Genomic DNA, 1,153,433 nt, shown 5'->3' on the forward strand with positions numbered 1-1,153,433 from the left:
GGATCTGGGAGGAAGAACAAATGCCGGAGGATTGGTTGGATGACCTTATTTGCCCAATTTTTAAAAAGGGGCATCGATTCGAGTGTAAAAACTATCCAGCAATTACACTGTTCAATTCTGCCTATAAGGTGCTCTCCCGCATCCTGTGCAGACTGAGACCGTTAGCGGAGTCCTTTGTCGATGAGTACCATACTGGTTTTCGTGAGATTCGCTCCACGATGGATCAGATGTTTACCCTGCGTCAGTTACTAGACAAGTTCAGGGAGTACAACTTGCAGACACATCATCTGTTTGTAGACTTTAAGGAGGCGTACGATTCAGTCAAACGAAATGAGCTGGTTCATGCGATGCTAAATGGGTCCAAATCATGCGTTAGAACAGCGAGTGAGACCTTAGCTGCATTCATGACGTTGGTTGGACTGAAGCAACGGGATGCTCTCTAAACTGCTATTCAACATTGCCTTGGAAGGTGCAATACGAAGAACTTGACCCTTCCTTAAGTACACCATCCTACTTTACCGACAGACTTCGCAGCCGGTTATTAGAGTACAAGAAAATTACGGGGCTAATGTAAAGCCCCAGTCGAGATTCGAACATACGACGACTGGCTTGTTAGACCAGCATTGTATCCCGGAGCTTTCAAATTGTTATGTATAGAGTTAGTTATAATCTACATTATTGCCCTATCGTATTAACTATTGCTCTTTATAAGGCTGTTTACCCTTATTATAGCGATATTATAGCCTTATAGCACCACCACTATACGAGATAAACCAATGGGCAAAAACGAGCAAAAAAATGGACGGAATTAAAATACAGCCAGCCAGCCTAAAATAGGTTATCCTATGTAAAACTTTCCGGAGAACCGTGTGGTGCGAACCCCTTTCCTGTTTGTCATCGGGAAGTGTCCCATTTTGCTAATTCTCTCTTATTTTTAACAGTTTTTGCACTTATTGGACTATACTAAGCAAACATTTGAGATTTTTTCTCTTAAAACTCACTTAAAACCCTAATAATTTTGTATAAAGAAGTCTACAGAATCGAATTGGGTTCATCCCATTTAGAGCACATTAATTTTACTGGTTGACTTCCCGTTTGGTATCGTCGGTTTGGTAACGGAAAAATTTCCAAAATGCGTTAGTAAAACTTGTCCAAAATCTTTAATGAATTGGAAATTATTCAAAAAAATGCGTTCTTTTTTGTTTTGTTGTGAACAAATTCACAAATATCTGCAGTACTATTATTACTATTCTTACACTATTCTATTCTTAGAATAGTGTATCACTTTCTCACTTTCTATTCACTATTACTATTCTTAGAACTATTATTACAAAAAAGTGAAGTTTAGCTAATTGATGGCAAATTTTCTCCCCTTTAATGTGATAAAAAGAGATTTAAAATTGATGCAGCTGCCAATTTTATATGAAACATCACCTTCAGCTTACTGAGTTCACGCTTTTTGTTTTATTTTATTAACTTGTGTCATTAGATAATTATAATAAATTTATTTCTTTTGATGGCTTACTTTACGTTTGAAAAGGTTTCCCAATGCAATTTTTAAACTGTTTCAACACTTTTGGCAATTTTTCCTGAAAAGAATAATGGCGAAAAAAGCTAATCTTGCTTAAGATTACAGAATTACCGTTAAAACTCGGCTGGCAGTCGAATAATTACATAAATGTATCACGAAGTATTCTACTGAACGTTAAGTTATCTACAATTTTGTCAAAAACTCCGAGTCCAATGCAATTTAGAAAGTACACCGATTTTGTTCAAACATTGTGAACATATTCTGTTTAGAAAACTTAGACCCATTTTTTCAAATTTGGCATCTAGGGAACCTTCTTCTGAATTAGCGTAAGCCTTGAGAAGTAAATCAATTTTTGCTAAATAAATTTTGTGGTACAATGTTTTAAAGAAATTGATGATACAAGCTTCAATATAGAGAAAGCTTTGATAATGCAATGGAGAAGCATGGTGTACCATTTTTAACTGCAAGGAAGCGGATACTTCTGCTAAAAAATATCGTTTGACATGTCTTCTGTGCTTGCAAGAACCAATGTGCGAAAACGTTGATTAAAAGATGCGTACGTGAATTCAAGTCATCAATCAAGAATGGTTCGTTAAGGTCGATGACATAGCATGGCGATGCATGAAATACCTTTTTTTTTGTTTTCAAGATGCTCTTAAATTTTTTTTTTGAAAACTGGAAAAGGCAATTTAGTGTGAAAAAGTCAAATTAAATAAATAGATGTATTCAAACCACTATTCAACACGGACGCAGATATCCCAAGCAATAGTGAGTTTTATTGCACACTTATTGCGGTGTTTATGACCAATTCGAGTTACAAGTATATAATAAATCTCACAGTGCCATTTGGGATGAGCACGCTTCAATAATAATTGATCGACCTTAAACGATTTTCAGTTATTCGAAATATTGTTAACTATCGCAACTATTTCGATAGAGAGTGAAGGGAATTTCGTGCTGAGCTACTTTTAATGCCTACTGCTATTTCAGTACGACAAGCGACAGAAAAGCTAAAAACAAATTATTTTGAAAATTTACCGATCGCACCGGCTCTTACAGTCTCGCGCGCGCGGATTGGGCGAGATCTGGCAGTGTTTGCCACTGATAGCGTGTTCACCCCGGCAGCCAGTTAGTCGTCTGCTAACGGTCTTGCAAGTCAGATAATTTCTGCGGCACAAGAATAAAAATATACCTAGAACGCGTTGCTTTTCTGCCGCCCCGCAGTGCCGCAAGAAGCCCGCAAAAATAATAACACACGAGCTCGCATGCGGAAAAGTCTCTCAAGTCGAAAAACTGAACACGCGCGCGAAATTTCGTGTCCTTAGTGTACGCTGGATTCAACAATTGCATCGTTGTCATCATCAAAATCATCATCGTCATCACCATCAGTGGCATTGTCATTGGCTTCGTCACAATCATCATTAAACAGGATCCCCGTGAGAACGGTCGCCTAGCAAACAGGAGATAAGTGTTGACCGTGCTACTGTGAGGACACACTTTTCACGCTCTCTACTGCGGAAAAGCAGAAAACTTATTCAACTGAAAAAGTGCAATTTAAACAGTACAATCCATGTGATATGTTGTGTATTCCGTGAAGGAACAAGTGCTCTACAGGAGTTCGGTAAAATCAAACCGAAAGGATCACCGCAGCTGGTGAAAAAATGGTGTTGAAGAAAAATCTTCTCTGCTGGCTGCTGCTGTCAGCCATATTGGTTAAAACGGGTGAGCCTTTTTGCATCAATATCGGAAGTGGTGTGCGGGTGGCGGGAAGCAGAGACAGTGGGCGGTAAATCATCGCGGTGAGAAGTGGGTGCTTCCGTGTGATCATTTCGGTTGGTAGGATGGGATGTTTATGTTTTGCTCGTGCGAGCTTCGGCCTTCGGAACCATGTGATGCGCGGACATGCTAGACTCTCTGGCGTCTCCAGGTCGGTTCAGACAGCTGATTTTGAAATGTTTACCTTCGCTCGTCAGTCCCGGTCGGTGTGTGGTAGGGCCGCCCGTAAGGACGTGCCAAGTGTAGCCTTATACAGTCGACGGTCGATTTGTCAGGCTCTTGTCATCATATTTTTCACTGCCATCAGCAAGCCCTTTTTATGAATATGTGAAGCGAGAAGGGATGGCGAATGTTCAAACGAATGGGTAATGCGCTTGTGCATCTCGTCGGAAAAGTGAAACGTTGGGATCGGAAGCGACATGGGAAATGTGTCATCGGGGGTGTGTACTTCGTGAGGTGTTTGTGCCCTTGCACGTATTTCGAAAGTGGAACGAAGAAAGTGAAAATTTCCGCAAACTGTTTAGTAGGGATTCGTGCGGTACAGGTTCGAGACAAAAAAGGTACTGGTAGTTAAGTAATAATAAACGACGGAAAATGCTACATACAAGTCGAACGAATCAGTTAAATTAATCAGTTGTTGCATATGCTATCCAGTGTCATTGAATGGTGACATCAGTTCTTCCGAATCAAATTCAACTTCTGTAATTTTTGTCTCTTAAAAAAGCATTGATTTCTAATAGTCAGCATTGAACCTTACGTCATTTGGGCCTGATCAACTTCGTCTGGATTAATTCTTGTGGTAGGAATGTCGAGCTACTCCCAAATGTATTGAGAAATAAATGAATGGTCCAAGTTACCCCGTTCTCAATACTCAAAAAACTAAACCGTGTAAAAAAGTACTTGAGTGTATCAAACTTAGATACAAGAAGCTCAAGCATTTAGTATAGCAGGATTGAGTTGATATGCGATTTACTTTAGATTCTTTCATAATAAATTTTGAATATTGCCAAGAATAATAACGAAATTTAAAAATAAATTGAAATAAAATCAAAATTAGAGAACAGAGTTGTGTTCCAAACTTCACTCCAAACCAAACTGAGATACATAGGTAATAAATTGGAACACTGGTAAGCAGTAAACGCCGGAATGCGGATTTATCCGTAGTTCTACGTGTATACGAGTTTATCCGTAGTTCTACGGATCATGTTTCCTTTATTTCCTTTATTTCATTTTTGTTCTCTTATCTACGGATTTTCAGATACTTTACGGAAAAGGTTGAAAATTTTTTTTAGTTATAAAAATGCCGAGTGCACTACATGTAGTGAAGCATAACTTTTTTCTTTGAAATTCGTAACAAAACTTCCTAATAGTGTTCTTCTAAGAGAAAGAAACGAACAGAATAGTAAAGAGAGTTTACTCTAATAGTACCCGATTTAATCCACCTAGTGGTGAAAAAACCGCCCACTTAGCTTCGAGGTACGGTGCTGGTCTAACAAGCCAGTCGACGCATGTTCGAATCTCGGCTAGGCGGTGCTTGCTTGATAGAGTCAGTAGGATCGTTACACTGGTTCCTTAACCTGGCTGCGAAGTCTGTCGATAAAGAAGAGTAATGACTAATGACGGTTTAAGCCCACGACTTTGCTTTTAGTGGTGAAAGGAACCTTTGTTATACCATCTTATATGTCATTTGATATGGGCATTTCCAGCTCAAATATTATTTTTGATTTGTATTTGAATTTGTAATTTTTATATAACTGACAGAGTCAAATTCTATATGCTTCACTTTGAACTAAATTCTTATATAAACTGTTTCTTATGCCCAGCCGTTCTCAAGTTATTCAGAAGTGAAATCTAATTATCTATTAAAGTCAACTCATGTAAACTCTCCGATAACCGTGTGATCGACCTTCATGGATATGAACCAACTTTAGTCAGATTGTTCATTTTAGGTCAGAAAGCAAAAATTTTAAATTTGGTGCCAACGATTAGTGGTAGCAGCTCCTTTAAAAAAAACCCGTTTTGTCAAACCTTTTTATTTTCATTCACTTATCCCTTTAAGCACAGAGGGTTTTAGTTACAATATTTTTGGTTTTTGCATCAATACATTTTTTTTATCTCTCGAGATACCAAAACCAGTGTATTCTACACATTGCAATAAACGTTTGTTAAATTTAGCAACCTACACAATTGTGTAGGTTCGGCTTTATCTTATACCATTGCACTATGGGCAAAAACGAGCCGAAAAAACGGACGCAATTCAGATATGGCCTGCAGGCTGATAAAATGTAGGTGATCTTATCTAAAAATTTCCGAAGAATCGCATCTTGCCTACCGCTTTCGTGTTTGTCATCGGGAAGTGCTCCATTTTGCTCATTTTCCCCCATTTTTAACATTTTTTACCCTTTTTGGACTATACCAAGCCAGGCTTTGAAAAAACAAAACATAAAACCTTGATTACTTTGTGTAAAGAAGTCCACAGAATTGAATCGAGTTGACCCCGTTTAGTTTAGAGTGAGGCTCGAGGCTCGTAGACTTCAGCTTCTGAAGCAGCGGTCGTTACGTAGCTATGGAAATACAAGCAACTATTTGCAAGTTAAATTTTTACTAACCTTAATACAACAGATATACCGGAATGTCTAGATTGGCTTAAAAACATTCAAATGTTGATCCAAGAATTTGTCTTAGAAAATCCCGTAGTTGAATACTTCACTTGCCACACTTCTTTATTATTTTACAATTTATAAATGACCTGTTTTTGGTTCTGGTAGTACTCTAAACGGAAGTTCCGTAGTGTGGAGCAAGAACAAGTACTCTATGGTATAATGCATTCATTCTTACTGACCTAAAATGAGATGGCAGCAGCAGATTTCGTTTTATTTCATCTGTTACTTATGGCATGTAAAAATAATGCCACTGTGATCTGGAATATCTCCGGGAAAATGATTCCAAAATTTGCCAACATATTTTTTTATTGAAGGTCAATCTAAGGCGGTTCTTTGAAGACATGTTGTATAAAAATCGATCAAAAAAAATTTCCTTTAAATTTATAATTACATTAATTAGAAATACTTATTACCAATAATTTTTTATCTAAGCAATTTCGAAATACGGATCCAATAAGAAAATACGACAGATAAAACTTTTTGCTGTTTTCACAATATTTTGAAGACTAGACAATAATTAAAACAAGTACAAAAAAGACTTCTATTCAGCTGTTTTCTATTTTTTTACGTGTTACGAAGTTTACACAAGAGATTGGTGCCATATATGTAAAGGTACGACGTTTAGAAAAGAAAGGAAATATTTTTAAAAGTAGTCAGGTCTCACCTACACAATTGTGTGGGCTCGGACCAGACGGAAATATAGATTTAGAAATAAACTATTTTTACATTTCAATTCCAATCGAAAATAGTCGAGTAAAAGTTCTTTTTGAGCTTTTTGAGCGTTTTGAGCTGGAAATGATTATATCGACACGTCTTCGGAACTTAATTCAACTGGTTGTTAACGTGCTAGTTATCATCCACATGCATCCTAGCGATAAACAATCTTCAGAGTGTATTTTAACCTACTAAATAACTTTGTAGAACATTTGAAAGCAATGAAAACATCGTGTGCAAAATTTTTGAGCAGAATTGATTTTAGAGTGGTTTTTTTAAACAAATCATTAAATTTCGCAAGCAGTAGGAGATAGATAGTTACTATATGCAGCAAAGTTGCTTATTTTAATGTGTTCTACCATTTTTGTGAAGACGCTATTTTTTGGACGCGTATAAGAAACAGAAATTTGTATCACCCTATTAGGCGGATTCACGGTCACCCTAAAACTGTAAGAAAATGTGCTATATTCTATTAATTAACTGCTCCAAAGTAACACCCGTTGAACAGTTTTACACATTTTTACTATTATTCTGTTTTTGAGGTTTGGTCTCTTTGAAGGTTTGGCCATTAAAGTTTTCTTGAATAAATTTCATCAATCATTTTTAAATATCTTTTGATCAGTAGAACCAATCCTTATGAAATTTGACAGATACATTTGCAGTATTAAGACCTCTCATTCAATATTAAAATAATTGAAACAAGATAAATTATCTTGGTTAAAATCGCTATAAATTATTGTAAATTTTAACGTGTAACTTTAATTGCTCATAACTTTCAAACTAAAGGTCCAATCAAAAAACAATTCAATAATGATCTATCCGGTTATATTACCTTTCAAATGAGACTAATAGCGTATAAATCGGTCTGGCCATCTCTGAGAAACATGGCGTTTTGACCTTGTCAAAACACGCTTTTAAGAATAACTTTTAAACTACTTGTTTGTTTTCAATAAAGTTACCTGATAATTTTTATGATAACAAGAGCTTTCATTTGGTACTAAGATCATTGAAATCGGTTGTGCGGTTCCGGAGAAAATCGTGTCCGGTAGTTTTCACATTTTTGCTTATAACTCTTAAACGAAACATCGGACCACGAAACAATTCAATAGTGATATACTAGGCAATAATACCTTTCAAATGAGCCGCTTTCATGTGACAAAAGATAGGAGTCACAACGAGAACTTGTTAAGCGTAGCTACCTATTACCCCCCTTCTTTTCCACTCTTTCCCCTCCTTTCCCAAAAATTTTTCATTACTTTCCCCTACCGTTCCTCCATCAATTGTAAAACCATCGTTTAAAAAAATATTAATTTCAAATGAGACCAATAGCGCATAAATCGGTTCAGCCATATCCGATAAACAGGCGATAGAAACTGAGCTGCACACACACACACACACACACACACACACACACACACACACACACACACACACACACACACACACACACACACACACACACACACACACACACACACACACACACACAATGCTCAGTTCGTCGAGCTCTATCGATTGGTATATGTGACTCGGCCTTTATATACTATAACAAAAGTAAAAATGAATTAAAACGGTAACATGTTCGTCAATGCTGGCATGCTTTCAATACGTAGTTGAATTTTTTCCTTTCACGGCAAATAGAAATTTTCACTAGGCTTGGTTTTGCTCATCATAATCACAAGGAGACGGAGAAATCTGTTTCGCACAGCGACGAAGTGCTTTCGCCTTCTGTGTAATTGTTTGCTCTGCTTCCGAAGAATGCCAAATACTGTTTTCTCTAAACAATAGCACATCTTGCGCTGATCACAGCTAACATGATAGAGATTTTTCTTTCTTCACACACTAGAGACTAGAGACCATTTCCTCCGTTCCTCCGTTCGTTACAGAGAGAATATCAGACAGGCAACTATACGGTCTGAAACGATTTGTTCCATGACCTTGGGAGCGTGAATTTGTATGGAACAGAGAGAGAGAGAGAGAGGAGAGAGAGAGCAAATCAATTCCACTTCTACGCTTTACAGTAAAATTGTTAAGAATTGAGATTATTTTCAGAGCACGACATAAGCCTGCTCTTCACTATATAGTGAATATATATATGCGCTGATGGCATGATATTCTTCACTTTCAGGCTTTTGTTCTCTGATCGTAGTATAATCACATAAATACTGCCCATGGATTCATAGTTGACGTTAAAGCAAAATTGGCAAAAATGTACTTTTTCGGTACTACGCATTCTTAACTATGTAATATACATGTCCAATGCTCAAGCAACACTTGTTTGTTCGAAGATATTTGAAAATTTGGGAAAATAGAGCTACTCTGCATAGTTGACGTTACTCCCCGCATAATCATCTAGCATACACTCAAAATAATCTGCACATAACTAATGGTAAATTTCCATATAATAATCCATATGATTATCATGTGCCACATATAAATACTATCCACCCACATTAAAAACACATAAATGATAACTGTTTGGCACATAAAGTTTATTGCGATGTGAATGAATCTGAGTCTGATCGCTTCTATAATCTTGATCACTAGAAGCGGTTTTTTTCCATCCCTGATCAAAATTGATCTTATTAGGGTTGCTTGTCAAACCACAATAAATCTGTCAGTTTTATAGGGCACATAAAGTTCATTTATTGCGCACATTGCAGAAATCTATGTGTGAACATATAGAAACTATTCGCAATGTTTTGCTCGATGAGCAATCTACTTTTCACGGGCTTTACGCCAAGCTATGAGAATAAACAGTGTGTTTATTCGCATAAACTGGCGTATGCATTTTTTGAATACAATAAATGAGAAACGAATCACGAAATCCCATTGGCCCTCTTTCGACAATAATCTCTACTAAATTGACAGTTGCGAAATTCACTCCACTCAATAGACTAAGTGGAAATGCGTTTTCTCAACAATGATGGTGTTGGTCGTTACGTCAACTATGCATCCATGGGCAGAATAGTAATATGGACTTTTTTTATCTAGGGTCATGCACCCTCTTCGTTATACGTAAACACGATCCATATTTTATTGCGAGTTTTTATAAGAAATAATCCGCAATTATTCAAATTTTTTACACCAGATACAGTCATCCCAGTATTATGGGCCAGTTAAGCATGATGATGCTACAAAATTATTGGTAGAAACACAGATTTAAATAATTTACAGTTTATTTATAACTTAATTGGTTATAAATATATCATAATTTGATGTTCTGTAGGCAAACTTATTCCAAAATTACACACTTTTGTGCAGAACAACAAAATGTAAGCATGTTCCATTCCCAGTATTATGGGCCACCTGGTCAGAATTGTGGGTCAATGCTCCCAGTATTATGGGTCAGTAAAACAAAATTGGGTTTATTTAGAGAAAAGCGTGCGCGCGCGCCTGTGTGTGTGTGTGTGTGTGTAGTTCTCGCGATTGAGTGATCTTGTTGTATCTAATACTGTCTGAGTGAGTTGAGATTCGAATCAATTTTAGCTTCTTCTTCAGGAAGCTCATCAAACTGATTCAATCTATGATGGATGGTACTCAGTGCTGTGTTTGGATTTCGAGTAGATTGTCAAGTTCATTCGAATCACGCAGAGGGCTTCATCAAGGTGATGGTCTCCAGGATAGAACATGGCAAGTATACAAAAGGCGGCTAATGCTATCCGGACACGATAGGCAGGACAAGTTGCAAGAATGCCGAACAACTACCCTGCAAAGTATTTGCCTCACATCCGGTAGGAATAAGACTACCAGGGGTGCAGCGAGCAAGATGGTTAGACTAGGTGGAGCGAGTCTGAGAAATTGGAGAGCGTTGGCCCACAACCGAGTGCATTGGAGAAACTTTGTTCATCAGGCTTTGTCTTAGAACGGCAAGCCAACTAAGTAAAGTAAGTTCAAGAAGAAGAAAAGTATTTGGTCCTGGCTTATTAGTTTTGGGTGGTTTCCAAAAATAACGCGGAACTGTACTGTACGGTAGATTGTGATCCCTTGCAACTTCTCGATTTTTTTCGGAAAGTCTTGCTAGATCAAGAGCGTCATAGATCATAGAGCTTCGATTTCTGGATATTGATTTTCCTTGCTCGTTTTTTCGTTTTACTGAGAAAAAAATTACAATTATAGTCATATACAGCGAATACTGTTGATCTATATGCTTGACCCATAATACTGGGAAAAGTCAATGTTGCTCCCAGTATTATGGGCCATTGTTTAATTTCGTATATTAAAGCGGAAAATGCATTTTTCTAGGTGGTTTCACCGTAATTCTATGAATACATACCTATTCCCTCGATTTCCATCCATTTTATGATCAGACACACAAATTTACGCCGCTATTTAGCTTTTTATAACAACCGCAAAAATAACGACAAATCGAAAGTCAATTGGAGGAAGCTGACAATAATCGGAAAATTAAGAAAATTAACGCATTGGAACTGAGTGTATTGCTATCAACCATGCAGCAGAATGTTGCTGCTATTTATTGAACTCATATTCGATAGTTAAATATTAATTTGTTACGTATAAAACTAACGTAAAGTATAGACTGGCCCATAATACTGGGTGGACCATAATACTGGGGTGACTGTAAATCTGACAGATCTTGCCTGTACATGTATACCCAGTTAGTCCGAAAAAATATTTCGGAATCTCTCATTTGCAGTTATGACCTATTCAAAAATCAGGCGAGATTTTATCAAAATTTTTTCTGAGGTTGCTTCGGAGATCTCTTGATGGAAATTTGTTTTTTTTGTAGACCAAATATAATACTTTCCTTCGAAAGTCATTGATTCAATGTATTAAAGTAAAGTGGATACAAAATATTTTATCAATTTGATAAAATGTAACATGATGAACTACGCTAAACATTTGTAGTTGCCTGGCCGGCTGCTGATTTTTACCGAGAAAAAAATACTAGCGAGTGTCAGAAATAAAATTAAATATACTTGGTACCATTCTCTGAAATAAATCCGCAAATGATAATTAGGACTGCAACGAAGATGGTGCCAAACAAGTAGGCAGTAAAATGGAAAAATAAAAAATAAACAAGGTGATGCATCCCGTCTACCAAGTAGGTATGATTGAATCATTCGTAATCATGGTGTTTTGTGCCAAGCCAAGCTTCTTGCAGATATGGTTGAGGTTTGTTTAACTTTGTGGCAAAATGCTTTATTTTAAATTTGTGGTTGAAAAGTGATTGTTACTATATAAGCATTGCTGGTACGTGAATTTACACAGAATGATAGCATTCGAAATGTATCGAGATCAATACTGGGATTTACTGAGAACTCCAGACTTGCAAGTAATAGAACCCAATCAAAACCACCAAAAGAAGTGTCCAGTCTTAAACATTGTTAGTACTTAAAAGTGGATTTTTTTCTACTGATTTTGATACCTGCCGGAGATGCAACCTACAAGCTGGCTGCAAAACAAACATATGAGATATGACATATGCCAAGAAAAGATTGACATGCTATAATTAGGACTTTTGCAGCCTATGCTTGTTCGAGAAACTTGGCGACATATCCGTAAACATGTCATTATCTTTCCCAGACGTTCCGGCTGCATGGTAGGTGTTTCCGAAACGGTTCAACCAACCGCTAAAATTAGTATCGTGCACCATACTAAAACCGTCTAGCCGCAGTGTCTGGCTGTGCGATCTTGCTTCACGCTACGCTGCATCAGTTGTTGTTATCGATCGTACTGCCTGTCGGGCGGATTTGCAACTGACAGCTAGCGAGTCTGGCGACAGCTGTCCCGTGAGTTCGTCTAATGTCGAGCGGATGGTTTATTTTCGGGTGAAATGCTCGCGTACTTTGTCGCCGTCTAGTAGGTACGGTGCAGATGTCTATTGGCTATCATGCGAGGTGTGAATTCATCCTCGGAGACGTTGCGGTTGCGGTGCAATGCATTGGCTCCAACCAGTCTCGCCAAGATCAGACTAGCAGGCATCGTTGGTGGATGCGATGCGATGCGACCAAAAAGCGCAAAATTCGCGATCGCATGCACTCGCCGTGTAATGGCACGAAGTCAACACGGTAGAAAAATAATGTTCCCGCACTACTGGCTGTATCCGGTTCGTACACGTTAGAACCCCACTCGACGGAGCGGTAGACTCACTGTCGGCGCGCGAAATTTTGTCGATCTAATTTAGACGACAATATATTTGGCGAACAACGTGGGATTCAACTAATCAGATCGTAAAAAAAGTTCAATTAGGACATCAAAATTACGCATTTTCACACAGCAACAAAATAGTAGAGCTTCTGTACGTTAAGAGCACATGACCTGCAACGTGGTTGGGGAATTTTATTGCTAATAATCAGAGTAGTAAAAGTTTTAATCCATGCTACTGAGAGTGTACATTTCAACGAACCAACATAGACCGAATAATCTATGATTTGCTTTGACGAATAAATGAATGAATGAATGATGTCATTGCTTTTTGCTAATTTGAAAAAGAGAATTCTAAATACATAATAAATAATAGATAAAAATACATGGGAAGGAAAGACAGATACACACACAGAAGACAGATGACAGAAGTCAGAAGACAGAAGACAGAAGACAGAAGACAGAAGACAGAAGACAGAAGACAGAAGACAGAAGACAGAAGACAGAAGACAGAAGACAGAAGACAGAAGACAGAAGACAGAAGACAGAAGACAGAAGACAGAAGACAGAAGACAGAAGACAGAAGACAGAAGACAGAAGACAGAAGACAGAAGACAGAAGACAGAAGACAGAAGACAGAAGACAGAAGACAGAAGACAGAAGACAGAAGACAGAAGACAGAAGACAGAAGACAGAAGACAGAAGACAGAAGACAGAAGACAGGAGATAGAACACAAAAGTCAGAGGATATAACATATAGAACACAGACAACAGAAGAAAGAATCCTAATAGGTAGATAGAAACTTAATGAAAGAAGAAGATAGTATCAAAAATTCCAACATTAAAAAAGTTTCAGCAGTTTTATGCTCGTCATACCCAGCATGTTTCGACTGCCAGGCGTATTTATCCGAGACGGCAACATTCGTGGCAAAATTCTATCATTTGCATATAAATAAATCAAACGAAACTCTTTGGATGGCGGCCACAATAGATCATCTCTCCCGCTAAGCGACGGCACACACCCTGCTCAACGCTGATTGGTTGACACGGATCGCACTTTTCATGATTTGCTGTTTGTTTTTTTTCTTCTCTCGGCTTGCTTCTTCTTATTCCACCTACCGACACCTAGCCTATTGCATTCCGACTTCGGTGGCAACCGAAACGGAGGATGAAAACGATTCTGAATGGGACGAAGATGAGGAATCATCCGAAGCGGATGACGACGGGCGAGTCTACAAGAATCCGCGGAATTCGCCCTCGACCGAATGTCCCCGAGACGAGGAGCAGGCGACATTGTTGGTAAGTGCACGTTCTGCTGCATTTGCTGAATCATTGCGCGTAACGTACTCCAATTGAATTATTTTTACTCTAGGGACAAAAATGCTTACGAAAATGTTCGTCGGATGAAGACTGCAAGAGCAAGAAGAAAAAATGTCTGTGCGATGGTGCTTGTGGAATGTCATGTATCAAACCGGATCGGGAGTGTCCTCTGCTAGAACAGCCACCGACCGGTGCGGTCACGGTATCTGGCAATCATTTTGGATCGCGAGCCGTCTATACTTGCCCACACGGATATCACGTGGTTGGGTTGCAAAGTCGGCTATGCCAGGCGGATGGAACTTGGGCTGGAAGTGAACCGATTTGCAAACAGAATAGTATGTATTGATTCTACATAATTATGTAATTTTCATTTTACACTATATTTATTCGATCATTTCAGTCTACTGTCTACAGCCACCGGTAATCGAACATGCTCGACATTCGGCACTACCGGAACAAGCAACGTTTGACTTGGATTCAACCGTGCAGTACCACTGTCACAATGGTTACGCAACGGCCGGATTTCCGAGAGCTAAATGTCTTGCGGTCGACGGTCAAGCCAGCTGGTATGGGCCTGATATTTCCTGTGAACGTGAGTTGCGATTGTCGCATCATAATGAATTCTGATCGCACTGTGGTAAAATGCAAATATTAAAATTTTAGCTCGATCCTGTGGACAACCGACGGACCCGGCACACGGATGGCACTCTGGGGAGAGTTACACGTTCGGCGGAAAGGTCAACTACCACTGCGGCGAAGGGTACGAGCTGGTCGGTAAAGCTGAACGATACTGCCAGGCAGACGGTTCGTGGACACCGAAGGAACTTCCAACCTGTGTTTGTGAGTATTATTTTCGCAAAAAACCTTGATGGGCTAGACAAGTGGAGGTTGAATGATTGGATTTCATTGGTTGTAAAAGGGGATATGATTGAGCTGACAGAAAGAGTAGGGGAAAATATGATGAATCTAATATGTATTGTATGTAGCATAAACAAGAGCTGGTTTAGCATTGCAGAGATGTAATTTTAACGTTGTCTGATATTTACATAAATTGACAAACATTTTATACACAATATACGTAAGACGGACTGTTTAAAATCGATGGTTGTGTCTGCACACTACACGACATTTGAAGTCCTTAACTGAATCTGGTAAATTCAAATTGCGTATGTTATGAATTGCATGTTTTTACTTCTTTCGTGAAAATCTTTTTAAATTGTCACAAACAAATGAACAATTTTAGCAGTCATTGATTTTTTGCATCCTAAAAATTCTAACGTAGGACTATTTCGTATGGGAAAGTAGGATCATAAATTATAGTTTGTGGTTGTATGTCATTCCGAATCTATAATTGCGAACGAGTTGAGTTTTAAGCGCTAATCAACTCAGCAATTAAATTCCGGCATATTCCGGCCCCAATCGATCGGAAAATTTTCGTCTTTATTCTTTTTTAGTACATTTACTAAGAATACTTGATGTTTTAGTTGCACAAACATCAGTTTGATTATTGTTAATGCAAGCAAACATGCGCTTGATAAAGAGTAAATTGATTTTTCTCGTTTATGAAAATTTTGTTGAAATCTTCGATGCTATTTTCTCCACAATTTGTACACTTTCTAAGTACAGACGATGAAACTGTATACGATCTGCCTGTTTTAAGATTGCCAATGGAAGTAATGGAATGGAACGGAACAAATAGAGCGGGAGTGAGATTTCGAATTAAGCATAAGCAAAATGCAAAATGGGCCGAAGTGAGATTTCGAATTTGGCATTTACTGATTTTGACTCTAGTGAAATTATTTGTCTCGACTATTTTTGATTGGAATGCTGGATTGATTGTGGTTGCTAATATTACCACGATAAAACTAGTTGGCTGCGCCACATCTTTTATAAACTTACCATACGTGGAGCGTTGCAATATAATATGTCGCATCAATCACAATTGATCTTATTAGGGTCGCTTGTCAAACCGCAATAAATCTGTCAGTTTTGTAGAACTATTAAATCGGTAACACCCTGACCAAATAGATTTATTGCTGCTATTATGTAGAATAATAGACTTCAACTCCGTGATCTTTTTTTATGCGTGGCCATATTACCATATTCAAGTATCCTTTTTAAGGTCGCAAACAAAAATTAAGCAAAGCAACGTTTGTTGCAAAAAGAAACTTATTATCAGTCAGTTTTCATGTCACAGGAAGCAATTAAAACGATTTTGCTAGAAGTTTAGTTTGACTAACTAAATATGTTCATTTGTTAAAACAACTAGTTATCAAAAATTGGAAAATTTCGATGGTGCGCTGCTTTTATCCAACTATCATATTAATATCCACGATAAAATTTAATGCGCATATGACGCACAACAACGGAGACCGCTGAAAATTTACTAATTATTCTATGGGATATTTTATTATGGTCGCTATAAACCAAATCGATCAGGATGATCTGACAGTAAAACTTTAACTCACGGATGTATCTTCAAGTTATCAAAGTTGGCTAAATGATTTACCTTCTTAGCCAAAGCAAACTGTACGCTTTATAGCTGTGTAGCAAAAATCTTCATTAAATTATGGTGGTAGCTGTCAAGCAGCGAAAAGCATAACCGGTTTTATTGCTGGTTTCAGCAGAGCGTGATAAGACTACTTGAGCTTATAACATGATTTTTAAAGAGATTATAAAAACCTTCTGGGCCCTTTGGTCGGAAGGCAGTTTTGTAGCAGCCATTAGGAAGTTCTGGTGGAGCTCATAGTTTTGATGCGGGTTTTTATGAAATTGGTTATGAAAACCACTATAGAAACGTAATGAAACTTTGATTTTTTTTCCGGCGTCCCTACTTGACTTGCTTTCATTTTGGCCGAAACAATATGTACAACTGCAAAAACCGCAGAATGTAAAAATACACTTTAAAAATAAACTGTGCCAATTTTGTAAATTTTCTGTATAGTTGAAAAAAGTTATGACCAGTTGTGAGTGTTGCAATAATTTCGTGTTTGCCCTTTGGGCTTTGCTTTGCTAGTGCGGAGAGGACGCTTAATAAAAAGTTATCTCTATTTTTTGTAGATGTACTTGAAAATATCTAAGATATTACACTCAAATCTCGTTTTACGTCCACTATTAAGGGGACGTAAAAAAATCGGTCGTTAAAAAAGAGAACGTTACTTCAAATTTTGGACGTAAAACGAGAGGACGTTAATTGAAGTTTTGGACGTTAAAAAAGAGGACGGTAATTCAAATTTCGGACGTAAAAAAGAGGACGTAAAAGTTGATGATGTCCAAGTCGAGACATCACACGAAGGAAATTACGAACCTCATCCAATCCCTTGAACCACATTACGATAGCTGATGCACTGTAGCCACCTAATCATATTTCTTTTGTTCTACGAGGCCTATCAGCTGACGAGCGTCTTCTGACGGGAAATAAAATAATATTTAATATCTCCGATTGGTCCTTGTTAGCCAGCCAAGGAGTCAGCCTTTCCATTACCCGGAACGGAAGAATGGAGAGGGGTACCCATACTACGGAAAAGCACCCAGATTATTTCTAAATTATACCGGGACATATTGGATCTCAAATAAATAAGGGCAGACATTTAGCATTACAAATTTGCATTACAAATTTATTCAATAAAAGTGAGTTTAATAAAAAATTACTTGTTTTAACAATTCTTATTTTATCAAAATTCTTCTTGAAAAATTCTTCATAATTTCCATAAAAATTCTGTCTCCACTGAGTCTTGCTATGAGGAATAATTAATTGTATGGTTAAAAACTCATGCAATGCGGGCAAATTTCCGGGACACTCTGTCACCCGGGGAAAGTCATCTGAATCCGGAGCTGTCCCGCAAAATCCGGGATGTCTAATCAGTTTATCCAAGGAAATCTGGAAAGATTTTTCGGTTCCCATGGTTCTACCAAGAAATAGTCCAGAACTTTACATTCGTCATCGATTGAAGTGTCTATCGATTAAAGTGCCTCACTAACACTGAGGCTGTCCATAAAAATGATCTGATGTGAGAAAAATTATGCGATAATCTCTAGAGTGTGTTGGATAGCAGTTATTTCTGTGATATAAACGGAAGCAGGACTTTAAAGCTTACAGAAGGCGATTAAACTTTTATTAAACATACCGGAGCCAGTGTGATATGTAATTCATTACTATAGAACGTATTATTACAGTTGACGTTCTATATTTATTAAAAAATATTTTCGTACATGCTAATGATTCAAAATTCTACGAAATTTCAGTGCTCGAAAAAATTGACAGCCATCTACGAAGGCAAATATAAAACGCATTCAGAGCATTCAGTTTTACCCCTGGTAGTATTCTGTTTTCTATCAGTCCATGAACATGACTACTGAACTGCTGACAGTGTTTTTCTTTCTCAGTTTTCTACCCTACAAAATAATTCATTCATGAATTGTAGTGCTGAATGATTGCTCGACTAACTTGTCAGTCAATTTTCTTGCCCTTGACTGATATTTTAAATCTCAAAGTTTAGTTTTTTAAACTGTTTGCTTTTTAAAATCAACCAAAACCTGACTTTCAGGTTGGGAATACTGAGTTCATTTCATCTGTACAAGAAGTACTTCGAGTGTTGAGTGTTGAGCAAAACACTACAAATGTAAAACTCTTACTGTATAAAACCTTTCAAATATAAGTTGCTTCGCAACATGCATAACCCAAGCAACAATATGAGTTTTATTGCTCTCTTTTGTCGGTTTTCGTGACCAATTTTGGTCTTAAATGCCATCATAAGAGTGTAATAAAACTCAAATTGTTACTGGGGAACTGTGGGTATAGCAATATGTGTAGGACAATGTTTATAAACGATTTGCTTCTATGTGTCATATCAGTTCGTCAGTGATGGAAGTACCAGAAGTATCTTACAAGATGATACAAACTTACACGTTTTGTTAGAGCGATAGGCGAGATCACCAGAAAATTATGTTTTATAAATTTTTTATGTATTTTGTGGGCAAGTTTTATATCGACAAAATATATTAAGGTTCTGGAGAATGGTGAACGTTTGGTTCACTGTGATCTTCCCGGAAAATAGTCTTTACATGGTGAAAGACGCAGTTTCTAAAACATCTTGAGAGGGACTTGAGACTATATCTTTGCTAACACGGTTCACATCAACACTACAGAGAGTTTAATGCATAAGTTTTTCCCTGCGGGAATTCGCTACATTTCTAATCATTCAACCTCACTTGTTAATAAATCGATAAAGAATAAACAGATCCAATGGTATCTTTCCAACCCAAGCCGCACCAACTGCTGAGTAAAACCTGATTAGTGTTTTGGGATATAAACTTTTCAACGAAACGTGACCGAATTCGCACCTTGGGGCGAGAACCAATCCTTAATGTTAGGGGCTTCAAATGCATTGTTGTTGTGACGCTTGTGGATGAAACTGTTGTGTTTTTTTTCAAACTCTCATAAAAAAGGAAATGTGCGTAGATGTAGGGGTTCTCAGAGGAACCAAAAGTAGTATTTCTCTAGTTAAGTATGTTTCAAAGTCTATAGGAAAAAAATCGATAGTACTCAGAAGGTATTGACTGTAAGTATTTTAACGTATGTGGACCGTTGGATCCATTCAAAGCAGAAGACTTATTTTTTCCAGCATTATTGTTACGAAAGCTGAAAATTAATACTACTACTACTACTACTACTACTGAAATTAGTGAAGTTAGCTACTTAGCCTAGAATGTGCACGGAAGTTGTATGCAAATTGTGACATTTACCATACTTGTGGAATAAAGTCATTGCCGCAATCTCTAATACCTGTTTCATTTTCATTTTGTTTACCTTCGGCTCGTCTTTTATCGATTGGCTCATCATCTTTTGACAGCAAAGTTTCTTGAGAAACTGGAACAAAAAAAAAACGTGAAATAAAATGTAACACACCTAACCAAGTCGGTGCATAACTGAAGAGAAGAAGAATGCAAAATGAATAACGTCGGCGAGTATTAGCGATTAGCGGTGGTGGTTTTGTTTTGATCGAAATTGGGTGGTGCCTGAGGATTAATAGAGTAAATAGTAATTAGATGTAATGAGGGAATTTGGATTGAGACTGCACTGCCCTATCTGGCAGTGGAGCTTTCATGTTGTGCATTTTGCAATCTTCTTCTCGTTCTGTGTTTTGATTTATTGTTTTTTATCACAATCCAGCGTTGCCTCCATTTATTTCCACCATTCTGAAAATGTAGTTTGGTTGGGGGTGCCTCGGGGAAATAATAAGAGATGGGAGATATTTACCGATATTTGTTTCAGTGGTTACCTCAGTGCAATGTCCCTCGCCGGAGAATCCTCGCAATGGTAAGGCGATCTACACGAGTACTTCGTACAATTCGGTGGTCAGCTATGAGTGTCGCTATGGTTACACACTAGTAGGCGAGAGTTCACGTCGTTGCGGTGCTGACAAGCGATGGACAGGAGCCTTACCTGCCTGCAAAGGTTATGCGCTAGTGTAAACGTTAAGTTAATTTAAATTTATAAACGTTTTATATTGCAGAAATCAATTGCGGTCATCCGGGGACGCTGTACAACGGTTGGCTGGAGAACATTGAAAGTGGAACCGGATTGGGTGCCAGCATTATATTTCGATGTCACCCGGAGATGTTACTGGTTGGAAATACTTCATCCGTTTGTCAGATAGATGGACGGTGGCGATATCCCTTGCCGCAATGCCTAGCACCTTGTGTGGTTCCTTCGATTTCCCAGGGACAGGTGATACCGATCGAGTTCGATGTGGACGTAAATTCGACAACCATCGTTCCCACCAGCGGAAGCAGTTCGAAGGTGAAACACGGCACAGTTCTGGAAGTGATCTGTGATGAACACTACGAATTTCCATTCTCATCATTGTCACCTCCAACGTGCAACAATGGAACTTGGAGTGTGATTCCTCGATGTGCTCCGGCGAGATGCAAAACAATGCCGAAGCCCCCAAAATTCGGAATGGTTTTAGCCCCAAAGACAGAGCATGGAATGCGTGCAAGATTCAAGTGCAAAGATGGATACAACCTTACTGCACCGGGTGGAAAAGAGGTGACAAATCCTAATGATTATGTCTTAATTTGTTCTTTTGGAAACTGGACTGGAGAAACTCCACAATGTCAGGAAGTTTACTGTGCTTTTCCTGGTTACATTCCCAACGGCAAAGTGCTGCTTGTTGGCAATATGGGACTGTACGATTATAGACCATATGTTCGGAAGGTGATAAACAATAAGCAAATTATGTACGAGTGTGACAAGGGTTACGTGATTGATATTGGCCCTCCTGGAGCAACGTGTATTGGAGGCAAATGGAGTCCCCGCGAATTACCGACTTGTATTCCCGGTCAGCATCCCAGGCTCCGATGGAACAGGCGTCGCAGATCGATAGATTTGCGCTTACGTTTTAGTAGATCTAATCATCTCAAGCAGCACTATCGATACCTAAAACGTAAACTGGAAGAACATGAAAACTACAATAAAATGTATCCTGCCGCGGAGGGAACTGTGCATGACATTATCAAGAGAGATATCACATCGTACAGAGGACAGTTACCTCACAGGAGACACTATAATTTTGACGACTTTCAAAAGTTTAGAGCAAAACGTAGCATCGAAGCGAATCGTAACAGTTTCCTAAGAAACGCTTTTCATTCGGCGATGGTTCGTAAGCGCAGAGAGCTATCCGATGTCGAAAAGGCCTACAACAAATATTATGAACGGATCAAGGCCAAATATCGAAACTACGTACAGAATCTATTGGGCTACAATAAAATGCGACCCTTGCAGGAAAACCACAAAATCCACGTTCAGGATGGAAGATGGTATACAACGGATCCCGAATCTGTCTCCCGAAACAGAGTAATTCACAAAGCACGAATCGGAACCAACGACTTCGAGGATGAATCCACAACCAAAGAACCGAAGCCAGTTAAAGCGAAAATAAACATATCCCACCTTAAGATGAAACCACAGGCACCGATTGCAGTGCCGAATATAAACGAAAAGTCCACCTACAAGTACGATTTCTATGACCTTTCGGAAGGTAACAGTTCAGCTCACCTGACACAAAATGATATTTATTCCAACTACTTCCCCCCACCGTTAACCGGAAGATATCATACCAATTGGCAGTTTGCGTCCGAGGTTGTCCCCAAGGTACAGGGACGATCGGAAGACAACAATCGTATCTATTCAAGCTACTCGTTGTATCACAATCGAACGGAAACGAAGAAACCAATCTCGACGGCGGCATTGATGGAACAATTACACTCGCAAATTATTCGTAAAAAACGGGACACCAAAGAAGTTTCAGTTTTATCGACCGAAGATACCCGGCAACGGGGTCAGAAAGCCAACAGAAAGAACGCAGGTGGTGTTGTCAACCAGACGGAAGCTTCGGGGGTTGATGGCACGGATCCGGTAAAAAAAGTAAAGTTCAAAGGACCATGTGAACCATTGGCAACCGAAAGTTACGCACAGTTGGAGATTGTTCGACCGGGTAAGGATCCGATTGAAACTTTCGGGCCGGGAACGATTGTTAGGGTCATCTGCAGTAAAGGTTACATATCCAACATGGTCAGTCCGAATGCAACATCCAAGTGTGTCAGAGGCAGATGGAAACCAATAAAACCGACCTGCAGTATGAGTTAGTATTATTTTGAGGTTACTTATTATCGTTTCGGTTGGCAACTCTAGTGTAGAATCCATTTCAGAGCCTTGTTTCGTTCCTTCGACCGAACACGGGAAGTACTATGCCGCACCGGTCGATATGACTACGATGGATGCTGTGAAACCAACAACCGCGGCCCTCACGCCAATGGAAACGATCGATAATGGACAGATGATTTCCTTCCAGTGTGATCAGGGTTACAACACGCAGGGTCCGTCGAATTTGCGCTGCTGGAACGGCGAATGGGCAGCCAGTACTTTACCGGAATGCTTACCGGCACCATGCGTTCTGCCACAAATTATGCATACCATGTATCAAGGAGGTTACCGAGCAGGACTTACCATTGCACATGGCAGCTCGGTGATGATACAGTGCGAAAGCGGAATGGGAAATATTGCTCCAGTACAGATGGGTACGCTTCATGCTATAACTAGTAAAGAATGTTTATTTGAAAATTTTCCCAATTAGATTGCGCGCTCGGTTCGATTACCCCGGAAAGCGTGAACTGTGGCTATGTTGCTTCCCGTAAATCTAGAGACGATGACAGCAGTTCGGTCATTGTACTTGATGGCAGCAACGTAACTTCGGCGGAGGATGAAAACGACGGAAGAGACTGTGGACCACCGGGGAAGGTCCACGGATCCCTGGTCTATAAAAATGGCGAACAAATCGATGACAGTGAAGAAGGTTTCCCGTCAGGGACGGAGATCGCATTCGATTGCATAGCTAGTATTACTGGTGAACAGACTACATGGAAAATTATCTGCGAAGATGGGCAATGGATCGGACGTTCAATGAATTGCGGTAGGTTGAGAGAGTTTGAAGCAAGTCTGAGTTTATTATTAAATATTATTTTTACTTCACATCAGATGACGACGATCCGCTGTTTCATCGGATTCCTTCGGCAAACGGGTCCTGTGTGTTTCGAAACAACGAGCCGCATGTTGTAAGCTTTTACAATGATCTCGAGATAAGAGAAGATATTGTTGAGTTTCCACCTGCAACCACTATCATTTCCAGGTGAGTTGACAATTGCTTTCGAGAATCTAATCATACTCGGCACCAATTGTGATGCTTATTTCTCCGGAGAGTACGTTGGTTTTGTGGTACCACTTATTGGTGTCAAGAACAACTGGAATTAAGTGACAGGTGACTACAGTGGAGAAGGAAAATTGAGATTAAATGGTATATTCTTACTAGTATCTCCGGTTTGTACAACGACCGATATGAAATTACAGCTGTAATAGCACTCTGGAGGCGGTGCCAAAATCCACTCCTTAGCTCCTCTTAGTTGAGACTGCCAAGATGGCAGCCGAACATTGTCCACCTGCATTAGTATGATAAATAAATAAATATATTCGACATTTTGTGATGATATTTAAATGTTAAATAGTCGAGCGTTTCCATAAGATGCTTAATTATGGCAACGCGTGGTAGTTGGTGTTTGTTATACAATATAAAGTATGGAATGATAAAATTTTGTGAAGCTGGATCAAATCAAAAAGTTCTTGGATAATGCTTAGAATATAAGCTGGTTGTGCGAAAAATGTCAATAAGAATTTTGAGCAAAAATTAAAATATTGTTTGTAGTTTGAATGGTAGTAGTAATCAAAATTAATTGTTTGATCAGGTTCAACCAGCTTTGGTTCTCCATTCCAGTCTTACCAAGCGCTTAGCTTTATCTTCCTTGCCGCCAGTCCTAACTTTTCTACTGTTTGTGAAACTTGATTTTCTTTAGACCATGCAAGATTATCGTGAGTGGTCCATTGCCCGTCAAAAGGTGTTGCGAACAAAATTTGGTCGACCTCAACTTGACGTATTTCTGTTAAGGGGACATAAACGACCAAAAATTTTGAAAAAATCATTATTTTTTATTTCAGATTTTGATTCTGCAGTCCTTTTCGCTTATTTTGATACTAAATTTGTAATGATCCGACCATGAGAAGTGGCCGAAAAACGATCATACACATAAGCATTCCAGTGCGGCGTGGAACAACTTCAGCGCAATAAAACGCCGCTCCTGGAAAACCACGATTTTCAAACTTTATGTACCTTTTTCTCAGAAACTACACAACGTATTGGAACAAATTTTTTTTTTGTTTTGTTGGTCGTAGCTTGGCAAAGACTTTTATAACTATTGCGTTTCGTAAACAAAACAAAGCTTGAGAAAAACGAAAAAGAAGAAAAATAGATGCTAAAAAAATAAACTTGTTGTCTTCTTTTTCCGCATAAAAACCTGATTTGATTCAGCTACTCTAGCTGATTAAGTTACGCAAAGTGGACCGAGTTACCCAAGTAATAATTCTGAAACCACTTGGTTTTACTTGAATTTTATAAAGGTTTTATTGCGGTATTAATGATTACCTCTGGGTTTTATTGTGGTATTGCATAATACCAAAAGGATACGAGTCCAAACACACTTATAGCTAACTAGAAAATAATAATAAAACTGTTATTAAGCAAATTTACTGTGGTTGCTTATATTCCCAAGTAACAATTCCAAGTTTTATTACGTTCGTATAGCGGTTTTCATGACCAATTTCATAAAACCGCTAATAAAACTATGAGCTCCACCAGAACTTTCTGATGACCGCTATAAAATTGCTTTCTGACCAAGTGGCCCACGCCTCAGAATGTTTTCATAACCGCTATAAGAATCAGGCTATAAACTCAAGTAGTCGTATCACGCTATGCTAAAAGCAGCAATAAAACCGATTAAGCTTTCGCTACTTGACAGCCATCGCCATAATTTAAAAAAGCTTTTCGCTTTTTGCTTTTCGCTTTATGCTTTTCGCTTTTTGCTTTTCGCTTTACTTGCAAACGCCAGATAAGTTCGGTAGCTTTGTCAACTTGAAAATATATCCGTGAGCAGAAAAGTTTTAGTTTTACTGACAGATCATTCTGAACGATTTGGTTTATAGCTACCAGAATAAAATATCCCATAGAATATTTATTAATTTTAAGCAAGTTCGTTGGTTTGCACTATGTGCGCATTTAATTTCATCGTGCATTTTGATATGATAGGTCGATAAAATCAGCGCGCCACTGAAATTTTGCAATTTTCGAAAACTGGTTGTTTTAACAAATTGAAAATATTCAGTTAGTCAATCTCAATTTCTAGCAAAATCATTTTAGTTGCTTCCTCTGACAGGAAAACCGATTGATAATGACCTTCTTTCTGCAAAATACTTTGCTTTGATGAATTGTTGTTTGCGAGCTAAAACAAAATACTAGAATATGGCAATATGGCTTCGCATAAAAAAATGATTTTGGTGTTGAACTTTGGTATTCTTCATAATAGCAGCAAAAAAACTGTTTGGTAAGGGTGGTACCATTTTAATAGCTCTATAAAACTAACAGATTTATTGCGGTTTGACAAGTAACCGTGATAAGATCAATTTCGATTGGTGCGCCATTTTGTGTTGACGTGGTGCAGCCAACAAGTTTTAACGTGGTAATATAAGCAACCACAATAAATTCGCTTTATTAACAGTTTTATTATGGTTTTCTAGCTAGCTATAAGTGTGTTTGGACTCGTATCCTCTTGGTATTGCGCAATACAGGGATACCTCGATATAAGACAATTTATAATTTCTAAAAGTTGTCTTATATCGAAATTGTCTTATATCGAAACATGGTTTTTTCAAAAAAAAAATTGCATTAGCGGTTGCCAATTTTGCTCTGTGTTATGTGTTTACGGTTTTTAAATTATTTATTATTGTTTAAACTGTTAGTTTTTTACTATTTTTGGGGTTATTTTGAAATAATGAACATCTTCATGGCACCGATTTCAGAATGGAAAATCAGCTCTGGTATCGTTATCAGCTATGTCAAAGGGATTTGTTTCGATATAAGACAAAATTGTCTTATATCGAATTGTCTTATATCGAGGTTGTTTTATAACGAGGCTGTCTTATATCGAGGTATACCTGTACCACCATAAATCCAGTGGTAATGATTCATACCGCAATAAAACCTTTATAAAATTCAAGTAAAACCAAGTAGCTTTGAATTGTTACTTGGGTTATCACGTTAAAGCTTGTTGGCTGCACCACGTCTCTTATAAACTTATCATAAGTGTGGCGTAGCCATACAAAATGGCGTACCAATCAAAATTGATCTGATCGCGGTTGCTTGTCAAATCGCAAAAAATTCTGTTTGTTTTATAGAGCTATTAAAACGGTAACACCCTGACCAAACAGTTTTTTGCTGCTATTATGAAGAATACTAAAGTTCAACACCGAAATTATTATTTTATGCGAAGCCATATTGCCATATTCTAGTATTTTGTGTTGGCTCGCAAACAAAAATTCATCAAAGCAAAGTGTTTTGCAGAAAGTAAGTTATTATCAATTCGTTTTCCTGTCACAGGAAGCAACTAAAATGTTTTTGCTAGAAATTGAGAATGACTAACTGAATATATCTCTTTTGTTAAAACAACCAGTTTTCGAAAAATTTCAGTGGCGCGTTCATTTTATCCACTTATCACATCAATAAGCACGATAATATTATAAGCGCACATGCTGCAAACTAACGAAATTGCCTAGAATGTATTAAATATTCTTTGGGAAATTTTATTACGGTCGATATACCTAAACCAAATCGATCAGAATATTCTGACAGTCAAACTTTAATTTTGCTGCTCATCGATGTTTTTTCAAGTTGATAAAGCTGGCGAACTTATTTAGCTTTTATCAGAGCGAAAAGCTTAATTAAATTATGGCGATGGCTGTCAAACAGCGAAAGCTTAACCGGTTTTATTACTGCTCTCAGCAGAGCGTGATACGACTACTTGAGCTTATAACCTGCTTCTTATAGAGGTTATGAAGACATTCTGAGGAGTGGGCCACTTGGTCAGAAAGCAGTTTTATAGCAGTCATCAGAAAGTTCTGATGGAGCTCATAGTTTTATTAGCGGTTTTATGAAATTGGTCATGAAAACCACTATACGAACGTCTTATACGTTCCACTATACGTGTCTTATATCGAAACAAACTTGAAATTGTTACTTGGGTAGTCGTGACCTTAGTGTCACTAAACTGACGGTTAACCATGGATTTATCTCTAAGATAGGACGAAATTTTGAGGATCCCCACTGTCTAAAACCACTGTATTGCGCCCTAGCTACCTAGCACCCAGCTAACTTAAAACATACGGATTGAACGCGTGCAAAGGACCGACTTGCTTTGCGACATCTTCCATAAACTGGATGAACTAGAAAATTTCGATATTTAGGGCAATAAAATATTGGGTTAATCAATAGCAGGTGTGGCTCGCACCCGTGTTCTTTTGGTTGGTATCCGACTATTTTACTAACTAAACTACTGCCGCACCCTTGTATTAGGTAGTCTAATGTCGGATTTTGAGCGATTCTCCCAGTTTTACCGTGAACACAGGTAATTCCGATCAGTTCCTAATACCGATCACTCAACCACAGTAGCCGATTTTTAAATGAATGAAAATTCAAAGTTCAAGGGCATGATTTGAGTGATCGGTGAATTATAAGTGGATCGGAATTACCTGCGTGTACGGTACCACATACTCGCCGCACGGTGTTCAAAATACCGTTATTAAAAAATAAAATAGGCCATTTAAACGGAAAATGTCAGTTGGTTTGTATTGCCATCTTACACCTCTGAGCCAATTTAAAAAAAAATCAATCGACGAATTTTTGAGTTGCGCCCTTTGAAGTTTTAAAGGGCAGATTGCTCATCTAAAGTAAATAAAAATCTTTAATGACACTTCCAAAATGAACGTAAATCGCAGCCGGTATTTATTTTTTATGCAACATATGCCCATTGCCAACCATTTTAGGAGTGTTACGCTGTATTGGGACTAACCGGAAATGTTCCGGATTAAGTTAACATTGTTTTTTTTGGTAGATTATAGTCACTTTAACAGCTCATGTCATTCGTGACTTCTGCAGGGTTGGAATTTGAACCCGGGTCCTCGGCGTGAGAGGCGTGAATGCTAACCACTACGCCGGGACTGACCCCTGATGCACACATTTATCTATCTAAGAAAGAGAGAGATATAGATATGATGATTAAGAGGAATGAAAAAGAGGATTAATGAAGAAGAATGACGAAGAAAAGAAAGAAAGAAGAAAGAAAAAAGAAAGAAAGAAGAAAGAAAGAAGAAAGAAAGAAGTAAGAAAGAAAAAAAAGAAAGAAAGAAGAAAGAAAAAAGAAAAAAGAGAAGAAAACAAGAAAAAGAGAAGAAAAAACAAGAAAAAAAGAAGAAAAAGAAGAAAAAAGAAAGAAGGAATAAGAGAGAAGAGAGAAGAGAGAAGAGAGAACAGACTTAAGAGGAAAGAGAAGATACCCTAAACCCGTACATGCTATCTTCTTCAAGTACTTGCGAACCTGGCGTTAGTGATTTTTTTTTCACGTAACCCTCCGTTACTGGCGCTGTTGTATTTTGTACAACGCCTGTGAACCGTTAACTTTATCTCGATATATTTTGGGATTACAACAATAAAGAAAATTACTGTTTTCAGCAAAGTTGATCTGCAGACCAAGATCTTTCAAACATTGGAAAAAGTTTCATAAGTTTTTCACCAAGTTGCATTAGTATTCGGGTGAATTCGGTTAGGTTTTAGCATGCCTATAAATCGAAGTTGGTGCGAGTAACGAAAGGTTAAGCAGCATATAGGACTGAGCGTTTTACTCGTATTGCTGTTATTCTTTTCCTTGCGAAAACCTTCTCAAAAAATCTAAATCGAAATCGAAATAGACGCTGTTACCAGTTTGGGTTGTTCGACCTTTCACTTCTGTTCTGTGACTTTTGGATTAGCCGGCAATTCAAGAAACTCTTCATAGCATCAAAATATTACCGAGCGATAATATTAACGATAACTAAAAACGATAATTTACTATTAAGTTAGTTCTTATCCTGTTCTTCGTAAAGTCGATGGGGAAGCGTACGTATGCGTGTGTGGAATGGTTAAACTGGAGGAACAAAATTAGATATGAGACTATCTAATACAGTATGGTTCTGATTATATCAGCCCCCGATTATATCTACATCCGGTTATATTTACTCCCGATTATATCAGCTTTTTTTCGAATATATTAGCCCCAAAAATATTTTTTGTGTTTTAATACTTTTAAGTACGTTCATTACTAGCGACAACTTTTTTCGTCCATTAGGTTCTCTTAATTAAGAGTGTTAAAAAAGTTGGCAGTTTATTTCTTGGGTCTTCGCACCAAAAATTACAAAATACTTTGTTTTGGAAAAGTAAAGAATATTTTGGTAAAGCCCGTAAAAACGTGCGATCAAAAAATTACTGCAGGTTGAAAAATTCTTCTTTTCAAAAATTAAATCATAAATTATTTTCTTTCTGATATTCTGGTATTTACATCTGGTATTTTTCGACCATCAAAAACTGAATTGCCTTCAAAAATAATGAACAAAATGAGACAGGAGTAACTGGTGTCAATTTTCATTTTACTAGGTATTAATGCCGTATTTTGAATCATAAAACACACAATATATTGCAAAAACTCTAACTTACTTATATAGTAGTTGTTGTTTGTTTATTTTATTAAAGACTCTTTACACCATTTCGGTGCATTCGTGTCTGATTATATAGTAGTGCTTGCTGTCATAAATATGGATAAAATATTTATAAAAATCATTTTTAAAATTTCTCAGCTTACAAAAATTTGCATTTCTTTATCCGTAGAGAAGGAGAAGGTTGAATTTTTGATATCATCATAATACAGAATATATGGGAATAGTTGACCGTTTGTTGAAGAGAAACAAAAAAATTGTTTGCTCGAAAAGTTTTTCAATACTCAAATTTTTCTTATGATTTTTATGGCCCTCTCACAAACAAAATATGCAACTGTTCTCCACCTGCAGCTAGTGTCGACCTGCAGCAGTCTCTCCTAGTTATGTGTAATTGTAAAGGTTTCTAAATGTAATATTTAATGTAAAATACTGTATACAGATTTGCCATACGACTTACGTGCATATGTGCTCCCAAGCCAGTACCGCCCATAAACACCCAGTCCACAGCATTGTTTTCTGACGTCCTTGGTAAAAAGTAAGGTCGACCGTAGTGCTGTCGCAAGATCTTCAGTATGTGAGGGTCACAGTTACTCCATCCAAAATACCACGGCTTCTGACCCGGTGCATAATTGACCCGAGCTTCGCTCAGATTGAGAGCTTCAAAAATATTACGAAACTCGGTCTGGTACGGAAAAAACTGACATCTGGCAGCTCCCTTTCGTCTTCCATATGTTTGGTAAATCTCTTTGAAAAACCAATAATCAAATAACTCGGTCGCCGTCCAGTTAACCGTTGCATCCGTCACAATAACCGGTCCACCCAAGTAAGCGTACTTTTGCTCGAATTCGTCCGGATCTACATTTGCGATGCGGGGCACATTTCGTACGTCCTGGCAGAAGTTGCAGCTCTCCGGCGGGCGAAACGCCTTTTGCAACTGGTTGGGCATAGCCAAGATGCACTGCATTGCAATATAAAATTAAATTAATGTATAATTAAAAAGTACACGAGAAAATATTCACGGGCGACTCATTTACATCTTCATTTGCAAGCAGCTCGCTGAAATAGTGCCTTCCGAAGGCGCAAACAAGAACCACCAGAATGAGTTTACATTTTTGTGTTCCACTGGAGTGCAAATAGTCCCGCTGCAGTATCTCCCGATGTTTGGAAAACGATGGTAAACAATTTAACTGGATGCCAGTCGCGTTGGCGTTTATTAAAAAATTCTTCAACTTTTTGTCGACTTCGTCCATGTTGCGCGGGTTAAAATGCTGTGCCGAACTCGAACAGACTCGACAGCATAGCAACACAGCACGATGTGGGATGGACCTGTCCTGTTTTTTTTTACACACAAAGCGCAGTGCGTCTGCCGTGATGAAAGTTTTCACACGAACTGAAAGTTGAAGCTTGAATCTATCCTGAACGTTTGTTGTATATCGTTTATGCGAAAAGGAGCAGCTTTTTACGAGTAAAAATCCATCTCAATTCACCTACCAGTGTGATCCGGGTGTTTCTGCATTACTTTTAAACTTCATGGTCATCTCAGACAAAGTCGTAGCCCGTGTTCCATTGACACCGTTTCCAAACATTTCATCATTTAACCGATACTTTTACTTTGCTAGAAAAAGTTTTGAATGGTGAACCCCGCGCCCTAATTTGCCTCGTTATCAGTTCTACCACCCGCTCTCTTGCTTTCCATGGTTTCAGCTTTTCTTTCAAGCATCATCGTTATCAATCAGCTGCCAGATGGGGAAGTTTTTTTCAGTTTTTCATTTTCCATTGCTTGCTGGCTTATATTGGGAAGCAGGCGATAATAAAATGGTTTATTTCTCTCCTATATATAGTCCATTGATTGTCGAACAAAAGCAACACTGTTTCATATTTCCTTTGATGGCGCTGATCGTTCGGTGGAATTTTGGTTTCTGAAGACATGGCAGACATTGTATTGATACTGCCGGTAGCTGTTTGTGACGTGGTATTGTTTATCGAAGCTTTATTATTTTACATAGAAAGTGCTATAAAAACCAGATTATTTCATTGGATAAAAAAATCCGGTAATTAGATTATTGCTACTTGTTTCCCTCTTTGTAGATGCGTAGATATTGGAAAGTACGCCATGATTGGAACAAGTGTCCGAACCTGCGTTCACTCGGAGTGGACTGGACAAAAACCGTCTTGTTTCGGTTTGAACCAGGAGAATGATTATGCAAGTAAGGGCATAGTGAATGTAGTTGCAGTCTTTTATTTGCTTACAATGACATTTTTGATTTTTTATCTATGACAGTGGAAAAATCACCCACAATTCTGATTCGTCATCAAAATGGTCCAATTGCGCAGAGCAACGATGGAAAGCTAATCGTTTACCCGGGAACGACGGTGCACTTGGAGTGTCTATGGATGAGACGTTTTGGAAATCCCAAATGGAATGTGAGCCACGACTATAGAAAGTACCCGGAAGGTTGGAGCTCAGATGAAGGTCGAGATCCGCAGTTGGAGTACCGAATTAGCATTATGCACGCCGTTAAGGACGATTCCGGTATCTTCACCTGTGTTACTCCGGCAAGGCATACGCATTCAGTGGAGGTTATAGTAAAGGTACTTTCCAGGAAAGTTTTTATATAAATTTTTTAAAGATAAAATATTCTTTTTTCAACAGCCCGTTCATTGCAATGAAATCCAAGTCCGGCGAGGGTTATCGGCAAGTACCTCGGAAACCATGATGGGCACTAGAGTTCTATTCTCGTGCACAAATGGAAATGCATTGATCGGAACACCAGAAAGCACTTGTTTGCCTAGTGGAAATTGGAGTGCCCCACTACCGGTCTGTGAAAGTGTAGAGTGTGGAGAGGTACCGATTCAAGCTAGCAGTAACGGTTCCGCTCCGCGGGTGGCAATTCTTTCCCGTGAAGTCGGTGGACGGGCGGCATTTTCCTGTCCTCCCGGTTATGGACTAAGAGGACCTAGCGAGGCTATCTGTTTACCTTCCGGTGAATGGGGAGGGCCGTTTCCGACGTGTGTTGGTAGGTCATTGAAAACATTGTTTTTGATAAGAGATAAATGGTAATGTGATTACCTCTTGGGTTATTTTCAGAGGTTCAATGTTTCCATCCGGGTGCACCGCAGAATGGATATGCCCAGGGAACGCCACCTTACCGAGCTGGAGATGTAGTGCAGTTCAACTGTAACCCGGAATATATGATGCAAGGTCAACCGATAATTGCCTGCCAGGATAACGGGCGATGGTCGGGAGGCTTACCAAAATGTGAGTCCCAAACTATTAACTGTGGAATTTCTAAAAAATCTTTCAAAATATTCAGACGCAGTTTATCTATTATTTTGAGTTTGACCAAGTTCCTGGTATTTGAATATCGAATCAGTCGCAATCATGACCTTCTCACACAATTTTTTTTGGGAAAGGAGGGGAAAGAGTGGAAAGGAAGAGGGGGGGGGGGTGATAAGTAGCTACGCTTAACAAGTTGTCGTTGTGACTCCTATCTTTTGTTCAATGCTGGAAGGTGCCCCCTTCCTTTCCCCTCCATTCCTAAACAATCCTTCTTCATTACTTTCCCTTACCGTCCCTTCATCAATTGTAGAACCATCGTTTCAAAAAATATTAATATATGCCTGACGGCATTTCAAGGTCATGACTAAAATCACGAGGTTTGGTCGAACTAGTGAGTAGTTAACCTGTTACTTGGAATAAGATTATTTCACCCAAGTAGCACAGTTGTCGCCCTTTTAGTTGCAGCAACCTACTTATGACTAAAATTGGTCAATGGTCATATAGCGGTTGTCACTACATCTTTCCCACTTTTCCCTGTTAGCGCACTTATTTAGCAATAGATTATTCTGGATTTGGATTGATAATGTTTTTTCTGATAAGGTACACCGGAGCAAGTGGGACCTAAAAATGCATAGTTTGGGTTTATTCCACTGTGTTTTCTATACCTATGATTATTTCAAAATTCTTTCAGCACAGAAACTCTTCAGTGGTATCACTTTGAAGGATTAATTACGAAAAAGGCATATCAATTTACATAAAATGAATCTGGAGGAAAATTTTCAAAATTATGGCGATAGGTCCCACTTGCCCCATTTACCGGGGCAAGTGGGACCTATATTCAAATTTGATTTGAAAAAGCATAAAATAATAGTAAATTGTGTAAGTTAATATACAGCAATGTTAAAGCATTGCAAGAAGCAATCAAAAACAATATTTGTACGAAGGGTTCATTCAAAAATAGCGTAACAAAATCAGATCACAACGGGCGACTTTATAATTTATATAAAACACAGATTGTGAGCAATTACGCTGTAAAGCATTATTGTAATGAAATGTAGTTGAATATGTCGTTGTATCCAATTCTTGCGAGACGTAATTTAGGATTTATCATTGTTTAATAGCTCGAAAATACGATTATGATCTGTTTGTTCTACCATGCCCAATTCGGTAGAGCTACTCATAAGAGATAGTTACGCTATAATAACCACAACACTTTATTGTTTCAATTCCAGTTGCAGATTTGCTTAATTATATCAAATTTACCTTCACATATTCAATTAACATCGTTTAGGTGGAACCAAAATGTGACCTAACTGTTTATTCCCTCATAAGCTGTGCTAATGAACTTTTTTTTGGGTCCTGTTGGTTTAATCCTTTTCGCTTTTATTTTGAAGCTTTACTGGTATAAATATTGTGTAATTGAATTGAAAATGTTCGGTAGTTCATCTAAAAAATGTATTATGACAGGAAGTTTTGTGCTGAAAGTCTTTATTTTTAATAGGTCCCACTTGCCCAGGTGCTTTGAAGTGCCGACCTTATTTCGACCCATTTTTTTAATGCCGTTTGTTAAATTAAACAACTAGTTTACGGGTGTAATTTGTTAATACACTCATTATGTTTACCTACTGTCAGAAAAACATGTACTTTTACGTAAAGCCTGTGGCCAAAATATCATTTATAGAAAGGTGCGTCAAACTTACAACGCAAATTGAAAATAACGCTCAAATTTAAAGTCCAATTTTGATGTTTGGAATGCCTGTTATAAATAATCTATAATTTTAATACATGCGTTTGAGTTGTATCTTTCATTTCTAGAAAGGTTCGGTTGGAGAAAATGAAGCTGTAGAGAGTTATGAGCTCCGTTCCCACTTACTCCGTATTCCCACTTGCCCCGGGGTACCTTATGTGTAAGTTTTATCCAATGTAATTTTGCTCTTAATTTTACATGAGAAGTTGGAAGTCGTTTGCGTCAAAACGCTGTACCTAGGGTTTAGTGAAAAATTCTTCGTGGCGATAAATGTTTTTAATTGAAGAAGTCTGGGAAACACGATAGCGTTGGAGTTTTTCAGTTGAAATGTTACTTGAAAGCTAAATGTATTAAAAGCTATTAAAAATTTAAATTGAAACAAACAAATTACAGTATTGCCAGTTTAGTTAATTTTTTTTTTCAAATTGCTTGGATAATTTTTTTCAAAAATGTAAAAAGAGTTGCTTTTAAATATTAATTATTTTTGAAGGGGTTATTTGACAAATACGGGATGTATTTGAGTAATTCTCGCTGAAACGGGCCACTACCGACACGAGCTTTTTAAATATTGGAACTTTTTTACTTGATTGGTTGAAAATGGGTAAAAAATAGGAATTACATTTTTAATAACTTGAATCAGTGGACCCCCGTTCGCCGGGACTCCGGATAGTATAAAATCAAGTTGAATTTTTAGCAAACCTTGATATGTGATATCTATGTGATCATGTAATATTTCCTAAATTTGCAATGAAACAACTAACAAACAGCATGGTTCTGTAAATAAGAAGAACATGGCTTTCAAATGGAGTAAAAATTTTTATCTTGGTTTTTTTCGCCATATTGAATTTTATCAGAAAATCGCTGTTTTCGCCACGAGCCACCCGACCGATTTAAGGACCACCATTGGAAAGCTGAGAAAAGATGCTACAAGAAACATTCATAGAATTAGGCTGTAGATGGCGAAAGATGATTGTAAGAAGCATTTTATAGGCTACAATTTAGATTATTCTTGATTCGAATTGATAATTATTTTCAAACTTCGTACTACAAGGTTGGCGAATTCCTTGTGATGATAACAGATTTTTGATTAAAGTAGTCTGGGAACACAAGGGCGTCGGAATTTTTGAGATAAAATTATATTTCTTGAAATGAAATTTGTGTTTACCATTTTTACAGTGATAAGTAGCTGACTCTACGCAGTCAAATGTAAAACTCTGTTTTGGGAAGTGAAGAAGCGTCTGATGCAATGGCAGGAGGGATTTCTACCCACAATCTTTCGGTTGGTTCTCGAAGGCTTTTTGCGTTAAGCTACCGCCGTTTCCGCTTATATTAGATAGTCCAATAGTCTAGTGGCAGGGGACTCATTTCTAATTCCCGCCGTAGTAAGTAAAGCCACTCTAATTTTCATCATTTCTGGAACGGATTTCATGAGAAAGTTCTTTAGAAATCCAAATTCATTTCTAATTCCCGTCGTAGTAAGTAAAGCCACTCTAATTTTCATCATTTCTGGAACGGATTTCATGAGAAAGTTCTTTAGAAATCCAAAAGTTCTTGTGCTGATTTGACTCAAACACACTTATCTTCCGACCCGTGCACTTTGAAATCACTAAAAAGCGATTATAAAAGCATTTTAATGAAATTACGCAACTGAATTTATTTCTTAAATTCGTCATACCGTCATCCGGGGCGAGATTGTGCCAAAAAAGCATATGTTTTTGTTCTTTGGCTCAGTATACACACAATTTAGGAACTAAGTTGATTTCAAACCTGTCAATATATACTAAATTGTTCAATTAACAACTACCGTAGAGATGGTTTAGTTACAATGAAACCTAGTTTTACTAGAAGTGCATGAACTTTGGCACAATCTCACCCCTTCTAGGGGGTGACATTGTGCCAAAAACATAAAGTTAGGCAAAAAAACCTAAACAGTGAACATTAGTATGTTTATAAACAATACACATAAATATAAGTATAAAGTAGTTCATATGGGGCCGTCCATGAACTAAATTGACTATTAGGGGCAGGGGGTCGGAAAAAAACAACGCATCATACAAAAAGTATGAACGAAAATAACCCGGAGAGGTCGGAAATAACTAAAAATAAATTCATAGTCTATGAACAGCCTTTATATAGTCAGTAGCGTTTCTAGGGTTAACAAGGACGAGATATATGAAGGGGTGTATCCTAAGGGGGCATACCTATATCATTAGTTAACAAAAGTAACCATTACTTCGTTCGAGAACCCGCGGCCGCAGAACATGTGGCCTATCCCACCCCCTTCCGCCACCTTAAAACTGGCAGTTTATACACGGTATAATATATTCGTCTTATATTAGAGTGTTTAATCAAAGTATTTGAAATTTCTAGAGAAAAAGTAAAAATTAGTTTAAATTTTTTAGCAGACCTATGATGCTGTTTGCTCCAAAATGGATGATGCAATCTAATCTGTCAAAATATTGTGCTCAATAGTAAAGAATGTGAGTGTACTGGTGTATACTGGCGTATTTTTGTTGTGTATGTGAAATCCACAAAATGGATGGATCATTATGGCTTGGCACAATCTCACCCCCGTGAAGCTCGAAAAGTACCAAGTTTCGAAAAATATTATTTTCGTAATCAAAACTCATCCAACACATAATAACCTATCAATACATTGTAAATGATTAGTTCATATACCTTCTAAATAGCAAGTTGATGCGATTTCTTGTTTGGGTTGGTTTATGCGGGACATTTTTTACAAGCGTTATTTCCGAGTATTTTTGATCGCGAACTTTGAAACCCTGTTTAGGCTAAATAGTTTGCTAATATTATCTGTGTTCCATTCTAAGTTACGAATAAATATGTTATGTTCATCATCATTTTGAATTTGGGTCACAAGTTCCTATAGATATAATAAATTTTCACAAATAAACATTTTTGGTTTTTGGCACAATCTCACCCCCGTGGCACAATCTCACCCCGGATGGCGGTACCGTTTTAAAATCCATCCAACAAAATTTTTCATCGTCCGAACTAAAAATCACAACAATGTTTACGAAATCAGCGCGCATGTATTTGTGTAGCACGGCATGACAAATGTTCTTCTGCAAAAAATTCTGCTGGTCATGCAAGTTTTCCCGGCTGCAGAATAACGACAATGCCTTGCGTGAGTTAATTTCATGTATGAATGACGGAAATTGAAACGATTAGTCGACATTTTCTTTTTTGTCACACGAAAAAACGTAGGAAATTTGGCTGGTAGGAATTCTTCAATGAAAAAAAAAGCATTTAAATAGATCTCAGCTCACTTTGATTGATTGCGTATGATAGTCAACAAACTAAAATTTTAGCATTGTGTGTTATAACAAACGCTGATATTTTAATAATTTGTGTTGGATAGGACGGGAATAGGCAATTACGACGAAGCAGCAACATACCCTACCTATGTGGAATAATAGAGTTGGAAGAACAAAATTGGATGGTACAACCAAAATAGCTTACTGAAGGCGGTCGGCAGCGACTGGCCGTCCTGCCACACTCTAACCTGAGTACGATAACTGACGACGACACTTTAATGAAAAACTCGATCATCGTTCGATTCAATGACCTTTTCAACTTGAAAAACAAAATATCTTCTTTAAAATCTCTGAAAAGTTTGTCTATACAGTTTTCCACAAGCCATCCAGACGCTTAGTGGGTACAACTCGCTGGTGGGTACATTTTGCATTTGACATTAAATGCAGTGGTCGCAATGGAAGCCTCCATCATGGCAAATAAAAACCGGTGATATTTTTTTGGTAGTTTATAAAGTAGGAGAGGGCAGAAAGAATGGTTACTCGATTTTGTTTGTTCATATTCAACAGTTCACCGTTTTAAAATTTCCCGGTTGAAATCAATTTGCACCAATCCGAAGGTGTTTCAGAAAAGAATAGCTACAAAAGCACAAAGCTATGCTTCTGTTCAATTAAATTCCTCCTCAACCGGTCTGCGAAAACTAATTAAGGTTCAAATTTTTGCAGTCAGGCAGCAAACAATCGTAAAGGCTTCCATAGTAACCACACCTGTATTGAATGTCAAAACCAAAATGTACCCACTTACCGCCACGATCGCTCGTGAAAAACTGGATAGTACAAAATGCTTGAGAAAAATAGGGCAAATCAGACCCCTGGATGATATTGTATTGAAATAAAATCGATCATATTTCTTTTTCTAACATACTTCTACTTTCCTTACCATAGAATTTCAAATTAGAGAGAGTTCGTAAACGATTCTTCTTAAATTTCCTTAAGGAATAGGGGTTAATGGTGAAAAATAGGCTACTTCCAGTCATTTCTGCGCGTTAAGACCATCGTCAATCGATTTCTTGTGATTTTTACATAACATTTTACCCATTTAAAACAGCAGCAACAAAAAGTTCCACTTTTTTGGGTTGTTCAACATTGAAAGTGAATATTGACGGCAATGAACTTCAACTAATTGATGACCCAAGTAACAATTTGGGTTTTATTACACATTTATGATGGCATTTAAGACCAAAATTGGCCTTGAAAACCGTCATAAGAGTAGACTAAAACTCACATTGTTGCTTGGGGAGTTCATATACTTGGGATCGGCTGGGAACTGGCTGGATAACAAGTACCGTCAGTGCCCCGCGTGCCTGTCAGCATAAAATAGACCTCAAAGTTGTGCTCAGCCTCTTATCCAGCTACTCCTATATCCCTACCTCCTCGTGGTACCAGCCGAGATACGAGAAACCTTAGTGGAGATTGGGTAACCAACCTCGGTGGAGACTAGGGTCGTATCTTGTATGTCGACAGGGAAGCAGGCACTCATGGCTCAAAGCCTGACCAGCTGTGAGTATCAGTCTCCAGTTTAGGGGCGGCTAATGACGATAATCCCACCCACGGATTGTTCCTTGCCAAGCAAGCGACTATTGAGTCGGATTCGTATTATATGGTAAACAACTAAAACGTGTCATTAGGTAGAGGCCCATTAATGGTCGTCTATGTGTGTTTAGAATTAAGAGTAAATTCTTAAACTACAGCCTGATCAATGTGTACGCACCAACGAACGACAAACCTGATGACTTGAAGGAGGGCTTCTATGATTTTCTCGAAAAGACACATGGAGAGTGGCCAGGACATGCCATAAAGATAGCCATCGGGGATCCTTTTTGGGGACCTTGAACCACTGCGGCCAATTGCTAAAGGAGTTTTGGATACTACAGTTGCAGCCACTTCCAGTGGGTGGTTCGACACTGACGAGAAGAATCGAGCCAGGACTCACATGTTACCAGCAACTATGACACGCCAGAGCAGAGAGAGATGCTAGAGTTGCCGAAAAGAGACTTCACCGTCATAAAAAATGCCAGAAACGAGACGAGAAACTTCTTTAAAATGATCAATGGAATTAGGGACCGGACCGTGCCAACTCCTGTTATGTGCAGCGACAAGAAGAGGAACCTGATTACCGAAAGATCGGAACTGGCTAGGCGTTAGAAGCAACATTTCGTTGTACTTCGATGTACTTGAATGGTGTCCAAGATGGAGTTCTTAACAGGGTAACGATTGAGGATGATGGACAAGCTGTGTATCCACTGACAACATTTTCACCATTCGACAGATCTTGTAGAAATGTCGGGAGTACAACGTGCCCACCCATCACATTTTTGTTGATTTCAAAGTAGCATACGATATAGTTGATTGAGACCAGCTGTAGCAGAAAATATACGAACATTGTTTTCCGGATTAGCTGACGCGACTGACCAGAGCTCATTGGATCGAGTGATGTTTTCTTAGGCTTTGTAGACAGCCATGAACTTTGCGACGGCGGAGGTAATCTATGCCAGCTAACAATGGGCTGAAAATAAATGCGTCGAAGACCAAATAAATGAAAGAAAGAGGCTCAAAGGAAACCAATGAGTGCCTCCCACGTGTATTTGGGACCGCTGGTGACCGCGGACAACAAAACTAGTAAGGAGATCAAGTGGCCCATTTAAGCAGGAAATCGGGCTGTTCGTAAAACGCTGCGATCAAAAAGTATGCGCTGTCGTACGAAGCTGACAATGTACAAAACCCTTATCAGACCGGAAATACTATATGAACTTGAAGCTGTGAGGTTACTCACTGAGGATGAGGACACATGCGCCCTTGCCGTGTTTGAGCGGCATGTGTTGCGGATGATATTTGGCGGATAACAATCGGCAAGCGGGAAATGCCGGAGGCGTATAAATCACGAACTACATGCACTTAATGGAGAGATTTTCATCGTACATCTGGCGAAAGTCGGTAGGCTACGGTGGGCTGGACACGTCGTAAGGATGCCAGATGCAGTGCGAAGAAAACAGTTCTCTTCAACAACCCTACCGGCACCAGGAAAAAGGCTCGACCAGTTCGACAGTATTTTCCGACTTCTGAGACGACTAGAAAATTGGTGACGAGGGGCATAAAATCGATTTAATGTTACATGCTGCTGAAGACGACGTTTCACTAACTTTGGACGAGGTTAGAAAAGCAGCTAGAGAGCTGAAAAACAGCAAAGCAGTTGGAAAGGACAGCATGCCCGCAGAACTTTTGAAAGTCGGGAGTGAATGGCGGTTTTGTGTAATCCATCAGACTATACTAAAGGTTTGGACTGAAGAGAAACAACCTACAGACTCCAATCAGTCCGCTAGGGCTAGGGATCTCTTGTCACCGCCGTCAACAATACGAGTAAGGAAATTCAACGACGCATTCCAGCCAGAAATTCGGTTTCTTTTGTCCTCTGCAAAACGATTCGATGTCAAGGTGCATACGCCGTCGCACGATGCTGATGACGTACAAAACGTTAATCAGACTGATAGCCCTTGACGTTGACACACAAACTATGCTTACGGAAGACATACGTGGACTTGCCATATTAGAATGATAAGTGTGTCGGACTGTTTTTGCCGGAGTACAAATGGAAAGCTCCGGGTAACACAAGCGAGTCACGAGCTCTATGTATTACTCGGAGAAATTTCCCTCAGACACCTGGCGAAAGTTGAAAGGTTGCGATTGTCAAGCTGATTCATAAGAGTCTTGTAGCCATCCGTGATATTCAGTGATTCGTCCTTTACGCTCCGAAACGTAGTCAAACAAAATTCAGTTTCATTTAATCATATTCGCGTGTTTCTTATACAAATTTCGCAAAAAAAAAAAACGATTTGAATGTATTTTACAGATCGAGAAGCAAATCTATAATACATTATTTTTGGTCGATTAATACTTGAATGTTATCCGATTATTACCGTGTAATCCTATAAACAATTTTATGCTACTCCACTTCCACAGAAAACACATAAATAAACTGATTATTATTTGCTTTTCTAGGTGTACAAGCATGCTCGTACCCGGGTACAGCCATCAGCGGAAGGATGTCGTCGGTTAAGTTCTACTACTCGATCGGCGAGAGCATCACGTTCACCTGTGATGCAGGGCTGGAGCTGCGGGGAGCTAAAATGTTGAAATGTCTCAAAAACGGCAAATGGTCCAACGCTATCCCTACCTGTGTCAATCCGGATGCCGTGAACGTGCGAAGTGACGCCAAGGGAATCTTTAAGCGGGACAATTAGAACCTGGGCTGGCACGCGAAAACTGTGTAACTGTGAATAACTATTTCAAGTGGAGTGGTTTCTGGTCCTGATATGCTTCCCCTGGGAGAGAAGTATACATATATCAATTAAAACGACACCGTAGGTGATAGAGTTTTAGGCGTTCCACATAGCCTGGATAAATCTAGTGTTAATGAAGACATGATCTAAACATATTGACTGTTAAAAGTTAACTGCAACAAAAAGGCACATCAGAAATATCATAACATTAATTTGTGATGTAATAAAAATAGTAGAGATAGGAGAACGTATTCCACTTTCCTGAGACACAAACATCCACACATACACAATTGCACACCGCTGGATAAGTGGTGTGAAGTTTAATTTGCCCTCCGGCACGTTAGGTTTTATTTGCTTGTTGGCTTTAGGTGGAAAACTGTTATGAATGGGTGGAATAATCAATTACTGCGATGTTGAGTCTACGATAATGGCAATCATATTAATGTTGGCAAATGAAAACGGTACAGACAATGGTAGTAAATGTTGTGTATGTAAATTGCTTCTGTTTGAATGTACTGGATAATAGGATGCTTTAATGTTGAGCGCTTGCTCGTAACTGCTGATCCCCTGGGGTATCTCTTATCATTGAATGATGGCTCTGTTTGTCAAACAACGTTTGCTCGGCAAAACTGTGAATGATTTTAGCTCATTTTTGTGGCTATTGTGTAGTAATTTTAAATCCAATGTTTCAATGTTACGGAAGGCAAAAAATTACTTTGGTCCTAACCAGTTATAGTAGTAAAATAGCGAAGCGTGTTTGAAATTTTTGTGCAGTCCCACCCCAGTTGTGATGTTGAGCTGTGGGTTTCCACAGCAATTAATTTATTAATATTTATAGTTTCATTTTCATAAATTCTGGATGCATACGAATTGGATGGCTCTGCAAATTTGACATATACAATAATTGTAAGCTGAAACGAAAATCAAAATGGTTGATAAAGCTGTGTATTGCGAGATTGTGTTTATTTTTGTGCAACTTTTTTCGCGTAGCATCGTTACGAGGCCGCCATCTAGTAATGTAAATATAGAGAATCGAGTGTAATAAATTTATTTATCTTCCAATCTAATACTATCGCTGTCAGAACTGAAATGCATTAAAATAATAAATCTCTGATAATGTTGCTTCTGTGCTGCATGCAAAAAACAGCTCCTGTAGTCAGCATCAAATTGTAACTGTTGAATAAACAAAAACCCGCACGCTCACACATAATCACAGCGAATGCTCAAATAAATATGAATTGACTAGAATCGTACGTTGTTTCAATTTGGCCGACATAAATTGTGAACTGCCCACAATGCTAATTGATTAGCATTAATTAATTACACAACTCTCATTAGTTATTCATCCGACGAAAACTTACACTGGGGAAGGGGACGGTAGGGGAGGGAAGGGGAGAACACTCAGCCTCCGTGTTTACTGCAATGCACCATATCCGTTTAGACAACCAGCAGGATGGGAACATTTTTTCCACATGTAAAGACAAGCGAAGCGGATAATAGGGGATTCTTTTCTGCTTCCAAATCTAGGCCAAGCCGGAGTCGGTTATTGGAGTGTAAAAATAATTGCTCTCTCCGGAGGCCGTAGTTCCGCACTATTTTAAGTAGGGTTGCGTTTTGTCAACTCATTTGGAAAAAAATATGCAGTTGGAGATCAGATTTATATTGGAATTAAGGAAGTCTGGCCAAGTAATGATGATGGTGGAATTGAGAGTGCAATGCCGGTTTAGTGTGATTAAAGTATTTAAAGGAGGCTGAATAAATTAAACGTTAAGTTGATATTTAAAATAATGGTTGCCTGATTTACTCGCAACTTATTATAAAATTAACAAAAAATGTCCATCAGTATTAAAGTTCCACAATTCAGTTGTCAGCCATTCATTCATAATTATAAAATGTCGGGAATATTATAGGTACTAAACACAGCCGCTACTACAGACACTATATTTGAATTACATTGCAGTCCCTAACAATGTCATTTTACAAAAGGCATGCAACATAATGGCCTCTCACAGCACACGCAACATAACAGAATCCCCAAGTTAATTCTGTTTGAAGGCACTGCACTCCAAAAATTGTCCCACATCGATTTAGTCCAGATTAGCGCTTGCTAAAACTATGGTGACACCAGGCGGGATTTTCTCCCGGAAAGGATTTCCCAAATCTCTGCAGTGATTCCGTGTAACACTTTCAAAGGCCTTCCGTATCCAATCCACCCAGTAGGATATCAACAAAGGTTTATAATTTCCATGAGTAACTCGCTGTTTCTCTTTTGATGTTTCAATGGAGGTAAGCGCATATAGCGTGAAAACCCATTCAAATAGTGAATTTCAAATCAACAAAGACACACCGTTGTTGTTGGAGGCAGGCAAGCTGCTTACAGTAGCGGTTGGCTATGGATCGGAGAAATGTTTAATTTTCAACCGGGAATTATTTCTGTGGAAGTTGGAAAAGCGGCTGTAAATGCAAAGTTTGAATGAAAATCTACATTTGTAAGGTGAGAGAAGAAAGTGAACAAAATTGAAAATATCTCAAGTGCAAACTGTAAGTGAGAAATGAGCATTCGTAGTTACACAATCATAAAGCAATGGAATTTTTTAACTTGTCTTTCGAAGGGAAAATTCTACAAGGGAAGGGAACGAAGGGAAGGGAAAGTTCTACAACTTTTTATTTTTGTTTTCTTTGGAACAAAATCCATTTGCAGAAGGTTTGGAAGATCCCCTGACGAAAAGGCCCAGTTTTACCAGTGCAGTGGCATTATCAACGAGCTTAGAACGGGCTTTGTAGGATTGGGTAGAATGCAGGATCGTGTGATAGAATGGAAGGCGATCAATGCGAGGATGAGTCTATTGAGGATAAAGGATAAAGGTTTTTTAAATTGCAGCATCATCGACGTACACTGTCCGTACGAAAGTAGACCCGACGATGAGAAGGAAGCGTGATGGATAGCTGGAGGCAACATATGACAGCTGCTCGTTACGGGACATCAAGACAAGATAATTATCGGGGATTTGCACGCCCAAGTCGGCAAGGAAGATAGGACTCCATCCCTCCTCTGTAGGGTACTCTTACCACTGTGTCCAGTATTTTGAACTATTGTATTATGCCCCGTCTTATTATTTTATTATACGTTTCAAGCTTACCTATCACTTATTGATGAAGGCTGGCAGGTGGAGCGAGTCATGTGCCAATCAGGGATGACTAGGTTTATGAACCTAGTACCCTGATCGGCGATGCCAACCAGATCTCCCCTTTTTGAGATACTGCAGTCTGCGTACTATTTGTGCTCCACGATTGCAGAGCAAGTGTTCCGAGGTTAAATATCATCTTGTACGAAACCGAGATTCCGAAGATGATATTTACTCTGACAATGTCCTGTCGCTAGATCGGTAAGCTTGCTGAGATCTCAGCAACTTTTGAGTAACTCTCATACTCGACGTTACATATTTTTAGATTGTTTGAGCGAATGTACAGCCACTCTACTGGCCATAACTGTTCGGCTCTCCTTTTGTTTCAGTCCATGCTCCAGCACACAGTCAGAGATCAGGGAGAGTGAATCTCGACCCGTGAGTAGAGAGTTGGAGCCACATCTTCGTTTGTAGACTCACAACGAGTCGGCGTGTTGAGGATAGACGAGGGTCAGGACTAAACCTCTGCTAGCACATCGTTCAAGTCCTGCTCCTTCCCTATTCTCCTCTTCACCTCATTCATTTCTTTGTTTTTCGGCAGAGAGAGTATGCACGGTAAGAAATCGTCCACTGCATCAGTGATCGGTTTGATGCAGCAAGGGCGAATTACTGTGGAGGGCGCCCTGGTATCCCACAGGTTGCGTTGCGGCGAGAGAATTTATAGAACCCCGTCCATCATTCTTATCTGTCCGCATACGACCCTAGTTTCCACCGGTTGTCCGATTTCCACTAAGGAACGTATCCCGGATGGTACCACGAGGAGGTAGAGATAGGAGTTGCTGAATAAGAGGTTGGGGAACTTCGTGGTAGTTCTGGAGCGCATTATTCAACCATTTACCATCCATAGAACTCCATAGCCTGCACACCGACACGCACTATAACGGCCAAAGTATAAACTTCGCAGCTTCCCGAGCAGGAGCGAAGACCAAATAATATAAAAACAATATCAAACTGTGTTATAGTGGTATATTTTGTTATTGAATAGATATGGAGATACATTGATAACACATTTTGTTATTGAGTAGGTATTTGAAACAGTGGTTGTAAGATGAGTTTAATAACTGATTTTGTTATCATATCTTATTTTGGCCTTAAAATGACATTCGATATATTTTGTACAATTTTTTTATTGATTAAAGAGATTTTAGATTATAACTATTTTATCAAATGATTTTTAATATCTCATATACTACTGCATTTGTTATTCAATACCTTAATAATACTAAAACATGTTATTCTAAACTCTGAATACAGCCATGTTATTGCTTTGTTATTCAAATAACACAAGTTCTTTTGGCCTTAAAGGAGTAAAATTTTGATATTATTTTTTGTTATTTTACCAACTATATCAGCCAAAACAAGACCAAATTTTGATATGAGTTATTTGATTTCCAATAACACATTTTGATATTATTTTGCTCTTCGCTCCTGCTCGGGTTGCCATAGATCATAGATCAAAGATCACAGATGTCCCGTTCTTCTCTTACATCGGGAACATCCTGGTGCGAATATTGACTTCGACCGTCACCTAGTAGCAGTATATGTACGCTCAAAACTGTCAACCGTATACCAGCCACGTCAAAGCCATCCTTCTCGGCTGAATATTAAGCAGCTAGATAACCCGCAGGCTGCCCAGAACTATGCGTGAATACTTTATGAGTCAATGTCTTCTTCCGAGGAGTTAGGTGCTTCAAGATGCCTCGAAGTATACCAAATTTTGAGTTTGACAGGGACTGCTAAAAATCGGTGGAGATGATAACAATGGATTGGAAAAAATATCTGAATATTGCCATTAGGGAGAACTTGGCCTAATACCGAAGAGCAAGGAAACAGTTAACTACGATTCTGACGAGAAAAACGCGTCAGAAGGAGGACAAAGATTGGAAAGATTTAAAACAACGATTTCGAGTTAATGACATGCGCCAATTTGACGAGAATGTGAACTAAACTCGCAAGAGCTTTACCGAACCTAAACACACCTAAACCGAACCACCATGTGAAGGGACGAGGGTGAGAATCTGAGCACAAACGAGCGCGAGGTGATTGACATGGGGAAGCATTTCTTTGAATGGCGAAGTGCCTAAGAGTCCCCATGGAAGATACTAATGTCCCAGCATCCCATGTATCAATTTGGGTTTTATTACCCTCTTATGATGGCACTTAAGACCAGAATTTGTCTTGAAGGCCACCATAAGAGTACAATAAAACTGACATTGTTACTTGGGATCTGATCTCTAAGAAGTAAATGAAAAAATCAGGTTGCTGAAGACTAACGAAGCCGCCAGTAAGGACCGCATACCATAGCAGAGCTTTAAAACAAGGCCGAGAAACGCTGGAAACACTGGGGTTATTTCCACGATTTGGGAGCTACCGGAGGTACATAGATGGAAGGAGTGGTTTGTTCAAAAAGGGTGATCGGATCAACGGCTGCAACTATCGTGAAATAAGGTTTGTAAACGCCGCCTACTAGATACTCTCCCAGATACTATTTCACCGGTTGTCATCGATAGCACACAATTTCGTTGGAAATCATTAGGCGGGGCTTGTAGAAATGTTGGGAGTATCACATCTTTATTGATTTCAAAGTAGCATACGATACACCAAAGTAGCATAGGGTAACCAACTCCTAGGCTTCGCAGATGACGTTGAAATGATAGCCAGGAGCTTTGCGTTACTCTACGCTATACTGTAAGCAGAGTCTAAGAGGATTGGGTGAAAAATAAATGCGTTGAAAACCAAATATTTGAAAGAAAGAAGTTCATAGGAGTCAATCGCGTGGGCGTGCCTTGCACGGAAGGTAACCGTTGACAGTGATGAACTAGAAGTGGTTGGCGAGTTCGTATATTTGGGATTGATGGTGACGACGGACAATAACATTAGTAAGGAGATCCAGCGGCATTAAACTGCTACGTTCGTAAATAGCTACGATTAAGAAGCATACGCCGCCGTATGAAACTGACAATGTACAAACTCCTTATAAGATCGGTAGTTTTTCACGGACTTGACACCGTGACGCTGTTCACGGAGGACATACGAGTTTGAGGTGGTGGACGAATATATATACCTCGGGTCGTTGATGACGTCGGATGACAACTGTAGCAGAGAAATACGCAGACATATTCTTGCCGGTAGTCGTGCTTACTACTGACTCCACAAGACCATAAGGTCTGGTAAGCTTCACCCTCGCTCCAAATGTATCATAAACAAATAAGACCAGTAGTCCTCTACGGGCACGAAACGTGGACAATGCTCGACGGGGATTTGAAAGCACTGACCGTTTTTGAACGTCGCGTACTGAAGCTGGCGCAGCTCTTCGGCGATCCCAGTATCCAGAAAGTTGCTAAAGCTGGAAGGGTACAATGGGCTGGACATGTTGTGAGAATGCCGAACAACAATCCCGCAAAAATGGTTTTCACCTCGAATGCGGTTGGTACCAGACGCAGAGGTGCGCTGCATGCTCGATGGTTAGACCAAGTGGAGCATGACCTGATAAGTGTGGGACAGTCGAGAAATTGGAGAGCCAAGAACCGAGTGAGTTGGCGGAACATTATATTGCAATCCAGCAAACATTTTCGTACGTATATCAAAGTAACAAATATGATATATGTACCGATATATATCTAGAAAAATCGCATTAGGTGCACGAAATCAGCCTATGCGTACTGTTTTGGAGGCAGTATACGTACTGAAAATTATATGAAAACAATTCACATTCATAAGTATTTGTATACGATGAAATCCGACTCAACATGATTAGTTTCATAATGCTATACAATTCTGTGATGAAAATCGTATGTGAATCAGTTACTATCATTTTTTACGAATAAATGTAAACTAGGGTGCGCTTTATTAAGCTCTATGTGCGATTTCGAGTTTATTTAGCGATATTTAAGATGATTTTCACACATTATTTTACGATTTGTGGTTTGCTGGGAAGCCAAATCCTGATGAACAGCGAGCCAGGATAAGTAAGTAAGTAATGTTTTTGCTGCTTGACAGCATCCACCATTATTCTATATAGCTTTCCGCTTTGTTCTACAAAGCTATAAGTACAAAGCCTGCTGCGTAAAAAAGCTAAATTAGTTTGTCAGCTATTATTATTGTATTAGCTTCAAAATATATAACGATGGAAAGAAAAGCTAAGGATTTATTATCAAATCATCCTGATTATTTGGTTTATTGAGACCAAAATATAATATCCGAAAGAATTTTCAGCAGTTTCCGTAGTTGCGCAGCATATGCGTGTTGAATTTTATCGTGCATTTTGGAATGATCGGTTGCTAAAATCAAAGAATTTCTGTTTGTGAGCTAAAAAAATGCTAGAATATGACAGGATGGTCTGGTATACAAATGTTTTCGGTTTTTAACTCTGGTATTCTTCATAATATCAGCAATAATCCATTTGTTCAGGTCATTTTATTAAAAATATAAAACTAGCAGATTAATTGCGATTTGGCAAGCAACCACAATAAAATCAATATTGTATTGGTACACTATTGTATTGTTACGCCTTCTCCAAGAAACACTTAAAGTAAGTTTATGAGAGATATGGCGCAGCCAGCTAGTTGTATCGAGGTAATTTAAGCAATCACAATAAATTTGATTTATGAACAGTTTTGTTATGGCTTTATAGCTAGTATTGTGTGATTCGTATTAGTTTGATATTGCCTAATACCATAATAAAAACAGAGGTAAGGATTAATATCGTAATAAAACCTTTATAAAAACCTTTAAAATTGGTATGTATAGATATAATATTATGGGGCATCGCGCTGAGTACGGAAACTTGGTTCTCTTTGGAGAATTTGAAGGTGTCAACTCAAAAAATCCTTGAGGATAACCAACTCTTTCTGAACGCACATTACTTCACAGAGCAAATTTTAAATTTTGTAATGACCCCGGTAGCCGTTGTACTTCTAGAATCTTCGAGAATGTAACTGATTTTTGTCTCCGAGCAGCACTGTCACTCCGCCATCGGCTGATCAGATGCTAGGATGCAACGCTCCTGGTATCATGGAGGCGTCTATTGCCCCACCGAGGCGTCTATTACCGTGGGGGCTCTGTAGCCACAAGGTTACCGAATCTGCTTTGACAAGCGAATGGTCGTGGGTTCGAATCTTAGTAGAATCAGGCCATCGTCAAAGTGACTTTAGCATGGGTTTATTCTCAGGCCCCTCATCACCCTTCCTTCATGCTGAGTTCTACATTATCCCGAAGACGCTTCTCATGGTTAGTATACTGGACCTATTGAGGTAATAGTTTTGAACCTCATGAGGACTCACCAGTTCTAACTATAATGAGGCGAAACAGGTTTGGTATAGTAGGACATGCATCGAAGCAAGGGTAAAACCCTCATACACATAAGCACGCATAAAAAAATATCAGCTTATTGTTTACTCAATAATGATAAAGCACAGAAATGCAGTGCAGAATACAGCATACACCCGGGCAACATTCCAATAGATTAAAAATGTTGTGGTCAAAGTGATAAGCCCACACAAAAAAAAAATTGCGGAATATGGAACGGGGTTCCATATCTAGATAATTCCTACAACAATTTTCTCGATGACCCAGTTCCCGTTTCCAGTTTTGTGTCTGATGCGTAGTTGAACTCCTCCGGGTATGAAATGGGGAAGGCAACTAGGAAAAGCGCCTAACATAGCTTTAGCCATCCTAAGCCCCTACCTAGCGCCTCCACGTGGCCATACCTGGAAATACATCAATTTGTATAATTGAGTAGCCAAACTAGGAGCTGCGGGGTTGTCTGGTTTTCAGTTCCTAACCTTACAACTGTAGTTTTAGGCAACCATTGAACCACACGACTTCATGTTCAAGTGTTATATTATTTAAACCAGTGTTGGCATATGCTGAACCCAAGTTGAATCGAAGTCATTTTTCTTTGATTCATGTTCAACTCAAACTTGCCTCATCGCAGCGTTTAAAGTTTTTTGCGGACCGCATACTCTGATCAAATGGTTCACACTTTGGTACGAAACATTGGTAACATCATGCGATGTACTTCGACGATGCACGCGATGTACCTGCGATGAATTGAGGCGACGTGTTCAGCATGGATTGCTGATTTTGTGGGTGCGCACAGCACAGCAAAGGTGAAAGAAACTGTGTCGGTAATGTTCTTCTGACCGTTATGCTATTAGCAAATCTGATGTCAATGCGCTTTAATGAATATTTAAATTACGATTGGTGATTAAAATGTAATTTTAATTATTTAACACAATACGGCCATTAAATCATTCAAAAATATTTATTTTCGCGTTAAATTTTGTTTATTCATTTGTTTCTTTTTACTGCTTTGAAGCTTTTAAAAATTTTCCCGCTTGACTTTTGTTTAAAATTATGGTATTCGGTTTATTTAGCCAAAACTAAAACGTTTTTTATACATAATAAACAGAATTTAATGTTTAAATGCTCGTTGAACTTATATATGATTTAATATATCAGAATATATTCTATAATATATTCTGGACTTGGCATAACCTTGAGCAACGCTTAACTGCAGGGTTGATCTGTATCTTTAATTCTTTACACAAATGAAAGATGCATACTAGTGATGCCAAAAGTATGAAGTATTTTCAAATCAATTCAATGTAGCATAACTTTCAAAGATTTGACTTATGAATCATGATTTAAATTTTTCTATTGATTCAGGACTTTTGATTAGTGTTATTACAAAGATTTGGATTCCCCATCAAATGATTCTATTACAGAATTATAGCTCCAGTTGATATTTCTATCAAAGTTTGTTATAAATATGTTAGGAAAACTTGCGGTACATAAAATGTTTTACAAAGATTCTATCTCTTTCTGTTATTTATAACACGTTTTGTTACATTTTAGTTATAAAGCAGGGCAGAATGCTGGTGTTTGATCTTGACAACTTGATATAAACTAGATCAAATAAAACCATAATTTGATATATTTGTGATATGCCTAGAGCGGATTTTGTTACAATTTTTGTTATTTTAAACGAGCCTAAGTTTATAGCAAAATGCAAAGCAGATTTTGTTATAAAAAAAAATGTTATTTAGAACTCATCCTGTTATAAATTTTTTATTTTCATTTGATTGGGTTGGCGTGTCCGAGTTGCAAGTTTTAACCACTTAGGGCAGCTGCCCAAGGGGTTGGTGTTTTCTCCTCTTATTCTTTCTGCTAGTTTTATTTGCCGACGGTCTGATAGAGCAATTGTCGACAATCTGAGACAACCTAAACCAGAAAAGAATCTCAATTACAATAATAGGGTATTTTGCCTATCATTGAACGATTCCACCCGAGCAGGAGCGAAGAGCAAAATAATTGATATAGTTTGATATAGTTTTGATATTATTTTGGTCTTCGCTCCTGCTCGGGCAATGATTGAACAGCGTCCAATAAAACGCTAATTCTAGAATACATATACGCTCAAACCCTATCAAAGTGCACGAATTACAAAAATTACAAGGCTTGCATTTTAGATTGAAGACCCCTTTACGATAAGGATATACAAGGTCTAAAACTAATGTTTAATTCAAAAAGTAATCAAAAGTATTCAAAATGTGACAAAACAGCGAAACAAATCATGGATCTGTAATTATCGTTCGCTGTATGTTACATACATAATTTCATACTTTTCACCGGAAGAAACTAGAAGTCTAATATTGATTAATCAAGGGCATAGCCGCAAACAAAGCAATTACAAGAAAGTTTTTGTGGTTAATTTTTATTTGTTGTTTCATTAGTCAGACCGATACGTATTTCGCCTACGACTTGCTGGCTTCATCAGTGTCTGGTTTGAATTTGAACTTTATTTGAAAACCTATTTAATAATAAATAGCTTGTCTATAAAACCATTCGGGTGCAATTAGAATGCTGAATCAAATGTACTGAGAAAATCGAATGAGTCGCAGAAATGTGAAAACACCTTTCAATAAAAAAAGTACTTAAGCAATATTGGATAACAATCCAATAAAATGAAAATGTAATGTTATCCACCTTTCAGTGCCTTATAAGGCAACTGAGAGTTATCAAATCAACTCAACCATTACTGAAAAACTTAACCAATAATTAATATTACATTATGGTAATAACGTGTATTAAAAAGTAAACTTATAATTTAAGAGTTAAGCACTAGTTGAATGATATCACATAGAACTCCTGAGTATATCAACCAACTTCGCAGAAGTCACCTATCCTCTAGGAGATCGTTTTGACATTTCTGCCAGCTTTTTGGACTTTCGGACCACTGTGCGGTGGGAAAAAAGTATTCTAAAAAATTTTACTTGCGTTAAAATAAAGGTTTTCCGAGTTTTCTTTAGAATGTTCCGTTATCGTGCAAATTTGTGAAAAACGTTTCCAGGTTATACTTCAATCAATCGCTGAGAAAACTTTCGCACATCTAATTAACAAATACTATAACAAAGGTTTAAAAATTGGTCGAAAAACACGAAATTGATCCAAGTCACATATACCAATCGATAGGGTTCGACGATTTGAGCAATGTCTGTGTGTGCATGTGTGTGTGTATGTGTGTGTATGTGTGTGTATGTGTGTGTATGTGTGTGTGTATGTGTGTGTATGTGTGTGTGTATGTGTGTGTGTATGTGCGTGTGTATGTGTGTGTGTGTAATGATTTTTGCTATCGCCTGTTTCTCAGAGATGGCTGAACCAAATCGTTCGATATTACTTTTGTTTGAAAGGTATTATTGTCTAGTAGATCACTATTGAGTTGTTTCATGATACAATGTTTCGTTTAAAAGTTGTAAGCAATAGTGTGAAAACTACGTGACATGGGGTTTTCCAGAACTACATGAGCGATTTCAACGATCTTGGTATCAAATGAAAGCTCTTGTTAAAGCTAAATTGTTCAGGAATTTTTACTGAAAACAAACAAGTAGTTCAAAAGTAATGCTTAAAAAACCTGTTTTGACAAGGTAATAATTATCGCCTGTTTCTCACAGCTGGCCAAACCGATTTATGCGGTATTAGTCTCATTTGAAAGGTAATATATCCTAATAGATCACTATTGAATGAGTTTTTGATTGGACGTTTAATTTGAAAGTTATGAGCAACCGTATACACCACACCAAAACTAACAACAATTTATAATGGTTTTAACTAAGATAATTTATCTAATTTCAATTATTTTAATATCAAACGAGAGGTTTTGACTCTACGCGTGTAATGGTATGGTATACCTCTATGTTTGCTTGTTTTGGAACTATGGAATTTTGATTATAAAAAATACCTAAATTTTGACTTCTAAGTACTCGACTTCCAGCAGACATTTTACATTTGCTGATAGTTTTGCTGCATACAGACACCATTTTTCCGTATGAAGAAACAAGAGAAAATTCCAGTTTGGGCCAAATTCTGGTACACCTCACATGCTGATTGCTTCGTTTCTGTGATTTTTATTGTTGTTCACAGTTTTCAATTCTGTACAGACTAGTATTACTATGTACTATCAACTTAAATTAACAATTGCCTTTCTAAACCTACTTTTACTGATATTCAAGTCAAATACATGAGATACTTCGTTAAAAAGCCTACAACAAGCGTGCAGCGGGTTATTCTGACCATACAATGTTCGGTGCGTTGGAGTCCAAAGCAACGTATAATGGCGGTTTATGCTGATCTATTTTCCCAACAATTTAAATTATTAATGTATTGAAAAATTATGACATTTTGTCCATAATATGCTTATTGAAGAATATACGTTAGTTAAAAAACGATTTTTAACTTTATAACAATATGGCGTTGGAAAACCTACACGTGTTGTACAAAATACAACAGCGTGAGTAACCGAAGGTTAATAAAAATTGATGAAAATTATTCAAGAAAACTCTATTGATGCGAATCAAATACCATGCTGCATCAAAATCCGGACGGTACCAATATCCGGACACCTTCATTAATTTATCCTTATTAAGTAATAATATATGCAATTATGAAGTGTAGCTATGTAGATAATTTTGCAAATATATCTAAGATTGCTTAAACATAATCGGTGGCTAAGTAGGCTGCGCAGAATAACTCAAATAAATCCAAACGTAACTTTGGTGTCAAACAGCGTCTTTTTCCTGCGAATTTTCTTAGATTACTAATAAATAGTACATTCAAGTTTTAAGGTTTTGGGAACTTATTATAACAAGGAAATCAATTGTTTAAGCTAAGCATCAATAAAGAAGATAAGTTTTAATTATTTAAGGAAGTGTAATTCATTAAAGTGTTAAAATAAGGTGTATTTTACTAAATTATTATACTGTCCGGATTTAAAACCATGTTTTTAAATCCGGACATGCTTGACTGTTGATGGTAACTGCTTAATGTTTTTCTTGAAAAATGCGAATGGACACGCTGAACAATGCAGTAGCTATGATATAAGAAGGAGCCTCGATTCATGGAACCGTCAAAATATTTGGAATACTAAAAACTACACTTGAATGTGGATTGGAGATATGCTGGTGATCGCAGAGGCATTCAGACTGCGCTTTCAAGTGATGAGGAGAAAATCGTGTTGGATTTCGTTACTGTTAGTGCAGAGTCAGGATTAAAAGTGAAAAACTGTATAGAAAAATGAGTATTCAATGCTTGTTTGTACAATTGCTAAGTTGTTTGCCTATAGGCATGAGTTTTTTAGATAAAATATTGCCTGTCCGGAAAACGATCCAAAAGTGTCCGGATTTTGATTCATTAAGATGTGAAGTGTCCGGATTTATGAACAAGACAAGCCATTTTATTTCTCTTATTTTAAAGCTTTTATTAAGTTTCTATCATAAAATCGATATGCTACTGCACGTTTAACCTTTGAATTGTATAACAGAACAAAGCAATTATCGTTATGTTGCGAAATTATTTTTTACGGAGCGTATTAAAAATGTGATCTGCTTAAGTGTCCGGATATTGATGCAGCATGGTAGAATGGCATTACAGGAAATTATGCATAGTTCAAAAACCTATAAACTTGGCCTTTACTAGGCAATGTATGTGTTAAAGAATAAGATTTCCTCTTACAACTTACTTTTATTTGCACTTAATCAGATTAATAACAACTTACTTATTCTTATTCAGCAATTTCATGAAAAAAGGATCTAGCAAAATTCAAAAGTGTTCCTATTTTGTTCCAATTTTGTAAACTTATTCAATTTTCAAACATTTTATGTAAACCAACGCCCTGTGCAACGTTAACCAATAGATGAATTATGTTCCGAAAACGTGTCGATTTCTATCTCAAATAGCAAGACCGTATAACAAAGGTTCCTTTCACCACTAGGTGGATTAAATCGGGTTTTATAACAACTAATTGCGGTACAACGCATGGTTTATGTATGGCTTATTAATTAAGAAAAAATGGCATCTGCGAATATCCGAAACCCGAAGTAGCAAAACCCTTTAAGCCGGAGCCCACACAATTGTGTAGGTGAGACATGACTACTTTTAAAAGTTTTTCGTTTCCTCTCTAAACGTCTTACATTTACATATATGGCACCAATCGTTTGTGTAAACATCATAACTCGTAGAAAAAATAGAAAATAGCTGAAAATAAGTTTTATTTTGTACTTAGATTAATTATTGCCTAATCTTCTAAATCTTGTGAAAACAGCAAAAAGTTTTATCTGTCGTATTTTCTTATTGGATCCGTATTTTCTTATTGGGTCCGTATTTTCTTATTGGATCCGTATTTAGAAATTGCTTAGCTACAGTAGTCATACCTAATCTGTAGAAACAAATATTCCTAGTAAATCATTTCTCATGTGTACAGTAGGCAGGCAGGTTTTGCATTGCCTGCTATTTCGATTTTCTCAGTGCGCATACAATCCGACCGTCAAACATCGCCTAATTCATCGCAAACATATACTCAAGTACGAACCGAAGCACAGGATCCGCGCACAAAACTTACAAATGAGTTCGGGCACAGCCTGTTAGGTTTTGGCACAACCTCAGAATGATAGTTCAAGCAATGTTGTAAACTTGCTTGGATGCGTGTGCAGAGTCACACTTCCAACATTGATTTAAACTAATATTTTTTGTAGACTAATCTATTTTCAGAGACCGTAATAAGGCGCTATATCCTTGGTCAATTGTCGCTTGGCTTCTTGTGTCCAGTAGTTCATCCCCGAGGGTCCGGAGTATCACATAACCTTTATCAGCAAAGATACTCCCAACAACTGTAAATTAATCATTATCTTTATGAGAAGCGTTTGATACGGGAAGTCCACGCTTTCTTCCTTCCGCTTGATTTCAATGAGTTTAATGGAATAGGACATTATTTTTGGTTCCGCTGGATTCCTTGGAACAGGGAAGGGTGGAAGTGCAACGTTGAAAATTATCGAGGGATTACATCGCTATGCCCCTCGGTTTGATCACGGTTATCCCCTTACAGGACTTGAGAAACTACAAGTTTCCTTACCGTTCCGTAAGTGGCTCGTACCCAACACACCGTAGACTAGGTGGGAAATTCGAATCCAAGTTTTCGGACGCATTCAGCAACTTCGCTGGCATTGAACTGCAGCGTACATCCTTTGTAGTACAAACTAGAGTTTTGTCTCCAATATGGAAATTAGGAAACTGCTAAAAGCTAAACTAACGCCCAGCTGATGAACTAAAGGCTCAGCTGATAGAGTACATTATAATGGCAAAGTGTAATTAACCAAAAAGTTAAGTTGAGCCTGCCATCATTCAAGGGAGCAATTTGATTAAAAATTGATTCAAATACTTTACGACCTCATTTCGGAAACGCGTCCTCAGCGAGCGAAAATTGGAGATTGGCGCTTGAGCGCCATTAAAAGCTGATCCCTGCTTTTTGCTAATGCATGACATGAATAAAATGCGCCTGCATCAACATAATATACCCAGATGCATAGGGCAACCACACGACGAGGTGCCTGAAATAATTTCGGATGAAGTACTATTCAAAACTAGGACACATAAGTCAGTCATGCCACCATTTATTCTAAAAGCGTAAATTACGTTTAAAGAGTCTAAACATGAGGGCCCCTTTGTTAAGTTAATGTTAATGATTTCCCAATTCATTTGAACAAATTGTCACTACAAAACTTAGGGGCCCTTTTTTGCCACCCTACATCGATGCTTACAGCCAGCGGCAACGCTAGTGAGCAGTAAAATTGGCTCAATGATTTTGCCAGTTATCCTGAAAGCGCCATAACTCAAATGAATGCACTTGAGTTTTCCACACATTTGGCTAACATCGCTCGCCTCGAATCATACACGGCAGCTAGCGACTGCAGCAGCGGGACAGCGCGATTCAGCAGGACCCTGACGGCACACGTTTGTTACAAACTGCGGTAGTATCACACTTACAGCTCATCCCCTTCTGTGTGATAGCGGCGGCTATGCGATGGTGTATAATTTCGCGAAAGCTTAACATCTATCTGGCGCGGCGCTTGGTGTAGATGTCTGCTGAACAAACGGCCATAGAGGCCTCACTTGAGATGCACCATACTGGCGGGCACTGGGTGGGAATCGGGTGAAATTATACAAAAAACATTAATTGAATTTAGTTATCAACTGCATTTCAGTTCGGTTAAGCAGTTAATAAAAAGTGGCAATGAATGGAATTTCGCATTTTTTGTTAAAGTTTTATTGAGAAACCTAGTTTTTAGCAGACGGTGCGCATAAGAGCATTGTACAGCATCGTGAAAAGTGGTACGTTGCAGAATGAACGAGGATTGAGGCAAGAGTCTATAATTACTATAGTAACATATATATAGAGAGCGGGAATTCACGACGAACGCTCGCTTTTTATTACTCGTTCGCACTTACAGCGGGCGCGCGCTGGGGTCCTAGAGTCGTTATTGTAATGACTTTTTCCCACACTTGAAAGCTCAAGCTCAGCCCTATAGCAAGCAGCAGTCAAGCAGCTGCAATCGTCACCAGCAAGGAATGCAGTAGCAGCAGCTGCTGCTGCATCGGTACGTCGTTCTCGTGTCGGTGCAGGTTACTGCCACCGATGCTGAAGTCCTTGTGAAAACTGGGCTACACAACCGAAAGAGCAACAACAAAAACCATTCTTACACAAAAGCCGAACAAAATGAATGTGAAGAATATGAGTGACTGAGCAGCTTTATTTGAATTACGGGAAGTCGTTGTACGGTTTCCACTGTGCAAATCCAACGTGTTTCACATAAACTAAACAACGTAAGAAGAGACGACAACTATGTATATTAATTCTGTAGCAAACACATATAGGTATCAAACAACAGGTAGACATTAATCTGATTTCATGAACTGAAGCGTGCTTTGAATTGTTCTGATGCAGGCTATATGTGGTTTAGATCATTGACAATCAATCGAGAATATGCTGAATGCATTAGTAACAACAAACAAGCCTATTTCTTGTGGTAGAAACTGCTCCAATGCTACATTCCCCTCCATTTGCAAGTTATCCTCATACAATAAGTACTTAATTTTCATGTCCTATTTATGGACAAAACAAAAGGGATATGTTCTGGAGAAGTATGATGAGCATTGAAGTGCATTGTACTCGCAAGGCTACGGAACCCCCTTTCATAAACGCCCGAATAGTGTTTCGAGTTTTTTTCATATTCTGTACTCTATTGTTCAAACTGGTAAGATGTTGATGTTAGATAAAAATTTATTAAATACTATGTCAACTCTAGTTTAGATTTTGGAACTGATTTTCGTCATTCGTTTAAATCATGCTCTGTTGGTTTAAGTCATACCTCACTGAACGCTTCATGTCCGTCAAAGTAGGTAGCATTATCTCTTCGCCATTCCCCGTCACATCTGGTGTGCCCCAAGGCAGTCATCTCGGCCCGTGTATATTCCTCCTCTACTTGAACGATATCAATGAAATCATCGTATGCTGATGATGAAATCATGAAATCATCGTATGCTGATTATTTAAAACTCTTTGCCGTTATCAGAAATAACACAGATACTGATTTTCTGCAAGCACAGCTGGATAATTTCGCCGAGTGGTGCACAGCGAATAGAATGGTACTGAATATCTTCAAGTGCTCGTGCATTTCTTTTACACGCAAGAAATCAATTGTGTACTATGATTACAAAGTCTCTGGAACATTCTTGAAAAGGGAAACATATGTAAAAGAATTCTGCTCGTTTCAAAATTATCTTTTAAAGAACATGTGGCCTATGTTTCTGCCAAAGCTTCGAAAAATCTTGGCTTTTTATTTAGATTTCCTAAGAATTACAATATCCAATGTTTAAAAACACTATGTTGTTCTTTAGTGCGGCCAATAGTAGAATACGCTGCAGTTGTATGGGTACCGTACTACCATAACAGCATCCAACGGATTGAATCTATCCAACGAAAATTTGTTCGATACGCCTTACGCTTTCTCCCTTGGAATGGCCCTTCAAATCTTCCTAGTTATGAACACTGCGGTAACCTGATCGGGCTTGACGCTTTAGCTATACGACGACATATTGCTAGAGCATTGTTCATATCTGATATTTTAAATTCCCAAATTGACAGCCCAGATATACTCCAACAACTAAACATCAATATCTGGCGACGACCCCTCCGATCTCACCCCTTTCTCAATCTTCCTGCTTCACGCACTAATTAGGGCCAAAATGAGCCTCTCTCGAGCATGTCTCGCGTCTTCAACCGTTGTTTTAATGTGTTTGATTTCCATTTGTCCTGTTCTGTCCTTAAAAAAGTCTTTTTGCGTGCTTTGAAGTAAATTACGTGTAAATTAACTTATATATAATAAGGAACTTTGTGTAATAATTTTAAGTCCTCAACGTAATGTCCTTACTGTAATTACTCTATCATTTGGTGTAAACTGTTGGTTCCAAAATGAAGGTTTTGTGCCTACGGAAGAAGGAGCGTCGAACACTGCCCGAGCAGGAGCGAAGAGCAAAATAATATCAAAACTATAACAAACTAAAGTATAATATTATATTTTGTTATTGAATAGATATGGAAATACATTGATAAGACATTTTGTTATTGAGTAGATATTTAAAACATTGGAAGATGAGTTTGATAACTGATTTTGTTATCATATCTTATTGTGACCTTAAAATGACATTCGATATATTTCATAAAATATCTTTTTATTGATTAAAGTGATTTTAAATTATAAATATTTTATGAAATAATTTTTTAATATGTCATATGCTACTACATTTGTTTTTTGTTATTTTACCAACTATGTCAGCCAAGACAAGATCATATTTTGATATGACTTATTCGATTTTCATAACACATTTTGATATTAGGCCGTATTAGGGTTGGGAGTTCCGACAGCATTTTCTGAGAACCGGTATTTCGATACTGGAAGCATCAGTACTGGTACCCGAGTTTTTAACAAGAAAAATATTGTACTTAAAAAAATCTTAATACTTATATTGATTTGGGGCCCTGTTCAAAGCCACCTTACAGTACCTATTTCAATTGTACTGTCACTCAAGTAACCGGACCCAAATACAATTTGGGTTTTATTACGTGTCTATGATGGCTTTAATGACAAAAATTAGTCACGAAAACAGCAAAAAAGATTGAACAAAACACACATTGTTACTTGGAGAGTCACCCATGTCGCTTGTGTTCCTATCTAAAAAATTTAAGTAACGTGACTGTGAGAATAGGACCATTCTTAACATTCTTACTCTTAGCCTTAACAGAGTTGGCGGTTGCAAAAAATCGAGAGATTCTCATCGTGCACTTGATGAAAATCGGGAGGCTATGGTCACATCGCAAGGATGACGGACGACTATGCACTAAACTCTTCAAGAAACCCATCGGCGTCAGGAATAGAGTGGCCCAACGTCTTAGAGGGCTCAACCAGGTTGAAGCTGACAGGCGTGTGACGAGAAGCTCAACCGAGTACAGAAGAAACAAATCATTGATACAGTATGAACCACCTCGGCAATATGCTGCTAGAGGAGATTTCAATAATTCAACTTAAGAAGCACAGAATATTCAATGTACTAACCTCTTTGCGAAAACAAATCTTAGTTACAAAACTGACAGACTTTCTCAGTATTTTTCCCTGCAAGACAAATTGAACTCAAGGCACCGTAAGGCATAGCCCAATACTAGCTCATTAATTCTTGAGTTTCAAAGTAAGTGAATCCATTTTGTAGTGTTTTTGGAAAAAAGGCCTAATCGAACTCCTTGGAACTGGAACTGCTTTGTGTTTCTAAAGTCCGTTTAAATTTTTCTTCACGCTAAGCATGTTATAATCACTTCGACAACGCTCGGTGGTGCCTCATCCACGATTTCCTCAATTTTGTTGCTGTGTCAAACTACTGAAGTAACTCCTCCGCTTTTTTCATCAAAATATTCCGCACAGTTTTGGAAAATATTTTAAAATTGATACTCACCTTCGTTTTTGAGGATGATTGTTAGAAAAATTGAATAATTGATCAGTACCGAAAGTACCGGTTCTCTCTCGTGTCAGTACCGGTATTTCGGTACTGGAAAATCAGCCGGTAGTACCGGTATTCCCGGTTCCGGTACTCCCGGTATCCCAACCCTAGGCCGTATGAATAAAAGAGTTAGAGCAAATGCTCCCATACGAATTAAACGGGAATAGTAAACTGTTTTATTCATACGGCCTATTAATTTGGTCTCCGCTCCTGCTCGGGTGTTCCACTTCCGCGGGTTTTTCCCTTCTCGAAAATAAAGTAAAAAAAAATAAAATAAAATAATTATACAAGGCAAAGAATGGCCATTACATTTTTCTATCGGGTGGAAATTAGCCAAATTTAGCATAGTTTCCCTTTAAAGTGTTTCGTTTACATTCTGTGAATTTCGTAGTTGTGCATTTTGTTTCGGCCAAGATAGAACCCTACTGGCACGGTTGTTACAAAATTGTTGTTGTTGTTCAGTCGTAATTAGGGCTGTCTAACCGGTAGTACCGGTAGTACCGAAACCGGTAATACCGGCCAATTTTGGGATACCGAAATACCGGTTTTGGAAAGGCAAAAAACCGGTATTTCCGGTATTTTCTAATCTGCTTGTTTTTTCCAACTCCTTATTCGAATAAGAACTAAATTTGATAAAAGATTATAAAACTCTTAGAAAAACAACTTGGTGTTAATGCCGACGAGATTCTTCGACTACTAACAATGAAGAGAGTGAAATTGTGGGTTAAATAATTCGAATAGCTCTTGAACCCGTTTAAGGCACCGCAGAGTAACTTTGCTGTAAAAATGATTCATTGTATGAGCCAGAAGTCGCGTTTCAATTTATTTTTGAACAAGTTGATATTCAAAAGCCACCAAATTACTCGACGCTCTCAAATGACGAATTTAGGAAGCAAGATCAGGGCCCTGAAACGTCACTTAAAATAGCAAATTGTTATTTAACAATGAAGTAATGTAGCTTCAGTTTCAACAGAACCAGCGCCGCTTCGTTTCAAAACTGGCTTCAATCAGTGTCATTGGAACGATGACGACCGATTTCAAAGTTTCATTTGTATTTCTCTATCAAATATTTAGAAGAAGTGTTGCATATTATGATTAATCTACTCAACATCGACAAATCGTGTCTGACTGTCAATCGCCGTCATTTAACACAGTCAGTAGCTTCAGCTGAAGCTTGCTTGAAACGTTCTGTTCACCAAATGAAACAAGTCGCTTCATGTTTGAAGCTAAGGTAAGAGAAAGTTAGCTTCATTTATTTGTTTCGACGATGCCGGGTTCTGATCAGAATACGGGAATCTTTGCGCTTTTTGAGCATTCTTTCCATCAAAGGATCTGCCAGGAAAGAATTTTGAATATTTTTCAAGTCTTTCGAGTGATACATTGATTAAACAAGGAGATGAAATCTGCATCCCACTATCTGCGAATAGTGGGATTGATAACAGAGAAGAGAAAATATTTGTGAACGATGATGAAGAGGATGACGTTATGCAGGAGTTCAGGTTTGGGGATGGAGAAAAAATTGTTGAGAGGCTATACGAGACCGGGGTATTATTTATGCTGGAAGCTACAATACAAGATATTTTGTAAATAATTAAAGGTGGGTTTCCCTACTATAAATTTGAAGAAATGAAAGGAAAATACCTAATGCGCTTGGAGCCATTCCCCAGACATCGATGAAACCGGAAGTTTTTTCAATTGTTGGAAGTGTTGGCAATAAAATTCGTTCTAGTAAGGGAATTAAATCGCTAAGTAAGAGTATAATATCTGCTTAAATTCTACTTTGCTAAGCAACAATACTGAAGCTAAAGTTTCAAAATAAAAAGATTCACTGAAAAACATCGACATTTCTATTGATTTCGAATAATCTGCCAATACCGGTATTTTACCGGTTTTACCGGTATTTTCTACGCCAATACCGAAATACCGGTTTTCACCAAAAGCGCCCAATACCGACAGCCCTAGTCGTAATGCAGTTGCATCAATTAAATGGACTACTAAACCTCAAGTGTGCTACGCCAGAGTGTTGTACGATCCGGAGCTTTCCCACCGTGGTTTGGAAAAGGCTGAAGACCTGCACATTATCCATCTCTTTAATTTTTTTACCTTAGTTGGCTTGCTGTCCTACGACAAAGCCTGTTGAACAAAGTTTCTCTAATTTACGCGGTTGTAGGCTGCCGTTCTCCAAGTCCTTGGACATCGAGTACTCTCCGACAGATCTCACTCCACCCGGTCTAACCAGTTTGCTCGCTGCGCCTGGTCGTCTTGTTCCTACCGGGTTTGAAGCGAACATCATCTTTGCAGGATAGTTGTCCGGCATTCTTGCAACATGCCCTGCCCATCGTATCCATCCAGCTTTAGTCACTGAATACTGGGTTCGTTATAGAGCTGTGCGAGTTCATGGTTCATCCTCCGCCTCCATATCCCGTTCTCCTGTAAGCCGCCGAAGATCGTTCTTAGCATTCGTCTTTCGGAAACTTCGAGCACTCGTAGGTCCTCCTCGAGCATTGTCCACGTATCATCCCCTTAGAGAACAACCGGTCTAACAGCGTCTTGTACAGTGTGCATTTCGTATTGAGGCTCAGTCTGTTCGACCGCAATTGCTTGTGAAGCCCATAGTAAGCACGACTCCCGCTAATAATAGGCCTCCAAATCGCACGGCTGCACAGTGGTCCAAACAGCGAAATACGTGATCGTGTGATATTGCGCCAAAACGTGAAGTTTTTCGCATATAGTTTCTTTAGGAACATTTCTTGGTATAATAAGGCCCTTCTTGTGACAGAAATCTTTGGGTGATTAATTCCCTTAAAAGTGAGATACGAAATTTATTTTCTCGTACATTCGAGATACAGGTTTGGTACTTTCGGCAAAGTTGTAGTAAATATTAATGCAAACAACTTTGTCAAAGACACCATACTTGTATCTCTTCATGGAAATTATCTATGAAGCGTTATTCGTGGACAAACCCTTCAAAACAGTTTCTAAACCCTGACTTATTCTGGTCAAATTTTACGTGTTCATAGTGTTCTAGAAAGTTGTTTATCTTGCTAAAATCAATGTTTTTGTAGAATATTGTAATACGTGATTTTCTGAAGTTTCGGAGATTTTGAGCTTTTTTGATGAAAAATAGTACTTTTTTGAGCTTAAATATTTTCCAAGATGGCAAATGGTGGCAGATCAAACAACTCCTACTTAAAAGTACAACAAAAAGATGTGTTGCTTATTTTATTTTTGGTTTGAGTAAAGTTAATTGTTAACTGCTTGTTAATTGCTTGTGTTTTCTAATTAAATAGTTATTTAGTCATTCCGAGAAAATTCGGCCTTCTGTGACTGTTGTTGAAATTCGGCCATTTGGATTTCAGCCATTCGTGATTCGACCATTTGTGTTTCGGCCATTCGGTACCAGCCCATTATGAGTGTGATCTTTTGAAAAGACACCAATCGAAGGTATTGAACAAAATAGACTTAAGTTAGTTATTTGGAAGTCTTGCTCTTATTAATTGCGGCAAATAATTTTAAGTCTACATTCTTTTTCGACTCGAAAATAGGCGAAAAAATTGCTGGTAACTCAACTTGTTAGAAAGAGATTGTCAACGTAAACAAAATGGCGTTCATTGCATCCGAAGTACATTTTAATTGTTCTATAAACATGACTGAGATGGATTTTTAAAACAACTATAACTTTTGAGGATACAAACGGATACAGACAATTGACACTTGCTTTTAAAGGTTTTTTGTTGTACTTTTAAGTAGGAGTTGTTTGGTCTGCCACCATTTGCCACCTTGGGAAATATTGAGGCTCAAATTAGTACTATTTTTCATCAATAATGCTCAAAATCTCCGAAACTGCAGAAAATCGCGTATAATAATGTTCTACAAAAACGTTGATTTTAGCAAGATAAACAACTTTCTAGAACACTATGAACAAATAAAAGTTGACCAGAATAAGCCAGGATTTAAAAACTGTTTTGAAGGGTTTGTCCACGAATAACACTTCATAGACAATTTCCATGAAAAGATACAAGTATGGTGTCTTTGACAAAGTTGTTTGTATTGATATTTACTACAACTTTGCTGAAAGTACTAAACCTGTATCTCGAATGTACGAGAAAATAAATTTCGTATCTCACTTTTAAGGGAATTAATCACCCAAAGGTTTCTGTCACAAGAAGGGGCTTCTTATACCAAGAAATGTTCCTAAAGACATTATATGCGAAAAACTTCACGTTTCGGCGCTATATCAAACGATCACGTATTTCGCTGTTTGGACCACTGTGGGCTGGTGTCGTTTTGCGCCATTACCAGTGAGCTAAGGTATACAAATTCATAGCCGTCGATCGTTGTATTACTGTCCAAGCGGTGTCGGTCGGCCTCGGTTCCGCTGGCCGGCATGTACTTTGTTTTAGACGTATTTACCTTTAACCCAATCTTTTCTGCTTCGTGCTTTAGTCTGGTACTGATCAGCCAGCGCCACAGATATTCTGTCGATAATATCTATATCCAGGGATGGTTTGATCACTTTGACTCAATTTTGATTCATTTGACAGTACCGTCTCAGCGGATCCAAATACGACAATGTTATATATGGCACGTTTGTAGAGTAAGTTATTATCTATAGTTTTGCTGAATAAAGTTTTGCTGTATCTTTTGTAGTTACGATGCTACGATGCTGGTATCTTATTAGTGACTAAATGATTCAATCACTGATGAGTTCATATTATTCATATTAGCGGGGTTTCACGGTTTATGGTTTGGTACAACTACAGTTTATTCAAAAAGTTCGGTACGACCATAGATGAATTGAATATTTCGGTATGATCATTGATGAATGAAGTATATCGTTCGGTACGATCATAGTTAAATGAAAAGATATGGTTCGGTAAGACCATAGATAAATGAAACAGCTTGATTCGACCATTGACAAATAAAATGGTGATAAATAAACTGAACATATATTGTCGTAAAGATTGTTTTACTCAGTTTCGCCAGGAAGAGGATTTTAGGATTTTGTTCGCTTGAATGTATGCGTTGAATGTTTCACAAGGTCGGCTCTTATCCCCAAGTGTAAGTTACGTTGTGCTACTGTCGCGACAGTTCGGTGTGTCAACGAATCGACAATCATCGGTATCGGCTAGATTTCGACTGCGTTCAACGACCTCACTGCTTTGTGGCTGTGATTTGGGCTTTGCAAAATAGAAAATTTATTTTTTAGTAAAGTTGCTTGTTGTTACATTTTTTATAGCTTTGTCGGAGAAACCAAGCCCCCATCTCCTAACATATCCCATCATTCTCACTCCTAGTCGGATCATTTAATATTGAAATCAGCAGAAAAGTCTACAGAATGGAAATTTGATGGAAAAGATATTTTTTAATTTCTGGGGTCAATCAGGCATGGTCTGTTAGATTTATTATTGTCAGATCCATTAAAAGTGTTGATGTAACATCACAATTTTTCCCAATGAAACCTTTTCTGAAACAACATTTTTTCCAGTAGAGATTGTCAAGGGGAAAAAACAGCTGCATTAGCGTTTTTATCATATAAAAATAATTTCCAATCATGCTTTATTGTTTGCGCTACACTCGAATTGCTCTGATGGGAATTCAATCTATGTGTAGATACTGCCGCGAACGGTAGTAAATATTTACCGGCTCATTCATAAAATGATTGAGAAATTTGTTTATATTAGAAGTACTAAAGAAAAATTAAAATTATTTTATGTTTATATTCAGTGCTCAATTTATTATTTATTTTTGCTTTTTGCTTTAAACAAACAGAAAAGAATTCTGCGAACTGGTATTGCTTTCGTAAGTCATTACTCAATGATCCATCATTATTTGTCAATACCTTATAGGATATGGGAGATGATAAAGCGAATCAGCCGAAACCTATCGATTGTATTTTGTATAGTTGCACATAACATGATAGCAAAAGTCTCCTAAACAATGGTGCACTGCCAAACATGGAGCACAAAATCCCGTCTCGTTGCAAACGGATAGAACGCATCCATACAATGTTTTGTAGTCTTGTTCGACGCTTAGCACCGTTGAATGTCGAATGTCGCCTAACCGGGACAGACCACCATCTGGCTGAGAATAGCTAACGTCATGTTACAGTACAGGGACGTGTTACCAGTCGGAATAATTTAATGGGTGCTACAAAATTTAATGACACACCAGACGGGAATAAAACATCCCCTATCAAGGCGGCAATAATTGCAACCCACAAACGACCTGAACAAACAGTGACAGTGGCTGCGGTGCGGTGGGATTGGTTTAATATTAGACCAACATTAAGATTTCTATGACGATTGATTTTGATTCGAGTTTGCCGGTTCGCTTTACGTTCGACTATTTCAAGTAATTCACATACATAAACATAGTCGATTGAAAAGGATATGTTCAATTTGAGCAGAGACATTATTGAAAGGCTCAGGGTTTTTGTGACAATGTGCTTTCCGACCGCCTACACGCAATTTGGGACATTATTGCCAAAAATTACAACCCGCACTAAAATGGCACAGGCAGTAAGGCGAGCTAGACTGGGACATTCTCTGTCGTATCATCTGGTTGACTGAAAATTAAGTTTGTCTGCATGAATGCTCCTCACTACAGTATCCTCATTTTTTTTAATTCAACATTGAATTACTAGTGGTGAACACTTTCAATAACATAAATCTGGTTCTTTCTCTTTTAATATACGTACTAAGCGATTTTTTGGTACTTTTCATTAACAATATTATAACGTCAAGGTAGCTAATTTCATTGCTCTCCGATTTTGAACAAGATTATTTCACGACCGGCTGTCGGTTTTTTTCCTGCGCCACCGTTAATGATCCAGTTCCATCCAATCTGTGCGGTGCCACTATCTAATGAAACAATCTTCACTGTCACGGAAAATGGCTTCGGCGGTGGCTCCGGCCGTTCCGTAACCCTCGATGAACACGTTTCAAATTATTTTCATTTGCTCGTGCTAATTTCCAGTTTCTTCGTCCGCGCCACCATTATTTCTTGCTTTAGCACAGTGTTTCCCGAGAGAGACAGAGAGACAGACAATAAGCCCGGCGATATAACAATTCAAATTTTACATGCTGAAATGTGCACTGCGTTACGCTACGGTTTGTAACATATGAAAGTATGAAAAACCAACCCTCTGTCAAGCATATGGTAGAAAACAGGTAAACACACCCATCTGTGTCAAGCAACTCGCGTCTTACGTTTATGTTTTGGGTGGCGATGGTGGGAAGTTCTTTTCTTGGATGGTGGGTGCGAAAAACCCTTGCCAGCATACGATATTCATAATTTTACTGCTAGAAATGTAGGCTCCGAAGATACAAAATGATCCAGACGTGTTAAATGTGTTGAGCCGGATTCGTGTCGTTTACGCCAAGTGGAGCAGCGGAAACAGGACCCAGCAAAACGTTCGTTTCTTCTGGAATATTTATTTATTTTAAGAAAAAAAAAGTGTTTTTGCTTATGTAAATTTGAATTTTAAACAAATAGAGTTCAACACAAAATAGTAATGGTTATTGTACCTAAATTTTTGAAAGTCACTGTAACTTGCTCCAGTTTTCTTCAGTGCTTTGACAGTGTATACCCATTTTGCCACTAACAAAAACGCTAGAGAAAGCCTTCTGAGAAGACGTCTCGCCTGATATCTTGCAAAACTTATCCCTTTACCTCTGTTGTTCAAATATCACTTACAGAAATAGAACAATTCAGCTTCGGAAACAAACTAACACATCCGCACGTGGGCTGATTATAGAAACCACTCAACCGGTGACAATCCCAAGACAATTGAAATATATGCCTTATACGTTCAATTGTTCAGGGTTGGCTATTAAAGGGAATATACGGTTTTAGTTTTATACGTAATTTCAACGCGCAAGGCTAGCTAGCGCTCCTTCCATTATCATCGTAAGAAGCCTGCAAGCAGCAAAAAGCAAATATTATACAGTTTTGCGAAATATTCGCCTCAGTGGCAGTAAAAGTTTTGTGAATTTTCTGCTTCTTAATTTGTTCGACAGCTGGCATTGAGCAACGACTATATCCCATGTGTAAAGCCATATAGCTACTTACTCGCACGGTAAACGTTCTGGGCACAAAATGGCTATAGCAAGCTACATACACATATATGCATTGCCCGCCAAATATCGACCCATATCGAGCCTTTCGCTTAACTTTTTCATTAAGCACTATTCCCAACTGAATATGTATCATAAATGTCAAAGTTTGCTAACAGAATTTACCGATCCTGCTGAAGTTGTTTACTTTCACGTAAAAAGCAAAAATATTCACAATGTGAATCACTGCGTCAAACAAAGTTTGTGGTAGTTATATTTTTACAATTTAATACACCTAAGCGTTGATGTTTAGTGTGTGAGTAAAAATGACTAAAATTTTCACCTAATACGGTTCATAGTGTAATATTTTCATCGGTTACAGAGATGGCCATGTTGGACACTAATTTTAAATTGGTTCACTAGTTTACCAGAAAATATTCTTATAGTGGACCACGTGGGTAATGTTTGAATTTCTTTCATTTTAATCTTCAAAAACGCCACAGTTTATTTTCTAAGCCACATATTATTATACCGCCTGTCGGGAAAGTGCACTACCACCAAATAACTACAGGTACCGAGCAGCTTCACGTGCAATTGCCAGCCAGCAGCATCCTCCAGGCGTCACTTTCCGGTTGACAGCCGGTCTTCTTCAGAAAACTTGGCTCCATTATTAGCTGAGGCTGCATGTGGAGTGCCCCGAAAGCGATCGTTTATTATTGTCATTACAGAAATCTCTTCCGGTCCACAATCGTGAAGAAACTCAACCACAACCACCACGTGAAGAAAACGACCACCGCGGTCTATTTTCAGCTCAGTTCCGCTAAACTTATGGTGCACACCGTGTGGCTGGGACCATCGGCTCTCGAGGGGCGGGAGGGCAAAGTAGAAGTTTGGCAAGAGAATTGTGCTGCGTGGATTTTATATGGAATTAAATGCATTCCCTTTGTAATGCTGTGACGCCGACAGTGCGTAACGATTACTAAAATCGGTTGAAAGCTTTTTTTCGGTTAATGTTTCCAATTGTAAATTGTCCAACTGTGATTATGATATGAAATATTCTGTGACATTGCAACGAGCTAATTCTAAACTTATTTAAGCTGTGAGTCGAATTACTAACACAATTTTCTCAGTATACGCATCCTTCATACCGATTTAAGCTGGAATCGCACGGACCGTCAGCGAACATCATCGGTAACGTATCGTAATGGAACGTCAGTGATGGTCGCATGCATTTTAACTGTGCGCATTCACACGCGTCCGGAACGTCAAGGCACTCGTGTGAATGCGCTCATTGAAAATGCATGCGACCATCACTGACGTTCCGTTACGATACGTTGCCGTTAATGTTCGCTGACGGTCAGTGTGATTCCAGCTTTGACAGACTATACCAACCTTTCCCAAGCAACCCCTAGATGTGGAATCCCAGAGAATTGTCTATGTGTTACAAAATGCAACGAAAAAGTGTACATTTTTCCGCTTTTATAAAGTGTATTTAATGGCAGCGGTAAAAAATTCCTATAAAGCGAAATTGTACTATTATGTACAATAATATAAATGATTGCTTTGTTTGCGTTGTTCATATCGTTACATTCTTTGTATGTTGTTAACCGTAGATAAGGAAAGACTGCGTTCGAAGCAAACACCGCGCTAGAACTCCTACCAGAATGTTGTAAACAAGCATGTTGTTCACGTAACTGGGTAGCCAAAAGCAACAAAAACTTTATGATTTCTGTATAAATTCTTCCAATAATGTCAAAATCGACCCAGCAACCATGAAAGAGCATTTCAGTTTTAAGCAGCGCGGTAGATAACTTTGAATGAAACTCACAATAAGAGAAACTTACGTTTAGTGTCCCTTAAGTGTTTAGTTACGCAATCGGTGGCGTAATTTTGCATTGGATTTTAGCGGCAATCTCTTCTGGAAGTGTTACTAGTGCGTCGAATTGATGAAAATAACTCGCCTTAAACAGGCTTTATAGGCCGTTGTCTCTTCAACATCTGCCAATCACGGTGAGGCCATTAGTGATTTGAAGCCGGCCATCTCGGTTACGGTAAGCGGATGGTACACATTATTAAGAATGTTCAAGAGAATGTCTCTACACAACTAACCCCTAGAGGGCGTTTCAGGGGTGTCAAGCCGCGCCTTGGAGATACGAAGCCATCGACTTTTGAGTTTTTTTCCGAAGAACTTATTCTGGCTGTACCTGTCTAGAATTCACCTTAGCGAATTCACCTCAGGAAGCAGAGAAGCTATAATTGATCTGGTAAAGGGAAATTTGCAGTGCAATGGACCGTTCAATGTCATTCCCTTGACCAAAAAGGATGCAGACTTGTCTCCTACGAACTTCATCTCGTTTAAAATCTGGATAAATATAAAATTTCAGGACTTTGCATTGAATACGGGAACCTGGGACCACAAGATCTTCTCTTTAGAGAGTTTGAAGGTGTCGTCTCAAAGTACTATTGGGCACCTTCAAACGCTCTCTCATCACCAATCACTCCAAGGATAGCACAAATACCTGCGACGCCTTCGGATTCAATTGTAGTTTCAGGGAACGTAGTTGTTTCTCACTCTACGAGCACCACCATTTCTTCACTCTCTGTCGATCGGATGCTGGGACGGCACGTTTCATGGAGGCATTTGTTTCCACTGCCATAGTCGAGTAAGTTTCCTGCTAGCGAACACCAGTTGTCTTGGTCCTGTGTTCAGTTGTGCGGAACGGCGCCTCCAATACGGAAACCCTGGCAAGTATCAGTGTGATTATTTCTCACTACTACACACTCACTGATACACACTCTGTTTCCACGTCGATCTCTCCATCAATCATGACCCGTTTGGCATAGCAAACGACTCTAGGCAGCTCACCGTACCTCTACGACATCTGAGCCTATACCAGGATGCAATGATTTCGGTATTATGCTAGCCCCTGACAGTCGGTATACGGATCGTATACGGTATACGGAACGGGCCTCCCAGAATTCCAGGTCACGCAAGTATAACAGCTCCTATAACAATACCCAGTCCCCCTTTCCAGCTCTGTGCCTGCCCACAGCAGAATTCCAATCCGCTGTTGTTTTTGTACCAGAACGTGCGCGCACTTCGAACCAAAATGGATGATTAACTTCGATATAATCGTTTTAACGGAAATCTGGCTTACTCACTTACTTAGGTGGCTTGCCGTCCTAAGAGAAAGCCTGTTGAACAAAGTTTCTCCATGTAACTCGGTTGAGGGCTACCGCTCTCCAATTCCTCGGACACCGAGTACTCTTCGCCAGATCTCGTTCCACCTGGTCGTCTTGTTCCTACCGGATTTGTGGCGAACACCATCTTTGCAGGGTAGTTATCCGGCATTCTTGCAACATGCCCTGCCCATCGTATCCGTATAGCTTTAGCCACCTTCTGGATACTGGGTTCGCTATAGAGCTGTGCGAGTTCATGGTTCATCCTCCGCCTCCATACTCCGTTCTCCTGTACGCCGCCGAAGATCGTTCTTAGCACTCGTCGTTCGAAAACTCCGAGCAGTCGCAGTCTTTAGTCTGGTGTACTGTTCAGCCACCACCACAGATGTTCTGCCGATAATACCCAAGTAACACACAAAACAAGTTAGAAAATAATATTCGTGGAAAGTAGTCGCTTAAGAATACTATAAACGTACTGTGAAAACATATGTCGTTATTATTAAAGTTTTGAGATGTTTTGGGATAACATGAATTTATTTGACAGCTCATATCAGATATACAGTCGATATTTGTATAACGCGGGTAATTGGGACCGCGTTATAAGAAGCGCGTTATACAAGTACACGTAGCATATGGAAATTGAGTTAATTGGGGCTATACCTGAATTTTACAAAATTTCGAATCAACACGACCATGGTTCCTTTGGGAAAGATGTCAAGTATATATTTTTCCATCTTACAGATGCTTGGTGAGACAGAATAAATCGCCTCTTGGTCTTCCAGAGCTTCCGGAACATTCGGTAAATTTTCATTTCTGTGAAGTCTTCTCATAGCTTCAAAATTCTTTTTAAAGTTCCTATGGCTTATTATTTGGCGTAATATAAGTAAAGTAAACAATACGTGCTATTCCAAAGCCAACATGCGATTCTCCGACAAATACGGAACATCCGTAAAAGTGGTCAACGAGCGAAATTGTTCTTTGAGTTCGGAATTATGTTTATCCAACCTCGAATTGAACAATATGAAATGGGAATATAAATTCATCGCGTTGACGAAAGCAACAAAGTTTTCGTAGCCTGTTCGCTCTTACAAGAAGCCCCATTCTGAATTGTCCAGGAAAAGGTGAAAACAAAAGCAATAACACTTCTCTCTCACTTTTTCTCAGGCAAAATCCATAAAAATATTAGATACCGTCAACGCGGATTTCGGAATGGCCATGGCTAACTACGATGGTTAGATTTCCGTTAAAATTTTCCCAGAAATGCACAATACTTGGTGAAGAGTTTATACAAAAGTTGATATATTTGCTATTAGATTTGTAAGTATGGTAAATGTTACCGGAAGTTCAGTTTACTATACCACATCTATCAAATTACACTAGCAAAATTGAAAATTTCAACAAACTGGCGAAATAACCTCGTTTATTTGTCAGCGAACATTTTATAACAAACCTTTTTCAAATTGTAGCGCGGACTTCAACATGAATTTTCACTTATTGTTCACTTTGACGGCAAATCCTAATTTTCCAGTGAACGTTTTGGCGGCTATGTCGAGTCGTGTCGTGAGCGGCCTATTTAGTTCAGGATTGCTGATATTCCATTTCATTTTGATCTGTTACAAATTAAAAAAATTTGCATTTCCAGTGACCAATTTCAGGTAAGCTTTGAATTTTTTCCCGGTAAACCATCCAATGGCCAAATTGAGTCACAAATAGTCGAAATATACTTCTAGTGTAGTCAAATTACACTCGAAATATTCACGATATGTTCTGAATTTTTCGGAGGACCACCTTATGGCTTTCTAAGGTCGCTTATTTATTACTTTGTTTTTAATTCGTATCAATTACCCGACTTTAGTTACTTCAAAAATATTTTACCAATTTTAACCAACTTTACCAATAAGATAATTTCAACGGATATTCCGGAATCTCCAGCAGGCCAACCCGTAACTTTGTGGTTTCCGTATATCACTTAGAGAGTCAACTGTTATATGCCCTACAACTTCTTAAAAGACACCATGGTCATATCTGTTCAAAAACGCTCAAAATTCGAGTTTAGCCCCAATTAACTCAATATCCATATGCTACGTGTATTTGTTATACGCGGAAAACCGCGTTATAGAAATATCATGGTACCCGCGCTATAGAAATCCGCGTTCTACAAATCCGCATTATAGAAATCTCTACTGTATAATGTTTGTTTTGTCAACATGTCAACACGAAGTTTTTATTATGTCTCCATTACTAAATTTAAACTACTGGAAGAACAAGTTGTAGCTTATGCTATAATAACGTTTTAAATTGGTACGAAATAACCTGATACATACTTCTTTCAATACTTGTTTCATTAGACTTAATTTTTTTGCGCTTTTCAGGTAATAGATAAGTTCTGATATATGTAATATTATACTGTTCTATAACAAGCTGTGTTGCTTGGGTATCCATGCCATCGGCAAAGCGGACGAATTGACTAGATTTGTTGAATATCGTGCCCCGCGTGTTCATAATATCCGCTCGGTTCATAATACCTTGTAGCGCTATGTTGAACAGCAGGCATGAAAGACCATCACCTTGTCGAAGCCCTCTGTGTGATTCGAATGAACTTGACAATCCACCCGAAATCTGAACACAGCACTGTGTACCATCCATCGTAGATTTAATCAGTTTGATGAGCTACCTGGGGAAGCTGTTCTCGTCCATGATTTTCCATAGCTCTTTTCGGTCGATGGTATCATATGCGGCTTTGAAGCCAACGAACAGATGATGCGTGGGAACTCTGTATTCACGGCCCTTTTGGAGGATTTGCCGCAGTGTAAATATTTGATCCGTTGTAGATCGACCTTCGACGAAGCCGGCTTGATAAATTCCCACAAATCTATTCGCAATTGGTGATAGACGGCGGAAAATGATTCGGGACAGCATTTGGATTCACTTGGACGAGAAGATTCACTCGCAAGTTGCGAGTCGCAACAGCTTTTCAGGAGCGCATTTTCCGACTTCAGAAGTGATCGCAACCAGCAGAACAGTAGAAAATTTTGAGGCTGCGGTGTGTTGATCGCGATCTCGAATAAGCAGAGTTGCTCCATCGACTCATCCTTAATTTACAAAACACTTGAGCCACTATAGGTAGAAATCCTAGTGGTTGGTTATTTTCTGAGCATCGGTGTGACCTATTGATCTCCCAGCAGCCGTACGGACGACACCAGGAGTATCAACGAACATATCGAATCTGCTGGGAGCTGGGAGTGTGTAATCGCAAGGGTGGGAGCAAGCTGTCAACCATATTCTTCGAATCTCATTGCTTTCGTCTCGTTCTGCCTGCGCAAATTGACGCAGTGTACACGGACCTTAAAGCAGCGTTTGATCGGGTGGATCAAGATATCCTTCTTGCAAAGTTTGAGAAGCTAGGCGTTCTGCAGAACGTGGCTACAATCGTACCTACCACACCGCATGCTGAGTATGAAGATCGAATCCGAGTTTTCCGATTCGTTCTGCAACATCTCTGGCGTACCACAGGGGAGTAACCTTGGACCAATGGTCTTTTCTTTTTTTGTAAATGAACTATGAGCGATAACAAAAACTTCGTTCCGTTCTAAAAGAAGCTTTGACTCTAGAAATACTTGTTGTAATAATTTACTAAAATCGAACAAATAACAGTCTCAAAGCTAGCGATTCGGATTCGGAGACTTTTTTCTAGTCAAAACAAAGTAAAACCCACCGTTTTTCGGTTTTAATGTATTTTTTTGTCTAGTAAAATTATTTATTATTACTAACAATGTTTTTCACAAAATTAAAACCTAAAATGCATTTTTCACCATTTACCTGTCAATCATTTGCTCAATAAACAGGGGCTTATTATTCTAGATGGTTCTATCTCTTGGTAATCAGTAGCAATTGGTGTTGCCACCAATATTTAATAATTGTGTCAGTTTTAGATCCACACTACATGTTAATATAAATATTTCGCGTGATATTTTGAGCCATAGTTTCTAAAAGAGTCTGAAGAAACACGTGATACAAGATTGGCACTTCACTTTTAACGGTTAACTGGAACCGATAGTATCAAGTACATACATTGCGGTTATGTTGATACATAGGGTTCATATGCAGTTTTGAAACGATAAATGCATCTATCTTTAAAAAGTACAACACTGTATGATAAACTACGATTAATTATTTTCTGATTCGAAAAAATTAGTCGGAAATCCTAATCCAAATAGTCATATTGCGTCATCTAAAGCGTCTGACTGCATACAATCCCTTACTAGCGCTTCATCATCCGCGTTTGCGGGCTCAGCTCGAAATTGAAATTTCGATGACTGACTTGCAATGGAAGACTTCTTTTATGCTGTTGTTGAGACCGTGTCTGTTATGTGCGCGTCGAACGTTTAGAGGGGTTTATTGTTCCGGTTTCATTTATTTTCTATTTTCCATTGCGCTGTCACTTTCTTTTTTCAGCTTACCACAAAAGTGAGTTCGGTTTTTGAAACTCACTTTTTTGTTAGGAACAGTTTCGCAACGTGCAACGCTCTCTAGATAGGTTTGCAAGTGGAACGACCCATCTGCGGGTAAATATTGAAGCGTGATAAAAATTGGCGTTAATCGAATGTGTCAGTCAGTGGAAATTTTGAGCCACGATGGCTCAATTGCCGCTTATGTAGGGTAAACAAACTAACCGCTCGTGAGGAGAACAGTTTATCATGGCGAAGGGAAAATGACTTTCCTGCTCAACATATTGTCGTAACAGTTCTATTTATTCGTTTTCATTATAAATTAGTAAATAAGATATAAACGACATAAACAGTAAAATTTAATTTTCTTCTGACTCGAATGTCGTCTTTGATAGGTGATGCCAGGTGCTTCCGGTTTGCACCTCATATTCCCCCCTGCTCGTTCTCTATTTTTTCCCAAACTTTCCCTTCGTTGATAAATAATTCATTCTCAATCAACAATAAATTTTCATATTCATCGATTTAAGCTTCCTGCAGCAGCGGAAACCCTTCGAAATTGGTGGACCAAAAATGCAAAACAGACTCCTCAATACATGGTGGAAATTGAACGATTGTCCAGTAATCTAATAGCTATCGGACACCTTTTTTCTAGCCCAAACCGAAACTCCCGAAAGAACCATATATGAAAACAGACCGGGGGACTATTTTTGGTATGATAGTAAACACCTAAGCTACGGAATCATCGACAGTCTGTTGAACATATCGTCACGTGTGCTGGAAGCTAGACACATTTCAATTTCCGCTCGATGCTAACGACATTCAGTTGGCAAGCAATGGAGAGGCCGATCATTTGACAAAAACATCCTCGTATAGAGCTGTGGAGAGGCTGAGTTTCGAGTGCCGTTCAAAACTGGATTTGGCAAAAATTTTATAAGTAATCCAGATAGGATAATTCTTTTCGTCAAATTAAGTCAATAATTAAAATAACTGTGAAATCAATATCGTACTAAAAGAACCTCCCTAAGTCACAGAGCTTCCACAGGTGCGAAAGCATAAAAAAAACTTTGACAACCTTCAGTCTCTATATCGAAGTCAGCAGTAGACAGCCAGAACTGACAATATATAGGCACCGGATGAACATTGAGCATTTATGTTTCACATCTCTCAAAAAATCACTTTCCGTTAAATGTATTTATTTTGCCGGTATCGTACGCTTGTATGGAAAGGAAAACATCAGCGTTTGATCCAAACAAAGAAAACAGCATATTGAATGAACGACCCAGTTTTTCCAGTAGTAGTGGTTCGCTTCGGGTAAATCTTTTCTTCGATGGCCATGTATTTTTAAACCGGTAAATTATTAATACTGTTAGCCTTGACGATGGTTTCCGACGGTCGATTCTGCTCAACATCCATTGATCGACATGGTTTGTTTTTATAGCCTTCTATCCATAGCGAGTTTTCATCATTTGTACTGTCCCCTTTAGTCATTTCGATTGATCTGGAAGCTGTTAAAACAAAATAAAAAGGAAATGAATAAATTATACATTAGTGCTCAAAAATTAATTGTTATACTAGCTTAACACCCTTACATCAACTACACTACAGTTCTAACAAATGGTTTTTTCAAGAAATACACTATCACTCTTCAGTGAAAGTTATATGAAAGATTTAAATCCAATCTTATTTTACTTGTTTTAATGTTTTCTTCTTTGAAAATTAATGAACCAAAATTAAGTGTTCTCACGAACAAGGAGTAAACAGTCTTTAACTAGTAGAAACTTAACTTCTCGAATTCTAGGACCCTTCGGCCCAAGCCGGTACGATAATTAGTTGTAATAGATGTCCATAGATGTGTAATAGAATTACAAAAATGTTTTTGATCATTAGAAAGAATAAATAAAATTTAATCCATAAGTAACAAACGTAAAAAAGTCATCGCTCCTTTGCATGCTACCCGCAAAGCTCAAATGGCTCAGCACATAAGTTAAACAACCGTTCCATATAATTGATGGGCACATAATTCCATTTACATTTGTAACCATTTGTAACCATCAATAGTTACTAATGCACTTCGCCCATTTCGCAGACATGCATGTAACAGTAGTGGTATAAAATATAAATGATTGCTCCGGGATTGCTCGGTATCATTCGATGTAGACCTTCGTCCCTAGCAGGGCTGGGTTCTCGTGCGGCCTCAGTCAACCACATCCGTACCACTTAACTGTGGGGGTTTTGATCTGTCTCGAATGACCATAAATCTCTATTACAAGCATTTTTTCGTCATCGTTTCTCTTCTGTCTACTCTAATCAGCTTGTGAGCAGTGTAACCGTTCGTTGCGATAAAGATATCCACTTTGGGCAGCACACTGTGGTTGTTAGCATGTTTAATATTATCACATTTCTGTCCTTCTAACAGTTTTTCGTCTTCCTCGGTACGGTACGGTGGTTAGGGCCTCAGATACTGCTGAGTAGGGAAAAATGTTCCTATTTAATGGTAGCGGTCCTCGATCTTTTCATCACTCAAGGCAAAATAGTAGTACCTACTGCGGCCTACAGGGAAAACAATAATACATAATCCTTCCGTCGTCGGGTTAGAAAGGTGCATCATAAAATGGTGTATCATGATGTGCATGTTTTGGACCTTTGAGCAGTACTTTTTATCGTGACCCTTTTGATTTTCTTTTTTCTGCCGGTATAAAAAAGCAGTGATGAATGAACGAAGTGAAGATAAATTACGCAACGTCTATTATGTGGGATAGTCTTGAAAGGAACTCAATTAACTTGAAAGCTAACTAAGCATACACTTAAAAGTGTTTTTTAAACTCATCTAATTTTTTTTGTTGTTTTTCGAAAATAAAGGTATCAAAAGATCTGCTTTTTAATTTACTTACCCTATTTCGGGAAGTGCATGACATTTTATTTCTTCAACCCCAGGCAGTAAATTGCCATTCTAGGTTTAATTTACAGTTTCATACTATTTTGTTGCAGTTATATTTAGACGCATGCTTCGAATCCACAACGAAGCAAGCTTTCAATTCCGTTTGTGACGATCCTGATTCGGAAATGTCGTCAACGAATTAAAAGAAGACTTGTAGTGCAATTAAAATAACAGAGTGAGAGAATGAATTAAAAATAGGCACCATCGTTCCGGTAGCACGTTTACACTGGCGGGCATCAAATGCATGCTGCAAGCTGCAAGCTGCTGACCTCGATGCATCATTTTTTCAGAAACTGTGCATTACTTGCTGTACGGCTGTATACTGTAAGGTACAGCACGGACACGGAACATAACACTTTTCAAGCAGATTTATATCCCTGGGCTGGTGCTTGCTACTTGAATGCAACTCTACGTGTGCCCATGATTGTGTGGCATCAGAATTCATCATCCAGTCAGTAGTGCGACCGAGTGCAATATCGTCGGTAAGAATTGAATGGCATGCCGGCATTCGGCCGCCGGGTAGAAAATGCAATTCTTTTTCACTTTATAAGCTCAACCACAGACCGCATTACGATAGACAAGGGTAACACGCGCGGGGTGGCAGTTTTAATAAAAAATCACGTTCTATTCATAGTCCCATTTTAGCCCCTAACTTGCCAAGACATCTTCCGGTGTGTTTGCAAGTGAACCGCCATAAAAGTATTCGTTGTTGTTGTTGTTGTGTTTTTATTTTTTGAGCTGTCTAAGAAGAGTATGCTTGCTGTTACGTTGTTTGATTCGCCCGCAGCAATGACCCTCTTAAACTTTTATGCGGATCAGAAGATAGAAGTTTTCCCATCACAAAGAAAATTCCGTAATGAATAGTTTGAAGCGTCTTAGCCTTGTGCATGTGTACGTTGAGTTAGCCGAAATGACACGTTCTCGCGGCTTTTCAAGTTGTCTTGCGAAAATACTTCGTGTTCTCCATTTTTTGGAGCAGCAAGTGCAATTTTATGAAATGGATATTATTAAGCATTTTCTGGGCTAAACGTGAACGAAATCCTTTCAGCACGAAATCTATATATAATCATGGTCTGTACGGTGATGTTTCCATCATCCGTCCAAATAGATAATCTTGATGAACGTCGCTTGTTGAATAGTACAAAACATATGGTCTATACGAAAACTTCAATATGGTGGCTCTGCGTTTTGGTATAGCTTAAACAATTTACTGCTGATTTATAAGAATGAAAAAGGGGATTATGTTTCAGTTGCTGGATTGGCGGTGGTTGATGCTGAATATGGTTCACATTTAAAATTATTTAAAACTTATTAAACGTAAGTTCACCTGGTTAAGCCCAAATAAGAAACTGGCTAAGAATAAAATAAAATATATATCTGAAAACCACGAAGTAAAACACGAAAATAAAATTTTCATTTCAGTGTTCAAAAACGAATATGGAAATACTCGGATCAATCGGCATATAACACGGAAACCAGAAAAGTCGGTTCGTAGTGCTGGGAAAGCACTCATCGCCGTGGCTGACTATAGCACCTACTTTCCACGTTTGAATATTCAGAAACACACCTGAAGGCATCATAATGGGGATTAGGGGAATTGTGTATAACGTGCCCCCCCTGGCCAATGTGCCCCCCTTCGTTTTTCGCTAAACAAGCGTAATCAAAATGCAAAACCACCCAGAAACCATAGTATTTGATGGAACTAGCCTACTATGCAAGTATGACAGTCACATGCTGTAAAAACAAAACAAAAATAAATTTGTTTTTGAGCAGCTTCCGATGTAACTTTTGGTGTCATTTCCATAAGCTATTTTCCTGTCAAAATCTGTAAATAACCGGTTGTTGCGATTCGATTGCGTAAAGTGAACTCCAAAAAGGCATCCCTGCCAAAAATAACGGTATGAAACGCTTGATTTGCTTTAGCATTTAATATTTTTTCAAATAAGTAAAAGCAGGCCAAAATGCCCCACTTGCGGTGGTGCAATTTGCCCCCCTTGCAAATGTAGCTATAAACATAGGTAAACAGATCTAAGTTGAAGCCAATTGCCATTATTTAATTCAATTAGTATTGTAGAGTAACCGTGGTGGGAATAATTTATTACCAACGTCCAAATTCTAGGTAATTCAACTACCCGGTACAAAACGCCACAGCTGCAGTATAATGTGCCCCATGCAGAAAAGAAAAAGTGCACCAGAAGGCCGAAACTAGGTTTATTTTACATAAAATAACGATATTTTGCAAAACAAAGGAAATAGTTTTACTTTCTACAAAATAGAGTTGGTCTGTCACTGGTAGAAACACTCAAATTACCGCATTGGGCATATTATACCGCAAGAAGAGAAACACAACATTTAGGAGCTTTTATTAAATAATTCCTAGCATGTTTATTCCACAATACTAAATGAAATAAACAATTGCAATTGGTTGTCAGCTTAAATACCAACATATACACGTAGTTGTAACGTTAATTTGGGGAAGTATAACGGAGATATATCCATTTATTCTTAGGGGGGCACATTATACACATTTCCCCTATAGCTGCCAGATCGATCATGTCTTGATTGACGGTTAGCACTTTTCAGATGTCATCGATGTACGGTCTTTTCGGGGACTAAATATCAACTCTGACCACTATCTCGTCGTGTGTAAGATTCGTGCAAGGTTATCGAACGCAGTGAATGCCTGCACTGAACATCCAGCGGTTGACGACAGATGGCGTGGCAACAAAATACATCAGAAAGCAAAACAGCAAAGGGAAGATATAAGTGGGCTGCGAAGGAACCTCCATGATGCCATTGAAACAAAACTGCGAGAGAGGTGGTGGGCACGATGCGTGGAAAACATCGTAACAGCTGGTGACGAATGCTAGAGAGTCTCAAATGAGAATAATCAGGCCAGGAGTCACATTCTCACTGCGGCTACGCGTCAGAACAGAAAAAAGTATAGAGAGGCTTGAGCTGCGGAAAAAAGAAGTCTAAAAAATGCGAGTACGAGGAGTTCGTGTTCGCCGGCGCAGAAGAGCGATTCGCCAGCGATGACATACGGAGTTTCCAGGGTCGCTTCACGACGGATCAGATGTTTACCGTGCGTCAGTTACTAGAGAAGTTCTGGGACTACAGACTTGCAGACTCATCATCTGTTTGTGGACTTCAAGGCGGCGTACGATTCAGATAAACGAAATGACTTCTGGCAGATAATGCTAGAACATGGTTTTCCGATGAAACTAATTACGCTGTATCATGCAACGCTGGGTGGGTCAAAATTATGCGTCCGAATAACGAGGTTGGACCTCAGCCGCTTTCGTGACGTTGAATGGATTGAAGCAAGGGGATGCACTCTATAACCTGATATTTAACATTGCCTTGGAAGGTGTAATTTGCGAGCAAACGTCGATATCATCAGAATTAACCAAAGAGCAGTGAAAGTGGTCTTTTAAACGGAAATCAGTGAGATTGGGCGTATGCTGGAGTTATGTCGTCAACTTGCAAAATTGCTATAAAAAACCCTATAATAAACACAGCGTCATTTACCTGTACCATGCAATGAAAAGTGTTGTCATTTACCCCTTTCTTAAGGCTTTGTTTGCTTTCTGCAAAGGCGCCGACTTTGCTCTGACTTGCTGCGTGCTACTCTTTATTCCTTGCCTTGGAATGAGTTTTCCAGCTGCCGATTAGATTTAGGTTAAGTAGGGTAATGTCGTTAGCATCGGGCCACTGTGACGGTTGGGCCACCACGATTTTTTTAGTTTTAGTAACTCGTGGTATCTATTAACAAGCATTGTAAAACTTCTTACTGTGACAGCTAACTTTTCACAGTATTGTGAGTTTCAATCGTGTATTCAAAATACGCGTACCGAATTCAGTGATTGAATCTTACAAAAAAAGGTTTCCAGGCACTATGAACTTTTCTTCAAGAAATTTAATTTACAGTTTCCTTTGACGCCAATTTGATCAAATAAGTAGTTTTCAAGATATGATGTTTTGAAAAAAAGTAATTTCATTTCTAAATACGCCCTTTTGAAAAGTTACTCTTGACGAAAAAAATCAAGTTTAGTGGAAAATGAGTTCTTGAGTGGTATGCAACACGTTAGGAAAATTTCATTCCAATCAAAAATAGTCGAGTCAAATCGTTTCGCTAGTTGAGCTGGAATTGCTGGAACGCAAGTGATTCGCTCGAATCGTTGGCTTTAGATTGGCAATGCAGAGCTCATTTCATCTGTACTAGAAACAGCTAAAAATGAGCAATATATTGCATCAATTCAGGCGTATTGCATAAATTGAATATGAAATTTCTAAGCACTGATCATGATGATCAGACTTTGTAAAACGTCTGAGGTGTTGGAGAACAAGTTGATTTTGTAGAAACAGTGTGTAGAATATCAGAAGAAAGTCGTTCCCACCATTGCACTATGGGCAAAAGGAGCAAAATAACGGACGCAATTATGATACGGCCTGCAGGCTGATAAAATAAAGGTGATCTTATGTAAAATTTTCCGGAGAATCGCTTGGTGCCAACCTCTTTCCTGTGTGTCATCGGGAAGTGCCCCATTTTGCTCAATTTCCACTATTTTTAACATTTTTTGCCCTTCTTGGACTCTATCAAGCAAGGCAGTGAGAAAACAAAGCTTAAAAACCTAATAAATTTGTGTAAAGAAGTCCACAGAATCGAATTGGGTTTATCCCATTTAGTTTAGTCATGAAATCTTTACCACCTAGAACGATGCTTTCTTCTACAAAAATGTACGCGAACACGAGATCTTCAAAGTTACTTGTGGCATTTTACAGGATTTGCTCGTTAGGTGGCGTTTATCTAAAAAAATGATCTTTTTTGGTCGCAAATTTTTTAGGTTCTTCTAGTGTAAATCGTTCTTGTGCTCGTTAAAGTTGATTATATAGACAAGATATGAACTGAACATTGTCCCGTGGTAGATAAGACCTTGGTGATCGGTTCGGAATTCATCCACCAGGCGGTGTACGTGTACCATTTTATAAATATTGGTCGCGGTTAAACAAGTTGATGACATGTAAGATGCAAGTTTCTTGTCTTCGGCAAGATTGGTCAGGTCATTCTATGATAGACAGTTTAGCACACCAGGTGGCGCTAATGCACTTTTTGTTTTGATTTATTTGTTATTTCGACAAGAGGTCGTCGTCTTTGACATTAATTCGCAAAACAAAACTAGTAACAATTATTCGCAATCTATTTATATAAGAGGCTTATGTCTGTACCGAAAACCAAGACTCTGACAGGACGTTATAAGAGGTTTATCGGTAACTAAAACAGGCCCCTGACAGGACGTCATGCTTTCGTAGCAATGGGTTGTATTCTCAGTCACCTCAGTCACTGGTTGACTGCACTGCTCGATTCCTCAACTGGTGAACTAGACTGCTCGACTGGACTGGTCGGTTAGACTGTTCGATTTGATTGGTCGACTGGACTGCTCAACTGAACTGCTCGACTTAACTACTCGATTCGATTACTTGACACATTTGTTCGACTTACTACTCGACTCGACTGCTCGACTCAACTACTTGACGCAATTGCTCGAGTTAATTGCACGATTGAACTACTCGACAGGACTGCTTGACTGGACAGCTTGATTCAACTACTGGACTAAACTGCTCGACTCAACTACTTGACTTAAGTGTTCGATTCGACGCTCCACTCAACTGCTCGATTCAACTGCTTGATTCCACTGCTCGACTGGACTTCTCGACTTAACTGCTTAACTAAACTACTGGACTATACTGCTTGACTCAACTACTCGATTGGACTATTCGAATCGGCTGCTCAACTCAGCTGCTCAACCCGATTGCTCGATTCAACTGCTCGACTAGACTACTCGATTTAACTGCTCGACCTGACAGCTCGACTTAACAGCTCAACTAGACTGCTCGACTCAACTCTTCGACTTAACTGCTCGACTGAACCGCTTGACCCGAGTGCTCGACTAGACTGCTTGGCTTAACTGTTCGATTTGAGTGCTCGACTATACTATTTTTTATTGTACGGTATAAAAACTACCCCAACCGCTTCGAATAGTTTGAACATTCAATCAAACACTCCTGTATTTTTAAAACAACGCAAATTAAACAAATTGGTACTCTGCGAAGTTGCGCCGAACTGTACTAAGAATCGGCAACATAATAAGAATTTGGTGAACCGGTTTCTTAAACAGCCGTAAATTATAATTCGTCGTGCCATAAATGAAAACTGAAACGCAATTCGCCATCAAAATCATCCCGCCGCACCGTCCCGTCAACCATCGTCTGTTGTTCTCGTCGTTAGCCTGAGTAAACTGCCGCATTTATCGACATCAGCATACTTCTCAGATGACATTTTATTGCAGACTGTTTTTCTCATTAAATTCCGTCGAAAATTCTAAGAGCGATTCATGACTGATTCTACGAAAGAAAAATCAACATCAAGGTCAAACAAGTGGGCGTCGACAGGAATTTAATGTAACGAAAACAATGTAAAATCAATTATTGTTATTGTTTAGCCGGCATAAAATTTAATATTCAACTAAAAAATTCCTAAAATACCACAGAAACCATACGGCCTCAGCTGCAGTAAAAACGTTGCGTCCCGAAAGCTTTCCTTGCGGTTATCGGACCGAAGCGCTTAACTGTGTGATTAATGTTTATCCTACGAAATGACTACCACTCCGGGCGGGCATTGCCTTCCATCGTCCTTGGGTTAGACGAACCAGAAGCCGCTTCTGTTCGCCAACTCCGGCGGACACCACTACTGACTGCCACTGCACCACTGCTGCTCGTAGACTTTTTATTCGGACTAGGTCCGTGACCAAAAATGAATTGGCGAAATTAGAGGCGATTTTTCGCTCTGCTGAGCTGTTAAATATTCCACAATTAGATGAATGCTTGTTTGAGCGGCTCACAATGCTTCAATGCACAGTAATGGCACGAATGATTCCCACCTTGTCGAGTACGGCTGACTGCTTGCAAGCACATGCACATAGAACCGTGAAATTGATAACATAAACTATAACTTTTCCACGGCGTTCGTTTTTTGCTCGCACGCTCACTCGCTCGCAGCTAGCTGCCAATAAAGTGCACCCTGTGACACTCGGGCAAATAACGATGTTCACAGCACAGTGAAAGTATTAATTTTCATTATGATTTAAGCCGGCGGATGTCATCGAAATGCAATAATTTGTGGCAAGTTTTAGAGTGCTCTGAGAGTCCTTCACTGGCTGCTGTAGGTACACTTGTGCGACTCTACAGTGCGATCCGAACAGTCAGTGGTGGATGCAAATGTCAAACGACTCTAGTATAGTCCTTCTAGAATATAAAACGACGGAGAAATTCTAACCGTGCTTCGAAAGGTCCCGCGTAAGACAAAGTTTCCTCCGCGAGCGTAAGGCAAATATTCATTTTCAGTTCGTTTAACTTTCAGTACCGCCGAACTATGGCTACGGCTAGTTCTCGCAAGGAATCTCTACAACATTGCGCGTTGTTTCGAATATTCGAACTTAATTTTGTAAAGAGTGAAACCTGGAACACGTTGTGTATTTATAAACTAGTATGCTTATGTTATGGTTTTCCTGTAATAATGCATCTGAATTGTGAAAAACCTTTATTTTAAAGGTTTTTAGACGGGTTTTTGAAATAAAACCATAATTTTTTTTCTCAATATTTTTAACCCAATATAAACAACTTTTTTGATTTTTGAGATCTAACGGAGAAAAATTTGAAAACTCCTACCTTTAGTAGGAACTTGCATTTGCAATGTGTAAGTATCGCAACATTCCTTTTTACTATTCGGTGGATTAAATTGAGTTTTTTCTACTATTCATCCTTTAGCCAAATACGCTTAGCGTAAAAAAGTAATGCATCAATCCTTCATGCATCAACAATGTATGGCAACCATTATTCCGTATATTTGCGAGAGGAAGTCCCAACTAACCGTAACAAACGTGCGCGCTTTCACAACATCCAGGGCACACAACCAGACATTGCTTGAAACAAGTTTGAACCTTCGGTTGGTTGGGGTTCTACTACATATTAGACCTTGTGTTCGCTTAAAACGAAAGTGGAAAGTACTTTTTCCGATACCTACTACAACAAGTTCATCAAACAATTAATTGGATGCATTGTTTGCGAGGCGAAAGCTGATGGGATTGAATCTTCTCTGGCTAAGCGTAGTGTTGGGGCAAAAATACCTACATTGAATGCGGAAACTGTAGGTGAAAAACAGCGAGAAAACAGTAATCTCGCTATTTCTGAAGCGATTTCGGCAAAGCTTTTTGTTCGAAAATTAAGATTCCGATGTCGAAATGAAACCAATTTTAGAACCTAAGTTTTTAGTAGGGTTGAAATTCTTAAGCAGAACGAAATTGTTTCAAGCTGCAGCGTTGCGGTCAGCGATGATTACAAAATGACTTTTTGCTGTTTAATACTAAGCAATGAAGGAAATGGTGGAACTGCTCTGACGTTTACTTGCAAGTCTTATCGAATATAACGTTGAAAAAAAAGACTTTATAACGTATCTACAGAAAACACAATATTGTTACACTGGTATAATGGTACACAGTAACTTGAATCAAGTGTTTACTATCAAATTCGGTCGAGGGGAGCAAAATTAAACACGTTTGCAGCCGTATATCTACGAAAATCAATTATTTTAATTCGTTTGTTTTTCTCTCCGGGCTTCGTCGTTGATGGTACACAGGTCAAAAGAATTTTGTTGCATCTGGTTCCACTCTTTAAAAGTTTAGACTTTAAAATCTACATCAGTTTCACATAAATGAAATTTGAAAAATACAATGCCAATCGTTCAGAGTTCCAATAGATTCGAAACACAAAGCGTTTCCTTCACTTGACCAGCAAATGGAGGCGTATGGCTATCTGTGGATGAAATATTCATTTCGCTGGATAGAAACTCTCATACTCAAACAGCTGTTAGAATTCAGAATAGAAGCCTGGAAACGTTTTATGCCTGTCGTGATTTTGCATTATTTAACACTTTACTGGAATCAAATCTAACAATAACCTGAAGTTTAGTTTAGAATTTAATCATTTAGTATTTTGGCATATTTTCTGATCGCGAATTCCTTTACAGGCTAATGTCAACCGGTGTAATCAAATGTGTATGTAAATTCGCTTGCCAGCGGTATTGCTCTAACGCCCCTTTGCAAGCTGCAAACATAATTGATGTACGCTTGAACAAATTCGAATACATTGTATTGTAATTCCGGCTTTGTCAATTCAGTTTCGGTTTGTTTCTGGAAGGGACATTTCCAATAACATTATTTTTCTGTGCTGTTCCTAAAAAAAAATTATATGCACAGGCTCGATGACTAGAAGTAAAATTTATTTTAAATGTTTGTTTTGACTGTAAACCATTCATTCATGGTATTTCAATAAACTATTACCACTGTATCCATCACTTGATTAAAGTTTTGGTTAACCCATTGACATATTTTAGTGAAAAAATTGTTCCCTTTATGAGATGGATTGAATCATTCGCCAAATTTGGATTTTAAATTAATTCATTGTCACGTTCGTAATCAACTTTTCGTGTACAGTTAGGCTTGACTATGTAGGTATGAATAGAGCGGAAACATCTTCATTGGAGCACGTTTTGTATCGTGTTTATAAATGATGAGATAAATAGCTTCGATAATTGTTTCAAACAGCTTAAACATACACTCCCAGTTACAAGCAGGGGTGGGGCGCTTTCCAAAACAAAAAAAACGCAATTACCATATCGATTAAACAGGTTCCCTTCGTGGTGAGAGAATCGCTAACTGCTTATGACATAATAAAACCATACCATCGAACCGCATTTCGGTTTCGAACAGGTGTTGAAACAAGTGCTAATATGTTATGACAGGTATATTTTGCATATTAATTGGCAAAAAAGAACATAAAGCAGGAGTATAACGGGTATAGTTTATATACACAATCTGTTGTATGCCTAATGGATGACAGATATGATGTGAGTTTTGAGACACTGGGCAGTCGTTTTTCGTTCGGAGTAAAATTTTAAATTAAAAGTAATTAAGTACTAGAACTATTAAAATTAATAGCCATAATTAATTTTGAGATCCATTCCTGAAATTCTATTTCGCTCAGATCAAACGAGTGTTTGCTTTATATTTTTTTTGCCAGAGAACAAATATTTACGCTAGCAAACAGTAATTCATGGCGTGAGGTAAAAATAAGGGAAAACCATTAAATTGAATTTCCCTTGCATTAATTTATTTAAGGCTGAACAAAAAATTACGTGGGACGCAACAGGTAAACTCGAAAATGGTAATTGTATTGAAGCATCAAAGTTGGTGTTAAGCAAAGTGTGTATTCCAGATATGCAAAAATTTTAAAGTGCCCACTGAGAATGGGTTTCGGTTGTGTGCTCGGTTTTAAAGCAAATATCCGAGGAAGCACAATTACATAGTGGCGGTAGCAAATATTTAACCAGAATGTTAAATTTAAAATATTTGCATCGAATACGGTATCAAATTTTGCGAGCCGAAACAAACCTAGCAGTGACGGGGAAGAGCTCCAAAAACTGTCAATGAAAAAAGAAAGAGTTAAATGAAGTCAAAGTAAGGTTCACAGAGAGAGGCACAGATGAAGTGAGAGAAAGAGTCAAAGAAAAAGACAAAAAAAGAGTTACAGAAAGAGTCAAAGAAAAGTAAAAGGTTCACAGAGAGAGACACAGATGAAGTCAGAGAAAGAGTCAAAAAAAAAAAAGACAAAGAAAGAGTCACAGAAAGAGTCATAGAAAAGTCAAAGGAACAGTCAAAGTTATGTCAAAGAAAGGGTCAAGAAAAGAGCCATACAAAGAGTAAAAAAAAGAGTCAACGATGAGTCAAAGAAAGTGTTATAAAAAGAGTCAAAGAAAGTGTTATAAAAAGAGTCAAAGGAAGTGTTATAAAAAGAGTCAAAGAAAAAGTCAAAGAAAGAATCAAAGAAAGGTTTTATGAAAGAGTCAAAGAAAGAGCCGGAGAGAGAGTCAAAGAATTAACTCTTTCTTTGAACAAAAAAGTGGGGGAAAGAAAGAGCCAAAGAACGAATCAAAAAAGAGTCAAAGTCAAAGAGACAAACAAAAGGGTCAAAGTAGGTTTCAAAGGAAGATTCAAAGGAGTCAAAAAAGAGTCAATTAAAAAGTTAAGGAAAGAGTGAAAGAAAGAGCCAAAGAAAGAGTCAAAGAAAGAGTCGAATGGAGGGCCAAAGAAAGAATCCAAAAAGGAATCAAACGAGTCAATGTTGAGTCATAGAACGAGTCAACGTTGAGTCAAAGGAGTTAAAGGAATAGTCGGAGAGAGGGTTAAAGAAAGAGTTAAAGAAAAAATCGAAAAAGAGTCAAAGAAAGAGTAAAAGAAATAGTCAAAGAATGAATCAAAGAAAAAGTCAAGGAAAGAGTCAAAGAGAAGAAGGTAAAGACAAAGTCAAAGAATGAATTAAAGAAAGCGAAAAGAGAGAAACAAAACAAGAGTCAACAAAGGAATCAAAAAAAAAAGTCTAAGAAAGAGCCAAAGAAAGATTAAAAGCAAGAGTCGAAGAGAGGATTGTTGAAGAGTTGAGGAAATAAAAAAAGCGTGAAAGAACGTATCAAAGAAAGAGCCAAAGAAAGAATTAAAGGGTTCATGAAAGAATAAAAAAAAGTGTCAAAGAAATAGTCAAAGAAATAGTCAGAGAAATAGCCAAAGAAATAGTTAAAGAAACACTCAAAGAGCGAATCAAAGAATGAGTCCAAGAATGAGTTAAAGAATGAGTTAAAGAATGAGTCAAAGAAAGAGTCAAAGAAAAAGCCAAAGAAAGAGTCAAAAAGAGAATCAAAGAAAGAGTCAAATAGAGAGTCAAAGAACGAGACAACGATTAGTCAAAGAAAGAGTGAAAGAAAGACCTAAAGTAAGAGTCCAAGAAAGAGTCGGAGAAAGGGCCAAAGAAAGAGTCGAAGAAAGAGTTGAAGAGAGGGCCGAAGAAAGAGTTAGAGGGAAAATAAAAAAAGAGTCAAGGAAAAAGGTAAAGAAAGGGTCAAAGAAATAATCAAAGAACGAATCAAAGAAAGAGTCAAAGAACAACTCAAAGAAATAGTCAAAGGTAGTATCAAAAAAAGGGTTAAGGGTCAGATGAGTCAATGAAAGACTCAAGGAAAGATTCAAAGAAAATGTTAAGAAACGAATCAATGGAAGAGTCATAAACGAGTCAAGGAGTCAGAGAAAGAGATGAAGAAACAGTCCAAGAAAGAATTATAGAAAGCGTAATAGAAAGAGAGAAAAAAGAAATCAGAGAGGGAGATAAAAAAGTGTCCAAAAATGAGTCAAACAAAAAGTATCAAAGAGAAAGCTAAATAAGGAGTCAAAGAAAGAGTCATGGAAAGAACCTAAGATAGAGGCAAAGAAAGACTCAGCGAAACAATCTTTAAAAAATCCTAAGCAGTTTAAATGGAGTGTATAAGGATTGTAAAATGACATCAAAAAGAGTGTAAAAACGCATAAAAAGTGCGTCAAAACAAAAGCGTAAGTCAGAATATATTAGAAAATCTAAAGAACATTCTAAAAGGAATCTTAAAGTATTTAAAAAGAGCCTTAAAATACATAAAGATTTCCGAACAAGTGTGAAAAAATGTGATCATGCTTTGAAAAAGCTTAAAATTAGCCTAAATGTGCTGAAAAAGAGTCCAAAAAGAGTCTAAAGTGAGTGTTAAGAGATTCTAGAAACATCTTAATACATTCTACAGAAGATTGAAAAGAGTTAGAAAAGAATCTATAGGAGTTTATTCTGAAAGGAGTTCAATACCAATTTTACGAGTGGCTAGAAAAGTCCTAAAGGAGTTACAGCAATCCCTAATGAAGAATTTTTGAATGAAGGGGAAAGAGTGGAAAGGTGAGGGGCCCTCACTACTTTCTTCTACCGTCCTTTTATCAATTGTAGATCCACCGTTTCAAAAAAAATATTAATATATGCCTGACCGCATTTCAAGGTCAAGACTAAAAACACGAGGTTTGGTCTACTATATAGAAAGAGTTAAAAAAGTATTTTTTTGAAACGATGGTTCTACAATTGATGAAGGGACGGTAGGGGAAAGGAATGAAAATTTTTTTGGTGAAGGAGGGGAAGAGCGGAAAGGAAGGGAGGGGGGGGTATTGGTAGCTATGCTTGACAAGTAGTCATTTTGACTCCTACCTTTTGTCCAATGCTGGAAGGTGCATGAGTCGAACCAAGCTGTAATCTGAGATTATAACCGGATTCGAACCCACAACACCCGCCCCTTCATCAATTGTAGAACCATCGTTTCAAAAAAATATTAATATATATATATGACCTCATTCCAAGGTCAAGACTAAAAATTTGAGATTAGTCTAGTTAAAAAAGTGTTCAGAAAAGTTCAATAGTTAGTTTGATATAATGTGACAATTATACACCTAGAGATCACGTGCTTTCGAAGCGTAAGTCATATCCAGAAGTTTCTTTGAATAGATTCACACTTATTATTTAGTTAAATTCTATCAGTGCTGATAATGACATTATGTTTGAAAAATAAATTATCGTCATTTTATTACGTCAACTGAACTTAAACTCAAATTAACTTAAGTTCATGCATTTTTTACAACCTTCCCATTCGTCAGCAATTTGCTAGAAGGATTTAGGTAGGGTAAATTGCTAATTGTTGTACAGGTAAGCACTCGTCTACAGTAATTTGATGATTTTGAACAAAAGAAATCAAATTAGTTTTGGTAAAACCGCGTACTATGCCGATAAACTAATATAAAATAGGTTTCCATAGCCATCTGTGTGGAATTCCTTACAAAATTCGTGTAAAATGCGTTTTTGCATAGCAACTCTGCACCTAATTATTGCACACCAAAATAATATTCAAATTTTATTATTGCACACCTTACGCTCAATTGTTGCACAGCTTTTGTTTCAATTTTTCATTATTATATTGGAATTATTGCCAAGTTGTTTTATTTGTGAACAAAGCCACTTACATATACATACTTTAGGATTACCTTAGCATCCATTAAGACCTGGAAACCTCGCAATAAACGGTGAAAACAGGAAAAATCGTGATACAGAAAACTACGGCTCCCACCGCTTGCGTCGATAAACAAAAAGCAGCACCGCGGAGAAGTGAACTGTCAAAACGGCGTTGCAGAAAAACAGGAGTTAGAACAAGCACAACAGATGTGCAATAAAATTGGAAGAAGTGTCGTTAATTATTGAACTTACGAATTTATTGGCAGTTTGTTTTAGAAAGACCCAATTTTATTAATTTATTAGGCCCAATTTTATGAATAAAAAAGTTAGAGCAAACTCAGTAAGTAAGTTTTTTGCATCTAACGTTCGATGAAATCTTATTTTGTAAATCAACTTTCTCTGTAATTTTGACAAGAAAATCGTTTGGTGAACGCGAAATTGAAACACATGTAAGAAATTTTGTTATTACGCTTAAAAATCACTTTGATTTACTAAGAAAATAGTAACATTCGGATGGATGATAAAATAATCTAACCGATGTTGTTGTCAAAATACATTTATCATAATAAACCGTCGTGAAAAGTGCAAACACCACGAGGTGTGCAATAATTGGGTGATGTGCAATTATTGGCAAATTGCCCTACGCCGTTTGTACTTGATTGCCATCCGAAACGAAAATCCTTCATTCGGCAGTAAAATTTTGTCAGACTTACCTGATTTCAACAAGTCGACAACGACACGGCAATGTGAGGAAATCAACGGCACGGATTATGTGCGTTGCAGAAAACAATATCGTAAAACGCGCAAAGTGTTTACAAAACAATTTCGGTCGTCAATTTTCCCCATCGACCCAAGGTCGATGTGTGATTTTTGTTCGTCTTTGGAGTTTGCCTCTAAAGTCGTTTCGGTGCTTCGCTTTTTAGGAGCTGTTTGCTTTCCTTTACGTCAAAAACTTAGCTCTTTTACAAAAAGCAAACAACCGATCAGGTTTATTGTGTTTGCGTATATTTTTTGTGGTTTTGTAATCTAATAGGATAATTTGTTTGTGTGGTTTCTGATACCTAATTTGCATTCTAGACACAGCGCCACAATATCATTTTCGCGTTGAATTGATCTGATAGGAGCTCTAAACGAGTTTTATTTTTGTTTAATTTAGTAACTAGTTGTGTTTATTTACTGGAATCAATTTCATTATTTTGCTTTTACCTCCGTTGAATAACAAAGTATTTAGTACAGTTTATGATTCCTAAAATTTTATGATTTATTTTTAAATGCTTCTTAAAAAAATATAATTTAAATTTAATTCAATGAATCCAAAGCATTCATCTCACCATTGTTGTCATATTACATATTGTTCCTTCAAAGGATTACCTGCAAACTGTGTTCTGCTCCAATTTATGCAGAAAAAAATGTAATAATAAATTGTTTGCATTATCTACCGAAGAATGTAGGATTGTCCCCGAGTTCTGCAGTATATGAGAAGGCATTTATTTATAAAATGAAAAATTGCATTTACCGGTGCGCTTTCTCGGGAAGGCCAGACTTCTGGTGAATAGTTTTACCAGTTTTACGTGCTAGGAAATTACGAGTCCCGGGTACGTAAACCGAACTACCATCGTGCAAGGCGAGTTTTACTTCGTCGTTTAAATTGCTACACGCTATGTCAGCCGCCTAAAAGTGGCTGCTGGCAAAGAGAGAAAGAGCGAGATAAATGTTGTTGTGAAAGAATGAAAGAAATGTTCACGATAAAAGTGTGCTCGATAAAAGCTGAGGTATATTCAAAAGGTTTGATGTAGATTATCCAAATTAAAAAGTCTAAAAAAGCTCAAAAAGATTCTGAAAAGAGTCTAAGAGCAGCTTAAAAAAAAGACTAACAAAAATCCAAAAGGAGTCCAAAAATATTTTAAACTATTAGAGTCTTAAATATGTCTAAAATAAATTTAAAAAGTAACTAAGCGTTTCTAAAAAGGTCTGAATGCTGAATAGAAAATGTCTAAACTGAATTTAAGAAATGAGTCAAGAACGAGTCTAAAAGGAGTCTAAAAAATCTAAAGCGTATAGTAAGAGCCTAAAATGAGTATAAATAGTGTCTAAAAAGAATCGCAAAAGAGTCTGAGAAGAGTCTAAGAACTCATTCACATGTTGCGCGAGAAATAGGGTCTAAAAAGAGTCCAAAGTCGGAAAAGATTCCAGTAAGAAGTCATAAATAGTTTAAAAAGAATTACAAAAAGTTTACAAGGAATCTAAAAGAAGTCTAAGACCAGTCTTAAAAAAGCCTAAAAAACATAAAGGAGTTTAAAAAAGCCCGAAATAATATAAAAAGAATATAAGGTACCCCGGGACATGTGGGAATATGGGGTAAGTGGAGCAACTCTCTTCAATCTCATTTTCTCTAACCGAACATTTCTAGAAATGCAAGATACAACTCAACTAGAAATGAAAGATACAACAGGCATTAGAAACACCAAAATTGGACTTTAAATTTGAGCGTTATTTTCAAGTTTGACGCACCTTTCTATAAATAATATTTTGGCTACAGGCTTTACGTAAAAGTACATGATTCTCTGACAGTAGGTAAATGAGTGTATTAACAAATTAAACCCGAAAATTAGTTGTTTAATTTGACAAACGGCATCAAAAAATGGGTCAAAATAAGGTCGGAAATTCAAAGCACCCGGGGTAAGTGGGACATATTAAAAATAAAGTGTTTCAGCACAAAATTTCCTGCCTTAATACATTTTTTAGATGTACTACCGGACATTTTCAGTTCAATTACATAATATTTACATCAGTAAAGCTCTAAAATAAAACCGAAAAGAACTAAACCAAGGGGCCCCAAAAAAGAAGCCCATTAGCCCAGCTTATGAGGGAAATTAAAATAAATTAAATGGTCCCTAAGTTGCACCGTTGTTGAGCAATCGAAAAAAACAAACCGCGTAAAAAAAGATCTTAGTATAAAAGAATCAGAAAATAGTTTTTAGATTGCCTGTAGAAGGGAAAACCAGTCTTCACTGCTTGGTGGTCCAAATTGGAATGGAAATACTGTTTATATTCAGTATTAGTTACAGGGAATCGAGAATGCCTATTAGTATACAGTTTACTACGATCCTACACTGCTTAAAAAGAATTTAAAAAAAATCTGAAAACATTGAAAAAATCTAAAATAATCTAAAAAGAGTTTAAGTAGAGTCTAGAAAGCAGTTAAAAAAATTTTCAAAAGATTTTAATGAGCATCTTAAATTAAAATGTTAAAAACAGTCTTAAAAGAGTCTAAAATAAGTCTAACAAATCTAAAATGAGTCTAAATACAGTGTAAAAAGATCCTAAAGATTCTAAAAAGAGTCAAAAGTATTGAAAAGAACCTAAAATATTAAAAGCGCCCTAAAAGAGTCCCAAAATGTTTAGAAAGTAAGTGTCCAGAAATATCTCAAAAAACCCAGAAATAGTTTGAAATAAATTCAAAAAGCGTCTACAAGATTTAAAAAAAGTTTAAAAGCGGTATAAAAAGACCCCTTGAAGAGTCTAAAAAGACAAAAAAGAATCTGAAAGTAGTTTAAAAAGAATCTAAAAAAACTCTCTAAAAATCCAAGAATAATAACAGGAGTCTAAAAAGAGTGTTGTGATGTGTCTCGTTCACTAAATATCCAGCTTTTTACGAGCCATAATGGCGGACGGCGTTCGTAATATTTGAGTAGCATTTTTGACATTTCCCTAGTACATCGCACGTTTTCTTTCCGTACATTCCTTTAGTTTTACCGTGAACGCGCCTAAAGCAAACGTGCGATGTATTAGGGAAATGTCAAAAATGCTGTTCAAATATTACGAACACGTCCGCCATTATGGCTCGTAAAAAGCTGGATTGTGTCTAAAAAGAGTTGAAAAAATCTAAAGAGTCCAAAAAAAAGTCTCAAAGAATCAGATTAGAATTGTCTAAAAAGGGCCCAAAAATCTAAAAAGAATCTGAAAAGTGTCTGAAAAAATCTTTAAGCAGTTTAGAAAGATAAATTAAAATTAATATGAAAGGAGTCTAAGAAGAGTATTAAAAATCTGAAGAGTCTAGAGTAAGGTTGATACTTAGGAAGAGTCTAAATAAAGTCCCAAACAGTGTCTAAAAAAAATTAAAAAAGTCTCAGAGCACCGGAATAGAGTTTAAAATATTTAAAGAGAATCGGAATAGAATCCAAAATGTTTAGAGAGTTAAGGTTTACAAATATTTTTAAAAATCTTAAAAGAGTATAAAATGAGTAGGGGAGTGTCGTCGTGGTTGGGTGACGTTTTGGAATTCGCTCATAACTTTTGTTTCAAAAGGAATTTTGAAAATATAAATACATCGTTGCAAAGGTCTAAGAATAAGGCATATTTCCAGAAAGTTTTGAACTGATTGCTTGAAAAATAAAAAAGTTATAGGCATTAACATGAAGGCAAAAAATGTTGTCATAGTCGGGCCATGTTGTACAGGTTGGGCCACCGCAGAAAATCTAAGACATACGTATCAATATTGCTACAATCGCCTTTTCCGAAGTGTACAGCTACAATGAAAAAACAACAAAAATCTAAATTTTCATCGTATTAATTTTGCTTTATTTCATCACACTTTACGTGACTGATATTCTCTAGCGATTATTGCAAAAAATTATCTAAAATATGCGCAAAACTTCAACAGAATTTAAGAAAATTCAGGTGTAGTTTAAAAGTAGTCGAGAAATCTATAAAGAGTTTGGAAAAAGTTTAAAAAGAGGCTATAAATTATATTAAAAGCTCCATTTTTAAATCTAAATCATAGTAGCAAATAGTGAAAAGTACCCTAAAAAGTATACCAAAAATTTATAGAAGAATAAAAACATTAAAAGTTAATTTGAGATGATAGTGACATATTTAATTTAATTTACTGTATTGTTAAGAATCAAATTACTTTACTCAATTTTTCCATGCACACACAGCTATTCCTGAGTGCTCGTTTTTTTATCTCGAAGCAAAGACTTTATTGTGTATACATCACTGCATAAAATGTATTTAAATGGAAAGTTGCATCATGGGTGGGTTTCCAGCGTCAGGTCCAAGTTTTTTTTATTCCCGCCTGAAGCACGCGGACTGGTGGTCCTTACTACATTTACACCGAATCCATAAAGCTAGAATAAATTGCGGCGAGAATTCGGCGATATTTCGGGCCACTACTCGTATATCTGAAAGCATGGTGTCGTAAATGCTGGTTGTGTTGTGGTTGGTGTGACAGAATGTGTTTTTTAATGACACGGGTGTCACAGCTTCCGCGAGGCAAACGATGAGCCATATAGTGAAGTGAGTAACAGTAACAACAGGAAAACTGTGCCGTTGAATAGTGCTTGTTATTATGCTAATAGAGTTATGATCTTTGAAATATGAAAACCACTTTCTCTGCTGCTGGTCTGCTGCATACTGCCGCCTGAAACTGCGGTTGCTGCGAGATAGATTAAATTTATAGTTTTAAAACAAACTTCATTGCTTTCACACTGTTGTACCGTAAAATATTCTCCTCATAAATGATATAGTTTTGTACCAGGTAAAGTCATATAATGGTTGTTTAGCACATACTGTAGGGAAGTAAAACGTTAGTTTCTTTCTTTAAATATGGCAAACTTTCATAGCGTGTTGACGTAGTAAAATTCAGTTTACTACCATACTTTTTCCCTCCATTTTTCTTGAAATTTACCTTTAGAATATTTTAATATTCCCCGGTGGTAAAAAGTCTTATGCAGATTAGCATAATGAAGTGAAAATCGATATCATTCATTCACGCTTTCCCGATCAATATATATTGCTACTTACACTGTCACAAAAGCGAATTTAAAAACCTGATAATTAATCCACCTAGTGGTGAAAGGAACCTTTGTTATACGGTCTTACTTGCTATATGAGATAGAAATCGACATGTCTTCGGAACATAATTCATCTATTAGTTAACGTTGCATTGTGCGTTGGTTTACATAAAAATTTTGGAAATTGAAAAGCTTACAAAATTTGAACAAAATAGAACCACTTACAAATTTTGATAGTTCTTTTTCTCATGAAATTGCTGAGTAAGTTGTTACTAATGTGGGTAAGTGCAAGTAAAAGTAAGTTGTAAGTAGAAATGTTATTCTTTAACATATACATTGCGTAGTAAAGGTCTAGTTTATAGGTTTTTGAACTATGCATAATTTCCTGTAATGCCATACTATTCGATTCACATCAATAAAGTTGTCTTGAAAAAATTTCATCAATTTTTATTAACCTTCGGTTACTCACGCTGTTGTATTCTGAACAACATGTGTAGGTTTTTGAATGCCATATTTACCAATCGTTGTTTAACTAACGTATATTCTTCAATAAACTTGTTATGAGCAAAATGTCTGAATTATTCAAAGTAATAATACTTTAAATTTGTTAGGAAAATAGATCAGCATAAACCGACAGCACAGAAACGAAGTAAGCAGCATGTGAGGTGTATCGCTATTGGCCCCAACTGGAATTTTTTCACGTTACTTCATATGGCAAAATGCCGTCTGTATGTAGCAAAACTATCAGCAAATGTAAAATGTTTAAAATGTATCCGTCAGTTAATAGTCGAGTAATTCGGGGTTAAAATCAGGGTATTTTTATAATCAAAGTTCTACAGTTCCTAAACAAGCAAACATAGAGGTATACTATTTTCAGCAAAGTTGTGTATTTTTACTATTTGTATAACTTTGTAATACATGAAAAAGTCATACAACAATTACAAAAAGAGCTAAACTAGAAAAACTGATTTTACAAATTCAGAAACAATAAATAAGATTTCTCTGTCTTCGCTGAAGAGATAGAAGATTACAGTCTTCAGCAAAATTTCTTGTAATAATATGCTCTAAAACTTTGCAGAACACATCAATGTGTTATATTGAAGCTGAAGAAAAATAATTTATTTATTTCACTTTTAGGGGGATTAATCAAAATTTAAATTCTACCAAATGACAGAGCATTCAATTTCAAGAAACTCTTTCAAAGGTTTGATAAACTTAAAACCAAGTTTTCCTAGTCAAAACTCTAGTGCGCACGTTTTCTTTGGTTTTGGCTAATTGCGCGCGAGTAACTGTGTTGCAAAAGTTGGCGCAAGCGTTCGAGGATTAATATCTTTTTACCGGTAAAACCAATTATTATGAAATTTTGCATATATATTCGTAGTGTCAAAATCTCTCGTTTGATATTAAAATAATTGAAATCAGGTAAATTATCTTGGTTAAAATCATTATAAATTATTGTTAATTTTGGTGTGGTGTATACGATTGCTCATAACTTTCAAATTAAACGACCAATCAAAAAACCATTCAATAGTGATCTATCCGGCTATATTACCTGCCAAATAAAGCTAATAGCGCATTAATCGGTTTGGCCATCTCTGAGAAACAGGCGATCATTTGAACCTTATTAAAAGTGGTTTTTTAAGGCTAACTTTTAAACTGCTTGTCCGTTTCCAATAAAATTTGGTAAAAAATTTAGTAATAGCAAGAGCTTTCGTTTGGTAGTAAGATCGTTAAAATTGGTTGCGTAGTTCCGGAGAAACGCGTGTCACGTAGTTTTCACATTATTACTTATAACTTTTAAACGAAACGTTGGACCGCAAAGCAATTCAATAGTGATATACTAGGCAATAATACCTTTCAAACAAAAGTAACAGCTGTCAAATCGGTTCAGCCACCTTCGAGAAACAGGCGATAGAAAATGAGCTGCACACACACACATACACACATACATACATACACACATACACACACACAGACATTGCTCAGTTCGTCGAGCTCTATCGATTGGTATATGTGATTCGGCCCTCCGGGCCTCGGATCAATTTCGTGTTTTTCGACCAATTTCTAAACCTTTGTTATATAGTATAACAAAGGTAAAACGTATTCGGTATCACAACAGCGTTTTGTGCGTTCGGTCGAGATTTTGAGTTTCAACCATATTCTGCTTTCATCTGACAAGGGAATACGGTATAGTTTTTTGTTGTTGCGTATTTCGAGCGGAACCGCTACGCGGCAGGGAGGTATCGCTATTATTGCAGACACACATCGTACAGCACGAGCTTTTACATACCGTAAAGCTTTAAGCGCATACGTATGCTGCCGTAATCCCTGCCGTACGGGAACTTCCGATAGGAAAGATAGAGTTCATTTTTTTCCCGCGTAGGTATCATTCTACCTGTTGACGAAGCACCGTTTGGAATAGGAACAAACACATTGATAAGATCTTTATTGTCCTATTCAGGATCAAACCATTAGCAGGGCAGATTGTTTGGGAGGAGAGAAAAATTTAATGGGCTTTACCGCAGAGCATGAATATCATGAAAGATAGGCGTTTGTGTTTGATAAACCTACTACGGTGTATAAGAAGCGAGACGAGAAGGATTGAGGGACTTTCTGCCCGACAGATATTTTCGCGAAACGACGAACGAAAAGCACGCACAATGACTATACGCTGGGAATGAGCTGAATTGATTTATTGGAGGCGAACACTTTTGCGGGTGTTTTTCATTATGTGGTTTGTCGCGAACCAATAAATCACGGATTTTTGTTGGGCTCTCTTTCGTTCACGTTATTGGCACGAAATGAAATAGTTACTTTAGCTCAGTTCGATCGGGCTTATCCCGGGCAGAAAGTTTACCCGATTACCATCAAGCAGACTAAAGGGAAAATCGAAAATTTGCTGCCGAACCAAAGACTTCAATTTATTAACAAGTTTTCGACCGATTTGCACTTCTTCCAACAACGCAGGGTATCTGAAGCAGCTCGGAATATTGTGTCTTCCGGTATGGAAACAATTAGGGTGACCTGAAAGATGACGGGAAATACTTTTTGATCATTTTTATAATGGTCAGCGATGGATAAACTTTGCAACTTTGCGAACTGCAGCTGCAGCTATACGGGACTGACAGAATGGGTAGAATAAAAAAACTAAGTATTAAAGTACCTAATGTAATGTGCGGCAGTAGTTTAGTGAGTTAAACATTCGGGTACCAATCGAAAGAGAGTGGGTGCGAGCCCCACCTGTCACTGTACAACCCGATATATTTTTGGTCTATTTCGAAATTTTTCAGTTCATCCAATTAATCATTCTTCGCCTCAGATACTTCCTACCTTTCCCTAATTTGATCTTTTTTCCCGAGACCGCGACATATTCGAGCCTCGCGAAAACAAAATGAGTTACCCAGGGTTGATTTGCTCTTTTTACTTCTTTTTTGCTCTTTTGACTACAGCGCCTCAGCCAAACAGTATTCGAAAAAGTGATTTATAGGACAAGTATAGACCCAGCTAGCACCAACTCGTATATCAATGTACGAAAACTATCGTAAATATCTCCTAACAAACTCGAAATCGCAACTAAAGCTGGATAAATTGGGATCAAGTTGATTTTTTGTCGTATATAATGATAATAACTGACATACATACGATTTTCAGCACAAAATCGTAGAGTAGTACGGAGCGACTCGCGCTTAATCGGATATTATCATTTATAAATACTTATATGGTCGTAACGCTCAAAATTATTCGTAATCACGTATATCGCCTCCAAAATAGTACGGATATGCCAATTTTGCGCATGAAACACGATTTATTTAGCATGTATATCTGTACGTAATGCTGATTTTTACCTTTTTTATACGTATGAAAATGCTAGCTGGGGAGTTACTTATTATCTACAATATTATTGAAGAAAGTATAGTTTAATCGGATATTATCGTATATACATACATATATAGTCGAAACGCTTAAAATTATTCCTAATCACGTATATCACATCCAAAATAGTGCGGATACGCCAATTTTGCGCATCAAATACGATTTATTAACATGTATATCTGTACGTAATGCTGATTTTTATCTTTTATATGCATATGAAAATGCTAGCTGGGAGAATATAGAAAATTATTGCGTTTTTCAACAAGGCTGCTCTTAGTTTGAAGAGGAGCGTCAGTTCACTTTATTAGTACTACGGGTCATTAAATCTCCACCAATATATAGATTCGCTGACGATGAGAATTATACACCATGAAAAAATGCGTTTACTTCACTAAACCGATGAACTGGTAAGTAAATGTTATTGCTTTATAATAGAAATAAGAGCTCATAATTGTTGTGTCTGTGGTTTGGCATTAATTGATCCAGACCGCAACATGCCTCCGGCACAACGCTGTTGCTATAAGGTATTAATATTTAAACCACAACCCTCCTAGACAAATACTTAATTACTTTTGAAGATCTTTTACAGTTCTCGAACCATGAGTAAGCTCAAAGCATAGCCCCGTGGTCACCCTAAATATATTGCCCAAAATCTAAACACTGTAGAATCACAATCGAGCATTTTGAAGACGAACAGTTATGATTAATGTGTTTGCTCTCGCACATTCCCCGCCAGGACAATCCGGCTCATTTCTTCAACATCCTGCTTTCCACACCTTCCCGCTGCCGTCGTCTTCATCAGAAGCAATCTGGCCCACAACTTCGCCTGTAGTCATCAAAAACGGTCAAGATGCGCCTCATTCCGGGAACGATTTCCTTCAATTCAATAGCACGCCAAGAGCCTACCAATTCAGCCAGTCTGCCCGTCGCTCCGTTCCTGCGATCCTGGATGATTAATGAACTAATCTCGTTGTGTTTTGTGTTGTGCCATCACAGCGGCGCACAACATTGACGGGCGCGCTTCTGAGGGAGATGATTAGCTGTAATCGGATATGAAGTGCCACATTGTTAGGGTTTCAGTTTTGTGCTGCGAAAGTGAACACCACCTACTGGTTTTGATGATCTTTTTGTTTTCTTAGTTGAATAGAGATTTTGTAGTGAAAGTTTACGAAGTTTGATACAAAATTGATACAACACACAAAGGTCATTAGTAACAGAATAATTATTAAAGTTTCGAAATTCGTTTCATGGCTCAAACTTAATAAGTTCCTATTGGTGCTGTTTGTCAGATAATGACATTAAGGGACTGAACAATTATTGTACTAGTTAGTCGGGTCGGTTGTTAATCCGAATCGCAAAAGGGAGTAGAAATAGCTGAAAACCTTTCCGTTGACAGTCGTCAGATATCTGGGGATCATATGTGCAGGCAGGAATACCAATGTAATATGACACGTACGTGCTATGTTGAATAATAAATGCTGACAGTGACGAAGGTAAATATCCTAAAAATTAATTTGCCAACCAGCTTCGATGATTGATGTTCAAACAAAAGGATTCCAGTTATGATAGCAAGGCTACTGAATATATTTCTTTGTTTGAAAAATTGGTACGCTTGTCACAGGGTGACACAATTGTATGTATAGCTATTGTATGTGACAGAGCATTGCCGTTTGCTGCACACATGTTCATGCTAAATGATTCAGAATGTTGGTGATGTAACTGCTGAAAAATTTAAATTCAGTTTATAGTCGTTCGTAAAGTATATATCATGATATGATTATTGAATTGAATAACAATGAAAATGCCGCCTGTTTACATTGATGTGGGTGTTAGAATCAATACCGAAGTATCGGTATTTTGAAAGAGCAAGTGCTTCCCTCAGTTTCTCCGAGGATCAATATGTTGTCTTACAAAAAGATGGAGCGTCATGCCACTCGTCAAATCGGACCCAACCGAATCTTAACTCGTTGAATTATTTGACTTCGGCGTGTATTGAAGCTTGAAGTCATGAAGTATGTTACAACGCGATAGTCGAGGCCGGAGATGCAGAAAGAGAATGATATCCATGACTGAAAAAAAATTGATGAAAACACGGCAATTCCACTCGAAGTCGTCCTGCAAGAGCTTGTATTTAGAAAAAGTCTTTCTGATTTGAATTAAACTTTACCTACGTTTCAGGAGAAAACATGCACGTTCCACAGATATTGGCCCCACTTTGATTCCAGTTTCATCCAGTCCAGACTCATGTCCAGCTATGTCTAAGAATAAGTTATAGGAAATTGATTTTCATGTCCCGGGTCGATGAGAAGTCGGATTCTCAAATTTCGTTCCGATTGGACTTCGGACCGGGCACTGGACTGGACTTTCCGGACTTCACCCCATCCGATATCGATCATTACAAGAGAATATAAAAAATACACAATATTAGACAAAAACTAATGTTAGTCAAAGTAATTTAAGTCAATATTGGCAACACTTCCTTCGCTGTTAAAAGTGGTCAGCACGTCAGCGCGATTTCCAAACCCTTTTTCTCAATGAAAAATACTCGCGAAAATACGTGAGAAAGGAAAATGTATCTTTTACCATACACTATTAGGAAAAGTTTTGCGTTATAATGGAAAAACACTTCCCAGGATTATTTTCAACTGACACTGAAATGGATCAGGAACTAGCTGAAGCAACGTCTGCCGCGTCTAGGACGGAAGCTCAGTTACTAGCTAGTACCACATTGAGCAAATCGAAGGACGATTGGACGATTAGACGATTGGCTCCTTCCCGCCATTTGAATCCCCAGGGATGGATGAAATTGTGCCAATACTACTTCAAAAGAATAAACAGCTTGTTATTCTGCTCACCACTGAGGTTTATCGCACAACTTTAATACTAAACTATATTCTTAATAGTTGGAGGAAAACGCAAGTAATTTTCATACTAAAAAATGGAAGGCGCGACAAGACACTTCCAAAGTCATTCAGCCCAATTAGTTTAACGTCCATATTTTATTCCATACACATGTTAGTGGGCAAAATTGAAAGCTCTATTGCAACCGAAGATATCTCACTAGCAGCCTTTCTTGATATTGAAGGAGCGTTTGACAAGACTTTCCATTATTTAATTGAAAGGACAGTGATGAAGCACGGAGTTGATCACAAAATAGTCATGGATGGATTAAATCCATGCTTGGTACTTGAAAAATTACTGCCCAGCTTGGAGGTATATTCCAAACAAAGAAAACCACTAAAGCTTGTCCTCAAGGTGGGATACTTTGGCCCTTACTCTGGTGACTAGTCGTTGACGATCTGCTCAAAAGCCTGACTGACATAGGCTTTGAGGTGATTGGTTTCGCTGACGATGTAATTATTAGAGGAAAATTTGATAGTTGATAATATCCAATAGAATGCATTCTGCAGGGTCTTTCCCCGAAACCCCGCGCTGAGAACCGCGGCTAGCACGCTGGCAGTCGAACAGCGTTCACATGCCGTACCTTGTAAGTCGCAAGGGCCCGCATAGTATCGTTGTCCCGCCAGTAAACACAAAGTTAGATTAAACTTCTCGGTCGGTGGTCTCTACAGTAGGTGGAGGAAAAGGCACAATTTGTGTCTAAAAATAGCCCAACCCATGTCGCTACGTTACTACGGGGGGTTGTGCAGACTCCTTTTGTCCAGCGCCTCTGAGGTTCATAGGTACACGGGTACCAACGAGCCACATGCCCTGGCGGGTGTTGTGGGTACAAATCTAGTTATAATCTCAGATTATAGCTTGGTTCGACCCATGCACCCTCCAGCATTGGGCAAAAGGTAGGAGTCACTACGACAACTTGTTAAGCGTAGCTACCTATTACCTCTCCCCCTCTCTTTCCCCTCCATTCCCAAAAAATCCTTCTTTATTACTTTCCCTTACCTTCCCTTCAACAATTGTAGAACCGTTGTTTAAAAAAATATTAAGATTTATAGGGCCAGAACCATTTTGTGGAGACTCGTTAAGTGCTATAAAAACGAGTGGACGAGAATGACCATTAAAGTAAACTAAAATGGCATAACCCAGCTAGCATCAGCTCGTATATCAATGTACGAAAACTATCGTAAATATCTCTTAACAAATTCGAAATCGTATCTAAAGCTTGATAAAGTGAGCCCAATTTGATTTTCTATCGTATATAATGATAATAACTGACATACATACGATTTTCAGCACAAAATTGTATACCATTACGAAGCGAGTCGCGCCTAATCGGATATTATCGTATGTAAATACTTATATAGTCGTAACGCTTACAATTATTTCTAATCACGTATATCGACTCCAAAATAGTGCGGATATGACAATTTTCCGCTTCAAATACGATTTATTAGCATTTAAATCTGAACGTAATGCTGCTTTTTATTTTTTATTTACATACTAGCTGAGTGCCCGATCTTACTCGGGGAGCCTTTGTCTCACAGCCACTTGTAGATCGGTTATTGTAGCCGAAATGCTTATAATGTAAAATTACAACGCTTGTTTCTCTTTTGGACGTTCCTCCTCATTTGTCAGCCCCCCCTCTTTTGTCTACCCGGTCACCTGCACACTTGTTTTCTTTAAGGAAATCCCTATAAAACCCTATAAAGAAAGAAAAACAAAGCCATTTTAATATTTTTTTTTTAAACGATGATTCTACAATTGATGAAGGGACGGTAAGGCAAAATAATGAAGAAGGATGTTTTTTCTGGGAATGAAGGGGAAGGGTGGAAAGGAAGGGGGGGGGGGAGTAATAAGTAACTATGCTTAACAAGTTGTCTTTATGACTCCTATCTTTTGTCCAATGCTGGAAGGTGCATGGGTCGAACCAAGCTGTAATCAGAGATTATAACCGGATTTGAACCCACAACACCTGCCAGGGCGTGTCGCTCACTGGTACCCGTGTACCTTTGAACCACAGAGGCGCTGGACTACACGGGTACCAGTGAGCGACACGCCCTGGCAGGTGTTGTGGGTTCAAATCCGGTTATAATCTCTGATTACAGCTTGGTTCGACCCATGCACCTTCCAGCATTTGACAAAAGATAGGAGTCACAACGACAACTTGTTAAGCATAGTTACTTATTAGGGGGGGGGGGGGGGGGGGGGGGGGGCCCTTCCTTTCCACCCTTCCCCTTCATTCCCGGAAAAAAAAATCCTTCTTCATTACTTTCCCTTACCGTCCCTTCATCAATTGTAGAATCATCGTTTCAAAAAAAAAAAATATTAATATATGCCTGACCGCATTTCAAGGTCATGACTAAAGTCACGAGTTTGGTCAAAGCCATTTTTCCTATTTGCACCTTCCGCTTTTAACAATGGCCGCCCCACCCATAGAAAATGAATAGTTTTGTTATTGTACTTTTCTAAACACAGCTTTTTATTTATTTATTAGTTTAGTACCACATGCTATCTTAATAAAAAAAAAGTAGAAGGTGCAACAGTGTTTTTTCCATGGATACAACAAACCTGTTATTCCTTTCATCTAACTTCAAGACAAAACTTGTTTGTAAACAATGTTTTTAGTGTCACCACCAGGAGCAAGTATGCACAAATTATTGGCTAAGCCCACTCTGCAGCATGCCACATAAAGTTTACCAAGGGAAAAACATGGTGTTCTCAGATGAACTCCACGCTGTTTGAATGATTGCCCCTGGGACTTAACCAGAGTCGGCCAACAACAATTAGCACTAATGATCGAACACTTTTTATACAGGTCACTTTGATTCGGTGCATAATTACACTTGACAAATCTCCAGCTGCGAGCAGTGCAGTTTAGTGTTTCGTATTTTGATTTTTTCTGTTGTACTGATAAATTGTTACAGTCATGTGGGTGTTACTCCCCCCTTCTCGTCAGCAACCTTCGGTCATCAGCTCCTCCTTTTGTCCTGTCCTTATGGGATGATGAAAAACGGTCAAGGCGTTTCAGAGTTATGGCCTCTCCCTATTAGGGACCCTCCCCCACCTATTACGAAACATCCCCCCCCCTTTTTGTTGACCACCCAGTGCTGATTCTCTTATGTTAAGGAACAAGTATGCCAAGTTTGATGAAGAACGGTCAAGCCGTTTCAGAGTTACGGCCTCCCCCTATTAGGGACCCTCCCCCACCTATTAGGGAACATCCCCCCCTTTTTTGTTGACCCTCCAATGCTGATATTCTCTTATGTCAAGGAACATGTGTGCCAAGTTTGATGAAAAACGGTCAAAGCGTTTCAGAGTTGTAGCCTCCCCCTATTAGGGACCCTCTCCCACCTATTACGGAATCTCCCCCCCTTTTTGTTGACCACCCAGTGCTGATTCTCTTATGTCAAGGAACAAGTATGCCAAGTTTGATGAAGAACGGTCAAGCCGTTTTGGAATTATGGCCTCCCCCCTATTAGGGACCCTCCCCACCTATTAGGGAAACTCCCCCCCCCCTTTTGTTGACCCCCCAGGACTGATATTCTCTTATGTCAAGGAACATGTGTGCCAAGTTTGATGAAAAACGGTCAAGGTGTTTCGGAGTTGAGGGCTCCCCCCTGTTATGAACCCCTCCCTCTTTTGTCAACCCCCCAGTGATGATTCTCTTATATCACGGAATATGTGTGCCAAGTTTGGTGGTGATCGGTCAAGGCGCTCTGGAGTTATGGTGGAACATACAAATATACAAACAAACAAACATACTCACGCTCACTTTTATATATATAGATGAAAATGCTAGCGGAAAAAACGGATTATGATGATAGGACTAATCACCGGCCACTGCTCGAGCAAACATCTTCTCATGAAGATAGGCAAGCTCGATGAGCTGATTTGCCGCTTCTGTAATTTTGAGAGTGAGACACCGGAACACCTAATTTGTGAATGTTGAGTATTGATACAATGCAGACTTCGTATCCCCGGGAAGAGAATCCTAGAAGCTTCCGGCATCTGGAATTAAAATCTCACTAAAGTATGCACTGAACGAAGTGCAGTACCGAATTGGGATACACGTGCAAACTGACACAACTATCCACTCGCCAATAGGGATGAGCCACGAGTATGCACTTAGATTAAGGCGGAGTATATCACAATAGATCTCAATCAATGGTCGCAGAAGTTTAGTCTACCACAAGGAAAAAAAGTAACTTATTCTCGAAAATCATTTCTCCATTCTTTAAATTTGTTTCAATCAAATCGATTCCATTAACGAACATTATTGAATATTGGAAGAAACAACAGCGAATTTACTAACAATAAGCCTATGTTAGTCGTCAACCATCCGATAGAGGGAAAAAGCATTTTGTCACCAGCAGCTGTAAAAAAATTAGATTGAGAAACATGACGTTCGGCACAGAGTAAGAAGAAATTGATTGGTCCAATCCCTGATACCGATGCCTACTCTATCTGTCTGTCTAGTTTGATTGATGGCATTGCCATCGATATTTCAGACTTGTCCGTCATTGGCGGCGGCGTCATCGTCGTCGTCGACGTACGCTGGACACTGCGTTCGGATTGATGGAAACCAGAGAAAGCTATGAAAAAGCGAAAGAAGATTCACGGTGCACTTGTTCCTTAACAGCACGCACAACTCTGGCACATTGATTGGGAATTCATAAACCAAACCGAGCAAATTGAAAAAAATATTAGCATGAAGACGAATCAATTAGATACGATCAAATCTTAGTGGCAGAGAAAGGGAAAAAGCAATGATAGCAGAACTTCGCTGCCAATATTCCCTGAAAGAAAGCTCAACAGGCTTATTCGTTCCAATAACATTTTCTAGTGCAAAATATTTTCTTTAATTGACCCTCGAAATTAAAATATATTTCATTTCTTATAGCGAGTACCGTTTGCCAGTTCCTTATATCAAAGGTACAATCATAAATAACGTAGAAAATTTCTTTTGTATCGGTTTGGGTCCTTCCTGATCAATAGACTCTCCCAATTCAGCTACAGTCGAATTTCCACGTTTATCTCGCAAAAGAACATCATACCCAATACGGCATCGTACTGACCAATCCCCGAACCGTACAACGACTCTGAATTGTCTGCAATCGGTGGTCATACTTTGGGTTTGCCTCCACAATGCTGAACGAACAGCTGCCACAACATGTACCTATCAGCTATGCTTTCGATTCCACATCGAATGAGGCTAACCGACACTGTCGGGGCAAGGGGTTTTATTAAAAGCCGCACTCGTTCGCAAGCGGTAGTTGATGGTACCTGTGATGTAGGTCGGTCGGCACGCTTCGTTTCGGTATTAACCAAACGGTAAGCATCAATATATGTATACAGAGTGCGGTCCAACCACACATAGAGAGAGTGCACACCAGCATAGCACAGCGTGTCCGACCAGGAAGGAACAACAGCAGGCCGTTTCCGGTAGAGCCTGATATTTATAACGACAGCAATTGCCCATTCGGGAACCGCCCGGGGTGTGAGAAAGCTCGCCTTCCAACTTGGGTTCACGGCCCATTGGCAAAAGATGCTCCTGAATTGCAGGTGAATATGCTATAGCCACATATACTACCAGGTTATTGTTCTGGGTCTTTGACTACAATGTACAGCAACTGCCAGTTTGCAGATAATTGATTAAGAGTGGGTAACGCGCGGTTATTTCGCGGTCATGCAAACTAACCGAGAGATACAACAACAAAAAGATCACAAATCTGTCCAGCATCTGCCATTCGATGAGAATGATACATTGTCACGTTGATGGGAGGCACCTTTCAGGGTAGGCACCGAACGTATTTCACTTAACAGCCTCACCTAATCACTAGATCACAGCATGTCATCAGTTATCAGAGAGTAAACGACCCCGAAACGTGACTTTAGCCGATATTCGATTCGTGGACGAGTTCTGGAAAATAATTCACGTAATTTATGACCACATAAATTAAAACGGATGTCGTTTCACCAGCTAGGCTGTCTATGGAGACGTAAGGTTTGACAGTTGACAATCGATGGTACAACGCGGTTCACTGAGCGTGTCGAAGGAGACGTTCGCACGTTCACTGGCTATGATAATCAGCTTCATCGCAATAATGGTAGCTGGCAGCTAATAGCCTTCTACCGAACTCCATTAGTTGAATGAGGGATTTACTGTTACTGCATGATAGTATCTACACGGAAGATTGATCGTGAGAAGAAGATATCTACACGGGGCTTGTTATGTTATTGCTGTTTGAAGCCCCAAACAGATTGTCTTGCCCTATTCACTTTCCACATCGAGAACAAACAGGCGATTGATTGATGGAGTACACTTTTTCCCGCGGTACAGTATGGAAGCCAACGACGCCAACGACGACGCCTCCACCCTGCACAACTCGAGAACATCACACGTCTCAATAAAAGCTATAAATACACTTTCTGAATTAATTAGACTTTTACGAGCGTGGCCTCTCCGAAGCTGCAGGTATTAAGAGAGGATCAAAATCAAATTAACTTTTTCAACGTTAATTTTCCTGCTTTCCTCTGCCGGTTGTTTTGGGTTTAGTGTTTTTGCTTCAAGCAACAGGACAAAAAATCTGCAAAAAAAAAATTACCCCATGTTATCTGACTTGATTGCAATTTTCAATCTGCTATCTAATTCTTTCCGGATTAAGAGTGGAGTTGAACTGCGATAGGACACGGTGGGAGTTGCGGTGGCATCGTGGTGGAGGTACCCTCAATATTTTGGGAATTCGAATCGATTTCAATTTGCTTTTCCTTTTGTTGTATCGAACCGTAGTAAACAATATTCGGTTGTAGCGGTTAGAATTCAAGTATAATTACACTTTTCAAATGAAGATTCTTCTCTTCTAAATATTGAGGAAATATAAGATGTTGGAACTAGGTATTGAGCCTCGGAGTACACAAAATGATTGGTTTGATGGGGAGTGCCAACAAGCGGTGGAGGAGAAAAAAAGTGCTTGAAAAAATTATCTAAGTATTGCCACTAGAGAGAACCTAGCCAAGTACCGACGAGCTAGGAACAAGTTGACCACGATCCTGAGGAGAAAAACGCGCCAAAAGGAGGACAGGGATCGTGAAGAATTGGAGCAACTATTCCGAGCTAATGACACGCGCAAGTTTTATGAGAAGGTAAACCAAACTCGGAAGGGCTACACACCGAAACCTGACATGTGTAGGGACGAGGGAGGGAATCTAATTACAAACGAGCGCGAGGTGGTCGACAGGTGGAAGCAGTTCTTCGATGAACACCTCAATGGCGAAGTCGCAGAAGGAGGCGGAACGGAAATTAACCTAGGAGCGCCCATGGAAGATAGTGATGTCCTAGCACCTGATCTCCAAGAAGTGAAACGAGAAATCAGGTTGCTGAAGACCAATAAAGCCGCTGGGAAGGACCGCCTACCGGCAGAGCTTTATAAACATGGCGGAGAAACGCTAGCAAAGGCTCTACACTGGGTTATTTCGAGGATTTGGGAGGAGGAAAAGCTACCGGAGGAATGGATGGAAGGAGTGGTTTGTCCCATCTACAAAAAGGGTGATCGGCTAGACTGCTGCAACTATCGCGGTATTACGCTGATAAATGCCGCCTACAAGGTACTCTCCCAGATCCTGTTACGCCGGCTGTCACCGATAGCACAAGGTTTCGTAGGGAATTATCAGGCGGGTTTCATGGGGGCTCGCGCAACTACGGACCAAATTTTTACTATCCGACAGATCTTGCAGAAATGTCGGGAATACAACGTGCCCACGCATCACATCTTTATTGATTTCAAAGCAGCATACGATACAGTCGATCGAGACAAGCTATGGCAGATAATGCACGAATACGGTTTTCCGGACAAACTGACGCGACTGATCAGAGCTACACTGGATCGAGTGATGTGTTTTGTACGCATCTCTGGGACACTCTCGAGTCCCTTCGAGACGCGACGAGGGTTGAGACAAGGTGACGGTCTATCCTGCATGCTGGTCAAAATCGCTCTTGAGGGGGTGATCCGACGAGCGGGCATCGAAACGAGAGGCATGATTTTTACCAAGAGTAGCCAACTTCTAGGCTTTGCAGATGACTTCGATATCATTGCCAGGAACTTTGCGACGGCGGAGGCAATCTACGCCAGAGTGAAAGCGGAGTCTAGGAGAATTGGGCTAAAAATAAATGCGTCGAAGACCAAATACATGAAAGGAAGAGGCTTAAAGGAAACAAATGTGCGCCTTCCACGGACGGTAACCGTTGACGGCGACGAACTAGAAGTGGTAGAAGAGTTCGTGTATTTGGGATCGCTGGTGACCGCGGACAACAACACTAGTAAGGAGATCCAGCGGCGCATCCAAGCGGGAAATCGGGCCTACTTTGCCCTTCGTAAAACGCTACGATCAGGAAGCATACGCCGCCGCACGAAGCTAACAATGTACAAAACCATTATTAGACCGGTAGTTCTTTATGGAGTTGAAGCCGTGACGCTGCTTACGGAGGACATACACGCCCTTGCCGTGTTTGAGCGGAAAGTGCTGCGGACGATATTTGGCGGGGTACAAACTGAAAGCGGAGAGTGGCGGAGGCGTATGAATCACGAGCTACAGGCACTGCTTGGGGAGACTCCCATCGTACATCTAGCGAAAGTTAGCAGGCTACGGTGGGCCGGACACGTCGTAAGGATGCCGGACGACTGTGCGACGAAAATAGTCCTCTTCAACAACCCCACCGGCACCAGGAACAGGGGGGCCCAACGTGCACGATGGCTCGACCAGGTCGAGAGCGATTTGCGACTTCTGAGACGACTAGGAAATTGGCGACGAGTGGCCCAAGACCGAGTTTAATGGAGACGAGTGCTTGAAACAGCACGAGCCACCCCGGCTCTATGCTGCTGAAGAAGAAGTAGAAGATGTTGGAATGTTTTTTCCTTCTATCGATGTTCAACGAAGGTGTATTATCCATTAACAATTAACCGTATTGTAACTAAGTCCTTCCAGTCGGTTTCGAGGTATAACGCTAGTTTAACAAGCCGGGCGCCGTATGTTCGAGTCTCGGATGGGAGAAGTTGTTCGCTGCCTAAAACTTGATGGCAGGCTTCAACGAAATTTGAAAAAGTATATCGGCTAATTGTAGAGTTAATTATTATCTACAATACTAAAAAAGAATGTACTGCTTTACCTTTTGTAATTATGGTGCTGTAGGGCTACTACCCCGCTGATAGGAAAAAGTGCGGTTTTTCGGCTACCACCGACATCGCAGTTCTATAGCGCCATAAATAGAGTAAGGAGGGGTAAAAGTGCGATGAGGGTAAAAGTGCGATTCAATGATTTATCGGTGCAGATTCCGAATAAATTGACTGCATTGGCATGGATGGGTAACTACTTCGACAGCTTGAATCTAACGCAAACTTTGGTTGCTTACGGAGCATAGTTGCTGAGTTATCTGCAAATGTTATTTTAGGGCGGTTTGATGTAATTTTTTGTTATACGGCAAATACGATGTCAATAGGAGGATATGACTTGTTGAAAATTTGTAGCAGCGTTTTACACCACTCACATATCTGTTTTGAAAATACGGTGAAAAGAATTTACAAAATGTATTTCGCTTCCGTAATTTAATCAAACCCCGTCAAGCGCCTAGCGGGGTAAAAGTGCGATTTGCGGACGGGGTAAAAGTGCGATTCATGGATGAGACAAAAATGTATAGCTAGTTATACAGTTTTACGCATTATATTAAAGATACTAGAAATGGAAGATCTGCAAAAAACTGTGTGTTCTACAGATGTTGAACGAAGGAAAACAATGTCTTTCCGCTGATGAAACAAAAAACAAATGTTTGGAAAAGTTTCGATCTGACGGAGGCTGCAATACACCAGCGCAAAATAGGAAAGGTGCAAATTGAGAACATTCTTTACCGAGATATACCGCAGATTGAAGATAATGTGGTTCTGTTAGCTACTGCTGTGCTAATTTCATGGATTCGAGCTTCGCACTTTTTGCCCCGCGGTACTCGCACTTTTGCCCCGCTAGTGGGGTAAAAGGGCGATCAGAAAAATGAAGAATTTATTTTGCATAACACTATTATTCCAGATGATTTATAGTTGAATGTGAAGACATTGAGTTACTGCACCACTATAAAATATATTTTGTTGTCCTTCTTTATATCTCACGAAAATTGATGACAATTTTAAACATTGCACTTATGCCCCGCCCTACTCTATATAAAAATTATACTTTTTTCAACAATATTGTTGATAATAGTTGACTCTACATTTGCTCTATTCACCAGTTTTTCAAATTCTGTTTCGCTGAGACGTCGAAAGAGCAAAAATAGTAAACAAAACCTGCTTGCTTGCTTCATTTTGTATCATTTTTGTAACATTTTAATGTAATTTATATTTTTAGTCACCGTAGCGTTGTTAATAACACGTGTCGTTGATTCTTCTCGGTGAAAAAACCCGATTTAATCCACCTAGTGGTGAAAGGAAACTTTGTTATACGGTCTTACTTGCTATTTGAGATAGAAATCGACACGTCTTCGGAACATAATTCATCTATTGGTTATCGTTGCGTAGTGCGTTGGTTTACATAAAATTTTTGAAAATTGAATACGTTTACAAAATTTGAACAAAATAGGAACACTTTTAAATTTTGATAGATCCTTTTTTCATGAAATTGCTGAGTAAGGATAAGTAAGTTGTTATTAATCTGAGTAAGTGCAAATAAAAGTAAGTTGTAAGAGGAAATCTTATCCTTTAGCATATACATAGTCTAGTAAAGGTCTAGTTTATAGGTTTTTGAACTATGCATAGTTTCCTGTAATGCCATTCTATTTGAATCACATCAATAGAGTTTTCTTGAATAATCTTCATCAATTTTTATTAACTCACGCTGTTGTATTTTATACAACACGTGCAGGTTTTTTAACGCCATATTGTTATAAAGTTACAAATCGTTGTTTAACTAACGTATATTCTTCAACAAACTTATTGTGAGCAAAATATCATAATTATTCAATGCATTAATAATTTAAATTGTTGGGAAAATTTATGCAGAAAAACTATCAGCAAATGTAAAATGTTTAAAATGTATCCGTCTGCTGGTAGTCGAGTAATTAGAAGTCAAAATTAGGGTATTCTTTATAATCAAAGTTCTACAGTTCCTAAACAAGCAAACATACAGGTATACTATTTTCAGCAAAGTTGTGTGTTTTTACTATTTGTATAATTTTGTAGTACATGAAAAAGTCATACAACAATTACAAAAAGAGCAAAAATAGAAAAACTGATTTTACAAATTCATAAATAATAAATAAGATATTTCTATCTTCGCTAAAGAGATAGAAGGTTACTGTCTTTAGCAAAATTTCTTGTAATAATATGCTCTATAACTTTGCAGAACACATCAATGTGTTATATTGACACTGAAGAAAAATATTTTTTTTATTTTACTTTTAGGGGGATTAATAAAAATTTAAATTCCACCAGACGAAAGAGCTTTCAATTTCAAGAAACTCTTCCAAAGGTTCGATAAACCTAAAACCAAGTTTTCCCAGTCAAAACTCTAGTGCACACGTTTTCTTTGGTTTGGGGCTATTGTGCGCGCGAGTAACTGTGTTACAAAAGTTGGCGCGAGTGTTCGACGGTTAATATATTTTAACCGGTAAAACCAATTCTTATGAAATTTTGCATATATATTCGTAGTGTCAAAACCTCTCGTTTCATATTAAAATAATTGAAATTAGGTAAATTATCTTGGTTAAAATCATTATAAACTATTGTTAATTTTGGTGGGGTGTATACGGTTGCTCATAACTTTCAAATTAATCGTCCAATCAAAAAACCATTCAATAGTGATCTATTAGGATATATTATCTTTCGAATGAGACTAATAGCGCATAAATCGGTTTGGCCATCTCTAAGAAACAGGCGATAATTATTACCTTGTCAAAACAGGTTTTTTAAGGCTAACTTTTAAACTACTTGTTTGTTTTCAATTAAAAATTCCTGAACAATTTACGTTTAATAAGAGCTTTCATTTGATACTAAGATCGATGAAATCGGTCATGTAGTTTCGAAGAAACCCGTGTCACGTATTTTTCACATTTTTGCTTATAACTTTTAAACGAAACGTCGTATCACGAAGCAACTCAATAGTGATCTACTAGACAATAACACCTTTCAAACAAAAGTAATAGCGAACCATTCGGTTCAGCCATCTCTGAGAAACAGGCGATAGAAAAAATCATTACATACATACACACACACACACACACAGACATTGCTCAAATCGTCGAACCCTATCGATTGGTAGAGTAGGGCGGGGCATAAGTGCGATGTTTGAAGTTGTCATCAATTTTCGCGAGATATAAAGAAGAACAACAACAAAATATATTTTATAGTGATGCAGCTACTCAATGTCTTTACATTTAACTATAAATCATCTGGAATAATAGTGTTATTCAAAATAAATTCTTCATTCTTCTGAACAAGTGCCGATTCGCACTTTTACCCCACTAGCGGGGTAAAAGTTCGATTACCGCGGGGCAAAAGTGCGAAGCTCGAATCCATGAAATTAGCACAGCAGTAGCTAACAAAACCATATTATCTTCAATCTGCGGTATGTTTCGGTAAGGAATATTCTCAATTTACACCTTTCCTATTTTCCGCTGGTGTATTGCAGCCTCCGACAGATCGAAACTTTCCCAAACGTTTGTTTTATGTTTCATCCGCGGAAAAACATTGTTTTCCTTCGACCAACATCTGTAGAGCACAGTTTTCTGCAGATCTTCCATTTCTAGTATCTGTAATATAGTGCCAAAAGCTGTATATAATCTATACATTTTTGCCTCGTCCGTGAATCGCACCTTTACTCCGCTAGGCGCTTGACGGGGTTTGATTAAATTATGGAAAAGCGAAACTGTTATTTTCTTGATTCAAATAGAATTTCGTTTCGAAACAAAAATATTTTTAGGTTGTTATAAAAATTTCGTTTGAATCAAACGAATTTTTTCGCTCCGTGATAGAACTAGAACTCCTTTCCCCGAACAACCCCGTTGAGAATCGCGGCTATAACGCTGACGGACGAACAGCGTCGCCCGCAGTACCTTACAAGTCACAAGGACTTGCATAGTGTCGTCGTCCCGTCAGTAAAATGAGTTAAATTCTCGATCCATGAATCGAACTTTTACCCCATCAATAAATCGAACTTTTGCCCCGCTAGGCGCTTGACGGGGTTTGATTAAATTATGGAAAAGCAACATATATTTTGTAAATTCTTCTCACCGTAATTTCAAGAGAGATATCTGAGTGATGTAAAACGCTGCTACAATTTGTGAATAAGTAATATCCTCCTGTTGATATCGTATTTGCCGTACAACGAAATATTACATCAAAACCGTTCTAAAATAACTTTTACCCATAACTCAGCAACTATGATTCGTAAACAACAAATGTTTATGATGGATTTAAGCTGTCAAAGTACTCACCCATCCATGCCAATGTAGTCAATTTACTCGGAATCCGCACTGATAAATCATTGAATCGCACTTTTACCCGCATCGTACTTTTACCCCTCCTTACTCTATATGTGACTTGGCCCTCCGGGCCTCGGATCAATTTCGTGTTTTTCGACCAATTTTTAAACCTTTGTTATAGTATAACAAAGGTAAAAAGACTCTTTTCCTTTTCTGCGTAACGTTTCAGGCTAGTACGCTTCACCTATCGTCAGGCGCCTAAAATAATTTGTTTATTGGTCAACTTTACAATATTCAATTAAGGCCATTAGACATATTTTATAAAGTTTTTGTCCTTCCGGTGCACTATGGGCATAAACGAGAGAAAAAACGGACGCAATCAAGATACGGCCTGCAGGTTTATAAAATAAACGTGATCTTATGTAAAATTTTCCGAAGAATCGCGTGGTACCCACCCCTTTCCTGTTTGTCAACGGGAAGTGCCCCATTTTGCACATTTTCCCCTATTTTTAACATTTTTCACCCTCATTGGATTATTCCAAACAAGGTTTTGAGAAAACAAACCGGAAAAATCTACTAATTTTGTGTAAAAATGTCCGCAGAGCACATTAATTTGTTTGGTTGAATTCCCGTTTGGTATGGTGTCGGTTTGATAACGAGAGCTCAGCCAAAAAAAATAATGTGCTCTAAACTAAATGAGATAAGCCCTATTCGATTCTGCGGACTTTTTTATACAAAATTATTAGGTTTTTAACTTTTGTTATCTCAAAGCCTTGCTTGGAACAGTCCACTAAGGGTGAAAATATTAAAAATAGGGGAAAATGAGCAAAATGGGGCACTTTTCGATGATAAACAGGAAAGGGGTCGGCACCACGCGATTCTCCGGAAAATTTTACTTAGGTTTACGCATATTTTATCAGCCTGCAGGTCGTATCTTAATTGCATCCGTTTTTTTTTCGTTTTTGCCCATAGTGCGGTGTTGGGCGAAAAAGAGGAAGAAAAGATGGCTAGAAAAATAAAATTTTATTCTCTTTTTCTTTTTTCTCTGGCTGTGTTTCGTTTACAAACCTCAAAAGTTGTAAAAGTCTTTGCCAGTCTACTACTAACAAAACAAAAAAAGTTTGTTCCAATACGTTGTGTAGTTTTTGAGAAAAAGGTACATAAAGTTTCAAAATCGTGTGTATGATCGTTTTTCGGCCACTTCCCGTGATCGGATCATTACAAATTCAGTATCAAAATAAGCAGTAAAGACTGCAGAACCAAATCTGAAATAAAATATAATGATTTTTTGAAAATTTTTTGGTCGTTTATGTCCCCTTAAAACAAAATAGTTCACATAGATAGAACAAAATAGATCACATTTGTGTAATATTTTTAACATTTTGGGTCATTTCTTCATCATATTTTTGATTAAATATTTTGGAAATTTTTTTGATAAGTGAGCACTCTGTCTCGTTTGTTATTAGAATCGTCAAGTCGTCTTTTTCGCCAGAATCTGGTGTAATTTCTACAACGATGATTCTACAATTGGTGAAGGGACGGTAAGGGAAAGTAATGAAGAAGGATTTTTTCGGGAATGAAGGGGATGGGTGGAAAGGAAGGGGGGGGGGGGGGGGGGGGTAATAGGTAGCTGTGGTTAACAAGTTGTCGTTGTGACTCCTATCTTTTGTCCAATGCTGGAAGGTGCATGGGTCGAACCAAGCTGTAATCAGAGATTATAACCGGATTTGAACCCACAACACCTGCCAGGGCGTGTCGCTCACTGGTACCCGTGTACCTTTGAACCACAGAGGCGCTGGACAAAAGAAGTCTGCACAACCCCCCTTATTAACCATAGCGCGACATGGGTTGGTCTATTTTTAGACACACAAATTGTGCCTCTTCCTCCACCTATTGTAGAAACCACCGACCGAGAAGTTTTAATCTAACGTCTTTTTACTTTCAGGACGACGACACTATGCAGGCCCTTACGACTTGCAAGGTACTGCGTGTGACGCTTCGTCCGAAAGCGTGTTAGTCCGCGTTTCTCAGCGCGGTTATTCGGAGAAAGGCTCCGTTCCTATGAAAATTGACCAAACTCGTGACTTTAGTCATGACCTTGAAATGCGGTCAGGCATATATTAATATTTTTTTTTTGAAACGATGATTCTACAATTGGTGAAGGGACGGTAAGGGAAAGTAATGAAGAAGGATTTTTTCGGGAATGAAGGGGATGGGTGGAAAGGAAGGGGGGGGGGGGGGGTAATAGGTAGCTGTGGTTAACAAGTTGTCGTTGTGACTCCTATCTTTTATCCAATGCTGGAAGGTGCATGGGTCGAACCAAGCTGTAATCAGAGATTATAACCGGATTTGAACCCACCCCCCCCTTCCTTTCCACCCATCCCCTTCATTCCCGAAAAAATCCTTCTTCATTACTTTCCCTTACCGTCCCTTCACCAATTGTAGAATCATCGTTTCAAAAAAAAAAAAAAATATTAATATATGCCTGACCGCATTTCAAGGTCATGACTAAAGTCACGAGTTTGGTCAGTAATTTCTACAGCTATTTTGAAAAAGTGCTCCGATTACCGGGTATCTTTGTTTACCTGCATCTTTAATTTATCGCTGCAGCAGCAATACTTTCAGGCTTCTTGGAAAAAATCCTGCATTTTTCTATTCTATAAAACGGGAGACAAATGAAATCTCGTAAACTACCAACCAATATCTTGGATTTAGCAAACGGAGGACTTATTCCTCTCCGTTTGCTAAATCCAAGATATTGGATTTAGCACACGAAAGACACGTTATTTGCAGTCAGTCAGAGTCATATAAGCACGCTACAACATGGATTCTCTCCAGAGCGATCCGTAGAAACAATTTTTGGTGAGCTTTAGAGTTGATACAGTTTATACTGACTTGAATATCGCTTTTGATGCCGTTAATCATACTTTTCGTTTCAGCAAGCTGGAGAAACTTGGGTGTACCACAAGATTGTTTGTAGATTGTTTGGAAACTTATCTTACGGATAGGCAACTTCTCGTACGACTTGATAACTGCCGGTCTGCTGCGGTTACAAATAGTTCTGGTGTACCACAAGGTAGTAATTTGGAGCCACTGCTATTCTGTATGTACATAAAAGATGCAGCGTTACTACTCTATGATGCTGGAAGGTTTTTCTTCGCGGATGTCCTGAAAATCAGACGAATAGTGAACTGCAGAATGTTAGAGGAGTTCCTGGATTTGTTTAGTAACTGGTGCATAATGAATCAATTGTTTTTGCGTATGGAGAAATATTACGTCATATCCTTTTATCGCACTACAAGCGCAATAAAGTTTGATTACGAAATTTCTGGAGCCAACATTCATTCATTCGAAGAATCTTGGACGAGAACTGACGAGAATCTTTGACGAGAAACTCACTGTGTAGTCCCGCATTTGTAAACTGACAAGTCCAATCGTAGTCTTCGGTTTATATTTAAGATCACTGGTGAATTCAATTTTTTACTTCTTTGGAGGGATCAGTAATATTTAACGCCGTTCGAAGACCGCTGTTGTCTATCATTTTTGTTATTTGTACGTAATTTATGCGACTGACTAATTGCTGAAATCAATGAAGATAGCGCTAAACGTGTAATTTTAAGTATCCTAATTGTTTGTATCGGGGCGTAAAGGTTAATTGCGTCCAATTATAAGTCTCATCTCAAGTTTTAATTTTCGTTCTAGTTTTATCTCCAGGTTTGTGTTTAATTTCGTTTCCGGTTTCAAGCTTAATTTAATTTTAATTTTAAGCAAAAAACTCTAAATTCAACTTCGATTTCAAGTCCAATGTTATGTCCAATTTTAAATCTAATTTAATTTCAATTTCAAGTAAAACTAAAAGTCCTATTACAGCTCCGATTTCAATCATGTCCAATTCATGTCCAATTTCATATCTTGTTTTGATATATAAATCTAACATCCTAAAACAATTGTCATGATATTACAAAAAAAAACAAGAAAAGTCTATTGTAACATAAGTAGGTAAAAGATGCTATCCCAATTCATTTGAAGACACTTTCAAGAATTAATTATCAATTCCCATCTTCAACCTTAATTAACAACAATCACTGTGAAAAGCTTATTTAACACCTCCGTGAGAAAGCCATTTTCACAACGTCTAAAAACGTCCGGGTAGTGCAATCAACACCTCGATCATTATGCTAATAAAAAACATCACCATCATTTAGGTGTACGTAAATTCTACCTAAGCCATTACTTGCAAAAGTTTTCATAGAGCAGGAGGGAGGCGGCCACTAGATTGAAAAAATAATACCAAGCGAAGCATCTTCCCGGCTACCTTTCCAAACAATTTCTATCCTGCTTCGGTGTTCGGAGGGACAATATGCCAGTCCCGTTATTCTGCCTCCATCATACTTTCGAGTCAAGTGATCCGGCTTTCGAGCAGATCCCTTCTGCTGGGCAACATTAGACACCGCATTCTTAGAAAAATGCCAGAAAAAACTGTTTTAAAGTTCGAGAGCAAAAAAAATCCGCTGAGATCACCATCACTACATCCCATGGCATGGCAAATAACTCCTTTGGAAGCAGCAGCAGCAGCCAAGCTTTTTCATCATTTCCACCGTGGCCTAGGAAAAGCGCAAATCACAAGCACATTTAAAGCACGAGGTCCTCCTCCGCTCTCGAACCACTTTCTATAAATTGCCGACAGGCGCATAATTTCCCTAGCTCTGAATGGCCAAAGTTTAAGGGATCGTCTTCAAAATGAGCACCCATCAGTTTACGTTATGCTGCGGCACAGTGGAACGAAGTGGAGAAATGAACGGTCAACTTCAATCTACAACTGTAAAATGTGCTGTTATGTTCGTTGTGGCAATGGAATAATTGATTAATTATATCCGCAGCAAGGGCATAATAATAATAATGGTTTAATTAGAAGCTCTAAAACTAGAAAACAATTATCTCAATGCTGTATGTTTTGTTCGTTAATGCGCCTCTCTAAAAACGGGTAATTTCCCGCTTATTTTCGTGGTGCCTTTCATTTCTAATTTTATTATGCGACTAGGTAATTAAAGTAAATGCATTTTCAATGGTTCAATTGATCCAATAAAAAAGTTATTGAACCATAAAATGACATCAAACAAAACCGTAAATTGAAGTCAGATACGTCAAAACATCAGAATCAACAAAGTATACAAATATTTTATATTCACATTGATTAAAATGACTTTTGACCGCCCGCCGACCGGGTGGGTGCTATTGTGTACATTAGAACGGTTTTATCACGCAGTAGGTTTATAAACCAAGCGCTTTGGAGGCCATTTTTCCCGCTCAGAATATTTTGCGATAGAACGCCGCCACCCCACCGACCGTCGCATCCTGCTCACAATGCTCCGGGGTGATTCATCATAAATCATGGCCAAATTAACCGATTATCGTCAAATGAGTGGTTCGTCAAGTGGAGGAAATGTCCGAAACGAAATCAACCGAACGGAGCAGCGCAACGACCAACGACCAACGACTAACGACGGACGGTGCGAATTTCAAGGGCTGAATAAAATATGGTATAATGTGAAAAGCTCATAGAAAATGTACAGTAATCTTTCGCATCGATGGATAGAGGAAATTTTGCTCCATTTGAGCTTTATTATAAATGACCACAGCGGCGGCCGAACTAGGCTATTACAAGTTATTCCAGCAGTACAGTGAGCTAGGAAATTCCAAAATTTCCCACCACCCAATCAGTCATGGGTCAAGTCAAGAGCCAATGGATCCATCAAGCTTCTGCAGAATGTGTAGGTACATAAAAATCTCAAGAGAGTGATAAATCAATTAACCGATAACTTGCAATAGTTTGTTTCGATATTTTGTATTTTACAATCGCGTGGTGTCACTTGTTTAAATATTTATTGTAAAACAATTTACGAAAGGTTCTTAGGAATTTGCGATATTTTCAGACGAAGATTGACTAGGATTTCATTGATTCTTAATGAATATATATTATTTTATAAAGAGTTAATATTAAAAAATGTTTATATTCCATACGATGGAGTTAGAAATTAATTACACATACACTCATTAATTTTTGAAGTGTTATATTTTGATTAGATTTTTTTGGAAGAATATAAGAAAGAAAATGGAAATGTGCACATTTTGCAGAAAAATTTCTGTATAGATTATGCCTATAGAACTAAAAGAAGTGCTAAAAAGATAAGGTTCATGGCAATGCTTATGAAATGCTACATTATAAGGATTCTGAAATAGTCGTTTTCTAAACAGCAATCAAATAGCTAGATATAATATTGAACGTAAAATGCATTCTAAATTTTATCTATTCAATATTTTGTTTTATGATCGGGGGAAAAGCATATCATATTATGAAACAAAGCCATATAGCTATTAAAACTACTGAGTGATGGGTGTTTTATGCTATTTGTTTGAAAGCTTACCTATGGAAAACAAAAAAAAACTTTGATACCGGTTCGCATGTCAAGTTTTAATGGTGGCAGTAAAACGGTGCCAACAAGCTCAATACAATATTTCAATATGACATTTTATATGAGGCTGTCGAAACCGTAACGCCGGTTGGTATAGAATGTTTATATGTTAGTTATATAACCGCGCTATAATGCTTTATTGCGGCCGACGGCATTACTTAGTAAGTAATTGGTGAAAGGTTAAATACATATAAAATATTGAAATAAAATGCCCGCTTACCAACACTATACATTACCTGCATTCGGAATCGCTACAATAAATAGCCAGCGTGAAACAATTGGAATCTACTAACATCTTCTCAGCCCGGGCACTTGTGTAATTTTATTCTTTTTCTCGATATTTTACGTAGGTCTTATTGATAAACAACATCAATATGATCAAATTTTGTTGGAATATATGAAACAATTAGTCTTGTTAATTTAGTTATCTTCTTAAATTAATCGCAATATATTATTCATCAGCAAATCGGCATCGTAGCTCTGCAGGAAATCTGTCGCAAAGGAAAGAAGGTATGGAAGATCCGTGGCGGAAAGGCCCAGTTTTACCAGAGCGGTGGCGCTACCAACGAACTGGGAACGGGTTTTGTAGTGCTGGGCGGAATGCAGGATCGCGTGATAGATTGGAAGGCGGTCAACGAGAGAATGTGTGTATTGAGGATAAAGGGCCGTTTCTTCAATTATAGCATCATTAACGTGCACTGCCCGCACCACTATGGGGGATTTCCATACAAGCAGGCGGACAAAAATATTTTCGAATTTTTTCTAGGATTTTTGACGTTTTTCTAGTTGATATGATTAAAATATGTTGTTAGAGTACATTTGCAAACATTTCACGAACATATTTTGAAAAGGGTTTAACTGTTTACCTTTGTCATATGTGAAAAACTAATATGGGTCATTCCATCTCAAACGTTTGGATTCGACCATCAGCGATTTCAACCAAAGTTGGCATAATTGTTCATTCCGACCCCACAACCAATTTCCCGAAGTTTTACGCCGATTGATTAATTCCCCTAGCAGTGGCGCTGCTTACTTTTCTACAGATTTTCAAAAAAAGTCATTTTTCGGGTTTAAATATCTCTGCAACAGTTTGATGTGGAGACATGCCAATATACTTTTTCTATGGGGTTTTGACCGCGCAATCGAATGATGTTGTCAGTTTTTATCTAATTTGTCAAGATCATACATTTTTTTTGCAATTTAAAACCAAAAATGCGAATATCTCAAAACACCCCCAATTTTATTTTCAAATAAATATGCTCAAAATGTTCCCTAGACAAATTCTACATAAGAATCACTTAACTAGAAAAATAGAAAATATTGGTAGTTCAGGAGATATGGTGTTTTGAATATCCGGGGCATGCGTTATTCTAACTGAATTGTTAGTAAGAGTATGTTTAAATACGTTTACCTGAAGCTTCCAGACATTTTTATGACTAAATAATGTGTTTTAATGAAAAAGATACATTTTCAACATAGAATCAACATAATAAATTTTGATGTTCTGCATACTTTTGTATGTATTTAAATAAAAGTAATAATTTCGTACAAATTTTTATAGTTCTATTATTTAATTGTGCTATTTATTTCTGCAATATAATGCATTTCACTGGTAAAATTATTATGGTATTTCACGTCTGAAATTATTCGAAACTTCGAAGTATTTTTGAAAATGGCTTTATTAGCACTACGGGAAAACCTAGCCTAAAACGAACGACATTCAGAAACTGCCTGGCAATTGAAAAAATATAACTGACCTTATGTAAAATGTTCCGGCAAATCTCATGGTGCCCACCCCTTGCTTAATTGTTATCAGAAAGTATTAAGTTTTGCTGATTTTCTCCTATTCTTAACAATATTTTAACTTAATGGAGTTTATCAGGCCAGTTAAGTTATTCATTCGTCCCATATAAGCTTTGTAAGATTTACCGAAATTGGTCCATAAGTTCAGCAGACCTAGAACATATCTTGAAATAGGCCATAGGTCTAAAAATTCAGCCCACTCAATATGGATTGCAATTTAAAATTTTCGAAGACATTTCTTCGATGAACTTAACAGGAGGGGCGCATGTTTTCTTCATAGTTCCATTAACGTTGTATGGAGGAAATCTCGATAGTGATTCCCTATGAATTACTTCATATTGAAATCTGTTTAACCCAGTTTCTAAATATGATTATACTAAATGCTTCTTCTGTTGACATAATTTCACGTTGATCAGTTACCTGTGTGTGTGTGTGTGTGTGTGTGTGTGTGTGTGTGTGTGTGTGTGTGTGTGTGTGTGTGTGTGTGTGTGTGTGTGTGTGTGTGTGTGTGTGTGTGTGTGTGTGTGTGTGTGTGTGTGTGTGTGTGTGTGTGTGTGTGTGTGTGTGTGTGTGTGTGTGTGTGTGTGTGTGTGTGTGTGTGTGTGTGTGTGTGTGTGTGTGTGTGTGTGTGTGTGTGTGTGTGTGTGTGTGTGTGTGTGTGTGTGTGTGTGTGTGTGTGTGTGTGTGTGTGTGTGTGTGTGTGTGTGTGTGTGTGTGTGTGTGTGTGTGTGTGTGTGTGTGTGTGTGTGTGTGTGTGTGTGTGTGTGTGTGTGTGTGTGTGTGTGTGTGTGTGTGTGTGTGTGTGTGTGTGTGTGTGTGTGTGTGTGTGTGTGTGTGTGTGTGTGTGTGTGTGTGTGTGTGTGTGTGTGTGTGTGTGTGTGTGTGTGTGTGTGTGTGTGTGTGTGTGTGTGTGTGTGTGTGTGTGTGTGTGTGTGTGTGTGTGTGTGTGTGTGTGTGTGTGTGTGTGTGTGTGTGTGTGTGTGTGTGTGTGTGTGTGTGTGTGTGTGTGTGTGTGTGTGTGTGTGTGTGTGTGTGTGTGTGTGTGTGTGTGTGTGTGTGTGTGTGTGTGTGTGTGTGTGTGTGTGTGTGTGTGTGTGTGTGTGTGTGTGTGTGTGTGTGTGTGTGTGTGTGTGTGTGTGTGTGTGTGTGTGTGTGTGTGTGTTATTCGCTGAAAATATATTTAATCTTGAAATCTCCCGTGGTGACTAGAAATTTTCAAAACACTATATTTCCCAGAGTGGCGCATGGTGGCACGTAATTCTTTCATAAGTTGATAGTATATACCTGAGATTTAACCCAGAAGGCGGAATTAACCTGGAGATATCTGGAGAAAAAAAGTTCTCGACTAAGAAAGCAGAAAATTATCTTATTTTTCTATATTTTCCTTCTTCTCATGCTTTTTATTATTATAATTTTTCCTCTAGCCGTCTAAACCATTTATTTTTCGGAAAGCTCATTTCATTACCTTTCTAACGATATATAATACATAAGATTTAATTTTAGAAATAGTGTTCAAAAATTGATTTGAAAGTAAACGTGTTTGAATGGCAAAAAGCGTATAGGTCATATCGTTTTTCAACTTTGACAGCCTCTATCTCAGAAACAACATCGACTAGAGACTTGCTATTTTGGATTTTTCTTAATTGAAGTGTTTGCTATCAATAGAAAATTTCATTAAGCGGATTAGTGAAAGTCAGTTTTCTGATTTTTGTCCGCCTGATATCTCATAGTGCGCACGCAGGTAGACCCGACACCCGACGATGAGAAAGAAGCGTTCTACGCGAGGCTGGAGGCAACGTACGACAGCTGCTCGCCACGGTACATCAAGATCGTCATCGGGGATATGAACGCCCAGGTCGGTAGGGAAGAAATGTATACACCGGTGGTAGGACCCCATAGCATGCATACTGACACGAACGATGATGGCCAACGATGTATAAACTTCGCAGCTTCCCGAGCCTGGTGATCGGAAGCACCTTTTTCCCGCGCAAGGATATCCACAAAGCCACCTGGAGATCACCTGACCAACGTACAATGAATCAAATTGACCACGTTCTCATTGAGGGCCGGTTTTTCTCTAACATCACGAACGTACGCTCCCGTCGGGGTGCGGATATTGATTCTGACCATTACCTAGTAGCAGTACACGTGCGCTTAAAGTTGTCCACCGTCTACCGGACACGTCAAAGCCGCCCTCCTCGGCTGGACATCAGGCAGCTAGATAACCCACAAGCTGCCGAGAACTACGCGCGAGTACTGAATGAAGCACTGCCTTCTTCCGAGGAGTTAGGTGCTTCAAACCTCGAAGACGGGTGGGGCAGAATACGCTCGGCCGTCGGAGAGGCCGCTACCGCGGCACTAGGTATTGAGCCTCGGAGTACACAAAATGATTGATTTGATGGGGAATGCCAACAAGCGGTGGAGGGGAAAAACTGCTTGGATAGATTATCTTAGTATTGCCACTAGAGAGAACCTGGCCAAATACCGACGAGCTAGGAACCAGTTGACCACGATCCTGAGGAGAAAAAAGCGCCAAAAGGAGGATAGAGATTGTGAAGAATTAGAGCAACTATTCCGAGCTAATGACACGCGCAAGTTTTATGAGAAGGTGAACTAAACTCGGAAGTGCTACACACCGAAACCTGACATGTGTAGGGACGAGGGAGGGAATCTAATTACCAACGAGCGCGAGGTGGTCGACAGATGGAAGCAGCTCTTCGATGAACACGATGAACAGGAAAAGCTACCGGAGGAATGGATGGAAGGAGTGGTTTGTCCCATCTAAAAAAGGATGATCGGCTAGACTGCTGCAACTATCGTGGTATTACGCTGGTAAACGCCGCCTACAAGGTACTTTCCCAGATCCTGTTACGCCGGTTGTCACCGATAGCACAAGGTTTCGTAGGGAATTATCAGGCGGCTTTCATAGGGGCTCGCGCAACTACGAGCCAAATTTTTACTATCCGACAGATCTTGGAGAAATGTCGGGAGTACAACGTGCCTACGCATCATATCTTTATTGATTGAATTCAAAGCAGCATATGATACAGTCGATCGAGACAAGCTATGGCAGATAATGCACGAACACGGTTTTCCGGACAAACTGACGTGACTGATCAGAGCTACATTGGATCGAGTGATGTGTTTCGTACGCATCTCTGGGACGAGGGCCTCGAGGCCCTTCGAGACGCGGCGAGGGTTGAGACAATGTGACGGTTTATCCTGCATGCTGTTCAACATTGCTCTTGAAGGGGTGATCCGACGAGCGGGCATCGAAACGAGAGGCACGATTTTTACCAAGAGTAGCCAAGTTCTAGGTTTTGCAGATGACTTCGATATCATTGCCAGGAACTTTGCGACGGCGGAGGTAATCTATGCCATAGTGAAAGAGGAGTCTAGGAGAATTGGGCTAAAACTAAATGTGTTGGAGAACAAATACATGAAAGGAAGGCACTCAAAGGAAACAAACGCGCGCCTCCCGTTGACGGCGCCGAACTAGAAGTGGTAGAGGCGTTCGTGTATCTGGGATCGCTGGTAACCGCGGACAACAACACTAGTAAGGAGATCCAGCGGCGCATCCAAGCGGGAAAGCGGGATTGCCCTTCGTAAAACGCTACGATCAGGAAGCGTACGCCGCCGCACGAAACTAACAATGTACAAAACTCTTATTAGACCGGTAGCTCTTTATGGACTTGAAGCCGTGACGCTGCTCACGAAGCACATACGCGCCCTTGCCGTGTTCGAGCGGAAAGTGCTGCGGACGATATTTGGCGGAGTACAAACTGTGACGGAGGCGTATGAATCACGAGCTACGGGCACTGCTTGGGGAGACTCGCATCGTACATCTAGCAAAAGTAAGCAGGCTACGGTGGGCCGGACACGTCGTAAGGATGCCGGACGACAGTGCGATGAAAATAGTCCTCTTCAACAACCCCACCGGCACCAGGAACAGGAGGCCTAACGTGCACGATGACTCGACAAGGTCGAAAGTGATTTGCGACTTGCAAAAAAAAATCGAATTTCTCAACCTGCAGCGCAGCCAAGCCATTTAAAAAAACATTTTTTATATCATCACAACACATATATATGTAAATATTGTTTGATGTTGAAGAGCACTGCAAAACTTATTAAATATGGGTCATTCCACGCGAAGTGTCCGAGACCCGTGTAATCGACCTTCACGGATTTGAACCAAATTTTGCCAGATTGTTTGTTTTCGGTCAGAAAGTAAAAATCCAAAATTTGGTGCCGATCGGACATTCCCTCGATTGATGGGAGCACATTCATTTTGAAGGAAAGTGCTCGTTTTTGTCAAAACCTCTTATTTTCTTTTGCTTATATCTCCGGAAATGTTAGGTTTAAAAAGACACTATTTTCACATTTTCAAAGCAAATTACCCAAGGGATCCGGAAAAGATTTTAAACTCAATTTGAAACCTAATTTACATTTTTCTCTCATTGAAGACAATTTTATCTCAAAAATTTCAACTTCATCGTGTTCCGCAGATTTTTTTACATAAGAATCACTCATCACCCCGAGGTATTCTTTACCGATCCCGAGATACAGCGTTTTGAAGCAAGCAATCCCCCATTTTTAATGTAAAATTAGGAGCAAAATAACTTTTTCTTGAATCAGTGCTTCTCTACGCAATGTAAAAATACCTTGACATATCGGGAAAGCGTTTATACAGTATATAACAAAGTTTTTCTTATCTGTGTTGCCCACATTTCAGTTTTCCGCATGTTGTTGTTGTTGTTGTTATTGGTTTATTAGGATTTTTTAAACGCCAGGCGTTCAATCGAAAAAAGACTAAGACGCTCCAAAAACTTCAGTTCATTCGAATCCTGTTTTCCCCATGATTTGTTACATTAATTAAGGGAATATTAGTCTCCTAGCAACAATAAACAAGGAAGGTAATAACTCAGGTACGAACGAGCCAAACTGCAACAGATTTGTGTTAAGGGGTTATATACAGTTAGAATTTTCGAAAAATCGATTTTCTGTTTATATCATTTTCGTAGTGTACATATATTTAAGTATGCACACAGAAAATTTCATACCAATTGTAACGACGTGTCAGAGCAATTGCAGAAGGAGCGCGAAACTTTGAACGCGGGTTTCTCAGAACCGTGTTTTAATAGTCGGTGAGCAAGGTTTCTCGAAAACGGCTAAACCAAATCACTTCAAATTTCGACACAAGTGTTCTAAGGATATATTCTACAGATTAATCGAAGGTTTTTCTTCACCGATTAATATTTCTTATTTTATGGACAATTTAAGAGCAAAATTTACCCCAAAAATCGATTTTTTTGTTTAACAAGCTGCCATTTCGTCAAAAATGATTATATTGCTAAATCCTTCGATCAATCTATACACAGCATATTTTATCACCCTTTTGGTTTTTCGATTTTCGATGATTCAGTCCAAAGATATCGTGCTCGACGCAAGACGCCTTATTTTAGAAGAGTTTCAAGCGATTAACTATAGCAGCTATTCAAATAACTTTTTTCAAAAACAAAATATATTAAAATACAGCCAAAAGCTACTGTAAGATGTATATAAATTTTCACTTTAATCAGTAAAAGGGTTTTCTCTAGAAAAATTCTAGAAAATTCACTTTTTTAAGCCTCCTAACTGTATATAACCCCTTAATAGAGCGCTTTAGGAAAAAGCCATGTTGTTTTGTCGGAATATAGAGCAGTTCCACGCCAAATCATCCAAAAAAAGGTGAAATCTGTAATGAACCTCTTTGGAATTTGGATGAAACTTTACAAACGTACCGTCAAACGGGGTAACTTGCAACAGCGGGGTAACACGTAATAACGCTATATCGATCCAATTTACTGTACTTTTTGATCTGTTACTTCAATTTTTAATCTATATCAGTCACTGAATCTTGTTGTTAACACTTCAGAGAAGCCATAGACTCTGTTATGTTGGTTTTCAGCTGTTTTGGTAATTTTTAAAAAATCCCACAAGATGGTGTCAAATTCATCGTCAATTTTTCGTCAGTAAAATGTTTGTGTCGCCCACAGGCACTTCAAACAAAAGAAGCCTAACATACATGTTTTATAGTAAAATGAACAATAAGGAAAGAAAATAATTGATTTATGATGACTAGTTTTGTTTATCTTACTTGTTACCACGTTATTCGTAAAACAAGTACTTAAACGGGGTAACTTGCAACAGCTGGTAGATGTAAAAAGCAGTCTTCCGTTACCTTCAAAAGGCACGTTATCATATAATTTTGCAACAAACAATACTAAAGCACACCTGAAGGGTGTAAGATACTTTCGATAAATCGGAAATATGCCAGTTTTTCTCTAGATATACTGAAAATGGTCATAGAAGAGGCCAAAACGAAAATAACCTCACTGAGAAAATCGACCAGCAATATGATAGTGTTTAATTACGATCACTCGTAACGTAATGAACATTCATATATTACGTAACCGAGATATCGATGATTTTTAACTCTCCCGCTCCACTTCATGACGCGATTTTGCGTAATGGATATACGACGTGTAATACGTTGTTACACAACTCCCACTTCCCTAAGTGCGTTACGTAATATGTGAATGGTCCTTAAAAAGGCAGCTCTATCGGATCCAGACAAGGAATATCAACTGCATGAATAATATAAAAAGTTATTTCTGTAATTTCCCGTAACGGGCTCATAAATTTTTTTCACCCACGTGACATAGGACATTTATGCGTATATTCATAGCAAAAGCATTAAAAATCGCAAGTCAAATTATCATTTGCATATTCAAGTCAAAAGAAACTCATACAAATCTTTAAATTCGTTCAATTTCCGAAAAATATTGCTTGTTGCAAGTTACCCCGTTTAATGGGTTACTAGTAACAAATTAGTTAAAAAATTCTACAATATCCAATATTAATCGCATATTTTTCCTCAATATGTGAAATTGTGCTATGGTAACCTAATAACTTTGTATTAAAATGTCCTCAAATTTACTACAGAGAAGTTTTCAATTGCACTCATAGTTGAGAACTGTTGCAAGTTACCCCGTTTGACGGTATTTGTTAGCAGGAAATCTGTACCTTCCACAGGTTTTGGTGCCATTTTGATTCAAGACTCATTTTTAAAAAGGGCGTATTTATTTTCATGTGTGCTATGTTTGAAAGATTGTATCTCGAAAACTATCGATTTTACAAAAATTATGTCTAAGCAAAAGTTGTAGAAAATTGATTTCTGAACATGAAAAAAATATTTCACCAATTTTTCAAATATTTGAAAATAAAACTTAAAATCAAGATATCAAAAATATACCATTTTTGAAAATTTTTATTTTTTTTTGGAAAAAATAGAAGTAAATGGCAAGTTTTTAAAAGTTATCCTGAGATGGAGCAACTTTCATGGACGGACTAGGTAGAACAACGACTTTTATGATTTTTTTTCCAACTTGGGATTTTTCATGTAATATGAATTTGTAATACAAATAACAATTCTTTATGTCATTTACAACAAAATTGGTCATAATAATTATTTTTCTAAAAGCAGCCATTTTCGAGATATTCAGAGAAAAAGTTGGATTTATTTTAATTTTTTATGTTAAACACGTCTTTTTCATATGTTACTCCAGTAGCGCCACTGTTTCTTTAAACTTTCTACTAATTGCATTTAATATTCTACAATTTATCCGAATACACCTTATTGATTCAACCTTTCGCTTTTGAGTTGTGGGTATTTTGAAAACAGTATTCGAAAAAATGGACACACTGATTAGTTAGTAACTTTTTCCCGCTTGAGAATAACAGAACAGAACAGAAATTTTGACTAAAAATAGTTGAAAGTATGTTGTTTATATCGGTAGAGTTTTACCAAAATAGATTAAGAGATTACTGTGATATCTTTGGAACAAGAGAAAGCGCACAAAGAATTGGGTACTTTCTTCGAAAAGCCAAATCCTTCTCATCGATAGACCGGTAAACAACTCGAAATCAAACATTCGACCGTATCCCAAGTAATCAGATGCTCAAGAAGCATCAGACTACCAAGCAGAAGGATGGTTGCAGCAGGAAACACGGCACCACAGGCACAGATGATGCTAGGATACTTACCATAACTGTTCGCCCTAAAATCCTCGAAAATATGATGCGTTGGCACATGGAGTCTTAACATCAATCCTTGCCAATTAATAAAATTCAAGGTTATTAGCATTACCTGCAGAGTTCTAAAATACCGAAATTGATATTTTGTATCTCTCATATTTTTGTAAAAAATGGTTTTAATTCTATCGTTTTGCATCATTATATAACTTTATTGATTAAACTCAGCAGGCACCAATTGCGTTAACAGAAACAATTTTGCTGGCATAACATTGCACAGTATGCCTGGAATTGTATCTACCACCCACGGGTTGGAACTCTGTTTCATTTTTACCATCTTTTCGGATGAAGTTCGGTCATTTCGAAGCATGTATCGTACATATAAATGAGCGCAGTGTGTACATATGTGAGGCTTGCAGCAGGCATGCTTCTGTTTCTGTTTGCCTGCGAATAAGCATCGTCATGCCCCAGACAATTGAAAAGAGACGTTAACTGTTTATAATTCTATTACATACATTGCTCACACTCAAAGTTTGTATACGAGGAATGAGGCATTGCGCATTGGTTCTATGGCATACCCGTTTACTAGAAGCGAATAGAATATTTCAGTTAACATGTTTTATGACATACATCATGATTAGCATTTGTTATTGCTGTCTATGGGTTGTTCGATCGAAACCTATAATAAAATTCATTGAAAATAAACGCTGAATCAACAAATTTCAAATGCGCCACTAAATGGGATTTCGTTATAATGTACCTACTTGTTTATTCTATAAAAATATAGCACATTTTAAGCTAAAGGCTTGATGCAGAATGAAAATGTCTAGTCTGAAAAGATATTTCCCCGGGTCGGAAATTGAGTGCGATGATATTGATATGTCTATAATTAATAGCAAACTAAAAACTTACATTTCTTGATTTGCGGTATCATTACTATACCACTTTCAACACACTATAATTAAAATGACGTTGCTTAAAGTTTATTCCCAAACTCTATTTAAACAGTACGTTAGTATAACGTTCAATAAACTTTCCTACTTTACTTCTGTAATTAAAATGAGAGTTTATTGCTTTCACACGACCAACAAAAATATTTCCAATTCTGAATTAGAATGAAAAACTTTTTTTTTCTAAATCGATTTTGACATAGCATCGAGAAAAATGGCAAAATCATTTCTGCCACCATCGGCAAGCGAAAGGCGAAATATCGCTCTCGAGCGGGAAATCGATTCCCATCGCTCAAGACCTCTTTGAACGACCCGGCCATCGATTGTTCAACAATCGTTTATTTACAGTCAACTTAACCAAGCAAGGCTCGTCGGTTGGTTTTCGCTGACACTCTATGAACAGAACCTATATGTGCGAAAGTTTGCTACTTTCAACACAATAATGTTGCTTCGCAGTTTACCCCCGGCGGACATTCCAATAACTTTTAAAATAATTAAAATCGATATCCCTTTGCTGGTCTGCACAAACAAATGCCAGGCCCGACGTCGGCGACGACGACGACGTTCAAGAACTTCAAGACGGGATTGAGCATTTCGTGTGTTGGGCATGTTGGGAAGGAAGTTTCTTTTTCATGACACAAGCATTATGGCTAGGGTTGGCTTTTGCGATTCCGGAGCGTTGATCGGGTTTCCATTCAAGCTACGAGCAGCTGTTAAATAGCCAGTTTCACGAGAAAGGGTCCAATATTTTCTCGCTTTTCTCACATTTTCCAACATCTATCCTAATATTCAATATCGCTTGCCAGGCGTGCGAGAGGCAGTTTATGTTGGGTTTATGTGCCTATGCCTGCAATGGTACCATTCTGAATGAGGTTATTCGAACAGATCGTTCCGTACGTACACTTGTTGCGTGACTTGGCATCTATTACAAAGGTGTACGGAGCTTGACGCAATAAACGAGCATCATAACATCGTTTCGTAATAACCATGCAAACACAATCTGTTTGCAAATTTCCGATGTATTTTTGCCTGGGAATTTCTAATGAATTTTTGCCTTAGTAAGAAAAAAAAACAGAAAAATCCCAAAAATCGTTACAAAAAATTATTTATTTTATCCATTCAACTAACACTTGACCCATACATATGTACCATTCTTTTTCATCACGATAAACTCACTTGTATGATAATTCAGTGATAATGTACGATTGCACGATTAATCCTTGTCGTTGCGCTCGTGCAGGATATATGTTTTATTTTTGGACATTTTCACCGCAGCAGCGGCAGTGCCGGAAAACCCTGTGGACGCAAAGTCATTTCCTGTTGGTAACATAAAGTGCCAACTTTTCAACCCACATTTCGGGACTCAATTCGGTCGCTGTGTAGTGGCTATGTTGGCTAGCAAACTGGTTCGTCCCAGCAGCCCCCGAAAAAAAATAACGCAGCTTACAAGCGCACAAGCATAAAACAACCGAAACCGAGCACAAAACCTGTCAGGAATTTATTTCGCCAGCAAAGCCCAGTGCAGGTGCTGAAACCTAAGCGAGGAAATATATTTACTGCTGGGACCAGGGACGACTGCTTTATTATTTCGATTTGGAACGTTTGTGGAAAGGAGGCGATATCATTACTCTGATACAATATGACAATCAAAACAAACACTATTATAAATTAGTCATGCATCGAGTCGACCCAGTATGTTTCCAGTGCTGCTGGCAAACGGAATTTAATCTATTCTACTGAACATTCAATTAAGCTAAATTAAATGGTTTCAGCATTATAGAACTTTTACAATGTCACCGGAACAATTCAACTGCAATTGAACTTTGTCAAAAAATGCGGATCCCCGAGGTGGTTGCAAACTTTTAGCCAACCTTTCCGTTCCGACCGACGTGAAATCCGAAATAAACTTTTTCTATCATCCGCTCCCTATAGCAATTTAACACAACAGCTCTGTGGATTACGATTCGTCTCGTGGCTTGGTGAGATGACGCACTCCGGTACCTTTCCTGTCTTCCTTCCTACCTTCCTTCCGATTACGGTTTATTATTAAAATACGAAAATACTTGTAATTTAAAAGCTGCAGCGACTATTTGTTTGTGTATTTTTCGCAAACCTTGCCTTGAATCACGACTCAACTGTTTTGCTGCTGCCAAATCTCCCCGGGGTAATCCGCAAACAGTCAGTGTCATCCTGCAAACTAACACGGAAACTGCAATGTGAGGGGCTAAATAAAAAAACACACACACATATCTCACGTTCAACCAACAGAAATTTCAGTCAGCCAGAAAACCATTATCGTTATATTTTTGTTTTATCACCTTCCAGAGGATGCCCAGAGCGGGAAACCGCACTGTAGGTAAGTATTTTTAAGCTTGGATGAAGGCTTCATCTGCCACTAGTGCCTAGAAAGGAGAGCGAAAAAAGCTGTCTCAGTTGGAATGACCTATCAACACCGCGATCGTTCTGTTTGTTGAGGTTACCGACGAGCTTATTTCGATTAACTCCAGAGCAATAATAAAAATTTGACATACCTTTCGATTCTGTTGACCAGCTAAACATTGGCGACGGGAAAATATAAATATACCTATCCTTCGTTCAGAAAAGTCAATCACATTCTTCATGCGGAATTCATGATCTCATTTATGATGTCAAATTTTGAACAAAAGGTGGGACATATGCCCTAGGGGCACACCAATGGTATACAGGTGGTGGAACTTACGCTTTTGCCAGCCGATTTATGTCAAACATATTTGAATTTGTCTATCCTATTGATTTATTGCCACAAATTTTTAAGAGAATAATAATGCGCCTCCATCATTTTTAAATTGATGGAGTCACCCTCGACAATCGCGAGCAAAGTTAAAAAAATCAGAGGGGTTGTACACGACTGCATGGTTGACATAGGGCTACGTTGCGTTGGCCTGTTTGTGGCATGCTTTTTGCATATTACACGGTATGACAAAAAAAATTTTTTTTTAATATACTTTGCAAGTGACCTAGTGTACGTTAATATTTTTTTTTGAAACGATGATTCTACAATTGATGAAGGGACGGTAAGGGAAAGTAATGAAGAAGGATTTTTATTCCGGGAATGAAGGGGAAGGGTGGAAAGGAAGGGGGGGGGGGGGTAATAGGTAGCTATGCTTAACAAGTTGTCGTTGTGACTCTTATCTTTTGTCCAATGCTGGAAGGTGCATGGGTCGAACCAAGCTGTAATCAGAGATTATAACCGGATTTGAACCCACAACACCTGCCAGGGCGTGTCGCTCACTGGTACCCGCTCACTGGCAGGTGTTGTGGGTTCTAATCCGGTTATAATCTCTGATTACAGCTTGGTTCGACCCATGCACCTTCCAGCATTGGACAAAAGATAAGAGTCACAACAACAACTTGTTAAGCATAGCTACCTATTACCCCCACCTTCCTTTCCACCCTTCCCCTTCATTCCCGGAATAAAAATCCTTCTTCATTACTTTCCCTTACCGTCCCTTCATCAATTGTAGAATCATCGTTTCAAAAAAAAATTAATATTTGCCTGACCGCATTTCAAGGTCATGACTAAAGTCACGAGTTTGGTCAACTAGTGTACGTTGTTAGTCACACCTAGTACATCATAAAAAACCCGATTTAATCCACCTAGTGGTGAAAGGAACCTTTGTTATACGGTCTTACTTGCTCTTTGAGATCGAAATCGACAAGTCTTCGGTACATAATTCATCTATTGGTTAACGTTGCGTAGTGCGTTGGTTTTCATAAATTTTTTGGAAATTGAATAAGTTTACAAAATTTGAACAAAATAGCAGCACTTATAAATTTTGATAGATCCTTTTTTCATGAAATTACTGAGTAAGGATAAGTTGGTTGTTACTAATTTGAGTAAGTGCAAATAAAAGCAAGTTGTAAGAGGAAATATTATTCTTTAACATATACATTGCGTAGTAAAGGTCTAATTTATAGGTTTTTGAACTATGCATAAATTCCTGTAATGCCATTCTTTTTGATTGACATCAATAAATTTCATCAATTTTTATTAACCTTCAATTACTCACGCATTTTGTACAACACGTGTAGGTTTTTGAATGCCATATTGTTAAAAAGTTACAAATCGCTGTTTAACTAACGTATATTCTTCAATTACCTTGTTATGAGCAAAATGTCATAATTATTCAATGCATTAATATTTTAAATTGTTGGGAAAATAGATCAGCATAAACTGATATCACAGAAACGAAGCAGTCAGCATGTGAAGTGTACCGCAATTGACCCCAACTGGAATTTTCTCTCGTTTCTTCATATGGAAAAATGGTGTCTGTATGCAGCAAAACTATCAGCCAATGTAAAATGTTTAAAATGTATCCGTCTGCTGGTAGTCTAGTAATTCGGGGTCAAAATTTGGGTATTTTTTATAATCAAAGTTCTACAGTTCCTAAACAAGCAAACATAGAGGTATGCTATTTTCAGCAAAGTTGTGTATTTTTACTATTTGTACAATTTTGTAGTACATGAACAAGTCATACAATAATTACAAAAAGAGCTAAAATAGAAAAGCTGATTTTGCAAATTCATATACAATAAATAAGATTTTGCTATCTTCGCTGAATAGATAGAAGGTTACTGTATTTAACAAAATTTCTTGAAATTAGATGCTCTAAACCTTTGCAGAACATATCAATATGTTATAATGAAACTGAAGAAAAATAATTTTTATATTTCACTTTTAGGGGGATTAATCAAAATTTAAATTCTACCAGACGATAGAGCTTTCAATTTCAAGAAACACTTCCGAAGGTTCCATAAACCTAAAACCATGTTTTCCCAGTCAAAATTCTAGTGCGCATGTCTTTTTGGCTTTGGGTCATTGTGCGCGCGAGTAACCGTATTACAAAAGTTGGCGCGAGTGTTGGAGGATTTGATCTTTTGATCGGCAAAACCGATTTTTCTGAAATTTTGCAGATATATTTGCAGCATTAAAATCTCTAATTTGATGCCAAAATAATTCAAATTACATAAATCATCTTAGATGAAATCGTTATAAATTATTGTAAATTTTAATATGTTGTATTCAATTGCTCATAACTTTCAAATTAAACGTCCAATCAAAAAACAAATCAATAGTGATCTATTAAGTTATGTTACCTTTCAAATGAGACTAATAGCGCCTAAATCGGTTTAGTCATCTCTAAGAAACAGGCGATAATTATTACCTTGTCAAAACAGGTTTTTTAAGCATAACTTTTAAACTACTAGTTTGTTTTCAATAAAATTTACCAAAAAAATTTAGTGTTAACTAGAGCTTTCATTCGATACCAAAATCATTGAAATCGATCATTTGGTTCCGGAGAAAATCGTGTCACGTAATTTTCACTTTTTTACTTATAACTTTTAAACGAAATGTCGAACCTCTAAGCAATTCAATAGTGATATACTAGGCAATAATACCTTTCAAACAAAAGTAATAGCGAACAAATCGGTTCAGCCATCTCCGAGAAACAGGCGATAGGAAAGTTGCGCCCCGCACATACATACACACATACACACACACACACACAGACATTGCTCAGTTCGTCGAACCCTGTCGATTGGTATATGTGGCTCGGCCCTCCGGGCCTCGGATCAATTTCGTGTTTTTCGACCAATTCCTAAACCTTTGTTATAGTATAACAAAGGTAAAACATATGACATCATCCTAACACCCCCAAAATTTCAAGTTATTAATAATTTTCCAAGCAATTTTAAGTTTTTGCTACATTTTTGGAAAGCTTAGAGGATAAGCCTTCAGGATATATACACATTCACTATGGTTCTACAAAAGTTAGACGAGACTTTTTCAATTAAATATGAAATTTAACTAAAAAATTAAAATTTTTTCACTTTAGGGGTCTTTAAAGTGACCTTAAAAATGACCCACATTCCTAAGCTCAACATCATTTATTTCATATTCAATCCTAAGACTTTGGTCAAAATTCCAGCCGAATCGGTCAACATTTGCAAATTTGAGACCATTTTTAAGAGTTATAGAATATGCTTCCCGTATATCACCCGTCTAAACTTACAACTGAGCATCTTGTACACGATGTAAGATTAGGCGGGTGATATATGAGAAGCAACAAATTCTACAACTCTTAAAAATGGTCTCAAATTTGCAAATGTTGACCGATTTGGTTGAAATTTTGACCAAAGTCTTAGGATTGAATATAAAACAAGTGATGTTGAGCTTAGGAATGTGGGTAATTTTTAAGGTCACTTTAAGGACCCCTAAAGGGAGAAATTTTTTAATTTTTTACCTAAAAATAAAAAATAAGAAAACTTATCCAATCCAATGATGTACTAGGTATGACTAACAACGTACACTAGGTCATTTGAGAAGTATTTTTTCCGTGTAACACCGTGTTATGCATACTAGCTGACCCGACAAACTTCGTAATACCAAAAATGAAACTGTGCTATACATAAATCCTGGGGCTATCCTCGCAGTGGCCGACGCTTCCGACGGCAGGTCGCTGACAACACTCGCGGCCTGCGGCCGTCTCGCTCTGACTCCCTGAATAGTGTTACTATAGGTAGTTTCTGGTGGTCTTGTTATTGACTAATGTTTTATGAAAGAGTGTAAAATTTCTCGAATTTGATTAATTTTTAAGTTACGTAAAAATTTCTGTTTCCTTTGTATGAGAGTCCGCCCACTACCACAGGAATAAGAGTACTCAAACCATCATAAAATAAATTCATGCTTAATTTGGTTCCATTTGCATGATTAGTTTTCGAGTTATGTAGAAATTTGTGTTTCATTTGTATGAGAGCCCCCCTCGTAGAGGAGAGAGAGGTCTCAGTACACCATAGGAAAATTATTTGGTTCCAAAACCCCCACATGCCAAATTTGGTTCCATTTGCTTGATTAGTTCTCGAATTATGAGGTGATTTGTATTTCATTTGTATAAGAGCCCCCTCTTATAGGTGGGAGGGGTCATAATTCCTCTCCTAAAGACGGGACGGGTCTCAATTCACCATAGAAAAAAAAATGCCTCCATAAATAGCCACATGCCAAATTTGGCTCCATTTGCTTGATTAGTTCTGGAGTTGTGAGGAAATTTGTATTTCATTTGTATGGTACTCCCCCCTTCTAAAAAGGGGAAGGGTTTTAATTTATCATAGAAAAAATTCTTGCCTCCAAGAACCCCCACTTTGGTTCCATTTAATTTATTAGTTCTAGAGTTATGAAGAAATTCGTATTTCATTTGTATGCAAATCCAGCTCTTGAAACGGGGAGAGGTCATAATTTCCTTTCTAAAGAGGTTAAGGGTCTCAATTCATTATCGAAAATAATCCTGCCTCCAAAAACACTCACATGCCAAATTTGATTCTATAGTTTTCTAGTTATGCAGAAATTTGTGTTTGATTTGTATGGTAGCCCCCTCTCTTAGTGGGGGAGAGGTCTCTAACCATCGTAAGAACCTTCCCTGGTCCCAAAAACCCCTACATGTAAATTTTTACGCTGATCCGTTCAGTAGTTTTCGATTCTATAGGGAACATACGGACAGACAGACAGACGGAAATCCACTTTTGTAGGTATAGATTTTTGTAATGTATAAATCTTTGGTTCGAGCTGCAGTTGTTTCGAACGAAATGTAAATCCATTCGAAATACAGAATAGAGGTGTTTCGTTCACGAAATCGAAGTTAGTGGCCAATGTCATACTGACAGACGCTGTAGGTTAGTCCTCAGCTAGAAACTTATCGTATAAACTCCATAGCAACTGGTATGACCTGCTTGCAAACTAATGTTTAACCATAACATCACTACCTACTAGCATGCAGTCAGAATTTAATGATAGTATTTTTTTTATAGAGACTTTGCCTATTTTCGCCTCTGTAATGATAGTATTAACATTGGTTAAGTTGAGAAAATTTTAAATGCTTTATGAAATTTCGTGAAAGCACCAATCGCCGCGTATTGGGTGATGTTAGAGAGCCGATAAGCGTTCAAAAATATTTTTTTAAAACGCTAAATTTCAGAAAGTGATAACCTAGATGTGCGCCCAACTGCCCAACGGTGATGCCATTATGCCAGATATTTAGAATTCTGTCATTTTCTCCGAAGAATTTTATTTGGTCGCTGCCGCCCAGTCACCAGCAAAGCTTTTGGATAAATCAAAACGAAGGGCAGCGTAGTGTAGTGAATTAAAATCACCTTCCTCGCAACATTGAAAAACGCTTGTCGGAAAAGTCTACGATGAGGTTGAACGGTTAAGAAGAAGCCAAACGCGAGCATTAATAAGTTGGTCAATCGAAATCCGATAACAAATTAATTTAAACTGTCACATGCATTAATTGAAATTCACAGGCAATCAAAATTAAAGAATGAACGCGATCGTTTGGTATTCCGTTATACTTCTAATCTGATTTAATCTAATCTCACACTTACGCAGCCAATTCTTGAAAGCATCCTGGAAAATGACGATTACTTGAATCAATCATTTGTGTTGTCAACGGCCAGGCCAACTGCGCAGCATGTACCACAGAGAGAATTCCAAGGAAACAAGTGGAACCAGGAAAAATACCTAATTTCATCAAACTTTTCGAAATCAAGGAAAAGGAAGAAAGTGTGGACCTCCCGTACCGAACGCTTCCCATGTGGATAATGATTAGAGTGTTCCAAAATAACACTATGTTAGGAAACCCGGAGGATCACCCCTCAAATGATAGCGTTAACATTGGTTGACACGATTTAGGGGTCGCACATTTGAATGTTATGAAAAAATGACATTTTTCAGGAGTAAATTCAAAAAAATATTTTTGGAAAAAATATTTTTGGACAGATGAAACAAGGTACTTAACTATTTTTTTTACATTCATTGAGATCTGATACATTCATAAAAAAGTTATGCTGCCATGTCTCGAGTCATATTTGGTCACAAAAATTTACTAAAATTGGCAAAATTTTGAAATTTTTGAAATCTCATTTAAATAAACGTCAAAACAGGGCATCGAAGAGTGTTTCAAAGGAACGTAGCTAAACTGTATAGATGGAAAATTTTATGACGAACAACTTTGCCGAAGAAGATATGGGCGTATGTTGAAATCTCGCGGAGATATTTACGGTTTTATGAAGGCGGAACAAAACACATTTTCGTAGTTTTCAAATTTTGAAAGAGGTGAAAGAGGTAAATGACAAAACTTCAACTATTTATTCCAAACGTTGCCTACGTTTTTGATAAGAGGAAATATGCACCTTCCACAGAATTTGGCACCATTTAGGCTCAAGAATCGCTTTTTTAAAAGGGCGTATTCAATTTATTAGGTACTATGTTGGAAAAATCGTATCTTGGAAACTAGGTTTGCTCAAAACTGATTTCTAAGCGTAAGTTGTAGGAAATTGATTTTTAATCATGAAAAAATAATATCGTTGAAATCTATTTAGAATTGTCTGTATTATATGCTTGTAAAATAATATCACCTTGGTCACGTCTTTTCCAGCCAATCACGACTTGAGAATTCTAGTGAGACTATGCTTCATTATAATCAATTTTTCAATAGCGCAACCCCAAAAATCAACATTTTTATTCATTTGGGTCGACATGTAGAATATTTTCCGATCGATTGGGGCAAACATATTGAATATCGATCAGGAAACCGTTAAGTTATTAGCATTCAAGACCTGACCACTTTTCGAAATAGATTTTTTGGAATGACCCCCTATTTCAGTAAGACGTGGTCCTACGTCAAAAACTGAAATAGTTGTTAATGCAGCGCATCCATTAATTTTGAAGGAAAGGGGACGCACCGTAACTGCTCCTATATGGATACAACTTGCATCGCTGCGGTATTGGTTAATAAAGCGCTTCCATCAATTTTAATAATTTAATTTGTATCGTAATTCAGAGCATATTTCATCATTGTTGTTTTTACAGGTTTGTACCGAAGAATTCCATGAAGTTTTAAACACGGGCACGGTTTATGGTCACTTCCCCATCTTCAGTTGCCCAAATGACCCGAATAAAAATACACTCAAGTCGCGTAAAAAAACCGTACAAATTTCAAAATTCGCGTAAAAAAAATCAAAATTTCGCGTAAAATTTTTTTTGTGGATTTCATCACTACGCGTAAAAATAGACGTTTTGAGTACATCCGCGTAAATTCCGAAAACCGCGTAAATTCCGAAATTCGCGTAAAAAAACACGTAAATTCCGAAATTCGCGTAAAAAAACCGCGTAAATTCCGAAATTCTCGAAAAAACCGCGTAAATTCGAAAATTCGCGTAAAAAGCGACTTCAGTGTAGTCGATCGCATCAATTCGTAAATATGCGAGTAACGCTTCTGTTGTTTCTCTTTGAAAAATACTATCGAATTTATTTTTTCGTTGCAATCTCCAAACAGCTGCGTCGTTGAAATATTTTTTTCGTTCTGGGCTCTCTATGCCGGACATAAAAAAGCGTCCGATTATGCAAATGACCGGAGAGTGTAGATTTTCGGTAACATTTCCTGGAGAAATAGGTAAACTCTTCGTTTATGGAGGTTATCGACACCAACCGACCGATACTGGTGAACAATACGAACCTATGAATTAATTATGAGCTTGAATCCCCTAGGAGGCTTGCCTTCCAGGTTTCGATAGTCCAGCATAAGCTAACTTCCGGATACAATAGCACACACCTACCAGCACTGCCTACTACCTTCCGATCTGTTTTGACGTAGAACTACGTCTTACCACACAGTGTCAATCTAAAATTTGGATTCAAGGCTAATAGCTCTTCCAATTTAGAACGAATTTTAACGGTTCGCTTACCATTTGATCCATGAAACATGCAGCAATTATATTGTTTTCTAGAAAAGATTGTTTTCTAATCAGCGGAAACTTTCAAGTTAAAATTTTTCCTGATATTTTCCTTGTGATAGCTTTGCTTTTCAGGCACAGATGAAGATTACATTCACCAAGCTTGTGATTGTGGTTGTGGTTGCTGTTGCTACTTCAAGATAGAGAAGCAGAGTAAACTAGCGGCTGTTTCGTAGTCCTGCCTTCTTGACATGTAAAGACTATTGAAACGACATAAAAAGAAAAGCAGAGCCATTATCGTCATTCATTCGCTGCCCGACTTCCGAGCTGATAAATGCAACTTTATACTTCGATCTAAGCTTGGACCCCACCAGAGGTAATCCGACTTAGATATCGTCGTTTGAAAATTTATTGTAGAAGTTTCACTTTCGATCGTAAGCAAAACGAATCCTGAGTACCGTCAAACGGGGTGACTTGCAACAGCGGGGTAACATGCAACAACGCCATATCGATTCAATTTACTGTACTTTTTGATCTGTTACTTCAATTTTCAATCTATATCAGTCACTGAATCTTGTTGTTAGCAGTTCAAAGAAGCCTTAGATACTGTTATGTTGACTTTCTGCTGTTTTGGTGATTTTTAAAAAATCCCACAAGATGGTGTCAAATTCGTCATTAATTTTCGTCAGTAAAACGTTTGTGTCGCCCACAAGCACTTCAAATAAAAGAAGCCTAACATACATTTTGTATAGTAAAATGAACAATAAGGAAACAAAATAATTGATTTATGATGACTAGTTTTGTTTATCTTACTTGTTACCACGTTATTCGTAAAACAATTACTTAAAGGGGGTAACTTGCAACAGCTGGTAGATATAAAAAGCTGTGTTCCGTTACCTTCAAGAGGCACGTTATCATTTAATTTTGCATCAAACAATACTAAAGCACACCTGAAGAGTGTAAGATACTTACGATAAGTCGGAAATATGCCAGTTTTTGTCTGGATATACTAAAAATGGCCATAGAAGAGGCCAAAACGAAAATAACCTCACTGAGAGAATCGACCAGCAATATGAGAGTGTCTAATTACGATCACTCGTAACGTAATGAACATCCATATATTACATAATCGAGATATCGATGATTTTTAACTCTCCCGCTCCACTGCATGATGTGCTTTTGCATAGTGGATATACGACGTGTAATGCGCTGTTACACAACTCCCGCTTCCCTAAGTGCATTACGTAATATGTGAATGATCCTTAAAGAAGGCAGCTCTATCGGATCCAGACAAGGAATATCAATTGCATGAATAATATAAAAAGTTATTTCTGTGATTTCCGTTACGGGGCTCATAAAGTTTTTTCACCAACAGGACATACGACATTTATGCGTATATTCATAGCAAAAGCATTAAAAATCGCAAGTCGGATTATCATTTGCATATTCAAGTCAAAAGAAACTCAATCAAATCTTTAAATTCGTTCAATTTCCAAAAAATATTGCTTGTTGCAAGTTACCCCGTTTAAGGGGTTACTAGTAACAAATTAGTTGAAAAATTCTACAACAGCCAATATTGATCGCATATTTTTTCTCAATATGTGAAATTGTTCTATGGTAGACCTAATAACTTTGTATCAATTAAATGTCCTCAAATGTACTACAGATAAGTTTTCACTTGCACTCATAGTCGAGAACTGTTGCAAGTTACCCCGTTTGACGGTACTACATCTCGATTTGGCAACTTGGTCGAAAGAATAGAATTATATTAAATAGAATTAATGGCATTTGCACAACAAGCTTGCCTATTGATAATTGTTAGTTCGGATAAACGTACGCAAAATATAGTAATTTTGATGAAGCTGAAACAATGGCTCTAATGTAAATCACATATTTTGTAACCCTCCGTTACTCACGCTATTGTATTTTGTACAACGTCTGTGAACCGTTAACTTCATCTCGGTATATCTCGGGATTCTAACAACAAAGAAAATTACTGGTTTCAGTAAAGTTGATACGCAGACAAAGATCTTTCAAACGGCGGAAAAAGTTTCATAAGTTTTTCACCAAGTGGCATTAGTATTCGAGTGTATTCTGTTAGGTTCTAGTACGCCTGGAAATCCAAGTTGGCGCGAGTAACGAAAGGTTAAAGATTTAATTTTTTCCTAGAATTTTGTTATTAGCTGGGTGCGTGAGGGCGATTTCAATTTTAAAATATTCCAATTTTGGCACTGGTATAAACATTCGTTATTGGCATCACAAAATACACAAAATACAAAATATCTACCAAAAATACGAAACAATTGTTTTGGAAGATTCTATTATTTACTTAATGCCATTTTACGCCACACACCGGTCAATAACGTAGTTCTACGTCAACAACGTGGTTGTGTCTGGAACACAATCTTTCTGATTTTTTAGATTTGCTACTATTCAATCGAATATTTCTTCATTATCTTTCACCCATCGATAGTGATGCCTTAGATTGCAAGAGATATATAACATTTGTGAATGCTAAATTTATCCTATATGTGGAGTATTCTGGCAAGCATAGTAACAAGGACAAACCTCCTCTAACGATAAATGGATTTTAATGTCTGGAATAATTTAATTGTATAATGGATTAAGTACAATACCTTCTTTATTGCGATGTATATGATTAACTAAAAACCGGGCGCCCGATTATGGTGCTACAAGATTTAGATTTGGATTTAGATCAGATTCCTCATTCATACAGAAAATCGATTAGATTTAACTGCTTTTGGTTATCAATCACAACATTGTAAGACATGTCTTCTTTTAAACATGCGAGTCCCGCTTGACACCGAATTTTCAAAATTCAAGCTACACAACCAAGCTCAAAACACTGAAGCTTTAAAAATTACCGTGATTCTATCCTACAACTAGTGTCTTGCGGTTTGTGGAAATGTTATGATTAATCCCGGCACTAGTAAGTAGTTTAGGAACTATTCTCTTTGTATAACTATCGACAAATGCAACGCAAAATTATAGCACTTTTTCGACTCTTCTATCAACACTAGAGTGATTTTTTAGTTTCATTTATATTATAATGATTAAACTCATAATTTTTGTAAAATGTTTCAAAATTGGATTCCCAAATAATATCATTAATCCCTAAAAAATAAAAAAATATCCGTGAGCAGATACTCCAACCCACGAATCATTCTTCCCGACCCTACCTGTCTGCCACACACCTGCCAAACTAATTTGGGCTGCTTCCCGAATTTCGTTCCCATCGCCAACAATAAATCTAGGCATATCAGTTCGGCAGGAAGAATTGATACATTTTCTTATCGAACTAATCCAAACAAACGAAACAGCACAGCAAGTCAATTTCTCGAACGATCAACTTCGGCACTCGAATAAGATTAGGAAATCTGGATGGAACGGTTCACTTTCCAGCTACGTCCGGCCTCCTCCGGTTGGTTCGATTCTTGTGCCTGTCTGTCAGCAGCGCTGTGGCTGTCGTCATCGTCGTGGTGGCTGTGATCTCTTCCATCCGATTAGGACGAGTATTCTCGTAAACCTGTGCTAGACCCTGTGCTAGAGGAGTAGGGTTTTCATTTTCGTTTTCCTATCGTTGTCGGATTTGTGTCCGCTGCACGAGAGCCGACGTTGGTAGAAGTGAATGTGGGAGGCTTGTCCTGTGCAAATGCCCAGAAGCTAACGGGAATCTTCGATGGGATTGAACTATGATAAAAGGCCGGTATTTCATCGGTGTTTATTATTTTTAAGGTAAAGCTGCTCGGAGCTTTACTAACCAATTTCTAGCTGATAACGGTATTTAAAGGTGAACGTTACTGAATAAGTTAAGGTTGGAATAATAAAAATTCTTACTGTATTTAAGTAGTAAGCAAACAGTTAATTTTTTGAGCAATGCATTTAGCAAGAAAGCTTTATTCTTTAATTATTATTTTTAGTTGGAAAGCGGGTTTCTTTCTTATGGTCATCATAATAATGAATAATATTATGCATAACTATTTAGGCCATTACAAATATTTAAAAAAGTTTTTGTCCCTCCGGTGTTGGGCCACTGAAGGGGTGGAGGGGGGGGGGGGGCTGTAAAAAAACAACGAGAATTTTTTAATCGAGTAAAATCATATGCATTTTAGGCATTTTTACGCGATTAAAGTTATTTAAACGTCAAAACCAAATCTATTCTTGCTTTTGATAAATACGTTGTTATTTTTCATGCGAAAATCTACAAACAAAAAGACAAAAACGAAAAAAAAATTTTTGACCGAGTTTCGGAAATTCCACTGTTTGAACTTCTATTTCTATTTCGTGCTAGTCAACTCGTACACTCATTTTTCGAGTTTTTCAGGCTGTAGAGCCCACAGACAATTAATTTTATTAGAAAAATTTAACTCATATCCTACAAATTATTTCTTTTGCCCCCCGATTTTTCAAACCAATTTTGAAGGGCGGGGGGACAAAAACTTTGAAAATGATTTGCAATGGCCTTACGATATTAAATTAAAAAAACTAAATATTGTTCACGATTATCTAGTATCGAAAACTAGCTCAATTTGGTATTCAACAATCGGGCTCAATAGAAAAACCACTAGTTATTATTATTTGTACACAAAAGAGTAAATTTCAACCCGAACAAAACCAATAAAAACAAAACTTCGCTGTTATGGCGTAGCATCCGATAGTGCTTCAAACTGCTGTTAGTTTTACGATGTGTTTCTGAAACAACTTTGCACATTGGATAACTTTTGCCTTGAAGCTGACCGCTGAATTTTGTATCAGTACAGCCAGTGGTGGTTGAGCGTCATAAACGGAGAGCTACAGGTTGGCATTAAGTTATAGTATGTAGGTATTTTCGATTGCTGTCTGAGTCTAGCGATCAATTCGGTTGCACACGATTGTAATTGGGCGTCCATTATAATTCCCATTAACATATATTTTGTACAAGTTTCGTTAAAGCTCGAAGTTTGTTTTTATACTGTTCAGTTTTCTGGATGTCATAATCCATTTATTACGACTTTCTCATATCAGGTTAGGGAATATGTTTTTCTTACTAAAAGTTTGGAAGGTTGAAATGTGTTTCAACTTAATTTTTTATTACAGTAAGCATAACATTTATCATCCGGTACAACTGTAAACACTATTAAACCTCGCAGTGATTACGACCTGCTATGGAAAGACTTGAACGTGGTTTACTGTATTTTACATCAAAAATGATGATATATGATGGAAAGCGCGGAGATAAAAAAAATCTCCTATTTCTACAGTCCGATGTGTCTAAATTTGAGATAAAATCCGTTTGTTAGTATGTTTCTTTAGAGAAGTTTTGCAGTGGCTAAAAACTCAACTGTTGAATTTTGGTTAGTTCTTTGAAAGGATAGCGGAGACTATTCTTCCGTTTATCGCGGTGACAAAAAGGCATGTCAACGAAAGTTTTTTTTAGCGATAAGCTAGCTAGTGACGACAGCATCTTCATGCAAAGCTGCTGCATTAAAGTGTATTTGCATCGCCGTGATAAGCGAAAGAGAAGAGATACGAGGCATGTTTGGTCCGCAGGGCGTCTAGATTTTTTCTTGTCCTTAAAAGTATGATCATCAGCATACTTTCAAATTACGTTACACACTGCTCCGATAATGACATCTTCCGTTTTAACCAGCTGCCTCAGCTAAGCTTCGGGAATAATGCGGGAGTATTTTTGTACGAACTATTTGTACAATTCGGGGAAATGCTACATATTTTTACTAAAACATCATGAACCGGTACTCTACACGGTAAATCAGTATAGAAATACATTGGAATGTAAACAAAGATACACAGTGATGGTCAGCTATTTAAACGTCATGTACAAGCAGCAATAGCGTACTATTTCAGCTCGCGTGTGGTCATCAATCCTAGCCTGACCGTTAAGGGCCTGCTGGACTTTGGAATTGGCCAATTTAAGGATTCCAAAATCCAACTGGAATGAATATTGGCCGGCAAGCAATTGCATCAAGTATATGCCCCGCCTTCACTCTCATTGTTTTGCATTGAACAGATTTTTGCACAGATATTTTTCCTCGCCGTACAGATTGTCAGATTTTTCCAACAAAAAACACAGAATTATATGTGGCATCCCTGCTCACAGTTACGTATCACACGAGAGAGTGCCTATGTTGTTCAACAACGAACTTGTATGTATATATGTATAGCCCCGGGTAGCAGTTGAAGCAAAGCAGAATGTGATCAAGCGGGTAGAAATATGTGTGAGTTTTGTGCTTCTTGCTATGAAAACAGAAAAACTCACGCGTGAGTTTTTTCTGCATAGGATCAAGTTGACATAATTCACAGTTGATTTTGATTTTTGACGAGTTTTGAGATTTTGAATTTTTAACATCACTGATTATTAGGTTTTTTAGTTTTGTTTTCTCAAAGCCTTGCTTGTTATAGTCCAATAAGGGCAAAAAAATTGTAAAAATAGGGTAAAATGAGCAAAAGGGGCACTTCCCGATGACAGACAGAAAAGACGCCGGATGAGTACCACGCGATTTTCCGGAAAATTTTACATCAGATCATCTACACTCTATCAGCCTGCAGGCCGTATCTTAATTGCGTCAATTGCGTTGGCTTGTTTTTGCCCGTAGTGCATTGTTTGAACTTCTACTTTTGTTTCGTGCTAAAAGCGTTAACATTCATTTAGATTACAGACAACTAATTTATTTTTGTCCCCCATTTGAAATGCCAATTCCGAAAGGGGAAGCGACAAAAACATTAAAAATAATTCGCAATTCGCTGTGGCGAAGTGCAAATTACAAAAACTAATGATGATGATGATTTTTTTATCCCGTTTTTCCTGTCTTATTGTTCCATTTTTCTGTGTTCCTGTTCCAGTTTTTCGTTTTTTCAGTTTTGTTTTTCGCTTGGTTTTTGTCACTTTCCTTTCCAATTTCAGTTTTTTCTCTTCTCTATTTCCCTTGTAGTATTCATACTCTTTTTATTTTCTTTCCTTCTCGTTTTTCGTCTTCATGTTTGCCGTTTTTCCTTTTTTTTTTGCTGTATCATTTAACTGTTTTTTGTGTCACATTTATTCTGTTTTTGACTTCCTTTTCTCTCTGGTTTTCAATTTCCATCCGTTTGTCGTCTTGTTCTCTTCAGTTTCACTATTTTCTTTTTCCTTCTCTTTTGTTCCATTGTCCCATTTTTCTGGACCGATTTTTCCGTCTTTTAGTCCCATTTCTGCTTTTTATCCCGCATGACCTCATTTTCCTGGTTTTCTTGTTTTCTCTATAGGTTTTAATATTCTCTCTCGCTCTTCTGCTTTTATCTCATTTTTTCCGCTAACTGAAACGGTCTCTCTTTGTTACCTTTTTCTTTTTTTCCTGTCCCTTTTTACGCCCTCTTTTGACTTCTTGACTTTCTCTGTTGGGTTTTTCGTCATTTTTCATCCGTATATCTACCTTTTCCAGCTCGTTTTTTTGCTTTTACTGCCTCGTTTCCTGTCATTTTCTGTTTTGTTTCGTTTCTGTCGGTCCCGGCTTTCGTCGTTTTTCTGCTTTTCTACCTCGTATTCGTTTTCATCTATTTTGTACTTTAACGGCCTGCTATTCCTCTTTTTCGGTCACGTTTGGTTTTTTTTTCCGTTTTATACTTTTTGCCTTCCTTTTCTTCCTTTATTTATTTTTTCTTCTGGCTCATTTTTCCTCTTTTTCAATTCTCGTTTTTCCATTTCCGTGCTCGTGTATTTTCTAACTTTCTATTCCTCTCCCCCTTTAAGAGGGGGGGCTTCCATACAAATGAAATACAAATTTCCTCATAACTCGAGAACTAATCAAGCAAATGGAACCAAATTTGGCATGTGAGGCTTTTAGGGGGCTGAAATTTTTTCTATGATGAATTAAGACCCCTCCCCTGTTTAGGAGGGGTCTCCCGTACAAATGAAATTCAAATTTCCTTATAACTTGAGAACTAATCAAGCAAATGGAACCAATTTTGGCATGTGGGAGATTTTGGAGTCTTGAATTTATTTTATGATAGTTAGAGACCTCTCACCCCTGTGGCAGGGGGATATGGACTCTCATACAAAGAAAACAGAAATTTTTGCGAAACTCAAAAACTAATCGAACTCGAGAAATTCGAGGCTCTTCCATGAAAAATTAGTCAATAACAAGACCACAGAAACTATCTATAGTAACACTAGATCATTCCGGACGTGACGGCCGCGAGTGTTGCCGGTGACCCGCCGTCGGAAGCGCCGCCCACTGGGGGGAGGCAACTCCCCGCTGAAATAATTATTGTCTAGGTTTATTTGTTTTCCTAGGTCTACCTGGGTTTCCTGGAACGAGCGACAGCGAGTAAGGAGAGGATCGCGAAATGGTACTTTCCACAAAAAAATTTCTGTGAAATGGTACATTCCGCTTAAGGTTTTTCGCAAAATGATATTCGGCGAAATGTCGTACAATCATGGCGAATATTACTATCTGCTTTCTGGCTATGCAATGAGGGGACAGGGGAGTTATTTTCTACTTTACTGTGAGGAAAAATTGCAAATTTGTATATTAAACTACCCATTCCAGGTAACTAATAAGCATTAACATAAGCAGCAAATCAGCGTATCTGGCATTTTATACTGCACGTTGTTTTATATTAGCTTTTTGACTGCATAGGTGTTTTAAATTGGCATCCAAAATTGTATTCAAATTCTTCGTGTCAGTAATTAGCTGTAAATTAGCATTGTCAGCACTATAACAAGGTTATCAGTAAAGTAGCTGTATATTTTGCGAATATAGCATTTAAGTAGCATTTTAGGCGACTTAAATGCTTATTGGCCTACATTTGAATAGCATTGGTGATGCTTATTGGTTACCTGGGATGCTTTCATAGTTACGTAACTGCCCAAATGAATCATCCAAGGTTGAACTCTTCAGAAGCTTGCAAAACTCTAGATTGTGAAAAAGATCATCCGAGATTCATGATCTATGTACAACACAGGTTAATTTGTGGCAATACGAAGTTTGTCGGGTCAGCTAGTATTCAATAAATATTCAGTTAACCGAGTTTTTCAGCCATAGCTCAGCAACAACAAAAAATATTATCATTGAAAGATCAATTGACCTGTTAAATATTTCATAAAATTTCCATGTGATAGAACATAATTTTCTGTCTTCTTTTGGAGTTTTTCCCATTACTTAACTTAATATTGTCTATGGTCTATTTGAAATGGAATGAATTGGTTTTGAATTAGACTCGAATTTAGACTTAAAATTAGATTTGAAATCGGACCGGAAATTTACACTCGAAGATGGACTTAAAATCACAGTTGAAGTTAGGCTTGATAATGGACATGATATTAAACTTAAAGTAGGAGTTAAAATTGGATATAATTTACATTTAAATTGTACTTGAAATTGCAAGAAGAAATTGTTTTTCCAAAGTTGGCTAAAGTTGGTCTTTAAATCGGTATCAAAATTGGGCATGAAATTAGTATTGAAATTGAACTTGAAATCGACCTTTAATTAGACTTGAAACTACACTTGAAATTCAATTTACACTTAACTGGACTTGGTATTAGAATTGAAGCTGAAACTATTTTTACGGAAATAGTGGCCGATTAAATTAAAAACTGCGGACCTCTGGGTTACAGAGATTATTTTGTTTGACATTAAAATTTACAATAATTTTGAAAGATTTGAACCGTCGTTGGAAATTTTCATTCGATATACGGATTGAAAACTGAGAGCTGCCATCAGATAACGTTAACCGTGGCAAATGGGTCCGCCTAAAGACATATCTGACGCACCAGAGGAAGCCTGACGTGAAGTGCAAAACAAGTCGCATCTGCTAAACCAAGAGCTCGTAAGTTTTATGATCGACTGCTGTATGGAAAATCGCTGTACATAATCATGGCCGACGAAATGTAGATAAAATTTGATTACAAAACGCTTCCACGTAAGCGGTAGACTGTACACTGTCCGTGATGGCCAAAGTGTTGACGATGCTGAGAAGTCGATTTTTATCGGCAAAATACAATAACAACCGATGTTTATGTGCGAGACCGGCTGAAACGGTGCCTGTTGACATTGCTGGCGATTGGCGAGAAAATCTAAAAGAAGCATTTAACTGTCTTTTTCAGCGTTCCAAACGACTTGGGCTGTGAACCATTTTGCGTTATTTTTCAACTTTTGGTTAAAATCTGGCTGGTCTGAGGTCATTTTCCCTCAAATGTATAATATAGTTCAACTTGTCAAATTATTATTAAAATATCCTTACCATCTGCCTCCAACATTACCAAACTTACAGATAGGTTTACGTGATTTCAATACTAGAAAAAGCTTTAAATGTATATCTGTTAGAATAGAAGTTTGAATGTAATTGAAAGTGATTTATACTACGGCGGAGTTCTTATGTAATACTTTGTGAATCTTTTTGGTAATGAAAGACGATCGCTTGTTAGTTTCGAATTTAGAGTGGCAGCCACTCCATATTCATTTTGATTGCAATATTAATATGGTTGCATTTTAATTGTATCACATGTTGATAGTAACATGCTAACGAATTGAAAAAGCAACCTGTAAAATTACAAACAATGTTCCTACATCCTTATTTATATAAAAATATTGGCAGAGAACGATTGTTAAAAAAACGGCTCATTAAAATGAAAAATTTTCATTACAATCTCGTAACTGGGTAAAAATACCTGATAGCAAAGCTTAAACATTGGCCATAAAACGGTTTTCTGTTTCATCAGAGGGTTGAATTTCGCCAAGGAAAAAAAAAACAAGAGCATTCAGCATGCATTTTTCAGTGATATAATTAAGCCACACAATCAGCTTGGCAGGATAGCCTGGCCACCCAGCCCGGAGAGATGCGGAGCAATGCTTTTTCATGATCGAATCTCCATCGTAACGAAGCAACGGCAGTTGAAACGCCGGATGATATTACCTACGTTGTTAAACTTATGCTTACGTAGGAGGCGAAAACCAGATCAACGAGAGGTTCAGCGATAACAAACGAACGAACGTATTCATTATTATTTGTTATGCATTGGGAAATAAAATAAAAATTGCGAACTCGTTATGAATCATGTGGGATGCGAAGGCCAGTACACACTTTGGGCAATTTGTTGGGCTTAACTGTAAAACAAATTGCGTTATGATGTATTTGCAATTCATTGCATAATTTGCAGCTTCGTAATTTTTAAGCTCAAGGTTTGATAAGTGACAATTTTACACGTCACCAACAGTTCTTAATATTTAGGTATATGTATGCTAGGTAGCACTTTTTTACGTACATAGCAATTAAACTGTCAATTTGGAAACAACATTTGATAATAAGATTAAATTCATAGTAGTGTACAATTTGGCAGTTATTAATTTTATTCCGATAGATTGCAACTTATGGGACGCTGTGCACTGGTGCTCTGAAAGGCTATACCTACGTTGGATTATATCGTTTGACAGTGAAAAAAGTTCCATATATTTTTAATTCGGAAACAGAGGTGAAACGTGACATTGGTCGTCGTTCATTGGCAGGCCGGAACGCATGATTGATTGCATCATTTCAATTATCGGCATTGATAGATTAATTGAATAAGGCTTCAGATTGGACTCGTCAATCGAAATCAAATGTGTAGGGTCGTCTCGAACAAATAATTTGGAAGAATTTTGAAAGGAAGTAACTTCTTTTAATTTCTAAATGACTTAAAATGGATGTAATACATAAAACATATCTTTCATAGTGACAGAGCAAAGGAAGGTTTGCAATATATTAATTCAAATGAAAACTCTATATATTGCAATGTCGAAATTTACTAAATTTTGCAGTCACCCTAATTATGTTGCTATAGAAAATTGTATACATGCTCTGGTTTCTTAGTTTTCTCGGTTTACTCTATGTTATAGTTTTTTTTTGATTTCTCAATTTGCTGTTTCCTTCTCCCTGTTTTCTCTTTTAACACTGTTTTCTGGGATTTCTGTTTTCCCTGATTTTTTTTTCTCTATTGTCTGTGTTTTTTTGTTTTCTTTTTTCTCTATTCTCTATGTTTTTTGCGTTTTTGTCTGATTTTTCCATTTTTTGTTCATGTGTCCTTCTTGCTTTCGGTTTTTTTGTTTTCTCGGTTGTTGTGTCCGTAAATTCTCACTAAATTTTTTCTCTTCTTTTTTATTGTTCTCTATTCCATTTGTAAGGGTTTTATCTGATTTTCTTGTTCATCGGATTGCTCTGCTGTAGTTGTAATCTTTTGATTTATATTTTGTCTGTTTTTTGCCTTCATTTCTTTGTTACCTCCGAGAAACCAGTTTGTTCCTATAAAACAGAGAAGACAGAAAAAAAGACTAAGGGAAGTAATGAATTTTTTTTGGAATGGAAGGGAAAGAGCGCTTGGTTCGACCCATACATCTTCCAGCATTGGACAAAAGGTAGGAGTTACAACGACGCGTAACGTAGCTACTAATAACCCTCCCCCTCACCTTTCCGCTCTATCCCCTCCATTACAACATTTTTTTCATTACTTTCACCTACCTTCCCTTCGTCAATTGTAGAACCATCGTTCCAAAAAATATTAATAGACAGCAAGGAAAACGCAAAATATAGAATATTAAGCAACCCTAGAAACCAGAAAGCAAAAAATATAGTAAACAAACAATACAGAGTAAACAGAAAAACATGTAAAACAGAGAGAACCAAAAGTCACTGAGAAAATATACATAAAACATAAAACACAAAGCACCATAAAGGAACAAAACAACAGAAAACATAAAATAGAGAACGCAGTTTGAAAACATAGAAATCAGAGAACAGTAAAAACGGAAAAACTTTAGAAAAAAGAAAACACGGCAAACCACGAAAAAAGACGGAGAAGATATAAATTAAAGGAAGCAGAAAACACAGACAGAATAGTAGGAATAGAAAAAAAACATAAGAGAAACACATAAAACAGAAAAAACAAAAAATAAACAAAGGTAACAGAAAGCCAAAAGAACAGTGAAGAAGAAAGCGAGAAGGGTGAAGATAGATTATAGGTAATAGAATTCAGAGAAGAGAGAACAGGAAAAAAGAGGGAAGAGAAAACAGAAAAATCGACCGAACAGAGAACACTTAGGAGATATAGTGAACAGAATAGTGAACAGAAAAACCGGAGAAAACTAAGAAAACAGAGAGGGGTCAATTCCGGCGTAGTGGTTAGCATTCACGCCTCTCACGCCGAGGACTCGGACTCAAAGCCCAACCCCACAGAAGTCACGAATGACCTGAAAGTCTCAAAGTGACGGGCTATAATCTAACAAAAAAAAAAGAAAAACAGACAAAGACAGAAAACAGAAAACAGAAAACAGAAAACAGAAAACAGAAAACAGAAAACAGAAAACAGAAAACAGAAAACAGAAAACAGAAAACAGAAAACAGAAAACAGAAAACAGAAAACAGAAAACAGAAAACAGAAAACAGAAAACAGAAAACAGAAAACAGAAAACAGAAAACAGAAAACAGAAAACAGAAAACAGAAAACAGAAAACAGAAAACAGAAAACAGAAAACAGAAAACAGAAAACAGAAAACAGAAAACAGAAAACAGAAAACAGAAAACAGAAAACAGAAAACAGAAAACAGAAAACAGAAAACAGAAAACAGAAAAACATAAACTGAAAATTGTAAACTGAGAACTGAAGACAGATAACAGAGATAGAAGAGAAACCAATGAAGTTAGTAAACACAGAAAGTACCAGAGAGAACAGAAAGAAACAGAGGAAAAAGAAAATAGAGAGAACAGAAAACTGTGCAACCAGAGAAAGCAAAAAATCCAAGGCGGCAGAGAAGATACACAACGTAGAGAAACCAGAGAAAAGAGAGAAAACACAATGAGTAGAAGGGGGCAATTTTGAAAAATAAGAAATACAAAAATCACAGAGAAACCCAAAAATAAACTGTGAAAAGAATAAAATAGAGAGAATAGAAAAGACAGAAATAACAGAGAAGACAGAGAACAATGAAAAGAAAAAGGACGTATACAACAGTAGAAACAGAAAAAATAGAGAAAACCGAAAAAACGAGGAAAGTGGAGAAATAGGGAGAACAGAAAAAACAACGAAAACAGTTAGAGCAGAAAAGACATAATGAAACAGAAAAAAACAGAGAAAATAGCAAACGAAGCAGGCAAAAACTGAGATGACTGAGAAGACTGAAAAAAACTGAGATGACAATTAAAATAGAGAGAAAACAAAAAAAATAGACAAAATAAAAAATACAAAGACTACAACGAAAACACAAAACAAAGAAAATAGGGTAATAGCTGAAAGCAGGGAAAACAGAAAACAGTAAGGACAGGAAACAATGTAATCAGTGAGAATAGGAAATGAGAGAAAATAAAAAAATCGAGAAAACAGAAAGTTGAGGTGCCAGGAATCACAGGAAAAGGCGGGAAATTTATTTTCATCGGTTGAGGTTAGATAAATAGACGACTGTAGTTTTTGGAGCGTCTTAGTAGAATACGAAACCTGGAAATTAAATAAAAAGAAAACTTATCCAATTTAATTCTACTATGTATATTTATGTATAGACTATGTATAGGCTTCTGAAGCCTGCTAGTCGTAGGCGAAATACGTATCTGTCAAGAATTAAATTGGATAAGTTTTCTTTTTATTTAATGTCCAAATAGACGACTTTAGTTTAGATGCTTTTTTATTTGAAAAATTATATCGAGTTGCTTTAATTTTGGTTTAACGGTCTATTCTATGTAGTTATTTGATCTTCTAACAGGCTATATCGTACCAACGATTAGATCAAGCTAATGTTGTTATGAAAATACACTCAAAAGAAGCTTAAAGCTTTTATGCAAAAATAATTATGTGGACGAGCGACAACTAACAACAAGTCTAATTTTTTACGATTTTCAGAAGTAGAAGACAAACAATTACGAAGAAATATATTCCCTTCCCTTGGCAAATTTTCTTAAATTCATGGTTTTGACGGATCATAAGTCTTGAACGAATATTGTAATTTTGGTCCCAAACTGTCAAGAAATCAGTTCAGAATATATTTTTCATATTGAAAACAAATTTTACATGTGGTTCTGAGATTGTACAGGTCAATTCTCAGGAGATTATGAGGCCGACTACAAACGATCTTATCCGTTGGAGGGTTAAGCAAAATACAAAACTAAAAAAAATAAATCAACAAAGATGTGATATTTTAAGGGACAACTTTAATTACATTAGATTATATAATTTAACATTCAGCATATACTTGACTAAAACTGGAATCAATCAATTATTTCAAATTGAAATAAACATGGGACTCAAAACGTAGATTGAAATTGAAAACTTGAGATCAAATTGACCGTGATACACAATATAAAGCTGGTAGATGAGTGAACATGTGTAAATATTTCACCTCTGTCCTATAACTCCTATCGTGGAGCTGGCTGAAATTCGCACCTTAGTTTTTGCTAAATTTAGGTGCAAATTTCGAAAGTTTCCCACCAAAACTGGTATATTTACACCCATCTTACATCTTACAGTTCTCGTGTGCTCGTCCTCCATTTTCCAAATATGCAAATTAGGTACAAGTCTTCCAATCGGAGTCCTTATACAACCATTTTCGGCTCGAGGTACTACATTTTACACTGCAAAAAGCTCCAACCTTTACCCCATTACCCAGCGCGAAAGGTTTCGGTACCATCATCAAATTTCAAACCAGCCAGCATCAGGACCAACACGGGTAACACGGTTGCCGTGACATTGCCCTTTTGCTTCAGCTGATGACTGCGACGAGCAAGCGTCCAAGGCTTTACGACGATATGCTTTGGTTTATGTCGGTACGTTGTCCTTGTCAAACATCAAAATTTAATCAAAATTTTGCACTCTCTTCAGATTCGGAACCTCGGAAGAGAGGCTTCAGAACAGAAAGTTTGCGCCTTTCTCAGGTTGTAAAATGTGATCTTTCTTAAGTATGGCATTTCGTAGCACCGGTCCTCCGGTTGATACACATTTAGTGATGTGTTTGTTGAGCCTAATATCTCCCAAACGCGCCAAACGTCGAACGTCACCGGTCACGTACCTACATGTGAACGCGAATGACACTCGTACGCGTCACACCAGCAACTCGTAAATAACCGGGAGCAGTCTAGCTAACCGGAGGCCAACGAAACGATTGGCTCTAACTAAATGTTAGACCGCTAAATTTCGTGCGTTGATTTGACGACATCGGAAAAGTCGGTAGAATTGGTTTCATTTTGAAAAGAAAAACTGTCTCACCCCGAGCGAAACGCAAAGCATACTGAATTCGTTTATGAAGGAGCTTTCAGAACTCTTGTAGGGTCAACATCACATTCACTTCAGAGAAAGTTCTCACTTACACCGCGGTGAGTGAACAGCTCGGGTTCCAGAGAAGAGATATGTGTTTGGAATTGGAGCAAATGCTCTGAGTGCCTCCCTAGGAGTGCGTTCACACATTCGGTGCAGCATGTTGACACCGGTAAAATTACCGACAATAATGATTCAAGCTTTATTACAAAGCAGCTTTTTGAAAAGAAACTCCTTTTTTAATACCTACTTAAAACTAGTTATAGAGGTTTCCAGAAAAATTGTAAGTCCTGTAAAAATCAATGTTTTCCAGGGGTGCTGCTATTTTACAAAAAGTAAGTAAGCACATTATTTTGATTTTTGTTTGTTTACCGCAGAACAGATATTTGTTATTGCTGTATCAATCAACAACAACTGTTTTTACAGCTTGGTAAATAATCGAATTGTGAAATATATTTACAGGGTTACCTCGATATAAGACAACGTTATAGATGTTATAAAACAACTTCGACATAAAACAATTTTTACCTCGATATAAGACCAATTTATTTGACATAGGTGGTAACGACACCAGAGCTAATTTACCATTTCAAAAGCGGCGTTATAAAGATGTTCATTATTTCAAAATAATTTTAAAAATTGTAAAAGCTAATAGCTCAAACAATAAAAAATAGTTTAAAAAACGAAAATATACAAACAGAGTTAAATTGGCAACTGTTAGTGCAAAACTTTTTTCAACAAATTTCAATAAATCATGTTTCGATCATGGTGTATAGATATTCACCATGGTTTCGATGTCGATATAAGACAACTTTTTGAAATAATAAATTGTCTTATATCGAGGTATCCTTAAACATATCATTTAAAAAAATATGAAGAAAATATTTCGATTTTACCCACGTATTATTAATAAATGTATCCTAGTGAGTTTTTAATAGAAGTATGGTTTTTGCACGGCTTATTTTTTAAGATTACTCAAGAATGGTGCAACTTAGGGACCATTTAAAAACCACGTGACGAAGGTCGTGTCTCTCCCAAATGCATTGAATGGTCCCTAAGTAGTTCTTAATAATAGAAAAAACATACCGTGTAAAAACAGGACTGAGTGTATGCGGAAAATTCGATACATTATTTCGTGCAAAAATTAGAAATATTGAATATTGAAAATTTTAGCAGATCGATAGCTGCAGCACGGAAGGGGAAGCATTTCCGGTGGAGTTTGCAGCTGGAGGCAACGTGCGTAAACACGTGTGTCATGTTCACTGGAAGTAAAACGACCAACTCGTATTGGTTCCTGGAGGCTGACGACTCGTGTGCTCGTGTTATTTCTGTTTCGTTCATACCACCTAGATACCTAGTTTGCCACACGGTGCATTGTTGGTTTAGATTACACAAACATAGTGAGTAATGTTGTAAGCAAAGTTGTAACTTCAAAGAATAGATATTAGTTTTACCACGAATATCATACAGTTTTGAACATTAGTGTACAGAATCTGTGTATCATCAGTGATTGAGTTCTTTGACTATTGCCATATTACCAGTATGACAGAACAGATTGAAAATAATAATATTATCTGAAATTAAAACAATCAATTATTCAGCAATTTTGTGGAGGATCTGCGGTAGAAATGGCTGTGAAAAAATTTTCGTTAATTTCATCAGAAGCGTGTCACATTTTTATTGACCAGGATGAAAGCGCAGGAACCAGCAATCAACCTCCGCAATCAACGCTTTTTTCCCGTGTTTTTGAATTTTAAACCAGTTTTATCATTCCCGGGTGCCGATCCGTAAGTATCGGCTATCAATATTTTCTCGTGAATTTTTCATCTCTTGCCCATCTTGCTCGCTCAAGTTGATACCTTTTAGCTGCATGAGTAGGCCTTTTACTGATTGAAAAATCGATGACATAACAGAAAAGTAAAGTGCTTTTCAATAACATTAACAATCTTGCCGTTTCAGGTGGTTATTATTGCCAGTATATGCGGGTATGCTTTCGAATTATATGCTTTTATATGCTTTTAATTCCATCGTTTCAGCGAGGGAAATTCCTCCTAAAAAATGAAACAATTATACAAAATTACGCCTTCGGTGTTTTTTATGGGGGCAAGAGATTATTCTATTTATTGTGTTAATTATATGGGAAATGTAATTACGTGGAAACGCATTTCGTGTAAGGTCACGAGTCGATTCGCAAGCTCGTGGCTTCCACATTCGAAATCAATAAATTTCATCAATATTTGAGTGCTTGATAATTAGGAACTGACTACTAAATGGCTGATTGCGTTATTTATCATTATATCCGGTTTTATTCTGGTTTTGTTCTGGTATTACGTAATACTAAGAGGATACGAGTCAAAACACACTTATGGCTAGCTATAAAACCATAAGAAAACTGTTAATAAAGTAAATTTATTATGGTTGCTTATATTACCACGATAAAGGGTGTCCACATTAAAATTGCAACACACGTAATTAATTCGCAAAATTCGAGTTTTTATCCGATTGCCATTAAATTTTCGGGGTATCAAATCAAACAGTTAAACTTAGTTTTAGCGACTTTATTTTATTTATTTTTGCCTCACGTACTTTGGCCTTAACCGCACCAATGAAATTTTGCACAATCGCAAAATCGACATGTTTTTGCCTATTTACCCTTGCTTTCTTCATTTCTTCAACTGTTTTGGTTACGGGTGGGACGTTTTAGAAGATTCTGCTTCAAAATTGCCCGGTTTTTCTCGATTGGTTGCAGCTCCGGTGTATTAGGGGAATTAAGATCTTTCGGCATGAAATCGACTTTGTTTGCCTTATACCACTCCAGCACGTCCTTTACGTAATGGCATGAAGCCAAATCCGGTCAGAAGATCGTAGGACAGTTGTGAGACTTCAGAAGAGGAAAAAGTCGCTTTTGGAGACACTTTTTCTTACTTACTTACACCTGCCTATTCATGGTATCTGTGGTCACGAAAGGTGTACTTAGCTTTCCGCATGAACATTGCTTGTCAAATCAAGAATTTTTTTGGCAATCTTCGACATCTTCTGTTTTAGGAGGTTCTCTGGTACATCAAACTTATACTTAGCAGTGAAATACTGGTTCCCCGGAGTCGGGTTGAAGTCCGCTTTCACGTAGGCAGATCTTTGCGCACCTGATAAAAAGACTCACAGAGTGTAAACAATGCACTTTGAACTTTCTTCGTGCAAAATTTCAATCGATTTTATCCAACGGTTTAAAAGTTAAAGGAAAAAAGTGTTGAAATTTTATTTTGCCGTATCAGGCAAATGACGTTAATCAAGTGGGTAACAATTGGCTTTGTTTGCTTTTGGACAAAATCTCAAGTTGCATAGTAGATGCAATGTTTAAAGCTATGAAAACATTACAAATGTTTTACTGAAAGGTCATTTTGTTTACTTTCCTTTACTTTACTTGGACGACAACCCGTGTTAGCGGATCCTAGCCGAATGTATCAGTGATTTCCGGGATTCTCGGTTCTGGGCTGCCAGTCTCCAGTCACCCTGCACTCCTGCATCTTCCTCGATTGCACACACCCAACGAGTGCGTGGTCTACCTCGAAGCCGACGATCATGCCCAGGTTCTCTGTTGAACACTATTTTCACTGACCTTTCTTCTGACATTCGGGCTACATGTCCAACCCACTGTAACCGCCGGCACACAGTGGGACCATTCTGGAAAAACGCGGTCAAAAGTCTTTTCTCGCTTTTCCTGACGTTTTCGAGCTTAGGCGTCTTAGGAGAAGTTTCTTAGAAAATTATTCTACATCTAATGACATTTTCGTATAATTACCCTGCAAACCACAAATCGTATAATAATGTGTGAAAATCATCTTAAATGTCGCTAAACAAACTCGAAATCGTACATAAAGCTTAATAAAGCGCACCCTAGTTAAGATTTATTCGTACAAAATGATAGTAACTGATTCGCATACGATTTTCGTCACAGAATTGTATAGCATTATGGAACTAATCATGTCGAGTCGGATTTCATCGTATATAAATTCTAATGAATGTGAATTGGGTCCTAAAATTTGTGATAAAAAGATGATTTTTTTAGAAGGAACGATAAAGCTTCCCATTATGACTACCAGAGTATAGTTTTTTCTTTTTTAAAATGATGCAGAGCATTAAAAAATTAAAAAACAAAAATATTGTAATTTGTCCTCCCTTGACATTAGAGATCTTCCTTGACATAACGAAAATAACACGTTTCTGGCAACAATGATAACTTTTTGTCACTGGCAACTCTGGTTTGACATTAGAGCAGTTGATCGTTTTGACAGTTACAGCTTCGCAGTTGTCTCTTGTGCTTGTCTGCGTTTTGCTGGTCGTGAGGAAGTGGAACATCAAATTTGTACTAGTTATCGGATAAAAGTTTTGATTCGGGCAATGTATTCCAATCCATCGATTCACGGTGCTAGACTTTGTCCAAATCTAGTTTGCGCTAAGAACGACTAAACGATGTAAAACTGATGGCCAACAGTATAATCTCGGTACAATCGACCCCGCAGAACAGTATGAAAAACCGTAACCGTATAATCAATCAGATTGGTATGTTCTGCTACTCCGACGTGCATCAGCAGTAGGGCGAACGGCTGACCAAAAATTTCTGTGCGTTTCTAACTAAACACGGTCGCATCTCGATGGCGGGTGTTGCATCCGAAAACTGACTTTTTGCAACTTTTGACTTTTTGATACACTATCACATGAACGTGAAGGTAAACAAAAAGTTTTCCGTGACATTTCAAGACCTACTATGGTTTCTTTTTATAATTCGTGTTGTCTAGACATCGCTTGACACAACCATGCACAACTATAGTTTGTCTATATAAGGTTGCCCAAATGTTTATTTTTTGTTCAAAATTTTACAAAATTAAAAAAAAAGGTTTTTAACGGCAATAGCCTAAAAATATAAAATTGAATATCAAAATATGTGTTTCTAACCCTAACCTCATCGATTCAAGCTAAAAACGACATAGGGCTTTAGGACCCAATTGTATTCATATAATTTGCAGTACGTATATCGCCTCCAAAACAGTACGCATATGCTGATTTCGTGCATCGAATGCGATTTTTCTAGATATATATATCGGTACATATATCATATTTGTTACTTTGAAATACGTACGTATACGAAAATGTTTGCTGGGTATATATTAAGGGGATAACTAATTTGAAAAAAATATTTTTTTTATAGGAACTGGATAGCATGGTCATGTGTTCGGCAAAGTTGTAGAACTTTGAATTTTATTAAACTTTGTCGAAGATACTAAGTATCTGCATCATATGGTTTGCGAGATATAATTGACTCTCTGCCGTGGCCCCCTTAAAATCCGTTTTTTAACTTTTTGTACACAAAACCTCATCTAACAGGTTCGACATGTTCTACAAACTTTTGGATACTATCAAAATACGTAACTTTCTAGAAGGTAAATATCATATATTGCTTTATTTACTTTAAAAATTTATTTGAAGCATAAATTTTACCGTTTTTACAAGTAATTTTTTCCGTAAATAGGCACCTACTGGCAGCTAAAGTTAGCATCGCTTGAACCGCCATAGAATATAGTATAAGTGTGCCAAAAGTCTCGGTCGGGTCTGGTCGGGCATTTTGTTTATTTCAATTATGAATTACATACATATATGCTGGTTTTAGTAAGTTATCAGGGTTTTATTATTAGTATATGTTCATAATAATTTCACAGGACCTCGTCCACTATATAGTGAAAACTTTGGCCAATACGAGTTTTAATACCCAAGTAACATTGAAGGTTTTATAACAGCCTTTTGAAGGGTGTTCGTGACCAAAATTGGTCAAAAATGCCGTAATAAGAGTACAATAAAACCCGAATTGTATCTTGGGTACTGCATATGGATACCAGAAGAAAAAATAAATTAAATTATTGAAAGTACTTATGGAAACTCAAAGGACGCAACTCTATTCCATTCGAAGGACTGCTGGTGAGATTGTTCTATTTTAGCCCATATATACCATATTTCACAAATAAACTAGAATCGGGAAGACGGAGGGACCATCAGAGCACTTGTTTGAAGCGGTGGGCACAGGGAGAGTGAAACAGTCAACTTTCTAGTGTTAATCTTGGTCCGATTAACAACACATCGTGGATAATGAGCGGGCTCTTCTCCCCACCTGCTGGAGTCATTCTGCATTAAGACGGTTTATTCAACGATTGACTCAGGCGACTTAGCCCTTGGAAGGAGATTCTCTAAATACCTGATACGTGTAATCGATGTTGCTTATCGACCAATTCCGTTTTGGCCCTTCATACAATAGTTGGGAAGCATGACCAATCGTTGAATATGGTCAGCTCTTTTTGACATGATAGGCTCATTGCTTTGAACGGATGTTCTGCTAAGGCAGGTGGTAGTACCATATATTCATATTCATATTCATATTCATATTCATATTCATATTCATATTCATATTCATATTCATATTCATATTCATATTCATATTCATATTCATATTCATATTCATATTCATATTCATATTCATATTCATATTCATATTCATATTCATATTCATATTCATATTCATATTCATATTCATATTCATATTCATATTCATATTCATATTCATATTCATATTCATATTCATATTCATATTCATATTCATATTCATATTCATATTCATATTCATATTCATATTCATATTCATATTCATATTCATATTCATATTCATATTCATATTCATATTCATATTCATATTCATATTCATATTCATATTCATATTCATATTCATATTCATATTCATATTCATATTCATATTCATATTCATATTCATATTCATATTCATATTCATATTCATATTCATATTCATATTCATATTCATATTCATATTCATATTCATATTCATATTCATATTCATATTCATATTCATATTCATATTCATATTCATATTCATATTCATATTCATATTCATATTCATATTCATATTCATATTCATATTCATATTCATATTCATATTCATATTCATATTCATATTCATATTCATATTCATATTCATATTCATATTCATATTCATATTCATATTCATATTCATATTCATATTCATATTCATATTCATATTCATATTCATATTCATATTCATATTCATATTCATATTCATATTCATATTCATATTCATATTCATATTCATATTCATATTCATATTCATATTCATATTCATATTCATATTCATATTCATATTCATATTCATGTCCTACATTGACAGTGTATTACCAAAATGCCACCACATTCGAAAGTGGCTTAAATAATATTTTAAAGTTTCAAAGTATCTAAACTAGAATTTAAAAACCATATTTCATCAACGATGTGTGGTCAAAAAGTGACGCAGCGTAGATTCTATAGAAAATAGGTAAAAAAATAAATTGTACTGCAATTTTGATACAGTACAGTAATCAAATTAAAGGCTGCCCAGTTAGCTTCGAGGTACGATGCTGGTCTGACAAGCCAGTCGTCGTATGTTCGAATCTCGGCTAGCCGGTGTTGCTAGATAGAGTCACTAGAATTTCCGCACAAGCCTCGTAACTATCCTGTACTCTAATAGCCGGCCGCGAAGTCTGTCGATAAAGAAGGATCAAGTCTTAGAAATACGTTTAAGCCCACAGTTTTGCTTTTTTAATCAAATTAAAATTAAAAACAAATGCGTACGTATAAAAGTAATTGTTTCCTAGAAAAATTCTTGCAGTTCCACGATACTAGCACTAACTTCTACAGCAACATTGACAACGAATTCGGAACTCAAACTAAAAGATATTTTCTACGTTTTTTGAATCGAAATACTAGTTTCAATCATTTTCTATCGAAGGTTATTAAAATATAAATTGGAGTAAAACATTAAAAAGATCAAATATTAGTAATTTGGCAACAGTGATCCATAAAGTTTAAGTTAATACTAAGTGATCACAAATTTTGATGTCCTTTGGAACCAACGAGTATGTTAAAATAACAGTGCTGTACGGAGGCATAGAGAGTACCCCTTTAGCAGGGTCTGATCAATGTTACACTAAGGATGTAAAAACTTACGTAAACATTTCCCCTGACATGCTATATGCAGAGAATATCCAAACAATCAATATTGATTTTATCGCCGGACAGTAGTGCCGGGCTCTGCCGTATACATGCAAGCATCGGATTCGCATTAGGAACGGCAAGGGCAAAGAAAAGTAAAATCTCACCAGATTGTTCGTAGAGCTTTGCATTCGGTGCTTTTATACTAGCCCCCTTATGATGCTATAAAAAGTCGCTTTACTGGTTCACAGGCAAACGTGACGGGGTGGGGGCGGGACTTTTGCTGCCAATTCAATATCTTACTTTATGTCGTGCATATTCAAATTTCGGTTATAAATGGATTATGTATCAACTTTGCTTTGTGCAGGGCTTCGGACAGCGAGCGCCAGTCTACGGTTGCTTGCGGTTAGTCGATTACTATGTAAGGATGTAGGCAAAAATCATCGGTCTCGGACTATGAGACCCCAACTGGATTGAAAATAATAACAATAATTATAATAAACGCTTGGACACATTCAGAAGCGTCTGTTTTATGATAATTTTAGCACAATCACAATTGATTTATTGGTTGTTTACTTGATTTAAGAAATAATTCAACGTAAAAATCTTTCGTAGAACAGCATTTTACAGAAATGGGACCATTTCATGTTTTGAATATTTATACTACTACGATTTTTGATGATAATAAAAAATAATAAAATGATAATAATTTGAATAATAAGATTGTGGAATTATTACTAAAATAGCATGTTGCGTTTGAATATGGTGATTTCATTCCAGCAGCTATTTAAATGGTCTTATACTCTTGAAGACAATAAAGCCGAAAACGAGGGGTGCACAGTTATTGCAACAACAGCAAAATATTCTTTTATATTCATAAACTAAATTGTTTTATTTAATGTAACGTAAACCACAGAATACTAGCGATGTTAGAAGATACTTTATTATTTTGCAGCCGGGTGGATAACATATTTGTACAAGCTCAATGCGAGCAACTTATGTAAAAATATTAGCAAGGATCAAGACCTTCTGCATCATAAAACTAAAGTAAAAATTCCATACAGCTGACTGGTAAATATTTTGGGTGTGACCCTTTCTAACATAAATTTAAAAAAATGTAGGATAATATAAAAGTTTAGAAAACATATAGGATTATGAGAGTTCGAAATATGTTAGATACAGTGGAGCTGCTATATGATATTCCAACTGAAATATAAACAGAAGTTCATATTAAGACAAGAAATACGAACATTAATATCCTGGCATGCGGATTAACAATGTTGGTGATAAATTTATTTTGCTTACTATCTAAGGAACCGAATCGCATTGCTTTGTTAACGAATAAAAGATAACAGCCTCCATGGATAGTTCACATAAATCCGTATTTTCAATTATGTTAGCATCACATAACCTTACCACAGTTTGTTGCGAAATTCGTGGTTAGCAGTACGTAAAATAAATAAACAAACTACATGTTGGTTCATCATTCACTGATTCGTTCTGCTCTGTCTATTTCAATTAGTTTCATTTGTGCGGTATTGTTTCTGTTAGTAAAAGCACAAATAACAGACTAGAATAAATTAATTCTAATTAACCGAGTAAACCTAAACAAAAATCGGTACCACATACGGTACCACAAGCGCACCACGAATTACCGTAACTAGATGAAACGATTGATAATTTAAAAAAAAAAGTTGTAGAATTTCCCACAAATGCAGCATTTAAGTGTGCTCACTATTCCACATAAAATTTAACACATCAAACACGCATTTGAACCTAATTGGGATTCATGAAATATAACGACAGTAAAGCTCTTTCATGTTTATTGGAAAACACTAGTCTTTTTAACTTTACTATTTGTTAATTATTTTAAAAGTATTCTGATAGGCGCGCCTTAGACTTGTACACATCATGTAGGCACCTGTTTCGAAATTTACTTTGAAGAGACGCTAACGAGATCTCGTGATTGCTCCAAAGCATTAAAGGAGATGCAAATGACAATCAATCGAAATACGAGTATCTGCGCAAATCCTGTATTTTATTACGGCAGAGGAATAAAATATAAAAAATCTGCCAATTTCTTTTTTTATGTGGCATTTACGTATTCTATCAACAAACACTGTAATAATTATTCTGATTACATCTTCATTGCTTTATTGCCAATTCCAATATTTTGATGCTTGTCATTGATACTATAAATTTCGAAATCAGTTCTTGCAATTGGAATAAATATTCTGGTCATGACAATATATACACTGTGTTCAGATTGGCAAAAAGTTTGCAGTGAATACAGTTTTAAAAGTGCCAAGAAACTGCTTCTGATATTTGAAAAGTGAATAACGACTCATTTCTATTTAACATACACGAAAATTTATAACAAGATATACTATTTCATATTTGGTAGTAACTTTTACAAACAAACATAAGGAGCATCGATGGGAAAACTATTTTTGCCTTTCAATGTAAACTCACTATATGCGCACTATGTCCCTGACTGTAATATAATATCGATTAAATAGGAGAATTTGGTTAGTAGACCACTAGTGAAGGCATGTGTATGTTTTTTAAATTATTATTTTCAAACAGTAAACCGAATCATAGACATACTGTGGAAGAGTTTACAAATTTTAGAATTTCATTATTCAAATCGACAATGCAGAATACGGTAACAAATTAATTTATCTTCACGGAAAAATATAAATATCGTTTTGGTTTTATTTGTATTGTATTTTAAAATAATCTTTATCTCTAGTTGCAGTTTTTTAAATTATTAGCATGTGGTTAGAGCCAGTTGACAGTATTTTTTTTAATCAAACCCATGTTGTAATTAGCACCCAAAACCATACAGCGTGACATAACCTCGTTCATTTGTTTATCGTTGTTGTGTGTTGGTAGTTGGTTTGTCAGTATCAATAGAACGTACAGCACACAGTTTTGATCTCCGTTAATCTGTTGCTACAACAGAAAGACTATTTCATATTTTTTGTTACGAATTTCCATTTTATTATTTATTCATCACCACGGTGGGGTTCTATGACAACCAACGCAGCAATGTATACAAAACAAAATTTATTCAGCATCCGCAAGCTTTTTCAGGAAAATTGTACAACCATCACTATGGTTCCATTGCACAATTCAATTTTGATTTTTATACGCTAGAGGGTTTTGCGAATATTGGCTTCAAACAAAAGGCAGCGGTGAAAATATAAATTGTAAAAGTGTTTTTGGTACCAGTTCACATTGAAGTCAGAATGAGCAACCGTTATTTACAATCACCTGTAAAAAATACTCTGTCAGGATGATTGATTTTGGAACATTCTACTCCAGATGTAATCCAATAAGATTTTTTTCCACGACTAATCGACCCAGGTAACTAATTAGCATTAATGTTGTTGTATATTAGGTTTTTGACTTATAAGTAATCAGCTGCAAATAAGCACTGTCAGTACTATAGGAGGGTTGCCAAAGTAGCTTTACAATAGCTTTTAAGGTGACATCAATGGTTATTGGCTTACATTTGAATTGCATTGGTAATGCTTATTGGTTACCTCGGAATCGCTTTCAATGAAAATAATAAATGAAAAACGTCAAACAGAACATGGATTTGTTCTCTTTCTAACTCACCTATAAATTCTCATCCAATACAGATTTGTAATAACACCAAACAAAGCATGCCAACAGCACAATAAAATATAGTTGTTTGTGATATATTTCTTCCCATGCAGTTTGCTTTATGATTTTAGATGACATACAAACGTAAAAAAGAGGACACGCTCGCTCAAAGCAAACCTGTTTGTCGGTGAACCCCATTCAGGTGCATTCGTTATTTCTTTTGTTGAAGAAGCCCTTTCTTCCTGAACATGAATGAATCGAAAGAAGTAAGCAAACATATTGTGTAAACTGACACTGGGGTTGATTTCCGGAAACTGCTAAAAATACCATCTTGGAGGTAACAATTCAAATTTTTTCGGGTATCAAACTAGGAGTTTATTGCCAAGCTGGTGTGAATACCATTGTAGCCAGACTTTGTTGAATAAAAAATTGTAGTTTGTCTTTTTATCACCAAAGAAAGCATTGTAATTCTGTTTCAAAATTGAGAATTTTAATCAAATTTTAGTTTAAATGAAAGTTTAACCGCCAATTGTGTACCTATTAAGTGTTTGTTAATTTGGCTAAAAAGTTTAAATTGATTTCTAATAGTTAAGCTTCTTTTTACACCAGTGATGGCCAAGCTGCGGCCCATTTCCAAACACAATAGGAGTATCCCTCAAACTAGCAAGTATTTTTATGGGATATTCCCCTTCTTTCGTTAAAAAGCACCACTTTGACCAAAACGGAGACATTCCCAACCAACATTAAATTTGAAATGACTGTTACAGCATGCGAAGAATGTTCGTGCGGTCCGCTAACTGATTTGAGGGACTTATGAGTAAACTTTTTAATGACACAAGGGTCACTCAATTTAGTTGTAGTGCCTCATGCTTGTTGTGGATCTGAATGTTTTCCGGTTTAAATGTTGTGGTGATTGCTAGAAAATGGTTTTTGCTGCAGAAAAATATTTTACATTATGTTATGCGCTAGAATGGCCAGCGGTCTTTGTGGCCCGCGGCATTCAGGGGCTATTTGAATTGGCGCGCATCATACCTATGCCTGGGCACCACTGTTTTACACGGATGATCCCCTCTTCATTTCGGTCTATGATCATTCCTAATCATTCTTAAATCATTTGTGTTACAGATATTGTTCTTGAATAAATTTGATAGAAATTAGTAGGTATTTTTTTCGAATTAAACCGGTTCACGATACATTTGATTTTGACCTAAATTAATCAGAGACGCTTACTTCCGACTTTTGTTCATAATTTTTCATCATTTGCATTTCGTCTTTGTTTTTCCATCATTCGTATCTCATTTTTCATCATTGTATTTTCCGTTTTTGTCTTAAATTTTTCGTCTTTTTGCCATTATATAACCTTTTTGTCTCTTTTTAGCCATTTACTTCCATTGTTTATCATATTTTGTTCTTTTGTAGCGATTTTAGTTTGATAGTGCCCTTTTGGCGTCATTTGTAATCTTTTTTGAGTATTTCTTGGCGTCTTTTTGTCATCCTATGTAGTCAATTTTGGCATTTCTGGTCGCTATTTCACTGTCTTTTTAACGTCCCCGCATCATTTTTTCTGCATCTTTTGTAATCTTTTAGTCGTTTTCTGTCCTCTATTTTAAATAGTTTTCGCCGCATTTTTAATATTTTTTCATCGTCTTTTCGCTTACTTGTTATCGCATTTTTGTCCTCTTTTCGTCGTCTTTTTATTATTTTTGGCCGCCTCTTTGTCATCGTTTTATCGTTTGTTTACTATCGTATTTGGATTGATGGAGCCTTTTTGTCATAAAAAATATTGCAATTTGTTTTTATTTCTTTGCGTTTTTATGTCATTTGTATTTTTTTAGGAATTTACTGCTTTGTTTTGCCGTCTATGCACCGCCTTTTCTGCACCTGTTTATAGTCTTTTCCTTTTTATATTGTATTTTTTGTCACTTTGTTGACATTTTTTTCAGCGAATTTTTATTGTATATATGTCGTCTCTTTTTTTTCATTGTCTTTTCGCCTACTTATAACTTTTATGTCATTTTTTCTTCGTCTTTTTACTGTCATTTCGTCGTCTTTTTGCTCTCTATTTGCTATCGTTCAATTGTTCTTTCGTCTTCTTTTCGTCATCTGTTTGGTGTCTTTTCTTCCTGTTCGTTGTCTTTTTATCATTTCTCTACCACACTTTTGAAAACTTTTCATGGCATTTTTGCCATCTTTTAATTGTATTTTTCTCCTCTGTTCGTCGACGTTTTTTGACGTCTGTTTTTAGCATTTGTCATCAATGTTTTTATCATTTATTTTATAGCTGGTCTGAATCTTTCCGTCGTCATTTTGTCATCTATTCATAGTCTTTTTTTGTCTTTTCGTCACTTTTTCGCCAGTTTTTCATCGTCCTGCTTGTTGTCAAGACAAAAAAACGTTGTCTTTGTCGTTTTCATTGTTCATTCGTCATCTTGTCATCGTCTTTTTTTGTATGTTTTGTTTTTCTTTTAGATGTTGTCTTTTTGTGTCGTTTTTTTTGACGTCATTTCGTCGTAGTTTCAACTTTTTTTATTTTTATTTTATTTTATTCGTCAACTTTTCATCGTACTTTAGCCATCTTTTCATTGCTTTTTCGCCTTTTATATCACATTTTTGTCATCTTTATTTCATCTTTTCGCCGTCGCTTTGTTGTCTTTTCTTCGTCTGATTGTCATTTTATTTATCTTTTTGTTATGTTTTCGGTAGGCTCAAGTGTTCAACAGTTTTTGACTAACGCGTAAAATGCGTAAAGCTAATTAAGGTCATTGCCAATATTTTTTAAAGTTTTTGTCACCCCTCCCTTTGAAATTGGCATGAACAATCGGGGGGCAAAAAATAATTTTAGGATAAAAGTTAATTTTTTTTATTAAATCAATCGTCTGTGGACTCTACAACCTAAAGAACTCGAAAAACGAGTGAACAAACGGATTTAAGGCAACAATGGAATTTCCGAAAATCGGCAAAAAATTCCAGCATTCTACAAAAATGGTAGAAGTCACAATGACAACTTGTTAAGCGTAGCTACCAATATCCCCCCCCTCACCTTTCCACTCTTTCCACTCCATTCAGTTCTTTCATTACTTTCCCCTGCCGTCCCTTCATCAATTGTAGAACCTTCGCTTTAAAAAATATTAATATATATATGCTTGACCGCGTTTCAAGGTCAAGACTAAAAGCACGAGGTTTGGTCTAATTCTTGATTTGACAAGCAATTTGTTCATGTGGACAACGGAGTACACCTTTCGTTACAGCAGATACCATGAATGGACTGGTGTATTTGAAAGAGTGTCTCCAAAAGCGACTTCTTCCTCTCCGAAGTCTCACAACTGTCCTACGAACTTCTGGTAGGATTTGGCTTTATGCCATTACGCAAAGACCGTGCTAGAGTTGTCATCACGAAACGAATATGAGAGAATCGTAGTGTATATTGAGAAAGAAATAGGATAGCCAGCTCTTGGAGGCGCCAAAAAGGAAATTTATTGAATCACTAGTAACAAAAACACTCCATCTGGAAGATTGGCAACTCTGCCAAAAGTTGAGAAACTGTAACAGCAAAGCTATCTGCCGAGTTTAAGTTGAACTAACACATACTAGTGTGTGTATTTATATTAGAATAAGGTTGTAAACAAATACGTATGCAATGCAATGCCACGCTTACACTCATCTTTTCCCATCAATACATGCACACACAGCTTCAACTTTTCTCGGGAGGGGTGCGCTGTTATTTATGTACTGTTTTTGCTTTGTATGGGCGGAAGAAAGAGATGCCAGTCTTCTTGATAGAATGTTTCTGCTGCCAATAGGTATAGCGAAGTACTAGACAAGGGGAACTATTCAAATCATGCATGATTGCATAACTTGGAAAAATGATAAACTAGGACAGAACACATTTAGGAAACGAGGACTGCCAAATCGAGTCCTCGCCAAGGACGCCACGGCTTTGCTGGCATGCAATTTTGAGCTTAACGAATGTCTACCGTTTTTATTTGTGTATAATAGTAGATTTGGAGTTGGCGTGCAAAATTTTATGAAAGGATTCGTTACAATTTAATAAATTCAGCGTAATCTTGACCTTCAATAGTGAGATGGTGGAATTTCTAGTCAATTTCTATATAGTTTAACTATCATTGACAACTTCGATTTATTCTTCTTTCGTTCAATTGTAGCTTAGTTCAAATATATAGTTTCTTATCACTTTATCCGATCTACTGTGTCTACATCTGGTAAAACCGATTAGCCTTCCTTTTGTAGTTTTAAACATTTCCTTTTCTTTTTCACTCAATTTACTTCCTTTTGGCATTTTTGTCCTGCCTGGCCGAGTAAGTTTTCAACCGACGAAAAACGTGGAAAAATTCTCCGTATAGCTATAGACTTTATTTATGAAAAGCACTTGTTTTTGACAGATACAATCACACGAACACAGTATTGCAAGCGTATGCTGCACTTTTACCAACAGAAGCGCATTAGTTTTGGATATTGTTTTCAGCGTAAACATTATTGTTATGTGCCTGTAAATGAATAATGAATTTAAAATAATCATTTTTATAAATACCATAATTTCAAATGTACAATCGTAACAACCCGATTTGTTTACCGCACAGGTTTTCTGTTTATAACCTGACATACGAAAAACTCTTGAGTCTCATGTCCAAGAAAACGGTCGAGCTCGATACCGATGCATCGTCCGGTCAGCTGAATGCTGGTTTAATTTCTATTTTATCGATATGCTTCTTTTAACCTGATCTGCTCCTTACTTAACCTTTAACTTTAATTGCTCGATAACACATACCTACATCTGATAACCTGACTAAGATGTGGAGCGCAACTAAATTGCCGACAAAAGAGTGCTCAATTGCTATACGGTTATTTCTGAATCTGAACTGAAACTCAATCTAAGCCTAGCAGCACAGATTGAATCAATTCATTGAGGCTGCCACACCTATTTTAATGATAGCAAGAGCACTTTGATGTTCTTGTTGGCAACATTCCCTACATGGGTGCCATTGAAATTCGCAATTCTAGGCATGTACCTGCTTCCTATGTGTGTGTTTTTGTTTCTGCACAGAGGATTAATGCAAAATTCAATTACTTAATGGAGCGACTCGATTGCTGCATACTTTCGGTCGTACAGGAGAATGTTGTTTGTTAAGATTGAAACGGTGAGTTGAATCTTCAGTTCGGTCCTTAGCCGGTAGCAAATTGAAATTGTAGTAGGTAATCGTTACAAATTGAAGTAAAGCGGTTAAAATGGCGATTTTTTTTGATTACGAACTGAAACGAAAAATTTATTGTGAGCCTGCCGGAAATTGAGTGCCCTAGAGCTGAAGTATTAACTCAATTTATTGCTCGTATCGGTTAAAGTGGGTTCGCTGTTTCTAGAGCAAAAATCAAATTGACTTCAATTGTGAAACGTAATGAAATTAAGAGCCAGCCTCAATTTCATTTCCAAAATTGAATGTGCAATAAGAACGCGTAGGATTAATCGAAAACTCGACAAATAAGTTTATGATGGTCGAATGGTTCAGGTTTGGATTTTTGAAAACATTTTCCTATTTAGTTGGAGGATGCGACTTAATTCAACCAACCTAGACACTGTAAATAAAATGATGTAGATATATGACACACAACACTACAAAGAAAAAGCAAATTGAAATGGTATTGTTATTTTCAAATGAGGCGCAAAATTTAATTCCATTCAAATTATCCAATAACACCATCAATTGGTTGTCCAATAAAAAAGCACTATGAAAGGGAACATCGAATCCTACTTAATGAATTTACCGAACCAGTCGAAGAAAAACACCTATTATATATAGATCATCACGGTTCCCCGGTCCTCTAACCGAGCGGCGCTGTGCCCTCCAGCCTTCATCGCATTGCCGGTGTGGTAGGGCAACCAAATGACAAACACAAGTCACGAGTAATAACTGTACAAGGCAGCTGAAAAAGCCAATCGATCCTGCGGGAGGCGGGAGTGGAGCGTGCCGTGCGAACGGTAACATTCAAACGGCGAAAAAATACAAACGATTTTTCAGCATGAAAACATGTAAAACGCGCCCCAAAGAATGCGTTTCCCGGAGCGGAAAAAGGTATGCAAATTGAAATTCGAAGCACGTTTCAGTTAGGATTGCATCGAAGCTCCTACCATCGTCGTCTGCTACTAAGCATATTGGTTACCGAACGAAAACAGGGAATAAGGTGAAAGCGAGAGGACACGAAACGTTCATTTTCGTTCCGCGATTCGGTCGCAAAGTTATGACGCAATGTGCCGCCTCTCCTACGTTTTTCTCTGGAATGACCCATCGCCTCCGTAGAGCATCAATCTGCTGGAACAGTTCTTTTCAATTTTGCAACACCACTACTGCGCTCCCAGTTGCTATTGGTGCACAGGACGATGGTAATATACCGGCATCTTTTTATTTTAGTTCCTGTCTTCAATGGTTTCGCGCGGCAACGGAACCGGAGCGACGACAACGAGCACAGGCAGGCAGACAGCGCTTTGCGCGATTCAGCGCCATCGGGCTGTGACTGTCACAGATGAACTGTTCAACGGTACAGAGGATACAATCGCACTGTGGAAACCTGTGAAATCTCCGTCGGATTTAGTCGTTTCCGTTTTGCAATGCTATACAGTTTATCTGAAAGTACTTCTGAGCGGATAAAAACACATTATACTGTTCCTGCAGTTTCAAAGCTCCTTCGGTGACAGGATATTCAATGTCGCACTTCTTTTACCTGACAGTAGATAATGGTAAACCAGGGGACAATTGGTTTGGTGGTTTCTGAGATGCACATAGTGGACTTGTTGCAACGGCAGTAATGATTGTTTTCCCGCTGGGAGCCTGAAATACTTTTCAGGGTTAACCCTACACAGGCAGTAGAATATCTGGTAACCTCAATTGGATAAAATTAGCTGTACTGCTTGTGAACTTTTCACGCGAAAGTATACTGTATACAATTCAGTTCATGTATTTAAGATTTGAATTTTTGATTCTAGTCTGAGTGCTATGGACTTGTTGGACTTTGGAGTTGTAATTTACATGTTTGTAATAAGACCATTACAAATATTTTATACAGATTTTATCCTTCTAATGTTGGGTAACTGAAGAGGGAGAGGGTTGGACTTGGAGGACCTGCTTTTGTGATTTGTAATTTTGCATTTTGTAATTGACGTAATCTTCATTAATCTAAGGCATTTGATCGTACAGACCTGAAAATACAATTTCAAAAAATCACGAATCGGTGCAGAAATTTTCCGAATGACTCACCTCATACTTTTACAGCAGAGTTTTACGCGTGCAGCTAGACTCCGCTTACTTGTCTCAATTTATCAACCTCTTGGGGAGTTCCTCAAGGTAGCAAACTGGGACCCATACGGTTGACGTTGTTTTTTCAACGAAATTGCTTCGTTGTTTGGGTATAACTGCTAGTAGGTGTTTGCTGATGGTCTGAAGTTACATTCGGCAATTCGCTCTATTCTTCTTCTACGGGGACAGTAGAAATTAGCTTATAATTAACATCTCAAAGTGTCAAGTGATGAACTTCCACTGCCCCACCAATCTAATCGATGAATGAGGGTGGATCACATCAATGATCTTCGTTTATTACTTGATGCCATAACTCTCTTTTAATTACGGTAATTCCGAAAATCTCTCGGCAGCTTGGTTTTATCGTAGAAATGGTAGGTAATTTTAAAAATCCTCACTGTTTGAAGTGGGTGTATTTTGCTTTGATATGCCCATTATGTTTATTTAGTTAGGTTCCCTTATCAAATGACGAGACTCGTCTCAAGTAGCACATTTTACGCACTTATGGTCGCAGAAACTTAGTTACGACTAAAATTAGTCATAATCCGGTTGCCACAACTGGTTTGTAACGACTGTGCTGGTAGGGGTGATGCTTGCTTTGAGAGCCTTCCCGATCAGGAGGCCATAACAAGATTATATCGGTTTTATAACACATTTAGATACTTTTAACCCATTATGTTACAAATAAAAAAAAAACTAGTTAGGAAGCAAATTCAAGTTTGTAACAGATTCAGATACAAGTAGCACATTTAGTTATGAACGAGCTCTATAGATTCCATCACTAAGAATGACACATTTCGCTTTAATAACAAAATATGTTACTTGCAAATTACTTTTATTACTATTTTTTGGATTGTTGATGTAATTTGGGTTGTTGTTGTTAGACTAATCTCAAGTTTTTAGTCTTGACCTTGAAATGCGGTCATACATATATATTGTTGTTGTTGTAATTTGTTTTTGGACATGGATTTTTTGATTGTTTTTACCTTTGTTATACTATAACAAAGGTTTAAAAATTGGTCGAAAAATATGAAATTGATCCGAGGCCCGGAGGGCCAAGTCACATATACTAATCGATAGGGTTCGTCGATTTGAGCAATGTCTGTGTGTGTGTGTGTGTGTGTGTGTGTGTGTGTGTGTGTGTGTGTGTGTGTGTGTGTGTGTGTGTGTGTGTGTGTGTGTGTGTGTGTGTGTGTGTGTGTGTGTGTGTGTGTGTGTGTGTGTGTGTGTGTGTGTGTGTGTGTGTGTGTGTGTGTGTGTGTGTGTGTGTGTGTGTGTGTGTGTGTGTGTGTGTGTGTGTGTGTGTGTGTGTGTGTGTGTGTGTGTGTGTGTGTGTGTGTGTGTGTGTGTGTGTGTGTGTGTGTGTGTGTGTGTGTGTGTGTATGTATGTATGTATGTAATGATTTTTTCTATCGCCTGTTTCTCAGAGATGGCTGAACCGCATCGTTTGCTATTACTTTTGTTTGAAAGGTATTATTGTCTAGTAGATCACTATTGAGTTGCTTCGTGACACGACGTTTCGTTTAAAAGTTATAAGCAAAAATGTGAAAAATACGTGACACGGGTTTCTCTAGAACTACTTACTTACTTACTTACTTACTTAATTGGCCTAACGTCTTATGACAAGGCCTGCGCAGTATAATTTCTCCATCTGTTTCGGTCCATGGCAACTGATCTCCAGTTCCGCGGGCACCCAGTGCTCGCCAGATCTCGCTCCACCTGGTCTTGCCACCTCGCTCGCTGTGCCCCTCTTCGTCTTGTTCCTACCGGATTTGATGCGAAAACCATTTTTGCAGGATAGTTGTCCGGCATTCTAGCAACATGTCCTGCCCAACGTATCCGTCCAGCTTTAACCACTTTCTGAATACTTGGTTCGCCGTAGAGACGCGCGAGCTCGTGGTTCATTCTTCGCCTCCATACACCGTTCTCTTGCACTCCGCCAAAGATGGTTCTTAGCACCCGCCGTTCGAAAACTCCGAGTGCTCGTAGGTCCTCTTCTAGCAATGTCCACGTTTCGTGCCCGTAGAGGACAACCGGTCTAATTAGCGTTTTGTACAATGTGCACTTTGTACGGGGGCTCAGATTGTTCGACCGCAAGTGTTTGTGGAGTCCGTAGTAGGCCCGACTTCCGCTGATAATACGTCTTTTAATCTCACGGCTGGTATTGTTGTCCTCTGTTGCCAGCGAGCCAAGGTATACGAACTCGTCGACTACCTCGAACTCATCCCCGTCGATTACCACGGTGCTGCCCAAGCGAGCCCTGTCGCGCTCGGTCCCGCCCGCCAGCATATACTTCGTTTTAGACGTATTTATCTGCAATCCAATCTTCTCTGCTTCGCGTTTCAGTCTGGTGTACTGATCTTCCACCGCCTCAAATGTTCTGCCGACAGCATCCACGTCGTCAGCAAAGCAGATAAATTGACTGGATTTATTGAAAATCGTGCCCCGCATTTCGATCGCCGCTCGCCTTATAACACCTTCAAGCGCAATGTTGAATAGCAGGCAGGAAAGACCATCTCCTTGTCGAAGTCCCCTGCGAGATTCGAATGGGTCCGACAATCCACCCGAGATTCTCACACAGCACTGGATCCCATCCATCGTAGCCATGATAAGTCTAGTAAGCTTACCCGGAAAGCCGTTTTCGTCCAAAATTTTCCATAGCTCTTGTCGGTTTACGCTATCATATGCGGCTTTGAAATCGATGAACAGGTGGTGCGTGGGGACTCGGAATTCGCGGCACTTCTGGAGGATCTGCCGCAGGGTGAAGATTTGGTCTGTTGTAGACCGACCCTCCATGAAGCCGGCCTGGTAACTTCCCACAAATCTATTGGCTATTGGCGATAGTCGATGAAAGAGGACTTGGGACAGCACTTTGTAGGCGGCATTCAGGATAGTGATGGCTCGGTAGTTCTCACAATCCAGCTTATCACCTTTCTTGTAGATAGGGCAGATAACCCCGTCTTTCCACTCCTCCGGTAGTCGTTCCGTATCCCAAATCTTGACAATCAATTGATGCAGACAGCCGGCCAACTTGTCCGGGCCCATTTTAATAAGTTCCGCTCCAATGCCATCCTTTCCCGCTGCTTTGTTGTTCTTCAGCCGCTGGATGGCTTCTTTAACTTCCCTTATCGATGGGGGTGGCACATCTTCGTCGCTTGCTGCACCAATGTGGTCACTTCCTTCGTTATCATGGTCTTCCGCCTGCACGCCATTCAGGTGTTCATCGTAGTGCTGCTTCCACCTTTCGATCACCGCACGGTCATCAGTCAAGATACCTCCATCTTTATCTCTGCACATTTCGGCCCGCGGCACGAAGCCTTTGCGAGATCCGTTGAGTTTCTGATAGAACTTCCGTGTGTCGTGAAAGCGGTACAGCTGTTCGAGTTCTTCGCACTCCTTCTCCTCTTGGTGGCGCTTCTTTTCCTTGAAGAGTCGGGTTTGCTGCCTCCGCTTCTGTTTGTATCGCTCCACATTCTGACGGGTGGCTCTACGCAGCATTTGTACCCGTGCTGCGTTCTTCTCATCCAATATCTGCTGGCATTCCTCGTCAAACCATTCGTTACGTCGATTCGGTGCCACACTACCTAGGACGTTCTCCGCTACGCTGTTAATGGCTGTTTTCACGGCATTCCAACAGTCTTCAAGAGGGGCTTCATCCAGCTCTCCCTCTTCCGGCAGCGCGGTTTCGAGAGATAACGCGTAGTTTTCGGCGACCTCTGGTTGCTTCAGTCGCGCTAGATTATACCGTGGCGGGCGGCGGTATCGTATGTTGTTCACAACAGATAGTTTTTGACGTATCCTTACCATCACTAGGTAGTGATCCGAATCAATGTTAGCGCCCGGATAGGTTCTGACGTCGATAATGTCTGAAAAGTGCCGACCATCTATAAGAACGTGGTCGATTTGTGATTCTGTCTGGTTGGGTGATCTCCAGGTGTACCGATGGTAGAGGTTATGCTGGAAGAAGGTACTACGTATGGCCATGTTCTTGGAGGCGGCGAAGTCGACAAGTCTTAGGCCGTTTTCGTTCGTTTGCGGGTGAGCGCTGAACTACATCTCTAGAACTACATGACCGATTTCAGCAATCTTAGTATCAAATGAAAGCTCTCATTAAAGCTAAGTTATTCAGGAATTTTTAATTGAAAACAAACAAGTAGTTTAAAAGTTATGCTTAAAAAACCTGTTTTGACAAGGTAATAATTATCGCCTGTTTCTTAGAGATGGCCAAACCAATTTATGCGCTATTAGCCTCATTTGAAAGATAATATATCCTAATAGATCACTATTGAATGATTTTTTGATTGGACGTTTAATTTGAAAGTTATGAGCAACCGTATACACCACACCAAAATTAACAAAAATTTATAATGATTTTAACGAGAGAAAAAATGGTGAAAATTTTCACCGAAAATATCAAGAAACTCAGATTATATCTGTTTACTTCATTGTTGGATTTTTTAACATAACATTTTGTACACTTTGGGATTGTTTAGACGGACGGACGGTTATGAATATTATTTAAACTAATTTTTGTCGGTTATGTTAGACTTGTTTAGACTATTTTTGTACTTTTATTGAAATTTTTTTGGACTCTTGGAGTTTATTTGCACTATTATTGTTTTGTTGTGTATTTTTCTGTGCTATGTTTGGTTTCTTTTGACTTTTCTTGGGCCTTCTTTGGACTTATTTAAAAAGCTTCTTAAATTTCTACTTTTATCGAGAGGCTAACCAGCCGCAGGCTAAAAACCTCATAATACTAAATATAGAATAATAAGATAATAATAATACTTTTAGCATTTCTTCTTCACCTTTTTTCATTGTCCTTTGAATTTTTTTTCATTGTGAGGCTGATTGCTTCGATTGTTGGGTCTTTTGCTGATATTTGTTTACTTTTTCTGTACTTTAAGTGGACCTTCTCAAACTTATTTGAACTGTTTTAAACTTGTTTAACATCTTCTTCTTCTTCTTCAGCATAGAGCCGGGATGGCTCGTGCTGTTTCAAGCACTCGTCTCCATTCAACTCGGTCTTGGGCCACTCGTCGCCAATTTCCTAGTCGTCTCAGCAGTCGCAAATCGCTTTTGACTTGGTCGAGCCATCGTGCACTTTGGACCCCCCTGCTCCTGGTGCCGGTGGGGTTGTTGAAGAGGACTATTTTCGTCGCACTGTCGTCCGGCATCCTCACGACGTGTCCGGCCCACCGTTGCCACCGTAGCTCTCCCCAAGCAGTGCCTGTAGCTCGTTATTCATACGCCTCCGCCACTCTCCGCTTTCAGTTTGTACTCCGTCAAATATCGTCCGCAGCACTTTCCGCTCGAACACGGCAAGGGCGGTATGTCCTCCGCTTCAAGTCCATAAAGAACTACCGGTCTAATAAGGGTTTTGTACATTGTTAGCTTCGTGCAGCGGCGTACGCTTCCTGATCGTAGCGTTTTACGAAGGACAAAGTAGGCTCGATTTCCCGATTGGATGCGCCGCTGGATCTCCTTTTTAGTGTTGTTGTCCGCGGTCACCAGCGATCCCAAATACACGAACTCCTCTACCACTTCTAGTTCGTCGCCGTCAACGGGTAACGTCCGTGGGAGACGCGCGTTTGTTTCCTTAGAGCCTCTTCCTTTCATGTATTTGGTCTTCGACGCATTTATTTTTAGTCCAATTCTCCTGGACTCCGCTTTCAGTCTGGCGTAGATTGCCTCCGCCGTCGCAAAGTTCTTAGCTAAAAGCAAAGCCATGGGTTTATACCGTCTTTAGACATTACCCTTCTTTATCGACAGACTTCGCAGCCGGCTGTTAGAGTACAGGAAAATTACGGGGCCAGTGCAACAATCCTACTGACACTAACTAGCAGTTCTTAGCTATGATACCGAAGTCATCTGCAAAGCCTAGAAGTTGGCTACCCTTGGTAGAAATCGTGCCACTCGTTTCGATGCCTGCTCGTCGGATCATCTCTTCAAGAGCGATGTTGAACAGCATGCAGGATAAGCCGTTACCTTGTCTTAAGCCTTGCCGCCTCTCGAAGGGACCCGAGTGCGCACGCGTTCTAGTGTAGTTCTGATCAGTCGCGTCAGTTAATCTGGAAACTACGTTCGTGCATTATCTGTTATAACTGGTCTCGATCGACTGCTGCTTTGAAATCAATAAAGATGTGATGCTTGGGCACGTTGTAATTCCGACATTTTTGCAAGATCTGTCGGATGGCAAAAATATGCTCCGTAGTTGCACGAGTCCCCATGAAACTCAGTTGGTAGTTCTCTACGAAACCCTGTGCTATCGGGGGTAGCCCCCATAACAGGATCTGGGAGAGTACCTTATTGACATCCGTTTTCCCAGCGTTTTGCCCCGTTTTATTATTTTACTATCCGCTTCATGCTTACCTATAACTTATTGAGGAAGTGACAGCCTGACAGCTGGAGCGAGACATGTGCCAGTCAGGAATGACTAGGTTTATGAACCTAGTACCCTGATCGACGACGCCAACCAGATCTCCCCTTTTTGAGATACTGCAGTCTGTGTACTATTTGTGCTCCACGATTGCAGAGCAAGTGTTCCGAGGTTAAATAACATCTTGTACGAAACCGAGATTCAGAAGATGATATTTACTCGGACAATGTCCTGTTGCAAGACCGATAAGCTTGCTGAGATCTCTCTTATTGAGACTCAGCGACTTTTGAGTAACTTTCATCCTCGACGTTATATATTTTATATATTAAGCATGCCGGGATCTCTCTTATTGAGACTCAGCAACTTTTGAGTAACCCTCGTACTCGACGTTCTATATTTTTAGATTGTTTGAGCGATTGAACATCCATCCTACTGGTCATAACTGTTCGGCTCTCCTTTTGTTTCAGCCCACCCTTCAGCACACAGTCAGAGATCATACAGAGTGATTCTCAACCCGTGAGTAGAGAGTTGGAGCCACATCTTCGTTTGTCGACTCACAACGAGTCGGCGTGTTGAGGATAGACGAGGATCAGGACTGAACCTCTGTTAGCGCATCGTTCAAGTCCTGTTCCTGCCATATTCTTCTCTCCAACTCATTCGTTTCTTTGTTTTTCAGCAGAGAGAGCATGCACGGTAAAAAATAGTTCACTGCATCAGTGACCGGCTTGATGCAGCAAGAGCAAATTACTGTGGGGGCGCCCTGGTACTCCACAGGCTCCGTTGCGGCAAGAGAATCTATAGAACCCCCTTCACCATTCATCCCTTGGGGACGGGACGCGTTACACCTTGGATTAGGGGTTTATCCATTCAAGTTTTTACATAATGGCCATGGATACTATTTAAACTATTCAAGAAAGGTGATAAGCATAGTGTGGAGCACTACCGTGGAATCACTTCATTGTGTGCTTGCTCCAAGATATTTGAAGCCACAGTCTATGACCATCTATTGTTTCATGTGAAGTCCTACATCTCCACTTCACAACATGGATTTTATCCTGGCCGATCAGTCTCAACCAACTTACTGGAGTTTACCTCGCTTTGTCTGCGTACAATGGAATAGGGCAATCAGATCGACGCCATTTACACTGATTTGAAAGCGGCTTTCGATCGTGTCAATCATGATATTTTGCTTGCTAAACTCGACAAATTAGGAGTGTCAACTAGTTTGCTTTCATGGCTTAACTCATATCTATGCAATCGTAAAATCGCTATTAAATTGGGTCCCAGCCAATCGAGATGGTTCCAGAATGGCTCTGGAGTTCCACAAGGTAGCATTTTAGGACCTTTGCTATTCTCGCTGTTCGTGAACGACGTCACTCGACTGTTGCCTCCTGGAACAAGACTGTGCTACGCTGATGATCTAAAAATTTATCTGCCAATTGAAACCATCACAGATTGTTTGCAGCTTCAGAAATTGATCGATTTGTTTGTGGAATGGTGCAACTCCAATCGTATGCTGATCAGCACTCAGAAATGTACAGTTATTAGCTTCACTCGTAAAAAACAGCCTCTAGTGTTCGATTACTGCATGAGGGGAACGTCTCTACAGCGGAGTAACAACGTCACGGGTCTAGGCGTTGTGCTAGATAGCCAGATGTCGTTCAGACAACATTACACCTTTATTATTAACAAAGCGTATCGGCTGCTTGGCACTATTTTCCGAATCGGTAGAGATTTCTCTGATCCGGGTACACTACGTACTCTGTACTGCTCCTTAGTCCGTTCCGTTCTTGAGACTAGCTGTGCTGTTTGGGATCCTTATTATAATTATTGGATACTTCGCATTGAACGAATACAAAAACACTTCATACGTAAGATCTGCGGCAGGCTACCCTGGAGAAACCCTGATGCTCTTCCGCCATATGAGGATCTTTGTCTGCTAGTTGGGATTGCACCTCTTGAGCAGCGACGGAAGGATATCATAGCCAAGACTGCTCATAAGATCCTGTTGGGTGCTCTTGACTGCCCTGCTGTTCTGTCGCAGCTTCAGCTATACTGTCCCCTTCGGCCTCAAAGGAACCAATAGTTCCTACGCGTCGATTCACACCGTACTAACTATGGACTTCATGAACCAGTTCGTCGTATGGCTTTGGAGTACAATCGTCGCGGAAATAGCATGGACTTTTAGCTACTTTTTGGTGCAGTTTTTAAAATGTTGGTTTGTGTATTTAAGTTATTTTACTGATTTTGTACTATGTATGTTTATTGTATATCGATGTAAAAGACACTGGGTTTTTGTGCCACTTAGAGTAAGAGTATGTAACTTACTCAAGGTGGCTTTTCCCAGTCCAATCTAATTTCATTAAGACGTAAAGTCAGATGAATTGAATCAAATAAATAATAATAAATAATAAATAATAAACCATCTCCTTTAGGGGCTTTTGACCCTCTGATTTGGTTCCTAGTAGTTATACCTTCTACAAGAACCGTCCTGCAGGCGGAGAGTTTACACTCAGCCTTCGCATGAGTGCCCCCTTCTCTGTTCGCATACATCCCTAGTTTCCACCGGTTGTCCGATTTCCACTGAGGAACGTATCCCGGATGGTGCCACGAGTAGGTAGAGATAGGAGTTGCTGAATAAGAGGCTGTGGAACTTTGTGGTGGACTGTGGGACTGTGGGCTGTGGGACTTTCTGGAGTGCATTATTCAACCATTTACCATCCGGCTAGATATAGAGTGGCGACATGTAATCCTCAATGTATGCAATGCGGATTCTCTTTCTGTTTTCTGCATAATTGTTTGACAGATCCGCTGCTCGATTGAAATGACACTGACAAACATTTATCATTCTAATTTCGACAGTGTCGCCAAGTCATAATCGGAATCAACTTAACCTATCTTAACATTTTTAAAATACAGTATCCTCCCACTGATCCGATACCCAATAATCCTACGACTTGATAGTCCGGATCTCGCTAATCCGGAAAATTCCGAATAAAAAAGTATTGTACTTAACTTCTTTCAATCGAACACTACCTTCGTTTGGCGTCTCCATTAGAGTCAGAATGGTACTCTTTGAAAACTAAATAGAAATGGTAAATGGTGTTGCTTCTAACTATGTCCACTTTTGCCATGGTCATAATATTTTCATTGTTATTCTCGATAGACTGATGTGCTTGCGCTTATTTCGACACTAACTAAGAATTTCAAAGTATTTTGTTGACGAAATTCAGTATTACTGAGTATAAAACAAAGTTATTGCGTACCTACTTACGACAAATATTTCCAAAAACACTCACACTCAAACTCACACTGACATCAGTTTGACTGCCGGATTATCGAGTCAAAATTCGCTAATCCGGCTATAAATTTGTCATATTATTTGTTAGTAACTCAAATAATTAGGCAATAAAAGGTAAGTAACATTGGGCAAATGGTCATTGACATGCTTTTATTTCGTTCTATAGAAGCTGGAAAAATGTCGAAAAGGAAGAATGCATTTGCAATTTGAGTAGGAAACTCTCATAAACAACCATTGCGCAATAATATCTGTAACTGATTATGATTGACCTTTGCTTTTTGGGATTTATCCAAAAATAGTTCCAATACCGAAGCAGGGTTTTGTTCAAATATAGCCCACAGTGCTGAATAAATAATGCAGTGGTGAAAGAAAGAAATTCAATAGTATATTGTATCTGATGGAGATTGCACCTCAATATTAAGTGGAAACATTGATTAGGATCCTGATGTTTGGATAAAAATGTTTATTATGATAATGGTACTTGATTTACTATTTGCTTGAGATGTTTCAGAGTTATTGAAGAAATCTCAAAAGAATGCATTCGACTGGAATCCGCAAGGACAACGAAAAAGAGGCAGACTCAGAAACTGATGGCGACGTAGCCAACGATCCGGGCTGTTGACCATAACTTGTCCAGGCGATAGATGAAAATCATGGTGGCAGTGGACATCTCTGATTTCATCCCTTTGTTCGGCCAGGCCGGCGAACATGGACCAAATAATAACTAAGTAAGTAAATATGTCAATGAAAGCAAAATTTGCCACATTTACAAATTACAACAATTTAATTAAAACAGATCTAAGCAAAGATATGAAGGTTATATGACAAAAAAACAAACAACTCAGTTTCTATGCTTCAATAAGCTTCAATACAGTTTTACGGAAGCGGGAAAATTAGAGCCACGTCTCAAACCGATTCGCAAGCAGAAATCACGATTAATAGTCATAAATTGGTCCACGGATTTTTCTTTGTATGTGAGCTCAAAGTTTTACTGCTTCTTACTAGGAGCCATAAACATTCACTGGAAAAATAGTTTTTAATATAACAGAAGGCATGCCAAACTATTGGAAAAAGCATCACAAGCTTTGTCAACCGAAGTTTAGAAACAAAAACACTGCGACTAGGTCGGTCGTTGATTTTCTGATCTTTTCACCAGCAAACAATCATAATTTATGGCTACGATCTGTCCTCGGTGGGACAGTTTTGTTTCCCTTTTTATGTTCTTTGTCCTTTTTTTTGCAGTATTATTTGAGCTTGCTCTGACCGACCACTGAGCCAGAAAGACAAGCAGCCGACTGTATCCACTATTATAGTGGCCATAAACCATACCGGAAAGAGTATCTCCGTGCCTAGCCGACGAACGGTGCCTAAGACATGGCAAAGATGGCTCGGTGGCGGTCTCCTGCGATTTGGTTTCAGATTGCTTCCACTGCTTTCAAGCTTTAGAGCACCATCCGGAGTCCAACTGCCATGCATCTTCCAATTATTATTTCTGCTCGGTTGTCCTTCGTCTGGCATGCACGGTTTTGTCACGCTGCGCTGTGGTTTCCACATCCTGGCCGTAGCGCGGCGCTCGGGTGCAAGGAGGTGCAATAAAATATTATGGTGGCAATAAAAACTAATTTAGCCATTTTTCCTTTCTCCTGGTGTCGCTTAACATCATTGTAATAAATGCCATGTAGGAAATAGTGCCACGTGCTGCTATACTAACAGTGTAAAATTCATTGTACCTCAGCGGAACTAGCTGATTGTCTTGGAGGTTCACCCGAAGGGCTGGTTGTCAAAGGACATTGTCGAACAGAAGCGTGTCGAACGCGAAGCTCCAAGAACCGTCTTTCATTGTTATTTGTCAAAGAATCACTCTAAGGTAATTTCATAGGTAGTATTCAGAAAATTACAGCTTTGCAGAAAACATATGACTGTGGTTTTATAAATATAATATAAGCATAACTGTCTACATTAAATTAGAATACGAATATAGTCTATGATATGTTCATGCACGTGAATTTCTAAGGACGCCACCGTGGCGCGACAAACGGTTACACAGAATACGAAATGGACAGATTATGTCATACGAAAGAAAAATCGTTTGATCAATTCATATGGCTGAATGTGTGGTAATTACGTATTTATTCCAAGACCGCACTTGAGCTGTAGTTAATTCCAAGCAAAACGATATTAATCAAGGTTGATTGAAAGACGATGCGGGCAATGGATATGGGTCCTTAGAGGGCCATATCAAAGTGTTCCCATTGTGTTCGCTGTAAGTAAAGTGAAGCGGAAATCTGATCTTGATATGTAGGGGAATGAGGGAATGAATTCATCGTGATTGAGTGATTTTCTTCGGTATCCTAATCGCATTAGTGCCCAACCGATGAGCCGGACCGTTCACGGATCTCAATTCAGAATGAGAATAGATGGAATGTTTCTGCAATGAAGTTTAACCTTTATTGAGGTCCACATATGTGTTTATATAAGAGTGTATTCAGTTAGTTCAAATGTACTCAATTTTGTTTCCATAAATACACAAGCGCTTTCAGACGTAAACAAAACGTGGGGCCACGACCTTTCAGAACAATATTTAGACCTGGAAAAACGGAGTAATCGTAGGATGCTGAATCCATATCCATACTTATCACAAAAATACCGACCAATTAGATTTAAAACTCTGGACTATCGGGTGCAATTTGACTTAAAATCAAAGTTGAAATTGGACTAGCAATTAGACTTGGAGCTAGACTTGAAGTTAGAGTTGAAATTGGACTTGAAATCTAACTTGTCATATATTAAGACCAATCCTAACTTAGGATTTCTAAGAATTTTGGTTTTATCGCACTTTAATGATGTGCTTTATGATCGAAATCGCAATAAGAGTGCAATAAAACTCATAGTGCTTCTTGGGATATGAACTTAAATTTGGAATTGCAATTTAACTTGAAATTGATTATAAATTTCATTTAAATTTGAGACTTGAAATTGGAATTCAAATCATACTTGAAGTTGGACTTGAAATCAGAGTTAAAATTGGGCTTAAAATTAAACCTAAAATTGTAATTAAATTTGTTCTGAAATCGGGCTTTAAATTGTACACGCAGTTGAACTTGAAATAGAGTTCGACATTGTACATTAAATTAGACTTGAATTAGGACTAATTTGTGCTTGAAGCTTCACTTCATGGCGAATATGAACACTAAATTGAATATGAAGTTTTACTTGAAATTATGGTTAATGTTTTACGTCTTATTCTATTAAACGTTGTAACTCTTTGCTGTTCCTCTTTTCGCTTTTCCAGCCCCGTTTTTCCATTTTTTTGTTTTATTTTTTTTCTGTACCGTTTACCAACATTTCCCTTTTATTTTTCTTCTTTTTCCCTATCTCGTGTTTCGTATTTCATTGTTCTGTTTTTCTTTGATTCCTGTCTCATTTTTTCTCATTTTCAGTCATGGTTTTCATCATATTTTCACACGTTTTTGATATTTACTTTTCTGTTTTCCGTCTTTTTTCTTCATTTCTTCCATTTCCAGTTTTCGACTTTTTTATCTCCTTTGTTTTTCGTTTTTGCCTGTTTCGTTTTTTTATGTCCCGTGTCCGATAGCTATACTGGTAGCCGCCTAACCACCGATCGCAGTTTAATCCTTGGCCTGATTATGATGCCAACGGTTCTCGGGAATCCTTAAGTTCCTTGGATAAAATCCGTAACCAAAATGGCCAAGATGTTCGGCATAGTATATAATAAAACCCGCTTGATATCCAGCTTTCCACGAGCGATAATGGCGGATATTGAGCACAAGTGGGCACAATCTTTTGACATTCATTGGAGGAGCGTCGAGTTCGCCCTGACGGAGTTACTATGGATACATTCATGATTGTTTGTTGTTCGAATGTGAAAATGTAAACATTGTTCAATTTTGCAGATCAGCTAAAGAGGAACAAAATTGAACGGACAAGTTTTATGGATTGTGGCTTTGCAGTTTTCGCAAATTTCAGGGAGAATCTCCAAATACGCAACGGAGTTTCTTATCAAGTCGAGACGCAGTTCGAGAGCAAACTTGACAACGGCTCGACCAACATGAAGTTAATGTTTGCGTTAATGTGAAATGTTTCGAATGTTTAATTCGCACGATTGTGAAAAAGTATTCTGAGCCAGTGCCTTCAGCAAATTATGGCCACAAATCACTATAAAAGTTTGAATCCGTTTAGTTATGTTCCACTTCAGCTGATCTGCAAACTTCAACAATGTTTACAGTTTTACACTCGAACAACAAACAATCATGAATGTATCCACAGTAACTCCGTCAGGGCGAACTCGACGCTCCTCCAATGAATGTCAAAAGATTGTGCCCACTTGTGCTCAATATCCGTCATTATCGCTCGTGGAAAGCTGGATATTTAACTATACACTGTACTAAACTTATTTTGATTAAAATTTGCAAATCTATTTATATAAGAGGCTTGTCTGTACCCAAAACTAAGTCTGACGTCCTGCCACGTCATAAGAGGGTTATCGGTAATTAAAAACGCCCCTGACAGGACGTCATGTTTTCGTAGCAATGAGTGCTATTCTCAGACACCTCACTGGTCGACTGCTGGACTGCTCGATTGTTCGACTGGTTGACTAGACTGTTCGACTGGACTGGTCGATTAGACTGCTCGATTTGATTGCTCGACTGGACTGCTCAACTGAACTGTTCGACTAAACTGTTCGATTCGACTGCTCAACTCAACTGCTTTATTGGACAGATCGACTTGACTGCTGGACTGGACAGCTCGATTTAACTGCTCGAGTGGACTACTCGACTTAACTGCTCGATTCGACTGCTTGACACATTTGTTCGACTAACTGCTCGACACGTCTGCTCGAATTAAATGCACGATTGAACTGCTCGACTGGACTGTTCGATTTGACCACTCAACTGGACAGCTCGACTCAACTGGTCGACTGGACTGCTTGATTGGATAGCTTGATTTCAATGCTTGACTTAAATACTTGACATGACTGCTCGACTCAACTGGATGGTTTAACTGTTCGATTCGATTGCTCGACTCAACTGTCGAACTACTCGACTCAAATGCTCGATTCAACTGCTCGACTCGACTCAACCGCTTGATTCAACTATTCGATTGGACTATTCGAATCGGTTGTTCGACTCAATTGCTTAACTCGACTGCTCGATTCAACTGCTCGACTAGACTACTCGATTCAACTGCTAGACCTGACAGCTCGATTCAACTGACGACTGAACAGCTTGGTTCATCTCCTCGACTGGACTGCTCGAGTTAACTGTTCGACTCAACTGCTCGATTCTACTGCTCGACTCGATTTCACTGCGAAACTTAACTGCTTGACCGAACCACTGGACCCGACTGCTCGACTAGACTGGTTGACTGAACTATATGATTCGACTGCTCGATTCAATTGCTCGACTGGACTACTCGATTCAACTGCCCGACTGGGCTACTCGACCCAACTGCTCGATTAAATTGTTCAACTGGGCTGCTGTATTCAACTGCTCGACTTGACTGCTCGATTCAACTGCTCGACTCGACTGTTCGACTAAACACTCGACCTAACTGGTCGACTCAACTGCTTGCCTTAATTGTTCGATTCAACTGTTCGATTCAGCTGTCAAACAGACTGGACTACTCGACTCAACTGCTTGATTCAACTGCTCGACTCTACTCAACCGCTTGACTGAACTACTCGATTGCTCGATTCTACTGCTCGACTAGAACACTCGATTCGACTGTTCGGCTGGAGTACTCGATTGAATAGCTCGATTCTACTGCTCGACTAGACTACACGATTTAACTGCTTGACTGGACTACTCGACTAAACTGCTCGATTCTATTGTTTGACTCGACTGCTCAACTCAACTGCTCGATACAACTGCTCGACTAGACTACTCGATTCAACTGCACAGCCGAACTGTTCGACTCAACTGCTCGACTGGACTGCTTGACTGAACATCTTGATTCAACTGCTTGACTAGACTGCTCGACTCGCCTGCTTGACTCGCCTGCTCGACTCGCCTGCTCGACTCGCCTGCTCAACTCGATTGCTTGTCGCGATATCGTGGTCTCCACACTACTTTTTACTGTCCCATTTTCACGTTTTTTTGTAATAATACACCGTTTGATCTTTTTATTCGTCTTTCTCGTTTCCTCTATCGGGTTTCCTTTTTTTTATTCTTTTCCCTTTCGGATCGTTTTCAGGTACACATTTCTTTTTTTTCCTGTCTCGTTGTTGTTGTTATTGTTGCAATTTTCTGTCCTGTTTCTTCGTTTTTCGGTCCCGGTTTTCATAGGTTCTACGTTTTTTTCGAATTTCTTTTCCTTGTTTCGTTTTCACCTGATCTATTCTTCTTCTTATTATGTCCTGTCTTCCCTCTATTTCCTGTTGTTCTTTTTCATTTTATACCCCGTTTGGCCTTTTTCCGTTTTCCTCATTTCCTCTATCGGGTATCTTTTTTCTTTATTCTTCTTTTTCCTTTCGGTTTGTTTTCAGACCCATTTTTTCTTTCCTCCTCGCTCGTATTTTGTAATTTTTTGTCCTATTTCAACTTTTTTCGGTCCCGGTTTTCGTCTTTCTTACATTTTTTTTCATTTTCGTTCCCTCTTTTGGTTTTCCTTTGATCCATTCTACCTCTTATTATGTTATGATTTTTCACTTTTTTGTATTACTTTTTCTCCTTTTACTGTCCCATTATGCCATTTTTACAATCTTTCTCCTCTTCCTTTATTCTATCGTTTTTTTCTTTATTCTTCGTTTCTTTTTCGGATCGTATTAAGGTCCGTTTTTTCTCTTTGCCTGTTTCGTTTTTAGTAATTTTGTGCCCTGTTTTTACTTTTTTCGGTCCCGGTTTTCATCTTTGTTACATATTTTTCGGTTTTTGAATTTCTTTTCTTATTTTATTTTTAGCTGATCCATTTTTCCTCTTATAATGTGCTGATTTTCCTCTTTTTCTGTCTCGTTCAGTTTTTCTTTTTCTTTTTATCCCATTTGTATTTTGTTTTCTTTTTTTTTAGTTTCTGTTTCGCTCTTACTCTTTTTCTGTTCTCGTTTATTGATTTTATTGCTCACGTATTTTCTCCTTTTTGTTTTTTTCCCCTCATCTTTTCTTCGTTCTCTCGTTTCTACTCCTTTTTCTTCAGATTTTTCCTCTTTTCTGGCCAGTTTATTCTGTTTTTCTTCGTTCTCTTAATAGTTTTTCCTTCTTTTCTCCCATTTTTTCTTACGATTTTCACCTTTTTGTTTAGTCTCCTTCTATATTGCGTCATTTTCCCTCTACTTTCTTTCCGTTTTCTACTTTTTTTCTCTTTTATGTTCCGTTTTTACACCCATTCTGTCACGGGTTTTCCTTTTTTATGCCAATTTTTATACTCTTTTCTCTTGGGTTTTTTTATTCTATCCCATTTGTTCAGTTTTTGTCACATTTTCCTTCCTGCTCTCTTTCATTATTTCTCTGTCTGTTGCATTATTCTTTCTGTGCTTTTTTCAAGAGTATGCTAAGAATAAGAGACTGCTTGTTCTACGTTGCTTGGTTCATGAAATATAGATTTTTGAATTAGGTAGATATTAGTCATAACACAAGATCGAAGCAAACTGCGGCCGTGAATAGACGCGAAAATTGTCACGTCCGATTTTATTCTTAGAATTAGAGTTATTTTGTGAGAAAAAAAGAAAAATGGAACTAGAACTAAACATATAATATAAATTAAGTGTAAGTAGTGGCAGCTGATGTGAAAAAGTTTGAGTGAAGTGAATTTATGGGAAGGAAAAACGATTATACTGGACGGAGTTTAAGATGATGAAAATTGAAACGGGTTGCATCTCTTCTGCCGATGATTTGGATAAGGATTGGGTTGGAAGCATTACTGGTGTTTTGTAAGTGAGTGGGTAGTTTCTGGTATGTATAAAATTTGAGTAATTTGAGAAGTTTAGTACAATTAAGTAAAAGTGGAAACGAGTATCTAGATATAAGGGACGGTATCAGGGAAATGGAATATAGATATTTAATATATTACGTTACCAAGCGCGTAGCTTAGCAACATAATGTGAATGCGCTGTCTGTTATAATTACAAATATGAATGAATGACGTTGTGAATCATAGTGTTGTGCTGAAGTTATTTGTTGTTAATAAATTTTCGGTTATCTATTGGCGAGTTCCGGCGGCTTCAGAAACGAAAAATTTGTTAACTAAACACAGTTTTGCTGGAATAGTTTACATTTTTACTTATCTAATATTAGTAGTTGGCGTGTTTATTCTATTTTCAGTGAGCGAAATAAGGCGCTATAACCTTGGCCAATTGCAGCTTGGCTTATGGTTAATACCGTAAGTTCATCCCCGAGGGTCCACTGTATCAATTAAGAGCGACCAAAGGCGCTATAACCTAGGTTTTTACCAAGGGCAAGTAAGTAAATGTACTTGTCCCGTCCCCGAGGGTCCGGAGTATTATTTAACCTTTACTAGCAAAATACTCGCAACGAAAATCAAAACTTAATCAATTTAATTACTTATCAGAAGCGGTTGGTACGAGACGTCCCCGTTTCTTCTTCCCCTGTAGATTCCGAAATGCATCTATGTATGAATAACTTATTCATATAAGATTCATTTCACTGAATCGTCTCTGCGTCAATACTTCACAGTTGGCCTGGCCGATTTAACATTTGCGAAATATTTCGGATGTTTTGCAAATGTCAATACAGACAAGAAAATAATTTGAAATATTTCTATGATTAGAAATAATTAAAATTATTTCCAGGATTCCTTTATTGTGGCTGTGAATAAGAATAAGAATTAGGTAGATATTAGTCATAACCAGGGCTGCGAATTTTCAATTTCAATATCAAAATTCTGATGAAAATAATTGCAACTATTAGTTGAAATCGGCATCATAGTGTACTAATCGAAAAAGAAAACAACGTGCTGTACCCGAGTGAAGATTTCTTTCAGTTCAATCCGTCAAAATTATTTTGGTAGTGGCAGGTTCATTCACTAGGTTCTGTCATGTATTGAATGGTGCTTTCACTTTCAATATCACTAAGATGCTGATGATATTGAATGTCTGAAATTAAAAAGTGAAATATTATCATTTTGATTGATATTATCTAACTCAATTATATAATCATACAATAATTTTTCAGCATTTAATATTGGGCACTCATGATATTGACAGCATCTCAATTATATTGGTATTTCAATATCAACAGCATCTTATTGATATTGATATTGGGTGTCAATCACTGCTCAATATATAAGAATGACAGCTATGTTCATACGGCTTTGTGTGTAAGTGAAACAGATGCAAGCATTCGCGAGAGAACAAATATAAATGAGAGCGAAAAAACTTTCTGTCAAACGTGATCCTTTACACTGAGGTAAAAATTTTTTTCGGCGTTTGAATTTTCAGTTGAAAAATTGTAGCACTGGTCATAACTTTATTGAAATTGAATCCGAATTAGATTTAAATGGCACTTGAAATTGTTTTTGGAATAGGCTTTAAACTAGACTTAAAATTGGACCTGAAATCGGTGTTGAAATTGGGCATAAAATTACAATTAAATTTGATATTTAATTTATAACTGCATTTGGAAATGGTTTCAAGTCCCAGAACTATTTTTTCTTAATTATTTCACCTATCGCAAAAATAGTAACCGATTAAATCAAAACTGCCAACTTTTGTGTTACAGAAATTACTATTTTTTTTATTTATTTTATATACTCGTATATGACTCTATACGGTTATGACGTAAACTTTTCCGGAAAAGGAGGAAGTGTCTGATGCAAAAAAAAAATTAATTGGATGAACTGGAAAGTTTCGATACAGACCAAAAATATATCGGGTTGCGCAATGGCAGGTGTGGCTCGTACCCACGCTCTTTCGGTTGGTACTCGAATGTTTTACTCACTAAACTGGTGTGGTGCGTAAACGGGAATGATAAAATTGGGAAACTAAAATAAATAAAATCAAAACTAGGTATTAGACTAGCCATTATAATGGGCAGCAGCAGTTTAGTGAGAAAACCATTCGGGTGCCAATCTGCGAGCCCCACCTGTTATTGCACAACCGGTACATTTTTTATCTATATCGAAAGTTTCCAGTGCATTCAATAAATCATTTTTCGCATCAGACACTGCCTCCCTTTCCAAAATAGAAATTATTTTGTTTTACACTGAATTTTACTGAGAAGCAACATTTTGGGTTTTATTACACTCTTATGATGGAATTCAAGCCCATAATTAGTCATGAAGACCGCCATAAGAGTACAATAAAACTTACATTGCTGCTTAGGCAGTGTGCTCCAGGCAGGGCACGTCAGTCATGCATATTTAAAGGCTTTTCTTACATATTTATCCACACATAAACAAAGTCGATAAAATTTCATGAAAGTAGCAAAATGTATCTGGGAATAATCGTTTGTAGAATAATAGTTACAATAGTATTTCAGTAATTCTCTATTTTTACATCCACATTTCAAGTGATACCCGGAGAAAAACAACAGCATCTAAGCTTGGCTTGGCTGTATCATGGCTCACACGTAGCTCGATACCGATTTTGCGTGAAGAAAACAAATCCCAACCGCTAATCCAGTGATGAGATTATCGTTTTTCAAGAATTTATCGCACTTTTATGGGCCATGTCGGGCTGCAAATCCTAGCAGCAAGCATAAAGCAAACATGATCTCGCGCAACAGCAGAAAATTATGGTTGCCAGCGAACAAATCTCATCATCGCCGAGCCTGACAGTCTGCTCATTCGAGTGCAAAAAATGATATTAGCAGAGCTTTGCCAGCCATCACTTCCGCCGAACCCAACGAAGAGCAGCGACAATTGGAATTGGAATGACTGGAGCAATGTTTGCTTTATTTCCGCCGAGGGTTTTCTGCCATCCCAAGGCGACTGGGCCACTACACGATGGTCTGTTATACACGGGCTTTTTCGGTGTCCCTACATATACCGTACTGATTTGCATTCCGTCAGTCTTCGCTTGGTTTGTGCCTGGTGCCTGGGTGCCTGACTTTCAGGACAAACGCGGAACGAAGCAGCTTTTAGCCTGATAGGGATTTTCGCACTAGCGCGTAAGCAGTTTCTGTTTTTTTTCTCTCTCTGCGAATGACATGACTTTGGAACTACCACGATGGTGTCCTACGCAGGAAAAAAATAGACGACCGTACAGGGGTTAGGCGTTGTCTCTGATGTCACTTGTTTGTAGTTCTCGGCAGCAACGGTGGATAGTTCTGGCTGCACAAAGGAAGCGGATTTCAAACAGCAGAGCGCAATGATTCATTGTCAGAAGTCGTAGAGGCTGCGAGATGGAACAGCTCTCGACAGTGTCTTTAGCGACATTTTTACTTTTATCCAGTTAAGGCCGCTGCAAGGCAAGAAGTCGCAAGTGCATATTTCATCACCATACTTATACTCTGTCGCGTGAGCAATTTTATGTCAAGTTTTTACCTTTGTTTTACGGTGGAACTATTCTTTGTAGATTTGTTTTTGTGCAGTACCCGATTATGGTGTGTTTTCTAGTAATCTGGTTCTTTTCCTCTTTTATTGTAATTTGTAAAAAAGCAAAGCCTTGATACTACATTCTGCTTCAGGAGTTTGACCTTCTGTTTTCATTCGACAGACTTTCTAGCCAGCTGTTAGAGCACAATTTGAAGGCTAGTGCTATGTTCCTATTAACTCAAACAACTTGTTTCAGCTGATATTCGAACATGCGACGACTGGCCTGCCAGGACTAATGTCGTACCTAGAGGCCATCTGGGAGGATTCTAATGTGCAGAAGGATTTTAAAAGTTCAAAGTTAACGAGGAAGCTTTTCCAGCCATCACTATTTTTTTAATGAAAATTATCTTTCATTGCTTGAAGTTTAATGAAAATTTTATGTAGGTACTGTTTCACGCCAAGTATCTTGCAAATCTGCAGCACTCATGGCCTTTTTAATACTTGCGACTATATCAATCTTGCCGCCTCCATTATGATGCTATCTAGCCCTCAACAAAATGAAAACTTTCTGCCTGGAGGGGCTCGACTTTATAATCGACTTTGTCTCTAAAACATTACACAGTAAGAGACTTTTTACGTTGGAGTAAGATAATGTCGCCGGTCAAGCCAGGTCAAGGGCATTCGTAGGCTGTCGATAGTAAGCTCTAAACAGATTCTCGTTCAGAATTCTGCTAAAAGCAGCGGCAACAGATATGTTTATCTTTCATGATACACAATCCCTGAAGGCTAAGCAAAGCAAAGCTCTTCTTTGTTGACGTCGCAAATCATAGAAACACAACGACTGCATATTACGTAGGTCATAATTGAACAAGTATATTTTCTGTAACATACAATCTTCGCAGTCAGATCTCGTCGATAATGATGACAGGCAATAACTGTGCACCAAATACGTTCTGATGCAACATGTTTTCTCGTATACCAGATACGAATCATTGATAACAACAACTTTTGCGGTAGAAAATAAGCCAACGAATGTTTTTAAAAGGTAGGAATTTTTTGACATAGGAATACGTCTTACCACAGCGTGTCATTCCATAATTTAGATTCTAATTACCTCACAAAAATTATAAAATTATGAATGGATTTTGCTACTTTAAACATCGATCGTTTCATAATTATCATGTTGTTTTTATTATAATTTTATTTCTCAATCACTAAATAGTGAAAATCAGCGAAAAGTTTCAGGCTCAAGCTTCCTCATACATTTTCTTTTCATTGTTATCCTAGGGAAGGTTTGAAGAGATTAAGTATGCTTTGCTTAAATTATCAGTCGCAATCGTTGTTGAAAAGCGTTACAGCTGGCACGCACGATGTCCTGAGGCATTTCATTTCAATTCTTCTCCAAACGTTGCTTGAAAGTATCCACAGTCAATCCTTTAATGCCCCTTAGTTTGTCTATCATGTAACCTCATGCCTAGAAGCCGAGAGAATTCAAATCAGGCGAAGAGGCAAGCCACTCTTTCGAGGAAATAACATCCGGGAAATTGTCCTCACACCGAGCCTGTGTAGCTTTCGCCTGGTGAGACGATGCAGAATCTTGTCGGAAGCAGTATGGTGCATTTTTGTAGTGTTTTTGACGATGGGAATCATTCTTCAAAACATTATCGATGTAATATTTAGTGTTGATTATAACAGAACATCAATGAAACCTTCAAATTTTTAAAGAAACCATCACCCTGGAAACATTCTTTTTTTTTTATTTTTTTAATGAATAGGGAAATCTGCTCAGCACCTTAGAAGATACGGTACTATCAGACACATGACAACTCAGGGAGTGGGGTTTGGTATCCCGACCCCCCTACTGGGGCGTGAGGATCCAGACCCACTAAAACCCTACTCGAGTCTCCAGCCTCAATCCCCCCTGGCACCACCTTATCGGTATTACTTCAGGGAGAGGCTATTGTGCTTAACGCACCCTCTTAGACAACTACTGGACTATCGTAGTTAGGCTATGTACTCGCCGTTGATCGGCTCTCCAGCGGTTTTGTAGCTCAAGTACAATCTGGGTAGCAGCCGCATTGACCGCTCCCAGTCGTCCGAGCTAGAACATATCCTTTGGACTAAGTTGTCTGGCGTAGTGTCCTGTCCGCTCACTGCCTGCATGTTGCTTCTCGCGCCCACGAAACGAGGGCATATAAAGAAAACATGTTCTGCAGTTTCTTCAACATCCACGCATTCGGGATACGCGGGGCACTTCGCATGCCCGAACTTGTGCAGATACTGTCTAAAACAACCATGCCCTGACAGAATCTGTGTCAGGTGGAAGTTGACTTCGTCGTGGCGTCTGTCGACCCACCCGGATACTTCCGGAATAAGTCGGTGTGTCCACCGGCTCTTTGTGGAATCAGACCATGCCCGCTGCCATGTGGTTATCGAGGACGATCTTGTGGCAATGATAATAAAGCATTCATATTCCCTTTTCCTCCTAACCTGTCTAGCTATTATCGTTGATCTTGTGGTACTCCGTATGCCTCTAGTTCCACGTTGGTTAAAGCACTCAACATCCCCACTGATGATGATGCCAATAGGCATCATACTCGCTAAGACCCAGATTGCGTCATATGAAACTGTTCGATACGCACTCGTCACACTCAAGCACATGAGACGATAGGTACTTTTCAGCTTACCTAGGTAGTTTTTGATTCCTAACGTCGATGACCACACCGGTCCGCCATACTTAAGTATGGACTAGACCATGTTGGCTAAAAGCCTTCGCTTGCTGCCATATACCGCAGAGCTATTAGACATCATACGAGACAATGCCGAAATAGCTGTGGAAGCCTTCTTACTGGCATAGTCGACGTGGCTTCCGAACTTGAGCTTGTCGTCGACCATGACTCCCAGGAGTTTTAAGAACCACGTTGACGAAATAGTGCAGTCCCCAACGCTGATATTTGCTTGCTGCACTGACTTGCGGTTTGCTCACCACGATAACCTCCGTTTTATGATGCGCTAGCTCCAGTTTCCTGGATCACATCCAATCTTCAACAATGCTTATAGAGTGTGCAGCCATCAACTCAACCTCTCTGATAGATTCACCATAGACTTCCAAGCTGATGTCATCCGCAAAGCCGATAATCACCACCCCTACCGGGAACTTTAGCTTTAACACCTCGTCTTACATGACGTTCCACAACACCGGGCCCAGTATGGAACCTTGCGGAACCCCTGCGGTGATTGGAACGCACTTCTGACCCTCCTCCGTGTTGTAGCATAGCACACGATTCTGGAAATAATTTTCCAGGATCCTGTACAGCGACACCGGTACTTGGACGTTCCGAAGCGAGTTGGCTATGGAGTCCCAGCTAGCGCTATTAAACGCATTTCTGACGTCGAGCGTGACAACTGCGCAATAGCGGATACCCGTCCTCTTACGGTGGATTGCCACCTCGGCTGTCTTAGTGACAGACAAGATGGCATCCACTGTAGATTTGCCTTTACGGAAGCTGAATTGGTTCCTTGACAGACCGTTTGTACCCTCCGTGTACTGTACGAGTCTGTTAAGGATAACCCCCTCCAGCACCTTGCAGGCAGTATCGAGCAGACAGATCGGCCTATATGACGAGGGGACACCCGAGGTTTTCCCGGCTTCGGCAATAGGATCAGGTTCTGTTGCTTCCATCTGTCCGCGAGGTGGCCATCTTCCAGGCATCTACTCATTACTGCTCCGAATAATTCGGGAGTCTCCAAAATATCCGCTTTAATGGCCAAATTCGGGATTCCGTCTGGTTCCGGTGCTTTGCTCACTTTTAGGTATTTAGCGATCTCAATGAGTTCCTCATTCGTAGCCGTCGCTTCCTCCCCAACCTCTAAGCCGCAGTCCCCCACGTTACTTCGGATGTTCGGCATGGATGCCGACCATCCTACGCTATGGTCTGAGATACTGGAACGTCGGCCGTGGGACGACTCAGCGGCCTGAGGCCAGGGCCTTGGCTCGTGGCACGGAAAGAGTTCCTCGATGATTCGCTCCAGCATCTCTGGCGATCGCTCTGCGGGCGCTATCACGCCCTTGGTCTTTGCGATTACGACCCTGTTGGCATCACCCCACGTGTTTGCATTAACACTAACACATATGCGAAACATTCTGGAACCTTTGAACAGCCACCCAACACAGATAACTAATTGGCCCAGGGCTCAATGACGGGAAAAGAATCTTCGATCCGTTGGGATAAGAAGATTTTGTGACTTTTTCGGCGCACTTTCCTAACACAGACATGAAATAGATGAAGATTTAATCGTCATGCGTAAAAACTCTTCGACCTACTGTAACGAGGGGACTTCAATCAAAGTGGGCTAGGTTCAATCGTTATAGAGAATCTTTGACCTGTTAGTACGAAGTTTAAAGGAAAGTAATCGAAATCATAGTAAACAGATGATGTATGTAACTATCATCTTTGCCTGTGAGGCAAGGTTATCATGAAGAAAATGTATGGTGAAATTTCAACTTGAAACTTTTCGGTAATTTCCACTATTTAATGATTGAAAAAAAAAAAATTATAAAAACCGCACAATTGCTACATCTATTATAAGCCGATCGGTATCTAAACCACGAAAATTCATTTATAATTGCCAGAGCTATCAGCCTTTAAAATCTTTCATCTTTTCGTGACACTCGACTAAATCTAGAATTTGGAAGGACACTGCGGTAAGGCGTAATAAGACACCAGAAACTGGCACTGTTTCCGGGATTGCAATTAAAGGTTTTTGCTGCAATGGGATGTGACGAGAAATACACCGAAATATCACTGATACTTGAAAATGGTCCGGTGTTACAAGAGAGTACATCCGTGAACTATTAGTTCCTACTATAAACGAATGATACGCCCATCGGAGAAGTATAGTATTGGTTAGCAGTTTTGGTAACCAATAGTTCGATGGTACGAAACATTCGAGGCATTAATTGATAGTAAAGATAAAGACTTGGATAACGAGACGTCCATCAAAGTACGGTTTATTAGAAACAGTAAGAGACGTGATGGAACGAGACGTTTATTGAAGCATCTTAGTTGATCTTTGAAATCTTGAAATCTTTCTAAAAAAAGCACAATTAGAACTGGGAATTCGCTAACTGCTTTTTACAAATTTATCTTGCAGTTAAGTACTAACAGCGAGTAAATGGATTCACACACGCAACAGTCAGTGCCATCGGAATTGGGAGGACTTTCCGATTTGGAATTGGAAATCGTAGATGAAGAGGAGGCGGTTGATACCGAGTCTTGGTCATCGGGTGTTGCCTATTCCGAAATTGAATCTAAGGGGAGCGTCAGTCATTTTAGAGGAACCAGCCCAGCGAGTTCACGCAAGTCATACGCAAGCAGGAAGAGATCTAAATACTACCATTGAACAGGATCACTTGTTCTTCAACAAAAGCAAAGATTAGTTGGCACCAGATCAAGCCATTCCCTAACAGTCGTCTCTATTCTACATATTGATCGGAGCCGGATCCGATCAGAAATTGCGTTTCGATAGGAATACATAATGCTATAACACGCGTCGATCGGGACATTTCTGATCGAAAAGGGCCCGATCGGAGTGTAGAATCGAGGCGAGTAGTCCAGTGAATAGAGTGTGAGAAGAATGGTCGAAGTTCCGAAAAAACTATGAGAACACGGCGATAGTAGCAAATGTTAGGAATCCTGCACGGCGTTCTCAGCTTCTATACCTATTCATTGGAAAGAAAATGCAAGGCGTAATACTAGCGGCCAGACTCAGACCGGATTTGAACGACTTTAACCAACGACCCATTCTAAGCCCATTCTTTTCTTGATAGCTGGGCCTAACTACGAATTGAGTTTGTGTCAGGATTGGCTAAACTATTATCACTTCAATCTTTTAAATTGTCGAAACCTAGGGGATATGCAAAAGAAGATCAAATAAGAATTGAGGGTGTATTCATTGATGAAGTTGAAGTGGTTAATGTGATCGTTCTATTCCTAAAAACTGCAGGTGCTTTGGATTTGAAACATTTGCAGTGTTGCATTGAACTATTAAATTAATACGATAGTGCACTGCACAGGTGTTTTATTCTGTTGTCTGTTAAGTTTTCGCACGAGACTTCAATTTAGATTAGGTACTAATGGGATAGTGCCTCCCAGTTGGCCTCGAGGTATGATGCTGTCCTAATAAGCTAGTCGTCGTCTGTACGAATCTCGGTTGAGAGAGGCTGTTAGTGCCAATAGGATCGTAGCAACTGGCCCTGCAATTATCCTGTACTCTAACAGCTGCCGACGAAGTCTGCCGTATAAAAACCAGAAGGTCATGTTTCGATAATGGAATGTAGCACCTGGGCTTTGCTTTTCTAATGGGATACTGAAGCAAAATGTTGCACGTGAACGATGTTTGCAAAATTTGCGCAAAATTTTACGTTCGGGACATCAAATTCGTTTAAGTTGACCTAAGAGTAATAATTCGTGACCTGTTGGGACAGAAAGACCTTGTCACTGTTTTTTTTAGAAATGGAAACGAATGAAATCGTAAGTGTAGATGTCATCTCAGATCTGGGAAGAAAAACTGTGCTTTTCCGTGTTCACTTAATTTACCGATTATGATCATGATCAATTACCTTTATGCATTTATTAATAGGTAGTTAATTCACCAAAAATAAATTGTTTACGCTATGTTGCTTAATACGTCTAAAGATTTCTGACCTACTGATACATCTATCTTTCGAATTGGTTGAGACTCAGTTTAGTAGTCAAACCCTGACCACTTTTAGTTATGCTTTGCTTAAAAATTTTTTGATTTTGTTGTAGATGTAATCCTTCGTCAGTCCTTCGTCCTTCGCCAGTAAGATATAATCTTGTAATAAATTGCGCCCGCATCCGTTTCTTGCTCAATTCGTCATATACATGCTTTCAAATTATCCCACACGAACAATAAACTACCAGCTAGTTGAATGGTTAGATTATTCCGCCGATGAATAGCGCTACTAATTGCTTCATATTTAAGCATCGGAAGTACTTAGCTGACTTGCACTATCTCTATTGTTACTATTCTCTAAATGCTATCATCCAAATTTGCAATTCCGGTATTCATCATAGCACTCGACTGACTGTAGTTACTGCACAGAGTTAGCTCCATTGTTTTTCAGCCACAACGAGCACCGTATCAGTTTCAAGAGGTGATTTGCATACATTTTATTTCTTGAATCGCCCAACTTGAGAGCAGCTAGTCTTGCACTCGCTCTGTTGTGTATCTATTAACTAGCTTACCGGCATGGCAGCGTCCGGTCGGGCCACAACGGGAGCGCCCAATCCGAGCACTCAATCTGCTTATGCCAACAATGCTCTTCTCGCTAGACAGGCCCTTGTTAAGGCTTAGCCCAATCACTGGTATCAGCATTATTATGCTTTGCCACTACTGTCGCCATCGCATGCAACCGGAAACACGTCCTAGGGTCTGCCTAGAAAAACAACACATTCAGAGAGTATAGGTCCTATATACGTGCCTAATACAAAAACATATACGGAAGCCAGCTTGTAAGGGGACGAACGGACGGAACGCCATTCATTCCTGCTGGAATTCACTACTTTTTCGGATAGCTCGTCCGCACCGCACCCACCCACGACGATCACAAACATATATGGTAATCTTCTTCTACGTTACAGCATATGTTGTTCCACGAATAGTTTCTACGAAATAAGTACATCACAGGCCAGCATAGTTCCGTTGGCATGTTTCGCTACGCCAGCAGATTCATCCTGGCGAGCTGGGCTTTGCTCTATCGCACATGCAACGAATCGACTTGTGCTATCAACATAAATTTTTATTGTCTTTTTGCTCATCTGGAAGGGCAATCCAATCCCTTCAAAAAAGGAGAAAAAACTACAATTCTGCATGAATATTTTGGACATGTTCAAAATATTTTTTGTCAGCCGACAAATAATATGATTTGTAATTGTAATAAATTGATATTATCAGGAGCGATTACAACTAGTCTGTCTGAATCTGAATAATTTTGAACTTTAGTCGATTCTGATCATTCTGTTAGGTGAATCAATAGATTTTTTTTCGGCTCCAGCTCGGAAAAACATATACGATGCACGTTTTTTGAAAAAATAATAATACATCCCGGGTTGATTGCATTTGCATCGAATATCCAAAGTGATTATAATAATAATCAGATGGGCCGAAATATAGAAATCCGCCACAGCACGCTGGCTGCTATTTGCTATTCCTATATGAATAAATTATCTAGATTTCTTTGTATGTACATAGATTAAATAGATAAACTAATGCGACTGAGTGAGCAGACAAGCAGCCACGTAGCCAGGGGGGGTGCCCTGGGGGCCTTGGCCCCCCCCGAAATGTTTTGACTTACATTTTTCAAAAAAATTTCAATGCAGAATAACAATACACCAAGCTAAAACTGTAGCACATGTATATTTTTTATGAGTGCGCCTTTGAATAACAATATAACCGACATCGTTTTGTATCTCTCATAGTCTGTGAAAATTCTCAACTATGTAGCTCTCCGTTACTTGGAACATTCGGCATGGACAAAGGCGACGAAATATGAACATGGAATGGAGACTTGGTACCTGGAACTGCAGATCGTTAAATTTCGTTGGTGGCGATAGAGTGCTGCTCGATTAGTTAGGACTCCGAAAGTTTGGCATCTGGAACTGCAGCGGAGATATGTCGCAAAGGCGAGAAGGTGTGGAGGATCCGTGGCAGTAAAGCCCAAATTTTTCAGAGCGGTGGAGCGACCAACGAGCTGGGAACGGGCTTCGTAGTGTTGAGCAAAATGCAGAATCGCATAAAGGACTGGAAAACGATCAACGAGAGAATGTGCGTGTTGAGGATAAAACGCCGTTTCTTCAATTAAACTATCATTAACGTACACGAAGGTATACTCGACGACGAGAAGGAAGCGTTCTATGCGCAGCTGAAGGCAACGTACGACAGCTGCTCATGATAGGACATCAAGATCATCATCGGGGTTATGAACACCCAGGTCGGCAGGGAAGCAATGTATAGACCTGTGATCGGGCCCCATAGCCTGCACACCGACGCAAACGACAACAGCCAGCGATGCATCAACTTTGCAATTCCCGAGCATTTTCGTTTCCCACAAAGATATCCACAAAGCCACCTGGAGATCACCTGACCAACGAACTTCTAACCAAATCGACCATATTCTCATCGAGGGCCGGTTTTTCTCGAACATCACCAACGTATGCTCCCTATCGTCTCGGACCATTACCTAGTAGCAGTACATGTGCGTTTAAAATTCGGTTTATATCTCGCGACAAAACCGCTCTTCTCGGTTAAACATTCGGCAGTTAAACAACCCGCCAGTTGCCGAAAACTACGCGTGCGTACTGGATGAAGCTCTGCCTTCTTCTGTGGAGCTAGATGCTTCAACCCTCGAAAACGGATGGAGTATGATACGCTCGTGCATACATCGAGTGCACGAAATGATTGGTTTGACGTGGAATGCCAACAAGCGATAGAATTGAAGGAAAAAAGAGCTTGGGAATACTATCCAATCATATCCACGAGAGAGAATTTGGCCAAGAATCGACAAGCGCGGAATGAGTTGACCATGATCCTGAGGAAAAAGCGCCAGAAGGAGGACAGAGCTGGAACAACTATTCTGGGTTAATGACGCGCGCACGTTTTACGAAGAGATAAACCAAACTCGTAAGGGCTACACACCTAAACCTGACATGTGTAGGGACGAGGGAGGGGATCTAATCACAAACGAGCGCGAGGTGTTCGATAGGTGGAGCAGTATTTCGATGAGCATCTCAACGGCGATATAGCAATAGGAGACGCAACGGAAGTTAACCTCGGAGTGCCTACAAACGACAACAGCGTGCCGGCTCCCGATCTCGAAGAGATCCGGCGAGAAATCCGTGTGCTGAAGAATAGGATTATCGGTCTGATTAGCGCTTTGTACATCGTCTGCTTTGTGCGGTGTATGCTCCTTGATCGAAGCGTCTTGCGGAGGGAAAAGTAGGTTCGATGCGAGAGTGCCAGAAGCTATGAAGTTTTTAAAAATCCTGTAAAACATTTTTCTCACCAGCAAACTAATTAGCATAAATCATATTGTACGCAAACTTATGAAAACCATTAGAAAGTTACTTGTGTTACATGAATACTTAGTTAAACAAATTAATTAATTAATTCGAAAGAACATTCTGTAACATAAGCATTAAATATATTTCTTAAACAAAAGGTTTTCTGCATACTAACTTGGCCTTCCTCCAGAGGTGGGTGAACCTCTTAAGTTTAAAACTTCTCTAATAAAAAAATGACTTGGCCCCCCCCGAACGAAAATCCTGGCTACGTCACTGCAGACAAGCTACATTCCAATATGGTTTTATTGATTTCAATGCTCTGTTGCATGGGTAACAGTAATAAAAAAACTAAACTTTTCTAATCCAACAAAAGAAAAGAAATGTTATTCGAGAAAAAGCTGGAAGGAAACCTTGGTGTTCTATTGACTGTTATTGAAAAGTAAAATAAACCTTCAAAAACGGAAAATACCATTTGGTTCGCATTAACATCCTACACCTTTGAGATAAATAAAAAAAAAAATAGTTGGACATATTTTTAAGTTACGCCCTTTTAAAGTTTTAACGGGGAGATTGCTCATAGAAATTTCAAAAAAATCTTTAATAACACTTCCAAAATGAACATAAAGCGCAGCCTGGTATTGATTTCTTTTGCAACATGGCGACCATTTTGTGGGTTTTAGAGCTATATTGCGACTATGCGGAATTGTTCCGGATTAAGTTTCCGCTGGGGGAAATAGTCACTTTGCGACCTGCACCAAAACACATAGTGCGATACCTCAAGTCATACTAGAATTCAAAAACCAGATCAACAAAAGTATAATCAACTACGTTGGGTTACGTTGGTCGTATTCCGGCATATTCTGCACACTACAGGAAACGTCCAGACAAGTGGTCAGTTACGAACATGAACAAAACTCATCGTGCGACACTTTAAATCACACTAGAACACTAGACACTAGAAAAAAATTAGATCAATGGAGCCAAATCGGCTATCGAAGGTCACGTAGTCACGTTGGTCATATTTGGATATGTTCTGGAGACTTCGGGAATTCTAGAGAAGTACGACACAATATGGCATATTTTTTACAATTAAACCATATCCGGAATTCACCATTTTTGTTCCTGAGGACTTTTTTTTGGCTAACACGACACGGATTTATTTTCGGACTTTTAGTGTGATTTGAGATTTCGTATCATTACGTTTTGTTCATGTTATAAACCAATCACTTCCTTAGGTATTCCAGAAAATTGAACTATTACAGTGGCCGCACGCAGTCGGAATCTTAATTCATTGGAGAATATGTGGACAATCAGTGCGCGGTGAAGAGCTGAAAGTAAGTATTTCGGAAGCTTGGGAGGATTTCGAAATAAGTACATCAAAGGACTTGTTTGGAAGTAATTGAATTGGAAGAAATTGAAAAGAATGAGAGAGATGACAGAGAGGAGAGAGAGGGAGAAGAGGGAGAGAAGAGGGAGAGATGAGAGAAACAGTGAGGAGAGAGATGAGAGAAACAGTGAAGAGAGAGATGAGAGAAACAGTGAGGAGAGAGATGAGATAAAGAGGAGAGAGAGATTAAAGAGAGGAGAGAGAAAAGAGAGAGAGAGGAGAAAAAGAAAGGTGAGTGGAGAGGAAGGAGAGTGGAGAGAGAGGAGAGAGGACAGATGAGAGAGAGAGAGAGAGGAGAGAAGAGCGAGTGGAGGGAGAGGAAAGAGAGGAGAGAGCGGAGAGAGAAAAGAGAGAGGAGAGAGAGAAGAGAGCGGAGAAAGAGAAGAGAGAGGAAAGAGTAGAGTGGAGTGCGAGTAGAGAGAGGAGAGAGAGGAAAGAGGACAGGAGAGAGAGCTGAGAGAGGAAAGAGAGGAGAGAGAAATCTGAGAGAGGAGAAGGAGAGAAGAATGGATTTATTTATTTATTTGTTGGTAATTCATCTGACACATAAGGGATCAAAGAGTGAGATAATAGAGAGAGAAATAGTTAAAATTAACATGGAGAAGCTTTCATTTTTTATTTACAATTCACAATTCGAACTCAAATAGAGAAGATTCATATTTTACTAATACGTTCAATACAGGAACTTGTGTCAAGTGAGGAAGAAGCCCATTAAAAGTATATACGACGGTCATTTCTACTCAAGCAATCAAACAGTTAGAGTGCCTTTAAAACTACTTACTATCCGGTGTACTGATTAGGATTGTCGTGTTAGTGTACGTGCTTTTTGAGCCAAAGATGCTAATAGTGTATACCAACAAAATGTAAGAGGCCTGCGTACTAAAGTGTGGATGGGTTTTTCGTTTCAGTACGAGATACTCAGTAGTCAGCGTCATAGTACGCACTGAAACACGGCAAAGTATATAACGGGTGAAAACTAATATTTTGGAATTTTTTTCTCAAGCTGTCAAAAAAAGACAAAGATGTATGGAGAAGATCTGATTTACCGAAATTGAGGATACATTATCCATTGTTGAAAAAAAATTAGTGTACAGTTGAAAACGGTTCGTAACCGGTTCGGCGAAGCTTCTGTTTGTCCGAACAGGAGCGCTGTACGGTCGTCATGTCTACTTTGTGAATGCATCTCATGATTGTACCAATCAACTGTTTGCAATTCGTGGTTCTCCAGTTATTTTTGTACACCAAGAAACTGAAAATCCCGAAGAAATCTTCGATTGGGCGCACTGAGACAGATTTTCGAATGAGACAGGGATCGAATGGGTATTCAGGAACGATTGTGTTTTTTTGGCGTAATGTGGAGATGCTCTATCCGGCCAAAACACGTATTGTCCATCTGCATGATGTTTTTTGTAGAAACGGGATCAAAATTTTCTTCAAACATTCGTCTGCTGCATCTTAATTGATAGCCAAACCTTGTTTTTGAAGGCATGAAAATGAGAACGATGTCCTTCGGCGTCCATAATTTAGGCTGGTTTTCCACTACCTTGCTTGCGAATAGTTGTTGGGTATCTTAGGATATGGTAAACAGTCGAAGCCGCAACATATTCACTTTTTAAATGTTGTACCGTATACTTTTTGCCGAGATTTCTGTGGCAGTTCGTAGTAGTGTACAACGCACTCCCGAAATGCTTCTTTTTTCGACGTCATTTTAAGCAAAACAAGGCAAGCATAAACAAAACAAAAAATATACTGACAAAAAGAGGAGAGAGAGAGTGAGAGCTAACACATACATACTCTTATCCCAGCTAGCATTTTCATGTGTATAAAAAAGATAAAAATCAGCATTACGTACAGATATACATGGTAATAAATCGTATTTGATGCGCAAAATTGGCATATCCGTACTATTTTAGAGGCGATATACGTGACTACAAATAATTTTGAGCGTTACGACTATATAAGTACTTATATACGATACTATCCGATTAAGCATGTGTCGCTCCGTGCTACTATACGATTTTATGCTGAAAATCGTATGTATGCCAGTTATTATCATTATATACGATAGAAAATCAACTTGGTCCCACTTTATCCAGCTTTAGTTACGATTTCAGATTTCTTAGGAGATATTTACGATAATTTTCGTACATTGATATACGAGTTGGTGCTAGCTGGGATTTCTCTCTGAGCTCGTTTGTATAGGGGTTGTCGTTGAGTATAGGGGCCTCAAAAAATTTCCAAAATTTTAGTTGTCACCCATTAGAAATGGTTGCGATGCTCACGGGGAGGTAGTGTTTTGATTACGATGGCCAGCCGGCTGAATTCGTTGATCCTGCCAATCCAACCATTTGATGCGCGGCAACAGTTGTGAGTCAAAATTATCGGTTTTGAGGAAGAACCATTTGCTTTGGCGTTGAATACATTAGGCACAACTTTGAGAGAATCAGCACCGGGGGGCTGACAAAAGAGGGGTAGTCCTCATGAAGAGGAGGGGGGGGGGGGTCAAAATATATAAAATAGGTGGTGTTTCTCTTGCTTTTGGAACGATAGCAGTTGTACAAGTCGACAGTTCTGAATGGTGTAGGGTAGTCATTCACAAGGGAAAGGTTTAAAAGCGTAAAAAGGCGTTATATGGAGGAATTTACACAGAGCAAACAGATGCATAGTTGGCTATGGAACAGAAGGGAAGCTGACTGGAAAGAAGCCAACAGGGCAGAGGGGACGAGGAACGTGAGTATTAATGGATGTTCCGCCATAACTCCGATACAACTGGACGGTTCTTCATCCAACTTCGCACACATGTTTTTTGTCATAAAAGAATCAGCGAATCAGTGTGACAAAAGGAGGAGACGATCTCTTACAAGTTACAAGTGGGGAGGAAAGTTCAAATGGCTGGTGGCTGGTCGACACGAGGAAATTTCTGAAAGGGGGACCATCAGTGGTTGTAGAATTCGCGAACAAATGATTATATGAAATGATTAACGTCCCTCCTGAACATACACTATATTCACCTACCTTGCCGATAATGCATCCGTCGGCTTTGAATTTTATGACGAACATAACCTCATTGTGAACATCGGAATTCATTCAAAAATTGAATATTGGCGATGCCCGCGTTGCTGATATTGTTCAGGGTTTTGCGTGAGAAAAAAAGAGAAGGAAGTATTTTTGTTTTTGTCAACACTCACGCGTTGATACTTCGGCATGAGATTTTCTGTAAGTGTGAGTAGCCTACGAAATCTCTTTTACTGCTGGCAAGGCCAATTGAACATTGAGTGTGACTGATTTAGCGGCTATAGGACGCCCGAGGACGGCGGAAAGTATTCAATATCATATCACCATGAAAAGATAATAGTTTAAAGTAGTGTTAGTTGCTCTAGAAGCAGTAGAAGGTGCTATTTCGCACTTTTGCGCTACACACGATATTCGTATATTCAGCGATGCTTGAAGTGTGAATGTGTGTGGCTCATTAGTTATTGGCGAAATGAACCATTCGCTTCTCTGTTCCCACATGATAAAATGCGAAAACCATTTTTGGAGTATAGATGTCCGGCATTCTAGCAACATGTTCTCCTTAACGTATCCGTCCAGCTTTAGTCATTTTCTGAATACTGGGTTCGCCGTAGAAATGCGCGAGCTCGTGGTTCATTCTTTGCCTTCATACACCATTCTCTTCTACGCCAGATAGTTCTTAGCACACACCGTTCGTTGTCCTCTACAGGGCCCGGCATCGTCGAAACAAATAAATGAAACTGACTTTCTCTTACCTTCGCTTCACACATGAAGTGACTTGCTTCATTTGTTGAACAGAACGTTTCAGGCAAGCTTCAGTTGAAGTTGGTGGCTGTTTCAATTGACGACGACAGAAAGTCAAGCACGATTTGTCGACATTGACTAGGTTAACTTTACTAAGCGTTGCATTGTAGGAAATGTTACTCAAATTCAATTCTTTTGCATTCAAAGGCGCTGGCTTTCTTCTGAATATTTGATAGAAAAGTGCAAATGAAAAGCTGAAACCGATAGTCATGATGAAGTGAAACCCGTTTCGCTGACGCTATCTGAAGCCAGTTTATAACTGAAGCGGTGCTGATTCTGTTGAAACCGAGCTTCACTGCTTCATTGTTGAGCGATGCTATGCAATTGGAGATGACGTTGTCGGGCTCTGGTCCTCTATTGCCAGTGAGCCAAGGTATACGATCTCGTCGACTACCTCGAACTCATCCCCGTCGATTACGACGGTACTGCCGAAGCGGGCCCTGCCGCGCTAGGTCCGCCCGCCAGCATAGACTACATTTTAGACGCATTTATCTTCAACTCAATCTTCTCTGGTTCGCGTTTTAGCCTGGTGTACTTATCTTTCACCGCTTCAAATGATCTGCCGAAAGCCTTCACATTGTTGGCAAAGAAAATAAATTGATTGGATTTATTGAAAATTGGCAGGAAAGACCGCCTCCTTGTCGAAGTCGCCTGCAAGATTCGAATGGGTCCGACAATGCAACCGAGATTCTCGCAGGACTAAATCCCATCCATCGTAGCCATGACATGATAAGTCTAGTAAACATAGGGGCCATCCATATACCACGTGGACAGCTTAGAGGGGGGTGGGGGGGTGTAAAAATGTCCACGCTTGTCCACGGAATGGGGGGAGGGGGTATGGAAAATGTCCACGTGGACAAGTTTTTTTTCCTACAAAAAATAGAAATTAAAAACATTGACCATTGATCAGTGATTGTTTTTGAGCTTAACGGGAAATTAGCATTAGCTTAGCTTTTCGTCGGAAAGTCCAATTTCGGATGCAGTTTTTGGGCCCAAAAGCGGGATTCTGTTTATACTGCATTCTACTTGCGAATCTGAACACAGCGAATTAATTTTCATGAACAGAATTTTTGTTTCAAACAAAAAAACTTCTTTTGAAATTGGCAGAATCGACGAGGACTAATTATACCTTAAATAAAATTTTATCTTCTGAGGCATATGTTGACCTAAATACATGAACCGAGCATTACGAGAGCACATATCTGACATAAATCTTGTTGAAAAGATTAAGCCTGCGTTAGTACACTTAGATGTTGACTGCCTAGCCTGGATGAATTCACGAATATTGTATCGCTTGCACCAAATGTGGATGGCATTTTGCCTCAACATCAAATGCAGCTCACCACAAAAAAGGTATCCATGGGCAACGTATTTCCAAAAGGATTCGCCTTCAGAAAATTTAACGAATCATATCGTCTCGGAAAGATCTTGTGTTGTGTTGAAGTAGACGGTCAAGCTGAAGTGCTCTGGTTAGACAAAGACCCAGTAGCACACTTTAGGTCCATTTAGTTGAAGCAACCGAATTAAGACTGAAATTAGTCATATTTCGGCTACCACAACAACTTTGTAACAACCGTGCTAGTAGGGGATGCTCTGGACAAAGAAGAATCGTCAAGCGAAAGTTAAGCTGAAACGGACTTTCTTGTAGTCGATAATAATAATTTGCAGTAAAACATGAATTAAGATCCAAACACCTTACATACGGATTTTAAGACGTTGAGGAAAATTGACGGAAAAACCATGGAAAAACTCAAATTTCCGCAACGACTAAAAATTGGTATGCATTGTGTCGGTGACTTTAGACTGGAGCTTCCTTTCACGTAAGCTTTTTCAATAAATATTGCATAAATGAAGTTGAAAACCAAACTGTAAAAATGTCCACGTGGACAAACAGGGGAGGGGGGTGGGGGTTGAGCTAATGTCCACGCTTGTCCACGGAGGGGGACGGGGGGGTTGAAAATTGGTATTTTTCTGTCCACGTGGTATCTGGATGGCCCCATACGGAAAGGCGGAAAGTCGTTTTCGTCCATAGCTTCCATAGCTCTTGTCGGTTTACACTTTCACTTACACGGCTTTAAAATCTATGAACAAGTAATGCGTGGGGACTCGGAAGTTGCGGCACTTCTGGAGGTTGTGCCGCAGGGTGAAGATTTCGTCCGCTGTAGACCGGCCCTCCATGAAGCTGGCCTAATAACTTCCCACGAATCTGTTGACAATTGACGACAGGCGATGAAAGATGACTTGCGAGAGCACTTTGTATGCGGCATTCAGAATAGTGATCGCTCGATATTTCTCACAATCCAGCTTGTCGCGTTTCTTGTACATAGGGCTAATAGCCCCGTCGTTCTATTTATCCGTTAGTTGTTCTTCTTAACAAACTTAACTCTTAACAATCTTAACAACCTGTTGATGCAAACAGGTGGCCAACTTGTTCGGGCCGATTTTAATAAGTTCCGCTCCAATGCCATCCTTTCCTGCTGTTTTGTTGTTGTTCAGCCGGTGGGCGGCTTCTTTAACTTCGCTTATCAATGGGTGTGGCACATCTCCGTTGTTTGCTGGACCAATGAAGTCACTTCCTCTACAGTCACAGTGTTCTGCCTGCACCCCATTTAGCTGTTCATCGTAGTGAGACTTCCACCTTTGGATCACTGCATACCAGGGACCGAAACGGTTACACTTTTTCTATTACATTTACCAGCATGCAATGCCATGTCAGACTCTTAACCAATACCATCACTCTGTGCTGTTTCTGTACCGGCAGTGCCTATCTTATAAGTGTCGAGACTAGCCAGAATATGTACATGATAATAAGCAAACACTTTCATACGTTAGCCGACCATTCACACAAAATGTCGTGTAGAAATGATATGCATTCGCTGCTTTTTGCATACAGTTATAGTTGAAATAGTATGGTGAAGTGATAGAGAATAAGATGTATTGGGAACCTTCTTATTTAAAACCGCGTTGTTTGGGAGAAAGCTGTATGTTTGGCTTACGGGCGCAAAGCAGCAAAAGAGAATACAAAAAAAGTGTCGCTAAGACTGGTGACACTCTTTCCCCCATATCGAAGAGTGTCTGATATGTAGAACAAAGGATGTTTTCGTTATTCTTGCATTTCTTTCCGGTGCTTGTGTACTAGTAACATGTCGCAAGACTGGTAGCAAAATAAAATGGTACAAGTCTTTTGTCACCAACCAGTACATTTAACGTCCCTGCTGCATACCACTCCATGGTTTTTCTCTCATAATGGTAGGTTGCCCGATCCGGCCAATACAGCGCGGAACAAACGTATTCTTTTAGTAGAGGTAGTAGATGTTTTTTCATACACTTATTTCCGTAAATTTCCTGATTGACGGTCCCGATTGCAATGAAAGTATCACTTTTCAAGCCACAGCTACAGATACCCGACCAAACCAGACAGTTGCATATGCTTGAAAATGTCTGTCTTCTATTTCTTCTTTAGTTTGCCGTATAAAATTCCTGACCAGAAAGCTGTTTGTACAGCTTTCGGGATCGTATTTTTGCCGTCTTGTTTTACTTACCGTCGCGATTTAGAGTCCTGCTTATAGTCTTCTTATGAGTCGACAGTCCGGCTCGTTGATTAACTCGATTATAAATGGCTTTACTGCCAGCTTATTTGCATCATCTCGGACGAAATAGTTGAGTTCCGCTTGGAGGGTGACTTTTGGCTTTCGATTTCTTCGATTGGGCGATCCAGCCCAAGCCTAAGTCCAAGACCTTTGTCGACCTTTGTGTGTTTAAATCCATTAAATGGTTACCGACATACGCATTTTTTAGATTACGAGTTTCTTTAACGTAGCACTCCTTGGCGGTCTGAACTTTTAACCTGATGTTATCGAACTTCCGGTTCAAGAGTTTTGTGATAACGTATGGTGGATTGGCAGTTGCCTGCACAAAGTTTATTCTGTTATCATCTGTCACAATTCAATAGCTCGTAAAGCAACACTAACTTGTAGTTTGTTCCAAGCAAATCGACTTAATGTTCCACAATCTGAAGAACTGTCATTTTCTTCAGCTCTTGTATTAGGATTTTTCCGGTACATTTATCGGTAATCCCCCAAGCTATCCGTCCCATCAGTTTCGATAGCGATCAAAGTCGAAGTCAATCTGTGGAAAATACTTCCCGAGTGCCCTCTGTTCACGAACCGCACTCAATCAACATCATCGTTAACCATCAATCCGAATCATATGCTCGACAAAACTTGCAGTCATCAGCTATTAATTAATGACCCGAACTCCCGTTGACTGAGATGAATCGGTCTTGGGGATCGGGACGGGAAAATATTTTCCGGTAATGCAGCAGAAGGAAGCAGATTGCAGCAGCATGTGGGTGCTGCTGGCCGGCCGGCAGTCAGTAGTCGCTCATGGTAAGCCACCCACACGGGGGAAAAACACCGAAAGTCCAACTTGATCGCTCAGAAATACTTTCCGAAAGTGCAAAAAAGAAGTGGAAAATAAAAGTTGGCTCGTTTCTTTTGCCACTGTCGCGATAAGAACGCCGAGAAAGCAGTTAGATTGTATATTTCTCCATTAGAACTAGTGGTACTACCTACTGTTGGAGGTACTTGAGACCATGCGGGGTACCAGTCAGTAGTAGTGGCAGTGGTGAATGAAAATTGCTCCATCATGGCTTAACGCGGATTATAACTGCTGTTTCAACTTCGTCGGTGGAAATTAAAACCGTGGTGGTGGTGGAAAAAGTTTTCTTTGATAGTTGTTTCCTTCAGATTGCTATGGCACCGCACAGTTGGACGCATCGGAACTCGATACAGATTTTCTTACGGCATCATTGATTAGGCTGATTACAGATTGGACTATACTTTCACTATTTTATTTGTTAGTGAGCTCAGTGAGCTAACGAAAGGGAAAAGTTGAAAATCCTAACGCCGAATATCAAAGCAAGTAACGTTTGCCGGCAATCCTTGCCTTTTGGGCATGCAGCTATCAGTTTCTTTTTCCGCTAATGTGACTTTGATGTGCGGAGGTATGAATTTTACGGTAACCGTTTTCACTTCCTTTCTCTGTTGTTTCTTTCTTGAGCTGGTACTATTTTTACAAACCGACTTCAGGCGGCTTTTCCGTGAGGATTTCGTATTTTTATCGAATGACAGCATAAGTACTGTTTCGAAAGTAGGACAGTAAGAAGTTCTTTAACTTATTCTGTGGAAGTCGAAAACATCCTAAGGGTTAGTCATATTCCCGAAAAGTTTTTTAAAGTTGTTTTCTGAAATTAATGTTTTTTTTATTCAGCCCTAAGGTGTAAAAGTTTCCAGTAACCTACTTAGGTTAGACAATGCAGTTTGAAAATTTGACCGAAAAGTGGTTACGCCTGCACTAAACTGGAAAGTTCCAATTCCCAGAACATATGAAATAGCTCAAGATATTTGTTGACTAAATACAAACACTTCATTTTATAATGCATGATGATAGAAACGCTTGGCTTAGCGGGTTGTACTCAATCATAACTGCTGTAACAACGTCCCTGTGGAATATAAGCAAATTACAAATGCTTGCCTGCAGCGGCCTGACTCGTTTTCCGTCCCATTTCCGGTCCAGACAGTGTCGTCTTCATTTAGTTTTCATGTGCAAAAATTACGTCATGCATGCCGTTGCTGGATAGCACAAGCGGCTTCCGAGGGTTGTGTTCTGATTGTCGACTTTTGTCAGTAAGTCTACATTTACACTGTACTGTTTGCTGGTTTCTATATTTGTCCTAATAGACGAAGGAAAAAATGATTATACTTATTCGGAAATGGATATGACGCGTCGATATTTGATCCCGAACCATACATGTTCGGCGTTCTGCTCGAAAGAAGGTTAAGCCGACGAAATTAAATGTGGGTGATTTATTGGAGCTTGGTCCTTCCGCCGGACTAAGCATGTTGGCACAGTTGATGCTGACATACACCCTCCGGGTTTGCTTCGTAAATAACTGTGCCCCAGATGTATGCTTCGATGGTTTCGGATTTGTTGTTGACATGAATGTTACGTTCCTGTCGGAAAGTAGCACCAATAAGAGCAATGCGGGAAGATTTACGGCCTACAGAGCGACGGAACCAATGCCATGAAAGTACCGGCAAAAAATCTCTATAGCATTTTTGAACGACTCATTGCGCTGCTAAACGAGCCGGTGCCTTGTGTGGCAACGTAAATACTTGATAAATTGTTAGTGTACAGTTAGAATTACATCAAATAATTCATCTTTCATTTTTTGTATGTGGGTTTCATTCCGTTGCAGTCTTTTAGAGTTTCCACCTGGATTTGCATGTACAATTTAAAAACAATTTCATATAAAACGAACAATTTACATGAATATTAAGAATTTCACTAGAAATAAATTTTACTTATCTCCAAACATTCTAACGCTATTGAGTTTAGGATCGCTGTAATATAATGTCTAAGAATATGACATTCGAATTGTTTTGTTAGTTTTCATGAAATTGAATCTCTTTTTGACATTCCAATTGAGAAATGACATCTATAGAAAAGGATCAAATCCACATCAGGAAACTCACGCAAAGACTAGAAATATCAATGACCCAATAGAAGAGAACAGTATCTGCTAAATATGGAGGATATGAAAACACCCCCTAAGCTTTTGCTATTCCCTTTTTCTGGTTAAAGCAACATGCAACCATTCGTTCGTCCCTATGGAACAATACCCCTTCTACTGTTTCTGCTGCTTGTCTTGCCTTTCCCTTATTCAAAGCTTGTCAAGTTGACAGCATTTCACATTCGAATTTATCGTCTGGTTTCTGTGGAAAATGTTCTTAATAGATTTCAGACTTGTAATCTTCCTGCCGAACACATGGGCCGGGCTTGATTTTGGGCCTGTGGAAGGTTGAATGTCGCACAATAGAAGTCTTTTCACACTTTATTTTATGCCATTTACTTTTCAAGCAACTTTTATTCGGTATTATCATTATCATTTTCCATATTGGTTCTTTTTCTGTAAGTGTCGTACAAATGCGAGGACTCTGTTTACAATTAAAAATTGAAATTAATTTTCGAAGTCATTCTTTTTAGAAATGCTTTTGACAGTTTGTGGTTTTGAGCTAAACAATTTAAAAAGTAGGTAGATAGTTGTAACGTAAAGACGAACAGAAAATCTAATGTCGAAGAACAAAGCACAGGTTTGTATGTTATATCAGTTCTGTAAGTGTCTCAACAGGTCTTACTGTTAAAACTTTCTTTGAATGGACGATGTAATTGGTAATTGGATTTACAAGCAGCATTTGTTGAGACTAACTGTAGGTTGAGAAAATTCGATTATTTTTAAATGAATGTTAATAGCGTCTCAAACCTTACTTCAACATCAAACACTATTTACATATAGAGTAGGGCGGGGCATAAGTGTGATGTTTGAAATTGTCATCAATTTTCGTGAGATATAAAGAAGGACAACAACAAAATATATTTTATAGTGATGCAGTAATTCAATGTCTTCACATTCAACTATAATTCCTCTGGAATATTAGTGTTATGCGAAATGAATTCTTCATTCTTCTGATCAAGTGCCGATTCGCACTTTTACCCCACTAGCGGGGCAAAAGTTCGAATACCGCGGGACAAAAGTGCGAATCTCAAATCCATGAAATTAGCACAGCAGTATCTAACAAAACCATATTATTTTCAATCCGCGGTATGTTTCGGTACGGAATAATGTCAATTTGCACCTTTCCTATTTTGTGCTGGTGTATTGCAGCCTCCGTCAGATCGAAACTTTTCCAAACGTTTGTTTTTTGTTTCATCAGCGGAAAAACATTGTTTTCCTTCGGCCAACATCTGTAGAGCACACAGTTTTCTGTAGATCTTCCATTTCTAGTATCTGTAAAATAGTGCCTAAAGCTGTATATAATTAGCTATACATTTTGCCTCGTCCATGAATCCCACTTTGGCCCCGTTCGTGAACCGGACTTTTACCCCGCTAGGCTCTTGACGGGGTTTGATTAAATTATGGAATAGCGAAATTTATTTTGTAAATTCTTTTCACCGTATTTTCAAAACAGATATGTGAGTGATGTAAAACGCTGCCACAAATTTTCAACAAGTAATATCCTCCTGTTGATATCGTATATGCCGTTTAACGAAAAATTACGTCAAAACAGCCCCAAAATAACATTTTCACATAACTCAGCAACTTCATAAGGTTCGTAAGCAACCAAAGTTTACGTTAGATTGAAGCTGTCAAAGTAGTCACCCATCCATGCCAACGTAGTCAATTTACACGGAATCTGCACTAATAAATCATTGAATCGCACTTTTACCCCCCCTTACTCTATATGTATTTTTATGTCATCAAAAAATTGTTATGTTAAAATGGCTTGACTGTGCTGCAGGTTGAAAGATTTTGCAAGTCGATAATTTTTTCAGGGCGATAATTTTCTTACATGTTTTTACTCATTTTCATTATTGAAAGCTACTTTGGAAAATTTGTTGTACCTCACTACCTTATACTGAGTTGACGGTCAAATAAACATTGACATCATTACGGATATCTCCTGCCTTGTCTTGTCCATTATTTTTTAACTAAATTAACCTAAATGTAGTGCTTGACTATTGAAACTATGTAAAAAATTTCAGGCAACTAACTGACGCAAAGCAGCAAATGAAACGTTCAAAACTATTCTCGGATAATAGAGTCACTTCCTCGCTTTGAGAATTGCTGCGCCACGTAAAATGTACAAATCGGCACCAACATTTCAAAAGGGCCAAACTGCAAAATGTAAACAAACCGAATGAGGGTTTCTTTCCTTATGCTAGTGCAGCAAAAGACAACCCTCACTCAGTTTGTTTACATTTTGCAGATTGGCCCTTTTGAAAAGTTGGTACCGAAATATCCTTCAGCCCTGTTTCCGAGCAAGACAACGGTACCGAACAAACCCTTGCAGCATATGGATGCAATCTGGCAAAAGGAAAGGGTGACCGCTCCCTTTTCTATAAAGTTTCACTTTCAGGACATCAAATTGGACTAGATTTAATGTTTAAAGGTGATACCGGCTGAAGGAAAGGGGTGGTTTTACATTTCAACAAAATTGTTTACGTTCAGGACATCAGATTGGACAAGGTTTAATGTTTAAACGCTGACACAGGGTGGTTTCGCAGTACGGCGTACTTCCCAAGCACAGATTTCAAATTGGACTAGGTGTAATCGCGTTCGTAAGAAATTTTGTTGGGACGAGCGGGCTTTATCACTCTTTCTGGCGTACTTCCCAAGCACAGATATCAAATTGGTCTAGGTTCAATCGTCGCAATCGCAAATAGTGATGTCCGAAATTTTCAGTTATTCGATTACCGATTAATCGGTGAGCGTTGTCTGCACTAATCGATTAATTCAACTACTCGTGTCAGTGGTGTTCGATTAAAAATATTCGAATATTTCTTTGATTAATTCGGTTAATCGAACGATTATGAACGATTAACGAGCATTATTCGGGCATTATTCGTACTAATTGAACTATTCGATTAATTCAACTACTCGTGCTGGCAGTATTCGATTAAAAATTATTCGAATATTCCATGTATTATTCGATTAGTTGAATTAATCGAACGATTAACGGACATCACTAATCGCAAAGAATCTTCGACCTGTTGAGACGGGGAGATTTTGTCACTTTTATTTTTCTAAAAATACGTTAAAACTATGTGTCTTTTTTTGCAGCCAATCACGAAGCGAGGATTTACAGTTGGACAATGCTTCATTATTTTCAATTTTTCAATAGTTCAACATCAAGAATTCATACTTTTCTTCATTTGGGTCATTTCTTAGAAGATTTTCCGATCGATTGGTGTAAAAATATTATAGACTAATCTCAAGTTTTTTTTAGTCTTGACCTTGAAATGCGGTCATACATATATATTAATGATGACACCCCGTTAGGCATACGGACGTTAGGCATACAGACGCGAGGCATAGTACGCTAGGCATAATGGATATAAGGCATACGGATACAAGGCATATAGACGCGAGGTCGAATGGACACGAGGCCGCATAGACGCGAGGCCGAATAGACGCAAGGCCGAATAGACACGAGGCCGAATGGATGCGAGGCCGAATGGACACGAGGCCGAATTGACACGAGGCCGAATGGACGCGAGGCCGAATGGACACGAGGCAGAACAGATACGATGGCCTAAAGATGTGCAGATCAAGAGCAAAGCATATAGCACACGACGTGCCAGGCGGTTAATCCAAAATTGATCCAATTACCGATTGGTTCAATGTAATATGCTAACCGTTTGTTTACGAAAACAAAACACAGAATGACTTCTTTGATAAAACACAGTGTCACTTAAAACACTTAAAACAATCAGAGGTGCCATTTTCCATTTTCGATTTTTTGTGTTTAGCGATGTAGGGTGTTAATGTTCTAATATCCAAATTTTATAGAGTTAATATACGGGTAAGAGGAGCTATTGAGGACGCACCAACCAAGGATCATAACCTCATGCGGCCTCGCCAGAGTTATACAATTGCGCATTTAGATGTAATAATTTTATCGAATACCAATTCTAAACAGAAATGGTTCATTCCACGTCAAGTGACCGAGAAAAAGTACAAACTTGTAATCGACCTTCTCGGATTTGAACCAAATTTTGTCAGATTGTTTGTTTCAGGTCAGCAAGAAAAAATCCTAAGTTCGGTGCCGATTTTTTTTTTTTTTTTTTTTTTCCTGTATGGACTCATCACTGCGACCAGTAAGTTAGATCTATTGTGATATCGCCCGGGTGTTTGTTGTATAACCCGCACTGCATTTATTTTAGCTATAGTCGCTATTGAGTGAGCGATATGCTTATTGAATTTCTTTTTTTTTTTTTTTTTTTTTTTATGCGTGCTTGTGTGTAATTGGGTACCCTTCTTTCAATGCTTTACTCTACTTTATCCACCTCGTTCCACATGACAGCGCACAGTCCCCAATTATAGTCATCCCTGGCGTAGCAAACCAGTGCATTTTTACTACAAGGGTCTCATTTTTGCACTGTCAATAGGCCATATCGGGATAATATAGAACTCAGCATGAAGGAAGGGCGATGAGGGGCCTGAGAATAAACCCATGCTAAAGTCACTTTGACATCGAATGGCCTGATTCTACTAAGATTCGAACCCATGACCATTCGCTTGTCAAAGCAGACTCGGTAACCTTGCGGCTACAGAGCCCCCTTCGGTGCCGATTGGACGTTCCCTCGATTAATGGAAGACCTCCATGTTTAATGAAAAGACGCGTTTTTTGTCAAATCCTCTCATTTTTCAGCGCGCCGATAGCTTCCAGATTTTACCTCCTTTGTTTGTTGCTGCTATGATACTGATATTGATTTAATTAGTGTGGGGAATACTAAGAAAAACAAAAAATTAAGTCATTAAGTCAAAAATTTACTTTTTTTTATAAAAATATATCTGATTTCGTGAATGTTATTATTAGAAACGCCATTATTAACTTTTAGCTGATGGCTGTGAAGTCTGTTGTATAAAAACGGTTAAGGTTAAGTTTTGAAACGGAGTGTAGCACCCAGGCTTGCTTTCGGTTTTATTGAATCCCAAGAATACTCAAGAAAAAGACACACAACAATAGTGATTTAACTAATGTTATTAATTGTTATGTAAACTTTATTTGAAAACTAGACCCGCTTAACCTAATTTATAAATGCTCAATCAAAAGATCACCGCTTTTTCAGTGTGATAGTCGCCAAAAGCGGCTTCGCCGCTTTAAATTTCCCAAATGTTAAATCGATGCGACGACTAGGGAAAACTAACTAGAGGTCGGTAGACCTAGGAAAACGAATAGACCTAGACAGATGTGATTTCTGAGGGGGGGCTGCCCCCCCACAGTGGCCGGCGCTTCCGACGGCGGGTCACCGGCGAACACTCGCCGTTGCCTGCGGCCGGCTCGCCCTGAATCATCTAGGAAACGTGCGATACTAACATGGTAAAACAGTTTCATATCTTTTGACAAGTATAATTCATAACACGGTTAACCGAGCTTACTTTTGTCACTCCAATTAAATTGAATTAGCGAATACGCCTCAAATGTTTTTAGCGATCTATTGGAAAAATTGTCATACATTCGGATTAGTGTTACATTTGGGCTACTGTCACATTCAGGCAAGTGCCCTTCGGCCATATGGTATTCGGGCTAGTGTGATAAAACCCTCCGCAAACCCCCCGTTATCAAAAAATCACAGAAAATGCGTTAGGCCAAGATTTGAACTGGATCTATCACGCTGTATAAAACTTCGAAATGAAATGCAAAGCCAGGTGACGCACCTTGTGCCAGCAGAACACAACTGTGTCTTTAGCTTAAAAAAACAGAAATCGGCTTTGTCGTCGATGCGAGGACTAGGAAAAACTAGCTAAGGTCAGTAGTCCTAGGAAAGCGAACCGGTACGCCCTGCATCATCTTAAAAGCGTTTGCAGCATATGGCTAGTAAGCCTACTAGCCACTTCGGTTCTCATTGTTGTGTAGGTGGTCTAATGTCTATTCGGCCTCGCGTCCATTCGGCCTCACGTCTATTCGGCCTCACGTCTATTCGGCCTCACGTCTATTCGGCCTCACGTCTATTCGGCCTCTCATCCATTCGGCCTCTCATCCATTCGGCCTCTCGTCCATTCGGCCTCTCGTCCATTCGGCCTTGCGTCCATTAAGCCTTTTGGCAGTATGCCTTTCATCCAGTATGCCTCATATCCATTATGCCTGACGTCTGTATGCCTAGCGTACTATGCCTTGCGTCCGTATGCCTAACGTCTGTATGCCTCGTGTCCCGTCCCCTATATTAATATTTTTTGAATCGATGGTTCTACAATTGATGAAGGGACGGTAGGGGAAAGAAATGATTTTTTTTGGTGAAGGAGGAGAAGAGCGGAAAGGAAGGGGGGGTTTGGTAGCTATGCTTGACAAGTAGTCATTTTGACTCCTACCTTTTGTCCAATGCTGGAAGGTGCATGAGTCGAACCAAGCTGTAATCTGACATTATAACTGGATTCGAACCCACAACACCCGCCAGGGCATGTGGTTCGCTGGTACTTGTACCTTTGAACCATAGAGGCGCTGGACAAAAGGAGACCGCAAAATCCACTTCTCAAGAATAGCGACGCGTTTTGGTTGGGTTATCGACACATTGTGCCGCTTCCTACATCCTTGAGACTAATCCTTGAGATTGAGATCCTTGAGAGGTTCTTTCAAATATCTGTTAAACACAGAATAATCTGTGCATGTGGCAACCCTGGTCACGTGCAGTACCTTGCAAGTCGTAAGGGCCGGCATAGTGTCGTCGTCCTGAAAATAAACAGTAGTTAGATTAAAACTTCTCGCTCGGTGGTAATCTGCAATTGATGTAGGAAGCGGGTAAGCGGCACAATATGTGTCGATAACCCAACCAAAACGCGTCGCTATTCTTGAGAAGTGGATTTTGCGGTCTCCTTTTGTCCAAAGGTACAAGTACCAGCGAACCACATGCCCTGGCGGGTGTTGTGGGTTCGAATCCAGTTATAATCTCAGATTACAGCTTGGTTCGACTCATGCACCTTCCAGCATTGGACAAAAGGTAGGAGTCAAAATGACTACTTGTCAAGCATAGCTACCAAACCCCCCCTTCCTTTCCGCTCTTCTCCTCCTTCACCAAAAAAAAATTTTTTTCATTTCTTTCCCCTACCGTCCCTTCATCAATTGTAGAACCATCGTTTCAAAAAATATTAGTAAAAAAATATTGAAAACCGATCATGAAACCGCTTAGCTATTACGTATTTCTACGTCAAAAAAAATTGGGAATCAAACTGGCAAAATATAGAAGTTTCTTGACACATTTCCTCGAATTCAATAAGGTATAACGATAAACGGCGGTAGCCGTTAGTTGACTGGCACCGATAGCTAATCACGAAAGCACTGAACCGAAGTGAAGGTAGAAGATTCTACGTTTAAAGTTTGCTCACCTTGGTGGAAGGTGGCGGCAAAGTGGGTACTAACTGAACTTGGCTAATTATATAATTCTAAAGTCTACAGAAACACTGTAGGTCCTGTACCGCGCCAATTTACTACTAATTGGCTCCCATTCAAAAGGCATGATAAAGTTTGAATCACTTTATTAACTCTTTCCTTCGCGAAAAGTTTAATCAGAACATCTTCTTTTTAAATAGAGCCTTTAAGGATAGTAAATTCATTTTAAATTGAACGACTTTTGGTTTCGTATTTCATAATGGGTACATAAATATCAACTCCAATGTAAAGGCCACGAAAATCGGTTGCGATAAGGTTGTTTATAATCCACTCGATAGCGCCCACTTGCAAGGTATTTGTTTTATCACAACGCTTTCCGAAACAACATTTCTAAGAGGGTTTCTTTAGTCACATTTCATTGAAATCGTACAATAAATTATTATATTAACTTCTTGGAAATTATTGTGCAAGTCTGCTGCCTCTTCTTGCATCGGAAAAGGTGAAATGATTCAATCCAACGTGCAGCGTGATGAATGGCTACAATTATGAAGACAAGTTTAAAACAGATTGTTTGCTGCTTGTTACGCACGGAACTAATTACCAACTAGGTTCATGGTCATAATTACGTTGTTTATGTACCGTGAACCTATCGATCCATGTTACATACAACACGAGCAAACGATACACGGCTTCTGGCTTAGAAGGTACCTTACCTAGCGAAGGGTGGAAGCCACAATAAAGGCTAACTTGCTGGCGAAGAAAGTCGCACAGTATTGCAAGTTTGGTATATTCTGTCTTTATTTCTAAAATATAGTTGACAGCTAATTTGACTACCTCTAAAAGCTTGTAAAATGTAAAATATATAACAGAATATGGGTCATTTCACGTCAAGTGTCCGAGTCCCATTTAATCGATCTTCTCGGATTTGAACCAAATTTTCAGATCAGATTGTTTGTTTCAGTTTGGTGCCGATTGGACGTCCCCTCGATTAATGAAAGTACTTCCATTTTTTAGGAAAAGACATGTTTTTGTTAAATCGTTTTATTTTCGTTTGCCTATACAATCTCTGGAAATATTAGGTTTAGGAAGGCAATATTATCATGTTTCCAAAGGAAATTGCCCAGGAAATCCGAAAAAAATATTAGTTTTCAGCGGCAGTGCAGAAGTGTAATTTACTTGAAGTTTTTTTTTTTTTTGAAATTGGAGTTGATTTGTTTAAAATTGGAATTGAATTTGAAATTAGGATCTTGGCAAAATTGAGCTAAACTTGGAGCTACATTTCAAATTATAAGTGAAATTCAAATTCAAATTGTTCTAATCTTCTAATGTTCTAATTCAGTTTAAATTTGACTCACAATTGTATTTAAAATTGGCATTAAATTAGACTTCATAGTGGGTCTAAAATCGGACGTGACAGTTGGTTTTGTAATTTTACTTGATTTTGGACATTAAATTAGATTTGAATTTGGACATTGATACGAAATTAGATATCGTCTTGTTCTCTCAGACGTTTTATGTTTTTCTTCTTTTTTTCGTTTTCTTGGTTTCTGCTCTCATTTTTCTTCTTTTTATTCCCTTCTTCCTTTTTTTCATTCATTTTCTTTTTTTTGTCCCGTGTTCCTTAATTCATTGTTCCATTATTCTTCGTTTGTAGTCCCAGTTTTTCGTATTTCCTCTTGATGTTTACGCATGTTGGTAATTTTCCTGTGTGTGTGTGTGTGTGTGTGTGTGTGTGTGTGTGTGTGTGTGTGTGTGTGTGTGTGTGTGTGTGTGTGTGTGTGTGTGTGTGTGTGTGTGTGTGTGTGTGTGTGTGTGTGTGTGTGTGTGTGTGTGTGTGTGTGTGTGTGTGTGTGTGAGTGAGTGAGTGAGTGTGTGTAATGATTTTTTTGATCGCCTGTTTCTCGGAGACGGTTAAACCGATTTGTTCGGTATTACTTTTGTTTGAAAGGTATAATTTTCTAGTAGATCACTATTAAGTTGTTTCATGGTATAGCGTTTCGTATAAAAGTTATAAGCAAAAATGTGAAAACTACGTGACACGAATTTCTCTGGAACCGCTCAACCGATTCCAACGATCTTAGTATCAAATGAAAGCTTTTTCTATTGTAAACTTTCCCGAAAAGTTTTACTAAAAGTTTAAAAGTTATGCTTGAAACACCTGTTTTGACTAGGTACAAAGGATCGCCTGGTTTTCAGAGATGGCCAAACCGATTTATGCGCTATTAGTCTCATTTGGTAGATAATATAACTGGATAGATCACTATTGAATTGTTTTTTGATTGGATGTCTAATTTGAAAGTTATGAGCAATGGTGTACAACACATCAAAATCAATAATAATTTATGAGGAGTTTAACCAGGATAATTTATCTAATTTCAATTATTTTAGTATCAAATATAAGTTTTAAACACTGTGAATATATCAGCGAAATTTCGTAATAGTTGGTTTTACCGGTCAAAAGATATTTAAAAATATTTGATGAAATTTATTCAACAAAACTCTACTGATATGAATCAGTGGGACCAAACCACAAAAACGCGATAATTTACTATAGCGTAAAAATGCATAATTTTTTAACGGGTGTATCTTTAGAGCAGTTTATTAATAAAATATAGCGCAATTTCTTACACCATTAGGGTGACCGTAAATACACCTGGTAGGGCGATACAATTTTTTGTTTTTTTAATGCGCCCAAAAAATATAGCGTCTTCACAAAAATTGAGGAACACACTAAAATAAGCTACTTTACTGCATATAGTAACTATGTATCTCTTACAATTTGCGAAATATATTCTGTAAGTCACATCGAGCAACTCGGCTCGACTCAGTCACTGTCGAGTGTCGAGTGCAAGAAGAACGGGCAGCATAGCGGCTCAATGCACGACCAAAACGAAGCTAGCTCAGGCGTCACTAGCTTTTTGGCGGTGGACTCAGTCGAGTTACTCGACAAAATCGGGTCGCGTGTGACTTACATAATACCGTAAGTCGACTAGTCGAGCAAAGTGACACTTGACGTGACTTACAGAATAGGGCCCATAATGATTTGTTTAAGGAAAGCACTTTAAAATCAATTCTACTGAAAAACATTGTACTGTACACGATTATTTTTATAGCTTTCAAATGTTCTACAAGTATGAATCAATATTCAGTAGGAATTGAGTTGAATTAAGTTCCGAAGACGTGTCGATTTTTATATGAGCATTTCCAACGTAAAACGCTTCAAAGCTTTTTTTACTCGACTTTTATTGATTGGAATGATTGAAAATTTGAAAATAGTTTCTTTCAAACCCCAATGTTTCCAAATATATCTATAAGCAAATGAAAATAAAATGGTTTGGCAAAACGGGTCTTTCCTTTAATAAACAGTTTATATAAGAATTTAGTTCAAAATGATGCGTATAGAATATGATTTTATTAGTTGTATCAAAGATTTTTCATAAAATATCAGAAAGAGTGTCAATAACTAGCTCTTCGTCAGATTTTAGGGCATAAGTTAAGCTATCCCAAGTAACAATTTAGGTTTTATTACGCTCCTACGATGGCACTTAAGACCAAAATTAGTCTTCAAGACGACCATAAGAGTACAATAAAACTCACATTGTTGCTTGGGTATCTTTAGAAAAAAAATAAGGCCAACAGAAAAGGGATATTTTGAGAAAATCAACATTTTATGGTTTTTATCATGATTTTGCAAAGTTTTTTCTTTCAGTGTAATTTTTTCCACAACACATTAATTTCCCAGAACTTTTCCTTAGATGCCATTTCGATCAAATAATTAGTTTTAAGACATAATTTAAAAAAATCTCATTTATTAATACGTCCTTCAGAAAAGTAACTTTTGACGAAAATATTATGTTTAATGGAAAATGAATCCTTGTGTTGTATCCAATATATCGAGACAAGCCGATTTACTATTTGAGGCTGGAAATACCTATATTAAATGACAAATAAGCTGGTATAACAAAGGTTCCTTTCACCACTTAGTGGAATAAATTGGGTTTTCTTCTTTTCTTCGCTTTTCACCTTTGCTCTCTTTATGTACCCTATCTATCCTATCCTTATAATAGATAATAGTCTTTGGTCAGCTTGGGTCATTCGTGACTTCTGCGGGGTTGGGATTTGAACCGGGGGCGTGAATGCTAACCACTGTTCTTTTTTCTTTTAAATCCCAATTAACCTCTTTATCCTATATTCCTCATTTCCTCTATCGATTTTCTTTTTTCTCGTTAATCTTTTGTCTTTTCCTTTTCCGTTTTCCCACATTTTCTGTTACATATTTTTCTTTTTCTGTCCCGTGTTTCCTCTATTTATCTCTTTTCCATCCCTTTCTCTCTGGTTTTTTTTCTGCCCACTGTTTCGTTTCTTTTCCTGTTCCGTCTTGGACCCGATTTTCTTCTTGATTTTCACTTTCCTGCTCTTATTTTCTTTCCCGCTATTCCTCCATTTTGTTCCGTTTTTTCTCCTTTTCTGTTCAGAATTAACTACTTTTCTTTTTCGTTTTGTCCATTTTCTTTATCGTGTTTCCTTTTTTCTCTCATTTTTCTTGTTTTCTCCTCTGTTCTCCCTCTTTTTCTGTCCAGTCTCTCCTTTTTTGCCTCATCTTCCCTTTTTTCTAGATTTCCACTTTTTGCTTTCCATTTTTTTCTCAATTCTTTTATCAAATTTTCTTTAAAGCTTGCTTTTCCTCGTTTCATTTTTTTACATGCCTATTACTCTCTCTCTCTCACGCTCTCTCCCTTTCTCGTTTTTCTTCTTTTTTCATTCCGTTTGTCCAATTTTGTTACGTTTTCCCCCGTGCTCTTTTCACAAGATATCAATCAATTGAACTTGAAGGGTTTAAAATTGGATATGAAGTCGCACTTGAAATTATAGGGGGAAGTCGTCTATGCTCGGACACTTAGGTTTTTAAGATAAAACACAAAAAATACCGGCTTTATTACCTGTATTTACACTTTAATGTAGAGAGAAACAATATTATTAGCAAAAAAATACAAAGCAACAAAATTTGTGCTGCAAGGTTGATTTTGAAAGTAGAAAATATTTTGAGTACAAATTAGCTCAAATCGAAAGCTGTCTTCTATGCTCGGACATGATAAACTGATCTATTAAAACCAGCATCAATAGAAGAAAAAGATCCTAGAACAATTTAAAACAACAGCACAGACCTGGTGACTCCAGTTCTGGCAGGTTTGTTGTATAAAAGTTGAATAAAGTTCTATTTACATACTTTTTTTATGGTGAGAGTGCTGGTAATATGGAATGCATGCAAAAATATATGCGGCAACTCCATTTACAAAGCATATCGGTAGGTTGACATTTTTGCTGATATTTTACTGCAATTTTTTCTGATTTTTTCTACGTTTTGCATTGCTTAACTAGTTTTTTTTACATAGGAATCAAAGATATGGCAATTCTAGATGAAGTAAGTATATTTTGCTGATTACTTTACTGTCTGGTCATAGAGGACAGGTTGGTGTCCTGTCATAGAGGACACGACACAGTTTCAAAAAATTAAGTTTTTTCTTCAAAATCTTATATTTTCATATTAAATTTAAACTGTTTCGAACAAATAACTTTATCAAGCCAATGTTCAGAAGTATTGCATCTTTTATTCATTAAAAACATTTGCAACTGCACTTGTATGAAATTCACTCGATTCTCTTTGTTTTAATGGTTGAACCGTTTGACAGTTCTCATTTGTTTACCTTTTGAAACAAAGTCATAATTGGGATATCACGAAAACATGCAATTTTCTGTTGTTCCATGCTTTCCGAATATTTTTATCAATCTCTGTTTTTGAGAAATCTTAGTGTCCGGCTATAGAGGCTGTCCGGCCACAAGCGACTTCCCCCTACTTCAAGTTGGAATTAAAATAAATTGAAATTGGACTTGAAATTAGACTTGGCAATTCACATTCAATTGGAAAATGGACAACATGCGATGTGCGTATTGGGAAATAAAATTTCAAAATTATTGCCAAGAAGTAGTTTCTTGCTCGTTTCACAGACAAATATTTGCAACGTTACTCATGTAATATCTACCACTTGATAGCTCGTTCGCATCCTGGTAACGCTAACCCCTTCTCGGGGCGTGATTGGGTTGAAAAACAAAACCAAACAAATGCAAACATAGACATGCTGTCGAGACGCCAGGGTGAATGGAGGAAAGGTTAATTATTAAAAAGCTGGTTGTTTGAACTGCGCTACTGCTAGCTACTGCTGGTGTTGCCTGGTGATGATATCCTTCTGACTTCTCACAGTCTAAGCAGCAATAATCTGCTCTGTTTGGCTCTGCTTTCAATGTAACTACAACAGCTGTAGCAGCAGCGGTTGGAACGATTACAGTGTGACATAAAAGTGCAGCCGAGTTTATTGCACCCTGCTTCTGCACTGTGCATTCATCCTGCCATTATTTCGCCAAAGATGTGCGATGTGGAGTCGGTTTCCTGCGAATGAGATGTTGTCCCCGAAATGTAAACAACGCCACTGCATCACCTATGTTGTGCTCTCTCTCAGACGGTCTATCTACCTACTTGAGTCCAGACGACAACGCCTGGCGGAAAGATTCGCTTGTGGAAGCACACCGTGCCGGAAATAGAAAGAAGGTACCGAAACGTTGAAGTTATTTTGATCCTGCTTTCGGAGTTATCATCTCTAGCCTTTCTCGGCAACTCGTTACTCAAACCAACAACTAGTTTTTTTTCACCATAGTCAGGCTAAACTGTCATTAAGCTGCTAACAAGAAACTGTGAAATGTTCACTCGCCAACACGGTGTCTAGTGTTCCTGGCTTTATTACTTTCTGCTCGGTATGTACCGTCCTATTTACGGACTGGCTGGCTGGGAAAATGTAAAGTCCCATCCAAGCGGGTTGTCATTGATTTCTTTTTTAGCAAAACATTGCCCTTCGAGTTTTAATACGTGCGTTTGTCTCCATAATACGACATGTGTCAGCCGGTCTTTAGTTAGGATTGCTTACCCTTACGACACTAACCCGACATCATGAACAGCAACACTTTTCTCGAGGGTCGTTGAAAGTAAGTACCTTTGAGCAAACGAAGGGGATACAACGTAAGAGCTCTACCTATACGAAGTGACGAGTGAGCAAAGTGTGCACATCATTGCTGCATACACACATACATGCATACACACATACATACAAGCAAGTTGGGAAAATAGCTGATGGTAAAGATTTGCAGTTCCGTTTCGTTCGACAAACCGGAGGATATCGTTTGCAATACTTCAGCGGTCCCGAAGGTGCACCTGACGATGGTGCGTTTCGCATTAACCAGAGCGTAAGTGTCGGATAAAAATAGAATTGGTATCGAATGTAGACGTTTATTTGCAACATTGTTATGGCTATGGATTGACATCAACTATCATATGTTTTGTTTAATGTTTGCAATTAAAAAAATAAGCTCCAGTGGAGCTGCTCCACTGTAATAAACTTTTCTAGGAAGCTCATAAAATACCTTTCATTTGATGTCAAAAAATCGTTCTAATCGGTTTGGTCATTCAAAAGCTATAAATTGTTAAAAAAATAATCATGTCTTTCGCTGCTTGACAGCAACCACTGTAATTTAATGAACTTTTTCGCTTTGTTCTATAAAACTATAAAACATGCAGACCTGTGTGTTGAACCTTAGCATTACTCAGCATTAAAGTCATCCAAGATTTCTACTCCATAGAGATGAAAAACTCCACTCCAATCTAAGAGTCGGGCCAAATTCATCTTCTCATCTATCTGAAATCATTGTCAGTTTCTATCTCAATACTGTGAATCTAGATTGTCCAAACCACTCGAAGTTAAGATACATTAAAACCATAAGTTTAACAAAATATCCTTCGCAGTCTTCCGCAGTTATGCTTCTCAGTTCGAATCTTGATCCAAGGACAGTTTGCCTTTTATTCTCTGCACTCCCGGAATACTACATTAAGCTTTATTCCGCCAGGTAGTGCCAAAACTTGACTGTTTGCTTTCCATAGAGACCAAGATAAGGAGACGCTGCTGCTGTCACTTATCGGCTTGGTGGCATCTTCTCTATTTAGTTCAGGATGGCATCCCTCTGGACCAGCGTAGCGCTCGCGCGCGCCCGCAGATGGTTTCGGATGACGACGACGAAGTGTAGATTTGTGCGTTCTACTGGAGTGGATTTTCATTAGGGCAGATGTTATCGCTGGCCCAGCTTCAGCTCATCACAATGACGCAAAGAAGAATTAAGCGAAAGGTCAAAGCCCTCATTCCGACGCAAATCGAATATTAATTGAAAATCTTTGGAAAACTTTTGGATGCGCCGGCTAATAGTATAAATCTTGAATGAATGAGCGTAATTTATGCAAGCTTTCGACGGATGAAGCTTTGTTGGATGGCTTTAGTAGCTGCTCAGGTTGGTTACGAACGAAAGAAAATGGCGAAAGCAATTTGGGAATTCTTTGCAACTTTTCATTTTTCTCAGAGTTGCATAACTTTTGCTTTACCCCAATTTCTTCTCCCGTTTGACTTTTGTTGCCGACTAGTATCCATAGTTGCATCAGATTATGGTGGTTCTTTTATAGCTCGGTTTTGTGATCCATTCCAGCTCAGCTCATTTGTCACGTTGGAACGTCGGAACCACATCATGGCTAGTGAATACTGAAATATCCGAGAATCGTAATGTTTTTTTCCGCCAGCGACTCTCTGCAGATGCTGCAATTCTTAGTTTCAGATTTCCTTTTATTACACCGTTGGTTTCCTGTCTAGCACAAAGCGCGGGTCGTAATTTCAAGTTTATTTTCTACGAGAAATTTCCCAGGTGCAATTTATAATAAAATGTAGCAGTATTTCCCAAGCTAGGGAACAGTCAAGTCTACCGGGTTTTCTAAATGTATATTTCGGTTTAATAGTTTCAGTCTGTAGCTGAAATGGTCGAATAAGTTCAATCGCCTGAAAAAGTTTCCGCCCGTCGTGTCAAATTTAGATTTATTATTTACGTCGTGCCCGGCATGGGCAGAAGTCTTTACCGGCAGACCTAGCGTTTGCAGGAGATGTTTCGTGGTTTCGTGCCTTAAATTTACTGATACAAGCCATGATGGACAAGTTTGAAAATATACATCAACCTTTGCATAGTAAATGAAACCCTCCTGCTATGCTCTGAGTTCTTATACGAGTATAGTGAAGCTCCCGAAGGAAATGAACCGTAGAGGTATAGGGCGAAGTTTTTTCTGGTGGAGGTGAGTGGATCATTCTGCTGATGTGAATGGGCGAGCAGATAGGAACGAGCGGTGAAAGTAGCAAAGCAAGTAACTCACTAACGATGGCGGTTCACGGGAATCCAGGTTCAGGTGCTTTTTGGATTTTACTCGATGGAGCGGTGACAGTGCTGTGGCGTAAAATCATGAATATTTAATTGCACTGCAGTATATTGCAAAATGCTTGCAATCAGTCCTGCTCGTATCTCGCGGGAATACTATCAGCCTAAACCAGAAACGATTACAAACTCAATTTTATGCTCTTTATGCAATCTCGGTGCGGTGTATGCATGCATCGAGTCAAAACCGTTTTGACAACTTTTAGTCTATATGTTTTGGTTTGCTTTTCCCCTGAAGTGACTTGGCTTGCTGCAATGGTAAAAACATTACAAGAAATATATTTTCTGGACTTTAGAAAATAGCTTTTGTCATCCCCCTTTGAAAATGGCTTGAAAAATCGGAGGGTAAAAAATGATTTGTGGGATATAAGTCGATTTTTTTTATAAAATCAATTGTCTGTTGGCTGTATAGCCTAAAGAACTCGCCTGCCAAATTATTTCTGACGGTCGTGTTTTCAAACATTTCATTTTGATAAATTTGATAAATAAATTTGCATATTGCTCTTAATAAATAGGATTTTATCTAAAAAATTTCAATTACATCGTGTTCCCCAGATTTTTTATATGCAGATCACTCCTCAACAAAAGGTATTCGGTGCCGATCACGAGATACAGCGATTTGAACTATACGATTCTCTATTACTACTGTAAAATTGCAGCTTATCGTAATACAGGCTCATATGCAATGTAACAGCACTGTGCGATTGTGGCAGCGTAAACATAGTATACGTTTCAAGTTTTCCTTAACACTGTTGCCAATTTTTTGGCTAAATGCTGAGAATATTAGAACAGTATAAAATATGTTACTAGTTTGATCGTAATATTGTCCAATGCCCTTCAGCTCTTTTCAGTCAGTCATAATAATGTTGTTATAAGATAAGTACTGTTTAGGGCTGCCAATCTATGAAAAATTAAAAAATTGGCAACACCGTCAAGAAAAACAAGCGTCTTCTTCGCACGTGTCACGATTCGCCGTGTACTTAGTGCATCGTATTTTATTGCAACAATAGGTGATCGCAACCGGACCAGCTGAACTAAGGTTTATTCGCGACAAAATTTGGACACCCCTAAACATACACAGCTTCGGAAATACATTAACAATGAGTGAAATATTTGCAGAGTGGTAGACGTATGTCTGTTCTTTCTGAAAATATAACACTTGTTTATATTACAAGCGCTCAGCGTAAAATGGCGTCGAAAGAAGAGCAGGTACGAAAAGCAATTGTGTGCGGTCGCAATGAAAATCCGGATCTCTCGTTAACAAAACTTGCCAAAAAGCTTGGATTTCCTCCAAGCACTGTTCACAGTGTTTTAAAATCGTTCGATACTCGCTTGGATCTGAGGAACCACCACAAGGATGCGAAGGTAAAACAAATATTACGGAGGAGACCAGATCTTTCTGTACGTACCATTGCTCGTAAAATAAAAATGTCGCCAACATTCGTGCACACTTCTAAGCAACGACAAGGCCTGAAGTCTTTCAAGGTGAGGACTGTGCCAAACCGTAATGATAAGCAAAATACGACGGCTAAAACACGCGCTCGTAAGCTTTATCGCGAATATTTAACGAAGTTTCCATGCGTTATAATGGATGATGAAACGTACCCAGCTAGCACCAACTCGTATATCAATGTACGAAAACTATCGTAAATATCTCCTAACAAACTCGAAATCGTAACTAAAGCTGGATAAAGTGGGATCAAGTTGATTTTTTGTCGTATATAATGATAATGACTGACATGCATACGATTTTCAGCACAAAATCGTAGAGTAGTACGGAGCCATTCGCGTTTAATCGGATATTATCGTATATAAATACTTATATAGTCGTCACGCTCAAAATTATTCGTAATCACGTTTATCGCCTCCAAAATAGTACGGATATGCCAATTTTGCGCATGAAATACGATTTATTTAGCATGGATATCTGTACGTAACGATGATTTTTGCCTGTTTTATACATATGAAAATCCTAGCTGGGTATGTCCTAGAAGACTTTAAACATCTTCCTGGTATGTCTCGTTACACTGCCATTTAACTCCGCCTGCAAATGACGGATCTCGGTAGAAGCATGTTCGATGAACCTGAAAATACTGAGAACCTGAGCAGAGGGTCCAAAGCCCCTAAAAGGAGGATGGTTGAATAGCTGTTATCCATGGCTAAAAGTAAAAACAAGAATGGATAAACCCCTAATCCAAGGTGTCATGCGACCCGTGCCGAGGGATGAATGGTGGGGGGGGGGGGGGTTCTATAAATACCCAGCCTCAAACGGAGCCTGTGGAGTACCAGAGCGCCCTCCACAGTAATCAGCCCTTACCGCATCATGAGGGGCTCTGATGCGGCGGACTCTTCTTTCCCCTCAACTCGTGGGATTCTATATGAATAATCAAAATCAAAAAAACTTTACTTCAGTGAGCGCGGACGGACTAGATAATCCGTTCGCAAGAGGTGGTATCCAGCGATCTCCGCCGATGGATACGAGCAGAAGCGCCAGCGTAAGCGGAAAGGGAAGCGGCATACCTGTCGCTCCAACTGCATCTACGCCGGACGCAGCGATGAATGGCCCGTCGCTAATAAAAGCAGTGGAAGGAAAGAGAGACATGCTACCGAGAGTGGAAGCGGCGTCTCATCAGCTCGATGCCATTATCGAGTTTGTGGCAGGCCGCAGCACCCTAGCGAAGGACCTGAAACAAAGCCTGCTCATGCTTCGGGGCACCATCCGTGCTGCGACGAAGGAACACGGCGAACTCGAAGCGCGAGTAAAAGTGATAGAAAAGGCGTTTGTATCGAGGTCTGTACAAACGGATGCCTGCCTGTCAACGACTGACCACACCGTAGCCCTTGTGACTACGGAGCAGTCCAGTGATAAGATATCGACTAAACGTGCAAGGCAGTCCCCAGGGGAACAAACCCCCACGGGCCCGAAGAAGCGCTTGATCGCTGAGGATCGTAAGCAAACTGTGAAACCCTCCGAGTGTAATAAGACGCAGTTAGCTCCCGACAATCAGTGGGAAACAGTGAAAAAGAAGAAGGCCAGGAAGAAAGAGGAGGATCGAACTCCACCGAAAGTGGCCAGAAAAAAGAGGAGCAAAGGCGATGCCCTTATCCTCAAAACTGAGGGGCTGAGCTATGCAGAAGTTTTGAAGGCCATGAGAGGGGACGAGCAGCTGAAGGGTCTTGGCGCGGATGTGCGGAGTATCCGCGGCTCCCGCACCGGCGACATGATCCTTGAGCTCAAAAAGGATGCCACTGAGAAGGGTTCTGCCTACAAAGTGCTGGCAGAAAAGGTCCTTGGTGATGGCATACAGATCCGCGCACTGACGCCTGAGCTGACTCTCCAGCTTAAAAACCTGGACGAGATCACTGAAGCGGTCGAACTGACACGAGCTCTCAAGGAGCAATGTAACGTGGTGGTGACTACCGAAGCAGTTCGTCTGCGCAAGGGACCGGCGGGAACCCAGGTAGCTACAATAAGACTTCCACTGGTAGACGGGAATACAGCCCTGAAGGCGGCCAAGCTGAAGGTGGGATGGTCCGTATGCCCACTGAGCGTGTTCCAGCAGCCGGAGGCTTGCTTCCGGTGCTTTGAGCGAGGGCACAAGTCCTGGAGCTGTAAGGGGCCTGACAGAAGCCACCTGTGTAGAAGATGTGGCGGTGCGGGCCATATAGCGAGGGACTGTTCGGCGCCGCCCAAGTGCCTGATATGTACAGGCCAACGGGACGCTAAGCACACAACAGGAGGCTCAAAGTGCCCGGCAGGCGCGCCTGCGACTAAAACACGGGCGTAGTGCAGGTAACGCAACTAAACTTGAACCACTGCCATGCGGCCCAGCAGCTGTTATACCAAGCAGTTACTGAGTCGTTGACGGACATTGCCATCAACTCGGACCCATACCGCATCCCTGCCGGAAACGGTAACTGGGTTTCGGATAGGTCCGGGTTGGCGGCTATATGGACGACAAGCAGGTTCCCGGTTCAAGAGGTTGTGTCAACTGCAGACGAGGGATTTGCGGTTGCCAAAGTGGGTGGAGTGTTCTACTGCAGCTGTTATGCTCCGCCGAGTTGGTCGATCGAGCAGTTTACGCGGATGGTAGACCAAGTATCAGTTGCGCTGACTGGTCTAAGGCCGGTGGTTGTGGCGGGCGACTTCAACGCTTGGGCGGTTGAGTGGGGAAGTCGTCGCACGAACCATAGGGGTCGGATTCTGCTTGAGGCACTGGCAAAGCTCAACGTAGACCTGGCCAACGTCGGCACCACAAGTACCTTCAGCAGGAATGGTGCAGAGTCTATTATCGACGTGACATTCGGCAGCCCTGGTCTGATAGGAGACTGGAGGGTAGACAATGGCTACACTCACAGTGACCATCAGGCGGTCCGCTATGGTGTTGGTCAGATAACGAGGCGGCAGGCGGCGGGTAGAGCCAACACTCCAACCACCCGTGGGTGGAAGACATCATACTTCGATCCTGAAGTATTTGTGGAAGCGATCCGAAGAGAGTGCGGTGATCGCGATATGCCCGATCCGAACGCTGATTATTTGGTTGAGGTGCTGTCGCGAGCGTGTGACGCCACCATGCCTAGGAAAAGCCGACCTAGGTATGGTAGGTCACCGGTTTACTGGTAGACAGAAGAAATTGCGGAACTCCGCGGAGCCTGCTTTCGTGCAAGGAGAATTATGCAAAGAGCTCGTTCGGACGAGGGCAGAGCAGAATGTCGAGTAGCACTAGTTGCTGCACGCGCAGCGCTTAAGAGTGGGATAATAGCTAGCAAGCGAGCCTGCTTTGAAAGGTTATGTGCCAGTGCCAATGCGAACCCGTGGGGTGATGCCTACAGGATCGTAATGGCAAAGGCCAAGGGCGTGATGGCACCCGCAGAGAGATCGCCAGAGATGCTGGAGCGGATCATTGAGGGCCTCTTTCCGCGCCACGAGCCAAGGCCCTGGCCTCAGGCCGCTGAGTCGTCCCACGGCCGACGTTCCAGTATCTCAGACCATAGCGTAGGATGGTCGGTCTCCGGGCCGAACATCCAAAGTAACGTGGGCGACGGTGGTTTAGAGGTCGGGGAGGAAGTAACGGTTACGAACGAGGAACTCATTGAGATCGCTAAATCCCTAAAGGTGAGCAAGGCACCGGGACCAGACGGAATCCCGAATATGGCCCTTAAAGCGGCTATTCTGGAGGCTCCCGAATTATTCGGGGCAGTAATGAGTAGATGCCTGGAAGCTGGCAACTTCCCGGACAGATGGAAACGACAGAATCTGGTCCTATTGCCGAAGCCGGGAAAACCTCCGGGTATCCCCTCGTCATATAGGCCGATCTGTCTGCTCGATACTGCCGGCAAGGTGCTGGAAAGGGTTATCCTTAACAGACTCGTACAGTACACTGAGGGTACAAACGGTCTGTCAAGGAACCAATTGGGCTTCCGAAAAGGCAAATCTACGGTGGATGCCATCTTGTCTGTCACTAAGACAGCCGAGGTGGCAATCCAGCCCAACAGGACAGGTATTCGTTATTGCGCAGTTGTCACGCTCGACGTGAGAAATGCGTTTAATAGCGCTAGCTGGGACTCCATAGCCAACTCGCTTCGGAACGTCCAAGTGCCGGTGTCGCTGTACAGGATCCTGGAAAATTATTTCCAGAATCGTGTGCTATGCTACAACACGGAGGAGGGTCAGAAGTGCGTTCCAATCACCGCAGGGGTTCCGCAAGGTTCCATACTGGGCCCGGTGTTGTGGAACGTCATGTATGACGAGGTGTTGAAGCTAAAGTTCCCGGTAGGGGTGGTGATTGTCGGCTTTGCGGATGACATCACCCTGGAAGTCTATGGTGAATCTATCAGAGAGGTTGAGTTGACGGCTGCCCACTCTATAAGCATTGTTGAAGATTGGATGCGATCCAGGAAACTGGAGCTAGCGCATCATAAAACGGAGGTTATCGTGGTGAACAACCGCAAGTCGGTACAGCAAGCAAAGATCAGCGTCGGGGACTGCACTATTTCGTCAACGCGGTCCTTAAAACTTCTGGGAGTCATGGTTGACGACAAGCTCAAGTTCGGGAGCCACGTCGACTATGCCTGCAAGAAGGCTTCCACAGCTATTTCGGCATTGTCTCGTATGATGTCTAATAGCTCTGCGGTATATGGCAGCAAACGAAGGCTATTAGCCAACGTGGTCCAGTCTATACTTAGGTATGGCGGACCGGTGTGGTCATCGGCGTTAGGTACCAAAAGCTATCTAGCCAAGCTGGAAAGCACCTATCGTCTCATGTGCTTGAGAGTGGCGAGTGCGTATCGCACAGTTTCACATGACGCAATCTGCGTCCTAGCAGGTATGATGCCTATTGGCATTATCATCAGCGAAGACGTAGAGTGCTTCAACCAACGAGGAACTAGAGGCATACGGAGTACCACAAGATCGGCCTCGATGACCACATGGCAGCGGGCATGGTCTAATTCCACAAAAGGTCGGTGGACACACCGACTTATCCCGGAACTATCTGGGTGGGTCAACAGGCGCCACGGCGAAGTCTACTTCCACCTGACACAGATTCTGTCAGGGCATGGTTGCTTCAGACAGTATCTGCATAAGTTTGGGCATGCGGAGTCCCCCGCGTGTCCCGAATGCGTGGATGTTGAGGAAACGGCAGAACATGCTTTCTTCATATGCCCTCGTTTCGCGGGCGCGAGAAGCAGCATGATGGCAGTGAGCGGACAGGACACTACCCCGGATAACTTAGTCCAAAAGATGTGTTCCAGCTCGGACATCTGGGGAGCGGTCAATGTGGCTGCTACCCAGATTGTACTCGAGCTACAAAACCACTGGAAAACGGCGAATAAACAGCCTAACTACCATAGTCCAGTAGTTATCTAAGCGAGTGCATTAAGCACAACAGCCCCTCCCTGAAGTAATACCGATAAGGTGGTGCCAGGGGGGATTGAGGCTGGAGACTCGAGTAGGGTTTTAGTGGGTCGGGATCCTCACGCCCCATTAGGGGGGTCGGGATACCTAAACCCCACTCCCTGAGGTATCTTCTCAGGTGTATGATAGTACCGTATCTTCTAAGGCGCTCAGCAGATTTCCCAACTCGTAAAAAAAAAAAAAAACACTGCCATGAAACGGAATGGCGTTGCAGAGTATTTTAGGACAAAGAGGAAAGCTAAGTTCTCCAAAAAATATTTAGTATGGCAGGCCATGTGCTGGTCGAGCAAGCAAAAGTTACATCACTACGGGAACGGTTAACAAGGAAATAAACCGTGAAGAATGCCTGCAGAAACGACTGTGTGTTCCTACGTAGCCATGATGTACCCTCGCTGTTTTGGCCTGATTTGACAGGCGAATCCACCTAACTGTCCAGAGTTACGCCCCATCGAGCGGTATTGGGCTTTGGTGAAGAGAGAACTGTCCTAGCACAAACAATAAGCAACAACTATAGATAAATTTCGAAAATCTTGGACAAACGCAGCTAAATTGGTTGCCAACAAGTCTGCACTGACCCTCATGGCAAGGGTAAACTCCAAAGTTCACCAATTTTTCATGCAGACCAAATAAGTAATGTTAATTTGTTTGATATTTATTAATGGATTAAACTTCTAGCAAATTTGTTTTATAGCAAAATTGAGGTGTTCAGATTTTGTCGCGAACAAGCCTTAAGTGCAGTTAACAACCGGGGGCACAAAGAGACGTGAAGGCAGACGAACTATGTTGACGCACACGAGACTAGACAGAGGGAATCCGACGAAACTCACCCGAAATTGGTCTGGAGTCTGGTCGGGTATGGGAAATTGTTCAATCCCAAAGTCTAGAAGGCCTTGGAAAACTAGAATCACTGGTCGCATCGTTATCTCTCAATACGCGGGCAGGTATGTAAATGCGATACTCCTGCGTAAAAAGTTGACAATCAATCTTTTCGCTTGTTTGGTCAAAACAAGCGAAAAGATTGTAAATTTTAAAAAAATCGGTCACGGTTAAAATAACGTTCAAATAGATTTCCAAAAAAATCTGCATTATATGATTTGTATTAAGAACTGTTAGATTCTGCATGGTGGTTCTATTTCTTACTAACGCAGTTGTTATAAAGTTGTTATGACAACAGATTTTATGACTAATTTTGGTTATAAATAAGTCGTCGCAAGTAGAAGTACTAATTTTGAAAAGGAAATGTCTGGGGCTCGCACCCACGCTCATTTGGTTGGTATCCGCATGTTTTACGCACTAAACTAATACCTTGTTTTGTTTCATTGTCCCAATTCTATCATGCTGACCGAGTAGGTTGCGGTCTACTTATCTTCTCGGTAGATACAAAGAGCAGTCATACAAAAATAATATCGTTGCATTGGAGCGTGTGGTGCGTATACGGGAATAATATAATTGGTTATACTGCAGGCCAAGAGCGGCTCACGATGGTGTCTGATCCGGAGCGGGCGGGTGAATTAAGAAATGTATTGTCTCGGCACTAGTAAGGCAACACAACTAAATCTAAAAATATTGCGAGCAATCATGAAATGCTACTTGGACCATCCGACATGGACAAAGGCGACAAAATAAGGACTTGGAAATTCCATGATGGAATAGAAACTTGGGAACTTCAGATCGCCGAATTTCGAAGGCAGCGGTAGGGTGCTGCAGGAACAGTCTACTTTTCCAGCCGAAAACCGGGGTGGCTCTTGCCGTATCAAGAATTTCTCTCCACTGTACTCGGTCCTGGGCTACTCGTCGCCAGTTCGTTGCGTGTCTCGACACATGAAAGTCGACTTCAATCTGGTCGAGTCATCTAGCACGTTGGGCCCTCTTTTCCTGTGGGATTCTTGAGGAGAACGGATTTTATTGCACAGTCGTCCGGCATCCTTGCAAAGTGGCCGGCCCACCGCAGTCTCCCAACTTTCGCCAGGTGTACTATGGAAATCTCTCCAAGTAGTATCTGCAACTTGTGGTTCATACGCCTACGCCACTTTCCGCTATCTGTTTGTACTCTGCCAAAAATAGTTCGCAACACCTTTCGTTCAAATACGGCAAGTGCGCGTATCCCAAGTAACAATGCTCGTTTTATTTGGCACTTATGATGGTTCTAGTGACCAAAATTGGTCATAAAACCTGCAATAAGAGTGCAATAAAACACAAATTGTTACTTGGGATGTCTTCCATAAGCAAAATTATTAGGCCGTATGAATAAAAGAGTTAGAGCAAATGCTCCCATACGATTTCAACGGAAAAAGCAAAGCAAACTGTTTTATTCATGCGGCCTATTAACTAACATACTAACATTAACTCAAGTCTGTAGTCAAGCCTGTACCGGTCTGATTAGCGTTTTGTACATTGTCAGTTTTTTGCGGCGGCGTATGCTTCTTGAAGCGTCTTGCAAAGGAAAAGTAGGCTCGATTTCCAACTTGGATGGATCGTTGAATCTCCTTACTCGTACCTTATTGTCAGCGGTGACCAGAGATGCCAAATATACGAATTCATCAACCACTTCCAGTTCAACGCCGGTGATAGTCATTGTCCGTGGAAAGTGAAAGTTGTTTTCACTTAGGCCTCTTCCTACCAAATATTTGGTGTTCGACGCTTTGTAACCTAATCCGGCTAGCATCCATTTTTAGACTGGTGCAGATTGCCTCCGCCGTACGTAGGTTTCTAGTAATGATATTAAGGCCGTCTGCGAAGTATAGGATAGTCTATCCCCTTGCCGCAGCCTTCTCTGCGTGATTCGAAAAGCCTCGAGAGTGTCCCCGAAACGCGCACGTAGCACATTACTCGCTGCATCTGAGCCGGAGATGTTAAAATTGGACTCATCTTCAAAAATAATAGGGTTTATTTCTAATTACCGTTGTAGTAAGGAAAGCCGCTCTAATTTTCATCATTTCTTAGGTAGATTTAATGATTACTCCAAAAGTTCGGCTGCTGGTTTGACTCAAACACACTTACCTTCCGACCGCCCAGTTAGCTTCGAGGTACGATGCTGGTCTAACAAGCCAGTCGTTGTATGTTCGAATCTCGGCTAGGCGGTGCTGCTAGATAGAGTCAGTAGGATTGTTGCACTAGCCCCGTAACTGTCCTGTACTCTAACAGTCGGCTGCGAAGTCTGTCGATAAAGAAGGGTAATGTCTAAAAGATGGTTATGCCCATCGCTTTGCTTTGCACTTACCTTCCGATCCGTGCCCTTTGAATTAATTAAAAAGCGATTATTAAAGCGTTTTATTCAAATACGCAACTGACTTTATATCTTAAATTCGTCGTAGGGTTACAGACCCTCTTCGTCATACGTAAACACGATCCAGACTTTATTGCGAGTTTTTATGAGAATTAACCCACAAGTACTCATGTTTTTTTTACACCAGATAAATCTGACACATCTTGCCATTTAGTTTGAAAAAATATTTCGGAACTTACATTTCTCAGTGGAACAATTTTTCATGCTCCAGCGGGAGTTCGTCATACGAAAATTCACTTCGTCATAAGCAAGATTTCCTTTGTTTATCATGGACAGACAGCAATTATTTACAAAAATCTATGTAGGTATTCTTCGATCCGTGTCATAGAGCTACCCAAGTACTATAAAAAGAGTGGAAATAGTTTGAATCACAGCTCAAAATTTCAGGTAATTACTCTTCGTCACACTCAAGTTTTTCTTCGTCATACTCAAAACTGGTAGAAAAACCAACAGGACTTCTATTTTTTGAACAAATATTGAAAAATAATAATTTTCTTACATAATCTTTTCCTCGATAGCGAAGAGATAATCCATAAATATCAATACCACGTTGGTTTGACCGTAATTTGCTTCAAAATTGCTGTTGGTTCTACAATTGATGAAGGGACGGTAAGGGAAAGTAAAGAAGGATTTTTGAGAATGGAGGGGAAAGGAAAGGGGTGTGTAATAGGTAGCTACGCTTAACAAGTTGTCTTTGTGACTCCTACCTTTTGTCCAATGCTGGAAGGTGCATGGGTCGAACCAAGCTATAATCTGAGATTATAACCGGATTTGAACCCACAACACCCGCCAGGGCATGTGGCTCGTTGGTACCCGTGTACCTATGAACCACAGAGGCGCTGGACAAAAGGAGTCTGCACAAACCCCCTTATTAAAGTAGCGACATGGGTTGGGCTATTTTTAGACACAAATTGTGCCTCTTCCTCCACCTACTGTAGAGACCACCGACCGAGAAGTTTTGATCTAACTAATCAAAATTGCATCAAAATTAAAATAATGCTGGTTTCTTGTCGATATGTCTGGAAAGTAGACGAAGAACCGCCGTAGACGAACCCATCCACAACACTACCGTTTTAAAATCGGTCCATCAAAATTTTTCATCGTCCGAGCTGAAAATCACAAAACAAACTTAAATGTCACATAACAAAACAAAGCTAGTACGCATGTATTTGTGTAGGACGGCATGACAAATGTTATTCTGCAAAATTTCTGCAGGTCATGCAAGTTTTCCCGGCTGCAGAGCAACGACAATGCGTTGCGTGAGTTATTTGCATTTTATGAATGACGGAAATTGAAACGATTAGTCGACATCTTCTACTTCGTCGCACGAAAAAACGTAGGAAATTTGGAAACGTAGGAAAAATGGTATTTAAGTAAATCTCAGCTCACTTTGATTGATCACGTATGATAGTCAACAAACTAAAATATTAGGGAATAACTAATTTTGCATTGTGTGTCATAAAAATCACTGATATTTTCAATAATTTGTGTTGGATAGGACGGGAATAGGCAATTCCGACGAAGCAGCAACATACCCTATCTTTCTGGAAGATATTTGGCTCAGAGGGAGGTCGTTTTGTATGGAACAAAACAAAAAAAACAAAGGATTAACCAGCCCTTTGTTATCAAAACAGAAAAAAAGTTCATTGGATACAAAGTTGTCCATTGTTACCTTCTCCATCCCATCAAATCCAACTGATGCGATTAGTTCGTTTAAACTGTTTTAATGAGTAGTACAGATAGTTGTTACATCACCCTCCAGTTGTAATTGGAACTTTTATTATTAGACTCAAAGACACAGCAATAAGGTAGCAAAGTATGTCCTTTCATAAATAACCGTAAAACAAGAAGTAAACCCATCGGCTAGTGGAAACATTAAGATAAGACTTTGTGTTCAGTACAGAAACATCGTTATCCTTGGAATGATTCCGCCAATTATAACAGCTGGCAAACTAACAAGTGTAAATTCATTGCTCTTGGTACAAAACAACTTCATTGCTTGCAGAAAAGAAATTTCCAGATATTGAAATCCAAACACCATCGTTGTGCACGTTAAAGCAAGCAAAACAATTGTTTTTGTCTGGCACTATGCCAGCTATTGAAATTTTGTGCAACGAAAAAAAAACGGTCCATTATTTTAGTTGTTATACTCGTTCTGCTGACCATTACATATAGGGGAAAGAAGGTAATCATGAAATGGATTTATTCATGATTATTAGTTTAGAATTCTTGCATATAATAAGGAACGTTTCTATTCATACTGATTAATTTTATCTAGCATATTAAATTAATTTTGTTATTTTATTCTTATCCGTGCTCCCCTAGCTCTAGGATCTTTGCTGTGCTGGAGTGCTGGTGAAAGTGGTGCTATAGCAAACCACCACGTCATTTTACTGCTTCCAGCCTTTCGCGTTCCTTTACCACCCATTCATTGTGGTACTTTTCCGACATTCTGACACTCTCGAAGAAGGAACATTTCTGACTAGCCGCCGAAGTGACTGTTGCTGTTCGTACCTATCGAGGTGCTATACGTACTTGTGATTGGTGCTCTTGAAAGACGGAAGGTCGCTGAAGGTGTCAACAGTTGACTTTTGTGGAAAAGTTTGCTACTACTTCCGCCAAGCTGGTCCAAGTGCTACAGAACTAAATATGGGGAATCATTCCATAAATATTCCTCGCTAGGAAACTACCCGGAATTTCCGGTGAGTGCCGTTGCATTCTGGAGAAACGTTGGTTTGAAATACCAATTTTTTCTGGTTGTTAGAATAGTTATAATAAACAAAACCTTTCAACCATTAATAATATTTTTTCGTCATAATGGTCAAACTTAGGGTACAGGAACCCACTGTGCGTGGGATTAATCCAGTAAGTTTGATTGTGTGAGAAAAAAGTTTTCCGTCATTCAATTCATTGTGAAAATTCTTGGTGGGAGAATTGCAAAATAAACACTCAAAGCTTTCGCCTAGAAACCAGCGCAAGGCTTATTATGCCATTTTTTTGAACAAAATCTCTCGCAATTCATGGCGAACACTTAGTTAATGAATTATGGGTGCACTTTTTCTGTAAAGTTGGGGACGGTGATGTAAAATGGTATTTATTTTGGGAAATCAGTGTTTGAATTTGTAAGCAATTTGGAATGTATTGAAAGTTTAGCAATATCTGGCACGGGATATCGTTGAATTCTTCATTTCCTGAATCGTTCATTTTCTTACCATTTTATCCCATGTTGGGAAATCGTGATAGGTGGATCAAATAAAATACTCTCTTTTATTTATTTGTCAAAAACTTACTCTTTTTTATTTGTCAAAAACAAATTTTTAGTATAAAAGCTGAAAACTGAAAGCTGAAAAATTGTTGATTTTAATTGAAAATTTCAACAAATTGGATGAGCATACAGACAGAACCGTCCTGTAAAACAGCCGCGTCCACCGGAAGTAATACGATCAACTTGTTTCTCTCCGCATTGGTTGGTATTGCATTGGCGGAGCTTTAGGTAATTTGTCGTCGCTGGAAAAAGTTATTTTTCCTGTAATTCTGTTTCATTTTCCGGCGGCGGGACTGTGTCTACTTCCGCGACTCGACGTATAACGTCGGCTGAAATGAATCTGAACTTGACGTTCTCTGCTAGTCTGTTGATAATCATCCATCTGGCCTATCATGAATATTTTAGAAGCTTCGTGTACCCGCCTCATTCGAACTTTGAACAAACTTCCAACACTCGAGTAAAGGGTTTGGTAATAGAATTAAAATGTGAGCTAATTATACATCGTCGTAAATGGAGCGTTCCAACGAACGCGATGATGCAAAACAATCACTTATTTTAATTCAATTGCGAGTAAACTTTTTGAGTGTTAGAAGTTTGACACTGTTCGAAGGTTTAGTAAGAACAATGTCATTTAGAACTCATTTTGAATGTTGAACTCAATCCAACCACTATGCCGAATAAAATTTGTACTAATTTGTCCTGCATTGTGTACGTAAATGAGAAAAAAAATTAGAGTGTATAACAATGGCTGGATACGTTAATACTTACACCATACATGCTCGAGAAATCCTTACCAGCTTCCAATTTCAAATCGGACATACAGTAAGACTGTTATCTCACCTTCCGCCCAGATCAAGGCCCTTCATTCAAGGGTTATCGAACGGATTCATATCTCCCAGCCTACAGATTTCTTATTTTTTCTATTTCTGTACCTTGTTAGGGAGGAAGCATCGATTTTACATGAATATTTTATCGAGAAAGAAGGGTCTTCTTAGTCCCTTGCCGACAATTGTTGATCGGCTTCTTGCTCGATTGGTTCAACTCCCAAGTGCGAGGTTTTTTTTCTGCGTATTATGAATATATAAACACAAGATTGTTGCCTTCAAATCGTTTGATAGGAAAACATACATTTTTGCATACAGTACAATGGGGATTGTTCAAAATGAATTAGCTGTAATTTATTTAGAAAATTGATTCAAAATTACCCAGAAATCTTACCCAGTTAAAATACTCAAATGGCATTCGATCTGCCATAAGCATACTTCAAATGATATTCGATGTGTACACTAGAAATGAATTCTACTTGTCTGCTTCCCATTGCTCAAAAAGTGTAACCTGCAAGCTCATATTTCAATGAACACATGAAAAAAGTAGGTACCTACGCCTTGAGGTAGGGTAGCTACCAACCAGTCAGACGACTAATGAATCCATGTTCAGGAACACAGGCACAGCACGAGGAGAGCAATGAACGGAAGATATTATACCGATCCACGCTTCATTAGACGAGTATATTTGATTGGCAGTGAGTAATGCCGTCAGGCTTTGGGACCTTCAGCTGCTGCTGCTGCCCTGCCATGCTTTCATCTTAAACGTTGCATACGACTCTATACGATTCTATACAAGCGTTATAAGCGGATAGCTTCTGATTGAGCAATCTAGAATATCTGATTGGAAGTGCCGGAAGACGTTCCGGGGCTGGGCCTCCCATGCTCTTTCCGGAGGGAATACCTAGAAAAATAATCAAATACAAACGGATATGATTTTATTTCGTCATTTAACCTACGGTTAAATATGATTACCTCCCACAACTAATAAATCGTATGCTGTCATCGAAGAAGATAAACATACAAAAGGAGACACAAATATATATGGGACAAAAGAGCTGAAGTAAAGAAGTATAGAGAATTTATTATTTGTGAGTTATTTTTGGCTACTTGTAAACGGTTTTGGATTTATGGGCGATTTATCGACTGATACTTACATCCGATTTATTGACGTCATTTGTACGATTTACCGGTTGTGGCATTTGGAATAATCAGACCTTGACTAAACACGGTTTTCTGTTGGATTCAAAGACCTAAAATATCACTACGAAAAGAGCTGCGATTGGAAGCAATCATACACGCACACAATCTCACAAAGTAGCTTCTCTAACGCTGACTTGTAACTGATTCACGGAAATCAAAAATCCACCCGGTCAATCAAGATTAACTAGCTGATGCATAGGATGTGAATGAATTGTGTCTGCTAAAAATATAACAATGTGTTTTTTCAACTAATATATTAAATCAATTATGTTTATGTGATTATGTATTAATTATGTTCTGTTATTGTAACTAAAATTCTCATCATGCAAAAAAACAAAACCCTTTTTTCATTTTAATGTGTCTACTCTCTTTGTCAGTTTCCCTCACGTTGTCCCCCAGCCACTTGTAAATCTGACTTGTTCTCGGTAATCCCTATAAATCGACAAAAAACCGTTTTTGAATCTTTACTTTGTTAATGGCCACCCTATCCCCCCTTTCAGAAATCCAGCAACTTGTACAACTGCTATCGTTCCAATTGCAAGAGAAACACACCCCTTTACCCATTTGAACCTTTCTCTCCCCTTGTAAGAGATCATCTCTCTCTTTTGTCAACCCCCCTGCGATGATTTTTTTTTATGCCAAAATAATTGTGTTTGACAAACGACGTTTAATGAAGAATAGTCCAGAAGTTCCGGAGCTATGGCGAAACATACATTCATACTCACGTTCTTCGTCCCCCTTCTTGTTGATTCTTTCTCAGTCAGCTCCCTGTTTTGTTACGTAGCTAATTATGCATTGGTTTGCTCTATGAAAATCACTATAATGGAAAATAAACTAAGGTCTTTTTTACCATATATTCCTCTACGGTGGAACCCCCTCTTTTCTCAAAGTTATTTGCACAACTGCAATCGCTTTAAATGCAAGAGAAACGCATCCCCTTTGACTTAGTCCCTTGTTAGCCCCCCTCCTTTGTCAACCCCTTCAATTCTGATTCCTTTATGTCAAGGAACATATGTGCCAAGTTTGATGAAGAACCGTCTAGGCGTTTCGGAGTTAGAGCCTCCCCCCTGTTATGAACCCCCACCACCTTTTGTCAGCCCCTCAAGTTCTGAGTCCTTTATGTCAAGGAACATATGTGCCAAGTTTGATGAAGAGGCGTCCAGGCCTTTCGGAGTTAGGGCCTCCCCACTGTTATGAAACCCCCCCCCCCGTGTTGACAACCCCTTCAATTCTGATTCCCTTCTGTCAAGGTACATGCGTGCCAACCAAAGTAACAATTCAAAAGCTACTTGGTTTTACTTGAATTTTATAAAGGTTTTATTGCGGTCTTAATTATTACCTCTGGATTTATTGTGGTATTGCGCAATACCAAGAAGATACGAGTCCATGCACACTTATAACTAGCTAAAAAACTATAATAAAACTGTTAATAAAGCAAATTTATTGTGGTTGCTTATATTACCACTTTAAAACTTGTTGGCTGCACCACGTCTCCTATAAACTTCCTACAAATGTGGCGTAGCAATACAAAATGGCGCACCAATCAAAATTGATCTTATCGCGATTACTTGTCAAACCGCAATAAATCTGTTAGTTTTATAGAGCTATAAAGTGTTTTGCAGAAAGAAAATTATTATCAATCGGTTTTCCTGTCAGAGGAAGCAACTAAAATGGTTTTACTAGAAATTGAGTTTGACTAACTGAATATGTTGAATGGTTGAAACAACCAGTTTTCGAAAATTGCAAAATTTCAGTGATTGTGACTGTGACTGATTCTTACAGCGGTGAAGAAAACATTCTGAGGAGTGGGCCACTTGGTGAGAAAGCAGTTTTATAACGGTCATCAGAAAGTTCTGGTGGAGCCCATAGTTTTATTAGCGCTTTTACACTCCCCGTTCTTACCCCCCAGTGCTGATTCTCTTATATCAAGGAACATGTGTGCCAAGTTTGGTGGAGATCGCTTAAGGCGTTCTGGAGTTATGGTGGAACATACAAACATACAAACAAACTCACGCTCACTTTTATAGATATAGATCGCTCAATTCCCTACACTCAAAATAATTTTCCATCCAGCTTTTCCTGAACTAAGGTTTGTTCGCGACAAAATTTGGACACCCCTAAACATACACAGCTTCGGAAATACATTAACAATGAGTGAAATATTTTGCAGAGTGGTAGATGTATGTCTGTTCTTTCAGAAAATATAACACTTGTTTATATTACAAGCGCTCAGCGTAAAATGGCGTTAAAGGAGAGCAGGTGCGAAAAGCAATTGTGTGCGGTCGCAATGAAAATCCGGATCTCTCGTTAAGAAAACTTGCCAAAAAGCTTGGGTTTCCTCCAAGCACTGTTCAGAGTGTTTTAAAATCGTTCGATACGCGCTTGAAAACAGCTAGGAAGAAGGGAAGTGGAACAAAAATGGATCTGAGGAACCACCACAAGGATGCATAGGTAAAACAAATATTACGGAGGAGACCAGATGTTTCTGTACGTACCATTGCTCGTAAAATAAAAATGTCGCCAATATTCGTGCACACTTCTAAGCAACGACAAGGCATGAAGTCTTTCAAGGTGAGGACTGCGCCAAACCGTAATGATAAGCAAAATACGACGGCCAAAACACGCGCTCGTAAGCTTTATCGCGAATATTTAACGAAGTTTCCGAAGACGATGAAACGTATGTCCTAGAAGACTTTAAACAGCTTCCTGGTATGTCTTTTTACACTGCCATGAAACGAAATGGCGTTGCAGAGCATTTTAGGACAAAGAAGAAAGCCAAGTACCCCAAAAATATTTAGTATGGCAGGCCATATGCAGCTGTGGTCGAGCAAGCAAAAGTTTCATCACTACGGGAACGGTTAACTAGGAAATATACCATGAAGAATGCCTGCAGAAACGATTGTTACCGTTCCTACACAGCCATGATGAACCCTCGCTGTTTTGGTCTGATTTGGCATCCTGTCACTACGCCAAAGATGTTTTGGAATGGTATGATGCTAATGGAGTCCATATTGTACCGGAGGAGGCTAATCCACCTAACTGTCCAGAGTTACGCCCCATCGAGCGGTATTGGGCTTTGGTGAAGAGAGAGCTGTCCCAGCACAAACAACAAGCGACAACTATAGATAAATTTCGGAAAACTTGGACTAACGCAACTCCAATGTTCGCTAATTTTTCATGCAGACTATATAAGTAATGTTAATTTGTTTGATCATTATTAACTATACACACATAAATGATATAAAATTGTTTCATGGATTAAACTTCTAGCAAATTTGTTTTATTGCAAAATGGAGCTGTCCAGATTTTGTCGCGAACAAGCCTTATTCACGTGAATTTCAGATATTTCGCACGCATACTAATGCATTAACATGAAAATCAGGTAGATGTCATTATTTTTGCCAGTAACAATCAGCTGAAAATCACGTAACTCCCTGTTAAGAAATCTGCGTGATTTTTCATGTGGAAAGAACGGGTGGATTATTTTGAGTGCACGCAAAATTGGGGTCGGTATTATCCAAGGAACTGGAAACCCTATTCCTATTCTATGTGTTTGACAGTAGCCAACATCTTTGCGGGTTTTATTTGATAAGATCTATGCTCACAACATTTGGTACTTAAAATAAAATAATTTAAACTTTCTCTTCAAATATCTCGAGAATCTTTGCTATTAGAGAGGTGATTTTTTTCTCGTCGTCAGCTGCATAGAACCGGAGTGGCTCGTGCTGTTTCAAGCAGACGTCTTCATCCAATGTGATATTGGGTAACTCGTCACCAATTTCACAGGCGTATCGGAAGTCGTACACTACTTTCAACCTGATTGAGCCATCTTGTACGTTGAACCCAACTGTTCCTGGTGCTGGTGTGGTTGTGGAAGAGAACTGTTTTTGTCGCACTGTTACCAGGAATCCTTACGACGTGTCCGGTCCCTACAGAGCCTACAGACTTTCGTCAAATGTACGATGAGAATCCAAGTACTCCGCCAAATATCGTTCGTAGTTCGAACACGGTAAAGGCGTGTATGTCTTTCGTGAGCACTTGAGCAGTCCCATAACTTCAAGTTCATAAAGAACAACCGGTCTTAGGGTAACCAACGTATTTTGGGCCCTATCAGCAGCTGTACTTAATTTGGACACTTACTGCAAAATCAAATGGAAGTGTCCAAATTATGTACAGTTGCTGATGGGGTCCAAAATAGGTTGGTTACCCTATAAGAGTTTTGAATATTGTCAGCTTCAAGCGGTGGTGACATTTTGAAATCTCCAATTTTTACTATTTTCAATCTCTCTTTACAAATGCAAAAGTTTCCTCAAAGTTGAAAATCATCATTTATGTTCGCTATGTTCAAGAAAGGCAACAAGCACAAAGTGGAGCACTGCCGTGGAATCACTAAATTGTGTGGTTGCTCTAAGATTTTTGAAGCCACTGTCTATCATCTGCTGTTTCGCGCGAAAAGCTATATTTCTACTTACAATGCGGATTTTACGCTGGTCGATCAATTCCATTCCAACCAACTTACTGGAGTTTAGCTCATTTTGCCTGCGTACCATTGAGCAGGGTTACCAGATCGATACCCTTTACACTGATAACTTTAATTACAGCATCCTAAACAATTTACAAAAATCCATTATTTTTCGCCTTTCCAGAGTAGAGTCCTCCCTTAGCCTCCTTCTTCTTATTAGTGGCTCCACAGCTTGGCTTTCACTAAAAATTTCTATCTAGTTGCTGCTGAAATCCGTGTTTCCCTCTCCATTCAACAGCGTCTGGAAACTGGAAGTGCTTCTTCCAGCTGGCTGCTACCGCCGTCTTGTCAGTAAGCAGGTTGCCAGTACTATTATTGAACAGGCATGGTACCTCATTTTCTTAGACTGTGGGTTCTTTTTCCGCAGCTCTAGTCTCTCTATCTACCTTTTCGCGCGCTTAATGGAGGCCAGTGGGTACAGTTTTCGACAATGTTTATTTGCTTTTGGGAACTCCGCTCACGTATGCTTGAAAGCTTTACAACGACAATTAAGGCTGGAAATATCAATTTGACGCGAATAAAGTTGCCAAAGGCATACTTACGTTCTCCGAAAGTGGTACCCACAAGCCGCCATTACGCACGCGAAAAGGTCGATACTTTAATGCCTTCTGACGTATAGCTATTACGCTGTATTCCACGCATCGTACCTATCACCTCTCTCGCAATGGATCATTGAAAAAGCTGAAAAATCTTACAGATGGCTCCAGCATAGACATGCTTTGTCAAACAACACTCGACAAACGTCTGTGATCAACTGTCAAACTACATTGCAATTTGATTGGTCCACCCAAAAAGGCCGATTCAGCTTAACCGTTATCAACCGTCAACAACAACGCAACGGCAAGAAATTATGACGTGTAATCTGTATCAGCCTTAGAGTTTACTCTAAATATACCACGTGGGGTTTTAGTGTCCATCTAGCGGCAAGCATGAGCAAAAGCTTCTTGAAATGATCCATTGTTTCAATTGCACTAATGAGATTCCTCCAGATTCATACTTACAGTCAGTCCACAATCATGGGTCACACACATATATGTGTCATTTTAGCCTTTTGGCTTCCGATCGATGCAAGAATACTATAGTAATTGATTGATGAAATTGTTATTCATAAGTAGCATTAAAAGTTTTAATCAATCATTAGGTGATATTCAAACGGAAATTAGCAGAAAAGCCAAAATGAATCACAATTGTGTGTGACCCATGATTGTAGACTGACTGTACATTTCTTCCTGCTGTATTACGGTGCGTTAATCAAGCTTTTGGTGTATTGTCACGCCATCTGTCAACCGATGTTGATGTTGAAACGTAGCGTCCTCTCAGTGCAAACCCTCACCACGTTCGACAACCTTGCGCGAATCTTACACACAACGAGATAGTGATCAGAGTCGATATTTGGTCGCTGCAAAGACCGTACATCGATTAGATCCGAAAAATGTGGACCTTCGATCAAGACATGATGGATCTGAGAGCTAGAGTCTCCATTTGGATTCCTTCAAGTGTATTTCCGAATATGCAGACGTGGCAAGTTGGTACTATTATCATTGGTCGACAAATGAAGGCTATGTTGTGCTATGAGGTCATGTTCGGTCCTCTCGAGCCTGTCGTAGAACTCGTCCGTAGTATCATTCATTGGATTTATCATTCGTCGTTGCATAGACGGTGATTAGGCTACTGTTGAATTAAATCGCATGCATGTGAAATTTATTAATTTATAATAATCGTTAAGTATATGTCAGTAGAAGTTATATAAAGCAAATAATACAGTGCTAACAAACACTTGAATTATGTCCCGAAGACGTGTCAATCTGCTCTACACCGACGGACAGTTCCCCGGTGGTAGAATATCGTTCGAGACCGAATGCCCGTTATTTCTTTCATGGCTTGCCTCGTGGTCCTCATGCCACTTTCGTTGCAGCACCGGCATAATTTGCGTAATAGCTCCACTGATCACGTTCCACGTATTTTTATCGCCACCCCATTTTTGGATGATATTATCTGGGCTAGTGTCTGCTCCGCTGATGGCAAACATAACGCTCTGAATTAAACCGAAAAGCAAATAACGCGTAAAGTGGTGAAAATGTCCCAAAGCGTTTAATGTCCAAATTATCTAAATGTTTGATGGTCAAATTGGACACACGAGCAGTATTTAATTTTTAGATATCTTAAAAATACACCTATATATGCTGCACATCTTAATTTTTGACTTGGCAATATGATATCGTATAATAAGGAAGTGCTAACGAACTCTAGTCGAACGGTTGTGCTGTGCTTCTCTCGTACGAAATTCATTCGCTTTATGTAGGTGATGTTAGCGCAAACATCACCTGGCTAAATGTTCCGGGATTGTATTCCCAATTGATTTCACAACAATCTCGGAACTTCTGAATGGTTCTCCGGGAATCTAATTTGCTGCTCCTTACCACATTCTAAGCCAATCGACAAGAATGCTACACATTTTGAACTTCCCTTAATAGCTAGCGCGTTTACGAATCTCTTCCACGGGCTGAAGCAGCCAAAAATTAGTCGTAATATTTGCATAATGTCTGACTTTCGCAAAGTTTTCCTCTGCCGGGATCGGATCACCGTTGCCACAGCCAGCCAACGTTTTCAATGTAATTTAGAGAACGAACTTATTTGCGTTTCCTTCCATTTCCTGCGGAAGCTTTTCCGAACGCTTGTATGATAGTATCTTGTGCTTGAATCTCTTGCACGGTAAAGGGCTGTCGAATACCTACTCTTCGGCAACAAATTAATTGGGACCTGTTGGGGTGGTTGTGCAACTTCCAAATCGGCATCCGATGGGGGTGATTTGGGATTCGCAGACGGCACGTATCAGCATGTTTAGATTATCATCCTGCTACATATGTACCCAGTAGTAGTAGCAGTAGCAGCAGCAGCATCATCGGATCAGATTAGCAATTTCAGCTTTTCCGTAATGTTTACATATACCTACGTATGCATCAGCGTGTTGGCAAATGCGTTGTACCATGTTAAGTTGGTGCCTCACGGGAAGAATAAACATTCATTTTATAAATTTATGAGCAATGTTCAAAAGCCAAGTTTGCTAAATCGTTTCCAAATATTTACCAGCAGCGGATCCAGGTGAAACAAGTTGGTGTTTTTTTTTTGAAAATTAAATTCAATTTGTTTGAACTTAGCAGCGTAGAGATCTGTAAAAGTTGAATCGTAACTCTGGTGTCGTAAACAGTCACCAAAAAATTGGAATACACCCCTGTTACCTGCTTTAAGAAAGCCACAAGTACGACTTTATGAAATCTAAGCCATAAAGGTACTGTATGTGTTTATGTGGTTTCCTTTCCAGCATAATTTACACGACCACACAAAACACGTCCGTTCGGCATCCTTCAACATCTGTTGCTGACGTGGAGCCACCCGGCCAACGAGCGGGATGCCGGCAGCTATCCTAGAGGATTGCTGTCGTCCCAAAGACACCGGGCTAATCCGTGTCCATTTTCGAACGTTTTTGCAGACAGCAGTTTACAAACTTTCTACGACAGGCTAAGTGAAAGAGACTGCTTGTTAGAAACCATGAAACTTTGTTTGCGGACACAGGATCAACATAAGAGCAGAACGTGCCCGTGTGTGTGTGTGTGTAGAGAGGAAGAAAAATTGCCTTTATGATGATGTTTTTCCTATGTTTTTTCTGTGTGTTTTTTTTGTCGGCCAAAAGCCATCACACATAAACCGTAATCCGCCAAAAAATAACCAGGGAAAGTTATGACTCATGAAAATATTCGTCCCTTCCGGAAAATAAATAGCCCCTCAACCCGCCAGTCCTGCGTTTATGTTCATTACATTTCGCGTGGCAAATCATTTACTGGTCAAACATTAAGCAATTAGGGCACGGTATGCTGTTGTTTTGTTAGATAAACATTATGTTTGGGTCGCTTGTTTGTTCCCACACACAAACAGTATTTGAGAGTGTTCAGGACAGCTTGCCGTATCCGCTGATAGTGCAAATAACTATTAACCGTATTAGGCTAAGGTTAGATAGGTATTTTGCCTGTACAAACATAAATTGAATCGTGTGTTTGAGAAATCCCACAAGCGCCATTGGACATGAGTCAATTTTCATGACTTTATGACAGTTTTGAATCCTCCAGTAGTCCTATATCTTCTTTCAAAATTCTAGGCAAGGTTAGTTTTTCAAATCGCTTTTAATTGGCGTCGGACATATTTATTTCGAGAAAATCAGTTTTGTTTTGTTGTTTGTCTACAATTGTGTCAAACGCATATGTGCTTTTTCGAACAAATGATTCAACTATTATAAAGGTCTAAACAGGAAAAAAACAAAGATTATTCCTTTTCCCGTGATTCGAAAAATATTAAGTATTATTTCTCATTCGCTTTCCGTCTGATTTTGCTTTACTGTAAACAAATATGTAGATGTAGAAGATTTTCTGTCGATTCATTAAGTCTCGGCCGGAGTTCTCTAGTCTTTTCAATGTAGCTTGCAAACAATCCACTCGTGATCAAACTATTATGCAATTGTGGGCCTAGGGGATACTTTCTAACTCCCGTGGGCAAACACGAATTGTGGTATTTAGCTTCAAGCTGTCAAGTAGACTTCATTATAAGCAGCGAGTTTCACTACTTCGATTTAAATTCCACTGGTTTTATCTAACGCGTACTTGAAATCCTAATTTTAGTTAGACATTAACTAATTACCAAGTAGGCAATAACCAAAATAGAAATGATAATATCAATTTTAGTTCACTGCCAATGCTTTTTAGGCTAAGTTTAGAAGTAGCATGCAATGTACGTTTAAACTGATCTGATGTAATGTAAGATATAATGTAAATATAAATATGGCGAAAACCATTTAGTACGTCACGCAAATTGTGACCAATATCAACCACCTCTCTCTTTCATGACCTTCCCAGAAAAAGTATGTCACGTCACGTCCAGATGTCGCCGAGGAGCATCCAGAATTGTCTTCATCGCTGTTTTCACCGATCGAACAAGTCTTTTCCACACTTCCCCTGAATGCGGAGCGGCAGGTGGTTTTAGATCTCCATATTGTCAGCGCACTGGTGAACGTCGATGCCAAGGCAATTTCTCTAGGGACGATCTTAGCTTTTAATTCTTTATTATCTGCCAAGAAACACGTGCCGTTATCGGGGATGAATTCAGCGGGTATTCCGCGGCGGTAAACAAAATGAAATGTATCAGTGAACAGTGAACAAATCTACCCACAGTATAGTGAACAAAGGTAAGCTCATAATCTCAATTATTTCGCGGCCACTAGTTTGGAGTACTACAAGCTACCAATTCCTATGTAAAAATGAAAGGCATCGATTGGTCTCATCTTCTGCAGATCTCGGAAGGAGCTCCATTTTGCTCTGCTGAAAGCTAATTAGGCAGTATTGAAATTTAAAGGGGTGAGACAAATTTTGACAAAATTCAACCGGCTATAACTTTTACAAAATTAGATATTTTTCGATGAAACTAATTACATTCGACAGGGAAATTTTTCTATTATTTCTAAAATATTTCAAGATTCGTAGTAGTCGGTGGACAATGGAGATATTCCGGATTGTCCGGGGATATCTCAAAAACTTAGTTTTTTCATCGCTTGTATCTTTTTATGTCATGAAAATTTAATGATATTTAAATTTGTATGTATGTATGTATGGGGGCAGCCACCATCATCTCAAGGTTTCTATTGTATGCAAGTAGAATTACTGCAGAATCGAATTTATCTACCTAACAACTTTCATGTCAATGCTGTTCGTGAAGGGCCAAAAGGGGTTGGGTGGATCTATAAGCAATGTCGCTTATATGATTCCACGGGAATATAAGACACTTCGTCCAGCATAGACTTCTGGTTTCTAGATACATAACTTCGCCGTGCAAACTTATCTTGCGTGATGATTTGTGTGCTAGAAGGGCGCGTCAAAATCCTCTCCGACCTTATATGACTTGGGCTGGTTACCACATCCCCCATCCAGTCTTCGATTGATTCGATACCCTGATGCTCCCTCCTCTTTACTATAATGATGGTATATGGCAATGTAATAAAATATGTGTTAAATGAATATACATTATATGAAGATATATGGACAAAAATAGAAAAATCTCACCAGCAGTCCTTCGAATGGAATAGAGTGGCATCATTTGAGTTTACATGAGTGCTTCCATTATTAATTTCTTATTTCATCTGGTATCCATGAGCATTTAAACTTTCTTCGGCCCGAACTTTCACTGTACAGTAGGAGGTGCTTGCTTCATGAGCTAAAACGAAACAAATAATTAAAATAACTTATGTTAAGCTTTCCTACTAACAAGGTCGTATGGCTCAGCACTCATACAAACCCGCAGTTTTGAGATCAGGCAACCGGGAACCACCAATCATCGCACCTCCTAGCTTGGCTACTCAATAGGGCATTACCGGGTAGGCCACGTGGAGGCGCTAGGTAGGGACTTGGGATGGCTGGAGCTATGTTGGACGCTTCCTCATTTGCCTTCCCCATTTACCCAAAAATTTATTGATATTTAAATTTGGCCCAAAATTAGATTTTATCTCCAGTCGACTGGTGAAAAGAAAAATAAGACCGTCGGGAGACAGGCTATTTTAGTGAAATCAGTACCAGTAGCATCTATTGCTCTCTACCATTTTAAGACACGACCCAAATTATATCAATGTAAGCATCAGACTAAGGTGTGATCCGGCGAGCGAGCGTTGAAAAAAGAGGAATGATCTTCAGCAATAGTAGCCAACTCCTAGTCTTCGCAGATGACCTCAACTCATTACTAGAAACCTTGCGACGGCGGAGGTAATCTTCGTCAGACTAAAAACGGAGGCTAGGAGGATCGGGCTACAAATCAATTCCTCAACAACCAAATATATAGTAGAAAGAGGCTACAGAGAAAGCAACGTTTGCCTTCCACGGATAGTGACTATTGAGGGCGATGAACTGGAAGTGGTTGATGAGTTCGTATATTTAGGATCTCACCGCCGTCACCGCCAACAATAATACGAGTAAGAAGATTCGGAAGGCCGGAAGTCGGGCCTACTTTTTCCTCCACAAGATGCTTCGATCAAGGAGCATACACCGCCGCACAAAGCTGACGATATACAAAACGGTAATCAGACCGGTAGTCCTCCGCGGACTTGAGACAGCAACTTTGCTTACGGAAGACCTACGTGCACTGGGGTCAGTCCCGATGTATTGGTTAGCATTCACGCCTCTCACGCCGAGGACACGGGTTCAAATCCCAACCTCGCAGATGTCACAAATGACCTAGAAGTGTTAAAGTGACTATAATCTAAAAAAACAAACGGGCACTTGCCGTATTTGAACGACAGATGTTATGAATTATTTTTGGCGGAGTACAAACGGAATGCGGAGAGTGGCGTAGGCGTATGGACCACGAGCAGCAGGCACTATTTGGAGAGCTTCACATTGTACACCTGGCGACTGCAGTGGGCCGGCCACGTCTCAAGGATGCCGGGCGATTATGTAGTGAAATCCGTCGTCTTCAAGAACTACACTGGCATCAACGGCTAATTTCACATCAGAGTAATTCTCGCTGAAACGGGGCAACTGCTGACACGAGGTGTTCAAATATTGGAACTTTTGCGCTTAATTGGTTGAAAATGGTTAAAAAATAAGAATTACACTTTTAATACCTCGAAATAGTGGACCCCTCGTTCGCCAAGGGACCTAACAGTTTCAAAAAAAGAAAGCTTAATTTTGAGCAAACCTTGAGATCTATGTCATGGGATATTTCATAAATTTGCTATGAAACAACTGACAAATGGCTCGGTTATGCAATGAAGGAGGACAGGGCTTTCAAATGGAGTAAAAATTTTTGGCGGCCATCTTGGATTTAGTCACCATATTGGATTTTATCAAAAAAATCGCAGTTTTCACCATGAGCCCCCCAGCTGATATTCATTTTAAGACAACAACTGGAGAGCTGAGAAAAATGCTGCAAAAAACATTCATAAAGGTTGCATTGGCATTAACTGAACTATTTGTTGCAAGGTTCACAATTTTCATATAATTATTATAATATTTCCAAAATTTGCTATGAAACAAACGACACGGTTTTGTAGAGAGGAGAGATAGAGTTTATAAACGAAGTGAAAAAAATCGACGGCCATTTTGGATTTGATTGCCATGTTAGATTTTATCAAAAAATTGCCGTTTTTCATTCATCAAGTTAGGCGTTCAATGGCACTGACTGAATGAAACAATTAATTTTCTGTAGCAAGATATTCCATTATATGAGAGTTGTAAACCTTGATAGAGATAATTAGTTTTTTCGTTTATTTAATGCCACTATACATGTAATTTGATGCATGTTACTTAAAGTTACTTATTATATATGTTTTTTCTCAGCATTCCGATGGTGGTCTTGAAATTGAAATCGGTTGGGGGATAATGGCGAAAACGGTAATATTTTGATAAAATCCAGCATGGCGATCAAATCCAAAATGGCCGTTGATTTTTTTTTTCACTTCGTTTATAAACTCTATCTCTCCTCTCTACAAAACCGTGTCGTTTGTAGCTTGTTTCATAGCAAATTTTGGAAATATCACAATAATTATATGAACATTGTGAACCTTGCTACAAATAACTGGTTGTTTTAGGGTAAATGCACCATTAGTGGTGGTAGTACCAGTAGTGGTGGAAACTCGAATTATTCCATTATTTTTGCAGATTTTGGTACAAGTTAGATACTTATTAAATAATACTGTTACTGGTAGTTCGATACTTACCAAACTTGTACCAAAATATGCAAAAATAATGGAATAATTCAAGTTTCCACCACTACTGGTACTACCACCACTAATGGTGCGTCTACCCTATTCAGTTAATGCCATTGCACACCAAATTTTATGAATCTTTTTAGTTGCATTTTTCCTTAGCTTTCCAATGGTGGTCTTAAAATGACAATAGGCTGGGGGACTCATGGTGAAAACGGCGATTTATTGATAAAATCCAATATGGCGACCAAATCAAAGATGGCCGCCAAAAAAATGTTTGCTCCATATGAAAGCCCTGTTCTTCTTCTTTACAGAACCGGGCAAATTGTTAGTTGTTTCATGGCAAATTTATGAAATATAACATGATATAGATCTCAAGGTTTGCTCAAAATTCAACTTTTTTTGAACCTGTTGGGCCCCTTGACGAACGAGGGGCCACCATTTCGAGGTATCAAAAGTTTAATTCTTATTATTATTATTTAACCATTTTCAACCAATTAAGCGCAAAAGTTCCAATATTTGAACACCTCGTGTCAGTAGTGACCCCGATTCAGCGATAATTACTCATTAGCATCAATTTTATATCATTCCAATAAGGCCATTAGAAATATTTTATAAAGATTTTGTCCTTCCGGCAGTCCGTTTGGAGCAGCGAATGACTGCAAAACAGTCAAATGACTGGCAGTCACCACGCTAACGAAAAGCAACCACACAATCGTATGATTCAATACTACAAAAACACTACATGTGCATGAAAGAAGTCGGTCGGACTCCGTCCAATACAAACGAATATTTTGCTTGCGTCGGACCGACGTCCGGGTGACAAACTATTACTGTGAGCAGCCGATTTGGAGACAAAAAGAGAAACGAAAAAATACGTCACCGAATGCTTCCAGTCAGTTTGCAGTTTATATTCTCAAAGCGCAAAGCAAAACGGGAGATCGACTGTTTGCTTTTGCTGAGATGCCGTATGAATTGTAAGACGGCAGCAGCGCAAGCGGCAGATTGACTGGATTCAAAAAACAGTCAAATGATCGTTCAGAAAGCGGAGTTTTAATGCGGAAAGTTCGCATTCACGGCAGTCACATTCAACTTGCGATCCCTTTTCAAGTCCTGCAATCCGGTGTTGGGCCACTGAAGTGGGGGGGGGGGCGGGGAGTGGAGAAAAAAACAACAAAGAGATCGCATTTTCTATGCAAAAATCTACAAAAAAAAAGCGAAAAACGAAAGAAAATTCTATTGGACGCTTTTCGGAAATTCCATTGTTCGAATTTCCATTTTTGCATCGTGCTAGAAGCGTTAGCTCAACTCGTACACTCATTTTTCGAATTTTTCAGGCTGTAGAGGCTCATATCTAACAAATATTCTTTTGCCCCTCGATTTTTCAAGCCAATTTTCAAGTGGGGTGACAAAAACTTTAAAAATAATTTGCAATGGCCAAAATACATATTATACTTTGCCATCGTAGTATAGTAATTCTCGTATATCAAAAGGAAATCCAAATGTGCAAAATGTGCTTCGCATTAGCAGATAAAAAGAGTCATTGCTAGTGGAACCCCTTAAACAAAATTGGTTGTTTTTAATTAATTACACGATCATACGTTCAATAGACCCTATTTTATATGCCACATACAGCACATTCAATGATGTCAACAACCACCCAAAATTATCCTCACAATTATCATTGACGGAATAAAACCCGAGAGCTTACCATCCGCACAGCTCGTTTGTTCCTCTTTGTTGGCGACTGCATCCGGTGCAAATTCGGGCTCGCTTCTCTTTTCGTAATTACTGAGATAATTATGTTAATTTCACAGTAGATTACAACGAAAACAATCAATCCTTTCTCCGGCGGAGAGAAGATTTTATGTCCGCCTGGCACATCAGGACGGGGGTTTTCATTATCGCAAACAGCAAGATTACCCTCTTCTCGTTCTGACGAGATTGGACTATCTCGAGCAAAGAGATTGTAACCGAAACAGGCAAAAGGTCGCATAAATTTTGTCTTTCTATTGGGGTTTAGCAGCCCGGAGCAACCCGTTTTGTATCTCCGAACAACGGAAAGTGCCAAAGAAACAAGTTTCACTGCATAGAAACGCCTGACCTGACCACACCCAACCGGCCGGCCGGCCGTCCTGGCCGTACAAGTTGAGAAATAAAACAGCTTACAAGTGCTTTTAAGATACTCACGAATCTACCTACCTACCTACCAAACCACACAGCTGTTCATAGTTCTTTCGAAGCTTTTACATCGCGTGGCAGAGACTGGGTGTGAGAGAGAAAGAGATTAGAGACAGAGAAAATCTTGAAAACCCGCAAATGTGTACATCCAGAGCGACCACATACTACGACCGAGTAATCCTCGTAACCACAAAATGAAGGTCAAATATAACATTAACGGAGCAGAGCAGAAAGCAATTGACTGGATTATCGGTGAATTCACTTAGTCATACCGGTTCTGGGCTGCCGAAAGTCGTTATTTTGGCTAGCTTAATAGTAATGAAATACGGGTATGCTAAGAAGGAAATGAGATTTTTGGTCGGTTAAATAGTACTTGGTGAGTGCATAAATGCCCTATCCGTTACGCTCTGATTTTGAGAAAACCTTGGAACTTTCAATATTCAAGTGGGGAATAAATATTGCCGAATTTAGAGCAACCATGCGTCTCCGTTTTCTTTAAAATAGATGGACGCGATTTGTTCAATTTAATGTCAGAAATAATGACAAATCTTTTATTCGGCAAATCCTGATCAACATCGTGGCGAAAGCAAAAAATTACTGACAAAATCGATGAAAGGCGGGGTTTACAAAAGGCCAAGGACAACATAATACCATTCAAACACACAAAACACACATACAGACATTTTATTTTATTCTGCGAGTAATCAAAAGGCTCGTTTCTGGTACAAAATTACAGATTTTGTCCACTGTAAGCAACGAGTAATAAAACTTTCCAATTATTTTTACATCAGCTTGTAGCCGTTTTCAAGCCAATTCGATTCGATTCGGTGGAACCCAAACTATAACACTGAATCTTAATTCAGACACAAATGAACGAAATCGCTTAATTGATTTATAGCAACACGCATTCGCACTACAGCCGACACGACGGCTCGTCCGACGGTGGCAAATGACAACTCCAGTGCCGAGAATATACACGTCCTTCGCGGTTGTTGCGGCTTTGCGGCTGAAATCGACGGAAATACCCAACCCTACGGCAGGATGTTCGTTAGTGGAGAGCCGCCTTGGTGGAATGTTTGCCGCCATCGAATTCACTTTTAACGAACCGAAATTGGTCTCAATTTTGGTGTCTATTGGTGTCATACTACATTCGAATCCCAAACAGCCAAAGCTGGGATCGACAGTCGTCGCAAACCGGTGGGTCCTAGCAAGGGGTACCACCGCGAAACCAACCACCCGTTACGCCGTTCGCTGAACGCTCTTTTTCGTTCATATTTTGCTGACCAACCAGTAAACAATGGCAACGCGAAATCGGGACGCTATTTCACGCCGAACATTACAAAACTCATAATCCTCGCCATTAAGAATGAGAGTGCCTTTTTCGACGCCTATTTCGACGCCCGTCGCTGGATGAGCTTTTCTTCGCGATTCGCCTAGTTGCTGTTTCTGGCCTGGGAGGAATAAAAAAGGTTTCAGTTTTTTTTATTTTGATATATTTTGCCCTTGGTGTACAATGAAAGGTTATTAAATGGTTTCTAAGCGAGATTGTTAAACGAAACTGTGTGAGTCCAACAAAAATTGAGCTGGCTGTAACCTACAGTACTGGCTATAAAACCAATAATTTCATTTTCCAATTGTGGATTGCACATGATGCAAGAAATTTAATAATTATTTTCATTATATGAGAATAAAATGAATTTAATTGAAAAAGCTCCAGTAAAACTCATTTCATAACGCGATGATCGAATAAAAACTTCTACCCACATCTGTAAGTCCAAGTCATTTAATCAGGCATATTTGCCAGACAATAATATTCATTATTGTCGTATCTCTTATGGGTTACATACTTTTTCGTACGAGAATAATAATACCTGTGCGCTCACTGGCAACAGAAAATAAAATTCCATTTAATTGGCGATGAGCTCCAACACAGTTGACAGGTCACAGTTGCTCTCTTTGAAACCTCTTCCAATGCCTTGCAATCGAAACTGATGATTCTAACGTCATCCACAATACTATGAAGTATGTCAGATTTTGTGATAGTATGGTGCAGTTTTTAAGTACATTCGCTCAGTGAACTACATCTTTAAGAACGGAGTGAAATAGTAAAAGTTCGCCTCGTCATTTTCAAACATTAATTATCGCAGCTGTTTTCGTTCAACGAAATCGTACGCCGCCTTCCAATCCACAAAAAACATACCTGAGGTTTTACTTCTGTAAGTTATTACAGATCTATCAGAGAACCATTCGAAAATTAGACTGACATTTACCGAAGTGGATGCTATACAGAATCTTAAACGAACGAACCGATATGGAAGCTGTACGTTTCCATGCGTGCTACTATTACTTCCCTCGCAGTCGTTTCGATGGCACCGTGAATATTCCTTCACAGTCTAAAGTCTGTTGCTATTCAACGACATGTTGTTTTAGCTTTCTGTCATAAACTGCGACCGTTCCATCAGCTTTCAACCGCTCTATGTTGAAGCATATCTTTCGGCAACCGGCTGTGCGGATCCTAAAATCAGTGATACAGTATTCTGAGTCGATTTTCAGGTCCCCAAAATAATTCAGGTTGCTAATATCCGAAAAGTGTCGGATATCAGGCAAAACAATTGGATGTCTGCGAGTTTATTTCCGAAAGTTTATACATAGAAGGACGTGCTACAGATGGTTTGAATTCGAATACGTTAGACAACTGGGGTCACATTGCGATTCTCGTTTCGAGTGATTTTGGTTCGTTTCGACCACGTTAAACGAATGGGCGAAACGAACCAAAATCACTCGAAAAGAGAATCGCAATGTCACCCCTGAACGTGAATCTTGCTTACTACAAGGTAGTGATCCAAGTCGACATTTGGTCTTCGAAAGGACCGTTGAGACATCCGAAAAGTGCAGACCATCAACCCGAACGTGGTCGAATTGAGAGCAGGCCTCGCCATTGAGATGTTGTTGGGATATGGTCCTTGAAAAGCCTCCACGCCTGATTCCATGCTCTGCTTTATTGCCACCATTGCAGTTGATGTGATTGACCTTATTCTTTTACAGCTCTCTTGTCAGGGTGTCCATCCGCGCGTGCCTGTTTAAATAGAGTCCTGACATTCCAAAAATCGAATTTCCAATAATCGTTGTATTTTTTTTGTTTGCCTGGGTCCATACCAATTATTCCGTTGATATTTATTTTCTAAATTATTTGTAGCATAACTTTTTTAAGCATGCCGCCTTACTAAGGCTGCAAAGCCGTCTCGCAACACATTTGCCGTCTTGGATACAGATGGCGAAACATCGCTTCATAAATCACCCGGCTGCACCGGATCGGTGTCATGGAGTGACCCTCTCGAAAACCAGTTGCCATTCGCCGACAAAGGATTCCGTTAACGACCTCAATTTGATAAGAAAAACATAGGGGAGGCTCCTGATCCATTCTGTAGATAGAGCAAATGAGATGTTTCAAACAGTCCTCCGACATGTGTTTATCCATCCAGAGGCTCATTGTTGCAGCCATTCATGACTTGGACTTGGATATGGACTTGGACTTCGATGTGGACTGGGATTTGAACTTTGACTTGGACTTGGATATGGACTGGGACTTGGACTTGAACTTGGACTTGGACTTGGATGTGGACTGGGACTTGAGCTTTGACTTGGACTTGGACACGAACTCGGACTTGAACTTGGACCTGGACCTGGACCTGGACCTGGACCTGGATCTGGACCTGGACCTGGACCTGGACCTGGACCTGGACCTGGACCTGGACCTGGACCTGGATCTGGACCTGGACCTGGACCTGGACCTGGACCTGGACCTGGACCTGGACCTGGACCTGGACCTGGACCTGGACCTGGACCTGGACCTGGACCTGGACCTGGACCTGGACCTGGACCTGGACCTGGACCTGGACCTGGACCTGGACCTGGACCTGGACCTGGACCTGGACCTGGACCTGGACCTGGACCTGGACCTGGACCTGGACCTGGACCTGGACCTGGACCTGGACCTGGACCTGGACCTGGATCTGGATCTGGACCTGGACCTGGACCTGGACCTGGATCTGGACCTGGACCTGGACCTGGACCTGGACTTGGACCTGGACCTGGACCTGGACCTGGACCTGGACCTGGATCTGGACCTGGATCTGGACCTGGACCTGGACCTGGACCTGGACCTGGACCTGGACCTGGACCTGGACCTGGACCTGGACCTGGACCTGGACCTGGACCTGGACCTGGACCTGGACCTGGACCTGGACCTGGACCTGGATCTGGACCTGGACCTGGACCTGGACCTGGACCTGGACCTGGACCTGGACCTGGACCTGGATCTGGACCTGGACCTGGACCTGGACCTGGACCTGGACCTGGACCTGGACCTGGACCTGGACCTGGACCTGGACCTGGACCTGGACCTGGACCTGGACCTGGACCTGGACCTGGACCTGGACCTGGACCTGGACCTGGACCTGGACCTGGACCTGGACCTGGACCTGGACCTGGACCTGGACCTGGACCTGGACCTGGACCTGGACCTGGACCTGGACCTGGACCTAGACGTGGACCTAGACGTGGACCTAGACGTGGACCTGGACCTGGACCTGGACCTGGACCTGGATCTGGACCTGGACCTGGACCTGGACCTGGACCTGGACCTGGACCTGGACCTGGACCTGGACCTGGACCTGGACCTGGACCTGGACCTGGACCTGGACCTGGACCTGGACCTGGACCTGGACCTGGACCTGGACTTGGACTTGGACTTGGACTTGGACTTGGACTTGGACTTGGACTTGGACTTGGACTTGGACTTGGACTTGGACTTGGACTTGGACTTGGACTTGGACTTGGACTTGGACTTGGACTTGGACTTGGACTTGGACTTGGACTTGGACTTAGACTTGGACTTGGACTTGGACTTGGACTTGGACTTGGACTTGGACTTGGACTTGGACTTGGACTTGGACTTGGACTTGGACTTGGACTTGGACTTGGACTTGGACTTGGACTTGGACTTGGACTTGGACTTGGACTTGGACTTGGACTTGGACTTGGACTTGGACTTGGACTTGGACTTGGACTTGGACTTGGACTTGGACTTGGACTTGGACTTGGACTGGGACTTGGACTGGGACTTGGACTTGGACTGGGACTTGGACTTGGACTGGGACTTGGACTGGGACTTGGACTTGGATTTGGTCTTGGATTTGGTCTTGGACTTGGACTTGGACTGGGACTGGGACTGGGACTTGGACTTGGACTTGGACTTGGACTTGGACTTGGACTTGGACTTGGACTTGGACTTGGACTTGGACTTGGACTTGGACTTGGACTTGGACTTGGACTTGGACTTGGACTTGGACTTGGACTTGGACTTGGACTTGGACTTGGACTTGGACTTGGACTTGGACTTGGACTTGGACTTGGACTTGGACTTGGACTTGGACTTGGACTTGGACTTGGACTTGGACTTGGACTTGGACTTGGACTTGCACTTCAGCATCATACGATGATTTCATACATAATAAGTAAAATTGCTATTGTTTATGTAAAGAAGTAATAAATTACGGCTCTAAATGACTGCCTTGTGGCACACCAAACGTAACGAAGAATGATAAAGAGGTAATGCTATCTACTTTAACGAATATTAAGCATCCAGTCAGGTATGACTTGAACCAACTTCATTACATCACTTACTCCCAGTTGTTGAAGTTGGCAACCTGATGATTTATTTTGATACAATTGATGCATCAAATTTGTAAGAAATAAAAGAGTTATAGCTGATTACTTTTCCACGTTTAAGATATTGATTTAACACTCTTATCTCCCCGTATAAAGTGAGATAAAGAAAAAATAATTGGAGCTTAGTTTTCGGTTTAAATACACTTTGCCGCCCATTCCAAAAGATTTGGAAAATAAAAACAAGTTCACCTGATGGAGAGCACACTGTAGCCGTTCAAATAGCCGCAGCTATTGCAATGAAAGTGGTTTTCGGTATAGGTAGGTATTTCCAGCAACGGCAACCAGCCTCAACTTTCCGATCTATTCGAGAGCCTATGTGTACTATATGTTAGCGTATAGGTACTTACTATCCGAAATTCGTTTTTTCTTCCAGGAACAGACAATCCAACACAGAAGTGCTATAAAAAATATTCAGCCCGGATGCCCCCGTTATCCCATTCCAATCTTCGACAGGGATTACCTGTAAACATTGCCAGGTGAAATTGAATTGGGAACACACACAGGAAGGAAGTGCTATTATTATCATTGGAAGACGATGTTTTCGGACTGTGTGCGGATGCGAGTGTAATGAAATGTTTTCTTCTCTTGGGCCGAAGCAAATAGTTTCACCAATTCGTTCCAACGAAGTGAGAGGCACATTTGAACATGTAACATGTAAGTATATAAACGCTACCGTAGCTACTGTTGTTGTTTCAAGTCTATTGATTCCAGAAAAGTTGGTAACTCTTCCAATCTATATCCAAAGCGGTGCGGTGAGGTTTACCCTCATTCGGTTGAAACTTGGCGTAATAAGTTTTTCGTTGAGATTCTTTGTCTGCTATACCTACTTCTTAAAATAGTCCGACGTTTTTACTTAGATGGGAATTTTTTCCTGTTCAATTATAATTGCTAAGAAACCTTACAACTGAGCAAGACAGTGAAATGAAAAAGTTCCTTTCGGTAAAAAAAATACCGTTCCATCGAATCCAACCTCCAGATCGGAATACCAAACACGAACGGAGAACAACCGAGATACAAAATTGATTGCGAAAGTAATTGCAAAGTTTGTGTGTGCAAATGATGACTCCTTTCGGATCGAAAAGTTCTTCTTCCAGATGCTCCAGACAATTGGTTGCTGATGGGTTCTTCCTGCGAATGAAATAATTTTGACGAGGCAACAGCTGTCGGGCAGATTGAGAACTATTAGCATTCAAATAGCCACCCCAAAACTGTGACGTGTCCTGTTTACTGCGGAATGCATCATCGCGTGCCGACCAGGGTATGGAATGGAGCCGGCAGGAAGACGATTGCACTTTGCAGAAACAGTGACAAAGTTTCTGCTGGTACAGGCAGTTGTTTGACAAACCATAATCGTGGCGTCAAGACGTCAATTAAAACGAATCAACTGGTGCGGGTGACTGTTTTGGTTGGAAAGTTTTCATCAACTGGACAAGCTGTTAAACTTAAATATTAGTTTGAAAACAAAGGACTGATAAGAATTAATAATTTCCTACAGTTTAGTGTTTACGTTGTCTGCTCTGAATTAACTCAAGGACGTGTTGATTTCATACCGGGAATCATCTGGGATGTTTTCCTTGTTATGCTCTGCAGCGGCTGCTGGGAGGCTTGTGCAAATGTGTCGAAACGTTTTATCGTTTTACTAATGTTAGAAAACATAACAAACGCGCAAATTGGCTTGCTACTCATTGATTCCGTTGTTCGTGATAGCAAAACAGGGATAAACAAACCGTGTGGCCCGCATCAGTTGACATTTTGCACATCCGGCATGTGGGCATGCTACCTACAATTCCTGTTGATTTTGTCGTCTCTCAGCATGGTACGAAAGTTCGGACCAGTTAAATAATCCCCCAATCTCTCCACTGGCAATTTGGAATGTTTGTTCGTACACTTCAACCTTACGGAGGATTATGCACGTCCAATAAAACAGTACGACCACCGCTCGAAAGTAGGATTGGGATCAATGAAGCGTAAAGCTCTTGTGTGCTTTTATTTTAGCGTGACTCGCATAAATTTTCAACGACCACCCGGCGGTGCTAGCGCACATGAGAAATCAGTGCTCCTGTCAAATGCTCCATAAAGTAAAGGAAAAATAGTTTTCAAATACGTAAGTAAAGTTATAAGTTACGAAGCGTGGCAAACCTCCGCTAAACTTTTTGTGTTTATCACGACAATCACTGGCGCACCTAGACTGAGCCGCGTGCTCCCTTCTGTTTTAGGTTTAATGTCGCACGGATGTGGATGATTTATTTAAATCGCTTTGCTCTGACCATAGCATTCATAGCCATAGCGTACTTTGAAAAACTATTATTTTCCAAAATTAGCGTACAGTTTGGGTTGAGATGTCTGACATTTTGTACGAGCGAAAAGTGCCATCTTCTTCAATTTTGTTACTCAACGGATCTTATATAATGCCACAAAAGAACATAAAATGGTACAAAATTAACACCAACCTAACCTTGAATTGATGCAAAAAATGCTTCAAAAATAATTCGAAACGGACACACAAAATAAAAAAAAGACACCAGAGAAGGCATAATTTTAACCAAAATGAAACGACATAAAAAGAGTCAAAAAAGATACAAAACATGAGAAAAATGATTCAAAAATGGGACAAAAACAGTACAAAATGATACAAGTCAAGAACTAATACAAAAATAAATCCCTAATGAAAAGCATATACAGGCACAAATAGGACCGCAAAAACACTAAAATCAATTAGAGAAATGATACAAGAACGGTACATTAATATTTAAAAAAACATCGTAATTTCGTGACAAAACGCTTAGTAGAACACTAAACTGGCTCAAATATTTTTCGGTCATATACAAGAATGAACTAACTAAGCTATTAATTTTATACAAAAATATGCAGATATATTCTACAAATAAAAGTGTAAAAATGATTCTGAGAACACAGAACCAATTAAGATACATTCAAAATGACAAAATATGTTAAAAAGTCATCGAAAATAAATAAAATATACAAATGCGGTAGAAAACTCATACGAAAAGAAAAAAAAACAAATGAAACCAAAATGGCACAAAAATAAAACAAAAAGCTTAAAAAAATACAACAACAACATTCAAAAAACAACACAAACATAGCTCGCTTCATTATAAACATGACGCAAAATGATAAAAAAAACTACACAAAACTGAAACACATTACAAAATTAGTATCAAAATTAAATCAAATTGATGAAAAACAGCCCAAAATGAACAATGATTCAATAACGAAACAGCGTTAATAAAAACCTTGCACAGATTGGCAAACAGGATATAAAAACTTATTTAAATTTTTTTAGAGTTTGTACAATTTTTTTTAAGTGACGCATTAATAACACCAAAATAGTGTTTTTAGACCAAATGCATTCTTTTAGACTTCTTTCAGACCTCTTTCAGGTATTTTTGGGACTTGATATTTTTAGCCGGCTTTTAGATTTCATCCAGAATTCCTTCTGGCCATTTCTAGAGTTGTTTTAGATCACATTTAAAATTCCTTCAGATTTCTTTTACAGTTCCTTAAGACCACTTTTGGATTTGTTATATTGGATATTAATATGTGTGTCATCTTTTAAATTTCTTTCAGACTTTTCCTAGACTTATATTTTAAATGTCTTTTAAACTGTTTTGAAACATCTTTTATACTACCACTAAGTTTCTTTTAGACTTTTTAGGTCTCTTTTTGATTTCGTTTCAGACTTCTTTTAGACTTATTTCAAACTTTAGGTAGAATTCGTTTGGACTTCTGCCAGACTTCTTTCAAACTGTTTATAGAGTTATATTGAATTTGTTTTAGGCTTCTTTTAGACTTCTTTTAGAGCTCATTTATATAACTTTTAGATTCTCGCCAGACTTTTTTAAGACTATTTTCTGGGTTCTTTTAGATTTCATTTGAACTTCCTTTAGAATACTTTAAGATTTCTTTTAGATTGTAGATATTTTTAAACTTCTTTTAAATTTTGTTCCGATTTTTTTCAGATTTCATTAAGAACCCTTTAACATTCTAGTCAAACTTCTATAACACTATCTTCATAAGATTTAATTTAGAACTCTTTAATATTCTTGCCAGGCTTCTTTAAGACTATATTTAGACTTCTTTTAGAATTCTTTTAGATTTTTCAAGTCTTCCATCAGATTTCTTTTAGATTTTTGAGACTGCTATTAGACCACATATAAACTTCTTGTAATCTTCTTTAGGATTAATTTTAGTCTTCTTTTAGACATCTGTTAGATTCCTTTCGAACTTCATTGTGCACTCTGTTTGCCTTCTTTTGGATTCCTTGCAGGCTTCCTCATGGCTAGTTTTTAATACCTCGTTTAGAATGCTTTCAGACTTCTTTCAGAGTTTCTTAAGATTTCTTTTGGATATCTTTCATCCCTCTTTCGGACTTCTATGAGCCTTCTTCTTACTTTTTGACGTAGGACTACGTCTTTGTTTCCTATACTGGGACTGGGTAGTACTTTGGAAAAACGAAAATAGAAGTGTAACGTTTGAATGAAAGATTTCAAATGGTTATAACTACTAAACTACTGAATGAAACTTAATAATTTAAATGTCGTTGGATAGATAAAATGACCAGCACATTTATGGAAAGGGTAAGAGAGCAATTTTACTTTACAATTTACAATTTATTAAGAGGGGGGGGGGCTCCTATACAAATGAAACACAAATTTCCTCAAAGCTCGAGAACTAATCAAACAAATGAAGCCAAATTTGACATGTGTGAATTTTAGAAGACAGGAACTTTTTCTATGGTGTACTGAGACCCCTTTCTTTTTTAAGAAGGGGAGGGGGGGGGAGGCTCCCATACAAATCAAATACAAATTTCCTCATAACTCTAGAACTAATTAAGCAAATGGAACCAAGTTTGGCTTGTGGGTGTTTTAGAAGGCATAAATTTAAACTGAGAACCATCCGTCTTTTAACAGGGGGGGGGGCTCCCATACAAATAAAATACAAATTTCCTCATAACTGGCATGTCAAATGTCCACAAATTTGGAACGTGGGGTTTTTTTGAAGCTTGAATTTATTTTATGATGGTTTGAGACCAAATTGAGACTGTGGTAAGAGGATAAGGACTCTGATACAAATAAAACAGAAGTTTTTGCGTATGTGACATATTTTTTGCTATGTAACAAGCGGTAAGCTGTGTAAGTAAACTAGTAAAACCTTCTCGGCGCCAGTGAATCGACGCCGCTAACTTACGTGCCTGTTGCCATTCATGTCAAAAGAGAACGACATTCGAATGGCACGTCATATTTGCGATGAACGTGCTTTGGCTTTAATGCTATTTGTAACCAATGGCCCTTTAAAAGGCCACAAGCGAGTTAAAGTAGAATTATTGAAAAATGTCAAGCTACGCACACTCATATTTAATACAATAATCTGTGGGCTGGTCATCCTATACTATTTCAACCTTTATGATGCACACACGTGATTTAAATAAAAATCTCTTTGTCTCAATGGTTGCAGGTGTTGTACTTATGAACTCCCGTATTTTCAAAACCATCATTGCATTCAATGAAGAATTGAGTCTGAATATTTCGCTCTTCTCTTTCAAATAAATTCACTTAAACAATGGCACTCACAAATTCTTATAAACATACATATGCCAGAAATGCAGTTTACATTAGTTTACAGTTTGATCTAATGATCAGATATAGTCCTACGTCACCCTTTCGTACAACCCTTAGGGTTGTATACCTTGTAGTTTTTCATATTTGTTTTAGACTTCTTCGAAAACCGTCTTTTAGACTTCTTTTAGACTTTTTAATACTTATTTTGGACATCTTTTAGGTCTCTTTAGACTTCTTTTTAACATTGAACTTATGACCAGTTTGATTTTTTTAAACTTCCTCTGGAATACTTTCAGACTTTTTAAGTGTTCCTTGAAACTTCTTTTGAGTTTCATTTATGCTTCTTGTTGACTTCTAGACTTATTTATATTTGACTAAAAGACTTTTTTTAGACTTTTAGAATTCTTTTAGACTTCCATATGATTCGTTTAGATTGTCTTTAGATTTTTTTAGATCTTATCAGACATCTTGTACCGCCTAGTTAGCTTCGAGGTACGATGCTGGTCTAACAAGCCAGTCGTCGTATGTTCGAATCTCGGCTAGGCGGTGCTGCTAGATAGAGTCAGTAGGGGTTTTGCACTAGCCCCGTAACTGTCCTGTACCCTAATAGCCGGTCGCGAAGTCTGCCGATAAAGAAGGGCCAAGTCTTAGAAAGACGTCTAGGCCCACAGCTTTGCTTTGCAGACATCTTTTAGACTTTATGTAGAATACTTTTAGCTGTCCTTTAGATTCCTGACAGACTTCTTCAAGACTATTTTTGGAGATCTTTTAGAATTCTGAGAGACTTATTTCAGATTTTTTCTGTCTGCTTTTAATATAGACTTATTTAAGACTTGTTTTAGACTTTTTTAAGACTTCATTTAGATTTTTTAGATTCCTACCAGACTTCTTTAAGACTATTTTTGAAGTCCGTTAGAATTCCTTCAAACTCCTTTACAATTTCTTTTGATTTCTTCTAGATTGTTTTTAGATTTTTTTTTCTGTTAGACTTCTTTCGGACTCGGATTGGAAACTATGTTTGCTTTCCTTTAGATTCCCTTCAGACTTCCTTATGGCTAATTTTAAAGTCGCTCTTGAGTGTTTTCACACTTCTTCAGTGTTCCTTAAGACTTCTTTTGGATATCTTTTAAACTTTTTTTTTTTGTTTCACACTTGTTTCACACTTTTAGACTTCATCTGCATCTCTTTTAGATTCCTACCAGCCTTCTTGGAGTTTATTTTTCGAATTCTTTCAGAGTTCTTTGGATTTCTTCTAAAATTCTTTTAGATAGTTTTCAGACTTCTTTTAGATTTTTTAGACTTTAGACTTTAGACGATTTTTTTCGACTTCTTTTATCTTATTCGCTTAGACTTCTCTTAGTCTTATTTTAGACTTATTTTGGATTTCATTGAAAACTCTGTTTGCCTTCTTTTAGATACACCCCCCCCCCAGATTTTCTTTTGGCTAGCTTTAATGGTTTTTAGATCTCTTTTATAATGCTTTCAGATATTTTTTGGATATTTCTTATACTTCTTTAATACTTCTATCAGGCTTCTTTCGCACTTTTTTGCCTATTTTCGACTGTTTTTAAACGGCGTTCACACTCCTTTTGGACTTCTCCTAAGTAGGCTTCATTTTCGGTTTTTTGCTCAGTATATGCTCATTTGACTACAGCGCCTCAACGAAACTGAATTCAAAAAGGTGTGTAAAGGGTAATTGAAGAGGTTATTATTATATACAATATTGTTGAAGAAAGTACCCTTTTATTTTTTTTTATTTACAGTGCGATGATGGGGCTTCTACCCCGTTGGTAGCAAAAAGAGCGCTCATTTGGCTACCAACGTGGTAGTAGCCCATAGTGCCGCAAATACAAAAGATAAAACTATGCTGCCTTCAACAATATTGCAAATAATGTTTAACTCTACATTACTTTTCTGAATTCTGTTTCGTTGAGGCGCTGTAGTCAAATGAGCATCTACTGAGCAAAAAACCAAAAATGGAGCCTGCTTCTAGGCTTCGTTTTGGTTATTGACTTCTTTTAGACTCTTTTTAGACATTAGGATTTCTCCTAGACTTCATTTTGAACTTTTTTAGTCTTCCCATAGAGTCCTGAAAGACTTCTTTAAGACTGTTTTTAGAGTTCTTATATACTTTGCTTGGAATTCTTTTACACTTTTTTCAGTTTTTTGGACCTGTTTTAGATTTCATTTGGATCTCTTTTAAATTCCTACCAGACTTCTTCAAACCTATTTCAAGAGTGTTTTTTTGGACTTTTCTTAGAACTCTTTCCGATTTCTGCCATACTTTCTTAAAACTATTTTTAGAGTTATTTTGAACTTCTTTGGAACTCTTTTAGACTTCTTGTAGATTTTTGTCAGACATCTTCTGGACTTGTTTTAGAGTTCTGTTAGATTGTTTTGGCTTCATGTAGAACTATGTTTGTCTTTCAGATTCCAGACTTTCTTATGGATTGAGTGTTGTGTTTGAGCTCTGTTATACCTCTTTCAAAATTCTTTCAGACTTTTTTTAGTCTTCCTCAAGAATTTTTTTTGGATAAATTCTATTCTTCTTTCAGACTTCTCCTTGACCTACTTTATACTTGTTTTAGACTATTTTTAAACAACTTTTAGAATTCTTTTGGACTAATTTTAGATTTCTTTTAGACTTTTTTTAAACTTCTTATATAACTCTATAGACTTTATTTAGAACTCTTTTAGATTCCTGCCTGACTTCTTTAAAGCTATTTTGAACTACTTTAATATTTTATTTGGACTTCTTTTAGACTTCTGTTTAACAAATTTTTTCTAAAATTAAAAAAGAAGAAAACGTATCCAATTTAATTCTACTATGTATATTTTATTCACGACAGATACGTATTTCGCCTACGACTTGCAGGCTTCCTCAGTGTCTGGTTTCGAACGTTTCGGAAGCCTGCAAGTCGTAGGCGAAATACGTATCTGTCGTGAATAAAATATACATAGTAGAATTAAATTGGATAAGTTTTCTTCTTTTTTAATTTTAGGTTTCGTATTCTACTAAGACGCTCCAAAAACTTCAGTCAACTTTTTTCTTTCAAATTTGACGATTTTGCAATGTATGAAAGATTTGTATGCCTCATAATTATCTATCCTCAAAAAAAAAATTTCATCAATTTCTGAGACGGCGTTTTTTGGTAATTCGATTTTTAATTTTTAAAGACTTTTTTTTCATTTTTTCAATATTTTCTTATGAAAAATCAAAACATTATTTTCTAAAAGTCACTCATAGATCTTTTTTTTGCAGCTCCTGTAGTTTTCGAGTTATATTTTTTATTAAAAAAAAAAGGGAAAAAAATTGCGCCCTTTACAAAAGTTAGTCTAGACCAATTTTGGGAAAACTAAGTATGCAAAGATGCTTAAAATCTTCACACACACAGAATTTCATTGAATTCTGAGTGAAAAGCCAAGTGAAAAAATTAAGGTAGAACTCTGATATGAAAATCTTATAATAAATTAATAGCCAAAATGAACCTAAATGGAAGAAATTCACGCAGAATCGAGAAAATTTTGTTTTCAGATTAAAATAAAACTTTGTTATCACGATTCTATTTTAATCGCATAGTAAAAAGTACTCGATATCATGGCGGTTTTGAAAACAGAATTTGCCTTTTATTGCAAAAGTTTGTTAGCCCACCTTCTCTAGGCAGGCTGGATACGACGATTAGTAGTCAGTGTTCGGATTATTTTTAAACAAAAATTTAACAAAATGTTGTATAATTACTGATAAACAATGTATTGAAGAATTCCATATTTAAACTTTGTCGTTGCTTCTAGCAAAAAAAAATGCAAAAATGCCAGACCATACCCGGCTCAAATTCTCCAAAAGCAACCAGCTTATCCTCGGATGCTTGTTTAATGTACAATGCTTTTTTGTTCTTCTTGTTCGTTTTCCGCCAGCATCTATCCGCTACTGTGGTGCCGATAACCGATTCCCGGGAAAACCCAACTCCACCCAGAGCCCAAGCGTAACGACCAACCGGCAGGGTACGGACCTACGCCTCCGGCTTCATTTTTTCGCGCGATGCGAAAAGCGCGGCTCGGAAATCTTCCGCCTCAGAAAATCTCACCGGCGACGACTGGAAATAAAGGCATGATTTCGTTTTAAACAAAGCAAAAAATTATAATTATTTTGCCGGCACGCTGTTTCAAACAAAAAACCAGTCGCGACAAAAAATAAGGTCATAGCTCGTAGTAAAAACGACACTGGCTGGTTGCACTAGTGTCGGCTTTTTTTAGTTTGGGCTTTAACGTGGTAATTATAAACATGCCTATGTTTAATTATAAATTTACCTTAAACACGAAGTTTAACAGTAACCAATCGTTCATCCTTCAGTCGGTAGGTGAGTCAAAAAATATAAACTAAGCCGATCAGAACAATACGCATAAATAGTTCTGCGAGCTTTGATCAGGCAATCCGCTTTCATAATGAGATTATAAAGTTTTTCTCCAATGAGTAAAGCAAAATACAATACTGAACTGCTTAACCATTCAGCGATTGGCAAATTACCGAACGCCCTAAAGTTCAAATACAACCGTCGTTTATCCTTATCATTTACGGATGCTTGTTTCCGAAAGCAAAAATTGGTCCACTATTATCTGATTATCGATAATACTCTGCATTCTTGGAAACCTTTGAAACATTTATGCAAACCTATTTTTTTTAAACTGGCCCAAAGTGTTTATTCAGAGATAATTCGGCCATTGATTGATCATTTAATGCAAAATAAACGTAAGCAGCAATAAATTATCTTCACTCAAGCAAGAAATTATTTCAACTCAATGGCGATGATGGTCGAAATGTTCACAGAACATATCTCACGGACCAGCAACCGGCAATGGTTGCTTTCGTGCTTTTGATCCTGTCGATTGTTCGGCAGCTGTAGGTACATTTTTATCTGGATAGCATCATTAGCATAACAATCAATTGATTGTCGGCGGACAAAGGCGGCGCAGAAACTGTTGCTTGGCACGGACCAATTCCCGTTTTACGTTTCCCTCTTATTTATAACGAACTCGTTGAATAAGATGAATAATCAACCGAAACACGGATTTTCCGTTTTAATGAAATACAACAGGATCAGTCCATTAGGAGCTGATTCCATACAGTTTTGGTTTCTCATGGCGACAAACATGAATTAGTAGGAAGAAGGGTGCGGGGCTAATTTCTTCGGCTTTATCATTTTTACAAATCGTTAACAATCAAACAAACCAAGATTAATTTAAATAAATTAAAAAAATCAATATAATTTGAATAATTTAAAATAATTTAAAAAAATTTAAAATTTTCAACATGCTCGCAACAAAATCCGTCAAAATTCCACAACAAAACTACTAATTTTTCTAGAATGAAACCGTCGTTCAAGCTGGGCCTAGAGTGAAATTACCTAAAATGGACAGTAATCTGCTTTAAACCCAAAGCTATCGTCGGGAGTTTCACATTTGAAAACACCAAACTGAAGTAAAAACTCATGTTTGCCTTGATACCCTGGGGTATGGTAGGACAGAAAATGTCCCACCGGTTTAATGCGAGTTCAAAAACGGTAGGCTACGTTTAACCTTCCCTTTGACATTTTGCCGCATCTATAAGAAAGATAAATTAATAAATAATGGCACCACGAAGGACCATAAGGAACGTTCGAGTGTTCGAGTTTCCACATGTGTGGTGTTGCTAACTGCACTGTTCTATTAGCCTTCACCTCGCCCTTGCTAGAAAACTATGTATATCAATATTTTGATTTAATAAAACTATATCTCGAAAAGTTGTAGCCCAAACTGTTAAGGGTTTGCTTGTTTTTAGTTCGATATCTTCATCATTTGAGTATACCTTTCTAAGTCACGGTGGTTATTATGTTGGCCGAATAACATCTATCTGCTTTATATTATATATTTACTAGCTGACCCGACAAACTTCGTATTGCCACAAATTAAACTGTGGTGTATATAAATCGTGAATCTCGGATGACCTTTGCCACAATCTCGAGTTTTGCAAGTTTCTGAGGAGTTCATGGGTGTTTTAATATACAAATTTTCCTCACAGTAAAGTAGAAAACAACTCCCCCAACTTCAAGAGTTATGAGAAAATTTGTAATTCATTTGTATAGGAGCCCCCCCTCCTAAAGCAGGGAGAGGTTTCAATTCACCATAGAAAACATTCTTGTCTCCAAAAACACCCACATGTCAAATTTTGTTCCATTTGCTTGATTAGTTCTCGAGTTATGAGGAAATTTGTATCTCATTTGTATGGGAGCCCTCCCTCCTAAAAAGGTAAGGGGTCCTAATTCATCATAGAAAAAATTCATGCCTCCAAAAACACCCACATGCCAAATATGGTTCCATTTGCTTGATTAGTTCTGGAGTTATGAGGAAATTTGTATTTCATTTGTATGGGAATCCCCCCTTCTCCTAAAGTGGGGAGGGGTCCTAATTCACCATAGAAAAAATTCTTGTCTCCAAAAACACCCACATGTAAAATGTTGTTCCATTCGCCTGATTAGTTCTCGTGTTATGCAGAAATTTGTGTTTCATTTGTATAGGAGCCGCCCTCTTAGTGGGGAGAGGGGCCTCTAACCATCATAAGAACCTTCCCTGGCCCCAAAAACCCCTATATGGAAATTTTCACGCCGATCGGTTCAGTAGTTTTCGATTCTATAAGGAACATAGAGCAGACAGAAATCCATTTTTATAGGCATAGATTTGTATGGGAGCACCCCCTCTTAGTGGGGGGAGGGGTCTTTTGCCATCGAGAGAACCTTCCCTAACACCAAAAACCTCTACATGCAAATTTTCACGCCGATCGGTTCAGTAGTTTTCGATTCTATAAGGAACATAGGGACAGACAGACAGACAGACAGACAAAAATCCTTTTTTATAGGTATAGATTCCTTCATATCTATACGCCTTCATACATATTTTTTCATATAAGGAAATTAGCACTGGGTTGTTTAAAAAAAGGGGGGGGGGGGGGTTCATAAGGGAGACCATAACTCCCAGATAGCTCGGCGGATCTTCATCAAACTTGGCACGCATGTTCCTTGCCCTGAGAGAATCAGAACTCAGAGGGTTAACAAAAGGGGGAGGGGGGGATTCGTAACAGGGGAGGGAGGCCATAACTCTGAAATGCCTTGACAGTTCTTCAACAAACTTGGCAGGCATGTGCCTTGGCATAAGGGAATTAGCACTGGGAAGTTGACAAAAGGGGGGAAACCCTAACAAGGGGAAAGAGATCTATATAAGTAAAAGGGGTCTCGTTTCTCTTGCATTTAAACCGATTGCAGTTGTGCAACTGACTTTGAGAAAAGAAGGGGGTTCCATCAAGGAGGAATATATGGTAAATAAACTTTTGTTTCGTTTTCATTATAGCAATCGTTGAGCAAACCGATGCATAATTAGCTACGTGCTACGGAACTTCTGGACTGTTTTTCATCAAACGTCGTTTATCAAACACATGTTTTTTGGCATAAAAGAATCAGCACCGGAAGGTTGACAAAAGAGGGAGACGGTCTCTTACAAGGGGAGCGAATGGTTCAAATGGGTTTCTCTTGCATTTGGAACGATAGCAGTTGTACAAGTTGTTTTATTTCTGAAAGAAAAAATAGGGTGGCCATTAAAAAGGGGGAGGTTCAAAAACGTGAAAAAGGCTCTGTGTTGATTTATAGGGATTACTGAGAAGAAGACAGATTTACAAGTAGTTGGGGGACAACGTGAGAGGAACCGACAAAGGGAGTAGGGATATTCAAATGAAAAAAGAGGGTTTTGTTTCTTGCATTATGAGAATGTTCGTTTCAAAAACAGAGACTGAGTAACAAAGCGGCCGCAGGTGAGATCGGGAATCAGCTAGTTTATTATATTTTCCTGAAAATTCAGACTGCTAAACTAACAAATCAAATCAAAATTTAGTGATGCATATTTTACCTCTTTTCGGTTGTAAAAGAAAACTTATGATTCAAAAGATTTTACAGACAAAATATCAAAGAGCTTGTGTACAAGACACGGCCGCATAGGTGACGTAGGACTACGTAAGTCTCTTTGTAGTGATAGTGGCATGTATCCATGCCTGTAATGCACTAGAATCTCTTTTTACGTCCATTCATTTTACGTGATTTCGTTTTACGCCACTTTTTTTACGTTCGAAATTTGAATTAACGTCCTCTCATTTCACGTCCGAAATTTAAACTAACGTCCTCTCGTTTTAAGCCAAAAATTTGAATTAACGTTGTCATCAAAAATCATTAGGTGGTAGTAGAAAATTCTAGATAACAACATTTCTTTTTACGTCCAAAATTTGAATTTATGTCCTCTCGTTTTACGTCAAAAATTTGAATTAACGTCATGCAATGTCATGTCATGCAACATGCGTTTTATGTAACATAAACCAGAGTAGTAACATTGTATACGTTCAATCTTCTAAAGATCTCCGGGTTATTTTTATGTTCATTTGGAAATAATTTAACAAACTTAAAAACACAAACTACTGCTTTCCTGTTCTCTTTCAAAAATTAAATATTGTTTTATTATCAATCGTTTCCTCATGTTGAAGGGATTTTACCAATTCGATCCCTTTTTATCAACGGCATCAACAGCACAATCTTTTCACTACACTTTCAATGAAGCGGAAAATATACGCATCTATACTGAATTATATTTTAACCAAACACTACAGCTGTAGCGCAGTTTCCAACACAGATATCCAATTCGTCTAGGTTTAATCGTTTCTTCGTGAAGATTTTGCGATCTGTCTGGACAAAGGACTTTGATCATTTTCTGGTGCATTTCCCCAATACAGACATCAAATTGGACTAGATTTATTCGCGTTCGTGAAAATTTTTGTAGAAACGAGAGGGCCCTATCACTCTTTCTGCCATGCTTCCCAAGCAAAGACATCCAAATGGTCTAGGTTCAACCGCGGTGTTAAGAAATATTGTTGAGACGAGGAGACTGTCATTTGTTCTCAATTACTTCCCAAGCACAGATATCAAATTGGTCTAGGTTCAATCGACGCATAGAACCATCGACCTCTTGGGACGGGGAGATTTTGTCACTTTTCTTTCTAAAATCACGTTAAAACTATGATGACGTCTTTTCCAACCAATCATCATCGAAGATTTAAAGATTGACAATAGTGCATATACTTAAAAACCACTAGTTTTCTACATTGATGTGGATGCGTAGAAGATTTTCTGATCGGTTGGCGCAAAAATATTAAAAATCGATCGGAAAATCGCTGAGTTATTAGCCCTCAAAATCTTTCATTTTTTCGTGACGCTCGCATTTTTTGATATTTGTGAATGACACCCTTTCCCAAACCTTGCCGTAAGACGTAGTGCTACGTGAAAAAGTTTTTGCCTAGGGGTGCGAATGAGGAGCTCACGTAGGACTACGAATGCAGGTCTAATTCGACAAAGGTTGATATTTTGCAAATGCTTGTCTCATAAATTTTTAATTTACCTTATTGTAGTAAATGCTCTGAAACATTTCTATGAATTTGATAAAAGAAAGCCAGCTTAAATTTTATAAATGTAGGTTTAAGGATCTTGCTCAAAACATAAAATATTTGCCATTGGACGCACAACTTATGGTTGAAGGAAAAAAATAATTAATTAATCTGGGTTATCATTTACCACTGGTTCACATTCGTCAATTTCCTTGAAAATAGTTGGTATATAGCACCGTTTATTGTGACAGGTTGATTTGAAATATATTCCATTCAATTAACATACAAACAACGAGTTGAAATTATGACAGTTAAAATGTCATCAATTAGCTCACGTCCTCTGCATATTAATAGTTCTAAGTATTTGACACTCAGTTTTGAATAAATTCTTGCAGTATGTAGATCGGGCGAAAAATAGGGTTGGTCACTCACTTTTTCATAATTATATACTTTTAGGACATCAAATTGGACTAGGTTAATCGCGGACCTAACGAATGTTGATGGAAGGAGGTGACTTATCACTTTTTCTGGTGCACTTCTCAAGCACAGATATCAGATTCCTTCTCTTCTCCTCTGTTGGGTACTCTTACCACTGCGTCCATTATTTTGAACTATTGTGGTATGCCCCGTTTTATTATTATACTATACGCTTCAAGCTTACCTATCACTTATTGAGGAAGTGACAGGCTGGTAGCTGGAGCGAGACATGTGCCAATCAGGGATGACTAGGTTTATGAACCTAGTATCCTGATCGGCGACGCCAATCAGATCTCCCCGTTTTGAGATACTGCAGTCTGCGTACTATTTGTGCTCCACGATAGCAGAGCAAGTGTTCCGAAGTTAAATATCATCTTGTATGAAACTGAGATTCCGAAAATGATATTTACTCGGAAAATGTCCTGTCACAAGACCGGTAAGCTTGCTGAGATCTCTCTTATTGAGACTCAGCAACTTTTGAGTAACCTAGTGGTGGATACTAGACGTTATATATTCTTTTATAGATTGTTTGAGCGATTGTACAGCCATCCTACTGGCCATAACTGTTCGGCTCTCCTTTTGTTTCAGCCCACCCTCCAGCACACAGTCTAAGATCAGGCAGAGTGCATCTCGACCCGTGAGTAGAGAGTTGGAGCCACATATTCGTTTGTCGACTCACAACGAGTCGACGTGTTGAGGATAGACGAGGATCAGGACTGAACCTCTGCTAGCGCATCGTTCAAGTCCTGCTCCTCCACTACTCTCCTCTCCGCCTCATTCGTTTCTTTGTTTTTCGGCAGAGAGAGCTTGCACGGTAAGAAATCGTCCACTGCATCAGTGACCGGCTTGATGCAGCAAGGGCAAATTGCTGTGGAGGGCGCCCTGGTACTCCACAGGCTCCGTTGCGGCGAGAGAATTTATAGAACCCCCTCCACCATCCAGATATCAGATTAGTATCAGTCTGAACGACGTAAAGAATCTTCGACCTATTGGGACGCGGGGGCTTTGTCACTTTTTTCTCTAAAAATAAAGTAATGCCATAACATTGGAAATTATTTTTATAGTTTTTGTTTACCCCTCCCCCCTTGAAATTAGCATCACAAGTCGGGCGACAAAAAAATAAAATAATTTCTGGGAAATAAGTTATTTTTTTTTATAAAATCAGTTGACTGTGGACTCTACAGCCTAAAGAACTCGAAAAATGAGTGTATGGAGTGTTAACGTGGAATAGCAATGGATTTTCCGAAAATAGGCAAAACATTTTTTTCACTAGTTTGCATTTAATTTCGAAGCGTTTTGCATGGAAAATAATGACGTGTATATGAAAAGTAAGAATAGATTTGGTTTTCACGATTAAACTTTAGGTAAAAATGCTTAAAACGATTAAAAAATCTCTTTGTTTTTTTCGAACCCTCCCCCCGCCCCCTTTTGTTATCCAACATCGGAAGGATAAAAACATAAAATATTTGTAAAGGCCTAATCGAAGTCACAGTAAATAGATGGCGTGTTTAACTATTGTCCCTGGCTGTGAAGCAAGGAAATCACGAAGAAAATGTATGAGGAAATTTGACCTTGAAACTTTTCGTTGAATTTCACTCATCCGTGATTGAAAAAGAAAATTATAATAGAGACCACATAATTGCTACATCTGTTATGAGTCGATCGGTATTTAAACCATGAAAATCCATTCATAATGGCAGTGCTATTAGCGTTCAAAATCTTTCATATTTTCGTGACGATAACCAGAATCCAAATTATGGAATGATAGCCTGCGGTAAGATATAGTCCTAAGTCAAAACAAATTGTGAGTTTCAAAAATTTTTACTCGTTCATGTCCTCTAAAATTTTTCTTCACACTTCAAATTACTCGCTCCCAGCTACCGCCCTTACGGGCTACCACCACCCGCCTGGTTGAAACTCAAACCCGTCTTAGCGGTTACGAAGTTGCTGCCAATCTGGCCATAGTCAACGGCGACGGGAAGTTTCTTGAATTCCCATCAAGCTCCAAATAAAATTGGTTCCCCGATCGCATCGAAACGTTCTTGTAGTACCGCGTCGACTGATGAAATTTCGGAATGAAATTATGCACGAATTTGTGGCTTAGCGAGTTGACCCGTTCTATGTGAATCGGCCATACCGCGAGACAGATGGCGATTCTTCTGTCTACGCCAACGTAGGTGCATATGGCTGAGTGTTAGCTATTAACTGTTCCCCTGGGACTATATCCAATCTGCTGGACTGTGCAAAACCTATTTAACTGGCCGGTATTTTTGTGATAAGTAATAATAGATTCACCACGGTTACTCGATTGAATGACACCCTTACCTTGCCGTAAAATGTAGTCCTGCGTCAAAAGCATTAGTGGTAAAATGTTATCAAATTGAAATTTCCGTATTTGTTTGGTACTTCAACACAATAAAGTCTAAAGATCAGCTAATTTGTTTTGTCATTTTTTACATTGATGTTACATTTATCAAAAATAAGAGGGACTCAACCTTAAAAACTATAATTAACTGAAGAATTTCATCATCTACCGTTGTGAATCAGCAGTTTCTGTTGTCGCTTTAATAAATTGAAAAAAATATCACCTATATTATGCAGTCATTCAGTCTAGGCAGTTCTGAAGGATGACTTCTTACGTAATTGCAGTCATGCATAATTACCAGTTGATTACTCGCAGCGCTATTTCTATGTCCTGGTTTAAAAACGGGGAAGGTCAATAGAAGAGATACTGATTGAATATAGGACGATCATAAATATGTATAAGATATATATTTTTTTCTTGAATATAGTATTCCGTAGCAGGATTCTATAAGATTTTCCTTGAGAGATTTTCTGGGCGCTGAGGTTTAATTGCCTTACAATTGACAGACTACTTGTAAATTAGATCCCTCGTTCTATTTGACGTTGGTCGATTGAATTTAATTTAAATTTATCTACTCGGCTGTTCATATTGCTTCTTCAGGTATCAATAATTACCAACTACTGGACATGAAAACAAGTTCATTTTTTCACATTATATTAAAATATTCAAAAGCAAAGCTTTGTAGGGTGTTGTCTTTAGTCACCCTGTACTCCTTTCATGCATTAAATTAATTTGGGCCTCAGCTAATAAGTTGGGAGGGGTAGTTTTCGTTAAGTTTGCTTAGTCAGGATATGATTTTTTATATAAATGTGCAAAACATCACACAACCAAAATTTTGTATTATAAATATTTAGTCCAAGAACTGGAATTCGCTGAATGAATTTTAGTAAAGACTTTACGGATTTCATTTCTTTTCCATTCTTTAACGGTAGAATTGACGCAAGCTGTTAGCATGCCGCAAAAACGTTTCAAATTGTAATAATTACTCCCACTGCACTGGTGAAACTACGTGCTATCGTTGTCCTATAATTTCTTCCAAAATATATTCCTTGTGTGCGGGTGACACAAGTGACAACACTTCTGAGTTCGATTACATGAATGATATCCAATATCCACTACACGGCAAGAAACAAAAGATAATCAATCTAGTGAAAGTTTACGACAGCCACCCATTCATAAGAAAACTTTTGCCTATTTGAACGCCTAGGCCAAACGTACCATAAAGGGTGTCGTACATCAAATTGCATCACGAACAACGCTGTAGAAAATTACCTAATTAAGCGATTCTTTTCAAACTTTATTTCATTCAATTTCGATACCATAACCGTATTCTCGCACCTTACGCTTAATTCTATTCTGAAAGCTTTATACAACATCTGGCTACAGTTTCTTCTGTACGGAAACCCACTTTTTCTTCATGTCTTCCACAGATTTGTCCTCCATGGGATGCTTCCATAGTGTCTGCTTCATAATAGGTCATTATTTTTCATTGGGCCTTAGTTCCAGTGCGTTGGGGGGATACATGTCCTTGGGTACGAAAGTAACCCCGTTGGCTTCGTACCACTCCAGGACGACCTTTGAATAGTGGCACGAAGCGGGATCCGGCCAGAAGATCGTAGGGCCCTCGTGTTGCTTCAACAGAGGAAGCAGATGCTTCTGTAGACACTCGCTGAAGTCCCGAACGGCGCACTCTGTTTGCCACATGAGCAGATCGCTTGCGAAATCATATATTTCTTGGCAAACATGGAAAGTTTCTGCATCCTTACTTCCTCCAGAACATCAAACTTGTGCTGGGCGGTGAAGTATAGTAGCCCCGAAAGCTGCCGGAAGTCCGCCTTAACGTAGGTCTCATCATCCATGATGAGATATTTGAGAATTTTCCAGGTGCTTTCGCAAATTAAATTCGCGGCGTTGCTTTTCGGGTGACGCCATTTTGCCCAATTTGTGAAAAACTGATCGCGATAAAAATACGGTGTAAACAATACTCTCTAAAATACTTCTACCCAAATTTTCAAGAGAAAATACCCAATGGGTAATTTTCTTTTCTTCCGTGATGCAATTTAATGTGGGACACCCTTTAATAATCTAGACGATATTAGATGGCAAGCACGATGGTTGAACGAAAAGTGCGTGGGCAGCCAAAACTTGCGTCTTGTCTTGCTGCTCCTCGTCCTGCTTTTCGGCTCGGGCATGAAAATTGCTTAGTCGAAATTTCTTTAGCTTGTCAGAACTTGTCAAAATATGTTGACATTGCTGCTGTAGTAAATAAAGGCTCTATTGAGTCCGCAACATTACGCTCGAGCAGAAGTTTAATCGGTTGCTGATTTGTTTTCTAGGTTCACTTAATTTTCTTACTTTTTCCTGATTTCTATTCAAAATCGTATGTGCTGCCTTTTACGATGTCCAGATTTGATTTAGAAATTCCATCTCCTCTAAGATCCTTCTTGTGTGCATACTTTCTTGCAAGTTTTTTCTTAAACACCATATTTTTTCTTCAACAAAATTCATTAACGACCATCCAACGAGGAATTTCGAATAAATTCTTTTTCTTGCTATGGGTTAAATCCCCAATTTTCATTTTATATATAGAAAAAGCATTGCGTGACACGTAGCAGTCAATCAGTGCGTTCCAATTATTCCTGACACCGAAACACCGTATCAGTCGGTCACGTGCTTTTACACTTTCGTTTGTGCCAAAAAAAAGTAAAACAAACCATCAACCCGTTGCTGCTCCGGCTACCGTACCGCGTTTTACCGCGATGCTCTCCCTTCGCCTTTATATTCCGGAAATCGACGAAAGCATGCCTGTGGCATTTGTTAATGGATTCAGATTTGGGACGGAATGCTTTTACTTTCATTCGTATTATACGGTAACGCTTGGAGCACAACGGGTGGGGGTGCACAGAGAGCATAACCTACCGAAGCCGCATCGGGCAGCTGAAATAAAGAGATCAGCAACACCACCCACACACACACACCCGCACCTGAACGTCAACAACATGCCACCGGAGATATCCGATATGGCGGTGGCGGTGGCGGAAATTTTGGGGCAATAAAAAAAGTTTCCGCTGCTCTTGCCGCATTTACGCGGGTCACACAATGGGAAAGCAGAGTTCCGCCATAAATTAGTTGTTTTTATGCCGGAAGTGTGAACATGGAACGCAGAAAACCGATACCAGAAGTGTCGTTGTGGCGCAAATAAAGGTTAACGAGCAAAAACCGCCGCGGAATGCGGCAATTCGAGTGTTCTCCGGAGCATACGCAAATATTTTTTCAAACGCTTGCTCGAGTGGTCCCGACGCGGTACTAGCTAAATTATGATAATGCTGATGATTAATATGTTCTCGGCTTCCCGAAACAAACAAACAAACAAACAAACGAACCACGAAAAAAAACTTTGCCCATTAAACCGGAAGCAATAATAGGTGCACAACTGGTGTTTTTACAATTACTATAATAATTCGTCAAGATTGTCGCTGTACGCTTACTTTACGAGTACATTCGTTTAAAGTTTTATGAAAAAGCTAGTAAAAAAATACTAAAATATTTCAACCCGATTTACGGACTTGCTATTTTCATTACGAACGAGAAGAAAGAAAATAATTTAGAAGTGTAGTTTAGCTCAGCTTTGGTTAGCTGTCCCGCTCCGCTATTGGTCGAACCAGTAAAATTGCAAAATGGATCAGCTTGTGTTTTTTTGTATGCCAGAAAGGCACTGAGTTCAAAATGCCGCTGCGACAGTCTTGAAGATTGGCTTTTGTAGCTGGCCCCGATTGCTGTATACAGTTTACAAATTGCTCATACCTATTGAAGGAGTAGTGCTGGATTGTTGTAAAACTGTACCCCAGTAAGGTACTACATGGTTAATAAAACGAGTGACACTCTTGGGATTAAGTTTCCATACTGAGTATTGACTTGAATGCGTCGTTGAATCCATTTCTCGTATTATTGACGGCGGTGACCAGAGATCCCAGATATACGAACTCATTAACCACTACAGTGGCTGTGGAACACCAACGTTGTTTTCTCTGGAGCCTCTTCCTTCCATCTGTTTTCGAGGGATTGATTTGTAATCCAATCCTCCTAGCCTCCATTTTTAGTCTAACGTAGATTACCTCCGCTGTCCCAACGATTCTAATAATAAGTCGAGGTCGTCTGCGAAGGCTAGAAGTTGGCTACTCTTGCTGAAGATCTGCTCCGGATCACATCTTCAATTGGGATGTTGAATAACATATAGCACAGTCCATCCCCTTGCCGCAAGTTGAGTATTTATCTAGAAAAAAGATTCGCAAAACTATGTTTGCAGATGAATAAAAATTCATACCATTTAAAAACATTCGTAGGCTTCTTTTCTACCGCACATGTTGTTATTACGAACAAATCATATTTGGCACGAGAACATATTTGTAGCACATTTTGCATCAGAATACATTTGATGCCTGGTTATTTTCAAGTTTTAGGGGTATCATTGCAACGATGTTTTGTTAGAAAATTTGTTTGAAGTGTTACGTCTGTTAGTCTGTGGATATTTCTTTCTACCAGTCCTCAGTGGTTCGAGTGTAACGAATTGTCGGCGTATTACAGGGGCTTATTCAGGTAAATTCAAAATAGTGAATTTCAGTCTTACTTCTTCCCGTTGCACTATGGGGCAGAACCCGAAAATGCTCGGACAAAACCTCAAAATTTTTATTTGAGATATTCTTTCAAACTTAATATTCTACGTATAGTAGACACATAATCTATAAGAAATATACATAAATTGTTTTAATAAGTAGGTTTTCAATGGGCATTAAAGAAGGTGAAACACAGTGTAAAAAAATTTTGGAAAATGAAAAAATAAATATTATTTAATCTTTTAGTATCTGGCTCCCATGCTGCTTACAATTCTATACTTTTAAAGGACAATTCACATTAAAGGGATTATAAACTAATAGTTTAGGTGATATTAAGACAGATTTTTTCCTAGTAGGCTTTGTTCTGACGAAGTGTTTTAGAACAAAGTATTTGTTATTTTTGTCAATTTTCAATAGTGTGTAGAAAAAGATTTCCACAGATTTCTGCTCTGACACTACCATAAAATCAACATTCAGGGTGTTAACTAGTAATAAGCAAAAAATTAGCTGCTACTAGTTGCGATGTTCGGAGATATTAAAGTTTTCCGAATGCATGTTTTCCGGCATTTTATGCCACAAATTAGTGCGCGCATTTACTAGTGCGAAGTTCATTCCTGCTGTACGTTAAATAGTCATGCTTGTGTATGTAAGACATAGCATTATTATCGTTATGAGATACATCGGAGTCGATAATTCAGGACATTGTAAAGGCGATTACTTTACAGCTTTTTTCCAATTAGCTCTGTTTCAAGTCAAACTGGCAGTAGAATATGTTCGGTTGGACTTTCAGCTCGATTGAACTAGCCTCCATTTTGTTTATTTAGAATCGAACATGTTGATACGTGTTTGCAGGATAAACAGATTGTTATACTCTGTCAGTTACTCGTTATTTTTTGTGCCTTCTGCCAGGATTTGGATGAGGCCGATGACAGCCTATCTCGCCACTCGTATCCTTTTGCTGTGTATGCCAAACTTATGAATTAAAAAATTTGCATGAATGCACTAAAGCAGATAGTAGGGTAAGTTAACCTATATAGTAAACCCTCTACCTGTAATGATCCCTCGGACAAAATTTCGGTATTTATTAGCTTATACTTCTTATTTCTGAGGATATATGACATGAAACAGAACGTACTAGACACAGCACACATTTGAGTTAATAAAATTTTAGCTGCATTTCATTATTAATGATTTAAAATTGACGTTTTCAACAAGTGGGTCCATTATATACAATGCAAAAAATGTCGCCATTACCGGACTCTCTCCATGCAAAATACACTAAAATTCCTATAATGGACCCGGTCGTTATTCTATTGTAAACTACAAGGGTCCATAAAAGGAAAATGGACATTCCAATCTGTTTTAAAAAATCTGTAAAATATAGAGATTTGGAGCAGAAATTGATATATTTAGGTTTAATCGAAAGTTACTAATATTGTAAGTGCCATAGGCTGGGGGTTTAGCCTAACGAGTTCAAAATAATGTATAGAAAGGTCCACAAATGGTTGATTTACCCTATACCAGAATAATAATACTAACTTACTCTTGATATACAGATTGTGATAATTTGTATAGGAGGTCGTCAGACTACCAATTTCGACTACATACTTAAAAAAATGTGTTTGAGTATTTAAAATATTTATAACTTGATTCCCGTAAGTCCTACAATTTTGATATGTTCAGTAACTTTACATAACTTTACAGGACAAACAACTTTTCTGAAGACACAATATTTCTAAAGTCAGTATTTAAAAAGTTAGATCTCAACGCCATCTATAGGAATAAAAATACAACTACTTAAAATTTACAGAAAGATGCGAAATTTTATAACAAACAATGTTGCTGAAGGCAATAAAGCTCTACGAAGCATATGAAAGAAGTTATGAGGTTTTGTCCGAGCGCCGGGTCAATCTGCCCCACTGTGCGTTGCTCGAAGTTTTACCGAACACGGTCCATCAGTTGTTAATTTAGGTTTGATTGTGGTTGGTTTTAAATCACTTATTTGGCAGTCATATTTTGTTATCGCTCGTTCTATCAGTATTTCGCAATCAGTGTTTGTGTGAACCGCAGAATTCGTACTGCATCTTGAATTTATTACGCTTATCAAAAGTTTTATCACAGACTAATAGACGTAACACGGTATGAAATGGAGAGAGTTACCTGGAAGGAGCGTCAAACATAGCTCTGGCTCTCTCAAGCTCCCACCTGGCGCCTCCACGCAGATCTAAGTCAAATGATAACGGTCGATGGCCTTACCCGGAAATGCTTCATGTACTTACTGAAGCAGCTAAGCTAGGAGGTGCGAACTAGAGCGCCTGTTCTCCAGGTGAGGGGCGGCTCACACAGCGTCTGTCTCGTAACGGGCGGCTGAATATGAAATGCTGTATCCCGCAAGCTATACCTAAGATGGCAGACCCATCAGCGGGATGTAGCTATCGCGACCCCGGTGAGGTAGTATACCGAAACTTCAATTACCACGAACAACGAACAAAGAAATTCAGGACGGAACAATCGGTATAGGACACGGCAAGGGGCAAGGAAACGATTAAGGGATAACGATTGGAAACTTGGTACCTGGAATGTCCGAACTCTCCATGAACCGGCACGGGCTGGCTTGCTTGCTCGAGAGCTGCATCAACTCGGAGTGGAGATCGCTGCTATTCAAGAAGTTCGGTGGCCAAATTCCGGAGAAAGGGAGTTCCGTGCAGTAGACCCTACTGCAGGCACTTCTTTCAAGTACCACATCTACTACAGTGGCGGTAAGAAAGCTGAACATGGAGTCGGTTTCGTAGTGTTGGGAAAACAAAAGCAACCGGTTATCCGGTGGAGGCCCGTAGATGACCGTATATGCGTGTTGAGGATTAAGGGCAAATTCTTCAACTATAGCCTCATCAACTTATACGCACCGACAAATGATAAATCCGATGATGCTAAAGACAAGTTTTACGACAAGCTTGAGAGGACCTATGGAGAGTGCCCAAAACACGACGTGAAAATCATCATCGGAGATGCAAACGCGCAGATCGGGAGGGAGGAATTCTTCCGTCCAGTTATTGGAAGACATAGCCTGCATCTGTCGACCAATGATAACGGTCTGAGGCTCATAAATTTTGCCGCGGCCAGAGGGATGGCCATCTGTAGCACCTACTTTCCACGTTTGAATATTCGGAAACACACCTGGAGGCATCCAAATGGAGACTCTAGCTCTCAGATCGATCATGTCTTGATTGACGGTCGACACTTTTCGGATGTTATCGATGTACGGTCTTTTCGTGGACCAAATATCGACTCTGACCACTATCTCGTAGTGAGTAAGATTCGTGCAAGGCTGTCGAACACGGCGAAATCTCGCACTGAAAGGACGCTGCGTTTCAACATCCAGCGGTTAACGGCAGACGGCGTAGCAATGGAGTACGCCAGGAAGCTTGACCAGCGAATCGCAGAACAGCAGGTACAAGAAGATATAAATGGGCTGTGGAGGAACATTCATGGTGCCATCCAAACAGCAGCGAGAGAGGTGGTAGGCACGACGCGTGGAAGACAGCGTAACAGCTGGTTTGATGCCGAATGCCAGAGAGTGACAGACGAAAAGAACCAGGCCAGGAGTCGCATGCTCACTGCGGCAACGCGTCAAAACAGAGAGAGATACAGAGAGACTAGAGCTGCGGAAAAAAGAATCCATCGTCTAAAGAAACGCGAGTACGAGCAGCACGTGCTCGCCGGCGCAGAGGAGCGATACGCCAGCAACGACACACGGAGTTTCTATAAAACGGTGAGAAGCAGGAATTTTGCCATGCCTGTGATGTGCAATGATAGTGCTGGCAACCTGCTTACCGACAAAACGGCGGTAGCAGCCAGGTGGAAGGAGCACTTCCAGACACTATTGAATGGAGAGGTAAATGCGGAGATCAGCAGGGAAAGGATAGAAATTGTAAGCGATGGTCAAGCTGTGGAGCCACCAACACAGGAGGAGGTTAAGAAGGCAATCAGTGAGCTGAAAAACGGTAAGGCTGCTGGGAAGGACGGTATCCCGACTGAACTTCTAAAAGCGGGGAGCGAGCGGCTGTACGAAGCAATCCACCGGATCATTGTCAGGATCTGGGAGGAAGAACAAATGCCGGAGGAGTGGTTGGATGGCCTCATTTGCCCAATTTTCAAAAAGGGACATCGAATGGAGTGTAAAAACTATCGAGGAATTACATTGCTCAATTCTGCCTACAAGGTGCTTTCCCGTATCCTGTTCTGCAGACTAAGACCGTTAGCGGAGTCCTTCGTCGGCGAGTACCAAGCTGGTTTTCGTGAGGGTCGCTCCACGGCGGATCAGATGTTTACCCTGCGCCAGTTGCTAGACAAGTTCCGGGAGTACAACTTGCAGACACACCATCTGTTTGTGGACTTTAAAGCGGCGTACGATTCAGTTAAACGAAATGAGCTGTAGCAGGTAATGCTAGAACATGGTTTTCCGACGAAACTAGTTACGCTGATTCGTGCGACGCTGGACGGATCCAAATCATGCGTTAGAATAGCGGGTGAGACCTCAGCTGCTTTCGTGACGTTGGATGGACAGAAGCAAGGGGATGCACTCTCTAACCTGCTATTCAACATTGCCTTGGAAGGTGCATTACGAAGAGCAAACGTGGAAAGGAATGGAACTATCATCACGAAATCTCACATGCTTCTTGATTTTGCGGATGACGTCGATATCATCGGAATCAACCGTAGAGCAGTGGAAGAGGCATTTAGGCCCTTTAAAAGGGAAGCTGCGAGATTGGGACTTACCATTAATACCGCCAAAACGAAGTACATGGTTGCTAGTAGGGAACGTGGGAGCCCAAGTGGTGTTGGTGCCGAGGTGGAGTTAGATGGGGAACGATATGAAGTAGTGGAGGAATTTATATACCTTGGTACACTCGTGACATGTGACAACGATGTAAGCCGCGAAGTGAAACGACGAGTTGCAGCCGCGAATCGGGCTTTCTACGGATTACGTAGCCAGCTGAAGTCCCGTAGTTTGCAAATTCGCACAAAACTGGCGCTCTACAGAACACTAATCCTCCCGGTGGCCCTTTACGGACACGAATCATGGACGCTAAAGGAAGCTGATCGGCGAGTGCTTGGGGTTTTTGAGCGTAAAATTCTGCGATCTATACTTGGTGGCAAAATGGAAAATGGAGTGTGGCGTAGACGCATGAATCACGAGCTGTACCAAGTATACAAATATGCTGATATGGTGAAGGTAGTGCAATGTGGCAGGCTGCGGTGGGCTGGACACGTGGCCAGAATGCCCGATGAAAGAGTAGCCAAAACTATTTTCAGCAGATAACCAGGAAGAGGCCGTAGACTCCGAGGCAGACCCCGCACCCGGTGGGTGTGTGCTATCGAAGACGATGCACGTTCAGCTGGTGTTCGTGGGGATTGGAGAACGGCAGCCCAGGACCGACGGTACTGGAGGACCATAATTCGTTCGGCGCAGGATCGGTAACGGACCGTTGCCACTAAAGTAAAGTAAGTAAGTAATAGACGTTACAGTGGAGCCTAATTCAATCGACTACCTGAATGACTGACAGAATGGATTCTGTCGTATCTGACTTGTCTGCCTGTCGAGTTTCTCAAGGCAGTGTCTTGGGACCTTTGCTGTTCGTTCTTTTCATCAACGATCTTTGCGGAAAATTGAAATCCCCGAATCTGTTATACGCTGTTGACCTCAAATTTTATCGTGTAATCACAACACTAACAGACTGTTGTGCGCTTCAAATGGACATTGACGCGCTCATTGAATGGTGTAGATTGAATGGGATGAAAGCTAACGTCAACAAATGTTGCATAATCTCATTCACGAGGGTACATGCGCCGATTGTTTTTGATTACATTATGGAGACAACAACCTTAGAACGTAAAGGCGTCGTGAACCGTGTAAACCGGTGTATGCTGATCAACCTACCGACGCTGGAAAACAGACGAATACTCCTCCAACGTATGATAATATTCGACGTGTTAGCAGATCGCATTGACTGTCCAGCTATTCTTGAGAAACTACGATTCAATGCACCGTCACGAGTGATGCGACAATCTGAGTTCTTTCGTCGATCTTTCGATCGACTCACCGCACGTCCTAGGGAAATAACAACCCGCTGTAAGTTTGTTGTAGTCGTTTCAACGAAGTTTTTTATTTGTTTGATTGTGGCATGTCAAAAAATGTGTTTAGATTAAGGATTAGCGGTTATTAGTAGTAAATAACATGTCTGTGCGATGTTTTATTATATCGAAGATGCATTAACAAACAAATTAATTTAAAATACGAGTAAATTTATAGCATAGCTAAATTTATAGCGATTCGTTTTGCATAGCGCGAAGATTGCAGTAGGTGCTGCTAGAGTTTTTTGCGAGATTTCGAATAATCGTTTGAACGACGTTTTGCTAGAAAATTACGTGTTACGTCTGTTAGTCTATGGTTTTATTGAATTATTAATCATGTTTGGCATATACGAAGAGCTTTTGCTAAATATGGTTGAATAATAGAAACTAACAAGGGCCATTGATAACGATCGAAAATAACAGTTGTCATGAATTGGTACCTTGCGGAACTCCAGATCAGTTAAAACACGAATTAGATTGAATGGTTTAATTGTAATGTATATCAAAATATCCTTGAATTTATACTTTTGCATTGTATTATATTACATTCAGGTGTGGTTTTTCGGTTACGCAGTTTATAGTTAGCAGCTAAAACGCAGTTTTGCTTCTAAATACGCCCACTTTTGTTCGAGTAAGGTGGTATAAAACGTCCGAATTGAAAGCAAAATATCATTTTAGCTCTTTTTTGGGAATGGGGAAGTGTCTGGTGCGAAGAATTAACTGAACGAACTAGAAAATTTCGATATATAGGCCAAAAATATATTGGGTCTTTCAATGGCAGGTCGGACTGACGCCCACGTTCTTTCGGTTGGTTCCCGAATGTTTTACAAACTGGACTACTGCCGCACCCTTATATTAAGTAGTTTCATATCCAATTTTGTTTTATTCTCCCAGTTCTATCACAGCATGCACCACACACTTGACGACGATAATTATTTTTTGTATGATTGCTCTTTATTTCTACCGCCAAGAAGATAGACTGTTATCTATTCGGACGGTGCCATAGAAACGGGAAGTCTGTTGCCGGACGTCGATATGGCAAGTCTATTGTAATTTAACACCATTTACTTGTATGTGACTCTATTAGTCATGACGTAAATTCTTTTTTGGGGAGAATAAAACAAAACTGGATATTAGACTATGTAATATTTGAATATGTAATACTATGTAATATAAGGGAGCGGCGCGGCAGCAGTTTAGTAACAACAGTATCCTTGTGGCTGCGAATCATAGATAGAAGTCTTTTTTATAAGAACTTTTTGTCGTAGATTTTGCTGTTCAACGAAGCAGTGACTTGCGAAATTCTGTCCCTGATCCTAGCAGGGATTTACAGTCGAAATTGATATATGTTTCGTCATCCATTTTTATACACTGCAATTTCTCAGCAAGAGCAACCCTCGTATCGTACAACTTTTGCTCTCTAGGTTTGATTGATGCTTCTTAATTTGGGTTTTGTTTTGACTGCTTCTGTATCTTAAGGCTTTTTCAAAATCAAATGTTCTTTTGCGAGATAAACGTTTGGTTTCAAAGTGCCTACCTCTTTAACCCAACTAAAATTTTGCAATTTTTTCCCCAAGCTGTCAAAAAAAGACAAAGATTGAAGAAAATTTGATTTAGCGAAATTAAAGATACATTATCCATTGTTGAAAAAAAAATTAGTGTACATTTGAAAACAATCCGTAATCGGCTGTTCGGCGAAGCTTTCGTTTGATGTCGAAACAGGAGCGTTGTACGGCCTTCATGTCAACTTTACGAATGCATCTCTTGATTCTACCAATCAACTGTTTGCAATTCGTGGCTCTCCAGTTATTTTTGTACACCAAAGAACTCAAAATCCCGACGAAATCTTCTCGATTGGGCGCACTGAGACAGATTTTTCGGGTCGTGGATCTTGAGTAAAAATGGGATCGAATGGGTATTCAGGAACGATTGTGTTTTTTGACGTAATGCGATGATACTCTATCCGACCAAAACACGAATTGTCCATCTGCATGATGTTTTTGTAGAAACGGGATCAAAATTTTCTCCAAACATTCGTCTGGTGCATCTTAATTAATAGCCAAACCAGAGGGCTTGTCGTTGAAGAAACGAGAAAGAGAACGATGTCCTTCTGCGGCCATAATTTTGGCTGGTCTTCCACTAGCTTGCTTGCGAATAGTTGTTGGGCATCTTAGGATATGGTAAACAGTCGAAGCCGCAACATATTTGCTTTTTAAATGTTGTACCGTATACTTTTTGCCGAGACTTCTGTTGCAGTTCGTTGAAGTGTACAACGCGCTTCCGGAATGCTTCTTGATGCGACACCATTTTTAGAAAAACTGGGCAAGCATAAACAAAACAAAAAATATTAACAAAAAGAGGAGAGAGAGCTAACACATACTCTCATGACTGAAGTTTTTGGAGCGTCTTAGTAGAATATGAAACCTAAAAATAAAAAATAAGAAAACTTATCCAACACATAGTAGAATTAAATTGGATAAGTTTTCTTATTTTTTATTTTTAGGGACATACTCTCATTTTTCTCTGAGCTCGTTTGTTGTTGAGCATAAGGGCCGCGAAAAAATTAGAAAATTTTAGTTGCCACCCGTTAGGTGCTGAGATATAAAAGTAAACAACAGAATGCAGTCTTAAAAGTGGACTAAATAGGTATAAAGAATTGCGAAATGGCAGTAGATTCTGACTGCGTCCATACTTTTTTGGGAATAGCCTTTAAAATAAATTTGGTCTTTTTTGATCAATAATGCGTGCAATTTTCTTATCAGATTTATATTGACTCTTTTCGGTGAATTATCAAATTAACTTAGTATTGTTAACGTTACGGCTTACTTCATTCAGCCAGAACTAATATATTAAAGAAAAAAGTAAATTAAATAATCTTCTACAAATTTTAAATATAAATATTCACTCACATTTATGACAACTTATAATTTAAATTCAAACTTGAACATTTGTCGCCGCTATCGTTTATTACTGTTTCCTTGTCTGTAGTGAACTGATTTGATTTACCAGTCCATTGTGCGCACTGGAGAAATTCGCTGCGTCTCGCAGAAACTCGATAAATTTAAAATTTATCACACAAATTGTAAAGAGATTTAGGTATCTTATAACCAGAGATTTTCTTATCTAGTTTCTTATTATATGTGGCAGTCAGTTACGTATCATATCACATTCCCAGAAAATTAAACCATGACTTTACAAATTCATTTCGGAGGTGATTTCTTTAATCAGCAAATACGATTCGATGGGGTAACACAAGTTTCTGCCTTCTAATGCTGCGGTGATCTTCCTAACTGAACTGTCATTTAATATGTTAACGATGATAATGAATCATGTACCCGCGTAAACAGCGACAGCGTTTCATTTTCCTTGTGGGGTTTATGTAACACAAGCTCTAATCCTATTTATGTGGCCAATTGAAATTTCCACGAATTAGGAAATAGGGCTTCCTGCTAAAGGTTACAAATTTCGCTCGAATATCGAGGTTCCTTCTAGGTGATGTTAATTCCTGTCTACGTAGATACGCTCCCGGCAGTAGAGCATTAAACCGCAACGTAAACATTTTACACAGTGATACCGTTTTGTAACGCAGAATTCAAGGAAAAACGATCTTTTACACATCAGGCACGCACAGTTTCGGTAACATTTTTCTGGTTGTAGGAATTGAACCTGATAGCCAAGTGAGATGTAGGTCCAATAATATAGTATGAATTAAATCGAAGGGGTACGACTTAAAAACAGCAGGAAATGATTCTATAGATAACTTTGATGTCCTTTTCCGGTATGGTTAGCTTCACTTTAAATCACTTTCTTTTGATTGCTCAGGCACCGGAAGCCACGTTTCATATCTGGAACATCCGGGCTATCTTTACTACCAGCATGTAAGCAGTATAAAACGAAAGGTCGGATCTGACATTTCAAGTTTCTTTTGCATGAAGCAATATAATATATTCTTCGGATTCATAACATGTTTGTTGAGATTCTTGGAATATGTTATATACCTACATATGCTTTCTAATCCAATTTGATTGATTAAAAACAGCGTAGCTGCTGTCATTTGCGATTGTCGTACAGAATTCTGCAATATTTAATATTATAACGTACAACCAATTTAGGGCAGAGAGAAAATCAAAGAACATGAAAACAAATTTTCCTAATAGACTAATAACACTTCACTCTTGCCGGGAGATTCGACGTCTCGGAAAGTAACTTTTTGTGTCAGTAGAGTAGAGTGGAAGTAGAGTAGAAGCATTGCCCGAAAAGAAGGAAAAGAATCAGCTTACTTATATCGAATTACATTGGGCCTCGTGTCACTTTGGCAATTTTACAAGCTTCCTTCCGTGAGGCTCATGTATGAACAAGGAAGGAAGCGAGCTCTGCCCGCGCCGCGATGTTTCCCTCGCGCGGTTTCCCTCTTGTGGGAGACCTTTCTCGCGGGAAAACAGAAGACACATGCTTTTCTCGGTGGCATTTTATCGTCCTTAGCTCTAATGCATATGTACGAGAGTTTAATTCAATTAAACTATCTCTCAAATCTTGGCGTTCGTTCAGGCTTGGCCTGGCCTTACAGCATTCTGCCTTCTGACTCCGTTTGCGCATCTGTTTTAGTGTTCAAGAATCTGGAAGCCTTTAAATATATGCAAGGAACGAATCCGAGCAATGGGGTGTCGGTTTTGTCCGGCCACCCTCCTTGGTGGGCGGTAACAGCACGCCTACCAAGAGTTGGCGGCGGAGCACGTTAACCGATGGTAGATAAAAATGTAATTTCGAAACTGACAGGAAGCTGCTAACAGAGTACGTATGGCTAGGTGTGGCATATTCATATAGATTATTCGAAATTGCTATCAGATATCTTGCACAATGTGTTCAGTAAATTTCGTCCGGAAATTGAAAACAGTGCAAAACAGCAGTGTAAAGAGAAGTAAATTTGCAGGTGTAATGAGCAGTTTATATAATTGAAATGCTGTATTTTATTGAATCATAAAGTAAAATAACGGTTTGTTTTCGACCTTCAACATGCCTCTTTTGTTGTCAATGATATACATACTTGCATGTCAGAGATTTTCCACAGTATAATACAGTGGAAAATTTTTGAAAAACTTCTTTCAGGATATATTTTTCCTGGATTGCTCCAAAGATTTCCTTACATCGTTGTTAAAAAACTTTGGCCCTATTATCCTTGGTTCTTAAGTTATGTATTTTTTAGATAAACAATTTCCGATAAATTTTCGTTTACAGATTGCTTAGGAATTGATTGTTAAAGTTATATACTTTTCTGCGTTACTCTACCACACGGTTTGCGTCTAAAACAACTGACCGCGTTAATATCACTGCCTGGGCTACTAGTCACGAGTTAAGTACTCGGTCGGTGTCAAAATAAACACGAATAATAATGAACCATTCGATCATCTCGACATTATGTTCTGTCTGTCCCAGGATGATGGCTATAAACCTAAATCAAAATGTATGGATGGCTGCTCACGGATTGGGTTGCCCCGAGACGACGAGATTAGCGTATCCATCAGCAGTAAAAAGCATCCATAAATTGCGGGCAAACTTGTTGTATCTTTCGCAGCTTATTATCTCCGTTCTGGTCCCAGCAGTGCTTAATGGCTGCTGGTCATTTGCATAATTTGCTTCCTGGCGAATAATGGCACCGCATGAAATAAAACTTTTCACGTTCGCATACATTTCAATGCGAACATGACCTTCTTTCGCCTATAATGGCCACTCTTTGCTGGTTCCAGCAAATATGCTTCCCGCGTGAGAGGCAGATCAGGACGAACACACTGCTCTAAGCTGAACATAATAGCGGATGGTGTATCCACAGAAATGTAGTTCATCCCCGTCTCAGTGACACTGTGGAAGACATTTTCCCTACCGCTTCGGTGCGGATCCCCGTAGAGGCGAATGCCATTTTTCATACCGAAAATTTGCATATTTTCGCTGGTCTTTCTCCACCTGTGTGGTCGCATAAGTGTAAATGTGCAGATTCTACCGGAAGATCGGGCGATTGTGAAGGTGAATACTAGTGAGTGGCACCAGTCGTCCGTCGCAAGGGACCCATCACCAGGGATGTTTTGCTCCGTAGACCCTCGCTTCGGCAGACGGCCTTTTATCACTTGCTTACTGGTTGCGAACGAACGAACGAACGAACGAACGGTACGGCGCTGAACCTTTCATAAAGATCGTAGATCATGCAAAGTTTTGCACCACACTGAGCGATGGGACCCCCACGGTGCCCAGCAGGTACGCGAAATTGATTTCCGTCCCCAAATGCACACACATAAATACATGCGGTCCGCTGGGATTGAAACGGTTCAAAATCGATGCGGCATGATTGGTGTTTTACTGTTTGCTGTATGGCATGGCAGCATGGTTTCCAGAGGGAAATAAAATCATAATTTGTCGACACAAATTGGCGGGATGAGTCCTCCAGGTGGGAAATTCAATTATTATAAAGGTTTATTGACGTAATGGATGTATTTAAGCACCTGCATGAATCGACTTCTATGAACGGGTTTTTCTTTGCTACCTATTTGATGATATTTTATTGCCTTTCTGGCAGAAATATTTCATCCTAAACATTAATGAATACAATTACGGTTTTATGTAAACATTGAAATTGACGGTTTGATGCTTTTATTTCATTGCACTTTGTCTGATGAAAACCATACAGCACTAAAAAATAGACATCGTTTTTGGTGATTACATACGTGACAAATAAAATGTAAATTGAACGATATTTATTCGTTGCGTTGATTGCTTTTATCTCTTTTTGTGTTGCAGATAGTGTTTTCGATGCTGCCGTGAAACAATAGGAAAGTAATTTCGTACCATCTATCATTACCAATTGATAAAGTTTGCCCTGTTTATGTTGTTATCCAATATGCTGCAAGATCATATCTATTTGAGCTCTTCGTTTATAGTTATGATTTATTTTTCTGAAAGTTCAGCTTTGCAAATGCAATCGATTTTTTAAACCCGTGTTAGTTTACTAATAATGATTCGTTGAATAAATTTATGCTCGCGGACATACGAGGACAGTCTCAGCTCAGTACTCTTGCTGGTTTGAAATTGGTGATTTGAAAGAATATTTGAATTTATCAGCCCTAAGAAATACTATTTAGTTTTTGAAGCAAGTTTTTCTTTCTAAAGGGCGGAGTAAATCTATTTTGTGAAGAATATAACTTGGAACTGGAGAAAATGGCATGTAAACTGTAAAAAATAGTTGACTTCAAGGGACTTCAAGAAGCTACAACTCTAATTCTCAGGTCGAGTGCGTTATCCAATTACATTTCCGCACCGGACAGTTTATAATCAGGGAGTATGATGTCTAGTTTTCATTAAGAGAGCGAGTGTTCTTCCATCTTCCATCAATTCCATTTTGTAAAGCATGTGAATATAGTAAGACAAAATGATACAAAAGCGTCAGAGTCGGATCACATATGTAGTCACGGTTGGGCTACCATAACTTTGAGTGCAGCCATGCAATATTCGCCAGACAACATCAGATATGCATGCAATATAATGAAATACAGCAAAATGAATAAAAATGTAATTTGGGTTCTTGCTGTAGTGGTATACATCGGAGCAAGCTGTCTATCCATATATAAAAGTGAGCGTGAGCATGTTTGTATGTTTCACCATAACTCCAGAACGCCTTGACCTTTCTCCGCCAAACTTGGTACACATGTTCCTTGATATAAGGGAATAAGCACTGGAGGGGGTTGACAAAATGGATGGGGCTTCATAACAGGGGGAAGGCCATAACTTCATATGCCTTGACGGTTCTTCATGAAACGTTGCACACATGTTCCTTGACATAAAGAACTCAGCACTGGAAGGTTAACAAAACGCGGGTTTCCTTATACGGGGGGAGGTCAAAATAAATAAAAGGGGTTGCGTTTCTCTTGCATTTAAACCGGTTGCAGTTGTGTAAGTGACTATTTTTGACGTAGGACTACGTCTTACGGCAAGTTTTGAGATAGGGTATCATTCCAAAAAATCGAAAAATGCGAGCGTCACGAAAAATGAAAGGTTTTGAGCGGTAATAGCTCAGCGGTTTTCCGATCGATTTTCAATATTCTTACACCAATCGACTGGAAAATCTTTTAAGAATTGACCCAAATGAAGAAAAGTATGGATTCTTGATGTTGAACTATTGAAAAATTGAAAATAATGAACCTATGTTTTACCAGAATTCTTTACTTTGATTCTTTACGATGATCTAAACCTATACCAATTTGATATCTGTGCTTGGGAAGTAAACCAAAACAAGTGACAAAGTTTCCTCATTTCAACAATATTTCTTTACACCATGGTTCAACCTAGACCATTTTGATGTCCTTGCTTGGGAAGTACGTCAGAGAGCGTGACAAAGCCCCCTCGTGCCAACAGATTTCTTACGAACGCGATTAAACCTAGTCCAATTTGATGTCTGTGTTAGAGAAGTGTGCTAGAAAAAATAACACAAGTTCGTTGTCCCAACAGATAGCAAATTCTTTACTGCGAGACGGTTAAACCTTGGCGAATTTGATATCTGTGTTGGAAAAATGTGCTACAGCTGTAGTGTTCGGTTATAATACGACTCTATATGAATACGCATGCTTGCCGTTTCATTAGAAGTGTAGTGAAAAGATGTGCTGTTGATAAAATAGGATTGAATTGGTAAAATCCTTTCAACGTGGGAAACCAAGGATAATAAAAACAATCTTTAATTTCAGTAAGGTAGCAGGATAGCAATAGTTTGTGTTATTGATTTTGTTAAATTGTTTTCAAATGCACAATCTTTTGAGAATTGAACGTAGGCAATGTTACTACTTTGATAAATCCGGAGTGATTCGCGATTAGGGCTCAACTGGCAAATTGTAAACAAATCGTTTTATTACACCATCAGCCTTAAAATACTGATAATATCCTTGGCAAGAATCCTTTCTTCTGTTTTAATCGTTAGAATTATTTAAAACAAGTTTTTAGTGATGGGCGATAGAAGTGTTTAATCAAAACAAAAGACAATTTGCAGTTTAGCCCCTTGCATTGTTATGAAGTGACAGGCTTATTTGCAAATCGTTTTGTAAACAGGCGATAGTAAAGAGCGAAACTGCGTTGTTTTCAAAACACAGGCGCATTGTAAACAGGCGAAACTAAATAAAAAAATCAAAACAAGGCGTAACAGGACTGGGTGAATCTCATTGTCAAAATGCTTGGAGGCTCATTCCAAGGGGTTCAACTATAAAACTTAAATTTTGAGCTTGAATGCACAAATTTTATGCAGTATTGTTGTGACATTATAGGATTGATTTATTCTACACCAATTTATGTCTTTAAGCTTGATTTTTGTAACTTTTATTTAAATTAAGACTTGAAAATGTACTGGCAAATTATCACAGTGATATTACTCATTGTTTACACCTCGTAAGTTGCGCCCTTTTCGCGAATCACTCCGGAAATGTTACATACAACGCATGTAGCATGTATATTATAGAACTACATATATAGTAACTATAATAGCATGTACATATGTTGCATATAGCATGTATACATGAAGAATCGAATGATTACAAGCATGAACACATGCTACTATCACTACAAAGAGACTTACGTAGTCCTGCGTCACCTATATATATGCGGTCGTGTCTTGTACACAACCCCTCTGATTTTTAATTACCGTCGGCGGGTGAAGCGTATGGCGCGTGCGTACGAGTGGTTAGACTGAAATAATCGAAAACTAGATGTGAGATTATCTAATATTGGGTATCGTGTACTGATAGTTTAATTGTCAAAACATTCGGGCGCAAACCGAAAGAGTGTGGGTTAGAGTGCCACTCAGTAATTGAACTGCGCAATATATTTATAATATATTCACATCGAAGTTTCGCAATATCATCCAGTCTACCATTCTTCCTCACCAAACGCTCCTCCACCTTTAATAAAAAATATTCACGTTGAACCACGACAGAGTCAAAGACAAGTAAAACAGGAAACAGTCCTGCAAGAGGTAATTTCAGGACCGCTTTTGTTTCCGATGTTTATTAATGATCTTCCTTATCAACTACTACAGGGATACCTCGATATAACGTTTGCATTAAAAAATGGACTTTTTTCGGATGGTGATAAAAGAACTAAGACAGCTAATTGGGTGTGATAAATTTCCCATAGAAGGTTATTATATTAGTTTACTTGAAAAAAAATCTACGCCCTTGCGGGCGGCCTTCCGGCAGTTAACCGGAACATTCGCCATGGCGGAGGAAACCATGCGTATAGACATGTTTTTGAGTTCTTTCTTCGTTTTATTTATCAATTCCTCCTTAGTTTCCGCAACAAAATTGTTACGCTTCAGGTTTGTCCAGAAATTCTTGATGGGACGCAGCTGGGGGAAGCTGGTTGGGTTCGCCGAGTTGTGTACCAGCCACTCCATATCCTTCAACGATCGCTTCGAGTAGTGAGCCGACGCCAGATCCGGTCAGAACAGCACGTCTTCGTCCTTATGGTATTTCTAGATGAACGATGCAACTTCCGGCAGGCACTTCGTACTATAAATTTCCCCGTTCACGGCCAGTCTGGAGTGAAAGAAGAGCGAATTGTTAGCCTCCCCTTCTCGCTGATTGTCAGCCACAGCAGCACCTTCTTGGGGAACTTGGTGTGTGAAATGAACTTCGCCTCGGAGCTCACTTCCTTGATGGGGGAAGTAAAATACGAAGTGCCCTGCCAGTCGTTGCCATCCAGGGTGAGATAGGTCTCGTCGACCATCACCACCGCCACGTCGCGATTCGCCGGGAAATCGCCTTGACCATCTTTTATTCAGCCGCTGCCGCTTCCTGACATGTATAACCATTAAATTTTGACGTAGGACTACGTCTTACGACAAGGTTTGGGATAGGGTGTCATTCCAAAAAATCTTTCTCGAAAAGTGGTCAGGTTTTGAACGTTAATAGCTTAGCGGGTTTCCGCTCGATTTTCAATATTCTTACACCAATCGATCGGAAAAGCTTCTAAGAATTGACCTAAATGAAGTAAAGTATTGATTCTTGAGGTTGAACTATTTAAAAATTGAAAATACTGAACCCATGTATTACCAGAAGTCTCGCTTCGTGATTGGTTGTTGGAAATGACGTAATCAAAGCGGTAACGTGTTTTCACGCTTCGGCTTATAATTCAGTCAATTCTTAATAGATTTACAAGATATTTACACCAACCGATCGGAAAATCGAATTGGAAAAAATAGAAAATATAGAAAACTATTGATTTTTAATGCGCGCCATCGAAAAATTGAAAATAACTTCAACTCGGTCGCACTAGAAATTCTCGCTTCGTGATTGGTTGCCATAATATCCAATTATTTTCGAGCAAGTCATGGTAAAATTCAGGAATCAAAGAAAAAGTTAAAGCAAAATTTCGTTTAATTCTACTATGACATATGGTCGGTGTTAAGTCAGACCGAACCAAGTGACAAAATTTTGAATTCGAGAAAATCGCGTTCAATGTTTGCTGCTCCGTATGGTTTACAGCTATCAATAGTTCGAAACCATCTCATAACTCTGGCTGTTTGCAATATTTATGTAGTCTGGTTAAAGTAAAATGTATCTTAGAAAATTCTTGATTGTTTGCTGTTATTAACTCATTTTTTTAAATTTTGCGTGTTGGTCCAGTCTGATTTAACTCTGATATACTAAGTTACAAGAGAATTAAATGAAAATCTACCCTCTCTCGTTGATTGCTAATTGCCTTGTTAATTCCTAATTGTGATGTACCACCAACGGTAGCACGAGCGGTGCCACAATTATTTTAATTTCAATTGAAAAATTGTCTGCCGTGAGCAAGTGATAGCATTTAAAACCAAGTTACCACTAAATTAAACACTATTGACCACAACAAATGCGCAGGAAAACGCCTTAAAACTAAACACAATGTTTTGTTTTAATAATAATTATTGCTGGTCCAATAAATTTAATTGTGATCAGCGACGAACAACAATTTTTTATATCTTCATACAGCAGTATTAGTGTTAGCATTTTTAGTGACATCTTTTGCATCTTTATATAAGAATTTATTCATTATTAAAAGAACGGTTTTCGGTAATTGATGAAACTTAGGAAACTTGGAACTTATGGCTTTTCACTTGGTTTTCTTTAGCAACACAAATCTATCCATCACCAATACTACAATAACACATAGCGTAATTTTGCTTTGGCAGCAAAAGGTGAACGGCTCACTAGTAACTTTGCTCTTTTGTTCAGACTGAAATTGAAATGTTGAACAAACAACGTAGATGATGGAATGATGGACCATGAAAAAAGGGGGAACCGATTTTTGTCGCTTGCTCTGGTATATAACACGAGGTAAGCCGGCGAACAGCATAATTCAAACGCTAGCTGAGCTACTGCCAACATCTAATTGGCATGTCTGGACGCGACATAGGAGGAAGCATCAAGGGCAAACGAAAGTCACGCTCGAGTCGTGCACGTCTGCAGTTCCCGGTCGGTCGTATTCATCGGCTGCTGAGGAAAGGAAACTATTGGAACTGGAGCTGCCGACCGTGATGGAATAATTAGCTGCGGAAGTACTTGAGTTTGCAGGAAATGCTGCTCGTTACAACAAAAAGACCAGAATTATCTCACGTCACTTGCAGCTGACCACCTGGACTTGTATTTCATCATGACTTATGACCACAGACGAACGGTTCCGTTGATGATATTTTAGAACGCATTTAGAGGCTTTCCGGTAGGTTCGTGGCAACAAGCCGTGCCTGGTTTGCGGTTATCGGTACTCCAATTTACCGAAAAGTAAATTACGTTGAGTGCGTTAGTGTAAGTTTATTGCAAGCTGGAGTTATGATAATCAAACAATCGGTTCTTTTAAGGGCCACACAACGATTGAAGAGTTTGTTGTATTGTCTTGCATTTTCAGCATGTGTGCATTTTCGTATGTATAATTAGATTGCAAATAAGAGTTACGTACTGATATGTATCCAACAAAATCGTATTCGACGCGCAAAAGCCGCTTATTCGTACCATTTTGGAGGCGATATACGCACTGAGGAATAATTTTGAGCGATACACTTATATAGGTGTTTCAATACGATAAGATCCGATTAAGTGCTACCAGCTACATACAGCTATACAACTTTGTGCTGAAAGTCGTATGTTTGTCAGCTACTAGCATTATAAACGATAGAGTATCAACTTGTGCGCGCTTTATTAGGCTTTATTTACGAATCCGAATTTGTTAGCAGATATTTACGATAATTTTCGTACATTAATATACGAGTTGGTGCTGGCTGGGATTTCTATAGCACAGGCAACGAGGGAAAAGTTTAATTTTTCGTCATTGCGGACGACCAACGAACAGCGGGAATAAGTTTTCTTGTCACGGGTGACATTTTCTGCCATTTCCAAAACGTGTTCTTCTTTTGTATGCCGCACCGCATTACTGCGGTTTGCCGCATTACTTTGATAAACGTTACGTACAACGCATGTAGCATGTATACATGAAGAATCGTATTATTACATACAGGGATACATGCTATTATCGTTAGAAAGAGACTTGCATAGTCCTACGTCACCTACGCGGTCGTGTCTTGTGCACAACCCCTCTGATTTTTTTATTGTTATGATACCAATCCTTCATTTTTATGCCAGTATCTCAAAATTATGAAACTAATGGTTTACAACAATAGGTTTGTTGGTATGGTTATCATTTGCGACAATAAATATTAATGTTTTAACATTATTTTGTATTTTAAAGTTTCAATAATTCTCATCTTCGTCTTATGGTTTTTTCCGCGAACGTATATAAAGATTGAGCCGGATAAAGCCCATTGTCGGTTCGTATTAAAGTTGAGTCGGCGTGAGAGCCATGGCCAACGTGTATTATGATTGCGTTGGGAAACATTTGTTAGGGTTGAGTCGGGTAAAGCACAAGGCTGATACCTATGGAGATAGGGTCGAGATGAGTCTAAGACTAATGTTATAAAAAAACACTAAAACGTTGGATAGATAGCATATGACCATTGACTTTAGGGAGGCAAGGTTCATAGACGTAAAATATCAAGCATAAGATATGGTTGACGTGGGGTATGCATGCTTTATCAAAGATTTTGTAGTATTTTCTATTTTATCGTCACATTACAAAAGTTAGCAATTTCGCTATGTATAAGAGTTAACGAATTTCAATACATTTTATTATTTATTATTATTGTTTGTATAACAAACAATAATAATTTGAAGACTGTACCAACAATGTGAATATTCTATAATGGACCTAGAATAATATCATATATTGAATTGTTCATTTTATGTAGGGCGAGAATGTGGCATCCTGGTATTCATAGCATACTAGCTGACCCGACAAACTTCGTATTGCCACAAATTAAACTGTGTTGTACATAAATCCTGAATCTCGGATGATTTTTATCACAATCTCGAGTTTTGCCAGTTTCTGAGGAGTTCATGGGTATTTTAATTTACAAATTTTCCTCACAGTAAAATAGAAAACAACTCCTCCCATTCCTTTGCTTGATAAAATAAAGCGGATAGCACTTAAATATTCGCCTTTATTACAAACCATTTCGCCGAATACCATTTTGCGGAACACAAATTCTCGGTTGACCATAACGCGGAATATAGAGTTTCGCAGAATACAATTTCGCAAAAAACCTTTCGCGGAATGTACCATTTCACGGAAAATTTTTTCGTAGAAAGTGCCATTTCGCAGGGGTGACCCAACTGAACGAAAGTAATAGAGGTCAGTAGATCTAGGAAAATAAATAAACCTAGATAGAGGTGATCTCCACGGGGGGCTGCCCCCCGCAGTGGACGGCGCTTCCGACGGCAGGTCGCCGGTAACACTCGGGCCTGCTTCCGTCTCGCCCTGATTCATCTAATGTTACTATTGATAGTTTCTGGTGTTCCTGTTATTGACATCATCATAAATATAAGAGGCTTATGTCTGTCGCCAAAACGAGGGGCGCGATATGTATTTTCGTGATAATAATCGCCCACATTAAGCAAAGACTCAAGCCAATCATACCAGATTACATTCAAGACGAGCAAAAGTAACTAGTTGCACTTCATAGAGTTACATAGCGTTAACGTTACATAGCGTACCTCCAATTTGCTCTCAATTAGACGCGAGGCGACGCGCGAGGGTTAAAGCTAGTGTTTTATAAAAGAGTCCAAAATTTCTCGAATTCGATTAGTTTTTGAAAATTTCTGTTTTATTTGTATGAGAGTCCTTATCCCCATCATAAGGGGTGAGGGGTCTCAAATCATCATAAAAAAATTCTTGCCTCCAAAACCCCCACATGCCAAATTTGGTTCCATTTTGATTAGTTCTCTAGTTATGAGGATATTTGTATTTCATTTGTATAGGAGCCCCCCTTCACTATTGAAGGCGGGAGGGGTCATAATTTCCCTCCTAAAGAGGGGAGGGGTCTCAATTCACCATAGAAAAAAATAGCCTACAAAAACACTCAAATGCTAAATTTGGTTCCATTTGCTTGATTAGTTCTGGAGTTACGAGGAAATTTGTATTTTAGTTGAATGCCAGCCCCCCCCCTCCTAAAAAGTTAAAAAGTCTTAATTCATCATAGAAAAAATTCTTGTCTCCAAAAACACCCACATGCCAAATTTGGTTCCATTTGCTTGATTAGTTCTCGAGTTATGCAGAAATTTGTGTTTCATTTGTATGGGAGCCCCCACCCCTTAGTGCGGGGAGGGGTCTCTAACCATCATAAGAACCTTCCCTGACCCTAAAAACCTCTATTTGCAAATTTTCACGCCGATTGGTTCAGTAGTTTTCAATTCCATAAGGAACATCCCGATAGACAGACAGACAGAAATCCATTTTTAGAAAAGATAAGAGGATTTGCCTTATGTATAATGTGTAATGTGTGTGAATGACACTTTATTTGGGTAGTTGCCGGTAGCGTATAACAGATACAGAGAGAAAGTGTCGGGAGCCGGTTGACAGCTCTCGGCGTAAATGGGATAAGTCAGTTAGTTTGTGTTAGATAGCAAACCACAGGACATCACATCCTGGTCCAATCAAAGAGTTCCGTAACGCTAAATGAAGCCCTTTTGCAATCTCTTATCGATTTAGACCAGCACCACAAAATCAAGAATGAAAGATTTTAAATGTCAATAACTCTTCCAATTCAGCACGGATTCTTAAGGTTATCAGTAGGTAATCCAGTAATCAGATCCAGTAATCGTGCGGTTTTCGTGAAAAGATTATTTTCCAATCGCTGGATAGTAAAAATTAGCGTAAACTTTTAAGATCAAAGTTGTTCAAATGTTAAACAAAACGCAATGCTTCGTTTATTTGAAAAGGTAATACTATCATTAAGCTATTTGTTTTTCTGATTTCACGTTATTTTGGCTAACACATAGGTCAATATGGTGTAAAATGCTTTCTTTAATGTAAATCGAAAACCCGCCTAACGCCAGCTACGACGTCGTATCTATTACACAACACTTTTGATTCTGGTTTAACAACTATAATATGGAATATAGAATGTTTTTGAATCGTATAGAATATACAGTCGTATTGAGCACTTGCTGTAGCTTGTAATAGGTAGGGTGGTGTGGAACAATGTGTTCCAATAATTTCAATTTTTAAGCAAAACTGGACGAATTTAGTTCTAATTGTGTATAAACTAAATAGGATAGGCACCAAACGATTGATTGGTCTTCTTTACATAAAATTTTAAGGCTTTGAGATGATTTTACCCAGAATTTGGTTAGGCGTAATCCGATTTGGAGAAATGCTGTTAAAAACGGGGCAACATAGAATATTTCCCGAAAATAAACAGGAAAGAAGTCGTAACCGTATGATTCCATAGAACTGCTCCATAAGTCGGATCAGTCGAACAGCTGACCAACCGTTTCTGAATTGCGTTCGTTTTCCCGACTGGTTTTGCAGACTATACGGCAATTGGTTTTTTATTGGATCAATGAAAGCTGTATTTTACCACAGCGCGAATCGTAAAGTGAGTAATTGTTTCAGTCTGCACCGCAAGATTCGATTCTTTTTCCAATAAACTTGTAGAGGATCAAACATAATATTTAATAAATTGCAGACTCGCACTGTAAATGTACGGGTAAACAGTCGACTATAAAAATGAGGATGCTATTGAACTTTATTTCTATTCTTCAAGTCGTTCGCCAAACTATAACATCCCATATGATTGAACGAAAAAAAAAACAGCTGAAATTGTTCAGCTGTGAAAAATATTTCTCTGGGATGGGATCCAGACTTTCGATAAGAAAGTGCATCCAGTGGATACGATGTTTGGCAGCTAAAGCTGTGATAAATTGGCATTGGCTGACATTTCTTATTGAACGGCATCTTCAACTGTTGGTCGTCCCTACAACTACTGTGTAAATAGGACTTCAGTGAGCATACATATATAAGCATGCTATTTGAGGTATGAGTGGTATGTTCATATGTATATAAGTATGCTAACAGAATATGTTTTTCTCATTGTATGTAACAAACTTACGAGTATACGTGACATTTTCCTTAGGTGGTACAATTAGATATTACATATTATTATTACGGTTACATACGCTTTGAAATCAATACAGTGAATCACTAGAATGATAGAAATATATTATTTTATAAAAATGTGAGATCTAAAGCACAGAGCCACCTTTCTGCATTTTTCAAGCTTTCTCCTCCCACCACCGACGTTGAGCTACTTAGGCTCCACTCCACCGCCTGGCATTGGATCGCTCGTTGCATCAGGTAAGCAAACGGTTCCGGGCATCTGTTTGGTTAAAAGATTTTCCACGGTAGCTACATAGGTGTAGAGCAGAATTATGCATTGGCAGCCGAGCGAGATTGCCACCATACTATGAAAAGTAAACAATCTACGGAAAATCCTACGCTCTCCCGTGTCGGATACATGCGAGCTAACAAGATTTCCGAGCGCGTAAAGCCCAACGTCGTGTGAAGATTTCGCCCGCCGGGTTTGCACAACATAATGCGCCACTGTTTACTGAAATCAATTTTAGCCGTCAGCAAGAGATATGCTTCGTAGCAAAATGTATTTTATTCAATCTTTATCGCATGAAAAGGTAAAGATGATGCAGTAAAAAAAATTACGAAGCAATTTGTTGCAAATTCAAGTATAAATCATTAATATTTAACAGTGGTCATTTAGGGCCGCTAATATTGTCTCTCCTTTCCGGTTCCGTCTGAATTCGACTACCACCCAGGGCTACAATGATGGTTTCTGCATTGCCTAAAGCGGCAACAATATAACGATCGTAGACTGAACTTACCGGCGTTGCTATGAAGCCTAGAAAGCATTTAATACCCTTGCTAGACAGCTTTATTTCGACGTTTAATTTAATTTATACGGATATAAATTATCCCAATTATTCAGCAGGTCTCCCTACTCAAACAGTAGTGCTTCACGCCACCGCACTGCAAATATTCGTTCTCCGTAGACACCCCGGTCCTTTGCGCTTCCGGAGACACAACATAAATTCTTCATTCGCTGACTTGCTTTATGACTCCATCTAGGCGTGCTGCTAGACACACTAGTACTAGTAGTATTGGATGTCCGTTTCCTGACCGACTGCCTCCTGGGTTCGTTCTCCCTATGGGGACAGTAGAGAGGCTGCATTTTCCCGGGAAAAGTAGCCAAACAACACCGGCAAATGGCAGTTGAGCGATGTTTGTCGCCCACACAATAGAGATCGTATCGTCGTTCGGCCCTTTCGAAGTGGCACTTTTGTTAACCGTTTTTTTGTTTGCTTATACCACGTGACAACCCTAGTCTGACCTCTACAAATCAATGTTGATGATGACGGGTATGACGATGATGACCGACGGAGAAGATGCACCGATACATTGCCGGCATGGGAAAGTGCGATGGATTCGCTTCTACTGACAATTAATTTCTTTAGTCAACGGGGTTATTGTTCTAAACTAGAAGAAAGTATTACTATCGTCGTAAAATTTTATATGCTGACAATGAAATGACTCGGAATCTTTTATTAGTAACAGGAAGGTATTGATTTATTTGTGATCTTTCTTTTCAGCAACGCCAACCTTCTTTCACCATTCCCAAACTTCAGGTATTGAAATCCTCATTCGTCATACGTAGAGAAAAATAGGTTTCTGCTCCGTTACTTGTTGAGAAAGTTTCTCTACAAACATTAACGAGAACGGGGGAATTAAATTTCGTCGCGACCAAAGAAATGCCTATCCTCAGCACCTACTTCAAACACCTGAAAATTCAAAAACAGACCTATTGCATGCCGCGCTGAAATAGAAAAGTTTTTTTCATCCCATGTTTGATCAACGGTCGGTGATTTTCGGACGTTAAAAATTGAACTTTAAAAACATAATGAAAGTGAAGCTATTGAGCTTGAAATAGTTGAACATTCAGCATTGGTCAGAGGAAGAAGTTGCTGCCGAATCAAAGACCAAATCGAAGAGAACTTAAACGAACGGAAAAAGATAGCGGTTGTTTGATACAATACTACTACTACTACTACTACTACTACTACTACTACTACTACTACTACTACTACTACTACTACTACTACTACTACTACTACTACTACTACTACTACTACTACTACTACTACTACTACTACTACTACTACTACTACTACTACTACTACTACTACTACTACTACTACTACTACTACTACTACTACTACTACTACTACTACTACTACTACTACTACTACTACTACTACTACTACTACTACTACTACTACTACTACTACTACTACTACTACTACTACTACTACTACTACTACTACTACTACTACTACTACTACTACTACTACTACTACTACTACTACTACTACTACTACTACTACTACTACTACTACTACTACTACTACTACTACTACTACTACTACTACTACTACTACTACTACTACTACTACTACTACTACTACTACTACTACTACTACTACTACTACTACTACTACTACTACTACTACTACTACTACTACTACTACTACTACTACTACTACTACTACTACTACTACTACTACTACTACTACTACTACTACTACTACTACTACTACTACTACTACTACTACTACTACTACTACTACTACTACTACTACTACTACTACTACTACTACTACTACTACTACTACTACTACTACTACTACTACTACTACTACTACTACTACTACTACTACTACTACTACTACTACTACTACTACTACTACTACTACTACTACTACTACTACTACTACTACTACTACTACTACTACTACTACTACTACTACTACTACTACTACTACTACTACTACTACTACTACTACTACTACTACTACTACTACTACTACTACTACTACTACTACTACTACTACTACTACTACTACTACTACTACTACTACTACTACTACTACTACTACTACTACTACTACTACTACTACTACTACTACTACTACTACTACTACTACTACTACTACTACTACTACTACTACTACTACTACTACTACTACTACTACTACTACTACTACTACTACTACTACTACTACTACTACTACTACTACTACTACTACTACTACTACTACTACTACTACTACTACTACTACTACTACTACTACTACTACTACTACTACTACTACTACTACTACTACTACTACTACTACTACTACTACTACTACTACTACTACTACTACTACTACTACTACTACTACTACTACTACTACTACTACTACTACTACTACTACTACTACTACTACTACTACTACTACTACTACTACTACTACTACTACTACTACTACTACTACTACTACTACTACTACTACTACTACTACTACTACTACTACTACTACTACTACTACTACTACTACTACTACTACTACTACTACTACTACTACTACTACTACTACTACTACTACTACTACTACTACTACTACTACTACTACTACTACTACTACTACTACTACTACTACTACTACTACTACTACTACTACTACTACTACTACTACTACTACTACTACTACTACTACTACTACTACTACTACTACTACTACTACTACTACTACTACTACTACTACTACTACTACTACTACTACTACTACTACTACTACTACTACTACTACTACTACTACTACTACTACTACTACTACTACTACTACTACTACTACTACTACTACTACTACTACTGATTACTAGGGCTAAAAGTCAAATATTTGTGGCGCATGACATCGGATTACTTTAACAAGTTCTTTAACTTTAAATAGAATTTACGAACTGAGCTGTGTCAGTCCCGTATGCGACCATGCATTGGAAACCATGCTTTAGATTGCTGTTGAGAAAGGAGGCAGCTGCAGAGGATGCGATTAACAGCAATTTTGATCATGAAAGCCATAGGTGTGCAATAAAATCCAAATGGTTGCTTGGGCGGTTTATTTGCAGCAATTATCAAGGTATAACGCTGCTCAATTTAGTATGCATTTTTTTTTAGTTTCCATATTTTAAGACGGCGTACAATTCAATTAAGCGAAATCAGTTAATCAGTTATCAGCACTGCTAATTCGGTAATTTGCTAACCGACTAATAGTAAAACCCCAAATGGCAAATTCAGACTAGGGACAATTTTGCTTATCGGTAATCACAAATTACCTATCGCTGTTTATTTTTCAATAAAACTTGACTTCTTTATCGACGGCTAGTACAGGACAATTATAGAGTCAGTGTCCTATTGACACTAGCAGCAACACCCTGCTGAGATACGAACACACGACAACTGATTTATTAGACCAGCATCCGGACCTGGATACAAACTGAGTGGCGATTTTTCAATTGGTAAACTATAAATCGGCACCAACTTTTCAAAAGGGCCAATCTACAAAATGTAAACAAACCGAGTAAGGGTTATGTTTTGCTGGATCAGCATAGGGAAAAAACCCTCACTGGGTTTGTTTACGTTTTGCACATTGACCTTTTTGAAAAGTTGATGCCGCAATTAAATCATTAAATAGATTTCAAGGCGGTGTACGATTCAGCTAAACGAAATAATCACCCTTATTTTGCGAGTCACATGACTCAATACGACAATTGTCACTCGCCGTGACTCGCCACGGCGAGTCGAGTCACCTAAGTGACAATCGTGTCATCTAGGTAAGAAACCCTTGTCACCTAAGTGACAAGGCGAGTCACCTAGGTGACAATTGTCACCTGATTCGCGGTGACTGCAACATAGTCACGTCACTCGCCTCGCAGAATAAGGGTAAATGTATAGAAGATTGTGAACGAAAGCATTTATTCAACAAAACTAATGATGCTGATTATTGTTTGCCGGTGACAGTTAGTATTTCCGAAATGCAAAAAATATATTGTCCTTATTTATGATTCTAGCTTGAATAAAGTTGAACTTCACTCGAAACTCTCACCCAACAGACTATTCATCCGTTGGTGCTTCCTTGCTCTAAAGCTTTCTTTCCTATTGGGACGTTAGACCAAGTAATTTAGGACCATTATTTTTATATAATGCGTTAGACTTGTAACCCCAATTTATTCCTCATTGTATGATTGGTTGATATCTACACTCTAAAAAACCGACACGTCACATCCACGTGAAAAATCATGTAAACTTTTGTACAGTAACTTACATGAACTTCAGGTGCTAGTTAATGAAAAAGTTGATAAAATTTATCGGGATCGCACGTAAACCGGTTAGTGTGAGTGCAAGCTACCAATAATTCACGCGAACGTTACATGAAAAGTGCGATGGATGAGAATTACGTATGTTTTCACGTAAATTTGACGTGCCGATTGTTTTGAGTGTTTACATGCCGTTATGGCCAAACCAATTTACTTTATTTTCAACGGACATTTTCACCCGACTGTATGGGGTAGCTCGTGCTATTTCAAGCACTTGTTTACGTTTAGCTCGGACCTTTTGACGTAGGACTACGTCTCTCAGGAAGGTAGCCGATACGTGTGGTACAGCCCGGACTCGATTATTCGGGTGCTTATTTTTATTTTCAGCCCGGATAATCGAATCATCATTTTTGGTACAAAATTTTTTTTTGCATGTCAAGTTTTTTGACTTTTAGGTATCAGAAATGTTTTATTTATTGTTGCTCTATCTTCCCAAAAGTCAGAAAAATCCTTTCTTACGATTTTTTCCACTGATGATTTTTTTTGGTACAATATTATTTTTTGTATGTTATGTTTTTCAATATTTAGGTATTATAAATGTTTTTTTATTATTGATCAGTCTCCCCTAAAGTCATAAAATTCCTTTTTTGCAATTTTTTTAATTACGATGAACCTTGAACCTTGAACCTTGAACGTTTGAACCTAGTCCAATTTGATGTCCTGAAAGTAAACAATTTTGTTAAAGTGTAAAACCATCCCTTTTCTTCATCCGATTATATCGTTTGAACATTTAACCTAGTTCAGTTTGATGTCCTAAATGAAACGTCATAGAAAAGTAAGCGGTTTCTTTTGCCATAGAAAAGTAAGCGGTTTCTTTTGCTAGATTGCATTCATATACTACAAGAATTTGTTCGGAACTTTTGTCTTGCACGGATATAGAGCTGAAGGGATATTTGTGCATGTGACGTGACGCAGCAATTCTCAAAGCGAGGCAAATCAGTGACTGTCTTATCCGAAAATTGTTTTGGAGCGTTTCATTTGCTGCTTTGCGTCAGTTGTTTGCTTGAATTTCTTTGCATAATTTCAATTGTATTTTTGTCAAGTATGCAAATAGCTGTAAAGTAGAGGAATCAAAAAGATGCAGAGGACGTTAGCTAATTTATATAATAACTGGCTGTCCACATGTTGATTAAAAGACAATTATATTTCAAATCAATCTATCACAATATGTATGGAAGGACAGGCTTGTTCCATCTCTTAAAGGGTGATCGACTCGACTGCTGCACCAGTTGCAACATAACGCAGGTAAACCACCTGCTTCACGAGGAAAATGCGAAGATGTATGGAACTTTGCTCTAGTAAAGTGACAGGCAAGAAAAAAAATTCAGCACTACAAAGTGATTGTACTCCCTTATCATGTCACTTCTCTCGTGTGCAGTGTCATTTTGCAGCAGCCAGGTGGTGCGCTTTTACGACACTCACCGAGGTGAGACCTATCATTGTTATGCCTTCCAGCGGGATATGTTAGCATAAATGAATGGCTTCCGTTCCCGCCCCGGGGCGTTTTCCTTGTTCTTTTACCGTATGTAGAGGGTGTACACTTTTGACATCGACCGTTAATCTAAAGGTAACAATGAAGGAGTATGCTGTCTAGCAGTAGAAGATGAGATGAATTGATTTTTTTTTGTTTCGAAACCCTTTCGCAAACAGGGTCGAAATGAGGTAGGTTGGGATCTCAACAAATTTCCGCGCGAGCGCGAGATTTTAATTTGTTTTGAAGTCGCTAAAAACTCAAATTAAGTCGGCCTAATGAATGCTTGCTATTACATTTATAGTGTATCCAAATAATTAATTAGGAAGTTGTCAGAAACAACTTTAATGATCAACACATTTCATTACCACATCGAGCATTTGCTATTACCGCCCTATCGACCTAGCTTTGGATGTCAATGGTGCCTCGCGCAATTTCGATAATTTTATGCAGATTTCATTACATTAATTTAAGCCAACAACGCTTGTAACTGTGCATCGTGGACTAATCAGCTTTCCGGCAGGCCGCTTTCAAACAGCATCGAATGTCAATTTGCTCTGCTCAAATTTGAATGCTGAATAGTTTGAATGCAATTAAGTCTAGGCAACGGCAGCATCATCAGCTCTCCTAGGTTCGTGTGAGAATGATTGAGTTTTTCCTGTGTATCGAACCATTGGGTCCGGCAACAACACGGTCCCTGTTAGTACCATGGGAAGTTATTAGCGAAATGCTTTGCACGTCGTCGACGTCGCTGTCGCTGTTATTAGGCCGTGTATGTAATTTGGCAAATTGCTAGCTTGATCGCGTAAACACTATCAATTACTTCATAGAATTTTAGCTTGTAGTCCGAGTTAATATGAATGGGAGTGAACTCTGTTCGGCCTGAATAGGTTTCGATAACTAGTTCAACTGGTGCCCAAAAGCTCGCTTAAGGACCTGTCCAAACCTAATAGAGCCTCTGCAAGTTTTATAAAATTGAATATCCTTACGCTTACACCTGAGAGCTTATTAGAAATTTCAATTTTAGTTTGAATCTATCAGTCAGGCACCCTGCAAAGGGCAATCTATTTTTGAAAATAATTACACCTGGTTACACCGGTTGTTGCAACATGCATTGCACATCGGCCCCTGCCGAACCGAACGGAATCGAATCGTTCAAGTTACTAGTTTCGTTTTAATAACGTAATAGAGAGAGCTCACGAACTGTGCAATAATGGAAGCTGTTAACGTGCATAAATTGTTCCATGCTGCGTTTATTTTGCGCATGCAGTTTCATGCAGCTAAAAGCAATATTTTACCGTCGAACGAACGGAAATAATAAACCCACTCCCGGTGGGAGATGCCATATGGCGGCATCGACTATGCAGCTAAAAGCAATATTTTACCGTCGAACGAACGGAAATAATAAACCCACTCCCGGTGGGAGATGCCATATGGCGGCATCGACTGCGAAATTCGAATTTGCCCACATTATTGTAATGATTGAACTGAACAATAAGATATGTCCGGGCAAGCAATTATTCTGGACGGCTAGGAGGTTGATTTTAGTTGACGCTAATGAGTTTTTATTGTGGAATTATTATTTGTTGATTCAAAACTTATAGGCCTTTCAATCATTCAATCAACTAAGTCACCTGAATAAACATTGTTCGAGAGCGAATCAATAATTCCGATTCAGAATTCAATTAATGTACACTCTTTGACCTTTGCTTGGACTTCCAATGGGTTGGTTGTTAGAGTACAGAAAAAGTTTAGGTTCCAATTCACTTCGCCTTTTATATCAGATTAAATCTGTATTACAACAGTGGTTTTTGTGTTGTAATTAATTCAATCGTAATAAAATAATACGTTATAAATCTGTATTTATATGCAGCGTATTATTTTATTTGTCGTTAAAGCGTAACCTCCGTTACGATGTATGTTTTTCCTGCTATCTCAAAATCAAATTTGAATAAAATGCATTAAATCTACTCAAAATCGATTCTGGTAACAATGGAAAGCTTAAGTTATTTGTTATTAAATAACTTAACAAATTAACAAATTTTGTTAATTTAAATGCTACGTGTAACATGAAAAAAGAAGATTGTTTCCGTGTTGTCAGAAATATGATGCATTTCGACCTTGCGATAAGATGTCATTCTGATACTGTTGGTTTTTCCAATTAAACACTATTCAAACTCACTAGTGACGAATGTATTTATCTACCCTTCCATCTGTTTTACAACCAGCACCATAGAACTCTGCGCTCTGATATATGTCTGTCTATGAAATATTTAATAAATTATCAAAACAAACGTTGAAACATTCCGCCTTCCTTCCACCTTGAATCCTAACAGAATTTAGTCTCAAATGGTAATATGATTTATTGTCCTTTCCTAGGGCGTTTCGAGGAGATTTTCCAATTTTTGCATAGAGATATTCTTGTGTTAGGGGTTGTGCAACAAAATATGGTAAAATTAATCAGCAGGTAAATATGATGGCATTCATTGGATACCTTGCCCGCTCCCGTTTGTTTACCTTTGTACCTGCGTCTTCATCGAAGATATGCAAATCGATTTCCAAGAAGGTTTATCAACCTGAAGATATCCTACAAACATGTTTACAAAACCCGTTGTTTTCATTGCCAGCTAGTGGTTTGAGGAGCAGACGGTTCCCAATGAGAGATTTCCCATCTAAATTCTAGCATTTAATTGCGATTGACTGCATTTGTTATCATCGAATTATAACAGATGCTGCGGCATCTCACCTAAAGTATCAAGAATTTGCATTCAATTTGTAATGAAAAAAATAAAATGATACTGAAATGCTTTTATAAAATGATACTGAAAAATAATGACACTTATCAGAAGCAGATCAATAGAAGACGTTTAGTAAATCTTCAAATTTTTAGCTCAATACCGCAATCTCGATTTTTTTTTGGTTAAATCAGTCTCAAAATCGGGTCAAAAACGGGTTTGGTATTTCACATTTGGGACTGACTTAACCAGGAAAAATTCGAGAATTCAATGCATAATATGACTGCAGTCATCAAACATACAATAAAACCAATACAGAAAATTAGGTTTGATAGACCGGTTACAGCGGTAAGAAGCAGTTCCGTAAAACTGGTACTATTTTATATGTTCTATAATTTTTCAGTTAAAGTGCGAAGAAAATGCTTCTTTTTCAAACGCATTACAATTTAAGAAAGGTTAAATGAAGACAATTCAAAATCACCAAGGACAATAAATAATAATGTAATTCCTACTAGGTATTTGATGTCAGAAAAACATGTAATGTCCCAAGTAACAATTTGGATTTTATTACACTCTTAGAATGGCATTTAAGACCAAAATTGGCCATGAAAACTGTCATAAGAGTGCAATAAAACTCACATTGTTGCTTGGGGTGTCATTGTATTTATAATTCATTTCGTAATCTACAGTTCACAATGAAAATAAATATAAATATTAAACCGGAATCCGTCGACAAATGGCTTTTAAGGTCAATATCATGGTGAGTTAAAATAGGTCATCTAGTTTTCACAGTTTGTAGAACAGAAGTGCGCGGTACGATTGGTTAGTAACCATCGACGTTGTTTATACATTCAACAGTTTCCGCTTTGAAAATTTCGGTGATCGTCAAGGGTAACCCAGCGGGGGTGAAAAACAAATTTGAACATCAGAAAACCTCTCTTGACTAACCTTGGCCAATATATTCCTCAACATAAAGCATTATTGGTAAATTTGTTTTGTTTTGACATTTAGCAAAGGATTTCATCTCGAAACAAAACTATAGTTTAAAGAGCTTTGAACATGTCAACTGTTGTACCTGGAAACTACGATTTTTGGCTAGCATTGATTTTCTGCCACCATTTGAAGAAAAAAGAACCACATCGAATGCTTGTCGAAGCTTATGGTGAACATGCCCTTGGAAAACGGTTTTAACCGTCCAGTTGTTGTCTTGTACTCTAATAACCTGCTGCAAGATCTATCGAAAAGGAGGGTAATGTCGTCAAGAATATTATACCCCAGACTGAGCTTTTTTTATTTTAACGTAAGAGACAAAGAGCGTGGAAAAGCTGCGAAAAGGTTCGAGGACAGTGAACTGCAAGTACTTTTGGACGGAGATGACACTCAAACGCAACAACAATTCGCGGATCAATGGAATGTGACTCAAGAAGCCATTCCCACGTACTCCATGGAGTTCACGTGGGAAAGATCCAGAAAATCGAAAACTGGGTTCTACATAAGCTTCCCAGTTGGCTTCGACGTACGACACTGGTCTAAAGGGCCAAACGCGTCCGTCAGCGTCATTCTGACAGTTTTCCCATGGGTTTACTGTCAAATTGCAGCATTCTGTTAGGCCCTTTAATAAGCAAGTCGACGCATGCTCGGTGCGGGCTCGACGCACGCATCTTGACTGGAAGAGACTGTAAAAGTCAATAAGATATTTGCTCTCTTAGGAAAATATGGGAAAACGGTATAGGATGAATACCGTGAACGCACACAATTCCGATCACTCAACAACACTGAGAATATAATTCCATATTTTGTAGAAAAATATTTGTAAAACTATATTCGTACCATTTAAAACATTCGTAGACCAATTTTCTACCGCAAACGATGTTATTACGAATGGTTCGTATTTGGTACGAGAGCACATTCGTAGCACATTTTGCACTAGAACGCATCCGTAGCACGGTTATTGTCTGGTATCGTTATCGACAAGATCGGGTTACAAAGAATATACGTAAGCGAAAATAAATATAAAAACTCTGTGGTTAGCGACGTCGTCGGCTGTTCTTACGGTAACATGACACACGAGCTCAACTTCGATTCCCGAACATGTTAGCTTGGTTTCGGAGAAAAAAGATATTTCGCTATTCTCCAACAGGTGTCGGTATTATACTATTTTTAACGTGTGCTTTTATAGCATTACTAAATATACGGAGTATTTAAAAAATTACAATTTGTACGAATTATTGGTTGGTTCGTACGAATACATCCTTGTTTATATGTACGAAAGATTCGGAATTGATTTTACGAATCTACTTCGTGGTAAAAAACAACAAAAGAATTCGTAAAACAAACGTCCGTACTGTAAATCAAACTTTATTCTTAGTATAAAAAAGTCGATTTTTAGAAGATTGAATTAAATATCCTAGTCAATGCAAGCGCTTTGATTATGAACTTTCTCGCTGATTAAGATTTTTGATTCAATTTTCTAAAATCCGATCACTTGGCTTGCGTGATCGTAATTAGGAGCTGATCGGAATTATGCGCATTTACAGTAGTTTGCTTCTAAAGTGGAACATTCTGCTGGTGTGGCCTCAACAAATTGCCAGATAGGTGAGATTAAGGTGAAACGGTACTGAATCTCTACATGACCGGATCGATGGTACCCATATCCTCACATGGGCGCCATCTTTCCGGCTATGTTTGGATCAGTACCGTTTCACGTTAATAACAGTACAAATTATACCTTTGCTGATGCTTTTTAACGCTTATAAATAATGACAAATTTGATAACATTACAGAACTTTAACTAACAAATTCACTTAAGGGGACATAAACGACTAAAATTCTTAAAACAATCATATTTTTTTTATTTCAAGTTTTGATTCTACAGTCTTTTCCACTTATTTGGATACTAATTTTGTAATGATACGACCTCGGCAAATGGCCGAAAAACGATGTGCGGCGCATTGCAGTGCGGCCTGGAACCGCCTCGAAATAATAAAACGCCGCTCCTGTAAAAACACGATTTTCAAACTTTATGTACCTTTTCCTTAGAAACTACACAACGTATTGGAACAAACTTTTTTTTTGCTTTGCTTGGCAAAGACTTTTATAACTTTTAAGCTTTGTAAACAAAACATAGCTAGAGAAAAAAAGGAAGAAAAAAGACGGCTGTAAGTGTGTAGTTTGGTGTCAGCCATGACCGTTGCTCTCGTTTGTCATTGCAACCCGAGTGGGACAGATTGTCCACGAGAGTCCGCACACTTACTTGTGAGTGTAAGCAAGGGCGTAAGATGAAGAAAAATGAAGGAGTAAAGTAAAATCTGTATCTATACATCCTAGTGTGCCGCTTACTTTCACGAGCTGTTGGTTTCATGAACGGGTTGTGCAGAAAGTTGCTAAGAGGCTGTGCTTTCGCGAGTGTGTAGGTAGCAGAATGTATGCAAACAGCACCAGCGGCTGTTTGTGAAAATTTTTGCAATTTTGCCCTGTTCTCATAGACTCGTGGAGAAGAATGTCAGTCCCAGTCCCAGTCCCAGTCCCAGTCCCAGTCCCAGTCCCAGTCCCAGTCCCAGTCCCAGTCCCAGTCCCAGTCCCAGTCCCAGTCCCAGTCCCAGTCCCAGTCCCAGTCCCAGTCCCAGTCCCAGTCCCAGTCCCAGTCCCAGTCCCAGTCCCAGTCCCAGTCCCAGTCCCAGTCCCAGTCCCAGTCCCAGTCCCAGTCCCAGTCCCAGTCCCAGTCCCAGTCCCAGTCCCAGTCCCAGTCCCAGTCCCAGTCCCAGTCCCAGTCCCAGTCCCAGTCCCAGTCCCAGTCCCAGTCCCAGTCCCAGTCCCAGTCCCAGTCCCAGTCCCAGTCCCAGTCCCAGTCCCAGTCCCAGTCCCAGTCCCAGTCCCAGTCCCAGTCCCAGTCCCAGTCCCAGTCCCAGTCCCAGTCCCAGTCCCAGTCCCAGTCCCAGTCCCAGTCCCAGTCCCAGTCCCAGTCCCAGTCCCAGTCCCAGTCCCAGTCCCAGTCCCAGTCCCAGTCCCAGTCCCAGTCCCAGTCCCAGTCCCAGTCCCCATCCCCGTCCCCGTCCCCGTCCCCGTCCCCGTCCCCGTCCCCGTCCCCGTCCCCGTCCCCGTTCGAAGAAACCTTGGACAAAATTTATGGAGAACGCTAATATTTTATTGATAAACTTCTCCACAGAAACACTTCTTGAAAAATTACACCTTATCTACAGAATAGTAAATGATCGTGTTCTTGAGGTTTGGTGCAACTATGCTGCGTCCAATTTTATGTATGTTTCTTCCAGAATAATTGTGTTAAACGATTCCGAATTAGTTTAATTTCGATTGATGCGAAAAATATTTCCCCTTTTCTTGTTTTCTTATCGGGGCTTTTGTTACTCTATATTTCTTGACAGCTTTACTTTACTTTGGTTAGCTTTGTCTTACGTTTATCTGGTTTATCAGGTGCTGCTCAATTTTATTGCACTATGTTCAACATTTGAGTTTACTGCCCATAAATGGAAGACAGTCCCATCTGCAAAAACGTGCAACTTGGAAAAACGCTGTTGAAACCGCGACAATTTTTTTATTAATATTGAATCGATTTTGAAAACAAATCGTCCAAATCGTCATAAAATCACTTGAATGTACATAACAGAATACTTTTACAAGCAATTTGTTCACATGTGACTTAAAATTTGTTCCAAAACTTAGAAAAACTGCCGAAGTTACTGATATGCGTTTATTTGTGCTTGAATAAGCAAGAATAAACGCATAACAGTAACAGCATGCCTTGATCCTTGCGTTGCCGGTGATTCGGCAGTATCGAAGACCACGTGTCGTTGTTATTTTAATAATTCACGTGCTCGTTCAATTCAATTGTTCAAAATGTCCTTTTTGACTCAAATCCCTTTCTGGTCTTTTCTCATTTTATTTGTAATACGTTACCTTGAGTTTATAATGGGGTCGCATGGTGGGGTTTGTTCGACTCAGAAGCTGGTCGCTTTCCTGTGTATCCGGAACACTCCCAGAACGTGTCCGAGTATGACCAGTGTGATCTTGGACACTATATATGACAACAAATGAACTATTTCGAACTAGTTTTGCAATTTCCAGTACCGACTTAGAGATGTCACATGTTGTATTTAGTTAAATTCAGAAACTGATCCCCTTAGAGGTATCCGGAACCTTCACGGACATGTCTAGATGTGGCCAATGACGGCTTGAATACTTTATACGACTACCAATAGTCTAGATTTGCAAATCGGTGTCCTTATAGGTGTCACATGATGGGTTTGTTGTGATCCAAGGTGCTTCTATGTTCATGTTCCATATATTCCGGAACTTGTTCCCACTGTAACTTCGAAATCGTACATCCGATCCAAATTCTTCTCAATAATGTTCTTCTAGGCCATAAAATCTTCCATTTGGTAGTTGTTGCGGTTGAATCGGTCAAGGCATTTCCAAAAAACACATGCTTATTGATATATTTTTACTGCTGTGACTGTTATGCGTTTATTTGTAATATGGGACTGACATAGTTTGATATTTTTTTCAACATTTTGGGAACAAACATAACTTTTTTGTTTGAAATATTGAAAGAATAGTTAGTTTAAAGATGATTCCCAGGTTTATCTCAAAAGTGGTGAAAAGTCAGATGGGACTGTTATGCGTTTATGGGCAGTTTATTCAAGTCGCTTTTTGGCCAAATTAAAGGTGATTTTGTCCTACTTTTCTTGGAATGGAGAGATGTAATGATCAATAACTCTGAAAACCGCTAGGACAAAACCGATCTCTTTACCTCCCAGAAAACTATCTTTATGTGGATTCCGATGGAAGGGTATTTGAATGCGGCCAAATTATTCATGTTACCCTAATTAATTTATTTTGCTCAAACTACAAGAAACAGACAAGCGCTATGAGCAAACATGAAACTATTTGAATGCATATAAAAATAAACTTCTTTTCGTGAAACAAGATTGAATTTATCATAGCGAAATCTAGAGATATTCAGTTTCACATCGTTAAATCTAGGGAAAAATGTCGTCTATATGGTTAAAACACCAAGCAATAACTTTATTTATGGCGAAAAAACCAGGGTAAATGCCCTTCTTTAGCAAAAACTGCTTGAAATGGATGCAGCACATCATTGGAATTCTTTTAAAAATGTTTTTTTTTAACAAAAAGATTGAGCCTAGCTCATGTCATGTAAAATATGTCTGATCGGCAATTATGAAGATGCCTCCATCGAAACAACAAGAATGGAGCCGCATGGTTTTCCAGTATCAGGAGTTTAAAAAATCTCTCGAGATTTCTAATAAACGACTAAAACATTAAAAAGTGAGTTAAATTGTTAGAATTCATTCATATACATCTATCTAGAATCTGAAATCTTGTTATCTTGATGAATAAAGTTCGGCTTCACAGAAAAAAACTCAAAAGTTAAAATTGAAACACCGTCTGAATTAGTTTAAACATTGATTTGCATGCTAGTTCCGCTCATTACTTTCTCACACCTGTGTGTCCTATCTACGACACTGCACTTCTCATGAGCAACACTACTGCGAGCTCCGGGATACAACTTTCCGAGGAGCAGGAAACTGACGATTATTTCGTTGTTTATTATTTCTCACGCACTCTACGATAAGCCCGCTATAAATCAGAACTTGATAGCATTTCCGTTATTGGAAATAGTTTTGCGCGAAACTTTCCCGGGGCGGGACGCTCTCGTTCTGGTTCTCGTGGCTTCTTTCGAAGGCAAAGGCAAAGTTTTCCCTTCCGAAAATGTGCGGGAACGGCTTTGCGCGTTCCGATAAGCATAAACTTTAATATTGTTTGTTCTTGTTTAGTGGGAGGTGTTATCCGGGCAAGGGATAAATTGGCTTTCTTCGCTGAAGGCAGAAGACTTGTTTACACCCGCAATATTTGCCGCATATTCAAGTCCGTAGACGGGGGACGGATGTTGTCTTGGAGATGGGGAGCGGCACGGCACGCCAACCGGGACTGTAGACTAGCTTTCGGCTTTCGATATCTGATGGAAGTGCAGCGGCTCTGCAGCTGACGCAAATTGGAATACCGGAGATCATACTGATTGGTCTAATCAAAGCGTAAATTCCGATTGAGAGGAAGTAAAAAACGCTTCTTCATAGCAGTTTAAAATTGGAATGCAAGTACATTCCTTACTTGGAAGTGGATTTTATCTGACGAATATTAGGCTGGGTTTTTCTGGGGAAAAGGATGCGAAACTTACTGTAAGTTCAAAACCGTTCGATCGTCAGTGTTGATGTTGCCTCCTAGGGAGGTAAGATGTTTCTGCGAAATCTTATCTGGAGGCAATGCGAGACATTCAAATCCGTGGTTTAACATGCGTATCATTAATATATCATACTGCTTGTTGTGGTTTGCGGCTGTCGGCGCGAAACTTATGCATTAGCAAACTAGAAGCTAGAGCATGTGGATGATTTAATTATGCATCAGGTTCCTCAGCTGTGGCGTAACTATTGCTATTGCACGGGAGCGATAATTGCTTCCGCTTGTATTAATGTGCATCCAATTATGTTTTGCCAGTTTTCCAAAGCGATGCACTGTTATTCGATAGAGAATTGTTTCGAAAAGTTTAACCACAGCTTTGCGATACAATCGCGTGCTGACAGACGCTTGTTGTTGAAGGCTGACTAGCCAATGATTAATTGCTTTGTTTTTTATTTTTCTTTCCTGTTAAAGCGAAGTGCTGGTTCATTAGTGATTAAATCTAAACAAAGCTGTTTAAATTGGTAATTGGATCTAATGCTTTGATTGCTTTTTGTGCGTATTTTTCAACAAACATTTTCATTTTATCAATGTGATGACTAAGTTCATAGGACTTCTGTGCATATGGAATAAATTTAATATTACTTTCGTGCACCGTCAAACTCAGCATCGTGCAGTTGCTGGCATTCAAAAGTCGCGTCTGTAAATTGGAAGCTGGTGCTGGATTTGAGATACATGCCGAATTCGTGGAAGACGGTGAGTTTCAAAATAAAAGTTGGCTCATACTTTGCCATGAGGGCTGTATTATTTTAGGCCGCTCCTACTTTCTACAGCTTCAGTTTTGGTGAAATCAGCAAAGTGTTGCCTCCAGCAATTTGGTACATAAAACTGAAGATTATGGTGGTGTCTGGTGTCTGACCATTTTGCTTCGAGGTTGACTGGTACTGAAATTTGAAGCTGGCCTCTTCGGGGGAGGCCCCAAGTAGGATAAGTGAATGATCCCTAAATTGTACCGTTCTTGAATAGGTAATCGAAAAAAACAAACCGTATAAACCATGAAACTAAGTTGGTTTAGAACAACTTTGCGGTGTTGCTCCTGTGGTGATCGTCATTCAGTTGACCGACTCGAACATAAGAAGCCACAAGTTGAATTAGTTTCCCTTAGTCCTTTTGAAGGCAAACGTTCTCATCGTCAGACCAGTCTCGACGATGGATGCTGTTCACCATAACTAGTCTGATTGGAAGTTGAAGGAAAAAGCGACGAAAGCAAGAGTCAGCTCATTCCTGACACATATTCGTCTCTGTGTTTTGTCTGTCAACCAAAATCGCTTTCGACGTGGTTGGTGGCCGTGAGCGATGAATCTTTTGTGTGCCAGGGGTTGAAATATGGTCGTCACTCGTCACCAATAACCAACAGGCAAACAAAAAAGGACGAAAAACGACGAAGTGTTCCATTTCTGCAAATTATGCCGTGAAGACACTCGCCACCAAGACCGAAGGTGGCTGGTTAGTGCCTGTCTATGGTGGTGTACGGTACACCATTAATCATAAATCCTAGGAACTTTTGCGATGGCTAGTCGGTTGCCTGCTTGAATGGCTGGCTGGTTGGTTGGTTTGGTTGGTTGAAAGAAACCGGTGCAAAGGAAAGATTTACCGGCGACACTTGATGTGTCGCACGCGTCCGGAATGAATGATTGCCCTGACTGAATGATTGCCGTTCTCCGGACGGCATAAAAACTTGGTGCCGAGTAGTGCCTCGATTGCGATGGAATTGCATTGCAACTAGCCGTACCGGTTCCTGTCGTAAGAAATCCTGTCGTAAAGCTAACTTTTTCGTTCATTTAACGGCAGTGCTGAAATATAATAAAAATGCATCTGTTTAGCGATTGTAAATCACGTGCAAGAAATAAACATTTCAACGGCAGAGAATGCAATAAACATTACTGTTGATGACTTTTAACTGTTGTACTAAATCACCATTAAAATAGTTCCTGTATAAGAAATAAAATTTACGGAGTATTGCAGCAGACTGTCACACGCGATAATACCTAGAAGTCTGCGGAATGCTGCACCGTTTTCAGCACAATATTCTCCAGTAAACGTACGAAATACAAAACATTCGCAATTAATGATCTACTCGCCATCTCGATGGTAATTTAATGGCAATAATATTATTTAATCCCCAGGTCCCACGTAAGGCATACTGTAAAATTTAATGTAAAACAAAATAATTTCTGTAAGATTCGCTAACCATTTATCCATTTATTTTCTAGCTACGCTCGGTTTCCTCTCCTCAAGTCAATTTAGGTCTAATTTCATCTCCGTTGCAAAGTCTCATTTTAAGCCTAATTTCAACTTTTAGGCACAACTTCAAGTATAATTTCAAGTCCAATTTAAAAACAAATTTCAAGTCTGATTTCAAGTCCAATGTCCAAGACAACTGTTTTAAATTGAGCAATATGATAAAATAATGCGCCAAAATGTTGATTTTAAACCACTGGTCCAAACAGCGAAATACGTGATCGTGTGATATTGCGCCGGAACGTGAAGTTTTTCGGATGTAGTGTCTTTAGGAACATTTCTTGGTATAACAAGCCCCTTCTTGTGAGAGAAATCTTTGGGTGATTAATTCCCTTAAAAAGTGAGATACGATTATTATATTCGAAATACAGGTTTGATACTTTCGGCAAAGTTGTAGTAAATATCAATACAAACAACTTTATCAAAGACACCATACTTCTATCTCTTCATGGAAAATAACTCTGAAGCGTTATACGTGGGCATACCCTTCAAAACGGTTTTTAAACCCTGAATTATTCTGGTCAACTTTTACGCGTTCATAGTGTTCTAGAAAATTGTTTATCTTGCTGAAATCAACGTTTTTGTAGAACATTATTATACGTTATTTTCTGAAGTTTCGAAGATTCTGAACTTTTTTGGTGAAAAATAGTACTTCTTTGAGCTTAAATATTTCCCAAGGTGGCAATGCGAAAATGCAATGGACTCGCATGGCGTTTTATTTTAGAGACGAATTTCTTTGTCAAAAGATCCCTTTTATTACAAGTAAAAACAAAAACCATGCGTCTCCATTGCATTCTCGACACTATGAAAACTTTCTTTTCTTTGGTCTACACATCATGGAAACATAAAAAGTGAATGTTTTCAATGTATTTGCGATAATAAAAAAAGTTTGGGCTTTAGTCCAATATTTTTTTCTGAAAAGCTCATTGAAATACTTTCCATTTGGTATTAACATCATTTAAATCGGTTCAATGGATCAAAAGTTATGAATTTTTAAAGAAAGAAAGGTGGAAAAAATGGTTACTTTTGGGACCACACTGGCTCAGAAAAGAGAACCTCAAGTACCAAATAAAAATACGGATCTAAAATTTACTGCAAAGGAATAAGTACACAAAATTTGAATAAAACCGGAGCAATTTTGAATTTCGATATGTCTGTTTTTCATAATATTGCTGAGTTAACATGCATTATGGCTAATGGTTGATATGAATAAAATGAGACCTATGCGTAAAATTACGCTAAAATAATACATAATTGAAGAAAATGATCAATATTAACAATATTTTTTGTTCATTTAAATTATTTTGAAGCAATTTATTTTCTCCCAAAATTGTCTACTTTCCAAATATATCTACCAAAAATTTTCGGATGGGTAGATAAAATCGGTAAACCACTGTAGTGGCAGATCAAACAACTCCTACCTAAAACTACAACAAAAAACCTGTTAAAGCAATTGTCAATTGTCTAAATCTGTTTGTATCCTCAAAAGTTATAGTTGTTTTAAAAATCCATCTCAGTCATGCACAGAGGAGTATTTGGACCAAAAAGCTAGTCAAAAGTAGGAAAGTTGAAACTCTTTCAATCCCCTTCAATTAAACCTCGCTGTCTTCCCAGATACCTATCACACAATGTAACGTTAATTTTGAAACCATTTGACTTGTTTACATCTTGCATAGAGCTGTCAAACTTCGAGTAAAAATGGGCCGTATATTTTCGCTCATGTAGGTAAGGATGTTGCCTTTCACATTTCTAAGGCTATATAAATCCTATCGACCAGCTGTAAAAAGGCTTTTGAAACTCAAAGATTTTACAATTATTTGTTGATATAGACTTTAGTTTTCAATGAATACAATGATGACAAGCGAGCAGTATTTGTTACAGCAAATTAGCACAAATATGTTGCTACTTTAAAGTGATATTTGTTTATGTTCTCACCTTTTCTCATCACAATCTTTGATGCCATTTGATAGCTTAGAGTCCCGGGAAGAGCGTTGTGAGTGAAATTTTTGCAACTGTTTGCAATTTCAAGAAATAAAAACTTTTTACTAAATGATCAAATATTCAATTTCGCAGCATTTTTCTTATGATAAATTATACTATCATGAAATTTCAAGCATTTAAAATTTCACCTCTATCTCTCTCTCTCTCTCTCTTTCTCTCTCTCTGTGTGTGTGTGTCTGTTTCCGTTCTTCAACTATCAGTAAAAGCAATATCAGAAAAGTTATGCTACACTACTAGGTAGATACAATAGATACTTTTGACCAACTATTCGGCGCAAATACTCCTATGTGTTATGTTTACAGAATAATTAAAATGTACTACGGGTAGAATAAACGCCATTTTGTTTACGTTGACAATCTCATTCTAACAAATTAAGTTACCAGAAATTTTTTTGCTTATTTTCGAGTCGAAAATGAATGTACACTTAAAATTTTTTGACGCAATTAATAAAAGTAAAACTTGGAAAAATGCGGAAGGAGAGAGCAATGCAAAATTGTACAAAATATACTTAAGTTAGTTATTTGGAAGTTTTTATTTTATTTATTAATTGCGTCAAATAATTTTAAGTCTGCATTCATTTTCGACTCGAAAATAGGCGAAAAAATTGCTGGTAACTGTTAGAAAGAGATTGTCAACGTAAGCAATATGGCGTACAGTGAGAAAAAATATCTGTGCAAAAATCTGTCCAATGCAAAACAATGAGAGTGAAAGAGAGGGAAAGTCATTTGGCAGACTATTTCTGTCTCTTTCACTTTCGTGTAAAAGTTCAAAAATCTGTTTAATCTGTGTAATTGGCGAAAATACTGTATTCTATGCATACAGATTCTGTACAGGCGATTTCTTTCAAATATCTGTTAACCACAGAATAATCATTGGCGTAGCTAGAGGGGGTGCCTGTGGTACCAGGCCCCCTCCAGAATTCCGCAGGCCCCCTCCAGAAATTTTCCTCATTGGAATTGGAAACCGGGAAAAAACTCAGTGTATATGTTCCCGCTATGTAGATATTTTCTTTTTCACTAGGCATCGCAAAAGCGTAGTTGTCGTCGTCGTCGTCAGTAGTTTAGTAACACCCCGGCTCATGCGTTCATGTTTCAAGCGTTCGTCTCCATTCAACTAAATCTTGGGCCACGTCTTACTAGTGCTGTTGTCCGTATGCACCAGCAATCCCAAATACACGAGCCCATCTGCCACTTCTACTTCGTCGCCATCAACAGTTACCGTCCGCGAGAGGCACATGTTTGTTTCCTTTGAGTATTTGGTCTTGGCCACATTTATGTTTAGAACACTTGTCCTAGATTCCGATTCCGTCGGATCACCCCTTCAAGCGTGATGTTGAATAGCATGCAAAATAAGCCGTCACCTTGTCCGAACTTTCGCCGCGTCTCAAAGTAACTCGAAAGTATCCCCGAGATGCACACGAAACACAACACTCTCTCCAATGTAGCTCTGCCCAGTTGCGTCAGTTTATTCGGAAAACTGTGTTCGTGCATCATCTGCCATAGCTGGTCTCGATCGACTGTATCGTAAGTTGCTTTGAAATCAATAAAGATGTGATGCGCGGACAGGTTGTACTCCCGACATATCTGGTAATTGCGCGGACCCTCATCAAGCCGTCTGGTATTTCCCTACAAAACCTTGTGCTATCGGTGACAGCCAGAGTAACAAGATCATAATCAAAAATTTTTTGGAAGGCACCCCCTAGGCCCCCTCCAGGGAAAGTTCCTAGCTACGCCAATGAGAATAATCTGTCTATGTGGCAACTGGCAACCCAGTTGACAGGTTGGTTGAGCAATTATTCAGCACTGCAATTCATTGACGAATTGTTTTGAAGGGTCGAAAACTGAGAAAGACAAACACTGTCAGTAGTTCAGTTGTCATGTCCATGGGCTGACAGATAAAATAATATAACCTGGGGTAAACCTGAATGCGTTGAATGCGTTTTATACTCCTTTTCATGCAGGGCTGTCAATTTTTTCGAGCAGCAGTGCTTTAACAACATACCAATTATACCATTCTGATCAGTAATATATCTAAAATGTTCTAGCACGAAACAGAAATGGAATTTTAATTTTTTTTCGAAGCGTGCGGCCTTTCATGATTTTTGTTTCCTTTTTACTGCTGGATTCGTTTATTTCTAATGATAAGGATAACGGGGATTGGAAGTAAACGTCCACAAATCAACTGGTGATGGAATTGATGATGCATTCATCGATTATAATTTAAAGCAACTAGAGGAAAATGCATGTGTGAAAATATTTTGACGTCTATGAATAGAATAGCAAAAGTCTAAGAGGCAATGCAATTGATAATATATTATTCAAAAATTATTGTTTCACTCCAAACTGTTTAAAAAATGTTGGCATGGACCAGTCTACCTTCTCTACCTTTTCTAGCTACCTACCTTTACTTGTTTGTTGAAATTTGCGTAAACAAATAAAGAACGTTTGAAGCATGAACCTGCAGAAAGGCAAACGTAAACAAAACGAGTAAGAGATTGTTCTTCTACATATGCTGGTTCCTCTGGTACTACAAAAAATTTTACACGGTTTCTTTACCTTTGCCCTTTGTTGGATTAAATAAATTTTACTAACTTATTTACTTTCACGACTTTCATTTTTTGACATAATTATATACAAATACAGCAAAGAACAAAAGTTATCGATTCACAATCAGCAAGAAAAGTGTGCAATTGTGCGATACGCTCATTTCAAATGTAACACAGGATGAGCTTTTGCTTCCATAGTTGATGCCGCGAAAATGAACGTTTTCCTATAAAAATTATAAATCACTTATTATAGAAGGCCTTAAAATGCGATTGCAGCGCCGTCATCATGTTAGGGGGTAGGCAAAATTCGATTGTCTTGAATATGGACATAATTCATAAATTCATACCTTGTGAACCAAACGAGTACAAAAGTTTCTTATGAAAAACGTTAGTAACGTTTCTTAGCATATTCACAGATTAATTACCGATGGCTCTAAAAGTAGTTCGTCTGATAGTGCTCTTCAAAATAAACAAAAAACTCTTCAAAAAAAAAAAACAAAACAGAGAAACGAGGCAGAAGGAGAAAAAACGGAGAAGAGCACGAAGGAAACGTGATAATAAATGGAATAGAAAAAAAATTCGAGAGAGAGAGAGAGAGAGAGAGAAAACAAAAAAACTGGTATGAATAAAAGCAAAACGAAAGTATAAACGCGATAGAATGGGAAGGAAAACGAGGCTTAAAAAGAGGGAAAAAGGTCAAAAAGAAGAAAATGGGAGAGTAAACGAGGCAGAACGAGATAGAAAACAAGAAGAGCGGACAAAAAAAGATGAAAAATAAAAGAGAAAAGAAGAAAAATGAGAGAAATGGAAAAACCATGAGTGAAATGAGGTATAAAATGATTATAAACTGGTCAGAAAAGAGATAAAACAGGATAAAAAAGAAATAAAATGAGGTAGAAATGGAGAAAACGCGGAAGCAAGAAATAGGAGAAGCCAGAACAAAAAAGAGGAAAAACAGATCAGAGAGGAGAGAGAAAATAAAAACAGAAGGGATAGAACGGAACAATAAAACAGAACGTGGCAGAAAACGAGGAAAACAGGACATAATGAGAATAAGAACGGAACAGAAGAAAATCAAACACAGGATAGAAAGGTAGTTAAGAAGCGAAAAAGACGAGAGCCGGGACCGAAAATTTAAAAAAATAAAATTCGTAACGGGACAGAAAACGATCGAAACTATGCCTGTAAATGTGGAAAAACGGAACAGTAGGATATCAGGACTACGGAAAAAAATGGAAAACGAGAGAGAATAAGATGAACAAGAAAGAGAATATGCAATAGAAAGAGAAGAAACTGATAAGGAAAAGAAGAATAGCAAGAGATAACCGATAAAAACCAATAGAGAAAACAAGAAAAACGGGTCTTACGGAATGTAAAAGGTGAAAGTTGGCGCAAAAAGTAGGTAGACACGACAGATGAAAAAGAAAAAAAAGAAGGAAAACGGACTAATGAAATAGTTAAAACGGGAGAGAAAATGACGCAAAGCGGGATATGAAAAGGGAAAAAGCGAGCAACAAAATTCACGTGACAGAAAAAACGAAAACACGGGGCATTGAGAAGAGGAAAAATGGAACAGCCGAAGACGAAAAATGAGAAGGAATGAAAATGAAGGATGAAAAAAAGTAAAGGAGTTAGAAAAAGATGAAAATTGGAAACGAAAAAAAAGAATTGCAGATACGGAAAACTCAAGTATTTTTTTACGCGATTTGTTTTTTTGATTATTAAGACAGCTGAGGGGCCATTCACTTATTACTCAATGTATTTGGGAAAGGCCCGACATTCGTCACGTAGTTTGTAAATGCTCCCTAAGTTGACCCGTTTTTAAGTAATCGAAAAAAACATGTTGTTCAAATGTCCGGATGATATTCTCACCATTTTTTTTGCAGAAAATGGATGACGTTATAATGTCCGAACTCATCAACCAACCAGTTCCGTATTGGGACATTTCGTTGAGAATTGGCCGAAAACCTATGAACACCACATAACAAAGCGAGATAAGGAAGAGAATACCATGCATAAGGGTTTCAGGCCAATAAGTCTGACACTAACGCTTCTTATGTTGATTGAGAAAATTACAGATAACTATATCCGCAACGAGGTTTTAAAGAGCTCTCAGTTGCGTAAAAATCAATGTACGTGCCAAACGGAAAATCTACGGAAACCGCACTGCACTGTGTAGTCACGTTAATTGAGCAATTACTCATATAATAGGAGACGGCTCTTTGTGCTTTCCTTGATATTGATGGAGCTTTCGATTAAATATGCTTTGCTTCAATTATTACGGCTCTCTTTCAAAACGGAATCGACTACACTACAATGAGCTAGATTCAAGTAATGCTTTTGAGCAGAGAAATCATTGGGAGATACGTCGGTCACGATTTCGGTGATCAAAGGATATCCACAAGGAGTTGACTGGCGCTTGCTTTTGTATATTTCGATTGCAACTGAGGTAGGGTAGATGATCCATTAGTTGCGCCACTAAGCACAATACAACTTCATTTTTCTTGTTTATTGAGGTACATGCTTCAATTTATGCTTGTGGGATATAAATTTATCAAATACAAGGTATTTGTCACAAGGCAAGACAATTGCTTTCGTTGTGCGAGAAGCTTTATAAAGAAAAAATGAATTTTCCGATTCAATTATATTGTACCAACAGTTGCGCTAATGTTTCGTTAGTTAAGTTTGATGTTCCTTTAATTGTGGTATTCCATATACATTGCTAGGTTGCTAAGTGAAAAAACATCGTAGCAAAACTATAGATGAGCGCCTATAGTTGTGCGCTCCAACTGCGCGTTGGATTTTGGAAAATTGGCATTTTAGCAAATAATGCTTTAGTTTTAAATGGTGTAGTCTAACTACCAATACTTCTAAAAACCTGTTTTATATAATGAATGTAATTGTTTTATCTAAAATGCTACGGTGACGAAAATATGCATTAATAATGAATAGTAGCGCAACTATTGGTACTACCACAACTATTGGATCACCTACCCTATACGAAATCATATCTGAACGAAAAAGTTATATTTCACGCCATATAAGAACATATATGTACCAAAGTGGAGGCGATATACGTGCGAAAATTTTGACAACTATTTGTAATTCTATTTTGCGCAGTTTTTGTAACACGCAACTAAATACTCCTGAATATATGATTAAGATATAACCAAATATTGCAATTGTCTATCCTGCTTTATAATTCACAGTCATGAATTGTATATGAAGATACGCACGACTGCAAAACAACTTATTGTTCACTTCGATTTGACATACTCTAATCATTATACAATTCCAATGTGAAATTGACATGAAAACGATTTAATGTGAACTTTCTATTACGATTTTGTGTTATCTGGGTGGTGGCCGACACACTCCTTCACAAGATATCTCAGCTTGGTTATGAGACTATTGCTTAGGCCGTTTACGTATACTGATTGGTCTCAGGGTGAGCTTCAGTGATGAAGTCAAACTCCTCGAAATAATTATGGATAAAAAACTTAATTCGGCTGCCCGCCTAGATTATGTTGTTAAGAAAGCACTCCGTTGAAACCAAATAAAGGGTAGTATTCGGAATTGGAGCACATGATTACAACTACCTAGCTCAACTCCTCCAATGGGTTTTAGCAGTCCTATGTAGAGCAGTCAGAGACTTCCCCAAAAGAAGATCATTAGGACTGTCACAGTGGCCTTATAATCCAATGCCCTTGTGGCCTACAAAGAAAGCCTCGCTGCTTAGTCTGCACAGGGCCTTGTGACGCCGGCTCTGGCGTGTAGGGAGCAGAATGTCTTGCGTCCGTGGCAACAGCGTTGAATGCTATGCTTCTCATATTACCTCGCGTCGGTATTGTGTGCTTCTCGCTTGATTTGCAACTTTGGAGCCGACGATCTTTCCGATTGAGTACAAGTACCAGCGAACCAGCGAACAGCCCTGGCGGGTGTTGTGGGTTCGAATCCAGTTATAATCTCAGATTATAGCCGGGATTCGAACATACGACGACTGGCTTATTAGGCCAGCATCATACCTCGAGGCCAACTGGGAGGCTACTTCGGCAGGTAATGTATGTAATTACGTTTTAAGCAACAAAAAGTATCTGGCGTGGAAAAATATCTTTGATCTCCATTTGAAGTAAAAGGCAACAATTAATTGTCTGCGTGTAATGTAAGTATCTATCATGGAAAGCACTTAACACCTAACGCAATAAGTATGGAAATGAATTGGAAGTCGACGTTCGTTCGTAGAAAAAAGTGACATTAAGGGTATCAGAACCAACGCTCAGTAAGCTGAATATAAGTTCGGTGTGAAGGGGTTGGTATTTTTTCCATTATTCACCTGCCTTATGCTAGAAGTTTCTGTGAGGACACACAATTGAATTAACACTTGAGTTTAGTAACAATTGTGTGCTCTAAAAGTATTACAATTTAAACCGCCGGAAGAGGATTTTTTCCACGCGTTCACGGGTAGGTTTTTTTTTAATTATGCATTTTTGTTTCGATTACATAAATTAATTATGCAGTCAAACACGCTAAGTGGTTGGTTTCATTCAACCCTCCACTTGCGAGAGCAATCGGTGTTATTACAATGTTATTGAAAATGTTGTCAGGCACACAGTAATTGGCAGTTGATTGACAATTAATGAATTAAAAATAATTAAAAAAAAAGCTCCCAAGGGTTGTTTTCTTTGAATTCATTTTTCAGGCACTACTTCGTGAAGGTTATGGTTTATATTGATTTTGTAGAATATTCTTTGCATAGCACGAAAAACCACGATTAAATTTGGCTGGCAGCAAAGCATATCTCAAATTCGTTTTCAAAGAGGTTGAACGACGTTATCATTTCTACGGGACAAGTTTGGTATTTGGTTAAGTTCGAAGGTGAAAAAGTTAAGTGCTTTGTTTTCTAGGAGGGTTTCATATAACTTGGAAGTAGTTGGCACAATACTCTGAGTTATAATGAAAATCAGAAGATAATAAACACCAAAATGAATTTACAAAATACACATAAAAGTTTCCATTTTATTCTCCCATGGAAGGTTATGCCATATGTTACGAAATGATCATACAAAAACACTGCTACTGATAATTATGATCATGTGACGGTAACAGCGAAAATTTACTTTCATGAGCTATTTTTCAGCTAGATTCGGTCATAAAATGTAGCACAAAATGAGCATACTGCACGCGTAACCGCAAATTGTACAACGGTTCCCAGTAATTAACCCTGATAACCACGACATATCCTATGTATAGGTATGCGCTTCTTTGTAGCAAGGGTTTATTTCTAGGATGGAAATATTATGTTCACGGTTTGGAACAAAATATTTTGCGGTTTACGATGCTATAAGTTTGACTTGCACTTGCTGCTGTTGCAGAATTTATTACGATGTTAATCCAGTGCTCCATAATTATTCTGTATGAAAAATAATCAACAGTTTATGACTGATAAGTAGGGGAAGTTTAATCCGATGGAATGAAACTATTCGCTTTGGCATCATTATTATAGTGAAAAATACCGTTATCAGTTAAATTATTGGTTTACATATATGGATAAGTTAGAACGACTGTTTAATTTGATATTTTATTTCAGCTCTATTTTTAAAATTGAGTGACAGCCGGTGAAAAATAAAATATTACTGGTTGGCATAAAAAAGTTTCAAGTAATGCAGTCGAACCTATTGAAGGAATAATGGCACAGAACAGACATAATTTGCAGTTCTTCAATCATTAATAAAATTGACCTGCTACGTTCTTAGTGTATTTTTTGAAGTATTTTTCGTTTTTGGTGTCAAAAATTTAAGTATATAGCAGGTCGAGCATAACAAAGAAAATGGAACCGTGTTCCTGTGGGACATCAACATCTACTTTCAAGATGTCAAATGAGAAGGTGTCCAAAAGTAGTTTATAGTTTCATATTTGTTGGATCTTAGAAAATAGGGACAATCACTTGAATTTTGCTGCAGTAGAAAGAAATGAAATTATAGTTGGTGACAGTTGGTGGATAACGTTTCCTAAATTCCAGCCGAAAAAACCCGGGTATATATTTGTTTTTATCATCTGATACTTTACGGTGCAATAAAATAATACTGGCCATTAGCTTTGGCTAAAAACAATATAAAGTTCAGCTTTTCAATCAGACTTTCATTTTACAAATCACTTTCTTTCCAAGAGGGCCCACTTGAAAACAAACAGCACGAACATACACTTCAGTTTAAATACGTCAGTAAATACAGCTACAGTGCGGTGGAGTGTAGATTGAACACTTCTCCCGATCGCGTTCAATGTAAGGTCTTATTATTTCGTCCGTAACGGTTGTTGTGCTGTTTTTCGGATGCTCTTTTCGTTCGGGTCAGTAGTACCAGCACTTTTATCACATCACGAAGTGAAGCTTGACAGCATAAAAGAGTAATTCAACTCGTCCTCCATCGCCAGCACTGCACTGCTATGTTGTGTCTGTCTCCCAGGACCTGCTCTTCTAACCTGCTGGTAATTGTGCCAGTGAGAAACAACAACATCATCATAAATTCTCTTTTCGAAAATGCCGAGCTTCCAAACAAGCTTCTCGTCTCGTGGAAAAGTAACACACCGCTCTGCCTTTGTTTCAGAGAGCAATCTCGCACAAGCTCGTTAGTTGTTCACATTTTCGAATGTACCCAGCCACGCCACGGTGCGGAACGGAATCGTAGATTGGTTAGTGTTTCAGGACGAGAGCTTAGATCATCGCTCTGCAGCCGTGTTTCTGGATCCGTTTCGCATGAACGAGACGGGCCAGCTTGATAGCCCACATCATTAGGAAATTTCTCGTATTGTGTCCTAAGCGGGGTAAAAGTTTCACTGTAAATCCCACCCATTTCCGCCTTACTGCGTTGGAAAATAGCCACACAAATTCTGTTGCATATTCCAAGCTCGCTGGTTTGAGCTTTATAGCCCGCCTGCACATCCGCTGCCAGTTGGAAGATGTAATCGAGAAAAAAACGAGTTACAACTCGTAATGGACCAAGCAGTTGACGCTGTGCACAGGATTCACAAGTAAGAGCGAATTGTATTTACGGCATGGTTAACGAACATAAATTAGATAGTAGACAGTCGTGCGAAAACCATTAAATCAGAATATCCATGTGTACAGATATTGCTCCAAATTGAACGTACAAAAGGTTTCTACGTCGATTGTGGTTTGACTAGAATATTTCTTCCTTTTTAAAGAAGAATTTTGATAACCAATGAAACACAAAAATAATCGTGCTGAAAAGTGGACAATTAAATTAAATGAACAGATGATAAAAAGCATATGAATAGTTGTCTTCATACAAAAGTAGATGAGCAAACAATAAGAGATAAATAAACGTAAAGGGAAAACCCGGCAAGCAGACAAACAGAAAGCAGCGGTTAAACACTTGCGAAGGCTCTGCAAGAAGGTTTTTCAGTACTCTTGATACGTCAACCATCTGAAGAAGATGAACTTACGATGCATTAGTAACAGAATTACCTGAATGCCTTCAATAGTTTTAATGATGTTCCAGTAACAATTCCAAATCCAAATTTTAGCAAGTTTTATTCAAATTTTACAAAGTTTATTGCGGTAATAACCATTTATTATAGCTTTACAATAGACATATGCAATACCAATGTGAATAAACAAGGGAAATACTGATATGTACTTGACTACAATACATAATAATAAAATTCACATTTTCTCTTGGATAGAGAAAAAAATAATATAAATGGTACAGACTGAATCAGTGACACTGACAATATAGACAATCCAAATTTAGTGCGTAAGATTCTTCACGGTGATAATTAAGAACTAATGAATCTTGTGTTCCTCAAGGCAGCAACCTGCACCACTTCTGTTTAAGTTATTTTTACGCAGTACGTTCACGGTACAATAAGACAAACACACTCTGCACCTTATTTTTATTTTGATAATTATTTGTAGTACAAACAGTAGAGTATAGATGATTGATATTTCTTTCTTTCTCTAAGCGCATATGAGTTACGCTCATTATAAGGTGCGAGACTTATTTACCGTATCAGTAGTAAACGTTTCCTAGATGATTTAGCGTGAGACGGTTGAAGGCCGCGAGTATTCGCCGGCGACCTGCCGTCGCACTATGGGCCAGAAATTAAAATTTCGGGACAAATATATTTGCGGTTAAACGGTATGTCTCAGCTCAATGTGGTCTTCGGCAACTTTTTGAATGAAAAAATGATGCATATTATGAAGGGGTCGGGTTAAGTGTTACTTAAACAACAATTTAAGTAATAACTTTTTTAGTAAACTTTTTTTCACCGTTTTGGTTTCAAAACATTAAAGATAAACCAATTTCAAGTATTTTTTCTGAAGATATTAAACTTCTACCTTTTACCCATTTTCAGCAATAGACCTTTGTTTATAAACGACCCCTCAAATCACATTTCTTCTTGTAACATGTTTATTTCAACAGACAGCTCAATGTGATGTTCTAGACAACATTTTGCACGTAAAAGAGGAACATTTTTGCTGAAGACTGTTTTGCTTTTTCTGCATTAATTATAATAAGATATAACTGTTTTTGGGTTAAAAACCGTCTGATGAAAAATGTGTATTTTTCAAAAGTGGTGTCTTCGAAGATGTAAAATAATAAAATATAGCGCATCTTCTTGCACTATTAGGGCGATCATGAATTCACCTATTAGGGTGATACAAACTTTTGTTTTTTTAAATAATTTTCAAAAAGTTTTTTTTTCTCCAAAAGTTGCAGAACATACTAAAATAAGCAACTTTGCTGAATAAAGTAACTATCTATCTCTTACCGGTTGTGAAATATAATGATGTGTTAAAAAAGAGCACTTAATAATCAATTACCCTCAATAACTTTGCACACGATTATTTTATTGCTTTCAAATGTTCTACAAATTATTCAGTATGTTTAAATACATATTTTCTGTGAAGACTGTTTGACGCTAGGACGCATATTTATTAAGTTATAAAATGTATGAAAAAAAGTCCGCACTATTGCCAGGTATTCCCAGCCATGGTATTCCCAGGTAATCTCTGAAATACACATTTGGGCAGATAGCTTTAATAATTCCCTACAAATTGGTATGCAAACTAATTGCAGATACTTGCAGATGGCTAAGATATTCGGATTTTTCATCAGACGGTTTTGAACCTAAAATCAGTTATATCTTATTAATTAATGCATATAAAGCAAAACAGTCTTCAGCAAAAATATTACTCTTTTATGAGCAAAATATTTTCTAGAACATCACATTGGGCTGTCTATTGAAATAAACATGTTACAAGAAGAAATGTGATTTGAGGGGTCGTTTATAAACAAAGGTCTATTGCTGAAAGTGGGTAAAAGGTAGAAGTTTGATATCTTCTGAAAAATTACTTGAAAATGGTTTATCTTTAATATTTTGAAACCAAAACGGTGAAAAAAAGTTTACTAAAAAAGTTATTACTTAAATTGTTGTTTAAGTAACACTTAAATATTGGACGACCCCTTCAAAATATGCATCAATTTTTTATTCAACAAGCTTCCGAAGACCACATTGAGCTAAGACATGCCGTTTAACCGCAAATATTTTTGTCCCGAATTAAATTTTAATTTGATAACGAAATTTTCATTTCTGGCTCATAGTGCGTCGGAAGCACCGACCACTGCGGGGGACAGCATTTTCCGATAGCTTTACTAACTAGTATGGGTTATGTTTTAAATGAGTCCGAGCGAGCGGTAGCGAGTAAGGACATTAAATACCCAACTTTTGAGCAGGCCGAAGACATTTGTCCATTCGTGATTCGGCCACATATGTTTCGGCTATTTTGATTCGGTCATTAAATCTACACCATTTGTGATTTAGTGTTGAGTGTCGGCCATTCGTTATATGACCATTTGTGTTTCGGCCTTTCGTATGTAATCTGACTCATCCTATATGCAATGCAGTTTTAAAATGAGTTGATTAGATCGCTTGCAAGGTAACGGCAGATTGCCTAACGTCTGTTATGCCTACCATATATTATGCCCTTCGCACGTTCATTCCCTATCTTCCCTGTAGATCTACCACAATAGATTTAGGTGCTAGTCGCAGTGGTCTCGTCTCATATAAAAGGAAAATCGTCCATTATGCCTAACATCTTTAATGATTATCGTCCATTGTGTCTATCGTCCATTATGCCTAACGTCCATTATGCCTATCATCCGTATGCGTATCGTCCGTATGCCTATCGTCTGTATGCTTAATGTAGTACACTTTTCTTGTATCGCTTAATGGTGCGAAATATGAATCTTTCGTTTATTCCGAGTAGCTTCAGCTCCCTAAAATATCACACGGTCGAAAAATTTTCAAAAAGAGACGTATCACAAGTTCTCTCTTTGTTCTCATCATTTGTTGAATGGATTTAATGAATACTCCAAAAGACCTTGTGCTGATTTGACTAAAACACACTTACTTTCCGATCCGTGTACTTTGAAATAACTGAAAAGCGATTATTAAAGCATATTATATTGAAATTATGCAACTGACTTTATTTCTTAAATTCGTCGTACCGTTTTAAAATCCGTTCATCAGAATTTTTCATCGTCCGAACTAAAAATCACAACAATGTTTACGAAGCTAACGCGCATGTATTCGTGTGGACGGCAAATGTTATTCTGCAAAATTTCTGCAGGTCGGGCAAGTTTTCTTGGCTATAGAATAACGACAATGCCTTGCGTGAGCTATTTTCATTTATGAATGACGGAAATTAAAACGATTAGTCGATATTTTCTTCTTCGTCGCACGAAAAAACGTAGGAAATTTGGCTGGTGGAACTTCTTTAATGATAAAAGCATTTAAATAGATCTCAGCTCACTTTGATTGATCGCGCATGATAGACAACAAGCTAAAATATTAGGGAATAACTAATTTTGCATTGTGTGTCATAAAAATGCTGATATTTTTAATAATTTGTGTTGGATAGGACGGGAATAGGTAATTACGACGAAGCAGCAACATACCCTATATTTTTGGATTTTTACGCAGTCTGGAAGTGCATTCGTAAAGAGAATGTTTTGTACAGGAGTCGATTGTAAGTTCTGTAATTGTTGCTAGTTTTGTTAAACTGTTGCTTTAAATATGAACATTGAAACTTTCGTAAAACAGAGGACCTGAGGCCCTTCAAAAGACGAAAATGAGCATCATCCCTCGTTGGTTTCCGAGGTATTCTACGAGTGGGCACACAATCAGAGATAAGATGTTTCCGCGAATGAAACCGTGAATGCATCGCCAAACAACTACGCTGAGTAGATTTTCTCATCGATCTACATTTTAGTAAGTGAGATGATAACGAAGTTTGATTCCATCACAGCAATGAAGAAGTCGTCGATTTTGGTTCGCAATCTTCGTACATTTTGATCAAAAAAATCAACGCATGAATGTGGTATGCTCCGTAGAAAATGGCAGAGAGATGAAGCCGCTGAACAGAGACAGTATGACGTCAAAAGATGATAAGTACTTGCCTGAGTCCACAGGCAGGAATACGCACTCAGAAAACGGTAAAAACTTTGAAGGCACAGCGCGCGACCTTCACACACAACTATCGCGATGAACATTTTGTTCTGCACGTCGGCGATACTAATGCAATCGAGAGAATTTATTGGTATATGAACCCGCTGGAAACTTCTCATTTCGGTGGGTTATGGGAAGCTGCAGTGCAAGATTGCGAAAAAGTACCCATACCGGCAACTTGGAAATCCTATGCTATCCTTTCAAAACATTACCACTGTTCACTGTGCTAACGGATATCGAACATCAGTCAGATCGTAGCAAGAATGCCACAAAAATCGATCGTTAACACCGCAATCACAATGGTAGAACAAACGGGCAAAGGTAGAATATTCGTTTTGCCAACATGAATCTGGAATGAACAAAATGGATAAATGTTATTTCAGATAGTTCGATGCATGACCAATGACTACGAAATGCAATTAAAAATAATTATTTTGATGCCGGTTAGAAATGGCGCTGTTTTCCAAAATGCTCGCAGTACAATTCTAGTGCAACAACTGAGCTTTTTTACGTCACAAGGCATATTGTAAAAAAGTGTAGGGTATAACAAGGTTGAAATTTGAATATAGTTACATTTTTAGCCACCCTAATTCTAAGTAGTTCAAAAAGAAACCAATAAAAGCTGTGTTATTTTAGTATCGAAGCCGAAACCGATCCCGCCTAAAACATTGTTTTTACATAATTAACTCGACAAAATTTGCCTCGGAAGGACCTGAATAATTTGTCCCTGTATCTCGAATGCTGTCATTTGCTTGGCCCATTGATGCCCTGCGGTGACCGCGAAAAATGCAACAGCCGTGTTTGTGGCAAACTTGTTGAGCAGCGATGTTGATTCTCTAAAATTACCATTAGGTAGCAGCGAAGCACAACCCACTGTTCGGTCATCATCGTTTCTGACGAATTATGGTCTCTCGGCACAGATTGATGATAAAATTATAATACAAATCTAATTTTGCCGCATTTCTTTCGGTATTCACGTTTTTACCTTTGTTATACAATATAACAAAGGTTTAGGAATTGGTCGAAAAACACGAAGTCGATCTGAGGCCCGGAGGGCCGTGTCGCATATACCAATCGATCAGGTTCGACGAATGAGCAATGTCTGTGTGTGTGTGTGTGTGTGTGTGTGTGTGTGTGTGTGTGTGTGTGTGTGTGTGTGTGTATGTGTGTATGTGTGTGCGCTTCAATTTTTAATCGCCTATTTCTCGGAGATGGCTGAACCGATTCGTCTGCTATAATTTTTATTTGAAAGGTATTTTTACCTAGTATATCACCATTAAATGGTTTCGTGGTCTGACTTTTAGTTTAAAAGTTATAAGCAAAAATGTGAAAATTACGTGACACGATTTTCTCCGGAACCACATAACCGATTTCATCGATCTTAGTACCAAATAAAAGCTCTTACTATTGCTAAACTTCACGCCAATTTTTATTGAAAACAAACAAGTGGTTTAAAAGTTATGCTTAAAAAACCAGTTTTGACAAGGTTCAAATGATCGCCTGTTTCTCAGAGATGGCCAAACCGATTTATGCGCTATTAGTTTCATTTGGCAGGTAATATAGCCGGATAGATCACTATTGAATGGTTTTTTGATTTGATGTTTAATTTGAAAGTTATGAGTAATTCAATACACCACACCAAAATTAACAATAATTTATAATGATTTTAACCAAGAAAAATAACCTAATTTCAATTATTTTAATATCAAACGAGAGGTTTTCCCACTACGAATATATATGCAAAATTTCATAAGAATTGGTTTTACCGGTCAAAAGATGTAAACCCTCGAACACCCGCACCAACTTTTGTAACACGGTTACTCGCGCGCACAATAGCCCAAAACCAAAGAAAACGTGCGCACTAGAGTTTTGACTAGGAAAACTTGGTTTTAAGTTTATCGAACCTTTGGAAGAGTTTCTTGAAATTGAAAGCTCTATTGTCTGGTAGAATTTGAATTTTGATTAATCCCTCTAAAAGTGAAATAAAAAAATTATTTTCCTTCAGTTTCAATATAACACATTGATGTGTTCTGCAAAGTTTTAGAGCATATTATTACAAGAAATTTTGCTGAAGACAGTAACCTTCTATCTCTTTAACGAAGAGATCTTATTGTTGAAGAGGTAGAAGGTTACTGTCTTCAGCAAAATTTGAAAGATCAGTTTTTCTATTGTAGCTCTTTTTGTAATTGTTGTATGATTTTTTCATGTATTACAAAGTTGTATAAATAATAAAAATACACAACTTTGCTGAACATAGTATACCTCTATGTTTCCTTGTTTACGAACTGTAGAACTTTGATGATAAAAAATACCCTGATTTTGACCCCGAATTACTCGACTACCAACAGACGGATACATTTTAAACATTTTACATTTGCTGGTAGTTTTGCTGCATACAGACACCATTTTTCCATATGAAGAAACGAAAGAAAATTCTAGTTGGGGCCAATTGCGGTACACCTCACATGCTACTTGCTTCGTTTCTGTGATGTCGATTTATGCTAATCTAATTTCCAAACAATTTAAAGTAATAATGCATTGAATAATTCTGACATTTTGCTCATAACAAGTTTATTGAAGAATATACGTTAGTATATACGTAATACACGATTTGTAACTATATAACAATATGGCATTTAAAAACCTACATATGATGTACAAAATACAACAACGTGAGTAACCGAAGGTTCATAAAAATTGATGAAAATTATTCAAGAGAACTTTATTGTTGTGAATCAAATAGAATGGCGTTACAGGAAATTATGCATAGTTCAAAAACCTTTTAACTAGACCTTTACTACGCAATGTATATGTTAAAGAATAATATTTCATCTTACAACTTACTTTTACTTGCACTTACCCTCATTAGTAACAACTTACTTAGCAATTTCATGAGAAAAGAAACTATCAAAATTTATAAGTGCTTCTATTTGTTTCAAATTTTGTAAACTTATTCAATTTCCAAAAATTTCATGTAAACCAAACGTGTCGATTTCTATCTCAAATTGCAAGTAAGACAGTATAACAAAGGTTCCTTTCACCACTAGGTGGATTAAATCAGGTTTTCTTTTTCTAGACTGCATGTTGCTTGAAACAAAATAAAATCGTACGAGACTCTAGCTATTTGCATTTCTTTTTCTACTTTTTCTACAGGCTTAAAATTAATCGCTTTCATTGCGTCATTGCTAACTAGTAGAATACTAGCACAGTGAAGTAATTATTTCCCTTCGGCGAGCAGAAAACATCCCCTGAGGATAGCTGGATTTCGTATGAATTAAATCACTACTCATACATCTAGCTTTCGAAGTTGTTTTGCTTGTCTTTCTACTCCGGCTGTGGAAAATCCGACCTGATTGCAGCCGCTGGGAATGCAAACAAAAGTAGGTATCTTGTCTGGAGAACTGGGCTCAAAACTTTTCACCCATCTAGGGAAGTCCCTTCCGGAAAAGTAGCAGTTCAGTGACAGTGACTGCGTGGACAAAATTTGAAAGCACTCTTGTTCCCCAGTTAGCGGGCCTGAGTAACAGATTTGTAGATTTTTACGGGTAAGGATCGTCACACGGCAGCAGGACACAAAGAACCGACACAATGAAGACGCATGTAGAACTAGTCGTACCGGGTGGGTGGTTCGGGGTAAACAAACAAGATATAAAAACAGATTAGAAAAGTTTCTAATTGATTCCACAACCCTAATGATTGTGGTGTCAAAATGTTCATTACCATTTTCCACAAATAAATCTCTAACCACACCCACAAACATACTCCTCGTGCACGTATCGATGGAAACAGAGTGGAAAAGTTAATTATGATACCGCTGCTGCTGCTGCTGGCTGGTGCTGTCTGGCTTTGGAGCGCTGGTGGTGAAGCAGGACGCACGATATACGTATGCTAATCAGTTGACATCGGGTTGAATCCTGATTAGGGTTGAAAAGTTTGCATAAGTTGCGTGTAAACAACTGGATTTCAATTTCGTTTTTTACGGGGTTTTTGGAGTGCTATTTATTTAGTTGACGTATAAGTTAGCAGACAGGTTTAAGGGATTTGCACAGGTTTTGAGTTCCACACGTGCTTGAAAATGTAATCTAAAAGGTAAATGAAGTTGAGATTTTCTAATTATGGCTGAAGATTTTCGAGGGTTCATCACCCATCCATCACCCGTCGATCAGCAGCGTTTTTATGCAAAATAATCCTGCATCTATTAGGTAGAACTGGAAAGTTTGTTTCTGTAAATGCAAATAATTTTAGTCTTGGAGATGAAAGGTGATAGACCTGTTGTTCGTTTCTAGAATGCTCGGATATACACATATATTTCGAGGTCGCATTCAAAAATAGTAAGTCCGCATGAATATTCTAACAAATCCACATTTACAGAATAATTTTCATTATTCTGGCACGTATTTAGCTCAATAGAATTATCTTTGTGAGAAAAAAATATTTTAATTGATTACTAATATTGCTTTAATACATAGTAATTTGAAAAAAGCAACGTATGGGCACTAGCGTGCCCAGAAATAAATAAAAGGTGGAGCACCCGACCTCCCAGAAGAATGTTTTGACCTGGAAAAAGCGAGTACTAGGAGGATAGCGAATCTATTATTCCTTATCACAAAAATACCGGCTGATCAGGTTGAAAACTTACTTGGACTTGAAATTGGACTTGATATTGGACATCAAATTAGACTTGAACTTGGACTGTTTTGAACTAGAATTTGGACACGAAGTTTTACTTGAAATAAGAATTGACATTATTCATCTTGTTCGCTTACACGTTTCACCTTCTTTCTTGTTGTACGTGTTTTCTCCATTTCTGTACTGTTAGTACGTTTCCTTTTTTTCTATCAGTTGTTCTCGGTTTCATTTTTCCGCTTTTCTTCGGTTCCTGTCTCATTTTTTTTCTAATTTTCAGTCCAATTTAAGTAACTGTTTAATTATGTTTTTCATTCGCTTTTTGTTATTTTTTCCCGTATTCCAATTTCGTATTTCTTTTTTTTCGTTTGTATTTTTCGTCTCTTTTAAACTCATTTTATCTCCTGTCAGGCTGGGTTTTCGTCTTCGCTTGTTCCGTTTTTCCTCTTTTTGATGTCCCGCATTTCCTTTCTTTTTGTCATGTTTATTCTATTGTTGACTGTGTTTTTACCTTTCCGCTTAGGTTTTTCTTTTTATTTTCGGTTTTGCATATTTTTCTCTTCCGTTCTTCTTCCTTTAACTCGGTTTTTCTGTTTTTCTTATCTTTTTACCCATTTTTTGTTTCATCTTTCTCCTTTTATATCCCGTTTGACCTCTTTCTACCGTTTTTCTGCTCTCCTTTATCGGTTTTATTTTTATCTCCCGCTGTTATACCTTTCCTTTTTTGGTTTCTCTTCTTTTCCTTCGTCTTTTTTTGTTTCGTATTCCTTTACTTGCCTCGTTCCTCCTCTTTTTCCACTGTTTCCTTTTATTCTATTTTCCTCATTTTATTCTATTTTCTCTCATTTGCTTGTCCTGTTTTTTCACCCTTTTCCTTTGTCCTGATTTTCCGATTTATTCCGTTTTACTCGTTTTCAGGCCCATCTTCTCGTTTTTTACACTTTTCTGCTCAGTTGGCCTTCATTTTCTTTTTTGTTTCTTATGATTTCTTCATCGTTTCTTCTTCTATTATCTAGTTTTTCACTTTCGCTTTACCTCTGTTTCTTTTCATTTCTTTTCCGTTTTACCATTTTCTTAAGTCTGTTTTCCTTTACTTCATTTTCTGTCCCATTTTCCTATTTTTGATCCATTTTTTCTGGGTCTCTTCGTTTTCGGTTTTTCTTCGTTTCTCTAGTTTTTCTCTTCTTTTTCCTTTTCTGTACCGTTTTACCTTTTTTTCTCTTCCGTTTAATAATTTTCATTAGTCCGTTTCGCCTTTCTTCTCTTTCTGTCCCATTTTTCCATTTTTTCCAATTTTTCTCTAGCGTTTTACCTTTTTCTTTTCTCCTACCCTACTAGCACGGTTGTTACAAAATTGTTGTGGTAACCGAAATATGACTAATTTCAGTCGTAATCCGGTTGCTTCAACAAAATGGACCTAAAGTGTGTTACTTGGGTATTATATCCCGTTTGTCCTATTTTCACCTTTCCATTTTCCTCGTCTCTATCGGTATTCCTTTTTATGTCCGCAGTTCTCTTTCTCCGTTCCTTTTCTCCTTTTTGTTGATTGTGTTGATTTTTTTGAATCCTGATCCATTTTTTGTCTTGTTGTTTTCGTTTTTTTCGTTTTTTGGCCAATTATTCCTTCTGTCAAGTTGTTTGTACTTTTCTGTCCCGTTTCAATTTTTTCGGTCCCGGTTTTTGTCTATTTTCGATTTTAACGCCTTTTCTATCCCGTTTTTTTTTGTTGGGTCATTTGTGACTTCTGCGGGTTTGGGATTTGAACCCGGGTCCTCGGCGTGAGAAGCGTGAATGTTCACCACTACGCCGGGACTGACCCCTCCCGTTTTTCGTTTTCGTCTTTTCTGGTTTTCTTTTATTATGTCACGTTATGTCTTTCTTTATGTCTTTTGCATTCACTTTTTTTGCAGACCCGTTTTTCTTCATTTTGCTGCTCCCATATTTTTTTCTTTTCTTTTCCTCTTTCTCAATCCTTTGTGTGTTTTTTGTCCTTTTTTCGGTTCAGTTTATCCTCATTTTCTTTCTCGAATCTGTTTTTTACACCTTTTCATTTCTTTCTCTCATTTTTCTTCACTTAAAGTGTCCTCGTTATCCCTTTGTTTCTCTCCTATTGTTTTATTTTTCCCCTTCTCTCTTGTTATGCTCGTTTTTCCACCCATTCAGTAAAATTTTTTCTTTTGTTTTTCTTTGTTTCATGCCTGATTTTTTTGTTTTCCTGGTAGTTTTCCACTTTTTCAATCTTTTTTCTATCTATTTTTATTGGCTTGAAACTAAATTTGAAATTAAATTTTTAAGTGGACTTGAAATAGGGCTTAAAAATGAAACTATTTTTACTTATCGTAAAAATAGTGACCAGTTAAATTAAAAACTACGGATTATTTTGCTTTGCATTATATTTTACAGAGAAAGTGGGGCACATGCCCTAGTTTGCCCCAGCCTAGGCATTCAAGGCTGACTTGAAATATAAAACTCTTCCAAATTCATACCGTTTATGCAACTTTGAAGGTCTTGAATAAAATACGCAATATCATTCATTCAAATTATCCGCCGTTACAATTTTAGTTAAAATATACCCGAAGAGAGCATTTCTGTTACTCATTTGCAAATTTCAAAACACGGATAAATGACTTTAATTTTGATGCACAGGAGCTACACTGGGTTATTTCGAGGATTTGGGAGGAGGAAAAGCTACCGGAGGAATGGATGGAAGGAGTGGTTTGTCCCATCTACAAAAAGGGTGATCGGCTAGACTGCTGCAACTATCGTGGTATTACGCTGGTAAACGCCGCCTACAAGGTACTCTCCCAGATCCTGTTACGCCGGCTGTCACCGATAGCACAAGGTTTCGTAGGGAATTATCAGGCGGGTTTCATGGGGGCTCGCGCAACTACGGACCAAATGTTTACTATCCGACAGATCTTGCAGAAATGTCGGGAGTACAACGTGCCCACGCATCACATCTTTATCGATTTCAAAGCAGCATACGATACAGTCGATCGAGACAAGCTATGGCAGATAATGCACGAATACGGTTTTCCGGACAAACTGACGCGACTGATCAGAGCTACATTGGATCGAGTGATGTGTTTCGTACGCATCTCTGGGACACTCTCGAGTCCCTTCGAGACGCGACGAGGGTTGAGACAAGTTGACGGTCTATCCTGCATGCTGTTCAACATCGCTCTTGAGGGGGTGATCCGACGAGCGGGCATTGAAACGAGAGGCACGATTTTTACCAAGAGTAGCCAACTTCTAGGCTTTGCAGATGACTTCGATATCATAGCCAGGAACTTTGCGACGGCGGAGGCAATCTACGCCAGACTGAAAGCGGAGTCTAGGAGAATTGGGCTAAAAATAAATGCGTCGAAGACCAAATACATGAAAGGAAGAGGCTCAAAGGAAACAAATGCGCGCCTCCCACGGACGGTAACCGTTGACGGCGACGAACTAGAAGTGGTAGAAGAGTTCGTGTATTTGGGATCGCTGGTGACCGCGGACAACAACACTAGTAAGGAGATCCAGCGGCGCATCCAAGCGGGAAATCGGGCCTACTTTGCCCTTCGTAAAACGCTACGATCAGGAAGCATACGCCGTCGCACGAAGCTAACAATGTACAAAACCATTATTAGACCGGTAGTTCTTTATGGACTTGAAGCCGTGACGCTGCTTACGGAGGACATACGCGCCCTTGCCGTGTTTGAGCGGAAAGTGCTGCGGACGATATTTGGCGGAGTACAAACTGAAAGCGGAGAGTGGCGGAGGCGTATGAATCACGAGCTACAGGCACTGCTTGGGGAGACTCCCATCGTACATCTAGCGAAAGTTAGCAGGCTACGGTGGGCCGGACACGTCGTAAGGATGCCGGACGACAGTGCGACGAAAACGGTCCTCTTCAACAACCCCACCGGCACCAGGAACAGGGGGGCCCAACGTGCACGATGGCTCGACCAGGTCGAAAGCGATTTGCGACTTCTGAGACGACTAGGAAATTGGCGACGAGTGGCCCAAGACCGAGTTGAATGGAGACGAGTGTTTGAAACAGCACGAGCCACCCCGGCTCTATGCTGCTGAAGAAGAAGAAGAAGAAGGAGCATCATATCTACCGTAGCTCCAACTATAGTTGTCAAATAAAACCCGTATTCGTTAATAAATGTCGAAGAAATTTTTTACGGGGGTTTCTATGATATACCATTGGAAACTACATTAACTTCAAATTCGCGACAATCTTCGAACTTCGATAATCTGCGCGGTTACCAAATCACAGGAAGACAGCAACACTAAGCACTGCACATACGTAAACCGCACAGATAAATATTGTGTTTAATGACAAAGTCGTCAGAGTACATTTATGGCAGTCAGTATGGCACCGAATATTACCTTTCCCTTCCCTTCTTCAGTGTACCAACATGCTCCCATAGATTCGGGAAATCATCACAAAAAAAATAAAATTAGTTCAATTAACCTGCTATCTGCAATAAGATCTTGCTACTCGAGGCACTAAACATTGCATTCTATAGATTCTTTTACTTTTTGGGGCATAAATTACACTAAATACTGAGATTTCTACCCAATTAAAATTCATCACTATATTTAGGCAAACGCGGGCTTGCCAGCCCAAGCTCCTACCTAGCGCCTCCACGCGGCCATACCCGGTAATACTCTATTGAGTAGCTAAGCTAGGGGGAGCGATGCTGCGTGGTTCCCAGATGCTAGACCTCAAAACTGAGATTTTGCGCAGACGGCTGAGCCACCCGGCCTTGGTAGCAGGTAAGCCTAATATGTTATTTTAATTATTTGTTTCGTTTTAGCTCATGAAGCACTGTACAATTAAAACATTGGCCGTAACAAGTTTAAATAATACACATGGATATCATGGATATGGAAAAATTGAATTAATTATTGGATATTAGATGCACAGATGGAAATTTAAATGACGCAATTGTATTGCACGAGACGGATTGCTGGTGAGATTGTTCTATTTTTGCCCATATATACTCAATATATACTATATACAGTTTATTATTGAATAAATCTTCCTCATGATCCTTATTTGTTTATTGGTTATTGATATGATATACTCTATTTTCCTGCAATATCTATGAAGGTAGTATGGGCTCCCTGCACTTTCAAAACTAGATGACTAACATTCCTACCCACTTCCCCTGTGGTTGGTCGGACGTATATAATACGAATATATAGCCACCTACGATGTGTGCAGCCACATATGCTAATGCTATGCTAATTAAAATTCATCACTATATTTGCACGTTTTCGCCGTCGATTATTCATTAATTTTTTTTCGCCCGTTCCATTCATCAAATCAGTCGCGAAAACTTAACATGAGGCACAGAAAACTTTAATTTACTCGAACAATTATTTAGTAAGGTATTATAACGATCTTACCCAAACTGTTCACTTGAATTGATAGGAAAAACTTCACTTCGTTTCGATTGCAATTCCGAATCCACGACCGTAGTTGCTGTTCGTTACCAAGGGAATGGACGTATATATGGAGTGATACCAACGTAAACATTTGAGCATGAAATTGACCAATTATTTTCGCTATTAAATTAAGGGTCGTAGAGTGTCGATAATATACTTATAAAATTCACTGATAATAAAATTCACCGTAAACAACATTTTAGGTGATAGGATTACTGTCAGATGTAGTTCAACAGCAAAAATAGATACGCGATTCTACGTTTCATAATTGTTCATAACAGGTTATTACCTACTTACTATTACGTAGCAACTCTGTTCTCCTGGAAAAAGTGGAACAGCATAAACAAAACGATAGCGGCAACAAGTACTGAAATCAGCAAAAAAAGCAGCTGGACTCTGGCGGCTTTCACCTTAAACACTATAAATTCCCAGAAAAACGAAGCGATCGGATGTAAATAACAATCGTCAACTGTGCTCCCAAAACTTCCTTCTAAAAATAATAACCTTCTGTGTCTAATTTTATGGCAAACAGAGCAATAAAATTTATTGTTATTGCAGCCAAAGTTCTGAAAAATTTGAACCGGCTCTTTCCTATTATTGCATTCGATTCAACTGTTATAAATCCACTCAAATCCTATTTGTTTTTTGTCAATGAATTATTTCCACAAGGTCGTAAGTTTCTAAATATGCAACTAATCTTACGATTAATGGAGTATAATACATATAACCAAGCCATTTATTTGCTCTCAAAGGCAAACAGAGCGGCTCCCAAAGTCTGACAAATGTTCCGATAGCAGGCTGAAATATATTCATCGGCAATTCAGTTGTTAAATCCGCAGTAAATGGATTGATTTGTGCTCCGATTGTTCGTAGAAGATAACGCACGATAGGCAGCGACGCGGCTGACATGTCAAAACAGTCGTTCTGTTGTCATCCAACCGAGCTGTGAATTGACTGCCATTACGATGTCTGCATCAATCACGGATGAGTTTACCTGAGGTGTGATGTCTCTTTGCTAGCTACCAGAGGGAGAGTTCAATATTGTTTTTGGGTACATTTGTATCCAATTTCTTTAGTTCTAGTCAACCAATTAGTCAAGCGAAACTACAACGTACTTCATCACGAAGTAGAAAAAGTTCTCCCTAATGTTTTCGGTATGATCGCCATATTTACTTACGGAAAAAATTAAAACTGTCATCAAAATATAGAGCCTCCGCTCCGGGCAGGTGTATACCAACTTTTAGGCAGTAAAATTGAGTTATAGTTTCCCGCTCAAGCGCCATTACAGACGAAAAACCGGAATCATAAATTGCTATCCCGGGCCTCATATTTCTTCATTTCTGGATCAACCACAGCAAAACACGTCGTCCACGTTGGTTGTAGGCTCCGGGAAATGGTCGCCCTGCCGCCGGTCCGGAACAAGCGCGGCTCGGAAGTCTTCCGTCGTGGTCGTTGGAACCGGCGCGGACCGACACAGACGGACGGACGGACGAACGAACGGCGACAAACAATGCTTTTTGGGTTGTTCTACTCGAGCTTACTACCTACTGCTGCTGCTGACTGTGTTGGATTGAATCATTGCACGGAAATGAAGAAAATTCATTTCCCCTTTCGTTGAAAATCTGGGACGGAAACTGGTTTGCAAATAAAGCTCCTTTGCCCCATTTGAACCGACGACCGGACAATTTACATTAGAAAGGGGGTTATGGCTTATTGCTTAGTGTTGTATAATTAGCTTGGAATTTTTATGAAGCGTGGCAGGTAATATTATACTAAATTGTAACCTTTTCAAAGCGTCAGATGCGTGGAAAATTTTACAGGGTGCTTCTTCAAGAAATGGAAATAACATAACCACAACTGGATTGTATCCCACGCCGTGCCAGTTTTCCGATAAATCTGGAATGATAACCTTTTGTGCCTGGCGTGTTCGGATGTGAATAATTTTACTGACGTGTTATCTACTAGGTGGTTGCTTTCCAACCCACATATTTTCTATCAAAAGCTTGGCAAGGTTTGAAACTCATACTGTACTGGCTGAGAAGATACTGTAGTAGCTGGTTATTCGCTTATTTTATAACTGAATATTTAAATCTGTTCTAATGGATAAACTTCATAGTACATCACAGTGAATAGAAAATGAACAATGTTTCTAGGCTGCCACATTAGCTGCAGATTGTAAAGCAAAGAAAAGTTTTGGTTAAACCTCCCTTAAGAGAAATAACTTTCTATTCAACAGTCTTTGCGTAGCTCACTGCTAGTGAATCAGGTTACTTGCCGGGTTACTATATATTTTTACATATTTATGCTTCTGGGATGCTTCTAGGGTAAAATGTAATGTTAATTTTATTGCAGGGCTGCGTTTTTTGGAAATACAGAAAATGATTACGTTTTGGCTGCTTGTAACTCAGCCTTCCTCTAACTGATTCACAAGATATTTTCATAATCTAATCTAATCTAATCTCACACTAACGCAGCCAATTCTTGAAAGCATCCTAGAAAATGTCGTTTACTTGAATCAATCATTTTTCTTGCCAACGACCAGGCTAACTGTACCGCAGATATTCCAAGGAATCAAGAGGAACCAGAAATAATACTTAATTTCATTAAACTCTTTGAAATCAAGGACAAGGAAGAAAGCGTGCACTTCGCGTACCAAACGCTTCCCATATAAATATCAAATGCGCGTTGTAGAAAAAAGGGGTTAAGACGTGTGCGATAAAATTGGAAGAAGTGTCGTTCGTTGTTCCAATTGAAGAACTTACGAATTTATCGGCAATTCGTGTTATAAAATGACCCAATCAATCAATTTTTTTATCAATGATGCAAAACCAAGAACTTGTTTATTTGCATCTAATATTACTTAAAAGCTTATTTTGGAAATCAACTTAATTAATAATTTTGAATCGTTTGGTGAAGGAAAATTTGGAAAATTTATTATTCCGCATAAAAATCACGTTGATTTGCAAGAAAAATCGTAGCATTTGATGAATAATGAAACTGTATATTACCGATGTTGTTGTTAAATTACATTTAACATAATAAACCGTCGAGAAAAGGTAGAAACACTACGTTGACACAAATTACACACCTGTTTTATATCCGAAAATCGATATAAAGAAAAAGCTACAAAGCCCTCCAGCCTGAGTGCTGCCACCTTTCCCTTTTTAGCCCAATATTGCCACCCAACCACTTGTATAACTGTTATCGATCGAAATTCAGTAAGAATTCAACCATTTTACTTATATGGATCCCTTGAAAGGCCCAGTAAACCATTTGGTTTGTATATCTCGATTGCGACTGAGAAATACGACATCGTATCTGAACGAAAAAGTAATACACTCAAGTCTTTTTTTACACGGGGGATACGTGCCGTGTAAAAAAACCGTTTTAAAAAAAACCGCGTTAATTCAAAAATTGTTGTAAAAAAACCGTGTTAAATCGAAAATTGTTGTAAAAAAACCGTGTTAATTCAAAAATTGTTGTAAAAAAACCGTGTTAATTCCAAAATCGACGTAAAAATGTAAAATCTTGTATCAGTATTTTTAACATAAAAGTTAAAATGTACGCATAAAATGTACGAATTCCTTTCGTTGTTTTCTACCACGAAATAGTTTCGTACAGTCTTAAATGAATTTACGTGTAATTAGATGCGAAGTTTTGTGTTCCTACTATCAAAAAAGTGGTAGTAGGAACACAAAACTGTGTTATTTGTCACAGTTGCATAATGCATAATTCAATTATTGGTAGCACATAACCAAAATTAATTAAAATTTCTACTCTATATCTGTAAAAAAAAAGTGAAAAACTCCAACCCGAAAAATCACTTCTGCTCGATTGATAATCGAACTCGAACTTCAAAAAATATCATAAAAAAACCGTGTTAATTCAAAAATCGTAAAAAAAAACCGTGTAAAAAGAGACTTGAGTGTATTTCACGCCAGATAAGAACATATATGTACCAAAGTGGAGGCAATATCCGTGCGAAAATTTTGACAATTATTTGTAATTCTATCTTGCATTTTATACAGTGCTTTTTATAACACGCAACTTAATACTCCTGAATATATGATTAAGATATAACTTAATGTTGCAAACATCTATACTGCTTTATAATTCACAGTCATGAGTTGCATATGAGGACACGCACGACTGCAAAACAACGTATTGTTCACTTTGTTTTGACATACTCTAATCATTCTACAATTCTAATGTAAAATTGATATGAAAACGATTTAATGTGAACTTTCTATTACGATCATGTGTTATCTGGGGCCGTCCCATATTTGTCTATTCCCCTGTGCTGATTTTCTTATGTCGAGGAGTAAGTATCCCAAGTAACAATTCTAAGTTTTATTACGTTCTTATTCAGCTTTTTACGAGCCATAATATTTGACATTTTGGCAATACATCGCACGTTTTCTTTCCGTACGTTCCTTTGGTTTTACCGCAACGTGCGGAAACGTGCGATGTATTAAGGAAATGTCAACTATTATGGCTCGTAAAAAACTGGATAGTGGTTTTCATGACCAATTTTATAAAACTGCTGATAAAACTAAAAGCTCCACCAGAACTTTCTAATGGCTGCTATAAAACTGGCTTCTACCGCTAAAAGGATCAGGTTATAAGCTCAAGTATTTGTATCATGCTCTGCTGAACGCAGCAATGAAACCGATTAGGCTTTCGCTACTTGACAGCTACCGCCATAATTTAATAAAGCTTCTCGCTTTCCGCTCTGTAAAAGCTGAATGAGTTCGCCAGTTTTGTCAACTTGAAAATACATTTGTGAGCAGAAAAGTTAAAGTTTTACTGTCAGATCATTCGGATCAATTTGGTTAATAAAATATCCCTTAGAATAATTAATAAAATTTTGAGCAAACTTAGTGCCGTAAAAGCATATATGCGCATCAAATTTTATCGTGCATATTGATATGATAGGTGGATAAAATCAATGCGCATTGAAGTTTTGCAATTTTCGAAAACTGGTTGTTTCAACAGAATAAATATATTCAGTTAGTCAATCCCAATTTCTAGCAAAATGCTTTCAAATGTGACAGAAAAATTGATTGATAATAGGGTAAGGAACGAGTTAAGCAGTGTCACCTATTGTAATCGGTTGAAAATAAATGAGCCAAAAATGCACTTTTTTATTCATATTTTCAAAATCTTTTGATAGGATCATCTTCACAAATCACTTAACCATACATTTGATTCACACAAACACTATTTACTGGGTTTCCGACAAGAAATATGATGAATTAAAAATTGTTGTCCAAAAACGTACATTTTCAGCTGCTGAAGGCAACCGCCTCATCGCTACTAACGAATCCATCACATTTTTCAGCACTGATTACAACCACTCTGAAAGTCAAGCACTCAATTGTCACATACCATATTATTCACTCTCTTTTTTTCTATTATCTAAGGCTTTGTCACTAGCCGAAAGTTTTATCATTTTATAACAAAACTGAAAACAAATTCTGAATTGACGGAACCTGTTCACCAGTAGCAGCAGCTGCAGCAAAACTGATAAACTATCGCCAAGACGCTGTTTCGGTTCTGGAAATAAGAATTAGGGTAGACGATCCATTAGTTGCGCCACTAAGCACAATATACCTTCATTTTTCTTGTTTATTGAGGTATATGCTTCAATTAATGCTTGTGGGATATAAATTCATCAAATACAAGGTATTTGTCACAAGGCAAGACAATTGCTTTCGTTGTACGAGAAGCTTTATAAAGAAAAAATGATTTTTCCGATTCAATTATATTGTACCAACAGTTGCGCTAATGTTTCCTTAATTAAGTTTGATGTTCCTTTAATTGTGTTATTCCATATACATTGCTAGGTTGCTAAGTGAAAAAACATCGTAGCAAAACTATAGATGAGCGCCTATAGTTGTGCGCTCCAACTGCGCGTTAGATTTTGGAAAATTGGCTTTTTCGCAAATAATGCTTTAATTTTAAATGGTGTAGTCTAACTACCAATACTTCTAAAAACCTGTTTTATATAATGAATGTAATTGTTTTATCTAAAATGCTACGGTGATGAAAATATGCATTAATAATGAATAGTAGCGCAACTATTGGTACTACCATAACTACTGGATCAACTACCCTATAGGTTTGAAATTAACTGAAACCTCCAATGGTGAAAACGTGGTTCAATACTTTCAAGAGAAATGTATGTTCATAATTAATTTTTCTTTATTAAAAACAACAGAAAAGACAGCTTTTTCAATAATTATCGAAGATTTTCTCAGTGATTTAATGAAGCAACGATGTGTTTCAATGTTATTTGCTTTGACAACACTGTTCTGAGTCGGACCGTGCGTACTGCTATGTTTACCTCTTTTGTTCTCCCACCATGCTTATGAACAGCGAGTGAGACGTCACTGCGAGTTTTTCCCATAAGAACACTAGAGAATAAAAGAGACGACGAATACCGTTTGCCGAACGGTGCGGTGAGTGTATGCCCCGATAAACAATTTAGACAGATGGCATTTCACGCATCTATACCGATACGCTATGCCGATTACGCATCAGATGCCGATTAGTAGGTCGCGGATAGGAATGCGAACTTACTGAATAGGGGGAAAAGTTCGAGGGATTTTTTACGGGGACGTTAAAAAATTCAGATTTCAGGATTGCTTAAAAAAGCACCTTGAGGGTGAAAATATTTTCGGTCTGATCAAAATTAGTTCCACCGCTCCAACTTTTAAAGCGGAAAATCAAAAGTTTAGCACAACAATAGTGTCTTCCAATGGTAACAGCTTGAAGAACTAAAGATAGCAAGAAGATTGGTATGCTGATATCCCCCACTTAGTCAACCCATCGCTTGTAATAAGGTAAAATAATCAGTGACCCACTTAGACTGCTTAAAACCGGTTCTTTACCCTAACTTTCTTTCTACAAAACACTTTGCTTTGATGATTTATTGTTTGCGAGCTAAAGCAAAATACTAGAATATGGCAATATGGCCACGCGTGAAAAAAGGATTTTGGTGTTGAACTTTAGTATTCTTCGTAATAGCAGCAAAAATAACTATTTGGTCAGGGTGTTGCCGTATTAATAGCTCTATAAAACTAGGTAACAGATTTCTTGCAGTTTGACGCGATAAGACCAATTTAGATTGGTGCGCCATTTTCAATTGCTACACCACATTCATGGTAAGTTTAGAAGTGACGTGGTGCAGTCAGGTAGTTTTATCGTGATTATATAAGCAACCACAATGATTTTATTTTATTAGCAGTTTTATTACGGGTTTCTAGCTAGCTATAAGTGTGTTTTGACTCGTATCCTCTTGGTATTGAACAATACCAAAATAAAACCAGAGGTGATTAATACCGCAAAAAATCACCAAGTAAAACCAAGTAGCTTTAGAATTGATACTTTGGATGCCATGTTTGGTAGAGAACGGTTCAGGTGTTCCGGATTTCCGGCAGGACATACATACATGTAGCCAATACATATACTTAGCTAAACCTTACTTACTTATGTGTCCATGTCTTCCGGTCCATCAGAACAAAGGGATGAAATCAGAGATCTCCACTGCTGACGGTTACCCGCCATGGCTTTTACCTGTCGCCAGAACAGGTTCTCGTCTACAGCCCTGAGGTCGTTGGCTAAGCTGCGTCGCCGTGAGCTTCTGGGTTGCCGCTTCTACGCTGTCCTAGTGGATTCCAGTTGAGAGTTTTCTGTAGATCTCGTTCGCTCCTTTCCTCAAGGTGTGATTTGCTGCCTGGGAGCTCTCGGAGAGATCATCTAACTTGCTCTGCATATCAATTCGGCGTTGTGCGAGCAAGATAATGTCGTCGGCTAGGTCGACGTCATTTAGCTGCTCCATCTTTAGAGGATTTCAAGGCAAATCTCGATTTGGTCTACTGTCAATTGCTCCTACTAATATCTCATCCATAACAATGACGCTCACGCCAACAGTAAACCTTATGGGGTCGAACAAGACGCCGTTGTGCAAAACCTTGCACGAGAACGCCTCGTACTGAGCCTCGATAAGATGGACTAGCTAATCTGGAACTCCTAAGTGTGCCCCAGATGTTGTCGTGGTTAAGTCGGTCGAACGCCTTTACGAAGTCAACGAACACCAGTAGAAGAGAGTCCCGGAATTCGTTGATCTGCTCCAATATGATGCGGAGTGTTGTGATATGGTCTACACATGATCGGGAATCCAGCTTGCTGCCGCCGGAGAGTACCGTCGATCTTTTCCTGGTTGAGGAGCACCTTACAGAGTACTTTGAGAGTAATACAGAACAACGTGATGCCACGCCAGTTACCACATTCAGTTAGGTCTCCTTTCTCAGGGTCTTTGACCAGTATGCCCTGCATCCAATAACCCCCCGGAAAAGTTGCGGTTTCCCAAATATTGCTGAAAAGCTGATGCATCATCTGGGCTGACAAAGATGGGTCAGTTTTGAGCATTTCGGCTGAAATACAGTCTATCCCTGGTGCTCTACTGGATTTCATACTCTTCTTGATGGCTGCTACAATTTCATCCAGCGATAGCGCCTCCGAGTTGACGCGATTAATACGACGAACTGTAGGCATTATACGCTGCTGATTGTGTTGGGATATTTGAAACTCGGAAGAGTTGTTCAAAATGTTCAGTCGATCGCTTAAGCTGTTCTGTACGGTCAGTCAGTAGCTGACCAGCTCTGTCTTTTAACGGCATCTTTGTATTCATCCTGGCACTACTAAGGCGTCGAGAAATATCGTACAACAAACGGATATCGCCATTGGCGGCGGCCGTTTCTTCTTGTTCGGCGAGGGAGTTAGTCCAGGCTCTTTTGTCCCGCCTACAAGCACGTTTAACAGCCCTCTCCAGTTCGGCGTATCGCTGACGGGCAACTGTCTTAGCCGATCTGGTTCGCACTCGCTCAATACCGACTTTCGCCTCTCTCCGTTCGTTGATCTTCTTCCTAGTTTCATCCGAAATTCACTTCCTCCGCCCGCTGCGCGCTTTGCCGAGGGTTTCATAACTGATTGTGATGAATGGGTTCTTGATGCCGGTCCATTGCTCTTCGACGGTTCCACAAGGTGGCAACTCTGAGGCTCGGGATTCAAGTTGTTCGACAAAGGCCCCTTTCACCTCAGGATTCTCCAATCGGCGGACGTCGTAGCGGCACCCGACTTTCTCTGCACGTCGTAGTACATGTGTGACGCGCAAACGTATTTCAGCAATAACAAGATCTTTGTCGGATGCGTTATCAGCGCTGCGTTTGTTGCGTACATCAAGAAGGCTCCTTCGCCATTTTCGGCTGAGAATTCTGTAAAAAGCTCCCCGTTTTCGCTCATCTCTCCTAGGCCATGGCGTCCCATGACGCATTCAAGGTCCGCGTTGTATGAGCCAATCTTCACGTTGAAGTCGCCCAAGTGGATCTGCATGTCCCCCTTCGGAAGTTTCTCAAGCACGCTGTTCAGCTGGCTGTAAAAATTCTCTTCCTCCTGCAGGTCGGCAGCATCTGTTGGCGCATAGCACTGGATTGCTGTAAGGTTCCTAACCCGTGCTCTGAATCTAGCAACGATTATTCGCTCATTTATCGGTTCCCACTTCATCAGGGCCACATGTGTCCCTGGGCTCAGTAGGAATCCAACTTCTCTTTCTCGAGTGTCATATTCACATCGTATGCCAGAGTAGAGCAAGACTTGCCCGGATGATGTCTTGTGTTCGTCAGTATCCGGCCAACGGACCTCACTTAGCCCCAGGATTTCAAGCTTCAGACGGCCAGCTTCCCATGCAAGTTGAGCCAGCTTGGCCGGCTGGGAAAGGGTCAGTAATTCTAGTGAAAACGACAATTTTTTAATAAAATCCAATATGGCGACCAAATCCAAGATGGCCGCCAAACAAATTTTACTCCATTTGAAAGCCCTGTTTTTCTTCTTTACAGAACCGGGCTACGGTTGTTTCATGGAAAATTTATGAAACATCACATGATATAGATCTCAAGGTTTGCTCAAAATTCAACTTTTTTTTAAATTGTTAGGCCCCTTGGCGAACGAGGGGTCCACTATTTTGAGGTATCAAAAGTTTAATTCTTATGTTTTAACCATTTTCAACCAATGAAGCGCAAAAGTTTCAATATTTGCAGACCTCGTGTCAGTAGTGGCCCCGTTTCAGCGAGAATTACTCCGCTAATATGAAAATAAGGAAACAGAATTCATTTTGAGCTCGAAATATTCTTCTAGTGATACTCACAAAATAAAACTTTCTTATGAAGAAAGGTCAAATAAACCTAAAAATCTTCATTGATCATTTATTCGAATTTAATTAACTTACAACAAAGAAGTTTGATGCTTTCTAATTACCTGGAGATAAAGTTGATATAGCTGAGATTTAAAAATCGAACTCACAAAATAATTCGGAAAAATTGGAAAATTCATGGTAATATGATTAGTTGCAAATTGTAACTATAATTCGTTATTGGCAGTGATCTCAGACCTTTCCATCCCGTGTTGGTCTATCCCTGACCGGATAAAATCATCTATCGAAAACGATGTATCCCGAACAATTCCCTTTAGTGTTAATAGATTTATCCACGCCAAAAAAGAACGTTTTGAACGTGTTCGGCGTTGTTATTGACTCAAGCAAGCGGAAACACTTAAAATGATGACTACAGGAGAAGTCACGACCCTCCCAAGTGGTTTTCGTTTAGTTAATTGTGCACTTTTCGTGAGTTTCGGAAGTGGTTTCGAACAGGTTCTAACAGTCATTCCGGCATCGATTTCATTTATTAAGACGTGAAGTATTATTACTGTAGTGAAGATTTTTACCTGTTCAACGTATATGCAGCCAATCAATGGAGAGTACCATATTCGACTGTAACTGAAAAGTCGTGCGGAAAGTGAACAAATATCAGCAGTAAACAGCTAAGGAAATAACTTTTTTATCCACTGGAAGACAATTCAGCAACATGTTGTAACAACTCCACACTGTGTTTTCCCACTAAAACATGTACTTACCTACAAGTACTTCGACAGAAAAATCTGTCTAGCAGCTAGCAGCTTTCTTCCTGCAGAAGCAATTTTGTTTGAAATTATAGTTTATGTGCCTTCTTCTCAAGCTTCAGTAAATCCTACAAGTTAACAGTGGAAGCGGGATAATTCAGCAAAATTGTTGACTGTGTAATAAGCGTACGGATTTTGTATTCTGTTCGGTTTCTTGCACTTCGTTTAAGCCGTCATTTCGCCGTAATGACTTTTCCGTGCTCTTTGTTTCAAGTAGGGCTTGATGGATTTTCCTCCTTCCGGAAGAGAGGAAAAAAGGACGATTTTATTGCCGGTAGCTTTACTGCGGGATATTTATGTGAAATCAGTTGATGTTTTTGTTGGAACAAACAATGAGTGCGGTCACATAGTCTTATCGTTGCAATTAGTGAAGAACATTTTACTAACTCAACCCTTCTACTCAGGTTGTACTAACTGACATACCAACACAGTTAATACATTTTTCTCGGTCAATTGTTTAAGGTTTATTCCGCATTACAAGAAATATGATAAAAAAATTTATTGTATGCAAAAAACGGTTTCTAAATATGTATGCAATTAGAAATATTACTCCAACTACCTACATTCTCGCCCTCTTACATGGAATTGCAAAGAGAGCAGGTTGGTATTTCTAAATTCACAAATCTCAAGAGATATGCAGATTACCACTGAAAAATTAGTCTCATTTCCATACAAAAATATTTAGTTGTTACTTTTGCAACATTTCCGAACACTCTGACAAACGTGAGCAAGTCTTTGATGAATTTAGTTAATAAAGACTGATGATTATCATAACCATCAAGAGTTTCTCCAAGTCAGCTAGTATTTTGGCCATCGCTGTCGCTACATTGTTGACACAAGCACGCTAATAAAATCATAATTACTGATAAAATCTTGATAATTTATTAGCTGTAAGTGTCAAAATAGGCACAACGTCTTTGTTGTGCTAACAATTGGTTCATTCACGGTAGTTTAGTTGCTGTTCGTTTGTGCAACGCAAAAATGCGCCTTTCGTCTGTAGGTAGACAAACAACAATCGATGGAAGGAAACCACAACGGGCATCCTCCGTCTTCTTCCCTACCGTCTGCCACACAGTTCGTCCTTGCTGGGACGAAATTCAATCATATAAATTTACATAATGAATTCTGTTATCTAGAATCATATTTTCCGACGAAGCTCACTGCTGACTGCACCACAAGCAAGAGATCCGTTCAGTTCGGAGACCACAAACGCACAGAGTGTCATAATGGAACTCTGAGTCAGGACTTATGGTTACACGCTCGGCGAGAAAGGAAAGCATTTCGCTTTTACCAACTGCCCGCCCGTGGGCTGTCCGTTACGGGTGGTTACAATCGATGGCGCTGGGCAACTTAGGTGGAAAGTGCGGAAGAAAAATGAGCGGAAATGATAAAAGTAAAGCATTTCAATCAGAGAAGATTCCGTTCGCTTCATTCCACCCTGACCCCCACTTCGTGACGAAAACCCTTCTGGAGATTATTTCCATAGCAAGAAAGCGACAAAGGATGGCGTTCGACCGAGGCTACTACGCTCGGGGACAAGGGTTAAGCGACCGTTCGCCCAACAGAGACTAGGAGGCTCTCAGGTCGCAGCAGCAGCAGCAGCAGCAGCTGGGCCAACCACAACCGGCATATAGTGTGGCCGAGCCTGGTTCTGTCACCCCGGGGAAATGGATTGCGGGCTATGGTCTGCCGAAAACACTGTAGACACTCGTTGTTGACGCATAACGAGCGAGCTCGAGCGAGAAAATGGAAATGATGGTTGAAATTCTGCACCATCCAAACACAAATGTATAATTCTCTCATTTCAGCCGGCTGCTGGTTGCCAACTGACAGGCCACTCGGTTAACTGCGTTACATAACGCTTCATTTGATAGGTCATCCAGGCCAGCCCTCGAAATATGGCCAACGCCAGTGGCTCTTTCGAAATAAATTGAAATTTATGTGGCTGTGGTGAGGTGAAAACCCCCAAACAGTGCTCATTATTTTAACTACTGTCTTCGAGAAATTTTACGCTCCATTTTCTGCTTCTTTGGTTAAAAAATGAATCTCATACGAAGCTGGTTTACTAGCCATTAGTTTAATGCAATCAAATGGTATAAGAATCGCGGGTACTATCAGTATGAAATTAGCCGTATATTTTTGTGTAACTGAAGCATTCATCAGATATGTAATTCACTTCTCTGTGGTGTTGCTTTTTGTTTATCAACGCAAGCGGTGGGAGCCATAGTTTTCATATCACGAGTTTTCCCGTTTACCGACGTTTTTTGTAAATTCACAGGTACATAATGACTGTTAAGGTAATCCTGAAGTACTATGAAGGTTTTGTCCACAAATAAAACTACTTGACAATTGTCATAATCAGAAAAAGTCAAAACAAAAGCCGTGCAATAATTGGGCGTGAGGTGTGCAATAATAAGATTTGAAGGTTATTTTGGTGTGCAATAATTGGGTGCAGAGTTGCTATGCATAAAACGTATTTTTCACGGTTTTTGTAAGGAGTTACAAACCATTGGTGAGGCTATGGGAACTAATTTTATATTAGTCTATCGGCATAGTAACCGGTTTTGGTTAAAAAATCTACCTTCATTTATTCAAAATCATCAAATTACTCTAGATGAGTGCTTAGTTGTAAAACAAATACAACAATCAACACAACACAACAATACAATAGTTGTGCAACAATCTACAAAAATGCTTTAACGCGCTGTTCGGCGGCCTTACGGCGGCCCTTCATTGGGAACTTGGTGTGGAGGGTATATGTGACGTCATCGTTTACCTCTTTAGGAAACTTAGGGGGACGTAAAGTACCCGGTACCCTGCTAGTCGTTGCCGTCTAGCGTCAAGTAGGTCTCGACATCCATTATGACTACGTCGTCACGGTTCACCGGAAAGATGTTTTAAACCAAGACCTTCAGCCACTCCTTCTGTGAGATTGTCTGCTGCGCAGACACGGTTGCTGACGTTATCCCATAAAAACGTTCATTCTGGTCATGCACGTTTTCACCGTTTGACCGGTTGCTCCGACTTCTCGGCACAAGATGCGAAACGATGAAGGGCCCTTGCTCTCGGTCTTTTTCTTCAGCTTCTGCTACACTTTACGGTCATGCAGCTCCGTCGGATAGCCGTAACCAGGCCTCTGTTCTACGCTCTCACCTTTCTCCAGAAAGGAGATGATTTTGTAAATGCCGGATCGGTTATATTTGGCGCTCACGAAATATCTCACGATGTCCAATTGCTTCGCTCCGGAGTGGAGCTAGCAGTACGAATAAAACATCGAGCGCAGTTGCTTGACTGTTTTTGCCAAGGTTGCTGTAAATGCACTGATAACGCTGTCAATTCTTTTTCTCTACTGAGTGGCGAATGAACTTCCAGGTTTAAAACCACTCTCTAATAAAAATCAATACCAATTTTTCTCTGCACAACAGGGTTGCCGGAACTAGCGATGCATTCCCCATCAGATAGCAGGTTAATCTCATGAAAAATCGCTGAAATTCGTCCATTTTTTGTTCAAACGGTATGCGAATTATAGGATCGATAGTGGAAGTACAAGTGGCCGGAGCGACAAGAGAGCGTTCTGAAAAGGACAGTGGGTGATGGTCATTGATAAAGGGGGAAGTACGAGTAAGGAAAAAAGCCATGATTCTCTTTATTTACAGGCATTTTTAGAAAGAAGATAGCTGCACAATTAGCTGGGAATAGTCGCGTCCAAATGCAGAAAAAGGATTTGTTTCTTGCAATTTCCGCTACGATAATAGATGTGCATTCAGCTAGTCTATACCTATAAAAAAGGATTTCTGTCTGTCTGTCTGTCCCTATGTTCCTTTTAGAATCGAAAACTACTGAACCGATCGGCGTGAAAATTTGCATGTAGGGGTTTTTGGGGCTACGGAAGGTTCTCTCGATGGCAAAAGACCTCTACCCCCACCAAGAAGGGGGGCTTCCATACAAATCTATACCTATAAAAATGGATTTCTGTCTGCTCTATGTTCCTTATAGAATCGAAAACTATTGAACCGATCGGAGTGAAAATTTGCATGTAGGGTTTTTGGTGCCAGGGACGGTTCTTATGATGGTTAGAGATCTCTCCCCCCACTAAGAGGGGGGGCTCCCATACAAATCTATACCTATAAAAATGGATTTCTGTCTGTCTGCCCGAATGTTCCTTATAGAATCGAAAACTACTGAACCGATCGAAAATTTGCATATAGGGGTTTTTGGGGCCAGGGAAGGTTTTTATGATGGTTAGAGACCCCTCCTCCCACTAAAAGGGGGGGCTCCCATACAAATGAAACACAAATTTCTGCATAACTCGAGAATTAATCAAGCAAATGGAACAAAATTTTACATCTGGTTGTTTTTGGAGACAAGAATTTTTTCTATGGGAATAATGACCCTTCTCCCTTTTAAGTGGGGGGGGGGGGGGCTTCCATACCCATGAAATACAAATTTCCTCATAACTCGAGAACTAATCAAGTAAATGGAACAAAATTTGACATGTGGGTGTTTTTGGAGACAAGAATTTTTTCTATGGTGAATTGAAACCTCTCCCTACTTTAGGAGGGGAATAATGACCCCTCTCCCTTTTAAGTGGGGGGGGCTTTCATACACATGAAATACAAATTTCCTCATAACTCGAGAACTAACCAAGCAAATGGAACCAAATTTGACATGTGGGTGTTTTTGGAGACAAGAATTTTTCTTTGGTGAATTGAAACCTTTCCCTACTTTAGGAGGGGGGGGGGCTCCTATACAAATGACATACAAATTTCCTTATAACTCGATAATCAATTAATCAAATTGAACCATATTTGGCATGTTGGTGTTTTTGGAGGAACGAATTTTTTCTATGATACAAATACCCATACAAATGAAATACAAATTTCCTCATAACTCAAGAACTAATCAAGCAAATGGAACAAAATATGACATGTGGGTGTTTTTAGAGACAAGAATGTTTTCTATGGTGAATTGAAACCTCTCCCCGCTTCAGGAGGGGGGGCTCCCATACAAATTATATACAAATTTCCTCATAACTCGAAAAGTAATCAAGCAAATGAAACCAAATTTGTCATGTGGGGGGTCTTGGAGGCAGGAATTTTTTTAATGATGGTTTGAGACCCCTCACCCCTGTGGCAGGGGGATAAGGACAATCATGCAAATAAAACATAAATTTTTGCGTAACTCAAAAACTAATCGAACTCGAGAAATTTTAGACTCTTTCATAAAACTTTAATCAATAACAAGACCACCAAAAACTATCAGTAGTAACATTAGATAATTCAGCGCGAGACGGCCACAGGCCGCGAGTGTTGCCGACGACCTGCCGTTGGAAGCGTCGGTCACTGCGAGGGGCAGCCCCCCGTAGAGATTATCTCTATCTTGGTTTATTTATTTTCCTAGATCTGCTGACCTCTATTACTTTCCTTCAGTTGGGTCACCGCTGCGAAATGGTACTTTCTACGAAAAGATTTTCCATGAATTTTTCGCGAAATGGTATTCTGCGAAACTCTATATTCCGCGTTATAGTCAACCGAGAATTGGTATTCCGCAAATTGGTATTCGACGAAATGGTTTGTAATGATGGCGAATATTTAAATGCTATCCGTTTTATTTTATCAGGCTAAGCAATGGGGGGAGTTGTTTTCTATTTTATTTTGAGCAAAATTTGTATATTAAAATACTCATGAACTCCCCAGAAACTGGCAAAACTCGAGACAAAGGTCATCCGAGATTCAAAATTTATGTAAAACACAGTTTAATTTGTGGCAATACGAAGTTTGTCGGGTCAGCTAATGTATATATAAATATCATTATATGTATGTTTTGCCATAACAACGAAACGGTTGGAACGTTATCTTACAAACTTGACAAACGTATTTCTTGTCATAAGGGATCTACATAAGGGGATTCACAAAACGAAGTTGGTCGCTGACACAGGGGGTGGTTCCAAAAGAGATAGAGATAGAGATAGAGATAGAGATAGAGATAGAGATAGAGATAGAGATAGAGATATAGATAGAGATAGAGATAGAGATAGAGATAGAGATAGAGATATAGATAGAGATAGAGATAGAGATAGAGATAGAGATAGAGATAGAGATAGAGATAGAGATAGAGATAGAGATAGAGATAGAGATAGAGATAGAGATAGAGATAGAGATAGAGATAGAGATAGAGATAGAGATAGAGATAGAGATAGAGATAGAGATAGAGATAGAGATAGAGATAGAGATAGAGATAGAGATAGAGATAAAGATAGAGATAGAGATAGAGATAGAGATAAAGATAAAGATAAAGATAGAGATAGAGATAGAGATAGAGATAGAGATAGAGATAGAGATAGAGATAGAGATAGAGATAGAGATAGAGATAGAGATAGAGATAGAGATAGAAATAGAAATAGATTTTTTTAAATGTATCCTTCATGTCAACCATGATACTATGGACCAGAAATTAAAGTTTCGCGACAAAAACGGATACGGTTAAACAGGATATCTCAGCTCAATGTGGTCTTCGGCAACTTTTTGAAAGAAAAACCCGATTTAATCCACCTAGTGGTGAAAGGAACCTTTGTTATACGGTCTTACTTGCTATTTGAGATAGAAATCGACACGTCTTCGTCTATTGGTTAACGTTGCGTAGTGCGTTGGTTTACATAAAATTTTTGAAAATTGAATAAGTTTACAAAATTTGAACAAAACAGGAACACTTTTAAATTTTGATAGATCCCTTTTTCATGAAATTGCTGAGTAAGGATAAATAAGTTGTTATTAATCTGAGTAAGTGCAAATAAAAGTAAGTTGTGAGAGGAAATCTTATTCTTTAACATATACATTGCCTAGTAAAGGTCTAGTTTATAGGTTTTTGAACTATGCATAATTTCCTGCAATGCCATTCCATTTGATTCACATCAATAGAGTTTTCTTAAATAATTTTCATCAATTTTTATTAACCTTCGGTTACTCACGCTGTTGTATTTTGTACAACACGTGTAGGTTTTCCTACGCCATATTGTTATAAAATTACAAATCCTGTTTAACTAACGTATATTCTCCAATAAACTTATTATGAGCAAAATATCATAATCAGCATAAACCGCCATTACAGAAACGAAGCAATCAGCATGTGAGGTGTAGCAGAATTGGGCCCCAACTGGAATTTTCTCTTGTTTCTTCATATGGAAAAATGGTGTCTGTATGCAGCAAAATAATCAGCAAATGTAAAAGGTTTAAAATGTATCCGTCTGCTGGTAGTCGAGTAATTCGGAGTCAAAAAGAGGGTATTTTTTATAATCAAAGTTCCACAGTTCCTAAACAAGCAAACATAGAGGTATACTATTTTCAGCAAAGTTGTGTATTTTTTCTATTTGTATAATTTTGTAGTACATGAAAAAGTCATACAACAATTACAAAAAGAGCAAAAATAGAAAAACTGATTTTACAAAATCATATACAATAAATAAGATTCTTCTATCTTCGCTGCAGAGATAGAAGGTTATTGTCTTTAGCAAAATTTCTTATAATAATATGCTCTATAACTTTACAAAACACAGCAATGTGTTATATTGACACTGCATTATACAAATTTTGCATATACATTCATAATGTCAAAACCTCTTGTTTGATATTAAAATAACTGAAATCAAGTAAATTATCTTGGTTAAAATCATTATAAATTATTGTTAATTTTGGTGTGGTGTATTCAATTGCTCATAACTTTCAAATTAAACATCCAATCAAAAAACCATTCAATAGTGATCTATACGGCTATATTACCTGCCAAATGAGACTAATAGCGCATAAATCTGTTTAGCCATCTCTGAGAAACAGGCGATAATTATTACCTTGTCAAAACCGGTTTTTTAAGCATAACTTTTAAACTACTTGTTTGTTTTCAATTAAAAATTCCTGAATAATTTAGCTTTAATAAGGGCTTTCATTTGATACTAAGATCGTTGAAATCGGTCATGTAGTTCTGGAGAAACCCGTGTCACATATTTTTCACATTTTTGCTTATAACTTTTAAACGAAACGTCGTGTCACGAAATAACTCAATAGTGATCTACTAGACAATAATACCTTTCAAACAAAAGTAATAACGAACGGTTCGGTTCAGCCATCTCTGAGAAACAGGCGAAAGAAAAAATCATTACATACACACACACACACACACACACACACACACACACACACACACACACACACACACACACACACACACACACACACACACACACACACACACACACACACACACACACACACACACACACACACACACACACACACACACACACACACACACACACACACACACACACACACACACACACACACACACACACACACACACACACACATACACACACACACACACACACACACACACACACACACACACACACACACACACACACACACACACACACACATACACACACACACACACACAGACATTGCTCAAATCGTCGAACCCTATCGATTGGTATATGTGACTTGGCCCTCCGGGCCTCGGATCAAATTCGTGTTTTTCGACCAGTTTTTAAACCTTTGTTATAGTATAACAAAGGTAAAAATGATGCATCTTTTGAAAGGGTCGTCCAAAACACAGGTGTTACTTTAAGACACTTTGAGTAATAATTTTTTGAGTAAATTTGTTTTCGGCTTTTTAGTTTCAAAACATTGAAGATAAATCAATTTCAAGTAACTGCACTAACTAACTGCTGAATATCTTTGACCCATTTTCAGCAGCAGACTTTTGTTTATGAACGACTCATCAAATCACTTTTCCTCTTGCGGCACTTTTATCTAAATAGATAACTCAATATGACGTTCTAGAAAGTTTTTATACGTAAAAGAGGAATATATTTTTTTAAAGGTTGTTTTCAAGGTAATATCTGTATTTTGGACGACCCCTTCAAAAGATGCATAATTTTTTCTTTCAAAAAGTTGCCGAAGACCACATTGAGCTGTGACATTTTGTTTAACCGCAAACATTTTTGTCGCGAAATTTTAATTTCTAGCCCACAGTGCATGAGCTTGTTATTTTTCTTTAGAAAACTGAAACAATGGCCATGTTGTTTTTTTATTTCAATTAAAATGCAGTAGGATTTTAAATTTGGCAACAAATACATGCCTCCTAAGTGAAAGCTTAAATTACTAGCACAAAGAATCGCTCAAGTATTACTCGTTTAACCAGCTACAGACGACTGACTCGGCTCAGTAGTCAGGTCTTTTAACGCGGTCGGAATCTAGACGTTACTGATAATCGGATCGCCCAGCTAGCTTCGAGGTACGATGCTGGTCTAACAAGCCAGTCGTCGTATGTTCGAATCTCGGCTAGGCGGTGCTTGCTAGTTAGAGTCAGTAGGATTGTTGCACTGGCCCCGTAATTTTCCTGTACTCTCACAGCCGGCTGCGAAGTCTGTCGATAAAGAAGGGTAATGTCTAAAGACGGTATAAACCCATGGCTTTGCTTTTTGATAATCGGATACACGAGACACGATGTTGCACCTACTCTTCTGAGTCTATTTTCATTTATCGCGACGGTAGCACAATGTATCGTTGCCGACATGATATATTCCGCGAGGCACGTTCTGATGCTGGGATAAGCGATATTCTGTACCAAGGGCATTCAACCTCCATATGTTGCATATTGGCAAGGATGCCAAAATCGAAACCCTGCCAAAATCGAGACCCTTTCTTGGTAGGGAAAAATTTAATGAAAATGGGTCAAAAATGGCTTCTCACCCATAGCATTTATTAAGCTATTCACGTCTTCCTATGCGCAATTTCTTAAAAATCAATTTTGGAAATGTTTTTTATTTGCGAGCATATTTCTTTATACGTATAGAAAAAATCAGGATTGTTTTCTTAAGATAACAATCGAGACAGGTTTGTTTTAATCTGAATTCAAGCACGTTCGACCCAAAAGTTTTTCGTTTTGGTAGGTACATGGAATAATGTTCCACCGAAAAGATTACCCTGATGTGAATAAATAAAAGATTAATTGAAAGTTGATTTTCGTTTTTCAAACAGGTATAAATTGCTTTGTTCTAGATTATCGCGTAATTAATGAAGTTTATTTAAGTTGGTTTGTTCAGCAATTTCGCTTAGTATGCAACAGGAATTCGACCTGCTACACTAAAACTCTTCATTTAATCAGATCTCAAGCAAAGCGTTGGTTGCCAAAAATCCGGCGAATGCGATAGAAATACCAACTGCTTGGCATGTTTCGTAAATAAACCCGTCCAATCTAGCGGAAAGATTTATTGATATTTGCGCAGTTTATTTACCTCTTGGCAGACCCCATTAAAGCGCGGTCTTACACTTGGCGGCCGATACTTAACTGAATTACCCTTGTTAAAGAGGGGTCTGTCGGAAATTTCAAACGACGTTGTTTTTTTCTTTGCGGATTCGGCTTCCATCGAAGGACTAGCTCCGAAAGCGAATGGTATGCTTATGTTTAGGACAGCAATTTAAAACCCAATAAAAATACATCAGTCGTATCACCAGTTGGTTGCGAGATACGGTGCTGACCTAAGAAGAGTCAGTAAAATTGTTGCATTTATCCAGCAATTGTCGGTCATACCAGCGGTTTGATGTAAAAAGTCTACCGATGAAAACAGAGGGACAAGTTTGATTGATGTTTATGCCAAAGGATTTACTTTTTAGAGATACATCGAATCACATTCTGCTGAGTTGTGAAAAGAGACTTTGAATTTCATGGGACGGAAATAAAAAGTGTTTTCAACTCAATGTGACATGCTTCTTGATTTTTGTTAGATTGACCTGAATATTCCGGCAAATAGACTATATCCTAATAGGTACAGTTAATAAATGAAACAGCTAACGGATGATTTTCCAATCAGAACCATGATTATATGTACATAAACGGGGACAGTCACTGGAGAATTCAGGCGAATAAAAATTCTAGGAATTACCTTTGTGCGATTCAAAATCTTTCGCAAAGCAACTGTAAATACCAGAAAAGTCTCCTACTTTACTTTTACCAATTCTATGAAGCAGTTCAATTGGAAACGGAAAACAATATTTCGCTTTATGCAAATTGAGTCTCTTCCAAGCAGATGCCGGCCTTTTCTAATTCAGTTCAACCGGGCGGTGGAAAAAAGTTATTTTCTCCCAGTCAATATGTATTGATGAGCCGTGTGAGTTTGAAAAACTTCCGTTCTGGGGATTGGTACACACCCACCGACCGGTATGTCGCATATATGTACCGCAAGCATACGCAGCAAAAATATTCAATCGCTGTAGCAAAAAATAAATAAAATCTAGAATTTCAGCCCCCCGATTCGCTGACAATCCACAATTGGATTGGAAATATCGAGTGAGCGGTAAATTTCAAAATATTTTCAACAGCAACAGCAGGTTGATAAAACTGGCAAAAAAGGTTGCAGTGTTTGTACGATTACCGACACTAATTAAATTTAACAACGATTCGGAATTGTCGCTATTCGTCTATTTGATTTGCCAACTAATTCGGTTAATTAAGCTAGCCCAACACTGGCCGCAGAAATTGATCAGTGTGTGTGATGTATTTATTGTTTTAGTTGATTAAGTTTTTCGTTGGTTAGGTCGAAAATGTAAATTTATAGATGAAGTTTGCAGTGAACCACAAATGAACGGCTGTGTTCAGGGAAAGAAAGGATTTTAGCTATAAAAACCTGTTGATGAATATTTTACTGTAGCTTTATACTATTCTTCATTCAAGGATTCATTTGCAATAGCTGGTTCCTGCTCTAAGAACAACTATATGTTTATATGTAATAATTTATCTTACCATGCCTGTATTTTCAAATTGAAAATCGGCTTCAAATAATGAAATACTTTAAAATCAAAGGTAGTACTTTAAAGTACGCAAAACTAATGTGGTTTTTCACAGGCAAATAATATAAAATTAAATTTATATTATTCATAGGGAATCGATACTGTTATAATTCAATTTGAACTTTAGGCTTTCAATTTTAATGAGCTGAAAATGAAATGATAAAATTAAGCTAACATGTTCCTCTTGTCCCTTTAAATTTTAGACTAAAAAAACTTCTACGTACAAGATTTGAACTCAAAACATTTAAATTTGTCCCAAATTACTCTTTCTTTCGAACTAAAAAGCAGAAGGCCAAATCCCGTTGGAATGTAGCGTCAAGTTTTCGCTTTGTATTGGTTGTACTATAAATAGAGCGGGATAAGACGTGAAGGGAAAAGAACCGAAAATTAGGTCAGAGAGGATCATTGAGGGTAGCTAGGTTACTAGGTAGCTTACTAGGTTCGTAGTTCGTTACTTTTTACCAGGCTAGGTGATCCGCGGAATTGTGTAACAGTGGTTGCAGTGGTCATATTTTGCTGCCAAAAATAACCCTTAAACCCCAAAGGATGGGTAAAAAGTAATCTAAAAACTTTTAAATAAGCATGCGACACTTTTCAGTCTCCACCATTACTGATGATCTGAGTTATTGACAACAAAAATTATTTTGCAAAGTTCTTGAGTACTCTTCCAAAAAAGTAAACCATTTATCATTTATTTAAGATAATCTTCATTCATATAAGAGGCTTATGTCTGTACCTAAAACCAAGTCTCTGACAGGACGTCATAAGAGGCTTATCGGTAACTAAAAACAGGTCCAAGACAGCTCGTCATGCTTTCGTAGTAATGAGTTGTATTCTCAGTCACCTTACTGGTCGACTGTTGGACTGCTCGATTTGATTGTTTGACTGGACTGCTTAACTGAACTGCTCGACTCAACTGTTCGATTCGACTGCGAAGACTCAACTGCTTGATTGGGCAGATCGACTTGACTGCTTGACTGAACAGCTCGATTTAACTGCTCAAGCGGACTACTCGACTTAACTACTCGATTCGACTGCTTGACACATTTGCTTGACTTACTACTTGACCCGACTGCTCGACTTAATTGCACGATTGAACTGCTCGACTGAACTGTTAGATTCGACTGCTTGACTGGATCTGCTCGTCTAGACTGCACAACTCAACAGTTCGACTCAACTGTTCGATTCAACTGCTTGATTCCACTGCTCGATTGGATTACTTGACTCAACTGCTCAACCCGATTGCTCGATTCAGCTGCTCGACTAGACTTCTCATTTTGATTGCTCGACTCAACTGACAGCTTGATTCAACAACTCGAGTAGACCGCTCGAATTAACTGCTCGACTTAGCCACTCAACCCGACTGCTCGACTCAACTGCTTGACTTAACTGCTCGATTGGACTACTCGACAAAACTGTTCGCCTTAACTGCTCGACTGAACCGCTTGACCCGACTGCTCGACTAAACCATTCGATTCGACTGCTCGACTCAAGTGCTTGACTACACTACTCGATTCAACTGCTTGACTGGACTACTCGACTTAACTGCTCGATTTAACTACTCGACTTGACTGCAAACAATAGACGGTTCAGAGCCCATGTTGGAAGGTGCATGGGTCGAATCAAGCTATAATCTGAGATTATAACCGGAACCCCCTTTATAGAGGGGGTTGTGCAGTCTCCTTTTGTCCAGCGTCTTTGTGGTTCAAAGGTACATTAGTACTAACGAGCCACATGCCCTGGCAGGTGTTGTGGGTTCGAATCCGGTTATAATCTCAGATTATAGCTTGGTTCCACCCATGCACCTTCCAGCATTGGACAAAAGGTAGGAGTCACAACTACTACTTATTAAGAGTAACTACCCGATCAGATGATTCTAACATAAATGTTACAGAATTGTAACTCCAGTTGATATTTTTATCATAGTTTGTTATAAATGTAATAGAAAAACTTGACACTAAAATGTTTTACAAAGGTTCTATCTCGTTCCGTTACTTCTATCACGTTTTGCTACATTTTGGTTAAAAAGCAGGGCAGAATTCTGGTTTTACCTTTGTTATACTATAACAAAGGTTTAAAAATTGGTCGAAAAACACGAAATTGATCCGAGGCCCGGAGGGCCAAGTCACATATACCAATCGATAGGGTTCGACGATTTGAGCAATGTCTGTGTGTGTGTATGTGTGTGTGTGTGTGTATGTATGTAATGATTTTTTCTATCGCCTGTTTCTCAGAGATGGCTGAACCGAATGGTTCGTTATTACTTTTTTTTGAAAGATGTTATTGTCTAGTAGATCACTATTGAGTTGCTTCGTGATACGACGTTTCGTTTAAAAGTTATAAGCAAAAATGTGAAAAATACGTGACACGGGTTTCTTCGAAACTACATAACAGATTTCATCGATCTTAGTATCAAATGAAAGCCCTTATTAAAGGTAAATTGTTCAGGAATTTTTAATTGAAAACAAATAAGTAGTTTAAAAGTTAGCCTTAAAAAACCTGTTTTGACAAGGTAATAATTATCGCCTGTTTCTTAGAGATGGCCAAACCGATTTATGCGCTATCAGTCTCATTCGAAAGATAATATATCCTAATAGATCACTATTGAATGGTTTTTTGATTGGACGTTTAATTTGAAAGTTATGAGCAACCGTATACACTACACCAAAATTAACAATAATTTATAATGATTTTAACCAAGATAATTTATCTAATTTCAATTATTTTAATATCAAACAAGAGGTTTTGACACTACGAATATATATGCAAAATTTCATAAGAATTGGTTTTACCGGTTAAAATATATTAACCGTCGAACACTCGCGCCAACTTTTGTAACACAGTAACTCGCGCGCAAAATAGCCCCAAACCAAAGAAAACGTATGCGCTAGAGTTTTGACTGGGAAAACTGGGTATATCTTATTTATTGTATATGAATTTGTAAAATCAGTTTTTCTATTTTTGCTCTTTTTGTAATTGTTGTATGACTTTTTCATGTACTACAAAATTGTACAAATAGTAAAAATACACAACTTTGCTGAAAATAGTATACCTGTATGTTTGCTTGTTTAGGAACTGTAGAACTTTGATTATAAAGAATACCCTAATTTTGACTCCGAATTACTCGACTACCAGCAGACGGATACATTTTAAACATTTTACATTTGCTGATAGTTTTGCTCCATAAATTTTCCCAACAATTTAAATTATTAATGCATTGAATAATTATGATATTTTGCTCACAATAAGTTTGTTGAAGAATATACGTTAGTTAAACAACGATTTGTAACTTTATAACAATATGGCATTGAAAAACCTACACGTGTTGTATAAAATACAACAGCGTGAGTTAATAAAAATTGATGAAAATTATTCAAGAAAACTCTATTGATGTGATTTAAATAGAATGGCATTACAGGAAACTATGCATAGTTCAAAAACCTATAAACTAGACCTTTGCTAGACAATGTATATGCTAAAGGATAAGATTTCCTCTTACAACTTTCTTTTATTTGCACTTACTCAGATTAATAACAACTTACTTATCCTTATTACGCAATTTCATGAAAAAAGGATCTATCAAAATTTAAAAGTGTTCCTATTTTGTTCAAATTTTGTAAACTTTTTCAATTTTCAAAAATTTTATGTAAACCAACGCACTACGCAACGATAACCAATAGATGAATTATGTTCCGAAGACGTGTCGATTTCTATCTCAAATAGCAAGTAAGACCGTATAACAAAGGTTCCTTTCACCACTAGGTGGATTAAATCGGGTTTTTAATACACATCTTGATATAAAGTAGATCAAATTGTATCACAATTTCATAAATTTGTGATATGCCTAGAGTTGATATTGTTACAATTTGTTATTTTAACTACTAACGAGACCAAGTTTATAACAAAACGCGAAGGAAATTTTGTTATAAAAACTTTGTTATTTAAAACTCATCCTGTTATAAATTTGTTATTGTCATTTGATCGGGTACTAATAGCCCCCTCCCCCTCTCTCATCTTTCCGCTCATTCATCTTCACTCTCAAATTTTCATTGCTCTCTTCTACCGCTCCTTCGTCAATTGTAAATGAACTACCGTCTCAAAAACATATCGTCTTACAAGGCTGAAGCACTTAAATTTTCGGGGCACTTCCAGCATACGCACTTATTCTTCGAAAAATTGCGGGTTGTCTAGCTACCTGAACGTGAACGGCTTTTACATGTTAGCTAAAGTAATGAAAAAAGTAGCAGAAAGAGTCGCAGCAAGCGTCAGAGAAAGAGTTAAAGAACAGTCAAAGAAAGAGCCAAAGACAAAGTAAAAGAAAGTGTTAAAGATAAAGTTAAAGATAGAGTAAAAGAGACAGTCGAAGAAAGAAAGAGCCTAGAAATAGCCAAATCAAAAGTCAAAAAAGAGTTAAAGAAAGATTCAATGAGAGAATCAACGAAAAAGTCAAAGAAAGAATCAGCGAAAAAGTCAAAGAAAGAATTAAAGAAACAGGTAAAGAAAGAGTCAAAGAAGGGTGAAAGAAAGATTCGAAGAAAGAATTACCGAAAGAATCACAGCAAGACTCAATGAAAAAGTCGAAGAGAAAGCCAAAGAAAGAATCAAAGTATAAGTCAAAACTACAGTCAAAGAGACAGTTGAGGAGAGAGTTAAACAAAGGAGTTAAAGAAAGAATAAAGGAGATTCAAAGAAAATCAGAGAAAGTACCAAAGAAAAAGTCAATGAAAGAACCAAAGAATGAATCAAAAAAGAGCCAAAGAAAGAGTTAGAGAAAGATTCAAACAAAGAGTCACTGAGAGAGCCAAAGAGAGAGTCACAGAAAGAGTCAATGAGAAGGTGAAATAAAGAGTCAAAAAAAGCGTTAATGAAAGTGTCATAGAAAGAGTCAAAGAAAGAGCCAGAGAAAATGTCTAAGAAAGAGTTAAAGAAAGAGTCAAAGAAAGAGTTATATATGGAGCCAAAGATAAAATAAGAGAGACAGTCACAGAAAGAGTTAAACAATGAGTCAGAGAGCCAAAGAAAGAGTCAATGAAATATTTAAAGAAACAGCCTAAGAAAGTGTCAAAGAAAGAGTCAAGGTAAGAGTCAAGGAAAGAGTCAGCGTAAGAGCCAAAAAAAAAAGAGTTAAAAAATTAGCCAAAGAAAGAATTAAAGAAATACTCAACGAAAGAGTCAAAGAAACAGTCAGAGAAAGAGTCAAAGAAAAAGTCAAAGAAAGAATCCAAGAAAGAGTCAAAGAAAGAGTCAAAGAAAGAGTCAAAGAAAGAGTCAAAGAAAGAGTCAAAGAAAGAGTCAAAAAAAGAATCAAAGACAGAATCAAAGAAGGATAAAAAAACAGATAAAGAAATAGACATCGAAGAGTCAACGAAAGAGTTGAAGACCAAGTCAAAGAAAGACTTGAAGAAACTGTCGAAGAAAGAAGTGAACAAGAAGTTAAGGAGAAGATCATAAAAAGAGTCAAAGAAAACATCAATAAAAGAGTCAAAGGAAGAATCAAAGCAAGACTTAAAGAAGTAGTTGAAGAAAGAGTCAAAGAAATAGTCGAAGAATGAATCAAAGTAAGAGTCAAAGAAAAAGTCAAAGAAAGAGTCAGTGAAAGAGCCAAAGAAAGAGTTTAAGAATTAGCCAAAGAAAGACTTGAACAACGAGTCAAAGAAAGAGTTAGAGATACGAGTCGAAGATAGAGCCACAGAAAGAGTTGAAGAAAGAATCAGAATAAAGGTCAAAGAAAGAGTCTAAGCCGGAGGCAAAGAAAACGTGGAATAGTTTAAAACTGAAGTTTTTGGAGCGTCATAGTAGAATACGAAACCTGGAAATTAAATAAAAAAGAAAACTTTCCAATTAAATTCTGATATTTTTATTTATTCGTGACAGATACATATTCGTAAACAGACACTGATGAAGGCTGCAAGTCGTAGGCGAAATACGTATCTGTCACGAATAAATATAAATAGTAGAATTTAATTGGAAAGTTTTCTTTTTAATTTAATTTCAGATACTTTAAAAGAAATTTAAAGAAATTTAAATTGTTTTATTTCTAATAAAATTTTGAAAATATCTTTCTCTTATTTGCCAATAATTCGGTATTTGTTAGTAACAAAATTTATACTACATACCGTGAATTCGGGTGAAATTGATCACTTTTTCGAGTATTTTTTAAATATCTTTGAATAGAAACATATTTAAGAAGATGACTGAATTTTAAAATAAGTACTGTAGTGCTGGCTACACGACTGTATCATGTACATTGTACATAAATAGTTTTATTTTAGATAAAACTTAATGTAATCGTGAAATTGAAAAATCACAAATAACGGGTGAAATTGATCACGTAGAAATCAAGACGATATTGCTATCAAATCATATGCTCTGACAGCAATAAGCTAGCGTGCAGTATAAAATCCGGCGTAATCGAGATAGGTAACATAACATCCTGCATGTAGGCAACAATGTCGCGTATAGCAACTAGCACAAAAATCAGACAGACAGCTCTACATTAGCATGGATGATGCGGCTGCTAAATAAATATGAACGATGAAAAAGATATTAAGCAAATTTTAGCATCGTATTAGCGATTTTTTGTTTCAACATGGCTATATATATGCGTGTTGAATGTGAATGTGAAATGTGAATTTGAATGTGTAGTTGCATTTCGCTATGTAAGCACAAACCGATCTCTTGCAACTGCCATATGGATCGTTTGTAAAATTTGTGCGTAGTATTGTCTGTCTTTTGCACTCTTTTATAAATATCCATTCTGCTTCATAGAAAGAACAAGCTTTCGCAGGTGGCAGCTCCATTTCGCAGCCATAGCGAACTAGAAATCTATGTTGTCTCAGTTCATGATGTTATCAATCGTTTTATTTTGTAAAAGGTAAAATTAAACAATTTCTATCGCATTATTTGATTCATGGAAACTATCAAGGCACAGCCAGATAATTAGAGAACCGAACTAGTTCCATTAAAACTTCCTGCTGCAATGAAATTTGTGTTAACGACAAAGAGTTTTATCGGGCATGTTGAAAATTGCGATTCGATCAAAATAGATAATTTTAAAAAATCAAGCCATTTACAAGATCAGTCTTGTTGAAATCCAAGTGACTTTGATCTGTAACTCAATCTTTATATGAATGGGTGCATATATAGCTTTATGAATCAGTATAAACGTAGAATAATAAGTTTTTTACTCGTTGGTCCGCGGTGATCAATTTCACCCGACTGATCAATTTCGCCCGAATCGACGGTACCACGTTTTTTTTTATTCCAGAGTTACAACCGGAAAACTCGATTTTCTTAAACAAGCATTTTTTCTTCAAATAGGCATATCTCAGGAAAGATATATACACTTAGTAAGCGTTGCGTCAGTTCCAGCGTCCTTGCCTATTTTTTCATTCTTTTCCCTTCACGTCTTGCTCGCTTTGAAGATACTATCAACCTTTGTTTCATAGTTTTCTTCTGCCATTCCGTTCCTCCGATTGAAAGTATTCCTATAATTCCAAAAAGAGTACCAACAGAGTTTAAAAAATTCTAAAACAAATCTCAAAAAGTCTTGAACGATTGCAAAAAGAGATTTAAAAAGTTTAGAATTAAAAAAAGAATAGTTTAGAGCTTAAAAAAGTCTAGAAAAGTCTAAAAAAGTTATAAAAGAGTTGAAAAATAAAAATAATGCTAATAGTTGAAAGATAATTTAGAAATATTTTTGAAAACTCTTTAATAAGTATAAAATGAGTGTTAAATCATAAACTATTCTAAAACGAGTCTGTCTAGAAAGACTCTGAAAAAGTTTAAAAATAATGTAAAACCAGTCAAAAAAGCGGAAAAGAGTGGAAGTGCTCGATGTGAAGATTGATTAATTGAATGAACTGGAAATGATTATAGACCAAAAATATAACCGGTTGAGCAGGTGGGACTCGCACCCATGCTCTTTCGGTTGGTACCCGCATATTTTACTCACTAAACTACTGCCACCCATTTTATTAGGTAGTCTAATGCCTAATTTTGTTTTATTCTCCCAATTCTACAATCTCCGTAGAGCGTAAAGTCTATTGGGGTGCCAAATTGTGGCGTGTATCCCGTTTTCTCTATGAAATTTAATTAAAAAAAATTAAATCTACGGTTTTCAATCCAATCGGCCGATACTTTTGCGATAAGTTGGGTTTACTTCTAATTCCGGTCGTAGTAAGTAAAATTTTCTTCATTTGTTGCATGGATTTAATGAATACTCGAAAAGTTTTTGTGCTGATTTGACTAAAACACACTTACCTTTCGATCCGTGAACTTTGAAATCACTAAAAAGCGATTATTAAAGCATATTATTGAAATTACGCAACTGACTTTATCTCTTAAATTCGTCGTACCGTTTTAAAATCCGTCCATCAAAATTTTTCATCGTCCGAACTAAAAATCACAACAATGTTCACGAAGCTAACGCGAATGTATTTGTGTAGGACGACATGGCAAATGTTATTCTGCAAAATTTCTTCAGGTCAGGCAAGTTTTCCTGGCTGTAGAATAACGATAAAACCTTGCGTGAGTTATTTTCATAAAAGCATTTTAATAGATCTCAGCTCACTTTGATTGATCGCTTATGATAGACAACAAACTAAAATATTAGGGAATAACTAGTTTTGCATTGTGTGTCATAAAAATGTTGATATTTTTAATAATTTGTGTTGGATAGGACGAGAATAAAAATAGATCCGCCATCGTAGGATGACTTAGTGTTTCTAGCCCTAAAAATGCTTCTGAAAGGTCGGTGTTCTACTTTCTGTTCCGTTGTTCCACGCGCGTTCTCGTTCTAACGAGGGAGTACTTATCACTAGCATTCTCTTTCGGACTCCCCTGCTTATTTTTGCATGCACCGTAACGAGTTTCTGCAAGTGTCGGTCAACGCTGACACTCGTCATTGCAATCCAGCGGTTGAAACTGCATCGCACGCAAGGGCCCGCACTCTTACCCGCGTGTGTAAGCGAGAGTATAAGATAAAGAAAAAAAGAAGAAGTAAAGCTAAATCTATATTCATACAGCCTCGAACTCTCGAGCGGTTGGCATTGGTTTGCCTCGTGAGTGGGCTGTGCAGGTAGACGCTACGATACTGTGCGCTCACGAGTGTGTAGGGTTTGTTAGTGGAGCAAACGTTGAAAATGCTCGTTTTGCAGCATTGTTCGTACCCAAGAATTTCATAAAATTCTTCAAACCTTCGGTCCACACTTGTCAACTAGTAACAAAATCTGCATAATATCCTGCAAAAGTGCATCCAAATTAAACTTCGTTGACATTGAAGGAGCCTGGTGATATTGGTGAAGAAGCATGATTCAAAAGCTGTACATTTCAACTTAAACATATTTGGTTTTATTTATTTCAACATTTTCACAGTGAGTTTTGGTCTCTTAAATGAAATAAATTTTGTTTTTGTTTTATTTTGCGCGAAGTCTATTGATTTTAAAACAACACGTTCCGTATCGTCATTGATCGATTCATACCTTAACTTACTTTCTAACTATTTACAGTGTGTTGTGTTGTGTGTTTAATTTACTACTAATTCGCAATGAACTACGTTTCACTAATTCTGCTTTACAAGTTATACGGAATGTAAATCACATTATTTCAGCTCCGTGGATGGGTGGATATTCTGAAAATATAAAATAGAAATGGAAGACAAGTCAACCGATTGTACACTTTGAATTCATAAAATTATCGGATTTATTAAACACTGCTTAAGCAGTGTCATAGAAAAATAATTGAACAGAGTTCAACTTTTTTTCGAAAAATAAATGGAAGTAAGCTCTTTACAGACCGACAACACTGCTTATCACTTTTGTTTTAATCTTCAAGCTAGCTGTCGGATCTTCGACTTTCCGCCACCTTCCAAGTTCTATACTAAAAGTTAAGCCAAAAGCAAAAGTAACAACCGATCGGTCGAGCGTGTAATAGAATTTTTTTTACAGCTCACACCGTGTGCTCATCATCCGACTAGATTATTCGCAGATTACGTTCGCCCCGGTCTGGTTTGCCGTATGTCAATACTTTATATATGTACTGATGATAGAAAAATAAACCTTAACTCACCTCGCTTCATCGTATAGTGCCCTACTTGCTGCGGCCCCTTCAAAATTCGATTAACTTTTTTTGCTCTCATCTATTTGCGCTAGAATTCATTCGCATTCATTCATTCGCTCGTTCGGTATATGTATATATACACAAGGAGAGATACTTTGTTTATGGTTCGACCAATAAAATCATCCACGAATAACAACCAACATTTTACACGCGCGGTTTGCGGACGCAGCGGGGTATGTGTTTTTTTGTTTTTTCATCCGACACCCACTGCAGAGCAGGAGCAGAGCTTTTCGAAAGCGCAAATTCTGCTGCTGGATGGGGCTGGATTCAGGGCTTTGGCTGCTACGAGTTCGATGGCCAGCTCGGCAGACGGTATCGTGAAAACAGGATCACGGCTAGGGCCAGCAGCAGCAGCAGATGTAACCGGCCGGCGATGGTACAGTGCTGGGCGATGGTTCCACCTCGCTGCATCGCGGCAGGATTCTCCTCTGGAATGGATTTGCAAAAACAAAATATTTGATAGAGCAAAAAAAGGGAAAAACAAATTTACATGCAGGGATTGTAGTTGAATATCGTTTGAAATTTTCACTGTGAATAGCCGAAGCACGTGAGCGGTTGATCTAGATTTAAAATATTCAGATTGTTTGAGTGGCTCAGGGGCAGCCCGTGTCGAGTGGACAGTCGTTGTTTGTTTTGCTGGGGAAAAAATCGGGAGGCATGTGACCGACTGTAAGCTGCTTGTCCATGGCATGGCTGATGGCTATAATGAATTTTGTTTTTGTTTTGAAAATAACTTGTCCTCGATTTGAGTGACGCGATAATTACTACGGACGTAGGCTAGGCCTAGTTCTATGCCATTCGCTGACTCCTCTTGGAAACTAATTCAAAGGGAATAGAAGTTTTTTGAGTTCGGAAAATCGATCTGAAGATTTACGGTTTTTAACGCAGATAAACTAAAATACCCGAATTAAAATGCTTTCAAAGATGTAAATCATTCCTTCCAGTACTTACAATTTGGAAAAAAGTGTCTAGTTGGAATTCAGAACCGATTTTAGGATTTTGAATTTCGGTGCCATCTTTATGGTTCTCGTATTTTAAAATCATTTTAAACCGTCCAATGATTTGATAAGCAAGTATTTTGCGGTATTCATTTGGCTTGATTTTTTACAGAAAAAATCGATATTTTCTCTTTCAATTTTTTGAATTATTTATAATTTTTACAGAGGCATATGTTATCTTCGATTTCATTAGTGTCTGTCGTGAACTGATATAACTTGGCAGTAAGGTATCAACACTTTCCTATCGAAAATAAAACAAAAAGGAAGTAGAATTGAAAGAAAAAGTTTCGTCTTTTTCAATCTACAGATTCTTCTCAGATTCCCCAAAACAAAATTCACCATAATCGTGGAATCTCCATTGCAAACTAAAATACCTTTCGCCTTCTATACTACGTAATATAAAACTGCCGTCGTCGTAGCGAAAATAGCATATTGATTTTCGCTGGCAGGATTCTTTGAAAAGTTTTAATGTGTGCTCTGCAGCGCACCAGTCAGTAGTGACTACGGAACTGGTACTACTACTACGGTTGTCTTCGCCTTCTCGGGGTGCCTTTGAAGCTTGGTTTCGCTTTGATAACCGTCTGTTATTTTACATCCTAATGTCTCGACGCTCGCTGGTAAATAAATGATTTTTGCTTGGCCAAGCGAAAGGACCTCCAGAAAGGTTCCGTTTTGCTGTTGCATTTACTGTTGTTTCCTCTCATCATCGGTTCAATCATTCGAGAGGGGTTGTTTATTTTGCCTGTTAGCATTTTCCTGGACTGGACTACAACACTCTTCGGTGCCATTTAGAAATACATTTACAAGACTCTGTGCTTGCTTATTTGATTGGGCGTTTGAAGTATTTGAAAGTGAACTATTTTGCTAGCACTCTAAAAAAATCAATTTCGTACAGCGCGATGAGTGGTACTATTTCCATTACAGAGCATACCAAACTGATGTTTTATATTTTCCTTCACCGTGATAGGCAACGTCAAATAAAAAATCTGTTCGGCTAGTTATAGGTGGCATTTTTTTGCATGAAACTCTACTGCGACGAACATTTAGATTTACTGTAACATTGTCTAAATTAATAACTTTATTCCGCACTTCGTTTTTGTGACTAAATAGAAGAAAACTAAATAGAAAGGTTTGAGGGTGGGGTTTAAAAACTGATTACTACATTGTTAACGTATATATGCAAAAAAAGAGATATAAGTGTTAATATGACATCCGAATTCTAAAAACGATTTTGATTCGCATATCTAATTTTAACGCCTGAGATTGATTCGAACACAAAACCTAGAGAAATCGTTGTTTTTGGCTACATGGCTTGGAAAAAATTGGATGGTACATAGATCGCATCAATGCTCAAAAGGACATTGACCACGATAACTTTGAAGATGTTTTATTCTGTTGTCGGAATGTGTGACAGTAGAATAAAAAATCTTTGATTTTTTTGCAGAGTCCACGCAAGTTCTGGTAGTAGAACAGCTACAGTTTGAAAGAGTTCTGTTGTGGATAAAAACCGAGCTGGAAACGGGGCGCACGTCAACTACATGATTGTTAAAGCAAACATAGTGCTTGTCTGGATTGAGAATTTGGGACCCTCGTTGCGTACTACAACTCGTAGGGCTACTGCGAATGCGTTGTGGAGCTCGGAGGCTACCATAGGAGGTTGGGGGTTCAGAGGCTATTGGCAACTCGGCATCGCGTTCAAGAGATTGACATCAACACGAAATTTTTCGCCTCAGTTTTTGCGTATGAAACTGCCTCTTACTGCTGAAATTGCTACTGCACATGTTCCGGCCGTTTTGGTGGATTTGAGTTTGTTTACCATTACTATTTACATGGTGGTAACTGCCGCCAAAAAACTAAAGCGCTCTTTTCCTGCGGGGCCTGAAGGTGTTTCAGCCTTAGTTTTGGATTTGCTATGCCTAATTTTTGATCAATCCCTACCATTTGGAAACTATAGTTCCCGGTATTTGAATCTGGTGATCATCACAATGAGAGGAAATATTATAGAATCACCAGTTTCTTTGCATCATCACAACTGTTAAAAATAGTAGTGAGTGGTACATCATGGTTTCTCAACAAATGGTTAAATTGTTGAATGGTTCAGTTCATACCTCAGTGGCAGAGTGCTTCCCAAGAAACACAGGTTGTTATAGAATAGTATAACATTACATACATTAGAACTTCTCTATTACCAGAAAAGCGCAAAAAATTGAAGTCTAATGAAACAACAATTGAAAGAAGTATGTATCAGGTTATTTTATACCATTTTAAAACGTTATTATAGCATAACAACTTGTTCTTCCAGTAGTTTAAATTTAGTAATGGAGACATAATAAAAACTTCGTGTTGACATGTTGACAAAAACAAACATTATTCATTTGATATGAGCTGTCAAATAAATTCATGTTATCACAAAACATCTCAAAACCTTAATAATAACGACGCATGTTTTCAAAGTACGTTTATAGTACTCTTAAACGACTACTTTCCATAAAGATTATTTTCTAACTTGTTTTGCGTGTTACTTGGGTTCGCATAAAAATGCTTCCGAACGAGTGTTTCTTCGGTGTTTATAAATTAGTCTAGAGTTCCTCAAGGCAGCAATTTGGGACCACTGCATTAATTGCTGTTTTTTTAACAACATTGCATTACTGTTCGGTAGTGGCTGTAGCAGTGTTGAAAAATCCATAGCAGCAAAAAACTCAATGAGATTTCAAGCACAAGAAATTTCAACTTTGATCAGAAGCGCCGAGCTCACATATAAATTTCTCTTGCTATTATATGCGATGTCTCTGTTGCTATGCGATGTGAACCAAATTCAGCTGTGAGCATTTTGCTTACTTCTTCCACAGCTGGCATTTCATACAACGAACCAGAGTGCCAAAGAGAAATAACCGCCAGAGAAAAAATCAGCTGCGAAAAAAGCTAGCACACATTCATGAATGAAGATGGCAAACAAATTGGCAGAAATTGCATTTTTCCTTCACGGAAATCGACATTTTCCTAATAATAAGCCTAATAAGAATTAGATAAACAAGTAGTTTAAATGTATGTTTTAGTTTAACTTTTCGATTTATTTAGAGATTCATTCTCTTACGCTCAGTCACAGTTACGTATCGCTCGAGAGAATGCCTATGCTGTTCAACAACGAATTTGTATGTATAGGTGTATTGCTCCGGGTAGCAGTTGAAGCAAAGCAGAATAGGATCAAGCGGGAAGAAATATGTGTGAGTTTTGTGCTTCTTGCCTTGAAAACAGAAAAACTCACGCGTGAGTTTTTTCTGCATAGGATCAAGTTGATTTTGATTTTTGATGAGTTTTGAGATTTCGAGTTTTAACATCACTGGGATGTAGGGATGGGAACTATCATTAAACATCGTTACTGATAACTATCAGTAGTTTCAGTACGTTACTGATAACTATCAGTAAATATCAGTAATTTTACCCATCACGGCATTGTAGCAAAAAAAAATAGGAAATTGTAATACCGGCATTATTTTTTGTAACTTTACATTGTAATTTATCAGGTGGACTTCCTGGGGTCTCGCGTAACTATCGACCAGATTTTTACCATCCGACAGATCTTGCAGAAATGTTGAGGGTACATCGTGTCCTTGCATCACATCTTTATTGATTTCAAAGCAACATGCGATACAATCCATCGAGACCAGCTATGGCACATTATGCATGAAACCGGTTTTCCGGATAAACTGTCGCGACTAATCAGAGCTACATTAGGACGAGTAATGTGTTTCGCACGTCTCGGGGACACACTCGAGTCCCTTCGAGACGCGGCGCGGGTTGGAACAAGGTGACAGCTTATCCAGTATACTGTTCAACATCACTCTTGAGGCGGTGTTCCGACCAGCGGGTATCGAAACGAGAGGCATGATTTGCATCAAAGGTAGATGTATATAAATCACGACAAACTTTTACTGCTTGAGAATCCCAGAGACTCTCATCTACATCTGACGAAAGTCGGTAGGCTACGGTGGGCCGGGCACGTCGTAAGGATGCCGGACGGCAGAGCAACGACGACAGTTCTTTTCAGCAGCCCCACCGGCACCGGAAACACGAAGACTCAACATGCAAGATGGCTTGACCAAGTCGAAAGTGATTTATGACTTTTGAGACGAACGTTAAATTTGTGACGAATGACCCTAGATCGAGTTAAATAGAAACGACCGCATGAAACAGCACGAGCCACCCCGGCTCGAAGCTGCTGACTACAACGACGACATATTGTGTCACTCTCGTTTATCGTACGCAACTACCGACCATTAACTTTAATCCAAATGATTTTTCTAACGGGACGACGTAACTGTATCAGTAAGCATCAATAATTGCGAAACCTTACTGATACTTAGTGATATTATTGCTTACTGATAACTATCAGTAATTAATGATAGTTTTCCCATCCCTACTGGGATGTAGGTTAGTGTACGCCGATTACCTGAAACTAATCGTCCCGATAGTTCCCGATTTCTCTTTGGTTACAAATGTCAATGGTATAGTGTTACGCAGAGTGGACTGAGTTAATGACCTTGGAGTTTTGCAGGACACAAAAAAATGTCGTTCAACCTACATCGTAAATCAATTATCTCCAAGGTATCACGGCAACTCGGATTCACCTTTAAGATCTGTCGGAACTTTTAGAATTCCCCCTTTCTTAATCGTTGTATTGCGCCCTAATTCGTCCGCTATTAGCGAATTGTAGCCTGGTTGTAGTGTGGTCTGGTTGGTAAATGGTTGGATAATGCGTAAAACAGACCCCATATTGGACCTTAGCCTCTTATCCAGCAACTCCCACCCGTACCTCCTCGTGGCACCAGCCGGAATACGAGCAACCTTAGCGGAGATCGGGTAACCAACCGCGGTGGAAACTAAGGTCGTATACCAACAGGGAAGGAGGCACAGTGTGTCACGGCACTGCAACATGGCAGTCCCATCACGAGACTCGGTAGAGTAGGTCTTGGTACGGCTACCTACCTAAACCCTAAAAGCTAAAAAGAGTCATGAAAATCTTACTGGGAATATTCAGCATGGACATCGGCGACGAAATTAAGGACATGGAATGGAAACTTGGTACCTGGAACTGCAGATCGCTAAATTTCGTTGGTGGCGACAGGGTGCTGCTGGATCAGTTAGAACCCCGAAAGCTTAAAATCGTGACATTGCAGGAGATCTGTCGGAAAGGCGAGAAGGTGTTGAGGATTCGTGGCGGCAAAGCCCAATTTTTCCAGAGCGGTGGAGCGACCAACGAGCTGGGAACGGGCTTCCTAGTGTTGAGGATAAAAGGCTGTTTCTTCAACTACACAATCATAAACGAGCATTGCCCACACGAAGGTAGACCCGACGACGATAAGGAAGCGTTCTATGCAGCTAGAGGCAACGTACGACAGCTGCTCACCACGGGACACCAAGGGACATCGTCATCGGAGATATGAACGCCCAGGTCGGCAGGGAAGCAATGTATAGACCGATGATCGGGACCCATAGCCTGCACACCGACACGAACGATAACGGCCAGCGATGCATCAACTTTGCAGCTTCCCGAGGCTTGGTGGTCAGAAGCACTTTCTTTCCCGACAAAGATATCCATAAAGCCACCTGGAGATCATCTGACCAACGAACTTCGAATCAAATCGACCATATTCTCATCGAGGTTCTCATCATCAACGTATGCTCCCTACGGGGTGCGGATATCAACTCGGACCATAACCTAGTAGCAGTACATGTGTGCTCGAAACTATCGAGCACGCGACAAAGCCGCCCTCCTCGGTTAAACATTCGCCAGTTAAACAACCCGCCAGTCGCCAAAAACTACGTGCGCGTACTGGATGAAGCTCTGCCTTCCCCTGTGGTGCTATATGCTTCGACCCTCGAAAACGGATGGAGTAGGATATGCTCGGTCGTCAACGACGCCGCAACCCAGTAAACCATTTGGTTTGTATATCTCGATTGCAACTGAGAAACACGACATCATATCTAACCGAAAAAGTTATATTTCACGTCAGATAAGAGCATGTACCAAAGTGGAGGCAATATACGTGCGAAAATTTTGACGATTATTTTTAATTATATCTTGCCTTTTATACAGCGATTTTTATAACACGCAACTTAATACTCCTGAGTATATGATTGAGATACAACTAAAGTTGTATATAAGGACACGCACGACTGCAAAACAACTTATTGTTCACTTTGTTTTGACATACTCTAATCATTATGCAACTCCAATGTTAAATTGACATGAAAACGATTTAATGTGAACTTTCTATTACGATCTCGTGTTATCTGGGAACCGCGGTGCTAAGAGTGGAAACCTCGAGTGCACGAAACGATTGGTTTGACAGGGAATGCCAACAAGCGATAGAGAGGAAAAAAGAGCTTGGAAAAATGATCTAAGCATATCCACGAGAGAGAATTTGGCCAAGTATCGACGAACACGGAATGATTTGACCACGATCCTGAGGAGGAAAAAGCGCCAGAAGGAGGACAGAGATCGTTAGGAGCTGGAACAACTATTCCGGGCTAATGACACGCGCGAGTTTTACGAGAAAGGGAGCCAAACTCGTAAGGGCTACACACCTAAACCTGACATGTGTAGGGATGAGGAAGGGGATCTAATCACAAGCGAGCGCGAGGTGGTCGACAGGTGGAAGCAGTATTTCGATGAGCACCTCAACGGCGATATAGCAGCAGGAGACGCAATGGAAGTTAACCTCGGAGTGCCTACAAACGACAACTGCGTGCCGGCTCCCGATCTCGAAGAGATCCGGCGAGAAATCCGTCAGCTGAAGAATAATAGAGCTGCCGGGAAGGACCGACTCCCGGTAGAGTTGTACAAAAATGGCCAAGAACCGCCAGGAGCGGCACTTCATTGGATAATTTCTAGGATTTGGGAGGAGGAGAAGCTACCGGAGGAGTGGATGGAAGGTGTAGTCTGTCCCATCTACAAAAAGGGCGACCGGCTACAGTGCTGTAATTACCGCGGCATCACGTTGGTCAACGCCGCCCACAAGGTGCTCTCCCAGATTTTGTTGCGTCGTCTATCCCCAATAGAAAAAGAATTCATAGGGCAGTATCAGGTGAGCTTTATGGGTGCTCGTGCTACTACTACGGATCATACTTTTACTCTCCTACAAATCCTCCAGAAATGTCGAGAGTACAACGTGCCCACGCCTCATATTTTTGTATATTTCAGGGCAGCATACGATACAGTTGAACGAGAACAGCTATGGCAGATAATGCACGAGTACGGTTTTCCGGACAAACTGACGCGGCTGATCAAAGCTACTCTGGAGCGAGTGATGTACTACGTGAGCGTTTCAGGGACATTCTCGAGTCCTTTCGAATCGCGCAGAGGGTTGCGGCAAGGGGATGAACTGTCCTGTATGTTATTCAATATCGCTATTGAAGGTGTAATCGAAACGAGAGAAACGATCTTCAGCAAGAGTAGCCAACTCCTTGCCTTCGCAGACGATCTTGGCATTACTACTAGAAACCTTGGAACGGCGGAGGCAATCTACGCCAGATTAAAAATGGAGGCTAGGAGGACAGGGTTACAAATCAATGCGTCGAAAACCAAATATATGGTAGGAAGAGACACCAGAGCAGGGCCCGGCATCGTCGAAACAAATAAATGAAACTGACTTTCTCTTACCTTCGCTTCATACATGAAGTGACTTGCTTCATTTGTTGAACAGAAAGTTTCAAGCAAGCTTCAGTTAAAGTTGGTGGCTGTTTCAATTGACGACGGCAGAAAGTCAGGTACGATTTGTTGACATTGACTAGGTTAACTATAATATGCGTTGCATTGCAAGAAATATAACTCAAATTCAATTCATTTACATTCAAAGTTGCTGGCCTTCTTCTGAATATTTGATAGAAAAGTACAAATGAAAAGTTAAAACCGATAGTCATGATGAAGTGAAACCCGTTTCACTGACGCTGACATAAGCCAACTGGAAACGAAAGCGATGCTGCTTCTGTTGAAACCGAAGCTTCACTGCTTCATTGTTAAGTGACGCTATGCAATTGAAGGTGACGTTGTCGGGCCCTGCTCCAGAGAAAGCAACGTTTGCCTTCCACGGACAGTGACTATTGATGGTGATGCACTGGAAGGGGTTACGAATTCATATATATTTGGGATCTCTGGTCACCGCCGACAATAATACGAGTAAGGAGATCCAACGACGCATTCTAGCTGGAAATCGAGCCTACTATTCCCTTCGCAAGATGCTTCGATCTGGGAGCATACGCCGCCGCACAAAGCTGACGATGTACAAAACGCTAATCAGACCGGTGGTCCTCTACGGACTCTACAGAGAGTGGCGGAGACGTATGAATCACGAGCTACAGGCACTGCTTGGAGAGATTCCCATCATACACCTGGCGAAAGTTGGGAGACCACAGTGGGTCGGCCACGTCGCAAGAATGCTGGACGACTGTGCAGTGCAATCCGTTCTCTTCAAGAGTCCCACCGGCACCAGGAATAGAGGGGCCCAACGTGCTAGATGGCTCGACCAGATTAAAGCCGACTTGCGTGTGTCGAGACGCGCAACGAATTGGCGACGAGTATCCCAGGACCGAGTACAATGGAGAGGAATTCTTGATACGGTAAGAGCCACCCCGGCTCTCGGCTGGTAAAGTAAGTAAGTAAGTGAGTCTTGTTTGGTTCTCAAAGCAGCTAACCTGGAACCAGTGATTTGAATGTGTGCAACGGGGATTTGTCCGAGGAGCATTGCGACACCTCCCTTGTTGACATCCTGAAGACTTGCCTTCTCACGTAGAAAGATGCCGTTTACTGTTGGTTGGTGCTAAATAGTTTTTTTGATCCTACACTCTCACACTGTTTTTTGGAAAGAGACTAAAGGTTTGATGCGAAAAATGAATAATTGGATGAGGTGGAAAATTTCGAGACATGTATGGACTTAAAAATATTGTATTTTATGGCAGATATTCGTCAAAGTCTAGCAAAATTTGTATTACTTTGCTTGTACTATATCTACGTAATGCAGAGAGAGAGTATTTATCCGGCAGCGCTGCATTTTTGTTTATAGCAACCCAGGGGTGTGAAATTGTCAAAATTTTGCGGACTAAACATCCATGGACGGCGACAACTTGGAACCAGCCAGTGTGCCGAAAATAACAGCTAATATTCGTTAAATTATAGCTAAAAGGCTGTGTTTAACTGCTTTCTAATTAGTTTCAGTAGTCTTGAAATGAATAAACCTTTAAGTAGGCACCAGAACTAAAAGTACCAAAACCAATGAGTGGGACATGGACAATGTATGTAGTTTGACAGCCACACCACCCCATTGTAGCAACCACCTAGGAAACCACGTGTAGTTTGACAGATAACTGCTTTTTAATTGCACGATCGTGCAACTGGCGGACGTGCAATTAGCGCACGAATGCTGCAGTAATCTTTTCGGTCGCTGCGGCAGAAACGGCAGTCAGTTGCTTTCATCGCTAGCGGCAAGTGTGGTGTGCCACCACCAATGTTTCTTTTTCTTTTTTTCTTGTGCGTGACTCTATCATGGTCATGACGCCAACTTTTTTGGAAAAGGAGCAGAGGTGGGCACCGCTAATCGAAATTTTAGCTTCGCTAACAGCTAATCCGCTAATTCAAAACGTTAGCTTCGATAACCGCTAACCGCTAAAGTAACCAAAAATTAAGCGGAAGCTTACGCTAATCGCTAACCGCTAAATTGTAGGGATGGGAAAACTATCAGTAAGCAATAATATCACTAAGTATCAGTAAGGTTTCGCAATTATTGATGCTTACTGATACAGTTACGTCGTCCCGTTAGAAAAATCATTTGGATTAAAGTTAATGGTCGGTAGTTGCGTACGATAAACGAGAGTGACACAATATGTAGTCGTTGTAGTCAGCAGCTTCGAGCCGGGGTGGCTCGTGCTGTTTCATGCGGTCGTTTCTATTTAACTCGATCTAGGGTCATTCGTCACAAATTTAACGTTCGTTTCAAAAGTCATAAATCACTTTCGACTTGGTCAAGCCATCTTGCATGTTGAGTCTTCGTGTTTCCGGTGCCGGTGGGGCTGCTGAAAAGAACTGTCGTCGTTGCTCTGCCGTCCGGCATCCTTACGACGTGCCCGGCCCACCGTAGCCTACCGACTTTCGTCAGATGTAGATGAGAGTCTCTGGGATTCTCAAGCAGTAAAAGTTTGTCGTGATTTATATACATCTACCTTTGATGCAAATCATGCCTCTCGTTTCGATACCCGCTGGTCGGAACACCGCCTCAAGAGTGATGTTGAACAGTATACTGGATAAGCTGTCACCTTGTTCCAACCCGCGCCGCGTCTCGAAGGGACTCGAGTGTGTCCCCGAGACGTCCGAAGCACATTACTCGTCCTAATGTAGCTCTGATTAGTCGCGACAGTTTATCCGGAAAACCGGTTTCATGCATAATGTGCCATAGCTGGTCTCGATGGATTGTATCGCATGTTGCTTTGAAATCAATAAAGATGTGATGCAAGGACACGATGTACCCTCAACATTTCTGCAAGATCTGTATTACAATTTCCTATTTTTTTTTGCTACAATGCCGTGATGGGTAAAATTACTGATATTTACTGATAGTTATCAGTAACGTACTGAAACTACTGATAGTTATCAGTAACGATGTTTAATGATAGTTCCCATCCCTACTAAATTGGTTAACAGCGCAACTTTCGTAATACTTTGATAAATGCCAATTTTGGCAAAAAAGAAAATCTTCGTTACAAAGGTCTCGTCCTACACAGCACACGTGGCCACAGATAAGCAACCGGACACATCATATATACCGATTCTGCAGGCAATCCCCGCCTTCCAGATTACGTGCGTTCAAGCCAAAAGCCGGATGCAGAGCGGCGCTTACCGTCGCCCCATTGAGAATTCAGTATCATCATGTCAATTAGTCGGCCGACAACGTGAAAAGGAAATGCACAGTGAGTTTATAGAATAAAGAATAAACAATAGTTTTGTGAGTAAATAGTTACGAGTAGTGTTTTGATTCTTTGATCGAATAGACCTGGAGCCAACTCTGAGAGCCTTCGTGCTATTCACAGTTAAGTTAGCCTAAAAAGAGGCCGTGCGAGCCCAGCCTCTATCATAGTTCCCAGTAGTTCAACCAGGAACTTGGGGTGAACTCCGGATGCCCCTCCGGCACCAGCCGTAACAAAAACAGCAGATCCAATCGAGATTTTAGAAGTCTTGAGTTTAAAGTTTGGCCCCGTAGTAACTGTTTGCGGCTAACCCGATTTTATGAATCGTTTCAGCCGTGGTCATTTGTCGTGACAACGATCATCATAATTGGTTCTAAAGATAGTATAAATAACAAATAACTTAAGAGATTTTAAAATCGCACTGACAGCAATAAAGTTTTGATCAAACTGCCAAACTGCCAAATACCAACATGCAGAGAGGGCATGCATTTTTGTTATTTCCTTTAGCCCGTAATCGAAAACAACAAAGAGTTGACTGCCAAGATTCCAACATCTGAAGTTTTCATAGTGCTTCCTCTGAACACAAGTGCAGTAGTTTATGTTGCCTAAATGTAGATCAGCTGCAAAACACAGCTTTAGTTTGAAGTTATTTGGGGCCAATAAATTTCCAACGGTATTCCGAAGCGAAGGAGGAAGTGAATCACGGTTTATTGCGTGGTAGGAAGCAGAGAGCGGATCGATCGGAACTCCCGTGGCATGCTTTCGATACACTGACTGCTGGCTTTTCTATTTTCGCAGAGCGGACATCATACAATGCGGAAGTAAGGAACAACTAACGTTATGAATGTATATACTTCGAGATAACGAATGGTGCTAGAAGTTTTGCATACTCGAACGAAATATAAAGCAGAGTTATTTTCAAGATTCAACCAGCTAGAACTGACATAATTCCTGAAAGTTAATTGGAATTTCTGCCAAATATCTTTTAACTTCTATGGAAGGTTCTTGTTTTAAGTAGGCCCCCTTAGTTATTTGACATGTTTGTACTGTTTCGGCGCATGAATCAAATCATGATTCATTTTTTATCAATAGAAAATTATTCAACTTCGTTTTGGATTGAATTGGCCCACAGTCCTTTATCATCCCAATGCAATGGCGACAACGCCATTAGTATCAAAAAGCATAAAACAGTAAACTAAAAACTCTAACAACGCTCCAGTAGTTTTACAGCATAAACAGACCCGTTTTATTAGACCACATAAAACTTTCCTTCGACTGAAACTCGCTACAGTCATTGACCATAAAGGATTCTAGTATAGGATTCAAGAAAAAAAATGAAATACATACCATTTAGGACGTGTACCATGACGCTGCTTGCTTCCGCTGACGTGGGCAGACAGGTGTAGTTGCCCGAGTCCGAAAGTTTGGCGTCGAGGATTTTCAGTCTGCAAGTACACCGGAAAAGCAATCGGATTATTCAATTTTATGTCGTATTCCTAGCTGGCAGCAGCACAAGCAGCGGTGGCAGTGAGTGGCCACGATCGTATACAACACGGTCGGTCGGTGTGGCAGCACCGAATCGAGCATTAATAACCCGTGTTTGCCAAAGTGCTACCAAATAAAATGTGTTGAGTTGGAAAAATTCTTCGCAATCGAACCTGGCGCGGAATCAACATCGAACCAATCACGGCATGAGCAATTCGTTTTGGCTTATTTTATAGTATTGAAAAAGGAAAAAGGGTGCTCTCAACTAAACATTGAGAGAGTGTTTGTGACATAAATTAGAAAAAAATATAAATAGCTTTATTTTCGACATAAATCGAATGAGAAGTGATAGCTGTAAGATAGATGAATCGATTTTGTGAAAATGGCCCACCAACTGCTATTTTTTTGTGACCGACAATGAAATGAAAATACCGAGTAAACATCGGGTCGTTTCACTTACCTCGAAGTTAATGCTTCTGTCCACTTTAGATCTACGGATATTCGTGGAGGATATGCTACAGACGTCTCGTTGGGATGAGCTTCCGTTGGTTTGATGATATTTGTCCCTGCAGGGTGAAACAGTGACAGGTAAACAAACGACCAGACAGAACAGAACGAGAGAGAGAGACAGAGAAAGGCCAGTCATGTATTACCTCGGTACCAGTAGATCGTACCCAGATCGTGCGGTCCTTGGGTGATGATGCAGGTCAGCGTCACGGCGCTGCCAATCTTTACGTATATGTCGGTTGGTCCGAGGATGAGCGCTTTCGCCTCTGCCGAAGGTGATGATGGAAACAAGAGATTTTGGTTAGTGAAATCTTCAGTATAGCGAAGAGTCCCTGCTGTGTTGCCGCCACCCACACTCACTCACCTACTATGTTTAACTGGAATGTCATTGACATCTTAGGCACTGTGTTGACTTGGCACTCGTACGCACCCGAGTCCCGCTGCTGGGCAAATTTAATCTGCATTGTCCAAATATCCGATTTTTCGGATCGTGTCACCTGCAAATCGTTGGAAGAAAATAAAATCAATTACTACTCCAGACAGTAAACTTTCCCAGAAATGGTGTGTATTAATCGAATTACTTTTCTTGAAGTAGAAAAATTGTTCCAGGAATACTGCTAACACATTGTCGAGGACAGTATAATACGTGCCTCGAAAACTGTTTCACGCAGATTAAATAATATGATAAAAGATTTTTTTTTGCTGTGGAAAAAAATTGCAACATCATTTTAAGACCAGAGATGTCTAATAATCATAAATTTGTACTGCAAATTGCTCAGTTCTTTTTTGAAATAATGACGAGCTTTAGAGGAAGGTAAAAAGCGTCCAAACTTATGCATGCACAAATAGCTGTATATATGAGACCTCTGTTTGTGACGTTCTTTTTCAGCTAAAGTTTATAGCCGACACGAAAATCCTAGGTTAACGCTTTTCTAAGATGATTTCTATTTTCTTATAAAACTTTCCCGAGAAGTTCGAAGCTAACGAAAAAATCTTTTTCCTTTCTTTTCGTTTTTGTTTATGTTTCTACAACTTGCATACCCTAGTATCACTCCGCTCAGAAAAGCAACCGAAACCAGGCCTTCTTTCAATCGATTCTTTCACTCTCAAAACACCTTCAAAGGTGATATTTTCTTTAACACAGAAGGAAGAATCGATTGAATCGGAATTGAAAACCTTATTAAATAGAAATTTAGAACTCCAACCCAAAAAATATAAGAGTCATTCCCAGGGATGGCATAATCATTTTGACTCAATTCACATTCATTTGACAGTACCGCCTCAGTCATGCAGAATTTGAAAAAGTTACATATGGGACGATTGAAGAACTAGTTATTATCTACAACTTTTCTGAATAAAGTATTGCTGTATCTTTTGTATTTATGGTGTTACAATGAATGCTAGTACGTTTTTAGTGACCAAGTGAACGTTCATCCAGTCATTAACGAGTTCCAAGCGTTGTAGCTGTCGTAATTTCCGTAACCGGGCAGCATCTCTGCGCGTGTTACTAACTAGTATCGTTGCCGATATAAGACAGAGGGCTCACCAAGAATGGCTCGCTTACTCGTCAATCGGATGCTGCTAATCGTTGCCGATGTAGGACAGAGGGCTCACCAAGAATGGCTCGCTTACTCGTCGATCGGGTGACGTCCTTCGTCTCGATTGGGCTATTTGGAGGCCCAAGAGTTGCTGCTAATCGTTGCCGATGTAGGACAGAGGGCTCACCAAGAATGGCTCGCTTACTCGTCGATCGGGTGACGTCCTTCGTCTCGATTGGGCTACTTGAAGGCCCAAGAGTTGCTGCTGCTGCTACTGCTTACCGCTCCCGATGTGTACTTCTCAGCGTCCGACATTCGAATGAGCTCTCTTGCGGCGCGCACGCCTATTTATAGCAAATGACTCTCACGTACTAGTAGAAGGGGCGGGGCGAATATGTACTCTGTCTAATGCCAATTGGCGGACTTCGGACATCAACTTGAGAAATATGTATCGTTTTCTTTTTTTCACGTATATTATTTAACTAAGAATTTTATTTAACATTTTATTCATTTAATATTTGATTCATCTCAACATTTAACATTCTTATCCTACAATACTATCCTTGTGTACTCTCTAATCAAAAATACTATACAAAACCATATCGTTAAATCTAGAAGGTTTTCTTAATAAACGCTTGGGTCTATCATTTGCCTCGTGCATGCTTCCTGTTATATCAGGAAACTGTAATTCAGACATTGTTTCGCGACTTTCATTTGATTCTGGATTGTTTTCTTCTTGCATCACAGCGGGAACTTTTTTTACATCCTGTACGTTTCTACTGTACTGCACGCCTCGGCTACTCTGAACAATAACTTTCGCACCGTCCCTTGCCAGAACGGTATAACGGTCTTCGGTGAATGTAGGATCTCCTTTTTGTTTCGAGCTTTGTGCCATCAGTACCTTATCTCCTACTGCAATATCCGAACATTTCGCTCCTCTAACTGCATCTGCATACTTTTTGCTATCTAGCTTCGAGGCAGCATCCTTTTCTCGTATATCCGTACGATCTACTGGTTCAGGAGAATACTTTTCCCATAAACATGGAAAGGTTCCTCTGTATCTCCATCCGACGAGTAACTCAAACGGCGTGATTCCGAGACGTGATAGTGGTCGAACTCTGTTGTGCATATGCAAGTGTTTTTCCAATGCTAGTTTCCAGTTAATATTGTCAAGTTTCGCGGCAGCAAAAGCTTCTTTCAACCCTTTATTTTGCCGTTCTACCGCACCGTTGGATTGAGCACTTAATGGGATCGATTTTCTAATTTTTACACCACGGTTTTCCCAGGTTTTGACAAAATTTTCACTTTGGAATGGCGGACCATTGTCACTGTGAATTATGAGCGGATAACCCCAAACTTCGAAAATTCTTCCTAACGCTGCATTAACACAATCCGCATCTATGTTCTTCATCTCAATTACATGTAGATACCTAGAGTAGGTATCTACTATAACCAAGAATTCTCCCGATCCGAAACCTTTGAACGAAAAAAAATCCACTTGTAAAATTTCCCACGGTCCTTCCGGTAATTCACGATTTGTTAATGGAATGGGTGGGTTTCTTCTCGATAATCTGAAACAAGTCTCACAGCCTTCTACAAAATTTTCAACTTGTTTGGCCATTCCTGGCCACCAGAAATAGTTTCTTAGGATTTTCTTCATGGAACCTATGCCCATATGTCCTTGGTGTGCTGAACTAAGTGCTCTTTCTCGAAGAGCGTAGGGCAGAATAACTCGATCTCTAGCGAAGATTAATGCTCCAAATATTCTCAGATTCTTTGATTCTGATTCGAATCTCCTCAAAGATTTATCCCATTTGCCACTCTTAATTGCTGATCTCACTAATATCAGCTCAGTATCCTTCTCCGCCTCTATCTCGATATCATCCCACGTGATTTCCATAGTACCAGTGTCCAGCAAATACAATAAATGTTTTTCTTCAGCGTCATCGAACGGCATAGGGGATTGAGATTCCTTCACTAACCGAGATAAGGCATCAGCGACATTAGCTTCTCCTGAAATGGTAGCAACGTTGAAGCAATATGGCTGCAACCGCAACGCCCAAGCCTCAGCTCTCGATACCGCTCTTTTACCAATTCGGTGTAAGCCGCCGAAAATAAAAGCATTCGATTCGGCGTCCGTCCGGATTGTAAAGTTAATGTTTAAAAGATACACCGAAAAGCGTTCAACACCCCAAACCATTGCCAGTGCTTCCTTTTGAGTTTGAGGATATTTCTTCTCCGCAAGTGTTAAAGCTTTTGATGCACATGATATAATCCGAGGTTTCGACGTATGGTCATATTGAACGAGGATCGCTCCTAACCGTAAGGTGAGGCATCTACGAATAAGTCTGTTTTATCGTCTCGGTTGAAATAACCCAGAGTCTTGATGAATCTCCCTGCATCATTCTTCAGGTTATTGAACTCGTCTTCTAGGTCAGGATTCCAATAGAATTCTTTTGAATTTGCCAATTCTCTCAAATAGCGAGTTTTATCCGCACGCTGAGGAACGAATCGTTCTATAAACGTGATCAAACCAAGAAAACTCTTTACTTCTCCTTGTATTTCTGGTTTGCGAAAGTTCTTTATCGCTCCAATTTTTTCGTCATCTACTTGCCATCCTTTAGTTGATAATGTAAAACCCAAAAATTTTGTTTGTTGCTGCGCGAAACTGCATTTGTCATAATTTATTCGTACGTTGTGTTCTTCGAGCCTTTTCATGACGTTTTGCAGGTTATGGTCATGCTCTTCTCTTGTTCGCCCATATACTAAGATATCATCCAGATAATTGACGGTTCCATCACATCCCGAGAGTACTACTGTTTGCATGACCTCCTGAAATATGTCAGGGGCGTTTGTTAGACCAAATGGCAACCGGCAACATCTATAAAGTCCATCTCCAGCGAAAAAATTCGTAAGATGTCTCGATTTTTCATCTAGCACTATGTGGAAAAATGCACTGGTTAGGTCTATCGTGGAGAAGTATGCAGCGCCATGCAATTCCATCAGAATGGATTGAAAAGTTGGCATTTTGAAAGGAGTTCTATGTATGCACTTATTAGGTCCACGCAAGTCGACCACTAGACGAATATCAGTTTTCCCTTTTGGAATAACTAATAGCGATGAACAAAAACTTTTATCCATATCCATAGTCACCTTCTCAATAATACCTGTTGCTTTTAATTCATCAAGTTTCTGTCTTGTCAGCTCTTTGAAAGCTGGAGGGATGTGCGTATAAACGTTCCTTGAAGGGGGTAAAGAGTTATCATAGCTCAGTATAACCGCCGGTACGTTAAATTTTGGAAACTCCTCGAAACGCTGAACGCTCTGCACAGAAACAAATTCACATCTCCAGTCAGGATCGGTCCCGTCAGCGCCGGTAATCGAAACTTCAAGCCCCACTTCAAGTAAACTATATCTGGTTGCAGTGTTGAAGCCAAGAAGCGCTTTAGAACCATCTACCACATAGAACTTTTCTACTGTAACTGACCTATCTTCAGAAACAAAAAGTTCTGCTGAAAAAGTTGCTATCACGTTGATGTTTCCGGCTGTTGCATATGCACGCAAAATCTTATCGGACTCGTAACTCAACTCGTGCAAATTTTGTCTTGCCTTTTCGTCTCGAAGTATAGCGTTGAACGATTCTGGAGTAATAGTATTAACCTGTGCTCCAGAGTCTACAAAAAATACAACTTTTACGCCAGCAACGAACCCTGTAACGTAAGCCTTTGCGTCATCCGTCGTCACAAAATCGACGTTTCCAATATCATCTTTACATAATGGCGAGGATTGAAGTACCTGGAATAATTGTTTCATTCAATTAAAACAGTTTTCTTCATTTTTAACTTTTTATTATCATATTATCATAGTATTAATAAATCACAAAAATAATTATTCATCACTTTGTATTACCTCACTTTGTTCTAAATTTTCTTCTGTTTTCTCCACTGCTGCGATTTTGCTTGGAGGCTCTGTGTCTTCTCCTGTCCAACGACGTTTACGGGATTCACCTTTTATTTGAGATGAACACGCTCGTTCAATGTGTCCCCGGCGATTGCAGCTGTGGCAGACTTTCTCACGGTGAAAACAATCATCTGAAGAGTGATACGTGCTCAGGCATCTCCAGCACGATCGGGCAAATCTTGGGTTTCTCGATGTACCACGAGTAACCGCTCCTCTAGCACGGTTACCTGCTAATCCCCGTGAAGATCCATAATGACTACGGCGAGGTTGACCATAATTGTTCGACTGATGTGAAACTAGCGCTACCGTTGCTGCTCTCTGTTGATGGAGTCTGCGATAATCATCTTCATTATCCAGTTCCACTTCTCGGATGCGCACTTGATCAATTAACTCGTTGAGTGTCCCTCCATCAGTTAGAACCCGGTAAGATATAGTTCTCACTCGGCTATCTGAGGAACCTCTGGTTACGGTTCTTGAAATGGCTTCGAACACCTCATCCGCCTTGTAGTTACAAAGCTTCGATGCGGCAGCAACTCTTCTCACATAGTCAATATTGAGTTCACCGTTCCTTTGCACCATATTCGTTAGCTTACTACGCTGGGATAAAATATACGCTCTTGACGCAAAATAAGCGTCTAGTCGAGCAATTGCATTTGAATAGGGATACATTTGCTCATCAACCATATCAGCTTGCGATGTGGTGCCATCAAGTAGCTCAAGAAGCAACGGGCCTGCTTTGATGCGGAATAAATCGAATCTGGTCGATTCATCGGCCGCTTGAATAAGATTTAATGATGCATTAAACACGTTTTTCCAGTGATCATAGGCTCTCTTGTTGATTTCCGTATCTCCGGTCGTTGGCGAACATTCTGGAATGTTCAAGCTACCTAATGACATGTTGTTCATTGTCATAAGGAGCGTTTCGTTTCCGCTGTTCTGCTCATCGCGTATTGTGCTGGATCGTGCTTCACAAAAATCTGCATTTTGCGTCATCCCAGCCAACACACGGCTAAGTTGTTCCTGTTCCAAACGGGTCTTTTCCAATTCTGCCTTCATTTTAGCTAGTTCCTCCTTTAGCTTCTTCGTACGCTTTCCCTTTGAATGTCTGTAAACATAAAAGGTATAAGTGTTTTTTTTTTTTACTCACGAATTTCAGAGTCACATCACATGTAATTAAAGTAATTTGAGATTTCATTGTAACTAGGAAACTATGCCTTTTCAATCATAGTTTTCATTAATTTTTATTTTTCGATTCAAAATCCCGCCATTTCCATCGGGATTTGAGATTTCATTGTAACTAGGAAACTATGCCTTTTCAATCATAGTTTTCATTGATTTTTAGTTTTCGACTCCCGCCATTTCCATCGGGATTCGTTATATTCCACCTTTCCTATTGGAATATATACAATACTTATTCATTCTTCCATGAAGAACTAACAACTATATTCCACCTTTCCAATTGGAATATATTTCATTACACTAAATGAAATCTCAATTCACGTCTCAACTTGATATCGAAATTGAAAATTTACCTTTTCTCAGTATAATCAGGTTCGGTGTTGCCACCGACGGCGCCATTGTCGTAATTTCCGTAACCGGGCAGCATCTCTGCGCGTGTTACTAACTAGTATCGTTGCCGATATAAGACAGAGGGCTCACCAAGAATGGCTCGCTTACTCGTCAATCGGATGCTGCTAATCGGGTGACGTCCTTCGTCTCGATTGGGCTATTTGGAGGCCCAAGAGTTGCTGCTAATCGTTGCCGATGTAGGACAGAGGGCTCACCAAGAATGGCTCGCTTACTCGTCGATCGGGTGACGTCCTTCGTCTCGATTGGGCTATTTGGAGGCCCAAGAGTTGCTGCTAATCGTTGCCGATGTAGGACAGAGGGCTCACCAAGAATGGCTCGCTTACTCGTCGATCGGGTGACGTCCTTCGTCTCGATTGGGCTACTTGAAGGCCCAAGAGTTGCTGCTGCTGCTACTGCTTACCGCTCCCGATGTGTACTTCTCAGCGTCCGACATTCGAATGAGCTCTCTTGCGGCGCGCACGCCTATTTATAGCAAATGACTCTCACGTACTAGTAGAAGGGGCGGGGCGAATATGTACTCTGTCTAATGCCAATTGGCGGACTTCGGACATCAACTTGAGAAATATGTATCGTTTTCTTTTTTTTCACGTATATTATTTAACTAAGAATTTTATTTAACATTTTATTCATTTAATATTTCATTCATCTCAACATTTAACATTCTTATCCTACAGTAGCGTCGTAACTACAAGAGATACAGCAAAATTGTAGATAATAACTAGCTCTACAAATGTCCCATATAAAACTTTGTCAAATTTTGCTTGGCTAAGACGGTACTGTCAAATGAATGTGAATTGAGTCAATGTGATCGTGCCATCCCTGGTCATTCCGCCTCATGTGATCGATAATCTCCAAGTTCAATAAGCTTTAGTATTATTGCTCATTCCCACTCCACATTCATTTCCCAAACTATTGTACAGATAAATAAATTTTTTTCACAATGACGCTTTTCCATTTTTCTCATGTTTTCAATAAAAAAACTCGTTGAAACGTCTCCAAACCAAATTGATGTAGCGTTATGCCAGTATACTTTTTGATTTTTGGCGGTGAAATTTAATCATGCAATAGGTTTTTCACTATCATATCTTTAAAAGATTGAAGGTTAACGTTGGACTACGCAAAGCTGATTTTTATATAGATAGTAGCATGCTTATTCAAGTTATTTATATCAAAACACAAAATATTATAATTTAACTCAAGAAAATCGGGAAGTTTATCAACAATTCTCGCGTAACTTTTCAAAAGGACCTAAGTAACATTGAGAGACTCTCTTTGGCGTCCCTCTCTTCTGATTATTACGGCGACATGAATGCATTCCAAAATTTTCCTCACGTTTAGCTAGATAATGACGCTAGCAACCGATTCATGCAAAGCTGGTGTTTTAAAGTGCATTTGCATTGCCGTGGGAGGTGAAAGAGAAGAGGCACGAAGAGAATCTCTCATTGTTACTTAGGTCCTTTTGAAAAGTTACGCGAGAATTCATAAAGAGAAGTCTCAATTTTTAATATTGAGGTTCAAAAACTCAGCGGAGGAGAAAAGATATCAATCTCTGGGCATTTAAGTCTTCTAAACTCGCTGTTTACAGTCCAATAGTATCAGACAAGCAGCCGTCAGTTGATGTGATTCAAATCATTACTGAAAAGACAGTAGCATGCTTTGAGTTTGTAGATTTTGAGCCTTAATGCATAAAGATATTTAAACGATAATTCCTATAACAAGTCTCCCGACGACGCAGGCCTAGTTTCGAACTCTGTGCGTGGTTTGCAGATGAGTTCTTCCAATCCGCTTCTTACTTTACTATCAGAACGTGCGTGGACTACGAACGAATAATTCCTATAACAATTCTCCCGACGACGTTCGTTAATAATGTGGTTGTCCGCGGTGACCAGCGATCCTAAATACACGAACTTTTCTACTCCTTCTACTTCATCGCCATCGGCGGTTACCATCCGTGGGAGACAAGTGTTTGTAACCTTCGAGCCTCTCCCCAGATAACACAAAATCGTAATAGAAAGTTCACATTAAATCGTTTTCATGTCAATTTCACATTGAAATTGTATAATGATTAGAGTATGTCAAATCGAAGTGAACAATAAGTTGTTTTGCAGTCGTGCGTGTCTTCATATACAATTCATGACTGTGAATTGTAAAGCAGGATAGGCAATTGCAATATTTGATTATATCTTACTCATATATTCAGGAGTATTTAGTTGCGTGTTATAAAAACTGCGCAAAATATAATTACAAATAGTTGTCAAAATTTTCGCACGTATATCGCCTCCACTTTGGTACATATATGTTCTTATATGGCGTGAAATATAACTTTTTCGTTCAGATATGATTTCGTATACCTCAGTTGCAATCGAGATATACAAACCAAATGGTTTACTGTGTCCCTTTCATGTATTTGGTCTTCGACGCATTCATTTTGAAACCCAATCCTCATGAACTCTGCTTTCAGCCCGCCGTAGATTGCCTCTGCCGTCGCAAAGTTTCTGCCTATGATATTGTTGATATTGCCTTGTTGAAAATTGGGCCACTCGTTTTGATGCCCGCTCGTCGGATCACTCCCTCAAGAGTGTTGTTGAACAGCGTGCAGGATAAGCCGTCACCTTGTCTCAATGCTCGCCGCGGCTTAAAGGGACTCGGTAGTGTCGCCGAGATGTGCACAAAACACATTACACGATCCAGTGTCGTATCAGTTTATCCGGAAAACCTTGCTCGTGCATTATCTGTCGTAGCTGCTCTCGATCGGCTATATCGTATGCTGCTTTGAAATGAATAAAGACGCGATGCGTAAGCACGTTGTACTTCCGACAATTATGCAAGATCTGCCAGAACTAGTAAAGGGTAAAGAACTAGTTTTAAGCAGTCTAAGCGGGTCACTGATTGTTTTACCTTATTACAAGCGATGGGTTGACTAAGTGGGGGATATCAGCATACCAATCTTCTTGCTATCTTTAGTTCTTCAAACTGTTACCATTGGAAGACACTATTGTTGAGCTAAACTTTTGATTTTTCACTTTAAAAGTTGGAGCGGCGGAACTAATTTTGAACACACCGAACCCATTTTCACCCGCAAGGTGCTTTTTTAAGCAATCCTGAAATCTGAATTTTTTTACGTCCCCTTAAAAAATCCCTCGAACTTTTCCCCCTATCCAGTAAGTTCGCGTTCCTATCCGCGACCTACTAATCGGCATCTGATGCGTAATCGGCATAGCGTATCGGCATAGATGCGTAAAATGCCATCTGTCTAAATTGTTTATCGGGGCATACACTCACCGCACCGTTCGGCAAACGGTATTCGTCGTCTTTTTTATTCTCTGGTGTTCTTATGGGAAACTGCGAGTTTGACGTCTCACTCGCTGTTCATAAGGATGGTGGGAGAACAAAAGAGGTAAACATATAGCAGTACAAACCATCCGACTCAGAACAGTGTTGTCAAAGCAAATAACATTGAAACACATCGTTGCTTTATTAAATCACCGAGAAAATCTTCGAAAATTATTGAAAAAGCTGTCTTTTGTGTTGTTTTTAATAAAAAAAAATTAATTATGAACATACATTTCTCTTGAAAGTATTGAACCACGTTTTCACCATAGGAGGTTTCAGTTAATTTCAAACTTAAAATTCTTATTTCCAGAACCGAAACAGTGTCTTGGCAACACGATAGTTCATCAGTTGTGCTGCAGCTGCTGCTACTGGTGAACAGGTTCCGTCAATTCAGAATTTGTTTTCAGTTTTGTTAGAAAATAATAAAACTTTTGGCTAGTGACAAAGCCTTAGATAATAGAAAAAAAGAGAGTGAATAATATGGTATGTGACAATTGAGTGCTTGACTTTCAGAGTGGTTGTAATCAGTGCTGAAAATTTGATGAATTCGTTAGTAGCGAGGTGGCGATTGCTGAAGAGCAGCTGAAAGATGTAAGTTTTTGGACAACAATTTTTAATTCATCATATTTCTTGTCGGAAACCCAGTAAATTGTGTTTGTGTGAATCAAATGTATGGTTAAGTGATTTGTGAAGATGATCCTATCAAAAGATTTTGAAAATATGAATAAAAAAGTGCATTTTCGGATCATTTATGTTCAACTGATTAAAATAGGTAACACTGCTTAACTCGTTCCTTACCCTATAATAATAATTTTTCTGAACCCTTGTTTTCAAAGATGCTAACTTTGGTATTAATATCAAAATATCAAAAAATTTGCTATGAACACATATTTCATATTGTCAACTCAAAACAAATTTCGCATGTGGCTCTGAAGCCCGAAAATTAAAGGCGACCGATTATAAAACTAAATAATCAAGTAACATAAATGACGCTTACAAGTATTTACGCACCCAAGGAAAGAAAATATAATTATTCTACGCAATACGTTGTGAATTTTACTGGTAAATAAGGATTTTAAGGAATACGGAACGGACATTTGAAAATATAGTCAAGTTAATGATAGATGTTCCTGAGAAATTAAATAATGATTATTGTGGCAGTAGAAAGGCTAGGTCACGCCGTTAGGTGGTTTAATTCTGGTTTTTATTTGTGATCTTGGTGTCGTTCTGGATAGCGCACTAACTTTTCATATGCACTATAACGACATTATCTGTAGAGCCAATAAGGAATTTCAGTTTAATTTTAAAATCGCAAATGAGTATCCTTATCAACAAATATGGGTCGTAAGCATCGAAGCAGTACAGAACAAATTCTTACGCTGTGTTATGCGGGGGGGGGGGGGGAGGGGGGGCGCTCCGCTGATATTTATAAGTGAATAAACCATTTGATGACTGTACTATGAACTACTAACCTGCAATGAGCGGCATTTTGTTATCAATGGCCTTATAGTTCCATAAATAGTAGATACAGCGGTGCCTAATTCAGCAATATTTTAGATAATCACTAGCTCTTCAAGTGTCCCATGCCCAATCTTTTCAAATTCTGCTTGGTTGAGGCGGTACAGTTGAATGAGTAAAATTGATTTTGAATTTTGCAGTACAAATATGAAATAACTATCAATGCAAGTAATTAAAATTACCCAATTATTGGTTGAAGGCTAAACACAGTTGAAAATGGTGTTTACAACTGAATTATTAATACTTTTTTCTCTCCCCAGGTTTCGTCTACTAAAGTAGACTGCCTGCCGTTCCTTAACTTCTTGACACCACACCATTTCCTCGACAGTACAATTATGAAGGTGCACCGCTTTGTTCTGTAAAATTAGAAACAAAAAGCAAAGTCCAACAAAGTAGCATAAATCTTTCAACCCATCAGCATCAGCATCAACAGTCCGTCGCGTCCGAACGACCGAGCAGGTAAACTGGTCACGACCTATCATTGTCACCGGGAAAGTTCGTTGTTTACGTTTATCATTAATCAGACTTTCAATGAGTTGTCTGGTTGTTTCGTTTGTTAGCATGCCATGCCAAAGGCAAGCGACCACTTGTGGAGTGGAACGTGTAGCAGTTATTTCAATTATGTACGGGAAAAATAGATCCCAGTTGGTTGCACCCTATATTTGTGCCATGATAATGTAATTAAATTGTTAGTAAAGTAAGGTTAAGGCAAGAAATTTTCAATTCAGTTATTATTTTATTTTGTGAATTAATGTCTTCAAAGTTAGATTAGTGCATTGCTTTTATCTAGAAAAAAATTTCATCCTTCTTCAGACTTCTTTTCAAACTTTAATTTTTTAAACCGCAATTTGTTCCCACAATGTAGGTCAGTCTTGTGGCCCTCCTTTCCAAATAATAAGGCCGCAATTCGATGCGGACTCATAGCAAAAATTCCTATGCAAACGATGCGATAAATTGCTCTCGATTTAGACTTTATATATTTCAGTCATAGCAAAGGTAAAAAATGCTTCAGAGCATATGATATTTACTCTTCAACTCCAGCCATCGGATTAGTGGCAGCTCATAACAAGCAAGAAAAAAAAACCACAAAAGTACATTCTGCCAACAACACTCACCTGGAATCGCTCATCTGAGGTGTATACAACCATTCCCGCTGACAGGATATGAAGATCTCGTTTTCTTATCCAGGAAACCTGTAGAGGAAAGATAAATGGAGTGTAAATTATCCAGAAAGGTAGTGGAAAATAGCAAATAGAAAAAAAAAACGGCAGGCGGCGGGAAATGCTTAACACCTCGATGTAAGACTGCTAGCACTTCATTGCACCGAGACATAAATAACAGATGGTCCCACCAATACAGACTAACACAAACATAAATAAGAGAACCACGAGGAAGATTTCGCCTGGGGAAGTTAAATCATCCCGTTCTGCGGCAGCAGAGCCGGAACACATTCTTCCAGTAGCGGATGGTTGGCTTTCCGCTTGGCCCGGTATCACGTGTAAGTATTCTTGTATCCTCCTAAGATGTGCATGATTAATGTGTTTACCTGTGTCGAGCCAAGAGGACATTCACCGCCCAGCATCCACGGCTTGCGCTCGGTACGGTACGGTACGGTTTCGTGCCTACAGAAAACAGATTACCTACCGTAGTACCGCGTAGCCTATTTGAGCTTAGTTTCAGGCTCGGGCGATGATTAATGCAAGAAATTGTTTTAATAAGGTTGAGTGGAATAAACTTTTGTAAATTTGAGACCGTTCATGGTCAGTGTCGCGTAATGTGCTGGTTCCGGTTCGATAAAAACATTCTACCCGTGGCGGTGGTTCCGGATGGGTTCGTGGTTCATTATCATTGTTGGAACGAACTGTAGTCTTACTGGTTAAAGTGCCTTATTCGACAAAGTTTTTATAGGGAAAAATCATTCTCCTAGTCACTTGTCCAGCTTCAAACATATGAACCTCGGTGCACTTGTAATTCTTGGCGTGCCAACGCTACTGTGGCTTGTGTCTCACCTACTCTTTAAAATTTTCTAAGAAACTAAATAATTTCTGCAATCCAGAAGTCCGCAGTTTGTAATTTTATGCGCCACTATTTTTGTGACAAGTAAATTATTTGCGCAAAAATAGTTCCAGTTTCAAGTCTATTTACAAATTGAATTTTAAGCTTAGTTTCAATCCAAAATTAAATGTAATTTCACCCCCGATTTCAGGTCTAGTTTCAACGAAAATTCTAAATACAATTTCAAGTGCAATTTGAATCGAATTCAAATCCAATGTCAAGTTCGTCCAATTTCAACTTTTGTTTTAAGTTCAATTTCAAGTCTAGTTTCTAGTCTAACTCCAAAGAAAATTCGAAAAACTTGTGTTCTGTTACATAGAACTTTGTAGAAGTATGTTTTTCAATTTCAATTTTCTTAGCATATTTACAGATCCGTTAGTCCGTCTTCTGCTACTCTTAAGAAAAAGAAGCAAGAAAGGAAAAATGAGACAAAAGGAACAAACGGGAAACAACATGAAGAAAAACGTGTCAAAAGCGGGATAAAAAAGAGGAAAATTGCGAAAGAATCTAAATTGAATAAAAATAAAAGAACAAGCGTGATAAATTGAGAGGAAAATAGGAACTGGGAGAGAAAAAGAGGGGATCGGACAGAAAAATAAGAGAAAAGTAAGAAAAACTATAAACAAAACGAGGAAATCACGTATGAAAATGGGTAGAAAATGAGAAAAATCGGACAGAAAAATGGAGGAAAAAAGAGAAAATATGGGAGCAATAGAAACAAGAACACGAAAAGTAGAGAATTGAGAATAAAAATGAAAACGGAAGACAAATGGGCATGCAAAAGAGATAGAAAACGTGACAGAAGAGGAGGTCGTCATAAGAGGAAAAAGAGGAATAAGAGGAATACGTGAAAATGAAAAAATAGATAAAACGAAAAAAAAACAAAACTGAACTGAAATTGGCGAAACGAACAAACAAAAAGATTAAAAACGATTGAAAAATCTGGATTGAAAAAGAAGTAAAAGAGAGATATATAGGAAACAGCGGACAGAAAAAAGAAAAATGAGAGAAAAAGGAGACGAACGAGACAAATAAAGGAAAGACAGAAGATATAAAAAATAACGGGACAAAAAAGGTGATAAAACGGAGGAGCAAAAATGAGGCAAGAAAGGAAAAACGAAAAAGAAAAATAATGAAATCAAAAGAGAAAAAATGGCGAGCTGGTTAAAAGAAACCCGATAGAGGAAACGAGGAAGGACGGAAGGTAAAGAAGGGCATCTAAAAGACGGAAAATGGAACAGACGAATACAAAAAAGATAAATAGACAAGAGATTAAAAGAGCTGGAAAAAGACGAAAACTGGAAACGAAACGAGAGAAAAGGGATGTTAAAAGACAGAAAGCAGAAAAAAAAGTAACAAAAATAAAAAAGGGCAGAAACGGAATTGAAAATAAGAAAAAAATAGAACAGAAAACGACGAAAAACGAAACTATGAAACATGAAATAGGGGACAACAAAATGGCAGACAATGCAAAAAGAGCGAAATCAGAAGGAAAAGTAATTTTTAAAAATATGTGCAAAAATAAAAAAAACGGTACTGAAATAAAATATCGGAACAAAAAGTAGAAAAAAGGGGCTGCAAAAAACGGAACAAAAAAGAAATAAAACGTGTGAGAAAATAAAACGAAATATGTCAATCCTAATTTTAAGCAAAACTTCGTGTCTAATTTCCATGTGAAAATCCTAATTCAAGTCTAATTTAGGGGTCAGTCCCGGCGTAGTGGTTAGCATTCATGCTGCTCATGCCAAAGCCCCTGGTTCAAATCCCAACCCCACAGAAGTCACGAATGACCCAAGCTGTTAAAGTGACTATAATCTAACAAATAAAAGTCTAATTTAAAGTCCACAAATCTAAATGCAATTTATATCCAAGTTCCAATTCAATTTTAAGTTCAATTACAAGTATAACTTCAAATACGACTACATTTCCAAATTCAACTTCAATTTCAAGTCTTATTCAATTCCAATTTTAGGGAAAGTTCTAAGACCAACTTCAAATATGTGAACTTTTGTACTTCATTGGCATTGATTGAAAATGGTTGAAAAATAAGAATGACACTTCTAGCACCTCGAAGCAGCGGACCCCTCGTTTGCCAAGGGGCCCGACAGTTAAAAAAAAAAGAATAATTTATAGCAAACATTGAGATCTATATCATGTGATATTTCCTAAATTTGCAAAGAAACAACTAACAAATGGCATGGTTCTGTAAAGAAGAAGTACAGGGCTTTCAAATGGAATAACATTTTTTTTAGACGGCCATCTTAGATTTGGTCGCCATATTAAATTTAATCAAAAACCGTTGGTTTCGCAATCAGACCTCCAACCGACTTTCGTTTTAAGATCGCCATTGGAAAGCTGAGGAAAAGTTCTATATGAAGCATTCATCTAGTTGATTTCAATGCACACCTAATTTGATAAATGTCCCGTTTCAACGAGAATTACTCTAGAGAGCAAACAGTTTTTTTAGTCTATTCCATGCTGTTCTTGAAAAAATAAACAAGAAATTCAAAATGAGGCATTAGGAAAAAAAATAGAAAGAACACGTAGAAAAATGTATCAAAAAGTGGACACACGGGAGAGAAAATGAGGAAAAACACGAAAGTGAAGAAAAACTGATATAACAAAAAAAACGAAAGACAAAAAACGACCAAATGGTAGGGAAAATGGGACATAGAAAAAGAAAAAAGTGGAAAAAGGACATGCGAGAAAAAAGAGGGTAGAAAGGCAAAAAAGAGAGGACTGGATAGGATAGGAACTAAATAGGAAAGAAAAAAATGAGAGAGAAGAAAGAAAAATAAAATAAACAAATAAGAAAAACGAGAAATACAATGGATAGAAAAGGATAAAACAACGGAATACAAAAGAAGGAAAAGAAAAGGAAAAATATGGGAACATGAGAAAGAACAGAACAGAAACAGAACAAAATGAAAGCAGAAGGGAAATAGGAACGGTACAAATGAAAACAAAAAAATAGATAAGGAGTTAAATAGAGAGAAAAAAGCGAAATGGGGGACTGAAAACTTCAAAAAAAAAACGAAAAGTAAAATAGGAAAAACGAAAGGAAAATTGAGATTGAAAAATAAGAGAAACAGAGAAAGTGAATTAGAACAGCGAACAGAAAAAGGAAAAACGAGAGAAAAAGGAGCGAAAACGAGACAAATTGAGGGAAAATGGGACAATAAAGCAAAAAAACGTGGCAGAAAAGATGATAGACGACAGCGAAAAAGAAAGAAAAAGAGGCAAGAAAGGTAAAATGCAACATGAAGCAAGTGAAACCAAAGGAGAATAGAACAGCGAGAGAAAAATAAACCCGATGGAGGACACCAGGAAAATGAGAAAAAGAACCTGTTTCTATCGCACAGACCGAATAGATAACAGTGTTTCTTCTCGGCGGTACAAACCAAGAGCAATCATACAAAAAACAATTGTCGTCGTTGTGGCGAGGTGCATGGAGTGACAGAACTGGGAGAATAAAACAAAATTGGATATTAGACTACGTAATATAAGGGTGGAGCAGTAGTTAGTTAATAAAACATTCGGATACCAATCGAAAGAACGTGAGTGCGAGCCTCACCTGCCATTGAACGGCCTAATATATTTGACCTAAACCCTTAAATGTTTTTACCGAACTCTGACCAGCTGAACGATCGGTAAAATTCGATGGTGCCAAATTGGCCAATCTGCAAATCGACGTTTACGGATCATTAGTAATGTTTGGCATCATGAAAAAAATTTACCGAACGTTCTGCTGCTCAGAGTGCGGTAAAATTTACGGTAATTTACCGAACTCGGTACTTTTTTTAAAGTGTGTACTCATTGAATTTTTTCTCCAGTTTATTATTCTTCGCACCAGACTCTTCCTCGCTCCCAAAAAAGGAAATAAGAGGTCAAACGGGTTATAAAAAGGGAAAGGTGGACAAAAACGTCAGGAATGGAAGGATAAACCAGTAATTTCTCTAACAAATGAAAGAGAAACGTAAAACACGAGAGAAAAAAAGGAAAAAAAAGAGTTAAAAAGGAAAATCGGACAACAAGGGGAAAATAGGGAGCCAAAAAAACAGAATAAAAGTGATAGAAAAGAAGGAAAAAATGATTTAGTTGAGAAACGGAACAGACAAAAATGACAAACGACAAGAAACGGAGATTAAGAGTAAGAAAAAGATTAAAACTGGATACGAAAAAAGAGAGAAAGGAAAAAAGGAAGCGATAAGACGAAAAACAGGACAGAAAATTATTGAAAATAGGAAAAAATGAAACAGAAAACATTGAAAAACGGACAACGACACCATAAATACATGACAGGAAAAAGAAAAGCGATAGAAAAAAAGGACAAACAGAAAGAAACAGAAGAAAAGTGAAAGCAAAACAAAAAAAAACGATACAGAAAAGAGAAAAAAGCAAACAAAAAGTGAGAAATGGGACTGGAAAGAAGAAGATGGTAACAAGCACGAGATAAAACTTGTGAAAATGTAAGACGAAATATGTCAATCCTAATTGCAAGTACAACTTAGTAAATCCATGTATCCAAATATAAGTCTTTGCACACTCAGATAGGAATTCAACCCTACTTTAAAGTCCAATAGCATGCCCAACTTTAAGCCCTAATTTAATTCTAGTTTTAAGTCAGTGTCAGGCCTTGATTTCAGTTCTATTCCAATAAAATTTTAATTTCAATTTCAAGTCTAATTTCAAATCTAATTCCAAGTATAATCACAATTCAAATTTAAATCCAATTTAAATTCGGGTTCAATTCAAATATTAAGTTCAATTTCGAGCATAATTTCAAATCACTTTTAAATTCAATTTCAAACTTAATTTCAAATCTAATTTCAAGTCTAATTTAATTCCAATTTTAAGAAAAGTTTTAAGACCAACTTCAAATAAAAACTTCTTTCTAGTTCAATTTCATGTCTAATTCCAAGTAAAATTTCCAATCCATGTTACTCCAAATTCAAGTCCAATTCAAAATCCAACAATTGCAAAGGGCCTAATTGCAATCTGTACACATGTGTAAATAAAGTGAAGGCTATTTTCGATACAAGATACAAGAAAAAATACTCGTTTGTTCAATGATGTGAAAGTATTAGCGTATTTTCTAGTTTCTTATCGCAGCTTATTTTTATCAGCAGTAATAGGTAATGCGGATATCCGCACCACACTAATTATCTGAAAAATTTCACGTGCTTGTTCACTCACACTTACGTTAATTGCCGAACGAAACCTCAGCAATGGTTTGAATCGCGGTAAGAAAGGCACGTTCCAGTGCGCAATTTTTAGCACGAGTGCCTGCATGGAAACAAATCGAAATTTACTGCAGCAGTGTTAAATAACACATCGCCGAGAGAACAATTGATTACAATCAACACACTTTGCCGAACGTGTGGGATTGCGAATTGATACAGTGATTTTCCGATGTCGAAAAAATCCACCCACTGCTTTGTGTAGGGATTCTTGTCGCCCTCTTTTTTGCTCCGAAAAAGCTTATTGAATATTATGTTAAGTACCTAATGAAAAATTAAACATGCAATTGCTAAATTTTGTCAAGTTGCCCACGCCTCCTCAATGTTCTGCGTTACATTTCGGATAGCTTGTCATAAGTTTGGAAAACATGCGAGGGACCGGGGACCCATACATGAATAATGATTAATGGGAATGGGACTTATTTCCTAGCTACCCTTGAACCTCGGTAACCGCTCAACTCAACTCGATACGAATGAACCTAACCCAAACAAACCCGACGATCCGCCCAGAAGCAAATTGAAAAGTGCAGATAAGGTGTTACCTACCACCACCAGCAAACTTGCCACTTACCCATTTATCCCCGATCTGCTCGACGCGGCAATTTATGAACGCCGTCTGACCTACGCGGGTTGTGATGTTCCGCGGCACGTCGAAATCAAAGTAGGGATGCGGGGAAAACTTTTTGATGACGGTATGTCGTCCCTGAACGGAATTGTCGCTGCTGCCACCGTCACCGCCGCCGGTGCCGCCGTTACCGACACCTTCGCTGTTGATGCTGTTGCTGCTGCTGCTGACGATGCCTGTGAATAAAACGAAAAATTTGTCCAAATCAGAGGAAATCCGGTACGTGTCTCACACACAATTGCTAACTCATACGCGCCCCTACCGAGCCGCGGCCGTGTTGGGCCGCGATGGGTTCGTTAGGAAAGGATGAAATATTTGTTCGCCGTACTCCACCGGAATGAGAAACTTTTCCCTCGGATCTACTTGGCACGTCCCGGACCGAGTCTGTCGCAGGGCCGGGAAGTTTTTCATACGCTGCACAGTGGGTGGCTTGTGTGGAATGCTTCTAAAAGCTATTTTCATCTTTGAGTTTTAGACAATAGTTCACATTGAATAAAAATTAAAACTATAAGAAACAGTGTCTTTTAATTACTTTCATCACAGAATATAACTTCTTCAAAACCATTGTTCGAGGGTTTTAGTTTTTATGATTGCTGCAGGTGTGGTACATCACAATGCTTCGTTTTCACGATTTTCTACTTGGAAGAGACAATGTCTCAAGCGTTGATCTTAACGATATAATGAGAGGGTTCCTACTTCAAGACCGTATTGTTTACTTAGGATTATGCAATGCTAGCATTTTCTACAAAAGGTTAGGTAAGGTGTGTTATAATTAAAATAACGTGTCTCAAAAAGGCTCTCGGTCTTCGTGATTAATTAATTTGTTTGGATGGTCAGTGAATTTCAACTAGAACTGTAAGAGGGTGATTTTAAAAGATTTATAAATATTATCCAAGAATGATCATTTGAAGCTGGTGTTTGAATTTCACGAGTAAACCAATTGACGGAGTTGAATAATTCTTTATGTTTGTTCCGTCGTTTTATGAGTGGGAGACTGGAGGAAGAAGTGAGAAGTCCACCGGACTTCTGAAGGGTCTGATACAATACTTATATTGCGTCCTTCAAACAAACTAACATGTGGATTAAATTTAGTGCAGTGAAATTATCTATTACATGGAAGGATCCAAATCCTGGAAAGAGATTCTTATAATCCTTCCTGCGCACAAGTGTTTCTGCTTGTAAAGCAAAGCCTTAGATTTATACCGTCTTTAGACATTACCCTTCTTTATCGACAGACTTCGCAGCCGCCAGTTAGAGTACAGGAAAATTACGGGGCCAGTGCAGCGATCCTACTGAGATTCGAACATACGACGACTGGCTTGTTAGACCAGTATCGTACCTCGAAGCTAACTGGTAGTAGCTTGACTAAGATTTTTATAACTTTTGAGCTTTGTAAACGAAACACAGCTAGAGAAAAAAGAAAAAGAAGACAAAATTTAATTTGTTCAGCCATTTCTTCTTCTTTTTCATTTTCCTCTGGCTGTGCTTCGTTTACAAAACTCAAAGGTTCTATAAATCTTACCAACCAACAAAACAAAAAAAAAAGTTTGTTCCAATACGTTGTGTAATTTCTGAGGAACAGGTACATAAAGTTTGAAAATCGTGGTTTTTCAGGATCGACGTTTTATTCAGTCGGGGTTGTTCCATGCCGCACTGGAACGCTTATGTATATGTTCGTTTTTCGGCCACTTCCCGTAGTCGGATCATTGCAAAATTAGTATCAAAATAAGCGGAAAAGACTGCAGAATCAAAACTTGAAACAAAAAAAATAATGAATTTTACAAAAATTTTAGTTGTTTATGTCCCTTTAAAATGTCTATGTTAATATTGAGTTAAGTACATTAGCCATTTTGAAGAGGAGATTTTTTCGTATTCCACTAAGACCACTCCTTAAGACTTTGGTCAATAAACAATAGCCATTTTAAGAGCCCTGGTTCAATCACAATTTTAAGTAATTTGTATTGTAGCATAGGCTTGTCACTGAAATTAAATGTCTTGCTAACGTCCTTTTAAGCTGTTTCTACGTTGTCTTGATATTGTCCATTGCATTCAATGAATAGTCTATAAATTCAAATAAATTTGTGGTGGCCGAGTGCCTTTGAATGTTTTGTATGTTTGTCATTGAGAGTCCACATAGAAAATGTGAAAGAAGATTTCCCATGGGTGCACCTTTAATTTGTTTATAAAATTTGCCTCTGAAGGTAAAATAGTTTTCTTCCATTTACAGTTAGGTTAATAACAAAAGCTTATTAATCTTGTTTTTCTAATTACTGACATAGTAGCGGAAAACTTGCCATTCTTTTAAAATAGTCAAGGTTTCATTTACTGAAATTGATATTTGGGTAATTTGGATCCATGTACAGATGATTTTATTGTTTCTGGCACATTTATTGGCCAAATTCAATTGTGTTGTGTTATACATTGTAACTGCATGGCTGATGTAGTATTGCGTTAGACAGAACAGACCAATTGGACTTGGATCTGAGTTTGGCCTTGGATCTGAGCTTGGACTTGGATCTGACCTTGGGCTTGGATCTGACCTTGGGCTTGGATCTAACCTTGAACTTATTGATCTAACCTTGGACTTGGATCTGAACTTGAGCTTGGATCTGACAATGGACTTGGATGTGACCTTGGACTTGAATCTGACCGTGGGCTTGGATCTAACCTTGGACATGGATTTAAACTTGAATTTGGATCTGACCTTGGACTTGAAGCTGACCTTGGACTTGGATCAGGATTTAGAACTGAACTTGGACTTGGATTTGACCTTGGATTTAGATCTGACCTTAGACTTGAATCTGACCTTGGACTTGGATATGACCTTGGACTTGGACCTGATCAGGGACTTGGTTCTGACCTTGAACTTGGATTTGACCTTGTACTTGGCTCTGTCTTTTGACTTGGATCTGTCCTTGGACTTATATCTGAACCTGGATTTGGATCTAAGTTTGGACTTAGATATGACCTTAGATCTAGGTTACGGCTTGGATCTGAGTTAAGGCTTGGAATTGGGTTAGGGCTTGGAATTGGGTTAGGGCTTGGATCTGAGTTAGGGCTTGGATCTGGGTTAGGGCTTGGATCTGAGTTAGGGCTTTGATCTGGGTTAGGGCTTGGATCTGGGTTAGGGCTTGGATCTGGGTTAGGGCTTGGATTTGGGTTAGGGCTTGGATCTGGGTTAGGGCTTGGATCTGGGTTAGGGCTTGGATCTGGGTTAGGGCTTGGATTTGGGTTAGGGCTTGGATCTGGGTTAGGGCTTGGATCTGGGTTAGGGCTTGGATCTGGGTTAGGGCTTGGATCTGGGTTAGGGCTTGGATCTGGGTTAGGGCTAGGGCTAGGGCTAGGGCTAGGGCTAGGGCTAGGGCTAGGGCTAGGGCTAGGGCTAGGGCTAGGGCTAGGGCTAGGGCTAGGGCTAGGGCTAGGGCTAGGGCTAGGGCTAGGGCTAGGGCTAGGGCTAGGGCTAGGGCTAGGGCTAGGGCTAGGGCTAAGGAACATGTTGAGGGCAGTTTTCCAGCAGAAAGGCTATGCTCAGTTTTAGGATGTGATAGTTGGGGTCGTACATTTTATATATTTTGTTATGAGCATGGCCCAGACCATGGCTACATCTAAGCACCATTGTCCGTAGCGCATGATGTGGTAGAATTAAATATGTAGCTTATGTGGATGTCTTCCTAGCAAGTTCCTGAAATCATGGTTGAAGAGCTGCCTCGAGGAAGGGTAAAACCAATACACACAAGCACGCATAAAATTTGGTAAGGAAGTCGCCTACCCAATAGCGAAGAAATGCAGTGCAGGTTACAGCAAAACCCCGGCGTTATCCCAATAGACCATCCATATTGGTCGTAGTTATGAGTCCATACAGGAAAAAATTATAAAAATCTTGTCAATCCGTTAAGGAATAAAAAAGTAATAAGTGTTGAAAAATGAAAACCCCAATGAAAATCAGGCAGCTAGGAGTGACTGGGATCAGGAAAGAGTAAAATCAAATTTTTCGAGGTGCTTCAAAGGTTTCAAAACATATAGGCTAAAATACCAATAGTCGTACTCCTAACTTATTTGCCAGTGGTTGTATTCCTTAGCCAGATATTCTTTTTCAAACAAATTTATGAAAAATTTATGAAAGCAGTCATAATGAGATTGAGCTACGTGCACAGGTTGATTCACCTATCTTCAGATGGAGCGCAACAACAGGCCCGACTTTTTCTCGTGAGTTTCGAAGTAACGCCCAAGCAACTGCAAGTACCACACACTCGCACTATAAGGCAGTCAGGTATAATAAAAACTGTAGGCAACTGCAGCAAGAATTAATTTTATTATTTCAGATTTGGCGTTTGAGTCATAGGTAATTTTGAATCAATTTATTTTAAACTATGTCTCAATATTGGTTTAAAATAGTTAGCATTGCAAAATTTTGCCAAACCACTTCACTAATCAACCCCACTGTGCCCCACAAGTAAAAACATTTGCTACGTAAGGCTTACGGGCTCAGCAGGAAATAAGATACTTTTTGCTGCTGTGATAAAAGCGCGGGAACACTTGGTTGGAAATTTATGAAAATAAGATGGATTTTACGGAGCAGACCAGACTACATAGATAGCGCAGGGTTCCCGGAAGAGGTACTGTGTACCGGGAAGAAAACTTGACATCCTTACCAGCCAGCACCAGCGCCAGCAGCGGAAGCCCGTTTTTGCCTTACCGGAGGTAAAATTTATTATTGTCACGCGAAAATCTTTCAAAATTAGCCTTGCTCGATAATATGCTCTGCTTGCAGTACATTCCGGACCACTTTTCTCAAGAACCTAACTCAACTCGTTTAGCTATTTGAAGTGGATTTTTGTGCGTAAAAAGTTGGTCTTACGATTCGCGATGCGATGGAAGTGAAGTGATTTTGCCTGGTGTGTGGCAGTTTCGCGAAGAGATTGCGACAAGGGGTTGATTTAATACTGTGTAGAGTATTCTTTACAGCCTTATGATTCATGTTTTGCAGGCAAAATTGTTTCTAATATTTTTATTACAGTACACACTGGCAGGGGAGATTTGATATTGTTTAAACAGTTGTTTACATTATCGTTTTATGGACAAATTCATTAAAGCTAAGTTGCAAATAAAACATAATTTGGAACTGAAAGTCTAAGAGATATGCATTTCATATAATGACACGTACGTTAGTTTTGACCAGCTGTGTTTAATTCTAGCAGATATTTGAAACAGTGTCATGTTGACAAGACATGTATTTTAAAAATAATTGATTAAAAATTTATATAGGTATTTTAATCTCTACTACGTTAATAATATTTGGCAAAATATTTCTAGTCAATTAAGTGAGTATTTTATCCTAATTTTAAGTAGATATTTCATGAAATATACTTTGCAATTAAAAATACCATTACCAAAATCCCATTACCTGAGATTGCGAAATAATCGTCAAATAGCAACTATACGATAGGGATAGACTCTCTCGGAAGGTAATTCAAACTAAATCCTTTTACTTTCTCTACCAAGAAATGGATATAATTTCGCTCTGAAAATGTACTTTTTTATTGGGCCTCTGCTAACCGTTTTGTCAAATGAGCGAATGTCTGTTTGCCAGTTCGCTGATAAGCTCACTTGATTTTCTCAGTAACTCGTCCGATTTAAGCGCTACCGGTGGAGTTTAAAAGGTATTAGAACTTAGTTAATTACTAGGAAATTTTTCAATTTATGAGTGACAAATAAAATGGTACTTCTAATAAAAGATGATGAGCTTAATTTTTGCTTTTAGGAACGGTTGAATCAGGATGCACTCGATGTTCTCTGCTCATGAAAGATATAACATGCTAATCGAACTTAACTGACTGTTTTTATAATTGAATTGTTAAAGGTTAGTAATAAATATGATTACATTCCGCTGTGTTCGCCCAGCTAGCACCAACTCGTATATCAATGTACGAAAATTATCGTAAATATCTCTTAACAAATTCGTAACTAAAGCTTGATAAAGTGGGCTCAAGTTGATTTTCCATCGTATATAATGATAGTAACTGACATAGATGCGCACAAAATTATATAGTATTACAAAACGAGTCGCGCTTAATCGGATATTATCGTATATAAATACTTATATAGTCGTAACGCTTATAATTATTCCTAATCACGTATATCGCCTCCAAAATAGTTCGGATATGCGAATTTTACGCATCAATTACGATTTATTGGCATGTATATCTGTACGTAAATTTGATTTGTAACTTTTATATACATACGAAAATGCTAGCTATGCGGTATTCAGCTAATTCCTTTCTATTAAAATTTCAGTACAGCGCTTTGAAAATACTTTTTTTACTTTTTAGTAAAGACGAAACTCAGCATCACCATGAAACAGAAAACGAAAAAGCCGTGTTTTTCTCTTATTCTTTTATCCTTACTAAGTTGAACTGAATCCAATGCAAAATCCTTTCCACTAACTGTGCTACATGTAAACCAAGAGTTGCTCCATCGTTTGGAATTTTGTGTACGTTCAGCTTGCAGTTTATAACTATTTTCACGTTCCTATTTCAGCCAGTGTGCCTGTGCCCATCAGCACTCTTTAGTACGAACCCGCCGAGACGTATACTGATTAGAAAGCACCCGCCGTCATAACGCGTGCTCCATTTGCAGTCGCCCTCGGGGGGGTTTTACTCGCTAAGCTGCTGTATGTTGAGCAGAGACCAATCTGGATGTACACTGGGACTATTTGGGATTAGTCCCGTCTCCGCACGTATGAGCTCGGCCAAGGGTGTTATCGTGCTTAGAATCGCGTTGCTGTGCATCATAAATGTCATGTGTGTGGTTCAGAAACTTGGTCGGCTATGTTTATTGGTCATATCATCATTCATAAAAGATTTACACGCTGCGCTACACTTGCATTTCCATAGGTACGTACCCAGAGAATCGTGAACCGATCAGGAGGTTGATTGATTCAGTCATAATCGTTACAACAGTTTGAATTGATTACATTACAAGTAACAGAAAAAATGAATTTACAGCGTCTTACTGCGAAGCGCCATTCTGAAATACAGATTCAGTAAGATTTTGAACGATAACATCTTTCTAATATTTCTTTACAGATTTCGGTGGTTTGCAAACTAAGCATGCAAAGGATTCACCATCATATTGGTCATATAGCTCACGGTGACCATATCAGTTGTGAAATATTTGACATTTAAATGAGTTTGTCAACTGTAAGTTTTGACATTTCATCGCGAATAGTTTTACGTTAACATAGCTTTTCCCTTTGTCTGTCTGTCTGTCTGTCTGTCTGTCTGTCTGTCTGTCTGTCTGTCTGTCTGTCTGTCTGTCTGTCTGTCTGTCTGTCTGTCTGTCTGTCTGTCTGTCTGTCTGTCTGTCTGTCTGTCTGTCTGTCTGTCTGTCTGTCTGTCTGTCTGTCTGTCTGTCTGTCTGTCTGTCTGTCTGTCTGTCTGTCTGTCTGTCTGTCTGTCTGTCTGTCTGTCTGTCTGTCTGTCTGTCTGTCTGTCTGTCTGTCTGTCTGTCTGTCTGTCTGTCTGTCTGTCTGTCTGTCTGTCTGTCTGTCTGTCTGTCTGTCTGTCTGTCTGTCTGTCTGTCTGTCTGTCTGTCTGTCTGTCTGTCTGTCTGTCTGTCTGTCTGTCTGTCTGTCTGTCTGTCTGTCTGTCTGTCTGTCTGTCTGTCTGTCTGTCTGTCTGTCTGTCTGTCTGTCTGTCTGTCTGTCTGTCTGTCTGTCTGTCTGTCTGTCTGTCTGTCTGTCTGTCTGTCTGTCTGTCTGTCTGTCTGTCTGTCTGTCTGTCTGTCTGTCTGTCTGTCTGTCTGTCTGTCTGTCTGTCTGTCTGTCTGTCTGTCTGTCTGTCTGTCTGTCTGTCTGTCTGTCTGTCTGTCTGTCTGTCTGTCTGTCTGTCTGTCTGTCTGTCTGTCTGTCTGTCTGTCTGTCTGTCTGTCTGTCTGTCTGTCTGTCTGTCTGTCTGTCTGTCTGTCTGTCTGTCTGTCTGTCTGTCTGTCTGTCTGTCTGTCTGTCTGTCTGTCTGTCTGTCTGTCTGTCTGTCTGTCTGTCTGTCTGTCTGTCTGTCTGTCTGTCTGTCTGTCTGTCTGTCTGTCTGTCTGTCTGTCTGTCTGTCTGTCTGTCTGTCTGTCTGTCTGTCTGTCTGTCTGTCTGTCTGTCTGTCTGTCTGTCTGTCTGTCTGTCTGTCTGTCTGTCTGTCTGTCTGTCTGTCTGTCTGTCTGTCTGTCTGTCTGTCTGTCTGTCTGTCTGTCTGTCTGTCTGTCTGTCTGTCTGTCTGTCTGTCTGTCTGTCTGTCTGTCTGTCTGTCTGTCTGTCTGTCTGTCTGTCTGTCTGTCTGTCTGTCTGTCTGTCTGTCTGTCTGTCTGTCTGTCTGTCTGTCTGTCTGTCTGTCTGTCTGTCTGTCTGTCTGTCTGTCTGTCTGTCTGTCTGTCTGTCTGTCTGTCTGTCTGTCTGTCTGTCTGTCTGTCTGTCTGTCTGTCTGTCTGTCTGTCTGTCTGTCTGTCTGTCTGTCTGTCTGTCTGTCTGTCTGTCTGTCTGTCTGTCTGTCTGTCTGTCTGTCTGTCTGTCTGTCTGTCTGTCTGTCTGTCTGTCTGTCTGTCTGTCTGTCTGTCTGTCTGTCTGTCTGTCTGTCTGTCTGTCTGTCTGTCTGTCTGTCTGTCTGTCTGTCTGTCTGTCTGTCTGTCTGTCTGTCTGTCTGTCTGTCTGTCTGTCTGTCTGTCTGTCTGTCTGTCTGTCTGTCTGTCTGTCTGTCTGTCTGTCTGTCTGTCTGTCTGTCTGTCTGTCTGTCTGTCTGTCTGTCTGTCTGTCTGTCTGTCTGTCTGTCTGTCTGTCTGTCTGTCTGTCTGTCTGTCTGTCTGTCTGTCTGTCTGTCTGTCTGTCTGTCTGTCTGTCTGTCTGTCTGTCTGTCTGTCTGTCTGTCTGTCTGTCTGTCTGTCTGTCTGTCTGTCTGTCTGTCTGTCTGTCTGTCTGTCTGTCTGTCTGTCTGTCTGTCTGTCTGTCTGTCTGTCTGTCTGTCTGTCTGTCTGTCTGTCTGTCTGTCTGTCTGTCTGTCTGTCTGTCTGTCTGTCTGTCTGTCTGTCTGTCTGTCTGTCTGTCTGTCTGTCTGTCTGTCTGTCTGTCTGTCTGTCTGTCTGTCTGTCTGTCTGTCTGTCTGTCTGTCTGTCTGTCTGTCTGTCTGTCTGTCTGTCTGTCTGTCTGTCTGTCTGTCTGTCTGTCTGTCTGTCTGTCTGTCTGTCTGTCTGTCTGTCTGTCTGTCTGTCTGTCTGTCTGTCTGTCTGTCTGTCTGTCTGTCTGTCTGTCTGTCTGTCTGTCTGTCTGTCTGTCTGTCTGTCTGTCTGTCTGTCTGTCTGTCTGTCTGTCTGTCTGTCTGTCTGTCTGTCTGTCTGTCTGTCTGTCTGTCTGTCTGTCTGTCTGTCTGTCTGTCTGTCTGTCTGTCTGTCTGTCTGTCTGTCTGTCTGTCTGTCTGTCTGTCTGTCTGTCTGTCTGTCTGTCTGTCTGTCTGTCTGTCTGTCTGTCTGTCTGTCTGTCTGTCTGTCTGTCTGTCTGTCTGTCTGTCTGTCTGTCTGTCTGTCTGTCTGTCTGTCTGTCTGTCTGTCTGTCTGTCTGTCTGTCTGTCTGTCTGTCTGTCTGTCTGTCTGTCTGTCTGTCTGTCTGTCTGTCTGTCTGTCTGTCTGTCTGTCTGTCTGTCTGTCTGTCTGTCTGTCTGTCTGTCTGTCTGTCTGTCTGTCTGTCTGTCTGTCTGTCTGTCTGTCTGTCTGTCTGTCTGTCTGTCTGTCTGTCTGTCTGTCTGTCTGTCTGTCTGTCTGTCTGTCTGTCTGTCTGTCTGTCTGTCTGTCTGTCTGTCTGTCTGTCTGTCTGTCTGTCTGTCTGTCTGTCTGTCTGTCTGTCTGTCTGTCTGTCTGTCTGTCTGTCTGTCTGTCTGTCTGTCTGTCTGTCTGTCTGTCTGTCTGTCTGTCTGTCTGTCTGTCTGTCTGTCTGTCTGTCTGTCTGTCTGTCTGTCTGTCTGTCTGTCTGTCTGTCTGTCTGTCTGTCTGTCTGTCTGTCTGTCTGTCTGTCTGTCTGTCTGTCTGTCTGTCTGTCTGTCTGTCTGTCTGTCTGTCTGTCTGTCTGTCTGTCTGTCTGTCTGTCTGTCTGTCTGTCTGTCTGTCTGTCTGTCTGTCTGTCTGTCTGTCTGTCTGTCTGTCTGTCTGTCTGTCTGTCTGTCTGTCTGTCTGTCTGTCTGTCTGTCTGTCTGTCTGTCTGTCTGTCTGTCTGTCTGTCTGTCTGTCTGTCTGTCTGTCTGTCTGTCTGTCTGTCTGTCTGTCTGTCTGTCTGTCTGTCTGTCTGTCTGTCTGTCTGTCTGTCTGTCTGTCTGTCTGTCTGTCTGTCTGTCTGTCTGTCTGTCTGTCTGTCTGTCTGTCTGTCTGTCTGTCTGTCTGTCTGTCTGTCTGTCTGTCTGTCTGTCTGTCTGTCTGTCTGTCTGTCTGTCTGTCTGTCTGTCTGTCTGTCTGTCTGTCTGTCTGTCTGTCTGTCTGTCTGTCTGTCTGTCTGTCTGTCTGTCTGTCTGTCTGTCTGTCTGTCTGTCTGTCTGTCTGTCTGTCTGTCTGTCTGTCTGTCTGTCTGTCTGTCTGTCTGTCTGTCTGTCTGTCTGTCTGTCTGTCTGTCTGTCTGTCTGTCTGTCTGTCTGTCTGTCTGTCTGTCTGTCTGTCTGTCTGTCTGTCTGTCTGTCTGTCTGTCTGTCTGTCTGTCTGTCTGTCTGTCTGTCTGTCTGTCTGTCTGTCTGTCTGTCTGTCTGTCTGTCTGTCTGTCTGTCTGTCTGTCTGTCTGTCTGTCTGTCTGTCTGTCTGTCTGTCTGTCTGTCTGTCTGTCTGTCTGTCTGTCTGTCTGTCTGTCTGTCTGTCTGTCTGTCTGTCTGTCTGTCTGTCTGTCTGTCTGTCTGTCTGTCTGTCTGTCTGTCTGTCTGTCTGTCTGTCTGTCTGTCTGTCTGTCTGTCTGTCTGTCTGTCTGTCTGTCTGTCTGTCTGTCTGTCTGTCTGTCTGTCTGTCTGTCTGTCTGTCTGTCTGTCTGTCTGTCTGTCTGTCTGTCTGTCTGTCTGTCTGTCTGTCTGTCTGTCTGTCTGTCTGTCTGTCTGTCTGTCTGTCTGTCTGTCTGTCTGTCTGTCTGTCTGTCTGTCTGTCTGTCTGTCTGTCTGTCTGTCTGTCTGTCTGTCTGTCTGTCTGTCTGTCTGTCTGTCTGTCTGTCTGTCTGTCTGTCTGTCTGTCTGTCTGTCTGTCTGTCTGTCTGTCCGTCTGTCTGTCTGTCTGTCTGTCTGTCTGTCTGTCTGTCTGTCTGTCTGTCTGTCTGTCTGTCTGTCTGTCTGTCTGTCTGTCTGTCTGTCTGTCTGTCTGTCTGTTTGTCTGTCTGTCCGTCTCTCCGTCCGTATGTTCGTTATAGACTTGGTAACTACTGAACCGATCGGCGTGAAAATTTTCATGCAGGGGTTTTTGGGGCAAGGAAAGGTTCTTATGATAGTTAGAGACCCCTCCCCCTAAAAAGTAGGGTTCCCATACAAATGAAACACAAATTTCTGCAAAACTCAAGAACTAATCGAGCCGATGGAGCCAAATTTGGCATTTGGGTGTATTTGGAGGCTAGAATTTTGTATATGGCGAATTATGACCCCTCCCTGCTTTAAAAAGGGGGGATCCCATGCAAATGAAATACAAATTTCCTTATATCTCGAGTACTAATCAAGCAATTGAAACCAAATTTGGCATGTGGGAGATTTTGGAGGCATGTTTTATGGTGGTTTGAGATCCCTCACCCCTGTGGTAGGGGGACAAAGACTCTCATACAAATAAAACATATTTCATGTTGTTCTGGAAAATTCGTTTAAACGCACACTGGTTTTAAGTTGTGCCAAAATGGCTTAAGGGCATATAAGTTAATCAGAGCAATAAGTAGCCCGTGAATTGATAGACATTGGATTAACAGTATTTTCCATGTAGGACAAATGCCACACACTTCTCAGGTTTATGTATTCCCTTTTCTAAATGCTTTAACGGGATAAACAGATGACCACGGAAATGCTTTCCAAATACTCCATTGGGTACAGAAAATTGCGTTTTTATTGTCTGACTTCGCGAACAACAGTGATTAACCGGCCCGCTATTGCGGATTGGCAGGTAGCAAGCTATTTATTACCACAAACGTCCAGGCCAGCTCAGAAGAGTTTGGTCAGAAATATTATACTTTCTTATCGGCAGGCTTCATCGGATCGAAATGACTGTTTCGGAATTTATGTTCCAATTTGCTGTATACTTATGGGTGAACTTTCCGACGTTATGTTCCTTCGAAATATTCCAATTACAGCACGTTTTGTTTCCGGGGAAGAACCATTTCTGACGACCACCCAATAAATATTGTTTTTACGACTGCTTCTAGCAGCAGTGTAATTGTTTCTGCTGAAAGCAGCAACCCTCCGGTAAAAGTTGGGATAATTACTGTAGAAGCCACCGAGAAGAATTTCTATTTCAATAGTTATATCTTTGGTCTATTTTGCGACCCTTGAGATTCGCTTGAAATATGAGTGATTGTCATGTGTCATCTCTATTCAGTTTCGGTACTCTACTTGCAACAGAAATCACAGAATTTTTGTCATGAGCTTGATTCTTGTTATTAAAATGGCTTATTATGAAAATGAATAGAAATCATACACAGACAGTACCGTTTTTCAACCATACCCAATCCAATTTTTAGCATCGAATTGAAAACTTGTAAACATCGTATATTTTCTATAGTAAACTGTACTTCGTAACTGTAACTTTTCAAACAAGGTGCCATTTTATGGCACCCTCGTCCTCCAATAAATCAGTGATCCCAACCGACATCAAAGTAGATGGGAAAAAAGATACGGGCCGGTCGAAGAAATATCGTGCTTTCAACATTTCCTGCCACCCGAACCGCTTGATCTTAGCCAAATCAGCTCATTCAAATCAACTCAAAACACAGTTTCGGTTGAGCGGCTTCTCATCGGCGGCCGACGTCGATCGAATCGAATAAATAAATCGAAGCGCTTCAAATTCAATTGGTCCGATATCGCATGCATCGATTGAATCCCGGCATAGATAGAATATGGCGAGCCATTTGATTCAGACAGATGAAATCAGCAAACGTCTGTTTTGCATAGTCTCCTTTCAATTCTTTCAATGCCTTTTGGGGGCGGCGAATTTAAACAAGATTGTATTCCGAGAAAGTTTGATAAAATGTACGCGGACAAATCAATGATGTGCTACATTGATGCCCGAAAAGAACCCCCCTCCTTTTCGTGTTTTTTTGTGTATTAAGAAATTGTGCCTAACATTGGTGGTTTTGTTGTAAGTGATATCTGGTGTCATAGAGTCACTTCCTGTTTGAAAAGAAAAGTTCAGACCAGGATGTTGCATTCACCACACGAACCTCATTAACTAGAGACTAAGAGCTGAAAGAACGTAAGGTAAATAAAACTATTAAATCGATAGCCGAGTCTCTATGCTGACTGTGACAGAGGCGAGATAAGTGAGTGAGAAAAAGGATTCTGTTTAGCAGGCTCAGCACGTTTTCTGTTATGCTATCGAGCAAATCAATAGAATTCATTGAAAAAAAAAAGAGGAAGAAAAAAGAAGCCAATTCCCTAGCTTGCCTGTTGAACGTGCGACACTTGAGCAGCAACCGTAACGGTGGCTGAGGGCTTTTCCCTTGATGACGTGGTTTTCCTAAGGAAAACATCACAAAAACAACGAAGCTTCTGTGTCTTCTTCTTTCTGCTACTAGATTCGGACCAGTCATGCTTAATTGACAGGATAAACAATCCAATATGGTGCCCCAGGAGATCACCGACAGTCTAATGGTAAACTTTCATTTGTCAGAAAAGTTTCCGGAAAATTTGAAGGCTCGCTTTCGATTGTCATTGGTATGTGACATGTTACTTCCGCAGTTGAGGTGAATTTTTTTTTTGGCTTTCCCGTACAAGTCACGATTAGTGTGACGGCAGACAAAAGCTGCGTGGTTCAAGACAGAACGTGAGCACACCCCAAGGGCGTTTCCATTTCTAAATGGATCAAAACTGGAGTGCAGATAACAGTCTTTTCTGAAAAACACGTTTGTTTGATAATATTTATGCGTGATTAGAATAATTTTTCATTTTTTCTGTCTTTGTCAAAAAACAAGTTTCTTTCGTTATCCAGTTTTCTTTTCTTTCCAGGTAGGGTAAGGAACGAGTTAAGCAGTGTCACCTATTTTAATCAGTTGAACATAAATGAGCCGTAAATGCACTTTTTTATTCATATTTTCAAAATCTTTTGATAGGATCATCTTCACAAATCACTTAACCATATATTTGATTCACACAAACACAATTTACTGGGTTTCCGACAAGAAATATGACGAATTAAAAATTGTTGTCCAAAAACGTACATTTTTCAGCTGCTGAAGGCAATCGCCACCTAGCTGCTAACGAAACCATCACATTATTCAGCACTGATTACAACCACTCAAGAAGTCAAGCACTCAATTGTCACATACCATATTATTCACTCTCTTTTTTTCTATTATCTAAGGCTTTGTCGCTAGCCGAAAGTTTTATTATTTTCTAACAAAACTGAAAACAAATTCTGAATTGACGGAACCTGTTCACCAGTAGCAGCAGCTGCAGCATAACTGATGAACTATCGTGTTGCCAAGACACTGTTTCGGTTCTAGAAATAAGAATTTTAAGTTTAAAATCAACTGAAACCTCCTATGGTGAAAACGTGGTTCAATACTTTCAAGAGAAATGTATGTTCATAATTAATTTTTCTTTATTAAACACAACACAAAAGACAGCTTTTTCAATAATTTTCGAAGATTTTCTCAGTGATTTAATAAAGCAACGATGTGTTTCAATGTTATTTGCTTTGACAACACTGTTCTGAGTCGGATCGTGTGTACTGCTATGTTTACCTCTTTTATTCTCCCACCATTCTTATGAACAGCGAGTGAGACGTCAAACTCGCAGTTTCCCATAAGAACACTAGAGAATAAAAGAGACGACGAATACCGTTTGCCAACGGTGCGGTGAGTGTATGCCCCGATAAACAATTTATACAGATGGCATTTTACGCATCTATGCCGATACGCTATGCCGATTACGCATCAGATGCCGATTAGTAGGTCGCGAATAGGAACGCGAACTTACTGAATAGGAGGAAAAGTTCGAGAGATTTTTTATGGGGACGTAAGAAACTTCAGATTTCAGGATTGCTTAAAAAAGCATCTTGCGGGTGAAAATATGTTCAGTCTGTTCAAAATTAGTTCCCCCGCTCCAACTTTTAAAGCGAAAAGTCAAAAGTTTAGCTCAACAATGGTGTCTTCCAATGGTAACAGCTTGAAGAACTAAAGATAGCAAGAAGATTGGTATGTTGATATCCCCCACTTAGTCAACCCATCGCTTGTAATAAGGTAAAACAATCAGTGACCCGCTTAGACTGCTTAAAACCGGTTCTTTACCCTATATACGAGATATTATGTAAATTTACGTTGACAAAATACAGTAGTTAATGAGTTTCTGGGTAACCGGCTGCCATGAGACACAATCGATATTTTATTTCATCAACCTTTAACGATCAATGCAATGTATATATGTGACTGTACGAGGCTATCGTGCACCTGTTTTTGTTTTGTTTTATAAACATGGGTTTTATCTGAATCTGCGCCATAATTAGTTTCATAATGCCTTCAATCTATATTTATTTTTGAATTTAACACACTGTAATAATTTGTAAATATTTTTTTTCAATTTTTCAACAAAATACTCCGGAGAAAATCCCAGGGTCCCAAATTTATGCATGCACAGATATCAGGATCATTGGCATCTTTGTGTGTAACTGAACTGATCATGCATAGTACAAATAGTTGTAACTTTGTCAGTTTTTGGAATTTACCCAAAAGGCTGCAGAGACATGTTCTCAAAATGTTTAGCTTTCGAAATAATCAATAATAAAGAAATCGATTTTTAAAAGACGCAAAGCTCCTACGCCCTCTTGACTGCAAATTGAAAAACAACTACACGTGTCCTTTTTTTGCCATCTATGGAGGCGCTCAATTCGGTATGTTTTCTAAAACTTTTTTGTCCATAAGGCCCTGAAAAATTAAAACAAAACTGTAACTTAATATATTGTATAGTGAAATATTCACGTAAATTTGTGATTGAATCCAATTGGTAAATTTAACCCTTTACTACGATAGTAGTATTGCCGATTCATTAGATATGGCCGAAGAACAACTATAACTAGCATCTAAGTGCCGTCGTAATCGTTATTTTTTGTGAATTTTTTTTATTTGAAAGACTATGAATTGACCAACAAGGAACGAAAATGTCCAATAATTTGTCAATTTTTCTACTACCCTGATTGATTTATTTCAATGATTTTTTGAGCATTGGCCAACCTTTAAGATGTTACTTTGTAACTTGAATATTAAAGATCTCCACAGCTTCACTGATATGGCTATAATCATATAGTCTGACAGTATCTATATTATTTCAATAATCTATTCCGTGTTTGTACGATTTTATCGACGTTTTTCGGTGAAATAATTATAAGAAATTTTAAATTCCAGTTAGTCCGGACGTTTCGAGCTACTGCTGGTCTTCGCTCATCATCTGCGGACAACTTTTTTCGTCCATTAGGTTCTACTTAGTCTACTTCTACTTCGTCCGAACTAACTGATGTTTAAAATTTCTTATAATTATTTCGCCGAAAAACGTCGATAAAATCAAACAAACATTGTGGTGGCTGCGATTATCTCAAATCAACATAATCTATTCCGCAGAAAACATTTGCTCTGCAATTTTGTATCATTGACTTTGACGCAGACCACAATATTGCAATGAAGCATCCGTAAATTAGCCTGTAAAGGATATGTGGTATGCACCGTGCGAATCAAACTAATTGGTTTTGTGAGCCCGTATTATTATTCCCGATTGATACCGATCCCGCAAGCTCCGGTGATGGAGCTCTTCGCTCCATCGCATCAGTAAGTAATAGATCCGGAACATGAGTGTTCAAACGGGGCATACCACAATTTGTGGTTATGTATGGTTTACTACTAATCTTATTGATTAATTTGCAGGATTCATAAGATATTATTCCGGAATGACTTCTTGCCTTTTGTCTAAGCAAGCTGTGATTTTGCGTGCATGAAGCTTGCTTCAGATAGTATTGGATAGTGTAGCATTTTCTTCATACTTTCTAGAAAAAATACGGATAAAATTTTTCGTCACGGTTTTGAAGGAATTCTCGAACTTTTCCTGCAATATGGCTCATTAGGTCTTCATCTGATTGATGTCTTTGAAAACTTTTCCCTTTGCCTTGAATCTCCTCTTCATGATTGCCCAGTATTTCTCAATAGGGCGGAACTGGGGGCAATTGGGTGGGTTCAGGTCTTTCGGGACAAACTGGACCCCTTTCTCTGCATACCATTCGTGAACGACTTTGCTGTAATGACAGCTTGCCAAATCTGGTAAAACATCACGGGATGGTGGTGGGATCGAATGAACGGCAAAATTCGTTTTTGGAGACACTCCTTTTGGTACAGAAAAAAAGAAAAGCCTGGGTGCTAATTCCGTTATCGAAATTTGACCTTCTGTTTTAATACGACAGACTTCGCAACCAGCTGTTAGAATACAGGACACAGAGCTGACGACATTGTCTTATTTGTAACGATAACTTTCGTTTTTCTGCCAAAGCTGCAAATGCTCTGCCAAGTCATAAATTTTCGTGAAAATTTGTCAGCAAAAACAAATTTAAATTTGCTTGGAATATCCACCCGAGCCGTTGCCAAGTAAAATTTTTGACCTGGCATTTGCTCGAAGTCAGCCTTGACATAGGTTTCATCGTCCATCCAAATACACCTATTGAACTTAGTAAGGGTAAACGGGGTATCAGGTATCAGCATCTTTGGCTCGAGCAGCACGTTCCTCACAATCATAAGGGTAAACGGGGTAACAACGCCCGCCGGGGTAAAACCGCCCACCATGGTTTTACAGGGCCTTGCTCAAATTGGTGTTAAATGTTGATGACAGTCATATTACTGAATGCGTACGCAATATTTTACAATACCTTGTACAGCAATATCGTATAAACTATCGGAGAAATAAATAAAAATAGATTTTTCGTTATAATCATTTCGTTTTTTATAACTTTGTTCCCGCAGAACTTAGGGTTTATTTTATTCAAAACGTTAAAACTTTTAGTAAATCCAACCCACATCGCTTCTCTGATCCTGTCTTCATCCGACAGTACCTAAATTAGGTAACTGTTCATGCAGTTTTGTTGAAATAAATAGTGAAATGTGTAAATCGGTCATTTGGGGGTAAAACTGCCCACAACGAACGGCGCAAGACCGTCGTGTATAATGCTAGTGCGATAAGGAGATTTTTAAAATAATTGCATAGTTTGGACCAAAGGATCTCAGATTTACATAAAACAATATAAATGTGCTTGGTTTATAGCTGGTGGACTGTTTGGAAAATCTAAATCACCAATTTTCCCTGCGGGCGCTATGGACATTTTCTTGTTTTCTCGGATATAGCTTTTTTTAATAATTCCTCCCTCTTGGGACAAATAACATAGAATAAACATATTTTTTATGAAAATATAGCAAATTATCTTAGCAATGGAAAAGTAATATGTATCTGCTTTATCAATCAGAACAATTTGAAATGTCAAAAAATGACCTACCGGATCAATTGCAGGAACTTTAATACCCATATTGTTATATTTTATCTTAGATCCTCTCTAGTCCTTAAAGATTGACTCCAGGATGCCTAACCCGATCCATCTTGTTGTCTAAGGAAACTATACGGTATCAATTTCAAGACTGTCGGTACCTATATTACTGATATTCTTCCAATACGAATGGTTGCCGGACACTCTTTCGAACTTGCGAATCTCGGGGAACTATGTATTGTTTGATAGCAAACTGATTCAATTTGTTTAAATTAGATAAATTCATGAATCCAATGCCACCAGTTTCATTCAAATCGGTTGAATATTGTTAAAGTTATATGCTATGGCGGTTTTACCCCGTTAGTGGGCGTGTTTCACCCCGCATGGAAAAAATACTCTATTTTTAGGACGTGTTTCCAAATCGCAATAAAAAATAGAAAATCATTACAGATATTTATGTTTTTATTTTTTATATGTAGGTAATAGATCAATTGTTCATTTAAAGCAGATAAATTAGAACTTGAGCTACAACTTTTTTTTATACAGGTGGTTTTGCTTAGGCGGGCGGTCTTGCCCCGCTTACCCTTATAGCTTTCGAGCATGGATTTTGGCCACACTATTCTGTTTATGGTTCGCTTTGGCTGTTTGCTAGCTCGATACAATTTGATTGCTTCCCGGAGTAGAATTCTCCTCACGGTACTATGGGCAGCTACGAATTTTCTGGTCAAATCACGGCCCGACAGATTGGGATTCCTCTTGATGGTCTTCAAAATCTTACTACGCAGTTTCCGTTTGACAGCTCCACTCCGATGATTAACTTGAGGCTTTCGAATCGTCGTAAATGTTTCCTTAGGGGCCATCCATAAAGTACGTCACGCTTATAGGGGGAGGGGGTGTTGACCTAATCGTGACGATTTGTGACGTAGGGGGGAGGGGGGTATAAAGTTATGTGATGTCACATAAAAAAAATTTAAATGCAAAATTTATTCGGGAAATTGTAATTTAGCATTCATTTTAAGATACAACTATTGTAGGCTTCTATAAAATTAACGTACTGACGGATTTTAAAACAAATAGTTAAATTTTTTGAATGACAATTTTTTGCCTTTCTACTATATAAATATATAGTATATTGCCTTCCTACTATATAAATATACAGTATAAAGGTATAGCAATCACTTGGAAAACCGAAAATCGATAGAAGGCCCAGTGTGTGTGTGTGTGTGTGTGTGTGTGTGTGTGTGTGTGTGTGTGTGTGTGTGTGTGTGTGTGTGTGTGTGTGTGGAACGCTTTTGATGTCACTCACATTTCTCGAAGATGGCTGGACCGATTGAAATGATCTTAGTGTCAAATGAAAGGTCTAGGTGTCCCATAAGTCGATATTGAATTTTATACTGATCGGACTTTTAGTTCAAAAGTTATGTATAAAAACACGTAAATATAGCAGCGAGACCTCTTATATCCCGAGATTTTCTTCGACCTGTGTTTCATCGTATCTTATACGGAAACCACGAGCCTTGTACTTGTACCGGCAGAACTTTTTCGCAAACGAGCCTTGTAGCCTATCACGAGTTTAGGGATTTTTCAAAAATCGGCCAGAAAAAAAACTTTACGTCCCAGGTACTGACGACAATTAGACTTTGATACCTACTAGAAATTCAGTTATTTCCATTAACTGATCAAGTCGACCATTCCAATGGAACGGAGTTTACTTGTGAGACAAATGTTATGTAAAAATAAAAGTGTAAAGTGTAAGTGCATAGTTTAAAAAACAAAAATTTTGTAATATTAATAGTATTTTATTCATTTTTGACACTTTTGTGCGTTAAAACTATATCCTTTCATAGACATTTCACTCTTATTTCCGCGATTCCCTCTTTTTCTAATTCCATGGCATCGGGTTGATTATCGCTACATGCTCGACGACGATAATTCTTGGATTGAACAGCTGCCATATTTTGCGAAGTAAGCGGCGTACGAATAGTACCTTGGGCGTGGAATCAGCGGTGGTGTTGGTGGTGGCGCCGGTAGTTATTCGCTCCATCGAAGCGATATAACACGCCTTGCACAAGCCATTCCTTGCTGGTTTGTGGCAGAACTTTTTACTCATCGGCTGCATTGCTTAAAGAGATCTTATAACAGCGAAGAACTTCAACTCAAAATTGGTGTCTCTGCAAACGAATGACTGAAACTGGTTGATCAGGAATTTTCCCTTGCTTTTAAATGCTGCTCATAGGTATGTGTGAAATTGTAGGTAATTAAAACCTACCGCGATAGTTATTCGGACTTGAAAATATACCTAATTTAGCATACCTACTTTCATTTTTGTTTTGAGATTTGTACAGACGGTTTTGCTTGATTTTTCGCTGTAACTGGGAAGCGCTTGAAGCTTCTTTCGAGAATTTCAATTACCTAGTTTTGTTAGCTAGAACTTGTTCTAAATGTATCAGTTCAGTTTTTCCGTAGGGAGAAATCTCTAATTACTGGAAGGTCCACTCTTCCGCTCTTTCCCTTTACTTTCTTCAACCGTTCCCTCCATTAATTGTAAAATTAAATAAAAATTAGGTTTTGGATCATCTGTATGTGGACCTTAAGGCGGCGTACGATTCAGTCAAACGAATGAGCTATGGCATATAATGCTAGAAAGGTTTTCCGACGCAACTAGTTCCGCTGTTTCTTGCAGCTCTGGATGGGTCAAAATCTTGCGTCAGAATAGCGGGTGAGATCTCACGGACTTAAACAAAGAGATGCACTTTTCAATGACCTGCTATTCAACATTGCTTTGGAAGGTGCAATACGAAGACCAAACTCACATGCTTCTTGATTTGCGGATGACGTCGATATAGCCTGAATCAACCATAGAGCAGTGGAAGAGGTCTTTGGGCCTATTAAACGGACAGTAGCGAGACTGGAACTGGGCCCATTAACAGTGCCTATTCATCTTCAACATATCTATTGCCTACAGAAGGCCAAGCTTATGTGTTTTCAACACATACAGTTTAACTTTAAGCGTGTAGGGCGCTATATCTCTGCCTATTAGCGTTGGTAAGAGGAAATGCTTATCAATTTAGGGACTATATTGGCTCGTTTCATTATCCCTGACTTTTATTTTCAGGTATAATAAGTTCAAGTTGTCTCGTAGTTTTCGAGCCGTAAATCTCGCATGGGACGATTCAAATATGACGTCCACCAAATTTCTGCTTTTATAGACCCCTCCTCCCGCCTCTGTCCGATTGTTTCACAAAACTCAACCTCCCCCCCCCCCCCCCTTTGGACGTCACACAAACTCAAAATAAAAATGAACAGCGTGTTGAAAGTAAAAAGTGGTTTCATTCAATAGAAAATTGTTACAAATCAATGAAGAAATGAAGGTTTGGTTTCAATTGAAGTAGCACGGCTCCGCTTCAAAACAAGCTTCAATCTGCGTCGGCGAAGCAGGTTTCACTACATCGTGACGATAGCTTCATTGTACTTTTCAATCCAATATTTAGTAAAAACTTAGAAACTTTGATTACAAATGAACTGAAATTGATTTACATATATCCTTCAATGTAACGCGCGGTCTATATAGCTAACATTGACAAATTGTGCCTGACTTTCAAGCGCCGTCAGCTGGAACAATAAGTTCGAAAATCGAAATAAATCGATGAGTGATGAATGACTGAGAAGCATATTTTTACTGCCTTTTGATAAAAATGCATTTTTTTTCGACGGTTGTCACATTTGCCTAGACCCCCCCCCCCTTTGTCACAACCTGTCACAAAATTGACACCCTCCTCCCCCCATAAGCAATGGACGTCGTTATTGAATGATCCCCATGTGCATAGTATTTTTCGATAATAATTAAATTATGGTTGTATATGAGCACCATTGCATTGGCATTATATTAAATTTGTTAAAAAGGTATTTTTTATATCTTAAAATTACTGGATTTACAAGAAAATTTTCGAATATCAAGGTCCATCCATCCATTATCCATCTAGCTCCCCCCATCTACTAACAATTCCTTTCCCGAAATACTTGTGAAGATACAAAGGATTCCCTAGTCTTTAGTAGCAACAAGTATTGGACTAACATTCCTTCCCATCCCACCAGGACCCGCATTCGGACGTGGCGGACCTGATATGGTTGCACAATGAGGAATAGTGTGCTGTCCCAAGTAGAGTAGGGCGGGGCATAAGTGCGATGTTTGAAGTTGTCTTCAATTTTCGGGAGATAAAAAGAAGGACAGCAACATAATCTATTTTATAGCGATGCAGTAACTCAATGTCTTCACATTCAACTATAAATCATCCGCGGTAACAGTATTCTGCAACGTAAATTCTTCATTCTTCTGATCCAGTGCCGATTCGCACTTTTACCCCGGCAGTGGTGTAAAAGTGCGAATACCGCGGGGCAGAAGTGCGAAGCTCGAATCCATGAAATTAACACAACAGTAGCTAACAAAACCATATTATCTTCAATCTGCGTTATGTTTCGGTAAGGAATATTCTCAATTTGCACCTTTCCTATTTTTGCAGCTTCCGTTAGATCGAAACTTTTCCAAACGTTTGTTTTTTGTTTCATCAGTGGAAAAATATTGTTTTCCTTCGGCCAACATCTGTAGAGCACGCAATTTTCTGCAGATCTTCCGTTTCTAGTATCTGTAATATAATGACTAAAGCTGTATATAATTAGCTATACATTTTTGCCTCGTCCATGAATCGCACTTTTGCCCCTTCCGTGAATCGCACTTTTACCCCGCTAGGCGCTTGACGGCGTTAGATTAAATTATGGAAAAGCGAAATATATTTTGTAAATTCTTTTAACCGTATTTTCAAAACAGATGAGTGAGTGAAGTAAAACGCTGCCACAAACTTTCAACAAGTAATATCCTCCTGTTGATATCGTATTTGCCGTACAACGGAAAATTACATCAAAACCGCCCGAAAATAACATTTGCACATATCACAACAACTATGCTTCGTAAGCAACCAAAGTTCACGTTAGATTCAAGCTGTCAAAGTAGTCACCCATCCATGCCAATGTAGTCGATTTACTCGGAATCTGCACCGATAAATCATTGAATCGCTCTTTTACCCCTCTTTACTATATGCTTTTTCCTGTCATCATTTTGCAATTTTCATCGGTCCTGGTCAATAACGGAGTAGCATCACTAGTAGCATCATTATTCAACTTAAACATTTAAGTACCTTGTATTAAAAAGCTCAAAATGTGTAAAACCAAAATATATCAATCAATGATGTACGTGTGTATGTATGTATATATGTATTTATGTATGTGTGATGTATGTAAGTATGTATTTATGAATGCGTGTATGTGTCTATGTATTAGCAATTTTGCAACTTGCTTGAAATACAAGAAAAAGTGAGAAATATTTTATAATTTCATAGTCATTTTCTTCACTTGCTGTTACTCCCAATCAGACAAGAAAAGCAGAATAGCGAAGAAAATCAGTTGACTTAGGCATATAGGTATAGTGGTGTATACGATTGAAAATGTTAATGAGTTGATTTTCCCAATTTTGTGCATGGTTGCATTGAAAAAGACAAGCGCTGAAAAATTATCATATTTCCCAACCTCAAGCATGCTTCTGGAGTTGCTTTTGCCCTATTTCTTTAACCTCACCTCGTTAACCCTCTTACAGGCACATCGTAAAAACGCTGTAATCAACTGAAGTTCTTGGAGCGTCTTAGTAGAATACGAAACCTTAAATTAAATTATAAAGAAAATTTTCCAATTAAATTCTACTATGTACTACTACTAATAAATAGTAGAATTTAATTGGAAAGTTTTCTTTTTAATTTAATTTTAGGCTGTGATCAAGCTAATGATTATTTTTTCATGAAAATGCATACAAAAGAAGCTCAAGGTTTGATTTTTATGCAAAAATAATAATCGGAAGAAGTGCCAGCTAAGGAAAATCCCAATGTCTCTGTTTCGTTTTTTATAGCTAGTGCTCTACCCAGTTATGTTTTCATTTTAGATATATTACATAATTGAATTCAAGCATTTAAAGCACTCATAGAAAAATTTTGAAGTCAATCTTTTTGTTCTAGATATCCTTTTTTCAAACGTGAAAAAGGAAATATTCGCGCAATAATTGTTTGCGTAATTATCCAGAATTCTTATGTTTGGTAAAAATATCAAGAAATCTATACACACATGTAGTACATGAACAGACTGTAGCATTGGCCTTTTAACCCAATGCCCTTCTGGCGTACAAAAAAATACATGAACATTTCTCATTTTATATAAACACATTTTCCATATTGTCAATTCAAAACAAACTTCCTATTCCTTCCTGTAATTCCAAAAGCTAAGGCTGTCTACAGATCTTTTGTGCTTACATACATGTTTAAATCACTTAAATTTTATAAACAAGAAGGTGTTGATAAAATAAATTGTACGACGCTTACAAATATTTACACACCCTAGGAAAGAAAATATAATTATTGCACGCAGTACGTTCTTGTGAACTTTACTGTTAAATAAGGATTTTGAGTACTAAGGAACTGATATTTAAAAATATAGTCAACTTAATTATAGATGTTCCTGAGTAAATAAAAATTATGATTGTTGCAGTAGAAAGGCTAAGTCACACCGCTAGGTGGATTATTTCAGGTTTTTTTTAACATGTATGTGTGAACAGGACTCATTTATTCTTCTAGTATGAACTCTCCGTTAAGGCTTTACAGAATATGTTGTACACCACTGAAGGCTCCTTGAGTAAAGTCCTGCCTAAAAGATTTTTGCAAACGAAAATAGCAGTCGCAAAACTCCTGAGGGGCTACGGGGTGCTACCAGAGATCAATGGTAATGTTTCCCCTTGATATTCGTGCTGAACGCAATCGATAAACATACTCTTACCGAAGTTCCACGACTGGTTTTAAGGTTCTTCCGTATAACCTATACTGCCCCTAATTCAAAAGGTCCCTGAAGGATAGAGTTTTTGTCACTTGCGGCGTATATTTCGCATCTAAGGTAATGTTGAATGATTGCAAAAAATAGGCAAAATGATAAAATCCGTCAGTCAAGTTCTTCCAAGGTGTGCAAGGCTACAAGACGTCAGCAAAAAGTCCTGATTCTTTTAGCTAGATCAGACGAATTTGAATGGATGGATGCAAAGGACGTGGATATGCGCGAAACATTAATCGATAACACATCAGCGACTTCTGAAGCGTATCCGATCGCAGCAATTGGAAATCATCTTCAAAATCCGTGAATCGATGACTTATAAGCTCGAAAATTTTCCTTTTTCATTTGCTAAAGTTCATTTTTGTTATTTGATGAATTAATTGAAGTGAATTATATTGATGGCTTGAAATAAAAAGGTTGGAATGTAAATTTAATTTTTTAGTTGTGAAGTGGAGGGGGGGGGGGGTTGCCGTGACGTGACGTACTTTCTCAGGGGGGGGGGTGTATGAATGTGTGACAAAATGTGACAAGGGGGGAGAGGGGGTTGATTTTGTTCAAAATTTGCGTGACGTACTAAATGGATGTCGCCTTATACCGTTTGATAACGCGCCATACGGTATTTCTGGACAATTTCAGCTATTTAGCTAGCCTAGATGCAGACCACAATGGATTTTCCAAATAACTGTGTACAATTTTTATTCCTTCTTTCGGCTTCCTTGTTGCTTGTTTACAAAATACAGTCGTTTTGCGAAATGCTAAAAATACATAAGTGAAGCTAACAAAATTTCCGACACGTGGGCGCCAATAACTTCCGAATCCGCCCACCAAGAGCGCCACAATATGAGCAAAAGCTGGTTCCAATTCTAAATGAAGCAAGCTTTAGTGAATTGCAAAAGTGCAAATTTTCTTCCTCGGTTTTTAGAACTTAAATTAATTAGTTTTTCTTATGAGATTAATAGAAATTGCATTCAGGAGATTTAAAATAAACTTTTGAATGTTTTGAGAGTGTAATGCACAGAAATACGGGAGTTTGAAACGTTTTAGAATGCCTCACAAGAAAACACTGATAAACCCTACCAACATTTAGTAGCAATGAAAAGCGAAGGAAACCAATCATAAAGTAAGCAGCAAAGTTAAGTAATATATCTTTTGTAATCTTCTGTATGTTGTTGACACAAATTAATGCCGCGAAGCGTAAGGTGTTTAGCAAATGTAAATCAGCTCACGGGACACATTTGGTCGTAAGACACTGCCGAACAAAAAGTGTCTATAATTTAAACTGTTTTAAACTCAAAAAAACACGTCTAATTCCCGGCGCAAAACAACCGTATAATTCTACGCTATAAAATGATACAAAGTACGGAAACAGGTTTACACCTTCTTGCCACGTCGTGTCCTGGCAACACCCGTATGCAAAACAAACACAGACAGAGACAGATAGAGAGAGAGAGAGGAGAGTGAAAAGGATGGAGAGCTGTGTTTATATGAAACCGCAATTAGCACAACTGCTGGCAAACGAGGGCCGATTTTGATGGCATATAAAAGTTTTCAAATTTGTCACTGGGGAAATCGGAACCATTAGAGCTTAAAATGCCCGCCAGCATTATTGTATGCAGGCATAAAAAAGTTTACTCGTGGCAATCATTTCGGTTTTACGAGCCCCACCGTGCCAATGATTCAAATGACTAATGTAAATTTATTGCGTTCTATGGAAAATTAACGAAGATGTTTGGTTGTTAGCATTTATTTGCACACATCTTTCTTTACTCAGTAGTAGTGCTGCACGCAGCTGGTTGCTAAGTAAACGGTTTCTCAATAATTAAGATTGATCTTAGTGCCATTCTCATTAGCTGGAAACCGTATCCGTATCCGGTAGATAATAAAACCAGGATGATTAAAACAGCGCACAAGTCCACGGCAGCAAGGACGAACGATCTCGCAGTTCATTATGCTGAGTGCGATGGAAGGCTTCGGCTTCGGCGAGTTCGTAAGTAGTTTATTTCTTCAATTTGCAAAATGAACACCGTCTAGTGAGTGTGCAAGTACCGGTCGTCCTTACACAAACAGGACGAAATGTACTGCAGAGTTTTACCGAAGAACTCGCACTATCTTACCAGTTTTTTCGCACTCAGCGACTTGGATAAAAGGCAATAAATTACTTCTCAGAAAGAGATTTATTTCGAGCTATCAACAACAGTGCAGTTTACATCAGTAGTTTACTGTAAGTTTATTTTTGTGCTTCAAGCGGATTTACGAAAGTGAATCCAGGCATGAAATAACGATGGCAACAAGTCGCTAAATATTACAAAAAGATCTGAAATAGGGAAATCCAACATATTTGCACACTAAGTAAGCAGAAGCTACCAATCAGAGAGAATGTGTGATTTAATTCAAATGGCCCTGAATTAGTGTTGAAAACAGTCCACGAATGTGATTTTATGTTTCAGTTGGGACTGGCAGAAGTTTACTAAGCACAATGATTAAATTTACTTGGTAAAAAAATCGCGCAACTAGTCAACAAACTCCAGCTTCACTCGTACTGCTCGCTATGACTTTGACGTAGATGCAGTTATTCAATCAAGCCAATTAAACCAAACCGAAGCAAGTTGATATCAGATAGACAGTTAATTTTGTAAGCAAATTGGAATCCCGTGCCATAAAAAGATAACCAGCAAAAATATTAGTCCTCATATGCACTAAGCAACCGGGCCAATCTTCAGCATGAAGCAGACAGATATTTCCGACGAACCCTAACATGCAACATCCCTTCCCGTCGCCCTTTGCTTGCTTGCGGGGATGCTCCGGCGGAGTTGGATCGGAATTTCATGCACGAGCGCATAAACTGAATTTTACCAGCATCAGAACTTATTGCATATACCTACACTGTCTGAGAGATAGCCGTGAGTGCCGGTCGGTTTGACTGGAGAATGTCCGCTGCAAAAAGCACAGTTTTGAAAATTGGATTCTTTTGTGAGCCTCACAGAGCCTGGAAGACTTGAAGAGTTTTTTTTTCGCTTTGTCGTCGCATTTTCTCGCTCGAACATCTGCGGGCTTCTTCCATCTCGCAAAGTTCGAAGTTACTAAAAGTTTAACTGAAGATCCACTAATAGCTCACGCAGCGTGCGGTTTTCCACCGCGTTGAGGTTAAACAATGGAAACTCAAACAAGTGAGAAAAGTGGCTTAACAATGGCTTTTTGCACCCTACCGGAACGTCTCGATCAAAGATTCAACGCCTCGAATATCAAGACGGAACGACAACGAACGGAAGGTCGGTTCTGTGTCCCCGTAGCTTGCCAATTAATTTTACAGACGGTTGAGCATTTCAAGCTTGGAGCTTCTGAGCGTCCGGAAAATAAAGCCCGACACTGGTGGTGGTGGGTTGGTACCGATTTTCGCCATTGCCGTGGCCATGATCAAAGGAAAAACTTTCGCTGTCCGTTTCTGTAGTAGGTACAAACTGGCATCCGGATGGAGATAAAATTAAACTTACCGAAGATGGCTACTTGTTAGCAATGTCAAACGGTTTCCACAGCGATAGTTCACCCATAGCAAAAGTCAGAAGTTTGCTGCAGTGGCATACTGGAGGTTTTCCGTTTTCCTTTATAGATAGTTGCACTGAAGTGTAACCGTCAGTGAGAATGATTGGTCATTCTTAATCCTATTCAGTTGATTCATTGTGCTATTTCACTGATTGTCATGAAACGATGGATAGCAACCATCCATATGCGTAGTTAGTCGAAGATGAGCTAAGTTAAAATGGTGCAGTATGTGCCCTATCGTGAATTACCAAAAAATTTCTGTGAAAAATGTTTGAAGACCAGTGTTGTTTTTATATCTACGGATGCCGTACACTTTTTGTCGTTTTTGTTGTTAACCTGTCTTCAATCCCTCTCTAAACTAGCGTAGTTTAATTTTTAATCTTAATTTTTTGTCCTCCCAGTTGGCTTCGAGGTATGACGCTGGCCTAATAAGCCAGTCGTCGTATGTTCGAATCTCGGCTGGGAGAGGCTGTTAGAGTCAATAGGATCGTAGCAATTGGCCATGCAATTGCCCTGCACTCTAACAGCTGGCTGCGAAGTCTGTCGTATAAAAACAGAAGGTCTAGTTTCGATAACGGAATGTAGCACCTAGGATTTGCTTTACCTTTTAATTTAGCTTTTAGGTATAGTTCGTAAATTATATTTTAAAGAAGGAAAGAAAAATTAGTTTTCACTAGACGTTTGCCTTCAATTGTTTTTTTTCACTATTTGCTTAAATTCAACTATCCTCAATTCATGCGTTAGCCATGGCACGATCCCTCGCGTGGTCATGGGTGCGATTATGATGTTAGATCAACGTTGTTGATCGGAGGTTGGTCCTTGACACTTGCATCTCACTAAAACCCATTTCTAAACGTATTGTTCTAAATTTGATATTTACGGCCTTTATTGCATTGAAAAACAAGGTTAAACACACTTCAGCCAGCTCATAGAATGCACCTAACTAGTGGGACAAAATCATTTTACATCATCAGACTGCCAATAGCAGCAGGAAGGGACAAAGAGGGGGGGCTTCGAATGTTTTTAAAACATAAGTGTACTGAAATGAAATTCTTCTAACTTTAATATTAATTGACCGGTTTTGAATCTTGACCCGACAAAAGGTTGAAAAATTTGTCCATTTTGATTGCCTTTACCGCCGAACACTTATGGGTGTTAAATTTCTCGAACACATTACGGTTAAGCTTCAAACGTGGGTGCACACTGTGGAATAACTTTACTCTGCTACATTATTCTTTCAAAGGGGGATGGTGTGACGTGCGCCAATAGCTAGCTGTTCATAAATGAAAAATAATAATAAGATATTTTTCCTCGCTTTCACCCATTCAAAATAAAGGTGGATGTGTTTTCAGGCTTACCATCACTGGAAAATTGTAAACCTTGGTACATAAAATTGGTTCTTTCATTTAGTTAATGCTAATACACATTAAAGGGAGCTACTTCAAGCAACCTATAGCATATCTCAAAACATGACATCTAAGACTACTAAAGACCCTTTTGGTTCACAAGACAAATATAAAATCTGAAAAATACACCTAAGTACTTTTTTTTCACGGTTTGTTATTTCGATTACTAAGAATGGAGCAAATTAAGGATCATTCATTTATTTCTCAATACATTTGGGAGAGGGCCAACATTCGCCACGTATTTTGTAAATGGTCCCTAAGTTGCACCGTTCTTGAGTAATCAAAAAATAAAAATAAGCCGTGTAAAAACAGACTTATGTTAGAGAGCTCGTAAAGCCCAGTTAGCTCCGGGGTATGATGCTGGTCTAACAAGCCAGTCGTCGTAGTTTCAAGTCTCAGCTAGGCAGTGCCGTTATTGAGTCAATAGGATCTTTACACTAACCCCGTAGTTTGTCTGTACTCTAATAACCGGCTGCGAAGTCTGTCGATAAAGAAGGGGTAAGTTCTTAAAGACGTTTATACCCATGGCTTTGCTTTAGAGCTCGTAAAGAGTACAAAAAAAAATCAAAAACTCAAACTTATTGGAAGCTTTCAGAGCAGACGCGAGAGGCAAAATAATATCAAAATGTGTTATGGAAATCGAATAACTCATATCAAAATTTGGTCTTAATTTGGCGACATAGTTAGTAAAATAACAAAACATAATATCAAATCATTGTTTTCGGCGAATTCGATGTGTCTTTTCGACTTCATTTTGCCGTTTTTTTCACGTAAGACTACGTCTTACGGCAAGTTTTGAGATAGGGTGTTATTTCAAAAAATCGAAAAATGCGAGCGTTACGAAAAATGATAGGTTTTGAGCGCTAATAGCTCAGCGGTTTTCCGATCGATTTTCAATATTCTTACACCAATCGATCGAAAAATTTTCTAAGAATTGACCCAAATGAAGAAAAGTAAGGATTCTTGATGTTGAACTATTGAAAAATTGCAAATAATGAACCTATGTTTTACCAGAATTCTTGCTTCGTGATTGGTTGTTGGAAATGCGTCATCAAAGTAGAAACGCGTTTTCACGCTTCGGCATATAATTCAGTCAATTTTCAATAGATTTACAAGATATTTACACCAATTGATCGGAAAATCGATTTGGAAAATATTGAAAATACAGAAAACTATTGATTTTCAATGCGCGTCATTGAAAAATTGAATTATTTTCATATTTTTGCCTTCCCTCGTCAGTGTTTTCCTAGCACGGATGACAGATATATACCGTTCTGATTCAAACTTAGAACAGTCTCAAACTTCGAACACTTCAGAATAAAATGCTCGTTAGTATCGCTAATATTATAAAATATTATGTTTATTGTACACCACCGTGTTCGTTAAAATGTCCTCTATCCGGTGAGGTATGACATCGAACTGTAGGACTCTTTGTAAGAAATCAGGAGGCGTTGGAAAAAAGTGAGAACTCAGATGTTAGCTTCGTTCGCATACTCTTAGCGTTTCGTGCAAAAGTAGCTGTTTTTTTCGTTTGCATTATTTTACCAATTTTAGAACATTTACCTTCCCACTGCGCGATTATTAGGTAAGTGCAAGATATATATGTACTAAAGCATAGTTAAAATACAATATCTCATGTATTATTTCAAAGATATTAGATAAATAAAAAGTGTTCGAAGTTTGAATCACGTTTTGAGGTGTGATTCAATCTTCGAATACCCACGAATAATATCCTTCGGGAAAATTAATTGTCTGCATTGATAAAGCTGTAGGAAGTAGACTTCCTTTAGATGTGGTTCATGGAGTTCGTAAATATTAGCAATTGACTTCAGAAATAAGGATTGAAACTAATTATTGTGTGAAAAATTTAAATCACACTTTTAGGTGGATTTAAAAAGACAGTGTTTAGAAAAAAAAGTAATTTCATTTATTTAAGTTGAATGACACTAAAAACATTAATACTTTTCAAAGTAATACAAGTATTCGATGTCTGAGACTGAAATATTCGAGCTTTGAATGTCGACCATGAAAGTGTTCGAAGTTTGAATCAAAACCGAACACCAGTTTTTTAGTGTTTTTCATTATAAAATAACATTTTATCCTCATTTTTGAAATTTTCCCATGAAAATAAATAAATTGTCATGCTATTGAACAATTCATGGGGGTAGAATAAAGATGTTTTCGAGCATTTTACTTTGAAGAAAGTTTCAGCATGGCTTAAGTGTTCGAAGTTTGAATCAGAACGGTATACGATATAAGCTATGGGTTAAGTTTCCTTATGGTTGTATTTAATTTACGCCCTAGCCCTATAGAATCCGATCGAAAATTGTTGAGCAGATGCTGAGCGTGTGTTAGAGCTGGAGCACTCGTTTCGCTGCCGTGAAGGAATATCTGGCTGTTGAAGTTCCGGAATTGGCAAGAATTATGCTACTCGAGACAACGAAACGATCGACAACGAAATTATCGTCACTTGCAGCTGGCCATCCGCAACAACGAAGAGTTGAACAAATTGCTGTCCGGTGTCACCGCTGCACAGTGGGGCAGATTGACCCGGCGCTCGGACAAAACCTCATAACTTCTTTCATATGCTTCGTAGAGCTTTATTGTCTTCAGCAACATTGTTTGTTATAAAATTTCGCATCTTTCTATAAATTTTAAGTAGTTGTACTTTTATCCCTATAGATGGCGTTGACATCTAACTTTTTAAATAATGACTTTAGAAATATTGTGTCTTCAGAAAAGTTGTTTGTCCTGTAAAGTTACGTAAAGTTACTGAACATACCAAAATTGTAGGACTTACGGGAATCAAGTTATAAATATTTTAAATACTCAAACACATTTGTTTAAGTATGTAGTCGAAATTAGTAGTCTGACGACCTCCTATACAAATTATCACAATCTGTATTGTGATAATGTTCAAGAGTAATTTAGTATTATTATTCTGGTATAGGGTAAATCAACCATTTGTGGACCTTTCTATACATTATTTTGAGCTCGTTACGCTAAACACCCAACCAATGGCACTTACAATATTAGTAACTTTCGAATAAGCCTAAATATATCAATTTCTGCTGTAAATCTCTATATTTTACAGATTTCTTAAAACAGATTGGAATGTCCATTTTCCTTTTATGGATCCTTGTGGTTTACAATAACGACCGGGTCTATTATAGGAATTTTAGTGTATTTTGCATGGAGAGAGTCCGGTAATGGCGACATTTTTTGCATTGAATATAATAGATCCACTTGTTGAAAACGTCAATTTTAAAGCATTAATAATGAAATGCAGCTAAAATTTTATTAACTCAAATGTGTGCTATGTCTAGTACGTTCTGTTTCATGTCATATATCCTCAGAAATAGGATAGGCAGCAAAAGGATACGAGTGGCAAGATAGGCTGTCATCGGCCTCAGCCAAATCCTAGCAGAAGGCACAAAAAATAACGAGTAACTGACAGAGTATAGCAACCTGTTTATCCTGCAAACACGTATCAACATGTTCGACTCTAAATAAACAAAATGGAGGCTAGTTCAATCGAGCTGAAAGTCCAACCGAACATATTCTACTGCCAATTTGACTTGAAACAGAGCTAATTGGGAAAAAGCTGTTAAGTGGTCGCCTTTACAATGTCCTGAATTCCCCTTATCGACTCCGATGTACCTCATAATGATAATAATGCTATGTCTTACATACACAAGCATGACTATTTAACGTACAGCAGGAATGAACTTCGCACTGACGCGCGCATTTACTAATTTGTAGCCTAAAATGCCGGAAAACATGCATTCGGGAAACTTTAATATCTCCGAACATCGCAACTAGTAGCAGCTAATTTTTTGCTTATTACTAGTTAACACCCTGAATGTTGATTTTATGGTAGTGTCAGAGCGGAAATCTGTGGAAATCTTTTTCTACACACTATTGAAAATTGACAAAAATAACAAATATTTTGTTCTAAAACACTTCGTCAGAACAAAGCCTACTAGGAAAAAATCTGTCTTAATATCACCTAAACTATTAGTTTATAATCCCTTCAATGTGAATTGTCCTTTGAAAGTATAGAATTTTAAGCAGTATGGTAGCCAGATACTAAAAGATTAAATGATATTTATTTTTTCATTTTCCAAAATTTTTTTACACTGTGTTTCACCTTCTTTAATGTCTATTGAAAAACTACATATTAAAACAATTTATGTATATTTCTTATAGATTATGTGTCTACTATACGTAGAATATTAAGTTTGATAGAATATCTCAAATAAAAATTTTGAGGTTTTGTCCGAGCTTTTTCGGGTTCTGCCCCATAGTGCGCTGCTCAGAGAAGTGTCTTTCCGAACATCCAAGCTGTTTTGTTACTGCCCAAGAAGATGGAAAAGAAGGCATCAATTTCCAACATATCACGTCGACAAAATGTTCTTTTAAGGACAAAACATAATGTTCATTTGAGGAATTTTCGCTCACTGATTTTAATTCTATTTAAATTAGATTGATTCTAATTGTTCACTTCTTATCATATAATTGTAACCGATCACCTCTCGCGCTTCTGTTCGCTTGTTGCTGCTGGTTGAATTGGCCGTCTCGGAAGGTGAGAAGCAGCCAACAAATATACCAGCTCAATGTATTCGGTCAAGCGTCAAAATACATAAAACCATGGGTTTAATAAAATTAAAGAGTTTTAGTAACATCTCTTGCATCTTCATATAAGAATTTGTTCGTTCTTCAAAGACCGGTTTTCGGTAATTGATGAAACCTAGGAAACTTGGAACTTAGGGCTTTTCACTCGGTTTTCTTTAGCAACACAAATTTATCCATCACCAATGCTACAGTAATAATATGTAGCGTAATTTTTCTTTGGCAGCAAAAGGCGAACGGCTCACTGGTAACTTTGCTCTTTTGTTCAGACTGAAATTAAAATGCTCTATTTTATTTGACGTAGATGATAGAATGAAGGACCATGAAAAATAGGTGTGGCCGATTCCTGTCGCTTGCTCTGGTACATAATATGTGGTAAGCCGGCGAACAGCATTATTCAAACGCTACCTGAGCTACTGCAGTCAGCCAGGGCCCTTGAAGCAACACTTACGGGTCCATGGAGAAAAACGAGCTATAATGGGAGTCAATTATAACAGAATTCGAACCCAATTTTTCCCTAGGCCCTGCGGATCGCAGATATTGGTGAACCATTGGACCACAGCGGGCTGAATATGGAAAAATACTCACTTTTCAAATGCGTTTTTCTCAAAACAAGAGAAGTGTGGAAAAATGTCATTACATGAATTTTGTAGATCCAGGTACGTACTTTTAGACCATTCATTTCGTTTTCGAAAATATGTGCCAATGGAAGTGTGGGATGGCGTGGAAAACTATAATATTTTGAATCGAAAACTTCTATATCTCCCTTTAGACAATAGATAGCAACTATCTAGAAGTTTTAAAAAATGCATCATTTTACGCTCTAAAAGTCATCCAAACTTAGTTTTCGAATTGGATTTCAAATAAAAAAGTTAGAGCAAAAAAACTGCTTTTTCCGGATACACCCTGGCTTAATCTAGAAAATTCGTTGTATAGTGATACACAGATGAGATACAAATTTGATTTCTTGAGCAAAGTTTCTGTAAAATAAATTATTTACAACTTTGTAGTAGAAAGTATTGCTCTATATCGTAAGACAAAAAAGTTAAAAATTTTATAACGAGTAAAAGTGAACCATCCGAATGACTAATTATACCAAAAGATAGGTCTTTTTTTTCTAAACAAAATCTTCTGAATGCATGAAATATGTAGAGCCAATGGTTTTCGAGATATTGGTTTTTGTCTGGAATTTTTGCTTTTACGACCATAGTGCAATGACGGTAATAAGTTTTCTGGTCACGGGCGACATTTTCTGCGACTTTCAAAACGCCTGCAGCTTGTTAATGCTTTATTATCAGTGTTCTTTTGTAAGCCGCAGAAAAGTTGCGCAAAACTTTCAACTTTTTGAAAACTCGTGTACCGTCTACCGATTAACTGAGGAAAAGCCCTATTCAACGTAGAAGCAGATTATAAAAATTTATTTACTGTTTGGTTTAGTTACTGACTTGGTTTCGTTTTAATAAAATAGATTCAATCAATTCATGGATATAACTCCAAAAAGGATTGAACCTATACAATGTTACTACTTTGATAAACGTTACGTATGTAGGTTGTATACATGAAGAATCGTATTATTACATACATGGATACATCCTACTATCGCTACAAAGAGACTTGCGTGGTCCTACGTCACCTATGCGGTCGTGTCTTGTGCACAATCCCTCTGATTTTTTCTCGTAATCTTTCCATCAGTTTTCGTCATTTTTGCTGTCAAAAATGTTATTTTTTTGTCTTTTCGTTATCATTCTGCGTATATTCGCTCTCTTTTCGTCGTCTTTTATCATGTTTTATTTAAATTGTTTCCTTGCCTATTTTATTATTTTGTCACAATTTAGACGTTTTGGATCGTCTTTTTATGGTCATTTTCACGTTACTTCCATTGTATTTTTGTTGGGTTTTGTTATCTTTTCGTCGAGTTATGTTTCGTATTTTCGTCATCTTTGTTCACAGAACACTGTTTCGTCATTTTTCCGTTATTTACCTTGTCGCCATGTTTCGTTGTTTTTTCTACGTATTTTAATCATCTTTTCATTTCATCTTTTCAGTCTAAAAACTTAAATGTCCAACAGTTTTCTGATTATCGCGTAAAAAGAGCATATCCTAAGCATCAACTTAAATTTTATTACGTTCCTCCAATGGTTTGCATGACCAATTTCAACAAACCGCTTATAAAACTATGAGCTTCACTAGACCGCTGGTGACCGCTATAAAGCTGCCTTCCGACCAAATGGCTCACTCTTCAGAAAGTTTTGATAATCTTCTTAAGAGTCAGGCCATAAACTTAAATAGTCGCCAGTCAGCCGGAGCTACTGTTAACTCAAAAATATATTGCCGTGAGAAGAGAGCTAAAGTTTTACTGTCAGGTCATCCAGATCAATTAGGTTTATTGCGATCATAGCAAAATATTCGATAGAATAAATAACAAATTTTCAGTAGTCTCCGTAGTTGTGCAGCATATGCGCATTAAATTTTATCGTGCATATTGGTAAGATATGTGGGTAAAATAAACGCGCCATCGAAATTTTGCAATTCTTAAAAGCAATTTGTTTAAAAAAAATTAATCTACACTCATATCTCGTTTTACGCATGCTATTGGGGGATGTAAACAAAGAGGACGTTAATTAAGATTTTAGTTGAAACACGAGAGACAATAATTTTGGACATAAAAAAGTGGACGTCAAACGTGAAATGAATAGACGTGAAAGAAGATTCTAGTGTACTTAATTAATCAATCTTAATTTCTAGTAAAACTTTTCTAGGTGCTTTCTGTGACTCATTGATAATAATTTTGTTTCTGCAATTCACACTTCGTTTGATGATATTTTGTACGGGATAAAAAAATACTAGAATAGAGTTATTCTCGCTGAAACGGGGCCTTCAAATATTGAAACTTTTGCACTTGATTAGTTGAAAATGGTTAAAAAATAAGAATTGTACTTTTAACCCCTCGAAACAGAGGACTGCTCGTTCACCAAGGGGCCCGAAAGTTAAAAAAAAGTTGAATTTTTCGCTAATCTTTAGTTTTTTTTGTGCGTGTGGATATTATCACTACGACAAGCATTTTTGATCTATTGTGATCTTATCCAGGTGTTGTTCCGCACTTCGTTGTTATTGCAGTATCGCTATAGAGGGAGCGAACTGCTTTTATTATCCGTGCTTAAAGTGTCGGTGTGTTTAACCCCTTTTTCCCTCTACGCTTCTTACTACCTTTCAACCAATCTAGCTCTAGAGCCTGGAAGTGCGGAGACTAGTTACAATTTGTTCTTGGACAAGAGGCTTCATTCGCACCTCGAGCAAGTATCATTCTTATAACCAGTCCCGGCTAAAGACTTCATGGTCGGTAAAGCAGAGTTCAGCACAGAGTGTGGATGTGTATGTGTGTGTGTATGTATTCCTTACTACTTATGCATTACCAATCTCGTTCCTAGAACCAGGAAGCGGAACAAGCTATAATTTACCCTTGAACAAGAGGCTTCATTCGCACCTCAAAGCAAGTATTACTCTTATAACTTGCCCTTGCAAGAGGCTTTCATTGTAAGTAAATGCAGAATGCAGTAGGAAGGACGTGGAGGGGCCTGAGAATAAACCCATGCTAAAATCACTTAACATCGAATGGCCTGATTCTACTAAGATTCGAACCCACGACCACTCGCTTGTCAAGGCAGACTCGGTAACCTTGCGGCTACAGGGCTCCCCTTGAGGTCTCTAGGTATTGAGTTCTACATGATGCGATATATATTTGTAATGAAACAACTAACAAATGGCATGGTTCTGTCAGGGCATTCAAATGGAGTAAAAAAAATTTGGCAGCCGTCTTCGATTTGGTCGCCATATTGGATTTTATTAAAAAATCTCCGTTTTCGCCATGAGCCCCAAAAGCAAATTTCATTTTAAGACCACCATTGGAAAGCTGAGATAAAATGCTATAAGAAACATCCATCGAATTAGGTGCGAATTGGCACTACGCTAAATGAAACAATTGATTATCTGTAGCAAGATTTAACCACAGACAAACAGACGAGACACTCGCGGTAATTCCATCGTCCAATCAAAAACCACTCATTTTTCAAAAAAGCATATTACACTGAAACCGCGGCGCGCGAATTCTGCTTAGAGGTTTCAGTGTAAAACCATACAAATGTAAAAACCCTGCCAATATAAGCTACTCCGCAACATGCATAACCCTTTAAGCCCGAGCCCTCACAATTGTGTAGGTGAGACATGACTACTTTTAAAAAATTTTCCTTTCCTTTCTAAACGTCGTACTTTTACATATATGGCGCCAATCTCTTGTGTAAACACCGTAACTCATAAAAAAATAGAAAATAGCTGAAAAGAAGTTTTCTTTTGTGTTTGGATTAATTATTGTCTAGTCTTCAAAATCTTGTGAAAACAGCAAAAAGTTTTATCTGTCGTATTTTCTTATTGGATCCGTATTTCGAAATTGCTTAAATAAAAAATTATTGGTAATAAGTATTTCTAATTGATGTAATTAAAAATTTACGCGAAATAACTTTTACAACTTACTTATGCACATTGATTTTCATACCTACACAATTGTGTGCGTTCGGCCTTATTGCATACCTACTTTAACCTTTACGTTCCTGCCGGGACTTCAAAAATTAGTGTACTTGCCGTTACACATTTGGCTCTATCTTTACTATTTTTTGATCGATTTTTATACAACTTGTCTTCAAAGAACCACCTTAGATTGACCTTCAATGAAAAAATATATTAGCAAATTTTGGATCCATTTTCCCAGAGATATTCCAGATCGCAGTGGGATTATTTTTTCACGTCATAAGTAATAGATAAAATAAAACGAAATTTGCTGCTGCCACCTCATTTTGAGTCAGTAATAATGAATACATTATACTGTAGAGCATTCGTTCATGCTCCACACTACGGTACTTCCGTTTAGAGTACTACCAGAACCTAAAACTGGTCATTTATAAATTGTAAAATAATAAAGAAGTGTGGCAAACGATGCATTCAACTACGGGATTTTCTAAGACAAATTCTTGGATCAACATTTGAATGTTTTTAAGCCAATCTGGACGTTCCGGTATATCCGGTTGTATTAAGGTTAGTTAAAACTTAACTTGCAAAAAGTTGCGCGTATTTCCATAGCTTCAGAAGCTGAAGTCTATGAGCCTCGAAGCGATAATCTCGCTCTAAACTAAACGGGGCCAACCCTATTCAATTCTGTGGACTTCTTTACACAAAATAATTAGGTTTTTCATGTTTTGTTTTTTCAAAGCCTAGCTTGGTATAGTCCAAAAAGGGTAAAAAATGTTAAAAATAGGGGAAAATGAGCAAAATGGGGCACTTCTGGATGACAAACAGGAAAGCGGTGGGCACCATGCGATTCTCCGGAAAATTTTACATAAGATCACCTACATTTTATCAGCCTGCAGGCCATATCTTATTTGCATCCGTTTTTTCGGCTCGTTTATGCCCATAGTGCAATTGTATAAGATAAGGCCGAACCCACACAATTGTGTAGGTTGCTAAATTTAGCAAACATTTATTGCAATGTGTAGAATACACTGGTTTTGGTATCTCGAGCGACAAAAAAAATTTATATTGATCCAAAAACCAAAAATATCGTAACTAAAACCCTCCGTGCTTAAAGGGATAACAGAGGGTGCTAGTGTGCAAGAAAAAGGTGTAGGACGACGGTTTTTAAAGGATTTTCTTCGATGTGTCATGTCAGTTCGTCAGTGATTTTACATTACATGAGAATTGTAAACCTTGCACTTCTTATTAGAGAAAACTTAGAGAACTAAAGTTATGCTTTTCAGAAATTATTGATTTTATTGTATTACCAATTACCGTTGGTTACGTAATTAGGGCATAAATGATTACAAATGTAATTTCTGATTACATTACTACGTACTTAAACATCTTGCTGAAAACCCCTTGGGCACACGCTCTTCAACGCGTGTTGCTGTTGATGGTTTACCTCTACTGCGCTGTTGTAGTGTTTCTCAAACCGAGGGAAAACAACCACTAACATAACCACAAATTCACAATCTCTATCAGCAGAGTTTACGCTTCCTTTCTTTAGAAGCTTTAATATGCTTCTAGAGAGCGCTCAAGTTAAACATCAGGTTGCCTTTTTGGTTCAATTTCACAGCGTTATAACACCATTTCGCTTAACTATGTTTATTACAAAATTATTTTAAAACATAATGCAAACCTTGCTGTTCTACTATTTATCTTTTTATCGAGAAGAATATCAATGCTATTTAATGCTATTCAATTTGTTTGTAAAACATTCGTGAAATTCAGTCAATATGTTTAGTGTTGATTTTTATAGAGACACTATATTTGTTGTGACATAATCACCCTAAAGGATGTAAAAAGAATATTTGACTATTAATAAACTTGGTATATAATTTAAGTAAAACTTTTTTCGAATATCCGAATATCCAGTTATATCATCTCAAAATTCAGGGATGGGCCGTTATAGTTGGTACAAAATCGTATAATCAAACGAGATCCAAACATTTTAAAATGATTTTCCATAAAATATATTGTCTACAAAAAAAGTAACTTTTTACGTGGTTTTATAAAAAAAACCTGATTTAATCCACCCAGTGGTGAAAGGAATCTTTGTTATACAGTCTTACTTGCAATTTGAGATAGAAATCGACACGTTTGGTTTACATGAAATATTTGGAAATTGAATAAGTTTACAAAATTTGAACCAGATAAAAGCACAGAAGCACTTATAAATTTTGATAGTTTCTTTTCTCATGAAATTGCTGGGTAAGTTGTTACTAATGAGGGTAGTGCAAGTAAAAGTAAGTTGTAAGATGAAATATTATTCTTTAACATATACATTGCGTAGTAAAGGTCTAGTTAATAGATTTTTGAACTATGCATAATTTCCTGTAACGCCATTCTATTTGATTCACAACAATAAAGTTTTCTTGAGTAAATTTCATCAATTTTTATGAACCTTCGGTTACTCACGTTGTTGTATTTTGTACACCATATGTAGGTTTTTGAATGCCATATTGTTATATAGTTACAAATCGTATATTACGTATATACTAACGTATATTCTTCAATAAACTTGTTATGAGCAAAATGTCAGAATTATTCAATGCATTAATACTTTAAATTGTTAGGAAAATAGATTAGCAAAATCCGACATCACAGAAACGAAGCAAGTAGCATGTGAGGTGTACCGCAATTGGCCCCAACTGGAATTTTCTTTCTTTTCTTCATATGGAAAAATGGTGTCTGTGTACAGCAAAACTACCAGGAAATGTAAAATGTTTAAAATGTATCCATCTGTTGGTAGTCGAGTAATTCGGGGTCAAAATCAGGGTATTTTTTATAATCAAAGTTCTACAGTTCGTAAACAAGCAAACATAGAGGTATACTATATTCAGCAAAGTTGTGTATTTTTATTATTTATACAACTTTGTAATACATGAAAAAGTCATACAACAATTACAAAAAGAGCTAAAATAGAAAAACTGATTTTTCAAATTCATATACAATAAATAAGATCTCTTCGTTGATGAGAAAGAAGGTTACTGTCTTCAGCAAAATTTCTTATAATAATATGCTCTAAAACTTTGCAGAACACATCAATGTGTTATATTGAAACTGAAGGAAAATAATTTTTTTATTTCACTTTTAGTGGGATTAATCAAAATTCAAATTCTACCAGACGATAGAGCTTTCAATTTCAAGAAACTCTTACAATGGTTTAATAAACTTAAAACCAAGTTTTCCCAGTCAAAACTCCCTTGCACACGTTTTCTTTGGTTTGGGACTATTTTGCGCGCGAATAACTGTATTACAAAAGTTGGCGCGAGTGTTCGAGGGTTAATATCTTTTGACCGGTAAAACCAATTCTTATGAAATTTTGCATATATATTCGTAGTGTGAAAACCTCTCGTTTGATATTAAAATAATTGAAATTAGGTAAATTTTCTTCGTTAAAATCATTCTAAATTATTGTTAATTTTGGTGTGGTGTATACGGTTGCTCATAACTTTCAAATTAAACGTCCAATCAAAAAATCATTCAATAGTATCTATTAGGATATATTATCTTTCAAATGAGACTAATAGCGCATAAATCGGTTTGGCCATCTCTAAGAAACAGGCGATAATTATTACCTTGTCAAAACAGGTTTTTTAAGGCTAACTTTTAAACTACTTGTTTGTTTTCAATAAAAAAATCCTGAACAATTTAGCTTTAATAAGGGCTTTCATTTGATACTAAGATCGTTGAAATCGGTCATGTAGTTCCGGAGAAACCCGTGTCACGTATTTTTCACATTTTTGCTTATAACTTTTAAACGAAACGTCGTATCACGAAACAACTCAATAGTGATCTACTAGACAATAATACCTTTCAAACAAAAGTAATAGCGAACGATTCGGTTCAGCCATCTCTGAGAAACAGGCGATAGAAAAAATCATTACATACATACACACACACACACACACAGACATTGCTCAAATCGTCGAACCCTATCGATTGGTATATGTGACTTGGCCCTCCGGGCCTCGGATCAATTTCGTGTTTTTCGACCAATTTTTAAACCTTTGTTATAGTATAACAAAGGTAAAACTAGCAACGCATGCCTTAGGTAGAGATGTCCGTCAATCGTTCGATTAATTCAACTTACCGAATAACACATGGAATATTCGAATAATTTTTAATCGAACAATGTCAGCGCGAGTAGTTGAATTAATCGAATAGTTCAAGGAGTACGATAATCCACGAATAATGCTCGTTAATCGTTCGTAATCGTTCGATTAATCGAATTAATCAGAGAAATATTCGAATATTTTTAATCGAACAACACTGGCACGAATGGCACAGTTGAATTAATCGATTAGCGCAGACAACGGTCACCGATTAATCGGTAATCGAATAATTGAAAATTTCGGACATCACTTACGCCTTAGGTAAAATGCGACTCCGGTTTAGGTATATTGATTCGAAACCAGTTCTCGAAATGATAATCGATTTATATATTCACGATTCTAGCTTCCGTGAAACGACAGTTAGGTATTCAGTTCACCATAAATGAATAATTATTCAAATTCACGGGAAAACGGGAAAAAGTTTATCCGAAGTATTGAATATTTTATGGGATTTGCAAAGGAATGCCACGGAAATGAATTGTTATTTAATGCCTTAATTGTATGGAGCAAAAGTTTAAATTCATTACGGTTTCGTTTCAGCAAGAATTAAAGGCTCTAGAGTGAAAGTTTTCAGGTAGCACCCTTGCTTCAGCAAATGTATTTTTAAAAAGGTTTAATTTAGAGTTAACCGTGGAAATATGCTATTTTATGTTTAAGAAGCAGCAAAATATTGCCAATTTTTTAGTGAAAAATGTAAAAGGTCCACATTTATGTAAAAAGTATCCTTCGTACACACTTTAAAAAAATACCCTAAAAAATTGGAAACACATTTTTGTACTGCCTACATTTATTTAAATTTCAAAAATATTTTGATTAAAAAGACTTGTATTGAAAATCACCGAACACTTAATTTTCAAACCCTTCCTGAACGAACCACAACAGCTGCCTTGACGATGAGTAGGATAACCGAAATTTAATCATACTTTAAATTTAACACCTCGAACGGCCAACTTATTACCGAAAGCGTTTCGGACACTTTGCATACTATCTTCACTGCTCATAAAAAACTAATAAAGGAGCCACACCGGCCAGCTAGTGCGAGCGGGCAAGCAGTCGAGCATCCTGGCGAGCGCCGGCAAGACGCCCTCTCATCCTGCGGCTGCTGCCAGTCGGAAAATTTTATGAAGCGATACGGCAGTTTCAAAAGAACTTGCTGCTGCTACTACTGCACTGCCGGAGTACGCTACCGGAAAGTTTTGAACGAAGAATTTTATATCGCCGTCATCGTCGTCATTAGCCCGAGACGGGAGGCACTGAGATGTAGATTAACTTGTGCAAACTATCCGCAGGGAGGTCGGCTGTTTTTTTTTTTTAATTTTAATTTACGAAAAATAATTAGCATCAACGAACTTCAAAAGCGATGGAAGCAGCTTTACTTTAAAGGATAGCTGGTTGGTTGGAAAGTTGAAAAACAATAGAATGATGTACCCCAAAAGCTTAAACTGGTTACCGGCAATCACCCGAAAAGTTAAGGGAAATTTTCACAGTACCTAATCCTGTGCATGTGTACTCACCGTTCGCTTTGTGAAAGTTTAGTTGCAAATTCACCAGCAAAACTATTCCGCTGATGATTGCGCTCTGCATTTTTCCGTCCGGATTCGGGTGTATGTGTTTAACTGGAATCACACTGTTTGGCTGTTGGAAGCGGTGGTTGCATTTTTTCCTCCTGTTTTATCCAGCTGAACCAGCAGAAAGTAAACGATATTCGCGGTACTTTTAATTGAAATACCGCCGGATATTGTGTTCCTGTGAGATTTATACCGGTGGTGGCGGTTTCATTGGGGGGCTAAGCACTAGCGTAGAGAAATCCCTTTTACCGCACTCATTCTCGTATTGATTCTGTGGATAAGAGAAGAAATCTAATCAATCACTCAATATCGAGCAATGAACCTGGGAAAAAATTTATTAGGTGTAAGGAAAGGAAGCTTAATAAATGTAGTCAGTCCCTTTTGGATAGAAGCCGGAAAAGTCGTTTCCATTGGGCTATATTCGGATCTTTCGGCGGCATAATGTGGCGTTAGGGAGATGGGAAAAATGGTATCAATTTTGGGATATCAAAATTGATTCGGAGAGTTGTTAGATTTTATGAACGATATTCACCAATAAAAGTAAATTATTCGGCGGTTAGGTTATTTATTTACGGATTAATGCAGTCGATGAACAATGTTGTTTATTGCCAGTTGAATGATCTCATATCTTAATTATTGATCATTTTTGTGCACAAGATAATAATTCATAACAGTTATTCCTCTGAATTTTTGATTACATTTCGCTTCAATTTAATCATAAGTTCATCGACTCAATATTTTCCCCTTATATAGGGTAGAAAACCTAGACTACTTCTATATTCACTATTGAACGATTTCAATGGCAAAAGCAATTTTCTTGATACAATCGATCAACCGGAAAAATCGATCAACCGCCAAATGTTTACCTCTAAGTGGTAAAATGCACACACCCATACAACTTTACTACGAAATTCTACCGCAGCTATGATTGGGAAGTTAGTTTATAGGTAAACCAATCATTGACCAGCTTAAAATGGCCGTGAAATCCCAACCGGCAGTCAGTAGTGGCTTTATTGCTATCATTTTAGGTTCCATCGAGTTCCCGTGAAGAATCGTGTTTAATTTAATTGGAAATAACTCAAATTAAATTTTCTTTACACCTCAAAAAAACAATGAACCTCGTAAGCTATTGTCTGCTGAGTGCTGCACTGGCAGCAGTACTATTGCTTACGGTTTATTCGTCTACACCTCGTCCTGCCGGTCGAGATCCAATCGACAGCAAAGAGGTGAAATGCCTCGTTTGTAGAGCAACGATGAACGAAATGGAATTAGCTATGTCCAAGCTGGATTCAAAGAAGAAAATGGATGTCGTAGTTGATCTACTGCATGGTACGACGAGTCGTGCTCAGTCGGCGGCAAAGTATCTCACAGAACTAGAGGAATCCGTCTGCGAACGCATCGAGGAGTACGCCAAGGCTCGCTACAAGACCGACGGAAAAATGGTTCTGCTAAAACCGTTGAGCAAGTTTGGCACCGGTTCCGAAAAGCCTGAAGTGAATTTTGTACAGGAGGGCAATCTGAATATAACTTTGAAACGCCTGTGTTTGGAGCTCGTAGAAGATCACAAGGAGAGTATCGTGAAGATGTTTCAGCAAAAAGAAGCGGGCAAGAACACAGGTGCGAGGCTGTGTTCGGAGGTTGCCAACATTTGCGACGGGTTTCCGCTCGAGGATGATTACGAGTTCACTGAAGGTAGTTTCGACATCAAGACAGACGGCGTTGGTACACCCGACGGAGAAGATATTAAACATAAGGATTTGGATTCGAACTGAATCAACAAAGCAATTAGATTAGATTAGATTAGATTAAAGAAAATCTTTAAAATTAAAGTAACTACAACAGTTTGTTTAGTCCAGTGAATTTGATAGATAATCATAATTTCCAACTACTATACTCCTACTTTGAACTACTAATAATATTAAGTTTTGATTTTTATGCAAAAGACTGATTCTTTTTGGGTTTTCATGCCCAACACTTTACCTAGATATTTTTTCAAAACAATAAAATAAATCATGCGAACCGCTCACTGAAAAATTTTGAGTTCAATTTTTTTATCCTAGATATCCCCTATCTTTAAAAGTATAATTATTTTTTAATAAGGCCATTACAAATATTTGAAACAGTTTTTGTCCCTCCGGTGTAGGGCCCCACTGAAGGGGGGGGGGCGAAAAAAAAACAAAGTGAATTTTTTCATCAAGCAAAAAAAAAATGGATTTTAGGCATTTTTATTTTAAGTTTAAACGTGAAAACCAAATCTATTCTTGCTTTTAATATATACGTTGTTAATTTCCATGCAAAAATCTACGAAAAAAAAGACAAAAACGAAAGAAATTTTTTTTGGCCGATTTTCGGAAATTCCACTGGTTGAATTTCCATTTCTATTTCATGCTAGAAGCGTTAACTCAACTCGAACACTCATTTTTCAAGTTTTTCAGGCTGTAGAGCCCACAGGCAAATGAATAGGCAAACAAATTAACTCATATCCTACAAATTCTTTTTTTGCCCCCCGATTTTTCAAGCCAATTTCCAAGGGGAGGGTGACAAAAACTTTTAATATGATTTGCAACGGCCTAATAACAAATTATATTTTTGCGATTTTGCCGAAAGCTTTGTTTTTAAGAGATGATGACACATAATGTCATAGAATGTTGCGCCGTTGGACCAAAATGTCAAGAAATTGGTTCTGAACACATTTTACATATTATCCATTCAAAACAACTTTTATGAGAGGCTCTAAAGCACATTACCCGAAGGGTTTACGCGAAGTTTTCGAAAAAAATATGCTTAGCAAACAATCTGACAGTCTTTTGGCAGGCTGTCACTATACAACCTAGACCGAAAAATGGTACATTGACAATAGAATCATTCTGAATGCTAGGCAATACACCAGAGTTAAGGTCGATTGAGGAATGCTGATTGATTGTGAAGGGTAAAATAAAGAGCTAAGAGAAGTAATTTAAGTAAAAATGGAATTTGACTGTCAAACAAGTGGAAACAGCTGGAGGATGATAAATTGAATTCTGGGAAAAGTTCCATCAAATGGCAAATCAAATCAAATCAAAGTATGAATGAAGCAATAAAACTGTAATAAGCATCAAACCCAGTAATTAAAGCCCAATACAATGAAAATAAAAATAAAATAAAACGCATAATTTTTCTGCCAAAATTTTTATATATGGCTTTCATTGATTGTTTCGGTGAAAATAAAAACTGTGATGTTTTCAGCGCACGTTTCAACTTACTTCTCTTCAGTCATTGACTACGCCTAAAACTCGAACTCGAACAATAATTTTTTTAGTGTGTTCTTTTCAAACTGCAGTATCAGTCTAAAGTTTTTGGAGCGTCTTAGTAGAATACGAAACCTGGAAATTAAATAAAAAGAAAACTTTTTATTTAATTTCCAGGTGCAGTATCAGTGCTAATCAGCTTAAGTAATAGATCTCACATGACATGAATGGTCTTTCATTGAGGCATTTCGGGTGGACAGTGGAAGATCGATCCTGAATGTGCCATATCGAGAAAAATGGAGCCAAGAATTACGGATTGGCTAGGGCTGTGTAATAGCGAAAGTAAAAGGTCCTATGACAATAAGGGAAATGTGATCGAATAAGCTGACGGCTACGTGGAGGGAACGTGCAGGATAGTGCTGTAGAAATGCTTAAAAGATGGTAGCTTCGCGGACAGATCAAATATACAGAAGCTAGTGCCAGGAAAGCCTGCGGGGGAACCAGCGTCATACAGGCCGATATGTTTGCTGAATACATGCAAAAAACTCATGAAGAGGATAATCCTGAACAGACTTACGAAGCATACAGAAGGTGAACACGGTCTGTCCAACATGCCGTTCAGGCTTCTGAAAGGGAAGTCCACGGTGGATGCTATTAGGACAGTGGTCGAGCGGGCCGAGAAGTCGTCCAAACAGAAGCGAAGAGGAGACCGATTTTGCGCCGTTGTAACGATCGAGGTAAAACAACGCCTTTAACAGTGCCAGTTGGAAAGCCATCGCTGAGTGGCTGCATAGAATGCATGTCCCGGGATATCTATGCAGAATTCTGAGGAGTCACTTCAGGAATCGGTCGCATGTTTACGAGACCGCTGGGGCGTAAAAACGATGAATATTGAGTTGGGAGTTCCACAAGACTACATCTTTGGTCCAACACTTTGGTATGCGATGTATAACGATGCACTGTCTTTGAAGCTGCCCAAAGGCGCGATAATCGTCGGCCTTACGAATGACATCATGTTATCGGTGACAGGCGAATTACTAGACTAGGTGACAGGCAGAAATGCTGGTGATTGAGTCGATTGAGTCGATTGACCCGATCGAAAACTGTTGCAGCGGGCCAAGCTACTCAGCAAATTGCCCACCATGAAACAGAGGTTCTGCTGGTGGTAACCATCACCACCGGAGAGCACATTATTAATTCAATGCGTGTTGTCAAGCATCCGGAAATAATGACCGGTTGAACTTCAACCATTTTGGAAAGCGACGAAATGTTTGATGCGAAGAATAATTAATTGAATGGTCTGGCAAATTTAGATATAGGCCAAAAGTACAGGGTGTTAGGTAGCTTAGTGCAGATATTTCAGGGGGTGATTGCCCAAGCAACAATTTAGGTTTTATTATACTCTTATGATGGTTTTTGAAACCAAAATTGGTCATGAAAACTACAATAAAAGTGCAATAAAACTCACATTGTTTCTTGGGTGAGGATCACAATTGACGAAAAAATCGTTTTACACATGTGGCCTGAACCTGAAACGTTACAACGTTATTTAACATTTTTATTTTTTGGCCCTGTTTGCCTTAAATTAGCTCTGGTATAAAAACTATGCTAGCTAGCTTAATTCGGTTACTATCATTCGAAAGCTGAGAAAATTTTGTACTGAAAATTGGCCTTAAACCTCCTACTTCATGAATACTAGTAACTTTTCAGCAGCAAAAAGCTTTGAAATAACTGTTTCTCAAGATGTTTTTATCGAATTTCTCCTGATAATACTGATTGCTGTTATTCACCAAGTTAAAACTCTGGTACCGTTTTTTAATTCGTTCTTTGAAAATGAAAACTTAGAAAACTTTGAAAATGAATTGCAATTGAAAATGAATGGCCTAACGGTTGAGATTTGGCCATATATGTAGAACGATTTTTTCGTCAATTGTGATTCTCTCTCAAGAAACAATGTGAGTTTTATTGCACTGTTATTGCAGTTTTCATGACCAATTTTGGGTGCAAAAGCCATCATAAGGGTATAATAAAACTTAAATTGTTGCTTGGGCTATCACCCCCTGAAATATCTGCACTAAGCTACCCAGCAAAAGGAGTTCGCACTCACAAACTTTCGGTTGGTATCCGACTGTTTTGCTAACTAAACTACCGCCGCCCGCTATATTAGGCAGTCTAGCACCTAATTTTGTTTTATTCTCCCAATTCTATCACTCGGCATATACTCGTCACCAGCGATGTCAACCTTCCAGACATTTGAGCATGCATAAATTGGGGACCCACCAATTATTTAAGTTCCTATGAATTCTGGTTTAACTAATTTTGCTTAAGCTTAAAGTACTCCACTACCTATTTTCGTTATACCAAAGATTAGACTGAGAAAATCAAATACTACCAAGAAAATGATAGGGTCCCAAATTTAAGCATGCGCAAATGTCTGGAAGGTTGGCATCGCTGCTCGTCACAAGCATTATTACGAGGTTAGTCTATCCCATACGAACGGAGCCTTTCCCCGAAAACCCGCGCTGAGAATCGCAGCTAACACGCCGACAGACGAATAGCGTCACGCGCAGTACCTTGTAAGTCGTAAGGGTCTGCATAGTGTCGTCGTCCCGCCAGTAAAAACAAGTTAGATTAAACTTCTCGGACGGTGGTTTCTACAGTAGACGGAGGAAGAGGCATAATTTGTATGTATAAATGACGAGCAACATTTCAAAAGGTCCTATCTGCAAATGAGAGATTCTCTTTGCGTCTCCTCTCTTGCACTTCTCACGGCGAAATAAATGCACTTGAATGCATCTATTTGGCATGAAACAGTTGTTGGCGTTCTTGGTTAGCAAATCCTTAAGAAAAAAATGGGTTGAAATGCATTTATGCCGCCGTAATAAGCACAACAGAGGAGAAGCAAAGAAAATCTTTCATTTGCAACCTGGACCTCTTGACATGTTGGTCGAGAAATACCAGATGGTGGAGTTTGCAGATACGTCACTAGCTTAACAAGGGGGTTGTGCAGCCTCCTTTTTCCAGCTCCTCTATGGTTCAAAGGTACATGAGTACCAGCGAGCCACACCTTCTTCCAGCATTGAACGAGGTAGGAGCCACAAGGACTACTTGTTAAGCGTAGCTACCAATAATCCCTCCCCTTTTTCCACTCTTTCCCCTCCATTCCAAAAAAAATTCATTACTTTTCCCTACCGCCCCTTCAACAATTGTAGAACCACCGTTTCAAAAAGATAATAGAAACATCAAATTGGACTAGGTTTAATCGCGTTTGTAGGGAATTTTGTTGGGACGAGCGGACTTTGTCACTCTTTCTGGCGTACTTCCCAAGCACAGATATCAAATTGGTCTAGGTTCAATCGTCGCAAAGAATTTTCGACTTACTGGGACGGGGAAACTTTGTCACTTTTTTTAAACCAATCACGAATCACGAAGCGAGGATTGCCAGTTGGACAATGGTTCATTATTTTTAATTTTTCAATAGTGTGTGCTTTGAAATCATTCTGTTTCTATATTGGGGTTGATGCGTAGAAGATTTTTCTATCGATTGGTGTAAAAATATTTAAAAACGATAGGGAAACCGCTAAGCTATTAGCGCTCAAAATAATTTTTCATTTTTTGTGACGCTCGCATTTTTCGATTTTTCGGAATGACACCCTATCCCAAACCTTGCCGTAAAACATAGTCCTACGTCAAAAGTGACAAAGCTTTCTCGTCTCAACATGTCGAAGATTCTTTACGACGACGTTCAGACTTATACTAATTTGATATCTGTGCTAGGGAAGCACGCCAGAAAAAATGGTAAAGTCCACTCATCCTAACAAAATTTCCTGGGACCGCTATAAACATAGACCAATTTGATGTCCTGAATATGACTAGTTATAAAAAGGTTGGACGCTCACCTTCAGCGAACTGCAGAGACTATAGATTACAGAGGCGACAAGGCACTAAAAATCCGCCGAATTTTGAATCATAACGGATATTTTACCTGTCGTAATTTTAACTCGTTGTTCGTATGTTTTTTTTTCCTTTGGGTACATTCTCCACTGCGACCAGTAATTTGATCTATTGTGGCGTTGTTCGTATGTTAGTTGAAAAGCAATTATAATTCAAATCAACCTGTCATAATAAATGGTGCTATATATCAAGTACTTGCAAGGAAATTAACGAATATGAACCAGTGGTAAATGATAACCCAGATTTGGAGTTAAATAAAAAGAAAACTAATCCAATTTAATTCTACTATGTATATTTATTCATGACAGATACGTATTTCGCCTACGACTTGCAGGCTTCCTTAGTGTCTGTTTTCGAACTTGAACTTTCGACACTGAGGAAGCCTGCAAGTCGTAGGCGAAATACGTATCTGTCAAGAATAAACAAACATGCATAGTAGAATTAAATTCGTTTAGTTTTCTTTTTATTTAATTCCGGGTTTCGTATTCTACATTCTACTATCAGCATCTTTGGCTCGAGCAGCACGTTTCTCACAATCATGTGAAAGATTTGTGCCTAAGACGCTCCAAAAACTTCAGTCGATAACCCAGATTAATTATTTATTTTTTCCGTTCAACCATAAGTTACGCGCCAGTTCCAATGACAAATATTTTATATTCCGAGCAAGATCCTTGAACCGGTCAACATTCGTTTCAAGCCAATCACTGGAAGAAGTGTGATTATGGCCTAATGAAACTCTTAGTGGAATAACCAACTCTGAGAAACGCATTAAACTGGTATACAGAGCATGGGTATTTAGAAAATTCAAAGTTGTCTTCTTGTTACCAATTTTTTAGAAATGTTTTAGAACATTTATTGCAATACAGTAAATTAAAAATTTGCGTGACAAACATTTGCAAAATGTCAAGCTTTTTCAAGTTGAGTATGCATTCGTAGTCCTACGTGAGCCCCTCGTACGTGCATGGTGCATCTAGGCACAGACCTTCATAATATTTTTTATTGTTGAAGCTTTAAATTCGGCTCATGAATGGAAAAATATGGTGTATTGGACAAACATGTCAATATCACCATTTTATGAGAGTAGAATTGTATTGCATTGCTTCTAAAAATCCAAGTAAATTGAAGGAATGTCAGGTTTTGTCATTTAAAGCTTTTTTTAAATCTCGTGCACGTAAATTAAAAAAAATCTCCTGCTGTTAAAATTAGATTAAGGCCGATCTTTTTGTTTTTGGAGGAGTGTAGTTGTATCGCGTAACAGTTGAAAATAGTATCCGCTATTTCTTTTCAATTCGGTTTTACGAATTTTGCCGGTTTTTAAGTGGTTCCTCAATAGTACGGGCTTAACTATTGCTTTTTATGCAAACATTTCCATTAGTTATCCTCAAAGTAATTAAAATATTCGACTACAATTTCTATGGTAATCTGCAAAAAAAGAGTGTCCCATATTTGTGTAAAACTTGGGAAATTATGGAACAATTACGAGTCATTTTTATTTTTCTTCGAAAGTCCATAAAAGTTATATGAAACATGTCTTTTTCTCTTGTCACGGTGCTCCAAATAGCGTTATTATCAAAAAAATTCTCCGTAAAATCCAAGTATACCAATCAATTTGTATTACTTTCCACCATCTTCAGTCAAAATTTTAAAATAATCGTAGGCACAGTGTTGGAGAAACGGCCATTTAAAGTCAAAAAGGCATAAATCTCGTTGAAAAAGACAAAATACCTATACAATTGTGCTTATTTTATCTCACAATGATTTTAAATAATCATACTGCTGTCATTATCATGCAAAGAACATAGTAGGCCTTGTTCTGCACTACAACAAAAGTTAATGTAAGATTTTTTTTGAAATAGAATAAGGTGAGGCAAAAATCCGATTCAATTATTTATCAGTGCCGATTCCGCATAATTTGACAACATTGATATGGATGGGTAAATAATTTGACAGCTAAAAATCCATCGTATCCATTTACTATTTACGAATCATAATTGCTGAGTTTGCAATCTGCACTGATAAATCATTGAATCACACTTTTGCCCCTCTTTACCTACACATATTTACAAATATGCAGTTCATTAAAGCCAAATTCATTAATATACGAGAAAAAATTGGAAAACTCCTTTTAATACTACAATATTTTATGTCTAAAGCTTGCCACTCACTAAAGAAGGCTACAAGTCCTAGTCGAAACGCACGTATCTGTTAAAGTCGCATAGTAATTTATTATTATTATTCAAAACTCATTTTCTAAAACGGAAATATGAATGCCGTTATATTGCATGCAGCATATCTCAAAAATATTAAAATTCTTCTACCGATATTTGGTACCCTTGTGCGCACTAAACAAGCGTATTTGTTTAGCTATTGCGTCAATTTTCTTAGGATTTATGCTCTTTTCATTTTAAAAGGGCATATCTCTAAAGTGCTACAAATCGGCTGGTGTACTCAGATTTCATGGAGATTTTTTTTTTGATAATAACGGTCTGGGGAGCACCGTGTCTTGTAGAATACAATCTATTTATTTATTTATTTATTTCGGCCGTAGCAAATTATTTTTAAAAATAAAGAAAATCGAGGCGCAAAAAAAATAATTTGTAGGATTTGAGTTAATTTTTTTTATAAAATCAATTGTCTGTGGGCTGTGCAGCCTGAAAAACTCGAAAAATGAGTGTACGAGTTGAGTTAACGCTTCTAGCACGAAATAGAAATGGAAATTCAAAGTGTGGAATTTCCGAAAATCTCCCAAAAAAAATTTCTTTCGTTTTTGTCTTTTGTTTCGTAGATTTTTGCATACAAAATAATAACGTATATATTAAAAACAAGAATAGATTTGATTTTCACGTTTAAACTTTAAGTAAAAATGTCTAAAATCCATATTTTTTTTTGCTCGATTAAAAAATCCTCTTTGTTTTTTTTCGCCTCCCCTTCAGTGGCCCAATACCGGAGGGTCAAAAACTTTTTACCTTTGTTATACTATAACAAAGGTTTAAAAATTGGTCGAAAAACACGAAATTGATCCGAGGCCCGGAGGGCCAAGTCACATATACCAATCGATAGGGTTCGACGATTTGAGCAATGTCTGTGTGTGTGTGTGTGTGTGTGTATGTATGTAATGATTTTTTCTATCGCCTGTTTCTCAGAGATGGCTGAACCGAATCGTTCGCTATTACTTTTGTTTGAAAGGTATTATTGTCTAGTAGATCACTATTGAGTTGCTTCGTGACACGACGTTTCGTTTAAAAGTTATAAACAAAAATGTGAAAAATACGTGACACGGGTTTCTCTAGAACTACATGACCGATTTCAACGATCTTAGTATCAAATGAAAGCCCTTATTAAAGCTAAATTATTCAGAAATTTTTAATTGAAAACAAACATGTAGTTTAAAAGTTATGCTTAAAAAACCTGTTTTGACAAGGTAATAATTATCGCCTGTTTCTTAGAGATGGCCAAACCGATTTATGCGCTATTAGTCTCATTTGAAAGATAATATATGCTAATAGATCACTATTGAATGGTTTTTTGATTGGACGTTTAATTTGAAAGTTATGAGCAACCGTATAGACCACACCAAAATTAACAATAATTTATAATGATTTTAACCAAGATAATTTACCTAATTTCAATTATTTTAATATCAAACGAGAGGTTTTGACACTACGAATATATGTGCAAAATTTCATAAGAATTGGTTGTACCGGTCAAAAGATATTAACCCTCGAACACTCGCGCCAACTTTTGCAACACAGTTACTCGCGCGCACAATAGCCCCAAACCAAAGAAAACGTGCGCACTAGAGGTTTGACTGGGAAGGCTTGGTTTTAGGTTTATCGAACCTTTAAAATAGTTTCTTGAAATTAAAAGCTCTATCGTCTGGTGGAATCTAAATTTTGACTAATCCCCCTAAAAGTGAAATAAAAAAAATTATTTGTCTTCAGTGTCAATATAACACATTGATGTGCTCTGCAAAGTTATAGAGCATATTATTACAAGAAATTTTGCTAGAGACAGTAACCTTCCATCTGTACAGCTAAGATAGAAAAATCTTATTTATTGTATATGAATTTGTAAACTCAGTTTTTATATTTTTACTCTTTTTGTAATTGTTGTATGACTTTATCTTGTATTACAAAATTGTACAAATGATAAAAATACACAACTTTGCTGAATATAGTATACCTCTATGTTTGCTTGTTTAGGAACTGTAGAACTTTGATTATAAAAAATACCTTAATTTTGACTACGAATTACTCGACTACCAGCAGACGGATACATTTTAAACATTTTACATTGGCTAGTTTTGCTGCATACAGACACCATTTTTCCATATGAAGAAACGAGAGAAAATTCCACTTGGGGTCAATTGCGGTACACCTCGCATGCTGATTGTTTCGTTTCTGTGATGGCGGTTTATGCTGATCTATTTTTCCAACAATTTAAATTATTAATGCATTGAATAATTATGACATTTTGCTCAGAATAAGTTTATTGAAGAATATTCGTTAGTTAAACAACGATTTGTAACTTTATAACAATATGGCGTTGAAAAACCTTCACGTGTTGTACAAAATACAACAGCGTGAGTAACCGAAGGTTAATAAAAATTGATTAAAATTATTCAAGAAAACTCTATTGATATGAATCAAATAGAATGGCATTACAGGAAATTATGCATAGTTCAAAAACCTATAAACTAGACCTTTACTAGGCAATGTATATGTTAAAGAATAAGATTTCCTCTTACAACTTACTTTTATTTGCACTTACTCAAATTAATAACAACTTATTTATCCTTACTCAGCAATTACATGAAAAAAGGATCTATCAAAATTTAAAAGTTTTCCTATTTTGTTCAAAATTTGTAAACTTATTCAATTTTCAAAAATTTTATGTAAACCAACGCATTACGCAACGTTAACCAATAGATGAATTGTATTCCGAAAACGTGTCGATTTCTATCTCAAATACCAAGTAAGACCGTATAACAAAGGTTCCTTTCACCACTAGGTGGATTAAATCGGGTTTTTTAAATATTTGTAATGGCCCTATTTATTTTTGTTTATTTATACGAATTCACTAGTCGCACTTTCAGATGTTTACAATTTCAGCGTTTGTTTGACAGATGAATTATGTAGAAAATTGAAAAAATTCAAAACATATTTTATTCGACGTTCAAGCGTATTATTGACTCTTTAGTTGTACAAGATGAATATATCTGCTATTGAAAAAAGTTTTTTTCAACCAATGAGTTATATTTAAACGTCAAAAGTGACTAATAATTGTGGAACGACTATACAGCTGCTCAGCTGCAAAATACATCAAATTTTATAACAAGTTGCCATTAAATAAATTTCCAACTTTGTCCTGCATTCATTTAGATAAAATGTGACCACAGCAATGATACAGCTCTCTAAAATGATTATTCAAACTATTTAGATGAGTTATTAAATACTTACAATGATCACTTCTACACTTTTTCACAATTTTAATCCTTTCGATCAGCTGTCTGTTTTATAATCGTCGAATTACCGAACACTAGAAAATACCCGGTAATCATCTCCACTTGATACCATTTTGTTGTTCGGTTTATTCGAGCCGAGTTTTGTTAACATCACCCCCAAAACTACCAAACACAGCCGGTCTGCTCCTAGAACCAGCAATTTAATTCTGCATTCAACATTCGTTATTCACCAGCACTCCAGTTGTAATCGATCTGCCCACCACATTGTTATTCCATTATTCCACAAGATAAACTCTATCGGATTGCGTTGCCAGAAACCATTCAACGTTTAATTAAGTATCGCCGAACCATTGCTGGTAACCAGCGACCGGTCCCACAGTCGTACTAGGTATTGATAGAGTACCAGTTTTTATGAACCCCCTTCGTTAACCGACTCGCTTATCGTAAACGCAATCAATTTACGGCATTGTTTTCCGCTTTCCCACTCACTGCCGCGGTGGAATCGCGAAAATTGATTGTTGTGCCGCACTTGACCTTTTCCCGTCACAAAAGGATAGCTTTTATCGCGTCTGCATCCTATGGTGTGGTGCTAAATAGTCGAGTTTCATGGGCGGATTGTATTCTCTCGAAATGAATTTCACTGCAGGGTGTGAGTAAGAGTTGATTGAAATTAGATTTCAATAATGTTAACACATCTTATCGGTAATGCCACTTTTTTATCAAAATACTTTTCTTTTGACAAATCTTAATCCAGACCGTATAATTTCCTATCCAGTTTATCAATCACAAATACAAAACTTCGCATAAAAGGTTTGATTACTTAGCCGTTTCATCGATACCCCTTCAAAACTTTTACTATTTCACTTTCGAATTTCCGTTTGATGGACGCTGTCACTTTGAAAATCACACCTATCACAATACACCAGCTGGCCAGATTCAATAATTGAAACGTGAGATTCCGTCAGCCACTGACTCACGGACCACTTTGCCACATTCGTTGGTCGCAGTGGTTTTCATGTCGCACTTGCGGATCCTCGCGCCGCGGCACACCGTAGCAGCAAAACAATCCTCAGATAAATCCCAACTGCAGACAAATGTGGGTATATTATTCCACGCGAACTTCACAATGCGACGCGGTTTCCATCACCGTCCTCCGAACTTTCACGTCCCGGCTTTAATCCTCCCGTACGTTCGTACGTACAATCAGAGTACCCGCGAAATGATGATAACACCGCCCAAGAAGTACGACTTCCGTCTATGCTGGCGACGTGTAAACCGTCCAATTTCCAACTGAACAACGTGTTTTCCCCCGCAGCGGCATCCTGGCAGCAGAACTGGCTCGGTGCCTCACAGCGGAGGAACTCAGTTTGCGGCGTAGCCGGAGAATGAGAGTAATTTCAAAACTCAGAGCAAGGCGTCGCGTTTGCGGCGTCTCTCCGTGGTGGGTCGAACCGGAGTCCGTTCATAGAACGGCGAGCACGTGGTGGGTGGTGGGTGGTGACCAGCTCGCTTTGAATATATTTCAGCGCAACAAACGTAGGAAATATTTCAATGTTGATTGGCATAATCGGTTGAAACTGAAAGCAGAAAATAATAATATAATAAGTTAACAAACTATTATAGTTTGTGACAATATTATACACAGAAAAATAGTATGAGCCATAGCCGGTAGTAAGGATCAGGCATTGTTTAAACATAATATCAATACCAAATAAATCTAGATTCTCCTGTCTGAACTCACCATCTGCGCTGCATTCTCACTGTGCAAACAATAAAGCAACTTTCGTAGATTGCAACGAAAAAAACCAATCCTGCCACAACTCATAATAAACCGATTCGATTGAATTTCTGAACTAAACTGACAAACTCATCGCAGTTGCAGTGCAGTGCTCTGCAACATAAACAACAATCGCATGCACTCAAGTAAGTACGAACGAATAAAGAAATCGAAGAAATCTTCCATTTCGAAAACTTACACCGGATTTGGTACGGTACGAGTTGGTCGTTGGTCCCAGTAGGACGCTCGCGCGGTCGTAACAATTCGGCCCGGCCGGTACCAGGGAGCAAGAACGTGGGAAGATGCTATCATACCGAGAACTGTTTCTTCGGCAACATCTGGCACCAAAACAATACAACAGCAAACAAGTCAAGGACAGACAGCAAGCCGAGCGTCCTGGAGTGGCACGTAAAGTTTTCGGATAAATTCAAATATGGTGGCTCGTTCTCTGTTTGCGGTTCCCACATTATATATTCATCTTCTTTCTAACTCCGGTGCGGTGGTGGTTGGCTGCTGTCGGACTATTTTTGTTATGTAAATTTCGGTTCTTGTTGCAAAAGAACCGGAACCCAAACTAAGCATTCCTGGTGGACATCTCTGCATTTATAAACAGATTCGGAGCTAAATTAAACAACTTAATTTGACTGGAGAAGCAAGTCCAAGGAACCAACCGTTGACCGAAAATGTGTTTATTTAATAATTAAAATAAAATTGTCTGTGAAAGTGTGGCTTTGTAACGAAAAGTCTAATTAACTTGTTGACCACGTTCGCCCTCATCGCTTTATATGAATGTGGTCATCACTCTGCTCGGGACAATCAAAAAAGTTTATTTATATTTCACACCAGCAACCTGGCAGGAAGCTTTGAAGCGGACAGTACACTACATGTGGATGCTGATTGTACTACGCTTGCTCGGAACAGAATGTGTGAGTCGGTTTGTATATCCTGTTTCCACCTGTCATCTGGTTAGCATGTGGTCCTGCCAACCGGATTGAATGTTTGTAACGGACTTCAACACGTTCATTCAGATTTCGAACCGAATACCTACTCTACGGGCACGTATAGAGCGTAAACCAATGTAGTGTCCTTGTTATATTCTGTTATGTTATAGATGATTGCGAAAGTGAACGTGTGCCCAACATGTTCTACCACTGAAAAACGTACGTGTATCTTGTTTATTTAAAAAAGTTGAAGGGTGATGTCAGAGACACTATCCTATAGCTGACGTAGGGCACAGTTTTTAATTTAGTAAACCGCTTTTGTGCACTGAGAAAAGAAAACCAACGAGCGCCGCTGTGTCAGATCAACAAATAACGAGCACTCTTGAATATTAACGCATTTGAAAAAACGCTATAATGGATTCAATTGAAAAACATAATTGGAAAGTTTTGTTTTGAAACCTCCCGACTATCGCTAAATGAATGTTGGGAATCGCTTAAAGGAGTGTCGGTAGCAACAGAAGAGGACATTTCATGCGCTTGCCCCATTCTCCGCTTTCCGTTTATATTTTGCCAAAAATAATCCGCTACACCTTTTGTTCGATTACCGCTTAAGACAACTTGATTGAAATATTTTGTGGCCCTGGTTTCTAGATTGAATGTATCAATGAATTTTCTTACTCGTCTTATAACAGGCGGTGTTCTATTGGTAATCCACACACTGTTATGAATGATGAAACGTACTGCAAGCCCGACTGCAGACAAATTCCTAGACGTAAATTTGATTCTTACGTAAAGATCCTTGGAAGACTACAGAATAAAAAGGAAAACGCAGTTCTCGAAAAAGTTTCTCGTTTCGCAAGTAATTTGCAGCAGCGGATTGAACAGCAGTGCTCGAAAACATTGACAGCCCTGCATGAAGGCGAATATAAAACGCTTTCAGTGCATACAGTTTAACCCCTGGTAGTATTCTTTTAACTGTCATTCCATGGACATGACTAGTGAACTTTCAACAGTGTTTGCTTTCTGTTGGGAAGGCATCCCACCAACCGTTAAGTGACAGCACCGAAGTTACCAGTGGGACTCTTCAGTTGACAGCCGTCAACGTGACAGACGCTACCGCGGCTCTCGGTGTGCGATCATTCTTATCCGGTGACGGCCATCATGTTTCATCATTCTTATTGCGATAGCAGCAGCTCGCGGAGCACCTTTTATTTCATGTAGTTAATTATCGTACAAATATATGTTTTATCGTTAACCGCGAGTTGCCACTACACCGAACGCCCTATCGCAACAGTGGCGACGAGATAGTGGCGGAGTTATACCGAAATTAGCGCGTTTTTGGAATGAAATAGTGATTTAGTGAGTCGGAGTAGCACGAGGAAAAAATCGCGATGGCGACCAATCAGGCATTAGGAAATGCTGGAGTTCCGCAACAACCAAGCGTCACGGATGCTATAATACAGATCCTGAACAACCAGCACGCGCTCATGGCGCAGCTTTCACAGCAGCTTTCCGCCACGCAGGTTGCCATTTCAAAGCTGTCTCGCGATGAAACCGTACTGGATTCCCTGGCAAGCAACATGGTGGAATTCGCGTACGAAAAGAAAAGCGGACACACATTCGACGCGTGGTTTTCTCGCTACAGTGATCTTTTCGATAAGGATGCCGACAAGCTGGACGACGCTGCTAAGGTACGACTCCTCCTACGCAAATTGAGCCCACCAAACCACGAGCGCTACAATAGCTTCATTTTACCTAAACTCGCTCGTGAATTCACCTTCACTGAAACGGTAGAAAAGCTAAAATCTCTGTTCGGTGCGTCCACTTCCATCTTTCGCCGGCGCTACAACTGTCTCCAGACAACCAAGGAGGATAGTGAGGATTATCTCGCCTACTCATGTAGGGTGAACAAATCCTGCGTCGACTTCAAACTGTCAGAGCTCACCGAAGAGCAATTCAAGTGCCTGACGTTTATGTGTGGCCTCAAATCAAAGCAGGACGCTGAAATCAGGATGCGGCTAATTAACAAGCTAAACGAAGCTGCGGATCTCACTCTTCAACAAGTGGTCGAGCAATGTAATAACCTGGTTAACCTCAAAATGGATACCGTTATGGTGGAAAACCCGTCGACTGTGAATTTCGTTCATCGCAACCAGCAGCAGTCTAGGCATCGATCAACCAGCAGTACACCGTCGCAGGATCAACCTAAAACACCTTGTTGGTCTTGCGGAGGGATGCACTTCAGCAAGGACTGCCGCTTCCGCGATCATAGTTGTCGCGACTGCGGTAAGCGCGGTCATCGAGAGGGGTATTGCGCATGCTTTTCATCGAAATCATCGAACAGCGTTCCGAGCAAGCGCAACCCCATGAAACACAGGAAGAAAAGAAACCGTGAGCAGTCAACAAAAACGGTGACAGTGCGGAACATCCATCAAAGTCGGAAATTCATCGACGTGCAGCTCAATGGTGTCCCTCTCCGGCTGCAACTGGATACTGGGTCGGACATATCCATCATCTCGCACCAGTCTTGGGTCAAACTTGGTCGGCCAAGAGCACAGTCAGCATTGTGCCGAGCCAAAACAGCGTCTGGGGAGCCACTCGACATCGTTTCCGAGCTGCAGTGTAGCATAACCCTCAACAACATCACCAGAGAGGGTAAGTGTTATGTATCAGCCCCTAACGTTCATCTCGACATTTTAGGCATAGATCTGATGGTCCAGTTCGGTCTATGGAATCAACCGATCACTGCATTCTGCAACCAAGTTGCCATTCAGCAGACTCAGGATGTTTCCAATCTTCGGGCCCGTTTCCCCGACGTATGTACCACGAAAATGGGTCTGCGTAACAAAACAGACAGGAAGACTACCATGGAACCCTGGCCCCCACCGACAAAACCGTGGCAGCGCCTACATCTAGACTATGCCGGTCCGCTAGATGGGAACTATTTTCTCATTCTGGTGGATTCGTACACAAAACGGTCTGAAGTGATACGAACCAAGGAGATTACCACCACAGCAACTTTGCGAATCCTACGTGGCATCTTCGCGAGGTACGGTCAGCCCGAAACACTGGTTACTGACAATGGGACGCAGCTCACTAGTGACCGCTTCGAATCGTACTGCGACAAAAATGGTATCGTTCATCTGAAAACAGCGCCTTTTCATCCGCAATCAAATGGATTAGCTGAGAGGTTTGTCGACACGTTTAAACGTTCGCTTAAGAAAATCATCGCATGAGGGGAAACCCTCGACGAAGCCATAGACACCTTTCTTCTGTGCTACAGAACCACACCCTGTCGCAGCGCACCTGGTGGGAAATCTCCCGCTGACCTGATGTATGGACGAACTATCCGTACGTCTTTGGAGCTACTTCGCCCGCCTACGTCGTACCACAAGTTGCCGAGTACTGCTCAGGAAAAGCAATTTAACCGGAAGCACGGAGCGAAAGCTCGGTGTTACAATCAACAAGATCACATCTGGGCTAAGGTTTATGCAGCAAATAAGTGGACCTGGCAACCTGGTATAGTGATCGAGCGCATCGGTCGGGTGATGTATAACATCTGGCTACCATCAAAGCAGAATCTTATCCGATCCCACTGCAACCAACTGCGGACTCGTCAATTAGCTGAAAGTGATGCAGAAACTGAAACGACACCGAGTAGCGTGCAAGTACCGTTGTCTATTCTCCTGGACAGTTGGGGTCTACGTCCTACACTTGAGCCGGAAGCCGAGGAAACCGACTTGCCGGCCTTTCTCCAAGCAGACCTGCAGCCACAGGTTATCCGTCGACGTCATCGAACTCCCCTTAGCAATCAACTGCAGCAACCGATTCCTACTCGCCAGTCTTCGAGATTGCGAAGGCAGCCTGCGAGGTACGATCCGTATCACCTGTTCTAAAAGGGGGAGGTGTTGGGAAGGCATCCCACCAACCGTTAAATGACAGCACCGAAGTTACCAGTGGGACTCTTCAGTTGACAGCCGTCAACGTGACAGACGCTACCGCGGCTCTCGGTGTGCGATCATTCTTATCCGGTGACGGCCATCATGTTTCATCATTCTTATTGCGATAGCAGCAGCTCGCGGAGCACCTTTTATTTCATGTAGTTAATTATCGTACAAATATATGTTTTATCGTTAACCGCGAGTTGCCACTTAACCGAAACGCCCTATCGCAACACTTTCTCAGTGTTCTACCCTTCAAACCAATTCATTGATTAATTGCAGAGCTGAGCAGTCTTACCTGTTAGTTATTTTAGATTTCAAAGTTTAGTTTGCTGAACTGCTTGCTTTTTAAAATCATCCAAAACCTGGCTTATTGGGAAATTTATTAAAAAAAGTCCAAACACGGAAAAGTCTTCCGGGGCAGTATGAGGTTGATTGCATCACTGTTCAAATTCGACCAAACCGTGGTACAATGACAATGGTGTTACTGTACTTGAACTAAGGCCGATTGAGTCAGAAATTGTCATCGATTTTCTTTCAGTTAAAGATTGCGGAACATTTTCTATTGCATCAAGTTACCATTGGCGTCCCGGGCTGTGGGACACTATGGCACATACGCCATCTTCTCTATAAAATTTAAAAAAATCCTTAAGATGTAACCAAGTAGTAAAGAAATTGACATTAAATAACCCGGTGTTTTTGCAATAAATAAATTAATGGCATAAACAGTCTGAAACCAAGTTTTAAGCCCAATTTTAAGCCATGAAGTTCAGCCTTACGTCCAGTTTTCAGTGAAATTACGTGAATTGCATGCTAAATTCAAGTCCTGTTTGGGGCGAACCAACCACTGCAGTGCACTGGTTTAAAGCCCCAATAAAAAAGTTAATAAATAAAATAAATCAATTCCTGTTGAAGGTTTAATTGCATATTAAATTTAATGTCTAATTTCAAGATCAGTCTCAGTTTCGATTTTTAGATTAATTTCAAGTGCGACTTCAAATGAAAAGTGCGCTACAGCTGTAGTGTTTGGTTATAATTTAATTCTGTATGGATGCGCATGTTTGACGTTTCATTGGAAGTGTAGTGAAAAGATGTACTGTTGATAAAATGGAATTGAATTGGTAAAATCTCTTCAACGTGGTGAAATGATTGGTAATAAAATCTTTAATTTCTGTAAGGTAACAGGAAAGCATTAGTGTGTGTTCTTGATTTTGTTAAATTGTTTCCAAATGCACATAGGAATAACTTTGAAATATACATCGAGTATTGGACGTATACAATGTTACTACTTTGATAAATGCTAAATATGATAAATATGTGCTGCATATAGTATGTATACATGAAGAATCGAATGATTACATGCATGGATACATGCTACTATCACTACAAATAGACTTTTACGTAGTCCTGCGTCACCTACATATGCGGTCGTTGCTTGTACACAACCCCTCTGATTTTTTTTCACATTTTTCGCATTTCCCGAGTGCTTTGCAACCCTGAGTGTACTACCCAAGTAACAATTCAAAATTTTATTACGTTCCTCTAGTGGTTTTCAATACCAATTTCATAAAACCGCCAATAAAACTATGAGCTCCGCCAGAACTTCCTGATGACCGATATAACACTAGCTCTCGACAAAGAGGCCTACTCTTCAGAAGGTTTAAATAACCTCTTTAAGAATCTGGTTATAAGCTTAAGTAGTCTTATCAGGCTCTGCAGCAAACAGCAATTAGACTGATTATGTTTTTCGCTGCTTGACAGCTACCGTCATAATTTAATAAAGTTTTTCACTATAAAGCTATAAAGCAGTGCTGGCTAAAGCGCGGCCCTTCGTGATAATTCGTGCGGCCCGCGGGCTAATTTGAGGGATGGCAGACTTACGAATAATTTTTTTGATGACCCAGGGGTCACTTAGTTCAGTCGTAGTACCTCGTGCATATTGTAGATCTGATTGCTCTGCGGTGTAAATCTTGTGGTGGGTGCTAAAAATCGGTTTTTGCTGCCGCCTATTTTACATTGTGGTATGCGAAAGAATGGCCAGAGGTCATTGCGGCCCGCGGACGCATGGGGCGACCTGATTTGGCCCGCACCACGCATAAGGGCACCACTGCTATAAAGCATACAGCTGATAAACCCCAAATCAGTCCGCCAGTTTTGCTAACTTGAAAATACATCCGTAAGAAGAAAAGTTTAAGCTATACTGCCAGGTCATCCTGATCGATTTGGTTTACAGTAATCATAACAAAATATCTCATAGAATAAATTAAAATATTTTTAGCAGTCTCCGTTGGTTTGCAGCATATGCGCATTGAATTTTATCGTGCATATTGATATATTAAGGGGATAAAATCAACGCGCCTTCGAAATTTTTCAACTTTTAAAAACTAGTTGTTTTAACAAATTAAATATATGTAGGAGAGTGTCGTGGTGGTTGGACCACGTTTTGGAATTCGCCCATAACTTTCATTTCAAAACGAATTTTGGAAATCTAAATACATCGTTGCAAAGGTCTAAGAATAAGGTATATTTCCGGAAAGTTTTGAACTAATTACTTGAAAAATAGAAAAGTTATAGGCATTTAAGTGAAGACACAAAATGTTGTCATAGTCGGGACATGTTATGCAGGTATGCAGGAAACTCTAAGACATACGTATTGAAATTCTATATAGAGACATGAAAAGAATGAATTCCGTGAACAACGGCCCATATAGGTACAAAACGCCTGAAATTTTGAAAATTGGCGAAATTTTGGCGATCTTGTAAAATCAACATTGCTACAATCGCCTTTTCCGAAGTGTACAACTGCAATGAAAAAAACAACAAAAAACTAGGTTTTTATCGTATTAATTTTGCTTTATATCATCACATTTGAACGCCCAGGTCGGTAGGGAAGAAATGTATAGACCGGTGGTAGGACCCCATAGCCTGCACAGCGACACAAACGATAACGGCCAACGATGTATAAACTTCGCAGCTTCCCGAGGCCTGGTGATCCGAAACACCGTTTTCCCGCGCAAGGATATCCACAAAGCCACCTGGAGATCACCTGACCAACGTACAATGAACCAAATTGACCACGTTCTCATAGAGGGCCGGTTCTTCTCTAACATCACGAACGTACGCTCCCGTCGGGGTGCGGATATTGATTCTGACCATTACCTAGAAGCAGTACATGTGCGCTCAAAGCTGTCCACCGTATACCGAACACGTCAAAGCCGCCCTCCTCGGCTGAACATCAGGCAGCTAGATAACCCACAAGCTGCCGAGAATTACGCGCGAGTACTGGATGAGGCACTGCCTTCTTCCGAGGAGTTAGGTGCTTCAAACCTCGAAGACGGTTGGGGCAGAATACGCTCGGCCAGCGGAGAGGCCGCTACCGCGGCACTAGGTATTGAGCCTCGGAGTACACAAAATGATTGGTTTGATGGGGAATGCCAACAAGCGTTGGAGGAGAAAAAAAATGCTTGGAAAAATTATCTAAGTATTGCCACTAGAGAGAGCCTGGCCAAATACCGACGAGCTAGGAACCAGTTGACCACGATCCTGAGGAGAAAAAAGCGCCAAAAGGAGGACAGAGATCGTGAAGAATTAGAGCAGCTATTCCGAGCTAATGACACGCGTAAGTTTTATGAGAAGGTGAACCAAACTCGGAAGGGCTACACATCGAAACCTGACATGTGTAGGGACGAGGGAGGGAGCCTAATTACAAACGAGCGCGAGCTGGTCGACAGGTGGAAACAGTTCTTCGATGAACACCTCAATGGCGAAGTCGCAGAAGGAGGCGGAACGGTAATTAACCTAGAAGCGCCCATGGAAGATAGTGATGTCTTAACACCTGATCTCCAAGAAGTCAAACGAGAAATCAGGCTGCTGAAGACCAATAAAGCCGCTGGAAAGGACCGCCTACCGGCAGAGCTTTATAAACATGGCGGAGAAACGCTAGCAAAGGCTCTACACTGGGTTATTTCGAGGATTTGGGAGGAAGAAAAGCTACCGGAGGAATGGATGGAAGGAGTGGTTTGTCCCATCTGCAAAAAGGGTGATCGGCTAGACTGCTGCAACTATCGTGGTATTACGCTGGTAAACGCCGCATACACGGTACTCTCCCAGATCCTGTTACGCCGGTTATCACCGATAGCACAAGGTTTCGTAGGGAATTATCAGGCGGGTTTCATGATGGCTCGCGCAACTACGGACCAAATTTTTACTATCCGACAGATCTTGCAGTAATGTAGGGAGTACAACGTGCCCACGCATCACATCTTTATTGATTTCAAAGCAGCATACGATACAGTCGATCAAGACAAGCTATGGCAGATAATGCACGAATACGGTTTTCCGGACAAAAAGACGCGACTGATCAGAGCTACATTGGATAGAGTAATGTGTTTCGTACGCATCTTTGGGACACTCTCGAGTCCCTTCGAGACGCGACGAGGGTTGAGACAAGGTGATGGTCTATCCTGCATGCTGTTCAACATCGCTCTTGAGGGGGTGATCCGACGAGCGGGCATTGAAACGAGAGGCACGATTTTTACCAAGAGTAGCCAACTTCTAGGCTTTGCAGATGACTTCGATATCATTGCCAGGAACTTTGCGACGGCGGAGGCAACCTACGCCAGACTGAAAGCGGAGTCTAGGAGAATTGGGCTAAAAATAAATGCGTCGAAGACCAAATAAATGAAAGGAAGAGGCTCAAAGGAAACAAATGCGCGCCTCCCACGGACGGTAACCGTTGACGGCGACGAACTAGAAGTGGTAGAGGAGTTCGTGTATTTGGGATCGCTGGTGACCGCGGAGAACAACACTAGTAAGGAGATCCAGCGGCGCATCCAAGCGGGAAATCGGGCCTACTTTGCCCTTCGTAAAACGGTACGATCAGGAAGCATACGCCGCCGCACGAAGCTAACAATGTACAAAACCATTATTAGACCGGTAGTTCTTTATGGACTTGAAGCCGTGACGCTGCTTACGGAGGACATACGCGCCCTTGCCGTGTTTGAGCGGAAAGTGCTGCGGACGATATTTGGTGGAGTACAAACTGAAAGCGGAGAGTGGCGGAAGCGTATGAATCACGAGCTACAGGCACTGCTTGGGGAGACTCCCATCGTACATCTAGCGAAAGTTAGCAGGAACAGGGGGGCCCAACGTGCACGATGGCTCGACCAGGTCGAAAGCGATTTGCGACTTCTGAGACGACTAGGGAATTGGCGACGAGTGGCCCAAGACCGAGTTGAATGGAGACGAGTGCTTGAAACAGCACGAGCCACCCCGGCTCTATGCTGCTGAAGAAGAAGAAGAAGAAGAAGTCATCACATTTTACCGGACTGACAATCTCTAGCGATTATTGCGCTTCCGCGCTTAAAATTATGGAGGCCCAACCATGACTACTCAAGTGGCCAGACCTTTACAAATAGTGCTTTTCTAGTGTTTCACCTTAGCCTTCCCATACACCTTACTGGAGGGGATTTTCCTATAGTCTTCGTGTGCAGCATAACACACTTCATACATTTTCAAAATTTATCTCGATAATAGCATTTCATGAATCATTTCTTGAAGAAAAGTTCATTGCACCTGGAAAACTTTTTTTGTAAAATTTAGTCACTGAATTCAGTGCGGGTGTTTTGAATACGGGTGTAAGAAGTTTTACAGTGGTTGACTCACAGATATCATCAGTTACTTAAACTGTAAAATCGTGATGGCCCGACCATAACAGTGGCCCGACGTTAACGACAATACCCTATTCAGTTAGTCAATCTCAATTTCTGGCAAAATTATTTTACTTGCTTTCTGTGGCAGGAAAACTGATTGATAAGAACTTTCTTTGTGTAAAACATTTTGTTTTGATGGATTTTTGTTTGCGAGCTAAAACAAAATACTAGAGTATGGCAGAGTATGGCTCTCCCTTCAACAGTGGGGGGCTCCTATACAAATGATTTTGGGATGGTAAATGGTTGAATAAGGCTCTCCAGAACCGCCACGAAGTTGCACAGCCTCTCAACCTCCTCGTGGTACCACCCGGGATACGTTCCTTAGTGAAAATCGGACAACCGGTGGAAACTAGGGTCGTATGCCGACAGAGAAGGGGGTACTGATGCGAAGGCTGAGTGTAAACTCTCCGCCTGTAGTACGGTTTTTGTAGAAGGTATAACTACTAGGAACAAAACAGAGGGTCCAAAGCCCCTAAAGGAGATGGTTTTAATAGCTGTTATCCATGGCTGATATGTAAAAACTTGAATAGATATACCTCTAATCCAAGGTGAGATACGACCCGTGCCGAGGGATGAATGGTGGAGGGGGTTCTAAAAATTCTCTCGCCGCAACGGAGTCTGTGGAGTACCAGGGCGCCTTGCCCGGTAATCTGCCCTTGCTGCATCAAGCCGGTCATTGATTTCGTACCGTGCATGCTCCCTCTACCGAGAAAAACAAAGACACGAAAGAGGTGGATGGGAGAATAGGAACATAGGGGAGGAACATCTAGCCCTGTTTCTCGTCTATTCTCAATACGCCGGCTCGTAGTGAGTCGAAAGACGAGATGGCTTCAACTCTGAAGGGTGGGATGAAACTATGGGAGAGCCGAACAGTCATGGCCAATTGGATAGCCGTACAATCGCTCAAACAATCTAACCATCTATAACGTCGAATATTAAAGTACTCAAAAGTTGCTGAGTCTCAATAAGAGAGATGTCAGCACGCTTACCGGTCTTGTGACAGGACATTGTCCGAGTTAATATCATGTTCGGAATCTTGGTTTCGTACAAGAATATTTAACCACGGAACACTTACTCTGCAATTGCAGAACACAAGACACAAGAGCACGTAAACTGCAATATCTCAAAAAGGGGAGATATGGCCTGCGTCGCCGATCAGAGTAACAAGGTTCAAAACCAAGCCACCTCTGATTGGCACCTGCCTCGCTTCAGCTACCAGCCTATCACTTCCTTAATAAGTAATATGTCAGCTTGAAGCGTACAGAAAAATTAATAAACGGAACATACCACAATAGTTCAAAATAATGGACGCAGTGGTAAGGGTACCCAACAGAAGAAGAAGATCTCTCAAACGCCATGGTTTCATATTTTTATATTTTTAAACACTTTTATACACGGCCTTAAGCGCTTAAGTTTGAACAATTTCAGAACGTCTGATAATTAATACGGATCGCAGCATCTCTCAAAGCGATTTAATGTGATTCCTGCAGAGATTTGACCCCTTCCCAACCCACCTGAAACAAAGCCGGAAGAAAAGTAAAAAGTCTGAACTGATGCGTACTTTTATTTCACTGGCGGGGTATGTAAAAATATGTCATTTGAAGAATGTTTATGAACAATACGAAAACTGTTTGTTCTACAGATTCATAATAAAGAGATTTTTATCTGGTTCAACTACTAAGATGCATATGTATACTATTTAAATCATTTGTTTGAGAAACCCCACATGTGCTTAGGACTCAATTGTAGAAAAACAACAAAAAACTGATTTTCAGCCCAGAGGTTTATGGAATCAACCTTTTTCCAGAATTTGAGAGAAGATGTAGGAATCCCTGAGGATTCAAAACTACTAAAAATTCATGAACATTGGCTCATAAAAATGGGGTTTCTCAAACTAATGGTTCATTTACCCCACTACGTTGGTTGCTGCAGTGAGCTCTTATTTCGCCCAATATGTATCGACAAGCCCACGAAGGCCAGCAAAATTCTACTTGGCGCCGTTGCTTCTACACAAAACAGAAAGACTGCTGATGCTGATGCTTATGTCGTGCAGTTTGGCCTTCAGAGAGCATTTGTCGCTATTGGCGCTCGCACAATCGGAGGCCGATGCCACACGGGGTCAAGTTCAAATTGACTGATGCTAAGTGCTGTCGATATGTATTACACATAATCAGTTGTAGTGGTTGGCACCGATGCTTTCGAAGTCGCTGGGGTGAGACTTCTTCTCCCATTCTGAAAGTTTATGATTTTCTGCTTATGTGGTATGTTGGGTAAACCGGTTCAGATAAATGTATTTGAGCAGTAGCACGGATATTTTCGTCAAAAGGCAATAATTTTTTATGGCTACTATTTTTGCTGTGATGATTGTTATTATTGTGGCAATGGCATTATTACTGGTATTATTATTTTGCAGTAATTCTCCATAAAGGAGGTTAACGATAGCGGATAAACGTCAAATATTGTTGCCTATATTAACACAATTGTTGATATTACCAGAAACAATTTATGTTATTTTGTGTAGAAATGGTGAAAAAGTTCAATTCAATTTCTTTATTGACAGGGTAAGTCTTGTGCAGCTTTCCCGGTGAATTTTCGTACGTCCGCTGCCACAAATAGAAAAACAACCATGTGTCTCCTTTCAGTTCGCGCTGCTCAATTAATGGAGGCGCCTTTCTTATTACGGACGATTTAGTCTACTTTTTCGAATACACACAACGAAAGCGCCATTTCACTATGTGTTCGGAGAAAATGAGAATGAAATTTTACAACTTTAATATTAAACTATCTACTAAGGGTACTAATGGTTAAAATTCACGTGATATTTGATGTTTTTCCTTCTGGTCGATTAGTTTTTTTAGACTGTTGGAAAATGCAGCAAAAGACTTACCTACATTAAACAAGAAAGTTTAGGTGGAAAAAGTATCAAAAAGTAACAAAAAGTTTCTTAGCATCATACTGAAAAAGTTGTTAAATTGAGAATGTGTTCACATGAATATCTGTGTGAGTCATTGTAAACAATTTCTTACATCTTTATAATGTTTCAACCAAGAGTCGTTTTAGCTAAAGTTCTTCTAATGAATGAGAAAAAATCCTTTTAATTCTGCTATATAAATATAAAAATAGCAAAATTAAAAGGAGTTTTTTCACTATTTTGGGTTTATTCGTGAATTCTACCGAGACGTTCGAAAATAATTTATTCTGTAGTTCTTCTATTAATAATGCCTACGTTCAACAAAATTGACAAAATTGTTGGAATCAACTCGTAAACCACTCAGTAATCAGTAATTTAAACTCGTCACGTTCTGTTCACCCAAATCGCTCACCAGCGTTGAATATCGACCGGAGGTACTTCATTCTGGCTGGCCCTGAATATTTAGTGAACGATTACGGAAAACAGGATCAAAGTCAGCATTCCGAAACCGGTGGCGCTAATCGCAAATGATTCTTTAATTTAGCCTGCCTTGCAGTAGCCATTTTCGTCACCGTCGTCGCCATCGTCGCCATCGTAAACGGCGTTAATGAGTTTAAATTGTTTTGGCTTTTAGCGAAAGATAGCCGTCACCGGGCCAGAAAAAGGTGTCGATGGGCTGCGCTCGAAGAAACAAATGGTAATTGTTTCTGCTTGATGCTCTGCAATAATCATTATTGTTAAGGTTCTGTAGTACCTACTGGATTCCCATCGGAAGCTGTGCTGATACGGAGCTAGTTTTTTTTTCAGTAAATTGCGATGTGACTGGTACAAAAACATTAGAGATGATATCGGCTGTTGGTAGGAGTTTTTTTTATGTGGAGGACTTTACTAACATTATTGTGAAGGGCGAGGAATGTCTAGTATCTTGCGAAAAAATGTAAACTGCTTTATCGATTTCTTTCCGTTGAAAGTTTAGAACATTGACTGAAGACTTTACATACAAAATTTGGAGATAACTCTTAGAAATGATTTCGAATTAATTGGTGTTTAAGTATGTTAAATCTGTAAGTTTTTCTTAAAATTTTAAAATTATTTCTTATCAAACTCTACAGCTCGGCTATAAAGTTATCCTCAAATACGTTTACAATGATCCCAACAGATTCCATTTCAACTCAACGGAAGCAGGTATGTATGTAAATTAATTTGTAAAAAATACACTCATTACTTTTGACACTCCCAATCAAGGCACTCGTGTAAACTCCGCTCATGTTATGCGTGCTCTTTTGTTTCGAAGCTACACAACGAAGATTTTCAAAAGTTGTTGAATAATATTTGGATTGACATACTGAGAACATTTGCTTAACTTTATTCTGATGACGCAAATCTTCCACCACCACCATTTTTCCCCTTGAAGGAAACTTCTGCTGCAGCAGCGTGGTAAACTTTTTTTGCATTGTTTCATTTGCGTACGGATCCACTTGGAGTGGAACGAGGATTTCGATCGGAATCGTAAACGTACATGTTCGGATATTTTGCTTTCCTTAGCGTATGTTCGCTTTCTTGAAAAATGTTATGTATTCATTCTCATTGAAAGCATATGTTCGGAACGAGCGTACAATATTCGAAGTCGGGTTGCCTTGCCGATTTGATGTAACTACTTGATGGCTAACTGGCTGGCTAGCTAGCTTATTCGGATTTTCGAAAAATATTTATTCAATGTGTTTTCGTTTACATATATCGTACCTTTAATGCAAACTAGGCGGTTCGGCTTTGAGAGATCGAAAATGAAAAACCTGCGAAAACCCTCCGAACCAAACTAAACCATCCGAACCAAACTAAGCCAAATCGAAAATTGATAAATCGAATCTATTTTTCAGATTCTAATAAATTCCGCTGACTGATGTTATACTAATTAATTTGATGTCATAGTTCAAAAACTGCAAATAATAGCCCAATAACCATGATTTAATTGATTTCAAACGTACCAGCCATAGTTGTTTCTCATTCAGTGAAAACTGTATCCGATTACAACCAAATTTTGGATTCAAAACGGACTGATCCGCTGGATGGAAAACCGATTTACACAAGCTGCATTAGCCTTACTTTATATCGCTCGGCACCGTAGAATAAATGGCTTCATTTTGTTTTGCATATTTTACATGTTTAGTCAAAATCACTGGCATTTGAATAGTAGGTACAGTAGGACAAATTAGTTTATTCAACGAAAAGCGCTCTTTCATTACGATGATGGTCACCGGTGTGCTCGGACCATTTTGCAACACGCAGTAGAGCCGTTTTGCTAATTTAGTTGATACAATGTATTGGACTTAATTTTAATACACTTAAACATATTCTGCAGACCAGAAATTAGAGAAAAGAAATTTTTTCCCAACCAAAAACGAAAGTGTTTTCTTTTGTTTAATTTTAGATTACGTATTCCATTAAGACGCTCCAAAAACTTCAGATATTCTGCCGAGTTTTTCAGTTCTGTTTTATAAACTGTCTTGATATTGCGATTTGTTTTGATTTTGAAACTGTTCATTTCAAGCTAAAACTGGACATGTTCTCGATTTTGTGTGAGTCACATAAACCGATTTTAATTAAATATCATCTTTATTTTCTTTATTTTTCTCGCATTTTCAAGGCATAGTACAGAGCTTTATGGCAATGCAGGTCTTTAAAATCCCGCCGCATTTTTGCAATAGAATCCAACTGGCGAGTCGTTTTTGAGGTTATCGTTGGACGGTGACGATCGAAAGTCAGTTTCGGATCGAAAATCACATCAAGGTCATTCTCATGCTTAACCCTTTTCAGTACCTAGTCGTCAATTTTGCAGGCTATAGGCCTATAAACTATAGGCGATTTGATTCGGTGGAACGTCATAACCTCCGATAGATCGAGACGCTGATAGTCAAGTTATTAGCTTTGCACCAATTTACAAACGTATCCATGAGAAGTAGTAGACGATGACAACCCTCGATCCAACGAATCTTTAAGTAGATTTTAAAATCGTCAGCATATAGCAGTCTGCAGCCTCTTTCAATTCAGAGGTAGCGTCGTTAGGGAAAAATATGAGCAAAAGTGGTCCTAGGTTGCTGCCTTGCGGCACACCAGATTGTTTCTTGAACGGGGACGATACCTTTGAGCCAAGTTTCGTTTGTAAGAGTCTATCACACAAACACGAGCGACTGCGAAACACCCAGTCGTGACATTTTATCAAGTAATAAGCGATGATTGATGCGATCGGAGGCAGCTTTCAAAGCAGTAAATATCACATCTACTTGTGCAATTAGAAGTAAAGTCAAGTAGGTTCGTCGTCACAGGTCGCTCACACCCACGAATCTATTCTTACTGATAGCTGATAAAAAAAAAATTCATACCATTTAAAAACATTCGTAGGTTTATTGTCTACCGCAAATTTTGTTATTACGAATGGTTCGTATTTTCTACGAGAGCACATTCGTAGCTGTCTTGCATCAAAACCCATATGACGCACGGTTGTTGTCTGCCATCGTTATAGATGAAAACGGGTTGCAAAGATTGTATGAAGTGAAAATAGACTTGTGCAATTATGACCTGCTTGGTATGCAGTAGTTGTGGTTCTGTGGTTTGCGGTGACGTCGGCTGTTCGTAAAGAAGTATGACAAACGAGCTCAGTTCGATTCCCGATAAAATCATCAAATCTCAATTGTTATAGAGTTATTGAACATTTTTAGTTTTCGGGTCTGTTTGCCTTAAATTGCCCATAGTACAAAAAGTATGCTAGCTAGTTCGACTTTGTTGCTTTCATTTGAATATCTTTCAGTTTAGTATTATTTACATCTTTTATATATCAGGTGGTGTGTGGGCGGCATTTGACAAAAATTTTAAAAATAATTTGCAATGTCCTTAGTTGAGTAATTAATTAATTGTGAAAATAGAAAATAGACTTATCTGCTAATCAACTATGTAGTTGATTTTTATCGATCGCACCATCCCTTTCCATGCGCCACCCATATGAGGAGCTCTCAGTGCACAACGGGGACTTTTGGGCAAAAAAGTCCGATCATCATCATCATCATCATCATCATCATCATCATCATCATCATCATCATCATCATCATCATCATCATCATCATCATCATCATCATCATCATCATCATCATCATCATCATCATCATTATTTTGGCAAAAACTGCTAGAAACACATGCGTGCCGTAAACAAGCATTACACCATCGGAATCCTTGTGAAAATATCTTTCTTTTGACATCAAAAAATTGATACTAGTCTAGCGGCATTTATTGCGGCAAGATATTGAGATAAAGGGCCTTTTTTTTTGAAAAAATCCTCATTACGTAGTGAATAGAGTAAGGAGGGGTAAAAGTGCGATGCGGGTAAAAGCGCGTTTCAATGATTTATCGATGCAGATTCCGAGTAAATTTTCTACATTGGCATGGATGGGTGACTACTTTGACAGCTTGAATTTAACGTAAACTTTGGATGCTCACGAAGCCTAGTTGCTGAGTTATGTAGAAATGTTATTTTCGGGCGGTTTTAATGTAATTTTTCGTTATACGGCACATACGATATCAACAGGAGGATATTACTTGTTGAAAATTTGTAGCAGCGTTTTACATCACTCACATATCTGTTTTGAAAATACAGCGAAAATAATTTACAAAATATATTTCGCTTTCCCGTAATTTAATTTAACCCCGTCAAGCGCCTAGCGGGGTAAAAGTTCGATTCACGGACGGGGCAAAAGTGCGACTCGTGGACGAGGCAAAAATGTATAGCTAATTATATACAGCTTTATGCACTATATTACAGATACTAGAAATGAAAGATCTGCAGAAAACTGTGTGCTCTACAGATGTTGGCCGAAGCAAGACAATGTGTTTCCGCTGATGAAACAAAAAACAAACGTTTGGAAAAGTTTCGATCTAACAGAGGCTACAATACACCAGCGCAAAATAGAAAAGGTGCAAATTGAGAATATTCCTTTATTCAAAATGGCGGGGCAATCCAATTCGCCGACTAATACCTTCCCAATGAATACGACCCTTTCAATTTTTCGTCTTCTATCCAATGTGTTCATATTCAACAAACGACAGCGGTCTTGGTACGGAGGCAGATTAAATGTGTTTCTCCATGGGAGATATTTAAGCGCGGGTCGAATAAATTTGTGCTGAACGGCTTCCAATCTTGACGACCAGATACCTGTGTAAGGGCTCCACACCACAGCTGCATATTCAACTACGCATCACACGAGAGAGTAGTAAAGAGCGCGCAGGCAATATGGATCTCGAACTTCGTTGGTGACTCGAAATATAAATCCCAAATTTCTGTTGGATTTTGCAATTATGTAAGAGTAATGCTCACGGAACGAGAGCTTTTCATCAAGGTGTACACCGAGGTCTTTGATAACGGAGACTCTATCGAATGACTCACCATCGATGTTGTAGTTCCATATAATCGGACTCTTTTTGCGGCTGAAAGAGATGACCGAGCATTTACGCACACTGATGATGACCTCGTTTGTGCACCAGTCGACGAAGATATTGACAAACCGCTGGAGCTCGCGACAATCTTCAATAGACTTAACACTGAGGAAGAGTTTCAAATCGTCTGCATACAAAAGTCTGCATCCTCTAAGTAACATTTTGCATATATCATTGAAGAATAGTGAAAAGAGCAAAGGTCCCAGATTGCTCCCGTGTGGGACACCAGATCGATTACAAAATGAACTTGACTGTGCGTTTCCTAGCCTCATAGAAAGACACCGGTTAACTAGATATGATCTTAGCCAGTCTACAAAGTTAGACACCGCACCCATGTGCTTTACTTTGGCCAACAGCAAATCATGGTAGAGCGTTGAACATATTCAACGATTGGTCATGCTTCCCAACTTTTGTATGAAGGGCCAAAAGGGAATTGGTCGATAAGCAACATCACTTACACGTACTAGGGATTTAGAGAATCTCCTTCCAAGGGCTAAGTCGCCTGAGTGAATCGTTGAATAAACCGCCTTAATGCAGAATGACTCCAGTAGGTGGGGAGAAGAGCCCGTTCATTATCCACGATGTGTTGTTATTCGGGCCAAGATTAACCCTAGAAAGTTGACTGTTTCACTCTCCCTAGGCCCACCGCTTCAAACGAGTGCTCTGATGGTCCCTCCCTCTTCCCGATTCTAGTTTATTTATGAAATGTGGTATATATGGGTGAAAGTAGAACAATCTCACCAGCAGTCCTTCGAATGGAATAGAGTTGCGTCCTTTTAGTTTCTATAAGTGCTTCTAATAATTAATTTAATTCTTTCTTCTGGTATCCAATATCCAGTATTAACACTCATATTGGCCAAAGTTTTCCCTATATAGCAGGAGGTGCTTCATAATCTAAAACGAAAAAAATAATTAAAATAACTTATTTTAACGGGTGGCAACTAAAATTTTGGAATTTTTTCGTGGCTCTTATGCTCAACAACAAACAAGCTCAAAGAGAAATGAGAGTATGTATGTTTTAGCTTTCTCTCTCCTCTTTTTGTTAATATTTTTTGTTTTGTTTATGCTTGCCCAGTTTTGCTAAAAAAGGCGTCGAAACAAGAAGCATTTCGGGAGCGCGTTGTACATTTCTACGAACTTCAACAGAAATCTCGGCAAAAACATATACGGTACAACATTTAAAAAGCAAATATGTTGCGGCTTCGACTGTTTACGATATCCTAAGATGTCCAAAAACTATTCGCAAGCAAAGTAGCGGAGGACCAGCCAAAATTATGGACGCAGAAGGACATCGTTCTCTTTCTCATTTCTTCAACAACAAGCCCTCTGTTTTGGCTATCAATTTAGATGCAGCAGACGAATGTTTGAAGAAAATTTTGATCTCGTTTCTACAAAAACATCATGCAGATGGACAATACGTGTTTTGGCCGGATAGAGCATCATCGCATTACGCCAAAAAACACAATCGTTCCTGAATACCCATTCGATCCCATTTTTACCCAAAAACTACGACCCGAAAAATCTGTCTCAGTGCGCCCAATCGAAGATTTCTTTGGAATTTTGAGTTCCTTGGTGTACAAAAATAACTGGAGAGCCACGAATTGCAAACAGTTGATTGGTAGAATCAAGAGATGTATTCGCAAAGTTGACATCACGGCCGTACAACGCTCCTGTTTCGACGTCAAACGAAAGCTTCGCCGAACAACCAATTACGGACCGTTTTCAAATGTGCGCTAATTTTTTTGAACAATGGATAATGTATCTTTAATTTCGGTAAATCAGATCTTCTTCATGTTTCTTTGTCTTATTTTGACAGCTTGAGAAAAAAAATTCCAAAATTTTAGTTGCCACCCGTTATGCTTACCTATTAACAAGGTGGTGTGCCTCCGCCGTCTTCCCAAAACCTCGATTTTGAGAGCAGGCAGCCGGGAACCACCCAGTATCGCACCTCCTAGCTTGGCTACTCAATAGAGCATTCCCGGGAATGGCCACGTGGAGGCGCTAGTGTACACAAACCCGTTTCGTATGTAAATTAGGTGGCCAAGGTCATACCTTGGCCAATTAGGTCAAGGTGGCCACTAACTGTTTATGTACGTTCGTAATTTGTTCTTGTAATAAGCGTTCAGTTCCTGGAAAATTAATACCATTATCTGTATAGATCGTTATATAAATAAATCAACATGAACGGCTCAGGTCAGAGCTTCATTTAGTACCGTTTTTGAGCTACTGCGACGTTTTCTTGCAAGGAATGTCGGTTACTTTGTGAGTTCGTACCAAATATCATTCGTACCCTTCGTAATAACAATATTTGCAGTAGAAAATAAACCTTTGTTATACTAAACATGAAATTAATTGAAGTTTTTGGAGCCTCTTGGTAGAATACGAAACTTAGAATTGTAGTAGGTAGAATTTAATTGGAAAGTTTCGGGTTTTATTTAATTTCAGATGAAATGAATCTAAAGCCCGAGGGGCCGAGTCATATATAGAGAAAGTCTCACCGTTTCACTGATAATTAGTGGTCAATGAGATATAAGCTAAACCATCCAATAATTTTGTTGCCGAATTCTAACTGTCCCAATTCTGAGTGATTATTATCGAAGGCTATTGTAAGGTTTGTTAAATTGAATAAGTCTACTTGACGTAATTACAGTCATCTTTTATATAGGAAAAAACGACAAAAGCCCCACTAGTCCCAAATAATCTTGGTCCTGTGGTTGCTGGTAGAGAGGAGGTCTTCCATCATTCTTGCACAGGCAAGTACCGCTTTGCTTTTGGACATCTTTCGCTCCCTTACGGTTCGTCGAATTTCAGCAATAATGCTCGTACCAACCCATGCATACTCTCTGCTGCCGACTCCCACGCTGTATGCGCATCTTTACCGGGACGCAATGTGTACAGTATCTCGGAAGCCCCTTGTCCGTCCGACCCAGTCGAGCCTCTCGCAGCCTGCGTTCATCATAGCCGTCCCGGTCCTGCGGTCGGAACTGGAGAAGGGGTCTTCCCGCCCTCGAACTCAGGCAAGTACTCACTGTCTGATGACATTTTACTGTCTGAAGAGTCCACATCTTCCAGCGGCTGCTTCCCTTCGCCATCAGCTAACGTACAACCTACAACCACTCAAAGCACGCAGAAAGGGCGCTTGTCGGTTTACTATCAAAATGTGCGAGGCTTGCGCACTAAAATCGACGAATTTTTCGTTGCTATAGCGGAATCCAATGTTGACATCATCGGCCTCACTGAAACTTGGCTCGACGAGAAAATCTACTCTGCGCAGTTGTTCGGCAGCACATTCACGGTATTCCGCTGTGACCGGAGCTCATACAATAGCAACAAATCACGTGGCGGCGGAGTATTGATCGCGGTTTCCACGAGGCTAAACGCTTCCATCGATCCCATTCCCATGTGTAACTCATTAGAACAAATATGGGTAAGAGTAAGGTTGCCCGGTCAAACGATGAGCATCGGAGTAATTTATCTTCCCCTCGACCGTAAAGCGGATCCGAATAGTATTAAGGATCACATTCGTTCTATCGAAGCTGTTTATTCGGACCTAAGCCTTTCCGATCTCACATTGTTATTCGGCGATTATAATCAATCCTGTCTCACCTGGAATTTCTCATCAAGTGTATCACCTATGGTCGATGGTTTGCGATCGCATGTTTCGACGGCTTGCGCTGCTCTTCTGGATGGTTTTTATCTCCAAGGCTTGGTGCAGATTAATACGGTAGTCAACCGAAAGTCACGTCTTTTCAATTTAGTTTTGGTCAATGAATGTGCAATCCCGTTTTGTTCAGTACAGGAAGCAGTAGATCCTATAACCCCACTCGACGCTGACCATCCTGCTCTGGAAGTTACAGTTGATTTACCAACACCTATTGAGTTTGAAGATACCTCGGACGCAAGAGAGTTGGACTTTCGAAGAGCAGACTTTCCCGCTCTTACCGAAGCTATTGCTCGTGTTGATTGGCGTTGCCTTGACCGGTTTACGGATGTTAATGATGCCGTTAGTCATTTCACTCAAATTATGACACGTCTCATCTCTAACTGTGTGCCCACCCGCAACTCACCTCGAAAACCACCATGGGGTGACGCTCATCTGCGGTTTTTGAAGCGTCTCAGGTCTTCTGCCCTACGAAAATACACCAGGCTCCGCTGTCCTTTTTCAAAGCAACAATTTAATATAGCGAGCAGTAACTACAGAGCTTACAATCGATCGCTATATAAACGATTTACCTCACGAATTCAAGCCAAGTTGCGTAAAAATCCAAAATTGTTCTGGTCGTTCGTGAATTCTAAGAAAAACGAGATAGGGCTGCCTGTGAACATGTTTTTGGGTACCTGTAGCGCGAACACAGCAGCTGAAAAATGTGAACTCTTTGCTGCCCACTTCAAAAATTCCTTCAACACTTTTATTGCATCGGAAGCACAAGTAGCCTCTGCTGTCGAAGACACACCGCCTGATATGATCAATTTGAACACTTTCCACATAACTGATCATCTCGTTGAAACTGCAATCAAAAAGCTTAATTATTCCCTCGCTGCTGGATCAGACGGTATCCCTTCGTGCGTTCTGAAAAAATGTACCACAGCTGTTGTTCGTCCGCTAGCAATGTTATTTGACTTTTCGCTGGTGCAGAATGTATTTCCCACATTGTGGAAAAAATCCATTATGTTTCCCGTGCATAAAAAGGGAGATAAGAGAAACATGGAAAATTACCGCGGCATCACGTCACTTTGTGCCTGCTCGAAAGTCTTGGAAATAATTGTACATAACGCACTTCTCAGCAGTAGCTTACATTACATATCTCTCGATCAGCACGGTTTTATCCCCAAAAGATCTGGGGCCACGAATCTTACGCAATTTGTTTCGTTCTGTTTAAATAGCCTAGAGAAAGGCGCGCAAGTAGACGTGATATACACAGATTTAAAAGCTGCATTCGACCGTGTCCACCACGAAATATTGCTGAATCGGATGGAGAAACTTGGAATATCTGCTGCATTTACAAGATGGATGGGGTCTTACCTTACCGGCCGTAGTTTATGCGTCAAAATCGGTCAAGAAGAGTCGGAATTGTTTTGCAATCTTTCGGGAGTTCCTCAAGGAAGCAATTTAGGCCCATTGCTTTTTACTTTATTCATCAACGAGCTCTCTATAGTCTTACCAACTGAATGCCGCTTGTTTTATGCTGACGACGTCAAGATATACCTGACGATAAAAACCGTACTTGATTGCTCGAGACTACAACAGATGATCGAGTCATTTGAAGGCTGGTGCACGAAAAATTTGCTGACAATTAGTGTCCTCAAATGCAATGTCATCACGTTCCACCGCAATCAGAGCCCGATTATGTTCAATTACTGCATTCTGGGTCATGCACTGCAACGAGTTGACCACGTTCGTGACTTAGGCGTAAATCTCGATTGTGCGCTTACCTTTCGCCTGCATCTTGAAGAGATTGTCTCTAGGGCTAATAGGCAGCTTGGCTTTATATTTAAAATTGCTGATGAGTTCAAGGATCCTTACTGTCTCCGTTCGCTTTACTGCGCCTTAGTACGCTCAATACTCGAGTCCTGCTCAGTTGTCTGGTGCCCGTTTCAAGCTAACTGGATTGCAAGGATTGAGTCGGTGCAAAAAAAGTTTATACGTTACGCTCTTCGCATGCTGCCATGGAGTAACCCGTCGGACCTACCCCCATATGTTGCACGGTGTCAACTGTTGGGACTCGAAACGCTCGAAAAAAGGCGCAACATCGCCCAAGTTGTGTTCGTTGCTAAGCTCTTGAACGGACAAATTGATTGCCCAACTTTATTGGAACAGCTCAATCTCTACGCCCCAGAACGAGCTCTTCGAACGAGGAACTTTCTCTATCTCGAAGCAAGGAGAGTCAACTACGGTCTATTTAGCCCAACAAGGTACATGGCAGCCCAGTTCAACACAGTCTACGAATTATTTGACTTCTACATCTCCATCGATACTTTTAGAAGACGACTCTCCCAAAGACAATAGTTATGTGTTTCTTCGTGTATAGAGTAATTGTATTTAAGTTTTTGTTCTACTATTATAATTAGCATTATTTTTATTATTATTATTAGTATTCATTAAGACCGCACTGTGTCCAATGAATTTTTAAATAAATGACAAATGACAAATAATATATTAATGTATAAAATCCAAAAACATTTTTCAATAGAATAAGCTCAAACAGCTTATGACACATTGCAGCATTAAGGGGCACAATGAACAACCATTCTTACGGTGTGAATTGGTTCCTGTATCACCAAATTTGTCAGTAAATAACTTGAGGAAACGGTGACTAAAGAGGACCCTATTTTTCTATTGTAAGCGTGGGATTTAGTGAAACAGGAACTGATTTGCATAGTAGGAATAGTGTCCCGTAATTTCTGAATGACCGATCCAGGAAAGGAAAAGGCCTCAGTGGTATATTCAGTTTGTTCCAGCGCAGAAACCTTCTTCGAAAAAAAAACTCTTTCGAATTTATCGCAAAATAGACCAGTAATTGTCTGTAGAGCAGACGGAGGTCTAACAACATTTGTAGAAGGTAATCCAGATTCATCCGTTTCTATAAATAACCAAATAACAAATAACTGCTAACATTTTTTTTGCGTTATTATGATAGAAGGCTATATTGGCAAAGGCTTAATATGAACAATCTAATAAAGTCGTGGAAGCCGACTGCTATTATTACGCAAGATTTGCAACGATCTTTGGTGATAAGTAATAGCAATTAGAGCATTATGCATAATACCCGATAGAAAACAAGCACACGAGAAACGAAGTACACGCAAAATTGTCCTCAATTGTGCAGACCTAACATACATCAGGCGATTATCGTCCGCTAATTCAAAGATATACACCAGACTTGGTGTAAATATTTATCTTGAGGCTTGGCATAAGTCTACTGTTCTAATTCCGTAGGGAAACAGTTTGCGACCGAATGATTTATGCGTGAAGCTACCACCAACAGTCAGCATAAAGTCAACCCAAAACACCATCCCATGCTAGCGTTTATCTTCCATACTCAGCGATGAAGGAAGTTGATGAAGTAAAATTAGGACGAATATTCAACATTTTGCCATGTTTATCCTCAGCATCGTTTGCCTGCAATGCAATCAGCAGACGTTGCGTTTCACTCGCTCTCGTATCCTAGCTCGAATAAGAGACCGCCAGTAAAGAGCTTGGCTGAGTCTCAGCTTTTCTCGTGCCCACCCAAGTCTGTCGCAAACCACATACACTGCAAATTGTTATTGTTCGGGTATCCCGCCTGACCCGGATGTCGTTTATCACATTCTGCAATACACTCGCAATTTCGCCAGCATCATCCGGCGGCGGGTGCCATGATTGTGCCGTGCTGCGGCCGGACACTACAGACCCAATAATTGCTCACTAATTTTTTGTGGGCGTGTGTTCGTTTCGCTGGCTGTCGTCTCGTTCAAACGAGTTTCCCGGCCAAGAGATGCTTTGAAAAGCACGCACGCCTGAATAATTTCTTCTCGCCCACCGACCACAGGAATAATAGGAGTACACTGCCTGCCCTGTGGAAAAGCATCTCGCTCTTCTGCTGAATGCCGCCCGGGGAAACCCATTATGGGGTGTGAAAACGACATGCCAAAAATTAATTTGCGAACAGCGATAATCCCTTCATATCTGGCCCGAAAAGTTATGCGGCCGCTGCGCTGCTTGCCAGGAACATTCACACACACGCAGCTCGCCGTCCGGTTCGCTGTTTATCACGAGGATAACAATGGTGAGCAATTTCGTCGCTGAAAACAGCGCTCCTCGCCAGCCCAGCCCAGCGGATGCAAAGGAAAATTTGCATAGATGATTAATAGGCTCATGCAGAGCTTGCTGGAGATGAGGGGGGTGGTAGAATATATTAGGCATGTTTTTGCTGTCCAAACAAAGTTGTCATTATAGTGTAACACAGTTTGTTTGAACGGGAATCTGGCTCACCAGCAGCTCGACGTATTCCGGATGATGTCATTTGTGTCGATTGTGCGTTTTCTATTGACCTCTGCCAATGACCCCCGTGATAACAGCTGTCTCTACAGATATTATCACATCTGGTCTAGCATGCAATATCCCTACTGTGATCAACAGCCCCCCACAGGAGGCAGCGGTGAAACAATGGGACGACCATCACTGCCGTAGCAGTGCGCTGCAGCATCGATGGAAAAATCTCTGAAATGTCAACGTGATGGGATGCTGTGTGTATCAATCAGTTGAAGCCTCATCCTTTCTAGTCTCTCTACAAAATATATACACTAAGTATTCAAAATTTTATTAAATGCTGTAAAATCACAGTGAGTTGGAAAAGGTTTCATCATGCTGACCCAGTAAGGGTTAAATAGACTAATTTGCCATCGGAACTGTGTATATTATTACACAGGGTTCTGACAACGAATTGACTAATAAACCGCAGCTTATTGGTCAAGGATGGCGCGTTTCGAGCCGGAATTTCGTCAACCCCGATTCGCTAATGGAGCTCATTAGTGCCCGTGGCTCTTCAAAACTGATGAGCTTGCTGTTCGACTACAGCTGTGATGATTTGCTTGTTTGCTGCCTGGCTTGGGAATCACATGAAACGGTTCAGTGCCTAAATTTTCAGTACTGAAATCGATGGGTTGAATTTCAATTCCGCATAAATTCATATATTGAACTTGGAGAACCGATAAATAAAATGAATTACAATCAAAATATATTAAAATGCATTAGACGAAATAAAACCAAAAATCAGATGAGTTATTCCTAAAACGTTTTATGAAATCACAAATATGAATTCAGCCTCTAGATACATTTTGGAAAACAAATTATTCGAAATCGCTTTATTATAAAATTACAAATTTTTGTTGAATTCTGAGTTTGGTAAATTTGGCGCGAGATTCGTTCACTGAAGAGGGTTTCAAATAAAAATCGAAACTCTCGTATCAGTGAAAGGATTGTAATATTTGTTGTAGTGGAAATAAAAAGAACATTTCCCTTTCTTCCTCGTAAATTTTGTTTATGAAACCTCCTTACGCCACGTGGGAGGAATGATTGAATGTTTGCCGGAAAATCTATCAAAAACCGTACGATTCAAGCTATCAAACAATTCTATAAACTGTACAATGACGATAGCCTCTCTTTTCCTCATATTTATAATTTCGAAGTTAATGTGCTGGATTGCAAAAGCGTATCTTCCCAACGACAACGAGCTGCCGTGCTCATTACTTTCCCTTACCGTCCCTTCATCAATTGTAGAATCATCGTTTCAAAAAAAATACTGTCGTAGAATTGGCAAATAAATAACGATGCACGCTTTGTTATGGGTTTCCTTTTCAACCGTCGTCGCCACGTCGCGCCGGCCAATCCACGAGCGGCTCCATTCAAAAATTCCATAATTACTTTTTGAGCCAACCGCGTGCGCGACAAATAGGCCTCATATGAACCAATAAAACTTTTACCACGCTCGGCCTGGCGTGACGTGGGTGTCGATTGTTCATGTGTTCATGCGTCTCCTCCATCCGACGCGACATTATTATGTGTCATTATTGACACAGTCGTAAATTAAACGTCGCTTAGCGATCCTTACCGATTCCATGCCATAAGTTTTTAAAAGGGAATAAAGATCCGCTACGTGTTCGGTAGAGTTGTTACCATTGTTATAATGATTGCTTCAAAATTGTCAAATTTTTCGAAAAAAGTAAAATAGATCACAGTAAATTTAGATTGTATTGCGGATTTTCGGCTTTCCAGTCAGCTTTATATTGAAAACGGCTTTTTTATACTGCCTGACGTTTCGGCCTTTGGTTTTGGCCTTTTTCAAAGGTAATATGGTTAACGTAACCATATTACCTTGCCTGGTAAACGGCTGAATAATGGGTACCGTCGGTGCCTAGTGCACGTGCATGCATAAAATAGGAGGGCTGTTTCGAGCTTCGTTGGCCCTCCGGCGAAACAGGGGGTGGGTGTTGCAGGCTTTGCAAGCCGTCACCACGAAAAATACTAAAGCACGAAACGAAGAACAAATAAATTCTTACTGGAACAATCGGAATAGACCCACGCGACAAAAAAGGACTATGGATTGGAAACTCGGGACGTGGAACTGCCGATCTCTCAACTTCCAAGGCAGCACTCGAGTGCTCTCCGACGTATTGAAGAGCCGCAAGTTCGACGTCGTAGCGCTGCAGGAGGTGTGCTGGAAGAGCTCAACGGTACGTACGTTCAGAGATGGACATGGACATCTATCAGAGCAGCGGCAACACACACGAGCTGGGTACTGCTTTCATAGTGATGGGCGAGATGCGGAAACGAGTGGTTGGGTGGTGGCCAATCAATCCTCGAATGTGCAGGTTGAGAATCAAGTGCCGATTCTTCAATATAAGCATCATCAACGTGCACAGCCCTCTCCTCAGCAGTACCGATGACGACAAGAATGAATTCTTCGCGCAGTTGTAGAGTGAATACGACCGCTGCCCAAAACATGATACCAAGATCGTCATCGGGGATTTCAATGCTCAGGTCGGCCAGGAGGAGGAATACAAACCGGTGATTGGAAGGTTCAGTGCACACCAGCGGACCAATGAAATGGGCCTAAGACTTATCGACTTTGCCGCCTCCAAGAATATAGCCGTACGTAGTACCTTTTTCCAGCACAGAATCCATCACAAGTCCACCTGGAGGTCACCAAATCAGGCAGAATCACAGATCGACCACGTTTTGATCGACAGTCGGCACTTCTCAGACATTATCGACGTCAGATCCTATCGAAGCGCTAACGTTGATTCGGACCACTACCTGATGGTTAAGATGCGCCCAAGACTCCCCGTTGTGAACAACATTCGGTCAGCTGGAAAAGATGGCATCGGAGCGGAGCTTATTAAAATGGGACCAGAAAAGCTGGCCATTTGTCTACACCGACTAATTGTTAGAATTTGGGATACGGAACAGCTACCGGAGGAGTGGAAAGATGGGGTTATCTGCCCGATCTATAAAAAGGGCGACAAGTTGGACTGTGAGAACTATCGAGCGATCACCGTTCTCAATGCCGCCTATGCAGTGCTGTCCCAAATCATTTTCCGCCGTCTATCACTAATTGCGAATAGATTTGTGGGAACTTCGTCCTCGTCGGCTTCGTCGAAGGTCGATCTACAATGGATCAAATATTTAAACTGCGGCAAATCCTCCAAAAGGGCCGTGAATACATGAGTTCCCACGCATCATTTGTTCGTTGACCTCAAAGCCGCATATGATACCATCGACCGAAAAGAGCTATGGAAAATCATAGACGAGAACAGCTGCCCCAGGAAGCTCATCAAACTGATTAAATCTACGATGGATGGTACACAGTGCTGTGTTCGGATTTCGGGTGGATTGTCAAGTTCATTCGAATCACACAGAGGGCTTCGTCAAGGTGATGGTCTTTCATGCCTGCTGTTCAACATAGCACTACAAGGTGTTATGAACCGAACGGATATCAACACGCGGCACGATATTCAACAAATCTAGTCAATTCGTCTGCTTTGCCGATGACATGGATATTATCGGCAGAACATCTGTGGCGGTGGCTGAACAGTACACCAGACTGAAGCGCGAAGCAGAAAAGATTGGGTTAAAGGTAAATACGTCTAAAACAAAGTACATGCTGGCCAGCGGAACCGAGGCCGAACGACACCGCTTGGACAGTAGTATATTGATCGACGGCGATGAGTTTGAGTTAGTCGATGAATTTGTCTACCTTGGCTCACTGGTAACGGCGGACAATGATACCAGCCGTTAGATTCGGAGGCGTATTATCAGCGGAAGTCGTGCTTACTATGTGCTCCACAAGCAATTGCGGTCGAGCAGACTAAGTCCCCGTACAAAGTGTACCCTGTACAAGACGCTTATTAGACCGGTTGTTCTCTACGGGCATGAAACATGGGCATTGCTCGAGGAGGACCTGCGAGTGCTCGGAGTTTTCGAACGACGAGTGCTAAGAACGATCTTCGGCGGTGTATAGGTGAACGAAGTATGGAGGCGGAGGATGAACCATGAACTCGCATAGCTCTACGGCGAACCCAGTATCCAGAAGGTGACTAAAGCTGGATGGATACGATCGGCAGGGCATGTTGCAAGAATGCCGGACAACTACCCTGCAAAGATGGTGTTCGCCTCAAATCCGGTAGGAACCAGTGATGTTAAAAACTCGAAATCGCAAAACTCATCAAAAATCAAAATCAACTGTGAATCATATCAACTTGATCCTATGCAGAAAAAACTCACGCGTGAGTTTTTCTGTTTTTATAGCAAGAAGCACAAAACTCACACATTTTTCTTCCCGCTTGATCATATTCTGCTTTGCTTCAACTGCTACCCGGAGCTATACACCTATACATACAAATTCGTTGTTGAACAGCATAGGCATTCTCTCGTGCGATACGTAACTGTGACTGAGCGTAAGAGAATGAATCTCTAAATAAATCGTAAAGTTAAGCTAAAACACACATTTAAACTACATGTTTATCTAATTTTTATTAGGCTTTTTACTTTCTAGTAAAGAAAATGTCGATACTCGCGAAAGAAACATGTAAATTCTGCCAATTTGTTTGCCATCTTCATTTATGAATGTGTGCTAGCTTTTTTCGCAGCTGATGTTTTCTCTGGCGGTTAATTCTCTTTCGCTCTCTGGTTCATTGTATGAAATACCAGCTGTGGAAGAAGTAAGCAAAATGCTCACAGCTGAATTTGATTCACATCGCATAGCAACAGAGACATCGCATATAATAGCGAGAGAAATTCATATGTGAGTTCGGCGTTTCTGATCAAAGATGAAATTTCTTGTGCTTGAAAACTCATTGAGTTTTTAGCTGCTATGAATTTTTCAACACTGGTAGGAACAAGACGACCAGGAGCACAGCGAGCAAGATGGTTAGACCAGGTGGAGCGAGATCTCGCGGAGAGTACTCGGTGTCCGAGGAATTGGAGAGCGGTAGCCCTCAACCGAGTTACATGGAGAAACTTTGTTCAAACTTTGAAACTTTATTGTGTTTTAGGACGGCAAGCCACCTAAGTAAGTAAGTAAGCGCCAAACAAATGACTGTACGTCAGAAAGACGATGAAAAAACTACGAAAAGACAAGTAAAAGACAACTTTTTTGTTATCTTGACAACAAACCGAACGAAAGGTGATGAAAAGATGACAAAAAACGAAGAAAAGGCGGCAAAATAACAACGATAGCATAAAAAACGACAAGAAACTGCGAACTGCCAACAGAAAGAAACAGATGTCAAAAATCAGAGGGGTTGTGTACAAGACACGACCGCATATATAGGTGACGCAGGACTACGTAAGTCTCTTTGTAGTGATAGTAGCATGTATTCAAGCAACACAAACTATTACTTTCATGCTACCTTACTGAAATTAAAGATTGTTTTTATTATCCATGGTTTCCCACGTTGAAAGGATTTTACCAATTCAATCCTATTCGCGTTGACGGCATTAAACGATCTCTTGCACACTCATAGAAATGCCCGTATGTACGTGTGGGTGAAAATCTGCCAAAATGTTTCGATCTCTTGCGCTCTTTAAGTAATCCCTATTCTGCTTCACCCCTACAGTAAACTTTTGGAGGTGGCAGCAGCTTACGTTCGTCAACGCGAATTTTATCAACAGCACATCTTTTCACTGCACTTCTAATGAAACGGCAAGCATGAGTATTCTTACAGAGCCGTATTATAACCGAACACTACAGCTGTAGCACATTTTTCCAACACAGATACCGTGGACCCCCGTTCGTTTGACCATTTTTAATCTGAACACTTTTTAATTTGAACCCCGTTGCTTTGCACGACGTGCAAATTAAAAATGGTTCAAATGTCATTCTCAACATGACATCATTTGTTTATGCAGACAATGCACATAAACACGATTTGTTTGTACTGACCTAGCGTGTTTAATCGGTTTCACATTTCGTTTTCCTAACGATTAAGAGAGAAATCCGATCGGAAAATGCAATATTCGCACTTGCAACTGCCAACTAAAATAAACCACCAAAACAATAACAAAGAGCAGGGCGGCCAGTTCACACAAGTTTCAGCATATTGTCAGTTCAGAGAAAAATTCTCATCGAGCGATTTTGAACGAAAAAGAAGAAGCAACCCCGCAGTTGTCAAACTTCTCAAACACTGAAACAAAAACGCCGTTATGAATAACACGTGATACACTCATAATTGGAAATGCACAAAAATAAAATTTTCCCAAATCGTCACAAAAAAATTTTATTCCGAAGAACTAACGTCTGTTTTTTTTTTCATTTAAATATAGAAAAATTTTTATCTAGTCACATATTGCCATATTTTATTTACTCACATATTGAAACAAACGTCACGTCGAAATTTATTTGTTTATAACATTCAAACAACCGAACCGATTTTAATGATTTTGGTTCCAAATGAAGTTTTCCGATGAAGTTTTTAGGGAAAGTATTAAGCTGAAGAATAAAACGAAATACACTTCTAATTAAAAATACGCGTGAATATTATTATTATTATTATTATTATTATTATTATTATTATTATTATTATTATTATTATTATTATTATTATTATTATTATTATCTTTTAATTATGTTGGATTTGGTGTAGGCCAAAAATGAATTATCCATAATCCGTACCTATTCAGCTTTTTACGAGCCATACTGGTAGACGTGTTCGTAATATTTGAACAACATTTTTGACATTTCCCTAATATATCGCACGTTTTCTTACCTAGGTCTATAGAACAAGACAAATTTTGATATTTAGCTTTTGTCATACAAGTAAGATATTAAGTTGAATTTTTATTTTATTAACATTATGTACTTCTTTAGATTTGGATTTAAGAAAGAATTATCCGATAAACAGTGTAGAAGCCAGGCAGGATATAATTTATTAGGTAGAAATATCTACGCTTTCTGGAAAAGAATATGAAGGAATGGGAAAACCCGGTTTTAGTTTAGGAAATCAGGATTCATGGGAAGTCCAGGCGTAGAAATTGCATGTCTCGAAGCGCAAGTGACGTGGCATTGAAATTGATTTGAGCGAGGATGTTTGGAGAGTCCAGTTCGCCCGCTAAAACTTTCCTGATTAACAGAACTCTTTCAGTTTTTCTCCTATTGTCGAGAGTTTCAATGTTGAGTAGGTTGCAGTGGTCTTGATACGGCGGAAGCACTAAAGGGTTTCACCAGGGTAGAAATCTCAAAGCATACCGTAAGAATTTTGTTTGTACTGCTTCCAACCTGGAGGACCAAATTCCAGTGAGGGGCTCCAAACTTCAGCAGCATACTCTAGGATAGAACACACAATAGAGAAGTACAGCGAACGTAAGCAAGGTGGATATCTAAATTCTTTGGATACCCTAAATATGAAGCCCAAATCTTGATTGCCTTTAGATATTACATATGCGTAGAGTTTCCGAAAACAGAGAATCGTATCAAGAAGACTTGGGAGTTCTTTGATTACATTTACCCTTTCCAGTATTTCGTTGCTGATGCGGTAGTTTCATATAATAGGTTCTTTCATGCGACTAAAAGAGATGATCGAACACTTGCGCACGCTAGTGGAAAGCTCATTCTTTAGACACCAGTCTGCAAAAATGTCGATTAGTTTTTGTAGTTCACAGCAGTCTTCAATTGATTTGACCGGCACAAACATTTTAAGATCATCAGCGTACAGCAATCTGGATCCTCGTGGAAGTACAGCACAAACGTCGTTAAAGAATAAGGAAAACAATAGCGGTATGAGGTTACTTCTTTGTGGAACGATATTGAAAAACATACAGGACAGTCCATCCGCTTGCCACAACCATCTGCGTGATTCAAAAGGACACGAGGGTGTCCCCGAAACGCGCACGTAGCACATCACTTACTCCAGAGAAGCGTTGATCAGCCACGTCAGTTTATCTGGAAAACCGTACTCAATGTATAAAACGCTTACTAAATAATAGTCCGCCATCTTGGATTTCAAAATGGTGTCAAACATCTATTTTCGACTAGCAGTCGCAGTTAGCTCCGATCTAAAAAAGTTTGTATTGCAAGGTTTTTCATGAAAAATGCTAAATAATAGTCCGCCATCTTGGATTTCAAAATAATGTCAAACATCTATTTTCGACTACTGGCAGTTAGACCCGTTCCAAAAAAAGTCTAATTGCAAGGGTTTTCATCTATAATGCTAAACAATAGTCCATCATCTGGAATTTCAAAATGACGAGACTTACATGAAAAGCATGAGACTATTTTGCAAGATGACATTTAGTATCAGTGACGAAACTGACTGTCATCAGCCCCGATAGGGGCAGCAAGTACATGTAGTTCACTACGAGTTGAGTAGGTTTTTAAACTACTGCACGATTTAGTTAGATACTCTGTCTAGCTCACAGCAGCTCTATGTTTGATTCTAATGGGATGGTTTTTATAACCTTTTCCATGTCAATAATTCGTATTTACATTGCTAACTCTAAAAAATATGTTTCTGCGTCGTTGAAATGTATATTTTAAATGCGCTTTTTAAATTTTTGAATTTTTGTGCGATTAAATGTATATTTTTGCAGGTTATGACTAAAAATAATTCAGCGTGTACACATAATGTTTACGTGTTTCTAAAGATGAATTTGTATCAGTGTTTTATCAGAACTGTCAGTTTCGGTTGTCAGTTGCGGTTGTCAGAATGAGCGCAAAACGCTAATTTTTCTCTGAACGGACAATATTTCGGGTTACCAGTTGTTCAAATTAAAAAGCAACCCCGTTAGTTTGCATGAGGAATCGTTCAAATGAACGGGGGTCCACTGTATCAAATTCGCCGAGGTTTGATCGTCACGCAGTAAAGAATTTGCGATCTGTTGGGACAACGAATTTGTGTCATTTTTTCTGGCACACTTCTCTAACACAGACATCAGATTGGACTAGGTTTAATCGCGTTCGTAAGAAATCTGTTGGCACCAGAGATGCCATATTTTCTAAAAAAAATGTCTGCAACTGCTCGAAAACCGAAAAAATCGAGCACTTTTCCGGCTACTCGAATTTTCTGGTTTAAAAATAATCTGCGAAAATCTGCACACTTTTTTAGGAAGTCTGTGAAAGTTTAAAGAGCTTCGAACAAAAATCTGCGCCAAAACAATAAAAGTCAGAAAAACTGCAAATATCTGCAAATTTCTAATGATCTGCAAGACCGTTCCAAAAATCTGGAATTTGCAGACAAATCTGCAAGTCTGGTATCCCTGGTTGGCACGAGGGGGCTTTGTCACTCTCTGTGGCGTACTTCCCAAGCAAGGACATCAAAATGGTTTAGGTTGAACCACGGTGTTAAGAAATCTTGTTGAAATGAGGAAACTTTGTCACTTGTTTTGGCTTGCTTCCCAAGCACAGATGTCAATTTGATATAGGTTTATATCATCGTGAAGAATCTTCCAACCAATCACGAAGCGAGAATTCTGGTAAAACATAGGTTCATTATTTTCAATTTTTCAATAGTTCAACATCAAGAATCCATACTTTTCTTCATTTGGGTCAATTCTTAGAAGATTTTCCGATCGATTGGTGTAAGAATATTGAAAATCGATCGGAAAACCGCTGAGCTATTAGCGCTCAAAATCTTTCATTTTTCGTGACGCTCGCATTTTTCGATTTTTTGGAATGACACCCTATCTCAAAACTTGCCGTAAGACGTAGTCCTACGTCAAAAACGACGACAATACAATACGCGGGACACCGCGGACGCGCCGCGTGTCGGTCAGGCAGTGGGTTTTGGCTCCTGCCCGTTTCGTTGCGGTTTTCGTCACGTCGCCCACGTATAAATGTGGTGGCTTCCGCCCCGGACACCAGCCAATCGGACGTCGCACTATCGCACCAGAAGAAACGTGGGATGTTCCGTCCCAGAGTCGCCTGTCGAACAGGCTTGCTGTTCAACAGAATATAGTATAAGGTACAAGTTCCGTCTTTGCCAAATTATAATTTTTACGAATACCTGATTTTAGTTATAATGCTCGCTCTGAGCAGAAGAATTAACTAATTTCGCTCCCGTAATAACTAAGCCTAAACCAGGAAAAATCATTAATAATTTATTTACACCACGTTATCACTACTAATTATTACCACTTATAAAAGTCACTCGAGATACTATTACGGCGCGTTCTGCTCGCCGATCGCTCCGCAAACGAAATGGACGAGTCTCTCCTATTCTGCTGGGGTCAAGCCATCGATCCTTCTTTTTCGAACATCCGTGAAAGTATGTTCCATTGAAGGGAAATTGTATGGCCGAAATCAAGTGCCATCTACCGGAGAATAAACGCACTAATATAGAGTAAAGCTTGCGAAATCATTTTGTCCGATTATTTTGCTTCCGGGATTTTTATTTAATTGATTTAATTGAAAATGTTTATTGCCGTTAAGAATTAATTGAAAAAATATTTTAATTGCCAAAAATATTCGCTGCTCGTTACAAAATGATGGCAAAAACACTATGAAAAGACAACAAAAATACGATAAAGAGATCACAAAGAGAGGGCAAGAAACTGCAACAAAGGAATGACAAAAAATGGCGAAAAGGCAACGATAATATGATTGATTAACAACATCTTATCGACGAATAAAAAACGAAAGAACGATAAAAAGACAGTAAATAAACAACAAAATGATGATTAACAGACAGTGAAAAAGACAGCGAAAAGACGACAGAATAATGACGAAGTAGGCTGAGATAAGGCGAAGTGAAGATAAGTAGGTGAAAAGAGGATGAAAATAAAACGAAAGACTGTCGTCGAGATGGAAGATGGTGAAAATACCTCAGAAAGTCGCCGATAACTGTTAAAAAAGCGATAAAGAGCGATAGTAACTAGAAATGGATGCAGACAATGCAAGGAAGAAACAATAAAAAGACAGCAAAACTGCGACAAGAAATGTCAAAAAGATTACAAATGACGATCCAAACAAAAAACGCAACAAAAGACGATAGAAAAATGACAACAAATTGCTGAGCAGATCCAAAAAGCGGATTAAAAAGTGATGGTTAGCATTCACGCCTCTCACGCCGAAGACTCGGGTTCAAATCCTAATTCCACAGAATTCACGAACGATCTAAGTAAAAGTGACTATTCAAACGCGCGTACTTTCGCGGTAAAAATAAAGTGTCAGGTAAAGTTTTTCATCTCTTTTTTTTCCGGCAAAGGTTTGCAAACCTAAAGTTACAAAACTTTTCTTTCCCTCCCTTTCGCACTCAGAAGCATATCATTGAACCTCTGTGAAATTTTGAAATGTTATGTAGAAGTTTTTTTTTACGTAGGACTACGTCTTACGGCAAGGTTTGGGATAGGGTGTCATTCCAAAAAATCGAAAAATGCGTGCGTCACGAAAAATGAAAGATTTTGAACGCTAATAGCTTAGCGGTTTCCAGATCGATTTTAAATATTCTTACGCCAGTCGATCGAAAAATCTTCTACGCATCCACACCAATAATGAAAGTTATTGATTTCAAACAGGGGCTTGCGATGGGTGCCATGCTTTTGTCGCCTACATTTCAGCACATGCGAAAAAGAAACAGCAAGTCACTGCATGCGTTTCACTCGACAATGTTGGCAGCAAATTTACCTATCAGGCGGGCGCTTTTTCTGCAATAGCGCCCTTCGTTAAGTTGACTGTCAACCACCGTTCGTTAAGATAGGGATAACACCCCGCTGATTTCAAAGTACGTACTATTGAAAAATTGAAAATAATGAAACATTGTCCAACTGGAAATCCTCGCTTCGTGATTGGTTGGAAGATTCCTTACGATGATCTAAACCTATACCCATTTGATGTCTGTGCTTTAGAAGTAAGCCAAAACAAGTGACAAAGTTTCCTTATCTCAACAAGATTTCTTAACACCGCGCTTAAACCAGGACCATTTTGATGTCCTTGCTTGCCTAGTCCAATTTGAAGTCTGTGTTAGGGAAGTGTGCCAGGAATAATGACTAAAGTCCATCGTCTCAACAGATTGCAAATTATTTACGGCGAGACGATTTAACCTAGGCGAATTTGATACCTGTGTTGGAAAAGTGCGCTTCAGTTGTAGCGTACGGTTATAATTTAATTCTGTAGAGTAAGGAGGGGTAAAAGTGCGATGAGGGTAAAAGTGCGATTCAATGATTTATCAGTGCGGATTCCGAGTAAATTGACTACATTGGCATGGATGAGTGAGTACTTTGACAGCTTAAATCTATCGTAAACATTTGTTGTTTACGAAGCATAGTTGCTGAGTTATGGGTAAATGTTATTTTCGAACGGTTTTGATGTAATATTTTGTTGTACGGCAAATACGATATCAACAGGAAGATATTACTTGTTGACAAATTGTAACAGCGTTTTACATCACTCAGATATCTCTCTTGAAATTGCGGTGAGAAGAATTTACAAAATATATTTCGCTTTTCCATAATTTAATCTAACCCCGTCAAACGCCTAGCGGGGCAAAAGTTCGATTTACTGACGGGGTAAAAGTTCGATTCATGGATCGAAAATCTAACTCATTTTACTGACGGGACGACGACACTATGAAAGTCCTTGCGACTTGTAAGGTACTGCGCGCGACGCTGTTCGTCTGTCAGCGAAAGTCAGGGCGAGGAGGGTAAAAGTGCGATGAAGGTAAAACTGCGATTTAATGATTTATCGGTGCAGATTCCGAGTAAATTGATTACATTGGCATGGATGGGTGACTACTTTGACAGCTTGAATCTAACGTAAACTTTGGTTGCTTACGAAACATAGTTGCTGAGTTATGTGCAAATGTTATTTTAGGGCGGTTTTGATGTAATTTTTCGTTATACGGGTAATACGATATCAACAGGTTGATTTTACTTGTTGAAAATTTGTAGCAGTGTTTTACATCACTCGCATATCTGTTTTGAAAATCCGGCGAAAAGAGTTTACAAAATATATTTCGTTTTTCCATAATTAAATCAAACCCCGTCAAGTGCCTAGCGGGGCAAAATTGCGATTCATGAACAAGGCAAAAATCGATAGCTAATTAAATACAGCTTTTGGCACTATATTACAGATACTAGAAATGGAAGATCTGCAGAACACTGTGTGCTCTACAGATGTTGGTCGAAGGAAAACAATGTTTTCCGCTGATGAAACAAAAAACAAACGTTTAGGAAAGTTTCGATCTGACGGAGGCTGCAATACACCAGCGCAAAATAGGAAAGGTGTAAATTGAGAATATTCCTTACCGAAACATACCGCAGATTGAAGATAATATGGTTTTGTAAGCTACTGCTGTGTTAATTTCATGGATTCGAGCTTCGCACTTTTGCCCCGCACTAATCGAACTTTTGCCCCGCTAGTGGGGTAAAGGTGCGAATCGGCACTTGATCAGAAGAATGAAGAATTTATTTTCAATAACTATTATTCCAGATGATTTATAGTTGAATGTAAAGACATTGAGTAGCTGCATCACTATAAAATATATTTGGTTGTTGTCCTTCTTTATATCTCGCGAAAATTGATGACAACTTCAAACATCGCACTTATGCCCCGCCTTACTCTATGGATGCGCATGTTTGACGTTTCATAGGAAGTGTAGTGAAAAGATGTCCTGTTGATAAAATGGGATTGAATTGGTAAAATCCCTACAATGTGGTGAAACGATTGGTAATAAAAACAATCTTTAATTTCTGTAAGGTAGCAGGAAAGCGATAGTGTATGTTCTTGATTTTGTTAAATTGCTTCCAAATTCACATAGAAATAACTCTGGAATATATTGAGTATTGGACGTATCTAATATTACTACTTTGGTAAATGTTACATACATCGCATGTGGCATGTATTTATGCTGCATATAGAATGTATACATCGAATGATTACATGCATGAATACCTGCTATTATCACTACAAAGAGTCTTTTACGTAGTTCTGCGTCACCTACATATACGGTCGTGTCTTGTACACAAGCCTTCTGATTTTTTTTATAAAACACGTAGAAAGGTGCGCCGTAAAATCGTGCAAATGGATCCTTTACAATATTTCATTATATATCAAAATTGCGTAACTGTGAACAATTGTACGAAATTTTCTGAAGTTGTCTAAAAAGAACTGAATTATGCAGGAAAAATCGCAAAAGGTCTGATATTATAGGTTTATACACCGAGAAAAATTGTTACTCTTAATTTATGTAAGCAAAGCCTTGGGTATAAGCTTAAAAACGTCTTGACCCTTATTTAGCGACAGATTTCGCAGCCGGCTTTTGGCGTACATGACAATTACGGGGCTAGTGCTATGATCCCACACTCTAGCAGCATCGCTTAGCCAACGTTCGAGCATATGACGACGAACCACCTCAATTCAGAAAGGGTCACTCTTAGGGTAAAAATTATTACGGGTTTAACACAACGAGTTTCTGTGTAAAAAAAATGCTGAAACTGGTATCTTTCATCGCTAGGTGGATTTACTCCGGTTGTTTTTATATTGCATAGTATCATAAAAATGGCTTTTCAGTGAACATTACTCACACCAATGGTTATTAGTATGGTTGTAATTATGGCATCACTTCGGGTAGCACCGGAACGATTGATCGCGAAATGAAAACCTATGTTTATGCAATGTGCAATGATTGCCATGTTCCATTGCCATAAGTTGATGGCGTGAGATATGCTCGTGTATAAATGTAGTAAATGTTGCCGTTATCTCGTTTTTTAATACGTTCAAGAACACATCCTGTTTGGCTTTGATCGTAAACACCAGCTTTGCTACAATGATATTACCTTGTTAGTATGCGTCAAGGATGGATGTTTCGAAGGGTTTGTGTTATTGTCAATTGTAGCGTAGCGTATGCTATTTGAAATGATAAATTGTTGTTAGAAGAGTTGCTACCAACAACTTTATAACAATTTATCAGGTGAAGCTATAATATGCTTGGTTCGAAGTTTCATTATTCATATATTAAATTAAATAAGCTCAGCTTTCAAAATATTGTGGAAGATGAAACTGTGATGAAACTGAATCGCATAATATGTGACGCAAATCCTTTCTTTACATAGTAACAGCAATAGAAATGGCAAAAAAGCTAAGTATAATGCCACATTTATTCATGTTCTAATGCGACTTAATTTCTCAACCCAATTAAGCTGTAAAAAAGGCACAGTTTTAATTTAGTAACTTGCTTGTTGCATGTCGCTGCACTGCATTTTCCCCACAATTAACTGCTTGGCACGCTAATTTCCTCCGGAACAATAATTCACGCGACGGTACTACTGGTCGACACGAGCAGTGAATCTACTCTGAACTCATGATCCGCAGGACGCGAACGAAAATAACTAGCAACTCTTGCTGTGCTGCTGCTGTGGGTATAGGACCAGCCAGCGCAGATGCGCCCTTCACCTAATTAAGCCGGATAAAGTAGGCTAAATGAAATCTATTTATTTTAAATACCCCATAAGCCGGAACTTCGCCGGAGCACGTATAGTGGACGCGTCCCCGTAGGACACTAATTACGGTCCGCGATGGGTGATTCGACAGACAGACGGCGTCGTCGACGTCGACGTCGACGGTGGTGGAGGAAGCATCCCTCACGTTTGTTGCGAGAAGTTGTCTGCTAATGATCAATTAAGGCAGGCAGCCATCGCCGCATCGGCCGACTCATCATGCAACAGTTGAGCGCGATTTAGAATACACTTTGAATACAGAGTTGGGTGGAAGGGCAAATTTTAGTCGCGCTTAGGGCTTACAGATTTAAGTGTTTATTATGCATTTAACGTGCGAGCGGCAATTTAATTTCAATTAGCGAAAAAGGGAAAATATTTCTAGCTTAGTTTAAGGACAGAGAATTGTTGATTTGTCATCACAATGGGTTGAATTAATCAATTTCCGCAGAAATACGAATCGAAAATCTTCAAGGTGGGCATCCTAATTGGTTCTGATGAAATAATGACGCAGTGCCGTGATACGAATGAAAAAGTTTGCTTTACTTCCTCTATGGAGGTTTCACAGCCTTCCCAGTAGAACAAAATAAACCTGAGTTGTTGTAGCAGAATGTGTTATAAATAACAAGCTTTTTATACCAAATGCTTTTTTGAGGTTTGTTGCAAATTTGGTCTTGCTTCTAGCCCTCTGGGTAATCGGCGAGGATAAGAAAATTTAACAGTTTTGCACAACTTCCGGTGCTTTGAAAATTATACACTCCAACAAGGCAAACCACACTTTGGTCTGCTCAAGTTGTGTTGGTTAAAAACTTTACATACGCGCAAGTGGAATCCCGACTTGGCACCTTTAAAGCAAAACAAAGCACCACGTTAAAAACTCAACAGTGTGTAAATTTTAACTCACGTTTCTACCACACGAAGGCGAAAGTATAAAAATAAGATTTTCTGAAACTAGAGTCGTGGGCACTTTTACGACTTAGGAGGGGTTGGGTAGGAAATAGTTTTTCCATGTTGAGCAAGACGTAAAACTGAGACTAAGAAGAATGAATGCTTGCCTTTAAAACCTCTTTCTCTAGAGGAAAGTGAAGCGAAAACTTTGCCGCAGCGCTCTTTACTGCTAACTGTGTACGTTCCTAAGGTACTAAGGATTTTACGCTTGACGTATTTATCACGGGACTTGTTAGTGCGAAATCGTAATCCTTTTTTTGCTTCGCGTCAATCTTAAACTTTTTAACTTGTTTCGGCTTCTTCATCTTGATTTCGTTTGTTGCACAGAAAAATTCGCATCGTAAAAGTTCATTTCTGAAGCTTAAACTGCATTTTGGTATTTCTTATTTTACAAATCAGACAAGCGTCGAACTTAGTTATACCTCGAACAGTTCAACTCAATCAATTCTCGACATTTTATTTTATTTTCCACTTGGTAAATTAAATGCAGATGCAACTATATCACTAGAATGAAATATTTTTTTTTAATTTTGCATCTTTCAAATGAGTTCTAGCGTGACTAAAACTTACGCAAATGTGGGAACTACTCTAAAATTGTGAACCCTAAATCAAAAGAAAGAAAAAACGCATCAAAACAGAAGCAACTTCAATAGATTGACCCAGAAAAGCTTTTCAATAATTGAAGCGTAGGTACATATCAGTTTTAGAGCGTGCAGAAAAAGTGCACTGAAAACTCCAGACCGCATCAACCGGCAGTGCATGTAATGGAATTTCAAATGAGCTTGGCTGATTCGAAAACTGTCCGAATCCCATTATCCGTACAGTTTCATCTCCTATCGGGTGTCACCGCCGCGCCACGCCGCGCCGCTTCCGAACAGTCAGCCGGTGGTCCTTTTGCCAGCAGCGCAGCGGTCGAATCCGAATCAGCTCCACCAGTGCCAGTGAGTGCAGCAGTGTCACAAATTGATACAGGATCAAGATTAAATTTTGCACCCCCAAACAACCGGATTGTCAACCGGAGTCACCATCAGGCAGATAGGGTGCGAGAAACAGGAGGCATGGCAAAAATTTAAAAGATGTGTGTCTCTTCTGATTGGGGCTTTGCAATGGCTGTGGAAGATTCGTTTTCGATGGTTCCAGCTCACTGTAACCTTTCTTCTCACGTCAGTTCGCTTGATTTCGGATTGTGCTACGGCGGACGTACTAAATTGCTTTGAACTCATCATTATTGCAACTTTCCAACGTTCTGGGCCTTTCCGCTCATATATACGGAATTCCTACCGGGATTGATTGGATTTCCTTACGGAAATCTCAGTTGACACAGAATAAAAAAGATCGGTGACTCTTTTTCGGCCTCGTTGCAACAGGAACTGCTTTGTTATATGATATGTTATTTAAGAGTTTTGTTACGTGCCAGTGATTGAATTTGTTATTGCCTTTTTGGCAGATATCGATCGAACAAACTACTTTGATGAATAGATCACCAATCTGTTTTGCAAAAGGAGGTTGCTTTTTAGTTTTGAATCACCAAAGTGACTGTAGTTTTTATCGGCTTGGCCATTATCAATGACAGTTTATTCCCGTAGGTCAAATTTTTTTTTATAATAATGCTTCGTACAATATTTTACATAATCCAGAAAAAAGTTTTTCCAGAATTTTCGTCAGTGATCAAATACCACAAGAAAATAATTTAATTTTTCACAAGTTTTAAATAATTTAATTTTTAATTTCCTATTTATTGTCAAATAGCGTAAGGCAAGCCTATTTAATTTGCTATATCCGATGTTCCCAAGCCAACATCGTTTCAGGTTTCAACTACAAATATATATCTTACATCTACTAGATATTTAAATAGCATTAATCTTGTTCGTCAATTCCGCAGAAAATTTCATAAAGTGCCGAGAATTTTCGGTTCAAGCTGTATGATGATTTCGATAAATTTTCATATCGGATCAAAAGCTCAATTCAAAAAAGCAAGGGTCAAAAGTCAGCAAAGGATAAAAAAATCCTAAGAAATCAAAAAAGTAAAAAATAAAGAGATAAAAATAAATAAAGCAGCAAAGTCTATAATATCAAATATAATCGTAATTCAAAAAGACAAGAAAAAAATTGCAAAAATTTGAATTGACAACAGTCAAATAAAACAAGAAAGTTAAAAAGAGAAAATTTTAACAGCCAAAAAGACAAAAGAGTCAAAATAGTGAGAAAACCAAAGAGAGATACTGTCTGAAAAGTCTAAGAGCTTAAAAGAACAAAAGTCAAAAAGAACAAAATCCAAAAACAAAAGTCAAAGTTGTAGTCCAAAAAGTCTAAATTACCAAACAGTCTACAAAGTATATAAAATTAAAATATTAGTAAATAAAGTAAAGAATGTCAAAAAAATCAGAGCAGTCCTAAAAAGTCACAACGAAATAGAAGTCAAAGAAGTTATAAAAGGTTAAAACAAATTGAGGAGGTAAAATTTTAAAATGTCAAACAATCACAATAACCTTAAGAGTTCGAGAATTTCTAAATAAAAAAAATTCAAAAACCAAAGCAGTGAAAAATATAAGTTATAAAAGAAGACAGAAAGTAAAATCATTCGAACAAACTACAAACTACAACTACAAAAAATTAGATTTGGACGGCCGAGCGTTCGGTAAACCTTTGTATGATACCCAACATTAGTAAATATTCGTGAACGTTGATATGCACCACCGAAATTTTCACCGAACGCTCGGCTGTCCAAATTTTGGCAAATTTTACCGAGTTTTTAAGTATATAAAAAGCTAAAAAAGTCAGAAAAATTGAAAGGCATTTAATAAAGTTAATGAAATAAAAAGAACAAAAATATCAAAAGCCCAGTGGCCAAAAATCCTAAAAGAGATTCTAAAGAGACAAAAGACATATCATAGGAGACAAAGAAGCACAAAAAGTTTAAAAATTTAAAATAAAAAATAAAAATTAAAAATCAAAAACCAAACAGTCAAAATATTCAAAAAACAGCTAAGTCAGGAAGAAAACAATCCAGAATATTTGCAAAGTCCAAAAAATTGAAATAGGAAAACAATCAGAATAAAGTTAAAAAAAGCAAAGCTCAAAAGTCGAAAGCCAAAAGTCGACCGTCAAATGTCAAAAGTCAAAAGTCAAAATTCAAAAGTCACAAAAGTCAAAAGTCAAGTCACAAAGGTCAAGTCACGAAGTCAAAAGTCAAATCAAAAGTCAAATCAAAAGTCAAATCAAAAGTCAAATCAAAAGTCAAATCAAAAGTCAAATCAAAAGTCAAATCAAAAGTCAAATCAAAAGTCAAATCAAAAGTCAAATCAAAAGTCAAATCAAAAGTCAAATCAAAAGTCAAATCAAAAGTCAAATCAAAAGTCAAATCAAAAGTCAAATCAAAAGTCAAATCAAAAGTCAAATCAAAAGTCAAATCAAAAGTCAAATCAAAAGTCAAAAGTCAAACAGTCGAACAGTTGAACAGTCGAACAGTCGAACAGTCGAACAGTCGAACAGTCGAACAGTTGAACAGTTGAACAGAATTACAGAGTCAAAGATGTAAAGAGTCAAAGAGTCAAAGAGTCAAAGAGTCAAAGAGTCAAAGAGTCAAAGAGTCAAAGAGTCAAAGAGTCAAAGAGTCAAAGAGTCAAAGAGTCAAAGAGTCAAAGAGTCAAAGAGTCAAAGAGTCAAAGAGTCAAAGAGTCAAAGAGTCAAAGAGTCAAAGAGTCAAAGAGTCAAAGAGTCAAAGAGTCAAAGAGTCAAAGAGTCAAAGAGTCAAAGAGTCAAAGAGTCAAAGAGTCAAAGAGTCAAAGAGTCAAAGAGTCAAAGAGTCAAAGAGTCAAAGAGTCAAAGAGTCAAAGAGTCAAAGAGTCAAAGAGTCAAAGAGTCAAAGAGTCAAAGAGTCAAAGAGTCAAAGAGTCAAAGAGTCAAAGAGTCAAAGAGTCAAAGAGTCAAAGAGTCAAAGAGTCAAAGAGTCAAAGAGTCAAAGAGTCAAAGAGTCAAAGAGTCAAAGAGTCAAAGATCAAAGAGTCAAAGAGTCAAAGAGTCAAAGAGTCAAAGAGTCAAAGAGTCAAAGAGTCAAAGAGTCAAAGAGTCAAAGAGTCAAAGAGTCAAAGAGTCAAAGAGTCAAAGAGTCAAAGAGTCAAAGAGTCAAAGAGTCAAAGAGTCAAAGAGTCAAAGAGTCAAAGAGTCAAAGAGTCAAAGAGTCAAAGAGTCAAAGAGTCAAAGAGTCAAAGAGTCAAAGAGTCAAAGAGTCAAAGAGTCAAAGAGTCAAAGAGTCAAAGAGTCAAAGAGTCAAAGAGTCAAAGAGTCAAAGAGTCAAAGAGTCAAAGAGTCAAAGAGTCAAAGAGTCAAAGAGTCAAAGAGTCAAAGAGTCAAAGAGTCAAAGAGTCAAAGAGTCAAAGAGTCAAAGAGTCAAAGAGTCAAAGAGTCAAAGAGTCAAAGAGTCAAAGAGTCAAAGAGTCAAAGAGTCAAAGAGTCAAAGAGTCAAAGAGTCAAAGAGTCAAAGAGTCAAAGAGTCAAAGAGTCAAAGAGTCAAAGAGTCAAAGAGTCAAAGAGTCAAAGAGTCAAAGAGTCAAAGAGTCAAAGAGTCAAAGAGTCAAAGAGTCAAAGAGTCAAAGAGTCAAAGAGTCAAAGAGTCAAAGAGTCAAAGAGTCAAAGAGTCAAAGAGTCAAAGAGTCAAAGAGTCAAAGAGTCAAAGAGTCAAAGAGTCAAAGAGTCAAAGAGTCAAAGAGTCAAAGAGTCAAAGAGTCAAAGAGTCAAAGAGTCAAAGAGTCAAAGAGTCAAAGAGTCAAAGAGTCAAAGAGTCAAAGAGTCAAAGAGTCAAAGAGTCAAAGAGTCAAAGAGTCAAAGAGTCAAAGAGTCAAAGAGTCAAAGAGTCAAAGAGTCAAAGAGTCAAAGAGTCAAAGAGTCAAAGAGTCAAAGAGTCAAAGAGTCAAAGAGTCAAAGAGTCAAAGAGTCAAAGAGTCAAAGAGTCAAAGAGTCAAAGAGTCAAAGAGTCAAAGAGTCAAAGAGTCAAAGAGTCAAAGAGTCAAAGAGTCAAAGAGTCAAAGAGTCAAAGAGTCAAAGAGTCAAAGAGTCAAAGAGTCAAAGAGTCAAAGAGTCAAAGAGTCAAAGAGTCAAAGAGTCAAAGAGTCAAAGAGTCAAAGAGTCAAAGAGTCAAAGAGTCAAAGAGTCAAAGAGTCAAAGAGTCAAAGAGTCAAAGAGTCAAAGAGTCAAAGAGTCAAAGAGTCAAAGAGTCAAAGAGTCAAAGAGTCAAAGAGTCAAAGAGTCAAAGAGTCAAAGAGTCAAAGAGTCAAAGAGTCAAAGAGTCAAAGAGTCAAAGAGTCAAAGAGTCAAAGAGTCAAAGAGTCAAAGAGTCAAAGAGTCAAAGAGTCAAAGAGTCAAAGAGTCAAAGAGTCAAAGAGTCAAAGAGTCAAAGAGTCAAAGAGTCAAAGAGTCAAAGAGTCAAAGAGTCAAAGAGTCAAAGAGTCAAAGAGTCAAAGAGTCAAAGAGTCAAAGAGTCAAAGAGTCAAAGAGTCAAAGAGTCAAAGAGTCAAAGAGTCAAAGAGTCAAAGAGTCAAAGAGTCAAAGAGTCAAAGAGTCAAAGAGTCAAAGAGTCAAAGAGTCAAAGAGTCAAAGAGTCAAAGAGTCAAAGAGTCAAAGAGTCAAAGAGTCAAAGAGTCAAAGAGTCAAAGAGTCAAAGAGTCAAAAGAGTCAAAGAGTCAAAGAGTCAAAGAGTCAAAGAGTCAAAGAGTCAAAGAGTCAAAGAGTCAAAGAGTCAAAGAGTCAAAGAGTCAAAGAGTCAAAGAGTCAAAGAGTCAAAGAGTCAAAGAGTCAAAGAGTCAAAGAGTCAAAGAGTCAAAGAGTCAAAGAGTCAAAGAGTCAAAGAGTCAAAGAGTCAAAGAGTCAAAGAGTCAAAGAGTCAAAGAGTCAAAGAGTCAAAGAGTCAAAGAGTCAAAGAGTCAAAGAGTCAAAGAGTCAAAGAGTCAAAGAGTCAAAGAGTCAAAGAGTCAAAGAGTCAAAGAGTCAAAGAGTCAAAGAGTCAAAGAGTCAAAGAGTCAAAGAGTCAAAGAGTCAAAGAGTCAAAGAGTCAAAGAGTCAAAGAGTCAAAGAGTCAAAGAGTCAAAGAGTCAAAGAGTCAAAGAGTCAAAGAGTCAAAGAGTCAAAGAGTCAAAGAGTCAAAGAGTCAAAGAGTCAAAGAGTCAAAGAGTCAAAGAGTCAAAGAGTCAAAGAGTCAAAGAGTCAAAGAGTCAAAGAGTCAAAGAGTCAAAGAGTCAAGAGTCAAAGAGTCAAAGAGTCAAAGAGTCAAAGAGTCAAAGAGTCAAAGAGTCAAAGAGTCAAAGAGTCAAAGAGTCAAAGAGTCAAAGAGTCAAAGAGTCAAAGAGTCAAAGAGTCAAAGAGTCAAAGAGTCAAAGAGTCAAAGAGTCAAAGAGTCAAAGAGTCAAAGAGTCAAAGAGTCAAAGAGTCAAAGAGTCAAAGAGTCAAAGAGAGTCAAGAGTCAAAGAGTCAAGAGTCAAAGAGTCAAAGAGTCAAAGAGTCAAAGAGTCAAAGAGTCAAAGAGTCAAAGAGTCAAGAGTCAAAGAGTCAAAGAGTCAAAGAGTCAAAGAGTCAAAGAGTCAAAGAGTCAAAGAGTCAAAGAGTCAAAGAGTCAAAGAGTCAAAGAGTCAAAGAGTCAAAGAGTCAAAGAGTCAAAGAGTCAAAGAGTCAAAGAGTCAAAGAGTCAAAGAGTCAAAGAGTCAAAGAGTCAAAGAGTCAAAGAGTCAAAGAGTCAAAGAGTCAAAGAGTCAAAGAGTCAAAGAGTCAAAGAGTCAAAGAGTCAAAGAGTCAAAGAGTCAAAGAGTCAAAGAGTCAAAGAGTCAAAGAGTCAAAGAGTCAAAGAGTCAAAGAGTCAAAGAGTCAAAGAGTCAAAGAGTCAAAGAGTCAAAGAGTCAAAGAGTCAAAGAGTCAAAGAGTCAAAGAGTCAAAGAGTCAAAGAGTCAAAGAGTCAAAGAGTCAAAGAGTCAAAGAGTCAAAGAGTCAAAGAGTCAAAGAGTCAAAGAGTCAAAGAGTCAAAGAGTCAAAGAGTCAAAGAGTCAAAGAGTCAAAGAGTCAAAGAGTCAAAGAGTCAAAGAGTCAAAGAGTCAAAGAGTCAAAGAGTCAAAGAGTCAAAGAGTCAAAGAGTCAAAGAGTCAAAGAGTCAAAGAGTCAAAGAGTCAAAGAGTCAAAGAGTCAAAGAGTCAAAGAGTCAAAGAGTCAAAGAGTCAAAGAGTCAAAGAGTCAAAGAGTCAAAGAGTCAAAGAGTCAAAGAGTCAAAGAGTCAAAGAGTCAAAGAGTCAAAGAGTCAAAGAGTCAAAGAGTCAAAGAGTCAAAGAGTCAAAGAGTCAAAGAGTCAAAGAGTCAAAGAGTCAAAGAGTCAAAGAGTCAAAGAGTCAAAGAGTCAAAGAGTTAAAGAGTCAAAGAGTCAAAGAGTTAAAGAGTCAAAGAGTCAAAGAGTCAAAGAGTTAAAAAGTCATTGTGTCAAAGAAATAAAAGCATGAGAAGCAGTGTGCAGAAGTAGAAAATGTACGTAGAAATTAGAAAATAGCAAGTAGAAAACAGAAAAGGGAAAGCCTAAAACAGAAAGCAAAAAGCAAAAAGCAGAGCACAGAAAGTAGAAAGTAGAGAGTAGAAAGTATTTATTTATTTATTTACTATTTGATGGGGCTTTCAACCGTTGGTTGGTTCACCCCAAAGAAGAAAGTAGAAAGCAGAATGCAGAAAGCAGAGAGTAGAAAAAACAGAAAGTAGAAAGCAAAAAAACACAAAGTAGAAAGCGGAATGCAGAAAACAAAAAGCAGAGTGCAGAAAGTAGAAAGCAGAAAGCAGGAAGCAGAGAGCACAAGGCAAAAGGCAGAAAGTAAAAAACAAAAAGCAGAAACCAGAAAGCAGAATGCATATAGCAAAACTCAGAGAGCAGAAGGTATAAACCAGAAAACAGAAGGCAAAAAGCAGAAAACAGAAAGTAGAAAGCAGAGAGCGGAAGGTAGAAAACTGTACGTGGAAATTAGATAAAAGCAAGTAGAAGGCATAAAGTAAAGAGCAGATAATAGAAAGTAGAAAGCAGAAAGCGGTTACCTGAAATTAAATTAAAAAGAAAACTTTCCAATTAAATTCTACTATGTATATTTATTCTTGACAGATACGAAATTCGCCTACGACTTGCAGGCTTCATCAGTGTCTGTTCTCGAACTCACTGATGACACTGACACTGATAAAACCTGCAAGTCGTAGGCGAAATACGTATCTGTCAAGAATATATATACATAGTAGAATTAAATTGAAAAGTTTTCTTTTTAATTTATTTCAGGTTTTGTATTCTACTAAGACGCTCCAAAAACTTTAGAAAGCGGAAAGCAGAAAGCAGACAGTACAAAGTAGAAAGCAGAAAGCTGATAGCAGAAAGCAGAAAGCAAAAAGCAGAATGTAAAAAACGAAAAGTAGAAAGCAGAAATCAGAAAGTCGACAGTAGAAAATAGACAGCAGAAAGCAGAAGGCTGAAAGAAGAAAGTAGAATGCGAAAAGAAAAAAGTAAAGAGCAGAAAATGGAAAACAAAATTAGAAAAGCATAGACCAGAAAGTAGGAAGTAGAGAACAGAAAGCAGAAAAGCATAGACCAGAAAGCAGAAAATAGAAAACAGAAAGTATTTGGCAGAGAGCAAAAAGCAGAAAGCACAAAGCAGAAAGTTGGAAGTAGAAACAAGACAGCAGAAATCAAAGAGCAAAAAAAAAGTAAAAAGTAAAAAGTAAAAAGTAAAAAGTAAAAAGTAAAAAGTAAAAAGTAAAAAGTAAAGAGTAAAAAGTAAAAAGTAAAAAGTAAAAAGTAAAAAGTAAAGAGTAAAAAGTAAAAAGTAAAAAGTAAAAAGTAAAAAGTAAAAAGTAAAAAGTAAAAAGTAAAAAGTAAAAAGTAAAAAGTAAAAAGTAAAAAGTAAAAAGTAAAAAGTAAAAAGTAAAAAGTAAAAAGTAAAAAGTAAAAAGTAAAAAGTAAAAAGTAAAAAGTAAAAAGTAAAAAGTAAAAAGTAAAGAGTAAAAAGTAAAAAGTAAAAAGTAAAAAGTAAAAAGTAAAAAGTAAAAAGTAAAAAGTAAAAAGTAAAAAGTAAAAAGTAAAAAGTAAAAAGTAAAAAGTAAAAAGTAAAAAGTAAAAAGTAAAAAGTAAAAAGTAAAAAGTAAAAAGTAAAAAGTAAAAAGTAAAAAGTAAAAAGTAAAAAGTAAAAAGTAAAAAGTAAAAAGTAAAAAGTAAAAAGTAAAAAGTAAAAAGTAATAACATTAAAAGTCAAAAATGCAACTGTCTAAAGTCAATTGTTACTAACTAACAGTCGAAACTCGGCAATCAAGAGCTGGAAATCGATAGTCCAAACAAAATGTTAATGGATTTGACCAAACTGTTTTCTAACATTACCTCATTAAACGATTTATTCGGTGAATTCCTCATTAATAATGAAATAAATCATGAGCGAAGTCATGTTCATTGAGTTCTCTCAGAAGCAGCTTTATTGAGTTTGTCAATTAAGATAACAGTGTCTACTAACGTAATCAAAGTTGATTTTCTCTGTGGAACTCCAGCAAGCTTCGAAACCCAATTAAAATTTGACTAAATTAGACTAAACTGCTGACACTTGCGAAAAAAAAAACTCATTTGTTTATGAAAATTGTCATCAATGATCAAATAATTGAAAATAAACTAGATCACACTAAATAGCTTTTGGTAAAACAATTATTTCCACTGCTAATCGTCCGGGATAAACGAAGCTGCCGCTCCCAAAAATAATCCGATTTATTCGAAAACAAACTATCATGAAGCGGCTCTCGCTGATTGGCAAATGTCTATCATGTTGTCATGGATTATCATGTCATTCGCAGCCAATTTAATTACCTTGCCGTGTAGCTGACATTTTCAACTCTATCATTTTTGCCCAATGATGAAATTCGCTTTTTTTGTGCGATTGCACAAAATTACCATCTAGCCATGAGCATAACCCAGTTTATTCGGCCGATGCTGTTGCTGCCGGTCGCCGCCCTCTAAGGTATGCGACAGAATTTGCGACTGCTTTAATTATAGTTTTATTTTTAATCTTGGTTTCATAGTTTTTCTTACAAGCATTTTAAAACTTTATTTTACTAATAAAATTTTTATTTTCTTGCATTGCGAAGTGCCACCCTACAATCTCAGAAACCAAAATCTGGTGCAACATGCCGCAGTACTTGGGGAACATAAGGCGTACGAAATTGCAATATTATTTTACACCCCTCATCAGAGCTGGTTATCGAGAAGACTGCATGCCTGAAATCCCCACCGGCTGCACTCACAATCAACATGGGTGATTATGAGCAATTGTACCCTTTTACTCAGCAACGTTAACATTAAATGAAAAATGGTCCCATTCAATCCCAAATGAATATTAATCCAGATTTTCATCATTACGCCCTTGTCAGCCGTCCTCTAGCAAGGCCTGGTCTTTCCCCCTGGTGGTGGCTAAATTGGATTAGTTCTGGTCGGTCATAAAAAATAGACGCGGTCCATAAATTAAAATTTCCGGACATTCATGCCCGGGCCGTCGAGTCTGCTCTTTCGAGTTCCGGTCCGAAAACCTACTGCAGTCATTCGGAATTTTCATTTTCACTCCGACTAACGTGCGTTGAAATTTATTTTTCTGTACAGTGCTAAATTCGTTTGTCCTGCTTTTTTGTTGCTTCGGTGAACGCGGAAACATCTGAGCCCTAGTGCGCCCACAAAACGGAATGAAGTTTCGAATGCCGACGACGACGACGACGACGACGAAGGTTGGCGATTCCCAGCGGAAGTCAGCTGCGAACCGTACTGGTCCCGACGAAAGCATCATAAAACATCTCAAACCACTCTACCTGGTATCCTCACTGTTTGCGCTGAGTCCGTTCCGGCTGATTTATGGACACAATAAAGAGGCGCAAATCTCGGTCCTCGGGACCGTCCAGTCCCTGGCGGCTATCGCTCTTTACGGAACCTTTCATCTCTACACCAATTACATTGACGATTTTACGGCCACTGCAATGGTCGACCGGAACTGCCACTGCTGGCGGGGGTAGTGTTGTGTCCGTGGTGATCGACATCTACAGCCGGTACTCGGGGCTGGCCATGTACTGGATCCTGGTCGCAGGTGCCATTGCTAATCAGCGGATCCTGATTAGGTGCTTGGGTCTGTTTGTACAGGTTGATGATATATTTGCGGCGAAGCTGGGACTCGTCGTGCGAAACTCCGCCTGGAAACGGTGAGTAACTCGCCAACGGGGGAAAATTGAAATGAGAACTTTGCCCATTGCATTTGCAATATTCTCCGGTAGAGCAGAACATAAACGAGTGGTTAACGGGGGAGCTGATATTTTAAGGCATGAAAAAGCACGGGTCATAAATTTGCAGTTACCAACGTTACTAGCTTCGACCCTTGCAGGTGTTTATCTGAAACAAATTTACATTCAAGATTATCTGCAAATCACATTAGATAATTGTTAAACATGTTTCATTGAGTGATTTGACGAACTTATTTTTTCGAAAGTACAATAAGATTTAATTTCAACAGATTGATTCCTCTTTATCTTTTATTTGTAATTTTATGAACCAATTGGTTTTATTGACTGTCGCTACTGCCATATTTGAACTCCTGCTTTGAATAATCATAATCATAATAATATAATGAAATGCTAGGGATGCAACGGGTATGCCCACCTGAGGCAATACAAACCGTATTTTTCCGAACATAAACTGTAAATGTAGTTGTTAAAACACATGAACTCAGTTATGGCACTGGACTGGAAACTACAGTACAGAATTATAGACGTAAATCAAATCGCAAACAGTTGCTACGGAGTAACTACGGTGTGGCCGTCGGGCTTGTGAAAACTGGCACTGCACTATGACCTGAGGCATGTACTATTTATTATTGCAGTTGGACTCAGCTTAGTTCATCTGTGCGAACGGAGATGAATGGGAGTCTCAGGATGGGAGTAATGCCATCGTTGCCCATCTACGGCGTGCAACTTTACGGCAATTATGTGTTTTCCTATTACGATTAACGGAAACGGTTGCCCAAGCTGTGTGAGTTATTCAATTAAAAACCATAAAATAAAAATAAAATTGCTAAAATTACTTACCTTTCTGTTTCTGACTTCTAAAGTTATTTTCCAGCGAGGATATAAAAAACATCAGCCAAAGTGCTTTTTAACTTTAACTATAACTTTACTTTTAACAACAGCAGAGTGCTAACTTTTCTTTGCACAGTGTGACACATAGATATTCGAGAGAAAAAAAACAAAGTCATATAGTTTTATAAATAGAGGCTTTATTTCGAATTTTAGTTTTAGAAGTTGTTTACCCTTAGATACAGAACGCAACAAACAATCATTGCTCTATTGAATCGCCTTTTGCCTGGATAACACGCTTCAAACGCTTTTTGAAGTCGTTAGATGCGGCACGCACAACTTCCATCGGAATGTCACTCCATATCTTGTTGATAACTAACTTAAATTCATCCAAATTATGATATTTATAATCCTTGAGCTTCTGCTGCATGTATCCCCATATACAAAATCCAGAGGTTCAATTCAGGAGAACTTGGAGGCCATTCCTTTTTCGATATGAAAACCATCGAATTGGCTTTGCACCACGTCTTCACAAGATTTGCAGTGTGGACAGGAGCTCCATCCTGTTGAAAGCAGTAACATTCTTCACCATACATTCTCTGAACGTGAGACATCAAATTTTGTTCTAAGACCATTTCTTGACAGTATTTTGCATTAACTTTCACATCCTTGTCAACAAATACAAGAGTAAGTTTCCCTTTCTTTGAAATGCTTTCCCATTCCTTGACCGTTGATGAATTTTGGTATCGTGGTACATTCCGTTTGTGCTTTGTAACGTCGATGATCGAACCCGACCACAACCGATCATTTTGAGCATGATGCGGGGTTTGAAGAACAAACAACTTCTCATCAGAAAAGATCACTTCGGAATCACCGTGCCGACGGAGCAGCAGTTTGCATCTTTCCTGCCGTTTTCACATCCAGATCCATTTTCAAAATTCGACGAGGAGATTCCCTGCTGATATTCAGCTCAACAGCCATTTTCCGTGCGGACCGGGGCGACGAATTCGCTCTCGAATGACTTTTTTGACCTCTGGAGTTCTAACGCTTCGTTTTTTCGAGTTTTTTTTACGGTTTTCAACAGATCCTGATGAGATGTTTAAGGTCTCGAAAAATAGTGCTGCACCGTTTTGGAATTTATTTATTATCAACGACCGTAACTCGAACATTGGTAAGTGTACATCGAACGAGACACAATACGAAAATGAAACTACGTCAAGTAAGGCTTAAGTCATGATGACACACACACATGGTATTAGTTTGATTGTTTTATAGTGTATGCCGAGGCAAGCATAAATTGATTTTTGTCGAATATATATGTGTCACACTGTATGGTGTACAAGAAAATTATACTTTAGGTGAAAATTTTAATTACTTGGAACGTTAGTACAGTAGTTGCTATTTTGAGCCAAAACGAGTCTTTGTCCAAGGTGAGTTAAAATAGGTGATCTAGTTTTCACAGTTTGTAGAACAGAAGTGCGCGGAACGATTGGTTAGCAACCATCGACGTTGTTTATACTTTTAACAGTTTCCGCTTTGAAAATTTCGGTGATCGTCAAGGGTAACCCAGCGGGGGTGAAAAACAAATTTGAACATCAGAAAACCTCTCTTGACTAACCTTGTCTTTGTCTTCATTATTGTTGTAGCTTATTGAAGATCCGCAAGGTTGCCGAATTTTCCTAGAGTTTGTAGTTCCACTAAGAGTTAAACCATCAGGCCACAATTCTAATGATTGTCGATGATTTCGCATTTTGACAATTTTTGCATGACTTGTAGCACTAGTCAACTTTAGGTAATTGGATTGAAACTGGTGTGCAGTGGACGACGTTAGCTTACGCAAGAAACTTGCTCACAACTTTGGGTTATCATTTACAATACTAATGTGCATTCGTCAATTTCCACGAAATTGTTGATAGCACCATCCATTATAATAGATTGATTTGAGGTATGATTATCTTACAATTAACATATGGACAGTTAGTTAAAATATCACTTAGCTAACGTCCGATTGCATCTTCCTCAGTTCCTTTCGACACTCTGCTTTACTGCTATTTGTATACGTGACAGAGCTACAATTGAAACAATGTAAAGAATTTCAAGCAACTAACTGACGCAAAGCAGAAAATGAAACGCTTAAAAACTATTCTCGAGTAAGACAAGCGCTGATTTTTCTCGCTTTGTGAATTGCTGCGTCACGTCATATGCACAAATATTCCTTCATCCCTGTTTCCGTGCAAGCCAACAGTTCGGAACAAATTCTTGCAGTATATGGATGTAATCTGGCAAAAGGAAAGGTGGAACGGTCACTTTTCTATGACGTTTCACTTTCAGAACATCAAATTGGAATAGATTCAATGTTTAGAGATAAAATCGGTTTAAGAAGAGAGATGTCTTTACACTTTAACATAACTGTTTACTTTCCAGACATCTAATTGGACTAGATATAATGTTTAAACGATGCAATCGGTTGAAGCGCCGTACTTCCCAAGCACAGATATTAAATTGATATAGGTTTAAACATCATAAAGAATATTCTACCTTTTGGGATGGAAGGACTAATAAAGCCCTTTACTTTTTTTGTAAAAGAAAACCACATTAAACAGATGGTGTGCTTCACTGTCGTCCCTGCCTGTGAAGCAAGATAATCACGAAGAAAATATATGGGGAAATTTAACCTTGAAAGTTTTCGTTAATTTTCACTATTTAGTGATGAGCGAAGAGCCACAAAATTGCTACTCTATTATGAATCGCTTGGTATTCAAATCATCAAAAGCCAATTATCATTGGCAGAGCTATTAGCGTTTAAAATATTTCATTTTTTCGTGACGCTTGCATCTTTTGTTTTTTTTTTTAAATTACCCCTTATATCAGCAACCTTTCTGAGAGACGTAGTTCTACGTCAAAAGAAATTTTAAATTGATTTTTTAATTGCGCACTTTAAATTTTATTGCATTTCACTAACCAAATCTTTTCTCTAGCAATTGATTTCTTATATGCACTTCATCCTTTGTACCAAAAATGGTTGTTGTATTAGTTGTTCGATTTCTTTGCGATCAATTATGATTATTTTTCGCGTTTCAATGGCGCACTCTTTGTAAAAATGTTACCATGCTATCAAATTTATACAATTTATTGTGCTTACTCACAACAGAGTTTATTGCCGCATCCGTTAAATCGAAAAATTTCAGCCTCTTCTCGAGTTCATTATTATTCGAAATATGAGGCTCAATCAGAAATTATATCTCAAACTGCATTGTTTTCACGACTGAAAATATGAAATGGCGCAGCTGTTTCCATGTGCACAGTGTTGCCGGATATTTTTATCACGGCAATAGTTTGTTGAATGCATAATCGGTAAATTAAATTCAACCAACAGTTTTGTAGAATCAATCAATTTTGCTCATGCAAATCAATTTAGTTGCATATTGTTTCATTACTCTTTTGCGTGAAGCATTCGTGGCCAGACAAAGAAAAGTTACAGGGTTTGCCTGAAATGCGTAATGTGTGTTATTTACACATTATTTACGGACTAGCTGGTAGCGTGTAATGAGCAAAGAAGGCTGACAGCATCGCGCGTAAAAAGGGTTCAAATCAGTCGGTGTTAGATGGCTAAAAAAGTAAAATGATCACATTGGCGATCTTGTCACTATCGAACCGTGTTCGTTCGTTGGGATAACAAACAGCAATATTAAGGTAAACCAACAAACATTTTTGTTGAATAGCAGCTAATTCAACTGCTATACGGCTAATAACAGTGGAATAATCGTATGATAAGCTATTGTACAACAAAACTGCTTATGGGGAAGCTAAATGAAATATATATTATAGAAGACAGTTTGGGACGTGACCAGAATAGATAGTAATTTTTTATCGGAGATGTGGTGACTTAGTATTGCTAGTTTTATTAAACAAAAAAATCAGAAAAGTTGTGCTCCGTCCACGATTGCACAGTTGGTGTGGAACTACGTTAGGCCGGAGTTTGCGGAAAAAACCTTAAATATTCAAGAAATTGATGATGCCAAAACGAATATTTTTACCAGTGCCAGAAACGGAGTATTTCAGAATAGAAATCTCCCTCACGCATCCAGCTATTAACAAAATGCTAGGAGTAAATTTAAATCGTCAAGATAATATGTTATTGACTTTACTAAGACGACAAGCCTTAATAAGGTCCATAAATGCATATGTAGCTTGTTTGCAGCATTATGTAGCAAGCAAAAAGCCTGAGCCTCTCAGTTGGTCTCGAGGTACAGCACTGGTGTAACAAGCTAAAAATCGTATGTTCGAATCTGGACTGGAAGAGGCTGTAAGTGTTAAAAGGATTATAGCACTAGTCCTGTACTCCTTACAGTTGACTGCGAAGTCTGTAAAACAGAAGGTCAAATTTCCGAATCGGAATTTAGCACCTAGACTTTACCGTGTTTTGTAGCAAGCAAAAAACACGATCGAAAGGAAAGCTTGTACACTAAATTTCCAAGCAATGATATCCAAGTTTAGATTGAAGTGGAAAGTTGCAGTGATCAGCTCGGAAGTCAAGCAGCGAATGAATGACGATAATGCCAGCAGCAGTCACGAGCTTGGTGTATGTAATGGTCGTTCGTGCCTGGGAAGCAAGACTATAATACGGAAAATGTACGGAAAAAATTAAGCGTGCTACCTGGAATGTAGAGACGAGTAGGGAAACCTGACGTAAATGAGTGAGAGGTGGGCGGCACGTGGAAGCAATTCTTTGATGAGTATCTCAGTGGCGATATGGCAGCAGGAGGCGGAACCTGGGAGTATCCACAAGCGATAATGGCCGATTTAGAAGATATTCGACAAGAAATCGGACAGTTGAAGACTAATAGAGCCAACGGAAAGGACCGACTCCCAGAACTAGAACTAAGTACTTGGCGGGCTTTATGGAAACCCGTGGGATGAAATTTTCACACTCCGACAGATCCTCTAGAAGTGTCGAGAGTACAACCTGTCCACATATCATATTATCCTGGATTTCAGGGTGGCATACGATACAGTTAAGCACGAGGAGTTATGGCAGGTAATGCGTGAGAACGGTTTTCCGGACAAACCGATACGGCACTTCAACGCTACCCTGGAGCAAGTAATTCGCTACGTGCGTGTTTCGGGGGTACTCTCGAGTCCCTTCGAATCGCACAGACTGTTGCGGCAGGGGATGGACCGTCCTGAATGTTATTCAACATTAATATTGAAGGTGTGATCCGGCGAGCAAGCATCAAAACAAAAGGTACGATTTTTAACAAAAGCATCTAATTCCTTGCCTTTGAAGACGACCTTGGCATCATTACTAGAAACTTTAAGATGGCGGAGGCAAATCTACTCCAGGCTAAAGACGGAGGTTAGGAGGATTGAGTTACAAATCAATACAACCAAAACCAAATATATAGTAGGAAGTGGCTTGAGAGAAAACAACGTTCACCTCCTACGGACAGTGACTATTAACGATGATGAGTTCATATATTTGAGATCTCTGATCACCACCGATAATAATACGAGTAAAAAGATTCAACGACGCATTCAAACTGGAAGTGCACAAGACGCTTCGATCACGGAGCATACGCAACCGTTCAACGCTGATAATGACCGGAAATCCTTTACGGACTTGAGACAAGCGCAAGCAAGGTCGGCCTCCCAGTCGAACATCCAAAGTACCGTGGGCGACGGCGGTTTAGCGGTCGGGGAGGTGAGGAAGGCACCGGGACCAGACGGGATCCCGAATTTGGCCATTAAAACGGGTATTTTGGAGACTCCCGAATTATTCGGGGCAGTAATGAGTAGATACCTGGAAGATGGCCACTTCCCGGACAGATGGAAGCGACAGAACCTGGTCCTATTGCCAAAGCCGGGAAAACCTCCGGGTGTTCCCTCGTCATATAGGCCGATCTGTTTGCTCGATACTGCCGACAAGGTGCTGGAGAGGGTTATTCTTAACAGGCTCGTACAGCACACGCACAGTACAAACGGTATGTTAAGGAACCAATTCGGCTTCCGTAAAGGCAAATCTACGGTGGATCCCAACTTGTCTGTCACTAAGACAGCCGAGGTGGCAATCCAGCGGAACAAAACGGGTATCCGCTATTGCGCAGTTGTCACGCTCGACGTGAGGACCCTACTAGCACGGTTGTTACAATGTAGTTGTAGTAACCGAATTATGACTAATTTCAGTCGTAATCCGATTGCTTCAACTAAATGGACCTAAAGTGTGCTACTTGGGAAATGCGTTTAATAGCGCTAGCTAGGACTCCATAGCCAACTCGCTTCGGAGCGTACGTTGCCGGTGTCGCTGTACAGGAGTCTGGAATATTATTTCCAGAATTGTGTGCTATGCTACAACACGGAGGAGGGTTAGAAGTGCGTTCCAATTGCCGCAGGGGTCCCGTAAGGTTCCATACTGGGTCCGGTGTTGTGAAACGTCATGTATGACGAGTGTATCATTAGCGAGGCCGTAGAGTGCTTTAATCAACGTGGAACTAGAGGCATACGGAGTACCACAAGATCGGACTCAATGACCACATGGCAGCCGGAATGGTCTGACTCCACAAAAGGCCCGTGGACACATCGACTTATCCCGGAATTATCCAGGTGGGTCAACAGGCGCCACGGTGAAGTCAACTTCCAGCTGACACAGATTCTATCAGGGCATGGTTGTTTTAGACAGTATCTGCACAAGTTCGGGCATGCGGAGTCCCCCTCGTGTCCCGAATGCGCGGAAGTAGAGGAAACTGCAGAACATGCTTTCTTCATATGCCCTCGTTTCGCGGGCGCGAGAAGCAACATGATGGCAGTGAGCGGTCAGGCCACTACTCCGGATAACTTAGTCCAAAGGATGTGTTGCAGCTCGGATGTCTGGGGAGCGGTCAACGCGGCTGCTACCCAGATTGTACTTGAGCTACAAAACCGCTGGAGAGTCGATCAACGGCGAATAAACAGCCTCATTACCATAGTCCAGTAGTTATCTAAGAGAGTGCGTTAAGCACAATAGCCCTTCCCTGAAGTAATACCGATAAGGTGGTGCCAGGGGGGATTGAGACTGGAGACTCGAGTAGGGTTTTAGTGGGTCAGGATCCTCACGCCCTATTAGGGGGGTCGGGATACCTAACCTCACTCCCTGAGTTGTCTTCTCAGGTGTCTGATTGTATCGTATCTTCTCAAGTGCTCAGCAGATTTCCCTACTCCTAAAAAACGAAAGGTGTTGGGGATTATGTTTGGCAGAGTACAATCGGAAAGCGCAAAGCGATGCGAAAGTATGACCCATGAACTGCAGGCATTACTTGGAGAGATTCCCATCGTACGGCTACCGAAAGTCGATAGGCTACGGTGGGCCGCCTATGTTGCAAGGATGCCAGATGACTGTGAAGCGAAGACCATTCTCTTCAAGAATCCAACCGGCTCCAGAAAAAGATTGACCCAACTTGCTAGATAATTCGACTTACGCATGTCGAAAAGTTCAGCAAATTTGCGACGAGTAGCCCGGGACCGCATACGGCGGATAGAAGTCCCTGATACAGCACGAGTCACCTCGGCTCTAAATTGTGCGAAGAAGAAGAAGAAGATGATGATGATGACGAAGAAGAAAGAGCCAGAATCGACCACAGTCATATTTTAAAACAAACTTTTTAGATAAATATTTTTTTAGTACCTCATCGAGGGATTTCATAAACCGATAAGTATTTTTTGCATTTTATTAACAATCTGAGGTGAATAATTATGTTAAAATGGAATTTTTGATTTTGAACAAGTGTTATTTTGTTAAAAATGGTGCTTTTAATTTTTTTTTCAATTTTAGATAATTTGTCTATAGTCACTGCAAGACGCCTTTTTGAAGATGTTCCAGAAGATTAGGTCTAACAGTTGAATATAACAGGAAAATAATAATTATAATTGTTGAATCAGAAAAGAAACTTATTGCTGCTTGTTTATCAACACTGATCAGAAATAAAACTCAGTGGGAGGAGCAACGGCGTCAATTGGGAAACTTGGCGTTATTTTTTCCCACTTCACAGGTTGATTTGCATTCAAATGATGTTTTCATTTTCTTTATTCTTTCTGGATGATTGGATTGACCCCCCTTTGCCGTGTGTACAGCATTGGTCTTTATAAGCCGGGACGTTGAGAAAAATGCTGCTAGTTTATGTTTTTTAAGTTCCAACTCTTAATGTCAGAAAAGCTTGGCCTATGTTTTTTTTAATCTCGTTTATTTGATTTGGCACGCTTGCTGTAGCTTAGAGGAGCCATAAGGCACGAGGAGCGCTGCTTACATCTATGTTAGCAGGTATGAGCGATACACTTGATTTACTGGGGTGAGTTGGTATTTGCAGTTTTCTTAATATATAGGGAGCTGGTGACTTATGTTTCTAAATTAAGCAATTTGTAACGTATTGTATGGTCAGACCAAAGATGTAAAAATATTATTTCAAATATTCGCCGTAGTTGATCAATTTATTTTGACATATAAGTTATACGTCAATTTTTCTTTGAAAATTATGCCCTCCAGTTCAAAGATTATTTCGTATTTAGTGACCCAGAGGTTATAGTATGTTCAATTGTCGGCTAGGCGCAGGATTATTGCACTAGTCCCGTAATTGTTCTCTACTCTAACAGACGGCTGTGAAGTCTGTCTATAAAGAAGGGTCATGCCTTAGAAAGACGTTCAAACCCAAGGCAAGGGGGGGCTCCGTAGCCGCAAGGTTGCCGAGTCTGCTTTGACAAGCGAGTGGTCATGGGTTCGAATCTTAGTAGGATCAGGCCATTCGATGTCAAGTGACTTTAGCATGACTTTATTCTCAGGCCCCTCATTTACCCTTCCTTCATGCTGATTTCTATATTACCCCCATAAACGCAGTCTTGACAGTGGGAAAAGTCACTCCTATAGTTAAAATGTACTAGACAAGCCTCGCCAAGGATTGCTGTAATTGGAGACTGTACTGGCATTGAGGAGCAAGGTGGGTAAAGTAGATCTAGCATTGAAGGAAGGGTAAACCCCACTACACGCAAGCACGCATAAAATTTAATAAACATATCGCTCATTCAATAGCGATTATAGCAGAAAAATGCAGTGCATGTTATACAGCAAACACCCGGGTGATATCATAATAGATCAACGATACTGGTCGCAGTGATGAGTCCATACAGAAAAAAAGGCTTTGCTTTATTTTGGACCAAGAAGTTATAATATTTCAAAATGGGGTTTGTCAAAATAGATGAGATGAAGATCATATAGATGTTTTATCATTTCGTCTATCTTCTGATTAATGTGAAGACCGTTCCGGCCATACTCCTGAAGTTTTGCTGAAATTTTGTGTTAAGTTGAGTAAATTTTCAGCAAAGTATTTCATTGTTTTAATATTATACGTGCATCGACAGCAAAGTGAAGTGAGACTCAATTATAAATAATATGATTTGTATTTATTCTACCGTTAACTAACTTTTTGATTTAATGCAACTCTGGCGGAAAATGTCGTACAATAATGCTCTAATAGATTTGAATCTTGTAGTGCAGCACAAAACTTTGCTTGGCTTCGGGGTTTGCATACATTCAAGTGACAACAACAAATAGCAATCGAGCGTTTCGCTGCCATTTTGAAATTAAAATTTAACACCCTCCACGACTGCAGCGGATAAAGTTGTATTCCCCGAAGAAACCAGCTAAACTGCAACAACATATTTCTCGTTCCCGGTCGCGAGGCAGAATACTTCACTAATTCCGAAGCGCGGAAGCAACAGTCGTAATTTTACAGTTTGCATCCTTTTCCTGCTGTCATCCCACAGTCTAATTTGCATTCAAATGATGCTCATCGGCGTCGCCATCCTGGTGTTCGAGTGGCTGAACTGCTTAATGTATCTAAGTGATTTCGTGACCCAAACCGAGTACTGCCTGCCCCAGTGCTATCTCACCCTGCTGACGACCGTCATCGTCGAGTTTCAATTCGTCGGTTACGTCAAGCTGCTGCAAATGCGTTTTCAGCTCATCAACCAGCTGCTAGTTCGGCTAAATGAGCTGAGCTCGGTAGCCGGTTTATCCCGTGCTGCTAATCCCAACTTCGAAGTTAATGGGCTGTGGTGGAGCGGAATGGAAAAGAACCGCATGCTTCGTCGCACTGCTGATGCTGACTGTGAAAACGTCGCATCAGAGAATCAACCTCGCATTTTCCAGCAACACAAGCAACCACCCGCCACCACCCACAACTCCGTCGCCGGCAACAATAATGCGTTCGTTAAGAAAACGACCGCAACGAGGGAATTGTTTCCATTATCGCGCTCCAACCAAAAACACCTCGTCCCAGCCAGGAGCAGAATCCCTGGGCAGCAGCAGCGATTCGTTTCGAAGCGACTGAAGACGCTTCGGCAGATGATTGGAAATGTGCGGTAAGACTTAATGGATCTTTTGAAAATCATCGATTCATTTGACAGTAATCGATTTGCTTCATTCATTTGCTGTTAGCTCAACGAAAGATGAAAGCAAGCAACAATTCACCTTATCCGATGAGGAAATTGTTTCGAACGTTATATCATTCGATCCCGACAAACATTCAAAACAGAGTCTCTAATTATTCCAGCCACCGTATATCCGATAAGACGAAACGGTCAGTGCTTTTGGACGGCTCGGAGCTTAGGGGAATCACAGAACCGATTCGCTCGGTTATAACCTTGGATCTCGCCGGAAGTGAATGGATGTCGACCATCGACGAGCTCGGCAAGGGCCACCACCTAGCACGGCCACAGGCCGGTAGTTTAATTAATACCGAATCGTCAGCGTCCGATCGCATCCGAATGGAAATTATTAACGATGTTAAAAATTTATATGCACATTTGCATTTATTATCGCTGAATATTAATAAAGCGTACGGCGTACAGCTGCTGTTCATCCTGATGACGCTGTTCGTAACACTCACCACATTGCTGTACTCCAGCATAATGAAAGCAAGCAGGTATGTAGGGCTGCGTTTTGCCTCTAGAAATGTATATGTATGTCGGTATTGTTTCGATTGTAATGCACCTGTTTTTTCAGGTAATCGAACATTTATGAATTTCCACCATTCATTATTTTCATCGGCCACAAGGCACGCGGGTTTGCTCTCGGCATTATGCGTCAAATGTGCATGTTGCGTTTTTCACTGTTAGTTTGGGCTTGAATTGGTTAACTCGTTGTTGTTTTTTAATTACGACCGTTGTTTCGGTAATATATGTTCTAATGATATGTCGTTAGCGAGTGAAGTATGCATGTAACATTAAATTATTACACTTAATCTAAGATGGTCATGTTGTTCGTGTTAATTTTATGCGGCGTTTCGTTTTTTGAGAGTAGAGTTAATTAACCAGTTGGACCCTGTAATTGAATGTTTAGTCGATCCCTGGCCCAGATTGGCGGTGAATTGAAAGTTTTGTGTGTTCTGTTTTAATTTAACCTTAATTTTGATTTTTTTCTCTATGTAAATGATAAGCTGGTAACAAAATTTTGTATTTAAAAAAATCGTAAAATTATATTCATAGCTAACAAAAAAATCATATTATTTAAACTCTAAACATTCGTAGGCTTATTTCTTATGTTGTTAATTCGAATGGTTCATATTTGGTACGAGAACAGATTCGTAGCACATTTTGCACCAGAATGCATTTGATACAGGTTTATTATTTGGCATCGTTATCGACGAGATCGGGCTGCGAAGATTACATGAAAGAGTTAATATACTTGTGTAATTATAAGCTGCTTATTATACAGTCGTCGTGGTTCTATGGTTCGCGGTGTCGTCGGTTGGTCTTACGGTAATATAACAAAAAAGCTCATCTTCTTGATTCCCGATCTCATAAGCTTTTTTCAAAGATTTTTCCCAAAGCTTTTTTGCAGAAAGCCATATTCGTGATTGCAACCCGTCGTTTCACGACTCACGTCATTATAACATAAGACGAGCCTACTAAGTCGTATAAATCCCTTGAATATTTAGAATTATTGTTCATGTAACTCCAAATCGGTACCAACCCAATTTGGATACCCGCTAGCTACTACGTACTTCGTTTTAGCATTGATAATGATGAGTCCTGTTCTAGCTGCTTGCAATCAGGCCCGGCGCTTCCCTTAAGCAAAACAAGCAGTTGCTTGGAGCGCCACTTTGAGGGGGCGCCATTTCGGTTACTTGAAAAAGATTGGTAAAAGTAAAGCCTAGGTGCTACATTCCGTTATCGAAACTTGACCTTCTGTTTTTATACGGCAAACTTCGCAACCAGCTGTTAGAGTGCAGGATAATTGCAGGGCCAGTTGCTACGATCCTATTGACTCTAACAGCCTCTCCCAGTCGAGATTCGAACATACAACGACTGGTTTATTAAACCAGCGTCATACCTTGGAGCCAACTGGGAGGCCTAAAGATTGGTATATTGAATAAATAAGTTATCAATAAAATAACGGTTGTCCATAAATAACGATTAACATAATTTTAAATTTTTTGATACAGGTTTCTCCTTCTCCTCTAGCAACATAAAGCCGGGCTCGCTTACTTACTTACTTACTTAGTTGACTTGTCGTCCTAAGATAAAGCCTGATAAACAAAATTTCTCCAATTTACTCGGATGTGGGTTACTGCTCTCCAATTCCTTAGGCACCGCATACTTCTCGCCAAATCTCTCTTCACCTGGTCTAACCATTTTGCTCGCTGCGCTCCTGATCGTCTTGTTCCTACCGAATATGAAGCGAACACCATATTTGCAGGGTAGTTGTCCGGCATTCTTGCAACATGCCCTGCCCATCGTATCCATCCAGTTTTAGTCACCTTTTGAATGCTGGGTTCACCATAGAGCTGTGCGAGTTCATGGTTCTTCCTCCACCTCCATATTTCGTTCTCTTGTATACGCCAGCGAAGATCGTTCTTAGCACTCGTCGTTCAAAAACTTCGAGTACTCGCAGGCCCTCCTGAAGCATTAGCCACGTTTCACGCCCGTAGAGAATGTATCAGGATGGACTTTGTACGGGGGCTTAGCCTGTTCGTCCGTTATTGATTGTGAAGCCCTTAGTAAGCACGACTTCCGCTAATAATACGCTGTCGAATCTAACGGCTGGTGTCATTGTCTGCCGTTACCAGTAAGCCAAGGTAGACTAATTCATCAACTACTTCTGACTCATCATCGTCGATCGTTACATTATTGCCCAAGCGGCGTCTGTCGGCCTCGATTCTGCCGGCAAACATTTACTCTGGTTTAAACGTAGGGTAAGGTGCTGTAGAATGCACCGTTTAAGCAAAACATCATTTTGCAGAGCAACGGCGCGTTTGTTCCACGTTTTTCAACTTCTAGAAGAATTTGGGATCTCTTTTACACTTACTCCTTGTGAAATTTCTTAACAAAAACCAGTATTTTTTGTTATTTTTGACGATTTTTGGCAAGAGTCAAAATCATTATGTGAGGCAGAACGCCAAAGCCCGTGGACAAAACGCACCAAGTTTGCCCAGCAAGGCGTTAACCTTTACGTCCCCGACATCAAATATGGAGGTACTTCCAGTTACACTTTTGGCTCTATCTGCACTTATTTTCATTCGATTTTTATGCAATTAGCCTTAAAAGAACCACATCAGATTGGCCTTTAATGAAAAAATAAGTTGATAAATTATGATTCCATTTTCCCGGATATATTCCAGATCGCAGTGGGATTTTTTTGACCGGCTTGATGCAGCAAGGGCAAATTACTGTAGAGGGCGCCCTGGTACTCCACAGGCTCCGTTGCGGCGAGAGAATTTATAGAACCCCCTCAGCCATTCATCCCTCGGCACGGGTCGCGTCACACCTTGGATTAGGGGCTTATCCATAATAGTTTTTACATAATAGCCATAGATAACAGCTATTATAACCATCTCCTTTAGGGGCTTTAGACCCTCTGCTTTGGTTCTTGGGAGTCGAGAAGAACCGTCATGAGTGCCTCCTTCTCTGTCCGCATACGACCCTAGTTTCCGCCGGTTATCCGATTTCCACTAAGGAACGTATCCCGGATGGTACCACGTGCAGGTAGAGATAGGAGTTGCTGAATAAGAGGCTGTGGAACCTCATGGTGGTTCTGGAGCGCATGATTCAACCATTTACCATCCATGACAGTCTTATTGTCAGCGCAAAGGCTGTAGACTGTGATTTGTACAACCTGTATGTGTATGGCATACATAATCACAAATCAGCAATAAAACAAGTCCGATGTTCTGATGCAGTACTTTGAAGTAAACGTAAACAAATACACTGTCAACAGAAATAATTCATTAATTATACATATTAACCCAACATTAGAGTTTTATTTTTTTATATTTTGTCCTGTCGCATCCTGCATAGCGAAAAACCATACGATGAAAATAATTTTGATGTAGGACTACGTCTTACTGGAAAGTAGTGAAACCCAATGTTCGAAAAAATTGACAGCCCTGCATGAAGGCGAATACCAAACGCCTTCAGCGCCTACAGCTTAACCCCCGATGGTATTCTTTTGTATGCCAGCGCATGAAGATAACTACTGAACTGCTGACAGTGTTTGTCTTTCTCAGTTTTCTACCCTTCAAAACAATTCATTTATGAATTGCAATGCTGAATGATTGCTCGACTAACCGGTCAGTCAGTTTTCTTGCTCTTGACTGATATTTAAGATCTCAAAGTTTAGCTTTTTAAAATGCCTGCTTTTTAAAATCAACCAAAACCTGACCGAAGGAAATGAGGTAAAACTTCGCAGCAATGTTTACGTTTATTGTAATTTCTTTTGCCATTATCGGCACTTCAAAATGAATGAATGATTCATATTTGATTTCATTCACTATTGTTGAGAATGAAGAATGCAGAGAACAACACGAACATGAACGCAAGTGATTCGCTCGAATCGATGGTTTCAGATTGGCAATGATGAGTTCATTTCATCTGTACTAGAAACAGCAAAGAATCAGCCTTGTATTGCATCATTTCAGGCGTATTGCCTAAATTGATTATGAGATTTCTAAGCACTGGTGAAGTCTTGTACAAGTAGTGCTAGTTTTCAGTTTCCTTTAAGCCTCCCAACAAACATTTTTGCTGTGCAATATTATTATTGCAACGATTATTCCTCTGTTAAGCCTAGTATCGACCTGAAAAGAAATGGGCAAAAAGATAGGCCAAGAAATGCTGAAGAAAAGATTTTCCGTTTGCGATTTCTTTACCAGTATGCAGCTCACAAGAAATATTGTTTTACTTTCAGATGGCGCAGTTTTACATGCCAGTGAATTGAAACGTCACTTTTCCGTACGGAATAATATCCGGCGCAATTATTACCACAAGAAAAAATGACAGATAATTGCTTGCCTTGCAGTTGTCAAAATTTCTTCGGTAAATACCAGGATTTTTTCTTGTGCTGTTTTCTTTTCAGCTGGATACTAGGCTTTATTATCCGTATAGCGGTTGAATAAGCTACTATTCAACAAAAATGATTGTTCGGCTTATTCACAGGTTTTGTATTGGTGGTATAACACACTGACGGAATCATCAAAGCAAATCAGTAATCAACGAGAAAGAGTAAAATTCCATTTAATTCTACTATAACAAACTGTGAATGTGTTCCTTCCGAAATGGACGATTTTTGGTAATTGATTAAGGTGAAAACAGTCGTCATCGATTCTGCGAATTTCAAAAGCAGTTTTTTTTGCTTGAAACAAAAATTTTGTTCATGAAAATTCATTCGCTTTGTTCAGATTGTCAAGAAGAATGGAGTGCATACATTTCTATAAACAGAACCCTGCTTTTGGGCCCAAAAACTGCATCCGAAATTGGGCTCTCCGACGAAAAGTTAATGACTGCCAGTTTCCCGTTAAACTGTTAGGAATCTAGGGTTTCTTCCCGGTTTCTTCTATGACGGCACCACACGGCCTCTTTTCCACTTACAGAACTGCCCGTAGCTGAATGCGTTAAAGTTATTTCCGACATATTTCTGTCTTTTGCACTCTTTAACAAATCACTATTCTGCTTCACGCAAACTCGAAACTAATGTAGGTGTCTCCACTGCGGCGCCGTCGTAGCGAATACCAATGGATCATTAAAATCCCGATTTAATCCACCTATTGGTGAAAGGAACCTTTGTTATACCATCTCATTTGTCATTTGAGTTAGAATTCGACACGCCTTCGCAACTCAACTTTTTGATAACACTATGATAGTTATCATCAATACATATGCATGTCTATGTAATATACTGATAAATTTGTATAATATTCCAAAGCAATCAAAAAATGTCTTCCTTTTATTTGTAATAACAAATTATTATTTTAAGTTAAAGCGGGGTGACATTCTGGGGTTTGGTTTAAGTGAGTAACTGTCCGTTTTCCTGGATGTATTCGGAACGTTCCTAGAATGTGTCCAGCTGTGGCCAATGTAACCCTGGACACTTTATATGTCAACTAATGAGCTACTTTTGCAATTTTGAGTACTTAAAGATGTCATATGTTGTACTTTAGCTGAATTCAGAAACTGAAGGGGGACCCTCACTGGAAAATCGAAAAACTTGTTTGTTTTGCATTTTCAGAGGGCTTTTATCTTTCGAAATGTGGAGCCCATAGTATTTTTCGGTACGTGGTCTCGTTGAGAATTTACAGTGAAACTGTTGGATCACTTGAAGGGAAGTGCAGTGCTGTACAATAGTTTAAACGCGCTCTTCTCGAAATCATATGTTTTCAGCGACTGTGTGTGTATCGCAGCGCAGTATCTTAGAGGATCGATTTGAGTGAATTTTTTTTGACGTGTAAAAATTACATATCTAAATAAATTGTGACGTAACCGCTTTTCGATATCTCAACTTTTTAATTTTCGCTGCATTTTTAAAAAAATCGTTACACTTCGCAACCAGTAAGAGATAGATAGTTACTATGTACAGCAAAATTGCTTATTTTACTGTGTTCTATAACTTTTGTGGAGACACTGTACTTTTTTGGACGCATTTAAAAAACAAAAATTTGTATCACCCTAATAGGTAGATTTACGGTCACCCTAATAGTGTAAAAAGTTGCGCCAGATTTTTTAAATAAACTTTTCCAAAGACACACCACCTGGAAAATTAAGCATTTTTACGCTAGAGCACATGATCGCGTTTTTTTCTGTTTGGTTCATATCAGTGAAGTTTGCTTAAATAATTTCATCAATGTTTTTCGAATAACTTTTGACAGGTAAGGCCAATTCTAATAATATTTAGCAGATATGTTCACAGCATTAAGGCCTTTTGTTTGATACTAAAATAATTGAAATCTGATTAATTATCTGGTTAAATACGGTATAAATAATTGTAACTTTTATTATGCTGTACACGACTGCTCATAACTTTCAGATTAAACATCCAATCAAAAAACAAATCAATAGTGATCTATGAGGCTATATTACCTACCAAATGAGACTAATAGCGCATAAATCGGTTTGGCCATCTCTGAGAAACGTTCGATTAATTGACACCTTGAAAAAGCACATTTTTAAGCATAACTTTTGAACCGCTTGATTGTTTGCGATAAAACTCTCTACAAAAAATTTGCAGTAGCAAGAGCCTTCATTTGATACTAAAATTGTTGAAATCGGTTGAGCGGTTCCGGAGAAAATCATGTCACGTAATTTTTACATTTTTGCTTATAACTTTTAAACAAAATGTCGGACCGCAAAATCATTCATGTGATCTACAAGGTGATAACATTTTTCAAATAGGCGTAATAGCAAACGAATCGGTTCAGCCATCTCCGAGAAACAGACGACTAAAGTCAAGCGTCACATACACACACACACACACACACACACACACACACACACACACACACACACACACACACACACACACACACACACACACACACACACACACACACACACACACACACACACACACACACACACACACACACACACACACACACACACACACACACACACACACACACACACACACACACACACACACACACACACACACACACACACACACACACACACACACACACACACACACACACACACACACACACACACACACACACACACACACACACACACACACACACACACACACACACACACACACACACACACACACACACACACACACACACACACACACACACACACACACATACACACACATACATACACACACACACACACACACACACACACACACACACACACACACACACACACACACACACACACACACACACACACACACACACACACACACACACACACACACACACACACACACACACACACACACACACACACACACACACACACACACACACACACACACACACACACACACACACACACACACACACACACACACACACACACACACACACACACACACACACACACACACACACACACACACACACACACACACACACACACACACACACACACACACACACACACACACACACACACACACACACACACACACACACACACACACACACACACACACACACACACACACACACACACACACACACACACACACACACACACACACACACACACACACACACACACACACACAGACATTGCTGAATTCGTCGAACCTTATCGACCCAAGACTCGACCCTCCAGGCCTCGGATCAACTTCGTGTTTTTCGACCAATTTTTAAACCTTTGTTATAGTATAACAAAGGTAAAAAGATGAAAAATCTAACAGATGGCTCCAGCATAGACATGTTCTGTCAAACATACTCGACGACCGTCTGTGAACGGCCGTCTTTTCCTGTTTGTGTACGAGAACCATGGTTGTGTACCTCTGCCGGCACCACGTGGTGGTTATGGGATAAGGGTTATTTAGTAAATAAAGGTGGTAGATTTGCACATGTTCACTCTTAACCAAACCTTTGAGTACAATATGCACATCGTTAAATTATAGGGTAGACGCACCATTAGTGGTGGTAGTACTAGTAGTGGTGGAAACTCGAATTATTCCATTATTTTTGCAGATTATGGCACAAGTTTGATACTTATCAAATAATACTGTTACTGGTAGTTCTATACTTATCAAACTTGTACCAAAATCTGCCAAAATAATGGAATAATTCAAGTTTCCACCACTACTGGTACTACCACTACTACTGGTGCGTCTACCCTAAATAAGTCACACCATATCATCTTATTTATCTACACTTGCGTTAGTAAAAGTTTGCGAAAAATTGACAAATCATTTTGGTGGATCCCATTATACTATTCACAAACTAATTACCTAGGGGAATTGTGTATAATGTGCCCCCCCTAATAATAAATGGATATATCTCTTTTATGCTTCCCTAAACTAACGTGACAACTACGAGTATATGTTGGTATTTAAGCTGACAACCAATTACAATTGTTTCATTTAGTATTGTGGAATAAATATGCTAGGAATTATTTAATAAAAGTACCTAAATGTTGTGTTTTTCGTCTGCGCGGGGTAAAATGCCCCACCTGCGGTATAATATGCCCAATGCAGTAATTTGAGTATTTCTACCAGTGACAGACCAACTCTATTTTGTAGAAAGTAAAACTATACCCTTTGTTTTCAAAATATCGTATTTTTATATAAAATAAACCTGGTTTCGGACTTCTGGTGCACTTTTTCTTTTCTGCATGGGGCACATTATACTGCAGCTGTGGCATTTTGCTCCGCGTAGTTGAATTACCTGGAATTTGGACGTTGGTAATAAATTATTTCCACCACGGTTACTCTACAATACTAGTTGAATTAAATAATGGCAATTGACTTCAATTTGGATCTGTTTACCTATATTTATAGCCACATTTGCAAGGGGGGCAAATTGCACCACCGCAAGTGGGGCATATTGGTCTGCTTTTACTTATTTGAAAAAATATTAAATGCTATAGCAAATCAAGCGTTTCATTCCGCGATTTTTGGCAGGAATGTCTTTTTGAAGTTCACTTTACGCAATCGAATCGCAACAACCGGTTATTTACAAATTTTGACAAGAAAATAGCTTATGGAAATGACGCCAAAATTTACATCGGAAGTTGCTCAAAAACAAATTTAATTTTGTTTTGTTTTTACAGCATGTGACAACTGTCATACTTGCATAGTAGGCTAGTTCCATCAAATACTATGGTTTCTGGGTGGTTTTGCATTTTAATTTCGCTTGGTTAGGGAAAAACGAAGGCGGGGCACATTGGCCAGGGGGGGCACATTATACACAATTCCCCTATATGGGAATCAGACCAAAAATTATACGAATTAGAAGAAAACACTACTACAGCATGAACCTTGTGTGCATTAGTGAATTATCACCTTGTCTATTTCTAACTGATACCCGATATCACATAACGATGCCAATAATTTAAATTAATTTCGATTGAATTTCTCACAAATATTAATCCACCTAATCGATTAAGTTCAATTGACTTTAATCATAGGCGCTCTGCAGTTCATACCTGCAAACCATTCAATTTCAATTACCCCACATAAATTGATAATACCCAAACCCTGCTGCTGTTGCTGCTACTGAACACCTATGTCAGTTTAATGTATTACATCATTATCGTAAGTGGTAATAATTTCCTCGCCTGCTGATTACTTTCCAAGACAATGAGCCTCATCAAAGCGCAGCATGTCATGTGATAATATGTATGTTGTAGGTTACATGTAGGCTGTAAGTACGCTAAATCGTATAGAGTCAGAACGAGGCAGGGCAACGCAACGGCAAAGGATAAAACCGCAGAATTGCTGCGACTACCATGTTTTAATGACGCAGAAAGCGGGCTAATTAATTTTTATTACGAATTATAATTTCAAACTGTTTTGCAAAAACTTACTTTAGTAAGTTTTACTGCTATTTGTTAGGTAATCCAATGTGAACATTGGATGATTTATTTAAAATGATTTTCATACAGCCAATAACAATTTATTGGATAGTCTGTTACGATAGTTTATTGCTTATTTCAACCAAAATCATGAAATATTATCAAACCAATGACCGCAGTAAATGTTGACAGGAAGTAGAATGAGTTGCTCATTCGTTACCCTTCTTGACAGCTATATCATCATTCAAAACAGCGTATATCTGATTAAGTACTAAAGAAATAGCTTCTCCAAACTCGTATTAGAACGCGTTGCGGAATAAGCTACCATCTGGAATGTTATCTCTAAACAAGACGAATAGCAACTGCTGCCAAGGTATGATGTCACTATGCTGTAAATTGTGCTTCCGCATTCTAAATAGATCAAATTTAGGGTTATTTTTATAAGCGTGACTAACACCCACCGCCTATTTTCCTTAGGATTTTACTGCTACGTACGTCATCGCAGGAGGATTCAGTTACGCGCTTCTGGGAAGTGATTAGCAGTATGTTCTGGGCGACTGTTTACGTCACGCGAATATATCTAATTTGCAACGCTTGCTATGACACTAAAAACGAGGTAATATTTTTGACCACTTGTCCGAAGTTATTTCTATCGATTCTATTAAAGTTTACTTATCTTTATAACTATCACCAAATGTTCTGGTAATCAGTTTTATTCATGCTTCATTATATGAAAAAGTACAAAACCAAAAATACTCTCATCTAATTCACTGCTACCAATTTTCATTTCCCACTTGCAAAATACTATTTCAGTGAATTATTTAATGCAAAGCACTTTATAGTTATATTTTTAAACGCGAATAGGCTAACAAACATACAAATTGCATTTTTGTTAGATTGCTGATTTAATTGAATAAATAACAAAATTGTACTCTTTTCAATTGGCTTCGGTACAACCAATAAAACTATCGCACTATCAGGCGTCACAGGTAGGATGTCTGGTTCACAGGTTGGACACAAGCACCGGCAGCATCGCTTGCAAATCGTCGGTTAGTATTTTGCGTTTTAGGATTATTTCCATCTCGTATAAAATATTTTCAGGCAAACTTTCTTCGGATTTCTGTAATGTTTCGGAGTACTTTTGTACGGCTATCTCACGATGTAAGAAAACAATATACGCAATATACGAAAAAATTCATGCCTCCAAAAACACCCACATGCCAAATATGGTTCCATTTGATTAATTAGTTTTCGGGTTTTGAGGAAATTTGTATTTCATTTGTATAGGAGCCCCCCCTCCTAAAGTGAGGAGGGGTCTCAATTCACCATAGAAAAAGTTCTTGTCTCCAAAAACACCCACATGTAAAATTTTGTTCCATTTGCTTGATTAGTTCTCGAGTTATGCAGAAATTTGTGTTTCATTTGTATGGGAGCCCCCCCTCTTAGTGGGGGGAGGGATCTCTAACCATCATAAGAACCTTTCCTGGCACCAAAAACCCCCACATGCAAATTTTCACTCCGATCGGCTCAGTAGTTTTCGATTCTTAAAGGAACATAGGGACAGACAGACAGGCAGACAGAAATCCATTTTTATAGGTATAGATAAATTCCTGAATTAGGTAAATGTTCAGGAAACCCGAGTTTTCAACTTAGATTAATAGTGTATAAATCGGTTTGCCCATCTCGGAGAAACGTTCGACTAATTGACACTTGGTAAAAAGACATTTTAAACATAACTTTTGAACAGCATTTTTGTTTTCGACAAAGCTCCCCTAAAAATGTTGCAGCAGCAAGATCTTTCATTTGATACTAAAATTGTTGAAATCGGTTGAGCGGTTCTGGAGAAAATCGTGTGACGTAATTTTCTTATTTTACTTATAACTTTCAAACGAAACGTCGAACCGCAAAACAATTCAATAGTGATCTACAAGGCAGTAACACCTTTCAAACAAGGTTAAGGTGAAATTAGTTGTCATCGATTCTGCCAATTTCCAAAGCAGCTTTTTTGTTTGAAACACATATTCTGTTTATGTCAAGCGTCACATACACACACACACACACACACACACACACACACACACACACACACACACACACACACACACACACACACACACACACACACACACACACACACACACACACACACACACACACACACACACACACACACACGCACACACACACACACACACGCACACACACACACACACACACACACACACACACACACACACACACACACACACACACACACACACACACACACACACACACACACACACACACACACACACACACACACACACACACACACACACACACACACACACACACACACACACACACACACACACACACACACACACACACACACACACACACACACACACACACACACACACACACACACACACACACACACACACACACACACACACACACACACACACACACACACACACACACACACACACACACACACACACACACACACACACACACACACACACACACACACACACACATATATATATATATATGAACTCTCCATTACGGCTTCACAGAATATGCAGTACACCGCTGCAAGAGCTGCTTGAATCCGTCAGAAAAGTTCTTCCAAGGCGTGTTGCTGCAAGACGTCAGCAGGAAGTTCTGATTCTTTCAACTAGATCAGACGAAGACGAATTTGAGTGGATGGATGTAAAGGACGTGGATATGCGCGAAACATTAATCGACGTCACATCAGCGACTTCTGATCATCTTCCAAAATCCGTGAATCGATGGCTTACAAGCTCGAAAATTTTCCTTTTTTTATTTGCTGAAATTCATTTGATAGCTTTAAATAAAATGGTTGAAATGAATATTTAATTTTTTTGTTGTGAAGGGGGGGGAGGGTTGTCGTGACGTGACGTACTTTCTCAGGGGGCCACCGAATGTGTGACGAAATGTGACAATGGGGAGAGGGGGGGTTGATTTTGGTCAAAATTTGCGTGACGTACTAAATGGATGTCGCCAAACCTTTATTATAGTATAACAAAGCTAAAAATGTACCGAACTGTAATTGAGAAATGAAAGATGTTCGATTAATGCTTGAGCTTGAGGACTACCAAAACTTGATTTTGTACTGGGTATTTATTAATTACGTTTAAATATTTTACTTTGCAGGTTACACTCCTCTCCTTGCAAGTTTTACATCAGAAAATAGAAATTAGTGGATGCGGCTTGTTTAATATTGATCATGGATTAATGTTCAGCGTAAGTTTTTATTCAATTTTCATCTCATTGCTTAATTTATTTTGCCAAGCCAACATACCAATTGTAACAATCATATATTGTATCGCATACATTTTCTGAAACTTTTGATTAATTGGTATAAATTGAATATTAAAAACTTTTTGCTTTTCAGATGATTGGTTTGGTCGCTACCTATATTATGATACTATTACAGTTCGATATGGGTTCGAGCAAACCGAAATAACCTTCGACCCAAGTGACAATACCGTACTGATGAGATCCAAAGTTACACAATAAAAATATATGGAAAATAAAATAAAAATTTAAAATATAAGAATAACATACAAAACATCCTAAACCCAAGACACAGAACAGATTTGCGCCTAAAAATATGTTACTTTCCAGTGTTTCTCTAGTGGCCACATCTGCCTAGCTCACGAGTTTTCCACTAGTGCCCACTAGAGGGATTCGTCCAGAGTATGTTTGTTTTTCCGGTTCTACATGCAGTGATTAGATTGAGCCAAGCGGTAAGCATAAATAATTTGATTAGGCTGAAATCACACGCAAGAGTACTTATTCAAAGATACATTCATATTTTGTTACCGAATTTATTATAACTTTGTTTTTCAACTGAATAATTTGAAATTGTAACTTTAATTTGAGTTTGAAACTGTAGAAATGTGGTAAATATTACCGACGGGATAAAACGATAGCGAACACCTTCGCTTGAGAAAATAAAAACCATTGCAATGCGTTACGAAATAAGCAAGATTAATTTAACCTTCCTAATGCATTAGAAAAAAGTTACATATTATGCATTAAGGGTCGAAAACGACCCAAGTTTTGAAATTGCTCTCATTCATCCATTTTCAATCCGAATTTCGTTTTCTTTACCTCGTTTGAAAGCTATGGCCAAAAACTAGCACCCAAGGTATGTTGGGGAATATTTGTTGGCTGATGGCCACTTCTGCGTCGGTTCCGGAACACCCACTACCAGGTCCCGGGGAACATTTTTATATTTTGAGATAATTCATTTTGCGGCACATCAAATCACATTGGCTTGATAAAATAAGATTAATGGAAGTACAATGGGAACATTTAGGACCCAAGCGGCCATTTCCTCATTGGTTCTGGAACATCCGGTACCCGGTTTTTGAGGACAATTTTAAATTTTAGGATGATTTATCTTGCGACACGTCAAATTACATCAGCTTGATAACGTAAGACTATTGAAAGTATAATAAAGACATTTTGAAGGCAAATGGCTACATCAGCATTGGTCCCGGAACATCCGGTACCCGGGTTTTGGGGCCATTTTTGTATTTAGGATAACCCATCTTGCGACACATCAAATCACATCGGCTTGATTAAATAAGACTGATGAAAATAAAATAAGGTCATTTAGAAGCCAAATGGCCACAGCAAAGAAAGGTACAAAGAAAGGACACGCCCTGGCAGGTGTTGTGGGTTCAAATCCGGTTATAATCTCTGATTACAGCTTGGTTCGACCCATGCACCTTCCAGCATTGGACAAAAGATAGGAGTCACAACGACAACTTGTTAAGCATAGCTACCTATTACCCCCCCCCCTTCCTTTCCACCCTTCCCCTTCATTCCCGAAAAAATCCTTCTTCATTACTTTCCCTTACCGTCCCTTCATCAATTGTAGAATCATCGTTTCAAAAAAAATATCATTACAAATATTTTATGAAGTTTTTGTCCTTCCGGTGTTGGGCCACTGAAGGGGGGGGGGGCGAAAAAAAACAAAGTGAATTTTTTAATCGAGCAAAAAAAAACATGGTTTTTAGGCATTTTTATTTAAGGGGGCATAGCACTTTTTACACCATATTTTTTGCCTTATTTCAAATATTTTTTTCTCGATAACGCGAAAAGCGAATCGATTCGAGTTTTTTGCACTTTGCACTTTATACTAATATTTACAATTTTGTTTTATGTGAACCTCTTCCCCTCTCCCCTACGGCTCCTTGAACATGATCATTCGAAAAAAACATGATTTGCGGTACCATGGATTGGCGCTGGGGGGCTTATCCGAATTGAAAAATTCCAAAACGACATGAAAGTATATTAAATTATCTCGTGTTTGACTCATCCTTTTTTTAAAATTCGACCGCATAACAAAATGTCGGACATTCAAACATAAAAGTAACGTTTTTAGTCGAAAAAATTGACTTTAAACATTTCTAAAAAATACAAAAATTGTAATATCAAAAAAAGGATGGGTCAAACACTACATAATTTTGTTGGCTTTAAAACGAAAAAAGAATCATGAGAATTGCTTGAGCCGTTCTTGAGATATTTATGGTACCGACTTTCAAAACCTGGTTTCGAGAAAAACAACGTTGAAGTTTTTATTCGCTGTGTAATCGCTCCAGACATGCGCGGTACAAATAGCTGTAACTTTGTTAATTTTTGGAATTCATCGAAATGACTTGAAACACGCATGGTCAAAATGTTAATCTCTCGAAATAATCAATAAAAAAAGTTTCGATTTTTTTAAATTGAAAAAGTACTATGACCCCTTAAAGTTTAAACGTGTAAACCGAATCTATTCTTGCTTATAATATATACGTTTTTGTTTTCTATGCAAAAATCTACGAAAAAAGTCCAAAATTTAGAAAAAAAATTTTTGGACGATTTTCGGAAATTCCATTGTTCGAATTTCCATTTCTGTTTCGTGCTAGAAGCGTTAACTTAACTTGTACACTCATTTTTCGAGTTTTTCAGACTCTAGAGCCCACAGACGATTGATTTAAAAAAAAATTTGAATCATATCCTACAAATTATTTTTTTGCCCCCTGATTTTTCAAGCCAATTTCCAAGGGCGGGGGGACAAAAATTTTCAAAATGATTTGCAATGGTCTTAACCAAAATTTAAAACCAGGTATTAAAATATTTTTAGCAGATTTTTGAGAATTTTTTTTACATTTTCATGCAAAAATATTGGTTTTTTTTCCATGTGTGGACTCATTACTGCGACCAGTATAGTTGATCTATTGTAATATCGCCCGGGTGTTTGCTGTATGACCTGCACTGCATTTCTTTTTTGCTATAATCGCTATTGAGTGAGCGATATGCTTATTAAATTTTATGCGTGCTTGCGTGTATTGGGGTTTACCCTTCCTTCAAAGCTTAATCTACTTTACCCACTTATTCCTCGCTGCCAGCACTATCCCATATTATCCAGCACTATCCCCGTCCCTGGCGAGGACTCATTCGTACCTCTGACCAGTACACTTAACTATAGGAGGGACATTTGCACTGTCAAGAGGCTTCAGAGGGTAAATATAGAATTCAGCCCGACGGAAAGGTAAATGGAGGGGCCTGAGAATAAACCCATGCTAAAGTCACTTGACATCGAATGGCTTGATTCTACTAAGATTCGAACCCACGACCACTCGCTTGTCAAAGCAGACTCGGTAACCTTGCGGCTACGGAGCCCCCCAAAAATATTGGTTCTGCTGCTTCGTTACGGAGTTACGGATTTTTAAAATAAGTGATATCCGAGAAAATCTGCAAATTTCCATTGGAGAGTTGTTTAAATATCATTTTTGTTCACAAGTCGATCAAATATGCCCGTGTACAATACAAAATTTTATGAAATTTTCGGACCCTTTCCTTTGTACGATAATTTTGAAAAATGCACAAACATTGAATAATTCTGACGTCAAAGGAAGCTCAGTATAAATAATTTGGAGATTTGTGCTATGTTTACAAGTGTACCACACACGATTTGTTTGGCTTTCTAAACAGCACTAAATAAGATAAGTAAAGTTAAAATGGACAGCGGAAGTCCGATTGTAAATTTTCTGCCTTAGGGGCTTCTCTTGTTTAAGAAGATACGGTTATCAACTCCCGGCTTTAGATAAGTTTACTTTCGACTGTCGGTTGTATTTTCTAAAAACCAATAGACGCTACAGAACAGAGATAAGCTGAACAACGAAAAAGAAAACCCATGAGCTGTCAAACTTTTCCAAACGCATTAGTTCTGAGGAAAGTCACTTTACAAAGAAACTGAATCTGTTCGGTTATGTTGATGTATATGGGTCGTTCCATGTGAAGTAACCGAAAAAAAGTCCAAACGTGTAATCGACCTTCACGGATTTGGACCAGTTAGAGAGCCTTAGAGAGTCGCCATCTGAAACAAATAATCTAGCAACAATGTAGCTGCGTATGTCAGTGTTGCCGCACGCACAGGTTATTCTGTGATCAACAGACATTTGGAATAAATATTTTCAATTGCAAGGAAAATTGTGCCATCCAAAGTGCGATATCGCTTATAAAGGTGCTATTTTGCATTAAATCGTTTCGGTATCTTCGGCGCACTTTTTCGTTATCTTCCAAGCAATAAGTGCGCCGAAGATACCGAAACGATTTAATGTAAAATAGCACTTTTATGTACGATATCGCACTTTGGATGGTACAATTTTCCTTGCAATTGACAATAAATTTTATAAAATCTGGATATGTAATTTCTTTTCATAATAATTTTACCACAGTTAATGGTCGTACCGTAAATAGTTATGCTGATGTTTTCTGTTATTGCCAATTCTTTTGAGAACCAGCGATTTAAATTAAAGATTTCGAGTTTCTCAATGCTACATATAATAATAACATCCTCTTGGAACCTTCCTCTGAAGCTTTTATCTTTGATAATTCATAAAAAGCTGCTAAAAAATTAGAAAAATCTATTCAAAACATGTTCTTGATTTGAGATGGCGTCTCTCTATCTTTAACAGGCTCTCTAATCGTTACTCTTTTTAAGGCTCTCTAATTTGGTGTTTTGACAAGTCTCCTGTTCGATTGAACTTACTTTTGACAACTGATTCTGTTCGATTGGAATTTTCGGTTTAAGATGGTGACTCTCTAAGGCTCTCTAGGACCAGTTTTTGCCAGATTGTTGGTTTTGGTCAGAAAGGAAAAAATACAAAATTTGGCGCCGGTTGGACATTCCCTCGATTAATGGGAGTACCTCCATTTTGAGGGAAAATACCCGTTTTTGCCAACACTTCTTATTTTCTTTTGCTTCTATCCCCGGAAATATTAGGTTTAGAAAACACTATTTTCACATTTTCAAAGGAAATTACCCAAGGAATTCGTAAAAGATATTATTTTTGAGCACCAGTACTGCCAAATATTTTTTAATTCAATTTTAAACTAAATTTACATTTTTCTCTCAATGAGTACAATTTGATCTAAAAAATTCCCACTTCATCGTGTTTCGTACATTTTTGACGTAGGACGTTTTACGGCAAGGTTTGGATAGATAGAGTGTCATTCCAAAAAATCTTTCTCGAAAAGCGGTCAGATTTTGAACGCTAATAATTTAGCAGCTTCCCGATCGACTTTAAATATTTTTGCACCAATCGAACGGAACATCTTCTAAGAGTTGGCCTGAATGAAGAACACTATTAGGGGCCATCCATAAAGCACTTATAGGGGGGAGGGGGGATGACCTATTCGTGACGATTTGTGACATAAGGGAGAGGGGGTATGAAGTTCTGTGACGTCACATGAAAAAAATGACAAATGGAAAATTTATTCGGGGAATTTAGCCTTCATTTTAAGATACAACTAGTGAAGGCTTCTATAAAATTTACGTACTGAAGGATTTAAAACAAATAGTAAAAATTTTATGAATGAAAACTTTTTTTAACATATATGTGTGAACAGGACTTATTTATTCCTCTAGTATGAACTCTCCATTAAGGCTTTACATAATATGCGATACACCAGCGACGAGCTCCTTGAGTACCGTCCTGCCTGAAAGATTTTTGCAACCGCAAATAGCAGTCGCACAAACTCACCAGAGACCAATGGCAATGTTTCCCCTTGATGTTCGTGTTGATATCAATCGATAAACATAAACTCATACCGAAGTTCCACGGCTGGTTTTAAGGTTCTTTCGTAGAACCTGTGCTGCCCCTCACTCAAAAGCTTACTAAAGGATAGAGTTTGTGCCACTTGTGGATTAAATTTTGTTTCTATCTAAAGCAATATTAAATGATTGCAAAAAAAACACAAAATGACAAAATCTGTCAGAAAAGCTTTCCCAAGGCGTGTTGATGCAAGACGTCAGCAGGAAGTCCTGATTCTTTCAACTAGATCAGACGAATTTGCGTGGATGCTGGATGGATGTAAAGGACGTGGATATGCGCGAAACATTAATTGACGACATGACCAATTGATTTTGGTCAAAATTTGCGTGACGTACTAAATTAATGTCGCCTTCATTTCCTCGCATCCTGATTGGAAATCCTCGCATCCTGATTGGTTGGAAAATGCGTCATCGAAGTTTGGACGTGTTTTGCATTGTGCAGTATGGTCAAAAGGTTTAAGCGTGTACATTATTTTGTCACTAAACCAATGCATTTGGAGCTGTTAAAATTTGAACTTCCTTCCGTTGGCAATCAACGATTAGACAAGAAAACGTAACCATATTACCTTTGAAAAAGGCCAAAACCAAAGGCCGAAACGTCAGGCAGTATAAAAAAGCCGTTTTCAATATAAAACTGGCTGGAAAGCCGAAAATCCGCAACACAATATAGGTATACATTTAAACATTCGAGTGGTTTAAAAATATTCAAAATTGGATGATCCCTTCAAATACTATGGCCAGAAAACAAAACCTGTTTCATAACCGGGGACATTCCCCTATATTTTATTTTAGGTAGAAATGTATCTGCCATGCTACGATCAGTTAATTTTTCCAAGCCCAAACATGGTCTCTACCCCGCTATATGTTTATGAATAAATATGCCAATGACTATGGGGAGTGTTTCTGTACTACCAGATTTGCTCTATCTCATCAGTGGAGTATTTTATTGAACGAGAAAGGGTTTGCCTTTAGCGTTACTAAATGCAAAACTTGAAAGATTGTAAATCAAAGTTGTCGAGTACGGGGTGTGTTCGCGTGCTATCAGTTTTAGTTTATCTTAAGATAAACTAGTAAATAGTAGAGTCTGATCTTAACTATTGTTAAGGTTTTTTTAACTTTAGCGAAACCAAGGTACATTGTGGGATTTAATTTATTGGTGGCATTGAATAGGAAATAGGTAATAGAAAATAGGAAATAGGAAACGGAAAGTGGGAAATAGGCAACAGGAAATAAGAAATAAAAAATTAGAAATAATCCCTTTAAAATTGGCTTCAAAATCAGGGGGCACAAAAAGTTAGTACACGAGTAAAAATGTTTTTTTTTGTGAAAAACGAACATTGGATGTACTGGGAAAAATGATACGTAAATTGTGAAAAATAATTGGAATCCCACGTGGACGTGACGTGACGTGATCATTTTTCACAGTTTGATAATATGCAAACCCAGTTCATCCAATGTTTGTCCTTCACAAAAACAACATTTACTCCCTCATAAGAAAGTACAAAATAAACAGACAGTACAAAATTTGCCTTTACGAGATACGGGCAGTACTATAGGCTGAGTAATGTAATAAACCATTATATCTGTAACTAGTATAAATGAAGCTATCATTTCACAATCACGCTGCCCGATTTCGGAGATTGTACAGTGACATCCGTCTTGGTCAGGGTGCAACATCCCCAATTATAACAACCGTTATTCAATTAGTCCGTCTTAATTTGCAAATGGTAGATAGTAAACCGGTAGCACAAAACGATTACTAAATGATAAGGTAATCCATTAATACACGGCGTCTGTTGCGTCAAGCAGAAAGCAAGAAGAATGATAAATCATTGTCCAACAGCTAGGGTTATTTGTGTTTAAAGATGCTGTGACAAACGTGAACAGATAAACTTACATGCCAGGAAGTTGCGGAATCGGTGGCAGTTAGAGACTGTTGGGATCCGTAGAAGGACGTTTGCTGTAAGTAGGATCTCTGGACTGTGCGGTGGTGTTTACCTGCTCATCATGAAACATTCGAGCAGTGCCCGAAATCAGTACTTGGCAACGTTCTGCGGTGAGTTGCAACTTATTAATTGTTCAATTTTAAAATTACTATTTTTAAATTATTTTTTTTTTGCAAACCATTCAGTGAATCTTTTGTCAATAACCTATGGCTTCGCGTGCGGCTGGACATCGCCGTCCTTTCCCTTGTTACAATCTGCCGACAGTCCGTTGGCGAGTGGTCCAATAACCGCTGAGGAAGGTTCCTGGATTGGGGCCTCTCTATGCGTTGGTGGTTTGTTCGGTAATCTTATATCGGGCTGGGTATCCGACCGGTATGGGCGAAAAATCACTGCCTGTCTGGCGTCGATTCCACAAATCGTAAGGGCTTCTGTTGTGCACTTTACAAACGTATTATTTTACCATATGCTACTCTTATTGAAATAGTTGTCCTGGATTCTGGTTATTGTGGCCGATAACGCTTACTACCTGATGGCAATGCGTTTCCTGGGAGGATTCTCCGGAGGGGTTTGCTTCATGGTTATTCCAACGTTCATTTCGGAGATTTCGGAGGACAGGTACTATTGGTTAAGAGTCAAGTTAATTTACATATGATTGAAAAATAATTTGCTTTTTAATTTATTTTTAGAATTCGAGGGATGCTCAGTTCTACTCTGGTCTTTTCATGTAATTTTGGTATCCTTTTAATCTACATTTTGGGAAGCTATCTACCATATGAAACAATTCCGTGGATCATGCTGCCATTTCCAATCGTGTTTCTAGCGAGCTTTTCATTTATCCCGGATACACCGTTTTTCCTAATGAGAAAGAATGACTTTGTGGTAGGGGTGCGAGCCTGTGACTCGTGACTTTTCTCCTAACAAGCTTTTAATTGCAGAAATCGGAAAACGCGCTCCGTTTTTTCCGCGGCTATTGCACCGATACGCAGCAGGTGTCCAACGAGTTTAAGCAAGAGCTTGTCAAGCTGAAGGACACATTCAGCGAGGAGAAACAATCCGTCCCGCAGGACGAAATAACTTGGGACGATCTGGGTAAGGATAGGTTACATATTTGCTGATGAAATTTGCTTCGCAATTCACTTACAAATGACACCAACTGTCGTTGTGTGTGTGCACTTTCAGTGACCCGTCATGCCCGTAAAGGATTTCTCATCGGAATTTGCCTGATGGCATTCAATCAATTCTGCGGTTGCTTCGCCATGCTAAACTATACGGCCAGCGTGTTTGCGGAATCCGGATCGTCATTGTCGGCCAATATGTCCGCTATTGCGATCGGAACCATTCAGATGGTTGGAAGCTACTTCTCGACGGTACTGGTGGAACGAGCTGGACGAAAGGTAGGACCTGGCTGCCCAGTTGTTTCGCAAATGTGGCTTTGACTTCCGCCAAAGCCAAACGTGATTTGCATACGTTTGGTGTAGGTTTTCGAAATACGAAATCATCATTTACAACTTTTCCCCTGTGACAGTAACATAGTTTGACATTTAGAGTCTCTACTGAGGAATGGTCAAAAATGTTTTACCACCAGGGTCATCTAAAAATCATGACAGGTTAACACTAAATCAAACTCTTTATATGCAAGGAGGTAGAATTCTTTCTCTCTCCAGCTTTCTATATTTTAAATTTTCAAATCGGATTTCTCCAATATGGCTGGCAATCTAATTTCCTCCGTAATCAATTCTCGAAAGTTGCAATAGTATTTCAACCCAGTTTGCGTGTATCGTAATCCCGTTCCATTGAATTACGTCAAAATGGTACTTTGGGGACCGATGACTCTGTTACGAGACATAAAACAAGTTCATTTCGTTCGTTCCAAATTAAGCTGCACCAATTATTTCTGCATAGCTTTCTCTATAGGGTACCTACCCTGCAATGAACAGCAATGCATCAGAAAACGTTCCAAACATGCGTTGTAACCTCAGCTAACAAGCCATTTGCCGTTAACTAACCGCACAATCGGCTTGACCATTCCAGACCCTGTCAAGCCAACCGATTGAACCCACCAGTGCAGTGTTTTGCTATTTTCATTCCAGCTCCTGCTGATAGTATCCGGTGCCGGTATCGCAATCGGCATGGGCATCTTTGCCGCCTTCTCGTACGTCAAGAGTGCCGGCCATGATGTGACCGCTTACAATTGGTTGCCCTTGGTTTGCTTCTCGACCGTTATCTTCGTCGCCTCGCTCGGTGTCCTGACGTTGCCGTTCGTCGTCCTGGCCGAAATCATGCCGCAAAAGGTGAGTGCAATATCATCGTTTTGTTGTTCTAGGAGATTTAATTTGCGCACCCGAGCGCATCGGCAACATCGGCCATCATCACATTGTGCAGCCGGGCAAATTTTACCCTTTTTCTAATGATATGCTATCCTTTCTTCTCGGGGCCGGTCGGTTTTTGCTGCACACGTTCCGGCGGGGGCTGCCAACGGGATAACGACCACCCCCACCATCAGATCAAAGGGCTCTCGGTCACGGTCTGCATGACGATGCTGTGGATTTTTGCTTTTATAGCAATTAAGGTAAGATTAGCAGGTGTATTCAATTATGGTCTTGTTGCGAGTCAACGATCTTCCTAATAACGGAAGGGTGTCAGAACCGAGGTATTTCAGCACAGAGTTTCGAATATCAAACGTAAATCTGTTTTCTGAGTATTATCACATGACAATGCTTTTCGTAAAGATATCTATGACGGATTAATTTTCAAATACTATTTCATCTTCAATAGTCAACGATGAAACATATCTCTTAAGGGTATGAGGTTGAATGTAGAATGCAAGCACTTTGGACTGGTCTGTGGCTGTCATCTTCAATAAGATTCAAATTAAATTCATAGACACACCAAGCACAGTTGGGTGTAATATTTCACAAAATTAATCAATTCCAATCAGAGGCATAACAAGCTTAAAGTTTGTATTGAATCTTAATTATCTTAAGCTTTAGTTTTTCTTCAAACACACGACAACTGATTTGTTAGATCTCTATCGTACTTTGAAGTGGTCCTAGCGATAAGCCTAGCATTAGTTATACGTTACGTATATCAGTCAAACTCAGACTCTCAAAGTTCATCGAATGTATCCTACGAGAAGGATGTCGCTTATTAGCTGTCCTTAGAGTTGCAAACATTTTTCAAAATGATCCAATTCAAAACAAACCAGATATTTAAAAAATTCATTCGCAAGTCCTTTAAGTTCTTTGAAGGACATAACCGACTAAAATTTTTAGAAAAATTACTATTTTTTATTATCTTTTGTTAGTAGAATCCACATGCTGGTTAGATACTAACTCGCGAGATATCGCTGTCATATTGCACATTAGTTTTCCTGTTGTGAGGCAATGCTTCAAGAAATGGTGACCGGCCGTAAACACGATAGTCACACAGATGGTGGCCATACGTCCGAATGCCATAAATTCGAATGCCATAAGGTATGTCTGCCGTATTGGATGGGAACCATAATATACGTCTACCATACATTCAACGTTTCCTAGATGGTGAATGACCTGTCGGTTAAGCCACTCTATAATAAACTCAACAACAAAATTCAAAAACGTTTCCTAGATGATTCATGGCGAGACGCTAAGGGGCGGCACCCTGAAGAAATCACATCTGTCTTGGTCTATTCGTTTTCCTAGGTTTACCGACCTCTAGTTAGTTTTCTCTATTCCTCGCATCGAGATGCTCTTTATAAACTAAAAAGTTTTTTTAAACTGACTCAATTAGGTCTCTTGCAACATGGTCACGTTAGCAACTTCGACTTTTGAAACGCTTTGAACTGGTCGGAGTTTAGTTTTGTCTCAAAAACCAAAAATCCAAGAATACCAAATATCAAAAGTCGAAAATTTGAATTATGGCCAGTTGGCTCCTAGCCGAACATATTAGTGATTTCCGGGATTCTCGGTTCTGGGCTGCCAGTCTCCAGTCACCCTGCACTCCACCCTGCACGTGCATCTTCCTCGATCGCACACACCCTACGAATGCATGGTCTACCTCGTAGCCGACGACCTCGTCCGGGTTCTCTGTTGAACACTATTTTTGCTCACCATTCTTCTGGCATTCGGGCTACATGTCCAGCCCACTGTAAATGCCGGCGCCTGATCAGCTTTACAATATCATCATACTTGTACACCTCGTACAACTCGTAGTTCATGCGTCTACGCCATTCGCCGTATTCCATCTTGCCGCCAAGTATTGACTGCAAAATTTTGCGTTCAAATACACCAATTATACTAGTCCATGCCTCATGACCATGATAATAGCGGGCGACCGGCAATATTAATGTTTTATACATAGCTAATTTTGTACGCGTCCGCAAACTTTGTGACTTTAGCTGGCTACGGAGTGCGCAGGAAGCCCTATTTGCAGCAGCAATACGTCTCTTCACTCAATCTCGAGCGACGTCATTGTCGCATGTTACCAGAGTTCCCAGATATGTGAATTCGTCGACAACCTCGTACCGTTCCCTATCTATTTTTACCTCAGATCCAACATAATTCAGACTTCCACACTCTTTGCCATATAGGGTACGGGAGGGTATTTCCAGCACATTACTAAATTCGGCATACATTACCTTTTTTACTGCGCTTTACCAAATAAAAACTTTGCCACTATATAACAATACTGAAACGGATGTAGCACTCATAAGCTTTAATGTGTTATAACTATGTTCATCAAAATGTAAGTAATTTGCTAAATTTTATTCAATAAACATCAAAACCACTGTTTTTCCACTGGCTTATACTCAGGCTGAAAAAACCAGCAGCAATCGCTTACGCGTATCCGCTCTTGATGATAGTTTGGAAAACACACAATTATGATCACGTTTACTTATTCTAGCAACTAAACAGTTGTGAATATGATGTCACAGAACAATTCTACTTCTTTTCATCACAAATATTCCCCTCTGATATGAAACTATAAATCAATTTTCATTCACTAGCACTCTGCAGCATTTTGCATTTAATTTCAGCATTGGTGATTCATTTACACTACTACCAAGATGTGATGCAGTCGCGTCTGAAACTTTTCTATCGTGTTGACATAGCTAGTAATTGAGTGACAATCACTTGCTTCTGGTGCTAATGTATATGTACGATTCAATGATAAACTAGCGCCAGCAGCAAGCTGTTGTCACTGCAAAACTAGTTATCTTCAATGAGCCGGTATCTAGGCAATACCGACACGTTATCCATCGTTATCCCGTACACGTTTTGGCAGTGTTTATGATAAGTCCGATTCTCGCAGATACTCTTTTGAAAGGCACAAATGCCTCTACAATAGCTCTACGATCAACACCAACAATGTAGATGTCATCCGCAAAGCCTAGGAGCATGTGCGATTTAGGTTTCATTCCTTTGCACGCCTGCACTTCGTATCGCCCCTTCAAGTGCTATATTAAACAATAGGTTAGAGAGTGCATCGCCTTGTGTCAATCCGCCTAACGTCACGAATGCATCTGATATTGCACCAGCTATGCCAACGCTTAATTTTGATTTTTCTAGCACTGTACGACACATTTTTATTAGCTTGGTCGGAAAACCGTGTTCGAGCATTATCGGCCATAATTCATTTCTTTTCACTGAATCGTACGCTGCCTTAAAATCTACACACAGATAGTGAGCCTGCAAGTTGAATTCTCGAAATTTGTCAAGAATTCACGCAAGGTAAACATTTGATCCGTAGTCGATCTTCTTTCTCGAAAACCATACTGGTAATCGCCGACAAAAGCTTCTGATAACGGTCTGTTTGTACGAATTACGTATGACAGTATAATTCTAAAAATAAAAAATAAAAAACTTCAAACAAACACTAATTTATGAAACGAGGGTGGGGCAAACTGTCCTTCGTATAGAATCTGGGTCCAAAATCAGATAAAAACTGTAGTCCAAAACGTGGTTAATAATCTAGTCAAAATCTGTTTCAAATCTGGAACAAAATTTGATGTGGTCCACGATATAGTTCAGGTCCAAAATATGGTCCATGTTCAGTATCTGGATCAAAGTCCGATCCAAAATCAGGTTTATGGTTTAGAATCTGTTTGAATGCCCTAAATCTGCTCCATGTTCAAAACCTGATAAAAAATATGACCCAGTTTAAGAATCTAGTCCGAAATATCATTCAAAATCTGATGACCTTGAATCTGTCCAGGCCCAAAATCTGGTCATTGCCCAGAAAATGGTTCAAAAACTGGTGCCACATCTGATCCAAAATCTGAAAAAAGCGGTCTAAAATATTATCCAAAGCTAGATCTAAAATTTGAAAAAATGTGGTCCAAAATCATTTGCTTCAGGTCCAGAATCTGGTCCAAAACCCGATTTAATCCACCTATTGGTCACCTATTGGTGAAAGAAACCTTTGTTATACTATCTCATTTGTCATTTGAGTTACAATTCGACACGCCTTCGGAACCTAATTCAGCTTTTTGATACACTATGGTAGTTATCATCAATACGTATGTCTATGCAATATACTGATAAATTTGAATAATATTTCAAAGCATTCCAAAAATGTTTTCCTTTTATTTGTAATTTTTTATTTTGAGTTAATAGCGGGATCGCATTCTGGGGTTTGGTTTAAGTTAGAAACTGGCCGTTTTCTTGGATGCATTTGGAACGTTCCTAGAACGTGTCCGGCTGTGGCCAATGTAATCCTGGACACTGTATATGACGACAAATTAACTACTTTTGCAATTTTGAGTACTCAAAGATGTCACAAGTTTTATTTTAGTTCAATTCAGAAATTGATCCCCGATCCGGAACGTTCCCGGACGTGTTCAGATGTGGCCGTCTTGATGGATGTCTTGAACATTTTATACGACTACCAATGGTCTAGTTTTGCAACTTCGGGTACTTGGAGGTGTCGCATGACGGGTTTGTTATGATTCAAGGTGCGTCTATGTTCAAGTTTCATATATTCCGGAACTTGTTCCGGACATATCTTCGGAACCGTACATCCGTTCCAAATTCTGTTCAATAGAATTCTTCTAGGCCACAAAACTTTGCGTTTGGTAGTTATTCAATCAAATCGGTCCAGGCATTTTCTAAAAGCAGATGTTTATTGTTATATTTTCACTACTGTTATGCGTTTATTCGTAACTTGTGACTGACATAGTTTGATGTTATTTTCAAAATTTTGGGAAAAAAAATAACATTACTGTTTGAAATTTTGAAAGCATGAACAATTTAAAGATGATCCCCAGGCTTATCACAAAAGTGGAGAAAATCACATGGGACTGTTATACATTTATGAGCAGTAATGGTAGTTATCACACGCTATGTCTGAAGGGTGCGATTATGCAACTTTGATGTACATAAAATTTTCTTTCACAACGTGTTAGTCCAGGTCTTCACGATTCAGAATATGCTAATTTTAAAAAAATCCATCGGGGAAAAATTGAAAAAAGTCAATTTGAATATTTTAGCTATAATCAACTGGGTACAGGTACAGGTGTACGCACTTAGTAATTCCATAATAAAAAGTGCTGCGATTTTGTTCAAACTTTGAGGATTTGTTCTTTTTATGAAAATTTTAGACCTGTAGTTTTTGTTTGAAGCTTAGGGTACATGCTCTTGGGATAGGGTGTGTGGACCACTTAGGGTAGTGCTAAAAATCATCATCTGTGTCATGACACCTTCTCTTAAATAGTTAACTTTTGAATCGCTCAACCGATTACAACAATTTTGATAGCAGTCGAAAGGTACATTAATGAGTATCTAATAAAAACGTTGCATTGTAACCTATATTAGCTTTTATGAATAATAACCATCCAAACCATGGCATAATTACAAAAACCTACAACAATAAGATCCCTGGTTTTATATTTTTTAAAAGCTTTGTATAAAACTTATCAAAAATCTAGACACGTTTATTTGTTTGTTTGTTTTGGACATACAGTTTGGTAAGTGGGTTCGCCTATATCCGATTGATCTAACCCGATTGATCAGACTTTGACTGTCCAAAACTCAAATTTCTTCTGCAATGTTTCCATTCAAACGATTGAATAGAAACATACCGAAATCAGACAATAAAATATAGAATGAGTATCAATTGGGAGTTGAAACGAGACCACTACGGGCAAGGGGTCTTTACATATTGAAATTTTTATGCTTTGTTAACTGGAAATGACTAAAAGCTAAGAATTACATTTTTAACAACTGGACCTCTCGCTCACCAAACAGTGGACCTCAGTGGAGTGGAAACAATGAACCTCTTGCACATCAGTTTTCAAAAAAGTTGATTTTTAGCGAATCCTGACATCTTCGTAATGTAATATATCCTAAATTTTCTATGAAAGCAATAACAAACAGTATAGTTTTATAAAGAAGAAAGATAGTGCTTTCAAATTAATTGGAAATAATGTTAGCGATCTTAGATCTTAGATAAAATCAATTGATGTGGCAAAAAGTCAATGTTTCACTTAATTTGAAGGCCTCATCCTTTCTTTTTACAAAGCCGTGTCGTTTGTTATTTGTTTATATAGCAAATTTAGGGAATATCACACGATAAAAATGTTGAAGTTCGCCAAAAATAAACTTTTTTTAATACTGTTTGGCCACTTGGCTAACGAGGAGTCCACTGTTTCGAGTTATTTCAAGTGAAATTCTCCATATTTAACAATTTTTATTCAATCAAGCACGAAAATTTAAATATTTAAAGATTGTGTTCAGTGTTCAAAAGAAGGTGTCATGACTATGACTGTGATTTTTTGGACCACCCCAAATCAAGCGGGGGCACCCTAAGCACCAAATTAAAAATACGTGTCTAAAATGTTCATGAAAAGAACAAATCTACAAAGTTTGAACAAAATCGGAGCACTTTTTATCATGGAATTGCTAAGTGCGTACACCTGTATCAACCGGGTACAACTAAAACATTCAAATAGACTTTTTTCAATTTTTTCCCGATGGATTTTTTTAAAATTAGCATATTCTGAATCGTGAAGACGTGTACTAACACGTTGCGAAAGAAAATTTTATGTACATCAAAGTTGCATAATCGCACCCTTCAGACATAGCGTGTATCATTAACACATGTGCATGTGTATGTAATCTACTGATAAATTTATAGAATATTTGAAAGCAATCAAAAAACCGTGTGCAAAGTTCTTGGGCAGGATTGATATTTAAGGGGGACCCTCACTGGAAAGTCGAAAAACTTGTTTGTTTTGCATTTTCAGAAGCCTTTTTTTATCTTCAGAAATGTTGAGCCCAAAGTATTTTTCGGTACGTGGTCTCGTTGAGAATTTACAGTAAAACTGAGGGATCACTTGAAGGGAAGTGCAGTGCTGTACAATAGTTTAAACGCGCTCTCCTCGAAACCATATGCTTTCAGCAACGGTGCGAGTATCTCAGTATCTAGAGTACCGATTTGCCTGAATTTTTTTTGACGTGTGACGAAATGTATTATCTAAATTGTGACGTAGCCACTTTTCGATATCTCAATTTTTCAATTTTCGCTGCATTTGAAAAAAAAAAAAATCGTTACACTTCGCAACCAGTAAGGGATAGATAGTTACTATGTACAGCAAAGTTGCTTATTTTACTGTGTTCTACAACTTTTGTGGAGACACTATACTTTTTTGGACGCATTTAGAAAAACAAGAATTTGTATCACCCTAATAGGTAGATTTACGGTCACCCTAATAGTGTAAAAAGTTGCGCCATATTTTTTAAATAAACTCTTCCAAAGACCTGGAAAATTAGGAATTTTTGCGCTAGAGCACATGATCGCGTTTCTTTTCTATTTGGTTCATATCAGTAAAGTTTGCTAAAATAATTTCATCAATGTTTTCCAAATAACTTTTGACTGGTAAGGCCAATTCTAATAAAATTTAGCAGATATGTTCACAGCGTTAAGGCCTCTCGTTTGATACTAAGATAATTGAAATCTGATTAATTATCTGGTTAAAATCGTTACGAACAATTGTAAATTTTATTGTGCTGTACACGACTGCTCATAACTTTCAAATCAAAAAATAAAACAATAGTGCTCTATGAGGCTATATTACCCACCAAATGAGACTAATAGCGCATAAATCGGTTTGGGCTCTCTGAGAAACGTTCGACTAATTGACACATTGAAAAAGCACATTTTTAAGCATAACTTTTGAACCGCTTGATGGTTTTCGATAAAAAAATTTCAAAAATTTGTAGCAAGAGCCTTCATTTAATACTAAAATTGTAGAAATCGGTTGAGCGGTTCCGGAGAAAATCATGTCACGTAATTTTTACATTTTTGCTTATAACTTTTAAACAAAATGTCGAACCGCAAAACAATTCAATAGTGATCTACAAGGTGATAACACCTTTCAAATAAGCGTAATAGCAAACGAATCGGTTCAGCCATCTCCGAGAAACAGACGACTAAAGTCAAGCGTCACACACACACACACACACACACACACACACACACACACACACACACACACACACACACACACACACACACACACACACACACACACACACACACACACACACACACACACACACACACACACACACACACACACACACACACACACACACACACACACACACACACACACATACATACACACACATTGCTCAATTCGTCGAACCTTATCGATTGGTATATGTGACTCGGCCTCGGATCAACTTCGTGTTTAGCGATCAATTTTTAAACCTTTGTTATAGTATAACAAAGGTAAAAATGGATAAATTCTAACCGAAAATGAATTCCAAAATCTGGTCCAAAATTTGTTACAAAATCTGGAAAGCATTTGGTAAAAATGTGGTCTACAGTCTAGTCTTGGTCTGAAATACGGTCCAGGTCTAGAATCTGGTTCAAAAAATATGGTCCAGAATCAGGTCCGGGTCCAGAATGTGGTCCACAATTTGATCAAAAATGTGCTCCAAAATATTTTCCAAAATCAGGTCTAAATCTGATAAAAATATAATTCAAAATCTGGGCGAGAATCTGACGCCGCTCTAAGATCTGGTTCTGATACAGACTGTTCAGGTCCAGAATCTGATCCAAAAGCTGATCAAAAATGTGGTCCGAAATCTGGAGCAGAAACTGGTTTAGATATGGTCTAGAATCTGGGTCTAAAACCTAATCCCACGTTTGATCCAAAATCTGGTCAAAAATCCAATCTGATCTGATGAAAATGTGGTTTAAAATTTGGCCCAGAATGTAATCCAAATCTGTTCCAAAACCTGAAACAAAAATCGATAAATAATGTGCTTCACGATGTAGTACAGGTCCACTATATGGTCTAGGCCCGGAAAACTGATCTAAAATCTGGTTTGGCCCAGTTTTAGAACCTAATCCAAAATTTGATCCGAAATGTGATAAAAAAATGTGGATCATAATGTGGTCCAGGTCCAAAATCTGCCCCAACATCTGATCTAAAATGTGCTGAATTTAGTCCAGGTTCAGGATCTGGTTGATGGTTTAAAATCTTATAAAACATAAATAACTTTTTTATGAATTTAAGATGCCAAGGTCGTCGGCGAAGGCTAGGAGTTAGCTACTCTTGCTGAAGATCGTTCCTCTCATTTCGATGCCCGCTCGCCAGATTACACTTGCGATATTAAATAACATACAGGACAGTCCATCCGCTTGCCGCAACCCTCTGCGTGATTTGAAAAGACTCAAGAGTGGCCCCAAAACGCGCACGTAGCATATGACTCGCTCCAGGGCACGTTGTACTCTCGACATTTCTGGAGGATTCCTCTTCCTCTTCTGTTGGGTACTCTAACCATTGCGTCCATTATTTTGAACTATTGTGGTATGCTTCGTTGTTTCTTTTGCTGTACGCTTCAGGATTACTTATCACTTATTGAGGAAGAGGCTGGTAGCTGGAGTGAGAATTCTGGAGGATTTGTCGGAGAGTTTGATCCATAGTAGCACGGGCCTCCATAAAACCCGCCTGATACAGACTTACGAATTCTCTTGCTATTGGGGATAAAACGAAGCAACAAAATCTGAGAGAGCACTTTGTAGGCAGCGTCGCCCTACGTGATGCCGCGGTAATTACAGTGATCTAGCCGGTTGCCTTTTTTGTTGAACAACAAACTACACAGACTACACTTTCCATCCATTCCTCCGGTAGTTTCTCCTTCTCACAAATTCTAGAAAATATCCAATGAAGTGCCGTTGATAGCGGTTTTTGCCCATTTTTGTAGAGTTCTGCCGAGAGTCGGTCCTTTCCGGTGACTATTATTCTTCAGCTGACGAATTTCTCGCCGGACTCTTCGACATCGGGAGTCGGTACGCTGTTAGCGGTTGTAGCCACCCCGAGGTTAACTTCCGTTGCGCCTCCTTCTGCTGCTGTTGAGGTGCTCATCGAAGAACTGCTTCCACCTGTCGACCACCTCTCGCTCTCACATCACCTCTCTTTCTCACATAGCACCGCAATTGCGGCCTCGTTGACGGCCGAGCGTATCATACTCCATCCGTTTTCGAGGGTCGAAGCATCTATGTAGTGGAGCTAGAGGAAGGCAGAACTTCATCCAGTATGCGCGCGTAGTTTTCAGCAACTGGCAGGTTGTTTAATTTTTTTTTTATTTATGTGCCCATGTCCGCCGGTCCGGTTGTTTAATTAGCGAATGTTTAACTCAGGGGGGGGCTTTGTCGCCAGGTAAAAAACGTCGATAGTTTTGAGCGTACATGTACTGCTGCTAGGTAATGGTTCGAGTCGATAAACGCACCCCGTATGGAGCGTACGTTGGTGATGTACAAGAAAAACCAGCTCTCGATGAGAATATGGTCGATTTGGTTCGAAGGTCGTTGGCTTCAGGTGGCTTTGTGGAGTGAGAAAGTACTTCTGATCACCAAGCATGGAGAAGCTGCAAAGTTGATGCATCGCTTGCCGTTATCATTCGTGTCGGTATGCAGGCTATTGGGGCCCGATCACCGGTCTATACATTGCTTCTCTGCCGATCTGACCTGGGCGTTCATATCCCCGATGACGATCTTGATGTCCCTTAGTGAGTAACTGTCGTACGTCGCCTCCAGCTGCACATAGCACGCTTCCTTCTCGTCGTCGGGTCTACCTTCGTGTGGTCAACGCACATCGCAGCTTCCTGTCGCCAGCCACTAAATTTAGTGATCTGCAATTCCTGGTACTAAGCATCTATATCTTTATTTCTTTCACCTTTTATAGTCCATGCCGTATGTTCCGAGCCGATTTTCTTTTGATTTTCCATAGCAGTCAATTTTTTTTGTTAGATTATAGTCACGTTAACAGCTTGGGTCATTCGTGACTTCTTTGAACCCGGGGTTGGGATTTAAACACGGGTCCTCGGCGTGAGTGGCGTGAATGCCTAAAGGTTTAGGTATATGGGCTTACTCTGGTCACGTCACTGAGTCTCGTAATGGGGCTCTCATCTTATAGCACCGAGATAACCCAACGCCTCCTTCTCCGTCAACCTTAGTTTCCACCGGGGTTGGTTACCCGATCTCCGCTAAGGTTGCTTATATTCCGGCTGGTACCACGTGGAGGTAGGGATAGGAGTTGCTGGATAAGAGGCTAAGGACCACTATTATCCAATCATTTACCAAGTTCTTACTACGGCTGAATATCTGCAGCTCATTGTCAGTTTCCAACATATCAAGTGTACCGCAAGGTAGTAATTTGACACCTTTGCTATTCATATTGTCCTTGTATGACATCGTACTGCAGCTACGAGTTGGTTGTAAGGTAGTTTACTTCAATGTTTTTAGATTGTTCTTTATTATGCAGCCTATTGCGGACTCTCTGGAAAGCCTAACTACAATTAAGTATTATTGTTATCATAAAACAATCGGCTGCTTGATTTTTTGACTATCATAGTATTACTGTTGTGATTTCAACGACCGTAACTACTTATAGGCGTTGTCCGTTGTAACTTTATATTAAAGAGTGTGTGCAAAGAGATTTGTTCGTTTTGAAATACGAAACTTACTGTGGCGTAATCTCCCAAAATCACCCTTATAACCTATGTTATTTGTCTGATCCTGATAAGTTAGCACATCATAGAAAAAAACGTATATATATTTGAATTACTAACATTTTTTACTAACTACTATTTTTCTTCTTTTACAGTACTTTTCCACTTTATTTGAGGTCCTTGGAATGCATGGAACGCTGTTCCTGTTTTGTTGCTGCTCTCTTGCCGGGACGTTGTTCGTGGCATTTTTTGTACCAGAGACAAAAGGGAAAAGTTTAGAGTCGATTGCCAAATCGTTGAGCTAGAAGCATTGCAACGTTCAATATTTAGGTGTACCACAAATAAATCATTCCGCTCTTGTACCTTAAACGTTAGCTCGAAAACCAGTTTGTTTTGATGAATCTCGGTTCTGTGTACACACGTTTAATGCTCTGTAAACACTCTCGTGCCAATCGTTATCAAATTCGGTGAAGCTCAACCTCAAAATACATTACTGTGCTTCGAAAACAAATTCCAGAGCGGGGAACCACCCATTGCTGGGATTGTACCGCGACTTTGTTTACAATATCAAGCAACCTGGCCATCGCCACATTACCACATTATCTGTTGCATCCTGCGTGCGTGTAGTACCCCGGGGTCAACGAACCGTGTTCCCAATTCCGTTCTAACACGGACAAAATAATGAAAGTGCTAATTGAATATTATTCTGCTCACGCTGATGCTGCGAAAACGGCAAACCGAGATTGGGATCGCCGTGTTAAATGACTCAATGATTAGTCATACCTACATATTGCAGTCCGCCGACCGAGTCGAGAATCATCAGGCGGGTTTTGGTGGTTTTTTTTTTGAGGAACGTAAAGGGGCGTAGCTATACATTTCTGGTGAATTCTTCGTAAGTTATTTGCTTGGTCATTCAAAGTGCATTGCAATTTCCGGATAACGGTTGCTTGGTTTACCTTTGATGAGGAATGATTGCGGGTTGAGAGATAAATCATTGGAAAAATAAATATTTTTTACATGAGATGGTTTGTGTGAATGTGTTTAGCTGTATAATATTCACTTAACAGTAAAGCAAATCCATATTCCGCTTTCGGAATTTGACCTTCTATCTTTATTCGGCAGTAATCGCAGACAGCTGTTAGAGCATACATAATTGTACTGTGCTTCGATCCTATTAACCCTTTCAGGCTATCCTAGAGCCGAGATTTGAACCTACAATGACCACTGTCACATCTTGAGGTCAACTAAGAAGCGTACTAAAGACCTAATACTGTTGACCTAGAGGTGTGGTATAACAAGCCAGTCTCCGTATGTTCGAATCTCTACTGGAAGAGACTGTAGAGTTAGAGTCAATAAGATTGTACTACTAGCCCCGCTGTCCTACATACTAACAATAGCCGGTAAGGCTGTCGAAACAAAACTCAGAAGTCCAAATACCGTTGGAATGTGGCCCATGATCAAATATTTTCCATCTCAATTATTTCCCCGACGTCAAATCATATTCGTATTCGATCTTTCTGAGTGTACATTACGAAAGAAAGAAAGAGAAAGAAGTAAAAGAAAGAGAAAGAAAGAAAGAGAGCAAAAGCAAAAAGAAAGAAAGAGAAATAGAGAGAGAAAATATAAAAAAACGCAGACAGACAGACAGACAGACAGACAGACAGACAGACAGACAGACAGACAGACAGACAGACAGACAGACAGACAGACAGACAGACAGACAGACAGACAGACAGACAGACAGACAGACAGACAGACAGACAGACAGACAGACAGACAGACAGACAGACAGACAGACAGACAGACAGACAGACAGACAGACAGACAGACAGACAGACAGACAGACAGACAGACAGACAGACAGACAGACAGACAGACAGACAGACAGACAGACAGACAGACAGACAGACAGACAGACAGACAGACAGACAGACAGACAGACAGACAGACAGACAGACAGACAGACAGACAGACAGACAGACAGACAGACAGACAGACAGACAGACAGACAGACAGACAGACAGACAGACAGACAGACAGACAGACAGACAGACAGACAGACAGACAGACAGACAGACAGACAGACAGACAGACAGACAGACAGACAGACAGACAGACAGACAGACAGACAGACAGACAGACAGACAGACAGACAGACAGACAGACAGACAGACAGACAGACAGACAGACAGACAGACAGACAGACAGACAGACAGACAGACAGACAGACAGACAGACAGACAGACAGACAGACAGACAGACAGACAGACAGACAGACAGACAGACAGACAGACAGACAGACAGACAGAAAGGCAAAGTTGAAACTGTGGAGAAATAATACTAAAAACGGGAGATAAAATAGGAAAGCCGGAGAGTATAGAAAAAGAAAAAAGCCAGAAACGGGATTAAAATGACAAAAAAACGGGGTATCTAAAAGATGATAAGCGATACAGACGAAGATGAAAAACAACAAAGAGGAGAGTTACAAAAAGACGAAAGCTGGAGACGAAAAAAAGGAAAACATGGAAAACATGAAAGAAAATTTTGAAAAATAAGTGAAAAACAAAAGAAAAAAAGAACTGAAAAAAGTAAAATACAACTGAACATTGAAACAGAAAACGAGACAGAAAAAAGAAAACCGAAAGAAAAAGAGGAAAAACTGAAGGAAAAGAAACAAATTGAAAAAACAAAATGGTATTGAAAGGAAGAAAAACGAAACAAAAATGGAGAAACGGGACTAGAAAACAGAAAAAAAAAGGACGAAAAAGAGATAAAACGTCCAAATTTCATTTAAAACTTCGTGTCATGTTTCAAAATGTTAACTCAAATCTAGTTCAATGTCCTAGTATGTTTCTAGTATAATTTCATGTTTCATTTCTAGCTCCACTTTTAACTGATTAAAAGTTATTATGTTAAGCGTCTTAGCAGAATCTCCAATACGAGTTAAAGAAAACGTTTTTCGTTTTATTCTGCTACATAAGGCCATTACAAATATTTTATAAAGTTTTTTGTCCTTCCGGTGTTGAGCAAGTGAAGGGGGTGGCGAAAAAAAATAAATGTTTTAAAACAAGTTATAAAAAAGGGTTTTTTGACCTCCGATTTTCCAAGACAATTTCAAACTTTAAAAATATTTTGCAATGATCTAATAGAGTTGTTATAAATAACAACTAAATTAAATTGTGGTGAATATTTTTGTGTTTCTCGAATTTTCCTTTCACAATAGTCACACACATTGATAGAAATATCACCCGGAGTTGTAGAGAAATATTTTTATTAGGATGTTCTGATCGGAGGCGGTTTATAATTCATAATATGACGCACAAGCTATCACCAAGTGTAATTGGGTTCAAGGGGTAACCCTGACACCTTGAGCGAATTTACATCAGCATCCAATAGGTCTACCTACGAGTAGTGAATCAATCAGATTCCCTTTCAGGGCTAACACCCTGGGTGGCGGTTACTCACTGCGAGCGCTGCTAGCTTTTCGCCATTTCGCCCACGACGATGCTTGCTGAAACGATATTCACTGTATCGACAGTATAGTGACTGACTGCGCATGCTCCATTCAAATTTAATATCTGTCATTGACGGCAGCAACCAAACCACTATACACCATCGGGCACAGGACAGACTATACGGACGCTGCTATTTCGCTCACCCTCGCTGATTTTATTCATCGCACCCGCGAGATAGCATGCTGTTAGACGAGCCGTCGATAGAGACGCAAAAACCGGGCCAGCGCGAAAACAGTATAGTCGCCTCTGTTTTCCGTAGTATTATCGATTCGAGTCGCGGTGCTACTAAAAACTCACAGCTTGCCGAAAGAATGTCAACCGGGGGTTAGCTGTCAAAATCGATATAATCGACTGAGCAAAGGCCGCGGAAAAAAAGATGGTTTGAAGTGAATCGAAGGATTATTTAGTTGCTTTAACTTCGAAACAATGTGCAATAGTAGTAAATTGATTAGTGTAAAAGTGATTCGGTATAGATAATTAACTAGTAGACATTGTTATTTAGATCGGTGAAGTGTTTTGGTTGCTATAATTAGTAAATATTGTGGTGTCTGGTACTCGATTCGCGTGTTTATGCGTGTGTTGTTTGTAAGATGTAAGCATCTGTGAGACATACAAAAGTGAGTGCTTAATTTATGAGGTCAACTGTACGTAAGCAACCGCGTAAGAACGTAGAGCTTGAGTTGGTTGATAAAAAATATTAAAACTTCAGTTCAGTTCGGATATACTCTTTGCTGTCTGGCAGTCAGAGCTACGGGCAAGGAATACCGAGCTGATATCACACTGTGAAGCTTATCAAAGTCATAGTATCTATAGGTGTTTGCTGTAATTGTGTACGGAACGTTGCTTGCTGTCACTTGTTCTGATAACAGTTATTTTGGGGTCAGATGTAGAGCCGCGGTGTACACTGGAAATTATTGTTTCGGTTAATTGGTGCTAATGGGTTTTGATTGATGTCAATCTCGATCAGTTTCTAGCTGGTAATTTATAAAAGAAGATGCACTGCAGCATGCGGTAAAATGCATATAGGTACTGTTGAACGATTTTAGACTTCTAGTTTGAGACCGGTCGTTGCGTCGCTATTGGCAGAAAGCGAAAAAGTGGGCTGAAATTTGATATGCCAAAAATCTGGTACTCGTCTCCTCTAGATAAGAGCTGGCTGTGTAAATATTAAAATTAGGTTTAATTTGACTGACTATGACATAAACCGTTTTGTAGTACCTGATTAAGTGGGAAACAATATTATTCTTGTGTCTATCTCACACGCTGGCATGTCTAGGTCGGGGTACGAACCGTAATTCATGTTTCAAAGTCGTTATCATACATTTAAATTCCACTCCAAAACCTCATTCGAGTAATTCTACTCATTTTCCATTTGTAATTTTAATTTATGCAAAAAAATTTTTCCTTTTTTCAAGTTTTGGAAAGGATATGTCATATAAATTTCTATACTTCTAATTGAACTGTCTGTGCGATCAGTAAATAAATATAAAGTAAAGAAAGGTGGTTACAATTTGCGTGCTTGTAACTCAGGTATTTTTCAATGGATTTTTGAGATATTTGCATCAGTCGATCAGAAATTTTTTCAGCTTTGGTTGATATAGCAAATATAATAGAAATTTGTCAAATCATTATAAATAAGCATAATTATTAATCACTGTCAAGAATTAACGAATCAACCAATCACATATAAGCATGATTTTGCTTCCCAGGACCGCAACGGCAAGTTTATACATTTGCGAATTCAACTACCAGGATATTAGAAATAAAATGACAAGGTCTTCCCGTCCAAAAGGTAAAGCAAACTATTAGTACTGTTTTAGAAAATTGACTGCTTTAATGACGTAGTGTAACTGAGTGGAGAACAAAGGTTTAGGGCTATTTGAGACTGACCCAACTTTCTACGGTGGGAAATTATTTCGAATTTAGAGGCAAAACGAAGAGAGCCTCAATGGGAAATCCTCTATCACCTTTCTTATGTGAGCTATTTATGGCAAACATACAAAATAAGTTAAAGAAAATAAATGCTTTATTAGATCGCTGGTAGAGATATGTGGACAACATTTGTTTACAATTTGAAACGAGAGGACTTTGATACTGTCTTGGAAATAACCAATAATATCCACAATCTTTGTGTTAATCTTACATTCGAGAAGGAACAAAACAACAGACAACAACAACTTTTCAAAACAAAATGGTCTCTTTTCAGCATATGATTCATCGCGTGGAAACTCTTCCACTGAGTAAGGAAGGAAAAGAGACTGAATTAAAATATATTTTCAAAACCGCCAGGTTGAATGGTTTCAAGGAGGAAACCATCCGAACCATGTTGCAAACTTTGAATTTTCGGCAAGACAGCTAATCGGCAAAGGACAACCTCAGTTTAGATTGTAATTGGATTTGAAATTGTACATGACATTGTGAATCTGGAGTAAAAGTTGACTAGAAATTTAACCAGAAATTGAAATGGAAACAGCCCAGCTAGCATTTTCATATGCATAAACAAGGTAAAAATCAGCATTACGTACAGATATGCATCCTAATATGCAGATAATCGTATTTCACGCGCAAAATCGGCATATCTGTACTATTCTGGAGGCGATATACGTTATTACGAATAATTTTGAGCGTTACGACTATATAAGTATTTACATACGATAATATCCGATTAAGCGCGAGTCGATCTATACTACTCTACGATTCTGTGCTGAAAATCGTATGTATGTCAGTCATTATCATTATATACGACAAAAAATCAACTTGATCCCACTTTATCCAGCTTTAGTTTCGATTTCGAGTTTGTTAGGGGATATTTACGATAGTTCTCGTACATTGATATACGAGTTGGTGCTAGCTGGGAGGACTTATAATTGGATTTCAAACTGATGTTGTAATGGGACTTTAAATGTGACATAAAATAGAACATGAAATTGGATTTGAAATTGAATTTGAACTTAACCCACGGTTCCTCGCGCTGTTATCATAATAGGGTATTTTTCATTGGGCCTTAGTTCCGGTGGGTGGGGGGGGGTCTCTCATGTCCTTGGGTACGAAAGTAACCCTGTTGGCTTCGTATCACTCCAGAACATCCTTTAAATAGTGGCACGAAACTAGATCCGGCCAGAAGATCGTACGCGCCTCGTGTTGCTTCAACAGAGGAAGTAGACGCTTCTATAGACACTCCTTGAGGTAGAGCTTCCTGTTTACAGTCCCGGTAGCCACGAACGGCGCACTCCGTTTGCCACATGAGCAGATCGCTTGCCAAATCATGTATTTCTTGGCAAATATTGTAAGTTTCTGCATCCTTACTTCCTCCAGAACATCAAACTTGTGCTGGGCGGTGAAGTACAGTAGCCCCGGAAGCTGCCGGATGAGAGATTTGAGAATTTTCCGCATTTTTCCGCTTGCGCAAAATAAATTCACGACGTCGAAGCAGAGCTCGGCGCACTACGGTTGCAAAGGAGTAAAACTATTCTCGAAGGTGACCAAATCGGTCATCTTCGCATACTTCGGGAGTTCAATCTGACACCCTTAGTAACTTCAGTCTCTGACTGCATGGAAGCTAGGCCCAATATGGACGTTCCACATGAGGTGTTTGAAACAGATCGCTCAATGTGGAATAATGGAGGGCCCGATCTTCCATCTGGAACTATCTGCTTTTTTACAGATGGTTCAAAAATGGGGGCCTGCACAGGCTCCGGAGTCTACGGACCCGGCATCAGGGAAACTATCTCATTAGGAAAGTGGCCCACCGTTTTTCAAGCAGAAGTATATGCAATATACATCTGTGCAACAATATGCTTGAAACGAAAGTACAGGCATGCGAAAATCAGTATCTTCACGGGCAGCCAACTCCATCAATGGGTATGAACGGTCCGTAAACTGTGTACAGCAATCGGGGCCTGCCACAAAAGACGATCATTAAGACTGTCGCAGTGGCCTTTTAACCCAATGTCCTTCTGGCATACAAAAAAAAAAAAATTCACGACGTTGATGGGTACACGACAATGGGTAATTTTCTACAGCGTTTCTATCGTGATGCAATTTGATGTGGGACACCCTTTACAATCCAAATTGTTTGCTGGGTTGCCTCTCACTCATTTGTACATTTGTTGTAACGAAAATTCTCATAATGCAAGAAACAAAACATTTTTTCTTCATTTAAATGTGTCTACTCCCTTTGTCAGTTCCCCTTCTGTTGTCCCCTAGCCACTTGTAAATCTGTCTTCGTCTCGGTAACCCTTTAAATCGAGGCAAAACCTTTTTTACGTTTTTGAACCTCTCCCTTTTTAAAGGCCACCCTATTCTCCCTTTCTAATCTAGCCACTTGTACGACTGCCATCATTCCAAATACCAAAGAAACGTATTCCCTTTTCCCATTTGAACCTTCTTCCCCGTTGTAAGAGACCGTCTCCCTCTTTTGTCAACCCCCCCTGCGCTGATTCTTTTATGTAAAAAAACGTGTGTCTGACAAACGACGTTTGATGAAGAACAGTCCAAAAGTTCCGGAGCTATGGCGGAACGCACATTCTTACTCACGTTCTTCGTCCCCCTACATGTCGGTTCCTTCCCAGTCATCTCCCCCTTCTGTCACGTAGCTAATTATGCATCGGTTTGCTCAATGAAAATCGCTATAATGGAAACGGAACAAAGGTTTTTTTACCATATATTCCTCCTCGGTGGAACACCCCTCTTTCCTCAAAGTCAGTTGCAGAACTGCAATCGGTTTAAATGCAAGAAGGAGAAACGCAACCCCTTTTACTTATTTAGATCGTTCTTCCCCTTGTTAGAGATTCCCCCCTTTTATCAGCTTCCCAGTGGTGGTTTTCTAATGTCAAGGAACATGTGTGCCAAGGTTGATGAAGAATTGTCCAGGCATTTCGGAGTTATGGCCACCCCCTCTGTTATGAACTCCTACCCCCTTTTGTCAACCCTCTGAGTTTTGATTCCTTTATGCCAAGGAACACGTATGCCAGGTTTGGTAAAGAACCGTCCAGGCATTTCAGAATTATGGCCTAACCACCCTCCCCCCCTGTTACGAACCCCCTCGCTTAACAACCCCCCAGTGCTGATTCCTTAATACCAAGGAATATATGTGCCAAGTTTGGTGGAGATCGGTCAAGGCGTTCTGGAGTTATGGTAGAACATACATGCAAATATACTCACGCTCAGTTTTATATATATAGATACTAGCTGACCCGACAAACTTCGTATTGCCACAAATTAACCTGTGTTGTACATAAATCATGAATCTCGGATGATCTTTGTCACTATCTCGAGTTTTGCAAGCCCAGTGGGCGGCGCTTCCGACGGCGGGTCACCGGCAACACTCGCGACCGGCTCGTCCTGAATGATCTAGTGTTACTATAGATAGTTTTTGTGGTCTTGTTATTGATTAATGTTTTATGGAAGAGTCTCGAATTTCTCGAGTTGGATTAGTTTTTGAGTTTCGTAAAAATTTCTGTTTTATTTGTATGAGAGTCCATATCCCCCTACCACAGGGGTGAGAGGTCTCTAACTATCATAAAATAAATTCAAGACTCAAAAATCTCCTACATGCTAAATTTGGTTCCATTTGCTTGATTAGTACTCAAATTATAAGGAAAGGTATTTCATAAGGTATTTCATTTGTATGGGACCCACCCTCTTAAAAGGGAAAGGGGTCGTATACACCACAGAAAAAAAATTCTGCCATCTAAAACTCTCACATGCCAAATTTGGTTCCATTTGCTTGATTAGTTCTAAAGTTATGAGCAAATTTGTATTTCGTTTGAATGGGAGCCCCCCCCCCCCTCCTAAAAAGGTAAGAAGTCCTAATTCATAATGCGAAAAATGGTTGCCTCCAAAAACACCCACATGCCAAATATGGTTCCATTTGCTTGATTAGTTCTCGAATTATGAGGAAATTTGTATTTCATTTGTGTAGAAGCCCCCCCTCTTGAAGTGTGGAAGGATCCTAATTCACCGTAGAAAATATTTTTGCCTCCAAAAACCTCCACATGCCGAATTTGGTTCTATTTGCTTGATTAGTTCTCGAGTTAAGGGGAAATTTGTATTTCATTTGTATTGGAGCCTCCCCTCCTAATGTGGGAATAGGTCCTAATTCATCACAGAAAAAATTCTTGCCTCCAAAAACACCTACACGCCAAATTTGGTTCCATTTGCTGGATTAGTTCTCGAGTTATGAGGAAATTTGTATTTCGTTTGTATAGGACCCCCCCTCCTAAAGTGGGGATGGGTCCCAATTCATCATTGAAAAAAAAATTGTCTCCAAAAACACACATACGCCAAATTTGGTTCAATTCGCTTGATTAGTTCTCGAGTTATGAGGAAATTTGTATTTCATTTGTACAGGAGCCCCTCCTCTTAAAGTGGGGAGGGGTCCTGAATCACCATAGAAAATTGTCTTGCTCTCGAAAACCTTCACATGCCAAATTTGGTTGCATTTGCTTGATTAGTTCTCGAGTTATGAGGAAATTTGTATGGAAGCCCCCCTCTTAAAGGGGAGAGGAGTTATAATTCCTCTTATAAAGAGGGAGGGGTCTCAATTTACCATAGAATAAATTCTTGTCACCGAAAACACCCACATGCCAAATTTGGTTCTATTTGCTTGATTAGTTCTCGAGTTATGAGGAAATTTGTATTTCATTTGTATAGGAGCCCCCCATCCTAAAGTGGGGAGAGGTTCTTATTCATCATAGAAAAAATTCTTGCCTCCAAAAACACCTACATGCCAAATTTGGTTCCATTTGCTGGATTAGCTCTCGAGTTATAAGGAAATTTGTATTTCGTTTGTATAGGAGCCCCCCCCCCACTTAAAGTGGGGAGGGGTCCCAATTCATCATAGAAAAAAATTTTGTCTCCAAAAACACACACATGCCAAATTTGGTTCCATTTGCTTGATTAGTTCTCGAGTTATGAGGAAATTGGTATTTCATTTGTACAGGAGCCCCCCCTCTTAAAGTGAGGAGGGGTCCTAATTCAACATAGAAAATTTTCTTGCCCTCGAAAACTTGCCAAATTTGGTTCCATTTGCTTGATTAGTTCTCGAGTTATGAGGAAATTTGTATGGAAACCCCCCCTCTTAAAGGGGAGAGGAGTTATAATTCCCCTTATAAAGAGGGGAGGGGTCTCAAATTACCCTAGAATAAATTCTTGTCACCGAAAACACCCACATGCCAAATTTCGTTCTATTTGCTTGATTAGTTCTCGAGTTATGCAGAAATTTGTGTTTCATTTGTATGGGAGCCCTCCCTCTTAATGGGGGGAGGGGTCTCCAACCATCACTAAAACCTTTCCTGGCCCCAAAAACCTCTACATGCAAATTTTCACGCCGATTGGTTCAGTAGTTTTTGATTCTATAAGGAACACAGGACAGACAGACAGACAGACAGATAGACAGACAGACAGACAGACAGACAGACAGACAGACAGACAGAAATCCTTCTTTATAGGTATAGATAGATAGAAAGATAGATGGGTCATTCCACGTCAAGTGACCGAGAAAAAGTACAAACTTGTAATCGACCTTCTCGGATTTTCACCAAATTTAGCCAGATTGTTCGTTTTGGGTCAAAAAGCAAAAATCTCAAGTTTGGTGTCGATTGGACTTTCCCTCGATTTGTGGGAACTCTCCCTTTTATTGGAAAAAGCCTCATTTTTGTCAAATTAGCTTATTTTCTTTTGCTTATATCTTCGTAAATATTCAGTTTAGAAAATAACTCTGTTCACATTTTCATGGGAAATCATCTGAGGTTCGGACTCCTCGGACGGCAGTGCTGCCAAATACTTTTATTTTTGATCTGAAAACTAAATTTGTATTTTTCTCTCATTGAGTACAATTTAATCTCGAAAATTTCAACACCATCGTGTTCCTCAGACTTTTTTACATAAGAATCACTCAAAATTATCATCCCTTTCTCGAGATATAGCATTTTGAAACAAACAATTCTCAATTTCTCATGTAAAATCATAAACAAAATAAAGTTTCCTAGCAATAAGCAAATAGCATAAACAGTATATAATACAACTAAAGTTTGTTTTTGAGCGTCTTAGCAGAATATGAAAGTTGAGGGATGATGATGGGATGATTTCCCATGAAAATGTAGAACAGTGTAGATGTAGAGTTTCTTTCTAAGCTGCATATTTACGAAGATATGAGCAAAAGAAAATAAGCTAATTTGACGAAAATGAGGCTTTTTTCCAATAAAAGGAGGAGTTCCCAAAAATCGAGCGAAAGTCCAATCGGCACCAAACTTGAGATTTTTGCTTCTTGACCCAAAACGAACAATCTGGCCGAATTTGGTGAAAATCCGAGAAGGCCGATTACAGGTGACTCGGACACTTAACGTGGAATGACCCAGATATAGAAGAAGATTTGCCACTGTCAACTGTAGCGGTGGGGGTTTAACCAAGGCACTGATATCTGCACATCGTATATCATTAATTTTGTTATGTTTGTAACACAAATTTGGGACTTCTTCTTTAGCAGGTTGACAGCAAATCCTGCCCCGGCTTAGAGAGTATTCGTGAAGTGCTCACACCAGCTGTAGTTTAGGTACACATGTCTTAGCATCAGCTATGCGTTTCAAACTTCGAAAACAGACTCTGATGAAGGCTGCGAGTCGTACGCGAAATACGCATTGTCGTGAAAAAAATTAATAGTGGAATTCAATCAAGAAAAAAGTTTTCTTTAATTTCAATAATGTGCACTTGTGTGTTAGTTGTTGAATGCTGGCTGTATGTAGCATAAAAAGTTACACGAAAGCTTTCGAAATTTTATATCACTGCTAATACTATTAAGCAAGTTTAAAGTGCAACCCAATGTACGAAAAACCGAAATCTGCCGGAACTTTTAACTTTCGAGTAGTTTACTACTGTACCAATGCCATCGCCTTTTACTTCCGCAAGCGATGAGAAGCGCAACCTAGAGATTTGTTGCCTTGAGAAGTGTTTCCTCACGAATTGTAATTTAGAAAAATAAGCGACATAAATATATAAAACATATATTGAACTGAAAATAAGAAGGTTGAAATATATTACAATTTAATGACTCAACAAATTTTGTGAACATGTTTTTGAACGTAATTAAATTATTTTTTATTGCCAAACAAGACATGTTTGACAATAACGTCGAAATCAACTTTTACTGAGCCCTTTTTATCAAAATTGAAATTTAGATTTTATTTTTCTCCTGTAAAAGAAATCCGATCAATGTGACGAATCACCACACCAAACTAGTTATTCAAATAAATTTATTGATTTTGTCATTTCATCGATAATGGAGCAAGCCCCAAAGCTGTTCACGTCGTTGTGAGGAACAACAAAATGCCATAGCCACCGGGCCAGGCAACAAGCTAGAAGTGAAATTAGAAACCACTCAATTTTTCGTATGCGACACGCACTGGTCGTCCATCAAGTCAGAGCAAAGTTTCGTTATTTTGTGTGTGGCAGCTCTCAGTAAAGACAACGACGACGTGCGTGCTTAAATATTAATGTTGCTATATGTACACTTCTGGCTGTGCTAGGCTGGACTGGTCTATAGTTGGGTCTATACCTAGATCTACTCTATTACGCAGTGTTTCCAGCACTTTGCTGTTCATTGGTTAATTAGGAATTGTCACATTCGTAATTGATGATTGAAAAGAATCATCTCAGCGTGCTTGAATGGTTGATTTGTGCACTGTACTGGAATGGAAGCATTTCACAGCTTTATCATGTGACGATATTAATTTCTTAAGATACCTGTAGTTAACACTGAACACGTGTGCGTCCACACGAGAGAAAAAAATAACACACCCAACAACTTGTTTGTTTGTTGGTGGATCAGGTGTACCCTCTCTGTAGCAGAAGGGTGGGCGCACACACAGAGGAATTTCAGGACTTATGCACTGATCCTACGCACACTCCGATAAGAGAGGCCGTTTGTAACATGACGGTGACGCTTGAACTACAATTATCTCTCAGATCAATGCCTCGCACTTCTCACATGAGTACACACTTTGAGCAATGTACTTCATCGGGAGTCTTCTAGCAGAGAATAAATAGGAATCACTTTACAACTTGTTCTGCGGTTTCGATGCAAAGTTCTATTCTTTTATGATCAATGTACAATTTGGTCTTTATTTTATTTCTGTGTGTACCCAGAAGTATAGTACAGACGCTTATGACTTCTAGCTAACGCAATTGATTGCATTGTATAGCTCTGCAAGAGCTAAGATTGATATAGTTTTTCACCAAAATTTCTCTAGAAATCAACTTTAATCATAACTAAATATTAAATTGCTTCCTATATGTATATACATTACTAGTTAACACTGGTTGGTCATCATGAGATTAGAAGCTGACCTCACGAGCCAATTGCCTGAACACAAAATAATTATTAGTTCCACCCTGCCATGCTAAGCTCCGAATTCCGAATGTTGCGTTCCTTGTGGGAAAATTTTTTTTTACGTACAGAGCTATTATCTGTTGACTGAAAATTATTGTCAGTATTTGTAACTACAAAAAATGTCCTAAAAAAGTCATTTTTACCTAGAGAAAATTTGCCAGCGACTAAAGTGCATGATGTAACTTTAAAAATATACAAAATAATATTGACAACTGAATCAAAGCAAAGCAAAAGCAAAGCCTAGGTGCTACATTCCGTTATCGAAACTTGACCTTCTGTTTTTATTCGACATACTTCGCAGCCAGCTGTTAGAGTACAGGACAATTGAAGGGCCAGTTGCTACGCTCCTATTGACTCCTAACAGCCTCTCCCAGCTGAGAATCGAACATACGACCACTGGCTTATTAGACCAGCATCATACCTCGACGCCCACAGGGAGGAAAAACGAGCAAATTTTGATTCAATTGTCAATACTATTTTGAATATTTTGTCGTAAGACTACGATTTTGTTTACTATACCGGATAGCACTTTGTGAAAACAAAAATAGAAGCGTAACATTTGAATGAAAGATGTCAAATGCTGATAGCTACTATACCACTGAACGAATATAATATGTCCAGTAATTTTATAGTAACACATTTATAACAATCTTTTATACGCTTAATAATGAAAATGTAAGTAAAGTTGCTTCGCAGGTAGGGACGACAGTTAAACACCAGAATGCCAAACCGGTTTTATCGTTTGAACATTTTACCTAAGCAAATTTGGTGTCTTGAAAGTAAACAATTTTGTTAAAGTAAAAATCCACTTCTCTTCTTTAATCGATTTTATCTTTAAGCATTACATCTAGTCCAATTTGATGTCCTGAAAGTGAAACGTCATAAAAAAGTGAGCGGTAATCCTTTTGCCAGATTGTATCCATCCTTGTAGTACAATTTATTCGGGACTGTTATCTTGCTCGGAAACAGCTAAAGGAATATTTATACATGTGTCGTGACGCAGCAGTTCTCAAAGCGAGACAAATCAGTGACCTTATCAGAGAATAGTTTTGAAGCGTTTCATTTGCTGCTTTACGGCAGTTAGTTGCTAGCAATGTTTTGCAGAGTTTCAATTGTATTCTGTTAAGTATGCAAATAGGTGTAAAGTAGAATGTCGAACGGAACTAGTAAGATGCAGAGGACGTTAGTTAATTGATATTTTAACTGGCTGTCCACATGTTAGTTGTAAGGCAATTATACTTCAAATCAGTCATTTGCAAAGAAGGATGCTATCAGCAATTTCGTGGAAATTGGCGAATGCGAATCAGTGTTTTAAATGACAACCCAGAATAGTTATTAATTTTTTCGGTCGACTTTTGACTTTTGAATTTTGACTTTTGACTTTTGACTTTTGACTTTTGACTTTTGACTTTTGACTTTTGACTTTTGACTTTTGACTTTTGACTTTTGACTTTTGACTTTTGACTTTTGACTTTTGACTTTTGACTTTGGACTTTGGACTTTGAACTTTGGACTTTGGACTTTGGACTTTGGACTTTTGACTTTCGACTTTTGACTTTTGACTTTTGACTTTTGACTTTTGACTTTTGACTTTTGACTTTTGACTTTTGACTTTTGACTTTTGACTTTTGACTTTTGACTTTTGACTTTTGACTTTTGACTTTTGACTTTTGACTTTTAACTTTTGGCTTTTAACTTTTGACTTCTCACTTTTCACTTTTCACTTTTGACCTTTGACTTTTGACTTTAAACTTTTGGATTTTGGCTTTTGACTTCTCACTTTTCACTTTAGATTGTTGAATTTTGACTTTTGGATTTTGGCTTTTGATTGTTGACTCTTGACATTTTGCTTATAACTTTTGAGTTTTCACTTTTCAGTTTTTAGTTTTCTCTTTTGATTTTTGACTTTTGACCTTTTGCTTTTAACTTTTAATTTTTGACTTTTGACGTTTGTCGTTTGACTTTTTACTTTTGTCGTTTGACTTATGACTTATGGCTTTTAAGTTATAAGCTTTGAGTTTCGAGTTTGGAGTTTAGATTTTATAGTTTAGAATTTGAAATTTCGAGTACAGAGTTTAGAATTTAGAGTATATTTTAGAGTCTAGGGTAAGGGTTTTGAGTTTAGAGTTAAAGCTTAGAGTTTAGAGCCTTGAATTTTGAATTTGGGGTATAGAGTTTAGAGTATTGAGTACTTCAAAGTCAAGAATCTCTCTCTCCATCTGTTTAAAATCTAATTTTTAAACACCGAACTCTAAGGATGTAATAATGAACATTTTAAAGTTTAGAGTCTTGACTTTTAAATTTTGACTGTTGAACTTTTACTTTTGACTTGAGTTCAGATTTTAGAGTTTTGAGTTTTAAATTTTGAGACTAAAACACTGAAGCCGCCTTTTACGCAGTTTGTGTTCTAGGGGACTCTTTTTGCGCGAATTAGGAATATGCACGGTTTTTACGTGATTTTCATTATTTACGCGGATATGCTGTACGCGTCTATTATTATGCGTAGTTTTGAATTTTACATAACTGATTATGCGAATTTTGAAAATTACCTTCTTGTTTTACACGGTTTTGATTTCAACGAAATGTATCCTTTGCGTAAAAAGCGATCATTTTTACCATCAATTGTACACTTTTCACTTTTAACTCCTTAGTTTTCACTTTTCAATTCTCACTTTCGCTATTTACAATTCACTTTTAACGTTTCACTTGAGTTTACTTTCACTTGAGTGTAGTGAAAACTTTTAACTATTGAATTTTCTTAAACTTAAACTTTTTCATTTACTTTTTACTTTTTTCTTTTCATTTTTTACTTTTTACTTTTTACTTTTTACCTTTTACTTTCTACTTTTTACTTTTTACTTTTTACTTTTTACTTTTTACTTTTTACTTTTTACTTTTTACTTTTTACTTTTTACTTTTTACTTTTTACTTTTTACTTTTTACTTTTTACTTTTTACTTTTTACTTTTTACTTTTTACTTTTTACTTTTTACTTTTTACTTTTTACTTTTTACTTTTTACTTTTTACTTTTTACTTTTTACTTTTTACTTTTTACTTTTTACTTTTTACTTTTTACTTTTTACTTTTTACTTTTTACTTTTTACTTTTTACTTTTTACTTTTTACTTTTTACTTTTTACTTTTTACTTTTTACTTTTTACTTTTTACTTTTTACTTTTTACTTTTTACTTTTTACTTTTTACTTTTTACTTTTTACTTTTTACTTTTTACTTTTTACTTTTTACTTTTTACTTTTTACTTTTTACTTTTTACTTTTTACTTTTTACTTTTTACTTTTTACTTTTTACTTTTTACTTTTTACTTTTTACTTTTTACTTTTTACTTTTTACTTTTTACTTTTTACTTTTTACTTTTTACTTTTTACTTTTTACTTTTTACTTTTTACTTTTTACTTTTTACTTTTTACTTTTTACTTTTTACTTTTTACTTTTTACTTTTTACTTTTTACTTTTTACTTTTTACTTTTTACTTTTTACTTTTTACTTTTTACTTTTTACTTTTTACTTTTTACTTTTTACTTTTTACTTTTTACTTTTTACTTTTTACTTTTTACTTTTCACTTTTCGATTTTCGCTTTTAATTTTTCAGTTTTTATTTTTATCGTTTGATTTAAATCTTGATTTTTTTAATTTTTTTTAGTCGACAGTTTACGTTTTAATTCTGACACTCTACTTATTACTTAATTTTTTAATTTTCACTTTTTACAATTCCTTTTATAAATACCTTCTATGCTTTCTTTTTCTTGTTGCAAAGCAAAGTAAAGCCATGGGCTTATACCGCCTTTAGACATTACCCTTCTTTATCGACAGACTTCGCAGCCGGCTGTTAGAGTATAGGAAAATTACGGGGCCAGTGCAACGATCCTACTGACTCTATCTAGCAAGCACCGCCCAGCCGAGATTCGAACATACGACGACTGGCTTGTTAGACCACCATCGTACCTCGAAGCTAACTGGTCGGTTCTTGTTGCAGTGTACTTTTTTCGTTTAGCTTATAAGTCTGTATTTTTTTTTCACGGTTTCATCTTTTTAACTTCTATGTGTTGCTCTTTATTTTATTCCTTTTTGCTTCATTCCTTACTCTTTATTTTTGAAGCTTTGCTTTTGAATTTTGAACTTTTTTTGTATTTCACTTGAAAATATTCAAAATGCAATATTTTTGTTTCACATTTCGATACTACAGACTCTTCGGCTTTTTGGGAAATTTTATACCCTTTTGACCAAGAAAGTGGATGAAAACATGTTAATCATGATTTGTCAGTAGTGAGCGGACTATAGTGTAGCGTAGTATTACGCAAACATATTCGACGCAATTAGATGTTATGTGTGTACCTGTATAACAATGTTTATTAAACTGCATGTATTTTTACCTCGAAAACTAAACAACGTATTGAGCAAAGCAAACGATTTTCATTTTGATGATAGACCTTTGGTTTTAGCTCTTGAATTTTTGTTAGAAAAACACAGCCTGAGAGAAAGGAAAAAAAAGACAAAATTTTATTTTATTTATTCACAAGGATGTAGCCTTCCGCATTTTTGTTTGTCCAGGTAGCTAGTCTAGTTAATTGGACTTCCTGCCGGCTCCGGCTGTTTCTCACAGTGGAGAGTTGAAAATAAGGCCGTCAATCGTGTTTGATTAGTGTTTTGAATTCAGCCCGGAGGTACTTTTACTTTTATATTTGTTAATATATTCATTAAACTTAATTGCTTATTCGTCGATATTTCGCATAGGTCCTGCACTATGGTTTAAAACTTTTGTGAAGTTTAGCACTATATTTCAGCGAAAGAGTGTACTTCAAGAGTGAAAATTAACAGAAAAAATTGAAACATGCCCATATTTTTGGCTGTACTGGAATTTCTGAGCCTAAATAATTTGTATTAACTGGCTTGACTTCAAGATCAGCTCAAACCTGTCACTGTAGAAGCAGTTAATCAGAGTTGTGACTCTAACAAGTGTTGATTCCCAGGGAATTCGGTTAAGCGTTCAAAGATAGGCCGTGGTCATAATATTTCCTCGTGAAGAACTTTATCTTATCGTTTCAAAACTAATTGCATTCCAGTTTAGTTCCAGTCCAGTTTAGTGCTAGTTTAACACACTCCACACACTGACTGTTATTTAGATTTTCAGTGAGACAGTAATAATATTTCCTCACTCAAAATAGTGTACAATATTTGAATGTGGTTTTACATAACGAACACTATGGAAGTGAGTTAGAGCAAACTTTTACAAATCGTTTTGATTATCGTACGCGTAATCTAATCACCAAGTATGTAGTCAGTTTTAACCCGCTCCTAATTGGTTACGCGAGTGACTTCAATGTGTACAAGTAGCAAACCTTCGCCAAAAAAAAAAAACCTTGTTTTTGTAAAACTATTTTTCTACCCTCACACCGACCGTCTACATCTGGCCCCGTGAACCGGCGTATTCAATGACATTTTATTTATACCGGGCTGCTCGTCTCTCGCAGAGAGACGTTCGCTTTGGCCCTACCGGGACTGTAAGCATTGATAAGCCGCTTGATCCAAGGATACGGAACGTTGGCACGTCCTCGGTGAACTCGTAGCGAGCAAATAATAAAATTGTGGTGCATCTTTGTTGTCGCCAGGCGTCCGTCCGTCCGTCCGTCCGTCGTCCGTCCTTCTCGCAGCAGATGAACTGGTGCGTGAATCGCAGTCAGGCTGTGTAATTTACGACCTCGAACAATGGGAGCTTTGCCTTCGCCGTGCCGGGATGCTGGCCGGTCCTGATGGTGAATAGAATTTGTTGTTGTACGCCGAGTACATACAAGCTACATAGCGCTACACAGCAGCCAGCATCTCTACAGTGTGGTACATTGGTACCTGCTGTGTGTGCATCGGTTGGTGTCCATTATTGTTATTATCAGTTACACACTGCACCAGAGAGACAAGAATCTGCATGCATTCCCATCCCAATACAAACGCTGAGAAGATGATGATGGTGATGACGACAACGACGACGACGACGACGACAACGAATACGCCGCGAGATGTTTGGTGGTCTTGATCGCCTCGTGTTCGTTATCGAAAAAATAAACAAAAATAAATACAAACTAGGAACAACCGCAGAGGAGAATATACGTAGTGACTGTCGTTTCGGTTTTGTTTAGCACAGGCTCGCGCGGCAACGAGGAAGGCAGGAAAAAAGGCACTTGGAGTTGATACTACACACTCTTCTACACACAAGGCTCCGTGGAAGAGAAATAGCAGCCGCAGCAGTTGTAAGAGCAGAAGGAGGAGAAGGAGGAGTAGGTTTTACGAATCCATCCATAAACTGTCGATGGTCATGCTCCGAGCGCTCTTCACAGTTGTTCAGCGGCTTTGGACGAATACGGACGCGAGTGAAAGTGAAATCGCGAGTTTGGCTCAATTTTTGAAGGGTGGTTTTTTCGTGAGACACTATTAAAACTGGTTAGAAGAAACAAAAAAAAAAAAAAATTAAATAAAAGAAATAAATCGTGTGCCAATCTATCCGACGACGTTTGTGTTGGGTGCTCCGTTTTCCAGTGATAGAGTCCACGGCTGCCGGTGTGTACCTTCGAGCACTGCCAAGTGCGTGAATCCAATAGTTAAGGAAACGACGTGCTCAAATTTCAAATGTTATCCAAAGGCATCAGGAATCAGTACTTTGCAACAATCTGTGGTAAGTGTTCGGTTTTGCTTACCTTTAGACTTTTTTTTTGTTTAGCTTCGACATTCTACTGGCTCGTATCTGTTGCGCTCTAGTGAGGGGATTTTTTTTGGGAGCGCACCGAGATCGCGTACTCCACAGGCGGCGAACTGCGAACCGCATGAAGAGACAGAGAGTGCATGTGGGTTTATTGAGCATATATTTATATATACTTACAATATACACAACATTGGACCAAAACACACGCGGCCCACCGTGCTATGTTGTGATGTTGTTTTTTTTTCCTTCTTCTTCGCTCTCCTATTTTGCGGTGTTGGTTCGCGGCGAACGGCGTGTGACATGATGACCTAAAACAACTACCATTTAAGGCGCATGCTTGTGTTGTTACGCAATCCGCGGCCGACACGCACATATGAAACGCGCCGGACGAGGGGAGGGGAAAACCAGCATCAGGTTGATCATAGTTTTACTCCCGTGGAACATATTCCGATACCATATCGAAACTTGTTACCTGATCTTCACCTCGCGCTCAGCGCTGGCAGCTAGTGCAGCTTTGCTCTTGTGTCCGTTTTTGGGCCTCGTCCTGCCCTATACTTTCGCACCGAACTACGGGACTGCGGCTACGCACACACACCGCACCGCACCGGTCGACGGAAAGTGAAACTGATCGTGCGTTCCTAGGCCGGTTCGAGATCGGGCCACTTTTCGGAGCGACATTTTGTGGAAACCAAAAAAAAAAAAATTGTGCCACATTCGGCCTAAGCCACAGCTGAGAAAGCATTGCACTATGATATAGTAGGTAGTGGGTTGTCACCTACTTATGGAATGCTCGTTGACACCTGATAAGACGAATCTATTTACTTTAGTTAAGGTATTCTGTGTCATGAACAACACGGTGACTTGTTGTCAGGTGATGAAAAAAATAGGGATGCAACACAGCATGCATAATGGTGGATAATTAGTTTAATACTCGAATTTTCATTCTAAGTTGGGGAAAATTCATTCCATGTATTGATTCCCTAATGCTTATCATATTATATTATCAAATGGAATTTAACTTACTTAGGTAACAACTTAATTATTTTATTCTACAAAATGATTGAATCGATGGAAGTAGGTGTTTCTAACTCTCATCTAAGATTCAAATTCCTGTCGTATTGCTACATAGGAATGCATCTAAATTTAGTAGGTGCGCTGCGTGGACGTAGATGCAGCTCAGCCAGATAGAAAAAATACTTGACAATTCTGTGAGATGAAGGTGACCCTCATCATGCGACACAGTGAATATTGATAAAAAATTGAAAGTTAAATTTTTTCATGATTTTTCTCCATGGCTTTTCATTTTAGAAACTATGGTTTTTCAAACTTAGACAACGTATGAAAGGCACTAGCTAACCACTGAAATTTCAGTTCCGCCAAGTAACAAGTATGTTACAAAAACAATCTTTACGAGTTGGATAGTAAATTTCTCATACCCATTAAAGTGGCGACTCAGCAAGTGGTCGTTGTTTGACGACACACTCGCATTAGATCTTTCTCAATTTTGTCTATCTGCAGCAGTTAACTTTTCTTGCATCATATAAATAATCAGATGCAATGAAGGAATTTGTATTAACTCTGACAACAATTTGAATTTTATGTCGTGGGTCTACGTCTTACACGTTTTACAGGAACATAGCGAAGGTAACGTGTTATTCCGAACAAAAAACTAAAAGTTCGAGCGTTATGAAAAAAATATAGGTTTTGAGGGCTAATAACTCGTGATTTTTCAATCAATTTCATTTTCAAATTTCAAATGTTCACTATCGATAAATGCATTACACGAGCCAGTACATTTATGCTTCTGAAGTCTGGGACGACAACCATATACACCTAAGATTTCTTTCACTTCCGTTTCTGGAAAACAGTGATAGGACTTCTACGTCCCAATGGGTCAGATATTATATCTCTTCATGTTAACCTAAACGAATTTGATGTCCTGAGCGTAAAATGTCTTCGTAAAGTGTACATCCGCTCCTATATTCGACAGTTTGCATCGATATTGCATTAAAATCTAATTGAAATTGATGACTCGTATGAAAACGCTGGGGACAGAATATAACATTTAATATTTATACTACACTTATCTTAATAGTTCATTGCGACACAGTTAGTAAGCAATCACACATGAGCTCTAATAACGCTCTTATCCCAAAATTGATTAAAGACGTTTCATTTAATTAGTTGTTACCGCCGGATAACCTTGCAAGATGCAGTGCGACTAACGGGTGAACACTAAAATTTTGGAATTTATTTCTCAAGCTGTCAAAAAAAGATATTTGAAAAAGATCTGATGAAAGATACATTGTCCATTGTCCATTGTTGAAAAAAAAAGTGAATACTTGGAAATGGCCCGTAATCGGCTGTTCGACGAAGCTTCCGTTTGATGTCGGAACAGGAGCGTTGTACGGCCATCATGTCAACTTGAGGAATGCATCACTCGATCCTTTCAGTTATTTTTGTACACTAAAGAGCTCAAAATCTCGAAGAATTGGATGACACTGACGCAGATTTGTCGGGCTGTGGTTTTTGGGTACAAATGGGATCGAGTGAGTATTCAGGAACGATTGTGTTTTTGCCGTAATTCGATGATGCTTTATCTGGCCAAAACACGTATTGTCCATGATGTTTTTGTAGAAACGGGATCAAAATTTTCTTCAGACATCTGTTCTGCTACTTAGGATTCCGGAATATTTTTTTTATCAACCAGCGGCATTACGATCTCAGCGTCGAAATCTGTCCCTCAGTATATTCCGAGGCTCTTGTCTTCTTTCGGCACTTTATTCCGACTCTTTTCAATGTTTTGCAGCTCACGGAATCCTTGTTGTTGAAGGCACGAGAAAGAGAACAAAGTAGGTACTTCTGAGTCCATAACGTTTCTTGATCTTTCACTACCTTGCTTGCGAGTAGTTGTTGGGGATCTTAGTATGTGGTAAATAGTTGATGCCGTAATATTTTCGCTTTTAAAATGTTGTACAGCGTACTTTTTGCCTAAATCTTTGTGCAATTCGTAGAGTGTACAACGCGCGCGCGAAATACTTCTTGTTTTGACGCCATTTTGATTGTCAAGCATAAACAAAATAAAAAAATACTGGCAGAAAGAGGAGACAGTGAACTAACATATACACACTCTCATTTCGCTCTGAGCTCGTTTGTTGTTGTGCATAGGGGCCTCGAAGAAATTCTAATATTTAAGTTGCCACCCGTTAGATTGGGGAACTCTTGACATCTCCGTGCGATGGCTTTCATCGCTGGAGTTTTAATAAACTGAGAACATAATTTCGTATTTTTTTGGAAAAAAAAAGTTGTAAAATTATATTCGCAGTTGTTAAAAAATTCATACCATTTAAAACATGCATAGTTTTATTTCCTACCGCAAAAGCTGTTGTTACGAATGGTTCGTATTTGGTACGAGGCAGATTCGTACCACATTTTGCACAAGAACGCGTTTAATACACGGTTATTGTTTGGCATCGTTTTCGACGAGATCGGGCTACTAAGATTGTATAGAAGAGAAAATATACTTGTGCAAATACATATAGTCGTCGTGGTTCTGTGGTTTGCGGCGTTGTCGGCTATTCTCACGATAATATGACAAACCAGTTAAACTTTGAATTAGTGAATTTTAGATATAACTTTCATTGATTTTTTCGGCGTTGGGACCTTTGGTTCCAGGTATCGGCGGAGCTGTTAAGCAAAATCGTTTTCGTCGCGCTGTCGTTTAGCCAGTGATGGTAAAAACTCAAAACTCATCAAAAATCAAAATCAACTGTGAATCATGTCAGCTTGATCCTATACAGAAAAAATCACGCGTGAGTTTTTCTGTTTTCATAGCAAGAAGCACAAAACTCTCACATGTTGCTTCCCTGTTGATCACATTCTGCTTTGCTTCAACTGCTACCCGGAGCTATGCATATATACATACAAATTTCTTGTTGAACGGCATAGGCATTCTCTCGTGCGATACGTAGCTGTGAGTGAGCGTGAGGGAATAAATCTCTAAATAAATCGGAAAGTTAAACTAAAACGCACATTTAAATTACAGGTTTATCTAATTCTTATTACGCTTGTTACTTTGTAGTTAAGAAAATGTCGATTCCCGCGAAGGAAAATGTAAATTCCGCCAATATGTTTGCCATCTTAATTCATGATTGTGAGCTACGTTTTTCGCTGCTGATCTACTCTCTGACGGTGGATTCTCTTTTGCTCTCTGGTTCGTTGTATGGAATGCCAGCTGTGGAAGAATGAAGCAAAATGCTCACAGCTGAATTTGGTTCACATCGCATAGCAACAGAGACATCGCGTATAAAAGCGAGAGAAATTCATATGTGAGTTTCGCGCTTGTGATCAAGGTTGAAATTTCATGTGCTGGAAATCTCATTAAGTTTTCTGTTGCTATGAATTTTTCAACACTGCGTCCAGCATCTATACGAGGTATACGACCCACCTTAGCCTTCCGACTTTTGGGCATATCTCCAAGCAGTGCCTATAGCTCATGATTCATATGACTCCGCCGCCTTCCGTTTCAAGTTTATACTCCGCCAAATACCGTCTGCAGCACCTTCCGCTCAAATTTTGCAACGAGGCTTGTGTCCTCCATGAGTAGCATTAACGGGTTGATGTTTCCTGCTTGAATCTCCTTACTAGTGTTGTTGTTCAGCAATCACCAGTGATACCAAATGCAAGAACCCATTTACCACTTCTAGTAGTCGCCAGTTACTATCCGCGGGAGGCACACATTTCTCTCCTTTGAGCCTTTTTTTACATGTAGGGTAGATGATCCATTAATTGCGCCACTAAGCACAATATAACTTCATTTTGCCTGTTTATTGAGGTATATGCTTCAATTAATGCTTGTGGGATATAAATTTATCAAATACAAGGTATTTGTTACAAGGCAAGACAATTGCTTTCGTTGTACGAGAAGCTTTATAAAGAAAAAATGAATTTTCCAATTCAATTATATTGTACCAACAGTTGCGCTAATGTGTCCTTAATTAAGTTTGATGTTCCATTAATTGTGGTATTCCATATACATTGCTAGGTTGCTAAGTGAAAAAACATCGTAGCAAAACTATAGATGAGCGCCTATAGTTGTACGCTCCAACTGCGCGTTGGATTTTGGAAAATTGTCATTTTAGCAAATAATGCTTTAATTTTAAATGGTGTAGTCTAACTACCAATACTTCTAAAAACCTGTTTTATATAATGAATGTAATTATTTTATCTAAAATGCTACGGCGACGAAAACATGCATTAATAATGAATAGTAGCGTAACTATTGGTACTACCACAACTATTGGATCAACTACCCTATTTCATATATGTTCCACCCAATTAACCTAGACCGCGCTTTTAGTCTGGTGTAGATTGCCTCCGCTATCGTAAAGTTACAACGTGTTTATTAAAAGCAAGAATAGATTTGGTTTTCACGTTTAAACTTTAAGTAAAAATGCCTAAAATCCATTTTTTTTACTTGATTAAAAAATTCTCTGTTTTTTTCGCCCCCCCCCCCCCCCATGTAATAGTATTAATATTTTGTTTTATATACATGCTTTTGCTTTTTTTTGATTTAATACAACAATTCCACGAAAAATAGTGCTATTGCGAATTAAAGCTACTCCAGATTTGTTTAAGCTATGTGTACTTGAACCTTATTTGAAGAATGTTGTTATCGTGTATTTGATTTGGCCTGCTTCTGAATTAGGGTACTCACACAAATCATCAGTCCAAAGACTAACGAAAAAATTAAGAAGTTTGAATCATCAGAAGTGTTCAACGCGTTCAAGCGTTGTCAAAAAAATCGCATATTTTTCCACGAAAAGCTTATTTAATTCGTGAAAATGGCCATGTAATGTGAACATGTTTTGTATCTGATTCGGATTTTCATGCTTCTGTCTATTTGTAATTAGGCTTATACAAATTTCAAAAAAAGTTTATGTCCTGGTCTCAAAATATTGTTCAAGGGGGGGCAAGAAAAAAATAATAATATCATACTTTGAATAACTAAACAAAAGAGAAGAAACCACCATTTATTTTTACATATTATTAAAAATTTAATACAAAAATTTTGTACAGCACTTAAATTTTAGTTCAAACCGATCCAAACTTCAATATTTTTCGACCATGAAGTATGTATCCTGGTAGAAATGAACCAGTTTGATAATAGTGGAGTGCGACAGGATCACCTTAGAGAGCCACAAACATATAACTTGATCTTTATTTGAATTTCACTTTAAACTTTCGTGTCACTCGGTTTTGGATTATCTTGTTTTTTTTTTAATAATCTAAATCCGTGACACTTACTAGTTTATAACTCGGCAACCACGAAATAGTATCGTATTCTAATCATAGTATGAAAATGGCAGTTTAGGTCGCTACCACTTTTTTACTTGGAACACATATGCTGTGCTACCGACATATTTTAAGAAAACAAATCTCTGAAACTATTCACTTTAGAAACCGCTTGTTTCCTAGTCAACCTTTTAATCTTGAATATCAGGTCATTCCTCAGCTGATGCTTGTTCTCCAACAATAACGTGTTTACTTTTGTATATTATGGATGCAAACCGTTCCGAAAATATCATATTTGGAACAGTTCAGTGATATCCTTTCTGCATGCACCCAATGCATGGTAAACAAAATGTATCTTTGAGTTTTACGTTTCTAACATCCAAAATTTTGGTACGTATTTGGAGCTCCGAAAGCACCGATAGCTGATATTCCGGAGTGACTAATTTGCCATATTTCTATTTCTATCCTATCTAGCGCCTATAACGGGAAAAATAAATCTCCGTCAAAAGCGGTAGCGAATTTCACTCATATATTGTTTGATTGATTTTTGCCTCAATCTAATTCGGTTCTTTTAAAACAAGATGAATTAAAATGAAACGAAATTTAAAGCAAATGCCGCCAAAAGTCTGATTGCTAGAACCCCGATTTTCGACGTGGGGAACTTAAAGTTGAAGCAAAATAGTCGCCTGTGACTCGCAGCAGGAACCAGAAAGCTTAGTTGGTGAAAGAAAGTTGATCAAGACCCGAGCAGGAGCGAAGAGCAAAATAATATCAAAATGTGTTATTGGAAATCGAATAACTCATATCAAAATTTGATCTTGTTTTGGCTGACATAGTTGGTAAAATAACAAAAAATAATATCAAAATTTTACTCCTTTAAGGCCAAAAGAATAATTACTTGTGTTATTTGAATAACAAAGCAATAACGTGACTGTATTCAGAGTTTAGAATAACATATTTTAGTATTATTAAGGTATTGAATAACAAATGCAATAGTATATGAGATATTAAAAAATCATTTTATAAAATATTTATAATCTAAAAACTCTTTAATCAATAAAAATTTTTTTTTTAAATATATCGAATGTCATTTTAAGGCCAAATAAGATATGATAACAAAATCAGTTATTAAACTCATCTTACAACCACTGTTTTAAATATCTACTCAATAACAAAATGTGTTATCAATGTATCTCAATATCTATTCAATAACAAAATATACCATTATAACACAGTTTGATATTGTTTTTATATTATTTTGCTCTTCACTCCTGCTCGGGGACTAACAGGATAATTGCTTTAACTTTGCACATATTGGATAATTTAGAGATGTAAACTCGTTGAATGTAAACTCGTAAAAAAATCTGCTTATCACTCAAGAATGGAACATAATAATAAAACACTTTATTTTTTTGCCCCTTCACATTTCGAAAATGTTTGAAGGGGGGGGGGGGGGTGACAAACTTTTTTTCAAATTTGTATAAGCCTTATTTGTTTAGAAAATATCGCTAAAACTAAAAACACAGGGTCTTAGCTGTGCGATCATTGGCAAACCCTAGTAACATACGAGTAGTTTCCGGATTGATTTTTATTAAAGCAACTTTTTGAATTCAAGTAAATCCATGTCAAATTCCACACCGTGCGGCTTTTGGCAGATAGTAATTTCCATTTCAGAATGCTAGAAACATAGTTTTTGGCTGTCTTGTTGTAGATAACCTGTGCCTGTAATGAGTATATGGAGGTTTATTTCCGCCTCGGTAAGGCACTTGTTTCCGCACTAGCAGGGTCATTTAAAATATAAAATATTTTCGTTGCTTGTTCATTATTTGTAATCATGTGTAGAAGTTGCAAGCTCGGCTACAGCAGCGAAATAGACATTTTTTTTGTTGTTAAATCTAGCGAAAGTGCTAAGTTGTATAAACTATAAATAAATAAATAAACTTTTGAACTTTCTTACAGACAATTACATAATTAGAATTACAGATCTTTGTCTATGTAAATGGAAAATATATGTGGTTTGTTTTCGCTTACATTTAAAAGAGAAGTTTGTGGAAGTAAAAGTAACGTTCACTCGATGCCCTTGTGACATGAAGCATCACGCATTTATTGGATCGTTTCATTATTAGAGTGAGTGACTTCGAGGAAACCGATCGCGATCGATTTTATCAAGGGATATAACACTTTTTCCTTACTGCCTGCGGAAGACGTTTGCAACGTTGATTCGTTGATTCTGCAAACAATTTTGCGGCTATTCACTCCCATAGTTAAAGAAGTCAACAAAATTTAAAATCACTTAATTTTAATAAGTCGTCAGCTACACGCATTCTGTGTTGTGTCATTTATGTTATTGTTGATTGCCGTAAGCTAAATCGTTAACAACAAAAAGACCGCATGAGTGTAGTTGACGTAGTAGAACTTTGACTTAATGGACATCAATAGACAAAACAAAAGCGATAAAATTGCAAAAAGGTGTTTTAAAGTTTTTGTTTGTAATAATTTGATATTATTATTGTTGATTAATATATAGACATGTAAACAATAAACTAACTCTGAGCTCAATCAGTCAAAACGGAAGTATTGTCGATTTTCAAATATAAAGAATAAACAAATAAACGTTGAATGAGTGGTGTCGACTTGTGCCAGAGAAACGACAGAACTTTCTGTTTACTCCAAAATTTTAAAGCAAAATGTTTCATCACTCTTTCATTGAAACCTGATCGATTGTGTTTTCATTGAAGTTCCGTGTACAAAAAAAAACATGCTAGTCATTTATATTCACACAGACTGCTCTATAAAACAGCTTCTAAAGCAGAAGTCTCGGTGAAGTAAAAACCTGTTTCAATCCACCTAATGGCCTAATGTCTGGCCTGGCTTGCTGGCTGACTGACTGGCTGGCTGGTTGAAGAGAGTTAATGTTTCCTTATTACGACTGCACCGCGATTGTTCGCGGTAATTCAATTTTAAATAACGAGTTTGTTTGATTGTTTTCATGGAGCTTTTGCAACTAATGACTATAATTTCACCATACTTAATTTATATTATCAATGATCTAGGGAATGTTTAGCAGGATCGACTGGAATTGATTGAAAATTAAGTGATCGGGTTCATCGTATTAGCTGTTGTATAAGGTGTAATGTATTTCCTACCTATTTTTAAATAACTTTCTCTCTAGAAAATATCAAATAATGAGTGTTCCTAATCCCCGACTGAAAACTAAACTAAAATACCATCTTAATTACAATCGTTGAACCGAAAAGCGTGTTTTATTACATTCGGTTTCAAACTTCTTCAGTGATATATCCTCCTTACATCGCTTACAATTTTTTTGATAAATAAACAAACCCTATCGATAACCGCAATACTGTGGCTCTTCCTTTTCGAGAAAGGTATTTCGCGAATAATTGTACACCTTGGCCTCTTAATCCTCGGCCTCTACATATATGCGACATGGTCGCGAGACAGACACTCGTTTTCAGTGAGTGCTGCATCAAAAACGAAACACATAAGAGTGTCGCTTTATATATATGGGCCCCTCTGCGATGCCTACCCTTCTCCGTCCGTGCTTCGCAAAAAAGTCATAAATTGCGAGGACGCACCGGCGCGCCGCCGCAACCGAATGGGAGGGGTAACCTTACGAAAAGTAAAACTTTAATCGGATATCGCTTAAATACCTTCGTTTGTCTTCGTCACCACGCACCACCCGTCCCGGTGACCGTACGCGGCAGACCGCAGCAGCGCGAGCGGGGATTTTAACCTGACAATGTATGGACTCACGATGAGGTTCGCTCGCTAGGGACCTCATTTTCCTAATATGGAGAAATCTGCGTCAAAAAGCTTAGTCCTATTTAATAGCACTGCTTCAAAACTTCTTAGTTCGATTAGCAGGGCAAAGTTTCCTCATAAGAGTACATAATTCTAGGAGTAGAATTAAAATAGAAACGGAATAGAACAGAACTGACTGATTTTTCAGGTGCGCAATACTCATTCCTTCTTTCTCGTTCTGTTACGTAACTATATTATGATAAAATGTAATCGAAAACACTTTTCGTTTCTAAAACAATTAATACATCAAATCCTCCATCCTCACCTGAATTGACTATAATTGAGCATGTATGCGGGGAGGTTGGGGGCGCCCTGCCGAATCTGGGCACCACTAATGCATTGCGTCTGTCGGTTTTCCGCCTTTCCGCCTGCGTCTACGCCGGACCGGACCGGACCAGACCCTGCGCGAATGAGCGGCCTGCGGGTCTGCGGTCGTTTCTTCTTTCGCGCGCCTTTTTCATGATTTTCCCATATATGAGGAACAGGTAGAGCCACTCTCGGTGGCCGCAACAGCAGCAGCAGCAGATCTTCCTTCCCCTACTGACCGATCGTCGAGTGGCCGTTTTTTTTCTTCTGCCGGCTGCCTGACTGGCTGGTTGGCTCGGTGCTTTTTTACGTGTGTTTTTTGTTGTTGTTATTGTTGATTGTATTTTATTTTCCTGCTTATCATATTTCTGTGTGTATATATGCAATACAGATACAAAGCAGTCAAAAATTAACACTCGAACAGCGGCAACATCCGTCGGTGTGGGTTTATGTGGCAGCAACGCACGGTGGGAAAGAGGTTGACTGATCGAGAAACAGTGATTTTGCCACTAATTGGTGGTCTGTTGTTTGAAAAACTTTATTACTTTTTCACCGAATTTATTTATCTGAGACTTTCGCTGGATTAATTATTGAATTTCATTAACATTTTGATTAATACTATAAACCGGTTCCATTTACATCATATGATTGTAGGAACTTTTTTTTAAATTACTTTTTGACCTTTTTAACGTTTTTCTAGACATAAGTTAACGTTAGAACATTTTCAAATTTTTATTAAAGGCTTTTCAAACTATTTTGATAAAAGTCTGCTGCCGGTTTTATAAGCACCAATTATGTTAACAAATTTTCTAATTTATTGAGAGATTCCCGACTATTATCATTATTATATTTGGAAATTGACTGTTCAGTCGTTGCATAAAGCAGATGTGTTGTTTTATTTTTACTCCAACGTTTCGACCCGGTTTTGGGGCTTCTTCAGGACTTTTAAAATTTGTCTCCTATTACAGTTTGTCCGTAATTTGCCAAGTTCTAAATGCCTGGTTTAGTAGTTTTTAACCTATAGTGTTGCCGCTGAGTTCACTTTTTCCTCGTTGTGGAAAGATATTTGTCCCATCTACAAAAAGGGTAGTGTGCAGGGTTGCCACATATAATTATGTGCTTTTGGATGAAAAAATCTGGCCATCAGTTAAGCGAGGAAAAATATCTGCAAAAATCTATCCAATGCAAAATGATGAGGGTGAAAGAGACGGAGAGTCATTTTGCTGACTATTTCCGTCTCTTTCACTCTCATTGTAAAAGCCCAAAAATCTGTTTAATCTGTGTAATTGGCGAAAATCTGTATTCTATGCATACAGATTCTGTACAGGCGATTTCTTTCAAATATCTGTTCTATAATCACAGTATAATCTGTGCATGTGGCAACCCTGGTAGTGTGCTCGATTGTTGCATTTAAGCCGTAGAAGCGTGGACACCCATAAAACCCGCCTACTACTGCCCTACGAAACTTCTTCCTTTAGGAAATAGACGACGTATCAAGATCTGGAAGAGCATCTTGTGGGTGGCGTTGATCAGCGTAATGCCGCGGTTACCAACCGGTTAGCATCCGAGCGGATCACCTTTTTCTTGTAGATGGGACAAAGCACACCTTCCATTTACTTCTCCGGTAGTTTCTCTTTCCCTGAAATCCTTGAAGTTATCCAATCAAGCTCCGTTGCTAGTGATTCCCAATTTTGTAAAGTTCTGCCAAAAGCCGATCCTTACCGGCGGTTCTATTAGTTTTTAGCAGTCCGATTTCATGCCGCATCTCTTCGAGATCAGCATTCGGGACGCTATTATCGTTTATGGGCACTCCGAGGAGAACTTCTGTTTCTCCTGCTTATGTTATATTGCCATTGAGACGCTCATTAATTGATTTCTGTCACCTCGCAATCGTCTATGATCAGGTTTTTCTCCTCGTCCCTACATATAACAAGATCTATGATACTGTAACAGATTTAATTTTAGATCTAGTCGATCATATTGACATGAGATAATATTCAAAGTGGTCAAATGAATCGACTGAAATATAAATACAAACAGCACCTTAGCTTAGGGGTTTACCCATTCGCGTCTTTGCCGAATAGTCATGTATAATAGCTATTACATTAATCCGCTTTTTTGGTTTTATGGACCACCATCTCCCGGTTCCCGAGCTCCAAGATCACCGAAAAATCCATACCATTTCATTTTTCAATTTACTCCACACAGTACCACGTATTCATGCCAGATGCCATTTACACAAACTTTTTCACAGGGCCCTCGCTCTCAGAGGCCTCTACAGTGCTGACTACAAACTTAATCATCAAATTGCCGTCGTTGGGTTGCAAAAAGTTCCATATCGGAGAGTCACTGCTTCAGTGGTTCAATGCGTAACTGTCACATTGTCATCTGGATGTATATAACGACAGGTATCTTACGCCGTCTTTCATCACTTTTTCCGAAATTTCACAAGGCAGAAATCTGAGACCATTATTTATTCTTATTTACTTTAATGATCTTGCAAGCGTTCCGTATCCAACTATCGAGGAATTGCCGGTTTGTGTGCCTCTTCGAAACTTTTTGAACTAATTGTTTTGACGTAGAAATGCTCGCCATACATCTCACCAGATCAACTTGGTTTCATCTCAAAGCGATCAACTACCACCAACCTTATGGCATTCACTTTTTTATCATTCACCATATGAAAAAAGGCTCACAAGTAGACGACGTTTATACTGATCTGTTGGCTGCATTTGGCTGCCTGCGTTTGTACCTGACCGGACGGAACAAGTCCGTTGAGATAGATAGATTAGGATTTCATCTTCGTTTCCAGTTAAGTCCGAAGTTCTACAAGGCAGCCATCTTGGTCCGTTTCTTTTCCTGTTATACATGGATCATGCAAACTTGATCTTGGATTATTATAAAAAATCTTACACTGACGATCTGAAGCTTTATTATGTCGTTAAAAAACTAAGTGATGCTCTCTCTCTCTCTCTTCAACAACAACTAGCTTTTGAAGCTTAGTAGCTAGTATAAAACAAATCGTATGGTTTTGAACGCTTCCAAATGCAGTGTTATTTCTCCGCAGACGATCACTAACGCTTCACGATTAAGTTCTCGATGGTACAGCTTTAAACCGTCAGAACGTCGTAAAAGAGCTTGGTGTGCTTCTTGATTCTTCACTGACATTCAGAGATGAAGTGTCATATGTTGTCTCCATGGCCTCGTCGAAGTTGGGATTCATTTTCCGGTTCGGCAAATACTCCCAGGACTTCAAAGACTTATACTGTGCCTTAGTGCGTTAAACTCTCGAATATTCATCGATCGTACTGGCACCGTTTTACCAAAATGGGATCATCAAAGTCGAGGCTTTAGTAAGTTTGTACGTTTACGTCATCTGATATGGAATCACCGAAATAATCTATATCATTATGTTGATCACTACCGATCAAATAAAAATAACAAATTCATAACAAGTTGAGTTCCAAAATCTAAATAACAAGTTTTTTTTATGACAAAATCTCCTTTGAGTTTGTTCTAAACTTGGTCTCGTTAGTAGTTAAAATAGCGTAAATTGTAACAAAATCCGCTCTAGGCATATCATAATTATAACAAATTATGATATAATTTGATTAAGTTTATTTCAAGATGAGTTATAAAAACAAGCATTCTGGCCTGCTTTATAACCAAAATGTAACAAACCGTATTATAAGTAGCAGAATGAGATAAATTCTTAGTAAAACATACCCTGTGTCGCAAGTTTTACTATCACATTTATAATACACTTTGATAAAAATATTAACTGGAGCTACAATTCTGTAATAATTTTGTTAGAATCATCTAATCGGGTCCCCTCTCCGTAGTGTCCTTCAGTGGTTTTGTGATTGCGATTGTTATTGTGATTATATGATCTCATTTCAGCGGCTGGAAGCTGGAGCTGCGATTTAATTCGTTTTCATTTTTTAAAACCAGTGAGTAAGTCACCCCGTCCAAACCAGGCTTCATTTTGCTCATCTTCAGCATACAGAGACAGAGCAATCTGCTTCTCACAACAACCAAGAACGTTCGTATGCTGTTCAACCGTTTGCTCTCCCTCCGACTGATGCCTGAATACCGTTTTCTCTTACAACCAGAACCATTCAACTTGCGCAGAGGGAGCACAACTACAAGCAGAGCAAATATTTTCTTCGCACACTGGAGACAAAATATGATTCTCTTCGTATCCCAAAGAGAATATGGGACAAGCAATTATATGGACCGAAACGATATGCTCCGTGACCTTGAGAGCAGGTATTCGGTAGTGCTCCGGTAGAAAAAGAAAGATGAAAGAAAATTGACGCTCACTCAGGGACAGAGCAAAGCAATAAAGCGCTGCAAAAACAAAATCTCGTCGCTATTCGGAGAAGGTAACATCCGATAGCGAGAGAGCAATTTGATTCGCCTTCTGCGCTTTGCCAGTAAAACACCGAGATTTGAGAAAAATTTCAGAGCACGGTAGAATTGGCCTGGGCCCAATACGTTACCAAGCAGCTTCGACGACACGTTGCCGGCAACACTGGCAGTTTGCGGTCGTCTCATTCTGAATTATTTATGACATATCATAAACCGGTTTCTAAATAATTATGCCAAACGGTGCCTTATGAGTATGCTACTATTTTCATGCCAAGCAGCGTTATGACAAATAGCGTTATGACAAATAGCATTATGCCAAATGACTTTATGCAAAACGGGTGGTCCCTGTTCTCACTGAATTGTAAAGGAACAATGATTGGCTCAAGTGTAAATTCAGTCTTGCCCAATTATGCCTAACATCCGTTATGACTGTCATCCATTTTGTGTACAATCCATTATGTATATCATCCATTATGCCTTGTCCGTATTCTTAGCGTCGCGATCCCTTGTACTATCTCTAGTTTTAGCCGTTCCTGGGAAGAATTTATTGCCTTCCACAGTCCACCAGTACACTTAACTATAAAAGTATTAAGAAGCTTTATCGGGCTAATATAGAATTCCACGTGAAGGAAGCCTGAGCGGGGCCTGAGAATAAACTCATGCTAAACTTACTCAACATTGAATGGCTTGAATCCTTGACCATGACGCCGCCTACAAGGTGCTCTCCCAGATTTTGTTGCGTCGTCTATCCCCAGCAGCAAGAAAACTAGTAGGGCAGATAATGCAGTACGGTATTGTTTTCCAAACAAACTGACGCGGCTGATCAAAGCTACCCTGGAGCGAGTGATGTGCTACGTGAGCGTTTCGGGGTTATTCTCGAGTTCTTCCGAATCGGGCAGAGGTTTTCAGCAAAACGATGGACTGTCCTGTATGTTATTCAATATCGCTATTGGTGGTGTGATCCGGTGAGCGGGCATCGAAACGAGAGGAACGATCTTCAGCAAGAGTAGCCAACTCCTAGCCTTCGCAAATGACCTCGACATCATTACTAGAAACCTTGGGACGGCGAAGGTAATCTACGCCAGGCTAAAAACGAAGGCTAGGAGAATAGGGTTACAAATCAATGCGTCGTAAACCAATTATATGGTAGGAAGAGGCTCCAGAGAAAGCTACGTTCTCCTCCCACGGACAGTGACTTTTGATAGCGATTAGCTGGAAGTGGTTGATGAGTTCGTATAACTGGGATCTCCGGTCGCCGCCGACAATAGTACGAGTAAGGAGATCCAACGACGTATTCAAGCTGGAAATCGAACCTAATTTGCCCTCCGCAAGACTCTTCTATCTGGGAGCATTCAACGCCGCACAAAGCTGACGATGTACAAAAAGCAAATCAGACCGGTAGTCGTCTAGGGACTTGAGACAGTAACTTTGGTTATGGAAGACATACGTACACGAGCCGTATTTGAACGAAAAATGTTGCGCACTATTTTTGGCGCTTCCCATCGTGTACCTGGCGAAAGTAAGGAGAATACGGTGGGCCGGTCACGTTCCAAGTATGCCGGACGACTGTGCAGCGAAATTCGTTCTCTTCAAGAACCCCACCGGCACCAAGAATAGCGGGCCCCGGCTCTCGGCTGCTAAATTGAATTGATTCGCTCGTAAAACCAGGATCGTAACCTTGCGGTCAGGGAGCTCCCTTCTTCTGTGGTTCAATTCCTAGTTTGTCAAATCATCGAATCTCAATATAACTACGGATTCTTTTCGTCGTCTTTTGCCACTTTCTCCGGGATTCCACAAAGCAGCCATCTTGGACAATTAGTTTTTCGTGCTCAAGAGTTCTCTACTTTCATTCGCTCATAACCTGAAACCGGAAAATAAAATGCCTATGAAAAGTAAAGAGTTCAGTGTAAATAGCATGTGTAATCTCAGAATTCCTTAAGGATAAGTTGCCGATTAACTGGTATAAGCCGGGTCAACGTCGAAAACTATTGACGGTATGATGTTTTCCGGGACTTCGTTTGAACAAGATCAATGTTCCCTGTGCTGAATGGGGATTCGCAATTGAGGATCCTTCTTTTACTTCCGTCAATTGACTGGATTTCGGCTCGTCGTGGGACAACTATGGCACCCTCGTGCGACTAACTGAACTCCTTAGTCTCGTTCGACAGCAAACAATCTACTTATCCATTCGGCACCTCGAGATAGGCCCTGTCCACCGAATAGGAGCCCTCTCTAAACTCTCCACAGGTCCTACATTTCGACACAAAATAAAGTTACCGTGAAACTGTAACAAATTATAATTATGAAAAAAAGTGATTTAAATCAATCAGAATACGTAATCATAATATCATAATATCAAAATCAAAATAATACGAGGATCAGAATCGGTTCTAAAGTACTTCCTTGTGGATCTTCGAATTAGAAACTGAAACCGATGCAATTTAATTTCAATATCAGTTTACCAATTACTAAGTAACCGTCAAAAGCTTCCAATCAATTCAGTTCACTTGACAAAATTCGGCGATTGATGCGATTGAAAGATTTATTTTTGAAATGACATTTTTCTAGGATCAAAGTAGTATGAAAATCGATGAATGATATATCGTGAAACTGTACATGGCTCTCTGGCTCATTTCGCTGCCACCTTGATCTACATACTTTTTTGTCCGCTTTACAGCAAAATAAAAATTCACCCTTGAAGCAGAAGAGCAAAAGAAATAAATAGTTAAAGTTGTCTGCTGATATCATATAGGTGACCTTGTACCCTGAAGTGAGCTGTCAATCATTTTTAAAATTATCTAAGACCATGATTTCGCAGTTTTGCCTTCATTTGAAATATAATAGTGAGCAACAGGACAAGTCAAAGATGCTTCGTTTAGTCATCACCTGCCCTTCCATTCACCTTACCCTTATATCTTACTCTAAAAAGTTCCTAATTTATAATTTTCTTATTCATTTACAGGTACGTATGACTGAACAATGCATTATATCCCAGGAAGAAGAACCTATTGAAACTAAGGTACAACCTATTAAGGAGAGCCACCTCACATTTCCCGAATTCAATCGATTGATTATGCCTTCTCATGGCCCAGTGTGTCATCGCTCGCCATAGATCAATTAGGGGTCGGTCGAGAAAAGAGTGCTGCTGCTGCTGCTGCTGCTGGCTGGTGCCTGTGTGCAGTATACCTGTTCACCTCCCCGTCCCTCCCCACCCCAACCGGTTTCCCGCACACACGCATACCCCATTCTTAGCAACCGACCCCCGGGCCGGAAGCGATAACTCTCGATTTTACTTTCTGGCAGTGGTGCGGCGGCGGTCGGTGGTGGGCACGTACAGTCGCGGAATACATCGAAAGCTAAATAACACAATCACTGCGAAGCCCGGCCTGCCGCAGGCCCGCAGCAGCGTCTGTACGAAATATTTTGGATATTTTTTTGCTTTTATTTTGATTTCTGATTTTATTGTTTGGTTATAATCATCTTCATCGTCTCGAAACTCGAAGTGTGTGGGATACTGGGAAGGATGATGTGTAAATAATAATTTCGCTTTTGAGCTCACGTCTTGTGGCTCTGTCTGTGGTGGTATCGGTTTGGCTCTGCGTGAGCAACGAGAATTTTAATTGCACCAACCCGAGTGACGACGACGGTTGTTGTCGGGGCGGCGGCGATAATAAAGTTACACTTCGGGTGTGTATGCGACAGAGACAACGCGTTTCCACGATTTATGGACCAAGGAGAAAAAGGCTTCATCATGAAAGCAAATTTACCTTAGCCTTGTACCAGAAATGTGCACTGCGACAGCAGCAGCAGCATCAACAGCAGTCTTTCCGTTGAGTCCAAAAATGCACGGGGCTGCTGCATTATTAAGCGGGCAAAAATTTGAAAACCAGATCTGACGAATGATTCCATGAGAATATTTAATTTTTGAGCTCAGCTATTTTCGATGTTTGCCCGGTTGGTGCTCGGGGTATCGGAGGATGTTAGTTAGCCAGTCGGTATAAGCTGCAATTTATGCATGCCGATATGCATCAATATTTCATCAGTTAATACAAATTCATGAAGCCAGAGCGTCGAAAATGTTTAACTTCATTTTGGGCGGAGGAATGGTGAGTTGAACCAATTGTAGGATATACATCAGAATAAAGTACGTGTTGGAAGAAACGAGAAGAAAACTGTTGAACAAACTTTGCATCTTGAAGAAGATTCGAGTGAATTGATCAGCTTGTGTTAAATTCGGAATTGAATTTGAATATCTGGGGTTTAGGTTTACAAAAAAGGGGAACTGAAACTAGCAACTTTAAACGACGATTCTGAGATTATTTGTCTTGCTTCATGTTAGATATTTACAAATCAATTTTTTAAAAAATTGAGAGCTACCTCACGAGCTATATTTGGATTAATTAACACTGTTAGGGGACAGAAATTCCGAATTAAAAGTTGCCCACGGGCAACAGCTAAAGACGCGCAATAATAACTTTCATTTTTGGTTTAAAAAAAAAAACGCTTCCGTCATATGCCTCGAGCAAAACCCGTCGCTCGTATAATTAATGTATACATGTGTTACTTGCTGTTGAATAAAAAGCTGAATGATTGGCACATCAAATGGAAGCATTTTACAGTGACAAATCGATTCAATCGTAGCCAATGAACGGAACGGTCAAGCAGGAACCAAGCTTCAGACGTAGATTGTATAGTTTTTACTACGTTAAATTTTATATTGTTCTGAATGGGAGACAATATGGTGGTTCTAGAACTAGTTTCATAATCCGGTATCACGACTGTTAAATTGTTCACCATCTATTAGGTACAAGGGATTTAAAGTGCCGCCTAGACTAACATCAAGAATTCATTCCGGTGGAAGCTTGGATATAGGCTTCTATCCCCATCAATATTAGTTCGGGCAACATTTACAAAGCGAACGGAATCAATCATCTGCAAACACACAATTGACATTCCCGCAACATTTTATCACCTCCTGATGATGTTCTGACGGGATGACAGTCTAGCCTGCAGAGGTCAAAGAAGACTTGCATACATCGAGCGCATCAATCTGCAATCTGCAATCCTCCTTCGTTCGTCGGTGCAAATGAATCAATTCCCTTTCACTTCTCCCCAGGAAGCCGGCAAGCTTCGGTTCGGTCAGCGCGCATCGTTCCTATTGTCGTTCAATGAAAGCTAATTTATTGATCTAAACACCGCCCGGCTCAGTCTGACCGGTCCGCGAGTTCGCTAGTGTGTAGGTAATCAGTGCATTTTTGTTTTCCTTACTGTGGCTGGCATCCCTCGGTTGATATCCCCCCAAACCGCCAAGTTAGTTGCATGCATAATAATGCAGCTGATTGTGGCATAGCAATTTTGCTCCAGACTGTTTATTCTTTCTTATTTGAAGCAGTCAGATTCGCTAGCTGAAATTTATTCAATTGAGTCGGTCACACCGAACTCACAGTCGACAGTCCGTTTGGCTGCAAAACTGCAACAATTGGTGCATAGCCAAGGGGGTTGTAGAGTTCCAGACTATCAACAGCGCGATGCTTTTTTTTGGTCTGTTTATTAGTTTGTTATTTTTTTAGTTGCTCGTTCCAGACATTTTCGATTATTGGAACCCGGCAACAGCTTTTGTTGCAACGGGATTTTAACTTATAAATAGCTATGGTAGTGGCTGGAATCCTGTCGCATTCAACGATCGATATGACTATGCAGCCGCTGCCTGTTTCTGTGACCAGACAGTAAATTCGGGTGCTATGAGAAGTCAAAAAGAAGCCACTGAACTTTCATCGATGATGGTGATGTTCATGATGAAGACTATTGAGCTAAGAGTCTTCTGAGTAGCTTCGTATAGCTTACAAACTATCAACAGTATGAATGGATTTATAGTTGATAGCACACTAATCCTGTGTAAATAGTTTTAGTCTTGCCAATAAATCCCTTTTGCCTTCAATTCTATGTCCATAGTTAACGACAAAAACGGGTTTTGTCTCCCTGTAAATCAAAAAAGCAAAGCAAAGCCATGGGTATAAACGTCCTTAAGAACTTGACCCTTCTTTATCTATAGACTTCGCAGCCGGTTATTAGAGCACAGGAAAACTACGGGGTTAGTGTAAAGGTCCACTGCTCAGTCGAGATTCGAAGCTACGACGACTGGCTTGTTAGACCAGCATCGTACCCCTGAGCTAACTGGGCGGCCTGTAAGGCGAAATAATAATAAAATATACAACAACTTTCAAATAGTTCAAGCGTTTGTAAGCAATCCACTGCTATGCGTTAAAAATCAACCATTCGATGGAGGCGACTTATTGAGGACTAGTTGTAGCCCGTGAACGGTGCCTCGCGTGTAATTGAGTGCAAGTCGGAGGTACCCAACCCAATTTTCTATAATTTCAGTCAACTGCGATAAGCTAGATTCATTATAACGGAGAAACCTGGAATGTATGTCCAAAGCGCCTAAATGTACCTCTAACGCTATGTACCTCTAACGATGTCTAACTGTGGTTTCTAATTCATATTCACAGCTAGATTCTAAAAAAGCCACTCACCCGGTGCGGCGTTTAGACGATCTCAATTTTGTTGCACTGCATCATTTTCGTGGTTCATTGTTTTAGTTTTTCCAAAACGTCTCTTCTCCAATCTCCACCCCACCTACCTCGGAACAAGGATTGTTATGTTGATGTGTTCAACCACAATACTAGTTTTCAGCGCGTCCTGCTGAGTACTGATATGATCAGGAGGTACGTCCATAGACGTTCAAGAAAAGGTTAAACCAGTCAGCCAGCTTTATTAACTAGAAAATACATCCGTGAGTGGAGAAGTTAAGGTTTTACTGTTAGATCATCCTGATCGATTTGATACAGCGACCATAACAAAATATCGCATAGAATAAATAATTAATTTCGACAATCAACAGCCGGCAAGCTGCCGTTTGCTTGGATTAGATACATTAGAATGTCGACGTAAGGTTCAACAGGCTTTGTTCGTAGCCAAACTGTTAAATGGCGAAATTGACTCACCGAAATTACTGTCGCTTATGAATTTCCGTGCATCTGAAAGGACTTTGAGGCCGTCATCATTGCTGACTAACCCGTTTCACCGTACCGAATTTGGCCGCAACGAACCAGTTACATCGTGTGTCAGAGTTTTTAGCTGTGTTGAGGAGCATTTCCAATTTGGCGAATCACTGAGTAAATTTAAGCGGTTGGTGAGAATAAATTTATCATAGATTGTTAGAGTAAGTTCATTTAGACTAATAAGTCAGATGAAGTGTAAAACAAACAAATAAACAAATAAACAGAGTCCGTAGTGGTGCAGCATATGCGCATTAAATTTTATCGTACATGTTAGTATAATGCGGCTTCGAAAATTTTTCATGTTTTGAAAACAAGTTATTTTTACAAAATAATCAAGCGCCATATTGTATTGCTACGCCCCTCGTAAGAGATTTTACAAGAGATGTGGCGCAGCCAACTATTTTTGTCGTGGTAATATAAGCAATCACAATGAGTTTTATTGTGGTTTTATAGCTAGCTATAGGAACTTTTTGTCTTGTATCATCTAGGTACTGTGCAACATCATGATAAAATCAGAGGTAATGATTAATATCGCAATAAAACCTTTATAAAATTCAAATAAAACCAAGCGTTACCTAGACAGACCTACATTGTCGATTGAATCAACAACGGTCTCCATGAGATTCTTAAAAATCTAAAATTCTTAAAAATGCAGCTTTAGTTATACTTTTTAAAATCATACGCGATTCTTCACTGAAATAAGAAGAAACTTAAATTGAAGAACAACTTATTGCTTCGTGAAGTAGGTACGATTTAATTTGATATTCCTGAACTACTGCTGCAAAGGGAGTTATGAATTCAAAACAATTTAAATGTATAAAATTAAAAAAATTATGTATACAGGAATCCCCCGAATAAGGCGATGCACAGCAGCGGCTGTTTTAAGGGGTAAAAAGTGACTTTTCTCATTAAAAAAATCACGATAAATCGATTGATGATGGTCTCAACGCGCGAAAATGACGGGAAGTAGTCCATTTTGCCCCATTCATCCCTATTTTCTAATAGTTTAGAAAGAATCATCTACAAACTCTCTCTAATTCTGTGGTTAGAAAAGAAGAAGAATGTTGTGAAAAAGGTATATGAACAATTTTGTTTCAATGCAACATAATCTACAAGTGTGTTTTGCCCCATTTTACTCAAGGCTTCTGTACTACAGGTAAAACGACATTTCGATACTTTACCAGAGATTTTGAAGAAGGCATGTTTGTTGGATAGGTTAGAAAAGTTAGAAGATCGAACGACAATCAAATCTTTCACAAAAATGTCATGTAGAGGAACGTTTTTCCTTGTTTTACCCTAAAACTTTGACAAAAATCTGAGAATGTATTGATGTGTATTGATTGGTATTTTATTTCAATCAAAGCTTCATAACTTTTGAACCACTGAACCGATTTTAATGATTTTAGTTCTAAATAAAAGATATTTCAATCAACTTTTCAGAAAATATACTCGACTGCAGCTCAAAGCATTCCGAACTACAAAAACTTTAAAACTTTGAAGAAAAAAGAATGGCAAACATGATGTTTTTGAAGCCACCCCAACTCAGATAGAGACACCCTAAGCGTTCAATAAAAAAATATGAATCTAAAAATTTTCAACTAAGAACAAACACACTAAATTTGAACGAAATCGGAGCACTTTCACATTTGTTCCTTTTCCTATCAATACATTCTCAGATTTCTGTAAAAGTTGTAGGGTAAATCAAGGCAAAACATTCCTCTACATGACATTGTGAAAAGTTTTATCATCGTTCGATCTTCTGACTTTTTCAACCTTCCCAACAAGCATGCCTTCTTGAAAATCTTTGCTAAAAGTCTCGAATTGGCGCTTTGCCTGTGGTACAGAAACCTTGAGTAAAATAGGGCAAAACATAAAATTGTTCATATACCTTTTTCCTAACATTCTTCTTCTTTTCTAACCAAAAAATCTCAAATTAGAGAAAACTTGTGTATGATTCTTTCAAAACTGTTAAAAAATAAGGATGAATGGGGCAAATGGGCTACTCCCCGTCATTTCCGCGCGTTGAGGCCATCATCAATCGATTTCTCGTGATTTTTTACATACGAAAAGTCACTTTTTACCTCTTAAAAACAGCGGCAACTAAAAGTTCCGTTTTTTCGGTCGATTTTGCCCACTGTGCGATGGGTGGTTCGACGGTATCTTTTACTGCTGTGTCAGATTCGGACGTCTATGTAACCATTTTAACTGAAACTGAAAAGAACTTTCTTGATAAAATGTGAATCTCCATCTTTAAAACGTACAAGAACTAGGGTTGGTTCGATCACTTTAACTCAGTTTTATATCGTTTGACAGTAGAGCAATTCCAGCTCAACTGGCAAAACGATTTGTCTCAACTATTTTTGATTGGAAGGAAATTTTCCTAACGTGTTGGATATCAAGCAAGAACTCATTTTCTACTAAACTTGATTTTTTTCGTCAAGAGTACCTTTCGAAAGGGCGTATTTAGAAATGAGATTACTTTTTTTCAAAACGTCATAGCTTGAAAACTACTTACATATTTGATCAAAATGGCGTCTAAGAATAAGTTGTAGGCAATTAAGTGTATTTTTTTTTTAAAAAATTGCACTGGAAGGAAAAACTTTTCAAAAGCATGATAAGTGCCACCCCATTGGTAGCCATCCCAAGTAACAATTTGGGTTTCATTACACTCTTATGATGGCATTTAAGACCAAAATTGGTCATGAAAACCACCAAAAAATACAATAAAACTCATATTGTTGCCTAGGATGTGAACTTTCATTTGGTTATCAGCGGGATAGCAGCCGTATAGTATTATAAACGTAAGAGATACAGCCTAGCTTTATTCAGAAAAATTGTAGATAATAATTAGTTCTACAAATATTCCAAATAAAACTTTTTCAAATTTTGCTTGGATTTTGCTTGCAGCAACTAATCCGTTAACGCGTATCCTACTTACAGTTTCGTGCTTGATCCACAGCAGAACTGTTTTAAGCAGCTGCTGGTATACTACCAAAAAGTGAGTGAACTACGAACCAAAATTGACAATTTTTTATTGTTCACCAGCTTCTTTGGGAAAACGCATATCTCTATCGTTTCAAACGTACAAGATCTTATGCTCTATACTTATTTCCAAGGTCGTGCTATCTCACAACCAAGCAATACTTTAACTGTGCCAGTAACAAATTTCGATCTCGTGATCGCGTACCGCAGGGTAGCAATTTCGAACCGCTACGTTCTACACCGTTTATCAATGAGCTGTGAGTTTTAACTCGATATTGGGTCACACGTCGCCGATTTCCTTAACGTTTCCTCAGAAGTCGCTAGCCGCTTTCGATTTGGTCGACCCACTACCCTACTAGCACAGTTGTTACAAATCAGTTGTGGCAACCGATTTACGACTAATTTCAGTCATAAATAAGTTTCTGCAACCAAAGTGCGAAAAGTGTGCTGCTTGGGCAGTCACGTTCGGCCCCTCTGTTCTCGGTGCCGGCGGAGTTTTTGAAGAGAACTCCGCAACCTACCGTCAATTACACGATCTCTCCAAATACAGCCCGCGATGCACCTTCCGCTCGAACACTGCGCCACTGGATCTCCTTACTAGTGTTTTTGTCCGCGGTCACTTGTTACAGACTATGACCTCAAAGTCATCTGGAAAATCTTGAAGAAGGCTATCTCTTGTTTCGATGCCCACGCTTCGAATCGTCCCTTCCAAAGCGATGTTGAAATGCTTGCGGAATAAGCCGTTAATTGATGTTCATTTAATTGATCCGAGATTCACTCGAAATTACTCGATCCAATGGAACTCTGGTCAGTCGCATCGGTTTGTCCGGAAAACCGTGTTTGTGCCATACGTTACTACCATATCTGGTCTCGTTTAACTCTGTTTGCTGTTTAACATCGCTTTGGAGGGTGTGATAAGAAGAGCACGTATAGACACGAGTGGCACGATATTCACGAAGTCCGTCCAGCTTCTTGGTTTCGCTGACGACGTTGACATCATTACACGTACCCTTGAGAGGATGGCGGAAACGTACATCGGACTGAAAGCTGAAGCCAAACGGATAGGACTTGTCATTAATGTATCGAAAACAAAATACATGAAAGGAAGAGGTTCTAAAGAAGTGAATGCTGACCTCCCTCCCCGGATTCATTTAGACGGTGATGAAATCGAGGTGGTAGAAGAGTTCGTGTATCTGGGCTCATTGGTTACCGCAGACAACGACACCAGCAGAGAAATACAAAGACGCATTATGGCAGGAAATCGTGCCTACTTTGGACTCCGTAGGACGCTGCGATCGAACAAAATTCGCCACCGCACGAAGTTAACAATCTACAGGACGCTGATTAGACCGGTAGTCCTTTACGGCCATGAGACATGGACTATGCTCGTGGAGGACCAACGCGCTCTTAGTGTTTTCGAACGGAAGGTGTTGCGCACCATCTACGGTGGAGTGCAGATGGAAGACGGAACGTGGAGGAGGCGAATGAACCATGAATTGCATCAGCTGCTTAGGGAACCACCCATCGCTGCCACCGCAAAAATCGGTCGCCTGCGATGGGCTGGGCATGTCGTGAGGATGTCGGACGACTGCCCGGTTAAAAAAGTTCTCAATAACGATCCGACTGGAACGAGACGGCGGGGCGCGCAGCGAGCAAGATGGATCGATCAAGTGGAAGGCGACCTGCGGACCCTACGTAGACTACGTGGCTGGCGAATTGCGGCCATGGACCGAGTAGAATGGAGACGACTTCTTCGTACAGCAGAGGAAACCACGGCCTGGAGCTGATTAAGATAAGAAGATATCTGGTCTCGATCGACTGTATCGTATGCTGCTTTGAAGACAATAAAGATATGCGATACGTGCGGACGTTGTGTTACTGAGTTTTTTGCAAGATCTGTCGGACCGTGAAAATTTGGTCCACAGTAACGCTAGTAGATCCCTTGAAACTTGCTTGATAATTCCCTAAGAAACCTTGTGCTATCGGTGACAACCGATGTATCGGTTGAGTACCGGGAGAATGCCTTATAGGCGGCGTTTACCAGCGTTAAGTCGCAATGGTTTTGGTAGTTGAACTCATTGCCCTTTTTGTGGATAGAACAAACTACTCCTTCCATTAAATCCTCCCGAATCTTGGAAGTAGCCCAATGTAGAGTCATTGCTAGCGTTTCTTGGCCTTGTTTATAACGCTCTGTTGGTAGGCGAACCTTGTATAGTTTGTTGGTCTTCAGTAACTCGAATTCTCGTTTGACTTCTTGGAGACTGCGGTCGACAGGTGCCGGAACACCACGGTCGACCATGGGTATTCCTAGGTTAACCATTGTTAACATTTGTTCTGCCTTCTTCTGCAACTTCACGATTGAGGTGTCCATCGAAGAACTGCTTCCACCTGTCGACTACTTCGCACTCTTTTTTGGTGGCCTCTCCGATGGCCGAGCGCATTTTGCCCCAACCGTCTTCGAAAGTCGAAGCATCTAACTTCTCGAAGAAAGGCAATGCTTCAGTCGAGGACAGCTTTGACATCTAAGGTATAAAGTTGACAGTTTCGAGCGATGTTCTTCAGCTGATTTTGTGGATATCTTCGCATAAGAAAAAGATGCTTCACATCAGCAGGTCTTAAGAAGCTACGAAGATCGTTCTTATAACGCTCTGAATGGAGTTCCTCTACCGACCTGGGCATTTATATCCATAATGACGGTCTTGAGGTCTCGCGGTGAACAACTGTCGTACATTACCTCCGGGCTCACGTAGAATGCTTCTCTTTTGCGACAGATTTCCTGTAGAGCCACGATGCCGGGTTTGCGGGGTTCAAGCTGTTTTCATTTGTCGCCCTGGTCGATGTTAAATATATCGATCCATATTTGGCTGAATATTCGTAGTATTAATTGCTTAGCTAGTTTGCCTTGCTAGGCCCACGCTAGGGATGGATCTCGTGATGGGGCTGCCATCTTAGCTTTATGCAAAAATACGTCGGATATAAAATTATAGTTTTCATTAGGTATCCGTTAACATGCCCTGCAGGGCCAGCGCTTTCCTTAAGCAAAACAAGCAGCTGCTTGGAGCGTTACTTCAAGTGGGCGCCATTTCGCCTACATTAGAAAAAACTGTAGCATTAAATAAATAAGTGGTTAATGTAAAACTTTCTTCCTTCTCCTTTAGCAGCATAAAACCCGGATGGCAAGTAGTGTATCTAGAGTTACTCTCCGCTGTATTGGGTCCTAGGCTATTTGCCGCTAATTCGTTGACCATCTCGACACAAGCAAATCGGCTTTCACCTGGTCGAGCCATTTAGTAAGTTGGATCGCTCTATTCCTAAAGGCCGTCATACACGTACGAACATGTTGGCCGAAATTGTTGGTGAGTTCATGTTCGTTCAACATTCTCGCCTGTGTATGAGCGCCACGAACCAAACAGGCAAAAGAAGATGTTCGGCTTGTCGCTCGACCTGAATAACCCGCCAACATTATATTCGTTTCCAACCCAACATATGCGTACGTGTATGGGGCCCTTAAGGCCGATGTAGGTCTAGAAGAAAACAGATTCACTGCACGGTATTCTTGCGACGTGACCGACACATCGTACTCTCCCTACTTTCGACGAGTGTACTTTGAGAATCATTCCAAGTAGTGCCTGCAGTGCATGGTTCATACGCCTACGCCATTCTTCGCTTTCCGTTTGCGCTCCATCTCCTCCTGATGAAAATCTATTCGCAACAAAACACAACAATCAAAACACTCAGATAAACGTGGTGGGAAAGTGGCATTGATAATATTAAATTATTTAGAAATTTTTCGGGAGAGATTTTCGAATCTCTTCAGAATTCGCTATCAGCAAATTCATCTTCGATGAAGTAGCAAGGTATGAGGACAAAGTTCCTGAAGTAATATGAACCGAACTTTTTCGTTTTTGAAGGTTTATCATTCTAATAATGGGTTTCACGAAACCGGGCTAATTTTCTCACACACGCGTACTCGTTCTAATTCGAGCTGCCGCTCTTGTTTATTCATGCACTTCAACGACTTTTGCGAGTATGTATTTAGCTAGCAGCCACGGTCGTCGCTTTGGCACGTCATTACAGAGCAACTGATACCGATCACTAGCGAGGATCGCACTCCCGCCCGCGTGTAAAATCGAGGGCGTAAGATGAAGAAGAAAACGAAAAGTAATGCAACATCTGTATCCCAGTGTGCCGCCAGCCCTCACGGGCAGCTGGCTGCTCACGAGTTGTTTGCCTCGTGAGTGGTTATGCAGAAAGACGCTACGAGACTGTGCGTTTGCGAGTGTGTAGGTAGTAAAATGTCTGCACACAGCAACGCCGATTGTTTTTCGTTTGATCTGGGGGCGCCGGCCCTGTCTAGCGCCGGCCCTGTCCGTTAATGATTTTGGTCGAATATTGGCTATCAAGTGTTGCTCAGTCAAAACACAATGTCGAACGCTGAAACTAACTTTTAGCTTCTAGTCGTAGTTGATGGCCCTATGTACTGATTTGTGAATTTTTTTCATTCTATATATTATAAAGAATTTGGCATCATTTAGCATCAGAACGAATTTAAAAATTTGAACATTGTCGCAAAAACCATTTCAAAATTACTTTTTTAAGGCATCGCATTTATTTTTTCAATCGTCGTTTTGGACGATTTGTTTCTCTTCAGAATTCGATGTCATGTATATCTGTAATTCGTGTATTTTTAAGCAATTAACTGGTATCAATCAAGTAGTACTCCATAAAGTCAGTGGAATTTTGAGGGTCTACTGTATTAACGTATAAATTAAATATATAGATACTTACAATACGATGTGGAAACGAAAAATGGAATTGTGATTTTTATACATCGTTGATATCCGTGCGATTTAAACGATATCGAAATGATATTTTTCCGTCCGATTGCTTGTTGTGTAAATTTGTTGAAGTAATCGCCATTTCTTGTTTCGTCCAACTACGTTGAATGTATTTCAACTTTCAGTGGAGTGTAAAAAATTAGCACCCCAAAAAAATACTCCCGAACGATGAACCTATCGAAAACACCGGAGAAATAAGTAAACATATCGCTTTATCACGTCTCGGCAAACATTCAGTTCGAAACTATTTCACAATAATCCTGTCGGTTGTACATCGAACAGGCTTTGCGTTCGTGATCCGGTGGTACCAGTTCTGCCTTCTGCGGCGAGTGTTCAATGACACAATCAGAATTTTGCAAAACCGAGCTCTCCAGCGGGCAGAGCGGCATGGCAGGGCGGGCATGCAGTAGCAGCAACAGCAGCAGTATTTCTTACGGCCGGCGGGAGTTGCTTAGTTTCGGAAAGAACTTGCTTCCAGCGGGCGTGCGATTCGATTGGTGCTCGGGACCTGTTCGGTAAGTATTTAGGTGTACATTCAAGAATGACACTCGTTGTTGTTGTTGTATAGCCAGAATATGTTACCAGTTGGCTGTATAAATATCTACTGGTCGCTTCTGTTGCTGTCGTACATACCGGACCGGGTGTTTTCATGCACTGCCGGGCCGAACATATTCTTCTGCAAGCCACTTGAAATTAATCATCGGACATTTCGAGGAACGCACCAGAGCAGCAGCAGAGGTAGAAAAAAAACCTGTATGTGGTCGTTGAACGACTTGTAAAGTTTGACATTGTCCGAAAAAATGAAATCAGAATGACTGTTGGCGGGAGCTACGATGGATGGTTTGAAAAGGAATCAAAAGATAATTACTTAAAATTTATTGTTTTATAAAAGAGTACAATAAATAGCAATAAAATGCAAAAATTCGGAAACAAAGCAAACTCTGAAATTTTAAGTCTAAATACCAAAATGAAAAATCAAATTAGAAACATACATACAAAGATAAGTTGGGAAAACAAATACATAAAATTAAATAAAAGAAGAAAACAAACCTAACTTGCCTAGTGGTCAGCATAAGTCACTTACCATCACAAAAGAACGTCAAACATCTCAGTCAATCCTAGTTCCGAGATCAACGCTGCGCCGGGCGACGGTATCTGCGTCGTCGCTTACAGAGAGGGAGTACATCCCACCGACCGCCCGGTACGACGGGTGAAGACCGCTTTGCCCGGTTCGGCGGGCGAAGGGAGTAATTATTCCAATTTGCCCGGTGGTAGAAGAGTGGCGAAACTTCCGAACAAAGCATCATCACGTCGGTGCGGTGGCGCGGCCGTCCGTTCGTCCGTTCGTCCGTACGCGCGGGATGGCCGGCCGAACCGGACGCAAGTGGAACAACGCAACAACACACAACAAAAGAGGATTTTCTGAGTCGCAAAAAGAGTTCGCTCGGAAGGACGTTTCCAAAGTCAAGAAAATATGCTTAATAAGCGAATATTATACATTCTCGGCTTCGCTTCGCAGTGAGTTGTCAATTATCATACTTCTCTGATAAAAGCTCGGAAGCCTACCGAGCGGGAGCTGTCCCACGCCAAACGGCGCCGTTGGAGATCGCGAACCGTGTTGCTGGGGTTTGGTGTTTCGCAGAATTTTGGGTCTAAAAACCTTTTACCTGGTGTTTAGCGAAAATTCATCGAAACTTAATGTATGCCGCTAATAACAGCCAACTCGGAAGCATTGGCGGGTTGAAACGACGAGCGATGGGATCGTTGCACTTGCAAATTGCTTTTCGAATTGACGCCGTTCAGTCGTTTGCTGTTCTGCTTTTCGTTCTATGGTAATACATCGCAGCCAGCCAGAATACAGCTTTCGTTCGCAGCGATTTTTGCATTTCAACTATATCGACGGTATCTTTTGACTGTGTTCTGCCCTATACTGAACCTTCTCCGGTTTAATTTGCGCCGCAGTAACCGGGAGCTATTTAGGTAGGAGCCAAATTTAATTGCAAATATCGCGTAAACATACATTCCATTGCGTAATGCCATTTCGAACGACAAGGTTCGGCACACCGTATGTGACGAACTGCACTTCGCTCAATTACAATGTTTGTTTGGATCCTTTTTGCCGGCATCGAATTGCGCGTGAACTGCCGAAGGCAATCAGGGACGGAATTTTGATCGTACCGAGTATAAGGACTTTATTCTCTGATCTTCTTCCATGGGGTTGCGTCAATGCGCGGAAATATATTCGTTCGTGCCGTGTGTCTTCTGGCCCCAATGAATACAATGGAATCGTAGGTTTGAATAATTTCGGATCAAATAACAAAGAGATAAAAATTGATTCATGTACACGTGTAAATTGAATTCGATTTAAAATACGACGGAGTTGGAGCAAAAGGGACATACAAAATTAAAATAAATTTGAGTAACTTAAAATAACATTGGTGTTATTCCAACTATAAAAGTAAACTGACCAAGTTACAGTTACCTACTGGTTTTGCTGAACCTAAAAGTTGTGGTTTAATCAAACAATTTCGAATTCCATCATTCAATTGTGTGGTCAAGGAAATCTGCGACACTTGTAGTTGTTCGACAGTATCTTGTTCCTTTGGGCTCGGAACTCACGGGAACAACCTACGGTTGTTCTTGCGCTCCACAGAGTATCGAGAATTATGAAGGCACAAGTTTATTTCACTTAATACGTCATGATTAATCATCCTTGCTCCTACAGTGACGTTATACGGTAAGAAATCGTATCGACCGCTCGTAAATCGCACGTGGGTCCCAACCCAACAATGCACGACCGGCATGAAGGCCTAGCAATTATTATTTTGGAAAATGTTTGAGGAACTAGTCAATTTTTCAATTTTTAAAACGGTTAGCTACTCATTTGATGGTATTCGTTCAGCGACCCAAGATACATTTTGTGGGAATAATATAAGCATCTAATAGCAGCTTTAAAACTCATAACCTTTGCAAGGATAAACTCAAGCAGATTTAAAACGCTCCAAAACCTTATAGCCTAATGTAATAGTTGGAGTGGATGGGATTTGATTCTTTTTGATGTTTTGACAATATTTGAAAGTTCATTTGTGTTCATTTTATTTTACAGTTTCTTTGCTTAATTTTTTTCATCATGATTTTTGGAAATAATTCGGAAAAATGAACCTTTTTTCGTGGTCTACACTAGACGGGTCTATCGCCAACTAATTGATTCCTTGGATTTGGTACATACTAACAGGTATTTTGTAGGGCTCCAAATTAGTGATATCTAAATAAATGCTCACTGTGAAATGTTTGTGGACTCCATTAAGTACTGAGTAATGAAGCAGCGAAGTACTTCGTTTCCTTGCAGACAAAACTAAAACACCATGCGTCAATGCATTCTTTTGTAACTCTCTAAAACAAAAACTATTTAGTCTTCGAACCATGAATAGAAAATTAAATCGAAGGTTTTAAACGTTTTGCATTTACAAAAGCTTCGACTCAATCATTTTTCCTAAAAGCTTATTAAAATACTTTTGATTTGATACTTAAATCGTCAAAATCGGTTCAGTGGTTCAAAAGCTACGAATTTAAAAAAATCACAGAGGAGTATTTGGACCAAAAAGCTGGCCAAAATGAGGAAAATTAAAACTCGTTCAATCCCCTCCAATTAAACTTCGTTGTCTTTCCAGATACCTATCACACAATGTAACGTTTATTTTGAAACCATTTGTTTTGTTTTCGTCTTGCATAGAGCTGTCAAACTTCGAGTAAAAATGGGCCATATATTTTCGCTCATATAGGTAAGGATGTTGTCTCTCATATTTCTAAGGCTATATATATCCTATCGACCAGCTGTAAAAAGGCTTTTTAAACTCAAAGATTTTACAATTATTTGTTGATACAGACTTTAGATTTCAATGAATATAATGATGACAAGCGAGCAGTATTTATTATAGCAAAATAGCATAAATATGTTGCTACTTTAAAGTGATATTTGTTTATGTTCTCACCATTTCTCATCACAATCTTTGATGCCATTTCATACCTTAGAATCCCAGGAAGAGGGTTGTGAGTGAAATTTTTGTAACTTTTACTATCAATTATACTATCATGAAATCTCAAGCATTTGAAAGATAAATTTTATGTCATTGTACTTGTGAGACACCAGGGGAATGCTCTATAAACTAATTGAACAAGAAATTGCAGGTATTTTAAGAAAAATTTGAAAAATTTCTTAACTTTCTATCAAATCTGCGCATGCTTTTAGTCTCTTCATCACGCATTTCATTCGAAAAGCGTCGATAAGATCGCACCTCTCTCTCTCTCTCTCACACACACACACACACACACACACACACACACACACACACACATACACACATACACACACACACACACACACACACACACACACACACACACACACTTTCTCTCACTCTTTCTCTCTTCTCTCTCACTCTTTCTCTCTTCTCTCTCACTCGTTTTCTCTTCTCTCTCTCTCGTTCTCTCTTCGCTCTCTCTCGTTCTCTCTTCTCTCTCACTCTTTCTCTCACTATAACTCTCTATCTTTCTCCACACACCTGTCTCTCTTACACATACTTCTCTCTCACCTCTCTCTATCTTATCTCTCTCTCTCCCTCTACTCACACAATTTTTATAAAACTTTCCATTCTTCAACTACAGTAAAAGCAATAGCAGAAAAGTTGTGCTTCTCCACTAGGTAGATACGAACATAATTCCATAAAAAATTACTTCATAGAACTAATCATTCTATTTTGCACTCATTACCGCTTGTTTACTCTAATAAAAATGATTTAAAATCTAAAAATAAAAAATAAGAAAACTTATCTAATTTAATTCTACTATGTGTATTTTATTCAATGACAGATACGTATTTCGCCTACGACTTGCAGGCTTCCTCAGTGTCTGTTTTCGATTTAAAATACTTTTGGCCAACTTTTCGACTCAAATACGCCTATGTTTAATGGTTTGAAGGCAAAAGCGGGCAAAATGGTGCACCGCTAATGCCAAATAATGTATCTTTTATCTAAAATTTGCAGAAAAGATGCAGACATATAAGTTTTGAACCAAATCGGAGCATTTTTCAATTTCGGTAGCACTCTTCGTGGACTCCTGTTTTGAGACAATAAGGATTGTCATGGGAATAATAATAATACATCAATGTTTGCTGTCCATTATGAACTACGCTCTTTAAAAACATAGAATACACAAAGTCTTGTATCCAAATTTTGACCTGTAATAGTTCCATTTTCCAAGTACTTTGCTGGCACTGGCACTGCACATGGCTCTAACCTTAACACAGTTCTTTCACAATTCTGAAACTTTTATCGTCCGCCGAGAATTAAAGCACTGTCAGCGTTTACTATTTATGCGCTGGGAATCAAAACAATATTGTTCAAACCTAGAAAGAAACGACAAAAACGAAGAGCCATAAACCAGTTATTCTCGGTTTATAAATCAAACATATGTAACAACCAGAATGTTTCACGATAATAAAATAAAGGGACAAACAAATGTTGCCTAACGGGTATGAGCAGGATAAATTTCGGTGAGAATATATTTTTGATGCACTCTCGCTCTTACAAGTGTTTGGTTTACTGTTGTAAATATACAATAAATTATGTGTTTGTCGTTAGTCGGCTGGTTAAAGATAACACTTTTTCAGTAAACAAAAGGGACAATCAGCAAAAAACTTAAGAAAAAAACTAGCTTACTTTGACTCAAAGTCTAACTTGCAGTGCTTACCACTGGTAAGTTACTAACGTTACCTTGGTAACTACCAGACACTGCCGCTGCCGACACAGTGTGACACAATAAGGTTTGCTTTTGTTGTGTACAATATGTATTGCATACAACAGTGTGTCTCTTTCGCAAGCAATAGCAGGGTTGTCATGAAACATCTGTATCCATGATAAACAGCGACGGTATCTTGTTGTTGTCCTAATTTTCATGCAATTGTGACAAACTTTCATCATATTTTGTCCCAACATTTTGAAGTAGGGACCATATCATTGTCTGTTGTGCGTTCGTGATTTTTGAATCCCTGTTTACGCGTAATAATCAAGTAGCAATTGATCCAAGTTTCACGTAGGCTCCTCAACAAGTATTGCCATATCCTGGTAAAATTCTGACGAACTTTTCTGAGTTAATTTTAACAATCTGACTGTGTATGTGACTATGTTTTTTTCTTCTTTACTACTTTGCTTCACCAATCTCGGCCCTAGAAGTTACGTAGGTAGAAACAAGTTACAATTTGTCCATGGACAAGAGGCTTCTTTTGCACCTCGAGTTAGTACCATTCCTATAACTTGCCCAGGCAAGAGGCTTCATTGTTGGTAAATGCAGTATTTAGCACGAAGGAAGGATGTAGGGTGGCCTGAATATAAAGCCATGCTAAAGTCGCTTAACATTGAATGGTCCGATTCTACTAAGATTCTAATCCATGATCACTCGTTTGTCAAAGCAGACTCGATAATCTTGCAGGCACAGCCTCCTTGCTAAAACCATTCCTTCACTGAAATCTGTCTGTACGTGGTCCAATAATGCCAACCAGATCAAACATCTGATTAAGTAAACTGTCCATTTCTAAATCAGCTTGAGAAAACGACGGTGGACTTCCTATAGCTGTTCCGGAACTTTGTGTATAACACTCTAGGACAGCGGTTCCCAACCTTTTTTCGGTTCGCGTTCCCCCTGACGGATTTCCCTATACTGTTCTGCAGCGAACTAAAGTTTTAGCGAACCCCTGGGGGTTCGCGAACCCCCATTTGGGAACCGCTGCTCTAGGACTTTCTGTGACTGGGAGTGACTGTAAAGGCCCAAACAAAATGCATACGGATTTTACTACGTTGCGGATATTTGACAGAAAACCCATGGAAAAACTGTCAAATTGCCGCAACGTAGTAAAATCCGTATGCATTGTGTCTGGGCCTTAAGAGTCAATAAAAAAATCATGCGTTACGGTTAAGGTATCTACCTCAAGCAACAGTTGACAGTTGATGATTTTATTATGGGCCTATGATGTCTTTTATAATCAAAATTGGTCATGAGAATTGTAATAAGTGAGTAAATTTCCATTGTTACTTGCAATAATCGGTGGACTTTTTTTCAATTATCGCACAAATTTGGGCCGAAGTGTCTCAGAATTTTATTATATATTATTTTATTTTATTATACTTCATTTCTTATGAAATGTTTTCTTCATCGAATGAGGATTTCAAAATCTGAATGGGAAAAGCCGAGGCTTGACGTTCACATCTATTATACCTCAAAGTTGCATCAATATCCTATTTCAGAAGTTGGGCTACGAAGACAGCTCTGGAAACGGTTTTCCTTTTGAATATAGTTTCGACATTCAGTAGTCTACAACGGTCCTCGTGGTGAGGTAAATTTTGTGGGTCCAACCCCGGGAGATGGTTTAAAGCGTGTCTGATTCCACAGTTGCGATTCCTATTGACCAAATATTAATGAACGGTCTCCATCCCAAATAACAATTCTAAGTTTTATTACGTTGCTATAGTGGTTTTCATGGCCAATTTCATAAAAACGCTAATAAAACTATGAACTCCACCAGAAATTTCTGATGACCGCTTTATAATTGCCTTCTGACCAAGAATGTTTTCATTACCTCTGTAAGAATCAGGTTATAAGCTCAAGTTGTTGAATCACGCTCTGCTGAAAGCAGCAATAAAACGGATTAAGCTTTCGCTGCTTGAGAACCACCGCCATAGTGCGCCATAGTTTAATAACACTTTTCGCTTTTCGCAGCTTTTTCAACTCGAATATAAATCCGTGAGCAGAAAAGTTAAAGTTTTACTGTCAGATCATTCTAATCGATTTGGTTTATAACCACCATAATTAACTATCCCATAGAATAATTAATAAATTTTAAGCAATCTTAGTTCGTTTGCAGTATATGCGCATTAAATTTTATCGTGTACATATATTGATTTGATAGGTGGATAAGATCAACGCGCCATAGAAATTTGGCAATTTTCGAAAAATGTTTATTTAATAAAAATAAGGCCTTTGCAAATCATTTTCAAAGTTTTTGTCACCCCCCTCCCCCCTTGGAAATTGCCTTGAAAAATCGGGGGGCAAAATTTTTTTGTAGGATATGAGTCAATATTGTTTTTATAAATTCAATTGTCTGTGGGCTCTACAGTCTGAAAAACTCGAAAAATGAGTATTCGAGTTGAGTTAACGCTTCTAGCACGAAACAGAAATGGAAATTCGAACAATGGAATTTCCGAAAATCGTCCAGGAAATTTTGCTTCGTTTTTGTCTTTTTTTCGTAGATTTTTGCATAGAAAATAATAACGTATATATTATAAGCAAGAATAGATTCGGTTTTCACGTTTAAACTTTAAATAAAAATGCTAATGAAACCCATGTTTTTTTGCTCGATTAAAAAATTCACTTTGTTTTTTTATTCGCCCGCTCCCCCCCCCCCCCTTCAGTGGTCGAACACCGGAAGGACAAAAACTTTATAAAATATTTGTAATGGCCTAAATATATTCTGTTAGTCAATAAAATAATTCTTGCAAAATCATATCAGTTGCTTCCTGTGACAGGAAAATCGATTGATAACAACTTTCTTTCTGCAAAACACTTTGCTTTGATGAATATTTTTTGCGAGCCAAAAAAAAACTGGAAATGGCAGTATGGCCTCACATAAAAAATGATTTTGGTGCTGAACTTTAGTATACTTCATAATAGCAGCAATTTGCCTGTTTGGTCGTTGTGTTATCGTTTTAAAAGCTCTATAAAACTAACAGATTTCTTGCGGCTTGACAAGCAAGCGAGATAAGATCAATTTTGATTGGTGCGCTATTTTGTATTGCTATGTCATACTAATGGTAAGTTTCGAAGAGACGTAGTGCAGGCAACTAGTTTTATCGTGGTAATATAAGCAACCACAATAAATTGGCTTTATTAAGCTTGTTAAGCTTTTATTAAGCTCAAGTGTATTTGCATCGTCGTGATAAACGTAAGAGAGGGGACATAAAGAGAATCTCTCATCTGCAGTTAGGACCTATTCAAAAATCAGGCGAGAACTGGTCAATCCAGCATTGCAGTAGCTTACAGTCCTCAACAGATTGTAAAAAAAGAAATACAGTAGTGTTCCGATTTTGTCAGCCCCAATGTTGAATCTTGGGCTGACAAAATGGGGAAACTGACAAAATGGGGAAACTGACAAAATCGGGAAATTTTTTTTGAAATGTTTTTCAAAATTCTAGACTTTAGACCTTTCAGTATTTCAGACTTCTACTAAAAATAAAATTTTAACCCTCAATTGGTCAACCGAGAGCTCAATGCACCGGGCGCAGCACACTGGCACAGAACCTTTTTTGGTGCGCATTAGCTTTGAGCGAGAAAACGTGGTTTTAGGTTTATGGAACGTTTGGAAGACTTACTTAAAATTAAAATTTCTATCGTCCAGTGCAATTGAAATTTTGATTAATTCCCCTAAAAGTGAAATAAAAAAATTATTTTTCTTAACAATAACAATAACACATTGATGTGTTCTGCAAAGTTTTACAGCATATTATTATAATAAATTTTGCTGAAAACAGTAACCTTCTATCTCTTCACCAAAGATAGAAAAATCCTATTTCTCATAAATGAAAAATCGTTAAAATCAGTTTTTCTATTTTAGCTGTTTTTATAGTTGTTGTATGACTTTTTTATGTTTTACAAAGTTGTACAAATAGTAAAAATAGACAATATTGTTGAATATAGTATACCTCTATCTTTGATTGTATAGGAACTATAGAGCTTTTACTATGAAAATACCCTAATTTTGACCTCGAATTACTCGCAAGAAGGCATCATTTTATTCAAAGACCCAGAGAATCAAAATAGTTTCAAACAGGCTGAAAAGTTTAATGTTTAAAATTATGTTTAAAAGCACAAAAGTTAAACAAATTATGCTTAAAAGCACAAAAGTCAAACAAAGGTTGACGAAATCGGGAAGAAAAGCTGATAAAATCGGGTGTAGACACAATTGGGAGCTGACAAAATCGGAACATTACTGTATCTTTAGATCATCAGCGTACAGTAGCTTGCAGCCCGTAGGGAACATAGAACTAACGTAATTAAAAAATATAGTGAATAGTTACGGGGTCCTAGGTTGCTTCCTTGTGGAACTCCAGATTGTATGCAAAAGCAGTACGACTCAATAGAGATTAATTTAACTGAGAGCAGTCGATTTGTTGGGTAAGTTCAGTTTTCGAAGCAGAATTTGGTGGTCAAAACGGTCAAAAGCAGCTTTAAGATCTTTGCTGTTTTTGAGATGGATGACAGCTGATGGAATTCAATCAGGACTGACACTAAAACATGTTTTCAATTTAGAAAGGCCAGCCTACAGCTACAGAAAACTGAAGAGTGCCAAAGTAATAAAGTTAAGGAAGTCTACCCAAGAAACAATGTAAGTTTTATTGTACTCTTATGGTGGTCTTCAAGAGCAATTTTGGTCTTAAATGCCATCATAAGAGTGTAATAAAACCCAAATTGTTATTTGGGTAGTAATTTCGTATTCCATTCTGAGGTCTGTGTTAGGCAATGATCATTATCAGCAACATTAAATTACCAACACATTAGCAAATTAGCAGCACATCATTTTTTATTTCTGCAAACTTTAATGAAATTTTCAGCATTCTAATGGATGTTTAATATTACTTGTAATAGCTAAAAGAAAATCCCCCTAAAATCTATTAAAAAATAATAAAATTATTAGTGAGCAAAGTCTAATCGTTACATGTTTAGTTTTTGTATTTGTAAAGAGCTACGTAAATGAAATAAACAAACAATCCTGCATTAAAGAAATGAAGTTTCTGAACTTTTGTAACTATGCGCTTCAATGGTTGGTTACCTTGAAGAGGAGGTAATAAATTCGTTAACCTGAACAACAAACACACCATATTTTTTATGTAATTAAAACATCATTGCTTATCAGAAGATTGTCCTATCAGCTTTGTTTACGCTAGTTTCGACTTTTCCGACGGATCGTTTTACTTCTTCAATAGACATTACAAAAGACTGAAGAATCAGCTGTCAGTAGTGTAAACAGAACAGAACTGGTCGGTTACCGGTAGTTTTTAACTCTGTCTGTAGGGTACTGTACTGGCAGTCGGTCAAAGTTTTCCATTTTTCCCAGCATAATTTTTGCGAAAGTAGTTTTAGCTCCACGATTATTCTTTTGTAAAAGTAAATTTCAAAATTCTACTTTTTCAGTAAATTGGACAAAGATAACTAGCAGTTATGACTCAACGAAGTTGGTTGATTAAGTTAAGTTCTTTTTGTTCAACACAAAATCCGATCATTTTTGGAATGCATCAGTATATCTTAATAGTTTTTATGGTTAAAAATTTCGTTGTTTTTGTTATCATCCAGGAAAATTTAATATCCCATGCACCACAGAGCTTCACCTCCCGCGGGAAGCCGCAATGTTCGCTGAACAATAACCTCTAATGCATGTGCGCAAATTGAACATGGAATAAAACCAAATCAACTTGTTTGTAATGAAATCAGACTTGTAACTCGACACGTGCGTGATTTTATAATCCTAATTCGCGGCATCGCTGCATGTTATCAGCCTCTGAGTGCGTAGCGAACTAATTTACATTTCATATAGAGCACAACCATCAGAGACCGTACCACCGCACCAACCGTAGAGACCATACCGCGTAATAATTGACAAACAAACAACTCATCAAAATTAAATAGAAAGTGCGATTTTCCGGTACCACGGATGATGGGCAGGGATGATGTTTTGGCAATCGAATTATTATTCGCACCCGTGAGCGGCTACTAATGAATTCTGATTGCTAGTACAAAGTTCCAGTGTGCTCCAGTTTCATCAATTCGTGTATCACGATTAATCTCTCCGAAGTGTCAACAATTTTATCACACCCATCAAAGTCGTCCCATGAGCTGTCACCTAGCGATTTTTATTTAAACTTGTGTGTGGTGTTATCGAGTGGATCGATCATCGGTGGTAGGCTTATCGCTGCTGGTAGATTGGAGGAGCAGAAGAGGACGCGGCTTTGCATTTGTTTTTCCAATTTGTTATGGCACACAAACACTTAGGTACCTACCGGTGCCGCGCTGGTGAGACATGGAAAATCCGTCGGTCCCATCCTATCCATCCGTAGCCGGCGAATGGGAGTGATGGCAATGAAAAATATTGCAACCAGCTCTGCTGATAAAAGTTACGTTTATCAGTTCGCACTTGAAACCGCCCGCATGATCGATTTAGCTGGCGAATTGTTGCACTTTTTTGTTTGTTTCCTATCGGAGGAGATTCCGTGATGCAACGAATTCCAGCTGCTTATCGTTGGTCGGGTCGGGCGACGTTGTGGGGCTGGCTGTGTGGCTGTGTAATATTGTTGTGGCTGGAAAAGTGATCTGATAAGAGGATTTTTTACTTTCAAGGTTAAGTAACATTGTCAAAGATAACATTTTTTCAAACTGTCATGAAATCCGCAAAGGCAGTATTGATGTTAGGGGAAAGCTGCAGCTTTTCAGTCATTTAGTCAACTTTCGCTTTCGTGTCCAAAATTTACATATTTTCATATTGGGAAATTGGTTTACAAATCCGGCGATGTAAAATGTCATCAAATGTAACCGGTCTTGCGGAACGATTTCTAAACCAGTTACAAAGCGACTTTATAGTGATTTTATTCCATTTACTATCTACTACCAGCCAGCCAGTCACTGCGTCACAATCTGCTCTTGCCGTTATGTGTCTGCAGCAACACGCCAAAACAAATATTTACACCCAGGCAAAAAGATAGGCAGACACACTTTTTAAAGCGCCCAATTTATTCCGAATCCGAAACGATGGACGGATGGACCGACGGACGGACGAGACACCGCCGTAGACTCTAACTCATTTCAAATACAGTCAAAAATGAAACCAATTCTTCATGCGTTTCGTTCCGCCTGGACTGGTTTGGGCGAAACGAGTAGATGGCGAGTAGTAGATTGTGTTGGCTTAATTGAATTTCAAACTTTTCAAATTTTGGCACCGGAAATTCGGCCGATTGCCGCCAACTCATTGCGAGTTCGAATGGTGTTCATTCGAATTGGGCCCGCCCAAGGATCAAGATGTTTTGGGTGCATTAAAAATCTAACATCCAGTTCGTTTGTTTGACGGGGACAAGGATCACGTACGATTAAATTCCCTTTGTACGCGGACAATTCGTTTGTCAGTCGTTCTGGTTCGACACATTCGTCGTTTCCTGTGCTAGTTATTTTATGGTAGCTACACTTACTAACGATGATTTTGGACACTGGCGTGCCCAGATATCAACGGAAAGTGGGATTGAAATTAAATCAGGCATCAAATCGGACTTGAAATTGGGCTCGAAATAGATCTTAAAATTTAACTTCAACTTATACTTGAAATTGGATCTAAAATTTAATTTATAATTAAGCATAACATTGGACTTCAAATTGCACTTGCCATCATTAGCGTGTACCAGACAAAAACAAAAGGTGGGGCAGCCGACCTTACAGAAGAATGTTTTGCTCTGGAAAAAAACGGAGTAATCGTAAGATGGCGACTCATATATGACTATACGCGGTCATGAGGTAAACTATTTTGCAAAGGAAGAAAGTATTTGAATGATTATTTGAATGAACTGGAAAATATCGATATAGACCAAAGTTATATCGGGTTGTGCAATGGCAGGTGGGGCTCGCACCCACGCACTTTGGGTTGGTACCCGAATGTTTTACTCACTAATCGACTGCCGCCCGTTAAATAAGTTCCAGATTGATTTGCGATTAGGGTGCAACTAGCAAAATGTAAACAATGAAGAATATCACTTTTCGGTTTTCGATACGATTTTCAAATCACAATTTAAATGAAAGTGAGAAAAATCGAGTTTAAAGACATAAATTGGTGTAGAATCTTATACTTTCCCAACAATACTACTTTAAATCTGTGCATTTATGCTTAAAATCTATGTCTTCTAGTTTGGTCCTTTTAAAATGCTCCTCAAAGCATTTTGACAATGAGATTCACCCACTTATTCAGATTTTTTATTACTGTTTTGCCTGTTTGCATGCGTCTATGTGTTGAAAACAATGCAGTTTTCCTCTTTATTAAATATCGCCTGTTTACAAAACGATTTGCGAATAAGCCTGTTACTTCATACCAATGAAAAGGGCTAAACTTTAAATTGTCTTTTGTTTTGATTAAACACTTCTATCGCCCATCCAAAATGTATTTTAAATGTTTCTATCGATTACTACAGAAGAAAGGACTCTTGCCATGGATATTATCGATCTTTTCAAGACTAATGGTGTAATAAAACGATTTGTTTACAAGTTGCTAGTTGCGAATCACTCCGGAGTTATTAGTTATATTATATTAGTTACACATACGGGGAATGATAAAATTGGGAGAATAAAACAAAATTAGGTATTCGACTATCTAATAAAACGTGTGGCAATAGATTAGTGAGTAAAACATTCGAGTACCAACCGAAAGGGCGTGGGTGCTAGCCTCACCTTCCATTGCACAACGCGGTATAGTTTTGGTCTATATCGATATTTTCCAGCTTATTCAATTCTTCGCATCGGACACTTTCTCCTTTTCCAAAAAACGAAGATGGAGAAACTATTATCACAATAATATTGATCGATTGGTTTAAAAACTGTGGACCTTCAGGTGCAATAGGATTTAAAATCAAATTTGAAACACGGCTGTATAGTAGACTTCTCTTCATGTTGAACTGCCCGCCCAGTTAGCTCCGGAGTACGATGCTGGTTTAACAAGCCAGTCATCGTATGTTCGACTCTTGACTGGGTGGTGCCGCTATTGAATCAATAGGATTTTTACACTAGCCCCGTAGTTTTCCTGTACTCTGATAACCGGCTGCGAAATCTGTCGATAAAGAAGGGTCAAGTTCTTATAAGGGCGTTCATACAAAAGGCTTTGCTTTGCTTTTCGCATTGAACTGGTAATTGAATTTGAAAATGGACCTTAATTTAGAGTTATTTGATTTGTTATTAGGAATTGGACAAACAATGGATTTGAATTAAACTGGAGATTATGCTTGGAATTACATTTGAAATTGGAATTCATAATCTACTTGAAATTAGACTTGAAATCAGACTTTAAATTTGACTTTAAATTGGAATTCTGGCCTGATTCTTGAATAGGTTCAAACTGCAAATGAGAGTTTCTCTTCGTGTTTCCTCTCTTACGCTTATCAACATGATGTAAATACACTTGAACGCATCCTTTTCGCGTGAAATGATAGCGGGCGTCATGAGCTAGCTACCCGTTAAGAAAAATTGCGTCGAAATGATACGAAGAGAATCTCTCATTTGCAGTTAGGACCCATTCAAAAATCAGGTGGAGAATTATGCTTGAAACCTAACAAGTAGTTGAACTTAAAATTAATTTTGACACAGGACAATACATTAGAATTGAATTTTTCATAATTTGAGCTTGATGTTGGGAAACCGGACATGACATTTGAAATCAGAATAGACATTTTTCGTCCTAATCTCTCACACGTTTTACCACTTTTCTATTCCGTTTTTCTCTTTTCAGTTCTGTTTTTCACATTTTGTTCCGTTATTTCTCCTTTTCTGCATCGTTTTTCTGGGTTTTGCTCGTAACGTGACTTCCGTTTATTTTTTGTTTTTCTCTTGTTTTATTTTTTCCCTGTTCCGTGGTTCACTGTTCCGTTTGCCTTTGTTTTCTGTCCAAATTTTTCTTATTCGAAAATAAAGAAAAAGTGAGAAAGGATTAGGGCTGAGGTCCTGTTTTTCCTAATGTGTTTCATTCGGTTTTATTTTTTTTTTCCGCTTTCCATCTTTTCTTTTCTCTTTATCCCCTTTTTTCATTTCCAGTTTTCGTCTTTTTCTAACTCATTTTATCTACGTTCCATCTCGTTTTTCGTTTTCATCTGTTACGTTGTTCTATTTTTTGTGCCTCGTTTTCCGTCTTTTCTGTCTTGTTTATTCTGTTTTTGGCACTCTTTTTCCCTTCCCTCTCCGGGTTTCCTTTTCAATCTCCTTTCCCTCTTTACCTCTTCTATTTTACCCTTTTCTTCTTTTTTCTCTATCGGGTTTTTTGCTACTATCTCACGATTCCTTTCTTTTTTGGTTTACTTTCTTGTCTCGTTTACCTTCTTTTTCCCTCTCGATTTCTCTTTTTTTTTGTTTTTGCCTCATCTCCCTCTATTATCTGTCTGGTTTTCCTTCTTTTCCTTTTCCTCTCGTTTTTATTTTTTTTGTTCACTGTTTTTCAATCCTGATTTTTTTTCGTTTCCTTTTCGATTTTTGTCGTTTGCAGTACCGTTTCGTCGTTTTTCTCTTTGTGACTCCTTTTTTATTTTTTCCCTTTAATCTGCTCCGTTCCTCCTCTTTTTTTTCTTTTTGTTAGATTATAGTCACTTTACCTAGCTTGGGTCATTCGTTACTTCTGCGGGGTTGGGATTTGAACCCGGGTTCTCGGCGTGAGAAGCGTCAATGCTAACCACCACGCCGGGACTGACCCCTTTCCTCCTCTTATTATGTCTACCTTTTCAGTCACGTTCTGTTTTTTTCATTTCCGTCCTCTTTTGTCTTGCATTTTCTTTATTGCTTTCAATTTTCTTTTTTTTTTTGTTCTTGTTTCTCTTACTCCAAAATTCCCTTTTTTCTTTTTTCTATCCGTTTTATTTTCGATTTTATATGCATTTTTCACCACTTTTTCCTCATTTTCTCTATCATTTTTCTTTCTTTTGTCTCATTTTCCTTTTTTTCTCTTCCGTTCGCTTTCCTTTTCTATATAATCTCCTGTTTTGCCTCTCTTTACCATTTGTCCCACCTTTCTCTTAAATATCCCGTTTGCTCTCGTTTTCCCTTTTTCTCGTTTTGCTTTCTCGGTTTTTTGTTGGTTTTCTTTTTTTCTCTCGCGCCATACTCTGTCCCGATCAAGGTTTTTCATTTTTTTTTGCTCCCAGTTTTCGTCTTTTTTGTTTCTATCCCGTTATTCGTTTTCGTCAGTTCCGTTCTTCCAGTTATTATCTATCCAATACAGGAATCGGATAATAACTGGAAGAACTCCTCCATTTTTTGTTCCCGTATTTTCTCTTTTCCCAATCCTCCTTTTCGATCCCGTTTTTTCACTTTTTTGTCCCGTTATTCTCCTTTTCTGTCAAATTTATCAGCATTTTCTTTATTTTCTTAACGATGTTTCTTTCTTTTTCTCATTTTTCGTGTTCCGCTCTTCATCTTTTTCAAAATCTTTCCGGATTTTGTCTCGTATTCCCTCTTTTCCTCTTCCATTTTCAGCCCTCCTACTTTTCTTTATGGCCCGTTTTCCCTCGTGTGACGTTTGTCCTTTCGTTTTTCTCATTTTTATTCTCTTTTTCTTTCGCGTTATTCTTTTTTTCTATCCCGTTTTTCCAGCTTTTGTCACGTAATCCTTCATTCTTCTTCCGTTTTTTCTCCTTCTGTCTCATTTTTGTTTTGTACTTTTGTTATACTATGACGAAGGTTTAGAACTTGGTCGAAAAACACGGGTAAGGGTAAGACAGAGTAAGACGGACTCCCTAAGCAAATAAATTACCCAGCATATAATGTACGCAAAGTCGCTTTTAGTTGTTCCACAAAATACCATTCTTAAATTATATCACGGTCCGCTGTTTCGTTTAAAAGTTATGAGCAAAATCTACGAGACACTATTTTCTCCGGAACCACATAACCGATTTCAACGATTTTAGCGTCAAATGAAAGCTCTTGCTGTCAATAGATTTTCAAGAAAGTTTTATTGAAATGAAACAAGCAGTTTAAAAGTTATGTTTAAAATACGTGTCATGACTAGATAATGATTATCGCCTATTTCTCAGAGATACCATAACCGATTTATGCACTATTAGTCTCATTTGAAAGGTAATATAGCTGCATAGAGCACTAATGAATTATTTTTCAATTAAACGCGTCATTTGAAAGTTATGAGCATTAGTGTACAACATTTACAATAATTTATAACAATATTAACCAAAATAATTAACCCATTATGACCCAGCGTATGATATATCATACCTCGTCTTCAAAACCTGTTTACTACTGAATTTCAATAGTTAGCATTGTTAATATATCACTACAAGAGAGATAAGACATCAATCTGATGTGTGTGTGATATAATTTGTCAGTTTTTGTCATTTCATCTGTATTTTCAACAGTGCAAAGTTGTGACAAATGGCGGAAAAAAAGTTGAAAAAATGGCGAAAAAATGTTTGTCTCCAAAACGCATGAAAAAGTCTACATTTAGTGACGAAACATTATCTGACATGTAAATTAGTATTTATATGTAAAGTCTATCACAAAATTCGATAAGAAATCTGTAAAAAACTTTGTGGTTTGTTTGTTTGAAACTAAGCCTATAAAATATTTAACCTGCGATATTTTGGCCTTGAAAGCATTCCAAATGACGATTTTGCGTTTCCCGACACATTCGAGCCATAATATAATAGATTACAGAGTTTCACTTCATTTGGTCCAAATTTAGGTATACCCGGGTCATAATGGGTTAATTTAATTTCTTTTTTGAACGGGAGGTTTTAACACTGCGAATATATTTGCGGAATTTCATAAGAAATGGTTTTACCAGTGAAAAATCAATTCTCGAGTATCTTTTCAAATAGACCTATGTTACAATGAGAGATTCTCTTCGTGTTTCCTCTCTTCCGCTTTTTTATGGCGATACTAGTTTTCTGCATTTCAACACATCAGCTTTGCATGAACCGGTTGCCGGAGTCACTAGTTAGCTAATTGTTTTGAAAATTTTCTTTTGTATGCATTTATATAGCCATGAAAAGCGGAAGAGAGGAGACGTGAAGAGAATCTCTCATTGTCACATAGGCCTATTTGAAAAATTACCCGAGAACTAATAAAAATTGATGAAATTTTTTCGAGAAAATTTTGTTGATATGAATCAAATAGAATGGCATTAGAATGGCGAAACCTATGAAGTAGACCTTCAACAGGCTAAGTTTATGTTGAAGAATAATCTTTCCCCTTACAACTTACTTTTACTTGTGCTTACACAAACCAACAACAACTTATATGTTGTTGTATATATGTGTATGTATGTTATAACTTACTCAGAATTTTATGAAAAAAAGATCTATCAACATTTAAAAGTGCTCCTATTTTGTTCAAATTTTGTAAACTTATTCATTTTCAACCAATTTTAGGCCCATATATTTTTATTTAGCGTTTTGGAGTGAATGTTTCTAAGATAGGGTGGCTCCAAAAATCGCCGTTTCGCCGAACTTTTTTTGGGGTCATAACTTTTGAACAATTGAACCGATTTTAATGATTTTGATACCAAATGAAAGGTATTATTATTCTCGATATTTATTATCTATCAGTAGAAGTCAACAACACGCGCTAACACGCAGTTGAATTATGCTCCGATTTCCGAAGATTTGTCGGTAAGCAAAGCAAAGCCTTGTTGCTACATTTCGCTTTTGCATTTAAAAGCAAAATTGAAATTGAACTGCTTCAACTTGAAGCAGGAATTGAAATTGGATATCAATTGCATTTGAAAATGTATTTGGAATTGGACTTGAAACTAGATTTGGAATTGCACTTTAAATGGGTGTTGAAATTGTGCATGAAATTATAACTGAATTCGAAACTTGAAATTTAATTTATAACTCTACTTCAATTTGGACTTGAAACTGGAACTATTTCAACGCAATTAATTTACTTATTGCAAAAATATTGACCCGTTAAATAAAAAACTGCAGTCTTTTGGTTTACAGAAATTATTTTATTTTACATTAAATTTCTGCAGAGAAGGCGTAACACGTGCCCCAGTGTGCTCCAACCTGGGCACGTCGGTGATTTGGGACCATGCCCACTCCGGTGCAACTATGTATCGGGTACAAAGCCGCATAAATCAATATACCTAATCATCACAAACTCCAAATGAACTTCGAAAATCGACTATGGCTGTTGATCAGAACTAGCAGCAAAACGATCGGGCTGGGCACTTCTGGGACACCGATAGTGCGGTCCACTTCTAATTCAGTGGCCATTGTACGTGGCAGTGATTGCCCGCCATGGATTTAGCGCTAGATTCATAGGCGGCGGACGTGATTATAATAAATTAAATAATACGAATCGCGTCGCGACTATCGCCATCGGTCTTTCGCATCAATCGTCCACTCTGGAGGGTACATCGAACCGGTTGAACTCCGTGTGTGCGCGCGGTTGGCACTGAATGGAACCACAAACGTGCCACATGAGAAACTAGGCAGCTGTACCTCTACCTATATAACATTTTCCCTCGTACGATTTTGATTTTCAACAAGGGGGTAAGGCTTTCAACAGGATTACGTGTGAAAAGACCGAACCTAAGCCAGTGAGCTATTTAGGGCATTTCTTCTAAAATGTTCCGAGGCATGAGAAAAACTTGATTGACCAAGAAAATAGTAATTAGTATTGATGAAGGTTGTTAAATTTTTAGTATGGCCTGGCCATACAATTTCTAGTTTTGATTGATTCAATCTTGTTCAAATTACTACTTACTATAACCAGACTTCTTTTTTTTTGCTTCTGATGTCGAATGACGCACTCAGCCGTCATTATGAAATATCTTTCTCCATCCATAAACTTATGCTCCACAAGAGAAACGTTGCATAACAATCGGTTGATGATTTCATGCCTACCAACGAACGATGATAGATCAATCCTGCACTTGGTGCAGGCTGCCGGTCTCTGCGCGATTCACATCCTATTACAGAAGTGCGCTAAGACTAGTAGCAGTCGGTTGATACCGGCGAGCAATCCGACGACCAGCTGACAGAATAATTAGTTCCCTCCGCGACCAATTAGGCAAGGCCGTGTCCTCAAGCAAGCGTCGCGCAATGTGTGGCGACGGTATATCAGTCAGTCAGTCAGTCCGTGGCGATGGATGGCGCTTTGCACGAACCTACCTTATGGCGGACCCCGATGTTAATTGAACATGTGTATCAACGGAACTGGCGGTGTTACATTTACACTTTTCTATTGCCGACCGACACACTCACACATGCCGTGAATTTTACTCATGATTACCCGCGAGTGCGCGGTGCAGTGCAGCGCGGAGCACATCAAGTGCATCTTGCGTTTCGGATCAGTCCGATAGCAAGTAACATGTGCACGCTCGCTCGCATTTAGCTACGCACACTTGCAACCGAAGCGCCAAGCGATTTTAATTCAATCAGCGCACGCGCCATTCAATGAATTAGGCGCAGAGGAAATATTGGATCGACCAGCCGGCCGTACGGTTGAGGCACTTTGGAACCGGTTGAACTGGAATAAATTGATTCTACCTAGCTAATGCTGCGTTTTCTCATGCTCGAATGACAACCAGAGCAATGTTTGCATTTCATAATTAAGCAAAGCTATAAAAATTCCACATTAAATCTATACAAAAAAAAAACACGATTCTTCAATCTGAATTCAGTTTGCCGGGCATAAAATTGAAAGTGTTATTGACTTCTTTCAACCACTTAAATTATCGCGGATCGATGGGTTATTGCCAGTAATACTCTCTTGCAGTTTGTGTTTCTGCTGCTTTATTATGAAATCTCTTTAAATACATTCGATGCCGAAAAAACTAAAATTATAATTATTTACATACCGAAGGCTAGAAGACGCCGAACAAAACAAAGATCTGAAAAAAGGTTGATGGGCATTAAGTGGTATAATTCAATTCTAGACGGCCAAAAATAGGAGAGGAAACCCCATTCAGTTCGTTTCTCTTGTTGAATCAAAACAAATTTCAATAATTTGCCAACTGATAAAAGTGTATTTTTTGGCCGCCTTGCTAATTATGAGCAATTAACATATTCATAGCATATACTTACATATACATGTACATGTATCCAAATGTCTGTTTTTTTTTCAAAAGGAAACTGAAAATTCTTTTTATCCAAATAACCTTGCTGCTCTCTTGTTTCCATTTTGCTTCCTATCCGTATTGTGGCAATTCAAGAGCACTCAATGAAAACTACATTGGAGGCCTTCTCTACATGTGAATTCGCGAATTCTTCAGCGATTCGGCTCAACAAATATATGTATTAACATGTAGACTAATTTGAAAATATACATCTCGGGTATGTTGAAAACAATACATGTATTCTTTGTTTTTTATTCCCCTAGTTCAAGGTGCTGTTCAGCCAATTTTTGATACTTGAAGAAAACAGTGAAATATTTTTAACCGGGGGAACTAAAATGGGAACTATTTTTCATGGGGCCTAAAATTTCAACAATATTTTTAAAACTTTTATTTTGATATTAGGTTTAAGACCTAATATTGTAAAAGCTCTTTACTGTAAACGCATATGATTCGTATTAGCTTCGAATGCCGATCATTTAATCAAAATGGCGAATTTTAAAGAAATTGAGGTAAAATCCCAGTCAGTGAGAAAGCTCATAATAAAAGCATGCTATGATTTTTCATTCCTTTTATTTACTTACTAGCTGTATCACTCGATCTTACGCGGGGCCCCTTTGTCTCTCAGTCACTTGTACATCTGTGGTGACGAAAATTTTCATAATGCAGGAAACAAAACATTTTTTCTTCATTTCAATGTGTCTACTCCCTGTCCTGTTGTCCACCAGCCACTTGTAAATCTGTCTTCTTCTCGGTAATCCCTGTTGAGATTGCTGACAGCTACTGTACGCACACTACGTCGCGTATACGTACACGCGATTTGTTGCAGCTGTTGTTGGTTTTTCCATGAGCGCGCTGTTGTAGGGGGTTTCAAACTGAGGAGAAAACAAATCACTAACACAAACGCAAATTAGCAAGCTCTGTAAATCGACACAACGCCTTTTTAACGTTTTTGAATATTTGAATCTTTGAACTTGGTTAAAGGCCACCATATTCCCCTTTTCAAAAATTCAGAAAACTTGTAAAACTGCTATCATTCCAAATGCCAAAGAAACGCACCCCTTTTCCCATTTGAACCTTCCTCCCCCTGTATTAGACCGCCTTCCTCTTTTGCCAACCCTCCTGCACTGATTCTTTTATGTCAAAACCCCCCACTTTTGTCAATTCCTCAGTGCTGATTCCCTTATGTCAAGGAACATGTGTATTGGGTGGAGAACGGTGAAGGCGTTCTGGAGTTATGACTCCCCCCCCCGTGTTAGGGACCCCGTGTTTTTCCCAACCCCCTAGTGTGGATTCCCTTATGTCAAGGAACATGTGTGCCAAGTTTGGTAGAGAACGGTCAAGGCATTCTGGAGTTATGGCGGAACATACAAACAAACATACTCACGCTCACATACGCGGTCGTGACGTAAACCCTTTTTTGGAAAGGGAAGAAGTGTCTGTTGCAAAGAATGATTAATTGGATGAACTGGAAAATTTCGCCATAGGCCAAAAATATATTGGGTTGTGCAATGGAAGGTGGGGCTCGCATCCACGTTCTTTCGGTTGGTACCCGAATGTTTTACTCACTAAACTACTGCCGCCCGTTATATTAGGTAATCTAATATCCAGTATTATTTTAATCTCCAATTCTATTATTCTACTATCACAAAAATAAAAGAATATCGTCGCAAGAGGAGTGTGTGGTGCAAATGTAGAATGATAGATTTAGAGAATAAAATATTACTAGGTATTAGATTACCTAATATAACGGGCAGCAGTAGTTTATTTAGTAAAACATACCCGCACACCAACAGGAAGAACGTGGATGCGAGTCCCACCTGCCTCCATTTTCAGGATGTATTCCGCCAAAAAAAATCGAATACGCAAGTACACGTACAGTCCGAAGTCCGCAAAGCGCGGCCGATCTAATTAGTATTTTGTATCATCGTCAGCTTCGTAAGATGACGTATGCTCCTTGATCGAAGCGTCTTGCGGAGGAAAAGTAGATCTGACTTCCAGCTTGAATGCGTCATTGAGTGTCTCTACTCGTATTGTTGTAGGCGACGATTAGAGATCCCAAATATATGAACTCATCAACCACTTCAAATGTATCGCGATCGACAGTCAATGTTCGTGGGAGACGACTGATATTTTCTCTGGGCCTCTTGCTTTATGTATATATTTATATTTGTTTCGACGCATTAATTTGTAACGCAATCCTCGAGGCTTTCGTCTTTATTTAGTCTGCCGTTGGCCTGGAGGAACGACGCTGGTCTAACAATCCAGTCGTCGTATGTTCGATCATAGCACTAGCCCCGCACTCATCCTGAAGTACAAGGCCTGTTATAACAGCTGGCTGCAAAATATGTTAAACCAAAACAGGAGGTCAAGTTTCGAAAACGAAGTGTAGCACCTATGCCTTCCCAAGCAATAATATGAGTTTTATTGTACTCTTATGGTGGTCTTCAAGACCAATTTTTGTCTTAAATACCATCATAAGAGTGAAATAAATACCAAATTGTTACTTGGGTTGCTTCATATGACTTCCGCCATCCCAAGGTTTCTAGTAATGATGTCAAGGGCGTCTGCGAGGGCTAGACGCTTGCTGCTTTTGCCGAAGATCGTTTCTCTCATTTCGATGCCCGCAACACAGCTTCAATAGCGATGTTGAATAACATACAGGGCAGTCCATACCATGTTGCAACCCTTTGCGCGTTTTTAAGGGACGCAAAAGTGCCCCCAAAACACGTATATAGCACATCGCTCGCCCCAGCTTTGATGATATTCTCGCGTAGCATTGATCAACCGGGCCGGTTTGTCGGGACAACCGTTCCGGTGCATTATATCTATTCTCGGTCGATTGTATCGTATGCTGCCCTGAAATCCATAAAAATATGATGCGTGGCCATGTGGTATTCCAGATATTTCTGAAATTTGTCGGAGAGTGAAAATTTGATCCGTAGTAGCACGGGCACCCAAAAAGTCCGCCTGGTACTGTCTTACGAATTCTCTTGTCATTGGGGATAGACGACGTAACGAAGTCTGAGAGAGCGCCTTGTAGACGGCGTAAATCAGCGTTATGCCACGGATATTACAGTAATCGAGTCGATCGCCCTTTTTGTAGATGGGCCAAACCATACCATCAATTCACTTTTCGGGTAGTTTATCTTGCTCCCAAATCCTGGAAATTATCCAATGAAAAGCTATTGGTTTCTTACAGTTTCTGTAGAGTTCTTACGCTAGACGGTCCTTTTCGGCGGCTCTGCCAGCCGTCAGCTCTCCAATTTTTCGCCGAATCTCTTCGATATCGGGAGCCGGCACACGGGTTGTCGTTTGTAGGCACTTCTAGTTTAACTTCCGTTGCGCCTCGTTCAGTTATATCGCCATTGAGGTGCTCATCGAAGAACTGCTTCCATCTGCCCATCATGTTTGTGAAGTGGTTTCGTCCATAAACGTATCAGGCTTCGGTGTGCATCCTTTACGAGACTGTTTCACCTTCTCACAGAACTATCGCGTATCGATAGCGCAGAATAGTCGTTTTAGCTCTTCACGATCTCTGTTTTGCTACGGTCCCTCATATTCCCTTTTCAGGACGATGGTAAACTCATTCTACGCTTGTTGAAACTTGGCCAAATTCTTTCTGGCATAAATACTTAGCTTAATTTTCCCAACTCTTTTGGCTCTCCATCACCCGTCAAACCAGTCCACAGTGGTCCAATAGGGCGAAAAGTGGAACTTTTTCCCTAGTGTCTTTTACTTCCGTTTTAGGAATACAGTGTCTTCGGATATTTTGTTCGTATGAATACCCCTCGTAATCTGAATGTGTCAAAAGTTAGCTCTGACTTACTATAATGAAATTAAAAGCAATATAACTTTTTTGTATTATGAAATATAGATATGGTTTCTTCTTCAAAGTTGTAGAAAATGTAAAAGTATGCAACTATGCTGAAAAAGTGATATTTCTATTTCTATCGGGTGCTGAGCTATAAAGACCTTTCTTAGGAAGTTCTTTAAAAATTAGTTCTACATACTTAGTTAGTGGCATTTTACAGCAATATATCGTTCTAGGAAGTTATCGAAGTACTCCAAACTCACTTTTCTGTAGATGGCAGCAAGTCTCTTGGACCTCTTTCTGCCAAGGTATCTCATATGCATGCTATATTTTTTCTTCAGTGTTCCACCTTGAAGCTTTCCTAAGCAACAATGTGAGTTTTATTGTACTCTTATGGCGGTTTTCATGACCAATTTTGGCCTCAAATGCCATAATAAGAGTGTAATAAAACCCAAATTGTTACTTGGGTTGGTCAAGTACTACAAACTTGTATAGGTGCCGCTTGTCCCCACCCATGGGTGCACCCATATTCGAGTACGGCATAAATATACCCCCTGCTGAGTTGTGAAGTTAAGGAAAAATAAAGCTTAAATGGTCGATAAGTTCCTAAACAGATTTTCATCCTTCTGCAAACACGTGTGTTTTAAGTGCTAATTTCCGTGAACCATTTATTCCTATAAAATACCACTAACTAAAGCTAAAGCTAATCTTTAACCTCTTAAGAAAATACTCTATAGCTCATCGCCTGATAGAGATAGAAATATCCTTTCTTCAGCAAAGTTGCTTATTTTTTCATTTGCTACAACTTTGCCGAAGAACTATGCGTATATTTCCTAACACAAAAAAGTTATTTTTTTTTATTTTTATTTTAGAAAGCCATGACTAACATTTGTCGTTATTACATGATGGGGGGGTATTCATACGAGCAATTGTTGCGAAGACATTGTATTGCTCAACATTATATTGCTAAAATGAAAGTAAAAGGCTCTAGCGAAAAGTTCCATTTTTTGTCCTCTTGGATCACTGTGCAGTCATTTTGAGCACTCGGGCTGGGTTAGGTAGCCCAACAATTGCGGCTGTATTCACGGCCGAAGCACCAGTGAAGGTAGGGCTTCATTGAGCAGACGCAGGCGTGCGTAGTTCACGGCAATTTGCGGGCTGTCTAGTTGCCTAATGTTTAACCGAGCTAGTCTTTTTGTCGCGATTTGTACCTATACTGTCAATTGTTTAGAGCACACACCGTTGGCCGCTATTGTTTGTGTCGGCAGGCTCTAAACCCATGGGCGCTCATATCCTCGATGACGATCTTGATGTAGCGAACAGCTGTCGTATGTAGTCTCCAGCGGCACGAAGAACGCTTACTTCTCGTCGTCGGGGCTATCTTCGTGTGCACGACAGTGCACGTTTATGATGATGAATTGGAAACAATGACCCTTTAGTTATCTTCAATAGACACATCCTCTCGTTGATTGCCTTCCAGTCCACCGCCTGATCCTGTATTCTGCCCATCAGTACAAAGCCCGTTCCCAGCTCTTAGATTTAATGCGAAGGTAACACATTTCTTAATTCAGTCGCCCACTTCGAATCATACGCTATTGTGAGCTGCTCCCAACCCGGAGTATAACCCTTTAGTAGGTTCAAGAGCCGTCGAACCGTCAAGGACCGCGCCTATCATGAGAAGAGACTGAAGGATATTCCTCGTTACACAAATCTGCATTCGCATGAGTGCCTTTTTTCCAAACGGCATACGACCTTAGTTTTGCTTGGGAATGAAGGTTGCTAAAGTTGCTCGTATCTCGGTTGGTACAATGAGGAGGTAGGAATAGAAATGGCTCTGAAATTTTCATTACTTTCTTCCACCGCACCTTCGTCAATTGTAAAAGAACTACCGTTTCAAAAAATATTAATAGAAATGGCTGATAGCCACTGTGAGATTTATTTTATGCCTACGCGGTACGCGAGGCATCGACGGTACGCATTATCCAGCCTTTTGGCAACCAATCCTAGTGCTCGTTAAATCTTACTCTAGCTGGTATTGTCATCTTACTCGCTACGCTCCTCTTCGTCTTGGTCCTGCCGGATTCGATGCGAAAGTTTTTTTTACAGAATAATTATCCAGCATTCTAGCTACATTTCCTGCACTACACATTCGTCAGTTTTAACTACTTTCTGAATATTGGTTTCACACCGTATAGATACCCCAACTCGTAGTTCATTCTGTCCGTACACCGTTCTCTGGCACGTCACCAAAAATGATTCTTAGAACCAGGGAATCAAAATAGCTTTGTTCATACGCAGAAATAACCGACAATAACGAATAGCAATAAACCAGTTATTTTTTGTCTATAAAACAAACAGACGTAGCACCAGAATGTATCACGATAACAAAATAATAGGACAAATGAATGTCCCTTCACAGCAGTGAGAATGACAACTTTCGGTGAGAATATATTTTGATACACACTCGCTCTCACAAGCGCTTGTTCTTGGTGAAGCAGGTATGCAATAAAATATGTGTTTGTCGCAAGTCGGCTGGTAAAAGACAATACTTTATCAGCAACTTGAACAAAAGGGACTAACTACAAAAACCTTAAGAAAATGATTAGCTTGCTTTGATCCAAAGTCTGGCGTACAACGTTACCTTGGTAACTATCCAAGACTGCCCCAGCCGACACAGTAGGTCGTATGAATAGAACAGTTTGCTTCGCTTTTCTCGTGTAAATCTGATGGGAGCATTTGCTCTAACTCTTTTATTCATACGGCCTAGTGTGACATGATTAGGATTGCTTTTGTTGTGTACAATAAGTATTGCATACAGCAGTGTGTCTTTCTCGCAGGCAACAACATATTTGTCATAAAACATCTGTATCCACGATAAACAGCTACGATAACTTGTTGTTGTCCTAACTTCCATGCAATAGTGACAAATTTTCATCATGCATTGTCGCAGCATTTTGAAATAGGGACAACATCTTTGTCTCTTGTGCGTTAGTGATTTTTGATTCCCTGCTTAGAACCTTCTGACAAAAACCTCTGCATGCTTTCAGCAGTGTCTGTTACATACTCACAGAGCACAACCCGTGGAATTGGCGTTTTGTGCATGGTGCACTTTGTACGGAGGTTTAGGTTATTCGAACGCACATCTTTGTAAAGTGCATGGTGTGCGTGACTTCTACTGATAATACGTCTTCCCGTATAGTTGCTTTGGTTTACAAACCTTCCCGAACCATTCTCCAGACGACATGGATAAAATGCAAGAAATACACCCAATAATACTTCGGTGAGGAAGTGGCCAAAAGAGTTAAGCGATTCTCAATGAATCTAGTGCCGGTCGCCGGTTTATTTATAGGCTCAAAGTCCACCACCCAGTTGGCTACGAGGTGCGATGCTTATCTAACAAGCCAATCGTCGTATATTCGAATATCGGCTGGGAGAGGCTATTAGCAGGACCGGCGCTTCCCTTAAGCAAAACAAGCAGCTGTTTGAAGCGCCACTTCAAGGGGGCGCCATTTCGCCTACATTAAATAAAACTGTAGCATTAAATAAATAAGAGGTTAATAAAAAACTTTCTTCCTTCTCCTTTAGCAGCGTAAAACCGGGATGGCAAGTGGTGTATCTAGAGTTACTGTCCGCTGTATTGGGTCCTGGGCTATTTGCTGCCAATTCGTTGAGCATCTCGACGCAAACAAATCGGCTTCAACCTGCTCGAGCCTTCTAATAAGTTGGGTCTCTCTATTCCCAGAGGCCCTCATACACGTTCGAACATGTTGGCCGAAAATGTTGGTGAATTCATGTTCGGTCAACACTCTCGCCTGTGTACGAGCGCCTCGAACTAAGCAGGCCAAAGAAGAAGTTGGGCTTGTCGCTCAACCTGAATGACGCGCCAACAATTTATTCGTTTCCAAACCAACATATGCGCACGTGTATAAGGGCCCATAAGGCCGATGAAGTTCTAGAAGAGAACACAGATTTACTGCATGCACATCCGGTAGTATTGCGACGTGACCGACCCATCGTACTCTACCAACTTTTGACAAGTGTACTTTGAGAATCATTCCAAGTAGTGCCTGTAGTGCATGGTTCATACGCCTACGCCATTCTTCGCTTTCCGTTTGCGCTCCACCTCCTCCTGATGAAAATCTATTCGCAACAAAACACAACATTCAAAACACTCAGATAAACGTGGTGGGAAAGTGGCATTGATGATATTAAATTATTTAGAAATTTTCCGGGAGAGATTTTCGAATCTCTTCAGAATCCGCAATCAGCAGATTCATCTTCGACGAAGCGGCAAGGTATGAGGACGAAGTTTCTGAAGTAACAGGAAATATGAACCGAACTTTTTCACTTTTGAAGGTTTATCATTTCTAATAATGGGTTTCAAGAAACCAACAATTATTCAAAAGAAATGGCGGTTGACAGTGACCAGCGTTGCGAAGCCTTACTCATTCTAGTAAACACGTCGGCATAAGCATTCCTGTCGGACTCTCGCTCTTGGTTATTCATGCACTGTAACGACCTTTGCGAGTGTGCATTTAGCTAACAGCCACGGTCGTCGCTCTCGCACGTTATTGCAGCCTGAGCAACTGATACCGATCACTCGCGAGGACTCGCACTCCTATCCGCGTGTAGAATCTAGGGCGTATGACGAAGACGAAAACAAAAAGTAATGCAAAATCTGTATCTCAGTGTACCGCTAGCCCTCACGGGCAGTTGGCTGCTCACGAGTTGTTTGTCTCGTGAGTGGTTATGCAGAAAGACACTACGAGACTGTGCGTTTGCGAGTGTGTAAGTAATAAAATGTCTGCACACAGCAACGCCGGCTGTTTTTCGTTTGTTCTGGGGGCGCCATTTTGAGAATTTGCGTGGAGCGATAAATTGGGTAGCGCCGGCCCTAGTTATTAGAGTCAATAGAATCGTAGCATTAGGCCTGCAATGGATCTGTAGTCTAACAGCTGGCTACGATGACCGTTAAACAAAAACAGGAGGTAAAGTTTCGAACGGAATGTACCATCTAGGGTTAGCTTTTAAGTCGCCGCGGTGACGTTTTGAAAGACGATCGCGATCCGGAATTCTCATTTTGTCGACGAGTTTGACATCGAATGCTGCATATTTGGTCTCAAACTCCATTTAGTTGAAAAGATCTTTCTATTTTTTATTGTTTTCGCACTTACAACCCTAGACTGAAGCAAAAGAAGATTGATTCCCGTTTAACATGTGCAATAACGTGGGTACCGGTAAGGATGTCGTTAGAATAAAACTCGATGACAACTGATGATACTTGCCTTCTACAAAAGAAAAATAAGCAAATTAAGTAAAAACTTACAGAAAATCGCTTCAGCTGTGTTAAATTAGTTTTATCACGACTCTAAAACGAGGCAAAAAGGTTTTAAATATGCACAAATCTTGGACTATAAATAAATATGATTTGCGAGAGCTTTGTTACAAACCAATCGCCGATCATTACACTGAACCAAAGAAAAGATCAATTTTAAGTAAGACGTAGTACAAAGGCGTGGTTCCCGATTCGTGATGTCTTGTTGACAAGTTATGATGAACTTAATATGCAATACGAATACCGCATGAGTGACTAGCAAAGGAGACGGTCAGAGGAAACCTTGACAGATGTCGATGCTCTTGAGGGCAACCCCATCCTAATTGGACACGCTCTGTCGGAGAACGATGTTAGAGCAGTGGATGTTAGAAGCGAGCGTAAGGTGGCTGGCCCAGAATCGAAATTCGTGGAAACCAAAAAGGTTTTCCCAGTGGACCAAAATGTATAAAGTTTGTATGATTTATAAACATTCATGGCGTAGGATTACTTTCGAAATTATCGACAGATGTAAAAAACTCATCATTCTCTAAACTTGATTCAGTTTGACGAGAAAAAGAACTTTAGCAAGCATTCATAGATTACTCCAATTCATTCAATTGATTAAATATAGTTTGCTCTACCCTAGCATTGATTCGAATGTTTCAAAACTGGTTTGTGGTACGATTTATTTTAAAATATGAGTAGCAATTTTGCTCAACAGGTTTTCGTTAATCGTGCATAATTTCGGAGTCAGACAGCAGTTCGGAATTTTCTCGTGTGCTATTATGATATTTTGCATTTTTTGCGTTTTATCTGTTGTTTACCATTTAAGCATTCTTCCCATGCATGAAATGGCGTTGAAAAAAAAACGTATCTCACACATACCCGTATTTATGCGTATAGAAAAGCTACAAATCATGCAAATCTTTCTGTACGTCCTTGACTTTTTGGTAGTAAATAATTTATATTAATAATTATAAATTATTTTGTGTTTGGTAACACAACAAAATAATAAAGCATCATTAGAAAAACCTAATGTAAAAAGCAACAATTCACAAATGGCAAAGTATTATCTTTCTTCCCAAAACCTGTACTATCTTTCGAAAGCTTGCCCGAATTAGGGCACATATTTGGGGGAGAAATTCGGCGTGACACGCAAAAAACAGAAAGAAAGGAAGAGAAAACCAATGCGTGTTTACGGTCGCTCCATTCGACGGTTGCTCACGAGACCAACCGCCGCCAGGCCGCTGTAACACACAGCAGACGACAATGCGTATGAAAGTGAAAACGGCATTTTACAATTGACAAACGAAAGAAAAAGCCGGCAAGGAGAAAAAAAGAGGTCAACTCTTCGGGCGAGAGCCGATAGTACAGATGGCTAACCGAACGAAATAGTAGTATGGATAGGCGAGGCGAAACGTGCGGCGACGAAGATGATGACGGAACGAACGAACGAACGAACGAAACGGAAAGTTAGTAGGTAATCGAAGTTGGGGAAGTAGCCTGCCGTGCCGTGCCGGGCGGTGGGTTTTGGTGGGGTGGTCTGGGTTTGGTTCTAGGCGATGCGACCAGCAGCAGCATCCGATAGTGCGACCGGCGCGGCACAGCGCAGCGCACAGTTGTTGTTAGTAGGTAATGCGTTTTTATGGGAGAGGATAAAATCGGAACATAGTTCAATGTACTGAACGTCGTCGTCGTCGTGTGTGCGGTCTCGTGTGCCGATGAAAATGCTATCGATCGACGTCAACTAGCCGAAAATAGATGGAAAAATAATGGGGTCAAAGCTTCTAATTTTTTGTCTAGCAAGAAGTCGATAGGTGAATAAAAAGGAGGTATGTTGCACGGCTCTGGACAATTAAGTTCGTGCGTTAGTTATGTCTAGCGATTAGCCATATTGCTCTGCAAAAGAAAGTAAAACGGTTTGAAAAATATAAAGCTGGCAAAAAATAGTCTGAAGTGCTCCGTAAATTGTAAGCGCTGTGTGCGCTTATCAAGCAAAATTGTGAAATATACACACATATAGAGCGTAAACGGAATTCTGTCAGTTTGAAAATAAATAAAATGTGGCAAAGGTTATCTTCACTAACATTCATATCAATTACGACTGAGACTCCAAGCTTACTCACGATAATTTGGGACTAATTACACTGGCTACGTATTTTGATTCTATCGATAGTTCAATATAATTCACTTCAATAGATTTTTTGTAGTAAGTAGACGCTCTTTTACGGTGGATCTTTCATTCACTCACGAAAATTGGTGTCAAAATGCCGTACTTTCCAATACTTAGATCAAAATCGATAATTTGTTGTGCGAAATGGTACTCAACAGTGATAATTTTACCGGCAAATCGTGCACACTTTGAATACCGGCTTATGTGCCAATTTGTACAAGGTGTCCGTCGTCTGGCGTAAACAACGATGATCACCCTTTTTGCTCCTGATAACGGATTTCCAGTTTTCAGCTTCAGGTCGCCGGCCGCCATCGTCATCGTTGTCGCATCAGTCAATAAGGTCATTATACTGGGCTAATATTTGCATGTTAGTTAGCACGTAATGGCTTCGACCTTGTTGCCGTCGTATTCCATGGGACAATACAGCCATGACATTCTGCTGCCGGTCGCAGCTTGAATGCGCTTTTATACGACAGACACTGTAAAGCCATAAATTTTATATGATAATAATATTAAGTTGAGAGCTCTAAGATACGTGAGAAATAAAAAAAGTCTTTACGGATACTTATATGCTGCCAGTAGTAGCTGTTAAACCAACTTTGTTCGATTACACATACGTCATACGTGCACTTCCAGTGCGCCAATGAAAGTAAACATTGCGTAATACGGCCGCATCTAATCTTGAACTTTTGCTTCTCGTTTTCAGCAAATCTCGCAACGCTCATATTTGGTCTCTCCATCGGCTGGTTGTCGCCGAATTTGGAGCTGCTGCTATCGGATGCCACACCGCTCACTTCCGGCCGTATCAGCAGCTCCGAAGCAGGCTGGATCGGTTCCATCGGGACGGTAGGATGCGTGCTGGCAGTGCTGATATGCGGCTGGGTGTCGGAGATTGCCGGACGAAAGTCCGCCCTCATGCTGATCGGGGTAGCGCAGCTGGTAAGTAATCACACCGCAAAAGTACGATTAATCGGAGTTTGAAACTGATCGACTTTTCTTTTCAACAGATTAGCTGGATCGTCGTTGTCTTCGCAAAGGACTTGACGATGATCTACACCTTCAGAATTCTGGGCGGATTCGCTGGTGGAGGTACATTCTCCGTGATACCGTTGTTTGTATCTGAAATCTCGGAAGATAAGTAAGTTATCAACGAAAAGATTCCAGTAAAAAATACCTCCTCACATAACAATGTGTTTTTCCTTTATTTTTATTGCAGAATCCGTGGAGCTTTGGGGGCCATTTTATCCATCACTTGCAATCTTGGTATACTGTTAGGTTTTATCTTATGTTACTATTTAGATTATTTTACCGTTACTTACATCGCACTGGCATTCTGCATTTTATACTCTGTTGGGTGTATGTTCCTACCAGAATCTCCGCAATATCTGTTTACCAAGGAAAAGAAAGATGTGAGTATTGCTAACATTGACAATATTGATAGCTTCCATTAACATTAGTTGACATATATTACTGGCTTGACGTTGTCGTTGAAAGAATTCAGACATTTCTGTTTCACATTTAACTGTCGGTGGGAAGACAAAATTTTCTAAATCTGAATATCTCTATCTTTATTTAAACAAAAATAGGTGCTGAAGAACTTGTTATACAATATATTCTGTATATTGACTATGGAATTCGTTATTACTCTGATGGCGCTTTGATTGTTCTCTTGGATAAATTTAAATTAAATAACGATAAGGGGCCATCCAGATACCACGTGGACAGAAAAATACCAATTTTCAACCGCCCCCGTCCCCCACCGTGGACAAGCGTGGACATTTTTTTTCTTATCTGTAATTTAACAAAACAGAAATGCATGGTGCTAAATTTTGTTTTCAACTTGATTTATGCAGTATTTATAAAAAAACATACGCTCCTGTCTAAAGGCCGACACAATGTATTCGAATTTTGAGTTGCTGCGGAAATTTGAGTTTTTCCGTGCATTTTCTGTCAAATTCCCGCAGCGTTGAAATCCGTATGCAAGGTGTTAGGACCTGAATTCTTCTGTTCATAGTAATCTTGTCTACAGCGAATTATTATCAACCGCAAGAAAGTCAGTTTTATTGTGACTTTTGCTTTTGCGATTCTTCTCCGTCAAGAGCATCCCTGTCTAACTAGAGCACCTCAGCTTTTCCGTCTACTTCAACACAACACAGGACCTTTCCGATGCGACGCGGTTCGTAAAATCTTCTGAAGACGAATCCTTCCGTAATGCTCGGTTCATGTGTTTACGTCAACATATGCCTCATCAGAAGATAAAACTTTATTTGACCCTAAAAACAATCACTGATCAATAGTTATGTATAATTAATTCAATATTTCTGTTTTTGGTATGAAAAAAAAACTTGTCCACGTGGACATTTACGATACCCCCTCCCCCCCTTCCGTGGACAAGCGTGGACATTTCCTTACTTCCCACCCTCCTCTAAACTGTCCACGTGGTATATGGATGGCCCCTAAGGACAAAGAGATGAGATTTAACGAAAATGTAGTTATTAAAAGCCCCCTCCGGGAATGTTATGCTCCCAGAAGATTTACACAGTTAATGCTCTAGATAAAGCTGCCTGCTGTATTGTTTTTTAAAAATTCATAGTAGCTTTCATACCGCTTTAGTAAAAATTTCCAATATATATAACTTTTCTGTTCACGCACGTTGGTCAACAGTTTGGATTTATTCAAACAAGTAATGCTTGAGCCTTGAAGCTAATTCGAGAAAAGGCGCTTAAAATTAAATGACATCAGTAGTAATTCACTAAAACCAGATGCGAATAATATTATAACCTTTTAAACACTAGCCCACATAATTGTGTAGGTGACACTTGTGATAAAAAGCAAAACCTTGGGCATAACCGTCTTCAGGCATTACCCTTCTTTATCGGCAGACTTTGGAGCAAGTTATTAGAGTACAGGACAATTACGAGGCTAATGTAACGATCCTACTGACTCTAGCAGCACTACTCAACCGAAATTCGAGCGTACGACGACTGGTTTCTTAGATCGAACTTCGAAGCTAATTGGTCGGCTTAAAGCCGTTGTTGTTGTTGATATTGGTTTATTAGGATTTTTTAAACGCCAGGCGTTCATTCGAATCCTATCTAAAATTGATTGCGTGACGTATAAAAGAGAAAAGTTGGGCAACGTTAGCTGAATATTTATACTACCTACATATTACAATAGTTAAATATATTTCATAGTAACAATTTTCTGAAAAATTACAGAAAACGCGCCGTTTTTAACGGGATTCGGTTCTACAGGTTGACAAATAACCAGGCGTCCCCTTTTTCGATAAAATTGATGGAGACGCTTTGTTCTGTACAGCTGTAGAGCTTATTTGTAACAAGGTTTAGAATAACGAAACAAATAGACTATCACTATTGAAATAGTGTTGATTTCAGATAATCACCGCCACCGCAATGTTTGTTCGATTTAATCGACGTTTTTCGGCGAAACAAGTATGAAGATTTTTAAATACCAGTTAGTCCGGACGTTTCGAGCTACTGCTGGTCTTCGAGTTAGAGTTAGAGTCAATAGGATCGTAGCAACTGCGCCTGTAATTGTCCTGCACTCTAACGGCTGGCTGCGAAGTCTGTCGTATAAAAAACAGAAGGTCGAGTTTCGATAACGGAATGTAGCACCCAGGCTTTGCTTTGCTTTGCTTGGTCCCAAAAATCACCATTTTTGACAACCTCTCTTTTTGGCGTAGGACTACGTCTTACGGCAAGGTTTGGGGATAGGGTGTCATTCAACAAAATCGGAAAATGAGAGCGTCACGAAAAATGAAAGATTTTGAGCGCTAATAGCTTAGCGGTTTCCAGATCGATTGTAAATATTTTTACGCTAATCGATCGAAAAATCGTTTACGCATCCACACCAATAATGAAACCTATTAATTTCAAATTACGTACTATTGAAAAATTAAAAAAAATGAAGCATTGTCCAACTGGAAATCCTCGCTTCGTGATTGGTTGGAAGAGTCTTTACGATGATCTAAATCTATACCAATTTGATATCTGTGCTTGGGAAGTAAACCAAAACAAGTGACAAAGTTTCCTCATCTCAACAAGATTTCCTAACACCGCGATTAAACCTAAACCATTTTGATGTCCTTGCTTGGGAAGTACGTCAGAAAGAGTGACAAAGCCCCCTCGTACCAACAAATTTTTTTCGAACGCGATTAAATCCAGTTCAGTTTGATGTCTGTGTTAGGGAAATGTGCCAGAAAAAATAACCAAAGTCCATTGTCTCGAAAGATTGCCAATTCTTTACGGTGAGACGATTAAACCTAAGCTAATTTGATACCTGTGTTGGAAAAATGCGCTACAGCTGTAGTGTTCGGTTATAATTTAATTCTGTATGGATGCGTATGTTTGACGTTTCATTGGAAGCGCTGGTAGCAACGTAGAATTCATTTCACTTCGCGAGACTTAGAGACTAATCACTGAAAAGATGTGCTGTTGTTAAAATGGGATTGAATTGGTAAAGTCCCTTCAGCGTGATGAAACGATTGGCTATAAAATCTTTAATTTTTGTAAGGTAACAGGAAAGTAGTGCGTGTTCTTGATTTTGTTAAATTGTTTGCAAATGCACATAGAAATAACTCTGAAATATACATTGAGGATTGGACGTACACAATGTTACTACATTGATAAATGTTGCATTCAACGCATGTAGCATGTATTTATGTTTCATATAGTATGTATACATGAGGAATCGAATGACTATACATGCATGGATACATGCTATTATCACTAAAAAAACTTTTACGTAGTCCTGCGTCACCTATGCGGTCGTGTCTCGTAAAGAACCCCTCTGATTTAAAAAAAAATCATAACTTTTGAACAACTGAACCGATTTAAATGATTTTTATACTAAACTAGCTGAGTGCCCGATCTTACTCGGGGCGCCTTTGTCTCACAGCCACTTGTACATCAGTTTTTGTAACCGAAATGCTTTTAATGCAAAAATATAACCCTAGTTCCTCTTTTGGACGTTCCTCGGTCCTCCCCATTTGTCAGTTCCTCCTCTTTTATCTAACCGGCCACCCGGCACACATCTGTTTTCTTTAAGGAAATCCCTAAAACCCCTAAAAAGAAAGAGAAACAAAGACATTTCTCCTATTTGCACCTTCCGCTAACAATAGCCACCCCACCCATAGGTAATGAATAGTTTTGTTATTGTACTTTTCGAAAAAAGTAGAAAGTGCAACAGTGTTTCTTCCATGGATACAAAAAACCTTCGTTTCGTATTTTGATTTTTTCTATTGTACGGATAAATTGTTATAGTCATGTGGGCCTTACTCCCCCCTTCCTGTCAGCAATCTCCTGTCATCAGCTTCCTCTTTTGTCTCACGGTCACTGAAGGAAGAACCGTCCAATCATTTCGGAGTCTTCCCCCTGTTACCCCCTCTTTTGTCAACCCCTTCAGTTCTGATTCCCTTATATCAAAGAAAATGTATGAAAGTTTAATAAACAACGGTCATGGCGTTTCGGAGTTATCGTCTCCCGCCCTATTAGTCCCATCCCCTTTTGTCAACCCCCGGTGCTGATTCCCTGATGTCAAGGAACATGTGTGCCAAGTTTGATAAAGAACGGTCAAGGTGTTTCGGAGTTATGGCCTCCTCCCTATTAGAGACCCTCCTCCCTGTCAGGGAACGTCCCCTTCGTTTTTATTAACCCTCCAGTGCTGAATCTCTTATGTCAAGGAACACGTGTGCCAAGTTTGATAAATAACCGTCCAGGCATTTCGGAGTTATGGCCTCCCTCCCCTGTTACGAACCCCCTGCCTTTTGTCAACCCTCCAGTGTTGATTCCCTTATATCAAGGAACATGTGTGCCAAGTTTGGTGAAAATCGGTCAAGGCGTTTCAGAGTTATGGTGGAACATACAAACATACAAACATACTCACGTTCACTTTTATATATATATAGATGAAAGGTATTCTAATGAGCTTTTTAGAAAAAATGTTAGACAGAAGCTCAAAACTACAAACAAAAAATCGAATATTTTAATTGTTTTTACTGGTATAGCTACATACCACAGTTCATGAACTTTGTATTTATTCTGGTTGTGTAGGCTTTTTAGCCCTTAAACACTAATTAAATTACAGTTATAAAAACACTGTCATATAAATTCTAGATACATAAAATCTAAACAACATGTAATTGACCTCTCCTCTGTTAGTATAGGTTAAGTCTTCGTCATAATATACTCGGTGTCACATCCAAGGTTGGATGGTAAATAGTTGAATAATGCGCTCCAGAACCACCATGAGGTTCCACAGCCTCTTATTCAGCAACTCGTATCTCGACCTCCTCGTGGTACCATCCGGGATATGTTCCTTAATGGAAATCGGACAAGCGGTGGAAACTAGGGTCGTATGCGGACAGAAAAGGGGGCACTCATGCCAAGGCTGAAGTGTAAACTCTCCGCCTGCAGGACGGTTCTCTTGACTCCCAGGAACCAAAGCAGCGGGTCCAAAGCCCCTAAAGGGATGGTTGTAATAGTTGTTATCCATGGCTATTATGTAAAAACTTGAATGGATAAACCCCTAATCCAAGGTGTGACGCGACCCGTACCGAGGGATGAATGGTGGAGGGGGTTCTATAAATTCTCTCGCCGCGACGGAGCCTGTGGAGTACCAGGGCGCCCTCCACAGAAATTTGCCCTTGCTGCATCAAGCCAGTCACTGATGCAGTGGACGATTTCTTACTGTGCAAGCTCTCTCTGCCGAAAAAAACAAAGAAACGAGTGAGGTGGAGAGGAGAGTAGGGAAGGAACAGGACTTGAACGATGCGCTAGCTGAGGTTCAGTTCTGATCCTCGTCTATTCTCAACACGCCGAACTTGGTGAGTCGACAAACGAAGATGTGGCTCCAACTCTCCACTCACGGGTAGAGATTCACTCTGCCTGATCTCTGACTGTGTGCTAGAGGGTGAGCTGAAACAAAAGGAGAGCCGAACAGTTATGTCCAGTAGGATGGCTGTACAATCGTTCAAACAATCTAAAAATATATAACGTCGAGTATCCACCCTGGGTTACTCAAAAGTTGCTGAGTCTCAATAAGAGAGCTTACCGGTCTTGCGACAGGACATTGTCCGAGCAAACATCATCTTCGGAATCACGGTTTCGTACAAGATGATATTTAACCTCGGAACACTTGCTCTGCAATTGTGGAGCACAAATAGTACGCAGACTGCAGTATCTCAAAAAGGGGAGATCTGTTTTGCGTCGCCGATCACGGTAGCTAGGTTCATAAACCTAGTCATCCCTGATTGGCACATGTTTCGCTCCAGCTACCAGCCTGTCACTTCCTTAATAAGTGATAGGTAAGCTTGAAGCGTATAGTAAAATAATAAAACGGGGCATACCACAATAGTTCAAAATAATGGACGCAGTGGTAAGAGTACCCAACAGAGGAGAAGAACACCTGGCTTCTTACTCGACCAGATAATACATTGACAAAGTAGACAACATCCGTTAATTTATGTCTGGCAGTCACGGTGTCAAGAATAAAAAGCAAACAAAACTGCTCATATGGATGGAGTTAATCGTTGTTTCGTACCAAGTTTCTCAAAGGAAATATTGCTATTTTTTTCCTAAATGCTTTTCAATCGATTGATTTGATAGGAACTGCGGCCTCCAGACGATACTCGCAAAGTCCAGTTTGGAACAAACTAACCAGTTTGTAAGCCAGTAAATATAGCGAGCAGAGCGTTAAGTTCGTGGCCAAATTGATGCACTATAGTGCAACCATCTGCAGACATTCCATAAAAAAACTTCTATAAACTATTTTATATCATCTTGGTATCATCACTTTTATACCACCAAGTACCAGAAATTTATATTTTAGTTTTAAAAAGCTAATATTTATTGCCAATTTCTCTTTGTTGAGGCCCTTCAAAGGATTACTAATTCACTTATTGATTGTAAATAAATTATTGATATGGCAGTTGAACAAGAGCTTATCATCGAACATAACTCCTATGTTCCGTATCACTGTTACTCGCGGGGTATCGGTTTTTTCATAGCTATACTTAAATTGGTACTGATCTCCTAGTAAATATCCAAACAGAAAATTGACTGACAATCCACCGTCAGCACAGAACCTGCTATAGTTAATTAGATATTGTTGCATGATAAAACATTCTTTGACGGTGTTTACTGGTAAGAACGGTTTGACATCATCGGCGAATACCTCAAATTTGCTCTTTCGATGAAGGTGGGAAGATACTCATCACTGGTACCAAAGAGTAACGGGCCTAGATGACATCCTTGTGGCACACCTGAGTTTACGATGAACGGCTGTAAAACTTCGCTGTGAATTTTCACGTACAGCGTTCTTGAATTCATGAGACCTTCAAAATTTTCATGCCACCTGGTTGAAATAACAACTAAAGAAAGATAGAAAAAACGGGTGCAAATGGTAAGACAAATTCCCAAAAACCGGGAGCAGTTTGAATAAAGAGTCGGTCAAGTTGAATGCAGTGTGCAGTCGGAATCCGTTTAAATTATCTTAAAGGTTTTTGCATCTTCAGTTTAAAAAACCGACAGCCTTATGACAGGACAGCTGTCAGTTTATTTACAACAAGAAAAAAGAGCAGTGGTCCAAGGTTACACCTCTGTGGTACGCCAGAGATGTTGCACAACCAATCGGAACACTGGATCGGATCTTCAACAACAGTCTACAGTGTGTTAGGGACATGTGGTAAAATGGTACAGAAACTCTCCGTTTTTCAAGCCTTGTAAGGAGGATACCGTGATCTACACGATCAAACGCTGCTTTCAAGTCCGTGTACACTGCGTTAATTTACATTCCTTCATTCATGTTACGCAGGCAGAACGAGACGAAATCAACGAGATTCGAAGACGCTGTGCGTTTTGGAAAAAAAACCTTAAAAATGGTTTGTTGACAACTAACGAACAAAGCCTTGTTCACAATTATCTCGAGCTCTTTTGACGTGGAGCGTAACAATGTCATCCCTCAATAGTTTTCAACGATGCACTTTTCAGCCTTTTTATGTACAGGGAATATAACTGAATGCTTCCATAGGGAAAACTGCCAAATTGAAGCATGCAACAATAGTGCAAAAATACTAACGAGAACACCAGAACTCTTCTTCAGGATGCAAGATATTTACCATTCGGTCCTGTCACTAACGAATATTTTAGTTTTCCAAAGGCAGTTTCGACAATCTCCTCTGTTACATGAATAATGTTGAGGTTGATGACTTCGTTACGAGTGTTTCTAACACCAGCTAATTTGTTCCAGAGAATTAGGAAAACGATTACAAGCCTGCATAAAGTCCGCTGCGAAGAGGCTACATCTATCGCACGCAGCGTTCGTTCAGAAATAGATCTAAAGGCCATCTATTTTTTTCTTAGAGTTGACAAATGACTAGAGTTTCATAGGATTTTAGTGAAGATTTCCTTGAATTCGTAGAGTATACTGTGTGTACAGAAGACGGTTGTTGACTCGAAAATCCTACAGCCACTGATAACGTATGGCTTGGTCCCAGTCGATCTACAAAATTACCGTGGCTTAGTCATCAAAATGCGTTCTGTGGAAGTCTAGATCTTTGCCGTCGCTAATATTCTTGAACACGACAGGGATCAGCAAACTGAATTGTACACTATGGATGATCGGAATCGAGCATGATAATAAGTAGATTACGTCGATCCTCACAGAGCGATCGGCCACTAGGAGTTTACCTATAGCTGCTCAAGCGTTTCGTAAATCAGGGATGGGTCGATGGAGTAAATCAGTTTATTAGATATGGTTACCCATACCATCGCCACGGCATTTTGTACTATTCTGCTGGTTACGATTGCTTTTGAAGATGGAAAATGCGCTGCCAAACAGCTGTTGTGAATGAATTTTCTTGACAAGCAAGGCTGCCGTTAAAATGATTATATCGAAGATCTATTCTGTCACTGTGATAGAAAAGTCATCGATTTTGGTTCATAGTCTACGCACATTCTGGTAGTAACTCGACAATGAGTTAAAGAAGTCTTGAGGGTCAGATACAGGGCTGGAAACGGGGACTGCCTCATCGGAAGAAATGTTATAGGAGTTATAGATCGAAAAAATCAGCGAAATAATAATTTTTGAAGGGAACCAATTGCATAAATTTTACTATTAAATTGTTCATAAAATAAATAATATTATTCGGTGAGAAAAAACCTTTAGTTAATTACTAGAAAATGCTCTTGGAAAGCTTGTAATAAAATTTGACGTAAATTGGTTGAATCGATTTCGAGCAAGCTTGCTCACTGACTTTAAAATCACAGTTTTGAGAGACACGCGTTCAAATTTTCAAGTTCCTTCTTCAATAGCTCTGACACATCGTTACAAATATGCCTGTAACTTCGTAAATATTTGACCGATTGATTGAAAATTTCTGTGTAATGCTTAAACATACGATCATTAAATGAAAAGAAAATCGATTTTTCGGAAATGCTAACTGTATACAGTCCCTGAATTTACTTGCCCGCATCGGGTCACGCGCCTTCTTGAGCCGCCCCAACATGAAATTCGATCGCTCATTAGATTTAGAAAACGATTGTCCACCTTGGCAATAGAAACCAAAGCTTAACCTCGGCAAAACTAGACCTCGTAACCATTCTCAATTATTGCAGAACAGCCTCTTTCCCTACCAGCCTATGCATACTTGGTCTTGCCTCCACTAAGGCTCATAACCTAATAGTATCACGAAGGGGTAACTTAGGTGGATGGGCACAAAAGGTCCTCGAGTAACCAGATTTTCGATTTATGATGAACAAAAACGTCTAAAAATAACCTTCTCAAAACATTTTTGTTTGAGCATAACAGGGACAATATCGCCCTCCTTTTAGAGAGACAAACGCGGGATTGACGTAGTACTAAACATAAGTACGAGTAGATACATAATGTATAAAACTAATTCGTAAGTTATATTGTATTACAGTTCTGAAAAGCCCATTTTGGCTTTCACTCCGGTTGGAGATGGCATCGAAGGTACTAAAAAGTTGCACTTTAACCATGATGTCCCGAAAAAATAAAACAAAATTAAATTGAACATTCTAATAAAGACTGAATAGCGCAATATTATTTTCGGTAAAATGTTTAAAATATCCTGTGCTATACTTTGTTATTATTTGTTGTCCTTACTAAAGCACAATTGTTTATATTTTCATTAGCCTAATACATTTACACAATCATGCTCACGTGTAGATCGAAGATTTCGACAAAATAATTCAGAAGTTACAGATCTGTTGGGCATTGGTGATAGTTTTTTGTGGTACCTTAAAACTTAGGTACAAATAATATTTGAATGAAGTTTTATTTTTGGGTTTAAACGATACTATTCAAATTACAATAGATTGCGAAATCATTGTCGAAATCTTTCCAGATTCCGGATCATACTAGATACTAACACTATGTTTACCCATGTAATTTAAAAGTGCAAGCGGAAGCTTTTATTGCCCTTTATAGCCATACAAAAAAAACACATATATAAGATTGCTCTATTTGCTTTTTCTCTCGTCCCAACAGAGAGCGATTAAATCCTTACGCTTCTACCGAGGCGAAGCCAAGAATGAGTCATCGAAATTTATTTCGGAAGTTGCCAGATACAAGGAGGCGCATGGCAACAATACCAAAGACTCAAAACGACGAGTGCAATTACACATTAAAGATTTATGTAAGTATGATTGATGCTAACCGGAGAATATCCTTATTAAGTCAAGTCTCCTCATTCTCTCTCTCCATTTTCCACAGTAAGCAAACCAACCCTGAAGGGCATTTTAATTTGTGTCATAGTGATGATGTTCCATCCGATGTCCGGATCGGTACCATTGATCACCTTTACCGATCGCATTTTCCGGGACTCCGGTTCGGACCTACCGCCGTCGACGTGCGCCATGATTGTGGCCGCCATCAACCTGGTAGGTGCGTACGTGTCCTCGGTCACCGTAGACAAGGCGGGCCGCAAGGTCCTGCTCATCACCTCAGCACTGGGTTGTGCAATCTGCTCCGCTACCATGGGAACCTATACATTCCTGAATGGGATCGGAGTAAACCTAGACTACTTCAAGTGGATCCCGGTGACGACCCTGTCCGGTTTGGTATTCATCAGTGCCATCGGCGTTGCCATCGTGCCGTTCATCATCATGCCGGAAATCCTCGAGCCGAGAGTGCGCGGATTCGTCATAACCTGGTGTCTGCTCGAATTCCACTCCATTGCATTTTTAGTGGTTAAGTTCTTCCCGACCGTCGTCGAAAAGCTCGGTCTCTACTGGGTCATGTGGTTCTTCTCGTGCTGTAGCGTGGCGGCGGCCACTTTTGTGATATTCTACGTGCCAGAGACGAAAGGCAAAAGCTTCGAAGAAATTACCGAATCACTGGAACCTGAGAAGAAAACCGTACCAAAGCGAACCTCTATAGATGTTTAGCAGTGCTATAATACCATTCAAGTCAATACCACAATAAATACAAATGCAAATCAAAAACTAAATCAACCTGTAACATATACAACTACAAAATGAAAACTACGCGCATGACAAGTTCAAATGCTAGGGGATAAGTTGTTCGTAAGCTTTAATTTTATGTGTATAAACTTTATTACGTTAATAAATGTACGTCATTTTATGGTACCTTTTAATCATCTTGGCTGGCAGCATCCGGTGCCGTTTTATCACAGCTCATTATCAGCCGCAGGCTGCATCCAGCCAGTCGGCAGTCGGTAGTCTCGGTTGTGGTTGTCAGAGAATAGGGGTAGACAGAGCAGCAGTTCGGCTTTGTGTGATACAGGATTTTTATATCATGATAATATAATCGCGGTCGTACGACAAGAGTGGACTAGATTTCCGGGAATCCAAAATGGTTGTGGAGTTTTTGTACAAACGCTACTGGAAGCAATTCATCGCCGTAAATGTAGGCAAGTATGGTTTCTTTTTTGGTGGATCTGCGGGTAAATGTTTGATAAAGCTCTTGAGGATAACGAAACGAAATTGAAGATTAAGTATTTCGGCATTTCTGCAGGATTTTGGATAGTAGGGAGAGCGATTGTTTCTTTATTAATCTGTTTAATGTTGTGAAATGATGAAAGTTTAATTATTTTCACAATCTACAGCTGCATGAGAGCAAAAATGGTCATCCAACATAATGAGCAGGCAGCAATGAATTGTAAATCGATCCACTGGTGCGAATATATTTTATCAAATATATTTTGTTATATTTACATTCATTTTTCATTTCATTCCTTTATTATAAATAATGCCAAACATGTCAATATCTTCATTAAACATTAATTTTTAATATACTAAAACTCATTGTCTGCACAGAAGTGCAGATTAAGTTTTTCTATTTTTGTTCGCGAACGCGTTGCTCCCCGTGAATTTGAATGTAATTTAGTTCTGATTTTAATCAATATACAATGCGCTTCCGCTGCGTAGTAATCGATGGAGCAGCGTTATGATCTGTTGACTTGCAGAGGTAGAGTTTTTAATATACATTCTACCCGAAAAGAAGTACGGAAGTCTGTGCCTAGAGGCACGAACGAGGGATTTACATAGAACTACGAATGCAAGTACAATTCTACAATGCTTGACAGACTGAAAATGTTCAGCATTTTGTTACACAACTTTATTATTCACTGTACCTACCTACTGTAATAAATACCTTAAAATATATACATATTCATTTGTTAGATGAAGTTAAATTTAAATTTTTTCTATATGCCCGTGCTCAGGCTTGGCATGCACTTTTCGCTTCGATTTTGCTCTTTTTATTACTGTACCTAAGCCAAGCAAAATTAGTTATTATCTGCAATGTTGCTGAAGAAAGTAATGTTCTATCTTTTGTATTTACGGCGCTATAAAGCTGCTACCCTTACTTACTTACTTATTCAGCCGAGAGCCGTGGTGGCTCTTGCCGTATCAAGAATTCCATTGTACTCGGTCCTGGGCTACTCGTCGCCAATTCGTTGTGCGTCTCGACACACGCAAGTCAGCTTCAACTTGGTCGAGGCATCTAGCATGTTGGGCCCCTCCATTCCTGGTGCCGGTGGGTTTCTTGAAGAGAACGGATTTCACTGTACAGCCGTCCGGCATCTTTGCGACTTGGCCGGCCCACCGTAATCTCCCAACTTTCGCCAGGTATATGAAGGGAATCTCTCAAAGTAGTACCTGTAGCTCGTGATTCATACGCCTCAGCCGCTCTCCGGTTTCCGTTTGTACGCCGCCAAAAATAGTCCGCAACACCTTTCGTTCAAATACGGCTAGTGCACGTATGTCCTCGGCAGGCAAAGTTACTGTCTCAAATCCGTAGAGGATTACCGGTCAAATTAGCGTTTTGCATATCGTCAGCTTTGTGCGGCGGCGTATGCTCCTAGATCGAAACGTCTTGCGGAGGGAAAAGTACGCTCGATTTCCAGCTTGAATGCGTCGTTGGATCTCCTTACTTATATTATTGTCGGCGGTGACCAAAGATCCCAAATATACGAAGTCATCAACCACTTCCAGTTCATCGCCGTCAATAGTCACTGTCCGTGAGAGGCAAACGCTACTTTCTCGGGAGCCTCTTCCTACCATATATTTGGTTTTCGACGCATTGATTTGCAACCCTATCCTCCTAACCTCCGTTTTTAGTCTCACGTAGATTGCCCCCTCCGTCCCACGGTTTCTAGTAATGGTGTCGAGGTCGTCTGCAAAGGCTGGGAGTGACTAGACTACTTGACTGCTCTTCCTGAAGATCGTTCCTCTCGTTTCGATGCCCGCTCGCCGGATCACACCTTCAATAGCGATATTGAATAACATATCGCTTGTTGGCATTCCTCGTCAAGAGGTCAGCCCCGGTGTAGTGGTTAGCAATCACGCCTCTCACGCCGAGGGCCCGGGTTCAAATCCCAACCCCGCAGAAGTCTCAATTACCCAAGCTGCTAAAGTGACTATAATCTAAAAAAATCAGAGAGGTTGTGTACAAGACCCGACCGCACATAGGTGATGCAGGACTACGTAAAAGTCTTTGTGGCGATAGTAGCATATAGTAGCATCTATTTATATAAGAGGCTTATGTCTGTACCGAAAACTAAGTCTCTGACAGGACGTCATAAGAGGCTTATCGGTAACTAAAAACTGGTCCCTGGCAGGAGGTCATGCTTTCGTAGCAATGGGCTGTATTCTCAGTCACCTCACTGGTCGACTGCTGGACTGCTCGATTGCTCAACTGGTTGTCTAGACTGCTCGACTGAACTGTTCGATTCGACTGCTCGACTCAATTGTTTAATTGGACAGATCGACTTGACTGCTTGACTGAACAAGACGATTTAACTGCTCGAGTGGACTACTCGACTTAACTACTCGGTTCGACTGCTTGACACATTTGCTTGACTTACTACTTGACCCGAATGCTCGACTTAACTGCACGATTGAACTGCTTGAACTGCACTGGTCGATTCGAATGCTCGACTGGACTGCTTGACTGGACAGCATGATTCGTCTGCTCGACTCAACTGTTCGATTCGACGCTCGACTTAACTGTTCGATTCAACTGCTCGACTGGACTACTCGACTCAACTGCTCGAATGAACTGCTTGACTCAACTACTCGATTGGACTATTCGAATCGCCTGTTCGACTCAATTGGTCGTTTCAACTGAAGCTTGATTCAACAGCTCGACTAGACTGCTCGACTTAGCCACTCAACCCGACTGCTCGACTCAACTGCTGAACTGTTTGATTCGTCAGCTCGACTTAACTGCTTAATTCAACTGCTCGACTGGACTACTCGACTGAACTGCTCGACTCAACTGTTCGACTTAATTGCTCGACTGAACCGCTTGACTCGACTGCTCGACTTGACTGTTCGACTCAACTGCTTGTCGCGATATCATATGGTCAGTATTAAATCAGACTGAACCAAGTCGCAAAATTAAAAAAAAATGAGTTAATGATAGCAAACGATCAAGAATTTTCTAGGCAACATTTTACTCTAATTAGGCTACATAAATGTTGCAAACAGCCAGAAGTTTCCATTCAGTTAAATAAAATCCAATACGACCATAAAAACTATTTGTTTTAGTTTCCGGCTATGACTCTTATATGTACAACATCTTAGAGCTATATTATAGAACTCAAAGAACTAATGCAAAGATTAAACATGTTCGCAAACACTGGCCAATGGAATGCATCCGCAGTTTTCTGAATTATGAATGGACATCTATATTTTCCGAATCGTAAGATTCGGGCTCAACTAGTGTAATAATACGATTCTTCATGTATACATGCTACATGCAGCATATATAGGGTTTGCTGGCACTGTAGGTTGAGAATATTCAGTTATTTTCAAATCTTACTTCAACATCAAACACTATTTAATTAGACATAGGGTAAAGAACTAGTTTTAAGCCGTCTAAGCGGGTCACTTATTGTTTTACCTAATTACAAGCGATGGGTTGACTAAGTGGGGAATACCAATCTTCTTGCTATCTTTAGTTCTTCAAGCTGTTACCATTGGAAGACACTATTGTTGAGCTAAACTTTTGATTTTTCGCTTTAAAAGTTGGAGCGGCGGAACTAATTTTGAACAGACCGAACCCATTTTCACCCGCAAGGTGCTTTTTTAAGCAATCCTGAAATCTGAATTTTTTTACGTCCCGTTAAAAAAATCCCTCAAACTTTTCCCCCTATTCAGTAAGTTCGCGTTCCTATCCGCGACCTACTAATCGGCATCTGATGCGTAATCGGTATAGCGTATCGGCATAGATGCGTAAAATGCCATCTGTCTTAATTGTTTATCGGGGCATACACTCACCGCACTGTTCGGCAAACGGTATTAGTCGTCTCTTTTATTCTCTGGTGTTCTTATGGGAAACTGCGAGTTTGACGTCTCACTCGCTGTTCATAAGGATGGTGGGAGAACAAAAGAGGTAAACATATAGCAGTACAAACGATCCGACTCAGAACAGTGTTGTCAAAGCAAATAACATTGAAACACATCGTTGCTTTATTAAATCACTGAGAAAATCTTCGAAAATTATTGAAAAAGCTGTCTTTTGTGTTGTTTTTAATAAAGAAAAATTAATTATGAGCATACATTTCTCTTGAAAGTATTGAACCACGTTTTCACCATAGGAGGTTTCAGTTAATTTCAAACTTAAAATTCTTATTTCCAGAACCGAAACAGTGTTCAGCTGCAGCAGCTGCTACTGGTGAACAGGTTCCGTCAATTCAGATTGTTTTCAGTTCTGTTAGAAAATAATAAAACTTTCGGCTAGTGACAAAACCTTAGATAATAGAAAAAAAGAGATTGAATAATATGGTATGTGACAATTGAGTGCTTGACTTTTAAAGTGGTTGTAATCAGTGCTGAAAAATGTGATGGATTCGTTAGTAGCGAGGTGGCGATTGCCTTCAGCAGCTGAAAAATGTACGTTTTTGGACAACAATTTTTAATTCAGCATATTTCTTGTCGGAAACCCAATAAATTGTGTTTGTGTGAATCAAATGTATGGTTAAGTGATTTGTGAAGATGATCCTACCAAAAGATTTTGAAAATATGAATAAAAAAGTGCATTTTCGGCTCATTTATGTTCAACTGATTAAAATAGGTGACACTGCTTAATTCGTTCCTTACCCTATAACGGGTGGCAACTAACATTCTGGAATTTTTTTCTGAAGCTGTCAAAAAAAGAGAAAGATACATGAAGAAGATCTGATTTGCCGAAATTAAAGATACATTATTCATTGTTGAAAAAAAATTAGTGTACATTTGAAAATGGTCCGTAATCGGCTGTTCGGCGAAGCTTTCGTTTGACGTCGAAACAGGAGCGTTGGTATTGGTATAGTTTTAAGTGCCGTAAAGAATCTTCGACCTATTGGGACGAGGAGTTTCCGTCACTTTTTTTGAAAAAAAAAAACACGTGCAAACCGTGCTGACCACTTTTCGCCCAGCCAAAGCTTGCCGTAAACAGTCCTACGTCAAAAAAAAATTCCCGTCACATTAATCATTTCATGCTCTCGAGGATCACCGCTATTGTAGATCATACTCATACCAGTGATGCCAGATCTACGGATTTATCCATAGTTCTACGGATTTAGGAATTTTCTACGGACCTACGGATTAAGTGCTCAAATCTACGGATTTTCATAAACTTTGCGAAAAGATTGAAAGTTTCATTTAGTGACAAAAAGTACGAGTACGCTACATGCAATGAATAATATCCCGAAGAGCATAACTTTATGCTTTCTGAAATAAAGCGAATAGAATACTTTTCTTTAATGAGAAGTGTATTAAAAATGGAAGATTTGGTTTATTGCTGTTAAGCAATACTAGCATTTTTTACTTAGACGGCCGATATTTATAGTAATTGTGATATTTTCCTGGATGGAATACGGCAAAATGGCTAAATATTTTCATTTCTATTTTTCCCACATTTTGGCAGTTCCGTAATATGATTTCTGTAGTGCGATAGAACTTCAAAATCAAGCGAATAAGGTTGTTCTTTTTAATCAAGTAGATGCAATCCTTGTTCAATATGCATTAATGTCCAATATGCTCTTTTGACGCGTCAAATAAAAACTTGGACCTTCAGAAAGCGACTTAAATAAATAGAAAAGACATTGAAGAGTCGGCAAAAGACTGCGGAATGTTGACGAAAATGTGAATAGAAGTCAATGGAACTGTGATGAAAAGATGGCAAAAATACGATAAAAAACGACAAAAAATTGCAACAAAAAAATACCACAAAAAATGGGAAAGAGACTTTTAAAAATTGTCAAACAGTCGACAAACATACAAAAAAGACTACAAAAAGATGACGAATATACGTCATCAAAAAGACGCCAATAGAACAATGAAAAGACAAGAAAAATCCAACAATTTTATTGTTTTGGCAACGAAACGAAAATACGATGGAAAGATGGCAAAAAAACTATGAAAAAACAATAAAAAGATAACAGAGAAATGGCAATGAGATGACAAATACGGAGAACAGGCAGTAAAGAAATTACAAAAAAAAACGATGGAATGGTTCCGAAAAAGCAACGATAATATAACGAACTTGCATTGCCGAAAAGACGATGAAATAACAATGAAACAACAGCAAATAATCGACCAACAGGCTGAAATGCCTGCGACAAGATATGACGAAGAAGTGAAAACAAGTAGTCTTCACGAAAAGTCGAAAGACGACAAAAATGCGGTTAAAAGACGCCAAAAAAACGTTGTAAACAGTGACAAAAATGCCAAAACAGCAATACAAAACGACGAAAAGACTATAAACATATGCAGCCTTTGGCTAAAGGTATTGAAGAAAAAATTAAAAGTCAGCAAACAATGACAGGCTATGCCAAAACAGGCACTAATGACGATGCCATCAAACCAAAAACGCCTAAAAAAGCAATTAAAAATGACAAACAAATCACTGAAAAGAGACGAAAAGACGATGATAGAATACCAGATATAAACAATAATGAAAAACGACCAACCCATAGAAATCACGAATGGCTGGTAAATTAATTAAAAAGGTATTCATTGGTTTCAAATGCAATCAAGAATACCTATGCGATAAAAAATGTCACCAAATTGAGAAACACTTTATATAAAGAACAAATGTCGGTCAAACTTCCACTTAAATCGAAAGTTTGATTTGAAATTTGATTAAGTTTAATGAATTATACCGCTTTCCTCTGAGATTAAGACATAGATAAAACTACGGATTTTTATTCAGCAAAACCTGGCATCACTGTCTCATACTTGTTTACTTGTGCCGAATGTTTAACCGAGGAGAGCGTTTTTGTCACGAGGTATAAACATTGTTGCAAATTCTCATCACGACGAAGGCTCATCACCTGCTCGTCAGCGATTTGAATTTCATCAACTGGCAACTCTATCGTATCCTGATTGCTCGCGATGAATCGCCGACGCAGTTTGATAAATCGAAAGTTTGATTTGAAATTTGATTAAGTTTAATGAATTATACCGCTTTCCTCTGAGATTAAGACATAGATAAAACTACGGATTTTTATTCAGCAAAACCTGGCATCACTGTCTCATACTTGTTTACTTGTGCCGAATGTTTAACCGAGGAGAGCGTTTTTGTCACGAGGTATAAACATTGTTGCAAATTCTCATCACGACGAAGGCTCATCACCTGCTCGTCAGCGATTTGAATTTCATCAACTGGCAACTCTATCGTATCCTGATTGCTCGCGATGAATCGCCGACGCAAAAACTGATGAGCAAAATATGAATGGATTATGCTCGCAAATACTCGCTCGGTATCTCTGTCTCATACTCATCGCTATTCATCGTTAATCGCTGTCATCCAACCAAGAATATATTTTGCGATGAAACGTAAACAAGCATATTTTTTGGCAAATTACAAAAAAAATATTGCTCGTTCAAATATAAAACGTTATTCGTATCACATATAATTATGAACTTGTCAAACGTCAACATATACTTGCGACGCCCTACACAACCAGTAACTTCAAGCGGCACACGGACAAACAGAATGGTTTCAAGATTTAGTTTCAATGAAATGCAAACCTGGTGCAATATTATTATTATTAATTGGTGCCTCGAAGGTTCGAAGCTATGAAAAATAATACATTTTCTTGTGTGACTACGGATGGAAGCTGATAATAAAAATATCGCCGGCCACTGTTCAAAATTTGATCAGCATGTCTGAAAAATCGCTTGTATCTTGTAAACATTTGCAAACGTTGCTGGTGCTTGTCATTGTCACGAAAAAAAGATTTATGCTGCACTTAACATGAATGTTGAAAAAGTCTTCTGGCAGTAGAAGAACGTTGATATTTTGAAGTTCATTTATGTATTATGTCGCAAAAATGTATATTCAATCATTCCAAGTATCTCAGGTGCTAATAGTCGAACTGAAAAACCAACATAAATGTTAGGTACAAGTTTTTTGATGGCGTAATTCAATATCTGATAGCCCTTTGCCTATTTTCAAAAACTGATAAATCTTCGCTACTCATCGCGATGAGTCAAAATGCGAGCTATTCGTGTTTGATTGGCATCACTAGCGATCAAATCATGAATGAAAAATAGTGAGTGATAATTCGTTCTTCTCTCACTTTCATTAAATAATGCTCAGCTAGAAAAGCATTGCCAGAGCATTTGATGTTATGGAATCACCTTTGAGTGTGTTTCGAACCGAACCAGTACTTTTATCGATGAATAGCAACATTGGGTATAAACAGTCGATTGATTTGAACGCAGATGTCCTTTTGTCCAGCGCCTCTATGGTTCAAAGGTACAAGTTCCAGCGTGCCACATGCCCTGGCGGGTGTTGTGGGTTCGAATCCGGTTATAATCTCAGATTATAGCTTGGTTCGACCTATGCACCTTCCAGTATTAGACGTAAGGTAGGAGGCACAACGACTACTTGTTAAGCGTAGCTACCAATAACCACCCCCATCACCTATCCGCTTTTTCCATTAAAAAAAAAATGCATTGCTTTCCCCTACCCCTCATCAATTGTAGAACCACCATTTAAAAAAAAAATATTTTTATTTTTGACTCCCATGGAGAGTCAAAAGTAAAACGTCTGCGATAAATTATATCATCAAAATAGTAAAAATTTCCTGGTAAATTCTCGTACACGATTTTATAAAGGTGTTTCCATTTTTAAATAGATTACATTTAGTCGAAAAATTACATATGCAAAAGGATAGTATTTGCATGCAATCTTGAATGCATTGATTTTCACCATGCGCAGCTCGCTCACCGTTGATGTAACGTATTAGCACTCAAGTTGTTATATAACGGTTTACGAAAAGAAAAGTTAAGTCTAGTTAGTGTTTGAGTTCATCTATCTTTCGGAGTTTCACGCAAAAATTTGCACAAACAGCGTAGTTTCGCAACAATTGCAACTCAAACCACGGTGTAATTAGGAAATAGAATCACAAATCTCGCAGCCAGGCTAAAATGTCGAGCGCCAGCAGCCTTTTCCACCGGCAGCATCGAAAGCAGCTCACGGCAATGCTAGCGAGTAAAGGATATAAATAACCGGGAAACAAGCTGCGAAGCTAACTAAACTCAATTAATCACTACATCCCGTGTCCTCCTTCCTTCCTTCCTACAGTTCACCTAGTAACCATCGGGTACGGCGTCACGGTCGGATGGACGGCTCCAATTATTCCGCTGCTGCGATCATCCGAAACGCCACTACCGGCGGGACCAATCACGGTGGAGCAAGCATCCTGGGTCGGATCCTGTCTATGCATCGGCGGAATGACAGGAACAATCCTGTTCGCCCTAATTCACACCTATTTCGGCAATATTAGCCTTTAACTAGTCAGCGGATATATGGGGTAAAGGAAGCGGCAGAAGATTTAAACGATATTAGCTGACACCTCCCTTCACCAAACCTGCAGCCTACCTTGAATGAGGAGGTTAAACCCGATTCACTCACTGATGACTGTCCAAGACAAATGTCGCAAAGTGGAATCGCACAACGAAGAACAACTCAAAAGCGACAGTGAAACTGATAACTGAACCAAAACCAGATCAGACCGAGGCCTGGCGACTAGCTTTATGAGTCCGGTTTTCGACTAATAGAAGTGGTGAAAATCTTTGGATGTGTGAACTGTACTTGAATTTAAAGGTACCTTGTACATTCTCCTACATGCTAAGTTTTATTACCAATTGTACATGGTGGGTTAGTTATGGCTTCTTGGTTTTACTTGCGGTTTCGTGGGTATTCGTGGTGGGTATGGGTATTCACAGCTGCATAAGGTCCGTCCAGCAGATGACGACACTGACGGCTCGACTCGATGACGTCCACTTAGCAAGCGTATGTATTGGGGAAGAGTAGACGCTGGTTGCGGTTAAATTTCAGGAACAGAATGACACGCCACAGTTTACAGTATGGGCCGTATGCACCGACCCACAATCAACGGTGGCTACGACTATCAATGATGAACTCAGCAGGTGCCGGATCTACCGACGAAGAGTTTGGAAACGTCGTGGATGAATATCTCGGTAGGTGCCGGATCTACCGCCGAGCGATGTATACACGTCGTGCCAGTGGATGAATATCTCAGCAGGTGCCGGATCTAGCGCCGAGCGATATCTAAACGTTGTGACGGTTGAGGGAAAGTTCAGCAATAGCCGGGCTTAGCGACGCACACCCCAGCAGATGAATGTAGCGCCAGTCGTCCTATCGGTCACGGTGCACAGGCAGCAGCCCGGTTCTAACCGGATGAGTTGATTTACTCTCGGCTACAAATGACGTTGATCTCAACCCCGAGTGGCACGGGTAGAGTATACGCGTGTTGATTTGACCGGTAAATTCGCCGACCGAAACTGAAGAATTGGCTTCGTTGGCTTTCCTGTACAGACGAAAAACTCCGGAAATAATCCGGTAAAACAGAAAAGGCCCGCTGGACCTTTCCAGCACGATTAGTAATCGGTCGCCATACCATCTTTTCTTCCACCATCTACCCATACCGCACAATATTTAACCATAATCAATCATACAGAGTTATTCATTTACCTTTTCTGTTGTACAATCTATTTGTCTGACACTCGATACAATAATGACAATACTCAGCTTTATGTTGCTCACAGACAAAAGCTACTAAACGACAATGATTAACAATAAAATACTCCACGTACAATAAAACACTAACCGTATTCTTAACTTATAGATTTCACTTTTGTGCATGCCAAATTTTAGGTTTTTAACTTCTACCTTAGCTGTAAGTATAGAACAACACATTAAAACTTTCACCACTTTTAATAAAATAAATTTACTCTTAATGACACACACGACGCGCACTTCTGGAATCTGTGCCAGTTTCGAACATATACAAGTTTCACTGTGAGAACGCTGAGCTTTTATAGATTCGAAGAGCGGAAGTTGTGAGACGAGGCAACGACAAGTCCGAATGTCACCGAGAGCGATGATTTGCCTACGTCCACTGAGCTAAACTTCTCCCGTTTAACCATTAGTGAGGTGTGCTGTACGATGTACCTCACACTCATGGTGGTAAGACGCACACATTTAGGTGACGGCGAGATGGCCTGTTGAGTGGTTCACCAGTTTAGTACAATCTGGATGCACCTCACTCATCGGGTCCAGCTAATATCAGGGACGGACTTCGGGAATGGACGGGAAATTTCCACTACAAGTTATTGGCTACATTGTTGTGGCGAATGCCACAACTTATACTTGTAACCCAACGGTTACAATACTCCATCGTCCCTCTCCCCTTTTCCTATCACCTTTAGTATTCTGGTTATTAAACTGATTGCATTTCTTTTTGCACATGCAGAATCTTTTGTACCCAGTACAAAACATTCCCATATCCCCTTAAAACCTCCTGTACTATTTCTGTGATCTCACTTTCTTTCTTCACTTATATGAAGAAGCAAAAGAGCGCACACCAATACCTATTTATGCTTGGTTACTGTCTGAGTTTGATGGCAATCGTGATTGTGAGGAGAATCAGTGAAGATTAGTAAACGAAGCATCGTGAAAATAAAATTTTCTTAAGGTAAGTATTTCACTTTGATAATTAAAACTTTCCTCTTACAGCGATGTCAACCCGTGATCTCTAGTGCGACTATTCCTCCTCTATTCACTATCATTCGTTTCTGTGCGGTACCACGGTAGGTTACACAATCTATTAGATTGTGAAGCGTTAAAGTGAACTGGGGGTATTTCGAACCATTGGTAAATGAAAACATCGCGAATTATAGTCGACCCGGCCCGTGGTGTTTTTTCCGCATCGGGTGTTAGAATCGCAAGTGCCAATTTCCTTCGATGTTGGACCCCCCCCCCCCCGGCTGATTGCTTCTAAATTGAGGGTTGGCCTCGGTTTGAAGATAACCGTTGCGTTCTCTTTTTAGGATTCTGGCTTCAAATCGGCGGCGGAAAAAACTCCGATATGTTTTCCTCGCTCATCTGCCAATTCATAGGAGCTTGTTCCTACTCGGGCCACTATGGTACATGGCACGTACAGAGCATCAAGCTTCGCGTTGTAGGCCTCTGCGGCGGAGGACTGCCGAAAATTACGTTTGAAAATTCGCTGCCCTACTGCATATACGGGAGCGGTATTCTTTGCACGGAGAAGGTAACTATGTGTATTTTGTTCATGGGCTTTCTGTAGATTTTTAATTACTATAGAATAAATTACTTGATCGATTTCCCCCTTCTTATCAATCCTTTCCCCTTCCGACATGTCCTTTTCCTCCCTATCAATTCTATGTTCTTCCCCGTGTCCTATAATTTCGTGTCCGAAAAGAACCCTGTATGGAGAAAACCCGGTTGCTGAATGTGGAGTATTATTTAGGCAAGATTCGATTTCCGATACCCTGGTGTCCCATAATTTTTGATCCTGCTTTACATACGACCGAATGCAAGCGTTGATTGTTCGGTTTAGTCGTTCCACTGGATTGGCCTGACTATGGTGTCTAGGGCTGGTCCAGTGTTGGACCCCGTACTTAGATAAAAGTGCTTTGAATTCGACCGACAAAAAGGTGCTGGCATTATCGGAAATTAGAAACTCGGGGACTGAATATCGATGAAACCACGCCTCTTCTAGAATTTTAGTTACCTGAGGGGCTGAAATTCTTTTCACTGGCACAAGGAGACACCACTTCGAAAAGAGATCCATAATGACCAAAAGGTGTATGTTTCCCTTTTTACTCCGCGGGAGCGATTGAATAAAATCTAGTGCGATGATCTGAAACGGTTTCGTTGTCAGGCGTTGTTTGCCTGGCTCAGGTAGTTGCGACCGATTAGCCGGCTTATTCTGACGACAGAGACTACATTTACGAATATAATCCCGTACTTCTTTCGCCATCCGAGGCCAAAAGTATTTTTTCCTGATCTTCGCCAGAGTTTTGTCACCACCCAAGTGCAGACGATCATCGTGTTCTTCTATTAGAATTTTCTCTCTCATCGTTTCTGGTACGCATATTTTCCAGGAGAATCGGTAGTCCAGCACATGATCGGGAGAGGCAACGAGTTTTTTCAGAGTCCCTCGGTCGACTCGATAGTCTTTATATTTTTCAGGGGTCGCCTTGACTTTTCCCAATAAGTCGTGATACCAGCCATTCGAAACTTGGAGTTCTTCTATAGATCTGGATAGGGCATCGGCTACTATATTATCCGCACCTTTCCTATGCAAGATGGTCATACTATGCCGTTGGAGTTCTATGCTCCATCGACATAAGCGTGAGGAGGTCCGCCAACTACTCCTCATAATGTAAGTCAACGCCGAAGCGTCCGTGAAAACGGTAAATTTAGTGCCTTCTATGTAACATCTAAACTTTTCAATGGACTTTAGAACAGCTAGTCCCTCCTTTTCAGTCGCGAAGTACCGTTGTTGAGTCCTTGATAATTTTTGTGAAAAGTACGCAACAGGTTTTTCTATACCCTCATACGATTGCGTGAGAATTCCGGCTATCGCAATATCACTCGCATCGCAGTGAATCGCAAAGGGCCGGCGGAAATCCGGGTTCGTCAGAATGGGGGCACTAATTAGTAAATTTTTAATTTGTACAAATGCGGATTCAGCTTGGTCATTCCAGTGAACCGTTTTTGGTTTGTTTCTGAGTAAATCGGTTAAAGGTTGTGTCACCACGCTGTAATTCACTAAGAACCTTCGGTAATAATTGCACATTCCCAAAAATCTTCGGAGTGCTCGTAAAGATCTGGGACGTTCGTAGTTGACGATGGCCGATACACGGTCCGGATTTGGTTTAAGTCCCCCTTGACCTAGAATATATCCCAGATAAGCTACTTCCAGTACACAAAAACGTGATTTTGCGATATTGATCGAAAGGTTTGCTGCCCTCAGACGGTCTGCGACCTCGCCTAAGAGTGCCACGTGTTCCTCGAACGTGTTACTGACGATAATTATGTCATCTAAATATACGAACACGTTCGGTTCAAGTTCTCCCCCACCGAGCACTCGGTCCATTAGACGCGATAGTGTGGCCGGGCTGTTTACCAAGCCGAATGGCATTCGAGTAAACTGAAATAAACCTTGGCCTAATACTGAAAAGGCCGTGAATTTTCGTGATCTAGGGTGCAAAGGGATTTGCAGGAAAGCCTGCGACAGGTCAATAGTCGAAATAAATTCAGCAGCTCCCAATCGGCTAAGGATTCGGTCCGCATGTGGGAGAGGGTAACAATCTCTGACGGTTCGTTCGTTCAACTTTCGTGCGTCTAAACAAAGTCGTACCGTCCCATCAGATTTGTCCACCGGAACAAGGCGAAGTGCCCAGTCGCTGTAGGATTTTTCGATGATTTTGGCCTTTAACATTCTATTCAATTCAGCGTTAATTTGCTCCTGTCGGGACGGGGACGTAGGGAACGGATTAATTCGCGCAGGTGGCAGTTTTTTTGCTTCTTCAGAAAGCTCTATTCGGTGGCTTATCCAGTCCGTCATGTCCAATATTTCATTCTCTGCCACCTTGAATCGGTTTTTAACACTTTCCAGTTCTGATTTCTGTATTTCGTTCAGTCCTGTTTCCTGATCCTCGCTTGCGTTTGAAGCGGGATCTACATCTTCGTCTAGTGGTTCCAATTCTTTACTAATTTCTAAGTTCTCCACCCCTGGTTGACCGATCGCTGGTCTAATTTGAAACGATTTCCAAAAATTCATTCCCAGAAGAATTCGTCTTCTGAGTGCGGGAACTACAAGGGTTTCGATTACTTTAGTCCGGCCATTGAAAGTGACTGGGAGGTTTACGATGCCACGTACCATGAGCTCAGTTCCATCCGCCGTTTTTAAACTTATCTCACTGGGAAACAGCTGTAGTTTGCATTGTTTTATTAATTTCAATGAACCTGCTCCCAGAATACTCAAATGTGCTCCGCTATCTAATAAACCTCTTAGGGTATTGCCGTAAATGGAAATTTCTACGAATGGACGGTTATCATTTTCTAATTCGATAATTGCTTCATTAGTTTCATATTGGGAGGAATACACATAATCTTTCGATAAAACTTTGGCAAATCCTAACGTTTGCAAATTGGTTACCTGTTCGGTTTTGGCGAGGGGCTTTTCTAATGTTCGACTGGTCGGCCCTCGGAGACAGTCTTGGGTAAGTTTTTTTCACAGTACGGACAAGAAGCTGTGTCCACGTTGTGAAAACCACACTTTTTGCAAAATTGGTGCTTCGGTCGTTCACATTCCCGAGCGTGATGACCCCTCAACCGACAATTGTAGCAATAGCCCTCTCTTGGCGGTTGATAGTTACGTAGTAGCATGTCGAGTCCCTGATTTTCCTCGGAAGGGTGGGGTTCGTCTCTATTCGGGTATTCTTTCTCGTCTTCTGAGCTCCGCGCGCGCGATTTTGAATTAAAGAAATGACGCGTTTTCTGATGCTCGTACGTTTGTTTCCGCGAGGTTTTCGGTATTGCCCCGGTTTGAATCTCATTCACCTGGGACGTTTTCCCGCGGGGGATATCATTTGCCGTCGTCTGATACTTATACCAGTACGTCGCATCTAAACGGCGACCAAATTTCTTCAGGTCTGCCAGGTTATCTATTTCTGAAGACACCGCGTGGCCTTTGTAATCCGCGCGCATATTTCTGAATACGAACTCGAATTTTTTTCGTTCCGACAACGGTTTGGTAAGGGAATTAAATATTTTTTGCATTTCTAAATAGTAATCTTGAAAGCGTTCGCGTGGGCCCTGTTTTCTCGATCCCGCGCGCGATTCATTCATATGATCGTGATCCGGACTCAAGAATTCTCGTTTGAGCTCTTCTTTTAGTTCGTTCCAGGAGGTGAAATCTTCATTTTCAAAACCTGTCATGAACCACGTTTTCGCGTGGCCGCTAAACAAATGAATTGCCGACCGAAACAATTCTTTGTGCGACATATTTTCCGATTTGGTATAAAACTCCACTTCTTTGAGGAATTTCATTAACGATTGGCCGTTGTCCGCGCCATCGTACTTAAGTCTCCAGTCTGACACTGGTCTTCCTCTACCGATCTGTCGATTTCGCTTTTTTCCTCTCGATTCCCGACGCGATCTATCCGATGACCTTTCCGATTCCGAATCTGTTGCTTCTCTACGCCATCGCGAACGCGGAGGTCTAAAGTCTTGGACTAACGGTAACGATTCAATTCTAGCTCGATTAGATTGTTTTTCCCTTCCTTCAGGAATATCCAGGGTCTCGGCTCTACCATTAACATTTTCAAAGGAATTACTCCCCCACATTTTTTGCGCTGCCCACATTTGCATCTGGGTGGGACCAAACATCCACGGAAACTGACAGGCTTGCATATAGAATGGAAGTAAGTTGTTTGGGGTTACGGTCTGATTATACGACGGGACCCCTATCGACTGTAATTGTCTCTTAAGGTGTCTACCCGGTGTGGCAAACACTTGTTCTTCCGGACTAGAAGATTCCGACCTATTCTCGCTTTCTTGACCGACTGCTAAATTAGACAAAGATTGATTAATTTGGTTCACAATTTCTTGTTGACCCATGGGGGAAATGATCGAAAAGTAAGTATTAAACGTTCCGCGGATACACGATTCTAGTGAATCCAAATCAGCGAGGTCTTCCTCGTTTTCTGTGCCTTCCGCAGCACGCTTCACACGGGCAAAGCAATGTACTAGTCGCGTTTTGAGGGCCTCCCGTATGCCTTCAAATTTCTTACGATGCGAAAGGAACTCCTTAATTTCCTTCACTTTTTTATCTATTGCCTCTATCTCCTGATCTACCGAAGTATTAAGCAAATTGAAGTCTAATCCTGCATCATTCTTCGCTTTATCTTCTTTTATTCTAGCCTTGAGTCTTCTTGCCAGTGCGGATCGTGTTTCAACCTCCGTATACTCAATACCGCGAATTATAAGTTCATGCACAATTTCATCCCTTTCTAGATGATGGACTAATAAATTTCTGTATTGTAAATCAAATTCAATATCCATTGTGTGCGTTTGGAGAACGACGTGCCGCTAATCTAAATCAGCGTACTGATTTTTCTTTCCCTCTCCGGGGTCACTAGCCAAAATTCTACTTAGTGGGTATTTAAAGTTGGGCGCCAATTATTAGCCTTTAACTAGTCAGCGGATATATGGGGTAAAGGAAGCGGCAGAAGATTTAAACGATATTAGCTGACACCTCCCTTCACCAAACCTGCAGCCTACCTTGAATGAGGAGGTTAAACCCGATTCACTCACTGATGACTGTCCAAGACAAATGTCGCAAAGTGGAATCGCACAACGAAGAACAACTCAAAAGCGACAGTGAAACTGATAACTGAACCAAAACCAGATCAGACCGAGGCCTGGCGACTAGCTTTATGAGTCCGGTTTTCGACTAATAGAAGTGGTGAAAATCTTTGGATGTGTGAACTGTACTTGAATTTAAAGGTACCTTGTACATTCTCCTACATGCTAAGTTTTATTACCAATTGTACATGGTGGGTTAGTTATGGCTTCTTGGTTTTACTTGCGGTTTCGTGGGTATTCGTGGTGGGTATGGGTATTCACAGCTGCATAAGGTCCGTCCAGCAGATGACGACACTGACGGCTCGACTCGATGACGTCCACTTAGCAAGCGTATGTATTGGGGAAGAGTAGACGCTGGTTGCGGTTAAATTTCAGGAACAGAATGACACGCCACAGTTTACAGTATGGGCCGTATGCACCGACCCACAATCAACGGTGGCTACGACTATCAATGATGAACTCAGCAGGTGCCGGATCTACCGACGAAGAGTTTGGAAACGTCGTGGATGAATATCTCGGTAGGTGCCGGATCTACCGCCGAGCGATGTATACACGTCGTGCCAGTGGATGAATATCTCAGCAGGTGCCGGATCTAGCGCCGAGCGATATCTAAACGTTGTGACGGTTGAGGGAAAGTTCAGCAATAGCCGGGCTTAGCGACGCACACCCCAGCAGATGAATGTAGCGCCAGTCGTCCTATCGGTCACGGTGCACAGGCAGCAGCCCGGTTCTAACCGGATGAGTTGATTTACTCTCGGCTACAAATGACGTTGATCTCAACCCCGAGTGGCACGGGTAGAGTATACGCGTGTTGATTTGACCGGTAAATTCGCCGACCGAAACTGAAGAATTGGCTTCGTTGGCTTTCCTGTACAGACGAAAAACTCCGGAAATAATCCGGTAAAACAGAAAAGGCCCGCTGGACCTTTCCAGCACGATTAGTAATCGGTCGCCATACCATCTTTTCTTCCACCATCTACCCATACCGCACAATATTTAACCATAATCAATCATACAGAGTTATTCATTTACCTTTTCTGTTGTACAATCTATTTGTCTGACACTCGATACAATAATGACAATACTCAGCTTTATGTTGCTCACAGACAAAAGCTACTAAACGACAATGATTAACAATAAAATACTCCACGTACAATAAAACACTAACCGTATTCTTAACTTATAGATTTCACTTTTGTGCATGCCAAATTTTAGGTTTTTAACTTCTACCTTAGCTGTAAGTATAGAACAACACATTAAAACTTTCACCACTTTTAATAAAATAAATTTACTCTTAATGACACACACGACGCGCACTTCTGGAATCTGTGCCAGTTTCGAACATATACAAGTTTCACTGTGAGAACGCTGAGCTTTTATAGATTCGAAGAGCGGAAGTTGTGAGACGAGGCAACGACAAGTCCGAATGTCACCGAGAGCGATGATTTGCCTACGTCCACTGAGCTAAACTTCTCCCGTTTAACCATTAGTGAGGTGTGCTGTACGATGTACCTCACACTCATGGTGGTAAGACGCACACATTTAGGTGACGGCGAGATGGCCTGTTGAGTGGTTCACCAGTTTAGTACAATCTGGATGCACCTCACTCATCGGGTCCAGCTAATATCAGGGACGGACTTCGGGAATGGACGGGAAATTTCCACTACAAGTTATTGGCTACATTGTTGTGGCGAATGCCACAACTTATACTTGTAACCCAACGGTTACAGCAAGAAAGTGGGACTGCTGCTGCTCGCCGTACCACACCTTGTATGTGCCACAATATAGTAAACCCGTCGTCCGTCGTCGTGTCAAACAAGTCGATCGAGCTGTCAACATAGATTTACCCTTTCCGTTTTCCTTTCGTTTCCATGTGTTCCGATAGATCCTGTGGACCTTACTGTGGGTGGGCGACAACGTTTACTACATCTATGTTGCACGGGTTATGTCCGGACTCACCGGAGGAGGAATATGCAGCATCTTGCCGCTGTTTGTAGCCGACATTGCGGACAAGAAGTAAGTCATGGCGGTTAGGGTGACCACGTTTGTGTGGAGTGTTTTTACAATTAAATTTTACGGTTACGTTTGTGTAAGGACACTCTAATAGCCTATTTTCATCGACAATTTATCGTTCCGCTTTGACCACTTGTTTACTTCTGGCGACGTGTGTCGCATTTTTCCGCAGGATCCGGGGGACGCTCGGTTCGTTAACGATTCTGCACATAAACTTCGGTGTACTGGCGTCGTACACGGTCGGAAATTACCTGTCCTACTATACGATACCAAAGGTCATGCTTTGCCTGCCGGTGGCCTTCCTCGTGCTGGTCAGCCTGCTACCAGAAACTCCCTACTGTCTGCTGCGGAAGGGCAAAATTGCCGAAGCAGAACAATCGCTCATGTTCTATCGGAACGTCCCGGATGCCGGTCACAAAACCATTGCTTTCGAGTATGAGTTTGAAAGTTTGAAAGCTTTCACTGCAGCGGAGAGCAGCAAGGAGGGGCTGACGTTCGCTGATTTCAGTAAGTGTATTAACAGGAAAACTAACGAGCGGATTTAACTAAAATCTGATACAAATTTTCCCACCAGAAACACCGGCTGCTATCCGAGGACTATCCATCGGCATTTTCGTTATGGCATTGAACCAGTTTAGTGGGATTTTCGCCATTTTGACCTACGCAGGAACCATCCTGCTGTATTCTGGCTCATCCATTGAGCCCAAGTATGCACTAATTATGCTGGCTTTAATCAACATCGCAGGTAATCTAACATCGTTCGCAATCATCGACAAAGCCGGTCGAAAGGTACGTGTACATGCTTGATTGGCAAAATATGAGGAATTTACACCTTTTATTCCGCTTTGCATCAATTGCAGATTTTCCTGTTGATTTCAACGGTTGGTGTAGGGTTCAGCCTGGGCATCCTTGGTCTCCACTCGTTTTTCTCCGATCCAAATGACCTCTACATGGGTACTTACTCTTGGGTGCCAGTTCTTTGCCTGTCGTTAACCATCTATACAGCCGCACTCGGCATCACCAACGTGCCGTTTTTCTTGCTGCCCGAAATTTTACCTCCCAAAGTAAGTACTAACTGGTGAAGAATGAGTTGAAATGTGAACTTTTTTACCGCTTTTGTCAATTATTGATTTCGAGCAGCTCCGCAGCATTGGCAGCACCATCAGCATGGTATTGTTGTGCTTCTTCGCATTCATCATGGTGAAGGCTTTCCCGATTCTGTTGGAAAACGTGCACATTCACGGGACAGTATGGATTTCCAGCGGCGTCTGTGCCGTTGGAGCGCTAATAATAGTGTTCCTGGTACCCGAAACCAAGGGGAAAAATTTGATTGTCGACGAAAATAACAGTAGCAGCGACAAAGCTCGAACAAACGTTTACTAGGGCAATAAAACCGAATGAAATGCAGGACAATTTCCGATGAGTTTTTATTGAGTCATGAAAAAAATATCCATTTCGAAGCAAGTGGAATACAAACAGAGGCAAATTTTTATTTAAGCAATTAAACTTTGGGCTATTATAAAAGTTTAAGTTATGTTCAACCTAAGGTGAAAGTAATTTTTTTAATCGTGCTTTTTGCGCAGGAAGATAAAAAGATGATGCGCCTCTAGTATTTGTAGCTTTTAATCAATTTATTTACTGCTTTTCGAGTTCTGTGAACAATATTATCAAAGCAAGACACACACATCAGACACACGGTTTCTTCGGTAAAGTTAAAGAAAACATGAAGGCAAACAACTTTGCTACAGAAATAACATTTCTATTTCTAACGAGTGTAGCGCTATAGAGCATTTTCTTTGGAAATTCTTTAAAAATAAGATTTTCATACTTAGCTTATGTTGGTTACATTTTACAAGCATATATGGTTCTAGGCAATTATTGATGGACTCAAAACATACGTTTTTGCAGAAGGTTGTAAATCACTGGAACTTTTCCTTACAAAGTTATCGCTTATTTAAGTTTTGTTTTGACGTAGGACTACGTCTTACGGCAAGTTTTGAGATAGGGTGTCATTTCAAAAAATCGAAAAATGCGAGCGTCACGAAAAATGATAGGTTTTGAGCGCTAATAGCTCAGCGGTTTTCCGATCGATTTTCAATATTCTTACTCCAATCGATTGGAAAATCTTCTAAGAATTGGCCCAAATGAAGTAAAGTATGGATTCTTGATGTTGAACTATTGAAAAATTGAAAATAATGAATCTATGTTTTACCAGAATTCTCGCTTCGTGATTGGTTGTTGGAAATGACGTCATCAAAGTAGAAACGCGTTTTCTCGCTTCGACTTATAATCCAGTCAATTTTCAATAGATTTCCAAGATATTTACACCAATTGATCGGAAAATCGATTGAAAATATTGAAAATACATAAAACTATTGATTTTCAATGCGGGCCATGAAAAATTGAATTATTTTCATATTTTTGCTTTCCCTTGTCAGTGCTTCCCTAGCACGGATAACAGAAATATATACGATACTAGCCACCCGACAAACTTCGTATTGCCACAAATTAAACTGTGTTGTATATAAATCCTGAATCTCGGAAGACCTTTGTCACAATCTTGAGTTTTGCAAATGTCTGGGAAGTTCATGGGTGTTTTAATATACAAATTTTCCTCACAGTGAAGTAGAAAACAATTCCCCCCCATTGCTTAGCCTGATAAAATAAAGCGAATAGCATTTAAATATTCGCTATCATTACAAACCATTTCGCCGAATATCATTTTGCGGAACACCAATTCTCAGTTGACCATAACGCGATACAATACAATTTCATTTGTATAGGAGCCCCCCTCCTGAAGCGGGGAGAGGTTTCAATTCACCATAGAAAACATTCTTGTCTCCAAAAACACCCACATGCCAAATTTGGTTCCATTGGCTTGACTGGTTCTCGAGCTATGAGAAAATTTGCATTTCATTTGTATGGAAGCCCACCCTCTTAAAGTGGGGAGGGGTCCTAATTCACCATGGAAAATATTCTTGCCTGCAAAAAAACTCACATGCTAAATTTGGTTCCATTTGCTTGATTAGTTCTCGAGTTATGCAGAAATTAGTTAGTTCTCGAGTTATGAAAATGTGTTTCATTTGTATGGGAGCCCCCCCTCTTAGTGGGGGGAGGGGTCTCTAACCATCACTAAAATCTTTCATGGCCCCAAAAACCTCTACATGCAAATTTTCACGCCGATTGGTTCAGTAGTTTTCGATTCTATAAGGAACATACGGACAGACAGACAGACAGACAGACAGACAGACAGACAGAAATCCTTTTTTATAGGTATAGATATTCAATCAATTCATGGATAGAACTCCAAAAGCGGTTGAGGATTGAATGTATACAATGTTTCTACTTTGAGAAACGTTACGTATGTAGCTTGTATATATGAAGAATCGTATTATTACATACATGGATACATCCTACTATCGCTACATAGAGACTTACGTGGTCCTACGTCACCTATGCGGTCGTGTCTTGTGCACAACCCCTCTGATTTTTGACTACGTCTTATGGCAAGGTTTGGGATAAGGTGTCATTCCAAAAAATCAAGAAATGCGAGCATCACGAAAAATGAAAGATTTTGATCGCTAATAGCATGGTGGTTTCCAGGTCGATTTTAAATATTTTTACGCCAATTGATCGGAACATCTACGCATCCACACCAATAATGAAATCTATTGCTTTTAAAGTACGTACTATTGAAGAATTGAAAATAATGAAGCATTATCCAACTGGAAATCCTCGCTTCGCGATTGGTTGGAAGATTCTTTACGATGACCTAAACCTATTCGCGTTGACGAACGTAAGCTGCTGCCGCCTCCCAAAGTTTACTGTAGGGGTGAAGCGGAATAGGAATTTCTTAAAGAGAGCAAGAGATCGAAACATTTTGCCAGATTTTCACCTACACGTATTTCTATGAGTGTGCAAGAGATCGTTTAATGCCGTCAACGCGAATACCAATTTGATATCTGTGCTTGAGAAGTAAGCCAAAACTAGTGAGTCCCTCTTGTCAACAAGGTTTCTTAACACCGCGATTAAACCTAAACCATTGATGTCCTTGCTTGGGAAGTGCGCCTGAAAGAATGACAATCCCTCTTGTGTCAACAATTACCGAAATTCAACGAAATCGTACGAAAATCATCATAAAGATTTTATAGTAGATCACCATTCAATTACAGTTGAATTTATGGTCTAATTTCGTCCAGTTTCGTTCGATTTCGGTAAAGACACAATTTCGCGAGATCTCGCACAGCCTTAAAAAATAGTTCGAATTAATTGAGAAATAACTGACTTATTACCGTTTAGGATTAGAGATTTTCTAACCGCGACGACAAATTTGTAGAATGTCCTTTAATTCGGCGAAACGATGCTGTCCAGTAAAACTTGATGCCAGTAGCGCACAACCATTAGAGGGCACAATTAGTTATAGTATAGTGTATATTTTAGATAGCATATTGTAGTATTTAGGAATTAAAGGCGTCAAGTTAACCGGGACAGCATCATATACATAAATTGGAAAGCAAGATTACGAATTACGAATATAGATACAATCCGGTAATTCACACGGTGTTACACAAATTTATAATGTTTGTTAGATGAGGTCGAGATTACACTTTGCAATCATTTGTATCAGGTTCTATCACGCATCCTTTGTTGATTGACGGTAAAAACATCGCATTTTGAAAAGTTTTCCGTCACTTGTAGCACAAGGGAACGTTAGATAACTGGCTGGAAACTAGACACCAGTTGAAAAACGGTGTACGTTTATTGACTTCAAAACACTCAACACTTCAACATTGACACGTCGCTTTACTGTTATTTTTATACTTGACAGTAATACATCCGAAAGTAAATAAAGAATTCCATCGCTAGTCTTTGGGTACAGTTCTTTTGCAGAGAATCAACTTTTTCAGACTCCCATGCGAAAATTATTAGCGTGATTATTTTTGCGTTTAGCAATTTTTACCATCAGTTTTTTGTTATTGCTTCCCCACTGCACCACTTTTTGCTTGACAAGCATATTCTCAATGTATTTGGTAAGTACAGGAAAATTATTATTAAAATATGAATTTGCGTAGGACTCGTAAAATTGCTGCAAAGCACAATACACACTGAAGATTTCCCCATCACGTCACAGGCTCGAATATTCCCGCTGCTACGTTTTCAAACAAGACTTCAGTTTTGAATTAATTATTTCATTACCTATATAAATATACCTAGTAGGAGGGAAGCGGTGGAAGCGCTCTTCTCGTTAATGGTTTGCTTTCAGGACATCAAGTTCGTCTAGGTTAAATGTTCAAATGATAAAACCGATCGTAGAAATTGATTTCGAACGAACTTTATGTATAATCCCCGACCATCTTCAAATGTGTTGCCGACCGGTTAGCAATCGACTGATACAGGAAACATCAGAAGTATCGGTTCAGAAAATAAATTATGTCAACGGCCAAATTAAAAACTTGCCAACGTACGTTGCTTGCGACAACCGAAATGTAGCAAGCGCTTGCAAATTACATATGACTATGGTGGACGGATAAATTTGTAATTCAACAATACTGTGCAACACCTGCCCAAACCGTAAACGAATGCATTCAAATTTAAATTGTCAACTCTACATGTATTTCCTCCACTTGTTGTATCGCTTGGAAATCGAAAAGTGGAGGAAATACATGTAGAGTTGACAATCTTAACATGAATGCATCTTCGTTTACGCTTTTGGTAGGTGTGCGTAGTATTGCTGAATTACAAATTTTTCCATCCACTAAACTGAAGTCTTGTTTGAAACCGTAGCAGCGGGAACGTTCGAGCCTGTGACATGATACAGAAAACTTCTTTGTGTATTGTGCCTTGCAGCAATTTTACGAGTCCTGCGCAAATTCATATTTCAATAATAATTTTCCTGTACTTACCAAATACATTGAAAATATGCTTGTCAAGCAAGGAGTGGTGCAGTGGGGAAGCAATAACAAAAAAAACTGATGATTCAAATTGCTAAACGCAAAAATAATTACGCTAATAATTTTCGCGTGGGAGTCTAAAAAGGTTGATTCTCTGCAATAGAACAGTACTCAAAGACTAGCGATGGAATTCTTTACTTACTTTCGGATGTATTACTGTCAACTATAAAAATAACTGAAAAGCGGCGTGTCAGTGTTAAAGTGTTGAGTGTTGTGAAGCCAATAAACGTACACCGTTGGTGTCTAGTTTTCAGCCAGTTATCTAACGTTCCCTTGTGGTACAAGTGACGGAAAACTTTTCAAAATGCGATGTATTTACCGTCAATTAACAAAAGATGCGTGATAGAAACTGAGACATATGGTTGCAAAATGTAATCTCGACCTCATCTAACAAACATTATAAATTTGTGTAACACTGTTGAACATTTGAAAAATGTCCAGAATTATCGGATTGTATCTACGTTCGTAATTCGTAATCTTTCTTTCCAATTTATGTATATGATGCTATCCCGGTTAACTTGACGCCTTTAATTCTTAAATACTACAATATGCTATCTAAAATATACACTATATTATAACTAATTAGGCCCTCTAATGATTGTCCACTGCTGGCGTCAAGTTTAACTGGACAGCATCGTTCGTTTCACCGAATAAAAGGACAATCTACAAATTTGTCGTCGCGGTTAGAAAATCGCCAATTCTAAACGGTAATAAGTCAGTCATTTCTCAATTAATTCGTGCTATTTTTATCAGTGGATCAAATTGAATTTTCTAACCGCGACGACAAATATGTAGATTGTCCTTTTATTCGATGAAACGATGCTGTCCAGTAAAACTTGATGCCAGCGCACAATCATTAAAGGGGCCAATTAGTTATAGTATAGTGTATATTTTAGATAGCATATTGTAGGGTTTAAGAATTAAAGGCGTCAAGTTAACCGGGACAGCATCATATAAATAAATTGGAAAGAAAGATTACGAATGTAGATACAATCCGGTTGTTGGAAATTGCCAACGGGATCGAAGGGGTTATTTTCCGAAATAATAATCTCCCGCAGAAAGAAGACACAACCGTTTACTCAGTGGGATGATTATTATTCTCCTGCAATATGTATGCAGAAATCTTAGTTAACTAATTATAATTATCAGTGATAGATTGCAAATAATTGAATTGATTTAGCATGAACAAATAGGCAATAAATGGAACTTACGTTTAGTCCCGCTTTCTACTCAGTCTACCGTATAACAGAATGGATCCAGCCGTTAGAACGTCTGCCGTACTATAAATATTCGATTTTAACCAAATTTTAACCTTATTGTAAGTTGCATGTTATAATATAATTTACCGTAGCACTAGTGTGTAAGAAATCACTATGGTAGTTTTAGTTAGAGTTATGCTCATGAATACACTTAGGCACCTAGAGTAAATAATTAGGCTAAGTTTACTTAAGTTGTACATTTAAGTAAATAAGTAGATTTAAGCTAGTTTTCACTTTACCGCTTGCATATAAGATTGGCAATAGTTTATGATTTTAATTATAACTTAGGGATATATTGGCTGCAGTTATAAATACCACTGTTCACTTGCAGATATCAATTTTGAATACTCATTGTAAGGAACTGTCGATGCTTAATGATTTGTTTATTTATTGGACTGACAGCGATGACACCTAGCTCGAATGTGCACCAGTGAGTATTTACACGGGTGTAGAAGAAGACTCGTAACTGCGTTACGGAATGCGTTGCGACAGTGTTGATGTACGGTGGCGGTGCGTTGGCATGGGGGCACGCCAACACCGGTAATTCTGGACATATTTTAAATGTTCAACAGTGTTACACAAATTTATAATGTTTGTTAGATGAGCTCGAGATTACACTTTGCAACCATATGTATCAGTTTTTATCACGCATCCTTTGTTGATTGACGGTAAATAGATCGCATTTTGAAAAGTTTTCCGTCACTTGTAACACAAGGGAACGTTAGATAACTGGCTGGAAATTCGACACCAGTTGAAAAACGGTGTGAGTTTATTGACTTCAAAACACTCAACACTTTAACACTGACACGCCGCTTTTCAGTTATTTTTATAGTTGACAGTGATACATCCGAAAGTAAGTAAAGAATTCCATCACTAGTCTCTTCAGTGTGTAGTATTGTGCCTTGCAGCAATTTTACGAGTCCTACGCAAATTCATATTTTAATAATTTTCCTGTACTTACCAAATACATTGAACATGTGCTTGTCAAGCAAGGAGTGGTGCAGCGGGGAAGCAATAACAAAAAACTGATGGTTCAAATTGATAAACGCAAAAATAATTATGCTAATAATTTTCGCGTGGGAGTCTGAAAAGGTTGATTCTCTGCAATAGAACTGTACTCAAAGACTAGCGATGGAATTCTTTACTTACTTTCGGATGTATCACTGTCAACTATAAAAATAACTGAAAAGCGGCGTGTCAGTGTTAAAGTGTTGAGTGTTTTGAAGTCAATAAACTCACACCGTTTTTCAACTGGTGTCGAGTTTCCAGCCAGTTATCTAACGTTCCCTTGTGTTACAAGTGACGGAAAACTTTTCAAAATGCGATCTATTTACCGTCAATCAACAAAGGATGCGTGATAGAAACTGATACAAATGATTGCAAAGTGGAATCTCGACCTTATCTAACTAAAATTATAAATTTGTGTAACACTGTTGAACATTTGAAAAATGTCCAGAATTACCGGATTGTATCTACATTTGTAATTCGTAATCTTGTTTTCCAATTTATGGTATTTGATGCTGTCCGGGTTAACTCGACGCCTTTAGTTCTTAAATACTACAATATGCTATCTACCATATACTCTATACTATAACTAATAAGGCACTCTAATGATTGTGCGCTGGCATCAAGTTTTACTGGACAGCATCGTTTCATCGAATAAAAGGACAATCTACGTATTTGTCGTCGCGGTTAGAAAATTGCCAATGCTAAACGATAATAAGTCAGTCATATCTCCATTGATTCGAGCTATTTTTATCAGTGGATCAAATTGATATTCCGGAGTGGTGCTTTGAGGCTCATTCCAAGGGGTTAAACTGTAAAACTTAGATTTTGAGCTTGAAAGCATAAATTTTATGCAGTATTATTGTGAAATTATAAGATTGATTTATTCTATACCAATTTATGTCTTTAAACTCGATTTTTGTAACTTTTATTTAAATTATGACTTGAAAATGTACTTGCATATTATCACAATGATATTCCTCATTGTTTACACTTTGCTTGTGCTACAAGTGACGGAAAACTTTTCAAAATGCGATGTATTTACCGTCAATCAACAATGGATGCGTGATAGAAACTGAGACATATGGTTGCAAAATGTAATCTCGACCTCATCTAACAAACATTATAAATTTGTGCAACACTGTTGAACATTTGAAATAAGTCCAGAATTACCGGATTGTATCTACATTCGTAATTCGTAATCTTTCTTTCCAATTTATGTATATGATGCTGTCCCGGTTAACTTGACGCCTTTAATTCTTAAACCCTACAATATGCTATCTAAAATATACACTATATTATAAAAAATTAGGCCCTCTAGTGATTGTCCGCTGCTGGCATCAAGTTTTACTGGACAGCATCGTTCGTTTCACCGAATAAAAGGACAATCTATAAATTTGTCGTCGCGGTTAGAAAATCGCCAATGCTAAACGGTAATAAGTCAGTCATTTCCAGGCTTCATTCTCCGTTTTTTGCTCAGTAGATGCTCAATTGACTACAGCGCCTCAACTAAATAGAATTCGAAAAAGTAGTGTAAAGGGCGATTGTAGAGCTTATTATTATCTACACTATTGTTGAAGTAAGTATAGTTCTATCTTTTGTATTTACGGCGCTATGCGATTGCTACCCCCGTTGGTAGCCAAATGAGCGCTCTTTTTGCTACCAACGGGGTAGCAGCCCCATAGCACCGTAAATACAAAAGATAGAACTATACTTTCTTCAACAATAGTGTAGATAATAATTAGCTCCATAATCGCCCTTTACACTACTTTTTCGAATTCTGTTTAGTTGAGGCGCTGTAGTCAATTGAGCATCTACTGAGCAAAAACCCGAGAATGAAGCCTGGTCATTTCTCAATCGATTCGAGCTATTTTTATCAGTGGATCAAATTGATATATTCCGGAGTGATTCGCTATAAGGGCGCAACTAGCAAAGTGTAAACAATGAGGAATATCATTGTGATAATTTGCAAGTACATTTTCAAGTTATAATTTAAATAAAAGTTACAAAAATCGAGTTTAAAGGCATAAATTGGCGTAGAATAAATCAATCTTATAATTTCACAACAATACTGCATAAAATTTGTGCTTTCAAGCTCAAAATCTAAGTTTTATAGTTTAACCCCTTGGAATGAGCCTCAACGCATTTTGACAATGAGGTTCGCACAGCCCTGTTTCGCCTGGTTTTGATTTGGACGTAGGACTACGTCTTTCAGGAAGATAGCTGGTATAGGGAGTAATTTCCAAAAATCTTTCTCGAAAAGTGGTCAAGTAATAGCTTAGCGGTTTTCCGATCGATTTTCGATATTTGTGCACCAATCGATCGGAACATCTGCTAAGAATTGGCTGAAATGAAGAACGCTATTATTTCGTAAGTGTACACTATTGAAACATTGAAAATAATGAAGCATTGTCCAACTAGAAATCCTCGCATCCTGGTTGGTCGAAGAAAAGACGTCATCATGATTTGCACGTGTTTTGACGTAGAACTACGTCTTACCGCAGGGTGTCAATCCAAAATTTGGATTCAAACCAGCGTCACGAAAGAATGAAAGATTTTGAATGCTAATAGCTCTGCCAATTATGAATGGATTTTCATGGTTTAGATACCGATCTACTCATAAAAAAATCAGAGGGGTTGTGTACAAGACACGGCCGCATATATAGGTGACGCAGGACCACGTAAGTCTCTTTGTGGTGATAGTAGCATGTATTCATGCTTGTAATCATTCGATTCTTCATGTATACATGCTATATGCAACATATATACATGCTACATGCGTTGTATGTAACATTTGTCAAAGTAGTAACATTGCATACGTTCAATTCTCAAAAGATTGTGCATTTGAAAACAATTTAACAAAATCAAGAACACAAACTATTGCTTTCCTGCTACCTTACTGAAATTAAAGATTGTTTTTATTACCCATGATTCCCTACGTTGAAGGGATTTTACCAATTCAATCCTATTTTATCAACAGCACATCTTTTCACTACACTTCTAATGAAACGGCAAGCATGCGTATTCATACAGAGTCGTATGATAACCGAACACTACAACTGTAGCACATTTTTCCAACACGGATATCAAATTCGCCGAGGTTTAATCGTCTCGCAGTAAAGAAATTGCGATCTGTTGGGACGACGAACTTGTGTCATTTTTTCTGGCACACTTCCCTAACACAGACATCAAATTGGACTAGATTTAATCGCGTTCATAAGAAATCTGTTGGCACGAGGAAGCTTTGTCACTCTTTCTGGCGTACTTCCCAAGCAAGGACATCAAAATGGTCTAGGTTTAACCGCGGTGTTAAGAAATCTTGTTGAAATGAGGAAACTTTGTCACTTGTTTTGGCTTACTTCCCAAGCACAGGTATCAAATTGGTATAGGTTTAGATCATCGCAAAGAATCTTCCAACCAATCACGAAGCGAGAATTCTGGTAAAACAAAGGTTCATTATTTTCAATTTTTCAATAGTTCAACATCAGGAATCCATACTTTTCATTTGGGTTAATTCTTAGAAGATTTTCCAATCGATTGCTGTAAGAATATTGAAAATCGATTGGAAAACCGCTGAGCTATTAGCGCTCAAAACCTATCATTTTTTGTGACGCTTGCATTTTTCGATTTTTTGGAATGACACCCTATCTCAAAACTTGCCGTAAGACGTAGTCCTACGTCAAAAGATATAACTATTATGTGAATTCTATTGTAACATACTTTTTCAATCACTAATTAGTAAAAATTACCGAGCAGTTTCAAGGACAAATTATCTCATACATTATCTTTGTGATCGCCTTGCTCCTCAGGCAGGGACGACAGTTAAATACACCATTTGTTTACTGTGATTTCGATTACTTTTTGTTTAGAAAAAGAAGGAACAAAACCCCCTCGTCCCAATAGGTCGAAGATTCTTTACAAGTCCTGAATGTCCTGAAAGTAAACAATTTTATTAAAGGGGAAAACTACCTCTCCCTTTCAACCTAGTTTATTTTTAAATATTGAATCTAGTCCAAATTGATGTCCTAAAGGTGAAACATCACAGAAAAGTGAGCATCAATCCTTTCCTCTTGCCAGATTGTATCCAAATTCGCGATTACGAAGTTGCGAATATTTCCGGAGTGATTCGCGATTGGGGTTCAACTGGCAAATTGTAAACAAATCATTAAAAAGCCTTAAAAAGACTGATAATATCCTTGGCAAGAATCCTTTCGTCTGTTTTAATCGTTAGAATTATTTAAAACAAGTTTTTAGTGATGGGCAATAGAAGAGAGTGTTTAATCAACACAAAAGACAATTTGCAGTTTAGCCCCTTGCATTGTTATGAAGTGACAGGCTTATTTGCAAATCGTTTTGTAAACAGGGCGATAGTAAAGAGCGAAACTGCGTTGTTTTCCAAACACAGGCGCATTGTAAATAGGCGAAACTAAATAGAAAAATCAAAACAAGGCGAAACAGGACTGTGCGAATCTCATTGTCAAAATGCTTTGAGGCGCATTCCAAGGGGTTCAACTATAAAACTTCGATTTTGAGCTTTAATGCACAAATTTTATGCAGTATTGTTGTGAAATTATAAGATTGATTTATTCTACAACAATTTATGTCTTTAAACTTAATTTTTGTAACTTTTATTTAAATTAAGGCTTGAAAATGTACTTGCAAATTATCACAATGATATTCCTCATAGTTTACACTTTGTTAGTTGCGCCCTTATCGCGAATCACTCCGGATTTGTTTGGTTTTTGAGAAAAAAGTGAAGAAAGTATTTTTACTTTTGTTTTCACGTAAGTTTTGACAATGGTTTTTCGTGTAAGTGCGAATAGGATTTAAAATAGCTTTCGGAGTCGCGAATAGGTACTGCAAGAATTTTTTCGGAATTGTCTTACAAGTAAACACGGCTGAAGAGATATTTGTGCATGTGATGTAACGCAGCAATTCTCAGAATGAGGAAAATCAGCGACTCTTTTATCCGAGAATAGTTTTTAATGTTTCAATTGCTGCTTTACGTCAGTTAGTTACCTGCAATTCTTTACTATTCAATAGTTAAGCATTAATTTCTTTCGAAAATGATGGAGAAGACAAGGCCGAAGGGATCCGTAGTGGTGCTAATGTTTATTTGACCGTTAACTCAGTATAAGGCAGTAAAATACAAAACATTTTGCAAACAACTTTAACTTATTTAGCAGCTTTCAACCATGAGAATGAATAAAACGCTAAAAAATTATTGACTTGCAAAAATTTGGATTTCGCAACCTGCAGTACAACCAAACCATTCTATAAGAACAAGTTTTTGATATCATCACATCAAATACATAGATGTCTAACTAAATAGTGTTTGATGTTGAAATAAGATTTGAGGCACTATTAACATTCATTCGAAAATAATTGAATATTCTCAAACTGTAGTCTCAACAAACCCTATATATGCTGCATGTAGCATGTATACATGAAGAATCCATATTATTCGCTATGTAAGCACAAATCGATCTCTTGTACTCTCATGAAACTGCCATTTGGAAAGTTTGTGAAGATTTTGTGCAAAGTTTTATCTATCCTTTTCACTCTTTAACAAACCTGTGCACCGACTTCACAAATAGAACAAACTTGGGAAGGTGACAGCACCGTTTCGCACTCATAGCGAATAACATGCATGGATATATGCTACTATCGCCACAAAGAGACTTACGTAGTCCTGCGTCACCTATAGGCGGTCGTGTCTTGTACACAGCCTCTCTGATTTATTGATAGTTTTGTGGAGAAAAAGACAGAAAAAAGACATTCTTTCTTCGTTCAGATAAGTAATAATGACGTTTAGTTAGGCTTATACAAATTTGGAAAAAAGTTTATGTCCTGGTCTCGAAATATTGTTCAAGGGGGGGGCAAGAAAAAAATAATAAAATCAAACCTTCAATAACTAAACAAAGGAGAAAAAACCAGTGTTTATTTTTACAGATTAATAAAAGTTCAATACAAAAAAGTTGTACAGTACTTAAATTTTAGTTCAAACCAATAACAACTTTCAAAATTTTTTGATCCAGGCACTTAAAGTAAGTATTCTGGCAGAGATGAATCTTGAAAATAGTTGAGTGCTACAGGATCACCTTAGTGAGCCATAAACGTATACCTTCATTTGAATTTTGCTTTTTACTTGCATATCACTCGGATTTGGATAATAATCCAAATCTGTGTCACTTACTAGTTCAGAACTCGGTAGCCACGAAATAGTACCGGAATCTAATCTTCTCGTAAAAATGGCAATTTAGGTCTCTACAACTTTTTTACTTGGAGCGTATGTGCTATGCTACCGACATTTTTTAAGAAAAAAATATCACGCCATTCACGTTTGAAACCGCTTGTTTCTTGGTCAACGTTTTAATGATACGAATATCCGCCCATTCCTCAGCTGATGCTGGTTCTCAACAATAACGTGTTTATCTTTGATATATTAAGGATGCTAACGCACCACTATCAGAAGCGATGGTCATTGTTTGACTAATAGCATTCGTCTAGTCCGGTGCTGCACTTCGGATGAGGTGCAGTACTGCGCTGGGAGTTGTTTTCCAAATATCAGGACTTCTAACAGCCCTCCATCGAAGTACCTTGATCTTTAATTGAAAAATGCAGGACATCGGCATAACATATGTTCCGAGTCTTTTTTTTCTGTGCCACAGAATCGACATATATCACCTTGCAGTTTTCCCATAAGCTTCAGATGATAGCGGTTTGGACAATGTCCTGTTATAAGATCAGACTGTTTCGATTGCCTAGCAATGAAAGTGTTATTCCAATTTAACTCCACTTTCATAAATTTCCATACTAAAACTCCATTTTTAAAGCAGAAGCAGATAAAGCTCAATGAAAAAGCAATATAACTTAACATGACTTGATTTGATGTAATGGTCGGGGCCACCGTTGATCCCAATGATAATCACAACATGACAATAGTCAGAAAAGTTTCGAACAGTTCAGTGACATCCTTTCTGCATGCGTCCAATGCATGGTAAAAAATTGTATCTTTAAGTTTTTCGTTCATTACATCCAAAATTAGGGTAGGTACTTGGACAATACGGAATAAAACGATCAATTTGGAACCGCGAAAGCACCGAAAGCTGATGTTTCCGGAGTATGTAATTTGTTGTATTATTTTAATCTTATCTACTACCTATGACAGCAAAACATAATCCCACAGCAATTCGCAATATCTCCGTCAAAAGTTTCACTAATACATTGTTTAATTGAAATTTCACTAATACATTGTTTAATTGATTGATGCCTCAATCTAGTTCGGTTCTTTTGAAGCAAGTGGAATTAAAATGGAACAAAATTTAAAGTAAATGGAGTCAGAAGTCTAATTCCAAGCACCCCAATTTTCGACATCGGGACTTAAAGGTTAAGCACAATGGCCGTCTGTGACCTGTAGCAGGAATCAGAAAGCTAAGATGGTGTAGGATAGTTGATCGAGACTAACTGGATAATTACTTCAACTTTGCACGAATTGGGTAATTTAGAGATGTAAACTCGTTGAATTGTAAAAATCTGCTTACCCTTAAAGAATGCAACATTATTGCACTTTTTTTTTTGCCCCTTCAAATTTCGAAAATTTTTGAAGGGGGGGGTGACATAAACTTTTTTTCAAATTTGTATAAGCCTTATTAGTAGAAATAATAAATATATAAATAACTTACAAAAAAAGTGTAAGCTGCTTAACAAGTAAAGACTACTATGCTGTTTAGTTATTGATGATGATATTTACAGTATGTTCGCAAGAAACTTCTCAGAACAGACTATGACTGAAAAGAATTTATCCAGTCTTACGAAAAAACTCCTCACGAATTTAGAGCTGTCAAAACATAAAAATAATAATTAGGTACACGTTAGAAATCAGAACACATTTACTACTTACAAGACTTGCGTACATGTCAGGTCAAAAAGTAAACAAAGCTTAAGCTATTTCGGTTGCAATGAGATTCTTTCCTTTCGTTTCAGGTATGAAGAGCGCTATCACTATCAGTCCCAAGTAGCATGTACTTGCAAATATTGCAACGGCTCCGTACAGATTAATCATTTCAATCAAAATCGGTAGAATCTACAAAAGGAAATATTTTAAATTTTAATCTAACATAAAAAATTTACTAAATCAAACCTTCAACGTAATGAAAGAAAAAATTGTGATCGATATCATACTGATGATATTCCCAGCGTTACAGATCTGTAAATTGCAATAACAGTAAGAAAATTATTGTTTGGTTTTGAAATTCGAAAAAATATTACCTTGGCAGGCAAAATCTCGGGCAACACAAAAAACGGAATATTACACAGTCCAATACAGAACAGAAAAACGGTCAACGAAAGACTGCCGATCGGAATCCAATTGTATTCGTCCAAATTAAGCCCCTGATACCTCAACCACGAGTACGATCCCAAACAGGACAGGCCCAGCCCCGTACCAAAAGTGGACACCAACAGCAGTAGCTTTCTGCCGGCTAAATCTACCAGAAAGAATGACGACACGGTGCCTACTATTTGGATACCGCCCATAATGATGGCGGAAGCCCCTGGACTGATCGTCGAACCGGATTCGGCAAAAATGGACACAGCGTACGTTTGGATGGCGAACACTCCGCAGAATTGATTGAGGAACATCAGGAAAATACCAATAAAAATGCCCTTCCGTGCTGGACCGGTTGCTAAAATTGTTACTTACTGGAGTTACTGTAATTAAGATAAGGCGGTGCAACTTACTGAAGTCCGCAAAGGCCAGTTCGTTCGATTGACATTTGCTTTCGAAAATGAAGTTTTGCAATTGTTCAAACTCTTGCACAAACTCGACCGACTTTTTCTCGGCTGGTCCAACACCACGGTAGAACATAAGCGATCGTTCGGCTTCCATTAGATTTCGGCGTTTCAGCAGAGTTTGAGGAGTTTCAGGAATAAAGCTCATCAGTATTACGAATAAAATGGGAAGAAACGCCATAACCACCGGTACTGTACGATACGAAAGGATGTCTCCGACGATGTACATCAATAGAATTCCCGAATTTCCGGACACTGCCAGTAGGGACCCGAGAGCTCCGCGGATTCTGTAAAGCAAATGTATTTGGTTATCTGATTAATTCTAGAATATGGAGTATATACTTGCTATCCGAAATGTCCGCAATGTATAATGGAAAAGTGACGATGATTCCTCCTCCGGCCATACCAGCTAAAAATCGTGCTACATACAGCTGATGAACGGAGTTGGCAAAGTATACCATAGTCCAGAAGGTCTAAAATCATTGGAACTAGTTTAAACATTCCTATTGTACGAAGAAAAGTTTGCAAAACATGTACCATATTTGGAATTGCGGTGAAAAGTATGCACTTTTTCACGCCAATCTTTTCCGTCAAGTACCCGTAAACAATAGCTCCAGCAAGCGAACCCAGGCACAGAATCGATCCAATCCATGATCCTTGATCAACCGTTACCGGGCCCGTATCCAGAGGAGATTCATCCGACTGTAGGAGTGGTAAAAACGGCGAAACCCAACCAAGTGCCGTGCCATGAGCGAAGTTGATAATGTTAACTGTGAACGGAAAATTGGAATAATGTTATTTTTTGAACAAATCCCACTATTTGAAACGAGAACAGATATTCTCTTGAAAACGTTGTCAAATGTGGTCTCAAAGCATAAAATGCCAATAACAAGGAAAGAGAGAGGGAGAGAGAGAGAGAAAATCGAAGAATTATATGCTCCTGAGTGTATTGTCGAGAACGAAAATAACGACGTCAACAAATGACGACAAATAACTTAGACCTTTACGATTCCACACTTATAAAAAATTGTGATCTGTGTCTCAAGGATCTCAATATCGGCAAGTCGAAGTCGTTGGAATAAACCCAGTTAATCAATAAGCGTTATTAAAGCTGTTCTTATATAAGCCAACAGGCAATTAAGTCACCTTAAATGCTATTTAAAAGCTATTGTGGCAAAATATGCGGCTCCTTCACGGCTAACTTTGTCATAGTGCTGACAATGCTCATTCACAGCTGATTACTGATTGCCAATTTACAACAGCTATGTAGTTCAAATGCTATTATACAGCAATGTGCAGTAAAAACGGTTGATTTGCTGCTTATGTTTATACTTATAGGTTACCTGATAAGTTGAGTTCGAGTCCGATTATAATTGGCATCCATTATAGTTTGAATCAAGTCGCGGATCTCCTAGTTTGGTAAAAAGCAACGAACTACAAACCTCTTAAGTGCTGCTTCAATGACCCTGCCCTTATTTAATTTTTCACTCTTTCCTCTTCATGTCCTATCGCCTCCTATTTTACTTCATTACTTTCTTCTACCATTTCTTTCGTCTATTGAAAAATCTATTTTATATGTTTGAACTCTTTAAAATTCAACAGAAAACCATGAAGAGAAAACAAGGTTCACAATAATTCTAGTTATCACTTATTATTAAAAAAGTTTTTGTTACTTTTCATTAGAAGTACACTAAATATTTCAATAATCGTCTAAAGTTACTTTGATCACCATCTTAGTAACATATGTACATTGAGAAAAATGAAACTTTTCAGATCATTTTTAAAATAGACAGTGATAAATAAATAGAGAAATTAAAACGAATGTCCGAAAAAACAATCCACAACGCTAATATCTAACTCCTTTTTTTGTAAGGATTATCATTGTTGTGTCTGGTTTCCCGAGTTAAATGTTTTTAAGTGTTTATCAATAAACGAATAGACGGTGGCATCTAATGTATCTACTCACTAACGCACGCCGACAGCACCTGGCTAAGCGTACTTCTGGTGAATCCCTGTTTCGAGCACATTTTTACTATTTTTTCACTAACTTTTTCACAGTCTGTCCTGGCTGGCAGCAGCACCGTCTAGAACTTCACCATATTCTTGCACCATTGAAAAAGAATGGCTTGCAAGCTATTTTGCTCAGTTTTGTATGGCTCAAACTACCCCCGGCCGAAGGAGGCGTAGCTCTACCGCTGTTTGCGAAACGTGTAAATCAATCCACTCACTCGTACACAGCCCAATCTCAACCCGAACGGATCTGCTTTCCGCAAACAATGGCACACTTAGGCAGATTGAGTCTAACCGATCGTGAGTGACTTGCCGAATAGGCGTCTACCGTTTTGATAATGGAACCATTTCAGTCGACGAATCCCAGCTCAGCGGCTTCCGCCGCTGGTCATTAAGCCCTAACGGACTTATTTGCTTATAAGTCATTGATTTACAATCGCTCTGCGGTTGCAATCTGCTTATCGTGAGCTTAGCCCATTTGCAATCGTTTTAATTATTTTTAAATCATACAAAACAAAGAGCGTTTTTTTAAGTATACACAGACGGCACCATCATGTCGTACACAACGGTATGTGTCTGCTCAGATAATTCTGGTGTCACTTTTCATCCGGATTCCGACAAGGGATGATAACTACAAATAATACTTTGACGCAAAACAGCAGCCTTCTTACTGGCACGTGTATAGATTTGATAAACTGTAAACAAACTGCCGTTGCTCATCGTAAGTGGTTACTATTTTGTATTTTATAGTTTCTAGAAAACATATTTTTTGCGGTTTTCATATATCTACATTAACGAGTCAAAGTTGTACATGATTGTTTTGGCGCAGTTCATTCAAAACCAACCACGTGGAATCTGGAAAATACAATTTCATTTAATAATTACCGACGCAGTATTGTTCATCCAAGCTTAGTACCTGCTTTTTCATAGTTGAGGTGTCTAGACGATGATCGGACGGAAGAAGAGGATTAATCCGGGTGCGCATTTGCTATCTAGTGAATCACGGTGCATTAGTGCGACAGAGGGCAGGCTAGAAATTCATTAGGACATATTCATATTAGGCACAAACCTAAGGAAAATCGTTAGCACGCCTCATAAAAAGAAGGTACGGGTATAGATAATCAGAAGACCGGCTCGAGCACCCTTCGATATGGTAAAGATTAGGACAATTTCAATTTTAGCTAACATATAAGTCGTCCCTTTCTCTCCCTTGTAGGCAAGACTATTTTTAACTAATTTACTGTCTGCAGTCTGGAAGACAGGTAGTATATAAGTTATCTCTTTCTGAATGATTATACACAAGAAGTAGAACTATTTAACATAAGCCAACATGTAAGGAATATATATATTTATTTTTACATGCCCGAGGTATTCTATCAGAGGTTCGCAAATTGATTTTAAATGTCCTTTTCAGATTCAGTTTAAACTGTTCTCTTTTTAATAAATAATATCTCCTTTTATGATTTACGTTTACCGATCGGATATCACATCATCACCGATTTGATCGAATAAAGTGATTAAAGTCTCGTGAACAATATTAAAGCATATTCACCCGAATTATTGGTGATATTTTTTTATGCTTTCGTCATTATTTCTTTTCAGTTTATGGCACCACCACTGAGCTTCCACAGTGTTACAAGAAGTTCGAGCGTGTGAAATTTCTGAAACTCATTGCAATTGTATGAACTGATAAAATGTTTAGTTTCACAGATTCCTTTTAAATTTACCATCCTTGTATCACATACTCATTCTAGAATTAGGAAAAAAAATCTCAGCGCTTTTGTCGTTCAATTTTCTTGATCAATGGTCCGGCAGAACAAAGCGCTTTTACTTGTCGCCAGGACAGGTTCTCGTCTATAGCCCGGATGTCGTTGGCTAAACTCCGTCGCCATGAGCCTCTGGGTTTGCCTCTTCTACGCTGTCCTTGTGGATTCCAGTCGAGTGCTGCTCTGCAAACCTCGTTCGCTCCTTTCCTTTCCTCGTACGTAGAATGATCTGGTTTGAACGCCAAATATTTCGCAGACCTGCAAAGGCACCCCGGGCCTTTCTGATCCGTGTGGCTATATCAGTCTTGGTACCACCATCGGGCGTTGTCTGGCTACCAAGATATTAAAAGGCGTCTACTTGCTCAACTTGTTGTCCCGCTACTGTAAAGTTGGTGGAATTGTCAGTGTTCACTACCATAGACTTAGTTTTTGCTACATTGACTGTGAGACCTGCTGCCCGGGAGCTCTCGGAAAGATCATCTAACTTGCTCTGCATATCGTTTCGACGTTGTCTGTACGAGGCTTATGTCTGTACTGAAAACCAGGTATCTGACAAGACGTCATAAGAGGCTCATCGGTAACCAAAAACAGGTCCCTAACAGGATGTCATGCTTTCGTAGCAATGGGTTGTATTCTCAGTCACCTCTGGTCGACTGCTGGATTGCTCAACTGGTCGATTAGACTGCTCGACTAGATTGCTCGACTGGACTGCTTAACTGAACTGCTCGACTGAACTGTTCGATGCTTAATTGGGCAGATCGACTTGACTGCTTGACTGAACAGCTCGATTTAACTGCTCGAGTGGACTACTCGACTTAACTACTCGATTCGAATGCTTGACACATATGCTTGACTCACTACTCGACCCGACTGCTCTGTTCGATTCGACTGCTCGACTGGACTGCTCGACTGGACTGCTCGACTGGACTGCTCGACTGGACTACTATACTGGACAGCATGATTCATCTGCTCGACTAGACTGCTCGACTCAACTGTTCGATTCAACGTTCGACTCAACTACTCGATTCAACTGCTTGATACGACTGGACTACTCGACATAACTGCTCGACTCGGCTGCTCGAATGAGCTGCTTGACTTAACTACTCGATTGAACTATTCGAATCGGCTGCTTGACTCAACTGCTCAACCCGATTGCTCGATTCAACTGCTCGACTAGACTACTCGATTTGATTGTTCGACTCAACTGACGGCTTGATTCAACAACTCGACTGGACTACTCGACTGAACTGATCGACTCAACTGTTCGTCTTAACTGCTCATTTGAACCGCTTGACCCGACTGCTCGACTAAACTGTTTGATTCGAGTGCTCGACTCAACTGCTTGACTAGACTACTCGATTCAACTGCTCGACTGGACTACTCGACTTAACTGCTCAATTAAACTGCTCGACTGAACTGCTCGAATAAACTGCCTGCCTTCTGTTTGATTCGATAGCTCGACTTAACTGCTCGATTCAACTGCTCGGCTGGACTACTCGATTCAACTGCTCGACTTAACCACTCGATTCAACTGTTCGACTCGACCACTCGACTAAACTGTTCGACTCAACTGTTCGACCGGACTGCTTGACTGAACAGCTTGATTGAACTGCTCGACTAGACTGCTCGACTTGACTGTTTGACTCGACTGTTCAACCCAACTGCTTGACTCGATTGCTTGATTCGACTGCTCGACTCGATTGCTTGTCGCGATATCAACTAGTATTTTATAACGATGAGCAACAGCAGCGGTGATCAACTGCAGCCCTATCTCACGCTAGCAGCAAGCCGTATGGGGTCGGACAAGACGCCGTCGTGCAAAACCTTGCACGAGAACACCTAGTGCTTAGCCTCGATGAGATGGACTAGCATATCTGGAACTCCTCTACGCCTATGCGCCCCAGATGTTTTCGTGGTTTTGTCGGTCAAACGCTTGTTCGAAATCAACGGACACCTGCAGAAAAGAGTCGAGGAATTCGTTGATCTGCTCCAATATAATGCAGAGCGTTGTGATAAATATGGTCTACGCATGATCGGCCAGCACGGAATTCAGCTTGCTGCCGCTGGAGAGTAGCGTTGATCTTCTCCTGGGCCCGGTTGAGAATTATCTTACAGAGGACTTTGAGAGTAATACAGAGCAACGCGAGACCACGCCAATTACCGCATTCAATTAGGTCTCCTTTTTTAAGGACTTTGACCAATATGTTCTGCATCCAGTTCACCGGAAAAGTTGCAGTTTACTATATAATTCTGAAAAGCTGATGCATCACCAGGGCTAACAGTGGCTGCTTCAATTTAATCCAGCGATGGCCTCTCAGAGTATACGCGATTATTGCGTTGAACTACTGGCGTCATACGCTGTTGGTTTTGTTGGTCTCTGACATTTGAAACACGGAAAAGTTGTTCAAAATGTTCAGCCCATCGCTTAAGCTGTTCTCTACGGTCAGTCAGTAGTTGACCAGCTCTGTCCTTTAGTGGCATCTTTGTATTCATTCTGGCGCTTAGTGGCGTACAACAAACGGATATCACCATTGTCGGCGGCGGTTACCCCTTGTTCGGTTGAGGAATTCGTCCAGGCTCGCTTGTCCCACCTACAAGCTCGTTTAGCAGCCATCTCCTGCTCGACCTATCGTTGACAGGCAGCTGTCTTAGCCGATCTGGTTTGCGCTCGTTTAATGCCGGTTTACACCACTCTCTTCGTCGATCGTCAATTTTCCTCCAAGTTTCATCAGAGATCCACTCCCTCCGCCCGCTGCGCACTTTACCGAGGGTTTCGTCACTGGTCATGACGAGGACGTTCCTGATGCCGGTCCATTGCTTTTCGACGATTCCACCAGGTGACAACTCCGAGACTCGGGATTTAAGTTGTTCGACAAAGGGCCCTTTCACCTCAAGATTCTCCAATCGGCGGACGTCGATGCGGTACGTAACTTTCTCTTCCCGTCGTTGGACAAGGTGATGGTCAGATGTAATATCAGCGCTGCGTTTGTTGCGTATACATTAAGAAGGCTCCTTCGCCATTTTCGGCTGATGCAGATGTGGTCGATTTGGTTTTCTGTTCGGCCGCCGCGGGAAACCCACGTAACTTTATGTGCTGATCTATGGGGAAAGAGGAATCCACCAATGACCATGTTGTAATAACCACATAATTCTGTAAGCGGCTCCTCGTTGTCGCTCATCTCTCCTAGGCCTTGGCGTCCTACGACGCGTTCAAGGTTCACGATGTTTGAGCCAATCATCGCGATGAAGTCACACCCGAGTGGATTTGGATGTTCCCTTTCGGGATTTGTTCAATCACGCTGTTCAGCTGGCTGTAGAAACTCTTTTTCTCCTGCAGGCCGGCAGCATCTGTTGTCGCATGGCACTGGATTGCTGTAAGGTTTCTAACCCGTGTTCTGAATCTGGCAACGATTATTCTTTCATTTATCGGCTCCCACTTCATCAGAGCCGCATGTGCCCCTGGGATCAATGGGAATCCAACTCCTCTTTCTCGAGTAGCATTTTCACCTCGTATGTTAGAGTAGAGCAAGGCTTGCCCAGATGATGTCTTGTGTTCGCCAGTACCGGGCCAGCAGACCTCGCTCAGCCCCAGGATTTCAAGCTTCAGGCCGCCAGCTTTCCTTGCAAATTGAGCCAGCTTGCCCTGCTGGGCAAGGGTCAGTATACACCATGTTCCGATTCGTGTCGTGTGTTTTTATGCTAAACTTACTTACTTACTTATTCAGCCGAGAGCCGGGGTTGCTCTGGCCGTATCGAGAATTCCTCTCGATTGTGCTCGGTCCTGGGCTACTCGTCGCCAATTCGTTGAGCGTCTCGACACACGCAAGTCGGCTTCAACCTGGTCGAGCCATCGTGCACGTTGAGCCCCTTTATTCCTGGTGCCGGTTGGCTTCTTGAAGAGAACGGATTTCACTATACAGTCGTCCGGCATCCTTGCGACGTGGCCGGCCCACCGTAGTCTCCCAACTTTCGCCAGGTGTACGATGGGAATCTCTACAAGCTGTGCCTGTAGCTCGTGATTCATATGTGTTCGCCACTCTCCGCTTTCCGTTTGTACTCCGTCAAAAATAGTCCGCAACACCTTTCGTTCAAAAACGGCAAGTGCACTTATGTTTTCAGTAAGCAAAGTTACTGTTTGAAGTCCGTACAGGACTACCGGTCTTATTAGCGTTTTTACACTGTCTGCTTTGTGCGGCGGCGTATGCTCCTAGGTCGAAACGTCTTGCGGAAGGAAAAGTAGGCTCCATTTCCAGCTTGAATGCGTCGTTTGATCTTCTTACTCGTATTATTGTCGGCGGTGACCAGAGATCCCAAATATACGAACTCATCAACCACTTCCATTTCATCGCCGTCAATAGTCACTGTCCGTGGGAGGCAAACGTTACTTTCTCGGGAGCCTCGTCCTACCATATATTTGGTTTTTGACGCATTAATTTGTAATCCTATCCTTCGTTTTTAGTCTGGCGTAGATTGCCTCTGCCGTCTCACGGTTTCTAGTAATGATGTCGAGATCGTCTGCAAAGGCTAGGAGTTGGCTATTCTTGCTGAAAATCGTTCCGTTCGTTTCGATGCCCGCTCGCCGGATCACACCTTCAATAGCGATATTGAATAACATATAGGACCGTCCATCTCCTTGCTGTAACCCTCTGCGCGATTCAAAAGGATTTGAGAGTGTCCCCGAAACGCTCACTTAGAACATCACTCGTTCCAGAGTAGCTTTGATCAGCCGCGTCAGTTTGTCCAGAAAACCTTACTCGTGCATTAACTGCCATAGCTGTTTGCGTTCAACGGTATCGTATGCTGCTCTGAAATCCACGAAAGTATGATGCATGGGCATATTGTACTCTCGACATTTCTGAAGAATTAGTTGGAGAGTAAAAATTTGATCCGTAGTAGCACGGGCCCCCATAAAGTCCGAAATCTCTTGCTATTGGGGATCGACGACGCATCAAAATCTGGGAGAGCACCTTGTAGGCAGCGTTGACCAGCGTAATACTGCGGTAGTTACAGCAGTCTAGCCGGTCGCACTTTTTGTAGGTGGGACAGACTACGCCCTTCATCCACTCCTCCGGTAGTTTCTCTTCTTCCCAAATCCTTGAAATCAGCCAGTGAAGTGCCGTTGCTAGCGGTTCTTGGCCATTTTTGTAGAGTTCTGTCCGGAGTCGGTCCTTTCCGGCGGCTCTATTATTCTTCAGCAGACCGATTTCTCGTCGGATCTCTTCGAGATCGGGAGCCGGTATGCTGTTGTCGTTTGTAGGTACTCCGAAGTTAACTTCCATTGCGTCTCCTGCTGCTATATCGCCGTTGAGGTGCTCATCGAAGAACTGTTTCCACCTGTCGACCACGGCGCGCTCGTTTGTGATTAGATCCCATCCCTCGTCCCTACACATGTCAGGTTTTGGTGTGTGGGCCTTGCGAGTTTGGATCACCTTCTCGTTAAACTTGCGGGTGTCATTAGCCCGGAATAGTTGTTCTAGCTCCTCACGATCTCTGTCCAACTGCTGGTGGTTTTTTCTCCTCAGGATCGTGCTCAACTCATTCCTCGCTCGAAGATACTTGGCCAAATTCTCTCTCGTGGATATGCTCAGATAGTTTTCCCAAGCTCTTTTTCCCTCTCTATCACTTCTTGGCATTCTCCGTCAAACCAATCATTTCGTGCCATCGAGGTTTCCACACCTAGCACCGCGGTTGCGGCCTCGTTGACGGCCGAGCTTATCCTACTCCATCCGGTTTCGAGGATCGAAGCATCTAGCTCCACAGAGGAAGGCAGAGCATCATCCAGTACGCGCGCGTAGTTTTCAGCAGTTCGCAGGTTGTCTAGTTGCCGAATGTTTAGCCGAGGAGGGCGACTTTGTCGCGCGGTATAAACCGTCGATAGTTTTGAGTGCACATGTACTGCTACTAGGTAGTGGTCCGAGTCAATATCCGCACACCGTAGGGAGCATACGTTGGTGATGTTCGAGAAAAACCGGTTCTCGATGAGAATATGGTCGATTTGGGTCGATGTTCGTTGATCAGGTGATTTCCAGGTGGCCTTGTGGATATCTTTGTAAGGAAAGAAGATGGTTTTGATCACCAAACCTCGGGAAGCCGCAAAGTTGATGCATCGCTTGCCGTTATCGTTCGTCTCGGTGTGTAGGCTATGGGGTCCGATCACCGGTCTATAGATTGCTTCCCTGCCGACCTGGGCGTTCATATCCCCGATGATGATCTTGATGTCCCTTGGTGAGCAGCTGTCGTACGTTGCCTCCAGCTGCGCATAGAACCCTTCCTTCTCGTCGTCGGGTCAATCGTCGTGTGTACACTGCACGTTTATGATGGTATAATTGAAGAAACGGCCTTTTATCCTCAACACGCACATCCTCTCGTTGATCACTTTCCAGTCCAATACTACGCCCAACACTATGAAGCCCGTTCCCAGCTCGTTGGTCGCTTCACCACTTTGGAAAAATTGGGTTTTGCCGCCTCTACACCTTCTCGCCTTTGCGACAGATCTCCTGCAGTACCACGATGCCAAACTTTCGGGGTTCTAGCTGTCGCTATCAACGAAATTTAGCGATCTGCAGTTCCATGTACCGAGTCACCATTCTATGTCCTTATTTCATTGCCTTGGTCCATTGGTTACGGCTGGTACCACGTAGAGGTAGAGGTAGGAGTTGCTAGATAAGAGGTAAGGACCATAATGGGATCTGTTTTGCGCATTATTCAACCATTTCCCAACCTTTTACCAACTTTTACTAACCTTTTATGCTAAAGGTCGTTGCTAATAATCCAGATCGATTTCTTATTTTCATTTTCTGTAACGTAGAAATGTCGGGTACAGGAGGATGTTAGGTCCGGTCCCTATCTCTATCCCGCTAACGGGACTGCCATCTTAGTATCGGCTTTGTACAACACAAGTATGGAGATTCAACTATGCGTTCAAGCTGGAAATCGAGCTTACGTTTCTCTTCGCAAGACGTTTCGATCAAGGAGCATTCACTGCCGCACAAATCTGACGATGTGCAAAATGCTAATTAGACCAGTAGTCCTCTATGGACTTGAGACAATAACTTTGCTTACGGAAGACATACTTGCCTTATTTGAACAAAAAGTGTTGCGACTTTTTTTTGGCGGAGTACAAACGGATAGCGGAGAGTTGCGTAGGTGTATGAACCACGAATCGTAGGCACTACTTGGAGAGATTCTCATCGTACACCTCGCGAGAGTTGGGAGACTACGGTGAACCGGCCACGTCGCAAGGATGCCGAACGACTGTGAAGGGAAATATGTTCTCTTCAAGAACTCCACTAGATGGCTCGGCCTGGTTGAATCCAGTTTGCGTGCGTCGAGACGCTCAGCGAATTGACGACAAGTAGCCCAGTGCAGACCCAGACCGAGTTCAGTGGAGAGGAATTCTTGATGTGGCAAGAGCCAACTCGGCTCTTTGCTGGTAGAATGATACGGTATATCTAGTACTTTCTGTTGAACGTCATATATCATCAGAAATAAGAAGTACAAGCTCCTAAACACCGAAATTTTACCCGAGGGTCCAATACTAGTAGAGGGTCCACGGTCCACTATAGGTTAACGTACCCTATATGCCTACGCACGTGATAATTCTACTTAACTATAAAGCAAAACATTGCAATATTTATTTTCATGGTAGAATAGATCCGTTACGTTGTAGCCAAGTTGAAATTTTATTTTCATTGAAAACCCAAACAGCCAGTAACGTTTTGATCATGATTCATGATCAATGAGAAAGTGCACTGGGAGTACTGATTGGAAATATTGGTATCAACAATTTTGATTCATAAAGTGGAAGCTTTGTACAACAAACCAATTTGTTATGCTATAAGTTCATCAAAACAAAAGAAAAACTGTGATTAAATGGCACTCGTTACTTGTCCCAAGTAGCACACATTAGGTCCATTTAGTTGAAGCAACCGAATTACGACTGAAATTAGTCATAATTCGGTTACCACAACTACTTTGTAACAACCGTGCTAGTAGGGGTACGCATATGAGATTTTTCTATGAATTCATAAGGTGTTGCATGGGAAGTTTTCTTTGAGACATGCTTTGTTTCGACAAAAAACTACGTCAGCGATAAAAGTAAGCCCAACACAAACTAGTAAAGTTCAAACGCCTTTTTTGCGAAATAATTTGAGTCGTACTAATAGCTTATGGAGAAAGCAACTCGAAACTGTAAATATTGAACCTATCGTACGCCGGTAGGTTGACAGAGTAGGTAAGCTTAGAGGTGATTTGTTCTCACCTAACCGGACGCCTGTTAATTTTAATAGTACTATCAGCACAAATGCGCCATATAACGTGATGTTCGCTATTTATTTCTTATTATCATGATCACCAACCACCGTTGCGTTGTATGGATTGCGCGGGATGTTGTTTTCTCTGTAAACTGGAGCCTCAATGTGCTCTGGCCATGAATTTCTCGACAACAAAAATCTTCTAGATTAGTTGGCACAGTTGGTTACCGTTCAATTGATGAGAAAATTGAACGATTTCAGACAAACCGATTGAACATCTTCGCCTTGCTAAGATCTTATGGCGTCCGCCACCGTTCTCTATTGGGTTTTGGAACTCTTATAAATTATAATAATTTCATGACTACTTAATATGTTAGACAATAATTACCTATGGAAGCGATATCAACTTATGCCCAGTAAATTTCCCACTGTAGACCGTCCGCGAAATGTTGCTGATACTGAGTGTAAACACCAGAAACGCTCATTGCAGCACCTAACCATTCCGGGCGTGAATAATTGTGCTGAATCGAATCCAAAATGGTGCACCATCCCGTTCCGGCAGCGGCGGAAAATTTACCATTCAAATCCATCCGCAACCAATTCCTGGCAGCGCTAGCCGGTAAGTTTCGGTGCCACAGAATAATTCGTTCACAACCGATTCCATATCCTCCACCGTGTCGTCGGCAGTGAACATCATAACCCTTGGCCACGGTGCGGCTCTCGGTTGGGTATCGCCTTTCCTGCCCTACCTGCAGTCAAACGGAACTCACCTCACGACCGGACCGGTGACCATCGAGCAAGCTTCCTGGATCGGTTCGACCATCTGTTTCGGCGGATTAATCGGTGCTCCGACGTTCGGACTGTTGGCCGACCGGTTGGGAAAACGTCTCGGTTTGCAGCTGCTTGCAGTTCCACATCTGGTGAGTGGTTACCTGCTAAATGCAACAGACCATGATTTGCATTTTGGATGCGAATGTGTGTGCACGATTCCGTGCGTGTACAAACGGTACCAGCTGATTATGCCAAAATGATATTTCACTTCGAATTCACTCGTTACATAATCTGCCAGTTCCGTTGAGATACTTACGTTCAAAAATTCATTCGTCATCTTTGTTTATAACCTAGTGATTACAGGGTTTGCTTGTTTAAGCAAAAAGTACCAAATGTATGTGGCTCTCTGACGTTATTAGTTTATTACTAATCCTGAATAATCTTGTTCATGCAATCAATGTATATTGTATATTTTTGATTTGTCTAGACACGATTGCTGATGCAGGTTTTGTTTAATTCAACTAACCCTTCATTCATCTTTTGAATCAACTTTAATGTCATACATTAAGAGCTAAATATTCAAACCAAATTGGTGCATATTCGTTTGAGCAAAGGCCGCGAAGGCTAAATTGACCCTAAGGAAAACTGAAACAGGAAATACAGATATTTCTAGGGCACGATTTGACTTCGATTGCAGTTTACGTGCAATAAGCCTGACCTATCTATCAACCCGTAGGCTTTCTGGCTATGCATACTGCTAGGCACCAACGTTTACCATCTCTACTTGGGACGAATCCTGGCCGGATGCGCCGGCGGCGGCATTCTTCGAGCTATTCCACTCTACATTGCCGACATCGCCGACTGCAAGCTGCGTGGAATGCTGGGTTCGATGCTGGTCATCACGCTGAACGTAGGCATTCTGACCGGATTTATTCTCGGAAACTTTCTGGAATATTTCACCGTTCCGGTTGTGATGCTAGCCATCCCGGTGATATTCGTCCTGGCAACCTGTTTTCTTCCCGAAACCCCGTACTGTCTGCTGCTGCAGAATCGAACCGAAAAAGCCGAACGATCACTGATGTTCTATCGAGGAATCACTGGATACTTTCAGAAGTCACCGGAATTTTGCCGAGAGCTAGATCAGCTGAAGAAGGTAGTGAAGGTTGAAGAAGAATCACACGAACAAAATATGCTGAGGTGGAAAGATTTTTGTAAGATTGGATTACTTTTTTAAGAACGAAACTTCCTTAAAGAAACTCTTTTTGTAGGTACGAAACCAGCTCAAAAAGGGTTGTGCATTGGAATTTTCCTAATGCTGCTGAATCAGTTCAGTGGAGCTCTGGCCATTATCACGTACTCGGCAACAATTTTCCAAGAGTCTGGATCGGATCTGACGCCGAACGTGTCCTCAATCATAGTTGCGCTGATTCAGTTGATCGGAACGGGAGTGTCCTTCGCACTAGTGGACAACATAGGACGTAAAGTTTTAATGCTGATCTCAACGATTGGCACCGCTGCTGGCCTGTTTTCCATGGGCCTTTTTTCCTACCTACAAGAAAATGGTTTCGATCTCAGTCAGCTTCAGTCGTTACCAATCATTAGTCTATCTTTTACGATTTTGCTCTCATCGATAGGAATCCTTCCCCTGCCATTTGTGATACTGGCCGAGGTGTTGCCACAAAAGGTAAGATTTTCCCTATTTACGGTATACCTATGAACCACTAATCAAATCGAATTTTCAGATAAGGAACGTTGGCAGCACGATTAGCATTACAATGGTAGCGTCATGTGCTTTTATGGTACTAAAGGTAATTCATTAAATTTATTACTTACACCCGACATCCAATAATTATGATGACATATTGTTTTCATTATAGCTTTTTCCAATAATGATGGATCAAATTAAACTGTTCGGAACGATGTGGGTGCTCTCGTCTATATGTTTCCTGGCAATTTTCTTCATACTGTTTGTGATTCCGGAAACAAAAGGGAAAAATTTAATTACTGTTGAAAGCACTAACGAATCAGTTTAAAACACACTTATTTTTATAATTTGAGTTTCTTTTTTTAGTGTATATGTACTGAAAAGTAAACGAGTTTATCGAAAATAAATTGTTGTGCAATTGTACTTAGGATAATGAGAAAAGATGTAAATATTATTAAAAATAGATTAAATTAATAACTCAAGCAGAGTAAAACCTTTGATCCCTAGTTTAAACCATGAGTGACATAGAGAAAAAAACTATAAAATATCCTTTTCAAAACCCATAAAAAATAATGTAATGGTTGCTCTCACTTTCCTTCAGTTTTTCCTCTTTTTCAGTAATTTTCTTTTTTTTCTGTCCCGTGTTTCCTGTTTCATTATTCTGGCCTTTCCTCGTTCCCTGTCCCATTTTTTTTCTTATTTTCATGCCTCTACTCGTCTTTTCCCGTTTCCCGTCCTTCTCTTCTCTTCTCGGATCTTCTCTTTTTTGTTTTTTTTTCGTTTTCAGTTTTCGTTTTTTTCTAACTCTTTTCCTACTCGATTTCCGCCTGTTCTGTTTTTCTTCTTTTTGATACCCGACAAGAACCTCCCATTTTTCGTCCTTTTCTTTTCCGTTTTACCTTTAGTCTGTTTTTTTCTGTTTTTCTTTTCTACTTTTTCTGTCCCATTTTCCCATTTTTTGTCCCATCTTCCTCATTCTATATGTCATTTGACCTGTTTTCCTCGTTTCCTCTATCAGTCTCTCTCTGTCTTTATTTTTTCTTTTTTGGTTTCTGTTGTTTTATGTTCCAGATTCCTTTCCTTGTTACGTTTTCCCACTGTTTCTATTTTGCTGTCCCACTTGTCGCCCATTTTCTGAGTCCTGATTTTCTTCTGCTCCATTTTTCCTCTTGTCATATCTCGTTTTGTGTAATTTTATTTTTCTTCGGCGTTGGTTTTTGTTTTCTTAACTTTTCTACTCCTTTTTAAGTCAAGACTAAAACACGAGGTTGGTCTATCCCATAGGAATTGAACCTGTAACCAGGGTTGCCACATGCACAGATTATTCTGTGTTTCACAGATATTTGAAAGAAATCGCCTGTGCAGAATCTGTATGCATAGATAACAGATTTTCGCCAATTACACAGATTAAACAGATTTGTCAGCTTTGACAAGAGAGTAAAAGATACGGAAATAGTCAGCAAAATGACTCTCTGTCTCTCTCACTTATTTTTTTGCATTGGACAGATTTTTGCACCTCGCTGTACAGGTGGCCAGTTTTTTCCAACAAAAAATACAGAACTATATGTGGCATCCCTGCCTATAGCCCGAACATCCGCGTTGAGAATCGCGGCTAACACGCTAATGAACGAACAACGTCGCTTGTAATGATGGCCGGTAATCGCTCGATTAATCGAGTAATCGATTAGAGCATGGAATAATGGAATAATTTGTAATCGAATACTGCCGGCACGAGTAATTCCATAATCGAATAGTTCAAGGGAGATAAAAAATGCGAATAATCCCCATTAATCGTTCATAATCGTCCGATTAATCGAATTTTTTAACCGAATTATTCGAATACAGGGATACCTCGATATAAGACAATTTATAATTTCAAAAAGTTGTCTTATACCGAAATTGTTTTATATCGAAACATGATTTTTTCAAGCATTTTTGCATTAGCACACGCCAATTTTGCTCTATGTTGTGTGTTTACGTTTTTTGAACTATTTATTATTGTTTGAGCTATTAGTTTTTTACAATTTTTAGCATTATTTAGAAATAATGAACATCTTTAGGGCGCCGTTTTTGGATTGGAAAATTGGCTCAGGTGTCCTTACCAACTATATCAAAGGAATTTGTCTTATATCGAGGTAAAAATTGTCTTATATCGAGGTTGTTTTATAACGAGGTTGTCTTATATCGAGGTATCCCTGTATTTGTGGTCGAATACTGCTAGCACGATTACTGAACTAATCGATTAGTGCATACAACGCTAACCGATTAATCGGTAATCGAATAATTGAAAATTTCGGACATCACTAGTCACTTGCACTGCCTTGTAAGTGACAAGTGTCTGTACAGTTTCGTCGTCCCGGTTAGTAAAAACGAGTTAAAACTTCTCAATTCGGTGGTTCGATTATAATAGATCGAGGAAGAGGCACTCGCACTATAAATAACCCAACCCACCAGATGGTGGAGTTTGAAGATACGTCGCATACGGCGCACGCTTAATAAGGGGGTTGTGCAATCTCCTTTTGTCCAGCGCCTCTATGATTCAATGGTACTTCAAACTACCAACGAGTCACATGCCCTGGCCCTGGATCGATTCCGGTTATAATCTCAGGTGGGAGCCGCCCATTTTTTTTATTCTATATTAGAGAGGGTTTCAGCCTGCGGCTGGTTCGCCTCTTGGCCGCCCATTTGGCATAAAGTCATTTGTCATAATACTATTTGGCATAACGCCAATTGGCATAATCCATTTGGCATAATCATAAGGGGCCATTTGGCATAATTCCTCAAACATTATTTTATGACCTAATGGGCGCTTTTCTAGATGATTCAGGGCGAGCCAGCCGCAGCTACCAAAGTTATGAAAAAATCAAATTATAAGGTACCCTTGTCGCTCTATTACATAATAAAAAATCAAGTGCCTATCATTGCTAACCCTCTATTTAATAGATATGCACCAAAATACCTCAATTGCCTAAAACCAACAAGTTTTATGATGTCGCAAGATTTCCGTAACGAATCTTTCAAATTAAATGAGTTATAACAGTTTAAAGCTGAAAAGGTACCCGGTAAAATGTTGCACACATAAAGGTTAAGCACCAAACAACGAAATCTGGTTAGATTATCAATTATGCCAAAAAGTCGTTATGTCAAATAACATTATACCAAATGATCATTATGCCAAATGATCATTATGCCAAAAGACAGTTATGCCAAATGTATTTATGCCATATGACGTTATGCCAAATGGCCCTTTATGATTATGCCAAATGTCTTTATGCCATATAGGGTAGCCCCATCTCAGGTTATAGCATGGTTCAACCCATGCATCTTCCAGTATTGGACAAAGAGTAGGAGTCACAACGACTAATTGTTAAGCGTAGCTACTAATAACCCCTCTCCCCTCTCTCTCCTTTCCACTCTTTCTCCTTCACTTTAAAATTTCATTACTTTCTTCTACCGTCCCTTCATCAATTGTAAAAGAACTACCGTTTCCTAAAATAATAATATTCTATTCTGTTTTTCATTTTTGTCCGTTCTCCAACAAACATCGAAGTTGAATTAAAATGCTACTGATTTGGTTACAGCTGATTTAACTCTGAATACAGGTGGCAGACGCTGAATAAATTTAAGCAAAGGGCTCTGTATTCTATACGTGTTTAAGTAGCCAACTAATGCGCTGTAAACCAGCTGCTTCACATAATAGTGTCACAAGCAGGTTAGGCGCATCTTCAACCTCTCTATAACCCGTCAATATTCTCAATAATTGTGCTACACTAGCTGAATAAACGATTTGTCATCTTAATAAACAGCCCTCTCACGTAACATTTATGTGCTGATTAAACATTTTAGCAGCCATTATTATTCAGCCATAGCTGAATATGCATCGAATAAAACTTATGAAAACAATTCTACAATACTTATTCAGCCGAAATTGGAGAACTTAAACAACCTATTTCGTTTGAGGCAGAAAAAAAACACTTGTTAAGCAATTATATCGCCCTTTATATACCCTCTCTGCGCCTTGTTTTCAGCTTTGCACAAATTGGTTATTTGAAAACACGCAAAAGCCTCTATTAAGCTACACTACAGCTTCAAAGCAGCTATTAGCAAGCCCGAAGCTTAACTTAGATGTTTAGGAGCTGAAAACAGGTTTTATTTCTAAAACTAAACCATAGTTCAGCCACAGGTAGAATAAATTCAGCTATAAAGGCGTTTAATCAGCCTGAAATTGTTACTTGGGTAGCTGCTTTCAAAGCTGCAATGGAGCTTAATAGAGGCTTTTGCGTGTTTTTAACAAACCAATTTGCGCAATGCTGTCAATTCTATTTTTAGAACGAGAAATAGTTTTGCAATGCTTTTTCAGTCACTTAATCAATGTCTCATCAACCTTTATGCAGCTAAAAAATAATCTATTTTTAAATTTAAAAAATGGAACGCGTCATATTTATTTTGCTTTGGCACCACAAGCTATATTTTTAATTTTCGAATAACTTGAATTCGCATATGCAAGCTAAATAAAAATGCGTGTCGTGATTTTTCGGGAAACCACAATCTTCTGATTTAATTTCACTTTCCAATGAAATTCTGCTATTTATATTTATTCATGACAAATACGTATTTCACCTACGACTTGCAGGCTTCATCAGTGTCGGTTTTCGAAAAATCTTGTACACTGGATCGCCTTGCTGTTTACGAGTTGGTTTAGAGCGATCCAAGCTGCATACCCAAGTAACAATTTGAGTTTTATTATACTCTTATGATGGCATTTAAGACCAAAACTGGTCTTGAAGACCACCATAAGAGTACAATAAAACTCACATTGTTGCTGGGTAAAGTAAGCACTCAAATGGTGTTTGACCAAGCGATGTTTAAGCTACTTTAAGTTTTTCCAAACCAGCTTTCCTCCAAAGCTGATAAACAAGCTTTCCTCCAAAGCTGATAAACAAGCTTAATAGCGGGTTTTTCTAAACAAACAACTAAACAATCCGCTTCTAAACAGCCATAAACGTAGAACCGTTTTACGGTTGCTTAAAGGTGTTAAAGTGGCTTTATAAACCAGTAGACGCTTTCATTAGGCTCACAGCTTTCAAACTACTTTAAAGCTGTTTAAGGGTGTTAAAGTGGCTTAACAAACTAATACCAAGCTTTCATTCGATTCACAGCACACATATTGTCAGATCATTGAATTTCGCAATTCGACTGGCAGCAAAAATATACGCCAGTTATCGATATTATCGACTGCATCAAGTGTAAAGATATTTTCACTGTCTTTTCTGCAGATGCAGATGGGGCGGGTCATACGGTAAGTGCTTATGAATCAGAAGATGGCGGTTCAATTCCCGAAAGATGACGACATGCATTTTCAATTAGCTTGCATATACGAATTCAAGTTATTCGAAATGTAAAATATAGCATACGACGCCATAGCAAAATAAATATTCTCATTCTGAAAATAGAATTGACAACATTGCGCAAATTGGTTATTTAAAACGCGCAAAAGCCTCTATTAAGCTCCATTGCCGCTTTGAAAGCAGCTACCCAAGTGACAATTTCAAGCTGATCAAACATTTTTTAGCTGAATTTATTCAACCAGTGGCTGAACTATGGTTTAGGTTTAGAAATAAAAACCTTTTTTCAGCTCTTAAACATCTAAGTCAAGCTTCGGGCTTGCTGATAGCTGCTTTGAAGCTATAATGTAGCTTAATAGATGCTTTTGCGCATTTTTAAATAACTCATTTGCGCAAAGCTGGAAGCAAGGCGCAGAGAGCTTATATAAAGGGCGATATAACTGCTTAACAAGTGTTTTTTCTGCCTCAAACGAAAAAGGTTGTATAAGTTCTCCAATTTCGGCTGAATAAATATTGTAGAATTGTTTACATAAATTTTATTCGATGCATATTCAGCTATGGTTGAATAATAATGGCTGCTAAAATGTTTAATCAGCGCATAAATGTTTGTTGGGTCAGCCATCAGGGTGCAGAACGGCTTCGTTTACGGCGGAACTTCGGCTACTATCCCGACATAGGTACGAAAAACCAGCATTTTAACTGACTTTGGGACGAATCACATTTAAAATAAACATATTGAAAATCGATCAAGAAACCGCTAAGTTATTTGCGTTCAATACCTGACAACTTTTCGAGTTAAGCTTATTGCAAGACTTAGGACATAATACTAGCATTAAAATTTACTGTAGCTAATGCCTTATCGATAAAGTGTATTCAATAAATTACGAACCAACACTGCAAAAGCCATCGAATCAAGAAGAATTTTCATGCAACTACGAGTTACGCCGCATACGTCTTCGTACGTGAAGTGCTTAATAGAGTCAGTGTGCTATTCGCCAAAAGAGTGCGCACGCAGGAAACTTGAATGCAAGTTTTGATACAATTTTTGCTCTATAAGTCACCATGTAACGCCTCGCGATGTGTCTTTCAGCCGACAAAGGCGCAAATTAAAAATCTGATAGTCTTGTTGTCTTGTTTAGAGTATTTGAAAGCAAATTTTACCTATGAAATTTATTAGCAATGTGTTCCTATCTAAGTTGGACGATAAAGATGGTATATTTTGAACTGTAATAAGCACACTTATAAAGTCTTATAAGACTAACATAAATGCTGCAATGGTAAGCAACCGTTATGCAGCGTAAAATAAAACGTTAAACTATAATCGAAAACGAAAGACACATGTTTCGTATTGGTATACTTTTTTTGTCGAAACGGTATAAAACTATGGCAGTCCATTTGAGTATATTTTTTTCAAAAGGAGGTGTGTCGCATTCATTCGCGACCGTAAAAGAGACTCCCAAACCTGTTCATATTAACACAAAATACGCAATCCTCCTGTGAGTTGTCTAGATGTGGGGGTAGGTAAACAGAAGCAAACAGAAGAATGCACTTCTCTCGCTTGTTTCCTCAAACAACCCCAACTAAAATGTCACCCCCGGCAACACCCGTAAATGCGGAAGCACCATCAAGTCGGCATCCTCATAGCGAATTCGTTTATTAACCTGAGCTCGTGGTGACACTAACCTAAAATTGATGAGCGATATTGGAAGTTTGACAGATCAACTCGTAAACCATAATGCCAGACGGTTGAAAACTACGTTGCAAAATTTAATACTTTGCTATTGGCTGACATGGCCACGCGAGGGGAATTATTGTTGATTAAACTATTTGACTGTAAATAACAAATTAAATGCAACTTTAAATTTATTTGTTTTCGTTCATTAGATTTAAGATAAGGATCGCAATACAGTGTTTAGTTAACGCTAATCGAAGCTTTTGATTCACACCTAAGATGTGTTTTCTTTTCGGCATTATGCAGGGATCTAGAATGTAAACTTAAGCGAAAACTTGACTTTCCTTTGAAACTAGATATACATATAAGATTGCTTTGCAGCATGCAAGAAATTTTGCATTATGAAATACCGTGGTTTTGATGTAATTAATGTTTTGGGTGATCCTACTCAAGGAGCATTTTTGTTGTATAATAGCTTATTAAGCGTTTGTTGCATAAAGTTTTCAGCTACACAACAGTCGAATAAGTTACTCTAAAACAAAAATATGCGTTGTGTAATCTTCCTAATAATCGTAAAACTAGCTTCTTTGTATTAACAGTTGCTTTACTTCTCTTCAGGAAAATTATTAGACAGTTTATTACAAATAAGTTTGTAGCATACAGCAAAAAACAGTTAGAAACTACTTTCTGTGTTGATCTATGAATACTTGAATCCAAAATTATAGTGTACAGTGCAATCCAATATAACACTAAAGTGAAGATTTCTTTCAATTATTTCAATAATTTAGTGGATTGAATCGATTTTTATTTGCTACCAAACGTTGTTTGTGCTTCAAATTTGCTTCAACTTCCCGGCTTAGTCATTATTTCCATCGTAAAATATGACAAAACGCTGGATACGTTACGCATCCGCGCTAAAATTAGAACAGACTTCCACAAACAGATCTTGGCTGCATCATTTAAGCGTTAGTGCGTTGTTAAACTGTTTAAATTGCAACCAATTGGGATTAGGGAAATTACGATAAATGGTTGTTTGTTGACATCCACACTCGACGGATCTCCCACTCTGCTGCTACTACATACAACTATTCTCACCCACATGCCCATTTTAGGATTTGGCCGGATCAAAGCAGTTCCATTCGGACTACCGACTAATTTTACCGGTTGTGAAAGATCCGACTGGATCGAAACCAGTTTAGCGACATGGCTGTTGATCTTTAGGCATATCTTTTTGGTACCAATTTCTTTCGCAATTGTTTGCTGTAAAAAGAATTGAAAATAAATTATGCATACCTCAGGAACAGATACTCACAGAATACGACCAGTTTTTCTTTACACAAATTGACTGAACTACTTTGGCGGGACGTTGAATGTTGAAACGAATTCACGAAGGATTATAAATGGTGGCTTATGTCATCTATCTAAAGAAAGCTCTACAGGTTTATACCATCTTAAGCATATTCTAGCACATTCTATTCGAAACCTAGATGATGTGTAATTTTTGTGATGTGTCCTTCCAACGTTGTTTTATTATATCCAAATTTTTTATTTTTAAATAGCTTGTTTAGAGTAGGTATAATGTATGAATAAGCGATGAAACTCAATTTATTAATTTTTTCATCAATTTTTTATTAATTATAAATAAGCATAATCATTATGTTAGATACTAATAAATATTTTGAATTCAGCACGTGCTCAGAGTGTCTAGCCTGCTTGGCTACTTGTTGCCAAAACGACGACGATTTTTTTCCAACGGGGATTCCTGTTTCTTCAACTATCTTACATGTTGTGTTCTACCGGAATACAAATGACATGTGCCGGTTCTCATACCGGCTACTGTCGTGAGTGGTCACAAATTTTAATTCAGTCAATCAGGCAGGGCATGTGAGCCTATCGAAATGCACCGTTTCGTTTGCGCCGATAAGTCTTCCGGAATTTCAAAACGGTAAGCCGAAGGTCGTGTGAGGTTAAACCCGTTAGCTGATATTTCTGGTTCATTCTACTACGCCTAGAGGCACTCGACGACGACGACGGCGTGGCGGCTGCGGCTGTGACTCTATCATTTCGATCTAACCGGTAGTAAACAAAGCAAAAACATGACATAAGTGTATACAGATGCTAAGCACGACGCACGACGACGCAGTTGGAATGGCTTTATTATACATCGATCTATAGTAGAATCGGCCATTTACCTAATCGCGGACTTTTTGGCTGACATATAAGCGATATTAAATGATTAGTTTAGTCGGAATGAACAGGGGCTCGTTTGTAAAGAAGAGAAAAATTGTAAATAGAAGCGAGCTTTGAATTATGACCGGAAGAAAAATATTAAGCCACATTCGAGCACCGTTTATTTTTTTTTTGGCAATCCGAAACGATATTTGATAACAATCAAAATTGTTTGAACTTGATAGTACACACGTTTGCTTGCTTTTGACGTAGGACTACGTCTTACGGCAAGTTTTGAGATAGGGTGTCATTCCAAAAAATCGAAAAATGCGAGCGTCACGAAAAATGAAAGGTTTTGAGCGCTAATAGCTCAGCGGTTTTCCGAACAATTTTCAATATTCTTACACCAATCGATCGGAAAATCTTCTAAGAATTGACCCAAATGAAGAAAAGTATGGATTCTTGATGTTGAACTATTGAAAAATTGAAAATAATGAACCTATGTTTTACCAGAATTCTCGCTTCGTGATTGGTTGGAAGATTCTTTGCGATGATCTAACCTATACCAATTTGATATCTGTGCTTGGGAAGTAAGCCAAAACAAGCGACAAAGTTTCCTCATTTCAACAAGATTTCTTAACACCGCGGTTCAACCTAGACCATTTTGATGTCCTTGCTTGGGAAGTACGCCAGAAATAGTGAAAAAGCCCCCTTGTGTCAACAGATTTCTTACGAACGCGATTAAACCTAGTCCAATCTGATGTCTGTGTTAGGAAAGCGTGCCAGAAAAAATGACACAAGTTCATTGTCCCAACAGATCGCAAATTCTTTACTGCGTGACGATTAAACCTCGGCGAATTTGATATCTATGTTGGAAAAATGTGCTACAGCTGTAGTGTTCGGTTATAATACGGCTCTGTATGAATACGCATGCTTGCCGTTTCATTAGAAGTGTAGTGAAAAGATGTTCTGTTGATAAAATAGGATTGAATTGGTAAAATCCTTTCACCGTGGGAAACCATGGATAATAAAAACAATCTATAATTTTTGTAAGGTAGCAGGAAAGTAATAGTTTGTGTTCTTGATTTTGTTCAATTGTTTTCAAATGCATAATCTTTTGAGAATTGAACAATGTATGCAATGTTACTACTTTGATAAATGTTACATACAACGCATGTAGCATGTATATATGTTGCATATAGCATGTATACATGAAGGATCGAATGATTACAAGCATGAATACATGCTACAAAGAGACTTACGTAGTCCTGCGTCACCTATATATGCAGTCGTGTCTTGTACACAACCCCTCTGATTTTTTTGTGGATCGTGTTATACACTTAACCTGCACGTAAGTTATAGCCACCTATCTGACAGGCTTTTATGTTTTTGTTACCAACATACTAGTATGTGCCAATACGTGTGAAGTAGTAAGTATATCACCGCTACGACTCACTCGACTCGACTCTATTAGACAGACTAAAAAGCCGTCAGCCGGGCACACCTGAACCATTGTTAGCTTTTGTAAAAGCGAAGTAAATAAGATATACACCCCTATTCTCCATTTCTAACGGATCTTTATGTCGTTCGACTTATTTCGGACGAGTTGTTTTGCCCATTTGATTTTGCTGGCAGAATGAGGAATACCATCCACTTTCGTTTGAAATACCAATCCATTCGAAATACAGAATAGGGGTGATAGACTGTATACTAGGAAATATGGGTACACTGGAAGAACGTTTCCACTCAACTGTCAATCGTGAATCACAATCGGCACGTCAGATTGGCTGTGTTCGTTCCAAGTCAACCAGCTGGTATTGTGATCTACGACTTGCATACGGAGAACTCTTTCCTAGATCTGCCGAAAAGCACTAGAAATTCGATGCAGCATATCCGAAAATTGCTCAAGGAAACATCTACATATTAGCAAATTAACAGCGTCAGTTTGTAATGTGTCGGAAAAGGTCAGCGAATCTGCATCAAACGTAGTGCGTTCTAGGAAAAATTTTAAGCTAAGGATATATGTACATCCAAACGAAATTTTAATCGGGCAGAATCTGTTGAACTTGCAGTAATGGATGATGGGATCTATGCCAAACTTGACTAAAAGTTTAACCAGGAGTACACTTTTACACAATACGTGAAAAAGAGAAATTTGAGAAGGCAAAGCTGTTAATTTTCACAAAAAAAGGAAAACTTCGGTAAGTTGGACCTAAAAATTCCACAATTATCACATGCAGATTTTTTTCTGAAGCGTAGTCGCTGGGAAGCGATTAAAACACGGCAGACTACAATGGGCTGGCCACGTAGCAAGGATGCCGGAAGAGAGCAAGAGGAAGAGGCCACGTCGCAAGGATGCCGTACCCGTTGGATGAGTGCTGTTGACTTTGATGCTAGAGCAGCGGGTGTTAGTGGTGACTGGAGAGAGGCAGCCCAAGATCGAGAAATGTGGAGACGGCTCCTAAATACGGCATGGATTCAATAAGCGGATTGTCGCCGAAAAAGTAAGTAAGTCGCTGCGAGCATTTTACACCGGGCCTGGTTCTCATCTATAACTGCCTTACAGCTACAAGCTTGCCGTTGCGCACCAGATGGAGAAGACTTTCCACAAGCTGCACGAACACGTGGCGAAAATCGCGAGTCTACAGTAGCCCAGCAACGAAAGGCGAATCAGTTCTCCTCAAGGACCTCACCAGCACCAGGAATAGAGCGCGCCACATGCTAGTTAACCAAACCAGATTGAAGCTGACTTGCGAGTGGTGAGGCGCTCGCAAAATCGACGACTGGTAGCTCAGGATCAAGTGAAGCGGAGACATATTCTTAATACTGCGCAAGAAGCGGAGCTTACAGCACCAGCAGCAGCACCCTTGTTTTGGAAAATCAATCCTAAGACCTCAGTACGTCTGCAACGTTTGCCTCCCACGGACAGTCACTATTGATTGTGATGAACTGGAAGTAGTTGATGAGTTCGTATATTTAGGATCTCTGGTCACCGCCGACAACAATACGAGTAGGGAGATCCAACGACGCATTCAAGCTGGAAATCGCGCCTACTTTTCCCTCCGCAAGGTGCTTCGATTTGGGAGCATACACCGCCGCACAAATCTGGCGATGAACAAAACGCTAAACAGACCGGTACTCCTCTACGGCCTTGAGACAGTAACTTTGCTTACGGAGGACATACGTGCACTAGCCGTATTTGAACGAAAGGTGCTGTGGACTATTTTTGGCGGAGTACAAACGGAAAGTGGAGAGTGGCGAAGACGTATGAATCACGAGCTACAGGCACTGCTTGGAGAGATTCCCATCGTACACCGGGCGAAAGTTGGGAGATTACGGTAGGCCGGCCACGTCGCTAGGATTCCGGACGACTCTTCATCTGTTCTCTTCAAGAACCCCACCGGCACCAGGAATAGAGGGGCCCAACGTGCTAGATGGCTTGACCAGGTTGAAGCCGACTTGCGAGTGTCGAGACGCGCAACGAATTGGCGACGAGTAGTCCAGGACCGAGTACAATGGAGAAGAATTCTTGATACGGGTCTCGGCTACTAAAGTAAGTACCACAGTACGTATGCTAAATTCGCCACGTTCGACAACCGTGCTGGCATTTTACAAATGACAAGATATAGCTATGAGTCGATATTTAGCTTCCAAAAAAACCTTACAATCCTTGTTTGACATCATTTTTAAATTCAATATGGCACCGTCGCATTATAGTTGGTGAAGGACTGCAGCGGTCCTCAGCCTCTTTATTCTGCAACTCCTATCCCTACTTCCTCATGGTACCAGTCGGGATTCAAGCAACCTTAGCGGTAAAAAAAACAAAGATCGCATGCGAACAGAAAATGAGGTACTCATGCGAATACTGAGTGTTAGCGCAAGGGGCAGTTTTGTCAGATATGAGCGTATGTCAGAGCGGCTCTTGACCGCACGACGGTCGTCAACCTATTGAGCAGCTCAACTCCAATTTAGGAGCGGCTAACGACAGCGTCGGCACCGGAACCAATGACTGATATAAGAAACGCGGTGCTCTGGTACTAAAACTAAAATGGCATCCAACCCCCGCAAATTCGATGTCACAGTCCTACCTGAAAGTGGTGGCACCAGAGAAGAATTTACGAAGATCCAATGCAAAAGACCCAGTTTTACTACAGTGGAGGTATTATTATCATCGAATTATCAATTGCCTGGGAATGGGCTTTGTCTTGTGGAACAGAATGCAAGATTGCGTAATAGATTGGAAGGCGGTCAACGAGAGAATGTGTCTATTGAAGGATAATTCGAGTTTCCACCACTACTGGTACTACCACCACTAATGGTGCGTCTACCCTATATATTGATTATACTGCTTCAACCCTCGAAGCCGGTTGGTGCAGAATACCAAGTGGATTGGGCAATACCGAGTGTCCTAGAATATACGAGATGATTGCTTTGACAGGGTAGGTCAACAAGCGGCGGAGAGAAAAAAAAGAGCTAGGAGGAATTATTTGAGCATTGCCGATAGGCATAACTTGACCACAGACTGATGAGCAAGAAACCAGTTGACCATGATCCAGAGGATTAAAAAGCGCCAGAAGAAAGACAGAGATCGTGAAGAATTAGAACAACCATTCCGAGAGAAATAACACGCGCAAGCTCTACGACAAGGTGTATCAATCTTGTAAGGGCTAAATACCGATACCTGACATATGTCAAGACGTGGAAGGTAATCTGAACGCGAATGATGGCGAGGGGGGGGGGGACAGATGGAAGCAGTTCATCGATAAACACCTTAATTGCAAAGTTGCTGAAGGAGGCGGAATAGAAACTAAACTAGGAATGCCCATGGTAAATAGTGATGTCCCAGCTTCTGATCTCTAAAAGGTCTAACAAACTATCGGGTTGCTGAAAGCCGACAAAGCTGCCGACAAGCAAGCCTATACCTGCAGAGCTTTATATAGACCAACCTTGTTGTTTTTATGTCTTTACCTTGAATAAGGTCAGGCATACAATTAAGTTTTTATGACGGTAGATTTTACAATTGACGGAGGGAATGGTAGTAGAAAGTAATGAAATAAAGAGTCGGATCTAGCATCTAACAGATTGCGACCAGGCGTAAAGAGCGGAAAAAGAGCGGAATTGAGCGGGTAAAGGAGGGTCATATGAAGCAATGCTTAAGAAGTTGTGTACCGCAATCTTTTATCTGGGGAATTCCATGGATCGAACGCAGGACATAGGCCTTACGTATTCTAGCGGAAGATTTAGCAGACGATATTTGGTGGATTACAAGCTGGAAGCGGAGAGCGAGAGAGGCGTATGAAATATGAGCTACAAGCACTGCCTAGTTGGAGAGATGACCATCGTACATTTGACGCGAGATCCCTAGATTACGGGAAGCCGAATAAATCAATAGGACGCCACACGGCAGTGCGGCGAATATGACGCTCTTCAATAACCCCACCGGCACTTGGCACGGAGAGAGACCCGCACGTGCAGTATTTTTCAACTAGGTCAAAGACGGCTTACGACTTCTGAGGCCTGGATAAATAGTGACTAGGTCAAAAGCGGCTTACGACTTCTAAGGCCTGGAAAAATAGCGACGAATGGCCCAAGATCGACTTGAATGGAAGCGGCTGTTTGAAACAGCACAGGCCACCTCGACTCACAGCACACCCCGATAAACGTCACTCGACACCATCAGCGGCGCTTCTTTTAGCGAAAGTGGTAAATTTTACATGAGTGTTTGTATGCCCTCCAAAATTCTGTATTAGTGTTTGTTCGACTATGTTGGCATGACGGTATGAATATAAGCACTCACTCACACAGATGCATCCAGGGGCCACCTTGGCCAGCAGAGCGAGTTACCATCAGTGTCTCCCGAATATTGGTAGAGCTGCTAGTCTTCTTGTTACAGGGGTCTACGCTTCCAGGCTTTGATCAATATCGAAGGTATTGTTGAGAAAATTACTATTGTTAATACATATTTGGCATGGTCTTCGGAGAAATTAAGCAAGACTGAAGTTTGATGTTTTCCCGACATTTCGACACTTTGTTGATGTCTTTTTTATTACCCCTTAAAAAGGATCATTTAGTCCTTGAAAAAGACACCAACAAAGTGTCGAAACGTCGGGAAAACGTCAAACTTCAGTCTTGCTTAATTTCTCCCTTAAAGACTGCCATGCCAAATATTAACAATTACAATCGACTTACTTACTTACTTAATTGGCCTAACGTCTTACGACAAGGTCTGCGCAGTATAATTTCTCCATCTATTTCGGTCCATGGCAGGTCCGATGGGTCCGATAATCCACGCGCGATTCTCATAAGTCTAGTAAGCTTACCCGGAAAACCGTTTTCATCCAAAATTTTCCATAGCTCTTGTCGGTTTACGCTATCATATGCGGTTTTGAAATCGATGAACAGGTGGTACGTGGGGACTCGGAATTCGCGGCACTTCTGGCTGGAGGATCTGCCGCAGGGTGAAGATTACAATTAAATCCAGTCGATAAAAAACATAACGAAAATTACTACTTTTTGTCATGTTGTAGACTTCAGCCTACTATAAAGCAGAGCCTTGACTTAACCACCTTCCAGAAATGTGACCGTATGTTATTGTTTTCAGTTTACTGCTATTATATCAGATAATTGCGGATTAGTTCAACGTAGATGTCTTCCTTTTCAAGATTTCTGTAACAGTTGATTGATGACATGATGTAAAAGCACAACAAACTTGCGCTGTAATCGTTCACTAATCTAGCTGTTACCTATCGGTTGAATTGATTTACTAATCACTTTCTATCTCATCCTGTATCAGAAGCTAGGCCACTCGATGTCAATTGTAAACGATTTCAATGTCGCTCTAATCTGCCGACGAGCAACCGTGGGAACTTCGAGTACCTACCGGTGGTTACCGGTGGTGGTACTAAGGTGAAACACTCGGACTGTCATTGTGAATTCCGACCGGACGATTAAATGTTTGGATTAGAAGATAACAACCGGTGCAGTGCAATGCTATCTATACCTTATCGTTTTCCTCTAGCTTAAATTAGCAAATCAACGACACGGGGTTGCACAGAGCTTTGTGCATTACAAGAAGGTCGATTTCAGCTCATGGAAGGTGCAGTTTTATTGCGTTTTTAATGATCTAAAGCTTACTTGAATGTAAATGTATACATTTTTATGGCAGAATATGCTTCTAGAAAAGCTTATACGGAAGTTCTAAAAATAGAGAACTTGTTGATGGCACATATTTACTTGTACTTGCCCTTGCAGTGCCGGTATTAGCCACTTTTATCGTATCGAGTAATGACGTTTATTTTAAAGATAAAACTCATATGATCTTGGGTAAAAGAATCCGTTCGAAGGTACACCGGAGGTGTTATGGTTTTAAGCCAAGATAAAACTATGTTCCATGAGTTTTCTATGAAATTTCTCATTGTGATGATGTTATCATCAAGGTGATCTGTAAGTAGGTCACTCAAAAATTATGTTTTGTAATAGGTGAGTCTAATATCTCATCTGCTTGAGTAGAACCATGGCTAGTGGTACCTACGTAATTAGCTCTGTCAGTTATTTTTCAGCAGGTCTTAATGGAATGGAAGTCCATAAAGTTGTGTATTTTCACATTCAACTTAAAGCTTGAATTTGATTATCATTGCCCACACAGATGTATACCTATAGCAAGCATGTTATCTCGTTTATCAATCGAATTGTTACATCTTGATTGGCATCAAAATATCGAACGAATAGGATTTTTAATTACGCAGGGTTCTATTGAATACACCCGATCACGGTTATGAATTGTTTGTGTTATGTCGTAGTGCACAGATTTGTTTTTATGTGGTTTGATATAGTTTTGTCAGGTACATTTTTATTCATCTAATTTCGAAAACTTTGGGAATTTCCTAAAATATGACTCATCACCAAATATTAGCGACTGATATAATTACTTAATTTTCAAAGTATTATTACCAATGCAAACAATTCCTTGTGAATTAAACATGACCTCATCCATAGGAGAAACTGATCGTGCTTTAGAAAATATGCAAAAAAATATAATAACAACAATCAAACGGCCACGCTCGAAGCAACACGTCCTCGAATCGTATCCAGAGGAATCTGGATGCGCTCCGTGTAAACTTTACAACTGAGTAGAAATGGAAACTGCCCATTTTTGCCACTCGATGACACCTCTTCGGAATCACATGCTGAATCCCGCGGCTGGTGACTTTAAGCGTCCAGCCGCAGGCAGTTGAGTGGTGAATTTGTATTCAATTATCACATTTCCAGCGTTTGAGGACAATATAGCATTTATTTTGGATTAGTTTCCTTGTAATATTTGTTTAAAAAGTAGTTTTTTTGACGTAGGACTACGGCTTTGTTTACTATACTGGGACTGGGTAGCACTTTGTAAAAACGAAAAATAGAAGTGTAACGTTTGAATGAAATATTTCAAACGCTAATAGCTACTATACTACTGAACGAAACATAACAGTTAATATGTCGTTGGATAGATAAAATGTCCAGCAATTTTATAGTAACATATTAATAATAATTTTTTATACGCTAAATAGTGAAAATGTGTGTAAAGTTTTAAGGCCGAATTTTCCCATACATTTCCCTTGTGATCGCCTAGCTTCACAGGCACGGACGACAATTAGATACACCAAAGGATTTGGATCCAAATGATAACCTTTGAGACCACTTTGTAAGCCACTCCCCTTTTCCAATCCAATTGGCAACATCGATGGCTATTGACGGCAACACCGACCCCGAAGACAAGCGGAATCAGCGGGCAATGGCCAACGTGAATCCCACACGATGCACTTTACGTTACATTTTGCATTATCCCCATCGCAGACATGCGAAATTGTTCGATAGCTTGCTCAATCAGTGTCGGACAATCATTTAAGCAGCAGCAGCCGATATGGTTTCCTCCACCACCTACACTAGCTTACAAGTAGCAGCGGCAGTGCCAGTGACTATAAAATGGTACACTTGGTTCGCCGCCTGCTCATTTATCGCACTATCGCACTGACGGACGGTCAGTATTTTATTTATCATCGACGGCTATCGGACACTGAAGGCAAATGGGAACGGATCGACTGACGGGCAGCAAATTCAGCAGTAGGCCGTTGTGGTCTTGAACAGTTCTTATAAGAACTATAGTAATTGAAGAATGGAAAGATTTTTCTACACTTTCTAAATGATTAACGTTCCATTCGGATAATTATTTGAGCAGCAGCAGTAGCCGATCTGGTTTCTCCCATACCTACACTAGCTTACAAGTAGCAACGGCAGTGCCAGTGACTATAAAATCGCACACTAGGTTCGCCGTCTGCTCATTTATCGCACGATCCCACTGACGGACGGTCAGTATTTTGATAAAACTAATCCATTTCTACTTTACAGTGATTTGGTTTTTCCTATCACTCCTGTATTAGCGGGCAACCATCATCCTAGAGTCTAAAGGACCGAATAGCGATATCCATCTATATATTGGCAACAGTAATTATAGTACTGATTTTTAAGAAGTGCTATCAGCTCAAACATAGTTCTTTTCAGAGCCACCAAACAATTTCAAACGGTTTTTTTCAAAACCACCATTGATTCAATGAAGAATTAAATCAGAATATTTCGCTCTTCTTTTACAAATAAACACTCAAACAATGATACTCACAAATACTCAAATATGCATATGCCAGAAATGCAGTTTACATTAGTCTTTGATTTAATGATCAGACATAAAGTTATACTTCATCGATTAAAACATGTTATCAATATAATGAGTATTATATGACACAGTCCTACGTCACCCTTTCGTACAACCCTTAGAGCTGTATACCTTGTAGTTTTTACTGAATAAGTAATATAATTAGCTCGATTTCGCATTAAATTTTAATGAAAATGTGACAGGCAGAAGATTTTTGTGAATTTGTGTAATTATAATACATTTATGTGCTTTTTATTTTGAGCACAATTTTTGAACAGTTCATTTTAATATACTTTTTATTTTCCTTTTTATTTTTCTTTTTATTATATTTATTATTATTTATTCATTTTAATATAACCTACACTGAAATTTGCCGGTGTATTCTAAAGAGTTTGGTTTTTAGTAGGGTATGTTGCTGCTTCGTCGTAATTGCCTATTTCCGTCCTATCCAACACAAATTATTAAAAATATCACCACTTTAATGACACACAATGCAAAACTAGTTATCCCCAAATTTTTTTGTTTGTTGTCCATCATACGCGATCAATCAAAGTGAGCTGAGATCTATTTAAATGCTTTTTATTATTAAAGAAGTCCTACCAGCCAAATTTCCTACCTTTTTTCGTGCGACGAAGAAAAAAATGTCGACTAATTGTTTTAATTTCCGTCATTCATAAATGAAAACACCTCACACAAGGCATTGTCGTTATTCTACAAGCTTGCCTGATCTGCAGAAATTTTGCAGAATAACATTTGAATCGTTTGTTTGAGAAACCCCACAAGTCCACTCGACACTATTGTTGGAAAACAACAAAAAACTGATTTTCTCAAAATTTAGAACCAAGCCAATATTTTGGTATGAGGTTCTATGATAGTATCTAAAATACATTATGTAGACTTATCTTTTTATCAAAATAATGATTCTAGCTAAAATTACAAAGCTTTAAAGTTGATGGATATTTGGGGTTTCTCAAACAAACGAGAAATTGACGGTACACTTAAGTAGTTTTAGGTCGTTTTTATTCAAATTTGTGATCTATCCATGTTCATAGCATGTAATTTGCTACCATATATCACTGAGGATGTTAATTTAGTACGTACCGCTAAGAAGAAGAAGATGGGAGGGGCGCTAATTATTATTTATTAAAATTTTTGAAGTAGAATTAGTAGAAAAAGTTTTGTACTTTTTTAATCGAAATTTTTATCATAGTTTGCATTTACCTATTAAAAAATAAAAGGTAAATGGAATAACGGCGATTTTGAATTGCATAAATGGACCAGAGTAACCGGAATTCACATCGAATAGATTCCCTTATACTTTGCTAGTAGTAATTAAGGATATTATAATCAGAAAATAAACATTTTAAATCTTGAATAACAACCGTACTATAATTATGGAGCAGAATCTGAGAATAAGGGTCTGTTCTCGAATTACGTTACACCAAACAGAAATGGAGATACGTGAACAACACCTTAAATATTTCGAACGGATAAACTATTGATTTCACAGTTACTCGTGAGTGCTCAACGAATTACTCACATTAGGAAAAGCAACGAGTTAACAAAAAAGATAAATAAAAGATTAAACCTTTTATTTATATATTGTGCTATTATTGACATTGTATAGTAAATGGTGGGTTACTGCTTTTGTGAGAAACGTGTGGATAGTTTAGTCTGTCGATTTCCAGAACGAGATTGCTACAGTTTTTATTGTATCTAGATTACAGGAATGGTTTATTTACGTTTATCTTGTTGACTCACTAATCCAAGCTTATCTACATTTGCAATCAGCTCTCACTTTTTCAGCTAAAACATCCTTTTCTTTTCGATTTTATACGCCGTTCTTTTACTTTTAATAACTTTCGCCTTGTATTCTGTAGTCCGCCGAACACTATGTTTCTTCTTTTTGGCTGTGTCCATGTCGTAATTTTTCGATTCCGAAGACATTGTTATACTATTGAATTGTGTTGCGAATGCTGCTTGCAACATTGCACGTAAATATTGATTGATAATTTTGTACCTATCGCAGCGCCGCTCTAGGTGATTATCGGAAACATGGATATTTGGGGTTTCTCAAACAAACGGATATTTGCTACCCAAATTCGTGGTTCGTGGAACTAACTTTGTCTGGAATTTTGAGGGAAGGTGTAGATATCCTCAAAGATTCGAAAACTGTTAAAAAGTCAATTTTTGTAAAAATGGCGTTTGTGGGGTTTCTCAAATAAACGATTCATTTGTTATGCCGTCCTACACAAATACATGCGCGTTAGCTTCGTAAACATTGTTGTGATTTTTAGTTCGGACGATGAAAAATTTTGATGGACGGATTTTAAAATGGTACGACGAATTTAAGAAATAAAATCGGTTGCGTAATTTCAATAATATGCCTTAATAATCGCTTTTCAGTGATTTCAATCAGCACAAGAACTTTTGGAGTATTCATTAAATCCATCCAACAAATGATGAAAATGAGAATGGCTTTATACTTACTACGACGGGAATTAGAAATAAACCCTACATTTTGATGTGACTCATGAATTTCCTTAAACTGATATGCTATTGAAACAAAACAAAACTGTTTTCGTTTGCCGTACAGAGAGAATTGTTGTCAGTTCAAATTTACAGATTTATATTTTATGCAAACGTAGTCAACAGCTCCCAATTAAAGCCACGGTAACAGATATATTTAGCCATTATTTATATGTGGACCATCAAGAAAAATCTGCTGTATTGTAAACAATGTTTTAAATTTAGACATTCTAATTAGATTAATTGATTGTCTAATATCTGCTGTTCCTACCTGCTTCTAAACGACATTACATAAAGGTATCGAAAATCGGAAAAATGAGACATTTCTATAAACAGCATTATTTTGATGAGTTAATACACAGCTGAATATTAAATATTTTGAACTGTATAACGCGACGGGTATTCAAACAAAATTATATAGCCTGATGTGTAAAGTAATTTTTAAATGATTAGCGGGGATAAGCGTTTAACAATGCTTTTTTTGCATCATAGTTCATCATCATAAGTAATAATTAAAAGTTAGATTCTTGTCGCCAAAGTGCGAAATATCATGTCCTTCATAAAGTGAAGTGAAAGAAATTTTAACGGCTGGGTCGCCAATGCCATTCTAATAGTGGTCAGTCAGTCAGTCAGTCAGTCAGCATGGTGCACACAGCTTCTCCCTTCACCTTCCTTGCTCCGCCGATCGACATTTTTTCATCGCTTCAGGAAGCGATCAGAAAAGAAATTAAATTAATAAAACTAACCAGTTAGAAGCGGAAAGATTTTGCACTTGAAAGCAAATTCTCTGCTATGCATTTAACTGCGGCCTGACTCAAGGTATAGATAGGTGTTCAAATGTGTCAAATTAGTGATTCAGCCATGTTGGGTGTCTGGTTCACGTTATTTGGAAACTTCATGTTTAACGAATCTTTATTTCTACATTCTATTTCCGCAAAAAAATGCAATCTCTACGTTCATGCATGAAAATTTGCGTACCGGGTAAATAAAAATGTGAACACAAAGTGCCTAAAGGGTTATAATAGTTTACCGATGCTTGATGGTTTACAAACAAATTCGGTCAAACCATGACCAAACGGCTGCATTCGAATTGGTCCCACTTCCTGATGCCATTGCTAATGTGCAGTAGAAACAACCGATGTATTTGCTGAAAACTTTTTTAAGTAGGATGTTTTAGATGGAACGCATTTGATTCTGAGATTAAGAACTAGAAAAAAATCTTCGAAAGCAAAATGGCATGAAGCGTGGACACTGTGTGATTACATAACTGACCACAATGTCATATTAACACGAACAGAACAACCTTTGCGAAACATTGAGGAAAATATGGACACTGTCAACAGCGAGAGTTGAACTGATTGAACATCTTTCCTTCCCTTAGCGACCACAAGAGCCTGGTTAGAGACGTTACTATTTGCACGAAAGATACCACATTGTTCTAGCTCATAGAAGATCCATCGATTCGGATGTTTCTCAACGGATTTCCATTTTCTGTTCACTACTCATCTAAAAATTAGTTCTACTTTGTAGATAAAATATAAATACAAATGAATTTTCGGACTAGAACAAGAAGCACACAATACTTCTGGGGTGGCGAAAACTAGAGTCTGAAGGTGGCGAAAACTAGATCATGGGGATCGAAAACTGGTGCCTCAACATGACAGAAGGAGACGCAACGGATATCAACCTAAGAGTGCCTGCAAATGATAACAGCGTACCGGCTCCCGAAGAAAACTGGCGAGAAATTAGTCAGCTGAAGAATAATAGAGCCGCGCGAAAGGGCCGACTTCCGGCAGAACTCTACAAAACTGGCCAGGAACCGCTAACAGCGGCGCTTCGCTGAATAATTTCTACGATTTTGGATGGGTGAAACTAACGGCGGAGTGGATGGAAGGGGTCCCATCTAATAATTTATTAGTAATAAATGGGCGATCTGCTAGATTACTGTAATTACCTTGGTCAACGCCGCCTACAAGTTGCTCTACCAGAATTTGTTACGTCGTCTATCCCCAACAGTAAGAGAATTCATAGAGCAGTACCAAACGGGCTTCATGAGGACCCGTGCTTCTACAAATTTTTACTCTCCAACTAATCCTCCAGAAATGTTGGGAGTACAATGCATCTTATTTTCATGGATTTCACGGCAGCATACGATACAGTCGAGCGCAAACAGCTATGCCAAATAATGCACGAGAGCTGTTTTCCGGACAAACTAACGAGGCTGGTCAAAGCTACCCTGGAATGAATGATCTGTTACATGCGTGTTTCGGAAGCGCTTTCGAGTTCCTTCGATTCAATATCTCTATTGAAGGTGTGGTCCGACGAGCGGGCACCGAGAGGAGAGGAAGGATTTTAAGCATGAGTAACCAACTCCTAGCCTTCGCACATGACCTCGACATCATTACTAGCAACCTTGGGATGGCGGAGGCAATGTACACCAGACTAAAAATGGAAGCTAGTAGGATCGGTTTACAAATCAATGTGTCGAAGGCTAAATATATGGTAGGAAGCGGCTCTAGAGAAAACAACGTTTGCCTCCCATGGACAGTGACTATTGAGGCGGTGAACTGGAAGTTTATTTATTTATTTATTTATTTATTTATTTATTAATCTTTTTTCCATCCAGCCTAGTGACTTTAATGAACTTAATTGAACAGGATTAAAACTAAAAATAGAGCATCTTTTTAATCTATTGTTAAAAATGCGCGCTGGTTCATCGAACTCGAACAATTCTTCGGCCATGCTGAAGGTGCGGATCATGGGTGTGATCGGCTCATATAGCCCATAGGAGGTGCGATGAAAGTTGTGCTGTAGTAATAGTAACGCCGTTGACCTCGTCGGTCTCTGCTGTGCTCGAAAATTCAATGAAGTTAGCAGCCATGGGGCATCGAGTTCTCCATTGAGTAATTTTGCTACGAAAGTTGCTTCTTGAATCCTGTGTCGTGTTTCAAGCGTATCCAAGTTCAACAACCGATAGCGATCGCCATACGGCGGCAGATTTATGGTGTCGTTCCATGGTAGGTTCCTGAGAGCGAGACGAATAAACCGACTCCAAGATAGATGATAGGGATACCACACCAATGAAGCATTTTCGAGGATTGGTCGAACTAGTGCACAATACAGCGATTTAAGGCAGTAAAGCTCCGTAAAGTCTCTAGAGAGCTTAGATATAAATCCTAGTTACCGATTCGCTTTGGCAACTATCGCAGATCGATGCTGATCGAATGACAATTTTTGATCCAAAACCACGCCAAGATCCCTCGCTTAGTCTGTCCTTTGTAGTACAACACCATCAATTCTATAGTCAAATATAATAGGGAAATGATTGCGGTTGTATCTCATGACGACACATTTTGGAATGCTAATCGTAAGTCGATTTCGTCTGCACCAGTTAACGAAGCTATCCAGAAGTTCTTGTAGGTGCCTACAATCATCAGGTGAGCGAACTTCATAAAGCATCTTCAAATCATCCGCATATGCTAACTTGCAACCTGAGTCAAGCATGAGTACAATGTCATTGATATAGAGAATAAATAGTAGCGGGCCCAAGCTACCCTGCGGTACACCGGATGCATTGACGAATGGTTCCGTTCCGTTGTATGCGTATCCAATCGTTTTCTTGCGCTTTAACCAAAGAAGTCGCTGTGTGGGGCTGGTACCGAATGGTCGAAACACAAATGGCCGAAATCCAAATGGCCGAATTCCAACAACAGTCACAGAAGGCCGAATGACGAAAGGCCGAACTGCGAAAGGCCGAATTATGAATTGCCGAGTCACGGAAGCCCGAATCACGAATGGTCGAATCACGAAAGGCCGAACTTTCCCGGAATGCCTAAATAACTATTAAAAAAACATAAAATGGCAAACAGTTAACAAATAACTTTAATCAAACAAAAAATAAAATAAGCAATACAACTATTTAGGCCATTGCAACTAATTTTTAAAGCTTTTGTCACCTTGGAAATTTGCTTGAAAAATCAGGGAGCAAAAAAATAATTTGTAGGATATCAGTTAATTGTTTTTTTCTATAAAATCAACTGTCTGTGGGCTCTACAGCCTGAAAAACTCGAAAAATGAGTGTACGAGTTGAGTTAACGCTTCTAACACGAAGCAGAAATGAAAATTCGAACAATGGAATTTCCGAAAATCGACCGAAAAATTTTTCTTTCGTTTTTGTATTTTTTTCGTAGATTTTTGCATGGAAAATAAACGTGTATATTAAAAGCAAAACCAATATATTTTTGCTCGATTAAAAAATTTTTTTGTTTTTTTCCTTCAGTGGCCCAACATCGGAAGGACAAAAACTTTATATAATACTTATAATGGCCTTACCACTGACGAACTGACATGACACATAGAACAAAATCCTTTAAAAACCATCGTCCTACACATTTTGCTTGCACACTAGCACCCTCTGTTATGCATATTGCGGAGTAGCTTGCATTTGCAGGGTTTTATACTGTAGACGCTCCAAAAACTTCAGTCTGTAGGTTTATTACATTTGCAGGGTTTTATTTTTTACACTTGTATGGTTTTATACTGAAAACTCGAAGCGCCGCGGTGTGGCCATGTTGCGAAACATGCTTTTTACCTTTGTTATACTATAACAAAGGTTTAGGAATTGGTCGAAAAACACGAAATTGATTCGAGGCCCGGAGGGCCGAGCCACATATACCAATCGACAGGGTTCGACGAACTGAGCAATGTCTGTGTGTGTGTGTGTGTGTATGTGTGTATGTATGTGCGGAGCGCAACTTTTCTATCGCCTGTTTCTCGGAGATGGCTGAACCGATTTGTTCGCTATTACTTTTGTTTGAAAGGTATTATTGCCTAGTATATCACTATTGAATTGTTTCGAGGTCCGACATTTCGTTTAAAAGTTATAAGTAAAAAAGTAAAAATTACGTGACACGATTTTCTCCGTACCCAAATGACCGATTTCAACGATCTTGGTATCGAATGAAAGCTCTTGTTAACACTAAATTTTTCGGATAAATTTTATTGAAAACAAACAATCAGTTTAAAAGTTATGCTTAAAAAACCTGTTGTGACAAGGTAATAATTATCGCCTGTTTCTTAGAAATGACTAAAGCGATTTAGACGCTATTAGTCTCATTTGACAGGTAACATAACCTAATAGATCACTATTGATTTGTTTTTTGATTGGACGTTTAATTTGAGAGTTATGATCAATTGAATACAACACATTAAAATTTACAATAATTTATAACGATTTCATCTAAGATGATTTATCTAGTTTGAATTATTTTGGCATCAAATTAGAGATTTTAATGCTACAAATATATCTGCAAAATTTCAGAAGAATCGGTTTTGCCGATCAAATGATATTAACCCTCCAACACTCGCGCCGACTTTTGTAATTCGGTTACTCGTGCGCACAATGGTCCAAAGCCAAAAAGACATGCGCATTAGAATTTTGACTGGGAAAACTTGGTTTTAGGTTTATGAAACCTTTGGAAGAATTTCTTGAAATTGAAAGTTCTATCGTCTGGTGCAATTTAAATTTTGATTAATCCCCCTATAAGTGAAATAAAAAAATTATTTTTCTTCAGTTTCAATATAACACATTGATGTGTTCTGCAAAGTTTTAGAGCATATTATTACAAGAAATTTTGTTGAATACAGTAACCTTCTATCTATTAAGCGAAGAGAGAAAAATCTTATTCATTGTATATGAATTTGTAAGATCAGTTTTTTCTATTTTAGCTCTTTTTGTAATTGTTGCATTCCTTTGTCTGTATGCAGCAACATAATTAGCAAATATAAAATGTTTAAAATGTATCTGTTGGCAGTCGAGTCATTCTGGGTCAAAATTAAGGCTTTTTTTTAATCAAAGTTCTACAGTACCTAAACAAACAAACATAGAGGTATACTATATTAATCAAAGTTGTGTATTTTTACTATTTATACAATTTTGTAATGCATGAAATTACAAAATTGTATAAATAGTAAAAATACACAACTTTGATTAATATAGTATACCTCTATGTTTGTTTGTTTAGGTACTGTAGAACTTTGATTAAAAAAAAGCCTTAATTTTGACCCAGAATGACTCGACTGCCAACAGATACATTTTAAACATTTTATATTTGCTAATTATGTTGCTGCATACAGACACCATTTTTACATATGAAGAAACGAGAGAAACTTCCAGGGCCAATCGCGGTACAACTCACATGCTGATTGCTTCGTTTCTGTGATGTCAGTTTATGCTGATCTATTTGCCCAACAATTTAAAGTATTAATGCATAATTATGACATTTTGCTCATAACAAGGTAATTGAAGAACATACGTTAGTTAAGCAGAGATTTATAACTTTATAACAATATGGCATTCAAAAACCTACACGTGTTGTACAAAATGCAACAGCGTGAGTAATCGAAGGTTAATAGAAATTGATGAAATTTATTCAAGAAAACTTTATTAATTTCAATCAAAAATAATGGCGTTACAGAAATTTATGCGTAGTTCAAAAACCTATGAACAGACTTTTACTACGCAATGTATATGTTAAAGAATAATATTTCCTCTTATAACTTGCTTTTACTTGCACTTACTCAAATTAGAAACAACCAGCTTACCCTTACTCAGTAATTTCATGAAAAAAGGATCTATCAAAATTTATAGGTGCTGCTATTTTGTTCAAATTTTGTAAACTTATTAAATTTCCAAAAATTTAATGAAAACCAACGCACCACGCAACGTTAACCAATAGATGAATTATGTTTCGAAGACGTGTCGATTTCTGTCTCAAATAGCAAGTAAGACCGTATAACAAAGGTTCCTTTCACCACTAGGTGGATTAAATCGGGTTTTTGATAAATGAATGGTTTTTGATTGGACGATGGAATTAACGCGAGTGTCTCGTCTGTTTGTCTGTGGCCTTACTATAAAACAAAAAATCATACTTTGAGGAGACCCTAAAACATTTGATAAAAGTGCAACTACGTGAACAAAATTTTTATTGCTCATTTTGTGAGACCTTACACATTTTTAATAATTTTTTTTCATCTGTTTCTCTCCGCGAATTTGAAACAGCCCCCTGAAAAACCTTTAAAATTTTCCCCTCTATTGGCTTCTGTTCTACTCGAAGCTCTGTGACGAATATAACGAAAATGACGTTCGGCCATTTGTGATTCGGCCGTTCGTGATTTGGCCTATAGATATATTATCCCATTTGTTATTTCGGCCATTTGTGTTTCGGCCATTCATGATTCGGTCATTTGTGTTTCGGCCATTCGTAGGTAATCCGCTGTGTGCTCCATGGGGGAGAGACAGGTATATTACACAGTGGCACGTTCGATCGAAACCAGTTAATCAGGATTGCACAAAAATGATTCACCATATTATCAACTTTAAGAAGGGCTACTGAGTCACAGTCAAGATCGGAAATGTACGTGGAAAGTGCCGTAAAATCAATCTTGCGATAGTTCAGAGGTCTCGTCCCAAGAATGCGTGACGGTGGATTAACGAGAGCTGGAGCTGATGTCTCCAGTATGAGTGCCGGATGGTGAAGATCCACTGGCAATAGTGGGACAGCAGCATTATCGAAGTGGTTGATGAGTTCGTTTATCTGTGATCTCTGATCACCACCGAAAATAATACAAGTAAGGAGATTCAACGACGCATTCAAGGTGTAAATCGAGGCCACTTTTCCCCCTGAAGACGCTTCGAGCATACACCGCCGCACAAAACTGACGATGTACGAAACGCTAATCAGATCGTAAGTCCTCTACTGACTTCGGACAGTAACTTTGCTTACGGAAGACATACGTGAAGGGTGTCCCACATCAAATTGCACCACGGAAGAGACGCTGTAGAAAATTACCTATTTGATCGATCCTTTTCAAACTTTCAGACAACAAAATATAACCCATTAGTAAGCTTTTGGCATATTTGTTTCATTCAACTTCAATACCATAACCGTATACTTGCACCTTACGCTTAACTCCACTCAAAAAGTTTTGAACAACCTAACTGCAGCTTCATATGTACGAACATCCACTTTTTCTTCCTGTTGTTCTTGGACTTGACGTGCTTGGGATGCTTCGTAGTGCCTGCTTCATAATACCCTAGTATTTTTCGATGGGCCTTAGTTCCGGTGCGTTGGAGGCGTTTATGTCCTTGGGTACGATAGTGACTCCGTTGACTACGTACCATTCCAATATATCCTTGGATAATTAGCACGGAGGTAGCTCCGGTTAAAAGATAGTAGGACTCTCGTATTGCTTCAACAGAGAAGTCAGATGCTTCTGTAAACACTCCTTGAGGTAGATCTGCCCGTTTACAGTCCCGGCAGTCACGGACGGCGCACTCCGTTTGTCACATGAACTTGTGCTAGACGGTGAAGTACAGTAGCCACGGAAGCTGCCGGAAATCCGCCTTGACGTAAGTCTCATCATTCGTGATGAGAGAGTTGAAGATTTTCCAGGTGCTTACACAAAATAAATTCGCGACGTTGCTATTCGGGTGACGCCATTTTTCTCAATTTTCGAAAAACTGACCGCTATAAAAATAGAGTGTAAGTAATACATTCTAAACTACTTCTACTCAAATTTGCAAAAGAAAATACCCAATGGGTAATTTTCTACAGCGTTTCTTCCGTGGTGCAATTTGGTGTGGGACACCCATTACACTTGACGTATTTGAAAAAAAGGTGTTGTGGATTCTTTTTGGCGGAGTCCAAATGGATAGCGGAGAATGACGTAGGCATAAGAACCACGAGTTGCAGGATCCCCATCGTACATCTGGCGAAAGTTGGGAGACAACGGTGCGCCGGTCACAACGCAAGGATGCCGGACGAAAGTGCAGTGAAATCCGTTCTCTTCAAGAATCTGCCCGGCACCAGGAATAGGGGGTCCAATGTGCTAGATGACTCGACCAGGTTAAAGCCGACTTGCGTGTGTCGCGACGTTCAACGAATTGGTGACGAGTAGCCCAGGATCGAGTACATTGGAGAGAAGCTCTTGATACGGCAAGAGCCACCGCGGCTCTATGCTGGTAGAAGTAAGAAGTATTTTTTATAGCCAAGGGTGCGTCATCATGAGTTAAGGTAGTTCCAAAGGTCATCGTTTTTCTTTTGTAACCGTTTTTAAATTTTTTTAAGAAATGCAATAAAGTTTATTGAACTCTTTCGGAAAAATATTAGACAGCAGTCTGTGTAGAAGATGTATAGCGAAGAAGGCCTAAATAAGGAAAATGAAAAATTGTATGGTGAGATGAATAAGTGTTATTGAATGATAAGACGGGTGAGTAAGTGAATGTAGGTGAGTATCTGGGCTTGTGAGGTGTGCGACTGAAACATTGACATCTAGTAACTAATTATTCTGAATGGGGCAAAATTTTGTTCAATCCTATATCGTTTTATTACCAGTAATACACTACAATACATTAATTCCGACATTTTTGCTACAAGAACCAAACATCCCCAGCAAAAAAAAGACAAAATAAATCTCTTGAACATCATCTGGAATGTTGATTTGAAGATCAATTTAAGCGAATTTCCCAAAAGAATCCCTAACAACACTGCCAAATTCTAAGCCTACTCAAAAAGTGGACATTAAATCAACTGCGTCAACTCAAGGGACTCGTACCGCTGCGCTGGACGCCTTCGAAGTGTATATTTCCAGTCCACAATAGTCGAAACTATGATTAGCACGATTAAACGGTCGCTAAGTGGCCAGTGGACAAAGACGAACACGACGCTGCTGGTGCCATTGTGCGTACCGCGCGATATTCGCGATATCGGTTGTGCCGTTGCGCTGCGCTGCCTGGCTGGACTGGACTGGAATTCACCTTTTATTTTCGCGAACTAAAGCCACAGCTGCCACCCCGCGCGAGCCACCCGGTAGCAATTGTTGTTGCTGCTAGCGTGGTGAGTTTGTGCTGTTGACTCGCAACACGATTGCCGCTGCTGCTGCCGCTAGCTAGCTGCGCTGTGCCGCGCTGCCTGGGTATACGTAGGTATAGTCAGCTGGACGGGTTCGATCATCATCATTCGTTAGAAGCCCGGTGTCCGAGAAGCATCACCGCGAATACCTTAGGACTTGTCTAAGCGGCTTCCGTCGGCTGAAGATTTAAGCACGGTCAGCGTTCTGAGGGAAGTGAAAGCAATTTTTTTTTTCGGTGAAGAAAATTTTGAAATAAGTGTGATTTTTAGATTTATCTAACAATAAAAGTGCAATATTAATTAATATTTGTGAAGAGTGAATAAATTAAACCACAACAAACCGCACTGTGAAAAAGTGATTGATTGGTGAGCGCCGTTGTATCACGTGCTTTTCGCGAAAAACCGGGCGTGAAAAACGAATTTCAAACGCTATTCAGGGTAGAAGGTGGCAATCAAAACAAAGCTGTACCTAGTGCTTTACAGTAGGAAGTGTTTTTAGTGTTCTGTGGCTTACGTTGCGGCTTTCGTAGCCTCCAGCTGTGTTTGGTCAGTGACGGTGTAGCAGCATTAGCAGCAGCAGCAGCAGCCAAGCGGTTGATCAGCAATGCCTGAAACAAAGTTTCCCATTGAGATCAAACCCGACCGGAGAGTTGTTCACCAATATTTGGCGGCGGTTTGCGGTAAAATATTTGTGAAATATTTATTCTTAAATAGAAAGTTTAATCGGTTCCGCAGAACTACGAGGTTAGTTAGTCTCGAAAGTTAATCGTTAATAAAATTCACACGAGGAAATTTTTACACCACACTAGTAGTTAAATCGACAGGTTTGCTCGTTAATAACTTTATGACATTATACTGAACAATTTTGCATCGAGCTAAAGACGATAGTTGTATTTACGTGGATATCTAATTCTGGTTGTATTTTATTTCCCCATAGTTAATCGCTCAATAAGTATACTATTCGACCATGTCCTACTTCACTGGACCCTGGACAATTATAATAAGCATTTATTGTATCTCTGGTAGAAAAAAGTCAGTAGACCTAAACAGATATGTTTCTATCATTCAATAATGAACAATCAGAACTAATGATCTTAATTGACAGCTGTTATATTACCATTAAATATTTTGTCTTAAAAAGGATTTGAATTTTGTTAGTTCTGTACTGGTGAATTGCAAGGATTTGCTTTCGGATTTTTTTTTATTCGACAGTTTCCGCAGTCAACTATTAGTTGAAGATATCATGCTGGCTCAATGTTGCGATCCTGCAGATTCTAGTAATTTCTCCCAAGTGACCAAAACTAACTTAATGTCAATGAAACATTCAAGCGTTACGGGACACAATTAGCAACCATTTTTACTATATAAATTGGCTTTTGTTTTACAAAATTTACATCAATTAGCTTGTAAAATTGGTGACTAAAGAGGACTTTACTTTCCAGTTGTATGCCAAGGATTTGATTCAAAAGGAACTGGTTTGCGTCGTGGGCATGGTGTCCCGTAACGCTGGAATTTATTAATAAATAAAAATAAACAAAAGAGTTTTTCCCAAACAAGCCTAAAATGTATAAAATATGACTGATTAGATCTGTACGGTGCCTGATATCGTTTTGGATACATATTCGAGGTATAGAGAAACAGCAAGAAATAACCTTAAGATTTGTTAGCACTTGCCATGTTAGCCATTCTGTATAATTTATAGGTGCATTGCACACGGCAAAAGCAAACCATTCGTTTGAAAAAATGTGTATTATGTCATTTATATAATGTTTTGCAAGTAGGTCCAAGGAAGAAAAACAACAATATTCTGTTTTGAAGCATATTTGCTGCCATTCACTAAAAATAATTATAGATATATAGTGTTATAGTTATAGATATAGATATAGGTATACGTATTCACCACAAACCATAATTTTAAAACTGCTTTCATAAAAATCTGAAACGCATTTTCAAATAATTGCCATTCGTGTTAGTGTTTAGTAAATTTTCTGATCTACTTCTAATAATATGTTGATGGCACAAAACTAGGACTGGATTTTTATACGACTGTATACCTACTTGACCAGCTTTTTCCATTTTGTCAGACCTCAAAATTAACCACGAAAAGTACAAGTTTCGTAATTGCAACACAATCAACATGTACTGCCCAGCAAAAAATTTGTTGTTGTTGTTGTTGTTGTTGTTGTTTTGTATATCTCGGTAGCAACTGAGAAGTACGAAATTATATTACATATCAGAAAAGATCCTAAATGGAAGCAATATACATGCAAACATTTCGACTATCATTTGTAATTTTATCCTAGTACTTTTAATATACGCAACTTAATACTTCTCAATATACGATTGGAATTCAACTTAAAATTACTATTGCTATTGTATTGCTCTATAATTCACTGCCATATATTACAGGAGGACGTGCACGACTGTAAAACAATTTATTGTTTACTTCGCTTTGACACACTCTAATCATTAAGTAAAGGTAAATATTGCTGTAAATCAATGAAAATTGATTCCATTCCATAGGAACCATATGAACAATTCAAAAAAATTCCATAGGAACAATGTAAATCTTATTTGCTTACGATTTAATGTGAACTTGCTCCATCTTGTGTTATCTGCTAATCAAAAATTATATATTGTCGAAGACTTTTAGTTACACAGTCGAAATTGCATGTAATTTAAGGAGAGCCAGTCGGATCAGAAACTCCTCATAACTACCATAAACATTTAAAAATCTGATTCTTTATTCACTTTATTCAACTTATGGGCCAACTGTTATATATTTTCAAAAAATAAAATAAAACTAAAATATTCCGTAGCGTCTTTGCAGAAGCTCAATTATGAACAATTAAGAGTCCATTCAACTCTAAATACAGATTCACAAAATAATTACTAACTCAATTATATTGTAGATATGTGATTTCGATTAGCTAACAACTTACCCTAGTTCGATCAGAAGTATCCCAGCTAGCATTTTCATATGTATATTAAGGTTACAAATGAGAATAACGTACCGATATGTATCCAACAAAATCGTATTCGACGCGCAAACCCCGCTTATCCGTACCATTTTGGAGGCGATATACGTACAGAGGGATAATTATAAGCGATACACTTATATAGGTATTTCTATACGATAAGATCCGATTAAGCGCGACCAGCTTCATACAGTTATACAACTTTGTGCTGAAAATCGAATGTCTGTCAGCTACTATAAACGATAGAACATAAACTTGTTCGCCCTTTAGTATGCTTTATTATTTATGATTCCGAATTTGTTAACAGATATTTAGGATAATTTTCGTACAATGATATACGAGTTGGTGCTGGTTGGGATGTTTACATCGAATTTCAACCTTTTTGTGCATAAAAAAAATAATTTATCTGAATGCACTGTATAAAAAACGTGTCGTGTATCACTTTACCAATTACTTTACCATATCTGCTTTGGAAAAAAATCCTTCGTCCTTCGAGAAAAAAGAAAAAATTATGCATCTTATTTTGAATGCTGCGCTCAGAAGTCAAGCGTATATGAACGACAGTGTTCTGTATCGAACGAAATAAATACACCTTTGCACGGTGCCTAACCTCAACTCTGGTTTGAAGTTTTTGTGTGGTTTGTTTTGATTCCCTTTATAACCTAAATTTATTGCTAGTGGGTTTATTACTAGTAATTCGTACCACTTGTTTGCGGAAACCGGAAATGTCCGACTTTTCCGAAGCAGAAAAATGTTAGCAGATCTGCACGACATATATTATTGTCATTTTTGCAGTTTTTTGCTTCTGGGTCTTAGTGCGAATAAGTAATCAAAACAAACCCTACAACACTGTCAAACCTGGGACGAAAAAAACGCACTGACATCTGCGTGCAATGCTTTATAGTAGTCAGTCGGCACTAAGTCTGGTGAATAAGGTGGATGATGGTAGAGATTGACACAGCTAACGCAAACTTTAGCTCCAGTAACAGTAACAGCTAATCCATCAATTCAAAGTGTTAGCTTTGATAACCTTTCAAAAGTATATTTTGGCTTGAAAATTATTACAGTAAGTAATTGTAGGATGGCAGATCAATTGTTACGCAACCAATATGCTGAACGCAAATACCGGCCGATTAGATTAAAAAATCCAAACTTCTGAGTTTATTTATTATTTTTTTATTTATATTGTTAGTACATCTGACTATAGCGGCCTACATGAATACTAATTGCTGTAAAAGATTGCTATTTCGTATTTTCTGCACTTATGCGATGGCTGTCCAATTTCGAATAGTTCTTCCACTCTCGAAAACATCTTGACGCAGGCAGTTGCAGAGGTTCGTTACTTCCGGAAGCAGTACGATGAAATGACGCTTGCAGTAAACCGGTCGATCTTAAATTACGTTGTGGAGCGCGGGAATCCATGAGCGAAGAAAGTTGTGGAGAATCGATTTCACTAAAGAAGCTTGTAAAAGAAATGATATGTAACTCATTACCGGTTCGTCGAAACTTAGTGGACATGACAATCGATGTAAACTTCTGAATTTTTTGCTCGAAAACTTGCGGAGTACCACTCCAAACAGGAAAAAACTACAAGGTATACAGCCCTAAGGGTTGTACGAAAGGATGACGTAGGACTACATCAGATCATTAGATCAAAGACTAATGTAAACTGCATTTCTGGCATATGTATGTTTATAAGAATCTGTAACTGCCATAGTTTAAGTGAATGTTAAAAAAAAAAAGAACGAAATATTCAGATTCAACTCTTCATTGAATGCAATGGTGGCTTTGAAAATACGTGGACGGGGGTTCATAAGTATAACGCCTACAACAATTGAGGCATAGAGATTGGTTTTAAAAATCACTTGTATGCATCATAAAGGTTGAAATAGTAATGAATGACCAGCCCACAAATTATTGTGTTAAATATGATTATGCATAGCTAGACATGTTTCAATAATCTTACTTGAACTCGCTTGTGGCTTTAAAAGGGTCATTGGTTACAAACAACATTAAAACCAAAGCACATTCATCGCAAATATGACGTGCCATTAGAATGTCCTTTTCTTTTGACTTGAATGGCAACATGCACGTAAGGAAGCGGCGTCGATTTACTGTCTTTTGCTCCAAAGAGGTTTTACTAGTTTACTTTCACAGCTTTCCGCTGGTTACATAGGAGAAAATATGGCACATACGCAAAAATTTCTGTTTTATTTGTATGAGAGTCCTTCTCTTCCTACCACATGTCTCAAACCATCATAAAATAAATTTATGTCTCTTAAAACCCCCACATGCAATTTGATTCCATTTGCTGAATTAGTTCTCGAGTTATGAGGAAATTTGTGTTTCATTTGAATAGGAGCCCACCTCTTAGAAGGAAAAAGGGTCTCAGTACACAATAGAAAAAATTCTTACCTCCAAAAACCCCCTCATGCCAAATTTGGTTCCTTTCCTTTTGCTTGATTAGTTCTCGAGTTTTGAGGAAAGTTGTGTTTCATTTGTATAGGAGCTCCCCTCTTACGCCCTCCATAAAATTGCTCTCTTACCTCTTACCATCCTCCCATAAAATTGCTGGTAATTTTATCTATCCAGCGACACATAAATTGTTCAGTTTCGTTCAGTAGTTTAGTAGCTATTACCATTTGAAATCTTTCATTCAAACGTTACACTTCTGTTTTCGTTTTCACAAAGTGCTACCCAGTCCCAGTATAGTAAACATAGACGTAGTCCTACGTCGAAACATCGACTAAAGCTTGTAAGCGGCGAAATCATCACTTTTTTCAACTGCCAGAAGCTATTTAAGATCGCCCTACAGCATATACAAGTCGCTCTACAGGAGGGTGACATCGTTGAAAAAAAAAGCGGACCTATATTGCTACCTTGAGGAACTCCAGAGATGTTCGTGAATTGCGAAGAAATACAGGAACCCAGTTTCACACACCGTATTTTACCGTGCAAGTGCAAGCTTAACCATTGTATCATCTGTTAAGATGCACCCAGCCATTGTATGGTCAATTCTATCAAAAGACTGCTTTCAGATCCGTGTAAATTACATCAACTTGCTTCTTGCTCTCCATTTTCGAAACGCAGGACGAAGTCAAATACAAATTGGAATTAGATTTGTCTTGAAAATATACTTTAAATAAAGTATGAAATACGACTCATTGTTGAATTTAAATTAGACTTGAAATTAAACTCATACATGTTGCATTTGAAATTAGACCACTAGCAACGCATTTTCTTAGCATTCAGTTGTAGCAGTTCAGTTAATTATGACCAGTTTTCTGGTCATTAATAGGTTGCAGATTGCAGTAACTAAAAGCGACAGACATGCGCTGCTTGGGGCTTTAAATTGATTTTGAAAACGAAGTTAAATTGGATAACTTGAAATTGTACCATGTTCTATCATCATCTGCTACAGCTCGTTTCGTTTGACTGAATCGTACGCCGTTTTAAAACCCACAAACAGATCCCAGTAAACATTTTCATATGCATATCAGAGCAATAAATGAGTTATGTGTACCTATATATACCATGAAAAATCGTATCTGATGCACAAAACTAGCATATGCGTACTAATTTGGAGGCCATATACGTACTACAAAATATACGTTAACAATTCAACTTTATAAGTCGTTGTATGCGATAAGATCCGACTCAAAGCGATTAGTTTTATTATGCTATACAATTCTGTACTGAAAGTCGTAGGTCAATCACAGGGCGTAGGTCAATTTAATTGCTATTAAAAGTCAATAACGATAATTTTCGTACATTGATATACGAGTTGGTGTTTGCTGGGATGATGAGTTTGCATGTTATACTTCCGGATATTGGCGCAGTGTAAAGATCTGATCCATCACGGAGCGAGCCTCACGAAAAGCAGCTTGGTAACGGGTGGCAACTAAAATTTTGGAATTTTTTCGTGGCCCCTATACTCAACAAGAAACGAGCTCAGAGAGAAATGAGAGTATGTGTGTGCTAGGTCTCTCTCCTCTTCCTATCAATATTTTTTGATTTGCTTATGCTTACCCAGTTTTGCCTACAATGGCGTCGAAACAAGATGCATGTCGAAAGCGCGTTGTACACTTCTACGAACTGCCACAGAAATTTCGGCAAAAAGTATACGCTACAACATTAAAAAAGCGAATATGTTGCTGCTTCGACTGTTTACCATATCTTAAGATGCCCGAACAACAATCCCGCAAGCAGTGTAAGTGGAAGACCATCCAAAATTATGGACGCTGAAGGGCATCGTTCTCTTTCTCGTGCCTTCAATAATAAGCCCTCTGGCTTGGCTATCAATTAAGATGTGCACCAGGCGAATGTTTGAAGAAAATTTTGATCTCGTTCCTATAAAAACATCATGCAGATGGACAATATGTGTTTTGGCCGGATAGAGCATCATCTCATTACGCCAATAAAACACAATCGTTCCCAAATACCCATTCGATCCCATTTGTACTCAAAAATCACGACCAAAAAATCCGTCTCAGTGCGCTCAATTGAAGATTTCTTCGGGATTTTGAGTTCCATGGTGTACAAAAATAACTGGAGAACCACGAATTGCCTAGGAATTATCTACCTTTGGTAAAAATCATGGTTCTCGTTTCGATGCCTGTTCGTCGGATAACCTCCTCAAGAGCGATGTTGATCTCAACCGTCGCCGCATCTCGAAGGGACTCGAGAGTGTTCCCGAGTTGCGCACGAAACATAGTACACTTGATCCAATGTAGCTCTGATGAGTCGCGTCAGTTTATTCGGAAAACCGTATTCGTGCATAGTTAGTCTCGATCGACTGTATCATATGCTACTTTGAAATCAATAAAGAGATGATGCGTGAGTACGTTGTACTCCCGACATTGCTGCAAAATCTGTCGGATGGTAATAATGTGGTCCGTAGTTGCGCAAGTCCCCATAACAGCCTGCCTGGTAACGCCTGTGATATTGGTGACAACCAGCGTAACAGGATCAGGAAAAGTACCTCGTAGACGGCTTTTAGTAGCATTATGTCCCGATAGTTGCAGCAGTCGAACCGATCACTCTTTTTGCAGGTAGGACCACTTTTTCCATCCATTCCTCCGGCCACTCACATGTGAGATTTCGATGTGTACACGCTTGAAAAATTTGACTCACTTTCGCAAAAAGTGGAACAGCTCAAAGCATGCGTATTTTTACACACTATTTTGGGTAACGTTTACTCCTTTTATGATTTCAACGCAGTAGCTCATTAATGAGCAATATTTACTCAAAAATGCGTCCTATTTCACCTAAAACTGAGTAGTACTTACACAAATTATGAGTAAATATAACTCAGCTATAAGGTAGTAGTAGTAGGGGAAAGCCACCATCATTTCAAGGACTTGCCAATGTATGTGGGTAGAATTACAGTAGATCCAAATTTGATTATCAAATGAATTTCACACTAATGTTGTTACAGAAGGGCCAAAAGGGATTGGGCGGACCCACAAGCAGAGGCACTTGTGCGCATTCCGGGGTTATAAGAGTGGCCTTCCAGCATTAGGATCCTTCCATGTAATAATAATCAATTTCGCTATACCAACTTTAACCCACGTGATGATTTGTTTGTTTTGAATTGAGAAGTGCCATATTTGCTTCAGACCTTAAGGATTCAGGTTGGCAATCCACTCCGTCATCCAGCCTACCACATTTATGATATCAATAATAATACTGTTATTGATATGATATTAAGATGAAATGTGGTATATATGGTAAAAATAGAACAATCTCACCAGCAGTCCTTCGTATGGAATAGAGTAGCGTCCTTTGAGGTTCCGTAAATGCTTCTAATAGTTAATTTAATTTTTCATTCTGGTATCCATGTGCAGTATTAAAACTCGTTTTGGCAAAAGTTTTTACTATATAGCAGGAGATGCTTCATCAGCTAAAACGAAAAAAATGATTAAAATAACTTATTAGGCTTACCTATTAGCTAGGCCGTGTGGCTCCGCCGTCTGCCCAAAACCGCGGTTTTGAGACCAGGCAGCCGGGAACCACCCAGCAACGCACCTCCTAGCTTGGCTACTCAATAGAGCATTACCAGGTATGGCCACGTGGAGGCGCTAGGTAGAGGCTTGGGATGGCTAGAGCTATATTGGACGCTCCTCATTTGCCTTCCCCATTTCATACCCAAATATAACTCAGTTATGAGGTCGGCCCAAACTAATCAGAATTGAGAAATTGCCAAATTACTCAAATTTTTGGCCTGTTCTACTTTTTGTAAAAGTGAGTCGGGCTTTCCTCTTTTTTGAGCTGAAACTCACTCATTTCTAAGTTACTCTTATTCAAACGTGAGTTAATTTTTTTAAGCGTGTAGCCCTTAGGAGTCTGGTTCACCTTCTCGTAAAACTTGCACGTATCCCTAGCCTGGAAAAGTTATTCAAATTCTTCACGATCTCTTTACGTTATATACAATCTAACATTATTTTTTCCACAAAAGCAACATTTCGTTGACAGGCAATGGCTAAGTTTAAACAGAGATGCTTACATTCACGATTGACTACTATATAATTAGTGCCTTCGTATTTATAGGCTATTATACAATAACTCGCCTGATCACCTTATAAAATATTAAAAACTAGGACCAGTTATCAGTTCATTAGCGGCGACTCTGCTACTTCAATGACAAGATAGCATCAAACAACCCACTTTACATAGACAAACTTGCATTGTACTCACTTGACAGACCCTTTACTGTACCGAACCGCATCGGTGACATTGATGCAAATAATAAGGTTATTATTATATCATTCCGCTGGTTTTGCTAACCGTGAAGAATGTACGGAATTACCGTGAATACATAACCTACGTTCTGTGGAACGCTCTTGAAGTGCATTTCACGCGGCACGAAAAGGCTGACCGACCGACTGTTGCTTGACTGACTGAAATGAACCAGCTAGCCGAGCTGGCTTCTAATTGACCAAGTGAAATTCTAATTGATTGTGAAATGTAGTTTATAGTTCGTAACATTTATGACATGGATGCGCTGGGCTTGATTGGATAAGTCGGCCAGATATAGACTGTTGCCATTGAACTGGTTATTTCCTGATGTGATTTTTTTTGCAGCAAGCACACTTTTATTTAGGTAGAACATGAGTGAAAACATTTAGTGGAATGCGTGTGCGTATGTAACAAACATTTTGATGGCACTTGGCGCACTAACAGTAATTTGGCACAAATTCGTCGTTTAGTCTGTTTTTGAAAAAGCAATTCATGAGGACGCATGTTTTTTTGTTTAACGCCACAGTACCAGACGCACTTATCCAACCGGACGCATTGTTCAACAGGAAGCAATTATCTACATCAGCGGTTCCCAAATGGGGGTTCGCGAACTTCCAGGGGTTCGCCAAAACTTTAGTTCGCTGCAGAACAGTATAGGGAAATCCGTCAGGGGGTACGCGAACCGAAAAAAGGTTGGGAACCGCTGATCTACATAGTCAAGCCTTCCCACCATCCTTTCCAGATGCGTGAATGAGTCTTCTACTGTCTCGTTATACAAATAGCCATGCGTCCTCATGGGTGGGTGACTTGAAAGCGCTGAGAAGACGAAATAACGCTGCATTTCTTTATCAAGAGTCGTAATTTTTGGAGTCAAAATAAGCTCTAAAATGTTTAAAAATATAATCTTTCATGTCTACCAATTCAGTCCGATTGGGAAAACCCAACCCTGACCTCTGTAATCTTGAAAATGAATTGTCTGCACAATTAATATTCGTCGGCTCGTCACGCCCGTTCGTCTTAGATTTCCTAATCAACCTTCTCCCGGTTCTCGAAGTGCACAGCAAGTCAACCGAAAAGTAAACCGGCACTAAAACGGTATTTCAAATAAAAGATTAAGCCACCCTGCAAGCGACCCGATCGGTCACCTGTTCGAACCAGTTTGCTCCAGTCATCATTACATTGCATTGTCGTCGAATTTGACGTTCTGGCTTGATTCCATCTGGCGGATCTCGGGCTATAATAATGGCACAATTGTAGTATTCAAATTGGATTAAAGTTCTTGATATGAAGTACAACTAAAATTAAACTAAAACGCACATTCTTGGTCATGCGTTTAGTAGAATGTACAACAATGCTCTCATAAAATGTTCGTTGTCTATTTTTTAAACGATCCAATAAGCTTCATTAATTCGTATATAATTTCGCATTCCGAAATTACGTCGTCGCGTAAATCTCTATTATCAGAATTAACTGTGACAAGTGTTTTGATAAAAATAGCACGTTAAGCTGAATAGAACCTCATTCAAATGACGTCATATTAGCCAATTTTTCGGACAACAGCTCAACAACTATTCAATTGACGGACAGATTATCCGTCTAAATCCGTAAATGGCCTTAATACCACCATTTAGTGGATGTTCCTCTATGAGGTATATGTTATTTTTTGATTGAGCATTATATTCTCAAATCATTTGCGATCCGTAATTGAATTTAACACCCCCTCCCACGGCGCTCCACTTCACTTAGAATGAGCACGTCATTTCCAATAGAACGTTCCTTAGCATTGAACTTGTTGCAGAATTTAAGCATTATCATCGCACGTTCCTGCACTTGGCCGTTTGATAGTGATCGTCATAAAAAAATTATTCACGTTTGCCGTAGTACGCGGTAGCGCACTACAACAGCGGCAGTTAGCGAGAAATGAATTGTTCAAGCTATTGGATTCCCAAACCAAGCGTATAGAACAGGTGTAGGTGCTGGTTGTGGTAACCGGCCGGCGGGCGGTGGGTGGTGGTAGTTTGGGAGAGGATCGTTTTGGGTACAATTTTGAACAGGTATTGGCTGTTGTTAGTCGAAGTTATGAGTTTAGAGCGTTTGACTCCGGAAGAACGGCGTACTGAATGTGGCACGTGTTTTTATGTGTTTACCTTTGTGTTCTGATAGGTGATGAGTGTTTAAAAATAAATTCTAATCGCTATGAAATGTAGCTGATTGAAAATGCAAATTCATTTACGAACTGGATTTACAACGTTGATTACTGGTTCGGGGTTTCTTTCAATGATGCACATCATTGTGTGCATCTGAACTGTATAGAGATCAGTGTACATAGTTTTTGTACGATTTAATTATCAAATCCGTTGCAAAGGTTATTTATATTGAGGCATGTATGTTACTATTACTTGAGAAACTCTAGTTCAAGCAAGCTTGCAGCATAGTCGATCAGTACTTTTCACCTTGAAATAGTATTGGGCTTGGAATGTTGACTGTAGCCCCGGTTAGATAACAGAGATTACAACAGTGAATATATGCAAATATCTAATGAGCAAGTCATTATACTAAGCGGAGCTTATCGATATTGAAGGCGTGTAACCGGAAAACAAGGAATAACCAGCTAACTAAGCAGAGCTTTGATATTTTTTTGTTTACTCGTTACTTCAAAACAATCTGAGTATAAACAATAGAGTCACTTTCGGGTGATTTTATTCAACATCATATGAATGTTTAATTTCTTACCGAGCTACAAAATCGGAACAATGTAACGGCTGCATATATTTTCAGAGGGTATTAGTAAATACTACTAGACTAGTTGGAATTTCACATTATAATATTATATCTGCCATATCGTAATTCGATGGAATCACCTTCTTAAGCTGTTTGTTGCAATCTATCCGAGGTCAAATCGTTACGAGATTGATGATATCTAACGAATGCGAAGTGGAATTCGTAATAAATATTATTGTAAAATCCAAACTCAATCCCCCAAGCCCCCTAAACAAGATGTACGGATGCTGTCCATACCCTAAGAGGTTTTGCACATCTCCTCGGAAATATTTGGCGCCACCATAGTGAATCTAGTTTTAAGCGATCAGTGGTTGACACATTATTATTATTCATATATTCATTTATTCATTTCATTTTCAAATGCAAGCAGAGTATTTTTTTTATTGCAAACCCAATGAAATTCTGAAAAATAAATAATCACAGACTACTATTAGTCTAGCGATGCCCAAAACTAAGGAAGTGTTGTTTCATCAGGTAATTGGTGGTAATCAGGTGGGTTAATTATTTGGATAGCTTGTAAAACAATACAAGTGTAACTTATTAAAACAGCTTATTGAGGAATTTTAGAATCAATATTCACTTTTTAAAATGCGAGGCAAATGCATCATTTTCAAGTCCATCGATTGTGATGCTAATGACTGCATTCTGCATTTAAATTATGGCTAAAACATTCACCACACCGTCTCAGAAAGGAGGAAGTCAGAATGATGTCTTAATAAAAGCAACAACGTCTAGGATTATGGCCAGTGCGTCTGATCGAAATGGATTTATAGTTTACTGTCGAAACGAAATTTACATTTTTGTCGTTTAAGTGGATATGGTTGTGAACAAACTAGCTTCAAGGTGGAAATGCAAAAACGGCAATCATCTGCACCCATCCACACAAAAATAAGAAAATGAAAAACTTAACAGGTGGATTGTGTGAGCAAGTTCATTGGAACTAAGTAAGTTGAGCTATAGTTTAACCAGAAGAAGTGTTGTGCAAGGTACACTTTGAACGGAGGCCTAGTCAGTTGCATATTTACGATTCCGAATCTCATGGCTAGTGTCCTTGTTCGCCCTCATCAGTGAGCCAAGCTAGATAAATTCGTCAACTACCCACTGGCGTGCCCAGGTTGGGACACACTTGATTTAGTGGCAAAGATCCGTTGTCGATCCTGCGCCGAACGAATTACGGTCCTTCAGTACTGTCTACGGCCTCTTCCTGCTTCTCTGCTGAAAATAGTTCTGGCTACCCTTTCGTCGGGCATTCTAGCCACGTGCCCGGCTCACCGGAATCTGCCACCTTGTACTGCCTCCACTATATCAGCATATTTGCATACTTGATAAAGCTCGCGGTTCATACGTCTGCCCTATTTTTTATTTTGCCATCAAGCCGAGTTTTACGCTCAAAAATCCCGAGCATTTGTCGAACAGTTTTCTTTAGCGTCCGTGATTTATGTCCGTAAAGTGATCCATCCAGCGTCGCACGAATCAGCGGAATTTGTTTTGTCAGAAAACCATGTTATAGCATTAGCTTCCACAGCTAATTTCGATTGACTGAATAATACGCCGCCTTAAAGTCCACAAACAGATTATGAGTCTGCAAATTGTACTCCCGGAACTTGTATAGTAACTGACCCAGGATAAACATCTGATCCGTCGTGCATCCACCCTCAAAAAAACCGAATTGGTACTCGCCGACGAAGGCTTCCGCCAACGGTCTCAGTCTACAGAACAGGATACGGGAAAGCACATTATGGGCAGAATTGGACAATGCAATGACTTGATAGTTTTTACATTCGATATTCTTTTTTGAAAATAGGAAAAATGAGGCCTTCCTTCCACGTTCTGATAATGAACCGGTCAATTACTTCGTACAGCCGCATGCTCCACACTTTTAGAAGTTCAGCCGGGATACCGTCCCTCCCAGCAGCCTTACCATTTTCAGCTCACTGATTGCCTTCTTAACCTCCTCCTGTGTTGGTGGCTCGACAGCTTGACTATTGCTCACAATACTTATCTTCTTCCTGCTGAGCTCCGTGTTTACCTCTCCATTGAACAACGTTTGGAAGTGCTCCTTCCACCTTGCTGCTATCGCCATTTTGTCAGTAAGCTGTTCCTGCACATCACCTTTTTGTAGAAACTCAATGTGTAGTTACTGGCGAATCTCTCCTTTGAGCTAGCGTGCACGTGCTCCTCGTACTCGCGTTTTTGACGTAGGACTGCCTCTTTGTTTACTATACTGGGACTGGGTAGCACTTCGTGAAATCGAAAATAGAACTGTAACGATTGAATGAAAGATTTCAAATGGTAATAACTACTAAACTACTGAACGAAACTGAACAATTTATATGTCGTTGGATAGATAAAATGATCAGCAATTTTGTGGAGTGAGCTAGAGAGCAATTTTATGGAGGGCATAAGAGGGGGGGGGGCTCCTATACAAATGAAACACAAATTTCCTCAAAACTCGAGAACTAATACAGGCAAATAAAACCAAATTTGGCATATGGGGGTTTTAGAAGGCAGGAATTTTTTCTATGGTGTATTGAGACCCCTTCCCCTTCTAAGAAGGGGGGGGGGGGCTCCTATACAAATTTCCTCATAACTCTAGAACTAATCAAGAAAAAGGAACTAAATTTGCCACGTGGGGATTACAGAAGGCAAGATTTTTTTCTATAATGAATTGAGACCCCTCCTCTCTTTAGGAGGGGGGGCTCCCATACAAATAAAATGCCAATTTCTTCATAACTCGAGAACTAATCAAGCAAAAGGGACCGAATTTGGCATGTGAGGGTTTTTGGAGGCATGAATTTATTTTATGATGGTTTGATACCCCTCACCCTTGTGGTAGGATGATAAGGACTATTATACAAATAAAACAGAAATTTTGCGAATGTGCCATATTTACTGCTATGTAACAAGCGGTAAGCTATGAAAGTAAACTAGTAGAACCTTTTCGGAGCAAGAGATAGTGAATCAACGCTGCTAACTTACGTGCTTGTTGCCATTCAAGTCAAAAGAAAAGACATTCGAATGGCACGTCATATTTGCGATGAACGTGCCTTGGCCTTAATGTTATTTGTAACCAATGGACCTTTTAAAGACCACAAGCGAGTTAAAGTAAGATTGTTGAAACATGTCAAGCATAATCACATCTAATACAATAATCTGTGGGCTGGTTATTTATTACTATTTCAACCTTTATGATGCACACAAGTGATTTAAAAAAAAAATCTGTATGTCTCAATAGTTGCAGGCGTTGTACTTATGAACCTCCGTCCACGTATTTTCAAAGCCACCATTGCATTCAATGAAGAATTGAATCTGAAAATTTCGCTCTTCTCTTTTAAACATTCACTTAAACAATGACACTCACAGATTCCTATAAACGTACATATGCCAGAAATGCAGTTTACATTAGTCTTTGATCTAATGATCTGATATAGTCCTACGTCACCCTTTCGTACAACCCTGAGGGCTGTATACCTTGTAGTTTTTTAGACGGTGGGTTCTTTTTTCCGCAGTTCTAGTATCACTATATCTTTCTCTGTACTGACGTTAAACATGCATTAAACATGCGACTCCTGGCCTGGTCTTCACATCTGTCACCCTCTATTATTCGGCATCAAATTAACTTTTACGTCGTGCCTATCACCTCTCTCGCAGTTGTTTCATCAACACCATGGAGGTTCCTCCACGGCACGCTTATATCTTTTACCCTTTCCTCCTGCTGTTCTGCAATTCGTTGAACAAGCTTCCTGAAGTATACCGCTGTCATGCCATCTACCGTCAACCGCTGGATGTTGAAACACAGTGTTCTCGCAGTGCGAGCCGTGGCCGCGTTCGACACAAATCTTCACACACCGCAAGACAATGATCTCCGAAAAGATCATACAACAATTTTTTTTGTGTATAGCTTTTTATTACAGTTGCAAGGGTAAAAATTGATTAAATTTTGGGTGACACTAATTTAGAATGTTTTGTTTACATGTGCAACATTTTGTCACGATTTGTCAAATGGTTATCCAGATAGCTTATTCGAAGCAAGAAGTGCTTCCGTAAAAATTATGGGTGCAGTCGTGAAAAATCCAGGCCAGTTCTACAGGTAAATCGCTAGACAGTTGGGAATCAACCATTCGGTCTTTTTTCATATGGTAAAATCGTTCAAGGAGATCTAGACGACCCAGCGGTGAGCTGGCAGCACAAGAAAAGCGAAGACGACCGACCCCGTCAAGGAAGGTGAGAAATTACTTCAACACAATCCGAACCTTTCGATTTGGGTAGTGGTCAAGAAGGTCAATACAGGCACAGGGTATACAGGGTCAGTAGTAATAACTGTGTTTTTTTTTATGCGTTTAATTAAAAATGGGTCTATCACCAGTGAATTTTGTGTCAAACTCTCTTGTGACTTGAGCTGAAATGTTCATTATGTTACACAATACTCCCGTGTTTTAATAACATTGCTCGTCAATCTGAATGTACACACACAACGCGTTTGGTACGCCAGTATTACGCCAAATGGCCATTATGCCAAAAGACCATTATGGCAGATGATGTTATACTAAATAATGTTATACCAAATGACTTTAAGCCATATGGGGTAGCCTTGGCTAGGTATACTGTACACATGGCCATGTCCTAATGGTTGCAGAAATGGGTGCGTTAGTTGAACACGTAATTTAAGAGGATGCGTACCCGAACAGAAATGTACATTGAATTGTGTAGTAGAAACGATGCATCTACAATAGTTTCTATTGTGAACATTGAAACTGATGGTAAATTTATTGTAAAAGTGCCTCAAATTCCAATTTTATTAATATTTTATTTTACGCTATAGAATTGGCCATATTTCATTATAAATTTACTGCCTTTTTTAATTATATTCTGTTATTTCGCTTAAAAAAATACGATAAAAGGACGATAACTTTGACTGTACATGAAAATTTTTGTTCGCGAAAAACTGGATTTTTTATTGTTAAGATACTTAACAACCCGTCATTTTTATGGTAGAATCTCTGAAAACCATGAAAGTTATGGCGGACAACAATAAGTTTGATAGTTTGGTTATCTTTTTGGACGATACATTTTATTGTTTTTACTGTATTTTGTATCCTACTGTTACCATACTTTTTATCTTCGTGTATGGTTATTTTTTCCCGGGCAAAAACTCACGCTCTAGTCTTCCCGATACGATCGATCATCAACCGCAGCGAATACTGCAATACTCGCGGATTCAAGTTCCACAGCCGCGAATGTACCCAACAAAAATTTTTTGTTTAATAATAGCTTATTCAACCACTGTATAACTAAATCCCGTAGAACAAGTGATTTATAAACTTTTATACGACAAAAATGTCCCTTGGGTAGGCGCAAGCGAGATGACAATTCGATCTCATCCATATTTCCGCTGCTGCACAGCGCGCTTAGGTTCGTCAGTGGAGGCTTCGTAGCTGCAAGGTTATCGAGTCTGCTTTGACAAGCGAGTGGTCGTGGGTTCGAAGCCCTCCATTTACCCTTCCTTCATGTTGAATTCTATATTTACTCTCTGACGCCTCTTGACAGTGCAAATGGTGAGGTACGAATGAGTCCTCGCTAGAGACGGTTATAATATGGGAGAGTACTGGCAGCGAGGAATGAATTGAATGGTTTTATACAAGGGAATGCGCCATTAACGAGAGCAGCAAGTACAACATCGAACAATGAAAATCGATGTTTTGCTTTTTTCTTTTTTTTCTCGCTATGTTACTGCCATTGAAATTTGACACTTTTGGAAGCGTTGACAGTTTTGGAAGCGCGATGTTATCCTCTGTCAAATACATAGCGAGGGATAGCACAGCGCATCCCCTCGGTTTTATATCGATAACTTAAAGCAACACTCGCGCGCCGCGGTGTGGTCATGTGGTGAAACATGCTTTTTTGAAAATTGAGTGGTTTTTGATTGGACGATGGAATTATCGCGAGTGTCTCGTCTGTTTGTCTGTGGATCAACTATACTGGTCGCAGTGATGAGTCCACACATGAAAAAAATAGGTTCGTCAGTGCGTGAATCGTTGGGAAAATTTCCTTCAGCGAGCTGTTACTAATATCCAACATCGATCTAGGCTGGTGAGATTTGGAAGCAGGAATATGCGAGGTGGATCTGTTTCACTGCGGTTGTCTTAAAGTGTTTCCAGCTAGTTTCCAGATAAAGTGTTTCCAGCACGCGACAGTTGTACTCTTGAGGGGGGACTTTCGAGTGGCGTCGTTTAGAAGCAGATGGTGTGTAAGAAAAATGGATTGATGTCTTCTGGATTAGGCAAGTGCTCTATAGCAGATTATGGGCGGTATTTAGGTAGCATGAACTTCACAAACTGAAAATTTCCGCTGGAAGATGGGACAAACAGTTGTGCGAGATATCATTTCAAGCCCCCAGCTAACATTTTCGTACGTATATCAAACTAACAAACGAGCAATATGTACTGATATTTATCTAGAAAAATCTCATTAGTTGCACGAAACCAGCACTTGCATACTATTTTGCAGGCGATATTCGTACTGCAGATTATGTGTAAACAATTCACATTCATAAGTATTTGTACACGATGAGATCCGACTCAACATGATTAGTTCCATTCCAGAATGCTATAGGTACAACTCTGTGATGAAATTCGTATGTGAATCCGATTGAATATAATCTATGGTGCGATTTAATAAGCGATTTAAATTTTGTTTAGAAATATTTAATATGTTGACATACGATTTGTGGTTTACGGCGAGTACCAATTGATTACAGTGAGGACCAATGACAGAATATTTTGATTTTCGACATTCGACAATTGCTGCTGTGTCAGTTGATCACTGTGGTGCTACTTGGGAACAGCGAACTGTACGTGAAATTCCCCATAATCGGTAAAGTAGAGATGTATTCCGCGTCTTGGGCGAGCGCTTTTCTGTGGATTTTGCAATTTAGCTCAGCGGGAGCTTTGATGGAAAGCAACCGGCAAAGACATTTTATCGGCATTTTTAACCGAAATTCCCAAAGCAATGGACTGATCATCTTTTGCGCCATATTTGCGACGTATATCTACCATTTGCGAGTGATTTCTGTCGAATAGCTTGCGCCAAAGGAATATTGGAGAAACCAATAAAATGTACGCAAACGTGATTAGGCTTGATTTGAACGGGACACTTTTAGAACTAATTATTATTCACAATACAGGTGAATGAAGCATTCGTTTATCTTTTGTATTTACAGCGTATTAAGAGAATGAATCTCATTTACGGTATACTGTATATACGCTATATACGGCATTGCAGCCTTATAGCGCTGTAAATACAAAAGATAAAGCGATACTTGATTAGTATTCATGTATTAGATTATAATTTACTGCATAAAGATGCCATATAAAACTGATGAATTAGGACTCTAAATACCCCCACGACTTATATTGAGATAAAACCTCAGTATCCTGTATGTCCATAGATCAATTAAAACTAGCATTCATGCCGTATAGTAGCAGGAACAGATCCTTGAGATTGCCCTTAAAGCTGATTGGAAAGTTTTATAGTCCAAGACAATGACAAACACTTTAAAATTATCTAGTCTGCCTTCGATAGCTGCACTTCTTCTACAGATAATTGTTCCATTCACTTTAATTTTAATGGACTCGCATCAAATGACGGCTACCTAACTTAAATGTTTTTGCTTTCCGATTTCACGGTTGATATATCTCGGTCTGTCGGTTAGTTATGGTGGCGGAAGTATAGGAAATAGGTGAAATAGACGAAACTGTGCGAAAAGTTTGCGGATGATCATCGTTTTGTTAAAATAAAAGTGGTTGATTGAAACCACAATAATCGGGCGAAAGAAGCTGACCTTAGTAGCACAGTTATTTTACCATTTATTTGTGAACTGATTGAAGAACAAACGTAGAAACTAACACCTAAAAGGTCTTTACATGACTTTGAATTAGAAGTACGCTGTTTTGCCTAATTTTGCCCACACTAAGCTTCAATGTCAATTAGAGCACATTAGCACATCTGCATGAATGGAATATTTTTGCTGGATGTTTTCGTCGAAAATTTTGCGACACGTGTTTGTCCCTCATTTCATTCAACAAATCGGACTGTTTGCACAATTAACCTGAATTGCAAATTGACGTCAGCTGTTATGATATTATCTAGCAGCAAAAGTTTCAAGTTCGTGGAGCCGTGACTTAGTTCTATTAGTTATTCGAGGAAAATACGTTAAACGCAGACGTTAAACGTTGTATTGTACATTGAATAGTTCAAGCAACCGAAAGCTTTGCAATGAAAATTTAATTACTCAGTGTGTATGTTCTGTTAGACACGTAATAATTAAATTATTTTCTCACAATTGTTTTACATCTCAGGCGGTCAGATGTCTATCCATGATAGACAGCCTTATCGCGTACGACGTATTTGATACACCGTCATAAGTATTAACTCACCAAAACTAGATTACATTCCCAATTTTATCGAAATCAATCGAACCTGGTATCTAAATAATCCTTTTTTGTTCCTTTATCCCTTACAGTAAACATAATCTCCCTCGCGCAAGGTACGGCAATCGGATGGCTGTCGCCGTTTCTGCCGCTGCTCATCTCGACCGACTCGCCGCTCACTAGTGGGCCGGTAACGGACATACAGGCCACCTGGATTGCATCGTTGCTGTGTGTGGGAGCCATTTTCGGAACCGTTCTGTTCGGTTGGTCTGCCGACAAGTTCGGCCGAAAGTTTTCCCTCTGCATCGCTGCTCTGCCCTTGGTCGGCTTCTGGGCATGCATCGCCTTCGGAGGTCACGTCGAAATCCTCTATCTTGGCCGGGTACTTGCGGGTCTGGGTGCTGCCGGAGTTTTCTTGCTCGTTCCGCTGTATGTTACTGAAATTTCGGAGGACAGGTTTGTTAAAATTCATTGTATTAGCTAATAAGTTATTAATAGTATTGTTGCAGGATACGAGGAAGCCTCGGAGCGTTCTTCATCCTATTCATCAACATGGGAACGTTGGTGTCTTTCGTCGTGGGAACATATCTGTCATACCACATCACTTCGTATATTCTGATATTTCTTCCAATCCTGTTTTTGCTGTGTTTCATGCAATTTCCGGAGACACCTCAGCACTTGATTCGTTGCAATAAAATTGAAGCTGCCGAAAACTCTTTAAAGTACTTGCGAGGTTATACGTCATCAGCGGAACACGAAAGTATGCTGAAGGAAGAGATGAACAAACTGATGAGTCAAATAGCAATCCGGGGAAAGGATTCCAACAACGAATCATCCATTAAGTGGGCGGACTTTGGTAGGCGTACTAAGAATACTCCATCTGAGCATATTTTAATTGTTTACTTTTTTCAGCTCCATTTTCCACCAAGAAAGCAATCATCATCGGAATGGTTTTGGTCACCTTGAACCAATTTTCCGGGTGCTTTGCTCTCATCAACTACACGGCGCAAATCTTCGCGGATGCCGGTTCGGAACTGGATCCCAATGTTGCTGCCATCATAGTCGGTGCCATCCAGATTGCGGGATCCTACGCATCCACCCTGGTGGTGGATCGCTGCCGAAGAAAGGTACGTAACATTGTAATTTCATCTTCGCACTGGAAGACTAATTTTGATCACTGTCGCTAACAGGTTCTGTACATTATCACTGCGTTCGGTTCGGCTATTGGTCTGTCGGCCATGGGAGTACATGCCTATCTGAAAGTGATCGGATTCGACGTCAGCGTGATCAGCTGGGTACCTGTGGCTAGCCTATCGTTTGTGATATTTATCGCCTCGGTAGGAATGCTGCCGCTGACTTTTGTGATATTGTCCGAAATCCTGCCACACAAGGTATGTCAAAGCACGGTGGACAATCATATCAAAACAGCTAATAATTTTTGGATTTTTCGCAGCTTCGAAGTTTCGGTGGCTCGATGTGCACCACCTTCTTGTGGGTGGTCAGTTTCATCGTGGTTAAATATTTCCCAGTGCTGGTAGAGGTCCTTGGAATGCACGGTTGTATGTGGACCTTCGCCGGCTGCTGCGCCTTTGGAGTTTTCTTCAATGCGTTCTTCATTCCGGAAACTCGAGGCAAAAGCATTGACGAGATTACACTAGCGATGGGAAATAAAAGTAAAAACTAATCAGTTACGTTCGAAGAAGATTAGGTGCCGACAGATGTGCCATTTATTTCATGGATAGGATTTTATAGGCGTTCTTGTTGTACACACTCCCTGAAAACGGCTTTAAATTGAATGATTAGTCATAAAACGTTTAGTAAACGTAAACAGTTTTATCTGTAAAGTTCTGTAAATATAACTGTAGAAATGAATTTATCGCTGAGTTGAGGGTAGATAGTATGACTCACAAGCAGAGGTATCCAATCGAAGCAAATAGCGCTAATGGTTTAATTCTTTATCAAATAAGCACTTGCGAGCCTGCTCGATAAAAAAGAAAATGTGTGATTTGTCTCATTAGTACTAGTTAGAGTCTAACTTATTAATTTATACCACGAATAGTGACGAGGCCAAATTACATAGTTCCTGTTTTATAATAAAACATTACTCATTGATCTAAATTATTAATAACCGCAGCTGAATGATGGAAGAAAAAGAATCCTTTCTAATAAAAATACATTCCAACTACTGGTGGTTTTTCATGCAATAATCCTGTGCTGAACAAACGTAAAACTTCGTTTTCGAAGTTTCGAACAATGTCGGCTTTATTGGCAAGTCAAAACGAAAACACATTAGGCTGATAGCGAATTCAATTGTCAACGTGGTTTAACGAAATTTTCACGAAGTGCTATCAAATTGCTAATGAGCACAATTTGTTTATCCAGCTGTAAACTAGGTTGAATAAACAAATTCGGTCGGTAAGTTGCAGAGAATAGATATTCAAGCAATCGGTACCTATTTATAGCGAATGTGTTTGCTAACCAATTTTTGCACGAATAAAAAAGTGCTGTCAAGTAGAAGAAAATTCACACAAAAATTGCTGTTGGCTTGAGCATTCCTGAAGACGTTTTCATTCAACCTTTGAACAACTGTTGTACTATAGGCATAAAAAGCTTGATTCATAAACTTCTTGAAATTTGGTATTACATATTATTAAACAACAAGCGAATGCCTTAAGGTCCTGTCTGCTTTCTTCCAATTGTTGGGAATGGAAAAGCAATATTAGTTCAACATTTACTCGGTTCTGTTAAGTTTAAGTTAAACCCATAGAACAGGGGCGGACTGGGAACATAAGGGCCCACCGGGCCTTTGAGATTAGGGGCCTCAGTTTGCAATATTCTCATGATAGTAAATTAACACAAAAAATGACATCTACTCAAAAGACATCAGCGTTACAAGGACAGTAAATCGAAAGAATATGGGCTCTATTTTGTAAGTCATGTCGTGCAACTCGACTCGACTGTCGACTGTCGACTGTCGAGTGTCGAGTATCGGGAGAACGGGCAGCATAGCGGCTCGATGCTCGAAACAAAACAAACTCAGTCGTTATTAGGATCGAGTTACCAGCTTATAGTGTGTGCGTCATATTAGCGGTTCACGGTACTTTAGTTTGGACGCATTTTTCTTCAACCCAATATTCGCTATTTTGAGTTTTAGTTTGTCCAGCCACCACCACAAATGCTGTTCTATCGACAATATCCATTTCATTGGCAAAGCAGACGAGCTAACTAGATTTGCTGAAGATTAGAATGGCCACTCATTTTACGGTCGATGGTATCATACGCTACTTTGAAATCAATGAAATAATTGTGCGTTGAATTCTGTATTCATGGACTTTTTGGAGGATCTGCCGCAGCGTGAATATTTGATTTGAATTGCGTGATAAATGATTGGATGTCAATAGTTCGATATATATGAGTAGCTTACTGCGTCTACACGTCAGAACAGAACAGTTCATAGTGCAGGCGATTCCCGTGTCGAGTTATAGTTATCCCTGGGAGTAAACTCTTGGATTCTCCTATAAGAATCCGGCTTCCATAAGCAAGGTATTCTGTGCGAATCCACTGTAGAATTTCATCACACGATTCCAATGTGAGGAATGCCCGAGACTCTGCGAGAATCTTTTTGGTTTGTCCTGGTAAAGCTGCGGAAAACCCACCGTCTAAAAACGCCAGTATGAAGAGCACGTGCTCGCCAGTCCAGAGGAGAGGTTCGTCAGCAACGACACACGGAGTTTCTACAAAACGGTCAGGACCAAGAATTTTGCCATGCCTGTGATGGACAATGATAGTGCTGGCAACCTGCTTACTGACAAAACGACGGTAGCAGCCAGGTGGAAAAGTATTTCCAGACGCTGTTGAATAGAGAAGTAAACACGAAGATCAGCAGGTACAGGATAAGAATTTTGAGCGACGGCCAAACTGTGGAGCCGCCAACACAGGAGGAGGTCAAAAGAGCAATCAGTGAGCTGAAAAACGGTAAGGTTGCTGTAAAGGATGGTAGCTGAACTTCTAAAAACGGGGAGCGAGCAGCTGTACGAAACAATTCGCTACATCATTGTCAGGAACAGAATATGGGAGGAAAATAAATATCGGAGGAGTGGTTGGTTGGCCTTGTTTCCCATAATTTTAAAAACGGACATCGACTTGAGAGTAAAAACAATCGAGGCATTACGTTGCTCAATTTTGCCTATAAGGTGCTCTCCCTATCCTGTGTTTTAGACTGAGTCCGTTAGCTGAGTTCTTCGTCGGCGAGTATCAAGCTTGTTTTCATGACGGTCGCTTCACGATGGATCAGATATTTACCCTGCGTCTAGTAACTGACGAGTTCCGGGAGTACAACTTGCAGACTCATTATATTTTTATGGATTTCAAGGCGGCATACGATTCGGTCAAACGAAATGAGCTGTGACAGTTAACGCTAGGACATGGTTTTCCCACAGAACTAGTTACGTTGATTCGTGTGACGCTGGATGAGAAAAATTACGAGTCAGAATAGCAGATGAGACCTCACGTGCTTTTTGATTTTGGGGATGACGTCGATATCACCGAAATCAAAAGTAGAGCAGCGAAAGAAGCCATTAGGTCATTTATTGAGAAATTGGGACTTACCATTAACACGGCCAAAACGAAGTACATGGCGTGGAAATCCAAATGGTGTTGGTGTTGAAGAGGAACTGAATATATTTTGGTATGCCCGTGACATGTGACAACGATGTAAGTCGCAAAATAAAACGACTAATTGCAGCTGCGAATTGGCCTTTACGCAGGCATTACATTTTGTAGCTGAAGTCCCGTAGCTTGCAAATTCGCAGAAAACTGACGCTCTAGAGAACACTAATCCTCTCGGTGGCCCTTTACGGACATGAATCATGGAAGCTGATCGACGAATGCTGGGGGTTTTAGCGTAAAATTTGGCAGAATCCAAAATGGAGTGTAGCGCAGACGCATGAACCACGAGCTATATTCAGAATGCAAATATGCTGTTATAATGAAGATAGTACAGTGCGGCAGTCTGCGCTGGGCTGGTCACGTGTCTAGAATGCCCGACGAAAGAGTAGCCAAAATTATTTTAAACAGAGAAAGAAGAAGAGGCCGTAGACATCGCACTGATAGATGTGCGCTATCGAGGATGATGCACGTTCAGCTGGTGTTCGAGGGGTTTGAAGAAAGGTAGCCCAGGATTGAGTACTGTAGGACCATAATTCATTCGGCGCAGGATCGACAATGAAGCTGAATTTCCAATCATCAAATCGGTTGATTTCATAAATCATGGGGCCCCAGCAATCGAGCATTCGTGAGTCGTAGAAAGAGTTTAACTGAAATAAAAATTTTGGAAAATCTCATTTTGTGTAACAACGAAATTTTTACTGGGGCCCACCGGGCATTTGCCCGGTTGCCCGGTGAGCCAGTCCGCCCCTACTCCCACACAAAGTTCTCAAAGAAGGTTCTTCTGTAACTGACGATCAGCGAGAAGCGAATGTCTTAGCTGCTGTTCTTTCCTTCGGGGCTTGTGGTGAACGGGAATTTATGCAGTATGGAGTGCTTATTGGAACTGGAAGTAACCGTCTGGAGGACGTGGTCTTTTGGTCGCCCTGGCCTCTCCCTGGTCGCCTGGTCCCAATACGCCAAAAGATCAATAGAGAAGATGTACCGGTTGAAGATAATCAGTGTACTGAGTACCCAAGTAACAATTTCAGGCTGATCAAACGCTTTTATAGCTGATTTTATTCAACCTGTGGCTGATCTATGGTTTAGGTTTAGAAATGAAAACCTTTTTTCACCTCTTAAACATCTAAATCTGGTGATTTTATCAAGCTTCAGGCTAATTAATAGCTGCTTTCGAAACTGCAATGAAGCTTAATAGAAACTTTTTTGCGCTTTTAAATAGCCAATTTCCGCAATGCTGTCAATTCTATTTTTAGAACGGGAAATAGTTTTGCAATCTGCTTTTCCAGTCGCTTCATCAACCTTTATGCATAAAAAAAATCTATTTTTAAATTTAAAAAAATAGAACGCGTCATTTTTATTTCGAACGTGAACGCGATATTTCTAGTTTCGAATAACTTTAATTCGTACAAGTAAGCTAGCTAAATTAAAAATGCATGTCTTTTTTCCGGCAATTGAACCCGCCATCTTTTGGTCCATAAGCACTCACCGTATGATCCGCCCCATTTGCATCTGCAGAACAGACAGTGAGAATATCTTTACACCTGAAGCCTAGCCCGTCTGGCGTAAAGCAGTCGATGTCGATAACTGACAAACTTTTGCTGTCAGCCGAATTGCGAAATTCTATGATCTGACAGTATGTGTGCTGTGAGCCGAAAGAAAACTTGGTACAAGTTTTTAAAGCCACTTTAACACCCTTCACTCTACATTTTAACACATTTAAGCAGCCGTAGAACGGTCTGATGTTTATGGCTGTTTAGAAGCAGATTGTTTAGCAGAAAAATCCGCTATTAAGCTTTTTTATCAGCTTTTGGGAGAGAACTGGTTTGAAAAACTTAAAGTAGCTTAAACATCGCTTATTTAAACACAATTTGAGTGCTTACTTTATGCAGCTTTGATCGCCTTAAACCAACACGTAAACAGCCATTCCTCTTGCAATTCAGCTACCGTTGTTACTTGGGAAGCCACCCCATCGGCAGGCAACCATCTTTTTGCCGCCAACATCCCGTGTATGCGAAAATGAGATAGCATGTCAGCACTGCGTTTCACTCAACTGCCAGCAGTCTGATTTGGGCCCGCTGTCAAATTTTGAGCCCAGAACATGCTGTCGCTGACGTTCACTGCAGCTCGATATAGAGATGTCGATGGGGTGGGAAAAGCAAAGCAAACTGTTTTATTCATACGGCCCAGAGATGCCATATTTTCTAAAAAAAATGTCTGCAACTGCTCGAAAACCGGAAAAATCGAGCAGTTTTCCAGCTACTCGAATTTTCTGGTTTGAAAATAATCTGCGAAAATCTGCACACTTTTTTAGGAAGTCTGTGAAAGTTTAAAGAGCTTCGAACAAAAGTCTGCAACAAAACAATAAAAGTCATAAAAACTGCAAATATCTGCAAATTTATAATGATCTGCAAGACCGTTCCAAAAATCTGCAATTTGCAGACAAATCTGCAAATCTGGTATCCCTGATACGGCCTAATAGCTCTGACTCAAATTAAATACCCACATCCTGCACTATACTGATTTGAGCACAATAAACGCAAATATTGATACTTTTATTTAATCGTGTTACTAAAACGAGCGTTTACAGATCGCAGCGCCGAGAAGTGCAAGTGTCGAAAAGCAGAAATAACGAATAAGCTGAAAGTCGATATTCTCAAGTCGACATAATCTATCCGCTACACTCAAAAAATGCGTTGGGTCCTATGTTCACCAACGGGTCCACCTAACATGGTTCATCATCCGGTCCATCGCGTTCACAAATTGGTGCGCGTGTTGAGTGTTGACTGAACTTGCATATAAAGGCCCCCATACACGTACGTACATGTTGGCCAAAAATGTTGGTGAATTCATGTTCGTCCAACACGCTCGCTTGTGTGTGAGTGCCACGAACCAAACTGGCAGAAGAAAATGTTCGGCTCGGCGCTCGGTCGGAATGAACCTCCAACATTTTGTTCATTTCCAACCAAACATATGCGTACGTATATGGGGGCCTTAAGGTTTTGCAAGGTGACGTCATGAATGAACCGGAATGAACGAAATTCACCCATTTGACATCCACTCGTGGTTTGTTTACTATTTGTTAGGTAAACACGATATGCATAAATTGAAGTTAAACGTTTTAAAAGCGTATTGTGCAGCAGTGTCGCCCTCCAAAGTCCAAACTACTCGGAATGGCAGTTTGTGTGCTTTTCTGGCTTGCCGTTAAGGCCTTAAGCAATATTCACTTTCAACATGTTAACCCACTTTCTAAGTCCATGTAAACAAACCACTGATAAACGTCAAAGAAATGAGGTTATGCTCGCCCGTGCAAAACCTTATGGTAGGTCGTAGGATTAAAATAAGTTTATTTTTATTAATTTAAAATAAATCGGACTCATTACTTTTATGCGTGTATGTCGACAAGTTTCACTACATAAACCCCCTGACAAGCCTATGTACCAGAAGGGGTTTTTTGTGCAACTTGTATCTAATAATACCAATAATACAGTTTATATTTAATTTTTTAGTTTTGAAGTTGTTGTCATTTAATTAATCTTAATAAATCTTGTTTAAGCAAAGGCACCAATGAGATGTTTAACGTTCAAACCGAATTTATAGAAAATCAATTTTAGTCGTTCATGGGCACAAAAAAGACCGCTGGCCATAGGGTTCGTTTCGATGATAGCCGCTAAAGTAACTGTCAAAGGCGTAAAAATTTTCAGCTTTGTTTAATGGAACGAAGTAAATAAAGTGTGTCTGTTGGTTTTATTTGTAAATCTCCTATTTTTTCGAAAATACCGTAAGCACTGTATGTAGTGCATTCAAAGTTTCAGTTTCAAAGAGTACAGATAAATAAATTAGGCTAAGTATCGCAATAATTGTGTTAAGAATCTACCGAAAATGGATTACAATTCGTTCAACAATAAGCATTAGTAAGTTTTTCATATCAAATTTAGTGTTTGTCTTCTTTTCAAAATAATATTGTTTCAGCTCGATACCAAGCCAATCAGTTGCGGGCGGATCTGGGTTTTTCCAGCCAAGTTCATCGGGCAGTTTTTTAAAGGTTCCCAATCCGACAGTGATTTTGAAACAGGAAGGTATTGCTTCTGGTTCTAACAGTGGATCCGCTACTCCACCGGTAAACTATAGTCAAAATGCACCGCTATATCCAGATCAAAATGCACATATTGTCGATTCAAAACCCGCTTATTATACGAAGCCGCTGGACCTGCAGCTGATATCGAACCATTATCTAGGACATCCGCAGCAAAGCGGTCAGCAACCGGCTGCTCCTTTTCACATGTCGCATGAATTCCATCACGATCATTCCAATGCATCAACGATTAGCTCCGTAGTTGACCCGCAACACACCCCGTACAGTGTACAACCTTCGCCGGTACATACTGGACAGATAGGAGTTGTACAACATACCTCCTCAGTTCCGGTGGAACCCGTAGCTAAAGCTCGCCATGATTGCGAAATGTGTGGCAGGGTCTTCGATACGAAAGCGAAACTGGAGAAACACTATCGAACTCACAACGAAGAGCCAACGTTTGAGTGCAGGATGTGTGAGAAAAAGTTTCGCAGCCAAAGTACGCTCACTTGCCACGAGAAGGTGCATGGGGAGAACGGGGTGGACAACAAGTTTTCTTGTGTTACATGCGGTAAGGTTTTTAAAGCGGAGGACAAGTTGCAGATTCACATGCGCTTGCACACGGGCGAAAAACCATATCAATGCAAGATCTGCCTGAAGTGCTTCAATCATCAGTCGAACTTAATTGTGCATTCACGCATTCACGAAACAGTGAAAAAGGCGCTTAAATGTGACCGGTGCAACAAGGTGCTGGATAACGAGCAACGTTTGGCGATTCACATGAGACTGCATACCGGCGAAAAACCGTACAAATGTTCGTACTGTGATAAGCGATTTAACCACAAGAGCACCGTCTGTACGCACGAGAAAACCGTGCACATTTCTTCCAACGCTTACAAGTGTTCCCGTTGTCACAAGACGTTCAACCAGAAGTGTCAGCTGCAGTACCACGAGAAGCTGCAGGAACCGCACGTGATTGCGTGCAGCATGTGTGAGAAGGTATGTACCTAGTTGAAAACTATTTGAAAAATTGATAAATCTTTTGGTGTTTGTTTTAGGTATTTTGCTATAAGGCCAGTCATAAGGAGCACATGTTTAAGGCTCATTTACCACGGCAGAGTAAAAGTCGTTTGCTGTATTCCGGTCATGCTTCCGTTGGTGAGGGCGAAGGTAGTGGTCGAAATAAATTTCACTGTAACATCTGCGACCGCCGGTTCTACTACAAACGAGCTCTGGATATGCACATGGGTGTCCACGATTCGTCACTGGACGTAAACGTACTTTACTTCTCGTGCAACTACTGTCCGGAAACATTCACCGACGAAGAACCTCTGCAGAAGCACGAAGCAGAACATGTCGCTAATAATACTACGGATTTCATGGAAAACTTGAAATCACAAGAGCAGATGGAAAATCCAGAAAATGGACAAGTTGAGGGAAAGTACCGCTGCCCATTGTGTTTCAACCGATTCGATGAGATGAGTGCTCTTCGAGAACACCATAAGACACATTTGTGCTCAAAGCCGGAGGAGTGCGATAAATGTAAACCTTCGCTGGCTGAAGATTGTAACCTATCGCAAAGCAATTATGACGAAAGCGAGGACAATAAGGAGACGCAGTGTCACATCTGCGAACGTGTTCTACCGTCATTCGAGCTGTTTCAGAATCACTTCCACTATCACACCTCAAGGGTACCGTTCTACTGCTACCACTGTCGGCAGGAATTCCACGACAAGAAGGAACTGTATGCGCACACTAAAACGCACGCTCCCAGGGATACCGAGTCGTACACGTGCGAGGTTTGCGCCAAAGTGTTTTCCACCAAGGGAAACTTCCGGCGGCATTTAAAATCGCACGAAGCAGTGCGCGCTTTCGCTTGCGATCGGTGCTTCAAACAGTTCGACTACAAGAGTGCGCTCGATTCTCATTTACGGAAAGCGCACGGTATCGAGTACTCATGAAGGGTGCGAGGGCAAACAGTTGAGACAGGGATAAAGAAATAAGCTGCCGCTGACTTACATTTAATTTCTCAGTTATTCTTCTACAGTATTTGTTCGGTAATTAGTGGGGTAACTGGCTTTACCTAAACTATGCCTGTTTGGCTTAAGTAACGATGACTAAGGCGATATAAGCATATACTCATGTCGCACATGTGATGCATATAGAGCTTTATAATTCTGTCTTATATTACTCTTAACGGGAAACTAGCAGTCATTAACTTTTCGTCGGAAAGCCCAATTTCGGAAGCAGTTTTTTGGCCCAAAAGCGGGGTTCTGTTTATAGAAATGTATTCTCTACATTCTTCTTGCCCATCTGAATCCAGCGAATATATTTTCATGAACAAAATTTTTGTTTTCAACAAAAAACCTGCCTTTGAAATTTGCAGAATCGATGACGATTAATTTCACCCTAAACGACTTAAAAGACTGGACTCCAAAATTTTGATTGATTAAACTTTCTAAATATTTCTTCGGACTCATTGCTCCCTTCTGCAGTTCGAAAGAAAATGGTATGTTCGTTATACTATAAAAATTCTTATGAACCGTTTTCTGTTTCACAAGCTATAAAATAGGCTAATTTTCGACTACAGAAGACAAACGTAACTAACGAACAAATACTGTATAAGCAATTGTATCTATTTAAACGCTTCGAAATAGTGTTAACGTTATAAATGCTACCGCTAATATACAACATGTAGGAATAAATAGTTTTAATTTCAATTGAAATAACTCTTTAAATGCAAAGTCAGTCGTATCTTCTGATAGTTTTAGTATAATAGCAAAAGTCCTAGAACCATTGAACTGAGCAACATCAGTTTGTGAATTTGTGGTTCATCATTATTCAGCATTTTGCTGAGAAGCAGTTCGGATTATTTCAGTTCAGTTTGATCAATTTCGAAATTAGCATACTAAATGCTGATCAAACTTGCTGATTCTTATGAGGATTCAGTAGTTTCCAAATGGAGGCTTGCTAAAAGTATTAGGGATTTCTTGGAGGATAGTCGGGATTAGGGAAACTTGGAGGATAATCGATGAGCGGAGAAAAGCCAAAACCAGTATTGAGTGGACAAGAACAAGACAGTAGCCCGTCAACGATACGCCGCGTTGGAGTGGCCTGGTACAAATTTTTGTATACGAGACAAGAACGGCGGGGTTGAGACCCTGGCTGCAGAGGGAAAAGGGGTCGTCTCCAATGGTTGGTCTGAAGAATGAACAACTACAACTTTCCAGAGTTTCAACTATCACAAGCAAACCAGTAGCAGATGACGCTCACAATACGAATAAAATTGAAGTAGCAATCAAACTTATGCAGTCCAGCAAAGCACGAAGATAGATAGATAGATTTCCGTCGAGATGCAGAAAACTGAACAGAGTATTGTTAGTATTGCACTGACTAGAGCGTTGAAAGCGGTTAATCATTTTGGTAGGATTTTGGTTAAAATCACATCTCGAGAATGGGGAAGGCAAACAAGAAAGCGACCAATATTATAGCTCTTGCCATCTCAAGCCCCTACCTAGCGCCTCCACGCGGCCATACCCAGTAATTGAGTAGCTTTACTCGGCGGTGCGATGCTGCGTTGTTCCCAGCTGCCTGATCTCAAAACGGAAATTTTGGGCCGACTTCTGATCCACCCGGCTTTGTTAACAGGTGAGCCTAATATGTTGCTCTAATAATTTGTTTTGTTTTAGCTCATCAAGCAACTCCTACTGTACAGTGAAAACTTTTGCCGTAATAAGTTTAAATAATGCACATGGATATCAGAGGAAAAATTAAATTGATTGTTGGATATTTGATGCACTGATGGAAACTCAAACGACGCAATTATATTTTATTCGAAGGATTACTGGTGAGATTGTTCTACTTTTGCCCATATATACTTCATTTAATTACAGTTTTTACGCTTATATATTCATATAATTTGACTCACATTACTCATGTATTTGTTTTTGGTACTGCATATTTTATTTTTAATGCTATATATTTTGGTTAGTCGTATCCTAGGTAACTCAAGATCGTAATAGAAAGTTCACATCAAATCGTTTTCGTGTCAATTTCACATTGGAATTGTATAATGATGTCAAAACAAAGCGAACAATAAATTGTTTTGCAGTCGTGTGTGTCCTCATATACTACTCTTGACTGTATGAAAGATATGAAAATGAAAGATAGAATTACAAAAAAATGTCAAAATTTTCGCACGTATAGAGTAGGGCGGGGCACAAGTGCGATGTTTGAAGTTGTCATCAATTTTCAACATAATATATTTTATAGTGCTGCAGTAACTCAATGTCTCCACATTCAACTATAATCTGCGGTAATAGTGTTTTGCAAAATAAATTCTTCTTTCTTCTGATCAAGTGCAGATTCGCATTTTTACCCCACTAGCGGGGCAAAAGTGCGAATACCGCGGGGCAAAAGTTCGAAGCTAGAATCCATAAAATTTGCCCAGCAGTAGTTAACAAAACCATATTATCTTCAATCTGCGTTATGTTTCGGTAAGGAATATTCTCAATTTGCACCTTTTCTATTTTGCGCTGGTGTATTGCAGCCTCCGTTAGAACGAAACTATTCCAAACGTTTGTTTTTTGTTTCATCAGCGGAAACACATTGTTTTTCTTCGGCCAACATCTGTAGAGCACACAGTTTTCTGCAGATCTTTCATTTCTAGTATCTGTAATATAGTTCCTAAAGCTGTATATAATTAGCTATACATTTTTGCCTCGTCCATGAATCGCACTTTTGTCCCGTCCGTGAATCGAACTTTTACCCCGCTAGGCGCTTGACGGGGTTAGATTAAATTACGGAAAAGTGAAATATATTTCGTAAATTATTTTCGCCGTATTTTCAAAACAGATATGTGAGTGATGTAAAACGCTGCTACAAATTTTCAACAAGTGATATTCTCCTGTTGATATCGTATTTGCCGTATAACGTAAAATTACAACAAAACCGTCCTAAAATAACATTTGCACATAACTCAGCAACTATGCTTCGTAAGCAACCAAAGTTTACGTTAGATTCAAGCTGTCAAAGTAGTCACCCATTCATGCCAATGTAGAAAATTTACTCGGCATCTGCACCGATAAATCATTGAATCGCACTTTTACTCGCATCGCACTTTTACCCCTCCTTACTCTATTGCCTCCACTTTGGTACTAATATGTTCTTATCTGTTTTCATCATCATTTATAATTTTCCAATTTTGATAAAAGTACCTACATAAAAACTAAAAATTGGAAATGATTCTGCGTCTGGATGAAATTTTTTTTCCATCGAAATTCAGCTTTTTGAGTGGTTTAATTCCAAAATATTGCCTATAGCATGAAGTATTTCAATTTATTACCTTTTCAAGTAACGGCTGCATTAAAATACGTAATTTCATTTGCGCATGAAAAATTGTGAACGCCTTAAGAAAATGTATAATGATGGGGTGAAATGGACAACTGCTAGTCTGGGTAAGATGGTCAGTGAACATATTATAATAAAATAGCTGATTTTGCTTGTTAGTGATTTCACTAACATATTTTCAAACATATAAATGAAAATTTAATCGGCAAACGTGAACTTCAAACAAATTAGCAGCGGCCAGGTATGAAACAGTTTTTGGAATGCTTATTCATATTGTCGTTGCCAAACAATTTTCTATTGGCTGCCTCTAGTAGAAGGGGATGGACTGCCCTCTTCATTTTTTGTTAAGGGTCAAAAATAATAATATGCTCTCAGTTAGGGCGATTTACAATACCTGTCCATTTTACCCCCACACACACATTGTACCTTTGACCCGCAGCACTTAAAAGTTCACTTCTTCGGACCATTTTTAATACTCCAAATACACATTGAAAAACATTTTTTGTTAAATATTTCACTAGCTGCTTTTGAAAACAATATATTTAACTGAAGTAAACTGTATTTAGGTTTTATAAATTATAAGTTCTCTGTATTATAATAGCTGTTCTTCTTAACCTGTTCGTCTTACCCACAATTCTCCTACACGAACACCTATGAAGTTCGTGTGAGTTTTTGCGCATCCTCTTGAAGCAGGTGTTCAACTAACGTACTCATTTCTACGTATCGTAAGGACATGGCCAGGTTTATGGTGTACTTACGGGTACAGCTACTGAGACTATAGATTACAGAGGCGAAAAGGTACTCAAAGACCGCTAAATTTTGAATCAAAACGGAGCCCTCACAAATAAAGGTAAAGGTGTGGTAAAGGTTCTGTAGGTACAGCATATCAGCCACAGTTGCCTATGCTATGCTATGCTAGTTAAGACTTTCACCAGAAAAGCCAATTCTTTAATCCTTAATTACACATACCGAGGTAATGTGTTGCCGCGTGTTGAATATAACCCACACTCATCGTATTTACGGAATCCAGAAGAGGCTCATAAGATTCGCCCTCAGGAATCTTAGGTGGAATAAAGAACAACTACCCTTACCGTGATACCGTTCGCAAATAGGACAGGAAGCACAGTGGCTTCCGCTCACTCTAAAGGCCCCCATACACGTACGCATATGCTGGGTTGGAAAGGAACAAAATGTCGGAGGGTCATTCCGGTCGAGCGGCGAACCGAACATTTTCTTTTGTCAGTTTGGTTCGTGGTACTCACACACCGGCGAGCGTGTTGGACGAACATGAATTCACCAACATTTTCGGCCAACATGTACGTACGTGTATGGGGGCCTTAAGATGGCAACCCGGTCAGCGGGATAAGGACGTTAGGCTAACAACCTATTGCACCCGAAAATAAAAAAAGGAATCGATCTGGATTATTGGCAACGACCTTTAGCATAAAAACACGGACACGAATTGGAACATGGAATAAACTGACCCTGGCCCAGTAGGGTTAGCTGGCTCAACTTGCAAGGGAAGCTACCTGCCTGAAGTTTGAAATTCTGGGGCTGAGTGTCTTGCTCTACTCTGGCATAAGAGGCGAAAATGCTACTCGAGAAAGTGGAGTTGGATTCCTACTGAACCCAGGGGCATACATATGTGGCTTTGATTAAGTGGGAATCGATAAACGAAAGAATAATCGTTGCCAGATTCAGAACACGGTTTAGAAACCTCACAACAATTCAATGCTATGCGCCAACAGATGCTGCCGACCTGCAGGAAAAAGAGAATTTCTAATTCAGGCACTTGGGCGACTTCAACGCGAAGATTAGCTCAAACAACGCGGATCTTGAACGCGTCATGAGACACCATGGCCTAGGAAACATGAGCGAAAACGTGGAGCTGTTTACAGAACTCTGCGGTAATAACAACATGGTCATTGGTGGATCGTTTTTTCCCCATAGACCAGCACACCAGTCACGTGGGTTTCCCGTAACGGCCGAACAGAAAACCAAATCGACCGCAACTGCATCAGCCGAAAATGGCGCAGGAGCCTTCTTGATGTACACAACAAATGCAGCGCTGATATTGCATCCGTCCATCACCATACGTTATCGCCGAGATACGTTTACGCAACACACGTGTCCAACAACGGGAGGAGAAAGTTGGGTGCCGTTTCGATTTTCTGAGGTGAACAGGGCCTTTGCCGAACAACTTGAACCCCGAGCCTCGGAGTTGCCACCTGATGGACCCTTCGAAGAACAATAGATCAGCATTAAGAACGCCTTCATCACGACCAGTGACAAAACCCTCGAAGTGCGCCGTGGATTTCAGATAAAACATGGAGAAAGGCCGACGACCGGAAAGAGACGAAAGCCGGCATTGAGTGAGCGTGAACCAGATTAGCTAGGACAGCTGTCCGTCAACGATACGCCGAACTTGAGAAAGCTATTAAACGAGTTTGTAGGCGAGACAAGAGGGTCTGGACTAACTCTCTAGCCGAACAAGGAGACACTGCCGCCGCCCACGGTAATATCCGTTTGTTGTACGACATTTATCGCTGCCTTAGTGGTGCTAGAATGAATACAAAGATGCCACTAAAGGACAAAACTGTTCAGCTACTCACTAACCGTATAGAACGACTTAAGAATTGGACTGAACATTTTGAAAATCTTCCGCGTTTCAAATGTCAGAGATGAACAAAACCAGCAACTTATGATGCCAACAGTTCATCGAATTAATCGCGTCAACTAGGAAGCGCTATCGCTGGATGAAATAGAAGCAGCCATCAAGAGTATGAAATCCAATAGAACGCCAGGGATAGACTGTATTTCAGCCGAAATGCTCAAAGCTGACCCATCTTTGTCAGCCCAGTTGATGCATCAGCTTTTCGGCAATATATGGGAAACCCCAACTTTGCCGGTTGACTGAATACAGGGCATATTCGTCAAAGTTTCTAAAAAAGGAGACCTAACTGAATGCGGTCTATAGACCACATCACAACGCTCCGCATTATATTGGAGTAGATAAACGAATTCCAGGACTCTCTTTAGCAGGTGTTCGTCGACTTCGAATAGGCGTAAACATCTGGGACGCACTTAGGCGTAGAGGAGTTCCAGGTAAGCTAGTCCATCTCATCGAGGCTCAGTACAAGGCGTTCTCGTGCAAGGTTTAGCACAATGGTGTCTTGTCCGATCCTACAAGGGTTGCTGCTGGCGAGAGACAGGGCTGCATTCTATCACCGCCTCTGTATTTCATCGTTGCGGATGAGATATTAGTTGGAGCAATTGACAGTAGACATTGTCTTGTTCGCACAACGCCAAAACGATATGCAGAGCAGATTAGATAACCTCTCCGAGAGCTCCCAGGCAGCAGGTCTCACAGTCAGTGTAGCGAAAACTAAGTCTATGGTAGTGAACACTGCCAATCCCACCATCGTCACGGTAGCGGGACAATGAGTTGAGCAGGTAGACGCCTTTCAATATCTTGGTAGCCAGACAACGCCCGATGGTAGTACCAAGACTGATATAGCCACACGGATCAGGAAGGCCAGGGATGCCAGTACCGGTCTGCGAAACATTTGGCACTCAAACCAGATCACTCTACGTCTGAAAACCCGAGTCTTTAGTTCAAACGTTAAATCCGTACTGCCGCATGCCTGCGAAACGTGGTGCGTCTCAGCGGGGACAATGCAAAAACTGCACGTATTTATTAACCGGTGCCTGCGATATATCATTCGTGCCTGGTGGCCAATGAGGAACTCCATCGTCGGTGTCATCAACGGCCGATAGCAACAGAAATTCGTGAACGTAGGTGGAAGTGGATCGGACAAAACCTTGAGGACAGGAGCGAACAAGGTCTGCAGAGAAGTACTCGACTGGAATCCACAAGGACAGCGTAGAAGAGGCAGACCCAGAGGCTCGTAGCGACACAGCTTAGCCAACAATTTCCGGGTTGTAGACGAGAACCTGTCCTGGCGTCAGATAAAAACCGTGACAGGTAACCGTCGGCAGTGGAGATCTCTGATTTCATCCCTTTGTTCTGCCGGACCGGCGGACATGGATACATAAGTAAATGCAGATACTAAATGGCTCGAGTATTATTTTTTTTGTAATAAGTAGGTCTCGGAGTAGTTGTTTATGATAAAACTACTATTTAGAAACATTCAGCAATTCAGAGACGTACTTTTTTTTGGTTTTACAGTCCAAAATGGTACTGTCAAACCGGTTTAATCATGTGCATGTGTCTGTATTCGGCGAAATTATCGGTCATTGTTCCGAGTGGTACATTTTTTGCCCTATTTTGGCTCATTGCAGTCTGTCCTCTGATATCAAGCTACGCTAACATGGCTATCAGTCTTACATCAGCGTCTGTTTTGCACAATGAAATAGGTATGGCCAAAACTTTCTACACTAAAGCTGTCAACAATGCAACAGCGATTGTCCGTCAACTACAGCTGTCCGTCAACAATGCAACAGCGAACTGGAATTGTCCGATTCGAATCCGTAAAATTATTATGACCAACCGTTTCCCGCTATCTTTCACCCGGATCGTCACGTATCAGCAAAGTTCAGTTAACTTTCGCTAAATTTGTGCATTCCTGTCCTGTTGTTTATATCAACTCCGGCCCACCTTCACTGCGCGCCCCCACCGCCTCTCCGCGTTGCAGAAGATGCAGTTTTTCGTCTGTGGTGGGGAATGGAAATTTCCTTCACGAAATTATTGCAATTCAAGGTGTGACTAGGAACAGTGCTAATAATACAACAAAAAATCTTATCTTTCCCCACAATGCACTTGCACTTGCGAAAGGTTACGTCCTGTGGTTAAATGCGACGGGAGGAGCTTGGTGGATGGGTGTTATTATCTTTGAGCAAGTCCGTAATAATGTGCAATTCACCCAGTTATAGCACCAGCCAATAAGTGTTGTGAAGGTATTAAAAGAAACAAAGGAAAGCAACAGAACGATTGCATTCGTTCAGGGAAATAGGCCAAACAAACAGTTTGATGTAATAAAGCAACGAAAACGGCAGCGTAATAAAACGAAACAAAAAGAAATTACCGGACAGATGTTATCCACCACGAGTGCAAGTTCTAGTTTTTTTTCGGGGTCAGTCTTTGTTCTCTGAACCAGATCGCCCCAAATCGCTGGGTCGGAAAGCGTAAATGATGGCTCGTTTGCGCTGGTATTTTTATTTATGCACAAAAACAAACCCGCAATCTACCATCCAGATACCGCCCTACCGTCTGGGGCGGCGCAGGTAAATGCAGGTGAATTTGCCTTTGCGATCGTCAGGTCCAGATCTGATAATGTCCATTTCTACGCGATAAACGAATTTTACCTAAAATGATAACGAGTAAAACAAACTTTGTTGATTGATGATAAAAACACTTTAAATACCCTGAAATTAATAGGTTGGTATTGGGTATCATTAATTCAATTATTACGAATTAAACGGCTAAAAAATATAAAAATATACCTTCCGCCATTCGCATTCAATGAACTACATGGGTTATTTTGTTTCTATTTTGACGTAGGACTAACGAATGGCAGTCTTTGTACTACGTAGACAAAAGGGTGTGATATTTGAGGGACTTTACGTTCCATGACATTGGCGATAATCGACGCAGTTATAAAGTTCATAACTTCATCTTCGAGAGAGCTTTCCGATTCACACTCCCATGGCATTGCCGCCCTTTTTCTACAATTACGCGCTCGAGTTGTCTTGCTTATTATGTCAAATGTAGGCGTCGTCGTTAAGAGACCATCCTGGGGGAAGACTTGGAGTCAGTTGCCATCCATAGTATTAATCTTCGCTTTTAGATCATAGTTGAAAAAGCGACGGCATCTGGCCCGTTGCTTCAGAAACCTCCTCGTTCCATTCGTGGCGGCTGGCTCAAATCTATAGGTCGTTGTTGAAGAGGACTATTTTCGTCGCACTGTCGTCCGGCATCATTACGACGTGCTCGGCCCACCGTAGCCTGCTAACTTTCGCTAGATGCACGATGGGAGTCTCCCCAAGCAGTGCCTGTAGCTCGTCATTCATACATCTCCGCCACTCTCCGCTTTCAGTTTGTACTCCGCGAAATATCGTCCGCAGCACTTTCCGCTCGAACACGGCAAGGGCGCGTATGTCCTCCGTGAGTCGCGTCACGGCTTCAAGTCCATAAAGAACTACCGTTTTAATAAGGGTTTTGTACATTGTTAGCTTCGTGCGGCGGCGTATGCTTCTTGATCGTAGCGTTTTACGAAGTGCAAAGTAGGCCCGATTTCCCGCTTGGATGCGCCGCTGGATCTCCTTACTAGTGTTGTTGTCCGCGGTCACCAGCGATCCCAAATACACGAACTCCTCTGCTACTTCTAGTTCGTCGCCGTCAACGGTTACCGTCCGTGGGAGACGCACGTTTGTTTCCTTTGAGCCTCTTCCTTTCATGTATTTGGTCTTCGACGCATTTATTTTTAGTCCAATTCTCCTAGACTCCGCTTTCAGTCTGGCGTAGATTGTCTCCGCTGTCGCAAGGTTCCTGGCTATGATATCGAAGTCATCGACAAAGCCTAGAAGTTGGCTACTCTTGGTAAAAATCGTGCCTCTCGTTTCGATGCCTGCTCGTCTGATTACACCCTCAAGAGCGATGTTAAACAGCATGCAGGATAAACCGTCACCTTGTCTCAACCCTCACCGCGTCTCGAAGGGACTCCAGAGTGTCCCAGAGATGCGTACGAAACACATCACTCGATCCAATGTAGCTCTGATCAGTCGCGTCAGTTTGTCCGGAAAACCGTGTTCGTGCATTATCTGCCATAGCTTGTCTCGATCGACTGTATCGTATGCTGCTTTGAAATCAATAAAGATGTGATGCGTGGGCACGTTGTACTCCCGACATTTTTGCAAGGTCTGTCGGATAGTAAAAATTGGGTCCGTAGATGTGCAAGCCACCATGAAACCCGACTGATAATTCTCTACGAAACCTTGTGCTAACCTTGTAACAGGATCTGAGAGAGTACCTTGTAGGCGGCGTTTACCAGCGTAATACCGCGATAGTTGCAGCAGTCTAGCCGATCAGCCTTTTTGTAGATGGGACAAACCACTCCTTTCATCCATTCCTCCGGTAACCCAGTGTAGAGCCTTTGCTAGCGTTTCTCCGCCCGATTTCTCGTTTGACTTCTTGAAGATCAGGTGCTAGGACATTACTATCTTCCATGGGCGCTCCTAGATTAATTTCCGCCTCTTTCTGCGACTTCGCCATTGAGGTGATCATCGACGAACTGCTTCCATCTGTCGACCACCTCGCACTCGTTTGTGATTAGATTCTCTCCCTCGTCCCTACACATGTCAGGTTTCGGTGTGTAGCCCTTCCGAGTTTGGTTCACCTTCTCATAAAACTTGCGCGTGTCATTAGCTCGGAATAGTTGTTATTATAATTCTTCACGATCTCTGTCCTCCTTTTGGCGCTTCTTCCTCCTCAGGATCATGGTCAACTGGTTCCTAGCTCGTCGGTATTTGGTCAGGTTCTCACTAGTGGCAATTCTTAGATATTTTTTCCAAGCAGTTTTTCCTCTCCACGCCTTGTTGGCATTCCCCATCAAACCAATCATTTTGTGTACTCCGCAGCTTTTTTTCTTGTGTGGACTCATCACTGCGACCAGTATAGTTGATCTATTGTTATATCGCCCGGGTGTTTACTGTATGACCTACACTGCATTTCTTTTTGCTATAATCGCTATTGAATGAGCGATATGCGTATTAAATTTTATGCGTACTTGTGTGTATTGGGATTTACCCTTCCTTCCTTCCTTGATCTACCTTACCCGCCTATTCCTCACTGCCAGTACTATCCCATATTATAGCCGTTCCTGGCGAGGACTCATTCGTTCCTCTGACCAGTACACTTAACTAAGAGGGACTTTTGCACTGTCAAGAGGCTTCAGCGGGAAAATTTAGAATTCAGCATGAAGGAAGGGTAAACGAGGCATAATACCTAGTGCCGCGGTAGTGGTCTCTCCGATGGCCGAGCGTATTCTGCCCCAACCGTCTTCGAGATTTGAAGCACCTAACTACTCGGAAGAAGGCAGTGCCTCATTCACTATTCGCGCGTAGTTCTTGGCAGCTTGCGGGTTATCTAGCTGGGTGTCTTTGACGTGTCCGGTATACGGTGGACAGCTTTGAGCGCACATGTACTGCTACTAGGTAATGGTCAGAATCAATATCCGCACCCCGTCGGGAGCGTACGTTCGTGATGTTAAAGAAAAACCGGCCCTCTATGAGAACGTGGTCAATTTGGTTCATTGTACGTTGGTCAGGTGATCTCCAGGTGGCTTTGTGGATATCCTTGAGCAGGAAAAAGGTGCTTCGGATCACCAGGCCTCGGGAAGCTGCGAAATTTATACATCGTTGGCCGTTATCGTTCGTGTCGGTGTGCAGGCTATGGGGTCCTACCTCTGGTCTATACATTTCTTCCCTACCGACCTGGGCGTTCATATCCCCGATGACGATCTTGATGTCCCGTGGCGAGCAGCTGTCGTATGTTGCCTCCAGCCTCGCGTAGAACGCTTCTTTCTCATCGTCGGGTCTATCTTCGTGTGGGCAGTGCATGTTAATGATGCTATAATTGAAGAAACGGCCCTTTATCCTCAATACACACATTTTCTCGTTGATAACGCTTCCAATCTGTCACGCGATCTTGCATTCCGCATAACACTACAAAGCCCGTTCCCAGTTCGTTGGTAACGCCACCGCTCTGGTAAAATGGGGCCTTTCCGCCACGGATCTTTCATACCTTGTCTCCTTTGCAACAGATTTCCTGCAGTGTTACGATGCCGAGTTTGCGGGGTTTAAGCTGTTTAATCAGCACTCGCTCGCAACCTGCGAAATTTAGCGATCTGCAGTTCCAAGTACCGAGTCCATTCGTCGTCCTTGTTCCGTCGCCTAGGTCGATACCGAATTTGTTGGAATTTTGTAAGTGTGATTTAATTTAGGTGTGTAGCTGTACTGGGGCAACACTACCGAGTCTCGCGTTGGGGCTGCCATGTTGTAGTTCCGAGACTCACTATACCTCCTTCCCGGTTTATATACGACTTTAGTTTCCACCGGGGTTGTTTACCCGATCTCCGCTAAGGTTGCTCGTGTTCCGCCTGGTACCACGAGAAGGTCGGGATCAGAGTTGCTGGATAAGAGGCTAACGACTACTATGGGGTCTATATTCAGCATTATCCAGCCATTTACTCGGCAGATAGCATTGCTGTTACCACAGACAAACAGACGAGACACTCGCGTTAATTCCATCGTCCAATAAAAAACTACTCATTTTTCAAAAAAGCATATTTCGCAACATGGCTACACCGCGGCGCGTGAGTGTTGCTTCGAGTTTTCAGTATAAAACCATTCAAATGTAAAAACCCTACAGCATAAAACCCTACAAATGCAAGCTACTCCGCGACATGCATAACAGAGGGTGCTAGTGTGCAAGCAAAATGTGTAGGACGATGGTTTTTAAAGGATTTTCTTCTATGTGCCATGTCAGTTCGTCAGTGCTGTTACTGTTTGTCGGCTTGCCAGTTGCCAGTCTTCTTGATGGAGTGTTTTTGATAAAACTTAGCATACATGCATGCATGTTAGGATGGTTGATAAAAAAGGAGGTGGTCCCTAACATGGAGAGAATCCATGGAGGGGTTCAAATAAGAAAAAAGGGTTTTGTTTGTCTAAGAGTATGTGAATTGCCGAATCAATAACAAGATGTACAAATGGCTGAAAGACAAGAGAGATAGCTACAATGGATGGGGTGGTCATTGACAAGAGAGAGGTTCTAGTAAGCAAAAAAGACTGTCGCTCTATAGGGATTATCGAAAAGAAGACAGAATTATTAGTGTCTGACGGACAACAGAAGGAAGAGCTCAGAAGTGAAGTAGAGGCGTTTAAATGGAGAAAAAGGGTTTAGTTTTCTGCTTACTTACTTTACTTTTGTGGCAACGGTCCGTTACAGATCCTGCGCCGAACGAATTATGGTCCTCCAGTACCGTCGGTTTTGGGCTGCCGTTCTCCAACCCCACGAACACCAGCTGAACGTGCATCGTCTTCGACAGCACACACCCACCGGGTGCGGGGTCTGTCTCGGAGTCTACGGCCACTTCCTGGTTCTCTGCTGAAAATAGTTTTGGCGATGAAAGATCGGGCATTCTGGCCACGTGTCCAGCCCACCAAGGTATATAAATTCCTCCACTACTTCATATCGTTCCCCATCTAACTCCACCTCGGCACCAACACCATTTGGGCTTCCACATTCCCTACCAGCAACCATGTACTTTGTTTTGGCGGTGTTCTCGCCGCTTCCCTTTTAAAAGGCCTGAAGGCCTCTTCCACTGCTCTACGGTTGATTCCGATGATATCGACGTCATCCGCAAAACCAAGAAGCATGTGAGATTTCGTGATGATAGTTCCATTCCGTTCCACGTTTGCCCTTCCAAGGAAATGTTGAATAGCAGGTTAGAGAGTTTCCTGCATTATGAGAATTTTCGTTACAATAACCGGTATACAAGTAGTTGAGGGACAAAGGGGCCCCGAGTAAGATCGGGCACTCAGCTATTTTTTCATAAATTTTTGAAACCTTTTGGCCCATTTTGTATGATAATTTTGAAAAAGATCTATACCTATAAAAATGAATTTCTGCTTGCCTGTCCGTATGTTGCTTATAGACTCGGAAACTACTGAACCGATCGGCGTGAAAATTTGCATGCGGGGGTTTTTAAGGGGGCATAGTACTTTTTACACCATATTTTTTGCCTTATTTCAAATATTTTTTTCTCGATAACGCGAAAAGCGAATCGATTCGGGTTTATTGCTTGCTAAACATTGCACTTTATACTAATATTTGCAGTTTTGTTTGCATATGTGAACCTCTTCTCCTCTCCCCTACCGCTCCTTGAACATGATCATGCGAAAAAAACATGATTTGCGATACCATGGATTGGCGCTGGGGGGCTTATCCGAATTGAAAAATTCCAAAACGACATGAAAGAATATTAAATTATCTCGTGTTTGACCCATCCTTTTTTAAAAATTCGAACGCATAACAAAATGGCGGACATTCAAACATAAAAGTAAGGTTTTTAGGCGAAAAAATTGACTTTAAACATTTCTTAAAAATACAAAAATTGTAATATCGACAAAAGGATGGGTCAAACACTAGATAATTTTGTTAGCTTTGAAACAAAAAAAGAATCATGAGAATTACTTTAGCCGTTCTTGAGATATTTATGGTACCGACTTTCAAAACCTGGTTTCGAGAAAAACGACGTTGAAGTTTTTATTCGCTGTGTAATCGCTCCAGACATGCGCGGTACAAATAGCTGTAACTTTGTCAATTTTTGGAATTCATCGAAATGACTTGAAACACATATGGTCAAAATGTTAATCTTTCGAAATAATCAATAAAAAAAAATTCGATTTTTTTAAATTGAAAAAGTACTATGCCCCCTTAAGGCCGGAGTAGGTTCTTATGATAGTTAGAGACCTCTCCCCCCTAAGAGGGGGGCTCGCATACAAATGAAATACAAATTTTCTCATAACTCAAGAACTAATCAATAAGAACTAATCACGGCGAATATTTAAATGCTCTCCACTTTGTTTTATCTGTCTAAGTAATGGGCGGAGTTGTTTTCTACTTTACTGGAAAAACTGCAAATTTGTATATTAAACTTCCCATGGTTTCATAGTTACGTAAGGCCATTGCAAATCATATTAAAAGTTTTTGTCACCTCCCCCTTGAAAATTGGCTTGAAAAATCGGGGGGTAAAAAATAATTTGTAGGATATGAGTCAAATTTCTTTTTATAAAATCAATTGTCTGTGGGCTCTATAGTCTGAAAAACTCGAAAAATGAGTCTCCGAGTTGAATTAACGCTTCTAGCACGAAACAGAAATGGAAATTCGAACAATGGAATTTCCGAAAATCGTCCAAAAAAAATTTCCTTCGTTTTTGACTTTTTTCGTATATTTTTGCATAGAAAATAATAACGTATATATTATAAGCAAGAATAGATTCGGTTTTCACGTTTAAACCTTAAATAAAAATTCTTCAAATCCATGTTTTTTTTGCTCGATTAAAAAATTCACTTTGTTTTTTTTTCGCCCCCCCCTTCAGTGGCCGAACACCGGAAGGACAAAAACTTTATAAAATATTTGTAATGGCCTAACTGTCAAAATGAATCACCTGGGGCTGAACTTCTCAGAAACTTGCAAAACTCAAGATTGCGACAAAGGTCACAAGAAATTCACGATTTATGCACAACACAGTATAATTTGTGGCAATACGAAGTTTGGTGGGTCAGCTAGTATGCATATAAAGTCGACTTGAACTTGACCCGTTTCTTTTAATTATGCATTAAAAGCACCCGTCGTGTGCGTGTAAATATATTTATGTTGATTTTGAAATTTGTTCTCCAGTTATTAAAGTGGTGCCCTAGGTCCTAGCGAGAAGAACAACGCATCAAAGTCGCCCGACGAACAAGGTCGGGCATCACGAAAACCTTAACTACGCATAAATGCGTCGAATTAGCGAAATCGGTAAAAGTGGCCAAATCAACCGTTGCCAACGTAATAAATTATTTAAGAAATACTTGTCGACTGCCAAGCCGCCCAGTTACCTTCGAGGAACGATGCTGGTCTAACAAACCAGTCGTCGTATGTTCGAATCTCGGTTAGCGGCGCTTGCTAAGTAGTGTCCTGTACCCTAACTGGCGGCTGCAAAGTCTGTCGAAAAAAAGGGTCAAGTCTTAGAAAGATGTTTAAGCCTAAGACTTTGCTGTGCTTTTTTATCGACTACCAGAAAGGCTGGTTCGGGGTGAATTTTAAGCTGAACGCCTCAGCAATGACAAAAAGAGTGGTTTCTGGCCAACGCTTTCGAGTGCAACTCTAACATTTTTGTTCGAAATTCGAATAAGTTGGAAATACCGTGTTTAACAATGCACCAAACTAAAAATAGGCAGAACCTGCGGCTCATTAGAGGGTAGTGAGCCCAAATCGCGATGGTAAACTAAACAAGACGATCAAAACACGATCCCGGAAGTTGTACACGACAATGCCGTAGAAGTTCGAGTGTTCGGTGGTGAACGATGAAACCTTCATCAAAGCTGACTTCAAATAGCTTTCTAGGTAGAAGTTAAATACGGCAGCCAAATAGGGAACAATGGCAAACACTTTACGAGCATATAAAACTGCCGAAGTTTGGTAAGAAAATGTTTAATTTTGCAGTCTCTTTTTAACTGCCGCTTTTAAAAAATAAATCTTCAAACGTTTCGCCAAACAAAACAAGCCCTACCTGTGCTCTTCAGGTTTCAATAGTTTCTGAGGGAATGATTCCAATCCCTGAAACTATTTTAGCTCGGAATCCGTCTAAGTATGATTTATACAAACAAGCTCTTTTTCCCACAAACATTCCCTCACTAAAAACAACTCCATACATAATTGACACATTTTCCAAGAGAAAATCGTTGCCTGTCTTGCCTTGAACTTAGCATGTCCAATCAATCGCATTGCTCAATAACACGCTTCCAGCGCTGCCCTATCATGTAATTGGCTGCTATATTTTATTGGCACTTTCTGTGTTGTAGGTACATAAGAGTAATCACATTTATTATAAATCGAATTACAAAATTTCATGCCGCACTGTAACACATAACGTAACCTAATTTCCACCCGACCATTCATCGGCAGTAGCAAGAGAAAGTGCAGTGAATTGATTACGACCGGCAAACTATGCACCAAGACCAGTGAAAGTTATCTCAGAATCGCGTTGTTGCTCGCTATGCTACTACTGTTGCTGATGATGGTAATGATGATGATGATGATGATGATGATGATGAGTTTGATTACATATAATACTGGTGGCGTGCACATAATAGGAGAAAACACAACACCACCCATTCACACTGTTTCAAAGCAACATCGCATCGGTGCGGCGAAGCATCGGTGAAAGAGGAAAAGCTGAAAATGCTAAACTCGGCTTATGTAGGTATGCGGAGTCGGGCGGAAAAGAGCACAAACAGACCGAACGGCAGACAGGATGCGGACGCGACGGTCGGACGGACGGACGGACGGATCGAAGAGCACCAAGCGAATATCCGTCATCGTCGGCAGGCATCTCACGGTCTGGGTCGAGCGGTTTTCCGAAGCGAGTCAAGCTAACAAACAGAGAGAAAGAGAGAGAGAGACAGAGAGAAAGATGCGAAATTGGGTCAAGTGTGTGTATGGTAAATTATTTAATGCTCTATTTAAACGAGCGGTGCTTGGGTGGTTCCCAGAAGCCGAAATGCTTTTGAATTGGTACCGTATGCCGGTGGAAATGATGATTTGCCGCAATTGTGCTTCATTCGATTATAAGCGGCTCTTTTATGTTAGGAAAATAATGGAAAATTATGCGAAGTTCGAGGGAAGGACAAAAATAAACTTGGAAAATGCGGAAGTGGGCTTAATAAAACATATGTAAATAAGCAAATAAGAAGAATTACATCCAAATAAAAGTGCTACTAGTATTATCATTACAGTAACCAAGAATGTTTAATTAAGAAATGGTCGATTAAGGGTAAGAGTTAGCATAAAGCCGGCTACGCAATTATGAATGGGTTTCAAACATAATAAAGATATTAACTTTCGAAAAAAGAAAAGAGGAAATCATGGTTTTTTTGAAATGGAAGTTGTAATAGTTTCAATGACAAGTGTAAAAAATATATAATTCTCTAAAATGAAATAAACTTATAAACCATTCACCTAAATAACATCCAGCCTTGGCATCGATTACATGTAAGCCCAATCCGATTACAAAAAACCTTAATTCACATTGGATCTATTTAAGCAAGGCCTACACACCATGAAAATACATAGCCGAGCCGGCTAAATCTTTCACCCATTTTGTAGGTCAATCACACTGGGTCAAAGCGAATATCCGCGACCCGTCGACCCCTCCCCCCATATTACGCTCTTTCTCTCTCTTTGCCGTCCTTTTACCCGTCCGATTACATTCCACCGAACGCTCACGCGTTCAAAAAATCAACCGTATGTTTATTTTGGGTATTATTTCGTGCCAATACCCTGCGCCCAAGGCAACCTCCGGCCCACCAGCCGGCCGACGCGGCGCGGCGGTACTGCGACGGGAGCTGCCAAGTGCGTAAACCTGACGAACAACGCCCGCCCGCCCGTTGGCCGGCATTTTGTGAGTGTGCGTACATGGTGCGTTTCGTGCTCTCTCTCCCTCGCTCTCTCTCTCTGCATCTTTCTTTCTGCTCAGTCTTCCGGTTTTATAGCTTTGACCTCAAAAAATGCGGCCAACGCGTGTCTCGGCGACCATGGCAGCGACTAATGTCAGCCATTGATATTGAAACGAAAATAAACTGCCATTGTGTGCGGCGGCGGTTACGTTCTTCTGGCCGACAAAACCGCATTGTATATTGCAACCAATGTAACAGAGAAAGCACAGCAAAATAATACGTCCATCATCAGCCAACGCATTATGTCAGACAAGACGGAGAGCGGCTCGCTGGGTCCCAATTATAAAATCCGCTGCGCCATCGGCGGATTTGGCGCGGCTTTCTTTCGGTTCGCGAAGCGAAAATGCGAAATTGTTGATATTATTACACGACCGACAGTAATTGTCTGTTTGTTTATTTGACTGTTACCTACAACTTGCTGTACGGTACAAAGGAACAGTTAATCTGAAGTGTAAAAACAACGTAACGAGAGGGCCAGCAGCCGGAGAATATTTATATCCAAAAAAGTCACGTATCGTGTCCCACATTTGGTCAATTGCTTTGCTCTTTTGCCTCTTTTTTTTTGGGTGAGACTGCAAATTAAAAAATATGCCAACCATGCATGGAGAATGTTAAGCAAATTGTGCTACAATGCATGGCACAGGCAGATGGAAGAGTTTTGGTTAGATCCGTATTGCTGAAAGTAAGAACCACTACCCATCCACCTAACAGTAAGTGTGTGTACTGAAGCGCCCAGACATAAACGGAAGGTGGGGAACCGGTCTTTCAGAACCATGTTTTGACCTGGAAAAATCAAGTAGAGTAAGGAGGGGTAAAAGTGCGATTCAATGATTCATCGGTGCAGATTCCGAGTAAATTTACTACATTAGCTTGGATGGGTGACTACTTTGACAGACTGAATCTAACGTAAACTTCGGTTGCTTACGAAGCATAGTTGCTGAGTTATGTGCAAATGTTATTTTAGGCAGGGCGGTTTTGATGTAATTTTTCGTTATACGGCTAATACGATATCAACAGGAGGATATTACTTGTTGAAAATTTGTAGTAGCGTTTTACATCACTCACATATCTGTGTTGAAAATACAGCAAAAAGAATTTACAAAATATATTTCGCTTTTCCATAATTTAATCAAACCCCGTCAAGCGCCTAGCGGGGTAAAAGTGCGATTCACGGACGGGGCAAAAGGACGGGGATTCATGAACTAGGCAAAAATGTATAGCATATTATATACAGCTTTAGGCACTATATTACAGATACTGGAAATGGAAGATCTGCAGACAGTTTGCTCTACAGACGTTGGCCGAAGGAAAACAACGTTTTCCGCTGATGAAACAAAAAACAAACGTTTGGAAAAGTTTCGATCTGACAGAGGCTACAATACAGCAGCGCTAAATAGGAAAAGTGCAAATTGGGATTATTCCTTATCGAAACATACCGCATATTGAAGATAACATGATTTTGTTAGCTACTGCTGGGCTAATTTCATGGATTCGTGCTTCGCACTTTTACCCCGCTAGTGGGGTAAAAGTGCGAATCGGCACTTGATCAGAAGAATGAAGAATTTATTTTGTATAACACTATTATTCCAGATGATTTATAGTTTAATGTGAAGACATTGAGTTACTGCATCACTATAAAATATATTTTGTTATTTATATCACGAAAATTGATGACAACTTTAAACATCGCACTTATGCCCCACCCTTCTCTAATAATAGAATGGCGGACCTATTTTTATGGGGTTAATTTACTTTTCGCAAAAATACCGTCCGATTAGTTTAAATTTTCCGAACTTCCTGTCACCCAGAGCGAAGGAGGACTTTTTCCATTAAATTTAACAGAGAATACGGTCAGTTTGGGCACCCTAGTGGAATTGAAACTTTAGACTTTGGATTTAAGTTTGAGGTTGGACTTGAAATTTGACTCAATATTGAACTTAAATTTCGAGTTGAAATTGGCATGAAATGGGAACTTCAATTGGAATTGGACTTCAATTTGGACCAATTTAGGTTTGAAGCTTGTCCTTACATTAAACTGGAAATTAGCCTTGGATTGGAACTCAGAATTGGACTTGAATTTTTAATCTAATTTAATCTCACACTAACGCAGCCAATCTTGGAAGCATCCTGGAAAACGATGATTATACTTGAATCAATTATTTTACTTGTCAACGGCCAGCGCACGGTCAACGGCATGATACCGCAGAGAGAATTCCAAGGAATCAAGTGGAACCAGAAATAATATCTAATTCAATTAAGCTTCTTGGAATCAAAGGAAGTGAAGATAGCGTGGACCTCCCGTACCAAACGCTTCCCGTATAGATAATGATTTATTTACACTCGTTGAGAGTATTCCTGCTAATAAAAGTTAAGTGATACTCCGGATCCTCGGGAAGGAACTAATGGCATTTAGGCCAGTAGCCAGGCAACATTGGTCAAGGATATTGCGCCTTGTTTCGCTCTCTGAAAATAGATTAGTCTACCAAATATATTTATAAGTTTAAATAAAATAACGCTTGAAAATAAAGTCATGTGTTAATATTTTTTTTGAAACGATAGTTCTACAATTGATGAAGGACGGTAAGGGAAAGTATTTTTTTGTATGCCAGAAGGGCATTGAGTTAAAAAACCACTGCGACAGTCTTAATGATCGTCTTTTGTGGCAGGCCCCGATTGCTGTACACAGTTTACGGATCGCTCATACCCATTGCTGGAGTTGACCGGAATAGTTGTAATCCTGTGCTCCAATTCGGTACTACATGGTTTATAAAGCCAATGGCCGTTTTGGGATTTAGGCTCCATACCCGATATGGAGTAAGAAGGAAACTTCCGAAGAAGTTCTGCCTTGATAATGCAAGAGCTTCGCAATTGCAGAGCAGATGCGCTGAACTTTCAGGTTCAAAGTTACAAAAGCGGCAGGTATCGGATGATACTTTGCCGATATTCTTTAAATGATAAAGAGCGGGGCTGCGTCTTGTTAGGAGTCCCAGGATCGTGCATAGTTTACTACGAGTTAAATGGAGTAGTTTTTAGCTACTGCAGGATTTGGGTAGATAAACTGAAGGGAAAGTAATGAAGGATTTTTTTTGGGAATGGAGGGGAAAGAGTAGAAAGGAAGGGGGGGGGGGGTAATAGGTAGCTACGCTTAACAAGTTGTTGTTGTGACTCCTACTTTTTGTCCAATGCTGGAAGGTGCATGGGTCGAACCAAGCTATAATCTGAGATTATAACTGTATTCGAACCCACAACACCCGCCAGGGCATGTGTTTCGCTGGTACCCGTGTACCTATGAACCACAGAGGCGCTGGACAAAAGGACAAAAGGAGTCTGCATAACCCTCCTTGTTAATGTAACGACATGGGTTGGGTTGTTTTTAGACACAAATTGTGTCTCTTCCTACACCTACTGTAGAAACCACCGGTCGAGAAGTTTGTGTTTACTGGCGGGGCGACGACACTATGCAGGCCCTTGCGACTTACAAGTTGCTGCGTGTGAACGCTGTTCGTCTGCCAACGTGTAAGCCGCGAAACGATAGTTCTACAATTGATGAGGACGGTAAGAGAAAGTAATGAAGAAGAATTTTTTGGGAATGGAGGGATAAGAGTGGAAACGAATGGGGGGGGGGGGGGGTTAACCGGACGAAGCGTAGCGAAACGATGGGTTTGCCTTTTTACCTTTTTACAATAAGAGCTATCCACCTTGAAGTTGTTGCCAGTTTAACCACCGATGCATACAAGAAAGCGATTGGAAGGTTCATAGAATGACGAGAAGCTCGGCAAGAAATTTTCTCCGACAACTGTATAAATTTTGTAGGGGCCAGCCGTGAACTACAAGATGAAATTAAAAGAAATCATACCGATTTAGGAAGTACGTTCACGAATGCTCAAACACAGTGGTGGTTTAATCCTCCTGCTGCTCCCCATATGGGAGGCTGCTGGGAGAGGATGGTTCGGACTGTCAAATCAGTGCTGGGATGCATCCCAGTAGAGCGAAAGCTGGGCGACGAATCTTTCCTCACGGTACTGACAGAAGGCGGGAGCATAGTTAGCTCCAGACCATTCATTCCACTGGAAATGGCCGAAAAGGAGTCTTTAACACGGAAACATTTTCTACAGCTCAATTCGAACGGTGTGCGATTTTTATAATAGTTATTATTTTATTATTTTATTATTTATTATTTTATAATAGAGACCCCTGCCACTACTAAGAGGGGTGGCTCCCATATAAATGAAACACAAATTTCTGCATAATTAGAGAACTAATCAAGCAAATGGAACCAAACTTGGCATGTGGGTGTTGTTGGAGGCAACAATTTTTTCTATGGTGAATTGAGACCCCTCCCCACTTTAGGATGGGAATTATGACCCTCCCGTCTTTAAGAGGGGGGGCTCCCTTATAAATGAAATACAAATTTCCTCTTATCTCGAGAACTAATCAAGCTAATGCAACCAAATTTGGCATGTGGGGGTTTTTGGAGGCAAAAATTTTTTTTCTATGATGAATTGGGGCCCCTCCCCTGTTTAGGAGAGGGCTTCCATATAAATGAAATCCAAATTTCTTCATAGCAGGAGAACTAATCAAGCAAATGCAACCATAATTGGCATGTGGGGGATTTTAGAGGCATGAATTTATTTTATGATGGTATGAGACCCCTCACCTCTGTGGTAGTGGGATGAGGACTATCATACAAGTAAAAATAAGTCAATAATGCTACTACAAATATTATAAGCTTTTGTCCTTCCAGTGTTGGGCAACTGAACGGAAAGAGAAAGTTAAAACGTGAAAACCAAATCTGTTCTTGCTTTTCATATATATGTTATTGTTTTCCATGCAAAAACCTATAAAAAGAAAGAAAAAATGGCGATTTCTGCAAATTATATAGTTTGAATTTGCATTTCTGTTTCGTGTTAGACGCGTAGGTATACCCATTTCTCGAGTTCTTTAAGCTGTAGGACCCAAAGACAATTGATTTTATTAAAAAATCAGAGAGGTTGTGTACAAGAAACGACCGCAGATATAGGTGACGCAGGACTACGTAAGTCTCTTTGTAGTGATAGTAGCATGTATTCATGCTTGTAATCATTCGATTCTTCATGTATACATGCTATATGCAACATACATACATGCTACATGCGTTGTATGTAACGTTTATCAAAGTAGTAACATTGCATACGTTCAATTCTCAAAAGATTGTGAATTTGAAAACAATTTAACAAAATCAAGAACACAAACTATTACTTTCCTGCTACCTTACTGAAATTAAAGATTGTTTTTATTATCCATGGTTTCCCACGTGGGATTTTACCAATTAAATCCTACCTATTTTATCAACAGCACATCTTTTCACTACAAAAAAAGCAAAGCCGTGGGCTTAAACCGTCATTAGACATTACCCTTCTTTATCGACAGGCTTCGCAGCCGGCTGTTAGAGTACATGAAAATTACGGTACGGCCAGTGTAATGATCCTACTGATTCTATCTAGCAAGCACCGCCTAACCGAGATTAGAACATACGACGACTAGCTTGTTAGACTAGCATCGTACCTCGAAGCTAACTGGGCGGTATGATTTCACTACACTTCTAATGAAACGGCAAGCATGCGTATTCATACAGAGTCGTATTATAACCGAACACTACAGCTGTAGCTTTGTATATCAAATACGCCGAGGTTTAATCGTCTCGCAGTAAAGAATTTGCGATCTGTTGGGACAACGAACTTGTGTCATTTTGTCTGGCACACTTCCCTAACACAGACATCAGATTGGACTAGGTTTAATCGCGTTCGTAAGAAATCTGTTGACTCGACGGGGCTTTGTCACTCTCTCTGGCGTACTTCCCAAGCAAGGGCATCAAAATGGTCTAGGTTTAACCGCGGTGTTAAGAAACCTTGTTGAAATGAGGAAACTTGTTTTGGCTTACTTCCCAAGCACAGATATCAAATTGGTATAGGTTTAGATCATCGTAAAGAATCTTCCAACCAATCACGAAGCGAGAATTCTGGTAAAACATAGGTTCATTAATTTCAATTTTTCAATAGTTCAACATCAAGAATCCATACTTTTCTTCATTTGGGTCAATTCTTAGAAGATTTTCCGATCGATTGGTGTAAGAATATTGAAAATCGATCGGAAAACCGCTAAGCTATTAGCGCTCAAAACCTTTCATTTTTCGTGACGCTCGCATTTTTCGATTTTTTGGAATGACACCCTATCTCAAAACTTGCCGTAAGACGTAGTCCTACGTCAAAAAATTCGACTTACATCCCAATTATTTTTTGCCCTCCGATTTTTGAAGCCAATTTCAAAAACTTTAAAAATAATTTGCCGGCGACCCGCCGTCGAAAGGTAGCCCCCCCCTCGCAGAAATCAGCCCTGTCTAGGTTTATTTGTTTTCTTAGGTCCATTAAAGCTTGTTCGCGACAAAATCTGGACACCTCAATTTTGCAATAAAACTAATTTGCTTGAAGTTTAATCCATGAAACAATTTTATATCATTTATGTATGTATCATTAATAATTATCAATAAATTAACATTGCTTATTTGGTCTGCATGAAAAATTGACGAACTTTGGAGTTTACCCTTGCCATGAGGGTTAGTGCATACTTGTTGGCTAAATTGGTAATTTAGCTGCGTCTGTCCAAGATTTTCGAAATTTATCTTTAGTTGTTGCTTGTTGTTTGTGCTGGGACAGCTCTCTCTTCTTTTGCTTGCTGTAACTTTTGCTTGCTCGACCACAGCTGCATATGGCCTGCCATACTAAATATGTTTTGGGGAACTGGCTGTCTTCTTTGTCCTAAAATGCTCTGCAACGTCATTCCGTTTCATGGCAGTGTAAAAAGACATACCAGGAAGCTGATTAAATCCTTCTAGGACATACGTTTCATCGTCCATTATAACGCATGGAAACTTCGTTAAATATTCGCGATAAAGTTTACGAGCGCGTGTTTTGGCCGTCGTATTTTGCTTATCACTACGGTTTGGCACAGTCCTCACCTTGAAAGACTTCATGTCTTGTCGTTGCTTAGAAGTGTGCACGAATGTTGGCAACATTTTTATTTTACGAGCAATGGTACCTACAGAAAGATCTGATCTCCTCCGTAATATTTGTTTTACCTTCGCATATTTGTGGTGGTTCCTCAGATCCGTTTTTGATCCACTTCCCTTCTTCCTAGCTGTTATCAAGCGAGTATCGAACGATTTTAAAACACTGTGAACAGTGCTTGGAGGAAATCCAAGCTTTTTGGCAAGTTTTCTTAACGAGAGATCTGGATTTTCATTGCGACCGCACACAATTGCTTTTCGCACCTGCTCTTCTTCCGACGCCATTTTACGCTGGGCGCTTGTAATATAAACAAGTGTTATATTTTCAGAAAGAACAGACATACGTCTACCACTCTGCAAAATATTTCACTCATTGTTAATGTATTTCCGTACTGTGTGTGTTTAGGGGTGTCCAAATTTTGTCGCGAACAAACCTTGTTGGGCCTAAACGAGCGACAGCGAGTAAGGAGAAGATCGCCTTTGCGAAATGGTATTTTCCACGAAAAAGTTTTCCTTGAAATGGTACATTCCGCTTAAGGTTTTTAAGGGTGAAATGGTATTCGGCGAAATACAATCACGGCGAATATTGCTATCCGCTTTATCACCCGCTTTCTGGCTAAGCAATGGGGAGAGTTGTTTTCTACTTTACTGTGAGGAAAAATTGTAAATTTGTATATTAAATTACCCATGCTCTCATAGTTACGTAATTGCCAAAATGAATCATCTAAGGTTGAACTCCTCAGAAACTTGCAAAACTCGAGATTGTGACAAAGATCATCCGAGATTCATGATTTATGTACAACACAGGTTAATTTGTGGCAATACGAAGTTTGTCGGGTCAGCTAGTATATAATAAATGTCAATACAAACAACTTTGTCAAAGTCATCATAGCTGTATCTCTTCATATAAATTAGCTATGAAGCGTTATTTGTGGACGAACCGTTAAAAACAGTTTTTTTGTCCCCAACTTATTCAATCAATGGTCAATGTTTACGTGTTCATAGTGTTTTAGAAAGTTGTTTGTCTTACTGAAATCCACGTTTTAGTGGAACATCATTATACGCTATTTTCTAAATTTTCCGAGATATTGAGCTTTTTCGGTGAAAAATAGTACTTCTTTAAGCTCAAATATTTCTCAAGGTGGCAGATCAAATAACTCACACATAAAAGTCAAACAAACAACCTGTAAAAGCAAATATCAGTTGTCTGTATCTGATTGTATCCTCAAAAGTTAGTTATTTTAAAAAGTGCTTTTTACATACAAATCATTATATTTCGACAACCATAAGAGATAGATAGTTAATATTTTCGATAAAATTACTTATTTTAGTATGCTCTACAGCGTTTGTAAAGACATCGTTTTTTGGTACGCATTTAAAACTATTTTGTTTTTGAATCACCCTGATATGTAGAAATATGACCAGCTTAATAATGCAAAAATAAGAACATTTAATTTATTAGTAAACTTGGCATACTTTGAGCAAGAAAATTTTTTTCCGATTATATCAGTTTTCCAATTATATTGGCCTAAAATTCCCGGAGGGACTGATAAAATCGGAACAATACTGTTTATACACGCAAAACGTACAAAAAGAAAGAAAAAATCGAAAGAAATTTTTTTTACCAATTTTCGAAAATTCCATTGTTTGAATTTTCAGTTCTGTTTCGCGCTAGACGCGTTAATACTCCATACACTAATTTTTCGAGTTCTTTAGGCGACGATTAATTTTATACAAAAAGATTTGACTATTCCACAAATTTTGTTTGCCCACTGATTTTTCGAACCACTTTTAAAGGGGAGCGGATGGGATCGACGAAAACTTTAAATGTAATATGCAATGGCTTTATTAATTTTTTGCAGTGAGTAAAACCGAGCCATACGTAGGACATACTGCTTGGCAGCTGAGCTGTCGAGCTGGGGTTTTTCGCCCTGTACAGTTGGAAAAATAAGTTTTCAAAGTCAGTAATAAAAAATTCCTAGAACTTTTGCTTTACGACACAAACTTCAGTAAAATGGTTGCAGTTAACTGTCAATAAACGTTAAAACGTTTTTTTTTGTGGGCGGCATGATTAAGACATATGCATTTATTCTTAAAAGGAGAATTTTACATCTAGTTAGTTTGGTGTCAACACAAGTAACAATTAAAGTTTCATTGCACTCTTACTGAGGTTTTATGACCTGGTCCGGCTACTTTAACCGTCATAAGTGTGTAATCAAACTCTATTTATTGCTTGGGAAACTATCGATTCTAATCGTCTACAAAAAAGTGGCCCAGCAATGTTTAAAAAACTATCTCTCATTTAAGCTACACGTTTAAATTGTCATACGCTAATTAGTATACCAATTACGACGAATGCACTTCGAAACTGCAACGTGCGGTTCAAACGTTTCAGGGAATTGCATTAAAACCCTGTCATATACGAAACCGCTAAAAATCCAAATTAACTAGTCGTGAGTTATTCGATTACCAACCGATGACAGTTGGCGTCTGGTGCAGGTGTAGCAACAGCCTAGAACACCACTTGCTCTGCACCGGTGCGGCGTGCGGTGGGTCCCGTCACCGATGACGGTGCTAGCGGGCCTGGCAGGCAGTGCGGCGGCGTGCTTCTAGCCGAGGCGAACGAGAAGAGTGGGTGAGCCGCTCGCTAGCCTAGAGAATTTGTTTTCCTCATACTTTGTCGGTTACGTTATGGCGAAACATGGATATTTTTATACGACAGAAACAGTTATGTAAGCCTGCTTAGAAATCTAGTCGAGAAGCGCGTGTGTGTGTCACTCGATCGCGCTGATCGTCGTTCTTCTAGCGTATTTAGAGAGGCTGCAGTGAAAAAATAACATGGATTGCGCACGCAGCGACATTCGCAAGTGGTTTAAAATTCAGTTCAATATCAACTTGATTCTACTTGCCAAACCATGCAACAAGCGTATAGGTTAAACACATATTACGCAATTGACTGACCATGTGCCACACCGAAACAAATCAGTTATGTAAACATAGATCAACCAATTAACGGTTCATTCAGAACGAATAATGCAATAATTGCAGCTATTCCGGTTGAAAATCAATTTCCACAAGTTTAGATTGTTCACGAGCTCATAACATACCTCACCTTCCCGTTGCGGAACGACCCGATTTGTAATCGTAATTCAACGCATAAATCAATTTAGGTGAAGCACGTCATTAAAATGGAGCACCGACCGATGATGATGATCGGTAGTGTAGAGCAAAACAGCGTTAGCAGAACACGGCAAGGCAGGCGATAATGATGACCTGTTTCGGTGTCTGGATCAGATATTCACGGCGCATCGCGCCACTGACTGGCTGCTGTTCGGTGCCGCTGAGCTGTGCTGTGCTATGCTGGCCGCGCAAAATCGGGAGCACGCGGGAAGTACACGTGAAGGCCATCGCTATATGTGCGTTCGATTCGGCGTTACGTTACGACAGTTACAGGAGAGTGGAATAAATCTCAGCCATGGCGGAACGGTCAGGACCGGTGGAGATTTATTTGGGCCGCGGCCGAGCGGTGAGAAATTTACGTAACAGCAGTTTGGGATCAGAAACTATATTTAGTTGCTGCTGCTTCTGCTGTTTACGGGTTGGGCAATCGTAGCGCAATAACTGACGATTGGGCAATTATTTCTGTTTTAAGCCGTTGTTGTTGGGAATCGGTGCATGCGGAGAAATTGCAAAAGGCGGATGAAAAGAAATGAATGCAGTTTATCAGTATGACTTAAAGTTGGAGAATACAAATGATGATTATACTTACAGTAGAAGATAGATAAATATTTACCAGAAAATGTTTATTTGATATTGGTGACAGATGATGTATTTACCAGTCGTCCCTGTCTGTGAATCAAGGCGGTCAAGAAGAAAATATATGGGGATATTATGTGTCGATCGGTATCTAAACCATGAAAATTCATTCTTAAATGGCAGCTATTAGCATTCAAAATCTTTCTTTTTTTCGTTACGGTAACTAGAATCTAAATTATGGTAGACATAGTCCTACGACAAAAGTATTAGTTTTGGCCTTCAATCGTGCGGATATGGTAGCCTGGCGGTCAGTTATTTAGATTCGGTTAGATATATCCTAAAAATAAGACGCTCCAAAAACTTCAGTAGATATATCCTGTTAAAGGATTCCTGTATCATTTCTTCCCGCGACTTCAAATCAAATATGTATTAGGGTTAAATTGGAAGCGGACGTCGAATGTATGACTGAAACCGAATAGTTGTGGTGTGTTTAACTAGGGCAAAAGACTAATTTTTAAGGCGGAACCGAAAGTGGCTAACGTTATTGTGTTAGTGCGACAAACACCGTACTGTACATCTCATGTGTTCGTTAAAAACCTAAACGTTTATTTGAATATTGCATTAGTATTGGTAATACAGTGGACTCTCGGAAAAGTTAACCGATTGGGGAATGGGTCGATTAACTTTTCCGAACTATTAACTTTTCCGAGTAGTCCTAAAAATCATTGAAAATGATAAATACAAAGGCGAAAAATGCATTCCGGGATATAGGATACACATTTTTATGTATTTGGAAGTTGTAATGGAAAGAAATATGTAGCAAGATCTTTATGAAATAATGCTTAGTTCCTTTCAGTAAGTTTAAAATAACCGGTTACACCAGTTTACTTTTGTTTTTTCTGCGACTACGTTTTGATAATGTTCGCGCTCATTTTTAGTTCCCTGCTGTTCCTTCTTATGCATTTAAAATTCATCTGAGTTTGCGCTTTTTTAGTATGTTATCAATAATCCTGAAGTAACTATGTGCTCGTATTGAACCATTGTTGCGACTGTCCGGTACAAAAGTTTAATTTAATCCCAGTTATGATGCGACTCTGTATGAAACTGTGGAAAGGCGACAATAAACTGAAAAATGAGAAATAAAGATAGAAGGGAAACTCACGTGTGTGGACGAACGCTTGGACAACCAATAAATTCAAACTCTCAGAAAAGTTAAGGCAAAAATTAACTTTTTAGAGCGTTGCATGAGAGTTGATATTCGCTTAACTTTTCTGAACAATTAACTTTTCAGAGAGTTAACTTTTCCGAGAGTATACTGTATATGTCAAATAGCGGAGCTTGCAAACATAAACAGCTGATCCGCAGCCAACCGCACTGACTACAAACATTCCGAAAAAGGGTTTGTTTTCTTTATCAAGGCATTCCGATTCAATCAAAATTAACAGCAGCAACTGAATAATGCGTAGGATCACTAGGATGTTTAATTAATCCGCTTGCATCGAATTGCGTTTTTGATTCCTGCGTTTGCGTTTTGTTTGTTTACCTCACTCTAAGTTCATCGATGCGGCGAAAGTTGAAAGCTCTTTAAAAGCTCATTGATGTGACGAAAGTTTGATACTGTACTGTTTGTGTTGCTACTTTTTCGGAAATCGCTAGTTCGACGAAATATGTGCGCAACCAAATATCTATTAACTAATTCCAAATTATACATTGGTCGCTTTTATGAACACGTAATGATCGATATGATCAGTTAAATTTATTTTCCGTTAGCAATTATGTTTTGCTGAGCGTTTATTGATACATAGTAGATCGATAAATTGAATTACAAGTTTTAGGAAATTGTAACAGCGCTGGAAGCACTGATTACGTGGCGAAAGCGTGCTCTGCCAATACAGATGCATTTTTAAGGTGCAAAACAATACATGCTTCGAATGGTAGCCATTTACCCAGCCATCTTTGAGCCACTTTCGGTTTCCCCTTAACCTTTGCTTGCTTTAATTTGCTGATGGCTGCAATCGCTGCCAATGATTGTGGCTGTCAGCAATGTCGTCTGTAACCAGTAAATAGCAGAAAGTACTCAAATTTTGTGAACATGACGTAGAAATTTTATCCGTCATACCTGTCGGAGGTGGGACTGGAAATAATTCACGACAAAACCCAAATGCTAATTCGAAACCTTCCAGGGGTTAGCAGAGAGGAAGAAATTGGGTTAATTGGTAGCTCAATTTTGCAAGCAATTTAAACCTACATGGGAAATTGGAAGACTGATATGCAATACAGTCATTGCACCGGCGGTTCTGGATGGAACAAAAGTTGCCACCCTGACTAAGAAGAGCAGACTGCAACTGGATAGATACGAGAAGATGATTGTAAAAGAGATATGGACAAATTTCAGAAAGGAAAATAGCAAGAAACTGAACATAAGAAAAGAGCTAGGAGGTAGAACAATAAACAGGAGAGTAAGGGTAGGTAAAATCAGCTACTATGACCACATACGCCGAAGGGAAGAAGGATATCCATTGAAACTAGCATATAGGCTCAAAACTAGAAAGAGGGAAGACCCAGTTTTACATGGATAGACTTATTGAAACAAGATTAAGATTGGTATAGCAACAAAACAGAAGAAGAATGGGAAGAATTGGTAAAAGATAAAGTAAAGTTCAAGAAAAACACAGAGGAAATAAATAAATTAAAAGAAAGTGAAATTTCGGATGGATTTGAAGAGGAGGAAGAAGAATAGATTAGGATGCAGCAGGAGGAAGGAAACGACTAGCAAAATATATATTAAGATAAACAACAGTACACAATATATGTCATGTAATAAAATTAAAATAATAATATAGTAGTAAGAGTAAGTAGTAAGTTTTGTAAGAACCATAAGTGATGTGTCTTGTTTGTTCGTGTAGTAGTAAGAATAATAATTAAACAATAAGACCAGTAAGCAAATAAAGGGTAACAACACAAGTAACTTACTTATTTAGAGAAGATCCGATATAGAAGCGGAGCACATCATAAAGTACGAGAAATGCAAATAACACTATTCAACAAATTAACAATCGACAATTAATAAGTAAACTGAATATTATAAAATTAAGATATTTATAAAAATGCGTGTATATACATTAACACATGTATCTATGAGTACATAATTGAACATAATGAAAGCGCGGGGTGATAAATGTATATAGCAAACCGTATGACTAAAAATTCTATAATTCTAAGATATAGAGGAGTGTCATCGTGGTTGGGCCACGTTTTGGAATTCGCCCATAACTTTCATTTCAAAAGGAATTTTGGAAATCTAAATACATAGTTGCAAAGGTCTAAGATCTAGGTATATTTCCGGAAAGCTCTGAAAAATAAAAAAGTTATAGGCATTTATGTGAAGACAAAAAATGTTGCCATAGTCGGGCCATGTTGTACAGGTTGGGCCACCGCAGAAAATATAAGACATACGTATTGAAATTCTATATAGAGACATGAAAAGAATGAATTCCGCGAACAACGGCTCATGTAGGTACAAATACCCTATTTTTAATTGCATTTTGGCGATCTTGTAAAATCAATATTGCTACAATCGTGTACAACTACAATGAAAAAAAAAACAACAAAATTCTAGGTTTTTGACGTAGAACTACGTCTTTGTTTACTATACTGGGACTGGGTAGCACTTTGTGAAAACGAAAATAGAAGTGTAACGTTTGAATGAAAGATTTCAAATGCTTATGAAATTGAACAATTTATATGTCGTTGGATAGATAAAATAACCAGCAATTTTATGGGGTGTTAGGGACCAATTTTAAGGAGGGCGTAAGATGGAGGAGGGGGGGCTCCTGTACAAATGAAAGACAAATTTCCTCTAAACTCGAGGCCTAGTCAAGCAAATGGAACCAAATTTGGCATGTGGTGGTTTCAGAAGGCAAGATTTTTTTCTATGGTGAATTGAGACCCCTCCCCTATTTAAGAGGGTGGCTCCCATACAAATAATATACAAATTTCCTCACACCTCGAGAACGAATCAAGCAAAAGAAACCAAATTTCGCATGTGGGGGTTTTTGGAGGTAAGATTTTTTTCTATGAGGTACTGAGACCCCTTCTTCTTCTAATAGGGGGGGGGGGGCTTCCATACAAATGAAACACAAATTTCGTCATAACTCGAGAACTAATCAAGCAAATGAAACCAAATATGGTATGGTGGGGGGATTGTAGGCATGAATTTATTTTATGATGGTTTGAGACCCCTCACCCCTGTGGTAGGAGGATAAGGACTCTCATACAAATAAAACAGAATTTTTAGCGTACGAGCCATCTTATCTGCTATGTAAGAAGCAGTAAGCTGTGAAAGTAGACTAGTAAAATCTTCTCGGAGCAAAAGAAAGTGAATCGACGCCGCTAACTTACGTGCCTGATGCATTCATGTCAAAAGAGAAGGACGTTCGAATGGCACGTCATATTTGCGATGAACGTGCTTTGGCTTTAACGTTATTTGTAACCAATGGCCCTTTTAAAGGCCACAAGCGAGTTAAAGTAAGATTATTGAAACATGTCAAGCTACGACGCAGAGTCTTATTTAATACAATAATCTGTGGGCTGGTCATTCATTACTATTTCAACCTTCATGATGTCCACAAGTGATTTTTAAAAGAAATCTCTATGTCTTAATGATTGCAGGCGTTGTACTTATGAACCCCCGTCCACGCATTTTCAAAGCCACCATTGCATTCAATAAAGAATTTAATTTGAATATTTCGCTCTTCTCCTTTAAAAATTCACTTAAACAATGGCACTAACTGATTCTTATAACATACATATGCACATCTTATATTCATACATATGCTAGAAATGCAGTTTACATTAGTCCTTGATCTAATGATCTGATATAGTCCTACGTCACCCTTTCGTACAACCCTTAGGGCTGTATACCTTGTAGTTCTATCGTATTAATTCGGCTTTATTTCATCACATTTTACGTGACTGACATTCCCTAGCGATTATTGCGCTTCTGTGCTTAAAATTATGGTGGCCCAACCATGACTACTCAGGTGACCCGACCTTTACAAATAGCGCTTTTCTAGTATTTCACCTTAGCCTTCCCAAACACCTTACTGGAAGGGATTTTTCTATAGTCTTCGTGTGCAGCACCACTGACTTCATACATTTTTAAAATTTATCTCGATAATTGCATTTCATGAATCATTTCTTGAAGAAAAGTTCATTGCACCTGAAAAACTTTTTTTGTAAGATTTAGTCACTGAATTCAGTACGGGTGTTTTGAATACACGATTGAAACTCACAATATAGTGAAAGTTAGGAATCACAGTAAGAAGTTTTACAATGGTTGTATCATAGATATTATGAGTTACTAAAACTGTAAAATCGTGATGGCCCGACCATAACAGTGGCCCGACGATAACGACAATACCCTATATAAAACAAAGAAACCTAAACAATAATCATAAATATAAGAGGCTTATGTATGTCGCCAAAACGAGGGGCGTGATATGTATTTTTCTGGTAATAATCGCTCACATTAAGCAAAGAATCAAACCAATCATACCAGACGAGACGAGACAAGACGAGAAAAAGTAACGTAGTTGAACCTCATAGAGTTACATAGCGCGAGCGTTACATAGCGACCACCAATTTGTTCACAATTAGACGCGAGGCGACGCGCGGGGGTTACAGCTAGTGAGGAATATAGAGATAAAATTAATTCTAAATATGAAAACCAATAAAGAATATATGCAAATTGAATAAAAGATGGAAAAATACAATTGTAAAAAGAGAGAAAAGTATGTGCAAAAGAATAGAACAATAATAATTAAATCTCCCCCAAGGTTTTATTGTAGACTAGCTGACCCGACAAACTTCGTATTGCCACAAATTAACCTGTGTTGTACATAAATCATGAATCTCGGATGATCTTTGTCACTATCTCGAGTTTTGCAAGCCCCCCAGTGGGCGGCGCCTCCGACGGCGGGTCACCGGCAACACTCGCGACCGGCTCGTCCTGAATGATCTAGAGTTACTATAGATAGTTTTTGTGGTCTTGTTATTGATTAATGTTTTATGGAAGAGTCTCGAATTTCTCGAGTTGGATTTTGAGTTTCGCAAAAATTTCTGTTTTATTTGTATGAGAGTCCATATCCCCCTACCACAGGGGTGAGAGGTCTCTAACTATCATAAAATAAATTCAAGACTCAAAAATCTCCTACATGCTAAATTTGGTTCCATTTGCTTGATTAGTACTCAAATTATAAGGAAATTTGTATTTCATTTGTATGGGAGCCCACCCTCTTAAAAGGGAAAGGGGTCGTAATACACCACAGAAAAAAAATTCTACCATCTAAAACTCTCACATGCCAAATTTGGTTCCATTTGCTTGATTAGTTCTAAAGTTATGAGCAAATTTGTATTTCGTTTGAATGGCAGCCCCCCCCCCTCCTAAAAAGGTAAGAAGTCCTAATTCATCATGGGAAAAATGGTTGCCTCCAAAAACACCCACATGCCAAATATGGTTCCATTTGCTTGATTAGTTCTCGAATTATGAGGAAATTTGTATTTCATTTGTGTAGAAGCCCCCCCTCTTGAAGTGTGGAAGGATCCTAATTCACCGTAGAAAATATTTTTGCCTCCAAAAACCTCCACATGCCGAATTTGGTTCTATTTGCTTGATTAGTTCTCGAGTTATGGGGAAATTTGTAATTCATTTGTATTGGAGCCCCCCCCCTCCTAATGTGGGAAGAGGTCCTAATTCATCACAGAAAAAATTCTTGCCTCCAAAAACGCCTACACGCCAAATTTGGTTCCATTTGCTGGATTAGTTCTCGAGTTATGAGGAAATTTGTATTTCGTTTGTATAGGACCCCTCCTCCTAAAGTGGGGAGGGGTCCCAATTCATCATTGAAAAAAAAAATTGTCTCCAAAAACACATACATGCCGAATTTGGTTCAATTCGCTTGATTAGTTCTCGAGTTATGAGGAAATTTGTATTTCATTTGTACGGGAGCCCCTCCTCTTAAAGTGGGGAGGGGTCCTAATTCACCATTAAAAATTTTCTTGCTCTCGAAAACCTTCACATGCCAAATTTGGTTCCATTTGCTTGATTAGTTCTCGAGTTATGAGGAAATTTGTATGGAAGCCCCCCTCTTAAAGGGGAGAGGAGTTATAATTCCTCTTATAAAGAGGGGAGGGGTCTCAATTCACCATAGAATAAATTCTTGTCACCAAAAAAAACACCCACATGCCAAATGTTGTTCTATTTGCTTGATTAGTTCTCGAGTTAGGAGGAAATTTGTATTTCATTTGTACAGGAGCCCCCCCTCTTAGAGTGGGGAGGGGTCCTAATTCACCGTAGAAAATTTTCTTGCCCTCGAAAACCTTCACATGCCAAATTTGGTTCCATTTGCTTGATTAGTTCTCGAGTTATGAGGAAATTTGTATGGAAGCCCCCCCCTCTTAAAGGGGAGAGGAGTTACAATTCCCCATATAAAGAGGGAGGGGTCTCAATTTACCATAGAATAAATTCTTGTCACCGAAAACACCCACATGCCAAATTTGGTTCTATTTGCTTGATTATTTCTCGAGTTATGAGGAAATATGTATTTCATTTGTATAGGAGCCCCCCTCCTAAAGTGGGGAGAGGTTCTTATTCATCGTAGAAAAAATTCTTGCCTCCAAAAACACCTACATGCCAAATTTGGTTCCATTTGCTGGATTAGCTCTCGAGTTATAAGGAAATTTGTATTTCGTTTGTATAGGAGCCCCCCCCCTTTTAAAGTGGGGAGGGGTCCCAATTCATCATAGAAAAAAATTTTGTCTCCAAAAACACACACATGCCAAATTTGGTTCCATTTGCTTGATTAATTCTCGAGTTATGAGGAAATTGGTATTTCATTTGTACAGGAGCCCCCCCTCTTAAAGTGAGGAGGGGTCCTAATTCAACATAGAAAATTTTCTTGCCCTCGAAAACCTTCACATGCCAAATTTGGTTCCATTTGCTTGATTAGTTCTCGAGTTATGAGGAAATTTGTATGGAAACCCCCCTCTTAAAGGGGAGAGGAGTTATAATTCCCCTTATAAAGAGGGGAGGGGTCTCAAATTACCCTAGAATAAATTCTTGTCACCGAAAACACCCACATGCCAAATTTGGTTCTATTTGCTTGATTAGTTCTCGAGTTATGCAGAAATTTGTGTTTCATTTGTATGGGAGCCCCCCCTCTTAGTGGGGGGAGGGGTCTCTAACCATCACTAAAACCTTTCCTGACCCCAAAAACCTCTACATGCAAATTTTCACGCCGATTGGTTCAGTAGTTTTTGATTCTATAAGGAACACAGGACAGACAGACAGAAATCCTTTTTTATAGGTATAGACTAGCTGACCCGACAAACTTCGTATTGCCACAAATTAACCTGTGTTGTACATAAATCATGAATCTCGGATGATCTTTGTCACAATCTCGAGTTTTGCAAGCCCCCCAGTGGGCGGCGCTTCCGACGGCGGGTCACCGGCAACACTCGCGACCGTCTCGTCCTGAATGATCTAGTGTTACTATAGATAGTTTTTGTGGTCTTGTATTGACTAATGTTTTATGGAAGAGTCTCGAATTTCTCGAGTTCGATTAGTTATTGAGTTTCGCAAAAATTTCTGTTTTATTTGTATGAGAGTCCATATCCTCCTACCACAGGGGTGAGAGGTCTCTAACTATCGTAAAATAAATTCAAGACTCCAAAATCTCCCACATGCCAAATTTGGTTCCATTTGCTTGATTAGTTCTCAAGTTATAAGGAAATTTGAATTTCATTTGTATGGGAGCTCCCCTCTTAATAGGGGAAGGGGTCGTAATTCACCATAGAAAAAATTTCTGCCATCTAAAACTCCCACATGCCAAATTTGGTTCCATTTGATTGATTAGTTCTCGAGATAAGAGGAAATTTGCATTTCATTTGTATGGAAGCCCACCCTCTTAAAGGGGAGATGGGCCATAACTCGCTTTCTAAAGAAGAGAGAGGTCTCAATTCACCATAGAAAAAAATCTTGCGTCCAAAACCACTTACATGTCAAATTTGGTTCCATTTGCTTGATTAGTTCTCGAGTTATGAGGAAATTTGTTTTTCATTTGTATAGGAGCCCCCCCCCCTCTTAAAGTGGAGAAATCCATAGAAAATATACTATAGAAAATATTCTTGCCTACAAAAACACCCACATGACAAATTTGGTTCCATTTGCTTGATTAGTTCTAGAGTTATGAGGAAATTTGTATTTCGTTGGTATGAGAGCCCCCCCTCTTAAAAAGGTAAGGGGTCCTAATTCATCATAGAAAAAATGGTTGCCTCCAAAAACACCCACATGCCAAATATGGTTCCATTTGCTTGATTAGTTCTCGAATTATGAGGAAATTTGTATTTCATTTGTATAGAAGCACCCCCTCTTAAAGTTGGGAGGGGTTCTAATTCACCATAGAAAATATTTTTGCCTCCAAAAACCTCCACATGCCAAATTTGGTTGTATTTGCTTGATTAGTTCTCGAGTTATGAGGAAATTTGAATTTCATTTGTATAGGAGCCCCCCCTCCTAAAGTGGGTAGGGGTTCCAATTCATCATAGAAAAAATTTTTGTCTCCAAAAACATCCACATGCCAAATTTGGTTCCATTTGCTTGATTAGTTCTCGAGTTATGAGGAAATTTGTATTTAATTTGCATAGGAACCCCCCTCTTAAAGTTGGGAGGGGTCCTAATTCACCATAGAAAATATTCTTGCCCTCGAAAACTTTCACATGCCAAATTTGGTTTCATTTGCTTGATTAGCTCTCGAGTTATGAGGAAATTAGTATTTCATTTGTATAGCCCCCCCCCCCTCCTAAAGTGAGGAGGGGTCCCAGTTCATCATAGAAAATATTTTTGTCTCCAAAAACACCCACGTGTCAAATTTTGTTTCATTTGCTTGATTAGTTCTCGAGTTATGAGGAAATTTGTATTTCGTTTGTATAGGAGCCCCCCCCCTTATAGTGGGGAGGGGTCCTTATTCACCATAGAAAATATTCTTGCCCTCGAAAACTTTCACATGCCAAATTTTGTTCCATTTGCTTGATTAGTTCTTCAGTTATGAGGAAATTTGTATTTCATGTGTATAGGATCCCCCCCTCCTAAAACGGGGAGGGGTCCCAATTCATCATAGAAAAAAATTTTGTCTCCAAAAACACCCACATGCCAAATTTGGTTCCATTTGCTTAATTACTTCTCGAGTTATGAGGAAAATTGTGTTTCTTTGGTACAGGAGCCCCCCCTCTTAAAGTGGGGAGGGGTCCTAATTTACTATAAAAAATATTCTTGCCCTCGAAAACCTTCACGTGCCAAATTTGGTTCCATTTGCTTGATTAGTTCTCGAGTTATAAGGAAATTTGTATGGAAGCCCCCCCTTTTAAAGAGGAGAGGAGTTATAATTCCCCTTATAAAGAGGGGAGGGGTCTCAATTTGCCATAGAATAAATTCTTGTCACCGAAAACACCCACATGCCAAATTTTGTTCTATTTGCTTGATTAGTTGTCGAGTTATGCAGAAATTTGTGTTTCAATTGTATGGGAGCCCCCCCTCTTAGTGGGGGGAGGGGTCTCTAACCATCACTAAAACCTTTCCTGGCCCCAAAAACCTCTACATGCAAATTTTCACGCCGATTGGTTCAGTAGTTTTTGATTCTATAAGGAACACAGGACAGACAGACAGACAGACAGACAGACAGACAGAAATCCTTCTTTATAGGTATAGATTAGTGCTTAACTCAAGTGGAGTGGAGAGAACTATGATGAGGATAGGAAGAATGAGAGGAATTGGCCCTAGATGACTACAAAAGGGGAAATTACTTAACGGGATGTAGGTAAAACTCAAACATGAAGGTATGGCATTGAACTATTACCAGAATATTATCAAACGTCATATATCATATTATAAATATCATTATTACGAACAGCATAATTGTGGAAGGCTGGATGATGAAGTGGATTGCCAACCAGAGTCCTTAAGGTCTGAAACAGTTATGTCAAGTTCTCACAAACAAGCCATCACGTGCGTTAAATCTAGTGCACGTGCGAAATTGATTATTACATGGAGGGATCCTAATGCTGGAAGGAAAATTTTAAAACCCGGGAATGCGCATAAGTGTCTCTGCTTGTGGGTCCGCACAACCCCTTTTGGTCCTATAACAGCATTAGTGTGGGATTCATTTGATAATCAAATTTGGATCTACTGTAAGTCTACCCACATACACTGGCAAGTCCTTGAAATGATGGTGGATTTCCCCCTTACTACTACTACTTACTATGACGTAGACATTACATCATGGTATGAAATGGGGAAGGCAACATAATGGGGAAGGACAACATATTGACTATGAAATTTCGGCAAACCGGCTTTGAAAATGCAAATTCATTTTTTGCTAAAACTGCTTGACTTAACTGTTAGATTCGACAGCTCGACTTAACTGCTCGACTGTACTACTTAACTGAACTACTCGACTGAACCGCTTGACCCGACTGCTCGATTAGACCGCTCGACTAGACTACTCGATTCAACTGCTTGACTAGACCACTCGATTCAACTGCTCGACTGTACTACTCGACTTAACTGCTCGATTAAACTGCTCAACTGGACTGTTTGATTAAACGGTTCGACTCGACTCTTTGGTTCAACTGCCAAACTCGACTGCTCGACTCCACTTTTCGGTTGGACTACTTGTCTGAACAGTTTGATTTAACTGATCGACTAGACTGCTCGATTTGACTGCTCGACTCAACTGCTTGACTTCAGTTTGATTCGACAGCTCGACTTAAATGCTCGATTGGACTATTCGACTGAACTGCTCGACTCGACTGCTCGAATGAACTGCTTGACTCAACTACTCGATTGGACTATTCGAATCGGCTGCTCGATTCAACTGCTCAATCCGATTGCCCGATTCTACTGCTCGACTAGACTACTAGATTTGATTGCTCGACTCTACTGACAGTTTGATTCAACAGCTCGACTAAACTGCTCGACTAAACTGCTCGACTAAACTGCTCGACTTAGCCACTCAACCCGAATGCTCGACCCAACTGCTTGACTTAACTGTTTGATTCGACAGCTCGACTTAACTATTCGGCTGAACTGCTTGACTGAACTACTCGACTGAACCGCTTGACCCGACTACCTGCTCGACTAGACCGCTTGAATTCAACTGCTCGACTAGACCACTCGATTCAACTGCCCAACTGGACTACTCGACTTAACTGCTCGATTAAACTGCTTGACTGGACTGCTTGATTAAACGATTTGACTCGACTCTTCGGTTCCACCACCAAACTCGACTGCTCGACTCAGCTGCTCAACTGGACTACTCGACTCAACCGCTCGAGTAAACCGTTCGACTGTACTACTTGACTCAACTGCTCAACTCTACTGCTCGAATGAACAGCTCGACTCAATTGTTCGATTTAACCGCTTGACCCGACTGCTTGACCAAGCCATTCGATTCGACTGCTCGACTCAAGTGCACGACTAGACTACTCGATTCAACTGTTCGACTGGGCTACTCGACTTAACTGCTCGACTGGACTGCTCGATTTAACTGCTCGACTCCACCACAAGATTCAACTGCTCGATTCGACTGCTTGACTCAACTGCTCGACCAGACTGCTTGACTGAACAGCTTGATTTAACTGCTCGACTAGACTGCTCGATTTGACTGCACGACTTGACTGCACGACTTGACTGTTCGACTCGCTTGACTCGATTGCTTGATTCGACTGCTTGACTCGATTGCTTGATTCTACTGCTTGACTCGCCTGCTCAACTTGCTTGCTTGTCGCAATATCATATGGTCGTTGTTAAACCAGACCAGACCAAGTCGCAAAATTGAAAAAAATGAGCTAATGATAGCAAACGATCAAAAATTTTCTTAGCAACGTTGTATTCTAATCAGACTAAATAAATGTTGCAAACAGCCAGAAGTTTTTATTCGGTTAAATAAAATTTAATACGACCATAAAAACTATTTGTTTCAGCTTCCGGCTATGATTCTTTTATGTACAACATCTTGGATCTATATTATGCAATATAAGAACTCAAAAAACTAATACAAAGAATAATTAGCTTCGCAAACACTGGGCAATCGAATGTATCCGCAGTTTTCTGAATTCTGAACAGACATTTATATTTTCCGGATCGTAAGATTTGGGCTCAACTAGTATTTAATAAAAGGCGAAAGATTTCTTTGAGATTTGAGGAGAGCTCAGAGTATTCGGCAATATAGAAAAAATAAAATATTCATGCTAAGAACATTATATTTATGCAGTTACTAGCAGATCGATATTTTCATACACAGCGAAAATTTTTTGGAAGTCACCCTCTAGAGTCCTCCTAGGGAAATTTACTAGCTACGCCAATGATAACGCGGAAATTATTTTTCTGTGAGTTAAACACCGAAATGATATGAAAAATTGCAAGTTTATATGGTGATATTATGTACTCAACAGGTTCTGACAACATTTAACAATAATTTTAATCTTTTTAGATCGCTGAAATTGTAAAAATAGTGATTTGGGAGCCACTTTTATGGAAACAAATCCAAATTGGTAACTTTTTTGATGGTATTATGGTGTCATGATGGCAGGAGAGTTTTTTGCGCTTATTGTTATAGATATTCGATAACAATTTTTTGGGCTTAAGGTGAAATTAGTCGTCATCGATTCTGCAAATTTCAAAAGCAGTTTTTTTGTTTGAAACAAAAATTTTGTTCATGAAAATATATTCGCTGTGTTCAGATTGGCAAGAAGAATGCATTTTTATAATCAGAACCCCGCTTTTGGGCCCAAAAACTGCTTCCGAAATTGGGCTCTCTGACGAAAATGCTGCTAGTTTCCCGTTAACGGGCAGTGGCAATTATGTTGCCTTCAAAGTTTTGCACTAAACGGGCAGTGGCAACTATATTGCCATCAATTTTATCAAGTTTTTCAGCTATTTTTTCAACAAAAAATATTAATGGAATGAAATTGGCTATATGACAATCTAATATAAGGGTGCGGCAGTAGTTTAGTTAGTAACACTTTCGGATAACAACTGAAAGAACGTGGGTGCAAAACACGACTTACTGCTGTTCTCGAACCGGAAGAGGCAAGTTTTCCCGAACGTTAAAACGTTAGAATACGTTGCAAGTACTCAGTCATTCTGTTGTGATTTTTAAAAAAATCGATAGAGCTAACGTCCCTATCTTATGAAATTAAATACACATATTGACACAGTAAATGAAGGAACTTTTCTATACTTATCAATTTACCAAATAGCGTTGAATTTTTAAACTATCATTTACAGTTCCATAATGCTGCATCATTATCGAAGAAAGTTAGCAACTTTGAATCGTATCGACCTCCGGGGGGAAAATTGCGCAATACAAAAACAGTTGTAAGCTAAACTATACAAACATGGTGATGTCACACGATGTTGTTTGCTTTGTTTTGCAACCAACCGCCGTCTGCTGCTCCGGTACCGTTCGACTAGCAACCATGCAACCACCGCCGCGCACCGTGCCGGGTAATCTTATCAGCCTAGGCGAAACCTTGAGAACCGGTAAACAAGCTCCGAGCGCGCAAGTGAGCAATGTCGCATTACACCTTCTAAATCACAGTCGGCCGCCGTCGGTAGTCGTCGTCGTCGTTCTAAGCGCGCTTGCTGGCTACTATGGATAGTTACTAGATAGCGGGATCAAGCTCCGAGATGTATTGACCAAACGGGTCTGCGAGCGACAACGGAAAGCAGCACTTTTCATTGAGAATTCCTTCGTTTGAGCGACGCTACGACGACGACAACGACGACGGTGCGGTGCACATTTACCATAGCGACGACCGCATTTAACTGTAAACCGACTCCAATCGCTCTTTCATTCATCTAATTAAATTTGCTAATCTTTGCCTGACTTTGTTTTGCTTCGTTGCAGTTGACTAGCACAATGTATGGGGAACAGTTGCTGGCGGGAAAAAAATACAGACTCGTCAGATTTTGTTTCTATTTTTCGAAAACATATTCAATATCCTTAGTTTTAAGTAATTACACCAATATTTTTTTTTTTATTATTTTACCATATTCTCTAACCTCAATGTTGTTCGTTTAACTTTGATCACGACGAAATCCAATGGTTTGTTTTGCTATTTTCTGTCGCTATAGGTTAGTGAGAGACTTGTGTTTTCAACCGGTAATGCGGGTGGTCATGGGAAAGAGGTAGAGACACACCGAGAGAAAGAGAAGAACTCGGTTAGGCAATTTGCGATGTTGACATACTAGTCGAGAAGGGGGGTTTTACTTTTGCTGCCCCTCGTCGCATGCATGCTCCTCCCGAGATGACGGAACACAAGCTGCCGAATGAGGCCGAAAGTAGGTGGATGCTGTTCGATTTAGAATTCCTGCGAGTCATCAGGCTATTTCTGAACCAACAAAGTGTCACTTGTGCTAGTCAAAGTGTTCAAAAATTTTATAATTAGACTGCTACCGGTACACTATTAGCTTTTATTAGCTACAGTAGAGCACTACAGGGTGTGCCGAAAAACTTGGATAAGTGAAATAATTTTTTGGTTGTTTCCAATTCCTGATCAGATGCTCTGAGCCTTCTGAACGTATTATTGTTTACTCACGACAGGTGGCTTCACCTAAGCAAAGTCAGTTTATAATAAAAGCTTATTTTACCTGGGATTTCCAATTCAAATTTATACAGATTTCGGTAGTACACCCTGTAGAAACATTTAGGCGATTGCCAATGCCACTCGGTGAATGACAATAATTACTTTAACGAGAAATTAGCCCTCATCATGTATTCATGACTACCCTGATTGCTTTGAGTGTGTTGGTAAATAGGTCTTAATGGCTCTTTAGTTGCAATTTTTTAAATGTAGTACAGTAGATTCGCTAGGATAAATGTTTATTTGTCTCACATTATCGATAATCTTTAATATGCAACTCAGTTCCATCGACAAAAATGCTTTTCTGATGAAAAAACTGCTTATGAGCACATGCCCTTCAACATCATCTCAGCATAAAACATAAAGCATAAAACACACACACAACACTAGCCTCATCGCGTATCGCATTTTCCTTGCATATTTTAAACAAAACCGGCCCTTCACTTCACTTGAAAAGCAGTAGTTGGAAACATTTAATTGTAGCACATCAATATCTGGCTCACTTTCTGTCAATATATCTCCGCAGCTGGCAAAAATTTACAAAATATAAAAGCACACGAGCAGCTAATCTACATTTGCGCATGCAAAAGACACTCTGCATGCACTATGAAAAATATGTATGTACAACTGGCGTAAAAACTTGCGCAGTTTTCATCCACCGAACTTTTCACCAAAAATTTGCATTTTAACGACTTTTACTCATATAAGCCATTCCATATAAAAATCTGGCAGGTTTTATTTACTTTATTCTTAAACATAAGACGAAATGCATGCCGACTGCAAACCAGATGACTCCAAAATCATTCCGGTAAATGAGCGTATCGATTTTTCAGCGTGCATCTATTTCATGCGGCAGGGGGATTCTTGTATTCTTTCTTTTGTCTCTTGCTCGTAGTAACACAGTGGTGCCATACAAAATACTAAGATTGTGGCTTTTTCGACATGTAGTAAAGAAATCTAACGGAAGATATGGCAACATTACGTTGGGTAAAGAATACAGGCGAATTTTGTGTTAAGCTCTCGCGTGACTTTAGCTGAAATGTTCATCATATGTTATACAATACTCCCGTTTTTTAATAACATTTCTCGTCAAACTGCATGTACACACACAATGCGTTTGGTTATTTGTCGCTTACAGTTTCTATTCTATTCGCAAAACAATACAAATATAAAATGATGATATCTTAATGATCACTAATTTCACCTTAACCTTCTAAGTTACCCAATTATCTATCCCATAAAACACTAAAGCAAATATCAAAAAGCTATCACTCCTTCGTGACGGTCTTGTTTGACCTACTGTTCGATTCACCGACTAACAGAGTGACTTCGTTCCGAAGGTCACATTTATGCATGCCACTTTTTCCCATAATCACTGACGGCTACGACGACGACGACAAGCGCGCGTACGATGGAATTTCAAAGTCTTGTCTTCTGCACGACATCCACCAGTCACCAGCCACCGACCACCAGCCGCCAGCCTGGTTGTGGACAGGAACATATCATAACCAGCGCCATCATCATTATCATAATCATTACCTATGATTATGGCCATTTCGTTTAGCGCTCGTAGTTTATTATTATGTTACTAGATGGTTGCGCTTCCATTGGTACACCACACCAGAGGAGGGTAATGGGCGCGTCCCATGGTTTTCCATTTTCAACTTTCTTTCAGCTCTTAGGACCAATATTAACCGAGGAGGGCTCAACATGCGAAGTGTAATGTGGCTATGAAATAATTTCGAGTAGCGCTTGCAGTTGTTTAGATTATTGCATGGCAAGAGGAGGATGTGATAATGAAAAAAGAAATTTCTCCTTTCTAGTACATACCTCCGAGTGCCAACGATGGAGGTTATTGGGTCTGTATGATTTTTTTCAGATGCAAATGATTTTAGTAGAATCTTAAATCTGAGTAAAGAAAGATATATTGCTTCTGTCAAAGTGTACAAATTTCGGATACTCGTATTCTTAGAAACGTTTTACCCTAGTTTTCAGAATTGATATTTTCAAGATTTTTTTGATAATGTCTGAACTGTTGAAACCTTTATGGCACTGTGTTTCTCAATTATAATCAGGCTGAAATAAATACTGAGCACCAAAATGACCTTTAACATAGACGTTTAAAAATTGTTGTTTTACTCAAGAAATTCATCATTTTAGTACAACTTCTTTACCTTCGCGGAACAAACTCGACGCAATATAATATCACAACCATTGAACTTTTTTTTTTTCAACTTCATGTACGCTTTTCTCAGAAACTAAACAGCCTATTAGAAGAAACTTTTTAAATTTGGTTGGTGGACGTTTGTTGAAGAAGATTGTTTAACCTCTGAATTTTGTAAACGAAACACAAAGTTTAAAAGTTATTAATTTTATGAATGATTTTAAGTTTGACCTGGCTGCTATTCTAGATGAAACTTATTACGAAAAAACTTGATGAAATATTTATTTTCTCCCTCACTTTTATTCTGTCCACGCTTTTATTTTATCCATGCCTTTATTCTATCCACGTTTTCAGTCTGTCTATGCTTCTATTCCATTCATGCTTACAGTGTGTTCATAATTTCAGTTTGTCCATATTTTCAGTACGCCCATGCCTACAGTCTGTCCATGGTTTTATTGTGTCCACGCTTTTATTCTGTCTATGCTTCAGTCTGTCTAAGCTTTCAGTCTGTCCATGCTTTAATTCTGTCTTTACTTTTATTCTGTTTATGCTTTTAGCCTGTCTGTTTTCATTCTCACCACGCTTTTATTTTGACAATGCTTTCAGCCCGTCCATTTTTCTGTCTGTCCATGTTTTTTCTGTCCACTGAAGTCCGTTCTTTTATTCCGTCCATACTGTTAGTCTGTTAATACTTTTATTCTGAGCATGTTTTTATACTGTCCACGCCAGAGATGTCCACCCAAGTAACTTTTTGGGTTTTATTACACTCTTATGATGGCATATAAGAACAAAGTTGGTCTGGAAGAGCACCATTAGAGTATAATAAAAGTCACATTGTTGTTTGGGAACGATCCTGATATATATGAATGCATAAAATTGGGACCCTGTAATTTTCTCCGGAGCATTTTATTTTTTCAATCGAATCTTTTTATAACAAAAATAGCTTCTGTTCCAAGAGTAGTAGAACCAGATCTCATAGGAACAAAAATAATTGGTGGGTCCAAAATTGATGGATGCAGAAATGTCAGGATCATTCCCAAGTAACAATTCTAAGTTTTATTACGTTCCACTAGTTGTATTCAGGAACAAAGTTTTACGGTCAGATCATCTTCATCAATTTGGATTATAGCGACCATAATAAAATATCCCATTGAATATTTAATAAAATTTGAACAATCTCTGTTGGTTTGCAGCATTTGCGCATTATATTTCATCGTGCATATTGATATGATGGGTGGATAAAATCAACGCGCCATTGAAATTTTGCAATTTTCGAAAACTGGTTGTTTTAACAAAATAAATATATTCAGTTAATCATTCACAATTTCCAGCAAAATCATTTTAGTTGATTCATGTGACAGGAACCCCGGCTGATAATAACTTTCTTTCTGTAAAACATGATAAATTTTCGTTTGCGAGCTAAAACAAAATACACTCAAGTCGCTTTTTACGCGAAGGTTACGTCCCGAATTCCGAAATTCGCGTAAAAATCCGCGTAAAATCCGAAATTCGCGTAAAAAAAACCGTGTAAATTTCGAAATTCGCGTAAAAAGACCGCGTAAATTCCGAAATTCGCGTAAATTCCGAAAATCGCGTAAAAAACCGCGTCAATTCCAAAATTCGCGTAAAGAAAACGTTTGAAAATAGACGTTTTGAGCACATCCGCGTAAATTCCGAAAATCGCGCAAAAAACCGCGTAAATTCCGAAATTCGCGTAAAAAAAACCGCGTAAATTCCGAAATTCGCGTAGAAATAGTCGCGTCAAAAAACCGCGGAAAAAGCGACTTCAGTGTACTAGAATATGCCAATATGGCCTCGCATAAAATATGACCTTGGTGTTGAACTGTAATATTCTTCCTAATAACAGCAGCAAATCTATTTTATTAAAATGGACGAACGTTTGGTGAGAAGAATGGTAGACTGAATGAAACTGCGAAACTTCGATATGAGGTCAAAAATATATTGCGTAATTCAATTGGTAAGTGAAACTCTAACCCACATTCTCTATGTTGGCGCCCGAGTGTTTTTACAATTAAACTATCACCACACGATACCTTATATTAGATAGTCTCACTCTCACGTCTAGTTTCCGTTCCTCCAATCGAACCATTCGTACGTACACATATACGCTCCACCCGCCGACGGTAATTATTTTTTGTATGATTGCTCTTTTTGCTTCTACCACCGAGAAGATAGACGATTATCGACCGCATTGTGGTAGGAGCTTAGCAGTCTGGTGCCGACCGTCGATCAGCACGTAAAAACACCAGTTTATAAGAGACGTGGTGCAGCCAACTAGTTTTATCGTGGTAATATAAGCAACCACAATTAATTTGCCTCATAAACCCTTTTATTATGGTTTTATAGCTAGCTATAAGGATGTTTTAACTCATATCTTATGGTATTACCATAATAAAACCGGAGGTAATGATCAATACCGCAATAAAAATTTTATAAAATTATGGTAAAACCAAGTTACTTTAAAATTGTTACTTGGGATTGACATCTCTGGTCTCGTTCTGTCATCTGTGCGCGCGCGTGTGTGTGTGAGTGTGTGTGTGAGTGTGTGTGTGAGTGTGTGTGTGTGTGAGTGTGTGTGTGAGTGTGTGTGTGAGTGTGTGTGTGTGTGAGTGTGTGTGTGTGTGTGTGCGTGTGTGTGTGTGCGTGTGTGTGTGTGTGTGTGTGTGTGTGTGTGTGTGTTTCTTTCTTACATCCTTCATTTCACTCCTTTTTACGCTTAAAACAAGTTTTTTGTACGCGCAATAGAAGCACTTTCTACTTTAGACGCAGGACTAAGTTTTACGAAAGGTAGAGTCGAGTGTCATTTAAAAAAAAATTGAAGATGGCGACCGTCATAACATCCATTCCTTCGCAGCCTCCCTTGCAGGATTTGTTGCTCAGACTTCGTATTTCTCGGTGCTACTTGATACTTTAATTTTCTTACACCCGTCGAGGTGTTTAGCTATCCAGAGATGGCGACCAACATAACTTCTATTCTTTTACAGCCACCATCACATTTCTCATCGAGCTTAGTACTACTTCGTCGTGCTCGCTGCGCCGATTCTGCTCTGCGGGAAGAACGGGCGGCATGGCGGCCCCATACATGACTAAAATAAAACAAATTGATTCGACATTTGCTGACAGCTGAGTCGCTAGTGGTCGACTCAGTCGAGTTACTCGACAAAATCGTGTCGAATGTGACTTATCATAATACCAAAAGTAGACCAGTCGAACAAAGTGACTCTCGATGTGACTTACAAAATAGGGCCCATAATCTGCACTACAACACCGCTGACAGCATTCAAAACACATTTCGCCCACTATGTTCTCCATAGTCAGGGGTGGTGCAAAGCGACAGCATTTGAAGAGCTCAGGCTATAGTGTTTTTACCATCCCTCTGCATTCCAGGCAGACTACCATCGCGACGTGCCCAAACCGATGCAGGTAATGCCTGAAGTAACCCTAGCCGGAGAGAAACTAGGTCAACTGGACTTCTTCGTGTTTCTTATAGAACCGGTGTGAGTCGATGCATCCATCTACCGTGTTCGGCCGTGTCCCAGTCTTGCTGCCATTTGACCAGCGACTCTTCCCTAACTGGCTTCCGAGTTCCTCTGGCCGATGATGGGTATCATTTCAGCGATTACACATGCTGCCCTCGACGGTATTGTTCTATATGCACTGGCGACTCTAACATCCATGAGTGGGAACGTGCTATTCAGCTTTGCGCGATTCTGCTTGGATCGAAATGCTGACATCTTTTCGCAAGCGTAGTAACGTGGCTATTGAAATTCAACCGGTTGTCTATCAGTACTATAAGATGCTTGCCAGCATGCGTTGAAGCAATAACGTGCTCTCTGACGGTGATGACAGGCTGCGCGCTACACTACTTTACAGTTACTAACCAGCAAGATGGGCAATTTGCAGCTTTGTTCCCTGCATCCGTTTCTCGATCGTTTCAATCGCCTCTGTCACCCGCATTTCGCCTTCTGTCAGGGCCAGGACCGACCTGTCATCGATAGCACGATGTCACTCGCAAGGCTACCGGACACCGTACCTCTAGACAGCTTCAAAGACAGTACATCGTTGTACATGCCACTACAAAGCGTTGGGCCTAGGATGGAACCTTGCGGAGCACTTGACGGAATGTTTTTCGTCTTACACCCTTTGACGGTCTTGTGTTTAACCACCTGATTCCTGATGGAACTCCTCAGCACTCTACATAGATATCACGGGACCTGCATTCTATGCAGCGATTCGGTGATTGCTTTTCAGCTAGCGTTGTTAATAGTTACAACGATCGTTACAACGGTACCAAAACGATCTCCTCTTCACTTCTATTTGCACGACTTCCCGGCTCACTCGACCACTGTCCGGAAATTCCCTTTCCGGAAACCAAACTGCATTTTTGTCAGGCCGTGTCCACCTACAGATTAGCCCTTCCAGGAATTTTCCGCATGTATTCAGCAAACATGTTTTTATGACACAGGATCCCCCGTGAGCTTTCCTGGCTTCGGCAACAGTACTAGCTTCTGGATCTTTTATCTGTGCGAGAAACTACCATTTTCTAGGTATTTCTTCAGCACTCACTGTCCTGAACATGTCCCGGAACACCTGTATTGCCAGCCAAGCGAGTGTAGTGTGAGAAGCATAACATCCTGCACTTACTCCACTCATGCAAGCGTACGACAAACAACCGCGGTTACTGCGTCCATACAATCTGCTACCGACACACGCGCGAGCACACAGCCTCGTAGCGTCATTATGCGCAGTCCACTCATGAAACCAACACTTAGTGAGTTGTCAATAGCCTGCGTGCGTGAGTGGGCAGTATGGCTGCAAATTCTACTACAGAGACTATTAAGTTTACAGAGACGATAAGACACTCACCGATTGAATCAAAGCAGAATATTCCCCTTAAGTTCTCCTATCAAAAATTCAGGACCCAGATAAATATCACGTAACATCAAATTCGTGTGCCGCGAGTAGAAATGGTTTTTTGAGTTTAATGGCTCCAAAGGCATACGAACATGTTGGTTGCTGTTAATTCTGCATTGTGCAGGGATATGCTGTATAATACGATAGCTGATTCTGACCATAGAACAATTGTTATAAACATGTGTTTACTGTTACAGTAAAAAATGTGTTACTTGAAATTTAAAAGAAGTAAGACCATACTGACATCCAATTCAAATTGAGGCAGCTCAGCTTCAAACTCTGCATTAATAATGACATATTAATGACCTAGATTTTTACTTCCCCGTGAAATAACCCTACAAATTTAACAAAACATTGCCTGTTTCCCGCGTGTGGCTGGCATAGCCGAGACATGTCATAAATTATTTACGTTTGACCCTAATTGCAAATATCTGCGGACTGCGTCGTGTCCCAGTTCTTTGTATAAAAATTCTATCCGAGTCCGACACATGCAGAAGGAAAGTATATTGGCTGCACACATAAAAAACAGCCTTGGCCCAGGGCGTACAAAACCGATGAGGTCCGAAAGCTGCAGCAAACCTGAACGCCATACTAATCATTTTCACCGGTGTCGGTCACCAGCGCGATCCCACCTTTCTTCGTCGTCGGTTTTACGACTCGAATATAGCGTTCGCTAGGTACGGGCTTGGAATCGTGTACTTCACTGCGTCATGCTAACCGCTGTATATGTAGGTACATATAGTAGGTATGTGTATAGCAACGAATGTGACGGTTGAAAAAAAAAACTTTCACCACGTAGGATGCCGGCTTAACCTATAACGAGTGGCACATGGCCGTGATCGTTGTCGGTTTGTGCCTCCAATTCGCGGTCGCCAAACAAGTTTTTTTTCCTCTTTCTTCCTTTCTTCGCGTTGTTGGTAGCCCACTACGAGTTATGAACATTTCTCCCGTTGTCGTCGTCGCGTCGTCGTCGTCTGTATCGTCGTCGTTGTCGGTAACTGGGTCAACATTTAGAAACTTGTTCCCCCCATTCGGGATGAAGGCGAATATCTGTTCAAAATGGCAAAGCGTGTGTTTACTCTTCGTCCCTCAACAGCATCCACGTGGATGGATAAGCACAAAACAGAAAAGAAAGAAAGAAAGCCTTTCATCCGCCAGCGTATGGTGTTTGGCATCGTTTACAGAGTAGCGAGTGTGTCGTAGTACAAGGCTGCATGAAAAAACAGGAACTCAGAATACTCTGAAACGTTACACAATTAACTTGGATTTAACAGTCTAAAATTAATCCTAATTAATATGAAAATGACGAAAGTTAAAAGTAGGTGTTAATATATTACATAACTTAATGAATTTGATTTCACCGAATGGATAATTATAGTTTCTTTCTCGGGAATAGTTTACAGGTTTGCCTGCAACATTCTAAAAATATTGTGCACCAGTTGAAACAAGTCGCGTAATTATTTTCATTTTTAGACTAATGGCTTCGAGGAAGTCAAAATTTCAAATGGGCCGTGTTGTTCAACCCACCTCTAAAAAAATCTATAAAGTTGCAGAGATTGTAAAAGATAATTCGCAATACGACTGCAAGGTTAACGTAGGATTATTTCTTATTTTTTACTAGCTGACCCGGCAAACTTCGTACTGCCACCAATTGTATTAAAAGATACATAGGTTACGTTTTGTACTTGTTTTGAGAAGTTTAAGGAAATGGTTAATTAAATGCCGGATTTTCACAGAACGTCTGTTTTCTACAATCGTTAAGCAATTAGTTAGAAACCCAACAAACATTTAACAAAAGCTGTATATGTAATTGCTTATTATTATAACATTGGCTATATAACGGTTGAATAATCTACTTTTCAAATAAAATGTTTGTTGGGAATAGCAATCTTTACGAAATCATAACATTTATTGCCAAATATCCGTTAAAAACATCTGAAAAATGTCGATTTTTCAATTCGAAGTGCTCAAAAGTTGTGCTGGGTGTCAATTTATTATTTGGAAAAGTAAACTTGATGGCGTTTAATTTCGTCTTCTGCGGTTAACCGACTAACGATATGCAATATATATTCAAAACTATTTGAGAACAGAATCATTGCGCCACGAACTATATTTTCATTTCCACCCTCAAACGCTTTCTATTTGCCTTTGTGCATTCCCCATTATTAGGTTGAAATTTTACATGTTGTTTTTTACGCAAATTGTTGGTTTAATAAACAAATAATTTTTTGACACTTTCGATCACATTTCCTCTATCGTAATCAGAGCTTTGTTTTGATTTCCACAGTAATTTTTATGTGTAAATTCGGATATGTATCCGATGTCAATATTTATTAGATATTTAATTCTGTTTGATATTAAACCTTTGCTTTGCTTTAAATCGTTTCTTGTTTTCTTTATTCCTTTGGTATTTCATGAGCCTTTTTGCACTTGTAAGAAGTCCACTTGGAAGTGAAAAAGACAAAAAATTATTAACAATATTCAAATACGATTTATTCTGATGGGTTACCATCATTGTAAAACTTTTTTACTGCCAATTTAATCCGGCCAATATTCCTTTCCAATACAAAATTTTATTTACATTTTTTTAGTACATAAAATATATTTTTCATTTGACAGTCACATAGCTTTACGTATATTTTATTCAGTCAATTTAGTGTGTAAAACATTTGTGAACATGCATTAGATACGCGCCTAATGTAGAAAGTTTCCAGTTTTGATTAGTTACATTAATTTGATAAATGAGGTGAAAGAATTAGCTCTAGGCAGTTAGGCTATTTGATAAACTGAACCCATAACACATACAACGTTTATTATTTTCTAATCTTGCAAGTTCATAAAATCGTTTATTAGCAAGAATAAGATTTCGTTTGAATATAATCATTTTGACAATCAACTACAGCGAACGGGATTAGATGTTATCTAGAGCTATCGAGTTTACTTTTACAACAAACAAATTGACAGCCGGTTGAGTCCTAAGAACTGAAAAATTAACATTTTCCACATGTTTCCAATGAATATTCGGCAGTAATCATTCGGATTTTGGAAAGAACGCCATTTCTAACTAATGGTTTAGCACTGTTATAACGAACAGATGTTCTATGAAAATTCGGCACAATTCACCATTCAATCAAGTTACCTTCATCAACGTGTTTGTTTGCCCAGCAACGTCGCGATGCTGCTTCATATTGAATGCGGGTCGGCTGATTTGCACCGATAATAATCATAGCAATCTAAAACATCGCCTATATAATGGATGGCGGGAAAAGTAAAATATCGGTTTTATTACTATTTTCCAGCTTTTCACGTGAAATTTTATTACTTTTTTTACATATAAACCTGACGCAGACCAAAACACAACAACTGAAAAAAGAACCATGCAATTCCGTCAAGCCGTTCTTGAGTTTATCCCTTACAAACAAACAAACCAACTTGGTTTTATTATATAGATTTATTAAATCAATACATATCAACAAACTATAGTAGTCCTAATGATGAGAAAGTTTCTTAAACTAATAACAATCACACAGTCAAAAGAACTTACAAATATACACACATTTCACACGATATTCATAGGGAAGAACACAGAAAACGGCAACTCACTTGAAAACTTTCTGTGCTCCGGTCATAGCACTATTTCGTCCACAGCCGGTACGTTGAAATGGTATTTACAGAATTACGTTGTTCCCCAGTGCCCTGGAAGAGAACGTATGTTCAGATCAATCGTTCCCAAAAATAGCAGGGCAATCAATTCTTCCCTAATACATATCAGCACCCAACAAAGCTGTTGCAACGTTCTTTTACACCTGACGTGTCTCTAAATGGATCAATCGACATCTACTCTCGTAACTCGGCAATCGGTTCGGACCTCGCTACGGTAGATGAGCGCAAAGCGTAAGAATCGACTCAATCCACCAATCCATAAAGGTATCAAGCTTTCGTTGAAGACACATTGCATAGTCCGTGGAGCGAATACTCAAGTAAATCGGTGTAGGAAAAACCAGTGCTTTTGAGAACATGATTGACCTCATTCAAGTACAGCAGGAAGATTAACGTTCCCAAATGACTGCCTTGTGGGATTCCAGCCGAGGCCGACAACCCGAGCAAATTGAAAACAAAATTTGATACCTTGATATGACGGATTTTGATTACTCAGTGTGATTTCATTTTGGTCGGCTTAGCGGTTAAAATATCAAAATTGATTGCAAAAATTCCACGCCGTGAAATTAAATTGAATACTACTTTTGCTATCGAAATTATCAAACGGAATACTAAACTTACTGTTACACAATAGTAATGGGAAAGCTGAATTAGTTGTCATGTTACTATCATATCCTCATTATATTGCAATCATCATATAAATTTGAATTGATCATTTTACTAGAAAAAAAATTATGTGAAAATAGTTTAATTCAAATATTGTAGGTTTGTTTACATCATAAATAGAATATGTCAACACATTTTCTTTCAATAAAAATGAAAACAAAATGAAAGCAAAGTCTGATACTGATGAATTAGGTAACAAAACATGATTTCTAATTGATATCAACAGCAGAATATGTAATAATTTTGATATAATTTTGTTGTCAAACCTTGCTCGGGAACGCATTATATTGAAAACCTTCAACCGTCACAATCAGTTTACGACCTGCGATACAGGAATTATCTCAACAGAATACACTTAATTTTTTCGCACGCCGCAGATACATCAGTAAGGATGATGTCCGTTTGAGTACGATCCGCTAAGCTTTCTGCGATATATGCTGTGAGATACAGGATATTCGTGGCGGTTGACCTACCTGCGATGTATCCATGTTGATCATGACTTAGGTATTATTTGCTCTTATGATAGGCTGTCGTGTATAAATATGATTTAACTCAAATTGTGACCAAATGTGATTTAACTTCACATCAAACTAAACTTTGTTAGGCTCGTAATAGGCATCCTATTTCAATTCGATTCAAACTACAATTCATGCTTGATAGCAACTTGCCAGTTTTCTTGTCAACTAAACAACCAAAACTCAACCAAAGCAAAACCTTGGTGTTATATTTTGCTTTCGGAACTTGAGCTTTCAATTTTATTCGACCAACTTGTAACAGTTGGCCAACTATGAACCCCAACTATGGGGTATGAATATCCCCCTTAATCTAAAACTGTCAAAAGTTAGTCATCGCTTACTATATCGTTTACTTACTGTTACGAAATATAGACATAGTTTGTTCGGAAAAGTTGTAAATATTGTAAAAACAAGCAACTTTACTGAAGAAATAAAACTTCTATCTTAATCGAGTTATTCTTTTCATATTCTTTAAAACTTCTTTAAAAAAAATTTGTTGTTTAGATTATAGTCACTTTAACCAGTTTTGGGTCATTCGTGACTTCTGCGGGGTTGAAATTATTTGAACCCAGGTGCCGGGATAACCACTACGCCGGGACTGACCCCTTGTTTAAAAATTGGTTTTTCATATTTAGCTGTTCTCAGTTGCATTTTACAAGAATACAATGTTCTAGACAATTATCGAAGCTCTCAAAATACACATTTTTGCAGAAGACCGCAAATCTCTTGGATCTTTACTTGCCGAATTATGCTCGCATATTCAAGTTTTAAATTTCCATAGATTCACGAGCCCATGAGATAAAATGGGACAAGCGGATTTATGAAATCAGCGCTTCATCTTGAAGCGATTACTATAAACTTGCATGGGTTCTGCTTGACTCCAACCACCCAATGAGAGTACGGCTAGCATACGTTTTATGTGTTTCGCGTTCGCTAAAGGCTCGATACACGTCCATTTTTTTTTGTGGTCGTAGATAGACACATGGTTTCTTCGGCAAAGTTATGGAAAATATAAAGGCAAACAACTTTGCTAAAGAAATGACATTTTTATCTCTATCTTGTGCAGAGCTATAGAGCATTTTCCTTGGAAATTAAAAAAAATAGTTTTTCATACTTAGCTTATGTTGGTTGCATTTTATAGGAATATATGGTTCTAGGCGATTATTGAAGGACTCAAATAAGCGATAACTTTGTAAGGAAAGGTCCTAGGGATTCGCAACTTTCTGCAAAAACATGTGTTTTAAGTCTTTAAATAATCGCCTAGAACCATATACTCTTGTAAAATGCAACCAATAGACGCTAAATATGAAAAACTTATTTTTTAAGAATTTCCAAAGAAAATGCTTTATTGCTCTGCGCTCGATAGAGATAGAAATGTCATTTCTTTAGCTAAATTGTTTATCTTTATATTTTTTATAACTTTGCCGAAGAAACCATGTGTCTATCTACGAACACAAAGAAATGGACGTGTATCGAGCCTTTAGCGAACGCGAAACACATAAAACGTATTTTTTTTTGAAACGATGATTCTACAATTGATGAAGGGACGGTAAGGGAAAGTAATGAAGAAGGATTTGTTGGGTATGGAGGGGTGGTGGAAAGGAAGGGGGGGGGGATAATAGGTAGCTACGCTTAACAAGTTGTCGTTGTGACTCATATCTTTTGTCCAATGCTGGAAGGTGCATGGATCGAACCAAGCTATAATCAGAGATTATAACCGGATTTGAATCCACAACACCTGCCAGGGCGTGTGGCTCGCTGGTATACCACCGCTAATAGCTTGGTTCGACCCATTCTCAAAAAATCCTTCTTCATTTACTTTCCCTTACCGTCCCTTCATCAATTGTAGAATCATCGTTTCAAAAAAATATTAATATATGCCTGACCGCATTTCAAGGTCCTGACTAAAATCACGAGTTTGGTCACTTTCAAATTTGCTAAATGAAGCAGTATTCTTTGGAGCAAAAATCCAAAACAGGGCAGAGCTGGAACTTGCCTCAAAGAATACTATTTCCAAACTCTTGGAAGCATACAATGAAAGCTGTCCAATTAAAACGCGAACATTTAACAAAGAAGCGCCTTGGTGGAACAAGGTTCTTGAGGAACTTCGTAAGTCCTCAAGAAAACTTCAATAAGGCAAAACTAACGGGAAATTGGGATGAATATAAAAGAGCCCTATCTAAATATAACAGAGAACTTAGGAAATCACGTAGAAAGAGCTGAAGGATGATGTGTGAACAGGTTGAAAGCACTCCTGCAGCTCCTAGACTGGATAATGCTAGATAATGCGTGCTAGAAGCGTTAATTCAACTCGGGGACTCATTTTTCGAGTTTTTCAGACTGTAGAGCCCACAGACAATTGATTTTATAAAAAGAAATTTGACTCATATCCTACAAATTATTTTTTTTTGCCCCCCGATTTTTCAAACCAATTTCCAAGGGGGGGGGGGGGGTGACAAAAACTTTAAATATGGTTTGCAATGGCCTTATTGACAGAAATTTTTAGGGCCATTTTTATATTACAACAAACAAGGGTAATATTCATACCGAAAGCTGGAAAGCGTGATAAAACACTCCCGAAAGCGTTTAGGCCAATCAGTCTGACTTTCATATTCTTAAAAACTATGGAGAAAATTGTAGACTATTACATTAAAGCAATATATATACCAATTCGCATTTCAGAGCAATAAATCTACAATAGATGCATTAAACATGTTAGTTGGCAAGTTTCAGAATTCTATAGATACAAAAGAAATCTCACTGGTAGCCTTCCTTGATCTAGAGGGAGCCTTTGACTACGCTTCTCATAGATCAATGCAAGAAGCTATGAGGAAACATGGGATTGACATCTACACAACAAAATGGATAAAGGCAATGCTAGTAAATCGTGAAATTACTTCCTCGCTTGGGAATGCAACTCAATCGATGAAAACAACAAAAGGCAATCCTCAAGCTGGAGTTCTTTCTACTCTATTGTGGTCACTAGTTGTGGACGATTTACTGAAAACATTAACCGAAAAAGGTTTGAGGTAGTGGGATTCGCTGATCACATTGCGATTTTCGTGAGAGGTAAATACGACGATGTCATTTCAAATAGAATGCAATCAGCATTAAATCACACACTGGCATGGTGTAAAAAAAAAGGGCTAAACGTAAATTCCTCAAAGACAATTATAGTTCCCTTCACCCGTAAGAGGAAATATACTATTCAGAAACTCTTGCTAAGCTGGAACACCCACGTAGAACAAGTTATAAATGAAGCAACATGTGCTATTTGGTTGTGCAATAAAGCAATCGGCAAAACTTGGGGGCTTAGACCTAGTATGGTCCACTGGGTTTACTTAACAATAGTGAAGCCGAGAATAACTTATGTCTCGCTTATTTGGTGGCCTAAAACGAGAGAGACATCAACCCAAAAAAAAAAACTAAACAAATTGCAAAGACTTGCGTGTGGATCAATAACAGGAGCCATGCCAAGCACCCCATTGAAAGCTTTGGAGGCAATGTTACACCTCCTCTCTCTCCATCAAGTGATACAGTTAGAAGCAAAGAAAACAGCATTGCGATTAAACCGCTACAAATCCTTGCTGGAGGGAAACTTAACAGGACATCTTTTGATCTTGGAGGAAGTCCGTATAAATGAAATAACTACCGGAATAGAAGACTGAATGAGCACGACGCCAAACTTCAAAATTCCTTATAAAATCATCTTGCTCGAAAGCTCAACCTGAGAACACGGTGGCCCTCCTGTGCGTCCAGGCTCAGTAATTTTCTATACCGACGGCTCAAAAATGGACCGATGGACTGGAGCCGGTATTACTGGCCCAGGAATAAACAGATCAATAGCTATGGGTCACTGGCCGACAGTCCAGTATTTCCAAGCGGAAATATATGCGATGTTATAGTACTCAAACATCTGTCTACGTAGGCAATATATGTATGCAAATAGCTGCATTTTCTCAGATAGTCAGGCAGCACTGAACGCTCTAAGTTCACCCACATGTCGTTCCAAATTAGTATGGGAATGTACCCGTTCTCTTCGACAGCTGGCTGAAATGAACCAAATAAATTTGTACTGGGTTCCAGGACACTGCGGGGTAGAAGGAAACGAGAAAGCTGATACATTAGTAAAACAAGGTTCATCCACTAACTTTATTGGTCCAGAACCATTTTGCGGGGTCTCACCAAGTGCCCTGAAAATGGAATTCAAAGAGTGGGAAAACATCACTATAAAAGAAAACTTGCTTGCCGCAACTGGACTGCGGCAGTCCAAGATGTTTATTATACCTAGTGGTAAGAAAAGCCTGGAGCTGCTTAGCTTAAATGAAAAGGAACTAAGCATAATGACAGGATTGCTAACAGGACAGTGCCCGAATAAATCTCGGGTACTTTTTTCATTTCGACGTATCTGCAAATGAGAGATTCTCTTCGTGTCTCCTCTCTTCCGCTTTTTACGACGAAACTAATACATTGAAAAGAAAATTTTCAAAACATTTGGCTAGCTAGTGACTCCGGCAACGATTCTTGCAAAGCTGATGTGTCAAAATGCATTAGTATTGCCGTAAACAGTGGAAGAGAGGAGACATGAAGAGAATCTCTTATTTGCAGATACGTCGAAATGAAAAAGTACCCGAGAAATACCATCTCACGAAGATGGGCATCCTCAGTAAAGATTCATGCCGCTTTTGCGGATACGACACTGAAACATCAGCACATCTACTGTGCGAGTGTGGTGCGTTAATACAACGCAGATTAAGAGTCCTCGGTAAAGGAACATTGGAGCCTTTGAATATTTGGACTGAAAGTCCCAACAAGGTAATCAACTTCATAAGAAGTGCTGTGCCTAATTGGGACAACTGTGCATACTGAGTACTGACAACTGCTCGGATTACTGGTGGTATGTCAGACAGTGCACATAGATTAAGGATGGAGCATACCACAATAGATCTAAATGCAGGTCGCAGTGGTCTAGTCTATCTATACCTATAAAGAAGGATTTCTGTCTGTCTGTCCGTATGTTCCTTATAGAATCGAAAACTACTGAACCAATCGGCATGAAAATATGCATGTAGAGGTTTTTTGGGGCCAGGAAAGGTTTTAGTGATGATTAGAAACCCCTCCCCGCACTAAGAGGGGGGGCTCCCATACAAATGAAACACAAATTTCTGCATAACTCGACAACTAATCAAGCAAATAGAACAAAATTTGGCATGTGGGTGTTTTCGGTGACAAGAATTTATTCTATGGTAAATTGAGACCCCTCCCCTCTTTATAAGGGGAATTATAACTCCTCTCCTCTTTAAAAGGGTGGGCTTCCATACAAATTTCCTTATAACTCGAGAACTAATCAAGCAAATGGAACCAAATTTGGCATGTGAAGGTTTTCGAGGGCAATAATATTTTCTATAGTAAATTAGAACCCCTCCCCACTTTAAGAGGGGGGGCGCCTGTACCAAAGAAACACAATTTTCCTCATAACTCGAGAAGTAATTAAGCAAATGGAACTAAATTTGGCATGTGGGTGTTTTTGGAGACAAAAATTTTTTCTATGATGAATTGGGACCCCTCCCCGTTTTAGGAGGGGAGATCCTATATACATGAAATACAAATTTCCTCATAACTGAAGAACTAATCAAGCAAATGGAACAAAATTTGGCATGTGAAAGTTTTCGAGGGCAAGAATATTTTCTACGGTAAATAAGGACCCCTCCCCACTTTAAGAGGGGGGCCCCTATACAAACGAAATACAAATTTCCTCATAACTCGAGAACTAATCAAGCAAATGGAACAAAATTTGGCACGTGGGTGTTTTTGGAGACAAAATTTTTTTCTATGATGAATTGGGACCCCTCCCCACTTTAGGAAGGGGGGCTCCTATACAAATGAAATGCATATTTTCTCATAACTCGAGAATTAATCAAGCAAATGGAACCAAATTTGGCATGTGAAACTTTTCTAGGGCATGAATATTTTCCATGGTGAATTAGAACCCCCCCCCCACACTTTAAGAGGGGGGGCTCCTATACAAATGAAATACAAATTTCCTCATAACTCGAGAACTAATCAAGCAAATGGAACCAAATTTGACACGTGGGTGTTTTTGGAGACAGGATTTTTTTTTCTAAGGCGGATTAAGACCCCTCTCCCCTCTGGAAGGGGGGGATCCCATACAAATGAAACACAAATTTCTGCATAACTCGACTGTTAATCAAGCAAATGGAATCGAATGTGGCATATGGGAGCTTTTGGACGCAAGTTTTTGTTCTACAGTAGTTTGTGCCCCCTTCCCCCTCTGAAATTTTAGCATAATTCAAAAAGTAATCGAGCTCGAGAAATTTTAGATTCTTCAATAAAACATTAGTCAATAACAATACCACCAAAAACTAGATGATCCCGTCCATACGAAAAGGTAGAATAAAATTGTTAATAATAAATCGGTGAAGCCTAGATAATGAGACAAATTAAATAAATGTGAGAAAAGGTAATAATTATTTTAAAAACAAAATTCAAGAAAAAATATATTGTTGAATATACATTGAATGTTGAAATTACTCTAAGTCTATGGTTTCTGACCAGTTTTCAACTGTTTTCAAACGAACTTCACTGATATTTATTGTGATTTTGACAACCAAGCTATTTTAAGGGTTAGTAATAAAACTAAAATTGCTTCGTAGTCTTAGAAATTTGCGGTATGATTTAGGAATATCTTGGTTTGTCAAAAAGAAAGCTGTTGGTTGCAAGATTACAATTAGCTTCAGCATTATGCATCTACCCCCTTTTTAGAATGGCGCAGCAACACGCGCCGGGTCCTCTAGTACGTTTTATATTAATTTCATTCATACTAAGAATTGTTTCTCCATTGATTTCAAGAAACAGCACTGAAAAAAGTATGATTTTTTTACACTCAGGAAAATCTGTACCTATCTGTACTTTTTGGCAAAAATCTGTAATCTGTACCGTACAGAATCTGTACCAAAAAATTGGGAAAAATCTGTACTTTTCCAGATAACTCTGTACTTTCAAGTATAAAAAAATAAAACTAGAATCAAAAACTAAAAATCTAGAACTAACAATAGTTAAAAAATTCTTTTGCATAGTTGCAGAAATAAAAACACATTTATGATTTTCAATTAAATTTTTCTTCCTTATTTATATTTATTTTTTAATTAATTTTTTAAATTGAAAAGATTTTAAATTGAAAGTGACTTTTTTGTACTCCAGGATAACGAGCGAGAAACTAATGACTATTTTTTATTACTTGCTTGTAGTTTGTTAGAAAGTACTCAGAAACTGGGGACTCTTAATTTGTTTCAATTTTTATTTTTATGCTTACTGTTTGCTGGTGGTATGTAACCTGCGACTTGCATGATTCTACTAAAAATTTCCCCAATTGTCTGGGGATACGACTGGATGCTGAATTCGAAAGATCCCCTAAAGGACTAATGTAGACAAATACAGTCAGACGGATAATTTTTATAAATAAAAATAAATATAGTTATAATAATGCCTTACTTATGGTCCATTGAAATTAAATTACGATAGAATTGGACATTTTTATTGTGCAAAACAAAGAACTCAATTACACCGGTCAATATAGTTAGAATATTTCCAATTGAAATAAATAAAGAAACGTAAGTTTTAACCCGGACAACATCGTTCCAATGATCAGATCAAGCCAATGGCTTTTGCTCTAAATTCAGCCAAAGGCAGCTTAATACCTGAACAAACGGTAGTTTCCAGATAGTAAAGCCCTCTACTTGATTTTTCTCTGTATTAAAATTGCTAAGTTAGAAGAGACAATTGCTCCAAATTGCTCATTAACTAGGCTTCTCCATCGAATCCAAAGTAAAAGTGGACACATGGTTGCTTTTGAAGCTGGAGTACCGGGTGTTTGAAACATACAAATGGAAAAACTTAAATCTTACAGTAAATGCAAGAAAAACCAATCAAAAGCAACTAGGTTGACCAGTGTAAAACCCATTAATTTCTCTGTAACGTTCATTTTCGTATATGATTCCGACCTGTCTAATCATTGCGGAAGACTGTGAAATCTTGTTTCTGCACGTAAAACCCCAAAATGGCAATTCTCGAAGAACGAGCGAGCGAGAGACCGTGAGAGAGAAAGAACCACAAAATCATCGCACCCGCTCGTAAATTATTCCTGCCGTTTGTTGTTTATGTTTTTTTTTTGTTTCGTATTCCACTTTGGGTCTTGCAATGTATATTTGCAATAGTGTTTTATTTTCACGAGTCCGCCGATCAATCTCGCGGTTCAACGTACAAGCATTACACGGACCAATGGACGGTTGGATGATGGTCGAACGGACGCACGGACGGACGAACGAACATGTTTGTATGTTTTGGTAACGGGTCGGTCTGTTTAACGAACTGTTTAAAGTCGCTCATCAACCGCCGCTGCCACTGCCGCTCGATTGTCCTCGTTGGCACCATCATTTTTGCGCCAGTTGACGCGCGGCAAGCACGGGGGTGCAGTAACACGTAATTTTTTCGGGGTCAACAGAATCCAATTTGAGTGGCGTAATTTGTTTACCCAAAACAACAACAACAGCAATAAAAGCGGGAACCACAGATTCAGAGGGGAAGGTTAAGCCGAATGGTGTCGTTGGCGTTTGGTTTGGTGGTTGTAACGTTTGCATGTAGAAAATTCGAATCATTCTGGATTTTACTCGTTTCACAATGGGTTTAATACTGATTTACCCGTTGCGTTAATTTCGATTCAATGTTTATTTAAATTTGAAATCTGCTCTGAGAGAAATGGTCGAATAAGTTATCCTCTTTTTCTCAGTTGATTACCAAATTTTTGTCCAGGTTTTTCCACAAAACCTCACTGTACGTCCCGGTTCGATTGCACTCAGTAGTGTGAGTGGCCATTTGCGAGGCCTCTTGTTGGTGCTCAACAACCCCCCTCATCCCGCGCACCCGTGCCGTGGTCGAGCAGACGTTTCTACTTGTTGATGTTCTAAAATTAGGCTATTTCACAACGTTCCGAGAACGATTTCATAATTACGCCTCGCGCAGACTGACTCGGACACAGGACACGTGGTGCAATGTCCGCCGCCACCGCGCGCCGCCACAACACGCTGCCGCTGCCGCTGGCAGAAGGAAACTTTTTCTTTTCGTTTGCCCACTCGGCTCGCGGAAAAAAGGCGCAATTGGCGATGCGAGAACAAAACGTACAGAAAAGGCAATCATTCTGAAGGGGGTATAAATAAGACATTGCCAACGGGCGGTTTATGAATCATGGTTGCAGTATCAATGTGTTTTCCCGGTGGTTTTTGTTTCGATTTTGCCAGTCATCGTAGCCCATTTGGCCTTTGGCCAACATCCAAGCTAATTGATTTACTTAATACTTTGCAGTTTGAGTAAATGTACTGCTAAAAAAACGAACAGCTTTAATCAGTTCAGTATCCTGAACCTAGCACGTACCTATCGTATAATACGCAATAAGAAAATAAAATTTCTCTAACTTTAATCCATGAGTCATTTCTGATATTTTTCACCAACACATCCCATCGCGATCGTGCGAGTATTTTGCGAACGAGTTCGTTCAACTTGCGTTCGTTGCCCTCGGGCTGTATATGGGGGGACCTTATCTCGGCAAGATTTGGTTCAAATCCTCAATCATCGAACAAATGTTCATTCCTTTGGCACTTTCGACGATCGGCCATGTAGCCTAGAGGCACGCATACTACGCGCGTATCTGTGGTGGGTACGGAAAACAATCGCAGCTTAAGCCCAGCCAAGACGATGCACTGATAAAGAATGGCAATGAAAACAAGGGTAAGGGTTTCGCACGACAAGTTTGCGCAATCGATAAGATTCATCCAGGAGCGTTTGAAATTCCTCAGTTAGGTATTTCCTTTTCCGTTGTTTAGTTATTGTACCGTATTCTGTTATTTTGAGGTTTTGATTCAATGACGAATAAAGTTACACAAACGAAGACACTGATTGCGACAAAAACTGTATCATAGCCCAACTGAAAAAAGCTACGCTACAAAGTATTTACCAGCGCAGTTGATAAGCTGCCCAAACATAGTTATGATGTAATTTGCACCGAATGATATCACCGTCCGTCGGACCGGACGGCTGGCGAAGGTCGAACAGGTTACGACATATCGGCCGTCTGCTCGGCTCGGTTCTGGAGGTATGACGATATGACGCAATGAAGCTCTAAATTGGCGTTGCTGGTATCACAGGAAACACGCTTACGAATTTCATCAAACAAAAACAATGTTTAGCGACTAAAATCACACTGCAGTTTGTACTTCTGGGGAAGGGGCCATTTTAGAAAGGAAACAACGTTATTCCCCGTGCAGGTATGACTTGACTTAAAAAGTACCGAACATCATCATGAAGAGTTTAATGAGCAATGGTTTTACTTTTTTTTATATGCCAGAAGGGCATTGGGTTAAAGGGCCACTGCGACAAACTTAATGATCGTCTTTTGTGGCAGGCCCGATTGCTGTACAGAGTTTATAGACCGTTCATAACCATTGATGGAGTTGAGCGGGATAGCTGTAATCCTGTGGCCCAATTCGGTACTACATGGTTTATAAAGCCAATGACCGTTTTGGGATTTAGGCTCCATACCTGACATGGAGTAAGAAGGAAACTTCCGAAGAAGTTGTGCATTGATAATGTTAGAGCTCCGCAATTGCAGAGCAGATGCGCTGAACTTTCAGATTCAGAGTTACAAAAGCGGCAGGTGTCGGATAATACCTTGCCGATATTCTTTAAATGATAAAGAGCGGGGCTGTGTCCTGTTAGGAGTCCCGTGATTGTGCGTAGTTCACTACGAGTTAAATGGTGTAGCATTTTAGCTACTGCAGCTACTGGTTTGGGTAGATAAACTGTGTTTGATTCCCTGTGCCCTGTGCCCTGTGTTTGATTCCAATGGGATACTATTTCTAGCTTTTCCCATGTCATCAGTTCGCCTTTCACAGCGGATGTGGAGGTGCCCAGAAACGGTTCAGGACCAATAAATTCCTTAGCTGGTCCTTGTCTTGCTAGGTTGTCAGCAAATTCATTGCCCTCTCCGTTCCGCAGTGACCGGGCACCCAAAGTAATAAAAGTTTGTTTTGACGGGAGAGCTCCCTCAATGCTGTGCTGCACTCCTAAACTAATTTGGACACGCATTTGGCAGACTTGAGTGCCAGTAGTGCTACTTGGCTGTCCGTGAAGATACCGATTTTCGCATGCCTGTACCTTCGTTTTAAGCATATTGTTGCACCGATGTATATTGCATATACTTCTGCTTGAAAAACGGTGGGCCATTTTCCTAATGAGATAGTTTCTCTGATGCCTTGATACATAGGTTATCCTAGGCCGTGCAATAGTAGTATATGACCAAAAGGCTAGTTGAGGTTTCAATCCCCTTGCAAGCGAGTTGACAATACTGCGTCAAACTTTCCTCTGACGATAAGTACAACGTCGTCGGCGTAAGCAATGGTCTCGAAACCAAGCTGTGATAGCTTGTGAAGGAGTGCGTCGGCCACCAGTGACCAGAGCAGGGGGGAGAGAACTCCTCCCTGTGGACATCCTTTGATCACCGAAATCGTGACCGACGTGTCTCCCAATGATGCTGCTCGAGAGCATTGCTTGAATCCAGCTCATTGTAGTGTGGTCGATTCTGTTTTGACAGAGAGCTGTATTAATTGAAATCCTGGGGCTGAGCGAGGTCCGCTGGCCGGGTACTGGCGAACACAGGACATCATCCGGGCAAGTCTTGCTCTACTCTGGCATACGAGGTGAAAATGCTACTCGAGAAAGAGGAGTTGGATTCCTACTGAGCCCAGGGGCACGTGCGGCCCTGATGAAGTGGAAACCAATAAATGAGCGAATAATCGTTGCCAGATTTAGAACACGGGTTAGGAATCTTACGGCAATCCAGTGCTATGCGCCAACAGATGCTGCCGACCTGCAGGAGAAAGAGAGCTTTTACAGCCAGCTGAACAGCGTGGTTGAGAAAATCCCGAAGGGGGACATCCAAATTCACATGGGCGACTTCAACGCGAAGATTGGCTCAAACAACGCGGACCTTGAACGCGTCATGGGACGCCATGGCCTAGGAGAGATGAGCGAAAACGGGGAGCTGTTTACAGAATTCTGTGGTAATAACGACATGGTCATTGGAGGATCGCTCTTCCCCCATAGACCAGTACATAAAGTCACGTGGGTTTCCCGCGACGGCCGAACAGAAAACCAAATCGACCACATCTGCATCAGCCGGAAATGGAGAAGGAGCCTTCTTGATGTACGCAACAAACGCAGCGCTGACATTGCATCCGACCATCATTTTGTTATCGCTGAGATACGTCTGCGCGTCGCACGTGTCCAACGACGGGAGGAGAAAGTTGGGTGCCGCTACGACGTCCGCCGATTGGAGAATCCTGAGGTGAAAAGGGCCTTTGTTGAACAACTTGAATCTCGAGCCTCGGAGTTGCCATCTGGTGGAACCGTCGAAGAGCAATGGACCGGCATCAAGAACGCCTTCATCACGACCAGTGATGAAACCCTCGGCAAAGCGCGCAGTGGGCGGAGGGAGTGGATTTCGGATGAAACTAGGTGGAATATCGACGAGCGGAGAGAGGCGAAAGCATTGAGCAAGCGCGGACCAGATCGGCTAAGACAGTTGCCCGTCAACGATACGCCGAACTGGAGAGGGCTGTTAAACGTGCTTGTAGGCGGGACAAGAGAGCCTGGACTAACTCCCTAGCCGAACAAGGAGAAACCGCCGCCGCCAATGGTGATATCCGTTTGTTGTACGATATTTCTCGCCGCCTTAGTGGTGCCAGGATGAATACAAAGATGCCGCTAAAGGACAGAGCTGGTCAGCTATTGACTGACCGTACAGAACAGCTCAAACGATGGACTGAACATTTTGAACAACTCTTCCGAGTTTCAAATGTCAGAGACCAACAAAACCAGCAGCGTACGACGCCTACAGTTCGTCGAATAAATCGCGTGAACTCGGAGGCGCCATCGCTGGATGAAATTGTAGCAGCCATCAAGAGTATGAAATCCAATAGAGCGCCAGGGATAGATCGTATTTCAGCTGAAATGCTCAAAGCTGACCCATCTTTGTCAGCCCAGATGATGCATCAGCTTTTCAGCAATATTTGGGAAACCGCAACTTTTCCGGTGGACTGGATGCAGGGCATATTGGTCAAAGTCCCTAAGAAAGGAGACCTAACGGAATGCGGTAACTGGCGTGGAATCACGTTGCTCTGTATTACTCTCAAAGTACTCTGTAAGGTAATCCTCAACCGGATCCAGGAGAAGATCGACGCTACTCTCCGGCGGCAGCAAGCTGGATTCCGTGCTGGCCGATCATGTGTAGACCATATCACAACGCTCCGCATTATATTGGAGCAGATCAGCGAATTCCAGGACTCTCTTCTGCTGGTGTTCATTGACTTCGAAAAGGCGTTCGACCGACTCAATCATGAAAACATCTGGGGCGCACTTAGGTGTAGAGGAGTTCCAGATAAGCTAGTCCATCTCATCGAGGCTCAGTACGAGGCGTTCTCGTGCAAGGTTTTGCACGACGGCGTCTTGTCCGACCCCATAAGGGTTACTGCTGGCGTGAGACAGGGCTGCATTTTATCACCGCTTCTGTTTCTCATCGTTATGGATGAGATATTAGTTGGAGCAATTGACAGTAGACCAAATCGAGGATTGCCTTGGAATCCTCTAACGATGGAGCAGCTAAATGACCTCGACCTAGCCGACGACATTGTCTTGCTCGCACAACGCCGAAACGATATGCAGAGCAAGTTAGACGAGCTCTCCAAGAGCTCCCAGGCAGCAGGTCTCACAGTCAATGTAGCGAAAACTAAGTCTATGGTAGTGAACACTGACAATTCCACCAACTTTACAGTAGCGGGACAACAAGTTGAGCAGGTAGCCGTCTTTCAATATCTTGGTAGCCAAACAACGCCCGATGGTGGTACCAAGACTGATATAGCCACACGGATCAGGAAGGCCAGGGGTGCCTTTGCAGGTCTGCGAAACATTTGGCGCTCAAACCAGATCACTCTACGTACGAAAACCCGAATCTTTAATTCAAACGTTAAATCCGTACTGCTGTATGCCTGCGAAACGTGGTGCGTCTCAACGGAGACAACGCAAAAACTGCAGGTATTCATTAACCGGTGCGTGCGATATATTATTCGTGCCTGGTGGCCTGATAATTGGATATCCAATGAGGAACTCCATCGTCGGTGTCATCAACGGCCGATAGCCACAGAAATTCGTGAGCGTAGGTGGAAGTGGATCGGACACACCTTGAGGAAAGGAGCGAACGAGGTTTGCAGAGCAGCACTCGACTGGAATCCACAAGGACAGCGTAGAAGAGGCAGACCCAGAGGCTCATGGCGACGGAGCTTAGCCAACGACATCCGGACTGTAGACGAGAACCTGTCCTGGCGACAGGTAAAAGCCATGGCGGGTAACCGTCAGCAGTGGAGATCTCTGATTTCATCCCTTTGTTCTGCCGGACCGGCGGACATGGACACATAAGTAAGTAAGCTGTCTCTTGATATTTGAGCGATTTCTCAACTAACGTCACTAAGCAGTGCAGTGCGGTTTTCGTAGATTTACCGTGTTGGTCATGTTGATTTCATGTAACAGAGAGTCTTTTAAAAACTCATTGCGGATATAGTTATCCGTGATTTTCTCCATCAACCTGAGAAGCGTTGAAGTCAGACTTATCGGTCTGAAAGCCTTAGGCATGGTTTTGTCTCTTTTGCCAGCCTTGGGCATGAATACCATCCTTACTTTCCGTCAATTCTCCGGGATATACCCCAAAGTGAAACGGGCTCGAAAGAATTTGTAAGAAAATGGGTAGAATACCATCCGGACCTGGAGATTTCATTGGTTCAAAAGAACTGAGTGCCTAATTGATCAAAGCCTCCGTAAACAATCGTCTTCCCAGTTAGACGTGATTTTGACCCTGATCAACAGACGCCTTACCTTCCGATGGAGATTGCTAAGCGTCTCATTCTACCAGGGCACATCACGGCAAATTGTTCGCGTGTTTACGGGACAGTTTGTGTTATACACGTTTGTGATCCTACATTGCAGCTAGCGGTGATATCCAGCTCATCTGAAGTTCGTATATTATTGTGACAGGAATTACGGGAGGCAATCTCATGATCCCTAAAGGAACTCCAAATGGTTTTCCTCGGATTACTGAATTGTTCTTTCTTTAGAGGATTAGCCTCGATGTCGAAAATGATATGTCTGTGGTCTGATAAACTTGGTTCATCAGAGACATGCCAATTTTTGACTTTCTCAGCTATAGTGGCGCTACATAGAGTAAGGTCTAGGACCTCTTGTCTGATAGCGTTTATAAAGGTGGGGTCATTCCCTACATTGATTACATTGACATCGTTAGAAGTAAGATATTCAAGTAGGTACTCACCCCTGTTGTTTGTGTCCGAGCTGCCCCATATCGTGTGGTGCGCATTGGCGTCGTAGCCTATCACGTACGGCTTGTTGACTGCCTTGCAGTACCGCACAAGTTCAGCAACCTCGGGCGGTGGCATTTCGTCCTTGTCCCCTGGAAAGTAGGCGGACGCAACGACTATCTCCTGCTTACCTCTAGTTGTCAGGACTACCACCGTAATGACAACGACGTCGCGTTGGATGAATTCTTTAATTGGAGAAAATGTTACTTTGTAACAGTATGGCAGTCCTGGGCTTGGACTGGGTATTGCAATAGATCAGCTTACCATTAGCGCCGGATAGACCTAGGATAGTGGTATCGTTAATCCATGGCTCCTGGATCAGAGCAGCACTCAGCTGCTCTTTGGTGAACCTCCGGCATAGGACACTAGACGCGCCCTTGGTATGGTGGAGGTTCACCTGAATGCAGCGAAAGCTGCTCATTTTGTGACAGGATTACCGTTTTCAACTTAATCTAATAATGGATCGAGCCTTGGCGAACGGGTACCAGCAGCGTTTTCGCTGAGTTGTGCGGCCGAGTCGCCCACACCGGCAGGCTTCGGTTGCTGCAGGCGGCAGGCCACAGATGTTCGATCCGCACTTAACGGCCGATTGAGCCTCTGAGATTTGCTATCGACTGGTGGTTGCTGCGTACGCCTCTTGCGAGGTTTTTGCTGCACCCGTCTAGTCTTCGCAGGAGTGCATTGTTTAGATGGTGACGGGCACTCCTGGAGGGAAGTTCTGCACTTTCCATCCTCAACGTTGCGGGATTGCATTGTCTAGGTGGTGGCGGGGCGCTCCGAGAAGGGAGTTCCGCTCGTACCGTCCTCGACTTTGCAGCCTGTGTTGATCACAGGGCCCGGCATCGTCGAAACAAATAAATGAAACTGACTCTCTCTTACCTTCGCTTCATACATGAAGTGACTTGCTTCAGTTGTTAAACAGAACGTTTCAAGTGGAACGTTTTCAGTGGAAGTTGGTGGCTGTTTCAATTGACGACGACAGAAAATCAGGCACGATTTGTCGATATTGATAAGGTTAACTTTAATATGCATTGCATTGTAGGAAATGTTACTCAAATTCGATTCATTTGCATGCATAGCTGCTGGACATCTTCTGAATATTTGATACAAAAGTACGAATGAAAAGTTGAAACCGATAGTCATGACGAACTGAAACTCGTTTCGCTGACGCTGACTGAAGCCTCAGGTTGCCCCTTCACTTCAGGTAGCGTCGCTGAATCGGGAAGGTTATCCGCGTCACTCTTCGCATTCCCTGTTGGTGAGTTTAGGATCAGGGTTGAAGCCGAGAGTCCTCCTTCCAGCGACATGCTGTCGAGGTTAAAGTCCACTTCCATTCCTGTGTCCATCACTCACCAGTATCGACCGTGCTGATCGGACTGCGCACTTCCGGTCTACCGTCGTGCGCCACCTCTACACCTGCTCCGGTGTTTGTCACCAACTTTCGTTGGTTGTCCCATCAATTATTTTAGTAAGGCTTTCCATCGCGATGGTTGTACTCTTTGGAAGAAAATTAACTGTCCTTTACCAGCTTGGAACAGAGGGAGCAATTTACTGCACAGGGTGCTCTGGTACCATGCGGGCTCCGTTCGACCTTGGGAAACTTTATTAGAACCCCCCAAAGCATTCATCCCTAGGCACGGGTCGCATTACACCGAGGATTGGGGTCCTCTTCCGCATTTTGGTCAAATTGTAGCATGCTTATGGACTACTTGCTACATTGAGAGCAAAACATTTTTACAAGATTTGCCGCGGAAGAGACTCGATGTGCGGTTTCGGATGGATCCATCACAAATTTGCCATGGAGACATCCGGAGCCGTACGCCGAGCGAAAGATCTTAACACTCCTCCTTTTTTTCCACTCCTCCTGGCTTGTGCCAGACAGCTTGGGTCCCGATCCAATTTTCCCATCATTTGTTCACTGTTTTTTAGGGAGTCACACGTGGCGGTTCATCAACAAAGGTCCGTCGCTGGCGGAGTTAACTTACTTACTTTACTTTAGTGGCGACGGTCCGTTATCGATCTAGCGTCGAACGAATTATCGTCCTCCAGTACTGTCGGTCTTGGGCTGCCGTTCCATAATCCCTTCGAATACTAGTTGAACGTGCGTCGCTCTAGACAGCGCACATCTATCGGAGCTCTAAAGGCGTCTTCCACTGTTTTACGGTTGATTCCGATGATATAGACATCACCTGCAGCGTCCCACGAATCAGCGTAATTAGTATCGTCCGAAAACCATGTTCTAGCATTATCTGCCACAGCTCATTTGATTTGACTGAATCTTACGCCGCCATAAAATCCACAAACATATTATGAGTCTGTAAGTTATACTTTCGGAACATGTCTAGTAACTGTCGCAGGGTAAACATCTGATTCGTTGTGGAGAGACCCTCATGAAAACCAGCTTGGTACTCATAGACAAAGGACGTCGCTCACGGTCTCTTTATTGGCAGAACTAAGCTCTGTAACGCCTTGTTAGTTTTGTACACTCGAGTTGATGTTTTTCTTCGAAAATAGGGTAAGTGACGCCATCCAACCACTCGACTCCTCCGGCATTTGTTCTTCCTCCTAGGTCAATGATCCAGTGGATGGCTTCGCAGCTGACTTTACTAAGTTATCAGGTTGCCAACACTATCATTGCACATTACAAGCATAGTGAAATTCCTTCCGTTTCAAAGAAAGTCCTAGTGTCGTTACTAGCAAACCTCTCCGCTGAGCACGTGCTTTTTGTACTTGCGTTGTGACGTAGGACTACGTTTCTCAGAAAGGTAGTTGGAATATGAAGTAATTCCAAAAAATCAAAACATACGAGCGTCACGAAAGAATTCGAGATTTTGAACGCTAAGAGCTCTGCTAAGTATGAATGGATTTTGATGGTTTGAATACCAATCGATTAATGATAGATGTAGCTTTTATTTGTTTATTAGGCCAATGCAAATTATTTATAAAGTTTTTGTCCCCCCGCTCTTCAAAATTGGCTCTAAAAATCGGGGAGCAAAAAAAAGTATTAAACTTGAGTAAAATCTTTTTGGATAAATCAATTACCTGTGGGTTTTACAGCCTAAAGAACTCAAAAAAAGAGTGTACGGAGTGTTAACGCTTCTGGAACGAAACCAAAATGGCAGTACAAATATAATGTAATTTTCGAAAATCGGCAAAAATTTTACTCTATTTAGGAAGGTTTTCACATGGAAAATAATAACGTATATATCAAAAGCAAGAATAAACTCGGGTTTCATGATTAAACTTCAGTTCAGTCTCCAGTTGTCTAGCATCGGAAGGACAAAAACTTTAAAAAATATTTATAAAGTGAGCGGCCATCCTTTTCTTTTGTCAGTTTGCATCCATATACTGCGAGAATTGGTTCGGAACTGTTGTCTTGCACGGAAACAGAGTTGAAGGAATATTTGTGTATGTAACGTGACACGGAAATTCTCAAAGCGAGAGAAATCAGTCACTGTTTTAGCCGAGAATAGTTTCAGAGCGTTTCATTTGCTGCTTTGCGTAAATTAGTTCCATGCAATTCTTTACATAGTTTCAATTGTATTTCTGTCAAGTATCCAAATAGTTGTAAAGTACTTCAACTTCCTTCAACAACTATATATAAATGTTTTAGGGCATTCATTACAATACGGTAAATTATAAATTTGCGCAAAAACTCCTGAACATATCCAAACTGTCAAACATTGTCGAATTATACCCGCATCCGTGGTCCTAAGACAAAGTTCCCCCGTCCCAATGATTTTCGTAATATTTGTTTCGCTTGATCCTAGCCCTATCAACTCAGAACATCAACTGAAAGTAAACCATACTGGAAAGGTACACAACGACTCCTTTGCTTTGAGCGATTTTACGACTGTGCTGTTGGAATATTTTTTAAATGATATCTTATATAAGTAAAAGGCGCTGATGACATAAGTTTTGTTTCTTGTCTTATTCCGTTATGTGATGTAATAGTTCGGATATCATAACGCATTAATTTCTAAAGAGAAGAATGTTATAAATGTTTTCAATTTGATTTCTCGACTTCGTCGATATCTGTGACCAACAAATCTAGGTCTCAAACAGATACCGACGCCTTCGTCGTATCAACGGCGAAATACATATTGGTCAAAGCTTGATGTCTTGAAGGTAGAGCGTGCTGGACAGGTGTTCTACAGTCCCGTTCATTCGATCCGTAAAAAACTGCAGGCTGGTGTGAAGATAATTTTCGTGATGCACGCTGGCCGGAATCTACATAGTATTGCATCGGAAACGCTGCACAATCCGTCACCGAAGTTTCCACATTAGTTTTCAGTTTTGAATGGATCACACTTCTTCCAGGCGCTTTACCTCCAGGACATCAAACTCGGGCGTATTACGTATTTCATTGCTAATTGCTTGCTAATTGTTTGCTAATTGCTAATTGTTTGCTAATTGAAATTGGCGTATACGTATTTCATTGCTAATTTGATAGGTACATCGGTATCTGTTTCGAACTAAGTTTTCTGTTAGTGATAGCTTCTAAATGCTTCATAAAAGAAGTAACAATTGCGTGACAATTGAACAATTAATATTTTTTTTTTCTATTGTTAGTTTGTGCCTAATTAAAACAAAGCTTCAAAGTGAAATTGTAATTGCCTTGCATCCAAGCCAAGACGCGGACGACAATCACGCACTGCCCTTGGTAATGGTAAACTCGATTATTTATATTTGTGGCAAAAAATGACGAAGTTCCCCCGTCCCAACAATTTTCATATTTGTTTCGCTTGATCCTAACCCTATTTGATGTCCTGAAAGTAAACCATACTGGAAAGGTACGCAACGGCTCCTTTGCTTCGAGCGATCTTACGACTGTGCTGTTGTAATATTATCAAAATGATATCTTATAAGGAAAAGGCGCTGATGCCGTAAGTGTTGTTTCTTGTCTTATCCTGTTATGTGATGTAATAGTTCAGATTTCATAACGCATTAATTTCCAACGAAAAGAATGGTGTAAATGTTTTAAATTTGATTTTACCAAAGCGGCAATATCTGTAACCAACAAATCTAGGTTTCAACCAGATATCGACGCCTTCATCGTATCAACGGCGGAATACATATTGGTCAGAGTTTGATGTCTTGAAGGTAGAGCGTGCTGGACAAGTGCGCAACAGTTCCATTCATTCGATCCGTATAAAACTGAAGACTAGTGTGAAGATAATTTTCGTGACGCTAGCCAGACTCAACATCAGAAAAGCTGCACAATCCGTCACCAAAGCTTTTACACAGGTTTTGAATTCTGAATAGATCACATGAATGGAACTATAGCGCACTTTTTCAACCCGCTTTACCTCCAAGACATCAAATATGGACCGACGCGTATTTTGTCGCTGATTTAATAGGTACAATGATTGGGCAAAATTCCCGAAAGTATCGATAATTGAATATCAGTATCAAATCCGCCGCTTTATCGATACCGTTGATATATCGCTCGTGAAGCATCGATATTAGATTTATCGATACTATTTAAGGCGGCATTCTGGGATTAGAAAATGGTACCCAAAAAAAGGGATTCATAAAATTTAATCAATAAAAAACATGTTGAGCGAAGAGAGTGCCCCCAAAACACGCACGCAACAAATCGCTCGCTCCAGTGCAGCTCTTTTTCGGACACGTCGTTTTGTACGGAAAGCCGCCCCACCACCACAGCTGTTCGCGCCCGACTGAATCGCATACTGCCCCGGAATCCACAAATAATATGATGGATTGTACTCCCGACACATCTAGATGACATGCCGAAGAGTAAAAATTTTATCCGTAGTAGCACGGGCTTCCATAAAGCCCATCTGGTGCTACCCTACGAACTCTTCTGGCACCGGAGATAGACGACGCAAAAAAATCTGTTGGTGGCTTTGACCAGCGTTATGCTGCGGTAATTACAGCAACCTATCCGATCGCCATTTCTGTAGATGGGACAAACCACACCCTCAATCAATTCGTCCGGCAGCTCTCTCTCAAACCCCTGAAACTATGCAGTGATGTGTCGTTGCTAGCGGTTCTTGGTCATTCCTGCAGAGTTCCGCCGGGAGTTGCTCCTTTCCGGTTCTACCTCTGCTCGATCTCTGTCCCACCTCTGCCACTTTCACCGTTATTATGGCACGTAAAAAGCTGGAAAGTCTTTGTTAATGGCGTCAACGTCCAATACTACTCTCTGTGCTCTCTGGTCAGCTTTGAATTGCTGAAAATCGCATATCGTATGCACATACTGTTCAATAAGCGTTAAACATGTAAGTGACATTGTTCAAGGTTTTGCATAAGAATCAATTCCAAAGGGTCGGGCACTCAGCACATTGTGCCGCGGTACTTCAGAGATATCAAGCGGCACACCTCCGGTTCAATTTTACATATGAAATGGGAGCACTGCCAGGTGTCAAAATCATCTCGCACGGTTGCCAGATCTATAAGATTATAACGAATTTAACAAATCTTGTAGTTCGGCACTTTCGGTACAGCATCGGCACAGTTTGGCTCGTTTCAAGTCGCCTAACATAAAAACGACTGTGCCAAGTGACCGACCCCTTGGTCAATTCCAATAAAGTAAATTGGAGAATTAGGCTTAGTACCTACCTGAAAAAAAGCGCGATATATTGCTTTCTTGAGCATTTTCTGGCCTAGTCTTAGCCTATATTTTTTCAGCTGCATATCCCGCTTTATCAAAATAGTATCGGGATGAAATTATCGATTTAGCATAATATCGACGTCGTAAGTATCGATGAAATATATCGAAATATCGGCCATCGAGTATCGATATCGCGGGCATCGATACGGTATCGCCCAATCCTAAGGTACATCGGTATCTGTTTCGAACTAAGTTTTCTGTTTGTGACGACTTCTAAACGTTTCATAAAAGAAGTAAGAATTGCGTGATAATCGAACAACACGGACGACAATTACGCGCTGCTTCTGGTTATGATAATTTTGATTTTACATTTATAGAAAAAAATCAGAGTGGTTGTGTACAAGACCCGACCGCATAGGTGACGCAGGACTACGTAAATCTCTTTGTAGTGATAGTAGCATGTATTACATATACGATTCTTCATGTACATCGTGCTACATGCAGCATTTGTTGAGACTAACTGCAGGTTGAGAAAATTCGAATATTTTTAAATGAATGTTAATAGCGTCTCGAATCTTACTTCAACATCGAACACTATTTACATATACATGTATTTTGATGACATCAAAAAATTATGTTAAAATGGCCTAATTGTGCTGAAGGTTGAGAATTTCAAATTTTTGCAAGTCGATATTTTTTTTACATGTTTTTACTCATCTTCGTATTTGAAAGCTACTATATACCTAAGTAAGTTAAAGTGTATGTTTTGTACCTTTTACTGCCTTATACTGAGTTGGCGGTCAAATAAACATTGACATCACAACGGATCTCTCCTGCCTTGTCCTGTCCATCATTTTCGAAAGAAATTAATCTAAATGTAATGCTTGACTATTGCAACTATGTAAAGAATTGCCGGCAACTAACTGACGCAAAGCAGCTAATGAAACATTCAAAAGTATTATCGGATATAAGAGAGTTGCTGATTTTTCTCGCTTTGAGAATTGCTACGTCACGTCATATGCACAAATATTCTTTCATCCCTGTTTCCGTGCAAGACAACAGTTCGGAACAAATTCTTGCAGTATATGGATGCAATTTGGCAAAAGGAAAGGGTGGTCGCTCAGTTTTCTAGGAAGTTTTACTTTCAGGACATCAAATTGGACAAGATTTAATGATTATAGGTGATATCGGCTGAAAGAAAGGGGTGGTTTTATACTTCAATAAAATTGTTTACGTTCAGGACATTAAATTTAATCAGCTTTAATATTTAAACGATAACACCGGTTAAAGAAGAGGGGTGGTTTGGCACTCTAGCGTACTTCCCAAGCACAGATATCAAATTGGTCTAGGTTCAATCGTCGCAAAGAATCGTCGACCTGTTGGGACGAGTTGGGTTTGTCACATTTTTTCTAAAAATACGTTAAAACCTGATGTTTTTTTTTGCAATCAATCACGAAGCGAGGATTTCCAGATGGACAATGCCGCATTATTCTCAATTTTTCAATAGTGCGTACTTTGAAATCAATAAGTTTCTGTATTGGGATTGATGCGTGGAAGATTTTTCGATCGATTAGTGCAAAAATATTTAAAATCGATCGGGAAACTGCTTAGCTATTAGCACTCAAAATCTATTATTTTTCGTGACGCACGCGTTTTTCGATTTTTCGAAACGACACCCTATCCCAAACCTTGCCGTAAGACGTAGTCCTACGTCAAAAAAAAAAAAATGACAGTGTTCCCCCGTCCCAATATTTTTTGCAATATTTGTTTCGCTTGATCCTAACTTAATATGATGTTCTGAAAGTAAACCGTACTGGAAAGGTACGCAATGATTCCGTTGCTTCGTGCGATTTTACGATTGTGCTGTTAAATATTTTTAAAATGATGTCTTAGGTATAAGGAAAAGGCGCTGATTACACAGGTGTTCGGATCAATTTCCAACGAGAAAAATGTTGTAAATGTTTTTTTTTTTCAATTTGATTTTACCAAAGCGGCAATATCTGTAACCAACAAATCTAGGTTTCAAACAGATATCGACGCCTTCATCGTATCAACGGCGAAATACGTATTGGTCAGAGTTTGATGTCTTGAAGGTAGAGCGTGCTGGAATTGTGTGCAACAGTCCCATTCATTCTATCGCTATAAAGCTGAAGATTAGTGTGAAGATAATTTTCCTGACGCACGCTGGCCGGAATCTACATATTTCTGTATCAGAAAAGCTGCACAATCTGCCACCAAAGTTTTCACACAGGGTTTCAGTTCTGAATAGATCAAATGAACGGGACTATAGGACACTTTTTCACGGCACATTACCTCCAGGACATCAAACTCGAGCCAATACGTATTTTATCGTTGTCGAGTAACGGCAGCTGACAGTTTGGCACGATTTTTCGATGTTGACTAGGTTAATTATAGTATGCATTATATTGTAAAAAATGTTGATAAAATTCAATTCATTTGCATTTCACCGTCATGATGAAGCGAAACCCGTTTTACTGACGCTGATTGAAGCCAGTTTTGAAGTGAAGCTGTGCTGTTTCAGGTGAAACCGAAGCTTCATTGCTTTATTGTTGAGTGACGATTTGCAATTGACGGTGACATTGTCGGGCCCTGGTTGCCACATGCACAGTTTTATCTGGAAAGGTACAGATTTTTATATTTTCAATACAGATTCTGTACAGTACATATTACAGATTTTTGTCATAAAATACAGTAGACTCTACGTACTATTACTAAAATATGAAAGATTTGGATCGCTAATAGCTCTGCCAGTTATGAAAGGATTTTCATGGTTTACTATAGATATCAATCGATTCATAATAGATGAATAGCAATTTTGAGATTATACTATAACTTTCTTTTTCAAATTAGGCAATTGCAAATCATTTTCAAAGTTTTTGTCATTACCACCCCACCCGCCCCCCATGGAAATTGGTTTGAAAAATCGGGGAGCAAAAAAATAATTTGTAGGATATGAGTTCAATTTTTTTTATAAAATCAATTGTCTGTGGGCTTTACAGCTTGAAAAACTCGAAAAATGAGTGTACGAGTTGGGTTAACGCTAATATCTAGACCAATTTGATGACTATGTTATGGAAGTAGGAGAATGTCCCCGGTTATGAAACAGGTTTTGTTTTTAAACCATAGCTTTTGATCAGATCATCCCATTTTAAATCTTTTTGAAGCATTGGAAAGTTTAAACATATACCTATCTTTTTGCCAAAGGAAATACATGGTTTTTGTTTAAAACACAAAAGTTATAGCAATATTTCAAAACATGGTTTTTTGTGGCCACAAAAAAGTGTCCCTGGTAGTTAAACACCTCGGGAAATCTTTAAAAAAGAAAAAAAATGTAGAAATTTCGAAGGGAAATCAAAAATTAAAATCATTTATTCATGGAAAATACTAAAAATACAAAATCATTTATCAATTTCTTCGTTTAACCATCTAAATCTGAATCGCAATGAATGCATGTAAAAAAGCAAGCAATCATATCAGTGCATTTCAAATGCACTGGCATGTTACATGTGTTACAAGAAATTGAGTTTTTGCTAAACCTAAATGAATCCTGCTGCCATAAAAACTCATAATGCCCTTATTGAAGTAATGCATGATCATTGAAGTATAAAATAATTGATTTTCTAGATGTTTTACAAAAATTTTTTACGAGAAGCAAGGTTGAATGGGCGATTGACACTTTTGAACCCTACAAATCACCGGGTAGGGATGGAATTCTTCCTCTACTACTGCAGATGGGCAAGGCGTTTTAACACCTATTCTAACAAACCTTTTTCAATCAAGCCTGATACTAGGCCATATACCAGCAACATGGCGACAAGTACGGGTCACGTTCATTCCGAAGGCTAATAAGAAGGATAAAACTTCACCAAAATCCTTCAGGCCGATAAGTTTATACTCTGTTGTGTTAAAAACAATGGAAAAAATAATTGATGAGCATATAAAGTCATCATATTCAGCTCAAGATCCTTTGAGCAAATATCACTTCGCATATCAAGAAGGCAAATCTTTGTGGTCTTTAATAGTTGATGATCTTCTTCAAAAGTTGACAGCGCTAGGCTTTGAAATAATTGGCTTCGCAGATGATATAGTCATAATAATTGTTCGAGGAAAATTTGATTCTATTATCGCTGACCGAATGCAAATGGCTTTACATTTGATTTCAACATGGTGTGATAGGCAGGGCCTCAGCTTAAATGCCAATCAAACTACTATCATACCATTTACGAGAAGAAAAAAATTTACATTAAACAACATAACATTGAAAGGAACGCTTTTAAAACTTCCAGGCACTGTCAAATATCTTGGAGTATTTCTTGACAGAAAACTCAATTGGAACACACATCTAGAGCAAGCAGTAAACAAAGCTACAAATGCTCTATGGATATGTAAAAGAACTTTTGGTAAGCAATGGGGACTGAAACCGAAGATGATCCATTGGATCTATTCGGCAATTGTCAGACCCAGGATTACCTATGCCTCGTTGGTCTGGCGGCCAAAAACGAAAGAGAAAGCTACCCAAAAAAAGCTGGAAAGATTTCAAAGGCAGGCCACTCTCTCAATAACAGGTTCAATGAGAAGTACACCACAGAAGGCATTGGATGCTTTACTCTATATACTTCCATTGCATCAGTTTGTACAATTAGAAGCTGAAAAGAGTGCTCTAAGGATCAAAAGATCAATGAACCTCTTTGAAGGTGATCTAACGGTCATCTCAGTATTCTAAAAACTATTAGTATTAATCCTATTGTAACTAATAATGAAGATTGGATGGAAAAAAAAATACAACTTTAATCAAATATTTCGTGTATTTGAGCCTAGACGTGATTCTTGGGAAGATGGTGGTCCCGATCTTCGTCCAGTCTCGACAGTTTTCTATACAGACGGTTCAAAAATGGACAATCAAGTTGGAGCAGGAGTGACTGGCCCAGGAATAGACATGTCAATTTCTATGGGCAGATGACCAACTGTATTCCAAGCTGAAATACAAGCAATTATAGAATGTACGACTGTGCGCTTGCGCAGGTACTATAGACATTCAAATATATGCATAATGTCCGACAGCCAAGCAGCTCTAAACGCTCTAAAATCGGCAACATGCACATCAAAACTTGTCTGGGAATGTATTCAATCACTCCAAAAATTGTCAACCTGTATTGGGTCCCAGGTCACTGTGGAATCGATGGAAATGAAAGGGCTGATGCACTAGCAAGACTCGGATCATCTCATCAATTTGTAGGACCTGAGCCCTTCTGTGGTTTGTCTGCTTCTGCTTTAAAAATTGAGCCAAAAGCATGGGAATGTACGAAAGTGGAATCAAATTGGAATAACACTTTCATTGCTAGGCAGTCGAAGCGGTTTATCTCTCCAAACGCTTCAATGACTCGCAAAATCCTGGAGCTTTCGAAGAAAGATCTTAGCATTTATACTGTTCTTATAACAGGACATTGTCCGAGCCGATATCACCTGAAGCTAATGGGAAAACTTCAAGATGATATATGTCGCTTCTGTGGCATAGAAAAAGAATACTCGGAACACCTGTTATGCCGATGTCCGGCAATTCTCAATAAAAGATTAAGGTTCTTTGAAAGAGGGCTGGAGAACAACTCTCAGCGCAGTAGTGCACTTCATCCGAAGTGCATCACCGGGCTGGACAAATGCTATCAGTCAAACAATGACGATCACTTCTGATAGTGGTACGTCATCTTGACAACATAGCTATAATAAAACGGGGGATATATCACAATAGATCAAACAAATGCTCGCAGTGATAAAAATACCCAACACGGAAAAAAAATCTTTTTCTGTATTTCGTATTTCTGCGCTCGTTTCTCGATTTTCCTACTCCGATATTCTCCTTTTCTATTCCTCCTTTTCTCTTCCGTTCCGTTCGCTCTCATTTTCTTCATGCTTTTCTTCTTTTCTCTTCATCTTTCGCTTCAAAATGTTCTCATTTCCTATTTCCGTCTTTTACTCTCCCATTTTGATATTTTCCACTTTTTTAAATCTCGTTTTTCCTCCCATTCTGTCACGTTTATTTCTTCGTTTTTCCTTTTTCTCATGGCAGCTTTCATTCTTCTTCTCTCGCGTTTTTTCTGTTGTTCTATCCCGTTTATCCTGTTTTTGTCACGTTTTCCTATGTGATCTTTTCCGTTTTTTCTCCTCTAGTCTCATTTTTCCTTTTATCAAAAACATTCCATCAAGAAGACTGGCATCTCTTTTTCGCGCCCATGCAAATGACAAGTAACAGAACCAACAGCGCACCCTTCCCGATAAAAGTTAAAGCAGTGTGTACTTGTATTGGTGGGAAAAGATGTATGCGAGCGTGGCAATGCATTGCATACGTGTTTGTGTACATCCATATAGTATATACACACACTAGTATGTGATAGTTCAAGTTTAACTCGGCAGAGAGCATTGCTGTTACTGTCTTTCTACTTTTAGCAGAGTTGCCAGTCTTTTTGATGGAATATTTTTGCTTTTATGCTTATTTTTCTGGAGAGCTGCATGAGACGGACCACCTCCAGATCCATCGGCAGTCCGATGTGAATATGCTAAGAAAATTTACTATCATTTTCATAAGATACTGTTTGCTCTATGCTGTTTGGTTCATGAGACAGGAATTGTTGAATTAGGTAAATATTCAGGAATATCGAGTGTTTCGACCATAACTTAGAAACAACAAAAATGTGACAGCACATAATTTTGCGACTTTTCTTTGGAGTTTTCCATCATCACTTAACTTAAAAAAAATGGAAATGAATTGGTTTTAAATTGGACTTAAAATTTGACTGAAAATCGTTGTTGAAATTGAACATGAAATTAGTATTTAATTTGGACTTGAAGCTGAGCTTCAATTAGGCTTGAAACTAAACTTAAAATTTAATTTATAACTGGATTTGAAACTGCAACTATTTTTACGCAATTAATTTATTCATCGCAAAACTAGTAGCCGATTAAATTAAAAACTGCGGACTGTTGGGTTACAGATATTATTTTGCTTTTTTTGCATTAAATTTTACAGCGAAGGTGGGGCACGTGTCCTAGTGTGCCCCAGCCTGGGCACACCAGTGATAATGCACTGTAATTCATAAACAGCAAAAAACATCATGTTTCGCTAGTTGAAACTACGTAGCAATCGCGGTAGGGTTTTATCCCCAAAACTGACTTGGAATATCATGTTCATGTTCATTATGACACTTGTATTCGTTTCTGACTATAGAAGTTTTCAGGAATCAACCAGACGAATGTAATTTTGCTACAACTCAGAAACGGATATGTCCCAACAATATTGAAAGTACGGAAAATACGCACCCCCGGTACGAACGGTGATAAACACATTTTCAAGCGCGTAAATTATCCGCAAGGGGAATGAGCAAGTATCTTACCGACCGATCCTAGTCGCAAGTCGCAACCGGCTCAGGAAACTTCTTTGTGTAACTCCGGGTGTTGTAGCCTGTGCAAAGAACCGGTGGCGGTCGGTCGGTGCTGTGGTTCTGGATTCTCTGCCGTGTATAGAAAGGGAAACCCTGAAAGGCATTGTTCCGTACGATTACCATGCAATGCCACAGCTGGAACAAGATTTCCGTACTCCGTAGCTCTTTAGATGGATACTTTGTATTCCTGCTGTGCGCTAAGGGCGGCGAATGGATCAGTAATCAGTTTGCTTTATTTGCTTTAATGTTGGAACTAAATACTGCTGGAATGCTAGAGGACCCGGTAAACCTTCGGCGACTAATGTTACGGCGCGCCGCACCCACGTGCTAATAGTTTCAGAACAAGTTGTCATAAATATCGTCGTGGCTGGTCTGTAATTGCTAAGTCTAGTTCGAATTGAATTAGCTACAAGCAATGGTAGTCCATATTTCAGCTCTAGTATGTGTTTAAAACAACGATTTTATCAGATCATAAAAATTTACTGTCGAACAAGAAATCAGAAATTAAGTTCTCAGTTTCAACAGGAGGTCAAATTAACTAACGCTCCGCAGGATTCGTCGGATCGTTTAAAAAATGGATGAATCACTTCCGCCGGTTCTGTTCTGCTTTGCATTTTAAACCAAATCCCTACGTATGGAGAATTCAATGAATTTCCGTTCATCCGTTCCGCACTAAGTGGCCATGAACTTTTCAGTTCAGTCTCATCATTGTGGCTGCGGCATTGCGGTGTGTGGACAGTGGAGTGCGCAGACTAGACGCAGATAGCAGGATAAAGCAGTTGAAAGGAGGAGCGGTATTCAGAACAGAACTATACAAATTGACTGCTGCTGCTGCTGTTGTTCGGTTGCCAGACGAAGAAAGAAGAGTTGCAGTCTTAAGGTGGAACGATAAGCACATACTTGAATGGATAATAATGGGCATCGTGTTTTGTTATTGTTTTTTTCGTTTCATCCATTACGGTTGAAAGATACAGGACCATTCTCTCTCAACGTTTTGACGAGAAATTCGCTTGGATTACTTGAGTAGAGTAAAAAACTAATAGACACAGTGTCTTATTCGTTCGATACACACAGGACAAGCAAAACTATGTAAATTAAATCCCCTACTGAAGCATAAATTAAGCGAACTAGTAGTGAAGTGAGATATCCTTGTAGATTACATATTTCTACTCGGCCCATAGTTACAACGATAAATTATTATCATGCGTAACTTTCAAATCTCAATAGAACCACCCTGACAGCAGCATAGAATGCGGGATGTAGAGTTCAGGAATGATGCAACCGGCTTTCAGTTATATATTCCACTGACTCAATGCACCCCCACTCGTGCGGAATGGACTGACTGGTTGGCGCTGTTAGTTGCCGCTTATAGTGTACTTTACAGAATAGAATGCAGCACCGCACCACTGCACCGTCGTCGTCGTCATCACCGCCGCTGCATCAGCGGCCGTTGCAACGACCGGCGTTTAAACGTTGCGACCGTGTCCAGCCAATTACATATTGTACTCTCGTGTGGTATGACTGTGCAGCGCTGCGGTACCACATATGTCGGGCCGGGCCGGGCCGTGCCGGGGAATGGAATCAAGTGCAAAAACCTGAACCCATATATAGGAAATGCCGCCGGTGCCGGTCACCGCCTCGCCCACCGCTGCGCAGGCTGCCTCAAGCCGCCAAGTAAACCGAGAGCGTTATATACCATGCGGCCACTTTACCCCGGGTGCGATCGTGTGGCCGATCGTAGGAATAACGAACCTTATCGTCCGGTTGAAGGCCAAATCGTACGTATAGAAATGTTTTAATTTATTTCCTTGTCTTGGGAGTAACTGACTGTAATAAGTATTGAAAGTATCGCTCTACAGGACGAACAGGGGAGTTGTCAAAATTATTTAATAAAAGAATTATAAATAAAATCAAATAGAAATTAGAAAACAGTGTTTTTAAAAGTTAAAAAATGGTACTGTATTGGTGGGGTCATTCGTTCTCAGGTTTGTGCTACTGACAACGCCACCGTACAAAAAAAAGGTCCACCCAAGCACCGTTCGGACTGCCGACATGTGTTCACCAACACGTCGTGTCGGCCGGTCGCCGGTCCTGACGCCATTCGCTCACGCGAAAAAGGGCTGCCTGACGCAAGCTGGATTATGGGACCTGTACCCAAACGTACGTCTCGGGTTTGCCGTATGGAAAGGACAAGCTCGGTGGAGCTTCATATGAAGTGTCCTAAAGAGGAGGAGCAGCACAGGTACTTGGCTTGTGTAGAAATATGTTATTAATAGAACAAATTCTTCCCATTCTCTACGAGAAAAACCCGCAGAACCCTTTTGATTTCCGACAGCTCTTTAGCGATCACACTTCACTGGTACGATAGCACTTTAGCCGAGCGATTATTATACTTTATGGACTGGTATAATCACTCTATTAGCTAGCCAATTTTAAATTATCATTTCAGCATCACGTCCGATTTGCGGTGTAGCGAAGTGTTGGTACAAGATAATGGACTCTGATACAAGGTTATGTGGGATATGTAGGATCTATTTAACAGTAAAATAGTGTTCTGAAAAACTAAATATCACCAATTGAGCACTACTGAACAGCACCATAGTTCACCACCGAGACGCAACCCATTTCACATCATCGTAGCTCCTTACCTTTCCGACCCAACCGCATCACCTGCTACCAGCGTTCATTCCAGTCGTTTCGACCCTGGGTTCAGCTATGAGGAAGTGGTCTTCCAAACCGTTACCGTAGGCAAGTGCCGCTTTGCTTTTGGACATCTGCCGCTTCCTGATTAGTGTTTGACATCCCAGCTAGCACCAACTCGTATATCAATGTACGAAAACTATCGTAAATATCTCCTAACAAACTCGAAATCGTAGCTAAAGCTGGATAAAGTGGGAACAAGTTGATTTTTTTTCGTATATAATGATAATAACTGACATACATACGATTTTCAGCACAAAATCGTAGAGTAGTACGAAGCGACTCGCGCTTAATCGGATATTATCGTATATAAATACTTATATAGTCGTAACGCTCAAAATTATTCGTAATCACGTATATCGCCTCCAAAATAGTACGGACATGCCAATTTTGCGCATGAAATACGATTTATTTAGCATGTATATCTGTACGTAATGCTGATTTTTACCTTTTTTATACATAGGGTATGTTGCTACATCGTCGTAATTGCCTATTCCCGTCCTATCCAACACAAATTATTAAAAATATCTGCATTTTTATGAACCACAATGCAAAACTAGTTATTCCCTAATATTTTAGTTAGTTGTCTATCTTACGCTATCAGTCAAAGTGAGCTGAGATCTATTTAAATGCTTTTTATTATTAAAGAAGTCCTACCAGCCAAATTTCCTACGTTTTTTCGTGCGACGAAACAGACATGTCGACTAATCGTTTTAATTTCCGTCATTTATAAATGAAAATAACTCAGGGAAGGCATTGTCGTTATTCTACAGCCAGGAAAACTTGCCTGACCTGCAGAAATTTTGTAGAATAACATTTGTCATGCCGTCCTATACAAATACGTGGGCGTTAGCTTCGTAAACATTGTTGTGATTTTTAGTTCGGACGATGAAAAATTTTGTTGGACGGATTTTAAAACGGTACGACGAATTTTAGATATAAAGTCAGTTGCGTAATTTCAATGATATGCTTTAATAGTCGCTTTTCAGTGATTTCAAAGTTCACGGATCGGAAGGTAAGTGTGTTCTAGTCAAATCAGCACTAGAACTTTTGGAGTATTCATTAAATCCATCCAAGAAATGATGAAAATTAGAATGGCTTTACTTACTACGACGGGAATTAGAAATAAACCCTATGAAAATGCTAGCTGGGATCGGAACGAAAATTGAAGTCCGGGTTTCGGTCCGATTTGGCTCTGTTTCTGGTTTCAGAACCAGAGCAGAGCCAAATCGGACCGGAACCCGCACTTCAATTTTCGTTCCGATGTCGAACACTATTGCTGATGGTTCATCGAATTTCAGCAATAATGTTCGTACCAACCCATGCATGTACTCTGCTGCCGACTCTCGCGCTGTATGCTCACCTTTACTTACTTTACTTTACTATTTCGGCGGCAATCCGCTTATCGAATCCATGTCGAATTCAGGAGCCGTCTCCACATTAGCCCAAGACCGGGCTGCCACTCTCCAGTCGCCCCTAACACCCGTTGTTCTAGTCGTTATCCTCGTCAACAGCGCTCATCCAACGGGTACGGGGTCTGCCTCGAAGTCGTCGGCCTCTGTCGGGTTCTCTGCTAAATATTGTTATCGCTGGTCTCTCATCCGGCATCCTTGCTACATGGCCAGCCCATTGTAGCCTGCCGTATTTTAGTCGCTTCACAATATCCGCATCTTTGTAGACTTGGTATATTTCATGATTCATGCACGTGCACCACAATCCTTCGTCTAATATGCCGCCAAGAATTGATCGCAGGATGTTACGCTCGAAAACGCCAAGAGCTCGTCGGTCGCTCTCTTTCAACGTCCACGCTTCGTGGCCGTAGAGTTCCACCGGGAGAATTAGCGTCTTGCAGAGTGCGAGTTTTGTACGGAGTTGTAGACTACGGGACCTCAGCTGGCTACGTAATCCGTAGAAGGCCCTGTTGGCGGCCGCTATCCGCCTTTTTACTTCACGGCTCACATCGTTGTCACATGTCACTAACGTACCGAGGTAAACAAATTCGTCGACCACTTCATAAGTATCTCCATCTATCACCACTGCAGTTCCAACACCCGAAGGGCTACTACGCTCTCTACCAGCCTCCATATACTTTGTTTCGGTAGAATTAACGATAAATCCTATCCTCGCAGCTTCCTCCTTAAGATGCGTGTACGCTTCTTCCACAGCTCTACGGTTAACACCGATGATGTCGATGTCGTGGCGTCGGCGTCCTAGGAGCATATGAGATTTCGTGATGATGGTACCGCTTCTCTGCACGCCTGCCCTTCGAATAGCACCTTCCAATGCAATATTGAACAGTAAGTTCGATAATCCGTCACCTTGCTTCAACCCATTTAACGTCACAAACGAGTCCGATGTCTCACCCGCTATCCTGACGCTTGATTTTGAACCATCAAGGGTAGCACGTATCAGCCCAATCCGTTTTGTTGGAAAACCATGTTCAAGCATAATCTGCCACAACTCATTTCGTTTAACTGAATCGAACGCCGCCTTGAAGTCTATAAACAAATGATGAGTCTGCAAGTTGAATTCCCGGAATTTATCGAGGATCTGTCACAAGGTGAACATTTGGTCCGTCGTGGAGCGTCCGTCTCGAAAACCGCACTGGTATTCGCCAACAAAGGTTTCCTGCAGCGGCCTAAGTCTGAGAAACAGGATGCGGGAGAGAATTTTGTATGCAGAATTGAGGAGAGTAATTGCTGCATTCGAGTCGATGGCCCTTTTTGTAAATAGGGCATACGAGACCTTCCAACCAGTCCGTAGCTAATTCCTCCTCGGTCCATACTTTTAGTATAACCTGATGGATTGCACAATACAGCCGTTGGCTCCCGACTTTCAAAAGTTCGGCGGGGATGCCGTCCTTTCAGCTCTCTCGCTACTTTCCTAACTCGTCCAAAGTTGGTGGATCCACAGCTTGTCCATCATCCTCAATCTTTATGCTGTTTCTGTTGGCCGTTCCATCTTGTTCGCCATTCAACAATGCATCAAAATCTTGTTTCCAACGCCTAGCCACCTCCGATCTTTCGGTAATCAGGTTCCCCTCCTTGTCGTTGCACATGCGCACCTTTACCGGGACGCAATGTCTCGATCCTACGGACGGAACTGGAAAAAAAATCTTCCCGCCCTCGAATTTAGGCAAATACTTACTGTCTAAAGACGTTTCACTGTCTGAATTGTTGATCAAATTGCATATTGAAAGGGTGCCTGTCGGTTTATTATCAAAACGTCCGTGGATTGCGCATTAAAATCGACAAATTCTACATTGCTACGGCAGAAACGGACGTTGACATTATCGTCCTCACTTAAACATGGCTCCGACGAGAAAATTTACTCTGCGCAGTTGTTTGGCGGCACATCCACGGTATTTCGCTGTGATCGGACCTTACACAATAGTAACAGATCATGTGGCGGAGGAATACTGAATGCGGTTTCAACAACGCTAAGTGCTTCCATCGATCTCATTCCCATCTACAACTGCAACTGCACTCGAACAAATATGAACCTTATTCTTAGGTTTCCCGGTCAAACGATGAGTTGTTTACCTCCCCCACGACCGTGAAGCGGATCCAATTAGCATTAAGGATCACATTTACTCTATCGAATCTGTTTGTTCGGACTTCGCCCTTTCCGATCTCACACCGTCATTCGGCGACTCTAATCAATCCGGTCTCAACTGGAATTGCTCATTAAGTGTACCACGAATGGTTGATAGTTTGGGATTGTATATTTCGGCGAATTGCGCTACTCTTCGGGAAAATTACTTTCCTGGATAATAAAAAGCTACCTCATATAATTTCACTTAAAAATAAAATATGCACTCAAATTTCCATTTGGCCTGTGAATGTGTTATATTTCTGACATTTATCTTACGCAAACTTCGCTGTGTATACATAGGTCAACGCCATTTGTTCGCAGCAGTTGCATCAGAAAAATATGGTGTCATGTTGCGAAATGGGAAATCGTTTCAAAAGCGAAATTGTTCTCTACCGAGTTCTCTACAGCTCTATCTAGCAGGTTAGATAGAGCGTAGAGCTCTACCAAACGCTATACTGACATAGTGTTTGGTTGAGCTCTACGCTCTACAGTTTCTCCAGTGGACACACCCCGTAGAGTGCGTGGTAGAGCTCTACCTTAAATTTCTCTTTGGCTTCTCTAGATAGAGCGGTAAAGTGGTAGAGATGCCTTATAGTGTACACACAGCTGGTAGAGTCTCTACACTCTACGCTACTCTAACAAAATAACTCTATAGTGGACACTTGGCTTAACAGTTAGTTATTCTGGATTGGATTTACAAGTAAAATTAGTAGCTGTCACGAAGAACTGCAAACTTAATACGAAACAGCTACTGACTTCACCATCGAATCAGCGATAAAATACACATTGGTTAAAATTTGATGTCCTGGAGGTAAAGTGCGGTGGAAAAGTGCCTTCATTAGATCTGTTCAAAACTGAAAACTAATGTGAAAAATTAGGTGATGGAATGCGCGATTCTTCGACGTAGAACTATGTCTTTTTAGATGGTAGCTGGTGTCAGTGGGACATTCCAAAAACTCAAAACATGCGAGCTTCACGAAAAACTGATGAGTTTTGAATGCTAGTAACTTTAGCGGTTTCCCAATCGATTTTCAATGTGTTTGTGCCTATCAATCGAAAAGTCTTCTAGACATCAACTCTAATAAAAATCAAAGGGGTTGTGTACAAGACACGACCGCATATATAGGTGACGCAGGACTACGTAAGTGTCTTTGTAGTGATAGTAGCATGTATTCATGCTTGTAATCATTCGACTCTTCATGTATACATGCTATATGCAACATATATACATGCTACATGCGTTGTATGTAACATTTATCAAAGTAGTAACATTGCATACGTTCAATTATCAAAAGATTGTACATTTGACAAACAATTTAACAAAATCAAGAACACAAACTATTGCTTTCCTGCTACCTTACTGAAATTAAAGATTGTTTTTATTACCCGTGGTTCCCCACGTTGAAGGGATTTTACCAATTCAATCCTATTTTATCAACAGCACATCTTTTCACTACACTTCTAATGAAACGGCAAGCATGCGTATTCATAGAGGACCGCCCAGCTAGCTTCGAGGTACGATGCTGGTCTAACAAGCCAGTCGTCGTATGTTCGAATCTCGGCTAGGCGGTGCTTGCTAGTTAGAGTCAGTAGGATTGTTGCACTGGCCCCGTAATTTTCCTGTACTCTAACAGCCGGCTGCGAAGTCTGTCGATAAAGAAGGGTAATGTCTAAAGACGGTATAAACCCTTGGCTTTTTTTTTGCGTATTCATAGAGTCGTATTATAACCGAACACTACAGCTGTAGCACATTTTTCCAACACAGATATCAAATTCGCAGTAAAGAATTTGCGATCTGTTGGGACAACGAACTTATGTCATTTTTTCTGGCACACTTTCCTAACACAGACATCAAATTGGACTAAGTTTAATCGCGTTCGTAAGAAATCTGTTGGCACGAGGGGGCTTTGTCACTCTCTCTGGCGTACTTCCCCAAGCAAGGACATCAAAATAGTCTAGGTTGAACCGCGGTGTTAAGAAATCTTGTTGAAATGAGAAACTTGTTTATGTTCCTGTGTGTACCGTTCATGGCTGCTAGAATGGTTTCCAGCTCTCCTTTTTTGATGATGCTAAAAATGTCGTCGACGTAGCGCCACCATCTTGTTGGGAGTACTTGGTCTTGTTCCAGCTTGTTTTCAAGGTTAGCCATGAATAGTTCGCACAGAAACGGTGATAAAGGATTGCCCATTGGTGCACCTTTTAGCTGTTTGTAGTAACTGTCCCGAAAGTGTAAAGTAATTCTCCTCCATACACAAACGGGTCAGCTTCAAATATCCTCTCACCTTTTTTCTCCATGCGTTATCCTCATGCTGTTTCAATAGCCAGTCTTCCAAGAGGCTTATCGATTCTTTCACGGAGACGCTTGGGAATAAGGCCGTAACATCGAAAGAGACCATTATGTCGTCTTCTGCTAGTTCTCCCGATGTTTTTAGGTACTGGGCGAATTCTCGTGTACTACTGACAGAACGGCTCGGGAATTTTATAGGCATTCTTTGGAACTCGGTTACCAACCACTTGGCAATCTTTTCCGTGGGTGATCCGTTTGCCGTGATTATTTCCCGCATTTCCGTTCCCGGTTTATGTATTTTGGGTTGTCCTTTTATTCTGGGTAATGTAGGGTTTGAAGTTCGTAATTTTCCGATATCGTCTCCTAGCGTAGGTTGGCATTCTTTAATTGTACGATTAACTCGCTTAACTATTTCGGGTAGTGGGTCCATTCTTTGTTGTCTATATGGGCCGCTGTTGATTTTTTCTAACATCTGGTGATCGTAGTCCTCCTTGTTCATTATAACCACTTTGTTACCTTTGTCTGCCTTCACGTAGTATACTGGTTTTTCTTTCAGTTCCTTGACGATGCGGACTTCAGGGAATAAGAATATTGAAAATCGATCGGAAAACCGCTGAGCTATTAGCGCTCAAAACCTATCGTTTTTCGTGACGCTTGCATTTTTCGGTTTTTTGGTATGACACCCTATCTCAAAACTTACCGTAAGACGTAGTCCTACGTCAAAAGTGACAAAGTTCCCCCGTCCCAACAGGTCGAAGATTTTTTGCGACGATTGAACCTAGACCAATTTGATATCTGTGCTTGGGAAGTAGACCAGAAAGAGAGACGAAGTCCCCTCGTCCCAACAAGATTCTTTACGAACAAGATTAAACTTTGTTTAATTTGAAATCTGTGCTTGGGAACTACGCCAAAGTGCAAAACCACCCCTCTTCTTCAACCGATGTTGTCGTTTTAACATAGAACCTAGTCTAATTTGATGTCCTGAAAGTGAAAAAATTTGATAAAGTATAAAACCACCCCTAACTTTCAACCGAGTTTATCTTTAAACATTGAATCTAATCCAAATTGATGTCCTGAAAGTGAAACGACATAGAAAAGCGGGCGGTAATCCTTCCCTTTAGCCAAATTGTATCCATATAGGTACTGTAAGAATTTGTCGGAACTGTTGTCTTAAACGAAAGAGGGCTGACGGAATATTTGTGTATGTGACGTTACGCAGCAATTCTTAAAGCGAGGAAAATCAGCGACTTTTTATCCGAGAATAGTTTTGAACGTTTCTATGCTGCCTTGTGTCAGTTAGTGAGTTAGTTGCCTGCAATTATTTACATAGTTGCAATAGTCAAGCATTACATTTAGATTAATTTCTTTCGAAAATGATGGATAAGACAAGGCAAGAGCGATTCGTAGTGATGTTAATGTTTATTTGACCGTCAACTCAGTATAAGGCAGTCAGGTATAAATCATTTTGCAAACAACTTTAAATTACTTATTTAGTAGCTTTCAATCATAAAAATGAATAAAACCATATAAATAAAATATCGACCTGCAAAAATTTGGATTTCTCAACCTGCAGCACAATCAAACCATTTTACCATAAAAATTTGTTAATGTCATTAAAATACATATACACAAATTCTTTTTTTGCACGGATTTTTTTACACGGATTTTTTTGCACGACTTTTTTGCACGGTTTCTCGAAATAACACGGTTTTTCTAAAATCCCAACAACCAACAGCAGTTGTACACTCAATTCTTTTTTTACTCGGATTCGAGTACGCGGAATTTTTTTTGCACGACTTTTTTTGCATGGTTTCTCGAAATAACACGGATTTTTTTGCACGGTTTCTCGAAATAACACGGTTTATTTTTACCCGGAGGATGCGTCCCCCGTATAAACCCCTCTGATTCTCTACCCCTCTCTACCAAAATAACTCTATAGTGGACACTTGGCTTAACAGTTAGTTATTCTGAATTGGATTTACAAGTAAAATTAGTAGCTGTCACGGAGAACTGCAAACTTAATACGAAACAGCTACTGACTTCACCATCGAATCAGCGATAAAATACACATTGGTTAAAATTTGATGTCCTGGAGGTAAAGTGCGGTGGAAAAGTGCCTTCAATAGATCTGTTCAAAACTGAAAACTAATGTGAAAAATTAGGTGATGGAATGCGCGATTCTTCGACGTAGGACTATGTCTTTTTAGATGGTAGCTGGTATCAGTGGGTCATTCCAAAAACTCAAAACATGCGAGTTTCACGAAAAACTGATGAGTTTTGAATGCTAATAATTTAGCGGTTTCCCAATCGATTTTCGTTGTTTTTGCGCCGATCGATTGGAAAGTCTTCTAGACATCAACTCCAATAATAAAAAATCTATTAATTGCACAGTTCGTACTATTGAAAAATTGAAGCATTGACCAACTGGAAATCATCGCTTCGTGATTGGTTGGAAAAGACGTCATCAAAGTTTTAACTTGTTTTTAGAGAAAAAGTGACAGAATCATTCCGTCCCAGCCGGTTGAAGATTCTTGACGACGATTGAGCCTAGACCAATTTGATGTCCTGAACGTAAAATTAGTTCATGAAAATACGCAACAATCCCTTACGTTCGCCCGTTTGCATCAATTTTTTATTGAAACTTAATCAATTTTCTTTTACTTTTACTTTTTTAGTGTGGAAAAAATGATTATAAACATCTACTCTTAGTTTATGCTTTACTATTTACGTATGTTCTAATCTAACAGATAATTATTTTGGACTGGATTTTCCGGTTGCGTCAGGGGCTGTGACGAACAACCGACAACCTGATTTGAAACAGACCTCGACGCCCCCATCGTATAGGTGGTAAAGTAGACATTGCCAAGAATTTGATGTTCTGGGCGAACAGTGCGGTTTAAAATTGTTAGGTAATGTGAAACCCTAGGTGCCGGAATGTGCAGATTTACTAATGTAAAACTACGTTTTACCGCAGTGTCAACCAAAAATGTCACGAAAATTATCTTCACCTCAGTTGTATACAGATCGAACGAACGGAACTGTCGAGCGCTTTTTCTATACGCTTTACCGTCTGGACATCAAACTCCCGTCGATATATACCTCACCGCTGATTCGATAATCACATCAGTGGCTGTTCTGAGCAGTGTTTTCAGATGTTTATAGCGGCCATTGATGTCATCGACAAATCCAATCCAAAAAAAATCTATTTGATTATTGTATAAACACATAGGACGACTCATAGTAAGAGTAAAAGTTTATAATAGTTTTTTGCTTTACTGAATAGAAAAAAAAACCAACTAAACTAAGTTTGTGCCGCCAAATTTCTTTATACGTTTTCTTTGCGGTTGTCATTGTCATGTCATACTTTATGGTTGCGGACGACATTTGGACGTAGGACTACGTCTTACGGCAAGTTCTGAGATAGGGTGTCATTCCAAAAAATCGAAAAATGCGAGCGTCACGAAAAATGAAAGGTTTTGAGCGCTAATAGCTTAGCGGTTTTCCGATCGATTTTCAATATTCTTACACTAACCGATCGGAAAATCTTCTAAGAATTGACCCTAATGAAGAAAAGTATGGGTTCTTGATGTTGAACTATTGAAAACTTGAAAATAATGAACCTATGCTTTACCAGAATTCTCGCTTCGTGATTGGTTGGAAGATTCTTTGTGATGATCTAAACCTATACCAATTTGATATCTGTGCTTGGGAAGTAAGCCAAAACAAGTGACCAAGTTTCCTCATTTCAACAAGATTTCTTAACACTGCGGTTAAACCTAGACCATTTTGATGTCCTTGCTTGGGAAGTACGTCAGAAAGAGTGACAAAGCCCCCTCGTGCCAACAGATTTCTTACGAACGCGATTAAACCTAGTTCAATTTGATGTCTGTGTTAGGGAAGTGTGCCAGAAAAAATGACACAAGTTTGTTGTCCCAACAGATCGCAAATTCTTTACTGCGAGACGATTAAAGCTCGGCGAATTTGATATTTGTGTTGGAAAAATGTGCTACAGCTGTAGTGTTCGGTTATAATACGACTCTGTGAATACTGAATACGCATGCTTGCCGTTTTATTAGAAGTGCAGTGAAAAGATGTGCTGTTGATAAAATAGGATTGAATAGGATAGGATTGTTATAAGGAAATTTGAATTTCATTTGTATGGGAGCTCCCCTCTTAAAAGGGGAAGGCGTCGTAATTCACCATAGAAAAAATTTCTGCCATCTAAAACTCCCACATGCCAAATTTGGTTCCATTTGATTGATTAGTTCTCGAGATGAGAGGAAATTTGCATTTCATTTGTATGGAAGCTCACCCTCTTAAAAGGGAGATGGGCCATAACTCGCTTTCTAAAGAGGAGTGGGGTCTCAATTCACCATAGAAAAACTTCTTGCGTCCAAAACCACTTACATGTCAAATTTGGTTCCATTTGCTTGATTAGTTCTAGAGTTATGAGGAAATTTGTATTTCGTTTGTATGAGAGCCCCCCCTCTTAAAAAGGTAAGGGGTCCTAGTTCATCATAGAAAAAATGGTTGCCTCCACAAACACCCACATGCCAAATATGGTTCCATTTGCTTGATTAGTTCTCGAATTATGAGGAAATTTGTATTTCGTTTGTGTAGAAGCACCCCCTCTTAAATTTGGGAGGGGTCCTAATTCACCATAGAAAATATTTTTGCCTCCAGAAACCTCCACATGCCAAATTTGGTTCTATTTGCTTGATTAGTTCTCGAGTTATGAGGAAATTTGAATTTCATTTGTATAGGAGCCCCCCCCTCCTAAAGTGAGGAGGGGTCCCAGTTCATCATAGAAAAAAATTTTGTTTCCAAAAACACCCACGTGCCATATTTGGTTCCATTTGCTTGATTAGTTCTCGAGTTATGAGGAAATTTGTATTTCGTTTGTATAGGAGCCCCCCCTCTTAAAGTTGGGAGGGGTCCTAATTCACCATAGAAAATATTCTTGCCCTCGAAAACTTTCACATGCCAAATTTGGTTTCATTTGCTTGATTAGCTCTCGAGTTATGAGGAAATTTGTATTTCATTTGTATAGGAGCCCCCCCTCCTAAAGTGAGGAGGGGTCCCAGTTCATCATAGAAAAAAATTTTGTCTCCAAAAACACCCACGTGTCAAATTTGGTTCCATTTGCTTGATTAGTTCTCGAGTTATGAGGAAATTTGTATTTCGTCTGTATAGGAGCCCCCCCCTCTTAAAGTGGGGAGGAGTTCTAATTCACCATAGAAAATATTCTTGCCCTAGAAAACTTTCACATGCCAAATTTGGTTCCATTTGCTTGATTACTTCTCGAGTTATGAGGAAATTTGCATTTCATTTGTATAGGAGCCCCCCTTCCTAAAGTGGGGAGGGGTCCCAATTCATCATAAAAAAAAATTTTGTCTCCAAAAACACCCACGTGCCAAATTTTGTTCCATTTGCTTGATTAATTCTCGAGTTTTGAGGAAATTTGTATTTCGTTTGTATAGGAGCCCCCCTCTTAAAGTGGTGAGGGGTCCTTATTTACCATAGAAAATATTCTTGCCCTCGAAAACTTTCACATGCCAAATTTTGTTCCATTTGCTTGATTAGTTCTTCAATTATGAGGAAATTTGTATTTCATGTGTATAGGATCCCCTCCTCCTAAAACGGTGAGGGGTCCCAATTCATCATAGAAAAAATTTTTGTCTCCAAAAACACCCACATGCCAAATTTGGTTCCATTTGCTTAATTACTTCTCGAGTTATGAGGAAAATTGTGTTTCTTTGGTACAGGAGCCCCCCCTCTTAAAGTGGGGAGGGGTCCTAATTTACTATAGAAAATATTCTTGCCCTCGAAAACCTTCTCATGCCAAATTTGGTTCCATTTGCTTGATTAGTTCTCGAGTTATGAGGAAATTTGTATGGAAGCCCCCCCTTTTAAAGAGGAGAGGAGTTATAATTCCCCTTATAAAGAGAGGAGGGGTCTCAATTTACCATAGAATAAATTCTTGTCCCCGAAAACACCCACATGCCAAATTTTGTTCTATTTGCTTGATTAGTTGTCGAGTTATGCAGAAATTTGTGTTTCATTTGTATGGGAGCCCCCCCTCTTAGTGGGGGGAGGGGTTTCTAACCATCACTAAAACCTTTCCTGGCCCCAAAAAACCTCTATATGCATATTTTCATGCCGATTGGTTCAGTAGTTTTCGATTCTATAAGGAATATACGGACAGACAGACAGACAGACAGAAATCCTTCTTTATAGGTATAGATATGTTCCACTCACTTACTTTTTTGGAAACAATCCGCTCGAATCCATTCCCAATTCAGGAGCCGTCTCCACAATACTCGGTCTTGGAATGGCGCTCTCCAGTCGCCCCTAACACTCGCTCTTCTAGCGGGTCTTCGTCAATAGCGCTCATCCAACGGGTACGGGGTCTGCCTCGAAGTCGTCGGGTTCTCTGCTAAATTTTGTTTTCGCTGGTCTCTCATCCGGGATCCTTCTACATGGTCAGCCCATTGTAGCCTGCCGTATTTTAATCACTTCACAATATCCGCATCTGTGTATACTTGGTATATTTCATGATTTATGCGCCTGTGCAACACTCCTTCATCTAATATGCCGCCAAGAATTGATCGCAGGATCATACGCTCGAAAACGCCAAGAGTTCGTCGATCGCTCTCTTTCAACGTCCTCGCTTCGTGGCCGTAGAGTACCACCGGGAGAATTAGAATCTTATAGAGCGCGAGTTTTGTACGGAGTTGCAGGCTGCGGGATCTCAGCTGGCCACGTAATCCGTAGAAGGCCCTGTTGGCAGCCGCTATCCGCCTTTTTACTTCACGGCTCACATCGTTGTCACACGTCACTAACGTATCAAGGTAAGCAAATTCGTCGACCACTTCAAAAGTATCTCCATCTATCACCACCGCAGTTCCAACACCCGAAGGGCTACCACGCTCTCTACCAGCCACCATATACTTTGTTTTGGTAGAATTTATAATAAGCCCTATCCTCGCAGCTTCCTCTTTAAGATGCGTGTACGCTTCTTCCACAGCTCTACGGTGAACACCGATGATGTCGATGTCGTGGCGTCGGCGTCCTAGGAGCATATGAGATGTCGTGATGATGTTACCGCTTCTCTGCACGCCAGCAATGCTCTTCCAATGCAATGTTGAACAGAAAAATTCGAAAGTCCGTCACCGATTTAACCACCCATTTAACGACACAAACGAGTCCGATGCCTCACCTGCTATCGTGACGCTTGATTTTGAACCATCAAGGGTAGTACGTATCAGCCTAATCAATTTTGTTGGAAAACCATGTTCAAGCGTAATCTGCAAAAGCTCGTGTCGTTTAACTGATTCGTATGCCGTCTAGAAATCTATAAACAAATGGTGAGTCTGCAAGTTGAATTCCCGAAATTTATCGAGGATCTGTTGCAACGTGAACATTTGGTCCGTCGTGGAGCGTCCCTCTCGGAAACCACAATAGTATTCGCCAACAAAGGTTTCCTGCAACGGCCTCAATCTGAAAAACAGGATGCGGGAGAGAATTTTGTATGCAGAATAGAAGAGAGTAATAAGCTGATGGATTGCACAATACAGCCGTTGGCTCCCGACTTTCAAAAGTTCGGCGGGGATGCCGTCCTTTCCAGCTGATTTGCCGTTTTTCAACTCTCCCGCTGCTTTCCTAACCTCGTCCAAAGTTGGTGGATCCACAGCTTGTTAATCATCCTCAATCGTTATCCTGCTTCTGTTGACCGCTCCATCTTGTTCACCATTCAACAATGCATCGAAATGTTGTTTCTAACGCCTAGCCTCCGATCTCTCGGTAAACAGGTTCCCCTCCTTGACTGGCTTGTTACACCAGCATCGTACCTCGAAGCTAACTGGGCCAACACTCAGCAGATGCATGAGTGCCTTCTTCTCTGTCGGTATACAATCTTAGCCGAGGTTGGTTACCAGATCTCCACTAAGGTTGCTCGTATTCCGGCTGGTACCACGAGAAGGTAGGGACAGGAGCTGCTGGATAAGAGGCTAATGACTACTGTGGGGTTTATTTTATAATTGCAGGTACGCGAAGTACCTTTCAACAGCCTATGTTCCACTATCTTACCCTAAAACGGTATCCGTATCCGGTGGTCCTTATAGGAATATCTAAATTTCTTTTGGTTTATCCAACGTAATATTCTTTATAATCGCTGTAATCAATTTTGTAAACCTCTGCTTTGTTTAACAACTGAATTTTGTTTTGACTTAGGACTACGTCTTACGGCATGGTTCGGGATAGGGTGTCATTCCAAAAAATCGAAAAATGCGAGTGTCACGAAAATATGAAAAATTTGGAACACTAATAGCTCTGCCAATTATGAATGGATTTTCATGGTCTAGATTCCAATCGACTCATAGTAGATGTAGCAATTATGTGATTTCTATCATAACTCTCTTTATCAATTACTAATTAGGCCATTGCAAATTATTTTTGAAGTTTTTGTCACCCTCCCCCTTGGAAATCGGCTTGAAAAATCGGAAGGTAAAAAAATTATTTGTAGGATACGAGTTGAATTTTTTTTATAAAATCAATTGTCTGTGGGCTTTATAGCTTGAAAACTCGAAAAATGAGTTTACGAGTTGAGTTAACGCTTCTAGCATGAAATAGAAATGGGAATTCAAACAGTGGACTTTCCGAAAATCAGCAAAAAAAATTTCTTTTTTGTTTTTGTCTTTTTTCGTAGATTTTTGCATGGAAAATAATAATGTATATATTAAAAGCAAGAATAGATTTGGTTTTCACGTTTAAGCATAAGCATAAGCATAAGCATAGGATACCGCCCCACAGTAGCGCCAGTCAGAACAAAACTGAGACAAAACTAATAAAATTGGTAAAGTAGCATGCAACATACATATTTTGTATATAACTGTGAACCAAATTGACTACTAAAACTTAAAGTTTTCAAATATTTAAAAAATCAATAATTAGGGTGTCTCTAAAATTATTTTCTAAGAAAAGTTTTATAACTACTTGAACTATTATATTTATTTTGTGTTTTTTTGCATTGGGATAATTAGGAGAAGTAGTAATGACCTTGTAACACTCAGCAATCCATAACGTTGAGCCACATTTAAAAACAAATTTCGAATTTTAAAAATAGCTCTTTCTCCAGCCAATAACCATGTTTATTCACTAAAATTTGAATATCAAAGTGTCATTTCTGCTCTGCTGACCTGGTACTAACCTTTAGCTGCTAAATGCTCAAAGATTTATTTTAAAAATATCTGTAATAGTATTGTTAGAAGTAATTACAAAGCGGGATTGCCTAAAAACACATGGTTCTATAAAATTCAATATTTTTAGTCTCTGCGCAAATCTGCGCAAAATGCGGATATGATTTTTGGAAAGTAGACTAAATTCTACATAAAATATGAAAAAATCACGGTTACCTTCCGCTCCCAAAAAAAGATGCTCAACTTTGAAAATTCGAAGTCATGTGTGTTACTTTTTTGAGATTTGTAACAAACATATTTTAGAGTGTACTTGATTTTCGTCAATCTGCAAAATAAGGTGCTAATCTATAACCATTTCAATACCAAATCGCGTTTTCTTTGTATCCAAATACCTAACAGGATACACTTAAAAACAGTTTTTCGAAACTTGCGTTAATTGAAAAATATGGGAAATTGTCACACAAACCTCAGATTCAAAAAATTCTCCAAAAAGCTGTATCATTCCCAGTGCTCTGAAATTTTGGAATATAGTTATTTAGTCTGTCTACTTTCATAGAAAAATAATAATTCATGAAAAACTTCAACTCCATTTTGGGTGTTTTGTCCCAGTATTTTCCACTGTGCGCCCGTGTGCTGCTACTCCGTTATTGACCAGGACCGATGAAAATTTCAAAATGATGGCTGGAAAGAGCATACTTGGGACAGCACGCTATTCCTCATTGTGCAACCTTATCAGGTCCCTGCATGCTGATCAATACCGACGCCGGCCACGTCCGAATGCGGGTCCTGGTGGGATGGGAAGGAATGTTAGTCCAATACTTGTTGCTACTAAAGACCAGGGAATCCTCTGCATCTTCACAAGTATTTCGGGAAAGGAATTGATGTTAGTAGATGGGGGGAGTTATATGAGACTAACCTGACTATTCAAAAATTTTCTGGTAAAGCCAGTAATTACGAAAATTAAGATACCTTTAAAAAATACCTTTTAATAAATTTAATATAATGCCATTGGTGCTCATATACAACCATAATTTGATAATTTATATCTAAAAATATTATGCACATGCGAGACTTAAAGTGACTCGAAAACCTCGTGACAAATTTGAATTTATTACACCTGAAAACAAAAATCAGGTATAATGAAACAAACCAATATAGTTCCTAAGTTGATAAGCGTTTCCTCCTATCTACGCTAATATGCAGAGATATAGCGCCCTACACGCTTAATAGATTTGGTTTTCACGTTTCAACTTTAAGTAAAATTGCCTAAAATCCATATTTTTCTTCCTCGATTAAAAAAACCTGTTTTTTTTCACCACCACACCTTCCCCCCACCCTTCACTGACCCAACACCGGAGGGACAAAAACTTTTTGAAATATTTGAAATGGCCTTAGTAAAAATTAACGAAAAGTTTCAAGGTCAAATATCCCTATACAATTTCTTCGCGATCGCCTCGTTTCACAGGAAGGAACGACTGTAAAATACATCATCTGTTTACTGTTATTTCGATTACTTTATTTTTGGAAAGAAAAAGCAACAAAACCACCACATCCCAACAGGTCGAAAATTCTTTACGACGTTCAGACCTATAATAATTTGATATCTGTGCTTGGGAAGTAGGCTAGAAAAAATGATGAAGTCCTCTCGTTCTAACAGAATTTATTAGAACCGCTATAAACCTAGATCAGTTTGATGTCCTGAAAGTGAACCGTTATGAAAAAAGTGATCGACTAACCTTGTCTTTCGCCCCAATTGTATCCACATACTGTCTTCAAAACTGATGTCTTATATGAAAAAGGGGTTGACGGAATATTCATGCATGGAACGTAATGCAGCAATTTTCAACGTGAGGAAGAATTAGCGATTTTCTGATTCGAAAATAGGTTTTGAGCGTTTAATTTTTCTGGAAATTGACGAATGTGAACCAGTGGTATTAAGTAAAACGCAGATTATTTGATTATTTTTTTCGTTCAACCGTAAGTTATGCGTCCAATGACAAATGTTTTGAGCAAGATCCTTAAACCAGTTAATATTTGTTTCAAGCCTAAAGTTGACTAGTGCTACAAGGCACACAAAAATTTATTACAGTACTTCCAGTTTATACAGAAAATAACTTAATGTACGAAATCGATATGATGGATAACTGTAAGTAAAGATAGTGATTTAATTATTGTAATTAACTGTAATGGTACTGTTAGCTAAGCCAAATGCTGCCAGTTCGGAAGATGAGATCTTGCTCAACTCTTCTGTTTTTCACTATTATGCCACTATTATTTTATTTCTACTTTGCGGTTGTTTATAGTAGATAAGTTTCGCTATTTGCTTTCTCAGCATTCACCGGTAGCCAGAGAAAGACAGAGAGCAATTGGACCCTTTTCCCTGACTCCCACTCCCACGATTCCAGTGCGATAATCGTTTTTTTTTCTCCTGCTCAACACCGGCTAGAATTGCGAGTTAAAAATAAAGAACACATCACAAACAAACAACATCAAAAGGCAGCTCCAATAACAATAAAGCGAACAGTGTCCTTCACCATGCTCAACATATTATTAATATTACGTATATCGCGCTGCTCGGCTCATACATAACAGTTCATGGTCGTTCAGAAGCAAAATAAAAAAGATTTCCGTTTAAAGACATTCTACTACGGCACACACAATCGCCAATCGCAAGAGTCTTGCGGGGGCTTGCGTAGGTACTGGCTGGCTTGGAACGAAAAGCTGAGACAGGCGTCGTCGTCGGTACCATCCGCCGAACTAGCCGCCTTGTGGTGGTGGGGTGCTGGGGTGCGAAAAAGGCTCCTGGCACTGTTGCTCCTGCTGCTGCTGCTATGGGAAGAGGACTCCGGAGCAGACTTAGCCAACCAGGCCAGACATTGCCGAATCGTTTATTATTGTACATTGCACATTGCACACCGTTCCAAACGGCAACAGCCGGCCGGTATCCAAGCCCCAAAACATCAGTCGTTCCGGTACTGTTTGTTGAATTAGTCATTTTCTATCATTGCATTTTAATTTGTATCCGTAATGATTAGACGATTACAATGATTTTTATACAAACTAATTTTCTTCTGAAAATTTGTAGCCCATTACCGGACTTCGAAATGGAACAAGCAGTCATAACAACGACGCCTGCATGTATGTGTGCAGTCGTCCCGGTTCAACGTGCGTTCATTCAAACAACTTGTCCGCCGGTCTCGACGTTACCGCCCTCTGTCGCTGCGCCGGTGCCGACGATCATCATCACATAATGCAGTTTAATGCGCTTCGTTCAGTTCTGGTCTCAATTCTTTGCCGAGCCGTTGAAATAAGCATGTACGGCCGGCAGAAGCATCAGTCAGGATGAGGTTGGCGATGGCATTGGCAGGCGGGACGATGGCTGGCGGCACGGCCGACCGACGTGCTGCTAGCGGAGTTCTCTTCTTCGGAGGATTTCTCGCACCATATGCATTCGAGTTGTACAGTTTCGCAGATAAACGGAATAGCAGTTGCCAGTTGCCGATACTCATTTTCATACATTCTACTAATCACCTAATCGTAGTTAAGTGTTCAATGTAATGTTGAGTTTTACTATTAAATGTTCTAACTTAAGTTTAAATGCTAAATTCATAGTTACATTTTAAATTTTTAGTTTAATTACCTAGGATCAGCTCTGCTTTCATTCATTTCACTTTCAAAGTTTTCTTTCGGGTCCAGAACTTGCAAGACGAGTGACTTTTCTTCTAATTGCATATAAGCTAAACATTTACAATATTGCAGCAACTAGCCAGAAACAGTTCCTCGTGATTTCATCGCAAAAAAATCGATCACCAACCCAAGACGAACTCGTAACTCAACCAATTGGCAGCCCGGCCCCACTAAGAACATCATTTAAGTATGTTTCGCCTTGTGTCGTCGCCGCCCCACATCGTTTCGCACACTCAAGCAAGAATATTTTATCCCCTTTTCCAAAATGCATCATCATCAAATGCTGAACGCCGCCGCCGTCTACAGCACGCCTCGTCGCATATCCTCAACCACACCGTCTCCACCTACCACGCGCTTCCTTCCCGCGTGTGTGGAATGGTGGCGTCTCATCTTCTAAATTCCAAGTAAATACACTTTCGGCGGTCTTCGATCTCTTGCCGATGCCCAAACAGGGTAAACTTGCACACTGCAAATTGGTGAAGCCCCGACACGCACCAACACATGCACACAGCCTCTACCGATCGTTTGGTCGATCCAGTTTGGACTGGTCCGGATGCAGGATCGTGGCCACTTCACTGTGACCGGTCATCTGCCGAATGCTCTCTCGATCACGTAATCACACAGCAGTCCGTCCGACAGCAAACGGCGCGGAACGTTCTGGCGAAACCTGTCGAAACAGGCCCGGTGCTGTTGTCCAAGTTCCAAACGCTGACACTGTGTTTTTTCTTATTATCAACCCAGAGCACGTGAGAACGCCGAAGATTGTTTTGCTGAAGAATGGCATCATCATCATCACTGTGGTGAAACCAAACGACCGGCCAACGTTATGCAACATATCCAAATAATGCCTGTTCGTATAAATATTTTGCTCAGCTTCGAAGGAATGTTTATGATGATCGAATCATTTTGCGATATGACTCAGCAGTTTGAAAGTCAACAGAATTTTTTTCACCTTGCATTATCGATATTTAGCGTGTGTTAATCTAGATCAAATCATTTCATACTTTTGTTTTGATTATTTTGAAGTGCCAAATACCGGGCTAATATTTGCCGCTTCAAACATGTTATGAAGATTAAACTAAACGAGTACAAAAATCAAAATTGATCAACCTCACAACCTCACAAAACAGAACCAAACAGCTTCTCTCCCTAACCCACCCCAAGCAAGCTTGCGTCATTTCGTCTAGGTCAATATCAAACGAAGCGATTTTTTTGTGTCCTTTTCTGCGCATTTGACCCTGTCGGCGGCTGCTGCTGTTGTTGCTACTAATGGTGGTTCTCCTGCGACAGTCTAGACTGGCAGACAACAATAGATACCTCGGCTATGTGTGCATACACTAACTGTGGTCTGCTGCACTGCGATGAGGTTTCTGTATTTGATTGCTTCTTCCCCCAGCATCCATCCACACGATAGCTAGCGAATGCCGGCCATAGCCATTGAAACCATTTGGGGTGCACTTCTTTACCATGGGTGTGCAGCCCGGAGTTTGCTACAGTGACGGACGACATTATTCGATTAGTCGCTTTCATGTTTTCTGCTATCGACTGAAACAGATGATCGCGCGACTCCACCAAAGTATTGCTAATCCAAACAAAAATGAGGATTTCATTGTTTTATGGATACGTCACCCAGTTGAGCGCTACATCGTGAATGAAAACACTTCGATAGACTGTAATATCACAAAAATTCTTAAAAACAAAGTAAACTTGTGCCATAATTGATACATTAGTGTGACACATGTGTCAGATTTATCAATAACTGTTGGAATTAATTGAAAATTATTAAACAAAAAAATAGATAGAATTTTTTGAAAATGTTTAAAAATTATTTACGATACACTCAATGTTGAGCGTTCTTTAATTAGCGTGTAAGTGCAAACCACAGGTCAGTGTGTTATTCATTGCTGCAATTCTGTTTGTTGACATTCGGTCAGAATTCCGGTTTCAACTACGGTCTTGTGGTAAATAACTTTTTATTTGATTTGAAAAATAACTAAACTGTTTTCTTTCCAGAGCACATCATATGGATACTTGTGAAGAAGTTTATTTTCCAGACGAAAATGATTTTGAAGCCGCTAGCTCCACCAGCAGGAATCGAAATACTGCATCACAAGCAGCCGGCACTAAACAACTAGATGATATGGATGTAGAAAACTTAGCATTTCAAGAAGGATCTTTGGGCGATGAGGCGATGTACACCTTTCCAGCAATTGTTTTTTACGTTATTTCAAAGGTCATAAAACAGGGCCTTCAGTGGGAAAATTTTCGATCAACTGCGACTCAGCGATTGATGTAATGCAAGCAACGTCGGCTTACTGTAAAGATTTTATACGGAAAGAAGCCGTATTTGAAACCCCCACAGGAACCGATTACACAGTTAAGTGGAATAAATCGTTGCCCACTAATGAAGAAATCGACAAATTCATCAGTTTTCAAGATAAAGTTTCCAAAAAAGTTTATAAACCGGCACAGCTTCTCGAAAAACCAGAAAAAATGCAGACAATTTTGTGGAAGGGAAGTACATGTATTCGTTTATGTGTATTCGGAATCAGTATTATCGTTGAATATGTATGACATATTGAAAATGCAACTGCTACAACCCGAAGAAAGAGACCGCGCAGGAGCTGCATCGAACCATTCGTTAAATAATTTAGCAGCAGAGTTAAAAGAACTTTACCAGGATAAATAGAGTTCGTCGGCAATTAACTAGTTTATCTGGGCATCTTATTTATTGACAAAAGGCCGCATTACTCAAGAAAAATTGAAACCGCTTGGCCCACCACAACATTTAATTCACTTGTTCCGAACCGTTCCATCAAAATCACAAAAAATGTTGAGCACATCTTGTCAAGATCTACGTATTGCGCAAAACGTAAACAATTCATTTAAAGATTTTAGCAAATTTACAATCAGATTTGGCTCAATTGATGTCTTCTATAAAATTGATACAGCTACGACTAAACGCAATGGCGGCAATTCAGAACAGAAATGAATATTACTGGCGGATGTTCCTGGAAGCTTTACAGCAACTGAAGATTCATACGGAAAGGAGCTGGCTGAGGAGGTCTCTGATTGTTGAGATATTGATCACATGTAAATTATCACTGCTCTGTTTTATTATTTTTATTTTGCAATGAAACTGTAAAATACATAAACGGTTTATCTTTACCTAATGCGTAATAATTATTGATCGAATCCAATGTTTTCTGTGCTTTGATTTAGTCCTCTCTCTGCATCAAATATTCCACCTGACAGGTATCCACACTTTCGGAAGATTTTTGTGCAATTGAAAGTTGAAAACTCGTTCAATGTTGTCGCAATAGTTGTGATGACCTTCGAAGAGTTTTCCTTGTAATTTTTTTGGAGTTTGCTTTTGCAGTACCCAAAAACAAATTCGATGGGATTAAAATACGGTGTATACGGAGGCAGAAAAATTACATAAATTCCCATGGATCTCAGATATTCCACGATACGATGATGACACTGAATTCTAGCCCCATCTGGAATCCAAACAGAATTCACTCCCGGATGCTTAAATATTATGCCACTGTTGGCAAAATTACGACAGCACTCAAAAAGTTTTCTGCGGGTAAAAGTTCCATCGCACATAAACGATTCTAAAATTCCATTTTGATTCAGGAAACACAGTAAGGACACATGAGCCTTGCGGTTAAACTCGCCTCGGTATATAAGTTTCTTTCCCTAAATCCACGCATATCCACGATTGCGGAGCATTTCTCTATTGTCAATTAATACTTCATCCAGGAAAACTAAATTATGAAGATCCCAATTAACGTTCGCCAGCTCATTCACAAAGAAACAAATTTGATCCTCTTGTGCCTGAAATGCTCTACGCTCAAGCACTTTCCAGGTGTATCCTTCTTCATGCAAAATAATGGAAATAGCTGAAGTACTGTTGGAAATTCCGAACGTCTTGAAAAATATTTCTTTAGCTTCATTGACAAAAAGGGTCGGTTGCTTTTGGAAAGGTTTACTATCTAAGTCCGTTTTTCCTTGCTGAGTTGCAAATAAACTTGTTGTCTTATCTTTCGAGATACAATACCGTGTTGTTGATAATTTTGAATCCATCTAGTGATTGTACTGGGATTATTTCCTTAAATTTTCGCACATTCACGTTTGGACAATCGTAGAAAGAAAAACCCATAGAGCGCATGGTATTTTGTATTGGTTGATGCGTGTTGGTTCAAAACTTCAGGTTTTATTCTAAACATGGTGAAATTTTAAGTGATACTTTAAATTAAGTAATACAAGTTGGAACAAATCAATATTCGTGGTAGTTTTGCAGTTGTTGACGTTTCTGGAGAACAGCTGATTGTCAACGTGCGCAACTGACAGTCGCGCAACTAAATCATCATTAGTTGCATTTAAGAAAAGATTCATAATATATTGTGAAGCAATCTTTTTCGTAGGGGCATAAACTATTAAGAGCCAAACAAAATGCTGCGTCAACGCGTCCGTCAGCGTTATTCTGATTCCGTTTCGGCCTTTACTGATTTTGACTTCGAAAGACCTCTCTGTTCAGGCTCACTCTTCTTTGTAAAACTTAAAAAAAAGGATTGAATTTAAATTTGAAAACAAAACTACCCAAATAATGGCATCATTTTTCATGTTTTTCAGCTGATAAATGTTGTCTCGGTATAGGGTATGACATCGGAAGAGACCTACGCTCCTTCCACGTAAAACATAGTTCCGGCTCACAAGTCCCTACCTAGCGCGTCGTCGAGGATCTAAGTCAAATGATGACGATCAATGGCCACACCTGGAATTGCTCCATGTAGGTACAAACTCAAACAACGTCTATCTTGGAGCGAGCGATTGAATATGTTGAAATACTAAATCCCGTGAGCTCTACCTAAGATGACAAACCTCGGTTGCCACGAACAACGAAAATGAAAATACGCAACGGATCAATTGGTATAGGACACTACAAACAACAAGGAAACGATTTATGGATTGCAATTAGAAACTTGGTACCTGGAATGCCCAAATTCTCCATGAACCGGCACGAGCTGGCTTGCTTGCATGAAAGCTTCATCGACTCGGAGTGGAGATCGCTGATGTTCAGGAAGTTCGGTGGCCAAACTCCGAGGAAAGGGAGTTCCATGCAGAAGACCCTATTGCTGGCACTTCTTTCAGGTACCATCTCTACTAGTGTGGCTGCAGAAAGACAGAACATGGAGTCGATTTCGCAGTGTTGGGAATGCAAACGCAACGAATTATTCGGTGAAGTTCCGCAGATGACCACATATATGCGATGAGAATTAAGGATACATTCTTCAACTTCTGCCTAATCAACGTATACGCACCGATAAATAATAAATACGATGATGCTAACGGCGAATGCTGCGACAGGCTTGAGAGAAGCAATGGGTAGTACCCAAAACATGGTTTGAAATCCTCAATAGAGGTGCAAATGAGCAGATCGAGAGGGAGGAATTCTTCCATCCAGCCAATGGAAGACATAGCCTTTATCTGCCAACCAATGATAACGATCTGAGGCTCACAAATTATGCCACAGCCAGAGGAATGGCCATCTTTAGTACCTACTTTCCACGTCTGAATATTAGGAAACACACCTGTAGGCATCCAAGTGGAAACTCAATCTTTCAGATCGAGCATGTCCTGATTGACGGTCCACACTTTTCGGATGTCATCGATGTACGATCTTTTCGGGGAGCAAATAACGACTCTGATTCCTATCTCGTAACTTAACGTTAGCAGCCGAGAGCCGGGGTGGTCCCTGCCGTATCAAGAATTCCTCCCCATTGTACTCGGTCCTGGGCTACTCGTCGCCAATTCGTTGCGCGACTCGACACACGCATGTCGGTCTCAACCTGCTCGAGTCATCTACCCAGTAAACATTTTTGTACATATATCAACGTAACAAATGAGAAATATGTACCGATATATATATATATATATATATATATATATATATATATATATATATATATATATATATATATATATATATATATATCTAGAAAAATCGTATTCGATGCATGAAATCAGCATATGCGTACTATTTTGGAGGCGATATGCGTACAACAAATTATACGTAAACAATTCGCATTCATAAGTATTTGTGTACGACGAGATCCGACTAGACAAGATTAGTTCCATAATGCTATACAATTCCGTGGTGAAAATCGTATGTAAATCAGTTGTCATCATTTTATACGATTGAATATAAACTAGGGTGCATTTTAATAATCTTTGTGTTCGATTTCGATTTTGTTTAGAGATATTTAGGATCATTTTCATACATTCATATACGATTTGTGGTTTGCTGGGTAGCACGCTGGACCCATCTATTCCTGGTGCCGGTGGGATTCTTGAAGAGAACGGATTTCACTGCACAGTCGTCCGGCATCCTTGCGACGTGGCCGGCCCACCGTAGTCTCCCAACTTTCGCCAGGTGTACGATGGGAATCTCTCCAAAAAGTGCCCGTAGCTCGTGATTCTTACGCCTCCACTGCTCTCCGCTTTGCATTTGTACTCCGCCAAAAATAGTTCGCAATACCTTTCGTTCAAATACGGCAAGTGTACGTATGTCTTCCGCAAGCAAAATTACTGTCTCACGTCCGTAGAGGACTAACGGTCTGACTAGCGTTTTGTACATCGTCAGCTTTGTGTGGTGGTGTATGCTCCTTGATCGATGCGTCTTGCGGAGGAAAAAGTAGGCCCGATTTTCATCTTGAATGCGTCGTTGGATCTTCTTACTCGTACTATTATCGGTGGTGAGCAGGTATCCCAAATATACGAACTCATCAACCACTTCCAGTTCATCGCCGTCAATAGTCACTGTCCGTAGGAGGCAAACGTTGCTTTCTCTGGAGCCTCTTCCTACCATATATTTGGGTTTCGACGCATTGATTTGTAACCCTATCCTCCTAGCCTCCGTGTTTAGTCTGGCGTAGACTGCCTCCACCGTCCCAAGTGTCTAGTAATGATGTCGTGGTCGTCTGCGAAGACTAGTAGTTGGTTACTCTTGCTGAAGATCGTTCCTCTTGTTTCGATGCCCGCTCGCCGGATCACACCTTCAATAGCGATATTGAATAACATGCAGGACAGCCCATCCCGTTGCTGCAACCCTCTGCACGATTCAAAAGGACTCGAGAGTGTCCCCCGAAACGCGCACGTAGCATATCACTCGCTCCAGAGTAGCTTGGATCAGCCGCGTCAGTTTGTCCGGAAAACCGTACTTGTGCATTATCTGCCATAGCTGTTCGCGTTCAACGGTATCGTGTGCTGCTGTGAAATCCACGAAAATATGATGCGTGGACACATTTTACACTCGACATTTCTAGAGGATTTGTCGAAGAGTAAAAATTTGATCCGTAGTAGACGGGCCCTCGTAAATCCCGCCTGATACTGCCCTACGAATTCTCTTGCTGTTGGGGATAGACGACGCAAGAAAATCTAGGAGAGCACCCTGTAGGCGGCGTTGACCAACGTGCTGCCGCGGTAATTACAGCAATCTAGCTGGTCACCCTTTTTGTAGATGGGATAGACTACACCAGGCCCCTATGTCGTCGTGTGTAAAATTCGCGGCGAAGGCTCGCTCTGAGAGGACGGTACATTTCAATATACAGCGGTTGATGGTAGAACACACGCCAGAAAACTTGATCAATGAATCGCAGAACAGCAGGAAGAAAGGGAAGAAGACATAAGTGGGCTGTGGAGGAACCTCCCAGCAAACCACAAATCGTATAATAATGTGTGAAAATCATTTAAAATATCGCTAAACAAACTTGAAATCCTGAAGTTTTTGGAGCGTCTTAGTAGAATACGAAACCTAAAATTAAAAAGAAGAAAACTTATCCAATTTAATTCTACTATGTATATTTTATTCACGACAGATACGTAAACTCGAAATCGTACATAAAGCTCAATAAAGCGCACCCTAGTCTACATTTATTCGTACAAAATGATAGTAACTGATTCACATACGATTTTCGTTACAGAATTGTATAGCATTATGGAACTAATCATGTTGAGTCGAATTTCATCGCATACAAATACTAATGAATGTGAATTATTTTCATATAATTTGCAGTATGTATATCGCCTAAAAAACAGTACGCATATGCTGGTTTCGTGCATCGAATGCAATTTTTCTAGATATATATCGGTACATATATCATATTTGTTACTTTGACATACGTACGAAAATGTTTGCTGGGCTTCATGGAAACATTGAAACAACCGCGAGATCCGTGGTAGGCATGACGCGTGAAACGCGTAACGCGACGCGTAACAGCTGATTCGTCGCCGATTACCAAAGAATGACAGAAAAGAAGGTGCAGGTTGGGAGCTTGGGAGTCGCATACTCACTGCGGTTACACGTCAGAACAGATAGCAGACACGCAGGTACAGGTTTAGAGAGACAAGAGCTACTTACTTATAAAATGGCAATAAAGGAGCACTTCCAGACGCTGTTGAATGGATACGGAGATCAGCAGGAATAGGATAAGCACATGACATGTCCAACCCAGTTATTTAAGCAAATGCAATTGTAAGCTGAACATTCCTTCCGCTGATGTATTTCCCGCTCTCAGCTTGGGATATTCACGTGCAGGGAGTTTTGTTTCGAAGCTTTCTGCTCACGGCAATGACGCGGATGGTATTTGTGCATACTATCAGAACTGTGCGAGGTTTATGGACTAAAGTAGACGACCTATTCCTACATTCAATGGCTGCAACTATGATGTAATCATACTAACTAAAACCGGCTTAGATGGCTGTATCGATTCTCTTCAGCGGTTTGGATCTGCCTTCAACGTATATCGTTGTGATCATAACTCAAAAAAAAAATAGTGACAAAAATAGTTTGCTGTCGTATTGATTGCCGTTGCTCAACAGTTGCCTAGTTCACTGATCAATTTAAGACATGGAAATTGTCTAGAACAAGCCTGTGTTTTTGCCGTTTTACTTTCTGTTTTGACGTTTTACTTGCTACAGTTTACATCCCACCTGACAGAAGTAAGATTGTTAAATTAATCGACGAGCATATCCTTTAAATCCGTTAATTACGTGACAAAGGGTCTTCAGACGAAAGAATTCTCATTTTCGGTGATTATAACTAACCTCAAATTTTCTGTTCAATGGAGAGGATGGAATACAGTACGACAATTCTCTCTCACTTCCTGCTGCTTGCGCTGCTGTGGTTTATTGATTTGATTTTATGAACTTGAAACAATTTAATCTACTGCGTAATTATCTCGGACGAACACTGGATCTCGTTTACTGCCTTACTAAACAAAAGATCTCTGTGCTTCAGGATATTTTTCGCTACTTCCTGTCGGTCTTCCCCATCCTCCACAAGATTTATTCTTGCCTACACTGGTACGTCCGGTTGAAGTTCCAGCTGTCGATTTCGGAGTTGCACCTCTAAGCTATCGTATTAATTTTGATACACTTTCGTTCAGTAGTTTAGTAGTTATTAGCATTTGAAATCTTTCATTAAAACGTTACACATTAAAACGTTACACGTTTTCACAAAGCACTACCTAGTTCCAGTATAGTGAACAAAGACGACGTAGGATTACGTCAAAATCACTTGTGTGCATCATAATGAATGACCAGCTCGCAGATAATTGTATTAAATATGATTATGCGTAGCTTGACTTGTTTCAATAATCCTACTTTAACTCTCTTGTGGTCTTTAAAAGGGTTATTGGTTACAAATAACATTAAAGCCAAAGCACGTTCATCGCAAATATGACGTGCCATTGAAATGTCCTTCTCTTTTGATATGATTGGCAACATGCACGTAAGTTAGCGGCGTCGAGTCACTGTCTCTTGCTCCGAGAAGGTTTTACTAGTTTACTTTCACAGCTTACCGCTTGTTGTACAGCAGAAAATATGGCACACACCCAAAAATTTCTGTGTTATTTGTATGAGACTCCTCATCCTCCTACCACAGGGGTGAGGAGTCATAAGCCATCATAAAATAAACTCATGCCTCCAAAAGGCCCGCATGTCAAATTGGGTTCTATTTGCTTAATTAGTTCTCGAGTTATGAGGAAACATGCATTTTATTTGTATGGGAGCCCCCCATACTAACTGTATGCTTATTGTGAATGTATCCATTAAAGAATTTATGGTGATGTGATTCGATATTCTGTGTAAAATATTTTATTTACTTCTATTATTTATCTAAATTCTGTTAGATACATTTTTCGAGTTGCCGAAATTAACTACTCCAAGTAAAGTGCTTTTCTCTGCGATGTTCATTATGTAAATAATTGTATCGAACGCCACTGTACCGAGAGAGAAAAGACGGAAATGAAGCACTAGCAGTTCGTTGTACCGCCACCACGCACCGACCGACCGGAAGGGTGAGACGGGTACCTATACCTATCCGACCATACTGTGACTGACGGCGTGCAGCAAAGAGCAGCAGCAGCACGAAGAACGCAGCGCACGAAGGAACCTGAACGACGAAAATACGCAAAAAGGAGGAAAAAGGATAATTCTTTTTCTACGTCTCAGCCACCAATACAGCCCGAACAGCAGTCGCCTAGCAAAGCAGCAGCAGTAGCGGCAGCAACAGCAGACCAGTTAGGAACAGAAGACTGCGATTTCCTTTGTTTATGTCGCTCGTTCGCCGCCTCGTTTTTCCTCCCCACATACCACCACCCACCAGCCCATATCTGTCGGAGTGTAAATATTGCGTACCTCGCGAATGTTATGTGTGAATAACTCTTGGACAAAACATCGACGTGAGTAGTCGCGCTTCTTTGCTCTTCCTATCGAGGAGTGTGTGCTGCAAAGTATGTGTGTGAATGTTGTAAAGAGAGAGGACTACGAATGGGTTCAGTGATCGGACAAGTTTGACCTTGAGGATATATGCAAAATGTTATGAACTGGCCGGGCGATGCTTCTTTTGTGCTGACTGCGATACGAAAACCGTTGACTGGTGGTCGTGGTAGTGCCCATGGAGCTGTCAAAGAAGGGTTGACGATGGGTGTTCGTTGGGAAAGCAGCAGGGCGGTCGAAGGGGCGGACGGCCCCGGTTGTTTTGGTGTTGTTTGGTAGCGAGCGATTCACTGATTCCAAGAAGACAGGTGGGGAGGTGGTAGACACAGCAAGGGCCGAAAATCGCGCAACGAAAAAGGGGGTGAGAATTTTCGTCAAACGTCCACACAGAGGCGAACTGACGACGACGACGACGACGCAATGGGAGCAATGGCATTTGGATGGGGACGCTCTTGAAATCGGCGCGATTCGTTTTTTTTTTGAGAGTGATCGTAATAAACCAGATCTAAGCATGGGAACGGTTATGAGTTCTGTCATTTGAGGTGTATCAAAATTCAAGCTGTTAACGAGCGGCGCGGATGTCGTTCCGGGAACAGGTTTTCGAGAATGCACACGACCGAACGCTGCGCTATTTCTGGTAAAGGTTGATCGTTTAGAAATGTAGAATAATTTTATTCCAAAACTGATTTGAATACTGCATTGGAATGGTGTTTTTAGAGCAGCCAATTTAAATATAAGACAGGGAAGAATATTTGGTCACATTAAAGATTAATAACACCGTCAGTAGTGTGCACAATTAGGGGTTTGCCTTATATGGTGATTTTTGAAACAATCGGTTTTTGAAATTATGAACTTGTAAACAGAAACATTATTTTAACAAATTGATGTTGACAATTTTTATTGAAAATTTAAATGGAATTTTTACTATTATCGAAGACATCGCATATTTTAAAATTTATAACTCTTGAAACAAGCGTCGTAGAATGAAGAAGTAAGCAAGTCACAGCAACGTGGAAAAAATATTATCAGAATAATGGTTTCCACACAAAAATTCTACGGTGCACTGTAGTGGTGTAATTTTCTAAAGGCAAACTAAAAACAATTATATTTCTTACCTTAACTTTTGGATAATTTTCACAATTTTTTTTTATTTTTCTGCACAGGCTATCCTTTCAATGTTTGTCGAAATCAATCGGTCTTGGACGAATTCGGTTGATTGAAATTCATTCTCAAAATAGTACTGCACGGTTTATATAAACATGTTAATACCATTTTAAAAGTTTGAAAGATATTATTGAGACTGTGTTTTTTGCATAATTATGAGTAAATATTACTCAGAACCCTTCTAATTTATCTTAAAGAATGGTAATGAAAATGACGCAAACTAGATTGTGATGACATGCATACTTAATTACTTTTGCGACTGCAAACAGAGCTAGGCAAAACGGCGAAAATGACCAAAAGTTTACTAAAATAAATCTGTTTCAAATACCAGTTTCTGACTGTTTTTGTGGATTGGGATTGATTTTTACCGATTTTTACTGCTGATTTACGTAAGCGAAAAACCTAAGACGTATGTAGTCCTACGTCAAAACGACAAATTTATTTAAAGCTTGCTTCAGATAGTATTGGAACCAAAACAATTGCGTGTATTTCAGTTATTTATTATTGAATTCAAGATCTTGTCTTACACAAATGTAGCATTTTCTTCATACTTCTAAGAAAAAATACGGATTAAATTATTCATCACTGAAGGAATTCTCAAACTTTTCCTGTAAAATGGTTCATTAGGCGGCGCACACTTTCTTCGTTCATCGCTTTGGCTTATTCCACCAGGTCTTTATCTGATTGATGTCTTTGACAACTATTCCCTTTGCCTTGAGCCTCCTCTTCATGATTTCCCAATATTTCTCAATAGTGCGGAATTGCGTGGGTTAAGGTCTTTCGGAACAAACTGGACCCCTTTCTCTGCATACCATTCTTGAACGAATTTGCTGTAATGACAGGTTGCCAAATCTGGCCAAAACATCACGGGATGGTGGTGGGATCGAATGCACGGCAAAATTCGTTTTTGGAGACACTCTTTTTGCTACAGTTCCGACGTGATTGTCTTATTTGTAACGAAAACTTTCGTTTTTCTGCCACAGCTGCAAATGCCCTGCCAAATCATAAATTTTCGTGCAAATTTGTCAGTAAAAATAAATTTAAATTGGCTTGGAACAGCCCCCCGAGCCGTTGCCAACTAAAATTTTTGATCTGGTATTCGCCCGAAGTAAGCCTTGACATAGGTTTCATCGTCCATCAAAAGACACCCGTCGAACGTGGTTAGCACCCAGTCGTGTAGTTTTCGAGCACGAATTTTGGTCACGCTATTCTGTTTTATGGTTTTTTGGCTGTTTGCTAGCTCGATCAAGTCGTTCCCTTCCCGAAGTCGAATTCTCCTCACGCTACTATGGGCAGCACCGAATTTTCTGGCCAAATCACGGTCCGATATTGGGATTTCTCTTGATGATCTTCAAAATCTTACCACGCAGTTTCCGACAGGTCGACAGGCCGCTCCGATGATTAGCTTGAGGCTTCCGAATCGTCGTCAATGTTGCCTTTCTACTATATGAAAATCTATTTATATAAGAGGCTTATGTCTGTACCGAAAACCAGGTCTCTGACAGGACGTTATCGGTAACTAAAACAGGTCCCTGACAGGACGTCGTGCTTTCGCAGCAACGGGCAGTATTCTCAGTCAGCTTACTGGTCGACTACTGGACTGCTCGATTGCTCCACTGGTTGACTAAACTGCTTGACCGGACTGGTTGATTAGACTGCTCGATTTGATTTCTCAACTGGACTGCTTAACTGAACTGCTCGACTGAACTGTTCGATTCGACTGCTCGACTCAACTGCTCGATTGGACAGATCGACTTGACTGCTTGACTGAACTGCTCGAGTGGATTACTCAACTTAACTACTCGATTCGACTGCTTGACACATTTGCTTGACTTACTACTCGACCCGACTGCTCGACTTAACTGCACGATTGAACTGCTCGACTGGACTATTCGACTCAACTGCTTGACTCGATTGGTCGAATGAACTGCTTGACTCAACTACTCGATTGGAATATTTGAATCGGCTGCTCGACTCAACTGCTCAACCCGATTGCTTGATTCAACTGTTCGACTAGACTACTCGATTTAATTGCACGACTCAACTGACAGCTTGATTCAACAGCTCGACTAGACTGCTCGACTTAACCACTCAACCCGACTGCTCAACTCAACTGCTTGACTTAACTGTTTGATTCGACTTAACAGCTCGATTCAACTGCTCGACTGGACTACTCGACTGAACTGCTCGACTTAACTGTTCGACTTAACTGCTCGACTGAACTGCTTGACCCTACTGCCCGACTAGACTGCTCGGCTCAATTGCTCGACTAGACTACTCGATTCAACTGCTCGACTAGACTACATGATTCAACTTGCCGACTGGATTACTCGACTAAACAGCTCGATTAAACTGCTCGAGTAGACTGCTCGGTTTAGCTGCCCAACTCGACCGCTCGATTCAACTGCTCGGCTGGACTGCTTGACTGAACAGCTTGATTTAACTGCTCGACTCAACTGCTTGACTTCTGTTTGATTCGACAGCTCGCCCTAACTGCTCGCCCAAACTGCTCGATTCAACTGCTCGATTCAACTGCTCGATTCAACTGCTCGACTCGAATGCTCGACTCGACTGCACGAATGAACTGCTCGACTTAACCGCTTGACCCGACTGCTTGACTAAACCATTCGATTCGACTGCTCGACTTAAGTGCTCGACTTAACTGCTCGATTTAACTGCTCGACCCGATTCAACTGCTCGATTTAACTGCTCGACTTGACTGCTCGACTCGATTCAACTGCTCGACTGGACTACTCTACTTAACTGCTCGATTTAACTGCTCGACTTGACTGCTCGATTCAACTGCTCGACTCAACTGCTCGACTCGACTACTCGACTCAACCGCTCGACCGGAATGCTTGACTGAACAGCTAGAATGCTAGACTGCTCGATTTGACTGCTCGACTCGATTACTTGTCGCGATATCATGTTCGGTGTTAAATCAGACCGGATCAAGTCGCTAAATTTTAAAAAATGAGTTGGGCCGTTACAAATATTTTAAAAAGCTTTTGTCCCTCCGGTGTTTGGCCACTAAAAGGGGGGGGGGGGGGCGAAAATAAAACAAAGAGAATTTTTCAGAGCTATATTATGCATACATCTATACATCTTCGCAAACACTGTTCAATGGAATGTATCCGCGGTTTTCTGAATTCTGAACAGACATTTATATTTTCCGGATCATAAGATTCGGGCTCAACTAGTATAGTATAAAGGTATAGAAATCATTCGGAAAACCGAAAATCGAAAGAAGGTCCTGCGGGGCGAATGTCAAATACCATTCGACTCAGATTCGAAAACTGAGCATTTTCTGTGTTTGCATGTAAGTGTGTGTGTGTGTGTGTGTGTGTGTGTGTGTGTGTGTGTGTGTGTGTGTGTGTGTGTGTGTGTGTGTGTGTGTGTGTGTGTGTGTGTGTGTGTGTGTGTGTGTGTGTGTGTGTGTGTGTGTGTGTGTGTGTGTGTGTGTGTGTGTGTGTGTGTGTGTGTGTGTGTGTGTGTGTGTGTGTGTGTGTGTGTGTGTGTGTGTGTGTGTGTGTGTGTGTGTGTGTGTGTGTGTGTGTGTGTGTGTGTGTGTGTGTGTGTGTGTGTGTGTGTGTGTGTGTGTGTGTGTGTGTGTGTGTGTGTGTGTGTGTGTGTTAATGATCTTAGTGTAAAATGAAAGGTCTAGGTGTCGCTATTGAATTTTACACTGATCCAACTTTTAGTTCAAAAGTTATGTATAAAAATACGAAAAAATGGGACTTCATTATCTTATTGGTCCCTTAACCAATTTCTACAAAATTGATTGCATATGAAAGAGGAGCCTTATACTTATACATACTTCCAAATTTCATGACGAATGGACTTGTGGTTTAAAAGTTACATAAAGAAATGTGGAAAAAAGTATTTAAAACATATTTTTGTAACATATAAGTATTAATTCAATGAGATATTTCCTACAATTTATTATTATTTGAAAAATACTATTGAGATCTATCAAACGAAACCGAGTTATTGAAAATCGGACGATCCATTCAAAAGTTATTCAAATTTTAACACTTAAGCACCGTATATTAAACCGTTAAAACGTGTAAAATGAAAAAAATGTCAATCAAATGGCAATGTATTCAATGTATGTGTGTATGTACGCATGTATGCGTGTACGTATGTATGTGTATGTGTGTATATATCAATGTGTGTATGTGTATCTGTTCACGATTTGCAATGTTGAAATTTGCATTGAAATACATCAGGCTGGCAGGCCGCCATGTTTTTGGAGCTAACAACACAACATATTGCTAACATTTTTAAATTTCGCTCCTGCAACTTTCAATGCTTCCAATTTGATGCTTGATACTTCTACCAGTGCCAAATGGCAGTTTAAACGCACCGCCACGATCAAAACAAGGCAAAAGTCAGCAATGACAGGTGTTTGTTTTGGGCCGTATTCAAAACGGCCCGCGATATGTGTGTTGCTGTCAGTTGACGTTGAAATAGATAGGGTTGCCAGTCCCCTGAAATACACACAAGAAAAGTGAGCAAACATGTCAATTGTTTGAAGTTTTTGGAGCGTCTTAGTAGAATACAAAACATTAAATTAATCGAAAAAAATACGTATTTCAGATACGTATTTCGCTTACGACTTTCAGGTTTCGAAAACAGACTCTGAACCAATAGATACCAGAGCTTAGAAATTTTATATGAAAAATAGGAAGAAAAGGTTGCTAGTAATTGTATAGGGTAGGACTGTCCAGAACGCACCGTGGGGGTAGAATGGCCCATGCTATTAATTGCTTAAAAACGCGGAAACTATTTGGTAAAATTATGAATGCGCATTTTATTTTGGTGTAAAACATGCTAATTCATAATTATGTAGCATGTAAAAGCATCAAACATAGCCACATCCAATAAAATCAAGCGATTATCCGCGATCTCATTCCACATGTAAGAAATCACGGTTTTCTCTTAAGCTTTTACCACTAGTCGGTATGCAAATTTCATAATAAATACAGTCTATCTAATTGATATACTGTCATACTCGATGATTCATCACAAAAACGGCATTAACTATGCATATTTTTCACATATATTGCAAAAAACTTCAAAATACAAAACAGGGGCAGAATGCATCACAGCGGGATCGAACAGTTATAAAATATTTTTAATTTGCAGTACATCTTTTGTTTCGGATTATTTATTAAAATGTAGCAATATTATGTATTGTATAGGACTTAGAATTTGCCTTAAACCTAATTGTACATTGTTTAACTTACAATATTTCATCACACATCAGTTGGAGAAAAGTAGATGATTAAATTTTATTGCCAATTATGCTGAGATATGAACCCATTATATCCCAGCAAACAAGCGTTTGCAACAAACGCTATAACGAACGCTTTCGCCATTTCGGCAGCCTAGTTTTAGGAGTTTATCCAACACGTGATTGAACGGTAAATTTTTTGGTTGCGTTTGCTGGGCAAACTTGGAGCGTTTTGTCCGCGGGCTGTGGCGTTCTGCCTCACATAATGATTTTGACTCTTGCCAAAAATCGTCAAAAATAACAAAAAATACTGGTTTTTGTTAGGAAATTTCACCGGGAGTAAGTGTAAAAAAGATCCCAAAGTCTTCTAGAAGTTGAAAAACGTGGAACAAATACGCCGTTGCTCTGCAAAATGATGTTTTGCTTAAGCGGTGCATTCTGCACCACCTTACCCTACGATGTATTTTCGTTAGTGACACTTTAAAAGACTGAAGTCTTGTGTCATGTATCATGTTTTAATAAATAAATCGAAACTGTCAAGCACTAGAAATCATATCGATTATATTTCCCATCCTCAAGCATGTTTATGACGCTTCTTGTGCACTATGTTTTGATCTCATACCGTTTTCTAAGCCCTCTAACGGGCTACATCGTAAACACGATGCAACCAAGCTAATGACTATTTTTTCATGAAAATACATTCAAAGGAAGCTCAAGTTTCGATTTTTATGCAAAAATAAGTATCTAAAGGAGCACCTAAAACTAAAAGGAGCAAACTAAAAAAAAAGTTTAATTTTTTTATTTCGTTTTTCATATCTAATGCTCTACTCAATTATTTTTTCAAATTCAGGTAAATCGCAAAATTGAAGTCAAGTGAACTCATAATAAAATTTGAGGCCAATCATTTAGTTCTAGATATCCTTGTCCTTTAAAAGTGCAAAGGAAATAATCGCGCAATAATTTTTTTTTGGTAATTTTTCTGAATTTTTGTTTTTGATGCTAACTCTTGAACGCATGGTATTAAAATCAAGAAATCTGTAATGAACACATTTTTCATATTGTAAATTCAAAACAAGCTTCGTATGTGGCTCTTAAGCCCAAAAGTTAGGCCGTCTGTAAACCGGTTAGAGGCTTAATTCCTATAAATCACGTAAATATTATAAAGCCTGATTTAATCCACCTAATGGTGAAAGGAACCTTTGTTATATGGTCTTACTTGCTATTTGAGATAGAAATCGACACGTCTTCGGAAAATAATTCATCTATTGGCAGCACTTAATTTTGATAGTTCCTTTTCACATGAAATTGCTGAGTAAGTTGTTACTAATGTGGGTAAGTGCAAGTAAAATTAAGTTGTAAGAAGAAATATAATACTTTAACATATACATTGCGTAGTAAAGGTCTAGTTTATAGTCTATAGTCTATTATATAGTTACAAATCATTGTTTAACTAACGTATATTCTTCAATAAACTTGCTATGAGCAAAATATCAGGATTATTCGATGCATTAATACCTACTTTAAATTGTTAGGAAAACAGATCAGCATAAACCGACAGAAAATCACAGTAACGAAGTAAGCAGCATGTGAGGTGTACCGCAATTGGCCCCAACTGGCATTTTATCTCGTTTCTTCATATAGAAAAATGGTGTTTGTATGCAGCAAAACTATCAGCAAATGTAAAATGTTTAAAATGTATCCGTCTATTGGTAATCGAATATTTCGGAGTCAAAATTAGGGTGTTTTTTATAATCAAAGTTCTACAGATCCTAAACAAGCAAACATAGAGGTATACTACATTCAGTAAAGTTATGTATTTTTACTATTTGTACAACTTTGTAATACATGAAAAAGTCATACAACAATTACAAAAAGAGCCGAAATAGAAAAACTAATTTTACAAGTGCATGTACAATAAATAAGATTTCTCTATCTTCGCTGAAGAGATAGAAGGTTACTGTCTTCAGCAAAATTTCTTGTAATAATATGCTCTAAAACTTTGCAGAACACATCAATGTGTTATATTGAAACTGAAGAAAAATATTTTTTTTTGTTTTACTTTTAGGGGGATTAGTCAAAATTTAAATGCTACCAGGCGATAGAGCATTCAATTTCAAAAAACTCTTCCAAAGGTTTGATAATCTTAAAACCAAGTTTTCCTAGTCAAAAATCTAGCGCGCACGTTTTCTTTGGTTTTGGGCTATTCCCAAGTAACCTTAAGCATTAATCCAAAACCGTATATTGGAAATAATTCTGCATCTCTAGTGCCAAACTTTTGTATATTAGCCATCTTAATGCTTATAAAACGTATATTAACATTGTTGATGCATAGAAACATTAGCGTAAATCAACATTAAAGAAAGCAATATATGCGCATATAACGTAACAATATAATGAATTTAGTCAATTGCATTAAAACGAGCCGTAAGCGTTGATAAACGGCTTGTACTTGACTTCTTATTTTGCTATTCTATGACCACTATTCGTGTGCTCTTCCATCTAACGGATTCCGTCTTTTTCTACCCTATTGGTAATGCAGGACAAGTAGCTATGATATGAGAGGGAATATCACCAAGATTTAAATACGACTAATTTCAACTCACTCAATCACGTCCGCTATGGTTTAGATAGCAAAGGTGCAAGGAAACGAATGAGGTTGCATGACTAACTCCCGGTTCGAATCCTGTCTAGGTAACATTATTCAGCATTTCAAAAAATGGTTCTGTTTATCCTGCTCCCCTTGTGATGCAGCAAAAAAATCGCTTGCTTTTTTAGTTTTTTAAATCCCGACCGAATCTATTTTTATTTTCCAAGCAAGCAAACGATATGCCGTCGATACTTTTTCGATGCGTCGATAATGTAGACAAAATGACGTTTCGATTAAGCCCCAAACAAACACTAATAATGTTTATTGAATGCTTGTGGCATAGCATTTTAATAACCCGCTATTTCGCCTTTTTAGCATTATGTGAGTTCTATAGAAGTATATAAAGAAAAATAAGCTTTTAATCATAGTTCTGTATGCTTATATAATGTTGTCAAAGGACTAGTGTTAGCGCGAGTGTTCGAGGGTTAATATCTTTTGACCGGAAAAACCAATGCTTGTGAAATTTTGCATATATATTCGTAGTGTCAAAACCTCTCGTTTGACATTAAAATAATTGAAATTAGGCAAATTAATTTGGTTAAAATCATTATAAATTATAGTTAATTTTGGTGTGGTGTATACGGTTGCTCATAACTTTTCAACTAAACGTCCAATCAAAAAACAATTCAATAGTCTATCCGGCTATATTACCTTTCAAATGAGACTAATAGCGCATAAATCGGTTTGGTCATCTCTGAGAAACAGGCGATCATTTGGACCTTGTCAAAACTGGTTTTTTAGGCATAACTTTTAAACTGCATATTTGTTTTCGACGAAACTTGGTAGAAAGTTTAGCGATAGCAAGAGCTTTCATTTGGTACTAAGATCATTAAAATTGGTTGGGTAGTTCCGGAAAAAACCGTGTCACGTAGTTTTCACATTTTGCTTATAACTTTTAAACGAAACGTCGTACCACGAAACAACTGAATGGTGATATACTAGGCATAAATACCTTTGAAACAAAAGTAATAGCGGATGAATCGGTTCAGCCATCTCCGAGAAACAGGCGATAGAAAATGAGCTGCACACACATACATACACACACACACATACAGACATTGCTCAATTGGTCGAACCCTATCGATTGGTATATGACACTTGGCCCTCCGGGCCTTGGTTCTATTTCGCGTTTTTCGACCAATTTCTAAACCTTTGTTATATAGTATAACAAAGGTAAAACTAAATAAGGTGTTGATAAAGTAAATTAAATGGCGCTTACAAATTTTTATGCACTCTATGACAGAAAATGTAATTATTGCATGCAGTGTGTTCTTATGAATTTTACCGGTAAATAAGGATTTTGAGGAATAACGAAAAAAAATTGTTGCAGTTTCAGGCAGGCAGGGCAGGGTTTTCCTTATACCGTTTGATAACGCGCCGTACGGTATTTCTGGGCAATCTCAGCTGTTTAGCTAGCCTAGATGCAGACTACAATGGATTTTACAAATAACTGTGCACAATACAAAATACAGTCGTTTTGCGGAAGTTCAAAAAATATATAGGTGAAGGTAACAAAATTTCCGACACGTGGGCGCCTTCCAAATCCGTCCGTCAAGAGCACCACAATATGAGCAAAAGTTAGTTACAATTCTATATGAATCAAGCTTTAGTCCTTATTTTCTCGAAAACCGTAAAACTAACTTTTCCATATACATAATGATACGAAAATTTAAGCTTTAAAAAGCACTAATTTCAAACCAATGCCATGCTATATGTACTATGTCATGCTAAGTTGAAGCGTTATATATAGTTTTGAGGTGAAAATATATGGTAATCTTTGGCCTATTTTCCGTCAAGAAAATGACCACATTATCAACAAGTTATATTACGCTTGCAGATCCGGAGATCTATAACCTAGTTTTTGAATTATCTGGAATACCTCTTGATTTAAAACTAGTAATCCTGCTGAGAGTTATATCACATAAAATACTGTTACGTTTTGTTTCTTGTTTATTTATTTTTTATCGTATTAACTCTTTCAAGCAACTAAAATACCAACGGAAACCTTTTTACGAGGCGAATGCCAAATAATCATTTTTCTGTCCGCTAATTAGTGTCTAAATGGAGATTCTACCATATAAAATTCTTCACGATGACCGAGTCAGTAGTTTATGAGTTCCGATCCCATCCCGATTCACGCTGCCATTCAAAAACTTTTATATGCACATTTCTAAAGCTATACCAATGAGGACCATAAAAAGTCTGTTATCAGTTCTTTGAACCTCTTTCCGATTAGAGATATTAAACAAATGTATATATTGACGGCAAAAATAAGCTTCTTTCGAACAAAGAAAAATATACTATAGCGCACATCTTCAAAAAGTTACTCCATTTCAAAACTTGCATCACTTAGCAAGGAGTGTCGTCACTTCGTTGGGAGCCCTTATATGGTGGCGAAGCATACCCAGTATGTAGGTACCAACAAACTTTTTTTTCGTGATTCTACAGATTCGTCGTCAGCACACCTGGCCCGCAGACAATCTACTGCAGTGTCAGACAATTCAGTCTAAAGTATGCACATAACTACACATAAGTTTTAAGTAAAATGGCAACCGTGCACCAACCAAGTTCTCGCACACAATACAGACGGGGATGATGTAATGCCAATGCACATGTGAAGCATAAATTCAGTGAGGTGACGCAGACTCCTCTTCGGACCTGCTACCTCCTGGTAAGGTAACCATCGACCAACCAAATTGACGAAGCTCTGGTTTGAATTACTCATTCTTTTACACACTCGGAACAAAGCACCGTAAATTTGATCAGCCACGAGACCATATGCAGCACAGCAGCACCAGGGAAACTTTCCGGGCATGATGGGGAACGAGACAGACTTGAACCGAAGTTGCGCAGAATATTTTTATGATGCTTTGTGAATGGTTTTTGACGATTTACTCCATGGAGTCTCGATCCGTTTTGTCGCGTGTCTCGGTTTGGGATGTGACAGTAGAAGTGTTACGACAAAAAAAAAACACACGGAATGCGGTATGCTGATTTACACTCATGCTGCTCAACGCAGGAACATACATAGTGTGAGTTATTTGACCTCGATCTTAATTAGTGTTTTATTCAAAAAAGTTGTTTACTGATAATACATGAATGCTGATTTTTCGAGCATATATAAATACTTTATTTTTTCAATTTATATTTATACACATTTAACAATTTGTATTTTTTCAGGTTTCCCTGATATGATTCCATACCGAAAAGTACAGACGTCTGAGCGAACGCCACCCTACCCAGACGGTGCACCGTTTTAACCTGAATACCAACACACATACTCACACATACAGAGCAGTTTCATAATCCGTTCTGTAATTCCCGACCAGAAAGAGCCATGAACTCTAAAAAAGTTTTTTGCTCCTTGCGAGACGGCGACGACGACGACGACGACGACGGACGACGTTCCATGGCAGCAGCACGGCACTCGAACCTGCGAATCAGTCAGCCAGGAATCGTTGGACTCGTTTCGTTCAGACGGTGGTCGGCGGCGCGGCGGTCTCGACGGAGGGATGCGCTCCTTTGGACATCCGCACTGTTGCGCGTCTTTGTTAGCTAAAATTATGTCTGACAGGAAGCGATGGGGTCGTTGAGGCCGACTGGAAATGGGAAAATGTTCACAATAGTTCGGAGGTCTTATGGCACTCGGCTAGGTATTTATGACGTTTTGTCTGATTCAACCGACAGCCGTCGATTTTTTTTTCTTCTCCTTTCGCAACCGATCTTGATGGCGGCGAGGTTGGTTCATATATACTGATTGAGTGATTCATCCTTGCCGAGGTATTTCACATTCGGTGTGGCTTACGTATGAAATTAGACTCGTGACTGCCAAGAACCGATGGATGGAAGTTACGATTTTAGCTGAGAATGACATAAAAGCACGATTATCAGCAATTACGTGATTTGTTGTGGCGAGAACCTGCAGCCACCCTCAGCACCTTTATGGTAATGGAAATAATATATTTTATCAAGGATAAATTACTCATTTTGCAAATTTAAGATGAATTGAGTTATCTAGGAAAATTGTTATAACATTGTTGTCCATTCTTAGTACGATCTGTTACATGTTTTCTCTGTCAATATTTTGTAAACAAATTACCCAAGTAACTCAATTGGAGTTAAATAAGAATCAAAACAAAGCTGACCTTTCGTTTTCCCATACTCATTTACAACCAATTTAGGACTGAAAAAGTGCAAGAAACGAACTAAAATGTAACATGTTTGTGAAATATTTCAAAGCGACGCGTATGCGTTGCATGGTTTTCGCACTACCAACAGGAAAGCTTATTTGCACTGTTGACGGGATTTTTGGAGTAGGACTACGTCATTGTTTACTATACTGGGATTGGGTAGCACTTTGTGAAAACGAAAATAGAAGTGTAACGTTTGAATGAAAGATTTCAAATGGTAATAGCTACTAAGCTACCGAACGAAACTGAACAATTTATATGTCGTTGGATAGATAAAATGACCAGAAATTCTATAGGGGGGGGGGGGGGGGGGTTAGAAAACAATTTTAAGGAGAACGTAAGAGGGGGGGGGCTCCTATACAAATGAAACAAAAATTTCTTCACAACTCGAGAACTAACTAAGCAACTGGTACCAAATATGGCATATGCATGTTTTTGGAGGTATGAATTTATTTCATGATGGTTTGAGACCCCTCACCCCTGTGGTAGGAGGATAAGGACACTTATACAAATAAAACAGAATTTTTTCGAATGTGCCATATTTTCTGCTATGGAACATGCGGTGAGTTGTGAAAGTAAACTAGTAAAACCTTCTCGAAGCAAGAGATAGTAAATCGACGCCGCTAACGTACGTGTCTGTTGTCATTTATGTCAAAAGAGAAGGACATTCGAATGGCAAGTCATATTTGCGAGAAACGTGCTTTGGCTTTAATGTTATTTGTAACCAATGGTCCTTTTAAAGGCCACAAGCGAGTTGAAGTAAGATTATTGAAAAATGTCAAGCTACGCATGATCATATTTAATACAATAATCTGTGGGCTGGTCATTGATTACTGTTTCAACCTTTATGATGCACATAAGTGATTTTTTAAAGAAATCTCTATGTCTCAATGGTTGCAGGCGTATTTTCAAAGCTACCATTGCATTCAATGTAAAATTGAAACTGAATATTTCGCTCATCTCTTTTAAACATTCACTTAGACAAAGATTCTCATAAACATACATTAGTATTGGCATTCGCATATGAGGTAGCACACATTCTAGATGGCTATAAAAACGCTTTACAGGGTGTCCAATAAGTTCGAATACACTTTAAAAATGTGTTTAAAAAATGAAAATACAAGTTATTCTTTTCTGAGTCAATTTTTATTGAGAACCTTCACACGATATATTTGGTGGATACACCCCCCCTTTGTGCTTTATGACGAGCTTGAGACGTTTCTCAAAAGAATCACACGCGGCACGCACCTAGTCCATGGTCATCTCGGCCCAGATTTTGGAAATGAGCTTCTTAAATTGGTCCATAGTGCTCACTTTATGTTCGTTCTTCTTGGCCACCATGTACGACCATACATAAAAGTCCAGGGGATTAAGATCCGGGAGCTGGGAGGCCACAAAGTCTTATCGAGAAAATCAGTCGAATTCTCCCGACACCACACTTGGACGATATCCGCCGTGTGGGCCGGTGCGCCGTCCTGTTGAAAAACGTAATGATCTTTTCCGTAGAGGTCACGAAGTGCCGGAGCCACAACCTTCTCCAGAACCTCGGTCTTATAGTACGCGGCGTTGATTTTCACGTTTTTCTCGATAAACACCAGTGGAAGCTTCCCACGCTTAGATACGGCCTCCCAAACTATCACCGGCGCGGCGCTCTGGAACCGCGGGAGGTTTATGTGGGACCCCAACAAACCTTTTTTCTGAATAGTAGTTTATTCAACCATTGTACAGCTAATTACCGGAGAACAAGCGCTAGGTAAGCTGCTATTCAACAAAAATGTTTGTTGGGACGGGGGGATGCTGGCCAATGTCGGCGCCCACAGCCGATCATTTTGAACATTGTGCGGCTGTTGCAAGATGAAGAGTTTCTCATTAGCAAACACGAACTCCTGACCAGCGCGCGTTCCCGGAAAGTACCTATCAGTTTTGCTCTGTCCAGCCTCTTCTTCGTTGTAGCCTCCGTTATCCCGTGAACCTCCTGATAATTCTTCCAACAAAAGCTTCGCTGCGGTATATGACATAACAAGATTGCGTTTCACTGTACATTTGTACTTCAACCATGATTTTTTCGGGAAACTGTTTTCACCACGGAGCAGTTTTTGTTGATCTGCAATGCGTTTTGCATTTGGCCAGAGAACAATATTTCCACTTCTTGAGGTTCGCAGCCCGTTACCTGGAACAACCGACAGCTCCTTGCAACCTGAAACGTTGATCGTTTCAGCAACGGCGAATGGCATGCCTACAAAAAAAGACTAATTTTTTAGAAAGTTTTAAAATAATCTGCCTTTAATTTACATACCTTATCAATATAATACCGGAATAAGCCGAAAAATAGATTAAAAATCTGCTCAAAAATTAAATATAATTTTGAAAACTTTTCGATGCAATACCTACGCGGCACTAGAGTAAATAACTGGGAAAACTATGGATGAGGAAGCATAGATTTTATCGATCACAAGCCCATATCGATTATATCGTTACGGTACATATCAACAATTGATTGAATATATTTAGCGCGCAAGTAAAGAAATGTTGATTTATTTTAGTATTCTAACAATCTATCTCTATTTTTTTTTTATTTTTCTTATATGTTTTGTTTTTGGTTAGCAATACTGACAATCATTTCGTTTCCGGACATATCGATATTTGCTTTGATCGATATTTCTCATCACTCTAAAGATACGAACATGAAACCAATACTACGAGTAAAATCAATGGCATAGCACACTGTTCACGTGGAGCAGAGGTATGTATTCCGTTTTCAAAGCAGAAGGACTTGGGTTCGAGACTGGTGAGTTCCCCTTAAATAAAGTAAATTTAAAAAATGACTAAATTAAAAATAATTGCCATTTCACCTCACCTCATAAGAGCTGGGTCGGTAATATGAAATTAAAAGTAAACATGCTAGAATTAGCAAAATAAGAAAAAAACAAAAAATGTTTTTGTTGAATTTATTCTATTTTTTTCTTTTTTATTGTGCTGAATAGCATTCTAAATAGCAACCTAACCGAACCGTTTGTGAACTTTACACTTTCTTTCACAAGTTGAAAAGCGTGCTGTATAAAATGTATACATTGAATGTAAACTTGAAAGTTCGGTTAATTACTTAAAATGTTAGCTGCATAGAGTTTTCTTCATGATCTTTCGTATGGATGGTTAAGCAAATTTAACTAAATTTACACTTTTAACCGGACTTTTGGTTGCTTGGGTATTGAATTGTGTATATACATATACACTAGCGCCAGAAGCAAGTGGTTGTCACTCAAAAACTAGCTATCTTCAATGATCCATTGAGAACATATATTTAGCAACCTATTGGATGTAATAAAACCGCTGATATGAGTCGGGACTCGGGAAGATAATGCAAACTTCAGAATCAAAATACAATACATAACGCAACTGTTGCATTCGTCTGATTTTCGTTGTTGGTCGGATTACCACCTAAGCTGCAGAACGTTAACCAGCCGACTTGCGACAAACACATATCTTATTGTAAACCTGTAGCAGCAAGCCAAGCGCTTGTGAGAGCGAGAGTGTATCAAAATATATTCTCACCGAAAGTTATCCTGCTCATACCAGTGAGGCAACATTTGCTTGTCCTTTTGTTTTATTATCGTGATATATTCCGGTTGCTACGTATGTTTGTTTTGTAGGCAGAGAATAACTGGTTTATCGTTCTTCGTTTTTGTCGTTTATTTCTACGTATGAACATCTTTCGATTCTCTGTTCTCTGGCATGCAGCATCAAACCAGCTGTAACGCTGTCTTCCACGCGTCGTGCCTTCTCTCACAGTTGTTTCAATGGTACAATGGATGTTCCTCCACAGCCCACTTGTATCTTTCTCCCTTTCATCCTGCTATTCTGCAATCCGTTATTCGAGCTTTCTGGTGTATTCCGCTGCCACGCCATCTGCCGTCAATCAGTGGATATTGCAGCGCAGCGTCCTCTCAGTGCGAGCCTTCGCAGCGTTCGCTAACCTTGCGCGAATCTTACACACGGAGAAATGGTCGGCAGAGTCGATATCAAGTCCGGGATGGCCACCGAACTTCCTCAAAAGCAATGATCTCCACTCCGATTCGATGTAACTCTAGAGCAAGCACAAGCCAACTCGTGCTGGTTCATGGAGAGGACATTCCAGGACCGAGTTTCCAATAGTAAGCCACTAATCGTTTCCTTGTTCTTCGCCGTGTCCTATCTCGGTTGATCCGTATTTACATTTTCCTTGATCGTGGTATATAAAATTATGACCACTGACAAATAGGACCCAACTTTCAACGAACATGCATCGAGTTTTTCCTAGTCCTCTAGGAAAAACTCGATGCATGCTCGTTGAAAGTTGGGTTCAACCATGACTTTATCTCTCAACAAGATAGAGTATGTTGCTGCTTCGTCGTAATTGCCTATTCCCGCCCTATCCAACACAAATTATTAAAAATATCAGCATTTTTATGACACACAATGCAAAACTAGGTATTCCCTAATATTTTAGTTAGTTGTCTATCATACGCAATGGGGGGCTCTGTAGCCGCAAGGTTACCGAGTCTGCTTTAACAAGCGAATGGCCATGGGTTCGAATCTTTGTAGAATCAGGCCATTCGATGTGAAAGTGACTTTAGCATGGGTTTATTCTCAGGCCCCTCATCGCCCTTCCTTCATGCTGAGTTCTATATTATCCCGATATGGCCTATTGACAGTGCAAAAATGAGACCCTTATAGTAAAAATGCACTGGTTTGCTACGCCAGGGATGACTATAATTGGGGACTGCGCGCTGTCATGTGGAACGAGGTGGGTAAAGTAGAGTAAAGCATTAAAAGAAGGGTACCCAATTACACACAAGCACGCATAAAAAATTCAATAAGCATATCGCTCAATCAATAGCGATTATAGCAAATATAAATGCAGTGCGGGTTATACAGCAAACACCCGGGCGATATCACAATAGATCAAACGTTACTAGTCGCAGTGATCAGTCCATAAAGAAAAAAAAAAGGTAAAAAAGGTAAAGGTATCATACGCAATCAATCAAAGTGAGCTGAGATCTATTTAAATGCTTTTTATCATTAAAGAAGTCCTACCAGCCAAATTTCCTACGTTTTTTCGTGCGACGAAGAAGAAAATGTCGACTAATCGTGCTAATTTCCGTCATTCATAAATGAAAATAACTCACGCAAGGTATTGTCGTTATTCTACAGCCAGAAAAACTTGCCTGACCTGCAGAAATTTTGTAGAATAACATTTGTCATGCCGTCCTACACAAATACATGCGCGTTAGCTTCGTAAACATTGTTGTGATTTTTAGTTCGGCCGATGAAAAATTTTGTTGGACGGATTTTAAAACGGTACGACGAATTTTAGCAATAAAGTCAGTTGCGTAATTTCAATAATATGCTTTAATAGTCGCTTTTCAGTGATTGCAAAGTTCACGGATCGGAAGGTAAGTGTGTTTTAGTCAAATCAGTACAAGAACTTTTGGAGTATTCACTAAATCCATCCAGCAAATGATGAAAATAAGAATGGCTTTCCTTATTACGACGGGAATTAGAAAAAGACCCTAACTGATTAGCATCTACTGCGTGAAGTTGTACAGACAGCGTGGGATTCAATCGGTAAGCGTTACTTCCAGAGTCTTGTAGAAAGTATTGCACGCCGCTTACAAGCGGTCATTCATTCCAGATGCTGAGTTTTGATCGAGGATGGTGAAAATTCCATTGCTTACATGTGAAAATTCCATTGCTTGCAGATCACCAGACCGATTTTAATCTCATTTGAGCGCAAAACATTATTGTAGCAATATAGGGTTTATTTTTAATTCCCGTCGTAGTAAGTAAAGCCATTCTAATTTTCATCATATGTTGGATGGATTTAATGAACACTCCAAAAGTTCTTATGCTGATTTGATTAAAACACACTTACCTTCCGATCCGTGAACTTTGCAATCACTGAAAAGCGATTATTAAAGCAGATTATTGAAATTACGCAACTGACTTTATTTCTTAAATTCGTCGTACCGTTTTAAAACCTGTCCATCAAAATTTTTCATCGTCCGAACTAAAAATCACATCAATATTTACGAAGCTAACGCGCATGTATTTGTGTAGGGCGGCATGACAAATGCTATTCTGCAAAATTTCTGCAGATCAGGCAAGTTTTCCTGGCTGTAGAATAACGACAATACCTTGCGTGAGTTATTTCGATTTATGAACGACGGAAATTAAAACGATTAGTCGACATTTTCTTCTTCGTCGCACGAAAAAACATAGGAAATGTGGCTGGTAGGACTTCTTTAATGATAAAAAGCATTTAAATAGATCTCAGCTCACTTTGATTGATCGCGTATGATAGACAACAAACTAGAATATTAGGGAATAACTAGTTTTGCATTATGTCATAAAAATAATAATGCTGTGTCATAAAAATGCTTATATTTTCAATAATTTGTGTTGGATAGGACGGGAATAGACAACTTCGACGAAGCAGCAACATAACCTGGATTGATTTTGAAGAAAACTATTTCTAAATTATGGTCGAGCAACTCGACTCGACTCAGTCACTGTCGAGTGTCGAGTGCGAGGAGAACGGGCAGCATAGCGTCTCGATGCATAACCAAAACAAAGCAAGTTCAGGCGTCACTTGCTGATAGTTGGATCACTAGCTTTTTAGCGGCTGACTCAGTCGAGTTACTCGACAAAATCATGTCGCGTGTAACTTACAAAATACCTACCAAAGGTGGACTAGCCGAGCGAAGTGACACTCGGCGTGACTTACAGAATGGGGCCCTATGTATGTATTATAGAAGTATTCATTGAGATTTGAATGAAGAATGAAATTTTTATGCTAAAGAATTGACCCCTTATCTGGAAGTTATTCTTACTTAAGTATCTCAACAAATATATGTATTGGTTAATCAACTTGTAAATATAGAATTATAGCTCATTTAAATTTTCCTATTTAAATCCTTTATTCATTTTTTGCTTAACGAATTCTAGGTACTTTTCGCAAAGATAATACTCTGCAATAATTGTAAAGTTGACATGATAACACTAGCACGATTAAACCCAATCCTACTACGTGGACAAAATTACATAAACGCAGGGCTCCCGTGAGCTAGCCAGAAGAATTTCAAATTACTCATTACCAGGAATGCCACGAGCACTGAGCAAACGCAATCCCGTACAATGCAGGATGCTTAACGTTTGTTATCGCATTTGCAGCTCGATGATTCCATAATGCCGTATCAAAGTGTCACGTTGTTCTCGATTTACCGTGCACGGGTTTCGAAGTCAGCTGCCGTCCCGGCCCCGCTCCAGCCTATCGGGAGCTGAACAAAATCGCGCACACGCGAGCCTCTTCGGTTTCAGTTTTCCGTTGTGTCATCCACGTCCGCGGTAAACAACACTGCAGCCGATCGGTGTGACGGGAAAATATTCCGCCGTCACATTAGTGTATCGCAGCAGCAGTGCAAGGTCGTGCCACGTGAATCGGAACGTGAGCCTAACCTCGTACACGTTTGAATGTGGAGTAGAACTATAGCCAGCCGAACTAGCCGGTGGTGCGGTGGGTTAGGTGGAGTGCTGCGGAATTCCGATTTGCTTACACGTGCAATTAACTGGGCATCAGTCTTACACGATTTTGTCACCCAGGACTGAGTCATTAAAGGGAAATGGAAAAGCACTTCTCTTTGTGAGCTCAGCGACAGGCGTCGATTGAATTTCAAAGTCGATCATATTTTGGAAATTTGATGCCATACCTGGTATACAATTAATTCTGGCAAAAGGCAAAAAATAAATAACTGGCGGCAATTGACACTTCGCTTACGAATTCAGTATTCTTTTCCGATTTTTTACGTCATGTAAAATTTTATATCGACTGCGGAACAGAAAAATTAGCGATTGTGTAATGACTATTAACTTAATCGCTCAATCAACTAACGTAACACAAAGATAAACAATGTTAGTGAGAACACAGGCTGAGTTTTCTAGTGCACATGTGATAAATCCGCTATCTGTATAGACTCCCTATTTTCAGGATGCCATAGATGTTGTTTTGAACTAAATTTCTATTTTAAATCAAACTAAGTTATAAAATGATTTAAAGCCAAATTAGATTACATTAAATCACTTTCATTTCTGCACTAGTGGGTCGGTAGGGTAGCCTGGGGTAATACGCACCGTTTAAGGAAATCGTGGTTTTTCCTCGTTGAAGCTTAAAGCCAATACCAATCTTATATACTGAGCATAATTTCACGAATAATAGGTCAAAGTTTCAGGAGCTATTATGCAAAAAAACCTTTGTGAAAAAGGTGTGCAAAGTGATTTTTGATGTTGAGTCAAAAGTCTGAAAACACAACTAGCCGGGGCAAAATGCACCCATGCATGTTTTGTTTCAATTATTGGGAACTTATTCAATAAATTTAATAACTGTAATACAAATCGTGCTTGCTAACTGATAATGTTGATTCTAGTTTTTACCAAATGCTGTGATTACACTTCCCAAGCGAGGGAGGGAAGAAGAATTATTGGAGGTGTGTTTGCTTTGAAATTCCGTGTACCCCAGTAGTGTAATTATTGAAACACAATATTTAACACACTCCAGTGCTAACTGCAGTTGTTTAACAGTACCAGAAAACATATTAGATATTCGGATGTAATTGCGTATCATTTTTAAAAAGAAGCAAAGTAAATAAAGGATGTTTGCTGAGTTTGGTGAAGGGGGTTTTTGCCTCGACGGGTGCTTATTACCCCAGGTACCCCTACCTCGTTTACGACAACTTCTAACCCCGTGCACGCAAACCTGACCTGATTACAGGTCAATTGGATGAACTGAATCGGATCCACCCGCATGCGGATTGGCCCTAGTTTTCTTCACTTTGCATACGGTTGCGTAGTAGTCCTGGAGGAACAAAGAAGCTCTCGGTTCACGTTTCACAGATAAAACGTGAGCATCACTGTCCTTTCCCGAGTGACCAGTTCAAGCGTGATGAAAACGGCACGTTTCGCCTGCCTATTAGGTGGCAGAAATTCATACATTGTTGGGCAACTGTTGTTGAATGGAATTTGCTTGCATAGTAACGGAGTTTGATATAATTTATTCTCGCTGATTGAAAAAGTTGTTACGATGATAGATTGTTTACCATCGGAGCGGGGGTGGAATCGATATTATTCTGACCTCATTTTTAGGCGTCTTCGCCGCGATTTGCTATTTCCATTTCCAATCACCATGGACAGGAGGAATTTACTGAAGTGGTTTAAGGACATGTGGCGTAACGGGACTTTTGCTTTTGTTTTAGATTGGTGTGCTACAGAGACACTGATTGGTTTACGTAAAATGTGGGGCTTATGTTTTTATAACAAAGGCAACTTTATTTTGTACTGCCATCGTACAGCTGTCTTTGAAGTCTTTATGCATTCGATTCTTCTGTAAAATATTGAAAAGATTAAAAATATGTTTCCGATGTAAGAAAAGGTTTTGTGGTAATTACCTAAAAATTACGAGCTTGCAATACGAGCGCAGTGATGCGGAATTAGTAGTGTGAAAGAGTAACATATCACTATTAGAAAGCATTTTGGCAATGGCTGAATTCGAATGTAACGGATTGAAATCAAAAACTACAAAATGAAATATTACTGTGATTATGCTTGTTTCAGGATGATTTCAGTGGTATTATTAGTGATAATGATATTAATAATGTATGAAGACAGACGGACAAAAAAGATGAAATAAGCAAAATAAATATCAATTATGTTTATTTGGGCGTCTTAGTAGAATACCTTTTTTTTTAACGAGTAGGGAAATCTGCTACCAGACACCTGAGAGGACAACTCAGGGAGTGGGGTTTGGTATCCCGACCCCCCTACTGGGGCGTAGGACCCAGACCCACTAAAACCCTACTCGAGTCTCCAGCCTCAATCCCCCCGGGCACCACCTTATCGGTATTACTTCAGGGAGGGGCTATTGTGTTTAACGCACGCTCTTAGATAACTACTGGACTATGGTAGTTAGGCTGTTTATTCGCCGTTGATCGGCTTTCCAGCGGTTTTGTAGCTCAAGTACGATCTGGGTAGCAGCCGCATTGACCGCTTCCCAGACGTCCGAGCTAGAACACATCCTTTGGACTAAGTTATCCGGAGTAGTGTCCTGTCCGCTCACTGCCATCATGTTGCTTCTCACGCCCGCGAAACGAGTGCATACGAAGAAACCCAAGTAACAATTACCATGCTATATAGCCGTAGATATTTTTTAAGAAAGTTTTATTGTAGTAGTGCTAAGGCTTGTTTGTTTTTAGACAGCTACATACCACATTGATTAAATTTATCATCAAGATATCCTGAAAAGGTTTCGAATGACCTTTTAAAACTCTTTCAATTTGTTATGACGGTGTCTTTATTCGCGTTTAGGTTAATATGGGTATATAAGTGCATTACAAAGCTTATCCCTTGAAACTAAATTAAAACCTTCGACAAAGGTTTTAATTATATCCTAAATAAGTATTGTGAAACTATTAGGCTTTTGATTGTTATTTTCAATTGCTACTGTTAGAACAGGTGTTGATTTATAGCGAAAAGCATTTTTAGATTTGATTGTTCGTTTTGATCATGTCTGATAAGTGGAAAAAAAACAAAAAACAGTGGAAATTTTAAACGAAAAGTAAACAGAAACTATCTGAAGATCATAAATGCACCATATGCGAATTTAGAGTCGACAGGGAATAGAACAGCTGCTTCTGTACTGAAACCGGTTGAGCATAACAGGTTCAAGTCGGAAAAACATCCACCGAATACAATTTCAAAAAAATCAGAAGTATTCCCCGCAGCAATGACTAGGGAAATAGTAAACCTTTCGCCCCCTAATAACGAAATATGTAAAAATGAAAAACTTTACCAAGAGCTCCAGAAATGGGCAGTAATGTTCAACATCAAACAAAATGCTTTAAAAGAATTAATGAATATTTTTGACAAACGACTTCCTAATATTTTTCCAAAGGATCCTCGAACATTTTTAAGAACTAGTTGTATTGTTCGAATTCAATCGATGGGAAACGGTCAGTATTGGCATAATGGCTTCCGTGAATGTTTGGAACAAACATTTTCAGTAATTAGTCATTTGAATAAAATATCGATCAAGATCAATATTGATGGTCTTCCGGTTTATAAAAGCTCCAAGGATGAGTTCTGGCCGATTCTCTTTAACATTGAAGAAGTTCCGGAGTTACAACCATTGATTATTGGAATATATTCTGGGAAAAGTAAGCCTTCTGATATCAAATCATTCCTAACACCATTCGTGGAGGAAATGGAAGAAATCACCAAAAACGGAATTCAAATAAATGGACACTCCTTCACTGTTTTGATCCGGTGTTTTATTTGCGATTCTCCAGCTAGAGCATTTATTAAAGGTAACATTTTACCTTGTGTCTAATATATTTCTTTATGCATATCGTCACTTTACAGGTGTTGCGAATTTCAACGCACAAAACGGTTGCCAAAAATGCACTACTGTTGGGGAGTATTCGTATCTCTCCCACTGCAATTACTTTCCTCGCACGTGTTGTCCAAAAAGAACCAATGCTGGCTTTCGTGATAAAATATATGGATCTCATCATAAGCATGACTCACCTCTTCTTCGACTTCCTATCGATATGATCAATGACTTTCCCGTCGGTGATTCGCTGCACCTGATTGATTTGGGTTTAATAAAAAAATGCTTGGTGGGATGGCGTGATGGAAGCTTTGGAAATTATAGGACAAAGTGGTGTGCTAGGGAAATTGCCGAAATATCCCAACAGCTACTGCAGATCAAAATGCCGGCAGAAATACATAGATCAGTGCGAGGACTGGATTGTCTTGCACACTGGAAAGGCTTAGAGTTCAGAACATTTTTACACTATATATCAATAGTAATACTAAAAAAATATTTGCCAGCTGATGTGTACGAACATTTTTTATCACTATTTTGCGCTGTGACTATTTGTTCGTCCAATGAATACGCTCATTTAATTAACTTGGCTGAAACATTACTTTTACATTATATTGAATATTATGGAGACATATACGGAAAAGATTTTATAACAAGCAATGTTCACAATCTCAGTCATTTAGCAGACGACGTCAAACGCTTAGGTATTTTATCAAATTTCAATGCATATCCATTTGAGAACAAATTGTATCAGATTAAAAACTTGATTCGTTCTGGAAATAATCCTCTAACACAAATAGCAAAACGCATAAATGAGATTAATCTATTTGTTAATCATAAATCACAGGCAAAATCTTCAAACCCGCGTTTGAAAAAGCTGATATTCGACCAAAAAAGCATTTCTGATAATTTACACAGTACGGAAGATGAAACAAAGTACGCTCAAATAGAATTCGATGAGTATTGTTTGAAAAATGATCATGCTAATATGTGGTTCCTTACAGACAAAAATGAAATAGTTCAAATGAAATGTGCATTCGAAAAAAATAATAATATTTTCATTAAAGGCATCTCATTGCAAGATTTAGGCTCATTTTTCGAAACACCTGTTAGGTCATCATTCTTGAACATTTATGTTTCAACTCTTAGAAAGAATAGTGAAAGGCTGTACAAAGTAACCGATATCAAATGTAAAATGGTAGCTGTTCCTGTTCATGAGAAAAGAGAAACAGTATTCATTCCTTTACTCCATACAATGTGACTTCTTTTTATAAATATATGCTAAAAACTTTTCTCGCGTAGTACTTTATTCAAACTTAACATATTGTTTAAATAACTAGATTAAACATCTCTTGAAAGCAAATTACAGTTTATGATTAAGTTAGTTTATGATAAAAGTGTTCACATTTATTCGTCAAGTAATGTAGTTGCTGTTTCCAAAGCTACTTCTAATACAGCAGCCTTTTGTTTTAGATTGTATTGCAAATTTTTGGGTCGATTTTCTGTGTTTCGAGGTTGTCATTTTGGCGCCTACCCGTTGCTTGCTATTTTTCATAATCCGTTTAAAAAACATGTCGCACTCGATTTCTGAGAAATCCCTGTCTGCCAGCACAATTAATTTCAAGAAAAGAGTACGAAATTTTTTATAAAATTTTAACGCAACCTTTCCGTTATCCGCAACCGCAGAAGATGGCCCATTGGCGATGACTTTTCCCCCAGGCATTCTGGAGCTGCCAGTCCAAGAACACTGTACTAAAAATTGGCGTGTGATGAAGTAGTCGACCAATTTGTAGCAACAATCCAAACCATTGGACTTTCCGTTTGTTCCACATACAAAGTTCATGCTTCGAATATATTTCTCCATAGTCCGGTCGTCTTTTAAAGAATCTTCTAAACTATCCAACTCATCCAGCGTATTAACAGGGTTGATGCAGTCCTCCATGAAGGTTTGAACCGGATCATTATGATGGAACTCTCTTTCGTGAAATGCTTGCAAAAGGTACTCAATCTGTGTAGTAATTTTTGCCAAAGAATGCATAATTTTATTCTGGTTGCCGAGGAGCAAATTTTGATTCGCGATAACGGTTGACATGGAATCGTTCGTTTCCGTTTCGCCAATAATATCTCCGGGTTCAACATAAATGATATGTGATGTCGAGTCACTGTTTTGATCTTCTGCTGTCAGCTGCTTTTGTTCTTCGTTGGTATCCACAAACATCTAAAATTGTAAACAAAAAGGAAAATAATAAAACTACGTTGCCTACATATCGTAATCTCACAAACCTCATTTTCAGTGTCAATGAATATTATTCCACTAGAAGCGTCACCTGCTGCTTCTTTTGCGCTTCGAGCAAAAGAACTTTGTTGAGCTGCAAGATCATTAAAATTTTGTTTTCCGAAAAATGTTTTTCTCTCAACACATCGACATTGTACTTTGTGCAGCGTTTGTTCGTTCAATGTATAGTCATCCGCTTCCGTGTCGGATTTTTGTTCCATTTTTTCCAATTCGATGCAGGCTTCAACACGACTGGAAAACTCCCGCTTTTTGATGCAATTGAAGGTTTCCCATTTATCAGTTGGAGCGGAGTCTTCCTCCAGTGATAACTTGGCTACGAGATGCTTTTTTGGCCAATATAATGTGCCGTTTATTTCCCACTTACTGGGGATAACACTCAAACAGGCCTCTCCGCTTTCAATGGTCTGCACAATTTTGAATGGCATCCTATAAAATTATGCATTAGAAATATTCAGTAGTCGATAAAACACATACCTTATCAATAACGAAGTGAAGATCAAGTTCGAGACGACGAAACGATAATCGAAAATACATAAAACTATAAAAGCACAACTAGGCAGTCTTCATTTGCTTACACTTTTGACAGTAGTGCTAGCACCAACCAGATCACAGAGTATTTGATCTTATACCGTGCTGCCAAAAACACAACAAGTTTAATTAAAAGCAATTTGAGAACAGTTTTACTTGTTGCAGCTTTGTAAAAGTATCAGAGTGGAGAAATAGGCGGACAAGGGCGATAATAAATTCTAACGAGTGCTTTTGATTCTTATGTGAATCACAAAGAGTTAAAAAATTTACCGACAAAGAATTCATCATTATTATGAATTGTTTGGATTACTGATCGATCAGTCGCGCAGTGCACCAAATAAAATTGAGGAGTATGTATTTTTTCATACGCTGTTTTATTGTTAACACATTCGCATGTTTTATATCACCCCAAAATATTTTTCAAAAAACAATTCTAAAGCCAAGGTTTTAATAAAATTTCATAACGGTTGTATTGTGGTATTAATAATTCATTACGTGTAGTTTTATTGTGGTATGTCGAAGACGAATAAGTCATAACATATTTATAGCGGCCTACAAAATCCTACTGAAGCTGCATAAAACGAAAATGCGAAAATGGTTTTATGATTGCTGCAAAGAGTCTTATTTTTTGCGTTATGGTTTTCATTGGCTGCAATAAATCTAAATGCTGGCTGCAACATTTTATTAAGTTGCATTGAGCATTTCCAAAGGAAGACGTAGCAATACAAAATTGATCTCATTATGACTGCTTGTCAAACCGCAACAAATCTATCGGTTTTGTAGTGCTCCTAAAACAGTAATACTCTGACTAAACAGATTTATTGCTGCTATTATAAAGATTAAGTAGAATTCTTTACCGAAAGCATATTTTTATGCCAGGCCATATTAATATTCTAGCATTTTTATTAGACCTCAAACAAATTTTTTAGGTATTTCATCGAAGTAAAACATGCGTTGCAGAAAATAAGTTATTATGAATGGGTTTGCGTGTCATACATAGCAATTAGAATAGTTTGGCTGGAAATTGAGAAAAAACCATCGAATTTATTTTGTTTGTTTGAGCCACTAATTTACCAAACCTGCAGTATTTTGAAGGGGCGTTTATTTTAAGCACCTATCATCCCAATATGCTCGATAAAATTTAATGCGTATATGATTTGCGTCTACGGAAACTACCCTAAATTTTTTAATTATTTACTCTTTCATATATTTCACGCAAGTCGCCATAAAATACGATTGATAGAGATCTAGATCAAAATGGTCTTTTCGTGGGACAGCAATTTATTTTAAAGTTCATAAAGCAAACCGGCGGCTGTGAGAACAAATCGAAAAGCTTTATTAATTTAAATTGTCTGCTGTCGAATAGCGAAAATCCAATTGACTTTATAGTTGATTTCAGAGGAACGTAATAAATCTACTTGCATTTCACATTAAATCTTCTTCAAGAATACAGGAGCTATTTCCAAATAGTTTTTAAGCAGTTTTAAAGACCTTTAAAGAGTAGGCCACTAGGTTGGAAAACGGTTTTATAGCTGATGTAAGGAGATTGTAGCGGATTTTTAAATTTTAATAGTAGTGTTATCAATTTGGTCATGAAAATCGCTAAAAGAGTACAAAAAAACTTAGCTTTTGACTCGATAGTATTACTTACAGCTCTCATTCAAGTTGTCCGGATTCCATTAAAACTATGATAAAATTTAGTTCAGTAAAATTTAGATACAGAAGGTTTTAAAAATGTGGTTCTAATTCGTTCCTGTAGTATGGGCCCCTGAGGTTCTAAGTAATGTTTTTCATTGATTTGTTATAGACTTTAAAGTTTATAAGGCTTAAAAGAAGATTTAAGACTATGGCCGTAACAACAGTATAGATATTATCAGAAAACTAATATTGTTACTTGGGAAGCATGTTCAGCAGTTTCCTCAACGTCCACGCATTCAGGACACGCGGGGGACTCCGCATGCCCAAACTTGTGCAGATACTAAAGGTTGTCTAAAACAACCATGTCCTGACAGAATTTGTGTCACGTGGAAGTTGACTTCGCCGTGGCGCCTGTTGACCCACCCGGATAGCTCCGGGATAAGTCGATGTGCCCACCGGTCTTTTGTGGAATTAGCCCATGCCTGCTGCCATGTGGTCATCGAGGCCGATCTTGTGGTACTCCGTATGCCTCTAGTTCCACGTTGGTTGAAGCACGTCCTCGCTGATGATGATACCAATAGGCATCATTCCCGCTAAGACGCAGATTGCGTCATATGAAACTGTGCGATACGCACTCGCCACTCTTAAGCACATGAGACGATAGGTGCTTTTCAGCTTAGCTAGATAGCTTTTGGTACCTAACGCCGATGACCACACCGGCCCGCCATGCCTAAGTATGGACTGGACCACGTTGGCTAATAGCCTTCGCTTGCTGCCATATACCGCAGAGCTATTAGACATCATACGAGACAATGCCGAAATAGCTGTGGAAGCCTTCTTGCAGGCAAAGTCGACGTAGCTCCTGAGCTTGAGCTTGTCGTCGACCATGACTCCCAGGAGTTTTAAGGACCGCGTTGACGAAATAGTGCAGTCCCTGACGCTGATATTTGCTTGCTGCACCGACTTGCGGTTGTTCACTACGATAACCTCCGTTTTATGATGCGCTAGCTCCAGTTTCCTGGATCGCATCCAATCTTCAACAATGCTTATAGAGTGGGCAGCCGTCAACTCTACCTCTCTGATAGATTCACCATAGACTTCCAAGGTGATGTCATCGGCAGAGCCGACAATTACCACCCCTACCGGGAACTTTAGCTTCAACACTTCGTCATACATGACGTTCCACAACATCGGGCCAGTATGGAACCTTGCGGAACCCCTGCGGTGATTGGAACACACTTCTTACCCTCTTCCGTGTTGTAGCATAACACACTATTCTGGAAATAATATTCCAGGATCCTGTACAGCGACACCGGCACTTGGACGTTCCGAAGCGAGTTGGCTATAAAGTCCCAACTAGCGCTATTAAACGCATTTCTCACGTCGAGCGTGACAACTGCGCAATAGCGAATACCTGTCCTCTTGCGCTGGATCGCCACCTCGGCTGTCTTAGTGACAGACAAGATGGCATCCACCGTAGATTTGCCTTTTCGGAACCCGAATTGGTTCCTTGACAGACCGTTTGTACCCTCAGTGTACTGTACGAGTCTGTTAAGGATAACCCTTTCCAGTACCTTACCGGCAGTATCGAGCAGACAGGTCGGCCTATAGGACGAGGGGACACCCGGAGGTTTTCCCGGCTTCGGCAATAGGACCAGGTTCTGTCGCTTCCATCTGTCCGGGAAGTGGCCAGCTTCCAGGCATCTACTCATTACTGCCCCGAATAATACGGGAGCCTCCAGAATAGCCGCTTTAATGGCCATATTCGGGATTCCGTCTGGTCTTGGTGCCTTGCTCACCTTTAGGGATTTAGCGATCTCAATGAGTTCCTCGTTCGTAACCGTTACTTCCTCCCCGACCTCTAAACAGCCGTACCCCACGTTACTTTGGATGTTCGGCACGGAGGCCGACCATCCTACGCTATGGTCTGAGCTACTGGAACGTCGGCCGTGTGACGACTCAGCGGCCTGAGGCCAGGGCCTTGGCTCGTGGCGCGGAAAGAGGCTCTCAATGATCCGCTCCAGTATCTCTGGCGATCGCTCTGCGGGCGCCATCACACCCTTGGCCTTTGCCATTACGATCCTGTAGGTATCACCCCACGGGTTCGCATTGGCACTGGCACATAACCTTTCAAAGCAGGCTCGCTTGCTAGCTATTATCTCATTCTTAAGCGCTGCGCGTGCAGCAACTAGTGCTACTCGACATTCTGCTCTGCCCTCGTCCGAACGAGCTCTTTGCATAATTTTCCTTGCACGAAAGCAGGCTCCGCGGAGTGCCGCAATTTCTTCTGTCCACCAGTAAACCGGTGACCTACCATACCAAGGTCGGCTTTTCCTAGGCATGGTGGCGTCACACGCTCGCGACAGCACCTCAACCAAATGATCAGCGTTCGGATCGGGCATATCGCGATCACCGCACTCTCTTCGGATCGCTTCCACAAATACTTCAGGATCGGAGTATGATGTCTTCCATCCACGGGTGGTTGGAGTGTTGGCTCTACACGCCGCCTGCCGCCTCATTATCTGACCGACACCACAGCGGACCGCCTGATGGTCACTGTGAGTGTTGCTATTATCCACCCTTCAGTCTCCTATCAGACCAGGACTGCCGAATGTCACATCGATGATAGACTCCGCACCGTTCCTACTGAAGGTACTTGTGTTGCCGACGTTGACCAGATCTACGTTGAGCTTTGCCAGAGCCTCAAGCAGAATCCGACCCCTATGGTTCGTGCGACGACTTCCCCACTCAACCGCCCAAACGTTAAAGTCGCCTGCCACAACCACCGGCCTTAGACCAGTCAGCACATCTGATACTCGGTCTACCATCCGCGTAAACTGCTCGATCGACCAACTCGGCGGAGCATAACAGCTGCAGTAGAACACTCCACCCACTTTGGCAACCGCAAATCCCTCGTCTGCAGTTGACACAACCTCTTGAACCGGGAACCTGCTTGTCGTCCATATAGCCGCCATCCCAGATCTATCCGAGACCCAGTTACCGTTTCCGGCAGGGATGGTGTATGGGTCCGAGATGATGGCAATGTCCGTTAACGACTCAGTAACTGCTTGGTATAACAGTTGCTGAGCTGCATGGCAGTGGTTCAAGTTTAGTTGCGTTACCTGCACTACGCCCGTGTTTTAGTCGCCGGCGCGCCTGTCGGGCACTTTGGGCCTCCAATTGTGTGCTTAGCGCCCCGTTAGCCTGTACATATCAGGCACTTAGCGGCGCAGAACAGTCCCTCGCTATATGGCCCGCACCGCCACATCTTCTACACAGGTGGCTTCTGTCAGGCCCCTTACAGCTCCAGGACTTGTGCCCTCGCTCAAAGCACCGGAAGCACGCCTCCGGTTGCTGGAACACGCTAAGTGGGCATACCTTTAGCTTGGCCACCTTCGGGGCTGTATTTCCGTCTACCAGTGAAAGTCTTATTGTAGCTACCTGGGTTCCCGCCGGTCCCTTGCGCAGACGAACTGCTTCGGTAGTCACCACCACGTTACATTACTCTTTGAGAGCTCGTGTTAGTTCGACAGCTTCAGTGATCTCTTCCAGGTTTTTAAGCTGGAGAGTCATCTCAGGCTTTCGTGTGCGGATCTGTATGCCATCACCAAGGACCTTTTCTGCCAGCACTTTGTAGGTAGAACTCTTCTCAGTGGCATCCTTTTTGAGCTCAAGGATCATGTCGCCGGTGCGGAAGCGGCGGATACTCCGCACATCCGCGCCAAGACCCTTGAGCTGCTCGTCCCCTCTCATGGCCTTCAAAACTTCTGCATAACTCAGCCCCTCAGTTTTGAGGATAAGGACATCGCCTTGGCTCCTTTTTTTTCTGACCACTTTCGGTGGAGTTCGAACCTCCTCTTTCTTCCTGGCCTTCTTCTTTTTCACTGTTTCCCACTGATTATCGGGCGCTAACTGCGTCTTATTACCCTCGGTGGGTTCCTCAGTTTGCTTACGACCCTCAGCGATCAAGCGCTTCTTCGGGCCCGTGGGGGTTTCTACCCCTGGGGACTACCTTGCACGTTTAGTGGATACCTGCTCCGTAGTCGCAAGGGCCACGGTGTGGTCAGTCGTTGACAGGCAGGCATCCGTTTGTACAGACCTGGATACAAACGCCTTCTCTACCACTTTTACGCGCGCTTCGAGTTCACTGTGTTCCTTTGTCGCAGCACGCATGGTGCCCCGAAGCATGAGCAGACTTTGTTTCAGGTCCTTCGCTAGGGTGCTGCGGCCTGCCACGAACTCGATAATGGCATCAAGCTGATGAGACGCCGCTACCACTCTTGGTAGCATGTCTCTTTTTCCTTCCACTGTTTTTATTAGCGACGGGCCATCCATCGCTGCGTCCGGCGTAGATACAGTTGGAGCGACAGGTGTGCCGCTTCCCTTTCCGCTTACGCTCGCGCTTCTACTCGTATCCATCGGCGGAGATCGCTGGATACCACCTCTTGCGAACGGATTATCTAATCCATCCGCGCTCACTGAAGTTAAGTTTTTTTGATTTTAATGGTTCATATAGAATCCCACGAGTTGAGGGGAAAGAAGAGTCCGCCGCATCAGAGCCCCTCATGATGCGATAAGGGCTGATTACTGTGGAGGGCGCTCTGGTACTCCACACGCTCCGTTTGAGGCTGAGTATTTATAGGACCCCCCCCCCTCCCCACCATTCATCCCTCGGCACGGGTCGCATAATACCTTGGATTAGGGGTTTATCCATTCACGTTTTTACTTTTACCCATGGATAACAGCTATTCAACCATCCTCCTTTAGGGGCTTTGGACCCTCTGCTCAGGTTCTCAGTATTTTCAGGTTCATCGAACATGCGTCTACCGAGATCCGTCATTTGCAGGCGGAGAGTTTACACTCAGCTTTCACATGAGTGCCCCCTTCTCTGTCCGCATACGACCCTAGTTTCCGCCGGTTGTCCGGTTTCCACTAAGGAGCGTATCCCGGACGGTACCACGAGGAGGTAGAGATAGGGGTTGCTAAATAAGAGGCTGTGGAACTTTGTGGTAGTTCTGGAGCGCATTATTCAACCATTTACCATCCAATAGTGGTGCCTAAGGAAGGTTAATAAGCGCTCTAAATCTATGGATTTATAATTTGCTAAGTAGCTTTACCTGTAATTAACCGAACTTTAAAGTTGCCTTAAGTTCGCTGCATAAAGCTCTAAGCAGCTTCTAGAGAAACTTTGACAAAAAATTTTAAAATAGCACTATTATAGTTCTATTTTTATACTAATAATGTGATGTATATACTGGACACTATCACTTGTTGTTCTTACAAAATAAAATAAGCATTTACCTTATTCGCCAACCGGTTTCGGGTAGATGTTACCCATCATCGGGGCAAGGTCCAAGTGGTTGGCGAATAAGGTAAATGCTTATTTTATTTTGTAAGAACAACAAGTGATAGTGTCCAGTATATACATCACATTATTAGTTCAATAGTTCTTACGTTGCACGAAGATACGAAAGTGAAAGTCTATTTTTATACTTTTCTATTTTCTACCTCCACCACCTCCCAACTTCTGTAAAATCGGTTCATGCGATTAAGATAGGCCATATAAAAAACTCTAACTACCACCTACCGCTGCTGGATTTGAACCCGTGCGTTCTGCGTTGCAAGCCTATCCTGATGCATTGCACCATCTCTGACGCCGCTAGTAACATAAATTTTGCTGATGAGTTGTTCTTGAGTGTAAGTCCGTTTCGGGGCTGTGGTAAATGAGAAATTAGTACATCGAGTAAAATCGATGCAAATCGCTTATTCCAGCAGTGGTATGCATCTAAGTCACCGAAAGGGAGTACTCAAGTTCAAATCTCCGAGGTTTTGGTTGGTGGTGTGTGGTGAGTTTACCATAAATTCTCGGGTACTTTTTCATTTCGACGTATCTGACAATGAGAGATTCTCTTCGTGTCCTCTCTCTTCCGCGAGTTTTGGCCACCGTATTCTGCTTGTCACTCCAGTTCGGTGCCATCCGAACTTTGTACAAGTGCAGTCCACAACGTGTCATTGTTTGTTGCGCAAAATAAACCGAAAATTTAACCTGTTTGGGCCACATCCTGAATCGGAATATTGGGATGTGCTTGAATGCGCAACTACCATGCTGGCATTCGTCGGGACTGTGTGCCGCGTTTCCTACCGCTGGCATCATTCCATTTGATAATCTGATGCTTCTTGAACGGTTGAGTGTTCGATTCTGAGCTGTTACCTTCTTTGTCGATGAGAAGCATTTGGCTTTTCGAAGAAAGCACCCAAAGTAAAAGTTTTTGCGTACTTTCTCTAGCTCACTGATCTGTGCAATCACACCGTTTTTGGTAAAACTCTATCGATATAAACTACACACTTTCAACTATTTTTAATCGAGATTTTTGTTACGTTACACACGCGGTAAAAAGATACTAACTAATCAGTGTGTCCAGTTTTTTCGAATTCAGTTTCTAAAATATCCACATCTCAACGAAAGGTTGAATCAATAAGCTGTATTCGGATAAGTTGTAGGAAATTACATGTAGTTATTAGAAATTTAATAGAAACAGTGGAGCAACTGGAGTAACATATGAAAAATAAATGAAAAATAATTATTATAACAAATTTTGTTGTAAGTGACATAAAGAATTGTTATTTGTATTACAAATTTATATATTGCTTGAAAAATCCCATGCTGGAAAAAATCATGTAAGTCGTTGCTCTACGAAGTTCGTCCATGAAAGTTGCTCCATCTCAGAATAACTTTTAAAAGGTTGCAAATTACTTCTATTTGTTCCAAAAAAATTTTTTTAGCAATGGTATATTTTTGATATCTTGATTTTAAGTTTTATTTTCAAATTTTTGAAAAATTGGTAAAATATTTTTACAGTGCATTTTTTTTCATGCTCGGAAATTAATTTTCTACAACTTTTGTTTAGACACAATTTTTGCAAAATTGATAGTTTTCGAGATACAATCATTCAAACATAATACAGATGAAAATTAATACGCCCTTTTTAACCGTTATGTGTTCGACAAAAAAAACACCTTTAAGTGCTCGACAAGGGTACCCGGGTACCCACAAATTGAAACGCTTGTAACTTTGGCAATTTTTGACCGATTCGGACCCTTTTACCACCAAAAGATTCAGGAACTTATCCACTTCCAGTGTGGTTATAACAGAGCCGGAAGTGGCTCATCTGGTTCCCGGAAATCCGGCAGTCCAAGGATGTGTTCCGGAATTAAGGCACTTTTTATATTTTTGGATATAATTATAGTAATATGGGTGTCCAATGTTCTTCCAATTACTCCGAAAGGTCATTCTTCATTGTTTTAAGACAATACAATGATATATCCTTGGAATGGCCATTCTGTGACAAGTTCCCGTGGGACCTCCTGTGGCCATAAAACTGTTTGGTTTGCAACACTGGCAATATGGGTGTCTAAATTCATGAAATTACTCCAGAAGGTCATTTTTGATTATTTTGATTCTATCTGATGATTTTGCCACGTCATGGCCATTCCGGAACATATTCCCGTGGGGCTTCACAGTTGTCCAAAACCAAAAATATGTGCGCATTAGAGTTTTGAGTGGGAAAACTTGATTTTAGGTTTATGGAGCCTTTGGGAGAGTTTCTTGAAATTAAAAGTTCTATCGTATGGTGAAATTCAAATTTTGAATAATCCCCCTAAAAGTGAAATAAAAAATTTATTTTTCTGCAGCTTCAATATAACACATTGATGAGTTCTGCAAAGTTTTAGAGCATATTATTACAAGAAATTTTGCTGAAGACCGTAACCTTCTATCTCTTCAGCGAAGATAGAAAAGTCCTATTTCTTATATGTGAATCTTCAAAATCAGTTTTTCTATTTTAGCTCTTTTTGTAGTTGTTGTATGATTTTTTCATGTTCTATAAAGTTGTACAAATAGTAAAAATAAACAACTTTGCCGAATGTAGTATACCTCTATCTTTGCTTATTTAGGAGCTGTAAAACTTTTGTTATAATAAATACCCTAAATCTGCCCCGAATTACTCAACTATGCACAAACAGATACAAATTACATTACATGAATCTGAAACTAAATAAAAAACTACAAAAAGTCAGGAAGTTTCATTTATATCCGTCTGCGCATAGTCGCGTCATTGGGGATCAAAATTAGGGTATTTTTTATATCAAAAGTTTTACAGTTCCTAAACAAGCAAAGATAGAGGTATACTACATTCGGCAAAGTTGTTTATTTTTACTATTTGTACAACTTTATAGAACATGAAAAAATCATACAACAACTACAAAAAGAGCTAAAATAGAAAAACTGATTTTGAAGATTCACATATAAGAAATAGGACTTTTCTATCTTCGCTGAAGAGATAGAAGGTTACGGTCTTCAGCAAAATTTCTTGTAATAATATGCTCTAAAACTTTGCAGAACTCATCAATGTGTTATATTGAAGCTGCAGAAAAATAAATTTTTTATTTCACTTTTAGGGGGATTATTCAAAATTTGAATTTCACCATACGATAGAACTTTTAATTTCAAGAAACTCTCCCAAAGGCTCCATAAACCTAAAATCAAGTTTTCCCACTCAAAACTCTAATGCGCACATATTTTTGGTTTTGGACAACTGTGAAGCCCCACGGGAATATGTTCCGGAATGGCCATGCCGTGGCAAAATCATCAGATAGAATCAAAATAATCAAAAATGACCTTCTGGAGTAATTTCATGAATTTAGACACCCATATTGCCAGTGTTGCAAACCAAACAGTTTTATGGCCACAGGAGGTCCCACGGGAACTTGTCACAGAATGGCCATTCCAAGGATATATCATTGTATTGTCTTAAAACAATGAAGAATGACCTTTCGGAGTAATTGGAAGATCATTGGACACCCATATTACTATAATTACATCCAAAAATATAAAAAGTGCTTTAATTCCGGAACACATCCTTGGACTGCCGGATTTCCGGAAACCAGATGAGCCACTTCCGGCTCTGTTATAACCACACTGGAAGTGGATAAGTTCCTGAATCTTTTGGTGCTAAAAGTGTCCGAATCGGTCAAAAATTGCCAAAGTTACAAGCGTTTCAATTTGTGGGTACCCGGGTACCCTTGTCGAGCACTTAAGGGGTAAAAAAATTCCAAGCCCCCCATTCCACCCCCTTAAGTGCTACATGAAAACTTATTTTATGAAAAGTTGCAATTCAACTAGTTCTTAGATGTCACAGAGTTTCAGTATCCTTGATCAAAGAAAACTTTAGAATTTCGTACTTTGAAAGCTGAAAAGGTACCCGGGTACCCTGTCGAACACATAACGGTTAAAAATGTGTCTTGAATCAAAATTGGGCCAAAACCTGTGGAAGGTGCATATTTTCTCCTATCAAACACGTTTGTTTCAAATTTTTTCGTTAACCTATTTCGCGTGGAACTGCTCTATTCCAAGTCTACTTCTAAATCTAATTTAATCTTAATTTAATGTCCAATTCCATATTCCAATCTGTGTCCCGAACTGGAGAGTCTGGGAGCACGGTTCCGGTTGTTTGTTTTCATTCGAACGCTCCGTTTTTTTTAGAAATTTTCAGTGTTAAATCAAAGTATTTATTGATATAGTTTGCGCGAGTGTACTGTTTAGTGTTTGTTCTTTCCTGTAGTATGCTGATCATGTCCATAGGCAAAAGATAAGTATACATTTTCAAAGTTAAAGTAGTTTCCAAACACATGTCATGGAAACAAAACAAACCTGATAAACCCCGATAAAATTCTTCTAGATGCCAATTATCGAAAATTATTTTCGATATTTATTGACGAAAAGTGGTTTCATTTGACATGTAGTTGGCGCTACGATAGAAATTATTCTTTTATGCATCAAAATGAAATTGGTCTAGAAGAATTTTGCAATTATGATTTTGTTCAACTAAATACGTGCCAGAATAATGAAAATTATTCTGGAAGTATGGATATGTAAATATATCCATGCGGGGCTGATTGTTTATGAAGGCGACCTCGGGATGTATATGTATATCCAGGCATTCTAGAAATGGGTCGCTGGATGAACAATAGAGCTATCACCTTCCATCTCCAGGACTAAAATCATTTGCATTTACAGAAACAAACTTACTGGATGCAAGTAATTTTTTTACATAAAAGCGCTGCCGGTCAGTGGGCGATGGATTGTAGACACACACACACACAATTCCATATCCCAATGTGTGTCCCATTCAAAGTTCCGGTTCAATTTCAATTTCATGTTTAATTGAATGAACCAAATTGCAAGTCTATTTTAAAACTCAGAAATAGAGATAAAATTTCAAGTTTAGTTTTATGTACGATTTCATGTCTTTTGTCAAATACAATTTAAAGTCAAAATTTAGTTCTAACATCAAATAAATCTTTCTCTTTCATATTCAAATATGATGGTAGGGGTATTTACCGTTCTTCTTATTCTGTTCGTGAATATATAAAATTACATAAAATTGGCAACAAAACAGTTATACTATACACAAATGACTAAAACACCCTTATGAGAGAATATCAATGACTAATTCGACACGCCCGGAAATTTCCAACCACCCAAACGAGCCCTGCTTTCCATTCTCAGCATGCGACACATCACCGCGCTAAACGATGCTGATCGAGGTATGAAACGAAAGTATCGCACCTTAAGTACCGGGCGTGCATTCCGAGTGCGATGAACTTTCCGATTCGTACACAAAACTTTCCCAATTTGCTGTAGCCATTATCGTCCGAAACACGAATCACGCCAATGTCATTTGCATTCCCTCCGAGGTCGTCATAGAAATCCATTTTATCAGCTTTCATTGCTGTCCACCGGCATTGTCCCACACACCTGCAATCGAAACAGAAATAAAAAACACAAACTTTCACATGCGTCAGTCAGCAGATAGCAGCTCGCTAGCATACCGCGATAGTCAGATTCGAAAACACGAATTACGAAATCTGTGTGCAAAAGTCGTTCCTCCGATGATTCCAGTGACCCAGTTATGGGGCGAACTTTCCTTGAACCTTTCTCGAACAAAACGTGCCGAAAGGGACATTGACTCGTGGCCGATCGCTCGCCTGCTCCGGACGGAAGGCACCGGGTTCGAAGTAAGCATACGCGCGTGATCGTCAACTAAAAACGGCTTGTTTGACAAACAACCCACAGCTCGGCGGCTTGACCGAGTTTTCGAATCCAGTAGCGAGCAGGAGAAAGCTTCTATTTGCCTAAGGAAAGTTCAAAAACCTCACGCTTAACTTTTTCCGTGTTGCCGTTGTTGTTGCTTAACTTCTTCCGCGCAGCTGCGCGATGATGACCGGATAAATACATGCCTTCACTTTAGTAACATTTACGGGGAAATGACACGTCATTGAAAAATTCGCTCTCTCTTTCAGGGGTTTCGTCATGAGCAGATGCCCGGTGTGCGGCAACTTCAGATGCAAAAACAACAATCACACGGTGAACCCCCCCGGGTACCGTCACGTCGTTGTCACCACGGTTTTGTTGTCAATGAACTTTGAGCCTTTAGTTCGCGAGAGGCCGCTATTTGGGAAAGGTTTTTGAACTCCGTCCTGCCTTTACCGTTCCGTGTCCATCGAAGCCGCCCGATGGAGACCCCAAGTTACAGACACATTACGCCGCCGCCACCACCGCAATGTATTACGATGACGAAGCGAGGTGAACTGAAATCTTGCCGGACAGGATTTCCCTTCCGCGTTCCGCGGTGGTTGTGATTCAGAGTCAAGGCTGGTGAGTGATCGTGTTGTGAGATTTGGTCGTAATCAATAACTAGACGATTGGATTGTTTATTATCCTAAACTGATCCGGATTTCAATTGACATATCGAGTCTGGTATTGATGCTTTAATTGAGAAAACTAATTGGACTCTTTGTTCTAACTTCTAACTTTTTAATATGTTGAACTGTCAAAAACTTGTAGAATTTTCCTAGTTATGTGCCATAATCGAAAGAAAACTTTTTTTTCAATTTGTATCAAACTTATAGTTTCAGATGAAGTCAAACTGAATTTCCTTACTCGATTTTTTAATATTTATCATATATCCTTCAGTTAGATCTACAGTGAGCTTGTCGTCGTCTATTTCATAACATTTCTTATTATTGATCAAACCTCGATTTTACTTCTATGGTAAAATGTTGTCACAGAACTTCAGCTACCGGATCCGCATTCTGGCTCAACCGCGCGGCACCTACACACGCGTGACACTGTCTTGCGCCATGCAATTAGCATTACAACAGTACCTATGTACCACCAGACACAAAGTTGAAATTGAAAGTGCCCAAACAAGTTGCGGAAAATGGTATGGGACACGGTACCGACCGCATTGCACCGATTCCGTTTACGGAACAGAACTCTCATGTGGCACGATTTCGAAGGGGCCAGAACGCGCGGGACTAGGAGGCTACTAGACCACTTCTTTTGCCAACCAAGAGAGCGGACAGGGAGCAGCAGCACACTACCCATATGTATGTTCCGCAGAACCGGTCCGGTCGGTACCATTCCTGCAAAACACAGCCAGCCCCTCGAGAAGTGGCATATCCAAGCGCCTGGGTGTGTTTGCACAAAACCCGCACCAGTTCTAATGCGATCGATCAGCCTTGAATTCCTTGTGCTGTCCATTTAGCGAGAATTTTACTTCCTTGCTACTATGTAACGTGTGCCCGAACCGAAATGTGCCTATTGCGTGATCGGTGCGAGTCGACTAGAATGTACAGTTAGCATCGGCCTCTAGTGCGCAGTCAGGCCTACCGAAGTGCGAAATCAATTAGCACATTCTTGATTTAGCCTTAGGTAATGCTAACTCACGATATTCTTGAGTTTGGAATACCCTTCAACTTATTTATCGAAGTTGTACTAAAATAGGTGATGAACATAATAGGTGAAAGAAGCCTTCAACCTCTAATTATTTATTCTTTTTTTCTGGACTTCAAATCATGGAAAATCACAAAAAAAAAGTTAAAATCAATTGCTAATATTCAAATGACTGCATCAATCGTTGATCCGTTTGAATGAGCAGAAAATCTTGGTGATTGATTATACTGTATCGTCATACTTTTTATTGTGTTAGCCACGATGCTTCAATACTATCACGTCATCCCATCCGATTTGCGTAAATCATCTGAAAGTTCTTTCTGTAACCTAATCTACTGAAGCATCAAATTTTGGCTTATTGAAAGCAGCTGATTTCAATCTACATTAATATTTTATTGCTGCCAAACAAGAAGTCCGACGATCATTTTGGATCTCCGTTCTCCATAGCCTACACCAGATACCGGATATCCCTCTTAGATAGAGGTTTATTCGTTTCACTATGTTTGCCGACTACGAGTTTGTTTTCCTTACTCCTCGCATGAATTAGTCTTTGGTAAACAACAATACCCAGCCAACCTAGCCTATATGCTAAAGTGACCGTTTTTTTCTGGCTGGTAGAATGCGGGACATATTGACATATTGTTTCTTAATTGTTTTATTTTTCTTCCAGCTTTATCTTTTTCTATAGTTTTATCTATCTTTTGTTTTTTTCTTGTCTTTATACCTTTTTTGTCTGTTTTCATTTTTCATTTTTTTTTACTTTGCCTTTCTCAACTGTTTCTGTCTTTTTTTGTTCCATTGGTATTTTGGTTTTCTTCAGTTTACTTTTTTGTCATTTTTGCTTTTCTGTTATTCTTTCTAATTCGTTTTTCTTTATCGTTTGTTCATTCTTTTTGCATTCTTTATTTGTTAGTTTTTTTTCATTCAATTTTTTCACGGACTTTTCTCTGTTTTATAGTTTTACTAGCTGACCCGACAAGCTTCGTATTGCCACAAATTAAACTGTGTTGTACATAAATCGTGAATCTCGGATGACCTTTCTCACAATCTTGAGTTTTGCAAGTTTCTGAGGAGTTTATGGGTGTTTTAATATACAAATTTTCCTCACAGTAAAATAGGAAACAACTCCCCCCATTGCTTAGCCTGATAAAATAAAGCGGATGGCATTTAAATATTCGCTATCATTACAGACCATTTCACCGAATACCATTTTGCGGAACACCAATTCCCGGTTGACCGTAACGCGGAATATAGAATTTCGCAGAATACCATTTGACGAAAAACCTTACGCGGGATGTACCATTTCACGGAAAATCTTTTCGTAGAAAGTACCATTTCGCAGGAGTAACCCAACTGAAGGAAAGTAATAGAGTCAGTAGATCTAGGAAAATAAATAAACCTAGATAGAGGTGATCTCTACGGGGGGCTGTCTTCCGCAGTGGCCGGCGAATCCGACGGTTGGTCGCCGGCAACACTCGCGGCCTGTGGCCGTCTCGCGCTGAATTATCTAATGTTACTATTGATAGTTTTTGGTGGTCTTGTTATTGATTAATGTTTTATGAAAAAGTCTAAAATTTCTCGAGTTCGATTAGCTTTTGTGTTACACAAAAATTTCTGTTTTATTTGTATGATCGTCCTTATCCCCCTACCACAGAGGTGAGGGGTCTCAAACCATCATTAAAAAAAATCCTGCCTCCAAAACCCCCCCATATCAAATTTAGTTCCATTTGCTTGATTACTTTTCGAGTTTTGAGGAAATTTGTATTTCATTTGTATGAGAGCCCCCCTCCTAAAAAGGGAGAGCGGTCCTAATTCATCATAGAAAAAATTCATGCCTCCAAAAACACCCACATGCCAAATATAGTTCCATTTGATTAATTACTTTTCGAGGTATGAGGAAATTTGTATTTCATTTGTATAGGAGCCCCCCACCTAAAAAGAAGGAGGGGTCCTAATTCATCATAGAAAAAATTCATGCCTCCAAAAACACCCACATGTCAAATTTGGTTCCATTTGCTTAATTAGTTCTCGAGTCATGAGGAAATTTGTATTTCATTTGTATGGGAGCCCCCCCCTCCTAAAAAGGTAAGGGGTCCTAATTCATCATAGAAAAAATTTTTGCCTCTAAAAACACCCACATGCCAAATATGGTTCCATTTGATTAATTAATTTTCGAGTTATGAGGAAATTTGTATTTCATTTGTATAGGAGCCCCCCCTCCTAAAGTGAGGAGGGGTCTCAATTCACCATAGAAAAAAATCTTGTCTCCAAAAACACTCACATGTAAAATTTTGTTCCATTTGCTTGATTAATTCTCGAGTTATGCAGAAATTTGTGTTCCATTCGTATGGGAGCCCCCCCCTCTTAGTGAAAGGAGGGGTCTCTAACCATCATAAGAACCTTTCCTGGCCCCAAAAACCCCTATATGCAAATTTTCACGCCGATTGGTCCAGTAGTTTTCGATTCTATAAGGAACATAAAGCAGACAGAAATCCATTTCTTTAGACATAGATTTGTATGGGAGCCCCCCTCTTAGTGGGGGGGAGGGGACTTTTGCCATCGAGAGAACTTTCCCTGGCCCCAAAAACCCCTACAGACAGACAGACAGACAGGAATCCTTTTTTATAGGTATAGATTGTTTTTTGTTTGTTTCACAACTCATCTGACTTAAAGTCTAAATGAACTACTATTAATCATCTACGATACACGCTTTGGCCGAAGATACTTATTATTTACTATTCTTCTTGGGTTTTTTGCAAGATTCAATTTTTAAGGTCATTTAGGGGCCATCCCCTCTCAAGAGATCATATCCATTGTAATCGACCACCTCCGATTTCTACCAAATTTGGTATAATTGCTCATTCCGACCCCACATTTAATTTCCTAAAAATTTTGTATAGATTAAACAATCCCCCTTGCAGAGACGCTTCTCCATTTCTCTCAGATTTTCGAAAATACTCATTTTTCACTGCATGTCAGAGCATGAGTAGAGGCAGCGTCGTTAAAGAATATAACAAACAAAATTGGACCCAAGTTACTACCTTGAAGTATACCAGATTTATTTGTAAACGGCGATGATAACTTTGATTCAAGTTTCACTTGCAGGACTCTACCGCACAATACGAGCGTAGCCATATTACAAACTGTTGCGAAGCACCTAGACATAAGACTTTGTCAAGCAGTATTCGATGATTGATGCGGTCGAAGGCCTAACTAAAAATTCCAACCTAAAAATCCACGCTCTGTGATTGGTCGGAGTAGCAAAAGCCAAGAAGCTAAGGGTATAAACGTCCTGTTGGGAACTTGACCCTGCTTTATCGACAGACTTCGCTGGCGGCTATTAGAGTACAAGACAGTAACGGGGCTAGTGCAACGATCCTACTGACTCTATCTAGCAGCACCGCCTAGCCGAGATTCGAACATACGACGACTGGCTTGTTAGACAAGCATCGTACCTCGAAACCAACTAAGCGGCGAAGTAAGTAGTGCTGATTTTCCTTAGCGATAATGATGTTTCCATACCACAAGCAATACGGTTGCATACAACCGTGATTAAATTAACGCTCATTCCAGTTTTTACACTTGCGTTAAATGGTTCTCGTTGCATTTTTCCTTTATTTTTATAAAAAAAAACTGACAAAGCCCCCACATCTGTGTTAAAGAAGGTGATCTTGTTCTAGCAAATTTTTTTAGGAGCGCTATAAGCCTAGACCAATTTGATGTTTGTATTAGGAAAGTGCACTAGACAAAGTGAGAAGTTTCCTCATCCCGGCAAGAATCCTTAGGTAGTGATGTCCGTTAATCGTCACATCGCCAGAGATGCTGGAACGAATCATCGAGGGACTCTTTCCGCGCCACGAGCCAAGGCCCTGGCCTCAGGCCGCTGAGTTGTCCCACGGCCGACTTTCCAGTATCTCAGGCCATAGCGTATAATGGTCGGCCTCTCAGCCGAACATCCAAAGTAACGTGGGCGACGGCTGTTTTGAGGCTAGGGATGAAGCGACGGTTACGAATGAAGAACTCATTCAGATCGCTAAATCCCTAAAGGTAAGCAAGGCACCGGGACCAGACGGAATCCCGAATTGGGCCATTAAAGCGGCTATTTTGGAGGCTCCCGAATTATTCGGAGCAGTAATGAGTAGATGCCTGGAAGATGGCCACTTACCGGACACATGGAAGCGACAGAACTTGGTCCTATTGCCGAAGCCGGAAAACTTCCGGGTGTCCCCTCGTCATATAGGCCGATCTGTTTGCTCGATACTGCCGGTAAGGTGCTGGAGAGGGTTATCCGTAACAGACTCGTACAGTACACTGAGGGTACAAACGGTCTGTCAAGGAACCAATTCGGCTTCCGAAAAGACATTGCACAACTGTCACGCTCGACGTGAGAAATGCGTTTAATAGCGCTAGTACTCTATAGCCAAATCGCTTCGGAACGTTCAAGTGCCGGTGTCGTACAGGAGTCTGGAAAATAATTTCCAGAATTGTGTGCTATGCTACAACACTGAGGAGGGTCAGAAGTGCGTTCCAATCACCGAAGGGGTTCCCCAAGGGTTCTTACTGGGCCCGGTGAATGGAACCAAAATTAGCATGTAGGAGATTTTTGAGTCTTGAATTTATTTTATGATAGTTAGAGACCTCTCACCCCTGTGCTAGGGGGATATGGACTCTCATACAAATAAAACAGAATTTTTAGCGAAACTCAAAAACTAATCGAACTCGAGAAATTCGAGACTCTTCCATAAAACATTAGTCAATAACAAGACCACAAAAACTATCTATAGTAACACTAGATCATGCAGGACGAGACAGCCGCGAGTGTTGCCCGCGAACCGCCGTCGGAAGCGCCGCCCACTAGGGGGAGGCAACCCCCCGCAGAAATCACTACTGTCTAGGTTTATTTGTTTTTTAGGTCTACCTGGGTTTCCTGGAAAGGGGCGACAGCGAGTAAGGAGAGGATCGCGAAATGGTACTTTTCACAAAAAAGTTTTCCGTGAAATGGTACATTCCGCTTAAGGTTTTTCGCAAAATGATATTCGGCGTAATGTTGTACAATCATGGCGAATATTACTATCCGCTTTCTGGCTATGCAATGAGGGGACAGGGGAGTTGTTTTCTACTTTAATGTGAGGAAAAATTGCAAATTTGTATATTAAACTACCCATTCCAGGTAACTAATAAGCCTTAACGTAAGCAGCAAATCAGCGTATCTGGCATTTTATACTGCACGTTATGTATGTTAGCTTTTTGACTGCATAGGTGTCGTAAATTGGCATCCAAAATTGTATTCAAATTCTTCGTGTCGGTAATTAGCTGTAAATCAGCATTGTCAGCACTATAAGAAGGTTATCAGTAAAGTAGCTGTAAATTTTGCCAAAATAGCATTTAAGGCGACCCAAATGCTTATTGGCCTACATTTGAATAGCATTGGTGATGCTTATTGGTTACCTGAGATGCTTTCATAGTTACGTAACTGCCAAAATGAATCATCTAAGGTTGAACTCCTCAGAAACTTGCAAAACTCGAGATTGTGACAAAGATCATCCGAGAATCATGATTTATGTACAACACAGGTTAATTTGTGGCAATACGTCGGGTTTGTCGGGTCAGCTAGTTATTGAATAAATCTTCCACATGATTCTTATTGTTTGTCTTGCCCTACTAACACGATATGCTCTGTTTTCCTGTAACATCTATGAAGGTAGTGTGGGTTCCCTGCACTTTCAAAAGTATATGCTACACTAACATTCCTATCCACTTCCCCTATGGTTGTTCGGACGTAGCCAGGTATATAATGCGATTATATAGCCACCTACGATGTGTGCAGCCACATATGCTAATGCTAATGCTAATTAATGCGTGAATTAATTGATTGATAAAATGAACCACAATTGTGTGTGACCCATGACTGTGGACTGACTGTAATACGCTTCCCCCCCCCCCCCTTGATTTTGGGTATGGAGCAGTTCCACGTGAAATAGAAAAATGACAAAATTTGAACCCTTCTGTTTCAGATGAAACTTAACAAATGTGTTTGATAGGAGGAAATATGCACCTTCCGCAGGTTTTGGAGCCATTTTTTAATTCAAGACTCATTTTTAAAAAGGGCGTATTTATTTTCATGTGTATTATGTTTGAAATATTGAAACTATCGTTTTTGCAAAAATTATGTCTAAGCAAAAGTTTTAGAGAATTGATTTCTAAACATGAAAAAAATGATTTCTAAACAAATAAAAAATACAATTGTAAACCTAGAGTAAGTCTCTTTCCTTGTTTGGACCAAGTAATAAAGTTTATATAGTAAAGTCGTGTATATTCGATCCTGAAGACGTCCATCCGCGATCTCGTTCCTGGAAGCTATTTAACACAAATCAAAGAGGTTTTTTTCAGATTTCAGCTTTTTTTAGACGATTTGGCGTGGAACTGCTCTTTACATATTTGGTACCTTGAATTATGGAAATTATGCAAAATGTAAACAAACCGAGTGAGGGTTTCTTTCCCTATGCTAAGTAGTCCAGCAAAAAACAACCTTCCTCGGTTTGTTTACATTTTGCAGATTGGCCCTTTTGAAAAGTTGGTGCCGAATTGCTTTTGTGTTGAAAGGTGCAAGAAAGAGTACAATTTTTCCTCGATTTTGAAAATAACTCAACATTTCCGAATTCAGTAGTTTTGCACCCGCATATTGGTTATAAACAACATTTGAATTAAATCATTCAATTAAAATTTACTTCAACTAACCCCGTTGTACTTTATTAATTTTTCTCTGTTCGGTTCGATCTAATCGGTTCGTGACAATCTACTACACAAAGGAGCACCTTTATGGCGAGACTGTGTGTCATTCTCTGAGAATAGAGCGGTTACTTACCGCTAAAGAACCGTTACTTCGCAACTGTGTTGTGTTAAGCTCCGTTAGTATGATTCCCTTGACATCGACAGTGCAACTGTGTGGTTGACTATTTATTATTTTCATTTTCGTTCGTCGTGTTTCTATGAGTAAAACTGTAAAAGTACCTCATAAAACTCACGTGTGTAACCTCGACAAAGTGCAGTATGTGTGCGGGAAGGAGAAATTGACGTTGCATTTTTTTTTTGTATTCCCAGCGAATTGTATTTATCGATTGAAACTAGCAGTGAAGAAAGGTTTCAGAAAAAATCGATAATAATTAATGCAATCGGTGAAACCGACAGGTTGGTTAGAACGAGTTTTCAATGACTTGGTACGCTATATCATAACATTGTGGGATATTTTTTTGGGCATATTTTAAATGTTAAAAGAATTTTAATGCCAGCGTTGTTAATTTTATTTGTTTGAAATCGAATTTTATGAAATATTCCAATAAAATATCTGAAGGTACATCAGCAACTGGCGATTACGATATACAACATTTCAACAATCAGTCATTTTCAATGCGAAACCAGTTTCCGGTTACAGCATCCTGTTACACAGAATTATTAATGTCAACACGATTGCCTTAATGGAAGTGTTCAAAGCAGAAAACTTTGTCTTCCTTTTGTCCAAATTGTCGCTCCAGATCCAGCGAAAACACTCGTAACAAATGGCACCACCAACAGTCGACCTGTGGGAGGATGTTTGGCCTAGTTAGGCTGCTGCGGTCTCTCGATGCATTTAGCAGAGTATGGGAAATTGTGTCCCCCAAAAGTTGGTCACCAGCAGCAGTATGCAGCCAGCAAAGACCGCTCGGTACTCCCGTGAGTGTGCTGTTAATTTTCCCTTTCACTTCCAACTTTCATATTGGCCGAGCAACCTAGTTTACAGGCCGCGCTTCGGATGCATCGCCGCCCGTGCGGCCTGAACTCCGCCGATTGCACGGGAGCCACCATTGGCACCGGTCCGGTCCGGCGCGGCGGGGTTGTGCTTGTGCTTTGCTTATATGCAGCAGCAGTAGCGGTTCGTCTCTTTCGCACGTTTGCCGAGCTTTGTGATTATTGTTATTCAATACCCTATGCTTACGGTGTTCTACTTTCGGAGGCACTTTCCTTTTTATTACTTTCTCTCTTTTATGCTCACACAGTGCGCTTTGAACCACCATTCTATTGCTTCGCCAGCATTTCCAGCGGCAATGTTGGTCTTTTTGAGCGCAATTTTCTTTCGCGCGTTTTCGATAGTTGATACTGACGTCAAATAGGCACAGTTGATGCACCATTTGTAAAAGCACTCATAGATTCCACCGAGAATGTAAGCTTATAACATTTTACTCAAACTGAATCAGGAAAATCAAGTTCCTATTTTATCTTCTGGTCGGTATAAAAAGGAACACAATTTAGAATTCACATACAATGGTTAGAAATAATGTTACTTGTGAATTCCACATTCACTCAGCTAAGCCAATGCAGTTGAAGAGGCAGTTGCAGCGCTTTAAGCATTCATTCCGCCCGATGGACCATCACCTACTTTCACTTGTTTGCCTCTTCATTGGATGGACCTGGTGAAGAAATTTTTCCACTTTATCACTCTTCGTATCAATGTTTCCACGCTGGCTCGCTCGCTGCTATAGGCAGGCTTTGTGAATAAATCCTAGCTCCATAAAATCGCTGCTGTGAGGCGAAAAAACGACAACATAATCCGCTTAGTGATTGGAGATGAGATGTTTTTATTGAAACGTTCATAGGCCGATTACTATGAAAAAACACAGAGCCCTTCAATGTCCTTAATTAAAATTAAACTTTAGAAAGGCTTGAACAATTCCTGAAGTTTAGGTTAATAGCTGTCCACTTGCAGTTACTTTTAAAACAGAGTAATTCTCGCTGAAACAGGGCCACTACTGACACGAGGTCTTCAAATATTGGAACTTTTGCGCTTAATTGGCTAAAAATGGTTGAAGTTTATTCAAAATTGTCTAGCACATTTATACCGAAGGATCTCAGAATTCATCGAAATTTCATACATGGATATCGTCATCGTCGTCGTCGTCGTCATCGTCGACAACCTAGATCAAGGACGGTCAGCAGTCGTCTCCATTCAACTCGCTCTTGGATCATTCGTCGTCATTTTCGCATGCGTCTTAGAAGTCGTAAGTCGTTTTCGACCTGGTCGAGCCATCTTGCACGTTGGGCCCCACTGTTCGTGGTGCCAGTGGGGTTGTTTAAAAGTAGCGTTTTCGTCACCCTGTCATTCGGCATTCTCACGACGTGTCCGGCCCACCGTAGCCTACCAACTTTCGTCAGATGTACGATGGGAATCTCTCCAAGCAGTGCCTATAGTTTGTGATTTATACACCTCCGTCACTCTTCACTTTCAGTCTATACACCTTCTTTTAGCTCCGCAGCACCTTCCGCTCGACACAACGAGGAATGTCACAGCTTCAGGTCCGTAAAGATAAGTCTCTTGAAGGTTTGTACATTGTCAGCTTCGCCAGGCGGCGTATGCTTGTTAAACGTACTGTTTTACGAAAGACAAAACTAGGCCCGATTTCCTGCTTGATTGCACCACTGAATCTGTTTACTACCACTTCTAGTTCGTCGCCATCAGCGGTTACCGTCCGTGTAAGGTGCGCGTTTGTTTCTTTTGAGACCATTTCTTTCACGTATTTGGTCTTCGATGCATTTATTTTCTCCTATATTTCGATTTCAGTCTGGTGTAGATTTCCTCCGTCATCGCAAAGTAGTTGGCTATGATATTAAAGTCAAAGTATCATCTGCGAAACCTAGGAGCCGGTTACGTTAGCTTAAAACCGTGTCTCTCTTTTCGAAGCCCGCTCTTCGGTTCACCGCTTCAAGAGGGATCTTGGAAAGCATGCAGGATAAGTCGTTACCTTGTCTCAACCTTCGCCGTGCCTCGAAGAGACCCGAGAGCATACCCGAGATGCGCACGAAACACATCGCTCGATGCAATATAGCTCTGATCGATCACGTCAGTTTATCCGGAAAACCGTAATCGTACATTAGCTGCCATAGCTGGTCTTGATTGACTGTATCATATGCTGTTTTGAAGTCAATAGAGATGTGACACATGCGTGGGCAGGTTGTATTCCTGACATTTCTGCAAAATTTGTCGAGCAGGCTTATGCCGTGCACTGAAAATAACCTCAATTCTAGGCGTGCTACTGGCAAAGCTCATAAGACGAATCGATTTACTCTCTCTCTCTCTCTCTCTCTCTCTCTCTCTCTCTCTCTCTCTCTCTCTCTCTCTCAGTCGGATGGTACCTTTTCCGACAAGCGACGAGATTTTCTTTTACTTTTGCAGTGCTTCGCTGCTTTGCTCTACTCCCGAATGAGTGTCAGTTTTGTATCATCTTTCTTTTTAGAGCACAATAGATAGAAAATGCTGGTCGTAGTCGTAGTGAAAGATTAGCTCTGCTTGTAGTTGTGCTCTTCCTGTTCAAGATAAGTGGTTGTAAGAGTAGAGTGTTCATTCATCATTCTCGGGCAAAACAAACGGTTAAACAGAAAACAAAAACACTTGAAGAAGCAGATGTTTTTGTCTCTTTATGAGCACAGCCGATGCCGATGACAGCCGACGTAACAGGAACTGGGAAAGTACTTCTCCTCCCAAATACTGGAAATGATCCAGTGTAGAACCGTTATTAGCATTTCTCGGCCATATTTATAAATCTCTGCTGACAGGTGGCCCTCAACTCAGGTGCTAGGATATTATTATCTACCATGGGCATTCTTAGGCTAACTTCCGTTCCGCCTCCTTCTGTAACTTCACCAATGTAGTACTCATCGAAGAACTGCTTCCACTTGTCGACTACCTAGCGCTCGGTTGTGTTTTCGAGCTTCCCTCCCTTGTCCCTATACGTATCAGAACTCGGTGTGTAGCCCTAACGATTTTGACTCACCTTCTCGTAAAACTTACGCTTGTCAATAGCTTGGAATAGCTGTTATAATTTTTCACAATTTCTGTGCTCCTGGCCCTTTTCACTCCTCAGGATTGTGGTCAACTCGTTCTTTGCTCGTCGGTACTTGGGCAAGTTCTCCCTGGTGGCAATGCTCAGATAATTTTTCCAAGCCCTCATTTTTTCTCTCCACCGCTTGTTGGCATTCCCCATCAAATCAATCATTTAATACAAAGAGCTTCACCATGTCCAACTTCTTCGCTACAGGGTAGAGCTGGCAGTACGAACAAAGCATCGCGCGTAGTTGTTTGACTGTTTTTGATACAATGGCATGAAAAATCGCTAAAATTAATCCAGTTTTAAATGTATACGTTATCGCTAAGGGTCGTAGCAATTGTCCTGTACTCTAACAGCTGGCTGCGAAGTCTGTCGTATAAAAACAGAAGGTCAAGTTTCGATAACGGAATGTAGCAGCTAGGCTTTGCTTTGCTTTTGTTATCGCTAATGCTTTGCTGAAATGCAGGCCCTTTTTGGTGCCCTTAAGAGTTAGCGCCCTAGGCGGGGGCCAGTCTGGTCAACCGCATGCTACGGCGCTGGGACTGGTAGTCTTTGGATAAGAGTCGGAGGAGCGCTGTTGGGACTATATTATTTCTACAGGCATCACGAGGCACCGACCGACTATCCTGGAAGCACTCGACGACGGCTTCCGAAAATTTGGAAAACTTCAAATGACGGAAATGCTTTTATCGTTCCGATCCTTTGATCTCTCTCATCTGACAGTGGAACATTGCTCTGTGGAGTTGCTTTCCTGGGATTGAGACATAAAGGGTGTCCCTCATCAAATTGCAATTAGCATTAGCATATGTGGCTGCACACATCGTAGGTGGCTATATAATCGCATTATATACCTAGCTACGTCCGAACAACCGCAAGGGAAGTGGGTAGGAATGTTAGTGTAACATCTACTTTTGAAAGTGCAAGAAACCTATACTACCTTCATAGGAAAACAGAGCGTATCATATTAGTAGAGCAAGGCAAACAATAAGGATCATGAGGAAGATTTATTCAGTAATAAACTGTATATAGTAGTATATATTGAGTATATATATGCAAAAATAGAACAATCTCACCAGCAATCCGTCGAGTGAAATACAATTGCGTCATTTGAATTTCCATCAGTGCATCTAATATCCAATAATTAATTTAATTTTTTCCATATCCATGATGTCCATGGGTATTATTTAAACTTGTTACGGCCAAAGTTTTAATCGTACAATAGGAGGTTCTTGATGAGCTAAAACAAAACAAATAATTAAAATAACATATTAGACTTACCTGCTACCAAGGCCGGGTGGCTCAGCCGTCTGCGCAAAATCTTAGTTTTGAGGTCTGACATCTGGGAACCACGCAGCATCGCACCCCCTAGCTTAGCTACTCAATAGAGTATTACCGGGTATGGCCGCGTGGAGGTGCTAGGTAGGAACTTGGGCTGGCAAAAGCTATATTGGTCGCTTTCTCGCTTGCCTTCCCCATTTCATACCCGTGTCCCTCATCAAATTGCAATTTCACGAAAAAACGCTGTAGAAAATTACCCGTTGGATATTTTCTTTGAAAAATGGCGTCAACCGAAAAGCAACGTTGCGAGTTCATTTTGCGCAAGCATCCGCAATCGTGCAATCAACGGTGAACCGTGTAATTAAACGTTACTGCGAAACTCTGAGCATCGAACGAAAGGAGAAATGCTATCGGAGTGGATTTTCTATTAGTGATCAGGATCACATGCGTGTCGGGAACGTGTTTAAGCGGAATTTCAATGCTTCGGTCAGGGATATGGCCAAAAAATTGATTCTAGCGAAGTATTTCGTTCAGAGAGCTAAGGACCAGGAAAGACTGCTTAAGTATCAAAATGCAGAAGGCTCCAAATTGTGATGAATGGTTAAATACGATGGGAAAGTCACCACCCCGGAAATTCTACACCCAGATGCTGACGAATCCTCATTATCTCATAATGGATGATGAGACTTAAGTCAAGGCGGACTTCCGGCAGCTTCCGCGGCTATTGTACTTCACCGCCCGCATGAGTTTGATATTCCGGAGGAAGTAAGGAAGCAGAAACTTTCAAAGTTTGCCAAGAAATACATAATTTTGCAAGCGATCTGCTCATGTGGCAAACGGAGTGCGCCGTTCGTGACTACCGGGACTGTACATGGGAAGATCTATCTCAAGGACTGTCTACAGAAGCATCTGCTTCCTCTGTTGCAGCAACACGAGGAACCTACGATCTTCTGGCCGGATCTAGCTTCGTACCGCTATCCAAAAGATATCCTGGAGTGGCATGAATCTAACGGGGTTACTTTCGTATCCAGGACATGAGGAACCAAATTTGACATGTGGAAGTTTCAGTAGGTAGGATTTTTCTCTATGGTGTACTGAGACCCCTTCCCCTTCTAAGAGGGGAGGGCTCCAATACAAATGAAATAGCGGGAAGTCCTGTATGGCCGGACAGACATCTATGCTCGGGCACTGGGGGATTTCGCTCTCTTATTCGTTTCATGACTTCCGGTTTCCTTACAGTGCGTTTAAGGCCAGGTTTTGGTGTATTTTTTAAGAACCGGTTTCCTTGTATCGCTTGACGGTACGAAAGATGAATCTTTCGTTTATTCTGAGTGGCTGCACCTTCTTTAAAATATCACAGGGTCGAAAAATTTTCAAAAAAAGACTTACCACAAGCTTTACGTTTATTTTTACGTCCATGATTATCATGACTCTTAAACGAATGAAAATTCAAAACAGACTTGCAAGCCGTTTTGATTACAGTCAAAACGAAAAATATGCAAACACGTCTATGATTAACCTATTTTTAATTAAAGACGTCCAAAAAACACTGACAGTTATTACTATTCAACCTATATAATGAATACACATACATAATGTCGCTACCTTGATAAGGGGGTTGCGCAGTCTCCTTCTGTCTAGCGCCGCTATGGTTCAAAGGTACAAGTACCAGCGAATCACATACCCTAGTGGCTGTTGTGGGTTCGAATCCGGTTATAATCTCAGATTATCGCTTGGTTCGACCCATGCACCTTTCAGCATTGGACAAAAGGTAGGAGTCACAACGACAACTTTTTAAGCGTAGCTACCAATAACCCCCCCCCCCCTGACCTTGCCACTCTTTCCCCTCCATTTTCAAAAAACTTTTCATTACTTTGCCCTAACGTCCCTCGTCCCTTCATGAATTGTAGGACCACCATTTAAAAAAAAATATTAATATATGCTTGACCGCATTTCGAGGTCAAGACTAAAAATACGAGGTTTGGTCTTTTGCTTTACAGATAAGAATTCATTTACAGTCAATCTATCCAGATTGCTTTGCAATTCAATCTATACCTATAATAGAGGATTTCTGTCTGTCTGCCCGTATGTTCCTTATAGAATCGAAAACTACTGAACCGATCGGCGTGAAAATTTGCATATAGGGGTTTTTGAAAGATAAACCAAGTAGAACCTAATGGACGAAAAAGTTGTCCGCAAATGATGAGCGAAGACCAGTAGTAGCTCGAAACGTCCGGACTAACTGGTAATTAAAATCTTCATGCTTATTTCGCCGAAAAACGTCGATTAAATCGAACAAACATATAGCGGTTTTTGGTGCCAGGGAAGGTTCTTATGATGGTTAGAGACCCCTCCCCCCACTAAGAGGGGCGCTCCCATACAAATGAAACACAAATTTCTGCATAAAGCGAGAACTAATCAAGCGAATGGAACAAAATTTTACATGTGGGTGTTTTTGGAGACAAGAATTTTTTCTATGGTGAATTAGGACCCCTCCTCACTTTCGGAGAAGGGGGGGCTCCCATACAAATGAAATACAAAATTCCTCATAACTTCAGAACTAATCAAGCAAATGGAACCATATTTGGCATGTGGGTGTTTTTGGAGGCATGAATTTTTTCTATGGTGAATTGAGACCCCTCCCCTCTTTAGGAAGGGAACTATGTCCTCTCTCCCTTTTAATAGGGGGGGGGGGGCTCCCATACAAATGAAATACAAATTTCCTCATAACTCGACAGCCAATCAAGCAAATGGAACCAAATTTGACATGTGGGTGTTTTTGGAGACAAGAATTTTTTCTATGGTGAATTAGGACCCCTCCTCACTTTCGGAGAAGGGGGGGCTCCCATACAAATGAAATAAAAATTTTCAGCTAGTAAAAAATGAAAATATAAAAAACTCTACCAAAAATGATATTTGTTATATGTAATATATTAAAAAATTAACAAATTGTTCTCAAACTACATTCTGCGATGTAAGTTCCGAGCTTTACTTTCCAGGAAATTATCGCCAACCACGGATGTTTCATCGTTGACCACTTTCCCCTAATACCTAAAACATGTTGTACTGTGAATTTTCTCAGCCTTTCAGTATTCTTTTTATTTTTGAAAGTTGAAGATAACACTACGGCAATCTAACATCAAAAGAATGTATACTATTGGTCATATCATACTGAATGTACGGTCAAACACGTAAGATCATTAACGAACATAATCTCATTTCCGTGCAACTTCAGACTTAAAGCCAACCATAGCTATTTAAAGCACCTATAGCTCACCTTTTTCAAATTAGGTCGACGACAAGAGAAAATGCACGTCTCGTTACAGCCCCCTTCAAACCGTGATAGAGGTAGGTAATGAAAGAACACGAAAGCCTTCGGCAGTAAATCAAACCGCGGCGGCGCGGCGCGGCGCGGCTCCGAGATCCCATTTCTCGTGTTGCAAGATTTATCAGCGCGAGAGCATAAGCGCTCATCACCCGTCAGCTTCTTCAAAGACTGATTTCAAAGTCTCCACATGGGACTAACCTCAATTCGGGTGGCTGCTGATGTTGACTTCGACGCCACGGGCAATGGAAAGCAGCATAGAGCGAGAGAAAGAAAAACCCTTCACCTATTTATTTCTACGCTATTGCTTGCACGGGGAAGAACAAAACCGGTATATACGGCGATAATTATGTCATAACCTATTTTCGTTTCTTCGTCTCCTACTTTCACTATTCCACTTTCTTTGTTTTCATACGTGAGGAGAAGCGTGGAAACGTTGATGCTGATTTATGGGACAACCGGTTGTGATTAAATGGACTCGTTAGAAGAAGAAAAAATTATGCTACGAATGATTATGAACTTGAATGGTTAGGAATTTCTGTTTTACGGCCTGCGCTTGCATTGTACCCATCAAATATGTATGTTTGAAATATTTTTATGCCTTGTTTCAGTTCTGATATCAATCTGTTGATTAACTTCGCTAGTGATACTTCACGGTTAGGCATCGTTAGCAATGGGCACGGTAAAGTATCCCGGGGGCATACCTACCAGCTCAATCAAAAAGAACATTTACGGTTGTTATACACAGGCTAATGCAAACTTCAATTTCAGTTTATATCCGATGCTCTAAAAGAGGAGAAAGATAAGGCAATAAGGCAAAATAGCCGAGAAGAAAAAATTTAAATTAGCATGTTACTTTAATTTGTCAATGGAAAGTAAGCAAAACCAACAGCTCATTATGTTTGTATGCATGTATGTATGTACTTGATATCGTTCGTCGGAATATTTTGATAAGACAAAGCGATACACTGAACTCCAGTGATTATGTAAATTTTCGTTCCAAATACCTACCGAAGTCGAACTAATCACTGACCTGCAAACTTCCGACTGGAAGAACATTGAAAGGCGCTGGAAACTCTACAATGTGTATTAAAAGCGTTGGATATATGTTGAGGTTCCATAAGAGCAATACTATTTACCCAGCAAACTGAAAATCATAATTATTTTTGCGCCAATCGATGGGAAAGTCGATTCTTCGCATTCACACCAATAAAGAAACTTATTGGTTTCAAAGTACGTACTACAGAAAAATTGAAAATGATGAAGTAATGTCTAACTGAGAATCCTTGCTTCGTGATTATAGTTTTTACTCTTATTATTATAGTTTAAACGTGACATTAGAAAAAAGTGACAAATTCTCCCCGCGCCAACAGATCGAAGATCCTTTACGACGATCTAAACATATATTAATTTGATATCTGTGCTTGGGAAGTATACCAAAACAAACGATAAAGTATTGTCATCTCAACAAGATTTATTAACGGGAAATTAGCAATCATTGCCTTTTCGTCGGAGAGCCCAATTTCGGAAGCAGTTTTTGGGCCCAAAAGCGGAGTTCTGTTTGTTAAAATGTAAATATTGCATTCTTCTTGCCAATCTGAACACAGCGAATATATTTTTATGAACAGAATTTTTGTTTCAAACAAAAAAACTGCTTTTGAAATTGGCAGAATCCATGACTGCTAATATCACCTTAACACCGCGAATAAACCTAGACCATTTTGAAATCCTTGCTTGGGAAGTACGCCAGACAGAGTGGCAAAGCCTCCTCGCGCAAACAAAATTCTTACGAACTCGATTAAACCAAATCCAATTTGGGGTCTGTGCTAGGGAAGTGTGCCAGAAAAAATGACAAAAGTTCTTCACGGCGAAACGATTAAACATAGGCGAATTTGATGTCTGTATTGGAAAAGTGCGCTACAGCTGTAGAGTTATAATATGACTAGCTGACCCGACAAACTTCGTATTGCCACAAATTAAACTGTGTTGTACATAAATCGTGAATCTCGGATGACCTTTCTCACAATCTTGAGTTTCGCAAGTTTCTGGGCATTGGCGTAGCTAGGAAATTTCCCTGGAGGGGGCCTAGGGGGTGCCTTCCAAAAAATTTTTGATTATAATCTTGTTACTCTGGCTGTCACCGATAGCACAAGGTTTTGCAGGGAAATACAAGGCGGGCTTGGTGAGGGTCCGCGAAATTACCAGAAATATCGGGAGTACAACCTGTCCGCGCATCACATATTTATTGATTTCAAAGCAACATACGATACAGTCGATCGAGACCAGCTATGGTAGATAATGCACGAACACGGTTTTCCACTGACGCAACTGAGCAGAGCTACACTGGAGAGAGTGTTGTGTTTCGTGTGCATCTCGGGGATACTTTCTAGTTACTTTGAGACGCGGCGAAAGTTGGGACAAGGTGACGGTTTGTTTTGCATGCTATTCAACAACGCACTTGAAGGGATGATCCGACGAAATCGGAATCTAGGACGAATGTTCTAAACATAAATGCGGCCAAGACCAAATACCAAAAGGCAACAAACGCGTGCCTCTCGCGGACGGTAACTGTTGATGGCGACGAACTAGAAGTAGCAGATGGGTTCGTGTATTTGGGATTGCTGGTGCACACGGACAACAATACTAGTAAGGGGATCTAGTTGCGCATTTAAGCGAGAAATTAGGCTTCCTTTGCCCTTCGCAAAACGCTAGCCATACGCTATGTTCGGGCGGAAGATACTGCGGACGATATTTTGGCAGAGTACAAACTGAAAGCGGAGAGTAACGGAGACGTATGAATTATGAGCTACAAGCACTGTTTTGAAAGATTGCCATCGTCATCTGGCGAAAGTCAGTAGACTACAGTGCGACGAAAACAGTTCTCTTTAACAACTGCACCAGCATCAGGAACAGGAAGACTCAACGTGCAAGATGGCTCGACCAGGTCGAAAGTGATTTGCGATTTCTGTGACTGGGAAAGCGACGAGTGGCCCAAGATGTAGTTGGATGGAGACGAACGCTTGAAACAGCATGAGCCGGGGTGGCTACTAAGCTATAACGATAACTACACTTTTGCGATGCCTGGTGAAAAATAAAATATCTACACAGCGGGAACAAATACACTGAGTTTTTTCCCGGTTTCCAATTCAAATGGAGAAAATTTCTGGAGGCGGCCTGCAGAATTCTGGAGGGGGCCTGGTACCCCAGGCACCCCCTCTAGCTACGCCAATGTTTCTGGGGAGTTCATGGGTGTTTTAATATACAAATTTTCCTCACAGCAGAAAGCAAAAAACAACTCTCCCAACTTCTAGAGTTATGAGAAAATTTGTATTTCATTTGTATAGGAGCCACCCCTCCTAAAGCAGGGAGATGTTTCAATTCACCATAGAAAACATTCTTGTCTCCAAAAACACCCACATGTCAAATTTTGTTCCATTTGCTTGATTATTTCTCGAGTTATGAGGAAATTTGTATTTCATTTGTGTGGAAGCCCCCCCTCTTAAAAGGGAGAGGGGTCATTATTTCCCTCCTATAGAGGGGAGGAATCTCAATTCACCATAGACAAAAATTGCCTACAAAAACAGCCACATGCTAAATTTGGTTCCATTCGCTTGATTAGTTCCGGAGTTATGTGGAAATTTATTTTTCTTTTGTATGGGAGCCCTCCCTCCTAAAAAGGTAAGGGGTCCTAATTCATCATAGAAAAAATTCATGCCTCCAAAAACACCCACATGCCAAATATAGTTCCATTCGCTTGATTAGTTCTGGAGTTATGAGGAAATTTGTATTTCATTTGTATGGGAGCCCCCCCCCCCCTTCTCCGAAAGTGGGGAGGGGTGCCAATTCACCATAGAAAAAAATCTTGTCTCCGAAAACACCCACATGTAAAATTTTGTTCCATTCGCTTGATTAGTTCTCGCGTTATGCAGAAATTCGTGTTTCATTTGTATGGGAGCCGCCCTCTTAGTGGGGGGAGGGGTCTCTAACCGATTCTATAACATTAGCCCGAATACCACTAGCCCGAAAACCACTAGCCCGAAAGCAACTAGCCCGAATAACACAAGCCCGAATGTAACACATGCCCGAATGCAACACTAGCCCGAATGTGACAGTAGCCCGAATGTAACATAAGCCCGAATGTAACATAAGCCCGAATGTAGCATTTGGAGCTCCATAACCGCAAGGTTGCAGAATCGGCTAGCTGCGAAGTCTGTTGTATAAAAACAGAAGGTGTACGGAGTGTAGCACCCAAGATTTACTTTCGGATCGGTGTTGCGAAGCCCACACTCGTGTGGTCTAATTTCCTCACAGACGCGTACTCATTCTATCAGACCCTCGCTCTTATTTATTCATGCACTGCAACGAATTTTTGCGAGTGTGTGTTTAGCTAACAGCTATGGTCGTCGCTCTCGTTCGTCGTTGAAGCCCGAGCTGCTGATATAAATTACTCGCGAGGGTTCGCACTCCCGCCCATGAATATAATTGAGGGCGAAGATGACGAAGAAAAGAAAAAGTAATGCAAAATTTGTATCACAGTTCTTCATTAGCTTCACAGGCAACTGATTGCTCGTGAGTTTTTCGACTCGCGAATGAGCTACGCAGAAAGACGGTGTGAGACTGTGCGTTCGCCAGTGTGTGGGAAGCCGAATGTCTACACACAGCAACGGCGGCTGTTTCTTTTACGACTGCGTGAACGATGTAACCGTTGAATACTATGCTTCTCATACTCTCTCGCGTGTGAGTAGGCATCGTTGACTTTTCGTTCGATTCGCAATATTGCTTTTGGTTTTATTAAATCCCAAGAATACTCAAGAATAAGACACACAACAATAGTAATTTAACTGCTGTTATTAATTGTTATGTAAACTTTATTTGAAAACTAGCCTCGCTCTAACCTAGCCTATAAATACTGAAACAAAAGACCGTCGCTTATTCAGTTTGAAAGCCGCAAAAAGCGGCTTCGCCGCTTTATATTTTCCAAAAGTTAAATCGATGCGAGGACTAGGGAAAACTAACTAGTGGTCAGTAGACCTAGGAAAACGAATAGACCTAAACAGATGTGATTTCTGAGGGGGGGCTGCCCCCCCCCCCACAGTGGCCGGCGCTTCCGACGGCGGGTCACCGGCGAACACTCGCCGTTGCCTACGGCCGGCTCGCCCTGAATCATCTAGGAAACGCTTGCTACTAATCTGGTAAAAAGGTCCCATATCTTATGATGTTATGCCTAACTCATATCTCGCTTAACTAAAATCAAAGATTTAAAAATTGCTGAGCTCGAAAATCAGCAGACTCTAGTCAAGTGATTCAAATCTTACAGTGTAATAACGACAAAGCAGAAATAATTCGTAGCAAAGCCTTGGATTTATACCGTCTTTAGACATTATCCTTCTTTATCGACAGACTTCGCAGCCTGCTATTAGAATACAAGAAAATTACAGGGCCAGTGCAACGATCCTACTGACTCTATCTAGCAAGCACCGACTAGGCAATATTCGAACATACGACGACTAGCTTGTTAGACCAGCATCGTACCTCGAAGCTAACTGGGCGGCTTTATTTTATAAAGGTAACTTGATGCGAGGACTAGGGAAAAATAACTAGAGGTCTACTAGATCTAGGAAAACGAATAGCCCTAGACAGATGTGATTTGTGCGGGGCCCCCCGTTTTCTAGTGTTACATTTGGGCTAATGTTACATTCGGGCTACTGTTACATTCGGGCTTGTGACATTCGGGCTACTGTTACATTCGGGCTAGTGTTTCATTCGGGCTACTGGTACATTCGGGCTTGTGACATTCGGGCTACTGTTACATTCGGGCTAGTGCCCTTCGGGCATGTGGTATTCGGGCTTTTGGTATTCGGGCTAGTGTTATAAAACCTCTCTAACCATCATAAGAACCTTCCTTGGCCCCAAAAACCCCTATATGCAAATTTTCACACCGATCGGTTCAGTAGTTTTCGATTCTATAAGGAACATAGAGCAGACAGAAATCCATTTTTATAGGCGTAGATTTGTATGGGAGCCCCCCCTCTTAGTGGGGGGAGAGGTCTTTTGCCATCGAGAGAACCTTTCCTAGCACCAAAAACCTCTACAAGCAAATTTTCACGCCAATCGGTTCAGTAGTTTTCGATTCTATAAGGAACATAGGGACAGACAGACAGACAGAAATCCTTTTTTATAGATATAGATTATGTATGAATACGTATGTTTGGGGTGTCATTGGAAGTGTAGTGAAAACATGTACTGTTGATAAAATGGGCTTGAATTGGAAAAATCCCTTCTACTTTCCTTACCACAGAATCTCAAATTAGAGAGAGTTTGTACATGATTCTTTCAAAACTATTAGAAAATAGGGATGAATGGGGCAAAATGAACTACTTTCTGTCATTTCCGTGCGTTGAGACCATCACCAATCGATTTCTCGTGGTTTTTTACATAGGAAAAGTCACTTTTACCCCTTAAAAACAGCGGCAACAAAAAGTTCCGTTTTTTCGGTCGACTGTGCATTGTTTGAGTTACGGTCGTTGACAATAAATAAATTCCAAGACGGCGCTGCAAGCGGCACTATTTTTCGTGACCTCAAACATCACGGCATAAAAAGAGGATTTCTGTACTATAGACTAAAGAGATTTGTCGAGACGGGATCTGTTGAAAACCGTAAAGAAACCGAAAGAAAACGAAGTGACTGAAGAGGTCAAAAAGGGTGTTCGAGAATGAATTCGTAGCAGTCGGAAAATGGCAGTTCAGCTGAATATCAAAAAGAAACCTCTTCGTCGAATTTTGAAAATGGATCTGGATATGAAAGCAGTCAAAAAAGGTAAAATCCATGGATTAACGGAAGTAACAAAACAAAAACGGCAGGAAAGATGCAAACTGCTGCTCTGTCGGCACGGTCTGTCAGTATTTTAGTATTTTGTGCTCTCTTGTTAAATTTCAAATTTTTCGAGTTTAATTTTATATTATTTTTATTTTGATATTTTTATGCTCCTCTTCAATTAATTTGGTATTTATAAATAAAAATTTTTCGTGTTGCTCTTATTTCAAGTCTTTTTTTTTTATTTTTTTTGCCATCGCTAGCATAATTTTTTCTGTTCCCTAAAGTTAAATTCACTAAATTTTAAAATGTTTAGAAAACTCTACAATGCAATGTTATTCCAAATAGTCAATTTTAGAACTATTATTGTTTATTAGATCTATCTTTTATTGTGGTGTGCATATGGCAACACTCGTTCTTTATATATTGCTGGTGAATATCACGATCAGGGCTTCAACCGATTCTTTTTTTTCTACCGCCTTCACACCACCGCACATTCAAATTCACACCGTCTGTTTAGTAGTGGAATACGAACGCTATGCACAACGCCACTAGCAGCTTGCTCAGTTATGCCACCACCATGCCTTGAACGATAGAACGAACGCATTTTAAACCTTTTTAACATTTTCGTTGGATGTACAGTGGGATTCCGAATTTGGCATGGTTCGATTTTGGCATGCCTCGATTTTGGCAACAAAGTATCCGTTTTTGGCAACACAAAATATTTCAATATTTTTAAATATTTAAATGACGACAATATGATGCCCTCAGTGTGTTCATGAAAAAAGTTTGCGGTTTTAGAATGTTTCGAACAATAATATTTTTATTGCCGTAGGACTACGTCTTACCGTAGGTTGTCAAAAACTTATTTGCACCGTTGAATAATAATATTTATTCATTTTTTAACGCATTTACATTCCAGTTTTTCATATCAAGAAAGGGTCTCGACTCTGGCATGGTTTCGATTTTGGCAATTTGTTGCCAAATTCGAAATCCTATTGTAATATTTCTTTTAAATTAATTTGGTGGAAGATGAGTTTTCAACTTTCTGTTTTCCAGAAAGCTCAAGAAAATAATTGTTTCGCCTCACATTTAGAAATACGAAAAAGAAAACATCACTAGATAAACATACTATTAGTTGTGCATTGTAAAATTGCTTCAGTTTTTTGCATAGGTAGGAATCTATATAGATACACAACTCTCTATCCAATGTCAGATAATCACGTCGGCAAACAAAGTTATCGCAACTCTCGGTGCTGTCACTTGCCAGGAACGCGTGACGCGTCCAGTGCTGCGAGTGTCATGTACATTGTTCTCAATGTCTCGAAAATCCCGTGGCAGAAACGGTTGTCACAACCGCTGCCGCATGCAGCGGAAAATACCTACACTCGAGCAACCGAGCTACCCACCGGAAAGTGGTGTTATGACACAAACCTAGTACCGACTCTACTAATGACACCCGAAGACTAATAACAAACCTCTTTTCAGGATCACTATTGACAGCGGCAGTCGAAACTAGGGATGTTGGACGATTTCTCAAGACTACCTACACTCAGTTTCATTTTATGCTTAAATTTTTCTATCTTTTATTTTCAATTATGACTAATTTCACGGTATTAGTTAGCAAAATGAGATAAATGTAAAAATATACTAATATATTAATGGAAATTTTCTGAGCATCCCCAAAACACGTGCAAAATGTCGCAAACAAATCACCAGTACATGTGACCAGCGATCATCGGTTGCACCAATCCCTATAGCTGGCTGGATAGGACGCCTTTGTTGAAGTATAGTTTTGCACGCTAAAGTTGCCTTCCGTCTTACTCGCTCGATTGCCCTCAACCCGAACCCGGGGAGGGAACTTCGTTTGCTACACTGACTGCCACTGCACTGGCACTTGGCCGAGCGAATTCAAACGTTCTTCATTGGGTGAGTGATTGGAGCTAAGCAGCAGCGTTATATTGCCTGCTAGATTCCGAGACGACACACGGGGCTGGATATATGACTCAACAACGTGAGTATTACCTAACAGCTAGAGAACAGTTTCGTCACACAGAGCCGTCGTCGACGACGACGACGACGACAGCACCGACGACGATGATGGCGACAACGGGTGAACGATTCTTGTTACTAGTGCTGCTACCCCTTCGTCGATTCCGTCTCCAATAGATTCCACAACGGTGAAACGAAAAAAACGAAAGATTATTTTATATGGAACTGTTTTAAATATGCGGCCTGCCCAGGCGATAATTGATTCATTTTACGTAATACATCAGTTTCTGGCAACAGGAAAAAACAAAACCGGACGATAGCAATTGTGTTTTTCTGTGATTTCGGATTCGGTTCTAACCTACCTATAGTGAATGTTTATGTTTTCAGTTAGGAAATTGGGAATTCAAGTCCCCAAAATGTGATTCACTGGCACGTGCTAAATAATATTTACTACGAAGCATCATCCTGATAGATTGCTAAATGTTTTTGTTGAAATATAAACCGTGAAGAATGACTCGGCGGCGCCAGTCACTTCGCAGCTCAATGGGTTTGTTTGTTTAGAACAATAAAAATAGGTGAATCAAGAACGTTCTCGGAAAAGCAAAACAAATACGCATGTGACGATTTGAACTGTTTATTGGGGAACTGAGACGAGCGGGAAAATTTATATTGCGACGAAGTATTTTTTTCTGTGTTCTCTATTTAAAAATATGCAATTCGTATTTTGTTTTGTTTTGATGTAATTTTCAAAAGCCTTAAAAAATAATTTGAAGGTTTCGTATTAGGTATTACAAAATTATTTTATACTGGTTATGTTTGCTATTTTTACTTTTGATTAAATAAATGGTTAAGTAGTGTGTTTTAAATGAGAACAGTATTATTCATGTTGTAACATTTCTATTTTATGTAGAAAATCTGGTTTGAGATGCTTAGAGGAGCTTGCGAAATATGGGATTATAGATATTACAAACTTCGCAATTCGCAATTACAAACACGCGCGTGCCAGGCGTTAATTCAAACGAGCTAGCGAGCGAGTGAGCGAACGCGCTTCAACGGCACATTACACTGGAATTGCGCACTGCTATCACCAGTTGGGATTTCTGATCAAAAAGTATGCTTATTTTATCGATACATGCAGCAAAAATGGTTCCGTTATTTCTTGATGTTTAAATCGATATTCTACATTTATTAGTTTTACTAGTTTCCATCATACGTAATGCACACACATTTTAACACTTCATCAAATTTTCGAAGCCTATCTAAAACATTATTTTTGAAATGCAGTTATCTCTGTTTTCGAATATTTGTTGCAAAGTAATAACTTGAATCTTTGGAACAAGATGAAACCGCATCCGGCCGTACAATGAAGCATTTACAGCAACATAAATTTTGAAATAATAGAAGACTATTCTCGAGTATCATTACACAATTGTAGAATTTAAGAAGATATGGTAAATAATATTTCTTAGTACCTAATTCATAGCAACCAAAATGAAACAAAGATAATATCAAACTGAAAAGCCAAATTCAAATCTGTTGTTAAGTGAAAGCAAAACACCATGCGTCTACATTGCATTATCGCAACTTTATTTCTTTCAATAATTCTCGCGCAACATGTGAAAAGGGTCTATGTGCAAATGCGAGATTCTCTTCGAGTCTCCTTACTTACATATTTATCACGTTTCATGCAAAATTAATCCGTTCAAGCGCATGTGTGATGCAAATAAGTCTCAGTTTTCGAATCCCAACCCCGCAGAAATTTCAACTCAGAAGAAATGAACTCTTTACACTACCAAAGTTTCATTGAATTCTGAAAGGTTGCTGCCAACCCCATAGACGAGTTGGCGTGAAATCCGTCATAAAAATGCTGCGTTTGCGTTAATGTGTTTTTCTACAGAACAGAACAAAAACTTCTATAACTTACTTCAGGCAATAGATATCAACTATCTAGTAGCTTTAATGATGCAGTCATTTTACGTCCCAAAAGTCAGCCTAACACAGTTTCTAAATTGGTTTTCAAATAAAAATGTTAGAACAAAAAAACTGATTTTTTAAGACCCATCCTGACACAATCTAGAAAAGTCGTTATACAGTTGGATTTCGAATTTGGCATGGTTCGATTTTGGCAACAAAAGTATTCGTTTTTGGCAACACAAAATAAATATTTCACTTCCAAAAATATGCTTAAATATCAATCAGTTTCCGCATACATGCTTTAAATAACGAAAAAATAATGCCCTGAGTATTTTCTTGAAAAAAAGTTATGTGTTTTCGAACAATAATATTTTTATTACCGTAGGACTACGTTTTACCGCAGGGTGTCAGTAGCTTATTTAGTACCGGACGGATAGCTCTTGTCGAACTTTTTCAACATAAAATGGTTGCAACCGTTGATTAATGATATTTAGTTAACTTCTAAAGCATTTACATTTTTTATATTTTTCATATCGAAAAAGGGTCTCGATTTTGGCACGATTTCGTTTTTGGCAACATAGGCGACACGCATTTGTTGCCAAATTCGAAATCCTACTGTATAGCGATACACAGACAAGATACAATTTTTGTTTCATCAGCAAAGTTTCTGCAAAATAAATTGTATACTCCTTCTATAGCAGAAAATATTGCTCTATATCACAAGAATAAATAGTTAAAAATTGTATAACGAGCGAACCACCCTAGTGACTAGTTATACCAAAAGATAGCTCTCTTTTTGTAAACAAAATCTGCTGAATACATAATAATCGATAGAGCAAATAGTTTTCGAGATATTGATTTTGACGTAGGACTACGTCTTTCAGGAAGGTAGCTGGTACAGGGGGTAATTCCAAAAAATCTTTCTCGAAAAGTGGTCAGGTTTTGAATGCAATAGCTTAGTGATGCTTCGGCTTATAATTTAGTGAATTTTCAATAGATTTCCAAGATATTTACACCAATTGATCGGAAAATCGATTCGGAAAATATAGAAAATATAGATAACTATTGATTTTCAATGCGCGTCATTGAAAACTTGAATTATTTTCATATTTTTGCCTTCTCTCGTCAGTGCTTCCCTAGTACGGATGACAGAAATATATACGATATGAGCTAGGGGTTAAGCTTCCTTATGATTGTATTTAATTTACGCCCTATAGACTTACTTATGTGTCCATGTCCGCCGGTCCGGCAGAACAAAGGGATGAAATCAGAGATCTCCACTGCTGACGGTTACCCGCCATGGCTTTTACCTGTCGCCAGGACAGGTTCTCGTCTACAGCCCGGATGTCGTTGGCTAAGCTCCGTCGCCATGAGCCTCTGGGTCTGCCTCTTCTACGCTGTCCTTGTGGATTCCAGTCGAGTGCTTCTCTGCAAACCTCGTTCGCTCCTTTCCTCAAGGTGTGTACGATCCACTTCCACCTACGTTCACGAATTTCTGTGGCTATCGGCCATTGATGACACCGACGATGGAGTTCCTCATTGGATATCCAATTATCAGGCCACCAGGCACATCATTCGTGCCACCGCAGGCACCGGTTAATGAATACCTGCAGTTTTTGCGTTGTCTCCGCTGAGACGCACCACGTTTCGCAGGCATACAGCAGTACGGATTTAACGTTTGAATTAAAGTTTTCGTACGTAGAGTGATCTGGTTTGAGCACCAAATGTTTCGCAGACCTCAAAGGCACCCCTGGCCTTCCTGATCCGTGTGGCTATATCAGTCTTGGTACCACCATCGGGCGTTGTTTGGCTACCAAGATATTGAAAGGCGTCTACCTGCTCAACTTGTTGTCCCGCTACTGTGAAGTTGGTGGAATTGTCAGTGTTCACTACCATAGACTTAGTTTTCACTACATTGACTGTGCGACCTGCTGCCTGGGAGCTCTCGGAGGGGTCGTCTAACTTGCTCTGCATATCGTTTCGGCGTTGTGCGAGCAAGACAATGTCGTCGGCTATAGGCCGTCTAGGCCGTCGGCCCTATAGAATCCGATCGAAAATTGTAGAGCTTCAGCTGTTGCTGCTTCCCCGGATAGGGTAACGAAGACATCCAAATTCACCGAGCGAGACGCCAATAAACCGAAGAATCTATCGACTCATCCGCCAGTGAACGATATGGTTTTGGCTGCTATGCCTTTTACTGCGCATCGTCAGTCGGTCAGCGGCTTTCGTTGGCGACACATCGGCAAGCAGCTAGCTTGCGACACATCGGACAGGCAGCTTTCGAGTCACATCCGTGGCATAATTTTAAAGGTTTTATTTGAAACATTGTTTGCCTCACGGTGCACATCGTCGTCAGTTAGTCGTGTTCATCGGCTGCTAAGGAAAGGAAAGTATGCTGAGCGTGTTGGAGCTTGAGCACTCGTCTCGCTGCCGTAATGGAATATCTGGCTGCTGAAGTTCTGGAATTGGCAGGAAATATGCTGCACGCGACAACAAAATGACCAGAATTATGTCACGTCACCTGGAATTGGCCACCTTGACTGGTATTTCATCGTGACTCATGACCATACACGGACTTCTTCGTCGATCGCATAGCTGCTGAGGCTTTCCGGCTGGTCCGTTGCAACAAGCCGTTCCTGGTTAGCGGTTTGTGGTATTTCAATTTACCGAAAAGAGAATTACTTTAGGTGCGTTAGTGCAAGTTTATTGCAAGCTAGAGTTATGATAATCAAACTATCGATCCCGCGAACGACCAACAAATTTTCTGCAGCTTGTAAATGCTTTTTAATCAGTGTTCTTCTTTTGTAAACCGCAAAAAAGTATTGCGCAAATTTTTCAGCTTTTTGAAAACTCGCGCCTGCCGTTTACCAGAGGAAAAGCACTATTCAACGTAGAAACAGTTCATGAAAATTTATTAACTGTTTGGTTTAGTGTGACTTCGATTCGTTTTAATAAAATAGATTCAATCAATTCATGGATATAACTCCAAAATCGGTTGAGGATTGAGCATATACAATGTTACTACTTTGATAAACATTGGGTATGTAGATTGTATACATGTAGAATTGTATTATTACATACATGGATACATCCTGCTATCGCTACAAAGAGATTACGTAGTCCTACGTCACCTATGCGGTCGTGTCTTGTGCACAACCTCTCAGATTTTTTGTTGTTTGTCTTGAATTTTTGCTTTTTCGGAAAGTTTCTGAAATCAGACAACAACCCTTTGCGGAAGGCACATTTTTTTAAATTTTGCGGAAAGTTTTTATTGCGAAACAACTGCTACTCCTAGAACGTACGTATTTGAGAATTGTAATACGAAGTGTAACTATTCAGTTAACGTTCCCCAACTTTTACACATTGTAGGTTGAATAAACGATTCTAGTTAGAAGTTTTAGCCAGAACGTCAAACTTCAAAGATTCGAACTACAAAACAGACCTTACAGTTGAATAGTAAAATAATCGAAAACGGTACGGGTCACGAAACTCTCATGCGGTTTTGAAAATAAACCCAAGTTATTTATTAGCTCTAGGTTTATTTTTACGCTAGATGGGGAAGCACATTGAGATACTGACGGTAAGCATCTAACTCGAGCACCAATCCTTTAATTGGTCACACTAGTTCAATGCAGTGGGAATGCATTTTAATTACCGTAAACATTTTTACATCTTTAGCATAATAAGACCGACAGCCAGGTGGCAGAAGAACTGACCACTAAAAAGAATCTTTTCAAAAAACAAGAAAAGAACAGTGGTCCAAGATTGCTCCCCTGCAGTACGCCAGAGATATTGCAGAATAAGTCGCAAAACTCGGACACGAGCTTTACACTTCACTCAGGCAACGGAGTATTAGGTACCAGCTCGAAAGGGGGGACGCCTGATGGTCCAAATTTTTCTGAAAAGTTACACATATTTTGAATAAAATCTAAGCACTTTTAAATATATTTTTCCCGTGGAATTACTGCAGAATCATGTTAGTATCACGTTTAAACAAAAAGCCCGAACACAAACATTCGCTGAAGTAGTTTTCTGCTGGCTGACAATGCATCGATGTTAATAAGCCTCAATAAGTGAATAAAAGTGGATCTTTATAACACAAATTGCCGATAAATTCAATAATTGGAACAACGTACGACACTCGTTCCAATTTTATCGCACATCTGTTTTTCTTGTCCTAACCCCTGTTTTTCTGCAACGCGCATTTGACAGTCCATTTCTCTGTGGTGTTGCGTTTTGGCTTTTTGTTTATCAAGGCAAGCGGTGAGCAATGTGATATATACAGGTGTGGCAATGTTGGTTAAGTGGTATTAGTGCAATGAAGCAATTTCATCATGGTGTGGGTAAAATCGTAAATCGACCAATCACGATGAAGCGTGACGTCAAACTACAAAAACAAACCCCATTGTCCGACGCGGGTTGTTTTTGTAGTTTGACGTCGTTTTCTGATTTTTCGCTACTAATACCATCAAATGTCTTCATCTGCCACACCTTTTTAAACCTCATTGAGCGGTGAGAGCCATAGTTTTCGTATCCCGATTTTCCCCATTTTTCGCCGTTTATTGCAAGGTTTCCAAGTCCGTAATGGATACTACGATAATCCTAAAGTATGTATATGTAAGCGGTTGTGTTCACAAATAAAACAACAATAATACCAATAATATACCAATAATAATACCAATAATACCAATGTAATAATAAGGAAAAATCAAAACAAAAGCTATGCAATAATTGAGCGTAAGGTGTGCAATGATAAGTTTTGAAGGCTATTTTAGTTCAGAATTTTGACCTGAAATCGGGATTGAAACTAGAACCAAATTAAACTTACTTAGTGATATAATTAAACCGACTTGAAATTGATATTGAATTGGATACAAAATTGGACTTAAATTTGGGCCAATTTACATTTGATGTCTAAGCTTAAGTGCTGTCTAAGTCTAAGTGCTGTCCCAAGTCCTCTTTCATCGACTATCGCCAATAGCCAATAGATTTGTGGGAAGTTACCAGACCGGCTTCATGGAGGGTCGGTCTACAATAGACCAAATCTTCACCCTGCGGCAAATCCTCCAGAAGTGCCGCGAATTCTGAGTCCCCACGCACCACCCGTTCATCGATTTCAAAGCCGCATATGATAGCGTAAACCGACAAGAGCTATGGAAAATTTTGGACGAAAACGGCTTTCCGGGTAAGCTTACTAGACTTATCATGGCTACGATGGATGGGATCCAGTGCAGTGTGAGAATCTCGGGTGGATTGTCGAACCAATTCGAATCTCGCAGGGGACTTCGACAAGGAGATGGTCTTTCCTGCCTGCTATTCAACATTGCGCTTGAAGGTGGTATAAGGCGTGCGGCGATCGAAATGCGGGGCACGATTTTCAATAAATCCAGTCAATTTATCTGCTTTGCCGACGACGCGGATGCTGTCGGCAGAGCATTTGAGGCAGTGGAAGATCAGTACACCAGACTGAAACGCGAAGCAGAGAAGATTTGATTGAAGATAAATACGTCTAAAACGAAGTATATGCTGGCGGGCGGGAACGAGCGCGACAGGGTTCGCTTGGGCAGTACCGTGGTAATCGACGGCGATGAGTTCGAGGTAGTCGACGAGTTCGTATACCTTGGCTCGCTTGCAACGGGCACGAAACGTGGACACTACTAGAAGAGGACCTACGTGCACTCGGAGTTTTCGAACGGCGAGTGCTAAGAACCATCTTTGGCGGAGTGCAAGAGAACGGTGTATGGAGGCGAAGGATGAACCACGAGCTCGCGCGTCTTTACGGCGAACCAAGTATCCAAAAAGTGGTTAAAGCTGGACGGATACGTTGGGCAGGACATGTTGTTGAATGCCGGACAACTATCCTGCAAAAATGGTTTTCGCCTCAAATCCGGTAGGAACAAGACGAAGAGGGGCACAGCGAGCGAGGTGGCAAGACCAGATGGAGCGACATCAGGCGAGCACTGGGTGCCCGCGGAACTGGAGATCAGTTGACATGGACCGAAACAGATGGAGAAATTATACTGCGCAGACCTTGTCATAAGACGTTAGGCCAATTAAGTAAGTAAGTAAGTAAGTAAGTAAGTAAGTAAGTAAGTAAGTAAGTAAGTAAGTAAGTAAGTAAGTAAGTAAGTAAGTAAGTAAGTAAGTAAGTAAGTAAGTAAGTAAGTAAGTAAGTAAGTAAGTAAGTAAGTAAGTAAGTAAGTAAGTAAGTAAGTAAGTAAGTAAGTAAGTAAGTCTAAGCTTAAATTAAACTAGAAGTTGATATTTGAATTGCATTCAAAATTACACTTGAACTTTGACTTCAAATTCGAGTTTCAATCAGATGTGAAAAAGGACCTAAAATGGAACATGAAATTGACTTGAAATCGGATTTAAATTGGGCTTGAGATTAAATTTTAAATCGCACTTGAAATTGACCTTGAAATTGGGACTAAACTTGGACGTGAAAATTGAAGCGACACAGAATGACAGAGAGATTACCCGAAGATAATTCAAAAAGATAGGAAAATATCATTCAAATCAATACCAACATTTCGCAAAACTAGCACAAAAATAACATAACAAATATACAAAAAATGTCATAGAAATAACTCAGAGGAGACACACAAAAATGAAATCAAAAATGACTGGAAAATGTTAAAAAATGCCAGTGGAATTCAAAACGTTACGAAATGGAGACAAAAATGATAAAAAGTAGTGCAAAAACGATATCAAAAACCCGATTTAATCCACCTAGTGGTGAAAGGAATCTTTGTTATACCGTCTTATTTGTCATTTAAAATGGGAATTTCGAGCTCAAATAGCAAATCGGCTTGTCTCGATTATTGTGATTGGAATTAAGTTTTGCTGATATGTTGGATACCACGCAAGGATTCGTTTTCCATTAAACATATTTGTTTTTTTGCCAGGAGTGACTTTTTAGTAGGACCTATTTAGAAAAGAGATTTTTTTTTAAATGAAACCTAAAACCACTTATTTAATCAAAATGGGATCAAAGTAAAAATTGTGGATGTATTTGCAGAAAAAATTACACTGAAAGAAGAAAACTTCGCAAAATCATGACAAAAATGGTAATTTTCTCAAAATATCCCCTCCTATATAGCCTTTTTTTCTTAAAGATTGCTTAAATTATGCCCTGAAATTTGACAAAGAGCTATTTATGGATTCTCTTTCTGATATTTTATAATGTTCCGCTCCTAAAGAGGGGGGGGTCTCAATAAACCATAGAAAAAATTATTGTCTCCAAAAACACCCACATGCCACATTTGGTTCCAATTGCTTGATTAGTTCACGAGTTAAGCAAAAATTTGCGTTGCATTTGTTTGGGAGACCCCGCCTGTTAGGGGAGGGGGAAGGGGTCTCTAACTATCATAGGAACCTTCTCCGGCCCCAAAGATCCCTGAATGCAAATTTTCACGCCGGTCGGTACAGTAGTTTTCTATTCTATAAGGAACATACAGACAGACAGAAATCCATTTTTATATATAAGATGTTATCTCTGTGCCTTTTTGCACCGTTTTGGTACCATTTTTATATCTTTTGAATCGTCTTCGTGTAATCTCTGTGTCATTCTTGTTTTATTTTTATATCATTTCGAATAATTTTTATATCTTCTTTGAAGCATGCTTATATCGTTTTTTGTCAATTTGATTTTTAATATTTGTGTTATTCTTGTGTCATTTGTGTACCATTTTGGTATCATATGCTGGTGCTGTTATAGTATCGTGTCTGTACCATTTTGATAATGAAATGATATAATGTTTTAATCTTTTTTAAACAGGGCGTAAATCAAAATGCCGTATTTGAAAGTATTTAGAAATTACGCAGCAAAAAAATTAAATAAACTTAGTTTTGTATTATTTATGATATTTTTTGTAGAAATTGTTGACACAGTATTTTGTACATTTTTTGTTCGCATATCAATCCAGTATATTTTCCCAGTCGAATATCCATTTGATTCCCTTTATAGTAAAAAACCTCACTCCAAAATATCCTACACGGTCAACTTCTAATAGTTCTACAATTTACGTTCAAACCCGGTTCCGATTCTAAAACGAATTGCACACTTCCGAGCACATGCTTCTAATTGCACCGTGTATAGGACCTGATGATGTCGAGGTATGTTACTACATACCGTGGTTTAATTTCATAATATGTACAAAACAAAACACGGTCGGACTGGCGTCAACCGTTGATCCCGTCTGGCTGTCCTTGCTCGGTTCTACACGACGACGATGGTGATAGCAACAGCTCGTAAAGCTAAACGTTACGACATCGAATCTAAACACAAGTGCCTATCGTAATCATAAAAAATGAACTTCGTAGAACAACAACGCGAGGCACTACAACGGGATCGAAGAACCGGGAAGGCCGCGGGCATCACTGGCACGGACGGCAGCGGAGGGAGATAGGAATCTCCGCTCCGTGGGCGTGACGTAAGCCTTTGCCGAGTGTGTGCAGATTCCCCGTAGTATTTCCTCATTGAGGCAACTGTACTAGTACCTATATGCAGCCTTGAATTAATGAAAAGAAGTACGTAAGAATAGATGATTATATTATGAACGGCTATAGAGCTCGTCGCATCGGAATGAACCAACTACCATCGCATCGTGTGGAGCTGTTATTGCAAAGGATCATTACTTCGTACCACTTACGTCTCGTTGATAAGGGACTCCGTGAGTTGATCAACACCAACTCTTTGGCTTGGGATGATCTACAAATTTGTTTGTCAATGAATTTTTTATTGAAAAAGAACAACTTACAGCAGTTTTTAGAGTTTTCTAGAAAATATTCATTGATGGATTTATTTTTTCGACTATAAAGAACACCCCTAGGATGAAGCCCCTATTACCTATATGGAGACGGTTGTCCCAGTAACGTGATAAGAAGCTATTGCCTTCGCGGAAGAAAATAAATAGATGATGCCAGCCGAACCAGAGCAGTAGGGAAGAAAGAGATGACAAATGGGAGCGTGACCGAGTGGAGGCCAGACTCGATTAGCTAGTCGACTAGACGACCATCCCTTCCTGTGCGCTGTGGAGGCTTTGGCCGTTGTTGCTCAGTACGGGCAGGCAGGCAGGCAGCGTATGTTTACTAATGAAATTTACCGCACTTTACTGGCGTGTGTTTATTGGAAGGAACTAACAACGTGACGGACGACCCCGTAGGTATTGGCTAATAATTGTTGTTAATAGTATTCTCAGGAATAATTCATATTTGCGAGTCCATATCGCTGCTCGTTAACTCCTTGCACAATTGCTTACAGTTGCTTTGTCATTTTGAGTTCTGTTGTAGTCTTATTATTTCCTGACTGTCTCCTAGATACTGAATTTAATCTTAAATATGCTAGAATCGTTAGTTTTTTTCTTGCATTTTACTGCTAAAAACTAACACTTCTAATAACATGTTGTTTAAGGACTACACTAAAAAGAATAAATAATAATAAATGATCAAGCTAGTAACGTGGTGAAATCCAACGTAAAACAAAAGAGCCTCAATTATTTATCGCTTAGCAATCGCGTATCGCGAAAAGTCACCCGGTTTTTAATTATTCCACCCCGCTATCAATGACGTATCACTGATTTACAGGAAATTCATCGAACACACAAGAGATGATAAAGCAAAAATGCTTGCTTCCACGCGCCTTCCGAAAAAAACTCCGACGACCTTCATTTATTAGTTGCATAAGCCGCACGTAACCTAAATTCGACGCGATAAGAAATGTGTAGCCTAATCGAGCGAATATTAGAACGCATATTTTTCCCCCATACAAAAACAAAACAACATTTGTTATCTACGCAGAAAAATTAGGCGGAGAAAACGAATGCAGAAATACCACGCCACCGTCAATATCGCAAGGATTCCATTTCATACCGATAGATATGAGTCCACTTTCCTGTCAACAAGTTGTTTATACCGAATGTTAAATTTCATATCGGCACTTGACACTCATGTTTTTTTTTCTGCAAACTACAAACCATAATTTTAAACAGTAGTGGTGGGAAATTTAGTGGAATAAACAAGAATCGGGCCAGAATGCGAAATTTCTCACCCTAATCATGATCGTGAAGACGCAATTTTCGATATCAACAACAATGATAGGCACCTACGACGACGATGGCGATGTCAAAACGCAATAAGTTGAAATCGTGCATCCAGCCAAACAACTCATCATTCATTTCATCAGCGGAAGATGACGCAATCGGTATCCCGTCAGTCCACTGTATGTCGGTACAACTGAAAGTGGCTTGCGGTTCTGATGACGTGTTGGGACATGTTCAACCCGGGAGCAGTGTTTAGTGATGATTGAGACTGAATCGATCGAGAGCGACTGAAATATCAGCTATTATTTATTTTTGTTAAATTATAGTCACTTTAACAGCGTTAAAAGCAGGAACCCTTGTTATGATATTACATAAAGACTCCAAACTTGAGCATTAATGTTTTGAACGTGTGAACCATTTAAGGCATTTAATAAGCTAAATTTATCATTTTATTGTTGATCAATTGACTTGTAATACTCAAAAAGGATATTCGAGCAACTTCATGAAAAAAGTAAACTATTGAGAGATAGGAGTACTCGATTTTGTTCGAAACTTGTGTATGTGCATGTTTCTCTTCACGAAACTTAAGACCCATGTTACTCTACTGGATGAAGTACTCCACGCAAGAATAGAGCATAATAATGTTTTTCACCTGCAGCAACTTTTCTCGGAAAACAGCTCTGTCACTTCAGCGTTTAACATGAGCGGGCGCAAATTGCCAAAGTATTCGGCTTACAAATCGCTTCGTCGTTGGGCTTACTAAAGACGATTGAAATTTAACTGCGGTTTTGACGGACCTGACCATCTGCTCCCACGGTCCACCCATATGGAGAGCAGCTGAATGATTTTAAAAATTCATTTATACAAGAATTGAGTTATACGGTAGTCTTTGGGAAATAGTCGTCTTTGGGGAATAGTCATCTTATCTAGAACTATTTAAAGTATTTAATGATTCTCTAGCGCAAAATTTTCATCTAGAAAGGCTATAATACCGGAGGGTATTTTTGGCCCATTAAACGGTAGCCTAAACAATATTCAGGAAATACGTTGGAACTATATTTATTCGAGACAAGATTTTCATACCAATTGGTAGAATAACTTACTTACTTACTTATGTGTCCATGTCCGCCGGTCCGGCAGAACAAAGGGATGAAATCAGAGATCTCCACTGCTGACGGTTACCCGCCATGGCTTTTACCTGTCGCCAGGACAGGTTCTCGTCTACAGCCCGGATGTCGTTGGCTAAGCTCCGTCGCCATGAGCCTCTGGGTCTGCCTCTTCTACGCTGTCCTTGTGGATTCCAGTCGAGTGCTGCTCTGCAAACCTCGTTCGCTCCTTTCCTCAAGGTGTGTCCGATCCACTTCCACCTACGCTCACGAATTTCTGTGGCTATCGGCCGTTGATGACACCGACGATGGAGTTCCTCATTGGATATCCAATTATCAGGCCACCAGGCACGAATAATATATCGCAGGCACCGGTTAATGAATACCTGCAGTTTTTGCGTTGTCTCCGCTGAGACGCACCACGTTTAGCAGGCATACAGCAGTACGGATTTAACGTTTGAATTAAAGATTCGGGTTTTCGTACGTAGAGTGATCTGGTTTGAGCGCCAAATGTTTCGCAGACCTGCAAAGGCACCCCTGGCCTTCCTGATCCGTGTGGCTATATCAGTCTTGGTACCACCATCGGGCGTTGTTTGGCTACCAAGATATTGGAAGATGGCTACCTGCTCAACTTGTTGTCCCGCTACTGTAAAGTTGATGGAATTGTCAGTGTTCACTACCATAGACTTAGTTTTCGTTACATTGGCTGTGAGACCTGCTGCCTGGGAGCTCTCGGAGAGGTCGTCTAACTTGCTCTGCATATCGTTTCGCCGTTGTGCGAGCAAGACAATGTCGTCGGCTTGGTCGAGGTCATTTAGCTGCTCCATCGTTAGAGGATTCCAAGGCAATCCTCGATTTGGTCTACTGTCAATTGCTCCAACTAATATCTCATCCATAACGATGAGAAACAGAAGCGGTGATAAAATGCAGCCCTGTCTCACGCCAGCAGTAACCCTTATGGGGTCGGACAAGACGCCATCGTGCAAAACCTTGCACGCGAACGCCTCGTACTGAGCCTCGATGAGATGGACTAGCTTATCTGGAACTCCTCTACGCCTAAGTGCGCCCCAGATGTTTTCGTGATTGAGCCGATCGAACGCCTTTTCGAAGTCAACGAACACCAGCAGAAGAGAGTCCTGGAATTCGTTGATCTGCTCCAATATAATGCGGAGCATTGTGATATGGTCTACACATAATCGGCCAGCACGGAATCCAGCTTGCTGCCGCCGGAGAGTAGCGTCGATCTTCTCCTGGTTCCGGTTGAGGATTACCTTACAGAGTACTTTGAGAGTAATACAGAGCAAGGTGATGCCACGCCAGTTACCGCATTCCGTTAGGTCTCCTTTCTTAGGGACTTTGACCAATATGCCCTGCATCCAGTCCACCGGAAAAGTTGCGGTTTCCCAAATATTGCTGAAAAGCTGATGCATCATCTGGGCTGACAAAGATGGGTCAGCTTTGAGCATTTCGGCTGAAATACGATCTATCCCTGGCGCTCTATTGGATTTCATACTCTTGATGGCTGCTACAATTTCATCCAGCGATGGCGCCTCCGAGTTCACGCGATTTATTCGACGAACTGTAGGCGTCGTGCGCTGCTGGTTTTGTTGGTCTCTGACATTTGAAACTCGGAAGAGTTGTTCAAAATGTTCAGTCCATCGCTTAAGCTGTTCTGTACGGTCAGTCAATAGCTGACCAGCTCTGTCCTTTAGCGGCATCTTTGTATTCATCCTGACACCACTAAGGCGGCGAGAAATATCGTACAACAAACGGATATCACCATTGGCGGCTGCGGTTTCTCCTTGTTCGGCTAGGGAGTTAGTCCAGGCTCTCTTGTCCCGCCTACAAGCACGTTTAACAGCCCTCTCCAGTTCGGCGTATCGTTGACGGGCAGCTGTCTTAGCCGATCTGGTCCGCGCTCGCTCAATGCCGGCTTTCGCCTCTCTCCGCTCGTCGATCTTCCTCCAAGTTTCATCCGAAATCCACTCCCTCCGCCCACTGCGCGCTTTGCCGAGGGTTTCATCACTGGTCGTGATGAAGGCGTTCTTGATGCCGGTCCATTGCTCTTCGACGGTTCCACCAGATGGCAACTCCGAGGCTCGAGATTCAAGTTGTTCAACAAAGGCCCTTTTCACCTCAGGATTCTTCAATCGGCAGACGTCGTAGCGGCACCCAACTTTCTCCTCCCGTCGTTGGACACGTGCGACGCGCAGGCGTATCTCAGCGATAACAAGATGGTGGTCGGATGCAATGTCAGCGCTGCGTTTGTTGCGTACATCAAGAAGGCTCCTTCTCCATTTCCGGCTGATGCAGATGTGACGTGACTTTATGTACTGGTCTATGGGGGAAGAGCGATCCACCAATGACCATGTCGTTATTACCACAGAATTCTGTAAACAGCTCCCCGTTTTCGCTCATCTCTCCTAGGCCATGGCGTCCCATGACGCGTTCAAGGTCCGCGTTGTTTGAGCCAATCTTCGCGTTGAAGTCGCCCATGTGAATTTGGATGTCCCCCTTCGGGATTTTCTCAACCACGCTGTTCAGCTGGCTGTAAAAGCTCTTTTTCTCCTGCAGGTCGGCAGCATCTGTTGGCGCATAGCACTGGATTGCCGTAAGGTTCCTAACCCGTGTTCTAAATCTGGCAACGATTATTCGCTCATTTATTGGTTCCCACTTCATCAGGGCCGCATGTGCCCCTGGGCTCAGTAGGAATCCAACTCCTCTTTCTCGAGTAGCATTTTCACCTCGTATGCCAGAGTAGAGCAAGACTTGCCAGGATGATGTCCTGTGTTCGCCAGTACCCGGCCAGCGGACCTCGCTCAGTCCCAGGATTTCAAGCTTGGTAGAATAACATATACTGAATATCTGAGTACATTTTGGTTTTAATAAAACGTTAATAAATTTGAGTTACACTCGCCAGAAATGATGAAGTTGCTGTGAAAATAGTCACAGGCTCGTTTTTTATTGTGGTATCTGTGTTATTTAAATATCCAGCAGGCCGGAAGGCGCCTGTATGGTACAAACCATGACAGTTATAAAGTAATTCTCCGAATGACTCAATGATTGGTACTGCGCGGACGCCCGCGGGGTGCGGGCTCTGCCTCGGAGTCTATGGCCTCTTCCTGGTTCTCTGCTAAAAATAGTTTTGGCTACTTTTTCATCGGGCATTCTGGCCACGTGTCCAGCCCGCCGCAGCCTGCACATTGCACTACCTTCACTATATCAGCATATTTGTATACTTGGTATAGCTCATGATTCGTGCGTCTGCGCCACAGTCCATTTTCCATATTGCCGCCAAGTATAGATCGCAGAATTTTACGCTCAAAAGCCCCAAGCACTCGCCGATCAGCTTCCTTTAGCGTCCATGATTCGTGTCCGTTCTGTAGAGCGCCAGTTTTGTGCGAATTTGCAAACTACGGGACTTCAGCTGGCTACGTAATCCGTAGAAAGCCCGATTCGTGGCTGCAACTTGTCGTTTCACTTCGCGGCTTACATCGTTGTCACATGTCACGAGTGTACCAAGGTATATAAATTCCTCGACTACTTTACATCGTTCTCCATCTAACTCCACCTCGGCACCAACACCACTTGGACTCCAACGTTCCCTACCAGCAACCATGTACTTCGGTTTGGCGGTGTTAATGGTAAGTCCCAATCTCGCCGCTTCCCTTTTAAAGGGCCTGAAGGCCTCTTCCACTGCTTTACGGTTGATTCCGATGAAGTCGAAGTCATCCACAAAACCAAGAAGCATGTGAGATTTCGTGATGATAGTTCCATTCCTTACCACGTTTGTCCTTCGTAATGCCCTTCGACTCAATGATTGGTACTGCGCGGACGCCTACCGTAATTTGTTAGTTGCGCAATTAACAATAAAGCTGGGTTTTGGTATATTGTTGGGGTTTATCAAAGGCTTATCATCTACAAAAAACCAGCTGTATCTATTTTAAGGAACCTGGGTACTTGCGATGAGCAAACAGCACCACCTAAGAGCCTTTTCGGTAGATTGCTGTACTTCAACAGCAGAACAAAAGAGAGTCAGATGGTACCGTGTTGGTGTTGCCTACATACCGGCTCAATGAAGATGACTAGTTTGGTAGTGACAACAGCTTGCTTCTGGCGCTAGTATACATTAAATTGTCCATCTACACTAGCACTAGAAGCAAGTGGTTGTCACTCAAAAACTAACTATTTCAACATGATAGAAGAGTTTCAGGCGCATCTGCCTCGCATATTTGTAGTAGTGTAAATGGAGCACCAGCATGTTTTTAGACTGAAATTAAAAACAAAATGCTGCAAATTGATAGTGAATGAAAGTTTATTTATATTTTCATGTCAGAGGGGAGTTTTTGTGTTCTTCCGTGATAATTAGAAGTATAATTGTTCTGTGATACCGTATTAACAGCTGTTTGATTTCTAGAATAAGTAAACGTGAACATAATTGTTTGTTTTCCAAACCATCATCGAGAGCGGATACACGTAAGCAATCGCTTCTATTTTTTTGGCCTAATTACGTGCTAGGAGGAGAGAAACAATGGTTTTGATGTTTATTGAATAAAAATTAGCAAATTAACCCTATCCTTGTAGTATCTTCCTTAAGATGCGTGCACACCTCTTTGACAGCTTTACGGTTTACACCGATGATATCGCCGTTTTCCGCAAACCTTAGGAGTCTGCGAGATGTCGTGAAAATGGTACCGCACGTCTGCCCTTCGTATAGCACTATTCAATGTAATGTTGAACAGCAAATTCGATAGCCCTTGTCACCTTGCTACAAACCATCTAACGTTACAAACGAGTGCGATACCTCACCCGCTATTCTGACACTTGACTTAACCATCTAAGACGGCACATATCAACCTAATTAGTTTTGTTGGAAAACCAGGTCCTAGCATAGTCCGTCCCAGCTCGCTTTGTTTAACTGAATCGTACGCCGCCTTGAAATCCACTGCATATAAACATATGATGAGTCTGCAAATTGAATTCTCCAAATTTATCGAGTGTCAGTCGTAAGGCGAACGTTAGGTCCACCGTGGGACGTCCTTTTCGAAAATCGGTTTCTTACATAAAGGTGACCAAGGTTTCCTGCAATGGCTTGAAATGATATACAAAATAGCAAGAAACAAGCAAGCAGACACGAAAGAACAAGTTGGGACGAGACAGAATCTAATTTCACAGTATCAAAATGCCGAGCTTTTAAGATCGTTTCCAGAGCAAAAAATCTGTGCTGTCCAGAGCAAACAAACGAATAGTGATACAGCGGTATTTCGAATTTGGCATGGCTCGATTTTGGCAGCAAAAGTATCCGTTTTTGGCAATACAATATATTTCACTTCCAAAAGTATGCCTCAATATCAGTCAGTTTCCGCAATGACGAAAAAATGATGCCCTCAGTGTGTTCATGAAAAAAAATTTGCGGTTATAGAAGATTTCGAACAATAGTAAATTTATTGCCCTAGGACTACGTTTTACCGCAAGTCAAAATCTTATTTCTAGCGAACGGACTCTAGCTCTTGGTGGACATTTTAAACACAAAATGGTTGCAATCATTAATTAACAATATTTAGTCGAATTCTAACGCATTTACAGTCAATTGTTGACGTAGGATTACGTCTTACGGCAAGTTTTGAGATAGGGTGTCATTCCAAAAAATCGAAAAATGCGAGCGTCACGAAAAATGAAAGGTTTTGAGCGCTAATAGCTCAGCGGTTTTCCGATCGATTTTCAATATTCTTACACCAATCGATCGGAAAATCTTCTAAGAATTGACCCAAATGAAGAAAAGTATGGATTCTTGATGTTGAACTATTGAAAAATTGAAAATAATGAACCTATGTTTTACCAGAATTCTCGCTTCGTGATTGGTTGGAAGATTCTTTACGATGATCTAAACGTATACCAATTTGATATCTGTGCTTGGGAAGTAAGCCAAAACAAATGACAAAGTTTCCTCATTTGAACAAGATTTCTTAACACCGCGGTTCAACCTAGACCATTTTGATGTCCTTGCTTGGGAAGTACGCCAGAGAGAGTAACAAAGCCCACTCGTGCCAACAGATTTCTTACGAACGCGATTAAACCTAGTCCAATTTGATGTCTGTGTTAGGGAAGTGTGCCAGAAAAAATGACACAAGTTCGTTGTCCCAATAGATCGCAAATTCTTTACTGCGAGACGACTAAACCTGGGCGAACTTGATATCTGTGTTGGAAAAATGTGCTACAGCTGTAGTGTTCGGTTATAATACGACTCTGTATGAATACGCACGTTTGCCGTTTCATTAGAAGTGTAGTGGAAAGATGTGCTGTTGATAAAATAGGATTGAATTGGTAAAATCCCTTCAACGTGGGAAACCATGGATAATAAAAACAATCTTTAATTTCAGTAAGCAAGAAAGGTTTGTGTTCTTGATTTTGTTAAATTGTTTTCAAATGCACAATCTTTTAAGAATTGAACGTATGCAATATTACTACTTTGATAAACGTTACATACAACGCATGTGGCATGTATATATGTTGCATATAGCATGTATACATGAAGAATCGAATGATTACAAGCATGAATACATGCCACTATCACTACAAAGAGACTTACGTAGTCCTGCGTCATCTATATATGCGGTCGTGTCTTGTACACAGCCCCTCTGATTTTTCATATCAAAAAAGGGTCTCGATTTTGGCTGCATAGGCGACACATATTTGTTGCCAGATTCGAAATCCTACTGTATCGTCTTTCCTCTTTGTCACTTTCGTTTTTCTTTTTTACTGCCGTTTTCTTTTCGTGACTTCTGCGGGGTTGGGATTTGAACCCGGGTCCTCGGCATGAGAGACGTGAATGCTAACCACTACACCGGGATTGACCCCGGTTTTTCCTGTTTTGTTCTGTGTCATTTTCTAATCTTTTTCGACTTCTTTGCGGTTTCGGTTTTCGTTTGTTAGCTCTTTCAAATTCATTTCGTTGTCATTTTTCGTTCGTTTTTTCTCGTTAGTCTATTTCGTTCTTCTTCTTATTATGTGTTACTTTTCCTCCTTTTGTGTTTGTGTTCTTTTATTCCTTTTGTGTTCCGTATTCTTTTTTTTCTCGCCATTTTATTACCTTTTCTTTTCTTTTAGTCCAGTCCGCTGTGGTTCAAAGGTTCATCACTACCTGCGATCCACAAGGCCTGGGAGGAGACGTTGGCTTAAATCCGGTTATAATTGGCTCCAATTATCCAGCTCCAGACTCCAGCTTGAAAAAAAGCAGCGGTACACAACTTCTTAAGCATTGATTCTTACCTAATTTTGCGCTCTTTCCCTTTCACGCCTGGTCCCATTTTCTTTGATCCTATCAACAGTTTTGTTTCAGTACTTTCTTCTACTGTCGTCCACTTTGTTAATTGTAAAAAACTATTGTTAAACTTTCTTTTTTTCCAGCTTTCTCTTCGCTCCTATCGCTTTTATTTTTCCCTTCGCGTTATTCTTTTTTTCCTTTTGATTCTCTTGTTTTCTTTTCCGTATTCTGTCTTTTGTCTCGTATTCCCTCTTTTTCTCTCTGGTTTTTCGTTTTTTCTGTCTGCTGTTTTATCCTTCTTCTTCTTTTCCCGTCCCGGTTTGCACCTTTTCCTGAATCCTGAATTTTTTCTGTTCTGTTTTTCGTCATTTCTTTCACGTCTTGTTTCTGTCTGTCTTGTTTCTTGACGTCTTGTGCTGTTTTTCTCATTTCTTTCACGTCTTGTTTTGTGTCATTTTCCTTTCTCGACTTTTTTCGCTGCCATTTTTTGTCTTTGTCGCCTTTCAACTCCTTTTCTCCCTTTTCTTCTCCTTCTCCCTCCTTCCCATTTTTCTTTCGTTCGTCGTTCGTTCTTTCTCGTGTTATGTCCTACTTTTTCTTCTTTTTTGTCACGTTCTGTTTTTCTCTTCCATTTTATCCCTTTTGTGTCCCGTTTACATTTTTTCTCCCCATTTTGTTATCTTTTCTGTTCACTTTTTCATTTTTCTGTTTTTGTTTTTTCATTCTCATGCTCCCGTATTTTTTTCTTTTCCTTCTTTTCTCCTTTTTTTTTCAAACTTTTCTCTATTTCTGTCCATTTTATCCTCATTTTCTTCGTTTACTAAGGGATTCTTCCCTTCTTCCTCTCAATTTTTTTCTCTTCTATTTTCAATTTTTTCTGTCCAGTCTCCTCGTTTTCGTATTCTTTTCCTACTCCAACTCCTATTCTGTTCCGTTTTTCGTTTTTTTCATACCATGTTTTTTTTTCATTCTCTCTCTCTCTCTGTATCGCGTTTTTCCACTTTCTTGACCCATTTGTCCAGTTTTTGTCAAGTCAAGGTTTCTTTCGTATTTTTATCCGTCGTATTTTTTTCGTATAAAAATTCCTGTCTCGTTTTTTCTTTTTTGCTTCTTTTTCTGGAAAACAGCAGAAGACGGACTGCCTCTAGATCCATCGGTAAACGATTGCCATCGGCCATCGGCTTGAAGGAAGGCCTAGGTGCTACATTCCGTTTTCGAAACTTGACCTACTATTTTTGTTCGGCAAACTTCGCCGTCAGCTGTATATGTAGCTGTAACCCGATCCTATTGATTCCAACAGTCTTTTTTATCAAGTTATCATGGCTCGACCCATGGAACAAATTTTATCTTCCATCCGTGTGGCATTTATACCATGTCCTAAGATAGGCCTACAAAGTAACTCCAGCGCAACGCAACGTGGCCATTCGTGGTAGTATACAGAAGCTATAAACCATAGTGCCGCATCCGCCAACACCAGATGTCCGACCTCAAAGAGGTTGCTATTATGCACTGTTTTAGTGTTATGGGTTATGGGTAGTATTTTGGAATTAAACCTCTCAAAAAGCTTGATTTCGATGACTTTCTTTGCTTCACTATTTTCTTCTACCGTTTGTGAAAAATACCGTTATAAAAAGTAAAAACTTTAAAAATAATTTGCAATGACCTTATTTTAACAAGCTTACAGTAAAGGTACAGTTAAACATTTTAATTGTCATTTCCGGAGTGATTTATGATTATGGCTCAACTAGCAAAATGTATACAATGAGGAATATCATTGTGATATTTTGCAAGTACATTTTCAAGTCGTAATTCAAATAAAAGTGAGAAGAATCGAGTCTAAAAACATAAATTGGTGTAAAATAAAGCTATCATATAGATTCCTAACTATACCGCGTTAAATCTGTGCATTCATGCACAAAATCTAAGTTTTCTAGTTGAACCCCTTGAAGTGAGCCTCAAAGCATTTTGACAATGAGATTCGCTGGTGCTGCTTCGCCTTGTTTTGATTTTTTATGTAGCTTCGCCTGTTTACATGCGCCTGTGTTTTGAAAACAACGTAGTTTCGCTCTTTACTATCGCCTGTTTACAAAACAATTTGCAAATAAGCCTGTTACTTCATAACAAAGCAAAGGGCTAAACTGCAGATTGTCTTTTGTTTTGGTTAAGCACTTATATCGCCCATCACTAAAAACTTTTTTTAAATAATTCTGTCGATTACTACAGAAGAAAGGAATCTTGCCATGGATATTAACGTTCTGTTTAATGCTGATGGAGTAATGAAACGAGTTATTTACATTTTGCTAGTTGAACCTTAATCGTGAATCACTCCGGGTTTTGTTTTTATATAAGTATTCCAATATCAATTGATATGGAAATTACAACCCAATTTTGTAATTTTTGTACTGGAAAATAATTATTTTACTGACTCACTTAGCAAGTCTGGATTGTACCACGAATCAAACCATTATACTAACATATTGATTGTAAAATTCCATCATGGTCGTCATGGTATCAAATGCAACGACAAAAATACTTTACCTCCTTGAGAACAACATGCTTGATTGGTCAAGTAAAAACTCAAAATAATCTGTTCGCAGCTGGCACAGTTTAGTCTTATCATGTCTTGGCAAGATGTCTTAGTTACGAGTCAGAATCAAAATATTTGCGTTTACATAATTGTTAATAATAACTTGCACAATTCATTAGTAATTGGTTTATGGGTTTCCCGTCCGATTTCAAGACAAATTGCGAGTCTTATCAATAAGCTTACTTACACAAAAGATCGCAATTAATAGGAATTATAATCAAATGATAAGTAAATTCTCAAATGTTCTTTCCTTGTTTCGAAGCACTTAGTCCCAACCACGAACACAAACGTGCATGCATACCCAAGAAAGTGCACACGCGTTCGCAAAAAGCAACACCAGCCGCAGTAGTGTGAGACGAGAAGAACGTCTGGCTCTGGTTCGAGAGCGACGGCAAATTATGCCAGGTCAGTAATGGATGGTATCGCACGGTACGAACGATGCAGACGGCGGAAATACTGTCTGAGGGAGTAGTCACTGCCAGGGGCAGTTTACCGCTGATGTGCAGGCAGCCAGCCAGTCAGCCAGCCAGCCAGCCGTCTGTTGACGACCCATCACTTCCTGTTGCACCTCTCCTATCCTGTCGGGTTGCACTGTTCAGAACAGTGCTGCTGCTCGGTCGATAGATGTGGTAGCGCGGTTCTTTGTCTTTCGAGTTCAAACCAATTTCGCTTTCTTTATCTCCCAGCTAGATGGCAGAGGGAGGGACACGGCCGAGCCGTACGTTCCAGCCCGGCCCGGCCGCAGCGAGTTCTCACTCACCTATTTTCAGCCCGAACAAAGAACGTTCCACATTCGAAATGGAAAACACTGGCGTAATATCAACTTGAACTCATTATCGAGGCCGGCCCCGTCAGCCACGGTCTGGTGTAATTTAAGTGTTGCATCCATTCGCGAAAACAACTCTTTAGATAACCAATATTTGAGTTGAATCATCGGTTGGATCACTTCTACTAATCAGGACGATAGAGATAGAATCGTTGAGGCAAAATTTCTAACTAGTCATCATACTCCCTGAAAATTAACTATGATGCACACAAATACCTATACACACACGGGTGCGGAATTCGACCGGCTGCTGCGGTGAGTCATGTCGTCCACCCTGACGTATTTTTTTTTTCTTTTTTACCTCACCGGATACACGTCATTGTTTCGATGACTGCACTTGTTGTTTTGCAGAAAATTATCTCGTTTCATTAATGCGTTTAGATAGTACATTCAATGGTGTTAGCGATGTAATGTAACAGTAACAGGTTGGTTGCATTGATTATCAATGTTTTATTTTTTCGGGCATTTGTAATCCCTCTTACTACTTCGTTACTTTTAAGCTGACAGTTACTCTTAAGGTCAAATTAGGCGTCATCGATTCGGTTAATTTCAAAAGCAGTTTTTTTTTGTTTGAAACAAAAATTCTGTTCATCTATTTATATAAGAGGCTTATGTCTGTACCGAAAACCAGGTCTCTGACAGGACGTCATAAGAGGCTTATCGGTAACTAAAAACAGGTCTCTGACAGGACGTCATGCTTTCGTAGCAATGGGTTGTATTCTCAGTCACCTCACGGGTCGACTGCTGCACTGCTCGATTGCTCAACTTGTTGACTAGACTGCTCGACTGGACTGGTCGATTAGACTGCTCGATTTGATTGCGCAACTGGACTGCTTAACTGAACTGCTCGACTGAACTGTTCGATTCGACTGCTTGACTCAACTGCTTGGTTGGACAGATCGACTTGACTGCTTGACTGAACAGCTCAATTTAACTGCTCGATTTGACTACTTAACTTATCTACTCGATTCGACTGCTTGACACATTTTATTGACTTACTACTCGACCCGACTGCTCGACTTAACTGCACGATTGAACTGCTCGACTTACTCAAGTTACTCTGTCGGCCTATCTTAGGACAGGGCAGAAAATGAAAGTTGAAGTTGAAACTTGTTCCATGGGCCTTGATAAGTTGATAAATAACCACTGATGACTGAGATTTACATTTACACAGATTTACACAATTTTCTGGGGTGAATAAAATTAATAGTGGAATTTAATCGAAAAAAGTATTTTTTTCTTTAATTTCAGGTTTCGTAGCCCACTAAGACGTTCCAAAAATTTCAGTCAAACACTAGTCTGGCAAAAAAACTGGATAAAAGCGCAGCAAAAGTGGAAAAACGAGAGAGAGAGAGAGAGAGAGAGAGAGAGAGGGCAAACTGGTATGAAAAAAAAGAAAAACGAAAGAAAAAACGGGAGCGAACAAGGAGGAACACAAGACAAATGTAAATAAAAGACGATAAACGGAAGTGAAAATATGAAAGATTAAAGAAAAGAAGAAAGAATCATGCGAAAAACGAAAATGAGTATAAACTGGACACAATAAAAGAAAAAGTTAGACAATTTTTTGGAGACAGAGGGGACAGAAAAGAAAAAACTACGCGAGCATGAGAATAAAGAAACAAGAACAGAAAAAGAGGTAAAAGGGGATAAAAAGTATACAGTAATGTTCCGATTTTTTCAGCCCCATGTTGAATTTTGGGCTGACAAAATGGGGAAACTGACAAAATCGGGAAATTTTTTTTCGAATTATTTTTTCGAAATTCAAGACATAGGACCTTGCAATATCGTAGACTTCTATTAAAAATTAAATGTTAACCCTCAATTGATCAACTGAAAGCTCAAAGCAATCTAATCAACCGGGCATAGCACACTGGGTCAGAACCTTTTTTGGTGCGCATTAGAATTTTGAGCGGGAAAACTTGGTTTTAAGCTTATGAAACCTTTGAACGAGTTTCTTGAAATTATAAGTTCTATCGTCTAGTGGAATTCGCATTTTGATTAATCCCCATAAAAGTGCAATAACAAATTTATTTTTCTTCCATTTTCAATATACCACATTGATGTGTTCCGTAAAGTTTGAAAGCATATTTTTACAAGAAATTTTGATCAAGACTTCTATCTCTTCTGCAAAGGTAGAAAAATTCTATTTCCAGTATATGGAAAATCGTTAAAATCAGTTTTTCTTTTTTAGCTGTTTTTGTACTTGTTGTATGACTTTTTTTAGTTTTACAAAGTTGTTTAAATAATAAAAATACACAATATTGCTGAATATCGTAAACGTCTATCTTCGCTTGTTTAGGAAAAACTTTTAAAAAGTAAAACTTTTAATATAAAAATACCCTAATTTTGAAAATACCCTAATTTTGATGTATGTAATAATACGATTCTTCATGTATACAAGCTACATACGTAACGCTTATCAAAGTAGAAACATTGTATACATTCAATCCTCAACCGATTTTGTTATATCCATATCCGAGTTATATCCATGAATTGATTGAATCTATTTTAAAAACGAAACCAAGTCAGTAACTAAACCAAATAGTAAATAAATTTTTATGATATGTTTCTACGTTGAATAGTGCTTTTCCTCTGATAATCGGTAGACGGTACGCGCGAGTTTTCAAAAAGCTAATAATTTTGCCCAACTTTTCTGCGGCTTACAAAAGAACACTGATAAAGCATTTACAACCTGCAGACGTTTTGGAAATCGCAGAAAATGTCGCCCGTGACCAGAAAACTTATTTCCGTCATTTGTTGGTCGTCCGCAATGACGAAAAATTCAACTTTTCCCTCGTTGCCTGGTGTTATTATGGTATTAACTGGGCAAGAAAATATAATAAACTCTTCAATCGTTGTGTGGCCCTTGAAAGGGCCGATTGTTTGATTATCATAACTCCAGCTTGCAATAAACTTGCACTAACGCACTTAACGTAATTCTCTGTTCGATAAATTGGAGTACCGATAACCGCTAACCAGGCACGGCTTGTTGCAACGGACCAGCCGTAAAGCTTCAGCAGCTATGCGATCAACGAAGCCGTTCGTGCATGGTCCTGAATCACGATAAAATACCACTCCAAGTGGCCAGCTGCAAGTGACATGGGATGCTTCTGGTCGTTTTGTTGTCGCGTGCAGCATATTCCTGCCAATTCCAGAACTTCAACAGCCAGGTATTTCATCACGGCAGCGAAACGAGTGCTCCAGCTACAACACACTGCACTGCACACACACTGCAAAAGTACACGAGTCGAGCGTGACTTTCGTTTGCCCTGGCAAACAATGTTGGCAGAAGCTCAGCTAGCGTTTGAATAATGCTTTTTGTCGGCTTACCTCGTGTTATGTACCAGAGCAAGCGACAAGAATCGGCCACACTTATTTTTCATGGTCCTTCATTCTATCATGTACGTTAAATAAAATAGAGCATTTCAATTTCAGTCTGAACAAAAGACCAAAGTTACCAGTGAGCCGTTCGCCTTTTGCTGCCAAAGAAAAATTACGCTATGTATTATTACTGTAGCATTGGTGATGGATAAATTTGTGTTGCTAAAATGCAAAAAATGTTACTAAAACTCTTTCATTTGATTAAATCCATGGTTTCATTTATTTTGACGCTTGACCGAACACATTTACTTGAAGCTGGTATATTTGTTGGCTGCTTCTTACATTCCGAGACGGCCAACTCAACCAGCGTCCAGCAGCAACAAGCGAACAGAAGCGCGAGAGGTGATCGGTTAAAATTATTTGATAAGAAGCGAACAATTAGATCAATCTAAATTAAATAGAATTAAAATCAGTGAGTGAAAATTTCTTAAATCTTCTTGAACATATGTTTCGTTCTTAAAAGAACGGTTTTTCGACGTGATATGCTGAAAATTTAAGCCTTCTTTTCCGTCTTCTTGGGCAGCAACAAAACAGTTTGGATGTTCGGAAAGACACTTCTTATAGCAGTGGTGACACGGGACAGCAAATTTGTTCAACTCTTCGTTGTTGCGGATGGCCAGCTGCAAGTGATGATAATTTTGATCGTTTCGTTGTCGCGAGCAGCATATTTCCTGCCACTTCCAGAACTTCAGCAGCCAGCTATTCCTTCACGGCAGCGAAACGAGTGCTCCAGCTCCAACACCTCGCTTGGTAAATTTGCATGTCTTCGTTGCCTTATCCGTGGGAAGCAGCAACAGCTGAAGCTCAACAATTTTCGATCGGATTCTATAGCGCGTAAATTAAATACAATCATAAGGAATCATAAGGAATTGCTTATATCGTATATATTTCTGTCATCCGTGCTAGGGAAGCACTGACGAAGGAAGGCAAAAATATGAAAATAATTCAAGTTTTCAAAATCAATTCAAAAACAAAAATTTTTCAAATTCAATTTCAAAAACTAAATCAATAGTTTTCAATATTTTCAATATTTTCAATCGATTTTTCGATCAATTGGTGTAAATATCTTGGAAATCTATTGAAAATTGACTGAATTATAAGCCGAAGTGTGAAAACGCGTTTCTACTTTGATGACGTCATTTCCAACAACCAATCACGAAGCGAGAAGTCTGGTAAAACATAGGTTCATTATTTTCAATTTTTCAATAGTTCAACATCAAGAATCCACACTTTTCTTTATTTGGTTTAATTCTTCCAATCGATTGGTGTAAGAATATTGAAAATCGATTGGAAAACCGCTGAGCTATTAGCGCTCAAAACCTTTCATTTTTCGTGACGCCCGCATTTTTCGATTTTTGGGAATGACACCCTATCTCAAAACTTGCCGTAAGACGTAGTCCTACGTCAAAATGAAAACGAAACGCAAAAGGGATTAGATTTAAGAGAAACACAGAACGTGTCAGCAAAGGAGGAAAAGTAGGACATAATAAGGGAAAAAGCGCAACAGACGAACAAAAACAGACGAAAAATGGAACCGAAAAAAGGCCAAAAAGGGGTAGAAATAACAATGAACCAGACGGTCTTTTTTCATCCGTTTTTCAACGTTTTCAAACCGGTCTTTTCCGGTTTGAAAACGTTGAAAACGGATGAAAAAAGACGAAAAATACAATAGAGGTAATTCAAGACTCAGAAAAATGGTGAGTCACGAGACAAGAAAAAAGAGAAAAGAAAAACAGCAGACAAAAATAAGGAAAGACGATAGAAAAAAGAGGGAATACAAGACACGTTGCAGAAAAGAAGAAAATCCAAAAGGAAAAAAAAGAATAACACGAAAGGCGAAAGGAAAGCGATAGGAGAAACGAGAAAACGGGAGAAAGAGAGCAAACGGGATACAAAAGGAGAAATATGGGACCAGAAACGCGAAAATAAGACATACAAAGAAGGAAACAAAAGCAGGAAAAACGACCTGAAGACGAAGTAAAAATGGAAGAGAAAAAGGAAAACCAAAGAGAAAATGGAAAAAAGGAAACCAAAAACAGAATAAAAATACGAAAAAATGAGGCATCTAAATGGGGAATTCCAACAAGCGACGGAGAAAAAAATGCTTGGAAAAATTATCTAAGTATTGCCACTAGAGAGAACCTGGCCAAATACCGACGAGCTAGGAACCAGTTGACCACGATCCTGAGGAGAAAAAAGCGCCAAAAGGAGGACAGAGATCGTGAAAAATTAGAGCAACTATTCCGACCTAATGACACGCGCAAGTTTTATGAGAAGGTGAACCAAACTCGGAAGGGCTACACACCGAAACCTGACATGTGTAGGGACGAGGGAGGGAATCTAATAACAAACGAGCGCGAGGTGGTCGACAGGTGGAAGCAGTTCTTCGATGATCACCTTAATGGCGAAGTCGCAGAAGGAGGCGGAACGGAAATTAACCTAGGAGCGCCCATGGAAGATAGTAATGTCCTAGCACCTGATCTCCCAGAAGTCAAACGAGAAATCGGGCTGCTGAAGACCAATAAAGCCGCTGGAAAGGAACGCCTACCGGCAGAGCTTTATAATCATGGCGGAGAAACGCTAGCAAAAGTTCTACACTGGGTTATTTCGAGGATTTGGGAGGAGGAAATGCTACCGGAGGAATGGATGGAAAGAGTGGTTTGTCCCATCTACAAAAAGGGTGATCGGCTAGACTGCTGCAACTATCGTGGTATTACGCTGGTAAACGCCGCCTACAAGGTACTCTTCCAGATCCTGTTACGCCGGCGGTCACCGATAGCACAAGGTTTCGTAGGGAATTATCAAACGGGTTTCATGGGGCTCGCGCAACTACGGACCAAATTTTTACTATCCGACAGGTCTTGCAGAAATGTCGGGAGTAACGTGCCCACGCATCACATCTTTATTGATTTCAAAGCAGCATATGATACAGTCGATCGAGACAGGCTATGGCAGATAATGCACGAATACGGTTTTCCGGACAAAAAGACGCGACTGATCAGAGCTACATTGGATCGAGTGATGTGTTTCGTACGCTCTCGTCTCTGGGACACTCTCGAGTTCCTTCGAGACGCGGCGAGGGTTGAGACAAGGTGACGATTTATCCTGCATGCTGTTCAACATCGCTCTTGAGGGGGTGATCCGACGAGCGGGCATCGAAACGAGAGGCACGATTTTTACCAAGAGTAGCCAACTTCTAGGCTTTGCAAATGACTTCGATATCATTGCCAGGAATTTTGCGACGGCGGAGGCAACCTGCGCCAGACTGAAAGCGGAGTCTAGGAGAATTAGGCTAAAAATAAATGCGTCGAAGACCAAATACATGAAAGGAAGAGGCTCAAAGGAAACAAACGCGCGCCTCCCACGGACGGTAGCCGTTGACGGCGACGAACTAGAAGTGGTAGAGGAGTTCGTGTATTTGGGATCGCTGGTGACCGCGGACAACAACACTAGTAAGGAGATCCAGCGGCGCATCCAAGCGGGAAATTGGGCCTACTTTGCCCTTCGTAAAACGCTACGATCAGGAAGCATACGCCGCCGCACGAAGCTAACAATGTACAAAACCATTATTAGACCGGTAGTTCTTTATGGACTTGAAGCCGTGACGCTGCTTACGGAGGACACACGCGCCCTTGCCGTGTTTGAGCGGAAAGTGCTGCGGACGATATTTGGCGGAGTACAAACTGAAAGCGGAGAGTGGCGGAGGCGTATGAATCACGAGCTACAGGCACTGCTTGGGGAGACTCCCATCGTACATCTAGAGAAAGTCAGCAGGCTACGGTGGGCCGGACACGTCGTAAGGATGCCGGACGACAGTGCGTCGAAAATAGCCCTCTTCAACAACCCCACCGGCACCACGAACAGGGGGGCCCAACGTGCACGATGGCTCGACCAGGTCGAAAGCGATTTGCGACTTCTGAGACGACTAGGAAATTGGCGACGAGTGGCCCAAGACCGAGTTGAATGGAGACGAGTGCTTGAAACAGCACGAGCCACCCCGGCTCTATGCTGCTGAAGAAGAAGAAGAAGAAGAAGAAGAAGAAGAAGAAGAAGAAGAAGAAGAAGAGGCATCTAAAAGTAGCAAATGCAACAGACAAATACGGAGAACGAGAAAGAACGGAAATAAAAAAATAGAAAGCAAGAAGCAAAGAAAAAGGAAAAAAATGAAGACATGAAGTGACAGAAAACGGGCAAGAAAATAACAAAAAACGGGTAGAAAGCATAATGAAAAACAGGACTTAAAATAAAAAAAATGGAACGGGAGACGAAGAAAACCGGAACAATGAAACAAGAAATACGGGACAGAAAAAAGGAAAACGAGAGAAAAGAAGAAAAACGGATTGAAATTGAGAGTATAAACCAAGGAACGTTACAAAATAGGAGAAAACATGGAACAAAAAGTGGTAACACGGGTCTCGGAAAGAGAAAAAATAGAATAGAAAATAGGTAAAACGTGTGAGAGAATTAGACGAAAAATGCCAGTTTTAATTTCAAATGAAACTTTGTGTGTAGTTTTTTCTTTCGTTTTTCTAACGACGTGTAGCAAACGGTTTAACTTTTCTGTTGGGGAAGAATAAATGCTTAGTGCGAAAAATGCAGATTCAGGCAACTGATTCAGTTTGCATAAATCTACATTTTTCGCATTAAGCATTTATTCTTCCCCAACAGAAAACTTTGTGTATAGTTTCGTGTTCATGTTCGGTTTGAAGTGAAATTTCAAGTTCAACTTAGTCCTTAGTCAGGTCTAATTTAATTCCCATTTTAGGTTGAATTTTAAATCAAATTTTATCTTTAACTCTGATTTCAACTCCAATTTCAAATACAATTTAAACTCTCATCTTAAGTTCAAATTCGATCTTGAATTCAAGTCCAATTTCAATTCTAATGTCAACTTACATTTCAAACCTAATTCCAAGTCTAATAAAATTTTCAATCCGATTTTAAATTATAACTTCAAATTCTTTATTAAGGCCGAATTTATGTCTAATGCCAAGCAGAACTTCCAGTCATTACTCCAAAGTTGAGTCTAATTTCAAATCCAGTATTCAGTCCAATTTTTAGTTTAATTTGAACTAAAGCTTCAAGCCCAAACTAGTCCGAATTCAGATCTAATTTAAATTCCTATTTTAAGCCCGATTTCAAGTCGAATTCCAACTTCACTTTCTAGTCCAGTTTCAAGTCCGATTTCAATTCCAATTTTAACTTTAATTTTAAACCCAGTTACGTTCGAAACTCCGAAGTTTTCCACCGAATCGGCCGGTATTTTTGTGATAAGTAATAACAGATACGCTAAACGCCTACGATGACTTCGTGTTACCAGATCAAAAACGTTCTTGTGAAAGGTCGGGTGCCCCATCTTTTGCTTATGTCTGGGCACGCTAGTGTAAATGTGGGACACTTTCTGGGACACACTTCGTGATCCGGGACAAGTCATCCAAATCCGCGACTGTGCGGCGTAATCCGGGACATCTGATCAGTTTACGTTAACACATACATTTTGATCAGAACTCAGAACACAGCTTCTGAATGAGTTTGATCAGAATGTATCTTTCATTCTGTTTGATAACAGTGCAGGAGTGCTAAATAAAGCATGGATCATCACATAAATACATTACCAGTAAAAGCTCCATTTTGACATTGGGATTTCAAAATTCTGTAAAATACCCAGCCTTGATTCAATTAGTTTGAGTACGCAGCGTGAATCAGAACGTCGTAAACAAATTACTCATTTTTATTTAAAAATAACAAGTCATTTCGAATTAATTTGATTGGGCTTGGGTTTGAAATTGCGTTTTATCTTGAGAACTTGATTTTTCGTTCTATTAGAAAAAAAACTTCCAATTTTCTAATCAACAGCATAATGGACTGTCCTTATTGTAGAGATCAGAAAAAAGAAAACTCAGCTTTCAAAAGATCCCATTCCTTGCCCCGTACATGAGACCGTACGACGGATCACGGCACGCTAGTACCTATATTCCGGTAATGTTCTGCGTGTGTCTCTCTCTTTCTGTGTTGACGACAGCAACAACGGAATGATTTTCCCAGACAGATTGGGATGGGAGAGATTGCACTTTTTCCCGGTTCGCTTCCTCGCAGCATAATCGGTTTTCGGTTTCATACACCAGGCAGCAGAGAGTCCTACTACTATACGTACTGCGTGACTATGCGCCTATATGCGCCGCTGCTGTGCAAAAAAGGGAAAACCGTGACGGTGTACGGAAAAAGTGCGGTAGGTAATGTGGGGAATGTGAGACGGTTTTTAGCACACACATAGTAGTTTTACGCAGCACAAAACTAACGACCAGCGCAAGCAAGGAGCGCGAGGGTGGCTCACCGTGGGTGGAAAGCGCCAACTAAAGTGAGAGTACAGAATGCGGGAGGTAAAGCGAAATGCAGTATCCATCCATCCGTCCGTTCGTTCCTTCGTTCGTCCGTAATCGTAGTCGTTGTATTGTGTAGGTCTAAATTCTCTGTTGCGTCAATTTCCACAGCCGTTGTGGGTCACGGCGGCATGCATGGATTGCAGCACTGAGGGCAGTGGAGTAAAGGACGACCCGGGGGGTGCGAACGAGACCACAAGAGAGTCCAATACATGGCTGGCCTGGCTGACTGGCTGGCTGGTTGACTGGCTGGGAAGTATTACTTCACTCCCCTCGCTCGCTCGCTCGCTGGTTCGTTCGTTCGCTCGTTCGTTCGCTCGTTCGCTCGCTTGCCAATGCCGGCGCGGCGGAAGAGGCATCAGCAGCAAGCGGACCTCCGCTGTGTATTACGCTGTTTGGCTGCGCTCTCGTTTGTCTGCCGCGCGCACCAACACCAACGCCCGGAGCTGGGGGGAATAACAGCGCGAGTTCGACACTTCATGGTACCTTCCTGGGAGCGCTTCGAGCTAGTCTTACATACACTCGCTTCGAGAGAACACGCGAATCGCTAGAGTTCCGCTTCGAACGTCTGAAACGTTTAAGGAAATCTCGGTCAAGACAAGTGCGCGCGTTTTGTAATCCAAGTTCGCGGAGAACAGTTTATTTGTGTTGTTTGTTTTATTTTGGGTAAAGTTAAGGTCGTTTATGACCTCGAAAAAATAACAGTTGACGAGCGTGAAAAACAAAAAATTTGTTAGTGAAAATAAACAGTGGGGAGTTTAGTGCTTTGAACTTGATTTGAACAAAAAAAAAGACGCTAAGGAGGAGACCGATAGCAAAAAGGATTACAACATCAAACAAACAGTACCGGAGAAGTGCAGCAGCAGCAGCAGCAGAAGCAGCAGCACCAGCAGTAGTAGACTTCGGCATCGGAGGCCTTTGTCCTCCCAGAAAATCCCGTCCAGACAGACTGTTAAACAGTGAGTGTTGTTCTTGTTCAACCCTCTTTTTGGTTCTTTTCTCCTCATCGTCGTCGTCCTCGTCCAGAGCGGTGGCAGCGACGGCGACGACGACGACGACGACGGACGACGGACGGCAGGCGGCAAGCATATGCGAAGTGTGTTGTTCTGTCTGCCTGTATATGTGTGTATATTTTTGGAGAGTTCTTTGAACCGGCGGACAGCCAGACAACAAAGGCAGTTAAATTGTGGTGCATGCAGTTTCCATTGAGGATTCTTTGACCCCTCATCTCCGGCGGCGGTGTGGTGCGCAAATAGCGCCGCTCCAGGACCTCGTTTGCGAAATGATTGCGTTGCGATCGGTTTTTGATCGTTTGGTATCAAGCGTTTGCAAACAAACGAAAAAAAAAACAACGGGCTAGACGATAGTGTGTGCTATTTATGAATGATGTATCCTTGACCTTGCTCTTGCTCTATGATGAACTTTCTAGGTGTGAGATTTGAAATGACGCGAACTTGTTGTGCAAGCGTTATTGCAAAACAGACCAATTATTAGTTAGTCAGCGTCCTCAGAACAGCCAGTGACTCAGTGTTTGTTCCACCGAATTTTCTGAGACGTCATTTTCCGTGCAAATCTATTCCGCATTAGTTCGGGTCTATGGCCACGGGTTGAGATGTGCAGTACCGCGTGTTTCGTGTGAAGAACTGGGGGAAACCTCGTGCGGTATGCGTTGTTACCTAACATTGCCACAGAACAGTGATTAGATGCCTAAGTCGGCGATGCGAAGATAAGCGAAAGTAGGACGTTCCTGAAATGCCACCGTCAGGGAAAACCGCGGAGCAGGTGCCACAGAGAGGGTGCTCACGCGTGTTTTGCCGCGCGCTCTCTTAGCTACTGTAATAACAGAATAACAGCGAAATTGCGCCGATGCTCCGCCGACCACCGCTCTGCTACCAGTCGCGACAGCCAGCGTTCATCACGATAAAGACGATGATGATGTTGATGATGGTGATGACGATGACGGGCGGTGACGTAACGGAACCGATGAGGGCACGCGGCTCCGTCCTCGTGGTGCACGTTTTTTGTTGTTGTTGTCGTTGCCCGCGACGAGCCGAGCTCGTCGAGGGTTCTAAATTCCGTCGAGAAGCGAAGAACGGTTGGACGGTGTTTTGCGTCGAAATTGCAAACCGTAGTAGAGTGAAGGACGGTTGAACCATTTTCGGAGTGATCCACCTAATGAATAATTCCGGCTAATTGCTGTTATTGACGATTCGCCAGAACCGGAGTGTATTCGTTCGCAAGCTCATCGGTACCGTTGGGTTTTTTTTTTGGTTCGAGGCGACAGTTTCTGATAAACTTTATTTTGCCACCTAGAGAAGCGCGAGTCAGAACCGTTCCTGTGTGTTTGTGTCTGTGTGTATGTGATGTATGTTCGTGTAGGCAGCGTGATGTGAGGACATGATTGCGAGCAGGTGCAGATGAATAATACCGCACTGGGCGAACGAAGGTGGCGCGTGGCGGTAGAATGTGCGCATTGACACAAGGATGATGAAATAGTTTCGCGAGCACAAAGCCTTGAGCTTGTTCGAGCGGATTCGTAAATAAGTGAACATGTGAATGTTCGTTCTATCGATGTGTGCTAGCTGGTTGGGAAAGCTGTTCACAGGCCGATCGGTGCACGTTAAGGTTCGCTGACTGATTGGGCAATTTACTACACGTGTAATGTGATATACACAAATAAGCTCGACACGGTGAAGCTCGTCCTTTCCGTTCTAACGGCGACACGAGCCATGCCCCGATTTGCTGGTTGCGCATTGAGTGGAATTTTAAATGTTTACGTGCCGCTCCATGTCGTAATCGAACGGTTCAAATTATGCCACGCAATAGAATGCTGCTTCTTCGTTCGATGAATAAACACGGCTAGCCGACCTTGACAGGGCAATGCCTACGGAAGTGGTTCCACTTCGGGCGTGATGATCTAATAAAAATGAACGCTAAGTAGTACAGTAGACGGACTGGAAAAGTTAGCTCACAGACGAGTAAATTCAGCGGAAAAGTTTTCCAAAATTTAGCAACACTTTGAAAAATTATTTGTTGGATCAAATTTTTAAGGAATTTTTATGTTTGATGCATTTTGAAATGAAATATTCTCAAGTGATTCCGGGTCAAAATAAGGGTATTTTTATAGTAAAAGTTCTATAGTTTCTAAACAAGAAAAGATAGCGGTATACTATGTTCAGCAATATTGTGTATTTTTACTATTTGTTCAATTTTGTTAAACAGGAAAAAGTCATACAACTACTACAAAAAGAGCTAAAATAGAAAAACTAATTTTAACGATTTTTCATTTATGAGAAATAGCATTTTTCTATCTTTGCTGAAGAGTCTTCAGCAAAATTTCTCGTAATAATATGCTGTAAAACTTTGCAGAACACATCAATGTGTTATATTGAAACTGAAGAAAAATATTTTTTTTATTGCACTTTTAGGGAGATTAATCAAAATTTGAATTCCGCTGGACGATAGAACTTTTAATTTTAAGAAACTCTTCCAAAGGTTCCATAAACCTAAAATCAAGTTTTCCCGCTCAAAACTAATGCGCACCAAAAAAGGTTCTGCGCCAGTGTGCTGTGCCCGATTCATTGAGCTTTAGGTTTACCAATTGAGGGTTAAAATTTAATTTTTAGTAGAAGTCTTCGATATTGCAAGGTCTTAAGTCTTGAATTTTGAAAAAAAAATCGAAAAAAAATTCCCGATTTTGTCAGTTTCCCCATTTTGTCAGCTCAAAATTCAATATGGGGCTGACAAAATCGGCACATTACTGTATCTCCGATTAGGAGCTTCTGAAGATTTCGTCTGCTGGCTTTAAACATCCTTGACGAACAGTAGCCTTTCAGTAAAGCTAGGCTCTACTGAGCCCTGCAATCTCTGCAATAAGTCTGGTGTTCCACTGGGAAGTAATTTAGGACCGATACTTTTCCTCATCTAATTCAAGGACGTGTGCTTTGTAATTCTAACGGGATGTAAACTGCTGCTATACGTGGATGACTTAAAAAATTGCCTAGCCGTAAGCTCCATAGAGGACTGCAAGCAGCTACAAAATTTTGTTGATCGTATTGTCAACTAATGTTGTATGAACAATCTCGCTATAAGTGTCTCCAAATACTCTGTCATCACGATTACTAGAAGCAAAACTCCAATTGCAGAGTCGAAAGGTCTCTGCTATAAGTTGAGTTCGTGTTAAAGACATTGGAGTTGATTTCGGTTAATTCTTGATATGGCCTCTGTGTTCCGGAGCCCATATGCACACCTGCGGATATCTAGAATCGCGGCGCTACAGGGACGCATTAAGATTTCTTCCATGGCCGGATCCGGCAAATCTTCCACCGTATGAAGCAGGTGCAAACTATTAAACATTGACACTCTAGTGAAAAGAAGAGATGTTTCGAGAGCCGCATTTGCTGCTAAACTTCTAAAGGGGGAATTTGATACAAGTAATATGGCGTATTTTAATTTCTGTTTGCCCTCTGTTTGATTTTACGTGTTCATCTGACTAATTTAAACAAATAATCCGTGATTGTGACATATTAGGTTAAGCTATCCCAGTGATCCTAGGGTAGTGTTTTGGGACCACTGCTATATTCTTTATTTTTTTCGACGGTTTAATCTGGCTACTCAACCAAGAAGCATGGTTTTTTTTCACCGATAGAAGATAGAATGGGATGGATTCTTATGGGCGTTATTTAAAGTTAGATGCGACTTTTACATATTTACATAAACTAAGTGCACAAGAAAACAATTGTGGCTGGAGAAATGGTGTGTCATCTGCTGTTATTATACTAAATACCAAATCCATTTTGACTACAAAACTTTTGAAGCCAAGCTGCGTGGGATGGAATTAATGCGGTACCTTGAGTAGTTACATTCAGGGAAAACTAACAGTAATGTCACATATACAAGCTCTGGCTGATGAAGTTAATTAAGCCACTGCGGATTATTTTTAAAATTGATGTCACACCCTCCCCCCTTTTTGAAAATAGCTTTATAGAGCGACAGGCAAAAAAATCCTTGAGTCAATTTTTTTTGTATAAAATCAATAGTCTGTAGGTTCTGTAGCATACAGAACTCAAAAAATGTGGGTACGAAACAGAAGTGGAATTTCTAACAATGTAATGACCGAAAAGCGATAAAAAAATTCTTTCAATTTTATCTCTCTTTTGGTAGGTTATTGGCATACAAAATGATAACGTATATATGTAAAGCAAGAACAGATTTGCTTACTTACTTGATAGGAAAAACCAACACTCTTTGCAGAAAAAGCAGCTGCAATAGGCTTTTATTTGCTCATCTTTACAGTAAACGAACAGCGGAATTTGCTTCTCACAGTGACCCAGCGACTATGAGTTTTTTACAGCCATTTTCTCCACCCATAAATAATTCTAAATACAGTAATGATTCGATTTGGTCTCCACCATGATGAATTTAGGGGCGACAAGGTAGGTCACCTTAGTCAACTTAGGGGAGGAAGGACCAACCCATCGCTTATAATAAGGTAAAACAACCTGCGATCCACTTAGATTGCTTAAAATAGGTTTCCTAAACTCATCTCAGCTGACAAATGGAAAATATAGAGGCACGATATTTTTTATCGCCTTTGGTGCTCAACATATAAATACCAATATTTTTAATATATTTGTAATTACGAAAAATTTAAGTTTTTGAGCGACCACAGGCGCTATAACCTAGGTTTTTACCAAGGGTGAGTAAGTAAATGTGCTTGTTCCATCCCCGAGGGTCCGGAGTATCAATTAATCTTTACTACCCAAATACTTCCAACGAAAATCAAAGCTTAATTATTAATCAGAAGCGGCTGGTACGAGACGTTCTCGTTTCTTCTTCCTCTGTAGATTCAGAAATGTATCTATGTATGAATAATTTATTCACACAAGATTCATTTGAATGAATCGTCTCTGCGCCAATACATACTCGGATGTTTCGCAAATGTCAATACAGACAAGAAAATAATTTGAAATATTTCTATGATTAGAAATATTTAAAATTATCTACAGGAATCCTTTATTGTGGCTGTAATGGTACTAATAAGAATAAGAATAAGAATTACGAAAAATTTAAGCTTCATTCAGGCTCATTAAATGCACTAGTTGGTGACATTAATTTGAAGACATGAGCCATTTTTTCACGCGACTAGTCTTGCGGCATGTTTTTAGTTCTCACGCACCGTGAAGAAATGCCAAAACAACGAAAGCATCTTTTGTTTTTCGTGTCATACACACTTCTGTACGATACAGACTCGTCCTCACTAGTAAGTCATAAAACACATGCGTTTTTGGTATTCTCTTTTGATGTTGCACACGTAAGTACCCAACAAACATTTTTGTTTAATAGTAGCTTATTCAACCGTTGTATAGCTAATTACCGAACGCTTGATACGCTGTTATACGACAAAAATATTTGTTGGGTACAACATTACAGCTTTTCCTCAAACAACGCGGTTTTAAATAAGAACATTCCCAATAAGGACGGTTTCGAATAATTCGACTAAGTAAATTAATTTTATATTTCTACTGCTGGTACTGATAAAAATAGTAAGTTGACGTCTGAGAAAAATGAAAAAACAATCAACATGTATGGGTCAGTGCTATGTACCGTACTTAAAATTAAATTAAAACCGATTTCTACAGCATCTACTATTAGCAGATTTTAAAAGTAGTTATCAACCTAAAAATCATGCAGAAATGAAACAATTTTCAATACACAAATGTAAAGGCTGGGTGAAAATCGCATCAATAATTATACCTAATTCGCTATCGCTTGTCTATACTGTTACAAGTACAATTGTTAGCAAAAAGCGGCGAATGCGTATCATTTCTATACCTACTATGACATTTTGTGTGACTGATCACCACGCATAACAAAATGTTTGCTTATTATCTGGTACGTATTCGAGTCAGTTTCGACGCTTTCAAAACATAGACACTGTTGACACAGAGACAGTACGGAGTGGTTATATTGGTTAACAGTTTGACATGGCGTTACATGCTGGTGTGCAGAAAAACGTCAACCGTTTCAGTCCCTGGCTTCAATTTGATCATTTTTGGAGAGTTTTTTAAGGTACAATTTGTTTGATACCTACTAAAACCACAATAAAAAATCGGTTCTGTGATTCAAAAATCATGATTTTAAGAAAAAGAAGTTCAAATGCAAAAATGGTGGTTATTAGGAGTACCCTGATTGAAAAGAGGACGTTCTAAATGTAATAAAAAAATAACTTTGTGATTACACCTTATGAAAACGTATGATGTTTTGGTTTTACTTGCAATGGAATGGATGTATTCGGTAAAAAGAAACCAGAAATATCTGATTCCTTGCGGCAAATATCCCTTTATTTGCCGGTAAAAACAAAACACCAAGCAATACTATTGCATTATCACAAGTATAAACCGTACCCCAAAAACAAAAATAGTCGTTCTATGAATTTTTAATATGCTGAGTAACACAGTTTCCTCTCTCTATGAAAAAAATATAGGGGACCTTTTTGGTCCATGAAAACCATGAAAACACAAAAAAGCGAACATTTTGTTTGCTTTTCATTTGATACTAAATCATTCAAATCGGTTCGAATTACATGTAGCTGGTAGATGATATAAATTTCGAGACACTTGACATTTTTTTCTTATGACCAGTCACGCGACATGTTTCTACTATACACCAACCAGGAGAAAATGTCATGAAAGCAATGACATTTTTTGTTCTCTATGTCGTTCGCACTGCGGTGCGGTAGGCTGCCGGATGGCTTCGTCTACGGTAGGTCTTCAGCGTTCAAACGAACGCCTCTTGAAAAAGAACCACGGTTGTTCGAACGCACCCGAAGGTGACACGAAGTTTGGTTCGTGGATCGTAATCTGCTGAACTGTCAACTTAGCGAACAATCCGAACAAGCGAACCGTGAACCATGAACCGCTGATTCGAATCGGTTCACAGCTGAAAATGAACGGTTCAGAGCCGTTTTGCCCATCACTATTTGTAACCATTAATTTTGTTTCAAAGATGTTATATCTAATGGAAGCCGCCGACCAAACATTAATTTTGCACACTTTTAAAGAAAATACTCTATAACTCTGCACTTGATGAAGTAACAAATCTCATTTCTTCACCAAGGCTGCATGTTTTTACATTTTCCGCAACATTGCCCAAGAAATCATGTATCTATCTTCTAACACAAAAGTGTTTTCTTTTTGTGGATAGGGAAGACACACTTAAAACGTTCGGTAAAATTTTACCGAACTCTGAACAGGTGCCAATCGACATTTCCTGATCGTTAGTAATGTTTGGCATCATAAAAAAATTTTACCGAACGTTCGGCTGTGCTAAATTTTGCCGAACTCGGTACTTTTTTTTAAGTGTGTATGATTTATTGGAAGAAAATTTCCGATATATTGACTAAACGTGTTGTGTAAGGGTAGGTGGAAATAATGGTCACAGTGGTCAAATCTTCCGACAAAAAAGGGTAGGTGGGTCTCGAACCCACAACTCTCTATTGCCGGTCAAGTGGGATTTCATTACACCGCCGAGCCACTCTTCTATTAGGAAAGTTTATTCGGAATCTAGTTTTAATGCGCTCTTCCAAATTTATCATTCTTCACACACTTACTCAGCGAGGGTATTGTTTTTGTGTGGCTGCCTTTGATTCTGCCGCACAGATGATAGATGGTTATCTACTCGGTAAGTGCGGTAGAAACGGCAGTCAGTTGCCATTATCACTAGCGTTACTAGTAGCGTAGTGTTACACCAGTGTTTCTTGTTATATTACTCCATTTTGGACATGACATAAACTTTTCTCTTTTGAAAAGAGAGCACATGTATACTAAAAAGCAAATGGATACTAAAAATGACATTTAACTTACTCGCTCACTCAATTAGCAAAAGGACCCGGTGGTCAGTATAAGGCTACTAAGGTATTGTCTCTATTTAACTTGATCCATAGGGCTACTTCGGACGACTGAACCGATTTCCATTATTGTGATACCAAAAAGTAAGGTTTACGTAAGGTATTATATGTGAGTAGAAGTCAGTAGAAGTGATATAAACCAACTAACATAGTGCTAACAAACAGTTAAATTATGTTTGGAAGACGTGTCAATTATTGTCTCAAATAAAAAGTAAGATGGTATAATAAAGGTTCCTTTCACCACCAGGTGGATGAAATCCAATCCTCTATAATCTACAACTTAAATTTTTTAGAGCATTATCACCTCAATTATATAAATAGTTACGCAAAAATCAGAATAGAGCTCTCACTTGGACTTTTTGCCTTTCTAGTATATAAATATATAGTATAAAGGTATAGGAATCACTCGGAAAACCGAAAATCGAAAGAGAGCCCAGCGGGCCGAATGTCAGGTACCATTAGACTCTTTTTATTTAGAAACAAATTATAGCCCTGTTATTGGATGATTCCCAGGGTCACAATTCGCACAGTTTACACGGAAAGAAATCCGATTCCGATACCATGAATGAAATCATGAACTTTGAATTTCTGTCAAATCATGACTGAACTGCCATATCAAGCAGCACAAAATCATGAATAATTGTTCAAGATTTTATGTTGCGTTATACTGCAAGAAACTCATGATATCATGAGTATTTTCATAAAGTCATGAGTCATTCTGCTCATTTTGGAGATTGAATTTCTATCCGTGTATATTTATATATGCGATACTTTTTAGACTAGTAAGAAAACGATTAAACAGGCACCCCTCTAAAGGAATAAAACAACCTTGGTCCAAAGATTTTAAACTCGCTTCAATTGGAAAAGTTCAATTGAAAAGTGTCTATAGCAAGAAAGAGGTGCGTTTTTCTGATTGGGCACCACGTAACGTAAGTGTTGCTAAAAACTGAAAAGTTTTCAGTTTCTATGGTTGTTCTTATTGTTTATCATCCGCCATTAAGGGAAGAGTGTGGTCCGGGGATTAAAAAAGAGCATTCTAGTTACTTTTTCTTTAAGCAACAAGCTTTAACTCTCACGGTCTTACATCATTGCATTTCTCTGGTTGTGATACAATCTTGAACTTTTTACATAATAGAACTCATCATTCCCTGCACAGTTGCAAATGCGACGGAATCAGTATGTTTCTTCCACTTTGAACCCCTTTTTTAGCACTGTTGACTGCCCTGCCGCTTCGTCGAAGTCATTATTTGACAGTTGCCCAAAATTTTTCGATAGGTCGTAACTCCGGACAATTTGAAGAGTTCATCTCTTGTGGCACGACATCGACGTAATTAGCTACATACCACTCTAGCACCACATTAGAGTTGTGACAGCTAACTAAACCCGGCCACTATGCGAATTTATCAGCAAACACGATCTTATACTTTGTAAAAATTTTGATCGGGAAGTTGCTTAAAATCCATTTTCACGTTGGTTTCGTCGTCCATCAAAATATATCCGTTGAATTTCGTCAAAAGTTGCTCGTACAACCGCCCAGCACGCTTATTGGCTACCAAATGCTGCTTCCGAAGTGACGATTCGGATGTTTACAGGCACTGTAAGACCTATAACCTTCTGGAGCGAGGTATTCCGCGTAAGTTCTTTGCCATCTTTCCACACCTAGGTTCCCCTAATAACCCTTCAGAATATTACACACTGTTGATTTAGGCATTTTTAGTTCTTTAGCCAACTTTGAACCAGACTACTCCGGATTTCCCTGGTGTTCGTGCAAATTTTTCTTACGTTGTTTTAGTTCAATTCAGTACTGTTTCCTATCCTGGAGGTATATTTTGGATGAAACTTGCAACAGTTGTTGTTCATAAACGCGTAAACACATTTGTGTCAAACGGTTCCAGTTCCCACCACAAGAGACGTGGCGATGACGTACGAGGGGCGTGCAGAATTTTATTTAGTCAAACTTTTGGCATAGTTCTCCTGCAGTTCAACAAAAGCACTGCAAACGTAGACAATAACAGAAACACAATTGATACGTAATATGTACTTTTATTTTAACTTCTCAATTATCAAATTTCCGCTTCTATCCGCTTTGATCTTCCAGCCACAACTTCGCATAAAATTTGCCCGAAAAAAAAAAACCGTCATGACGACGGCGAATATGATTCATGTCATTCAGCCTGTAAACACCTCATTACCTAGAAATAGTGATCAGCAAATTTGCACACACGCAGCATTACTTGAAACGAGAGATTCACATCTTCCATCCTGTTCGGTCGTGTGTTCTCACCCTAACCGTCGTCAGTCCACCAGGCAGCGCAGTGTTTTGTTTTGTTGTGGTGCCCCGTGTGTGAAACAAAATACCATCACATCGTCAACCAATAATAACAACAACAACAACAACAACAGCGGCAGCAGCAGCAGCGCCGCGATCACGTTTCGTTCGTTCGTTCGTTCCACGGAACAGACTGGAAACAGTGCGAAGAGCAACGACTAACGGCCGGCGGCGGCGACGTCAGGCGCGAGGCTACGATAAAAATCAATAGCCGCCACGTTCCGCACTTTGCTCAAATATTTATGCATACGGTAGTGCCATTAGAGCGGCGATGCACGTTGTCACATGCCGGCTTCACGTGCATCGCTCTTCTGTTGATTACAACAGCGCCGAGCACTACTCCGGCCGCTGGCCGCAATGCCGTGCCACGCCATGCCACCCTTGAAACTGCTCCTCCGCCGACTGCCTGCTGGTTGCCGGTTTTTGAATGACCCTCTCTATAAAGTTTCCACCGGTCAATAAATGCTGCCGTCCGTCGCGCACCTAACGGCGCAGTTAGTGGCAGCACGTTTTCACTAATCAACTGTTTGTGTTTCCCTCTCTTCTCTTTCCCCTGCAGATGTACTAAGACGAACTATGATGGTTGCGGAATTTGTAACACGACAACAGAACGGTTCGCCAATCAACGGTGAAATACCCGGTCAGAATCATAACAACTCCAACATGCCCGGTTAGTTCGATGTGCAACCAACTGACAGAAGCGAGCTCGTTTACTAATGATCTGTCTCTATCTCTCCCCCTTTCCTTTCCGATTGCAGCACACAGTGCCTTGCTAATGGGTAGCGACTCTACCGGACGCGGAAGTCCCGTCAGTCCGGGATCCGACTACAACGGTAACGGATATGATCTGGCATCACATCTACAGCGCAAGGAACTATTTTCCCAGCGCAAACAGCGTGAATTCATCCCAGACAACAAAAAAGACGACAGCTACTGGGATCGGAGACGCCGCAACAACGAAGCGGCCAAGCGTTCCCGCGAAAAGCGTCGTTTCAACGATATGGTTCTGGAACAGCGTGTCGTTGAACTAACTAAGGAAAACCATGTGCTGAAGGCACAACTGGATGCAATCAAAAATAAATACAACATTTGCGGGGAGAACTTGGTTAGCGTTGACCAGATAATGGCAACCCTGCCAACCAACGAACAGGTGCTGAGTTCGACAAAGCGCGTTAAAATCAACAGCACCGCACCGATTGCATTCCCGCTGGCAAGGACTCCGGTACCTCAGCCTTCACTGACACCACAACCCGTACCGGTACAGATACCACAGCATCATCATCAGTCTCACGCACCTCAGCAGGTTCTGCAGCAGCAGCAGCAGCAGCAACAACAACAACAACAGCAACAGCAACACCCAGCCCAATCGCAGCCACCCCAGCAACAATCACAGCAAGCCGCAGTCATTCACCCCAATCCGAACATCGAATCTCCCCCTCCGCCACAGTCCATCGCTTCGCAGCTGCAGCAGATCACCATTCAGCACACAAACTCACACTACAATCACCACCACTCGCCTGCCGCCATCTACCGCGGCGAGTACGAGCCCGTACTGACCAACGGTAGCAGTCGGTGCGATAGTAATAAGCGTGACACCGCCATCCGGAGTCCCCTTGCCAGAGTCGACCTGCTGGAGCGTGATGAACATCGCAATGACTCGCTGGTCGACCAGCGAGACCGAGACCGTGATCGTGAACGTGAACACGATCGCGACGACGTTCCTGCTCTACCGGTTCCTACCTTCGGCTCGACCAACTCGCACATCGGTGGACCGCACATCTCGCACCATCCGTACGCTGGTCCCTACTCGATCCCGAACTATCCGGTAAGCTATGCCGGCAACCTCTATCCGTCGCCACCGCGAGAGATCAACGCCCTGCTTACCGCCAACGTACTCAACCTCAGCCGCCGGGCTCCGTCGCCTTACGAAACCTCCAACGGAACGGGCTCGAACAGCAGTCACAGTAGTTCCGGCGACGATGAGCACGAACGCGAACAGATTCACGACCACAACAACAGTCTACCAGTGAAACTGAGGCACAAATCACATCTGGGCGACAAGGACGCAGCCACCGCCCTGCTTGCCCTGCAAAACATCAAACAAGAACCCCAGTTGCGAGCCTCTTCACCGTGGGACGATGGTGATGGTTCCTCCGACGAGCGCGACTCCGGTATCTCTACGGAGTGGCCAACCAAGGCGGAACAGAAAATGATGGTCCCCCTGCCATCGTCACCTCCGTCCATTTCGGTATCACCAATCGCATCGAATGCAGCCATCGCCGGTCCGGCCGGGAACATCATCGGCGGAAAGATCACCTCGATCCCGGCGTCCGTCGTCATCAGCAAGAAGGCCGAGGAAAACATCCATCTCCAGTCGAAATTGGCCCGGCTGGAGTCGGAAGTGGCCACTATCAAGAACATGATGATTTCCAACACTACTGGCAGCGGATTTGGTGTCACAGCCGCGGCTCAATGACGGAGACGGAACGCCTGGAACCGGGAGATTTAAGTACGGTGATATGCCGTACGTAGCTCACAATTGTGATGATGAACCTTTTTCGAAGAAAGAAACAAACGTGCAGGTGCGAAAGGAGAAAGGGAGAGCAAAAAGAGAAAAGAAAGCACGCCTTTCAGCAGTAAGATATGGTGGAATGTGTTTTTTATATAAGCAAGAAGAGAATATTTATTACTAATTATTAAGCAGAAAGATAGCATTTTCGTCAGTTGTTATTTGTGTTAAGTAAGCATGATCTGCTTAAGCAAAAGCTGGACTGACCGATAATGGCGAAGTGAACTGATAAGGCAGCTGTATGCGGGAAAGGAACAGAGTGCGCAAGGAATAATAGTAGTCCATGTACGATAACCTAGTTTTTAACGGAGCTGTTTGAAGCGACACAAAGAAGAGCCAAGCAGTTAAAAGCCAGCCTTTATCTTCAGGGAAGATTGTGTAGCACAGAGCAAAACAATCCGTAGAAGTAGCAGCTTCAAGCAGCTGTTGGAAAGGTTTTGTATAGCACCAGATTTATTAAAACTGGTAGGCACCAAGTTTCGGAAATGTGATATATTTTTTTTGTTTGCTGTATCAGTTTGAGAAAAACACCTTTCGTTTGAGGCTACTTTCTTTAAACAATGAACTCACTCGAACGGAAGGTGGATTTTAATTTATTTATCGTCCTGTAAGTACCACAGTTATTTAGCCTGTAAGTGATAACAGAAGAAATTTGTGAAATTTCCACTTGTACTGTTATATCTTTGATGCCATCACCGGGATATAAAACTAGGTGATAGTGCAGGGCCTTCACTGGCGGCCAATCCTATGAAAGATCGACTGCGTACGCCGTGCGTAGTGCCGCGGTATTAGCGAGTTTTTTTACCTTTGTATGAAGCATAAACATCAAATTGATTAATCGAGTAAATTACTTTCCACACAAAGTTTAGCCGACTTTCAGAACTGATCTTAAAAACACTACTTACGAAATAACTAATTCTGTACTACTCACTATGCAGTAGCTATTATTCGGTAGTTTTAAAATTGTCATTTTAAATTGTAATTAAGAGAAGATATGAAAACATCAAGTGTATAATTTGTATCAAATTTATGTATTTAAATATATATATTTTTAAAAAACATCATCGTGAGTTTTTTGTTACCTCATCGTAATTTATTATTCCGAAAACTAAATTGCAGCAAAAAGAAAAAGTCCCGAAAATCTATGCATGTAATGATGACATTGGTTTTTTTTGCAGGGTGTATAATTATTTGTGATTCAGAAATCAAAATTTTATCTATAGAGGACGCCAGATTTTTTTAATTTTTCTACGACTGGATCACTTCCTTTGCCATGGATAAATCACTCTTCAACAAACTGACTTGCACTAGTGTGACATAAATAAAAGGTGCTCCACCCAGCCTTTCAAAATATGTTTTGGCCTCAAAAATCGAGCAATAGTAGGATGGCGAATTTATTAGTACTTAACACAAAAATACCAACCAATTAGATTGAAAACTCCGGACTTTCGGGTGCAATTGGATTCAAAATCCAGTTGATATTGGGCTTGAACTTGGACATGAAACATAAAGCATTAAACTAGACTTGAAATTGGGCTTAAAATTGGCCATGCAATTGGACATTAATCAGACCTTGACCTTGGACATTAAATAGGACTTGAATTTAGACATGGACACGACATTGATACGAAGTTTTACTTAAAATTAGGATTGACATGTTTCGTTTTACTCTCTCACACGTTTTGCCTCTTTTCTGTTCCTATTTTTCTCTTTTCCTGTTGTGTTGTTCCACTTTTTGTTTCGTTTTACCTTCTTTTCTGTACCGTTATCTTGATTTCTGTTCTCTTTTTTTTTCTTTTCTATCCTGTGTTTTCTGATCATTGTTCAGTTTTTCTTCGTTTTTTTTTGTCCCATAATTTTTTCATTTTCAGTATTGTTTCTCACTTATTTTAAATAATTTTCATACCCGTTTTCCGTTTTTTCTTTTCCCTTTTACCTTTTATCGATTTCAGTTGTATTTTCCCAGACTTTTCCTTTTTTCGTCTTCGTCGCTTCCGTTTTTACACTTTTGGCTCCATTGTTCTACTTTTCTGATGCGTTGATTCTCTTTTTTGGCTCACTTTTTCTCTTTTGCTCTCCGGTTTTCCTTTTTTATTTCCCATTTTTCATCTCTTCCTGTCTTCAGTTCTGCTTTTTTGCTTGACCAGTTTTTACTGTTTATGTTTTCTTTTATTCTGTCTCATTTTCTCTTCTTATTCCAATTTCCCATTCTCCAATTCAATTTGTTCAATTTTTCTCCTTTTATATTTCATTTGACGTCTTTTTCCCGCTTCCCTCGTTTCCTCTATCGGTTTTCTTCTTCCCCTTGCGTTATTCGTCTTTTTCTTTTTGACTTCTCTTGTTTTCTGGTTCATTTTCCCTTTCTTGTCTCGTATTGCCTCTTTATCCAACCCGCTTTCTCATTATTCTGTTAAGTTTTTGTTTCGTTTCAGGACTTTCTCGTTTGTTTGTCACATTATTCCTCCTTTTCTCTCCCGTTTACTTTTTTCAGCCAACTGTTTCCTTTTTCTCTTCTTTTCATATCTCGTTGTTCGCCCTTGTCAGTCTTTTAATCTGTTCCGTCAACTCCTTTTCTATTTTTTAATTTGCGCCTGCTCCGTTCTTCTTCTTATTATGTCCTGCTTTTGCTCCTTTTCTGTAGCATTCTCTATTTCATCTCATGCCATTTGTCTTCCGATTTCATTTTTTCCTTTCCATTTTTTGTTCTATTTCTGTACCCCTGCTCTTCCCTGCTCCTGTAATGTGGCCAATTTTCGATTCGCACTAATTTGGTAGGATTTGGTCTGATTTGGATTAGACCTGGACAATTTTCAATTAGAATCAGACTAATTTGAGTGGGACTCGGACAAATTTAGATAGGAAATATTCGGATTTGGATCGGGTTTGGTTTGATTTCGATTGGATTTAGATGATTTTGGTCGCATTTGGGCAAATATGGTCGGTTTAGAATGGGTTTGAACTGATTTGAATTGAATTTGGAGGATCGGATTTGAACCAATTTAAATCGAGCCTGAACATTTTTTTATTGGATACGCACTAGTTTGGTCGATTTTGGATCGAAACTGATTTGGAGATATTTTGGACTAATTTCGATTGAATTTGAATGATTCTGGTTGGCTTTGGACTAATTTTAATGAGATTTGGATTAAATTAAATAGGATATGGATTAATTTAGATCGGATTTGGACTGATTTGAATTGGATTTGGATTAATTTCTTCTTGATTTGTATTAGATTTCGACCCATTTCCTATTCCCATTTTGATAAATTTTTCTCCTTTTAAATTCCATTTGACCTTTTTTTCCCGTTTCTCACGTTTTGTTCTCTCCCGCTATTCTCTTTTTCTTTTTGATTTTTCTTTTTTCTGTCCCATTTTACCTTTCTTGTCTCGTATTCCCTCTATTTCCTTTCCGTTTTTTCATTATTCTGTCAAGTTTTTTTCATTTTATTTCGGGACTTTCCCGTCTGTTTGTTTCGTTATTCCTCCTTTTCTCTCTCATTTATTTTTTTTGCCCACTGTTTTCTTCTTTTTCTATCCCGTTTTTCGTAATTCTCGATCTTTCAATCTGTTCCGTTAACTCCTTTTCTATTACTTAATTTGCGTCTGTTCCGTTCTTTCTCTTATTATGTCCTACTTTTGCTCCTTTTCTGTCACATTGTTTTTCATTTTATTCCGTTTGCCTTCCGTTTTCATTTTTTTTTCTCCATGTTTTGTCCTTTTTCTGTACTCTTTTCTCAATTTTCCTGCACCCGGAATTAGGAAAATTTTCGATTCGCACTAATTTGGTCGAATTTGGATTAAATTTAAACAATTTTCGATTAGAATCGGACTAATTTAAATGGGATTTGGACAAATTTAGGATGGAAATAGACTGATTTGTGTCGGGTCTGGGTTAATTTTCATTGGATTTGAATGGTTTTGGTCGGATTTGAATTAGGCCATTGCAAATTATTTTTAAAGTTTTTGTCACCATCCCCTTGGCTTCAAAAATCGGGGGGCAAAAAAATAATATGTATGAAATATTTTTTTTTAATTTTTTTTTTATAAAATCAATTGCCGATGGGCTCTGCGGCCTAAAAAACTCGAAAAATGAGGGTACGAGTGGAGTTAACGCTTCTAACACGGAACAGAAACGGAAATTAGAACAATGGAATTTCCGAAAATCGGCAGAAATTTTTTTCTATGATTTTTGTTTTCCTTTTTGTAGGATTTTGCTTAGAAAATGATAACGTGTATGTGAAAAGATAGAATTGATTTGGTTTTCACTTCAAGTAAAAATGCTTAAAATGCATTTTTTTGCCCGATCGCTTTATTTTTTTCGCCCCCCCTCCCCCCTTCAGTGGCCCTACTTCGGAAGGACAAAAACTTTAAAAAATATTTTCAATGGCCTTAATGGAGATTTGGACAAATTTGGATTGGGTGCGAACTGATTTGTATCGGATTTGGACTAATTTAGATTGAATTTGAACTAGTTTGGACCTGATAAAAATTGATTCGGATAGCATTTGGATGCTTTGCTTCCAAATTGGAGGATTTGCTTTGAATTATTTCGATTGGGTTAGGATTGATTTAGGTCAGATTTGGACCAATCTACCGTATGGTCGCCATCTACCGCTCATTTAAAAACGATTCTAAGTTAGTTTGTTCATAGCAAATCTAAATTGAGGTCCATCGAAAACCAATTTGCGTCATAAGATAGAGAAAACTATTGTGTTTACAAGAAAAATTGACTTGGTTTCTAAATATTTAAAAATAGTGACTTTTTTTTAAAGTAATGCAATCCCGTGACCCCTTTTACCGCTCACTTGAAATATAATGATCCATTCACCGCCCATATGGGTGCCATTTACCGCTCATATGTTTTACTGTTACCAAATAAATAAAACCCGCGTTTTGACCCTTGTTTTGGGGTTGGCATTTATAGCAGAATAGAACGTTAATATAAATACTGTTGACTTATTTCACGTTATTTGGTAGAATAGTTTCTAAATAACCAAAGCAACAAGTTCGCTTGAGCTAATAATTAATTTAGTCATTTGCACTCGGTCTTAATAAAGACGCGATCATAATGTCGTTTTTCGCTCCTCACTATAAAGATTATTTATTTTGGAAATGAACTTCTACGAACATAGTGGAAATTTTTGTTTAATTCGTATCATTAAACATACAAAAATACTGCTTGTCAATAGTTTTTACAATAATGAACCATTTTAAAAAGATGTAAGCATTTTTTGTTTGAAATGAGCGGTAAATAGAGCTGAGCGGTGAATGGCGACCTTATGGTACTTGATTCTACTTATATTTGATTTTGACAATTTGCGGTTGGTTTCGGACTAATTTGATCGAACTTGTGCTGCTTTGGAGTAGCTTTGGATTACTTTTGATTTGATTCAGAAGATTTTGGTCGGATTTGAATTGATTTGGATTGGATTTGGACTAAATTGGATCAAATTTGCACTGAACTGGAGTAGTTTTGGACCAATTTCGAATTAATCTGCATGATTTTATTTGAAATTGGACAAATTTGGTCGGATTAGATTGGTTTTAGACTAATTTGGATTGGATTTGAACAAATTTTGACTGGATTTGGAGGGTTTAGTCGGATGTGAATTAATGGAGAGTTGGTAAATTTGTTGGGTGCGGATTGATTTGTAGTGGATTTGAACTAATTTGTATTAGATTTGAACTAGTTTGGGTCAGATATGAATTGATACAGCTTAGATTGCCTGATTTGAACCGGATTTGAACTAATTTGGATGGGAGTTGAATAAAATTAGATTGAATTTGGACTAAATTGGATCGAAATTCCACTTATCTGGAATTGCTTTGGACCTTTTCCATTTTTATATAATTTGTTCGAAACAGATTGGGTTTGAACTCATTTGAATTGGATTTAGACTGATGAGGACCAGATTTGAACCAATTTACATTGAGTTTAGACATTTTTCGATTGGAAACGGACTAATTTGGTCGATTTTGAACTTATTTGGATCGAAAATGCATTGATTCGGAGTTGATTTGGACTGATTTCGATTGAATTTGGACGATTTTGGTAGGATTTGGACTAATTTTAATGGGATTCGGACCAAATTAGATAGGATTTGGGTTGATTTAGATCGGATTTGAACCAATTTGGATTGGATTTGATTAATTTTTACTCTATTTGTATTGGATTGCGACATTTTTCAGTTATATTTGGACTAATTTGGTCGGACTTATGTTGCTTTGGACTAACTCTGGATTAATTTTGATTTGATTTCGAAGATTTTGATCGGATTTGAACTAATTTGGATTGGATTTGGACTAATTTGGATCATATCAGCACTGAAATGGAGTAATTTTGGACCAATTTAGATTTAATATGCATGATTTTATTTGGATTTTGACTAATTTGGTCAGATTAGATTGGTTTTGGACTGATTCGGATTGGATTTGAACAAACTTCGATTGGATTTGGAGTAGTATCGATTAGATTTTGATCAGATTTGGATAATTTGGTTGAAATTGAGTTAGTTTGGTCGAATTAGACTGGTTTTGGACTAATTTTATCTGAATTTAACAAATCTGGATTGTATTTGGATGATTTTTTGTTGTGATTGACTAATATAGTCGAATTTAGACTTGTTTTGATTTGGACCGATTTAGATTTAATTTAGTCTAATTTATATTGGGTTTGCGAATTTGGTTTTTTTCGGCTGGACAGTCAATTGGCAAAGCAAAAGAAAAGATAAAGTGTCGTTTTGCTTTGCCAATTGACTGTCCACCCGAAAAAAAAAAAAATAAATTCGTGAATCTTCAACAGTCGATAGCTCCAAATTTATAATTATATTGGATTTAGACATGGCATTTGGGCATACTCTCAAGTACTTTTTTTACACGGTTTTTTTTTCGCTTATTAAGAACAGGACAACTTAGGGACCATTCACTTATTTCTCAATACATTTGGGAGAGGCCCGACAACCGTGACGTAGCGTAGTCCCTAAGTTGCACCGTTCTTGAGTAGTCTGAAAAACAAACTGTGTAAAAAAAGACTTTAGTGTATTTTGGTCGGACATGAACCAATTTCTATTGGATCTGGTCCTTGAAGTTGTATTCTGAATTGAGCTTAAAACTTTGACTTAAAATTGGATTTGAAATAAGTGTTGAAATTGGGCAAGGAATTAGAATTCAGTTTGGATTTGAAATATAGCTTAAATTGGGTTCGAACTTGAAATTGAGTTTATAGCTGGACTTGAAACTGAAACTATTTTTATGCAAATAATTTGCTTATCGCAAAAACAGTGGCAGATTAAATTAGAAACTTTGAACTTCTGAGCTACAGAAATTATTTGGCTTTGCATTAAATTTTAAAGGGAAGATAAGGCACGTACTTGTCATTTACTGACAGCTGCGTCAATACCAAAATTTAAAAAAAATCATAGATTTCCTACAAACAATTCTGGCGAATGACGAAAAAATCAGCGAAAGCTATTTACAGTCACCCTCCGAATAAGGCATTCCGGGGTTATGTGGAGAATATCTCTTTAACATTAGAACCCTTCCTTGCAGGTGGACAGAAGTCAACATGTATTTCAAGCAAAACGATTTCAAATGATTTTTGAAATAGAAAAAATCAATTATTTTTTTAATCAGAGCATTCCGCGAGCGCGTTGTACACTTCTACGAATTGCAGAAAGATCTCGACAAAAAGTATACGATACAACATTTTAGAAGCGAACATGTTGCGGCTTCAAATATTTACCATATTCTAAGATCCCCAAAAATCTCAGTGTCGCCCAATCGCTCAACATCTCCGGTATTTTAAGGTCCTTGGTGTATAAAAATAACTGGAGAGCCGTGAATTACAAACAGTTTATTGGTAGAATCAAGAGATGCATTCGTAAAGTTGACATGACGAACGTACAACGCTCCTGTTCCGACATCAAACGGAAGCTTCACCGAACAGCCGACTGCGGACCATTTTCAAATGTATGTATGTATGTATGTAATGCGGGGGGGGGGGAGGGGGGTATCCACCATCAGTTCAAGGTCCTGCCAGTGTAGGTGGGTAGACTTACACTAGATCCAAATTTGATTGTCAAATGAATTTCACATCAAAGCTGTTGTAGAAGGACCAAAAGGGATTGGGCGGACCCATAAGCAGAGACACTTGTGCGCATTCCGGGTTTATAAGAATTTCTTTCCAGCATTAGGATCTTTCCATGTAACAATTAATTTCGCTACACCAGCTTAAACCCACGTGATGGTTTGTTTGTTCGAAAAGTGCAACATAAATATTGTTTCAGACCTTCAGGAGTTTCCTCCTAGTGATTCTGGTTGACTCCTCACTCCATCCTCCAGTCTTCCACTCATATGTTGCCTCTGTATTCATGAATTTATCATTTAATGCATATAATGAATTTATCATATGATATATAATGAAATGAAATTAATATGGATAAAAATAGAACGAGCTCACCAGCAGTCCTTTGCATCAGATATAGTATATCAGATGCCATCATTTGAGTTTCCATCAATCCTACATGTACAACAACCCAACAACATCCATGTACATTATTAGCAAGTTTTACGGTCAATATTTCCATTGAAGGTTTTTGTAGGTTTTTGAAGAGCTAGGACGAAACAAACAATTAGAATATATGTTGGGGCTTACCTATCAACGGGGCTGGGTAGATCAGCCGTCTGCCCAAAATTACGATTTTGATATTAGCTTAGCTACTCAATCGTATGGAAAGAGCATTACCGGGTATGACCACGTGGAGGTTCTAGATAGGAACTTGGGTTGGCTAGAGCTACCCGCCGATTGCGGACCATTTTCAAATGTTCATTAATTTTTTTTAACAATGGATAATGTATCTTAAGCTTCAGTAAGTCAAATCTTACACCACAATAGATCATAGAACTGGTCGCAGTGGTCCAAGGTCCCCAACAAGGAAAAAAAAGTCAAATCTTCTTCAAAAATCTCTGTCTTTTTTTTTAACACCTTGAGAAAAACCGTTTGAGTTACTCCAATTTATTATTTTCTCAATGTCTATATTGTTAACTTTATTTACGAGATTATCCGTTTCATTACTTTTTGAAAATCATCTGCATATAGCTGAAATTTATAGTATAGCGGGTTGCTCTAGGAATCGTTAATGAACATCAAGAACAAAAGCGGTTCAAAAATTGCCACTTGTGGGACTCCGTTTATTACGCTATAAGATGATTAATAACACACTTTTTAAGTGAGAATGAATGCTTCAGGCAGTTTTAACAGACAGGTTTCCTATTTGACCTACGGTTTCGAGCTAGCTTAATCTATACCTACCTATACCTATCAAATAAGAGCAGATGCTTTTTAATTGTATTTTTCAAAATAAGGAAATATGGAAACTAACCTATTTTCACTATCGTTCAAGCTGTCTCGTTTCGTTATTCATAAGCTGTACGATGATAGCCAGCGTCAGTTCATTTACCTCAATCGATATTTACACCTTCACAACCTTTCATCACCTCTGATCAATCGTGATAGAGCTAGAACGATAATCGTAATTTAGTAGGCAGGTAGGTACTTGTGACTGCGCAGCCTGCTCTTCGATATGTATCTCTTCCCGACGACGTAATGATAACACAATTACGCAGCGCAGAGGTCAACAGCCGACCTTCGCTGGGGTGCTGCGCTGTTCGAAATAAGGCAATCGGAATGATCCGCTAGCTAACAATAGCCTGTAGCGAATCACTGTCAGCGAAGTATTCGCATCCATGTCGTAAAATATTATTAAAGCCATTTCATGAACTGGCATCGAAATACCGTCGTCACAATTTTCTTTGGATAAATTACACTTAACAACACGCCATAATCAGTGTCAAACAGCGTGTAACACTTTCTGCTACCTACCGAGCTATGCTGAAACGACAAAGAGTCAACCTACATTCGCTATGAATTACTAACTTTGCCATTGAACTGCCACCGAGAAAGTTACTGCAATTGCTTGTTGCAAGAGAAAGGTTGACTTAGCTGACTTAGCCCTTGCCGCAGCGCAGCTTGTGGCAATCGGTCCGGGATCGGCGCAAGCACTTTATGCAGAAGACTTGGTCCAGCTAGGGGGAGGTAAAAACAACCCACGGCATTTTATTAGAAATCTCAATAACTGTGTCAATTCGTGTTCACTGCGAACGGCATGACTTTTGACTGCAGGCTCTGTGTGTACTCAGCTCAGTGTGTTTTTATGCTGAGGAGAAAGTTTAGGACAGAATTGTGCTGGTACCTAACAACACTGCGGCGATGATGATGATGGTGATGGTGATGTTGATGATTTTGCCAATCTATGAGAAAGCAAACGGATTCGGGATTAAGCAAAACCAAGATCTATTGACAACAAATGACGCACTCTGTATTCGAGGCGATGGTTGGTAGGTAATTGGGACTCAGCCTCGTTGGCCATTTATGGAATACTACTTAAATGAGTGGTTTTTTTCTTGCGTTGGCATCAGCCGAAATAGGTAATAAATCAACGTACCACTGAACGTCTGCAATCTATAATTCCATCCCCTTTCAACAGGCTCGCTTATCCACTTTGTTTGTTATTACCCCGTAGAGAACTTATTATGGCACCACTACGCTCATCTGAAGTGCGGAACAGGAATAAAAATAACTTATCCGTCCCGCCTTTTTCACCGTCGTCGTTGATCACGTTGCAATAGATTCGGTCACATTGCTAGGAAGGTGATACGCGTGACCTACTAAACCGCCTGGAGTCAGCTTCTACTTAGCAGTGCACTGTTTTACTGTTACTAAACGTTAACTGATTGTTAAAACTAGTGGCGGGTGCCTCTGGGAGTGCGAATTATCAAAATCCGTTCTGAATTCGAAGAGCTATCAGCGAAAATTTTGGAATAAAACGCAGCTGCGATTTAGAGTTTTCTACCGTCGCGGAATATTTTGTGCAAGACTTTTACCAACACTAAATACGTCCACAAAAAATAACTATATTCGACGACGCTTGGTTCAAGGGCCCTGAACTTTCGAAATAAGTGATGTCCGAGAAAATCGGAATATTTCGCTTGGAGTTTTCTACGAGTAAAAGCAGCCAGTCAGTGGTTCGATTAGAACGGTATGTTAAAAGACGATCTGTTTTCTGAATCTATTTTTACACATTTTTTCCAAGTACTTCCAAAATCGACATTTGTGTACATTTACAGCCCACTTTTCCCAGATTCTTTACTATCTACTGGAACCTAATCGTCTCCTTTTTATTATCAAAACGTACGGGGATTACGCACCAAAACATCGCAGTTGCGACTGGTGCTAAATAGTTGGGATTACGATGCACTCGTTTTCACGGAAATATGGCAATACGCTCATATTTCTAGCGCATATAGCAGCGAATACCATTTCCCAAGTCACTGTTTTCCGCTAAATGATTTTGATGGCCTTGAACAAACCGCAATCTGTGTTCGCTCTTATCACTGCTCGATATATATTGTGGCTATTCATCTTCCACCAAACTCAACTCCTGAACTATATTTTGCGTGCGGCAAGGGTATACAGCACATTGTTGATCGTTTCGCCGATTGTCATATCATTAGGACATTTCAACCTTTCAAGCTTGCGTTAGCGGTTTGACAACAGCTAACGTTACCCAGTACGTTTTTGGGACGTCGGCAGGAAACTCAAATCGAATAACTGCATTACGAACAATATGAACCTCTATGAAACTGAAACTCACACTAACAGCGAAGTAGCTAATCGTTTTGCGGATTTCTTTGAAAGTGTTGAACCGTTGCAACATAGCAACGGCTTCGATCATACACCATCCTATGATTTCAATCACCCCGTTAAACAGCTCTCCACGCAAAATAATCGAAAAGCATCCATACTACATTCCTACGATACTTTTAAAAATTTGTGCTGTTGGCCTTGCGTTACTGATTTCGTTAATTTTCAATCGCTTATTGCGAGAGAGATTATTTCCGTCTGCGGAGAAGTCGGCTCACATTGTCCCGATCCTTAAATCTGGCAATCGGAAGTGCGTCATGAACTATCGGGGTATTTCTATACTCAGCTGCCTCAGTAAAGTGTTAGAGAAGCTAACATTTGAACCGTGTGCTGTTCACGCCAATCATTTCCGAGACTCAGCATGGATTCTTGAAATCAACAACTACAACTAAAAGTTAGCACATGTTGGTTTCCCGGTGTGGCTCGTGGAATGGCTGTCCTCTTACCTGAGATGAGCATATGAGTTGGTGAATTCTACACAATCAGTTGCCTTGTGTACCGCAAGGCGGCGTGTTTGGTCATCTGAACTTCAATATGTTTATACAAATGAAACACAAATTTCCTCAAAACTCGAGAACTAATCAAGCAAATGAAACGAAATTTGGCATGTGGAGGTTTCAGAAGGCAGGATTTTTGACGTAGGACTACGTCTTTGTTTACTATCTGGGACTGGGTAGCACTTTGTGAAAATGAAAATAGAAGTGTAACGTTGGAATGAAAGATTTCAAATGCTTGTTACGGAAAATAAAAGCAGATTCGGTCGGGATTTAAAAAACTAAAAGAGCAAGCGATTTTTTTTGCTGCATCTCAAGGGGAGCAGGATAAACAGAACCATTTTTTGAAATGCTGAACAATGTTACCACCTAGTCAGGGCTCGAACCGAAAGTTAGTCATGCAACCTCATTAGAATTGTTATTGGAGGTATGCTTTTTTTTATAGTCTTTTCGTTGTCATTTCTGTCTTTCTGTCATTTTTTGTCACTTCTTAGGGGTTTTTCGGCAACTTTTCATCACACGTTTGTTGTCTTTCGCCCTTTTCTCATCGTCTTTTCGCCTACTGTCGTCACTTTTCGTCATCTTTCTGTCATCTTTTCGTTCTGTTTTCGTCGCATATTCATTGTCTTTATGTTGTGTATATTGTTGTTGACTGAAGTTTTTTGGAGCGTCTTAGTAGAATACGAAACCTAAAAATAGAAAATAAGAAAACTTATCCAATTTAATTCTACTACGTGTATTTTATTCACGACAGATATGTATTTCGCCTACGACTTGCAGGCTTCCTCAGTGTCTGTTTTCGAACTTCGAAACAGACACTGAGGAAGCCTGCAAGTCGTAGGCGAAATACGTATCTATCGTGAATAAAATACACATAGTAGAATTAAATTGGATAAGTTTTCTTATTTTCTATTTTTAGGTTTTCGAACTTCGAAGTTCGAAAACAGACACTGAGGAAGCCTGCAAGTCGTAGGCGAAATACGTATCTGTCGTGAATAAAATACACATAGTAGAATTAAATTGGATAAGTTTTCCTATTTTCTATTTTTAGGTATATTGTTGTTGTTTTTTCGTCTTTCTTTTGTTGTCCTTTCGTCATTTTATTGTTGTCGTTTCGTCGCCTTTCCACCGTCTTTTAGGATATTTTTAGGATACTTCGTCGTTTTGTTTTGTTTTTCTGACGTTTTTAAACGCCTTTTTGCCGCTGTTTGTCGGTTTATGTCACTGTTTGGACCCACTTTTTATCGAATAGTCATTCCATCATCTTTTTATCAACTTGTCATATACCGTCATATGTCTTTTTCTTGTCTTTATACCGTCTCTTCGTTTTTGTCTTCCCCGTGTCACAGTCATCTTTTCAACGCCTTTTTATTGTGTTTTCTGAGGGTCTTAATGTTCAACTGTTTTAAACTATCGCTTAAAAAGGTAAAACTAATGCAAATAGGGCAAGGATTCCAACTACTTGATTACACAGAACAACCTGATTCACTTGACAACGCTAAAGGATTTTCGGTACCAATACAAAATTTTATTTTTCCAGCCATCTTTTCTTCTTCTTTTTGTTTTTCTCAGGCAGTGTATCGTTTACAAACCTGAAAAGTTATAAAAGTCTTTGCCAAGTTACTACCAACAAAACAAAAAAATCAGAGGGGTTGTGTACAAGACACGACCACATATATAGGTGACGCAGGACTACGTAAGTCTCTTTGTAGTGATAGTAGCATGTATTCATGCTTGTAATCATTCGATTCTTCATGTATACATGCTATATGCAACATATATGCATGCTACATGCGTTGTATGTAACATTTATCAAAGTAGTAACATTGCATACGTTCAATTCTCAAAAGATTGTGCATTTGAAAACAATTTAACAAAATCAAGAACACAAGCTATTGCTTTCCTGCTACCTTATTGAACTTAAAGAATGTTTTATTACCCATGGTTCCCCACGTTGAAGGGATTTTACCAATTCAATCCTATTTTATGAACAGCACATCTTTTCAATACACTTCTAATGAAACGGTAAGCATGCGTATTCACGGGAAACTAGCAGTCATTGACTTTTCGTCGGAAAGCCCAATTTCGGAAGCAGGTTTTCGGCCCAAAAGCGGGATTGTGTTTATAAAAATGTATATACTGCATTCTTCTTGCCAATCTGAACACAGCGAATATATTTTCATAAACCGAATTTTTGTTTCAAACAAAAAAACTGCTTTCGAAATTGGCAGAATCGATGATGACTAACTTCACCTTCATACAGAGTCGTATTATAACCGAACACTACAGCTGTAACACATTTTACCAACACAGATATCAAATTCGCCGAGGTTTAATCGTCTCGCAGTAAAGAATTTGCGATCTGTTGGGACAGTGAACTTGTCATTTTTTCTGGCACACTTCCCTAACACAGACATCAAATTGGACTAGGTTTAATCGCGTTCGTAAGAAATCTTGGCACGAGGGGGCTTTGTCACTCTTTCTGGCGTACTTCCCAAGCAAGGACATCAAAATGGTCTAGGTTTAACCGCGGTGTTAAGAAATCTTGTTGAAATGAGGAAACTTGGTCACTTATTTTGGCTTACTTCCCAAGCACAGATATCAAATTGGTATAGGTTTAGATCATCGCAAAGAATCTTCCAACCAATCACGAAGCGAGAATTCTGGTAAAACATAAATTCATTATTTTCAATTTTTCAATAGTTCAACATCAAGAATCCATACTTTTCTCCTTTTGGGTCAATTCTTCGTGACGCTCGCACTTTTCGATTTTTTGGAATGACACCCTATCTCAAAACTTGCCGTAAGACGTAGTCCTACGTCAAAAAAATTGTTCGAATACGTTGTGTAGTGTCTGAGAAAAAGGTACATAAAATTTGAAAAACGTGGTTTTTCAGGAGCGGCGTTTTATTCCGCCGAAAGTGGTTCCACGCCGCACTATATGATCGTTTTACGGCCACTACCCGTGATCGGATCATTTTCAAATTTAGAATCAAAATAAGCGGAAAAGACGGCAGAATCAAAATCTAAATTAAAAAAAATGATTTTTTCAAAATTTTCAGTCGTATATGTCCCCTTAACAAGCCAGTCATCGTATGTTCGAATCTCGACTAGGCGTTGCCGCTACAGAGTTAAGAGGATCTTTTCACTAGCCCCGTAATTTTCCTATACTCTATTAACCGGCTGCGAAGTCTGTCGATAAAGAAGGGTCAAGTTCTGAAGGGCGTATATACCCAGGGCTTTACTTTGCAAAGCCCGAGTGGAAAAACGTTTGTTCCATTACAGGACTGAACTGTGAAATCCTGGAACGCTTTTCGGCTACACCAATCGCCTACACTAACGCTTTTCGGCTACACTATTAAGGCTACAGCACTGTCCATAGAATTATTAAGCGAATAGATACAAGAAATGCGACATAAATGTATGCGTGAATTCAAGGAATCTCACGCCAGGAAATTCAACCGAATTGCCAATTTGGAAGATTGCTAACAACAATAAAATAATTCAAAAACAAAACAGTTTTTGATACTATTAGATAAATTAGTACTGTTTGTGTTTCCAAATCAACGATATTCTGATATAAGTAGGTTGAAGTTTTCAAAAAGGTTCTTTGCTTTATTTTCTCTTTTGCCTCTTTCGACATACCTACTTGTGAATACAACATGACATAAACAACGAAATAATAATTTGCAATATCACGTGTGGAATAACCAACAAAAGCTTGTTTTGTTTTTATCATTGATTGAAAATTTGCTCAAAAAGACATTATTGATGGTAGAGATTAACCACATTTGCAAAGTAATGAAAATTGAAAGATTGATATTTATCCAAAAGAGCTGGTGCAGATAGAAAACTGATGTTATGTCCGAAATTCGAAGACTAGTTTACGTGACAATCAGAATAAATTATATCATTGTACGACAATTATCTTTTGTACTATTGACTTGGCTCTCTAATCATCTTCAAGAAGATATTAGAAAACACTGCATAGTAGAAAAAGGCCAAACAGGGTATAATTAAACTGAAATTATTTGAGTTCGAGAAAAAAACGATTTTTTATTTTCACATACGTTTGAGATAAAATTTCAATTTCTCAGAAACGGCCAAGTTTGATTTCTTCCGTTTGCCCTTTTTTGAGATATTCTATTCTGAAAAAAAAAACTAAAAAAACACAGGAAAATGTTAGAAGTCGTTATTCGACCCCTTTGTCTCTCAGCCTCCTGTACATCTCTTATTGTAACGAAAATTCGCATAATGCCAAAAGCAAAACCCTTTTCCTTCATTTGAAAATGTGTACCCTTTGTCAGCTCTCCTCTTCTGTTGTGCCACAGCCTCTTGAAAATTTGTCTTCTTTTCGGTAAACCCTACAAAGCAAGACAAAGCCTATTTTATGTTTTCCCTACTCCCTACTTCCCTAGTCCCTACAAATTGAGACCAAGCCATTTTTACGTTTTAGAACCTCCATCTTATCTATGGCCACCCTATTCCCCCCTTTCAGAAATCCCTTCTTGTCGTCTAGCCACTTGTATAACTGTTATCGTTCTAAATGCAAAAGAAACGCGCCTCTTTATCCATTTGAACTTTCCTCTCCTTTTGTATCTCCTCGCCTCTCTCTTTCGTCAACCCCTGCTCTGATTCTTCAATGTCAAAATAAAAGTGTCATGCAATTTGATGAAGAATGGCTCAGACGTTCCGAAGTTATGGTGGAACCCCCTTGTTGGCACTCCCCTCTATACCTCCTTCCCCTTCTTGTCACCTAGTCATTTGCACAATCGGTCTAAATGCAACAGAAACGCCTGTCCTTTTACTTATTCATCCCTCAAAGATTCATCATTCAAAGAGGTGAACTCCTTTTAGACTATATATCATCAAATGATATAGATATATGCAATAAAGGGGAAGAGCCAACTTTTGTAAACGCAATAAGGCAAGAAGTACTTGACTTAACACTATGCAGTCCAACGATGACTGATAAAATAAAAAATTGGCACGTATCGGATGAAGATCTTTGTCCGATCACAAGCAAATCATGTTTGATTACGAAGCTAATCAGCAACTTAAGGAAATTATAAGAGATCCCAGGAAAACAAACTGGGATCAGTATAATTTGAAACTGAAGGTTGGAGTCAAGAACTTGAAAGGCTGCTCAAGGACATGTAAAGAACTTGAGGACAACTCAAAACAACTTTCAAACCTGATCCAACAAGCTTATCACGAAAGCTGTCCTGCAAAGGAACGCTCTACGAATAGAGATGTACCTTGGTGGAACAAAACTTTGGAGAAATTTAGAAAGAAAACTCGGAAATTATTTAACCGGGCAAAAAGAACACAACAGTGGGAGGAGTATAAACAAACTCTCACTGCCTATAATAGGGAAATACGAAGATCAAAGAGGATTCACTGGAGGCACACATGTGAAAACATTGAAAATACTCTAGCAACTGCTAGATTGCAGAAAATCCTCGCTAAAGGTCATTCTAATGGGTTAGGTACTTTGAAAAAAGAGGATGGCTCTTTTACTAACTCAACTAAGGAAACATTAGAGTTAATGATGAGAACACATTTTCCCTGTTCAATCATTAATACATGCGGAGACCAAAGTGCACCGGCATTGAGAACTGTAAATCCTGAAACCAGGACAGACATTCTCGAAATAGCGAGTGAAATGACTGGGTTAGATAGAAACAGGAATGATGCTTGTACTTTGGCCAAAAAAATTTTTACAAGAGCAAGGTTGAATGGGCGATTGACACTTTTGAACCCTTCAAATCACCGGGTAGGGATGGAATTTTTCCTGTACTACTACAGAAGGGCAAGGCGTTTTTAACACCTATTCTAACAAACCTTTTTCAATCAAGCCTGATACTAGGTCATATACCAGCAGTATGGCGACAAGTACGGGTCACGTTCATTCCGAAGGCTAATAAGAAGGATAAGACTTCACCAAAATCCTTCAGGCCGATAAGCTTATCGTCCGTTGTGTTAAAAACAATGGAAAAAATAATTGATGAGCATATAAAATCATCATATTTAGCCAAAGATCCTTTGAGCGAATATCAATTCGCATATCAAGAAGGCAAATCTTCAATAACAGCAGTACAAACTGTTGTAAAAAAACTAGAAAAGTCTTTTGAAGCGAAAGAAATTTCACTAGGTGCCTTCCTTGACATAGAAGGCGCATTTGATAATTCATCTCATAATTCAATGATTACGGCTATGACGAAACGTGGTTTCGATATATCCATTATCGACTGGATTAGCGAAATGTTATCAAAAAGGGAGATATCAGCAAGCCTTGGAAGCTCATCTATAAGCATTAGAGCAGTAAAAGGTTGCCCACAAGGAGGTGTAATATCACCTCTACTGTGGTCTTTAATAGTTGATGATCTTCTTCAAAAGTTGACGGCGCTAGGCTTTGAAATAATTGGCTTCGCAGATGATATAGTCATAATTGTTCGAGGAAAATTTGATTCTATTATCGCTGACCGAATGCAAATGGCTTTAAATTTGATTTCATCATGGTGTGATAGGCAGGGTCTCAGCATAAATGCCAATAAAACTATTATCATACCATTTACGAGAAGGAAAAAATTTACATTAAATAACATCAGATTGAAAGGAACACTTTTAAAACTTTCAGACACTGTTAAATATCTTGGAGTATTTCTTGACAGAAAACTCAATTGGAACACACATCTAGAGCAAGCAGTAAACAAAGCAACAAATGCTCTATGGATATGTAAAAGAACGTTTGGTAAGCAATGGGGACTGAAACCGCAGATGATCCATTGGATCTATTCGGCCATTGTCAGACCCAGGATTACCTATGCTTCGTTGGTCTGGTGGCCAAAAACGAAAGAGAAAACTACCCAAACAAAGCTGGAAAAACTTCAAAGGCTAGCCACTCTCTCAATAACAGGTGCAATGAGAAGTACACCTTCGAAGGCATTGGATGCTTTACTCTATATACTTCCATTGCATCAGTTTATACAATTAGAAGCTGAAAAAAGTGCTCTGAGGATCAAAAGATCAAAGAACCTTTTTGAAGGGGACTTAACAGGTCATCTCAGTATTCTAAAAACTATTAGTATAAATCCTCTTGTAACCAGTAATGAAGATTGGATGGAGAAAAAATACAACTTCAACCGAATATTTCGTGTATTTGAGCCTAGACGTGATTCCTGGGAAGATGGTGGTCCCGATATTCGTCCAGGCTCGACAGTTTTCTATACAGATGGTTCAAAAATGGACAATCAAGTGGGAGCGGGAGTCACTGGCCCAGGAATAGACATGTCAATTTCTATGGGCAGATGGCCAACTGTATTCCAAGCTGAAATACAAGCAATTCTAGAATGTACGACTGTGTGCTTGCGCAGGAACTATAAACATTCAAATATATGCATCATGTCCGACAGCCAAGCAGCTCTAAACGCTCTAAAGTCGGCGACATGCACATCAAAACTTGTCTGGGAATGTATTCAATCACTCCAAAAATTGTCTCGTCGTAACCAAGTCAACTTGTACTGGGTCCCAGGTCACTGTGGAATTGATGGAAATGAGAGAGCTGATGCACTAGCAAGACTCGGATCATCTCATCAATTTGTAGGACCTGAGCCCTTCTGTTGCTTATCTGCTTCTGCTTTAAAAATGGAGCTAAAAGCATGTGAATGTACGAAAGTGGAATCAAATTGGAATAACACTTTCAATGCTAGGCAGTCGAAACGTTTCATCTCTCCAAACGTTTCAATTACTCGCAAAATACTGGAGCTTTCGAAGAAAGATCTAAGCATTTATACTGGTCTTATAACAGGACATTGTCCGAGCCGCTATCATCTGAAACTAATGGGAAAACTTCATGATGATATATGTCGCTTCTGCGGCATAGAAAAAGAAGACTCGGAACACCTGTTATGCCGATGTCCGGCAATTCTCAATAAAAGATTAAGGTTCTTCGAAAGAGGGCTGTTAGAACCCTCTGATATTTGGAGAACAACTCCCAGCGCAGTAGTGCACTTCATCCGAAGTGCATCACCGGGCTGGACAAATGCTATTAGTCAAACAATGACAATCACTTCTGCTAGTGGTGCGTCATTTTGACAACATAGCTATAATAAAACGGGGAATATATCACAATAGATCAAACAAATGGTCGCAGTGATAAAAATACCCAACATGGAAAAAAAAAAAATTCATCCCTTGATAGAGACCACCTCCTTTTTGCCAACCCCAGTTCGGATTCCCTTTTGTCTAGGAACATGTGTAACAAGTTTGGTGGAGATCGGTCAAGGCGTTCTGAAGATATGGCGGAACATACAAGCATACATGAAATTAAAGAAAACTTTATCACGATTGGATTCCACTATTAATTTTTTTCACGACAGATACGTATTTCGCCTACGGCTGGCAGGCTTCATTAGTGTCTGTTTTCGAACTGATGAAGCCTGCAAATCATTGGCGAAATACAGATCTGTCGTGAATAAAGTTTACATAAATTAAAATTATTTAACTGTGTTTTGCGAAAGTTTGGTACCCTACCTTCTATCAAGGTTTGGGTACACCACTGTCCGTTAAAAGAGTTTGCATAAAACCTCGCAAACTGTACCAACCTTGTAAAATATTAGAAAAAGTGTTCGTACAGCGTGTCATTGTTATTAATTTGCACACGCCTAGTCTGCTGGTAAATCACGGTATCGTGCGTGGCCGATAAATAGATGTCTGCTCTATGGTAGCAAGTATATGGAAAGGAGTTTAACCGCTTATCCGTCCATGCACTTCGCGACTAGCGAACGTGTACACACTAGGTTAAGGGCGTAGTGCCGTGAGCCTAGACGAAGAAAAACTTCACTGCCACGTTCATGATCACGATCACGGTCGCCAGATGATGCGGCTCCAAGGGACCGAACCAAACCACGCTCCGTTGCTGCTGCTGGCCGCTCGTGGTGATGGTAATTCATTTTGTAACGCTTGGTTCGCATTGTCGTCGTCGTCATCGTCATCGTCGTCGCACCACTCGATTCGGCCGGGTTGATGGTGGCATGACGGTGGTTGCGGTACGCGGCATGCTTTTGGAATCGCGCAACCAACCGTGGAGAACGAAACTCGTAGGTACGGGCGAAATGGGAATGAGCCAGCCGATACGAAATGCGCGAGCGTGATCCAAAGCGAGTGAAAGAAGAAAGTATGTAGGTCAGCTTTATTATTTTATAAAGCAGAAAAACAGGCACATCTACCACTCCGGTATGGCAAAAGTGATCGGATGGAAAAAGAGAGTTGTGTAGTCATACAAAATTCTTGTTTTACAATGGTGAAAGTTTCGATCGGTTGGTCGGTCGGTCGGCAGCAGCCGCAGCAGCGAGCGAAGCACCCTGCGCTGCAACTCTCGGATGCATTTGATTTGTTGTCGCTTGTTTGATGCAACTTCTTGCAAACCGTATCTGATTAGGTCGAGCAATTAACCAACGAAGCGTGGTTACGTTCACCATTTGATGAAATTCTCTTTTTTATTAAATAAAAAATTGCATCATTTCAATGGTCCTTGTTTCGCTTAATTTTGGTTTTCAAAATGTGAGCTCAAATCAATAATGCAGTTTGCGCAGCTTCGAGTTATTTTGAGAAATTTAGTTAACATTTTATTTTCTGTTAATGTACTGAATAGTTAAACTCAATGTAGAAATGTGATTTTTATCTATAAATATATGACGGTGATTTCTTTTGCTGCTCGAATGAAATAAAAGAGATTTTATACCAACGGAGAAATGTCTACACTAGTGAAATTCCATCCACACATCACGTGATACATTAATCAAACTTACGATTAGCTTGCACCCACCAGCTATAATTCAATTATTATGCGCTCCTTTTCCATCCACAGCAGCGGCGCATCTTGATTATCGCACCTGTTATCGCAGCACGCCTTATTATTTCATTGTTATCCCACATGGGTTGCCCACTCACGTCATAACTTCCTCCACCCTAGAGAAATGATGATCGCATCTTAACATCACAGCACACTATACTGTGAGATGTGAGAGAGAAGAAACCATTAAGTCGAACACAGGTAATAATGGAAATGGGTGAAATGGAACGCGTGCTTGCACTGAAGGTGATTAAAAAATTGAGAAAAAATAGCCAACCGCAGCTGGGATGCTTAATTTTGCGCTAGTTTCTCTGGTGTTTACGAAAATTACATTTCATAAATTTTATTTAAATTCTAATCGAAGACTTTTTATTTTAAAAATCTTGGTTTTGTTTCTTTTGATTTAAATAAATTAACTAAAATTTTGATTTCCTTTAAAATTTTACGTATTCGTTTTGAAAGGTGAAAATAAATGACTAAACATGTCGAAACTAAACACGAATGCCTAATTATTAATATTTATTTAAACAACAACGCTAACTATGTAGTATTCTATACAAACAAGTTCAAAAAAAAATTACCTGCCTCTTAGAATAGTTTCACCCATAAATTTGGTGAAAATACTCAGACTCTTCTGCAAGTGAACAACCTCCGCTTCTGAATACTACTAAACCAAAATACCGGCAGACGAAAATCAAAAGCAAATAAGTTATAACCATAAATTGGAAATGAAGCCCGAAATTGGTGCAAATTTCTACTCATAAGCTGAGTTTAAACACTTTCCTAGGATTCTGAGTAGTTTAATTTTAAAATCCATTTGGGAAAGGTTTACCCAATAACTCGTTGACTTTTCCCATCCTCTTCGTAAACACCGTAACAACAACAAACGGAAAGCGCAAGAAAGCATCTCTCCACTCTCTTGTTGGACCGATAGTCGTGCACGCTACCGCGCACACATTCACCCGCACGCCTTCGTGGCCGGGGGCTTCAAGTTTTCTTTCACTTAACCTATATATCCGTGCGGCTTTCTAACTTGTTTTTATTTTATTTACTCTTTTTTTTGGTAGGTTACCTTCGCTTCTCTATTATCGCACGGTGTTGAAAAATTGAAACAATAAAGAAAGACGATACCAATCTTGCAATGATACTGATTTGGAAATGAGCTTTGCTGCTAACAAGCTTTACACTAATTGCAAGTAAAGTTTTCAGAGAGGTTGAATCGTTTATATAAGACCGCTTTATCATTTGTGTATGCAGAATAATTTTCAATCTGGTTTCGATTACGTTACTACGCTTTACCAACAAAATTCATGTTTCTTGAAAACTATCGTATTGTATAAAAGACGCAATTTACGGTTTAATATTTAGTATTTAATGTTTCTGTCATTGTCCTCACCTTTCATTTCCAGAGTCCATCCGTATTCCTACAGCTTTTGACAGTAACTCCTAAGTAACATTGAAGGTTTTATTACACCATTATGATAGTTTTCGTGACCAGAATTGGTCATAAATGCCGTTATAAGAGTGCAATAAAACTCAAATGGTTGCATGGGCTTCAGCATCTTTGGCTCGAGCAGCACGGCTTACTTCTAGTAGCACACAACCGGGGAGGCTCCTGTCGTATCAAGAATTCCTCTCCCTGTACTCCTTCTGTACTCGGTCCGGGGCTCGACAGTATCTCGACACACGCAAGTCGGTTTAAACTTAGTGGAGCCATCCAGCACGTTGGACCTCTCTATACCTGGTACCGGTGTGGGGTTCTTGAAGAGAACGAATTTTACTGCACAGTCGTCCTACTTTCGTCAGGTGTACGTTGGGAATCTTTACAAGTACATGCCTGCAACTTTTGGTTCATACGACTACGCCACTATCCGCTATCCATTTGTACTCCACCAAAAATAGTCTGCGACACCTTTCGTTCATATATGGCCAATACAGTTCTCTTCCGTAAGCAAAGTTACTGTCTCAAGTCCGTAGAAGCCTACCGGTATGATTAGCGTTTTGTACATCGTCAGCTTTGTGCGGCGGAGTACGCTCCTTGATCGAAACGTCTGACGGAGGGTAAAGTAGGCTCGACTTTCAGCTTGAATGCGGCGTTGAATCTCCTTACTCGTATTATTGTCAGCAGTGACCAGAGTTCCCAAATATATAAACTCTTCAACCAGTTTCACTTCATCGCCGTCAATAGCCTGTCTTTGGGAGGGAAACGTTGTGTTCTATGGAGCGTCTTCCTATCATATATTCGACTTTCGACACATTGGTTTGTAAACTAAGCCTCCAACGGATGCTAGTTTTTAGTCTGGCGTAGATTATCTCCGCCGTCCCGATGTTGTCGATGCCCGATGTCGAGGTCGTCTGCATAGGCTAGGAGTTGATTACGTTTGCTGAAGATCGCTTCTCTCGTTTCGATGCCCACTCGTCGAATCACACCTTCAATAGCGATGTTGAATACCATACAGGACCATTACCACAACCCTTTGCGCGATTCGAAAGGATTCGAGAGTGCTTCCGTAATATAGTAGCGTTAATCAGTCGAGTCAGTTGGTCCGGAAACCGTATTCGTGCATCATCTGCCATAGCTGTTCGCGCTTAACTGTATCGTGTGCTGCCTTACAATCTACGAAAATATAATGCGCGGGCACGTTGAACTTCCGACATTTCTGGAGGATTTGTCGGAAAGTGAAAATTTGATCCGTAGTAGCACGGGCCCTCATACAGTTCGCCTAGTACTTGCCTTGCCATTCGGAATAAACGCCGCGGTAATTACAGCAATTTAACCGATCGCCCTTTTGTAGATGTAACAAAACACAATATCCATTCACTCCTCCGGTTTCTTGGCCATTCTTGTAGAGTCTTGCCGGGTTGCTCCCTTCCGGCGGCTCTATTATTCTTCAATTGAGTGATTTCGGAGTTCGGGATCTGACATGCTTTTAACGTTTGTAGGCATTCCTAGATCAACTGTTGCATCGCCGTTGAGTTGCTCATCGAAGAACTGTTTCCACCTGTCGACCACCTCGCGGTCGTTTTTGACCAGGTTTTCCTTCTCATCCCAACATATCGGGCTTTGATGTGTGTCGCTTACGAGATTGGATTACCTTCTCATCGAACTTACGCATCTCATTAGCCTGGAATAGTTGTTCATGATCTATACACGATCTCTGTCCTTCTTCTGGGACTTTTCCTCCTCAGGATCGATGTCAACTCACTCAGCACTCATCAATACTTGGAAAAATTCTCCCTCGAGGCAATGTTTAGATAGTTATTTCAAACCAACAGTATCGGGCAACTTGAGATTGCCTCACCTAGCTCCGCGCTTGCGGCCTAATTAACGACCGAGCGTATCCTAAAGGGTGTCCCACATCGAATTGCACCACGGAAGAAACGCTGTAGAAAATTACCCGTTGAGTATTTCCTCTTCAAGATTTGGATAGAAGTAGTTTAGAGTGTATTGTTTACAATGTCTTTTTATCGCAGTCAGTTTTTCGAAAATTGGAAAAAATGGCCTTACCCGAAAAGGAACGTCGTGAATTGATTTTGCGGAAGCACCTGGAAAATTCTCAACTATCTTATCGGGACAGCGGAAAACAACTCGTAATCGTGCACTCTACTGTGAATCGTAAGGTTAAACGTTACTACGAAACTCTAAGCATCGATCGGAAGGAGAATGGATGTTCTATTAGAGATCAGGATCACAAGCGAATCAGGATCACAGACGAAGCCTCATTGTCTCATTATGGATGATGAGATCTACGTCAACGTGGATTTCCGGCAGCTTCCGAGGCTACTGTTCTTCCAGACCAAATTAGGAATCAGAAACTACATGTTGTAAACTAGACTGTAAACGAGCAGATCTACCTCAAGTAGTGTCTGCAGAAGCGTCTGCTTCCTCTGTTGAAGCAACACGAGGGCCTTACAATCTTCTGGTCGGTCCTAGCCTCGTGCCACTATTCAAAGGATGTGGTATGAAGCCAACGGAATCACTTCTCTATTAGAACAGTTGTTATAAAGCAGCTGTGGCAACTGATTTAGAACCAATTTCAGTCGCAAATAAGTTTATTCAACTAGAAGTGCCAAAAGTGTGCTGCTTGGATTTAGTACCCAAGGACATAAACCCCTCAACGCACCGGAACTAAGGCCCGTTGAAAAATACTAGGCTATTATGAAGCAGACACTACGGAAGTATCCCAAGAAGCGTTGGCGTAGCTAGGTAATTTCCCTGGAGGGGGCCTAGGGGGTGCCTTCCAAAAAAAATTTCATTATGATCCAGTTACGTCGACTGTCATCGATAGCACAGGGTTTTGCAGGGAAATACCAGACGGGCTTCATGAGAGCCCGCGCAATTACGGACCAGATGTTTACCATCCGACAGATCTTGCAGAAATATCGGGAGTACAACGTGCCCTTGCACACATCTGTATTAATTTCAAAGCAGCTTATGATGCACTCGATCGAGGCTAGCTATGACAGATAATGCACGAACACGGTTTTCCCGATAAATCAGAGGATTGGGAGGATCTTGGAGGATTGGATTAAACATAAGTGCGTCGAAGCCCAAATACATGAAAGAAAGAGGCTCAATAAATCAAACACGTGCCTCACACGGACGGTGACTGTTCACAGCGACGCTTGCCGGAAGCGGAAGGAACTGCGGACAATATTTGGCGGAGTACAAACTGAAAGCGGAGAGTGGCAGAGACGAATAAATCACGAACTACAGAAACTGTTTGGAGAGATTCCCATTGTCGTCTGGTGAAAGTCAGTAGGCTACCGTGGACCGGACATGTCGTAAAGATACCGGACGACAGTGCGACGAAAACCGCTCTTTTCAACAGCTACACCAGCACCAGGAACAGGGAGGCTTAACGTGCGAAGATGGCTCGACCAAGTCGAAAGTGATTTGAGACTTCTGAGACTGGGAAATTGGCGACGAATGGCCCAAGATCGAGTTGAATGGAGACGACTGTTTATAACAGCATGAGCCGGGCTGGCTACCATGCTACTGACGATGACAACAACTACGCATTTGCAATACCTAGTAGAAAAGGAAAACATCAACGCAGCGGGAATATATACACTGAATTTTTTCCGCTTTTTAAATTACAATGGGTAAAATTTCTGGAGGGGGCCTGCAGAATTCTGGAGGGGGCCTGGTACCCCAGGCACCACCTCTAGCTACGCCAATACCAAGAAGGTTAAATCTAAGGAAGATATGGAGAAACAGTGGGTTTCCGTACAGAAGAAGCTGCAGCCAGATGTTGTACAGAACCTTATACGTGGAGTTAAGCGTAAGGTGCGAGCGTACGGTTTTGGTATTCAAGTAGAATAAACTAAATACGCCAAACGCTTACTAATGGGTTATGTTTTATTGTCCGAATAAAACGAATTGTGTAGAATCGGTCTACTGTGTCATTTTCTACAGTGTTCTTTCCGTGACACAATTTGATGTGCGACACCCTTTATCTCGAACATCACCAACATACGCGCCCTTACTTACTTACTTAATCAGCTCCAGGCCATGGTTTCCTTTGCTGTACGAAGAAGTCGTCTACATTCCACTCGGTCCATGACCGCAATTCGCCAGCCACGTAGTCTGCGTAGGGTCCGCAGGTCGCCTTCCACTTGATCGATCCATCTTGCTCGCTGCGCACCCCGCCGTCTCGTTCCAGTCGGATCGTTATTGAGAACTTTTTTTAACCGGGCTGTCGACCGACATCCTCACGACATGCCCAGTCCATCGCAGGCGACCGATTTTTGTGGTGTGAGCGATGGGTGGTTCCCTAGCAGCTGATGCAGTTCATGGTTCGTTCGCCTCCTCCACGTTCCGTCTTCCATTTGCACTCCGCCGTAGATGGTGCGCAACACCTTCCGTTCGAAAACACTAAGGGCACGTTGGTCCTGCACGAGCATAGTCCATGCCTCATGACCGTAAAGGACTACCGATCTAATCAGCGTCTTGTAGATTGTTAACTGCGTGCGGTACCGAATTTTGTTCGATCGCAGCGTCCTACGGAGTTCAAAGTAGGCACGATTTTCTGCCATAATGCGTCTTTGTATTTCTCTGCTGGTGTCGTTGTCTGCGGTAATCTGTGAGCCCAGATACGAACTCTTCTACCACCTCGATTTCATCACCGTCTATGAATCCGGGGAGGGAGGTCAGCATTCACTTCTCTAGAACCTTTTCCTTTCATGTATTTTGTTTTCGATGCATTAATGACAAGTCCAATCCGTTTGGCTTCAGCTTTCAGTCCGATGTACGTTTCCGCCATCTTCTCAAAGGTACGTGTAATGATGTCAACGTCGTCAGCGAAACCAAGAAGCTGCACGGACTTCGTGAATATCGTGCAACTCGTGTCTATCCCCGCTCTTCTTATCACACCCTCCAAAGTGATGTTGAATAGCAAACATAAAGGCCCATCACCTTACCGTAACCTTCTTCGAGATTCAAAAGGACTCGAGACTGCCCCTGATATTCGAACAACACACATTACTCGATCCATTGTCGCCTTGACTAATCGCGTTAGTTTATCCGGAAATCCGTAGTAGTGCATAATCTGCCATAGCTGATCTCGATTGATCGTGTCATATGCCGATTTGAAGTCGATGAATAAATGATGCGTGGGCACGTTGTATTCGCGACATTTCAGCAACACTTGCCGAAGCGAAAATCTGATCCGTGGTGGCACGGGCACCCATGAATCCCGCTTGATATTGCCCCACGAACTCCTTTGCAAATGGTGATACGAAATCTCACATGCTTCTTGGTTTTGCGAATGACGTCGATATCATCGGAATTAACCGTAGAGCAGTGGAAGAGGTCTACACCTTCCTTTAGGCCTTTTAAACGGGAAGCCGCGAGATTGGGACTTACTATTAACACCGTCAGAAACGAAGTACATTGTTGCTGGTAGGGAACGTGAGATCGTCCAAATGGTGAAGCTTGAAGAGGAACGATATGAAGTAGTTGAAGAATTCATATACTTTGGTGCGCTCGTAAAATGTGACAACGACGCAAACCGCGAAGTAAAACGACGAATTGCATCCGTGAATCGAGCGTTCTACGGATACGAATGACGGACACGAATCATGGATGCTAAAGGAAGCTGACCGACGAGTGCTTGGGGTTTTCGAGCGTGAAAATCCACAAGGACAACGTAGTATAGATGCAAACCCAGAGGCTCGTGGCGACGAAGCTTAGCCAACGGCATCCGGGTTGTTGACGAGAACCTGACCTGGCGATAACTGAAAATCATGGCAGGTAACCGTCGGCAGTGGGGATCTCCGATTTCATCCCTGTGTTCTGCCGGACCGGCCGACATGGACTAGTAAGTATTAATAAGTCAACCTAAGAATGAGGTTGATCTAAAATATGAGAATTTACGAATAAGGAAAAATGGCTCAAACAATTACTAGTAGTTTGTGGAAATCTGGAAATTAATTCGCTCAGTTAGCTTCGAGGTACGATTCTAGACTAACAAGCAAGTTGTCGCTGTTCAAAACTTGGCTGAGCGATACTGCTAGAGTTAGTCGGATCGTTGCACTAGCTCCGTAATTGTCCTGTACTCTAATAACGGCTGCGAAGTCTGTCGAGAAAGAAGGTTTAAGTCTTAAATGCGTTTATACAAGGGTTTGCTTAACTTTTTGTGGAAATATTTTGAGACTCTATTTTTCCAAATGATATTTTTCCTAGATAAAAAATATTATCACACAAAAATGTTTGCTCTACGTTACTTGGTTCAAGAATCATAGTGAGTAGTAAGAAGTAAATCATATTGATTTGAAAGCCCCCATGGACGTTTTCATTAAACAGTATCTTAGGGGTATAAAATGCTTAAAAGCAATCCCTTAAAATTGCTGTGTTTACCGGTCGTGTTATTTTGATCCTGCTACACCATAATTTAAGGGATGTAGGTTCAACGCATTATTCGATTATAATTCCCTCACATTTTCTAAATTGCCCATTACAAGCCGAACGCATGATAATTCCCTCCGAACCATTCATATAAACAATCTGATTGCGTATCGAGTTCCATAATTATAGAGCCGCTAATCAAAACAAGTCACACAACGGCAAAAGCGACCGGCCGCCGATGAACTTGAACCCGCCGTATCGAGTTTAAGTTGCGCGGTTCATCGTAACCCCCTTCCACAGTCAGTGTGGCATCGGGGCGACCGGCCTAACGAGCACGCAGCAGCATATACGACAACGGAACGGCAAACGCTTCCTACATCACTCGCCCCTCTCTGTCTCTCTCTCTCTGCAGTTTATGTCTACTTAATCAACCGCTGATGATCGCCAGTGATCGGCTGGACGGACGGCAAAAGCGCGTCGTCAATTCGTCACCACAAGCCCCGCGCTATCGTATCACTCGGCTGTCTCACGCACGCTGCGCGGTTCTCCTCAACAAAGTTCAGCGTTTCGATCGTGCGCGGAATCTGAAAAAGGCTTCTCCCTCGTAGGGGTAGCTGCGGCGCCATCGCCGGGATTACTAAACCGGCCGGACCGTTTGCGCAGGATAGTTCGCATCATCACAACGATCGCTCGCTGGCTGGTGTCAACGATCGTTCATTTTCCGCGTACGTAACCTCGAACTTATAAAATATGGCCGCTGACACTTGCTTACTTAGCAGCATCGATGACGATTTCGATTGTTTGCAATAGTATTCGTGACGCTTTGGTAGTTGGTCACAACCAACCGTCAGCCCCAGCCCCCTGCTGTTCGTGTATTGTATGTAAACTTTTTGAACTGGCTGCGTTCTACAGCGGGGTTTCTCTCGTGAGCACCTCTAGCGGCCCGCGCGGGCCAAATGGCACCAAATGCTGACTGACTGACATTACCGGGGCACAGGGGCAGTAGAGAAAGGTAGGTATGCCTGACCCAAATTTGGCACTGTTTCGGTTTTTGTACACGACGGAAACTCGCGCTTTATTTCCATTATTATTGCCGTGTCCCACTTTTGAGTGGGACACACCGCACCACCGTCCGTGAGACTGCGGGGTGTTCCGTGGGTTCCGAGGTAATTTTTACTGCCACCCACGCCGACGATTGTTTTCTGCTGCTTTCTACCGTGTGGAATGAAATTCTGTTATGGTTTCATTAGTGCATGTTGACACGTAAATTCCCGAACCGGTCGTAATCAATCCATTACAAAAAGCAAATTTGTTTCAACTCTGGTTGAAGGAGGTTTACAAATTTTTGGCACGATTTTTGTACTGTCGATCTTTTCACTAGCAGTTTATTGAACTTCCAAAAAGGTTCATTTTTCATTTTCAGCAACATACAATAAATTATTGACATAACCTGATGATAGAGATAAACTGTTGTAAGTTGTTTGAAAAATATCAAAATGCAACTCAACTTTTCTATTGGAAAGTCATCAGTCAGCCAGATTGCATTGCTTAATTGGGTCAGCTCACCCGACAGCTCCCACACAGCTTTGTAACGTGCAATCAATTCAAGCCCCAGTAAAGCTAGATCCGATCGGGATTGCCCTGCAGCGTCCTGCGTCGATCGAGCAATTTCGTGTTATGAAGCAACAATTTACCCTCTTTCATCCATCTCGCAGCTGTTCAAGACTGGATACAGCCCGGGCGTGGTAACCTAGAAATGGTGACATTGTATGTTAAAGCATGTCTCGCTTTCAGCTTCCCCCTGTAGCCATCCAGTCGATATGGATCCATCAATAGCTTACTTTCAACTCAGCATCTTCAGGCAGTACCAAGTTTTGATCTAATCATATGCGAAACTATAGCGTTCATTTCTAGGGAGAACTTAGGGAGACATTATTTAGGGTATGAAATGGGGAAGGCAAATGAGGAGCGTCCAATATAGCTCTAGCCATCCCAAGCCCCTACCTAGCGCCTCCACGTGGTCATACCTGGTAATGCTCTATTGAGTAGCCAAGCTAGGAGGTGCGTTGCTGGGTGGTTCCCGGCTGCCTGGTCTCAAAACCGCGGTTTTGGGCAGACGGCGGAGCCACACGGCCTAGCTAACAGGTAAGCCTAATAAGTTATTTTAATTATTTTTTTCGTTTTAGCTTATGAAACTATATAGTAAAAACCTTGGCCAAAACGAGTTTTAATACTGCACATGGATACCAGAATGAAAAATTAATTTAACTATTAGAAGCATTTATGGAACCTCAAGGCGCTACTCTATTCCATACGCAGGACTGCTGGTGAGATTGTTCTATTTTTACCATATATATCCCACTTCATCTTAATATCATATTATTAACAGTATTATTATTGATATCATAAATGTGGAAGGCTGGATGACGGAGTGGATTGCCAACCTGAATCCTTAAGGTCTGAAGCAAATATGGCACTTCTCAATTCAAAACAAACAAATCATCACGTGGGTTAAAGTTGGTACAGCGAAATTGATTATTACATGGAAGGATCCTAATGCTGGAAGGCGACTCTTATAACCCCGGAATGCGCACAAGTGCCTCTGCTTGTGGATCCGCCCAATCCCTTTTGGCCCTTCTGTAACAACATTAGTGTGAAATTCATTTGATAATCAAATTTGGATCTACTGTAATTCTACCCACATACATTGGCAAGTCCTTGAAATGATGGTGGCTTTCCCCTACTACTACTACTACTAGAACTTAGGGAGACATTATTTAGACCGTTTTATTTTGTCAGTTTGTCAGTTATGTTGTGTTTTATTTTGAAATTAAACGCAAGTCAATGCATAGAATCAGAGTGGGCAGTGAAAACAACTCTTTTACTGGATGCAAAAATAATATAATTTTATCACCGAAATAACACAGAACAGGCACAAAAAGTAGGGGAATGACGTTGTGGTTGGGCCGCCTTTTTGACATTCGCCCATAACTTCCGTTTCAAAAAGAATGTTTAAAATCTAAATATATCCTTGGAAAGGTCTAAGAATAAGCTAATTTTCTGGAAAATCTTGAACTGATTGCTAAAAAAATAATAAAGTTATAGACATTTACGTGAAGACAAAAAATGTTGTCATACTCGGGCCATATTGTACAGGATGGGCCACCGCTCCTAATCTAAGAAATACGTATTGAAATTCTACAGTCAACCAAAAAAGTATTCGGACAGCAGCGCATAAAATTTTCTTTTAGAAATTTTGCACAGTATTTTTGCAAAGAATGGTAACACATATTTTTTAAAACAATGTTTAACTAAAGCATATTTATATGCACAACAAAAATTCGGGGAAAAGCTTTCCGTTTTGAAGATAGGGTGCATATAGTTTGAATTCCTCAAAAATGCAGCCAAAAAAGTATTCGGACAGTTAACTATTAGTTGAAACAAATGTCCTTTCTCGCTCATCTACTACCTCGTAGGCCCATTTACATTCTTGATGACCTGTTTTAATCTGTTTGGGATAAAATAACAATTTTTCAAATATCCCTCTGTGAATTGCTGACCATTTTTTTACAAGAGCTCGGTTTAAGTTATTGTGATAAGAAATCAAATGATTTCTCATTTAGAAATGAGATTATCTAAAAAGATCTTCAAAAGGGTTCAAATCTAGACTGAATGCTGATGTTTCGGTAGCTCTAGGACAATTATATGGTGCCTACCGCTTACAATTATCGACAGTATGTTTAGATTCAACATCCCGGTACAATATGTATGTACCACACAATTACAATTTTGCTTTAATTTCACCTAAAATTATTCAGATAGTTGAGTTTACATTTAGTTCTATCCAAAAATATATATCTTTGGTGCCTCGGAGCTTTTCAAGCACCCCAACAAGGTACGACATCAACAACCCTTATGCAAGAATAACTAAAAGAGAAGGGTTACAAGAGAAAAATCACTCGTCAGCAAGTAAACAAGCAATGCGGTTAGTGTCATACCTTGTTGGGATGCTTGGAAAGCTCCGAGGCACCAAAGATATATATTTTTGGATAGAACTAAATGTAAACTCAACTATCTGAATAATTTTAGGTGAAATTAAAGCAAAATTGTAATTGTGTGGTACATACATATTGTACCGGGATGTTGAATCTAAACATACTGTCGATAATTGTAAGCGGTAGGCACCATATAATTGTCCTAGAGCTACCGAAACATCAGCATTCAGTCTAGATTTGAACCCTTTTGAACATCTTTTTAGATAATCTCATTTCTAAATGAGAAATCATTCGATTTCTTATCACAATAACTTAAACCGAGCTCTTGTAAAAAAATAGTCAGCAATTCACAGAGGGATATTTGAAAAATTGTTAATTTTATCCCAAACAGATTAAAACAGGTCATCAAGAATGTAAATGGTCCTACGAGGTAGTAGATGAGCGAGAAAGGACATTTGTTTCAACTAATAGTTAACTGTCCGAATACTTTTTTGGCTGCATTTTTGAGGAATTCAAACTATATGCACCCTATCTTCAAAACGGAAAGCTTTTCCCCGAATTTTTGTTGTGCATATAAATATGCTTTAATTAAACATTGTTTTAAAAAATATGTGTTACCATTCTTTGCAAAAATACTGTGCAAAATTACTAAAAGAAAATTTTATGCGCTGCTGTCCGAATACTTTTTTGGTTGACTGTATGTAGAGACATCAAAAGAATGAATTTCGTGAGCAACGGCCCTTATAAGTATAAATATCCTATTTTTAATAACATCTTTGCGAAATTTTTGGTGATCTTGTAAAATCAATATTGCTATAATCGCGTTTCCCGAAGTATACTACCACAAACGTGTGATACTACTGCAATGAAAAACCAACAACAATCTAGGTTTTTATTATACTAATTTTGCTTTATTTCATCACATTTCCCGCGACTGACGTTCTCTAGCGAAAATTGCGCTTCTGTGCTTAAAATTATGGTGGCCCAACCATGACTACACAGGTGGCCCGACCTTTACAATAAGCGCTTTTGTGGCATTTACCCCCTTACCCCCTTACGTCCTAACTGGACGGAATTTTTCAATATCCTTCGAATAGAGCACAACATACTTAATAAATTTTCAATATTTATCCCGATAATTGCATTTCATCATTTCTTGAAGAAAAGTTAACTGCACCTGCAAAACCTACGCAACAAAAACACACAACCCAAGTAACAATTCTAAAGCCACTTGGTTTTACTTGAATTTTATAAAGGTTTTATTGCGGTATTAACCATTGCCTCTAGTTTTATTATGGCATTACACAGCTACAGGGTGCTCCACCTTTTATGTCGGTATGAAAACATTGAATAACTTTAAGAAAAAACAACCGATTTCTGTTAGTAATGCATTTTTATTTAGTTTGGTTCCTTAAAATTTTCTTGGTTTAGTTTTTGAAAACAATATCAATTAAGTGACCACCTTTATTAGAAATTACAAATTGACTCCTTTTTTCCGCGTTTTCCGTTATCTTTTTGAGCATCTCGGGTGTAATAGCGTCGATTTCCGTACGAATATTTGCCGTGAGCTCGTCAATAGTTTGTGACTGGTTGGCGTAAACCTTGCTTTTCAGATAACCCCACAGAAAGAAGTCCGGGGAGATTAAATCAGGTGATCTGGGTGGCCAGTCATATCGCCTCTTTTTGACACCAGACGTCTCGGAAATTTGCGTTGCAGAAATTGAATTGTTGAATTCGCAGTGTGGCATGGTGCACCGTCCTGTTGAAATCAGTACCCTTCTAGACCTTTTTCGCGCATTCGTGGGCAGACAGTTAAGTGAGTTTAAGTGGGTTTTACTGACGCGAAAATGCTGAGCGCGGCGACGATACGAAACTGTTGGATCCTGAGCAACACTCTCCCTCACTGCTTCAACCAGTTCTTTGGAACGTCTTGATCTTTGATGAATGGCGTGTTGACGATCTCCTACTGTCCCGTGCTTAAAAAAATTCGACACGAAACGACGAATAGAATTGTCAGATAGTGCCTTTTTGCCGCGATATTTTTTCCGATATGCACGTTGAGTTAACACAATGGAACGACTATTTTCGAAAAGTGTCACTATTTCAGCGCGTTCTTTCGGTGTGAAGCGATACATGGCGAAAATTGTACTATGGCGTTTCCGAAACATATCTAATGAAAGAAATTGGTTGGTAAATGTGAAAGTTATACAGCGTTTACATACCGACATAAAAGGTGGAGCACCCTGTATAAAACCATAATAAAACAGTAAATAAAGCAAATTTCCTGTTGTTGCTTACACACAAAATAATTCACACGTCCTTTCCACGTGAAAAATCACGTAGATTTCTCTACAGGGAGTTACGTGACTTTCAATTGAACATTATTGGAAAATACAATAATATCTATCTGATTTCCACTTAATTGCACGCAAACTAATGCAAACTACGTGGAATTCATGTAAATAGTACGGGAAAAGCAAGCAACTAAAATGATTTCTGACGTGGTTATCGACTGTATTCAATAATTCTTTAGACTTGGGTTTTATCGGCTCATCAGTCAGAAAAAACAAACGAAATTTAGCTTTGCCCTAACGTTTCAACATTATATTATGTCTTTTTCAAAGAGCTGTAAGGGAAAGGGGTACACGAAATATATGTGGTTTTACATTAATCGGAAACATTTCTTACAAACAAATTTTTCTCAGTGTACTTACATAGCTATTCGTTTTGTCGTATTATTGTTTATATAGGTATCGTCATTGTGCGTCAAATGTATCGTCCTGTTATATGAATTGTCAAAGGTTTCTTAATACATAAACGTATAGTGTAGACGAAAAAAACTCACATGCATATAAATAGAAACAAAAATAAAAACAGAAACGTACACTAACATCACACACTAAACAATTCTGCTCATACCGCCATCACATCATTCACATGCAGCGGTTTGTCCTGCGTTCTGTTTGCTATTGTTGACAATGGTATGAAAGATGCCGGCGTATGTTGTACTAAGGCCTGCGATGTCACTTCTCTTGTTGACTGTGTTGGTGTTTGTCGCTATGTGGCACATCTCGAGAATCGGCAGTGCTGCCATATTCTGGTGCTGGTCGAGTATTTTTGTGTCGTGAAGATTGAAAGTGTGTTTTGTTTTTATACAATGTGCCAACAATGCTGTTTTTTCACTAAGTGTTGTAAATTGTGAATCATCGAAACTAGTATCTGAGCTAATCAATTTTTGTAACGCATTTATGTTTGATTTGTGTCCACTAATTCTAGTTTTTAATTTGTTCGTTGTCATACCTATATACTGTGACTTACAATCATTACAGGGGATGCCATAAATTACATTGCAGTGTTCGTCTTTTGCTATTTTATCTTTTGTTTGTGTATAATATTGTTTAGCTAAGTTTGTGTTTCGTGTGGCTAATTTTACGCTAGAGTAGTCTTTTTTCAGGTATTTGCCTATTTTGTCAGTGAGGTAGGGAATGTATAATATTGACCGGTAAGTAGTATCTGCGTTGTTTTGGTCCGGTTGGTTGACAATATTTTGTCGGGTGTTTCTTCTGTTGATGAGGCGGTTGCGTAGTTTTTTCGGATAATCATTCAGCTCCAAATGTCGGTGCATTATCTCCAATTTCGACGCTTCTGACAGACCGGGAGACAGTTTGTCGACTCTGTTGATGAAGTTGATGGCCATATTTATTTTTTGATGTGGGGGATGCGCTGACAGATAATTTAGGAAACGACCACTCGCAATGGGTTTCTGATACCATTCGGTGGAGATGTGCTGGTCGTCGTGTCTCACTAACAGCATGTCCAAAAAGGGTAACCGGTTGTTCTCCTCAATCTCACAAGTGAATTGGATATTGGGATTGTAACTGTTGAAAGTGTCGACTACATGATCCAGTTTGTCCAGTGGAATGGCTGTAACCAAATCGTCCACATACTTTTTGATGAACGGTAGTTTTACATTCAGTTGTTTTAAAACGCAGTCTAATAGAGTTTCTGTGACAAGGTCCGCTATTGTAGGTGATAGCGGGTTGCCCATAGCTGTACCAAAAGTCTGTTTGTAAAACCGACCGTCGAACTTGAAGAAACTGGCGTCAATGCAGAATTCTACTAGCTCAAGAAACAAATCTAAACAAATGTTTTTGGCGTGTGGTTTAATTTGTTCCCAACCACATATCACGTCATGGCATACTAGGTCTTTCGGAATACAGGTGAACAATGACACTACATCTAGTGAAATCAACGAGTATCCAGGCGGTAGTGTAACACTATTGATAAAATCACAAAATTCGAAGGAATCCTTGATATTGTACGAACTGTCGATTGAATTTTGAATCATTTTTCCCACAAACTTTGAAAGTTCGTAAGACGGGGCAGTCATATTAGGTACCACTGGTCTCAAAGGCAAGCCGGGTTTATGTGCTTTCGGAAGTCCGTAGATTCTTGGGCATGATGCATTTTGTGATTTTAAAGTAGAGGCTGTTTTTCGGTCTATAAGTTTCAGATTGTGTAGCCGCTCGATAAGAGAGTTGGTGTTACGCTGAAAACCTGATGTGGGGTCTCGTGTCAACAGTTTGTATGTCTTGGAATCCTCAAGAAGCGTTGACATCTTTTGCTTATAGTCTGACGCACACATAATTACGGTTTTGTTGCCTTTGTCTGATTGTACCACAATAATGTCTGGATTGGACTTCAAGAATGTTTTGGTTACTCTTTCCGCCCGTTCACATGTTAGAGCAAGCGGTTCCCACTGTTTGCTGCGATTGGATGACTGGTAAAGATGATTTTGTATAATGTTTGCTAATCCACAGCGGTTTCTATTCTGCACATCTATGTCGGAATTTGCCTTCAAGATACATTCTATGTCCGCAATCAGATGAAAATATGGGATTGTGTTCGAAATGGTTTGGGGTAAAGCAAATTTGGGGCCAAGATTTAGTAAGAATTCTGTTTCTGGTGGTAGTATTTTTGTGGTTCCATTGTGGACAGCTTTTGGGTTCCCTTTCGGTATTTGTTTACTTCTACCTTCCATAACGGTTCACCAACACAGTCAACAAGAGAAGTGACATCGCAGGCCTTAGTACAACATACGCCGGCATCTTTCATACCATTGTCAACAATAGCAAACAGAACGCAGGACAAACCGCTGCATGTGAATGATGTGATGGCGGTATGAGCAGAATTGTTTAGTGTGTGATGTTAGTGTACGTTTCTGTTTTTATTTTTGTTTCTATTTATATGCATGTGAGTTTTTTTCGTCTACACTATACGTTTATGTATTAAGAAACCTTTGACAATTCATATAACAGGACGATACATTTGACGCACAATGACGATACCTATATAAACAATAATACGACAAAACGAATAGCTATGTAAGTACACTGAGAAAAATTTGTTTGTAAGAAATGTTTCCGATTAATGTAAAACCACATATATTTCGTGTACCCCTTTCCCTTACAGCTCTTTGAAAAAGACATAATATAATGTTGAAACGTTAGGGCAAAGCTAAATTTCGTTTGTTTTTTCTGACTGATGAGCCGATAAAACCCAAGTCTAAATAAAATGATTTCTCTAGAAATTGAGATTGGCTAACTGAATATATTTATTTTGTTAAGACAACCAGTTTTCGAAAATTGCAAAATTTCGATGGTGCGTTGATTTTATCCACCTATCATATCAATATGCACGATAAACTATAATGCGCATATGCTGCAAACCAACGGAGACTGCTGAAAAAATTTTATTTCTTTAATGGGATATTTTACTATGGTCTCTATAAACCAAATCGATCAGGATGATCTGACAGAAAAACTGTTCTGCTCGACGGACTCATCTAGCATTCTACCAGAGTAAGTTGTCTGCTTTATAGCTTTGTAGCGAAAAGCTTCATTAAATATGCTGTCAAGCAGCGAAAAGTATAATTGGTTTTATTGTGATAGTATAATAAATAATGGAGTGATAAGACTACTTAACCTTATAACCTGATTCTTAAAGAGACAAAAACCTTCTGAAGAGTGGGCCCCTAGATCGAAAAGCAGTTTTATAGAGGGTGTCAGAAAGTGCTAATGGAGCTCATCATTTTATTAGCGGTTTTATGAAATTAGTCATGAAAAACACTGGAGGAATGTAATAAAACTTAAAATTGTTACTTGGAAAGTGTCGAAGAACCACCTTCTCGGTCAGTTGTTTCTACAGTAGACGGAGTAAGAGGTACGATTTGTGTCTAAAAATAACCCAACCAGATACGTCGCTACCTTAATAAGTGGGTTGTGCAGTCTCCTTTTGTCCAGCGCCTCTGTGGTTCAAAGGTGCATGTGTACCAGCTATCCACATGCCCTGGCGGGTGTTGTGGGTTCGAATCCGATTATAATCTTAGATTATAGCTTGGTTCGACTCATGCACCTTCCAGCATTGAACAAAAGGTAGGAGTCACAACGACTACTTGTTAAGCGTAGCTACCAATAACCCCCCCTCACCTTTCCGCCCTTTCCTCTCTATTCCAAAAAAAATTTCATTAATTCCCCTACCGTCCCTTCATCAATTGTGGAATCACCGTTTCAAAAGGTATTAAATTAAACCTCCAAAACCTATTTTCGAATCAAACAGTCGTTGATTCTTCCTTACCTTGGAAATTACTGCATCACGTCACATGCATGAATAATACTCTGTCAACCCCTTTTTCATACAAGATATGTATCAGTTTTGAATAAATTCTTGCAGTACAGTAATGTTCCGATTTTGCTAGCTCCCGATTTTGTCTACCCCAGATTTTATCAGCTTGTTATCCCGATTTTGTCAGCCTATAAATTTTGTTTAACTTTTGTGCTTTTAAACATAATTTATAAGACTTTTCAGCCTGCTTGAAACTATTCTGATTCTTTGGGGAGAGTTTTTGAATAAAATTATGCCTTCTTGCGAGTAATTAGGGGTCAAAATTAGGGTATTTTTATAGTAAAATTTCTCTAGTTCCTAAACAAGCAAAGATAGAGGTATATTATATTCAGCAATGTTGTGTATTTTTATTATTTGTACAACTTTGTAAAACGACAAAAAGTCATATAACAACTACAAAAACAGCTAGAATAGAAAAAGTGATTTTAACGATTTTTCATTTATGAGAAATAGGATTTTTCTATCTTTACTGCAGAGATAGGTTACTGTTCACAGCAAAATTTCTTGTAATAATATGCTGTAAAACTTTGCAGAACACGTCAATGTGTTATATTGAAACTGAAAAAAAAATTTTTAGCGCACTTTTAAGGGGAGTAAACAAAATTTGAATTCCGCTGGGTGATATAATTTTTGATTTTAAGAAACTCTTCCAAAGATTTCACAAACCTAAAACCAAGTTTTCACGCTCAAAACCAATGCGCACCAAAAAAGGTTCTGGACCAGTGTGCTGTGCACGGTTCATTGAGTTTTTGGTTGACCAATTTAGGGGTTAAAATTTAATTTTTAGTAGAAGTCTTCGATATTGCAGAGTCGTCTTGAACTTTGAAAAAATTTTCGAAAAAAAAAATTTCCCGATTTTGTCAGTTTGCCCATTTTGTCAGCCGAAAATTCAACATGGGGCTGACAAAATCGAAACATTACTGTATATGGAAACAACCGGCGAAAGATAGAGTTGGGAACTCATTTTTTATACCTGTTAACTTTCAGGACATCGAATGGGACCAGGTTTGTAGCGGTCCCAAGTAATCTTGTTAAGACGAGAGAACTTTATCACTTTTTATGGCATACTTTTCAAGCACAGCTTTCAAATTAGGCAGAAAGTAAAGAATTTTCGACCTGTTGGGACGGGTCCTTCCCAGTCAGCATTTTCATATGTACAATTAGATTGCAAATAAGAGTTACGTACTGATATGTATCCAACAAAACCGTATTCGACGCGCAAAAGCCGCTTATCCGTACCATTTTGGAGGCGATATACGCACTGTGGAATAATCTTGAGCGATACACTTATATAAGTATTTCAATACGATAAGATCCGATTAAGCGCGACAAGCTTCATACAGCTATACGACTTTGTGCTGAAAATCGTATGTTTGTCAGCTACTAGCATTATAAACGATAGAATATCAACTTGTGCGCACTTTGTTAGGCTTTATTTACGAATCCGAGTTTGTTAAGAGATGTTTAGATAATTTTCGTACATTGATATACGAGTTGGTTCTGGCTGGGTTTTTTCTAAAAGGAAAGTAATCGACATCACATCCAAGTAACAATACTGGTTTTATTACACACTTATGATGGTTCTCATGACCAAAATTGGTCTGGGTCAATAAAACCGCAATAAGAGTACAATAAAACTCAATTTGTTACTTGGGCAGTAAACAGATGGTATATTTAACTGTCATCCCTGCCTGTGAAGCAAAACGAAGAAAATATATGGAGATATTTGACCTTGAAAATTTTCGTTGATTTTCACTACGGTAGTTTTTGTCACCCCCCCCCCCCCCCCCTCTTGGAAAGTTACACGAAAAATCGGGGGGAAAAAAATAATTTGTAGGATATACGTAAAAAATTTTTATGAAATCAGTTGCTTGTGGGCTCTACAGCCTAAAAAACTCGGAAAATGAGTGTATGAGTGAAGTTAAGGCTTCTAACACGAAACAGACATGGAAATGAGCAATGGAATTTCTGAATATCGGCAAAAAATAATTCTTTCATTTTTGTCTTTCCTTTCGTAGGATTTCGCAAAGAGAATAAGGCCATTACAAATATTGTATAAAGTTTTTGTCCTTCCGGTGTTCGGCCACTGAAGGGGGGGCGAAAACAAAACAAAGTGAATTAAAAAAAAACATGGGTTTTAAGCATTTTTATTTAAAGCTGAAACGTAAAATCCGAATCTATTCTTGCTTATAATATATACATTATTATTTTCTATGCAAAAATGGGTATGAAATGGGGAAGGCAAACGAGAAAGCGACCAACATAGCTTTTGCCAGGTCAAGCTCCTACCTAGCGCCTCCACGTGGCCATACCCGGTAATACTCTATTGAGTAGCTAAGCTAGGAGGTGCGATATCGTGTGGTACCCAGATGCAGACGGCTAAGCCACATGGCCATGGTAGCAGGTAAGTATAATATGTTATTTTAATTATTTGTTTCGTTTTAGCTCAAGCACCTCCTATTGTACAATTAAGACTCTAACCGTAACAAGCTTAAATAATGCACATGGATATCGTAAGGAAAAATTAAATTACTTATTGGATATTAGATGATGGAAACTGACGCAATTTTTTTTTCATTCGAAGGATTGATGGTGAGATTGTTCTATTTTTCCCATATATGCTTCATTTAATTTTATTTTTAATATTTTATTCATATCGTATATATTGGGTACAAGAACACCTATAAAGATTGCGTGAGTTTTTACGCATCCTCTTAAAGTAGTTGGTCAACTAACGTACCCATTTCTACAATCGTAAGGACATGGCCAGGTGTATGGTGTAATTACTGGTACATCATATCAGCCACCCATGATGTGTACGGTTGTCTATGCTATGCTATGCTATTATTATTTTCTATGCAAAAATCTACGAAAAAAGACAAAAACGAGGAAAAAACTTTTTGGACTATTTTCGGAAATTCCATTGTTTGAATTTTCATTTCTGTTTCGTGCCAGAAGCGTTAACTCAACTCGTACACTCATTTTTCGAGTTTTTCAAACTGTAGAGTCCACAGACAATTGATTTTATAAAAAAAAAATTTGACTCATATCCGACAAATTATTTTTTTGCCCCCCGATTTTTCAAGCCAAGGGGGGGGGGGGGTGACAAAAAACTTTAAAAATGATTTGCAATGGCCTAATAACGTCTATATGAAAAGCAATATAGATTTGGTTTTCATATTTAAGCTTTAAGTAAAAATGCATATATTTTTTGGTCGAATAAAAAAATCTTTGTTGTCCCACTAAAACGTAAATTTTAGAAAGATAGGTAACTTCCTAGAACACTATGCCTACGTCAAAATAAATAGAAAAATTTAGAGATAAAAAACTGTTTTAAGGGTTTGTCTATAAATAACGCTTCATAGCTGATTTCTATGAAGACCTGTACCCGGAATATGTGAGAAAATAATTTTGTGTTCAATTTTTAAGGGGATTCCTGTCAAACGAAGGATTTTTTATACTTAGGAATACTGCCAAAGGCACCGCATGCGAAAAATCTCGCATTTCAGCGCAATCTCACGCGATCACATATTTCGTTGTTTGGATCACTGTGCAGCCTGGTCCATAAAGGGTTAAAACGCCCGAAACACTCATTTGGCAAACTTAAAAAGAACGAACAAAAAATAATTTTTGGATATAATTGGAGCCATACAGCACAAAAATGACATAACAATACTACAAAAACTATATAAAAATGACAGAAACAGAAGAATAACACAACAAATGACTGCCAATGATGCATCGCACTAAACTTATGCAAATATGCAGAAGCAATATTGTTGTAAACTCTGAAGTTTCGTTGTTAGCCTTATCAGAAGTTGATTTCATATTGAAATGCTATAGCTAAGTGAATAAGAAAGAATATGGAAGCTTAAATGGGTGGTATTAAGATTTAAACTAATGCAACGTTCGGTATAGTTGCTCCGTAATTATGCGTCAGTTAGAGAATCGTCGAACTGAAAACTAAATTTTTATCCGTTGTAAAATAAACCGTTTAGGTATAGAAAAAAACTACTGGTTGGGATGAACCAACCACCGGTTGAAAGCACCATTAAACAGTAAATAAAAACTAAAAAACTACTTTTGAAGATTAGTAATAAACCCGCTTTTTCTAGGGATATGATCATTTTATAAGTATTTTGTAGTGCGTTACTTCCTGAAATCTAAATATAAGGCACGGGAGGGTATTTTCAGCAGGTTTCTAAATTCAACCTATTTGCCTTTTCTTTCGCCAATAAAAATACTTTGCCGACATACATTTTTAATATGTTATAACTATTTTCTCAAGACTGTAAGTAATCTACCTGCTCTTCCACTAGAACTTGTCCATAGGCCGAAAAAATAGATGCAATCGCTTAATGGGCCAAAAATACCCTCCCGTGCCCTATATCCAGATGTTAGAAAAACGGTGTTAAAAACAGAAACAGACATTATGAAAGATAATACCTATTTTAAATCAAATGTTTCAAAAGCCTTAAAAGAATAATCTTCACGACATAGATATGGCTCTGCTACACTTGCCCAAAGCCAAAAGTCACAATGCATTTTACAAAACTTTTCCATTATTAAACAATCCCCAAATCGGCTTACTGCAACAGCATTGTTTGTTAGAAATTGCTTACATAAAGAAAACTTGTAGCAGCAGTGCAGTTACCCTACATCCAATGAAAACAATATCTCTAAAAACAATTATCCCACCATTATTGCATTGAGAGAAAGGTCTACTTTTTCCTCAATGTTAAGGTGATGGTTACGTGTGCCACATTAAATCAGGCAACGAAAATAGCAACTGTGCAGCAAACCAAAAAAATAAATAAAAGAAAAATACACATAACACAACAACAACAGCAGCAGCAGCAGCGTAACAAAAACTGACGAACATAAAAATAAAAGAAAACAAAAACACTACCAGAAAGCCTCCAACCAATTCAACGATCACGGCCACGGCTTACCGCCACATCGCGCGTCGCGCACCGGTATTCCTCGTATCCACCGGCGCCCGCGCCACGCCGACCGTTGCTGCGTTGCGTTGTGTGCCGGCTTGCTGGCAGGCCCAGGCAGCCAGGCAGCAGCGTTAAGGTTACGGCCACGATTATGGATGGTGCTGTGGAAATACCTCTCTCATATCTATGTACCTATCTACTTACTACGGGCTGCAGAGATAAACAAAAAGAAACTAGTTTGGGCTTTTCTTTTCACCGTGCTGCCGTGAAGTGGCTGCACGCTCGTAATCGCTAGAGTGGCTTATGCACTTCAGTATGGATACTTGGATAGGTGTGTGGCAAATGGGTAGGATGATTTATATATTTTGGACAGGCATTACGCGTACTCTATTTTGGACATTCATGGCAAAATCAAATGGAAATGTCCAAAATAGAGTACGCGGAGCGCTTGTCCAAAATACATAAATAACCTTAAGGTGCGTTTAGATTGGCCACATGTGGCATGCAACTTTTTCCAAACTGTTCCCCGATGTTTCCAAGCAACATGGCAACGTATCCCGAACGTTCAGGTGGCAACAGAACCAACATTGACCAACAACTAGCTACATGTCGCATACCGCATGTTGCATTCCACATGTTGCCAAAAAATTGCCCAGTTTAAACGCACCTTTATATGCATGTGTAGATACAAATTATACCGCACTTCTCGCTATACAGTATTCTTTTTTAGAACATAATACTTTTCAAAAATTATAGTAAAATAAATTAATTTCGTAAAGAAAATTTACTACAATGCTAATGGAAGGCCTAATACCGACGCGTATCTGAGGTCAAATCATTACTAGTAATGTTATTTTACTTTTCTTTCCAATACCTAAATTCCTCTAGTAATGTTAAAACTTTTATCACGTTCACCATTGTTGACCATCCCTTGAGCTTTCGAGGTGAGCTCATCACGATTAAGGTGAAATTAGCAGTCATCGATTTTGCCAATTTCAAAAGCAGTTTTTTGGTTTGAGACAAAAATTCTGCTCATGAAAATATATTCGCTGTGTTCAGATTGGCAAGAAGAATGCAGTATTTATATTTTTACAAACAGAACCCCGCTTTTGGGCCCAAAAACTGCTTCCGAAATTGGGCTCTTCGACGAAAAGTCAATGACTGCTAATTTCCCGTTAAGGGAAAATCATCAGTCATTAATTTTTCGTCGGAAAGACCAATTTTGGAAGCAGTGTTTGGGCCCAAAACGGGCCTCCTGTTTTCAGAAATGTATTCACTATATTCTTCCTGCCAAGCTGAACATAGAGAATATACTTTCATGAACAGAAGTTTTTTTTCAAACAAAAAAAACTTTTGAAATTTGCAGAATCAATGACGACTCATTTCTACTTAAGAGGAGTATGGTATGGTCTGACGACTTCCGAAAATCAATTTCTTATTTTTAATTTTCCTGTAGTAAAACATCGTATCGTATCGGTTTTGCATCGGCTTCATCCTTGGCATCCCGAAATTTATCACTTCACCTTTACCACACACAGACCTTTAAGCAGATGACTTTCTGTTTTGTACCAACACTGTCGAATCCGCTAATCGCATCCGCCGAGCAATGTTTGCCATGATTTCCGCTAAAGATAGTGCTTTTGCGGCATGTCGCTACAGGGAAACCTCGATATAAGACAACCTCGTTATAAAACAACCTCGATATAGGACAATTCGATATAAGACAAATTCCTTTGACATAGTTGGTAACGACACCAAACCTAATTTTCAATTCCAAAAACGGCGCCATGAAAATGTTTATTATTTCAAAATAATCCTGAAAATTGTCAAAAACTAATAGCTCAAACATTAACAAATTGGTTAAAAAAACTTGAACACGCAAAACAGAGCAAAATTGGCGAATGCAATTTTTTTTGAGAAAATCATGTTTCGATAAAAGACTATTTTGATAAAACATGACTTTTTGAAATAAAAAACTGTCTTATATCGAGGTATTATCTTCTCGACGATCAACCCGTATTCATTATTGAACTCATCTGTAAACTGAGATCCGACACGATGTATACTCTACTCAGATATTTGGTCCACTTGGCCTAGTGGAACCTGTTGTACTTAGTGCCAAGCTCTATATGCAGCACTTATGGGTGCTAAAGGTCGCTCCCGGGAGGATCGTCGTCATCCTTCACATCTTGAACCAGAGGAAGGTCTCACAGTCAATGTATCGAAAACTAAGTTTACTGACTAAGATCACTGACAATCCCAACGACTTTCACAATAGCGAGGTTCAGCAAGTGGAAGCCTTTCAATATCGTGGTAGCCAGATAACGTCCGATGGTGGCACCAAGACTGATATCATCTGATACGGATCAGGCAGGCCAGGAGTGCTTTTGCAAATCGGTGAAATATTTGGCGCTCAAACCAGATCACTCTACATACGAAAATTCGAATTTTCAATACTAACGTTATCCGTTTTGTTGTACAACCGCTAAACGTAATGCGCAAAAACTGCAGGTATTTATTATTCGCTACCTGCGATATATCATTCGCGCTTGGTGACCTGAAAACTGAATATCCAACGAGGAACTCCATCGTCGATGTCATCGACGGCCGACAAAAACATAAATCTGAGAACATAGGTGGAAACAGATCGGAGCGAATGAGATCTGCATCGAAGGATTCGACTGGAATCGGTAAAGACAACGCAGTAGAGGCAGACCCAGAAGCTCATGACGACGCAGCTTTGCGAGCGACCTCCGGGCTGTTGCCGAGAACCTGTCCCGGTGACAGGTGAAAGCTATGGTGGGTAGCCTTTGGCAGTGGAAATCTCTGATTTCATCCCTGTGTTCTGCCGGAATAACGGAATGACGGAAGAAGATGGCTTTCCTCCAGTGGGGTTTTGGCATAATGAAGTCAGGTTCTGCCAAAAATCACACCCTCCGTCGCGTCATACTTCTTGATATAGACGGCTACTTCTGAGAAGTACTTCGGATTACATATCTCCATCTACACATCCACAGAAGTTCACTGCAAGCCTCGAAGCAAAGAATAGCGGCTTGGGCATTCCCCTATTGCTGATCGTCAGCCACAGAATGAGCTTCTTCGGGAACTTGCCTCCTTGGTGGGGGACAATTATAAAGTACCCGGTCCCCTGCCAGTCGTTGTCGTCCAGCGCGAAGTAGGTCTCATCATCCGTTATGACCGCGACGTGATGCTTCGCCAGAAAGATGTTTTTCGCCAGCATCTTCAGCCGCTCCTTCTGGATGATTGCCTGCTGCTTAGACTTGGGCAGCTTCGACGAAAGCTTCACACATAAAAATGTGTTACTTCTTCACTGGCCTGCTGGTTGCTCCGACTATCCGGCCCAAGGCGCCATTGAATCATGAGTTCACCTTGGTCTCGGCCTCCCTCTTCAGCTTCTACTCTATTCTGCGATCGGGCAATAGTATCGGACGGTCGGAACCAGGCCCCCGTTCGACGCTCTCGCCTTTCTGTATGGTACAAATACCAGATCGGCTATATCCGGCGGACACGAAGTGCCTCACGATGTCCAACTTCTTCACTCCGTGGTGAGGCTGACAATACAAACAAAGCATCGAGCGTAGTTGCTTGGCTGCTTTATCCTTGACTGCTGTAAATCAACAGATAACGCTGTCAATTTTTTGCTGTACACAACAGGGTTGACTCGATTGCATAGCTGGATTGATCACTAGGTCGCAGGGTAAAAGCATGGAAAATCGCTGAAATGAGTTCATTTTTTAAATGCATACGTTACATTTAGTTTGAAATTATCCAGGGCGAGCTATCCAGTCGTTGGCGTTCAAATCAAAAGTGGCTACATTGGTCAAGCTACAAACTATCGATTGCATATCTTGAACTGTATTAGCATCCTATTGCCGTCCTGATGAAAGTCTTTTAAAAGCTGATCCTATTTCCTGCATAGTTAATTCGGTTGACTCAAGAAACATTCGCTTTGGCGGAATGGTCCGGAATGCCTATCCTTGAGACCGTGAGCCATGGCAGAAGCTAAATCCAATGTAACCATGATAGCTACAGTCTAGTCTAGCTAGGTTCGAAAATGTTTCCAGGGTATGGTATGGAGATTTTTGTCCAAAAATTTGAAGATTCCATTGCTGTTCATTGCACTTGGAGTTAAAATCAACACTAAACACATTACATCGATAATATTGTGAAGAACCATTTGCTTCTCTGGGGTCAGTCCCGGCGTAGTGGTTAGCATTCACGCCTCTCACGCCGAGGACCCGGGTTCAAATCCCAACCCCGCAGAAGTCACATAAGCTGTTAAAGTGACTATAATCTAACAAAAAAAAATTGCTTCTCATCGTCAAAAAGCATTACAAGAATGCACCATACTGCTTCCAACAAGATGTTGCACCGTCTCATCAGGCGATAGATAGTCTCGACAGGCTTAGCGTGAGGACCATTTTCCGGATTTTATTTCTTCGAAAGAGTCTGCCTCTTCGCCTGACTTGAATTCTTTCGGTTTTTATACATGGGATTACATGCTAGACAAACCACCAAAGGGAGCAGCAAAGGATTGACTGTAGATACTTTCAAGCAACGTTTGGAGAAGGTCTGGGATGAAATGCCTCAGGATATCGTGCGTGCCAGCTTTTCAGCGCTTTTCAATTACGATTGCGACTGGTAACTAGAGGAAAAGGAACAGGATTTGAATTCGATTAATTTAAAACAAATGTTAACGATATAATTTACACGAAATACGCTCAAAACTAAAATTTATGCAAGCGTCTTATTTTTGTGACAATTTACTTTACTGACAGTTTTTACTACTCACCCTGTGACGCTATACAGGGCCTATTTTTAACAGCCTAACAGCCTATTTTTAAAGGTGCACCAACGATCCTCTCAAAATATACCAAAAGTTGCAATACAACGAAACAAATGCTCAACTGGTATGCGCAAAACGAAATTCTCTTGTATTACATCCACTTACGAGCACCGCACTTTTGCGAGCTGTGGGAGACAGCTGTCAAATTAGTCAAGATCTAACTTATTTTGGAAAATTGAAATAACCACGGTAAACTAGTAGAACATGCTCACCCTTTTAACACAAATCGTGATGCATCTGAATTCCCAGCTCCTGGTTTCAGTTATGACCGATACGTTCCATCTGAAAATGTTAATCCAATGATCCTTACTGATCGGAACCAGTTTCCAAGCCATCTCAGAAACCAATCTGAGATCTGAGATATTCCGGGCAACTGTCTAACTAGCACATTGCGAGCTCTTGAGTAGATGGGCACCTGAATACTTTCAGCAGCTTCAAACCAGCGGCTACTGCGAAGGATTACCCTGGTGCCCTCTGGTAAAGCACCAGAGTATATTTAGTATATTACCTTATTTTAACCTAGCTGCCTTATAAACAAATTTGCACTATATTGTACAAAGACATAGTATAGGTATTTTGTATCGTTGGATCGAGAAGCGCAATTGATTGTTTTTATTCAACATTCAAGCCTAACAACTTTTATCATTTTAGTATCGACTTATACAGGCCAAGTTATTTTGTACTTCATATGAGGGAGTAAACGCGTTTTTGTGAAGAACGGAAACATTACATGCAAACTTTGAAAAATAAATTACTGTCCAGGTGGGACTTGAACCCACAACTCTCAATCTCGCGTCGGATACGTTATCCAATTACACCACCAGCCAGTTTAAGAATAACAATACATTAGCCGTTCTTCCGACTAACTCGCTACGGTGGTTATTTTACGAGCCGAAGAGAGAGTTTTACTCGCCGTGGCACAAACTGTGGCCATTGGAATGTGTATGCGCTTTCCTAGCAGCGGGCTTCGCTTTTTGGTGCGGAGTTGTGGAAGTGAAGTGCCGCTGCTGTTGCTGCTGTTGACTCGCTCTGTGCAAGTAGGCCGAGACTATGGCAGTGGGCCGCGCGAATAAAGAGGCTTTGCACACTTCGCTATGCTGCTGCTTCTCGGCGCGAAATGGGTTAATGTTGCAGCCACCACCATGCAGCAGCAGCAACAACAGCAGTGCCAGAGCCAGTGCGCACTTAGATGAGAGCTATGCTTCGCTGCGGTTTTCTTTCGCTTCGGGTGAAGATTTGCTTTTACCTACCAATGCTGCTGGAGCCAGAGCGGAGTGTTCCACTTTCCAAACGACTAAAGTGAAATGAATGCAGCTAGATATGCGCCAGCACGAAGAGCCACCGTATTGGCTGGATAGTAAAGCAATTGAACGGTTTGGTGGTTGAAGACGGGAAGGTGGCATGATGGTATGTACCGATGATGGTATTAATTTGCCAAGATTTGCCGCTGGAATTGATACAACTTTCTTTCTCGCTTGCAAATGTTACATTTTCCTCAAAACTTTCCTCTTTTCTGCGGCGTTACTCGAAGAAGGCTTTCCACGGACGGGCTGCTTTCACCGTTGTTGACGGTAACGTAATAACCGATGCGATGCTGTCATAGGATGTGCGGTAAAATAATATTTGCTGCTCCTATCCTAAGCCGAGCGATGGTTTTCACTGATAAGGCGTAATAATAGTAATTATCGAAACGGAAGTGTGCCGAGTAAGTAAGAAATCGTTATCGCAACGAAAATCTGCAGCGAATTAGTTACGATTTACTGCAGGTCTCTAGCCATCCAACCGAAACGACGATGCATTTTTGAGTCGACTAGCTTTGTTGACATGATACTGTTTTTGGAAACTGCAAATAACTTACAGCATTGAATTGCTACTATATATAAAGTTCCCTCAGTAAAACATGCAATTAGCTAAATATGTACCCACAGCGATGGAACTCTACTTTTTCAGAACCAAAAAGAGTTTTCGAAGAGAGCAAACCGGAACAGACAGGGAGACTCCTAAGATAGTGTTCTGAGCAACTAGAACAGTAATTTTCTATTACAATAAAATCGGAAATCGGAAATCTGAGTCTATAGTCATGTATAAGAATATTATAAAAGCTTGAGTTCTCGTCCTCAGTTCAGAACCGAAATCTCAGTTTTTTTGGGAAGCAACAAACCGATTTTTTATGCTATCTGGGAGATTAATTATAAATCCTCAGTGGGCTAGAATAGTTATTACTACAGTAGATACAGTGAAGTGATGTCACACCACACGCAACACTCGTGCTGTGGACATATAGCAGGAGTCACGTTCCTCTGCAATGTGGATTAACAGTTACAGGCATCCGTTACACAAGAGTTATCAACAATTTACTCTGCACGGGTATGACGGCAATGAACAACCGAGAATAGACAGTTGAGGTACAGTTTCAGGTGAAACAGCAACGTGACAACGGCGAAAGGTTACACTTCACTGGCAGTTCAATAACGTTGATATTCTGTTATATCATTTGCCTCATTGTCCAGTTATCTTAGGTCTTTCTCATGCTAACTTAATCTGCATTTATATTTTTTCAAAAATTACACCCAGATTGCTGGCAAATTTTTTGTATTAATATTTCAAGCACATATTTTTGTAATTATTGCAGTCTCTTTTGTAATCAAATGCAGTTAAAGTTTATGAAATAAGTTGCATCTGCAATTTGTTTTATTATAAAATGACAGTTTTCTAGCCAATTTTATTTCATCAAACAGACAAACTGCTGTAGCTAAGTTGAAAATACAAAACGAGTAAACAAAATAGAAAGACCTAAATAAAAACCGGGTTGTTTGTAGCAGGCATACTTGACATATAATTAGAGTCTTGTTAACAAGCTAAATAAATAACATGCCTTCAATGACCGCGAATTGATTTGTTCTTGTTACCTGATTATATATCTTACATAATTGAGTTTCTATTTGATCACTGAAAAGTAGTATGTAAAAGAAAACACAAACGACCCAGGTAACCAATAAGCATTACCAATGCAATTTAAATGCAGGCCAATTAGCATTTAGTCACCTTAAAAACTATTTGGGTAAAATTTGCGGCCACTTTACTATTAACCATCTTATAGTGCTGACATTGCTTATTTGCAGCTGGATACCGATACCGACAAAAAGAAATTAAATAGAATTGTGGATGCTAATTTACAACAGGTATGCAGTCAAAAGGCTAGTATACAGTAACGTGCAGTATAAAACGCCACAAATGCTAATAAACGATTGATTTACTGCTCATATTGATGCTCATTGGTTCCCTGGAAAAACATCAAGTTTAACCAATCAAAATTAATGATCTCATGTTCAATGATCCACAGCATAAACGAGAATGGTAACAAGTAACAAAAACAACAACTGCTAGTGCACGATGTGACACAGCAACGGTTACGAGTCGTTTGAACCTCCAAACAAACTTTATTCGCAAACATTTTCTATGACAATGTCAAACTAGACCTGCGCACCTTTCGCTTCAAGTTCACTTCACCGAATCTGTTTACTACGTAGACATCACCGAACTTAGCAACCATTGCGGTTATGTTCAGTTCGCACAAATTAGTTCATTTTAATTTTCTTAGTCAGTACATAATTATTCCTTTATGATGGGTGAAATTTTACCCTACGATCGAAAAGATGAATCCACGGTGGACCTGCAGCATCGATGTCAACCATTTGTGAGTTACAATCGCTGGACTTTCCACGATTACGACTTCACTGATTACGCCTGTTATTATTTGCAGCACCTGGAATGGATCTTCGGTTTCAACCCACGGGTTCCGCTGGTGAATGTTTCCGTCAGTCAGGATGCCAAGGAACTGGTGATGGCATCAGGAAATGCAATTATTTTCTACAAGTATGAAAACCAGCTTGAATCCGTCTACACTTTGGTTGGACATGTGAGTAGGATATTTAACCCTTTATATGGCAGTGGCAACTGTATTGCCAGTAACGAAAAATATTTGTTTCGCAATCTTCTACCCAAACTGGGGAATCCGAGGATCGAACTAAGCTTCAATCGGAGCCAATTATATCCAGATTCGATAACACTTCTCGTCCCAGGCCCTAGTGGCTCGCATACAATGATTAACCTGTGTACCACAGTATTGCTGTTGCAGTTGAAAACTGTAATAATCGACTCGCGACATTCGGTTTCATTCTTGTTCTGTGTGTCGCAACTACGTCGCACGTGGTGCGCTGTATAGCGCATCAATGTCCCAAGTAGCACACGTTGTCACAATTGAGTCGCAGTGGCTGATATGCGACAAATTTAAATGTAAAACTTCGGTTACAGTAACCTAAAATATAACAGTTGTGTAACCGAAATAGCGCAACTTATGTAACTAAATCTGGTTGCATTAACAGTTACTCAATAACCAATATGTAACATGTATAGTTACAAAATGGTTACTATTGAAGTTACACATAAACTGTAAATTGACTTTCAATTGGTGGCAAATTAGTTATCTTGTAACTTTTATTGCATAGCGAAAATGTAGCAGGTTTATTATTTCAATCTATGGCTGTCAACGTCAAGCAGTAAATTTAACTGTTGAATATAGAAGAGTGTATAAATTATTTCAACACAAATTTTAATGCAGTTTCAAATTTATGGTGAAATGCATGATTCTAGCTTTGAAAAATTCACGCGCTCTTATTTAATATAGCTTTTCGTTACTTACTTCTTTGAAAAATTGATGTTTTGTAAATCAAATATAAAAATTTAAATTTAAATTTTTTGATTTTTTAAATTTATTCTTAGCAATAATGAATTAGTGGAGCATTCACCTAGAAACCATTAAAAATCAAGTTGTTTTCGCTATCACTTCTATCACAGTAAAATTCATAGCCATTTTGCCTTTGGTTCTAACTACTACACCATCGTCCTTGAAGTTTTGTATCGTTTTCGGCATATTGCATGAAATGATTTTAAGCAGCCATTGTTCATTGTTCACATTGTTGATATCGGGAAAAGGTATTTTTAGTGATTGTTGTGAAAAGAAAGTGTTAATTTAATATCAAAGAATAGTTTCAGTTTGAATAAAACAGTTACCACCAGTGTTAATCATAGAAGGTTACATTTCAGTTACATTCTAGTTGTACGTAACCTTAGCCTTCGACCTGGTTACGGTATCGGTTATACGGTAACCAATATTAAATCTGTTGTAGTCACTTATTTCTTATGTCGTCATTTCTAAGTTACACTGTAACCTATTTTCATTGCCGATTTCGTTTCGATGTAACTTGATCGTTTTGACGTTTGAGAATAATCATCATTTGTTTACTTAATACCAATGTCTGGGCGGAGAAGATTCCAAGTACCATCAATTAAGTAAATAAACGCATTTACAAGAGCATTTCACAACCCGTGTACCAATTGTTTATCTTTACCATTAGCAATATTCTTCAGGTCTAGTTTTTCCTTAATCCGTTGTGTTTACAAGGAACAGTGAACAAATTGTTGCGAAAATGTTACTAGCCGACTTTTTTTGACTTCGTAACTACTCGTAACGGAAAATTAACTGTTTTGCGACGACCAAGTTGTTGACAGTTCGAAAAAAAGGGTTTCAATTTGGTCATTTGGTAACTACCTGGTAACTTTTTGAGATTTTTGTCACTAGAAAACTAAAAAGTAACTATTTTTAATTTTATGTAACCTAACTCGTTACAAGTATCCTAAATGTAACTGCTGTGCAACCTTTTTGTATTTTTTTATTTTTATGATTAGTTACAAGTGCTACTTGGGGTGCGATCACAGCGCACCACGTGCGACGTAGTTGCGACACACAGAACAAGAATAAAAGCGAATGTCGCGAGTCGATTATTACGGTTTTCAACTGCAACAGCAATAAGTTGGATAAAAAAAGATTTCACAACCCCGTGCGACTTGAAATTGCACCAAAACTGGCAGTTAGAGTTATTTTTTAGACACAAATTGTGCCTGTTCCTCCGTCTTAAATCATTGACTTTTAAATCATTCTACTCGTAAATAGGTCGGATTCAGCTAAAGCTAGGTTGAAACTACTCGAAATACCTTTGAAGTGAGCAAACTCAAATTTTGGGTAAAAAATTCAACCAATTTTGGCTACTTGCTACCGATAATTGAATTATTGTCTGTGACAAATAACGCACTTTCAATTTCCTACTACCATTTTTTTGGTTGAAAAACTACTCAAAATCTGAGTTTGTACACTTTAAGGGCATTTTGAGTAGTTTTAACCAAGTTTTAGCTAAATTCAACCAATATACGGGTAAACTCATTTAAGAGTGTAGGCAATCCACTGACCGAGAAATTGAACGTAACTCGTTTACTAACCGAGACGACCCAAGTAACAAGTTTTATTGCACTCTGATGATGGCATTTGAGACCAAAATTGGTTGAAAACCGCCATAAGAGTACAATAAAACTCATATTGTTGCTTGGGGATGAAACTGTACAGGCACTTGTTACTTACAAGGAAGTTAGCCGCAATTCTCAACGCGAGTGTTTGGAGGGAAGGCTTCGTTACTATGGAATAGACTGACATCGTGTTTTTGTTTTGACCTTTTTGACGTAGGACTACGTCTTTGTTTACTATACTGGGACAGGGTAGCACTTTGTGAAAACGAAAATAGAAGTGTAACGTTGGAATGAAAGATATCAAATGCTTATAACTACTAAACTACAGGACGAAACAAAATAATTTATATGTCGTTGGAAATGTAATATGATCAGCTATTTTATGGAAGGTGCGAGATAGCAATTTTATTGATAGCGTAAGAGGGGGACCTCCTATACAAATGAAACACAAGTTTCCTCAAAACTCGAGAACTAATCAAGCAAGTGGAACCAAATTTGGCACGTGAGGGTTTTAGAAAGTAGGTTTTTTTTATGGTGTACTGAGACCCCTTTCCCTTCTAAAAGGGTGGGCTCCCCTACAAATGAAATTCAAATTTCCTCATAACTCGAGAGCTAATTAAACTAATTAAGAGGGGGGGCTCCCATACAAATGAAATGCAAATTTCTTCATAAATCTAGAACTAATCAAGCAAATGGAACCAAATTTGGCATGTGGGGGTTTCAGAAGGCAAGAACTTTTACTATGGTGAATTGGGACCTCTCCTCTTTAGGAGGGGGGGCTCCTATACAAATGATAAACAAATTCCCTCATAACTCGTGAACTAATCGATCAAAAGGAACCAAGTTTGGCATGTGGGGATTTTTAGAGGTAAGAATTTTTTTCTATGGTGTACTGAGATCTCTTCACCTTCTAAGAAAAGGGGGGGGGGCGGCTCCTATACAAATGAAACACAAATTTCCTGATGCGCACAAGTGATTTTTTAAAGAAATCTCTATGTCTCAATGCAATGGTTGCAGGCGTTGTACTTATGAACCCCCGTCCACGTATTTTCAAAGCCACCATTGCATTCAATGAAGAATTGAGTCTGAATATTTCGCTCTTCTCTGTGTTGCAGGCAAGGGGTTTCCAGTAAGGCGTATAAGTGCGTAGTAATCAGAGATTACTTTAGTAATCATTTAAGAATTAATTAGGTAATCAATGGTAATCAGTATAGTAATCAATGATAATCTTAAGCAATCATAGGTAATCATAATTAATTAATAGTAATCATAAGAGATTGATTGCTGGTAATTAGTAAAGTAATCAACAGTAACTTTTTTCACTCTCTAGGTACGTGTTCTAACCGGATTTGAACTCACTTCTTCTCCCAGGCTCTGATGCAGTCCTGGGTCTCCAGCGAATTCCCTTACCCTTTGTTGCATCCATAAAGCGAAGGGCTTAACGCAGGTTACAAAAACTTATCCTTCTGTAGTCATTTACCTCATTTGATCTATTTATCTTCGGTACTAGGACTTGAACTGATCTGACAATTCCTTCAGGTGATTTTTCTGAATCAACAACCATAAATTCTTCTCCATTTTCGTTATATAAATCGAAACCTGATTTACTTCTTATTATTTTACAATCTTCTACGTGTAAAGATTCTTGACCAATTTGTGCATTCCAGTCACCTATATGTAATGCTCTTTTTCAGATGTGCTTCCTCTTAAGTATCTGTCATAATTTGTTGAAAAAAGTTGATGATTACATCTAAGACACTACCGCCGTGTTAACGTAGGTTCACGCAAAATTGGTTTTGACGTAGGACTACTTCTTACGGCAATGTTTGGCTAGATAGAATCTCATTCAAAAAAATTCTCGAAAAGTGGTCCGGTTTCGAACGCTAATAGCTTAGCGGTTCTACAACTTGACCTAAATAAAGAAAATTATTGTAATATTCTTTTCAAATCGCTAACCATAACCACCCAGCCGAAAATTCTTTAGGATAAATAAACTTAGACTAATTTGATGTCTCTGCTTGGGAAGTATGCCAGAAAAAGCGATAAAATCCCCTCGTCCCAACGAGATTTCTTTCGACCGCAAGTAAATCTAGGCCAACTTGATGTCTGTGTTAGGGAAGTGCGTTACAGCTGCAGTAAGCAGGCTGGTAAACGACTGAATAACGCGTACCGTCGGTGTCTTGTGCATGTGTAGGCATAAAATTGACCCTACAGTGGTTCATAGCCTCTTATTCAGCAACCCATATCCCTACCTCCTCGTGGTACCAGCCGGGATACGAGCAACCTTGGTGGAGATCGAGTAACCAATTCCGGTGGAAGCCAAGGTCGTAAGCGACGAAAAAGGACTATGGATTGGAAACTCGGGACGTAAGCCGTAAGTTCGACGTCGTAACGCTGCAGGCGGTGCGCTGGAAGAACTCAACGGTATGTGCGTTCAGAGATGGACATACCATCTACCAGAGCTGCGGCAACGCATACGAGCTGGGTACAGCTTTCATAGTGATGGGTGAAATGCGGAAGTGGGTGATTGAATGGTGGCCAATCAGTCCTCTAATGTGTAAGTTGAGAATCAAGGTCCGGTTCTTCAATATAAGCATCATCAACGTGCACAGCCCTTACCTCTAAAGTACCGATGACGACAAGGATGAATTCTACGCTGGAGAATTCTACGTGTTTGGAGGTATGCAGCGCACACCAGCTGACCAATGAAATGGGCCTAAGATTTATCGACTTTTCTACCTCTAAGAACATGGCCATACGTAATACCTTTTTCCAGCACAGAATCCTACACAAGTGCACCTGGAGGTCACGAAATCAGACAGAATTACAGATCGACCACGTTCTGATCGACGGTCGGAACTTCTCAGACATTATCGACGTCAGATCCTATCGAGGTATTAACGTTGACTCGGACCTAGTGATGGTTAAGATGCGCCCAAAACTCTCCGTTGTGAAAAACATTCGGTACGTACGCTAGCCTCGGTTAGATCTCGCACGGCTGAAGCAACCAGGCGTCGCCGCAAACTACTCGAAGCATTCACTCGAAGCTGCACTGCCGGAAGAGGACGAGCTGGACGAAGTTCCTCAAGAGGACTGTTGGAACACCATCAAAACAACCATCAGAAGTGTAGTGGAGAACTCCATCGGCATGTGCCACGGAATCAGCGGAACGATTTGTATGACGATGATTGTAGGAGGCTGATTGGATTGGATTGGATGACTGTCAGAGGTTGCAACCAGTCAAAAGATAGTAACAGGGCACTGTCCGAGTAGACATCATCTAAAGAACATGGGTCGTGTTGAAAATGATATCTGTTGCTTCTGCAATGTTGAAAACGAAATGTCGGAGCATCTGCTTTGCAGTTGTAATGTGCTACACATAAGCAGAGCTAAATTTCTTGACAAGAGATGCTTATCTCCTAGTGAAATTTGGTCTGCTGATCCCGAGAAGGTTATCGGTTTAATAAATTATATTATACCTGACTGGGAACATGCAGAAGCAAATGGCTAGTTGTCTATAAAGTGGCAACTGGCTTGCATGGCACGTATAGTAAACAGGGATATACTACAAAAGTTCAAACTAAAGCACAAAGTAGTCAAATCCTCCATCAAAAACAAGGAGGCTGATGGCCGAGGGAAACGCTGCGCGAGCGGCTAAGATGCGCAGTGCCACACGTCAGAACGTGGAAAGACACAAACAGAAGAAGATACACCGAAACCAAATCTTTCAGGAGAAAAAGCGCTATCTGGAAGAGTAGGAATATGCAGAATCGGAGCGGCTGCATTGTTCTCAGGAATCTGCGAGCCGAAGTGTGTCGGTATAGGAATTGCAGTATTCTGATAGACGATAGTAATGGCCTAGAAGAAGAACTATGGCGGCGGGGAAAGTAATGGGTGCCAGCCCCAATAATAGGCGAAGTTAAGGAGGCCATCATCAGCTAAAGAACAACAAGTCAACTGGGAATGATCATCTTTCAGTCTTTCAAAGATGGCATCGGAGCGAAACTTAATAAAATGGGACCAGAACAGCTCGCCATTTGTCTGCACCGGTTAATTGTTAGAATTTGCCAGAACCAGGCTTTCGTTCCATGTTTTCCTGGATTATATCCGGCGGACACAACGTGCCTTCTGGCAGCTGGCAGAGAGAACAAAAGTATCTAGCGTAGTTTCTCGACTGTTTTCGCCATGGCTGGTGCAAATCAACTGAATGCCAGTTTTGGTTACTAGAGCTGTTTTAAGTTTATAATATAACCCAATTTGTTACTTCACGATAGTACTGTATATTACCGTAGGACTCAAAAATGCCAGGGTAATAAATCATTCGTCGTCTGTTCCTTGGTTTTAAATGCAAAAAGATTTTCTACACGAATCTGTACTAACATCTCTCATCCAAATTAGACTATTGATTTCCTTTTTCTCACAATATTTCAGAAAACTTGTATCAACACGATTACCTCTGACGGTTCCGGTCGTTTTGTTGTGTCCACCGACAGCACTTACTGCATTAACGTGTGGGATCGAAAAGCTAATCCGGATGCGGCTCCCATTGCTATCCGCACTATTTATGAACCATTCCGGGAATCCGCTGAAATCAACGCAGCTGGATTGAGCCATGACGGACGATACCTTGTGGCGGCGTGCAGTGGCTCCAGGCATCTACTGCAACTATGGCAGTGGACCATCGGAAACGATACTCCGGATGGTAAACGATGGTTTCTAAGCCCTAAGAATCGATATTTTAAATTAAGATGAACTTTTTACAGACTGTGTCGAACTACCTGCCCGCTTAGGCAAAACGAAAACCATAAACTTTTGCTCGGACCTTGAGAAGAAGAATCATTTTGTCGTGACGCTCGAAAACGGAATCATCTTTGGGTGTTTCGATTCCCGAAATCAAAAGCTATTGATCGAGGTACCGAAGAAACATGGTTTTCAGGACTACAACGATTCGGTCTTTGTGTGCGACAGCCCGAGGGCTGTTTCCGTTACGGCCGCTGGAATGGCAATCGTCTGGAGCGATGAGCAGAAAGTGGATGCTCCCGTTAGAAAACAGTTTCTTAAATATTTGCATTTGAAGTATGCATCGATTAATGTCGTTCGTTGTTGCGACCAGAAGTTGATTACTGGTGACGATGATGGGGAGATTCGGTTCTACGATACATGCATGAGGATTTTGTACTGGTTTAAGCAGGAAGATCCGGAACCGATTAGAACCATTTCGTTTGATATTCTTCCTAGGAAGTATGTGCTGGATGGAGGACATCAGCAAGCAGGTAAGGATGACGCAGAAATACTGTTACTGGATTCAGTACCACGTGATGTATCGTTGGAGGGCAATCCGGTTATCATCAGAAACTTTGTGATATCCACCAAATCCGGGCGAACATTTCAGATTGATATAGTTCAAAACAAGATACAGGAGTTATATTATCCTTCGGGTAGTATTATCACGGCATTTGATATTCATCCGAATGAGTAAGTGAACGTGGCTTTTCACATCACGAAGGTAACAACTATTAAAATGAAATTTGTAGATCCCAATTGTGTAGCTGTGATGGGAACGGAAAAATAACAATTTATGATTTAAAAGGAAAACAAGCCACCATGAGCTTATCTGTACCGATCCAACGAACTCGACGGGGTCGCATAACTGTTTTGAACTACTCTCCTTGTGGTAAGCTAATTCCATCAAGATATTTGGTAATGATTAAGGTTTATGGTTACTTCAATTTTCAGGAATATACCTTGTCGGCGGAGCCGAGAATGGATTCATCTGGATGATAAATCCCGTGACAATGGTCATTAGCGAAGACAGCCCTCTGCAATTTGGTAATGAAAAAATTCGGCAGGCAGTTTTTTCTCCTGATTCACGGTTTGTTGTTTTTACCGTATGTTAAAAACTTGGAAATTTGTCGAATTTGTTGAAGAATATATGAAACTTTTCGTTTTCAGGCCGATGATGGAAGCATTGGATTGTTGGAGCGTGAGAACGACTGCTGGCAGCTGATTGGAAGAAACGACACTCACAAAGTTGTCGAAATTATTTTTGCTTCGGAAATAAGATTTCTCACTATTGGAGACGATAGAGTTCGTATTTAATTTCCTGCATTAGATTTTTGCTACCCTAGTGATAAACTTTGTTGCAGCATCTTGTAGAATACATTATCGAACTGAAGGACAATTCCCGAATGGATTGTCTACTTGTTGGGGAGCGGTTCAGACTGGAGCAATCAGCTCATACAATTTCGATGATGCTACTGTCAGCTGAGGAGTTGCTGGTGGCCAACGATCAATTTAAGTTTAAAATTTACAGCCTACACACATTCGACATCCTGCACACCTACCTTGCACCGTTTAGTGATGGACCCGTTCGAAGTTTGTTCGTATGTACAGCATATATTGAAACATATATTACGTATATTAAACAAGACATTAAAACAGTTGCTGCCAGGTGCAAAATTCTTTACGTTTATGACAGACAAGAACCTCTATATCCATCAATTGCCTATAGATGGAAACCCGTACAGGTTCATGGGAATCTTTGGTCATCCGAAGAAGTTGAAATCTATGCGTACAATGAAAGATCGTTACGTATTTTGCTACGGAGATGGGGATCACGGCGTTAGCATATGGAGGATTAATACCAGGCAATAGGAATCGCCATCGCCTAATATAATTTTAAACTTTTGCTCACTCACTCATATCTAAATTTGCAGTCCGGTACTTGAAAATCTAAAACACTGTGGATCTGGGTTGGATCCATACTGTACACTTCTACCCGGTGGCAAAACAGGATGCTATGTGAAGGAAATGCTCAGTTTGTTCTTCTACAACCAAATTTCACCGAAACACACCGAAGAAGACACGGAAATTTCGGTAAGTTTTTATTTCAAGCGTAAAATGCAATGAGAACAGGTTTGACTAGGACATTTATATACCAGAAAGAAGAGGAAAACGCGGGGGGAGGAATGCGGTTCTTCGATGATCTCAATGACCTCAATTGGACGATTGGACCGTTCATTGCATACCGCAAACGAATGAAAACGACCTAAGATTTGTCGACATGACCATACGTAGACGTATACTATAGTACCTTCTTTCAGCATAACCCAAGGAACATTTTTGTTGTATAGCAGCTTGTCAAGTGCTTGTTTAATTGGTTTTAGCTATACAATAGTTGAATAAGCTACTCTCAAACAGAAATGTTTGTTGGGAACCTCCACCATCGGTACACCTGGAGATCACACAACAAGACGAAATCACAAATCGACCACGTTCTGTTCCGATGGTCGACACTTTTCAGGCATTATCGATGTCAGACCTATCCGGGCGCTAACATTGATTCGGATCACTACCTAGTGATGGTAAAGATAGGTCAAACATTATCTGTTGTGAACAACATTACGATATCGGCGTCCGCCACAGTATACTTTAACGCGGTTGCGGCAACCGGATGCTGCCCAAAGCTACGCGTTAACTCTCGAAGCCGCGCTGCCATAAGGGATGAGCTGGATGAAGCTCCTCTTGAGGACTGTTGGAATGCCGTGAAAAAAGACATTAACAGCGTAGCGGAGAACGTCTTAAGGGCCAAACAGAATGGTGCGTCCACGCGTCCACCAGCGTTATTCTGACAGTTTTCCCATGGGTTTACTGTCAAATTGACGTAGACGCAGCGTTCTGTTTGGCTCTTTAAGCCGTGTGGCATCGAATCGACGTAACGTTTGGTTTGACGTGGAGTGCCAGCAGATATTGGATGAGAAGAACGTAGTGCGGGTACAGATGCTGCGTAGAGCCACCCGTCAGAATGTGGAGCAATATAAACAGAAGTGGAGACAGCAAACCCGGCTGTTCTAGAAGAAGAAGCACTAAAGATGGAGGTATCTTGACTGACGAAAAGAAAGTAACCTCATTGGTGTTGCAAGCAACGGAGATGTGCCACTCCCATCGATAAGGAAAGATAAAGAAGCCATTCAACGACTACCGGAGGAGTGGAAAGACGGGGTTATTTTCCCTATCTACAAGAAATGCAATACTCTGGATTATGAGAACTATCGAGCGATCACTATCCTGAATGCCACCTACAAAGTGCTGTCCCAAGTCATCTTCCATCGACTACGCATCATCTGTTCATTGATTTCAAAGCCGCATATGATAGTGTAAACCAGCAGTGCCTAGGCATAGGCATGGTGCGGGACAAATCAGATCGCTGCATGAATGCCGCGGGCCGCAATGCCTTCTGACCGTCGAAGAGTAATGGACCGGCATCAAGAATGCCTTCATCACGACAAGTGACGAAACCGTCGGCAAAGTGTGTAGCAGGCGGAGAAAGTAGATTTTGGATGAAACTTGGAGGATGATCGACGAGCCGGCATTAAGAGACAAGAGAGCTTAAGCTAACTCCCTAGTCGACGTAGGAGAAACCGCCGCCGCCAATCGTGTTTGTTGTACGATATTTCTTGCCGCCCTAATGGTGCCAGGATGAATGCTAAAATGCCACTAAAGGCAAAGTTGGCCAGTTATTCACTGACTGTACAGAACAGCTTAAGTGATGGACCGCGCATTTTGGCATCACGCGACTCGCGCGACTCTTCGACGACAGCGGGCTGAATTCCGTGCAAGTCGATCATGTGTAGACCATATCACAACGCTCCGCATCATATTGAAGACACACAACTTCTGGGCGCATCATCCCAAGACACACAACTTCTGGGCGCAGAAGTTTGCTGATCTCTGGAGCGCTGATGTGGAACAGACTTCCCGTGACGACAAAGCAGCAACCAACTATAAGTGGGTTCAAGAGATCTCTCCCGAATAACCAGTGACTGTATCCGCTATCTAAACTATATATAGCTCTATATTTAATAACTTAATATCATTCGTGCGCAGCTCATTGTTGCTAACTTAACTTACTTACTTGCTTATTGGATTTCCACTGTAATGTTTCTCTTTACAAATCCTTGACCCTGAACAAAGTTCTAAACTAAGTGGTTAACGTTTCTCTAATAAATTACAATTACAATTGAAGCAGATCGACGAATTCTAGGACTCTTCTGTGCTGGTGTTTGTTGACTTTGAAAAAGCATCAACCCCGAAAATATCAGGGGTGCAGTTAGGCGTAGAGGAGTTCCAGATAACGTAGTCCCTCTCATCGAGTGGGAGATTGTGCAACCCAAGTGCTTCATCTGTACCGGTAAACGGGAGGTTCAAGGTGCCCGGCTGGTGTGCCAGCGACCAAGCCACGTGCAAGTGACACAACTCAACCTGAACCACTGCAGCACGGCTCAGTAGCTGCTACACCAAGCAGCTTCCGAGTCGGCAACAGACGTTGCCATCATCTCGGACCCATATCGCGTCACTGCCGGAAGCGGCAACTGGGGTCGCATAGGTCCGGAACGGCGGCTATATGGACGGCAAGCAGGTTCCCGGTTCAAAAGGGTTCTGTCAACCGCAGACGAGGGACTTGCGGTTGCCAAAGTGGGTGGCGTGTTCTACTGCAGCTTTTATGCTCCGCCGAGATGGTCTATCGAGCAGTTTACGCGGATGGTAGACCGAGTATCAGTTGTGCTGACTGGTCTAAGGCCGGTGGTTGTAGCGGACAACTTTAACGCTTGGGCGGTAGAGTGGGGAAGTCGTAGATTTGACTACCCTTCGGCACCACAAGTACCTTCAGTAGGACCATCAGGCGGTCCGCTATGGTGTCGGTCAGATAACGTGGCGGCAGACGACGAGTAGAGCCGACACTCCAACCACCCGTGGATGGAAGACATCGTACTTCGATCCCAAAGTATTTGTGGAAGCGATCCGAAGAGAGTGCGGTGATCGCGGTATGCCCGATCCGAACGCTGATCATTTTGTTGAGGTAATGTCGCGAGCGTGTGACGCTACCATGCCTACGAAAGGCCGTCATCGGTGTGGGAGGTCACCGGTTTACTGGTGGACAAGTGAAATTACGGAACTCCGCGGAGCGTGCCTTCGTACGAGGAGAATTATGCAAAGAGCTCGTTTGGACGAAGGCAGGGCTGAACGTCGAGTAGTACCGGTTACTGCACGCGCAGCGCTTAAGAGTGGGACAAAAGCTAGTAAACGAGCCTGCTTTGAAAGGTGTGCTAGTGCCAATACGAACTTGTGGGGTGATGCCTACAGTGTCGTAGTTACAAAGACCAAGGGTGTGAAGGCGCCCGCCGAGCGATCGCCAGAGATGCTGGAGCGGATCATCGAGGGCCTCTTTCCGCGCCATGAACAAAGGCCCTGGCCTCAGGTCGCTGAGTCGTCCCACAACCGAAATTCCAGTATTTCAGACCATAGCGTAAGATGGTCGGCCTCTCAGCCGAACATCCTAAGTAACGTGGGCGACGGCAGTTTAGAGGTCGGGGAGAAAGCGATGGTTACGAACGAGGAACTCATTGAGAACGCTAAATCCCTCCAGTTGAGCAAGGCACCGGGACCAAACGAAATCCCGAATTTGGCCATTAAAGCGGCTATTTTGGAGGCTCCCGAATTATTCTGGGCAGTAATGAGTAGATGCCTGGAAGATGGCCACTTCCCGGACAGATGGAAGCGACAGAACCTGGTCCTATTGCCGAAGCCGGGGAAACCTCCGGGTGCCCCCTCGTCATATAGACCGATCTGTCTGCTCGATACTGCCGGCAAGGTGCTGGAGATCGTTATCCTCAACAGACTCGCAAAGTATACGGAGTGTACAAACGGTCTGTCAAGGAACCAATTCGGCTTCCGTAAAGGCAAATCTACGGTGGAAGCCATCTTGTCTGTCACTAAGACAGCCGAGGTGGTAATCCAGTGTAAGAGGACGGGTATCCGCTATTGCGCAGTTGTCACACTCGACTTGAGAAATGCGTTTAACAGCGCTAGTCGGGACTACATAGCCAACTCGCTTCGGAACGTCCAAGTGCCAGTGTCGCTGTACAGGATTCTGGAAAAGGGGGTTCCGCAAGGTTCCATACTGGGCCCGGTGTTGTGGAACGTCATGTATGACGAGGTATTTAAGCTAAAGTTCCCGGTAGGGGTTGTGATTGTCGGTTTTACGGACGACATCATCTTGGAAGTCTACGGTGAATGTATCAGAGAGGTTGAATAACGGCTGCCCACTCTATAAGCATTGTTGAAGATTGGATGCGCTCCAGAAAACTGGAGCTAGCGCATCACAAAACAAAGGTTATCGTGGTGAACAACCGCAAGTCGGTGCAGCAAGCAAATGTCAGCGTCGGGGATTGCAGTATTTCATCAACGCGGTCCTTAAAACTCCTGGGAGTCATGATCGACGATAAGCTCAAGTTCGGGAGCCACGTCTACTATGCCTGCAAGGGCTCCCACAGCTATTTCGGCATTGTCTCGCATGATGTCTAATAGCTCTGCGGTATATGGCAGCAAGCGAAGGCTATTAGCCATGTGCTTGAGAGTGGCGTGTGGGTATCGCACAGTTTCCCATGACGCAATCTGCGTGTATGGGTGGGTGGTAGGCTCAACAGGCGCCACGGCGAAGTCAACTTCCACCTGGCACAGATTCTGTCAGAGCATGGTTGTTTTAGATAGTGTCTGCACAAGTTTGAGCATGCGGAGTCCCCCGCGTGTCCCGAATGCGTGGATGTAGAGGAAATTGCAGAACATGCTTTCTTCAAATGTCCTCGTTTCGCAGGCGCTAGAAGCAACATGCTGGTAGTGAGCGGACAAGATACTACTTCGGATAACTTAGTTCAAAGGCTCGGACGTCTGAGGAGCGGTCAATGCGGCTGCTTCCCAGATTGTACTTGAGCTACAAAACCGCTGGAGAGCCGATCAACGGCGAATAAACAGCTTAACTACCATAGTCCAGTCGTTACCTAAGAGAATGCATTAGGCACAATAGCCCCCCCCCCCCCGGATTAATACCGATAAGGTGGTGCCAGGGGAGATTGAGGCTGGAGACTCGAGTAGGGTTTTAGTGGGTCTGGATCCTCACGCCCCATAAGGGGGGGTCGGGATACCTAACCCCACTCCCTGAGTTGTCTTCTTAACAGGTTTCCCTACTCGTAAAAAAGTCCCTCTCATCGAGGCTCAGTACGAGCAAGTCTATTAATACCACTGCTGTTTTTCAACGTTATGTATGAGATATTAGTTGGAGTGATTGACAGACGACCAATTAGAGGATTGCGATTTCTCCGAGAGCTCCCAGGCGGCAGGTCTCACAGTCAATAGGCCGTATGAATAAAAGAGTTAGAGCAAATGCTCCCATACAATTTAAACGGGAATAGCAAAGCAAACTGTTTTAATGTAGCACAAACTAAGTATGGTAAGGAACACTGACAATCCTCCCAGGTAACCAATAAGCATTAAAATAAGCAGTAAATCAGTCGTTTATTAGCATCCCTGGCGTTTTATACTGCAGGTTGTTGTTTATCAGCTTTTTGACTGCATAACTGGTGTAAATTGGCATCCAAAATTCTATTTAAATTCTTCTTGTTGGTAACTAGCTGCAAATAAGCATTGTCAGCACTATAAGAGGGCTAGCAGTAAAGTAGCCGCATATTTTGCCAAAATAGCATTTAAGTAGCATTTAAGGCAACTTAAATGCTTATTGGCTTGCTTTTAAATTGCATTGGAAATGCTTATTGGTTACCTGGGCTACTAACTGCACAGTAGCGGGATAACAGGTTAAGCAGGTCGCCCATAGATGGTACCAAGGATGATACAGCCACACGGATCAAGAAGGCCAGGGGTGCCTTTGCAGGTTTGCGAGCCATTTGGCGCCCAAAACCAGATCACTCACTCTACATACGAAAATCCGAGTTTTCTACTTAAGCGGTAAATCCGTATTGCTGTACGCCTGCGAACCGTGGCGCGTCTAAGCGAAGATAACGCAAAAACTGCAGGTATTTACTAATATGGTCTAAAAACTGGGTATCAACCGAGGAGCCCCATTGTCGATGTCATCAACAACCGATAGCAACTGGATTTCGAGAATGTAGGTGGAAGTTAACCGGACACACCTTGAGAAAAGGAGCGCACGAGATCTGCAGAGAAGCACCCCACTGGAATCAGCAAGGACAACGTAGAAGAAGTGTATGGCAGCTTGGCCAACAACATCCGGGTTGTTGACGAAAACCAGTCCTGGAGACAAGTGAAAGCCATGGCGGGTAACCGTTGTCTGTGTTTCCATTATTTTACCGGACCGGCGGATATGGACCAATTAGTAGGTAATCCCTTCGCACTACGATTTGCTGGAAACCATCTTCTTGTAAGCAGTGCTAAGTTTTCTGGTCATTACAAGAAAATATTATACAAACTTAGAATGCAGGTTTGAACCCCGACCTTCGTCAATATTTGACTGACCCAGAGTCAGATTGAGATAGCACTTTTCTGAAGAGTGAGTTTTGATCCTGTCGTAGAGCACGGAACGGAATCCCTTACCCCAACAAGGATGACTTCGCCAAAAGGACTTATTATTTTCGAGTATGTTTAATGCTTTAATTTCCTATCCACAGATACGAGACGCAATGGACAGGAGAGACGTTCCGAACTATATGAGAAGCATAGGGTTTTATATGACCCAATTTGAGGTGAGGAAAGGTTCTTTCACACAAAATACTCGCTCGCAACGTTTACCACGATTGGGAAGAATTTACCGTTTGAGCTTGAGTCATATTAATGAAAACCGGGGCTTTACAATTGAAATTCGATGTTACAGTCTCTACTAAAATCATTCTGATCAGAATTTCTAGTCGAAATTATGGCCGGTATGGGTTAAGGAAGGCGTACTGCCTGATCGTATTTCCGGATAGAGATTTTAATCAAAATGTAGATTCCAGACGATTGTTTGTTATTTTACAATATCAAAAACGTAGTCCTATTTATAAGCGGAAATATATTCATCGTCTGTGATTTATGTGTCTGTGATTACCACGATATTCAACACTTTTTCTACCGTAGGAGGAAAATCTGATGAAGGAAATCGAACAACAGGGTGCATACTTCCTAACTTTTGAGGAGGTGGTGAAACTGTTCCTGAATCATCGCACTCTAGCTAATCCAAGCTGCGAGGACATTCGCACGGCTCTAACATACCTCACGAGAGGTGTGTACGATTCCGTCGATGTAACTTCGTTCAGCCGAATGCTTGCCGCTGTCGGAGAGCGAATCGACACAAAGTCGTTGGATTTTTACACGAAGATTTTATTTCCCGCCTATTGCAACTGCCCGAACGAAACGGCTTCATCGGGCTCAGGAGATACTGCGGCATCTTTTGTACCGGTCGAAGAGTTTGTGGAGAAACTTTGCTGAATCAATTCGCAGGTGCGGTTAGTGAATTAATATCTTTTTATTGTGAATTTTCTTTCCCTTGCGGGAGACTTTACAAATGATGCATTATAGTTCTAGCAAAATCACTTATCAAAATATAACTTTTTGGATCATATTTTCATCTTAACAACTAGCAGTAAACGGCGTTGCTGACTCACGTACACAGAGGAAGCTTGCTCTCAGCTTCTATGGCATTGACAAAAAGCTGCATTTTGAAGTTTGAATATAGGATGGCTTTGGGCCAATCTGCTTCTTGTTTTTCGTTTTTCAGAATCTACTTCAGTAGGTATATGTAGCGTGGAGTGCTAGGAATGGAAGAATTCTAATCACTTTTCAGAAGTAAGTGAATCATGATGTTTGCCATCTATTTAGCAATTATGCTTGGACAAAGAATAAATACCTGTGTGGCCTTTGTAGCGCTTTATTCCTATGTTTCGCTTTTCGCTTTGTTCTTACGTAGTAAAATCACAAATTTCCTTTAATCTTCTTCTCACTTGGACTTTTTAATCCGCGTTTAAATTTTATTTTCCTGTTTTGTTTTTTTTTTCTTTCGTCGATTGACAATTTCGATTTTGTCACAACAGCGTATCGTTTAGATCCTTAATGGTGTGCCTAGTTCTGTTACATCTATAACAATAGGTTATCGTTTTTTTTTTCGAAAGGCACACTCCAACAACAAGTCACAGCTTTTTTTGGGTTTATTTCCTTTGTATTTCTGTTTCGCTTAACAATTTAAACACTTAAAAAATATGCTAATACCAATTTAACTTGTTTTCTCCAAACTTGTATGTAAACGCTGAAACACTTTTTCCTTTAACTATATAATAAAGGCAGGTTGAGTACTGCTCGCAGGTTAACGTAGGTTTTAAAGAAAAATTCGAATTTAAAAATGGAGAAGCAGAATAATTTAGCAATTAAAAGGCGTCAAAAAATAAGCGAAAATATAAAACGTGTGAATGAGTAAAAAAGTGTTTCAAAAAAAGTACTAAAAAGCTTTATAGAAATCGAAAACGGTTGTTCGCTTTGCTCTTCTGCTTGTTTTTTTTTTGACTTCAATTCCGCTGATTGTTTTTCTAACATTTTGCGAACTGGATGTTTGGACTGTTTCGCCCCTAGCTGTTGCTGTTCAACAAAATATGGTCTTTTTTCCTGGGGCTTCAATCTTTTCTCTTGATATTGGTATACGCAACATACCGGGAGAATTCTAGTAATCCTTGGCCTTACTGTTGTCGCGGATGCCACGTCTCGTCGTAATCAGATTGGTCGTCCGCTTCTTGCGCGAATAGGAACGCAGCTTGCGATCCGATACGGTCAGCTCCCGAGCGTTGGTGTTTCGACATTTGCGTAAAACTGAGTACGGAAAGAAAAATCGATCTCATTAGCTTGTTTGTAATCATTGGATGGAAACATTCGAATTATTGTCAAATATTTATCTTTATTGAAAAAGCGAAAATTGTTTTCTTAGTAAAAATAACAAGTGTAACGTGTTTACGGCAGCTTACCTGGAGTCTGCGCTTGCTCGTAGGATTTCAGCAGTTTAGTCTGTTCCTTTAATTTTCGCATTAGCACTTCATTTTTCTGCCGCTCCATGTTCAGTTCCATGCAGAGTTGCGCCTTGGTTTTGGAATCTATCGGCGAAAGGACACTGCGGATAGGGGGAACGTTAGTTTGAGTTTTGAGAGAACATTCCAACATGGCAAAACTTACGAATGGTTAAAAATAGTCGAGGAACTTGGTCGCTTCTCCGGATCCGGGTGCATCATCAGCTTGATCAGCTCGTTAAACTCTTGGCTGATACCGGGCAGGTCAGGAAAACTTCCACTCCGCAGCTGGTGCCATCTGGGACCGTTTTTCGGCAGAGGGCCGCCTCCGGCAGCTTCGTACAGCGTTATGCCCAGAGAGAAAATATCCGCCTTCGGTAGACTACTGAAATCCTCCTGCAGGATCTCATTTGGTAAATAGCGGCAATCCCCTTCCTCCACCTGTGGGTCGTTCACCGAAGTAACGTGACCGAGATCGCCGATTTTGTACGTAATCAGATATTCGTTCTCCAAGTCATCGTAAACATCTTCGAAGCCGTCATCGGCACAGTCCGATGGATGTGTCGTACCGGAGCAGGTTACCGGTCGAATTGGCGCTTTGGTAAGGAAAATATTTCCAGCTTTCAGATCCATATGAACGAGATCGCTCGAGTGAATGTACTTGAGACCTTCCGCTATATGCAGCAGCAACATTCGCAGTTCCGATTCCTTCAGTATTCGTTCCTGAAGCAAAGTCTGCAGGCTGCCTCCGTTGCAGAACTCGTTTTGAATCAGCATGTGATTATTTTCTGCCCATGCGGAATAATATCGAACCACATTGTCGTGTTTCCCGAGAACGGCATGCGCGTAGACTTCGTTCAGAGCGGTCTTTTCAAAGGAACTTCCGGCTACTGGTTTAATACTTCTTTTAATCGCGTACACACAGCCATCTAACCGGTTTATACACTGATAGACTAGTCCGAATTCTCCAACACCCAGCAGGGACAGTTCAACGAACTCTTTCTCATACCGAGATATGTTGGAATCCTGCAAAGCCAATCGTTTCGGTGCCTGACGAACCTCACCCGTATCATCTTCCAGCAAGCTAGACGTTTTGAGAGATTCACTGTCGTACTTGTGATGCGTCTGGAAGCATCCAAAACTTTGCCGTTGCGATGGCTGCTGCGGCTGATTAATTTTGTTGCAAGGAAAGCTTGCGGGGAAACTGGTACTCAGCAAATTGTCGACTCCTTCCTGGCCGGAGCGAGTTCGCTTCTTGGTTCTCATGAACATTCCCGGGGGTGTGAACGGGTTGACGTTGGCCGATGGAATAATATTCTCGCAGTTCCGATGTAGAGGAATTGCCCGTGGCTTCTCGCAGATTGAAACTTTGCTATCCATCGGAGCAACACCGGATCCATCTTTGGCACAACCATTGGCAAAGGCAAATGGTTTCAGGATTTTACTTGTAGATTTTTGAATAATCGTTTTTGGAGTAGCCGGCGAATCAAACAGTCGTAAAGCTCTAACCTTTCGATATGGAGGAGAAATGGACGGTTGCTTGCGAGGACTTACGTTCAGTGCGACCCGGCGATAATCGCTCATCGGATTTTCCCCCTCCGGCGATGCACAGAAGGTCAATTTCCGAGGCATTACCGAAGGCCTTTCCGGCGATGGAAGCTCGACGCTAGAATTCATATCTGGTGATGAATCGACTCCGCTGCTTTCGGTAAAAACATCCATCGAGCTGCAAGCGATTGTCACCTTTGTTTAATACAATTCTTCCGTTATAAAAATGCCATTTAATAACAGCTTACCTTCGTAAATCATGCAAATCCAGCTTGGAAAGCAAAGGAATTTTTTATTCGAAGCAGGCAAAACAAACAAATTAACCGTCGATCGAGAAAATTCGCGACGCACTAATCAATACAACGAAAACAACCACCGAGCGTAACTATTTTGTTCGTAATTCCGATAAATCCGTGCAAATGTGGACTAATTTCACTTTCCACCAATACCACTGTTTGTGCACTTTAAACTTGCAATAATTTTATAAATTTAAAACAAAACAAACTAGCTTTTTTTCGTAAAAATCAATGAGCAACACTTTTTTTTTGTTTCAAGCAGGTATAAAAGAAAAATCCGTTTAATGTTTTCTTTTTCTTCTACATTCCCTTCGGTGGTGCGATTGTAAGCGTTTTATTTTCGCCCGGCTTCGCTTCTGTGTTGGTGTGGTACAGTTGGTATCTGCTGCAACCGTGCCATGGCTGCCATTAATGTGGCGAAACTAACAAAAACAATTTCGCAAAACTAGCATTTAGCACTCGATTTCACGATTAATATTTTATTTTTAGACCATTAAAACTTACAATAAAAAGTAAACAGACGCGGAACCATTTATTTCGTCAAACTATTAGTGTTGTACACAAATTTTTAACAACGAACACAAAGAATGATAATTTTCAATCACCATCAGCCGGCAACCTGGTTTCATTGATGCGTGCTTCTTTTGACTTTTCTTTTCCTTCTTGATCACTCGCCGGCGATCGGGCGACGGGGCGAAATCGTTTCACACTGACGCTGTCAGATGGCTTCGGCTTCCGGTAGCAAGAAAGCTGGCAGCGAGTCGAACATTTTCAAGCGCAAAAATTTAAATTTTTGCACCGCCGGTGCTGCTCAGTTTCGCCTGGTGGAGGGTGCTGGAAACCGGCGGCTGCAGGTTTCGGATGTGGCAGTTAACGGACGATTTTGCATGTCGCAACGTGACTGATCAGGTAAAAAATAGACAGATAGATTTATGCTGAATCAAAATTTTTGAATCTAGGGCTTGTAATTAGTGATTCTCAATTATTCGATTACCGACTAATCGGTGAGCGTTGCCTGCACTAATCGATTAATTCAACTATTCGTGCCAGTGGTGTTCGATTAAAAATATTCGAATATTTCTTTGATTAATTCGATTAATCGAACGATTATGAACGATTAACGAGCATTATTCGGGGATTATTCGAACTCATTAAACTATTCGATTAATTCACCTGCTCGTGCTGGCAGCCTATTCGATTAAAAATTATTCGAATATTCCATGTGTTATTCGATTAGTTGAATTAATCGATCGATTAACGGACAGCACTAGTTGCAATGTTAAGGAACGAATGTTAAACTTATTGTTAACACTAATGCTTTACCTGCACCTAAATATTTTTACCTGCAAATTAGTTAGGCCTATGGGAAACTCAGAATCGTCTCAAAGTTGAAAGTTCACAAACTCGAATTTAGGTAAGCCCAAAATTACACTAGGCGATTTTCTTGGCTATTAACAAACGAATTTGCTGATTGCATGCTCACCCAGTGTCATCATGTTTATTCGCTAACTAGCAAGCTAGTTAATATGTTGGCACTGGGTGAGTTTACAATCGTTAGCTAGCGATCAGCAAACACGCCTAATGTATTCGAGGCTTGCTTGAGAATGTGGATGATCTCCTTCGTGTTTAAATATTTATAACCTGAGAGAAAACCCCGGCTCTCAGCTGGGAAAGTTAGTAAGTAACCTGGGAGAGAACTAATTCTAGATAGAATTAACAAAAGGGCGAATGTCGCAAATGTAAACAAAACGGGTGAGAGTTACTTTTTGCTGGATCAGCATAGGAAAACAACCCTCACTCGATTTATGTACGCTTGCGACATTCGCCCTTTTGTTAATTCTATTTTCAGTTGTAAATTTTTCCCCTTTTTCATTCAAACTACCCGCTTTGCAGTCACAGTCAGAGATGCCAATGTTCCTGGTTTTTCAGGATTATCCAGATTTTTTGGTGTATTTCCTGATATGCTGACAAGTCGCTAGTTTATCCTGATTAAAAAAAAAACCGGATTTCTCCTGATTTTTACTCGATTACTCGCGATGTGGAACCACAGAGAACAAACATCCAAGTGAAAGGTCCCCACTTGGATAATACTTATGTCAAATTAGTTGGGAAACTATAGTCATGATGTCGTTAAAGGCGCAACAATTCTACTATAAACTCACAACTGCTAATTTCTGGCGGTAGCATTACGCTTATACAGCCTGAATTCGTTAATTGGGCCACGACTGCACTCTAGGGTTGCCAAGTCTGAAACGACCTATTATTTGCATTGGCAATCACCGGTAGCATGTAACCGGCACAGAAAGAAAGTGAGAGTCGGTTTACCGTTTTCCGTGTAATTGAGATGATGAGCAGTCAATTACGTAGAGATAACGAATGGCAGGAAAATTTACAAATCAGGTATAAAATACAAATCCGGATTCATATGTTGGAAAACCGGCCGGATTGACCGGCCACCGGCTTTGCAAGTGAAAAACCGGTCGGGCCGGCCAAAAACCGGCCACTTGGCAACCCTACTGCACTCCAGCTGATTCGCTAATTGGGCCGACTAACAGTTGTTAGAAATTTCTAAGCTCGAAAATTCCATACAATCTTGACATTCAAGTTGTCACATAGCCCAATTAGCGAACACCCAATTAACGAACCGCCCAATTAACAAACCACCAATTAACGAAACATTGCTGTAGTCCATATATACTAACGCCATCAGAAGAGCCAAAGGTTGTCAGTGTGCAAATCAAAAGAATCAATTAGTTGGGAGACTATAGTGGTGGTGTCGCTAGCATATTAGATGATTTTAATTTGAAATTTTATTCAAGAATTCCAGAAAAATTTGTTACTGAATCGATGTTTGTTCTCTGTGGTGGAACGTTAACTTTAACTCGGTATATTGCAGATTGCAGGAAAAATTCTCACATTGCGGTTATCTTGACAGCTGAACCACTGACGAACTGGCATGACACATAGAAGAAAATCCTTTAAAAACCATCGTCCTACATATTTTGCTTGCACACTAGCACCCTCTGTTATGCATGTCGCGGAGTAACTTGCATTTGCACGGTTTTATGCTGTAGGGATTTTACGTTTGTATGGTTTTATACTGAAACATGCTTTTTGGAAAAATGAGTGGTTTTTGATTGGACGATGGAATTTACGCGAGTGTCTCGTCTGTTTGTCTGTGGCTGAACCAAACCACCAAAAGATAACCGCATGATTTATTATAATAATTTAATATATGAAAATTGACCAAATCAATTGTGGTCCACCACAAACACCCCAAGGAACAAAACGGCAGCACCTAAACAAGCAGGTGTGGAATAAGAGTTGTGTGGTAGCCATCGGTGCTGAATAAGCGAATTTGCTGAATTGTCTGTTGTTTAAACGTCATATCTTACGTTTTTTCTAGCTTCTAATCAACATTTATACGTTGTTATATAATTGCGGAATAAGAGTCGAATAAACGTTATGCAAACGTATCGGCAGTACGGCTAAGAGCAGGTGTGGAATAATGGTCGCTTAAAAGCTACCATGAAAATGCATGTCGAATAGACGTTGTGCAAACGTGTCAGTCAAGAGCAATTGTAGAGTAAAAGTGGAATAAGAGTGGAACGAGCATTGCGCAAACGTATCAGCAGCATTACGGAGATCAAGTGTGGAATAATAGTGGAATAAGTGTGGAATGAGCGTTGCGCAAATATATCAGCAGCATTGCTGAGAGCAAGTGCAGAATAAAAGTGGAATAATAGTGGAATAAATGTTGTACAAATGAATTTGCAGCATTGTTGAGAGCAAGCGTGGAATAACAGTGGAATAAATGTTGAGCAGCATTACTGCGAGAAGGTGTGAAATAAAAATGGAATAAGAGTGGAATGAGCGTTGCGCAAACGTATCAGCAGCATTGCTGAGAGAGAGTGTGGAATAAGAGTGGTATGAGCGTTGCGCAAATGTATCAGCAGCATTGCTGAGAGCAAGTGCAGAATAAAAGTGGAATAATAGTGGAATAAATGTTGTACAAACGAATTTGCAGCATTACTGAGAGCAAGTGTGGAATAACAGTGGAATAAATGTTGCGCAGCATTGCTGCGAGAAGGTGTGGGATAAAAGTGGAAAATGTGTGGAATGAGCGTTGCGCAAACGTATCAGCTGCATTGCTGAGAGCGAGTGTGGAATAAGAGTGGAATGAAAGTTGCCCAAACGCATCAGCTGCATTGCTAAGAGGAATTGTAGAATATGTGTCGAATAATCGTCGTACAAACGTATCAGTAGCACCACTAAGAGCAGATATGGAATAAAAGGTGCTTGATGGCAGCCAATAACATCAATAACTTGAATGACACTTTATACTTTACACTTTATAATTTATGCTTTAAATTTATATTAGGTACACTTTATTTTTATTTTTTGATACATTAAGAATAGAAAACATTTGCATAACCACTTTTAGCCGCCGCAAATCTTTGCTGGTCGTGGAACCTTTTAAGTGTTGTTGCCTACACGGTATGTATCTTTTCCCTCGGCGTGTCGTTATCGCTCGTCGTACCGATAAATTTAACAAACTTATCCAAAGACAACCAGCTCTGCTTAACGCTTTGCAAGTTACTCACAATGGATTTGCTCAGCGAGATTAATTTCTTCGGGCTGAAGCCGCCAGAATTGTTATGGTTGGGTGGCATAGTGGCGATACCACCACTGCTGGTAGCGCCGTAATCGTGTGACCAGCTCCCGCTGCCGGTACGCAAAAACACCACTGCTTCTCATGCCATCCGCTGCTCTTTTTTGTTTTCTGGAAGCTCAGGACTATCTGTGTAAACTAATGACGGGGTGACAAAAGTATTCATCCTCTGCGGTACTAGCACGAATCACTTCCTGCTGTTAACTAATCACTGCTGCTGCTAATCACATCACTGCTAACTAAATGAACAATCACTAGCCGAACATTCTGGATTTCTAGTTTCCAGTGAAATTTATTCAGTAGAACCGCTCACCGTCGAAATTATTCACAAGAAAAAAGACCTCTGCGTTGTGACTGTGTTATGTTGCTGGTGGTACAAGCGAAATGCTTTATTTTAGTACAAATAGTTTGTTAAATGTTTAACATGTGCGGAATAAATACTTCTAAAGTAATCTTGTACAGCAGATGCCAAACATGATTTAAGAAACTACTCTTCAGCGCTTAAATGTATTTTAGCCCATTTTTGTTCCACGCTTGGCAAACTTAAGCTGGTAAATCTACATCGGCTGAAAACTCGGCGCCTGTCATATGTCAGATTATCTCAGATGTGTTCGTTGACGGCTTCCGACCAACAGGATGTAAGTTCGAACCCGGGTGAATAAAAAAATTATATGGCGGGCTTGATGAATTTTGAGTCAACCAATGATTTCCTATTAAGTCTCTTATTAAATTATAATATATGCATACTAAAATGGCCATGAAAATAACGAAACCCACAAAATAAAATAAAAATACTTAGCTGCATTTTTTTTTCTTTCTGTTGTCTAAATGTTGAACAGCTGTCGAATAAACGTAGCTTCAGTGTCATCAGCAGAAGTTTAATAAACATATCTATACGTACTGAATAAACATTTTACTATACGTTACATAACAGTCATACAAACGCATCTTCCACGCCCATATTCAGCACTGTGCTGCTTAAATTCTCCAAAACCAACTGTATAAGCATTGAACAGAGGTGTTTAGACATACTTGAAAAGCAGCTATACAGCATGTGCTGAATAAAAGCTGTCGGTTAAACGTTTAATAAGCAAAAATTGTTCCTTGGGACGCTACAAAACTGATATTTTGTCGATCCACAAACCAGAAAAACTAAATTTTAATTTTGCGGTTGTATCGCGGTTATCTCCTGAGCGCGTTACCACCGCCGCAGCAGGAAGATTTATTATAAGCGCCGCAATATCTCGGAATCCAGGCAATAAAGAAAAGCCCTGTTTTCGGCCAGGTTCATCCGCAGACCGAAATCTTTCAATCGGTAGACAAGGTTTCATAAGTTTTCGCCAGGTGGCGTTAGTATTCGAGTGAATTTCGTTCTGTTTTACCTTGCCTATAAATCGATGTTGGCGCGAATAACGCTACCCCGTAACAAAGTGACAGTTATTAACAGTAACGATCGTTTTTACGTGCCGTTCAAAATTGACGCACCTTCGATTTCCAAAGGAAATGTTAATTTTTGTTACGCTAAATGTGAACGCAAAAAGCTGTCTGGACAACGATTTGAAAAGTGCGTATTGATTATTTCATGTTTTCGGTAAAACTGCTTGAATTCTTGGTGGGTTGTTTGATTGCTTTGTTTACAAGATAAAAAGCGGTATTTATTACAAGATTGTCACTCTTGTGTACGAGTTGCCTGCTGTAAAGTATTTAAATATTGCGTGTTTCATTGAAAGTTATCCGCTGCGCAATTCAAAATGAAGTGCTCTTTCATGATTGCTGGATCGATTTTGTCGTTAACAGAACAAGTTAAGCAAAATTCAAGAGTCAATCCAAGCAATATAGATCGTTGCAGTTGTACAAAAAACACTCTGTTACATGACAGAACCAAATAGAGCATGTTATTATGACAGAAGAACCAGTTATGCTGCTATTGTCATTACCACGGAAACGTTTTGATACTTGACATAATGTTGTCAGTTCGTAAAATACTCTATTGAAATAATAAACCAATTCAAATCTTATATGCACAAGGGATTTTTTACCAAAACAAATGATAATAAACTCTTTCTTCGATATTTACGCCGCTTTCAAACATCTGTCGTGAACCATGAACCAGCAGTTTTAGGTACGTTTGATTAGTATGGGAGCTCTCACATTGTTACCGGGTTGGAATAACGAAAGGTTAAGGACGTCCATTTTTATTCCAAATTTCGTGTAATTGCGACTGTGGTAGATAGAATATTGAATCAAAAATCCTGAATTATCCTGATTTTTATTTCCTTTGCATCCTGAGTTCGGAGAAAAAATGTTGGCATTTCTGGTCACAGTGCAGAGAACCAAAAGCCCCCACTTGGATAAAATTAGTTAGGAAACTATTGACAAATTTGAGTAAAAACTGCCGGCGTGTCGCTACCTGCTGCGATGGTGAGAAAAACGAAAACAAATGTCAGATGCGGTACATTTTATAAAAAAATTTCAGTAAATTTAATTTTTAACTGGTTTTCGATTGAAAACTTTACTAAATTTTTATCAGGTTTTGTAAGAAATTTGTTGTTTTACAAGTTATTTTAAAAACACTTAAAATAGTGAATTGAAAGAGCATAAATTTGAAGAATACTGTAAAAGTTAGTGTGGCGACTTAACTAATCGAACACAGAAGTGATCCTAAAGCGGTTTTTGCATATTATTGGAATGTTTTTCTACTTTACAAGATCCCTATGTTTGTTTTGTATCGGTTCAAGTCAAAGTTCTGGAGATTTGAATATCTTTTAGTCTTATCGAACCATGCTGCTTCGGCACTACATGAAAATATGAATGTTCTCTTTAGTTATCCTGCATCTTGCTTGTAATAGCCTGGTTTATATTAATTTCACAAAAAACAAGTTTTTTACCACTCAAGCACGTGGATTTCTATAATTTAGCGTGAAATGTAACCTGTTTGTTGTCGCATAAATATACAAAAACATTATTTTCTCGTATATACTGTAAACAAACCACTGACAAAGTATATACCAAAAATAAAGTACTCAATTTTCTTACATTTTGCAATAATAATTTTACTTGTACATTGTTTCACTACATTAAGAAAATTAAAAGAGTAAACTTTTTTCCGATTCTTCAAGCAAACTGTCAACTTTCTCACCGTTCGGCTAGTTCCAAAGACCACCACCGTCAGCGCATAAGTTTCTGTCGAACAGGTCAATTGACCGATGCGATGGATCAATGAATGTAGCTAGTTTTGGAGTGACAACTACTTGTTTCTGGCGCTAGTGTACATTAAACCGTCTTAATATACTAGCGCCAAAAGAAAGTCGCCACTTCAAAACCAGCCATATCTTCAATGATCCATTCAACAGAAACTTATGCGCTGACGGCGGTGGTCTTTGGAACAAACCGAACGGTGAGAAAGTTGATTGACAAATTTGAGTAAAAACTGCCGGTATGTCGCTACTTGCTGCGATGGTGAGAAAAACGAAAACAAATGTCAGATGCGGTACATTTCACAAAAAAATTTCAGTAAATTTAATTTTTAACTGGTTTTCGATTGAAAACTTTTGTCAGGTTTTGTAAGAAATTTGCTGTTTTACAAGTTATTTTAAAATAGTGAATTGAAAGAGCATAAATTTGAAGAATACTGTGAAAGTTAGTGTGGCGACTTAACTAATCGAACACAGCAGTGATCCTGAAGCGGTTTTTGCATATTTTTGGAATGTTTTTCTACTTTACAAGATCCTTATGCTTGTTTTGTATCGGTTCAAGTCAAAGTTCTGGAGATTCGAATATCTTTCAGTCTTATCGAACCATGTTGCTCCGGCTCCAAATGAAAATATGAATTTTCTGTTTAGTTATCCTGTATCTTGCTTGCAATAGCCTGGTTTATATTAATTTCACAAAAAACAAGTTTTTTACCACTCAAGCACGTGGATTTTTATAATTTAGCGTGATATGTAACCTGTTTGTTGTCGCATACAGTACCGTCCCGCTAATCCGACAAATTTACAGCCGGATTTTGACTCGATAATCCGACAGTCAAACTGACGTCAGTGTGAGTTTGAAATGTGGTTTTGTTTACATCCATACGTAAACAACTCCGGAAATTTTTGAAAATATTTGTCGTAAGTACGCAATAACTATGTTTTATACTCGGTAATACTCAATTTCGTCAACAAAATACTTTAAAATTCTTAGTTAGTGTCGAAATAAGCGCAAGCACATCAGTCTATTGAGAATAGCAATGAAAATATTATAGCCATGGCAAACGTAGTTAGAAGCAGCACCATGTACCATTTCCATTTAGTTAGAAAGAGTGCCATTCTGACTTTAACGGAGACGCCAAACGAAGGTAGTGTTCGTTTGAAAGAAGTAATGTACAATACGTTTTAATTCGGAATTTTCCGGATTAGCGAGATCCGGACTATCGAGTCGTCGGATTATTGGGTGTCGGATTAGCGCGGAGATACTGTAAGTATACAAAACCATTATTTTCTCGTATATACTGTAAACAAACCACTGACAAAGTGTATACCAAAAATAAAGTACACAATTTTCTTACATTTTGCAATAATAATTTCACTAGTACATTGTTGCACTACATTAAGAAAATTAAAAAAGTGATTTTTTTCCAATTCTTCAAGCAAACTGCCAACTTTCTCACCGTTTGGTTAGTTCCAAAGACCACCACCGTCAGCGTATAAGTTTCTGTCGAATGGATCAATAGGCGTTTTTGACAAGTTATCGCCCGCTTAGAAGCGCTGGAAAAAAAAAGTGATGAAAAGTAAAATCGCTGTCAAACTCCATACATTTTTGAAAAAAGCTGAAATAAAATGCAGTTTTTGATTAATCCTTTCAATTGCCAGGATTTTAGATAGCGAAATATTGGAAGAAATTTGTTTATCTACGTTAAGGTAAGTGAAAATATTCGAATTAATTAACCTTATGGCAGAAAAATGTTAATGTTTGATTTTGTGCCGCATGATACAAAAGTACATAGAGTCAGCTGTAAAGTTTACATATCCGGGATAGAGAATCACCAATTATTTTCAGTCTTCAGTGTTTTCCAATGTGTTTTCAAATGCTAACGGATTTATTTTCGTGATAAGCATCATCTGCGCCAAGAACCAAACATATAACCTATCAGTTCGTAAACATAAATACACTTGCGAAGCTCTAATAATCTCCCGAAACAGAAACAATATATATCAAAATGCTTTTTCTTACCTTTATTATCCATTTTCATCATTCTCACTGTTGGTAATTCAATAAAATATTACATTTAAAGTCGAGTTCCATATAGGTGCCAGCAAGCATTTTGGAAATTACACTTTTTTGTAGTTCCAATAATCACAACCAGGTAGCGAACGGTTGCTCTTAGTTTTGCTCAAATTCGCGTATGAAATTATTACTGCTAAATGTAAGAAAATTGTGTACTTTATTTTTGGTGTATACTTTGTCAGTTGTTTGTCAATTGACTAATTTGAGTGAAAATTGCCGGCGTGTCGCTACCTGCTGCGATGGTGAGAAAAACTAAAACAAACGTCAAATGCGGTACATTTCATAAACATTTTTCAGTAAATTTTATTTTTAACTAGTTTTTAATTGAAAACTTAACTAAAGTTTTATCAGGTTTTGTAAGAAATTTGCTGTTTTGCAAAAACACTTTTAAAATAGTGAATTGAAAGAGCATAAATTTGAAGAATACTGTAAAAGCTGGTGTGGCGACTTATCTAATCGAACACAGCAGTGATCCTAAACCGGTTTTTGCATATTATTGGAATGATTTTCTACTTTGCAAAATTCTCATGCTTGTTTGGTATCAGTTCAAGTAAAAGTTCTGGAGACTCAAACATCTGTCAGTCCTAGCGAACCATGCTGCTCCGGCACTGCATGAAAATATGAATGATCTCTTTGGTTATCCTGTATCTTGCCTGTAATAGCCTGGTTTCTGTTAATTTCACAAAAAAAAGTTTTTTGCCACTTGAGCACGTCGATTTTTATAATTTAACGTAATCAAGGGGTCGGACATTCCGCACATTGTGCCGCGGCACTCCAGAGATATCAAGCGGCACACCTCCGGTTCAATTTTACATTTGAAATGGGACCACTCCCGAGCAAAGTTTTAGAGCAAATTGAAAACAAAATTTGAAATCTTGATGTAACGGATTTTGAAAACTCGGTGTGATTTCATTTTGGTCGACTTAGCGGTTAAAATATCAAAATTGATTGCAAAAATTCTACACTGTGAAATTAAATTGAATACTATTTTTGTTATCAAAAATATCAAACGGAATACTAATCTTGCTGTTACACAATATTAATAGGAAAGCAGAATTAGTACTCATTTTACTATCATATCATCATCATTTTGCTATTATCATATAATTTGAACCAACCATTTTACTAGAAAAAAAAATTATGTGAAAATAGATTAATTTAAATATTGAAGGTTTATTTACATCATAAATAGAATCTGTCAACACATTTTCTTTCAATAAAAATGAAAACAAAATGATAGCAAAGTCTGATACATCATAAGTGCCATTTTGAGTTGGTAACAAAACATGTTTTGTAGTTGATATCAACAGCAGAATATGTAATAATTTTGATATACTTTTGTTGTCAATCCTTGCTCGTGCTGCCAGTTGTCAAAATCATCTCGCACGGTTGCTAGATCTATCAGATTATAACGAATTTAACAAATCTTGCAGTTCGGCACTTTCGGTACAGCATCAGCCCAGTAAACCATTTGGTTTGTATATCTCGATTGCAACTGAGATTGCGTTATACGAAATCATATCTGAACGAAAAAGTAATATTTCACGCCATATAAGAACATATATGTACCAAAGTGGAGGGGATATACGTGCGAAAGCTTTGACAATTATTTGTAATTCTTTTTTGCGTAGTTTTTATAACACGCAACTTAATATTCCTGAATATATGATTAAAATATAATCAAATATTACAATCGTCTATACTGCTTTATAATTCACAGTCATGAATTGTATATGAAGGCACGCACGACTGCAAAACAACTTATTGTTCACTTCGATTTGACATACTCTAATTATTACACAATTCCAATGTAAAATTGACATGAAAACGATTTATTATGAACTTTCTATTACGATTTTGTGTTATCTGGGAGCACAGTACGGCTCATTTCAAGTCGCATAACATAAAAACGGCTGTGCCGAGTGACCGACCCCTTGAACGTATTATATAACCGTGATATAACCCGCCTTTTGTCGCACAGATATACGAAAACATTATTTTCTCGTATATACTGTAAACAAACCATTGACAGAGTATATACCAAAAATAAAGTACACAATTTTCTTACATTTTTCAATAATAATTTCACTTGTACATTGTTTCACTACACGGTAAAAAATTGTCACGTCTATTTCAAGGGTTTTTGCATTTGCTTCAATTTGTCACGCCGCACTGCAAATTGAAGTGATTTAGCATTGATTTTCGAGATTTTTATTTTTCAACAAAGTGATCTTCTATTGAGAGGTATTTAATATAAAACACCATCAAATTATAATGCATATCCTTAGAATCTGCACGACTGTTTTCATCCATTGAAAATGAATCTTGTTTTTGCAACTCATATATGTCAAAGTCTTACGAAACAAACGGGCAACTTATAATGGTCAGCAGAAAAACAGAAAATCAGCTAGCCAAACCATGTTTTCGTTTGAAATCACTGCTATTCTAGACCGTGAGTATAGTGAATTTATCCCCGTGATCGAAATTAATAAATTAAATGTTTTCAGTTTAGGGAATTGATCAAATAGAGATGGACATGAACACGGCAGCGGCAACCAAAAATATTTAAGAATGGTAATCCTCCTCAATGATCGGTGATTGTGGTTACGGATAATTACGCAATATCAGTTATTATGGTAAATTATGTTACCCATCATATTAATGTAATATACTAAATAAACTTTTCGAACAAGATAATAATCTCAATATGCGTTTTTTTTTTCAATTCATTTGACAGTCCAAAATTCAAAACGTAACACACCCGAAATTGAAGTGATTTTCTGTTGGTTTCATCGTGCTTCGAATTGATTCATTTTCAACACGTTTTCATTTCAAATTATAATGTTTGGTAAGTAGTGCGAATTCAAAGGTAAATCACTTTACTTTAACGTGATAGTTTTTTACCGTGTAATGTTTGGCAAGTAGTGCGAATTCAAAGGTAAATCACTTTACTTTAACGTGATAGTTTTTTACCGTGTACATTAGGAAAATTAAAAAAGTGCACTTTTTTACGATTCTTCAAGCAAACTGTCAACTTTCTCACCATTCGGCTAGTTCCAAAGACCACCACCGTCAGTTTCTGTCGAATGGTCAATAGACAGCGTGCAGAAAGACGGGGCGATAGCCTGCATGACCACCAGCGTTTCCAGTGGTGAATTTTGTAAGCTTTTGTGGAATTCGAATTCCGAGATGTGCGAGATGTATAGATGTTTGTAGATGAGATGTAGGTAGTTTTAATTATGTTTAATAGTGGTAAATACCAGTAAAAATACAATTTTTCCATTAATCATCCATTTATGCTTTCGAACAAAATTAGAAACTAAGTTACTTGGAAAGAATCAAACTCAATTTCAAAATCAAGCGAACCAACAAAATTACATTTAATGTAATTTACAGTCAGCCAAAAAGATATTCGGACAGTAGCGCATAAATTTTTCTTTTAATAATTTTGCGCAGTATTTTTGCAAAGAATGGTAACACATATCTTTAAAACAATGTTTAACTAAAGCATATTTAGATGCACAAAGCACAACAAAAATTAGGGGAAAAGCTTTCCATTTTGAAGATAGAGTACATATAGTTTAAATTGCCTAAAAATGCAGGTAAAAAGTATTCGAACAGTTAACTTTTAGTTGAAACAAATGTCCTTTCTCGCTCCACTACTACCTTGTAGGAGCATTTACATTCTTGATGACCTGTTTTAATCTGTTTGGGATAAAATTAACAATTTTTCAAATATCCCTCTGTGAATTGCTGACCATTTTTTTTACAAGAGCTCGGTTTAAGTCATTTTGATATGAAATCGAATGATTTTTCATTATAGAAATGAAATTATCTAAAAAGATGTTCAAAAGTGTTCAAATCTAGACTGAATACTGATGTTTCGATAGCGCTAGGACAATTGTATGGTGCCTACCGCTATAATTGTAAGCGACAGTATGTTTAGATTCAGCATCCCAGTTCTATTCAGTTTTATTCAAAAATATATATCTTTGCTACCTCGGAGCTTTCCATGCTCCCCAACAAGGTATGACACCAACAATTTTTATGCAGGAATAACTAAAAGAGAAGGGCTACAGAGGAAAATCATTCGTCAGCAAGTAAACAAGCAATGCGGTTAGTGTGCGTACGGTAGCTGTCGGCAATCTCAATGATCAATTCGTCTGACGAATTTCGTCACCAATTAAAGGAGAAAATGTAGAATAGATGAAACAACTTGTTTTAAAGGTTCTAGCCGGTAGTTTCTCTAGAACGAGTCTGGAATAAAAGTAGTATGAAACAACCGATAATAAATTACAGCACTATTCCTCAATAATCCTTAGTTTCTGGCTGTTGACCGGAATCCATTTCTTAGGAAATACCGTGACACAATTTTCGTTTGCTGCACTGACTCTTTGCTCCACTAGTATTAATAGTGACGGCTTGCCAAGTCAAGCCGGAAAAGGCACTCAATCTAATGTTCTTCCAGAAAAGATAGCACCCTGCTTTGAAGGAGGGATTTCCTTTTAATAAATTTCATGGTTCATGGTTCCGAAATTGTCACCTCTTTTCCGCAGCTGCAGGTTATGTGACAAACAAGGTACCTAATCGGACTCTTCGACTGCTTTTGTTTATTGAATGCAGGCTTCTGGAGCACTCTGCCGAACGAACGAGGTATTAAATTTTCTTCCAAGAATTTGCCGGAAAACGGGCTTGCAGTACGTCTCATCACTGCACCGACGCGGTGCAGTCCTAATTTGGCAGCAAATTCTCGTAGAGCTTTCTACGGTGTTTCTTTGGCTCCCGATTGTGGTTTGCGTTAAGCCCCAAACACAATGCATACGGATTTTACTACGTTGCGGAAATTTGACAGAAAACCCATGGAAAAACTGTCAAATTGCCGCAACGTAGTAAAATCCGTATGCATTGTGTTTGGGGCTTTATGGTCCGCTACGATTTTTGCCTCAAAGGTTACCAGCCCTCTTCCCTCTGCCTGCTTTGTTTTGACGTATGATTAAGAAACTCTTATCGACTCCTGCTGATGACAACTTCGAGTTCCGGATGACATGAGCTATGGCTATCGCTTTCGAATTAGTTATGGGCATTAGGCATTTCATTATGTGTTATTTTTTAATTTTTATCAATTTTATTTTATTAAGGGGGTGGGGATGAAAAATAACAAAAACTTTTATGGGTTTTAAGCATATTTACACAAAGTTTATAGGTGAAAATCGAATCTATTCTTGCTTTACATGTTTACGTTATTATTTTCCATGCAATGACCCACGAAAAAAGACAAAATCGAAAGAATTTTTTTTTGCCGATTTTCGGAAAATCAATTGTTTGAAAAGAGCTGACTCAACATCTGTCATCAGACCCACTAAGATATGGGCGCATAAAAAACTGCTTCCGTTTTTGGAAGATTTACTAAAACTATTTTTAGAATGCCTAAATATCTGCCAAGAATTACTTGCAATACTCTATGATAAACTTAACGAGCACAAAGCTATAGAAGAAGCCATCAAACTACTTGAGTTTCAAAAGCGTTTGAATTTTGCACGCAGGAGAAGTGGATTAAATTTAAACCTGGAATGTTCGTATTTTGCAGCATCATCAGATGACGTATTTAATTGTGGTTGTTGTCAAACTGTTGTGGTTGAAGCAAAATCTCCTTTTAAATTTACAATCTTGATGAGAGGAGGAGGCATGAATTCGCTACTAACCAGACAAAATTTATAAATAATACAAGAAACGGAAGGAAATATTTTAATGAATCATACGCACGATTATTATTTCTAAATACAAATGCAACTATTTTTAGCCAGTGCTCTCTACGGCATACTAGTTATTTGTGTGCCAACATTCACGTTGTTCTTGGTAGTAACGAAAAATGAAGTCTTTTGGAACGAACAAAGCAAGAAGGCTACTGTTTTTTTCGAAAAGGTCATAGCTCCTGAAATGACTGCTTACATTTAATACTACACGGAACGTCAAAGTTCTTCGTTGGAACTTATGATGACTTGCAGAATCGGGAACTAACTAATTTTTAAATAGACAGCCAGAAATCAAAAAGAAACTGGTGAACAATTGTTCAAATTCCGGCGTGCCGATAAGCGAGCTTTAGTTGCGGAATTGGTTCATCGAAGTGCAAGAATTACTTCGACTGGATCACATCGCCATAGCAATTTTTGATAATTGGATCGAATTGTTAATTTCGATGAATCCGGATTCCAATTCCAACTTAGGCCAAAGCGTGACAAAGCATAGGTGCCGATGTTCCGAATACGAACCTTGCGATTAAAAATTCAGAGAAAGAAAGTTACACCGATTGGTTTGGAAGTACTGCAGATGGAGATCTGGCACCTCGGATGATTTTTTTACCCGGAAAATACAAAGGTAAAATTGAAAATATACCAAAGGACTTGTTAGTTGAAGTTTCAGACGAAAAGTGGTGAAATTCAATAACTTTCTACGAGTATATCACAAACGACTTGTATCGATGGTTGAAGGAAAGTTGGAACTGTATTTTCGGTTCGGGTTTTCGTCGATAGACAAAAGCCGTATGAGTAACGAGAAGATTGAATTCTGCTCCCAGAACGCACTATGGGCAAAAACGAGTAAAAAAACGGACGCAATTAAGATACGGCCTACATGCTGCTAAAATATAGGTGAACTTATGTAAAATTTTCCGGAGAATCGCGTGGTGCCAACCCCTTTCCTGTTTGTCATCGGGAAGTGCCCCATTTTGCTTATTTACCCTTATTTTTAACATTTTTGGACTTATTGGACTATACCAAGCTAGACTTCGGGAAAACAAAACTTAAAAACCTGATATTTTTGTGTAGAAAAGTCCGCAGAATCAAACAGGGTTCACCCCATTTAGTTTAGAGCAGATTAATTTTATTGGTTGAGTTCTCGTTGGGTATGGTCGGCCCGATAACGCGAGTTTAACCAAAAAAATTAATGTGCTCTGAACTAAATGGGATAGGCCCTATTCGATTCTGCGGACTTATTTACACACAATTATAAGGTTTTTAAGTTTTGTTTTCTCAAAACTTTGCTTGGCATAGCTCAATAAGTGTATAAATATGGTAAAAATAGGGGAAAATGAGAAGAATGGGGCACTTCCCGATGGCAAACAGGAAAGGGGTTGGCACCACGAGATTCTTCGGAAAATTTTAAATAAGATCACCTATATTTTATCAGCCTGCAGGCCGTATCTTGCGTCCGTTTTTTCGCTCGTTTTTGCCCATAGTGGAACGGTTTGATACTTATCTCCTTATATCCGAATATGACACGTATTCTGCAACTGTAGACAGAAACTTTTTCGGCTATTTTAAACAAATTTGGAACATTTGCAAACATTTGCTAAGTTACCAAGCACGCATCAACATGACTGATTTGTATCCAACTAGTCCAAGTTACGATTGGACATATCCTGAACTCACATATAAGCATAAGCATAAGCATAAGCATAAGCATATGATACCGCCCGTGTGCTGCTACTCCGTTATTGACCAGGACCGATGAAAATTGCAAAATGATGGTTGGAAAAAGCATACTTGGGACAGCACGCTATTTTTCATTGTGCAACCTTATCAGGTCCCTGCATGCTGATCAATACCGACGCCGGCCACGTCCGAATGCGGGTCCTGGTGGGATGGAAAGGAATGTTAGTCCAATACCTGTTTGCTACTAAAGACCACGGAATCCTCTGCATCTTCACAAGTATTTCGGGAAAGGAATTGTTGTTAGTAGATGGGGGGAGCTAGATGGATAATGTAAGTATGTAAGCATCAGTCATATAAGACTAACCTGGATATTCGAAAATTTTTACGAATTCGAAGTAACTACGAAAATAAGAATATAAAAAATACCTTTTTAACAAATTTAATATAATGCCAATGGTGCTCATATACAACCATAATTTAATTTATATCGAAAAATACTATGCACATGCGAGATTTACGACTCAAAAACCACGTAACAACTTGAACTTATCCGCGATCAGGGAAATCAGGGGTAATGAAACGAGTCAATATAGTCCCTAAGTTGATAAGCATTTCCTCTTACCAACGCCAATATGCAGAGATATAGCGCCCTACACGCTTGACATATCCTGAACTCACATATAAAATAAAACTTAAAATGAAAATTAGTAAAATAAATTGAAATTAAAGGAGAGTGAAATGAAAAATCAAAAGTAATGTAAAATAATAAATAATAAAATAAAATTGACAAAAATGTAAAAAAATCACATAATGAAATAACTATGTATTTAAACTAAAAATGAAATTATAATAAGAACTATTCGAACATACAATGCTAATAAATTAGCCTTCTTGGCTTTTCTCTATTTCGGCCAATGTCCAAAACTCATTCGAAAGTCTTGTCATCCAGGTCACCCGGAACTCGAAGAGATGTCATCAGTAGGAGTTTCTTGAATAACAATTTAATACCTCGTTCGTCCGGTAGAGTGCCCCGGAAGCCTGCATTCAATAAACAAAAGCAATCGAAGATTCCGGAAAAGTTCTTTGTTTATGAAGCAATCTGCAGTTGGCCCGAAATAGAGAAAAGTGCGGAGATGACACGTTCGTAATCATGAACCATGAAATTTATTGAAAGTCATAACTTCAAAAGAGGGTAGCGCCTTTTCTAGAACAATATTTTAGGTTGAGTGCCATTTCCGGCTTGACTTGGCAACCTGTCACTATTAAAATCTGACCAAACAGTAAGTGGAGCAAAGAAAACTAGTGTCACGGTTGTTTCCTAAGGAATAGGTTCCGGTCAACACCCCGAAGCTATGGTTTATTGGGGAATACAGCTGTACACTTTTGAACTGCTTTTATTCCACACTCGTTCTTGAAAAACTACCTTTACCACGCTTGTTCAATGTGTCATTAGCTACCGGCCATTTTCCGGGGATCTGGAAGAACTCGCACATCACATCGCGGGGCTAAAGTTCATGTGGAAAAGTACCGTGAAGTGGCTATTCAATCAGCTATTCCGAAGCTTTTTGAGTCATTAGTTTACAGTAGCCTTTACTATAATGTGAGTGGCCGTATCTCTCCTGCGCAACCAGCCACGTAGCCAGAGGTGGGGGCCAGGAGCCCTATCTTGGCTCCTAATACATTATATGCATATCTTACTGCTTATAAATATAATACATTATAATACATTTAATGTATTGTACTTCTAAGCGCAAAAATATGCATATAAAACAGTTAAAATCAAAATTGGGCCCCCGGGCCCCCCCTTCTGGCTACGTGGCTGTGCGCAACACGGATACATGAAGAAAAAATCTGTCATTACAAACCTTTGTGAATTCAGTTCTACAGTTACAGATTACATTTTAAAAGGTTTCCAAATGGATTGTATATATGTATACAGATGCAGAGCATACAGAGCAAAGCATGCTGTCGGCATTAATAGTACCTTGGAACCGGTTAAAGATTTTGGCATTCGTGGCTCGCTGTATAACGGGGTAAAATCGTACTTCAAATGTAGAGTACAATTTGTAAAAATGCGTGGCTACAAATCTCGTTCGTTTACTGTGCACTCAGGAGTACCACAAGGCAGTCACTTAGGACCGTTGCTATTCGGGCTTCTGATGAACAAATTGCCTGATGGTATCTTCCATGCAACTATACTGATTTACGCAGATGATGTGAAAATCTTTTTTCCCATCAAATCCATTGGTGGTTGCTTGAAATTGCAGCTTGATTTAGGTCATATGGGAAGATACTGGGAAATCCGTGGATTGAAAGTAAATACGAACAAGTGTTCAGTTATGACCTTTACCAGAAAAGCCAACCCTGTTATCTTTGATTATGTATACCGAGGAAATGTGGTGCCGCGAGTTGAATATGTTCGTGACCTGGGGGTAACGTTCGATCGTTCGCTTTCCTTTACTAGGCACATTGACAATGTGATCAAAAGGAAACTGATACTTTATGCACTTGTCAGCAGATTTGGCCGTGATCTCGACGACCCTTACGCAGTACTATCGATCTACAAAGGCCTTGTCAGAAGTAAACTCGATTTTGCAAGAGTTATTTGGCGTCCTCAGTATATAACGCACATCCAGCGCATCGAAGGGTTCCAGAAAAGGTTTGTAAGATTCGCTCTCAAGAATCTTAGATGGAACGGAGAACTGCTACCACAGTGCCACGATCTCTGTCCTCTGGTGGATATTGATACGGTCCACTAGAGACATAAAATAGCCGATATCGTATTTTTTTAAACATCCTCTCAGAACGAACAAACAGCCAACCTCTGAGCAGTCGGTTAATATTTAACGATAGTGCAATCACACTCCGACAACGCAGGACCTTTGAGCCGCCTTTTCGGTCCAGAAATTATTAGCAGCACGAACCTACTTCTCGATTCATGAATGACTTCAATGCATTGGCATCGGCATGAGCTCGGATGTGATTAGACATAGACTTAGTTTATACTTCAAAGGACAATTACGTTACCTTTAATACTATTTATTTTATGACTTGTAATTTTTGTAACTTTTGTAACTTGTGGAATTTATATTTATTATCAATATTACTTGTATAGATTTAATAATGGGTAAAGGGCTTGAAGCCTATATTCGAAATACATTCAATTTCAATTTTAAAAGAATTTGTTTCATCTATTCCACATTTTCTCTTTTAAGTGCTGCTGAATTGATCATTGAGTTCTGTAAACGTGTATAATTTGACCAAGATGATAATTGAATAAGTTATGAAACATCCAATAAATTACATTTCACCCACAACCAAATGATTTTCTTACAAATTTTAGTAGCGTGGTTAAAGATTTATTAGTCTATTTCCTCGTAGTTGGTTGAACATTATAAAGAAAATTTCCCGAAAAGACAATGCCCAATTATTTCTACTTCCGGCCCAGGTAGATTGTTTTTTCTTCCGTTTGGTAATATCTGCCAACAAGTAGTAGGAACGCTATTTATCATGTCCGACGTGGTCAAGCAAGAGGTACTAGAAGAGGTACCTCGACAGCATCCCCAGCATCGCTGGAGCAACCATAGGAGGTGGAGACTAACTAGAAAACGAAATACTGCTCCGTTTAGTCGCATGTTCCGCACAGCTTCCATGAGTAGCACAGCGGCCATTCGGCATAATGTCAATATTGTTGGCAGAGTATGTTTAAAATTGTTTCACTAGGAGTCGGTTGCCAAAAACTAATCTTCTGTTTCCAATTGCTGAATTTTCTCCAACTATGCACCAGAAATTCTTATACCTGATACGAATTGTCGGATTCCTGTGATTAGCAATTTAGCATTTTATATATAATTCGACTAGAAAATAATGCGCAAAATGTAATTACCAAATCAAGTTAGGCCATTGCAAATCATTTTTAAAGTTTTTGTCACCTCCCCCTTGGAATTGGCTTGAAAAATCGGGGGGCAAAAAATAATTTGTAGGATATGAGTTAATTTTTTTTATAAAATCAATTGTCTGTGGGCTCTATAACCTGGAAAACTCGAAAAATGAGTGTACGAGTTGAGTTAACGCTTCTAGCACGAAATAAAAATGGAATTTCAAACAGTGGAACTTCCGAAAATCAGCCAAAAAAATTTTCTTTCGTTTTTGTCTTTTTTTCGTAGATTTTTGCATGAAAAATAACAACGTATAAATTAAAAACAAGAATAGATTTGGTTTTCACGTTTAAACTTTAAGTAAAAATGCCCACAATCCATATACTTTTTGTTCGATTAAAAAATTCTCTTTGTTTTTTTTCGCGCCCCCCTTCAGTGGCCCGGAGTTCACCGGAGGGGCAAGAACTTTTTTAAATATTTGTAATGGCCTTATTCGTAATCTAAGGTTCGGATGCAGTGAATTTTCAAACTTTTCTTTGGAACAGTAAATTCTTTCATGGTATGTTTGTATGTTGCAGAGTTATGTCGTCATTTCATGAAGATAATCGTATCAGCCAGTGCCGTGAGAATACACTCACATTTATGCTTTGTCCTAGATAGATTGAATGAATAACGAATTTGGTGAATCGTTGATTTATCTTTGGTAGTTTTTCTACTTTTGTACTTTTAAAAACTTCTAAAAACCACTTGATCCTCTCGACAGCATTTGACATTTTATCTTGTTCAAAAATTGAAAAGACACTCGGCATCCATTTCATTCATAGTTATTTTGCTCTTATTTCATGCACCATTGACATAAAAAACATTTCTGAATAAGGTGATTTCGCCAGCAGGGAGGATGTGGAATGATGCCTTCATGAATTGGTAGAATAAGTCGTACTATTATCACCATTCCCCTCAGCTGTTTTCTTTCATCGATTGCGAGAAAAACACACATCCTGGAATGTTATTTCGTATCACTATTATCATTCAGAGCGTAAACTAGTTTTTGTGTCCTGTCATCAGAGCATTTGGGTCACATTAAAAACTGTCTTTTCACCAAATCCCATACATCATGCTAATCTACACGTCGAGACGAAAAAGAAACGCCCTCGCACAGACACTGCCCCGGAAAAAGTTTAATGTTTCTAACATATACACATATTTTGCTCACATAACTCACTGAACATAATCGCGATTTAGTCAGTGAAAAAGATCGCTGTTACGAAATTTTTTGGTGCTTTCATCCAGTGACTGACGGGGACTTATTATAATATGTCTGACTGACACGGTGTCTGCCAGACACCACTTTTTATTTAAGCTTCGATAATCCATAATCCATATCAATAGACAAAATATCATTTTCATGTTTAACAACCTTAGCATTAGCATAGGAACAATATTATTTCTTAGATTTTTTTCTTGCAAAGCCTAGTATGAAACCAGCCTTAACTACTGTCAAGCAACTGATTTATAATACACAAGCATTCAAGATTCCTGAATTACTGACTATACTTGGTAAGAATTTGATGCAAATAGAACGTCTTGAACTCGCTATTTGATCTTATTTGAATGATTTTTTTTGGTAGATAAATCAAAAGATAGTCAAGAGCTTATACCTACTGGGTTTCATGAACATATTGATTTGAAAGAAAGGAGGGGTTCCAAAAACTATTTTGCATTTACCTAGAAATATTGAAAAGAGTACTAATATAGTTTGTGATAATTTTTATCGTATAAGGTTGAACACCAACAGCAATCATTCTGAGGCTAATGAAACCCTTAAAAATAGAAATGGGCAAAGATAAAATAAAGCCCATTTCCCTTGGTAGAGTCCTACATTCGTTGGCTAGAACTGATTCTTTTGCCAATCAAGACTAACAATTTATTGGATGAAATAATATTTGCGCAATGATTAATATTTGCCTCCATGATAGATGATACCAGCTATTCAGCACTCTATATTACGGCCTTTACGATAGCAATTACTAATTGTTCCCCTACGAGTCACATCTTAATGTCCCATAAACATGCAGCTATGATAAATTGCATTTAGTACTCTTAATGGCTGGACAACGTCCGAATCTCTGGTTACCATTTATTAGCCAATTGAATGTACACACTGAAAACATTCAGCTGACGACATCCTATGCTGTTTCGATGGAGGAATATAAATTTTGTCTTGCTTCGTTAAACAATATTTAATACATGTGTTAGGCATTATTTTGTTTCATGAAAATTAGGAAGTTTAATCTCCTTCGGTATAATTAAACAAATGCAAAATTTTTAAAAGTAATTTTTTATAATGGCAGTTTTTACAATAGACGGAAAAGACGAAAAATGCCTAATTATATAGGTAGCGTAATACAGACCCCATACAGACCCCCGGTTCTTAGCCTCTTATCTAGCAACTCCTATCCCAAGCTTCGGATCGGCGTTCGAATATTCGGCATCAGCCTAGGTGACGAAACAAGGATGACGAATGGATACTCGGTACTGCAGATTTAAAGGTAGGTAAATTTCGCAGGAGGTGGTCGGCTGCTGCTCGAACAGCTTGAACCTCGTAAACTCGGCATCGTAGTTTTGCAGGAAATCTGTCGCAATGGAGAGGTTTGGAAGATCCTCGGCGGAAAGGTCCAATTTTACCACAGCGGTGGCACTACCAACGAACTGGGAACGGGATTCGTAGTGTTCGGCAGCATGTAGGATGGCGTGAAAGATGGGAAGGCAATCAACGAGAGAATGTGACTATTGAGTATCAAGGGTCGTGCAATTACACGAAGGTAGAACCGACGATAAGAACGAAGCGTTCTACGCCAGACTGGAGGCATCGTACGACAGCTGCTCACTACGGGACATCAAGATCCTCATCGGGGATATGAACGCCCAGGTCGGTAGGGAAGAATTGTATAGACTGATGATAGGCCCGCACACTGACACGAACGATAATGGCCAACGATGTTTAAACTTGGTAGCATCCCGAGGCCTGCTGATCCGAAGCTCCTTTTTCGTAGGCAAAAATGTCCACAAACCCACCTGAAAATCACGTGACCAATGTACAATGAACCAGATTGACCACGTTTTTTTAAGCCTGGCATCACAACCAAACGTCCAACTAGCATTTTCATATGTATATAAAAAATAAAAACCTGCTTTACGTACAGATATACATGCTAATAAATCGTATTTGATGCGCAAAATTGGCTTATCCGTACTATTTTGGAGGCGATATACGTGATTACGAATAATTATAAGCATTACGACTATATAAGTATTTATATATGATAATATCCGATTAAGCGCGACTCGCTTCGTAATGCTATACAATTTTGTGCTGAAAATCGTATGTATGTCAGTTATTATCATTATATACGATAGAAAATCAACTTGGTCCCACTTCATTAAGCTTTAATTACGATTTCGAATTTGTTAAGAGATATTTACGATAATTTTCGTACATTGATATACGAGTTGGTGCTAGCTGGGGTACCCTACGGGGTGCGGATATTGACTTTGACTATCACCTAGTAGCAGTATACGTGCGCTCTAAACTGTCAACCTTCAACCAGACACGCTAAGGTCGTCTCCTCGGCTCAACATTATGCTGTTAGATAACCTGCAATCTGCCGGGAACTGCGTGCGAATACTGGATGAGACCCCGTTTTCTTCCAAGAAGTTAGGTGTTTCATATCTCGAAGAAGGTTGAGGTAGAATACGCTCGACCATCGGAGAGACCGCTGCCGCTGCACTAGGTGAATGATCCCAGAGAAGGTAATATAATTGGTTAGATGGGGAATGTCAACAAGCGGTGGAGAGAAAGAAAATTATCTGAGCATCTCAGTATCTTGGTCAAATACTGACGAGTTAGGAACCAATTGACCACGATCCTAAGGAATAAAAAGTAACAAAACGAGGACAGAGATCGTGAAGCATCAGAACAACTATTTCGAGCTAATGACACGCGCAAGTTTTACGAGAGGGTGAACCAATCTCGTAAGGGCTACACACCGAAACCTGACATGGGAAGGGACGAGGGAGTTAATTTAATCACAAAGGAGCGCGAGGGGGTCGACAAGTCGAATGGCGAAGTCGCTGAAGGAGGCGGAACGGAAGGATGGCCTAGGAGTCAAACGAGAAATCATTGTTAAAAACCAACACAGTCGATGGTAAGAACCGCCTACCAGCATGCTGCGATGGAGTTTTATAAACATGCCCAGGAAACGTTGGCGACGGCTGTACACTGGGGAATTTCCAAGATTTGCGAGGAAGAGAAACTACCGGAAGAATGGATGGAAGGAGTGGTTTGTCCCATCTACAAACAGGGTGATCAGCTCGACTGCTGTAACTATCGCGGCATAATGCTGGTAAACGTCGCCTATAAGGTAGTCTCCCAAATCCTGTTACGCCGGCTGTCACGGATAGCACAGGATTTCGGAGGGAATTATTAGGCAGGGGTCGAACCACTACGGACCAAATCTTCACCATCCGTCAGATCTGGCAGAAATGTCGGGAGTACAACGTGCCCACACATCGCGTCTTTATTGATTTCAAAGCAGCATACGATATAGTCGACCGGCTATGGCAGATAATGCACGAACGCGGTTTTCGCGACTGGTCAGAACTACCTTCAATCGAGTGATGTGTTTCGTGCGCATTTCGGTGACACTCTCGAATTCCTTTGAGACACGACGAGGGTTGAGACAAGGAGACGGCTTATCCTGCATGCTGTTCAACATTACTCTTGAGGGGGTGATCCGACCAGCGGGCATCGAAACGAGAGTCACGATTTTCACCAAGGGTAACCAACTCCTAGGTTTCGCAGATAACTTTGATATCACAGCCAGGAACTTGATGACGGCGGAGACAATCTACGTTAGACTGAAAGCGGAGTCTAGGAGGATTGAGCTAAAAATTGATGCCCCGAAAACCAAATACATGAAAGAAAGAGGCTCAAAGGAAACAAACGCGCGCCTCCCACAGACGGTAAGCGTTGACGGCGATGAACTAAAAGTGATAGATGAGTTTGTTTATTTGAGATCGTTAGTGATTGCGGACAACAACATTAATAAGAAGATCAAGCGGCGCATTCAAGTAGGAAATTGGCCTACTTGTTTCTTCGTTATAATAACACTATAATAAAGAAGCATACGCTATACAGCTGACAAAGCTGACGAAACTGACAATGTACAAAACCGTTATTGGACCGATTGTTCTATGTGGACTTAAAGCTGTCACGCTGTTAACGGAGAACATACGTAACCTTGCCGTGTTTGAGCAGAAGTTGCTGCGGACGATATTTGGTGGAGTACAAACTGAAATGGTAGAGAGACCCACGAGCTACGGGCACTGCTTGGAAAGATTCCTGTCGTTTTTCTGGCGAATGTCGGTAGGTTCCGGTGGACTGAACATGTCGCAAGGATGCCGCACGACAGTGCGACGAAAACGGTTCTCTTCAATATTTCCACCGGATCTAGGAACAGAGCGGTTCAACGTGTAAGATGGCTCGACTAGGACGAAAGTGATTTGGGACTTCTGAGACGACTGGGAAATGGGCGATGACGAGTGACCCAAGATCGAGTTGTCACAGCACGAGCCACCCTGCTATGGGCTTCTAGCTACGACGACACTTTATTCGATAATTTCCAGGATTTGAGAGGTTCAATTTCTTTAATTACAGCACCGCCGCCTACAGCTTACTTACTTACTTACTTACTGATGTGTCCATGTCCGCCGGTCCGGCAGAATAAAGGGATAAAATCAGAGATCTCCACTGCTGACGGTTAGCCGCCATGGCCTTTACCTGTCGCCAGGACAGGTTCTCGTCTACAGCCCGGATGTCGTTGGCTAAGCTCCGTCGCCATGAGCCTCTGGGTCTGCCTCTTCTACGCTGACCTTGTAGATTCCAGTCGAGTGCTGCTCTGCAAACCTCGTTCGCTCCTTTCCTCAAGGTGTGTCCGATCCACTTCCACCTACGTTCACGAATTTCTGTGGCTATCGGCCGTTGATGACACCGACGATGGAGTTCCTCATTGGATATCCACTTGTCAGGCCACCGGGCACGATTGATATATCGCAGGCACCGGTTGAATACCTGCAGTTTTTGCATTGTCTCCGCTGAGACGCACCACGTTTCGCAGGCATACAGCAGTACGGATTTAACGTTTGAATTAAAGATTCGGGTTTTCGTACGTGTAGAGTGATCTGGTTTGAACGCCGAATGTTTCGCAGACCTGCAAAGGCACCCCTGGCCTTCCCGATTCGTGTGGCTATATCAGTCTTGGTACTACCATCGGGCGTTGTCTGGCTACCAAGATATTGAAAGGCATCTACCTGCTCAACTTGTTGTCCCGCTATTGTGAAGTTGGTGAAATTGTCAGTGTTCACTACCATAGACTTAGTTTTCGCTACATTGACTGTAAGACCTGCTGCCTGGGAGCACTCGAAGAGGTCACCTAACTTGCTCTGCATATCAGTTCGGTGTTGTGCGAGCAAGACAATGTCGTCGGCTAGGTCGAGGTCATTTAGCTGCTCCATCGTTAGAGGATTCCAAGGTAATCTTCGATTTGGTCTACTGTCAATTGCTCCAACTAACATCTCATCCATAACGATGAGAAACAGATCGGTGATAAAATGCAACCCTGCCTGATGCCAGCAGTAAGCCTTATGGGGTCGGACAAGACGCCGTCATGCGAAACCTTCCACGAAAACGCCTCGTACTGAGCCTCGATGAGATGGACTAGCTTATCTGGAACTCCTCTACCCCAGATGTGTTCGTGGTTGAGGCGGTCAAACGCGTTTTCGAAGTAAACGAATACTAGCAGAAGAGAGTGCTGGAATTCGTTGATCTGCTCCACTATAATGCGGAGCGTTGTGATATGGTCTACACATGATCGACCAGCATGAAATCCAGCTTGCTGCCGCCGGAGAGTAGCGTCGATCTTCTCCTGGATCCGGTTGAGGGTTACCTTGCAGAGTACTTTGAGAGTAATACAGAGCAACGTGGTGCCACGCCAGTTACACGCCTACAGCTTACGGATCAACTATTTACTCTCCGACAAGACCTCCAGAAATGTCTGGAGTATAGCGTCCCCACGCATCACATTTTCATGGATTTCAAGGCAGCATACAGTTCAGTCGTTCGAGAGGCATCGAGACGAGAGAAACGATCCTCTGCAAGAGTAGCCAACTCCTAGCATTTGCAGACGACCTTGACATCATTACTAGAAAGCTTGGGACGGCGCACAGTGCGTTGAGCCATAGACAAAAATCGTTTTTCACTTTTTTTTAATCGGGTATACTGAGTATTTAGAATTGTTTATAGGTGCCTTCTGCTATATAAATAAGTATTAGTTCGCTTGGGAAAGCGCCACAACTACTATTACAAGCGTTCAAACTGTCAAGTTGCAGAGTGGATTTGACTTACAAATTTTGCTTTCATTTTTAAAGGTTATTCATCACGCTCGTAAAAGTTTCATAATTTGTGTAATCAAAATCTTTAAAATGGAAAATAACAATCAAGGTTAGTAGAATAAATTTTGGTTATAGATGGAATTCATTTTGACCTCACTTCTAAAAAATTGCCCCATAGAAACGACATAGATATTGTCCTTCAAAAAAACAGAACTCCAACTTTGATTACCGATTTAAAAAATGTTCCACCGACTTCCAAGCTAAAACGTACACAGAATAATTGTTCAAAGTGTCCTCTACAAGATCGAACAGGTTTTAGCTGCAACTACCTGCAACTTTGCAAGATATTTCAATATTTGTAGATCAACGTCAAGCACTGATAAACCGTCAGATTTTCGTTGATTCTACTATATTATGTTATCCTTGTTAGAAGAAAGCACTGTTTATGAAGCTTTGTGCTATTACTGTTCAAAATTAAACTCAAAGCGATTTTACTTCATATAGCGAGTAAATATTTCTTTAAAAAAATAATTAACTTAATACCAGCTGCCGTTTTTTCCCGTTTCTCGGGTTGATAATAATGACGAATAATCAATGATAACGGTTTTCCTGCTGGATATTCGTTTCGTGGATCTAATTAAAAGGTTTTCAAAAATTGCCCAACGAAAACAGAACGTCGAGCTGCAGACTTTGTCTCAAATTATGCCACGGAAAATTATTATTTACTTTTCCGTTACGGCTGAGAATGGTAAAAAATGCTTAAGTATTACTTAAACACTAGCTCTGTTCACCGATATAGATTTGTTAGTACGATAGTATATTTTGCTTAGAAATGCTTGAACGTCTTCCATAAATATAGCTTTCCAAACTTTCATGCACTGAAGAAAAACTTTTCGATTACCGAAATTGCAGCCAAAGTTGATCTTCAAGTGCTACTTAATCTAACACTAGATAGCATTGCTGAATCCACCAAAGTATTTCTAGTACAAATGCCGTTTTCACAAACAACTTTGGTAGTTATATAGCTGAGGGCAACCCATATAATGATGAAAAACTTTTGCAATGCTTGCGTAAAAATTTGGCGTTTGGGACATTTTTGCCATTATATAAATATTTTGAGACATTTAAGCAAATACTAGCTTCGATTACTTCACAAACAACTTTTTTCATTACACTAGCTTGATAAAATGTCTAAAACTAGCAGTTTTGATTTTTGTCCCGCAGTCCCATACGTTCATCGCACTGTGCGGCGGAGGCAATCTACCCCAAAACGGAGGGTAGGAGGACAGCGTTACAATTCAATGCATCTAAAACCAAATATATGGTAAGAAGAGATACCAGAGAAACCAACATTTGCCTCCTACGGACAGCGACTATTGAAGGCAATGAACTGAAAGTAGTTGATAAGTTCGTGTATTTGAGATCTCTGGTCACCGTTGACAATAATGCGAGTAAGGGGATTAAACGACGCTAGAAGTCGAGCCAACTTTTTCCTTCGCAAGATGCTTCGATCAAGGAGCATACACTGTCGCACAAAGCTGACGATGTACAAAACGCCAATCAGATCGGTAGTCCTCTACAGACTTGAGATAGTAACTTTACTTACGGAGGACATAAGTGGTTACCGTATTAGAACGAAAGGTGTTGCGGACTAGTTTTGGCGCAGTACAGACGAAAAGCGGAGAGTGGCGTTGGTGTATGAGCCACCAGTTGCAGACACTACTTGGAAACTGAAGTCTTTGAAGCGTCTTAGAAGAATACGGAGCCTGAAAATAAAGAAAAGAAGAAAACTTTTTGCAAACTAAATTCTACTATTGATATTTATTCGCGACAGACACGTAGTTCGTTTATGACTTGCAGGCTTCATCAATGTCTGTTTTCGATAGTATAGTAGTATTTACGTTGGAAAAAGTCAGACTACTTGGAAAGATTCCCATTGTACATCTAACGAAAGCCAGTAGACTACGAACTACGAGAAAAACTCCACCGACCGGCACCAGGAATAGAGGGGCCCAACGTACTAGCTGGCTCGACCAGGTTGAAGCCGACTTGCGTGTATCGAGACGCTCAATAAATTAGCGACGAGTAGCAGAGTACCGAGTACAGTGGAGAGGAATTCTTGATACGGCAAGAGCCACCCCGGTTCTATGCTGTTAGAAGAAGACAAAGAAAAAGTATCAAAATGTTGTTTTAATTTTGTTTCTGTTTATTTGGTTGTTTTTATGGGATTATTTCAATGCTACTTTTATTTAATCTAAATTATTCTTAATTTTGGTGTATTTTGTGCTTTCAATGAACTTGAAATTGAGCTAAAATTCTATTAAACATTTGTTACATTGTTGACCATCTGGAGTCTTCACTAATGTTGTTTCTGTTTTGTCTCGATATTGTGGCATACTCATTTTGCTTTTTCGTTTTTTCTATTTTTTATTTATTTTGATTTAACATATCCTCTGCTTTGTCTTTTGTCTGTTTTTCGTCAAATTTTAATGCACGGCATACCATTCTTCACATTTTTTCACTTCAGAAAAACTGAACATACGAACAGAAAGCTGGCTTCATAAAGTTAGACATACCAAATTTTAAAAAAGGAGGGGCGCGTACCCTGGTGTAGTCTACCCTGGGCACACCAGTGTACCGGTTTTAGTTCAGTTATCCTTGTCGGTTTATAGAACCGACGATCCCATCAACTGAAGATCAGCTAGGTATATGTTTTTGTAAAAAATAAATTGATTTTTAAAGGCTGCACAGAAGCGCTTTCCCACCTTCGGCGGTGGTTATGGCGATAATGAGACGTCCATAAAAATTTAATTGCACCCGGGAGAGAAATCGTTATTTCCATCACTAGCTCAGATGGGGGCACTTGAGTAACTTTTCGTGCAGTGCCAATCAGTACAGTGCGAAACGATTTGTACTGCACGATTTCTCGGCCAAACCGTAAATTGAATTATCCCTTTTAATCCTTCGACGTTTACTGTCTCATATGATTAAACCCATTACGATGGTTCATAAATCATGGCACGAAACACTGAGCTTTCCCATCAGCCGAGCTTGAAGCAGCTCGTTTTGTCCGACCGCCCCCCCTCTTCTCCCCATTCTGGAGGCCATTCGAGATTTTTTGTATGCCAACAAATACCGTAGCATAAGGCTGCTGTGATATATAAAATAGCGGACAGAACAATATCGAAAACTATGCTACGTATACGTTCCACGGTGTATGTTTCGTGCCAGAAACGACTGTGTGGCGCTCCTTTCGCCTCTTGCAGATGGTGCCGTGCCGAATCGAGCCAGAGAAACCAGAAAATAATATCGGAGGGTGGAGAAATCAATGAGAGCCTTTAATTTGCAAAACCCACTCTTTTACATTTAATTTACGGAAACTAATGTGCAGGGTTCAAATTGTATTTATAAACCATAAATAACAACACAATTAAGTGATTCCCAGGCCGGTTTTCGATTCGAACACCCGAGGAAAAAAATGGGATCGATTCGTTTGGTTTATTCATAGCTGCTGAATTGGAATGTGCCTCGCAGCCTATCGATAATAAATTATCGACATTCGCTTTCTGGTGAGTAACTGTTTTGAATTGTTTGAATTATTGCATGGAATTGTTCTTGAAATATTTATACTAAAAGAACTGCTTGTAAACTGCTGTTAATCGTTTACTTCAGTGTATAAATTTAGCTGAACTAGGTTTGGAGTTGCTCTTTAAGGGTTTTGCAGAATGATGAATCACCGAGGCGAATTTGGATCTTGAAATATGAGCACTGATGTGTTGTGTTGCGCAGGACCGGTCATCATTACTTAGTCGCGGTTTCAACACCATTCATTATGGGTTCCGCCTGGTGATGGAATGACTGATAGATACATAGTCTGTAATCAGCCGAACCGATCTCAGTCAGCACTACATAGTCCTAAACGGAGAACTTGAATGTCAGTCGATGCTCATACAGAGAATGTAGTTAGCGTACATGTTCAATTAACGGTTCATTGACTGGATCAATCAGTTTGAATACAATCCACTCACCATAAGATTAGGATCCAATGCACATGAGTAGTATTCTCGATCAGCTGGTTTGTATGCGCTGAATGGAAAGCTACATCAGTAAATAAGCAGCATATTTGCATTCGTTCTAGTTCTGCACATTTCATTTATATCTCGAATTTGAATTCCATCTATGCATCTGGGGAAATGCAATCCATATTTGATTTCCGAGTTGCACAATGATAAGCTTGTGAGTGGCAACTTGGACTCTATGTTTTCAAATGGATTTAACCCAGTTTTGCCAAACATTCCGAACCAAGGCAGCGACAAGTAGATTTATTGATGCTTTATGCTAATTTAAATGTGATGTGTTCTGAAACGCCCAGACAGTCCGAGATACACAATATAGCCTTAAGCAAAATTATTTGAGCTTTAGTTTAGCCTCAAATTCAAGTTATCATTCGTTGCCGTGTCAAGATACAATTTTTTCGCATCCAAACCAGATGTAAAAACATCCAATGCTAACTTTTGGCATCGGAGCTGAACCCGCCATCGCACGTAATCAAATACGGCGGACGTTCGTTCGGTCAATGCGATATATTCCAGGCAGCTGCTAGCTACGAAAATGAATCTAGTCACTATTTGACCATCATCCAATACAACTAGCTTGTCGTTTGATGGCTAGAAGAGTCGAAGTATGATTTCAATTTCGCAAAAATCCTGGTGGGATTTGTGATTACGTGTGCCCCACAGCTGATACTACTGGGACGGTGTTTGGTGTTTCCCTTTGCACGTTGACATTTTTTCACCGTTTCACCTGGACGAAAAACTGTTATGCGGTCTGCGTTTCTAGAAATCCTAATATCCTATATTTTTATGGTTAAAATTGTTAATTTGAACTATAGTTTTAATAGTCAACCTATTTTGAATAACTGTTGAAGCTAAATGTTATGATGGACTTGAGATTAGTTCACACGTAAATCTGTTAGCAAACACCCCTGATTATTTGTGTTAGATTGTTCTTCATTTCTAGTAGCATCGTATAAGATACTGGAATGCTAAACGAAACGTTATTTCAAAGAAATACAAGAGTCTTTACCATTAGCCTGCTTAGACATAACCAAAATGTGGGGCACCTGGCCTCTCAGAAGAATGTTTTGACCTTCAGAAAACGGAGTAATGCTAGAGTAGCGAATATATTATTACTCACAATCACAAAATATCACAAAACTATTGGCCGATTAGCTTGAAAACTCTTGAATTTCGGGTGCAATTGGATTTGAAAGCAAAGTTGAAAATGGACTAGAAATTAAGCTTGGAACTGAACTAGAAATCAGAGCAGAAACTGACCTTGAAATTAAGACATAGCTTATTAAATTAGACTTGAAGACTAGACTAGACTAATTGGAACTTGGATTTGAAATTGAACTTAAATTTTTAGTAATTTTGACTAGAAGTGTTACTTGTAATTAATCATGAAATCGGACTTAACAGTTGAAAGCTTTTATTTGAAATTGGATTTGAAACTTTGATTGAAATTAGAATTGAATTGGTCTTGAAATTAGATTTAAAATTAGAGTACCTAGTAGGATTTATTTCTAATTCCCGTCGTAGTAAGGAAAGCCACTCTAATTTTCACCATTTCTTAGGTGGATTTAATGAATACTCCAAAAACTCTGCTGCTGATTTGACTCAAACACACTTACCTTCCGATCGGTACCTTTTGAATTCACTAAAAAGCAATTAATAAAGCATTTGATTGAAATTACGCAACTGACTTTATATCTTAAATTCGTCGCACCGTTTTAAAATCCGTCCATCGAAATTTTTCATCGTCCGAACTAAAAATTACAACAATATTTACGAAGCTTACGCGCATGTATTTGTGTAGGACAGCATGACAAATGTTATTCTGCAAAATTTCTGTAGGTTATGCAAGTTTTCCCGGCTGCAGAATAACAACAAAGTGTTGCGTGAGTGGTTTTCATTTTATGAGTGACGGAAATTGAAACGATTAGTCGACATTTTCTTCTTCGTCGCACGAAAAAACGTTGGAAATTTGGCTGCTAAGATTTCTTGAATGAAAAAAAAAATCAGAGGGGTTGTGCACAAGACACGACCGCTCATATAGGTGACGCAGGACTACGTAAGTCTCTTTGTAGTGATAGTGGCATGTATTCATGCTTGTAATCATTCGATTCTTCATGTATCCAGCTTTTTACGAGCCATAATGGCGGACGTGTTCGTAATATTTGAACAGCATTTTTGACATTTCCCTAATACATCGCACGTTTTCTTTCCGTTCATTCCTTTAGCTTTACCGTGAACGCGCGGAATCAAGACGTGCGATGTATTAGTGAAATGTCAAAGATACCGTTCAAATATTACGAACACGTCCGCCATTAGGGCTCTTAAAAAACTGGATACATGCTATATGCAACATATATACATGCTACATGCGTTGTATGTAACATTTATCACAGTAGTAACATTGCATACGTTCAATTCTCAAAAGATTGTGCATTTGAAAACAATTTAACAAAATCAAGAACACAAACTATTGCTTTCCTGCTACCTTACTGAAATTAACGATTGTTTTTATTATCCATGGTTTCCCACGTTGAAAGGATTTTACCAATTCAATCCTATTTTATCACATCTTTTCACTACTTCTAATGAAACGGCATGCATGCGTATTCATACAGAATCGTATTATAACCGAACACTACAGCTGTAGCACATTTTTCCAACACAGGTATCAAGTTCGCCGAGGTTTAATCGTCTCGTAGTAAAGAATTAGCGATCTGTTGGGACAATGAACTTGTGTCATTTTTTCTGGCACACTTCCCTAACACAGACATCAAATTGGACTAGGTTTAATCGCGTTCGTAAGTAATCTGTTGGCACGAGGGGCTTTGTCACTCTTTCTGGCGCACTTCCCAAGCAAGGACATCGAAATGGTCTAGGTTTATACCGTTATTCTGTATTTCGAACGGGTCTTATTTCGTTCGA

At 39.4% G+C, this 1,153,433-nt stretch overlaps 15 protein-coding genes and 1 pseudogene across 22 annotated transcripts; 11 read left to right on the top strand and 5 right to left on the bottom strand.

The window, feature by feature from the left end:
- The first annotated feature begins 3,192 nt into the window (after nt 1–3,192).
- LOC128741813 (uncharacterized) lies at nt 3,193–42,895 on the top strand. Its single transcript, XM_053837873.1, has 15 exons — nt 3,193–3,253; nt 13,922–14,091; nt 14,165–14,447; nt 14,513–14,704; nt 14,776–14,952; nt 20,387–20,569; nt 20,628–22,757; nt 22,825–23,193; nt 23,250–23,585; nt 23,651–23,801; nt 32,384–32,502; nt 32,577–32,887; nt 32,949–33,312; nt 33,384–33,554; nt 42,654–42,895. Exons 1-15 carry the CDS (start codon nt 3,193–3,195, stop codon nt 42,893–42,895), a joined length of 5,259 nt encoding a protein of 1,752 aa, XP_053693848.1.
- LOC128741814 (uncharacterized) lies at nt 23,651–31,606 on the bottom strand. Its single transcript, XM_053837874.1, has 4 exons — nt 31,330–31,606; nt 30,753–31,253; nt 23,979–24,108; nt 23,651–23,913 (listed from the first exon to the last, which is right to left on the bottom strand). Exons 1-4 carry the CDS (start codon nt 31,543–31,545, stop codon nt 23,828–23,830), a joined length of 933 nt encoding a protein of 310 aa, XP_053693849.1. The 5' UTR covers nt 31,546–31,606; the 3' UTR covers nt 23,651–23,827.
- A 107,172-nt stretch (nt 42,896–150,067) lies between the features above and the next one.
- LOC128741600 (facilitated trehalose transporter Tret1-like) lies at nt 150,068–696,866 on the top strand. 8 transcript variants are annotated; one of them, XM_053837540.1, is made up of 7 exons: nt 150,068–150,077; nt 620,932–621,346; nt 684,959–685,191; nt 685,260–685,390; nt 685,469–685,661; nt 695,782–695,929; nt 696,007–696,866. In XM_053837540.1, the coding sequence occupies exons 2-7, from the start codon at nt 621,301–621,303 to the stop codon at nt 696,678–696,680; spliced, it is 1,425 nt and encodes a 474-aa protein (XP_053693515.1). In that variant the 5' UTR covers nt 150,068–150,077; nt 620,932–621,300; the 3' UTR covers nt 696,681–696,866. The 8 variants fall into 8 exon arrangements, with proteins under 8 accessions (XP_053693515.1, XP_053693509.1, XP_053693512.1 ...); XM_053837534.1 differs by lacking the exon at nt 150,068–150,077 and adding an exon at nt 604,610–604,939 and having other exon boundaries at nt 620,761–621,346; XM_053837537.1 differs by lacking the exon at nt 150,068–150,077 and adding an exon at nt 604,610–604,923 and having other exon boundaries at nt 620,819–621,346.
- On the bottom strand, nt 406,161–439,933 carry LOC128740495 (zwei Ig domain protein zig-8-like). The gene is made up of 8 exons (XM_053836037.1): nt 439,930–439,933; nt 439,630–439,859; nt 432,879–432,956; nt 420,189–420,321; nt 419,971–420,090; nt 419,778–419,883; nt 419,180–419,277; nt 406,161–406,306 (listed from the first exon to the last, which is right to left on the bottom strand). The coding sequence occupies exons 1-8, from the start codon at nt 439,931–439,933 to the stop codon at nt 406,161–406,163; spliced, it is 915 nt and encodes a 304-aa protein (XP_053692012.1).
- Nucleotides 486,234–486,893, top strand: LOC128740496 (protein seele-like). Its single transcript, XM_053836038.1, has one exon. The coding sequence runs from the start codon at nt 486,234–486,236 to the stop codon at nt 486,891–486,893; it is 660 nt and encodes a 219-aa protein (XP_053692013.1).
- On the top strand, nt 553,588–579,226 carry LOC128740497 (putative gustatory receptor 28b; annotated as a pseudogene).
- On the top strand, nt 586,886–601,069 carry LOC128741602 (facilitated trehalose transporter Tret1-2 homolog). The gene is made up of 9 exons (XM_053837542.1): nt 586,886–586,934; nt 587,010–587,242; nt 587,309–587,439; nt 587,511–587,703; nt 587,760–587,913; nt 588,004–588,218; nt 588,915–589,115; nt 589,328–589,393; nt 600,920–601,069. The coding sequence occupies exons 1-9, from the start codon at nt 586,886–586,888 to the stop codon at nt 601,067–601,069; spliced, it is 1,392 nt and encodes a 463-aa protein (XP_053693517.1).
- A 241-nt stretch (nt 696,867–697,107) lies between the features above and the next one.
- Nucleotides 697,108–717,858, top strand: LOC128740498 (facilitated trehalose transporter Tret1-like). The gene is made up of 8 exons (XM_053836041.1): nt 697,108–697,165; nt 706,339–706,530; nt 716,192–716,232; nt 716,348–716,478; nt 716,648–716,982; nt 717,050–717,264; nt 717,336–717,539; nt 717,616–717,858. The coding sequence occupies exons 1-8, from the start codon at nt 697,108–697,110 to the stop codon at nt 717,856–717,858; spliced, it is 1,419 nt and encodes a 472-aa protein (XP_053692016.1).
- Nucleotides 717,859–732,632: 14,774 nt separating this feature from the next.
- On the bottom strand, nt 732,633–735,510 carry LOC128740499 (facilitated trehalose transporter Tret1-like). The gene is made up of 7 exons (XM_053836042.1): nt 735,450–735,510; nt 734,021–734,253; nt 733,826–733,956; nt 733,433–733,770; nt 732,962–733,377; nt 732,834–732,899; nt 732,633–732,776 (listed from the first exon to the last, which is right to left on the bottom strand). Exons 1-7 carry the CDS (start codon nt 735,508–735,510, stop codon nt 732,633–732,635), a joined length of 1,389 nt encoding a protein of 462 aa, XP_053692017.1.
- A 10,516-nt stretch (nt 735,511–746,026) lies between these two features.
- On the top strand, nt 746,027–748,361 carry LOC128744409 (facilitated trehalose transporter Tret1-like). The gene is made up of 6 exons (XM_053841405.1): nt 746,027–746,130; nt 746,199–746,431; nt 747,019–747,493; nt 747,551–747,966; nt 748,025–748,090; nt 748,160–748,361. The coding sequence occupies exons 1-6, from the start codon at nt 746,049–746,051 to the stop codon at nt 748,313–748,315; spliced, it is 1,428 nt and encodes a 475-aa protein (XP_053697380.1). The 5' UTR covers nt 746,027–746,048; the 3' UTR covers nt 748,316–748,361.
- A 31,069-nt stretch (nt 748,362–779,430) lies between these two features.
- On the top strand, nt 779,431–802,437 carry LOC128744408 (facilitated trehalose transporter Tret1-like). Its single transcript, XM_053841404.1, has 6 exons — nt 779,431–779,984; nt 800,323–800,686; nt 800,740–801,086; nt 801,143–801,357; nt 801,421–801,621; nt 801,684–802,437. The coding sequence occupies exons 1-6, from the start codon at nt 779,909–779,911 to the stop codon at nt 801,912–801,914; spliced, it is 1,434 nt and encodes a 477-aa protein (XP_053697379.1). The 5' UTR covers nt 779,431–779,908; the 3' UTR covers nt 801,915–802,437.
- A 6,216-nt stretch (nt 802,438–808,653) lies between these two features.
- On the top strand, nt 808,654–811,647 carry LOC128742921 (zinc finger protein ZFP2-like). Its single transcript, XM_053839416.1, has 3 exons — nt 808,654–808,809; nt 808,868–809,969; nt 810,029–811,647. The coding sequence occupies exons 1-3, from the start codon at nt 808,778–808,780 to the stop codon at nt 810,929–810,931; spliced, it is 2,037 nt and encodes a 678-aa protein (XP_053695391.1). The 5' UTR covers nt 808,654–808,777; the 3' UTR covers nt 810,932–811,647.
- Nucleotides 811,648–1,029,960: 218,313 nt separating this feature from the next.
- LOC128743836 (uncharacterized protein DDB_G0286175-like) lies at nt 1,029,961–1,044,259 on the top strand. The gene is made up of 3 exons (XM_053840515.1): nt 1,029,961–1,030,405; nt 1,041,243–1,041,353; nt 1,041,442–1,044,259. Exons 2-3 carry the CDS (start codon nt 1,041,260–1,041,262, stop codon nt 1,043,157–1,043,159), a joined length of 1,812 nt encoding a protein of 603 aa, XP_053696490.1. The 5' UTR covers nt 1,029,961–1,030,405; nt 1,041,243–1,041,259; the 3' UTR covers nt 1,043,160–1,044,259.
- A 20,113-nt stretch (nt 1,044,260–1,064,372) lies between these two features.
- LOC128740500 (uncharacterized) lies at nt 1,064,373–1,081,597 on the bottom strand. The gene is made up of 2 exons (XM_053836043.1): nt 1,080,526–1,081,597; nt 1,064,373–1,064,569 (listed from the first exon to the last, which is right to left on the bottom strand). The coding sequence occupies exons 1-2, from the start codon at nt 1,081,595–1,081,597 to the stop codon at nt 1,064,373–1,064,375; spliced, it is 1,269 nt and encodes a 422-aa protein (XP_053692018.1).
- A 15,729-nt stretch (nt 1,081,598–1,097,326) lies between these two features.
- Nucleotides 1,097,327–1,114,775, top strand: LOC128740501 (cilia- and flagella-associated protein 251-like). The gene is made up of 13 exons (XM_053836044.1): nt 1,097,327–1,097,398; nt 1,097,465–1,097,620; nt 1,104,493–1,104,763; nt 1,104,825–1,105,536; nt 1,105,596–1,105,735; nt 1,105,798–1,105,949; nt 1,106,014–1,106,148; nt 1,106,208–1,106,444; nt 1,106,503–1,106,708; nt 1,106,778–1,106,937; nt 1,113,540–1,113,614; nt 1,113,985–1,114,352; nt 1,114,426–1,114,775. Exons 1-12 carry the CDS (start codon nt 1,097,327–1,097,329, stop codon nt 1,114,333–1,114,335), a joined length of 2,667 nt encoding a protein of 888 aa, XP_053692019.1. The 3' UTR covers nt 1,114,336–1,114,352; nt 1,114,426–1,114,775.
- On the bottom strand, nt 1,114,384–1,117,963 carry LOC128743835 (wee1-like protein kinase). Its single transcript, XM_053840514.1, has 4 exons — nt 1,117,691–1,117,963; nt 1,116,061–1,117,620; nt 1,115,856–1,115,998; nt 1,114,384–1,115,703 (listed from the first exon to the last, which is right to left on the bottom strand). The coding sequence occupies exons 2-4, from the start codon at nt 1,117,614–1,117,616 to the stop codon at nt 1,115,558–1,115,560; spliced, it is 1,845 nt and encodes a 614-aa protein (XP_053696489.1). The 5' UTR covers nt 1,117,617–1,117,620; nt 1,117,691–1,117,963; the 3' UTR covers nt 1,114,384–1,115,557.
- Nucleotides 1,117,964–1,153,433: the final 35,470 nt, after the last annotated feature.

Source organism: Sabethes cyaneus, chromosome 3, assembly GCF_943734655.1.
Source record: "Sabethes cyaneus chromosome 3, idSabCyanKW18_F2, whole genome shotgun sequence".
In the NCBI taxonomy this organism is placed as follows: Eukaryota; Metazoa; Arthropoda; class Insecta; order Diptera; family Culicidae; genus Sabethes; species Sabethes cyaneus.

Bases quoted from the DNA above. Each gene is read 5' to 3' on its own strand.
- LOC128741813 (XM_053837873.1), top strand. From the start codon at position 3,193: ATGGTGTTGAAGAAAAATCTTCTCTGCTGGCTGCTGCTGTCAGCCATA. The intron at 14,705-14,775 runs GTGAGTTGCGAT...TTAAAATTTTAG, and splicing joins GCCTGATATTTCCTGTGAAC to CTCGATCCTGTGGACAACCG. The intron at 22,758-22,824 runs GTTAGTATTATT...AATCCATTTCAG, and splicing joins AAAACCGACCTGCAGTATGA to AGCCTTGTTTCGTTCCTTCG.
- LOC128741814 (XM_053837874.1), bottom strand. From the start codon at position 31,545: ATGGACGAAGTCGACAAAAAGTTGAAGAATTTTTTAATAAACGCCAAC. The intron at 24,109-30,752 runs GTAAGTCGTATG...ATACTAATGCAG, and splicing joins GCTTGGGAGCACATATGCAC to GTGGACAATGTTCGGCTGCC. The intron at 23,914-23,978 runs GTAAGAATATAC...ACTTAATTCCAG, and splicing joins TGTACAAACCGGAGATACTA to TTGTTCTTGACACCAATAAG.
- LOC128740495 (XM_053836037.1), bottom strand. The intron at 420,322-432,878 runs GTGAGTGTTGTT...AACGATTTGCAG, and splicing joins CCTCAGATGAGCGATTCCAG to GTGACACGATCCGAAAAATC. The intron at 420,091-420,188 runs GTGAGTGAGTGT...CACCTTCGGCAG, and splicing joins ATTCCAGTTAAACATAGTAG to AGGCGAAAGCGCTCATCCTC.
- LOC128740496 (XM_053836038.1), top strand. From the start codon at position 486,234: ATGAACCTCGTAAGCTATTGTCTGCTGAGTGCTGCACTGGCAGCAGTA.
- LOC128741602 (XM_053837542.1), top strand. From the start codon at position 586,886: ATGAAACATTCGAGCAGTGCCCGAAATCAGTACTTGGCAACGTTCTGC. The intron at 587,243-587,308 runs GTAAGGGCTTCT...TTATTGAAATAG, and splicing joins TGGCGTCGATTCCACAAATC to TTGTCCTGGATTCTGGTTAT. The intron at 588,219-588,914 runs GTAGGACCTGGC...TTTTCATTCCAG, and splicing joins TGGAACGAGCTGGACGAAAG to CTCCTGCTGATAGTATCCGG.
- LOC128741600 (XM_053837540.1), top strand. From the start codon at position 621,301: ATGTTATCCAAAGGCATCAGGAATCAGTACTTTGCAACAATCTGTG. The intron at 685,391-685,468 runs GTAAGTTATCAA...TTTTTATTGCAG, and splicing joins TCTGAAATCTCGGAAGATAA to AATCCGTGGAGCTTTGGGGG. The intron at 695,930-696,006 runs GTAAGTATGATT...CATTTTCCACAG, and splicing joins ATTACACATTAAAGATTTAT to TAAGCAAACCAACCCTGAAG.
- LOC128740498 (XM_053836041.1), top strand. From the start codon at position 697,108: ATGGTTGTGGAGTTTTTGTACAAACGCTACTGGAAGCAATTCATCGCC. The intron at 697,166-706,338 runs GCAAGTATGGTT...TCCTTCCTACAG, and splicing joins ATTCATCGCCGTAAATGTAG to TTCACCTAGTAACCATCGGG. The intron at 717,265-717,335 runs GTACGTGTACAT...CATCAATTGCAG, and splicing joins TCGACAAAGCCGGTCGAAAG to ATTTTCCTGTTGATTTCAAC.
- LOC128740499 (XM_053836042.1), bottom strand. From the start codon at position 735,510: ATGTGCTCGAAACAGGGATTCACCAGAAGTACGCTTAGCCAGGTGCTG. The intron at 733,957-734,020 runs GTACATGTTTTG...CAATGATTTTAG, and splicing joins TCACCGCAATTCCAAATATG to ACCTTCTGGACTATGGTATA. The intron at 733,378-733,432 runs GTAAGTTGCACC...TAACAATTTTAG, and splicing joins ACTGGCCTTTGCGGACTTCA to CAACCGGTCCAGCACGGAAG.
- LOC128744409 (XM_053841405.1), top strand. From the start codon at position 746,049: ATGGTGCACCATCCCGTTCCGGCAGCGGCGGAAAATTTACCATTCAAA. The intron at 746,131-746,198 runs GTAAGTTTCGGT...TGTCGTCGGCAG, and splicing joins ATTCCTGGCAGCGCTAGCCG to TGAACATCATAACCCTTGGC. The intron at 746,432-747,018 runs GTGAGTGGTTAC...ATCAACCCGTAG, and splicing joins TGCTTGCAGTTCCACATCTG to GCTTTCTGGCTATGCATACT.
- LOC128744408 (XM_053841404.1), top strand. From the start codon at position 779,909: ATGCCTGAAACAAAGTTTCCCATTGAGATCAAACCCGACCGGAGAGTT. The intron at 801,087-801,142 runs GTAGGCGTACTA...TACTTTTTTCAG, and splicing joins CATTAAGTGGGCGGACTTTG to CTCCATTTTCCACCAAGAAA. The intron at 801,622-801,683 runs GTATGTCAAAGC...GATTTTTCGCAG, and splicing joins CCGAAATCCTGCCACACAAG to CTTCGAAGTTTCGGTGGCTC.
- LOC128742921 (XM_053839416.1), top strand. From the start codon at position 808,778: ATGGATTACAATTCGTTCAACAATAAGCATTA. The intron at 808,810-808,867 runs GTAAGTTTTTCA...ATATTGTTTCAG, and splicing joins TCGTTCAACAATAAGCATTA to CTCGATACCAAGCCAATCAG. The intron at 809,970-810,028 runs GTATGTACCTAG...TGTTTGTTTTAG, and splicing joins CGTGCAGCATGTGTGAGAAG to GTATTTTGCTATAAGGCCAG.
- LOC128743836 (XM_053840515.1), top strand. From the start codon at position 1,041,260: ATGATGGTTGCGGAATTTGTAACACGACAACAGAACGGTTCGCCAATC. The intron at 1,041,354-1,041,441 runs GTTAGTTCGATG...TTCCGATTGCAG, and splicing joins TAACAACTCCAACATGCCCG to CACACAGTGCCTTGCTAATG.
- LOC128740500 (XM_053836043.1), bottom strand. From the start codon at position 1,081,597: ATGACTGCCCCGTCTTACGAACTTTCAAAGTTTGTGGGAAAAATGATT. The intron at 1,064,570-1,080,525 runs GTAAGTCACAGT...CGATTCCAAAAG, and splicing joins TGGCATCCCCTGTAATGATT to CATGCCGCGTACCGCAACCA.
- LOC128740501 (XM_053836044.1), top strand. From the start codon at position 1,097,327: ATGGGTGAAATTTTACCCTACGATCGAAAAGATGAATCCACGGTGGAC. The intron at 1,105,537-1,105,595 runs GTAAGTGAACGT...TGAAATTTGTAG, and splicing joins TTTGATATTCATCCGAATGA to ATCCCAATTGTGTAGCTGTG. The intron at 1,105,950-1,106,013 runs GTATGTTAAAAA...TTTCGTTTTCAG, and splicing joins CACGGTTTGTTGTTTTTACC to GCCGATGATGGAAGCATTGG.
- LOC128743835 (XM_053840514.1), bottom strand. From the start codon at position 1,117,616: ATGGATGTTTTTACCGAAAGCAGCGGAGTCGATTCATCACCAGATATG. The intron at 1,115,999-1,116,060 runs GTAAGTTTTGCC...CCCTATCCGCAG, and splicing joins TCGACTATTTTTAACCATTC to TGTCCTTTCGCCGATAGATT. The intron at 1,115,704-1,115,855 runs GTAAGCTGCCGT...TTCCGTACTCAG, and splicing joins CGAGCAAGCGCAGACTCCAG to TTTTACGCAAATGTCGAAAC.